The 859,821-nt window shown below is 37.8% G+C and overlaps 3 protein-coding genes across 8 annotated transcripts; 1 reads left to right on the plus strand and 2 right to left on the minus strand.

Moving 5' to 3' along the window:
* Positions 1-97,136: 97,136 nt before the first annotated feature.
* NALCN (sodium leak channel, non-selective) lies at positions 97,137-309,244 on the minus strand. 2 transcript variants are annotated; one of them, XM_041423381.1, is made up of 43 exons: positions 309,137-309,244; positions 306,676-306,858; positions 289,292-289,375; positions 287,711-287,850; positions 286,753-286,881; positions 268,698-268,852; positions 241,446-241,588; positions 241,223-241,327; positions 238,452-238,538; positions 204,699-204,830; positions 198,903-199,070; positions 194,301-194,492; positions 186,466-186,603; positions 181,325-181,399; positions 154,539-154,675; positions 152,474-152,615; positions 138,568-138,641; positions 129,344-129,445; positions 128,835-128,904; positions 127,574-127,665; positions 127,290-127,412; positions 124,788-124,844; positions 124,294-124,414; positions 124,061-124,192; positions 122,197-122,364; positions 120,951-121,055; positions 120,130-120,236; positions 118,086-118,206; positions 117,877-117,975; positions 114,358-114,451; positions 113,719-113,825; positions 113,247-113,321; positions 110,409-110,528; positions 109,347-109,415; positions 107,043-107,191; positions 106,269-106,362; positions 105,328-105,460; positions 104,822-104,937; positions 101,955-102,112; positions 101,154-101,304; positions 99,398-99,547; positions 98,615-98,732; positions 97,137-97,330 (listed from the first exon to the last, which is right to left on the minus strand). In XM_041423381.1, the coding sequence occupies exons 1-43, from the start codon at positions 309,242-309,244 to the stop codon at positions 97,137-97,139; spliced, it is 5,217 nt and encodes a 1,738-aa protein (XP_041279315.1). The 2 variants fall into 2 exon arrangements, with proteins under 2 accessions (XP_041279315.1, XP_041279316.1); XM_041423382.1 differs by lacking the exon at positions 238,452-238,538.
* Positions 309,245-328,886: 19,642 nt separating this feature from the next.
* ITGBL1 (integrin subunit beta like 1) lies at positions 328,887-452,587 on the plus strand. Its single transcript, XM_041423398.1, has 11 exons — positions 328,887-329,006; positions 330,271-330,482; positions 381,833-381,979; positions 384,863-384,985; positions 386,683-386,823; positions 389,567-389,707; positions 394,037-394,183; positions 435,189-435,305; positions 445,380-445,526; positions 450,298-450,411; positions 451,892-452,587. Exons 1-11 carry the CDS (start codon positions 328,927-328,929, stop codon positions 451,981-451,983), a joined length of 1,461 nt encoding a protein of 486 aa, XP_041279332.1. The 5' UTR covers positions 328,887-328,926; the 3' UTR covers positions 451,984-452,587.
* A 507-nt stretch (positions 452,588-453,094) lies between these two features.
* On the minus strand, positions 453,095-831,692 carry FGF14 (fibroblast growth factor 14). 5 transcript variants are annotated; one of them, XM_041423408.1, is made up of 6 exons: positions 670,429-670,698; positions 613,584-613,623; positions 546,072-546,182; positions 537,623-537,726; positions 462,392-462,590; positions 453,095-459,878 (listed from the first exon to the last, which is right to left on the minus strand). In XM_041423408.1, exons 1-6 carry the CDS (start codon positions 670,429-670,431, stop codon positions 459,742-459,744), a joined length of 594 nt encoding a protein of 197 aa, XP_041279342.1. In that variant the 5' UTR covers positions 670,432-670,698; the 3' UTR covers positions 453,095-459,741. The 5 variants fall into 5 exon arrangements, with proteins under 5 accessions (XP_041279342.1, XP_041279338.1, XP_041279341.1 ...); XM_041423404.1 differs by lacking the exons at positions 613,584-613,623; positions 670,429-670,698 and adding an exon at positions 831,485-831,692; XM_041423407.1 differs by lacking the exon at positions 613,584-613,623.
* Positions 831,693-859,821: the final 28,129 nt, after the last annotated feature.

Consider the following 859,821-nt stretch of genomic DNA (forward strand, 5'->3'; position numbering starts at 1 on the left):
CCAAAGGAAACCCCCCCCCCCCCCCAAAAGAGAAGGCTTCAACAACGGCCTCCAAAAGCCTCTTAAATTTTTTTTTTTTTGGTGTAGGTCACTATGAGCTGTTTATCAACTCTCTCCTTCAGTTTTGCAGCTACTCTCTGCCATCCACTCATTGCATATGCCAATGGCACTGCCTTAGCCCTTCTGATGGTTTTCCAGAAGCATCTGGAGCAAGGGACTGATGATTTGTCTAAATTTCTGAAAAAGTAAGTCTTCCGTTATCTGAGAAAGGCTTTCTAAAGATCAGCTTTGAAATGGAGCACTCAGGGCACAGAGAAAGTGCACTGCAAACTATTAAGAAGTGTGACCTCAGCAGACATGCATCTGGCATCCACTACTGGAGGCTTTGTGATTTTCTTTATAGTTGTACTAATTAAAATTTGTGTGATTTGAAAGGTTTTAAGCTATGAAACCCCACCTTTGTTTATGTGCATTTCAAGCCTTTTGTGTTTTCAGACATTTTCTAAACTGTCTGGTCATCTCAAAAGTATGACTAATGTATGACAGAGGGAAGAGATTATATACACTTGCCTGAAATGAAGGTTAAGTACCTGAAATGGGGGTATTAGACTCAAACTTTTCATTCAAGAAATTTCATTTCAACTTTAATAAGACTAGGGTCAAGATGCAGCCTGTAGAACAGATGATGTCAGCAGCCTCTAGCTGTTTTAAAGATGAATATAAGAAGAAAAAAAGTATCTTCAGGAATTTAAGAATGGTAAGCCATATTGATTAAAAAATGTAGACAGAGCAGAAGGAGTAAGTGCAACAGTCTGTGACTGCTTTCCACCCTCATGGTTCTGATTTACCTTGAGCAACAGATTTCCATTTGTTGCTTATTTAGAAATTTCTAAAAAAATTGAGAGCAACAGAAAATGGGAGTGTGAAATTCAAAAGAACAGCACAGAAACGATATGGTGGTAAGAAAATAGTGGGGCTTTTCAAACTGCTCATTCATCAGCAAGGAGCACTGATCAGGAAGCTGGAGAAGGATATTCGCTTCTGCCTTTTTATCTTTCCTCTCTTTCTTTCACTCTGGATTTGCATCTCTCTTGACATTTAAAATCAAAACTGTCTGGCAAATTCAAGCAAAATTCAGGGATTACTTGCTCTATAAAAAAAAAATTGCTTTTTGGCAAAACTGTTTGAAGAGAGAGGAAAAAAAAAATCTCCTGGGCTCCAGCTCTTGACTGTGCTGCAGCAGATAACAGGAGAGTATAAGTAACTGGTTGTGTATAATCTATGTACAATGTGAATCTGTGTTACATACAGCCATAGGAGCAGACACCACAACTGAAACAAGTATGTTTTGAACATATTGTCTCCAGTTAGGTGGGTATCAATTGCATTTATAGGCGAAAGAGAAGGAAATATGTTTATTTTCCAACATTACCTACCACACAGAGACAGGTCCACTTTTTCCTTTTGTAACGTTGATTTCTATAAACTGAAATATTAATCCTTATTTTGAAATAAGAACAATCAAAATTCATATTGTTTCTCAAGTGCTCAAGTGCTAAGGTCTAATATTTCATTCTGCCATGAGTTTTCAAATAAAGGAAGAAAGTATTTCTTTAGGAAAGAAATTACTGCAGTAGTAACATGCAAGATGTCTTTACATGGACTGTGAGGTTTATTTAGAAGGACTGTTGCAGTAGGAAAGGTGAATTTGTTTTCCCTGTTCTTGTTTGCATTGTTGGTGTTCCCAAGCTGAACGAAATCAGGTCTTTTTGAGTTGTTATTTTTTCTGCTAGACAATGAGAACAGTTTCTCAGCATGGTAAAGGAGAGCTTTTGAAGGAAGAGAAAACTGTTTAGTTGTTTATATATTTCCTGGCAACTCCACTTAAGGAAGCTTGTGCATTTCCAAAATATCCCTTGACCTGGTCTAGAAAGTTAAATGATCTTGATATGGAAGACGTGACAGCCTGAAAGTGTGAGATTCTGCAGTCTTAGAAAAGCTAGTAATCATTTGTGCTCTTCAGTGCCATGTCACTTGGATGACATCAGGACTATGCTCCTGCAGATTCAGCAGCAGTGAGACCATCCTCATGAGGGCTTCCTCTTCTATCAGGAATTTTTCTTTCCCACTGACAGCTCTGAGCAAGTATCTAAACATTTTTCCCATCACTACAAATGAAGATAACTCTTACCTACTGCACTGGGACTCTGTAAGACTTAATTAGATAATATTTCCAAAAGATTTTGAAAATGCTGTAGTATCACAGAAACATAGTGGTTTGATCTTCAATTTCTGAATGTTACCAGATTAAGGCAGGCAGGGGTGATATCTCTGGAATGAGCAGTGGGATGAACGAAGATGTTCTACTTCTGACTATCTACTACTGATATCAGTATGTCATGATGTACAAGGCTCCTCTGTGGATGGTACCAGTTTGCTCCTGATGCCACATAGATGTGTAGCCTGTAATTCTATATAGTAATGCCTTCCTTTGTGCATTTTGCATTACACTCTTGATGCTATTTTTGTGCTGATTTCATATTACTCTAATTCCATCAATTTCAGCAACACCTCTTTTATAGCAAAAAGTGTAGAGTCTGTGCAGTCTCTGTATATGGCTTGAATTCAGCCCAATAGGATTAATTTTTGCCTTTATAAGAGCAAGTCTTTTCTGTTTTCATTTATTCTGTTCAGGGTTACCATGCACAGGTTGTTTGATTGTTACTCTTATTATGATGGGTAACAATTGCTATTATTAGGATTTCTTGCTGGGGTAGCTGGGAGAAATGCAAATGGAAAAGCCATGCTCTGGAAGACTGAAATGACTGAAATAGTTATACTTTTGAAGCATGCTTTCTGTTTTCCATAGATTCAGATTTTGCTTCTATTTTTATTCTGCTTTCACAGACATACACACACTTTGACCAGTCCCTTAAAACTTTAACAGCACTTACTAAACCCATGAGTCTGCTTTGTGCTTTACATCAGATGAGAAGTGTTGAAGCTCTGGCAATCTTCACAAATTCCACACCATGTTTGTTCTTGCTCTTGCAGTCCGTGACAACACTGGCAATGGCCCCAAAAGCCATCAAAATCACTTTTTCACTTGTACTATTGAAACTATCAAAGATCTCTGCAAATATAGCTTGGAGCCCTTTCTTCTGCAAAACCAGACATGCTAAAAGGGCTGAAATAGCTGCCATTTGCTATAATCTGGATGGAGAGGAAAATTATTAGAAAGCACCAATCTGATGGTGCATGCACTCAGCCATCTGCTACAGGGACAGGGAACTTTGCAGGCAAGAAAGGAAGATATTTTCGACGTCCCTTCAGATTCCTGGCTTGCCATAGTGACAGTGCACAATGTTTGGACCCTGCTGTAGCCTTTCTTACTGAGCTTTTTCTGAGAAAAATGTGGAGGTTTTGTGTTACAAGAAACAGTTTTATGGTATATTCCCTGAATTCACTAATGATCTGCAAGGATTCAAAGTCATGAAGAAAAAACTCCCTGCTTTTGCAGGTGCAGAGCAGCATTTCCAATTCTGAGAAGATCAACTTAGTTAATAGTAGAATTTAGGTCAACTAGCTGTTTCTTCAAGTGGCCCAGAATGTACTCGTCTTTTAATACTCTGTGAGTGGATTCAGTTCAGAATAGACAGAACATAAAAAACTGACCATCAAACTGACGGTCATTCTAACATTTTAACCATACCATAGGTATTCTAACATTCACCATTTTCAAACCTCTAGGTTGTCTTACAACTAAGAAAATCTGCCCTTGTAAAATCTACTTTCCTCTGGTTATGAGCATCATCCTTGCCTTAGACTTTAAAATGCTCATGGTTTCTTTCTGCAGCCCTTTATTATGACTTTTTCTGTTGCAGTTCTCACGTTGTTGTTGTGCTTTTATTCCCACCATGCTACACCTGCAAATCCTTCTGTTCAAGACATGATTGGACAGGGCTCTGGGCAACCTGGTCTAGTGGAAGGTGCTCCTGCCCATGGTGGGAAGGTTGGAACTAGGTGATATTTAAGACCCCTTTTATCCCAAACCATTCTAAGAGATTTTATGATTGTTATGACAGATTTCTCATGTGAAGTAATTGCTGCCTGTGTGGAATTGGCTCTTTTATAACCACTTTCTCATAGTCCTTAATTTGAAGCTTTTCATTTACCTCAGAGGAAAACCAAGACTTATTAAATAACAGAGTAGATAATAATAACAAATAATCAATAAGTATTACTCAATGATATGCATGCACAGAGATTGACAACAGATTTCTATGCAACACCTGCAGCTGATCAAAATATTCACCATTCAGTGGGAACAGTCAGAAGGAGTTCTAATAAAAAGTAACAGAACGATGGAAAGGGCCTGATGAAAGACCATCATCAACCTTTTTAGTTCTTGTTATCAACCTTGAAGTCAATGGTGGCAACTAGGCAAAGACCCCACAAATGAATATTTGTGCTTATAAGTCTATCTCAACATTCTTTTTGCGACACTATTCCAATATATGCCAAGACAGCATTCCAGCCCAGGATGTTTCAGTGATCAGTGTGGATAATTCCTTTTTTCAGTAAGTCTGACGCCATTTAGCCTCAGATAGCCCTAATCCTTTAAAACAGGAAGGACCCACTGGTGCAAAAAGGGAACCACTTTGGTAAAAGGGTGAAAATTGAGTCTGTGGTAGTGGTTGACAGTGATCTGTAGGATAAATGTGATTCCTCTTAATGTTAGAGAAGAAGGAATAAACCAAGGGTGGGGGGGGGACATTATAGAGATGGTAAATTGCATAGTCCAACCAAATTAATTCACAGTGTATTTCCCTTACCTAGAGAAAAAACACCTTCCAGGCAGGTCTCTGACACTGATAAACAATTCAGCATGGTTGATAAATTCAATCAAGGAGGATTTCTCATCTTAATAGTAGTTTTCAGAGTGTCAGGTGTATAGCTAGATTTAGGACAAAAGGTGGAGCCATCAAAAATCAGCTGGCATGCCTGCACAGGTAGCCCAAGGCATACAGTAAAATAATTGAAGTTCCACTGTAGTTTAAACTTGGGAACTCTGTCCTTACAAATTTTAGGATTGGATTCTACTTTTTCCCTCAATTTTTGCTACTGTGCTAGACAGAATGGCATTGTGGGGTTTGTGTTGATTAGGTCTAATGAAAAACTTACCAGTCTTCTTCATAATGAAGAACTGTCTGGCTATAGGAAATTATGGACACCCAAATATCCTCAGCTATTGAGACAAGAGGGTAGCTGGTTTTGACTCTGTGAGCCCTGGCACTGTACCCTGCCTACATGTGACTAATGGAATCAGCATAGCTGCCGCTTCTATTTCCATGTTGCCACATTCATTATTTTTTGTGCTGATAACCAACATGCACAGTTGGATTACCAGTGCTATCTTCCAAATGGTATTAAATAAAGTGATTTTCAGTATCCTGGTATAAAATGCAACTGGAATCCCTTTGTGGCTTCACTAAAATTTCACTTTACTTCATATCTGATCTTCCTTTGCACCACCATGCTATGACTGGGAAAGTCATTAAATTAAATGCTGATGATTAGCTGCTCCTTATTTAAGTAAAGAAAAAAGATGAGTGTCACTTTTGGAGTTACCTTCCTTGTGTTTTGTTCACTTTAAATGTCCCTTCTTCTCTCAGAATGAAAATCAAGCAGGCAGGCAAGTAAGACACCCAGATGCCAGCTGAGTATCTCTAGGGTTTTGTTCTTCTAATCTTCTGGTTGGCACAATTGAAAACACAGTTCCCTACAAGCCTCAGTGAAGTGAGCTGATGTGCTTGGCTTGGCACAAGCCTGATACACCATGCTAGTAACAGCTGCCTTTTCACTCCATTGCCATTATTGCAGCATATTACACTTTTTAGATATCTTTACTTACAAAATACTGAGTTTCAGCAGTCTTCTGCAAGAAAAAAAAGGCAGATAAGACACCAAAATATAAACTCTGAAAGTAGACTAAATGGGAGACAGGCAACAGATGTTTCCAAGTGTTGGAAAACTTGTTGGGTTTTTGTTTGCGTTTGAAGACAAAATGGGAAAATAGCCATTTCTTGTCCAATTTGCAAGCAATTTTCTGCTGACAGGTTTTATTTTGCAATCACCAGCGTTAGCTAGAGCATATATTTTTGCTCAGCCTGAGGAATGATTATTGTAAATAACTTTCTTAATTTTATGAAAAATACTTTGAAACAATTCTGTCTGAAAATTTTGTAAAGCAGCTGTCCTAAAAGCCTCTTTTGTGAACTTCCTCACTAAAATTATTTTTTAGAGTTGACCTCAGAGCATAGTCTATGAGCAATCTTCCTCTGTAGCTTGTAAAAATAGGATTATCCATTACATTAACATTTAATTACCTCACAAAACTGCATGCTTTGAATTTGCCCTTTAGGCCATTCATAACATCTGAGAAACTCACTAAATAATGTGTCTGAATGACCAGGAAGATTAATACAGGAATATAAAAAGCACCCATTGGCCCTTGGCTTTCCTTATTACAGAATATTATAGACAAGACTTCTGTTGCCTAGGGAAAAAAAAAAAGGTATTTAACTCAACAATAGTCTGTAATCTTGCTGCCTTTGCAATAAATACACTTTGCAATTGTCCCAGTCTGCAGCAAATAATAGATTATTGTCACTCCAGCTGACAGCAGAGGGATGTTGTCACCAGTAATAACAATTGCCACTGGCCAGGTAGCAACAGTACTGTTATTACCCTCCACTGCTATAATTGTGTGAGGATGGCTTGAGGTGTTCTTGATCAAATTTCAGGTTTTGAGATAAGTATGATGATTTTTTTTTTTGTAGATAGGCAACAATTCCCCCATTTTAATAAGATTTTTTTGGATTTTTTTTACCTGAAGAAAACAATACCATAAGGCCAAATGGATTTTTTTTAAAGTCTGTAAAATTAGTAGCCTAAATAAAGAGAGAGGCCAAACAGCAAAAGAAGAAAAATATGTGGTAGACTTGGTAAGAAAATAGAGGACCACACTGAACCATTTATCTCTACAAGTTCAAGAACACTGAGCTTTTTGCCAGAACAACATGATCCCTTCCTCATTGATTTTTTTAGCTAACAGTCCTAAATGTCCCTTTTAAGGTAAATAGAAACCTGAACAGAAAAAATATTGTATCTTGAAAGAAAAGGTCAAACAAATGGATTGTTACTCTTTGGTTTTTTCCCTTTAAAATCATGTCTAAATTCAGTAATAACAATAAAAAAGTCCAAACAAATATCAGCCAGCACAGAATCTGGAGCCAATTTGGACTCAATTCTTCTGACAGTGTTTCTCATGAATTCTTAGTTTTTACCTGCTAGGAGAGAAAGGATTAAGGGGATTTTACTCAACCCCTGTTATATAATTGCAATCAAATATTTTTTCAAAGCTTCTCTCTTTAAGGGCCAATTTTTATTTTTATATATTTTTTTATTTCAGCTAGAAGCCAAAATAAAAAACCTGAGAGAGGCAAAGGTGGAACTCCCCATCTCAAAGCCTCTTGAGAGACCCACACAAGGCCTCTCATGCTGTCCCTCTCTCCTCACACTTCTGATGTTCCCTCCTAGTCTGATTTCCAGTGACCATATGGAACCATAATCCTTCAGGAATGTTCCTTGATTATGAGACAAGGCAACTCTTTATCCTGAGCCTGCCTGCATGTTCTGGCAGCAACAGGCAGCAGGTAGGCATGATCCTCAAAGCTGTGATTTATTCACAGCTTTTAAACTTGTAGAAGTAAAGTTTAGGGTTTTTTTGTCACTTTAAGGAGCTCTACAAGAATTTGAAGGCTGAAATTTTTTTGCCTCTGCCAGTTGAGTCAAATGGCTGTAAATTGAAGAAAACATACTGATCATACCAGGTGTTACCAAACCTCTTCCCTGTCATTTCTGCTGAGGAAGTGAGGCAGGGAGTAGCTATGGGAAAGGGTGGAGGTACTGGACTTTCAGCTATCTGCCTCTTACCATTTCTGCCCCAAAAAATGAGCCTTGAGCCAGAACCCATGCAAAGTTAGCAGGATCACCTCCAGCTCCTTTACATATTTACTCTCTTCTACTCTGTTTTTACCTTCTCACACTGTTTTGCAGATAAAGCATTCTCTGGTGTACCCTCCATGGCAGGATGAACCATGGTTCTCCTGGCCGGTCAGTCTGGAGATGCAGAGACCAGAAAACTACTTTATACTCTCATTTTGGGCATACAACTGCTTACCTATCAGAAGGGAGAGGAGGTCTCAGAAGGGCTGTGTGCTTTTCAGCTAGCAAGCACACAGCTTCTGCAGCTGCCTGCCTGGCAATGCCTTCCTGGGTAGCCTGAAGGTGGAAATAAACAATATCAATGATCTGTGTCATGTGGAAAAAAATAAGACTAATTCAGTTTAAGTTTCTCCTGTATATTCATTCCTCTTTCTGGTCTGTGTCTGAACAAGGTGGAGTTCAGCATCTGAGTGAGATTGATTTGCAGCTCTGTGAAAGAATCCTATGCCAAATAAACAACCCAGCTTCAGAAGTGGGAAGAGCTAACGGCTTCACTCGTCAGAGCAGTCACTGCACTGCTTAACAGCTACAGTAGAACCTGACAGGGCCGAGAATTTTGCAAAATGAGATCATGACACAAACATAAATGAGTGGGTATGAGATGGTTTAGTAATCCATGTATTTTCCTGCTCTAATCACTGGGCTTCTGATTATTCCTCATCTCTTCTGACAATGTATATTAAAAAAAAACCTGTTTATTTCAGATTACAGTCCAACAGAGGCATTAACTCATCTCTGAAATGCTTGTACATGAAAGCCTGAAATGAGACATTTTCAGAAGAATCTCCTGCCTGCTCTCTGCTAGTTTCTGAGACTGAAAATATGAAATGTCATGAGTGTGGTTTTTGAATTTTGGGTTTTTTTTTGTACTTCTACTTTTGTCCATCAACATCTGAAAATGGAAAGGATGTGGAAAATAAATGAAGATCAAAAGAAGATAAATAAAATTTAATTAAGCCCTAAAAAGGCTTTGTTTACTTGGGGCCAATCAGTATGTTGATGCCAGCTCTTGACCAACCAGACAATGTTGTTTTCTGATTTTCAGACTGTTTACCCTTGTACAAACAGATCAGAAATCCTCCTAGCAGCCCTGGGGAAGAACTGCTAATTGAATCATTTTATTGGAAATGTGGGAGAACTGCAGCCTGCTTGCAAGCCTGTGCCACTGCTTAGCACTATTTAGCACAGTGCTGCATTTCAAGACTTGAATTTAGGAGAAACAGTGGATTTGCCTCTGCCTGGTGTGGCACTGCTGAGGCTGGGGATAAACATCTTGTTTCAGCAAAGTTACTTGATGGTTTGTCACTCCCAGATGGTGCAAAGCTACTTGTCATCACCTGCCTGCCAGGTGGAGGGCGCTTGGACCCACTGCACTCCTTGTGTTGTTGGTCCCTAATTTATCCTAGAAAATATACATGAGATGTCTTAAACAAATTAACTGCTAGATCTTTGCTAGCTCAGCTCCTCCTTCCAAAGGGAGCAGATTGGCACAGCTGGCTACCTGATAGCCCTGCATCCTCCATCAAAGAGCAAGGACAACCAACAGAATGTGAGAAGGGAGGGAGAGCTCTTCACTCAGCGCACCTGGGACCTGCTGAGGATGTGTCACAGGCAAATTCAGATCCCCTGCTGGTACAGGGAAAATATTTCTAGTGTTCCAGAATGAAGATTTCTGTCCCTGGGGAGGTGCATGGAAAAAAGAACTCACAAAAAATATATAGAAATTGTGGAGAAGGAATTCTCAGAATAAGGAATTCTGACTACTCCAAAATTCTACTGTATTCTTCATATTGCTTTGAAGCTCCTTTGAGATAAAAATCAGCATTGCTGAAGCTGCTTGGGCATGAACTCTTGCTGTCTCTTTTAGGCCAACCACAGCTGCAGGATCCAGCTTATAACTGAGGGTAGATGGGTGGATTTTTCAGGAGTCTGAAGCAAATGGGGAAAAACTTGTTTGTGACATCAATGCACTGAAAAGATAAGAAAGGTACCACAGCAGTATAACCAAAGTTTCAGTTTGGCAGCTCTGAGGCTGGGTTAATAACCTCTCACAGCAGGTTTCCAAACCTCTCTAATCACAGTTTGTGAAGTAAGTTGAACTGTGTGTCATGTGTGAAAGGAATACAAAGGACATGTAGCAAACATCTGGAAAAAGAGCTGTAAGGAGGCAAAGCCAGACACCAAGAAAAGTATAAATATCAAGAGGTAGAGAGAAGCAAGACTTTGTCAAAGAGCAAGTTTCAGGTACACTGGGAATAAATTCTCAACATACAGAGAGAAGGCTGACATAAATATGCCAAGAAAAGCCAGTGCCCAGCAGAGAATTAGAACAGGAGAAGCAAAAAGCCCATCAAACAAGAGTGGCAGAAAGAAATGCTAGCTTATTCTGAAAACACAGGCAACATTACCAAGCCTGAGGCAGCAGTTTGTTGAGTTTCAGGATCCCATTCATGATCCTTCCAGAAAAAGCTCCTCCCCTGCTAAAGTCTGCTGCATTTCATGTGCCCGAACACCAGCATGAGAAGATTATGTATACCTGTATGGATGCTGTGGATACTCAGCACCTCTGGAAAGCAAAGGGATAAGAAATACCAAGCCAGGTCAAACTTGAAATCCACCTAACCCACTGTGCTCCCTTTCCCTACTGTCAGCATTGGATGCTTCCAAAGGAGACTTGAGATGTGTGGAGCTGACAGCAGGTAATCTCTCCCTCACATTATTGCTGTGAAGGATGACATTGTTGCCCTTCCTTTACCAGCAGTAGGAGATTCTAAAATGTCATTTCAATGTAATATAATGTGGCTCATGACATCCACATTTTAAATGCTGGCATGAATCTCTAGGTGTCTTCCAATGGGACAATAATCCTCAGCGACCTTTCAGGTGAATTACAATACTGACTAAGCAGTGTGGATAGGCAGCATACTAAAATTTTGCTGTTTAGTAATTAACATCTGTGTATAGAGAAAGGGAATAAGGGACATGAACTTGTCTGTACTTATCCCACCTGGTATCCGCAGGAATTTAGGGTGGTGTTTCTGGTCTCCAGCCTGCAGACACCAAGCTTGGGATGGTGTATTCTGAGTATGCCGGCACGGGGCTGTCCTGAAAAAAAAAATAAATCAGTTTTGCTTTTGTTTTTATTTGCACTGGAGATACTGAAATCTCTGGTATTTAACAACAGAGGGTTGAGCAGAATTTTGGGCTGAGTGGAGGAATCTCAGTGGTCTGAGGCATGGTTAAGTGTTGATATAAGTCCTTTGCCCTCCCTTTTCCTTGACTGTCTTTGGTAGTTTTCTTTTTAAAGAGCATAGAAGCCAAAAGAAATTAATGCAAAACGAGGATGCTTAACTCTGAAGAGCTGAGCTGCCATCCTCTGAGTGAGATGAACAGCAGCCAGCTACAGATGTGAGCATCTGAAAATGAATCCTGTAAACTCAAAGAACTAAATCTAAGAACTAGGAACTTAATAATTTACAAAAAGTGCTTGTGAATAATTCAAAGGTTGCAAGAGAGCCATTCCTTGGCCTGAAATCAGTTAGTCTGGTTGCCTTCTTGTACTTCTCAAGCTGGCAGCTCTTCCAGGGAGGGGATTTGGCCCCTGTCCTTGTTCAGCCCCCAGTGAAGCACAACTGCTGGGAGGAAATAAAAATAATAAATCAATGGGGCCAGTAGCTAAAAAATAGTGACCCCAAAAATAAAAAGGGAGGTACTTCTTGCTGGTCCAAGGGAGCATAAACCTGTTTTGAGGAAACAATCAGGACAAGACAAGATTTCTCCACTCATTACGTGGCCAAATATGGGGAAAATTTCAGAAAGCAAAAATGTCACTTTGACCACAATGAGATGTTTTCCTTGATAATATCAAGCTCTTTTCCAATATGTGGGGCACTACACACCATCACAGGTGCCTAAAAAGAGAAATGAAGGTGGTGTCATCCTTTCTGTCCACATGGCTCTTGAGACAGACGGGTCCAATGGGCACTGCCTGTGCCATGATGGTCTGTCAACACAAGTAGGTACTGGGCTGCAAAAAGGCCAGCCCAAGAAGTTCAAGTCAGGCAAAGTTTTAAGCAACCAAAGAACGGGGAAAAAAACACCAGGAAATCCTAACTCAGACTTTGTTACCAGAATTGCCTGTACTCCCAATTTCTCTTTCCTCAGAACATGAGAGGTCACTTTTCTCAAAAACAAGCCTGTCTTTTTTTCTTACAGTTACAGGAACACAGCAGTCATTGGACTCAACCCTCTTCCTTCCTTTCCTCCCGATCCCAGCAGTTATAGCATCACAAAATACAAGTTTTTGCTTTTCTCAGGAGGTGTATCTACTTCTACGTTAGCAGTGAAAAGAAATCCCAGCATGAGAAGAACAAGTGTTCTTTTGTATAAAATGTCATCTTTTGATTCAAAAGCAAACCCAAAGTTTAAACAGTTGTGTTTAGTGCAGAAGCATGCTGCTAGGAAGTATCCACAGTATGTCCTGACTTCACAAGTTACACTTTGCCTGGTGTTCACAGTTCTGTGCAAGGCTGTCAAATCTTCATGTATGAGCCCATTCCTGTTGCTTTTTTTCCCTGTAAATGATTTCTGGACATCATTGACAGCTTCAGTTGTTTTGCAAAAGGACAAACATTCCAAAGGTCATTGCACTTCTTTGAACATTGTGAGGGTGGATGCTGACTGGAGGAGTCCTCTTGAGGCCCGGATGGTGTGACACTGTCCTTTACTGACACTGTAAGAATTAAACAGGAGAGATGAACTATAAATGTCCCAATTCTGACAATAGCTTCACTGGTGCTTGCAGCTTCTTAGGGACCAAGATCAGTCAGATACAATATTCAAGTCTGACAGTAATCAGACTTTATTAGCATCTCACAGAACCACTTGTTCCTTCCTAACATCTCCTGAAATTGGAACCTGAAATATTTTCCTGTTGTTGTCTGAATATTTATGTGCTACAGCTGCCCATGTGTGAGTGCAAATAATCTCATGTAAAAATGTCTGCCCTAGTATGCAGATAAAAAGACATCTTTATTGCATATTTAAAAACAAATACCATGTTTTTGGTATTGTTTGTTGTTGAAATGCCACACAAGATCAATATTATTATGGGATAGATGAAAAATATGTGTAGAACTCGTTCATTAACTGTTGGCAGATAAAAATCAGAGTGGGTGGACATGAGACAGCACCTTCAGATGTTGACTGCTCGATAAATATCAGGATTGTTGTTGCATCTCCAGAAATCAGCTCTAAAAATAGAGCGAGACAAAAGAAAATGAGATGTGAATAAGAATTTATAATAGTGTTTTGTATAATGTCTCCTTCATTAGCATCCATCTGGACAGAGCTGATTAAGTCTCTTAGCACACGTCACTAGGCAAGAGATATGAAGATGAAAGGATATTCAACAGCAGACAGCCACAAAGTTGTACCGTCAGTAGAATGAATGCATAAACACTGACAACCTGCAGGCAGGCTGCCCTGCATTTCCTCTGCTTTACTTCTCTCTGGTGCTGTGCCATGTGATTCAAAAATGTGGTTTCAACTAGGACTTGCTCGCGATTCCCCTCACTGGGTAATGAATGCAGAGGGCATTCACATCCTCGTCAAAGGCTCAAATCCAGGCAGGAGGGCAAAAGCTGACAGAGGTAATTCTAAAAGACTGGGGAACAAATGCATTCTGTACAGACAACTAATTAGAAAAATTGGATATAGTATTCAGGCTGCTGTGTCAGGCTGGAAAACAAAATAGCACAGGATAGGTTTTCAGGTAACAGGCAATTCATTATCAAAGAAACATATTTCACATTGAAAAGATTTACTGTCCATAATAATCTTTTTGGATTAATGGCTTTAATTAGCAGAAAAATAGCAGACTCAAGCTTGAATCAATCTGCAAAGATTCCTCACTCTCTTTGTTAATGAAGGTGTTTTTAACTTTAAAAAGAAATCAGGCATGGAACAAGTTTTTTTTTTTTCCTTTGAAAACCCTTTCCTTAAAATATCAAATTAAAAATTAAGACATTATAAATATAAACTGAAGAAGATCATGCATTCTGAGATATACAGGCTTAGTCAGAAATCAGATAGAAAATATCTTTTAGTAGAAACCATCAAGAGAATTACTACAAAACTAAATCAGAGGGAGTTCCTATATTTCTAGCATTACTTTCCAAAAGAGCTAGGTCTGTGTGAACTCTCTGTGACTGAACTCAACCCAGTGTGAAGCCTGAAAGTCTCAAAAGTAGTAAAGATTCTGAATTTCCTCTAAAAGAAAGCTTTAGCATAATTTCTCACCTCACTGGGTAGCTGAGGCACCACCCAGGAGAGATATCTGTTAAGACCTCTAAGAGAGGGAAAAGCTTTGTTTAGAGCTTGGAGTCTCTTGCAATCTAAAAGTGCACATGAAGAGAACCCTGCCTGTGAAGAGGAATCTGTCTGTGCCCTGTGATGAGTATCTACAAAGCTACACAGGGAAAAGCAATTTTGAACATCAGTGATAAGACTACCAAGTGCTTGGGAATGAGCAAGATGGGGGGATGACATAGGAACCCTTTCCCATTTCCTTTTGGGATGGAGAGCATGTTAGTGAGAATGGCTGATTTCCAGGGCTTCTGCTGCTGGCAGCTGAGCTGAGCCAGAAGGTTTTGGTGTCCCTTTCTGCTTTGCCAACAACTGCTGTGAAGAGTTTTATTAGTCTGGATAGCGTAGCAGAGTTCATCTGCAAATACCTGATCCTGTTTTGGGAACTCCAGCAGTTCTCCCTCTCCTGGCTGACCCTATGCCATGCTCCCCTATGCCATCCTTTTCTTAGCAGACTTGACAGCTTTCCCCATTGGAGAGAGGCTGGCTCATTCCCAGCTCTTCTCACTCAGGCTGTAGACTGTGCTAATCCACACTTTTTTTCCTGAACATTTGTATCTTGATTTCCCATGGAAACAAGCCTGGAATGATCCCTTCTTCTGTCTGCAGGTCTCTCTCCTCTTAATAACTCTTGAACTCAGTAGCTGTTTTCAGCCAGTTTTGACAGAGAGGCAGAGGTCTCAAAAGTAATTACGTTTTTACCAGTTTTATAAAAATGGGCATTTCGGTGGATGAGAAATGGGAGTATGAACATTTGCGAATTCACCCCTGGCTTTTGTCTGATCCCTCTGGCATCTTGGCATTGCTGAACATGTCAGTCCAAGGATCACTGCCAATGTATTTTGTGGGAAGACATTGCATGTATTTGTGGTGTTAATGGACAGTACTTGTGTAATTTGGCAAACGCAAATAATATCAGAGGACACAAATAATATCAGAGGACACAAATAGCAAAAAATTGAGGCTTTGTCACATCAGATGCTCATAGAATTACTTATCCTGCATGAATGAAAGACCACTTTACAGCCAACATCAGAAAATATGTATCTGTTCATCAGTTCATCTCTAGTCTTTGCAGCTATTAATCAAATTGCAGGCCAAGAGAAAGGTTTCATAGGAGAAGTATCACAGAATCACAGAATAAGCTGAGTTGGAAGGGACCCATAAGGATCATTGGGTCCAGCTTCTGGCCCTGCACAGGACCATCCCCAAGAGTCATCCCACAATATCTTGTGTCCAAGGGCATTTTCCAAATGCATCTTGAGCCAGTTCCAGTGCCCAAATACCCTCGGGGTGAAGAATAATTTTCTAATATCCAACTTAAACCTCCCCTGACACAACTTCAAGCCATTCCCTTGGGTCCTTTGCTGGTCACCACAGAGATCAGTGTCTGCCCCTTCTCTTCCCCTCATGAGGAAGTGGTGACTGCAATGAAGCCTCTCCTCAGTCTCCTCCAGGCTGAACAGACCGAGTGACCTCAGCTGCTCCTCATACAGCTTGCCCTCAAGGTTCTTCACAATCTTCATTGCCCTCCTCTGGACACTCTCTAATAGTTTAATATCTTACTGATATTGTGGCACCCAAAACTGCACCCAGTATTCAAAGTGAAGCCACCCTAGTGCAGAGCAGAGCAGGACAATCCCCTCCCTTGCCCGGCTGAGCCTGACGTCCCCCAGGACATGCTTGGCCCTCCTGGCTGCCAGGGCACTGCTGGCTCATGTTCAACTTGCCAACAATCAGGATCCCCACGTCCCTAAAATAATCTGATCAGTGCTGAAATACAAGGCAGGCCAAAATTGAGAGAGCAAAAATAAGGGGCCTCTGCATGGTTTACAGTTGATTTAAAACAAAGGGGGAATGGTATGTCCTGAACTAGGAAGTGTCACTATTCCAGTACTCCTACAGCTGCTGTATATAATAAGGATTGATGCTCTAATAATGTATTTTGCAGATAGGTTGCTTATGACACCATACATCAGAAGAATGTAACCCTTTAGACAACATTACTGTAAGTATCTCCCAAGCAGCACCATTCTGCTGATACTTACTAGAAAATTTGATTGTGCTCAGGATGGGGACCAGACATGTCTGTGAGCAATGAGTGCTCTGAAGTTATCTTTTTCTACACAGAGACCCAAAATTTCTTAGAGAGAGTTACATAAAGAAGCAGCCTGTCTATTATCCCCAGGGTGAAGCATAGAAGCAAAATCATGCTACTTTGTAATGAGTTATTTATGATTACAGATCAAAATAAAGATCTCTTAGCTTTTCTAAATGAGCTACAAACCTGCTTAAATGGTAGTTATGAGCTTGCAAGTTGGTTTTGCCTACTGTTCTGGTTGAAAATCGTCTGGTGTAAAATACAAATATCCCTCTAGCTTTCCCTGTTTCCCTGAAAATCTCCAAAGCTGTGAAAACAGAAATGCTGGGAAAGAAATGTTTTATATCATTATGAATTTGCTGACATAAATACGTACTAATCAGAGTGATAAATTTCTGTCTGATCCAAGCAGAAAAATAAAATAAAAAGGACATATTTGTGCCAGCATACATCAAAACCCCTTGAGCTGTGCTCCTCTGTCAGACTTCATAAATACTGGATCTGTCATCCCAATTCTGCTGCAGCACTGCAGACAAGACTGTAGGAATGTATTTATTTGATATGATTATCATATAAACTTCATGTCTGAGCCTTCTCTCCCTCATAAAGTGGAATATTAGATTAGACGTTACCATGTGTGCATCGTAATCAGCTGTCTTTTCACTGACTTCCTTTTGATCCATGAGAGAACAATTTTACTTATTTTACTCAAGGCAAGAAAAGGCTAATTATATTCTTTTCTGAACAAGTGGTGTTATTAAATTTGATAGAATTGGCTCCAAATAAAATACAGAACTTGGAAAAACAATTATTTCTATTATTAGCAACAAGACACGTTCACTCTGCCATAACTGTGGAGGCACTTGAAATAATCTGTCTTCTTGTCACTATTGTGGAAGGCAAAGACAAAGTGAAAAGCACCAAATAGCTGCACTTGAGAAGGGTGTACTGCATCTCTACCAGCGCTGCAACCTGTATGTCAGTCACTTGACTTAAGGTGGTTTGGGAGGGAGATCCTCAGAGGAAAGAGAGACAGACAGTTAAAAGGCCTTTCCCCACACTCACCTCCTTTTATCTCTCCGCTGGTGTCTGTTTTTATCTAATCCCTCCCTCGGCAGGAGGGCAGCATGCTAATGAGCAACTACCTGGTGCAGCTGGGGCTGTAATTGGAGAATAATTAATGTTGGTGTCAAAACCCTGTTCTGTGGTTATCAAACAGTGTGGGGCTACGCATGAGTGCATAGGAGCTCATCTGTGTGGGAGGATCAAGAAAAGGGACTAAAGATGCTTTTATTTCCCGAGCCCTGTAATGAAGCAGTAAACATCTGACATATGAATGTTTATCCAGTTCAGCTCTTTGCCCCTTTCAAAGACTTACTATTATGCTCAGCTTCTTATATTTACTTATTTACGTGGGTTTCTACAGAGTAGAACTTTGTTATTGCAGTGGGGCTGAAAATTAGCTGAACATTATTTCTTCTGCTCTCACACTAGAATTTTTTTCAATGTATCCTTCTAGAGAAAGGCAGTGACAATATACTGAACAGTCGAAGTTATTTAAATTGGCTTCCAGATTAATGCAAGCAAATGTCAAGGTCACAGCTTGCTGGTGTTTACAGCTTCAAGTGTTGAACTATGCATTTTATCTATTTGTTATGTGTTCTTGGGACAGCTTTTAATTTAGTACTAGCAATGCAAATGGTGTTTTCTCAAACATGCAGACAATATGTGTCCTCTTGAACAATAAACTGAAGTTATAGGAATAATAAGAAAAGAGTTTTGTGTGTCTAAGAAGAGACATCCACTTTGTTGCATGTGAAAATTGTGAAGAACCAACATGATTTATTCTACAGTTTTCCTGTATGGAGTATCTCCTCTAAAGCTCTGGTATATATCCTACACTATCAAACTACTTTACAAAGTTGCTTCATTGTCACCAAGAAATTTTCTTAAGAAACATATCACAGAATAAAATCTGAATAATACAAATGCTTGTTTTCTTTACATGTTCAAACAAATATTTGACTTTATGTATTCCAAATGATTTTTTTTAGGAAATTGTCCTGGATTCTTTCTCTAGAAATGGGGGTTCTACCTTTAAACAGAAACAGTATTTTTAATTTCAATCAAACAAACATTTAAAAATATATATTTTTTCAGCAAAATTTATTTTTGATTTGCTGCAAATATCTAGAAAATGGTTACTTGAAATGATGGACTTGTAAACTCCTTTTTAGCATTTTATATAATGGCATTTCTGAGCTCAACTAAAATATTTGTAGTGGAAACAAAGCCCCTATACTAAGTTGCATTTGTACTATGAAGAACATTCAGTGGCAAAATGCACAGTCTGGACAATGTCACAGCTAGAACAACACATTCTTCCTATAGAGAACCTATTTGCATAAATGAAAATTACATGTGTCCTGGAACAGTACCATTATTTTCTATTATATAAATATAACTTATTCAAATAGGTTTAAGGGCAAGCATGTGTGATAGCCTCCTGCTATTAAATTCATATAAACAAGCAAGTACTCAATTACCATGGACTTACTGACTATAATCTGACACTAATTAATAAGGAAAAAAAACACAAAATATTTTTTTTGCTGAAAGATGAAGAAAACACATCACACAGCACACATCATCTACTGTAGAATTAGTGAAAAATTTTGATTAATAACTCAGTGTCAGTGGCCACAGCTATGGTGCACCTTGATTTGGTCAGTGACATGGTAGGTGTTTAGGGGCACATCTGCCCCTAAAGATATCTGTAGTCTACTCAACCATCAGCAAAAGTTTGGATGTATTTAAAGGTCACCCTGCTGACTGGGTACAGAAAAGAAGAAGAGAAAAACTGAAACCAGAGTGGTAATTGTCAGAATGCAGGTGCTCTGGCAGGGGGGAAGGAAAACAAGTGGGATTTTGAACATGTAGCAATGCACTAGAGCAGGGCTATACTGCTTGGTGTTCCCAGCTTGTCTTCCAGGGTTCAAACAGAGGAAGAGTGTTTATGAAGATAAAAGGAAATCAATACCTGAGAATTAAACTGCAACAATTGTGTTTTTTTTCCTGTGTGAGCAAAATGGCCAATGTAGCGCCTTAGAGTCAGAGCACAGTTTAAATGAAAGCTTTAAGAGGAAGGATTTGAAGCAGTTACCAGAGGGTGGGAAGGGTTTGCTCATTTTTAGGAAAGCCATGTAAAGGCAGAGCACTTGTGCAAGCTCTTCTTCGGAAAGGGAGAGCTAACAAGTGATGCTGATTTGGTGACTTAGAGAAAGTAAATTCCTCTACATTTGGACAGAAGGAGACAGACCTCTGCAGCAGTGGCAGGGCTTGCTGGCGTATCCAGCAGTGCTGGGGCTGCAGTGCGACTCCTCAGGCCATGGCCAGCAGGTGCCTGAAGCTGCCTGCCCTGTGCTAGATGTTTGCAGGAGCTGCTTTTCCTCTGACCTGATCTTGGACTTAGTTCCTGGCTCAGCCCAGAGCCTGGGATCTCCCCGTGTTTTGCTATTTCAGAGGTGCCACATCAGAGACTCTTCCACTGCCCATCCGGCTTAGCAGCCTGCTGCAAGAGACCTGTACAAATTCCTTGCTGAGGCATTTCTTCAAATGCTTTTTGGGAGAGGTAAGGCAAAATGGTGCATTCCACCCTGCAGTGGAGGGTGGCAAAAGGGCAGGTGCAGAGGTGAGTGTTGGCTTCATCTACCCAAAACACTCTACTTCAGGCCCTTGTGAAAATCCATTCACTGTGGGTCACTCAGGTGAGGTATCTTTTCTTCCCATATGTGATGCTCTAATCGTTTGCCAGAAAGGCAGAAAGATTTGGTACCAACTAATACCAAATTCCTGGCCACAGAGGCACAATGTCTCCAGCCAAACCAGAAAAGTAGTAGGACTCTCCCACTCAGTCAGAAGAGGGAGGGAGAGAGAGCTAGCAGTCCCTCACTTCCTTTTATTTCAACCCCTGCCAGGTGGAAGGAGATAAAAAAAGAGCAAAACTCAAGTATTTCCTTTCTCCCCTGCCCTTAGTGTTAAACTAAATAGAAAAATAAATTCTTGATAACTAAGCAGAGCTCCAAACTGGCGCTGGCAAGTCATTATAGTATGTAGATTTGTTTTCTTTATACACAAAACTAGAATAAAAATCCCATATAAGCTTCTTTTGGCAGTATCTGAAATTACATGCCTGATCTTTTTATGCAGCAATCCCTCACTGAAAATGTTTCTGCAATTTAAATGCAGTGTGAAGCATTTACTGTTCATACTCTATGCAAAGGTCTGAGGGAGAAAGCAGGAATTTATCTTATTGGAGTCATTATTGTGACTGTCTTCAGCTAAGCAGGATAGTACTGTCTTCCTGGTTAAACTGGGGCCTCAAACTGTATTTTTTTATGGTCACATATAAACTGGCCCATAATAGCGTATCAATAAACCCCAATTACACTCAGGAAAATACTAAAAGCAAAGCTCAAGTGAAGCTCAATAAAGTCTACAGGCAAATTAGAGCTATGTGGAATAGTGACATCCATCTGGTATTTTTCAGTGACTTTTAGTCAATTACGACATTTCATCACATATAATCCTCTTTTATCTTCTGTTCCTGCTGCTACAGTAATTCTCACTCTGCTACATCTGTGGCTTTACTGTGAATTTTTATCACCTATGTGTAAGTGGACCTTTTTTTTTTTTCACTAGCAGTTGTGCTGTACATGCTTGGAGAAGAAAAAAAAAGCAATCAAAATCCAACCCAAGAAAAAGAAATATTGAATTGCAAGAGAAATGAAACACAAACTTAAAGACTGCAAGGTAAGAAAATAAAATAAATAAATTCAGATATGGCAGATAATATTGAGGATGGAAAAGGTAACTTTCCACTCAGAACATGAATTGTTGAAAACATGGTGTAGGTTGAAGTGTCTGGAGTGACATGTATTTTTAACAAGCTTCTATGATTTGATCATATCTGTGACAACCTGTTAAAAAAGAGCATTCTAAAATAAGTCATAATTGTATTTTTCTTAGAGAAGGAAACTTTGGCTGTCATGTTCTCATGATGAACACTAAATCCAGAAATATATCATTTGTATATGTTGAAAAATAGAAAGTTAAACCTGCAGCAGAAGAGTTGATTTTACAGCTCTAGTACTCTGTGCTAGTCTATTAACATGTTAAATCCTACAAAGAATTCTAGTGATTTTTATGCAGATGTAGAGCAGGAAAGGAAAATCTTGCCCATTTCACAGCTCTGTGCAAAAGACAGGTATCAACTGTTCTCTTGGGGCTTCAGACAGAGGAACCAGGCTTGGTGTAAGTGATGAGTTTGTCTGTGGGAATAATGACTGATGTATGGAGCCATCCTCACAGGTGCCCCAAAATCAGGGGGCACTTCCAGATAAGTAATGGGTTGAAAGAGTGAAAGTGAGAATAGAGCCACAGAAGAAAGTATGGGAAAACCAGTGAGGAATGCATGGTATGGATCCATGCCCTGGCTCTTCTGCACTCTTGCAAGCACTCATTTTCATGATGTTTTCAGGGGATTGAAACCCCTTCCCCAGAGAGGCAATTGAAAATGTCATCCTGTGGCATGTTTTTTTCTAGAAAAGTGGCTTTCTCTCCCAAGTACAAATTCCCAGTGGAGCACAGCTTCTTGTATATTTTTTGTTTGGAAGTTATTTGGCTGAAGATGAGACAAAAACAAACTAGACCTGAGCTTGCTGAGCCAAGTGAAACAGAGTCTGATTGCTGCTTTCAAGTACCTCAGGGAAACAGGATTCTGTAAGGCAGAGAGCAGAATGAAGAAATAATAGCAGGCTAGTACTATATATCATCTTCAAATTAGGTTTTTAAACAGAGGAAGAAAGAGGGTTTGGAGCTGCTTCCCTGTAGGTACAAAGGCTGCAAGAGATGTGAATAAATTCAAGATAGAGCACAAAGAGCTGAAGAAAGAAATAAAGTGACATGATTGAAAGATGCAACAGGAAACAGAATTTGTTTGTGTAAGAAGGTCTTTTCAGACCTATAAAAATGCTTTTTTAACTTTAAAAGCAAGAAAAACTGAGCGAAATATTTCACCTTGTCTATATCTCCATTTTGAATAAAAATGTCATGTATAATGCCAGTGCAAATTACAAATGAGAAATGGTTTAAAATGCACATATTGCTCCTATTTTAAGTTCCAGGATTCAGGTTCAGGAAAACATCTCCCCCCCCAAATGCCAGACAAATGTTGCAGAGGGACACTGCTGCCCCAAGGATGATGGTGCAGCAGTATTTTTGTATATTCAGAACTATTAAAGCCTTAGAAAAATGGCTCCTCTTAGAGCCTCTAGACCCCCTAGAAATCCCTCTGAAGAGTCAAATCTATGCCTCTGTTGTGGTTTGCTTGGAGCTGGAACCAAATGTCACCCATTTGTCATGAATCAGGTGCTAGAGCCATGAGCTGGCAGGAAGGATGGCAGAGCTCCCCAGACCGCCTCGCTGCCTGGATGCATTCATTCAAATGTCACTCAGCTCCCACAGTAAGCAAATAAGCAGCTGCCATGAGAGAACTGAGAGACACTTTAAGTCCTGGCTATAAAACTTGTTATGTATTATTTACTCAGAACTGACAGCTTGCTCTGCAATGTACACACAAAGCAGTGCGCTCTCTGCCTGTGGGAGCTTTTGATCTCAGGGATTAAAAATCCAGAGGTTCAGGAGACAGTCTGTATCTGGATTACTGCACCCATCATCCTGGCCTGCTGCTGTCTAAACGGCATCTTTCCTTTCCAATGCACAGCTTTAATTTCCTCTCTGTGGAAACTGAGATGCACCAAGTGATCTTGACCTTTCTGTAGCTGGGACACTGCTGAGACATGTACCAAAGTACCAGGAAATGGTCCAGATTTTTGATCCCCACATAGTCTTAAGTGGCTTTATATCCAATGAAAGCAGAATACCTGGAAGAACTGAATCAGTTATTCACAATTTGCATATAACTTCTCACTCACATGTGTCAGTGCTTCTGTGGATTTTTTTTTCTCAACAGGTCTAGTTACTTCAAAAGAGAATTACAGTGATGTGCACGTCAAATGCCTGTCTCGGAGATTGCTCAAACACCTTCACAACCTGGTATCGTGACATTTGAAAATATCCAAGTTCAGTGTCTCCAAATGACATCAAAATGAGCTGGCACAGAGGCCAGGAAATGCCTAAAGCTAACTGACAGGATGTGCCAAGAACAGGGATATCTGAATCCCATATTTCTCCAAAACCTCGGTTGCTACTTTTTTTTCCTTTTGTGTTGGCACCTTGTTTCATATAGGACAATTTGATCAATGCTTAACCTGGTCTAAGATCAAAGGTGCTCCTCGGCTGGGGCAATGTCAGATGTACCACCCAGCTGGCTAAACAAGGACCTCAGCACTGTGGGAGAAGATCTCTCCAGTAGTCCTTGAGTGGCCTCATTGCAAAGCAGCCGTGCTAATTTCTAAAGACTGCGACAGGATTCATCACACGGGGTGTGAAGGAGGATGGCCATTCTGTGTACAGAGGGCAATGGATAAAAGAACTGGAAAAGGAAGAAGGAAAGAAGTTGAAAAAAGTGATGGAGCACGGGGACAGGAGGGAGAGGAAAAAAAAGAATATGAAAGGAGCTGCAAATTTAATTAGTATGCTGACTCTGAAGAACTCTTTCAAAAATGAGTAAAAGGCAGTGAGCATTTATATTTCAGCCCTTTTCATGTGTGTGTGTTTTGGGCATGATGAAGGTTACTGGGTCAGCAGGAATGGGATTCAGCTCAGTGATAAAGAAACTCAAATCCAGGTGTCTGTATGTGTCTCTACTTGTGAGCTGTGAGTACAAGCTCTGCTACAGCCAGCTGTGAGTACAAGCTCTGCTACAGCCAGCTGATAGTTGCCTATAGATTAGTGCATTCTGAGATGCCATAGAGTATCCCAGATAATTCTCTGCAGGTACCAGATGTATAACACAATTTATTACACCTTGAAAATCTGCTCAGTGACAAACAAGATATCTCAAAATTATTCCAGATACCTAAGTGTAAGCAACTAAATCATGCACCTGGGTGACAGAATCCGAGAGATCCAAAGGGGTGTTTTTTTAACCGTTGCAGATGATGTGGGGGCTGTCTGGACATGACTGTGCCAGCTGAAAAGGAACTCAATCCATCTCATCAACCTGAGCATCACCTATACCCTGAGGGATCTCTCCTGAGATCACTGGTGGTGCTCAGCAATCTGTCCTGTGCCTCTCCCCATGCTGGTTGCTCTCCAAGTTCTGGGTACAGAAAAATTTCCAGGTCTTGCTGCTTTCTCAATTGTCAAGAAATATTTTCAATACTTATGTTGCAACCCTCTGCCATACAACACAATTAATCTTTATGACGTTTTAGTTGGAAGACTCACAGGTGTCCATTAGCTGCTGCTGATTGATGTAATTCTTTTTATTTTGACCACTCTTGACCATTAATTGCAAAATCAGGGATTTTTCAAAATGCTGCAGTCACACAGCCCATTGTCCCAGGTTCAAGTGATGAAATGGTCCCTGGCCTTTACTCTCAGAGCTGGCTTCCCAGCCAGTGTCAGGTCAGATGAGATGAACAGGGTTATAAAGCAGTACAAACCTTGGTGCTCTGTTTTCATAGTTTTTGCTTTAGTATTTTAGGCCAAAGCATTTTAGAGCTCAGAGCTACAGAAAAAAGAAAATAAATTTGCCTTTTTGAAAGCTATCTCATGCTCTCTAAAGACCGTCATTCTTCTGTCTTTTTCCATGTCCAGTGTCCATCCATTCACATTTTGCTTTTCTTTGGGGAACAGAGTTAGTTGTGGTTTCAGATGAAGATGACACGTACATTTTTATTCAGGGGTGACTAAAGAAAACACAAGTGAATCCCTTGAGTCCTCTACTGAAATCAAACCTTTGAGTCATAGTTGTAAAAAGTGTGGGGTGATCTAAAACAGGCCATGAGTGAAAGCTAATGGCAGGAGATGGGACCAAAGGCATCTAAGCTGCAGAGGCCAATCTTATTTATGCCACCTTTTTCAGCATTAGACAAACTGCAGCAGACAGGCTATGCTGACTTTGGCTTTCATTTTGCAAAACCTTTTGATGCAGATTTTGCAAAACCAAATCAGAACAGTATGAATCTAGGTTTGCATTTATTCAGAATGTCAATGTCAGGGTCAGGACAGGAAAGGGATGCTTGAAAAGAAAAAGCTAATGTTTTCTTGGTTGATTTCTGCTCTAAAGCTCAAGCATGTGATTAACCTTTCTAATGCTCCTGCCTGATTTTCAGACTATTGAGGAAGCGAGGCACCTTGTTTTCCTCAGTTTTGTATTTAATAAGGTTGTGTACATCTGTTAGAAGTCTCGATTCAGTCAAACTTGAACATATGGTGAAGTAAAGTCAATGAGACTATTTGCAAGCATACAGTTAAGTGTGTGGATGGGAACTTTGCTGAGTCAGGGCCATATTGACTCACAAGGCAAACTGGCACATAGATTGATATTTAGCTGTTAGAAGCAAAAATAATTGCCTGCTTCTTCCTAACTTTCCCCCCCCCTTTTTAATACATATCTTTCATAGGAAATATGCAAAAATATAAACATGAATACACACACACACACACACACAAAAGAGAAAGCAAATTCTGTCAAGAATTCCAAAAGATGAATAAAACCAAGGGAATTTTATATGAAATTCTACTGGGCTCCCATTTTTTCTCAGCTTCCTCTGACAGTTAGCTTTCCATATCATGCCTTCCAGAGTGTGCCAATGAAAAATCCATGCCTTATAATGTATATAATATATTAAAGATTGCACAATGTATGCAAACTGAATCGGTGGGGTGTGGCTGACTTGACATGAACAATAGTCACTTGATTGCTGTGTTCATAACCCATAGTGGAATTAGGCACTCATACTGAAGATGCAAATGCTTATTCTCAAAGACATATAGAGACATGAAGAAAGTGGATGAAAACAAAGAGAGAGAAGCAAAGAATAAACAGTCAGTCAACTTTAAAGTGAACATGTCAGGGCAAAAATGTCAGCTCAGCTAAACTAAAGAAAATAAGAATGGGAGAAAGTGATAGCAGAGTAGAGAGTTGAGCCTGGGAGCAGTATTTCTGTCAGAGGAGGGAGTGCTAAAGGACACCAAAGTAGAGTTTGAAGTATAGACCTGAAATTGTGACTAGAGGGGGTACTAACTCTATAGCTCTGTATAAGTCTGTCCAAGAATGTAGTGTGAAGGGACAGCTGTGGAAGGAAGGTGGTGTGCTCCTCCCCAGTGCACAGTCACCTGTGGAGGCCAGCTGTTTGGTCAGTCTAAGGAATTTGCTGCCCATCACTCTGTGTATCCAGTCCTAATACCTGTTTCCAAGCCTGTAACCATATTTCAGAAGGGTTGTGTGCACGTGATGAATGGAGACGGAGGAGTTTTGCACTTTGGGCAATGGAGACTTTGAAGAGGTCCAAAGTTGTAGTGGTAGACCTGTTCACAAATTGGGAAAACCTTTGGTGGGAGTGCCTAACTCTGGAAAAAAAAAATTGGTGATTCAAAATGGCAAAGCCCATTTGTCACACCTGTCTGTTGAACACCACGATGTTTGGATTTTGGATGACATTACGCTGCTGAGCCACTCTGTACTGTGGGTCTGACAGTGCCATGCCACACCCCGCCACTGCTGTTCCTCTTGACAGAACAACATCTGCATGGCAGAAGCATGGCCTTGGAGCCCTGCTGGAGAAAGGGCTGTGCTCCTCCTCTTCTGGTTCCTGTCACCACATTCATCTCCTCAGCTCCTGGCTGGACTGGGAAACCTCACCCACTGAGGACACTGGGAAGAAAACCACCTGTCATACCCAAGTGGTATTACAGCAGCAGGTCGCAGCTGACACATTTTATTTTCTGTCTTTCCCCTATGTGTCTGTATTGGAGCATGGAATAAGGCAGGAAAATTAGTCTCAAAGTCTTCTATCAACAAGCAGTTACATGTTACGTTTTTATGGCCAGCCTCATTGGTCAACAGACTGGACATGAGCTCCCACTGTGATGTGCTAGCTGAGAGTGTAGAGGTAGCCAAGGAGGTGTAAACAGCTGGATGTCATGCAGGAGTGGAGGGACTGTGTATTTGGCCCCTGCCCTCCCATACAGCAGAAGCAGAATACTGTGCCCCATGCTAGTGTGAGGCTTAAAAGGGAAAAAAAAAAAAAAAAAAAAAAAAAAAAAAAAAAAAAAAAAAAAAAAAAGAAGATGAAAACTGGAGAGATTTTAGAAAAGATAATTTTAGGAATCTAAAGGGATTTTTAGGAACAAACATCTGTGATTACAAGTATGGAAAATATACTCTGGCATGAGGGTCTTGTGAAGCAGCCCCTTTACCCTGAAAAAGAAGACTCAAAGCTGAGCTGAGAGCAGCCTTTGAAGACCCCTAGAGAGGATGGGAGTATCTGACACCAATAAATTGCTAACCCTGTGGAAGGAGCAAGAGTTTGTGTATGTGTTTGGACTGCCAGCCAAAGCTTGGCATTTTGAGGGGGATTAGCAGTTTTAAGTAGCAAAGGTAATTAATTGTTGGAGTGATTTACCAAGGGATGCATCTTTAATTCAAAAGCGATTTGGCCTCAAAAATATACTGTTTAACTCAAATAGGAATTAGCCTACTGTTTTGTAGGAATGTGACCCATATAACCAGAGCAGCTTCAATGACCTTAAAATCTACTGAACTACTATTTTTTTAAATCAACCCAGGTTATCTCTCCTCAAATATTTTAGTTGCTAACCCAATCACTTCACCATCTTAGGGGAATTATTCATAATTATGGAGCAGAATCTCCTCTCAAGGGTAAAAAGGTAGAGGCAGCACTTTCTTTCCATTGTTTAAATAAGTCAGAGCTTGGGTACAGGAGAATGCATAAGAAATGGCAGCTGTGTTCAGTGAGGTCAGTCTAAAAGGAGCCATATCATAGCAGCAGTTTTAGGGAAACAAAAATTAAATGTGGGGGAGACTCTAGGTTAGTAATGCTTGTTTCAAAGGAAGGATGGCAAAAACTCTTATTGCCCTGGTCAAAATGCACAATGCATGTTCTGACTTAAAAAAAAAAAAAATGAAGACAACAATACAAAACAAGTCAAGTCAAGTCAAAACCAAACAAAATTTATTCACACTTTATGTAGAACAGAGGCTCTAGAAAAAGATGAGAGATATCATGTGACAGTCATGGCAAAAAATAACACACTTTATAGTTCTGAACTCAAAAACAAAGTAATTTATGTCAGAGAAAATAGAGTTCAATTTGAGCTGTTTCTGAAGTGGATGTAAGTAATAAAAAAATGTCAGCCTATGAATTCTGCATTTGCAGTTAGAGAGTAGGCAATGGCATATTGTGAATATGTGAATAATAAGATACTACAGACACTTGTGAAAGCAGAGGGAAAAGCTGAAAGGTGTTTTTAGATGTGATTCTGAATTTGACTGACTTTTTAACAACATTCACAAAGCCTACAGTTTTCATAGTATGCTTAATATTTCATGTCTGGTGCTGAGCTTTACACTGAGACTAATATTAACAATTATACACATTTGAAGTGGAGGAAGCGAAACCAACTATATGAAGTTCACATCTATTCAGCACTCGTCTTATGATTACCCAATCCAGCTTCCCGTACTCAGACCCTTGTTTACTATTCCCCAATAAGTACATATTTCCTGTTTGAACCAATAAAAATCTTTGAGGAAAAACAAAGCCAAAGCAGCCCCTCCTTCCCCACCTCAAGCAGTTGTGAGGTAAAGGGGATGTTGATTCAACCCATTCCTTCTGCAATATGCAGTCTCTGCATTACTTTGCAATGCATTTGCAAAGCAATACTAATTTACCGAGTAGGTCACGTAGCTCATTGATGCTGTGAGTTGCACTCACACAGTTAGTCATTTTGGTATCAGTGAGATTCCTTGAATGTATAATATCTACTCAGTGAGACTGAGGCCTCCAAAATGGGACTTAGCGAATATAAATGGCTTGTGCCCTACAGCAGTAGCTGCAGTGCCCTGGTGTGGATTTGCAAAGTGTGACAGAGACTTCAAATGAGGGGCACAAAAAAATTAATTATGCAGACAACTGAAATTGCTGAGGATCCCTTCCTTTAGGGGAAAAATTCTTTCTGGTACCAGAGGTTCATGATTATTTATTTCTGCTCATAATTTTCCATTACAAAAGTGTGAAGGCACTAATCTGTGTCAAAGGGAGATGGTTTTTGAATTAAAATTGGAAGCATCCTCAGGAGGCAGGTGGATATGTGCTTAAAATGTGACTTGAGGGACAAAGATAGAAGAGACTACTTGGGGGAACAAGACTACTCCTTTAGAAGGGGAGGTAATGATGAAGACTCAGGATATGTTTAAACAGAGGTGCAAAAGGGAACTGCCCCATGTTCAGCTTCCCCAGTCGCTCACATGGGGAAAGCTGCACCCTTGCTATTTTTAAAGCTTCCCTTCCTGTGGAAAGCAGGCACAGGGACAGGAGAGACAGTGTCTGGTCAGATTTTGGCTGCTGCCTGCAGCACACTGCACGACCAGAGTATGTACCTTGAGCAGGGCTTTGAGCCCCATTGAAGCCTGGGGATTGGCCTTCCCCATGCCAGGGGGAAGAGGCAGCAGTCAAATTCTTGCCATAAGTGAATGACTCCAGAATAGTCTGCAAGCTGCCACATGCCCAAAGTGTTCCCATGTCTGTATCAAAGATGCATAAATGCACCATGAGGAGGCACCTCACATGAACAGTGCATTATACATGTGTACAAACCTAATTAGCTCTGTAGTGTTTAAACCAAGAATACAAAGGATGCTATCAAGAAGATCTTAACATTTCAAGAACTAGGGAAGCGAGAGCACGCAGGACAAGTGAGGCTATTTACGAATTCAAGGGTAGAGTGAGTGTTATATAATTCTCTGTATAAGAATATAAAATTGCACTAATTCTTTGATTTAAGTTCCATTTTTTTCTGAAACAGGAATGGCTTCCTTGTAGTTTGTTCATGTTGTGAACTGATGAAGAAGCAGATCGTTTTGGTCTACCTGAATATATTATCAGGCTTATTCATGTCACTGAGACATTTTGGCTGAATTGGCAACCCCTTTGTCTTCTAATTTCAGAAAGATCAGTCTGGCTTAGCACGAGTTGCTTTTCCCATCTTCCTTTACTGAGATAAAGCTTTTTTGTCTGATTTATAGAAGAAAAAATCAAAATGCTTCTCATTCTGGTGTTCAACTCCCTTCACGCTTTGCTGGGTTAATTTGTGTAAAACCAGAAAAAACTAGATGACATTGGGTTTTGAGGGAGCTTTAAAGCCTGAAGCAGGAGCTGAAAGATAAGTGCTGGAGAGCATCACAGATATCGGCTCTCAGCTTTGTGCTTGACATCGAGATACCAGCATCAGCTTTAGTTACCTGCCCTTAAAGAACATGGCTATAAATATTCCGGTGAGAAAGAGAGGTAGGTATGATGTGTCACAGCTTTGAGCTTCTCTGGGTGAGCTGAAGAAGACAGCTTGACCCTGTGCCTGGGCTCTTCGCTGAGGTGTGCTCAGCAGCAACACACATCTGCAGAGCCCAGGCCAGAGTGAACAAAACTCACATAGTCAAACTTTCAAAACTTCACTGAGTAAAAAGAAGAAAATATAAAAAAGAATTTTTTGAATACAAATTAAAGAAATGTTATCCTTTAGGAAGAATTGTTCCAGGATTGACAAGTCTCTGTCAGACTGTCTTGCTGTGAATTTGGAGAGCTGGACTGGAGGGAAATGAGACCTCGCACAGACAATTTAGTAGTGCAAATTATTATTCACAATGATATTGCATTGGTACTTAAGCATGCACTGCAAAAGACTGCCTCCATCCCCAGGGAAATGGTGATGTCAAGAGACAGAATAATCTCAGAGCTTGAGAGGAGACACAGGCAGGGAGGGCGACGTCAGTGGCACAGGGCTACACAGCAGGTCAGCAGCAGAGGAGCACAAATTTCCAGTCCCTGACCTGGATTGTGCTTCCTATCCAACTCTCTGCCTTGCAGCAACAAGAGGCTTCCCACCCTTTGTGTTAAGTCTTAAAATAAACAATGTGATAGCATCCCATATGTGGTCCCTGAATTAGTGCATAATGGAAACTGGTTTTACAATCTCTTACATTGTTACCCTGCTGTTGCTGTCACTTTTCAGCAAGATACCCCAGACAGCAGTCTGGCTCAGCAATGACAATTTCAATTAAAGACATTTGTTTTCACATCCTTTTAACAGTTTCCACATGATGAGAAGTGCCTCCTCTCCCCATGTGAATTTGGGGCGTAGGACAATGTACAGAAAACTTAATTCCATTGTGGCTTCATTTGGCCTCGTGCTGTAGCACAGCCAGGGTGTTGCACTGTTTTGTATCTCACAGTGCTAATATTAGGGAGTTTATTTTCCCTAAGCAAATATTCTCTGTTTAGCCTTTTTCAAATGAAGAAACAGAAGAAACTATCATACAAACAAAAAGGGAACTCTTGTGTAAGGGTGTAAGTTTGTTTGCTATGATATCCAGCCTCTAAATATGGTGTTACTAGTTTGAAGATCATATTTATGCAACATCTGGGGTTAAGTACACTTTATGTTGCTGTACACATATTTAAATAAGTAGAGACATTTTATAGTTTAACGTCCTGACACTGCAAAGTAAACACACTTTTCCCCAGCTATTTAAGAGGGCTTTTTCCACACCAGTATGCTAAGTTTAAGACAATCTTTGTGATGTGCTGCAAATATGTACATTTTTTAAAGGAAAATAATGGGGTTTGCCCATTAGCAACATAATACTCTTCCTCCAAAGAGCCTGTTTCTCTGTCAGTACCCAGGTACACTGTTTTTCACAGGAGTCACAGCAATCAGCAAGTAGTCAAGGGATCAGGACCTGCCCTGCATTTGAAAATGACATGCAGATATGTTCATGATTGATGTGAGAGGCAGGCATGAATAAAACTTGTCCTGGTGTTTTTGATGTTGGAGGAAACAATACTCACTAGCAGTGATTAAAACCTGTCCTGGGGTGAGACAGCAACCTGGTCTCTTCCCTTTGCAGGATTGCTTGATATCTTTTTATGTACCTCAGCTTTCTAGATACCTCCCTACTTAGTTTGAAAGCTCCTCTGGTGGTTATTATTAATTGTCTGTGAATAGTCTCCCTGAAATCACTGTTTCTTGGGAGATGGGTACCTACTTTTTTTCCCCTAAAGCTATGTAGCAGGTAGTTGCTTAAATTCCTGCAGAATGACAAAAAGCTAGGTACATTCAGGCTTGACCTGTGTCATAACATCTCTCACCCTGTATGCAGAGGTCTAGCAACAGCAACACTCATCCAGAGCGGGAGAAACACAAAAGGACTGATCAAAAGGCCAAGGCAAGATCACCTGAGGGGATGCTCCTCTCCAGCCATCATTGGGACAGACAAGAATCTGGTGAGTTGACAACTTACTGCTGACATTGCCCTGGGTCCTTATATAACTCTCTGTCTCCTGCATTTCTGTCTGGAAAATGACCCACCATAGCTCAGATCATCCCAGGGCAGCACTAGGGGCTGTTTATTTTCAGGAGGGGCACAGAAGGACGCATCTGTGACCTGACCAAGAAGCTCAATATTCCTTTTGTTTTCTTGTACTTTCAATGTAAGCATTAAATATTTACCAGAATCGGATTTCAGATGTTATATTTCCTTACATGAGAAATGCATGAAATGAGCTTTCCAAGTGTTCTGGCAGCTGTGTAGATGGGTAGAAAGACCATCCCCTCTTACTGAGCACCAAGAACTTCAGCTACTTCTGAGAAATACTTAAGTCAGGCACCAAAACCAAGCAGACTGGAAAATCATGTTCTTTCTCTCTAATGCATCAACAAATTACACCACTGTGTTGCCTATCTGTGTGAGTTCAGCAACTGTTGTGGGACTGGAGCCAAGGACCACCCAAGTAAAACACAGAGACTATATTAATCCATATAGATCCATGTTCTTTGTATAAAGGTGAAAATAGTTTAAATATAGAGGAAGTGATGGGGAGAGGTGGTGGGATCAGAATAATTTTAACTGGACATTTATGTTTAGATATTTAAGTCATATTACCAGACTGCCTTCCTTTTTCAGGAGGACACTGAACACTGGACAGAGAGTAGCTTAGAAAGGACAAAAAAACAGGTGATGGGAATGGGATGAGCAAGTAGGATACGAAAAATGGTAGAGATTGGTTATACTTCATGGAACACTGAAGAGCAGAACCCTTATGGCACAAAGTGGTAGATGTAAAAAAGAGAAGATATGAAGAATTTTATTTAAAAGACAGCTCTAGACAACCAGAAAAGTGAATGCAGCAAGTCAAGGAAGCCAAATGGATACTTGTGTTATATGAAATTTGAAACAGTGATAACAAAAATTTTAGAAAAATCACCCTATTTGTCTTATTCAACTCTGGGGTCCCTGAGGAGAGGCGGGGGGGGGGGGGGGGGGGGGGGGGGTTCTGCTGATCTCCATGGGACAACCATTCTGAGGAATCCTGCTGTTGAATTCTGAGTCCGACCAGGTTTTGTGGCATTTGCAAAAGTAAAGGATGTTTCCCCAATCAGGCAAGCAAAATTAGGTAAGGAAAAAGTTGGGGTTTTTTTTGCTATTTTCAAAGTCCAGTAAATAGTTCTGGAGTTTCCATGTTCAAATGCACGCATCCTATAGGCATGTGGTATTACTTATTTTGTGGGTATTTCTTCATATTTCTCTCTTTCTTCCACCGCAAAATAGACCAGCTTAAAGTAATACATATATTACAGAACCTGCTATTTTATAGAACTCACCCTAAAGGTCAGTGTTCCAGAAAAAAGAATAAACAAAAGCTTATTTTTGACCAACTAAGTAATAGAATCTGGATTCATTAGCAGTGGAAACAGGATAAAGTAAAAGTGAGTCTGTATGACTGAAGTTTTAGTGTATGTGAGCACTGTAAACCACAGTTGTGCAAGACTTGAGGCTGATTTGACTTTTCATTGACTTCAGTGGCTCCTTGAGAATATCCATCAATCAATAATTGAATAGATTAGAACAAGAGGTCTCTAGAAAGCAAATATTAGAAAATTGTTCCAGAGTATTGACAATATAGCAATTTAATCTTAACATGAGAACAAATATATCTACCAAATGTCCAAGTAAATAAATACGTCTGTTAGAATTGTTGGTAATTTTACAGAGCTGAGGTCATGCTAAAGTCTCCTTATGTGTCCAAGGATAAGGTGTGGGCTAAAACAGTTAATAGTTAAGAGGGAGACTGTGGTGGGTGGTTCCAGGGTTCATCTCAGGTAAGACAGATACTTAAAATGCCTGAGATGAGCAGAAGGACCTGGACATTGAAAGTGCCTGTTCCTTTCTGTTAATGGTTATTTTGGTCTAGATATGTAATCAGGAGGCAGAGTTAAATAATGATCTTCACCACGGCTCATGGCTGTTACAGAGTTCAAGCTTTGGAGGAGAGATACACATCACCCATGACTGGGGGACCTTAGCACCTACTAAAGTGGGCAGCAGAGAGAAATGATGACAAAAGTACATGAGGTGACTACTTCAAATGTCCAACGGGCATCAGAACTCCTTTTCCTCACTGGCCACTTGAGGAACTGACGTTGGTAACCCTCGATGCCTTTTGATCTGAATCATTCTTTGCCCTCTTCAGCTCAGATATGTTTGCCAGTTACCAGGATCTTAAATAAGTAGTATGAAAATGGCCCCTAGGCATTCATAAAACAACAGTTTTCAGATGCCAAACAATTGTTTATGTGAATGACATTTCTCCTAATCATCACAGAAATACCCTGTGTTTGTACAAAAAATCTGGATTGAAGAAGGACCTAGAATGGAGATGTTACCCTGTAAAAGGTTGAAATCTCTTTTTTTTTTCCTGGTAAATGAGGAATTCCCAGAACTCAAGTTGGTAACCCACAAAATTTTGGTCAATTTCAATTCTCTCCTAGAGACCTGTGTCATTATCTTTGAGTATTGATTAGTTTTTGTGGTAGAGAAGATAATTCTCTGGATAATGGTGATGGTAGAAAATCAGGTTTTTTCAGGCTGTTTGTACTAGCTTCCTTTTTTGTGTTATCCAAGACTGTGTTATGCTGTTAGCTTTGCAGAACCAAAGAAAGCTTGTGAACTTGTTGTCCACTAGGGCATGCCCATCCTTGACAGAATGATTAATTAATTTCTAGTATCACCTGCTGTGCTTGGGAATGTTTATCTTGCTGTAGCTGCACAAGTTAGAAGGAGGTTGGCTTGTCTGGCAGGATCTGAATGGAATTTAAACAGTCATCAAAATCAACATTACCTCTTTCTGTATTTCTGACAGCGAAATGGGGAAAACAAAGCTGGAGCTGCTCTCAGCAAAGGCAGGAAAGGGGAACAACCAAATGTACTCTAGATCCATAAGAAACTAGTTCTTACATTCACAGTGTCCCACAGAACTGATGATTTTCCCTCGGTTTCTGGAGTGATTTAGGCTGGGAAAGCCAGAAAATAACATACTCTGATCTTTTATGATGACTGCCTCCTTACCACTGTCTGGTACATGATGGTACTTGCTGCTCATTTTCCCTTTGTAGTTTGATTTGTGGGGGTTTTAAAATGTCAAAACACAATTTACCCACTTTTTATATATACATAAATCCAAATAAATAATAAAATAAAAATTGGGCCATTTATTCAGTCACTTTTTGGTGTAGAATGTAATTTAAAAAATGCAGCTTAGCTGCAGGGTAAGCAATCTTTCAGCATTATGTTTCCAATCTGTCAATCTGATCAGAGCTTAAAGGACTCCCATTCTCTCTTTTCCATAGAAACAAAACACTTGCTCTACAGTAAATATAGCTTAAGCTGTCTAACAGACAATATACATCTCTGCTTCTCCATTGTCATTATCTCCGAAAATTGGCCAGTTGTCAGCTGAATGGACCTTGGTACCAGGCATTTTGAAGGTCATTGAATGGCTGAGTACAGAGGATTTGGCAGCACAAACATTGACAGATTCTGGAGGAAATGTGTATCAGGGATGGATCTCATTCCACTTTTGTGATCATGAAAATCATCACATATTTGCACATGTATATAACCCTGAGTTATGACTTAGGCCTCATCTACTTCTTTACAAAATCCCTTTTCAGTGCTGAAGTAGATCAATAAATTTAAACTTCCTCACTTTAAGGCTAAAGAACAGGATAGCTCTGTCCTGTTCTACTTTTCGGACTTCATTACACTGGTCTCAAAGCTGGTTCTTTGTTTCAACAGTGCTGAAATAAAGAACTACAATGGTGCTATACTACAGAAATAATGAACACCAGTGCTGATATAAAGAAGAACAGTGCTATATTAATTATTTTTTCATTATCACAGTTTTCTATAACAAATCTCTAAGAGGAAAAACTTCTTGGCTCCAGTTCCTTGAACACTGTGGTAGCAAAATTAATGACAGGTTGCAAGGTGTTAAGTTATTGTGATTAGAAATGCATTATGGATGATCAGTAGTAAGTAGAGCTCTATGAGGCAGCAAACTATGAGTTGCTCGCTGACCAAAAGAAAATATCATTTCTTAAATCCCAACAGCTGAAACAAACCTAAAAAACCTGCAAATATTCAAGCTGCCTAATTTCATTTGTCCCAGTGTTTTAGTCTTCTTTTGTTTTGTCTAGGGTTTAGCAGGAAACAGTAAAACTTCAATTCTTTTTGAAGGCTAAAACTGCGTACAGAAGGTGTTTCATCAGAAAGGCCCAGAGTTATTATTTGCCTAAGTCAGAAGCCTGGCGAAATAAATATCCTAGCAGTATTCCTAAGAGTAAGGAAATGGTACAATTTGTTTATTTTCTGAGTTTGGTATAAGCAATTCATCTGTTATTTCTGGGTGGTCATTAAGTTTATACTGAAAAGATTATTCTATGACTACAAAACAAAGCCAAACCACAAATATTTATACAGCTAGATTATATAAAGGGAGCCACTGAAAAAACCCTATTTTGAAAAGTCTGTCAATGAAGGAGACAGATGAAAAATTTCTGAAAATTCCTTCAGAAAAAGTTTAGACAAAGTCAATGGGAAACTCTCTACCATCTGATGTACTCAAGGTAACATTTGTAAATGTTAAAAATATTGATTGTATTTGTCTGAGTTTACAGTTTTATCTCAGCATTTTTTTCCCTAAAATAACAAGGAGTGCTGGACATGAATGTATGAAATTAGCTGGTGTTTCAGTATAATTTTCCAGCAAAGTGACCTTTCCTAATAACTGATATTTCCACTTCCATACATGAGACCTCACGCTAGAAATAGGGTTCACATAGCTGGGATTAAGTGTGATCTAAATGTGGTTTTATGTCTAGCATTCTTTTCAAGGAAACTGTAAAGATGAGAAGAAGAAATAAAGCCCCAACATTTTAAAGACTTCTTGATCTGTAAATAGGAAAGCTAACTCATAAGGAACTGGAAGAGACTTCCATAAATACCAGTCCAGGACACATATTTACTTTTAGGCAAATAAGTTTAAAGTGATACAATTTTATATATCACTGTTGGAAAAAAAACATGAAACAAGCTGTGTCATGTGGAATTTATCTCATCCACCAGGATCCATGGAAAAGTTAGATGTCTGTTAAGAGCTTATCATTTAGTCTCATGCTGTAGGCAGCAAAGTCATACCTTCCAGAGGACTCCATATCCCCCTGACTTAGGCACCGACTTTGACATGGGATAGGCTTTTGTCTGAAAGTGTCTTTATTTCTCTTCTGACTATAAGGAAGATATAAATAACTTGAGTTCATTTGAAGCCTGCTGTTTACCAGTTCCAGATATACAAAACAAGACTGAAAAATAAAAATGGGAAATATGTAAATACATATTAAAAAACTTACAAAAATACAAGACAGTTAGAAAAAATGAACCCAATGTAAATGGTCTTTGTGGAAATAAAATTATTAATTATACTTACATTGAAGAATGAAACCAAGAACAAATAAGTGAACTACAAAAAAAAAAAAAAAAAAAAAAAAAAAAAGCTATCTTTAAATTACAAGAGCTTTACATTTAATCAATCCATTGACTTCTCCTTTAATGACCTTCTTCTTAGACAAAGAAAAAGATAGCAAATAATTTTAACTATGGCTTTGGTTTATATTTTTGGGTTAGATTTTTTTCCTGACCCTGAATCATTAATTGCACAGCAAAGACAAACTGAGAGTAATCTGCAGCTGGATCAAACAGCATTGTTTCACAGTGGTATTTTCATGGCAACCAAAAAGCCTTTCTGTGCTTTGGAAGAAAGCATTGGAGCTATACAACAACACCAGAGCACTCTAATTACCCATCAAATTATGTTTTTTTCCCTGATCCACTGAAATGCGCTAACATAATTTCTGTGATTCTCCCTTCACTAGATGATGTCCATAATCACCTACTCAGGGATGAAGTGGTATTAAATATTTGTGTGGCATCTTGGTCTTGTCTTTATACAAAAGTGTCTTGGTTCTGCATGTGCAATATGGTTTAGCAAGATACCAAGGAAAACTTAATTTCACCATAGCCTGTCACACTGGCTACCTCCAACTGCCACGAATCTAAAGAGCAATCTTTTCAGGAAATTCTGCAGAAGTAAAATAAAATCAAAATAGGTGGTGGTCAAGCTACTATATCCCCTTTACAAGAACTGTATTTTGCTGTGAATGAAAGATACAGAAACCACACTGGGCAAGAGAGAATAATTCCATATGAATATATGAATGTTAGTTATTCAGACAGGGAAAAGCTTGTGTTTAACCACATGATGTAAAGCAAAACATCTGGGGACTTCTGATTCCTGAATAGTACACAGATTATGGCTAACTGTAAATAACCATGAACAAAGAATATCTCAGTAGCCAATATTTTTCTCTGTTGGTATCAAATGAAATTCATTTGGTATCAGCTGGAGTTTTTATAGTCCTAATGGAAGTTATTTTCAGTTATCACGTCAACCCATAAGTATACAAAGGCAGCAATTTTGCTGATAATCTGGAGATCAGTTTGTATGTAGGGGGTATACTTTAGACTCTTTCTGCAATGCAGGCTTTTATCTTAATAAATGTGGTGAATCATAAATAAAAAGGAAATGATAAAAAAAAGAACATTCAGCTGGGGCTAAGGTTAGATTTGGAAGTATTTCATAGCATGAATGTCTGAACTCTCAAACATGCTGTCCAGTAAGCCATGAGCTCAGAGGAGAACCAAGGTACCTGAGAACTAAATATAACTGACTTTTTCTTTACAATAACTCCTCTGATACTCCTTTAACATATGACACAAGAAAAAATCTAGTTGAATTCTGTTGGGATGCACAACATACATAAAATTGCAATTCTTTTTAATAAACTCATGAATTTTAGCATGTAGCAAACTGCCAAAGGACTAAGTAATCCAATAAATAGGGAAGGGTTTAACGCTGTATTTTTTATAGCTCTGCAAATCCTATCAGCAATGCCAGTCTTTAATTGTGGTATGTTGATTAGTATTTCAATACTCTTTGTTAAGAGGTAAATTAATTCTCCAAAATTGCACTTTTAGAAAAGCTTTCATATTTCACAGCTCTGTTACTCATTTTCTCTAATGACAATTTTAACAGTAGCTAGTTAAATTTTATCTAGTGTAATGCATACAGAATGCTTAGAAATTAAAGAATGTGTTACAGCATACACAGACAATTTGGCTGTGCAAGAGAGTAGGGCCGGGCTCTCAAGAGATAAAACAGCTGAATTTTCTTATATTGATTAAAATGTGACTGTTGATGCTAATGGCCCTTAAAGGTGAACTGCAATTTTCTAATGCCCATCAGCCATTATAGCTGTGTGAAGAACGGATTGCTCTCCCACACAGTGTTCCCTGGCTCCAGGGATCCAGGAGCTCCAACTGTCACACTGGGACAGCTATCAGGGCACACAACAGTTCCATCCAGGCTTGACCACTAAAACGCCTTTCCACTGAAAACAGAGTGAAGTGTGAGAGTACCTGAAACAGAGCCAAGTTCCTTGGCTAGAGGTCTGATCTATTCTATTCTATTCTATTCTATTCTATTCTATTCTATTCTATTCTATTCTATTCATGGTCAGGTCTCAACTGGAAGTCCATCAGACTTGGAAGTGGTCCCATACCCCACTCCCTGGCTGCAGACCTGTGATGCTTGCTGCTGCAGCTACTTGCTTGTTGCCTGTACATTTTGTAGGGAATATATTTGTATTCACCATATAATTATGTGCACTATTTCTTCTTTATGATACCTGCTATTAATGCTGATAATGTAACACAGTCTTTCAAACTGGTTGTTGATTTTACATAATTAATGTAGAGCATGATCAGCTAATGAGATAAACAAAAGCAACCAGCTGAACACAGAACATATTGCTGTGGGCTTTTAACAATGTTAAACTTCAACATTTACCACTTTTTTACCACTTCAAGTAAAATTTGAATCATAAAGAAGGTGCACCCTCTAATTTTGTAGAGAATGAAAAGTTCAAAGTAATACAACAGTTTGAATGTTTCCTTTATTCAGTGAAAAACACTCACTATTGTTTCAAGATCAAATGCAGAAAAAAGAAAAAAAAAACCCAACTGGATAATCCTAACCTGTCACAGATTATCAGTCTTCTTGAGTTTGAATCCCAGTAGTGAATCTGTTTTTATGTAGTCATCACAATAGTTGCGGGGACATAATTTGTAACCAGCACTAGATTCATAATTTACTATTTAGGTAACAAACCATTTTGATGCAATTGCTTGGTTATACCTCTTTATTGTCAACTATGCCAATAAAGAGGTATAACCAACTTTGCCTGTGCACATGGTTAAACATCAGCCACATTCTTTTGGATATTCTAGGAAAACAACTGAGTTATGAAACTTACCTAAACTGACAGACAAAGGCAAACTTTCAGCTGCTCTATGTAACTAAGATGACAAGAACATTTTTCCCAGCACTACTGAGATTTGGATCTTCATTGCCTTTCCCTTCGAGCAGTCAGTTCCACTTTAGCAAAGAAGTTCCAAGGCTGTTAAAATCCCAGCATCACCATGACATCCATACTCACTTTGCATTCCTACTGTGAGGCAGTACAGAATTAGGATTCTTCCGGTGAATACAGGTGCTCTCATTTCACACTAAGGACCAATGAGGTGAAGATCAATGTCTGCATTGATATTAAAGCAAAACCACTGAAGTGACATCCTGAACTGCATGAAATACCAAGTTCCTTGCCTAGAGGACAGTCTGATATATTCTATTCTATTCTATTCTATTCTATTCTATTCTATTCCATTCCATTCCATTCCATTCCAGTCTCCTGTGGCATGCTGTGCTCTTCTGTCCTGTCCTAGTCTTTATAGTAGTCTCACTATGAAAAGAGGTCCAGCATTTTTTCAGAAGTTTATTAAGCATCATACTTAACATCTCTTATATTCAGATTACTTTTTCCTGCAATTTTTTTCTTCTGGGAAAAGAATAACATGTGCAGTGGTGTGTTTATGTTGGGTAGGACATACTTGGCGACTTTCTTCTGCTTTGCAAGTCAGCTTCTCTTTGCTCTAAAGAGACATCCAAGATGCAGCAGGTGCGGAGTTCTGTGACAGTCCTTATTTTCCAAGTTAGCTCAGTCTGTGTAGTCCTGCATCCTCCAGTCCCTTGAGTAAGCTGCTTGTCTGAAACAGGAAAGCTATACACTTATAATAGAAAAGTGCATTATACCAGCAGAGCAGAATTGTCGGCTACCTAGTCAGCCTGCAGCAGATTTAAAGAGAGGAAGCCTTAAAGAAGAAGTGAAAGAACTTGAGCCTTATATGCTATTTTCTAGGATGGCAATCAGAAAGCAGAAAAATGTTATTGTATGCTCCCAGGATGCTGTATTGCTGAAGATTACTGCTGAATATTCTGTCCTAGTTGAATTATAGGTTATTTTATTGCTTTTGTCCATATGGAAGTAATAAAGGCATTTGTAGGAAAGAAAAGATCAGCAGACCAATGGCAGGATGCAGTCTTATAACCACACAGAACTAACTTGGCTTCTTAGGAATGTTACTACAAAAGAGCTTAGTGTCAGTAAAGAAAGCAGTGTGGGGACCTGAATTTGCCTCTGTGGATGCAAACCCCCCTCTGCAAACCTTTCAGAACATTTTCCTTTGCTTTTCTACCCAATTGACTGTTCTAAGTAAATGATGAATATGAAAAGAGTAAAAGTAAATATTGGGAGACAGCCTCCTCTTGCTATGCTTCAGGACAGATTTAAACTGATTAGGCAAACTTCTTGAGCCCTATTTTGAGAAGGCATCACCACAGCTCATCCTACAGCCAAATGCTGTAGCAATCCCAGCAGATGGCAATAGCATTGAAAGCAGCTGATCAAGCACAGGATGTTCCCATTCTGCCTTATAGCCTACATCCACAATTGTCTGTTTGCAGGTGATAACTTAAGCTGAGTGTGTAGTTAGCCTTTGCCTCATTTCTGTTTCTGCTTGCTTAGTCTGGAGAAGCTGGATGTTGGGCTAACAGCAGGATGAATCAATACCATCTTCAAGGATCCGCAGGCAACTGGATGTGACAAAGACAAGGTTCCTCTACAGAATGAGTGTTTTGTTCTGACACAGCCTAGGCTATGGTGGCTCTCTTCCAGCAGCCAAGAGACGGCTCACAGCTGCCCAGTGATGCTTCTGTCTCAGCCTGGGCTTGCTTTGTGAGTGAATGTGCTGAGCCCTGGCAATGAAAGCAGGATGGGAGCTGTGGTGCTCAGCCTGATGGATCCTCAGTAAGAAAAAGCGACCCATCAGATGTTTTCTTCACATTCCTTCCATGCAGGAATTTACTGTAGTTAACTTGGGGGTTTTCTGTGGTCAGGACATGTTAAAAAAAGCAGGTGCACCGCAAGAACAGGAATTGACAGCCATATTATCCTCAATTATAACAGCAACCAGGTCTTTTAAGACTGTGTTTCAAACATTGGTAGACCATATGCAATGCAATACAATGCAATACCATTCTAGTAATTAGTGGTCCTAGGCTATCTTTCAAAGAAAGCTGCATTTAGAGCACTTATGCATTTGTATTCTGTGGAATTGTACTTGACACAGAATTTCTAAGAAACTCACAAATGATTAAGACATGACTGAGGAACTCCCTCTTGTCTCCAGTGTTTCTTATGATAACTGACCCAAATTTCTTTTAAGTCGAAGGCTGCTCTTATGACACTGAGTATCCTTTAAATCTGATTTATCAATTCCACTGAGATTACTTGCAGATACTAAGGCTGAGTAGGTATTTGCAGATGTTTTGAGCTGATGTTTATCAAACATAAAACTGCAGTAATAGTTGGAAGCCTAAAAAAATTATGATTATTTTCTAATGACAAAGAAAAGGACTAATTTTCTGGAGGTGATGCAAAGCTTGTAGTTCTGAAATTAAAAAAAAAAACAAACCCAAAGATGTAGTAGAGACACTGAACACGTTCCAAAACTATAAAAATAAGCAGAGTAAACCAGTAAATCAGGCGTATTGTAACTACATCTAGATTAACAATAAAATTTGAACATTTATAGTGTTATTATGCTGAAAAACAGTTTGAGTGATTAGGAAATCACCTTATTTTTTCTAAATAAATAAATTGCTGCCTCTGCCTCCATCCAATTCTACATTCAAAACCACATGACTTAAGTAATATGAGAGGAGAGAAAAAAATGTTTTCTTAAAAGTGTTTTCTGTGCTTTGCAGTAGACATCTGTCATGGCTGTGTATTGCTAATAATGAAAAAGGTACAACCGCGACACTCAGATGCCAGAATTCTATAAACACTGCTATAGTTTGGGAAGAACACACATTTATCAGGTTTCCAAAATGAAATTTGGTTTTCCTGCCCTGTTCCATCGCCTAGTGCAGAAGTTCAAACTAATTTTCTGTTATTTTATTTAGTTATTGTTTTATATTATCTGTGTCACCAGCCTTTCCTATCTTCTACATTAGCTTTATCTGATGTTTGCAGAATGTTTTTTTATTAGCAGCGAACAAAATGTCAAGTTTCACTGATTTCCAGAGCTGGATTTTTACTTCTTATCATTTCCTTAATAAAGAGACCATTGAATTCCTACTGAGAAAACTGCCTTTTCTTAAAGCACAAATCATGCCTTTTTCCATTCTAGAAGTTGCTGCTTAAAAAAAAAAAAAAAACAACAAAAAATCAAAATACAGCATGATAAAATAATGATACTGATCTTCATTATACCATGAAAACAGCTTGGAAAGAATATCTTGCCTCTGTGACTGAGCTGGCATCTGAAGTGTCTTTCCAATGGAAGTCAACAGAGATATATCAGGCAATTTTTTAAAATTGACTCAGCATTGGCTATCCACCAGAGAAAATGCAGAATGTTTTGAGCATTCAAACTCAGTTTTGGGTCTTTTTTTGCATTTAATCTTTTATAAAAGGAAGAAAGAAACAACTGACACACAAATAAAATGCTTTGACATTTAAGTATTTAGTAGACAGAAAACAAATCCCATGATCTTTCCTTTGATTTCTTGGCATTTTTGAGCAATGTGTGCTTCATTCTGTGTTCCAGAAGGAATGTTTAAAATGGCCTGTTTATGGACTCTTGATGGACTATATCAGAAGGAAACCTACTCCAGATCCATTAAAACCAAAATAAATTAATACACTGCCAATGTTTCATCTGTTGGTGTCACAGCAATTATTTATTGAATTAATGCAACCAACAACCTCTCTAGAACTGATCTTGTAGTAAAAACTTCTGGATAACATTAGACACACTGGGGACCAAGGTTTCTAACATACAGGCAAAAAAATCTTAATCGTGATCTTTTTTTTCACCTTCCCTTCAAGTTAGAAGTTGAACTGAAGAATTCTTGAAGGAATTCTTCTTATCTCTTTTTGTCTTCCTTTCAAAAATGACCTGTATATCTAAAATAAGTGTTCTGTGAGCATGCTGAGTCTGTAAAGAGAAAGAGGCAGCTCCAGCAGATAACTTTTCTTGTTCTCAGGTGATTGTCAGGTAGGTAGGATGAGCTGCTCTGGAAAGAATTCTCTTTCTGTCCTTTGCCAGATGGGTTTGTGAGGAAGCACTTGTACCATCTTAGCTGAACCTTTTCACACACACACAAAAAAATAGCCAGACACATGTTTCAGCATAGGATATCTTGCTGAGGTCTTTTCTTCTGACAGATCTCAACAATGGCAAAAGTACCTGCTTTTCAAATGTCTGTAAATGTTTTATTTGACCTGCTGTGTTAATAGCCAGGTACAGAACAAGTAAAAGAAAAAAAAAGAATATTTGGCATAAACACTATAAATATGCTGCAAATAGCTGTGTATTTTTTATCAGTGTCATTTTGATGTTTTCTCTAAGTGAGAGATTCAGAAATCACAAAGAATATAGGGGAGAAATGAACCAGAATAGTTATCAGTGCTTTGGTGTATATCCATCATGTTTTGTGACACCAGAAGAGACCAGTGGCTACCTCCCAGGCTGCTATTCCAACCAGTGCCACTAATTCCAGGCCTTTTCTGACAGTTGCAAAGGTATATTTGATAATGGTGTATTCCCAGGTTCTTATTCTGTGCTCTCAGGTGCCAAGAAGATATGTGGTCATTTCAGGGGAATCAATGCAGTCTTCAAGGGTATATTTCATAGTAGACACTGACCTATTGACCATGACATCAGTTTTAATCAATTTTTGTAAAGGTTTCAGTTCACATTTAAAGAACTTGTATGGAGGCAGAAAACTTACTGGAGATTTAGAGAGTTATATGATCATGCAGTAACAATGTCAAAATATTAGTAATAAAAAAAATTGATCTTACCTCCTGTTAATATAGGTTGTATTTTTCAGAGGATAGCTGGTTTTAAGGGACTCAATGCTCAGTCTTCACTACTGTCCTCTGAGACAGGATGAATGGGAAATAGTCACTTCCTATATTGGAGTTACTAGAGACACCTCATGGGTCTTTGAGTTCATTAATTTCACTGAAATCCCTTCTGAAATGCAAAGAGTAGCAATGATGTTCTAAAAACCTGAACTTACTTTTGCATTTGGAGGCAGAGCACATTCTGTGATTTATTCATTGAATGCTTTATAAATGTAATTACAGAACAGTACAGATCACCGGCCTTCAATCATTGTCACCAGTGATGAAAAAGGCATTGTTTACTTCACTACTGAGAAGAGTAAGCTTGAGACAGAAGTTCAACTCACATCAAGAGAATGATAAAATACACATCCTTTGCATAGAGGAGAACTGATATTTAAGGCAGTGTCAGAGTGATAGGTAAAGAGCTGTACAGAAAAATATTTTAAATTTTTTTTTTCATAACATAGAGACCGTGAATTCTTTCTTGGGCAACCCAGACCTGTATATATCTTGATTCACATAAAAGCCAAGAATATTTTTATGTCTTGATTTTGCATGCTGAAAATAAACTCTTGCAACTTTCTGAGGGCATAGAATTGCCATGCCTCCTCTTGAGAATAATTTTGAAGTAACTATGTTATTTTTGCATGTTAAATGTCCACTATTTTTGTTGCAGTTTTTGTAAATTAAGAGCACTTAATCTTGGAATGTAAGTTCCCCTTTTAAGTCGTACCTTACTGAAAAAAGCAGTAAAATCTTTTTCAGTGGGTTCAAAATATTATTCCTACTTCAATCTTCAATAGAATAGCATCTATGCAGAGATTTGGTTATCATTACAAGTCTATGAAGTGCAAACATTTAATTGCCTGTGAGGTTACATGACAGAGAAAATAGTATCTTAAATGTTAATTATGGCCTTTTCTTTATTGCAAGTTATTTTATCTGAGGAGAAAAATCCCAGTACAATTTCTTTTCGTCTAAAATAATTACGTAGATTATTAGATCCCCTAATGTCATCTGAAGATTCACAGTGAAATTTCTCTTTTATGGCCAATTGACACCAAATAGCAAGAACAGACCTGAGGGCAGACTGAACAGATTACTTATTTTTACAGCTGAACTCAGCCAGCACACCAGCTGTGTAATTCCACAAGATATTACTACTTTCAAGGCAAATGTGAACATTATTTTTTTGAAGGAATGTAGTGCAGCACTATGAGGCTTTTGGACCTTGTCCTCTAAACCAAGATTGTATGAAGCTTCAATACTCTGATCATACCTTTAAGAAATATCTGATAAACAGGGGATCCTCTGACCAACCTTCACACCGTAGAAACAGCTCACAACTTCCTTTCATTTTCTGTGATTGCATTCTAAAGAAAATATGACTAAAATGGAAATTTTCAGGCAAAAGGATTAAATGAAAGACAAAATCTGTCAATCTAGAAAACTGTCCTCAGCTGAGAGTTGGTGCCTTCTGTTTGGTTAGTTATACCAGTCTCACTACAGTCTGTCACTGTAGGAGATTTCCCTCTGCATAAATTGGAGCCCTACATTGCTGGCAGAGTGAACAGCCCCAGCCCAGCCTGCATGAAGATAATCCCTGTGCATTTGCAGAGGTGGCCATCCAGCATAAATCTTTCTCTTCTCAGGCCACAGGGGCTGGCTTCATCGGCCAGTATTTAATAACTTTGTATTCAGAATGGTGACCTGGAATTCACAGTCACATTGCACTTCACTCACACTCACTCCCCAGACAAAACTTCCTTCCCTGTCTGCTCACAGCCTGTAAATGCACCCACACATTGGGGTTTGCTTGCAGCTCAGGCACTGTTTCTCCTTTCCGGGCTTCAGAGCTTTCTGTAATGCAGTAAATGTGCTATTGATTTCAGAGAGATCACTCACGTGATTAAAATGACCTCGTGCTAGATTGCCTACAGCACCAACTTCCACTCTGAGCCATGTTCCATGGCAGCCTAGTGGCACAGAATCACTGCAAGAACATAGGGACCACTCTGGTCCCTATACAGGTTCACTAGCTGCACATACAATCTCTGGAACTATCTATCCTCTCTCTGACTGTGGCTAAATCTGTGTTATTTCCTGGTAGAGTGTAAGAACATGATGCTTCTCTGAATCATCTACAAGCCTCTGATTTCTAGCAGCTCAAGGGAGAATTTGTGTGAGTTGTAGTTACTAAGAATTTAGGAGCTGTCAGCGGATTTCCTTTCCATGAGCATAAAAGGTGTCCTGAACTTTTAGTAAATTCTCTATCCCGGGGCAATGAGCTTTTCCACAGCTCAGTTAGGACCTCTCTTTTATGCCTGCTCTGCATGAGGGCTGCTCATCAGGTTTTGTGTAATATAAATTAATTTGAAGTTGTTTTCTAACTTTTTGTAAGGGTATCATATATAGTAATTATAATTGAATTGTATTACATTTTAACTGCTGATGTTATATTATTTATCATATTTTACATCAGAGTCGTGCATTGCATTGCACATTTGGAGTTTTTATAACCTACATAACTATGAAAAATAGTAAAGCCAGTTAAGTCAGATAAACTATGTATAGTTAGGACTCAGATAGAACCACAACTACTTTATGAGGTTCCTACACACATCTTGCAGTGCTTCAGGGTCTCACATTTCACCACCTTAACTATTTTTCCACTGAAAGTTATGGGACTTGTCACTGGCTTCCATGGGAGCAGTACTGAGCTACATACAAACTATTCAAGGTCACATAGGTGCAAAGCATCAGGTGCAGGAAATGAATCTGTATCTCCTGACTCCTTATGTATTTCTTTAGCCTCAAGGTGAGATTTTGTTCCCTTGTTTTTATTTAAGAAATATTTTTACTGAAACATATTAGTTAGTCTATGATGTTGCATGGATAATTCCTCTTACAGTAAGACTTGGTTACTTTTCTCATACATTTCTGATCTAGAAAGAAAAATAACATGCACTATCTTCCAGCTAACTAAGTTCTCATCCAAATTGATGGATTAATTTTGTACTTCCTATTGATCAGATCTTCAGGCTTGTAAAACAGACCCTAGTCTTTCTTACAGGAATCAAAATCTAAAATATTGTTCCATGCTTGCCCACAATTTTGGACACTTTTGCATAAGCTAACAGTAAAGTGAGGACTACTATGGAGCCTGGAGGTGTTGAACACAGGCAGAATATAGGTTGGATAGTTAGTTGGTGCCAAACCTTTGCACTCAGTTTTGGGCACTGGAACATGTGGAAAGACATGTGACTAAGTCCATGATCTCCTTTTCATTTTATGATAACATATTGACAAAATATGAGAAAAGGGGTTGTGAAAAACACATTTCAGTACTTAAAATACCTCTGAAATCCATCCCCCAACACTTCCCCAAACAACCTCAGCCTTTAGGAAAGTTTTTTTCCATATTATTTATATTAAGGACTGTGAGCGACAGCCAGACAGAAACATGGAAGTCTTCTAAGGGCAGAAATATTATTTATGATAAAATGTTCCCATGCTGCCAAATAGACCAGATTCTATGGCAAGAAAAAAACAACTTAGAAACAAAAGGGCAGTTATCTCCATTATGATGTTTGCCTCTAAACATTTTCTGAAGATATTTTATAAATCCATTTGCAGGAAATGAATCCATACATTTTAGGGGATTAGGAGGGTGAAAACAGCATAAGCTGCTATTTATGTACACTGACCACAGAAACTATATCAGACTGGCTGTCAGTCTCTGTGGAGTAAGTTGAACAGGCCCTGACACTGGGGATTTATTCCTTTGCTTGTGTAATTTTGTTCCTGGAGATAGCTGTGGAATTACTGCTGTTTGCCAACACTTGCAGAAGTGTGGCTATCACCTCACAAGCATCAAGAAAATATGATAAGGAGCTGAATTAATTAAAAAAGGAAAGCAGAAGGGAATTATGAATTTCATTGGGAAGCGCTGCTAGCTATGATGTAACAAACGTGGGAGATACAGGATACTACGATTAGCGCTTGGGATGTGATGTAGCACAGGATTTGCATCACACAAGCACTTTGCAGGTTTGGACTGTGCCAGGACTCACAGCACAGGTGTGGCACCTTTCTTTGTTGCTGCATTTGCTCCGTGCTGTGGTATTGGGAAGGAAAGAGGAGGACATGGAAGTGTATTTCTCATGTTGTGTCTGGTACAGGATGAAGCATGTGTTGCTTCTTTCTAGTCAGAGAGAGACAATCCTTTTCATGTTCTGTCATTTACCCATAATGTGTTTCAGTGACACTCTTCAAATAGCTTTGAAATTACTTTCACACCACTTCCACCGGCAGGCAAGATTATTGCTGTATAGAATGTGAACAAATGCATTTGAAGTCATTCAGTTATCTAGTACACCAAATTCAATGAACAACATTGAATCATTGGTTATAAGTGTAAATTTTCTACAGGAATAAACATTGAATAGTACCAAACCTTTATAACTGATAATTTTATTTCATTTTAACATGCAAATAATAGTAATAATTGGAAGTTAATATGTTAATAATTATATATTATTGTATTCTGTGGATGTAGCTTCATCTTATAAAATTGACAGAACAAATTCTCTTGATTCCTTGTTCAGAGAAGTCTTGACTGTTAGTGAAACCTTGTTAGCAGTGATATAGATTATTACAGCATTTTCACTTTGATTTCTTTTTAGTACTGTCAGTCTATGTCTCCAGACTTTCATAAAATGATTTTGCTTCTTAAAAACACAAAAGCTGTCTGAAGACTGAACATTTCTAATGTCTGTGTTTCTACCCTTTGAACAATTTTCATGCTGTTTTTCACAAACTCTGTCTGACTGCATTTTTTAGGCTTTTAACTAGAAGTTTTTTCCTAGCTCTATATCATCTTAATGGTTTATGATCCCACAGTTCAGTGAACTTCTGCATTGTCTTGATTTTACTTCCAAGCCTTGAATCCTGATCTGAGGTTGTCTCCTCTGCTCCGATTCTTCTAATTGCCTTTTTCTCTAATCTCCATTATACTCTACTTGGGAACTCCACAAGCCTACCAAGAAAGACTGTATCTCTAACAGTGGAGACATGGCTTTGTTATCACTTCACAAAGGATGCTGAGCCAAGTTCACATGCAGGGTCTGTAGCTAGAAAAATACATAGGTTGTAGTCCTAAAAGCTACTTTGGGAGAAAAATATTAGAAATAGAAGAGAGAGCAAGCTGAAAAACAAAAGCAGAAAGGCTTTTCCTAGGTCCATCCAGGAGAAAAAATGCAGAGGCTCCCTTGTCAAACACTCTCTGCAGATGCCCTCTCCAGTGCATTAGGATCTCTTGTCCCCCTCAAAAAGTTTCCTAGAGTGACTACATTTTCTTTTTTCAGAACCTCAAACCCTCTTTTGTTTTCTTGCTTGCAGTGCCATTAGCAGTGATAGGAATATGTTTTGATGAGGAGTAGGTGGTGCTCTTGGTTATAAAGCTCAGTGCATGCCTATTATCATAGAATCACAGAGTGTTAAAGGGTTGGATTGGATCTTAAAGAGAATATAGTCCCAGCTTTTCCTGCTATGGGCAGGCACACCTCCCACTGGACCAGGCTGCTCAAGGCCTTATCCAGCTTGGCTCTGATCACTGCCAGGTTTGGGGCATCCACAACCTCCCTGGGCAGCCTTCTCCAGGGTCTCACCACTCTTACAGTAAAGAATTTCTTCCTGATATCTAATCTAAATTTCCCCTCCTTCAATTTGCAGCCACTACTCCTTGTCCTATCAGTACAGTTCCTGACAAAGAGTCCCTCTTGTGCTTCCCTGCAGGCCCCCTTCCGATACTGGAGGGCTGCAATGAGGTCTCCACTCAACCTTCTCTTCTCCCGGCTGAACAGCCCCGACTTCCTCAGCCTGTCTTCAACAGGGGAGATGCTCCAGCCCTCTTACCCACTTTGTGTCCCTTCTCTGGACTTGCTCCACCAGTTCCATGTCCTTCCTGTGTTGGTGGTACTGGAGCTGGATGCAGTGCTCCAGGGGGAATCTCACAAGAGCAGAGCAGAGCGGGAGAATCACCTCCTTTGACCCACTGGCCATGCTGGATTTGATGCAGCCCAGGATTTAAGGATTTCATTGTCTTTCTGAGCTGTGGGCTCACACTGCTGATTAATGGTGAATTTTTCATCAACCACCAACCCCAAGCCTTTCTCCACAGGATACAGCCCCGACTTCCTCAGCCTGTCTTCAACAGGGGAGATGCTCCAGCCCTCTTACCCACTTTGTGTCCCTTCTCTGGACTTGCTCCACCAGTTCCATGTCCTTCCTGTGTTGGTGGTACTGGAGCTGGATGCAGTGCTCCAGGGGGAATCTCACAAGAGCAGAGCAGAGCGGGAGAATCACCTCCTTTGACCCACTGGCCATGCTGGATTTGATGCAGCCCAGGATTTAAGGATTTCATTTTCTTTTTGAGCTGTGGGGTCACCCTGCTGATTAATGGGGAATTTTTTATCAACCACCAACCCCAAGCTTTTCTCCACAGGATTGCTCTCAATCCCTTCTCTGCCCAGCCTGTAGGTGTGCCTGGGATTGCCATGAACCAGGTATAGAACCTTGCACATTGCTTTGTTGAACTTCATGAGTTTGGAAGAGCCCACCTCTAAAGTAAGTCAAGGTCCCTCTGAATGGCATTGTTGTCTTAACATAAATCAAACACTACAAACAAGGGCAGGAGACAGGGGGGAAAGAAGGTGGGATTCTCATGCCAACAACAAAAAGAAGAATCTGTAATGACACTTAGCAGAGTTTGGATATGCAAGGCTGTGAGAATAGCAAGATGAGAGCAATACTATTAGAACAAAAAGGGAAAAATCCAGCCCTGGAGAATCTGGAAAATGCTGCTTTTTTAGCCTGAGTTAGAGGATACAGAGCTGGCAGGGAAAGGCAGGCTGCAGAATTGTGACTGCAGCACCCACAGCAATGTAAAAGATATTTTGGGCACTGAACAACCATATGAAGTTCAAGAGTTTCCCTAAATTTTTCACTTCTTTTATGGTAATATATTTCAAGTTCCATTCTTTATAAGATTATTATATAGTTCTTTTATTATTAAATTTCTTTAACACACCCAAATAACTGTCCTGTTCTTCCTTGCTTAAGTGCAGAGTGTTAAACAGAGCTTGAGCCTCTGGCAGGAAGTATTAAAGAAGGGGTTTTGAAGCATGAGGAAAAGATGGGCTGTTTTCCATTCTTAATGCACTCTGAAAAGTTAATTAAGAGATAAGTGAAGAACATGGCTGTGAAAGTAGGAGAAGAGTTTGTACTATGGGCATTAACTAAGTCTAATAGATCCCATTCATACCAGAATGATGGATTTTCTAATAAGCCAAGCCAGGAGGCAGCCTACTTTTATGTTCATCATCTCTCTTTGAATATTCTGGCTGGGACCTGAGAGAGGAGCTACCTTTTATACAATTGAAGTCTGAGTAATCTTAGACATCTCAGAAGGCACAAATCTTGATCTCCAAGGAGGAAAAGAAAAAACTATAATTTCTGATTTGGTTGTTAGAGCTCATTTCATGCCCAAACTCCACTTTTTGTAAGGAGGAGTCTTTCCCCTTCAAACCTTGCCATTCTTAATTTGGTATCTTTGAAAAGGCCCTTAGTCTATCTCCTCTCTTCATTGCCACTGCTGCCTTGGTGGACATGTCAGAAATTCCTTTCTGTGTGTGCTTTATCCATCCCTTACAAATGCTGGCCATTTGGAAGTTGCCTGTTGCTTTCCTCAGGAAGGATGGGAGTTTATGGACCTTTGTTGACATCTCAGTGAGATAATGGAAATAAACTAGTAGGTGTGACATGTGTGGTAAGGTGCAACACTCTCAAAAATTTTTTTCAGGGTAACTCCAGGGTACCAAGAGCTTCTTCTCAGGAATGAGAAGATAAGTCAGAATCTTGAGTCCAGATGGAGACACATACACTGGCCATGATTTCCCCCTGTGGATGGTGGACCTGGCAATACCAGCAGGTTTTGTGTCACACACAACTTCTTCCACTAAATTATAGCCACCAAATATTAGAACAGGTGATGAAAAATCACCCAGTTCTCTTCAACTCTCTCCAGGTAAAGTTGCCTTCAACTCTCTCCAGGTAAAGTTGCCTCTGTTCCCAGCATTATCAGGAGGGAAGGACAGAGGTGAGCTCTTTACTTGTTCTCTGTTGCTCAGTATAGCTGCAATACAGTGGGATAACAAGATAAATGTTGGTAACAGAGCAACTGATCCTAATAGATGAAAGCAGGCATTTCCATTTTAGATATATATAAAAACATCAAAGTCATTTATGTTAGAGGAAACTTTGGGACTACAGACCTGCAAAGCGACACATGCATGTGTTTCCTAATTTGCTACAGGCAAAATCAGTCAGGTAATCTTCAACCAAATACTTAAACTGTCTAAGACAATCAGTCTGAGTTTGCTTGAGAAGAATTATCGTGCTGTTCCACTGTCACATTGGGCAATGGTTTCTGACAAGGGGTAGTCAGCATCTCTAGAGCTGGATAGGGAAAAGAAAAGCATTCCTGTTGCCTAGCAATGCTTGTACAATTCAGCCTTTGGGAGGTAGTGTCACTTCCAGGCTGACTGTCAGAACCTCTCTTGTAGCTGTGTTTGGCTGTTGCAAAGGAGGGAAGCTGATGTCAGCTGGAAAATGTACATGGCTATGTGGAGATTTCATGGCATTGGTATTAGTGTGTGCCTTGGCTTCTCGCTGTCAGTTCCCTAATAGATCTAGTACATTAATGAGATTCACCAAGGAAGCTTCTAGCATTATTAAAAACTTCCCCTGAGATAAAGTGCATGGTCCCAAGGGCAGCACCAGGCTTTATTATCCTCCATGGGCTGAGCCTGGGACCACCCACCCGAGATCCTGGGCCCCATTTCATCTCAGCCATGTCCCGTCCCAGCTCCAGCAAAGCTGCAGGAGTATCTGCTCAACCTGCATTTCTGCTAATTCTGGCCAGACTGGGAGCCCATCTTGTTGCTTCCCAGAAGTGTCAGAGGCTGTTGGTGACCCTGTTACTGGCCCCAACTCTAGCCAGATCACTCATTCCTGAGGTCCCCACAGTGCCCTGCTCCTCAGTTCCACGGGAGCAACAGGTCACTGGTGATCTTGTGTGTCACATTTCTTGTATAAGATAACTCTATTGGTCAACACCAGTTAGTAGGTCTGAAGGATTCTTCCCAAGCCAATTGTGCAGTGCCCTGGTTTATACTGAACCCTGTATAAACCTTTGCTCTGCCATCCTGGGTATGAGTCTCATACTTTTAGCTCTACATGGCACTGCTTTCCAGAGTCTCATTCCCCAGTCTGTATATACATCCACGGTATTCCTACCCCAGGTGCAGAATCTGGCACTTTCTCTTGTTGAATTTCATATGGCTGGTGATTACCCAGGCCTTTAATTTGTCAAAATCTCTCTGCAGGGTCTCTCTGTCTTCAAGGGAGACAACAGCTCCTTCCAAAACTATTGTCTGTGAACTTGTACAAATATCTCCTGCTATTTGTAAAAGAACGTCCTAATTCAGCTGCCAATTACAGAGTAGGCATCCTTTAGACTGTTAATGCTGATAAGGAATGCAGTATCTCCTTTAAGGTCCTGAGAACACAAATTGTCCATCAAGGTAATACAAGTGTAGTGAGACCCTTAGGAATGTCAGTTCCATGCTTTATCTGTACAAGCTCTCTTTCAGTAATGAACACACTTTTTATTTCCTAGTTTAAACACCAGCAGAGAGATGTGGTTTTGCATTTCAGTAAGTGTATGTAATTCCATTAACAGTAAGCGAGGCTATATCCTAAGGCATTCATCTCTCATCTCAGCTGGAAAATTGTACTGTGTTTATCTAGGAGTACAGAAATTTCATCCTGGTCTTTTTGTTTAAATTCTATATAAACTGAAAACTAACAAGTGCCCTTTTTTCCCCTGAGATTTTTTAATGATAGTTTTCTCTGTTTACCAATGGCGGAATATCAGCAGGTCATACACTACCATAGATTACCTCCAAATCCCAAAGGCATTTATTAGATATGAGAAAAAAAACCCTCAAACAATACAGCTATGACAGAAAGGATATTTTGTCTCATTGATAGATGTGAGATTTGATGGGAAATCACCTAGATCTCACTTGGGTGTGCTTAAAAGTGCTGTAGGAATCCATAAAACTATGAAGAGAAGAAATCTGTGTTAAAAATGGAAACATATTTATTTTATCTCTGTGTGTTTCCACCAAATATTGAAACTTGCAAGCCAGCCTAAAGGTAGGCTTGTAACCAATTATAGAAGCTGATGTTTGGATCTGCTTTTCAAAGGCAAGTTCTATATACATAGGTTTGAAGTCTGTGACTTTTAAGTGAAGGTACCTTTTTCTCTTATGAAGTTGGAGAGAGCTACAAAAATGGGATTTTAAAAATTGTCCACAATCTGTATTTTCATGTCTGTAATCTATGAATGAAATGTCTCAGAAATGTTCCTGGGAAACTCTTTATTCCACTGAGAGAAAGATTAGAGAAAATGAAAAGCTGAAATGGGGTTGCAGTTAAGTAGGACTGGCAATTTGTCACTGGTGTGGGACTAGGAGAGCAGAGAGAGTGACACTGGGGCTGAAACACTGACAAATGTCTTCAGAGTGAAATTAACAGCAGTGTATTTGATAGAAGTGAATTTCCTTCCTTTATTCAATGTTTTTGTGTCAGAAATTGGAAAATACAATGGCCCAATTATTTCTTTATTTTATTGGCATGGCTTCAAGTGACTGCCATTTCATGCTGATTGAAGATTATAGTTGTTAACTATGTTGCTGTAGAAATTGCAGAAGCTTTTCCCCTTCCATCTGAAAGTGTTATGCTCAACAAAAATAGTCACTCTGTGCTAGGAGTTGCAGTTCAGAAGTTGGTCCCACAGGTTTTCTATTATACTAAAGCAGTGAGATCCAGGGAATAAAGCAAGAATGAAGATATAGAAGAAAATTTTTTCCCAGTCTGACCCTTGTGACTAAAACACTGGAACACCTTGTTCAAGTCACTGTGCTCTTTATGACTGTTCAAAAGGAAATAACTTTTCCTTCATTTGCCAGTGAAGTGTCTTATAGTTCATAATGTTTTAATTGGAAAAAATGACCTACATGCAGTCCAGAGATTCAGTGGTGGTGTATGAACAACAAAAGGTCAAAGGCTGAAGTAGAACTTGTATCATCTCCTCACTCTTTTTTTTTTTTTTTAATTATGTGCTGGGAGCATTACAGGCTAGGTGACTTCCTAAAACACTGATTTGGGTGTGAAAGCAAATGCAATAACCTGCCATTTTATCAAACGACCCATGCATTGTTAAAAGGCTGCTGGGGATGATAGAGCCTGAATTAATTTCTACATTCATTGGCTATGGAGATCTGAACTCCTCCGTACTTCTGCTATAAAAGAATTCACATATGAGTTTAATTTATGCTTGGTTTTTAAGTTCTTCATTATGATGGTTTTAGAGTTATTCATTATGATTTACCATGTTGTTATGGTTTATTGTAGATGTTTCATTTGAAAGGAGTTGACAAATTTGTGTCTGGGAGAGATGGCATTTTTAATTTTGCAGGTGATTAAAAGTATAGGCCAAATTCTGTCCCTAGATTTCGCTTAATTCCTCTGAGACAGAGTCTGGCTTTAGTTTACAATAGACTTATGCAAGTCTTCACAGAAAGCTCATTTGCACAGTGTTGAAAGGATGATGTTCTACAAGGTATATAAAGTAGTTCAGCTTGTCTTTAACAGCAAACAAACTCATGTAGGTTCAAGCTAATTACTTTTTGGCACTGAGGGACCTGAAGTCTTAGTTGCTTGTTCTGATCAGACACTTATAAATTAACTGCCAAAAGAGCCCAAACTTGTGTGAGTTCTGTGGTTTATTGCTTCAGCCAAAGGCAGTATAAAAGCTTTATATATCAATTTGTAAAGTACATGGATATTGTCACTTGAACTGTTGGTAAGACCGTCATTTTTCTTGAGTTAAGATCACTTTACCCACTTACATTTTTAAAAATTTGGTGCTGAGGTACTTAAGCCTAGGCAACTACTGGAAAAACTCCTTCAGAATACATCTTATGAAAGTTAGAAACTGCTTAGCTGAGACAATATAACTACTCCTGGTTAGAGAAACGGGCCTCCCACTGACAAGAGAATGCTCAGGATTGGACCTTTGTGAATACATTTGAATTCTTACGAACTTCTGTTGCTTCTCCCATACTTTTCTGAGCTACTTTCTATGTTAGGAAGGGCCTGACTGTAAATCCAGAATAGACCCAGATCATATTTTACTTGAATCTTCACATGAATTGCTTATATTGCATTCTAGAATACTATAAATTAAAATAATTTAACTTTGTAGTCTGGTTTTGTTTTTTTTGTTTTTTTTTTTTTTTTCTCATTGATTTCAGCCCAAGACTAATCTCTGAATCTGTGTGTAGACTAAAGAAGAAAACTTTCAAAACTGAGTGACTGGTATATTGATTTCAGACATCTGGTCATAGTCAGCCGATTGGAAAGTACTGGCCTGAAATACCTTGTACTTCAGAAGATTTTTTGTGTAATAACTCTTTGAAACCTGATTATGCTTCATTGCAAATGGTGTTATTGACCTGTGCAACGAAAAGACCTTTCTTCAGAGAATTTTCATGTCATATATTCCTCCTCTGCTTTGATTAGATTTGGTTTGGTTTTAAAATGTGTCTTTAGGGATTTTCTGAACTGGTTAGTACGTAGAAAAATATACCTGTGTCTTCTCATATATACAACTCCATGACTGTCTTGCTACTCACTATTATTTGGAATGCTGCCAAGTGAATTATTAGTGGCAATTGTTCAGTTGATGATTAATGTCTCAGCCTTCAGAAATGGTGGGAGAGAGCCAATAATTGTTAAGAGTTATAAAAGGCATTTCATGAGGATATGCATGGAGCCTTACAGAAAGGTATTTACTTTTTTCTCTCCTGCTTTAGATCCATGTCTGCTTTTCTTTTATCTGCAAGCAGAAATTGATAGCTGTTTTGTTGTTTTTCTCTTCATTTTTTGAGGGCTTCATTACTTGATATGGTGCCAGCATCTGTGCAACTACTAGTCAAACTTGTCTATTAAAGATAAACTTTTTTTTTTTTTCTTTTTTCAGAAAACTCAAATCAAACATGAATGGAGGTTTCCCCCCCATATTTTTCTTCTCCCTCATTCAGATTCTGGTTGTAACTGGCAGCAGATACTGCAACAGTCTGATTTGTCAAAATTTCAGCACCTTTGTGAGAAGGTATTGGTGCCTCTAATCTCTGCTTTATATTCTGATTTTGTTTGTTCATTTCCTCCATTTCCTTTTTCTCAGTATATGATTGTCTTATTTTTCAGTCAGTGAATGTGCTCTCTTTTGATACTGTAGTTTAGTCTATGAATGGTGGAGCTCCCTTTTGGAGATTTCCCCTAATTTATCCTAAACCAAAACAGTAGACAACTGCAGAAAAGGAGGATCCTCACAAGAATTCCCACCCCTCCCCAAATACACCCATAATTAATATTCCCATATGTTTCACTTACCCTAGTGTGAGCAAGATATGAACAACCCAAATTGGTGGAAGTGAGAAATGGGCATAAGTGAGACGAGAATCCATCTGAAAGGATTCCATCTGATCTGCATCTTGCTCCATTGGAGCAAGGTGCTTCAGAAATTTCTAAGGTGCATAAATTACTGTGTCATTGTTTTCAGATTTCTTATGAAAGATCTAATTACAGATCTGATTTGCTTCCGTGACAGAACACCAGGTAGAGCTTATGGAAATACATAATTTCTGCAGTCTGCATGTCCAACTCTAATGCTAAAAAGATTCCTCTGTAGCTGTAACTAGTGATCACTGCAGAAAATTTTATATTAATCAGACTGGAATTATTAAAAAAAGAAATGGTGTAGTGAATGGGCATATTTTACTTGTAAGACTTTAATGTGTGTGCAGTCCACAAGTTAACAGTTGTTTGGGAATTTGCAGGTGAACTGGAGAGCTGAGTGTCACTGCATACCGTCCCCGAATGCTGCTGCTGAGCAAACCACAGAGGAGTCCCATTAAAGAAAAGGAAAAAAAAAAAAGAAGCTAATTCTTTACAGCAGGTAAACAAATGTTCCCTGGAGCATTCATTTTGCCTCCACTGTGGAAAGGTGAACTTCCCTGGTGAAACATGCTGACAGCACTGGTTGTCTCTCTCAGGGCATCTTCATTTTGGTTAAGTCTGGAAGCAATTTCTTCAACTAATCTTCACCATCTATGGGTTTAATGCATAAATTTAAACTCCTTTTGCAGTCAGTAGAGGGGAAGAGGCTCTGCAGAAGGCAGCTCATCCCTTCTTTGGACAGTGGTTTGAAAGTGCAGTGTCCCAATCATCCTATGTGAGATGTGATGTGTTGAAATGACACCTTCTGTCCCCAGCCTAGCACCAGTGCTGCCTTCCCTGCAGTGGACCTAGACAGCCTTCCACAGCTAGGATGAATATCAGCTGGGATTCTCTTGTCTCTTTCCTGTAACTATAGGAGATGCCAATGCTTAGATGATACAAACTGGGTGAGATCAATCTTCCCCTTTGACTGGGAAAGTAAGAATAACTTGTTATGGACATAGTACAATGCTCAGCTTAATTTTTGAACAGAAAAGCATCCAAACTATGGTCTGCCAGAAGAAGTTAATAGCAATAGAGGTTTCTGGGGAAGCTATGACTAGCTGCTATGCATTTCCTGGGAATTTATCCAGTATTTGTTTCCAAACATTCATAGGACTTTCTGGAAGCAAATTGAAATTTTTGTCTCCCTCTTATTTTATATTTTCATTCACTCCTCATTTTTTACTTTCATAATCTCCAGCAAACACTTTATAAGATTTTGAATAACAGTGCTGTCTTCAGGTAAGACTATCTAGATAACCTGGGAGACCAGGAACTGAATCATGCTTTTGTTATAGATAAGCAGAATCCTGAATTTTTTTTTTCTTTTTTTTTGTGAAAAAGGGTGTCTCAAGTGATTAATTCAGGTGCAAACATTTATTTTGTAAAATGAAGTCTTCCAAGGCTAAGTTTACTCTCACCTTAGTTACTGAAGATTTATATCCATGACAGATGCCCAGTCTGGAAGGCTAGCTACCCCTGCTAACCTTTGCCAAATTACATCTATGTGGTTTCTCTGAGGCCTGCAAATGGAGGAACTTTGGCAGTAGCCTTTCTCTTGCTTTTTATAAATACGGGATTTTCTCCTTTGCTAAGTAGGCTGATGTCACAGAAATTATAACCAATTGTAAGACAAATATGTGCGTAACCTGCAGTTAGGTGGGTTGAATTCCATCTAGACTGGTCATGCAAGACTGCCTTCACAGAAAAACAGGCTGAAATGGGTCAGGAATTTAAAATAATTGCTATCCCTCCATTAGTTTAAATGAGCACTTAAAAACAATGCTGGAGTTAACTCTACAGCAGCACAAAGTGCATTAATTGTGTGAGGGGAATACACATTTGAAAATTTCAATTAAACTTCATTGAGGGTTACTAAAAGTTCAATGTGAATTGGAGCCTAAATATTGCAACTGGGCTTTCCTCTTAACTTCATCTGCACAGGATTGAGTCAATAGTGGAAAGGATGTTATCAATTAGATTGTACAACAAGTGACTGTTTGACTTAATTACCTGCAGCACTATCCTAGTTGTAAAAGATGCGTTACCAGTACAAACTTGCTTCCAAAACAGACAACTCAGCTTCTCTAAAACCATATTGAAACTGAGGTTAAAATGCCTTTGTGACACTTTCTCATGGCTCAGCGAACTCAGTAACAAAAATAAACTTATCTCTCACTTTGCCAGTTTGAGTGATGCCTAATCAAGAATGTCAAGTTACCTCTTGGCGCAGGAACAGAACAGGCTGCATTGTCCTGTTCCTGAAAAGGCATCATGACCAAATGTACCTAGGGCTAACAAAAAACTTAATAATTAAAAAGCCAGGTTTTCTTTTGTCCAGTTCTTCCAGCGTAGTTATTAATACACATCCATTTTTCAATTCTTTCCTGGGAATAGAACAGCAGTTTAAACAAAAGTAGCTCCATTATATTTCTGTATTGCTTTTCTTTATCTTTATTCTGTTCTGGTGACAAGTTCACTTGAAGGTTAAGAAAGTCTAATCACATTAGCTATAAGTGTTAACAGTAAGGACTCGTTGGATGCAATGATTTTCCTGGTGATAAAGCTGACTAAAGTTCCTACATCCTCTCAAAGCCATCAACACATACCTGTCCTCTGGAGGCAAGCTAATCGCCTCTTCTTAATTTTTAAGTCCAGATAGCTGAGATAAATTTATGTTTATGCTCTAAATGGGATGAAGAAAGTGATCCAGATTCCAGAATATTGTTCAAAAATATGTTTGCGGTTTTTTGGTTAGGTTTTTGTTTTTTTAATCTTCACATGCTCTATGTTTATAGTCAAATAAAAAATTAAGAGATTCAGACAAATACCAGGTGATTCAAGCTCACACACATCCAATGAAATAAAAGACAGGATAAAAGGCAAACCCATAGAAACTTGATATACTTCTGCTTTTTATTAGCTAGGTAAGCCTTGACTTCCATTCATTCAGCTTTTAAAGACAGCATCAATGATTTTTCCCAGCATAAAAAGCTTTCATTTTTCCATTTCCTCATTATAGATATGGAGGATGTTGTGAGATACATTTCTTCAATGTCTCAGTATTTTTCCTGTTTGGTGCTGAGATTCAGATTGTCTTTTAACAGCTGCTTGCAGAGAATTTACTCTGAGATCAGGCATAACCAATAACTTTTATTGGTTAATAAAAGACCAACAGAAGTGTGTGGTCTTTTAGAAACAGTTTTATTTGTGCTGCTGGTTATGAAACACAGTGGTGAGGGTCTGATGTGGTTTGACCCCACCCTGGGGCTCAGCCACTCACAACAACTCAATCAACACCCTGGCGGGATGGGGGAGAGCATCAGAAACCACAGAAAAAGTGGGACAACTCATGGATTGAGATAAAGACAGTTTAATAGTTGAAGAAAAGCAAAGCAAAGCAGGGGATTAATTCACCACTGCCCATGGGCAGGCAGGTGTTCAGGCATCCCCAGGTAAACTGGACTCCATTATCTGCAATGGTGACTTGGGAAGAAAAACAGCATCATTCCAAACATCTCCCCTTCCTTTTCCTTCCCCCAGCTCTATATGCTGAGTATAATGCCTTGTGGTTTGTGATATTCCTCTGGTCAATTGGGGTCATCTGTCCTGGCTGTGTCCCCTCCCAGCTCCTTGTGCACCCCCAGCCTGATCACTGGTGGAGTGAGAGGCAGAAAAAGCCTTGACTCTGTGCAAGCGCTGCCCAGCAACAGCTGAAACATCCCTGAGTTATCAACACTGTTTGCAGCACAAATCCAAAACAGTCCCATGCCAGCTACTGTGGAGAAAATTAACTCTATTCCAGCCTGAACCAGCACAGGATCATATACAACTTGCTGGCATTTGATTGTGAGGACTTTCTCAATGCACATCCATCTTCTTTGATCAAAGGTTCCCACTGGTTGAATTCTCTGACTAGACAGCTGTACTTGACCATAAAATCTGCTATAAAGAATGTACTTTGTACCTCATACTGCATAATCTTCAGGTAAAAGGTTCCTCAACAGCTTCATAGCAACTTCAGTAGCATGAAACTTCTGCTTACTTTTCATCCAGCTACTCTCTTGGCAAAGATGTTGTGGTGAGTGGAGCAGTCCTTTGAACTCAGACAGGAAAGCAGGATATATGCAACAGATTTCCTGCACAGGTGTTTCGTTTATCTACCGGTTGGACAATCCCTATCTTTGACATTCTTGAGACAAGTTTTCAGTCAGCTCCTGCTATGGACAAGATGTCAGAACATATTTATTTTAGATTAGGTGTTTCATTAGGAAAATCTTGTGTAAGGGGAGGAACCATTTTGTTCCCAAGGATGGTAGTTTGCTGCTTTTGTTTTTTTTTTTTTTCCTCTTCTGAGAGTGAATAGAAGCTCCTAAGTTAAATTTATTTGAATTATGAAGTAAGGATACAGAAACAATCTGCTCAGATCTGCAGCGGCTCTAAACCACAATGGCTCTCAGAGTCTTCATGGCCACAAGACCTGGCTCAACCAAAATCACCCTGTATACAAGAATTTTGCATTTTAATCAGCATGATCAGAGTGTTCTTCCCCACTGGTCTGTACTGCAAAATATCAGCTTGGTGGAAAAAAGTCATTAAGCACTTAACAGTAGTTCTTATACTACATGACTCATGTACTTCTGCTCTGTAACTTTTCTGGGGTTGGTAGGCTGTTTTGTCCAAAGCTACATTTGGCATTTTTTTTAAAGCAATCTCAGGTTGAAGTGAGTGGAAGTTTTTCTCAAATGAAGATGACAGTCTCTGATTTACTGTTCTGCATTAAAAGTGATAAATAGCCGCTGTGCTTAATCATGGCCTCGATAAGCTCTAGAAGGCTATGGCTCAGACGCTGCTGGCTCAATTTCTCTTTGGGATGTCTTTTTGACAAAGAATTAGGTTGAATCAATTTGGTATGCAACATGCCACAGATCAATTATTTTTCTGATCTTCAAAAAACAGTCAAATGCAGTGAAGATTTACAGTAAGATTTATGCACGTTATGTTAATGTATCCCTACAGTCTTAATTTCAAAGCTTTCATGGTTCTGTCAGTCAATTTGATTCAACATCATAATAAAAGTAAGTCTAATTTTCCTGGCTTTCAACACACCTTTATTGTCAGCAAATCAAGCTTGCAATAACAAGAATCAGAGTCGTAGACTATCAGTGCACAGTAACAGATGAATCTGCCAAGGCAAGTAGTCATCTTTCACAAAGGGTGCATTACTTTATCTTCATTAAGGCATAGAAACCAACCACAACACATCACTCTTGACCATTTACTTGTCCACCTTCCAATTTACATCTCTGGGTCCCTCCATCAATTAAGAAAGAGGTGTTAACCCCATTTGTTAAAGTTACCAAAGATTTAATTTTGACCTTGTTTTTTGCTTACTGAAAATTTTCAAATGCTTCTATTTCTAGAAACCCCCTTTAAGAACTCAGTGGAGCATTGCTAATGGTTTATTGCTAATGGCAAGCATTCCTCTGCAGAATCAGGTAGGTAAAAGTAAAAATGACTCAAATATTTCTTTTTTGCCCTAAGGGGGTGGAGCAATAGAGACAGGCAAAATTGATGAGGCATTTTCAAGTTCAGTGTGATTTAAAAAGAGCCCAAGTTTTAAGTGGCTGTATATGAAATTATATGAGATGAGTGAAAAGGCTTGAGGCTGTGAGTGGAATCTGGCAGGGAAACATCATTTGCTGAAAAGAAGCAACTATGCTTGTTTTGTGGGGAATTGGCTTCATTTGACCAAGCTAAAAGCCTTGTCAAATTATGTGCTGTAGCTGTAAAATATGCAGCTTTTAAAAAGTGAGCAGCACACATATGCATGGCAAACTTACTACATAATGAAAAGTCTAGTCAGGTAAATTGCTGCAATTCAGAGAAGGCTCCTTGAAAAAGGTACCTAGCAAGCCTTGTCAGGCACTAAAAGACTGCTTGTGCAAGAAAGGGTTCCTGCTGACTTAGTAGGAGATGTTACGCTGCACTTACACCTCCTAGGGATATATTGGTTCCTGGCTATTGTCAGGGACAAGACAATGGTTGAAACAGGATTTTGGTTTAGTTCTGTGTGGCAACTCCTGTATTTCTAAGAATGTAAATTTCATCTACAACTGAAATGCTAGTATCGCAAGCTGGGTTCCCCTAGGCAAAGCTCATTGCATTACTGAATGGAAATAATGTTCAATGTGTCTAGTTTCATCACCAAGATATTTTGCCATGCCACAGGGAAGCCAGTGGGCCAAGATCCCTGTTAATTTTCATGTCTGGCAGTAATTATGGGCATTTTCCTTTGCAGGCCAAATTCCCAGATGAAGGCACAAGGATGGCTTTTTCTGCATCTGTGTTCTGAGTCTGTGGGCGAAACTGTCCGTACAGCTGCTCAGTACTGCTGCTGCTTAGCACTGTGCATCAACCTCCACATCAACTGTGCAGTGATTTCAGTGTCATTTCTCAAATCTCAGCAGAAACAACAGACAGGGATAAATAAATTTTTGTTCATAAAAGATGACAGACAGTGTCAAATGAAAGAAACACAGCTCTGTAGGAATAGGGGTCTCATTATCAAAGGTAGTTGAGAGGTCAGGTCCTGAAATTATGTCTCAAGTTCCCATTAATTTCATCTGAGGAAAAAAAGAAATAGCTTTGCATTAGCTTATTAGCTTTATAACACTTAGCTTCTTTTGGTCTTGATTCTTAAAATAACTCCTTAACTGCACTCTACTTCATATTAAATATGCTTTCTCTTTAATATACCTTGCTTGCCATGAACTCACATGCAAGTTCTATCCAACACATCTGCTGAAAGTACCTACTCCTGAGAGCACTAATCTCAATATTTACTTAGTTATGCACTCACAATAAACATCCCCAGCTGATAAAAAAGGCAATTAGTTTGCTGATTCATGGACACTTTTACTTCAGTTTCAGCTAGGAGCAATAAAAATTAAGGTTGAATGTGCATTTGTAAAGGCAGTCTGGTTTACATGAGAACTTTGAGCTGAATGACGATTGATGTTTTGTTCAGTACTGGTACAGGCTTCTCCTCTGCGGGGGCTGCCCAAGGAAGAACCACAGATCCCCTCATCCACATTACAAGAAGGGAGTACCATTTGAACCCAAATGCCTACTACACAAAAAACCCAGGAAACAATACAGGAGAGCCGGTCCTGATTGAAAGCTAACAGTTTGGTTAGAACAGCATCAAGGAATCCCACCATATTCAGAAAGCTGATCATTTGCAAAAGGAAAACTTTGAGGAAACAGTCGTTTGAGCTCCTGTGTGTTTCAGCTCTTAAAAGCAAGCAGGGCATGATGCCATATTTCCCTCTCTCTGGGACTTGTTTCAGGAGGCTGATTCTCGAAGAGCTGTCAGCCAGCTGTGCTTCTCAGCAGTGATGCCGAAGCATTGACTCAGGAAAGGAGGTAGGAGGCATTTAAATCACTGTCTCAGGCTGCCAAGATCAAAGCAGAAGTTGCACATTTTTAAAAGTGTAATGTGGCAGAACATCTAATAGCTGTAGCATGGCAGTGCAGCCAGTGCTAGGAGTGCAACACATGAGTGGCCCTTGCCTAGGACATGGCTGGTGGCACCAGCAGGAGTTGCCTACCCTAGTGGGAGAGTGAAGGGGGAGAGACCCAGAGCCTCCTTCTAGAGGGCTGCAGCAGGAAAATGAGGTTGACACTGTTCTGGGAAAAATAAGTCAAAGAAAGGGAAGAGAAACATCCCCTAATCACTCTAAGGACCTGGAGAAGGAGCAGACAACTCCAGGTTTTGACTTCACAGTGCCATTAGCTCTTTAAGGACCCATGCCCAGAAACTCTCAGTCACCAGAAGGCAAAATAAATAGACTTTGTATGGTGCCCACTCTTAACTCTGTCGTTACAAAATTCAACTGATTGAAATTGCTGCCGATGCAGGGAAGAAAGCAGGGTAATTAGGCAGCCATGTCACCACTCTTGTTTCATTTGTGTTACCAAAGCAGACAGAAACAGGAGGCACTTCTCTGTCACTGTGTGTTACACAAATACAGAACAAAGAGATGGTCCCTTTCCTCAAAATCTGCAATTTTAATATCCACAGACAAGAGACCTTAAAGAGACAGCAAAAATGTTGAGATACATGAGAGGTAGCAGGCCAAGCATTTCCCCAGGACCTGCTTTTGGTGAGGGAGGAAGGAGGAGGAGGAAGAGGGACTGCAGAGGAGGAAGGCATATACGACCTCTGGCTGACACAGCAGAGCTGCTGAAAGGTGCAGCTGAGTGAAATGGGAAAGTCGTGGGGTCAGGGAAAAAACCTTTGTGGTGATGTGCTGGCTGCACATCAGTAGCACAAGGTGACATTTGCCATTTCTGTGGCAAAATCTGTTGCACTGGCTGAGGCAAAGAATTTTAATCCTGAGAGGAAGTCAGCAATACAGCCAGCACATGTACAAGTGCATCCCAGGCAGTCTGTGTCATCCCTGAGGAGCAGAAAGCTGGATTACAGGTAAGGACAGTGGGGCTTGGGTAAGTTCATGGGGCTTGACAGTCAATTGTAGCCATAAGTGTTTCCTTAAAGAAAAAAATTTAAAAAATCCAAATCCAGACAATTCCCTCACTGCCACAGGATTCAGACCTTGTCAAAGATGTCAGTGTGACAGCCCTGGAGCCTGAAGCCCTCTCATTATCCACAGAGCAGGTGCAGCACAGGGAGCGGAAGGACAGGTTTTTCGGTGCTGATCTAACAAGCCTGCCTTCAGCAGTAAGATGCCACTTTTCTGTGACAGATAAATTGTTGATCTCCTGATGGAGTCTGCAATTTGGTGGTAGGAGCAGTGGAGTTCGGAGACTGATTGTGCTCTTATTGAGAGCTGAGGTGAGGCAAACCACCCACTTTGGGTCTCTTGAGTGAGAAGTCCGTCAGAAGCAATGCCTTACAGTCAAAACACATTACAGTGTAATTTAAACCAGTGCCTCACAGAGGGGCTCACAAAAATTAGAGCCCCACTTCAGCACTACATCTTCTCACCAAAGTTCTTTATGCTGGCTTTCAGGCCCTCAAATCATTCAATATCTTCAATATTCCTCCCTTGGACCTTATTATCCTTCCTGACCTGCCTCAATAACTACGGGTATGAAGATTTTAGGAGAAACTATTAGGAAGGGCATGACACAATTCTGAAGTAGAATTAGCAGAGCCACCTCACATGGATGCTGCACCCAATCATACGTACCTCTACCTGGAAGTGCTTTTCATTGCTTGCCATATGGTAAAATGCACATATGCACCATGGTCCATCTCTCCGGGTCTCCCACGCCAGGCAGCTTCTAGAATACCTGACAAGGGCCTCTTCTTTCTGATTTTGATATGAGGATGTCTCATCTCAATGTCATAATTTCCTACAACTCCAATCTCTAGTCCTAAGCTATCTCCATGGATGGAGCAGAGTTTATAGGTTGATAAACCATAGGCTTATTCTAAACTAAGGATTTAGCACATTTGGGGAAAGCTCTGGTAAATCAAAGACTCTTCATGTCTTAGAAATGTGTGATAGGTAGGTACATAGGTAGGTACATAAAGTTTTTTCTTAATTTTTGCTCATGTCTTAAACAATTTTACATCTCTTTCTCAGTCTTTAAATACCTATTGCCAGAGCCCACTATTAGCCATAGTTTAACTCGGGGTTTTATTTTGTTGTCTTCTGTTTTCACATCAGTCAAATCAGCTTGTAAACCCCCTGCACTCACTTAACAGCTGTAATTACACTGGTGGTGCTCACGAGTTCCATTAGTTTCACCAAGTCCCTGACTTACTATCAGTTTTTCAGGATATCTGCATACCTTTCTGACTTGCATTTTGATATTCTGAACTGCCACTGCAAATGTCACTATTTTCCAACACCATTCCAAAAGGAAACGATAGTTTCAGGAAGGTCTTTCCCTACTTCCTTTTCAGATATAGATTATCTATCTTTGTGCAATATATGTGAACTTTGTAAAATACTTCCCCAACACCCTTTTTGATGTCATAGCAGCAGTCTCCATCAGCATCAATAGGATATAAAATGAATATTTTTATACCATTTCTTTTTATTTTTGCCATTTGCATCTATGTTTTTTGAAAGGATGCTTGTTTTCCTCTGAGTATTGCCTTCTGTTTTGAGTGGCTTTTAGTGCCTTTATTAGTATTGACTGCTTTCCTTATCCGTATTTGTGGCATTTCTTTTAATCCATTCTTTAGGCATCCAATCTTTAAGCATTGATTTGTTTAAATTTTTTAAATTAAATATCAGTGCTTAACCCTTTTCTCAAAGCAAGGGGTTTCTTGTCCAGAAGATTTCTGCAGACTTTAATTTTAGAGACTTTAATTTTAATTTTAAGAAATCTTTAAAAATTTTTTGAAGCACATTTAAAATTATGAGCTATGCCAATAGTTTTTGTATTTTTTAGAAAATTGTGTTTTCAAAGACATATCTTGATACAGCATCATCTGTCTGTCTGTACAACGCACGTACAATTAGATCTTTATCACTGCTACCTAGGCAACAGTTAATTTTTAGGTAATTTTGTACTAGTGATTGGCTCATAGAATACTGCATCCCCTGGAAACAGGCACTTACTGCTTTGTGTGAGAAAAAACTCTCTGCTCTAAACAGCAGCTATTTACTGTCAAATGTAAGCAATCACTGTAAAGTCATTTAATAATATAGAATGCCTTTAAGCAATGATCCTTAAATTTTCATAATATGGACTATTTTATTACCTCAACAAGTTACTCATCCAAGTAACTTGGATAACTTCTGAAGTTATCAGTAGCAAAAGATCAGCCCCCCAGAGTGGGAGGACAGGTAATGTATCAGTTCAGAATATCTTGTTTTGTGAGGGATTCAGTCCATTTGATTCACTTACACCCTAGGGGAAACACATGGGCTCAGGAACATTCTGCTGTTTCTGGACTGTCAGCTTCAAGACATCCATTTCTCCTCCCTCCTGTGTAAAAATGAAGCATTGCCAGGTGTGACTAGGACATGAACTCAAGGCTCTGGACTTTGTAGAAAATTGGTCTGATCCTGACGGGCAGTTCTGTTGTTAGGAGTGACTAAATGAGTGTGATGGCTTCTTATTCTATAGAGCTCTGAAACTACAGCTTGGAGTCTCCTGAATCCATGTTTTGCTCTTTTCCGGATGAGCTGACAGCATCTAACAACTCATATCATCACTGAGACCATGTCAAACCCTCACAGGAACATTACTGTTGTCCAGGGTGGCAGAGTCACATCCCGAAGTTCTGCATCCAGTGACTGGAAAATCTGCCTTCATGTCCCTTTGGTCAGGAAGAAGTCATTAGGTCAGATTATATTACCATTTATTCATCTTTAAGATAGGAAGATGGGGTTTTACATATAAATGGACAGAATTGTACATCCATTTCAGCATTAAGCAGGGTAAACCTCCCCAGAGGGACTGTATACACCCCATGTCTGGAAGTGCTCAAGGCCAGGCTGGATGGGGCTCTGAACAACCTGGTCTAATGGAGGGTTTCCCTGCCTGTGGCAGGGGAGTTGGAACTGGATGATCTTTAAGGTCCCTTCCAACCCAAACCATTCCATGTGATTCCATAATTCTATGAAACAGGACATAAATTCCCAGCCTTCAATATTTGAAAGACTTGGGTAAAGATAACCACTCAGCTTTTCAAGTGGTTGCCACAGGAGGAAAGAGAAACATTTACCTGCACTGAAGGAGAAGTAAAGCAAGTCTTGTGAGGTACTGTTCTGCGTTATCTCAGGCACTTCAGTGTCAATGGGGAATTGGGCATGGCAGGCATCCAAATACTCAGCTTTTTACTACCACTGGTGTCCCCTTTAATGTTTTTGTCTTTGAGGGAAATTCATCAGATGTAAAACCTGAAGACATATTATACTGTTCTGATCATCCTTCATTACTGTTGTTCCATATGTGTTTTAATACAGCTGACCCCAAATGTTCAGAATTCACAAATCACACTCCTGTAAGTGATCTTGAGTAGAAGCCAGAAATTAAAAAGACAAAAAACCTCAAAAGTAATAAAAAGTTTTTTTATTTCCTTATCTTTTACGAGCTATTATTCTGGATGTGTCATTATCATAAGGATTCTTTTGTGAAATTTAAGTCTTTATATTTCTCCTTGCCCCTTTCCTTTCCTTTCCTTTCCTTTCCTTTCCTTTCCTTTCCTTTCCTTTCCTTTCCTTTCCTTTCCTTTCCTTTCCTTTCCTTTCCTTTCCTTTCCTTTCCTTTCCTTTCCTTCCCTTCCCTTCCCTTCCCTTCCCTTCCCTTCCCTCTGGTTGTTTTATTCCTTTTTATAGTGAACACAAAAACCCCTTGACTATTTAACATAATCTTTATAAAAGTGATTTTACTTTTTGTGGAGGGCTGAACATGAAGGTTAAATTCAATAAATTGAAGTGTCTGTCTGTGCCTCTGTGTCTGCTTCTGTACTGTGTGTCAAGCCTCTGTTACAGGCCTTGGAGAATTCTGGGGGAATTGCCTTGGATAAAAACAGAGCTGTAGAGTTATTTTAGGTCAGACAGTCTCCAGAGTCTCTTCCAGAAAGAGTAGTCTTCCATAAGTTTGAGTTATGCCTGCCCACCCTGTGTGCCTGTCTGGGATATTGATGAGCATCCCAGCCCCTTTTGGGATCTGGACATCTGAAATTGGTCAGGTGATGTGTGGGTGCCTGATGAATCCCTCTCCATGCACCACCTAAGGAGTGGTCTTCTAAGGTATTCCAAACACAGCTGTACCGTGTATCTCTGATGCCCTGAAGCATCTGAGACCCCTGAGCTGGACTGACAGAGCTGATGTGATGCTCATATCTGAGGTCATGGTGTGGAGGTAGCTGGGAGATTTCCACGGAGTTTATTTGGAACTAAGAGATGCAGCTCACACCTTGAACTGCCTTAAGCTGTGAACAGAATCCACGTTTAGTTGTTACAAGATGCAGACACATGCAATTTAAATCTCACGTAGGTATTTCATCCAGTGGTATTTGTACTACAAGGTGTTACATCTGTACAAACAAAAATGAGACATTCTCCTTTGTGTAAGAAAAAAAAAAGGCAATGATTGCATAAACAATGCCTGGGGGGTTTTTTGGCTTAGTTTCCAGATTATTAATTTTTGTCTTTGTATGTCAGTGTTTTCTTTCAGTTCAGTAATGTATTTTGAAATCTGTATTGCACACTTTCTAAATTCCCAAATGAATTATTAGAGAAGCACACCAAATTATGGGTTTTCAATGGCAAGATGGATGCCTGCCTCTTTGCATATGCATTTTATGTAAAAACACGAGCATGCTTCTAATTTGCTCGCTACAGTGTGACCTTTGTATTATGGTTTTGCTATGGGAGTTTCAAAAATTGTTTCAAACCAGTGGATCATGCCTGAAGGAGCAAAACAGCAAATATATTGTAGCTTTTTATTAAGGCAAATGCATGCTAATAAATGCTAATGCCATTTTCTAAAGTACCAAATTGTGATATTAGACTCCAGCATAAGAATCTGTGGATTAGTCTCAGGTAGTTGAGAGATGGAAAGACCTCTGAGCTTGAAGATCACAGTCAAAAAGGGGAAATGGAAAACTCGGGGAAGGAAGCACTTATTTTGAAACACTAAAGTCAGGCTGCTTTTGTTGATGTGGGTCTCTGTCCAGACCTTCCCTGTTTTTCCCTAATGCTCATGTGTCTGTAAGTCTCGTGCTTCTGCCAGCCCCACGGGATCACATCCAGTGCCTGCTGGTGTGTGAAACAGTGGTAGGTGCTTGGTGTGGGCAATTGAACTGAAGGCAAAGGCTTGAGGTGTTGCTGTTTGCTAAGATCACTGGGACATGTCTGGCCTGGCTGTGCTGCTCTTACCCAGCAAACATGTCTGGTGTCCTCCTTGTGCTGTCTGAACGTCCCCTCCTGATATTTGAAGGATTCATCTGTTCCAGAGGGTCCTGGGATACTAAATTTAGGTATGTTTGAGTCTTCCTAGTATCACTGAAAGAAGCTGTGTCTCCCCCACCATAGCTCAGGAGGTTGCTGTATTTCTTGAGGGAAACGTCCTAGTCTAGTCTTCCCAGAACTCAGAAAGGGAGTTTTTACTCTGCCTTGTAATGATAAAGGAGAAATCTGCCCTGACCAAACTGGAATCCCAGAAGTTAAGTATACCTGTGAAAAAAGCAAAAGAGAAGGGATTTTCTCAGCATGAAGTCAGTCATCGATGACAAAAATACTGCAAAGAATAGAGAAAAATTAATGCCAAGGACTGAGTTGTTATAGATCCTTGTTAACCTAGGGGCTAGCAGTTATTTCTACCATCTCTGAGGTGAACTACAGAGTTGTGAGGGTTTACATGTTCTATTCTTCCGGCTGAGCCAGACAACTGGTTATCACAAGAACTCTTATTTATTATACCCCAGGGTAGAAGTGAATGATGCATGAATATAATTCTTTCTCTCTGCTGTAATTCTGAGACCTGCCCCAGCAGGATGTGGCAACAGCTGCCCACCCACAAACACAGAGCCATGCGATAAGGCTGTTGTGAAAAAGATTGCTTAATTGGATTAATTGTACCATTACATAGACTCAGAAATAATCACAGGGAAACAGAAATCTCCTAACTGGCAAGAACTATTTTTTTAAATTGTCACTTCAAGAATGACAGAGAACACAGATTTCCACTGCAGAATTAAAAAAAAAAATTCTATTCAGAGATAAACTTCTTTAAAGTTGATGTCTTAGAGGAATCTGGGTGAGTCTGAGCCCTGCTCATGCCATGCAGCCAGCAAATGCAAGCCTTGGTGTTCAGGCATGGTACTGTGGCTGCAGAAACCTCTTGTGGTGCAGCCATCAGAAACTCTGCAAAAGCTAGAAGTGAGACTCATCAAATATTGAAAGAAGGCGCTGGCAGTGTCTTTATGTCTCCCTTTATTATTTGTGAAGTATTTGGAAGAAGGCAGCTGCTGTAAGCATTTTCTAGACTTAGCTTTGTTAATACCCTTCTGTCCAGAAGTACAATAACAGCACACTTGAGAAGAGACAGGATGTTTTTGGTACCTTAAAATCAGGGGCTTGCTGCGCCTGGCTAGTATTGCTACCCAGCAGCCAGGGGGAAAGTTGATGGTTTTGTCTGTCTGGTACACTGAAACAATGCCTCATCCAAGAAATTAGAGAAAGAAAATAATGACTGAACATACAAAATAGCCAACAAGATGACAGCTAGATGATGACAATAATATGTAATCTTGGGAATGAATTTTGTTCACTAAATCTACAGGGATCTCACACTCTCTTTGTAAAACAAGGTCTTTAAAAATGGACAGAAATACTAAAATGGCCACAATACTTGCTTTTGTAAGTGTTGAAGCAATCACCTTCAAACATTAACCAGGGCTCTGCAATGTGACTTGGGTCTGTGTCTGAAAAGGACCCAAATACATGAGCTCCTTTCAAAAATTATTTTCATTGAAGAGTTCTGGAAAAAAATTATGAGAATAAGAGAAGCTGAATTTCTCTTTAAACAATAGAGAGAAGCAGTTAGTTGTATTTTTTGTTCTGCTGTTATTAACTACATTCTGTATGCTATCCACTTTTTAAAAGCCTCTGGAGGTGCTCTTTTTTCTTATATTGTGTTTCCATTTCTGAAGTGAAACTCTGGACCCACTGAAATCTACAGAGGTCTTGCCTTGCCTGTTGGCAAGTAGTCACATCTGGTTCACCTCAGCAGCCCAAACAAAAAGCCATGCTTTTTTATATATCTAAGCTGTTTGTTTTCTCAGATAACCCTTCTTCATTAATTTGCTGTCTTACTAAGTGTTCTGGGTTGACTATATGATGCTTTTATCCCCAATCATCTTGTCCTGTTTATACTGAATAACAAGTTTTACATCTTTAAGACTCTTCCAGAGAGTGAAGAGGGGAGGGAAGAAGCGCGCAGTTTGTTTTTCAGACTGCACTCACTCCTCCACATTCCTGCTCCTAGACTGTTGTTGTCTGCGGATGTACAGACAGCAAGACAGAGCTCCTATTTTCCCTTTTTTTTGCTTTTAGTTAGTTTTAGCTAGCTGAAGCAAAGAAGTTCCCTAGACTGTGATTTTTCCTTTTTCTTAAATCTGTTCAAGCCTGCTCTGGACTGAACACCCAGAAGAGCACCGGCAGCTCCACCTGAGGCCCCTTGGCCGGGCCTGGGCCGCGGCATTTCCAGCACCAAAGAGACTGATCAAAGACTGAGTGAGACGAGCTGCAACCCGGGGAGGGGACTGTTCTGAGTTTGTTTTTCTTTTGGAACAGTGAGAAGTTTTATTGTTTAATATTGTTTAGGTTCTATTGTTTAATAAACAGGTTTCTTTCCACTTTTTCTCCAAAGAGATATTTTCTCCCGAACCAGTTGAAGCAGAAGGGACAATTGAATCTCCTTTCGTAGAAAAGCCCCTTTAGAAGTTATCTCCCAAACTTGCCCTAAACCAAAACAAGTACACTAAGGAAATGTGTTCTCCTTCCTTCTTCACTGATAGCACTGGCAGTAGGTGCAAGAAGGTGCCCAAGGAGCGCAATAACTCTGGCAACAGAGCTAATTAGCTCTATTATTGACACTATTGGAACTGTGTAGTGAGGGTTTATGAATTATTTGGAGTATGATGGAGCTGAATAACCATGTTTGCAGGCAGAGAAAAATAGTTTGAGCAATCCACACATTCTCTTTTTTTTCATATTGAAATGACTTTTTAAGATTTGTCAATAAATAACAGAAACTCGTTGAGGGATTCAGTAGTTCATTAGGTTGGAGTGGCATAATTTTATTAGAGTGAGGTGTTTTTGCACAAATAACAAGAGTGAGTCAAGAAAACTAGGTTTTATTTTTAATTTATACTTGCAGTAGTTGTATGCTTTTTGAAAATGTGTGGAGTAAGAAAAGCTGGGCTTCAAAGAAAATGGACGACTATATTTATTGCACAAAGACCTGTTAATAAATAGGCTGGGAGAAGGACAAACAAGTTAAATGTTATGGGCAAAAATCAGTCAAGCCTGTATAAACTCATCAATTAAACCTTGCAGAGTCTGGTGGGGCAGCCTGCATGGGAGCCGTGACCTCTGCTGTTACTGGCTGAGACCAGCCTTTTCTAATTAACATGACTCTCAAGGGACCACTGAATTGATGATGAGGTTTGTGCAGGTACCTGATCACCATTGCAAATAGAAGCTCGGAAATTCAGATTGCAGGTGCTTCACTCTGTGCTGCTGAGATGAATTTTCTCCGTGCATGCAGAATGTGGAGTCCTACAAAACTGTTGCCCAGGCACTGCTCTGAAAATTCAGCCCACAGAACTCAGCTTCTTTTTCATTCTTGTCATTCAGCCTTGCTGAGACTGTGACCTTCCCTTTATAAGATTTTATTTAAGCGATAAATTGCCTACTCCATGAGAGTGTATTTTCTTCTACACTCGCATGATTTCCAATAGTATTTAAATACACCAGAGGTTTTTGCTTTGTCTACTTCTGGTCAGAGGTTGCTGCATATGGACACTTTTGCCTCAACAGAGAAGAGGAATGCCTTATTAAAACTGATAGTTTCTACTACATGACCTTTTCAAAAAGCCTTTTACATTTTACTTAAGATTCTCAAGTTGAAAGGCTATATTCACATTACATTTCTGTTCCATTTAATTTCCTCACTCTCATCTTGAAATATTCAGAAACAGGACTTCACTCTAGCTTTGAAGAAGAGACTAATGCTTATTGGAATGCAAACAGGACCTTCTTAGAAACAACATTATGTCCTTACACGATGGAGATGCAGGTGATGAACAGTACCTAAATAATCTGGGCTGCCTTTCCATTAGTAAAATTAGAAGTGTCAGAATTTTGGCATATGCCAAACCACACAGAGGGCATCAGTTTCAACTGTGTGGGCTGGCTTCAGGCTTCAAGTACTCCCAAGCAAACTGGCAAATACTCTCATTCCTCTCAATTATGTGTTGTAAGCAAATTTCAAATACCTCTTGGAATAAAGTCACAGGTCAGGCGAGAAAGCTGTTCAGAAAAGGAAAAGGGTGTTGGAAGTGAAAGGTGTAAAGCTGGAAATAGTTTTGTCTGCCTTTGCCACAGTAAGGTGAAGTCAGAGATACAAGTGAGGCGATGTCCTGCAACTGCCCCATGAAATCCAACAGGGAGTGAGCTGGTGAAGTGCTGCAGAGAAGCTCTGGGGCTTCAGCTGTGACAGAAGCCACAGGGGAAAAAGAAAAAGAATTGAAAAGGAAAGGTGATGTCAAAAAGTTTGGACATGGAAGGGTTTGGTTGTAAAGCTGAGATTCTGTGAGGAGTCCCACTGAATATTAACCCTTGGTGAGGCGTGGAGGTCCTCAGCAGCCAACTCACACTTTTCAATGCAAATTTGCTGACATAATTTAAAATGCCTGGTGTTTGCTTCCACAATGGCATTACCTCCATTTTCTGAGGAAAGGATCATGTGAGATGAAGATAAAGAACAGTGAAACAAGGGTTAACATCCCTGGGAACTTCAATTTAATGTTTCTTTCTCAGAAGCCCGCTTCTGGTGTCATGCTGGGATGCTAACAGATGAAGCATGTCTGGACCCATGTCCCTTAATATTTCAACCTTTTATCTTCTGGTCCAGTGAAGAAGTGGTGCAGAACTGAAATGCCACCCATACTGTGACAATTCAATTGTAGATTTATATTTTAAAAATGTCCTGTTGTTCACGGAAATATGACACCAACAAAAACCCAATAGGAACTAGATGGAATTATTTACTTGCCTAAAACATCAGCTTCTTTGTCTGCAGGAAATCCATGTCTTTTTTGTAAATATCTGCTAGTGAAGGGGCCAGCTGGATTAAAATAATTGAGGAGTTAAAGTATAAACCCAGGAAATATGCTCATTAAAAATAGTGCAAGGCCAAAAGGAAGCCATCCAAAAAGGTTGCCATTGTATCTTAGAACACAAAATGAGGTTTGACATTTTATGACATACACCAGTCCCAACAGCTTGTGTACTTATGCTTGTAAAGTTTATAAATGACACATTTTTCACTTTTTTTATGATTTTGGACTTTTACATTCCCATCTTGGCATTTCAAATATATTTGCTGTGAGTGGAAAAGATGATGGCAAAACACTTCGGAAATGTTTCCAGTTATATTGACCTTGGATTATAAATGCTTTTCTGGCAGGATAAGCTGGGTACTGCTGCACCTCAACTAGGGCTGCTTGACCGAGAGCTTCTAAACATGAAGGGAAGCAATAGTGAGTGACAAATTATCAGTATGTGCTGAATACACATTTGAAGATAATTCAAGGGTGAATCCACATTTGAAGATAATTCAAGGAATATCCTTGAATCCTGAGGGAATGTGTATGTCACATATGTTTATTTGATACTGTGAACAAGTAGTAACGGGACCCTATGAAACCTCTGAAACAAAACAGGAAGAGGTATTTGAAACAAACTCTCCATTTACAGCAATAATTCTGTATACTTTCCTATGCTATATAACACATGGTTGTATATCAACTATGTGAGAAAGGAAAATCATTTTTATAGAAAATAACCGATTTTGAAATTGAAGAGGAAGTAAGAACACTGTATTTTTAAAAAATAAATTAGTAATGTAAGTGTTCTTCTCAATAAAAGGGGACTGTTATTTTTCAATAGTTTTTTTTATTTCTGGCATTGCTAAAACATTTACTTCTACATGGCAGTAAGAAAAAACCAAGTGATTATTGTCATATGCTCTCATTTTCCTCTTCCAGAACTATGTTAGCATCATCATTACTCCTATTTTAATAACAGAAGATGAAAAAATAGGCATAATTCAAAACTGCTGCTTAGTATAACTTGGATGGGGCTGCAGAAAACCAGATAAAATCAAGTAGACTAGCAGAAGTAAAATGATTAATGATTTCTTCAAAAAGCACCATTGATTTAATAATTTGGGCTTGAATGTGGTGCATTTTGGAAAGCCCAATTAGCTGCTGGTTAGGAGGAGATAACTGTGTGGAATGCCCTTGCTGTGTGCATAAAGACTGGTGTCTAAAGGTTAAAAATGGATGCAGGAGAGAATGCTTGGAAACAATTCAGGGCTGAACATGCATGAGGTCAAAAACTGCTTCCTGCTTATTCTGTTTTTTATCTCCAAGCAGAGAAGAAATCAATAAACCTGTACAGTGCACACTTCTGAATAAGAACTAGCCACCCCATCCTGAGTAGTCCATTCACGTGAGCTTCATGCATTGACAAGAATAAAAAAGAAAAAAAAAAAGAACCTTTTTTCTCCATTGCCACAAATTAGGAGCAGTATTTTACCTCTTCCCTTTGGTGTTGCTTTAGACATGGGTTAGCTCACAGCCATTGCACACCTGAGAGGGACACAAAAGGTAACCTTCAGCTATTTGGATATAAAATGAAAATACATCAAACAAACTGCTTTGGCTTAAGCAGCCTCTGCAGGTGAAGCTGAAACATCCCAGAATAGGCAGAATGCTTCCCCTAATTCATGGAGCAGCATTCTATTCTCTTATCTTTCTTTCCATCTTTTTAAACATAGGTGATTGCCTACAGGAGCCAAGGCAGGAACCACAGACCCCATTCCATGAGTCAGTTCCTTCTAGTCAGTGCAGGTGATTTTCTTTGCTCCATTAGCAAACATGGATTTTCCTACTTTTGTTTCTTTGGACCTATACTCTGCAAAGCTCTGCCTGCTCCCGTTGTGCTGCTGCAGATCATGAGTAACATCAAGAAAAACTCTGACAATAATAAAGGCTACTGTCCTGCTGGTTTTGAGCCAGCAGAGAAAGCACAAAAGCACAAAAGGATGCAGAATGAAGATGCTCTGGTGGTTAATCCCTTCTCAAAACCTTCCTCTATAGCGGTGCCAGCAGCAAAACTTGACAGTGGTCAGGCTGTGGCTGAGCAGAGACCTCTGCCCAATGCTGTGGCTGGAAGTATCATTTCAGCTTTTGGTCTCTTCTACTTCTCCATCTGATTTTCCCATCACTTGTAAAATATTTTAGGTAGGCACCATCTTTTCAGCTGCTATGCCACAGGGAAATGCCACGCTGTGCTGTATAAACCCAGTCTAGATAAAAGAGGCTTATTTACTTATTATTGACACGTAAGGTAACAAGAAACCACTGAAATATCTATTCAAGACAAATGCAACAGGCAAACCACAGCACTAGATATTGAAAAAACCTTAATGAATGCCCAGAAATTTCTGAAGATCCTTTTATAACAACCCCCAGGATGTTTTAATCCCACGCCATCTCGCAGCCCCCTTGGCAGCCGGTGTCCTGCAGTGCAAAGTGTGAGTGTCTCAGCCTCATGGGTAGCCCTGCTGCTCCCCAAGCCTGCTGGACCACAGCCCCGGGCCCCGGCATTTCCAGAGAGCCATCTCTGCTGTTTAACTTAACCCAGGGTCCTTACTTAAAACATCAGGATGTGATTGTCACACCTGTGTCCTCATGTAACATGTGTGTTATTTTGCCGTGTGTTTTGTAGTCCCACTGAGCAATCCAGAGTGATGTGCCTGTGTTGGAGCTTGGGCTTGGCAACACAGTGGGGGAAAATCCTGGTCTGGTCTCTTGTTTTGAAGGGAGAGCAGAAACTGATTGAACTTTTTATTTTTAATTGAAGTATTTCAGGATTTAGCTACCACTGCTACAATAAAAGGCTTTTGCAGAACCATCCTTTTTCTGAGGCTTAGAAATATATGTTTAATTTCCATCCTAAATTTATTCATGGCCACTTTTTACCCACCAGTGCTTGCACAAGCAATGTTCATTAGTCTGAATAACAGCTATTTCACAGGCTGCAGCACTGGAGGCCTGGTAGGAAGCTCCAACAGCCAGGCAGACTTGTGGGCATCCTAAATCCATTTTTCAAGGAATTCATCAAGGCTGGAGGAACAGCTTGGTGTGATAGCTGCATGGAAGCCAGACTCTCAGCTGGGGGGGAATACTAGCAACAGTAGGAAAGATTTCTGGATGAAAACCAATAAATGCATTGTTACGCAGGATTTTACATGCAGTGGGACACAGTTAGCTTCACTTGAGAGTAGAAGCCACATTTTACTTGGCCGTCATCTATCTCCCACACCTGATGCAAGATGACATCCAAGGGAAGAAAGAAATCCTTCAGAAGAAAAATCTTCATCTGGATATTTAGCTACACTAACACAGATTTTATTAAACAAAAGGAAGGACAGATTGTTTCTTCAGTTTGCATGCAAGAGTGCTTAACTCAGCAAGGAACACTTTGCCAGTGTCCATGTAGCGTCCCAAGGGAGCCTCTTTGGTAGCTCATGTGATAAGTGAAGAAGTAATTTGTGGGTTTGTACCTATGAACTGGTTGTGCCCATTTATAGTCCTACTGGGACGCAGCAGCCTCTCCCTCAGAACACAACCTGCTCCTCATTGCTGCATCCTCTTCTTCTGACTAGAGTCACTTGAGAAGTTTTCAGCTTCAAGAATCTGCAGATGATCAACTCCCATGGAGGCAGGGCACCAGTTCTCTCTTCTCAGGATCTTCATCGATTCTCAAATGAGGAGAAAAATATATTTTTTATGCATGGATAAATCAAATAATCAGAGACTTCCCTGGCACAAACAGTGTTCATGCTGTGCTCTGTTTTATTGCCCATAGAGTAGGGATATTACCTTGCCTAGGTATCTCCAAAATTTAGTGTAAGGTGTCAAAGTTAAGTCACAATTTCTTTTTGCCACTCCTAGAGAAGTCCTGGAACTGCTACTGCTCCTCCCAAACTGCCGTAATCCTGGAGGTGCCTTCACAGACATGCCCTATCCATACTGATTTCATTTCCAGTTTTTAAGTGTTCTGGATTTCTGCATATAGCATCCAGTTTTGACTGTTTGTAAGCAACATTTTCTTACTGAAGGCTGGTGAATCATCTTGCTCTACCTGAGAAGGAGAAAATAGTTTCCATAATTTTCATGTCATCACCTTTTCAAACCACATCAAAAAATGAATCTGAGTATTTATATATTTTACTATATTTATATAAAGTGCAAACATTCACTGTTAGCTTTGGTTTTAAAATATTGCCTTCTCAGAGTTCACTGATGCTTTCAGATAGTTGAGAGCATGTTATGGCTCTAGCAGACATCCTGGGAAATTTATGAGTGTAACAAATCTCCCGTTCTTCAGGGGTCTTTGGATAAACTTCCATGCCAGCATAATGAAAACAAGCAGCAATCTGCTGTTGGTAGTAAGGGACCTTATAAGACTGCCCTGGGATAGAAGGTTCTGGAACCTAACAATCTTTATACTCTAAGTTGTGCTTTTAAAATATAGATGCAAATAATTGTGCGTGGATGTGAACCGAGATCAAAAAGAATGAAAAATGGAAAGAGATTCATGTGTGTAGGTCATTTCTCAGCTTGGGCAGGGTAAGTCACCTGGATGAGAAGCAGTTTTATTTAAAAGCATATGGCAAAATTAGGAAATATTCCTGCTGAAGTTGGAGTCCTAAGTTTTCAGGTTGGTACAGCAGATGATGTAGTGCCAGGACTGCGTCTGGCATGGACTGCTTGAGCTGGAAGTCTAGCTAGTAATAGCACAGAACTCATGCAGAGATGCAAGGCTGTTTTTCTCTGGAGTTCAAAAGCTGATTAAACTGTCATGTTTCAGGTAGCCACATATCAGAGACAAACTTCTTCCACGCTGATTCATGTTGTTTATGCATATTTTGCATGTCAGATGGGGCCATGCTGGACTCATGCAATGTTATACTTCCATACGGGATCCTGTGATGATGGGGATCGGAACTAGATGATCTCTAGGGTCCCCTTCCAATCCAGATCATTCTATGATTCTAGGAGGATCTGCCCTTGGTCTCTTGCTTAAAGGAGAAGGCCACATGGTATTTGGCTGCTGTTGAGAGAATCAGTGTCCAAACTGAGCTTTGAACGTGGGGCTGTGCCAAAGATCCCAGAAATTTCTGTGTGTGGGAGACACAGAAGGAGGAAGAGCCCTAGTGGCAGAGGTTTTTGGAGTAAGAAGCACCTGGGAAAGTCTGCCTCTCAGCAGTGGTGTTGTCTGGTAATTTGAGAAGCCCACCCAGCTGAGCTGAGTCACATTTAGCCCCATAAACTGCAGACTGCAAAGGGACAATCCTCAGCCACTACACAGCTACAGATACGTTCAGATTTCTGTAAGTGAAAACTTTTCCACAGCTTTTCATAGGCACTCTCTACAGCCCAGTGCTGAGATGTCTCCCAGTGCTTCAAAAGAAGCCAATTTTGGTAAAAGACACTTGTAGTTGACAGTAGGCACAGTGAGCCTTCCTTTGAAGCTGACAGGAGCAAGGCAGTAGTAGGGCTGTGAGCATTACCTAACATTTTCACAGGGCAGGAGCACTTCTGCTCAGGGATTTGGGAAAGTTCTCCTAAGCAGGCAGTGTCACACAGCCCAGTTGCTGGAGAGGCACCAGGCTGTGGGCTGCTGGGAAGTAGCTGAAGAAGCTTTAGAGCCTGGCATATGTGAGCAGGGCATGGGTGCCACTGTGAACCTTGGTTATGCACATGAGATCTGCAGCACTGCCTTGTGCCAGTGGCTTTTGCAGGTGTTTCCTCCAGTTCCTGGACACCTGAAAGCTCTGTCCCACAGGTAGACACCTCTGCAACAGCATTTTAAAAAATGCTCCATTCCTGCTGGTGTCGAGGCTCTCCGCATCCACAGTGGTGTGGCTCCAGGCTTTTCTCCACAGGAATTTAAAGATTTCCCCTTAAAGTCCTTTGAGGAAAGATTTCCTCTTTCTATGCATTTTAGAGCATCAAGGAGACCTGAGTTAGCAGAAACTGTCAGATAAAAAGTATTGCTTTTGTGTGTCTCTCAGATATATACAGAAGAAAGTACCATTCTTGGCAAGGAGAGCTTTCTCTGAAAACAAGTAGATGCAAAAATAATTATTTGGAGCCTGAAAGGCTTGACTTTGCAAACTCAGAGTAATTTTAAAGCAAATCTACTCTAAAGTTTGTTTTAACTGGGTTCTTTCATCACTTATCTCAGCAAAAGAACAGTGGCCAGGGCTTTCATGTTTGGTAGCTCATATTGCATTTATGTTTACATGTCCTGCAGTGCCCCTCATCAGTAGGAAACAACAAAATTAAAAAAAAAAGAAATGAAAATCTGCTTCTATGCTTGTTTTGTCTGTTACTAACAGAGATTCACAGGAGAAGAATAGCAATTAAAAGCTGCTGGAGTCACTTTTTATTATTTGTGACCCTAGGAATGAAATGCTAATAACAGGTCAATGTAGCAAAGGTTTACGACTCCTGCCAGAGAAGCCAAAGCCATATTTTCACTGAGATCACACAGTGTGCTGCTTCAGGGAGGCATCATGCCCAAGAGGATGCAATCAAAGACAGGTTGCCTCAGGTGAGCATAAAAGCCATAGGACACATCAGGTATGAAGGTATTCAGGAAAAATAAGCAAGGATCCATTTGTGTTGGTGGTAGCTTGGCCAGAGGTGTTTTATCTAGTGGACAAGAAGCATTTGAGACCTTCATAGCACAAACAAATGGAAGGACAAACTTGTTACTGCCTCTCTGTTAGGCAAATGATGAGCCATTGGTGTTCCAAATCACCCAACCAGCTTCATGGAAGCTGGCTTACAATCTTGCAAAGCAGGGTGAAGAAAGGGATGAAAAAGCACATTTCTGAAATCAGGAGCCACACATCCACTCCCTGAGAAGACCTTGTCAAATGTCCCTGGGAGCTGTGCAGTCTTTTTAGGCCTTTTGTTTTACTTGTGCATCAGACAGATTTCTGCTGGTTAGACCTATTCTTTATTCTGTCTCATCTCAGTAAAGAGGGAAAAAGCTTTTCCACAATGTGCCACACAACACAAGAACTATTGCTCACCGTACAACAAACTGTAGCAGAAAAGGCTTGTCTTCTACTTTATGTGGTATTTCAATATATATTACTTATAATTCTATGAAATACTACTATAATATAATGGAAATAGAAAGCAAATATTGCTAGTAGAATGGTTCTGATTAATACTGTTGCATCTCCTTTGCTTACTACTTCAGAAGACCAAAAAAAGGCACAAATAGTATTGAAGGATTTTTTTTCCCATTCAAGTATTTAAAGTTTTTCTTGTCATTGCTGCTACAGACCTAACCATAAAACCAGAAGATTAGCTTCACTGAGCCAATCTAAAGATCCAATATCCTGTCTTTGGCAGAGAGCAATGACAGATGCTTGGAGAAGGAATGTAAGAAATAGCACATTTATAGAGGGATCTTTCCCCCGGTATGCACTAGCTGTTCCCAGCAATAACCATTTAAGGGTTTGCTGTGCCAGCTGTGGCATCCAGACCATCATGTTTAATGAGGAACTCCTCTCACTGGGCTGTCACCAGGTTGTTGTAATTAGGTCCTGAGTAATTCTGCACCAGCTGTATCTGGGCCGAGTCCAGATGCCTCCTGAAAAGGGCTCCAAGGTGCAGTCCCTGGGGCAGACCTTCTGCCTGGCACCTTCCTGCAGAAGGTAGAGCTGCCACTCATCCACTCCCAGGATGGTGGGTGACTCTGTGTGCCGAGACCCAGGCCAGCCTCCAACACAGCCTGGGCACAGGTGCTCTGCTACCCAATGCTGTTCCTTGGGGTGAGATGGAAGAAAAAAAGGAAATAAAGGAAGAAATATGAAACACAAGCCTTTTCAAGAGCCTTGCTGAAAACTTACACTGCTAGTAAGATGTAATTTTGCATGTTTCAGGAAAAAGAGGTAAAACCTATGTACACTTCCCTATGGTTTACTAACACAGTTTTCCAGGAACAGAACACCCTTCTTTGCGAAGGTGTTAAGTGACTGAATGAAGGTGATGGCCTTGAACTGAAAGGGAGTAGGTTTAAATTAGGTGTCTGGAAGGAATTCAGTGATGTGGCACTGCAACAGGTTACCCAGAGCAGTTGTGGATGCTCCATCCCTGGAAGTGTTCATTGTTTGATGGACTTTGAGCAACCTGACCTAATGAATGGTGTTCCTGCCCATGTCCCTTCCAAACCATTCTATAAATCTATGATTCTTGTTTCACCCCACTGTGAAAAACAAGGGAGGAAACATGTATGACACATAAGAGACAGCAGAAAGCACCTTCAGTTAGAAGATTGTAACGTTAGAGAATTGCTGCTTTTGCTTTCACATCTTTCACCCATTGCTCTGTAACAGAAAAGCTTCAAGAGACCAACCTCATCTTTTCCACTATCTCAGCATATCCCAGACTCATTTTCAGTGGTTCTTGTATATCACTCCTTCTCACCTGACTAATCTTGACTAATTCTCTATGCTGACAAGCTTGTGCAGCTTCAGCCAGATTCCTTTGTTTGAGGTGAGCACTTTTACTGAAGAGGTTCACACCTGAAATAAAGCAGGGTGTCACAGTTCTGGTTCTTGGTTCCAGTAATGCCCTTGGCTTTCAAGCAGCCTGAAATACCTGATACACCATCATCTACAGGATGAAATGTTTTCCCTTTGTGCTCTAAGGAATTAATTTTCCCTCTGACTATTAATTTTGCAGTGTACTGTGCACTCACTTGCAGGTGTTAGTGGAGATAATCTTTGTGCCAATTAAAGCTCTGACTTGGCACAGAGATGATACAGCTTTGCAGGTTGCTTTTCTCCTGCCTGGAGAACATATGTTTCCCTCTTATTTCCACACCTCAGCTTTGGGGACAGCACTGTGATAAACAGTGGCACGACCCATCTTCCTGAGCTGTTCCCTATGATTTTAAACAGAAGTTGCTGGAGACACATCTGAGGCAACGGTTGTCCCTGATTACCCAGCCTTGCATGGCTGATGTGTGAACTCTCCCTTACTACCATGTGTGAGTCTGGTCCCAGTATGGTCCCATCTCCTTTGCAAATAACCCCTAAAGCCACGGGCTACCACAATGACCCTTGAGTTGGGTATCCCTTTCACAGCTGCACCCCCTGCTACTGTGACATCGCTGGCACCTCAAGGACCAGCCACATGCCAGCTACCTACCACTTAGTAATGACAAAGAAACAGCAGGCTCCTGCAAGGCCCTGCCTACTCACTTTAAAGATGGAAAGGAAACTAAAATATGCAGGAAAGCTCTGTAAAGATTTCCTGAAAAAATTATTTTATGCATCTCACATTCTACCTTTGCTGCTGTCCACTGCATAGCTTTAGGATTTGCAGCAATTGCAGGGCTTTATTAAGTAGACACACTCCGGAAAAAAATCCATACAGACCCTCCTCATCCTCTTCTTTTTGGGTTGAGGAAAGTGATGCATGGGAATAGGTTGCCCAGAGACACTGTGGACGCCTCATCCCTGGATGTGTAAAAGGTCAGGTGTGATGGGGCTTTGAGCAACCTCATCTAGTGGAAGGTCCCAGCCCATGTCTGGTGGCATTGAAGTAGGTGATTTTTAATGTTCCTTTCTACCCAAACCATCCTATGATTCTATGACCTTACTCTCCTTCATCTTTCCTCTGTGCCTTTACTGCCTCAATCCTTCCACCACTGCACAACTGTAACTTTGCTGCAGCCTGCTTGCATTTATCAACAGAATGATCACAGAAATTTCCAGCAATTCTTCCACATGGGCTGACCCTCAGCTACTCCTTCCCAACTAAATGTAGGAAATGGAAAGAAACAATAGAAGATTTTTACACTGATTTGGGCTCCAGATTACATTTCCTGCTGATAGGTATCCCACTACACCAGGAAAGAAAAATCTCTTTCTCTCATTGCTTCCCCAGCACACAAAAGCTGAGCAATGCAGGCAGTGTTTAACTGTTATGCCAAATATGAAAAACAATCATGAGCAAACCTGCCCTCGCTGCAAGGCAGCAGGGCCTTGTGTGCTCACAGGCTGCGGGCTGCTTCCTGGGCACCACCTTGCAGTGCACTCACAGCAATTTCCAGATGAAGATGAGCACTGGAGTTTTCAAATGAAATTCACACACAGTTCAAGCTGACCAATCCCTTGAGAGTTTACCCGGGAAATGTTTTGATATGGCAGAAAGTCTTGTGGTTTGTGTTAGATGAACCCTTGGGGAGGAAGCCCAGAATGTAATTAGAATTGAAGATGTGGGCACATAACTGAATGTGGGTGAACCACAACTGGACAAGTCACTGCACAAGCTGGGACCAGTGCACATGTGTGCTTCTGAAGTGGATATGAACCACATTAGTCCAAAGTCCATTGCATCTGTCCATTAGGAGGGACACCATGGGCTGACTGCAGGTGCAGGGAAACTTCATGCTGCTTTTAGTGGACATGGCACACCATTCTGTGCTTTTCTTCGCCTCTTTTCCTCTTACTGTAAAAATTGTTAAGAAAAAATTACCCCAAGCATTTGCTATTTTCTTCATAAAGCACAGAAAGCAAGTTGTACTTTCAAATATTTCTCAAAATAATGAACTGTCCATCAACAAATATAATCTGTTATGGTATTTCTCATTAACCATAGCTTGTAAGTGAACATATGTGGATACTTGTAGCCAGGCAAAGAAAATCCAGAAACAAAACACAGGCATTATGAAAAGCAGGCATCACTCTTCCAATTACTGAGCAGAACTTCTGTGTCCAAGAAGTGAAACACGTATTTATCTTGTGGCATAAGGCTTTTGGCATTCATAGCTATTTGTTGCTTTAGTATCTGGATCTTGAAAATGGTCTCAGTCCTGAATTTTCCTGAGAATTGATATGCAAATTTAAACTGGATTCCATCTGACATGCAAATATCATAGTCACTGGAGATACAGAAAATGGAATGCTGTTGCTAACTCAATCTTCTATTGCAACTTCTGTGGAAATTACATACAAGTGGGAATTCAAATGTCATTAGTTCCCCAAAAAGTCATGCTTCCACAAAAAAAAATTAAGCAGTTTTTCTAGAAGTACTGTAAGGTTAATAAAAGGTCCCTTGTTGTATAATGATGGTAGAAATACCTTGTCACTGCAGTGTCTAAACACTCTACAAACCAAAATAATTAAACTAATATTAAACCACTACCACAACGAGGATCAAGCAACTTTATCATGTGTGCAGAGACCAGTGTAAAGTAATGCCAGCCCTCTAGTGTTAAAAAGGAGTCTACATTTGTCATAGTTCTGTGATACCTTGATAGAAAGCTCAGCTATCAGAAATTGTTGAAATGGTCCATTTTTGGCAACTCTGTCCATCTCCAGGGGAACATAATGTTTGATTACAATGGGGATGACTGATTCTATAGTAAAACGCTGTGGTTAGATTAGCTCAGAAAACAGGTCTTAGAGATTGTACAAAAACCTTCTCCTGATAAAAAGCACTGATTTAGTTGAAAATAGAAAGGGTTTGGTAAAAATAATCTGAGCCCAAGTTGACTGTTGGTGTATAGACATGTGCTTTGTTCAGCCCAGTCACCTGGGATAAGGCAAGGAGCGTATCTCAGCAGTCATAGCGTGAAACTGAGAGGATGTGCCAAGGCTGGCAGCAGCTGAGAAATATTGGAGGTTAAAAAGCTTCTCACACCCCATCCAAGGACTGCACAAGGTGGAGGGAGTCATACCCAATACAGACTCATTTGAAATGACTCCTCATGGGTGGTTCTTCGTGTTAATTGCCCCAAAATGCCCAACAATATCTTGTGGCAAATTGTTTGGAATGTCACATGGCAGAGCCAGAGCTGCCCTGGCACTGTGTTCCATGGATGCTCAGGCAGCAGGGAGGAAGCTGCTCCTGAGACAGCTTCTAGTTATCATCTCAGCTGCTGCCAGAGACCATAAGAAGGGCATCCTCAACGCAAAGGACTTAGCACCACATAATTGAAGGTGCGGGTGTTAAGAGGGCTGATGTGTACACCTGTGGGAGCAGTCTTACCATTAGAATAAAAGGGAAGTTATTTGAGTTTAAGCATAGATCAATATAAAAAAATCTTTAAACTGAAATAAGCATTTCCACAGGTATTCAAAGTGATTTAGAGAAATCAATTTGCAATAACAGGTTAAATTTAAACTGGTGCAACTTCCTCACGTAGATAATCCCTTACAGATACACACTGAATTGATGAATGGATATGAAGTTGAAATACATCTGTAGGCCAGCATCAGACAAATGTTCTTGCTGTTGCTGATGCAATTAAGATGAAGGTTTCAATACCTGGATTTTTAAATCTGGGGCATTTTACAGAGCTCAGAAGAAGCAAATGGGGGAAAAGTAAACTGGTCAAGTTCAGAGCATTGTATTTTCTGATGGAAGAACTGGAGCCGGCTATGAACAACTGCATTTGATACCTTCTCAGTCACAGCAGCCAAACCTGTTACTGGATCACACCCTCAGGATTGTCTGCAGCATAGGAGAAGCTAAATGATAGGCCTAGTATCACTGATCTGAAAGTGCTGGCAAGCAAGCTTAGGCAAGCCTTTCTGTGTCTGTTGGCTGCTCTTGGCTGCCCAAGCACCATGGGGACAGAGCTGACCCTCCCCTTGCAGAGCAGTCTGAGGGGACCTGCATCTTCTGTTGCTGAAAGTTGCTGAAAGCTTGATCCAGCCTGGCCTTGAACACTCCCAGGGATGGGGAATCCACAACTTCTTGGGGCTATCTGTTCCACTTACTCACCACCCTCAAAGTGAGTAATTTCTTGTTAATTTAAATCTACCCACTTTCAGTTTAAGGCATTAACCCTTGTCTTGTCACTACAGGCCTTGATAAAATGTCTCTCTCTGCCTTACTTATCATCCTCCTTTAGGTAGTGGGAGGTGCTATAAAATCTCCCCTGAGTCTTCTCTTCCTCAGACTGAACAGCCCCAGCTGTCTTCACAGGAGAGGTGCTCCAGCCCTCTGATCATCTTTATGGCCCTCCTCTGAATTTGCTCTAAGAGATCCATGTCTTGCTTGTGTCAGGAACCCCAGAGCTGGACACAGCACTCCAGCTGGGATCTCACCAGAGCAGAGTGGAGAGGTAGAATTGCCTCCCTCTACCTGCTGGTCAGGCTGCATTTCGTGCAGCCCAAGATATAGTTTGCTTTCGGGGATGGAAGCTCACATTCCTGGGTTCTGACCAGTTTTTCAGTCAGATGACCCTTTTCCTGGGGGACTTAAAAAAATTGGGTGAATTTTTATGCATTTTTATGGGGAAAATATGTTTTTCATAACAAAAATATTAATAATTTTTAGTCAAATACAGGAAATAGGTTTCTGTGAGATTTAAAAATTGAAAGTAGAGACAAAATGTGAAAGCTCTTCATTTCAAAACAGGTGCATTTGAAAAATGGAGACATTAAGAAAAAAAGTAAAACTTTGTTTTCTTAGATTGGTCAAAACAACAAAGAAGCTTATCTTTACACAGAAACAGAGATTTATTTATTTTTAAATAACCTCTAAAATAAAAAAGGGGAAACCCCAAAAACTAAAACCCAATGCCCAAGTAACTACTTTATATTTTTTTTTCTTTTTTCCCTTTTTCTTTTTTTCCTTTCTTTTTTTCTTTTCATTTTTATTTTTCTCTGTTTTTAAATGTGACCAGATTCCCCAGGCAGTATGAATTTAGAAAATCTGAGAGGAGAAATTACTTGATCTGTATGACACATAGTTCTATAGAATAAGTGCTGAGAGAAAAAAGGCAATACTTACTACCCTTATAAACTGGCATCATATACATTATAGGGAAATCATAACTGTTGAATCCCTCATTGGGAGGACATGATGAGAATGGAAAATATGCTTAGACACTGTCCACTCACATGAAATTGGACAGCAAAACATAAAAGGAAACCAGCAAACAGGGCATGAGAGAGGATGTAACATCCAGCTTCTCTGCCAATGAACTCAAGGGCTAACTCTCTTCCTTAATCTTTGGGAGAAGATGTACTTACCAACAGCAATCCCACCAGAGTGACTTCCAACATGTGGAGGACCCAGTCAGAATCTGACTGCCCAAGTCCCTAAGACACACTGATATCTGCTGGTATAAATCAGTTTATTTCCAACCTCAGCACAAGTTTTCGTGAATAAAATTTTCCTTTTGGTTGATGCCCGGATTCAGAAAGAAGAAAAGGCTAAAGTCAACAGCTCTTCAGGTTGATGGATAGTGTTTTAAGTTCTCTTCTCCCTTTTCTACACGTACTAAAGACATTTCTTGTGTTTCCAGTAAGACACCTATGTATGAAACACGCTTTTGTAGGTGCTCAGGTAATTCACCCAAATTCCCCAGGAAGATATGCAAGTCAGGTAAAAGTATGAAACCAGTAAGGGTACTGGCATAAGCATCTGAGACAGGAACCTGTGGAAGAGGGATAAATTGCCACTGCCCATACACTTAGCTCATTGATGGGTTAATAATTTCATGCTTAGAGGTTCTTCATTGAGAACAATGGGCAACAGCTGCTAATGGGGTCTGACACCAGCGCCCTTGGGATGAAGAGGAAGGTTAATTGAATTCTAGTGAGGCTCCCTTTGTATTTCAGAGCAATTGAACAAACCAGGGCAGTCAACTTCCCAGCATCAGCCTATGCATTGTGGCAAGTTCATCTGTGGTGTGACTAAATTGCCTTCAATAGCAAGAATGAATTCAGCCTCTGAAAGACAGATTCAGGGAGACTGAGATAATCCTATTGGAAGTTTTGATTGACAATTCAGGCCAGTGTTTGTTTTTGGTTGTGGAAGTATTGCAGAAGGAATGGGCATTTTGTATGGGAGGTTGCTTGCTGGTCCTCCAAATGTACTCTTACAACAGTGCAAACTCTTCTACTTCAGTTATTCATGGACACTCTAATCTGCATGGGCATGTTGTGAATAAAAGAAGAGAACAAAATAGATTATTCTCACAAAGTTATTCACTTGCTCTTGGCATTTAATCTTCTTTGGCTTCTCAGAAGCTGTGATACTGGTCTTTGAATGCAGCAATACTGAATGTAATGTTATTTTGAAGATGTTTAAGCCTGATTGCTCCACATTAGTTAAAACAAAGATGGTATTTTCAGGTTGGAAATGCATACTTTATGTTTTCAGTTCTTAATTCAGTTGGATGTATTCCAAAAGCAGATGGTTTCAGGTTATTAGTTTCTTCATTAAAAAAAGTGATTGTCTGAAATCTGACCTGACTTTGGAATGATACTGACATACATCTTTGTTGTGTGTTCTCAGGCTTCCCACAAGCAGGTTTTTATTTGAGCACTGACAATATACACTACACTTTTTGTCCAAAAAAGCCATGAACACTTATGAAACAGATCTTTCTTAGTGGATGAAAAGATGCCTAAACAACTTCCTTTTTTCATTTGTATAGGGTGACTCTGCAGGTAATAATATTCCCCGAACAATTTTTTGTTTACCTTTGCTTAGGAGCTATTTCTAAAGCCTTTCTCTAAGGCTGTCTGGACTCTCTGACTTCCTGACACACTGCTTCCTCTTTGTATCTCTCCATTGTTGGTTCAATCTCTTTGAACTCCAGTCATTCTTCGACTCTCTTCTCTGCTTTTCACCTTCCTGTGCAAACGTGCATTGGTTTCTCTGCTGCAGAGTAGGACACTCTTTAGTTATGTTGGCAGTGCTGTGCAAGGGAGGTTTTTACCTTTAACTACTTGCTTGTGTGCCTGCGTATATATTATTTTAATATCTTTGTAACTTCATTCCACTTCCTATATCTGCAAAAGAGACACACATATATCCAGGCTCTGAAGCAAAGAAAAAATGGGTTAAATAAAAATAAATAATGAACAGCCCTATTTAGTGCCATCTTTTGATTGAGACCCCTTGTGGCAGTACTGATGAGGTCAGTTGCTGGAGTGAAAAAAACCAAAGACCCTCAATTGCAAGAGTTTGAAAGCACTCTACGTAATCCTGTACAATCCACAGAGATTGTTACTATGCAGCATTATCATGGATGAGCCACGTACAGCCAATAAAACCAGAGGGAGGAATATTGCTTAAAGCAACTCACTTTTATTGACAGTGTACTGTAAGGCAAGGAAAAAATGTTTGCCAGATTTTTTAAAAAGAAGGCTTGCAGCAAGAATGATCTGCAGTTCAATGTATTATTGAACTGTCAAAGATACTCTCTTTTATAAATCCAATATTTATCTTTTTGTTATATATACAAAAGCTCAACTTAAGCACAAAACAGAACAAAGTAATGTATTTGCATATGAAGTTTTGTTGATGGGTTCATGATCTAGTAAACAAGAGAATGCACACATTCTTTTACTATAGAGTTACAGTTGACTATATTTAAACTTAAACATACCCCAAAACACATAAACCCCCCACAAAATACAGATGAGTTCAATATGATTATTGTAGAAGAAAAATCTAAACAGTGTTCAACCATACACTGGGAAAAAACATTGACAGATGCCCAGAAAGCAGTATTTAATATTGAAAACTAATTTTGCATTTTTGGTGAAGGCATCTGTGTGTTTTTGCTGTTGTATTCTGGCCATTTTAGATTAATCTCTTGGCCAGAAAAAAATTGCAAAACACTGGCTTTTGTCTGCTTTTGAAAGGATATATTTTTGAAGTGGTGATGTAAATAAACCGTGAGCCTCTTACAAGATCTCACATCAGGCCATGTTAGAGCAAACTATCATTTCCATAGGAAACAATGGTAACAGAAAGGTCCCAGCTATGCTATAAAACCTAGTCAGGGGCCAAGCAACAAAATCTGCAACCTCTTAGATCTTCCCTGAGGGAAGGGCACAATTTTACCCCACATTTTTTGACAGCTTTAGATTCTGAAACTAGCAAACACGGTTGTGTTTTGTGGCTCTCCTCCTCCACCTCCATATCCGTATAGCATTGGCCTTTCACTGGAACAGCTTTTATGAAAGCGATAGCTGCTTTTTCACTGGCGATAATGTAGTGCTATTGGTGGCTCGTAAAACAAGTGAAGGCCAACATGTCAAACGTGATGTGCTAGGATAAAAGGGACAAAGGTACTTGGCCACAGCACCGCACCATGCCTTACCTTTGCAGGCCTGTAGCATGAGCAGTAACGTGGGTAAGTAAAATTCTACCTATGCAGGCAAAACTGAATGTATTTTTAAAGACATACAATACTACTTTGTAATTAGAATCCCTAACATGCTAATTTTTATCACGGACAAGAAGAAAACCTTAGGAGTACACAAGTAAAATGGGACCCAATTAAAAAAAAAATAATACGCCATACATATATGTAACCAGAATATGCTGAAAAAGAAGCATAAACCCATGTTTTTCATGTGAAAATCTTCTGCTGGATGCTTAAATGCACAGTTTTTCATGAATTTTTTTCCTTCCCCCCCACCCCATTTTTTCTATGAAAATCAAGCTCTTTGCATAATTAACCAAACCTCAAAGATATTTACATTTTAAAAGCCAATCCTTCACCTTCTAATTTTAAAATGAGTAATCCTGTATCTTGCATATTTTAGTGAAAGCTTAGAATTGTAATTTAGTATCTGTACTTAGTAAAAATACTTGCCTTGAACATGAAGTCAGTGCTGACCTCTTCAGGTCATTTGTGAACAAAATTTTTCTAGAGAAATGTTACTAAGTAAGGAAAACACAATGAGAAGAAATACATTAACCCTGTATTTTAAAGTGTTGCCACTTTAAAGTATGGTAAAGGTTGAAGGAAAACACAGAGGTGTGTATGTCAAATTTTCACTATGATTTTACAGAACACATGACACCCTTCAATGCTCTGTCTGCTAAAGGCAATTTAGTCTTTCTGGCTTTGTTAGTACTGCTATAGTATACAAGTTTCTTAGAGTACAGTTAGTACCTAGAGAAGTCAATTCTAACACAGAAGTGTGGGCTACACTTCATATGGCAGGAGGATAAGCGTAAGAAAAAATTTATACATTGATTTTAAAGAAATCATACATCACAGCATCCTTAATTCTAAACATAGAAAATTAGACTGTGGTATGACTTAAATGCTTCTCAGATATCAAGAAGGTCCTCTCCACTCTCATCACTCTCCACAGTTAATTGTCTTGTCCACCATTTCTTGACTTCTGATCCACAGGAAGCAGCATCTGACATGGGATTCATTTTGCATGCAACAGATTTCATGGTTGAACGTCCACCAAAACGGAGGTTGACTGAAGACACTGAATGGCTTATTGGTTTGGGGGCTAGGAAATCAAACAGAAAGTTCAGAAAGTTCTGTATTAGAGTAGTTCTGCTTCTTGAACATTTTTGCTTAGAATTCAGGTATAGAGAACTAGCTAGACTAGGGCACCTTTAAACTGATTTAGTTCAGAAAGGGTAGGGCTTTGTTCTAATTTGTTTGTTTGTTTTCCTAGCTCCAGATGTTCACACTGCTCCCAACTAATCTGCTGGCAGAGCAGTTTAACTGAGCAGCGCCTCATTTCCTTCTGCTGGGATAACTGATGCAAAAGATCTCTTCTTATCGAGCTAATTGCAACCTAAATGATTTAGGCAGCACTTACATGAGCTAACCTGCTGGCAAAACAGTGACAGCAGTAAATGTGAGGAACGGGGGTGGGGGTGGGGAGGTGCTTTTAGCATTGGCAGCTACATCTAGAAAGTGATACTTTACAATGGCCTAGGGGTTGAAACAGGTACAAGTTGCTGGTATGGCACTAAACCACGTGTCACAGTATATATGCCCCACAACTGATTCTTAATTATGTTATTCATTATCTTAAATACCTGTCTCTGCTGTACTAGAGGCAGACTACTTATAATATAGCTGTATTGTGCATGGAAATTACCCTCTTTTTTAGGATCATCCACTGAGGAATGTTCAAAACTGACACAGACAAGATCAGTGCTAAGAAAGGAAACCCTGGGCTATTCATTCTTTCAAGATTTCTCACTTGAAAAACCTGTGCAGTTGACTACAAGAGTATGAGTCCTTAGCATGCTTCTTCTCACTCTTTCTCTCTTTTCCAACAAAATGTTGATCTTTGCTGCTCAGTGATATTTAAATGGAAATCATGGATTGAAAGCTTTCTATTAAACTATCCTGTTTCTTGGACAAATACACTGGCAACAAAAATAGGGTCAATGGTAGTCAACAGAACAGCATTGCTGTCCCTCCTGCTTCCACTTAGACATGATTAGGGTCTGAACAGCGGCAGCCTTTGAGGGCAGCACTCTGATTCAGAATAGAACTGACTGATGGAAATCAGTCCTGAGCAACTGTATGAAAAAGTAAAAAATTTAACCACTTGCACAGGGCAATGCTTGAGCCCATCTTCCAAACTTTCCGAATTGTGAAGAAAGGTAGAAACTGCTTTATTCCAACAGGCATGAGGACAGGAAAGCCCTGATGTGGGTGCAAGCAGCAGCCAGGAGGGAGAATTGTGAATCATGAAGCCTTTCTTGGCCTTGTCATTACACAACAGCAATTTTGCATGTGGGGACTTTACTGATAAACCTTTTTTACTTACCTGATGGCAAGCGCCATTGTCCAAATTTCCGCTGAGGTTTCCCAGCATCTCCAGTGTCTTGTCTATAGCCACCTCTGTCAGAAAGTGTTGGGCTAAGGAGCTGCTGCTGGCTACTTGTCTGAACAAAGAAAAAGGAATCTCATCATAGCTCCGCTGGGTAACCCTAGGAAGGGATACCTTTCTATTCTGTTTCAGGCTTTATCAATGAATACCAACAAAACATATTGCCATTGGTTAGGGCAGCATGCCTTCTGCTCTTTAATACCCCAGAAAACTACCACTAACAGACAAAAGCAAAAAGGTCATGTGGACTCTCAATGCCATTCATCCTATTGAAGGATATGGACTTATTCTCAGCCTACTACAACCATTGTGGAAAGCAGCCCTTATGTTAGTAGCCCTTCTATACTTCCTATCCTGTTCAGAGGTCCCAGCTTGCCCAGTTCTCCCTCTCAGTGTAAACACTACTTCAGAATGCCTGAACTGGAAAGCTTCACTTCCCCAAGCCTGCACACAGCTCATGCAAGAGCTGAAAGCTGTGGCTGACAGAATCGTACCGCTGAGCTTTCTCCTTTATGGTGATACCAAGATGGTCAAATATGTTGGGTAATTTCTGCCTTAGAGCATCTTGCCTTTGCATCCGATGGCAAAGACTGAAGCAAAGAAGGTATTAGTTTTTATTTTTTTTTTTCAGTTAAAATGATGTTTAAAAAAGAACAAATAAGAAACATGGAAGTTGTCAGAATTTGTTATGAGTAGCTGATAGTTTTCTGGATAACATACCTCTGGCTGTGCACTGTTATCTTGATTAAGAGCATTCATATCTTCACTTGGCTGTGTTGTCTCAATGCTGGGAGGATTCAGAAATCGGCTCAGCTCCTGCTGTTGGCTCTCTCGTAGGCTATGGATAATGCTGCACGACTGCTGCTGTTTCTATCAAGATACAGTATGTGATAAAAAAATGTTCTCATTGCTCTGTCACACCAACATGTTTGATTTTTTAAAAAAAGTATTCCAAGTATTTAACTGAACAGTGAACACCAGCTGTGGATTCCAGGTGGATCAATAAAGATCCATGTATTAGAAGCTGCTATTTAAATAAAGTGAATTCTAGCACATTTCTAACCTTTAGGGAATAGAGGATGCAATTTATGAACTACATTATGTGGAAGGCACATTGTTCAATCATTGGTTTAAACCTAATGTTTAAACACATACAAAGTTTTGATTTATCATTTAAAAGTTCTTGAAAAGAAAAAGAAACCAGGAATTGATAGAGATTCATAGGGAATTACATGAATGCAATGAAAAAATTCTGATTTCTTTCATGGACTTTGGAGCAGGCTGTCAATAAAACTGAATAAAATAGTAGTGAAAACCTTGGGACTAAATATAGATTTACAGTACAAATAGAAAGACAAACCTACTACCATGATGATTTTACAATCTAATTTTCTTTTAAATTAAAATAAACAGCACTTAGGAAGGGTTTCACTTTCCTGGGTAGTTTTCATATGATCCCTCTAGGGAGACTTAGAGAATAACAAGAGAATTTAAAAATATATCTTAACTTCCATAATTACATTCAGTTTATGAAAGGTTCATAGAATGTGAAATGATCTGAACCATATTATTAGAGTGAAATGAATAGCATATTTACTTTAACATAGTGTAGTTCAATATCATAATGAAATGAACAACAGAGTTGAACAAACCCAGAACTGAGAGCTGAGATTAAATTTACTGCCATTATTATCACAGAGATGAAATCAAAATGAAACTGTGTATCATTGAACACTGATGTTTCAGCTGGAATGTACACCATATTCAAAATATTCAGCTAAGTATTTGTATAAATTTACAAACAGAAGACAGACGCCATGATGACAGATCACTATGGAAAATCTCCTATCACAAGAAGTAATTTTTTACAAAAACAAAAAATACATGCGTCAAAAACCTGGAGTCAGACTCATAGTAACTGAAAAATCAGTCATCAATGCAATCAGGTTGTGACTTGGTCCATACACCTGCTTTCCATGTAGACACTGCTCATTTGCACACACAGTATCTGTAATGGCTCACTCAAACAATTTATTGTAATACAGGCTCCATCTGGAGAGTCATCTACAGGTTTCTCATCTGCCAGCAGAGGCAAGGAAATTATACAATTACATTATGTGATGAAGGATTAGGCCTACGAAATTCCATCTAATTAATTTTTTTTTAAAATTCCTTTAACTTTAGTCTCTTTATATGCACTTTCCTGTTGTATCGAAAAGACAGATAAAGTTTGGGCAGGAAGACAGTTTTGGCTTTCAAAAGATGCTTCTTTTTGTAGCAGTGTAGAGGTGTAACAAACAGCTCTATTTTTGCAGAGCTGTAACAAACTTTTTTTTTGCTCAGTTATCAACTGCTACATACTCCAGATAAGTATTATCATGACTCCAAAGTAAATGAAGCATGGGGACACAGATTGCAGCATTGCTGAGCACTTCAATTTATGCAAACATTTAGATACTGCTTTAGCTTGACTTACTGCTCTGATTCGTTTTAAGCACTTTTTCAGCCACATTCGTATGGTCTGCTTGGCCACCTCCTCTTCTATGGTATATTCCAGTTGCTCCCTGGCAAGCAGCTCTTCCAGTTGAAGACTTTTTCTGATATCAACAGACCTATATGAAAGCATGCTGGAAGAAATACAATTTATTTATTTTAAAATTCTGGTGTCTGCATTGTTTAGAGAATCAAAGCTCATACTTAAGACTTTAGTGTGAAAATACATAATTCAGGTGTGCAAAGTAAATTCACATTTGAAGGTAAAAAAAAATTGCTGAGATGATTCTAGATGAGACTTACTGTGCTCAAAACAAAGACCTGATCACCTACATCCAGCTATCCAGTACAGGTGAACTGCTGAACTGTAAGCAATTAGAGCATTTGTGGTGGTTTGGGTTTTTTTTCCTCCCCTAAGTGTTTATGCTTGGATAATGTTCCCATTTCTATTTTATTTCTATCAGACCCACTGTCACGTTGCTACACATTTCATGAAGGCATTAGTTGGGATACAAAAGGAACATGTGACTGTAGTTTGTGACAGCCTCCTGCAATGATAATGTTAAAATTACTTAGAGCTGTTTCCCTAGGACCTGTGCTTGCCATCACTAATATTTTCGTAGGAAAAAGAGGGAAATCTAATTTTTGTAAAACATTTACAATTGCAGTGCCTCTGTGGCTATGAGTCTTTGCCTTCTCCCAAGCCTAATGGCTACCTGATAGCCTGGAAAGAAACACAGGCTGTTATATCTGTTCTAAAAATGTGGAGAAAATCTCGGTGTACCTGAGCACGTCATGGAAAGTGACATCGCCACCATTGTGGAGCCGCTCCATTTCATAGCACATGTGCTTGAACAGCAGCTTGTCCTTGTCGAGATCCACCTCCAGCCTGCCTCGCAGAAGCCTCAGCAGGAATTTCACTCGGAAGGTAGGGATTACACCCTGTGTCAAATTACATAATTGATGGTAAATTATTACTGTGATCTAACAAGCAACTCAGACATCCAACTTGATCACTGAGAGAAAAACTATTTCTCCTGGTGTTGTGGTGCACCAGTTTAGTTGTTCTCTTGCACTGGGTGATTGGGAATTTGCGCAGAATAGTTTTATATTGCACTGTATAGCTTGTTATGTCATGTGGTTTGTTACCCCTTTTCCCCCATCACAAGGTCTTTCCCTCACCTATCCCAGAACCACCTGGTGGTCTTTCCCCTGGGTTACCCCTCCTCCTCACTGGTGTCCCATTGGCTGTGGACCTCTCCCTCTGTCCCCATCCCGGGGGGTATAAAAGCTCCCTGCTGCCAAGGAATGTTCTCTTTTTCCTCCCATGGGTTTGTCTCCCCTGATGTGTGTCTTGGAATAAAGGACAACATTTCCCACGTGGAGCAGAGCGCTTCTCAATCTTTTACCTTCATCTACGAAGTATCGTGTGGGCAAGGGTCTATAGCTAGCCGGAGTGGACCCCAACAGCCCAGGCATCCTAGAATATTTAAGTCACTGTGAACACATTGCTGAAGAATGTGCACAATCAGCCCATTCTTCAGAAAATTCACAGAAGTCTTTGTGGTTATTTGACTCATACACAATGAGAATCCATGCTGTTAATTTTGCCAGAATTTTTCAAAATTGCTTGGGGATTTAGTTTCCCCATTTACATTCATCTGTAATTAGAACCATATTCCCAAAGAGCTGCCTTTGTAAAATGGAAATGAAACTATAGTTTAAACACTCATAGCCATGTCTATAATTTGTTGTAAACCTGTGCCCTTCTCTGTGCATCTCTCAATGAGCAGGAGAATGTTGAGAGTTTACTGGCTTTTTAAAGGTTATCTGCTCTAAGAGGCAGCACATCCAGCATTTTTGGTGATGACAATTTCTATCTGTTGTTACAAAATTAAGACTGAGTGTATTTCTCTCTGAAACTGTGGTATTGACAATCTTCAAATATCTTTTGTTCTGTTAAACGAGCCTCATCAGAACTATTTTTGCTGTAAGGTGTTCCACATCAGAGAGATTCTGTCATTGCTGGGCACCATGGATTCAGAACTCTCTGCCCTCATGAGTACAGACTGCAGCTTCCCTCTCCAGCACAGCCATGAGCCAAGTACAGTCAACCAACTACTTTCACCATAATGTTGATTGCATTCAAGCGTCAGTGATGTCATGAATCATTCAGATGATGATTTAATTTGTGTGGGCATCTGAGCAGCTCAGTCTCCCAGATGTTGTTCTCATTTCAGAATCACAGAATGGTTGAAGTTGGAAGGAAACTCTGGAGCTCACCTTGTCTCACCCCTCTGCTTAATCAGGGTCTCCTAAAGCCAGGATCAGGTCCAGATGGCTTTTGAATATCTCCCAGGATGGAGACTCCACAAATTCCCTGGGAAAACCTGTGCCAGTGCTCAGTCATCATCACAGTGACAAACAGTTCCCTGATGTTCAGAGGTAGCTCTTGTGTTTCAGGTTGTGCCCGTTGCCTCCAGTTCTGTCACTGGGCAGCACTGAGCACAGCCTGGCTCTGTCCTCTTTGCTCCCTCCCTGCAGGTGTTTATACACATTGATGGGATCCCCCTGAGCCTTCTCCAGGCTGAACAGTGCCAGTTTTCTCAGCTTTTCCTCTCAGGAGACTTGCTCCAGTCTCTTCATCATCTTTGTGTCACTTTGCTGGACTCTGTCCAGCATGTCTGTGTGTCTGGGTACAGAGGAACCCAGAACCAAACCAGGATTCCAGCTGTGGCCTCACCAGTGCTAAGCGGAGCCAAAGGACCCTCTCTGCCTCGGCCTGCTGGCAGTACTTTGTCTAATACCACCCAGGACACCAGTGGCTGTCTTTTCTACAAGGTCAATGGTGGCTCATGTCCAGCTTGGTGTCCACTGGGGCCCCAGGTTTTTACTGCCAAGCTGCTTTCCAGCTGGGTGTCCTCAGCACATACTGTGCCTTGGTTTATTCTTCAGGTGCAAGACTTTGCAGTTTTCCTTGCTGAACTTCATGAGGCTTCTGAGGCCTGTGAGGGTCCCTCTGGATGGCAGCATGTCTCTGTGGCATATCAGCCACTCTGCCCAGCTTGGTGTCATCACCAAATGTGCTGGGGGTGCCCTCTGCCACTCTGTCCATGTCATTAATGAAGATATTGAACAGGACTGGAGCCAGTATTGACCCCTGGGGCACACAACGAGTTCCTGCCCTCCAACTGGAACCTGTCCTGCTGACCCTCACCCTCTGGGCCTGCCTATGCAGACAGTTTTCAGTCCACTTCATTGTCTTCTCACCCAGCCCATGCTTGATTAGCCTCCCCATTAGAATTGTGCAGTGCTGAAATCTCAGCAAAGATCTTCTAAAGATCAGACACAAAAAATGGATACGAATCTGTAGACTTCCAAGGGAAAAACTCTCAGGGAGCTGGGAGGAAAGATGCTCTTATATTGATTCTATAAATAGGTATGTTTGTTTGTAAAACTGCTATTAAAAGCACTTCACAAAATAGAGGTTAATACCTGAAGGGCCATGAACAACATAGATCACACATCTCAAATTTGAACAGTAACTGCTCAGAGAATTCTGTCACACTCTTTCCCCCTCATATTTCTTTTCAAGAAAAACTGGAAATTTACTGTATCTCTTTTTATTATCAAGAAATTATTATTTCTTACCTCTCTTTTGTCATCAACCATGTTCCATATAATTTGAAAATGCCTTAGGTCATTATAACTTAGAAGCTGATCTTCTTCAGTTGAGTAAAACAATGAGAAATTCTCCACAATGATAGCTGAAAACCACAAGAAGAAAATACACTGAAAGAAAGCCTGCAGTTACATTGTAACAATTAATTCTGTTGTGCAAACTCCATATTACAAATGCCTGTATGCTAAGACAAGGAGTTTCAATGCATAATATACTGTCTTGCCACACCAATATTCACCATGCTTTTTAAAAGCTGTATCTTAAACGCTGGAATATCTCTTTGTTCCAAGCTTTCCTTCCCAAACTTCCTGAGATTTAGCATTCCTGTGCCAAAGAAGTATCAAAATCATTATATGCACGCAAGGTAACACTGAAGGTACAAGGTAGCCTCATACTGAACAGCACAACAGACTCACATCTAACATATTGCATGCCAGGATGTACCTTGTTGTTATTAATGTCTATTTTCACTTACCAACAAGCAAATTTAGCATGATGTATGCAATGATGACATAGAAAGAACAGAAATACATAAGAGCACCAGCATAATTTCCACAGTCTGTTTTCCAGTAGGTGCTGTTATCTGGTGTACAAAATGGAGGCTGAACCTTCAAAACAAAAGAAAACAAAGTAAAATAGTAGTAGTAGTAGTAATAATAATAATAACAATAATATAATATTTAAGACTATTATTTCTTTAAGGCTTCCCAATGAGGGAATAATACTGTGGGCAGTATTGTGAGCAGGTTGTTTTTCTTCCATTAGTAGACAAAAATCAGGAAAGAGAGAGAGGTATGACAAAAAAGGCTGAGGCACAGATCTTACTACAATACAGAGGGCACATTGTGCATTATGCCACTGTACAGGAACAAGCTGGTGCTTTGAAGCACAGTGATTTTCAAAATGTTTCTTCCCTGCTCATTAATTTTAAAAAGGAGAGGCATGTGGTCTTCCTTGCAATGGAAAGCACAGACAAACATTTACTTGGGCAAAATATAATGATTCAAGGAGGAATTTTGAGGTCATCAAGACTATCATTCACATGGAATAAGCCAAAGTGCAGGAATCAAAGACAAGGTAAATCTGAAAAGACACCTTGCCCCAGTCAAAGCAGAGATAACAGTGAAAAAGTGAGTTACTGCATTTCTGATTTTCAAACTACCATCTATTTTTTGGTTTAAATCATCTAATGGCCTAGCTCTACGAAATACTATACTGTGAGTATGAGACTGGAACTGCAATTTGTGCATCATGTTCTGAGGTTTAGTGAACATTATTTTCTTGAAGAAATAAAGGCAAGCCCAACATTCCTTGTACAAAGTTAAGATACTGAAAACAGTTTGAGATGGAAGGGTATCTCTCATTTCCTGAAGTATTTCTTGTCTCATTTCTTTATCTCTGGTAGTATGTAATTACCATGCAGTCATGCATAATTTTGTTCCAGTCTTCTCCAGTAACTATTCTGAAGAGTACAGTAATAGCCTTGCCAGCTGATGAAAAATTTGCATGTCTGTTTTAAAGAAAGAGAGAAAGATTGAGAGTGAGAGATCGTTTCACTTCCCAGAATTAAAACATTGCCAAGAAAAAAATGTTTCCATTTTCTACTGTTCTTCTATTTTAAACTAAAAATAATTACAGTATTATTTGAATGATCCCATTGAATTATTTATTTAATGACTTAAGATACAATAACTGAACTCTAGCTCAGACAGAGGTTTGAGTATTTTATCTCATTTGATCAGAGAACTAAAGAAAACTCAAGGCCAGATCCCATTCCCTGTCTCCATTTTCTTTTGTAAGCCTGATGATGACTGGGAAATCTCCAGCTAACAGCCTGTTCTAAGAACTGCCTCCAGGAACTGGATCCTCTTCCTGGGTGATGCCAGTAAGATGCAGTAGGTACAGTGTGTTTCAGCATCTTGTGGGCTAGCACAGTACTGCCTGGATCATATTACAGCTGGCTAACGAGGAACAGCTCTCAGTTGCTCTGGGTTGGATCAGGTGTCATTTAGTCCAATGCACAAGGACTGGAAAGATGACTCTGTGCCTCCTATCAGAAATTATGTTTAGAGCCCTTCAGCCAGAGCTGCAGATGTCTGTTTTTTACCACAGATAAACTTCTCTAGCAGAATGTGATTTTTTCAGGCTGTTTAAAGAACATCCCTGTGAGGGGGGAACTCCATACTGTACCTGTTAATGTTCTCTCCGTATTTCACTGTACCAAATAACACCACTCCAGCAAAAGCATAACAAAGAAGCAGTAAGAACATGCCCACTATGATGAAGAAACTCTTGTACATGCTGACAACCACAGTCAGGAGAAGCATTTTCAGTGTTACCTGGAAAGACAGAAAAAATCCATGACAGTACCCAGGAAAGCAAAGATAAAACATAAATGTGAGTTCTTGCACTTGCCATTTTGACAACAAATCCTTTAGACACATTAATTTTAATGGATGAGCTCAGTAAAATGGTACATTATGAATGTGATCTGTGTGTGCTTTTTACTTGTTACAGACATCAGCATATCTTCCTCATTTACAAGGTCAAGATGTTGCTCCTCAAAAAGTAATATAGGATAATACAGTGTAGGATATTACAGTGATGGTACAGCATAAGCTTAACTATAATATCCTAGGATCAGTACTCTCCTGAAGTATCAGCATTGGCATTGCATGAACAGTGCTGCAGTAAACTACTCTGGGCTTACCTGAAAGTGATCCTAACTGCTAGACAGAAACCACAGATACTGCTGCCTACCTAAAGGAATACTTTCACATATAGGGAAGGAGATTTCCTTAAGATCAGTACAGCTTTTTAAGTCAGTAGTTTCTCATGGGAGTTTGTGAAAGACCAGGGACATTTTCCAGAAGCCTTCCAGTACCTAAGTGGGGGTGACAAGAGAGCTGGAGAGGGACTTTTTACAAGATCATGTAGTGACAGAACAAGAGTAAGTGGCTTTAAGCTGAAAGAGGTGAGGTTTATATTTGGTATTGGGAAGAAATTAATTGTGAGGGTGGTAAGGCACTGGAACGCGTTGCCCAAACAAGCTGTGAATGCTCCATTCCTGGAAATGTTCAAGGACAGGTTGAATGGGGTTTTGAGTAACTTGGTCTGGTAGCAGGTGTCTCTCCCCATGGCAGGGGGATTGGAACGAGATGATCTTTTCGGTCCCTTCCAACCCAAACCACTCTGTGAGTCTGTGATTCTGTGAAGTTGGCCAAAGAACACAAAATGAGAGCATAATTTTGAAAACTTCATAGGCTGTGTGCCTTGATAATAGATATTACTTTTCCATGCATGTATATTTTACATTTTACTCTTGATAAATTTATTGCCCTAGATTGTCCTAACACTTTTAAATACTTTGGATATGACAAAAAAATCCCTTTAATGGGACTGAGTGTGTTATTTTTCTTTATAATCATGCCAAATTCCTGCTGCCCTTTAGTCATCGCATTGCATCAGGATGGGTAAATTAGTGAAACTGAAACAGCTGGTAACATGAAAGTACAAATGACTAGGTTAAAACCTTGAAGAAAACTTTAGAATCAATCAGAAAGCTTTGAAGGCAATCACTTGGCCTGGCTGCATAGGAGAAGCAAGGATTTTTCATTTGACTTCCAAGGCTCAAGAGGCTCTGTGTAGTCTGATTTAAAGAAAACTTTTTATCTTTACTGAACAAACCCTTTGACTTACTGTTCTTAACCCTGGCAACCTAGTACAGCAGTTTTTTCATCACATTTACTTTAATATGTCAGACTTCATAGAAAATATTTGGATAGTCTAAGAAGTTCTACAGCAAGGGAATGCAGTGTCACCTCTTGTTAAATAAATGTGTTTGTTCTCTGCTTATGCTTTTTCTGCCAGTCTATTCTCAATTACACCAGAGAAATCCAAACACAAAAGAAATGTAAACTTGAGAAGGGACTTGCTTTGTCACCATCCCAGTGTTTCCGGAAGAACATCTTGGCCCAAAATTGTTTTTAAATGGAATATAAATCCTTTATTGTGACAAGATACATTGTAGAGAAAAAAGACACAGACCTGCACTCTGGAAAAAATAAACTTTTTAAAGAGAGCACTATCATAATAAGATGATGCATTCAACCACCACTACATTAGTCTAACAGTGAAAATAAAAAAAAAAAAGCATGCCCATCACACCTCACCAAAATGGAAAGGGCTGAAAGAAGCACAGTGTATGTTCAGAGTTCTATAGGGCATTTTTAAAAGCTGTGGTATTGCAGCTGCACTTTGTTTTCTGAAAAAAATCAGCTTTTCCAGTAAGCATAGCACTATTATACAATCTACTTAAAATCCTGACATTTTAAATACAGCATGTAAAGTTAAAGGCTGCTGTTTGACTGTTTGAATTTTTTTTTTTGCCTAGAAAACAGAGCCTTACAGAATTTGCCTGAGAGATGCACAGCATCTACTCCTTTAATCTATACATGAGCAGAGCAGTAATCATAGTTTCTAATTTATACTTACATGCTTCCCACAAATGGAGAAAAACCTGAAGACAATTACACATGCCCCCATCATGTATGTGTATGCATTCTGGAACACAAACACAAAAGACTTAAAACATGGTCCCCCAGGAATCTCTTGAACAGATCATGATAACTGATTTTTTAGTAATGTAGGGCAGTCCCCATATGAAATAAGAGAAATCATAAATTATTAGCAACAATATAAAGAACACAAACCCAACCTCCCCACACATCAAGCCAAAAACCTTTCAGTCCTCTATTAATTATGTCCATCAGGCCCAGTGCACTTTTCTAGGAAGCTGCTGGATTACAGAAACTCCCCAGGCCTTCCAAGCTACTTAGTAGGAGGGAGAAACTGTGAATATCAGGGCAAAATGACTAGTCACATGAAACAGGTTTTTCTTCAAACAGAACATGTGGCAGACAAGAGAAAATCCTGCAGACATTATAGGGTTGTGACTTTGACAACTTGTGACTGATAACAAGTATCAACCATCCCTTCTCCTTCCCCTGTAAATAAAGAAACCAGGAGTGTAGTTAAATTTTAAAAATTGGTGTGAAATGAAGCGAGAGCTGATTTCCTCCCCTCTCTCCTTCATGTCTTCTTGATTTAAACACTGCCCCTTAACCAAAGCCAGTGGTACAGAATCACTGTTGGGTTTGGGAGGGTTTGTATAGTTCAGCAGTTCTGAACCTATGCCTTCTTCCAGTCCTCTGGTCCTGTTTGTATTCTGTGCCTTGCCTCTTTCTTCATGCTCATAAGACCTTTGTTAGCAAGTGCTCTCACTCTCTTCAGTCTCCTTGCTTTTGTCACTTACGTCCCTCCTAAAGGCTTGTTTCCTACCACATTTACAGACTCTAACTTGCATCAGTAAGACAATTTTTGCACTATATGATTGTACAAGACAATCATTCTTAGCATCAAGCTTAGTTTCTTTCAGATATATTTCAGCCTTATTAAACTCTCAGAGATTTATCTGTATATATAGCAGCAGTCCCCCTGCTGGTGCCTCAAGGTAAAATAATTTTAATCACTGGAATTGCATTTTGTGTATCTTACCAGTAAGGCAAAGTGAAGTATGACCCATATGACTCCAAGAGATGTCACCAAGAGATCATACCGATTTCTTCTGCTCTGCCAGAAGCCAGAAGGTGACATAGCAATAATCTTCATTGTGACCTATGGATAAACGAATTTTTGACTTGTAATGAAGAAATTATTATTCCTTGCCATGAGATACTTTTCCATTCTCCAAAATGTTTGATTGGGTTCATTTTATGAAATAGTTTCAAACAACAAAGGGCAAGTTTCACCTTAGCTAAATATTCCCATGTGGACCACCTGGATAATATTCGCTTCCCTTAGGTGGAGGAAAAGTGTTACAGATCACCAAGACCAAGGGATGAACAGCATTCTGAATTGTCTCTCTACCTCCTTCAAGTATCTAAGACAGGAGTGCAGCTAACCACCTCAGACTGAATGCTTAATGTGTAGATTGCTGATGTGAATGTGGGGTTTAATAGCTTGACATTAAACAAGTCATGTCAATAACATGTAGCTAAGCAAGGCAGCAATATCCTATCCAGCTAACTGTCTGTAAGCAAGATAAAATCACATTAAGCACATCTGAACTCAGGAATGTAATTGTGTTCTGCAGCACCTACAGTTCAAATTTATTATAAAGCTTTCCTATATTGCAAATATTTCCTGCTTTAAGGAATTTTCTGTACTCAGCAGCATCTGTACTCAGCAGCATGGAAGAGAAAAAAGCTAAGAACAGTAAAGGCAGTATATTTGACAGTGTACCTGGTAAAAACAGCTTCCAAAGTGCTTGACATTTCCAATTTAGGTAACAGGAATGCAGACAAGAAGCTCAAGAATAGATACTAATAGTTACAGAAATAGTCACATCAGGTAATGGATACCAAAGTAGAGTGATGCATATAGAGGGAACACCTAAGAGTTACTCACACACAAGTCAACAAGTCATATTAAATCTCAGAACAGGTTATGAGTTACTGTATAAAGACTTTCAATATCAGGCATTAATTATGTTATTTTTTCTATCCCACCTTGCAACCCTGCCATTTAACATTTCTGAAAACAAAACCAAATATAAGAGGACACTAGCTTGAGGTAAAAGGCTGATTTTCCAGTTAGCTTTTTCCCTTATAATGTTTTCTGAAGCCTGACTACAAAGTGAACAATATGGTCTCTGAATCTCTAATTACCATTAGAGTTACTTGGTATCTTGCTTTCAGTTACTTGAGATGCCCTAGAGAATTGAAGATGGATGGATGGGTCTGGCAGGGATGACATAAGACCTGTAGACATCCCTGGCCTTCTGGAGTGGCTAGTGGAGGTAACTGAATGTCACCCTTCATCTCCTTCAATCACAGTAACAACTTAAACACCTACCTCACATATAGAATTTAAACATATAGCTTCAGGTGTCCATAAGCTTGAACTGAATACCACACAATGGAAATAAAAAAATCACATCTCCCTTTACTCTGTCATCATCAGTGTGGTAACAAAAGTGAGATCTTCAAATTCTTCCTATTTTCTATACCACATATATATGATGTGAGCAGTAGAGGTTTAAAGCTGAATCAGGAGTTGTTAGATTGGACACAGGGCCATCAGCTATGCAGAAAGCAGACTGTGACCAGACTGTGCTGCATTATGGAAGATCTTGAGCAGGAAGCTGCTTCCTCTCTCCATAAATTGTGTGCACTCACAGTGTGATAGCTTGCCTGTTGAGACAGTCAACAAATTTTTCCTGCCTCTGACAAAGTTCCTTTGAAATTCTAGAAGTGTATTTGTTTCCCCTGGCAGTATAAGAGAAAAAAGTATTTCCAAAGACATAGTTACTAGGTAAATTAAAACCTGCCCGTGTATGACACAAATAAAACTTTTCTGTGTTTTCTCAGTCTCTCCAGAGATATTGATTTCTCCTGGGTAGGGATAAAAGAAGCAACAACATGGACATACTCTAGCTACAGCTGCTACAAGGTATTCACTTCATTTTTTATTCATCACTACTGGCAAAACCTATCAATGGAACATAGGAACTGTCAGATTGTATTAGAGCAGTGGGAAACATAGTCTACTATCCTGTTTCTGATAGTGGTCAGTATCAGCTATTCAGAGGGGACTGATGAGAAAAGTAGTCAACCAAAAACTTTATAGAATTATGTACTATCCTAACCACAGAGGAAGCATCTTCTTTAATCTTAAATGGATATTCTTATACATTAAAAAAGTATATGTTTTCCAAAATGTGTTTAAATCATTAGATTCTAGTCTTATGAAAATAGGCTAAATACACCTTGCAGAATTTGTAATAACAATATTCTCGTAGATAGAGAACTGCTACCACACTGGAGCCAGACTTGCGCAGCAAAAGATAGACAACACTGGAGCTGGAGAGTAGCTTATAAAAAAGATATTAAAATGAAGTATGATTTTTAAAACAAAACAAAGCTGAGAGAGGTTTGATTTTGTCACAGGTACAGAATCGTGGGGATTAACACACCAGGCAAAACATAAATGGATAAAGCAGAACTTCTGTGAGGCAACACACACCTTTTGTTGTATGGAGGGAATGTTCCACAAGAAAAGAGTTCACTGGGTTCACCAAAGCACACTGTTAAATACTCAGCCTTGAACATATATAAAAAGACACAAACCTCACGGCTGTAGAGAAGTATGACTATAACACATTAAAAGTTTCTTCTTACAATACATGTTTAAAGACAAGTGACATAGAGAACCCTGAATGTACACATTCAGAAACAAACACCCTAGTGAAGAACGAGAAACATCCCTAAAGACGAAATGAAATATATACATACAAGTCTTAATTTCAAGAAGTCAAAAAATATATTACCTTACCTCAAGGACAAAAATGAAGGTGAAAACAACAGACATTGTAGCTAAAGGCACAGTTACTGGATCTGCAGCATCCCACTGAAAAGCAAGCATAATCCATTAACAGAAGAATAGCTGTTAGACAGAATAAATGCCTCTTCATTGCCTTAACTTAAGGGTTTTGTTAATGACTGAATTTCACTTTAAAATATACTCAGAAAGGAATGGCATTTTGGTGTACTCTTCTCTCTCAGATTTGCACCTTAACTAAAAATTATACATAGTGGACCAGACTACAAAAAGCCAGAAATTGACTGAGCTCCACAAGTAACAATTAATCTACAGTGATCTACGCCAACTGAGATTACTGTATCTAGAAATCACATTTCCTTGCATTCACCACACTAATGGCTCAATTGATCATTAAATGGTGTTAGGAAATGTGCAAACACATGCTGTACTACTGTAATGAAGCGCTTAAAAGAAACACAATTACCTTAACTGATAACAACACAGACTGGGCCAGAACAAGTACAGCAATAGTTCTCTTAAAAAATGGATGCTGAGTTATATCATACATCTTTGCTCTAAAGCCATCATTATCTGAAAAAGAAAGAGTTTGAGGAGAAGAGTTAAAATACACAGTAACATTCCCCCCTATTTCTTGACGTATTTTCCATGTTCATTAGAGGCAAAATAATCTTTTCCCATTTTCAAAATCAGTTTCTAATTTTCTGCCACAATTTTCCATATCAAATAGGGTTTCTGAACATATAATTTCAAATACCGAACACCAGTGTTGCATGAAAGCTTTGGTACTTTCAGGGCAAGTGCATCACTCAACTGCTGTCAGGTTAATACATTCCATTCATATCATTACAGCCAACTGCAAATATTTTTCATTTAGAAAATAAATTTTTCATTAAGGCTTATCCTAAAACCATCGAAGCACAACCTTTTTAGGGTTGATTTTAATAGCCTTATGGAGAGATCTGTAGTTGGAGCCTGTTTCCACATTAACTTATGCACAACCTCCTAGTGGCCTCACGATTACAGTTTTAATTTGAATTGCACACTCCTGGGGAATTACAAACACTAGGGCTCAATATGAATAAAATCAAAATATCTCTGATACCTGGACGAGGTGGGAGATGAAGAGGTTGTGCTATCTTCAGTCTGCTTTTCAGATCTTCCCATCGTCTCTGATCTACAGTCAGTAAAGCTGTCCCCTTAATAAACAGAGAAGCATATAAAGCTTTTGTCATTTAACAGCACTGCAGCATGAAAACAACATTCTCTTTGGTGTATAAAATAAAGTTATGTACACAACTTCCCTTAAATAACACACTGCTTGGGGAAAGGAACCTGAAGTATCAGCTGTTACCCAAGAGGATTTCTGGATGCATTAGCTGTGAGTTTCTGGGACTCAACTCAGCAGGTACAGTTGCTGCTCTTTGTAGCAGCAGCCCATTGTGGGCAATGAAGCACTGCAGGAGGTCTTCCATTTGACTAAATGTCATTTGCCAGGAAGCAGAGTGGTGGATTTTGTCTGGACTTTGCAGCAGAAAATCCTGTGACTTACTAGTGCCACTAGTTTCTTCAGGGAGGGAGCCCTCCAGGAGACCACTGCTGGTCTCCACAGCTCTTCTGCTTGGGGTGTAATTGAAATAAAATAATAGTATGCTATGAATCTACAAGAGCTCTCCACAGAGGAAGAACAAAGAGAGGTGAAGACACACCTTTAGGGTAGGTGGTGGTAGCTGGTAATGTGTATAAATGTTCACATAACACAGAAAACTTCAAACAGAATTGAATGTTATCTAAAATGACCTTCAGAACAAAATAAGTTCCTTATCACTTTAGAGAACTGTAAAATCTCACAGAAGGACTCTAGAGTTGCAAAAACAAAGGAGACCTTTTCAAGGCAAAAGTCAAAATCCTGTCTCCCAGACACCTGGCTCCTGTCCCTGTCAGAAAGGAGCCACACTGAACTGGGTGAGGGCTGGCATAATCTTCACCCTTATCTGGGCATTGGCTTGTGTAGATGCTGGAATTGTGGCTGACTGTGCAACTGATAAGGTCAGGATTTCTCCCTCTCAGTGAACATGATCTCTTTATGGAGCTGTGTCCCTAGATGGTACCCTGGGAAGAGGTACCTTCCAACATAAAAAGTGAAGATGTAAAGATGCTAACTACTCCTGTCAGGCCCAAATGGCACCATTCAGAAACACTTAGATGAAAAGGCAACACATTCACCCCAAGGAGTGTGTCTGGTTTATATTCTTGGAGACTCTTCACTGCAAACAAGACAAAATGTGGCAAAAAAGTGGACTTCTGTAAAATCTAGCGGTGCTAAATTGCTTTGTTGCTCAGAAACTGCCAGTTCCACAAGCAGGATCATCATAAGGGAAGCACAGAGTAGAGCACAGCAAGCAGGGCTAGGGACGAGCTGTGCTTGCATTTGGGCTTCAGCTCAAAGTGCCAGCTAATACATGAGTCATTCACATCTTCACTGCTGCCTGAACTTCTGGCACTCAGGAGCTGTGATAAGTGATAGCTGGGGACTGAAATGGGGTTAGGGGTTGGAATAATTTGGACTATTGCACTGTCACTGGGACACTGTCACTGGGACAACCAAGGACAGAGCCCAGAGCTTGCTGTGGTACTTCCCAGTCCAACGCTTCTACACTTGCAGTACCAACGACTCATGCAAAAAACTAGAGCATATCTGAAATGATTACAACTTTTTCTTTTTAGAAAATTGTTTTCATGTTAAACAATTTGTTCAGTAGTTGCCCAAATCTGAACCTCATCAACAACTCCTGCAATTGTTCTAACTGCATATCAGCCATGAATTTTCTAAGGAAAATATCTAAACACTAATACCTTGGTCAAGTAGCTAGTTTTAAGAAAATGCGACAGAACCTCATACTGTGGATTGTTTTTCTCTCTACTTTCTGGGCTAGTATCCAGCCATCTCTCTACATATATTTTTTAGTTTGTGGACATTTCTTCACTCTACATGAATATTAATTGGGCTGAAACTCTTGCCCACTTAATTAACATTAATCTTTTCAACTCAAATCTGAAAACATTTTCTTTTCTCTATAGTAAATACATAAAAAGTAATGAGGAGTCAAGGAAAAAGAAAGAAAAACAAACATTACATGCCACTGCTGGTTACTAAGAAACAACCGAAGAAGCTGAACCAGAAGATATAAAAGATTTATACTTTAAATATCAAGTGAATTCTATAGAAATATTGCCTGATGTGTCTGTTCACCATAATTTAAAGGGACTGTTACTAGTGAGCAAGGACAAAAAGCATAAAGCATCTTGTATTCATCCGTGCACTGAAAAATTTGAAGGCAAAGTAATATTGCACAGATGAACAAAAAGTGACAAAGTTGTCTATAAAAATCCAGTGTAGTTCTCATACTGCAGAAATTCCAGCTTTGTTAATTCACAGTCAAAATTTAGTGAATAAGAAAAGAAATTATTTGTACATTGCTCCTTGTTCTCTAGAACAGACATATTTTAACAGGAATGACTGCACTTTATCTTACCAAAATTACACTGATGTTATGCAACCATAAAAATACCTTCAAAACAGTAGAGGTTTTAGGATATTTATTTGGCTCACAACCTGCTTGACCTCACTTCATGATGCCTTGCTTGCCCACAGTAACATGCTGCTCAGCTCCCTTCCGGAAGGAGTCAACTGGTTTCCCTGATGGACAAACTCAGTGGTTGTGTTTGCTGCTGGGCTTGGGTCAGGGCCAGAGCCAGCACCCAGCTCCAGAACCAGCACACCAGGCTGTCACACATCTCCATGCCCCACAGCATGTAATCATCCTTTCCCTTCAGAGCCACAAGTGGTAAAAATATCATATCTCATTATTTTTGTGACTGAACTGAAAGTGGAAAAAATTAATAATTTTGTCTCTATGCCTCAGAGGCACCACAAGAGGCCCAGAAAAACCCCTCAGAATAAAGGTTATGAAGTGTGTGTGCAGCAATCCTATCCAGAGGATTCTACCTTTTAACAAGTGTAGACATGAGCTGCTCTGAAACAACTCCCTTGAGGACAGGTTTTTTCTACTTTTCAGGGTAATCCAAAAACCCATGTAAACTTGCCCAGAACACTAGCTACCTTTTATTTGAGTGATGGACAACTATTTTTACAATGTACTCTGTGGTTTGTAAAGAAAAAGCCACACAGCTTTACTTTGAATCTGAAATACTGCAATGGCAATTTGAAAATTTGAAATCCCTTCATTGCAACACAGGCAAGGATAATACATCTTTATATCTGCCACCACATGTATATCTACATCAAATTAAGCTGCATCTGTAAATATATAGTGCTTTTTGTTCAATCTCCATCTAGCAGCACAGCTGCACTAGAAATAAACTCTAACAGCTTCGATAGTGTGTGTGATGGATCGCTTTGATTTTCTAGCAAGTGTATCTGAAGATCAGGTGTATCTGAAGCCATATTTACAGTTTTGCAAAATGTAAGATTGGTAAGCCAGTACTAAAGGCAGCTTTACCAGGTAGCATAGACAGTGTCATATCAGTTTCAGGTTTCTCACAGAGCCAGTTCTACACTCAGAAAACCCTCTCACTCAGAATAAACCACGCTACTTAGTACCTTGTTTTCATTAAAATTAGCGATGACAACTCCAACAAAAAGGGTCAGTCCAATCATGCAGCCAAGGAATACAAAAACATGGATGTAGATTCCATGGATCTGAATAGACAGAAATAAGATTAATAGTTAATTAAAAAAAAAAAAAGTTAAAAAAAGGAAAGCCCCATAGTTTTTTCTTACAGAATTCAAAGAGTCTAATGTTTCCTTACCGGCCCAACACGATGAATAATAACATCTCTGACTTCCACCCAGCCTTTTAATGACAGAACTTCAAATAGTGCCAGCATTGCATTGCCCACATTATCAAAATTAAAATTCCGAGGATTTGCCCTGAAATGCAGTACACAAGTAGGTGTAACCAGCAGTAAAGATGTTCTATTAGTTACCTTAATTTTTCATAGTCTAACATCTAAATACTTTGCAAAGTTGGGGTGAAAGCCTCTGAAATATATCAAAGCTCCATATCAGGAATAAGAAAACAATAGCAACAGCAATAAATACATAAACATAATTTTTTAGATCCCTATGTATGTTTTGTTTTCTTACTCAGACTATGACTCACAGCAGTAAAGCTTATAACATGTTCAAGGCCCGACAGGATGGGACTTTGAGCAACCTGGTGCAGTGCAAGGTGTCCCTGCTCATGGTAAGATTCCTTCCAACCCAAAACATTCTATGACTCTGTGTTGCTGCATTTTAAAGCTTTTGCCAATGAAATAAGAAAAATACATCATTGATGGAAAAAATTGATCTGATGGCATTGGCCAGATTCTGAAATAAATGTACCTGCAGGAAATAATTCTCTAACTCACATAAAAGATTTGGACTCCATGGTCAGGGAGACTGTTTAGAAAAAGCTGTTCCCTATTTCATTATCATGAGGAACTGATAGCATAAAGCAAAACTTACTGAGAGGACAACATCTTCATGGCTTTCCTATACCACGTGCTCTGACCTTTTTTAACAGTTGAGATTCAAGAGAATGTTTTCAGCTGAACATTAAAAGTACTCTCTTTGGGCTAGGTTAGCACGTTGCTCTGTCTCTACAATCCAAGCCAGATAATCCAAGGAGCCCAAAGACTTTTCAATAGTTTCTGAGGTATGTAATTGTATTCCAGAAAAGTTATTAAGTGTTTGATGCTTCTTGACTCCAACCATTCAGTGAAAAGAGAGCTCTCATTCTTTTTAAAGCAGTCCTTATACTGATATCTGGCTCTTGAAAATTTGGTCTGACAGCCAACAGGTGGTATAAATGTCTTTGTGGTAAAACATTTTTCTGCAATAACAAAACATTCCCCAAAGTTTACAGTTATGCTGATTAAGACAGTTTTTGCTTATTTCTGGACCAAGCTGAACTGACTGAATTTGCTTACTCGCGGAAGAATTTCTCTGAAACATACAGAAACAAAGGTTTCTGCAGATGTCAGAGTTTTACTGACTGTTCAAATCACAGCACACTATTTCTTTAGTGTAGGGTGGCTCTGAATCTACCACTGCTGGCACATTCTTTATCCACACACATGGCCAATTAAAACAATTGTGGCTGTTAAGCTGATTTTGCAAAATGCCAACCAAATGAAAACTGTAAACAATTAAAAAGAGGTAGTTTCGCCTGTTCAGGTGCTGAAAAAATATTAAATTTATTAGAACACAATTTAAAAAAAAACATACATTAGCTTTTAAATGAGTTTTACTGCACTTCTGCACCAGATAGACCGCAAGGACTCCCTGCACTGGGAAAAGAAAGAAACTACTGGCTGGCATGGTTGATGGCCATAGAAGATAAAGGCTGTTTTTAGACATGATATAATAATTTGTTTTTACGGGTAGCTGTAGGCAGGTTAATATCCATTTCTTTTCCTTCCCATCTTTTCCTATTTATTCTTAAACTCTATTGTTGCTTTATGGCTCTCAGGTTGCCTTTATAATAGTACTAAAGAATAACTAAGTGATGATACTTTTCAAGAAAATAACTCCCACTGTAATAATAACCAAATCAAATCTAATTCCTATATAGGTTCAGTACATAGAGGGGTTTTTTCCTTCCTTTCTGGTTTATGAAATGGAGGTCAAGTCTGGAAAATGTCATATATCTGGCTTTTTACTAAATATACCAGAATTTTTACTCTTAGTATCATTTGAATTACAATAAAGCCCCTCCATCAGTGATTTAATGTCATCACATCTGAGCCATTTTTTTTACACTAACAGTTGCATTTTTGAAGAAACATAGGCCAAAGTGTAGCAACTCACCAGACTCGTGGCACCCAAAATCCAGGCTTTTTCTCTCCAGGTCTTAACTTTAAATTGAGATTTTTGGAAACACTTACATTTATTCTGAAGATGCCATGACAATCCTCCTATAGTGAAATAAACCACAGCGATTAAACAGAAGCCTGTGAGAGATGCCAACACGCCAGCATAAACAGCACATTTGCCATGATGGGAAAGCAATATACACAGCAATGAAGGGGTTTTTATGTCTGTGATTAATAGTCATGGACCTTTACCAAATGAAAAATTCTTCTTATTAAGTGTCCCATATGTCCTTTTCCTTCATGATTGACAGTGCTTTTCAATTTGCAAGACTACTTAGCCTTTTATCTCTTTACTAAAGACCACTGCTCTCTTCAGGTCATGATGATATTTCTCCAAATGGATTAAGAAACACAGATAACTTTCTCGCTGTAACCCACATGGCATCCCCACTGATTTGGGCCTCTAGCAGTCTAACCTGTTTTTCAGTTGTGGACCTAAAAATGCAAAAGCATTATTTTCCACGATGAATTCCATGTGCCATCCAGTCCTTTGCAGCTAACATGACATTCATTTGACAACTTTTTTTAAGACAGTCCCCATTATTTGGACTTGCTTTAGTTTTTATACGGAAACCCATCCTTACCCTCATTTGCTGACCTCTTAATCACCTTTTCCTCCATCATCCTGCTTCTGAATAAGAAAGAGCCCAAGACCTCTATTTCTCATATGATAGCTCTGATTGCCCCTCTTGCTTTCCCCAGCAGGCAAAAATGGCACAACATACCATTATCTTGAAACAGAAAAGCAGTTCTTACCCTAGAGATGATGTGAGGGTCATTGCATTTAGCCAGTTTTCCAGCAAACAGCTGCACTCCAAAGCTTGCAAAAACAAGCATTAATGTCAGCAAAAGAATAGAAACCTGTAAAGATGAAGTTGGACTTGTTAAACTCTTCTTCTGCAGACTTGAAAAAGGGGGTCAGCTCCCTTGGTGAAGTGCAGGGAGAATAGTTTTGTGGTATAAACCTGGAGATAAGCCTTTGGTAACAGACTTGCTTCTTTAGGTTCTGGCCCAGTAACCAGGTGTTGTGTTATATTAGTCTTATTTTTAACATGCAGATAAGGATAAAACCTTTCTTGCACTCATGTACCACCTTGCTAAATTCTGTACACATATGAACTGCCACTCACTTTAAAGGAACTGTTTGATTACTTGCATATGTGCTGCTTCTGTTTTGCTGATTCAGGCTAATTAATCTGATTAAGCCATTTTAAGATATTTGATTCTAGGATAGCTCCAATAAAGATAAGCATGAGCAAATTAAAATGCAAATATCTTTAACAGAATACAGTATTTATGAAATGTTAACTAGCTTTATACTTTTTGTCCTTGCTCTATTACTGTCTGCAAATATTTTGTAGTTTAGTGTTTTATAACAACCTGACCTAATAAAGCCTTCTGTTAAGCTACAAGATGGCTGTTGCTTAAGCTGACCAATACCACAGAGGGTCCCAAGACAACAGATTATGTCTGATCAAGCAATCACAAACTCCACTGTTGCTCTTATTACTTTAAGTATGGCCATGATCATAATAATAACAGCAATGACATAAGAATGAGATCCAAATCTGTGATGAACAGCTGTATTGTTTTTGGCTGGTTCTCAAGAAACTTGAAGGTAGAGACCTGCAGCTCAGAAACCAGGTTTTAGTTTTGTTCTTGCAGAGTTTCCATACACTACTTCTCATATTCCTTGAACAACCAGAACTGTGAAAAAGAGGTAGATTTGTAGATTTTTTTCAGTAGTCTTCCTATGTAATTATGACTAAAAGTATGCTAAACAAGTAATATAGTTTCTAAAAGAATTATTTTAATAGCTTTACTCATTATGATTTACTTATATTCTAATTTTTAGCCTGTTTGGTCATCTGCAGTGACACCACAATGAAAAGTAAACAGAAAACAATGGTGAAAAGAATAGAAAACATGAATTTTATATCAAAATGTTATCTTATTAGTCCTTCATATATTTTCATAAGAAAAATAAATAATTGGCACACACCAAAAAGATTTCCTTGAAGCCACTAAACAGCTCTCGCACCACTTTCCTCATCTGAGGGACCAGTTTGAAGATTCGAAGAGGTCGGAGGCAGCGGAGCACCATTAAGAGCTGAGCTCCGGATTTGGCAGGGACGTTCTGAGGCATCCAGCACAGGAATATCAAACTCACCTGGAGGTGACAGGACAGGAAGAGGCAAAGTAAGGTCAGGCTTACAGTATCTTACTTGGCATAGACACAGCACAGAGGGGCAATGAACTTCTCTACCTTAAAATTAAAGGAAAGAGTAAGGCAAAAGAGCATCTACTTTAGAAAAAGGGCTTAGATCTCTTATGTCCTGGCTTATTGTTCTAACTAATTGGCATCAGCTTGTCTTTGTCTCGCCCTTTGACTCAAAATCCATTTTATATGCTTAATTAGATGGAATAGTTCCAAAAGGAGAAATCAATTTGGCTGACTCAAAACAGGGACACAAACTATATTCTCGGAGCAGGCAGCATTACTTCTCTCCCTCCTTCGTATTTCAGAGATTCTGTCCTGGAACTGAGAAATCTTCACCTGGAAAGTCTGTTAACAGTTTCCCTGACAGTTTTCCCTACCACTTTGTTACAGGCATAAGTTATTCTGTCACCATGTGGCTTCATTACATGAATGTTATGTTTTTGGGAGTGTTTTCAAACAGCATTGTAACCTGAACAATCTCTGACAAATGGTTATTGATTTAATGTCTCTTAAGTGCTTCATATTTTTAAAAGCCAGTGTTATGACAGGGTAACAGAGGTGAGAGTATTACAAAGAAGTAAGTGCACAAAAACTGGAGGATCAAGATGATATCACCAATTATTTAAAACTTGATATAATTTGTTAAAAATAAAGTGATAAAAGTCAGCCACCCCTCCAAAACAAACAGATTTAACAGTTCTGCTGACTTTTTTCCACAGTCTTTTAAGATCACTGCAGACTTAGTTGGAATATTCAAACTACACCACTGAAATTTTTCCTTCAGACAAGCAGAGGGATTGCGAGATTTCAGGAAACTAAAGCACACAGGAATTATGCTTACTACAGTAGGAATTTTTTACAAGTATGCATATTTTTATTTATGCTAACAACAGAATCTTTGATACAAATTGATCATGACAAATTTTATGCAGTACATCTGCCTGGTGGATTAATCTCTGAAAGATTTAATCTAAATCCATCAAAGCCATTTTTCTCAGTAATTTCTTAAGTTAGAATAGATTTCATACTGTACTGTACTGAGCACTGGTTTTGACACATTCTACAGTGTTTACTGTTGTATGTGAAGAGGAAATGGACATCCTCCTCTTGTATTTTAATGGAATGCAAGAGATTTCCCAGAAACTGTTGAGAAACTTTTTTCCTGAGAACCACTACTGATAAGTATGGGATACAGGTTTCTTTGCTTTCTTCTATAGCAACACCAGCAACAAAGATGTGCCATCTGTCAAATGGTAAATGGTTTTGAAACACCTTTAATAAAGCAGGAATACAGTTGTGAGAGGAAGAAGCAATTAATATCTATGAAACAGGTAAAATTAAGATTCTCCTGCATAAAAAGGCTGAAATGAGCTCAGAGTTCTCAAGTTTACTCTGAAGGAAAATCAGATCTGACACTTAAAACATATCAATGAACAAAGCATTAAAACGGGCCATACAACGACCCCACACTAAATTGCCAGGTATTTATCACATCCATGTATCACTACTGTTTGTATCAGGGTACAGAGACAAACTTCTTCACACTACTAAACATTTATATTACCAAATATATCAGAGTTAAGAATGCCACAAAAAACTTCCATACATAAAAATATAAAATATAAATATAAATATAAAAACTTACAAGATATATAAATATGTCCATAACTCCTCCAAAGTCCCTAATGACAGCTGTTGGTGTAAAGAACAAGCCATCTGCCATAATCTTCAGATTAAGCTCAATGCTCATGAATATTACAAAAACATATTCAGCAATCTGAAAACAAAAGCAGAGAACCACCATAATTTAGGAACAGGCAGTGGAGAAAAACAAGGTGCCTGTGGTTCAATAATTGTAAAATGATTCAGTGGCAGTACCTGGAGTGTTGGAGCATGCATAACTCTTCTAAAAGGGGATTCGAACATCATGGAAATGCAGGAGCATATTGTCACAATGATCATGACCCAGTCCAGGTAAGTAACCAAACCCAGCAAGTCACTGTGAATGATACACAAGGAAATGCCATTACAGAAATGCCCAGAGCGCTGTGTACTTGCTTTGTGCCTACACTACAGTTCAGTGCTTTCCTAAGAAAAATAAATTGAGCTGAGAAGTGTCAAAGATTTCAGTATTTCAAAAATGTGCAGTAAAACTAGAGAAGTTGCATGCAAGTGAAGAAGAAAAGTCTGATTAAAAATCCTCTTCCTGTTCATCCTTCTCCCCAAACAACTCCATGGTAAGAAAAACCTTTTTTGAAAAAGAAAAAAGAAGACATATACATGTGCATGCACATTTACACACAGCCATGCACATGTGTGCACACACACTTCAGGCTTATGACACCAAGCAAAGTTACTTTTGCAGTGCTTACTAAAGCTGATGGTATTTGGTATTTTTCACAGCTCCAGTAACAGGATCTGTTTTAGAACTATAAAAAGAAGAAAAGATACAGTCATTTACATTTTATTTTAGTCAGCATTATAATTATACCATGCATCCATCAACTCCAAGTAATTTCGGTCCAAAATCAAGGCTCCATTTTATCCTGTCTGTATTTTAAATGTCTGTATAAGTTTCATTTAATTCTATGCAATTTCAGTCATATTATCAACACAACTAGAATCACTTTAACTCATCGCATACCTGTAATTCCTCTATGATTCTTTGAACTGACAGGTGTTTTTGGGTCTTGATTTTGTAAACAAGGACCTAATCTTGTAATTTTCTTGAGAATAAGGGGGATAACCTGCTACTGAATTTTAGGTAACAAAATGCTCTTTACAATTACTTCAAAACTTCTTGGACCATGGCTGGATGAGGCTCTGAGCAACCTAGCCTAGTGAAAGATGTCCCTGTCCAAGGCTGAGGGGCTGGAACTGGATGATCCTTAAGGCCCCTTGCAACTCAAACCACTCTATGATTCTGTGATCATACAATACCCTCAGTTAACACAAACACACACACACACACACATCCTTCCACAAGCTCTATGTCTTTTATTACTTATTTAGTCTTTTTCTGACTAATATTTTTAGATTCTCAGTATCTGAATTTTCCCATGTAATTGCTGTGCTCCGCCTGCCATATCCAAACAGCCATTAGGCAGTCAAAGGTTGAGAACTACTCTATAAGTAATATGCACATATCTAGGTGACATGAGTTAAGTTCCTGCTGCAGCAATTATTTATCAATTTCATACAAAGCAGAATGACTGCTGCAGGAGAAGCTACACGAATACTTTCCAAGAAGCCTCCCCTGACCCACTGGTTATAGGTACTTTACTTATCTTCCAACTCCCACAGGAAATCATGCCAAGACAGGACCTGCACTGACATATCCTATGTTTCATTGGAGGGCTCTAGCCATTGGGATGTAAAATTGCTATTACTTCCTTGCTGATCTTAAAGTGAAAAATGGACTGAACTGACTTGAGGAATTACCACCAGAGAGATTTCATGGTTATGAATTACAGGAAAATGCACAAGACATCCAAGGAGAATGAGAAACATCTTCCACAGACCAGGTTCATTGACTTACACCAGTAAGCACACAGAACATACTGGATTAGTGCCTTCCCACTGAAGCCAGTGACTTTTGCTTCTTAAATTCTTGCCTCTCCCTACATTATACATAGCAGCATTCCTCAGCCTTTTTTTATCAGACGAAAATATGCATCCTATCAGTTTCTAGAATAACCTACTTTATAAGCTAGATGGGATAACAAATAAAGCAGTGAGGATTTAAGTAAATGAAAAAAAAGACTGTTTAAGAAAATCAGTTTATTCTTATAATCAGTTTATTCTTATAATTCTAAACATTTTATTTAAACTGTTTTAGTATAAATATCCTGTTACCATTGGGCACTTAAAAATGTTAAGAGGCACTGACAAATACTTGCTAAGTGGATTTGATTGACTGTGTGTTTTGCTTTTTCTGTTTTAATTTGCAACTGCTTCATGGACCAGTGCACCACAATCAAGTTAGCAGTTGCATAGAAAAGTGAGGATGTAGCTCAAGGACATGTCTCTACAAAGACGGCAGAAACTTAAATATAAGTATGGTTAAAACTGAGTCTCTAGCCATCCTGTCATGTTAACTAGAAATGATTTGTTGAAGGGCACAGAGAAAATCAATGGTAAAGCAGCTGCTGAAAGCAGTCCTTCTAAGCGCCAAGCCCATGGCCTTGAGCTATCTTATGTCTTACATTGCTCTATGCAAGGTGACATGCATTAACCCTTTAAAATCCTGATGCTAGCAAGAGACAGATGTTTAAAAAAAGAGTTATGAGATGATTTTATAGAAAGCTGCTTGTACATGGATTTTTATCTGCCGCACTCACATATACCTACAGCTTAGTTGCTGAGTCTTCCTGGTTTTCAGTTGGTTTCAACTTTTCTCCTTTTGTCTCCCACAGCTGAACATATCCCCAGCCCATTCTGAGTCCCTTTTTATGGGATACAGAGTATTTGGGTGCGCAGAGGTGCAATCCATTTCTCTTCACCTTTTTCTGTTCTATGAGTAACTGTTGGTGTATAAAAACTTATGCCTTATAATGAGAAATAAGAAGGGAATAGCAAGCTGATTCCCGGACATCTACAAGCGGGAAACATTAGCCTTTCCTTTCAGCTCATGCCTGCAGTTTCCCCACAGTCTTGTCCATCTCAGCATCACAGGCTGCTCAAACACGTCTGCCCTAACACAGCATTTTATTGCTTCCTTTCATCCAGCAGCATCCTACACCACAGACACTGCCTGCCAGCTTGTGTGGTGACCACACTGCTTGCAGTTTTCCTTGGAAAAGGAAAGTTAGAGCTTGTCTGAGGACGTGGAGGTAAGCACCCATGGAACCAATGTCACTATGAAATGAACTTACGCATTAAAGCGAGCCCGTACCACCACTCGGCAGAAGTTCCTGAATCTGTGCTCACGGCCAACTATGAAAAGGGGTTTATCGAAATACGGGTGATTCTCTCGCAGCTCCTCCTCCTGGACTTTCCTTTTGAAAAAACATAAATTATTAAGTGCTACACATCATTCCTGGCAAAAACATCCCTTACACTTTGTTCTTTTTTTCATATTGACTCTTAATACTTTTAACTTTATACAGAGAATAGTTAATACATAAAATGTGCACTCAGACTTTTGATTTTTAAATACCTTTTCATTTCAGCTTGTTCTTTTTTTTCTTGGATCATCTTTATCTCACTGTCTTCTCTCTGTGCATTTCTGTATCTCACTGTGTTGGAGTGCTAGAAGCAAAATGATTCCTATTAATCGAGGTCTAAGGGTTGTTATTTTTTAATGTTTCAGATGAAAGCAAGATATGGTATTTTACATAGAAATATTAAAATGAAAGATCTTTATTTCTAAATGTACTGCACATCAATTCAGTCAAGCATATTGCACAGTGTTTTCTATCTACAGCATAAGGCTCCTTATTTTCATCAAGGTTAATTTCAGTTCTAATTTCATGCTTGAGGCTCCATCCAATCTAACTTTTAACTTTAAAAACAGGGGTCCTGTTTTTAAACCTCTCTGAAATGGAATGAATACAATCAAAGTTACTAAGGACGAAACCAAGGCTTTAGACACTCTTGCAGCTTCTCAAGCCTGCTGCATGGCTGCCAGGCTGCGAGGCATGCAGATCATACAGGTAGTGACTGCTGAGTGCAGGGATGAGGGAGGGAGGATGCTGGCTGAGCTCATGCCGTGGAGGGAACAATCAGCATTACTATTCTGAGTTATGTGAGGCTTTGAAGCACTCCTGGTGGGGTAATGCTGGGGGTTATCCTTACTGCTAGCTACAAGCAAAGCCACATCTGCTTTAGTTACCTTTAAAGACTGGGATAGTTTGGAAATGGGTTGACTAATACTGTATCTTGAAATTTTATTGCCACAGAGATCCACAAAATACCATATGAATTTGCAGAAATGAAAACTCACTTAACTGCATGAAATTACACCACAGTGAAATCCACGATTACTGTCCTCCCTTTCAGTCTTTGTCCCTTTGTCTGACAGTTCTGCTGCTTGGGAAATATTGCTAAACTTCCATCAGAAATTTTGAACTGCTGTTTTCCCAGCCTGAGTGATTTCTATAATTCCAGAGTAACGCTTTTTAAGGTGTCCTGGGTAGCAATTGTTGTGTTCCCAATACAGTGTCTACAGATTCAGTGAATCTATCTCAGCAAGTGTTCCAAAACCATAAGTCTATCAGTGACATAACCATGTCAATTATTTTGAGGATAATTCTAATGCAATTACAGCATTTGTCTTATGACTTCCTTTCAAGATTTGAAAAGACAAATTGCAAGCAAGTTCATAAATAGAATTAGTCCTACACAAGCATTTATTTGATAGCATATATTCTAATTTCTTATGTTCTCAAACTGAAACCAGCATTTCTATGAGGACTTACATCTTGAGTCAATGTTTCAAGAGATTTTCCTCTGCTGATTCGCTGGCTGTTCGAACCATGTCTCAGTGACCTGAAACAATCATAATCAATTTAACAATACAGCTCAAGATGAAATTTTGACCTTTATAAGATGACCATTATAAAGCACTTCTCTCCAGCCACCCAATATCTTGAATTCTTATCATTTTTCTCTTGCTAACATCAGAAGCTTATATGCTCTTCAGTTGTTTTCCATCTGGTCTAACATAAGCCAATTTCTGTCCTTCTGATCTTTAAATTGATAGCTTTGTAGTTGGCAAAGGAAATGACATTTGAAATAAAAAGGCATTTTTTCCATTTATACAGTACAATGAATTTCATTATGGTTACAATAAAGAATGTAGAATTCAGTCCTTTGTACAAGTAAGTAGTTCTGGCTTTTCACATGTTAGGGACTGCTCCAATTTCATTCCCTTTACCACGTTTATTTTAAGAATATTTTAAAACCATCCCTTTTGTCCATTTTTTACCTGCGTTCTTGTCGTATATGATGCTGGACACTAAGTATTGACCTTTCCTTTGCTGGCTGTCCCTCAAATGATCCGCTCAGCATGCGTTGCCTAGTGCAGGCCCTATGAAGAAATGTAAAGATGATGACACAGAGTTTTTGGTATAAATGATAATTTCAGAGGTAGCACATTCAAAGAAATCAGCTTAGCTTTGTGGGCAGCGAGTACTTGAAGAACAATAGAGAATAACAATAAAAGAGCAATGGACTTTCCATGAAAATATTTCCCAAGCAATGGACCCCCACTCTGCAACACAACCGGTCATTGATAAACCTTCTCCATGCCTTAGCAATGACCATCTATGACTTTTTTTTCAGTCTGCTGTAAAATGTTTGGTCCCTCAAGACTTCACTAAGAGCGAAAGGCATCAAGCAATGCACTAACCATCAGTAAAACCAGTTTCTCAGCAATAAAGAAGGGAATAGAAAAGTACAGCAGCAATTTTAGTCCCTTTCAGCGCTATACATACACACTTAGGACCTAGAACATAACCTGAAGTATTCAAAATAATGGGAACCACATCCAGCATGAAATGAAAAGCTGCACATTGCTGATATTCTGTACTATGAAATGTCTGCTCTCTGGGAATGCAGTCAACTTGCAGCATTTTGTTGTGTGGGTTTTCTCACTTGTTTGCCCATGGTTCATTTTGGTTTTTTGCTTAATTTTGGCAAACATATCTTACACATTTTGGCAGATATTAGTGTTTGTTGGCCAGTAAGTGTGCCACAGCTAAACAGAGCATGCATATCTTTATCTTGATGGCTACAGTGAAATTGATTTGCTTATGAAAAAGAGAGGTTTCCACTCAAAGAGCTCAGACAGATTCCTCTGATGGCTGAGAAATGGAATTTCAACATTGGAAACATGTTTTAACTTTCCAGAATGGTTCAACTTAAAGTTTACAGTATATACTCCTTATCGCTCATTTTGTGTTATGAGATCATTCAGAGAAACACAAGACCCATCTGGTAATATTCCACACTTTTTATTGAACTGAATCCTCATCTTTTTCTGAAAAGATGAAAAAACAATACACCCTTTGTGTAACCACTCTATCTGCCAGTCTGTAAGCCTTAGATAAATGCCTTGACAGCATGGCACTATCATGCTTGATGGCAAAAGGTGTCCATGGCATGTTCTTTCCCCACTGTGGCTTTGTTTTTCACTCTTCTCCACTTTTTTCTCCTTCTTTTGGATTTAAACACATACATGATACAAGTAGGACTCTCAAGTGATATCTGGAACAAAAATGAGAAGCTTAGAATGCTTATCAGTGTCACCACTGCCAATCAGATTAGCATACTAGAAAAATACATTGTGCTACACTTGCTATAGAAAGCATCAGGTTACACTAGACTAAACTAAAGCATCATGACTTATAAGAAAATTACTGCATGTCTTATAAAACATAGCTCATCTTAGACAGATCATGAACATTTTAATACCAAAAGATTTAAAGCATTATATTGTGGAGGATGATACCACATAACACTGTCAGTAAACAGCCAAGGTACTTGAATACCTTTGAATTTTTGATTGAATAAAAGGAAAGAAAAAAAAAAGAAATAATTACTTTCTAAAAATACCTCCTATCTCACTCCATTAAAATGACAATCCAGTTTTTCCCAGAAGAGACAATGAAAATTCTGGGGTCTGAGTTCTGTATAGAGTCTTCTTGGTGTGACAAAGAGGCTAACTTATCTCTTTTTTCCCCTGTAGATTTAAATGATTATGCTCTGCTTCTAATAGTCAAAAATTATATTCTTGACATCAAAACGTAATGTGTACATCAACTTTTCATGCTCTTGTACATAGCAAATTGAATTCCAAGTTACACAAACACTTAGTATTCATAATAAAAGACAGCTTTAATGCTCAAGCAATAAATTCTTTACCTGAATAATAAACAAAATGGCTTATTTGATTGTTAATAATATTGTGAAATAGATATAGCCATATACTATGGGCATACTATGGCAGAATGGGCACGCATAAAAAATAACACCTGCAGAAAGACTTTGTATCTTTCATGGTCTCTAAAAAAAAAAAATCTGTATTTAGCCTTTACATCCATTGCCTCATTTTCAATACCTCTGGAAGCCCTGCAGCTCTTGTGACGTCAACAGAGAAATAATGAAATACCAGTTGTTTAGCACAGAGATCAGAAATTTTTATCAAGTAATTGCAAAGAAACATTTATGTATTTCCAGAAAAGATCTGCTGAAAAGTCCTTGTCTACTTTTGACAGCCTCTCTCCTGGCATTCTCCACTTTTTGGGAATTACTGCCTTTGGAATTAATCTTCCTTGTATGAACTCTTAGTAAGAGCCATGCTTAGTTATCCTTTTGACTCAGAATCTGAATATTTTTCAGCTGCTTAGACACTGAGAGCTGCAGATTTTTGGGGACTTTTGAAAAAGATGACAGGTGCCATGAATTTTTCAGAATTGCAGAGTTGCCAGTTTTAAAGTCTGCAGTAGGGTTTGTGTTCTCACTGTAGACACGTACACGTACAGGCTTCCTCTCAGTGCCTGCCTGTGAGCCATGTGTCCAGGCTTTTAGTCAGCTCATAGCCAGTGGGGATGTAGGGCTCAATCAAATTGGTTGTACAGAGGTGGCCAGAATCACCTGCCATGCCTTGGAGTATTTTGTTTTGCCTCCAGCTGCTGCTCCAGCAGGTTTACACCCTAAACATTGGTGTATTACCTGCCATCTTCCAGAGGATGTTTTGGACATCCTCTGGCATCTCACACATTACTGTGTAGAGTTAGTAGTAGAGTTCATCCCTTACCTCACAGGCAGACTTGGATACCTATGGAGTTGAAACCCACACCAGGCACAATCAACATGCCACAGTGTTAAAAATTCAGTCCCATGTGGTTTGAAAATTGGAATTTTATAAAAACCACATTTCTTGCCTTGATACATTTTTATGTAATTTTATCTGGTCAGAATCTTTTCACTTTCAAACAACAGAGGCAAAATTTAGCTTTTTAACAAAAATTGCCATTTTAGTCAAAATTGCCCTTTTCATCTTCTTATACCACCTCTCTGAAATATTAGATAGATTTATTTTCATTTGTGGAGGAATAAGGAAGGTATGAAACAAAGGAGAAGAAACAAGAAATATCTCAAGCTTCTGGACCTTGTACTCACCTTGCAGAACTCTGAACACAGTTCAGCAGCTGCAAACCACATGCTCCAAATTTGCCTTGAAAAATGCAACTGTAATAAAATATCCTGAACAGAAAATGCAATTTCTTAGGTAACCAGAAACCCAGGTGAAGATCACACAGAACAAGACAATACTGGGATACCATGTAGTTTGTATCACTTGTATTACCTGCAACCAATTAGGAGGTCCACATTTTTGAAGCCCTTCAAACTATTTCATGCTTTGGAATTCCTGAAAAAGAAGTTGTGAACAGAGTGTTCAAGTAACATTCTTTGACCAAATGTAAAATGTTAGAGGTTTTGAGCAATAATTCAAAATACTTTACCTTTCATGAATATTCTGAGGTCTCTTGCAGAGGGTAAGCATGTGGCTCATGCTTGGATTTTTTAGTTAGGCATCCTTTCAGCAACAAGTGTTCACTCATCTTCCATTCCAGTATAACACTGCTTTGGGGTTTTTTTTCTGTATTTTCATGTGTGAGTACTTATGTAGTAATTGTAGCAACTGCATATAGTACTATGTACTTTTGTTGTTCTCCCTGAAACATGCTCACACTGAAGCCTTAGTAGTGTGGGACACTTCAGTCCACTTATCAGCATCATTCAGTACTGTTTTCACTCTCTAGGACTCTCTATCTTTACTAAATCTTTCTATGCTCTCATTATAATTTCATAGAACTTGGACTTAACTATGGTTAAACGTGACATAAATCCCCTAAGATTTATGGGGATTCTACCTGCGAGGCATGGTAGTGTTTCATCCTTTCATTTATAAATTTAATTTAATAAGGCACTTTTTGAATAGCAAGCACAATGCACATTTTTACTACATCTATTCTACTATTCTTTGTGGGGAAAATACACTATTTTTAAAAGAAATCTGAATATGGCTAGTGAAATAAAATTGATTATTAATGCAACTTGGATAAGTCTTTTTTTCTTTTCCATGTTTTTTCTTGTTTCTTTCCTTATGTCTCTAAAGCCAAAAATCAAATAGTCACTAATTTTCTTTAGTGACTGCTCAGGCAGTGAGCTATAGTAAGAGACTTTCTTTCCTTTAGCAATTTTATTGTGATTATCATTCTTGTCTTGTTGTTTCAGCTTCTCTTCTCACAGATGTTTATATAATAACAATTTTTATTGGACTGTAGAAGAATCAATAAAAGGAATTCAGAAGAAGAAACCGCAAGTTGCTATCCAGTCTACTACCTCTCTCAAAACGGGATCAATTCCATACCTGCAGTGCTGGAGACTCCATAGTCCAAAAACTCAGCTTCACAACCGTGCTTTGCAGTAATCCATAATATGGTGTTCATTTGGCACAAACCCCATGAAACAGAGTAACTCCTTTCCAATGGATATATGTATTTCTTTTTGTTTGTCTTTGCATCAGACAGGTGAAATCCAGTAATGTTGTACACTTGTAGAGATTTAGGAAGGTGGTGACTAAGTCTGGATGTTGCACGGGATATCACAAATCATCAACCGAACTTACCTGGAAGATTTGTTCTGAGAAATGCATGGGGTCAAACCCTCAAACTTATGAAGAAAGAAATCATATTCTTAAGAGAGAAAGCATAAAATATATGCCAAGAAATTTGTTGCAAGTCAGAACCAACTAATACAAGTCAGTTATTTAACAAAGGCAAATTTCTAATAAAGGATGCCAAAGGTATATCTTCTATGATCATGGACTCATAGAATCATTTAGGCTAGGAAAGATCTTTGCTCATTCTCTGCATTAATGTTCAGGGAGATTTTATTTAGAGACAAAATTTATAGCTTTTATAGGAATCACTCTATTTTGCAGAAATACTTGTATGAAAAAAGTCTGAATTATCTTCTAGCATATTCACAAACTAGAACAGGATCCTTAATTCAAGCAATTCTTTCTCCCCTTTTTTTCCTTCCCCCCCTCCCCCTGCCCCCAACCCCAGCATTCTCAGTTAAAATAAAGATAAATGCACTTGGTTTATGAAATGGAATGTTCTACTTAAGCATGAATTATGTCCCTCAGGACCAGACAACACATCAGACAAATCTTGTCTAGAACAGTGAAAATCCTGTTGTACACCCTAGTATCAGTTTATAGTTTGACAGTAGCATCAGCTGTAATGAAAAGCAAATAAAAAGCTGCCCATTTGGAAAAAAAAAACCCCAATGTTTCAATGTTTCCCAAACTGTCACAATATATATTATATATATATATGTTGTACAGTCTCCTTCCCTGGAGATATTCAAAAGGTGTCTGGATGTGGTTCTGGACAACTTGTTCTGGGTGGTCCTGCTTGAGCAGGAAGATTGGACCAGATGGCCTCCAGAGGTCCCTTCCAATCTCAACCATTCTCTGATTCTGTGAAGCATGGTTTAATGCACACCAGAATCAGATTTTGCACTATTGACACTTTGAGTATGTTTTAGACTACGTGAGATCACTTTTAATTTGCTCATTTTCCCCACCATTCTGTGCTGTTTACAACTTATCCTCAGCACTGGAGAGAACAAACTGATTTATACACACCATTTTTACTGGACCCACTTTATTCTCTCTACTTCAGAAAGCCAGTGGGACTAATAAAGGACTAGACCCCATTCTTAGATAATGATCCAGCAAGGAATGAGGGTCAGGAGAACCACAGGCACAAAACTTGCTTTTAAGAGAAAAAGCTGTGCTTGCAGCAACACAGAGTGAGAGAAAAGCATGAAGCACTGAAGACATGCAGGAGAAAGTAAATTTGCTAGAAGTGGTTATTGCTGCTGAGGGAAATGCACTGTAATTTTCAGAAAGGAATGGAGCTGTTTGCAATTCAGAGGCACTGTTAAAATGGAGCTTGTTTCAAAAAAGTTGTTCTAAAGGTCTCTAACTCCTACTTTATTTATTTTTCAAGGTTGAAGTCTTCACCTCAGAATGGATTTATGTGAAGAGTTAAGGCCTTCATGCTCTGGCACTGGTGATGCAAAGCACTGATCAGAGTCAAAGTATCAGGACAGTAGTTACTACATCCTTGACTTGGTTCCCATGCCTAATTGCATAAAGACCTCAAGGAGCAAGGTGAAGGTGCCTCTAAACAAAGAAACTCAGAAATGAGACACCTCCCTGGAGGTGTGGCAAGAAAGCTGCAGGAAAACAAAGACACCCAAGACATCAGTTTTGCTGCATAATATAACAGCAGATGAGCAGGTGAGACACCTAGGACTGAGTCCATGAACCATCTCTCTTGGTGTTCAAGGGCTATGGATGTCCTTCTTCCTCATCTTGCGGAAGAAGATGCCAAGCTGCAGTTCAGCATATAAAAGTAAATAAAGTTTGGATAGAGAAGGATGCACAAGAGAGACATGAAGGTACCTATGTGTAATGCATGGTCCTTCTATACAGCTGAATATTGCAATATTCACAATTTGATTAAAAAATAATTTGGCAAGGTTTAAAAAGTAGGTGGGGGGAAAGGTCAGAGGTGGACTTAGGCTGGAACAGACTTAAAATTCCCTTTCAACACAACAATTTTATCAAGCTGAAGTTGCCCATGGGCAGCTTTACTATATCGAGGTATTGCTTTGAAAAATGCTTCTTAATTCAGGTAGACAAAAATCAAGATTATGCTGGAAGCAATCTTTTCAGAAGGGACATTCTGAGTTATCTCTTATTGTTCTTGGCATAAATGCCATTTCTTCTTTTGTCAGATACTCTGAATAGCTGAGAGTCATCTAATTTTATGAAGGAGTTTACAGCATTTACTACTAAAGCAAAAATAAGAACTAGAATCTCTCATGCGTTGAGAGTTCGAATTTTCTTGTGTTACTTAAACTGGATCTAAAGTTTTAGCTGTAAATCTTATCTCTTCTTTTCCTGTTAGTAAAATTCCCTTGCATCAACAGTGCTGTCACTGTCATTAACATAAAAACACTGGCAGTGCTCAGGACCAGTCAGTCCATCACTGGCAATCTCTATCCATTTGCACACGAGATATGCCATGAACACAATCTTCTTATGCTGGAACAGATGCATTGCAAGTGTCACTAGATCAGAGCTTATTTAACAATTTTCAGTCAGTAACAAGAAACAATAAACTATATTTGTTCCTTTTCTCAGTAGAGAGAAGACTCTGTAAGACTCTTTTTAAATGACTTACAAGCAGCCCAAGAAAGCATTAGAGGACACATGATCCATATTTTTCATACCTGATGGAAGTTCTTTCCTTTTCTCTGTGTTCCGCAAAGTTTATTGCTGATGACCCAGGAGATAGATTGGAAAACTCAGTAAAGGTAGCTTAAATTATCAGATTAAATAGATAATTAAAAATAAAATAGTAAATTAGTAAATGAAAACTTTCTTCTCTGTTTCTGAAACTTCAGAGGAATTCAGGTAAATTGATAAGAAGTCCTTTTACATACAAGTCTTTGGCAGAAGCCATGATCTGAAGGCCAAGTGGAATTCAGCAGGATTGAAATTGGCAGGACTGCTTTCTGGCTCTGTCCTTGTATCTCTGAGAACTTAGTGAAGTCCAAACAATAGTTTGCTTTGATTCTCTTCCCACTATTTCAGACGTCTCCTGAAAAGGAGGAAGTTCTGTGCAGACGGGAAAATTCTGAATTTCAGTTTCCAGAATTTAATTTTTTTCTCCTACCTAAGAAAGAATGTAGCTTCTACAATATTAGGGACTAAAAAAAAAAAAAAGAATATGCAAAAGTAGGGTTTTTTTTTCCTTTGTCTATGTTTTTCCTGTGTAGTATAGTGTATGAAACACACCAAACAAACTGACATTTGTGAAACCCTGGAGGTGTCAATAACATTTCACAGGTCTCATATAACACAGAATTTCATTACAAATGTTTTACTGAAATACTGCCAGGATGCCTGTATCTAAACCTGTATTTTTAGAAGTATTTTGCTTCATCTATCTGTAACAGTAATACCTGTAAAATCAAGGCACACGAGTGAAAGAAATACTTACAAATAGTGCACTAAGATTGTTAAGATTGAATACTTATGGTATTGCATTTACATTTATCAATAACATTTTTACAGTGAGTATTCATTTGAATTAGTAATTGTTTATGTTGTCATTACACAGGTTTAAAGACAGAAAAAATTTCATGTTAATTTCTACAGTTCTCCCTGTGCTATATTCTTATAGAGCATTAAAAAGAACCAGAACAGCAAAACTTCCCAAATGGTATTCAAGGAACTTCATCATTCAGAAATCACACAGAACCCCTAGTTCACTGCTCCTCATAAAGCATTGCCTTACTTAATCTGTACTTTTTAGATCAGTATTCCTGTTAATACTGTGTATTTACCTGGGACCTCTCACCGACAAAATGCAAACATAAATACAAAAACAGTGACCTATAAATTGTTTCCATTATTAATGCACCTTATGTTGAGAACAGTCATTCTAATGTAAAACCAACAGTGGCATGAAAAACTGCAGCAAGGAGTTACCTAAATGATAACTTCAGAAATGGGTCTTGGAGACTTAGGCTTGCATTATTCATTTACAGTGCTGAGCAGTTACTTGATATGGAATACCAAAAGCTGTGATCATTATTAAAGCATTCAGGAAACCTTTCTACAGAAGTCACGGTTTTGAAATCTTCACTGTCCATGAGGTACTTGGAATATGATTAGCTGTAGTCTATGCTTTTCAGTGCACAATCCCTGCAAACATTTATGTGCAGATATTTGCAAGAACTGGAGTAAAACTCTAAAATAACACCCCTTAGGAACAAACATGGTTAATTTAGAAGGAAGAAGTGAAAAGAGCTGAAACATGATCTTATGCATGATACAATTGAAATATATATTGAAGAAGTACAATCCCTCTCTTTTTGCTGCTCAAGCATATAAAATAGCCAAAGAGCAATTTATCTTTGCTAAAGAAAGCAACAGATGTACCACAAAGGGATACACTATTATGAATATTATATATGCAGTAACATGAGTAATAAACAAAGTTGTACGAAATCAGATGACAGTCAAAACAATATCAAATCACATCTGACTCTTACCTTAGAATTTTATTGATTGCTGTCTCTTTTTCCAGAAGGTTTCTTGCTCTGATGCTGAAAACAGATTTACGGAGCTGTAAAATTAAGAAAAAGACAGTAAACTTTTCAACTGTCTTAAAATATAACTTGTGCATGTGACAGAGCAATTAAATATTATGATGCTGAGTGCATAAAAAGGATGTGAAAAACAACCAAGATACTTATGTACATCTTTTGGCCTTCCAATCCCAATTGTTAGGCAGTTCTGTGTAGAAAGAAGTATATAGTTTTGCTGGCTAGCACAAATTTGCTTTATTACACATTTCTTCTCCAATTGGCCAAATAACACTGTTTTGCTACTCCTTTTCCACTTTGGATTTTGACTAGGCTGGATCATACTCTGGAGATGCCTTGATTATACAAAAGAGCCAGCAAGCAAAGCTCAGATGCATCATTTCAATGCCTTTTTTTTCCCCACAGATGCAGAGAAAAAAAATGTGTTCAGCAAAATATGCTTATGCTTGCTTCTGGTCATGAACAGTTTCAGGAATCTTCTTGTGAACAGGAGGTCCTGAACGTGAAATGAAAGGACTGATGAAAAAACAAGCAAGTGATTAACAAACATGGCAAATCAAGGAGCAAACCACAGCTGAGGAATTTAGCTCAGGAATTGCACCTGTGATGAACAGAAAGCCTCTGGCACATTGTAAGACTTAAATCTGTCAACTGTTTGGAGACCATTATCTTGAAGAAAATGGTTGAGAGAGATCTGGAAACTCTTAGCAATCTGTGTCCTGGTTTTGATCAATCTGAAATAGAATCTTTAAGCACATTTCTTTACATGTTCTTTAAATTTTCTCAGACACTAGCTCAAATCCAGTCATTCAACAAATAATTTTGTCAGAACTTCTCTGATGACTCATATTGACTCTGAGTCACAGTAAGATCTTACTTTGTAGATAAACAGTACCTTAGAAAATTTCTTAAAAACTTGTTAATTATACTGGCTGTACTTAATAAAATGGATTCTGCTTTTTAAACCGCAACTGTTACAGCAACCTACAATCTCTTTCCTACCCCTTGCCTTTACAAGTGTGGCCCCTTTAACCTTTCTCATCTCTTCTCTGTACAGCCTGTAGAAGTAGTAACACAGATGATTTGAAAACACCCCTATTTTGAGAATCTCTGGGTTCCTGAAACAACTGGCAACTTGAAAATGGAAATGAGGTATGTAACACTTCAGAATGTAATTTGGAAAATAAGGTATTGGAATTTCAGTTAAGATTACAGAAAGAGTAATAAACTTGTTGAATATTTGAATATAAACAAGAAAAAATTCCATTGCCTGGATATGGTAAACATAAAAATAAACTGAAAATCCTAGTATGAGATATAGCTGCTGAGGAATACATCCAGTGCAGGCAGCTGCAGTGTGAGCTGCAGGTTAAGTTCTAGGGATGCAGGAGCCGGAGCCCAAGGCAAGAGGCCATGAACTGATGACCCTTTGCCTAACAAAGGCCACAGGGACATATGGTACTCAAAGACATGGCAGGAGCTGATGACCCCAGACTTTTGTTTGTTTAGACTGTGAGGGTATAAATGTCCAGGGTGCCTTTGCTTGAGGGTCTCTCCTTGGAGGCACCCAACTCAAGCTGCTGTTTTGTATTTCAGTTATTGTAACAAGATTAAATCATTTTAAGGGTCTGGATGTCTGGGACTGTGCTTTGGGAAACCTGTGGTAGAGCTGGTGAGGAAACCTGGTGTGCCTGTGTGTGGGGTGTGTAGCTGGGGAGGGGACTTGGTTATGCAAGAGTGACTGCCAAAGGGGCTCCTGGATAGTCAGACAGGGAATTAATATACCATTATAATAAATATTCTGTAGGTATAAATATATCATATATTGAAACACAGTTGTGTAGGTTTTAATTCATTTGCAGTATCTTGACACATGTTTAGTGAATTTATCAGCATTGGACTTTATTGGAGCTCAAACTTATGGGAATAATGATGGTGGAAAACCAGAAGTTTTGTCTCAGTTCTTTTTTCCTGTTATAAATAAATGCTTTAGAATAATTGTAACTTCATGAAACATCAGAGAAAAAAAAAGTGTGCTACGTATTAATGCATTATGTCCATTTATTTCTAGTAATAATTCTTTTTAGCACCTTAGAAATTTAGAAGATTTCAAACTTAGGAAGCATTAATTTCCTACCAATTTTCTAGGTTTTGTCCATCTGATTTATGTAAAAAAAGCTGAGTCATATAAATTTTTCTTGAAACTTTCTACAGCTCCTTATCTGTCATAGAGCACTTCTTTCCAGTGTTTAAATTAGGTGACAGAACACCTTAGCCTTAAAGGTTGTGGTCCAAACAAGGAAATTCACCCAGGTCATCAACAAGGGAACATGTCCTGGGAAAGCAGGAATGAGGAGTCTACATATTTCTAAAGATTCCACAAGGATGTTGAGCAGTCACTTAGTGCTTCCATAAGTCACTATCTAGTGCCAGCAACAAGAAAAGCATCTAAAGATATGCTGGCAGGTCTAAGACAAGGGCTACTTATCAGGGAATGCTGAACCCTCACTCTAGGCACCAAGACTAACAAAGCAGACAGTGGTGTATGTTTTGCATAAAACCACTGCTAAATCCCTATGCCACCCCAGCTGGAAATGGTTTGACCCCCTATGCTTGATGCCTTCAATGAACACCGTAGTTGTCTGCTGGGGATGTGCAAGAGCAGTGCTGTACTACAATATTTGGCTGTCACACAGTCAGAGGTGCATCAGCCAGAGAGGTGAAGGGAAGCTGTAGGAAGGAATGTATGTCTGGAGCCACTGAGATGGGAGAGAACTGGGCTCTGTTTGCATTTCCAAAGCTGTTCCTGAATTTTATTTAGTGAGTATGTGCAATAGAATTATAGAATCGTGGAATATGCTGAGTTGAAATGAACCCAAATGATCACGAAGTCCAACTCCTGCCCCTGCACAGGACACCATAAGAGTCACACCATGTACCGGAGAGCATTGTCCTAACACTTCTTGAACTCTGTCAGGCTGGTGCTGTGGCCACTTCCCTGGGGAGCCTGTTCCAGTGCCCAACCACCCTCTGGGGGAGGAACCTTTTTCTAATATCTAACTCAAACCTCTCCTGATACAATTTAAGGCCCTTCCTTCTAGTTCTGTCACTGATCACCAGAGAGAAGAAACCAGTGCCTGTCCCTCCTCTTCCTCTCATGAGGAAGTTGTAGACCGTGATGAGGTTTCCTCTCACTCTCCTCTCCTCCAGGCAGAAGAGATCAAGTGACCCCAACTGCTCCTCATTTGGCTTCCCCTCCATGCCTAAGAAGTCACAGGTACGGAGAAAGCTATGAGAACAGGATGTTGCATTACATTATTTGTGCAAAGTGCATTTACTTTTCCTTCACTTTTTTCAGGACTAGCTGTGAAACTTACAGCTGAGACAGGACATCCTTAGGCACTGACCTTGGCACACCCAATGGACTGCGGCTTAGGTGAAGTTTTGAAGGTTTTCTTACAATCCTGTCTGCGTCTGGACTGTGATGGAATTTACATTGGAGTCAGGTATCCGTTCTTTAATCTAGGAATACATAGGCATATACAAGATCCTAGAGTTTGGTGCCTAGAGGTCTCAGTTGTCCAAAATGGAATTCACAAAACAACCTAGGCACTTCCAAGGATTATGACTTTTGAAGACAATGGTCCTCCTTTCTCTTTCTGAAGGAATCAGGAGCCATTCCTTCAGCAGAACACTGGTGAATTTATCTTCAGTTAAAAATATCCAGAAGAAGCAATACAAGAAAATACTCTTAGATAAGCACAATTGATCTATTTCTCATATTCAAAGGAGTCAGTAGTCAGTCAAATAGCAACACACATATGTCAATATGCATGTTGAAGAAAATCAAACATTACTATAGATTTTTAAAACATGCATCCTTATTTCTATATTAGATAAATGAACTAAACGACTTCCCCTTTAATTTTCCAAATTTGCATAGCACACCAGGCAAATGCAATGGGACTGTACAAACAGAAAATGGGGGTGATGATAAGTATTTTGTTTAATAATGTCTAGATGCCTCATGCTGGTGTAGAATGAGGCTGGCAATTAAAACTTGTGATACCTGCCGAGTTCTGGAATGTTGCAGAGGAAATTATAAACAGTGTTAACATACAAAAGACATTACTCAATCAGAAAATGTGAAATTAAATAATTACAGTACACTCTACTGAGGTTATTTTGGGGTGTATCTGTCTAGCCTGCTGGGTTTTTTTATTACAGATTGTGCTGCACTGTGAGGACACCCTCAGTGTATCTTTATTAGTCTTATTTATTTATTTATTTACTTCCCTCTACCACTGATAAGTACACTTCATGCAGAAACCACAGTGCCATATAGCTTTCTGCTAAAGAACATTATTCTTTTAGCATATGATACTGTCTTGAAATCACCTAACAGCATTTGATTACTCTAAAATATGTTTTCAGCAACACACTTAAAATAACTCTTGCACTTTACTTTAAACTGCAAGGACCTGCTGTGGCAAGTCAGCAAATTCCCAATAGTATTTCCTGAATGGAAAGGTTTTAGATGGATATAATGTGCTGCTGCTAAACCATGAATAAAGCTTGTGTCTTGGTGAGCTTATTTACACAGACATGACCACAGCATTATAAAATCTGCAGGTAATGCTTCTCTACCACAAGTGTTGACCCTTTGCTGCTGTTGGCAGGACAGACCTTAGACAGACAAAATAATTCAGTTCAGTCAGAGTGAACTTGGTCTAAATGCTCCATCCCATGAAATCCCATTTGTCGACAAGGACAAAGCCATGGTTGTAAAATAAGCTAAATCACAGAACATTGTTGCTCTGCAAGTGCCACCCACTGCTTTGAAAAGGTACTGCAGACACTTTCAGTAATGTTTATTTAGTAGTGTATTTCAAAAATACAGGCTTTCTACCCTGGAAGAAGAAAATCCTTGGCATAAGATGAAAAGCAAAGCAACACAAGAAAATACCTTTGTGAAGTGTCAGGAAATGAATGTGGACCAGTTCTACATACTAGATGTACTGGCACAGCACTGCTGACTTCAGGGGGATCTATGATAATTTACACCACCTAAGACATAGCTGATTGGTTTTATGTTTGAGAAATGCTGTATATTTTGGTTTACTAAGGTTTGATGTATTTCTCTAGAAATGTTTGTAGTGTCCAGACCTCAGCAAATGCTACATATAGCAATTATTTTCAACTTGAATTTGTTAAACAATTGTATTCTACCAACAGGTAAAATCTGTGGTGATGTAGTGTATGATTTTTATATCAGACTGCTTCAAAGCTGGCAGAAGAAACAAGTGTTAGTGGTTGTTCAGGAATACAAAGTGAGAAAATGTCATAAATGCATAATGAAATATGAATATCTGAAATGTTTGCTTGACAGTAGAAAAAACCCCCAGAGCCTGCAGTGCATTTTCATAAGGTAATTATTTAAGTTTTATGTGAAAATAAGAAGTTTTGGCCTAGTGCTGTTAATGACGCTCTTACAGGCAACTGCATATGGGAACAGTCTGCTGTGCCATGCCAGAAATTCCAAGGAAGGAAAAAAAATCATCCAAAGCTTCTATTTTAGTTTGGAATTTGCTGTATGCCAATACAATGTAGACTTGCAGAATGAACAGATTTTTAGGTACTATATTGTTATTTAAATATGTACAGCTTCTAGGGAAAATATGAAGAGTCAGTACAATAAGCGGTGTATCAGAAACATTTTTACGAACTAGCAAGGAAATATTTGGGCAGAATCTGTTCAAAGCTTGAGCCTTCCATAAAACACAGAATATTTCTGGCCCACAGAAATTTGCTGTGTAGCCTCTCAAATGCAAATATTTGTTCAACAACATTCTGTCAATGTATCTTTGGTTTGAAGAGATTGGACTCTTTAAAATGAGCATGACAAAAGTCATACGAAGAGTGATGGAAGGCCAGACTGCAAGTTTTTGGTAGATACCTAACAAAATTTTAAGCAAGTTAAGTGACTATAGGTAGTAGGGAATTTCTTAAGCTTTCTTGAAATCTTTGCATAAAGGCTGAAATTACAAGGGAGCTCTAGAGATCACTAATCTATTTCCCTTCTCTCAAAGTAGAACTAAGTATTTTCATTTGGACTTTGAAAATCTGTCCCTTTGTGAGATTGTCCTATGTAAGAAACAGGCTCACTACACAGTGAGGAAAGTGGTATAGCATTAGATAAGGGACCCAAGAACTCAAAGACTGTCCCTTTGGATCAGATGTCTAGAATGAGAAGTGGGCATAATCTCTTTAACTCCTGGGAGTCATTGACCTGAAACAGTCTTGATTCGTTTTGTATCCCTTGATTGCTGCCTCTCTCTTATGGAAGGTAAAGCTCTTCTAATTAGCTGACTACTGGTCTGGAAAATCTACACATCTTTTCATAACCAAGAACTTTTTAAAATCAGGTCTGAAGATGTGGTCAAGGCTCACATTAGCACTCATAAAATCTCCAAAGACCTAAAGGTGGGATAGTCCATCTCAGACACATGGAGGAGCAGCTCCAGGGAAGGAGAAGGACCCCTCTCTTTTATGCCTTATAGTAACATGATTGGTTTTTTTCTCCTTTGGTATACCTGAGTTCTAAACTTTCATAGGTTTAATGGGCAGATTTTTCAAAAAATACAGAATGGTTTGGGTTGGAAGGGACCTTGAAAGACCATCTAGTCCAATCCCACTGCAATATGAAGGAACATCTTCAACCAGATCAGGTTGCCTAGAGCCCCATCTAACCTGAACATGAATGTTTTCAGGAATGGGGAGCTCACCATCTTGCTGGGCAACTTGACTCACTGTTTTACCACTGTCATAATAAAAACATTTTTCCTTATATCTAGCCTGACTGTATGCTCGTTTAATTTAAAATCATTACTCCTTGTCCTATTGCTACAGGCCCTTGTTAAAAAAAGTCTTCCCCCTTACTATATGCCCCCTTCAACTACTGAAAGGCTGCTATAAGGTTTCCCCAGAAGTTTCTTTCTCCAGGCTGAAAAACCCTCTTTCAGCTTGCTCTCATAGGAGAGGCAATTCATCCCTCTGATCATTCTGGCAAGTGCAGCCTCGGACAAGTTTGCTTCCTTTTGTTTTCCATCTACTCAGTGCAGGAGTCAGGGAGACCCTGTGAAAAGGTGAAGAAGAGCACAGGGTAGATTACTCATGGCAGCCAACAGCAAGTGGAACTAAGGACTCCAGGCCAAGCTGATGTGGGATTTTTATACACTTGGCTGGGTGTACAGTGCTGGAGGAGAAGTCTCCCCTCCACACTCTGAGCTGGGGATCTTGAAGCTCTAGGGAAGAAGGAACTATCAGGCTGGGCTGGACTTGGAATGGAAGATATGGACAGGGAGTTTCAAGGGAGAGGTAAGGAAAACTATTACTTCTGGTTGTACAAGAACATGCACTTGCTTTCACTAGAAAGAAGCGATAATTTCTGTTGTTAATCAGTTCTTGTGAATGAGTTCTGTGAGTGGATGGAGGAGACTGAAGGGCCTGGAGATGGAGATCTGGATTCTTTGGTAGAAGCAGGAAAAAGTAATGTATAAGATTCAAACAGTAGGGTTTTCCTGTAACTCAGACCCTCATTGCCTCTTTCCTCCACACCAAACTAATGTGGGCTCTTTATCAAAGTACAATTGCACTAAAACTTTTTCATGTTTGTATTTTGTTTTATTAAAGAAAAAAGAGAAGTATGATCTTATCATTGTATTTTAATACATCTCCATAGCCTTTGTATCAAACACTTGAAATATTTTACTGTGAAACTGATGAAGTAGAAAGCAAACGCCAAAAGGAAGTCCAGAATTATGGCTCTTTTTGAAAATGGCAAAGTATCCAGCCCCTGGCCTCCTATCTCTCAAAATGTTATTGAAAACTGGCATTTTTTCAGGCAGACTTTTGAACCTACTATGCAGAGACAAGAGTGACAAAGCAATTTAAAATCACCAGAAGTCAGAGGCAGACCATAACAGAACAGTCTTGCCACTATTGGAGTTGTGTCTTCTCCACTCTGAAGGCAAACAGGGCCAGAGAAGTAAAACATTACTAGCTCAAATGTATATTTGGTAAAATGCTTAATGAGAAAGAAATCTATAAATTGCTTATTTAGACACAGGGACATTTTTATATATCCATTTTATATGAAAACAAGAAAATCTTTAAAATACAAAAGAGACAGGTCAGCTGATTTTCAGTAAACCTGAAATACATCAATGTATTTATGCATATTGACTTCATTAGAAAGAACTGATGAGAACAGACATAGCACAAAAATAATCTTTGAAAATTATGACTGTAATGAGCAAGAAAATGCTGGATCCAAAAGCCATTATCATTCCAGCAGGTACATTGTTTTAATGACTTTTCTGTATGCCATAACAAGATAGATTTTGGCATTATCCTGTGAATAACATTGATAGGTAAGACTTGAAGCACTTGGCTGTGTTTAATTAACAAGTGGTACATGGAAACCTAAATTGTACGACAGAATTAAATTCAGACAAATTAAGAAAATGAAGAAAAAGTTTGAATGATTTTTGTTGATATATACAAAATTCGGCAATAATTGTTTCAGAAAATAATGTAGTATTTAGTAGTATTTAAAAATAAATAATCTTTTGTATTTGGAATATATGTACAATTACTCTTTATTAGTTTCTGCTATATTCAAAATTAATGTCATAAGATTATTCTGTCAAATTACTTACAGAAAAGAATAATAAGGAACACGACACTATTGTATCTTTTGTGCCAAAATTCTGCTTTGCACAACTGAACGCCCAAAATAAAGTTCAGAAAGGTAGATTAACATGAGATGTAAATTTACTACAGTAAGAAACAGAAAATCTGAACATTGTAATTTATGAATAAATATTCTATCCTTAGTTTTAAGGAAAAAAGTACAAATAGAATATATGAGTATGTCTTCGCCCCTGATGGTTTTCTGAAAGGTATCTTGGGACATCCTGTCTTCCATACTAAAATATATGCCTTAGAAGACCTGAAAGACTATTTCAGCTTTTGTAATTACAAATACTTTCTGCAAGGAAAAATCCTTTTGGAATGCTCTCAGAAGATTGTTTTCTTTTCTCAAGAAAAAATAGTTAAAAATAGTTAAAGAAGCTGAGCACAGGTCAGAAAAAACCCAACATAGGACATATATCCAGATTAAACAAAAACATCTTATCAAGATTATGGGGCATGTCTCAGCAGTTCACAAAAGCAGTATCTATGATATTAAGAAAATATGTTAAACAAAGATTCCAGCACAAGGTCTGCCACTGAATATTCACAGTCCTCCACGGTAATGGCTCTGGCTACCTCCGAGATCAGCTCTCACTTCCTGACCACAACCTCCCTTCACAAAGGTACATTCTGCTGTAAGCAGGAAATCAGTGGGAGATCCACATGGTGTGGGAGGCCAAGCTTTCCCAGGAGCTAGACCTTAGTGCTGCAGCTGGCTCCCACCAGACAAAGCAATGGCTACTAACTGCACTGCTTGCAGAACTAAAACCAGAACTCATACATGCGGAAGGAATCAGCCAAGAAACAGCATGATAGAAGGGAGAGAAAAGAGAAAATACTTTTGCTACTATCCAATTAATCTTATAAATGGAGAAATAAGGGAGCTGACTTGATTATATTCCTTCAATTAAGTGGGAGATGCTCCAAGTCTGAGCTATAAAATACGTGGATATATTAAAAGCTCTCATACTTTCTTTTACAATTCCCTCCTGCTTTGCCACTGTTGTAGACATGCACATGGGTTATCGGTATTATCTGTACATATTGAACCATAAGCATTTTCAAAGTTTATCTCCTGAGTCTGTCAGTTTTGAACTTTAATCTAACAGCCACGTGCTGTGTGGTATGGCCAAGGAAGTGTCCATCTCACAATAATTTTCTGCAAGGTTTGCTAAAACTTGGAAGTCTCTTAGGAAAACACTTCGAAGGGTTTCTGTGCCCCTCTGATTCCAGTCTTGAAGTTAAGAAGGGAAAGCCAATGCTCTACAGCCAACTCAAATGTATTTCACTGGACACCTAATTTGTTATAAATCTCACATTAATTTAATTCTTTGTCCCCCTGAAACTTGCTGCAACTATACCTCAGGCTATGTGAAAGCCACTGAGATGTCCTTATTTTCTGCCAACTTCCTTTTTTCTCATCCACCCACTCACACTAAAATTACATTTCCATACTTCATCCAGTTCTTCTGGCCAAGAATTTATTGAAATATTGGTTATCTAAGAAAATTCCCAGCATACTGTGCATAATTTTCATACAAGTGTAGAAGTATAAAAGAACACTTCCCTCTCTGTCCCTAAAACTCTCCTTTTCCTCATATACAATGTACATTTAATACTCTAAATCCCTCTTTTAATCTTGTGTGCTTTTTCCAAGAAATCTTCCTTCTTTTACCGGAAAATACCTTCACAGTGCTTTCTACTACAACAGGGGGAATGCTCACCAATCTGAACAGTCCTGGTTTCTCTAATTTGACCGTTCTTCAACTCATGGCCTGCAGATCACATCCGGACAGACTAGATCAGTATGCAGGGGAGTAGGTCTATGGCAAGATCACTGAGTTTACATAAATTTTCTCTACAGGACCTCAAATGGAGAGCAAGAAATTATCATTCTGCATTTTCAGCAGTTTTAAGTTCAGAGAATGCCAGAGAATCCCAGTTTTACACACCAAAATGTTACAGATAATAATAAACAACTCAAACAAAGCAGTGCTAAGCTGCCTATCAAGCATCTGTTTGTGGGAGAGCCCAGGTGTTGCTGGCATTGGATGTAGAAGGAAGAACATGGTACAATTTGTATCCACACACCCACTCAGACTCCACACACTGACAGAGAACTCTTACGGGATGTATAAAATGTAAAGGGCATTTAGGTATCTAAAAGTGATTTCTTATAATAGTGTTTGGTTAGTTTATAACTTTCACAATAGTTTAAAAATTTGGAAGAGAAAAACCCATGCAACTCACAGACTTGACTAGAAAAAAAGGAGTATAGCAGAGAAATCTGTTTTCCAAAGATGTTCTTTTGATTTGGCATAGATGAAAATAATATCAAATGGATTGTAGTCATGGTTACGGTGATTTACACCAAAAAGAATTTTTTCCAATTCTTTTGAGAAGGTAGAATACCTTGAATAAAAAAAAGAAAGAATGCACTGACAATCTACTCCCCTTTTACACTTTAAAACAACTTTTAAACAAAGTGGGTAATTATAATAATTATAATACTGAAAACACTAGCTAAATTCATTCTATAAGAGAACATATATAAAATCTGTTTTATTGATCAGCACAAATTATGGCGCAGATTGATTCTAAACACAAAACCATATAGCAGCAGGTTTTTAGAGAAAGAAAAAAAGAATATTGCTGAAGTGGAAATAAAGGAAAAATAGGGGAATGTAAGGGTTTCCAATCAATTAAGCAGGTGTGGAACACATAAATACTGACTTAAGTCCAGGAGTAACTGGAGGGACTAGCCACAGTTCAGCTGCCACAAAGGAAGGACAGAGTCAGATCTGCCAGCAGGATCTCACCTTTTGATTCTGCCTTTTAATTCCACTTTTTTCTAATCAACTGCAATGCAAAAGCATGTGAAAAGTTTCTGAAGCCATCCCACGCTAACAGGAGCAGTGAGAAGGCATCCTGCCAGGCATTGAGATCAGTAAAATGTTTTGTCATGTTTCTTTTTTTTACAAAGAAAAGTCTGAATGTAAGGTTAATACTTAAGCACAACCAGTCATTCCAAGCTTGTTTTAAGGATATTTTTAAGATTTGATCATACACAAATGAGGTTGCCTTGGCAACAGCAACTATATAAAGCTAGAGTAATTACTTTCAAAAATCCTTCTTAGTGCTTTCTCTTCTTAATAAGAATGTGTAAATACCTTGTTTTAAGCTGCATTTATCAGAAATATTACTCATCATTGTTTCTACACTTGAGGCATGGCGATCCTAAAGTATGTGCCTAAAGCAGGTTGAATAATGCAAAACCAATTTGCAAATGCTCATTTAAATTCAAAAATTATAGTCAGATACTGCATATTTGCTTTTGGAGGGAAGTGAAAATTTGAAAAGAATTCAGCATTCTGTTTTCATACTGCAAGATCTCATTGAATAAACTGTGCCATGTATTCATCTGTCTTCAAACACAGTAACAATTCGCTTTTGTAAACAGCAAGCAAAAGGAATTAAGATGGAATTTAATACATCTAAATTATATTCATATAAACAGATCTACTGAGCCACTGCACAGCTCTGCATTGCATACTGTGGACTTACCTGTGTGGCTGAGACAACTTTAAGGTCTTTGTTCATCTCTTCATTACATGGCAGAAATGTACTCTGATTACCCTGGCATGGTGTTTGAGATCCATTATTAGTGATATTTGGCATTGTTCTGCTAGCCCCTAGGCTTGTCATTTAATAACTTATCCAGTTTTCCTGCTGTGCTTGTTAAAGCAGATGATGTCCACGTAGGCTTGACTCCTTCCTACAGCCTTCTTGGCCTGATATGCCATATTTTGCCACAGTCCTCCCTCCCAGGTCATGCTGCTCAGCTTTGGTTTACTGATGCCATAGAATACATCAGCCACAAGAATGGGCTCTTGCACAGAACTAGAGATGGCAATTAACACTAGTTGACAAATTGTCTATTTTCATTCATTATCAGAAGAGTAATGTTTTCCCCAACTCTTCTGCCCCCCAGCTCTGCAACTCTGCCTGTATGAATGCTGCCCTGAGTTATGGTTGCAAACACACAATAGGAAAGCCAGTTATACTACATAACAGCAATGCATAGACTTTTTATTTCTTGTCTGCGATTCTGTAACTTAAAATGTACTTAAAAACCACAGATGTTAATATTCAAAGAGGATTCAACAGTGAACAATACTGAAACAATACTGAAACATAATAATACTTTTGTCTATGCAATATTACAAGTGGTCAAGGATTGATATTTCTGTAGATGCAATTACGCAATATTACAAGTGGTCAAGGACTGACATTTCTGTAGATGCCATTAGAAATCTGGGAAACTACTTATCTTCCATGATGCACATAAATATTTTTTCCACTCCTTTAGTTTTATAAGGTGTCAGAAGTCAGATACATCTACTTACGCTGCTGCATCATCATCATCATGGTCATCATTCCAAGCAGTGCTAGTATTTTTCAACTCCAACCATCCATGGGAGACTAGCAGCTTTTAGCACAATGGGTATCAAATATATCTGTTCAGGGTCTGTTTTCTAGTGATTCCCAGGCTTACAGATAGGGTAATATCCTCTAAATAATTAGAATAATTTCAAAATTTTTCCTCATCTTCATTGATTACACAGATATATCAACAACTTATCCAATTTTTCTGCTCTGTTTGTTAAAGTAGATGATGACCATTTAGGCTCTGTTCCTTCCTTCACACTTCCTTCAGTGAAGTGTGTTTTCAAGATTGTAATAGTATCAAGACACTTAAAAATCCAGTGTGATATTCAGAAACTTTAATTTTCCACTAGCTTCTCAATGAATAACAGCAGAACTGTTTCAGAAAAATTGCTTCAGATGATGCATGCATTAAAGAACTAATATATCAAATCTTGAATTTTGAATTCAAAGGAGATGGGGAGACTTAAACCAGAAGAGGATCTGCTATGATGTCTGTTTTAGGCTGAATTATACATAACCTTTTAGCCTATGTTCAATCATCCTAACTTTTATTCACTTTTTATGTAGTTTGACATACTGAATAATCTGTTGCCTTTTCTTACAATACTCTAGGCAAGATATATACTATCCTATACTCTTAATTTACCTTTTGATCAATATATCTGTTTTCTTCAATTGCCGATCTTTTAGAGTGGTCACATGAGGAAGAAGATGCTGAAGGAAGTCTTCGCAGCAAACAGCTGGTATCTTGTTGCTGGCGATCAATAAACTGCTTCATAAAACTTTCCCTTGGGAACAAATAGAGAATATTGACACATAAAACTCCAAGAAGAGTTAATATTTGGTTTTCCTTCTGACATGTCACAATCCATTAATGCTGAGATGGAAAAACTCCTGAGAAAAAGTTGTACTGGGATATAGATGCATAAATGAACACAGTGCCAGAACAACTGATAACACCTGAATTAATTTATTAAAGAAATCCGTAACTGAATTGCAAGTTGGATCTCTTGCATGTAGATTAAAAAAAAAAAAAATTGCTTTTATTATTTATTTATTTACCAATTAAAGTGCTAAATATTTCCAGTGCCTTTTGCCATTTTCAGCTCTTTTGAGCTCATTAAACAGCAAGTTGTTACTTCAATATAAATCAAATGCTGATATAATCCAAATGAAACATACTCTCTGCATGAAATTATTTCTTGAAGATTTCAAACAACATCTGTTCATATAACTGCTTTGAATGTCATTATTAAGGCGCTTCAGCAGTTCTGTGCCTCACACATGCCATGTTTAAAAAGCAGAAGCATTTCTGTTTACAACAAATACACATTCATTTTGCCGTATTTTAAGTTCAGTAGAGTTGCCTCTTTCAGTGTGAACTATATCAAAACTAATTTTTCTCTGGAGAGATATTGCTATATAGTACAATAGCTTCAGATTTAAAGATATGATTTGCTAGTGCTAGTTTGAAATCCGTTTCAGTAGTTAATAGGATCATGAATGAGTACAGAATATGCTGGGAAAAACACAACTAGAAAGAAATACTAAAAAAGACTAAGTGTAGGAGAAGAACACCCGCCATATATAACCAAAAGGTACTTTGACACTAAAAGTAAAACATCTGTGATTGTCTTCTTGAGGTCTGGAAGACTGATTTTCATGACCATTCTGACCAGCCTAATTCTTTTTGTTCAGCTAAGGTACTACAAACAGGTCAAACCAGTTGATTTACCTTCCTTGTGAATTTAATCAAAAGAAATGTAACCTTGGTAGACTCAGAACAATGGCAGCAATCCTTCACATCATCCTCTCTTGTGGCATGTGCTTGTTGAGGATATTGACATGGGCAAGAGAGGATCTGTTCAGCCAGCTTGTGGCATTTCAGCAGACTTTGCAGCCTGTATATACTAGAGCAGCCCTTGGATTTTTTGTCAGACTTTTTTGACACCAAGGAAAAATAACTGTACTCTAACTGATCATCACAGATTTGCAGAATGGTTTGGGTTGGAAGGGGCCTTAGAAATCATCTTGTTCCACCCTGCCTGCCACGGGTAGGGACACCTTCCACTAGACCAGGTTGCTCAGAGCTCCATCCAGCCTGGCCTTGAGCACTTCCAGGGATGGAGCATCCACAGCTTCTCCGGGCAACCTGTCCCAGCACCTCACCACCCCCACAGTAAAGAATGATCTAATAGATCACTGGGCATCTGATCTTTAGTTAAGGTGAGTTTCACAGGAAAGAGGTAACTATGCAAATACAAATAAGGGACAAGGTCATCACAGGCTAACTGATATTACATGCTCTGTTTTATCCTCTCTAATGATTTACTGCCAATTTACCCTAGCTTTAAAAACCTACATGAGAATCCATTAGACTGCTAGTCATCTATGTGAGCCAAGAAAAGAAAATCCAAAGGAAAGGAGAAACAACACACTTTTCAATTATATTGTACTTATGTCAGCTCTGATCAGTCTAGCTGCTTTCATGAATAAGGTATAAGGAATGCTAGGATTGCTTTTCCCCAAATGAGAGAAATGAGGTATACCCAAAATGCCACATCTTTTGAATGCCTATGTTAATTCTGTTTCATTTTTTATTTTCTGATCTATCTGCCTAACACACAAGAAAAAAGAAAAATTAAATATTTTGGGTGTTAAGTGGCCCCAAAAAAGTTTAAAACATGCTAGCAAAGGAAATACTTCAATACCTTATTTTTGGAACTGTGAAATCTGAAGGAAGCTTTGAGATTTTCACCATTTGTGGCCTGTTTGGAAATTTTTCAAAGATGCGTAGACGCAAGGGAAGCTTCTCCTTTGTATCTGCATTAGCTTCACTTTGCTTTAGCTGAAAACAAAAAATAAAAAAAAATAACAGAAAGGGAAATTTTGCTCTGTAATATCCCACTCATTTTTCAGAATCCAAATAATAACAACGGCAATAATTTAAAGAAGCAGAAGATGGCAGCAAAGACCTACAGAAAGTGAATTTGATACGAGTTAATGGCTTGTGCTAGAAGCTTACAAATGCTTAACAATACCATGCCTTTATGAAAGACATAAAATGGGAGGATTGCTAATAATGTTAATTTTAAAATACAATGCATATTTGTGCCCTATTCAATGTGCTTATTTCTATTAGAAATAAGCACATTGAATATTTCTATGTTTTCTTCATAGATTCTAACACTTCCACCAAATAAACACCCAAAACCTTTTCTTATTAGGCACATCTTCCTGTATATGCTGACAGCTCTTTGACACTGAAAGACAACACAGCACTTTAAAAGGCAAAAAATTTTAAGAGAATCCAGCTCCCAGAACACAAAAATAACAGGACAACTGCATTTAGATGAGCATTATAAATAATGACAAAGAACTCGAATCCATCTACATCAGTGATACTTAGCTATGGCAAATCACAAATGTTGCATTTATAATTATCCAAAACCAATTATTCAATGGAATATCCCCCATCCAAATACAGAAAAGGCAGGCAGATACATGTATCTACATGGACAGGTGATGGCTAAATAAATAAGATAAACAGACATGATATAGAGATATGATTCATGAATATTGATTACCTTATGTAGCAATTCAGGTGTGTTATTGCAACAAAATGCAAAGTCAAAAAGAAGCAGTGAAATGAATTTTCACATTTATTTTAAACTGTATGTGTATTGTATATTATTTCAGCACACATCCAACTGAAATTCCAATTCTTTCCTCATCCCTGCTTGTAAGCAAAGGAGTAGAAGCTTAATTTTTAAAATACATTTTCACCATCAGCACCTGCAGGGAATACTGGTAATAGACACCAGCTACAGATTTTTACCAGGGGCAGTTGCCCAAGAATTCAAACAGAGCTTTAATTCTCATTTGCCCTGCCTAGTGAAATGCATGCTCCCACAGCATGCTATAGAAGAAAAACTGCTCTGCTGCACTGTCATGCTATCAGCAACATCACCACTTCCAGCCACAGGACGGCTTAAACTGAAAATCAATTCATATTCAGTTGGATAGAAATTGTCATGTGGGCTGAAAACTGCAGAAAACCGAACAGCTACAAACAAAGACTAATGATTAATGGTAAAGCTGATTCAGAATAAAAGGGAAATGTTGCATAAATCTGTATTGTGTCCAGTCTTGTTTCATTGCTCTATTAATGATCCTGAAAAGAAAGAAATTATGACATTAGCGCACATGATATTGAAACGTGAAGAGTTGCAAATACCACATCGCACAAGGAAAAGGACCCTTTTAGAAACAGTGGCAGGAAATAAGAGACTGAAAAAATTCTAGATAAAGAATAAGAGCAGAAACTAAACAAGAACTTGGACTTCAATATAGCATCAAAAGGCCAGTTTGGGCAGCAATTGCATTACCAGCCAAAGGTTATGTTCACAACCAAGCTCTGTTGGTTAGATATTACAGAGGCATTAAAAATGATATACAAGTTCCCAGCTCATCTCTGTGCTGCTTTGAAGAGAACATATCTGGGTATGAATTAGTTTCTAAATGCTGTTTTACCATTTTCTCACTGACAAGACAAAACAATGCTGAAGAGAGCTATGAAACCAGGGGAGGGCTGTGTTAACCAACTGGGACAAAGGAGAAAAAAGAAGAGAATGACCAAAGGGTCCGATTATTTACTCCCCTACTACCATAACTGATCAAGTAAGAGCAAAGGAGATTAAGCAAATTTATGTAGTAAATATCTGAAAATAAATTACTTCTAGAATACAATAGTGTACACCAAATAAAGGAATGAGAGAACAAAATTCAGAAACAGAATTTCTAGGATGAGAATAAAGATTACTAGCCTTATGGGAAAATCTCTGAGTGTTCAGAGAGATCTCCAGAGGGAAGTGCCTTATCATTTCAAAATCAGACTAGTCAGAACCCCTGAAATGTCACAGTATTGCTAAAAGAGATCTTTCACTGAAAAGGAAATTAATTGGATAATCTAACAGGGCTTTTCTGCAACACTGTACTGTTGTTGAAGGCTTTGGGAAGGGATTATTTTTAGAGGGAAAAAAGGTTTCCAGTTTCTGACACTTGTTTCTCAATAAGAAAACGTTGCATAAATATGCATATTTTTGGCACAGACAATGTCACTTACAGCTATGAACTCCTGTTTTCATAAGTCAGTGTATACAGAATAGAGAGCACCGAAATGTTGTCTGAACTCTAAGTGCACAACAGAGCACGGACAGCTTGAAAGCGGGAAACTGTATAGTTCAAAAGGTAAAGAAGGGGATAGGAGAATGATTTAAGATAGCTTTAAAACAACCTAAAGTCAAGGCAATTCTATAGAATATCTCCAATTACTCATGCTGTGATAATATTACATATTGGGGAGTGTGAGGCATTTAGCTTCCCTGAGTTCTTCTCTGTGCACTTAGGGTGTAATTGTTGCTCCACATGACACACATCCTGTTTTGTACTGCTGCTTAGAACCTTTATATTGCAACTTTCTCTAACACTTGACAAACACTGATTTTTAAAGGTACAGGATTATTTGAAATGGGCCTATGATGGTGCAGAATGTTTCTAGCAACAGCTAGACCCAAATAATCCAATAAACTCAAATAAAATATCCGGACATTTTTCTCTACGATTTTCAGGTTTTATTTATTACTCTTACTATTGATAAGGAAATGCACACTGGCCTGATTTGCTCTGCATAGCCCTCCATCTGCAGCCCAAGAGCCTACTGGAAATGCTCAACAGTAATTTGTCAGCCTGGCTTGGCTAAATTCTCTTGTGGATGGTAAAAACATTAACAGCTGTAAGGCCATTGAAGAAATTTTTGTCTATCTCATTACTCAGATGCTGCTTGAGTTCACACGAGCATATTTAATGGCGCAATGCATACAGTACAACTGTCCACTCTGAACACATATCAGATGCACTTTACTAAATAGCACCAAAATAGTGAGGAATGTCAGAGAGGATATTTTAATTTGGGATTCCTGTGTGGTTGTTTGAATAATACTTACAGGTCCCTGAACATCAAGCTCTCCCTGATCTGTTCACATAATTGTCTTCGATCAATCCAAAAGACAGCTGTGAGGAAAGGCAGACTTATAGGTGAAGACAATGTTAGAGTGATCCTTTTCTCACAGAAAGGCATTATGGCCATGTCTCCACTTGGTTTGGAGCAGTTTGAAGTCTGAATCATCAGCACTTCTTGTCTTCTGGTTGAGTTTATGTGCTGTGTTGGTAAGCAAACCAGATTCTTCTGGGAGGTAACAAAACCGCAGGCTCCACCTTGGCTACACAAAAATGCCATCCAGGATCAAGGATCCCAAGCAATGGCTGGTCCTTAAGATGGCTTTGAACCCCACGTATGATGGGACAGGTAGTCCAGTGTGAGACTGAATCAGTTCTGAAGAGAATCCGTCCGACCTGGACACACTGTGAATGGGGTGGCAGCAGACAACACTGCTTTATTGTCCCAGTTCTCTCCAGTGCCACAGGTGTTACATGGTATAGTCCTATCCATAGTACTTACTGCAGCTTCAGTTGAAATTTATTTTTGACTTCAAGGTTTCCTTACAAAAATGTGATTGCCAAAATCATCTTTTGGATAATTAAGATCTGGGCCCTTAGAAATGAAGAGAACCTGTAAGTCCTTGTCCTAAATACACAACGTAGGAGGAATGGTGCTGAAAGTGGAGGACTGGGAAAGGCAGGGCAGTATAAAGAAGACAGCAGATAATGACTGTGTATGAGAAAAAAGGTCATCCAGATAGTAATCACTGTAAATGTGGTCAGGGTGAAAGTAGTGAGTTCTTTTAAAGCAAATACTGCAACTCCTTTAATAGCAGAGCTGCTGAAAAATCTCTAGAGAATTGGAATGAGACAATCATCAGGAGCTGATTAGGAGAGCTGCATTTCCATAATCTCTCCCTGTGTTTGGCAGAAGAAATATGCCATAGTGCATTTCAGATATTCAGGTGTGTGCAAGGCAGTGTCACACCTGCCCTCCAGCTGACATCCTCTCTTGTGGAAGCAGGATGTGAGAGAGAAGCGTCTGCACATGCAGAACTCCTGATTTTCTCAGGTGGAAGCTGATGGTCTGAAAGGTGGAAGTGCTCTGGGGTCTGGTAATATAAACAAGATCACTTGAACAGTTCAAAGGACAAACTAACATGAGTATCTCTTAATATCACTGATTTGCATTGAGGGATAGAAACAACCTCAAAAGTATTGATCTTGCCCACACAAACCAAAAGCTTAAATTTAACAAAGTCAATTTGAATTGGAATCATATCTTGTCAGCAGCATTTGTTCCTGAGGAACTGATAGGAGCTACAATAACTGGAAGGAAGTTATTAGAAGTCCCGCATTTGTGAAATCTTACTCAATATCTGTTAAATTTGGAAGACCTAATGCAAAACTTACAAAAAGTTATCTAAATGATCAATTAAGATATAGCAGTCACAGTACCAAACCATACTACACACAGCATATAAACCCTGTTAAAGAGAGAAGTTTTTTATTACAGTAACAGATCTTGTGTCTATGGAAAATGAATGTATTCTGGTTCCTCCATCTGTCAGGAACTTTTTCAGTTTATTTTATTCTTATATTACCAACAGTGCAGTCTCTACTCTGAATGCCAGCACCACGGTGATCATAGCTTCTGAAATCCTATGGACTTGGCAGAATTTTGTAGGTGAATGAGCTATATTAAACGAAGATATGCATATGGGTAAGCTATCACATCACACACTCAGATTTGGCATCAAATTGTAACAACATTTTTGTACCTGCATTTGATCTAAGATTCAACACAAATCAGATGTTCAGTTAATATTATCTACACCTGCAATTTCATGTACAATGAAGAAAAATGTTGATTTTGTTTGAGCACCCTGCACTATGAAATAAAAGGAAGGTAAAATCAACCTGGAAATTAGGGTAAAAATTGGATAAATAGAATTTGGGTAAAACTAATACTCACAGTGTTAAAAAGAAGTATTTATGAAGTGCAGATCTTATTAGTATGCCTATAGTCTTATAGAAAAGACTGAAAAAAGCCTAACCCCTTGCCTAAAGTCACATGGCACATGGTGCCTTCAAGCCATAATGTTTGCCTCTTGGTTCTTCTAGGCCCTGAGTGGTGGCCCTGAGACATAATGATACCAGTTATTTTTCTCCAGGTTTTCCAATTCTTCAAGGCATCGGAAACAACATGTGAGTTTTTGTGTGCAATTCTCCTGCACAGAACCTCTGTAGGATGGCATTTGGGTTGTGCATTGCCTAACTGAGAGGCAGTTTGGTGGCAGGTGGGAGAGCACTACACAACTGTGTGTCTTAGAGTACGACCTGGTGGAGCCTTGTCTCTTCTTTCTTTGAAAGCAGTCTCTCAATTAAAATATTACTTGAAGTATATCAAAGTATTGCCTGGAATAAAGGACCAGGAGCTCAGGAGAGAGCCAGCAGTAAGGGAAGAGTTTTGCAGCATGCAAAACAAGGGTTCAGTGTTGGAGCTTGCTCTCTTGTCCTCTTTTACTGCTTAGATGTACCAGTAGTGAATTTTGCCTTTTGGGTTCACCTAAACAAAGGGGACGTTGCAAGCAGTAAAAAATTCTCCCATGTCGGTATGGTTAAACAGAACCTAAACTGATTTTAATCGTGTTCAGCACTGCCATGGGGAATTTTCAGTGAAACATACCAGAAGCTATGATCACCGTGGTGCTGGCATTCAGAGTAGAGACTGCACTGTTGGTAATATAAGAATAAAATAAACTGAAAAAGTTCCTGACAGATGGAGGAACCAGAATACATTCATTTTCCATAGACACAAGATCTGTTACTGTAATAAAAAACTTCTCTCTTTAACAGGGTTTATATGCTGTGTGTAGTATGGTTTGGTACTGTGACTGCTATATCTTAATTGATCATTTAGATAACTTTTTGTAAGTTTTGCATTAGGTCTTCCAAATTTAACAGATATTGAGTAAGATTTCACAAATGCGGGACTTCTAATAACTTCCTTCCAGTTATTGTAGCTCCTATCAGTTCCTCAGGAACAAATGCTGCTGACAAGATATGATTCCAATTCAAATAGTGGAAAACTCAGCTAGCAAAATTTGGCTAAGATATAGTCTGTTTATGTAAAAGAAGACAGGAATCCAAATTTTCATAGTTTCTCTGTGATCAATTGAGATAAATAAGATGAATTTTTCAGAGCTATTACTTCATACTGACTACAGACTGCCATACATTGCTGCATGGTTTACACTTTAGCCTTATTTCCAAATTTTTTTGCCTCTGCAGGGGCAAGTGTTATACAATTAAAAGAAAATGGGCAATCCAAGACTCTGTGCAGTCAAGAATTTGTAATCACGCCCCAGGAATGTGCTTACCAGATCAGATTCAACCTTCTTGCCTTTAGACGGAAGTAGCCACCTAAATTAATTTAATTATGTCTTTTTGTAGCCAAAAGTGATGAAGAGACACTTGTAGAGGTCAGTTCAGATCTTGGGTTGGCTATTTATTTCACACATTTATTTTTTGTTTAATTGACTAAATAGGGAACTTGAATCCAGCATGTTCTTTAAATCAGATGCCTAACTCCCAGTGTTAGGCATCCAGACCACAGCATCTACGATGGCATTCATCTCAGCTAATGACAGTCTCTCAAATGGGAAGTAAATTGTACACTCTTCTAGGCACTTCTTATATTCAACTAGAAAAGGTGTCTCCACATATTGGCTCATCTCATACTAACAAATAAGTGAGAGAAGCCAGATGGCCTGTCACCTCAGGGTGACTGCTTCCCTGGATACAGGGGCAGGGTAAGGCTACACCTGTGCCAGTAGTGGGCTATGGGCTTAAGAGCTGGAGTGAGATCCATCACTGTGTTACACTGTTAGCAAGACAGCCTGCACGCTTTTTGGCCAGCTAGCACTCTCTGTGATCATGCCTGAGCACAGTTTGGCACTTATTCCAACTGGGCATGTTCCCTGTAGGCAGTATGGGCACTTCCTTTCAAATGGGAGCTAGTTTTGGGAGAGGAAAATAACTTTGCTGTATGTACAAGCCAGGCTCTGCCAGCTGGCCAGCTTTAAGGACAGAGAGCACGTCCTGGACAGCTTTCTCTCCTGATACAGATTGGCTACATTACTAGCTTTGAGAAGATGCTCTAGTGTAAGGAAGACGAAATAGTTAATAGATTCATAGAATCTATTAATCTATCAATTTAGGTTGAAAAAGCCTTCTAAGAGCATACAGTCAAACTACAGACCTAACTCTGTCAATATTTATATTATCTTAAGATAAATAAACCACGCCTTTATTTTAAAACAGTTCAGGGGTAAGTACATATTTTGATGGATAGTTTAAAATAGATAATGAAAATGAAACATAAATTTAATGTTAACATGCCTAACTCTTCTTTTAACAGCTATTTCACATATAAATGCCATAATGAATATGAAAAATACCATTTTCATATTCATTATTTTTCTCTTGGCATAAGTAGCAGACACATTTTTGTTTCTATACAAAGGTTAGTGAATTGCAAAAAAATAACCATTATAATAGAAAATGCATTGCATGCTCCATTTCACCAGGGGAAACTTGAGACTTCACGTAAACTTGTATCACTCGTAAAACATGTATCATTATTTGTTATGAACTATATATGCGATGAACAACAAGCAACTAAAATATTTTCAAGTGAACAAAAGCATCGCAAGATGTATGAAGTCTGCTCTTGTACAAATGTAAACATTCAATATTGACTAGTTACAATGTGTTCATCTTCAAGATTCAGGGTAAAATTCATTTCAACCTGAAAGGGTGCTTCTACATGGGAAGCAAACAAATTACCATTGCAAGACAACTCAGAGACTCTTGATATTTGCTTTCCTATTCTAGCTTCTACACAAAGGAAGATTCCTGGAGGCAGCTTTGCAAACGATCCTTACCTAAATGTAGCTGACACACATCTACATCTGCCCTGCCAGGTTCACAGGAAAACAGAGCCAATCTGGGAAATTGTAATTTTGTGGGCAGACCTTCAAAGGTTTTCACCACAGGCAGCTCCCATTTACGTAAGAAAGAGCTGAAGACACTCAGTGAACCAGTTTGTGACTGACTGAGGAAGTCATCATCTTGACTTTCTATCAGGATACAGACAGCGAGAAGTATTCAAAATGCTGAAGAGCAGAGAGGTCATAGAGATAAATAACTCAATCTGCAGAGAACGTGTATGTCCCTGCCCACAGTTTAACAAAGGAAGATAACTTTTACCTAGGTCTTCTTCGCACCTAAGTATTGAAGGTCTGAAACTTTTCCCCATATATGCAAAACTTTTATTCCATGTGATTAGTATACGCTGTTCTATGCATTGTATGAGGATTACATGAGATAGATCACCACTAAACTGGAAGGGACAGCAGGCATATCCAACTTGACTCACTACTTAGTTTCATCTGCATGGCAGGAAACACACCATGCTGGGTTTGGCTGGGGTAGAGGCAATTTCCTTCATAGTGGCTGACATGGGGCTGTGTTTTGCATTCTCGCTGCTCACAACAGAGGGATGTTTTCCTTATTGCTGTGGAGCACTTCAACAGAATCAAGGCCTCTTCTGCCTCTCACCCCACTCCACCAGCAAGAAGGCTGAGGATGCACAAGAAGCTGGGAGCTGACCCCAGCTGATCAAAGGGGTATTCCAGACCATATGCCATCATGCTCAGTATATAAAGCTGGGGAAAGAAGGAGAACGGGGGGATGTTTGGAATGATGGTGTCTCTTTTCCCACGTCACCAATAGATGTGATGGAAGATGGCTTTCCTAGGGATGGCTGCACACCTGCCTGCCCATGGGAAATAGTGAATGAATCCTAATTTTGCTTTGCTTGCATGTATGGGTTTTTCTTTATCTATTAAACTGTCTGTATCTCAATCCACGAGTTTTCTCACTTTTAGTCTTCTGATCCTTAGAGTAAGGGAGCAACTGTGTGTCTGGGGTAAAATCTTGACACTTACCTTTGGTACATGAACCTAATTCCAATTTTCAAATCCAACCTACGTGATCCACATGAATTTTTGAGTGCTGCTTGAGGTGGAAGCAGTTTTGTGTACATGCTGAAAAGTATTTGTCACAGACTGTGATGTAGGTGCTTGTGCAGCAGATGGCATTTTGTTTCTGTTGGCTGTGGTAATGCAAAACTGTGTTTCCTTCTTTTTAGTTGTGCAATAGTGTGTTTGGACACCCTTGTAAATAGATACTTTGCTGGCACAGGCCAATATTACAATATCTTCTAACACACATATGATCTCTACAAAGACCAAAAAGATGACCTACTGTATGTAATTAGGACAAGAATGTTTCATTTGAAACCCAAATGGAACACAATTCAGATGAAACACCAAATATCCATAAAAATCCACTTACATAAGTAGGAAATGTGACAATGAGTTCATTATTCTTGCTCTTATTCACAGGACTAAGCCAACATCAACCACAGTGCACAGTACTTCTTTTAAACTTTTTTTTTTCTAAGTGCTTTTATTATAAACACCATTATCATGTGCATTTGTTTCCTTAAATGTATTCAGCTAAATATGCATGTGGCTGTATGATCTGATCTGATCTGATCTCTATGCAATTTCATTTGTTTGGGATTGCCACTTTGGAGAGGGTCTGTGGAGGGGCCATGGAAATTTATTCTGTAATGTAGTTCTAGAGAATATAAAGGAACACTCTTCACAAAGATACCTGGTCACACGACAGGAAGCAAAGAATAAGCCATTTGCTTAATGATAAAGAGTCTCTCTAGATAGAACAAAGCAATTCTTCACTCTGAAGACAACCACTGGAATGAGTTGCCTAGACAAGCCAAGGAAATTTTATCACTGGAGATGTCCAGGAGCTGATCTGATAGGACTCAGGGTGATCTCATCTAATGGCCTGCTCCCAATACAGGTTGGACCAGGTGTTCTTCAGAAATCCCTTCCAGCATAGACTTTTATGTAATTCTATGATTTGCAGATAGCTATGAACTGCAGGACAACAGATAATTATGCTCTTCAGTTTTACTGTTGTGCATAGACATACATCATCTCTTAAGAACTTCTGCTTTTTTCCAGATCATTACTGGGCTCTATTAGATTCTCTGAGAAGATAATGAATGAATACAACTTAGATCTGAGTATTTGCCATCCACATAGTGGAGTAATTTTTACAATCAAATATCCTTACTTAGAAAATGTAACTGAAGTTGAGAAAAAATTCACCGATGTAGCTGAGGCCAAAATTCAGGACATTTCTTTAAACAGGAGAGACTTTGTCTTTGCACAAATTAGCTGCCCCTTGCCTTTTTATGGATGGTTGGTTGCTCATTTTGAACTAGAGACAGAACATTTAACTTGACATAAGTGGCCTGAGTTTTAGATTCCTTACAGTTACACAGTGTTTTTCCAGTACAGAAATTCAGACAGAAGATTTATTTTACTAAAGGACACGTAGAGACAAACCTATACAAGTGGTAATTGGGAGGTCACAAAGGCTGATCCAAACTACTTCAGAAACCTTCATGACTTGGCTAGATGAAAACAGAAATAATTTGATGTTACTGGCCGCCCTTTCTTCCACACAAGTTTGCTGATGAAATTTTAGCCAGAGCTAGACTCCTGAGTGCTGTTATTCCCTTTCACAAGAGATGGAGATTGTTTTCTTTGTGTCCTTGGGGTTATGGACTCCTCCTTTAAAGAGAAAGATATGTGTAAGAATTCTCCCTTCATTCCGAAACAGTGCTCCCACTCACTGGATACTATGCAGGAAAACCCTGCAGGCTTCCTCATCTTCTGTCACATTTTTGAAAGAGTGCCTGGTCCATTCTTGAGGAACTATAGAAGGAGAAGTCCTCTGAATTCTAAGTGGAAAAGAAGTGCCTGTCTTAGACTCAGGTTCCAAAAATACAGCAAAAATATAATTAATCAGTTCTTCTAAGCTGCTAGCTCTTTTTAATGAAGCAGGAATTAAATCTCATGCAGAGGCCAGGCCTCTATTTTTTTTTCAAGAATGCAAAAGTTAATTACAATGTGTACATAAGTGCATAGATTCACAGGCTCCTAAGGGCCTAAAACACAATGCAGACCTCTGTGGCACAGAGGGCACAAAGGCAAACTCAGCATGGATTTTCATGAATCCAACTGCTATTGAAATAACCGGTAATGCTACATAAACCCTTCATTCCAAACTGCTGCAGGACTGCCCCTTAATTCAGAGGATGGAACATCTAGAATCACTTATGTGCCCTGACAAGCACTTGCATTTTCCTTTGATATAGACTAAATAAAACAAAAAGATTAAATGAGTTCCTGGTGATATAAAAGCTAGGTAAGCATTTTATTGCCTGGCGATATACATGAATCAGCAGAAGCTTACATCTACATTTTTGTTACTGCTATTCCCACCTTCACAGCAAACACAACTCCCATCCCTCCTCCTTGAAAAAATGTGTGCTTTAAATATGATTCTTGGCTAGACTATTGAAAAGTCTCTATTTTATACCACTTTTTTTTCACAAAACTTCCTCCATGAGAAACCCTCTTGATTTTTTGGGTATTTTTTTGGGGCAGATTGGATATACCAGGAATTGGGAACTTCTGAATTAATACTTAGGTGTTTATTTCACCATTATGAATAAAACATGTCACCCAGAATTTGTGATCCATTGATGCTGTTTTTAAAAAAGGTGACAGATGTTGTAAGAGGTAAAAAAAAAATTCAAACAACACTGGTGTCTTGAAGTTACAGCCGTGAGGGGACTTTCAAAACTTTCCTAGTTATTAAAGAAGAAATAGTCTAGCATGAATAGTTTTCCAGATGACCTTATTTTCCAGTCTTGAAAGGTTGTCTTGTCTTCTAGAAATGGACACAGTCTCTGTAAAGCTTCCTACTTTTGAAATAATGCCTATTTAAGTGTTCTGCATAAGTCCCAGGAATGGGGAACCAACCTGAATTTTGTGAAAATTCTGCCTTCCGTCTACGATGAAAAGAAGGATTTTATGCATTTTATGTAGTACATAAAATCCAGTGTGGAACCATTACTGTACTTTTCATTGGTTAATGAAATGCGCTTGACACTTATCTTCCCTGGAACTTGTTAAAAATCCATTCACATGGAATCAGATATAATGAAAAGGTAATTTTTCATTTTTATTCTATTTTATAGTTATTTCCCATTTAGAATTACCTCAAGCACTGCTCTCAGAATAAAAATACTCTGGAGACAAGTAACTCTAACTAGGCTTAAAAAAGCTCCTTGATTTTCACACACAAATTCACATATATAAAATTTTATGCCAAATGTGGTTAAATTAGATATACCAATTATAACACCTTGTTCACACAATATGTTCATGAAAAATCGCTATGCTGAAACTCCCACTTTAATGCTGAAGCATCAGCACACAAAATTTGGAAGTGATGCAAATGCTGAAATTGTCAGTGGTGTCTTCCTGGATATTCTGAATGCCTGGAGGTGCTGGGTGAAAGGCACAGGGCTTTGGCAATGTATTCTGACCAAATGTGTTTAGCATCCCAAACCCTGTCTTTTCCAACTCATCCTGTACTGACAGACAAAATGTCACTTCTGAGGTAGCACTCAACATAGCTTTTGAAGCCATGTGCTTAAAAAGCCAGTTACCACTGTTTGACCTTGTCATTGTGGTATCAATTAGAAGCAGTGGTGAACTACGTGCTCTGGTTCTACTTAATAAGAATCGGGGGAGAAGGGAGCAGAGGGGAAGAAAAGCTCCTTCACACTGTAAATAAAACGGGGTCATAAAGTGTGAGTACAGTTTTGCTCATCACTGAATAAAAGAGTTGTTCATAGGTCTGTTAAAATGATATTTGCATTGCCAGTATAGTCATTGGTATTAACAGGAGTAACATCAGAACTATCTTCTGAATGAATAAGGACCGTATCTGGATGGCCTGAACTTTCCCTATAAACACCTTGCTTTCCAATACTAAGCTGCCTCACCAGAAAAGAGATCTGAAGAGAGCAAGTGAAGACAAAGGGAAAGCAAAAAATTAAATCCATGAAAAACGAGACCAGAAAAGCACCAGCAAGCTAGCTGCATGCAGGGAGACAGTACTTCCTGGTACTTTTTCTATTATGGACTAGGTATTTTGAATTCTTGTTAAAAATAAAACACTAAAACTTTCAAGAAAAGATGTTACAGAAATTCTATCCTAGTAATTTCACATGCTGACTTATTTACTTTGAAAAAAACAGCAATAAAAGAGGGGGTTTGTAAGAAATATGAAACATGACTTTTTCCAAGATGTGTTAGTTTAACTGCCAAATTTTCTTGCAAAAGGAGATGACTTAAAATAGATTTTCCCAGTGAAAAGAAACTTTGGTTTGAATCTAAAGCTAAATGCACAGGTGCACAAAGACAGACAACACAGGAAGTAATAACAGACACTGTAGGAAAGACAGAGCACTGAAAAAGCATTGGACTGGAATGACTGAACATCACAGGTTAGAGGGCATTAAATGAAAAAATCAAGTGGAAGGCTCATTAGCTGAAAAAGAAATATCTTTTCACAAGGTGCATTGTTAAATTTATCTTTGCTACTGAAGATAGTAAATGCTAGAATATATACATTTTTAAAAATAGATTTAACAGACAGGCCAGAAAAAAATCCATCAAGAACTACTAGACAAAGATACATCATGTTGGACACTGGAAGTTCCCGTGTCCCCAGAAGCTGACTATCATTCAAGTATGAAATATCACCAGAGAAAGAAATACCACTTTGTGATTTCCCTTTTCTTGTGTTAGTTCCTAAACATATTTTTCTGGCCACTGTCAGGAACTATACATTGCTCCAGGAAGACCTTTGCTTTTGTCCAGCAGGCCTGTTGGTTTATTCCAAGCCTAGAGATTCTTCCTCAGTAAGCTTCATAATAAATTTTTGTATTGGTATTTGGCACATTTTTTTTTAACCTGAAAGGTATATGGTGAAATTCTACCAATCACTGGTCACAAGGAACTGCCAAGCAATTGTGAACACCTTGGTTCTACTGTCAGGTGACACTGACAGTGCTAGAGCACCGTGCAATAATGCTAAGGCTGCAGGGTCAATCCCACTATGGGCTATTCTCTGTTGGACTCGATGATCCTTGTGAATCCCTTCCAGCTCAGAAGAGCCTGTGATTTAGTGATACAACTGGAGCTATTAGAGAGGCATGAAGCTATAGGTTACTAGAATGTGAGGCTTTCCTCTGATGTCAGTGACCATCATGTTGAATACCAAGCAACACCATACCTAAGGAGAAGTAATTTTAAGGCAGAGGTCTGAAAGGATTTACATTCAAACCCAGTACACCTGGGTTACCAAAATAAAAGTCTTTAGCAGGACAATCCACTGCCAATGCAAACAAGATACGTAGATACTCCATATAATTTCATTGCTGAAAATTGATAAAATAATATTGTGGAATTAAGACATGCTCAATGGGAGGAAAATAAGTGCTAAACAGAAGGAAGCTTATTAGAGGCACTATTTGAGATGTTAAGGATTTAAAGATTTTGTTTTAAAGAAGAACAGAAGGCACACACATGCCTTTTCAAGAACTGGGAACATATTCAGCCCTTTCATAAAATTGGCATGATTTAAAAAGGGATCTGTTGTTGTTCTGCAAACCATAAAAATTGATAACTTTGAAAAACTCTGTATTTTGACAAATTTGTTGTGTGTGGGTGCGAGTGTGCACACCTGCATTGACATATGCATGTGTACCAAAGGTATTTGCAGGACCTGAAATGGAAAAATCTTTTATGATTCTGAAATGGTTGGCACATCTGTGTATGTCTGTGTAGCTCCAAAATCACAGGCTGCTTGTATTAGAGAGCAAAAATATATACTATGTTTTTATGGTAAACAGACCCAAAATATACATTTAGTATATGATAATCAGATGCATAGACTAGAAAAACAAGCATCTACAAGTACACTCAGGAGGTCTAAAATTTCTTATACTCTTTTCAAAGAACATGGAAACAATTGCAGAAGGAAGAGCTTGTCCTGACATTTTGATCAGTGCTTTTTTGCCCTGAACATAATTGCTTATAGTACTGCCTAGAGGGTACCTCATCCTCCCTGAATTCACGTTATTTTTAGTGCAGAATGGAATGTAGCACATTGTAAGCTTTTTAACTACCCCAAGGCACTGACTGTATAACCAAAATATATCTGATTCAGAGGTTTTTTTCTATGTTTTAGAAGAAAAATATTAAGACTGTTTAGATTTTTACCCTGGCAAGGAGCTTGGACAAGATGATCTTCCAACTCTAATGATCCTCTATTCTCACTGTGAATGATCTTAGGACTTTCTCTTGCCCTCATGTTTAGTCAAAATTGTCACATTACTGTAAGCTTAGGGAGAGCCAAGGAAATTCCCACACATATGCATAAAAATATGCATTCTCAGTCACATCTTAAAGATAAAAAGGTATCTGATGAAATTCTTACCATCTCACAAATTGCAACTTCCAACAAGTTTCCACAAGTATTTTTTTCCACTTATCTTCACTAATACCTAAGTGCATTACAGGCTTTCAAGTCAGTTTTTCAAGGCAAACACATTTGAAACAAAAATAAAATATGAGTGGTACCAGATATAATTGTAAATCACATCATGTCTCTCATGGAGAAAATCTGTTACAACTCCTGAACTCTTATACAAGCTGCAGCTTCAGCAAATGAGCTCTGAAAATTTGATCTCCTAGAACTTAACCAGAAAATAATTTTCTTCTGACATCAAGAAGGCTTTATAGAGAAGCTTGATGCAGATCTATTGGTATCACAATTCAGATATTAAAAATAACAGATACCATTAACAGTTTCAGTTCCTAGAGTTACTGCAAACAGCTTGATTATATTTTCTCCACTCCTAAATCCACATTAAGAAAAAGCTTTTATTTTTGTACTGCTTCTGGCATCCCATGAAGCCAGAATTATACATTCAATTATCCTTCATAGCAGACAAGCTTTCTTCTCCTACCAGAACCAAGGTTAGGTAGAACGTGACCTCACTCGTGGTACTGGAGAACATGGACTTGAGTTTGGCTGACAATGAAATTTTAACTCATCCTCTTTCTATGACCAGTTCTGCTGAAGACACCTTTCTGTTAGCCCTCACCTCTGTAAGGCTCTCACAGGGGCTTAATTATGAAGACTTCTTGATAAAAACTAATGGATGAATGAAGAAATATTTATTTTTAGAAGCTCAGAATTAAAAGTTAAAGAAAAATAAGCAGTGCACTTAGTTAAGGTTGCTCCCTTTATTTGTTCTACAGACAATAATATAAAAAGGCAGCAGCAGGAGCATCTAGCAGAAGCTATAAAAATAGCATGTATTTTCACTGTTTCACTGGTTAGAACTGCTTTACACGAAGACATTATGAATATCTGAAGGGCAAGAGTGTATAGAAACCAAACTTCACAGCCTAGTATCTAGAAATACTGAAAAAAGGCAAACAAAAAATGAAAATGCATAGATATACAGGATGACTGCTTCACCAATCATCCTGAAGGTATACTCAAGAGATCAGTAGTAAAACCTAGACCCCCTTTTCCTGGTATCTAATTTCAACAGAAAAACAACAACAAAAAAACCTCAAACCTAAAAATGAGTTAAAATCTGCAACTGTCCCAAGCACTGAAAGCAGAAAGATGCTATGTGTGCAAGAGACAAAATAGCTAATAGAAGATTAGGTTGCAGACCTGACTTCTGTATTTTATTCTGGAAAGCATTATTAAAACATTTTTATCTCTTTATCTCAGTGTGACTTTCATGTTGGAAACCCAGTTAGTGTGAAAGCTTTGTCTCACATCAAGAATTTCAGCAATAGGTATATGCCTGGGACACAGAAACACTTATAAAAGACTATTCTTTTCTGGATGTGAAAGAAAAAGAGCAGTAGCTGAGAAAATGGGAATTGTAATGGTGGTGAGTGAGAAAGGTGATAAGCACACTGACAAGAATAATACTGGAACAACACAGTAAATACAAAAAAAGGAATTTCAGTATCTTGGTATCAATGCAGCAACCCTTGTTAACATATCATTGCAGAGAATATAAGATGGATATCCTCAACATCACTGGCAGAATAGTGAGAGCCTCATTCTCTGGGGAAGGAATTATTTGTATCTTTGTCTTTTAAGACCAAACATAACCACAAAGTCTTAGTAGGATACACTAAAATGTGTGACACCAACATTTCTGACCTATTCCCATAGCAAATGGTGAATGTCTGGTTTCACACAGACCATTCTGCTTTTGCCTCTCAGCATACCTTTTGCTCCACAAGTGAGACAGGGCCTGTACTGCCTTCTGAACCAACTCAGGTGGAGGTCAGGAACCTCTACAAAGATCCTGTCCAATTTGTGCCACGTTCCCTTAAAAAATGAAGTGCCAATGACAGGGATCTGCTATTTTATGAACCTAAATTCGCAAATACAGGCTTTGTTTTCTGCTGTGAGTGAATAGAGATGACCAGCTTTGAATGTTGACTTTTATCCTTTGTTGTCATTATCATATAGGTCCCTAACCTAAATTAGGATCCCAGCCTAGGTGCTTCAGTAAAGTGCCTGCTGTTACACACTATGATTTTTGGCTTCATTAATGTGGAAGCACCCATATGATTAAATGCCAATGAAACACAGGTTCCTAATTCATTAAACTTGGGTATTTAGTTTAATGTTATCCACTGAAAATCAGGCATTTTGCCTAATTAACTGTCTGGACTTCCCCTGTAACAGAAAAAAGAGAGCACTCTACTTGGATGGGATGAATCATTCCCTGGAGGGTAACTATGACTACAGGCAAGTGCAGATGACTAGCTTAGCTACATGCCTAACTTTTTTGCACAGTTAACAAAGTGACATGAATCCTGTCCCTTGACACTTTAGAAAATTCCAACCTTTATCTAAATGAATGAGATTTTTTTTCTTGAATATAAGTGTTCAAAAACTTGAAGAGAGTTGCTTCTAAACTCCTGAGAGCTGGATTAAATATAAAAACACTAAAACTTTTGTTATGATGCTTATTGCATAAACATACAGTATTATCATAGACTTTTCAGAATATGTCAGAAGATTATCTTACTTCTTTCTTATAAATAATTGCATTTATGTGCATAAAGTTTTTTACTCTTGGGAGATTTCTTTTACATGGATTAAAAATGTGAATCCAGCTGCTCTGAGTTAGCAACAAGCACAGACACTGGAATCAAAGTGCTAATTGCAAAATCAACAAATGATTGCACATGAATTTGGGATCAAAAGTACAAATTGTGCTTCTTCTCTTCAGCTTTGAGACAAACAAAGCTGAATACTATAGGAATCACAGTAATAAAATTTTATGTTTGCTCTGGGGATATAAGTTTGATTGTTTGGCATATAAATACTGCGTCAGTTACTACAAATTCCACCTCTATAAGCAAATAAGTATATATGAGTTTTCAAAAATCAACAGGATACTGTGGAGATCAGTCATGCAATAATAAAAAATATTTTATTCTACTCAATATAAATATTTTATTTGAAGCTTCTATTCAAATGCACTTTAGAAAAAAATGTAGAAGGAATCAGCACTATCTCTTTAGAGACTGACTTGCTTTGTCTTGACTAAAATTAACCAAAATTCCACTTACGTGTTCTTGCATAAAAGGGAAGTAGTGTCAAATTCATATTTAGGATATATGTGCCAGAATTATCTTTACTGATGTTCAGAAATCAGATACTCTCCCTTTAGATAGTAGGCTGCTGAAAGTCTTATTATAAATCAGGGATTTTTTAATTTGAGTAGTGAAGAAGGAAAAGTAACTGTGTAGTGATAACAAAAAAGGATTAATTGCTATGTTTTCTTGACAACAAGAAGAGAAAAAATAGAGTAGATAAGAGGGATTAACACATAAATATTTATTAGGTTTTTAAAATTATTTTCAAATATGTCTATCCTCTGGTGCCATATTCTGGACAATTAGGTGGCAGTAGATTCCAGTATAGACTTCCACATTGCCTCATCACCATCACCACCACCACTACCACCACCAAAAACCTCTAACCATTATAGAATCAGACTTCATGATAACTCTGCCATTTTTGATGGCACTCAAATCCTAATTTACTTTATTCTACTGTAATTGCTCCCTCTCATGAGACAGATTGCCTAATGGATTCCTTTTATTTCTTTTATGCTTTTGCTATAAAAGCTCTGCAAAGACCTCTAAAGTTTGCTTGACTGCCTCTTTTTTCCAAAGCTTCTAAGCATTTCAAAATGTGACTCTGAACCACTGGCATCAAATTGAAGTGTTCGGACATTAAACATTGTTGTAAACAAGAATCTATCTCAACAGAAAAAAGCAGAAAAGAATCTACCATTATCTCCAAGCTTCTTTATAAAAATTTCTGTTTTCAACATCAAAGAGTTAAAGTGAGATTTAAGAGAGAAAATGAACATGGTAGAAATCTATTACTTTTCAAATATAATTCTAAAGGCAGCTTATTTAAAATATATATATATATGCATACTATATGTAGAAATAGACACATACCATGATACACAGGTATATATACCATGATATACAGGGTGTGTGTGTGTGTGTGTGTATAAAATGATCTATAGTTACATATATATATATATATCTCAAAGCACTTGCTGCTTTGATATGGATTTAAGAGAAAAAAATATTCTATGTATTTCATGGTGTGAAGCAGAACTGGAGGGAAAGGAACAAGTACATTTGACAAGCACCTTCGTTGGTGAGTATGAGAATTGAATCAAATTAGAAAAAAAATGTCCCTGCTGCATATTGTTGTTTACTCCTCCAAGAATTTCTGTTGCCAGGTAGTAAGGCATGGGGAAAATATTTTTAGTAATGAATGCCATCTGTACTAATGTTGTGAGTGTGCACTAGTGAGCACAGACAGCATATGTGTGATATGACAGAAATCTGATCTTCCTTAAGGGATTTTCTCTTTGAAGCAGAGAACTAAACTTATGTGAGATTTCAACAATTTAAAAGTGGATGTATGTTCCTGATTGACTCAAGGGGCCTAAGATCTAAACCCGTCTTTTTTTGATTCTTCATCATAGTGGGAATTTGTGTATGAATCTAAGGATGCCACTTCAGCTTTGATTTTCCAGTAGGAAAATAGGGACACAATAATCTTGTCTGACACAAATTCTAAGAGAAACCCTCCAAAGTTAGTGAGGTAAGCTTCGTTTGTTGTCACAAGCATAAGGTAAACAAAGGAAATTTTTATATTTTAATATTAGAATTATTTATAGATATAAAAAATACTTATATTTCATGGTGGAATTCCAGGAAGTAGGATTACAGAGGTAAGATTAACTGCATAAGGAAGTCAGACCATGGCTCATGCTCAGATATGCTTGAGATGCTTTCTCTTTCCCTTGTGGAATTATAAAACAGTAAAATGACCATGCACATGGTTTTAGCCAACAATGGGTTTATCTTTATGCTACCTGCAATTTTTTTCTGAAATCCAGTTCAGATTATGAAACACTAGGAGTGCACTAGGTTAGATCAAAGATCCATCTGTCCAGTACCCTTTTTCTGACAAGGATCAGCTAAAGGGTTCTGGGATATAAGAACAGGTCAAAGACAAACTAGTCTTATTTCGTGTCTGCTTTCCCAGGAAAAGTGGGATATGCACTTGAGAAGCAATGCCATAAAGGTTTCATTGCTGTAAGCCACAGATTATGCTGCAGATGAAGGAAAGATAGTTCATACAGTGAGGGTGGCTTGGAGCTGGCTTCGAAATTTCCTGTAGCTGCCCTACAAAATAAAAGAAGTCTCAAAATTGCTGTCCAAAAGTATCTGCTGCTCTTCAGTGACTAGAGAAGGAAATCCACATGAATATTTCAAACTGCACATACAATGTAATAATATACTGGTGAAGTGAGATGAATTCTACTCAGGCGTTCAAACTTTCACAAAATTTTTAAGGAACTTCACTGGCTGCAAAAACTGTTAAAGAAGTAATCCCAGAATGGAGTAGTCAACAAGGAAAACACGAGTTTCTCTGTATAGAATGAAGCTATGGGAAACCTAAAGATTTATAAAATTTTGTTAGGAAACAAAAAAACAGAAAAAAATAAAGCCATATTAAGGTGAGGGCATAAAACTAGACAAGAATAATACATACACAGGCTTTTATATTAATAACAAAACTTTAAAAACCCCATAGTTGCATTAGTATTCTGTTATTAAAACCCTCACAACGTTGACACAAAACACACTTCAGAAACTTGGTAGAAGTAACAGGCAGTAGAATCCTACAGAATCAGACTATGCAGAACAGGCAATGTATTAACCAGGTGGAGAGTGAAAGACTAGTGCTATATCTTACAGAAATTCTTCAGTCAATGCAGTAAATAAGGTCAATGCATATAAAACCAGCACAGGATCCACGTGAATTGAAACTGTGTCTTGAACTGGAAGAAATATTCCGCACATGTGTAAATCAGGTTTATAAAGTAATTTCAAAATGCAAAATAGTATTCAAAGCCAAAAGACAAGCAGTAATAACACCGGGAAGCCTTTACCCTCATGTATGTTTAGGAAAGGGAATAAGAAAGATATTAACTTTTTACTCAAAAGTGACTCCTTGCTGACTCATATATCCAGAGAACACCTAAGTGAAGAAGTGTCTCATGGTTTAGTACTGAGGAAAATCTATTTCATGACATAAATATCAAAAAGCTCTTCTGTAACAGTGATAAAAATGGTCTTATATTCAGATCTTACTTTACAAGTAAAAGGTCAAATTATTACACTGAATTTAAATTAAAAAATTACTTAAAATCATAAAGCTTTCAAAAAGAAATTTAAAGGAATGGACAAATGACAGAAATTGGGAAGGGGGTGTGTATGGAGTAGTTTTAAATATCCTGTTGTATTAGCAGAGATATTGTGTTTTACCTACCAGCTACAGAAAAAACTCCAAGAAGGTCAACAATACCAGTAATGTCAAATTGAGTGCAAAGAAGACTTAAAAGTAAATGGATATGTTTTAGAAAAGAAAGCCATCTGGTAAGGAAAGAATAGATAAAACTAAACCTCGACATAAATTTTAGCACTTTTTTTGGTATAAAAATAATGGCAGATCATTAAAGACTTTGAGGGAATAGTTTCTAAAGAAATAAACTCTAATAAGAAAGCTTTTAAGGACATAAGGAAAGCAGGACATCTAAAAGAGCAACAGACTATTAATTTAGTGTGTTCTGAAACACACTAAAGGAAAACAAGGAAACACACTGGACATAAGGAAAGCAGGACATCTAAAAGAGCAACAGACTATTAATTGAGTGTGTTCTGAAAAGGAAAACAAAAGCAAGAAATTAAAATAACAGTGTTGGCCACAGACAGGGTCAAAGGCCCAAAACAGTGCCAAAGACTGATCTACAAAAATGTTAGGAGAAAAATTTTTGGAAGATAATTGACACCAGGTCAATTTGTTACTCCCTAACACCTGATAGCACTCTCTCAAGACTTCTAAAGGATCTCAGACATAGCACGGCTGACATACAGCAGTGGTAGATAATTTGTAACCTAAATAAACTCCAGAATGAGAGGAAAGGAAAGCTGCAAATATGTGTAACTTTAAAAGAGGGATTCAGGGTAGAGCATGAGAAGTGAGAATCTAATCAGTCTGACTTCATATCTAGGCAAATTGATAAAAATATATAGCAATGGAATCAGTAAATATGTGGAAAATAAAATGGGAAAAGTTAAAACAGCTGCTGCAAGAGAAAGTCATGCTTCAAAATCTGTTAAAGGTGATGAATTTCTAAAAAGAAAGTCAACACTTTATCACAAAAGGCAGAAGACATCAAAGAAATCCTCTCAGGTTCTTTTTTAACTTTGTGACAATGGTTTAGGGAGAGTGTGGAGAAGACAGGCATAGATGAGAAGGAAGTCAGGATTGTAGCTGACAAATTTCTTGTGCCTAAGTTCGATATCATCTGTATAACTGATGTACTGAACGCCAGAGGAAAGGGCCTCATGGCAAGATGAGCAGGATCAGTGTCATACCTGGAGGCTCAGTAGTGTGTTAGGGTCAGCCTGGATCACTTCAGAGGGTGAAGTTTATTGCACAGCCAGATGGTGACTACGAGCTATAGCACAAATACTTTCCACTTGAGCTATGATGGCAGACATAGACAAGAGAATGAGATGTGGCACAGGCTAGGAGATGCATTGCAAATAATTAGAGCTGTAAGGATACAGAAAATTATTCTGCTCTTAAACCAGCTGAATGGTGTCTTGGAAAAGAAGATTCTATTCTTATGTGTATCTGTGCTGCTAAGTAAATAACTTAAATTAATCTTTCACAAGTTTTATGTTTGTTCTACATACTTATGAGGGGTACCATAAAAAAAACTAGAAAGGAGATTAGTAGTTTTGTCTTTGTAGTAAAGCCTGAATACTGTGCAATAAATAATGCACAGGATCACACACTGTACAAAGAGACTAGTGGCTTATTAAAATGAGCTCTATCTACTCTTTGCACTGAGGCATGACTTTTGGAATTAATATTATGTAATGGGGTAATTAAATACTGAATCATGATGTATATCCTTAACTAAATTTGCACTGGCATATTTAATTCTAAAGGTTTACTTTCTTCTAAACAAATTATGTTCTAATTTTACTTAGAATCTCCTAGTCTTTTAATGCATTTTTGCTTTTATTTATTCATATTTAAATACATTTACTGAAGCAACATGAATACCAAGTGTTTACATATCATTTTACATTGTAGACTACATTGCAAATATTAACTAATTAGTCCTTTACCAGTAATCTGAAAGTTAAGTAATAAAATTTTTCTTATCAAGTTCCAGAAAAAAAATTAAGTCATAACTAAGAAGAACACAGCTCAAAAGAGATTATTAGGCAGGTGTGATTTCTGGCACAGATATATTCTCCTTCCTTCCTAGAAAATCATTCAGTGTTTCATCATCTGAAAATGCCCTGGGACTTGAGCTTTACAGCCCACAAAGGCAGGGAAAAACACACATCCCCAAGGATGGAGAGCATCACAATCTCATAATTTTCAACCAATGAACGTCTTTTACATTAACAGCTTGAATTATTTGACTTCTCTCTTAGAATGCCATTCATCTTTTAATTATAGATGTCAAAAATATTTCTGTGCAGCAATACAGATTTATTTTTTTATAGAAATGGTCTTGGTTAGAAAATAATTACCTTAAAAATCCTGCTTCTTTTTAAAGTAAATTTTTAATTGAAAAGTCAAAATATCATTCAATTAAGAAAACTCTTTCTTGCTTTATCTTCTGAGATAAGACAAGTAATATTTCAGCACAGTAGAGCACAGTCACCATCAGCACTGAACCTGTGATACCATCGTATTTACCCCTCAGGAAACCTTTTCTGTTCTAGACACTTAAGCACATTCATTCCAGAAACCTCATATCATTGAGCTCCAGGAACTTGCCTCTTTTCACCTTAGGCATTTTTAAAATATGTAACACTTTGTACAATATTCGTTTGTTTGCATAAAATACCAGAAGAGAATGCATTCAATAGAACTGAGTAATACTCTATGAGAAGACACTACTGCTCAAGAAAACATTTCAAAAACGTAAGTACAAATGAACAAGCATCAGCCCCCTTGGACATTTTCATGCATCCGAATGGTATATAATATGCATTATAATGCACGCAGAATCCTTATACCATTATGCCAGCCAGCCCAGCTGGTAATCCCAATGGCAAAGTGCTGTGCTCTGGTTAGTTCCCCTCTTGGGTCATGGAGTGGCATGGTAGCCAGAAGGTCTGGTGGCTGGGGCAGCAGTTTTGTTCTGGCCCAGCACCACTCTGACGTAGTTATACTGCTACAGTCTCAAAGCTATGACATTGAGAAATTAAAAAAAAATTATATTTATATCTTGCATTTAAGTGTTCTCTATTGCTATCACAGAGACAGAATTCCTACCAGACTAATAAAATTTCAGACTGAAATGTGGCAAGCATTGCTAGTGGTGATCTCATTATTGCTTTTTGTTCACCACTTCCAAAGCAGGCGGCTAAAGCACAAAGCCATGCTGCTGCCATTTAATGGTCAAAGGTGTGGACTTTTAAAGTGGTTTATGAATCAAAGATGTTTCACACAAAAGCCGCTGGATTTCACATCTCAAGCTCTTCACTTTGGAAAATTGATTTGTGCTCCTAACTCAAGCAGACACCATGAAAAATTTCCTGTAAGATTATCAGTATGATATAACATTGCTTACCACAAATCTGAGCCATTTTCATTTCAGATCATTTTAGCTCTTGAGACTGGTAAAGAGGAAAATGAATGCTTTTGATTTGGCCTACTCATTTTGCATACTCACGACTGTCCCACCATCCCAAAATAATCTGGAAGATCTCTCACTAATGTAAACTCATGAACTAAAACCCAGTATTTGTGTTTCATTGTTGCAGAAAATACTTGTCCTTTTAACTTATTTCATGTTTGCAATACATATGGATATTTAATACTGCAACAGCAAAAGCAGCATTGATTTCTGCATTGAATTCTATAAAGAAAAAATAAAAGTATATAATGATGTCACGTAGAACTTCAGTGTAAAACATCTCAATTGTCTGGGTGATTATTTTTCAAGAATTGAATGAACATAATTCTATGGCAATTGCTAATGCACATGAAGGATGAACAAAAGCAGCAAATGGCTATAAGCCAAACATTACAGAAGATGTTCCCATGTGTTAGCTCATGCTATTTCATGTGTGAAATAGGGAAATGTTGATGAATTTGCTTTTCTTTGTACAGATTAAAGCACAGCTATATATTTGTTTAAAAGCTATGGATACCTTCCTCTCTGGTGGTTTGTGCACAACGGCAGAAAGGTCAACCTGAATTCTCTATTTACATTTGTTTTATGTAATTGACATTTGGGGTTTCAGGCATGAGAGAATGACTCCTTGGTCCCCAAATGAGGACAATCAATCAAGCAAGTTAACCCTTTCAAGCATCTGTAGCCCTCCCCTAACACGTTGACCAGAGCATGCTCTACTGCTTCCTAACTGTGGACCCTCTCCCATCACCCTTCCCTGCAGAAAGCATGGGAAGGGATATCTTTCCCTAGGTTATAAGCAAAAAAGATGGCCTAGCTGTGATTTGATTATTTTAATTACAAGAGTATCTAAATTGAATTTGATTGAATACTAAACCAAATTTCTACATCTCTTTTACAATATCTTAATTTTTCCTTAAGGTTGTGTGATAGTACACTATCTAACAAAATACCACTATTCACTTCCACATGTAGTGTTTTGTTCATTGTGATGAAGATGTTTCCCACCTTTTGCCAGACAAAATACCAGTAAAGTAAAATGCCTTATTGAAGCTACTTTCAAGAACAATAAAAACATGTTCTTACTTGTTTAAGTTTCTTTAGATCTTCATCGAGTTCCAAATTGTCCAAAATAACAGCAACAAACAAGCTGAGTAGAATCTACAAAACAATTGTAAATGATTTGTTAAAGCTTATCTTATTTTTCTTAAGATGTATTATTAATTAACATGGAAAAATGACAACCCTGCTGATGTAAACGAGATTCTTTGACATCTGTTGAATGAATATCACCTGCTACTATATATCTGCTAGTCCTTTTGAAAGTAGTAAACTGTTTTTTATCTTACCATACAATTATTATGAGTTTAAAAATGCTAAATTCTAGGTTTTATGACCAATTAATTATATATGTTTAACAATATATTCATTAAAATGTACTTCACATGAAGAGAAAATTAAATTAATGATAAATAATAGCAACAAACAACAACAACAACAATAATAATAACAATGACAATAAGAACAGCAACAATAATAAAAGAAACACAAAGTAAAATCCTGAAACATCTTGTAAAGCTAAGGTGGTTTTCAATTAAGTTGTGACTTTCAGTCACTTGACAATCATTTACTTTATGGCCTTCCTTTATGCTTAGAGTGCCTCTGTGAAATGTACCTAACTCCACTTTGGAAGAAAAGTAAGATGCTTCATTATTTGCATGCATCACATGTATAGGAAACTCACGTCACAGAAGAGGAAAATCAAGTTCCTCAATTTACTCAACATTAAATATTGTTTAGATATATTTCTAGGAGGAAGAATCCCAGGGAGCAAAAAAAAAGTCTGTATCAGTATGAGATTATTACATTTCCCTTGCATACAGATGCTGACCAGAATCCAAAGAAGCTGAAAATGTGACTGATAAGCAGACAGAATTAGGAGTATGGTAGGTGAGAGAGGTTACTGCTGTTCAGCATATATTATCAGACAACTTCTATCTCAGGCAGTAAATATATGTACACCTACATAAGTCAACAGCTGCCAGCAACTGCCAAGGTTATAGTCTCTGAAGTATGATGTAAACATCCTCAAACATACTGAGCTTCTTCTGGAAAGCATCAATTTCTGATATACCAGAGGGGTACCAGAAGGTATCCTAACTTCTTTTAAAAACAGTTACAGGTCTAGAATTTTTCTGTGGTTTTGGACCACTGAGTGACAACCAGAGCAAACATATCCTTCCACCACTACCTGTAAATGAAGGGTAAGTTTGCCTGTCACACTGGAAATTTATTCCCTGCCTATACAGAAGATGAAATTTAAGTGGCTTAATATACCAGGCAAGGAGTTTGGAACTTAAAATGCATCTAAGCTGAGTGGACCTTATTCCAAGGCAGGATTTTCTTTTGCTCCATAAACGATACAGGTACAGAAGACATAGGAAGGACTCTGGCCCATAAATTTAAAAAATGTCAGTGCTAAGAAAAAAAAAGTTCTTTTAACAAGAAGTTGGCTTTAGCAACACATAGAATTTCCTGCAGTTATTCAAAGTGACATATTGTATGTGCCACGTAAACAATACATCATATAATTTTCAGTGATCCAGCTACTATGAACAGTGGAAGTAAAGATGGCATTTAGAAGAGCAATGCAAGGCATAGTTCTGATAAAATACATAATACCTAGCACAATGTAGAGGCCCACAGAAGTTGACTTTAGTTTCAGGATAGCCTGTGGTGGTGCACGCCCTCATCCCACTCAGGCCACACTTTGATTGGAGAAATGCTCATTAGGCCTCAGGCTGGGTGAACTGCACTGGGACTAAGCCCCTCTTATCAGAAACACTCTCTGTTCCCAGGAATTAACAGGTGTCTAACAAGCACCTGCATTTTAAGCAAAAACCTGGGAAACATTTTTCTTGCCTGCAAAACAACCAAGAGGAATAATATTTCTGTTGAACCTTCAAAGAAAGTTTTTCAAAGTGTGGCCAGATGGAAAATTACTATGACTGAAGCCCACTCTCTAATGATACTATAAACAGTGGTCCAAAGCTCTCAATTCCCAGAAAAAGGGGTGAATGTGTGTGTCTCACACACCAATAACTGGATGGCTGTGGAGCCAGCCAAGGACTACTAGTAATGACAGGCAAAAATCATTGGTAATAATCAAGAACTATAGGTATTAAAATGCCATGAGTAAGAACAAGGTTTTGATGGAAAACGGGTGTGAGGCAGAAATAGGGCAGCACTTTTCCACCAGCTGAAACATGACACAGTACAGTGCAAGCACAAGAATGAGTTGACATGGACGTGGGCATGGCATAGGCATGGACTGTAGGGTGGGATTGACACCACCAAAGCCCTCTAACCCATTTCCAGAAAGGCCTGAAAGAATAAACTGTGCATGATAGTTAATTATCATAAAAAAAGAGAAACTTGTCCCATGAAAAGGCTCCTCCCCAAGCCCAGGCAGCACCCTCCAGTACCCTGAACATCCCAGTGGTCATACTGACACAGATGGATCAACACCTACTTGCTGGATAATCACCTCCAGGATCCTGGACATCCCATGAGCTAGACTGGTGCTGCTGAAACCAGGCTCGGCATCTCCCCAGCAGGATGAACACTGGAAGCAGCACTAGTGATCTCTTTTGCTTTCTTGCTCTGTCTTTAATTCATGTATACCTCTTCAATGTTTCTTTTGCCTTTCAAGTCACTCTTATTATTCAAAACCCACTGCCATGTGCTTATATAGTAGGTCAGGGACTAAGATACTAATTTCCATGCCAACTAGAACTTTCTGATTGTGGACGCTCTGATTTTTGTAATTTCTTTCTTTTGACCAACAAGCATTTATGAAAACTAATTTGATCCCTAGTTGCTAGTGAAGAATTTTGCTGTAATTCTGTTAAGACTTTACAGTACGGTGTTTTGCTTCTTTAGAGATCCTGTTCATTCTATAATGCTCAGTACATGCTGCTCAAAGCATACCAGTGAAGGAAGTTCAGTTCCATGCTAAAAAGAAGTACAGTACTCATTAAATATATCACCCCTTACAGTCTTGCTGATTCATGCACTGATATGTATCAAGGCAAGACTTTCATTAACTCCCTTTTTGCTTTTTTTTCAACAAGAACAAAAGAAAATGTACCACAAAAGAAAACTTAAATGCAAACTTGTTATTTGTTTAACTTCCTCTGCTACCATTTCAACTAATTACAGTCCTTGTTTCCAAGAGAGTGAGTCTTTTTTGAGCTTCAGTTTTTCTTTGCCTTCTTATGTGAAACCTATTAATTTCTTTCCAAATCTCTACAGTCTGCTATGCCAAATGCCTGCAATTATCATTCTCAATTCTAATTGTCCCCCCTTTTCTAGTTGGTGAAAGTAATTTCTTCATTTGACTTTACTCTTGTTATTCTCTGATGGCTGTTTATTCTTAGAATGCTTCTTTTTGGTTTTAGTAGCAGCCCAGCCATGGGCTCCCTTAACAGTTCCATGTTATTTTGTTTTAAATTTCTTTTGCCTACAGACAACTCTGTCCTACATAGTTTTCCCTTCCAAGGTCTGAGGAAGATCTTAGAATTGAAACCAAAACTTCATAAGCCCAGATAATTCAGCAAAGTTGTCTTTGAAGGGTTTCTTCATTCATGTAGAATTTGCATTGGTGAATGAGAACAAAAGTGCACCCTTATGGAGCAAATCAAGGACTGTATTTAAATGCAAATTCCCTGCAAAAGGACGGAGGATGGTGTATGGAAAAGTGACTTCACTCCTAGCAAAATCAGTGCTTTCAGTAAACAAATAGAGAAGTCCCAGATGATTCTTTCAAAATAAGGAACACAAAACAGAATACTAAAATTATTCTTACAGCTAAATTATTTCTTAATTAAGATGTGAATTATTGGCAGAGAGATCACTTGACACAATTTTACTTTACGGACTTGCTTAATACTCATCTAAGAAGTAAAAATCAATTACTGATTAGAAAATATTCTTGATGAAGAATCAAAAAAACATCAATAAGATTCTCTTACCATTAACTGCTTTCAAATCTGTGACAAAAAACTCACTTCCCTTTTGCTTTATAGCTTCAATACCCAAGGAGTTTAAAAGATCACTCCAGCATGAAAAATTGTATTTTCTGACCCTTGTGAGCAAATTCTATGTCCTATATATCTTCTGATACATACATTTGTTTGGCTTATACTTTGATGTGATTAAGCAGCTCTAAGAGCAGGAAATGCACTTTATTTCCAATTATAAAGTGGTCAAGTTTTCAATCCGTATGAAGGAATCCATTGCACCCACAATTGTAGTCCAACTTTTCAGTCTTTAGAAGTGAGATGGGATATAGTGTAAAGTAAAAGAAGTAACTAGAAGCTGGTGGAGATTGTATAAATACAGTTAGTACCTTTTGTAAATAGACATCTGAGCAAAGAAAGAAAATGGAATGAAAAAGTGAAAATAAGACAGTGCATCAAAACCTGCAGTGAATGGAAAATAAAAAATGAGCAATAGTAGGAGTGAATTAAGGGTGCATAAAATGGTTATTTTCCTCATTGTGGTATTTTCTTTGTGTTGGTATTAAAATAAAGTAACAAGCCCTTACTGATAGAGGATAATCAAAGAGAGTTTTCCTTTCCATTTTCTCTATGAAAGAATGTAATAATCACACTTGAAATACATACAGAAAAAAAAGTTGGCTTTTGTTTTATTTATATAATCCACATTTCTGTTTGCATGCAGGAACTGCTGTATTAGCTCTCATCTTTTATTGCTTGATACACTATATCATATATTTTCCATGCATCGATTTTGTATCAGGCAACAGGACAGTAGGGATGACTAGTTAAGGGTTTGTATAGTAAAGTTTTACACTTCTCACTTTAATTGCTGTTGCAAAGCGAATGCAATGAAAGCCGAGGAGACCAGTTCTCTTAACTCTGAAATCACTAGAGCTGTGAAGGTACAAGGCAGATAACAATTATATTGTTAGTCTGGCAGTGTGACTTGGACCTAAGAACAACACCTCACACCAGAACAAAGGCCACCACCTCGTGTCACATGGGTGAAGGGTAAATTTATTCTACCACATCTGCGAACCAAAAGCTGCCTATGCTATTTTAGGCATGAGCATCACAATTAGCTGAGAATAATAAGTAATATAAGAGCTGTGAGAGTAATTCAAAATGAAATGAAGCATACCACATTTGCGAGTGAAAACTTACCAGAGTAGCAAAAAGATGATACAGTATAAAATAAATAGCAACTACTGGTGCCCACATATGTCCTACAGCATTCAGTGTCTGATCCATGACATCTACCCATCCTTCCTGTGTGAGAATCTGAAACATTGACATGAATGCCTGCAAGAAATAAAATTGCAAACACATTAACGAATTATACTAATATGGTTTTATTGACACATTCCTAAAACTGATTTAATAGAGATGCACACTTGTTTTGGTTTGCTTTTTTAAACCTTATCAAATGCATTTAACTTTTAAAGCCAAATAGAAGGCTACTTATGAGCTAAAGGAGAAATAAATAACTTTATCTTTGACAGAACTGTAATCTTCAATTGTTAACACAGTCCTAGCTTCATTACCCCATACAAAGAACCTTTTGGTTTCCTTCATGGCTGAAAAAAGAGGATAAATATCCTGAGCATAAGAGAGTGTTGTTTTGAATATTATACTGTATTATACTGTAATTTTTTATTATGGTTTTTCTTCCATGTTTCCTCTCTCTAAATATACCTATAATAAAGCGTTATAATTAAATATAAAATAACTTATGTTATCTTAATAGTAGAAGCATTTGAGGCACTCCACATATGAGACTAACCAACACATGGTAAAGTCTCTGCACCTGTACTTGCTTCAGCCAGTCAGACTTTGCCTCTATATTTTGTAGACAGCATTTTTTGTGGAACTATTTTTGCAACATTTTCAAATTCATTGAGACCAGGTATACATGTCAAAAACAGAGGAAGCAATGGGAATATTTCAAACTATTTATTCATTTAGTGATAGGAAAATATGAAATTGGATAAACCTAGAACCCAGACTTTGAAACCCCAGCTGGAGCCTACAGCACCAACCAGAATTGAATTCAACGTGAGCAATGTGTAACTGCAGGATGTACATCCTACACAGACATTGAGGAATGCACGCTGCCTAGGAACCAGAAGTCTGAGCATGGTATCAAAGTGAAATATCTTGACAGTCTCAGCTGTCTCAATGAGGCCAAACAACTGCACAAGTGTCTTTTGCTTTTGTCTGACATTGAAAGTATTCTATTTCCAGACAGTAAGGATCAAAGCTGGTATCTTACTGAAGTTTATGCAAACACAACAAAAAATTTTTTTTTGTTTATAACAAAAAAAGTATTAGAAACTGAAAACAACAATGCAGCTTACAGCTAACAGGTTTCCTAGAATTCAAAATGTTAACACAGTTACAAGGATGCATTAGATCTGTGCTCAGTGTGCCCAGCAGCAGCAGATTAATTCATTAATGTGATGGCACAAAGAGAAAAGGATTCATGTCAAACCTGCGAGAAAACAGTATCCAGACAGCTCTTCACTGCAACTTACCCCGAGCCAGAACCTGTGCTGGAAAAGCTGAAAACATGTAGCTATACAAACTTATGTGCTTGGGAAACAATGAAATGGTTCTAATTAAATTTTAAAGCTGCTGGCAAAAATAACTGTGTGGGAGACCTCAAATTTATATTACTATTATAAATCACAGGAAAATACTTTGCTTGGGCTCTTTATCAAGTTTACAGACACAAACAAAACACTGATTTCTCTACGGCAATTTCTCTTTCCAATGTTTCTTCTAAACCAAACTGTGAAGGCTATATCCCCACCCTTAGGGGAGTCCACTCCCGATTGTGACTTCTCATCTGCAGTAAAAGCAAATTTACTCTAGAGAAGACTGTCCATGTACATGCGCACACTTGGTTTTGGCTCTATGTGAGATCCCTATGGCTAACAATCATTAACATTTGGTGACAAGAAGCTGGTTCAAACTATATGAAGGAGGATGTGGTGTGACTTGTATCATGAAATCAAGTGTGTATCAAGGGCTATCAGCTTAAAATTTGAAAGGAGGGCCTGCAGTTACAAAACATACTGAGATGTAACAGGGCTGGGTAAGGCAGGGACAATCTAATCCAGTGCATCTTGTTATACAGGCACTGCATAAAAGACGCTGCCTTTTTGGAGTGCCCAGTGTGATAGGATGATTTCCATATCGGTACCCAGGGATTACCTCGGAGAAAGTTTGCTTGAAGCAGAAAAGAAGTGGCAGAAGATACTAAGCAGTATCAGAAGACCACTGATACTGCCTGTCCATTCTTTCACTGACCACAGATAAGGATCCTAGCACTAAATCTTTTTCTCCTCGGTTGGTTTAAATAATACATATTTTAAAGTAAAGAAACTGAATCATGTTGCCTCTAGGCCATATTTGGAGGAAGAACTATGAATTTTTACTCTGTTACAGGGCTCACAAACATTTAGCTGCTGAGGGTTTTATAAGTCATCTCCCTGCTGAGTCACAGAAAAAAGCCCCTCATCAAAGTCCAGCTTGGTTTCTTATTGCTGCTGTGTTCTGTGGCACTCTGAAGCAGACAGAAGCACAAACACCCTGCTACGTTAAGACTAAGAAGTTTGAGTGGTTTTTTTACAGTTGCTTTTCAAAATGAACTCACATTAATCAAATTTTCAGAGATGCTTAAACCTACAACTCCAAATTACGAGAAGTGAAGCTAAGATGAACATGGAGCAGACCAAGGCATCCAAATGAGAAATCACACATGTTCAGAGAGAAGTTAAACATCAGACTTTAATTTCTACACCACAAACATACCGACCAAATGTAAAGTCCCAGGCTTTCTTTTGAGCATGCAGATCCCACAGAGGACAAAGGCTACCATGAGCTAGAAGTAACAGAGAAAAATGCTGGCAACTACTATTCTGTAAATTCGTTAGGGTGGTTAAAGTCTTTGGTATGTTATGTATTTGGAGAGGTCAAGCACAAAGGCTGAAATTTGCACAGTGCCCTCTGCTTTATGTTTCTGCCAGTAATCTTGGCCTTAACCAGCACATTGCCAACCTGCAGCCACATCCTCCCTTCAAATGAGTGCTCCCTCCCAGTCGTGTGCACAGAATCTACACTGTGCAAAATTACAAACTCTTAGTTCTAACTTTTCTCCTTATTAAAAAATCATTTGCTCCCCATGCAAGACATGAAGAGAAAGAAACATTTGGGATCTTTATTTAGGAAAAGCCTTTGGTAGCCAGCTGAGCACGCATGAAACAAGCAGAAAATTCAGCCTCCGTTAGATCTGCCAGGGGTGCTTTAGGGTGAAGAAGACAAGGACTCCATCAGTGCTCGGCACTGCTTCTCATGTCTCAAGTTCCCCTTGTGATGGGGAGCTGAAGCTAAACCAGGCAGCTGTCACTGCCTGCACTCAGAGCCAGTGGCCAGCATACCTGATTGCTGCGGCACTCCTCGCTGAAGCATAAGGTGGGCACTACATTAAATAATACACCCCACTGCTGGCTTTAAAAACACCAGAGGGACTGGACAACTGAACTAGTGCATTTCTTCTGAATCACACTTAATTACCACAGCCTACTGCTTTTAAAAAATATATATATATTCTACTTAATTCTTCAAGTTATAAAAATACCTTCAGTATTACGTTGTGGACTCATCATTAATACAATTAATAGTAGATGAATGTGGAGACGACATTAATTTAATATCAAAAAATCTAATCTTCAATCCAAACCAGTTGTCAGTAAAGCATATAGTTTTATAAAATGGCCTTTCAATATAAAATATGCATTTTAACATGACATTAAATTCCAGTATAATTCAAAACACTAGCTTTAAGTAAATAAGGCAGTTCACAATGAATATGTGCTTTGCACCAAGCAATCTTCTTTGGAGCACGTTATTTTTAGCTGAAAGGTGTACCTCCCACTGTTTATTTTAAAATTAATTTGAAATGCAACTAGCTGACAGAATCAACATCTGTGAAGACGAGACTTAGAAATTTATGCAAATGGTGATTTTCTGAATTAATTTGTGTTATAGAAAAGACTGTCAATTTCTTTGATTATTTATGCCCTATTACTTAATGAGCTGTTTTGATGATGGAAGTCAAACTACCTTTTTATTTATAGTGTAAGATTGGCAAAGGTTTAGTAGAATATATGAGCCAAAGTGCCATTTCTGACATCTTGTCCAAATGTTACAAGGGTGGTGCCACACAAATTACTATTACAGTTATAATGTACTTGTCTGGTACATTATACTTGTAACTGGTGCTCGTCCACAAAATTTTATGGACCAAATTCCACTGGCCTAATTCATAGAAGCAGTTCTACAACCATAGGGATTGCTTCTGCAAATTAAGTTAATGGGATTTAGTACATTACTGTAACATCCTTCTACCAGCAGAAACTTATGTTTTCCTCCTGACACAGTCACGAGGGCACAGTAACATCCTGAAAGAAGAGTAGCCATCCTTTAAAAATGTGGCAGTGATACTGAGATTTTAACTGCATCAGAGAATTAAGACTGCATTGTTCATCTCTTTTAATAGGTGTTGCTTAGGTTGAACTAATATCTCACATAAGAAACTTTTCCTAGGTCAAGGCTAGGAGCAAACACTTGGTTTTGAGAAAATCGGGGAATTGTTGGGATTAGTTGGGCCTGGCTCTCATCTTGTATTGACCCATTTAAAAGAAGGGCAGCTTCCCACCTTGGTAAATTGACACAGAGCAGTCAGCACACGGCTGCAAACTTCAAAAGAAACCAGGGCGTGGAAGTCAGAGACAGTAACAATGTTTTGTTCTCCATACAGTGAATTTTCTTAGCAGCCACCTTACACCTATGCCTTCTTCAGGGGGCTCAGCCACCCTTGTCCCTCCTCATGGCTCAATATGTGCAGCCCAAGAAGACATGCAAACATAAGAGGTAGCAGATGGTTAAAAACAGTAAAGCAAACATCTATATTTTTTTACTTAGAATTAGAGAGAAAGCCAGTCCATTTGGCAAGTTGTAATGGCCAAAAGAAGGGTGAAATTAGTAGCTATGGCAACAGTGAGCTTGTGCCTATTGATTTTCATCAGGAAACCATGTGAAAACATGCAATTTAGAGGCATTAGCAAAAGGAGGAGGTCTATTTGTTCCAAAACCCATACTGTGCCTTCTTATAAAGCACTTAGTTTCAAAATGATTTTAGGTTTTGTCTGTTTCAATGTAGAAAGCACTTTAATGTAGAAACTCAAAATTTAACCTTTAGTGTCACCATTTTTGTTATCATGCTTCTCCTCCCTGTATTTTTGACTGAAAAATCCCACAGCAACAATCCTGGCTATTTAAGGTTTGTTCTTCTTTGAGGGTAAGCTCCTAATAATTTATCTTATCAAATTCTGGTATTGCAGACTCAATATCATCTGATATGTTATATAGCATGTCTTCAGTCATGTTTTGAAAATAATTAGAATTGTCTTATTGCAAAATGATTCAGTGATCTTTCTTCAGGGAAGAAAATTTGAGAACTCCCAGACTTTGCTAGGAAGACACACTCCTTCAGCAAGATGCCAGCATTTCACACCATCAATCACAATTTTGAGTACAAAATTTTCACTGTCTTTTAACCTAATAAGGGATGCTTCACTATAAAACTACAAAAAGAAACCACATTCTGTAAATTTTACGCTTCTGAAACAAATATAACAAGGTGAATATGAATACATAAAAAAAAATAATGAGGGACTCAGGCTTCTGGCTATCATATGAAAAAATACTGAAAACATTTCAATTCAGTATTGCTGTAACACTCTTCTATTGCTGTTAACAGCTCTTCTCTTTTTCCAGTACTCGAGTCATAAAATAGAAGACCAGTAAAGACATGTCTTGTTTGTAAAAACACTGTATAATTTGTTGGCAAAAATATTTTCTCACTCTTAAAACATATACCAGTTAAAATTTACATATTTACATATATCTGTTAAAATTCAATATGCTAGAAGCCCTTATTGAAGCTTAAATGGCAGCAGATTAAAACACTCAAAATAGTCCAAAATTTTACTAATGTATTGATATAAATTGGCCATTTTTCATTGCAAGTGGATGTTTCTCAGGTATTCATATCAATTTATCCAGTTAAAATGTGAAGGTGATTGCAATCTTGTCTTATTTTGATCATACTACAATTATTCTTTCAGGACTTTCACTGACATTTTGCATAAATAATAAAATAATTCCAAAACAAAACTCCATGGTGATTTGAAACCTGCAGATTTTTTCAGAAGTTGTACATGGGAATTGAGAATAGAATATGGTGGTAATATCACCTGATTTAGAGACCTGACATAATTAGGAAAGCTTAAGTTTTATTTTTTTTTCTTCAGCATTTAATGAATGATACTGAATATCTAATTCTAGTGCCTGCTTTTCTAAGCATGTTTTCCAAAATAGAAAGCATGGTGTTACATTATTCCCTGTGGGTAGGCATTTTTTGTTCCACATTGGATGGCCAGCTTCCTGTAGATCAAATTCAGCTTGATAATTACAAATTGTTGTTTAGCCATTTTGTTCGCTAAATACATGACCCTTGAGGCTGCCTTATTCATTGTTATTTAATTGTTCCAACCAATGCACTTTCACTAAAATAGATACATTGGATAACCAAACTGGAATGACAGAAACAAATAAATTGTCACTGGAATCAATCCATGTACACTCAGTCTAATCCACTATTAAAGAAATTGCACTATTTTCATTCAGAACAGTGTGCTTCAACAAATACATTAGCTCCAATTTCCACTGATTTTCAATGTTCTGTTCTGAATTAACATAATGCCCATAAATATCCATTATTTATACCCAAAAGGCAAACACTTACTTTGTCAATGCAGACAGGTTTTATAACCCTGTGTAAAACAAGCATTCCTGTACAAATCAAGAACAACCACTTTCATAATAGGAAGATATAAATCATGTGTATATGTTTTATACAAATTCTTGGGCTATATTCATGCCAGTGGACATCAATTCTCTTCCTAACATGACAGATTACTGTTAAGCCATATGCTGTGCTGTGTTACCATCACAGCACATAGGTAAAATTTCTCTGTGTTCCCTTGACAGCAGAAACAGAATACCTACCACAAGGAAAGATGGTTTTCAGTACAGAAGGACTACAGGAAGACTATTACATGTAGAAAATACATTTTTTAAAACTGATACATATGGAGATAAACTGCTTCAATGTTTCTAAGAAGGAAAGGAAGACTGCTAATGTAAGAGCAAGTATAATAGAACCCGTCCTGGTTTGGACTGGCATAGAACTCATTTTCTTCCTAGTAGCTGGCACAGCGCTGCATTCTGGATTTAAGATGAGAATGATCTTGATAATACCCTGATGTTTTAGTTGGTGCTGAGCAGTGCTTGCACAGTGGCAGGGCCTTTCCTGCCTCTCACCCCACCAGTGAACAAGCAGAGGGTGCACAAGAGGTTGTGAGGGGAAACAACAAGGACAGGTGACCCCAAATGACCAAAGGGATATCCCATCCCATATGGCATCATGGTCACCATATGAACTAGGGAAAAGCTGGTTATGGGCTGCAGACTGGAAGCTGGCTGATCATCAGCCAACATATACTGAGCAATCGCATTGTGAGCCATTGATTTTGTATATTCTAATTCTTTTATGGTTGTTGTATCCCCTTCTGTTTCTGTCCTACTAAAATTTCTTTATCTCAGCCCAAAACTTTTACTTTTTTCCCCCCAATTCTCTCCTGTATCACACTGCAGGAGGAGGATTGAACAAGTGGCTGTGTAATGTTTAGCTCCACTGGTCAGGTTAAACCCCAACAGAATCACAGAATCATCATAGGATGGAAGGACCTTTAAGATCACTTAGTCCAGTCACTTACCAAACACTGCCAAGTCTGCCATCAATGGTAAGAAAATATCCATGATAAGAAAATAGTGACATGCAATGAGTAATCAGTGCTTTTTATACTTGCCCTTGGAAAGGTTGTAAATCTATCCAGTTCTTCCACAAAGCAAAACATCTGTAAACTGATTGCTGACATTACAATTAAAAGGCTGGCAGTAAATACTACCAAACTTCCAAGTTTTTTTCCTGGTCCAAAGATCTTATACACAAAATCCTCCAAAGCAGGAGAAATCTTTATAAGCCGAACTACTCTAAGAACCTGCAAAGAAAGAGAAAGATGCAACTGTATCAATTATTTATATATTAATCAAAAACTTTCAAAATATCAGACATTCATGGCCAAAAAGGGACCTGATGCTTTGTAGACTAAAAAATATCAAGTTGCCACCACTTGTAATAGATGATAAGTTGTGTGTTAGGCTAAAACCACAAAAAGAGGAACATAAGCAGCATTGAGGCATACAGGCATGGAATGATAGCACAGGCATGAGAGGACCCAAGGTCTCCAAGGCTCTAGCCAACCAATCATGAAGAGTCATTACAGAAATGCAATTGGGTGAAGCTGGTTTTGGGGTAACAATGGGAACAAAGACATAGACAAAACACAGGACAGATATTAAATATGAATGTAATGTGGAATTAGAAACCAAATGAGGTTTATAATGTGTTATCAAACATAAGAATGCCTCCAGGCAGGAGTCAAAGTGCATCAGTCTAGATTTAAGCAACTGAGAATCTACTGAAGCACTAGGTAAATGGCTCCAGTTTGATTATCATCACTGTTAAAATTTCATTCATATACTAAATGGACAGGCTCTTGAACAGTCTTTGATGAAAGCTCTGGTTTGAGCACACAAAGAACTGCTCAATCTTCTTCCCCAGATTATCTCTCCATTTCAGTGACCTGAAGCAAAATTATTTGGCATTATGTGTCCTACATAACCTAGTAAATTTGGTAATGAACATATTTTACTATTTCATATTATATATAACATGGGAAATTTTAGGTTGTGTTTCTCAATAACAGAGAAATTCAGTATCTCACAATAGCATTGTTTGCCCCTGACATATCTGACACCTCTCAGTACTGGCAGCAAAACTTTGATTTTGTGTGGAACTCCTGACCCATTCACTGCTTAGTCTACTTTGAAAGAGCTGCTGACAGCTCTGATTCTCCTGCTTCTGCCATTGATGTTGACACAGTGACATGAACATCAGTATCAACAAGAGGCAGTGGCAGCAACAGTAGTTGCTGAAAACAATGGACAGTAGCATATGGGGCAACTGAGATTCTGCAGTTCATAGGAAGAAAAATACTCTCTATTTCAAGGTATCACCTGGGTTTCCACAAGAATCATATTGAAACTGAAAGGTAGGAGTTACAGTGCAATTATTGTCTGACCTTATGTACAAATCAAATACAGTTACTATGCTGTTTTGGAAAGAAAATAAGTATGACAGAAGTTGTTCATATAATGAGCTCGCTGTAGCTCTGCAGCTTGCTAATAGTGTACACCTTTGGATTTCACATGAAGCTCATCTCCCTACCCATTTGTAAGGTATGCAGAATATGCCTGTCATCTAGATTTAACTACCAAAGGGTGGTGGGGGGGTGGGAGAGAGAGAGAGTCAACTCAAGACAGCAACTTATTCCAAACATACCAGAGCCCTTTTGTGAGATGGGATAAGCATTCACAGTCCTCAGTGGCAAAAAAGAGTCCTAGATTCAGAGGTTGCACTAGACAGCTTAACTTTCACAACATTAGCACAAGGTGAGATAAAGTTCTTTCTTTCACATTGGTATCATAACTACATTGCATATAACCTGAGTACATGAAATGGACTACCAAGGCAGACAGTGAGAAGAGTGAGATTTCCAAGTACTATTAAAATGTAAACATGGTGCCTTCTTTCTTACGAGATTTACTCATGGTGTAAATGTTAGCTCTGTTCCCATCAATACTAGTATCAACACAGACCCCAGTGGGGAGATTTCGTACTAGTTGGTATTCCAAGTGGTGTTTTAGATAAATTCAACTATCTGCCTTACTTTTTTCCCTTTTCTTCAGGGAACTTTAATTGACCTTTAAGCCACGCACTAATCTTATTGATATTATTTGGTTTCTTCATTTATTTTCATTAGGTAACAAATTGAATCTAGCAAAAGTACATTCTAATGAATTTATGCATTTTGTGTAATTGGATTGCAAACTGCATTATATTTAGGAGCTGTAGAAGATGCACTATTCGGATTAAATATAAAAATATATTAAAAATGAATCAAAATTAATAATACAAAAAAGGAACCACAGCTTTCACAAATAATGGTTGTATCTCCTGCAAGGGATGACAGTTATTCAGAAAATGACTCAGCAGTATTTTCCCCAAAAACAAATACAATACCATCTTGTCAGTATAGGTTAAATTCTGTTTAAATATCTCCCTTTTATGCTGGTTCATTACAGATCTCTGCAATAACATGCAAAATCTGTCATTTCTCCACTAATCTTATGTCCTACAGATATGGCTAGATAACAGTCCTTTGCTGTAGTCTTTCACAGAGGGCTTTGCAAACCGTCTTGAATGAATGCACAGTGAACGCAAGGAAGATAGGTGGGAGGGTGGACAGTAGCCAATGTAGTAAAGACTGAGTGATGTGTTGGCAAAAGGTAATGATATAGACCAATGAATAATGCAAACTGAAATGCATGCAAGGAGGACTAGACAACCCAAACAATAATCCTTGCTTGCTATCCTGGAATGTGTCAGGAAGGACTTCTGATTTCAGTAATCTGTTTTGCTCGCTGACAAGGAACACATTTACACTGTCATCACAAATACCTAAATGTCTGGAAATCTGCCTAACATTGAGACATATTCATGTGAAAAAGGCATTTTGACCTTGGTTGATTTGAAAATGTGTTATCTAGCTTGCCCAGAACTTAACTGTGGAGGAATATGGTGTGTACCTTGCATGCTGACTTCAAAGGCATGCTGCAATCTTCCAATCATTCGCCTCCTAGAGGACTTGGATTGCAAAATACAGCCCAAATATTTCAGTGTACCAGGTGTTTCTGCTTTTAAAAAGTATGTCTTTCATATATTTTGGAAAAAAATAAATCACATCTTGAAATTTTCTGTCATAAAAACTAGCACTGTGCAATTAAAAACCATCACAACCACCACTGCTCCACTAAACTAATTAAATCCATTAAAAAGAAAATATTTATTATTTTATTACCAGCATCTGCCTACATTTTAATCATATTTTCAATCCCATGAGTTAGTGATGATGTCATCCATTTAGTCCAACATTCATAATTTATGCTGAAAATTCTTACAAAGAAACCACCAGTCATAAGTGGACTATGTCCTAATTAATACAAACCAATTACTAACTAATTTTCTGACTGCTTTAACTGAGAGCTCCCAGCTATGCTCCCTGTGCTTTTGACACAAGAGTGCAATTGCATACTCCTGACACATCCTTCCTTGCACCTTAGATACATCATGCTGTATGGAATAACAACATTCTACATATTTGGACTGCAAAATCAAAGCTATAATGACTTAAAAGTCTTCAAATTATATCTGGTGAAAACAATATAGATTTTTTCATCCTGAAAGCTTTCTTGAGGAGGTTTGCAGAAACTTTTATAAAAAATACAGGATGACATTTGCAGAAATCTGAAAAGGCCATTATGTTTCAACCCACACTTGGGGAGATTGCTTCCCTCATGCTGTATTCATCTTTACAATATGTGTCACTATAACATTTATTGACAGAACACTGTCTGATGATTTATGATTTTCCCCTATTGAGTATTACTTATTCACCATGCCAACACATTGCTGAATAATGGGCAGATATGAATCCTTTAATATATATATTCTTAAAAAATGCCTTTCTTTAGCACTGTGGAACATAATATATAATGAATCCCAGTGCCTTCTCCCAGAACTGGATCAACCCTAAGCACTTGAAGGAGGATGAATGGGGAATTGGTTGGGCTGGCTGACAAGAAGAATCACTCAGAATGATAAGTCAGAATTAATCAGTCTTTTTTTGTCTCTTTTTCCTGCTCTTCCCTCAAGTGAATATGCAAGAAGAGCCTCAATAGGCACACTCCCTCTAGATAAGGAATGGCTGGAGAGCTGAAAAACCCAAGTCTAGGATGATTCTGTAGAAATTTTCTCAGAAGACCCACAGTAACTTAGCTTAGCATGTGACTGCCACAGAGATGATTTGGAGACACAACAGCAAGCATTCGAATTGAGGTCTCAGGGAGAGCAGTCAGGAAAGCAGTGGTGGATATTATGGGAAGGTGATGTTGTAAACAGCTGTGTAAAGGTCAAGGCTCAGTGAAGAACAATAGAGAAACCAACCAGGCAGCTCAGATAAGAACTGAGCTCAGATAAGAACAGGGCAGCTCAGATAAGAAATGGGAGTTACTGATAACAGAAAGGACTTCTCAGCAAAGTTAGAAAGAATGCTATTTTTTGTAAATCCACCCAATGAACATAGTTAAATATAGTTAAAACATAGTTTATTTTAAAGTTATTATCAAAATGAGTTAATACTGTGAGAAAATTGAAATTTGTGTGAAATGTAGATGGGTAACATTTTAATTTGGTATATAGGGTAAAAAGTAGAAGTAGCTGATCATACCTGAAAATATGTAAATTGAGAGTGATAGAGATCTGGATAAATATGGAGAGTGGTTCCAATTACAAGCAGCAACTCAAACTTGTGAAGAGATGAGCTGATGTATCCTGTGAAACCCAAACACCAGATCTTCAGAAGGGCTTCTAAATCAAACAGAACTGTAAAAGCAACCTAGATGGATATATAAAATAAGAAAGCTGCATTCAAAACACTGAATTAAATTAGAAGTTTCTATGTTATGACGTCTGTCAGGGCTTTGTATGGCAAAAATTATGATCTTCATAATATTGAATAAGACAAACCATCTTCTAAACAGAATAAACAATAATAGATTTCACTTCATAACATTTTCTAGACTCAACACAGACAGGTAGATTTCATGACTGGAAAGCATGAAGTAATAAATCCATCCAGATGATCTTTCACTTTAACTATACTTATAAAAAATATAATGACATGACCTTTTCAATATATGAAGCAACACATACGAGATTTCTGAAGAATTTCAAGAGAGTTAAGAAAGGCACCAAAGTTTGAAAATTGCTAATTCAATTTTCTAAAACATCCATAGTAATACGACAACCAAAACAGGTACAAAAGAGGCAATGGTTTTTAAGCACCTAAAACAAATTTTAAAAGGAGAGGAAATTAAAATTCAGACCAGAATTAGTTCATTGTCATAATGATGTTAAAGAACTTGGACATAGTGGGAAGTTACAGGGGAAGAAATCTACTTGTAGGGAATGACTTTGGGATTCTTCCAGAGGCCTTTCTTGAAATATTTGCACAATAAAATACATAATGTTCAGTTTGAACAAAAGCATAGGTGTACATCTTCAAGATTTATTTTCTCTTACTTCTCTCATTACCAAAAATCCTTCTGGCTAGGCACACTTCCTCATGTGCCTTCTTATTTTACCACTGTATATACTCTGAGATGCTCTCTTCCACACTTTCCAACAGCTAGGATATGCAATGGAAATGCTTTACTTTGACTGAGAAATGCTCCTCTCTGACCCTTTACACACACTGAGTTTTAAAAGAGACCCTAAAATAACGCTAGGTCATATCTAATTGCCACTAATACTTTCAAAGTGCAGTACAAATAAAGAAAATATAGCTTAAATCTCCTTTGAGGACAAGCATTACAAGTCTGTTAAGGTGGAGAAACTAACAGACTGTGGGACATGTGGTCTACTGAATTTGGCAGGGGATAAAAATATTAGAGACAAACATTTTAATCCTAACCCTGACAATGAAAATCTCTGGGATGCTGCCTTAAAAATTTAAACTATGCAGTCCATGAAAAATGTATTTATCAACATGAAAGAGGGAGGTTGTGAGATAGGTAAATAAAAATTTACGTATTTTATGTGTACAGGACTGCCATCAGCAGGAGTGGAGATGGAAATTAAACACTCAAGTTTATGCCAGAGATTGTAGGGACGCATTTATGCCTTTATCCTCAAATGGATCTGGCCAGTTTTACAGCTCGTGTTCTGGGATCTCAAAGAGCTCTAGGAGAACAATGAGCCAGGTTTGAAGAGACTACTCCTTTACATGAAAATCTCTAAGACACAAGGAAAATGTTCTAGCAAAAAAATCTTAAAAGTATTAATGACACAGCATCTAACTGAGTCCTAAAAGACGAAGGCCATTGAATTAGGCAAAATGTAACAGTGGTTAAAAAGCAGCTGAGATTCAACTCAGAGCAGGTGGAATAACAATGCCATTTAAATACACACATACACACTTCAGAGCACATAGGCTTCCTATTAGAACAAGACTAACAAATATGATGTTAAGTGTATTTTAATTTATTCTAAAAATGTGTGGGCAGGATCATTTGCATTTCACATACTTGTCAAATGAATTCAAACCACTGGCACTTAAAAATGTATCAAATGGTTTGCATAACATCTGATTACATTTATACACCTGTCTTCCTGCTGACAGAGCTTGTATTTTTTTCCTTCCTTATAATTAATTACAGGAGAAGATTCAGAATATCTGACTAGAACTTTTTGTTAGGTGTGAAATGCAATACAATTTTATAGTTTTTTGGGGTTTTTTAAAGTTGGAATAATTCCTTTCATTGCTGTAGAGAGAAGGCAAATGCAAACTCAGAAGTCAGAGCAGAAAAAGAAGGTGTAACACATAAGCAGTTGCAAAGCAGTCACCCTTCAGTATGCTGCCAATTCTGCTTTGGGGAGGCCAAGAGGAGCTAACAGGAATGGGCCATTTCCTTGACAGTCATGACCCTGTTGGTCACCTGGAAGCTTTATGGTATTAATCCCACCTTCATTAACAGTACCTTTTGCTAGTAGCCACTCAACACTTTTTTTTTTTGGCAGAGCTCACTATCAGTCAGCATCGAACTGTGACAGACTCACTTACTGTGTCTTACTTGAAAAAAAAAAAGTGTGTTTGAAACTCTGCTCTTTCCAGGACACTGCACTGGGTTTTTGAGTCATCCTGTTAAAATTCTGGTTTTGATTAATCTGCAGGACAGATGCATACAAGTTGAAATGCCTCTCAGAACCTCTTATTTGCTACTGGGTATACAAAATTATACAAACAATGGGATCTGAGTATAGATTAATTTCTTTTATCTTCTTGTTTAGCCTTTGCCTTCTTGAGTTTGTCTTTCCTTTCCAACAATGAAAACAGGTTTCTTTTATTGGTATGGGGCATGTCAAAAAATTCATTTAGGTTTGCCCATTGAGTTTAAGCGGACGTATTTCTACAATTCTAGGCCACTACAACATGTGATACACAGGATGGACCAAGTGAGTTATTTTATTAAACATATCTTCTCTTAAAGCCAGCAGCTTCCAAGATAACTTCTGGAAAATGTACCAGAAAGCCAGATATGCTTGCTGTAGTCTATCTGGCCATTTCTTTTAGCAAAGTGAATCCTCACTGCTGTTGGCTGTTCAAGTCAGCTCCCACTGAAGAGAAAGCTTTCTGTAGCATACTCTAATGGAAAAGACAGAGCAATAGCAGTGCATCCCGCTCCAACTAGTCTTCTTCACCAAGAAAACAAACACTGTGGAATAACCTGCAGTGTTTGAGTATTCAGCTTCTTCAAGGCTCTTAAAAATATTTCCTTTGTATACCTTTGCGCTACAAAGAGCAAATTTCTCAACAACCAAATAGGAAATGACACCAGCTTATTGATTTTTCCTCTCTCTCAGGATTTTTTTATTCTTCTGCGCTTCTGATACTTTGTTCCTCCTTCTATAACATACTAGGGTTTTGTTAGTTTGATTTTTATAGTGCCTTTAGTAAAAGCATCACAGGATTAAAAAAAAAAAGAAAAACAAAACCAGGAAATCCAATAAATGGACATAAGAAATGCTTTACAAATAAAAAAGTCCCACCTTTCTCTATCCCAGAATACCTCATATACTTGGAAATGTAAAAAGGCAAACAAATGATTTTTCTGACAATCTCTCCACTAAGAAATCAATTATCAAAGCTATGCAGAAAGAGAAAAATGTATTGTTAAAGAAAACTAGACATTGCTTATAGGACAGAATTATAATACACAAGTCTACATTATAGACTTACCTTGAATAAACCATAGCAAGTATTTCTACTGAAAAAAAAAAAAAACCCGCAAACTTCATACTTGAAATAAATGTTATAGAGATTGTTTCTAGCACTGATTAATAAAAGCATAATTATACTATATATTCAGAGCCAAAATAGAAATAGGACATGCAATGTTCCCTATTTTGAATATAAATAGAATTAATGTTATTTTGTTAAGAATCCAGGTTCTAATTGCTGTATCCTGGGCACAAAGCAAAAATGCCTGCTGTGAAGAGTTCATGGCCTCAGGCTTTAATGCTGACTTAATTATTTGTTTCCAGCCAAGGATATTGTACTGGATTTGCCTGTGTCAGAGTTAATTTTCCCCATAATAGTTTGTATGGTGCTATTTTGGATTTGTGCCCAACACAGTGTTGGTAACACAGGGATGTTTCAGCTGTTGCTGAGCAGTGCTCACATGAAGTCAAGGCTTTTTCTGCCTCTCACCCCACCAGTGATCAGGCTGGGGGTGCACAAGGAGTGGGGAGGGGAAACAGCCAAGAGAGATGATCCCAAATGAACACAAGGATATCCTATGTCTATCCTAGCATTGTGCCCAGCACATAAGGCTAGAGGAAGCAGAAGGAAGGAGTGGCATATTTAAAGTGATGCTGTTTGTCTTCTCAAGTTACTGTTATGTCTGATGGAGTCTGAATTTCCTGGAGACGGTTTCCCTGCCCATGGGAAGTGGTGAATGAATCCCTTGTTTTGCTTTGTTTGTGTGTATGACTTTTGCTTTACCTATTAAACTGTTTTTTATCTCAACCCATGAGTTGTCTCACTTTTACTATGACCATTCTCTGTCCCATCCCACTGAGGCAGAGTGAACAAGAGGATGCATGGGGCTGAGCTGCTGGCTGGGGTTAAACCACGATGGAGATTAAAATGAGTTTCCCCGTCCTCAATTCTACTCTAAGATCTGTGGAGCATTTTATAACAATCCAGTATTTGCTGGTTTTATTCCAATGACTTATTTTCAGGATAATAATTTTCATGTTCATGTTGTTTTTCAAATAGTCTTTGAGATAAAATAAAGACAATATATTTCACAATTATTCTTGTAGTTGTTGTCCACGCCAACATTGACTCAATATTCATAAAAAATACAGCAATCCTCAGGATCATGAGAGACAATGAAGAATGGTGCAGCACTGCTGTCTTTGTAATTTGCGCTTTTTTAAAGGTTTGGATACTGATTCTGTTTCTAACAGGTTTTTTTTTTTTTGCTCTCATTTCTGTCCCAGAACTGGTAAACTCTCAGCTTCATATAATTTTAAGAGATCAGATACAAATTCTAAAACTAAGATAAAAAAATATGTATCAATTCAATCTTCCTTTAAAAAAGAGATTCATAAAGCATGGACTAAAGGACTTTAAGTTGGGCATGTAAGTCTGAATACCAAACATATTTAGACATAGCAAACCACAGAGCAACCAAACCCAGAGAAACAACCAGGAATATTCTGCTATCATTCACTCTATCTAAAAATGACCCCTCTGGCTCCAAAGGACTGTGTAACTATTGAAACCAGGGAAAGTGCAGTAGGTGTGAAGGAGAAATATGCCCAATCCAGGCAAGGTTCTAGGATCTCTAGTGCATGCTCTACAGTAAGATCCTTGACCAGCTGATGTCTCAAGCAGGCTCCCTGTCAGAATGCCACTTGTACTTCCACCTAACCAGCTCAGGAGCACAGACTCCTCCTTTGCAAAATTCATGACTGCATAAAAGGTTTTTTTTGTGGTGTGTTTTTGCAATTACTGAAGCCAGACTATTTGTAACACTATTTTGGTTATCCTTAAGGGCCTTCTGGCAGCTAAGCATATATATCAAATAAAGATTATTTAGGAAAAAATTCTGTATTATATTTTTTACATACAATGCTTTGTCATCTTTTTAAAGTTAAATTCTTCTGAATGTTACACTCCTGCTAGAAAAAAATAGCAACTCAGCAGCCATGCATTGCCTGCAGATGTTACACTTAAGCCTCAGCTCACTACCACTAACATTTTGTTTGAGGAAATTGCCTTTCAAAAGGTTGTAAGATAGGGCTGTCAGCCATTGTCAGACAGAGGAAAGCGAGCAAAGTATTCCTGGAATGCTTGAGGGAATAAAAAATTACACACTAAAATGTTCTTGACAATCACATTTTTTACTTTAGCTTATCTTGAAAATTACCCAGATAGTCGTTTTACCATACTCACCTCAGCAAGGTAAAATTCATCATATTGTCTCTTGAAATTTTCTCCTTTATAGTAGTTGCTAGCAGCAACAATCACATCGACAGCAACCATGCTTAGTATGAACATATGAAACACAGATGACCTCATCATTTTCTACAATAGAAAAAGTAAATTTTATCATCAAAACGAGTCAAAACATGTGCATTTTAAAGTTCTATTACATTGTCAAAAGATAATCGGCTATAATAATATGTTATTCTAAAGCTTCTTTATATGATTTTCATGTCTTATGCTTTAAAATATGTTTTAATATATTGCTTCAACTAGTTTACATGTGCAGGTTTTGAGATTTTTTGGTACTTTTTAGTTTTTATTTGCCAATTTACTTCTTAGTGAAGGTTTATAATTTAATATGATGTTCATTACTTCAGTATGTTCTAAAGCATAAAGAGAACATCTATCTAGTCATTTGGCTTTGTTTAATACTCCTTCATCATGATTTATTCATGCAAATCTCAGTGACTTACCACTCAGGGAAAAGTAATATAAATTGTACCTTGTGCACTGCTTTTCCTCAAGAAACATGTTTTATGGGATTCACCTGTTGTCAAACTATTGCCTAAATGAATAAAACACATCTACATATAGTAGATATACAGATCTGGGCCTATGAGCTATGAAGTACTCACAGATAATTCACATATCTGTGTACTTAATGCTTTATGTCACTGCTGCTGCAGCCACACAGGAGAGAAGAGAGAAAGAGAGGCACAGAGCAGTATCCAGGAGGTTACACCTGTGAGATGCCAAAACGTTACTGATAAGATACATAAGATGTATGCAGAAGTTCAAAGCAGTAACTTCTAAGCACCCATCACAATGACCATGGACTTATGATTTACCCTAAAAGCTTAACCACTTCCCTCACTGGGTCAGCCACAGTAGAAGCTAGAGTCAAACACAGAACATACTGTTATTAAACATACCGTTCTGTTCAAAACACAACATACTGTTATTTTACATTAACAAATCTTTGAATGAATGGTCATTAATATTGATATTGTTTTAAACATTTCCACAAGTAATATAGTTCAGGTCTTTAATATGAGTAAGTTATGCACCATTACGGCTCCTTGTGCTTGTGTGTAAGTTGCACTTACAGTGGAAAAGGCCATTTTTATTTCTCCTGAGTTTATATGTAGAAGTGCCTAACAGCATTTCAGGAAAAAGAGAACTAAAGATTTAGAAGAACTCTGCGTCCTTTCATCTTTTCTCTTAAAACGTACTGGTTTATGTACACATAATCATGTAATTATTTATGTTGGAAGGGACTTCTTGAGATGATCTAGTCTGGTGCTGCCTGCTTAAGTAGAGTTAGCTAGAGCAGGTATTCCAGAACTTTGTTCAGTCAGAGTTTGAGTATCTTGCAGGATGAAGGTTCTGCAACCCATCTGTGCCATCTGTTCCACTGTTTGACCACCTTCACAGTGGAAGAGTCTTTTGTTTTGTTCAGCTGTTCATCATGGCTCCAGACTTTCTCCCAAAACTCAGGGGCTTGAGATTCCTGAAGGTCAATCTTACCTATCAAGATGGGTGAAAAAGGCCTCAAACATTTCTGTGCCACTGCCTTGCCTTGAAAGGTCTACTAATCCTTTCAACAGCAGGCTCACATTTTTCTAGTTTTCCTTTTGCTTCTCTTATATGCAGAAGCCCTTCTTGTTGCCTTCTAAGTCATGGAAGATTCAATCCTATAACTCCACTCTCAGACAGAGTATTTGTACTCCTTTTGGGCCACTTGGCCCTGATTCCATCTCTTGTATGCTTCCTTTTCAATTCTGAGTTTTGTCCAGAGCTACAGGTTCAATTATGTGGACCTCCTGTCATGTTTGTTTGATTTCCTGCACTTGGAAGGAGACCATTTTTTAACTTGAAGGAGGAAGATCCTTGAAAATCAACCAGTTCTTCTAGAACCTCTAATCTCTATGACTGTGTACTATGGGATTCTTCCAAGCTGACACCTGAACATGAAAAAGTCTGAACTCCAGGGTTGTGGTCCTATCTTTTGGCTTTGTTCCTTCTTTGAAGGTTCCTGAACTCCACATTCTCATGGTCATTGCAAAAAAGACTGCTCCTGAATCTCACAACCTGACCAGTTCCTCCTTCCTGCCTCGTATGAGGAGCCTCCAGAACACCTGATCTCATCAATACACATTTTAGGAAGTTATCACCCCTTCAATGCAGAAACCTGGACTGTTTTCTGCTGTATTATTCTTCTAACAGAGTAGTTACACTGCCCCAGGAGAACTGAGGCTTGTGAAACTCATAGAATCATGGAATAGTTTAAGTTGAAAGGAATCTCAAAGATTGTCTACTTCAGAAGTAGGCAAAATTTAAGAAACACATATTTTTCCATTCGTAGGATATATTAACACGTTAGAAAAGTCATATATATAGTTGTGGAATACTGTCTCAGTCTTAAATGAGCTGAGATTGTCATATTCATGGAGAATTGTCAGCATTAATATTTCATGTGGAACCCTGCTTGAAGCTCAGTCTTAACCAAGCAACTCTTTATATAGGATTGTTGTTTGTTTCTTTCTTGAAGAAACTAGAACATAATATAGGATGTATGGGAGGCTGCAAAGACTAGTACTTGCTCAGCTTTTAGCAAAGCCTTGTACCTGCCTACTGAAGAATTCATCCCCTCTTGAATTCCATTGGAGTTTAAGATAGCTTGTTTAAATTGAAGCTGAATGGAGACTAAGCACATATTTACAAGAATACAAGCTGATAGAATTGCCTCTTGTCTCTTAATATCTGGATTTTTGGTGTGAATTACAGATAGCATTGCAGATAGAAGACAGCTCAAACCTTTCTTTTGCAATCTGGCATCCTTTTGACCCTAGTGACACAAAATGGTTGTATATTATATTCTAGAAAGGAAGGTTCAGGAGAGAAGCCTTACATTTAGAAATTTACAGAACAAGCAGGGGTTAATACCTAAAGCACAGGTAAGTCACCAAAACAGTGGCTAAATAAGGTCTTGCTTTTATTTCTAATCCACAAAGCAAGCTATAAGAATACAATAATTAGAGGTAGGGCTGCTGGCATCAATCATGCATTTTTTTTCAGTGGTATGATTCAAAACAGGTGTCATTCTATCCTTTACATTTCTATTTCACACAAATTCTAACCAGATAGTTAGTCTCTCTGCATATTTTACACTGTATTTTTAATGGTGTCAAAATTTCCATCATAATAATGAAGTAGACTGTCTCAATTGTGAAAGTACTTGCTAAAAGAAACTAGTAAGTGAGGTTGCAAAAGCCACATGTATCTCCTTTCACAGGGAAGCAAAATGGTAATACAGGAAAAATAAAAATGCATAAACTGCCTTGATATACATGTACATATACGCACATTTTGTCATCTAGTCTGTACCTTTGGACACTGTGGTGATTTAGGAACGCTACTCCTCAATTTAGTGCTGCCACTGATATGCTCCAAACCACACTGCCACTTGCTCACTCCCCCCGTCCCCCTCCCCTGCTGGTGGCTGGAGAGAAGAATTGAAGGCACAAAAGGTAAAGACCATGGACTAAGAACAATTTACTTGAAATGGCAGAGATAAGGAAATGAAGTTACCGCAACAACATCAATAACAAGCGTACAAGAGAGAGGTGAGTGCACCACAGGCAGAATGCTCACAACCAGCATTACCCAAGCACTCCCTCTGCCACTCCCTCCAGAAGGAAAGACTCCTTCTTGTTGCAAGAGACTCCTTTCCCCCTGACCCCAGCAATGACATGAGGTGGTATAGGATAACCTCCAGGTCCTAGCCATGTCCTATTCTGGCCACTGCAAAGACTAATCTTGTCCTGGACAGAATCAGAACAGACAGTCATAAAAAGGTTTTGCAGTGGCATATTTAATCCTGGAAAATAAATAGCAATAGCAGAAGTAATATCCTAATCAAATTTTGGTTCATAGAATCACAGAATGCTTAAAGTTGGAAAGGAATTTTAAGACCATCAAGTCTAACCTAGCACCACCACCATGTTTACCATTAAACCATGTCCTCAAGTGACATAGCCCCACGTTTTTTTAAAAATTCCAGGGATGGTGACTCCACCACTTCCCTGAGCAGTCTATTCCAATGTTTGACAGCCCTTTCCGTTAAGAAATTTCTTCTAATAGCTAATGTAAACTTCCTTTCATCCTGTCACTTGTAACATGGAGAAGAGACTGACCCCCACCTTACTAAAATCTCCTTACATATAGTTATAGAGAGGAGTAAGGTCCTCCCTGAGCCTCCTGTTGTCCAGGCTAAACTTCCCCAGCTCCCTCAGCCACTCTTCGTAAGACTTGTGCTCCAGCCCATTCACCAGGGTCCTTGCCTTTCTCTGGACTCTCTGCAGCACCTTTTATTTTTCAGTAAGGTTCAATAAAGATTATTGTCAAGGTCGCCTTCCCAATTAAACTGAAAGGAAACTATTTAGCTAATAGAAAGTATTACACTGACATAACATGATTCAGTGTTAAGATAATAAGGAAGGAGGCTCAGACAGGACTCAAGCCAGGCACAGGCAATGTAAAGGCAGGAACAGCTGGCTGAGGCAACAAATTAAGAGATAGCTGTGGTGAGGAACAATAAAAGCACCTAGGTGCTGGCAGAGAGACAGAGAGAACACAAGGGCACCAAGGTGGAGGTATCTGAAAAATACCTCCACCACATGCACAGCAAAAATGCTATGCTGAGGAGATTAAAAAAAAAGAAATCATTATTTTTAAATCCCAGGACTGACCAGTTCATAAGGGTTAGATTGCTATCTGTGTTTCTTGATTTTTTCCTACGTCATGTCAGAATCTAGCTGCTCACTTGTCACGAATGCTGTGCACGATAAGCGGCTTTCCTGTTGGCCTCTCACACAGATTGCTATATCTTTAGGAGATCAATCACAGTGCACTAACCCACACACCTACCGTGCCCAGCTTTCCCCCTACTCTAATCTGCCTTAGCTTGTTCTTTCTGCATCACAGAATTTTAATTTGTATTTGCACCCTTAAAACACTTCAGACACACCTCTGCTGCTATGTTCAACCATGAGAATCCACCGTCTCTTTACGTATTTCTGTACTTGGAATGAGGCCTAAAGGAAAGCTGAATTTAGTCCACAGCTCTTGCCCAAGCCTTGAAAGTCATTCTGGATCATTGGATCAGCAGTGTATCATTTGGATTACAGCCCTTTTCAGAGCACATAAGCATGTAAAATTCTCCATGCAAACTTGAAAGAGGAGACAGAATGCCAATTTTTGTTCTTGTTTAATTTACTGACCTTTTTTTAGCCCTTGGATGTGTGTTACTTAAGCTGTGTAGGAATGAGATGAAAGAAATGTTCTGCTGTTGCTGTTAGATACATGGTAAATTGTATCTAGTAATAAACTGGATTTAAGATTAGCTGTGTAGAAGAAGTCTCAAGCAAAATGCCCTGCTGCTGTCATTAATCAACTACAACAGTGATGAATTTCTTACATTTACTATGAATTACCTATAAAACTGGCATCTGACTTCATGCAGGATGCTAATTTTCAGTGTCCAGGACACCAAAGAACCTGTATGGCACAGTGTGTTAGAGATGCAGTGCCCATAAAAACCAGTACATGACAAACTGTTAATCATCCAAATTCCTTCATTGTTTGGAAATACACAAAGGAGCCACGGATTTGTTTTATCCTCAGATGAGAATTTCATGAATGCTAAAAAGACTTCTAAAATACTACTCATTTATTTAACACTATGGACATGCTTGGTGCAGCTGAGGAACTCTGAATGAAAAACTGTATTAAATATCCTGGATTCACCCAAAAAAATCAAGTAATGACACTGCAATTGCTGACAGGTAAAGTCTACCTGGCTCACTCAGTCTTATAGAGCATTACAATGCATGGCCTAAAGCAGTCTTTTGTCACTCCAGTAGTATCAGAATAGGGTACATTGCTTTAATACTCCTCCCACGTTCCTGCATGGCAGAGGAAGGATGAGTGACATAAATTTGCCTTTGCCAGCTCACTGCCCTGGAGAACATCCACAGCAGCTGCCACTTTGTACAGCCAGAGCCACAGATGCCGGCTCAGGAAAGCAGTGGTCCAAGTGAAATGCAGTCACCAAGTAAACAGGAATTATTGAATATAAAACTACCTTTTCCTAATGCTAAATTCCTTTTGGGGGCTTGATACATACATCAGGTCACTCTTTGTATCACCATCCTTCATATAGGATTTTTGTTTCAAGTCCATAATAGATCTTACTTACTAAGCAAGATGGTAAATGTTGCAAACTTGTAGGGTCTGACAGACTTAATAATGAAAGAACCCATGGGCCAAATTACCCTGATATTACTACCTCAAAACTGACTCAGCTGATAATGTTTAATATTATCATGTAAAACCTTGAAAGAGGTGTCTTCAAAGGGCTCAATGGTTTCAGTTTAGACCTACAGAAATTCAGACTTCATCTGATAATAATAACAGATCTAAGAAAACAAAAAACCCCGACAAATAGTCTTGAAGAACAAAAAATTACCTACAAGGCCATCAAACTTATTAGTACTGAGCAAGACATGGTGAGGATCTGATATGTAGATAAGCTTTGTTTATTTTGGCTATTTACTGTTTGAAAAGCTTAGAGTGCATAATTGTCAAACTGGCAGGGTAGCTCTTGAAAGTACCAAACCAATTAATGAACAGTGTAAACATCATCTAACTAAAAGGCTTTGATAATCACTACACTGGTAAGCAGATTTCTTTTCAGATTTTGATACTCTTGAATTGTGCACTCATCAATGGTAAAAACGCAACTGTATCTGTATTTCTTTATATTTTAGATATACTTTAATACTTCATAAACCAATAGTATCTGCTCCTCTTTGTTATAACAGAATAGCTCAAGCTTCTTACTCCCTTTTTGTCTTCATTGGCTTTTGCTATTTGCACAAGGAAGCTAGAGTCTGCTAAAAGATTCAAGGCAAGCTTCCAGCTATACCTATTTAAAGACCTTATACTGGCTACATGATCATTCTGGTTAAGTTTACACCTGTCATTATAATAATGCTGTATGTTATTTGTACTGCTGCCTATACACACCTACTGGAAGACCATACTTTCTGGTAGTTTGAATAGACTGTGATTTGTTGAAGTTGTTTAGATGTACACAAAAGAGTTGGGTGATATTACTGAACAGTAACTGAAAAGCTTACATTTGTGCTAATCCAGCCTGTTTTACTTATGGGCCTGTTGGAGCCTAGATCCTACCACTGCAGTGACACAAAAATAAATGCAAGTTCCAGCTTATTTCCATGCACAGAATCACCACAATGTGTGGAGATGCATTCTGGAACAGAATTGCAAATCTTATGGTACCCATTCACTTCATAAAGCCCAATTAGCTGGAGTTATGTGGGCACCACAAAACAGAGTAAACTTGTTCAGAAGAGCTAACAAAGCATGACTCAAGTTCATTATAGCAGCTCGGAAAGCACTAAGTCAAATAACAATAAAATAAAAGTATTGCAAGTCAGTTTGTGGGGGGATAGAATGTAAGATAATAGAGATAGCGCAGAAGGCAATCTCACCCCTGAGGAGTTGCAGCTGTACCAGTTACCAAAGGTTAGGAACAGGCCTGCCCTTAACAGGCCACAGCTGTGTCCAATAAGGATGAGTGCTATACAAGAGTGGGTTAGCTGGTTGAGAAGAGGTCTGGGATTTGGTGGTTGTGCTATGAGGACTGGCCCATGAGAAATCACTGAGAAGGTATGGAAGATTTGCAGTAAGATGGCAGCATCAATTCTCATTTGTTCTGGATCTTTCAGAGGTCAGCCCATGATTCCTAAATACCTATAAAGGGATTATGAGTTTTATAAAGCAGGGCCAATTTAATGTGTATGCATAGAATTTATACTGCTAAGAAAGGAACATGATTACCAGTCATTCTTTATTAAATGTTGAAATCAGGACACATCAAATGCCTCAGAAACTATTATAACATACAAGACCAGAAATAGCAAAATCCCCTTGAGTTTAGGATTCTATGACACAAGATTTTTAAGAGTCACTAAGCAAAGATTCAATCCTGGCCTAAAGAAAAGGGCAAGCTTTTTTATTCTATACATGTTTAGTATACTTATGGTGTTTATTTAGTGTATTTTTTTTTTCAAAGTGCTTGAAGATACCTTGGATATGAAAGAAGCTTTAGAAAATCACATTCTATACACTGCTAATCACACATAATTCATAGCATGAATAGGACAAATTTGATTTTCATCTTGTTGGTTAATGGCCATCTGAGCAAGCACAAAATTGTGAAATTGCAGAAATTTTTCCCTTTTGTTTTCAGTACATTGTAGAGCATTTTACAAGCCATGTAGCTAATTTTCTATAAACCATTTTGCTTTCAACTTACTTTATGACTGCCTGACAAAGATATGCTTGTGAGGAAAATTTAGCAATTATTCCCATGCTCTGCAATCTGAACATTTCTGAAAATTATTAAGCATTAACCAGAAATTTTATGGGAACAAGCTTTTTACAACCTCATATTGATGCAGTTATATATCAGTGTGGGATGTTAGGAAAGATTGTAAGAAACCATCTACCTTATTTGAGAGGAATTTCAATGCTAGGATGAATTCAAATAATGCAACCTCATTGAGTAAACAAGGTGAAGGATGAGTTTTAAAGATGCTGGAAGAGGTGGCTTTTTGATACTACAAAGGAAGTGAGTCAGAAGCCACAACTCAGATGTTTGGGGATGTCAAGGGGGCAGTCTTAGCTTTACAGTACAGACCAATTGTCCCAGTGCAATGAGAGCAGGGTTATTCTTCAGCAATTTTGTCTACAGAGACTTGCTTTAACATTTTTATGATGGTAGAGAAGAGATTCTTAGGGTAGTGATGCAGTAGAGATGAATGTAAAGACCCTTTAAGATCCACAGTGCAATGAAAAATCTACTTAGAAACACTGTGTTACTTTCAGATCACCTTAGCACAGAGAATCTTTGTTATCAGCTGCAGGAGATAATTTAGGTGGTATGGTGGTAGTCAAGGGAGAAAAATGGTCCCCAAAACCACAAATATAGCTCTAGCAAGTTTTAGAATATACATTTGGAAACTTTTCTATAAATGTTTTCTGGCTGCAGCAGAGGTGACACTAGCTCATGAGAAATCACTGAGTAGACAGCAAGGGCACTATAGACAGCAAACTGCCCTGGCTAATAAAATATTCTACAAGTTTCACTTCACTGTGCTTTTCTTTCCACCTTCTACTGCATCTGACTAGGATAGAAAACTCAAGATAGCCACTGTATCTGTGTTTTCACAGGGTCTCCTACCATGCAGTCTCAAAACAAGCTGGAAATGGGATGACTACTGAATAATGGTAACATTTCAGGATCTGTAAATATGTTCCCCAATCAGTAAGCATAAGATTCTGGGATACCACAATAAGGCAACAAAAGTATTTTTCAGATGGCATGGTATAGCTAAAATCATAAAGAATCAGAAGTAGTTAAAATGTTCCAATAATCTAAATGTGTCTGTAATATTTGAAAATAGAGGTGAGTCATTAATTTGTCATATTTACAAAGACTCCCCTGCCTCTTAGCATAGCTAATTTTGATTTGAAAATTAAAAGCTTCTTTAAAAAAAGGCAAACTGAATTCTGATCAAAGGAACAAAGTAAAGCCAATAACACAGCAAGAATGAGAAAATATACACTTAGGAAGTAAACAAAAATAAATGATAGCCTAATGAAGAGAAACGAAAACCTCTTATCATAGAGTTTTTTGAGTAACCAGGCCTTTAAGGCTAAAGTTTCTGTCAGAAATTAGATAAGTTTTTTTCCCCCTAACATCCTGGATTTGAAAGCCAAATTTTTATTTATGCTATAGGGCTAAAGGATGTGTTGCATATGCCTCTTTCAGACTAGCTGCATCCTGTTAATTCACATGCTGCAACAACAGAATAAAGCAGTAGCGTAGATACATTTCTGATACATTTCTGTACGCCTCTTACTAACAGCAGCCACTTTTCTCCTCCCACCAACTTCTAACAGAACAGTCAAAAAGAAAATGGTGACTCTTCTGCCCTAAAAATACATGAAATAATGGCTTCTTTGAAACTAAACGACCCTCCTCCCCACCAATTTATAAATCAGCTAACACAGTATGTCATTTTCTTTGCAAGAAGAGAGGAAGTAAGCAGCCTTTCAGCAACTGCAATCTGACTTAGAGAAATTGAGAGCAGCTGCTGCAACATAAAAGAAATCTAAAAATACTACTTAAATTGTTCACAATAACAACAATGCATAAAAATTGTCACCTACCTGTCAGATTTTTAGAATCGTTAATAAGTATATTATCACCTCAGCAGTAATTTTCTCTAAAGCTACATAGTATGAAATACAAAACAGAACCCAAATAATATGAAGTTTTATTCTTTTTCCTAAATATAGCAATACAGATCAGAAATTAAGAAAATGAGTCAAAATAATTAATGACTAAAATGTGCAATTAAATAGGCCAAATTAATTTTTGTTTTATATCTAGTGATTTCATCAAAGCTGTTGGGTGGACATTCCCTCTCTACTTTACTAAGGTGTGATTAATCACACCCCTGTCCTATGGGGATTAATACGCTCCCTAGTCCCAGAGTATTTGCAAAGAGAAAGTGCAAAAGTTCTTTTCCTCTGACAATAAAAAAACACTGAACTAGCTTTAAATGCATTTAGACTTTAGTGCATTTTATATGTATTAAAAGGCATTTAACCTTGATGCATTTTATGTGTTAACCTTAATGCATTTAACCTGTGTTAACTGAAACAGGCTGGTCAGAGAGGTTGTGGAGTCTCCCTCACTGAAGATATTCAAGAATCCTCTGGATGCAATCCTGTGCAATGTGCTTCAGTGTGATACTGCTTAAGCAAGGAGGTTGGACCAGAAGTCCCCTTGTGGTGCCTTCCAACCTTAGCCAGTCTGTGAACCTGAGGTATAGACACATTCCCACCTGCTCACATTATGGATAAACACCACATAACCACATGATTACATAAATAATATACATATATACATTTATATAAATAGACATTTTTAGGGCAGGCCAAATTTATAGCCAATTGCTGATGGTGTCTTCAGTAAATCACCTTATAATGGATGCATCTAAGATTTTTAATCTGTGTTTTCTAATTTCTTCTCTGAAAACTCCAGCTGATTCACTATCTGCATTATAGCATTATCTGTGTTTGCGTAGTGTTGCTCAATCCTCTAGATACAGTATTCTATTTTACATATGTCAACAATGTTGACATTTCCTATGTTTTCATATTTATATTTTGAAAATATATTGACCACAAAAGAAAAAGAAAAAAGTAATAATATCGTGTTTACTCAGCAGCAAAATAGCTCCATCTCTAATACTAAATCTACCTGCTATTATTTAGAAGCTGTGCCATTTATGAGCTGTGATACATAATATATTGCTCAGTTCTTCAAATGCACACTAAACATAATTTTGACATGTAATTGATTATTACAGGGGCTTCAGCTTTCCTTCAGAGAATGTGAGTGACAAGGGAACAAATCTGGACCCCACCTGTGCTGTAATTTTTTTCAATGCCTTCGAAATTTCTGTAACTTCAGTATTTTAGAACTCTAGGAACGAACTTACAACAAATTTCAATTAACACTTGTTCCTTGAATTATATGCCTTTGAAGATCTCACCTGGAAGGCCTCCCTGAAACTGCTTCATGAGATGACTTTTTCACTTACATTTCAATTCAAGAATCATGTCTCTGAAATGTCATTTATTAACCATGTGTGAATCAAGCATTTTCACTGCCTGCTTTCTTTAGCCTTTTATTTCTCAGTTAATTAGAATAATTTTTATTTTTGTTATTGCAGTACTGTAGATTTACTAGCTGTTTTATAAATGTGAAGGAAAAGGTTGCTGTTTTCATAATGATTAACTCATGAGCTGAAAGAGCAGTAGATCACAATGTAAGCATTGCACCTCATTCTGCAATTAGTACTTAGGATCGTCATGAAATCCTTCAGAATTCTTTATATTATTATTAGGAAATTACCCATGTACCAAGACAGGCGCAGACATGCTGGAGAGTAGTGAAATACACTGCCTGCCCTTCCCTTTTTTGCCCACTCCCAGTTTAAGTCACTTGCTCAAGAATTCAGTGCAGAATCTGTTTCAGAGTGGCCTCATGGCCGTGTCAACTCCAATGCGTGAGTTGCTCATATCAGAGCTGGCATCTCCTGATTCTGCAGATGCTGTGCAGGGGACAAGGCTCAGTGCTGGCCACATGTGCTTTAACCCAGCTCTCTCCACAACAGTGCTCATGTCATGAATGACTTACGTGGGTGCTCTGCTGATAGTATAAAGTGACAGAAGGCAGGAGAGAGCTTACAGAATGAGTTGGAGGACTGAAAATACAAAACATGCCGTTAGAAAGATTTTAGGGCATATATTTTCTTTTGGGCTCATGAAAAAACAACACAGAAAGCAATTAATGATAGGCAGAGATTGAATTTCTATTTGCCTGCAACCACTTGTACGATGATGAAGCACTATTTTAAATTTCCAGCTACTGAGAAAGCACTAACAATCTCACAATTTAACAGAAAAGAAGAACAAGAAAAGATAAAAAAGAGAGATGGGGAACAATTTTCTTTATTTTGAAGAAGCAATGGTGAAGCAAAATTAAAAGCAAATTCTTCAAAGAAGCTTTTACTTTTCTGACATGGAAAAAGCAAAAATATGTCCACCTAAATGTCTTTTCTAACCTCAAAATATACATGTGGAAGCATCTAGTTCTGTCATTGGACAACCTGCTGTCAGTGTTTCCAAACAGCATGAGAAAATTTCACCTGGAAAATGAGATTCTAAAAATGCAATTATTCATGGAAGGAAACATCTTTTTTAGTGGGTTTTCTTCTTGCTATCATTGTATTTCATGAAAAACACACTAAGATAAAACCCTCCTTCATGGAAAAGTTTTATATACAGCTAGAGCTCCTTATATTCTCTTGGTACTTATTCCAGCTTTTTATCTAAGTACGATGATTATTATAACATGTGTGCTTTGGAATTCTTTAGATGGCTGAGCTAAATTTCAGTGCTTTTTCACAGCTTTGCTATTGTTGAGCTGTTTAAAACTTAGAAAAGTACTTGATCAGCATTAGAAAAATTAGAATACTTCAGTTCTTTGATAACTTCCCTTCTGAACTAAAAACTGCCAAATATGTTCTTTAGGCAATTAAGACAACTCTACCCAGAATTAATGAAAATACTTTCCTGGGTCAGATTTGCCATATGTATCTACTATTGGTTTCTGCAATTAAGGAATTAAGGCAACTCCAATTGACCTGGAATTAATGAAAATCTTTTCCTGGGTCATACAAGTAATTTGTATTGATTATTGGTTTTTATTTGCAATGCCTTGCCTCACAGAGTACATTAATCTTAGTTACTGTATGTACTGCATTTGTCTTGGGAACATGGTGTACAGTGTAGTTCAGACTGTCAATTGCTGCCTCCTTTGGAAGCCTATATAAATAAATATCAAACATTCTAATAGAATTTCCACCTTTTGATTAGAACAGTTTTTTCTTGCATTTTCCTTGCGTAATTTAATTAGCACACTCTCAAACTCGTGATTTACATATAAAAAGCAGAGATTACTTTGAAATAAATCAAATGTTCCATTAAAGAAGTGATCAGATGAATAATTAGAAGCAAAAAAAAAAAATTTTTTTTTGCACTTAGGTTCAAAACCTACTTTCTAGTAAAGTGGCTTGCAATCAAAAATTAACACACCGAGAACCACAGAAGTATTTTTCCCTACCTGAAATAGCACTGGAAACTGTGCACAATTTAGGCTCCATTGCCTTGGGCAGGAGGATAGCAGAGCTAATCAGAGATTTTGATTGCCATTAATTCAGAGGGTAAGGAGAAGTGATTTGCTTTATACTTCCATTTTTTCTTGGAAAGCATCTGCAGCTTCATCTGCCAGACTACCTTTACTGCAGCCAAGCTGGGATATCCCTTTTTCCTTCAGTAAGGTAAAACCAGTGGTTAGAGCTGTCTAACCAAAAGGATATGGAAAGACTATTCAGTTTAATGTAGCTTGGATGAAACACAGTAGCATCCCACAATGAAAATACATTTATTGCTTTTAATTGCTTCCATCTCACAGGTAGTAGTGGAAGAAATTATTTACCCACTTGCTAAAAAAGTCATGATGGTAAGGTTGGATTTGGACTGGACCCCATAGAAACTGTTTCATAAATCTCCTGGAGATGCTGGAGTCATAGGACAAAGGAGACTGCAACCTTCTGGATATATTCTAGAAACAGCCACACAACATCCAGTGTTTGGTTGGGTTTTTTAAAATCAAATAATATTAAGAAAAGTTCAAAATTTAGACAGCATATAAAAAGAAATAAGCATAATGTGTAGTGCTCATAACTATGGTCATACTCAGAGCATGAAACCAAGCAGGTCCTACAAAAGACAAACCAACAGATGCACCAAATGCAGGTCTTCTTTCAAAGGCTGGGAGATTGTGTGAAGAGGAGTACAATTTTTTGACTTCTTTCACCATTTCAGCTTCACAGAGCTATGTTAACTTCTGCTCATCCATACCCAGCAAACTAAAAGAGCAGTTCAGTTGCATGTAGAGCCGATTTGTAACACTAAAAGCTTTAACACTGCCTAAATAAGAGCTGCTTCACTGAATGCTACTAGAGATGAATGGGATTATACAAAATAAATAGGATTTATCACACAGTAAAGAAAGTAGAGACATGTAAGGTAATGTGTGATTTTGGATGAAAATTATAAATTCTGAGGCATGCCTTCAATACAGAGAAGAGAGAGAGATGGATAGAAAGAAGTTGATTAAGTAACAGAGAGTAAAGAAAATACAAAAATTTAATTTCTTACAAATTCCTGAACTCTTAAAAAAACCCAAAACCTCTTCACCCTATAACCCATCCTTTCAAAAATTATTCCCATATGTCCTTTAATGAATTTTGCCTTCAGAAATACTTCCTTGATGTGAAAGCATATGGGCAGGGATTTAAGAAATGTTCACACCAGGGAAGGACAGAAAAGCAGAATAAGAGCAAAGGAGGAAAAACAGGTTTAGTACCATGGTGAACTTTATAAGAGTGTTTATCAGAAATGTGAGGGAATCTTGTAGGGAAATTGCTGTTCATGGGCTGTGAAACTCATTCTACAAAAAGGATTTGTATGAGCCTCACTTCTAGCTCCTGTTCTTCAGATAGCGAGTGCATTGTCTCCCTGAAAACACAGAACATTAAATCAGGCTGGGAATTAATAAGAAAGAAAATTAAATAAAAGAAGGCAGGTTAAAAGTTTGCCATCAGCACATACACAGCTGTTTTTAAAAGTTTAATTAATAAAAATTCTATAATTGTGATTTGATTTTGTTATATGCTAAATCAAAATGAAGCAGCTAATTAGTAAACTAAATCTCATCTGGTATGTGTGGCAAGAGTTTCTATTGAAGTGAACTTCAAAGGATTTCTTTAAAAATATGAGCATCAAACATTTTTTTTTAACAACAAAGGAATATCCTTTGATAGAAAAAATGCTGTTGTCCTATATTTATAACATGTAATTCTTATTTGGTAATTCTCAATGGAATTCTAAGGTGTCTCATAATACTTTAGAAAAGTAGAAGTATACTGTAATTAAATGATAAAACAAAGTAAAACATGTCTGACAATATTGGTGCAAGTTCTGCAAATTTAAATGCTCTCTTATTTGAAAATCATTCAGCTTATTTTATTTTTTCCAAAGAAGATCTATAGCACTTTAAAGAATTGTCGCATTAATATGTATCACTGAGTAACACTTTCATTTATAGTCATTCCTGAAAAATGGGAAAATACAGAAATTCCAGATTTTTTTAAAATGATAGATTGATATAATTTTGACTGTGTTGAGTATGAAGAAATTTGTCCTTTTTTGAAAACCATCTCTTTAATTATGGAACTGAAATACATCCAAAACTGAATGCTTCTCATTATGACCATGACGGCAGTTTAGACCTACAGGAAGAGTAAGGCTTTCTGAAAATGCATTGCCACAATATGTTATTCAGTACTTCCACTGTGAATTCAGCTGGAATCTTAACAAATGACCAAGGTTTTAAGTTATCACCAATGACTCTCTTAAAATTATGCGAATCACCTCTTGTTGATGCCTTTTTATTTTTATTATGAAGTGCCTAAGGTGATCAACTCCTATCAGTGCATTTAATTGCCAGACTCATAAGACTGCTAAATAAATTCCATTCCTTCTATGTCTGTACAGCCATACCTATGCATAGCTATCTATTCTTGCCCTCATTCTCACCCCCAAGGCTTTTAAGTATTTTAAAATTAATTTCTAGTTAATATTGCTATCCCACCAGTGCAAAGAATAAAATCATTAAAATTAAAATGGTGTCTATCACTGCCATACTTCCCCTTCTAAGCTGCAGTTTTATTCCATTGTTCACCCTTTATGCACTCTATCTGACTATTCTTTTAAACAACCAGTAGGATTAACCTTACTGGTTGTATATGTAATGATTAATGCTGAAATGAAACTGCACATTTTAAGCTGTACATTAATTTACAATGTGGGTGGGAGCTTTATGTCAAAAAGGAACTTCAGTGCCAGCATTACTATATGCAGTTTTCTAAGTGATCTGCAAAAGTAACTACACCAGTTTACCATCATGTCATTTCAATGATGATGCAAGTTCATAATGTTTTTTGTTGAATACACTTGCATAATCACAATCAACAAAAATAAAGAAGTTTTTGGCATACAACATGAGTCGTACATACACTCACCTGGCTCTATATATAAACTCCTTACTGGTTTATGAAAACACAGCACACTCACATGCTGAAGAGTTTTCTTAGAGGCCAAGAGTTTTCAAAGCAGTCAGGTGGATTTAGGCATGTAAGTTCCACTTAAGTAACAGAATAATGAAAAAGCAATTCTTGGAGTTGCTGAAGCATAGTGCATCATTAATTATGAGAACTAGGCTGTATTCTAGAAATGTGTTCAATGTTAGAAATAGACAGTAAAGTAAATTTAAGGAACTCCTTTTTTTTTATTACATTTTTAGCTGGAACAAATCAGCAGCTAGTTTCTCCCATACATCCCTAAATCTTCATGTTTTTAAGGAAGAGTACTTAGCAAGTGCATGACTCTTTCACATCATGTTTTTGGGGTTTTTTGGGCTTGTTTTCTTTTTGTTTTTGTTTCAAGACTGATATGTAGCTTTGTTTCAGTCTGTCATTTTTAACGACTACAAACCCATTGCTCTATATTTAAAACATTAGAAATTAAATCCTTCTGCAGAGCAGTGGCAAAACTCTCACTGAGTTTGATGGTGCAAGGGTTCTATTTCTTCTCTTCTGCGCTTCTCTTAAACAGAAATGGGAAAAAATGTGGAGAAAGAGTGGAAAAAACCCTGTGCTAGTCTCATCTCATGTCCTTCCCTCCTCACGCCTTCTCTGAGGAACAGGTAGAAGAAGATCAAGCATTTGTGTTTGACTCAACTTAGCTCTGTAGTACACTGAGAATCCCCATCAGTTTCCTTTCAGAAACCCAGTAAAAGAGCAGTGAATCACCCTCTTTTGCAGCTCAATCAATGAATAACAACCTGCCTCAGAATACTCAGCTGTAAGACTGACAAGCCAAAATTGGTATTTCTGTATCATACACATACAGAACATACATACATTAGCCAAAGTATTATTGCAGGAGTTTGGTGTTAGTTTACTCAATGGCAGTCTCAGCTATAATAAACTCCACTCAATTTTCTCTCTCCCTTAGGAATTCACTCTTACAATTTCTTGAAGGGTGCTACTCACTGCCACTTCTAAGTCTCCTGACATAAACTGGAAGACGCCAATGCTGTAACACGGCTCTACCTTGCCTGACTTCATCCACATCCTGTACATCCACATCCTTTTCAACCTCCATGAGAAGCACGTTCAGTAGTATCCTTGAAAAAGAAACAGTGCTACCTCTTCCTATGTAAATCCTTCTGGACTGGTAGCAGCACAGGAGCCATTGTGGTTCCACAAAGCATTCAACAGGCATGAATTCAGCAGAAAAGCAAGACCCCCACCAGAAGAAATGGTTCAGATTATCTTCCAGAGACAGAACATAAGATTTTTCTGTCATAACAAACTTGCTCAGAGAGCTCTTCCAGTTGTTTTCATTGTTTCTGTACTGTTTCAGTGACTGAAAGCATAAAGTTGTACAAATGTGTATGCATGTGAGTGGAGGAGCATGTCTATAAGTTCTGATTAAGTGGTAGCAACTAAAGGGATGAAGGAGAGTAGTTCTAAATAGTGGAGGTTATCAGCCTTGGCTAAGGACAGACATTATAGACCGAAGGCTGCTGAATCCTGGCTAAAGAAAAAGGAAATAAGAATTTTAGGGTCTGTGAACAGATCTGTTGGTAGTGGCTTCTGTGCTATGAAGCATTAGGAAATTTTACTTTGGGCAGAGGATTAAATGGACCTACTGAGTGTAAAAATAGTAAGACTTCTCTTGCAAACAACCATGAATAGTCAGTGGCAGGGAGTTTCTCAGTAAAAGGGAAATGGCTTAAAGGATACTGAAGAAAACTGAGATATTCAGGATGATAGTTCTGAGCCAAAAGAATAACAGACTGCATAGCAAAGGTTTATGCAGCTAAAGAGAGGATGTAGGAGGGAATTGGATGTACAGTCTACTTTCACTAATTAGTGTTTCAGTTCCTCCCCTCAGTTTTCTAGGATCAGGGAAGTGAAGGCCAGAAATAAAGAAGCACAGCACATGTACTGCCAACTCCACTATATTACCAGTGTCTGTAGTAAAACACCTGAAATCAAGCCCACTAGTGCATATATCTGCTTTCCTCAGCCAAATCTTCTGAAAAGTTTATGACAGAGAAAAGGAAATTATTTATATACACTCTTAGTAATGGGCAATTAATAAAATGTCACCACATATAATATATGCACCAGGTGGCATTAATGGCAAAATAATATATGGCACTTAAAGTATCATGTTTCAGGCTACTATTCAAAGGAGGAAGTGAAGATTCAATGAAAATGACTGATTATGGAAATTAATTATGGAAGTTCCTGAAACACTGCAATTTAAATATGTTGTGGGTCTAGGCCTATAAAAATGGAAAAATCTGTCATAACCGTTAAGACTGTGTGATTATTAAGAGATGCCTCTGCCTGAATTAAGGTGCAAACAAGACCATGTGTCAAAGTCAATAGCACTAATTTTTTTTAACAATAAAATCTGAGGTAGAGAGATAGAAATAGAGAAAGGAGGGTGGGGAGAGGAGAAAAAGAGAGAGGGAGATATCAAGAAGACAGTCACCACTCATGGATCCAGCAGCACCTCTTTAATCCTTTTTCACCCTGGTTTCTTGGTGGCAGGGGGTCCTGAGGTCATTCAAAACTTGTCACTATTTATACATTTTACCAAACAAAGGAACTAATGCTCATTGCTGAAATATTCTCTTGCCTCTAGAGGTAATCAGTCTGCATTCTCAGTGTTTCCATTCTCAGTGTTTCTCATCTTTTGGGTTGGTGAGTTTCTGGGGTGGGTGGGCCATGATCTCCCCCTTCTGGGATGATCTCCCCCTTCTGGAATTACTCTTTACCCAGTCACAGCTGATTTCAGCACAGTTGCTGAGTTGGCTTTCCTTGTGGCTGCATTCTTTATGTCCATTATCAGAGATGCATTCTTCTCCCTCAGATTTGTTTACATACTCCAAGGTCTGAGACTGCACTTGAACAGTAGTACCACCTTTCTCTTACCTCAATCAGCCAGAAGATCTGAATCTACTGTAATGCACTGTAGCCTTCAGCTTGTTAAAATGCATAGGACAGGTAAAGCTGTGGCTTTTCAGGTTTACTGAAAAAATTACTTTAAAAATTCACAAAGGATAAAGGACGTACACTTTGTCATGATTGTGAAAATACTCTGTAAAACAGCTGCATTTATGTAAATCAAATCACTCATGAGAAAATATGATTCTCTAGAAAATATGAAAACTCTAGGTACCTTCCAATGATTTCAGTAGGATTTAATAAATGCAAAATACTTGTGAAAATCCAGTATACATTTTTGCTGAAGCAGGAATTACTTTTTCTTTTAACCTTCATATCAGAAATATATTATTAAGGCCTACTGAAGACAAAGGAGGTAGACTTTGGTTTTAGTGATTCAAATGAAAAACACTGGCACACCTAAAATAGGAAGGTAAACACCTGCAGTCTGTAGAGTCTGTAGGACACCACTGGACTCAGACCCTCCACTGCCCTCTGGCAGTGCTCATTGCTTTCCATCAGCTCCGTGTCACTATGGTCCTACCACTGGCATCTGCTTGGGGCTTAAAGACACATGAGACAAGTCAGGACCACACTGATTCTCAAGAGTCACCTAAGAGACCCCAAGAGTAACAAAAAGATATTACAATGTGATTTACTTTAAAAGGTTTCAAAAATCTAAAAATTACTCTAAAATAACAAACTAATAACCTACAAAGTTGCAAGTACAGGATATTATTTGCAGTCCTAGTGAAAAGAGACCTTTCTTTGTGAAATATTAGAAATATGGAAAATACTGTGGGGTAAAACAATCTGCATGAAGCATACAAACCAAAACCCTGCTAGTTTTGTTCTAAGACTCTGCAGTCTTCCACTTTGCTCAAATTTGTTGTCCAAGTTACAGCCCCAAAAGAAGTCATGCTGCTCCTGCTGCTGCTCCTAACACTTTGATTGCTGTAATTGTGCTAAGCACAAAAAAGCCACATGACAATTTAAATACCTGTTTTCAACTTGATAGGATTTGAAACACTGGACATATTTGACCCCAGAAGTAAGTAAAATTTTCTAAAGGAAACTCAGCTGAACTTCAATTTTGGTGGCATAACTGAATAGTTCCACTGATGCTTATGATGCCCCAAAATTTCTAAATACAAATTATGAGTACAATCTGTACTGAATTCCATTGCTAAAAAGAATGCTAGGGAAATAGTATACTCCACCTGTTTAGGTCAAAGCAAAAAAAAAAAAAAAAAAAAAAAAAAACCAAAAAACTGAAGTAATAAAAAAACAAGGAAAACAACTGAAGCAGTCTTTGAAAGTATTGAAACAATTCACATATTTTTACTGTAGATTTTTGGCTTATTAATTTGACCATGATGTTGTAGGAGCTGAATGTCACTGCCTAGTGTGTGAACTCTGGTGATGGATTGACCCTGCCTGGATACCAGGCTCCTACTGACCCACTCTATCACTCCCCTCCTCAGCTGGAAAGAATGGGGGGAGAAAAAGCTCCATGGTCAAGATAAGGCAACTTAATGAAGTACAAGCAAAATCTGCATGTGAAGGCAAAGGAAAACAACAGAATTACTCTCTACTTCTTATCAGCAGGTAAAGTCCAGACACTTCCTGGGAAGCAGGGCTTCAGCATCCCCAGCAGTTTCTGTAGAAGACACATTTTATAGTAACAAATTATGTGTGTCCTCTGCTTTCTCTTAGCTTTTATAACTGAGCAGACATCCTATGGTATAGAACATCCCTTTGGTTCTCTGGAGTTAGAAGTTCTGGCTGTATACCCTCTCCAGATCTTGCCCAGCCCCAGCCTACTGGCGAGAGGGAGAATGTTGGAGAGAGCCTTCATGCTGTGCAAGCACTGCTCAGCAGCAGCCAAAACACCTTTCTAACAAAACACATCACTATGAGAGCTTCTGTGGGGAAAATTACATCCATCTCATCCAGATCCAACATGTCTGTACAGACCTGTACAAAACAAGGTTAAGATTTATAAGAATTCCTTATGTAAAATTTATTTCTTCTGGAGCAGGTTTTCTGTGGGCCCATTTGAAAATCAGGGGCTACACAAAAGTTTCTACTTTAAACTTGTCAAAAACCAAGAAGTTCAGAGACCTTGACTAACAGTGTCAGCCAATCCCTGTGGCTGGATGGCGAAACCCAGAAAGGGGTGATGAATGGGGTTACATCCAGCTGGCAGCTGGTCACCAGTGGGGTTCCCCAGGGCTCAGTGCTGGGGCCAGTCCTGCGTAAATATCTTTTATCAATTGACTAGACAAGGAGATTGAGCAAACCCACAGTCAGCTCACAGAACACACCAAGTATGGAAGTGTAGATCTGCTGGAGGGCAGGAAGGCTCTGCAGAGGGATCTGAACAGGATGGATCAATGGCCGAAGGCCAGTGGCAGGAGGTTCAACAAGGCCAGATGCTGGGTCCTGCACTTGGGTCACAACAGCCCCATGTAGCACTACAGGGCTGGGGACAAATAGCTGGAAAACTGCACAGCAGAAAAGGATCTGGGGTGCTGGTCCAGAGCTGTTGAACATGAGCTGGCAGTGTCATCCTGGCCTGTGTCAGCAATAGTGTGGCCAGCAGGACCAGGACAGTGATTGTCCCTCTGTACTCAGCACAGGCAAGGCTACACCTCAAGTCCTGCGCTCAGTTTTGGGTCCCTCACTACAAAAAAAACACTGAGGTGCTGGAACATGTCCAGAGAAGGGCAACAGAACTGGGGAAGGGCCTAATGAGGAATGACTGAGAGAGCTGGGGTTGTTTAGTCTACCTGAAACAAGGCTGTAGTGAGGTGGGGGACCAGTCTCTTCTCCAAAGTGACAAGTGACAATATGAGAAGAAATGGCCTCAACTTTCACCAGGGGAGGCTTAGACTGGATCTTAAGAAAAATTTCTTCACAGAAAGGGTTCTTGGGAATTGGAACAGGCTGCCCAAGAGAGTGACAGAATCATCATCCCTGAAAGTGTTCAAAAAAACCTGGGGGAATGGGGGAAATGGTTTAGAGGTGAACATGGCAGTGTTGGGTTAATGGTTGGATCTCTATGATCTTAGAGGTCTTTTCCAACCCTAATAATTCAATTATTGTATGATATAACTCTAACATACAAAGCTTTTTGAAAACCAGCTGCCTGTGATAAATTCAAAATACTTAATCCTAAATCTCCCTAGAAGATGCCAAGGGGCCTGATGTGACCAACTTTTCTGCTGCAGCAGGCTCTCCTCTATTAAGAACTATTGCCAAGGAAAACCACTACCCTTTTATAAGCTTAATAGTTAAACACCTATCCATTTTGTCCTTTTGATGTGATTCCAATCTTTTAAGTCTGCAGGAAAATTCCATGTTCAAACTGAGTAAGTCATGCTTTATTTTTTTCAAATGCAAATCAGTGAGAACAGTAACATGTTTTCTTTCTTTTTTTGTTTACTTTCAGGAGGTATATTGCTCCAAACCGTAGCTAGTAATTTACTTTGGTTGGAATGAACAAGAACAGACAGTTCAGCAAGTAAATGGAAAGCTATGGAGAAGAAAGTATGAACTGTGTTCAACTCATTGTTAACGCATGTGGCTTGGTATAATACAAAGAAAGAGACAGGTAGGCAAGAAAGAGAGGAAGGAGGGAGAATTGGGAGGGGGGCTGTATACCTTGCAAACTGGCAATATGCATGCAATTCTGTATCCCCTTTTTTAAGAAATTACTTTTCTTTTTGATGCATGTATGTAATAGCAGACAAATAAAACCATAGAAAAAATTACAGTAAGGATCTAATAATTAATAAGTTAATTAGTATTTGTTAATGTCAGAATGTTCCTTACAGGAGCATTTAAAAGTTGTCTTAAAAATGACAGCCCTGTCACCAAATATATAAATGTATTTTTATAATAATCCTTACTGATATTCAAAGTCTATTTCCCTTTCTGATGTTTCCTCAGCTTTGGGAGTTCTATATTTACACACAGGCACAAACAAAAAACAACCATGTCCCATGGCTGGTGTTTATAGTCCTCAGACACTCCTGCCTGCCCTCCTCTTGTTAATGATTGCATGTTACAACAGCCTGTGTTCCTGACTGTTTTGTTGTTTCAATTCTTTGTTTTATTGAAACTGAGCACCCATTTAAAAATTGCAACCAATAACCTTTGCACTGTTTTGTGCTATTTCTGCAAAATTTCAGGAAAATAATTTCATTAAACTGCAACTGTAATAATTTAAAATACTGCATTGTTACTTTATGTAACTTCTTCCTACAAACGAGTTATGGAGGCCAAAATGATAAATGGGTTAAAAAAAAGGCTAGACAAGTAGATAGGTGATAAATCCATCAATAGGTACTAAATATAATGGCCTTAATTTAACATTCACTTCAGAAAGTCCCTAAATGACTTACTGCTGGAATGCAAGCCAGGGAATGAGGGCATAATCAGGTATCCAAAAGTTCAGAGAAGGATGAGCTATATATGCCTATTTCTGGAACTGGACAAGTTTTAAGACATGGAAAATACACTGTTTATCTTCTAGTTTTATGAGCACTGCAGGGTTTCCAGTAATCTATGACATTTGTAGATATCCATCCAAAAAAAGGAATCAAAAGGAAAGCAATGTGTTAAAGTTTTGGGGTTTTTTTGGGGGGGGGCTAGCACCCCAAAAGGGCTTTAATCTTATTAAATATGAATTATTAACCAAGCTACAGTGAAAAGAAAGCAAAATCTTAAAATCTGGATAAACTCCAACATCTTACTAATCTCATCATGCATTATTGTTTCAGTTCTATCAAACCAAACTAAAATGAATGTAGACTTCCTAAAAAAAATCGTGCACTTAAAGGTTTTGCAATATATTGAAGGCATTCTTTACTTATTAAGACTCTAGTGAGAGATATGTTAGCTATTTTTAAAGGGCTTGGGTGAGGATTTTTTTGTTCAGGAACATGGTACATAAAGTTGAATCTACAAAAGAGTTAATCAGATTGGGAAATATACATCCTGCCTTTAGGAGACATTAAATTAATATGCATTCTTCTGACCTTTCTTAGCTAAGTATATTGTCACTCAATATCCTGTGGAGTTCTTAGTAAAAGATAGCCAAGACTCTCTACTGCCCTGTATAATTTTAATTAAAATTTGCAGTAAGTTTGGTTTTATTAATCTCTGGGCTTTGCAAACATTACTGCTCCAAAAGTGAAAGGGAAAGTTCTGTTTCAACAGTTGCATGAGTCTGGGCCTGTCCTTTGGTGAAACTCTACTTATTTAGAGTATTGAGTTATTTAGAATTTAGTTCCTCAACACACTATATTGTGCATTGGGAGAGGAAATATTCTAATGGCTAAGGGAATGGAGAGGGACTCTGGAGATCTGGGTTCAATTTATTGTCTAAGCACAAATTTCCTGTAGACCTTGAGAAAACTACTTAATAGGTTTCTTGCTGTTCACATTCCTTATTGTGGAAAAATATATTCCTGTCGGACTTGGCTACTGTGATAGTTAAACATACTAACTAACTACTTGAGAGGCACTCCAATAAAATAGGACTGTTGAGTTGGGAAATAGATATATCCGGCTCTCTAAAGCAGGGAGTGATGGAGAAAAGAATAACTTGATTTATGTGTGGTGTGTTACAAAAAACCCTCCCTAATACATGCTTTGGAAGACACTTAGAATCATAGAATATTTTGAGTTGGAAGGGAACCATAAGCATCATCAAGTCCAACTACTTACAGCTACAACCACTTCCCATGGGCCAGCTAGATCTGCTGAGTTTTACTAGTCTGGTCTTTGTCTAATGATGCTTACTGCCCCAGACCAGGGCAGGGTTTTGCCCTGTCAGACCTTGCTAGCTGGGATAGAACATTGCAATGGTGCATGGAGCACCACAGGTCTGGAGCTATGTCTGAGCAAACAATAAGTCAGACTGAGATACCCTACAGGCTCTGTGCAGAGCCTCTGTAGCTCACTTTGTCTCACATAAACTGTATGGTGGTCACACCAAACTGCTCAATTAGGTAAAACAAATGAGGAGGTTAACCATGTCTTTACTTCTGTGTCAGCTGATCTACAAAGGGGTTTTACAAAGGAGGTCCAGAATCCCACCTGGTGAGTAGTGTGTGAGTAGTATGTCTATCCTGCTGGGTAGGTAAGTGACACTGGGCTTGTCAAGATACCCCTCTTGTCCCTCTCGGGAGCCCCCCTGCCTGTCCTCAGGGCACACTGCACAAGGCAGAGCAGAACTAACACCCATGGACAGATATGGGATCTGCCAGGGACTCCTGCATGCAGCAGCACAGTAGCTAACAGTAAATCAGACTAAACCGTGACAAGCGGGCAAGAAAAATGGGCACTATTATAGTGCTTTTGAAGAACTTTAACTCAGTCACCTAAGTTTTCCTTAATTTTACAGAAGTGGCTGGAAGTGGCAACGTGAAAAATTAGTGTGGTTTCTGATTATGACACATGCTAATGCAGGCTGTGGAAGCTTTTATTTTGGTATAATGGTTTTAAATTTATAGTATTTTTCTTTTGAGTGTTCCCAAAGGTGCTTTGTAGTCTTTTGTTACTTGTTCTTACTGTTCCCTATGACTGGCATTGATTTAAAATATTGATTTTCTTTTCTTACTGAAAAATAATCTTTGTGTTTTCCATTTCAACAGGAACCATTTAGCACGAATTCATGCTGAGGCTCCACGTTACCACATTATTTTGCTGTTGATATTACTTTAACATATTGTAGTGTGTTAGAACTTCCTGCCTACCATGAGTTACTCCTACAAGCTCAGTAGGAAGCTCTCAGTTCACAAATAAAGAAAAACTGACAACTAGTTTTTAGGAAAAAAAAGCCTTGAAAAATTCTTTGAGTATGTATTTACCCTTTAAAGGCACATTGTGTCTCTTATTTTAATTTTCCTATTAATTTTAGAGGTTGCTAATACTTTTGTCACAACTTTTTTCTTTTTGTCTTTCTGTCTGCAAAGACTTGTAAAGTACACATACTCATTTAAAAGCTGATCTGGAAAGATTCAACTCATCTTCCATGAAACTGTGGTTGGTATTACTAACACCAAATAATGATATCTTCAGCTTGCTCAATAGTTTTGTAATGAACAGAAAAATTATGAACAGTTTCCCACTGTGGCTCCTGTGGGAAACAATGAGCCAGACAGTAATTCCCTGTTCATGTTAATAGTTTGGGCAAAAATGAAATGCACAGCTGAAGATGGAACGATATTTAGAAAAAGCTTGAGGACACTGTGTTTGATGTGTCAGCATGAATGGAAGTGGTCACATACAAACTCTACCTGCACTCCTACTCTGACAATAAAATCTTCAACAGATAATTTTCTATATTCACTTTTAATATGTGCTTCACCTAGGAAAGAAATAGAAGGTCACAAAGCTATGATCTGAGCAAGAAAGTGACATTGTTATTATTACAACACTTTTGAACATATGATTAGTGTCAGAAATTTAAGCATACCTTTTTGCATCATGAAAAGGTCACTCCTTCATGCTACATATTATCTCAATTTGTTAAAGAATTCTGTAAAATTACAGAACTATAGAGAAAATTGAAGGAGACTAAAAGATGAAAAGCAATATCCAAAGGCATAAAAAAAACCCATAGAGGGTGGAGGAGACATGACCAGAGAAGAAGGAATTGAGTGTTTTAGCAGTTTCATGATGGATATATTGAATATGAAAGAAAGACATGAAACAAAGCAGTACTTAGGGATTTTCACTACAGGAAAAACAGAAGAGAATACACAAGTGAGTCTTATCTTCTTTTCTTTCATGGGAAGTAATTATTGGTGAACAGGAAAAGTTGGAAGTCTGTTTATATACTAATTTGATCTTTAGTGTAACTTAGGAATCAACAGCAGAACGTGTGCCTACTCTGTCCTATTCCCTTATTACCTACAGTGGCTTTCATTAAATTACATATGTGTGTTTCTTCCAATTAACTGGGATCCTCTCTTACAGTGGAAGAAAAATCTTCTCTTTCACTTTGCTAAAATTAAGTTTTGATTTCAATGAGTTTATTATTTGAGTCCATGAGTTTATTCAGAAGAAGATTAACTGATTCCAAATCCTACATTTCTGAGGCTGCAATTAAAAAAAACCAAACTTTGCTTTATGTCCTGTTCTCATTTAGAAAGCCTAGAAATTGCATCAGTTGACAGAAGCTTGGACACTTCAGTGATGCACTTTGCACTGAAACAGTACTGAAAACCAACCATATTAGTTTTACTGAGGAGACTCAGGAGCACAGTATGCCAAGTGTAATGTAACAGCAAACTGGTAGTTTTGGTGAGGTAAAAACAGAAAATGAGGAGGAATGGAAGGCTCTGCAGAGAAACTAAACATGTAGGCAACAGAAGAACATACACAATATAGTCCAGTGCCATCCCATCTTGGTATCCTCAGCTGTATATGGGGAGATAGTAAATATGGGGCATTATGAAAAAGAACAAATCAAAGAGACTTCCATTGTTTTCTACCTGTACATAGACTATGGGAAGAAATGGTGAAAACGTGGTGAATGGTGTAAAGAGAGGGTTACTCTAATGTCTAGCTAACTCTCAGAAACCGGCTGGGGATTCACAAATGAGCTTTTGTTAAATGTGTGCTCAGTTTTAGCTTTATGCTACTTCAGATGAGGAAGCTGTTACCATCCTCTGCTGTTTGCTTGCCTTGTTTTTTTCAAAGGCCTTAACCATAGTAGCAGCTGCAACTGAAGGGACAGTGTGAGGGTTGACTGACATGGACTGTGCTTACCCCAGCAAAGCAAAGCTCTGTGACAGGGAATATGTCATTATTACACAGTTTACCAGTATTTATAGGTCAATACATTTGTACAAAATTTTCTACTCTGACCCCTTTGTCCTGGTCTCCTTTAGAAACACAATCTTCTGATTATTCTTCTTATGGTAGTAATATCCTTTGTTATCTCTTTTGCTAGTAAAGTCTTTGTTACATCTTTCATTAAAGCGGTCAGTGTTAGAGGGTCAGAGTGAGCAGACATGATGTCTTCACTTCTGTTCTTGCCTTGAGTTTATATCTCCTTTGGCTTTCACTGTACCAGGGCCAAAAAAAAAGTTACGCATTATTTTTCCCATAAAAATATTACCTAATATTCATAGATGCCATCTCTAGAAAGGTACTAGTATGTTTTCATAAAATCAATGAATCACAGAATAGTTAGGGTTAGAAGGAGATCATCCAGTCCAACCCCATGCCAAGTCAGGGTCACCTAGAACAGTGACACAGGAATGTGTCCCTTGGGTTTTGAATGTCACCAGAGATGGAGTCTCCATGACCTCCCTGGCAGCATATAAAAAATGTGTTTCGCAAGATACCTGTTTTGTCTGTGACTTTGGTTCTCAGTCACGAATGCTACATAACTTATATTAGTGGTCCTGTGGACTTAAATTTTGAATTGGTTTTAATGCCTTTTAAGAGAAAAGAGGATGAGTCTGCCGGGGATGCAACAGACTTTAAACAATTAAAAAATTTACTGTCAGAATCACATGTAGGGCAGAACTCTTGGGCCATATCCCACAGCAGTCCAATGTAGCCATTAAGACTTTGCAACATCAACATGTTTAAGAAAGGCTTAAGGTTTTATTAAACAAAAAACCCCAACATTCTCTGCTGCATTCAGTGTTATGCTTCTTTATCTTAATTTTCCCATGTACTGTACAGTTGCCTACTGAGGCAATACTGCACTTTTTTTTTGTAGCTTGTCAGGATATATACCTTGAAACAATTGAGGAATTAAAGGACACAGGGTTTAGCTGAGTTCTTTCACTCTCAAACTTATTAATAATATGTAAATTCTGCCAGAGTTAGGTTTCAGAGCTAATATCCTGCCAAAATAAGTGTCAACTTACAACTCTCATAGCTATCTCTTCTGTTTTGCGGATACTTTTTGCATATGTTGCCTGGAAGAAGGTAATAAGTTGTCCCAAATTTGCTTATAATACAGCAAATTTGACAGCCAAAAATCAAGTGCATCAAGCTTTGTCAGTCAGTCTTTGCTTTTGGATCAAAAATTGTTTGGAGTTTTTTTTCTCAATTAAAATCAGGGTCAGTCCCTAAAATCCAACCACATGGAAGTACGTACTTGTAAGAACTCCTAACAGAGAGAAATGGAACAATGTTCATGGCATAGCTGATCACCTTAAACACACAAGCTAAGAACAACCGTGGCATTTGCAAGTTCTCATTTACAATTTCTCTTAGAAATGGTTTGTTCTGATTTTCTTTTGTTAAAAAAATAAATGCTTGTTTTCTAGTCAGCAATCTCACCAACATTTTTATGTGTAAAGCTTAAAGGCAAGCAGTTACTCATCCTAGTTAATGCAGTGGAGGAGGGAAAGGTGATGGCAGTCAGCCACAGCCTGCACATGTAGCTATAAGGTACTGTACTTAAGAGGTAGAAGGCTCCCTACATAATGTCCTTTGTCATCCTGCTGGGGATATATTTACACTGTGAGTTTGTCTTGTCCTGTTTTGTTCCCAAATCATAATTCCTCAGTGTGCCACAACACCTCCCTTACTCTCAGCATCTTCTGGTGGGGAGCCCACAAGAATGGAGGAAGACAGGTTGAAAGAACATATTAGGTTCAGTCCACATTTATTCTTCCCATCTGAGGTGAAGTGTGGAACAGTTTTATTCCATGCACCAAAACCAATCCTCCAATCCTGCCTCCAACAGCCCTATGTCTTCCCCATGAATCATACAACCCATGTACACCAGGCTCAGGTCTCCATGCTACCAAAATCATTCAAACAGGGACACTGAGAGCCAGTTTCCCAGGACAGCTACTAAAATTTCAAAAGATGGAAAGTCCACGACTTCCCTGGGAAACCTTGCCAGCACTTAGTCATCCTCAGAGTAAAAAACTGCTTTTTGGTGTTCAGAGAAAGCCACCCGTTGTTTAATGCTGTGCCCTTTGCTTCTGGTCCTGTCCGTGAAAGAGGGTGTTAATGCTTTTGCAGGGCACCAAGGCAATGGAAGTTAGTTTATGTATTACATTACAGTGTCTAACTAAACGGATAGCACAGGACAGCCCCTGCAAAATCTCAGGTTCATGTCAGTGAAAATATGAGTATGAACTGCAGGAATTGCAGAGATGTCCCCAGTGCCATCAGGAACTCATGATTGCAGTGCTTGGCACTAAACAGGTCTTTAGTCTCAAATGTGTAAAATACTTCCTCCAGTTAACTTGACAAGTATTTTTCTACGAGAATTTAGGCTGCAAACCCACAAATCTCAGAAGTACAAGTCTTTAAAATCAGGCAGTAGATAGGGCCTGCTGCTTCTATTTAAAACTTTTCTGAGCTGTTATTTAAATTGTTGCTACACCTATTTAATTTTTCTCCACAGTATTATCAGCTGTTATTGCTATACCACAACCACCACACACCACCTCTGAACCCTGTTAGGTTCCTACAGATAGCTGGAACCTATCCATGGCCATGGAGAAACACATCTCCACACCATCTACAACCTCTGTATTCCACACCTCTGCAGTCCATCATTGTCCTACAAATAGTTAGAATGAACCATTAAATGTGTGTGTATACATGGATGGGACATGCAGACATATAAAAATATACATAAATAATGTGTACCTAAGAATAAATCTGAGAGCTGCACAGAGGAACCTGGGTGTTTGGAAGCCACCAGTATTGAGTATTTTAGGGGTTCCTAGGAGCTGGCTGCACAGGCTAGGAGACCAGCCACCTCTCTGATATTGGCCCAATACAAAACAAGAAACAAACAAAAAAAATATATAGATAAAACTGATTTTTATAGTAATTTCCATATATCTTAAAAAAAAAAACTGGATTGAAATTTATTGTAGTCATGCTTTTTAGCTCACTGCTGCTGAAGGAAGCAGTTCTCACATTCCTAGACTGCTCCTACTAATGTTCTGGGCCCTTTCTTGTGTCAGAAAAAACATTTATGCAGCTGCAGGGAGTCTGATCAATAACAAATTCACTCCTCTCCTCCTGCCAACTTTAACTCCATTCCCTGAACAAGTGCATAAATACGGTGCCAGCTCAGGCACATAGTGAGAGGGAAGTATAGCAATGAGGAAGGGTAAGACTATCTTCTTTCTGCAATTCTCACATTATGACCTGATGCAGAATAAAAAATCCATTTCTCAGAACATTACAAAATCATTAGATCACCCTAATATGTAGACCAGCAGTTAAAAAACCACAAAAAATATTATATCACACAGAATACTTATATTAACGAATACAGAGGTATCTAATGCATGGAAGTTCCAAATTATACAAAGCAAGTCTTACAGCTCAACTCTTATTTCAGATATCTAAAAGTTAGAGTGTGCATAAGACACACTAAACATAGAACAGCAATCCTGTTTACTGCCTCCATGATGACAACACCAACTCAATACAGCTTATTTGTCGATAGAGACAGTAATGCCATGAAGGATAAACTTCCTAATGGAAATTAGGACATGGACCTCATGTAGTTAATGGACTATTGGACTAATGGACACCCAGTGGAGTTCATGCAGTTTAATGTCTTATAAAGGGTGCTAAAGCACTGTTTCAGAGCTTCCCCTCCTCCACAAAAGGATGAAGAACAAGAGGAAAACTGCTGGTTGAGTGGGAAGTATCAGAAGTTGAATGCATGAGGTTTATGTCCACTGGAACATAATTTACTGCATTCACATGATTCCTAAAAGGGGCAAAAATGCAATGCCACAAAGGCAGACCAGGTAACTCAGATGGTATCTTAATTTTCATCTGAAGATTTCACTGTGAGTTCAGCTACATTTTTTCCACATACCTGACACTGTTACTTGAGAACACCAAAAATGATGTTCCTGTTGCTGTCAAAATCAAGAATTAAATTTGAGAATATGAATTATCTGTTAAGACATATGCTATAGTCAAATATATGGCAGTGGTTTGGCAAAGAAGAGATATTTGAGAATGAACAGCTTGCAGAGGGGATGGAAGGCACTTGCCAGCTTAGGGTTCAGCAATGTACATGATGCCAACAAGAACATGTATTTTAGCTTACACAGTAAACCAAACATAACCAAAATTGCCAGAAAATGCTATAGTAGATTTGGCTTTCTATTCTGAAGTTTGTTTTATCCAGAAATGACATGATTTAACTCGCAAATAAAAATATGAGCTGCTGTACAGTGCTCTGTTCTAAAAATGGATTTATAAAAACATTACTTATGTTAGTCTGGATTTATTTAAACAATGAGGAGAGGGTTTTACAAATTAACTTCTATCCAAGTAGGAATATCAAATCTGGAAGTTTCAAACACTGTATGGCTTGCTCCCTACATACTTCTTCTCCCTTTTTTTGTGAGCCTATTTTCACAAGGGAACCAGAGAAATTAGCCACTTCTGTGTTTATTATGATTAGTCATGCTTCTTGGCATAAGTTATTGTATTTTGCATTTAATAAACAAGCATTTATGATGCAAATATCCTAGGAATGGAATATATTTGTATACAAATTCTGAGAGATAGAACACGATTAATTATTTTATTTTATATTTCAAAATCTTAAATCTTTCTCTCATAAGCACACAAAACAGAACTTTACCAGGAAGGATTTTTCCAATCTTCTCCCTTTGAGTGTGGTACACTTTTATTTGTTGATCAGTGATTTTCATGAAAAAAAATCTACACTGCAGAAAGCAACAGATTAAAGAAATATATGACTGAAACTATGGTAGCTATTTCTCAGCATAATTTCCTTATAGCAACATTTGAGTGATGCTGGTTACACACAGAGATTTATTAAAAAGCAATGTCATACCTGTAGACATGCAGGAGCTCTGCCTTGGGGTTTATTCACATCAACAGCCACAAGCTGCCAACCTCCAGCAGCATCTTCATGAAACATCTTGAAAGGGAAGACGGTCGTCAGAGATGTTTTGTGTGGCAATAAATACAAGTGAGATCTAATACATTCCCCTTAAGGACCAGCATGCATTTTCATGATAGCTAGTTTAAAATAACAGAGGAATGATTCTTTCTGCTACAAACAAAAAAAAAAAAAGTAACATGCTTTTTCCAACAGTTGTCTGAATTTTACTCAGATAACATCAAACACAATGTGTCTCTATTAGCCCTAATATGGAAAACAATTCAGTTACTCTCTGGCCAGCATCATTCGATAGTGGTACCTGTTCAGAATAATTTCCTTACTAAGGTAAGCTTATCCTAAGAAAAAACAAATACATTGTGACCACATAGATAAGCTTCAAGGTGCATTTGGTAATAGCAGACAACCCCATCTTTTCTACTGGCAAAATTATTTTACTGCAAGGACCACTTTATTTTTCTTGCACTGATGCATGTCAAAAGTAGCTGGACAATACTTATATATAATTTCACAGAGATGAAAATTCCTATAAATAGCTGAATATTTCCAAGCTCTAATGATGACAATGGAAAAGGTTCTCTTGACCACAGTGGTGTTCACATTTTATCAATAGCCTCTGGAAGAGAAGACATAGGCATTCTGTTTTGTTGGGTTTTCTTCCTCAGAAATAAGGACACAAAATGATGCAGACTGCTGGACATAAGGAACAGTGAGACAGCACACATGAAAGTGATTAACACTGTCCTTGAAAATGTTCTTGAAAGAAATGAATGGTTCTAGCATTTTGAGTTGCCACCTGAATGTACCATGTAATGAAGTGTGGCAAAGTTCCCACCTCACTCCCACCTTTTCCTCGACACCCAGCACTCAAACGAGTCACCTCAAGAACACAGCCACAGGAGGGTGGTTGAAGCTTAAAAGTCATCCTGAGAGAAGTTCTCATTAGACTGGGGACAGTGTCACCCAAATATGGTTGTAATTCTTCCATGTCTTTATTTAGCATCTCTGCACTGGGAAGAGCTGCCAACTAAGATCAGCACAGTTACTCCTCTTTTTATCTGCTTTGAAGTATATTGCTAAAGTGCTTTAGAAGAACCTCCTTTTATCCTTTTATAGAGACCCTTTCCTAGACTTCGACTCCTGGACACTCATTTTCTTTTCTATAGAAACAAGTTTGGGGAACAGCTCAGAAATGTATCAAGCGGGAAAATTAAGGCATAGCTCTCAAGGCTACTTCCTGCACAAAACAAGCATGGGTTTTAACTTTCGACTGGTGCTTTGAACAAGAAATCCTGCAAGATATTTTCTGTCCTTCTTCATACAGAAAAAGATAAATAATTTTTGCAGTTTGGTAACCTGGACTCTCTAGATATCCCATTATGTCACTGACTCGAGGAATGAAGCAGCCATTCAAACCATTTGCTTGTCTGCAGCCAGCAAGCTATTTTCAATTTGCATGATGCAGATTATAGTCAACATGTTCTTCGGCATCATGACATTATTTTAGATATTTTATATTTTTAATGTTGGCTGCTTCTTGTGTTTCTCTACATTGAACTCTCTGTTCCATCCTCCAGTTCAGGCTGGATAAGCCTATATGGCTCAGAATTTGTCCTACGAACATTAAGTTCCTCAGGCTAAGCATATGTCATGTAGAAAAGTCCTTTTTTTTATACTTTAAAATGATATCACAAAGTCTGCTTTGAAAAAGACATATATACAGAGTAGAAATTATTGCCACAAAGTCTATTTGAGGCAAAAAATGTAGCAGCCAGCAGAAAAGGACTAGATTTACATACGGATTACAGGAATGTAAAAAAGAATATAAAATATTCAATAATTAATTTTGAAAACTTAAATCCTTTGGCTTAGGAAAATAAATAATCTCCAGGTACATGGTTAGAACAAATTCCCTCATGGGTATGTTTCGCATATCTGTCTTTCTAAGAGCTTTTTGCAGGCAGGTGGTACTGGTTCTTCTCAGAGATGGCAAATTGGACTACCCTGGAAAAGCTTTGTCTTTTGCCCATTTGGGACACATAATCTCATTGTTAAAATAATGAGTGAGAGAATTTAAATATCAACCCAGTAGCTCTTCTTTTTCATACTGGGTTCTTCCTCACTACTCAGCCCACCCTTTCTATCACAGTTTCTTATTTTTATTCGGCGTATCACTTTCTGTGACTGCCCCAGCTCTGAGTGTGGCTCTTTCCTTGCCCTATAGTCTATTCTTCCTTGGTCTCAACACACCCTTCTCAGTTCCAGGACCAGCTTCCCCAAACACTTCAGCCACCTTCTGACGCCTCTTCTTCCAGCTACTTTGGTATTTCAGCTCTTATTTCTTAGCACAGAAAGTGATATCCAGTAGCAATCCTGACTTCAAATGATGTAATGGTTCAATGACATGATAAAAAAGCATTATCATACTTTATTAAAAAGAATACAAACATAGCAATAGCATACTTAGCCATATAAAGAACTGTATTACGGTCTTCTCTATTATTCCTTTCTAAGAAAGACTAGTTAGATAATGCAACCAAGAATTTAATTTTTTATGAAAATTCATATATCAGGTTTAGGCTATAGGTAGCAACATGCAAAGTCAAATATGTCATATATGACAAGAATATTTTGCTTATTATTAATTCATAAACTAAACCAAATCAAATCCCCAAAGAACCTTAGCATGTCAAGTGCTTCACCTGGGTGGTGGCAGTTGAAGTAGTACTGCTCCTGGACCCCCACATCTGCTGGAACTGCACTCTAATTTCAGCAAACGTTTCAATGATGACTGCAATAAAAACATTCTGGGAAAAGAAAAAGAAAGAATGGCTGACACAAAGCTCAGCAAGCAGAAAAGAGAAGAAATTAATTCTAATAAGATCTATGTTTCCGACCAATTTAAAAAGACATATTTTTCAGTACCTTAACAAGCCAGGCCAGAAAGAAAATTAAGGTGATGAAATAGAAATATGAACGCCATCGGGGAAAACTGTCAATTGCTCGGTACATAAGGAACACCCAGCCTTCCTGAGAAGCAGCTTCGTAAACAGTAAATATGCTTGTGCCTGTCAGAGGAAAAAATGGAAATGTTTGGCATTAAACCTCCCTAAAAGTTTTCAGTATCAGCAAACAAACTTTTATCAATCCTATTTTGATTTTTTCTAAAGGGTGTCAGCTGTTCTCCTTCAAAGGTTTTCTGGTGCATTTCCATATTTCCTCCTTTTGCAATTGAATTGGTTTTGTATCAGATGAGACTGACACCCTTCCCTCCCTGGACAGACATGCATAATCCCTTAGAAGAGTTCACTGGCAATATGCAAATGTATCCAAAGGCAGAATTTGTCCCATCATTTGCATTCAACAGCATCCCTGAGAAAAGGCAAATTGAACAAAGATCAACATTCAGTAGGTGAAAGAAATCACTTTTAATATCAGTAACACTAAGCAAGTAGCAATAGACCAAGAAGGTGCCTGACACTAGCAAGCACAGTAAGCGTCTACAGCAAGCTACTGAACTGCTCTGAAATTCAGGTAGTAGCTGCATTAATGTACATATGTTGCCTTTTAAAAGCATTTTTAAGTTGGACTTGCTATATCACTCTTGAGGGGGTGGAGAAAAGATGAAAGGAAAATTATGAGAGACCTTTTTGTGCAGAAACCACTTCTGAATAGCAGTTATAAAGCTACTAATTTTAAGCATAAAGTCCAAACTCAACCTAATGTCTGAGTGATAATATGCTTTAGCCAGCTTGGTCTTCCTCCTTATCTCTGCAATGAAAGCTTCAAAATAAAGACCAGTTATAGCTTGTAAGTCATTCTTGTTTAAAGCAATTTTTTGTTCCAAGAAGAAACACAATTAAACTGTGAAATTAAACTGTGAAATCTCACAAACTGCTGTGAAATCACAGAATTGTCCTACAGCCACCCACCAGCTCTGCTCCACTACTGCTTCGTTTCATTGAATGTCTTCGATAAAAGAGAGAGAGCATGAGGAGCACTGCCCTCAGCAATACAGCAGCTGCTAGCAACATAAAGATGGAAAACCGACTATCTGATCTTCACAGTGAAAGAAGAGGTTCTGGGCAGAAATTCCAGAGTCCAGGAGTTTCCCAAAAAATCACAGCAGCCTATAGTGCTACTATTTTCCTGTTGAATTTGTAACATTCTACATCCTTTTGTCTGCTAACAGGGATGCAATGAACCTGGAGCCAGTTTTGCCTCAGGGAGTCCCTTCTGCAGACAAATCTTCAGAATTTAGAGAGGAGAGAGGGAAAGTAGGTGTTTTCTGTTTAACACCTACTTTTTATAGGTAGGTGTCAACTGGTTAAGATGGGCATGGTGGGTAAGAAAAACCGTTAGGTTTTTTAGTTATTGGATTCCTTGCTTTTTACTGCATATGGTTCTCAGGACCAAGAGAAAGAAATGAAAACAAAAGGAAAGGAAAAGAATTCAAGCATAGAAAGCAAAACCCTTTCTATTTCTTTAGAAGAAAAAGTGGTCTCTATCAATACTGAAATACTCCTGAAATACTCATCAGTGATTACTTCATGGGTATTTTGCATTTCAAAAATTCAAAAAGTAATGGTTCAATTGTCTAATAATATACTGTTGCTGAACTGATTAAATTATTGAACAAAACAGTGCTGTTGAGGACAGGCAGAGATTAAGGAAAAAAAAAAAGAATCTATTAAAAGTTGCTGGCTAGGAAACTGTCATTAGTCATTACCAATGGGAAAGTCACAGTGAAGATTAGTAAAATAGAGGGGATGTCATGCAAAGTATTTCTAACACATCTCTGGGCCATCTGCCACAGTAAAGCAATACTGTGAATGGACAAAAATGCACAATTAACCCAATTAAAATGAGTTTGCCTGTGACACTAAAGTAAAAACGTCTCTACCGTGTAGAGGTATTTTTAAGGCTGTTGGAAACAATCCCTCTTAAGAATATACATTCTTGCTTAACAAATGTGACTAGAATGTAATAAAACTTTCATTAATGATGCCAGGAACCATGCTGTTCACTGTCTCTTGGAAATCCTTTTTCAAACAGAATAAGGGATGCAGAATAAGGGATGCAACACCCTAAAATCTTTTGCCTTGAAAAAGAAGAGTTATTCTTAGTTAGCAACTACCTTACTGCATGTTTTTGCTCTTCTGTTTTTTTCTGATTATTTCTTTAGTTTTGGACTACAACTTCCTAAAGCCAATGAGTAAGTTATTAAAAGACTCTCCTCTCACAGCAACATACTCTGTTTTTCTCACCATGTTCAAAGCCATATGGAGGGTGAGAAAATATCAAAATTTTAAGTGATGGTAGGATACATCCCAAAAAACTAGACATGGGAATGCTGCCACAAATGAAACCCAACATATGCCCCTGAGATCAAATGGCAAATTTATTGTTTTCCACAGATGTCTGTATTCTATCAGTGACAAAGTGTCTTTTCCTACTAGTTCAAAGGGCTTAAGTAATGACAGCGTAGTGCTAAGAGTCTCATGCTTAGGGCATTTGAGAACATAGATCCCCCAGCAGCAGGAATATGGGTGCCACAGGGAATGAGGACTTGAAAACCTGCAGGGCCTGGCTATTCAATACATAACAGAATGCAGTCACCTCTTGTCAAAGTCCTGAACATTAGGATCATCATTTATGCAATGTAACTGCAGGCATCAGTGAGACTTTTCAGCCAAGAAAAAGCTTTGAATTATGAAGAGAGTTAAACACATGGTTGTTATGGCACTGCTCATCAGCTTAAGCATGTTGGCATGGGCAGCTTGCTGAATTTGAGATATAAAAATATCTAGCAAATATTTATGATAATTTTCCTGATTATTTCAGTGAATGGTTAAACCACGAAAGCATTCAATATTAATTTGGGAGGAACTTTCTGACAACAAAATAGGCAAGATAAAGTAACATGCTTTGAAGTTTTTGTGTTTTGTTTGAACTTGGCTAATAAATTCAATTTTGATGTTATAATAAAACAATTCCTTTAAACACAATGCTAGTTAAACAAAAAAAAAAGAAGCAAACACCTCTCAGTAGAAATTAAAAGTCAATAAATCAACATCATAATCCGTATCAATCTCAAATGACTACTTTTATCTAAGCAAGAAACACTTCTACCTTTGGAAATGTTTTACAGCTGTACGTAGTTAATATCAAAAAGAAAATAAAAAATGTTCAGAAAATGAAATATTTAGTGAAATACTGGGAAAGAGAGTGAATCTTGCTTACTTTATGTGGTATTTTCACTAGCTCCATACTGTATAGAAGACAAGACAGCAATCAGAGACAAACTTATCCTTACTCATATTGTATGTTTAGTATGTGGGGATTCAGCACCAGAGTGCAGGGGGCTTATTTCTTCTTCAATACACGTGCTTTCAGATCTAGAAGATGCCAACATTAGTCTGAAGGGGCATGGAGAAAATAGTTGCTTTGACACCTAAATAATTGTAATACAAGAAAATTCTAATGGTCTCCATGCCTAATCAGGAAGCAAGGTAACTTGGCTCTATACAGATGAGTAGATTACAGGGAAACAAAAAGAATTAGAGGAGCCAGGGGAAAAAGTGATGACTTTTTTTAGGGAACTAAAATCACCTATTCTGCCAAAACCCTGTTCTTTAAATTAGTAAGGAATATAGAAAGTGTGTATTTTTTAAAAACAAAGGAACTCAGAGTTAACAGAAAAATAGTATTACTATGCTGGGATGTACTGTATTTTATATTTACGCACATTTTGTAAATACACAGGATTTTTTGCTTGTTTCTGAGACTCTGATACCACCATGCTCTGTGACATCAACTCCTTCTATAACCAGCTCATTCTGCAAATGGACATCATGAGAAAAGGAGTGCACTGAATAACACTAATTTTATAATAGCAGAATTAAAGGAGCAGAGCTAAAAAATCACATGAAAATTCACTGATTTGGGAAACAGAACCCTTTCCTCCTAACTTGATGATGCATTCTTGCTTCTTGATTCAAAATCCCATATTATGGAATTATGGGAGTAGGAGAATGTATGGTGCTGAGGAGCTGCCTTTCATTAATTGATATCTGTGCTATGTGTAGCTATTCTGAGTGAGATGCAAAAACTGAAAACTAAGTTTAGCTATGCATTAACACCAGCAATTTTCTACATGTGTAAGTTATGTTTATGAACTACCTTGGCTTACCATGTTAGGATTTTCTCAGTTTTCTAGTGACTGCTGTGAATCTGCCGAGAAAGAAAATCTACAGGAGGGCCACTTTGGGGGGGGGGGGGGGGGGGAACCAACGAAAAAGCCGAACAAAAAAACAAAACAAAGACCCAAAGCTGTCTTTTAAATAAATTTCCTGTTTTTCTCTTTAATCAGGAGTTATTCAAGCAAGTAAAAATCCATGCGTTGTTATTAAAAGCTTAAACCACTAGCCACGGCCACGCAGCAAAGGCAGCAGATGGCAGGCAGCGCTCCTTTCCCTTAGTTCCCAGCAGCCGCTAGATGGGGGTCGTGCACCTCGGGCACATCTGGAACATCAGCCGGCGGTGGCGGCGGAGCGTCCAGCCCGGAGAGCACAGACTGTGTCAACCTCTCGCTGCGCCGGCTAAAGGATTGATTCTCCTATTTGCCGGCAAAGCTAAGCCGCCTTCTGGCAGGTGCTGCTGTCTAATTTCACTCTGTTGCGCTGCACGCTGAAAGGCAGCCTTCCTTAACACGGCTCTGTGAGTGACTGCCCATAAAGCAATGACCTCTGCCTGAGCTATGGAAATGTCACCATGCCTGTTTCTGTCCCTGCTTACTCATAAAATCACAAAGCTGCATGTTTCTTCAGGGCATGAGTATTTCAATTGACCAGTCAGCTTTTAATTTATCTTTCAGTATTAAGGTATTTGTAAAACAGTGCATGTGGTCAGGATTTTCCAAGTGTTTTACACTATTGCTTCAGTGAAAACTAGAAAGGACTAAAAATTGTCCAGAAATGCAAGGACAAAGTTGTTAACACCTCTGGGAAGCAGCTGGCAGGCAGGACTGAAATCAACTAAAAAATAACTAATCCTGAATGGCTTCATGGGGTTTCTTGGCCCTGAGTGAGCAACCTATTTTATTTTCCCAAACCAACTCTCACCAGCCAGTCTGACAGCCAGCAGAAATTAGGAGGAAAAGAAAAAACCCCAAACATGTCAATGCATTTTCCTGTTACTAAGCTGCTGAAAAACTGATTTACAACAGTAGAAAAAACCCACACTGTCAGTATGAACACAGTCTTTTAATCCTTGCTAAGCACAGTGACTCAAAATATATAGTAGTGATGTGTCACTGATTCTTCATTTTGAAAATCTATTTGCTTATGAGAAGATGAAGCTTTTATATATGAGAAAAGACTATAAACAGAGACATTACAGATAAAAGCACCAATACGGAGATAAAGAACATTGCAAATATAAGTTCTAGGATCAGTGCAATCTGATCCATGGACTTAGTAATAAAAAGACAGAAAATCACAAAATTTACAGAATCACTAGCATGGAAGAGACCTTCAAGATCATCGAGTCCAACCCATGCCCTAACACCTCAACTAAACCAGTCAAATTCTGGAAAAAAAAATGGACTTGTCTGCACTGTTTGCAAGTATTTTAGAAATGTGTGCAGTATTCAGAAGTCAGTGTAGCAATATGAATTTGTAGTAATGAATTGTAGCAATGCTGGCCTTGTGTATTAACTGCACAGGGTAAAATAGGTTAAAGAGGAGCATGTTCTAAAGAAGTCCATGCTTCGTTGTACCAATAATGTCTTACATGTGATAGCACTTAATAGTAGTACTTAATAGATAGTAGATGTAATATTTTATGCTTTGAAAAGAGAAAGCTGCTTTACATTTTTGAACAAGACCAAGGTGTAAAGAAAGGTGAACATTCTTCAGAATGACTTTATGTGTGCTTTCTTTATGGACATTTAGTCAGAATAGCGTTTTCATCTGCTTTTCTTTAATACTTTTTTGATTAAAATAGCTATACATTCATAAACAACTTAACAAATAGGGATCCAAAATGTCAACAGAGCTCATAAGCTGACTTTATGTGCAGAAATACTGTCTGCTTTTTCCTTTTGGCAATTAGGCAGCTGTAGGACTGTCTGTCTTATAATCACTTTTGTGACTGTGGGGAGGCAACTTTACAAATTTAGTGGCAGCTGATGAGAATCAAGTAAATGCTGAGCTGTAGCACACATAGCTAGCTGGAAACTCTGCAGCACAGTCAAGCCTCCCACCTTTTCCTCACTCTAGAGAGTATTCTTAAGGACACAGCTTTTCTCAGGTCTCTGGGGTCTCATCTTCAACAGAATGGGCAGAGCTTCAGGCTGAAGACTAGAAGTAGGACACTGCCATAGCTGTGCTTTTTCTTACCAAACTGTAAAAATACTCTTCATATCTAAAAACCAAGAATACAGAAATCCCTAGGCCTTGGCTTTAAGAGTGTTGAACGCTGTGAAGACGGGACAGCCACCACCTCAGCCTTTCCAATGAAACGCCTCTGATTTCAAGTACAGTCATAGTGGAGTCAATGCCTGTTACAGTAAATGTTATGACAAAACTGTATAATATAAAAAAAGTTCAGTGGAGGAATCTCTATAATTTAATAACTTATTCCTTTGAAAATGAACCATCTTTTTATAGGACTGTTACTTCTTTTAAAATGCATTACATATGTAGACACATTTATAGAGTAGAAGTGGCAGCCCAGAACCCAAAATTTAGAAATTCCTCCAAATTGTTACATTTCAAATTTAATGAACACTTTAAGGGTTATCATAATAAAGATAAAAGTTTAAGGCAGAATTCTTAGTACAGATATTATGTATTTGGATTGCCATTCAGCCAAATGCTGGGAATGACTATTAAAAACAAGGCAGTGATGGATTACTTTGTTAGAGAGAAAACAAAGTATGCAAATCTTCTTTGACATAAAGCATGCAAATTCAGCACAGAATTTTATACACTGTTAATCAAAACTATTCAGTTGTTGCATTAGTTTTTCCAACAGTGACAGAATAATCGAATTCATTTTAAGTACAATCATGAAACAGCAAAGCTGCTTGGTCCTAAAGCTCTATTTCAGTTTCATTTGGTTCCTCTGGGCTTCACCTGTGAATTGTAGGTGTTTCTCTGAGGATGTACTTGCTCTCTTAAAATGAAGAGGTCAGTGCCTTTCTCTTGAATGGATAACATTTTCAAAAGCAGGTGCGTGAGATTTTACCACAATCAGTGGTAAAACTGCTGTCATCTCAAACAAGACGCTTTTAAAAATCCGCCCCCCCACCAAAGAATACCAATTTGATTTGCTTCACCTATAGTGCACATATGAACAAGATTTTATTCTTGTATAAAAGTTTCACCAAAGGGCAACAGTAGAAAATCCCAACTAACAAGACCTGCTGAGCATTCAATGAACACAAGACAGTAACAGCACTTACATCAATGCATTTCTCTAAGAAAAAATAACCAACAGTAAAGCTGGTTAAGTGGACATTATAAAAACCAATACATGTTCGAAATCTCATTAGCCTCCACACATCTGAATAACAACAGCAAATATACAATGTCAAATGCATTTTAACAGACTAATCCAACTGAAGAGACAATAACTTCTCCTCCTAAATGGAAGGAAGGAGCTCTATGATTGACTGTTTCAAGAAAACCCAAATGAAACTCATTCAATGACTTCTTTACCTATTACTAACTACTCCCTGGTGCCTTTTACATGCCACTAAAAGGAAAATAATTCAAGCACTTTGTTGATGTGAGGGACTGGTTTGCCCACTATCCTAATACATGTAGTTAGAAATAGTGTGGAGACACAGACAAGTGGTTTAGCAAGCCAATAGCACATTGAATCCCACAGCACTGGACAATAAGCATATTGTCCCAGTTCAGAGATGCCTGTATTAAGGTAGGGACTCTGAGACTCTCCTCAAGTAGCGACACAATCAATGTCTAAGACAAAACTGTCTTAAAAGATTTCTGATTTTAAAAGAGCTGGTTGTCAAAAGAGAAAGAACCTGTTTTTTATTTTTAAACAAAAAACCCCAAAACCATACATGGATGTCAGCAAGAAGCCATCAACTTTTTCTCCTTTCCTTCAGTAAACAAAATACTAAATTGGAAAGAAAACCAATTCTTGTAACATCTGAATTCTTTTATTCTGGACTGTCTTAAAGAAAGTATTTGCATGACCAGAGATCTACTGATTATAAAAAGAATTCTTGGAAGACTAGTACTAATGGACTAAAGCAGCTGGCACATTTATTAGGAGATGAAAATCAAAACCTTTGGCAAGAAAAGCTGTATAAACTGCCAGGTATTTCTTGGGAGAGATAATTTCCAAAGTTTTGCACACACTGTTTAAACCTTGTTTTCAGTATTATCTGCTTCTGCAGAATTTCTTTCTGATCTTTATGCACTACTGAAAATAATCCCACACACCCATAACAGAAATTTCTGGGATTTCTCACTGTCAAATCAATGTGAGTTTTTTTTCTCATATAGGCCTTTTTCTTTTTTCCTCACGATCAAGTTTACCTGCAAATATGTTTATTCTTTGAGTAGGTGTGTGTCAACTCTGTGCTTTGACTCAAAGCTGCATTAATTTTCTACAGACCAATGATATTTAACATATTTTCCTTCAAAGCTTTTTGCTGAAGTGGAAAATGTGGCATTTTGTACTGAGACACATGAACACGTGGTTTGAAAAAAAAGGGCTGCGTATGAAAAAAATAAGTTTTGACATTGCTCATTGAAGCAGCTTCACAAGAAATACACAACAGACCTACTCTGAGCAATTTTTTATCAAAGGATGAGCTAAAGAGATCTCATTTTCCATACGAAAATAATTTTCAGTGGGTGAAGTAAAATCAGAGCTTTTAGATCTGAAGGTGCAAACAAGTGCTACGCATAAATTCAAGGTTGATTTTCTGCATGCCATTTACTTCACAGTGACTACCTCTTTGTCTACTCTTCAATTAAAAAAAAACAACCTTGAAAGTCTATCCACTCCCTTCACTGAAGTCAAAGGCACCTCTAAAAGCACACATGAGGATATTTGCTGCTGGATGTTATAAACATGTTGTTATCCTCAGCGATGTGTCTGCAAATCCTACCACAGCTTGGGTAGAAATTTTGTATTGTTACATTATGGCCCCATATTTTTCATAACAAGAAACAAATCCTGATCCTTGTTTATAAGTTCTGCCAGTACATTTCTGTAATATTTTGGAGAAGAAAATTATGTTCCCAATTTTTAAATTGCACTGCCCAAAGTCAGGCTTGTGAGCTGATGTTCAGATAGCTGGATACAGTCAGATTCTTTGAGACATGGAAGGACACAAATTAAAAATTTTTGACCCTGGCCTAAATGCTAGTACTTGAAGCAAAAGAGGAATTTATCATTCTTTTGGTAGAAACAGAGTTAAATTTATGGCTGTGAGATTCTACCATTTAAGTCCCCACAAAACATAAAATATGCTGGGAAAATGGTATATTTTATGAACATGGTGTTTACAAAACACTTATTAAATTGCCTACCACATTAAAAAAAAAAAAAAAACACCCAGAGATTAATACTATTAGATGCAGTCATGAGAAAAAAGCACAACTGTTTCCAGACCCATTAATTCTACAATCTCTAGGAAATGGGCTTCCTAAATGAAGACAAATGCAACAGGAGAACCTCAAAGAAATATCTGCTTCCAAAACTGACCATCAGGCAGTTTTCTGGGTACCCTGGCACTAAAACCCTTTCCAGTTACTTTCCTAAGAAGCTTGCAAAAGTACCAACTAAATGCTGTTAGTAGGATTCATGTGCTTGAGTCAGAGATAACTGTGGAGCTCTTTAAGAACACATCAGCTAAGCATCTATAAGAAATAAGATACGAACAGGTGACTCAGTCCTGGAGTGGCCTGGCAATGAGCTTGACCTTCAAACAGATATATTTTTTAGGTTCATACTTATTTTCTCCAATTAGAGAATTGGAGAAAGCAATAAAGAATTCTCTAAACCCAGTGCAGCATCTTAACTAGTTATTAAAACAAAATAAAAAAAAAATTACCATGGATAAAGTAATCTGTATTTGTTTAGGTTGCACATAGACCCTACAAAGAAATGAAGATCAAAGTTCAAAAAGCACCTTGCATTAGGGTTTTGCCTGGAAAGTGTTGTAGGAGTGGTGGTGTTGACCCAAGTTCCATTGCTTCTGAACTGGTTAAATCATATTTTTCAGCAAATAAAACATTTTTATTTTTCTTCCATAAATGAAGCATTAATGAGTCATAGGTTGTGCTTCTAACTTCTGTAAAGTAAGAGATGTAAAAAAATACTGGGAATAAATTGTCATGCAGGACATAATTTAACAATAAATTTACTCTGTAAGGCTCTGACTACTGTGTTAATAGCACCACAGGCATACAACACGAAGTACTGATTTGCTATAAGCTGACTCTGCCCCTTAAAATCACCATTTTTTTGAGGGTTTCATTTTGTAGTGAAAGGTTGAACACTTCACCTGGCATTGTCTGTCTGCACCCCAACTTGCACCAGAGAAGGTCTGCTCTTCTATTTCCAGCATAAAGTTGTCCCAAAGGCATTAAGCTGGTGTAATTTCAGCATTCTGTGCCACCCTCAGTGACACTGACAGTAACACATTCATGTGCCCTGCCTCATCCTGAGGAATTGCTACTTGGGTCTCATCACATGTCAAACCACAGCCTGAGGCTACTGCAAAGTAGATTTCCCGTGGGCACTTTGGAGTGAAACACTGTAGCTCCAGCTCCCTGACCTTATCTTCAGATGGATGCACCTGCACCATGTCTGGATCCATCCAACCCCAGCACACACCTTCAGCACTATTCCAACCAGGCTCACATCCTCAGCATGTTCCACTGGCTGACATTCCCACATGCCATACTTTTCTTCTATACTAGGCTATGAAATCACATCCCTGGCGGGCTGCAACAGTGGGATGTGACACAGTGCTCACAGAAACTTTGGACTGAAAAGTCTCATGTTTTTGATTTATGTTTTAGGGTCACAGGGATGACTCATGGGGTCAGTGGAGATCAAAACCAACTCCTGTATATATGGATATCAACCATTCAGCTCTAGAATGGACCAGGCTTGAGCATCGTAAACACCTGCCAGTGCACATTATACTGTTTGCAGACCAAAGACCAATGCCAAGTACATGATTTTATTAATGGAAATCCTTCCCCTGACACAGTTCCACAGTTCACGTTTCCAGAGTATATGGCTCAGCAGCACTATGCATCTGAAAGATACATGGCCAAATACCCAAGTGTGAATACAACCAATGGCAGTATGAAGTCCGCAAGTTCAGCCTCCCAGGAAATAGAACACACAGAGGGCAAAATAGCACTAAGTACTTGTCTCTGGCCATATGGAAGGGTAAAGGATATTACTGGCATTGAAACAAGTAGACATGAAATTGAGGTAGGCTGAGTTCAGGTATTTTCCAATCATCAGAGACATGATGTCCTGAAAAAGTTTTTAGTCTTGTTTTGTCTCTTTTTCTAAGTTGGGACTTCACACTTTCAAGAAGAATGGATATGATACAGTTCCCTAAGGTCACAAGAAGTAAACAAATGCATCACTAAGGTTCTTACTAGATGAAAAACAAGGCCAAACCAAATTCTAATTTCAAAACAAGGCCAAACCAAACCCTAAGTTCAATAGAGCCCAGTTATTTTAAATAACACAGTCTGAATCCTCAAGCAGAAAATAGTATAAAAATAAATTTTCATTTTCATTGGCTTCCTGACAGAGAAGATTTCTAAGAATTCTTATAATGAAGTTATGCAGGAAGGATTAACACTGTGGTCTGGAAGAACTCAGCAATGTGGCTGATTTAATAAAGTACTGCACAACAGTACAGCTGGGAAAGTAATTCTTTAGTACAGTGTCTGGTTTTGTTACAAAGTACGTGTTTACTCTGAACTGCACTGAAATTCTCCAGTGAAAACTCACTTCATTCCCCCTTTTGTTGCACCTTCCCCCTAGTGCCTGAGGACACTGTGGACACAGGTGCACTTGTGCATCTGTCTGTGGAAAATGAATAGCATATAAAACTAACAATATCTCTATCCTTTGGTCAAAGATGTTCACTGCAGAAGCTCTAACAATTTGAACACTCTAAAAGCTGCTGTCAGCATAGCAGGTCAAATCTATTTCTAGTTCTAATATTTAACTGAAATGAAAGACTACTTAAGGACTGAGGGAATCGAGTGTGTGTTTAGAATGGAGAATAAAAAAGAAAAAGAGGTCACAGCTCTTGGAGATATTAAGAGTCCACACGTCCACAAAAGCATGTGTGTTATGGATTTCATGGCATTTCTAAGGAATGAATGAAATCAGAAAACATCTAGAACTAGACACGCCGATAGAGACTTGTTTGTCTGGTATAAAATAAAACATAATATCTGAAAAATTTGGTAAAGTATTTGAGCAGAGAATAGAAACAGACAGGTATGAAGTAACTAAAACAGTTTATTTTACTTAGGTTGAAGAAACTGCTGTAGAAAACAGGTTAACTACAGTTTGAGTAAGGACACAGTAGAAGAAACATTCTTCAGTGGATAAAATGACCAGATAAAAGCCTGTAATGACTAATCTGATTTTGAAATACCCATACAGACATCTATTAAATTAATCCTACAGCCTTCCGAGAGCAACTATTCAAAACTAATATTCTCCTGTGACACTCCAAAATATCTTCAGAATTTCTCTTAAAGCTCAAACGACTGCAGTCAATATCCTCAGCTATTTCCAGAGCATTTACCATCTTGCTTTATGAATGTCAGTAAAATACATATTCATGGCTATGGTATAATAATGGTAGAGTGCTGAACTTTTAAATGTTTTTCAAAGTATGCAATTTCCATTCATTGCTGCTACCTTTCCATGAATCCTCATTATTGCTCCATAGTTTTGTATTTGATAACAAGGACAAAAAGAAAACATCCAGGTAATGACAGAATTATGATTCTACATGGAAAAAAAATAGGAGAAAGAAAACACGTATGGACTTTGCTCTAGGTTAAACAGTAATTCAACTAAAGCTTTTTGTTTCAAAGAAGAGAGGCAGGTAGACATTTAATTAATTGTCACTTAACCTCAGAATTCTAATTAAAATGCCTAAAAACATCAGACGTAGAACAAATGTAAGAAAAATGTTAACATGTACAATATAGCGATGGCTAATACAGAAGGATATGTAAGCAGTACACATACCAGTATAGAAAACTATGCAAAACCTGCCACAGGCAGGTAATTAGAAGAAAATAATACCACAGTTTATCAGAAGAGACATACAGAAGTCCTGTTGTGACTCATCTATCTTATTTGAATTGGTCAGCCCCTGGGTAATTTCTGTCAACATGAATCAGCTATGTGTAGAGTCAGCTCCACGAGATATAGAATAGATTGCTAAAGTTTTTATCTTGCACATATTACCACAGAGCATCTATGCTCTATTAACAGTTAGATGCCGCTGTCTCAGTGATGACTGACAAAGTCTTCTGACAGTAGATTTACTAACTGTTTTCACTTTTTAAAATTTTATGCAAGAAATAATTTTAATTCTTTCAGTATCATTAATTTAAAATGCATGCAGCTTAGCTGGAAATGAGCTCAAAGTCATCCAAGTTCACTGTAGCTGTTTAAATTAAGTGCCAAAATTTGGAGCTTAGCTACTGCAATATTCTTCAAATTGGAAAGAAAAAGGTCATACTGTTGTAAGGCTAACTCACTGTTGGATATGAACTGAGATAGTTAAATTGAGGGTTGATACAACAATGAAATGAGACAAAGTAGTGATCATTATGGTACTCTCCATAGCAAAGTTGCAATAGCACAGATTTGTTGGAAAAGTAGAGAATAACCTACAAGACATTGAGAGTGACTGTAGCATGGGAGATGTATTTTGACATTTATCAAGATGGCCAGTCAGTCCTTCTCTGGAGACAGAATTGCGTATTTTCAAAAAGTCTTAAAATCTGCTCAATATTAAGGAGTACCTCCAAAGCAGCTAGACCAATTAAGCAGTCTGTTGACTGAAAATATCTGTAAATATTTTAGGAAAAACAGTAATTATTTGCATATTGAAACAATTCATGGAACAAAAATGCCTCTATGGCAAAGAGATCAAGATGTATTTCCCAACACTGTTCCACAAGTATAGAGTAATAGAGAAGTGGTAACTGTTTGTAAGACATGTTTAAGATTTATTCAGAAGATTTAGTCAGATCACCTGCTAGATACTGCAAGATCTAGCTCTCAGTTTGTTTACAACCAAAAGTTATGATCAGAGTAAGGAATATACAAGGTATTTAATGTTCTTAGGTAAGATTTTGGTCTTTCAAGTCATTCCTATTTTTTCCGAGTTGCTATGAGAAAGAAAGTAACTTTCTCATAATTAAGTTAACTACTAAGTAACTAAAAGAAAGTAAACGGTCTTGCAATTTTTAAAGAAGTATTTCAATATTTCACAGCAGATCTAAAATATTATACTCTTCTTTTAGCTTGTACCCTAGATCTTTTCCAATACCACTCAATGTACACTAGGTATTATGTAAGAATTTCTTCATGGGGCAATGTCATGACATTGACAATGAAGTAGAATACAGTAGCTACTGAAATTCTCAAAGAACAATGGAAAAAAGGCACTTGGGAAAACAAACATTCAATATTTAAATATTTGAGTAACAAAGTGACACTGTGCACTATTTAATGAAGAAGGAGCATGGCATTACACATTTGCCCAGGGTAGCAGCATGTGTGAAGCCAGTTACCACAGACAAGCTGATGTGCTGGAGAGTCACACCTAAGCTGCTGCTCTGTGTGTGCTCCCCCCTCTAGAGTCGCCATCTGTGAATTAGATTTTCTGGAACAGCATTATTTCTTCTTATTCCCCAGTAGAAGTGGGAAAGTCAAGCTGGAAGCTGGCTCTGTGTTATCAAATCAAAGGTCTTATATCAAAAATTATTTGGTAAACTGCTCTAATTACAGTAACATAAGGCATGTTGCATGAGTATTGTACATTGTATTTCTAGTAGATGGTTTTGTTCATTTTCACTAACTTTATGAAAATGATGACTAGGATAAAATAATCAAATCTCAGGAGACAGGGTAAAATGCATGTCCCACGCACTACACAAGTGCTGAAGGTCAGTGCCTGTAAACTGGTCACATCCTGCAACTCTTGTCTGAATGTGAAAATCTTCCACTGTGAAAACAATTACCTCTACTACCCAGTAAATGCAGCTTTCATTATGTAGCACTATGTTGTCTTGATGTCACTGACTGATAATTAAACCAATAGGATCTAATTTTCTTGGTATGGAATAACAGGTTTCTAATTGCTTGACTTCATTCTCTGTCTGTTGGCAAAGAGTTTTCTGCTGCTTAGCATGGCTGAAATTAGTCACACCTTTTGTTTCTAGGCTGTTCACACACCTGTCACACCTTTAACTCCTCTTTCTATTTTTTCACATTGTTCTTCATACCTTGTCAGATTGTGAGTTGTTGAGTAGCTATCCACACAAATAGTTATTGTCTTTGACATAAGCCTTTCTTCAGCTCTCATGAAGAGTGAAAACTGGTGGGCTGGGAGGTTGGTTTTGCTTGAAGCAGCTCTTTCTATTTGTTTCCTTAGTAAATCCCCATTAAGAAAATTATCTTAGTGTGCATTTATTTCTTTTTGACCACAGTATTCCTAGCACACATGCGTTCCTTGGATGCTTTACTTAGCCTCTCAAGTTATCTGACCCTTTGGTTAGCATTCTGCACTAGGGGAAAAAGAAATGTCACTGAAGAGAATAGACTTGAGTGGTTTACCTCACGCTTTCCATAGAAATTACAACTAAAGTGTAGCAGCAGTACAAAAGCAAATTTCCTCCTCTGCCTTCACAGAACATGTAGCATAAAATCATGTTGGGAGGCCTTGCTATGCTAGAGAAGGTGCAGTAGAAAGTAACCATGAGAAAGTCATTGTGGAAATAGCATTTACACTGCCTGTAACTCACACACAGCAGCAGTGGGCACTGGCAGGCTGAAGGGTTTCCAGGGGATGCAGCGCAAAGGTTGTCCCTAGCTAGGGGTGCCCTCTGGGAGCTTGGATCCTGCAGAGCCAGCTGCAATGTCTCCAGCACCACATTTACCAGCAAGCTCTAATCCAGGCCTCCTCAAACCCTTATGCTGTGGCACATATGTCTGTCCTCTTGAGATGCAGCACAAGAGCAGGAGCAGGACCAAGGGGTTGGGATACTTAAGTGGTTCACTAAGTACCCAACAGATGTGCTCGTGCCAGTGAGCTCTCCAAGGCATCAATTCATCTGAAATGATATAGCTTACAGCTCAAAAAAACCTAACAAGATGCAAAATTTGCATTTGACCTGCCTCAACTTTCCATTTCTTATACCCTTCTAATAAATCTGCCTTTCTGCCACATTTTGCTCTTTCACCTTTTTTCAGCTTATGATCAGTGACATTTTATGGGCCTTTTACCTAACATCAGCAAGTATAATTATTATTTTTTTAACATTGTCATCTTTGTCATCACTGTAACACAAGTATTTATTAGATAGCATATTATAAAAGAAACTTCAAAAATAATAACTTTGAAAATGAAATCTAACCAAAATGGTTCAGAGTGAAAAAACTCTTTCTGCATTCTCAGGGGCAGATGGGAATGAAAGAGTGATAGAAAGAAGTGCACAGCACAGACACTGGACAGGTGATTAAATTCTGTGCAGCATACCATAACAACACAGGTGATATATCAAAATAGCAAAAGATGCCCACCAGGAAAGGTCCACAATTACAAATAAAATAGAGAACAAAAGAAAAAGTAAAATTTTCTGGAAATTTGTTTTATTCCATTACAGATTCACCTAGTTAGCCACCAACACTAATACAGAAAACCCTGAAATGGGGAAAGAATGTTCCACTGAAGATTCTCAGCAGCAGTAAAGTTTTCTGTGACTGTCAGTACAACTATACCAATCTATTCACATTAGTTTCACCTGATTGCCTGGTTTAATGCAACACTCAATTACTTTGGCTTTAACTCAGCAATAAATTAAAATTCTGGAGGGCTGCTCAAATTCCTCTAAGTTTTCAGAACCCTACAACTTCCCACACACCATTTGTTAGTGTAAGAGCTAACTCTACAGACATTATTTGTGCACTGCTTAAAAAGTCTTAATTAACTAGGAAACTAGAATGGCTTAACTGAGAAAATTGAAGCCTACAGGAACATCAAATACTAAGGAAGGGGGGTTTTATTGTTGTTTTGGTGGGGATTTTTTGTTTATTTGTTAGGGTGTGGGTTTTTGTTTTGTTTTCTTTGTTTTGGTTTTTGTTCAGGTTTTTTGTTTGGTTTTGTTCATTTGCTTGTTTGTTTTGTAATTCAGGCACTTCTTCCATTGTCCAAAATCAGAAGTATTGTTTTAGTATCCTCTGTGGGTTTAGGTATCCCTAACACAGAAATACAAAGTGCTTACTGTGACCACGAGTACAGACAATATTTACATATCAGTCATGCCTGTGGACCCGCACAGTACAAGCAGTTTAAGCAGTCAGTGTGCGCTGCAGAGTGGCAGGACAATGGTGCCTCAGCTGCAGAGAAGTGGGGCAGCAGCTGCCTTCTTGTCCATGTATCATGGCTCTTTCTCCCACAAAAATCAAGCAGGAATGCTGGTACAGGGTCACAACAGTAGGTGGCAACAGACACAGCATACAGAACCAAGACCTCAGACATGCAAGCTCTCCAGCTGAGGTACAACCTTTTGTCAAAGCCCACTGGTTTTCCACTGAACATTCAGGGTTGAAAGGCCTGTTCAGTCCTATAACAATAAGAATTGTGCTATGTATCACAGAATTTTTGCTAAGAAGAGATAATTGCCACTCACCTTAAAATTTCTATCAGTGCCACATTGTTCGGTAACTACCATATCTCATCTTTAGCAGGAAGAAACAGTAAATCACATGCATTGGTCTGCTTTTTATAAACCTTTTCCATAACTATTAAGTAAGAAAAACTGCATTTTTAAAGTATCTATAAGGTTAATCACTTATATATGTAGTTAATAGCAGGTTGTGATCCCTGTCCTGCCAGGCTACAGAAGCAAGTGATTTACAAAGGATAAACAATATATATATATTTATGACCAAAGGAAGTCAGTAAATAAGGGCCAATTCCTCAGTGTCTGCTCAACAGATACCTCCTTACTGAGGATATCAGCATTTCTAAAACCAGTCTGCTGCTACCCAGTCATCCTGGGAAATGCCTTAAGACATGTTAGTGTGATTATAAGGTTTATGAAGCCTCAAATTAACTTACATCTAAATGGAGAATACAGGTATAATGGACAGGGTCATAATGAAATAAGGAAAAACTATTGTGGAGTCAACAGTCCATTAGGAGTGTCTTTGCACCCTGCCAATGTAGCAGCACAAATGTTTTCACAGCACTGTATCTGAATAAAACACAGACACCTCTATTCGGAGCTGAGCTAAAGTTCATAAAGAAATGAACCACAAGCATTTATTTAAGGGGGTCAAGGGACAAGCATAAGGTGAGACATCCTTGCCAGAGAGGCAGTGGACCACCATGATCCCACCCCACAACAGCACAGTTGAACTGCAGAACTGATGACCCACTTGGAAAATTATGCAGCTAATTTTAAAGTTCCTGCTAATATTTCTCATCCAAAAAGTTTAGAAATAGGATCAAAACGTAAGGTCTACTTTGCAGAATGTGGGGATAGACCAAGGGAAAAAAATATTGCTGTGTGTTATCTGCAAGGTGTTGGTTTACCAGAGTCTGCTTTACCATGCAATACCAGATAGGCACATGACATGGACACTGCCAAGGCTGGGAATATTTGTGTCTTCTAAGCACACTTTGATAAGTTAAGTTTGTATAGCCTTCATTTTTGTTTCTTCTTACAAGCAGTAAGTCTCTTAACTGTTAGTTTTCTCTAGTTCTTAGTACCCAAATGAGTGATAGTATGTTAATTAGCAGTAAAACAAATAAGTGAAATTCCCTGAGTGGAGACTTATCCACAGCAGTGCCTCAGCTGGTGTCAGGGCTGTATTGTTCTCTATCTGCAAGGCCTAGGAAGGAATTCCAGTGGAAAAAAATAATCTATCACCATTTTTGAAAGAATGATTTCTAGTGGTTTCTCAATCAGTGGACTAATGGGGCATGCTTTAAGTCATTTTGGCTCACATTTAGAAAATATGTGTTTTATTACTAGACAATCTGAATTGCTTCCCTAATTACATTCTGACAACTTCACACATTAACATCACTATTACTTGTCATGTTACCACATGGTAACTCCACAGGTTGAAGTCATGGATGAAGAGAGCTTCTTACTAGACACTGTGCATGAAAGTGCCTGAATCAAATAGCTGCATTAGTGGAATAAATTAGACCCATTTACAAAAGTATTTAATACTATGATAAACTTGCTATGATAAACAGAGCATGAAAACTCAATACTTGTATCAAGCATACATATCATCCATACATTAAAATAGTCTGACTGAAAGTTCTGATGAAATGATTATTGAACCAATGCTTATTTTGTAAGAGCTCAACCTTTCAGCCTTCAATGAGTACAATTAAATGGAAGCTCTGACTAAACAATCACATCCCCTCACTGCTTTCTATTATCCCAGACACCAAATGACTCAGAGCCCAGGGATTCAGGCTGCAGTGGTGATGCTGATCTGCATTTCTGGCCCTCTATGTCTGTGCAAAGTGACACCAGCTTCATTCAGGAGACATGATTGTGTAAAAGAGCAGTGGAGGGAGGAAGGACATGTGTTGGGAGTCTGATAAAAACCTTTGCAATCCTTTTTACTATCAGCTGTATCTCCTACTTTGAGCAAATAACCTGCTAATGCAAGTTTTATTCTGCTCATCGACCCATAATTAACTCATTTTCATGGAGGTTGAAGCCTCAGAGCTGGTAAAGAAGTCAGTTGCTTAGCACAACCAATCAATCATAATCCAACTGCCCCTCTTGCCTATGGCAGGGACCTGGAAAGACCAAGTGGCTGCTAATCCTGCCACCAAGAGCCAAGCCACCTGGGTCAGAGTAACTAAAAGGTCAGCTTCTGCCACCAGTGAAGGGCACTTTTCTCGTCCAGTGGCAGCTGGAATGTCAAGTCAGATTTTCAAGTGCTCTCTTTCATCTTGGTATGCCATTCAGCCTCCTAAATGTTAAAAGTGGTTTTATCCATCTTGGGGTGATGTGGTCCATGGAGACAAATTTGAAATAATTTCACAGAATGATGAGGAGAAAGTCTTTATAGAACTCCCTTTAGAATGAGCCTCCAGGTGCTTGCTTTCCTAAGGTGCCTGCAGTGGGAATTTCTGCTGCTGCAGAGTCAGGGGAAAAAGGAAGGAACCATGCTCTGCTCAGCCCATGCATAGAGAATAGTAGGGCACCCTTCCAGAATGGAGGTCTCTTGCTTTGACCACTGCACTATTACAGAAAAACATAGGTCACATCTAATTTAGCTTTAAGAATTTGTATCAAATTAATCATATAGATACCCACATAACAAATGGACTCGTAGCTCTAAATGCTTGCAGTTTCTAGGAGTACCTAATTTGGCATCTGATTTAGACTCACTTTTCAGATTTTATTTTAGACTGGTGTGAGCATCCTTCCTCGTTCTCCAGATTTTTGTTAAGTGTTTATGATATCACACCACTCAACAAACTCTGTGGCCATTCTGAATTCTAATCCAAGAGATAGGTACCCAATCTCTTGGAAACATGAAAATCTGTCATGGAAAATGTACTTAACGGATTGTGGCAGATCCAAATTCACAGCACACTAACTTAATCTTAATGCTTTCCTTCTGAACAATGGACCTAATGCCACCCAATCTTTCAGTCTAAGAGCAATGCCTTTGCAATGCCAAAGGGTTGCACATGCACAGGTATTTTCCCCACCCTATGAGAACTTGTAAGAGAACCAAAGTAACTGTCATGGTTGGTAGATAAAATTTCAATTTGTGCATAAGAAAGGGGGTTATATTGATCTTTGCATGAGTGTTTTATTAAAACAATACCATAAGCAAATTGAGGAAATTTGATTCCATTATGAAGTTTCCTTTCACAAACATTAAATTAGGTTGACTTTTAATCTAGCCATGGTAGACATTTTTCACAGTGACATATAAACTTTTTTCATATAGCTATCAGTTTTAAAAATGCCCTTATATACCATTTCTGGGTCTCACATTAGAAGGAAGAATCCCTTTTAATAAAGGCAGGAAATATCTGAGACCCAAAGCTCTGTTGCTGTTTTACAGGCCATAAATCAGATTATTTTGCTGATTCACTGTGCCAATGAAGTGTTCACTTCTGCTGTAAGGCAAGTAATGTTAATACAGATGTAGTCTTCATATATGGGCTTTGAAGCACTCCTTACTATCAAAATTTGTTTTCTCTGTGATGGAATATGTGTGTTTATCTCCTATATGTAAAATGGCCATTGTTATGGTAGTCTTTGTCAAAGACTCTTTGCAGGTACAAGAAGTAATTAGTCTCATTTGACAGGGTACTGGCCCTAGCAATTGGTAGATTGGTTGATAATAAGGATAGAATTAGATCTTCTTCTTTCAGATCTCTCATGGCCTAAAACTTCTCTTGCTTATTTTGTAGAATATTTTTAAACCTTAGGTATCTTTATTCGGGACTTCCTTTTCATTTTGAGACTATTTGAAGCAATATGTAGCACTGTAAATCACAAAAAAACCTTCTCCAGAATTATGTGAAGAGTAAAATCAGTGATTTGCTGCAAGTCTACATCTGTAGATGATTGCAGATGATTGCACCCATGAGGCACATGGAACGATTACTAGCTGATGTAACATAAACCTGAATGTAAAAGACTCTGTACTGTGTGGAAAGTGCAGGTAAGGAGGAAATCTGTACAGGATCCAACAACAGCGGGGATTCTTGCATATTTGCATCTAGGAGGCACCCTGTTCAACAGCACCCACATGGACAGCTCTAACAGTGTCCTTAGTGTGGCCCTGATAGCAACTGCTCCCATGCTAAACATTGACTAAAGGTAGATGCACACAGATAAACAGTGAGATGTAAGGTAGAAGTACTTATCATAGCCCCCCAATTCTCAAGACTTGTATGCTCTCATTTAATTCAACAAATATATTTATGCTTTTTAGGTATATCAGATGCAAATACTTAAACAAATACTATCATATTGTATTTGTGACTAATAATTTTTACAATTAGTAGTGTCTGTTCACAAGAAAAGTAATTTTTCTCAATATTTAGCTTAACTTCTTTTACACACTTCATAATACTGTCACACTCTCAGCTACACCTTGTGCAATTAAACATTGCTAGGAAAAATACAGAGAAGAGAATAAAATCAAAAAGAAGAAACAGGCTAGCTGTGAATGTACCTGATTCTCTCAGTGGGAGACAAGGCTGAAGGCTGTTCTAAGATGAAGAAAACATCAACCTTTTTATAGAAGCCCAAATCAAAACCAGCTAAGAAGTATGAGAAAGAGAAGAGCTTGTCAGTACCACACAGGTATAGACAATAGTAAGGGATTTTGCTACCCACATCCACACAGCCAGCCAAGCCTTTCATTCATATCCTTTCTCTTACTTCCACTCAGCCCCACAGGTAGCATTCCAAAAATCTTTCAGGCATCCTAAAGAATAAAAGATTCAATTTTATATTAAGGCTCACACTGTGTAAGAACAACACCTACTTAAGAAGTCAAGCTCTGTGTCTAACTGTTGGAAGGAGTACTTGGGTTTCTACTGAGTTCATGAGCAATTTACTGTGGGAAAGCAGGAACTTCCTGTAGCCTCCCATCAGGTGGAATCTGATGAAGCTGAAGTCAGCTCACCTAGATGGGTGTCATTCTTCCCTTACTATTTATTCCTACCATTTCAGAACTTCCCTAACAAAAGGATTAGAGGTACTGGCTAAATTGGCTAACTTAGCTAATTGGTTCATACGTCATTAATTCTTTAGTTTCATGAACAGTTATGAGATAGACTTCTGTGACTTTTGCTTGTAACTTTTCCAGAGGTACTGCCAGACAGAACTTCCCTGGATTTCAGTATAACTCCCTCTTAGAGATTACACTTGCAAAGCTGGCAATACTAATACTAAGGTAATACTTTGGTGTTTATTTAATTCTACATGCAATCTATAAATATGCATATTAAAGGACAGAGGCATTAGCTGTAGATATATACTGATGTGGCCCATGTTGGAAAAATGATCTTCACAAGCATCTTGTGTAAGTACCATGTTATTAATGTACATTAAAGGGTGCAGACACTTGAGAGCCTATGGCACAAATCTTCCTGTATCATTGCTGTACAAACGTGTAATGGAGGCAAGTTTTGTAAAGAGAAAGGAAACACTACATATTTTAATAGGCTTTTAAAGCCTTTTAACATTGTCTCACAATGACAGCACACAGGAATATGGCTAGACGACATTGCTCTGTGACGGGTGCAAAACCATTTGTTAGGTTCCTTACAAGCAGCTATTAATGAAACACTGTCAGAAAAGAAGGCTGTCAAACAAAGTTCCAGAGCCTAATCTTGGCCTGGTTTTATTTAATTTTTTTACTCTTGATCAAGTCGATAGAAAATAAATTATACTCATGTCATTTCAGATAAAAGCAAACTAAAAGGTGGTACAAGTAATCAGGAGGAGAGAATTAAAAGTCCTTAAGATCTTGCAAATTTAAGAAATAGTCTGGAAAAACAAAAGTAAGTTTGAATAATAATGCTATTCAACAGAGACAAATGCAAGGGTTTACATTTTAAAATAAATATATAAATAAACAAATAAAGGATGGGAAACAGTGATGGCAGATCTTTCAGTAGGACACAAGGGCTGTAATAAATTAGAAAAACATGGAAAAGGAAAACATCTCACTGGGATGTAGAAATTGTAGCAGAGCTTAAAACCAGATAAAATAATGGCTCTGCTGGGGTATTCTGACAGTACTGCATTTCAGCTAGCTGGTGGATCAGCCAGAGAAGGTCTAAAGAAGGAGAGTAAGATCAATTTAAGGTATAAAATCCAAGTCTTCTAGCAAAAGACCATACATTTAGAAACACTTAGAACCATATGGAAGGCATAATGAAAGATGCAGACAAGCCTTTTTTTAAGGTTTTGTCTATGTCAGTAGTGAATAAGGTGGGAAATTATGATCTTAAATTCCATAAAGAAGAAAGATTTGGGTTATACTTTATGAAAATCCTCCTTAGAGGACAGACAATGAACCAACACAATAAGTTGCCTGGAAAGACTATGAAGTCTGCTTCTCATCAGGAGATGGCCTAAATTATTTTGACAAGATAACTTTACATTTATCAGTAGTCTATAACTATGTTCTTCCTTAAACAATACGTATATACTTGCATGGAAACATACATAAAACAGATAAACAGAACACCTCAAAATTAAAAAATAAATATATTCAGTTTATTTAAATGAGTACCAAGACTTACACTATCATCTTTCCAACCTTCATCCTTTAAAGTCAAAGCCACTTATAAAAATGGGACCAGAGCATGGCCAAAATCAAGGTGTTTTCCAAATATGAAGCTACCTAATTGGCATATTCACAATATTAAAAACTCTGATAAGTTCTACCTGATTAGGACACTTTGGTCTTCACCCAGTAATAAAACTGTAAAAATCCCTCCTTTTTACTTTCAAGAGAAGAAAAATAACAGAAATTATCAAATGCAAATATTCATAGCTTGTACTTATGTGCCACAAATTAAGAGTTACTAATTATACAGTAGCTGCCAAATTGCTACACTCTTGTGATTTTTGTAATGATAGATTTGAGGATCCAACAGGACAGGCTGCATCACAATATCTGCAAATGAAATACCAATGAATGTACCAAAAAAATAGTATAATTACACAGAAAATATTTATTTAATTACTTACTCGTTAACTACACAAAAAGATGCATCACAAAATGGATATTTATAAAATATTGATGAACTTGCAGGTTATAATCCTGTTCATAACAATCCTAATTTGAGGAAGCTTATTTAATATTTTTTGGGAAAGCTTCTGTGTCTTATCCAGTATTTTAAAGTTTAGTTATCAGCCTTCAACTGATATTTAACTTCTGGCTACTGTTCTGAGGGGTGTTTTATTCTGGTTCCCTATTTCTAGACAAAAACTACTTATCAGTCTCCTAGGTTTGTTAGCAATCTCTGACCTTTAAAATGCAATACTCAGAAATAAATGTTGATAAGGCATAACACTGTGACTCAAGAGACCAGAGTTTCAGTCCTGTTTTTTTAACCTGTTTTGAAGGCATCCATGGACAAACTATTTCATCTGTCTTTGGCAACCTGGCCCCATCATTAAAAACAAGCTGGTGTCCTTTATTAAGCACTCTGGGCATCGTTCAACTCTTCTACCCACTGAAGCTTGTCTAAGACACTGCAACTAGTTTTCCCTGGTGACTGCGTGGGCAGCTTGAACAACACCCTTCAATGCCAAAAAAATACTTTTCTCATAACAAGATAAGAAGGGTGATTTCAATCTGAGGTCTAATTATTCTGGCAATACCCCTATCTCATGCTCTCCTCCCAAACTACCAGGAACTACAGAACTTGAATGTGGATGGTTTTAGGTTCTAGTGTGAACTCAGCCCATGTTCATCCAGGCATGACAGTAAATCTGAAGGCTGACTGAGAGATAATACAGGATTATCCTTTGAAGTCTACAGAAGAAAAAAATATAGGAGATTTGGTACTATCTATGGTGTTATCCATCTAACAGTACTGGAACAAAGGGTATGCTTCTGACTTGCAGAGGGAACAGAACGTAGCTTGGCTGAAATCAGGTTTTTCTCCCTTACTCACAAGTAAAAAGAAAGGACATAAATGGCAGCTTTTGTTCATTAATTATTTGGTATCCCAGAGTACTTGTAGCAGGACTCTGAGGCTTTCTTAAAACTCCGTGGCTCATTGTGTATATCCAGAAACCTAAATATTCAGAAACCAACTGAAGCAATTTGAGCTACAAGGGCTTTCAATACTCAAAAAAACTTTTTTGGATTTCAGTCATTAAAGCTTTTCATTACCTTCAAATTCAGCTGAGGCCAGGATAACAGTCTGGAGCTCAAGCCAGAAAAATGAAAAAAAACCAGAAACAATCCAAAAAACCCTTTATCAGAGTCAAAGTGATGCATCAGAAAGAATTCAACCTGTGGGTATGCTCTGTCATTTGAAGGTACTTCCCTACCTGTCCTGAAATGAAAATTTGCAGCTGCAGGCTTCTGTTGAACCTTCGTCTTCTCAATAAATGTGAAATAACCACAATGTTTTGACAGAGTAACTGCATAGTTTCCATTTGAATGTGGATCTTACCGCAGCTGCCCATGCTCTTGCCACCTTTCATGCTTTTGTGTTCTACACTCATTTCCTCATGGGGACAGCACAATACATTGCAGCTGTCAGACAATGTATTCTCCTGGTGACTGCAGTGTTTTGCACAAAACACAAATTGCACCTGTATTGCAAAATCTGCCAGACTCAATCATTTTTCTGGCTGATGGTCGGACTTAGACAGTTTAGATCAAGATTGACACAGATACATTATATCATTTTTTCTCATATCTTCTGCTTAGTAACAAGATGAATATCAAAGTAATTCTGGATAAAAAAGAATTTTTTTCATGGAAATTACTACTAAAATTAGACAAACAGAAGGGATTTTATGCTCTAAAATTAATAAAAAATAAAACAGAAATTAGTCATTGCATTTGCATACTGGTGATAACCAACAGTTGACTCTTTATAAAATCAACAGTTCGACTCTTTACAAATTTTTACATTGCCTGGGATCCCAAATCCTGGGATCCCAGGCAATGTAAAAATATATGATAACTGCAAAGCAAATAGCACAGCTTCTCTTTCTAGCAGGTGCTCTACTTGAGTAGAATACTGATTGCACTTGATGTCTTTTCAGCACAGACATGAACTATCTGCTCCATTCATTTAAAAAACAGTTTTAAATGGATACTGAAATGGATTTTAGCAGTAGGACAGACCTATCTCATTAAAGCCACTGTAGCCCAGCTCTTGCCTGCTTAGTCCCAGATCTTCAAGGTCCATGCATTTAAATCCAGGTGGGCATTGGTAACCTTCTTCTAGCTCTCTGGAACAGTGGGTGTCTGGGATAGCTAAATTATTCCAGGTTACATTTCTGTGAAAAATACAAAATTAAGTTGTTACATAAACTCAGTCCATAACAAAACTAAATATTTGAAAGTGAAAGGACTAAAGGGAAAAGTTCATCAGCTGTTATTTTTACTATCTGATGTTCTTTGGTATACACTGTTTTCATTAATTAAGTAGTTATTATAAAGGGCAAGCTAATACTCTCCTGAAACTTCATCCTTATGTAATAACAGTACAAATACTACCAGCAGAAATTTCATACTAATGCCTAGAGACTCCATAAAAATGGAAACTCTCCAAGAAATGGAAGAGCTAACATTCAGCAGCTCCAACTGCTCTTAAATGCAATTTGAAGACAATGTTTCAGGCTCCTTTGCAGATCCTGAGTGTGTTCAACTGCAGTCAGTACTATGACTATGACTTTGACTTACAATGGCATTACCTGTGCTTGCTTTGACACTCCTTAGAAGGATCCTTGTGGATGACTTGTCAGTCAACCAAAGTATGTATTCAGCTTCTTGTAACTTGCTCAGTACAGGTTTCCACCACAGATGAAGGGTCACAGGAAAGAAGTCAAACCACTTACATGTGTAGTGCAATTAGCATCTAGGCACTGCTGTGACTGAAACAGATCTATGACTTACTTTTGGGTCAGTCCAGTAATGATTCGGTATAAGAGATGAAAAAATTTGAACTGGTTTGAATTGGTTCACTGATTTATATAAGTGACCATAACATTTTAAAATAGAAAGGTCATGAGACAAAGGCCAGTGCCCCAACACAATGTCACAGTGTTGGCTATTTTTTACTATTGTCAGAGGCTGAGCATCACTTGTTTTCCCAGTTTCTCTGGCAGCTGTGGTTGAGCTGCTGGAGGTTTTGTCATGCTGGACCACAATGAGAATTTAGGTAGCCCCAGCGCAAAGGGCCACAGAAGCTAAAAGGATAGGGAGGACAAGGTTGCTGCTCTCTGTTCTATTAAATATATGCCTGTGGCATGGACACATAAATATGGCTTATCTAAGTACTCCCAAACTTTGGGAAGGAGAAGCTCAGGCAGTTGATTCCCCCTAATCACTTACAGTGCCTGGTTAATAATCACAATACACAGTCCTTTGCCACAGACTGATCGCCCCATTTTCCCAGAAGTAGTTTAGTTAAGAGGTAACCTTAGGAAACCAACCCCTCCACCCTGAGCAGGTCCCTGCCAGGGTCTGCAAAGCAACACAGCACAGAAGTGAGGATTCACTTATGCTATGGGGCAGCTGAGCAAACCAAAGAGAAGAAAGGTCCAAATAAGGCTCCAACTCTTCTGGATGAGGTAAGCAACAACTGTTTTTCTCCCTGCTTGTATTCTCTCATCCAGCAAATGAAAAATCTTGATTTTTGGTTCAGTTCTAGGGCAATTTTAAATCAGACATGAAAAGCTAATCACAGTGAGTTCTAATCTGAGAAAAAAAAAATAGTAAATGGCATTTTCCATTCATGTTCAGGTTGATTTTGACTACCTGGTTACAGCAGAGACTTTTGACATAAAACCACCCAAAATGAATTGCTGAAAGTTATGAAAAAAATGTTGTAGTATTCACTCTGTTATCCTGAGACATCAACTAGTGTCTTAAAATACATAATTTAAAATTATCTTGCTTGACCACAGAAAAGGTGAAAATTTTCAGCTTGCTCTTAAGTATAATTAGTAACTTATTGTTCTTCTGAAAGTCCTTTTCCTTTAATCTAACTCACAGATGCATTTTGACAACTAAACTGGGCAAACAGAAGCTTTAATTACGTTATTTTTATTGCTCTTATGCACTGCATGGAAGAGCATTACATTATTTGAAATCTGTCAGTGTGAAACCAAAACATCCTACAAATTTTTTCCAAGGCAATTATAAATGCAGATAAATAATAATTGTGGCATCTATCCTGTAGTCATTTCTTTATGATACCAGAGAGACATAAATATCTGCACAGATGCACACAGAGACATGCACAATTCCAGATGGAGTTTTAAAGAACACCCTGAAATTCAGCAATGTGCATAACCAAAAAGACAGACAGATACACAAGCATATGTGTATTTGTTACACATTTGTAAATATGCTCAGCACGTGTCATTCAAGTATTTCAAAATTAATCTGTTCACCCTAATTTCTTTAAACTAGATGTTAATTCATACCCAATTTCATGCTTTATGTTAGATTTATGAAGCTGCTTTCCAAAAGCCATTATCATATATGGGATTAACATAAAACAATATTTTACATATATTTTTAGAAATTAAAATTAGTTCATTGGCTCAGGCAGATTCAGAACTCCAGCTACTAATTATGAATTACACATTATGGCTTGCATTAGAAAATCCCTCAAATCCCAAGAGGGCAGCAGCATGAGGGCATATTACTAAAAACATTGCTGGTTCTCAATCACTGAAATACAAAGCATTCATTTAAGTGCTTCATTTAAACTTTGATAATTTTTTAAATTTAACCTCATTTTGAAGGAAAGAAAAAAAGCTGTCTCCAAGCACTGAGTATGATTTAGGCTAAAAATCAAGAGTCTCTGCTTATAGTACCTGTACAGATACAGGCCTTTTTGGACCACTATCCCTTGGCAAGATGTGTTCTGCCTCAAGACAGTAAATAAGCCTAGACTAGTACACATGGACTAGAGAATATTAGATATCTAGAAGTGGCTAGAATATCACCAGATGTTTTCAATAGAAGATGATTTAAATTTTATTCCTTCATTGGCCATACTCAGTGTCAACTAAGTACTGAGATACTGATTCAGCCTGTAACTAGTTTCAAGCATCTCAAAAGTTCAATTAGGCAATGTGCTTAAATGTCTTGCTGAACAGGATAAACTGCCTGAATAAATTTATGAACAATAAATAATTTATTCCTATAGTCAAACAATATTTCTGTGTAGAGTATTCAGTGTCCGTGAAGTGCAGCATCAACCCAACAGGCGAGCTGAGAAATTAGTTCTCCACAAGAATGCCAAGAATGGGGAAGGAGATAATGGACTCCACTTCACTTGATAGGCATCTTTCAATAACAAGATTGTTGCAAAAGACATAGAACTGTTGCTCTGACATGGTTTTGAGTTCCTGAAGAATGTTATGATTACATACATATGTATACCAAAGGAAGGACATGAATTGATGCCTCTTGGGAGTACAGTGACTGTTTTCCATGGCATCTGTTACAAAACTGGTCTTTCAACCACCATGTGCTCATGTGAGAACAATCCCTCTTTCAGCACCTTCTACTTATTGGAGCAGCTCTTCAAAGAGGGGTTTTCACACCTTATGAGACAAATTACAGTGATAGATTCTAGCTTCCTGTTTTCTGCTAGCCTGACTTTCTCTGAAAATATAGATGGGAGAAAAAAAAGGCATTTTTTTTATTCTGGTATTCTATTAATTTTCTAAGATATCACCGAAAAGCCATTCCAAATTATAAAGCTTCTTGTGCAGTTTCCAGATAATCTAAAAAAAACCCAAAACAAAACCTAAGTAGTATACTTATTGATAAGGTAATAAAAAATAACTTCAAATGGTTAATTAGGTAAAGAAGTTAATAAGCAGAAATGACTTAACTGGAGCTGAAGGATTTTCTGTATTTGTTAAAAGGCACCCTATGTCTGTCCCTGTACAAAACCAGGCACTGCCCAGCTGCTGACTGGAGAGCTACTGCGTGTTAAAAATATCATAGCAGACATAAAAAATAGCTGGTAGACCATGATGCAAATAAGTAGCAATGGTGCAGCTTCCAAAGAAGAAGCAATACATTAATTCGGGCTCAGTGGAATTGGCACTGTGTTCTGTGCTATCCATTTTCATTAGTGACCTGGGGGACCCTATGAATCCAGCTTCATCAAAATCACACCAAGCATATGATGAAGAATAACAAAAACCTTTGAGAACAGAGAAAGATTATGCAGTTCTGAAGACTTTAAAGGTTGCTCTCAATAACTGTGATTTAATGTCAAGCAACAAATTCAGAAGTTGATAGACCTAAACAAAAAATGGACACTGCTGTATAGAAAGTACTAATGCAGAAATAAGCTTAGATCAGATGATTGATAAAAGATTTTTCTTTTAGATATCAAGAATTATAATTTTTTCTTCTGCCTAACTCTGAACATGCAATTCTGAAAAAAATATCCAATCCTATGTGTTTCGGAAGAGGTGCTTCTGCTTTGCCATACTGCCAGAACAAGGCAAAAACACCAAGCTAGTGAGACTCTAGCAATAAAATTTTAATAAATCCAGAGAACTCCATGCTACAAAGACCTTGCTCCTGAAGCTCAAATTAAATGAATGTTGAGCTAGGATCTCTCAATAAATGCTTTCTGATGAAGTAATACTGTGTTTCTACACTGACTTTAGACAAGTTATCTGATTAATATTAATACACTCCTCTCTTACATATATAGATCAATGATATCTAATTAATTTGTCTTTATTCTGAAAATCAGGGTGATCTACTACCATAAAACAACTTCCCTGCACCATTCAACACAATTATTATAGTCCATGAACCTATTTTTTAAAGCTTTAAATTTTATCTTATATCAGTAGTTTATCAAATGAGATGTAATTTACAAGCTGAATTCATAGTGGGAAAGTAAGGTCAGCTGTGTCATAAGCATTCTGTTTTTAACAATGTTTTGGAGCTTTTTTTGAAACAACAAAATATCAAAGCAAAATATGTATAGATGTATATTAATGGTAGTGGAACCTCTCAAGTCACAAATCTGATATTGTAAATGCGAATTGCTAGGCTAGCAAATAAAAACTTCTTTTTTGCAAATATATTTCTAATTCATTGAATCATACAAAAGAACAGATTCTCACACCAAATACAGAGTAAGTTGTTTAGTCACCAACACTTCACACTCTAGATTTAAAGCTCCCTCCCATAACTGAGTCCATGCAAATAGCTAAAACTTGTAACTCAATTTTATTTTCCTCACACTGATTACTGCTGCCTCGGGGATGCCTTATGGTAGCTCTCAGTATTTAGATGCTGATCTAGGTGGTCGCAGGTCTCTGAGAGCCCTGTGTCCTACTTGGGCACCTTGGATACACCAATGACACCAAATGCCTGCCCATGTGTAAGTGCATCAAGTTAAAAACCCTTCAAGTTACTAAAAAATTACACTTCCTATGATCAGCCAAGTAATCAGCCTTCGTTTGTTCTCCCCTTGTACCTTCAGCCAGTTATAGATCATATAATCTTGTTCTCCAACCAAAAGACCTTCCTTAAGGAAGAGAATTTACAGAGATAAAAAGAAAAAATACTCATGGCATAACTATAATTAATGGCTGTAATTTTATACCAATAAAAATGAAAAAAATCTATGATTAAGATTCTTATGACAATATTATACAGACACATTGTGCAGAAGGGAAGTTTTAAATTACTTTTCTAATTAGAACTTATCCTCTTAAAGGCTCAGATAATTCATGGCAATTGCTATACACCTGATAATACCATTAGGTAGTAAAAAATATTTGAATTTTTGTTTAGTACTCCAAGTTACATTTGTTTTCAGAAACTCTGGGAACTTGAAAGACAGGAAGCCAAGATGGAAAATTGCTTGCTTTTTGCCTGATTCCTTGCGAAAAGTAAAACTGAGAAAGGTGTTACATAGTGGCCATGAAAACAACCTAAGCACCTAGGCAAATTTCCTTTGATTTTTCCTTTTATATTTATCTCTTATTTCCAAAGCCATGTCTTAATACTTTGTGTGCTCATCCAATCAAGTACTTTTCTCCTTCTTCTTTTTCGTCTCTAAGTGGGAAAATCTGCACATACAACTGCTGATAAGAGATGGCTCCTAGACTACTTCCTTACACTAGTGCTCTTTTTACAGGCCTAACAATAATAACAGCTGATCCTGCCAATTGTTAGAATAATAACAACATTGTCCTATAATAATTTTAACAGCTTTCTTTCACAAAGTCTTCTGTTTACTATTTTCATAATTATTACCCCATTATGACCTCAGCTTAACAAGGACAATATTAACAAATAAATCACTGATATTGATATTTCTAAAATTTGCAGCAGTAAATCATATGATTGGGCATAATTATTTCAATGTACACTCAGTGTGAGTGAACTTTCCTGTCGCTGCAGTGAGACACATACATGATTGTTAACTTCAGAGAAATGGCACCATACCTCAATTGAGTTCTACTGATACACCTTCTAATTTGTGCAGAAAGAGATTGCAACTTAGAACCATGCTGCTGCTGGAGCTATTACAGGTTCTAGAGAATCCAGTAACTGTCATCCAAAATCACTGGTGAAAGCGAAAGAAATGTCAGAGAGTATCTCTCTGATTTAAGGACTGCACATTTGTTTAGGCAAAATTGTTCCTCTGATGTTTTATAACCTTAGTAATCCCAAGTATTCCTGAGGGTCATTTTTAAATGTTTAACTTTTGGTCAAATTTAAATCTAAAGTTTCATGTACCATACTTTCAAAGCCAGTTTCCTGGTTTTAATCCAACAACAAAATCTGTGTTATCTTTTAAACTGTAAGTGCGAGATCTTCATCTGTATTTAATGTTTCTCATAATTATATCTGTAATTATAACAATAAAGCTTTCAACTCTTTCTGGTAACAGATTTTCTCTTATATCTATTCATTACTTTTATCATATTGAAAGATAAGATAGGGCATGCTTAAGGACTCATGGCTTTACAAACAACATAAACACAAAGCTTAAGCTTTGGCAACATTCCATATTTTACATTTTAGCTTGGCAAACACAGATTCTACTAATCAAGAATTAGCAACTGAAGAGAATATCAGACAGCATCTGCTAGGGATAATTATATTCAAATCAACAAGCCCAAATAACCAAGGGCATCTCTTCCACTAATTTTTGATAAATCTTGAAATAGCAGGGAAATTCCAGAAGAATGCTAATGTACCATTAATTTTTAGAGAAAAAGCAGCCCAAGTGCTTAGCCTAACATCAAGCAAAACAAAAGAAAGAGCAAGCTGATAAAAAGTCTAATTGGTAAAGAGTAAAGAACATTAAAGTAATAAATGGCAGCCAGAATGGATTTAGAGAAAATAATTCTCATCATAGTAACATGATTTTTGTAAGATTACAGATTTGTCAAATAAAATTGCCTATCCTGGACATTGTAAAGCAATTCATTCAGTAACACACGACTGATTAAAAAGCTGGCATTATATAATATCAATAAAGTACCAGCTAAATGGGCTGAAAACTGATTAACTGACATGTCAAAAAATACTTCCCAGTGAAATGATCACAATGATCTACCAGAATCAATGAGGGAGAAACATATGAAAATACAAATAAGGATAGAAACATAAATAACAAGAACAAGGCATTATGACAAGTTATCAGAATTACTTGGTTAGCTTGATCAAACAACCTAAAATGTGCTTTAATACAGCCAAATGCAAGGTTATAATGACAGGATCACTGAAAGCAAATCTTATTGCCTATGGCCTATAGATTAAAAGGGATAAGAGGATGGAAATACTGTGTTATAGAATATAGGTGCCACACAAAATTTGAGATGAGGGGATATAACAAGGCATCCTCTCATATTAATAACATCATAGCAAGAAAAAACTGCTTCCCCGGACTGTACACACAAAAGCAATAATGAATTAATGTTCCTCTGCATATGAAACTCATAGAAATTATGATTAGTATTATATACAGGTTTTTGATCACAGTTTAATATTTTAAAAACTGAGGAAGTCATAGAAAAAAAATGAAAATTATAACACTGAAGAACATGGTTTGCAGTAAAAGACCTAAAAGAGCTAAATAATGTTAGTTTATTGGAAAACATATTGAAAGGTGCTTCAATTGTTCTAAGTGGATTCACACAGAGAAAATACTAGGAATTAAGGTTCTGTGTAATCTGGCATAAAAAATTATAACACGAATAAGAACAGAAAGCTAACAGTTGAAGCCAGAAAAATTAAAATTATGAATTAGGAATATTTTTTAACAGTGAAATAGTTTTTGTAAGAAACAAAAAGTTCCATTGCTTATAACTGTTCTTATGCAAACCAGTCAAGAATAGATACAAAGCTAGGAGATGCACTAGAGTCAGACACAAGCTGAAAGGTGTCATAGAAGGGAAACAAATTGAAGCCTGACTAGATGATCCAGTAGTTACTTTTAATCTTAAATTCAATATACAGGTACTGTAATATCTTGCTACTGCTAATATATTTTCTTTCAGTAATTTTTCCCAGTGTAAATGACTTTTTTAATATCTTGAAATTCAGTTTAGATCTTTTAATCACTATTTATGTGTTCACTTTCAGGCTTCAGCATTGGGTGTTTTTTTTGCCAGTTTTCACAATCTTTTAGTGTCTAAATTGGAGTCTGTGGATGGAAGTTGGATAGTGTTACTTTTTTTTGTCAATTTTAGAAGACAAAATTTATTTACATGTTTATTCAACAAATTAAGAAAAGCAATGGTCTTACACACTTTCTTCTTCTGCCCATATTCAGTAATAAGGCACCATTATATCAGACTGCCCATGATGTGAGCCAGCAATACTGAGTAAAGTTGGGTTTGATTTTGATTTTAGCATTTTTTTATTTCACATGTGACCTAAGTTAGGATCTAAAAATGTACCTTTGATGTTCCTTCTATTGCTACTCACTGCACAGGAATTTTGAACAGATTCAGATTAAATCATTAACCTTATCTCACACTTCAGGGTGCAAAGATCCAACACCTCTTTGCTGAACCCCTAGAAGCAGCTGCACAAATAAGGACTGCAGCTCTAATGTCCTGACTTACCCTACCTCATTTTATGCAATGAAGACAGAGAGAAGGAAATACATCTCCAGAGGTCCAAGGTCAGTGGGTTCATCCACACTCCTGAGGCACCCTTCTCTCTCTGACAGGTGGAGAGGAAATTCAGGGTATTTAGATTCCTAGCAAAGTCAGATGATTCTGTCCTGACGGCAGATCACTTATGTTACACAAAGGCAACAGTGTCATGCAATGAATCAAATGAGAATGCCCAAATGAAAACAGGATGATTGCAGGTACTCCACAAATTTGACAAGCTATTGGTTTGATCACTTGTTACTGGCATTAGAAGAAATTAAATTCAACTTACTCAGCCATTACCTTTCAAAGTAACTAAGTCACTAAAGTTCACCACAGAAAAATGAGTAAAAGAAGAAATATATCCTATGGAAAGTGCTGAAATGTACATACAAGCACTAGAGAAAAAGCTCAAAAAAGAAAATGTCAGAGGTTCCAGTTTGCATTTGTTTATAAAGCAGCCTGCACAAACAGTACTATTTTGAGATTTCATCAAATTCCACATGACATAACGACTCTATGACACCCTATTTTTGTGACTGCAACTCTGTCTGTCCTGACAGAGCTGAATTCAAATGGCAATTGCATGACATGTATGCTAATGCAAAACTTGTTTCAGAAGAATCAAAACAACATGAATTAATGGCATTGACACAATGAAGGAGCCTGTCACTCTAAGTGCTTAATACACAGGACATAAACAGTTAAAATCAAGAGTTAAAATCAAATCCAGCTAGCTTGCATGAATCTGCATGTCACTGAGGTATATTTAATTAGACTTATTTACAAGCTGAAGTGATCTCATACATGTAGTACTATTATAATCCAAAACAGCATTTATAGAATTTAAAAGAAATATTTAAAAAGACCTCTCTTGTCTTTTAAATTGCAAAGCCATGAACTGGAATTTGTATAACAATCTAAGCTAAAGACTGTAACCAAGTTGATTTTAAAGTATGTTCAGAACCACTTCAAAAAATCCAAAGTTATATATTTGGAGTTCTCTGGATGAAATACAGAAAACTATCTTCTAAATTGCTGTCTAACCACTATACGGAAAACACAAGGCCAATAATCTGCACTGTAGGATTTGAAAATCCCAAGACTGAAGTTCATATGGGAATTACTTCCATCAAAGCTTACAAGCACTTTTGGATGCCTCACCCATAAAGCAGAGTTAGCTACAACCAATGAGTGGGGAAGGTTTTCCTGACTCTTTCTTTGGACCACTGCAACATGCAGTTTTATCTCACTAGACTTTTTCCTTAGGCACCAGACAGGGTGATCGTCAGCATGACAAAAAAATACTGCCCTGAATCCAAATCTGAACTACATGCAAAACTTATTCCTTCCTAAAGGTTGTGTTGCAAAGTGTAAAGACCATACACAGGATGCCTTCATCAAATGCATTTACACACACCAGTCACAAACATCTGAAATGGCAGGAGATGTGACTTAGCCCAGAAAAAGGGGCTGAGCACCTAAGAAAAAATTTTCAACATCACCCAGCTAGCTCAAAAACAAAACTATGGCCTTGTCAGATGGCCATTTGGTAACTGGACATCTGACAAGGCCCATCTGCCAAAGCTCTCACTTTAGCTGCGAGAAAGCAGCTCAATATCTCCATTTGATAGCATGACTGGTACTCAAAGCAGGCAGGAAGACTTACTGCCAAAACTGGACTGCTGTTTTATCTGGTGAAAGGGCTTCTCTGTTAGGGCATTGCAGGCAGAAGTATCATTAAAGTACACAGCTGAAGACCTATAGTAAGGTCAAATAACTTTTTCAGGGATCTAAAATATTGCTGGATTTCCAAGAGACCCAAATATAAAATCTCAAATTGGTCTAGCCTTCAAGTCTCCAGGCTACCTCCAGCTCTGAAGAAAAACTAAATGAGGCATTGACAGTTTGTAACCAAAGCTTTGTACTCAAATAGCAGCTGAAAAGCCCTTCTCATTAACCTGCCAGGTAGGTGTACAAGAAGTTAGTTTGGATTGTAGTTTTAATACTGCCGCCGGGCAATGGCCATGACAATCAAGAAGAGAGGCAGACAGCACAAAAGGCTAAACTGCAGCAGGTAATGATTCTTGTTCCTGCTGCCTTGGCAGGCACCACTAAGAAGGAGAAGGCATGAAGACGCTAAGACTTTATTTGAAGCAAACTTGAGATGAAGACAAGGAGCTGAAAGGAAGAAGGTGGCAGTGATGTACAAATTTGTGAAAAAATCTGGTCAAATCACACATCCGTGAACCCAGTACAGCCTGCAACAACAGGGACAGAAGGGTGGTAAGTATTTTAGGCACTGGAAAAGAGCGAATGTGGTATGCATTTGTGTCAAGTACAAACAATGTACTTTACTGAGTATAGAGGCAGGTCTTCTACATTAAGGAGAAATGTTGGATTTGGGGGCTTTTCTTGAAATTTATTAAAAACTCTTCTATCTTACATGAGAGAGGGAGCAGGGGAGTGAGAGACAAACTAAATAAGTGGCTAAAAAAGCAGTGATAGGAGACAGATAAAGATCGAGTACAAAAGTATTTTATGTAACTGGAACAAAAAATAAATTAATAATAGCACCTCTGATAGTAAAAAGCATGTTTTGGTGGGAGGTTTGGACATTCCATATGGGGTAGGATGAAAAATGAAGTTGGAACATTCATGAATAGGCTCTCACCTTAGTTGGTACACAAAGGGAGAGAAACAAATAAAAACTGCAGGAAGCCACTCTCTCACTTCTGTCCTAATGTACAATAGCTCTGCATCCAAGATGGCTCACTTCCAATGTGTCTCCCTTTGAAAGGGATGTAGCAAAGGCAAATTGCTCTTCAGATGCCCAGGACAGAAATACCTGACCCTTTGTTATGTCAAGAAGGACCACATGAAATCACAGAAAAATAAGGTTGGATACGAACACTCAATGTGATATTAAATACAGTTCTCTGCCCCAGTCTATTTCTACTTTTCCCAAGTTCCCACAGGCTGTTTTAAAGATCCTCAAGAGTGAAACTGCGAACCTGTCTAAGAAATAGGTGCAACTTTATACTTACCACTGCAAACTTTTTTCTAATGTCCCGTCTAACATGAAATTTTCATCCTGAAATTTTGTACATATACTTCTCATTTTAGTGTATTACAGAAAGAGTGACCAGATTCCCTTACTCTGTGCAAAAGTGCCTATCCACACAAAACCTGTGATATGTCCACTACTCTTTTAAAGTTAAAAAACTTCTGAACACTCTTTATCAGCTCTGCTCTCTCTCTCTATATATACTTGTCTCCTTTAGACACTTTCCAGACGATGCCTATAACATTGTAAGATACAACAATTTTATGTTTTTACAACAGCACAGTACTGTTGATCTCTGTTCCTCCATTATGCTTCTAAATCACTTTATGCAGAACTACCTTTTCCACATGGTTCACTATGCTGTATTTGTACAGCTGGTTTTTCCTAAACAGTACATTATCCCTGCTGCCTTTCATCCAACTTTTCAGAGCATTTCTTCAATTTTTCAAGACCATTTTAATTCTAATCTTGCCTTCCAAAACATGTGCAGTTCTTCCCAAGCTCACATCATCCTCAGTGCAATTAAGTGTGCCACCATGAAGGATGTTAATGAAATTCCAAAAAGCACATGGCAGACTTACGTGGATCCCTGTTCTTTCTGTTCTGACATTAATAGCATCTCACTAAGCATGTTTTTTAAGCAGTTTTGGACCTATTCTATGATTACTTTCACCTCAACCATGTTTCTTCTGCCAGCTTACAAAAATGTTCTGTGAGATTGCTACAAAGTCTTTCTAAACTAAAGAAATATGACATTCAATTCACATGGCTGTTATGCTGCCATAGGCAATTATATTTGTTTGACATGGTTTTTCCTTTAGAAATCCATATTAGCTCCTACTCACTTCCTTGTTTTCTTCCAACTGCTTACAAAAGTTTATGTTGTTAATTCATCACAGAAAATTCTTTCAGGGAAGGAAGTTAAGCCTACAGTATTCTAGATACATTTCCCTGGCTTTTCTTGTCCTGTCTCCTTCCTCCTTTTTTAGACTTCTACTGTTTTCGTGCTTCCCACCCACTCTCCACAAGTTCTCAGAACTAATAAAGTAGCTGAGATGAAGGCTTCAGTGTGTGCTCACAAATATCTTGGGATAGATGAATATTCTAGCATTTCCCAGGCCTTATTGAATTGCATTAATCCAAGGGATCGAGAGAGGAATAGAATTTAGGCACTGCATTCTGCTTCCAGACAACAATAAAAACTGAAAGCAGTCCCCTGGTTTTCAAAACTGTATTTAATAGATCACTCATGGAAAGAGAACTGAAACAAGATGGAAACAGATCTCTTTTAAAATTCTTTCTCAGTATTCCTTATAAATGCTTGCACATCTAGAAGTGATTCTTTTGCACAGCATTTCAAGATTAAATTAGATGTACTGCTCAGTGGTAACTGCTATTTTACCTGTGAATGTCAGGACATCCACAGCCTTCTCTATGAGTTGCCTAGATTCCTCTTGCAATATAAAGAACAGAACTTTCCTAGCTTCCTTTATGTTTAAGAAATCAAACACTACCCAAACACACAACAGGCAGATTCAGTGGAGATCACTCTCGGGATTCCATTTTTCTGGGGATGTCTGGTCTTTCCCTCAATTCTGTGATACACTGCAGGACATTCTGACTTCTGGAATCCTGGTCTCCTGCAGGTTTCCGTGGAAAGCTCAGTACTCACCAGGTGTTATTGTTACAGTGAATAAAAGGTAAAAATCTTGTGGCTCAATATATAACTTTCCCTACAGCAAAGAGGAGATTATGTTATTCAAATTCTTTATAGTGAGCCAATTTCCCAATAATGTATAAAATCCACTCCAGTTTACTCCCAATGACTTATTCTTAAGAAAATCTCATAAAAATTGACAGGCTGAGAAGAAATTCAATCAACTTTCATGTCTGCCCTGAGATGGAGAATTGTGTAAACTTAAACTGCTCCCTATCGTAATACACACAAGTACATGCCATTACTGAGCCACCAGGAGCTGAAGTAATTGGGTTCTCATCATTCTATTCTAGACCATCACTAAAAGGTCACCTTTTTAGTTAAAACTGAGCTGGAAAAACACAGACAGTGTAAAATCTGTGTTAAATGAATCACTTTGGGTAACTATCTGTATAACAATTCTAATAAAAAAAATAGGATTTCTGCTCAGAAATCACATGCCCCCCACTGAAAGTGCAAGAGCCCAGCTCCTGAAGGCTTTTTCTCCTGGGCACCAATACTGTTCACCACATCAGCACTCTCATCCATTCTTCTGACATGAGTCCATTTAAACTGAATTACTTCCTTTTTTGATTGGTATTTGAGATGCTGTATTTTAATTGGTTTTGGTTGGGGTTTAAACAACATCAGGCCTATAAAAGTAAATTTTTTTCCATTTCTCTTGTCCCTGAGGAGTTTATACTAGAGACATGCTACCAGTAAGAGAGGTTGCGAGTAAGTCCTGAAGACAATATTAAAGCAGATCTGGTTGTTCACTAAAATCAATAAACTAATGTGCTCTGTTAAAGAAGTCCTATTACATTGATTTTTGAGCTTGAGCTTTGATTTCTTCCCTTTCTCAGAAACCTAATTACTCATTCTTACTTTCTCACTGCTGATGTAACACAGAATCTCAAATTCCTTTTGTTCTTTTTAATTGTATTTATTTCCTCTATTAGATATTGTGGTGAACTTTCAGCTTCAGAGTCTTTGAAGCTGTTTTCTGACATTTTCATGGCCTATCCACAGACAGATGGAAAGATGACCAGAAGCCTCTTAGATCTTTCTATTACTCAGTAATTATTTTTCTTATCTCTTTTCCTGGGCATCTCCTGCTTTAAACAAGAAAATTTGCAAAGGATTTACAACTGACTGCCATGGTGACAAGGCAGATGAGTACAGAAATATTCAGCCTATAGCTTATTGAAAGTGTTAAAAAAAAAGGCACCTTAAAGAATGACTTTGGGAAAATAGGTGAGTACTACCATTTATGGCAGTTATCCATATTAGCTTTTTCTCTTTTGATGAGGCTTCCTTTCCCCTAGCTCCAGTGCAGACTGAGATTTACAAAAGGAAAATTTACTGTTGTGGAATACATACAAACTGACCATGTGCTTTGGAATTACTGTGTAGTCAAATATATCTTGGGAGTAAAAATAAAGAAAGCTAAAAGTAGCTACAGAACTGATTTAGAAAAAAATTCTTTCTCCTGTACTGTGTGAAAGTACCATTTATATACTGGAGGTTAGCAAGAGTAAATTACAGTAGATCTAGGAACACAATTATTTTCACCTTATATTGCATATCTCTGAAATTAATCTCAGATATAACAAAAAAAAAAAGAAAAAAAGAGAAAACAACAACAAAAAACCAAACAAACAAAAAAAAAAGCCAAACAAAAAACCCAACAAAAACAATAAAAACCCCCAAAAACCTGTCAAATTGTTTATAATATATAGATTTATCAAGATAATTGGATTTTATTTTTCAAACACATCATTTTTTAAACAACTAAAGAAGACCCATTCTATGGAAATCCACATAATACACCAATTCTTGACAGGAAAAGATATATTGGTTGGAGATATGATCAGGAAAAAGTTTTTACAGCATAGTTGAAAAAATCTAAGTCATAATCATGAGGAAATAGAGTAATAAAATTGTATAAGAAGAAGACAATGTTCCTCATAGGGAAGACAATTGTAAGAATACAGGAAAAAAAGGACTTATCAAACAACAATAATAAACTTTTCAGCCTTTGTAAGCAAGTCAGATTCTGCTGATTTCTCAGACAGAATGAAAACTCAGATTGTGGTTAGCTCACTTCAGTATTTTTGTTTGTCATAGCTAACATCAGAAAATTACTCAGGAGGTGGGGAGACAGGAGGTCAGTCAGTGTGGGCACTGTTAATGAAGGAAAGAGAAAAGAACTTGCTGCAGTCAAAGAGGCAATAAATGTCGGATGAAGACACCACGTCCTTTCAAATAAAAAAGAACAGGAAGATTTTAAGACACCATTTTCAAAAGAAACTTGACTCCCTCATAATAATAATTCATAAGGCAGTAGACTTAAGAATGATTTCTAAAATGTCAGAAATAGATCAAGTCTTGACCACAAAGGTAAGATTTTATCCTTCCTGCTTGCCATGGAGTTCTGCATAATAAGAGGCAAATACCTAAAATTAAAGTTCTCACAGGTGGTCACTAATTGGATGCTTTTCATTTTTCTAATCTTGACTTGGAAGCTCGGGATCTGGTTTGAAAAAATAATGAAAATTTACAGCTGTGGCTTATTAAAGACAGATGTTATTTAAGGACAAGTACAGACAACTCTGGCCACTCTCCATTGCCTGGAACTGAGCCACCTGAAACAGAGAGACAGACAGACAGACTCAACCTCTGAGAGGAATGCTCAACCCTCATTGTAAAATTGGGAAACTGAACCTCAAAGACAAAAGTAAAATTTGGCAAGGCAATTTTCATACTTTTGTGCTCTATTACATCCCAGCTACTAAACTTTCCTGGATTCAGGAGTGACATGTCCCCTTCTTTCTAACAATATTTTGGACCAATATCTGTCCATATTGTCCTCTTTTTGCACCAGAACCGTTATTTCTTTCTCTATATTTATTTTCCTAGCCCATGGTGGGAATTATAAATTCCAGAGCTAACTCCAGGAAGGCCATTCTTGATCTACATGAAGAAGGCACACCCTAACTCCAATCTGAGCTTCTGCACTGCATTTCTCAAAATTTATAACAGGAACAGTTAGGTGTAAATCTTCACAACATATAATGATGAGTATTACAGACAAGAAAAGGAAATCAGTATTTTCAGAGTAGGAATGAGTAGTATGCCAAAACTGAGGTATACATCCACATGTCAATAACAAAGAAAAAAGTTGGTTGTTCTTTGGAGGAGCACCATTCATCAGAATAATTGCAGGAACACTTTCAGGGAAAAAAGTGGTGTCCAGTGTAACTGTAGTCATCATACACAATCATGGGAGCCCATTTGAAATTATAAGTCTTGTCTGGAGATATCAAAAGTGATTAACTGCTTACTGAAGGTGCCTATCCCAGGTACCTTAAAAGTAACTTAAATTAGATTTCTAATACTTATACAGCTAAAAACATATACTTGATGATATTGAAAGAAAAAGGAGTTAAGGCTATACACAGGATATTTGTCCCTTTTTAAGGTTTTTCTCTAATCCAGCCTTTCAAAAACCTAAAATTGACTCAGTGACTCAAGAGGCTACACTGTACTTCGAGGTAATCTTGTGATTAAGTACATGTTGAGTCAAGAACATGATGTATACTCAATCACCAGCATAAAATATTTATCATCAGTATTTTGCAAAGGCTGGGGGAAAAAAGGGTCTTTGAATCTGAGCATCACGTAGCAGAGAATTATTAATTCAGAAAGGGCCTGAGATACTGGAAGAGGTTGCCCAGAGAGGTGGTGGATGCCCCATCCCTGGAAACATGCAAGGTCAGGAGCTCTGAGCAACCTGATCTAGTTGAAGCCGTTCCTTGCTCATTGCAGGGAGGTTGGACTAGATGACTGCTAAAGGTCCCTTCCAGCCTGAACTTTGATTCTATGATTCTAGGGCGTCTTTAGGTCTGGCCCAATAAAAAGACAATCTAGGGAAAGATAGAAGAGTGCAAAAGCTGATGAATCATCAGTGACCCAGGTCGGCCACAAGTGGCAATGCTCTTCTTAAAAGTCCCTTCTGCTTTCCTGCTCTTTCACCTCCCTGCCCCACCCAACATACACAGCCACTCAGCCCCCTAAGTCAAACTGTAGCCAAATGCTACAAATTGTAATCTCTCAGTCAAAGTTAAAATTTGCATTTTTCATAATTCTTACTACTTTTGTTTCCTCAATTTGCCTTAGTGCATTTTGCTGCACTGCTTTTAATCTATTAAGTCCATTTTACATCTACTAATGCCAACTAAAATAAAACATAAGCAATGAAAGAACAGGCCCACGTCATGCCTGCACAGGTGAACTCACCCTGGCTGTGTGTCATCTGTCACACAATGATACGTAAAAGTTCCAAACATCTGCACTCCCAGAATCCCATACAGGAGAAGAAAGAACAGAAGGAAAATTGAAACACTCCATATTTGCTCTCCAGAACGCCTGGCAAAAAGATAAACAGGTCACTGAAAGCACAGGCAATGCGAAGCCTCCTCTGAAAAGAATAGAATCTATACAATAGAAAATATGCTCAAGCAAAGAGAGCAGTATTTCATCCCAAAGAACATTTCTTCTTAAAAATGTTCTCTCACTCTGTGCACAAGTAGAAAAGGGGGCTGTGATTTTTTTATAAGCCCCTAAGTCAGGGTAATTAAACCAGCTGAAAACTGCAAAGGGTGGAAAAAACACCCAAATAAAATGTGTAAAATCTGGCTTTTGTAAAGTTGTATTTAATGACTCACACAGATGAGATACGGTAATGAAATAAACTTGATATCGAATAAAGACCAAAAACTCTTTCACGTTACCATGACATGTATTTTGCCATTACATGCTGTACCAAGCACACTTACACATGTTTCTTTGTATTTCTGTATACACACCAATATAAGCATACTAGTAACTGGAATGGCCAGGGCATATGCTCACGTAATGTTATGTAAAAGTATTACCCTACCAAGGGTATTCACTTTGATTATTAAATGGCCATATTAATGGAACAGAATTTACTGCCATTGGTTGAAGATTGCTGGCGACATTTATCAGCAAAAATACTTTAAAATTTATTTAAACATTTGAAAGTTCTGATTGTTTTCTATAAAACATGACGATTCCTTGAACATAGAAAATAACAACAATCTTCTGGTCCGAACTAAAACTCAGGAGGAAAATGCCCATTAAGCACGAAGGGTCATTGATTGACTACACAGTCAGTCTTCCAAGTCAAAACTTAAATAAGCTTTGTTATTTTTCAGACAACAGCCTTACTTACTTCAAGATATTTGTTATCCTTGTTCTTGGCAGCTCAAAACGAAAATATATTCGGAATGCTCGAATCATAATGAGTGGTCGTGGAATCCGTAACATGCCCCAAGGTGACATCTGGTCAACTATTTCAGCTATTTCAAACACCTACAAATAAAAGAATCAGTAGCTTGTCTTGAAGAACCCTGTCCTTCACCTGTGTTCACTTCCAGAGCTTTTGAAAATATTAATACTATACATGTTTTTTATTTTCATTTTCAATCTTGGCTTACTTTACAGTTTATTTCTACCACACTTTTAAAAAGAAAAGTATTTGTAAATACTTTCATTCACTTCTAAATTACCCTAATGGCCTGTTTCTGTGCCAGTCCTACCCCACATGTTTCCCACAAAATTGCTGGAAGTATTAATATAGTTCCAATATGACAATCAGTATCTGTTAACATTGCACTGCACTAAGGTTTTTACTGTGATATAAAAGTACATATACACAGACTGCCTATGAATTGCAACATGATTATAAATTCTCCATTTAATTCCAAGTGCATGACAAAATTGTACATCGTCTCCTAGACTCCACTTACAATATAAATTTCAGCCAAGGTTATGCACTCAATAGAGTATTTAGCTGAATGATTGGGTGCAAATACCTTGTTTTAATCCCTGTCTCTCACTCGGAGAGTAACTGTTTGATTTAATGTTTGCTCAAAGTCCTGAGAAAATGGAGAGGGAACCTGACAATGCATAAACTGGGTAACGTACAGTTCTTATCTGTAACAATCAACCTTCATTCTGCATGTGTATAAGGTGTACCAAAGTCTCCCCTGTGTAAAAAGCAGAAAATTACAATGTGTCTTAAATTTGTCAGAAATTTTATAAGTGCCTAACAGCAATCAATACAAAACTTTTATAATCCTTATGCTATTGTAAACTCAATGTCAGAGTTTTCAACCTGTTCTTATCCAGAAAACCTGCTACAGTTAAGGACTGATTGATTAAAATTTCACCTATACCTTAACACTGCAATTTTTTGCAATATGTCCAAGTTCCCTTCTTTATAAAAGTTTATCAAACTGTTTCCAAATGTTTTGGGTTTTTTTTTCATTGTGCTTTAACATGAGTTTTAGAAATTTTTTTGTTAGGTATGAGTGATACTACATGAAACCACTCCACTCACTATATCATTACAACTACAGAACGGCAAACATCTACCACTGGAATAATTCTCCCTTTAGGTGCCTGAGCCAGTCACCATGGCACCCTACTGGACACAGTGGAAGGAAATGAGCACAACTATCATGTGGAGTAAGAGAGAAATGTCTCTCTGAAGATCCTCTTTCTCCTCCTGACTGCACAGGGTTTATGTTAACAAGTTTCAGATCAAATAAGAAAAAATAATCAAGAAAAATTCTACTACTAATGTAGATAGGCTGCAATGTGCAATTATAAATCCGTCGAATTCAGCATGTTTTTTTAAAACAATTTGATCCATGTACAAGTCTACTTCCACAACTCACATTTATTTGATTGTGCCAAGTGTTTTCACAATTAAGGAACTATTCATTGTAAAAGAACGTGAAATGATTACCTGTAAAACCAGTGACACCCAAAGACAAAAGACCATGAATCCATCAAACACACACCAACGATCCTTTACATAGGAGCTATCACCCTACAAGAAAGGAAAGCTAAGAGGTTAATTTTTGTTTATTGTCAGAACTTACAAACATCATAAATAAGAGCTCTTGGAAGCGCTCTTTAAAAGTGCACAGCTCTTCCTGTGCACTTTTAAAAGGCCACTTTTGAAAGACTCCAAAAGCCCAGTATCTGGATCAGAATATACTGGAAACATATATACGCATTGTGTGGGTGAATAAATACTAACTTCATTCTTGCAAAATATTGCTAAGTTTATGTCAAAAAAACTGTTACAAAGACTGCTGTAAATCAAAAATCACACAAAAAATGAACACTGGACTTACTTTTCCATTGTATTTCCCATTATAAAATACTTACACAGGAAGATCAGTGTAAAATGCTGGCAATCTAGTATTGTGCTAGTCAATTATTTCAGTACTGTTTAACAGTTTCAATTAAATCAGTATCATTTTACATTCATTTCTTCATAAGTTTTTAATCATGTTCCATGCTCTGGGGAAGCCTCACTATTTCAAAAACACTTGACAGTAACCACTGTAAGATCAGAACATGATTTTGGTGGCAGTCCAATCCAGAGATCATTCCTAAAAGGCAGCATGAAGATTTCTGCATCCAAACTCAGTTTCCTTTATTCTGCACTATTCTCAACCTCTGTTCCAGTTTGCATGTTTCAATATCCTCATGTTCCACACCATTCCTGACAACATGTGACACAAGCCCTCAACTGCAAGCTATAAAAGCACTTCTTTCTTGGGCTGCTAATGCCTGACACTTCACTTCAAACACTGAACTCAAAAATATCTACATTTATTAGATAGATTATGGCTGAGTGTTAGCTTTCTGTACCTCATGGAGCACAGAGGAAGTTGGAGAATAAATGCATGTAGAAAGATGAAGCTTGTTGAAAGGGAGACTAGACAAAAATACACCTAAGGAAAGTGAATATCCCATTCATGTAGAAACATAGGCACAGAAAATGACACAGCATCTCAGGGCACAAAATCACACCTTTTTTAAATGAAGTTTCCCACAACAGATTTAATACAGCCTTCCCTGTGTTATACACTCTTTGGTTCCTTTTAAGTGATCTTCCAGGTGCAAATGGCAATGTTTGACATCCACTTTTCACAGCTATAACTGGGCAAAAATTATTGTCATGTCTCAAGAATCTTGAAGCCATTACTGGAGTTTGGCCTCATATGTGACTCCTGGCTTTATAAACATTTTTCTTTATCTCAGTTATAGTTATTTCAATTTTTTTTTAAGTCTCAGCATTATCATTGATTCTAAAAGCACAGACAAGATGTTTTGTTTTAATCTAATATTTTCAGTAACATGCATTATCCTAAAGATGATTTATTATTTCTTGCAGTAGGCGACAGCATGATATATTGTGCAAATAGAGACAAAATAAGTTTTAAAAATTTATTTCAGTTGCAAAAATTCTTCAGGGTAGAAGTGAACTGTTAGGGAATCAGGAAAATACAGTAAGTGATTTTCAAATCAGAAATACAGGACAGAGAACTTTGGCACTATTTTCAGACAAAGATTTCCTAACACATAAGGATGTTAAAGTCCTCAATTCAAGGACTATGAGGAGGAAGACTGCAAATCAAGGAAGCAACAGAACAGGAACTTTTCCATCATATTTTTAGCCTATCATTCCTGAAGAAAGTAGACTTAGTTCCTCATGTAAACTCTGAGCTAATCAGTAACTCTTCACGGAGGGCTGAGAGAACTCAGTTACTTAGTGGTTATGCTCAGTACCTGTGAATCAGAAACATGTTATTTCTCCACAGAGATCACCTACTCACACTCTTAATCTCTTACTCTGGAACAAATTTCCAATGAGATTTGAATCAACATGCTACTTGAGTCTTTCAATTGTGGCCCTGAACAAAAATGCTGATTGGTCTTTCTCTTGCTGAAGAACTCCTTGACAATTACTTTTCTTCTCTTAAGCACCCTTTGTCTAAACAAAAAGTCTTCCCTGAGTTGTGCTGTGCAGATCTGAGGGTGAACTCAGGCAGAAGTTCCTGTATTCACACTCATCTGAATAACCCACCAAGTTCTCACTGAAAGCCAAATCTTTTTTTAGAAACTGCTTTTTCTCTCCACAATAGTTGTGGTATGATTGAAGCAGCTTTGCTGTTTTCTCCTTACAAAGGAAGATGTCATGACCCTTTCCAGTCTTCTCATAAGTCAGGCTGCTGCACCAGCTCACTGCTCTCGCTGTCACACCCAGCCTGCTTCCACCGCTACACCCTCCCAGAAAGAGTGGCTTGCGGTGGGTCACCCACAGAAACTCAGTGCACCTGAATTACATCTGAAGGAATTACTCCTTTTGGGGAGCTCCTGGCTCTTTCCACTTTACATGCAGAGAGGCTTTGGCTAAATCCTATGAATGTCATTTCCATTTGTCTGGCAGTGGATGTGGTGGGGAATCTTTAATGCTTTCATACAGTGCATTGACATGTGGATGTTAGTTGCTCTTGGAAGCATTTTTGAGGCTTTCAACAGCACAATCTGCTTAATGCAAAAATCAGAATATATGTGCTACTTCCATGAAAAATCTAATTCTGGCTAAACACAGGCTAGTACTTGTTATTAATAGCAATGAACAGTGAATTTCATTCACATTTGAAAAAAAATCTTTAGGCTGAAATACCACATTCATGGTCAATGACAGCTCTTAGACTTAGAAAGGAATACAAATAAATGGCATTTAAATACCTCTGGTGACATCGTACCTAAAATAGCTGAAGTATTGCAATGTGTTAACTCCACAACATTTTCATTATATCTGCTGAAATCTGAGAATTATTGATGAAGTTTCATTTAGTATTTTTTTTCTGAATGCGTTATTCCAGAACATGAAGGAACTGTAGACAAGAAGCCTTGTGCAGAGACTAATCAAAACCTCTTAAAAGTCATTAAAATTGCTGACTTCCTACTGCCTACAGTGGAATCTTGATGTGCACAAGTCATGAAAACTTTCCAGCAACACGATTTACAGCCTATCTAGACAACAAAATCATTTGCCACTCCTCCAAAATGAAGCACCACAAGGTGCCAGAAGATCCACTTTCTCAACTGTGCTGAGAATATGTTGCTTTCGTAGCTATGCTTTAAAGATAAAATGCCTATAGCCAATATTAGGTGCCCTGAACAATCATTATACAAGTTCATAGGGGAAAAAAATTAAGACCTAACACATTGAAAATGCGAGTCAGTACAAAATACAGAGAACCACACATAGAACTAATAACACTTGGGGCAGTCACACTATGAGAGCCATTACAGTTTAACTCACATGAGAAGGGAAGACTAGACAGACTGCAATTCTTTAATAAATGCTTATTTCATTATCAACCTTGCTGAAAACAAATTACTCAATGAAATTAATCCCCAAATTACATAAAGCAATCTGCTTGTCTGCTAATTTTCTCAAGCAATTTCAGTATCTCAGTGGTAAGGTAGACAGCTTAGCTAGATGGTAGTGTGCACACAGATACCCCTGAGGTCATTTCTGCCCTGCTTGTCTCTTAACACCTCAGGAACACCTTGGGATGAACAGCAAGTCCCTGCAAATCGACAGCCTCCTTGCCTCCTTGCTTGCCTTCAGGAATTTTTGTTTCCCTTTCATCCCTGACTACAACCTGTTCTTTCAATCCTTCCCTTCTGCCTTTTTCCAGCTGACTCTGTCTGAAAGCTAAATAAAAGAAGTAATATGATATTTGCCCTGAATAATCAGATTTGCCATCATTTGGAAAGGAGTCCTGCAGTGTTGGATCTCTCATTAGAACCCTAGTCTCCCACTTTTCCCCACAGTCTCTGACAAACAGGATAGCTGAAAGAATGCAGAGAGAGTCTCAAGCTCAGTAACAGTGGGCTACTGTGCCAGTCTGTCGTGATCACTGGATCCTGCATGCGCTGGTAGTGGTAAACAAAGCACATCATCAACAATGGTACACCCTTCACATCATCCTGTGGGCTACTTTGTAAAGCACTGCAAACAAGTATTAAGGTGTAGAGGCTGACGTTTATGGAGATTTTAGGAGCAACAAAAAGAGAACAGGATGAAATAGAAGGAATAGAGGGAATAAGAATTTGGGAGTGTAATTTTTTTCCCCTCCTGTGTTCATTATAACAGAAAAAGCAAACTAGAAGAGAGAGCACAGCTGAGTTAGGGAAACCAACCTTCCCTCCCCCACTCTCTGACTCCACACAGACACTGCTGGGCACAGAGGTTTGAGTGGGACACGAAATTAAATCAGAGCTCAAGGGAGCACCTTGCCTAAGCTCTCTCTCTCCTTGCATATGCAGATATACATATGCACACACAGAGGGTATGTATCTCCTACCTGGTCACAGACTATGCATACATTCCTTGCATTTTTTTCAGTTCAGCTTCAAACCTTCCCTATTTACTTAAAAACCTGCAGTTTATAGTCTGCTTAGTAGCAGAACAATATGGACAATCCAGTCTGGCCCCCAACCTGACAAAACCAATATTTTACTCACACAGTAAAGACAATGAAGAAATATGGCCTAATCAAGAAGGAAAACTGCATCTGACTGTTCTCAATTCTCCTTTTTCATCCCTCAAAATAAAACTATTTTATGAATGTCCTCCTGTGTCAAACAAAGGATGGGAACAAATGGCAGGACACAAAAGAAATTGTGAATTGCATAATTAGGACCATGCTAATAACTAAAGAAAAATGGAAATATTTTAAACCTTAAACTTAACCTCTAAGTTTGTCCTCTACAATAGTGATAGGATCACTTCAAAATAACCCAAAATATATTTATTTTAAAAGTCTGTATTTGGGGGGAAAAAAGAAACAATGTATGTGTGTGGGAATGACACAACTAATTTTCTGCAAGTCTTCTTTATGATAAAGCATCTTCATTCATAAAGAAGGAACTTATTTAAAATATGCTCACATAACAGCAACTGATTTGAAACAGCCAATGGAATTACAATATCTGTGTAAAACTTAACTCTGAATGGCTACAATGAGTATATTATTATCACTTTATCATCACTGAACTAAACAAGTTAAATTTCTAACTACTCGTACATTGTACTGAACTGCTCTACCATCAGATGGTTTAAGTAACACATTCCACAGTACATAATTTATCTTTTCCCTAACAGATAATGTAATATTGAGAGTAATCTCGCATTCCATGCTAGAAAAACATTGAAAAAAAAATCATTAGATCTTACAGCACAAATCCCCAAATTATTATATTTTTAATTAATAAAATTAAACACAGCTCTTGCTGGTCCTTTGGGTATGAGAATGATGCCACACATGCTACAGACACACAACAACATAGTTTCAATTGATCATTACAAAAAGCCCTATCATCACTAAATAACCACTACTTTATCCTTTGCAATCATTACAATAATTGATTTTGAATTGAATTTGTTGAGATTTTCTGATTGTTTTAGGAAACACCAATAAAGATACAAGGCTAAAGAACTATTCACTAAAGAACAGTTTCAAACCTGTTTTTTACGGCAGACTAGAGTATTGTTAATATATGTAATTAACGATACTAAATTTAGTATTTCATGTTTCATATCATACTGGGTGGATATTAAACTATAGTGTTCACATTTCATATGCTCTTTTTAACAGAAGAAGAAACAAACAAAAAGACTGTATAGTAAAAAACAATTCTGGCTGTGAACCAAAACTCAGAACTTTCAGACAGACAAACAAGGATAATTTTACTTGCTAATAATCCTATAAAAGTGTTTTCTGTAAAAAAAAAGGGGTGGGAGAATTAGTAAGAGTTAAAAAACAGTGTTTTAAACCAGAACTGTTAAGTTAAACAAACAAACAAATAACCCCCACCAAACAAACAAAAAGAAAACCACACAAAAACCCCACCCCAAACCCAAAGCAGGGACAATCATCAAAGTATTACACAACTCACTTCATCCACTACGAAAGTATGGAAGGGATTAACTGTTTCCACAATGCCATGGAAAGGAATGTCACAACACACCACCTGTGCCACCCACCACACTGTAGAGCATCTCAGTTCAACCCAGTGCCAAGTACTTTGGATCGACCACTATTCAGAGCCTCCAGCACATTTTCATATCTAGCCCACAGAGAAGAGATGCTAATGCTCAACAGAAATATGGCTCCTAAACCCTTGAGGCAGGGAGCTTTGCTGCTGTATTATATGGCTGCTCTCTTGATACAACACCTTACCATTGCAGCTGGGTGCAAACATGCCCTGCAGAGATTTTATGGGTTACTGCACTGAAAGCTTGAATTTCATTTCCCTCTCCATCTGCTCATTAGCCATCTGTATTCAGTGCCCCAGCTATTGCCTTACTAGCTGACTTGGCTTCCCTGGAGGTCTTAAGGGTTCACCAAATATAAAAGTGGCTGAGCAGGAGGATCAATAGGATTTCCCTGCATGGAAAAACACTCACTGTTTCCAGGAAATGAACAGAAAAAAAATCTCCATTGTGAGCACAGTCAAACACCTGATCACGTTGCCCAGAGAAATGCTAGCATGTTTTTTGCTAGAAATATTTAAGACTCAATTGCACAGAACCCTGACTAACCAACTCTGAGCCCTGCTTTGAGAAAAAGGTTAGTCCAGACCATCTCTTCAGGTTCCTTCCAACACAGGCTGTTCCCTAGTTGTGGGCATCTAAGCCAATCTCCTCCAAATGCCAGTTTTTTGGGGTTAACTCCAGTTCTACATCTAGTTCCCAATGCAAGGACATCTGCTCATTCTTGGAAGTACTCTGCAGTCTCACAGAGGTGACGTGAAATTAACACTGCTGTGCTTCATTCAGCAGTATTCCGCCCTCCCCTAGCTCCAGTGTTTATGGTAGATGCAATGGGCAGATTGGGATCCAAATGTTTCAAGGTGAAAGCTTTTACTTTGCAGTATCAAATGTTGCCTGGAGGCTGAACAGGGAGTTTTGATAGGCAAACAGTCTCATCTAACATGACAAAACTCAGATTTATGATTGACACTCAAAGCTTTCATTCAACAGAAAAAAAAACTCCACATTGATGAGGGCTGGAATACATAAGAAGGAGACACTTTCCAGAAAGATTATTGTATCATTTCGTAATTGGCATTATAAAATGCTGAAGAATACATTTTTGTACTTCAGAGGCCAGGAAAAGTTTATTGAAACAAAAATCTTAGTATAACGGTAAGAAATCCATATATATATTAATGGTGGAGAACACAATACTGTGAAATCCAATTTTACATTCAGTTTACTCCCTTAAAAATCCCACACAAATTTCATCATTTTCATGAAAATACAGCTGCACAGAAATGCTCTTATTCCCTTCAACAGAGATTTGGATGGCATTAAGATTTGTTTATCTTCATGTCTTTTTTGATCCTCTCAAATTAAGAGAGAAGAAAACATGGGAGAAAAATAAAATAAAATAGAATTTTTTAGTTATAGCAGACTTCCTTGAAAATGCAAATTTCAACACAGAAAGGCACATTAGGAATGAATTTCCCTCTCTTGCTACCTGAAAACATGTTATCTAGTATGTTGGTTTCACTGCTTTCCCAATACATGTATCATTTTACTCTGACATGAAATAATACATTTAGAATATTCCTCAATAATAGCTGTTTTCATGAAGAATAACAAGAAAGTAATCCTTGAAAATGCTATTGGAGAGGAAAAAAATAGCATTACCAAAAAAAATGAAGTTTTGTTCATCTAACTGGTCTGTATATTTCTAGCTGCATTACGAAATTCGGTGAGCAGTATAGTTTTTCTTAGTAACTTTTAGGTTCAATTTTGATCACCATGGTAAATCACCAAGTATTTTATTATATGGACACATAATTCAATCCATGTCCCAGAATAATTTCTCTCTAAAAACTTCCATGACCCCTTGACCAGTTAGAATAAATACAATTTTTATTTTAGAAATACTGCTTATGTACTTTCATCAAGCAATTTAAATGCATTTGATTTTTTAATGTGTTAATGCAAAAATGGTGCAAAAAGCCCCACTGTGTAATATGAGTCATTACTTTCCCGTAATAAACACTCCAATAAAACCAGACACAAGTAACCATAGAAACAGGTGCGTATATTCCAGTGCCATGGTCTCTAACCTTCCCTGGCCCACAGGCAGTAACACCCAACTAGCAGCATGCTGCCGGCAACTTCCAATTTCTTTTCCTCATGATAATCAGTTTTAATTTCTTTAATTTCCTGTGACTGGAAACAGCAGCAGAGCATTTTATGAGCAACACAATCCCAGTAGCCTGGGAACAGATGTCCTTACAATGGTTGCAGACACTTAGCAAAGCAGCAACAAACAGAGGAAAAAGGTGAGACAGAAGAATCAACTTTTGTAGATTCTCGTATTCAAATAATGAATATAAATTCTTTTCATAGGAAATAATATTTAAAACTAACAATCACAGCTCCAACATTAAAATATTCTAGTTCTAAAATATTCTGTTTTAAAACTATTTAAAATAACCTATTCTTTGCCAACACAGGATAACATAGGACCTGCACTACACATCTAGGTTTCCAACAACATTATACACACTACAAAATTTAATTTTTAAATATACATACATATATATGTATTTTAATATATATCTGGTTTTGAAAATAATTTGTAACAAGGATAAGTAGTTTTCATCTTATAATCGCAAGGCATAGGGTAAAACAGAAACTCAACTCTTATGACAAATAGTCTTTTTTGTGTTTGCTCTGTGAGCTTTATTTGACCATAGGTAAGTAGTTTTCTCTTGATTTTTTCCCCTTCACTCTGTTTAGTCAAAGCATCTCAAGATTTTCTTATCCTTGCCACTGATTCCACTGGTTCTGTCCCTACCCTTAAGGTCAAGGTTCTCACTTTTGTTTGTGACTTGCACATCCTGAGATGGAGCTTTCAGCAGAGATATTATAAGCACATCAGAGCACGTTATTGCTGGATGTCAGGAGACACATATTCTGTTTTACTATCCAACTCTTGAAAAGAACACAACTTCCTGATTCTTAACTCATTTATAAACTATGGGTATGCAGTACTTCTAAAGTCATGGAATTTAATTAATTTCAAAATTTCAATCTTCTATTTTCAGTGTGTAATGCAACAGAAACACCCTTGACAAGGTTACCAAAAGCTGGTAAGCCACCTGACAGTGTTTCACTATAATCCTATTAATATTTCCATCACTTATCAGAAAGATTAAACTAATTCTATAATTTCTCCATTCTTGTTTGATAAAAATGGCATGTTAATTAAAACTACTAAAAAGAATGCAAAACAGAAACTTGTAATAAAGAAAACATCAGTTCTGTAATTCATAACTCAAAGTTATGAATTGGGATGATTATTGAAGAAATTAATTTAAGCACAAATGAGCGAATGCCATAAATGTTAAAAAATAATTTAGCATCACACTGTATGTATACTTTCTGTAGTCCTCACCTTTCCACTGACATTAAATATATGAGTTAGAGAAATTGTTGACTGGGAGATACCTACAGGTGAGGTGTTAGTCTGTGTGCTTTAAGCTTCGTTTTCTTTCAATGGAAAAAAAAAAAAAACCAAAAAAATTATCCTTTGAAAGAGCCTACTTTAGACACAAACAACTAATTGCAGACCACTGCAGTCCCTCAAGTTAGTGCTGATGAATATTATTTTTCTTTTCCTATTTCATAAAAAAATCTATTTTTTGCAAGCTCCATCCTCAGGTCTCTTCTCTTGAGCAAAGAGACAGTAACTACAGCAACCAAAGCACCTATCAGAAAAATAATGAGGAAGTGGTGAGGAAAATGTTCTCTCTGAACAGGACAAATGCTGCCTGGAAAAACCTGACATGCTGAAAGCCACTGATTTCAGTTAACTAAGTAATTTGTTTGTTTTGGTACTAGACAGAAGCAAGCTAAACTGTTCCCATCTATTTGTGACTGTTTTGGTAGCAGAAGGTGCTTAGTTCCAGTTCCTGTCTGAATTCACCAAGAATGTGGAAAGCTAATGGTGTAACCATTCACTTCTACCCCTTGCCGGAGTTCCAAAGTCAGTGGAGAGCACACAGTGCTACTGAAATAAGACTGACAAATCCACTCACAACTACTTCAGTTAGTACAAAAGTTTTTCTGTAAATGTAATTTATTTAACAATGGGGAAAATGTTAAGGACCATTACTTATGACTTTTTGCAATCTCCTTTTTTAGATGACATGTGTCACAACTGCACAGTAAAAAATAAGATATTTCTATTAAATTCAGTGCAGTGCTTGTGTTGTATAAAAAAAATTCTTATTTTCAGCATTAAATGTCAAAGAGGCTTTTTTAACAGACAGGAGAAGGAACTCTCACTTTTTTTTTTTTTTTAACAATGTAACTCTTAACGGAGGAGTAGAATAAACCATGCCTCCTTTTCACAACATGATTTCAGTGTAGGTTCTCTCACACCATCATGACAGTGATTAGAAGCTGCAAGGAGGATGCAGTCTAATGAAGAAAATTTCATATACCCTAACAGTGTCTATGGAATGAAACTATATGGACTCATCTTTCTTTCCATAAAGGCTGAATTATCATCTGAGATAACTGTTACTTGGCTCCTTTTTGTTATAGTTTCTGGCATATTTTCCCCTTTGGTTATTTTATTATACATAATGCCACCAGTGCAACTGTGTCTAATATAAGCAATTTATCTGGAATATTTCTGTCTCCCCATACATAAGCTGAAAATAAATACTTCTAATAAAGGTAAAAGATATCTTTAGAGTAAGATAGCCTTACCTTGGTCATACCCATGTGAGATGACCTTCAGAAGATGCATTACTAGAAAGCATAAGGTAATTTTTTCATTCTATTGATTAAGAGAAATAAAGACCTTCTGTCACAGGTTAGGATGCCCTATTTCTTTGAGAAGTCCGATGCTCATCTAACAACACATCTGTTTTAGGCTTGAGAGTTATCCTTCATTTCTTCAATTGCACCCCAGCTCCTTTTTCAAGGGGGGAATAATTTATGAAAATTTCCTTGATTCAGAAAACAGACTTGTGTTAAGCACATACAGTCATGCTCTTAAGTGACATATGAGTGGGCACATCAATGTGAGCTTTGACTCTGAGGGACCATAAGACTTGTCAGTTAAGTTCCAGGTTGACTCATGAACTATTTTGACAGACTCAAAGAGTAGTTCCTTCATGGTGCTCTCAGAAGCCTGCCAATCAATCACTAAGTTATGCAGTAGACATAAACTGCATGTAATTTGGAAAGCACTTCAAATTTTATTGATGATAAAATGAAGGAGATTGATCTGCTTTCATTTGACAGACAATACTTCCTTAATGCAGCTGATTTTTGCAAAGCTCTTTCTGACCAAGGAGCATGAAACATGACAGGAATCAGAACCAAAGAGTCACTGAACCCTGTTTACATTCTGGGAACTAAAGAGCATGAGAACAAATCTAGGATCAATTGAAGGAAGTGGAATTCTGAACTGAAAAGATCACAAAAACACCAATGTCAAATTTAATTCAGTAAGCTTTAACTATGCACTATTACATTTTTATTACATTTACTATCCCAAGCCATTATTGTTCAATATAGAATGTTTTTAAAATTCAATATAGATTATTGTTTAGAATGCAAGCATAAGAATATGCCCTAAGAAACAAACTGACTTGCTAATTCTGTCTCCATCTCATATAAAACTCCATCTCATATAAAACACAAACCGCTGCAAATTCTTACTGCTTGTACATATATTTTAACAATGTAGATAAACATTAGACTGTCCTAGAATGTTGTTTTTAATGATATTTCAATCAGTAAGAAATTACAGCCTGAATTTAATTTTTCAGATACAAGTTTCAAAGTAAAGACAGATGTATTAATAGCATTAGTTCACTTGTTCACGACATGTGTCAGTAGCTGCATGGGTAGCCCAAAGTTTGGATAGATTTTACAAGCACAGCAACAATAACCCAGAAAAAAACATGCACAATAAAAGACACAATACTACTGCAAGATTTCACTTTAACTTTTCCTCTGGGATTTGAAAACTCTTGGATGGAGGCATTGGTTTCTTTTGTCACTTAGTTTAAACATGGAAAAGGGAAACTTTCTACAGACAAAAGGCTAGCAGTTTCAGAAAGTACTTTTCTTTTCTAAAATGCCCTAGAAACCAAAGAAAGTGTATTTTTCATTTGTCCTCAGAAGATATTAATTAGACATTTTTAAAATCTTCCTAGCTCAGCTATACTTACATTGTTATTAATTGGGGCTTAAGTGGATGGTGCCTAACTTCTTCATAAATTAGGTTTCTTGCTGGACTATAATTTTGCATTAATCATGGTTCAAAGTTTTTTTTAGCATTTCAATTCCTCAAGCATTTACAGAAATACTGATTCATGGTAAAGTTCAGTAGAATCATATGGCAATGCATTCATTGATATTGCACTCACTAAAAGACTTGAATCCATATAAATTAGAACATTGCAGTAAAAATTGCCTTATATAAAGATGTTTCATATGCAAACATCTTTAATAAATGCTAACAGGTTTCTAAACAGTACCTTATTTACTTCATTTGCCACTATCTTTGGCAGTCCATGGATCAATACGCTCTTGGCAAAATTATAATATTAAACTAGTATTTTCTCTGGAAACAATAATCCAAAGAATAAGTCAAATAATTCACTAAAAAATGTTATTCATTGAATATCATTGAAAGAAAAATGGAAAATTTTGATTAAACATTACCAGAAATGTTTTTTGCATAAGGTTGGTCAAGCATTGGAACAGGCTGTTTAAAGAGCTTGTGGAATTTTCATCCTTGGAGAAGTCTGAGATTCATCTGGACAATCCAAGCCAAGGGCAATGTTATCTAACTGGACCTGCTTTGGGCAGCAGGTCAGACCAGATGACCTCTGGAGGTCCCTTACATCTAAGTTATTCTCAGACAATTCCCAAAATGGCACCAAAGAAGGCACTTAATTTCAGTGTAATTATATTTACTGATGAATGCTACAAGACATTACGTTTTAAGCCAATCCTCAATTGTTAAAATAACAATAAATGCAGCCATTTTCTACTTAAACTCTCTTTGTGTAACAGTAGTTATATCCAATCTATTTTAGTGCATTTTTATCTAATAAATGAAGAGCAAAATGTCAGTGCGCAAAAGAAATTATGTGTTGTTATCTATACATTTATAACATTAATTGAGACCAGGTCCAGACAGCTATCAATTCTGTGTGCCCAGACTCATCAGACATGCTTCAAAGACAACCTCATCATACAACAACCAGAGACAAGTTCATCCTGTGCAGAGCAGCTAAGGACTCTAGGTCTGTCTAGCTCAGAGAACAGGAGGCTGAGGTGTCACCTCATTGCTCTCTACAGCTTCCTGAAGAGGGGAAGTGGAGAATAAGGCGCTGACTTCCCTGGTAACTTGTGACAGGATGCATGGAAATGGTTCAAAGCTGTGTCACAGAAGGTTCAGACTGGTAATTAGGAGGCATTTCATAAAGAGGATGGTTAAACACTGGAACAGACTTCCTAGAGAGATGGTTGAGGCCCAAACCCTGTGCTTAAGAGGCATTTGGACACGCATTTAGTAAAATATTTTAAGTTTTGGTCAGCCCTGAATTGGTTAGGCAGTTGGACTAGATTATGATTTTAATTCCCTTCCAATGGTCCCTTCAAACTAGTCTAGTCTAGTCTAGTCTAGTCTAGTCTATCACAGAATCACAGAATAAGCTCAGTTGAAAGGGTACCATAAGGATCATTGAGTCCAATTCCCAGCCCTGTACAGGACAGCCCCAAGAGTCACACCATGTGCCTGAGAACATTGTCCACATTCTCTCTTGAACTCTGTCAGGCTGGTGCTGGTGACCACTTCCCTGGGGAGCCTGTTTCAGTGCTCAACCACCCTCTGGGTGATAATACCCAACCTAAGCCGCCCCTGATGAACTTCAGGCCATTCCCTCAGGTCTGTCACTGGTTACCAGAGAGAAGAGATCAGTGTCTGCCCCTCCTCTTCCCTTCAGGAAGAAGATGTAGAGGGCAATGAGGTCTCCCCTCTGTCTCCTCTTCTCCAGGCTGAACAGACCAGGTGCCCTCAGCCACTCCTCATAAGTCTGCCCCTCAAGGCACTTCATCATCTTTGTTGCGCTCCTTTGGACACTCTCTGACAGTTTAATATCTTCCTTATAATGTAGCACTTAAAACTGCTGACTCATATTCAGCTTTCTCTAGACCAAGATGCTCAGGTCCCTTTCCATAACACTGCTTTCCAGCCTCCCATTCCCCAGTCTGTACTGTACATCCAGGGTAGCCCCAGCTCAGGTGCAGAATCTGGCATTTTCCCTTGCTGAATTTCATATGGGTTGTGATTGCCCCCTATTTAGTTGAGGGCTCTCTGCAGGCCCTCCCTGCCTTCAAAGTAGACAACATAGTGTCTGTTGAACTTGCTCAGTATCTCTTCCAGTCCTGTGTCCAGCTCATTATTGAAGATGTTGAAGACCACAGAGCTGAGGAGCCCTGTGGAACCCCACTAGTCATAGGTCACCTGTCTGATGTCACCCCATTCACTGTAACCCTTTGTGCCCGACTCATGAGCCAGATGCTCACCCATCACATGATCTGTTTGTCCAGTTGTGTGCTGGACATTTTGTCCAGATGAGTCCCTGAGAGGTAGTATTGAAAGCTTTACTGAAATCCAGAAAGATTACATCCACTGGCTTCCCTTGATCAGCTAGGTGGGTTACCTTCTCATAAAAGGAAATCAGATTTGATAAGCAGGACTTTCCTCTTGCGAAGCCGTGCTGACATTGTTTTTCAGGTGTTTTTCAATACCTGCCAGAATAATCTTCTCCACAAATTTACCAAACACTCAAGTGAGCCTGAAAGGAATGTAGTTTCTGGGATGCTCCTTATTGCTCTTGATGAATATCAGGACAACATTTGCCAGCTTCCAGTCAGTTGGGACATCTCCAGATTCCCAAGACCACTCAAAAATCATCATGAGAGGTTTTTTGGTGACATCAGCAGCTCTTTTGAGGATTCTTTGCTATATTCCATCAGGCTTCATAGGGATCCAGCTGGAGCAACAAATCCTGAACATTTTCAGGGACAACTGGGAGATGATCCTTCTGACAATCATGGTCACCACTTCAGAGGCTGAGATCCCTTGGTCCACCATCTGTGTTGAACACAGAGGCAAAGAATGCATTAAACATCTCTGCCTTGTCCATGTCCCTGTTTGTGAGGTGACCATTCTCATCCTGTTAAAGGCTGATGTTAACCTTACGCTTCCTATTGCCATTGATATACTTGAAAAAACTCTTTTCATTGTCCCCCACAATTCTGGCAGGTTTAACCCCAGCTGATCTTTGGCACATGAATTTTCTTCCGACAGTGACAAGCAGTGTCTCCACATCTTCCCATGTCACCTGACCTTGCTTCCACTGGTCATACATCTTTCCTTTTTTTTGGCTTACTTGCACTAGAAAACTTTGTTCAGCCAAGTCTTCATGACTTCTGACATTTGGGAATTGCCTGGTCCTGTTTCATTAGGACATGATATTTAAAAAGTGATCAGAACTGATGGACAGTGATGAACTGATGGCAAAAAATATTTTCCCAGAGGACCTCACTTACTAATTCCCTGAACAGCCTGAAGTCTGCTCTTCTCATGTTCAGAGCTGAGGTTTTGCTGTCATTTTTCCTTCTGTCAACAAAGATTTTAAACTCTTGCCAAGACAGCTGCCGATCTCCACTTCATTCATCAGATCGATTCTGTTGACAAGCAGTAGATCAAGGAGAGCATCTTTCTGAGTCAGCCCCCTTAGGACCTGTTCCTTAAAGCTGTCATCCAGGTTTTTCAAGAATCTTCCAGCCCAGATTGTACATCCCAGATGTGATGCTCCCAGGTAATTTCTGGCAAGCTGAAGTCCCCCATAAGGACAACAGCAATCCTTAAGATTTTCTCACAAATCCACAAATTTAAACAACCCAGTAAAGACAATAGGCTATGCAGCAGCGTATCTTTCATAGCCCCTAGGTGTTGACTGTGAGTGAAGTTAGTATTCGCATACTCAAAGGCCAGTGTACAAAAGCCCTCTCTCTCTGCATTAATATCTACATTTCCTTTTCTCTGCAAAGACTGCACTGGTTGTAATAGTAACTTTTTATTCCCACACTGTTCAAATGTTCACAATGGTCACTAATTCCTGATGCATAAAAAATCCTGTGTCCACGTCTTCACTTTCTTCACGGACATCTCTGAACAAGAGAGCTCAGGTAGCAGCAAGAAACAGCACTTCACAAAAGATTACTCTGGCTTTACACAACCCATGACATTTTTCTCAGAATCATCTTATTTCAGTAATTTTCTAAATAGCAATATTAACGACAATTAAAATTTTACTATTAATATTCATTAAGCATAACGACACAATAGTTCAGTTTTTCTCAGTTTGCAGACAGCAAACTCAGAAAAAAATAAGATCTTAATTACAGATATCTTTGGAATCACCAGACATTTAAGGAGTTAAAAGCAAGGATAACGTAACACACATTATCTATTATGTGCAGTAGTGCCATAATTGCATTGTCAGTAAGGTATGCAAATGGATTTTATACATGAAAGCCAAATTTGTATCTTTTTGCAGAAGACTATAAACAATCAATAAAATAATGGTACCAAATAATGATTACTAACATATTCTGCAATTTTGCAGCCTCCAATCTACTTATACAAATTAGCCCAGCAACAACAGCAGTCATATGATAAGAGAAGCATTTTGTTTACCAACATGGATTATATCAAGGTAAAAAAAATTCAAACCAAGATCACTTTATCGACTAGCTCACAGTAAGACTCATGTTCTTATTTAAGTAAACATACAAAAACACATCCAGCCACATGAAACAAAAATCAAAATTCTAAGTTCATATATGGACCGACAGACATATATAAAATATTCTTGCTAATGTGTATGTAGCTTATTTTTCCTTTAATTCTTTATACAAATAAAATGAAACTATCTGTTTCCTTAATTTTCTACTAATTCTTCATTTACTATGAATTCTTGCATTATATTTTGAGGGGATTAAATATGCAGTAAAGCTACATCTTTATCCATCTGTCTTTTCAGTTTATACACCATGATGTTGCCTGCAGTTAAAAACAATCATAGCAAGAAGAGCTGGCAAGTTAAAAACCAAATATCAAGTGTCATTAGCATGCATTCAGATCACTGGAAGCACACAGAGAATACTGTTTAAATGCTTACCTTAACTATCCCACGGATATGCATTTTTGCTATCATCTCTGCAGTGTAAAGAAACATCAACAGAGTATCAAGAGCAAATGTCACATACTGGAGAGGCGGATAATGCTCGAAGGTTTTTGGAGTGTTCATACACACAGAAATAACACTGATGATGGCACAAATTCGTAGTAAAGAGTGCACCCACTGAAAAAAAATAAAAACAAACAAAACCCAAACACAAGATATTACAAGATTGGTTTGATGTTCAAAAAGCCCTCAAATATTTAGCTTCCACAAGTTACCCTGGCAGTCTTTTGTAAAGGCAGTCTGTGTCCTTTTACATCACAATCCACATATAAAAGGTCTTCAACCAAAAATAAGCACTCCTAAATTACTTATACATGTATAGACACGTATATACTTTTATTAGTTAGTTAGTGAGGTTGTATAAGTCAGAAAACATGAATTAAGAGCCATGAAACTGAGAATAAGGATTCTATAATTTCTACTTTGTGGCACTTCAATTTCTTTTCAAATTACAACCCATCACATTTATGGGTAGACAATAGGTAGAATTAGTTGAAGCTGGGACGATGGATTAAATAAAAATATTTGTGGAAAATTTTAGTTTACTTAAGAAATTATTTTTAAATCAGTTCACAACTCAAAAAATTAAGAGAGAGTCACAGGATTAAAAGCATCCTTCTGGTTATGAAAATAATAAATATAAAAATAATAAATATAAAAAAGACTATGTCACAGGCAGCTACTTCTTTTTGTTCCAATCAAGTTTTGTTGCTATAGGAGAACTGTTCATTTCTTTTACTAATTAGGACTCAGTCTCACTCCTCATTGCCAGTCAGAGAGCGAGGTGTAACTAAAAAGCAGAACATATCAATATGGAGGTATAGGGCTGGATTTTTTCCTTTTAAATACAAAATGTGATTGAAACATTTTGAAGTCAGGCAAGTATAAGGAAACATAGTTGGGAAGGTCATACCTATCGTAACAAATAGGAAAAGATACTGCAGCAACAAAAAAAATCTTTTAAATAAAAAGACCTGAAGTATATTTATCAAAATTTTTCATCTGGGTAAAAATTCTATACTCATTTATAGTGTACCTTGGACCTTCTGATATCCAAAAGACTCAAGAAGAGCCATCTAATTTAATACTTACTGTTCACTAACTTTAATGATATCTGACATGAATTTATTAGTTCTATCATTTGTATACTCTGAGCTCAGTTTAATAATTTGGAAGCAGAAGACACCTTATACATGATCTCCAATACCCCATTAACATCCGCTTTGTTTTGAACCTTGTTTCAACTGAAACAACGTAAGTAATCAAGCGTTGCTGATACAAAACTTGTTCTCTGACACATTAAAGTGCCAGTACTACAAATACTAAGCAATATACAACTAGTCCATCAGCATGACAAGAAATATTATTCCACGAAAATCTCATGCATTCTGTGATGAGAAATGTAGGTAAATATCCATCATATATTTCTGCAATGACATTTTGAATTTATTACAGCAGCCAATACAAACATTCTACTTAAACAACTGACAAGACAACACCCATATATCAATTCATGCTGAATAGTTTTCGGTGTTAAAACTCAGCAGCAAAGCTGAGGGCATCTGGCACCCTTACTACAAATGAGATGATGGTTTCCTTATATGAATGCAATGCTAACAACAGGTATTATTTCAGAATATTTTACTTCCTGCTTTTAAAAAGTAAAAATTTATACACTAAGAGAAATGTGAAAATGTTTTCTCTGCAAAAACAGAAAAGATTCACAATATTGGAATCCTGGATCCATGCTCACTCCTGCATAAATAATTCAATCATAATAAATATATTTACATGGTAAAGACATTTCCTTAATACTACACAGTCTATTAATAACTCCACTCCTAATGAAATTTTCCCCAGTTTCAAGTTGCCAGACACTTTTACACCTCTCTTTTTCTCAAGGCAGGTTTTAGGTTAAATGGTATGAGAAAAATGAGAGCTGTACTTCAAAATAAACAACCAAAATAACAACACTTTTATATTCATAAATGTTTTAAAAGGAGAGATCTGAAAATCTAAAGTGTTTATTGATGGCTACCACTTGAGCAACTAAATCCTCCTTTTAACATTCTTTTCAAATGCTCATTTTATGAACTTGTAATTTCAACGAACATGTTAGGAACCAGAGACCTTGAAAAGATGGCTGTTTTAAAAGAATCAATCAGATGATCTGGTTGGAAAATACTGCTTGATCATCCCATAATTTTGGAACAGCCAAAAGAAATGATTTTGTTTAGTCTTTGATATTATTCAAAATATTATCTGGTACACTAGCAACTATAGTTCAAAACTTGTTTCTGACTAATATCTAATTCAGAATTTTTGTGGAAGTCATATTTCAACAATTCAAGTTACATTTAACTTAAAATTAGCAATTACATAAAGAGATACCTACTGGTTTGTTAATCCATAGAATATCTGCATTGTCTGACAAAGATTCATCGGGACCAAAATCTGTAACAGGCTGGGCTTCCACCCTTGAACTCTGTTTCCTTTTCAGCATCCTGAAGTTAACTTCTCTTATCTATAATCATGAAACCTCCTTGGTGAGAAAAAACCAGAAAACATTAATTCACTTGAGAAATTTTACAATGCATTTTGAACGGTTTTATGAATAACCTAAAATATTTTGTTTTCTTTTGAACTTACTGATTAATAGGATATTGATTTTATTAAATATAATCACTGACATGACACTTGTTAGTTTACAAAAAAATGACACAAAGGCATGCAACACAAACAATTACCAAAAACTTAGCAACACTGACAGAAAATTTGTTCTGATATGCAAAGAATGCTATTGCTGTGAACTTCAACACAGAGTAATCATTGGATGGATTTGACCTGGAGCCATTTAATTAAATGGTGACATTTCCATTTATTACACTAGGCTAAGATAAATCCCAACATGCCAAAGGCAAACAGGCAATGTTAAGCAGCCAATAGATGTTAATGTTATTTACTGAAATCAGAAGAGTCTTTTTGCTATATACTACTATTAACATTATTTTTCTAATAAGTATTTTCTAAAGTATTTTTCTAATACTTTTTTTTTTATGTTAACAATTATCTATCCAACAGGCAGACAGCTGGCTGGCTGTGGGGCATGTGCTGGCACATGGAAGGACTGAGGAAAATGTGTTGTTTCCACAAGGTCAGGAGGTGTCTGGACATTCCTGCATGGGTGGCACTGACTGAGCCTTCTGTATGCTCAGCCATGTGAGCCACAACTAGGGGACACACCATGAGAGAAGTACAGTTGAGTCAGATCTTAGTAGTGACTTTTTCACAGACACAATTCATGGATCCCAGAGTCTAAACAAATCCAAGCAGATGAGGAAGATATACTGTCCTGAGAAGTAACTTCCTGCCTTTGAAATACAATTCTATTGTTAATGAAATACAATACCTTAGAGACTTTTTTTTTTTTCCATCAAAGTAAGGGGAGGAAGAAAGCAAGATCTTGGGACCTTGTTCTGGACCTTTACTTTGGACCAACTGTTTGCAGGTGACACTGCCCTGTGACAACCAAAAGTTTGTCAAAGCTAGTTTAAGATAGACTCATAGAATGGTTTGAGTTCAAAGAAACCTTTAAAGATAATCTAACCCAACTCCCCTGCCATGGACATGGATGTCTTTCACTAGATCAGGTTGCTGAAAGCCCTGTCCACTTTTCAATGATAGGGTTACCACAACTTCTCTGTACAGCCTGTTTGTGTGTCTCCCCACTTTCATTGCAAATAATTTTTTCCTTATGTCTACCCCGAATCTTCCCTTTTCCAGTTTAACTCTGTTGCTCCCTTGTCCTGTCACTACAGGCCCTGGTAATTACAGCCACAAGTATCACAATGACACTTTCTCTAACGTGAATGCAGGAAACACTGTCCTCGATTAGCTGGAGGCAATAGTGAGCTCAGGACTGCAGAAGTGCCCATGTGCTTGGTCTCAGCTGGCCTTTTCAATCCCATGGGCTGCTGCTTCATGTCCAAACACTATGCTTGCATCCTTTTCTGTCTCTTCTTTTTAGCTGTTATGGCAAATGTAAACCCTTAATCTTATTCCAGTTCTCTCAAAGTCCACCCCTGCTCTGTATTCTCTTTCAGATTCAAGAAGTCAGCTCCTGCCTCTGTAAAGCAAAGTCCGAACCACTGGTCTTTGTACAAACTACACAGTAACAGGACTGTCTTGTACTAATGTTCCCAGCTCAAGGAGCTGACATTATGCAAAAACTGATTTTTAAAAACAAACAGAAATAATCTAAAGGCACAAAATAAGGAAAAATTTCTGACACGTACACTCATTTTAAATGGTCATTCACAGCAATCTTAGCACAAATAAAACTGGTAAGGTGTCACTAAACACATGCAAATACTGTAAAATTAACATTATATATTAATAACCCTTCTCTAACAAATGAAGAATGAAATAATATTCACAGAGGTTGCATGCTCTCTCCATGTTCATGCTCAAACTTCATGTTCCACTTTTGTAACTGAATTCACTACTTCCTCCTCTTCAGAACTTTTTTTCCATTTTCTCCTATTTATTTCCCAGTGTAATGGATTGACCTTTTTCTCTCCTTAGACCAAAGCACAGCCAGAAATGCTTCAAGTTCTCAGAGCTGCTGGTGTGCTTTTTGAGGTCATGGAACCTTCAAATGGCTACATTTAGCATAGTGATAAGAAGTTACTGCATTACCTTGGGAGCTGCATTTCCCAAAACCTTAGGGGGAAAAAACCACTACCTAAAATGTTTTTTACAAGTATGTTCTTTGGAAATTGTTACTCACAAGCTAATCAGTGAAATAACAAAATAATAATTTTATATTTACTATTTCTGGTAATGGCTATTACTTTGCTCTAGTAAGCCTTTAAGAAAAGATGTAGCAGTAAACAGAGAATTAATAAGGTAAGTGCAATCAATAATTATGAAAAACTGATTTTTCTTTAGCTTTACAGATTTTTTTTTGTTTTTGTTTTTTTATAAATGATGGTCTAAATAACAAGCTATGTCCATTTGAGTAAAAAAAAGCAAATAATTATCAACACTTTATTAGATAAAGACTATGATGTTTTTATGCTTTTCTCAGTATTGGTTATTTATATATTTCATGTGTAGGAAGATTAGCCATACTCTTCTAATAAAATTTCCACTTATCCTTTTACCCAGTGCCTCTTTGTTTGTTCAAGTAATTTTTAATTGGTCCAGGCACAGAAAATAACATGAACTTTAGATGTTCATAATAAATGTCCATAATGGATTCAGTTCACGTACTTAAATCACAGAAATCACAGAATATTCTCAGCTGGAAGGGACCCAGAAGGATCAACAAGTCCAACTCTTCAGTGAATGGCACATATGGATATCAAACCCACAGCTTTGGCATTACTAGCACCATGCTCTGACCAGCTGAGCTAATCAGTGTTGTGACTAAAGAGATTAGAATTCTTATTTTTAACAGGCAGCCTTGAATAAACAAATCTCCATGAATATAAAACCAAATGGAAGGGAGGAAATGTTATGTAATAAAAGAATCAGCTTGCTTACTTCTCTACTTGAAATGACCAGAAATGCACACAAAAATTCAGGATGAAGATGACAGATCAATAATATTTCATAAATGGTCTTTAGCAAAATTATTCAAACTACAGCATAGTTGCTTTCAAGCTTTTATGCAACTGTTTTTGCTGTTCTCACTACTTTTAATTTACTAGGGAACACACACTTTTCCATGTGCTGCAGTTTTCGAACTCTGCCATGTATGTAAAGAATTTTAACCCTTGGATTACTAATCCCTTTTGCACTTGTTTTTTCAGGGAGGAACCAGCTGAAGGATGAAGAGAAGGAGAGCTGCGCAGGAACTCCTTCCAGCATGTGACACGCAGCGAGCAGCGCACGAAGCTGTGCCAATGGGGAGGATGTAGCCCTCCCTAACCCTGATACAAATCCACCCCTGCAGTTCCTGCATTGATCCCGACATACGTCATTAGGTCTTTCTTTGATCACAACATGTTATTAATGTGAAAGGCTTAATACATTCCCTAGGATGTATTTCTAGCTGCAGTGTTTTTAAGACATACTGGGTGCAGGGCAAAGACAGGCTCTTAAGACAGGAAAATATCATGCAGCTTTGGAGCTACAACCACTTCACATTTCTTTGCAGTACCTTCTTTATAGTAGCAATGAAAATTCACATTGCAGGTGTCAACCTTTTCAGGGAGCAACATACTGTCTTTTGCATTTCTCCTCTAATTTTAGAAGAAAATGCAAATTAAAAGGAATAAAACTAAGAAGAAAATTACTCACACTCTGAGCCCCTTGGATCCATCAGGGAAGCCTTGTTCTTTTTCTTCCTATCTCTGAACTTGCAGGCATGTTCTACAACCTCTACACTTTCTAAACCACCCCCACCCACTAAATTTGCAGCTTCTGCAATGAAATGAAACTATGCCAGGACAATGGTTGGAGTGAACATAAGACCCACTGTGCACTTTGGAAAAAAAAAGAGTCAGAAGAAGGTATAACCCAGTTTACAATATTCCCACTAAGTGCAAGACACTCCTTCTGATGGAAATATGCAGTTCCTAAAAAAATCAAAAGACAAATGTTAAAAAGTAGCTGATCCTCCACAACATCAAAAGCTGAGAAATCTGAGTCTTGCTTATAAAGCAAGCTCACTGTATACAGCATAATCTGCTCAAAAGATCTCTATCACAAAGTCAGGAAAACACGCTTATAAAGGCTCTGGCTGATAAAAAAGGCAGCTGAAGAATGACTTCACAGAAATATCAACAGGAAAACAAAGCAGATATTCCTACCTACAACTTATGGAGAGAGAATTCAAAAATCAGACAAATCCTTGGAATCAGCAATGCCTGGCTTTCAACATACTTTTTTTCTCACTACCTATTGACTTTGTCACCTGAGATCATGTGAGCACTGCTTTGAGGTCTTCCTAAGGCAGACCACCTACAAGCATCTCTTCAATTCTCTCTTTGCAAATGTCAACTCTGCTTCCAACTTCTCCTACAGCAGGGACACAGAAAGTGGCACACATTTCAAGACAATAATTACAAATGTGAGAGCTAAAATGGGTGACAGGAAGATGATGTGAACACCCATACACACAGCACGATGACAAAACCCCATTTCCATACCATACATTAAAAAGCCCCAAAGAAGGTTACCTTAAAGAAACTGATTGATCTTAACTTCAGCATACATTACATGGTTATAGAAAAAATAAAAGTTCCCATTCTTTCATCAATAGCCTCCTCTCCTTCTTTGCAAATTGACACTTTGTCTATTGCCTGCTCCCTGCATCCACAGAGCCTTCCATCCCTGATTTTGGGTATGGGTAAAGTTAAATGGCATTTCTACATTTGTTTTCACGTAGCAAAAATCTGAAATGAGCAAGCTGCATACACAACACTATAGATATATTTTAGAAGGGTAAAGACAGCATTCCAGTGGATACAATCACATGGCACATACCAGCAGAGATGCTATTATCTCATAACTAATTTCAAGTAAGAGCTTGTTTCAGTACTTTTTCTGTGTGGTATCATTATTGTACCTGATGAAATGTTCTGAAAGATCTCTTTGTTATTTAAGCATGATATATTGCTAATAACTGACCAAACTTTAGTATTCATTAAAAACAAAGCTGTTTCCTCACAAAGAAGGCACATTGAAGGAAATATTCTAAAAGTCAGTTACATTCAAATTTTCAAATCAAAATCAAATTTGGATACACATAGGAGAGAATGACTGATGATATCTTGTACTTACTAGCAGGATCCCAGAGCAAAAATACCAGGACTGAGGTCTAAAACTGAGAAAAGTTTAAAAATTGCTTGAGGCTGCCAATGTAAGGACATCTAGTCTGAAAACAGGCAGGTGTTTAGACTTCAGCTCTTCGCTCGCAACACATTTCCTGTGTTTTCCCTTATTGTTGACTAAGGACAATGCTCTTACAATATTTATTTCTTACATATAAATTCTTCCTCTCAGATGTCGCCAAAATAATACCCAGCAAACAGAATCAAATATCTCATTACAAAAAGGCAGATCTCTTGTGAGTCAGATATAGTCTACTGCTACTGTCACATAATGTTGTTCTCTTTAACCCTTCTAACATCTGCAATATACAGTTTTGAAGAAACTACACATATACACATATACACATATACATGGTGCAGTGATGGAGCCATAAACAGAACTTTTTAATTTTAAATATAATTGCTTAGCTTTTCCACATTTTTTTAATTAAGAGATTTGGTTGAGTAAAAAAAAAAAAAAGCCAGAACAACTGAAGATGATTTTTTAAATGATACTTATATCACATTCCACTACACTTCTTTTACATACAAAATAGAGATCCAGGTACACCAAAGTGACCTTTGCAGTAAAGAGCAGGTACACTCTCACATTTCAAAGTCCAAACTCCTTATGTATCCCAAAGGTGGAACACATCCAAGCATGAAGCAGCTACTTCCCTGTACGAGTAGCCAGCTTTTGCTTTTCAGTGGAAACCAAGACTGGTGAGCACCCTCCAGCAACCCCTAACAGGATGGTTGTTGGCATGACTGGACAACAAGATAGCTTTCCAAGTTCTACAATTATCCTGTCAGAATGGCTGAAAAAATGCTAAAATGTAATGAGGCCACTGAATGCACAGTAATCATATAAAATATAAAATACATAGAAAATACCAAGGGAAATGTATTTCCTTCCCAAATACATTTACACAATTTAACAGCTGGTTTACTTTGAAAGTTTACTTGGACTGTGGGCCACCATTTGCTGACCTAGGATCAGTCAACTGCAATGCAGTCTATATAAATACGTGTCAGAACCCATTGCTGACAAAAAGACACATAGCAACATCCTTAGTAAGAATCATGCTGGTTAAAACCAGAGAGCAGCATTCTGGAATTTTCTTTTGCACCATAATCCATGTCCAGGTGGAAAATGTGTTTAGCCCTTTATGAACGTAAGGGGACAGGCAGTGCCAGGTCATTGACAGAGTGGATTCAAAGGAGGAACCCATCTTTTCTTTATAATACTCCACATTCAGAAACATGCTCTGAGTACTCTGGATCAATTTTTCAAGGTTTTAAAGGAAGGAATTCCTTCCCACAATGATACACGGGTGAAAAGGAGCTTCTCTGTAGGCAGATGGCTGGCAGCATGCCTGCTTAAGTGATTATTTTAATGTTTCTGGGATTTTGTTGTATCATTAATTACATGCTAGTATGCCTAGAACCTTGTATATCCATCACTATTTAAATACGTACAAATTAAAATAAATGGTAGTTATATTCTTTTAGATTTGTTACAATTTTTGCTAAAATAATTACTAAAGCAACTGAAATATTCTAGATCATCTTTCCTTGCCAAGTTCTTCCTTTTCTATTTTTTAAGAAACTGCCAGCAAAAAAGTTAATGCCTGTATAACTTGAAGTCCTGAAAACAGAATTAGGACTTTTTCTTTTGTTATCCTCTTATCTTCCCTTTGAAACAAACTAATCGACATGCCCTTGCTGCAGGGCAGTTCCTAGAAGCTGCACCATAACCTCTGGTACTTTACGCACTGTAGGGTAAAGGCTTTATTTTGGAGGGAAGAAAAAAAGAAGGAAAACTGAATTCATAGAATCAGAAGCCAGTTCAAGCTGGAAGGACCTCAGCTCCGCTCTTGTGAGACTCCATCTAGGTTCTCCAGGGACCCAGTTCCAGGGCCTGGAGCACAAGACATTGACCTGTTGGAATCAGTCCAGAGGAGGCCACAAAGATGGGCTAGACCACCTCTCCTATGAAGACAGGCTGATGAGTTACAGCTGTTCAGCCTGGAGAAAGCTCCAGGGAGACCTGAGTTTTCCAGGACCTAAAGGGTGTTACAGTCCCTGAAGAGGGACATTTCACAAGCATATACAGTGATAGGACAAGGGCAAATGATCTTAAGATAAAAAAGGGTAAGTCTAGATACTAGAAAGAAATTCTTTACTATGAGGGGGGTGAGGCACAGGAACAGGTTTCCCAGAGAAGTTGTGAATGTCCCATCCCTGTCAGTACTCAAGGCCAGCCTGGATAGGGCTTTGAGCAACCTTGTCTAGTGGAAGTTGTCCCTGCCCAGAGCAGTGGGGTTGGAACTAGATGATCTTTTAAGGTCCCTTACAACCCAAACCATTATTTGGTTCTATGATCTCAGAAAGTCTCCAATCCTGTCTGTTGCTCAAGCAGTATCAACTCTGGTGACAGCCCAGGCTATTGCAGTTTACTCAGGTTACTCCAGTCTGGTCTTGAAAACCTCCAGCAAAGGAAGTTTTTTGAGCAACTTGTTTCACTACTTGATTGTCCTCACCATGAAGGGAAAAAAAAAAAAAAGATAAAAGATGAAAATATCACAGCAAATAGAGAAAGGAAAAAGAAGTTACCTAGTAGAAGCAAGACAATTTGCAACTGTAATTTAAAACTGGTATTTTCCAAAGCAAGATATTTATCAGTATTTAATCAATCCAGGAAACTTCAGCTGAAATAAAAGATGCTACGAAGGTAATGAAAAGGAGAACAGAGAAAAGTTTAAAGGGAAAGAAAATATGATTCAACCTGTAACACCCACACTAGGCTGACTTTGCTCTTTATCCTCCAAAGATTTTGTGCTCAAAAGCTACAGGAGATCCAATCATGGAAGCATTCTGTTAGTAACGTAGTAAAAATTATTTTTGAATGCAACACCTCTAGTTTACTCATAAGAACATCAGACATCTTATTTGTAACAGATTGAACTCCTAAATACCCAGGCAGATGGGATAGGAAACCACACTCCCCAGAAGCCAGTGCCAGTTGTATCTCATCATGAGTTACTCATGCCTCAAGAAGACATTCTCATCTATAGAAGTCTTCTAGGGCCAGGTCCAGCAGCCCATTACTCCCTACAACACAGTGTGATAGTATTCATCTTCTACTGTGAAGGCTTAAGACACAAAATGTATTTGACTCAAAGATAGGTTTGGATGAATGCCACACAGATCTATATAGTGCTCATGGTACCAGCAGTGCCCTGGAACTGGAAATAAGTCGAAACAGAGTAAATTATACTTCCATGTGATACAGCACAATGACATGTGATGGACCACATTTCAGATTAAAACAAAACAGGTACACCAAACAAGAAGACTAAAGCACAAATGATACGCCAATTGTTTCAGTTTTGAAAGTTACCAAGCTCAAACGGTAAAACAAAACAAAACAAACCAAACCAACAACCCACCAAATTAAAACAAACCCAACTGTTCCTACAAGTCTCCAAATGTATATATACTTGAAGAAAGCTGGAGACTTCTAGCATCCAGTTAGACCAACTCGAAGCAATGTTATTTCTCATCCCATGCCCGAAGTTAAGAAACTTCAGCTTTTGTGATTCAAGCAGCAGAGCACAGTTCATTGTTAATAATGAATACAATTTCTCTGTTGATCACTCAAAGGGCAGGTAGAATGCGGCTGCTGGGGAAGGAAATGAAAACGAAAAGAAAGAATGAAATGAACCAGGAAATTGATGATGCTTAAGACAAACACAAAAGAGTCAAATAGCATTTAGTTAGTGTTTCTTCGGTGTAAATATTTGACTGGATGCAACAATGGTTAACCTACCAAATCATAGCTGACTTAAAAGCCACGTTTGCACATTAAGGCTACCAGAAACCTTGATCTTTTCTTGAAATACGTCTCTGATTTTACTGACAGTACTAAAACAAAAATATGTCAATAACAGAAAAATATTAAGCATCTCTTTTTGATCTATGAATCCCTGACACTGCACGTTAAATAGATTCAGCCCAGGCCTAAGTACATCGCTCCCTCCAACCACGCCAAGCCCGCAGCCCCTGCGAGCCAGCCGAACGCTCCCCTCGGGGAGGGAGCTCTCCGCGGCCACCCCCGTCCCCATCCACAGCCACCCCAGGAAATGAGTGCCCCCCGAAGAGGCTTCTTGGCCGCACGGCCCCGCTCTGCCTCAGTGACGAGGCTGCGGAGGGCCCGGGGCGCGGGGGAGGCCGGCAGCGGCCGGCCCGGAGCTCCCCCTCCCACCGCGGGGGAAGGACGGCCGGGGCGGGCGATGCGGAGGGCGCCGCCGCCCCTTCCCCCTGCCGCGGAGCCAGGCGGGCCTCTGGCCGCGCCCGTCCCTTCCCTGGGAGCCGCCAGCGTTCCCGGCACAGCCGCGGCGGCCGCCGACACCGAGGGGCCGTGGAGCTGGGCGGGGAGGCGCGGGGCCCCACCGCGCTCCGGGAGCGAGCCGCGCCCGCCGCCTCCGACCTACCGCCAGCATCTCCCTTCATGGCGCGGTCGGGAGCGGCCCCCGCGGGTGTGCGGGCGTTGCGGTGCTGTGCCAGCCTCGCACGCCGCCCTCCCCGCGATGGATCGGGGCGGCGGGGCCCGCCCGGCGGCGGCCGCGTTCAGTCTCTCGGCAACAGCGGCGGGGGCGGGCGGGGAGGGAGCAGGTGCGGAGGAGACGGTGCCGACCGCGCACGGGCGCCTCGGAACAAACAGACCCCCGCCTTGCTCAAGAACCCGGCTGGGAAGAGAGGTGGCTTAGCCGCCCCGCTGCCGGGGGTGATCCCCACGGCGGTCCCGTCTCGCAAAACACCCCCACAGCGGCCCCGAAGCACACGAGTGGCGCCCGGCACGGAACGGAGCCCGCCGGGCGTCCCTCGGGCTGAGGCCGCACCGCGCTCTGCCAACAGCAGCGCGGCCGAGGCGCCACTTGCTGCGGCAGTTTTGTAGGGCTTTAGTTGGGGCTTCAGCCTTTTTGTTTCTTGGTAGGTTTGGGCTTTGTTTTTGTTTTTCATTATGCTCTTCAAGTGCTGGGATAGGTTCTTTATTTTCGTAAGAAACCCTATTTGTACATCTTAGGGCTTTTTTTAGTGCTGGTGACCTTCTTTGCCCCTACATCAGTGGGTGGTCTGGTTAATTTTCAAATTGCTGAAGAGCCATGTACAAGCCCATGTCTCAAGCTCTGATGTCGCCCTGATTTTGTAAGACTTTGTTAAGCCTTCTGATGTTTACATTCTTTCAACAAACTTTCTCACACACAGTTTTGTAAATAACTTATGTTTTACATTCTTTCATGGAGGTGGAGAGAATTGATGGACCCTTGGTCTGTCCAGTGGCATTGGAGAGGTGGCACTGTCACCCTCCAATCCACTGTCACTTTTGGAAAACTATAAATGTTGGAGTCAGAAAATAAAGTTCTTCTTCTTCTTCTTTTTGTTCCCCTCGAGAGCAGCAGTGTCTGTGTCATCATTTCGTGTCTTATCACAACATTCTACAGTTAAATAAATTAATAAAAATATCTTCACTTGTTGGGGTAGATGGTCTTAGGGGTCTTTTCCCGCCTAAATGATGCTATGTAAGAGATGCCTCAATTAAACAGATGAAGAAATACTTGGAAATTTTTTTCTATAAATCAGGTTGACATGTTCCAATCAGTATTTTATCTTCTTGAACAAATTTTAACAAAACAAATTTGTGGAAAATTTATGTTTAAATGAAACTGCATGGTGGGGAATGTGAGCCTATAACTTTCTGGAGATGGTAAAGATGTGCAATAGGATTCAAAAGACAAAGCCCTTAGCAAAATGCCCCAGAAAGCTGAAGGAAAGTGTATGGCATAATTGTATCAGGTTCCTTTAAATTATATCTATTTGATGCTGGCAACCAAAACTAATAAGCCAGTTATGGAGTTGGCCTCAGGATCACAGATGCAGTCCTGCCAGCAGTACTTACATGTATTACCAGCATTAGCAATTTCAGTAAATTTAAGCACCTAATTTTAGTGTTCGCAGTTTTTGATAGCAGTCAGCTGATGTTTCATGAGAAAAAATTTGTAAAGCAAAACAATTTAAGAATAAATGTGCTGACAAATAATACTCTTCCTATTTTGTCTCTTCCTCCTCACTTAATGTTTCATTACTTGGAATAAGTTGCTAGGCAGCATTATGCTGTTGGTGATAGCATCTCATAAATGAAAACTGACAGTTGCAAACAGTGAAACGTTGCAGCTATAGCTAAACAAAAGAAATCAACATTTGCCAGCGGATGTGACTTTGTGTAACATTTTTCCTATGGATATACTGGCTTCTGAAAAATATTTCTCAATAGAACAATTTTCCATTTGGAAGGGACCTCAGGAGGCCATCTGGTCTGACTGATCTGCTTAAACCAGGCTCAGAGATGAGATCACACCAGCTTGCTCAGGGCTTTATCCGGTTGGGTCTTGAAAACCTCCCAAGACAGAGACTGTACAGCCTCCCTGGTAGACCTGTTTCTGTACTGGACCGTCCTTGTGCTGAAAGATTTTTTCCTGATATGCACTTGGACCCTCCCTTGTCAGCAGTCTCTCCTCCTGCAGTACACCCTTGGGAATTGCCCAGCTTTGTCCTCTTGACAGCTTCCTCAAAGAATCTGGCAGACTGCTCCTAGGGGCCCCCAAACCCATCCTTCCTTCAGGCTGAAAAAGTCAAGCTCCTTCAGCCTCTCCTCTTGGAGAAAGTGCTCCAGTTCCAACCCCCTTGGTGGCCTGCCACTGAATTCACGTATTAGCATCTGTCATGTGTTGGATGGGGTTCAAAAAATGCTGCAGTAATTAAGATACTGTTTAATGAGTTCCCAAAAAGAAGGGATTAATTTCCTTACAGTGCTTTGTATTATATAGAATTCGTGTTTCCTTATGTATTTGGCACTTCTCCTTTTACCTGGTGTCGTATTTGGTAGCATATTGTTACTACCTGCCCTTGCTCTCTGAAGAACGAGCTGCTAATGGGAACCCACACTTTCAGCAGAAGACTGGATTCTCTCTGACATCCTGTCTTGAGCACAAGTGGCATCAGATGATGCTAATGCTGGAAGAAGGCTTTAGCCCTTGGTACCTTGATGTAGCTGCCCGTGTGCAAAGGTGAAACAGTAGTCTTCCATTCATAGAATTGTGCAGATGGTGAAGGTCTTCTGTTTGCAAGGAAAAGCCCTTTTTTGCTTTGCTATTTAACCACAGATTTTTCAGGTGTGACACATGAAAAGCAATTATGAACATTTTAGAACTTGAGTGGCGTATGGGAGGCACGTGAAGATAAAACTTAAATACCTATTAAATTGTTGATATAATTTTGCAAAGAACCTATTAGTCCTTTAAAATCTGTAACAATGCTTAATATTTAGGGCTGAAGTCTGTTTTAATTCTGAGTTAGGAAATTCACACTGACCTACAAAGCAAGCCATAAACATATAAAGACAGAATTTGGGAGTTAATCTTACAATGTTACTTTACAGTAATGTTAAATAGGTCAAAAGAAAAGATATTTCTTAGTAAAGATTTACCTCTCATCTCTACAAATCAGGAGCAGATAAAGGAATTTCCCTATTCATCCTTCAGACTTCAACATATGTTTGAAATTGGCCATGGCAGAATGTCCATTTAAAGAAAATTTTATGGATTTGTACTGAGAAATCTGTAACATAATCTGGAAACACAACAAACAAACAAACAAACAAACAAACAAAAAAAAAGGGTGAGGGGAAATTCAAAGCATCTATTTATTCTGCATGTTTCCTTACAGAATTTAGATAGCCCTCAAGCCTTGGTTTTACTTCTAAATTCATTTGAACTTTATTTGCTTTATTGTCATTACTTTCTCTAAGTATCTGTTAAATAGTTGAAGAGTAATGTAAAGAAATTTTAAAAACATCCCAAAGAGCTGATCTTACTGGGATTACCATTGTTGAAATTTGATTTACCACTTATGAAAGAGCACAATGCTTGATCAGATTTCAGACTGTCTATAATGACAAAAAGAATTAATGAAATATTAATTTTGAAATTATGCTTGAGCTTTTAAAAAAGGTCATAAAATATCATTTAGCAATTCAGAATTAAACTTCAGACCCAAAGTAAGATTTAATCATTTTGACATAGGATACAAGTCAAAACCTGCTAAATTCCTGCCTGTTGCTCTTTAGCCTCAGGGTGCCCAAGTCCTTAGTCATCTTAATGGTGCTTACCACAAAATTCTCTCATAGTCTGAAGTCCTGCTCTACACATGCTGAGCAGCATCCTGGTGTTATTGGGGCCCCACGTGAATCAGATGAGCTGAGCAGCCTGGTTTGCTTCCACTTATCTGCCCTTTATGGCTCTGGCTAGTGGTGGTTTCACTCAGAAATCTGTATCCATAACAGAAATGATCACAGAGCAACATCAGACAAGTGACACCAGCAAGAGAAACTCAGATAATGCTCATGAGTGACTTTGATTGGGATGGGTTAAAAACTGTCATTCTTGAGTGTCTGTGACACGTGTCAACATTGATCAACCAGAATAAAGGACATGGAGTATGGTTTTCTTAATTTCACACCTTAAGGAAAGTCTGAAGCCCACTGCTAACTGTGTAGAATTAACTTGCTTTCAGTAGCTACAGAGTTCTCAGAAGAAGGGCAATAGTGGTGTTTTCCCACACTTCCTTTTTCTTCATTTCTGTCTCTCTTTCATTTTTAGTTTAACAGCAAGCAGTGCAAGACAGAGCACTGAAACAAGATGGTTGCTGTTGTCTTGGAAAATCTGGTTTGCATGTGTTCAATTTAGGCACTCAACCTGAGTTACTAGAGTTCTGCCCTGAAGAAGTCAGCAGCATGTATTTTTTAAATTTGCTGTCCTTAGGAACAGCTCTTTGGTCAAAATGATAAGAATGATCCTCCATTGTAAGTTATTCAGATAACTAGTAAAAAAGATCACAAATAAGATAGTCTTTCCCACTATTTCTGATTTTTCAAGATTCCCAGCATCAAGAAATTTAGTTCCTTTGAGAAATAAGGCACAAATTGAACATAAAATAATAATTTATGGTGAAAAATTTTATGCCTTTTATTTTCTTTCTTGGGCTCTTCACTATTATGTTAGCTTGACTTATGACAGAGCTTTACTTGCTTTCTGAAATAAATACTAAAGAGTTAAGAATGCAGTAGACTGGGTTTTAATATGCACTGTTGTTTCTGGCATTTTGAGCTTTCTTGCAAGATCATGCTGAAATACCTTCTGCTTCCTTAAAGCCTCTGTAAAAGCAGGCTGTTATTGCTGTGTAGGGCAATTCACTAGCAAACACTGAACAAACAAAAGACCTATCAACTCTTTAAAGTTTCAACTGAGGCATGAAGGAGTAAGCTAAGGTTTTACCCTAGAGTATAACAAAATAACATCTTGATTAATGTTGGCCTATGAATTGTTTGGGTAGCTTATATTCTGTACTATTTGAGCCAGCTACATTCAGACCAGCTTAGCTTTTATCTTGTTCTAACCTTGATCCTGTAATTCCAAAAGCTGTTTGTATTCCCTGTGTGATACCATCAGCTGTCCCAGATTCCATGTCATGTCAGCAAATTAACACAAGGTTTTCAATTCTGTACAGCTCTGGTGTACTCTGTCTCCTGCTCCCTTCCAGGGATGGCATTGACCAGGACAGTGATGACTCTCAACAGTTGCCTGCTCTTCAATTCAGACAGATTTTAGTTAACTACATCAAATACTTCTTGCTTCATGGCTGTTAAACTAGTTTGCATTAGATCTTTACAGCCACCTAGTTTAGTGATTCTATATCTTTCACAGAAGAATCACCGGACACTTAAAATTCTCCTTGTTCCACATTTTATGGAGGAACAATAATTGCTTGATATGTGGTGTTGTATTCCATTTTATTTAAATGGTATGCTCTGTCTCACCCCTCCGAAATGTATGGTATATTCTAAGCCTGTGGTCCTGCCCTGAACCATCCTGTATCTGCAATCCCATTGGCCCAAGTCTGATTCCGCGCCCACTTCAATTCCCCTCTTAAGCTGTGCTAGGGGATCAGTCTCGCTCTTAGCCCTTCCTCTCTCTCAGCCTCTTCCCCCCCTCTTGCCCCTTCCCTCCCCGAGGCTCCCCCTTCCTCTCCCTTCCCCCCTTTTCCCTCAGTAGCCATGCTGTACCCGGGGTTGGGACCCCAAATAAACCTTCATCTGATCAGAAGCCGTGTGGAGTCTCCTTGCCTGCCTGCTGCTGCCAGCCAACTCACAGCCAAGGGGCCCTTTGGGAACATCCCCGGGGTGCCCCACCTCAAAACGCACCGCAACAATGTGGGATTTTTAACTTCTGGTTAATGTAAAAAAATTTGGATGTAACTGAATGCCTCTGCATTTGAATGTTTCAGTTTCCACTCTTACAAACCCATGCTGTTGCTAAAATGGCTTCAATGGAAACCCGGGAGAAATATTTGACAGATTTTGATGGTTTCCATTTTTTTAAGCTTAAACTGTTCACTTTGTGTGCATTTTGATTTGTTCTGTTAAAAAGAGAATTCTTAAGAATGGCATGGAATGTGTTTTGCAAAGCTGATGGCTTTATGAAGTGACAACAAAATTAAAATGTTCACTGTAATAATGGCTGTGATAAAGGAGTAGACAGAGTCCATCTGCCTCTCCAAACCAAATCAAACCTTGTTCAACAGCACATTATGCCATCAGAGTCATAGAATTTTGGAATATTTGAGGTTGGAAAGGATCTCTGGAGATGGCCTAGTCTAATCCACCTACCCAGAGCAAGACAGCCTAAAGCATGTTGCCCAAACCCTGTCCAGATGGTTTTTGACTACGTCCAAGGGTGAAGATCCCACAACATTGCTGGGCATTCTGCTTCAGTATGAGACCACTTTTAAAGTAAAAAGGCTTTTTTATTTCTTTTTCCCTTATTTTTAAAATAATATTCTTATTTGATTTATTATGAAAACAATTCTGGCAAAATTGAAGTTAAGATATTGTTTGCCTTAAAAAAATATCACTGCCTATGAATTATCTTGTATACCCCCAGGCTTGCAGCTTAGTTTTTACACAGTTCACAAGAGTATGAAATCACAAAAATAGCCTTCACAAGTTTGGATAGGAAATTACCCTACTGGTTCCTCTACTGATCAATAAAATTGCAGGGAAAAGGTTTATCCCAATGTCTTTATCTAATCCTGCACACTTTTATCAAGAACAGTAACAGGAATACATTTAAAAAATGAGGTTCAAGTGTAAGTGTGCTTAACAGCACCTTTGGTTTTTTTTTAATTCCATGTCTTTATTTGAAGTAATTTTGAGTCAGTCAAGTATTATTCAAACCTATTGGCTATTTTTAAAGGCAGTTTAGTATTAGCAGGTGTGTTCCAGTATCTCCTGCTCATCAGCAATATGCTGACTTTCTCTTTTCTACCTTTATTCTGCAAGAAGTGGCATTACCACTTGTAAACTATACATTTACCAAGCACCTACAGGTCTAGAGCCTTAGTCTGAAACTCCAATACATACGAATTGCATTTTATAACTGCTGTGCTTTGTGTAGGTGTGTGTTATCCAGTGGAGAACAAAGTTACTTAGGGTTGTGTACAGGAGTGGCTGAAAGGAAGTGAGCAGTTATCAAGGCAGCATGTCAGGTTCCCATTTAGAAAGAGACTGACTCCTTTTAAATTGAATTTACAGTCTGTTTGAAAACCAATTAGCTCCTGAATACATACACATAATATGTGTATATATATATCTATATCTATATCTATATATATATATATATTTTATACATGTTTATACATGCATGCATACATACATTCTAGGCTTACATGATTAAATAATAATCTGAAAGTTAAAATCCATTAAGGGAGCACTAAGGTATTGTGTTAGAGACACGTACACTGAAAGCATTTATTAAATTTAAGCTCTGGGTGCACATTTCAAAAACTGCATCCTTCAACTGTGTAAGTATGCCTTCTCCAAATTTGAAAAGTCCACAGCAAAAAGGTGTGTATTTCTTCAAAACATGCCAGATGTAAAAAGAATAAGACAGTGATAAGTTCATCATATCATGGTGAATGTCTTCTCCTTGTACATTTGAAGTTATAGTTTGTAGTCTGCTTGAAACTCTTCTGAATACCTGTCAACAGTCTGCTCAGGGAAAAAGGAGGAAGATGAACAGATGGCAGCCTTTAAAGTTGTGGATTAAAGATAAATTTAGTGCTAAAAGGGAATTACTGTTGTTTAAAATGCAAAGCTTTCTCTTTATTCTTCTCTAAATTGAGACTTCAGGCAGTACCATTTCTGACAATCACATTGTTCTTAGAAGTTATCCTTTCTGTAATCTAAAGGGTTTTAATTTATGAACATTTTTTTTACTGCAGCATTGTAAATACATTTCAAAAACTGTCACACAGATAGAACACATAGTGCTTCATTAAGCATGGACTTCAAAGTTCAAGGACTGTCAGAAATAAATATTTATTGATTTGCCTGCCAATATTACTTTCCTTTTCACTAGATCCATCAAAGTAAGTCAAACGCATAGGGTTAGCAGGACTGTAAACATTCACAAGACTGAAGCCAACAGATCACTCAATACAGGATTTTTATGACTTGCATTGCTTGAGAAAATATTTTAACACACTTGCAATATGAAATATACTATAAAGGGCAGCAAAACTGGTAAAAAATAGATTTGGTATGCAACAGCTGTATATGGGGTTTTTAGGTTTTTATACATCCTAATTATCCTTGCTTGTATTTTAAGGTAAACTTACGTGTCATAAAGAAGGTAGTACACTATGGGTAGACAGTTGCACTTCACAACTTCAAGATAACGTACTAAAATACGACAAAATCTTGTGTTTTAATAGTCCATTGGAATAATATTTGGCTTTAACCTGTATATATTCAGGGACTAATAATATATGTTAACAAATATGCTAGAGCATATTTTGTCCAGTCTCTTCTTTTGATTTTTGATAAAGTTTTATCCTCCAACAAAGTAGGTACTTGACTGAAAACAGACCCCAAACTATATTTTAAAGGTTTTTTCGTCATATATAAGGCCAGCAGAACGAAGTCAAATAGTCAAATGCTTGAAACTTTTTTTTTTTTTTTTTTTTTTTTTTTTTTAGGAATATAACTAGCAGAACGAGTTATGTTATCAGGAATGCTATGAATTGTAGCCTTGAGTTTGCTATGTAAAATGTAAAACACCCACTTAAACTCATAGGAACGGCAGCCTCTGGGTCAGAATTTTAACTAAATCTTAAAATGTTTTCTGAAACAGTATATAATCTTTGGTATATTAGATATTTAATATGAAATTAAAACAAGAGTTTTTCATTCTGAGGAAGATACTGAGGGCTTTAATCTCCAATGCAAGCTTCAAAACCAGTGGAAGCTTCTTCTTTCAGCTGCCTGCTTTAAAAATGGATGTGCGTGTGTGTAGACTAGGACACCTATAACTTACCATCTTTTGTGATCAAAATTGGTTTCTTTTAGAGCTTTCCATCTCAGGGAGGTATCAGGCAAACAACAATTTCCCAGGATAGCCAGAGGGATCTAAAACTTTTCTGCAGCATAAAGAAGTGCAGGTGGCCATACCTGCCAAAGTTCATTCATTTGGAGAGACTATCCTTCCTTTTAGCTTAGTTTTAAAGCAATTCAAAAATCTCCCACTGCTGAGATGAAGTATTGGACTGTGTTTTAATAAGGCATTAGGAAATGGCTAACTAACAATACTTTTAATGTGCAGTCAGTCATGCTGCTGTGGGTCGGCAGCCTGCAGTGTCGCACGGTGCTGTGACGTGAGCAGGTGACCTCAGGCCGAGGAGGGAAGGCACGGACCTGGGGAGGCAGGCGCCTGGGAGCTGCTCCAGCAGCCAGGCAGGGATGCTGCAGCTGGGGAGCGCTGCTCCTGTCTCGTGGTCCGTACAAGTTTCACAGATTATCCCAAGCAGCCGTCTGTCAAAGGGGGATACACATACCTCAAATATTTACGGTGCCTCTACTTTGAGAATGAGACAGTTCTTCACATCTGTGAAAAGGCCACTTCTAAAACATCAAAATAAACCATCTGGCTGCGCAACTGTTTCTAATTACTTCCCTGCCTAGACTGTAAACTTCGGGGTTTGGCACCGGCCTCCTTCCCAGAGTGCTGCCCAAATCCCGCTCCCAGGCAGCTAATCAGAGCCACTGCAGCACGGGGGGAGCAGCGCTGGAGCCGGGTTTGTCCAGCGCGCAGCTCTCCGCGTGCCTGCCGGCTCCGTCCGCCCGTCTGTCCGCCCGTCCGTCCGCCCGTCTGCAGGAGCGCCCCAGGTGCTGCTCAGCACAGCTCGCACCATGCTCGCACCGGGGCTGCCGGGGCTGCTGCTGCTGCTGCTGCTGGGCCCCGCGCTGCCGGCCGGGCCCGCGGCCCTGCGGTAAGTGCGGCTCGCAGCTCTCACGGGGGGTGCGGCGGATCCTGAGGTGCAGGAGTGTGGAAGCTGGGGTAACGAAAGGAGCGGTGGAGCAGTTTGTTGGCTCTTGCTCTGCCTCCTTAAAGGTGTCACTGAGGGAAGCGCTTTGGCTCGCTGGGAACCTCAGTAGGTAGGGGCATGTGCAGACTTCAGAGTTATTTGCAACTATGCATTCGATGCCAGATGCACACTCTGAAAGCAGTGAAGGGAGAAGAGCTGGGTAGCGATGACTCTTTACACCCAAACCTCCAGATTCTGCTGCCTGAGTGGAGCAGGCACCTAACCACAGAACCCTGCTTATTGGTACACTTTGGTGCAGTGGCACAGTGAGGTGCACTGCCCTTCACTTTCCGCCCCCACCACAGCCAGCACACACTGGCTCCTAAGGCCAGTGGCTCCTTTGCTCCAGAGCCTTGCAAAATCTGCTGTCTGAGAAGGGCAGGTTCTATTCATCTACATCTTCAGCATTCCTGTTTTGGCCTGAGCAGTCCTTTGTTGGTTTTCCTATGATTCTACTCCTCATGAGACAAAGTGGGATTTTTCCCTGAGTATGTTCTGAAAGTCCTGATCCCCATGTGCTCCGGTGCATGGTACAATTGCATGGCAGAGCTGCAAATCTATGGATCTAGAATTGGCTTCTGCTGCCTTTACCAAAACCACAGCCACAACCTACAGTGTTGTGTGGAAAGCCATGATTACTTTGATCTCCTTTTCCATTGGAAGCATGGATCATATATGTCTGACAACCAGAAGGATTACTTTGGCAAGCATATTTTATTAGAATAAGTGTGCTGTATGATATATACTCCTGTTATGCTACCCAGATATTTGATGTATATGTTGTCTCTAAACTTTTTAAAATAATTAAGATCAAAGTGTTTCGTGATGGATAATCAAGCTGTAAGTGTCTGTGCATATGTACCAGATATGCCTGATGGGAAAGCAGATGAGGCCAATGTAGTTAAAAAGGTAAGTAAAATAAAGTATAAGCATTCTTGCAGGTAGCAATGAGATTTCTGATGAAAATGAAGAAAACTGGGTGATTTGAGGCACGTAATAACTTGCAGCCATAGCTGAAGAGGTGGTAAGAACAATATTCTGGGTGTTGGCTGAAGCCAATGACAGGAGGGTGGTTTCAAATAGTGCCAAGTGGTGCCAAGCTCTCATTGGCTATGAGCTGCGTCCCCTGGCTTTGACCGCAGCTTATTCTGTGTGCTGTCCCCCACAGGAGTGCTCTGGGTATTCCTGCTTCCTGCCGGCTGTCCCAGGCTGAGTCGGAGCTCAGGTGCCATGTCCCAGGGGGGAAGCCCTGCAATGACAGAGGCAGGTGTGAGTGTGGAGTCTGCATCTGCCAAGTGACTGAGTCTGGCAAATACTACGGCCCGCTCTGTGAGTGCCACGACTGGGTGTGCGAGACCTACGACGGGAAAATCTGTGCAGGTAAGGAAGCCCTGATGATGACAGGAGTTTAGAAAATTAGGAGTATATATTAAAACCAGGAACACAGCACACTGATACAGTAGAGACATGATTATATATGGGTCCCTGAAACATGACTCCAAATGGAATTGTGGGCATATCCAAGGATTTTGCCAGAGTAAAGGATACAGGCACTGTGTCTGCCATAAAATGGGACTTAGAGCAAGATTCATCTGCATCAGGAGCAAAAGCAGAAGTTGCTTTGGGTTGGAGGCTCTGCAGACTGTGTTTTAAGTCTAATATAGTATGTAATATTGGTCACACTGTTATATATTTCTTCATTTGAATTGCTTGCCTAATGATGGCTTATGGTATCTACCCTGGCTTTAAGCTATCTACAAACAATTAATTTTGTCCCATGATCATTATTTTTTTCTTCTCCTGCTGTAAGAAAAAGACTTACTGTAAGATGTACCACACTCATACTAACTATATAAACATGAAAACTCTGTTTTTCTCTAAGTAATGATAATGCTTTCCAAATAAAGACTTAAAACAATGTAATTGTATTGTGGTTTCAGGGATTTCCTCACTGACACTGTATTCTTTAATAACATACATTTCTGGGACAAAATTTAGTTCCTGCCAGTTGTTGGTTTACATCTAAACATTATCACTCTTTCATCTTTCCAGCTGTCTTTACTTAAAATTCTGGGTTATTTTCATCAGATTTTAATATTTTCCTTTTTTTTTTTTTTTAATTTTTTTTTTTTAAGCAGCTTAGACTAGTATTTTAGAAAAAAAGCAGGGAGAAGAAATGCCATCACATTCCTAAGGGGATTCAGCCTGGAGCTTGATGAAAGAGGCCAGAAGGGTACTTCATTTCTAGTATCCCTGTCTCAACAGCTTTACCAGATTCACAGAAACGTGTCATCTTTTCAGGCCAAAACCTGCAATTAGGTCAATGGGAATGTTACAGAAATTCTTGTAGGAAGAGGACAATACAAATGCATTCCAGCAGTTGGTTTGGCAACTTTTGTAGGAAAAAAGACCAAACTTACTTTAGCAACAGTTTATCCTGGAAGTCCAGTACTAACATGAAAAGACCAAGAATGGGATTATGAGAAAAAGATTTATATTTGGGACCTGTGGCTTTAGAGTTCTGTAGCGAAACTGATTCATAGACTCTGCAGCAAGCAGTGTTAAATCCCCCTACCTAAGAAGTACCATAGCATTTCACTGCCTTGCTGTCCCAAACATGATTTTTTTGATTGGTAGTATTATTTCAAAGTGCTTGCTGTTGTTGCTGGGTTAATTGCATAAAGGGAAACCTAAAGCTCCTTCAATTTTAATATTCTACTGTAAATTCCACTATCATGTTCCTGTTAATGTAATGAAGAGTGGCTGCAAGTTTTGTAAGGGCTTTGGTGGTATAGTGTGCTCACAGTATAAACAGAGCCCAGAGATCTCTTAACAATATTTAGCTTTTGGGTAGCACTTCATGCAGCAGTTCAAAGATGTGAATGCTAAGTGATTAAATGCTTTTTTAAAAAACTAATTTCTGTACTTGTCACTTTGTCACTCCTAGCTGGAGTATTGAAGCCATGTTACCACATTATCACTGAGATGTGAAATAATTTGAATTCTCTCTTCTGGAAAAAAATAAGTTGTAAAAAATTCAGTACTAAGTCCTGGGGAGGGAAACAACTGTGAAGGGTACAGGAGTTCTGCTTGCTTCGTTTGGGTTTATCAACAACTGTGCTAAAAATCCAGCTGATTTTGTTGCAGTCCAGGGCTGCCCAGCACTGCAGGAGAGCAGCCCCAGGTGACTCTTTCGGATCTGGGATCCAGTTGGTAAAACAGCTCCTTTCAGGCTGTGCTTGTTGCCCTCTTCATTTTTCACCATGTTTTTAGTCACTGAAACTGTGTGTATGTGGGAGGAATGGAGCATAGAAAAGAAGGTCAGATCTAGGATAAATGGCAGGAGATTGGAACTTATGTTGTATGAATAATATTTTCCCTTACCCAGCTATTCACTGAACTGCATCTAGTGATGTTTCTTAACATTACATCACCAAAACAGTTTCCAGTATATGACATATTACTCTTTCTTTGCATTTTTGGGCAATTTTTTGATTTTATGGTGAAGTTTGCTCTCAGTGAATAGCCATAATGTCTTACTGCAGTTCTATTTCTGTTTCCTGCTTTAATTTTCTTTTTCATGTTTTTATTTTCACATTTGCTGTCCCTTTTAATTGTGGACCTCTCCTGACATAGGCAGCAACAGTAAGTGCTGACTGGTACCACATGGAGAACTTCTAGACACTTTTTCAATATCCCTCTAGAAAACCATTGCATTTGAGGCTAAGGCTGTTTAAAACAAGCTACTTTTAAAGCTGCCAGAGTGATTCCTTTTTCAAGTGACTGATGTCTGATCACCAGTGATGCTCATATTCAGAGGTGGACAGGCAGAGTTGTTTGAGTCACGAATGCCAAAGATAGCTGTGTTTCCCTGCCACTCAACTCAGACATACCTCCACTTCCTTTGCCTGTCCCAAGCTAAAAAAAAAAATATTTAGTTGCTCAATATGCAGCTCATTATCTCAAAGGCACTTTCTGTGTCACATCCACTTTCTGGACCTGTTGTTGAACAAACGTATTCTGGAGAAAGAAGGCCTGAAGGTACAGAAAAATGTCAGATATCCATCTGATTGATTTGCTTTTTCTAATAAACCTTTTATAAAAATAGGAAAGAGATTATGGCATGAGTAATAAAGAAGAGCATATTTAAATGTTGCTGTCCTTTTACTTTCCCTTGAGACTTTGCTGTGTTTCTCTCCCATTATGATTCCAGGTGCTTTAGAGGGAGTTCCAATAATTTTCTTGCCTTTTATCCCGCTGGGGTTGATAAAGTAACAGGTGATCCCTCATGGAGTCAGAAACAAAGAGAGAAACCAAGTACTGTGTGTGGTCTGAATCACTGATTCTCTTGTCCTTCTCCTGGCCTTTTTGTTTGCTTTCTGTATCATGGGGTGTGGAGGAAATCAAGTAGATGCTGTCCTGTCGTTCTCTTTGCAATGTCAGGGACATCTTTATTTTATCTTTCGTTGTCGATCTGCAGGGAGATGAGCTAAGAAGAGGAAGACTGAATGAAAAACAATCAGATCCCCAAAGGATTTATGCTTCATTCAGAACAGACAATATACTTGTTGCTGTTTTTTTGCAGATAGTAGTTCTGACCTCAGACAGTTGCATATTGCCTCAGGCTTTCTGAGCATAAGTGGAGCCCATATTGTGTGGGAGGGAAGGTGGAATGCAGGACTAATTCCTGTCACATCACTTCTTGATATCTATTTCTCTATGGGGTTTTTGCATAGTGGAAAATCCACTGTGTGATGTTTTTGTGTGTTTTGTTTGTTTGTGTTTGTTTGCTCATTTGGATTTTCATTTTGTTTGGTTGTTTTTTTTTTTTTTTGGTTGATTGGTTTGGGTTTTTTTTATTTAATCTTTTTTACTGTGTCTGTGGTTAATGAAGATAGGAAAACTAAACTAAGCATAGACTTCCTTGGCCCACTGAAGTGGGGACACTTTAGATGTTCTTAGAGAATGCACCACAAGAACTGCCAGCTGGGACATGTATGATTGCACTGCTTGTAGTTGGTGAGATGAAAAGACACGTACAATTTGGTGACAACATAGGCAGCAACACATGAAGAAGGTTTGTCTTTACTCAGAACTGTATTTGTTATCTTTGGTTTTTTCGTAGTTATTAAGATTTTGTAAACCATTTTTCTTCCAAACTGAAGCACCTTTTACACCTACAGAGAAAAAGGGTGGCACAGTCTGATTTTCCATAAGCAGTTGCTGTATAACTTGCTGCCTATCAGGCCAGTGAAAGATTTTTTCTGTTTCTTTCTCTAAAGCTGTGGTTGCTGTGGATGCTGTACCTATTTTAAGACTAGTTCAGCAATATAATGCCAGTGTTAGTCGTAGATTTTCACAGCCAGAGGTGTTATCATACATAACATGAAGCACAAAAGGATTTAAGTGCCATTATTTCCTAATCTGTAAGGTTTTAAACTATGGAGAGAATGCAAGTGAAAAATTAAATTGACAAGCAGTAGATGTAGAAATAACAAGATAAATCCAAAATGAAGTATTAATGTAATACGTAGCTATGCATCCATGGGAGTTTATTGGATGTATGATACTATATACAAGTTTGAGGGAGTTAGGAATTTGAAGATGGAATTTGGAGAACATTTTGGGCTGAGGACTGCTCTTTGCACAGAAGCTGAATAGTGTCTTTAGGCAGAGCTATCAAAGTTGAGCTGGAAAGACTCTAACAAATGTGCCTTTGTATTCATACTGAAGGGAGCTTTGACATGCTGATTGTTCATTGAGCAACATTTCTTGCTAAAAGTGTGAAGAAGAGTCAGCCTGTGACCTGCATTGATTGCCATTTGATCCAAAGTGAAATTCAAAGCCCTGGATTTTGAGAACAGGTATATGCCTCTTCTCTGTCAGAGGCCATGTTTGCAGAGATTCAGCTGTGGCACATCTGGCCATTGGAGACAAAGCCTCCTGAAAAGACCAAGTTAAAAATAGGGCAGGAAGCTACTGATGAAAATGGAGGTTGCAGTTCTGCTCTGACCTAGTTCGCTTTAGTCCGGACTTCAGAACATGGCATTTTGTGACTTTTCCTCCCAGAGCAGGGGTGTGTAGGTGTGATAATAGTATCCATATTCATCTCAAAACAGGTTCCTCAGGTTCTAGCAGAAGTGAAATTGTGATAGCATAGACCTCATTGCAGGTTCATTTCCTTGCTAAGTGCTTGAGGTCCCAGCAGACACAAAAAGCACAAGCTAAAGCCTGTATTATTCTCAACTTTGTGCTGTTCGTACCTGATCTAGGTAAAATCAAGCAGCCTTTGATATATCAACAATTGTTGTAGTTCCAAGTGCAGTGTGTGGATTCATAGCAATAGTGAGTGAGGCAGGAGGAAGCTTAGACACAAAAATTGCAGGGGAGATTAATGGAAGGGAAGCATTTTAAAAGTAGCTGATCAAATGATATATACCTAGTTGCTTAGCCCTCATTTTGAGCACCTTTATTTGTAGATGCTACTGGTGGAAACTTGGTGTTAGTTTAGAAAGTAAAAGCGAGTGTGTTGGGCATGTGGAAGTGAAAGACTTTTACAGCACCTAGCAGAGTTGGAATGTAATCCCTCAGGCTGGCACCAACGGCAAAACAAGGTGGGGAGCAGCATCTCCTTCATCTTTTGTCCTTCTGTAGTCTGGGGTGACAGGCTTATCCATTGCAGAGAAAAAACACCTTTGTGTGACTTTTGTCAATGCAAATATGTGTTCTGAAGTGTGTTTGAATTTTTATGGTCCCACAGGCTGATAATGAACTGAAGTATATTTTTATTTATTTGAAAGAATGCTCTTTATGAAAAAATGGCTTATACAAACTGTGTGTATTAACATTTCTATTAACATTTGTGTTTCATTTGTGTTTCAAGAATCATTATTATGAAAAAGATACGATGAATAGGAAGTAGATGGTATATTTAATGTTACAGAAGTGTTTATTAATTTTTTTACCTGCTTTATCAGCGGATAGGTGTCAGTATGTGTTCTTATTACAGCCTTTTTTGTACAAACTGACTGTCATGGTATAATTTTCTATGCTTACTTAGTTTTATTGTTGGTAGCTGGTCCTGTCAAGGATTTCAAACAATCATCACTTATGGTACTGTACTGTAGACCTTTCAGTGTTAGTGTTCCCAAGTTGTTTGTCTTGAAAAAGAACATCACTGATTAAAAAGTTCCTATGAGCTTTTCAGAGAGGAGAGAACTCAGTGCTAGAGCTGTCCAGGAAAAAGGGCAATTTGTGCCTTGATTTTGGCTGTGCAAAGGAGGACCCCATAGTATATATGTGGTACAAGAACTTACCAGTGTTTTAACTGGAGGGGTGTGGTGGTCGAGGCCATGCTATGGTGTGTTTATGGTGTACACAGTTGTACTGCTGGATTCAGATTTCCTTTGGAATTGGAAGGACTATGAAGGGGAAAAAAACCCTGTTCTTATTTAAAACAGTATTTTAAAAGGTTATTTAAAAGCTTCATTTCTTAGTGATGCAGGAAGTAATTTTTGCAGAGAGGGGTTTGTGTGCGTTTTGTACATTGGGAGTGGGCTGCAACACCAACTTGAACAGTTGCATGACCATACTGTCTTATGTAGAAGAATAAGGATTCAAGAGACTTAAACTTTGCACCTGTCCCCTTTCTTGAAAGAGCTGCTTTGCCCTTCTGCCTGTACACCTGAGTATCATCAGTGATATGATCTGGGACACCTTCTTGTCAACGACCTAAAGAGTGGCATTCAGAGCTTTTGGAGTCATGTCTGGGTCATTTTTATGGGGAAGGTCACTGGGAGTGCCAGCATTGACACTGTCAGGAGTGAGCTGAGTGCTAACTTTGTGATTTGGAAAACATCACAGCCGAATGCTGTTGTCTTGGCAGCTTCATGCAGGAGCAGGTGTTCTAACTAGAGCACCTGGTCACAGTGTTTTGTTCCTGGGGGCAACTCTAGGCTGGGGAGATTCCTCCCATGACCCAAAGAGACTGCCAAAGTCTACATTTCTCAGGCATGGTTTTTCAAGTTGTCTGCCTCCAGCAGGTCCTGTTCAGTGTTTTCAACCAGGTGGTGTCTGTCATTTTAAATATTGGGGTTGTTAGCTTTTATGATCCAGAGTTAGAGGCTACTGAATGTAAAAATAGCTCATTTAAGTATTTTTCCTGGTTTGCATATAATTTCCTATCTAATTAAAAGGCTGTATTAAACTTATTGAAATCTTGAAGCTGAGAATTGCTGACTCTGTCTACCTTTGTTGAAGAGTCCTGTGCATTTGCACTATTACGCATTTTTTAATTTTATATTCATTATGGTTTTCTCCAGTGAACTTACGGAGCAATAACAGGAAGGAAATGGTTGCTTCCTGGTATTTGAAATGGTTTAGTTTACCAACCTGGTAAAATGTTGAAAGCAAGATAAAATGTTAATCATTTACCTTAGTCCATTCGTTTGCCTGAAATGTTGGGAACACACATGGCAAACAGTTTGATATAATAGTATTTCCTACAAAAAATAGTCATGTGTTCTTTTTCCTAAAAACTACCTGTGCATTATGTGTGCAGTAATTGTTGATTTCTATGTGTATTATCCAAGTGAGAGCAACCTGGTTTTATGAAAACACTCAGTGTATTTCCAGCTTAAAAGTGTTCCAGATATAAACAGGGAAGTGAATTTGTAGCAGGTCAATCCCACAGAGAACTGTAGGTGCAGTGATATGCCTGGTGGATTGTGTTCCAGACCACAGTCCTCAAAAGAGGGGTCTGTAAACTCATGCTTTGAAGGATTACTGGAGAAGTTCAGACCTTTTACTTTAGGAACAGGAAGGAACTAAAATGGAGGAGGACAACCAATTTCATCTCATGAGCATACTTGCAGAAGGACCAAATCATGCTGGATGGTGGTGATGCCATGACAAAAAGTCATATAAGAACATATTGCACTGTGGTTCTTCTGAATGCTTTTGCTGAATTGTGCCTTTTAATCACTATATACTTTACATGAAAAAACGACTTATGCTGTCTCACTAAACATACCACACTTTTACCTTAATAGTCTTGACAGATTCAGTCCTTTCTCAAACAGTTTTTAAGCTGGAAAGAATAGTGGCAGGGAATAAATTGTACATCTGTAGTCTAACATGCAGAGGTAAGGCTGAGACCTTCTGCTACAGAATCATGGAAGTGAGTATTGCAAATTTATTTAGGGGTTTTTTTTCTGGTGCCTTTGTAGTCTGGTAAATTCTGTGGGAAGCAGATAACCAGTAAGAAATATATTTAAAATCAGAAAATTGTCTTGGAGCACTTAACTAAAGTACTGTTGTTGCACTGGTACTTCAACCAGTGCTGTCTTTTGAAGTAATTTTGTGTAATTCTCACTTCTGTTTCAAGCCACAGATAATCCTCATCAGAGACACAGCAAATATAATGAAGCACAATTCCTAGGCTGTGCTTAGGAAGAGATCAAGTTGCCAGCTATCACTGAAGGAAAATTGCCCATCACGTACATCCAATTTCTCTGGATTGGAATGGATAATATAGGAGCCATTGCAGTGGGACAGCTACTTTCCATTTATGTGAGTTTGCCTGCAGTTGGCATTTGTAGAAATCCTTTTGTCAAGCAAATCCAGATACAGTGAACTTTTTCTAGAACATTTTCATTTATCATTCACAGGGCTTTAGTGCATCATCCTACAGTGAGAAGTACTGGAATATTTCTTACTGCCTTTTTTTTTCTGCAAGGCTGCTTAATTAATCGAAGCATAGCAGAGAAATGGTAGAGCATATCATTGGCATGGGTCATAAACAGATTTAAATGTGGCATAGATTTCTGTATCACAATAAAAAATAATTGTCTCTTCAAGATTTATGATGTTTAACTTCCTACAGGCTTTGTGTAGACATGCAGCAAAAAATTGATTGGAGATGGGACTGGCAAAATTACCAAACCCCAGTCATGTACTTTGTTGGATTTAGGAGTAGATCCTGTCATTCATCTCTACTCTTCAGGTTAAAAATATGTTTTAATAAAAGCAGATGGGTTTGCAGCTTTTTTTTTTTTTTTTTTTTTTTTCCAAAGCTAAACAGAAGCCAATGTTTTCTGCTGACAAAAGTCTAATGAAATCAATAAAGTTATGCCAGCAGAGAATTGGTGTCACAGCAATTCTGGCCCTTGTTTGGCCAAAATATCTGGGTAATAGCAGACAAAATTACAACAGCAAAATATAGACCCTGTCATTTACCTGCAAGTGGTAATGGTAAAACAATAGCAACAACATCTCTAAACTTTTGAATGCTTTTAAGTTTGACGGCATTTTACATGATTTTCTGTTCTGTTTTTCTTCAGTGTATTGTGCTACTTTAAAGAGTTATGTGTTACTTAGTGGTAGTTTGACAGGACATTGACCAAAATAATTTTTCTCCAGAGTGTCAGAGTTGGACTTAGCAGGAATGAGAGTTATGTGAGAAAACATTCTGATAAATGAAAACCCATTTTTCAAAGATGTAGACTCAGATGTATAAATGAAGGAATTGTTTAAACAGAGGGATATATCCCAAGCTTTATTAAATGGTCTGTTGGTTTGGAAAGTCACAATAAAATTGATGTTTTGTATTTGGATGAGCAGGGTAAGTCTCAACCCCTCTCCTATCACAATCCTAAAGTTTTTAAATATGACTTTTTGTAAATTAGGAAATTCCATTCTAAATGTATCAACTGCTTTAAATGTATGTCTGGTGCACTTACGTACAGGCTAGAAAAGCTTTTATTTGCAGATATTGTCCAGAAAATACAGCACGATTTCTCTGTAGGTGGTTTCAAAAGGTTGTCTTACGTGAGAATTTCTGAATTAAGTTCTTGCTGGATAATATCTTGAAGGATAATATTTAAATAGTACAGTGACCACAGACTTCCTTTTATTTCATAGGTGCCTATCAAAGGAAAAAGAGGTTTTTAAAAAAATCTTACTCTTTTTGGAACATCATGTATCAACCTCTTTCAAAACAAGATCATAATTCCTCTGGCCTTTCATGGGCTTCCAGTTCTCTGTATTTTTGCATTTCAGGTGTTGTCTTGGCTTTTCCTTCATCTTTTTCTGCATGAGCTGTAGTTGCCTCTCCCACTCTCAACATTTTGATTATATCCAATTGCCAATTTGTTTTACTAATTCCCCTTCTTGATAGAGTCTTTTCTTTCCGCTTTTTGGGTGGTCTATATCTGGCTCAGTTCCTTGGCACTGCTCCTCACAATCATCCTAATCCATTCCTTTGGCTCATCAAAGAACAGTTGTTGTTTCCATGAGGACCTGGGTGGAAGTCAGATCCACCTTGGCTCTCTTCACACTCCCGGGTAGCTCCATCTCCAACCAATAACCTCTGGCCTTGTGTCCCAGGAGTCTTAAAGGATGCATGCCATGAAGAGGAGCTGAACTGCACTGGGTATTCACAGACTTTGTAGAAGTTAACCACAGTTACTGTGTGTGTAATCAAACACTCTTTCTTAGCTCATGCTGTATTCATGCAGGTTTTTCAGTGTTAGGGGAACTTGTTAGCATATGAATCTAAACCACACAAACTTTAAAATAGGCATAAATCACATGTACACTCCTGTATCTTCATTTCTGCTTTGTTCACCCCTTTCTCCTCCTGAAGAAAGATGGCACAGCACACTGAAATTTTACAGTTTATTTTAGTTTGTCCAAATAATCTGTTCATTGTGCTTCTTATTCCCAAGAGACGGAATGGTTTTAACCATAGTAAAAAGCTTGTCTTAGGGAGGCTGTGGAATCTCTGGCTGGGGGTTTAAGAACAGGTTGGACAAGTCAGGAAGGATCAACACACCCTTGTTTGTGAGTCCAGACAAAGAAGTGAACCAGATGATCTTTTCCAGAGGTTTCTTTGACGCTGATTTTATTTGATGCTGCTGTGAAACCAGTTCTCGGTTTGATGCTCTGCCTTAGTGAGGACGATCTGTGTTAGTATAAACACAGTTTTTGTCATGCTGTAATGTTTCTAAATGTAGTAATGAATTGAAACTGATTCATAACTATTGATTTTAATCTGTTAGTACTAAAAACTTTAATTCTCTGCAGTATTTATAATAATTAATAAAATATGAGTGTGTTTCAGGTTTTTAAATGACCACATTTTTAAATGACCACTATAGAGTCTCTAAGCAGGAATGATTCTGAGAACAAGCTTGCTTGTTTTAAGTTTAGGATCTTTTCAATAGAAAGGCATGAATTACTGTTTGTAGATACAAATGGTGGGATGGACTTCTGTAACAAGCTCAGAGTAATGGAGAACGTGTTTTATCCAATCCTTGAAATTAGATGGAAAAATAACAGTCAAAACATTGAACAGAAACATTTATATTTTTAAATTTGCTTCCTTTTAACAGATGACTTCTTAGTCAACTACCGACTTTATGGAATTGTGGCAAAATGAGCAAAATGCCAAGTGAAAGTGAATGGTTGCCCTGACATTTGACATACACCAAAATAGACCATGTTAAAAATTGTATTTTAGAATCTCTTAATTCTTGTTGGGTCCATTAAACATCAAATAACATAATTCCTACTTAAACAGGAACCACATCTGTTTTGCATTTTTCACTGGAAGCAAATAGGTAAAAATATTTTGTCAGATAATGAAGCAGGGGAAGCAAGTAGTAGTATATTGGCTTTTTTTTTTTTTTTAACTGCTCCCATGACAATTGTCTGTATTGTCTCAATGAAAAAATTATACCTTCTAGAAAGTTAATTATTCCTGGACAGCAATGAACTGAACCCTATATTGATAGCTGAAATCATTATTTAGATTTATGACAAGTCAAAAGATGTTGCCATTGTTGGGGGACAGCACTTCCATTTCTAATTTCTTTCATATCACTGGTCATTGGGAAATTGCCCCTACTATTCCCTTCCTCAACTAAATCACCCATATATACACAGGATAATTCTGTATACACAGCATACAGCACAGGTCTGGATGAATGTTTCTTCTTCCTTCTTTCATTCTCTTGATCTTCCTGCATTCCCTAAGCATATGGTATTCATCACACTTGTGCACATTTGTAGGAAGGAAATGGGGAATTCCACCCACAGAAAGCTTCCCCAGTCTTCTCCTTTTCTCCTGTATCCAGTGAACATGAAAACATTAATGCCTAACTTCTCCTTTTGCCCACTGTGTTCTCCACATCCCTTTGGACAAGCCCTTCCTGGAGCTGTGTTCTGGTCTGGCTGGTACTGTGTCATTCAGCTGTTGCTGCTGAGAAACCATAAAATCAGAAAGTGCTCTCAGGAAAGCATCTGCATTTCTGGGCTGTGTATTCCATAAAACAAAATAACTTTGTGGTGCTTAAAATTTTTTGTTAGGTTAACCCCAGAAGAAAAGCAGAGCTTTTAATGGATGATGCTACTTCACCTGTGCTATGTGACAGGACTGTTCCCTCACCAGTGCAGTGACAGAAGCTGATGTTGAGGAGTCCAATTGTCTTCACACAATGCACATTCCCACTGTACCCTCTTGATCTGTCTTCTCTTCCCATGTGAGTCACATAAGTGGTTTTAAATGTCTTTCAGTGAGTCATATAGTTTTGCTAATTTAGTCCCTACTTTAATGTCACTGTATACAGAGTCACTTTCTTACCTAAAAGCTAAAACTTCATTTGGTCACCTACTTGACACCTTTCTAATAAATACTTGCTTTCCTTAACCAAACTTTTTTTGGTTTGTTTTTTTGATCATAATGGTGTCAAAACCTCAAGCTCTTGTTTCTATTCTGACCTGTCAGTTTGAATTTTTAAATCCTTTCTCAAAAACAGATCAGACTGAGCATTACGTTGGCTACATACCTCCTAACACCTTCTGGCAAGCATCAGAAGCCAAGAGTTCCACTCTGCTGTGTCTTGCTGCTTGGCTGAAAAAGAATCAAAATGCATGCAGAAAAATTTAATGTGGTGAAAGTGAGAAGAAAAGGATCAAAGGCTGGAAACAAATGTAAAAACTTCATATACAAGGGGCAGCTGGAATGTATGAAACCTCATGCAGTACAAAATGTTCCTCAGAACAGGAAAATGTAGGTCTGTTATAGCAGCAACAGTTTTTAAACAGTAACTTAATTCTGTGATGGTAACAAAATTCCTAGCTCAGTGGTTTCATTCTGCCTGCAAATGGGGGAGACAAATGCCTGAAGACATTGTGCATGTGGTATAGAAAAGAGAGACTAAACTGACAGATGCCAAAAATCAATAGGGAAATACTAATGCCTTTCTAGGCAAACAGGAGGGAAATCTTATTTTAGACATTTGGATAAGCAAGATTTATTTCTAGAAGAAATGTGAGAGGAAGCCAAAAAAGATGATTCGTTTGACTGCTGTGTTGAAACATATTGTATTGGCATTATATGTTTTGACATTAAAATAAAATGAGCAAGGAAATAAGCATAGTTTAATATCTTCATTCTTTCCTCCCAGTACTAGATTCTTCCAAGGTAGTGCTTTAATAATAAAAGCACTTTCATACTCCTTATATAATATAAATGCAATTTAAATAATTTTTTTTTTCATTCCCCGCCCAAAATACTGGAATGTATCAAATAAGCATTTACAGGTAATACTTGCACCATAGCATTGAAACTTACAAGTTTGAAAACTAAACCAGATGCAGTCTGAATGCAGTGGAGTGACTTGGTGCATCACCGTATGAAAACTAAGAGTATTCTGGTTTCTATAGAGACAAATCAGTGAAGTCAGATTTCACTGATTTTTTGGTTGTTTTGAGACGTAAACCTAAAAAATAAAGATTCCTTGATTTTTATATGGAATATAGGCATCTTTAATGGCTGTAAGGGCCATGTGTTCTGCTGTTCTTCTCATGCAGTTTCTCCGTTGGTACAGTGCGTACATTGGCCGGGAGTAGACTTTGACATCCCTGGCTTTCAGACAGTTCCAGAGGCAATACAGCAATGTTAGTTCTGTCAGGAGCTACTTGGTCTGCAAATGCGTCTTGAAACTTCTTGGTTTTTTCTTTTCAAGATGTTGTTCTAGTGATGTGTAAAGCTTTCAGTTAATCTTTTCTGCTAATTTCCAAACATGTAATAGTAGGATGGGCTACAGAAGGCTCTCTGAAGAGAGTGTATTGCATACCATTTATATCAGTTCAGCTCTTGAACTGTATGTTTTCTCCCAAATGTATTTCCACCTGTGTTTTAGTATGACTGAGAAATTTGATCACCTCTACTGTTTTGCAAATAGCATAAGAATGGTGTCTGATTTACAAATCCTGGGGAATGAAAAGTGATGTAGAGCTGTACAGTCTGCTGAATAGATTTGTGGGGCTGTAAATATTTTAAGCTAGTATTGCCACAAAATTTCAAGATGTATTTTTTGGTTCCTGAGTAATGAGAATTGGTCCTCAGAATCTCATAAGCAATTGTGCAGTTGGTAAATGAGCAGGGAATTGACAGAAACACTGGTATTGGAACAAATTGTGTAGAGGATGCCTAGAGGCAACTGTTCATCCTACAGGATGATCAGGAGGATTTCATCAGAGGATGAAAGAGAGGATTTCATCATAGAGGATGAAATGAAGGGGAAGTGGATAGGAATCAATACAGCTGTTAATACCTATTAAAAACAAGTCATTTTGCTTCATTGCTCTGCCTGCCTGAAAAACTTCAGTTACTGTGCCTGCAGTGTTTATAGTGGTCACAGTAAAATTAGCACATGCAAAAAGGAATCAGGTGCAAGTAGCAAAGGGTACATTGGTATTTGTTTTTCAGACAGCAGAAATGATAGGGTTAGGAAAATTAAACTTCTGCAATATTACTATGAGCTGTGCTGAGATGGAATTTTCAGGCTTTTTCTTACTGGTGTTGAGAGTAGCTGTCTTTGTGTCATGATTTTGATTGTGTCACACATTCAACATTACAGGCAAACTAAACTTCACAATCAAAAGAAGAATTTTAGTACTCCTTTCTGAAATTCAGATGTATACATCCAGTTTTACCCCCCACCAGGAATATATCACATACCAGAATGAATCAATGAATCAGTTGGGGTTTTCTTGGTTTTTTTTTATTTTTGTTGTTTTGTTTGGTTGGTTTTGGTTTTTCTTTTTTTTTTTTTTTTTTTTTTTTTTTTTCCTTTTGTGTAAAATGCTAGTTCTGATGGTCAAGCAGAAATATTGTCAGGAGAAAAATGGAAAAAAGTATACATGAGTCAGAAACCCCTTTGAAGCAAATACCTTTTTCTATATACCTTTTATTATAAAGATACAATAATATATTTTTGTGGCATAAAGTAAGCCTTGTCTAGAGATCTTCTCTGCCATCTGTTTTAACAGCATTGGATAAATGGTGAAAACAGAAAGAATGGTCTGGTTTGCAGCCAGTTTACCAGAATAGGATCAGAGAATGATTTAGGAAGAGACTTGTGGAGATTGGCCAGTCCAGCCTCCTGCTGAAGGAATTCTGTCTTCAGAGTTGCTCGGGGTTGTCATACACATGAAGTCAAAGTATGTCTATGTGACAAGACAAAAAAAATCAGAAGCACAGATTAACTTCTGTTGAAATAATGCTTAATTATCTGACTCATTTGACAAAAATTAGGAACAGTTAAAAATAATTTTTGACATGAGGAGAGGTGGCTTATGAAACTAAACTAATTTATTTTGCCATTTTTCTAAATGAAAAGCATAATAATTTTATCCTGGGAGTTTTAGGGGTTTTTTTGTTTTTTTTTTTTTTTATTTTTAAATAAAGTTCTTTAGTTTACATCAGGAGAAAATTAAGCACAGAAAATGGAAAACTATTGTGGATTGTCTTTTGAGGAAAATCTGTTAATTAAGGTCGTTCTGCCTAAGTTCTGCCTACCTTTTCAGCACACAATCAGTCCATCAGCCCCAGGTTACTTTGTTTCTCATACTTCTTTGACCTCTCAAGCCACTAGGAGACTCGGCTTTTGCTGTCGCATATATGCTAACTGGTTGCAGTGATTGTTTCCAGGTTTCTCTGTGGAGTGTGTGATTTGGGCATTTCCTGTTGGAAGACAAGTAGTAGATGGTACATGGCACGTGATAGAAAGCAGAGGGTTAAACTTGCTTACTAGTGCTAAGCAGTTTTGAAGTGTGAACATCTTAAGAGTTCATGAATTGAAAACACACTGAAGGAATGAACATGAAAATTTCATCATTCAAATGAAAAAAAAAATCAAACAAAAAAAATTTGGTTTATTTTTTGGGTCCAAATAAGTCCCTGTTGGCAGAAGATGAAGTCATTAAACTGCTATCTCTGTCTCAAACTTCGTGCCTAGTAAGATCATGCCTTTATCAAGCTGGTTTGTCACTGGTCATGAAAGGCTTAATGACTCGAAGACTCACAGTTTCTGAGAGCTTCCATCAAAGTTTTTTTCTTAGCACTTGATTACAGCCTAGCAAAGGTAGCTGCTTTAACACTGCTTAAAACATGATTACGAATTGGAAGGTCTTACTGCCCTGGTTCAATTTGACTGTGGAATAGGTTTAGTTAACCTTGTGTCTCATCCTTCCTTTTATAAAAGGGACATAATTACCATCCTTCCGTAATAAAAACTATTTTGCATGGTGGTTGAAGACTTCCACAGATCTGTTTCATGTTTAAAAAAATGTACAATCTGCTCTTGTCTGTTAAGCCTGATTTCATGAATAAATCTGCCAGAAAAAAAAAAAAAAGTTAAATAAAAAACCACCTAGGTGACCCTTTGCTCTATTCATCTATCAGCAGGGAAGTAAACAGTTTGTCCATGATTGCCTGTCTCACTTATCTATTACAGTCTGTTTGTTCTTTCTACCCTGTAATTACTCCATTGGATCTGCTGAAATATCCTCTGATTCACATTCAAACTATTTTCAGAAACACCCTTTAATTCTGGCGTGGCATTTCATTGCTCACTAAATATGAAGAGGTGCTCAAGATTTGCTTTATTACAAAGTTCTGGATGGCACTGTGAACTTATTGCTGTGTGAGGTTCCAGTTTGGCAGCAACTAAAAACTGATTTCCTGCCTGAACTGAATGCCAGGAGTTGGAGGCAGGAACAGTAGGTGGCAAAAACTTGCTCCTCCCCAGTACTAAGAAACTAAATCAAGGCAGTCCCCCTTCAGGGGTATGCTCTAGGTGGCTTCCCCAAGTGGGCCAGATGTTAAGACCATGAATAAATTAAGACCTCCTGCTGCAAGGAAGTTAATGGAAGTGACCCAAAAGGTGATGGGTGATTGCTGGGCTGCATCACACGCGCTGAAATGAAGGTGGTGAGCACAAGAAGGCAGCCACCTTGGGGCATGGAGCTTTTTCCTTTTTATTTTTTTTTCCTACTTGCATTTACCTTAATTCTTTGCCTAATATTTCTGAGATATAGTCCTAACCTTACTTTAGCATTATTGGATGTATGCTGTAATTTACTGTTGGAAATTGACAGGATGCTCCCAGGGATTTCTGTGTACAGGTTTTTGATGTAAAATAGAGTACTGAAAAGTTATAGGATAAAAGTGTAGCAAAACTCTTGCCAAGCCAAGTAGTTATATTTAGGACCATCTCTTATCCTTACCCTAATGTCATTTTTAAAAAAGGTTTAAAAATGTCTATATATAAATCATTTGAATAAAACAAAGGCATGTTTTCCCCAGCTTTGAAGAGGAAGGCAAAAACTCTGTAGTGCTCAAACATTCAGAAATTCACACTGCTTTTAATAACAAAAAGAAAAAAAAAATAGAAAAATTACTGAAACTAACTTTAGAGGAAACAGTACCTTGAGAAAGGCAACAACAGGCTTTACAAAATTATCACTTCAGTCTCTTGAATGAAGGGTAATGAATTTATATGCAGATGTAAGATGCATATAGCACTTTTGGAAAATGTGTCAGACTGAAAACTGTTGATAACATTAACAACTTAGGAGAAAGCTGGGCTTTACTCTCCTTTAAGTAGCATATTTTCCTTTGATGCTACTTTGTTTAATTAAGCACTGACCTTACAGACCATTTTATTGTCCTCACAGCTGTCAGTCTCTGCACATGAAGCCATGCTTAAATTAAAATTCTGACTCTTGCCAGTTATATTTTACACTTTTCTTGGAAAAAGATAATTTCCACCTTACTTGTTTGAACATCGCTCTATTTGTTGTGAACATACTTTCCCTTATTACAACGATTGTAATGCAAGGAATTGCATATTATGCCATTTTCTACTGGATTATGCAAATAAAGACCAGAAGAAAGGTATCTAACTTAGATACTCTAACTTATAAGGGTTGTTTGTTGTTTTCTTTTTTTTCCAAGTTTAATTTCTAATTGATTTAAGATTTCATCTGCTTTAATGGAGATTAAGCCCACGTTGGTTTTGCTGGTTAAACCTTTCTTCCATGTATTGCCTTGGCTGTTACTGTAAACAAGTTGAATGTAGTTGTGTTTAGAAATATTGCCCTACAATAGTACTAAAATACTTTCCAGCCAGTATGAGATACCAATAGAACTGAATAGAAAAAGTGAAGTTGGTCAACAGTCTAATTAAAATATATGTAGCATACAGTCTTATTACTATGAAAAAAATTAATGCAAGATCATTGGCAAGTATGAGAAAAATAAATTCATAGGTCAAATAGTACCTTGGGAGTGGAAGAAATTTTAACACTCCACTGTTTCCTTTTTCCCTCATCTACTTCTTTCCCTTTAATTAGAAGACATTACTTCATACAGAATTTAGTCAGGAGAGACAAAGATGAAACATAAATACTGAAAGACTTATTACCTGCAAGTTTAAACAGCTTTGATGCATTAAATTGTCTACTAACATTAAATCAAAAAATTGAAGTAAAAAATGAAGCAGGTAAATAGTATACGAGACTATAAATTTAGGCAGTTTAATCTATAAGTTGGTTAAAAAATCTCCCACGACACTTTTGATACCAAGAGTTGTTCACAGGAAAGTAATACCTACTCCTATACTATTTTATATCTTTTGCAAATAATGTATCTGTCCCACTACTGCATAATAATATGTAATTAAAGAGAGCACTACCACAATGACCGCTGCTTTGGGAAACAATTTGAAAATAACACATCTTTAACTTATTAAAAGATGTGTTATTTTTGACTATGGTAGGTAAAAAATCTCTTATTAAAAACACTGCTGAGTACTTTGGCAGAAAAAGCAAATTTGTTCAATATGTATTAATGTTCTGTATTTGGAAAGAGTCACAAACTATCATATGATGAATAAAAAATATCATTTCAAAGCTTTATTATCAAGGGCCAAATAAAAGATTTTTTTAGGAAAAAAGCATTTTGAGATTGAAATGAAATAATTTAAAGTTTAAGCGTGAAAACTTGCACACCAGAACTATAAGGTAATGCTCAGCTTACACATTATTTTATTAGAACTAAAGATGATATATAATAGTAATGTTAAAAACTCCAAATTATCCAGGTGACCCATAAGTTTGGGATGAAATAACAGAAGGACTGTCTTGGGATTGGGTTGATGAAGAATTAATGAATAAGAATATAATTTATAATGGTCAACCTGGTTTTATAGATTTTTTAAATTAATTTTCTTCAAATTAACTTGACTTCATTCTTTAAAGAAATAACAAGTTTGGTTGTTGTATCTGGGACAACTTTTTTGTGTTGCATTTGTTTTGTTATTGAAAGTCTTCCAATTTAGATGAAAATTTTACCATCATTAATGTTTACATTAAGCAGTCTCTGAAGCAGGCTCTTATTTTTTGAATGGATTCTCATTTTATTGATGTATTTAGAGTGAACTTCTAACAGTCACTAATCAATTTATTTTCTCAAAGGGACCTGCTGATTTAAAAAGGCATTGGATATTGATTACAGTTTACAAGACAGCAAGACTGGCAGAATGGTTGATAAAGATATTTTCTAACATTACTATTAGTACCTAATCAGGGAAACATTAAATAGAACTGTAGGCATTCACAATTCAAAATGAATGTGCAGTAAAGACAGCCTGAGTAGAAGGACCAAGAATGATGCAGATTGTGGGGGATAAAGAATGATTCCCTAGATAAACTCAAATTTGGTTGAATTAACAAGATATGACTTGTTTTTGTTCCAGTGTGTGAATACCTTTTCAAAAGTATTAATTTTAGAGAAGAGATGACCACAGATGCATGTTGAAGAAGTACATGTGATGCCTTCACACAGCTCAGAAATTGTCTGCCCTTTGAAGAACTGAGAGGGTTTTCTTCTTCAGGATGCCACTTTTCTGGCTTGAATTGGCTTGAGTCATAGACCCCAGGACTGAAGTGGCGTTTTAAGTCACCACCTGGAAATGAGTGTGGAGCTACCTGGGACAAGAGTTCACAATTGCAGGTTGTGCCTGCACTGCTTTGTTCCCCCTTAGATAGATTTGTTATTTGCAGTTGCTATCCCGGCTTTTTCAGTATTATGCCTAAAATATATGACATAAAAGTTCTTGTTTCCTTGTGTGTGTGTTATAGGAGGCTTCCTTCTGCCTGCAATCAGCTCAAAGGACCTTGTCACACAGCACAGCAACTGAAGTGACCCACCTGTGAAATTACGCACGTTTTTGCTTTTCCTTGCCTTTGGCAGAGGTGTATTGGGGGACATAGTGGACAGGATTGTGCCAGTCCGGAACCATGAGGTCAAGCCATCAGCATGGATGTGCCTTACATACTCAGGCTTGAGAGGTTATTTTGGCTCAGGTGAAGTGACTCTTCAGTCAAGGATAGGTCCTTGAGTACAGGGTCAAGTACATCTGGTCTCTGCTGTTCAGGTTTAAAGATCTCCACTGTAAGTCTGTGAGTGTACTGAATATACTCCTCTCATAAGGAGAAAGCAGCTTTACAGCATTGCCCAGTAGATAACTAGGGTTCTTTTTGTTTTATTTAACCTCAGGGGATGTCTAAGTTTTGTGAGTCAGGATGATCAGGGCATATAACACTAGAATAGTGATATATCTGACTCACCAAGGATGCTTATGTGGTCCATGTTCTGCTCATGGGTCTGGTGCTTGATGATTAGGGAAGATAGGTCCAAAGGGCCAGGAAAGATCAAGAGTAATAAAAGGAGTAGCAAAAGGACCAGAATTTTCTTTTCATCACTAAATTTGTAATATTTACTCTGGGCAGGGAATAGGGAATGTCCAGCTTTAACATCAGAGTATTTACAGAGGCAGACATAAAATGAAGTCTGTATCTTGCAAGGCTGTGATGGAAAGTGGCCAGTGTGTGGACATTACTTTGATTAAATCATAAAATAATATTGTATTATTTTATTATTGTATAGTACTGAAATAACAGTATTTAACAACAATTATTACAAGAAAGATGATTGCATCCTACTGGATGCTCTCTATGGATTCTTTGAGAAAATTACTTGGCAGTATGAGCAGAGGGGAAAACATTGATTAAAATTGGCACTGACCATTCACAGTGGACTGTCTGTGTATATCTAGAAAGGTTGCACGTTGAAAATCAGTTATGAATATAATGAACTACTGAATATGAAAGTTGGAAGTGAACATCACACTGAACGAAAATGACCAAAAACTAGCCTTAAATGTAATGTTTGTATTGAGAAAATAATAATGCTGAGGTAATAGAATAATTTTTATTATGGAAAAGGGTATTATTTATCCCTTTGTTATGTTATTTGATTAGTTTAACAAGGCTAAACTTTCAAACTTTTGAGATACTGTTCAACTAGATTCCATAGAAACAGTGGAAGAACAAACAGTGTAATAGATTATGGAAAGATTCAGATGTATTAAATTGATGGGTTAATAGATGGGGACTATTATTGAATCCTTTTAAACGTGAAAAAACCCTGTAGGAATATAGAATGAAATACAGTGGTATCTGCTTGTAGGAAGCTTGTTTTAGAGCCCAGAAGAGAGAATACAAGTGATGTGCTATAGAAGCAAATAATTAAGTTGTAAAAGCATTTAGCAGGAGTGGTGGAAAGAGGGGCAGTAGAAAACACTACGTGCGGAAATACTGTGTGGTAGAAAGCCATACCTTGCCTTCCCAGTCAAAGGAAGGATGGGTGGGGGGCCAGCTTCAGGGAAGGCATGGCATTATCAGGCTGCATCATCCTCATTATTATCTCAATTTCTCCCATGTTTGAGCTCAGAGGACCCTAGAGGTTTGTCCTCAGAAGTAACAAAAGCAGGTGTATAGTAAAGGTCCCAGCCAGTGGCCTTTTTACCAGTAGGTGGTGTTCCAGCTTTCTTTCAGGGCCAGTTTGTGCTTTCTGATTGAGGTGAGAAGGAAATTTAATCTTGCTTGTGCAAATTGGAATTGCACTTGCAGTTCCTAGGGTGGGAGGGGAAAAAAAAGTGCTCGTGGCATTGGTTTTAAAACAGTGGCAAAAGGATTTTGTTTGAGGAAAGTACTTGGTTATTTAGGAGGTGAGAGTGTGTTAATGCTTTGCAGACTCATGCCTCCCTTGGCAAATAGATTTACGAGGATATTGGGTAAAGTGTTTCCATGGCAATGCTCAGGCCTTTTGTCAGCATTTTTCAAATGAGGATAGAGAGGTGCAACACTGGGCAGTACAGGGCAAACACTTTTGCTTCCAAGCACCCAGAGGAAACTGACCCTTCTGAACTTCTCCGAGGCATGAAAAGGCAAGAGGCAACAAGGTGTTGGCTGTGGGAGGCTTTTTGTAGCATTGTCTGTATATAATTCCAGATAGAAAAAAGCTTGAGACTGCCTATTCAGGGAGTTCAAACAGAACACCTTTGATGCGAATGCAAGGAGAGAAGCCACAGAAGGAGAGGTAAAAGCTGCTTCTGCAAAGGAGTAGCTGTTTACGAATACACATAAATAATGATTTAGCCAGATGGTTACTGGCTGTTGGACTTCAGACCTTAACAAAGTCTGATCCATGGGACTGAAGGGATGATTATATACTCAGGTACATGCAGACAAGCAGATAAATTCTGCTCCTATTTAACTGTTTTTGTTTTTTTTTGTCAGTTGTGAGAAGTAGTCATTCCAATGCATTTGGATGAAGGATTAATTTTGCTTAGTGGCCTGTCCAGAGTTCTGAGATGTTAATCTCTTTTTTTTCTTTTCTTTTTAAGCCTGAGCGTGGCCGTAGTCTTCTGCCTAATGCAGGCTAGGTGAAGGATGTGTCCTGAAAATGGTGGGGAGGAAGGACTCCTGAGTCCTCAGTAGAGGATTGCAGAACTTAAACAGTTCTGTAGACTTTTTGGCTTTGCCCAAAATTTCTCACAAAGGGCATTTTTGGAATACTCTTATCTGAGAGCACCAGTGTGTGAGTGCTGGACCATGAAAAAGCTTTTAAGTTATGAAAGAATGTGTGTCTTCTTGATGTCTCTAAATTCGCAGTTTAGACTCTCTCTTAGCTGAAGTTGATTACATCAGTAGATGCAAACTTGAGGAAGTCACAAGTCAAGCAGGAAAGAACATTTTCACAAAAAAACTTCTGGTTCTGGATGCTGTGTATATTTTTATATTTATCAGGGATACACTTTACACCACCAGCCTCTCAGTAGATCTTTGTGTTAATTTTTGCTAGAAGTTATGGATATGCAAATAAACCCCTCACATAAGCTGAGAAAACACTGCAGTAGAAGGTGCTGTCACAGCAGGATGATAGCAGTGAGACTGAAATGAACTAGGGACACCATTTGAAAGAGCAAGCTGGAAATTGTGACTTTCTTTAAGGTGCTCCCAGGCATTCCACTGAGGAGCATACAGGGCATACTCAATGTTTTCAATGCAAATCATGAATTTATTGATTCACTAATCAACCCACAGGTGAAGGATGGTAATAGGAACGCTTCTGCATCAAGCTTAGAATGGTAAGCACACCTTTTTGATGTTAATGAGCTATCAGCAAACTGCAGCAGAGCCATGTGCTGGGTGCTGGTGATGATGTGCCACAGGGCTCTGTTGTTATCAGCACTGACTGGAGAAACTATTTCTGGAACATCAGAAGCCTTAGGACAGACATTGGTCCTGAAAGGGACTGCAGTTCTCCAGGTGTGGGGATGCAGTTGGTACCCCGAGCCTCTTACTAAGGCAGGGTCTGGGGAGATGGTGCCCTTGGCTGCAGGTGGAGGATGTCACCAAATAAAGGAGCTACAGGGGGAGGTCAGCAGCTTCACAGCATCAGAGATGATTTAAAAAAAAAAAAAAAAAGAAAAAGCCAGATCTTCTCCTACGCCATGTAGCTACAGGGTGCACAGCTGTACTGAAGGAGAGGTGGGCAAAGTCTGCATTTTTTATGATTGGAAATTATGGCAAAGCCCAGAAACTTGTGACTTCTCGCACTCACAGAAGACGATCAGTGCAGTGGTAGCAGATGAGAAGCTGGAAATTACCTTCAATGACAAACAGAGCCAGAGAAGCTCTAGAGAGGAGCAAGACATCCTTGTGGCAGGGAATGTAGGTCACAGTCTGGTGGCCTAACCTCCTGTCAAGGGTTGTTTGTTGCTGGTCAGAGTTATGGATCTGAGATTTGGGGAAAGTGCTGAGCCTGGTCCAGCCTTCAAGTTATTGACCCTGCTGCTCTTCCGTGTGATAAAGAGGAGAGCTGGAGCTTATGAAGTGTGACTATGTGACACTGGGTGTAAGGGGCAAGACCTGGGCTCCAGATCTTACTGGTGAAGGACGAATGGCTCTTATTTTTAAACAAAGATCTAAATTAATTTTAAGGAGAGATCCAGTTATTCCTCTAGTTTTCATGATCTCCTTAGAAATGAAGTAGCTGGCAGAATCCTTGTAACTAGGATAAACTTCAGTAAGTTTTACAGCCCTTTTAAACCTAAGTTTAACCTGTACATATAATGTGCAAAAGTACTGTACTCCTTCCAAGAGCAAAGTCCAGGTCAATGAAGTTTGAAAACCCATACCTCTTTTCCTTTCAGTGCCAGGATCTATTTATTTTACTCACAAAGGCCTTCAAAGTTTATGCCAAAGATTAGGCCTTAATTTTTTTTATGGTCATTGGGGTTCCAAATTACTGTTTATATTTGCTTGAACTCACTTCTGTTATACTTGTTACCATTATAAGATTTGCCTCTTTTCCCATGGAAAAGTGTAACTGCTTCAAACATTAAAGAAAGAAAAAAGCTCATAATTGATGTTTGGTAATTAGAGGCATAGGAACTCAAGCTAGGCTGTAGGCTGTTTTAGCATTATTAGTTATATTTTGCCAACAAAAGATATTCAGCTAGTACTGCTGCAGAGAACAGTGAACGAGTCACACCAATGACAACTAGAAGCTTTAATTTTTGAATATCACTACTATTTCACTGCAGAGAGAAGCAAGAACGAAAATTAAGGGCAGTACTTCTAATTTTGGTCCATTGGGATGGCTGTAGGGCAGTGTCTTGGAATTTTATCAAAAGCCAATTACTATTGATATATCACTAAATGCTGTGATTTTGCAAAGACTATAAAATCTTACTCTGTCATCAGTCTCTCAACTGATTTTCTAGTTGTCATAGGCAAATGCTGTAGTCTAGAGTTCATTCAATATTCCTGTTACTCTACATAAAAACTGGTCAACTTTTCATCTCAGAAATCTTTTTTATGTATTGTAGAAATAGATTTCTGTTTCAATTACTTCTTACCATGTGACAGTGGTTACAGTGAATTAAAGATGAATTTATCAGTTAGTTGTTTGGTAACTTCCTTTCTCCTGTGATTATTCTAAACTTTCTTGACAATGCTTGAAAAAATGAAAGCATGGTCTGAAATGAACATTTTTCCCTTGACTAAACACTAGTCATTAATTTTGTACTATAGTAAGTTCTGGTAGGATTCCTGTGCTGAGTCTTGGGTGCACTTGTGTAGCAGAAACATCTGGTTATTTGGCAGAATCTTCAGACAAATGTGTTTCCAGCTTCAGAGCTTTCTCCTCATTTGCCTTATAACTTGGCTTTTCTTGGCAGATTGACTCAAATTCCTTAATGCCATTTTTTCCCCTGATTTTCTTTTTGTGATAAAGGCAATAATTCAAATGTTCTAAGTCAATGTTTATTCACTGGAAGTTCATCTTGGAATATTACTGAAAGAGCACAGGTGACTGGAATGAAAAGTCTGGATGTAGTATAACTTATTCAATTAGACTAAAAATAAAAATAACTTCTTTCTAGTTTCACGTAGCATACAAAATAGCTGAAAATTTTAATCAGTATGATGACATGTGCTGTCCAAACTCTAATAACTGTGATACTTACTGTCCTGGAAGGCATTATGTTCTGACAGTATTTGCACAAAATGTATCTCAGTGTAGTACTGTATGTAAATTCTTGTAATTGCAGCCACCAAGGCCCAAGAGAAAACCCCAGGACATCTGACGACATTTCTCAATGCATGCTGTATGCTGAAAAAGTAAAATAGCTTTACAGAAAAACTAACTGGCTGAATGTGAAGAAGTTCCAGTAGTAATTCTTTGAATAAAGCTGATCAAGAACAAATATCATGGTAATATACAATGCCTGTAAAATATACCCAGCTCTCTCAAGAATATTATCTACTCTGAGCACACTGACAAGGAATAATAGATATGTTCATGCATTCTCAACATCACAGATGGTTACAATTTGCTAATATTTTCCAGCCAAGTGCCCTATCAATTGATCATTTTCTATTGACAGAATGCTCCAAATAATTTTGTTCTGTACACCTACACTGTTCTTTTCTGGCTGTTCCTGGAAAAACACAGGGAGCTCTTCTTGGAAAAGCAAGGGGAGCTGAGTGCCTTATGCCCACATTTGCTTTTACAAATTAGGTCTGTTTATAATGATCATGGCCTTTTAGATTGTGCTTACTTTCTTATTTTTTTATCATGATTTCTATAGTGAGTTCTTCTTTCCTGTGACAAAGATGAGTAACATAATCCTGCTGGATATTCAAATTTTGATCTCTATTGTCTCATTCTTATAAATGCTCTCAGGGAGGGTTATATGCTTCACATTATTTTGCTAGAATGAATTTGACTGGCCCCAGAGGCAATATTAATCTCTTCTGATGCAGATTCTTTTTCAAATGCCAAGACCAGGTGGCAAGGCTTGGTATGAATGGGATTTTAAGAGATTTAGGCAATTTCTTCAGCATGTAATTCCTTAGCCTGGTTTGTTATAGCCAGACCATTCATCTGGTTACATCCACTGAACATCCATCTTCATGACTCCACCTGCTTTTTCTCTCCTGTTTTGCAGCATAGTGCATGCAAAGTTCCTGTGTGTTTCAGGGCTGAGTGGACACTTCATCTGAGACCCACAAACCATGACTTGCCTTCCATAAAACTGTTGGGCAGCAGACAATTTCTAAACTGTGGTAGCTAAAGATTTATGTAAATGCTACATAGTGAAAAAGCAGGAAGGCTAGAAAAGATTTTGTGAGGACCTACAGGCTTGTTTCAGCTTTTTTATAATGAAACTCAGTTCAGTTATTTGCCATTGATCTGCCTTTAAAATTAATTCAGATGAGTATTTTAAGTTGTTTGAAAGGTATCCTATTTGGACTCCATGATCCTAGAGACCTTTTTCAACCATAAAAATGCTAACGTTCTATGATTCTGTGACTTGGCAGCACTCCCATGTCATCTGTACATAAATGTGTGCTGTGCTGCGATACTTAGTGAGCTATCCATGGATAGAAAAGCAGGGTCTGATAGATTTAAGGAAGATGAAAGAAACCCTGTGTTGCCACTTCTGAATGCTTTATTCCTAATACAAGGGAGCAATTATTCAAAAATATGTTAGCAATGTGAAAATATGTTCCTTGTGGTGCTATGGAAATAGTTGTGCCCTTAGCATGACTGCTGCAAAAAGTGATGGACAAACAAGCAAATGCAGCTTTAATTTACTTTTTAAACAGCATACAAAAACCTTTATGCTATCTTTCTTTTTTTTCAGACTATTTTCTTTCTTTTTTTAAAAACATCCTCCCTGTTCCACTTCTAGGCATAGGCGCTTTAGTATAAATGAATACTGATGATGAATTAATTCAGTCTAGAGTACATCTGCAGTCTAAAAGTAGGTTATTGTAAAAAGCTCCAGTTTCTTGCCAAAGTGATAACTTGGGGCCAGCAGAGGTACTAAAGTGGAGTATGACACTAAAAATTAATCTGGCTTTTTAAAACTATCTGTAAAATGTCACTGTAGCATTTTATTTTTATCTCCTAATTGTCTATCACTATCTTGTTTACATGCTTTCCATATTTATCTTATTCTCTCACCTTACTATTGGTCTTTAAAGGTATTGACTTTGATTTTTTTTTTTTTTAAATAAGTTGTGGATTTTTCTATCCCCTACATTGGGTCAGCTGTAAATTTATCTTGCATCCTACTAGAATTGAAGCAGGAGAAATAATTAATCTCTGGATTTTGAAAGATAGTGAAGTGTGAGCGCTCAGGATTCATTCCTAGTAGGGCAGTGCTGCAGGTATTTCTTGGATGGAGTCTCAGACTAAGACTTGGAGAAAAGTATTAAGTTTTGTGGCTTTCAAGGCAATGAATAGAGAGCCAGAACCACAGAGCCACAGCTGTAGAAATATTTTGGGAATCCAAAGAAGCCAGTTTAAGGGACTTCTTAAAAACCCAGTTTCTCACTTTGTTGAGAAGAAAATGTATACATACCTTTCCTTTTTTTTTCTTTTTTTTTTTTTCCTGTGCAATGCAGTAATATTATATAGGTATGTATGTATTTTAATTTGTTGGAACTGTGTTAACTAATCTGTATTACACTGAAAATGAGGTGCTTCATTCATCTTCCAGTGTGTGAACCTAAATTCTAAGTGTTAGAACCAATGGGAAAAGAAAAATATATATTGATAAATTGTGCCACTGTTTCTGGTAATGTTTGCATGTTAAACTTGATACCACTATAACTACTACAATTTTCCTTGGTGATTCCTTGCAGAAGTTAATGATCCAGTTTGGAAGTTTTAGAAAACCACTATCAGTGAATTTATCTAGCTGATTTTCTTAAGTGGAGAAATTTGACACTCTTTACCCTTAGAGACCAAAAAAGCATGGAGTGCAAACTACAAAAGCTTGACTTGCCCAGATTTGTGTAGTCTACCTTACTAATTGCTCTGAAATTCCTCATTGGCTGCTGTATTTTTATAAGATGAAGAGAAAATTAGTGTGCCGTTGCAATTTATAAATAATTCTTGCACATTTAACTCGTAATTTTCATCATTAGTCAGGAAGCAATTAACATTTTAAATGCTAATTTTTAGACTATTAAAGAAATATCCGCTGATATTAGACTGCTGAGATGGGAGAGTGCCATGGAAGATTATTATAGCTTGAAGACTGTAGAGGAGAATACTACATGTTTCAATTCAGTGTCAGCAGGAAGTCATATGGTGCAATTCTATAGAAATCTGGGAGATTTATTTTAACATCTGAAGGAAAAATAGCAAAACAGAGTTATATAGAAAGCCTTACCTGAGACAAAAATTTAAATGTAAAGCAAAGCAAAGGTGTTTTGAATGTCAGAGTTCTATTTTTTTTTTAAGCAGGACATTCAGATTTGTCCATTTTTGCACATCTAGCATTAGAAATTTTTCCCTTGTAGTCTTTTCCTGTTTTGAACTTACAGAGATCTTGTTAAAGTGATGACATCTGGACATCTTTGACACTCAAGGCTAGTAATTATATGTAAAGAGACATTCCCACTGATGGGACATGCAAAGGACTGAGTTTCTACTTTAATCTCCATATTGCCATTCATTCCACTCAGCAAAGGAGAAGCTTAGTAGGAAAAAACAAAGTCCAAACCAGTAAGGACAAACACAAACAACTGGAAGTTTAAAACATTCAAAAAACCACCAATGATGCTTTAATTGAAACTCACTTCACTGGAACAATTGTCTTCTCTAAAACACATCTAATGTTGGATTTACCTGATTTCCATGGCATGTTAAAATGGAATTATTTTGCTGGTTCAATACTTGGAAAATTAAATGTTGTCTAAAATTGCAAATTTTTTCTAAAAATATGAGAAAAGCTACGAATATGAAGAATCGTACCAAGCCTTAGGTTCCTATATGTCCTGCAAGAGTTTGCAAGGCCTGAAAACCCATGACTGATCCAGACAATAAACATCTACCTTAAAAACCAAATCATTTGTAGAAAGTCGCTAATGCAGATGACAGGTCAAATCAGTATGTACAGACCTTCTAGCTTTTCTTACTGGTGTAAGACCTCACATTTTCATCTGATACAAAAATTTCTTGACTTTTGCAAAGGAAGAGGCTCTGCAGAATAGCCTGTCCTCTCTTTCTTCCAGGAGCCTGTAAAGTTACTATGCATCAAATGGCACTCATGGCACTTTCAGACCATCGGATAAGTAAATTCTTGGAACAGAAATGGAAAGCTAGAGTTGTGAGAGATGTTTCTATTCTGCACTGGTGAAATCAGGGTGGAAACTGCTCCTGAAAATAGCGTGGTTTTTGTTCCCTGGTGTTTTGTCCTTTCTCTGTGCTTCAGAGAGACTGAGCTAGACTACCAGGACAGAATGTGCTGGGACATGGGTGACACAAGATCCTAAGGATGAAGTCTGATTTCAACAAGACTATTTTTTTATTTTGAAAGCTTTCACTGCAAATGAAAGCCATGGCATAGGAAGTATGACTTCACCTTGGCTTTGTAGCTTAATAGCATGTGGGAGGTCTCCTGTGTTCAGGTCAGCACAAGATCATGCAGACATCTTTATTCAAGTCCTGGTATTCCCTTCCTTCTAAGTGGGTTAATATGTTTAGAAGAATTTTCTCACTGATCTATTTTTGCCAGAAATGGTAAAAGGGAGTGATTCTGGCTGTGCAGTATGGGATGGGAAAATGCATGCTGAAACAGCTTAAAGCACAAAGAAAAAGGTATTATAACTTGGTTAATAATTTAGTCTCCATTAGCTGCTACAAATGTATGGAAGAATTTGATTATTGCATATCAATCACACCTTCATCCCAGTTCGAAACAAGCTGAGTATCCAGCTCTGTGCTTTCAGCATTCTGCAATTTACAATCTGCAAGTCTTAATGGTATTGCTGTTCTTAAAAAGAGAGAGTATTTTGATACTACTTACTCCTACACATATTCCCATGTGTAGTCCAACCTAAACCATCCTGACCTGTTATATGCTATTGCTGGAAGGTCTGGAGCTATTTTGCAAGACTGCCCATACTAACACAGATGAAAAGCACTTCAAAGAGTCAAAGAACATAAGAGTTCCTTGCCAAGCCACTTTCCACTGTTTACCAGCAGCCCTGGCTAACCAGGGCAGTCCCAGTTGACTGGTACTCAGCAAATGTGATGCCCATCTACCAGAAAGGCTGGAAGAAAGATGTGAGGGACTGCTGGCCTGTCAGTCTGACCTTGGGGCTGGGGAAGGTCATGGAGCAGATCATCCTGAGTGCCGTCACCAGCATGCCCAGCACAAACAGGGGACCAGGCCGAGCCGGCATGGGTTTAGGAAGGGCAGGTCCTGCTTGTCCAACTTGATCTCTTTCTGTAGCAAGGTGACCCAATGCGCAGATGAGGGAAAAAGGCTGTGGTTATTGCATGTCTGGACTTCAGTAAAGTCTTTGATGTTGTTTCTCACAACATTCTAACTACAACTTCTAGATCAGAAATTCCTGAGTTTTCAATGCACTTCTCTTTTGGAAAGTGAGGAGGCAAAAAATCAGTTTAAAATGCAAGTTAACTGAATTGAATTGTTCTTTCAAGGCAGCCATTGTGTGAAAAAGGAAAAGACTTCCTATATTGTATTAATAAATAAAAAAGTATGCATAATAAGATCCTGTTGCCATTCACATTTGATCTCTCAATTTCCTTCCAAAGAAAAGGTAGTTTAAGAAGTCATTGCAAAAGTGAAAGATTGAAAAAGAATGTGATAGAAAAAAGAGCAAAACTCAACTTGCTCTAGTTGTTTTTCTTGAAATCTGCTGATGATTTGTACTGAAAAAATGCCTACTTTCTATTTCAACAGAATTTTAAGCAGACCCACTACATATTTCTGCTTTACCCATTATTCATGTGTGGTGAAGGGTTATTTTCCTAATATATTTTTACAGACTTTAAAAATTATTTTGACATTTTATGGCAGCATGTAGAATGGTAAATATGTTTTACTCTACCATTTTAGTGATTTCATATTCTTCTTGCAATATCTTCGCCAAATATATACTTTTTTGGTGCTAATTAAAGTATATTTATTTTTATAGGTAAATATGTACCTATATTTTATATGTATGGGGTGATGTACATATCTGTATGTGGAAATGATTTGCCTGAAAAAGCATTAGCAAAACTTACAGCTAACCTTTATGACTTGCTTAATGCCAGAAGAACAATGTGTAATATTTAGCTCTGTCTTCAAAAGCTTTATGAACTGTTCTTTCTTTTAAACATCCATTCTCATCCATGGAGAAATTAAGCACCAGATACACAATTAAAATGCTGAGTGGGATATTGTGTACTCTCCCTGCTAGTGCTTGTTTTTATTTAGATTATCAACTTCAGTAATATCACAAACTATTATTTATATTTTTTATAAAAAATTATGATGAAACACATATTACCTGAAGAGCAATAAATACTTAAGTTAACACTAAGTATTAGCAAGGGGCTGGGGATGGGGAATGTGGTTTATTTGTTGCTTTGGAATTTTTTTTACTTCAGAATAATAACATTATTTTTCTGGTGATGAGAAATTCCAGTCTGATAGACCTGGAAATACTCTGCTCAAAATTGGCATCTTGCTCTATCATAGGTCCCAATGGAGGTATCATCTCTCAAATTGAAGAGAAATGTCACAGCATTATCTGGGATAAAAGATAAACTTAAATTCTTTTAGGTAGTTTTACTACCTTTGCTTCCACATTATATCCTTGATAAAAAGTTGTGTATGGAGACAAAATTATAATGAATTTATGATAACTTAGTAATAGGGAGGAGCACAGTCCTGCAGTTCTCTTCTGCTTAGAACTTATTTCTTTCCTGAGTGTTTTTCCTACATTTTTCTCCACCACCTGGACAACTTTCTTTTCACTTCATGCAAATAATGTGGTATTCTTTCCACTATGATCTTGCATTCCTATCACTGAAGAACTAAATACCTACCTACCTAATACAAAATCTAGTATCCAGATCCCATGGGCCACCTAGGTGACATTTTCTAAATATTGTTTTCTTTTCTTTTTGATTACAGGAGTTTTCAGACCTCTATTCTTTCAAGATATCTACTTTCATACAGAATATTCACCCTAAAATATTTTCAAATTCTTTGTTTATGATCAATACTCCCTGTCTTTGCTATGGAATACTCTTTCTGCCAGTGCTTCTCATACTAAAGTTTTTTTGGTTTCTGCTACCAGGCACTATTTTTCACCTAGAGTGATCTTCGTACTCTAAGTATACCAATAAAAATTAGTATTTGGTTAGTTCCCTGACATATTTACGTATTACCAATTTTCTACTTTACATTCTAAGTTTTTTAATAGTTTTCTGTTTGTTGCAGTCTCTTTGGAATCTAGGTATGTTAGTATATTGGCTTCTCATTTTAAATACATGTTATTCTAAGTATTTTTGCTAATATCACAAAACCATAGAATGGCCTGTATTGGAAGAGACATTGAAGATCATCTAGTTCCAGCCCCCCTGCCATGGGCAAGGACATCTTCCACTAGATCTGATTGCTCAGAGCTCCATCCAGCTTGGCTTTGGACAGTTCCCAGGATGGAGCATCCATATCTGGGCAACCTGTTCCAGTGCCATTACTGTAAAGATTTATTTCTGAATTTCCAATCTAAATCTATTCTCTTTTAGTTTATAGCTGTTGTTCCTTGTCCTATTGCCTCATGCCCTTGAAAAATGTCTCTAAGTAATGTACATTTTCCTATGAGAAGCCAAAAGCATTTGGAGAAAAAAAAAAAACAAAAAAAAAAAAAAAAAAAAAAAAAAAAAAAAAAAAAAACCAAAAACCCCTCACGTGTTTATCTTTAGATGTGTTCATCTGTGTAAAGAGATTATATAAAGTATTTGTATGCAAGATTTGTATTTTGTGACTAAATAAATTCTGAGCAGCAGCTATAATTCCAGAATGCTTAAACCTGAAGTAATTTATGGACCTCTATTGAATGTGCAGGAAATGGAATGACATCTGGCACTTGTTGCTAGGCAAAATGTGCCCTCCAAATAGCACTTAGAAGTAATCCGACAGTTTAACTAGTAGGAATGCTAAATTGCTTCCAAGGCAGTTTGCCTGTGATGTATTTCTAAAATGAATATAAACTTCTTTTCCTAACCAATAATTTATGCCCACAAAGTGTAAACCCTGCTGTTTGTGGGGGCAGTCAGCCCTATGTGGAAAAAAAGTCCCAGCTTTCTGGGGGAGCATTTTTCTGGGATGTACCGAGCACCTCTCAAGAACATTGATTTCAGTTGGAATTAACAAAATACACAATTGTTTTGTAATGCAGAAAATTAGGGTCTTGAAAATCAGCACCCATACTCACTATGAGGGGTGTGGATGTAGGAAAGGAATTTAGCCAGTCTTTTCAGTGGGTTCAGCATTCACTTCATCTCTGTTCCATCCCATGGACATTGAAGTTAAAGAGAAATGATGATATGTTTGTGATGGTGGACTGGAGAGGTCCAGGCAAGACCTCCCTCAGGGTATTCCTGACACAATACAAAGTAGCAATGACCTGTCTTTTTAGATGAGAGAAAATTGTGTTTGAATATTACATAAGCAATCAGGTGAGCCATGTAGAAGAAATTAGAAACTAGTGATAATTTATATCTGCTTGTCTGATCTTAAAGCCTTTCCAAGATTTAAACAAATATCCACTGTCTAATTGGATAATTGGGATTAAACCAAGCAGAGTTCATAACAAATTCATGAAGATGCACCTTTTCCAAGAAAATCATGCTATTATACATTTTTTTAATTTTAAAATACTTGTAACAGAGAAAGGTTGACTAACTTATATTCAAATAAAAAATAAAAGTTTATTTCATTGTGATCTAATTAGTGTTTTTCTTATGGACCTCTATATTGTAGATATCTACCAAAGACCCCAGTTGAATACATGTTGTAGCTTTGTAGCTTTGATTGGCAACTGTAATATGAATGAGATTCTGCTTTGCTCAGTGATTGTCATTCACACATTCTTTGCAGAGAACATGAATTTGAACTAATGGCAAGAAAATTAAACAGTTCTTCTATTGATTTGTTAATTCTTCTTGTTATAAAGGCATTCCCTTTAGGGAAAATGCATTCTGTTCGGGAATATCTTCTGCAAGGCCTGAATTGATTCTTGATGTGATCACTTCTCATCCTTTTGACTGACAACGTTGGTTCTTTCTGCCAAGGTTTTTTTTATTTTTTTTTCTTTGCATTTTCTATGTCATTGCTTTCTTCCTTCTTCTTTCACTTCTTTATTTTGAGTATATGTTTTAACAATTGTCTATATATTTCTCACAATCCCTTCTTTTGTTCCTTCTGAATCCTCTCTTCAGTCATGTGGTTTTATTGTCTGTGGTACACATTATATCTCAGTCTTTTCTACTCATTTGGTGCTGCCTCTTTTTCTCTTCTTGGTTTCTTTTTTCATTTCTTCAGATCTTTAGTTGCTTCTTCATTTGCTTCTAGGTTCCTTAGACATGTTCTACTTAATACTGTCCTCTGCCTACCCCTACTGCCACAGCCATTTAAAGCAATTGACATTTTCACCTGGTTCCTATCCCTTCCTCCCCTCTCCAATATTTTGCATTCCCCTTTCAGCCTATATTTTATCTTTTGTCTTTTTTCCTATGGCAAGCCTTGACTAAAAGAATTTATTAAGAAGAAATATGTTCATCTTAGCTTTTAAAATTTTAAATGCTATTTACAAAGTAAATCTTGGATTCATGTACACTATTTTGTCTAAGCCATCATTGTCAGTCTTAACTTAATCCATATTCATAAGTTTCAGTATTGGCATGAATTTGTTGTCCTTGTCTAATCTATCTTTCAAATTGATCTGCTTCTTAAAACAACTAACATATCCATAGTAAACAGACATTATTAATTTCTATGATAATTGATTTTCCACAGAGTATGAAAGCTAGTCAGGGTTACCCATTGGGAAAGCTCTGGGAAACAAAGCTGTGCTCCCCAAAAGGACAACAGGGCCAGTTGGAGTTGTTCTTGTTTTTCAAAGTCCTATTTTAACTGTTATTAATTGCATTATTTTTGGGGTTTGTGACTTTAGTAAGGTTTTTTCCCTATTTTTTTTTAATTCTATTAATAACCATTTAATTCACTGACTAGTCAAGGTCTTACTGTAACTGGAATGGGTTTGCGATTATGTCAAGCTTGAAGAGACATGAACAACCAGCATGGACAGAAAAATTATGAGTGCAGTACATGTATTCCTATTAGTGTGTCTCAGTTGGAAGCAAAAATAACTTGTTTTTATCCTTGATTTCTGAACTGTCCATGCTTGCTCCTTTTAGGGTATCTAGACATTTTACTCCCCCCTTCTTCCTCAAAATGTTTTAAAAGTGTATAAATCCTAGGGAATAAAAAAATAAATTACTCTTCTATTATCAAGACAGCTTGGTGAAACTTCTTATTTGTTTGGCTCCTTTTTTGTTTTTATCGTGTCTTTTAAAATGTTACTTCTCTTCATCTTAAACTCAGAAGAGCAATGAAAGTCTTGTTTACAGAATCTGTAATGTTGGAGGGGTTTTTTATCTGCTTTTTTTCATTTATTGCAACAAAACTTTTTAGGAATTTTATCTTTTGAAAGGTGACAGAGAATCTGCCCTTTTGTCTGTACACGTAAGAGGTTTGTTATCAAAAGGTACATAGCATCCTTTGTTAGAACAGCCTTCCTTTCTTGTTGCTGTGATTGAGCTTTTGAAGATCCTCTGATGGTTTCATTAGATGAGAGGACACCTCTGTCATGAGCAAGAGTGATTAAACTAGAGATTGAAACCAGACATAAATCAATGTGAATTTTGCCATTGACTTCATCAGGCCAGTTTTTTTCTGCATCCTTCTCTGCTTACAGTACTCATTCTGTATGTTCTTTTCCATTCCTTCCTGGCTACCTACTCTCTCAGAAGGCAATACACAGTGCAAAGTGTAGGGACAAGCCCACTGTCTTCTGTGGTCTGAGTGTAACGGCAGTGACTGGCTCACCTTGAATACCTTGGGGACATTAACTAAACTCACTTGTTTTACATGTCTTCCAGTATGTTTTATTCCATATCTATAAAATCTGGGTAATTTTTTTCACCACAGTTTCTGGGTATGTGAATGCAAATGTCCACACAAGTACCTAATAATTGATTGTGATATGGTAAGATGATATGGTAATAGGACTATATAAATATCTAATATTAAAAGAATTCAGGATTTCACCTGAAATTACTTCAGAACTTTGAGCTTCAAACTTTGTAAGAAATGGAATATGTCATTCAATTGTTTGGATTTTTTTTCTAAATTCATTACTTATTAGCACTACATTTAAATGTGCATTGAGGAGAATAACAACATAAAGAGACTGAGAAGCTCAATTATACCACCCACACCTAGAAATAATCCTTTTACACTAAGAATCTGGAACAATGATTTAAAAGCAAATAAAACAATCTGTTCACCTCCTATCCATTATGTTCTTTTAATTGAGAAGATTTCCCTGATTTATTTTGAACCAAGAAATAAAAATAGAGTTAATTTCAGTTTGCCATGAATTGCAGTCTGTGGTGTTTTTAAAACGTATAATACTGTGCTGATTACTCTTTGTTTGAAAGGATGGTAGTCTGTGCATACTATCACAGTTGGAGCTCTGTTACCACCTGCCAGCTATTTTCTCACTGTGTCTCTGGGCAAGGAGGTTTTTACGTGTTGCTTTTAAAGTAATTTGATGCAAAGAATAAGTAATATAATAGCTCCTACTCTGCAAAAGCCTTTTCCTAAGTTGTCTGACCTTTTACAGAAAGGTCTGAGCACAGTCACCCATCCAATTATGGTGACGTACCCAAGGCACTTAAGTTAGTAACCTCTCTATCTTACTAATATGCCTACAATGTTTTTCAGACTGTGCTTTGCAGAACTGTGAGGTGCCATGAACTGTAAAGTTTTCAAAAAGGCAACTGAAGAAATCAGTTCTAATACATATTTCACAAAATATATGAAACTATCACGTTATCTGGGAAATGTCTAAGGGTCTAAAAGCAAGAATATGTTATATCCTAGTAAAGACTTTTCTCCAGGCATAAACTCTAAATCAAACCAAGCTGCTTGTTGGAGCCACTGGCTGTAGTGCTTTCATAATTGTCTCAAAATAAATTATCTATCTATCTAGCTAGCTAGCTAGCTATTATATTACTTAAAATAGCTCATTTATATAAAGCTATTGGAAAGTGTCCAAAGGGCCTGGAGGGAAATCAGTATGAGGAGTAGTGGAGGTAATTTGGTTTCTTCAACCTGGAGAAGAGGAAACTGAGGGGAGACCTCACTGCAGTTGCAGCTTCCTCATGAGGGGGAGAGGAGGGGCAGGTGCTGATCCCTGTAGTGACAAGTGACAGGACCTGAGGGGATGGAAAGAAGATGTGTGAGGGGATATGAGAAAAATATCTTCACCCAGAGGGTGGTTGGGCACTGGGACAGGCTCGCAGGGAAGTGGTCGCAGCACGATCCTGACAGAGCTCAAGAAGAATTCGGACAATGCTCTCAGGCACATGGTGTGACTCTTGTGGTGCTCCTGTGCAGAGCCAGGAGTTGGACTTCAATGATTCTTGTCAGTCCCTTCCAACTCAGAATATTCTATGATTCTGTGATTCTGTGCCCCATCTGGAAAAAAGTAAACTTTTTTTCATCCCTGCCACCTCCTTCTCTATGGCATTCTTCCTATTAGTAAAGAAAGTGCAATGAATTCATAAAGAATCTTATTTTGCATGCCTGATTTCTTTACCAATCCTCCTATTATTCCACTTGCTGAGCTTTCCTTGTGTTGGACTCAAGTCACTGGATGAGGAATATTTTCAGAGGTGAGGACAGAGCTTCTGTTATCTCAGGAATTCAATTTCCCAAATACCATATATCGTGTTTTGGAAAGTGAAGTCTATTTTAATTTCGCTGAGGAGCCAGTACACAGCTTGGTAAATTGGTAAGTCTGTCCTTTAAAGAATGTGATAACAACAGGTGCTGCAGGAGGTTTGGCTGGACTGTAGAAAAACTATCAACCTGAGGCATGTTCTAGGAAGCAAGATTCATCTTTATTTTGCTGAACTTCAGATTCTTCTTGAAACTGATAAAGAAAACACCACAATCTCTGAACAGGTTAAAACTTCATGAATATTTATCTTTTCTAAAAGCACAGGAAAAAATTTAGTCTTGAGAGATGATTAGTGTTAAAAAAGCAAGAGAAGAAAGACTTAATACCTAGCAGAACAGTGGGGGAAGAGTATAGCCAAAACAAATACTGAGAATTATGTTTGTTTAACATTTGTCAGGAGATAAATATGGGCATAACTTTACTCAGACTTGCATTTAATTTTAGATCCATGATCTTCATTGGAATGTTGAGGTATAACCCTTATAGGTGTCAGATATTTTCAAAACTTTCTAAAATGAGCTTTTGAGGCACCCAGGGTTTTTTTCCTCTACTAATGGTCTATTAAAACTATGTGCAATGCTCAGTTTGTTTTTATTCAAGTGCAAGCTTGAATACTCTGTTTTATACACCTCTTATTTTGTAATGAGTTTTCCCCATATGCTAGCAAAAATTTTGGAGACATTAATGACTCAATTTCAGGGATTCCTAGGTGGTATTTAACAATTTAATCTGTGACAAGCTGCTGTTTCCCATTTCTATTTTCTGTGTTGTGTGTATCCACATTGTTTGAAGAGAAAGGGGCCAGATTTCCTACCAGAAACATTTCTAAATAAAGTGATTAATTATATTTATGATCCTGAGCTGTAGGAGAAATGTGCAATCCTTTAATTTCTTACATATGTAAAAACACTATTTTTAAACCATTAAATAAAATTATCCATTTAAATTAACTAGTTATATTTATAATGAAATTATGGATAAATTTTTTTGTAAAGCATATACAACTTTGAAAACACATATTACTATCTTTAAGAGATAACATTTAATATAATTATTTCAGATGAGAAGGCACATCATCTAGGAGATCCTGGGCTTGAAAATCGAAGTCTTTGGATCACCAGTCCGTCATTTCTTAAGCACAATTACTGAATAACAATAACTTTCATGATGCTGATAGATTTAAGTGTAGTCATTGTAAGGGGCTTGTAGTTGTTTTGTGAGGGCATGTCCCCTTTTCTGCTCTCCAGCTCACAAGGCAAAGGAGATACAGCATAAAGTTTTTAGTTTCTGACTGAGTGTTGGCTACACGGTCACCAAACAGGCCTTGTTCAGTGCATTGGCTTTAATTAGGTGTAGGTTCTCCCGTGTGCAGCTCAGGATTGTGCCAGGCTTGTAATTTTGACCCTTTGGCCACTAGGTTTGCCATGCTGTAAATAGTACTTGATTCACTTTTGTACTCTCTGGAGCTGTCTTACCCAGCTGGCTTGTTCCATGTAATATTTCTGTAGCTGGCATGTTTAATGTGGACTTTGTTGACCAGCAGAGAAACAGAAATGGTAGAATGTCTGGGATTTTGTTAGAGAATGCTAAAGAGAATTGTAACACACCTGTGTCTAGAGCTTATTGTTGATCCTAGTAATAAAGGCTCTCAGATTCCATAAGGTGTTATTTAAAATAGCTTTTATTGATACATTTAATTTGAGATAACAGAAGAAGGACAAAAAGGAATAGAACAGATAACTTTAGATCTCCTTAAGTTGTGCAGCATCAGAAGGACTTCTAATCAAGGCATGTCGGGCTGCCTGGATTCTGTCTGTGCTGAGGTTTACCAGTGTGGTGGCCTTCACACCTCTTATAGGATATTCTCAGAGGTAACCATTATGGGTCATTTTGACTGTCAACAACAGGATGTTCACATGAGGACTTTAAGAAAAAAGCAAAGCCACACAGGTGTCCACTTATTTCATATGTAGCAAATTAAATGTTATACAGCTAATCTGAGCTCATCTGGTCCTTAAAGCAAGTTTGTGGTGTCAACCTGTGCTTGATGTAAACCGCAGTACCAGCTGCATTCATTTTGAAGGTGCAATGTGTATAACATAGCTTTACTCCTAAATTACTTTCTGATATTTTTTTCCCCTCAGTGATCTGATACACTGGTAACATTTGGTTTGTATTTAGCAAGGTATATTTTAGCCCTACCATCTTTAGTATATCTTCAGTACTAATGACCCAGGCATTTGGAGGCATGATTTTTAATATATTTATGTGCCCTTTTAAAAAATAAGAAACCCTGCAGCATTAATGGGTTTTTCATAGGGGGATGGTGATGTTTTTAATCTCACAGGAAGCCAGAAATTGTCCTTCAGTCAGTTTGGTTCATCACTTTTAGACTTACAGAGCCTAAAAGGTTATGTGTAGCCACAGACCATGGAAGGAGCCAGTGAAAGGTATCTGGGACAATGTTTGTTAGTCAACCTGAAGCATATACCAAACTGGCTAGACTCAGTAAATGGGGTTGTACTACATTTTTGCTTTTGTGCAGATGATTTCTTTACAGTAGTTGGTATGTGGCTGTGTTTTGTATCTGTGCTGCAAACAGTGTTGATAACTCAGGGATGTTTCAGCTGTTGCTGGGCAGCGCTTGCACAGAGTCAAGGCTTTTTCTGCCTCTCACTCCAGCAGTGATCAGGCTGGGGGTGCACAAGGAGCTGGGAGGGGACACAGCCAGGACAGCAGATTCCAGCTGACCATGGGCATATCATGTATGGCATCATGTTCAGCATATAAAGCTTGGGGAAGAAGTCAGGATGTTCAGAATTATGGCATTTCTGTTCCCAAATCACCATCCTGCGTGAAGCAGAGAAGCTTTCCTGAGGATGCCTGAACACCTGCCTGCCAATGGGAAGTGGGGAATTAATTCCTTGTTTTGCCGTGTTTGTGTGCACAGCTTTTGCTTTACCTATTAAACAGTCTTTACCTCAACCCACGAGTTTTCTCACTTCTACCATTCCAGTTCTCTCCCCCATCCCATGAGGGGTAACTTCTCTGAACGTTATCTGATGGAAAGGAGTTGTTCATCTCTCAGGTAGAATTTTGTTTGACATGTGCAGTATCTGTGCAAAAGTCTACACTGGGACAGTAATATATGGAAAAGAAGTCTTCTAAAAAAGCTAAAGAATACTTACTCTGCCTATTTAAAGATCTTCTTACTTAAAAGTTGATTATTTTTGATCTTCAAAAAAAAAAAAAAAAAAAAGAGAAACCATTTGGTTAAAAAAGTAGGAAATCTTTCACAGAAAAATTGAATTATTAATGGAAGCCTTGACTCTAGACTGTTTTGATGGATAAAACTAATTTATCTCTGTCTTCCTGAGATATTTATATCATCTGTCTAAACATCATGAGTCACATTTAAAATGATATCAACTTGTGCCACCTCCAGGATAACAAACTGGAGCTGGTTCAGCTGAGTGTTGCTTTCCTTCATTTTAATCATTCAAAATATCCAATTGATTTTTATTAAAATTGAGCCCGTTCACTTTACAAAGAATTTGTATCCATAGCCAAGTGGGGAAAAGAGATGTCACTGATCAGCAGTATAATCTATGCTTTCTTTTATTTTGGACAACCTTACTACAGGTAGAGGAAAAATGTGTGTTGTCTTTGATTCTTGAGGCATGTGTATATGCCTATAGGATAGGCACAAACTTTTTAATACTAAGTACACCTGTGTAGTAATAAAACATATAGGGTTTTTTTACAAATATGACTGTGGGGTTTATGTACGCTTCAAGTAAAAGCCTCAAGCTATGTGAAAGACCGTTTGGTCTCAGAGCACTGAGCACTTTTAGCACTCTTAGGTCCAATACTTAGGGGTGCTAAAAATATGTATTAACCTTGCCATGTGTTGCAACTGGAAACAATGAAATTGGAGTAGAAGTGTTTGGAAAACTTTTATCTCTTGCTCACTTTTTTTTTTTTTTTTTTTTTTTTTTAAACAATGATGAAAAAATTATTTCAGAATTTTCTATTAAATTAACTTCCAAATTTTTTTCTTTATGTCATCTGGAACTTTTTGATATTAAAAAGACTTATAACACATTATGCTTTCTTTGCATTTATTTGCTGGAAACATTTGTTTCTAATACCTTGGTAGGCATTTAAGCAGAAGCAGGATGGAGACATAGAAAGGGCTACACAATTGTATAACCTGACACAGAGTTGTGTGCAGAGAAATTTGAAGAGCACAGGAGACAATCTCACCTATATCTATTTCTTGCTGAGACAGATATTTGAGAGGGAAAAAATTAAAAAATTTATATGGAATAATAGATCATGTAAAAGGTGAAAATCCTTAATTGCTGCTTTCAGAAACTGTTGCTCTGAAATTCTGAAATATAGGATTAGAGTAGCATATATAAAAAACAGTACTATGACCAGTATATGCAATAAAAATCTTTTATGAGCATTACTTTAATTTAGTTTCTAATCTTGTCAGTGGAATTGCGATTGTCAGTAAATATAGTTTTAAATTCCAAGACTAAATAAAATCATTCATGATGACCTCTTTGGGCAGAGAAAGATAACTGTAGTCTCAGTAGTGGAGAGTATTCATACTTTCCAGGGGGTAGCAATTTCTTAAATTTTATTTTTTTTTTTTTAATTCTGTTTAATTTTCTAATATATTTTAGTTTCTAAAGATACTGATTTTAAGATATTGTTTGATCTGATCCATGGATTCTAATTAATGTATTTATCTAATACATGTCCTATATGATGTTGATTTAAATTTTAAGTGTTTTCTTAAAATACTCTCCTGCAAATGCTAGTAATTTTTATCCCGAATTTAGCAATAGTACTTTTAAATCAGCTTATTTGCACAGCTTGTATTCAGAGATGATTAGAAGATTTATAAACTTCTGAATTCACATTGACACAAGTCAACATGAAACAAAGATGTAATTGCTGTAAATACTTTAGAGTATCTACAATAGAAATAGCTACTGATATAAATCTCCTGAAAATTACACACCATCAGCAGTCATGCCCTCATACCTATCTCAGGTAATTTTTCTATATTTTAATGTAGGTTCTGATTGATTTTTTCATTTTAGAACAATATTTGATAATTGCTTACTAAGACTTCTAAGCAATCCCTGCAACATGGCACAAGTGCAAGAGGATTTTTTTTTGCTTTTCAATAGGAAGTACCTACAGTCATTTGTTTAGGTTTAATCCATACTTCTGTTGGAGTTATGATTTAACAGCATTTATGATGTTTTCCTTGTCAAAGTGCTTCTACTAATAACTAGATTGAGATGGTTTGTCATCAGTTTTCAATTTTAACTCTGAAAATCCATTTCAGATAAACTTAAATGTGCATGGGGAATCCAATCACTGCAGAGCACTGAGAGGAAAACTGCTACAGACCTTGTGTGCTCTTGTCAGTGACACTCAGTCTCTCAGGCTCCCCACAGTCCAGTGCTCAGTGGTTTTGTCTCTTACTCTGGGCTGCTCCGAGGTCTGGACACCCTAAATAAACATGGATAAATCTAAATAAACATGGATAAACTGGTTTAATGTGAGGGCATCTAAGTTCCAATGTAGTGGGTTTTCTTTTCATTTTTAATAGCCTTTTGAGAGATAGATAAGGTTAAATTTATTTTCATCCTTAAAGGTCTCTGGGCCTACTGTGTTGCTTTTAAAATCACTGATGAAATTCTTATTGGGACTGTGGCTTGTTAAAGAAGCTTCAGTGACAAAATTGGCTTGAAATATTCTATTATCATCAGGCTGCTTTCCCCTTGAAATTTCCCCCTGGATTTTTGAGCATTGTTTCTGAATTCCAACCAGTCGCCTTGGTCAATCCATAGTTTAACCTCATCCTGTCTGCGCATGAGTGGTTGTGATGTGAAGGAGGAGGCAGTATTCTTGTGAAAACCCCAGTGTTGCTGAATCTCCTTTCAGCAGGGGCAGAATCCGTAGAGCATATTGCAAAGGTTAAGAAGACCTGGCTTTTGTTGGAGACAATGCAACATAGACAATCAAGACCCCAACCCTAAAAAAAGAGATTAATTAAACATACTGAGACAGAGAAAAAAAGTAATAATACCAACTTCTTATTTTTCCCCCTTAAAACTGCAACTCTAACAATTCTGAAAAGGGAGATTCAGAGGAATGATTCATCTGAGTTCAAGTCACAGTTATTGAGAATCTCAAATGCAGTTAAATAGAATAGTCCATTTTGCAAATCCTATCTTAGTGTAATCTGAAATGTTTTCACTAGCTTTTTATTGGTGTAAAGTAGCATAATCTATTTCACTAACTACTGGAAAGAAAGTTTTCCATTTGGAAAGAGATATTAAAAACATCCTCATTGTGCTGGTCTAGGTTGAAAGTGCAGAACAATGTTTTAATTTTTTTCCCAACATTTTCAACTCTTGAAATTCAATTACCCTTCCTATCCAATATCCCAATTGGAATTTGGAATCCATAACAAAAAATTCTTCATATTTCTTCACCCATTTAATGAATTTTTTTTTTCAGATTTAAAAAGCACTTCAGAAACCATTCAGGGGTTGCTAAAAATGCATAGTAATGTGCCCATGTAATTTATCATTCCAGCTGCTGATTTTCTTCTGATGACTAACTTCATGCTTGAGAGAGAAATCCTTATCTTAGCATAAGCATCTCACCTGCCTGTAGAAAATTGATTCCATTACAATTTTAAAATGAGAACTGCCCTCAATTGTGTTTTTACATAGAATAATTGGGCTTTAGCTATCAAAAACATGTGGCAGCAAGGACATCTGGGTGTATTTTAGTGTCTGGCCAAACAGCCTGGATCTTCATGCTCAAGTAAGAGGCATCTTGTGATGTGGGGGTTATTTTACTATAACTAATGTGGCACAACCACATAAATAGGTAGTATTCCAAAGGCAGTATTTCCAGTTGTGTTTACTCAATGAGCCAAGAATTTATTTAAAAGCTTTGGCAGTTTAATAATCACAGGACCTTAGTTTCACAGTTCCTTCTAGACAGGGAAGGCTCTATTCATCTTGCTGAGAAAGGTGGTGACTGTAATTTCAAAGGTAGCATGTTGCCTCATTGGGCTGTTTGTTTTTAAACTACCTAGTTCTAGTCATACAAAACATCTGAAAGCTCTGAAGTACCAAGATGTTTGTCCTTACCAAAATTTCTATGACAAAGTCAATTATCAATATTTGCTTTATAAAGTAATCACTTGGACTCCTGGTGATGTTTTTGTGCTACAGAGGTTTTCCAGAAAATGAAAGGTACAGGCGTTAAACCTAGTCACCTTTTTTTCAATTTAAGGTCTTAATATCAAGACCAGTCTTCTCTTATTTTTTATTTCTGTTAAGGAGTCTACATTTTTGTGCCCCACCACTGCTCTGTAGAAAAGATAGTCATGGCAGATAAACATGCATACATTCACACATGCTCTTAGCAAGAGCATGGGAGGTGACAAACCAAGTAGTTTGTTTTGACTGATTTCATTGCCTATGGAAAGTTTAAGCACAAGGATGTAGCAAATTTCAGTCACAGTGAACATTAGTATATAATTTAAAAAATTAAAGAAAACTGGTACAAACATGGAGAAAATCTTTTCCAGTAAGATGCACAAAAAACCCCAATAGCACTGATGAATGCTGCAGTTTCTGAAACCACATAAAAATGAAAACAATGTTCAAACTTAGTTTCTGGCACATCCAATAATTATTTAATAGAATTGTTTTTATAAAGCAATGCGGTTCAGCCAGTAACTAAGCTGACATCATGCTCCTTTTTTATTCAAAATATGTCAGAATATTTAAACCCTGACATTGAATATTGTATGGATAAGTGAAGCAAAAGAACATAAATGAATTATCTGTGTTTGCATACAAAGGTATCTAATGATGCATCAAACTCCAAAGTCCCAGCTTCCCAGCCATTTAGTGAAAAAAGACAGACAACCTCTGAGGTCTGTTCAGCCCACACAGGACCTGAGTCATTCTGCAGAAGTGCCTGTCTCTCATGATGGATTACACACAGAGCTCAGCAAAAGCAGGCTTCCAAATCGATGCCCTGAATATGTGCAATACAGATGTGGATTCAGAACTTTTTATCGGAGATTTTACCTTTGTGTCTTTGCTCTTGGACCTGTAGGCATGCAAATATGTAGTGGAAAAATACTTTCAGAAGGCACTTAGGTTGAGGTCAAGTGTCTAAGCAGAAAGATACGTGATCAGAGCCAAATGTTTGTGGTTTAAATTACCATCTTTCTGCTCAGATGTTATAATTCCCAACCAGCTGTAACTTTGCAAGTGGCTAAAATTCTGTAAATGTTTTTTGCCTGGATTACTTGACTTGGTCTTCCAAGGTTTAGAGACCTAATGGCAGTTTTTAAGGATAAACTGAGGTCAGGACCATATCCCATAGATTGTGTGTATAATTTCAAATGCAGATTTGTTGCTCCTTCCTGTCCCTGGTGATATATCCTCAATGGTACATCTCAGACACTTGTCTGCTAAAGGCTTAGTTACACCATGTTTCCAGAGCTGATGTCAATATGCAGTCACATTCTTCTTGCTGTTTCCAGGTGGGGAAGTATTAGCCTGTGACATAATTTCCTTGCCCCTAGTGTGTAATCCTGTGCTTGTATTTCCAGTTTCAGTCCACTTTTACTACTTCAGTCCCTCAGGTTGTCAGTCCAGCTATTTTTGTATGATCTTTCATCTTCACCTCTCTAGTGAGGATTTACAGGTTTCTTATTGCCAAATGTTGTTTGTATTATCTGAATTTTTTTATCACTATCAGTAAAACAGAGTTCCAAAACCATCATTTGAAACATAGCCAGACATCTTCTATTCCGGTTATGTGCCCTTTTGTCCTACTGATGTTTCCTTCCTTTAAACTGTGTTGCGATTCTTTGGCATTTCTAGATCATTTTGTCTAGAATATTTTTTCCTTTCATGGACAGCATTGTGTCCAACACATATGATCCCTATCACATGGATTTGCTATGTTCCTTTTCTTACAATATTCATTATCTCAAAAAAGATATGCCAGGCTATTTTGGCATAATGATAGTCTATTTTGGGGTAAAGCTGTTATTCATTATATTCCATTTTCATTACTTCAGTGTCTATAGCTATGCAATACTTCATAGTTTATTTCAAATTCTGGCACAGCTCATGAGGTAACAGGCATTTTTTTTAATATTGTCTGGATCATGTACACTCTTTTTGCTTAAAAGAAATAAAAGCTAGGTTTTATTTTTCAGACAGTTGATTGCCAGCCTGATTAATTAATAGTCTTTATTGCTGAACTGCCCTTTCATGTACAAGTATTTTAAGTACTCTCAAATGGAGGTAATGGGGTCTTGCCCTCTTGGTCCCGACACTTCCTTTAAAATAGTTTTATGTCTTTATTTTCTTCTTATCTTAGATGAGTAATTTTCATTTCCAGAGACCATGTCATTAGTCACACTGCATTTGCTCCTGGTAGTCAACATCCCCATATTAGTTTTGTTTTGGACTGCCTGTAAATTGTCTTTAATCTTTACTGGTTTTTGCTGCTTGGTGAAGCCACTCTTTTTCCTGTTTTCTTTTTATTTGGATGATGAAAGTACATTTCAGTACTTGAAATTTTGCGAGATCTGACCCTGCCTAACATTTTCTGTTCTCACTTTCTTCATATATTTTCTGACATCTGACAGTTTTCCTAGCATATTAATTTTATATTCCACCCTAAAAGCTTTCTGCACAGTCCAGATATACTTTCTGAGGTGACTGCTCATCTAGTTAGAAATTGAGCCCTTTGTTATAAAATGTTTCTCCCAATGTGTGAAGCTGCAAATTTTTCACAGTCCTCAGACAGTCTTTTTCTTAAAGGAATTACTGCATTTTCTTGAGTCTTCCTTATTTCCTTGTTTTCTGTGTTTTTGTTGTTGTTGTTGTTGTTGATGTTTTGTTGATGATGATTTTTAATGAAGTTCTGATTTATTTGTGTTTAGCATTTATTTGTGTTACAGTTATTTTTTCAAAAAATTGAATGAATGTGTCATCACTTTGAGATACAGCTTTCTTGACCAACTATTTAGTGAGGTCTTATACTTCACTTTTCTCATGTTCTGTGTCACATCCTCAAATACCTGGGTCTACCCTTTATTGGTAAAATTTATTTTATGGGAAGTTGCAATCTCACCTCATAGCTTTCATAGTGATAGTTACTCCTTATTTACTTATTTCCTTATTTACTTATTTACTTTCTAAATAATGGGGAAATTTATACACAATGAATGGGATCCTGCAAAAATCTTTCTAAAAGAAAAGTTTTTATCTTACCAAGTAATGAACTTCTGTGATTTCTCTAATTTTCTTACAATTTATCACATACTTGGCTTATACTTCATCACATCATTATTTTTGTCCTGAGGAAGGCAATAATATTGTTACATGTGGGTGTGGGAAATAAGCAAGAAGGGGATTCCTGTGTCAAACTGATTTGCAGATCAATTGCATCATCCATGTGACAGGGAAGATGCAGCGAGGTATGCAAGTTATTGCAGGCAATTATGGCCTTCTACACTTCAATATAGGCCTTTCTCCCAAATTTTTGGACAAAATATTACCATTGTTTTAAAATTAAAAAAAAATCCAAATGGAAAAATTAATATATTTTAAGGGATGGTAAAGGTGAAATTCATGAGTGCAATCTTGCAAATTCATATTAGTTAGATTCCTGAGAGTTTCTTTCAGCTGCATGCAAATGATCTTCCATTACTTCTCAAAGTTTTATTAATTTTGGGGTTTTTGGTGTTTTCTTTTAAATAACTCCTCTGTATAACCTCTTTCATGAAAATATTTTAATAATTTTCTTTCAGCAGACTGTGTTGCATTTTAAGTGAAATTACTTTTTTCCTTCATGCATCATGTGTTAGATTAGTGCATCTCTAACTGAGAGAGGTTACTGCTGCTGGACCATTGGTAATAATTGATATGGAGTGGTTTCTGCCTTACTCTGTCATTTAGACATGGGAATGGGAAAATTAGTCCTACTTTTATTAGAATATCTTTCCTTCACCCGCAGACATCAAAGTGGTAAATCACAAGAGTGCCTAACACAGAGAATGCAAAGTCATAGTGACAAGCAATCCTTCAAAGAAGGGAAAATGGTTATGTTTTCTTTACTTTTCTTGTAAGCTACCTAGAATTTAGCAGCACTTTCTGGAATGGGTTTATGCTGTTGTCTGTCAGTGAAGCAGAGTAGTCACTAGAGTAGGTTTTTATTCTGTATTTTATGTACCTTTTTTTCCTTTTACTTTATGAATGGAGAGTTATTCAGCAATTTTTAAGGTGGCAACTCGTGTTTTAAAACATGAATTAGCATGTTCTCTTATGTTGTTGGTTTATGTTTTTTGCAGCTATTGAACTGTATCTTGTCTTAGGACGATATTGGAAGGCAAGCAAAGTTTTCTTGAGCAACAAAAGAGACAACCTTTTCTAATTAAAATTGTCATTTACAATAGTTATTTAAACTCCTTCTTACTGGCAGCAGACTGGGCTTGTGTTTTTCAGGCAGTTGACTCTAACCACAGGAACAGATGCATTTAAAATAGACTCTAATTAGATTCTGCTTTTAAGATGCAGTGATAGGAAAGGAATATTCTGTAAATCAGATATATATTCAAAAGATACTTATTTTAAAATGTAATTCTCTGTTTTAAAAGAGATGCAATTGTTTTCACATTTACTACTTAAAATTGTATAGGAATGCTAAAGAATGAAGTACTAAAAATTTGCTCCTGGAAGTTAGTGTGAAAAATTATGCTTAGTATGCAACATAAATAGTGAAAATTTTCCAGCCTCTCACCCACCAGCCCCCCCAAGTCCTCCTGGGCAGGGCTGCTCTCAATCCGTTCATCCCCCAGCCTGCATTGATACTGGGGGTTGCTCCAGCCCAGGTGCAGAACCTTGCTGCAGGTCTTGTTAATCCACGTGAGATTCCAAGGGACCTTCTTCTCGAGCCTGTCCATGTCCCCCTGGAGGGCATCACGTCCTTCGGGTGTGTCTACTGCACCACTTAGCTTGGTGACGTCTCCAAATTTGCTGAGGGTGCATGTGATCCCTTTGTCTCTGTCATTAAGAAATGACACTTGTTGCAGTACAGGTCCCTGAGGGACTCCTCCTGTCAGTGGTGTCCTCCAGGCCTCTCGATGTGACCACCCAACCAAGTCCTTGTGCACCTAACAGTCCACATCAAATCCATCTCTCTCCAATTTAGGGAAGGATGTTGTGGGCAACTGTGTCAAGTGCTTTACAGAAATTAAGATAAATGACATCTGTAGCTCTTCCCTTGTTCACTGATGTAGTCACTCCATCATAGAATGGCACAAGTCGGTTGAGCAGGCCTTGCCCTTGGTGGAGCCATGTGCTGGCTGTCTCCCTGCTATTTTTAATTGCATATGAACTCTGTTAAGTTAATCTGTTAGTCATGTTCATTTAAAAATGGAATTGATGGAATCTATTTTAAAAGCTGGATAAGAAAATACTACTTTCTGAATGAGAAAAGAAGGGTCTTGACACACTCTTTCCTTCCTTTGGTAGGCCATGGAAAGTGTGACTGTGGGAAGTGCAAATGTGATGAAGGCTGGTACGGTGAAGCTTGTCAGTATCCAACTATTTGCAATCTTACACGGAAGAAAAGCAATGAAATGTGCAAGAATTCTCAGGATGTCATCTGTTCTGGTGCAGGTAAGATGTCTTTTGTTGCTTTTGAAACCTTAGTGCTCTCCCAGTGTTATCTTGAGAATCACTGTCATTTTTAACTAGTAATTTTGTATAGTATGTTTCAAGAGACTGAGAGTAACTGTAGGTATACTAAAATGTTTAATTTTCCTATAGGCTTATTTCTGTGCATGTACACTGATTAGGAACACCTACTTACATACTCTGATTTATCCCCAGCTGTTGTGAGTTGAGGAAACTGCCACTGTGTCATTTATTTTCCTCGTCAGAATGTTGTTGTAATGGCATTAACACAAGAGGTAGTGTAATTTCTATGAAGTGTTTGTGTTTACAGAATGCAGAAATGGCATTTGCAAATATTTTTCCTGGACATTTATAAGCTGTGCAACTTTTTGAGACACTTTTGAATTGTACATGTGATTATTAAAATCAGTTGTAGAAGATGTGTTGAATCATTTAAAGGAGCATTTCCATCTTCACTGTTCTGATTTGGTAACACTCTCTTCTCTAATTGTTTAGTTTTATAACCATCCTAACTTAAATAGGTCTTCTCCTTAAAAAAAAATAAAAACAGAGATAAACCAAATGGCCTTTTAGAAGGTCACCTTCATTGAAGAATGATACCATTTTAAAGGGCTTTTTCTACCAATTAAGTTTTGAGACCAGAAGTTGTCTTCTGGTTTTTCCGTTACATTGACCTCCAAGTGGAAAAATGTTTCAAGAACACCACTTCTGCTCACTAATGCTGGTCTTTAATTCTTTAATTTCTGTTGGAATCCACACATCTTCATGCAGGTAAATTTCTCACAAGTTAGTTGCTGACATGAGGAAAGAATCCCAAGGATTTTTGGAGAGAAGGTAGCACAGGGTAAGAAACCAGTTTAACATAAAACAATTAGTATGCAGCATTCTGTGTAAATTATACACTTAATTTGTAACAATGGATGTATGAAACTTGCTATCAAGAGAGACATGAGAGATAGCTAAATGAAAACTGACTTTCAAAAATAAGTATAGCTCATTGTACTTAGTCAAAGTTCTTAAAAAAGAACTTCATTCTTTTCTTGGTTAGAAATGGTCCTACTCTTCAGAGGAAAATGAACATAGCTTAACAGCCACTCCAAGTAGCTAAGGGGGAGGTGTTTGTGGCATCATGAGAAGAATAAATGGTTTTGCTTTTGCTGATATTAAACAGCACAGGAATTCCAATGAGACAGACTAGGGAGTTTGGCTAACTTTGATGGGCTGTATTTTGTCTTGTTGGGATTGCCTTTTGATCTGCTGCTAACACTGTTGTTGAGGTCTGAGATCTGTTTTGTAATTGCCAATAAAAAATAGGAAGGGATGACATGAGCTGTTACAAACACAGATAATCATTTATTGTAATTTTTTTCAGTAATGAATCAAGATCCACCTAAAATTTCATTTTTCTGACTTTGTTCCTAATAATTTGTCATAATAACTAGAGCATCCTACCTAAACTGAGGTTCTCTACGTGAGCAATTTTCCCTTTCGCCAATGGAAGAAATGAACATTTTTATGATATACTGTCTCTCTGACCTGGTTAGAATCTCTGACCAGTGTAGGAATCAATTTTCTGTTTTATCTTCTTTCCTGTTCAGGAATTATTTGTAATCATGACAGTTTCTCAAAAATTGCATTTGTATTTGTTTACCAAGTAATTGTAGTAAATGACTCTAGCTCTGTAGGTTACTTATGTTGTAGTATCAGTTGTAGTATTATTGTTATTACCTTACTATATCAGCTCTTGCATACATTTTTACAATTTACTATTTTAGAATGGCCATGTCAGTCCAATAGTTCTGTTCTTTGGATTAACATGATGTTTATTAAAAGTCATGCTATGCTTGTAAGAGTAAAATTTGTAAGGGTAAAGATCAACTGCAATCTTGTGTAATATCAGCATAAAACTTCTATTTTGGAGAGTTTTTCTGATGCAAATAACCGTGTTTTCAAAAATACATATGGATGTCATTTGAGGAGTATGAATGTTGTGAAATGAATTTTAAAAGAAATCTGTACTTGCGGGCATAGTGATGCCATTGACTTTTGGAACAACTTGTTTGGGACCACTGACCACAGTAATGTGATATTGCACAAAGTTCCCAGCCTTTCAATTTTAATAAAGGTAGGGACAAGGGCTTTTTTATATGAGTGGCACAGTAATACTTTTGTTTCTAATGTCATTTTAATGTATTTGTGATTTTTTTTTTTTACTATGGAACTCATTCATGCAGTTATTTATGATCTCAGGTCAGATAGACCCTCTGAGGGAAAAGAGGGGAGTCTTCTTTCCCAGGGAGCAATTAAAGAATTTCTTCCTTTTCAGGAGGGCAGGTCATGGAGGGAGGCAGCCACTGAGCTGAGGAGCAACTCTCCTCAAAACACCAGGGAGCAAAAAATGTGTGACATGATGAGCAGTGATAGAGGAGAGATCTCTTTACAAATCCATTTGCATCTTTTGCCGCATTGCCTGAGTGCTCTGGCTTTTCATTATGTCAGAAAGTTTTTTGTTTGTTTGTTTGTTTGTGTTTTTGTTTTTGTTTTTGTTTTTGTTTTGTTTTTGTTTTTGTGTTTTGTTTTGTTTTGTTTTGTTTTGGGGTTTTTTTTGGGTTTTTTTTTTTTTTGGTGGTTTATGCTGTGAAAACAAACCAGCTTTATGCTTCCAAGGCTCTTGAATGCTCTGTCTCGGTACAGCTAAGATTAGGCTTTTTGTTGATATGGATAATTTCTGTGTCTGTCTTTCTTGTGTGGGTGATCTTTAGATTTCAGCCTTCTCAGAAATAAAATATGTGCCATCTCGAATGCACTAATGAAACCCTTTCTATAATCAGCAGTCATTGGGTAATGTCTCTTAAATGTTTACAGGCACATGTCAGTGTGGCAGGTGTCAATGTGCTGACTCAGAAGAAAATGGACTGGTATATGGAAAATTTTGTGAATGTGATGACAGAGAATGCATTGATGATGAAACAGGAGAGATTTGTACAGGTATGTATCTTAATGAGTGCAAGAAAAGTGAAGAAGATTAATACAGGCTATTGTTTAATTGCATGTTTCTACAAAGTATCTTTACTGAATGTATGACTTAAAAGTAACTCTATTTGCAAGACTTCACACTGCAAATTGTACGTGCAAATTTCAGATGCAAAACTGAGCTAAGCATAAGGTTAAAGAGTGAATAAATCCTGTGACATTCCCCTCTTTTTGGAAGAACTGCAAAGAGAATTGTACAAGATAATTCACTAAGGTAATTCATAGCTTAGTGTGTCTGTTTTCAGTAGAATATATGAGCAATGTGAATGCTTCATGGTGCGGATAAGAGAGAGCAGAATGGACAACATATGAAAAAAAAACAAACCAGAAAATAGATTATTAGGAATTTTGTAAAGGAAGCAAAAATTTAAAATATCAGGAATAAATGTAGGATGATAACTCAGAAACAGGAAGATAAGAAGAGAATGGAATGAATAATGAATTTCATCTGTGATAGCAAAGGCAAGAAAATAAGATGGAATGAACTCTGCTGATAGATAGAAAAGCAACCAATATTTAAACTGTTCTTTCATGTCATTTTAAGGCAGGAACCTGGCAGTCAAATGTTATGCAATACACACAATTTGTGGCATTATAAATGCTGTTGCCTATGTTGAGAAGGAGGCTTGTCCTTGAGCTGGAAGGTGCTGCAAACACTGTTCACGCTACACACGTGCAGATTGTGTCCATATGCCCACAAGAGTGCTCCAGTCTGCTCCTAGACTATTCATATCTGGTGGTAGTACTTCCCATTTGTGTGTCTGAAGAAAGGGAGTACTTGTGTAAAGTCTCATTCTCTGTCTTTTCCTTACACAGACAGCAAAATAAATTCTATTTATTTAAGTGCCTTTGAAGGCAAAAATAACTTTTTATTTTAAATCCTGGGATTGAGTAGGGATTTTAAATAAGGATATGCAGAATGGTCCTCTGAAGCTCAGATTCAGGAGCTCTAAGAACTGCAACTACTTAATTTAAAAGCTTTGTGCTGTGAAGCACATGGCACGTGTGCCTTAGCAGATGAAAATATTGTGGAGTTGGTTTCACCCAGACTTGAATGATGCAGCCATCTTTTTTGGGATATGTATGTTTTGTTAAATGAACATTTAAGAGATTAATTTTGAAAAGAATTCTTCTTAATGAACTGGTTTAGCCATGTTCAAAAATCTTCTTGACAGAGGGGAAGAAGAAGGGAAGCCATGTACAACATAGTTGGCATGTAATAAATCAAGATGTCTTTACTGCAACTAGCTGAGGAGTCAAGAACACACAATGTGTTCTTAGACATGCCAAGTATGTGTCCTACCTTGATGTGTAAAGCTGTACTTAAATTTTAACAATTAGTCTTCAAAATTTACCCATAAAGTAAAAAAAAAAAAAAAAAAAGTTTAAAAATGTAAAAATTACGTTGTCAGTTACTGTTTATTGATTAGATTTAATCTATGATTAAAGGAAAACCGGTTCTAAAAATAGAGGGGAAAAGTGTAGTTCAGATATCTTTTGTCTGATTTAATGTATTCATACATGGACTATAAATTGTTTCTATTCTATCTAGCAGTAAAAGTTTTTGAAAGAAAAGATCAAAACAGTTAAATTGTTAATGCCTTTTAAAAACTTGCCTCCTTCTCACTGTACAAAATTTGTTTTGGCTTAAGGCCATGGAAAGTGTTACTGTGGAAACTGTTACTGTGAGGCTGGTTGGCATGGAGATAAATGTGAATTCCAGTGTGACATCACCCCCTGGGAGATCAAGAAAAGATGCACATCTCCAGATGGCAAAATCTGCAGCAACAGAGGTGTGTCATTTGCATGGACCTTCTAGACATGTTTATATAGCTGGCTTTTATTTCACTTTATGCATTCTCTACAGTAGGACATGGACTGTGTTTGCTGAGAGTTTCTACTTGTTCTCACCTATTTCAGCTCTGGATATACACTTCCAACTGTGTAGTTACCTGTATGTGTAAGTTTAGGTATAAACTTACACAAATCCACATCCACTTCTTGATTAAGCAAACTCAACTTGTTCCCATTCTTTACTTTTGTAGTAAGACTGAGCAGGATAATTTGTTATTTAGCTCATATTTGTTTTGGTAAGAGATCTACCTTGCAAAAGAAAGTATTACCGGATTTTTGACTTTGAACAGATTGGTGCTGTAAGATCACAGAACTGTATGTCAATTCTCTCTTAAAGAAGACTTAGGACCCACAATGGAATGGGGAAAATGACAGCACAAAGCATTTAATTTCCACTACAACTGCAAAAACACCTGTGAAGTGTTCAGTAACAATGCTGTGGAATGTATAGAGATGGAAAGGTAGACTTCACACAGTTTCTCTAACTACATAAGGTTTTATCTGCACACAGTTCTGGAATTTGAATTTCACCTTTTACTTCTGTCTAATTTTGCCATTTTAGGGGGGGAAAATAGAAGAAGAAAAACCCACAAAATAAGGTTGCTTTTCAGTAGCTGGTGTGAACAAGGAGTTAAAAAAATAGGGTGTTCTTTTGGCAATAAACCAGAATAATTATAGTAGTACATAAGCAAGAGTCACATAGATGCCTCTCTTAAAAGCATCTCTACTGGAAAAACCTGCTGTATTGTGAACATCCAATCATCCTGAGAGCATTTAGAAAACTCTCTTCTCGTAATTAGGCTGAAATTGAAAGTTTGGCTGAAATACAGAGATCATGTAGGCTCATTTAGTCTCGGGACTTCAGCATAAAATTTTCGTGTAGTTCTGGAAATAATAGATATCAAAGTGTCATCATATCAGATGCTTTCTTTGCACAGAGAAAGTAATTTCTTGGCAAAGAATTTCTCGTCAAAGCAAGCTTTTAATCAAATTTGAAATTTTAATGTGTGATTATTTCTTTAAACTGGCATTGCAATAGGAGAAGTTGTGTGAATAGCATAGCTGATATTCTGAGTAGCTGCAACATTCAATACTAAGGTACATTTGTGTGATACTTCCATGCCTTCAGCCTTTCATGTATTTGTGATTTTATTTTCATAATTGTGTAGTCTTCTGATATTGTGAAGTTGCTTTCCAACAAAGTATTTCCACTCCATTTGGTCCTGCTTACCCAGTTTTCTGTGCTTATGCATCTTGTGATATAAGTACAGTTCATCTTGTCAGTCTTGAGCCTTCTAAAATTCAAATATTGAGGCTAACCTTGCTGCCCACCTTCCTTCAGTGCTAAGATGGATAAATTGTTCTTATCTTTTCCCATGCACTGTCTAGTCAACCAGTTTAGACCACATGTGAAAATTTGGATTTTTAAACTTTGGTGAGATTCTGTTCTGCATTCTGACATCCAGGACAGCTGATCTAAATTAACTTTGAAGTTGTTTCTGGGAGGATTAATCACTCTCCAGAGGCATTTCCTGTTTTTGTTTGTTTGTTGGTTGGTTGTATGGTTTTTTTCTTCTTCAGTAATGTCACTGAATTGTGAAAGTATAAAAAGATAGGCACAAATTTCTTGAGGACTGTCTCAGGGCTTTTAGCATTATACAGGGCTGTAGCTCTTCCTGTTCATGTCATGCATGCTGGGTTGTGTAGACCTTCTCCTTTTATTAGAGAATGTGCCCATATCTATGAGTACTGTTTAGTCATCCTGTCCTGTTGTCCTCAAATGCATTATATTGTTTAGAGAAACCTAAATACAATGACAAAAGTGTTGGCAGAGTAGCAGAAGGTGAAGCCACTCTTCAAGAAAAGAACTGCATGCATCAGTAAGGTCAGGCTGCTTCTATGAGCCCTTTAGCATCTCAAAAAAAGTAGTGAGTGTGTTGCCCTGGAGTATATTTGGTTTTCTGAATAAGGAAATTTTTTTTTTTGTTTGGTTGTGGGTTTTTATTCAGATTTTCCTAAATAAGTAGGGGGCATATTCTCTGGATATTGGCAAAATATGCAAATTTGTTTTCTGTTATTCACATTTCTTCTTATTGTAAGCAGTAGGGTGTGGCTCTGAATATTGGAAAATATTCCCTTGGAAAAGTGGAGAATTGCCTTTTCATATAAATCTATGCTGCTGTTCTTCTTAGGTAAAGAATGACCTCCTAGACATTTTCAGCTGTGTTAGTTTGGATTCTCTTGTAGTTTAAATGTTTATGCTTTAACAACCATTAATTATCCCCTGTACCCAAGCCCAAGTCATTTAAACAGAATTGATTTTTATTGTCATTACTGACAGGGCAAATTACTGTTGATGTCAAGGATGTACAACTGTTCTGTGAGCTACATTTTTTGTTGACTCCTAGCAAGGCTCAACAGCAAAAAGAATCATGAACAGGAAGACAATTTGTTTGTTTAAAGTATTGCTACTAAATAATCATAGAAGGTTTCAAATCATAGAAAATGAGCACACGCTCAAGATTATCACTTGCAGCTTTGAAATTGCATTTCTGTGAGAGCTGAAAATTCACAAGTGTAAATTCCTGTAATCAAAGTGCTGTTACTCTAAATTACACAGTTAATCTATCTCTGTCTTTTTTTTTTTTTTTTTTAATAGTATTTTTTAAAATATATTTTTAGGCACATGTGTATGTGGGGAATGTACATGCCATGATGTGGACCCAACTGGTGACTGGGGAGATATTCATGGAGATACTTGTGAGTGTGATGAAAGAAACTGCAAAGCAGTGTATGATAGATATTCTGATGACTTCTGTTCAGGTAAGGTTTGTGTATAAATGGGACTAAGGTGTAGTTTTATAAAAAAAACCTTCCAACTGGTCTGATCTTCCTCTTCCCTAGTGCTCCAATTCTCATTTTCCTATCTTAAAATATACCAAGCTTCTGGGGCAGGAGGGGGCTTGGAAGGGACTTTTTAAATTAAAGACATAATTCTGTATGTTTTTTTCCATGCCATGTAACAAAATCCTGTAAATATTAGATTCTATTAGGAAGAATCTTTTAGATTCTTCTGCTACCCTTCTGTTATGTGTAACCTAACATGAACTGGATAATGGTTGAAAATTTAAAATATAGGTGTATCCTTTCTTGGGAAAATTTGAACTTAAAAGTTCTTTATATCAGACTGTGTTTGTTATTTCATTTTATATGACAGGGAGATATATGATAATCAAGAAGAAAAAATTCAAGGAAGAGTAAATAAATGATTAAATGAAAAACAGTCCCCTGAGAATACAATTTGACATGAGAGCAAGTAGAGCATCGATACTTGAAAAATAAGAATATGTGGCCCAGCTGCACTTCTGTAGCTGTATCCCAGGCTGTATATCTTAGACACATCCATCTTCCTTTTTCTTCTGTTTGGACTTGAGAGCATTATATTCAAAACAGTTAACATCCATCCATCCATCCATCCATCCATCCATGATTTTACAGTTTAGATGTTCCATGTATTAGCTAACAAAAGCTGAGATTCTCAGAGAGACCTTGCATGCAATTTTGTGTGGATTCTAATAAAGATGCTGATACTGGGCAGGAGAGAAGGACTTTGTTCAATACAAAGCATGCAATTTGTACACACAGGAATTCTGCAAAAACAAATGAATGTGGTTTCAAAGGGACTTTACAGATTGGAGATTGTCAGCTTCAATGCATCCTGTAGAAATCTGGTCTGGCCTAATTAATAACAAGAATGCAGGCACATCAAGGACAATAATGATGTATACTTTCCTCCTATTCCTAGAGTGAGATATGTCCCACAGAAAGATAATTTGAGTTGTCTGTAATAGAGAAAGAAAACTGAAACCATCATGATGTATAAAATATTCAGCCTTTTCTTTGCCTGTTTAAAAAGTAAAAAGTTTCTAAGCAGTTGGAGGGGGGTTTTGTGGGTTTTTGTTTGTTTGTTTGTTTGTTTGTTTTGTGGTTTTTTGTTTGTTTGATTGGGTTGGGGTTTTTTGTTTTTTTTGTTTGTTTGTTTGTTTGTTTTGTTTTGTTTTTAATAAATTTAGGGGAATTGTTAGCTAATAAAATGGGGGAAAAGAAGCTTTTCAAAAAACCTTCAGTGACTTAATTTACTAGTTACCGTTCAACCACTTGCAGATATTATATATTTATTTAAGGGTTTATTCAATGAATAAACTGGAATGATGCAGAGCTGTGTGCAGTCACGAAGTCATGAGAGCAGCAGGAAGATTGACTTGGTTGTCAGTTTTTGAATGTATCACTGTGTTGCTGTCAGGGATTTTAGCACTCAGGGACTGATTAAAATATCAGCATCAACTAAGGAATGCAAAGCTACAAATCAACAGGGTAAATGCATTCTATAGTTAATGGTGAACACAAGAGTTTCAAACCTAATTAAATTAAAGCAAACCTGTGGCATCTACAACTAATGCTGTGAAACTGAAAAAGTCATGCTTGAGCTCCATTTTCCTGGACATTATTGTCTTTGCATCTGCTGCTGCCCAGGATGGTAATAGTTGTGAGAAAGCAGAGGGTAAGAAATTACAGTTACAAAGGAGCCTGGGGGAAGATATTGCCATTTGGCATTGGATTAAGGACTGGTACATTGTTCTTTATTACACAGACATAACTGCAAATGAGGAAAACTTAGATATGAAAGGAAGGACTCATATGGCTTCCTTGATGTGACTAAAACGCAAGTTGAAGTATAATTTTGTTTTTCCATCTCCTCATCAGAATTTTAGTACTAATTATTTTTATCCATTCCCTTTCCATTATGTTTTAGAAAAGCCTAATTGAGTCTTAGCTGGCCATCCAAGTATGCATTCCTAAATTAGATTGTGCAAAAAAATCCATTTGCACATGAAGCAGTGTGAACAATATCTTCTAGTCCTGCTGTTTAGCCTTGTTTCAGAAATAGAAAAGATGCATAAGTTTTAATTTTGGTTTATTGTGGTAGTCAGGCAGAATCTACAATTAAATCAAAGTTTTAACAGAGGAATTGTAGTGGGACAGGTTTTTTAATTGCTTATATGAAATAAATTTTTATTGCACAAAGTGTACATGCATTAGGTGTATCTGAGAAATATCCTCATTGTTCTCACAATTATTTGTAAATTGATCTGGGATGAATCCAAGAGTGATTAGTTAGATTAGGGAAAATAATCCATCTCTCTTGAAACCTTCATTAAAAAGAGATGATACAAAATTTTCTTGTCTTGTTCTGTCTACCTAATAGGTAGAGACAGGAAGCCACATTATCCTAAGTAGCATGGAGAAATTATAGGAAATCCTGTTTTCATGTAAAGAGTTTCACTGTGACTGAATGAAATTCTATGTCTATTTATTATAATACAAATGACAGAAATTGACAGCCCTGATGTGAGGATTTAACATCGCACAAGGGCAGCTTTGTCCAGAAGCTTCATGTGGCTTGAGGTGACTGTTGTTGCACAGTACATCATATTGACAAGTGGATGCCTTCTTTTAACACCTGAAGTACCATTCAGAATGTTCCTGAATTATTGACTTTCCGAAGTCTTCTTAACACTAAAGTGATTATCTTCATTTAAAGAGATAATAGCTCTCATGACTTGACACAGAAAGAAAATGTTTCCATTAAGAAAATCTGTGTGTTCGCACATTTCATTAGTCCTTTTGCTGTGGCTTTAGCAAAGAAACTATTGTATGAAAGTGCCTAATCTCCCATAAGTATCTCTCTGGATCAGGGATCATAAATCCAATTCACAACCTGTCAGCAGGTACACATGAAAGCAAAGGAAAGAATTGTGCGTTCAGAGAACGGTTTGTGTTGGAAGGAACCTTAAAAATCATCTGGTTCCAACCACTGCCATGGGCAGGGACACCTTCCAGTAAACTGGGTTGCTCAAATCCCCATCCAGGCTTCCCTTGAATATTTCCAGGAGTGGGCATCCACAGCTTCTCTAGGTAACTTGTTCTAGAGCCTCATCCTCCCCACAGTAAAGAATTTCCTCGTTATAATCTAATCTAAATTCATCCTCTAAACAAGAGGAAGCTTGTGAAGCTTTTCAAGGAAAACAAATAACTACTGTAAAGTTATTTTGTGCAATTAATAAGACTTGTATTCTGGGAAGTAATCTGATGACTCCTAAAATGATTGCTTCCTCCCATTTTCTCCTTGTGAACTAATAAACAAATATGTTTTATAAATTGGTACTAAAGTGCAAATATGGTTAAAAAGATATATGAAATATCTGTTACTGTGGTTTTCAAGGAGAACATGGATAAAAAATAGACATTGGAGCAATGCTTTTGTCCTGTGTCCAGTGAATGATGACTGTGTGAAAATTGTGAGAGATCTAACCTGCTGTCTGAGCTCAATAGATATTTGATTATATGGCAAGGAATGTTGTTTTGCTGATTCTCAGGCTTTTCTAAGGAACATTTTGCATTGCCAGAATCTCAATGCTTTTTGCAAAGAGCATAAAGAGGGATAAAGACAATCTTTTTTTTTTCTTAGTTTTTCTTGAGAAAAGCTCAAGAAAAATTGCTTATGTTTGCTTTTATATAGAGGAAATATATGTGCAGGGAATAGTTCCAGACATGCTGTAAGATACCAAAAACCACATCGAATTGTCTTACTGGAATGAGAATGTCCAATATTTTATTATTTGTATATCACTGTTTAATAGAAGACACTGGTTTGATGCCTGAAATTGTTTGTCTCTAGTAGATCATGTTGATTGCAAGTAGATAAAGAATGGTATTGATATATTTCTTAGAGAATATGCTGCAACTGTGGTAGAAAAAGATCATAAAAATAAATTAAATATTGCCTTACGACATTCCACTTTTCCAAACAGTGGTGAAATGTGTATTTTTAATCTCTGTTCCACCCTTTTGCATTAGATCATGTGCTAAGTGTCTGAACATCCCTTAAGGAAAAAAAACCAGAAAAGGGAATATGGCTCAAATTGAATGTAGAACGGTACTATTTTCAGAAACAAAAGTAGATAGATTGGTTTTATTTTTTTGCCAGTCTCATTACTGAATAAAGCTCCAGCTTTGATAAAGTTCATCCAATTAAGAGTTTTTATACCTCATTAGAATGGAGGTTAATCTTGAATTGTATTCATTATAAAGGTCATGGACAGTGTAATTGTGGAAGATGTGACTGTAAAGAAGGATGGACTGGAAAGAAGTGTGAACATCCACATTCGTGTCCAATGTCAGTTGAAGAAAGTGCTAAGAAATGCCAAGGAAATTCCAATTTACCTTGCTCTGGAAGAGGTAAGCATATTTCTAGAAGAATTTTCATGCCCTTTAAATGTACTTCCATTAAAAGAATTTTTATAGATGCCCAGCATTACTAGTACTGAAAAATGTGTACTTTCTTGGCTTACTGTGCACGAATCACACCTGTATAACTTGTGATTTAGGAGGAGGGAGGAGAAGAATACAGAGGTCATCTATTTTTCCTGCTTTGCGTTTTATTTTGCATGTCTTAACATTTATTTTGGAGATTTTCAAGGGTGCTTTGAAAATTGCTGTAGTTAAGTCTTTATTAAGGATATATTAAAAATAGGGATTCAGTCTGCACATTTTTTGACAAAAGCAGCGTGAGATTTTCAGCTTGTGTAAAATGTTGTGACACCATTGTGGTAAGGACTGTTTGGATTTACTCTGACTAAGGAATTGCCCATTAGGTGCAGGACTGACTTCTATGAAATGCAGCTGTGCTTCAGCACAGTTTGCTGGTTGGCCATTGGCTTTTCATTTGAAAGCATTTCTTTGTGACACTGTAGCCTTTTCAAGAGCTTTGACTAAAAATATGTACTAAGTCATACACACACTTAAAAGATACATTGCAAGCAATTTTTCTCAGAAGGAAAAGGAACCTGCTAATTTTCACTGTGTGAAATGTGGTTTTCTTCAGAGAGAAGAGAGAAAAGTAAATATGAGACAGAATATTGCTAGAACTGGTAATTGAAGTTGTTATGAATTCTGCCTATTTAAGTATTTTCTGGGAAAGGCCTAAAGCTTCTCTTGAATTACTGCATTTGACCGTTAATGTCAGTTCATTTGTGATTTATTCTTTTACTAATACTATCTAACATAGTCAGAAATTGTAGGCTGTCCACCCAAGTTATCTCTGTGATAATTGTACTATTTTCCTCCTGTAATTGTGTAGCAGCTCATTTACTTCCTAAATGTAGCATTAGCAGTACCTTAAAAGAACTATGTATTAACAGACAGTTGCTTGCTCTTTTCTTAATTAAGCTGCCATTTTCCAGTTAATTGTCTCTCTTTGTGCTAAAATTTTGCAACAGAATTTTTTGCTACAAGTTAGCTGGAGAATTGGCATCTGTAGAGAATTAACTGCATTCTGTTTTTTCGTGCTTGCAAGAATGATAACTAAAAGAAAGGAACATTGACTTTTGATTTATTTTTTTACTTATTTAATACTGTATAATTTTTTTTCCTGTCCTCATGGATGGTTTTTTTCTCTTCTTTCATCAGCTTTACTAAAAGTTGTGTACCTTGAGATCTTGGAATCAGTTCTATAATTTAATTGCATTGTCCTCCTTGAGGACAGAGGAAGAATAAAAATAATAAAAATAACTTTAATTTGAATAAATATATAGTATTGAATTTTTAAAATGAAGTATAATAAGAAGAGAAAATGTAAAGATTTTAACATTAATGACAATAATTCTACCCTTTTGGCTTTCTGCGAAAGCACCTAATGATGCTGGCAATGTTCTCCTGTTGAGATCCTGGCAGTGAAATAGGCAATTTTCAGGTGAAGTGATTTGACTGAGTGACCTGTTGGTCAAAATTTTCAAAAGCAGTATCTATGGGAACAAAAGGCTTAATTGATAGTGGTTCTCACTGAACTTTGACTTCTAAACAAGGAGAGATCGCTAAGGTGTTCAAGGAGTGCAAAAGGCACATATGTGAATTTAGGACATTATGTGATAGACAGCTGCTGTAATGAAGGAACAAGAGATTCTGCATTCTAGGCTTGAAAAAAAATTCCCCATGAAAACTTCCATTTAAAAATGGAAAGCAGTATCTTGTTTTAGTTCTATGAACAATTTTGTTTAAGACATTGGGAAGATATATTGGTCTACTCCTCTGTGTTTTACTAGACAGTGTATTTTTTTTACCCTGGACTCCTTGGATTTCCCCTTCTTCCATGATACTTTGGATAAAAAGAAAAGTGTAAGAAAATTTCTGAACTGCTAAAGTAGGGGTTAGTTCCTATGAAAAAAAAAAAAAAATTGTCATTGGACTTGCATAGTTAAATTTGGTGCCATATGGAAATCCCACTACTTGTCATGGCAAGAAGTGTGAAGCAAGCAGATGAATCAAAATAAGGTTTTCCAATAAAACACAATCTATTTCAAGTCTTCGGGAGTGGGAAAGGCTGTAGAACTGTAAAAACATCCCAGATTTTTCTGATGTCCCTAGAAAAGATTGTGTGATGAGGAAAGGAAAGTCTGAAAAGGAAAAGGAAATTTTGTCTTTTTCATTTGAAAATGATGGCACAAGGACAGTTATCCTTGCCCAGGTCAGTAATCCACTGTACTGCCAAAGAAGTTGAGTACTTAATGTCTTTATTTAATGGGATCTTTTGGTAGGGCAGTTCATGTGTGGAACAGGATACACAACAGAATTCTCAGAGATGCAGGTGCATGATTTTATGATTTTCACCTTGTATTGTTTCCTTAAAGAATATTTTCTGTTTACCTGTATCTTTTGTTTTTGATTTAGATACTTTTTTTGTTTATAGCAATGGGAACTAAGAGAATTGGTGCATCCCACCCAGACTTTGAGAATCCCAGATTCCCTTAACTATCAGTCATGTAATCTCAGCAAGAGAAAAAAAGGTATAGAAAAAAAAAAGCAGAGAAAAAAAATGTGTTTTTGTAACCTTTAATGTATCAGGCATATGTAAAATTTGTATTAAAAATTATAGAGAATTGAAGAGGTTAGGAGGAACACAATTAGATAATTTAATAAATTATGTTTTCTCAGTCTATATTTTGCTCTTCTGAGGGTAGATGAAACAGTGAACTTTGTTTTCAGGCTGTAATTCCCTTCCTGATTTTCCCCACACTCAAGAATAACAAGCTGTTTCATGGGTGCTGCTCAGCACGTGGGGATATCACAAAGGCTGCCAAAAAAGTATTACACTATGGTCTTATATTTCTTAGCTGCTCCAGGAGTTGAAGGAGAGAGAAGGCTTCTATTGACATGCTGAATAGCAAAGGAAAATGTCTACATGCTGAAATGGTGTTATAAAGACAGAGCAATTATAAATTCTCTGGGTTACATCAATCAGGTTGTCGATACCATCAGTAGTTCCTGCTATATATAAGGTGAGAGAAGATCACAAGAAAATTTTGGGAATAAAAGCACTTTAAGTACTTTCTGAAAATTACTTTACCTACAAAAGTCTTTTGAGGATGAGGAGTGATTCTAGGCATCATCATTCAGCTAAAGTGAAGAATTCCTTCTATACTCTTACTCCCAAATGTTGCTTTTTTTTTAACTTGCTCCATGACTTTTAGCTTAGATGTAAAACTTTCACTTTTTTCACAGTGAAAATCTGTTACTTTTAAGAACACACTGTACATCAAGACCAGTGTCAGACATAAAGGAAAAGACATACAAAAAATCATTATGGTTTGAAATAAAGAGGTACTATATTGTTGTCAGGATTAAGGGAAAAGACAAACCGCTTTTCTCTTTAAAATGCACATCACTCACTTGAGTTTTCCCTTCAGGTACAAAGTAGATTTTAAAATAGTTTTAATAAAAAAGCCTTTAGGAAGAGAATTGAAAATAAAAAGAGTAGGTTTTGAGAATAATAGATGAGAGGGTTTTTTTAAAAATAATCTTGTTTTCCTCCGTTACCCTTGGTGAATGCAGCCGTTCCATGGCAGATTTACAAAGCCAGATAACCGAAAAATATTCTTATTGGTATTTTAACATTTAAATATATTTTCTAAAATTGCTTTTATTTATTTGCATGGATAAAATGAAACTATTTCTTTATTGGTGAAATTCCTCCTTATACTTATGCTCTGGCATAGGCTAACTGAAAAATGAAGGGATTTTTTGATTCTTTACTTAAAAAGATTTCTGTTGTTTTTGAAAAAGTCCCTAAGCCCCATTTTCAAAATACTAAATCATCACTTCAAAAATTGTGTGTCATTTTGAAAGTTTTGTTATTTTGTCTTTTGAAAGTTTACCGACAGCAATAATTTTGCCCTTTTTTCTCTATTTAAAATTATTAGATTTTGATTAACTTAATGGAAGAGCAACAGTGTTCAATGCATTCTTAAAGATTCCTTGTGGTGAGCTAAGACAGTGAATCAGTCCCTACTGTTCTGTAATGCTATTGCCAGTCTGGCCAGATACCATCTCCTGAAGTCTGAAAGCAAAGGTCAGTGATGACTCCAAAGAGCAGAGCCATTGGCCAGTGCTTGCTGCAAAGACTTAATCCTTTTCTGGAGCATCTTGCATGTCGTTTTGTATGATACACAGTTTATGCTGCTCTGAAACATCTCATTGCATGCAAATTGTTGTATCAACTGCAGTAGATTCCAGTTGGTACAAAACGGAGAACATACACAGAAGGAAAGAGAAACACACATGAGATAATTGTATCTGTGTAGTGACGAGAGTGGATGGAACCTCAATAAAAATAATGTGCTAAATAGCTGCCTAACCAGGTGTAACTACGTAACTCTCTTCTGACCTTTGTGAAGTCTTACATGACTCATGGAAAATATGACATAAAATATTCAGCTTGTAAATAATTTTGGTTTGGATCATTAAGTACTATAGGTTCATATAAACATTTGAATGACATCATTCAATATATGTTCAAGATTTTTAAATCTATACAAACTGTAATGTGGTAACCCTGATCTTTTCATCTCTACAACAGGTAAGTCCCTTTAGTTGGGTATGATGCCTTAAAAGGGTAGAAAGGCTGCTGGTGGCATGTGTCACATCATGACAACTAGTTCTGCTCTATTACCACTGGAACCTCATTGAGTATAGTTCTATAACGTTACAGTTCTTGTTCTTTTGTTCCAAGTGCAGTTATTAGTTGAGGACTTTGGAGTCTCCCTCTAGTATGACATTGTCGAAACTGATAAACAAAATAAATTTCCTGTTTCTATTAGACACTTACAGAAGAACATTGCTTCTGAAGCCTATGGCTTGTTGACTTAGTAAGGAGAGATGATAGTAGAAGTTTTTATTTGAATAATTCACTATACTTTCTACATGACAGGATGGGGTCAGAGCAGAAAAGTGTAAACAATCCTAAGGTAAAATCTAGGTTACTACCCTTGCTACTAGCTCTTTACTGCAGCCCCTTATTATGCAAATTGTGCTGTTTAATTGAAGTGTAAATTACTCTAATGTACATCATCTCTGAATTTGGCATGCTGTTTTCATTCATTTTGCATGACCCCTGCATTCTGAAGGAGGTCTTAATTAAAGCACTATAGTCGACAGCCTGGCAGCAAGTAGCATTATTAGCTGGTGTAACAAGAACAGAACACAAATTCAAGTCATGTGTCACATCTCTAGCTTTCATCTCATCAACTTTGAGATCGAGCTCTTCTACATCTGTGTGCTTCAAGTAGAGAGGCACTCTTGCTGTGCTGTTACTTTAATGCTGAATGAGCTGGTGTAACTGCATTTGTTATACAATTTGGAATACTCTTATATGCTGGACTGGCACTTTGCACTCCACTTGTTGTCTATTGAAGTCTAAGGAAAAAAATAGAAATAAATAGTTGCATCCCACTCCTTTTAGATTTGTGTATCAATAGTTTAGATCACTGATTTTAAACAGCTTCTCTGATTCAAGCTCTGTTTGAGCCTTTCTCTCTTAATTGGAGCAGGATGTTCAGGATGCTGTCTTTGTTAGAAAAGCTTCAAAATTTTAAATTTTAATTTTTTCTGGGTTTTTTTTTTTTTTTTTTTTTTTTTTTAACCAGGAAGTGCTCAGGAGCTCATCACTTCAGTTTTTCTCTGTAGAGAAAGGTACTTATTTGTGACCCACCTACAGCGCTTCTTGCTTTGTTTTTACCTTACACTGTTGTGTATTTTTGGAGACATCAAGTAGGAACAGAGGAACTAAGGGAAGAACATTTCATTTCTTCAGGGGACCCTTACTTGCAGTGCTTATAACTAATTAGTAAAAAAATGTTTCATAAAGTACTTTGTTTCTGCATAAGTGCTTTCTTAATCTGTTCTGGAAGAAGCAGGGTGTGTTGGAAGATGTCTGTTTCTGAGACGTAGGTGATATTACAAGAGTGTGGTAATCCTGTAATAGAATTTTTTACTGTTCTGAATTTTCTCACTTGTTTTCATGATGAGAATTTTGAGAAGCAGTAAAGAATTGAGGAAAAATAATTTATCTGGTTTAGGATAATACTTAGGAATAAAGGCTATGGGATAAAAGCCCAGTATAAGAAAGGAATCTTTAAATCATGGCATCAGTGGCTAGTAAAGGAACAACCACAGATGACACCTCACCAACAAGAATAATTTAACATGCTCTTTTTCAATATAGCATGTTTTCATTAAAATATATTCCATTTTATTCTCACCAGTATATAAGACAGTAAAGGACAAAAAAAAATATCTGATGTTTAAATGAATATGCAAGAAGCCAGATCAATTATTTACATATGATATATCTGATTATTCATCTGTGATATATTAATATGTAATTACTTATTATGAGTGTGGTAGGTGTCTGCTACAGACCACCTGATCAAGAAAGGATGTAAAAGAAGCTTTGCAGTCTTAGAGGAGCCTCAAGGTTGGAGGCCTTGGTAATCACAGACAGTTTACGTGGGATTTTTTGCAACAATCCATATGCCTATTGGAGTGTGCTTGGAGGCACTGGTTTAGGTAAGGTTAATCTGAAGGGTAAGAATGGTTAGGGTACAAATGGCAAAAATCTGTGTAATAGCAGACTTAAGTGCTCAACTGTTTTTCTGGTGGCTGTAAGCACTGACCATGTGAAAGATACCTCTTATTTTCTCAGTCAGTACCTCTGAAATGCTACCACCTCTGGACACTTTGCAGACTTCTTTTTGCATGTGATGCCTTTCTCATTCATGTTCTCTTGATCATAATTCTTTCTCCAGCAAGGACCTCTTTCATCTGTAAAAGACCATGAAGGCCAGGACTGTGCTCTTTCTGACAGCTAGCTATCTTCTGTACATAGTGTCTTCCATATCCCAGTCTTGATTAATTTTCCTTATCTCCCCATTTCAATTGGTGTGACTCTTGTTTGCTGCTTTAAAAGTCATTATTCAGTGATTGTTAGTGTGTCGCTAACATGGTTGGCCTTTTTTTTCAGGCACCCTGTTTTTTCAAATTTTTGAACTTGATTTCTTTAGCAGAGCAGTAAACATAATACAGAATGCAAACCAAGGGGGAAAAATCATATTCACCTATTTATTTAATTACATTTACCTATTTTTTATATAATACAAAAGTCTCAATATTGAAATGGTTATCTAGAAATAGTGTGTGAGAAATAATAGGTTTGCCTAATACTGTGTGTGAATTTGGATTAAATTTTTAATGCTTGTTCTATTTGTATTCTAGTGAGATTTATAAATGTAGATGATAACTATATTTTAGAAGAATTCACCTATATATTAATATATATTTACCTATATATTAATGTTTGTAATAGATCACTGTCTTAAATTAGCAAGCCAAATAATGCTGTTTACAACTGAAAGAACATGGTTAGGATTAAAAATGTTCAGAAATAAATGGATTCTTGTAAGTGCTACACTTTGCTACAGGCTGGCAATTTTAGAATGTTTACCAGCAGTGGATTGCTGTAATTATCATAATTGCTATTACCTAATCAAAGACTGGACTGACACTCATTATGCTAGACTTCCTCTAAATCTACATTCTGGTCTGTCTCATTTGATTAGATAGTGAGCTGCACATAGACCCACAACACATCAAGGCCTCTGATGGATGGTATATGCTTGTAAGAGCCTAGAAAACAAATATATTGTTGTCAGTGCTGGACAGAGAAACTGCATGTTCTTAAGCACTAAATCCTCGCAGTCAGAGATTTGAAGTTTCTTTTGTTTCTGCTGAAGGATGCCTAACATACATGAAATATATTTGTTTTTTATATAATAAACTGATTTTAAGGAGGTAGAGTGTAAACTATGCATCCCAGTCAGTGAAGATATAGCCAATTAAAATTAATAATAATTTTTAAAGTAGCTTAGATTTTTGCTTCTCCAAATTGTCATCCTATTTATGGTTCACTTCAGAAAGTGATGTCTGACCAGAAGTCAGGATTTATGAATGTCTTGAGTACTTGCAGAGATATGGGAATAATTCACACTGACAAAAAATTATTGCATTGCAATGTGCAAGGGCAATTGTAAGAAGGAATGTTTTTGCAATGCATACAACATGAGACATAGATGCAAGTTCATTTTGCATTTGTGCAAGGGACACAGCTATTTAAAATAGAAGTACCTTTAAGTACCTTCTGTCATGACTTTGGTATATCAAGTATTCTTAGTTTAATCACAGTAACAGGAGACATTCTAAAAGAATCTCTGCTGGAAAAAAGCAATTGAGATGTGTGCATGTGTTTATGTAAGAGCTGATTAGATTTCACAGCTTGTTCACTAGAACAAATATCCCATAACAAATCTCCCATAAAGTCATGAAGTTGTACGATGCAGCAAAAACTGACATTATCTGTATTGTCCAAAATACTTACTCATCATCATAAGAAATGTATGTATATTGAAATATTGAAATATTAGTGCATGAGTCAGTTTGCATTTGGAAATGCACTTGTGTGTGCAAAACAGAGTCAAGTCAACATGGTAAATAGATGCTAGCTATTGTAAATGCAGAAGAATGTTCTGGGTGAGGTTTATCTTAAATTTATCTAGACGTAAAGATATGTCACTTCAGCCTTTGGTTTTGGTGGAATGATGGTATTTCTAAATCAGAAATGATTTGCCCATTTCTTCTATATTTCTGTGTTACTATAAGATGAATTGTCATAATTCATACTTTATCCTACTGTCCTTAAAAGAATTACTATCAGGATAACCTTTAGATGCCTGCATTTGGGTTCTGTGAATCATAGCAATTTACCAAATTATTGACCCCAAATGTAATGTCTTACTGCAGTATGAATAAAGGTAATAGAAGTCTGCTGGAGCAAGGAACTTCTGCTGTTGATATGCAGATAAGAGTCCTTTTCCTGTATACTTGACATTTTAGAGTGTTTTGAGCTGCCTTGGCAGTGACATCTTTACTAATAAGTTAAATAGTTCTATGGATCACCCCAAGGCACTGAAGCATGCTTGTTAAAGCTGGATTGATACAACAGCCGCTGGGCCACTTTTGCCCTGTGCCAGCTAGGATTCTCTCCAAACAATTCCTGGTAGTAGCTGAGGAATTGGTGTGGGCTAGTTACTGGTCCCAGTAGGCAGTCTGGATGAGGCTGTCTTCATGGAAGGCACTTTGACAGTACAGATGCCATTTCTTCCATTCCAGTTGGCCTCAGTGTCAGGGAACTGTCCCAATCCAATTTAATTCATGAGTAAAGAGACATCTGTCAAATACTGTACTGGGGTTATTCTCATGAAGATTGAATTTCTTTCTGCAGTGAGGTGGGTGTGGTAGCTAGGAAGCCTTCAGGAAAAGATGAAAGAAAAAGAGTTTCCAGCACACAATGTCAAGGACCCACTGCTTACTCTGAAGCTGTTACTTGCTCTGTGCCTTCTTCAAGGCAGCAACTTGTGTAAAATAAATGGATCAGTCCTGACCCAAAATTGTTTTTATATAGTGTGATAGGTGATTAATAGGTTCCTAGACTAATTGATAATTTGATTTCTGCCTTACTTTGTGCTTATGAAAATTTTTACTTAAAATACCTGAAAGATCCTGAAAATTCAAATAAAGCCAATTTTTTAAAAACTGTTAAGGATTGCAAATATTCAGATTGTTAGTGAATACCATGTCATGTTTTTATGGATCTGCTTTTTGGAAAGGTCTGGACTTTATAGAATAATTTTGGAGGTCCAGAATTCTGTGGCAAAAATGACACACCACACTTTTTCTTAATTAGGTTTAAACCTGACCAGGTTCTAACCTAATCAATGCTTGCTTGCTTATCTGTTTCATAATTTCTTGTTTGAGGAGTTCCTTATATTTCTGCAAGTATTTTGCTATGTTTTACTTATATTACAAAATGAGTTATTCCACTCCCATGGTAACTGCACATCAGTAGGGTATTTGAAGCACATAGGGACAAAGATTAAAAATTTCTTTAAATTCTCTTTGGAAGAAAGGCAATAAAAAGCTAAGCCAACTTTATTTTTCTGGTAGTCAAAAATAGACTTGCATGTTTATATCAATAGTTATGTTCTGCTTTATTAAATTCTAAAGTGCTGTTTGCCAGCTTTGCATGAAGCACTGACTGGTACATTAGAGATACTGGTACATTAGGTATTTCTAAGAGTCAGAACACTATAAAGGTAATTTATTAAGTAATTTAATCTCATTTTCAAAGTATGTAGGGTTTCCTATAAAGAAAAAAAGTCCATCTTTCTTTCAACAAACAATTAGACGTTAATACATTTAGCAAATGCTGAATTCAAATCAACTGACTTTGATATTTAAGCTGAATTTCTACTGTATTACTTTCAGAGGTTGCTGATTTGGTGTGAGCATACATAGTGATCAATATATGATTTATAAGGAAAAAACCCCTGTATCTTGCAAAAGCGTTTTCTTTTCTGATAAAACTAAAAAATAAGTGTTGTAAATTGCTGTTAAGCAAGTATGTCTGTAAAAAGATGTTCTTCAGAGTTTTGGAAGTTCATCAAACACCTATTTATAAAACTCAGCAACATTTTCTTGTGGATAGTGCTTTAAAGTATTTTGTTCCCTGTGATTTTATAAGCATTTGTATCCTTGCTTTGCACAGAAAAACTGAAATGAAAGCCTAAGCCCCTTGAGAGAGAGATACATGGAATTGTTTCCCTACTTTTACATCCTTTTAAAGATACTTGTGTATTGTGAGACCTGAGTACAGACTGGACTGAATATTTTAAATGGAAGCAAGGAACATGGAGAGAAGTGCAGTTGGGGGAAATATTGGCTTTTGATCTCTCATTAAGAGTTTTTGCAGTTATCAGTGAATAGTGGGAAGTATTGTTAAAAAAATAAAAGTCTAAATACATTTAAAATATTTGTGGGATATAAGTCTAAATATTTATATTAAATCTTGGGCAATAATGCTGCAGTAAATTTGTCTTCTGCAATTTATGTTTGGAGAAAACTTGTACAAAGTTCAGGGACAGTTCAAAGTCAGGAAAAGTCAGGCTGAAAGCTAATCTCCATACTCAAAAATTGCTAAAAAAATTTCTTCCCAATCTTTGTCCCAGAATTTGTGATTCTCTTTCTGAGCCAGGGTTTCACAAAGAGGAACTAGCAATTGCCATAATACATTATGTCATTTTGTTTCCTGAATGCCACTAATGCACTTCTTTTACAGGAACTGCTGAAGTTTTTCTAGTAGGCCTGTGGGTTCAAATGCTCTGCCCTTTCTTTACCACCTTCATTTGTCCAGTGCTCAGAATACTTTCAGGAGACAGCTTTGTCAGTTCTGTTAGGAAAATTATTTTATGGCATACTTGAAGTCAGATATTTGTCCATGTCTTTGTTATTTTCAGTTTGTCATCTTAATCACGCTTCATAAAGCCAGTAAAGGAAGACATGACCCAAAAAATAAGTGCTTCTGATTAAATCATACTTTCAGTAAAATTTACTGTTACCTCAGCTCTCCAGTTCTAAAATTTAAAGCATAGTGTTGGGTAAAACCAAGCAGAACAACACTCTTACATTGCACAGCTTTTCAGAGCGACAGATAAATACCAGATTCAAGAAGCTGCTGTTTCATAAACATAATAATCTTTGCTAAATCTGGTCCCTCTGAGACATGGAAGCAGAGAGAGGCAGGAGAATCAGATAATAACCATTACTGATATTATTTGAACTTTTGGATTTTTTTGGTTGTTTTAGATTTTTTTGTTTGTATGTTGGTTAGTTTGTGTGATTTTCTTTCTTCTCATGGGTCACAGCTGTGGTTTTAAAGATAGAGTATCTGAAGACATGCTGCTCCTAATTATTTATAAAGTGCAATATGTCTACCTTTCTTTCTCATACGTACTATAATAAGTAATTAGTATCTACTTTACTTATTATAAATTAGTCATTGCCTAATTACATGATTCAAAATGACAGCACTTTAACAATCAATGTTTTTGAAAATTTGTAGGACAGAGTATTGAATGTGAAACTATGTATCTGGTGGGGTTCCTTCATCAATTTACTCAAGAATATTTTAAAAGCATTTTCTGCCTCATTGATGCAGGCCACCATAGGAACATGGTGTTTTTGAAGTTAATTTATTAATAACAGCACTTTGATTGCTGTACATATCTTTCTTCTCATTGTGAGAGATGTCCATTTAGTAACTGTGCTAGTACTGTGTGTGTTTATAAGGCTGTGGAATCACACTCACCAAAAAATCCTTCCTTCTGAGTGGATTGTGAACCCAGTCTGTTATTTCCCGCTGTTGTTTCCAAACATAAGGCAATGATTAAAAATATAGATTGAAGAGGAACCTGGAACATAACACCTTCTTTCAAGTTTAGAGATTTATTTTTAAAGAAATGACCTTAGGACTTGTTTGCAATGTGTGAAAGTGGCAACCTTACCCCTCCTAGCAACTCACAAACAGTGCTACTTATTGTTATTGCCGGTAGATGGCATTCTTTATATTAACTAAATAACTAACTGTTTGAAAGTTTTTTGCCAGGTTTTTATTTTTTTGGGAGGGAGAGTGGATGATAGACATTTGCTTTTTAGGGTATTCCTGGAAATCGTATATGCCTGCTATTTTGAAATGTCTGTCAGAATTTCTTACTTTAATTCAGCAAGTCTTACTTGTTTTTGTTTTTGTTTCTTTTCCAAAATGAAAGTAATTATGGAATAATGTAATGATACAATTAACTCAGTAATTTTTACTCTTTTTTTGGGCAAGGAAGAGAGAAGGGTTTTTCTTTTCCTCTTTTGGAAGTTAGAATATTTAATGGAGAGTTAAAATATTGTTGCTACTTTCATTCTAGAAAACTTTTTAAAGAATTTTTTTCTCCCCTATTGCTTACTGTCTGCAACACCTACAGGCTATAGACACAACCATTTCTTCTGTAGTAGATCTGTGGCAGGACTGAGGGAATAACTCAGTGACCCAAGGCCAGGTGTAGCTTATAGCTCTTCAAATGTTTGGTGGTTTTTTTTTTTTTTTTCCTATTTGAATGCTTAACCCAAAGCCCAGTAAAGTTAACAAGGGGGTGTATATTGGCATAAGAAATTTTGTGAAATTTTGTGAAATTCTGTTTCAATGCATACTGAAATACAAAGCGGCTCTCAAAGAAAGTATGCTGATGGAATCTAACCAGAAGATTTTTCATGCATTAATCATATCGGAATCCATGACCTTTGCAATGGAAAATGAACAACTGAAGTGTAGAAGATATTTCAAGATCCATTAAAATTCAAAATGTATTGCATATTCCAGTGCATAATCCAGATATTGATCATTGTGGCTTTTGCATGTGCTGAATGTTTATTTCACAGGCACCAACAAGTAAATAGGAGCTATACACCCCCAAAGGTGTGTGGACTAAAGGTGTAATTTTCTCAGCTGGGATATTGGAAGAGAGTACACTTGGTTCAGTTTGCTATCATGTGTGTACACCTTCCATCACATTATGCCTGTAAAAGTGATCCATATCCAGATGTGAGCTCAAGGTGGGTGTGAACAGGAGCCTCTCATATTCTGGCCAAATGAGGCTTCTCTGGCTGGAGGAGGTACTGCAAATGCAGAGCACTTTCTAGTTACTGACTCTTTGTGACAGTGAATATGTATCTATGAAATAATGAATTCATACCAGCGATGGCTCAGTTTCTAAACCTAGCCTTTGCAGTGACTTTCAGCCCTGTAATAGTGTACAGCTGTGTCAAACCAAAGAATTAAATTGGAAGACCCTCTGTGTCACCAGGTCAATTGACCTGGACAGGCTACACCCTCTAACTAGGAAGAAAAAAAATTAGACTTTTACTGAACTGTACATTTGTGCTTACTGGAAGAAAAATCTGTTATTCCCAGGACTATCAGAAGTCCTGTGGGTTGTGACCTGCTTGCAGTGGTGATTCTTGTCACGACCCTGTAGTTAGAGGACCAAGTTGAGAGCCAGGGAAGAAGAAAGATATTTTAGCTCTGTTTAAGATTATGGACAAAATGCCTATGGAAAGAATAGTCAGGTCATCAGTAATGCTCTGCTACCCAGAGGTTATCCCATTTATCCAGTCTTCATTGGAAATGACCTTCAGAAACTCCTCTTTCTTAGAGAAAATAACACCTTGAGACATAAGGAATCACATTAATTTTATGTAGAGAAGTAAAATATTTATCCCCCACTGCACAAAGGCTCTGATTTTTATAGAGAACATGCACTGGAGCATAACTGAAGAGCTACTCAAAGTGTGTCCCACACTTTAAAGTTTTATATAAGCTTTGAATGAACTCTGAAGATAAAAGGATTTAATATAAACCAGAAATACCACAAATAAATGCAGACATTTCTAGGTATGTAATGATATCCTAGAATTCTGTTTTCTGCTTATCTGTTGAATTAGAGGTGCAATTTAATATTTGTCAACTAAATTTTATTTAATATTCTAATACATGCCTTTGCCAAAAAGCACAGACTACTAACCCACTTTATCATTATTGGATGCAAATGTTATGAATTCTGAATCTTTTTATTCAAGTTTTTACCTCTAGTATCATTTTTTTGAGCTCGTGCCCAGATGAGTGAGCAATAGTTTTGTTTTAATCATTTCAGTATGTTTTAATACTTAAAAGCTGTTACCATAAGCAAGAAATATGCTGATCTTTTCCCTTTTCTGCTGGATGTAGAACAAATGGGATATCTAGTCTGAACTTTGTTTTGTATCAGCTATCTTCTTGTTTCACATCACAGATTCCAAGATTTTTTGATACCTCTGGGTGACCTTAGCAGATCCCTTAGCAATTGGAATGTGATGCATCATTGATTATCGCATAATACAGATACTTGCAAGATGTAATCAACTTAGAGGCCTCTTGTTCATGTATATATGAAGCAGTCAATTTTTTTATTGGATTTCTACACTGAGTAGTCCCCTGGGTGACTGATTTTTGACTGGAGATGTCACTATGATCTTATGGTCAGGAAAATATTTGTCCAGATTTTGTGAGGATACAGAGGAATAGAAATTGAATAATAAACACATAATCTTAACTTTATAGGAATTTTCAGTAACACAGCAAAATGATAATGGTGAATAGAGGTAAATTGTAAGAAGTGTAAATATGGCTCTATCATTTCCTAAGCCTTAAGAGTTCTTTGGTGGCAATGTCAACCAAGAAAGATGCAGGAAAAAAAAAAGTTCCATAAAGACAGAAGAAAGGGCATTACAAATATAAATAGAAATGTATTGACAGAAGTATTGACTACTAATACCTGGTCTGAATGATACAGGTAGGTAAAAGTACAAACGGTCAATCCTTTAATGGAATTTCATTACAACTATGTTCTGCATGGTCTTGGTGTCACATTAAAAGAAATATCTGGATATTCCAAATAAGTAATACAAAAATATAAATAGAAATATATTAACTAACACACATTTTTCAGGGGTCTGAAATTAAGTGCATTATGATGAACAGTTGCACCTAAGTCAAAGCAAAAAATCTGTCACCTGTTATTATTGTGAGAATTATCTCACACACCGAACCTCAGGTATTAATTACAGTTCCACTCTTGGGTCATCTCAGTGAATATATTTACAGTAGATCACATGAATTTCAGAGTAAACCTCTCATTCCATTCATGATGTTGAGCACTGTCAAGCTTATGATCTCCAAGTGTCTTGGAGAGATCATGAGTCTTCTGGGCAGGAAGCTTGAACATCAGTAAAGCTGCAAGTTGTATCAGTTTCTATTGAGTTCAAATAGATAATTTATCAGATGACAGTCTTTCAAGGATAATCTTATAAGCAGGTATTTTGTAGAGGGAAAAGTGATCTTCAAGGATTCGTTCTCCTGTTCAGCAGTCTTTCTTTCTTCTGTGCTTAACTTGTAACTACTTAAGGCTATTATCCTTACAGCAAACAGTTATGAAACTTGACATTATGTGTTTGGGTTAGCTAGATCTAGCTGCAATTCAAACAGGACATGCAAACATAGCCACTGGTAAGTGATATCTTAAGTGAGATCTGAGGCTCCTTTAGGTGTGAACGATAACTCACTTTAAGTAAATGACCTTATAAATAGTGCCCAGTGATGTGGAATTGCATAAATGGACTGTCATTTTGTCATATAACATGTATCTGTATTTCTGAAGAGCTTTTCCTGAGATGCTAAATGTTCTTTCTCAATAGGAATAACTCATATAATCACAAATTTGATATTGTGGCATTTTTGGGTATTATTCCATCTTGTCCATCTAGCTTGGTGTTATAGTCTCCAGAGTGTTACACATTGAACTGAATCAGCAAGGTGACATAAGCTCTTTAAGATTAATTTAAGAGGATCGTGGAGCAATAGATCATTTAGATAATGGAGTGCTGTAATGATTTATGATACTTAAAATCCTGTAAATTAGAAATTTCTTTCCTCAGAGACGGGTGACTTCTTGACAGCTGTCTTTTATGAGCTAGAAAAAGGCTATATCACCTCCAATACAGCAGGTTTTCTTTGGGCATTAACATGCTTAGATTTCCAATGCTGGAGCATTTAGTCATAGGGTGGATGATTGTAGGCATCATAATTTCAAATGTAAATCTTTATTTTCATTTATCTTGCTTGTGACTCTGCAAGAATTCATATCTGTGAACAGATGAGTGGAATTTACTTACACAGACATTCATAGAATCTCAATATTGCTGCACTTTTATTATTGTAAATTTAGGGCAAAGCTTGGCTCAGAAAACCAACAGAATATTTCAGTTTTCTTCCAGAGGCAAGTAAATAAGCCAGTCAGGGACCTGGTTACAATCTTAACATGGAATTACTTTATGTCAGTAAGGATTGTGTGGTGCTAAAGGCAACGAGCTCAGCATTATATTACAGAGAACACGGTACAGTTCCTAAACTCTTTTGTCAGAATCCTAAATGTGTTGTGCTCTATATTTTTTTGAGTAGTAGGTTTTGGTCAATTTTCATATTACTGATGTGTGTCTAGAATATGATTTGCTAAATAATGGCAGAAATGTTTCAGTGTAAAGCACTATCATCAATAACAAAAAGTCACATAATCAATGTATGATGTAAATCTTCACTCAGCTTTTTAAATCTCCTTTGGAGACAGTGGAGGCTGAATGTAGAAACATTTATGAGAAGATGAAGTGTTCCTGCTGTATCTGAATACCTACACATAGCTCAGAAGTAAAGCAGTAAAAAAATAAAAATAGAATAAACTCCAAATAATGTAAAAAAGACTTTGAAATTGAAGAAGAAATTTAAATGCAAAAATACTGGGGAAATATCCTTTATCTTTTTATCCTGTGCTGGTTGCAGATGTCAAAGGGGTGGGGGGGTTGCAGGTACGGCCTCTGTGAGGTGAGGCAACTCCAGGCAACCCACCACAGGGCATGGCTCAGGCTCCCAGACACAGGGGTGGTGCCCTGGGAAAGTGTGTTTGACAAAGGTTGGAAAATGATGGACAGGGAAGAGGGAACCAATGAGTGAGGAACTGCAGTGTGAACACTGTGGTTAGAGAGGAGAAGGAGAAGAAGGAGAAGGGGAAGGAGAAGGAGAAAGAAGGAGAAGGAGGAGAAGGGGAAGGAGAAGGAGAAGGAGAAGGAGAAGGAGAAGGAGAAGGAGAAGGAGAAGGAGAAGGAGAAGGAGAAGGAGAAGGAGAAGGAGGTGCTCCTTGGCAGAGCACATCCACTGAAGCCTATGGAGGACCCACACTGGAGCAGGGGAGAAGTGTGAGGAGGAAGGAGGCAGAGATCACCTGACCAGAACTTCCATTGCCCTTTCCCCCTGTGCCTCTCTGGCAGGGAAGGAGAGAAGTCTCCTGAGTGCAGTAGTGAAGCTGAACATGGGAAAAGGATATGTTTAGTTTCAGTGTTTGCCTTTTTGTTTCCAAGTATCCAAATGAGTAATTAACGATCTATTTATTCTTACTAGATATTAAATATTCATTACTAATAGTTAAGTATTTATATTATTTTTATAATTAAAATTTTCTCCAAGTTGGGTCTGTTTTGCCCACTGAATTTAACTTTGAAAAAAGAATTCACAATTCAGATGTTTGGATTCCATACAGACACATACTGAGGTCATTAGTTTCTGTTTTATTTATGAATGAAGGTGTATCTTCAAGAAAGTCTATGACTCTTCATTTGGAAACCAGCACTTTCTCTGATTGCATTTTGGTTTTAAAGGACTTTTCTTAGTATTACCATTTGCAATCCAATTACCTGGCAAGTCATTGATACTGTCTCCTTTACTCCATAAAAGAATTAAAAAATAAATAAGCATTAATTCTGGGGCTGGCCCACTAAAAAAGAGAAAAAAAGGTTCCTTGTTCCCACAAAACTGATGTGTTTTTGATTGATTCATTTGTCAAATGGTAGTTATCCTTAATCAAGATGAAATCAAGACTAAAAGTCGTTGCATGAAATTTTGTGTAATGGTGGTGATTACTGTTGTGGACTAAAACTACTAATGACTACTAATACCTGGTCTGAATGATACAGGTAGGTAAAAGCACAGACTGTCAATCCTTTCATGGAATTTCATTACAGCTATGTTCTGCATGGTCTTGGTGTCACATTAAAAGAAATATCTGGACATTCCAAATAAGCAATCCAAAAAACATCCTTCAGGAGGTGTACTTTCAATGCACTGTAGATTCATTGTACTGCACTTGTTTTTGAGTAATAATATGTTTGAAATAAAGTCAAGTAGTACCAAAGTCAGAATTTCTTTACAATTAGTGCTAAGTAGCTGGTAGGATAGGAAAGAATGGTCGATAAAAAAATAAGGCAAACATTTCTAGCAATAGTAAAAAATGACGCTGTACTAAGCATCACTAAGTGATATGATTTGTGGAACCTGTTGTCCATTCCTAAAGGCCCCAAATAATGGTGATTCTAACTGGGCCTGTAGCAAAGTTTGCCATGCAATTTTTACACTTACGATGTATGCAATGCTGTGAGTTTCACTAAGAAATACATCAGAGGATAGTTTTGTGGTTTGCAGGTAGCTTCAAGGTAACCTCTTGCTTCAGACTGAGATAGCACAGATCCCTTTTAATATTTGCTTTCAAAGACACCCCATTAGTGTTAAGGAGGGATAAAATACTGCACGGTGAGTCTTTTAAATGGCACTGTTTGTGTGAGAGTAGATTCATAATGGCAGGCTAATGATCCTACTCTGTCTATATGTTCAATAAACCAAAGTGAGGTTTATATTTAGGCTCTACATTTAGTCACCAGCTTCATTTCAATTACACAGTCATCATTTGAATTCTCTTAGTGTCTCTGCTCTCCACTGGGGAGTTACAGCAGTATTTCTTTAAGCACTTAAGCCTGTGTGGCAACAAGTGATGACTTCTGTCTGAAGAGGTTTCCTGTGCAAGGAGGGACTGTTCTGTTCCACTGTCAATAATTAAGGGTGCATGGGAACAAAAGGGAACATTCCCTTCTCAGGATTAGTGTACCTGAGATTTTAGCTGTTTTCTTGTTTTCTGTGTTATAATGTCACTTTCTCTGCTCTGAGGTTTGACAAACTATCTGTTTTATTGTGAGGCCTGATATTCCCCCTGTAAGTAATACATTATTGAATATTTTAAAACAGCATGATGGAATATTTTCAACATTTAATCTGAAATACTGAGTAACATCTGCTTTCACTGCCCATAATGGGGTTCAAGAACCTTTATAATTGCCTACTATCTTAACGGATCCATGAGGAGCAATTTCAGTAATTGATATTTCAAAACAACACAGATTAATTAGATAGCACCATACATTTATTGCTAACTTCATATTTACTCTGTTAGGATTTTTTTTCACTGCTTTTTATTTAGTGTGATTTGGGTTTGTATTTTGTGCCATGAACACTTTTGACAATGAAATAATTGACAGTTCTAGTAATGAAGACAGACTTGGTACCTGGATGAGAAATTTCAACATGTTTATCTATTTGATTTTTTAGTTCATGCCTTTTAACTTCTGTCAGTTGATTCAAAGAAGACTTTGGGATACCATAAGGAACAGCAAAATTTTCAAAACAAAATGCAACCTCTTGCAGAATTATTTTTGAGTGCTGTTTGATGGCAACTGAAAGAAATATCTTAATTTTATGAGTGGAAAGTGCAAATGCATCAATGGCAATAGCATTTTCAATTTAACCTACAATATCAGTGTATGCAGAATCATGTAAGATTACATATTCATAGCTGCATTCAAAACACTGTCCATGATGATGGTGATTGTGTTTCCATTCTTAGAAGTCAATGAAAAGTGTCTGCACCTCTTTCAGAGTTTTGACCTTCATTTGAAGGTGTTGAAATGATATTTCAAATGATTGTTGTTTGAATTCCTTGAGGAGAGATGGAGAAAATTTTGAGGATGGAACAAGGCAAGGAGTGATTACCCCCTGCTCCCCCTTTTCCCCCCCCCCTTTTGTTTTATGTTCCTGGAAGCTTACTGCTTTGACACCTGGAAAGAAGTGGGCTTCTCTGTACATTCAACCAAGCAAGAATGATAATAATTAATGAATTATATATATCCTTTTCTAATCTGATTTTTTATAATTATTGTGCCTGCTTTGGGATCTGTAAGCATCTTGAAGGGGTCCTGCTATTCTGTGAGAGACGCATGGTAGGGAGCTGAGTTTTGTAATACAGAGTTTGTCATAGCAAACTGAATTATCATGAATCTTTCAGAGCTCTTCATAGTTAGCGAAGGGATACAGAGTCAGATATATTATTTTTATGCTGAATCAGAATCTCTCTGTGTTTTGGCAGATTTATTCAAACAACTGACTTAACAGATAATAACAGGTGGTACTTCAGCTTCCAATTTATAAATAGGGTAGCACAAAAATCTTTCAGTGTCTTCTGTAAATATGTCTTTCATCAATATATGTTGTGAGGTTGCAGTCAAACTGCTTTGTGTGATATCTGAATTCCTTCTATGGAATAGGGAAAAGAGAAAAAAAGAGTGCAAAACATCTGTATGTATTCCTTAGTCAAGTTGTTGGGTGCAGAAATATCTCAGCGTATTTACTTAGACTTTTTGTTCCTATTGAAACGATTTTATTTTTCTAAATCACTGCAAAATCTACATTTGTCTTCTCAACTATTTCAGACACATCCTGCAGATACAGCTAATTAAGAGCCAACCACTAGTTGGAGTTTCCCTCAGAGCTTTCCACTGATTTGTTTTTGTTTATGATGTGCTTTGTTTGCTTCATTCCAGTGATACATTTGTGCAGTCTTATTTAGCCTTTGAGCATCAAGTTACTGGAGCATCAGTGCACACAGCATGAAAAGAAATGAGTCATTCACCCGTTCCCAGTCTTTTGTTTCCTCAGCTGATTGAAGGGTTCAATAAATTACTGTGGTTCAAAATGACTATAAAAGTTAAACACTATTTTTATCTATTCAGCTGTGTTTTAAATACAGCATTGGGATCTATCATTCTGTCATGGAGAGAGGCTCTGGAAGCATTTGACAACTTATAATCTTTCCTCCTTCACATATTCATGAGACAGAAAAATTATGCATGCAAGCAATAACTTTACACATTAATTACTGAGTCAGATATCAGGAAGACCATAACTTTATGAAAGACAATGCATAGAAATACTTCAATTTGAAGAAAAGGTGAAGTTCAAGGAAAAAATCCAAAGGTTTGAATAACAACAGATAATTTCCTGTCCTTCCTCCTCTATGCTTTATCTAAGTCTTGGGCCAGAGTATCTACATTGTGAAAAGTCCCTAAGGAAGAGCAGAAGTGAACAGCAGGATATCCAGCTGTTCATTGCGCTCCTTAATGGGCTTGGGCAATGCCTGACCAGCGCCGATTACAGATGGTGTAATGAGATCCTTCTCTCACTGAATCAGTTGTGTTTCTTAGCATGCTGCAAGGAGTCAGAAGGGCCATGACACTATCACTTTCTGTATTCCTTTCTTCCTGGAAAGAAGATGAAGCCAGACAACTGCCTTGCCCAGACCATGCAGTAAGTCATGGGCTTCTACTACATCCTTCTGCCCTCTATATTTCTTTATTATTTTGCTTAATGAATCAATGCACCTGTTTCAGTATATCGAACAGTGATAAGGTAGCTTCCCAATTTGTTCATGACTGTTGGTGACTCATACTACTAATTTCAAGTAATTCAACTGGCTGTATTGTGGAAACCCCTGCAGTCATTCTTAGACTATTACTGGTTTTTTTGATGCTAGTGTTTATAATTCATCCTGGTATTATACAGGAATAATTCACTGAAATGATTTTTTTCAAAAGAGAGAGAAAATAACACTTCTATTGCTGTTTCATCTACACACTGCAACACCAAAACAACGCTTAGTAGGAGTTAACCCATGCTCCTGAATAATCTTTCGCAGATTAAAAAATTGCTGAGGTATACTGAGCAATTCTTTTCATTCAAGTGACATTTGAATTTGACACTTCCCACAGCCCTTTTTATTCCAATAACATGGGCAGGATATGAAATAAATTTAGTGCAGAATGAAAAATGGCTGATGTCTTTAACCTGCAGAGTCTCGTGATAATCTCTATAGATTAGAGCCCTTTGCTTTAAAATAATAAATATTCTGGTTTAGTGATTTTAGGCTTTTTCTATATATTGCTTATGATGAGCACAAAACATTTGCAGTTATCTATATACTTGTATGTAACTGAACAAACAGAGGAAGATTGACACTTTGGCACGATTGCACGATTGCATAATTTGTGTGTGTTCAGCTGTATATTCTGCTATACAAAGCTCAGATAGATCTGAATTGTGTTATTTGGAATTGCTAAGCTTGTGTGTTTCAGAGGTTTTATTCTACTGTCGTGCTTCTCTTGCCAGAAATTGTACTTGTGTCTCCTAGAATACACTTTTTTGTTTTTTTGTGGTTTTTTTTTTTTTTTGTTTTTTTTGTTTTTTTTGGTTTTTTTTGAGATGTGCATTGGTATGCTTTAAACTCCACAGCATTCTGCTGGAAAAACTGACTGTGCATGACTTGGATGGGTGCACTCTTCACTGGGTGAAAAACTGGCTGAATGGCTGGGCCCAGTGTGGTGGTGGGTGGAGTTACATCCAGTTGGTAGCTGTTGTTTCCCAGGGCTCAGTACTAGGATCAGTTAATCCTGTTTAATATCTTTATCGAGGAGCTGGGTGAAGGGATCAAGTGCACCCTCAGTCTGTTTTCTGATGACACCAAGTTGAGCAGGAGTGTTGGTCTGCTGGGGGGCTGGAAGACTGCAGAGAGATATGGACTGACTGGATTGATGAGCCACGGTATGAAGGTCAACAATGCAGAGTGATGGATGGGTCCTGCCCTTGGGTCAAAACAGCCTCATGCAGTGCTACAGGCTTGGGCAAGAGCGGCTTGAGAGCTCAGCAGAAACAATTGACAGGCAGCTGACCGTGAGCCAGCAGTGTGCCCATGTGGCCAAGGTCATCAGTGGCATGTTGACCTGCATCTAGAATAGTATGGCCAGCAGGGCCAGGACAGTGATCATTCCCTTGTACCTGGCAATAGGTGAGGTCACACCATGAGTACTGTGTCCAGTTCTGGGACTCTCACTTCAAAAAAGAGAGTGAGGTGCTGCAGTGTGTCCACCGAACAATGGAGCTGGGTAAGGATATAGAAAACGTGTGCTGGGAGGAGCAGCTGAGGGAAGTGATGTTGTTCAGAGAACATAAATATTCAGGGTCAGAGAGCCTTTCATTGTTCTCTAAAACTACCTGAAAGGAGGTTGTATTGAGGTGGGGGTCAGACTCTTCTGCTGTCTCTCAAATGAAAGGACAAAAGGAAGTTGTATTAAGTTGCACCAGGGGAAGAAAAAAAGAAAATTCCCTGCAAAGTGATTAGGCATTGGAATAAGTTGATGATGGAGTCACTGTCTCTGAAAGTGCTCAAGAGGTGTTGGAATGTGGCACTTGGGGATATGGTCTAGGGGGGATTGTGGTTGTGCTGAGTTGATGGTAGGATGGACGGATGATGGACAGATGATGACAGTTGGACAGATGATCTTGAAGGTTTCTTCCAACCTTGATGATTTTGTGATTCTCTGAACCTGTCTTGAGATCCTACAGTAGACCTTGTGCTAGAGCACAGACAAACCATCAGGTGTTAATTATAGTCAGTGCCACTGACTGACTCAAAATGAGAACGCTGAATATCTTTTTATGCAAGCTATTTGATTCTTTGATCAAAGAAAACTGAAAAATAAGTTGAAATATCTTTATAGAACATTTAGTAAGATTAATGCTGTCTTAGTTTCATTCTTGGCTAATTTTTGATGGGATGCCGTACAAACTTTCATCTTCCCTAGGAAATATATTTATAGTTTTGATACTAATTTTGATAGTATAAGAGTATTTCTTTCTAGATGGGTGCCATTTCTAACTGAGCTTTTTTCTGAGGTTCCTGTACCCAGTGGGGCAAGAACAGTAAATTACTTGAAGTGCAAGTATCACTGTTTTAAAGGTAGCTGGCAAAAGCAACACTCTTAAGAATTAATTTCTGTGTTACTTAGAAGAAAGTAAAATATGTTGCTGTAAGAGTATAAAGCCTTTGCAAAAGAAATACATGACTTCATTTTCAAAGAATTGTATGGTAGGCATATTGAGTTCTATAAAAAATTCAATTTCCCAGTAAAATATGTTGCTGTAAGAGTATAAAGCCTTTGCAAAAGAAATACATAACTTCATTTTCAAAGAATTGTATTATTTCATTTATTTTATGAATTAGAAAGTGTTAAGTACAAATGTGTATTGTGTAGTTCCACCACAAGCTTTTGGGAAACCTGTACTTGTTTTTCCCAAAACTACCTCAAGGATTACTAATTAATCAAGAACCATTTTTTTTTCTTGACCTCCTATAGGAGAAATATCATAATAAGTCATCTTGAAATTCTGTAAATTTCTATGTAATCAAAAGCCATGAACATCTTGGTGCCATGATAGTCCAGCAGAGGAAATAAGTTTTAAATGAAAGAAAAATGTTTTAGTGTGAGAGTGACCACACTCGGGAAAAGGTTCCCTAGAGATTTTATGTGATCTTCGCCTTTGAAGTTTTTCAAAACCAAACTGGACACCATTCTGGCAGCCAGCTGTAGGTCACCCTGTGCTGAGGAGGGAGGTTGGACTGAATGGTGTCCAGGGGTGCCTTCCCACTTCAACTATTTTGTGATCCCTGTTGATGACACTGTGACTTCGATTAGCTGAAAAGACTTTCCCACAAGGACACATTAATCTGTTGAATTTTGCGACATGGCTTCATGGTAACAGTTTAATTTTTCCATTAATACAAATGAATTAATTTCAATTAAAGATAATGTAATGCAGTCCCGTAGGAGTAGAATACTTCGTCCATCTCTTTTCTAATTTGAGATGGTGTGAATTCATTTTAATAGGCTAACATCTCAGAGTTGTTGTTATGTATGTCAATGCAAAGGAAGAGCTAAAACACTCCTCAGTGTGTTTATCTCTCTGGTTTACATATCTATGCAGACATTGCTGTTAATTTATCTTGTGCTTTTTTACTTCTGTAAAAGTTTTACTTCATTCACTTGGAGCAGACACTCAACCCCAACTGCCTGGACCTAACATTCACAGCAAGAGGGGAGCTGAAGTGGGGACTTAGGAGAGCTGCTCCTTCTGTTTTTCAGGTTTTGGAAGCATACATCCCTTGCTGGCCAGTTTATGGTTCACATTAGCGTTTGTGCTGCCTGGTGGGGCTCTACTTTGCTGAGATATTTGGAGCCACAGGCATACTTAAATTTGAGTTTATTTTCATTAAGTATCTGTATGCAGAAACCAAATATATGAGCTTCCATACAGCTTGAATTCCAGACACATCTGCCTAGTTATCATGGGCTGCATCTAATCAAGGTGTTTGTATGGTATGTACAGCTGTCCAGGTATTAATATGATTCTTCAGACAAATTTGTTATTTCATTAGGAACACAGACCATGAATGAGCTCAAAACTCTTCAGCATTGCTAAGAGTTTATCCATGGGGTCTTCTACAGAAAGTCCCAAGCTTGTGTTTCCTAGTGTTATCCATGCTATGCAAGATCCAGCTCCAGAGATACAACCACATTAACGTAGCAGCATGCTTGAGTTGTTGAACTCTCCTAACATCTATGTTCATGCTGATAACTTAGTTCTGGATCCAGTTTTGTTTGGAAAGACTGTGCAGTCCAATCATTAAAGCTTTTATATACTTCCTAGAAGAAGCAGGAGGATGAAGTGAAGGCTGACACGGAATTGGTTGCTCTTTAGTGTCAGTGCATCCAGGGCTTGTTCTGTGTGGAACTTTTTACAAGGATAGGTAGTGATAGGACAAGGGGAATGGCTTTAAGGTGGAAGAGAGTAGGTTTAGATCAAATGTAAGGAAGACTTTCTTTCCTGCAAGGGTGGTGAGGCACTGGAGCAGGCTGCCCAGAGAAGTTGTGGATGCCCCATCCCTGGAAGTGTTCAAGGCCAAGTTGGACAGTGTTCTGAGCTCTCTGGTGTAGTGGGAGGTGTCTCTGCCTATGGCAGGAAGGTTGATCTTTAAGATCCCTCCCAACCCGAACCATTTTGTGATTCTGTGAAATACAGAATTGCACCATTTGACTTATGAGCAGATTTCATGATGTTGCAGATCTGTGTGCACACACTATTGTATCTGCCATTCCAAATTTTTCTCCATTTGGAAGTTATTTAAATTTGACATTTTTAAATGGTGGTGGGGTTATTTTCCCTACAATTGTATTGATCTTCTGTAAGTCATGTGATCATGTGATTTTGATACAGCATGCTGTGAAAGCTCAGCATTTTTTGCATTTTTCCTTTGAAAAGCATGTGTACTTGTGGTCTTGGGTTTACATAAAAATGGGGGTTTTACATAAAAATAATACCTGCTTCCATCTGTACTACCAATTTTCAGATCAAGTTCTTTTCAGGGAAGAATGCTTATGAAAATGATTGCATTTACAGTATAGAATCAGAAGCATTGAATCATAGACTCCTTTGGGTTGGAAGGGACCTCTAAAGGTCATTTAGTCCAACCCCTTTGCAGTGAGCAGAGACATGTTCTATCTGTTCCAGTGCTTCAACACCCTCATAATAAAAAATGTCTTCCTTATTATATCTAATCTGATTCTACCCTCTTTTTGGTTTAAAACCATTTTCCCTTGTCATATCAAAATATTTCTTGTCTCTTGGCTTTTGACATAGGGCTTGTTTTGTTTTGTATACTGATTTTATTGGTCTTCTGAACACTGAACCTCTGCTCAACAGTGGTGTTTTTTTTGGGTAAGCCTGGAGTTCCTTTCAATTAGATACCAAAGTGAGGTGAGGTTGTATGTATGGTTTCATGTATATTACTTACACTGTGTAGACTATTCAGATTGTGGATAGTTTTCCATTGTGCCATGAAACTTCTTGGGAAAATACATTTCTTTTTCATTAATTCCAGCTATAAATAAAGTAATGGAGAAACAGATAGAGATGGGTGTAATGTTTCCTGTTGTGATCTTTGAGACAGAATGGATGAATGAGTCATTCATTTAAGTAGCAGTGCTGATAATGAAGGCTTCAAGGAAGATATTAAATTCTGTCATTGTGATCTGCCTGTGCTCTGGCTCTGGATTCTGAAAGCAACACTCCCAGACTGTCCAGGTCTGCTGCAACTCAGCCTGCTCTGGCAGTTGCCTGCTGATGCTTTGCCTGTTAACCCCTTTTACCATCAAATCTTCTGAAAGCCAGACCATTACTGTGCAAAGTGGAGTCCTGATGTCTCTGGCTGTGATGCTGACATGCACGCAGCCTCGCTGCTGGGGAGAAGGCAGGGCTGCTGCTCTTGGGAAGGAAGTAGAGAGTGATTGACTTTTAAAAATAAATGCTTCATTTATGTGTTTGTGTGTGCACTGCAGAAGTTTTGGTGTGTTTTGCATACTACTGATGTCATAGTACATGTGGTTGCTGCTTGTTTTCAGCTGATGTCTCCACTGCTCTTTTTCCCTCTCACAACTGAGTATCAGTTTCTGCCCTTGTCTGATCTACAATTTCCACCCCCTGTAACTTATGCCTCCCACTATTTCTCACAGAAAAATAATGAGTTCTACTGATTATTTTCCTTATTTCTTCCCACTCCCTCAGCACCAAGCCTCACTAGCCTTCCCACTCCAGGAAGGGGGAAATGAAAATAGCAACAGAATTAGTAATCCTTCTGCACAGACTCTTATTTGCTACTGTCAGTGCAGTGCCATAACTCAGATTCCTAGGGAGAAGGGTTAAAATCCAAGAAGTTGCTGGAACCTTACATCTTGCTGCACAGGAATCTAATAACACACGGGTTTTTGAGTTGCATGGAGCTACTGAGGGGAGGCTTAAACATAATTTCCTTATGACTATATTAGCAAAGAGGAGCCAAACCACATTCTTTGAAGAAACAAATGCTCTTTAGTTCATTACTGCTTGCTGATATAAACAAACAGAGTAAAACAAAACAAAAAAATCATTAGCTTAGACAAAAAATTTCTAGAATTAATTGATTTTTAAGTATAGCATTAAACTGTTGCTTTTATGTATCTGAGTGATTTAGAGTGCTTTTCTCTAGAATAGCAGCAAAAGGAGACCCCACAATCATGCTGTATTTAAAGCAATTTTCAGAACTTTATAGTGGTAACACCTTGTCCATTTTATTTCTATAATAAAGTGTTTATAGCGAGTATGGAATACTCCATCTAGGTCTGACTTCCAGCTGAAATCAGATATGACAGAGATTGTCAAACTAATGTGTTCTATCTGGTTAGCTGTAATTTTGGATGTTTTTTGGTTGGTTGGGTTTTTTGTTTTTGTTTGTTTGTTTCTTTGTTTATTTGGGGTTTTTTTTAGTTGTTGTTTTGGGGTGGTGGTTTTTTGTATTTGCTAAACAGAACTCCGACATGTCCTGGAAGAGGGCTGAAATTAATTTTTGGTAGTCTGTAAAAATCCATATGAGAAAGCATGGCTTTACAATTAATTCATGGCATGCTAAACTCAGAGATGGCGCCCTAGTGCTGGAACAATGTTTCTCACCACTAGGATTTGCCTCCTGCCTGTTCTTTCATATCGCTTCAATCTCTTACAGTGAAAGCCATGAACAACAAATGCTACTTTCCACATGCTGCAAAATTTCGTGGTTTGTCTCCTGTGGTTGTTGTGAACTGCAGACTGGGCTTTACAGCTCAGTTTGTCTCCAGGGACATCCACCTTCCCCTTCTTGGGGGAATGTGCGGCTATGGGGTTTTTTCATAACACCACTTTGCATGCTGATTGCTTTTAATATACTGGTTGCTAGTGCTGTGTTTCTCAGGGGCTCCAATCCTGCTTCTTTCTTGTAGACAAGCAGGTGGATTGCTAACGATTGCCTGAATTCAGATCCAAAGTGAAACTCAGAAGGTGCAACCTTCTGCAACTCTGAGGGTGATTTGGTGCAAGGGTGGCCATAGCAGTGACAGAAAATTTGCTGTCAGACAAGAACTGGTAAAGCTGGTGAAGTTTTGAAACATGGTGGTGCAGGAAATAGTGTTTCTTTTTGTTGCCTCAATGGTCTGTAAAATAATATATTGCTTCATACTTCAGCAAGGTGCATGTCTTGATTAATCTGAGCAGTCTTACTATGGAAATGGAGTCCACTTATGTATTATGGAAAATATATTGGCTCTTTCTGTAGATAAAGTAATTTTCACATGGAAGGAAATTTGATTTTAGAGGATAAGATAGCATTTCACTCTCTTCCCACCACTGTTTGACCTAGCTATTGTGTTTAATTCTTTTTTAATGACACTTTTCTTCAAATTGGAAAAATTTTTGAAAACACCTGGCTTTCCTTTTGCTGGAACATCTTCTGCAGGATTACTCATCCTCATCCCTTTGGCATACCTTTGTAGTTTTGAGATTATTTCACCTAATTTTGCAAAGTGCTGGTCGCAGGCTCTCCTTCTTACTTTGTTCTTTTGGCTGATCATTTCACTTTCTGTTCTCTCACCATTATCCACTTATTCTTCTGTGAGCTCTGCTGCTTACCTGCCTCCTTTCCTCAGGGATGAGAGCAGACCTCATCACTCTCTACAATTCTCAAAAAGGAGGTTGTAGCAAATTGGTCTCTGCTCCCAAATAATAAGCAGGAGAACAAGAGGAACTGCTCTCAAGTTGCGCCAGGGAAAGTTTTAGACAGGATATTAATAAAGTTTCTTCACTGAAAGGGTTTTCAGGCAGTGGAACAGGCTGCTCAGGCAAGGGGTTGAGTCACCATCCCTGAAGGTATTTAAAAGATATAGAGCTGTTGCACTTAGAGATGTGTTTTAGTGGTGGCCTTGGCAGTGATGGGTTAATGGTTGGACTTGGTGTTCTTAGTGATCCTTTCCAACCTAAATGATTCTGTGATAAAGTCACTTGCCGGCATCTTTGCTCTACTTTCCCTCCATTTTGAATCTTAATTTCTCAGGCTGTTTGGAGCAATCCAAACTTATCCTTCAAGCTTTATTCTTCTGTGTAAATTGTTTTGCTTTATGTCCTGACTACATGACCAAACGTTTTCCATTAATCTCATCTAGGTATGAACTGTAAAAACCTTCTATTTTTTTTTGCCAGGTTTACAAGTTTTGGATATATTTGGCCTTAACTCTACTCTTTTATGATTTCATTACTCATCCAAATTAAGCCTTCATCCTTATCTCTGCCATTAGTCTGGGTATACTTTCTATGGTGGAACTTAGATTAGATTTCTTACATGTACATATTCCAGAGCATACTTAGAGGTTGTTTTAATGGTCTTCTCATCATATCCCATCTTCTGCTGCCTCTGAAACCATTCAGATAATTTTTCTTGTTCCTACCTTTAAGTGTGAAAGCACTAAAAAATAAAGAAATAGCTCCCAGAAACTTCTCCCACCTTTAAATAGACTCCATTGTGTTTCTACTTTGTTGACTTTCACTGCTTAAACAGTGAGCTTTAGTTAATGTTAAAAATGTACTGAAATAAGCTTTTATAGGGTTTATTTGAAAAATGTAGTTTATATGAAGGGTTAACCCTTGCTAACCCTAACACCAACCCTTCCTCACTCCTGGAATAACCTTGCTCTAAAGTTGTGAAGAACTGTTCCTAAATAGCTGCAGGGGGTAGGGAATTGCATTTGCCTTTAGATTTCTGTAATAGTGACTGTTGTCTCTGGGGACGCTATGTTCTCCATACATTCATTAGTGGGAAATAGGCAGATATAGTTTACAGTTTGCTGGACATACTTAGAAAAAGTACTTTGGGGGAGAAAGGGTACACATATTCTACAGCAAGTAGCTTTGATGCATTGTTTCTCTATGCAGACAGATAAAAACCTTCAGGGTTCACTGGATAGGCCCAGATTTCTCTGCTCAGTTGCTCTTCAGCTTGGCAGATACGTTTTTGCTAGATTATTACAGCGAATAGTGCTTTTTCCTTGGTTTTTTCCTAGCCAGCAATCTCATTTCTGATGAAGTTTTAAATATTTAATAGAGCAATTGGTCTGTAGAATGAACTATTTGCATTGTCTTTGTATTCTTACATGATGACTGAGGAAATTGACAAAGCAGTACTTTGTGTAGTATCTATACTTATTTCCAAAACAGAAGAGGATAGATGTTTTCAATTTAACATAGAATTCCCTACTGTACTTATCAGGCTTTACAGTCTTAACATTTTTAATCATTTGTAAAGGTCATCTTACTCTCAGATTTATAAAATAGATCTTAGTTTTTCTATGTTTTTGCTTCATTTGACTTCAGAATGTTTCCAATGCTATAAAAAATGACATTTTGTTAATTGTACTTTCATCTTTAATTTTTCCATGTATCAATTTTGATAACAGTATCACTTTTTAAACAGTGACTTTTAAAGACAGAAATGATTAGTCATAAACCAAAAGAGATACAGTATTTAATATCATGCATATGACTGAAATTTTCCTCAACATCTTGTTGACTAATGTTTTCAAGGGACTAATGACTGGTCATGGGTTTTGAATTCTTCAGCTGCTGGAGGGCTCTTAATGTTTTCTGGGGAACACTGCCGACTCTTCTTTCTCTTCCCTCTTGAGAGAAACAATGGGATGAATTGAGAGTTATATAAAGCTTCCCTGGCACTCCCAGAAGTTCTTGTGTGGTAGTCTAACAGTCTCTGCACTAATGGGAAAAATACTTTCTTGCTCCCTGGTGTCCACTCAGTTTCAAGCAGCTCTTTTGCCCATTCATGGTGTTTCCTCCTCTCCTGTCCAGTGCCTGACACTGGCCAAATGAGTCAGTGGGCTGCCCCACTGAGAGCAGACACAGAGAAGTTGATGTCAGAGTCAGGACTGAAAGCAGGTGGTGGAGAAGAGCCCGGCTGACTGCACAGCAAGACTGCTGTGTTTTGCATCTACAACTTAAACACACAGTTTAATCTGTTGATTGTGCTGACCAGCAAAGTAAAGGTCAGTTCCAGCCAGGACAGAAGTTTTGGCAGTGATCTTTCTAGAAGTTTTGGGGCTAATTCACACTGTAAACATGTATTCTTGCTCTCAGAATTAGCAATGCTGAGTACAGGAGGCTGAGCACAAATACACCTGGCTCCTAATTATACCTATCCAACTCAGTCTTGCCAGTGTCCTTGGCTGCTCATGAGGTTCTATCATGACAGATGAGCAAAGAGGGAGTTACTTTCAAGGACTTTAAACAAGTACACACCTGTAGAGTGATGCATAATGTGCCTGGCTGGTCCTTTGAGAACCCGTGGGTCACTGGTTTGTCATTGCTATGCACTTTTCTTGAAATTTGCAAACCCAGGGTTACTTGCAATGAAGAATTTACTACTAATACTTCAAATCATAGAGTGGGGAAGTGAAGGATTGTGTCACTTTGTGAAGATAAAATTTGCATTTAAAAAGCTGTTACTACTTCATTCAAAACTCCTTCAAAAGCTGTTATTTCTTCGTTCTGTATTGGATACTTTTCCACAGAGCTGGTCTTTTTGGGTGCTGGGAAAAAAGCATTATTTCACAGATGCCATTAAATTTGGGACAAAGATTTTAAGAGCCATAAGGCAGTGTCTCTACAACAGATTAGAGAGCCTTGTAACACGAGGCTAGTGCACAATCTGGCCAGTTGGCAGCAAAAAAGGAAAAATTTGCTTAAGAGTCAGGGTAAGAGCCTTTTAGCTTGGAACAACTCAGTAGATGATGCAGTTGCTAGGAAATGTCTTTCATTTCTGGAAAAAGTCTTGAGGTAAAAGCTAATCAATAAGGTAGGTACCGTGTGATGTCATTTGTTGCCATGGTTTCTGAACTTAGCAGTCTGTTATCTGCAAATAGTATTGATGGTTGCTATGCAGTTGAATATTTTCATATTTTTGTTTTACCATTATTAAGCATTTTAATCTTAGCTAAAGCTTCAAAGAGCAGACCACTTAGGAGTTTAAATGTTTTAATAGATAGGCTTCTATTACAACCCTAAAATATCTTGAATTTTGCTATCAAATAAACAACAGGCTTCAGCAGGAAGTGAACAAGGTTAACATTTTGGTGATTAAATTTACACAAAGCAGTTGACATTTTCTAGTAAATTAATCTGCAAATTAAATAACTCTGTGGAATTAGTGCTATAATTCTTTATATCGCAGATCATGTAAAAAAAGGGGTAAGTAGTCAATCCTCTGGATGATAAGGCAGTCAAATGTATGAAGCTCTAAATGGCTGAAAAGCCATCACGGCTTCTTGAACAGTGGCCTTGTGTTTCATGTATCTTTCACTATGGGATTGTACCTCTTTATTATGTTTGGCTTTTGCTAGAAAATATTTTGTATCAGCTTATGCATCAGGCAGCTGAATAGGCTAAAAAGGAAATGAGACTTATTTTTCCTGATAGTTGTCAATGTGAAGAGAAAGCATTCTCAGGTCAGATCCTTTAAATTAACCATAACTTCTTTTTTAATGTTCTATGGAGATGTTAGTTTTAACAGAATACTTTGTATCATTTGCTTGATTTAGTGGCATCTCTTTGCAGTATTTATTCTTCAGTTTGAGTTTTTGAAAACATTTTGGGCGGAAAGAATGAAAAAGAGATGAACAAAGGAAGGGAACTTAAAAATCAGATGATGTCTTGCTGAACTCTAAGGTTTGTACATCTTTGGACTGAAATTTGCCATGCTGTCTATTTTTCTCTTTTTTTCCCAATGTATTCCTTCTCCTCCTCTTCAATTTCTGCTGCTCTCTGCCTTAACAACACATTTCTTTAGAAAGTGTTTCGCCACCTTCTTTCTTGTCTTTTTCACACATCTCTCTCCTGACTTTGACTATCACCTTTCATTTGAACAGAGAAGTGATTGCCTTCCTAGTCCTATTTGTCCCCTTAATATAGGGAGTGAACTGTCAAGGATGCACCCCCATTGGGAGAACCTGAGGAAGATGTCATGAGGAAAAGTGATGCCTACGGCTAAAATCCTGCTCCCACAAACTGGGCAGGGGTGTTCTGGATGACTCCTCTCCTGGAAATCCTCTAGAAATTCCCCGTTGGCTGTGCAGAAATACAAAAGGAACTTTAGAGTGCATCCTCAAAGCAGGGGTACTCACAGCAGGCAGATGGAGGAGACATGTCAGCTTGATGATGATAGCAGATGTCAAGCTAACAATCTGAAAAGGAGGCTAGCAGTGCAGCAGTACTTCTTACCACAATGTTTACAGAGAGGGAGGGGAAAAAATGAAAAACCAAAAGTAGAATAAAAAGAAAGGCAGCATGGAAAAGAAGATACAAATCAGTATTGCTGACTGGCAGGAGCTCTGAAAGACTATCTGATGCTAAATCTGTGAAGTGGTGCTGTTGAGTGAAATTATCTAAAGAAGTATTTCACTGTTAAGCTGTCACAAAGAAAAAGCGTTTACTTCAGGTGCCATATGCCAACAGTGCAATCAGACTTCCAGTCATACATCCTGTGTGTTCTAAAGCTGAGGGACAAGTCTCAGCTGTTTGAAGTCGCTCTTGCATGACACTTGCTTTTACAATACTGGATGTTCAGCAGCAACAGTTTCTTGCACTGTTGTGGAATTTGCATTGTTTGGGATAGCATACTTTTATTTCTTGAGATCTTTTTATCTTAGGGTTATTTGGGGTTTTGTGTTTTGAGATTTTATACCCTTAAGAACAAACTAAACTGTCAGACCTTCTTTGGTATTCTTTCACATTATAAAGCAATTCAATTTTTAAAAAATTAAAATAAACATACTTTTTTACTAAGAAAATATGCTCATTATACCTATTATACAAGGGAAATCTTGTACTTTGTGCTAGTGAATAACTTGATAAAAACACACCGTAGTGGAAAGTCTCAGGCAGTTTTAACAAAAGCCTTTCTTAATTTGTGAATTTCTGCTGTATTTCTTAGGCCAAATATTTGCATCCATTTACATCCATTTATTTCAGACCTGTTGATAGTTCTGAATGTAGTAGCTGATGCAGTTATTGCAGCTTAGAGGTGACCAGTAAGATTAAGAAAAATACAGATATTTAACCTAATTATATACATCACCTACTGTTCATGGTCCTTAAATAAAAATCTCAGAACTTGCTGTTAAAAGTTTACTCTAGTCTACAAAATTCTTGAAAAAAAAAAAAGAGCACAAAATTCTGATGTTTGGAAATTACTTTAGATTTATTAAAGCCATTTTCATTTCATTTTATGTTGGTATGATCAGCTAAGCCCTTCTCTGGAGCTTTTATATCTTTAGTTGAGGTCTTGGGTCAGTCATGCTGCAAATAATCTTTTTATGAGTAGACTCAAGGCATGTTTACTTTCTGTATACTGATTTAGAAAGAGAGAGCTAGTTCTCAATCCAAACCCAAACAAGAAGTTGTTCTTGTAATAACTGCTGAATGTTTTTTTTCTTGTGTATGAGGAGATAAATGCATAAATTTATTTTTCATAATACATTGCAGGAAAAAAAAGTGCTTGTTTCTTGAAAATGTTGTGGAAAACCCAATTGTGATGCAATTTTTAAACTATCTCCACAAAAACACATCCTTCACCCCAAACCCCTAACAGTCCCCAGATTTTCATTTTTTTAAGTGAGATCAGTCAGATATTCATGCATTTAAAGAGGTTCTAAGGATACTTTTGTATGTACTTAAGATGTTTCCAAAGGTTCCCTTTTTCTGACACCTCATAAACCACCCAACGAACCAGATCCAAGAATTGCCAGCATTTTAAAACCCAAGGATCCTTTCATGTATAAGGCAGGATTATTTTTTGTCTAGTGAGTACAATATTTATGTGTATATATATTTTTAAAGCCATTCCAGATGGGAATTAATTCCGGGCAATTTTTGGAAGGATGTACAAAACACACAATGCATGACCACTAAGAAATCTGTAGCTGTTTCCTTCTTAAGTCTAAATTTCTCCACATTGATCAAGCTCAGCTGGGGTGTGCTACGGTGAACACCTCAGACTGACCAAGGCACCACCCTATTTTTGGCAAGTGTTGCATTTTGTTTTCCAATTCTGTGGTTCTGTTTGCTCCCTTTGATTCCTTCCACCACTCCATCAGTGGATTTTCTATTGCCTTACTTAATCTGCTACCTGCTATTACTTCTTTCAGCTGCATCTGCTTCGCCTTTACCCTTTATGTGTCCACTGAAACTTTGTGATCTTCTGTACAGATCTTCCCATCCCCTTTCTCTGATTTGCTATTTCTGAACATTGTTTTAGATCATCTTGCTCACATCCAGCATGAAATGAGTTCTGTTGGCAGAAAGACACAGCAGCTTTACTGAATGTGCTCAAGTTGCCTGAGATTATGTGATAAAAAAGAAATTGCAATTTCTGATAGGTAATGCTTTCAGATGTTAAGCCTGGGATAGCCAAGGGGCAGAAAAGTCCTTACTAAAGGCAGATTCCCTCCTATTTATCAGTAGCCTGAAACACCTTTTTTTTTTTTATATACTAAATGAACCTTACTTGCTTTTACCACAGTTTCAGTGCAATTTGGCACTGTCTTCCTTGCACAAAAAACCCCAAAAACATAAACAGAAGAAAGGCTTTATTTATTTGTTTTCATTTAGAAGATAAAAATTCGTCATGCTGCACAGAAAAATCCTTTCTGCTATAGCGTTACAGGCAGGGAGAGACAATGAAGTATATCTTATTATATTCAGTGTTTATTTTTACATTGAAAGCTATTACTAGCTCTTCCTTTGCTGGCAAAAACAGGGTAAAAATGCTTTCTTTAAAAAATTATATACTTCTAGCACAGAGTTTTAAAATTACCTGTACAAAGCAGACTTTCAGTCAATCCATATAGGCAACTGGAAATTAGTTTGAATGCAAGCAGCTAATTGTCACAGCAATTTGCATGGGGACAGGTTTAATGTAAATCTAGAAACTGTTTAGTTCTGTTTTATAAATGTTGGACATAAGGAATGAAAAAATTATATAGTAAATGGAGATCAAAATCAAAAGCAAAACGCTTATGGCATTTTTCTTTAGAATTCTAGTCAGTTATCTAATGAACTGGTGTTTTGATGAGATGTGGCACTTTAATTCCCTTTAAAAACAAAAAAAAAAAAAAACAACCTAAGCTGATCTTTTGTCACTCTTCAAGCACTAACAATTATTACTGATAAGTTAATACTCCTATTGACATCAATGGGAGGAAGAAGTGTGAGGAAATATTAATACTGTAGGCAAATAAATGTCTTGTATAATTATTCTATTCTTAGCATCTTGCATTGCAGTAAGTAGCTTAAGCTTTTCAATGTTAATAGCTCATATAACTTCCATCATAAAGCTGCCTTCATCTGAAGCCATCTGATAATGACATTTGCCCTCCCTGTTTAGCAAGGAACAGTGGAAGCCACTTGCTGTAAAATGTCTGAGGTCAACTGGTTTCTTTTTACTCATAAAGTGTAGCTCTTGCACAGATGGTTGAGAAGGTGCAAAATGTTATAGTTATGCCATGTTTAATTGTTTCTGTATGCCTTGGAATTTAAAGAAAATTTCGGATGTATGGCAGCAGCTTTCCCTGTATAATCAGGTTGCTATGGTAAACCTATTATTCTGTGCAAGGGGGTATGTTTAGTAAAGTGCTGATCCCTTTTCAGTATAATGTGAGCTTCAAATTACTTTCAAATGATTGAATTTGTTTGGTAAGTATTTTATCAGAATAGCTATGAGAAGATCAGAGAATAAGGTGTGGCTTCTGATATTTCAGCAGCAGATACATACTATATAGTTGGCTGTTCAGAAGCAATAGGACTTTAATTCTTTGTTAAATTATCTCCTTAGAGTGAGCTCTATTTACATAATCTAACTAAAATCTCACTACTTTTGGAGGCAAAATGTTTTAATAGCCACTACAAATTGGCAGTTATTTAGTGACATCATTAAATTTATTTTTCATGCTGATCTTGTAACATTTGTAAAAGTAAAGGAATTAATAATTTGAGTATCAATTTCAGCAGCAGTGCAATTAACTACTATAGTAGTATTTTTGAATATTTAAAAGTAAAGAAATAGCTCAAAGAAATCCTTTTCCAGGGCACTTGCTGAGTGAAGTTTCTGTCTATTTTTAAGACACTTTCAGTTCTGATGAGGTCTGCAGCCACATGATCTAAACCATATTTAGGTGGAATTTAGGTGAGAGCCAGGCAAAAAAAAAACCAAACAAAAAAAACCCAAAAAAAACACCCCACAAAACAACAACAAAAACAAATCACAGATTAAGAAAGTAGGGCCTAAAATCCCTTTGATCTTGTATCTCTTACATGACAAAAATGTGCTTGATCTGTCGAGGGATGGGCTTCCCTCCATTTTTCTGCTGGTGAAACTGTTGCACATTAACTAAAATGAATAAATATTACTTGCAACAGGGACTGAAAGGAGCCTGTTCCCACTGCAGCACAAGGGACCAGCCACTGGACTCTGAGTTAGTAAATTAAGCATCACAGAAGATAATGCTTAGTTACAGAACATGCAGGATCCTTATTACAGGACCTTCCTTTGCTCATTCCTCTCAAGGATTTTCCATCTCTAAAGACTCCTCTAGTCAAAGCAGTTTGCTTAAATGATTTTACCATCTTCAGGCATCCTTATTATAGCAATGGCTGGCCAGGATACCACTGCTGGAGATTCTTCTTTTGTTTATGTCACAGTCTCCACAACAGATGGGTCCTGTTCATCAGGTGCCTCTCAGCCCACGGGTTCCTGACTGTTCCTTGGGACAGGCTGATGTGGCACTTTTGCAAAAGTGATCAGATTGCCTAAGGTGAATGCATAAAAAGAGACCAATAAGACTCAATAAAATTTTCTGTATGTTTATGCACTAAGGATTTTTTTTTCCGTCTTTTAATGTGGCCATCCTTGACAAATAATTAAAGCTTAGAGAATGCAGACCAATAGCGTCATTTTTTCTGTAGACAATCATATCTTAAATTTTCACATGATTACTAAGCACAATTCTATTTCATGATGCAGTAGATGCACTTCTGATAAAAAGTTTCTTTCTGAAACAAGTATCCTCATATAATTGACAATGAAACGTAGTTTTTAAACTGTGCAGATAATAAAGGTATTAAGAAGGATTTACTCTAATTCTCTTTTGTATGTCTTTGCTAAAATTCTTGCCCTTTATGTCTTTCTAGATTGAATCCTGGTGCATAAAATGTCAGGTCAGAAGTGCATTGTATGTTGAGGCTTGGGAAGATGAAGAGTATAGAAGTTATAAAATGAGTTTGTTTAGAAATTTTTTCCATAAGTAAAAAGATCTCTCCCTATTCCAACTTAATCAGAGTGTTTTCTTTAAAAAAGGAAAAAAAAAAAGCCAAACAAAAAAATAAATCCCAAAGCCCACCAAACAAATATAAAAAATTAAGATTAAAAGTTGGGAAAGTAAGTAATCATTTATCAGTACCTTACCCTAAAGGGTTTTATTGTCATGACACCTACAGTTAGAAAACCTTTACTGAGGTTTTTGTTAACAGTCCTTTCCTTTCAATAAAATATTTCAGCAAATGCTGGAATAAATTAGTGCAGTCTGTTGTGAACTGTCTGGTTGTATAACAAAAGGCTGCACTTGGATGGTATTTTTTACTTTCCAGCAATACTATAAATTTGGGGGTTGCATTCAGTAGAGCAGTGATATCCAGGACTGTCCTGGATATTAATTTTTTCCTCATCTGGCCATTTAGTACTCACTGCTCTTAGGGTTTTGGAATGAAGGTCTGCGGGAGCTTGGATAAATCTGTTGTGCCTTTAAGCTCTGGGGAGCTCTTCTGTAAATAGATTGATGGAAGGGGAGACTGTGACAGAGGTTGTGCTTATTTCCTCAGATCTAGACAAGAAAAATTACAGGGATTTTGCTTTCAAAAAGCTTGACAGAGTATTTGAAGAATTACTTTTCTACATGAATAGAGAGTATCTTAGGTAGCTCTATGCATAGACTTCAATTCTGATCACATTTGTCTTGGTGTTTCTGAGATATGTACTAAATATTTTAGATCAACTATAGAGGTTAATTATGCAGATAAGCACAGGCCAGCGCAGTTATGCTAAGTTCAGATGTGAAAAACATGCAATGCCAGTGATTGCTTATTGTTGCCATTTCCACTAAGATTATAACAGTGATACACTTTCCATCTGGTTGCCATGGAGGAGGAGTAGTCTTGTTTTGCTATGCTTTTGTTTGTTTGTTTGTTTTTAATTGTGTATATGATCTATATTTTAATTAATGCAGTGTGACTTGTAGTTTGTCTTAAGGGTTAGGATGCAGCATAAACTTGGGGTTTATTAAATTTATTTTACTTTACTGAAATCATGACTCTAACAATTATTTATTCTTACAGGAAGATGTGAATGTGGCCAATGCACTTGTTTCCCTCCAGGAGACAACAGAGTTCATGGCAAAAACTGTGAATGTGATGATCGACAGTGTGAAAATGCAGATGGCGATGTCTGTGGGGGTATGTGTTCACTTAATATCACATAACACAGCAGAATTTAACAGCATAACAGAACTAAATCTTGACAGTATATAGCTTTCTGTTCCCCTTGATTTTATAGTAATGTCAGCATAGACTATTTACATCATTGATTGATAATAATATGGCAGATTTTTGTTAGAAACAAGTACTAGAAGTATTGAACATGTTCGATAATATTAATTTTAAGACTTCAGGAATGCTAGCATATAAATGGAAGTGCTGTAGTATATCCTAAGTTCCATCAGTATTCATTAAAGAATACAGAGTCTTAAATAAAAACCTAAAACATTAGGTAATCTTACGTTGTGTTTAGTTGTGGTACTTCATTGAGGGGTGTTGTAATAAACCTAAAGGTACTATTGACCAGCAAAACTTTTAAATATTTTGTATCACTGACAGTGATATGCCTGTTTTCTAAAAATGTAGCAAAATACGTTATGAAAGAATGTAAAATGCTTGAGAGACAGTGTCATAGTAATTGTAGATGCAGATGGTTTATTTTAGTGTTGACAGTGAAAGCCTTACATTGTGATATTTCAGTAAAGTATGTTGGTGTTTAGCAGTACTTCAAGGTAGTTTTGGATATGTAAGTGCATGCATACCACATGGTATTTTATAAGCAGGCAAATAATATTTATCATTTATGCTCTGTTTCTAGGTTGTATGTGCTTCGTTTTTAAAATGACTCTTTGATTCTAAATGTTAACAAAGTTGTTGGTATGAACAATGGCACATTGTATTGTGTTCCTTATTTCTATGTAGGAAAAAGAATTTTTTGCTTCATGTTCCTCATGTACATGGAAAATTCTGACTACAGGGAATATTTGTTCAAGGTGTCTGCCATGCAGAATATAGACATATATAGAAAATTTTGGTTTGAATGTCTAACCAGCCATAAAAATAGTTTACAGCATTCAGAGTAATTCAATAATATGAGTGCATAGAAAAAAGAATAAATTTAATTTTGCATAATAGACATTGAAAAAAGCACTGATAATCTGTTTCATATTTGTTATATATTAAATAGTTGGGACATAAATTTCATCGTCATCCATGCTAAAAATATCTCTTCTGTTTATATCACTCATGTTTTACATTATTACATCTCCCTCTCTTTCTTTTGGGTTTGTTTATGCTTCTGTCTGAGCCTGAACTTCCTGAAATATCTCACTGAACTGCTTATTCTTTTATCTTTCCTTGTCCTCTTTTCACAGCTATTTTTCTACCACTGTTGCTGCCTAGGCAATCACAGTAAGGACATAAGCCCTTGCTAGTAAATCTGTCTTCAGAGCATTATAAGCTGGACTGTGTGGGGTCTGACAGTGAGCACTGGGTGCCTGTAAGCACAAAGAAGGAAGACCAGTGTTTTCAGGTTAAATGCATGCTGAAATGAGAAATGTGAATGACAACCTAAATCATTTGAATAAGAATTGTTACTGGCCTTCTCCAGCCAGCAGAGACTGATTAATAGCTTGCTTTCCAGACCAGCTGTCCATGCAACGATAGAAAGACACGAGGTGAAAGCTATGATAAATTAGGGTACAACTGAATGAGATGCCATGGCCATGTTTCTGCATGATTGTAGTGAGTCATTCGCTTAAAAATTCAGCTGTCCATCAATGCAGTACCAAGAATAGAGACTTAATGTCTCTGCAAAGACAGAGGTTGCAGGAGGACTCGGCATAGATTTCACAACACTCTGCTATTAGAAATTGATTAATATAATTATGGAATCACAAAACAGTTTGGGTTGAAGGGGACCTTTAAAGGCCGTCTAGTCCAACCACCCCTGACATGGGCGGGGAACCTTTCACTAAGGCCAGGCTGCTCAGAGCCCCATCCAACCTGGCCTTAAACATTTTCAGGGGTGGGGAATCCACAGCTCTTGGCAACCTGTTGCAAGTCTCAACAACCTAATCATAAAAAAAAATCTCTTCCTTATGTCCCAGCTGAATCCGTTATCTTTCAGTTTAAAACCATTACCCCTTGTTCTGTCACTACAGACCTTGGTAAAAAAATCTCACTCGGTCTTTGTTATACTCCCGCTTTATAACGCTGGAAGGTCACAGTAAGATCTCGCCAGAGCCTTCTCTTTTCCGGGCTAAAAAACCTCAATGCTCTCACCCATTCCTCATAAGAGGGATGCTCCATCCCTCTGATCATTTTTGGGGATAGTCTCTGAACCTGCTCCAACAGACTTCCTTGTACTAGAGACCACAGAGGTGGACACAGTACTCCAGGTGGGGTCTCATCAGAATGGAGCAGAGGGGGAGATTCACCTTCCTTGACCTGTTTTCCAGGTCTTTCCTTCATGTTCATTTTCTGTGCCTCTGTACATAGACTTAATATGCTAAGACTAGAGAAAGCGTCTCTTGCAGCCATTTTGAGATGGATGTATTCTACCTAATGGCCCTTTCCCTACTGTTCATGTTTTTTAATTATGTACGATTTTCCCAGGTGTTCTTCAGTGTTGATCCACTGAAGTATTCAACATTGCATTCCCTTTGGCTTCGCTGGGTTCTTTGAGTCTTTCATGTGCAAGTTAAGTGGTTTTGGTGCGCACACATGACCAGAGAATCACATGTTTGCCAGCACAAGTCTTTGGCAATGCTGTGTTGCTTTTTTACACCAGGATTGATATTTACTCATCCTGTAACTTGGTGAGACATACTTCTCTCTGCCCTCTGAGGTTATGGCTGAGCTGCTTGCTGCAGATGCGTCCTAAGATTTCAAGTGGTATTTGTTTCCTTTCTGTGTCCACTCATATTTTCCAGTGATTTCATAATTGGCTGCTCCATCTTACTGGGCCAACTGTTTGTTACAATTTTTTTCTCCTTCAGGATTGAGGGCAAGCAGACAGGAACTCAGAACAATAAAGATCAATTTGAAATGGATTTGATAATGCTCTTAATTCCATTCACTTCAGTTTGTTCTCTGGGTGATTATTGGCCTAGCTATGAGTTCTTGTCACAGCCAAGTAGCAGCCATTAAAGGAATAAAACAAAATATTTGGGGTCCTCTGCATACTACAAGTTGCTGTAGAATTATGCTGATTAAAAACTCTGCAATGAAACTAAACCAAACAAAAATAGTAAAAAATTGATTAAAACTAGGATCACTAGCAAAGGCTTAAACTTGTAACAGGTAACTCATAACAAGACTCTTATGTATTTCTGTGGATGTACCCATTTTTTATTACATCTATATGTTATTCCATGCTTCAAATAGTGGGCCATCCATAAGAGCATTAGCTTTAATAAGGTCTTTTAATGGTTATTCATAAATGTTTGCACTGTCTTTAACACTTTAAAAACAACTAAGAGTGGTCATTCCAGTAAACCTGTTCTTTATCACTTGTGACAGTAGATTACTTTAAGTCTGATTTCTTTATTTTCAAGTGAGCAATTCCATTTTGATGACTTTTTCACTAATTGTTTTGGCCAGAGCACATAAAAATACAATCCTCACCAAAATGCAATCCTAACACTGTCAGGAACCTAGTTGTGTCATGCCACATCAAAGAGTAAGTGCAGATTATCTTTTTTGTTTGTTAATATCAATCCCTTTAATTATCATTAGTTTGAAATTCTGGTTATACTAAAAAGGCTTCTAGAAGTGGAGGAGTTGACTTATTCTTGGAACAAGTACTGGGGTAATTTTTATTTCCATCCTTACTCAGATTTGCCTTCACACCTCTCTCTTCTCTAAGTGTAAGAAAACAGCGCAGCAAAAACCCTGCTTGAGATTTTATGGGAGGGGAAGTTAGTATTTTAGGAAATCCACTAGTAAATTAATTTTCACCACACAGACACATCTTTTGTTGATTTCATCTGCTTGCATTCTTATGCCCAAATACAACATCAAAGTGTCTGCACATAATAGTTTGGTCAGGATTCCTTGTGTGCGACACAGAACATGGACAAGAGATGCCACCCATCAAGTTTTCGGTAGGTCTTTTTATGTCTTCTCAACTGACAATAACAAACTGGTCTTTAAATACATCTTTTGTATATTCAGGACCTAAAAGTTAGGGTGATCCTTTTGACTCAGAGTTTTCTTACTTTTATCTCTGTAAACTTGAGGCAAGTCTGGTGCCTGTTGTCTGTGCTTCCTGATTTTTGACATTCTTAGTTCTTGACATTCTTAGTTTCTGACATGCTGTTCTTGTTGGGGTTATGAAGAATGACAGAAGTTATGTTTTGTGTCTGCATTGACGTCTTTTGTTGTTGAGCACACACACTTCTGCCAACATGTCATCATGACATTCATCATATTGTTGTTTTGTGAGAGTGTAGACCTTCTGATTTTGACAAAATAATACATTCCTTAGTTTACTCCTGTGAATGTGTTGTTGGTTATCAGTGCAAGTTATTTGGCCTCATTCTGGGATTTCTTCTGGCACTTACTTACACATTGTCATCCATGCATCATTTGCACCAGTATTAAGATTTCCAACATTATTCTCTATGAATTGCCAGAGAACAAGGGAAAATGTAGAGTTTATAAGGCATCCATATACCTTAAGCCACAATTCCCATTTTACCAATGATTTAAACTTTTAAAACTGAAACATAAACTTCCATATCACATCCTCACAGTGATGGATTGTAGGATTGCACAGTCATCACCAGGATGTACTATGGTAAATCTCCCTCTCAAAGTCTGCCCCGAATTGCCCCTAATTGCCATGCTCCTTTGAATATAAAATTTTCCTTACTATCCAGCCAGGCTAAATAATTGGATTCAGAGGAATGTCTGCCTTTTTTGCTTTTTTTTTTTTTTTTTTTTTTTGGAAGATATACAACAGGAAATGTAAAATCTTTCTTTTTATGGAAGTTCTAGGTCCTTGCTGCACAAATCATGAATGCCATTTATTTTTTTCATCTGTTCTGTGGAGCAGAAGCATGATATTTTCAGATAACATGTTATTATGAGGACCAATAAGACCATAACCATAGAAATGAGAGAGCTATGATTAATGATATGCTTCATTAAGCAAAGCTAATTATGGTACAGTTACTGTCAGATAATTTCCTCATTTCTTGCACTAATGCTGATCCACAGAAGTACATAAGACATTTGTAGAACTCTGTAAAAAACAAATTAGGAAAGAAAAATAATACCTGTCAATCTCCCAAACAAAGACAGGTTTTGGCACTGACTGGTCTGAGAATTCAGAAATATGACTCCTGAGACTACCACAGCTTCTCCAACTATATGGCACATATAGTTGTCTTCAGCCACCTAAATTAAAGCGCTTTTTATCACCTGTGGTTCCCAAGACTACCCTTGCCTGACCCTAGCTTGGCTCCACAAGGACACAGAAGTGCCTGTCTGGCTGCTGCCATCATGAGGATGTCCTTGATGCCTCAGGGCATGTCCAGTGCCACAGGGCATCTGAACTGAACCTCTAATTTCTCTGAGGTTTCCTACCATGTTAAAATAAAAGTTTATATACTATCCAACAGCTATTTCATCTGTTCCATCAAAAAGTCTTTAGACCAGGGACCATATTCTTTTGATAGGGGAGACTGAAGAACACATAATTGCTGCAGAATTAAGTGCTATATATAGATAGTGAATATACTAGGTAGATATACTCTCTCTATATATATTACTTAATAGAGAAACTTTATTATGGTATTTGTTATTGAAAAATGCAATTCATTCTCCTGGTGAAAAAAAAAAAAAAAAAAAAAAAACACAAAAAAATCCAGAAAACAAAACCAACAGTTCATACACGTTTACTGAGTAAAACTGGTGCTAACAAAGGTGAAAATTATGGTATTAAATAGTGGAGAGCAGCTCATAGTCTAACTGGAAAAAACTAATGTGAATTAAGGTTTTACTCTGACAATTCTAAGAGGAAAGTTAGTGATTCAATGCCTGTGTCCTTGTGTTTAACTGCTTCATCCTAGTTCTGAGGCAAATCCAGGGGCAGAAACAGATAAATTTGTAGCGAGCAGTACATATTAGATACAAGAGTGATAATTGCAACTAGTACAGGAACTAATGGCATTGCATAGTCTGTATGAAATTAAATTAATTTTAATTTTTTTCTAATTTTTTTAAAATGCACTGCAGATTTATGTCTTTGTCACACAGACATTTGTGTAGGTGTATGAAAAGTCAACACTTTACACAGATGCACAGAGAACTAAGTTTGTTTAGCTTTGCAGATAGCATAAAATATGATTCAGGTTTGCAAAAAGCATTTTAATTTAATCTTTCTGCTCAAATGAGCAGTAAAGGAATTGTTTGTAAATTAACATTTAAGTTGATTAATAGGTATTAATTTTTTGAATCTGAAAGGAGCTTTTCTGTTGAACCTCTTTTATTATGCTATGAACAGCCATTACACTATTCCCATGCTTCTCCTACGTTGAATTCTGTGCACTTTGTGCAGCAAAAGCCTGTCTCTGAGCAGGCCATGCTCTCAGAACTCCTAAGACATGTGTAGCCCACACCAACATCACTTGAAAGTTTGTTCCAATAGTCATCAGCCTTGTTTGAAATGCTGGTTCATTTCTTACATGATTTTGTCTGTGTCAGGTTTTCTCTCTTGCTTTGTCTTCCTCTGGTGGTTTGAGAATACCTGTTCTCATACCCTCTGAATTCCTCAGAACTTTTTAGTACCCTTCCAAGTTTTGCCAAAATCTCTTCAAACGTGTATATCGCGGAGTTGCGGGACTATAACACCATCTCATCAATGCTCCAATTTTGTTCCTCCTCATTTTTCTCTAGGTAGGTAGATGTGAGAATGGCATTGGCCCTTTTTGCTGCGGTGTTTCACTTGAAGCTGCTACTGAACTTCCTGACTGTTGTGTTACCCAAACTGGAGCCACAGTCCACCTTCATTAGACTTAGACAAGACTAACTGGCCTACTTTGAAAATGTAATAGACAATCAATATTTTAATTCACATTTATATTAGGTTTCTTCAGCTGCAGTTGTTCTGGTCTTCTGGTATTCAGTAAAAAACAAAAAATAAAAACCGGTTTTCCAAAAACATTTTTTAGCAGCTAGTTTAGCATATTTGGGCAGGGTAATGAAGCCTGCTCACCTAGAAATATTTCTTGCAGATATATGTGGTTTAATATTCTCTTCTGTTAATAATATAATGGAAAGTCCTGCGATTTAGAAGCAAAAATAAAAATGGAAATCCTGTTTCGATTTAAATACAGAGAAAAATATTTGTTTAATTTTCTTTGGTGTTCTATATCAGGGATCCTGTGTTATGCTGCAATTTTTCATATTCTTATTACACTTTTAAACTTTTTATTTTTCATCCATTTAAAATACATTATATTGTATTAGTTTGAGAAACTTCTGTTCCTAAGGTGCCAAATTTTGCTTGGGTCTGGCCTCAGTTTGCCCTTCTGGAACATCATCTGTTTGTAATAGTTAGCCTGTGAATAAGAACCAGCTTCCTCTGTAATGGTTACTTCACTTTTTCACTGTGCTGGTGCTCCCCTGTAGTGGTGCCTTTCATATTACAAAATGATTGTGGAGGTTTTTGGGGAACACCAACAACAGCTGCATGAGTAATCCTAAACCAACATTTCCTGCAACAGCACATTTCAATTCCAGGTATGGCAAGAAATAATTCATCATGGTGCCCAGTTTGGTTCAGGTTGATTTGGGTTATAATGACCCCCTGCTAGTAATCTGCCGCAGCTTACTTTTTTGCTGAATTCATGTTTCACATTTAAATCTTGTGGTTATTTGAGTTATAATTCTAAGCAAAATGACAGAGTATTTGACACTGTCTTTTTTGTCTTCTTTTCCTCTCCCACATCAAAGTCCTTATTCTTGGAGATTAATTTTTAAAACATTGTTGATTATTTTAAGTTCATTAACATAGCTTTTTATGAATAAGCATTTACAATGCAATTTGTTTGTGATTTTAGCTGTTTTCTCTTAGGTCTGAAATATTGATAGATCAACACTTCCTAGTATATATGTGTAATCTGTATAGTTAGGCGTAAAGAAAAATCTCTAATTGAAGAACTCCAGCCAAAATGAATTGCTTAACATGATAAAATATTGATTCAACTATTCAGATTACCCCTTTCTTCTGTGATTTGCAAGGCGGATGTTCACAACTAGACCATGTAAAGCAGTTGTTCCCAGGCTACCACACTTATATGAAATAGCTTAAATTTAACAAGCAGTGGGCTGAACACTTGTACACTTGCCACCTCAATGGATGAGGCATCCAAAAAGCTGCAGCTGCCCAAGCTGATGTCAGCTAGGAACAAATATAATTTTTTTAATGGATTATTTGAGACAAAAGAATCCTTTATGTTTTAAAGATTTATGTGGCATAAAGGAGGAGAGAAATTTCCTTTAGAGAAAAGTGCATGTCAAATTTTATGTGGTAAACTGCAAGCTCTGTTTGCTGCAAATTTATGGATTATTCATTACCTTTTTTGACTTGTGTAAAGGATTTACAGACTTGATGAGACTCTTCTCACATAACATAATGACTGTGAGAAAAATGCCATAAAATTATTTTCTCAGTGAAATTGCCATGGATTTCTTACTATTGACTTCTAAAAGAGTAGAGGGGTTTGTATCCTCAGAAATAATTTTCCAGCAGTGGCATATTTTGCTCTTAATTAGCTGAGCTAATCTGAGTTCTAATCTCTGTGTTTAAGCTGGTTCTTAACTAGAAATAAATAAGGTCAATAAATATACTCTGACAGAAGTTTTATTTTAGATAGTTCATATAGTCAATTGCATCACATCTATCTGGAAGGGGCATATGGGAAAGTATGTATGCTTGTTTTCTACCTCTTATATTTTGGGTTGTCATATAGTTGTTCTTGTTTCCCGGTCTGACACAAAAGTTCAAGTAGCATCAAGCTTTTGTCATTGCTAGTTATCAATTTTTATAAGTGGGTGGAAATACTGTGATAATAAGTCTGTGTAGTTGTTAACTGAGCCTTGAATATGATAAATATGATCAAAATATTATAGACATCAATAATGTAATATGATAAAAACACCTCAAAGATCAATACAGAGTTTGGGATACAAAAATTATTTTGAATTTTTAGATGCTGGAAATGACATCTCCAAGACTTTGGAGCTCCAGTATTTTTGTAATTAAAATTTGTTAAGTATTTGACTATCAGTAAACTTGAATGAATTTCACTTTCAGCAAACTACCAGGTTTGTCTCTCCTCTGGCCTCTACCTTCCCTGAGTGTTGCCTCACAGTTTACAAAAAAAAAAAAAAAAAAAAACCAAAAAAAAACAAAAAAAAAAAAACATTGGAAGCTCGCGAGAAATCCACTAATCAGAAAAATTAAATTGCTGGTTTGCTTCCTTACATCCTACAGCTCCATGCTTTCCCAGATACTCCTACTGCTTGTTACCTTCTTCCCAGTCCATGCTCCCAAATTATCTCAGTCCCTTCACTTCTACTCCCTTGCCCTACACAGAAGTTAGGATAGGACAAAAGTCACTGGTATGTGTTTGCTTCCCTGGTAACTAATTAGCTAAGGAATTATTATCGCTGAAGCATAATTATTCAAAGCTGAAAAATGTAATTCTGTCTGGGAGACATTTCTTACTTCTTTTATTCCTATTCTCCATTCCTATATTCTTGTCTCTATTTTTTGGCACTTTTCCCTTCTTCCTGGCCAAATTTTCTACTCAGTTTATTAGTCAACATATTTTCAATTTTTTATTCACTTTTTTATGAGTAGTTTTTTAAAAATTCTATTTTATCTTTTCCCTCCCTTCTTTAAAATGTGAGTTATGGCTTCTTATGTCTATTTCTCACCCACATTCTAGGGTTTCTTTGACCTATCTCTCACTTGTTTTCTGCACATTATTAGGGCACCCTTTTAAAACACAAGAAGGAGAGAACTGGAGAAAGCCGTCCTGGTGGGAAGCTGTGCTGTCCACCCATCAGTCTTTCTATCCCACAGCACACAATTCATACTGAAGAGGTCTGACACTGTGACCACAGTCACAGGTTTCTGTGACCACAGTGACAGGTTTCTGCTTGTCTTGCTCATAGCCAACCTTGGTGTCATTACAGGCCATGGTATCTGCTCATGTGGCCAATGCATTTGCCAGGATGGGTGGTTTGGAAAGTTGTGCCAGCACTCAAGGAAGTGCAACATGACGGAGGAGGAGAGCAGAAGTCTCTGCGAGTCAGCGGATGGCATATTGTGCTCCGGGAAGGGTAAGATCTGGCAGCTGAGCTACCCTGTGTCAGTGCCTGACAGAGGAAAATAATCACGTTCTGGAAGACTAATGTGCATGGCAGGGGGTTGTTGTTCAGTAACCCTCTCTTTCAAAGGCACTCATTATTAAAAGGTTGTTAAAGGATGCTCTGTAATGCACTTGCATCCATTTTGCCAGACACCCACCCCAGCCGTACACGTTCAGCAGCGTTGCTCTCCTATGCAATTTGTTAGTAGCATATTATTTCCTGGATGTGTTTAGCTGATGGTCTGTGTGGAACAGCTGTAAATTGTAAACTAACTGTTAGTGCCCTTCCACTTTGGGGAAAAAGGGCACTAACACTCCGGTGGGGAAGATGGCAAATGTAATATATTGGACAACAGCAAGTGGAGGAAAGTGTTTAAAAGCAATTTGGCACCCTTAATCCCTCTGCTCCCCAAAACAGCTGCAAGGGAAAAGTAGATGTCTGCAACCCCTTCAAATGAATCCTACAAACTTTCTCATTTACTAATTTTCATTCATCTAGTTGCATCAGCTTCAGTTCCTCTCTAAAAAAAAAAATTGCCACAGGGAAGAATAAAAGTTAGAAAATCTTGATAATTATCTGAAATTATTCTCTGAGGTTCTTACCTTGCAGTCTTTCAGGCTAGGAAATTGCATTAATGGAAAGAGGGCTTTTTAGCTCCCCTGTAGTGCAAATTGCCTATTTCTGTATATAATATGTCTGAAAGAGAATAGACAAAAAAAAAAAAAAAGACTGGTTGGAGGCTAAAATGCACTCAATCCAGACTCTGTGTGTCATTTCCTATATTTGTATGTTCCTTGCATAGACAGGAAAGAAATCTGCCAGCTGGAAAACCAGTTAGGAACCCTCTACATCAGGCAGATTTCCAGTTTTCCCTTTGGTAACTTTTATTTTAGTGCAGAGGAAATTTTAATGGGGTTTCTAGCCCAGGCTTCATCTATCAGAATTCTCCCTATTGCACCATTTAATTTTGTTTTGGGGCTTTTTCCCCCTCAGTTGATGCAGTGTCATAAAAAACGAGAAAGTTGCACTGTTTCTCTATTTTTTCCAGATGAGACTATCTTTAAATTAGTATATGTGTAAGAGCGAGTGAGTTACAGAAATGAGAAATGGAAATTACTCTGCTTTACTGCAGAGGTTAACCTTTTTTCTCTTAATGTGTGCCTTACTGAGATTTTTTTATATAAACCATGAAGGTGAAGGAATATGCTTGTTATCAATAAAATGTACTATGTAAGATTCTGTATATATATAAACATGAAAAATTATATTGATTTTTAAAATATTCATATTATTTGTTATTTTTTGTAAGGATGGCTGAGAGCTATTTATTCCAGCCTGTGGGTCTTACTGTGAGAACAATTAGCTTTACCCATGTGTTGCAAGGGTACCATTAACTTTGAAGCTTTGGGAGCTGGTAATCCATGAGGAATTTGCAGAGATACCAAGGATTTTTAACCTCTGTTGTCTATGATGCCAGGGTGTGGTTTGGGGTCTGGTCACTTTTATGATGTGTAGCAGCCTGAAAGGTGCTCTAGTGTTGTCCTTTCCAAACTGACCCATTCTGTGATCCTAAATCCATACACAGAAAGAGTGATGGGGGTTTTTTTTTTTTTTTTTTTTTTTTTTTTTTTTTTTTTGGATTAAATTTCTTTGGCCCCTGAGCACACATTAGAGAAGTCGCCTCCATAAGACATCTACAGTAGTGTGTGGCCAGTAAACATCCAAGAAGGCTACTATCTCTTGATCTCTTGCCTCTTCTCTGAGCACGATGGGGATCACAGCCAAAGACAGTCTAATTATAAATTATATATATAATATTATTTTAAATTTTGCTGCTATGCTATTTTTTTTCATTTTTTCCTTTTTTTTTTTTTTTTTTTTTAAATCTATTCTTGATGTTAAATTATGTATCTTGAAATCATCTTACTGGCTGTTCATAGTTTAAAACACCGTTCATAGTGAAACACTATCCAAGAACCAAAATGGCAAATTTTTCTTTCTGATTCATTACAGTGAGAAAAAAAAAAAAAAAATATTACTGGTCAAATAAAACGGAATTTTGAACCTGTGCACTAATGATGGTTTTCCCATTTTTGTTGGAAACCTAGCCATGATATGCAAGTGCTAAAATGGACTGAGGATAACTTGAGTTTCTGTATGTAGGTTTTAATAGACTGTGAAGAGTCCTGGTTTTCAGCAGATAACGGCTGAACACTATCAGAAAATTGCACTCTGCTAATATAAGCAAAGCTGGGCATCCACATTCCTAGGCTGTTTTCAGAATCTTGGCTCGCTGACTGTGCCACCTGTAGCAAAAGCTCTTCCCAAGGAAAACAGCAACACCCACCATGCTGCTGCCTCCCTGGCAGTAAAGATAGGGATGTACATGGTGACTGTGACCGTGCAGGATGTGGGCAAGGTAATGAGCCAAATCCCATTCGAGAGGATCTGGCTGGGATCCCAGGAAACACCCTGCAACTCATTAGACTCAATTAAACTGAGGAGCCTCCCAGAGCAGTATGCCCTGTTCAGGCAAAAGTCTCGATACATTCGTTTCCCTAACAGATTTTGCATTTTGGAGCCTTATCTTCCTTGCTTGACTTGGTGTTAAATTTGCTGTATCTTCTGCAAAACAGTTTTAAACATTGTGGGCATCCCTCAGTAGCAGGATCAGTGCTTGCTGATGCAGAATCACTCCAGGCTTATTACAGTGTAAGACGCGTAATAACTGTTGTAATTTCACTAAAATCCTCATACTATTCCTCATTGTTTTCAGATGTCAGTAGCTTGCAGTTTATATAAACAGAGGTATTTTGTTTAAATTACCCTCAAGTATATCTTAGTGTACCTCTTATAAAGCAACCCTGTGATATATCTGCTATCCTCCACTGTCTCCTTATACAACAGCATTTTTGATCCTTGTAGGGAATGTCAGTATTTTCTATGCCAGTGGCCCTGTAAGCAATACTCAGAACCCACACAAGAAAGTAGATGCTTAATCAAATACTTCCATCCTCAAATGTTCTAATCACTAGCTCTTCCTGAATATATTTACATGTTCCATATGTTACAAGTTAAAGCATTTCCCTAAAATTAGGCAATGAGTTAATTTTTGTGAATTTTAAATAAGCATTAAATTACATATTTAATTACAAATTAGATACTCTGCTGAGGCTCTTCTGAAGTTTTCAAGAATTAAGCTTCAGTATTTATGAGAAAAGCAATGGAAAATTGGTTGCTATCAACAGATGCAACAGATTTTTTTCTTTAAGTGTGTTAGGATTATTACTATGGATTTTATTCGAAGGTCACTGAAAGAAGTGGGAAGATGGAAAAGCACGATTTTATAGGCTTTGGCTCAGGCCCTGTTGAGTAACCCATGAATTCTATTTAGGTTATATTCTGACATAACCAAGCTTCCTTCTATATATTTTTTTCTGTAATACTGCATTCAACACATTGGTGACTCTTTAATGGAATGATTCTGGAAATATTGCAGGAAGCTAGGATTTTCAAGTGAATTTAACTCATTTATAAGCATCTTCTGTAAAAGGTCAACAGCTTCTTTGGTGAGATTTTTTAATTCAGCCCCTGAACATTTTGCATATATTTTTTGCTATAATTTATCTGGGTTTTTTTTAATTTATTTTTTTTAACATTGATTTCTGCTGTTACCCCTTCTTAGGGCTAGGTCCACAAAAGGATTTTTGCTTAGCAGTTATTAAGATCCCCACTTCAGTGTTTACGTGTCTGAAATCTGCATAGGGTCAGGCTGCTGAAGATGAGATCTGTAAAAGCCAAGTCTTTTCAGCCAAATGCTGGAATCATTCAGGAAGAATTACCATCTCCTTGTGGCATTTCTAGTTGCAGAAAAGCCTCTCTCACACACTTCTCAGGCTTCCTGACACATGGTTGTCCAGGGGCACCTGTTATTGCCCACGATTCAGAGCCACAAACCTTCTCCTGAGAGTAAGGATGTCTCAGAGTCTTCTCTTCAAGGGAGGTTTTTGGTGCTCCATGGGTTATAGCATCACCTGAATTTGACCACACAGTCACTGCTTTGCCTGTGAGCGTGTGGCCTGACATCCTTGAGGAGGAGAGCAGCTTGTCCCAACGAAGTGTGTTAGGGCACACTGCAGGAACGAGGCAATTGCCATTATGTGCACAAACTCTTTCTGACCTATAGCAGATGTTCAGTAAGTCCATGGGAGGTGGAGAAGCTTCATGGCTTCATTTGTGGTGGTGAGGATTTTGGGGGTCTATAGATGTTAGTCTTGGGCACTGCTGGTCTTTTGTGAACTCACCCCTAAAAGCTTTAGATGAGGAGGACTTTTTTCTTCCTGGGTGTGATTTTACTGCCTTCAGTAACAATGGGTTGGGGACAATTTCAGCTTTGCTAATACAAAAAAAAAAAAAAAAAAGAAAGAAGTTACTGGGGAGAGAAGCCCTGATTGTAGGTCTCTAAAACCAAAAGAAAGCTTCAAAATGTGAGTCCTGATTAATTGAAATAGCAGGATCAAAGCTATTAGTAGTAACATCCCATCATACTCATGCGAAAAGAATCCTTTCATTCAAAAGGCTTTTAGCTTGATTATTTTCTTTTATGCAACAGCCTCTTAGGCAGCAATATTGTGCACATGCACATGTGCGTATGTGTGCATATGTGTGACTTGGGTTGTTATTTTCTAGTTTGAATGTGCGAGTACTCTTTGACTGTGTGTAATAATTTTTGTGATTTCAGGCTCCTGCCACTGTGGAAAGTGCATCTGTTCACCCCAGGAATGGTACATTTCGGGTGATTTCTGTGAATGCGATGACAGAGACTGTGACAAACATGATGGTCTCATTTGCACAGGTGCAGTACAGGCTAACACTTAATTGCTTCAGGAAACAAACTGAGTTGATGGGAATTATGTTAGACAAAGCCCAGCTTCTCCTTTCACCACTGATGGAGGAAGTACATTTGCTGGTTATTCAAACCTGCTGTAATTGTTTCTTCATGCAGTGCAATGATCAACTTAAGGTTTCAAAACAGCAGTTAAAAGCCTGAGTATGAATTTTAATAAGTAAGCCAGCTATGGAATCTATCAACAATTCTCTCTGCAATAGACTACAAGTTACTGGTTTTTGGCAAGGAACACAGTGTCATCATTATGGTTTCCTTAGCCTTTGCTCTTTTACTGGACATTCCATGTATGTAATGCATTTAAATAACAGCCAAAAATCACCGGTGGGTTTGTAAAATAGATTTTTACAGGTTAGGGGCATAGTTGTGTGGGTTAAGAGAGCTTCCTAGCAATCAGACAGTTGTTGGTGGGAGGCTGGAATAGCTGATAGCTTTTCTTGTGATGGTAAGTGATTCAAGCAGCTTCACCTTAACATTGTCTGAATATGCAGGTGGCAGATGTCGATAGAAATGGGCAGGCTGCCAGCAAACCCTTGTGACAAGCATAGTGACAAGAAATAGCATGGGAATTGCTAAATTAACTCACTGGCTGCTTCCTGTTACAAATCTTAATTTTAGAAAATCTTTGCTGAGCAATTATTAGATGTGGAAGAGCTCTGACAGCCTATTATAGTGGGAAGGCTGACACTAGTAAATTGTTTCTTCCAGCTAGCCCTGTTAGCAAGGGTCATTTTCTGGAGGCAACTAGCCAGTATAGCAGGAACAGGAGCCTTATCAGTAGCTCTAATGCCCAATCGTGGATCTTCATAAAGTCAGAAGGAAGAGGAGTTTACTTAGATACAACAGTTATAGAGGTCTCAAACTGGGCATCCAAAGGTCATAAAAATATTTAAATAAAATCAATAGATGGGTCTCAACTGTTCCACTGTTGCAAAATAGGGCCAGAACATTTTTCACATAATACAGAGTTTGAGATAGGATTTATTTGTATAGCACTTCTGAGATTTTAGGTTTAAAGTTTTCATGCTCAAAGCCATGGTTTAATTGCTATTCTGGTGATAGCTTTTAATGGCTTTTTCTTTAGGAATAATAGTTAATCTTGTTTTTCTTTGTACCTGGAGGCACAGTGTGAACACTTAGCCTCACCAGCTGGGTACAAACATTGGTGTACACAATTACACTTCACCATACACAATTTCAATATTTGCAATACTGCTGATGGAATTATTGAGAACACGCTATTAATGCCATGTAAGTATAGGTGTGGGGTGGCTTCTTAATGCAATGGTACAGTAATTGCTTCCTTCCAAAGGAAAAGGGGATGATGAAGGAACAATACATCTACTTTAGCATAGCTTTTTTCTTCCATAAAACACATTTTAATGTACATTTCAATTATTATAATTATCCTTTATTCATTCTATTCTAGGTAACGGTGTTTGTACCTGTGGAAACTGTGAGTGCTGGGAAGGATGGAATGGAAATGCTTGTGAAATCTGGCTGGGGAGAGAATATCCTTAATGGAGGATGTAAAAGATTGAGGAGGTTATTTTTTGTTTGTTTTTCTTTAGGCTGCTAGGACATTTAATTTCAAAAGTATCTGGGTGTGGGTATGCATGAACGCACACATACATGGTTGTAAATACCTTAGAACACATTTGAGGATCTGCTCCTTAAAGAAATGCATCAGAAAACTAAACAAGGGACCACGACAGCCCATGCTCTAGAGGGTGAAGTCATAAAATACTGGCCTATGGAACTTCTCCAGAGATTTTTTGTAAATTCAGTGGAACCGATATTATACCTGTAATGACTATTTCTTTGAGCAACCTGAGGCAAAGGTATAAGAAGACCCTTTTTTTAACATTATTTACTTGGTTACCGTGTCTTCTTGTCAGTATGCAACAATTCACCTGTAGAAGAGTAGCACTAGTGGAATATTGTCAAATAATTAGTTTGATTTTTTTATGGTATTTGAAAAAGACATTATTTGGCCCATTTTTTTCTTTCCAACAATCCTGATTATGAACCAACTCATAAATTGAGAGAAACTGTAAGGAAGCCTATAAAAATATTAATGATTTTTTATTTGGTCATTTGTGTAACTGAGGTCCAATTACGTGACACTCATAGACTGAAGACCCAAAATATTTGAATGGGAACCTTTTCCACAGGAGAACTTTTAGTTTCTGTGGTTGATATGTCAGTAAGTTGGTTATCTAATCTACATATTACAATACTTTAAAATACATAACCTATAGAAACATATGAAGTGAAACTAATAAAGATATAAAAGTAAGACTGCCTATTCTGCATATGTATTCTGCAACTCACATGTACTTCTCTTGTACCATTCTACGTATCTACAGCTGCCTCCTACATGTAAAGCAAGTGCAATTTTTTATATTAGTAACTTTTAGGATTTTACTCTTAGAAATCACTGTTCAAGATAGATTGCCCTGTCACACATGGAATTCACTGAATTTAACTGCTTTCATAGAAGTGGGGAACCTGAAGTCAACTGACTTGAAAAATCATCTGTGCTATGCAGTAGCTTGGTCTCAGCCAAAGATGTTTGGACAATGCCAACAAAGTAATTAAAGTTTTAATACAGTAAATACAAACAAAGCAGTGGTATGAACAAAAATTTTATTTTTATTTTCCAATGGTGAAATGCTGCTCAGTGTGAAATTCACATTGAGTTATGAACGATGCACAACTATTGGGACTTCCCTAACTTATTTACATATGAGTCTCTTATTTTTTTGTACATGTAGTTTTGGCAGCCCTTGAATTCTTTAGAGAAAAAAAAAAAAAAGAAATATACATTTTAGTTTCAAAAGTGTTTACATTTTGTGAAACCATGATTGAGCAGGAAATTGATTAAATGGCTCAAAAATACTTCTTTTAGATACCAAACTTTAACATTGTGGTTTAGGTGCCAAGGTCCTGATTTTTGAAGAGGTACATGACTCAGAAATAATAAAACTCTGTATTAACAGGAAAAAGTATTTCCATTATTACTCTAGAAATTACTTTTCTTTTAGAAAGGACAGTTTTGAAATAGGAAAATACAATGGTAAATGGGATAGAAGGCAAAGTTTCAAATTAATTTATTTAACTGCTTTATTATTCCCCCGTCCCATATAGCTTGCTCTTTAACTACCACTTTTTTTTCCTCTTAACCTCTATTCTTTCTAAAAATGAAGTTTGTGAAGCCCATATTCTCAGGGAGTACCATTACCAAACATCCAACTTATATATAAGCTGTGCAGATAAATAACTAGACATACATCCCAAAGCTGCTAGCTACTCTCTTACCAGATAACCAAGTATCAGGCAGAGTTCTAAACTGTATTCATAACACATAAAGAATCTTCAAAGTAAAATTCATCTTCAAATTTTAATTTATATTTTATACTTAAAACCCTAAAACTCCATGGAGCTGAACCAGAACATTTTCTTAAGTTTTAGCATATATGCATTTTTGCCAACCTTAGTGTCTGGAGAGCACAAATTGTTGCTTTTATTTATATTTATGAATAATGAATACCACTGACCTGAATCATCTCATAATCACTGGGTTTTTTGCATATACATTCATCTGCTGAATCAGAATGTAAACAACGAAGGATACAAAGTTCTCCTTGCTTTCCTTCCGTTTATATTTAGTACTGTATTAAGAAAATAGTACATAATCAAAACTCTATTCTGGTGTCAGTAGATGCTTTTGACTTGTTTTCATGGCATCAAAACATCTATATATACTGTAGATCAGCTGTGGTATTTCAGGTACTCATTCATATATAAAAGAACAATTCTTTAGGTGGTTCCAGTGTTGTATTTGATGCATTTTTGTTGCTTGCTTTAATTTTAAATTTATATACTTAAAGAGTATAAAGTAATTTTTACTTTGAATTTTTAATACCAGTCAGCTCCAACCTTTTTGACTACTGGGTGAATTATGTAGCCATAGCATTTCAAAAAGGGTTATGTCAGTTGTTTTTAACTTATATATGGAAAAAAAATCAGAATATCTAAGACAGCTACTCTCCGTGGTTCCTTTAAATGCAATTATCAAACAAAATTGTGCTATTACTATAAACCATAAAGTATTAACTCAGACTACTAAAAATGGAATGTAGACATTAATTCTTTTCCAATATTTCTTTTGTTTCCTATAATGTTGCTTGAACATTTCCCCTGCTCTTCATGCTGAGGTAACTGGTGATGTGACACCAAGCATATCTGTTTTGTGGCTCATTTCCTCTCTAGAAAAATGAAATCAGCAGGAATAAGATTATTATTCCACATATTTGAATATAATAGCTGTACTAATAAATTTTTAACTTTTTCCCTTATGTCATTCCCTGTGATGGGAATTCCAGATACATAAACTGTAAATGCAGGAAGAGGCATAAGGAAGTGAAACTTACTGCTTGATTTTTCATTGCTAGTGACGGTAAAAACCTGTTTCCAGGCCTGTGGCAAAAGGCAAAACCAAATTGGATAAAAGGGGACTTTTTACTGATTAGATTGATAAAGCTTATAAACAAAAATATATTATAGCCTTGTTTTCTTCTTATGTGAGAAAGAACACAATCCAGAAATGTGCCAGTGCTTCTATAATAGACTTGCAGGGTTACACCTATTGTGTATAACATATCTGTAATATCACCTATGAAAAACCTGTGGATAATTTACTTCTATAATTTATTAACCTGCTTGTGATTCTTTTATTTTTTCTACTGGCTATATTCTTTCTTAGAAACACATAGATGCATTTGATCATGTAGCTGCTCTCACTTTTCTGATATATTGTCCTTGCTTCTTTGCAGAATGGCATCTCACTTTGTAGCTAAATGATACAGCTAAATGATACTGGGATGAAGGAAGCTAAGTTGAATGTTTCTGACTAAGTAATTGAACAAAAAAATTTATTACATCTTTAAAAAGAAGTCATAGCATTTGCATTAGTCATCACAGAAAACAAACCCTGTTATTAAACATTTCAGAATGCATTGCATGAAATATGAATTTATCTAAAGGGCCATTTAAAAGAAAAAGAACCTTCTTATGTAGTCTAATTTTGCTTCCATTCCCATTTGAATGTAGCTGAATAATGTAATCTTTATAGCAATAAACAGATAGATCATCATGATACGCTTTTACTGCATGTACCAAACCGGCTGCTTTCATACCTCGTTGCTTAAACTAGTTTTAAACCAAGACAAAATGTTTCCCCATATATATGTATGTAAAGCCAGGGCTCTTAGTATTGTTTCAGTTATATACCATAGTCAAAGTGAATTGCTGTACTTTATATCTCGTGAAGGGGGGGGGCCTGGGAGGGGTTTATTAAGAACCAACATTTATGAAAATGACAGTATATTAAAAAATCAATTGAGAATGGCTAAAAAACCCAGAAAATTAAGCAAAAGCTGTTATGTGAACTACAAAGCACTTAAAAGGAGCTAGAGACCCTTCCATAGGCTCTATCATGTGAGCAATCTCATAAGGATTCTTGTGAATTTATAAAATTTTTGAAGTACAGCAAAATGGTGCTTTGTTGAAGTAGTTCATATCTCTTCAAAAGTGGATCTCTAAAACTGTGCAGGTGTGACAGATTTTGCCAAATAGAACTGTAGCTGAAATACAGATCAAAAAAGAGAAGAAATGACTTTGTGCAGTGTTAACATATAAAATGGCAAGATGAGGTTAGATTTCAGTGTGAACAGTCTCTCAGAGATTAGAGAAAACCCAGAAGAACAAAATACAACGCATGCATGCAAAAGACCTGGAACGCTGCAGATTCACGGACAGCTGCACATGTAAGTACAAAAACCCCCATCTGTAAATACAAATTGATTCCATCAGGTTTACTATACAGTACTTTAGTAGTAACAGACAGTTGAAAACAGCTTTCACTTAACAGCAAAATTAATTTTAGAGGGAAGAAAATGGTGAAGTCTCATCCTGGAGAACAGCAAGAGAGGTATTATATTAAGGAGCTGAAATTTTCTTTGGCATGATAAAAGGGGAGAACTGAGTTTGCCAACCTATTTACATGAAGTTTCACCATCCTGTGGCCAGGGAAATGATGCTTTGCACAGTCTACTTCTTACATAAACTATTCTGTTGGTTTCCAGTATGCCTTGATATAAATGTTTTATTCATCATGTTGAATCTGTGTATACAACAAATAAGAATAAACACAAACTATACAATGCAGACAAACTCTTTGCATATATGTATGTAAATTTTTAACACTGACCAACAGTTCTTTGACAGACACAGCCTACAACATGCAGTTAGTTCATCCTTGTCATCCTCTTCCCATGCAACAGATGAGACAAGACAAAATTAAAGGGAGGAAACAAAGCACAAAGATACCTGTGTTATGTTTAAACAGATTGTAGAAAAAAAATGAGGACATTAATTCATTGGATTAAACACTCGTATGAATTTAGCCCACAGAAACAAAACCAGAAAACAATAATTAAAAAAAAAAAAGGCAAAAAGCTGTATTTCCAGTATGTACTAACTGCTTAAAGAAATTAAATCTGCCCTTAATTACAGCCTCCCAAACTGGTTCACAGATCATAGTTACTCAGGACCAAAAGGTTAATGTTGAAAACAATGTTTATGTAGGATCAGGCAATGAACCAGATCCTCCGTGCATGGCTCAGCCTGGTCTCCAGCCCTGTCTCTGCTCAGGCTCTTACACTGGGTGTATAAGAAGATAGCTGAATGGGACATGAAGTCGTGTATTCCCTCCTCACGAATTCAGGTGAGAGAGAATGTAGCCTTCAGCTGTTTTATCTTACTTGAAATATTGTGAAGTTCTCTCTTACAACTGCAGGAAGGCCTGGGGCCACGGCGGGAGCTGGCCGCCAGCGCAGCGCCAAGGCTGCTGCCTCTCCTGGGTCCTGCAGCGCAGAGCAAGCCCCCTGCTCGCCATCTGAGTTGCTTTGGTTTGATTTTGTTTTCTCAGGGATGGTGCACAAATCCCACTGGACCAGATGGGACGAGAAGGGCACACCGAAGTTTTTAATAAAGTGTTGTTTTCCCTGCGCACACAGATTTAGTGCTAGCAGGCAAGGGCACAGTCTTAAGTCAAAGTTGCTTTGCATTTTTATCACAGTTTTAGATTAGGTTTGTATTTTTTTTTTCTCTACATGGATAGAGGGCTTCATGCTTAACTCATTCCCTCCCTAGAAAGACCCAACATCAAGCATTATCTTGCTGTTCTCTTATCAGACATACAAAAAGAAGTCTGATCTACAGAAAAAAGAAAAAGTTTATCTAGAATTTAGCAGCTTTACAGTAGCCTCCTTGAAGAGTGCACTAAATGTCGCTTATAAAAACAGAACACATTTGAAAATTAGTATGAAGAATTCATTCAGACTGAATGAGACTGTTCAGCTGAGCAGAGAGGGAGTTTGAAATAATCAGCAGTCTCTGTCAGGGACTTCAGCACAAAGATGTGATAAAACAAATTGCCAGAAATACAGTGCTAAAAAAGGAAGGGATGGTTTCCTCTTTTTGTCTTAAAATATCAAGGTAATAGCAAGAGGCCAAGAGAGTGTTGCCACACAGTTTTCCAGACTGAGATACAGTTTGATCTTTGCTGCCATTTCTAAGAAACAAATTCCTTCTTAATCATACAGAGAGTGTCTATATTTTTCATCTTCTGAAAGCCTGTGACTAAGTGTGCAAAAACCTCAGTGGCACCTCTGTGGCATTCTCTAAATCTTTCCCTCGCCCTCCTTCATCCCCCGCAACACTGGCTTAATTGTTCACAAGTGACAAACTCAAAGGGTTGATATTGTTCCCGGTAATATGATCCAAGGCTTCAATTTTATGATGTTTTTGATTACTTCTAGTTTCATGTAGGAGAAAGTACAGTGTATAGAGATCAAGGCAAGGCACCTTCAATCTAGCAATTTGGTGGGCATGTTATCCTAGGAAGCTGGGTGGAGGTACATACTGGGATATCAGTGAAATACATAGGACTGGACTTTGCATGCTTAGCTAAAAATAAAAATAAAGTTTGGTAATATGTCCAGTTTTAAAACGTCTTTTTTTAAAACACCAGAAATATTAAACTATAATTTGTAACTACCCTTTGCATTGGTGCTGCAAAAAAGAACACAACAACATCCTTGCCCATGCTTTGCTAAGTAGGTGTGGGATTCAGCCAAAAATAACAATGGCATTAATTTCAGTTCCTTAAAAACAGGAAAGGATTATATTTGAAATGGATTTAGGTAGCGCAATTCTGATTAGTCTTACTTTTTTCTCTTTTATTGGTGGTGGTTGTTTTTCAAACAATGAAGATTTAGTAGATGAAAAATGAGCCTTAATTCAGGCCTACAAGGCCTACAAAATTCTTTGGACCCACTTTTCCAAAAATGAGTGGGTCTTGCTCGCTGGGCAAGGCAAATGTTACCATTACCAGTAAGCCTGTGATATGTATAAAACACACACACAAAAAGAAACTATAGGGGGATGCCAAACACACGTTTCAGAAAACTCCCCATTGGTTGTGTTTGACACTCTTCCCTCCACTTTAATGCCAACCTCAGAAGCACAGTATCTGTTACTAAAGAGTATTCACATTTAATCAATATTTTAAGCCAGAGACAATGATCCTATTCTTTATAGATATAATTTTTAATAGTAGATTTTTGAAGGCTTCCTGATTCCCTGATTGCTTTCAAAACTAAGCCACCGGCAACACTTAAGTTATAGAGAAACACAATCCCTGCAAAAGGTCACAAACAGTGGAGCGAGCAGCCTTATAAAAAAGGGAAGAAGAGAAATCCATAATAGCACAGGTTTACAGCATCTAACTAGAAATTACTTGATTATTTGTGTGCTACAAAATAGAACTTAAACACATGGATTTTGCTGAAACTGGACTCAAAAAGGGATTATGGGCAATTGTCAGCAGGCAAGGTATCAAGTGTACTTGTGAAGTATGTCATTCACATGAAGTGTCACAGTCACAGAAAAGATATTAAAAAGGCATTCCAATATCTGGTAGGGCATTCCATGGTCTGAGTTTAGCTGGTTCATCCAGGTGTCTTCTCGTTGTGGTGGAGCTACATGTTGAGATTTATCCACTTGCAACAACTCAGTTCAGAAACAGGAACGGGCAAGCTGGTGACTTGCCACAAGCTGATCCACAGACACTGCCGAGGGGAAGTCTGGCAAGGATAAATCGCTCAACTGTACTTGGGACTCAGTAAAGTCACAACACCTGTGAGGATCTGGCTATGTCGTCTTGCTCTTGTTCACTGGTTTGCCTCCATTCATTATTGCAGATGCACTTGTGCTTTTACTTGGAGTTACCCCAGCCTTTGGCACTGTTTCTCCAATATCATGCAAAGATGGTTCTCGGTACATGGCAACTGAGGGGAAGGAAGAGAAAGGGAGAAGCATTTTAAACAATGTATCGCATATGAGAATTCATCTCAAAGAGGATTAATTTTCTATGTTCCTCTTGCATACCAAGAGGAAAAACTGTTTAATTTGACAGATGCTGGTTTTGCACCACTGATAGAATTCCTTGACCCTCCAAAATTCTCACACTTCTTCTGCATCTGACTTAAAAATGTAGTAGGAAACTGCATTCTTGCTTGTTTAATGGATACTATATCTTCTTGGAAATGAAAAAACTAGTGTTCTTTCTTTGCATAAGGCACACAAAATCGTACATGTGTATACCCATGTATATGTATATGCAATCCTTAAATAAACATTAAGTAAACATGCAAGCTTTTTGAAGTAAAATGTGTTAAGATATATGGTAATTAAAAAATGGGATCATTTTTTAAGTGTTCTTTCTTAGTCATAGATTGCAAGACTAGGTTAGGGTCCAGTTCCACAAAGTTACATATACATCAGTCTTCCAAATCTGAGGAATTTGGCCATGGTCTTTTCTTCATGTATGTCCTGAAGAAATGTCCAGGATATGTGGAGAGTACAAAAGTTGTTTGGGGTTTTTCCTACCTCATTTCCAAAAACATATGCAGTAGCCACTGATCTCCACTGAATGCAGAAGTTAAATTAAACTATTAACTGAATTCTCAGAGGAATTAGAAGTTTTTTCCTTGGCTTCAGTCCTTATCTAACCACTTCAAATCCTTTGAGGGAAATACATGTATTCAATTACACAGTTCAAGCATTAAGCTGCCTTAATGATTAATGCTCTTGGATAATTCAATTTCATTTTCCATGTCACTCTATCAGGTAATACTTCCACTTATACCTAACTTCAGTTGCATTTATTTATATCAGAGCAATGTTAAAAGAGGTGTCACAGCAGTCAAAGGAATTAATCATCACACTGATTTCCAGACTGGGTGTGTGCTACCACAGACAGCACAATTCCTTCATCCCTTGGCTAATTAGAGTAGGAGGCTGGAGCATCAAAGTATTGACCTTGATCTTCAATGGTGTGAAGTTTCATAATAAATGTAAAGGGCCCCATAGCATCATTAACTAATCAAATACTTGTTCTAACATTTCCAGTGGCATAATCTAAATCCTTTTATAGATTCTTAAAGACAAAAATTACATATCTTCTCTAGAGTACATAAGGCTGGTTATGATCTATATCTTCATAGTGGCCCATAAATGTGTTTAGGGCATTTAGCTGATTAATTAAAAGAGCTTGGTGAAATAACACAGTGACCTACAAAATTATTGCATTGAACAACATGAAATGGAACTATAAAGTAAGGAATTATATAGCAGAGCTGTCATATTTAATGATTCTCATAGGCAATGTAAATCAAGTTATTTCTAAGCATTGTCTAAGCTATTTTGATGAAGTCTCATCATCCAAACATTATTTTAAAAAAAGTAACTTCTTTCCTAGTACATAGGAATTTGCATTGCTTTTAAAAATGCACTGGCATTCCCTCCCTATAAGCCTTAATATAGAAAGATCAAGAAATAAATTATTAGTATTGTTGAGAGCTTATGAAACAACTGTAAACTTTCACAAGACAGGAAAAGCACAAAGGCATCAACCTGACTTCAAATAAACAGAAGTTTATTCTGCTTCTTTTCTTATGATGAAACTAAAGTACTTGACAAACTGATCCTTCAATCAAAAATTTTAAGTTAAATATCAAAAGAAACTGGACTGCTAACCAAAGCATTACTCAGATATGTGTTTTCAGATGGTAAGAAATTAGATAATTTTCAGAGTGACTATGACTGTTTTCAGAGACTATGTGCAAGAATTAGAAGAATAAGTAGCGCCACCAGGACAAGAAGCAAAAGGCAGCATATAAATACATACATATGTATTTATGTACAAATACATAGGCTAAGACAAAAGTTTCAAGACATTAATGGACTTTTCAGAGAATGTGACATCATTTTGGTTTGTAAGATTACTGTGATTGTTATTTGCTCCTATCTTGTTTTAAAGGCCAACTTACATTATACCACTTGGCATAATAATCCATCATGATTTATTTTATAGAGAGACCTTTGTGTTTTGGATTAGAAAGCTTTTACTTTAAAATGCTGACATTTCATCCATTCCCTTTATAACTCCCAATCTTCAATATTCATTATCTCATTTTGCCTAATGAAAGGACTATTTTCTCACTGCAAGCTTCACAACAGTTTTTGTCCCTAACAATGGAATATTTTAAAAGCAACACAATGCTATTCCACAAAAGATTTCTTTTCTTGTAGAATGACCACTTAGTCCCTGGAAAAATGTTTTTACATATGCCTTTTTTAGCATCACTACAGGGAAGCACAAAACTGCTCCATGAAACTTCAGGAGTGGCATTGGGATTGGCCCCTGTGTGAGACATCATATTCAGTAAGGGCAATTTGGAAACCATTCCCTCTTCTTGTGAGTTGTATAGGAGTCTGCCAGAGATGGACTGAGCCTCACCTTCCAATGGCTTGGGTAGAAAATGAGCTGCTGGTTTTGTTTTCTTCACTCTGTTTCCTTTCATGACCTGCCCTTCTTTGTTCAGCCCCAAGAACCAGGCCCTTCCGGACTCCTGTTGTCTGTAGAGCATGGATGAGTAGATTACATAATAATTTTCAAAAACAGACTCCTTGAATTTGCACTCTGGTGTAAAAAGTTCCTGTGGGAAGAAAAACAAATGTTAAATGGTATCTCTAAAGTGCAGGATTTGTTACGTTAACTTAAAAATACGTCGTGGTAAGCTTTATATATGATTTAAGATTCTGCATTATGTAGAATCAGGAGTTCTGTCTTTGTCTGGAAGACCTCCAGTGAACTTATTTCACTTCCCATGCATGCCTCAGTTTACCCATCTGTGCAACAGAGATAGCATATTTTTAAAGTAGAAAGAAAGCCACACAGGCATAAAAGTACTATTTAAAATACAGGCATAATTATTGTTATTATGCTTTTTCTGATAGGATGGCCTTATAAAGATTAAGAAAGTCTATGCAAAAATAGCATTAATGAGATAACGGTTGTTCTGTTTTTACTGAATGCAGCAAGCTCCCTCTCATTTAACATAACTAATATTTGATGCTTAATGCTGCTACCAACATGTTGTAATATCCAGCATTCCCTATAGTCCAGGAAAATACTACCACAGGGAAATACTATTCTGATGTACAAATTTCTGGACAAAGAATAGTAATTCCTACTGCCATCCTCAGCATTCATTCCAAAACTGCATTTTTTTTTTTTCAAAAGTCACATTCAGTAACAACAGTTGTCCTAAACTCTGTGTAGGTTAATCTAACCATAAACGTCTGTAGTCCAGTAGCTAAATAAATAAATAAATAAATATATATGTGTGTGTGTATGTGTATATATATATATACACATATGTAGTAATAACACAAGTAACTAACGAAATAAACAGTATGAATGTACATTGAGATAGAGATTACCAAAATTCTTTGAAAAAACCCAGCAAGTTAATAATCAAATAAATATACATTTAAAATATCACAAGAAAATAGGATTCTTTGTGAATGTGATTTTCCGTCTGTGGACCCATCTGCTGAAGCCTGTAGAAATAAGACATAAAAGGAGGAGGTAGATGTGGGAAAGGGGGAAGTAGCTTGCTAAGATTTCAGAGCTCAAAGTTCTCGGCTCTGAATATTCTTTATATTTCTTTTAGTTATCTTTCCCAAAAGGCAAAAAAAAAAAAAAAATCTGGAAACTTCACATCTTTTCATTTCTCCATTCACAGTATTTTTTCCCATTTCTTTTTGTTCCTGGCCCCATGCAGTACTGAGTTAACACTCAGCAGGCAATGTATTTTCAGGGTCTCTATGCCATCCCCAGCTGCCTACATATTGTAAGAATTTCACAGCTGTTTCTGCCACAGATTTACTTTCTGGAAATGAAAGTCCTTTAAGACACAGTTCCCCATACCAAAAAGCACAGATTAAAGACTTTTCTGAATGTGCACTGAATGTCACTTGGTGCACAATCTAGTTCTCCTAATGTGGTGGGGTACATGGTATTGGTACTGCCATGGATTAAGTTACCACCTGTAAGCAAAGCTGTCTTGATGAAAACCAGGCATACTATTAGCATTTCCAATCTTTGAGCTTCACATTAAAAAAAGAAAAAAATTATGTATTTTATGCTGCAAGAAACTAGAAGCAGGGGACAGCTTGGAAATAATTCGTGAGCCTGCCCTAGGACAGGTTGCTTTGGCTGTGTCAGCTAGTACACTTAGTGTCTACAGGTCAGACTCTTACAGGATGCAGAAAAAATTTCTGAATTGTGCAATGGGCATCTTTTTGCACTACCACGTCTTTACCCACTGCATACCAACTGCATATATAGGGATATGTATACATATACATGCAAAAATACAAAGAGTCTGTACTAGAGGCACTGAATACTAAAGACAGGAAAACACCTTAACTGCACCATCTCCTTTGCCATGGGGCTTTTTCTCTCTCTGTTCAAAACTTTAAGACATCTGTTGTTTGTGTTACTCTCCTTTCTCCTCCACTGATTTCAAGTCACAGTAGGGCTCAAGGAGACTCAAAATAAAACCAGAAGGCAGGGAGGCTTGCTAGAGGGAATGCCTGTTAAAGCCTAGCACAAGCATTTACATGCGAGTCATGTTCCTTGGCTGTTGAAACAGCAGATGCTAATCAGGAAATGCCTACACAGCTCTCCTTATTGCCTACTTCACTGAAAATGCTACCCCCTGTGTTCCCCATGAAGTTTTACTTCCTTGTAAAGCTCAATTACCATAAACACTACTTCTTAGCCAATACTGACATTTTTTGTGCTATAAACAAAAGCTGTTTGTCATTCTATGTTCCTCTGTACTAGAGCTGCTTGGCTGCCTCTAAACACTACTTGTATGTTTTCCCTAACAATATCCATTATAGTACTTAAACAAGGTTCCTTCAATTCATATCCCTTCCCTGAATCAAACCAGTCTCTTTCCTCTCACATTTCTTTGGCATTGCAGTAGTGTTTCTGACAGTCACAGTATGTGAAGTGGTAGGGATTTACTTTACCAAGTAAAAAAAAAAAAATTATGTATAGATTATAGCAATTACTTGCCTTACTTGGCTACTCCTGGTTGCAGACTAATAGGCTGGACAAACTGGCATCATTACTACTATGTAGTTACAAAAAACATAATAATACTCTGTGGTTTTTTTTTTTTTTAAATTTTTGTTTGTTTGTTTTTGGGTGTTTTTTTTGGTTTTGGGGTTTTTTGGTGGGTTTTTTTGTTGTTGTTGTTGTTGTTTTGTTTGTTTTTTTTTTGTAGAAAGAAGAGTCAAACCCAAATACTGTATTCTGCCTAAAACTACTGCAGCTATCCTACTCCAGATAGGAGTAGGTAGGACAACAGCTTTGAACAGAGTTTGCATTCATCCAGTATGTTAGTAGGCTATTCTGCCTGCATTAAACTCTCAGTCAAAAAGCCCCTTAAATATATGTTACTTTAAAGCAGACTAATAGTTCCAGCAGTGTGGGGAGTATTCATTAATAAAAATTAGGCACTTGACAATTACTATACTGAACTGCAGACACCAGTTCCTCTAGGGAAAGAGTTAATCAGAAGACTTCTGAAATGACCCCTTCCCTGGGGCTCAGGTGAAATTGAATATTTCTAAGTTAAGAGTGATGCCTAAAGTCTTGCCTCAGACACAAACTCAGCTGGCTGAAAATTGCTATTGTATTTTTTACAGTAAAGTAACCATAACACCTAAGGTGATGGTTTTTCATGTACCCAGGTCAAATCTAGATCTGCATATCTTAGCCTTAACCCAGTGAGAACTTCCAGAAAATTACTAATGTGCTAACACTGACTTTAAAAAAATAATCCACGGGCGACTTTATTTAAACCTGTTGTTGGGGTAGAGGCAGTACAGAGTGTTTTATAAGGGAAACTGAGTGGTGAGGACACTCCCCTAGGCTACCTCCCTATCTGTGTCCAACCTGAAGCAATTCAAATCTGCATCTGGCTGACATGAATAATTTAGATCTTCCCTACAAGAATGACTTTTTGGATTTTGATCCCAGGACATTTTGTATTAGGAAGTAAAAGAATAAATTGCAAAACCAGATATGACTTGCAAACAAGAACTTGTGCTCAGGATTTCTCTTTCAAGGTCAGAGCCCAGATTTAACCTGTAGTTTTATATAAAAAGTGGTTTTATCCTGTCAAAGAAACATTTGAGAAATAAACTGTATACCAGTTGCCAATTTTCAAAACCCCAGGAATGGGTTTTGGCTGTGAGATGCAATCTGATACAGCTTCCTGGGACCCAGAGAAGTGAAGGATGTGTTTAACTGCACTTTGCTGAGAAGAATTTTCACTTGGATATTTCTCTAGATTCTCATCAAATTTTTGCTTGATGTGAGTACTATTTGGAGATATTTTAATTCTAGCTGCAGTAGCATTAATTGCTAATTAAAGGTCGTGAGTTCAAGAATCAACAGTTCTGTCATATTGCAGAGTTCTTAGTTTTGGGGGGCCCCACAAGCATTGCCAAATCTTAGCATTATAGTATTAAAAATGATGGGATTTCACCTCATGAAATCATGTGGTGGTATCAGAATCTACTTTCATATAAGAACAAAACACAAAAGAAATAAAATCAAAAGATTCATTATCCACTTTTCAAATCTGTGAGTTTCTGAACAAAAGAGCTCAGGTGGTGTCAACACAAAGATATAAGGGGTTGTTGGAAAGTAATTCAGATGACAACTGAGATGAATTCCCTACCAAGTAATGTCTTCCTGTCAATCAAAATCTGAGGTCTGACATGTTGAAGCTAATGCCAATCAATAGTATGGCACTGTAGCAAGTGGCTGTAATTCAAAATCAAAGTACAGCAAACTTCCTTGTCCCACAAGCCATTGAGTAATTGAAAATATTTGAATGGATTAAAAGTGCAACTTCCCATTGCCATGATTTCACAATTTAGTTTGTTCAAGTTAGCTAGCTTTAGAGAAGTTACACATATCCATTCTTAGTCATGACCTTTCACTCAAAATAAACCCCACAAAGCACAGAATTTTCCTATTCCAGTTTTCAGAAAGAATATACTGTGAACCACAGAGTTACAAAGCAAAACTGGCATGACAACACAACTAGCCACATAGCTTCCAGATATTGTTTAAAAATTAAATGGACACCTGCAGTTTTAATCTATATTTCTGTTCAGTAAATCAATAATTTAGTGTCAGGACTGAACAAAAAGTAACCTTTCATTGCACACCACGAGGGACAGTGTAAGAATCCAGCTCTGCAATGTTCAGCTGTACCAACAATAAGGGCTTCCACAAAAGTTTTCTGCCTTCTAGTCCTGAACCTTTATACCTCTTTAGTTTTGTGGTTTATTCTGAAATATATGAAAGAAGGGCATTAGTTACAGCTCACAGAAGTGATAAAGCTAGCAGATATCCTCCTGAATTGTAGTCAGCAGCAGACAAGAAGGCAGCAGACTCTGCTGGAGATGGGCACAACAGGACTTGTTAATCAACCAGGGAGCAAAAGCACAGCTGTAGGCTGGACTAGCTGCAGTTTCCCCTTGGTGCCAGGCAGAAAACACAATTGCAATACCATCTCAAAGAGATTGCCAAGCAAAGAACAGCCAGGCTAATCAAGCACTGTAAAAATCCCTGATATTATTCATTACTTGCACCTAAAAGTACAGGTTATGGAACAGGACCTCAGAGCTTTTGAAGTACAGTCCATGTGGACTCTCCCTGATGCAAACACCTCACAATCCCAAAAAACCAACACATCCAATCAATGGTATCAGCACAGGAGGAGGTGATTATAATTTTTTTTTTTTTTTTTTTTGTAGAAATGGTAAAGGATTCTTAAGGACAGACTGTAGAAAGGGCAACACAAGCTTTATGGAAGCTTATGGGAAATTTCTGCAGAGAGAGAAAAGCAGCACAGAGTCAGCACAAAAGTGTTTTGAGAGTTAGAGGATAGCAACACAGAAATAAAAAAAAAAAGGAAATGACATTTTAATAGTGGATAGAAAGGTTGGAAATGACTCATGAAGACTGGCCTTAAGGTTGAAAAGAAGCAGTCTGCTTAATGAGGAAAATGCACTCAGAAGAGAAATAAGTTAAAATAATCAAGGTGGGAAATGAACTTTGTGGCAGAGTTCTGAACGGAGACTGTGGGGGTAGCACTGTAATCCTCAGTGCAGGAGGGGAGGATGCTGCAGTGATCAAAGTGTGAAATTATGAGATCCCAGAAAACAGCTGCAGTGGGGTGGAACAGCAAAAGGCCTTGTCACAGACATATTTGTGCAGCAAAACCTGTAATATCAGGAGGCTTCTCCTGCACATGACACTTGGAATACACTTAAATTGATATTCCAATGACTCGCTGCACATTGAATTAGGTGAGTTAGACTACCTTCTTACAGTAAACCTAATTGACAAATGTTTGTATAGGAAAACAAAAAACAAAAAAAAAATCACATAATATTTCTGGTCCATAACATCAAATTTTCTCAATGTTTAAGACGGCTAAGAGTCTGCAGTTTGAAATCATCTTGTGCATGAGGTCCTCTTCAAATGGCAGAAAACACAGCAACACATGATTACATACCTCATGAATTAAGGAGAAATTTATATTCTATTTCCTGCAGGTTGAGAAGACATTTAGTGTATTTGGGCCTAAAAAACCCTTAATACAAACATATTTTTTAAACGTCAGAACAAGAACAGGCAAAGTTGGCAGAATTTTCTTTGTGCGAACTGGCGAAGGAACACAAGACTTTAGCTGCCACTGCAAGCTTTGCAGTCAAATTAATAACTTCAAAAGTAAAGGCAGTAATAGCTGAACCTGACAATCCTATAGATATCCTATGAAAGCAGCAAACACTCACAGCCCCTTTCAAACACCTTCCACCATTTTCTGACAGAAAATTTCTTCAATAAATGACAACAGCCAGAGAACGCCATTATTGTCTCTTCTAAGCTAATGTTATTTCTACTTCTGAAGATGACTAAACGTGGTCTTTAAAAAAGAAGAAAGTTATAAAAAGAGGATTTGCTATTATGCAGGTAAAAATCAGGGATGATTCTTGCTGGTTGAAGAATCAGTGAGAGTACATTAAAATGTCAGTGTGTAAAAGAAAACTTTTAGCTATGATTTCTGTATCTCACTTTCAAGTCCTTTAAAGATGTGAAAATGTGGCTATAACTGCTTATGCAGAAATAAAACACTTTTGACTAAATTTAGGCAAAAGTCAATGTAAATTAATGTTATTGCAAATATTAGCACTTAACTAGGATTCTAATTAGCAGGGATATGAATGGCAGTATTGATCATGTAGCAATTCTTTTATTCATGTACATTTATCAGCGCCTCAAATAAGGTCATGAATAAAATTCACATAATATACATAAAGATAAGCTAACAAAAAATAGTTTGAACAGATATCTGTGTGTTTAAGAGGATCACAGAATCACCAAAGTGTTAAGGTTTCAAGGGGCCTCTGGAGATCATCTACTCCAACACTATTAACACTGATCAAAGACCAAGTTTGGCTTAATTTTATGTCCAAATTGGAATCATAAAATCATTAGAGTTGGGAAAGGCCTCCAAGATCACAAAGTTCAACCATTGACTGAACCCCACCATGTCAACTAAACCACAGCACTAAGTGCCACATCCAGGCATTTCTTGAACACCTCCAGGGATGGTGACTCCACCACTTCCTGGGCAGCCCATTCCAATGCTTAACCACCCTTTCAGTGAAGAAATTCTTTCTGATGTCCAACCTTCCCTGGTGCAGTTTAAAGCCCTTTCCTCTTGTCCTGTGTCTGTTTGCCTGGGAGAAAAGGCTGACCCTCAGCTGCCTACAACCTCCTTTCAGGTAGTTGTACAGAGTGATGAAGCAAAAACCAGAATATAGCGTCTTGGTCTACAAAAATTTCCTTACTACACAACAGATAGTCTACCTTGCTTACAACTAAAAGCCATGGCCATATTGATCTATAATTTATTAAAAGCAATAACACTTTTTTTATGGTAGGCAGAACACATGCTCTTTCATAAACTTACAATCTGACAGATGAAACAATGATGTCTTATAAAATAATATTTTAAATAATAACTGCATGAATGATACCAAATTACTGCTTATATATACTAGCCAGGAGAAGTCCTATATTTCTCTCTCCTTCTTACACAGAAGCTACTATTATGTTACAAGCAGTGCTCTGGTATTAATCTTCTTTTGACCGCTATCTGCAATTCATAGTCATCAACTCAGTGGGACACAGCCGAGATAGAACAAATTTCCTTGAAATAAGCATTTCCGATAAATGTTATTTAAACTTGGACAATTAGCCTCAAAAAATGAATTAATGTTTGTGAAATATAGCCCATCATGAAGATCAGAAACATAATCCTCACACTGGGAATGAGTGAGCAGAAGTTGTTTAAACACAAGAGAAAGTTTGAGGCAGCAGCATGGAAAAGGTTACTAATTTTCAAAACTGTCATCATGACACTCATTCCAAAACTAGAATACGTCACTAAATGCTCAAGAGTAGAACCACTAAAAAAGTGCTGCTTCCCCTGAATAAAAGAAGCAAAATTTATTTTAGAAATATTATTGAGAAGCCAAATTTGAACCTAGGGATTTGGTCTGGGAACAGTCTGCAGCCCACCAAGAGCCATCACATGTTATAGCCTATGGTCAAGTATCCCCACAGACATATGAAGGAGAGAGAAGTTATTTTCTGCTTCGTTTCAACTCTGAACTTTCACAGAAAAGTGTAATTTTTGGCTTGGATACATCTTTGGCTTTAAAGGAAACTCATCCAGAATCCTTGTATCACTGAAATGAGATATTTGTTCTCCCAGAGCATAATCTCCTCCCCACCTAATCCTCAGCATCTACCTTCCCTTAAGATTCAAATATGCAGTAAAAATTGATTTAAGGCTTCAGCTTAAACACCGACAATAACTCCTTGCTGTGTCAACACAGAGAGACATCTTTTATCTCCTGTACAGCATCTGTGATTAAAGTAACCCAGTATCAATAAGAAAGGCAGATGCCCCAAGGCATGACTAAGAGAAATTGCTTGTATTGTAAGAAATATTTCCTTCCAGTACTGTCATGTGGGGTTTTGGAGAAGAAGATGAGTAAACCAGCCTATATTTGATGGTCACTTCAACTCAGAACAGCCATAATTCATCAGCTTGCTGACAGCACCAGGCTCTCATCTAGAAAAGGTCAATGCCAAGGGAAAAATGGGACGGCACTAAATTAAGAGACTGAAAGGAGGATTTAACCACATAGCTGTTGAAACAAACCATGATGGGCTGGGGAAGAAATTCTCCTCCAGTTGCCCATCAATTCACCGTCCTGTCCCTGGATGAATAATGCAGGAGGAACACAGAGATACTCAGTCATAAACCAAACCTTTCCAAGTGACAGTGGAATTTTTTGACACAAGTTTATCCAGACATTTGCAGTCATTACTGTAGACAATATTCTGCAATGTAAATGTCCCACATAAAACAAGGTATAAAGAAAAACTCAAAAATAGCTATTGAAATGGCCAAAAAGAACAAAGGAGGATGACTTTTTCTAGTTATTTGCAAGGAAATTTCTGCTCCTCTCTAATACACTGAAATATTAGATTAAAAAAAAAAAGATTAGAGATTTTGCCACTATTGTGCATCATCAGATGGGATGGTATATTTTCATATATACAGTGTTTTTGTAGACCTCTCTCACTATGATAGTATGCATGTTCATAACTAAGTACAAATGCAAAAGTAAACATAAATAGGTGCAAATTTAGAGGTATTTTTCAAGGTATAATTTAGGCTCTTTCAGTTCTACATGTTCCTTCCAAAAGATGTGTGAACTTATGAAAGTTCAAAATGGGTGTAATTTACAAGCTGAGAAGCTAGAAAAAGTTGCAAGAACACTCAAGCTATATGAAGTGGCCTACTTTAGTGTACTCTTTTCTATTTCTTTTTTCTGTACAGTTGTGAGCCTGTTTTTCTTGCAGCCTTTCTTTGCAGCCTGTCAGTGTATGAATTACACTGCCTAAAAATCAACTATTATAAAAGATGGGCTGGAATAAATAAAAGTCAGGAGGGTAGGTTTTATGAAATTATAATTATATTATTATTATATGACATTCTTGTTAATGTCTCTTTCTCATTCTTTTGCTGTTTTACACTCGGTGTTCTTAAGAAGAACATGAAAGGTAAATTCAGAGGAACCTGAGCCTGAGGAGACTTTTACAAGGCAAAACTATTGTGTAATGAATGTCATCACATCTCTGAGAAAATGCAGTAGCTAAGTCTTCTCTTAGTTTCACAACTCAGTGCAAGCTGCAGTCAATCACTAAATGCTGGGAAGCACAGGGAACAGAGACAACTTTAACAACAAACTTTGACTGTTTGTTACTTAACTCTTGTTGTACAGCAAATATGTGTTTTAGGAGAAGCCACCAATTTCTTCCTTCTTTCATTGTGCATCTTTTTACCCATCTTTGTTCTTCTTCTTTGAAAGCACAACCAAATATTCAACAGGCTTTCCCCACTTCCTTCCAAAGCAGCTTTCACATATGGACACAAAGGGCTGTAAATCCATTCTCTGTTCTTTTTCTTTCTCTCCTTTTCCAATGAGAGGATAGAAAATGATGGACATCAAACCAGAAAGACAGCCGAAACCTGACAGGCTGACAAGCTCTTAAATATTCTGTACCATTTCCTGTTTTATGCATTTTCATTCTTTCATAGAGATAGATGCCTATAGTTCCTGTTCCACAGAAAAATAAAGTTAATGCCCATAGGATGGGGCACCCAACAAACTGCTACCTGCCATGAAATATCTGTCCAGAAAATATAACACAAGAGCAAACTCGCCTGTCCTGAAATTAATAAATGTAAACAAAAAACCCTAAAAGTCTTTCTAGTATAGGAAATATTAATATATATATACATAAATATACATATATATGTGTACATAAAATGCAAAAAGCAATGTTCACTTAAAATATTTCAGTGCATCTAGAGATCTAAAAATATGTTTCTATTATTCTTTAATTTTCACACATCTACATAATTGTTAATTCAAGTATCCATTATCAGAAGAAACTTGAAGTACAGACACTCACACCCAAACACTCAAAAACTGTATTTGAATCAAAACTCAAAAACTGAATCAGAACAAAATAAATTCCATTATGTCTCCTGTTTTAACTAAACACTTAATGGGTTATAAAATGTTAGCCACTAAAAAGTATTTTTGTGGAATGGTATCACACCATTAACCAGTTGGAAATTGTGAAAAGAAACAAGTCAGACACTTTGGGGTATGTTTATGTGCTAAAACCCCAGAAATTTAATGTATCTCATTAGAAGGGAGATGATTACATGCAACTCCTAACACACTCAGTGTGTGATGTTTGTTTTTGTTATGGATGGGTAACTCCAAGGTGGTTATAGCTACATCCTGATTTCAGATAAAATTCCTCTTTCAGCAAGAAACTTTTAAGTGTTGATTATGTACAAGATGAATATAGATGCTTGGAAAAACCCATAAAGGTACAAAAATCAGAGTGGTAGCAAATGGTTATGGCTTTTTATTTGCTTCAGTGTTGCAATATGCATTGCAGAACAAAAAACAAACAAACAAACAAACAAAAACAAAAAAACCCCAACAAAACAAAACAAAACAAAAAAGTAGTTTTATCAAATACTTTTCATAACAAGAAACAAAGCAAGATTTTTATCCAGAGCTGCTGGCAACTGTGTTATAATCAATGCCATTACTTACTCAATGTGCCAGAAATCTGATAGTTTCTTAAAATATCAGTTGTATCAAGCCACTATGTAACTCATTTTCTATTATAGGATATTCCTATAGCCATGCTGAGAAAATCAGCACTTAGTGTTGCATGGACACAACATGAGCAGCTTCAATCTATTCATGAACTGTCCTGGTGAATAATGAGATGAAAATACAAAGTTTTAACCCTTTTAATCTACTCCTGAGGATGGCAGGCCGTAAAACATTACACCTTTTTCAAAGAGGCTCAGCTGTTGTGAATATATTTCCAAGAAAACAATGAGGTTTTATTTGAGATTACGGTTGCTTTTATGGCTGCTTGGAATTTAATGTACATCACTATGTACAACTATGTTCCTGAAAAAATGGAGGATCTTCCTCTTTGTCAACATGGCAGTAAAAAAGCATTATCTATAGACTTGAGTGGCTAATTGCAAGGATAAACTGAGCTAGAAAGCATACATTACTATTGAACTGTGTGTAAAAACAGTTGGAGGATCAGAGTCAAAACTCTAGCCAATTTCAAACCTTAAGGTGACCTGCAACCCGCCCTCAACTGGTAAAAGGGACAGAATGGGTCAACATATTAACATGGTCCCTGCTATATCATCTGTAAGAAGCAGGGACAAACTGCTAAATGCAAAGAAAAGACCATTTTAAGGTCTTAGAAACAGCCTCTGATTTCTAAAGCAAAAAAAGTGAAGGTGAAAATATCAGGTATTTTGATTTCCAAGTTTCTTGGAAGCACATTTTTATACTGGTTCCCCAAAGCTGAGCAGGGTTTTCGTATGTTCCTGTCACAAGAAAGGTGTGCGTGAAGCCATACTGAAAATTATGAACTTCAGAAATAATTCAAAAGAGCTGGAAGGAGGCTGACCTTCAGCCACTGAGTGGTGAGCCCCAGCTGATGCCTGGTGATTGATGCCTCTGTAGTCACCCTGATCTCAGCTGCCTCCTGAGAGCTTACAAGATTGTGGGTCTTTTTTTCATCTTTTAATATTTGTGGATCTACATTCCATTTTTCTTGTCCATTCCCTTCAAGTCTTTCAACAACCTTTTGAATCTTTCTCCCCCAATAATCAAACCATCAGCATGTTAAATTATTGCTCCAGGCCACAAGGAACTCCTTGTCCTGAGAATGCCATAGTGATTGCTCACCTGTTTCTATACCTGTATATACTGAGGAATGTAACTGTTTACTTTGACCTTAGGTTTGACTGCCTGCTGCTACTTTCATGTTTAGAGCTATAAACATGCAATTTGCTTATCCTCGGCTTTATCTGCATTTCAATTTCTCCCTTTGTCCTAAAGGCATTGCATGACACGCATTCATAAAATCTATCAAAATTACATGTATGTTCTGCTGTTATTCCCATTGGATTATCTCACAAAGTTCTTTAAAAAAGCAAAAATGCTGAAGGACCTGTGTTTAGACTTAAACTCTTGTTCCATTTGTTTACATTTCTCTTAGCTTCTACCTTTATACATTGGTCCAGATAGATACAAGGAGTCCCATGTGAGTCTGTGAATAAGAGCCTATTCTTCAATACTTTACTCATCACAACTGAATTTAGTTCTCATGCTTGTATTAAAAAATTAGATATGGACATGTTTCTTTCCCCTGAAAACTCCCAGCACTGTTCCTTTGTGTAATCAACAGATTATTTTTGCTTGCTGCTTGTAATTCTTTATAAAACATGATTTTTTAGATACATGAGCTCCACAGCAGAGGCAACCACGTGTGACCTTTGGACTGGGACTGGAGCAGCTGGTGTGACTCAGTGCCTGTCAGGGTTGATCTCACTGGTGCTAACTCGCAGTGGCCCCGAGGGACTGCCCCGTGCTGCCCCATCTCCAGCCCAGCCCTCTACAGCCCCGGCACGCCCCGTGCAAGGGGCCAGCCCGCAGGGGGGGGATAACTCACAAATGAACAACATGCCGTCTGTGCCCATCATCTACAGGGGCCAAGGTCAGAGTGGAATACAAACACAATTTAAAATGCATAAAAACAATTACCTGGGGAAGAGCTATAGTAAAAACAGGGGGACCCCAACGTGGCGAATGATTGGCATCCGAGTCCATTGATTCAGAATGCTGAACAAATGCTTTATTAAAACTATATTATATTACATTATACTATACTATATTAAAGAATACTAAAAGGATACTATACTATACTATACAAATTATAAATACTAAAGAAAAACCCGTGACTGTCTGTCTGAGACAGCCAGGACACAGCTTGGACCTATAGGCCAATTAATTTAAACAACCATCACCAGAATCCAATTACCAAATCCCTTCACGTAAACAATCTTCCTAACACGTTCCACATGTGCAAAAACAACACGAGAGGCAAGGAGAGATAAGAATTGTTTTATCTTCTTCTCTCTGTGCTTTTCCATGAAAAAAGCCTGTGAGAGAGAATTATCTCTCTCACTATTCAGAGAATGTGAATGCCACAGAAGAGCAAATGAAAGAGTGGACATGGAAAGGGAGCTTTGAAAGATTTCCCAAACTATAAACTACTGTCTGTACTGTGCTTCCCTGGTTTGTTGTTTTTTTCCCTTGTCTTTTTTTTGTCTTTTTTTTTTTTTAAGCTGTGAGTTTTAACCTATCATCTATATCATGGTATTTATTAATGCCACTTCTATTCTTTTGCCAAGATTTCAGACAGCTACTGAAAAAGAAACCCACTGAACTTTAGAGACTATTACCCCTTATTGTTCTGTTCAAATACCTGATTTCTGTAATGGATAGGGAATAAAGGGTGGAAAAATAGTGCTAAGGAGACCAAGTCTGCTCATAAAGGGTTGGAGCTGCTGTATTTCATGTAACAAAATTGAGATTGCAGAGTCATCACAGAAGGAATCTAACAACTGATCATGCAATTGAGCATCTAAAACTTACAGCAGGTGGCAGCTCTTCTTCTTCTGCCTCTTTAGTTTGTCTGTCAGGTCTTTTAATTGTACTTTTGATCTAACTAAGAGCAAATAAACAAGAAAAAAGACCAAGCAAGCCAAACCATCTAGATATTTTTGAAATGTGGGTAGTTTTCTACTGTACAATTTACAACAGCTTGGTACAGATATATCACTTGGCTAATCCAGGGTTATTTCTTTATTCACTGAATGTCTGAAACAGCAGCAGCAGCAAAAAAAAAAAAAAAAAAAAAAAAAAAAATTCTTATACGTTTATATAGTAACAATCATTTGGCAGACCTACGAGTGCTTAAAACAAAATGGGAGCAGCAACTGGGCAACTGGTTGGGTTTTTTTCCAAACACTAACACAGTCTTAATATTAAGTAAAAAAATAAGCATTTCTCTTTAAATCCAAATTTAGAGATTGGTTCATGGTACAGTTTGTCTGAGTCCCCGACAATGTAACATCTCCTTGGCATTTAGACCTGATCCTCTGTACTGACACATCACCTTGCACATTCAGTATTTCACCAAGCATTCAGAGGTGCCAGCAGGAAGCACCAAGATATTTGGGAAATCTCAGGGTGTGAATCAGGCTGCCAGTAACAGGCTCTGACATTCCAAATGAGACTCCTAAGAAAAAGGAGAAACCCTCTTCTTCAGGATGTGCACAGGCACGATGCTCTGTCAGTGATTAAGAGATGAGTGCTGCTGCAGGGAGCTGCTTCTGCAGTCATGCTCACAGGTGTGCCTCCTCTGCTGCTTCTGCAAACCCTTCAGCCTGGCAGGTGAGCCCTTCCACGGAAAAAAAGCAACAACTGAAACAATGCTGCCAGTAAACATAAAATCAGAGGCACTGGATATACCTGCCTACACAAGTCACTAATTTCAGTGAATAAACTTCAATTCTTTTATGTACTTGCATGAGATCAACAATTAGAAAAGAGGGAGTCACTGTGAATAGCACTCACAGTTTCTGCTCAGGCACTCAGTCCCCCGCAGTAACAAGAACATGTTGTTTACATTCTGTGTGATTTACATCAATAACAAAACTGGTATTTCACAAAAAGACAAACAGAAACGTTTTTTATCCTTTTCATTTCTGTCAAGCTTTATGTCTTCAAAGGTCTGCACTAGTATTTCCACCCATCATTGCCAGCAAAAAGAATCACAGAATCATAGAATGATTTGGGTTGGAAGAGACCTTAAAGATCATCTAGTTCTAACTCCCTTTGCCATGGGCAGGGACAGCTTCCATTCAATCAGGCTGCTCATAGCCCCATCCCCTGATCTTGAACACATCCAGGGATGGGGACTTCTCTGGGCAACCTGTTTCTCTGCCTCACCACACTGAGGGTAAATAATTTCTGAATATCTGATCTAAATGTACTCCTCTTTCATTTAAAAAAAAAAAAGTTGGCAAAAAACTTAGGAGTACATCTAGAAAAATCTGTGAAACTGAGATTAAAGCCAGTGTTCTCAAAGGTAATCTCTGATTTTGAGATTATTTTCTAACAGCAATACCTGGAGGCCAGATGGCCACAGCTATGCAATGCTGGGCAACCTCTACTTCGCCCTCAGATGCTCTAGTGCTTCTGAAAATCAGGCCAGAATTGGTGCCCCAAATATAGACCTGTGGAAATCTGCCCAGAAACATTTTCCCTTAAACTCACAAAATGAGTCCCAATTTTCAATCCAGCTGAAGTGCTCTGCTTACCAATGCTAGGCCTCCTCAGGAAGCCCCAAGAATGGGCAGGAGCATTTTCAGCGCTGGTTGTCACTGTTATCCCTATGCTGTCCTGTCTGTACCTCATGAACAACACTCAACAGTTAGATATCTCACCATCAAACTTCAAAAAAACCAGTCCAGATGTAAACACATATGCAGATCAAATGCAATTCAGAGCTGTGGTTGTAAATCAATCCTCAAACCTCTTTAATGTGGGGGTGAATAGATTTTCTATTGGTTTCATCAGTATGTTTAAGAAAACAGAAATCTACTAATTGAGTTTAGAATCAAAAAATAGATCAGGAGAAGTGCATGGGACAAAATTGTGATATAGGACAGAGAAAAAGCAGTACAGATGTGCAAGGTTTCAAGTCACAGGAATCAAAAGCAGAGTTCATTTGGGCTGAGACACTGTGGATAAATGAACAGGTACAAAAATATTGCTTATAGAAACCTCTCCTCCCATATATCCAGTGAAGCACTAGGGTTTGTTTGCAGAGCTTCTTGTAAATTTTATCACTGCAGAATGGCATTTTTAATCATTAAAAAATTACCTGGGATCAGCTAAACATATAAGGTGGTCCTCAGATGGGCCTGAGGCCATCCTGATATTCAAGTCTTGATGTGCTGCAGCTCTGCTTCAGTTTTGGCAGGAGGGGAGCACTTTAGCTGTCAAATCTTCCTTCCATCCTCCCTTTTTTAAAACCACTCACCCAGCTTTCTCCAGGAGATGCTAGGACAGACACTAACCTCAGGATGGAAAGACAAGCAGATAATAAGAATCTCCCTGCTTTTTCAACCTTCCTCCCAAACTGAATCCAGGCAGTCCACTTATCCAGATCTGGAATGTGAAAGGGTATGTTCACAGGACAGCTAAGTTGCCACAGGTCACAGCCTGACACTGTAAAAGGAGGCAGAATTTTGTGTAAAATATTTTATTCGAGTTCTGAAGTGGGCAGGAAATTCCTGTTGCTCTGAAGTGATATCCAGGGGAGAACAATCCATCCCCTGCCTCAGCCGATCAATTCGTGTTAGTAAAGCTTTTTCAGGAACTGAAACTAAGTAAATGGAGTCATGCTTACAAAGAAAAGGGGACAAAAACCCTCTCTGCTTTATTTTCTAACTTATCACTGCCTCCAGAATGCTACTGTAAGTATTTAATTATTTACTCCTATCAATAATATTAATAATAAAGTCTTATGATATTTGAGAAAAAAAAAATCTCCCTTCTCTACTCACAGAGTAACTGTCTCTTGTCTGACACTACTCAGGCTCATGACTTGTACAACACCCACAGTCTGCATAACTTTTACAAAAAAGTTATCTGGTACCTCAGCTTGTGCATCTATTAGATATGACAGACTCAAACCCTGTCTACATTGGGTTACAAAGCAGAGGTAAGATTTTGAAATATTACAACCCACAGAAAACTGATACAAAAATACTCAGAATCCTCACTTGCAGATAAGAATTAATATTTAAATACTTGGTTTCAGGTGTCTGATAAAAGTACACTTGATTTTAGTACTGAAGGAGAGTTATTCTCTTTGGTTAACTGCTAAATTTTACATTGAGATTAAAGGAAGAATTGTACAGCTCCCCCTGGCTGGAGATTTCACCAAATATCAACCAGTAAATACCCAACATTTCTGTCTGGATGTTCACATCAGCATCACTCCATTGCCGAAAAGTGATAGCCAACCTGCAGAGTGAGCTTACCAGGCCCTTGATTAAAGCCCTGAGTTTAGGATAAACAGGTCACACCATGAGGACACTAGAGGGATGCCATTAAAGACAAGTGCTCCAGGAGCAGCCTGCCTCCTGCTGGGGATCCATGTTCCTGGCACGGGGAAAGCAGGGAGCTGGTGCTGGGCAGGGAGCAGCCTCTCTCCCTGGCACCTCCCCAGGGTGTGCACAACCAGAGCACAGGTATTGTGGTCTGCTTGGGACTGGCCACGGGGCACAGCAGCTGTAAACAGGGACCTGAGCCTCCCAGACAGATGGATTGAGCCATGACAGATGTTCAACATCCTTTTGGATTCTTCCAGGAAGTCCATCAGTCAGGGCGGGCAGATGAAGGAACCTGTTCTTGGCTGGGTCATGGCTCAATTTATGAATATTAAAATAGGCTCTCTCCCTTCACTGAAACTCAAGAGATGCCAGACTGTCATGATCTTGGCCATTTCTTTATTATGCTTTTATTGGATTCCACTTCTAAAATCATGACATCAAGCAATTTAATTTTTACATCTTTTTAATTTTTGGGGAGTAGTTTTGATCATAGGTCACTCCTGGTTTAATTCTCAGGATGAAAGCCTTCTGTAGGTATCACCACATTTAAAAGTAAATAAATTACCCCTTGTATTTTCTTTCAAAATATATTCTTCTTCATTTTTAATTCACTGCTCCAAAAGGGAAACCAAAATAGAAAATTTAAAAGGGGGGGGGGGGGAAGCATTCCTTAACAAAATTCTGGTTTACATCTGTTTAAATGAAATGCTAAGCAGTATGCAAAAAGTACAATATTAGCATAATTTTATGTATTTTAATAGCCTGAGTATTTCCCAGACTTGCTGAAACCTCTATCAGGAGTCAATCCTCAGGGCCAATGAGCAAAATTGCAAATAGACAGAACTGAGTAAAAATATCCTGAAATAATTTATAGTCTTTATTGTGTTTATTTGTCAAAATAAAATATTTATATGATTCGCATTTATTAAATTAGTTAAAGAAACATAGCATGTTATGAGCTGTCATTTTTTTTTTTAAATAAAAATCAGGAATGCATTACTCATATGGATAGTCTCATCTGAATTTAATCCATGTTGTTGGGCACTCTGATTCTTTCTAAGGCTCAGAATAGAGAGGCACACTCAGGAGAGTTCTTATTATGTTTATTTTCTATGGATTAAAACAGCAGCCTTAAAAACTCTCCAGTGCCTTGGATATTAAAGACCAACCTGCAAACGTTTATAAATATAAATAACTGTTATTAGTATCGCTGATGTCAGAAGGACACTCATACATGCACATAAATTAAAGTACATTAAAAAAAATCATTATTTGAAGAGAGGCACTCTGTGAAGTATTCCATGTATTTATCATTGCTGGCTCCCTTAAGCAGTTGTGGAAATGGCCTCACCTTTATCCGCCTCTGAGAAAGTCACAGTTGAAAACTGTGAGATTTGGAACCTGATCTGTGGCAAAATGCCTGGATTAGGATATATTTCTCCCCTATCCTTTCATAACTCAGATATTTATTCTAAAGTGAAAACTGCTCTCACAAAATATTACTCTGCATGAGTAAGTTAGCTGCACACAATGTGAATGACAGTGAAGGGAACTAGGTCAGCTGTGCTGTTCAGAAAAACAAAAGAAGAAAAGAAAAAAAAAAGAGAGAGAGAATACAGCAGCTAATCTAAAACCAGAACACAAATAATAAAGTTTTAAAAAAAGTCCTATACTGTTTAAAAAATTCCCAAGTCCCTTTCTTTTGTTTTATTAAAATTGTATTTTTTTTCTGTGTTTCTGTTTTGCTCATAGTACAAGATGATCCAATCTTTTTCTTCTGAAAGGCCAGATGCCCATTTCCTCCATGGCAAAAAAAATTCTCACATTTGATTTGTAACAGAGAAAGCATTATCATTTAAACATCTGTTTTGACAAAAAAAAAAAAAAGAGCCCTTTTTCCATCCCAAAATTTACATAATTCTCAAGTACAATCCTTGCTAAAATATTCCCTTCCACTGCCTCTCTCTTTAACTATTGTAGATGCCAGTCTAGGCAAAACTGAATGGTTTTCTGAGCTCATCTGGAATCTGAATTAAATGAGGTTCTTCCTCACTCCAGTGATGTGTAAGTGCCTCATTTCTTGTGTACCTCCTTAAACCCACTGAGTGGTATTTGGATTTGGACACAGCTTATTGGGACAGAAATCTAAATATATGAGATATTGTATGAGACCAAAACTACAGAATGTTAGGATATTATTTCAATTAGTAAGAAATAATTGATTTTAAGTTCCAGTTCATTAAACTGATTTACAAGAACTTTTTGGAAGATAAATGAAACTCCTGAAGTGGAACAGGCAGTAACTAACACAGAGAACAAACAAAACTATTTCCTATAGTAGCATTAAGTGGTTTCGATGCCCTGAGCAATGCTTTGTTTGGATTCTGAATGCCTCAGCGCTTAAACACATCCGTGACATTAAAAGTCGGTCAGATCTAATGTATTAGCAGGAAAAAAAGATGCTTTTACTTCTAAATCAGAACACGGCACTCAATTGTCAAAGGTAAGCCCAGACTTCACTGACCAAGCTATAAGCACCACGCTGTTACTTGGTCACTTGGTGCCCCTTCTTCCAGTGTGAGCATCCAAACCCGCAGTCATCTCTGCCTCGAGATGAATCTGTTACAGCATTTAAAGATGTCGTTAAAAATACTTGAGTTCTTTTATATTTTCCCTTTGTGTTCTGATGTCCTTATTAATTCAGGACAGGTTTCAGGGGTTCCCTTATAGTTGCAAAGAAAAGCTGCAGTACCTCTTGGATTTTTACTGATAAGCAAATGAGACCTGAGCACACAGAGAAGTGATGACCTGTTTGGAGATGTGAGCTGAATCATTTTACTGCTAAGAACTACTTGTTCAGAAAACAACAGAAGGGGCTGTGTGGAGCAAGAATAAGGAAGATGAGGGTATGTCCTCTCCCAGTCAACCCTTTATGCTTATTACAGCTGCAAGAATAAGAGTGAAATAATGGGCTTCCCCATTCTTCTCCTGAGGTGAAGGAGACCCCTGTTGAGAAGTGGAGGCAGGTAAGGGTGGCCTCATTGCTTCCATCAGGCCACTGGCTGAGTGTTGGGCTGGTGAACAGTACTCATGACTTTTCAGGCTCTATTTGGGCTTGACTTGGCCTGCCTGGAGCTTTGCTTGTTTAGCTGTAGCAGCACACTTCAGCATAACCAAGGTTAAAAGAGGCTTCAGAAGGTGCAACCAGTACTTGAAAGAGAGTCAGACATGAGAGGATGCTGCAAACACTTTTTTCCTTGCTATTAGTTTATCTTCTACATTGTTGACAAGGAAGGAAATAAAAAAATTAAATTAAACTCGATACTTGCTCTCGGTTTTCAGATCTCATAATTTTAAAATCAATATTTTCCAATTACTTCTGAGGAACAGTACAGTGCTGTAACAACAGCAAAACAGTTTTGCAGTAACAATTTTCTAAGGCATTTCTAACTCAGGTCATATTTAAATCAGCTTTTATCAGACACTAGCTACTGTACTGTGAAACCAAACTCTTCAAATTCCAAGTGTTCACTTTAAATATGGGAAATTTCCTCCAAAATAAGTATCCCCTCTTAACTGAAAGAAAAAAAGGAAAAGCTAGAAAAATCAAGTGGGATCTAAAAATCACAGAGATCTGATATTAATAGAAGAGTAAGAATGCTCACTGAAGTTGATGCCAAACAATAGTAGATATTAATGTAATTTAAAATTACATATTTTAGTGGCAATCCCTATACTCTACATACCTGTTACATGCCTTCTTTCTGCTTCTGAAGAAAACCAGAAGCAAAATTTTCAGTCAAAAAAGGCATGCTATCATTTTCTGTTCACATTGTTTTTCTGATTAATTTTATAGCTTTTTTATTATTTTAAAGATATTTCATTGTGGAAATACTAACAAATAATTAATTATCTGTATATTGCATTTTTTTTAAATATGTGATGAACTTCTGCAGAGTATCAGCCTTGATACTCCTATTCACCTTATTGTTAATAACCTTTATAATACCATAAGAAACAGAGGTAACCTCCTGTCCTAATCACTTACCACTTTTAAAACAACATATGGCTGAGGCTGAATACATTTTTGAGAATTCTGTTTGGCAAAATTTAGTATCAAATTAAAATAATCTTTCCCTTAAATTCTATTAAGATTACATCATTAATATAGCTCAAATAGATAAGTATTATTCTAACATATTTCAATCATAACTGAGTAACACCAAGGCAGGTTTTTGCCTTATATGTTTTAGGTACTTCACAGAACTGAGTAAATGCTCCTGTTCCCATCTTCCTGCTGCAACACAAGCAATGACAGATCCTGAGATTAAAAACCCTGAGAAGTAAAAGCAAAGGCATATTTGCATCTTCTAAAATACCCACTCAGATAAAATCTTCGTAGGCCTGCTTAACACTCTGGGCTTACCTTACTTATTCTCTTTTCTGTACCACTCTTACTTCATGTAAGTGTCTGCAGCCCCCTCCCACCCAGTGCCCATCAAAAAAAAAAAAATCCCTTAATGTCACTTCCAAAGTCCTGCACCTCTCTGTGTCTTGGTGAGGGAATCACCTGAGCCTGGGACTACTGGGAAACACAGCTTTTGACAGCACCCAATCCAACTGGGCCCTCGACTCATCACCCACATGACAACCTGATTCCAAGATGTGCAGAAAAATTGCTTTATTATTAAATACCATCATTTTACCCGTACCAACACTAAAGAATAAAATGGATGGGAAAATACAGACTTGCCCCTCCATCACTTTGTTCAGACAGCGACAGAGACATGGAAACAATAGGATAGAAAAGTGCAGGACTCTTCCTGGTGTCTCTTCCACAGCCAAAAAAATTAAATGTTTACTGTGATAATTTTTGTGCCTAGGATATGAAGCCTGTCAAGGATTTTGCAGCATATGTGCAGTATACATAGAGAAATAAGCTTTGCAATGACTTTCAGTCAGAGACTAGGACTGTAGCCAATCTTTATTATACTTTTTCAGTGCAGAAAAATTACTGTTTTGGAGACAATTACCTCATAATGCTTGAGAGCAGATTTAGCTAAAAAAAAACTCCACAAAAAACAAGACAAAGTAGCAAAGTTGTTATTCTGAAAGTGTGGGAGGGAGCAAATGAGCATCTTTTTGTGAAACACATAAGGAGAAAATTCTCAGATCAGAAGTAAATCAGAGTGCAGGTGTATACAATTTACGGTTAAAGAAATAAAAGAACAGCAGGCTATTCAAAAATAGAGCCACTCTTAGACCAAGTATATAAGGAGCAAAGTGAGGTTTCTGTCCTGCAAATTTCTGAGCTCTCCTGCCCTAATTTAGAATAAATGTAAGTGGATAACATGCTATTAACTCTATGAAGACAAAACCTTGATCTCTTTCTGGGGTACTTGGACATTTTCAAAGTGCATTTTGTGAGAATAACAATTCTGTGTCTCATTCACTGTGTAAGAGATCATTTTGATCTCACTCCTGGCAGACTAGGGTAAATAAATGAAACGAAAATTATGGTTCACACCCTAAGAGTGGCAAACTAACTGCTGTACTACCCAGCAGGCTTACTGATGGCCTCAATTAAATACTTTCACAAATTCAGAATCCTGGCTTTGATTAGGATCAGCATCTTCTCCCTGAGACCTCCATCCCGGGGCAGATTTGCCCTGCCCTCGCAGGAGACGCTGTGCTGGGTGTCTGTGTGGCCGTTTGCCAAGCGATACTTTCGTGGAACTCCTGGAGCAAAGCATCGCACTCTGACACATTTTGCCAGCTGTCCTATATTCTTAAGCACAGTGACAAAATAAAACATCTCATTATTTGACTTTTTCCCATGCTAATCCATGCTGCTTGGCCAACCAGTGAGAAACTAAATAGCTGATGGCATTTTTTAGGGGAAAAAAAAGCCCAAATCTAGGGGTTCGCAGGACTGTGGAATTACTCCAAAAGGCTTTCTGATGAGTCATTATCCAGCTGTCTGAAGCTTTTAGCAGCAAAGACATTAAAAACATATTACCACTGCACAGCTTCCATTCCAGGTCCTTGCTCCAGATGATTTTTTTGCCTCTATGTACTGCTATCTACATTCTTTGCAGGATATTTATTCATGTACTGTTAACTGCAATCATTGCAGAATATTTATTCACTGAGAATCCTGCTTATACCTCAATATTAAAGAGCTGTTGGATGGCCTTGGATGGTGCTGTTTAGAACAGTGGTTGTAAATCTATTATTTCCTCAGACTACATCTGCATCAGCCAAAATTTCCTGATTGCCTTTTTCTACAGATGCCCTGAGGAAAAGTTTCATTCTAGGCAATGACCTACATTAGGGCATGCTTGCTGCTGCAGCCCCAGGGAACACCTTTCAGTGCTGTTTTGCCTCCTCACTGCTAAGCTCCAACTCCAGCTTGTTTTTCTTGCAAAGCCTCTTGCTCGGCTTCAGTCTTCTAGGAAATAACCTGAATATCTTAAGAAAAATAATCCACAGGAGCTATTCAGAAAGGATTTAATTACTTGATACTAGCTGTCACTGAAAAAACCCTCTGCTCATGCCAGACAGATTAAAAAAAAAAAATACCGCCAAGAAAGAACAGGAAGACAAAGCATCAGGAGAGGTGATTCTTCTCCTCCACTCCACTCTCTTGAGTCCCTGCTTGAGTACTGTGTTAAACTTTGGGTTCCCCAGCATAAGAAGGATAGGGACCTCTTAGAGCAAGTCTAGAGGACGTCCATGAAGCTGATCAGAGTGCTGAAGCATGCTTTACTATGAAGACAAGAGGCCAAGGTGGTTGGGGTTATTCAGCCTGGAGAAGAGAAGGCTGCAGGGAGACCTTCCAGAGGCTTTGTAGTTCCTAAGGGTGGCAATGAGACATGTGGAGACCAACTTTTTATGAGAATATTTAGTGATAGGGCAAGGGGGGATGCCTTTAAGCTGAAAGAGAGTAGCTTTAGGTTAGATATTAGGGAGAAATTCTTTACTGTGGGAGGGATGAGGTACAACAGGTTGACCAGAGAAATTGTGGATGTCTCATCCCTAAAAGTATTCAAGGCCAGGTTGGGCAGGACTCTGAACAACCTGGTCTAGTGTAGGGTGTCCCTTCCTGTGGCAGGGGGGTTGGAATTAGATAATCTTTAAAGTCCCTTACAACCCAAATCATTCTATGATTCTATGTCCTTTTTATTGTATAACTGCTGTAACTACATCCTCTTGGAACACAGGAAATACCCTCCAAACTAGAATATATACATATCCTGTAGCAGTGGATATAAAGGCATATATATTTCTGGCATAACTTTTAACTATCAAGTCTTACGTAGCCTGTTGAGAGACTGATGTACCTCCACAGAGAGACCCCTTGCAGCCTATGAGATGAAGATAAATAAAACTAGCTCTCTTGTACTGGTCATAAAGAATGCAGAGGACAATTTTATAGGACAATTGTCTCATGATAATTGCTGAAGTTCCAAAAAAAAACAAAACTTGGGTGTATTTTCCACACCCAATAGTTCCAAAGCTATTGGGTGTGGAAAAAAATACTGAATTGTAAACATGTGACCAAATGTTACAACTGTAAGTAGAATGTACAATCTCTCTTATTTTGTGTTCAGTATCACAGGGATCTATACTGCCAGCAATCCATCAGTATGTAGCACAGATACTTCTCTATAAATAAAAATTCTGGGGGAGCACTTAAAAACAATTGGCATTGAGGCATCTCAAGGTTTGAAGTGGTGCTGGTGTTTACTATTCAGCTTCACTGAGTGCACACTGCAACAGAAAAAAACCCAGAAATATACCTATACATTACAATAAACTAATTATCAAAAAAGTATATGTAACTATTAAAAAAGTATATGAAATAATAATTGGCTTATGCTCCAAATTGTATTCAGATAGAGATAACATGGGGTTCAGACTGTAGGATTTGTCCTCAAGCCCTACAAATACAGCCCACAAGGCTTCAATTATAGGATCAGGCATAATATAATTTGTGAAAGAGAAAGGGAAAAAAAACCCCAGCAAATGACAGTTGTTTGGTTTGTGGTAAGTGAAGTTTAAAGATGATTGGCTAGGATTGCTCGGGCAATCTATCTACATCTCCATACTACATCTATCACCATAGCAACTGCAGCCTTGGAAGTGTTTCCAAGACTCTAAGAGTAATTAATTTTACAGGAGATGTAAAACTGGTTCCCTATTCTCTTGTAAAGGAGTTAGATTGATCATGCCAAGTACCCCAACAGCCTAAATACAGTAGTTATCACAATTTACTTTGTAGGATCATTTACTTACAGTTTAGATTGTTATTTAATAGCACATTACATGCATGCAATTTTGGGAAGGTGGAGAAAAAGAACATGCTCAGTCCACAAGGATTGGAAACCTGCGACCTAGTCCAAGGCAAATAGGAAATCCTGGGCAGCAGTCTGGTCACTGCTTGCAGGTGACAGGGAATCCAGACAGCAGGCAGTGTCTGCTCCCTGCAGGACATGCAGCAGCACACAGACTGGGAGAGGTCTGTGCTAACACATCTCTCCTCATCTTCCAGGCTTGTAGTACACAAGCTATCTAACCACTACTCCATGTAAGAAAAAGCTAGCTCCACAATTGTATGGCATCACTAACACCTTCTCTTTTGGGTGGCAGCCAAACAGGAACTGACACCAGGTTTTACTCTGGTCACTGGCTTTATTATCAACTAGAACTGTCTCTACAAAAAAATCATACTGCAGGGAAAAAAAAAAATAAATTCTATTAATCATCCCCCTGCACTGCTCAGTATTTCAGAAACCAACACACAGAAGCAAGTGTGTTGAGAGATACATGAGATACTGTTATTTAATTGAAAACTAGAGATTCTTTCTGGACAGAAAATTTTTCTTTTAGATAGAAACACGATTAAAACAATGATTATAAATGAATTTAAGTACATTTTAAAAAGATGTGGTTTTCTACAGATGGATATTGCATGAAAAGCCAAGCACAGAGGAACTCCCTCCTCCTCATCAGTCCCCCTTCACTAATGGTGCTCTCTGTGTCCCACCTCTGTGCTTATGCATTTTATCAAAAAATGCATCCTCCCCATCTCCACCTGATTTCTGGCTCACAATCACCTAGCTTTGAAAGCAGTGTTACTGGTGAAACTTTAGGCAGAATATTGCACTTAAACATCCATTTCTTGCAGTAAAATACAGAGAAAAAGGGCAACATTCTTAAAGTCAACTCTTGCATATTTTGGAAGAAGGACAGCTCCCAAAACTCATGTCAGTGGCTGGTCCTGGTGACATCTGAGCTGGCACCAGCCCAAAAAACTGCTGCTTTTTCCTCAAACAGCCACTCATCAGCAATGGTCTTCCTGCAACCAGGATTTCACCTTGACAGCTCATCATCATTAGTAGCCTTATTTCATTGCTTTCATTACTACTGGCTCCTATTCCTTTCCTGCCTTCTAGTTTTCAGAGCCAAATACTTGGGGAGCTTCTAATTATCATTATTTCCTCTTCATGGACTGGTCCTAAATTTATCATGGTGTTCCTTAGCTGGTATTCATTTACTCTTTTAATCTCTTGGGCAGGCAGTTATCACCACATACCTACTACTTACCATTATCAGCAATCTTTTCTTAAATGTTATGCATAAATGTGAAAGTATCGGAAAGGTCAGACTAAGCATAGGAAGCAGAGTGGTGGGACTGCACTGAAGTAGCAATTAAAAGCCCACTTCAACTGATTACTTATATTTGAAAAATATTCCTGTTCACCTCAGCTTTCCATCAAGAAGGGATGAGGTTGGAAAAGATTTTGAACCCAAACCTGTAGAAAAGTGTCTGAACCAGCTTCTCAGACCACAAGGTGGTCAAGGCAGCCCAGATGCAAAAGTCCTCCTGGTCACAGTGCAAAACTGTCCCAGCCTTACCCAACAAATTCCAGACCAATCTCACCATGGATTTAGCTGGAAACTGCATCCCTCTTTGGAAACTTTAACAAGTGTGTTCTAGATTAATTAATTGTAAGAGATTTTCCCAGGAGCAGAGAATGCCCCAGTGACCGGAGATCAGCAGAGCAATGCTATTTACATTCATATGAGACAAATCCTCTCTGCTTTGGCTGCTCCCACATATACTGCCAGGCATATTGACAAACAGGGGACAGTAATCTCTACAGCAATGTGGAATCACATTCTAAAGCCATTTACCCTGATTTAAACAATTTATAGATTTGGCATATAGATTTTTCTACAATCAAAAGATGTGCTAGATCACAGTTGTTTACTTGCAGCAATTTTCATTTCAGAACAGCATAATCAAAATTAGCTACTTGTTTAAAATAGTTTGAAAATTAAACACCTCTATCCAGTAAATAAGCAAACAAATAAATAAAACTCCATAACAATTCAGAAGACAGAAAAAACTTAGAACTCCTGTACCACTCCAAATCCCCCACTCAAGAGACCTGAGTGAGGATGTCTGATCTTGCACGCTTTAGGTATCTAAATTTGGATACTTTCTAAAGAACAGTTCAGTTTAAACTAACTTAAATGTTGTCCAGCAGCTCTTGAGCTCACTGTATGTTACCACAGCATCTCCAAACACCACTATGGCCAGGGACAAAAATGAGAGGCAGGCAGCTGAATCTCAGCTTGATGACAATAAGCATCGCTCTTCACTGAGAAATGCCCAGTTAAATATTAATAAACTTAGTTAGCAGACACTGTTTGTCATTAGAGTAGGGCAAAAGAGCTCAAGTAGGAGCCAATAAAACTATTCCTGTAAGTGAAATGCCCTGTAATTACTTGAACTAAATTACATTATTAATAGCTTGGGACATGCAGTCACTTCCACTCTTTTCAGAGAAAGAACTTGGTCTTCCCTCTTCATCTCTCTCACAAATACATTGTAATCCAATTAACACTTTATCTAACCTTTATCAGCACCTTCTTCAAAAAAGTTCTGAAAAGGAAATTAAAAAATATGTTCAGCTGTGTATAACAAGGAATTCAAATAGTCCAAAGTACTTTTCTATAATTAGTGGGAAATGATTGAGAGATTTAAAAGAGTATTTCTCTCCAGATACATGCAGATATGTACACTGAAGAGAAATATTTGTGTAAACAGTACATGCTCGTCTCTATACAAATAGAAAAAACAGTTCTCATGGGAAACTCCATATTAAAGAATATACTATATTTTTAAATGTGTTTTGCTCTTCAATTTGCACGGGCTCCAAAGAATGCACCCAGAAAACTTCCAAAAAAATTAGTTCTGGATTATAATTATCAAATGTATGCTGTACAGAAATTGGGTCTTTGGAACTAAGTTTTACAGTGATTCTCCAAATTTCTGGTGTGCTAATCTTTAGAAATAAATTGAATATGCACTGCAGGGGTACAAGACTACCAAAATTTTAACAAAACTATTAATTTCATGCTTCGAAATTTCTTTACCACCAGCAATTAAATCTATTGCAGCTACTCCTCAGTACTTTTTTTTTTTTGATCTGGTGGGTGGCATCCCTGCCCATGGCAGGGGGATAGAACTGGATGATCTCAAAGATCCCTTCCAGCCTATGATTCTGTGATTCTATTTATGTAGCTAAACACTGTTGACTTTAAATTTTTTGCTGACTAACTTTGCAGTTTGCAATAATGCTTTATAGGTATCCTTGCTTCCAAAGGTGCAGTTCAGGGTACCATATCAGGCTGATTTTACTCTTGTGCTTTCAGGCATAGTTTTGCTTCAGCAGTGCTAGGTTTTTAAATATTCCAGGCACATTGCTGTTGTGATCCTCAAACTGCATCAAGAATTCAAATAAAAAAAACTATTTTTGTTTTGGTCAAGTGAAAGGGACAAATTTGAAAAATTTTAAACACCTAATTGTCTCTTTAGTCTGAACACAAAAATTGAAAATTGCCTGTGATTGGAAATTACATATTTTTGTCTGTAAATTTCTGCTGTTGAACAAAATCTTTTTTTCTGTTTGCCAAAGTAAAAATTCAAATATTGAGAATACTGTTATAGAAAGCATCTATCACTAAGCTAAAAGAGTGGTATGGTACTATGATGCTTGCTAAAGGGAAGAGTAAACAGAACATTCAACCCAGAAAGGAAATATGAATTTTCTTCTACATGGAATAATATTGTAATTTACATCTGAATTGAACTTTCATTCTTTTAACTTACTCAAACTAGTCAAACAATTAAATTTGAAAGATTCCACAATACCATATCAATGCCAGCTTGACAATTTTTTCACCCTTGTCTGGAAATCATGGTGGTCTTTTTTTTTATCACTGTTCAAAAGTGCCTCAAAATTAATCTAAGAAATCTGAGAAACGTTTGTCTTCATAAATTGAGGAGTCTACAGATGAGACTGAAATCTGTGAATAACCAGGAGGTGAAATACAAAAAATTAATAAAAAGAAACATTAACCTACTCTCCAAAAAGAACTGCACAAAGGGTGAGCTTGTGGTCTCAAGCAGGATATATAGAGGAAACAGCTGGAGGATCTGGAAGACCTCTAAGGCATCTTTACCCTGTGTTTACCCTCTTCAGAATGCCATTTCCATCATTTAAAGATACAGTGAAGAGAACAGCAGTCTGTTTACTCATTAGATTTCTGGTTGATGAGCAAACAAACCTTTCATATTCACAGTTAGAAGCACATGGAGCCCGTGCATAAACCTTTACCTGGAGGCTCTCACTTCACTTTCAGATATCATGGGTTGCCAAAATGAAGCTGAAATCACCAGCATGCTTCAAATACCACCGGTTTGCAGCTGTAGGTCTGTAATTAAAAGCCATGTTTGACATCTGATTTTAACTGACATCCGTATATATGGCTTTAGGCTGGCCTCCACTCTCATTGTGGTTTGTGTAACATTAATTGAAATGCTTCCCTTGAAGGGAAACTTTCTGATGGCCAACCGAGTAAACAGCTTGGGTTCCAATTCCCTTCAATCATTCTACTGATGTGATCCAGTAGGAAGTGATTTTAAATTTGAACTGTCACTAAAGATCAAAGCTCAAGGTTAAAATAAGAAAGAAGCAGATATCAGAATTTTTTCCATGAAAAAAAAAAAAAAAGGTTCAGACAGAACTGTGTTTTAGAGATGCCAGCTTGGAAAGAGACCAAATGAATAACAGTCTGGAATGACAGAGATGTAAAGAAGCCAAGAAAACCCAGTCAAATACACTGAGGCAACCTAAAAATCCCTCTAATGCCCTTCTGACCAGACATGTTTATTAAATTATGACTTGCTCTAGTAATGCTGGATTGAAACCACTGTAGATTTGGATACAAGAGTTCTGGTATTAAACAGATTAGCATGAGCTCTTGCTTATAAAGTCAGAATTGTATCTATATATTGAAATTCAGTGACCCTTTTCACAGTCGTTGTTAACTGAGAACAATTCACAAGATGTTTTCTTGGTACTTAACAGCCTTTTGCATTTCACCGCTTTCACTTTTTACTAAGCAAGAATTGAAAAGAATTGGAATGCTACAACTGGTTTACAAATCAGAAGATAAGATAGTGTTTTGAGCAGAAGACAATTTTAACTAGCAATAGATGAAATGCAAGTGGAAAGCCCCTTTTATTCAAAGTATTGCTTTCACTGTAATTAAGAAAATGTTTTTTCAGACTATACCTTCTATGCATGATATACTGTGCAGTAGCTTTTAAAGAAGCATACACTTCATGTTGAAAGAATTTCATTAGACAGATCTCTCCATCTACACCAAAAGTACTGGAGCAAGTCAACCACCTCTCTTCTTTTTCACACATCAGCAAATCAGCCCTGAAGTGCATCTCCCCACAAGATCACCTACCTGACTGCACTGAAGGATTTACATCCTAATGACAGCCGAAGCCAAGAACAGCAAAAACCATTTTTCCCCTTAGATTCTGAATTGAAAGATATCTATAAAATTAAACTAAGCATCCAACTGCATCAATGAAGGGCTGAAAAAAACATTTTTTGGTTTTTTTTTAAGATCAGCTTGCAAAGGCATGTACAAAGGCTTAGACAGACACAAGATTTTCCCCAAACAACTGCTGACCTGTCTCCTCAGATACCTCCACAGTAAATGTTTCACTGCACACACGGCTGAAAACACTATTTCCAGCCTTAGGGGACTTTGCAGAAAATCTGAGAGTTCTCAGACTTTAACTTAAAAGTATTGTTCATTTTAACCCTGGAAGAGATTGGTCACAAATCACCAGATTTTGAAATGTCTACAAGGGCTTTTTTTGTTCAAAGTTTTCCTTCATAACTTATAACAAGAAATTTCATAATGGACTACTGGAATCAGGGTACTTAGGGAAGCAGGAAAATACACAAACACGAGAGAACAGAAACAGACTGCTACTTTCTCAAGATTAAATCAATGTTTCTTATTTACTTAGCTAGTAATAAAATTCACAGGCTTCCCAGCATTTGGCTTGAAACTATGGGGACATTGCCTGTTTTGATTTACAATGTGTTGACTTCTTCAGTGACACCACCGAGGGGGACCATAAAGAAGCACTTCTTTAGTACTCTGTAGGCATTGCCATCTATCTTATCTTAATCACTTTAAGCACTATTTCAGGAATGATCCCTGCCATAACTCAAAAGCCATGCACCAGCGCTTCAACCTTTTCAAAGCTTAGAAATGATTTCAAATGCTTTTGCGTTTGAAACAAAGATTTCTTACTGGGTGCACAAAAAACCTTTAGCATTCAGCAAGGGAGGTGCAGAGGTACACCACTGTTCTTTCTCCTTACTGACCAAGGAAATAATTACTGCTGAGAGCTTGTGAAGAGACTATTACAGAATGTGAGATAAGAATGAAAGTAAGTGATTCATATACATATATATATATATATATATATATATATATATATATGTGATTCATATATATATATATATATATATATATATGTAAGTGATTCATATATATATATATATAAAATAAAAGCTATCTGGGTTTACATTTCTAGTTGAAAGATCATCTATTTAGAATGGAAGCAAACACAGCCTACAAGAAAAATTGTGCAGTAACACACTGGAAAGAATTTGTGTTCAGATGCCTTTCAACATGAGTGATTCAGATGAACAATAATAAAAGTTTCTTTTCATTCTTAAGAGCTTAATTCAAGATTTGACAACCAAAAAATTGTCCAACAAGTTGCACAGTATAGACTGAATGCAGTTACTGGGATGCTTATTTTATATATAACAGATGATATAGTTTCACAAGTCATTAGAATAAACATATGTCATACTGCAAAGAAAAGGGATGAGAAATTCTTCCCATTATCTTCTCTCTCTTTCCCCTATTCAATGAAAAGATTATTAATTGCAGATGGCAAAGTAAAATGTCTTCTTTTATGTGCACAGCTGCATAGTTATGTGGTAGAGATATTCTATGATTCTATGAACTTCAGATACAAAGTAAAATTCAAAATGTCGTGAAGCAGCTTTCCAGTGCTGCATGAACTGATTTTAAACCACAGAAATGAACACACACACACAAAATTATCTTAAAATCATGAATACTTTTCTCTCACTTTAGCACAACACTTGCTGAAATTCTTGCACTATAAATTTTATTTCTCTTTCCCCTCATCTTCTACCCATTCTAGGGAACCCCTAAAAGGGAAGCACTGGGAGAAGCACACTCACCGAAACACTGCCTGGAATAGTGATTTATACATCTGGCTGAAATAGCCAACCACTGGATGTCACTGTTACTCCACAAGAAGTGAGCTAATACAACCATAAGATTGCCACCACCACAGAGCAGCTATGTACTGTTAGATACTTCAGAAAACAACAACAACAACAACAACATTAAAAGGCCTTTGAAAAATACAGTGAATTTAAAATTTAGGAAGAGTTCAAGGGAAGACCATGCTTGGAAAACAAAATCTTAGGGAAGCTTCAGTTCAAAGGGTGGTCATGGTAGCCTATGTAACTCTGCCAAATTTTGGCTTTGAAAGAAACTAAAGGAAAAGTTGGCTTTTCCTTCAGAATGGGAGAGCAGTTTCTTCTTCAAGTCCTTTATATTTCTGGCTTCTGGGACTCCAGGCTGTTTCCAATTGTACCAGTTACATATAGCCATTGTTTTGCAACTATTTTTCTAGTTGGAAGAAGACTGTCTGACATGATGTATTTTGGCAGCACTGCAAAGACATACATGCACATGTTAAAAAACTCCCGTCAGTCCTCAGCTGAGTATCCTTTTCAGAGAATGGCTTTCAGTTCCATTAATTTTCCATGAACAAATTGTTTTTCTGGTGTAAAATGTTATATGCTGCTTCACATTGGATTGTAAACAGAAATTTCAATATTCTCACAAAGAAAATAAACCAAGAAGCTTATGTTCTCCCTAGAATGCAAAAACTCCCTTCTTGATCCCAAGTGATTTTCTCTGCATCAGCTTTGAACATGAAACTACTTCAATCTACTGGATAAGGCAAAAACCTATTTCTTTTTCTTTTGCGTATCATGCTTCACCAAGCAATTGTTTTATCCTTATTTTAACCTCCTCACCTGGCTGTCTCTACTATTTCCAGTAGCCCTTGAAAATACAGAAAGAACTCAGCTTGCTATTTCCAACATCACCTCCAAAAAGCAAAATGAATCTGAGGTCATAGAATCTGAAAAGAGACCTTACTTCAATTAAACATGTAACTAATTGCACTTAACAAAAAGTATGCTCCTAGTAAATGTGAGGTCTGTATAAAAGCAAAAGTAGCCCTCATTTTTAAAGGGTTATGATTTGTTAATTAATACATCCATGTTATTTTTTTTTTAGAATCAATTTAACTTCCATTAGAAATTTAATCTGATATTTCTTAGACACTTTAGTCTTTCAAATTAAATGTGCTAGGAATGAAAATAAAATCAAGAGTTCACAATGAGAGTTTTGAAATGTGTCTAAAATATGCAATCATAAATAAGGAAATATTGTCTCTAAGTACCAGAATTCATACAGTTTTTTCACTATAAAGTGCAGCATTGATTATATATTTTTACATGGCAGAAAAACAAACAAAAAAAGTGTGGGTCAGGAATTAGAGAAGATTGAACAGTCATGTAAATTCTTTGCACATTAAAGATGCAGGAAATTAATAGCCATGGTAAAGTTATTTCAATCAAACATAGCTTTTTAAGTGTTTTTCTAGCTCCACACGAGAGAAGATGAGACTTGACCCTTGCTGAATAGCACAACTAACTTGGCTTGTCACTGAAATTTTCGGGACACATGGGCCCAGCACTCCCCAGTGCATACCTGGAACCCTACATGTGATGGCCACAGACTCTGCCTGTTCGTGTGACCAGGATATTGACCACAGTTTAGTGATTAAATGGAGTTTTGTGGAAGCATTTGTATTGATGGAAATCATTCGCTGGAATAATGGACTGTAAAAGGCAGGCAACGATATGGCACATGACATGTTCCCCGGCCGTAAAATAGATTTTTGCCTATAGTTTACAGTTGTTTGACTTCTGTTTTCACTTACTGACTAGCCAAAGGATATGTGGGTCATTCAAAACCACAGTCAGCAACACAGATTCTGCCACCAACCGCGCTTTTAACGTCAATAGAAATGCAGAAATTGTGAGAGAGGATTCATGAAAGCAGAAGAAAATATCTCAAAATGTTTTTTTATTGTCTTTACGTTGTCATGATGATGAAGCCTAGGTAATAGGAAAAGGGGGCTTGAGGGTACAAGGGGATGAGAAGCCCTGATTACTGGAAGACCTCATACAGTATATTACCAGACAGTGGAAAATACTGAAATTCCACAGAAAGTACCTTAAGGCATTTCCTGGCCTTAGATAAGTTCTAGTTTGAATTTTTCTCCCTTTAATATTTTCTCACTGACTTTAAACAATTCCCTCTTCCATGGTGGGTACTTACAGCTCCTGTGCTGCCTGCCACAGAGGAGCTCTGACATTGAGAGGGGATTTTCTTTGGTGAACTGTAATGAGATCTGTGTACGAGGCAGCATTCTCTTCACCCTTCATAAAGGGATTGCTCATTAAATGGAAGGTAAGCATATTAAGAATGACAATTTCCATCAAATCATTCAATTTAGGAAAGGACAGATGCTCCTTGCAAAGTCAAATAGTATGGCAAGGTTATCCATAATAGGGATTTTACAGTACAGTTGTCAGCATTGAGAGATCATCTGTTTACCGACAGGTATCACTGTCACTATCCTTGTGCTTTTCCTGAGGCAGGGGAGAAAAGTGACAAATGACAGAAGCATGCACAGGATCTATGGCCTTGTGCATTCAACAGATGTTGATCCTGCAGAGGTGACCACTGCTTTCAGACTCACTTCAGATGCATCCTTTGTTTATGCAAGAATAAAATATAAAAGTTCAGTGGCAAAGGTGCCAGAACTGCACAAACATTTAAATACTGTAGGGGCTGATCTTGATTTGTTTCTAAGCTTGGTGGTTATTACTGTGAATAGTCTTACTAAAATTAATGGCAGTACTCAAGCAAATAGAGCTTAATGCCTTAAATTTCCTGAGTCTTGAGGTCCACAGGTGCATAAATGTAGATCATTACACCCACATGGAGTCCCCTGACTTCCCCCAAAAAACCTTCATTTAGGTGAATTCATCTGCCCACACTGTTCTTTTTTAAAGGATTACAGATGCAGTTTGTGGCATAACATACCAGGCAATTTTTCTGAACTTCAACAAGAAATTAATTGTTTCTTGTTCAGACAGACAAGGAGAAGCCATTGTAAAGATAAAATTTAAGTGCCAAAATAGAATAAAGATTGAAATAAATGTGAACATAAAGACCATCCAGAATTGTTTTTGCAGCCATAAAGAACGTCAGCTTTTATATACTCATAAAGTCCTCAACAAAAGTTTGCAGAACACATCTAATTTTTTTAAGGTTTTTCTGCTTTTCATTTGTGGCCTGCATAGTCTTTTGGACATGTTGATGGTCACTCACCAACATTTGTTTCCAGCTTCCACTCTACAGAGACAGCAAGCATTGAAAGAGTAAAGAACACAAAATTCATACCAGTGTCTCAACACAACACTGTTTTGTACACGTGTCCCTGCTCTTCTTCTACCTTCCTCCTCTTTCAGGTTTTAGTCAAAGCTTACAGAAATTTCAAAGTAACTGAGCACATGAAAGCCCAGAGAGATGATAAAGTGCTAGATCCAATCTTTCTGTTTGAATAGTTTCTAGTGGAGATGCAAGTAAAGATTACATCAAACAACTTCTAAGACTCAGTTCCATCATAAAACTAACCCAAAAAATTCACCATATGATATTATTCGGATTAATTGCAACATAAATTATTATGGATATTGCATTTGGTCAAAGGTTTTGTACCCATTTATTTTAAGAATTTTACATTTTATCAATTAAGCTAGAACTACTTTGAAGACTGCATGCAATATTGGATCTGGTAATAGTTCCCCACCTGGAAAGCAAATTACACTTCCCTATTGCTTATGGGATATTTAATTCTACATTTACATTAAACACATTATATTAGTACATTGGATTCACTCTGAATCCAAATTTTCTGCTGCTTTCTGTAATGTGTGCCAGGCCAATCCATGAATGGATTAGCTGTAACAAACTCCACATGATACAACTCAAATTTAAATCTTTCTGGCAATTACTGAAAGGGCTCCTTTTCTCAAAAGACACAACTGCAAAATGAATGCAACCTGTCACACTCAATTAAGTGCATAATAAATTCATAGTAATCCTTCTCTCATCTAGACATAAAATATACGTGCTCCCAATGGGCTGCTGAGTCTCTGCTGACTTGCAGCCATGGAGCAAGTGTGGGCCCACTGAAGTCCTGACTCCAGCAACACAGAAACCAGCCAACAGGTTGTGGAAACTAAGCTACTCTATAAACTACAAAATACTAAAAACCTAGACTATTTTCTCAGGGCATGAAAACATGGGGATCATTCCAGGTTTGTGGAAATGCTGCTCAGCAGGCAATTAACTAATAACGAGCAGGAGGCTTCTCTTGTCAGTCCATTTTATCTCTCTGGTGAGAGAGAGAATGTAACATCACTGTTTCTCCCCAGGGAGAGGAAAGGATGTGTTTGTAGGTATGTGCAAATATTTATGACTGACAAGTAATGTATATTGTAAAATCTTTCAGGCAAGAACCATATCCTCTATATTTTGTACCATTTTACAGTATCAAACCATCACAAAAATCTTTGCAAACACCTGACAGCTTATTTTGCACAAAATAACTGAACATGCATTATTTTTCTAAAACGTGAAAGAGCTGACTAAGATGAATCTCCAGCAAGCATTCTCATTTTTAATACAAATAGGTAATACTAGGGAAATCCTCATTCTAAAGCTGTGCCAATATTTGAAAAGGGTAAATGGACTGACTGCATGTCAGTTAACATAGCAACAATCAGATGCATCAATCACCAGGCAAGAACAGAACCAGTCAGAGAAAAAATTGTATCTGATTTAATTAGTAATTAAAACTTAGGCATGTAAGTAGTCAATTCAACATTATACTATGGACAACATTATGGAAAATATGTGGGTTTTTTTCAGAGAAATACCAATTTATTCATTACCTTAAATTTGGTAGCTGACAAAGGAAAAGAAACTGTGTTCATACATACCATATTTCAACTTGTAAAAGCATCTTACTTGATACTTTACAGAATTTTGACTGAAGAAATTAAGACATGTCTCAGTGATATCTCTCCTAGAAAACACTCTAAGTGAGAAAAACAGGTGCTGGGTGAAATGCTTGAAAGAGGGGCAAATTGAGACAAAATACCTTAATACAGCCATGTGGAAACCCAGCTATTTAGGGACAAAATGAAAATAAAAATTCTAAAATAAAGATTAAGAATCATATAAAATGCAAACTTTTAACAGGACAGAAGTTCAGTGGAGATGAATTCTCAGTGCATAGTGCTTTGGCACACAGGGCTTACAGCAGTCTGGACTTAATAAAACAAAACCAAGTGGAGGTGGCTTTATCTCTCTACACAACACGATCAGGTCAGTGATGGAAAGGTGTTTTAATTTCTGATGCCCATTCTTTTGCCTTTGGAAGCTTTGGAATAAGCAGCTGTGGAGCTGGCCAGCATTGCATTTATCTGCTCTTTCATCACAGTTCTCTTTGGAGGATGTATATCACATTCCTTTGAGGACTGATTCAATGTTCGCTGGTCAAAATGGCTGAATGGGGTTGTGTCACAATACTGTGTGTGCCCTACACTTAGAGGAAATGTTAGTGCTCTTCCCTTTGCCCTCCACTAATATCCATGGTGTTATCACCCTATTATAAAAAGGAGGAATCAATACAAAATTGATACGTAGGCAACCCCTTAACAAAAACTCCAAAGAAAGTTTGCTGTGTGTAAGGAAATAAATATTCCTAGCAAAAACACTGAACAACTTTAAAATGAATTCTTCCTCATTTATATTATAATTTTACACAATATCTGAATGTTAAAAATAAAAATACTTGTTATATTATTATTTATAGTATCCATTCTTGCTAAATCTCAATTGTATAGTTATGAAGGCACCTTAGGTTTCCAGGATAAAAGTGTAAAACATTCAGATGGGAAAAAAAAAATTTGAAACTTATATTAACATGAGTTATCGTCATAGGTTATGCCATGAACTCAGAAAATGTTTCTACAATTTATTGCCTAACCCACAGAGAAATACTCTCTGACTAAAACTGTTCAAGCCACAGCAGTATCTGCTCAACCAGGAGAACAGTCCACATCATAGCTTTGCAAGAAATTACTTGATATGACACAGTATCTGATAAAAATATACCTCTGCAAAAATTCAACAAAATGCTTCAATTTTACTAAATCCCAAAAGGCTGCACAACCACCAGAAATTGGATATTATTTCTGGTTGTCTTATGAGAGGGAAGAAAGCAAGTTGCAATTGGGATATAACCTCTCCATTCTAACAGAGAGAAGCTTTTCAAGATAGATTTTATGCTCCAGAGGATTCAGAAGTCTGGGGAATGCAAAGAAAGAGCACTATTGCAGATAATTTCTAAACCATTCTGAATTCAGGGGGAAATGCAGCCTAAACACCACAAAATCAAAAACTCAGGCTCCCCAGTCCATTTCCATCCTAAAGCAAACATAAATCTCATCAAAAGTTGAGATGTCCTTATTATTTGCATCTATCTCCTTTTCATTTTTCTATTTCTATTCTACAATTTCTATAAATTTTTTAATTAATTTGAGATTATTTTTGTATTTGCAGCACCATGTCTGGTTCTATTCTGAAAATATCATCCAAAGTTTCCTTTGTATCACCACAGACCAAGTCAGAAAAAAAAAAAAAATGCAAAAAAGTTCAGATGTCAGTGTTCAAAAAATTTTAAAAGAAAAATAGGTAATTTTGGTCATTGTTATAGGTCATTCATGATAATAAAAATATAAAATATACTCATTTTGAGTGCTCAGGTATTTCTCACTCTCATAGTTAGCATTAATGTTTTTCAGTAGGGAAGTATAGACAACAGAACTACTTCAAATTTTAATTAGCAATATCATAAGTAAACAAACAGGATAACAGCACTAATTAAATTCACAGTTTATACTAAATTGAAAGTTTCTGTAAATCTTCATGGGATTGGGGATACAGTGCAAAGGAACACTAACTTACCAAGAGCAACTCTTCCCCAGACCTGAGGTTTGCCCTATATTAGTATCCTCTATTAACAGCTCATTGAAAGTTAAGTTTTTAAGTTCTCAATAACACACACTATATTTTATGAAAATGTGCTCATTCTGATATAAGACAGTAATATTAAAGATAATACACATGGAAAAAATGTAAAATAAAAGCATGTGCTTTGGAGAAAGCATCTTGGAACACACAAAGTAGGAGATTTTGACAGCACTTCTCTCAGTGTAAGTCCCAAAGAGACTTGGTTTGTAGGGATTTAAGGAATGTAGAGAGGCATGTGTAGCACAACTTTTTATTAAGAATTTGAGATCTTGGTTATATATTGCTGTACTCATATGTGGCCACATTTCTCTTCACAGAGAAAAGCAAGGCACAATTTTTCCCAAGGATTTTCTGGGAAAGGCAGAGAGAAGCCTCAGAGAAGAGAAAAAAAAAAAATCTTATCTCTGTTCTCTGCTCCGGTTGTTTTGCACACGTAGAATGTGTCAGGATATTGTTTACCTGAAGTGATTTCTCAGTTGGATTCTGCTGGGGATTGTTTTGTTTCCTTGGCCAATTGGAAAAACTGTGTCCTGGCTGTCGTGAGACAGTCACGAGTTTTCTTAGTATCTTTTAGTATTCTTTAGTATAATATAACATAAAAAAGTAATTAATTAACCTTCTGATATCATGGAGTTCTGCACATCATTCTTCTGGCCCGTTAGGTATATCGTAGCATCCAATACTCATAGAACTGATTGCTTAAAGCACGTGACTTTGCTGATTATACTCTTGAGAGTATCCTGTGCAGCCTGAAACTACTCCGTGCTGCTAAATGGGAGCAATTTTGGAAGAAATGCACAGAGGTGGTTGAAAGGGTTAATTCATTCATTCATACTTTTTAGAACAAATGTAGAAAGCTTGGTGAGGAGAGGACAAAATCAAAAATTCCACATCCAAATATGTATGTAGAAAAACGGGTGCTCAAGGAGATAGAAACAGGCATAATTAAAAAAAACAGGGTTCACATTTCTAAAATTAAAACCACATATTGATAAACTAGCTGGACTAATGCCTTCCTCTTTATTGTCCTTCATTTAATTTCAGACATTGTCTAAGAATTAATATCAGCTAATAGACCTGTTATCTTCCTTATTAGTGCTCATTATGCTATGCTACACTGCTGTATTGGACAGCTGCCATTCCTATTTTATTTAAATATTGTACACTCAATATATTTAAACTGTTAACTGTGGCCAAACACTAAAAATAAAAGAAAGAAATCTGCAAAAGAAAATGAAGTGTATATGTCTAAATGAACACAATCCATTTAATAAAGCATTATCAAATAACCAAGAATAAGAATAATCCTATTTGACAAAGGAAAATAGCAGGTGGGATCAGTCTTTCATATCATAAATATCTATCAAACTGAGATGATGCTAAATCCATTTTAAAAGGATTTAGCCTTTAGAGGGCTTCAGAGGATAAAGTGTAAAATGTATCCCATATCTCACTAGATGCTTAAATATTTATATCAAGAAAGAGCTGCAATTATGGCAAGACTGAGTTGTTATTACAGAGAGGTGTTTTGAAATGGGACGAACATCTAGCTAGAAGACAATGTAGATCTTGCTATTTTCACATAATTTTTCTCATAAATTTTCTATTAGTTGACCAGAAGCACGAATTTTTAGGCTAGTAATACATTTGGTTCCATATTTTTTTATTACTTTGTGTGTACTGCGTGATGACTCGCAAGTAGCTCTGTAAACAGCTCTGTAACTCTTTACATTATGTTGAAATGTAAAGTTTCAACGTAAACATGAGACTGAAGTCATGACAAGATATTGGCATAACTTGCCAATATCTTGTCATAACTTCAGTCTCATGTTTACGTTGAAACTTTACATTTTCATGAATTTTTTTTAATCCTCATCTTGAGACAGTCTGAACAAGTGGACAAAGGCTGAGGATCAGCGTGTGAGTAATTGAGCAGCACTCACTCCTGAGGGTGCTGCACAGTCACCGGCGGGTGCTACTACAAAAGGAGGCAATACAAGGATGGCAACCTAGAGCTTCAGCTTTTCAGAAGTTTTTGACCCTGTCAAACCAAATGGCACACAATGGACTGACTGCAATTTTTTCAGTACACAAGAGGAACAAGAGTGTCAAAGATGAAGCACTAGAAGCCAAGAGTATATCTCTTTTGTGTGTGTAACTTACTGAAACTGATATCTGAAGAAAACAAAAAGGTACCTAATTGAGACTTAAGGTGTTTTTTAAAATTATTTTCCTAAACTAAATATAATTAATGCTAGACTTTTTGTAGAAGAAATTTATTTCTCTTAAAAAATTTTAGTTAAATATAGGTTTTGGTTAAACAGATCACAGTTACAATTTAGAAACTACAAATAATCACAACCATTTCTAGAGAATTGTTATCCAAATGGATGGTGAAAAAGATGAGCCAGTTGAGTGTGTGTACCTCATCATCTCAGTACTCATGTCCTGCCCTAGTAAAAAGATTGATTATGCCAGAATTCATTGCACCAATGTTGGACCCATACTTTGAGGGTTCAAAAAACAAATTTAGCCAAATTAAGAGATTTTCTAGTGACTCTATCCTGTATCTCACTGAATAGGGTGATAGAAGGACTAAACTCGTGAGTTAAGCATGCCAATGGGATATCTAACCTGGGCTGTTTCTCAGTGTAGTAAGGCATTACACCCTGTTTTGCACAACCACAGGTAAAAAATAACACACTTTACTCACCACTGGCTTTTATCTGAAATCAAACATGATGGTACCAAGTCAAGGGGGATGACAGATTTGAATTCAGGTGATGCCCTGCATTATTACATAACTAACCCTTCCTGTACAGCTCCCATACACAAAGTTTTCCTGCAGTACAAGTGCCCACTTTTAACATCTTAGCCGTTAAAGAGATGAAGAGACATAGACAATCGGCATTGGCCCTCGACAGCTTTTATATCACTGTGAAGGCAAATACAGCTGCTAGACCTTCCTCAGTCCACAAGCTTGTAGAAATGCTTCAGGTTTTCTCTTTAAACCATTTTCCATCTGTTACACCAAGTTCAGGTTATGTGAACTGCACTGTCAAAAATCTGTGATCAGGAAGCTCAGTCAAAAGGTATCTCCAAAAGAACAGAAACAGTTGCTGTTTTCTTCTGGGAGTCCAAGTTCCCCAAGCACAAAATAGACAACCAGAAAGCAAGGAAAAGATTCCCTAATTTTATCTGCAGGATTGGTAATGAGTCAACTAGAGGGCAGGCTTGGGTCTTTTGGGCAACTTTTTTTTTTTTTTTTTTTTTTTTAATTTATTTCATAACTCTTAGATTATTATAATAAGCAGTGAAATGGCAAGAGTTTATGTATCAGTCCAGATACAGATACCTTCATCATGCTGATTCACAAAAAGTAGCTGAAAGCCACAAGTGTAAGAATACTCCTGGGCTGACCCTTCAGAATATGCAGCTACATTTACAAAACTGTTTACCTCTTTTACAATCAATTCTGTTTACTCTTAATTCTAGCAAAATCACCCACTGCTGAAATTCTTCTGGCTCCTTCCTTCTTCCTAATTTCACTGCAGTTTTCAAAACCACGGAATATCCACTGAACCATGAGAACCTCTGCTTCCCATTCAGTGGTGTGAAGACAGACCTGTCTAGCAGAAATAGCAAAGAAAGAATGAGGGAAAGAAAGAAATAAATTGATATTTTTACTTGCTGGTCTTGTCTAATACTTTTAGGGATGTATGGGAATAGCCTAATCCCCTCAGATCACTTAGTTTTCACAGAATTTGATATTGCCCAAGCTGGGTTATTTTGAAATATCACTGCTCCCTTCACAGCTCTACTGCAAGGCATGTCACAGTAAGCAGCACTCAAATAAGTAAAACATGACTACCCAAATGTTTAAATTATGCAAAATGCTAACAATATTCTAAATACAGGAAAAGTGTTTCTTTAATGCTCTTTTCTGACAGTTCACCACAACTCCATCCATTTCAAAGGCTTCTGCTCCCCACACAGAATTAAATAGCTGCTACAAAGGTCCTTTGAAAAAGAGCTGCCATCAGTGGGATAGGAACACAAGCAGCCTGGGGACTGGTATCAAACAGTCCCCCAAAAGAAAGATTATGAAGCAACCAAGGACATCTAAAGATAGAAATCTAGGCTGAGGAATTATCTTGAGAGAGATTTCTTCCAGAAAATATATCAAATATGGTTTATGCTGTAAAGTATCTTCTGTCAGCATGGTCCAGGGCATACATGTATTCTAGTCTAATTTCAGTCCTGACAACTGAACTCTGACCTTCTGCAAGTAAAGTAATATCAACCCCTGGAGTTATGTGACCCTTTGATTGATGCTTGTGCATTGTGATGGTCTGTGTAGGTGTCTGGCAGCACAAACAGCTCTGATGCCAACATGGCAGTGCCATTGTGTCCATAACACTGGCACTGGTGGCTGGATTTTCTAACTCTGCTACCCAAGGATTAAATGACTGTACATCCACAAGCTTTAAGACATCATTGTGTCTTGGAAATGCCCCTTCTTTGCCTAGGTCATCAAGGGGCTAACCACAAGCAGATGCTACTGCCCTAGAAAAGGAAAGGTATCCCGGCTGTTTTTTCAGTCTGAAGATACAATAAAACAGCACAGAAGGTCAGCTGCCAGAAATCAGAGGGAATGTACACGTTCCTTTGGACATTTAAAAAAAGACAAAGAATCTAATGGAAGATGCTCTTCACCACATGGGGAAAGCCGAGATCTGAAACAAGAAAACAAAGGACATAAACAAAGGAGTGCTGCCACAATGCTGTGTAGGGCTTAGCACCATTTTGTACAGGGATCTCTGCCATTCCAGGAACAAGGAATACTCTTGCAACACTGAGGGAAAGGCTACACAGTATAAAAAGGCAAGGAACAGTTCAAAGAGTTCATAGAGCAAGGGAACAGAGAAGACACAATAAAGCCAACAAAAAAACCTCTGGATTTACAAAGAAAACATTTTATCAGAGGATTATAATGTAGACAAAAGCAAACATGCTCACAAAGAAAAAAAAAAGTACATGGAACATTACTGATTTAAGTCAATTTAGGTGTGTGAAGATCTCAAAGTTTACCAGTAAAGAATTCAGAAACTGGATACTTGGACTATGCCATACTGCAATCATACTAATAAGAACCCCTCAAAAGTAGTGTTTCTACCTAAAAATACAAGTGTCTTTTGTATTCAAGACCAAAAGGTCAAGTGCAAAGGAAGCTGCTTGCATTTGCACTTTGGTTCAATAATCAGCCAAATTACAGAATGTTATAAGAACAAAACATTAGCTGTAGTTCCTCTTAGATTCATTTTAGATTTTTTTTTTATACCAGCGCATAGCTATTTAATTTTTTCTGGAGTAATGACTGATTTGTTGTCTCACATTTTTCTAAAAAGAAAATAAATTTTGTCTTACTGTGGGGGAGGAAGGAAAACAAAGACTATTCTCGTGTTCAGATGGTGGAGGAGGAGGTGCTGGCCCAAACCACTGGCCCACATTGTTATGCAATGTGCTCATGCTCCAGTGAGGAAAAATGTGTGCCACAGTGAGTGTGTATCTGCCTTTCTTCGCTGCTGTGCTCAGCAGGTCACCTCTGAGTAACACATGTAGGCAATGTTAGGTCTACAATTTCTTGCAGCAACAGCAGCAATATTTGGTGACTTAGGATCTGGATATCATCCTCTGATACTTCTGTTGCCAAATTAGCTTGTGCCTGCTCCAACAGTACATAATTCTGTGTCATCTCTGTTAGAGTTTTGTGAGGTAGAGACCAGTCTGGGCCCAAAAGAGTTTCTGTTGGGATAGTAGTGGCACTGAACACTTCCGCTTGGCCTTGAAATTTGCTGTCTGTGGATGATGAACACACTTATTCTGGATTTTCTGATACCAAAATAATTACTGTCATCCAAATCTAGGCAGGACAGCAAGCTGCATTTCCATCATCAAGACAGCTCATGCTTGTCTCACAGCTGATGGCATTGCAGGGGTAGGAAGAGCACGAGGCACAATTTAAGGAATTATATCCCTCTGTTTGAAAGTTCTGCAACAGCCAAAATGTAGCTGCATTTTCCCACACTTGCTATTGAGTACTTAATGGGCTCACAACTACTACTCCACCATAAGCAACTTTTATGGTATGTAAATGCCTGTGTCATCTGTTGATTTCCATTTGCTGTCTTCATCATGCATTTCTCAAATGATCTAATTTCCAGCATAGCATGATTGACTGCTCTTGCAGTTGCTTTGAATGAAGGAAAACAAAAGAATTGGTTACACATACTCTAAAACAATGTAACTTAATTCATTTTTCCAAAATAGAAGCTTCTGATGAGGAAGTTGTAAAGAGAGTGAAAGTCAGCTAGAGCAACAGTGATCAGGAAAGAAGTTGGAGACAGTGGCTGGATGCTTTAAAAAATCCCCATAATGGAGATGAAAAAATGACATTTTAGGAAGTTTGATCCTCATCACATACCACACCCTGAGAAAAGCTCTTTTATAGAAAGACACAATGCTGCATGCCTGAAAATATTAGGAGAGTAGGGTATGTAGAGCTGCAATTAATCTCTGCCACTGCAAAATATTGTTGTGAGAAATGAGCACCTTAGAAAAAGATTAAAAATATGAAAGAAGCAGAAAACCATAAAAAAAGTTAGAAGTTGCATGCTATCAGATATTTTACTAGCACAACATTTTAGTACACTGATGAGTACTTTCAAGTGGCAGCAGTTAGATTTTGATCTATGCTGGATTAAAAAAAAAATAATCCAGGCTGTATCTTCTGCAATCCTAGAAGAATGAATGTGAACTCTTCCCCTTATTATGTAACAAAATAAAATAAATAACCTGAAGTAGCATAAAAATGCTTATCACAAAATAAAATACTTTAAAAGGTATGTATACTTTTAAAAGGAGTATGTTTGACTCCTACTGATCTAAAAGTCTATTGACTTACTGACTGTTCAGGAATATGAATCAAGACTCTAATATAGACTAATTACTAGGGAACACTATATTCTAGTGAGTGTACTAAAATATCACAGTGTCAGTAACATATGAAGGTAAATCCTATGTGTGCAATGGCAGTTCCAAAACACACTGGTGTACTTGTCAATCAAAAGACTGTACAACCTCCATATTTAAAGTAATTGAGAAATAATTCTGGATTACAGCTTTTACCCAGTTACTCTGTGCATGGGGAAATCCCTGGGGTTACAAGGCTCCTCTTATAAACATGTATAGAACAAACAGCACTATATCAAGATGTAGTACAAATATTTGGCTCATTGCTTCATGGTTCCTGGATACTTTACTGATTGAAAATAGGCTGCTTTTGTGTTTCATTAACCTTTTCATTACCTTGAGCATAAGTCAATGCTGCTCCTTTAAGAATGAAGGGATAGAAACTGTGAGGGGAAAAAAAAATGAAATTCAATGATTTCTACAATTCACACATCCATATCAAATTCAGGACTGATGAACAAATGCTGGTCATATATGTTACATTGCACAGGTATTAGTCAAAATATTTATACCTTGCAATTGTGTAAGCTGGTATGCATACATTTTCTTGTGAAAAAGAATATATCAAGAATGCACTAGGAACTACAAAATGATAACATTAAAAGTGTGCTTCTCATTCTTCTGAAAGATGTCTAAACTATCATTCGTAAAAGGCTAAGCAGGAGCCCCAACACCCTTTTGCTTTTGAAAACAGCATGATATTGAATGCCTTTAAGAGCTAAATTGGTGCTGTGATCCAGTGAGAATCTGGAAACCCTCCAATCCCACCCCTCAAAGGCAGTAGACACAATACTTAGAAGCAATGACATTTTAAGGCACAGAAAAGCTTCTATTGACCCTAAAGTTATTCTTGATTGCCCTGGGGTACAAGCAAACCTAAATCCATATTTTGGGATATGAGCAGAAAATGCCTCTCTGACAGAATCAAAAACCAAAATCAAAATGTGCTTGTTTGGCATTCTCTCAAGAGATTCCAAATAAATCCACCCAGATCATAATGAGAGAAAATAAGTAATGTATATCTCTCTAGTCTGCCACAGTTTTGTTCCAGATGGATGGAGGGAGGAAAGAGAGGAGGAGACTTTATTAATCATGATTCTCTATATAGCTTTAGCTATCTTCTTAGAGAGCTCATTTCAGGGCTGCATTTTATGCTGGAGATCTGTGTATCAGAAAAGTCATGTAACAAAAATTCATCAAGACTAGGCAGCCGCACCCAAATCTGGACAGATTTGTATGTGTGTTAATTCTTCTCCAAACTGATCTAAAAATTCTATTTCATCGGCCTAAACTGACTTTCTAGAAGAAGAATTTCTCTGCTGCTGGGTTGGAGACAATTTATAACAGAGTGTGATAGCTTAATTATGAAAAGATGGGCATCAGGGAACTGCACAAGAATTGTTCAGGTGGAACTCCACAGCTGAGAATTCCAATATGCTTTTTCAGAAAGCATTGCCATAGCCAGTATCTGAGTAAGCTGCCACTAAACAGATGCAGCTCTGCTTAGGGTAAGTGGAACCAGGAGGCAAAGAAGCTCTGGGACTGGTCTCTGCTCCACCAGGCAGTGCTGCAATAATGCTGTGGGTGCATGATAGTAAGAAACAACATGTACAGGCAGGTTAGAGAACAAAGAGCATAAAGTGGTGTTAAATATTTCAAATAACAAAGTGTTGAATGGTGAATCATTAACTTTCTTTTCCCCCCTCTTCCTTTCGAATTGTCAGGCGCATGAACAGACTAGACTTTGTCCTACATAACTTCTATAAAATAGGAGAGAGAAGAGTGAGGTTTGGTGCATGGGAGGTGTTAAAAGTGTCTCTAATCTGGACTAGGATGCCACAGCACACCATAGGGAATATCCCTCCTCTTGCTTGGAATGCTGTCACAGAGATACCAGTCTTCTGTGCAGGTGACAGTTAAGGAAGAGCTCTCAGGATTTTTCCAGTTACCTGTAGACATTGGTTACTGCAGTTTTCAGGGACTTGCTGGGTCTGCTTGACTTCACCTTACTCCAAGGGCACATTCTGTTCCTGAGAGCAGTGTTTCAATATTGGGAACAAATGGAAACAAAACTGTTTCTTATTCCTTAACCTTTTCACCCATAATTTTGCCCTCAAGACTTCATTCAGACCTTTGGCACACCTGCTCCATCTAACTATTTCTCTACAGAGCAGCATGTGAAGGGTCTCAGGTTGTGAATTAATTCTGCCAATCCGAAGTCACCAGGGAATACTCCAGTGCAGATTAGTCATTTGCCTCATGGGATAACATGTCAGAAAGAAAATAGCAAAAATATATCAGGAAACCTAATGTGTCTGATGCTTTATAAAACACATTACAGGAAGGAAAGACATTAAACTTTGATACAGTCACAAAGCAAAGGAAAAAAACATGTCGCTTTGAAGAGAAATTTACATGGAAGCCCAGTTGCATTTGTGGATAATGAGACTCTACTGCAGCTTTGTCTTCTGTACAGATTTCTCCTTTACATTACAAAACCTCTACAGAAGACAGACATGTTTAAACAACTTTAAGACTGTAAATATCACCTGTGATGTGCAGGAAGAGTGTAGGTTAGTGGTGACAATTTCAGCTTCAGATTGTCTCTTTTGGCCTAGATCTCAAGAGAAAAAAAAAAATCTATTTCAAGCCTATTCAGTGCACAGAGAATAGCTGAAACAAGGACCATTTTTAACTTCTATTTTAATTTTGCTCACTTGCCTACTTTGTCTCAGATTTTTGCCTCTTCATTACCAAGTTTTGATAATGGCTTCCAGCCCACCAGTTCCCAAGTCTATAAAAAGAGTCATAATGAAAATTATCACAAATATAAAAGAAATTTTAAACAGCTATTTATACAAACAGACATGTAACCAGTTTTCTTTTGTGATACATTTTTGTTAGGACAAAGTGTGTGTTGGACTCCTCCAGGCTTAGAGACTAAATTACCTCCTTTTTCAGCAGCCTGAATAAAATCACAGAATTACAGAATTACAGAATATGCTGAGTTGGAAGGCACCCACAAGGATCATTGAGTCCAGTTCCTGGCCCTGCACAGCACCATCCCCAAGAATCACACCCTGTGCCTGAGAGCATTGTCCAAATGCTCCTTGAACTCTGTCAGGCTGGTGCTGTGACCACTGCCCTGGGGAGAAATATTATCTCCTTCACATTTATACGGTTTGCATGAATTGCTAAGCAAACACTTTTTAGTTAGTACTATTATAAACTAAGAAATTTTCAGTTTTCCTAGTTCATGAAAGATTCAAGTATGATTTCTTCAATCCACATCACTTATCAATAATCTGTGAAACTGGAATTTAAAAATCAGTATTTTTTTAAAGCCAAACCAGAAAATTTATGGAAGTATTAAAAAAGGCAGAAAAAATAATGAGAAAAGAAAAAAAGCACACTATTATTTCATATCTCAGAATTTCTTATGTTTATGCTTTTCATTAGTCTCTCTGATGATAAGAAAATTATATTATCAGACTTATAGGCTTGAACTGTGTGCATTGATCACCTGATCTGGATGTAGCAGGGGGCACCTCAGTTAAGCAGGGAACAGATGAGAAATTCCAAGACTGAAACATTTCTGGGGGCTCCTCACAATCCCATCCATGAGGGAGAGAAAAAGCCACGAAGCCATGTGCAATAAACTTGCCAGCTGACACCCCTCAAGCTGTAAGTGCCAGCATGCCTATTGCTCTTCAATGGCTGGCGTTACAGTACCTGGCACTGAATCATCAGGAGTCCTGCTGAGGAAGCATGAAAGTTGATAAAAAAGGGCCACAAGAAATGTTTTGTGAGAAGATGTCCCAGCGTGTTATGATCCAGCACCCAGCCCACAGCAGATGCCTCCCCAGCATGGCTGGAGTCACAGCAGGCAGCACAGGCAGGCAGCAGGGCAGTCTGACACACCAACACTCAACAGATTTGTTATTTCTTACATCTGAAGGGTAAGGAAGAAAACTAATAAACACTGTGTAATGATCCCTAGTGGCAAACTGTAAAAAGATTTATTGATTTTAAGCCATTTGTTTCATCTTCTGAAGCAAGCGTTGTTTTGACATGTAAAATACAGCATGGCATGGAAAACTCTTAACATATGAAAAAAATATATCATTTCATCAAGTTCTGGAGAGACAATGATTTGGTTTATAGGAAGGTACTATGACATGGCTTAAGGACCAAGTTTTAACACTCTTGAAGAGAATACAGAGAATGTGAATTTAGCTGAGCCTGAAACAGGAGCAAAGATACTGTGAGGGAATGGTAAGTGTGACCCAGGGAAGGAAGTTTCCCAATCAGGCATGGCCTTGCTATAAGCTAGTGTTTGGTACCATTTGTTCTGAATGAGCAATGACTAGGAGAGCTCAGCTGGTATGGGTTTCACAAGTTAAATCTGCTCCTTGGAGCTGCAATGCTGTTAAGTGCGTATTACGAAGCACAAAGAAATTCAGGGAACAAAATTATAGTTTTACTGGTCATTGAGAATATGTATCTTTTCTATTCACATTTCTTGACTTACATTCTGTCCTCTCCAAAACTATGCACCAGAAAGACAAAACGTTCACAAAGAGATGACCTCAAGCTTATCCATATGCAGGTTTAAGTACAGCCCTGAACTCCTCAGTTCAGCCCTAAAGATGACCTCTCGACTAGAGATCTAGTGACTAAAAAAATCCTGCAGCTGAATTCAAATAGTTGAGGCAGCATGTCTCATTAAGAGCTATACTTATCATACACAAGAGTGTGATTGTGAAATTCAGTGAATGCTTCTACAGATAACTGTAGATATGCAAGTGGGCTATGAATTCTCAGCATATCAGATCCCCTAACAAACACAGGAGTTCTCTGTAATGTTTTTCTCAATATAAAGATTAATCGTTATTTAAGAACTTTTTACAAGACATTTATAAACTAAAATATGAAATCTTACATAAAGATCTCAATGTGGATTTTTTTTATTAATTTCAAAATTTGTGCAAAGAAATCCTAAATTTTTTTTATCAATTATAATCCTAAGTACACTACAGAGATTTGCACACCATTAAGTCAATGAAGTTCTGTCTTGTTTTCTCATTGAAGGTTCTGTATGTGGAATCAAAACTATTACAAAGATACCACTCTTCTTACTGTTTAGAGGAGCCCTTTGCAAAAGGATACATAGTGTATCAGCACAGCTTTGTACTGTGAGCAAAACCACAGGAACTTTTAAGAAACCATACTGGCGAAACCATTTCTTGTTTTCCTCTATTTGCAATTCTTAAGTGAGAATTGCAACTATTTCTAATGATATATGAAATATGGGAAATGAGGCTGGGCTTGAATTATGTTTTGAATGGAATACAAAAGGAAGTAAAACACCATAAGAGAATTTTCATCTTGTCTATTTTGCCAAGGAAGGTCTTAAGATCAAATGAGAATTCAGAGGCAAGAACTGTAACATCACAAAGAGATGTGGAGGTCAAATGCCATGATGTCAGCAGTATTAAAAATTGCTTAAATTTGGATCAATTTTGATCACATGAATGAGAACCAACTTCCCTTCTCCTCCAGCCTAAAATTATCTCCCAGATTAATTACTTTTGTAGTCTGTTCACAAGGAGTAATGGAGTGTCTTGTGTGAGCTGAAGTTTTGGAAGAAGCCTGTGCAGCTGTGCAATACAGAAGAGCTGAGTGAATCCTACATCACAACACCTGAGGCTGTGTGGAGGGAGACCTCCCACTTCTCTGCTGTGCTCCACTATGACAGCTCTGTAATCTGGAGTCTCACAGGTCTGGAATCTCAGACCACAAGGATTCTATTTACAGTATTGTTAAACAATGAAGGTGCAAACACCAATGCTAGAATTGACCACTTCATGTTTGCAAAGCACACTGGAGAAGGAAAGTAATAGGTGGTTTTTTTGGGTTTTTTTTTTTTTTTTTAATTCTGAAGGATATCCAAGTCAATAAAAGCCATAGTTGATGACAAAATTGATACTTTGAAAATCCACAAATCTGTGTATTTGTAGAGATTTGAATAAAACATCAAATAGAAAGAAAATAACTGCTTTGAACAGGGTTGGCTGAAAGGGATCTTAAAATTTCTTCTTTCCACTTCTTCAAATCTTTAAATTTAGTAGTTCATAAAATTAATAAACAAACCATTACAAATAGAGTTTGATTTAGATGTTAGTCACGGCACAGGCGGATGCTTTTCCAGAACAAAAGCAAACACAAACTTTCTCCTGTATAGAAAGAAGTGAAAAGTATACTATCTATTAGCTTAGTAAAGCCAAATCTGAACAATCACAGAATCTGCAAAATCAATTTTATCAAACTCGCCAGTCTTCCTTCTGAAAAAGTTCTTGATTACTCATCCCAGTGAAAACTTGACAGAAAAAAAAAAAAAAAAGAAAGAAAGAAAGGAAAAAGGTACCTAATCTACTATGTAATATGTGAAAATGGGAGATTTAAAGCAGATGACAAGGCAAGGCATGAAGATAGTGCTAAACAATTGACTTGGGTGTCCTCAAACACACCAAATAATTTAGGTTGTCAGTTTTACACCTATGTATTCTTGTAAAACATTCAAAATCAGTTGTGTCACTACTGTCTAAGTTACTGTTATTGAAGGGTCACATTAATGTGTTGCTTTACCTTAAGTCTGTTCTGTCTGAAATATGAAAGCATTAATGAAAAAATACCTTAAGGGTACTGTCTTTATTACATAAAGCACAGATGCAGCCTTGATAGGTGCTGAAAAGGAATACATACAAGAAAAAAAAACGTCTATTTCTATTTACTATATACCCACTTACACATCATTGCACTATGTACTATATCTCAGTTTTATAGGCAACAAACACATCAGCTGTTCAACTCAAGCACAACAAATAATTTTTACAGCATTCATTTGCAAATTTTGCTCACTGAATTGCATTTCTTCAGCCCTTTGAAATGAATGTGATTGTTTCCAGTAATAATGGTTTCCTTTAGCACCACAACACCTTCATTAAACCACAAACAAATCATGAAACTGCCCCAGATTCTATAAAATAAATCTGTCCTTTTATCAGAAAGGAAGTACTACTGAGTCCCTTTAAAGTTAGCTGCATCTGAAAATTTTAAACCAAGAGGCAGAAGGACTTTTCTTTATGAAAGACTCATGTAGTACATAGATTTCTGTGTGCATGAAAAGTAAAAATTGATTTTTCATATATACAAAAAGTCAAATTATTTTTATTAGATCCATAATAAAAACTGTGCTGTTGTTTGTTCTGAGCTGACTTCCTTTTTTTTTATTGCTTATGTCCTCACAAATTGTTATATACATTATATACATCTAATGTTGCTCCAACTGTTTTTGCCATTTAAGAGACAATATTTCACACCAATAAAGAATATTTTAATATTATATATTATATATAAATTATAATAAATAAAATATTTTTATTGCAGAACATTTTTTAAATTTTTGCATGTGAAAAAATCAATTACAAGCAAAGTTCCACATCAAATCTTCTGTCCCTCGTTTATGTTTCTAGCCAAAAAAAAAAAAAGGGATCAGAAAGAATTATATGAATCAGTGATGATTAAGAACTGAACAAAACTTAGCTTTTCATATTTCACATGTATCTAACCTCCCTTATGGTCTGAGTTTTAACAAGTAGCTCTTAAAGAAAATTAAAATACAATCACAGCCACTGTCACTGCTACATCAGGAGCACTCTTCAGTCATGTTTTGAGCTGAAAATGCAGCAGTTTTAGAAATAAATTACTGAGTTTCCCTTGCATGGCTGCATGTACAAAACTAGGTGTGTCACTCCTAAAATCATGCTAATTAGAACACAGACACAAGGAATTTGAAAATACTAGTAGGATTTCTAGAGCTAGTGCAGAAAGCTCTCAGTATGTGATATGTGCCAACCATGGTAATGTAGCACCGTCAGCCCTGGCAGTGGTGTAATGATTCTTTGGAAGGGGGAGTAAAAAGCAAAATGAGCTGTTTGCAGCCTCTGTGGCTGACGGCAGACAGAGGTCACTTGTGTACCTGTCCTCTCAGAAACAGCTTGGGCTGCAAGGACCCACATTCTGAGACCTCAAGGCCTGGAAATGCACCACAGCAGGTACCCCACGGGCAGCACAGAGCAACAGCAACCTGTCTGCACATCCCCTTGTGGCTCCTGTCCTGTATCACCCTCCTGGATCAAGGTCTCAGCAAAACAGGTGCTCTGCAAACACGATCACAGATTCTTTACAGGTTACTTAGGTTAACACCTGTGCCCACACCTAGGTCCTACATGCTGACTCTGTTTTGCAAGAATAATGAGTATTGGCACATCCTCATAAGAGGCAGAAATCTCCCTGGCATCCATCCCTGTCTCCTGGGACTGCTCTGACAAGGAGAAAAGAAACAGGATCAGAAAGCTCAGGAAACAGCCAAGGTGGCATCACTTTGACACAGGAGATGTTAAATTACACACTAATACAGCTCTTGGCTAATTACCATAGAATAAAGAAATAACAGCAGCGATGTTTTCTTTCAAGAGCAAAAAGCACAGGAAGCTGTTGCTGAGCTGAGAAACTGCACAACTCACCTCTTGAACCTGCAATTTAAAACTTTATATTGAATTCTGTACCTACTAAGCATGACAAATATCATTGCACCATCAAGGAGTGGTATCCAGCATGATGTCAGCTGTTGGCTGTCACCAAAGATACAGAATACTGCTGTTGCTGAGATTACAGTTTGGGGGAACACAAAAAAAGAAAAAAAATCACAGAGGTACAGCAGATGTGGATGTGGCCTTGAAAAATCTTAAATACTGCCTTTACTCTGCCTGCTTCATGCTGTGTGGTTAGTAAGCACACAGCAGACAGCAGAATTGCAGCAGTATACACCTGGCTGCAATCCCATTGAAACAGGCTCCACAGACAAGGGTCATATTGGAACAAAATCCATCTAACCCTGTGACACAGGACAGCAGCGAAAATTATATTAATGTAGAAAGAGCAAAAAAACCACCTCAAACCTACAATAACAAAACAGAAAACCTATGATACATAGAAAATCACTATGACTACTTTCTTTAAAAATGGGAAAAAAAAAAGCCCAAACCTATAAATCATATTCAGGTATGTTCCTAGTGTGCTGGTGGCCTATGTAAAATAAAATGCTTGTGCTCACTGCAAACCCTCCTTCCTTAAGAGAGCAATAACAACAATATTTGCATGTAGTACAAGGGAGATAGAGTAGGGTGGAGGCAGATCTCTTTCAGTGAAGAAGAACAGTATTTTAACATGAATACATTTCTTTATAGATGTCTTAGAAGATGTTGGGCACTATCTTTGTGACTTGCACAAATGGGATGATTAGTTCTGGATAAAGGATACAATGCTATTATAATTTAGTTCTGGACGGTTAATTGTGGAATTTTCATATTTTCAATTAAATGTTTAAATAAGTTTGCTATACACGATGGAGGAAGAGTTTTGGGAATTTAGCATGCTGAGCTACACAGACAGCTACAACCTCTATATAATTTGTTTATTGCATGGTGACTACAATTACAATATAGTGCTCTGCCAAAAAAACCACACCAAAACCGTCAAAACAATTAGCTATTGCTGTAGTTTGTGGCTGTTTTTTGTAGTTTATGGCTTAATTAAAACCTTAAATTTGTCACTTAATACAATGAACATGCAGCCCATATGAACTGACTTCACAAGGCTATCAAGAAAGCACTACCACCATGACACTAAGTAATTTTGTGTGACAAGAACCACACTTTAGCATATAAGGAATTTGTATTCCAAATGAAAGCAAAAGTGACACTAGATTTATCACTCAACGAAAGACTCACAGTGTAGAAAGAACTACCTGCCCTAGGATAGACATTCAGATTAAGGTATAATTCAGAGAGTTTAATTATCTGGACAATAACCTCTGGAATAATTAAGCACTAATTCAGTTTAGTTACCTTCAGTAACATATCTCCTAATCTGTGTCTGTATAGAGAACAATTAGCTTAGTAGTAATTCTACACCCCAAAAATACTGGGGTCTAGATCTTTCCATACAGCAAACTAAATCAAGGTAAACTTCTGCTCTACATTTAAGTTGAAAAAAGTCATCACACTCATTTAAATACTCTTTCAGTCATAAATTCTTGAACCTGGTCCATGAAAACTACTGAATATTGTTATTTTATTTTGAAGGAAGTAAGGTTAGAGCTAAGTGTCTTCCTTGCCAGTCTCTATTAGTCAGAGGATGCAGACTTGTCTTCCAATGGCAATAGTTGTATTCCATGCCAGTGCCTACGTAATTTCACTTCTTGAAGGTTTTATGCTTGCACACTACTAAAGCAAGCTAAAAACATTGAGAAAACTCACAGCATTGGATTACCTCAAATATTTTCTAACCTACTTGTGGTAACGGAAGAAAACTGATGCAGTAGATTTATGTGGCTCTGAAACGTTTGACTGAACATGAACTTTGGCTAATTATCTTTTATTGCATACATGCAAAATTCAAGCACCTCCTTTACACAATACTATTTTGTTCTGAAACATTTTGGTCAATGTAAAAAAAAGTTCAAATACTCATGCTTTTATTTTTGGTGTTGTGGAGGCTTTTTAAGTCTTGAAGTCATAACCATCTATCCGATTGCTTCCTAATCCCTGTAATATTTCTAAAGTATACTTTACCTTCACAGCAAGCTCAAAGGTTGTGCCCTACTGCACGGCCATGTCATATTAACTGCCCTCAAGGGAATTTATAGGCATTAAAACTATTTCTAGTTTTTGCTAGAAAATAAGTCAGAGGAGAATGAAGAAGTGGTGCACAAAGCAAGCTTAAACTGAAGCTTCTTAGGAAGACACATTTTAGAACTCAATAAAAAGTCACAGGAGATTTCACAGAAAAAGTTCCTCAAGGAATATATACTTCAGTTATTACTCTTAAACAGCATGCTAGTGGAATCTGCTGGAACATAGCTTACTTCTTACTTGTGATAAAATTTCCCTTATTGACAACTAATGTTTTGAAGGTTTTTTTGAAGATGCAAAAAAATGAGAGTATGCAGCATTTAAAACTTCATCCATGACTTCTGTGAAATATTTTTCTAATCTTAACACAGCTTATTAAAATTGTTTTCCTGTGATTTTCTAACTCTTTTCCCTTTCGGTAGTGTGAAATATTGTACTAGTGGTAGGATTATTATGCCATTTCTGAACTGCCATCTGGTCATCATGCCATTCCCTTTCTGAACGTTATTTGTTCCTTACAGTGAAAAGCAACTCAAACTAAAATGCTCTCAGCACAACATAGAGCAAAGCTACTGGAAATCTTGAAGAAAATATAAACTATCCCTAAACACAGTAGGTTGAACTAAAATATAAATTTAGTCTTAAAGAGCTTGCTGAACTAATCAAGTGTTGTTATTATTGTCTCTCACTTCATGAAAACATCACCTCTCAAGAATATATTAAAGCTTATCAGACCTCACAATCAAACTAATGCCAGAAAAACTGAACTGTAAATCACAGTAATAAATGCACTTTTTTTTCAAAGTGTTAGAAGTTCCACTACTTTTTAGTCTTTTTATGTGGTGCCTAATTTTCTATGATAACCTCATTACACCAGAAAACAGGGAAAGGTTTCATCATTCCATTTAATGAGATAGGAAGTGGAACTTTCAAAAGTATTCACTCTTATCTGGGCTTTGCACCAGTTGAATTTAGTGTGAGTTTTATCTGAAATGAATATATTTATGTTTGGGCCATTGGAGCTGCTGAAGGAGGTAATGAGCTACCTACATTGTAGCTACAAAGCTATGCTGCTGACCCATAAGATTTCAACCAGGCACAGCAGCCACACATTACTTTTTCTTTGAGCTCTGCTGGACATCAAATGAAGGCCATCGCATGCATTGTTTTCTGAGAAATAATTTAGACTAGATAGTTTCATTTCATTTTGTTCTCTCAAGGATAAAAATGAAGGACTAAACCTCCATGGAAAAAAGAACAACACTGAAGACTACTTAAAACTACTTAGAACATTTGAGAGTAAAGATTTTTCTGTGCTCATTTTTAGCTTTGCACACTCAAGTGAAAATGAACATCGACTATGACTCTAGCTTTGGACAAGAAAGTAGCAAAACAATCACTAGGAACCACTGAGAAAAGCAAATGTAAAAAGACAGGAATTGGACAAAATATTATTAGAAGGATTTTCTATGCTCCATGCTGCTTACTTGATTTAACTTCTATTTTGAATCATTCCTACTTCCCTTCCTAAATTCTTCTTTTTGTATAAAGCTCTAAGATGTATTTTGTAAGGACTGGAATAAGAAATTTGGGGATTGATACCAGTGCTGTAACTAGCTCTCTGCAGATATCCAGAGCACTAGGTTTTGTTTATTGACTAAATTCAACAGTTTCCCTTTCATGTAGTAAATGACTGCTTTTAAGACAGTGTATAAATATTATCAATATATTGGGTTGTAATTAAAATATTTTTGGATGATAAAATTGGGGATAGAGAGGGAAGGAGAAGAGGATCAGGGGAGGAGGGGACATAAACCTTACAAACCAGGAGGCCAAAAGAAGCAGAGCAGGGGCATGCTGTGGTTTTGAAGCATGAGTAAAATTCCCTCTCTGATACATCTGTTCACCACTAGCCCACACAGAATCAGAGAATCATAGAAAATCCTGGTTTGGAAGAGACCCACAGGGATTGCTGGGGTCTAACTCTGGGCACTTCACAGGACGGTCCCAAAGAGCCACACCATGTGCCTTAGAGTCCAAGGGCTTCTTCATATCCTTTTTTCCATTTGTTCTACAATTTGTAACAATTTTAAGCTTATTAGGCTGTGTCACATAAAAATTGAAGTATTAAAGGAAATTAACCCAAAACTTTTTAAAATATTCCACTAAGTTTTTTTAATGCTCTGAAGCAGACCTTCAAATACCATGAACACATGATAAAAATTTTCTAGGAATTTACATTAGAAAAATATTTTTTAAAATTCATTAATTTTTGCATTAAAAAAGATTAAGCTGAAAGCACACCTAAGAAAGCAATAGCATGGAAGAGATTTTTCAACAGTATGTAAAGAGAAAGGGGAAAACAAAGGATAAGCTATATTACAGAATAATATGACTTCTATTGATGCTATAGATAGCATATAAGTTTACATAATAAACGTGTACTCTGCAGGTAAAATTCACAAATTACCTTTCTGATCTCAACAGGTAAAATAAGGTATGTATTTATTCACACATTTTCACATCATTTACCTCCAGTAATATATTCTATGATCTTTTTATTCATAGGTTGTTGTCATTTCAAAGCAATCTCTGCATCAATTTCTATTTCGTATGTTAAAATGATAAAAAATAGGACTTTTACAGGATCTGCTGAAGACATATTTCTGGAGACAGCATGTGGATGAACAATGCAATTTTGCCATGGTTTAGTGACAGAAATCAGGATATTCCACACTGCAGACTACATCAGGCTTGCAGCAGAAAGAATTTCACAATTTTGTTAAATTCATTCTACCATAAAGTTACCTGAAGTCATTTGAATCTGTCAATCATTTCTGTAGGCATTTCCCACTTGATAGAAGGCTTTGTGACTACATTCAAACCACATGCTATGGCGCTATGTTGAATTTATTATGACTTTCAAAATGAAGAAAGCAATGGGAAATTCAGACACCTGCTTCCTAACCCTGTATGTAAGAGCCTGGATTGAAACACTCTAGAGAAAGATCTAGAAGCTCAGCGCAGACTAGCTTCTACTGTTACATATTCACATATCTTAAATCTCTGCTTCATAATATTTCTGTTACCACGGTCAATGTTCTCAATTAAACAGCTCTGGATATTTTACTATTTTTTAAAAGGAAGATAAGAGAGCTTACTGGCATTCTTGTGCAGCATGCATGGGAGTAACAAAGCTACATTCATTTCTGCATGTCAAATTTTTTGAGGTCTCCAGGCAGAATTTGTCAACAAAAGAAGTTTCTGTCACTATGACATTATGGGCATTTGTTGGCACTGCTAAGGCTCTGGTTTCACTCATGGAAGCAACAGAGTTCCCCCCTCACTACCAAAAGCCTACCCAAAAGCATGGAAACTGCTTAAGTGTGTGAGAAACCCTTGGCATATTCCTTTATTAGCACAATAGAAGATTAACCTGGCCTACAAAAGCTTGCCTTCCTATCAATATCTCATCACTGATGTTTAGAACGAAATGTGACAAAAAAAAGATGTTAATGAAAATATTTGCTTATTTTTTATTGTTACTTGTTTTACCTAGCCATACTATAGAATAAATAAATGAATCTATTTATTTCATTGTCTTTTTACAGTTGAAAGTAGATATTTACTTTGGAATAAAAGAACAGTATTCCACCTTAACAAGGACTTATCCAGCAGAGCTTGTTTTCCAGATCTCTCCAATCACAGAGTGATATCAAGTTAGCATTAACAGAAAGATACTACTAACAATCTTAATCATAGCTAGAGAACACCCAGCTGTCTTATCAGTGATGGGAACTGAGCTGGAAGCCTTTAGAAAAAGCATCAGGACATGAAATGCCAAAGAAAATTCCTTCTTCCATTCAGAGACAAAGGAAAAAGAGTATAGCACTACTTTTACAAACAGGACTTGACAAAAAAGGAAAGAAAATAGATGCTGGCATTTTCCAACATTTCTTGTTTTGACAAAGTGAAGAAAGTAAAGAAAAGGAGGTTGCTTTAACTTAGAAAAAAATTATATATGAACAAACCTATTTACTGAACTTCTGAAGTCCATCTCTTTCACAAAAAGTATGACTTAGTCTAATTAGAAATATATGAACTAATTCACCCTTTCATGCATATAAAAAATAAGAGCCTTTTTAAATGAACTTGTACTTATGAAGTTCTTTTTTTTTTTTTTATTTTTATTTTTTATTTTCTAGAACTTTTACTAAAAATTATGGGAAAATTTCAGCTTAATCTTAAAAATTCTTAAAAATCTTGAAAATTTGGTTGAGTATTTGTTTCTGTTTTCTGCATTTTTGGATTAGTAATTTTATTAAAAAAATAATTTCCTAGATAAATTTAGAGCATCTCTTTCAAAGTAATTTTAATTTTTATTTAGTATCTTGAATGCCTAGAGTGTTACAATTCCTTTACATCAGCAATATCTATGTTAACTGCTAACTTGTGGAGTTATTTTTTGACTGTTCAGTTAAACAACTAATCAGCATTTTCTTTATATTTCCATGACTAATGTTTTATTGTTCAAATCTGGTAATGAAGCTTTTACCACTATAAGTTCACACAAAAATGATTCTATGGAAGTCATGAGGATCACAAGGTTGTAGTGCAATTTTTACGACCAGGATTGTGGAACTCCATGCTATATTTTGGAGTCTGATGTATCTACAAACAAATAAAACTGAACATGTCTCATCATAACTAATAAAATCTTTGATCTGCTAGAATAAAATGTCATTTAGTGTGAATGGTGCATCTTGTCTGTCTCTAACATGGCCCATGTCCCTGCACTTCCTATTTGTGTAACTCCCAACAATTTCAAGTGAGGCTATATATACCACGGGTAGTTTCTGACAATATTCACTAGTGAGACTGTTTTCATATAGTAAGACTGTTTTCACATGATTGGCAGAGTTTGAAGTGAACCTAATACACTCTACCTGTGGATCACTTAATCCTAATCCTTTCCTGTCTCCTTCTTTCTCAATGTCATACTTGCAAATCCAAAGCTGTGAGTTGGACAAAGTACTTTAGATGCTACCTCACTAATCCTCATATTCCATCTATAGAGCAGTCACCTCCACATGATAATCCCTGAAAATAAAATATCAGTTGACCTATCTTCTACTCTAATTCTGTCAATTGAAGAAAAGTGACTTTCACAGTTCTGAGCACCAGGCAGAACACTGATACTTGTGAAATTTCTGTAAGTATTAAGGGAAATACCAATTTTATTTCTTATTCTGTTTTCAAATACTATTCTTTAGCCACCTTCAATAGTCAGATGAATGCTAAATGGGTGATAGAATTGCCTCAGTTGATGCTTCCTGAAGTTGTCACTTCCAATGCCTGAAAGGCTGATTCCTTCATCTCCTTTGCTGCTGGTGCCAATAGATACTTGAAAATGAAGAGACAAGGGCACACTCCTGATCTTCAAATGTCAAGAAGAAAATAGGCAACTCAGTCCTCCTCAAGAACAACTAAATGTTGAAACAGAATATTAAATGCTGCATCTTCCTAAGTTACCCTAACCCTTAAGAGAAGTTCTACAGAGAAAAAAGGCTGGGGGGGAGGAAAAGAGGAAAGTACAGGGTTGAAAGCAGTTTGAAATTAAAAATGCAGTTCTACTAACAGCATATGTTAGTATACCATAGATGTCAGCATTTGTTAAATATCATACTGAATAAAATGAAGGAAATCTCCCTGATATATTCTGTTCAAGAAGCTGAAAGAGAATGATGCTTACACTTACACAAATCCATTCAGTACCTACTGAAGAATAGAGCAATAGCTTCAGACCTCATTGGAACAAATGGAAAAATTTCTACCAAACCTAAAAGTTATTCTATGCCATCATAAAAGCAAAGACAACTCTACAGAGATTGTGCTTCCAGAAGGTTCTGTATTAATTAGACTTTACTCTTAGTCTGACTAGACTATTCGCTCATTATCACATCAACATGTATTTTGTACTTCCCTTGGCAGGGAACATCCTGGGATAAAGAAAAAAAATACCAACAAGAATTTTGGAATGTCGTTAATCCCAGGCAGGTCTACTTTTTATTTAAAATTTTGTAAAAATTAAACCCTTATCTATTTTTTTCTTTTTTAATAAATCCATATTCATCCTTTAATACATAACACTGGGGAGAGAAATAGCAATCCTTGGGAAATAGGTTAAAAAAATCTTATACTTCCACCTATTCCTAACATCATCTAAGCTGCTTTTAAGATCTTTTCATAATATTACTCATTTTCCTGATGATCTGGGCTGTGCTAAGTTTTGGCCTGTAGCCTGAACAGCAATGTGAAAGGGTATAACTGCTTAGGGGACATTAGTCACAACACGGAAGTCATATGCTGGCCAAGAGGGACATGAAAAAGAGAACATATTATGCTTTTGAAATGTTGGCTATATTTTGTTCTATGTCTTTGGTATAAAACCCTTTTTCTAGCTTTTTAAAATTCACCAGCTGTTAGGCAATTCTGCAATAAGTAAACAATTCCATGGTGAATTAGGCAATCACATCTCTTTTGTGGAAAACTTTGGGTCTTTAGCTCTGTACATCTGTGGAGTCACAAAGTATTGGTATTTAATTTTCATGTTGAAACACTGTTTTCAGTTTTGCAGACACAATCACACTAAAGATTAAGTAATACCATGGAAATGCCTGGTAATGCTAAAAAATCATATCAGTCTGTTAATAAGCCAAAGCCTTCCATAACATGACATGCTATTGGAAAAAAAAACAAACAAAAAAAAAACATGGGTGCACATAAGGATTTAAGCCTTCAGGTTTTTGTTTCACTTACTCAGAGTACAAGGTTTTCCTACAAATCCTGTCAATTAAGTCCAGGTATTCATGGTTTTCCAGGTAGTGGCATCATGTCAGGTTTTTATTAAAAAATGTTTAGTGACAAATATATCAGGAGAAGAGAATGTAGAGATGAGTCGCATCTGAATTCAAACACAATAGGGTGACTTGTCTACTCACCCCTACTCCAACATTTTTTGCTGCAGTAAAATTCAGGTTTTACTGATGATTTTTCTTCAGATTTATGATTCCTTGTGAGACACCCTTGGGGAGAGAAAATATGTCCCCAAGGTTGTATTTGTAGTCTGCTAAAAACAAAGAACCCTTGTCAAATAAATAGGAATCAGTCAAGAGAGCTTCTCATCTGACAGTGAATAGAATGTGCTGAATAAGCACTGCACAACAACTCATCAGTTTAAACCTTCCAAGAGGGATTTCTGTTATGCCAACCCTGATACCTATGAGATCAGCAACTGTAATTAGCATCAGAACTAGGCCACCACTTGGTACTCCGACAAACTTCAGATCCCTTCAATATTCGGGCAGTATTTTAGAAATTTAAAATTGGAATTTTGAATTACACTAAGCTGTGGGCAGAAAAGGTTCCACTGTTGCTAGGAGCTATTCTGATGCTGTCACAAGTAGTGCCTGGTCAAGCTACAAGACAAATGAACCTCAAACTTTCCTTTGGGATGTCTCTTTCCACCTACAACTGCCTCTGACTGAATGGTGTCCCATTGTCCAAATGAGGGAAAGAGGAGAAGGCAGGAAAGAGTCACACCCTATTCAACTCCCGGCCCTGTATGGGAAAGAAGATCTATGATATTTGTCTAAATGAGCATAATGAGCATATAAAATCATGTGCTATCCATGGGAATACATCAAGGAATACTGTTAGGGAAAGCTGCCAGCAGGTAAAGAGGAAGACTGAGGAATTTGACAAACCAAGAGGGAAATCTGGACTCAGTGTTAGCTAACTATGTACAAGTTGCTGGAGGCTTGCTTTCCCAGTCAGTTTTATATAGACACAAATATCAGCGTTAACACACTTATTTGCATTGTAAATTAACTGTAATCGACAAATAGTTAGTTACAAATTTACTAAAAGAGAAACAAAATGTTGTCCACAGTTCTCCAGATTTCTGAAGTTCAGTTCCCCAGGAAGGCTTCAGGGATAATCCCAACCTTCTCTGTGGACATAGTCGCCCACAGACTGTCATAGATCTGCAAAGCTGTGCACAAGACCTTGTCCCTGGCCACAGAAAATCCCATGGGGAAAGGTGGTGGGAGCAGTCCTGTCCCCTGCAGCATGTAGACATAAGAGAGGGGACTGTGAACACCCTGGGGCAGGTCCCAGATTAACAAGCTCTGCCAACATGTGGGAGGCCAAGGTAGGGGGTCATTAGTCAGGACATGCAGAATCAGCATTTCTGTGGGCCTGCCCAGATGGCCAGGCTTGCATACAGGATCCAGCCCATGGCTAAAGCTGCCTTAGAAACAGAAATATCCCATTTTTTTTTCACAAGGCATATGGGAAGATTACAGGGGATATAAATTTATCACTGACCATCATTCATTAGGTTTAGCTACACATTTGCCTGTTCAAATGAAAAAATGAATACTCTACAAAAATAAAATAAATGTGTACAATGGCAGTGTGAAAGAAGACACTCAAAAAATCAAGAATAGGAAACCTGTTACAAAAATGTAATGGATATTGTGTATAAATCAGTCATCTAATGCATCTATGGCTTTTGTCAACATCTGATAGTTACATAACTCTATCTCTTATACAAAGCCCAGTTGTATACAGTTGCACACTACAATAGCATTTTTAATATATCATCCTTCTTTTGAAGTCTAATCATAGGGAGGGACCACACATGATACAGAATTATTTTGTAAAGATATGATAATTTAATACACATATACTTGAGCCCACACCATCCCATTATAGGATATGAGGGGTACCTTAGAAAGTTCTCTGAAATTATAGGATGCTTGAATAATTTTCTATAATTACCTAGGTAAATACAATTCTTATCTTTTGTCTTGATATTATCAGATATAAAATGAATATTCTTATAAAGGTATTTAAATTTTTAGAGAAAATTAAAAAAAAATACAAACTATACATTTCATTATTTCATTTCTGTAAGGTAATTTGGATTTTTTCTCACATAATAAAAGCAAATTTTTGCTTCAGCATCTGACTGAAGCAATTATTCAGACAAACAAATAATTTTTTGAAAATAGACTAAATATCTAAAAGCTCTCAGTTAATTTCTGTTCGTCTATATTTCTATCTAGACACATACTCTTGGAAATAGCCCTGAATAACAGAAGATGCATTAACTATGCAGTTACAGAAGTGATAGCACCATGTGTCTAAGTGTTCTACTCCACAGGATGTTGGGGCTTTTTCTTACCTATACCTCTTGATGATGCAATAGGAAGTCTTCTATACCCTGTAAGAACCCCACTTATTATGAAATGGATTTCAACTTACCATAAAATCCTCCAAAAATTGTCTTCAATATTTTCAATATTCATTAACCATTAATGGAAAGAAGTAGTAGGAGTTTGTTTTGGAAACGTGTTTTTGATAATTGTCTAAAATTTGAGAGATTCCAGGTCCTTGGTAGCCTCCTTCTTTATCTGGATCCAATGAATGAGTAAGATTAAACAGTAATGAATGGAAAATTAGAAATTTTGCATGTGATCTTTTTTGCTTGGGAAGTGACAATTAGAAGGGAAGTAAGCGAACAGAAGGCAAGAGTGGTATACAATAGAGTGAGATACATTCAACATTTAGGATTATTGACAACCCCAAATTTCTAAGAGCAACAAATCAGAGAATAAAGAAACATCCAGAATAGTGTAGTTGTATTTATGCAACAAAACAAACATTGGCCAAAAATACAGGGATGTTACCATGAGAGACAGAATTGCCAGAAGCAGAAATTTGACAGACTTGATTAAGCTGCTGGTCCGTCAAGCCTGGCTCAGCCTCCAGCTGCGACCATTGCACAACAGCTCAGAGACAAATCCCCTTCAGAGCAACTGCACTATGTGGTGCTGTACATTGGGGAAAGCATTCCTCTCCGTCCCTGTGCCTGTCATCCTCCTTCCTGAAGCATGAGATTAGATTACCTCATTTCAGCATACCTACCTACAGTTACTATTCCTTGTCACACAATTATTGAAAAATATCCAGCTGCAGCTGCAGACTCTGTGATCTTCCATACTTTGCCAACTTTGGTGGTGCAACTTTTATCCTTGGGGCATTTATACACATTCCAGGGATAAAGAAAACATTTTTTGCACGGGGATATGAGAAGTATACATGAGAAAGGAAAATTAATAATTTAAGCAAATATGAAACTGTTTTTACAGATAAAAATTCAACCAGATCCTGGATACTGTAGACATTAATGAAACAGTCAGGACACACATATTTGGTTTAAGTGGCAAGAAACAGTGCTGCAAGTTTTGAGTCAAGTTCTGTTATTACCCCCAGTAAAATATTTAAGTTCCAGGAAGAAACTGTGGCCATTAAGAAGCTACACTAAAATACTGTATCCTTATATATTCAAAGTAGCATTTTTCATTAAACAATATGGTTTATGAACAGTAGTTCAAATAGTAGCCATTTGTGAGTGTGAAAAGCTCAGAAAGATCATAATGTAAGCACAAGACTTGAACAATAGTGATATCATCCTAAACATTTCTACCAGGATGATATCATTATAAGGTTTTCTGCAATACTGTTCTGCTCCACTGTGCTATTTATCCACTTTCTTACATCCCTTCTTATCACAGTCTCTTCATGTCAGCCTCCTTCCATTCATCTCTTCCCTTCTCACTTCTCTCCTGCCTTATCAAACTCTCATGTGTCTCCACATGCCTCCTTTTTTATCTTATCTTGTGTGTGAAAGTACTGGCTTCAGCACATTCAATCAAAATGTGCTGAAAACCTAACCCACTGAAAAAAGTCATGGACTTAGTATGTATTTTGTACCCCTTTTCTACTACATGCTGTAGCAGGGACATTTGACACTTTAGTACAATATAGCAGGGCTATGCTATCAGTTGTTACTTAAGAGCTACCATAGAATAAATACATGCATTAGCAATTTTCTGTATTTATTTTTGGAAGGCAACCTGAGAGACAAATTATCTACCTCCAAAAACAGATATAAATAAGCATAAATCATGCAGATGTTTTCCTCCTCCCTGTCAGTGTATTTCAACTGCTGGAACATGCTGAACTTGTTTACCTTTTGAGAGACGCAGCCCAGTTTACAGAGGAACACAGCCCTGAAACATGCTGCATCCCTCTCAAAAAAACATTTTGCAATATGAAGCAAATATAGGTCACTTTCTAACTGATCCCAGATTGAAAAAAAAAAAAAAAAAAAACAACCTGGAAATGCAAAAAAATGGTATACATATGTAAGGAAGCACTTCAGTGCTAAGGCCTTGAAATAAGGGATCTTGCATATGGTCTGTGCCTTTACACTCAAAAATATCACATACTCAGTTTTCAAAAGTCATTACCAGGAGCTGTGATTTTCAAATAATTAAAAATACCCATTTTCCTCTCTCCAAAGTGAGCCAGAATACTTCCAAGGTACAGATAATGACAAATGAAATAAGGTCCTATTGTTTTTTTAGTAAAGTCTATGCTGAAAGACAAATGTGTGGGAGCAGGTTGAGACCCTAAAGCATAAGTCTGACATAAGAAAGAAAATAACGTTTTCTAGTGATCCCAATATTATGAGACACTCCACTCTGATGTGCTTACATTTACAAAACTACAGATACCTCAAGAGCAATGAGATTTACCCTTTTTCTGATATTTAGTATACTTTTGACCACTAGAAACAAAAGTTTACATCTTATCACAGAGCAAGCTTTATTTGTTACTTTTTCTCTAAACATATATATTCCTGACTATATCTACAATACTTTGCAAGGTGGAGAATGACCAAACCATAGGTCAGCTACTGTTGTAACAATGTTGTCCTGATGTCACCATTAACCCCTTTGATTATTCTCGTAAAAAAAATTTAAATTTTAAAACATCACATTTCCTCTTTGGTTTTATCTAGTTTAAACTCCCTTCTGCTCTGTTTATTATAAGGTTTTATGCACCTTTGAACCTTCAAAGCACTGCACATGCTAAGCTTTGCTATTCCAAAGCATAAAGTGAGGCTCTATGAAAAGCTAGACAAAATTTATTTTTCATTTGACTTTGATTTGAATATTAGAAATACAGACTACTTCAGTTCTCACTCTTTTCCAGGCTTCACTGAAGGTGCTCCTATGTTCTTCCTTGAGGCTGAATTTTGTTCTCCTCAGAGAGGTCAATTATGTGGGCTAAAGAAGTGGCAGAAATAACAGCATTGGGAAGCTGCTGAAATGTCAGGAGAAATCCTCAAAGGCTTTTTTTTTCAGGTGAGAGTTGCCGGAGCAGTAGAACAAATACACTGCTCAGCAACAAATATTGATGTTCTCTCTCTTTCGTGAAGGCTGTGACACAGACTGATATCTTACTGCTACAGAAACGCTGCCCCAGCCAACACCCTTCCAACACCCTCAACACTGTGTACTGTGGCAGATCAAAAAAACAAGATTATTCTGTTAAGGGAGTTGTGCAATATTCCTAATTCTGAAATATTTTACAAAACCTCCCAGAAATGCAGCCACATCTCTCCAGTACTTTCTACATCCTTCCACTGAGGTTCCCGCTACCCCATACCCAGAAGAGGACCTCTGGAGCCACAGTGAACAATGGTGGGAGAGAGGACCAAGGAGGTCAGACCTGGCCTTGCAGGCTCTTTTAAAGCATCAGTCATCTTTTAAAACATCAGTCTTACTAAGAAACCATGCAGTGAATTCCTATGACTTTGATACCTGCTGCTGGACAATATCACAGGTATGCTCTTTTCTCTCTGGTTTAGTTCACATCTCTGGCCTCAGAAAATTTGCAGAAGTTATTATGAAAGAGGAAAGACAAAGAAGAAAACACAAGCAGGTTAAGATGTTCTGGACAGGATATTTCCTTGTCTACATTTTGGATTTCCCTTTTTCTTTTACTCTGATACCCACCAAAGACAGGTAGTACAGTGACAAACTGCTCCTATGATGAAAAAGGGAACCAGTAGCCTTTCCAAACACTACAGATATATCAAATAATTCTGGAGAAAAATCCACTGATGTAAACCCAGAAGACTCTCATATCCTTATCACAGGAAAATAGGAATCATAAAATGGACTAACATATTATAAGTTTTACCTCTGAATTAATCCTGCTAAGATAGCAGGAAATCCTAGAAGCAGAACAAAACCTGCAGCCCTCTGGAAGTTGAACTAATGAACCACTTGAAAAGGGAGTTGATCAAAATTAACATCAAACCCAACGAAAGCTTCTGCCAAATACTGCACTGCCATCTTTCTGCTGCAGGCAATACCTGTTCCCCATGGAGAATCCCTGCAGCTGTGCTCCCTTTCCCAGTGCATGGAGCCAGTTTCATTGCTTTTGATTGTGACAAGACAAAATCTGGAAATGAAACCTCATCTTGCTCACCCTTTCAAAAGGAAGAAAGAAATAAGGCACAATTTTTGACTTTAACATATGAAGTCCATAACTATAATTTCAAATTCTTGCTAGTAACTGAGATGGCTCTTTGTGGAAAAATCCAGATTCTCCAACTAGCTTTCACAGTTATTTAGTCAGTCATAAATATTAAATTATTCACAGTTCATTAAGCCATCTAAAATTAATTTCAACTCACTTTAATACTTCTCATTGCTCACTTACATATAGAACTGGAAAGCTATCAGTACGTAAATGTATCATATTTATGATACATATCTACGTACAGATATAAGCATATGTAAATATACACATGCTGAGAAATAAAGTTGGATACAGCAATCCAAATCTTCAAAACAGGTGAGTTTAATGGATAGTCTTTAAGCGAGCTAACCCTTAAAAGTACAAGGAAAAACACAACATGAAAAGGCTCTTGTTCTCATATTTCATATGATAGAAAATAATTAATTATGGTATTGCAATAGTTGCTTTAAATGCATAGAAAAAATCAGGTTATGATTTTGGAAAAGAATTGGAAAATTTCTCTCAGGAAGTTTGCAAAACCCTATCAAACTCCAAAGATTCTTCTCCTTTATTTGACAAGACTTTGATAATGTATGTTAGAGACCCTGGCTCAATCAATTCTCAAAGGACAGAATACAAATCTCAAGTGCTTCAGCAGGCAAAATAGGTATGAAAAGCTCTTGAGACTGATTTTCCTACACAATTTGCTGTCCTCCCGTTTCTGTTCCAAGCAATACTGACATAGCACTTTTCTATGAATTTTCTGCATATTTTTCTAGTTCTAATTCTGAGAAATAGTTGAAAAAGATCTTAAATATGGCAGAATAAAGTGGAAGAAAAAAGATTGACTCCCAAACTGATGCAAACAACCATTTAAAAGGATTTTAAAAAAGGCAAGAAACAATATAAATTTTCATTTGACAATCTGTTTGTAAAACTCGTCTGTAACTGTACCATCATTTTCTTCTAAAAATGAAGAAAAGCACACACAGCAGCTTCACACATAATACCTTTCCTGTCAGTGCTGTTGCTTAATTAGCTAATGTGACGTGAACCTTATGATAAAAATAATTGAGTTGGGGTTTTCAGTCTCTGAAGAGAGGCATCAACATGTAGGTTATTCTCACAAGATACAGCCTTTATATACTGCGAATATTAATGTGATGGGAAGAAGGGACACCAAGCTATTGTGCAGAGGAGGGCTATACAGAACTTCTGTCTCAACTTAGACTAAAAATGCTACTTAGTCTACAGGGCATGCTTACTTTTTTAAAAATCTTTATAAGAAATTGGTAATAAATATAAATATATGTACATTTTAACTAGCATTCCCATTATGCAGCAGTTTTTTTCAGTGATGGCAGTTGGAATATGAAACTTAGAAAAGTTTCTTCTCCCATTCTTTCCTAAATAGCCAAGGGAAAAACATCTGACGCGTAATACATAACTTCTGCATTTAGGTGCAACAGATACACAGATGTGAAAAAGAGTCAAAAAGTCCACCAAAACAGCAACAGAAAGTGATTGGTTAAAAAAAATTCTACAAATGGTGATATATAAATCTGCATACACTATTTCTTCATCTTGATCCTCAGGAGAAGACAGACTTCTCTCTGATGCTTTGCCATTTTATATTCAAATGCATTATTCTTTAAGGTGAAAGAAGGCAATTACTGAGAAAAAATGTATTACCAGTATTGTCAATTCATTAATATGAAACAAACAAACCTGTATTACAGCACTGATGTTTTGAAACCAATACCTCTAAATTTTTGATCAAATGTTTTTTTTTTCTTCTTGAAAAAAGTGTAAGTTGAAAATCATTTCGTAGACATAACAAAGTCTTCTGCTGTGTTTTATAATGTGTCAATTTGTAATTTAATGGGCCACTCATCTTTCATTCTCTGCACAAGGAAGAGTAAGCAGCACATTATAAAAACACTCACTTCTTGCCTCACTTAACTTCATTTAACTTGAATCATTTCCAGAACAATACATAAAAACAGTGCCTACCACAATTTGTACACGTGTGGTCCCCCTGCAAAATTAACCATCATGAAACAGCACATCTCCTGAAATTTGTATTTCTTTCTGGAGGACTGAGAATGCACTTCAGGAACAGTGCTGGGCAAGAATGTACTCTTCATTGTGCCAACACATTAAAAAAAAATGCCCTTCATGCCATGATCCAGAAATTATCTCCCCCCACAAAGCAATGGAACTGGAAAGTCAGTAATTCCTTTTCTCTAATAGCACTAAGTATTTTCTTCAAGTTTTCTTCCTTCTGATAGCAAATATTGCATGTTTTCCTGTGATAGAATTTTTATTTTGAACAGATGTAAATAAAATGTAGACAATACTGCTGGAGTTTCCAGCAGGCATTTTATGAGGAGGAATTTTCTCTTTGTCTTGACATTGGCATTCAAGATTAGTTCCATTTTTTCTTCCTAATTAGCTTTTGCAAGACAATTGTGTGTTTGAAACAAACAGAATACTTTCCCTCAGGGCATCAGAAGCTTAATCTTTCCAATTTCCTTTCAACGGACATTGAAAACAAAGCAGTGTATTGTAACTCAGTTGGGAATTAAGAACTATGTGACACAAAAAATGGAAAAAGCACTATGTAAATAAATTTAACATAGATGTCAATAAAAATATAGTAAGGAAAAATCCTTTAAGCCACCTTGTCAATACCTGACAGAATGGCCTGTTCACATGAAAGGCTCTTTGCGTTTCAAAGGAAGTTAAGACTCTAACTTAACCAAAACTGAGGAATTATATATTCACAACACACTGAGTGATTAGCATCAAATAATTTGAAATATCATAAACAATCTGAGATTTTTCCAGTCACTTTATCCAGCAGTCTTCTTTGTGACTCAAAAGACATTTTAAAACTTTGATCATTCTACAGAAGTAATAGTCCCTCCTTATACCTGGTATAAAAAAAAAATCAGTAACACTAAGCATGCAGTTACAAGATTACCATGACAAACCATAAGGCTGTTAATGACCTTTTAGATGGAAGTTGCACTCATAAATCTTATCAATAAAAATAATGGTTGGAGCAGTTTTCAGATTCTGATCAACAAGTCACAAAGAAAATAATTGCAGGTCCTTATTTAAAATTTTTGAAGAGTTGAATTGAAAATTACAATCTTTGGGGCATATGGCACTCCAGCATGACAGCCTGTCAGGAAAAGAGCTCTGTGGTGTGTTTTTTTAGGATTGCTCACATTCAGACTTTCACACGTAGTACACAGTAATTTCTACTGTGTCCCATTTACAAATAATGCTACACACAAGCACGGTGTGTGCAACATAGACAGACATTACAAAACTTCTTAAAAGTGGACAGGAGTCTCATTCCTGTGTAGATTTCAACTTCAGCTGTGCCTCCTAACCAGTGTCCAGCAAGGTACTTACTGATGTGTAGAGGAAACCTTCTCCATTTAGGGCTATATACAACCCAGTCTTTACACCCTGGATAGCAACAACTCGAAGTCCCACTGGTATAAGGTTGAATAAAGCTGTGAAGAAAACACATGACCAGATATAAATATGCTACAGTTAATACAATAGTCTAATAAACATCATTAGCAGAAAAGAAATAAAAAAAGTTTAATGCCGTTTTAAACTGCATATTTTTTTAATGCTTTTAAAATTAGACTAACTCAGAAAATCTTGCTTCTTTGATTCTGGGAAGTAGCTCTTTATTTTTCTGGGCATTTTTATGGTTTTCAGCTAAAAGGTGCCCTCATCAAAGACTGATGTCAAGGAATCTGTGATTTCAATTTTTTTTTTCTTTGTTGAATGATATATTTGATATAAGCAGTATCAAATGGTGTCAGGTAATGACAGAGGCTTATTATAGTTCATAAAAGCACTGAAATATATGCTTGATTCTAAATGGGCATAAATGTTACTGAACAGAATACAGAACCATTTGGGGTAATAATTAGAAAATAATCAGAAAACCACCTAATAACAAATACCCTAGAAAAACTATATACCTCTGTAGTAATCCAAACAGCCACAACTTTGATTACTGTGTGAAAAAAGACCAGTGTGAAGAGTGGGAGCTTACCAGCCTCACCACAGAAAAATACAAGTTGTATAAGTAGGTGGCATGAACCAATTCTTCTAAAATTAATGCCAGCACACACCTATATTACATTTACTGACTCATGCTAAAAAGTTAGATGCAAATCACACATCAGTTTTGGAAGAAAAGACCTGGATGAGACAAAGTTTATGCTAAATGTTTTTCCACTGTGGATAAGCCAAGGACTCCCAAGTCCTTGGATGAAAACCAAAGCCACAACCTGTGTATCCAACATATGCAGTGGGGACTATGTTTCCACCAAGTCAGGTGTCAGGAACACAATAACACCTACAGTGAGTTCCTCAAAATTTAAGAAGGACATCCATAGGTGTGATCAAAAAGTGTACTGGATGAGGCTATCTGTAATCAGGATGCCAGAGCTAAAGCCCAAACCAGGAGAAAAAGAATCATGTAATTGCAGTGGATAAATACATTTCTCAAGGTGTGAAAATTCCTGTTTGGTCAAATAAAAAAAAAATCCATCCAGTTTGTTTATGATGAATATGATCAAGTCTTCAGAACTGAGAAAAAAAACCAAAACATAGGTAGACTACTAGAAATATAGGCATGTATAAAAAAAAAGAGAAACCTTTCCTTTGGCATTGTCATGCAGAAAAATAATGTGGAACATCAGATAATTTTAGGAATACACAAAGACAATATAGAGCTAGGAATTGTAGTAGAGTTCTTCCTGGAGCGGTAGAAAGAAAAATATATTGAAAAGAGCTCTAGAAGAATATAGAATTAGCACAAATAAATTTTAATTTCTGTAATTTCCAAAATTCTCCATTATGCTAGGATATTACAGTGCTGTTTACTAAAAAAAAATATTTGGTATAGATAAGGTTCCCTCTCTATTAAATGTAAAACAGTGAAATATGGCACTCACAGAAAAGATATCCTAAGAGTATATAGGCTAAAGACTGCATGGCTTGAGGGCTTTTAGTTCAGTGTACTTTGGAAGTCAAAATTTAGTTATAAACTCCTCATTGTCCATTCATTTCATTATCCTCAAACGAAACAATGTCAAAACCAGCAAAATCACTGTTGTGGGTTGTGGAGGTGGAGCCTGTCACAGCAAAACAAAGTATCAGACGGCTACTGAGTTTGGGTTTTTTCCTACAAAAAAAAAATTGCAGGAGCAAACCAGGCTAAAGGGACTGAGGAAACAATTGAAGGGACACAAGGAAGGAAAAACAAACAATACTTATATAAAGAAAAGAGGTGAACACAAAAGACAAGTCAGACATGAGAAGTAAGTCAGCTAATAAAAAATAACTCATAGTCATAGAGGTCCAGTCAAAACTTCTGAAATGTAGATATTATTTACCATATTACCAATAAAAATAAAGCACCAAAGCTAGGGGAAAAAAAAGAAAAACAAAACAAAAAAAACCCAACAAAAACAACAACAACAAAAAACAAAAAAAAAACCAAAAAAAAAAAAAAAAAAAAAAAAAAACCAAACCCCCAACCACCACTGAACAAGAATTACAGGCCTGTAACACAGCAGTGTTTTGTGCAGCTTACAAAGTTAATGAAGTGACTTATAGTTGCTGGTGAATTCAGAAAGCACTATGGAAGGCATGCAATGCATCTTTTACTGCCACCAAATTTTAACTGGAGATTTTCAGAGACCATGTAAATAGTCCAAACCCTTAAAATTTTAGAGTATGACCTGAAATGCTGCAATTCTGCACAGTCAGAATATTCAATAAGCTTCACAGAATCCTCCAGGCTTGAGGAAAACTAGGGAGACCAGTCTACATTCAGCTATTGATTGACAAACGTTTAGCAATGTGTTTCATACTGGGGACAGCAAAACATGCACCAGGAAGGCACAGCATGTGGTTTTAATACACTTTGAAGCAGGCCAAAAGAAATTTGATTTTCTCCAGAACCTGACTGGGCAGTACACTTCACTGAGCAAGGTTTTGCATTCAATTACACATTTCAAACATTCCTAGGATTCACCTTTGGCATACCTCACTCTAGTAAAAACCTGCTCTGAGAAAAACAGCCTTCTAGAGTCGGCTGGCATTCCAGTTCTGCACAGCCAAACATATGTTCTTATCTGAGGGGGTTGCTAAAATGAGCCATGTCCCCTGATTCCTTCTCTCTTTACGAAAATGATCTGAAACCAAGACCTGGGGAGTGAGGTCCCTGAACATCTTTATGTGCCTAAAGCCAGTTCAGTGAGTCCACTGATGAGGTGGGCTCAGGGGCACCCCCAACAGCCCAGGAAATACAGCAGTGTGGTGCTCAGTGTTCCCATGCTGCACGCTTAAGTAGAAATGAGGTGGGCTCAGGGGCACCCCCAACAGCCCAGGAAATACAGCAGTGTGTGGTGCTCAGTGTTCCTATGCTGCACGCTTAAGTAGAAAGCCTGGCAATTCCAAATGTAAGCAAGGGAACATCAGGGAAGACAAGGGAACTGACTGGCAAAAATGGTGCAAGTAAAACCTTTTCTCCTTGTCAGTGCTAAGAGTGCACACTCCCTTAGCTTTGCTTGGTATTCTATCTAAAACACAACTATAAAGCATTTGGGTTCTCTGCCTTTTCCTAAGCCTGCAAGCCTACTCCTGCAACAAAAAGGTCAGAAAATAGGGGTGGGACAGTTAGCAGGAACAACTGGCATGAGAAAGGGTTATTTGTTTAGTTTTCATGGAGGAGACTTACAGGAACTCCAAATCTGAGTTGGGTTCTAATCCTCAAAAAGTTTTAGCAAAAGTTTGAGTCCACTTTTTTATAAGCAATCACTCCTTTCTTGAGCAAAACACAAAACCACCATATAACTTTTTCCTTCTTTTATGTTATAACAACACAGTCCATTAACTTGAAATCTGAAATGCCTGAAATCAGATATTTCATGTACTTGTGGAAGTCTATTTAAGTACAACTGACTTGTAGCTGCAAGAAAATTGCTATTACAGATCACTGTTTTTCTCAAGAATCTTGCTACACACTGACTGCTCTAAGAGTTCTGAACTTGCAGCCTCTTCCGCACGCACACTGCCCTTGTGGCAGTTAACAAAACTTTCCACAGTACCAAGTCTCCAATCAGATCAAGGCAACTACTTCTTCAATTTATTTTCATCTGCAGGCCCACAGGCAAAAATGTCAACTCCATCAAAACATCTTTTAGACTGGCAATGACTGCGAGAGGTTCGGTGTTTAGAGATTTGTCCATCCATTTCTTATGGAGCAAACCAATTCTAGCTGCCTGATCTTAGAGAAGATATAATTAAAACTTTTTTTTGGGGTATGACTGAACATTTACCTGTCAGACTAAGATTATCCCAGTGGGAGAAACAGGCTTACCTAACTCCCAGAGGAGGTGTAAATAGATGAGTAAATGCCTGTATAATTCTTTGAAGACAAACTTCAGTAAAAACCAGTGCAAGCATCAGGCTGCAGATATATCAGTACAGTAATCCAAAATTAACATTCATTAATCCAAATTTAACAGCACTGCAGGTGTTTTTTTTCCTAATCTTTATGTGCTTTATTTCTATCTAATTATCTCCTTTAACTTACCAGGGTGCTGTAAAGGTTATTTTATGAGTACCTTCAAACCAAAATATGATAGTGGTAGGTATTTTATAAAGACTTTAAAAAGATAATACTTCCACATTCAATTTGGAAAATATAAATAGAAGTATGCATTAAAATATGAAAAAAAGGGAATGTTAAATGGTTGCAGGACTTTTTGAAGAGCAACTCTACCAGGTACCAGGCACCACAAAGGAAGTAAAGCATGTTGCAGCATAATAAAAGATGTGCACTGCACAACCAATAAATTTTTATTGGATAATGTTCACTTTTTCATTTATCAGTTTATGAAATAAGACTACCAATAGGTAATGCTCTTTTAATCACAGAATATTATAAACATGTTATAAACACAACTGTAATTTCATAAGGGCTGTCAATTGCAACATTTGAGTGTTACAATCAGGTCTATCAACTATAAAGGAAAGTATCATCATTTACGTTGCATTTTTTGTGTGGCTGTTGGCTGAGATACTCTAGGTGAATTTAAAAAAGCTATAGAGCTGAAAGATTCAGGGTTTCAATCTCAGAAATTAAAAAGTTGGAATTGTCTGCTTCTCAAATTAATTAGTCTTCCAACTAAACCTACCCTTCATTCAGAAGACAAAACTTTGAAGAGAGACCAAAGCGTAAAACTGAGCTGGTTTAGGTGGAGAGGACAGGAGGAGAATATAACGCTTGTTACTACAAGCACATATGGAAATAATTTCTATCTCTTTATGACTTCTGTGCAGGAGCTTCTTTTTCCTAATTAATAAACATGAGGCCAGTGAAGCAAGATGCATTTGCACCTGTAAAGTCCAGGAACATTAGAGTGAGTGTGACAGCTACACTGAGTAGGACCTCAGTAACCAAAGCTGCAGCTTTAACCACAGTCACTCCTGCCTTTGCTACAAGCAAGACACAAAAGCAAACCAGAAACTGAAAGGTATTAGGGAAATTAAATGGAAAAAAAAAAAAAAAAAACAAAAAAACAGCTAAAACAAGATATCACTGAGAGGCAAAATAAATACAGACTGAACACACAAGATTGTTTGGCTGACAGCCTTAATTTGGGGAAGTGATTTAAGGAAACAGCACCATTAACCAATAGGTGCATTAATTACCATTGTTTCATGAAGCATCATTATCTTGGAAAAGTTATAAAAAGAAATTACAACCATGAACTGAAACCTACTGGTCTGTTTAGGTTGGGTTCTAATATCATGGCCATCAACATGAGCAGACAAAAGCACATTCATGCAATTACACATTACATCTTCCTTCCTTTTTCATGCAAGTTTTTGCACACTGATACACTAAAAATCTTGTCCTCTCTCTCTCTGCAGTCTCTAGACTTTACTCAAACTGGGACAATAAGCAGCTGATTAAAACAGCTGATACAACTCAGATGACTGAGTTGTTTTGACTTCAGATAGAAGCAAATCTTAATCTTAGTTTGAGCTACCTTTCTATAACACTGTGACTCCAAAGGTGCGTGAAGTTATGTTTACTGACATACACATAAAACGAGTACAAAATTATATAGGCACTTGAGGGAATTTTAACTTCAAACACTTGAAGACTAACTGCTTGACACAGAACACATGGCAACAGCACAAAAAGTAGCGGCATGACTAAGCTTCAAACAGTTTCCTTGCGGAAGACAAAAAAGAAACTCCATCTTTTTTCCCTCCCTCACTCCTCGCTCCCTCTGGCTTCTCTGACACCCAGTTACTCAGCGGGCTCTCTTCAGGGACAGCAAATAGTGCAGAAGACAGGTGGAACGCTGGCAGAGATGCACACCCTTTGGCAGTCTGTATTTCCTTTTGTTTATGAAACACACTTTGAATGGAAGTCATCCTCACTATCCAGGTAAGTATTCTATCTGTCCTGTGGACAGCTGATACATGTCCATCCCTTCACCCACTGGGCACACTAAATGGGCAGCCTGCAAGCACCACAGCCAGAAGCAGGATTTTCTCCCTTGGGCAGCTGCCAAAAGTTATTCACTTGTAAGCCTCAGACAGAAATGATCATGCTAAGGAGCTGAAATAATAAAATATCAAAACACTAGAAATCCTATCCATAAGAAAATGATTGTTTTAAAGCGAAAGAGAGAAGGAAAACCAACATATGCTGCAATTAAAAAAGCAGTAGGGAAAAAAATTCAAAAGGAAATGAAAGGCAACAAAGTGGAAAGCGAAAAAACTAAGACTGGCAGCACAAAAGAAACAAACACATATTCATACAATAATGAATATACCAAATAGGTAAATCTTTTCAACTCTTAATATAGTGTTGACACATATATACCAGCAAAATTTCAGATGTAGACTGTAGGCTTTCCTGGCAAACACATTAATTTTGCATTCTTCTGTTCTAAACTGTCTTTTTGAAAAATATTGGAAAATTTGAGTAGTTAAGAAAAAATTAATCCCACCAGTTAAAGACAGAAAAAAATGCCTTTGTGGAAAAAAAAAAAAAAACCCCTCCACAACTTTTTAACCAAAAAATAATTTTGGAGTAAAACAAAATATCTAGCAATATTTATCCAAAATACACAATACTTCTATATGGTATTTGGCTGAGTTTGGAGAAGTCCAATATTTTAGAATATTTATAATATAGAATATTCATTCTGCATTTTGGAAAAAGAAGAATAAGGGAGGTGGTCAGAGAGCTGGAAAATCAGAAATGCACAGAGGAGGGGAAAAAGTAAAAAAAAAAAAAATAAAGTGGACAATTTCTGAAGATGACAACATCAAAGAGAGAAAAGTAAGGCCATTGTGATCTAGCTTTGAAAAGACTCCACATCAATAGAGAGCCTAGAGTTAAAAAACCTCTCAGAAATAACAATTGTTGCAGCCATACACACCTTCTTGCTGAAGCTGAGAATAAGAGAGATGGGCAGAGGGACAGACATCTGCACTTAAACCCTAAGAGAGTTCTTAGACCTCATCTAGGCAAAGCTTCTAGACAAGAATAATCTTGTCTTTTTTAAGGTCTTAGTATGTACTCCAGTACTGAAGTGAGCATGACAGATAGACACATGGAGGGAAGAAAAGAAACAAGGACGGGGGTGGGATGGGGAGGACATGGAAGTGAAACAAAAACACTTGGAAAACAAGTAGAGAGATACACATAAAGATATATTAAACAACTTTTCTCTATTAAAAAACTCCAAAACAAACAATAAAAGATGATCATGCGATCTGCTGATGAAAGGTGTTATAAATTACAGCTGTGCATCAACTAAAATAGGAACCTTACCAATGTAAGGCAGAAACCTCAAATACCTTAATTTCTGCAGCCTAATTTCCACATTCTTAAGGAAACTAAGAGGTTATTTATATATGCATAATAAGAAAATAAATCTTGTGTATTAAAAGTGCTTAAAATAAAATTCAAGATGACACAGAAATGTTACTTAAATATGTCATGAGAATTAAAATAAACAAACACAAATTAACTGTTTCTAGAGTAAGAATAGATTTGTTTAATTACCATTTGCAGCTGAAGTTATCAAACATATATATATACGCTCATTGAATGAAAATATGTAGCAGTATCATAGGAAAAGCATACCAAAGCAGCAACCCACACAGCCTTTCAAGACCTCTTTTTTTTGGAACATTTTGAAAAACTGCCACTTTTGTCATCTCTACAGTGGCAAAAAATCTCTTAACATCATTGGAATTCTGGCTGGCATAGGATTTTTTGCCCCAAAATTTTTAGTACCTTCAGCAAGGTAATTTATCATGTGTTTTATGAAGGTCTTTGATAGTTTAGCATACATTTATTTGCTTGTAAATTCAGATTGTTCTGGGAAATTTGGTTTCCATGTCTTGTAATTTCTTTGTTATTTATTGAAGGATAAGAAATTTGTGTTGGATAAAGAGTTCTTATTAAAAAAATTCTTTTAATATCATTTTATCACTTTTATAAAATTACCAGAAGACATTCATTGGCCTAAATATCTCCCTCCTAAGGTCCGTGAGCTCTTAACACCTTCCCCTTCAGAGGCAACACATTTAGGCCAATGTCCTGCACGAGCCATGCTGGTGGTCACCAGGCTTCCAAGGGACAGAGCCCTCCTCCTTGGGACAAAACACATTCAGAAACCCTCCAAAGGCAGGCAGGCAGGCAGGCAGGCATTACCAGGGTGCCTGTGCATAGACATTCGAGCGATGCGGTCTGCGTGTGCGATTACGACATTCCCCTGGGGCAGTCACTTACTAGAATTACTGCTGTCATCCTTGGTTCCATCGAGACTTCCATCGGGGTGCATTTGCAAGTAGTAGCCTTGCCTGCAATATAACCTGGTCACTATACCCTTGAGCTGGGGATCTGAAAGACAAACATATTTTGTCACTAGCCTCAAAACTTTTTCCAAGAGTTATCCCTACTTCTCTCAGTGTAGGAGGATGTTTGGTGAAGCAGCAATGCTGTCTTAAAAGTAAGTACTACAACAGGATGTGTGCTGATGGAGATGGAGAAAAATCTCTCTGCAGAGTGTTGTTAGGTCAGTTTTATGTCCTGTTCTCTACCTTCAACATCCTTCATTATAATTAATACAGGTAAAACAGAGAAAAAAAGAACACCCAAAATACTCACAGTCAAAAGCTTAAACCATATTAAGCCCTGCAAAAAATTGTAGACTTCAGCAACAAGTATAGCCCATTATAGAAACTAACAAAACATTTGAAAAACCCTACTGGTTTCATATGTGTTAGCAACTTACTGTACTGCACATAAGTTTTAAGGAAACTGGGAGGAAAAGGTCTGTTTCTTTTCCTATCAAAAGTGGTAAACTTATTGGATGCAATTTGTAACAGTACCATTTGAAGTTCCCAGAATATTTTAACCAAGGTAGAAGCAGAACCAAGTCACCTGCCCTCTCCCACCCCCCAGGGAATAACACTCACAATCAGGGCAAGACATAACCTTTGTTCAGCAGAAAGAAAAAGCTGAAAAAGCTCTCAATAAGATAAAGCTAGGGGAAATCCAGGTAGCTTGGAACAACGAAGGTTCTCCATCTAATACTCTGCATTTATGAAAACTGCCAAGAATTGGGCAGGGGGTGCCCAGCCACAAACTCTTTGATTCACGACACAGATGTTGCCTTACCAAACCACAAACTGAGCTGTTGCAAAACAAGTTCAGAGAAAGAAGGCATCACATCTTTTAAAAATTCAACAGAACTACCTCTATGTGATATAAGTATTAATATTGGTAAACATTAACTATTAGGCCCAGTTCCAGGCAGCCAGTATGTAAATTTGTGAGAACATTTGCATTAAAATATCTATATCATATGCTTAGCTGTGCAATAATGAATTAAATTCATAAATACTTTGATACAGATATATAATAAAATAAACATGTGAACTTCAAAGGAAGACAGAAAGTATTTTCATGCAAGCCTGTGGGCAGAATACAAAATTTGTGTATAATTGCTCTCACAATTAATCATGCTGGGTTACTTAGAGTATCCTAAGGGGACGTGAAAACAAACAGTGATAAACAAAACTGCCTCTAAATGGTATGTACTGAAATTTCTGCAGAGGCTCAGTTCTGTGAAATTATCCTGCAATTGTTTTTATTGAATATCCAAATTACAAAGTCATATTAAACAATAAGCCCATCTGAATTAAAAATACAAGTTAAACTGTAAACATAATGAAAAACTGTTACTATAAATAGTAACACTGTAGGACTTCTGAGGCATGGAAGTAAATAATATGGACAATCAAAGATCAACATATAAGCATATTGCAACTTAAATTTTCTTAATTTATCTAAACTGAAAATTTTGTTTTCTGTTAATTTTTATATTATCAAAAGTCTGTCTTTATATATGAATACTCAGAAACAAATATTTTTAGAAATTTAAACATGTTAAACTGTAATTCATTTGAATGTACTATCTCCATCAGTTTCATCAGGTGATTCAAAAGTATTTTCATAATTTAAAAATGAAAATTGAGTTCCTTTTACACAGGTACTATTCCTGTCAATATATGCTTTCAGTGTGTCCTTCAAATTGACAATTTTAAACATGTTTGTTTAACACTCATTAAAAAGGCATTTTGAAACACTAAATAAAAGTATAATAAAAATATTAATAAAACTAGATATTGAAAAATTATTTACAGGAAAAGTATCAGCATTTTGAAAAACACTTCCTATACCCAAAGAAATAGTGAATAAATGATTTTTCATCAACATTTTCTAGTGCAAAGAAGTTTCATAGGAAGGCAAAGTACAGTCAACTTACTGTCACCAGCTGTTTACATCTACTGCTTCAAGAGAAAAATGTCAAACTTAGAAGTCACTTTCAAAGTTGTTTTTTATACTCATTCTATTTGTTTTCCTAAATTGAAAAATTAAATATAGTTTCTTTTAATCATTCATCTGTTTTCATAAAAAAACATTTTTTAAAATTAACCCTGCTTTACCAGCTATCCAAAATTATATCTGAATGAAAATGAAATGACACATCAATCTTGATATAAGTCATAATAAGCAATAGTCACAAAGACTACTCCATACAGCTTCAAGGTAAATATCTCCAAGATGAAGCAGACAATCCTGCCAGGCAAGAAGTTTATCTCTTCTCGTTGCAGAAAGATAAATTACCCTTTCATGTCCTTTTTGAGACATCTGAGCAGCAAGCAGTGAAGAGAAATCTGCTAGTCCCTGTATTTCTGTAGCATTTTATCTACCCTCTGTCTCTTAATAATATTACAGGAACAGTCTTAGCTTCAGATGATTTGCAAATGAGTTTCTCAAATCCTTGCTGGCCACACTTGTTTTTTTGGTTTTTTTTTGGTTTGTTTATTTTTTTGTTTTTTGTTTTTTGTTTTTTTTTTTTTTTTTCCTCTCTGCTAGACAGCAGGAGTGAGCAGCAATGCCCAGAAACAACGGCAGAAGAGAGGTGCTGCTGCCTGTCCACAGGTGTACTGGGTGTGTCACCTTTCCATAACTCTCACCAGAGTGACAAAGACAGACAGACCAGCATTTATTCCTACCCTTTAACCCCCACACTCGCTTTTATCTTCCCACATGTAAGAGAATGAGAATGGCAAGAAAACACAGCAAAAAAATAAACCAGAAACAGGATGAGAGCTGACCTCACCAAAGAGCTCCCAGTTCTTATGATTTTACCATAGAAATTTTGTTACTAGTTCTCTTTATGTGAGTTGCCACAGTGAGGTAATTTTGTGAGCAATATAATTTGTTATTTAATTTCAAACACCTTGATTTCAGGGCAAATGAAACTAAAAAAAAAGCCAACTTCACCGTGCATCAAAAATTATGGAACAGTTCCACATCTTAAGATTTCTATCAATTTTTTTGTGCACCTTGATTTCTGAGGTCGAACAGTTCAGCATAACATGTCAGCAATGCCCTACAGTGGGAAAAATTATTCTGACTTGTCGTTATTAGAGGTTGTCTCTTAAAATTCAAAGCTGTACTGAATGGACAAAGCAACAGCTTCTTAAGCCTCTCTTTCACAGCAATCTGTGTGACAGCAGCCACTTGCAGCCCACATTTCTTGCCTTTTTCCCTTGTCAGTGGTGATGGCAGGATGCATGATTGCAGTTAGCATGAACACTCTGTCAGTAGCTTTTCTGATGTTCTCAACAAAGGCAGAGTTTAATTAAGATGTCTTCTCTCTCAAATAGTGGCTACAAAAATGGCTTTGGCATTAACTCATGACAGGCTGAGTGCAGCTCTTGCTCTAGCCCAATTATGACACTTCATGTTTTGAATTGTGAATATTTTCTGTTCACAGAGGGAATGGCTTTCACGTGTACCTCCCCACTCCAACACACTGCCAGGACAGATGTATTCAGAAACTTTATAGATTTAAAATAAACTAGGGGAAAAACTTATAAAATATGAGTGTTAAAACATACATGAATTTAAAATGCTAAAAGAACAGTGGTGAATATGCCTATTGTATATTTTAAAAATTAGTATCTTAGCATCCACTGGAGTTTTAATTTTTAGTTTTTACCAGAGCAAAGCTTTTTTTTTTTTTTTTACTGTCATTATTTTTCCTTCCTCTTCTGTGTAAAGGTACTAAATAAAAGTCTGCTGACAAGCAAATGCTTAATGGGAGGAATAGTCTCACATCAACTCACATTTTTATGGAGAATAAACTGCACTATCCAGTCAGCTACCAGTCTGCCACGAAATGAGTCGCTCAGTGAGCCAAGTAAAAGCCAATATTTAGAGGTACATTCTGCTCAGACAGCAAAGCATCAAAACCATGATAACAGCTCCAGGTACTTCATGTTTTACTCGTCCTTTATTCTTTGCACTTCCATCCAGCAGTTTTCACTTGTGGATATTTTAGTACTAAAAGTACCACTCATATTGGTCCAAAAAAAAAAAAATAAAACCAGAGCATTTTTTATTTAAGGTTTTTGGTACTGATAGTCACCATGATTTGGCTGTCATGTCTTGCTCGCTGATGTTATGGTCAGCATTTGTTAGGAATCTTCTCCCTCACCTATTAAACTTTATTGAAATATAATAAAACCCCATTATAGTCTGTATTCAGATTTAAAAAAAAAAATCCCTGAAATCCTGAAACCACCAAATTCCTTTTTTACTTGGGAAGTAAAATACCACCCAAAGTCCAGAGTGTCTCATCCACTCCAGGCACATCTCCCTATTATTTTGTAAGACCTGAGAAGAGCAAAAAGCCCCTTTTCTTGACTTTTCACACAAGAGTACTCTAATAGTAGTGTGTGTAGGCTGTACTGGACTGGAATTCTTGCCATCTCTCTTGCTGAAGTGTCTCTACTTTGTGCAATAATTAATTACCCCCCTGCAGGCAGGTTAGACCCCATCCACTATATCACAGGTCAAGATATCTTCAACCCCTCACCATCTTCTGCACAGAAACTTACTGTTGCTTTAGATTAATGTCTGGATACTTTTTAAAACTTAAAACATGTCTATGTAGTGCTTAGTATTTTAGAAACTTTCCACTTAGCAATTAAGCGCTGGAAGCAGGGAAAAAATTCCACGTAAAAATTACATTTTCTTTTTTGGATTCTCATTTCAGGTATTTCAGTTCCTGCTGTAATGCTTTTTCCAGTTTTCAAAAGTCATCTTCTTCTCAAGTGTACTGCTTCTGCTATATTGCAACAGTACTCAAACAGGTACAGTCGTTACAGATGCTCACATTACATTTCACCTTGTTTATGCCAAACCTTGCATTGTCATTCTAGCACATAAAAGTGCAGGGTCCTCTGAAATGAGTGTTATACAATTGTAACGGCAAGCTTCCTGAAGCAAGTATATTGCCAATGGGGAATTCAAAATGCAGAACTTTGTACTTCATTTAAAGGTGATAAAATCATAAATAGGCATCGAAAACCATCCTTCATTATTAAAGTCTTCAGCTGTTCCAGTGATACAGCTTTTGCATTCAAAACTTTATACACTCCTAACCTCTTTATTAGACTGTCCCATCTCCTGGTGTCTTAATGTTTCCAAGTTCCTAATTGTTTTTTTTACTTTCTCTCATTGTTAACAGAATATAATAAAATTTGAACATTTATTTTATATGCTAGTGCTCTCTCATTTTAATAATATTTTTTCAATATCTCACAATATGCACTAGAAAACTCAACTTTAATTAAAAACTTAGGAGAAAATATTTTTGAAAGAAAGTTTTGCTCTATTCAGGGCAAAAGGGAAAAAGCACATAATGTGAACTCAGAAAAGCAATAGCTTCCATTATTCCCTGTTCCCATAAGTAATAATAGTCCTTGCTCTGAAACGAGGTGGCTTTCTCTTTGCTCACTTATTTTTCCGTTCTCATGATGATTACAGGGCACTCAACTTTGGTGTTTATTTTTAACTCTACTTTTTGTCCATTTATGTCTCACATCACAAGCTCATCTCCTGCAGAACCTCGCTTTGAGAGCGCGGTCAAGAGACAGAGAGTCCTCCCACGTTCCTGCGCTGCCATTGTCATCGGCACTTCCACAGCGTTTATGGTAAACTATGAAAGCAGGCTGGAGTTCTGCAAAATGGTTGCTTTTCTTAAAAATCCCCTTTGTGCTGGCATCCTTGCCTTTGTGTTGCAAATGTTTTTATGTTAACAGCAAAAGGTGCTCCCTTTCCATTTGTGGGTGCTGACATTTTGTCTCTGGGTCTCACAGTGCATTTCAAACTACATAAGCCTTGTTTCATGCTGTATGGCTTTACTCAAACAAATTTGACCACCAATAGAATTACAGGAACTTGGCTGCTAGCTGAGATAATTTATATCTGTTCAGATTTACAAGTTGATTGGATTCAATAGACTTGTCTACAGCAGAACAATTAACAGCTTCCTTTACCAGACATATTGTTTTTAGAGGGAATTTGTTGTAAAGGGAAGAAGATTAGATTGTTCAGAAAACATTTTGTTCCAAAATCAAAATTTTACATGAGCATGGTAGTTGAATTTTAGTAAATTAAGTTAATAATTTGCATTTCTCTTCCTACTGGACTTTACTGTATAAATCTGATGGTTCTGATCTTGCAACACATGAATTTGTTGGAAAATTCCAGCTTAAACACTGCCTTCCACTTTTAACCCATGTCTCTTCTACTACACTAAAATTCAAAGATCTCCAATTCCTTAGTATCTAAATGCTATCTTAGTTTATGTTATACACAGGAATATTAAGAAGAAGCTGGTCTCTACTCCCAAGCTTACTTAGATAGCACCAGTCGCAGTTTAATATATTTAACTAAAAAGCATGGTCTTCCACTAATGAAAAAGCTCCATCTCAGCAACTCTATCCACTTTCTCAATTTACTTTGAAACACTAAATTTCTACTGTCTAAATTCCATGTTAGAGAAGTCTTGCTATTACAGTTTTTATTTGTTCATTTCATTTTACATAAGCCTAAAATACCCAATATGTCTTACTGAACCTTAATAATAACATTCTAGTATTATGTTTTGGAGCTGTTCCATCTGACCATCTTAGGTCTACCTGGAATATTCTTGATTCTAAATTCTAACAGCAAAACATTAACATTATAAAAATTACTGCTTACTGTTTCTCTTGAAAAGAAAAAAGCATCAAGAAACAGATTCCAGAAAAAAGTAGTTTGTGTCTTCAATTTGAAATAATCTTTATCTTTCCATAAAAAGCCTTTGTCAAACACTAAACGTAATCTTGCTCACACTCAAAAAATATCAAAGCACAATAACATGACAGTTTCTATTACCATTTAACCTATGTATAAAATTTGACTAATGCACTGCCCCTGGAATCAGTAAATAAAAGGGATTTAAGAATGAGATTTCTCTAAAGATGCCACTGAATTTTGAAAATACAATAGGATGGGCATAGATGACCTTTACATATGTAACTGAATTTATTTCACATAGCACCTAGCTCACCAAAGAATGAATTTGATACTCCTGTTCCTAAATAATTTCTGGTTTTAGAAGTCAATGTTTAAACATTGCATTTATTTTCTCAAGCTTTACTACTTATCTCCTTGCATGCTGCATTACTAAGCAATGAAATATCTGAAGACAGCTTCTATTTCTTTCATTAACTGAGATAGAAATAATTTTCAAAGTGCCCAAACAGTCTATTTTACAAGTATTCAAAGCCATCAGGGTAATTGTTAATGGAGAGAGGATAACAGGATAATTTTAATGCAAAGTATTGAATTCTACACGACATTCCTTTTCAGGAAGTTTCCATAACAGCAAGTGGCAGGGGTCTTTAACTTATTACCTTTAATTCTTGACAAAATACATAAAAGTCCACAAAATGAAGTATATTCCCTCTGCTTAGATATGCATAACTATCACATCTGAAATATGCTTGTCAAGAACATAGTGTATTATATTTAGTTTTATGTTCTTGACAATGGCTCAAAATATTTAAATAATTCATTCACATTACATTCAAGAAATTTTAGTTTACCAACCAGCCTTAACACTGGAGAAAAACTGAAGATGCATTACCAATGAACTGGGACAAAGAAGATTTTTTCCTAGTTAGGAAGAGAAAATTAGAAATTGCAAAGTATAGAATCATAGACTCATTTAGTTTGGAAGGACCTTTAAGATGTTAAGCCTCACTGTTAACCCAGCACTGCCATGTTCACCACCATGTTCCTTGGTGCCAAGTCTATATGTCCTTTATATACTTCCAGGGATGATGACTCTTCCTGGGACAGTCTGTTTCAATGCTTTCACCCTTCCAGTGAAGAAATTTTTTTATAATACCAAACCTAAACCCTCCCTGGTACATTTTGAGGCCATTTGCTCTTGCTCTGCCATTCATTACCTGGGAGAAGAGGCTGACCCCCATCTGGCTACAGACTCATTTCAAGCAGTTGTAGAGAGTGATAAGGTCCCCCTGAGCCTCCTTCTCTCCAGGCTGAACAACCCCTGCTCCCTCAGCCACCTCCTATAAGATTTTTTCTCATAAGATGTGTCAGAGACACATTGCAGAGCAAAGATTCAATTTTCTTCGACAGCTGAACTTAAAAGCTTTCCTGATTTCAGGTGCAGCAGATTCCAAATATCTCCTAATGCACCAGTCTCATTTTTTCACTGCCACCAGAGATGCATTACTACATTTTATAAAATTACAATAATCAAAAGTTGTCATTTCCACATGACAGGTTGTTGAATTGAGTAGAATGAGTTGAGATTTGTGCAGGTTTAAATATTTAAATCAGAAAGGCAAAAAAACCCCAGGAATTATTCTTTTTCATCAGTACTAACAATTTAGTGCACAAATGTAAACTCCTGATTAACAAAACAAAAGTATTAAGTAGTAACCAAAGATAAATCTGTTTCAAATTTTAAAAACTCATTTAAAAGAAAATAAAGGTGTTGATAAAACAGTTGCATTTTAATTTAGTATTCCATAATGTACAAAATAAAAAGATTTCTTCTTTGTATCAGACAGGAAAACATTTGCTGTGAAAAAGTTTGGATCAACAAACTGACTTACAATCTTAAAAAAAGTAGAAAAGTAAGAATTTTACATAGTAGAAAACTATGTATATGTATAAATTATTATTTAATCGTTATGCTTTAATATAAATCCTCATTGTCAAACCATGTCATTCCCCAACACTGTCTAAACAGATTTCTTTACAAAAACAAAATTTGTTCACAAAGAAATTGCAGCAAAATGAGATCTGTTAAGTGCAAATTGCATTTCAGTCCTCTTCATGAAGAAACAATATTACTGGAGAAGCAGGAATCCAAAGGAATATTGATTGAGAAATGGATAATCCCATTGTGAAAAGGAAATAAATATATTTCAGTATTTGTTATTAGTTAAGAACATTATTGTTGCTGTATAAAGCAAGATTATAGAGGTTCCATCAGACAAGTGGAAGTTTGTGCTGTTAGTGTGAATACAATGCCTTATTTACTTAGAAAAATATTTATTTATCTAGAAAAGAACAGATGCACTGGCATTAATTCTTATAGAAGAGCTACAAAAGAATTTTTAATATCATAACATATACAGTGTCATTAGCAAATTTTCAACAATTTAAATAGCATTACATTCCTCTTTCACAAAGGGTTGCTGTTTTCACAAACTCCAAAACAAGTAAGAGCAACAGAAGTGAAAAGGAGGCAGCATTACCAAAAAATGTATAATAGAGGGTGTTCTACTTTTTAAGTTTATTTATTTTTTAAGAAATTATATACCCAAGAAATGTGATGAGTTACCAGAAGTGGATTAGTAAGAACTATTTGAACCAGAAATAGCAAGTCATATTAAAGATTAAGTTCTTCCTTTTTTTTGTAGTGTAACTAACTGCTGCCTGGGAATGCTCTTTAACCAGGGAAGAAATAGCAGACTATTTCCTATATTTTATTCTACTATATGTACAAGCACTTGCATGCTTTCTTTGTAAGAATACAGTGAGATGGAGAGACAGAAAGAGAAGCAATGCATGGCTGCGTTCATTTCCTGAGATAATTTTTTTCCAAAATCTCCCTGTGAAAAAGAGAAAAGTCCATTCAGCCTGCAGATTGCAAGGCTTTGTAATCTGTGGTATTAAACACCATTCAGAAATCCTAAGAGTAGCAGTTTGAAAAACTGATTTTCAAACTGAGACAAGAAAATAATCTCCTGCACTTGAAGAACACAGTCTGAATCTTTTTGAATTCTGAATAAGAGAGTAATTTCTTCTATCATTGATATGACAAAACTATGCCTCTTCACTGAAGCTAGTCTCTGCTTATTTTTTGAGTCTGAGGTCAACTTGGGCCACACCTTCAAGGCTTTTTTGTCTTCTCCTCATCTCTGCTACCCAAGAAAACATGGAATACACAGAAAGAAAACAAATTATTATGAAGTTACATGACCCCAGGATCTGGGCTTTAAGGAAATCAGCAGAATTTGACAATAATGATGCAGGACAATCACAGGAAACTGTGACAGGCAGTCACTCAGCTCAAACCTCTTTGAGGGACTTCAGCACAAACAACTTTGCTTCTCTGGAACTTCTTTTTTTTCAAGACTGACTCTAGCAAGAACAAAAAGGCATGGCTAAAACTGGCAAATTCCATTTATTCTACCTAATGCTCCTGGAGGTAAAAAAAAAAAAACAAAAAACTCCAAACAAAATCAAACTGTTTATCCCACTTAGATTACCCTGACTGTTTTAGAAACACTGTTTAGTCCAGATATTTAGCTACTAACAAGAAAACAATCAGAAGTATACTCATAGCATTTATGAGAAAATGTGCAGAATCAGTTCAGACCAACATGATTATTCACTAATAAGGAGTAAATATTCCAGTTCTGAATCTTTTGATATTGTAGTGGTGACACACTGAGCAGAGACTACCCAGCCACTCACTGCCACCTACAGAAAATGAAAGTATTCTATAATGTATCACAAGATTAAAAATACCTGCTAGGTTTTGGAGGAGCTCAAAGTTGGTTCATGTTTTGATGATGCCCAAAAATACCTCAAAAACACTGATAGGGCATTCAATCTCTAAATCTAAATTTTATTACTACACAGACTAGAACATATAACTTTTAAATATATAACCTGAAAATGAAATTAAAAATCAGTGCTTTATAAGGAATCTCCCATCCTATCTAGTGAAATTTCACAGTGATTTAGTGATCTGGTTTTTTCTTTACATTTTGGCTCCAGTGCATCTCCATCATCATGGACAACTGGCTATGCATCTACCACACATACTTTCTTAACGTGTTCAGACCGCAAGCCTTCCTTCCACTGTTTCTCACATCCTGTCTTTCACTCCCTAACCACTGTCCTCTCATTCCTTTATTATTTCCCAACTGTATTCTTTTTCCAGCTGTGCATGTCCGACAATAGCGACTATTCAAGAGGACATAAGAAGATAACCCTCTACCCTGCTGCCCAATCACGTCTTAACTTCAATAACAAAATAGATTTTTAAGCTTAAACAAATGAAACAAATTTTCCTTCAGTCACATATGTCCTTCTTTACAAATTTATAGAAACATTCTCTTCAGGCTATGAACTTAACAGAAGATACAAACTCCACCTTGTAGCTACCAGGAAATGCAGTGCAGTCTATAATTTAAGGTTGTATCACAGAGGTATATCAGCCCACAGATCCAAACCCACCAGCAACTTCTTCAACCATCCAGGCATCAGGTGCATTTTGCAGAGTAGTGAATCAGAGTAAGAACCATGGCAGTTTCAAATGTGTATTTTCTCTCAAGATGTGTAATACAAAACTGGCAAAAACCCTAAACCAAAATATATTCTTCAAGGCTGCTGAGCCACAACACTTTCCTAACTGTGGATTCTTTCTTCACTGTCTGCTTGGCTAAAAGAGTTAAAAACATCATCACTCCTTCTCAAGTCTGGCATCATCTCTTAATTTCTTACAGATGTCCAATTATGCGTGAAGATACTAAACAAGGCAAATTCCAAACCTCCTTGTTTGGTGTCTCTCAATAAAGTAACAGGTGGCATTCCTCTAACCACATAAGAACATCTCCCCTGAGGCAGTGATCTTTCACTCTTTCAAGATGGAGTAGTGAGAAACACGTAGCTCATTCTGAAGGACAGGCCAAAAATGCACTGAATTAAGTACACCTGAGAGAGCCTTCTTATGCACCCAAAACATCTATCATGTGCTCTTCAGACCTAGTCACACTGTAGAGACACTAATGCTCTCTACACTTTGGACAAGTCTTTCCCCCCAAGACTCAACTCCAGCCCTGTCAGACTGTTCTGGTTGGACTAGAATCATGGCCAGCCCCAGACAGCTGCTCATTCACTCTTATATTGTGTTAGGAAACCTACCAAAACCGCAAACATGCAACCATATGGACACAACTAAAATTAAACTAGCTTGCTTAGCATCCTCAACTATCAGCTGAGGAATTTTCTCACACCAGAACTTCCACTCCACCCTTCAACTTGAAGCTTGTCCTGAAAACCACTTTACAGAATATACAAATTTAAAAAGCATGTTTTAAACAGCAATCAAAAGCAATTTCATTCTCCAGATCCATGTGCTACGGTAACAATGACTTGTGAGAGCCAGTCAAGACTGAGGTGTCTTTCACCAGCACTCAGGAGAGCCAACAGGTATGCTTCTAGAGAAAAAATTACAACATTTTCTGAGTATTAATATTAAACCTCTTTAAATCTCTTATATTTCCTGCACATTTATTATACCGACAACTTAAATGCTATTAGAAGCTGAAAGATTACACATACTGAAAAGTAGGAAATTTGTCCCTGGGATTTCCACAGCAACTTCTGCCTGTGCCTGGTGGTGCTGCAGTGACAGCTCTGCCATCAGCTCAGAGCACGGAGCAGTTGCAACAAGTGCCACTAATTTTATTCTGTGATAATGTCCTAAAGACAGCTCCCAACTGAATTCTTCAGACCTCTTTAGCTTCCCAGTGCTGGGCCTGAGCTGCCTGGCCTTCCTTCATTTTCTAACCCTCACATGCTCTTACTCAGGCTGTCCAATGAGCAGTCCAAGGACTGATCTCTGTACCATAAGCAGAGGTGTTGCCAGTGCTCCACCTGAAATCCTGCAAGTGAAATATCGTGCGCCTTCACATCCTAACACATCTCCAGTGTAGATTTACACACACTTCAAGAGCAACATAGCATAGCTGATACACCTAGCACTTCTACTTTTTATCAGGATATAAATTCAAGCTTCTCCAGCTCCCATAGGTAGTCAGGAGGAACAAACAAACAGGACATTACTAATTTAGAAAATTATCTGAAATTAATTTACTTCCTTTTCAATGAAGCTCAGTTTGTAGCAGAAGTCTTGTTTGTTTTTCAGAAACCTTTGAAAAACAAAGGTCTGTGAAAACCTTTGTGAAACCTGTGAAAACCAAAGGTCTGTTTCCCAACACAAATACAGCAGAAGCATCCAAGATAACCCTTCAGATTTGACACAGAAGCCCAACTCCTTTCTCTACACAAAGTTAGGATTAGCCTTCATTATGCCTTATTAAGTTCTTCACTAAATTCTGTGGCAGCAGCCTCATCAAGTGGGTTTCTAATTATTTATACCTGTATGCAAAGTGTGGATTTGCCAGAGAAGGAAAAAGAAGAATGGGGAAAGAGAAAGCAGAAGCTCCCAGGACTCTGACTCATGCACTTGTCAGCTTTGTGCTGCCACAAAACCCACCTACCATATTTTTCTCTGTGTATTTTGCAGAAAAACAACTGGTCACCCCAAAACAAAAAAACTGCCATAAACTCAGAGTTTTAATCTTTTTTTTTTCCTAACAAATGAAATAGTTTGTTCAATATAAAAACATTAAAACTATAAAGTTCAACAGATTGACAGCATGAAAAAAAGACCTGCTTCAAAACTGGGAAAAAAATTAAACATTGAGAAATATCTATCCGAAAACAGAAGTTTTACTCCTGACTGTTCCCAGCTCACATCTTTTCCCTAAAAGGAAAAACATGGTTAAAAATCTGTGAAGATTCTTTCGTTTCTTTGAGTTCTATATTGCAAAGAAAAGTACTTTGAAATATATGCCAAATCATCTAGCTAAAGCAGAGGCACATAATTCTTTTCCAGCTGAGTGAACAGGATTGATTCTGAGGCTTCTGGTTCCAGCCTCGTTCTGATGTATATGAAAGGACCTGAAATTCTAAGAACTTGTGATAGGTATATCCCATTTAGAAACAAAGACACCAAGGAAGCAGAATATTAGTGCCAGATTCAGATTCTCATAAGAGTAGGACCTATACCCTCTCACTGGGAAAGTGTCATGTCTTGAGAGAGGACAAGTGCCTTCCATAGAATTTGCCTGGCTGCCTCCTGAAATCTCCAGATGTCCAGCTCTAATGAAAGAAAACCAAAGCTAGTTTTTAATCTCTGCCTAAAACTGCATCAAAAGTTGCCTCTGTGTTTCTATTTAGCATTCTTTAATTTCAGAACACGGTTAGCCATGACTATTTTGAAATGTATATTTTAGAGGTCGTAGAGCTATTAATTGAAATTATTGTTCAAGTTCAAAGACAAGCTTCTTCCATGATATTTAGGTTAAAAAACCTGTATTTTCTACAAGATTTTTAATGTGCCCTATTAATTACAGCATTCTGTGGACTCCAGTGAATATGTTACTCAGACCCCAGCAGCATGAAGATGGTGAGGATTGCACTGTGGGCAAAGCAGAGAGGGCTCACTTAGGAGAGGAGTGAGGTCAGGCTCCACCTTGGAGGGGACTGGGCTGGTCCAGAGCACAGGGGTGTGTTCCTAGAGGACCATAAGCACTGGCCTCATATTGTAAAGTCACAGTAAAAAGACTCTGCTGCCAGCAGATTTCCAGGCCGTACCTAGACACAAGGGATTAGAATCACCCTCACTTTACAGACAACAAAATAAAAGAGGATGAACAGTTTGCCCAATGCAGCAGTACAAATGTGGATTTCTGCTTCCTAGGTAGGTAGATGTCCCTGCCAGGCTATATAGAAGGACTTAATAGGAGTGGAAAAGACGCAATTAATAACTGGATAGACAGAAAGCACTATTTACAAGCACGTCAGAGGCCCCGAGTTATACATTGCTTGTGTTTGTTTCTGTAAAGCAGCATTAATTCTACTATTGAGGGAAACTGAAGGATTTTAAAAGAGGAATTTAAACTGGGGGAAGTGAAGGGGAAAAGGCTTGCCACTCTTAATAAAATAAAAATATGTCAGTGCAAATAGACATCATTTATTAGAAACCTCCTATCTGAATAGCAAAATGTCATCTACTGATGAATGCAACTGGAAGGGAAAAAAAAACAAAACACAAAAACCCTTGTAAACAGTTTCCAAACAATTTCAAATCAAACAATTTGCTTCTAAAATTATGTTTTGGTTAATTCATGTTAACTACTGGATATGTGTTGTTCAGAATACATAATTTCTCAGGGGAATTGCCTCCTCTGAAAAGTCACAAATTCTTTCAATGGCAGTTTTTGCAAACCATAAATAGCTCTAAGACTTTTCTAAAAGTCCTGAGACATTTCATAGAATCATAGAATGGCTTGGGTTAGAAAAGAATTTAAAGATCATGTAGTTCCAATCCACTGCCATAAGCAGGGGACACCTTCTACTGCACTAGGTTGCTCAAAACCCCATCCAACCTGGCCTTGAACAGTGCCAGGGATGGGCCACCCACAATTTTTCAGGGCAACCTAAATTTAAAGCTGAGTAAATTGGAAATTTATATGCAAATTACTTTACATATTATTAGGACAACAGCAAAAATCTAAAATGCTGAAGTTCTCAAAATCTCCTAAATAACCAAACATTACTAAATGCTTCTGGTTTATATCACAGAACTGTCTATACTCCAGGCATGCTAAAAGACAATAAATTTTAGTGACAAGAGCTATAATTAAAATAATCAGAATATTTTAGATTATAGAAATGGAGAGGAGACAACCCCAGGTAAATGGTAGGAAATTTTAGATTTTAAAATATAATTATTGCACCCTAAAATATTCCTTGTTTTCAAGGAATCTGTCTCCTCTGTGAGAGAAGAATCCAGTTTTCTCCTCAGCTCTGCTGCCTCTGCAGTGCAAGGGAAGGCTCCCAAAGGTTCAGGCTCCCAGCTCCATCAGGCAGCCTGCTGTCTGTCCAGGCACTGGAAACTGGGAGGCTGTAGAAAGGAATATAGCTTTGTTTTGGGATCTACAGTAATATTGTGGGTCTTTGCTCTCCTCAGACCTGCTATGCAGTATTTTAGGAAGCAGAAAAAGATGATTTCTATAGCAGACTCCATTAATAGAGTCATTAGGACTTCTACATCTGATGCAGTCCTCCTTGGCTCCCTTCACAGCTAGTGGACCCATCTATTTCAGAGTGTCATGATTTACTTCCCAGAAATAAATATTTTTAATTAATTGCATGTCAGTCAAAATATGAACCTACAAGTTACCCAAGTTTTGGTGTCTCCATAGCAAGGATTTTCATTCAATTAGGTGAACCTAATCCCAAGGGTCTAGAGTAGATCCATGGCCACCTAATCACCAGCTGAAAAACATACTTTGTTTTTTCCTGGAATTTCAGCAGAATCAAAATATCCTAGAAGAACATTCAGATTCAATAGTAAATGACCACAACAAATTATCAATGATGTTTGCGGATGATTGCAAAGAAACTTGTCTGAGAAAGTTTGTGAGTCATCTGAATCCAGCCAATATGGAAATCCCTTGAAATGTCATCCTTAAGGCAGAACTTTTTCAAAACTGGACTTAAAAGGAAATTAATTCCTAGCAGGAAGAACAGGAAAAGGTGCTAAACAACTGTTTCTCTCCAAATAAATTAAAATTACTACCTTAAAGTCAGGATTCCACACAAATATGTGACAATGGTTAAACCTCCCCTGAATGACACACCTGAAAGGTTCTAAAGACATTGAAGTAATTCTTTTTTGCTTTTTCTGGCTACAACTACCATTGCTCCACACCACCAAACCATCTCTGGTAATGTCCTGGCATTTGTAATAAACATCACCTGTTATCTACAGGTGTAGATAACAGGTGATGTTTATTACAAATGTAATTGTAAATCTTATTGTAATAAAAGTCACCTGTTATCTACATCAATGTGTTTTGAAAAAGCTTTCCAGACAGAACTAAGCAGAAAATAATGTTCCCATTGTAACATACTCTTTTAGGATAAAGCCCAAAATAAAGATTTCCTAAAAATAAAAAATAAAAGTAAGGGAAAAGCCTTTCCAGGGTTACTCAAACAGGAGTAACTATCAGCTTGGCAACCAATGCAGGTTGGGGTTAAAGCATTTTATCTGAGTCAAAGTGAGTAGGAACTCAAGACTTGAAATGTCCACGTGACAGAAAAGCGTTCAAGCTGTAGAGCTCCTTTTTATGCCCAGCAGTTTAAAAAAAAAAATCATTCTCCAGCCGTAAGACTGTTTTCTAGCAGACATTTTAACTAAGCTTGGCATTTGGCCTAACCTGACAGATCAGTAAAATAGTTTCAGGCAAAACCAACATATCAGTCCAAAAGCCTCTACCAGAAGGCCAGAAAAAAAATTGTGCCTCATTTGCCTAGGAAGAAGGATCATGTGTGACAATTTCACTTTACTTGCTCACCATAAAATATGTGGTTAATTCTTTTCTCCTTTCCTTGATGATGATATAGAGCCCTAAAGAACTGCTCCATTTTTGTGGATTTTGGGTTTTTTGTTTTCTTTCTTTTGAAAAAAGCAATTATAGTTACAAGCACAAAAAAACAAAGCAAAATGCAAAACTAAATATAGCGCAACAGAAGGTCACTTGAAGAAGTCACAAAATCAATTACCCAGATCTCATATTCATTAAGGCAGTTTCATTACTGCTACAACAGCAGTATACAATCTCAAAATTAGCACAAACGTGTATGCACATTCTACCCCCTCTAGCACAGGTGACTTACCACTGTCATCACTCCTTTGTCACTATGTGAAAGCACAAACCCTTACAAAGCTTATGTTTGGCTGCTAAAAATAAAGCCTAGATAAATGAAGCTAATGTCTCAAAACATACTCTTTTATCTCAGTTTGCTAAACCAAGGACCATACACATCTCTGCTTCCCTAGAATGATGACTGGAACTTTCTAACCTACACAGCTCTTGATATTAAACTTCACATGTTGCTGTACTTCCATATCTGAAGTTTGGCAGGTTTGTTTACATTTGATAGTGCAGCTCACTGAGAAATTCAATCTAGAAGACCAATGACATGTACTGAAATCTATCTGGATGACAAACATGACTCATTTTAGTAAGCACTCAGTAAAATTTCCATCAACAAAATTTTAGTTATATTTCAAACCAATTCTAATTCTTTATGAGAAAAAGAATAGCTTAATCCTTGTTTTGGCTGGGGGATTGGAGGAGGGTTGGTTTTTTTAAATCTTTCATTCAATTAAAACCTTTAAATGAAACAGCATTTATTTCTAATAGGCCACAGCAGTTTAATGAATCCATAGGAATATTTCCTTATATTCAAAGTGGACATGAACATAAAAGAAAGATATTTTTTTGATTCACATATGTACTACTTCCAGGACCACTTCTGATGGATTTATTGTCTGGTCTCACAGTCTTGCTTGCTAGTTGCAGTGATGAACTCAGAATGAGGAGCAACTTCTGCAGCTTCATGCGCTAAAATGAAAAACTCAGTCTTGAAAGATTTACATAACTTCTGCACTTACAGAAATTAGTGAAATGTAATCGAAATCTTTGATTTTGTTTACCAAAATCTCTACAAAAGTTGATTGTTGTCATTAGCAGATTCCAAAATTGCAGTCCCAGAACAAACCAGTTATATTTTAGTTTCCCTTTACAGAACTGAAATGAATTCCAACTATCTGCCTATTTTAGTAATAGAAAGTTTAAGAAAAATAAGCTCAGTGAAAGACACTGGGGATACAGGGATGGGCCTGAAGTTCAGCCACAGTACAGCTTGACTTTACTGTCAACCCCACAGCACTGACTGAAATTACATTAATTGCAGTCAGGTTGTTGGTTGTCACAAAACAACCGTTACTCCCCTTGGTTGTGTTTTAATGCTCGAAACTGCAGGATCAGAGCAGATAGCAGGCATTGCAGAAACAACTAAATAAAAGTTAAAGCCTGAATAATTAATGAACTACTCTTTGAACAAATCTGGTATATCCACGACAATGTTTAGATCGAACAAGATATGAATGGCACATTTGCCAGAGTTTTCCCCCCATTCCATCCTGCTCCTTGGGTAATCAGGTGTTTTACCAATATGGTAAGTCAGGATGTGTGTGTCAAAACAGGCTTTGACTGAAAATGCTGTTCTGACAAGATAGAAAACACAGCATGCTTTGCAGTGAAAAACTCCACAAAACCAAACATCAGTTTGCTTTCCCAAATGACAGAACAGTCATTTTCTGAACAGCTTTGTTTAATAAGTTGGTATTGCTACTACTCTGATTTTCAAGCTGAAGCTTTCCAGAAGCCAGAGCAGTTTCCAATGCACTACATCCTTCTGTTTGGAGCTTCTTAGGGAGAAGACCACAAAAGACTACTACTCTATTTTTGGGTTTTGAGTAGTCTCAAGGTGTGGACTTAAGGCACCACACCTTGCAGTGTCTAAACTTTGTCACAGCACAGATGACAATAACTGTATCCTTGTCTACATCAGACTGTCGTATTCTGCTATTCAAGAGTACAAGTGCTCATGGAAACAACATTACCACCTTACCTATTTACCACAGCAGACACATAAATCCCCGGAGCATTAATACCCAGCAACCTTAACATTTAATAGCATAACTCATCTGCATGTGTGATGCATCTACAGATCCACCCTATTGCTAGGAGAGTCAAAAGAACTTCGTCCCTTTTACTATTTTTTCCCTAATTTAATTTGAGGGCACATAGTTACCCAAGTGGCATATAAGCTCCAGGGTATTTATTTCACTGCTCCCCTTGGAACAAGATGTGAGATCCAATGTTGATTGATTTTACCTTAATGACTGAGCAACATCTTCATGGCAAACCTTATTTCAGCCTTATCTTCGCAATGAAGGGTGGCAACACAGTCCCTGAGATTCTGAATGGCAGGACTGTGGAACTGTCTGTTGGGATGGTTGGAAAACAACTCTGTTCTCTTTCAAAACCATCTCTGCTGAAGTTTAGAGGCGAAGGTGGTAGCAAAGGGCTTTCAGAGCTATAGAAATTCATATTTCTTCTTCCTCTGCAGGAATGCAAATAGGAAAATTTCTATCTTGCTCTAAATACAGCCTGAATGACCCCAATTAAGAAAATCTACTCAATTTTTTCATCTTCCTCTAAACAAAAGCTTAGATACCAGTCTACATAAACATAAAAACTAGTGCCATTCAGAATCAGCTCACTGATGACCTGCCTCACAGTAGTTTATAAAACACAGATCCAATGCCCCCATACAAAGAGAGAAGAATAAACATAATTACCCTTACAATCAAAATGTGGAAAACCCAACTGTACCCAGTGTACAAAAAGGCCAAGGTCCAATTCATCATGAAAATATTCTCTCAAAGCTCAACAAAGGATACAAAAATAATAATACTGGTATTTCAATAGTTTTCCACCAAAGATACTTTTCTGTTTCCATGGCAGTAGCCAGTAGAGTCCAAAACAGCATAATTTTCATGTAACTTAGGAAAAAAAAATTAGGAAAAAAAATTAAGAAAAAAACCTTCTCAGAGATAAAAATTCAGCCCAATAACCAAATGGAGGCACTCAGGACTCACAGAGCTGTCAACATACTCAAGCCACTGTGCAAGACATTGCTGATATTATGGCAGAAGTGAAGAAACATTTTTTCACTTCCTACACAGCTATGACATATCCCTAAAAAAGAACTCAATATGCCACAATCTATTGGACTCAGGATGTGAGTTGTGCCATTAGTCCTCTGGTGTCACATCTGAACAGCCCTGGAAAATCAACAGCAAACACCTAAACTGTCCCTATGTAATCACATACATCTATCTGGAAACCAGTTGGAAAAAACACCATTGTACATGCAAATATTGCACAATCAAAAACTAAATAAAGTAGAATAAAATAAGTAGCAAGTAGTTAAAGACTGTTTCTACACCAGATCATGTTCGTTGTCGTTTGGGTCATCCTTAATACAGTTGATTGCAACAAAAATACCTCAAAGTAAGCAAAACCTTTTTGCTGCTTCAGGCTCCAAATGCAGCTGGTATCCCCACTATAACTAGGATCTGAAGTTCTGAAGTTATCACACAACTTATATTCAAAGTTCATTCAATTCAAAGAGAGTGCTTCAAACAACTCTTATTATGTCCTGGATGGATGCTAATACCAGAACAGAAATAATAAAAAAGCCTAAAAAATACCTTGTCCTTACAAGTCTGTTTAATCTAGAAGTACTAAGATCTCTAGCCAGGTTGCTCAGGTACATTTAACTTTCCCTTTCCATACCTTAACATGATTGAAACTTCTGAAAATTTAGCCAACATTTTCAGTGAATGTTTTTGTAAAAACATCAGCAGAATTTTTCCATCAGTTCATTCCCCACAACTACTTGTCTTCAAGCCATGTACTACTTACACCTAAACACTCAGCAAAGAGTAGAAAACAGGCTGATCTTCCTTGCATCCCTCCCTATATTTGAAACAAATGCAAACTGTGAAAACCAAAATAACAATACTGTGTGAAGTTGGTAACGAGCTGACAAAATTACAGTTAAGAGTCTCTAAGCATAAACAATTTTTAAGATGAGATTCACTATGGTCTCCACGGTTCTGCCACTGAGGCTGCTTAAAGCATTTTGAGCTGTTTTTATTTAAGCTCTGGAAGTGGAGAGTTTTAATTACTCATGTTCTGAATTGTTGACTGTTTATCTCTGACAAATTCTGAACACAACCTGCTCACTAATATCCATTGACCTAAAAACATACAACCAGTAATTCAACAGAACTGTTTGCTTAATGGTGCCAGTTAATTTCAACCATTATGTTTGCAACATAAACTGCTGCTAAACAGGATGATGATTGATTGATTGAATTATACTGAATATGATAAGTGGCCCTGAGACGGTTATTGGCTTGATCCAATCACTTGGTCATCACAACAATGAGATAGAAATGTCTATTCATCCCTTGGTTTAATTGCAACAAGATTATTCAGTCTTAACCTGCACTGATTTCTGTAAATTTTACCTATGAACACCTGATGAGTCTGTTTCGCTCTTGATAGAGAAAAACACTTTCAAAACAAAAACTCTGAGAGTGCTGATAAACCCTTCTAAAATAGAGAACTAGAGACTACGGCTAATGGGAATGGTTTAGTTTTTCTTCCTTTCTGTGCTTTGGATTCAATTATCTTATCTTTACTGTGATATTCACTGTTTCCAAAGAAAGATGGCTGCTTATTAGTAGCATTCAGGGTTTCCAAAGTGTTATAATGCATACAAATCTGAGCCATCAACTAATTTTGATTTATTTACATGCATTTTTTTTTTGCTCATTTTACATAGAACTTGCAATGTAATATTTGTTACACAGAGCAGCACATATTAATTTTGCAAAGATTCCCCAAATCGTGCATTACATCAAACGATCTGGTTTTAGGATAGTAACATCACAACCTTACAGTTGTTTAGCATATATAAGCAACTTAGACAACAGAATAATTAATTAATTTACATATACCAAAGTGCTAAAATGCTATAGTTCTTAGTTGCACATAAATTGCAAATTTGGGGACATATGACTTGAGAGCTGAAATTATAAAACTTTTTTTTCTTTTTCCTTAAATATTTCCTCAAAAAGTCATTACTGAAGCTCTGTGGAAGCAGGTTTCTCATTTGTTTAGCAAAAGTCTGTGGATACATAAACTAGAATGACATCTATTTCTACTTTGTCAGAAAACTAAAATATAACTGGAAACAATAGTGAAGTTGGATTTATCAATCTAATGACTTGAAAAGTTCAGCCATACACTAATTGCTGCACAAAAAAAAAAAAAAAAACCAAAAAAAACCCAAAAAAACAAACAAACCTGTTCTCAGAATTCAGGCTGTTATTTTAAGCAAGCTCAAGCTATGTTAATAAGGAGATTAAGACTATGGTCTTGATTTTTTTATTTTTTGTGAAAGATGCGTAAGTAATATGTGCAGCAGTCTCTGTTTGGAGCTTGTGATAAGCACAAAATTTGATTATCCAAAGTAAGAGCAAAACAAAGTAGATACAAAGTAAGATCCAAAGAAAGAGTAAAAGTGTTCAGATGAAGAAATTACTTGCTTGGTAGTAACAACTGAAGATGATGATGATGATGATGATGATGATGATGATGATGATGATGTATATTGTTCACTATCAATAATTTTCTAATGAGTACCTTAGGACGAACATATAAATTTTCAGATCCTTAAGACATACACAAGCTAAGTTCAATAACACTTGCTAGAAGCAAAAAAAAAAAAATTTTGGCTTTTCTTCAGATAATCTATATCAGCAGAGATCAATCACTCAATTTTTCAGCCCCAGGAATAGTATTCTATTAAAAATTTCTAAAGTATCCTGTGCTATTTTAGAATTATTCCTACTTCTTGGCACAGTCATGATCCCAGATAATTTATAAGATGATAAAAAGGAATTACTAGAGGGAGGAATTAATCATTAATTTATTGTGTGTCCTTACACAACCACACTTAGGTCTTCATCTTGTCATCTTACCTCCACTTGCCTGATGGCAAGCATGGCTAGTCCTCAGGACTGATGCCAGAAGTGTATTTCCATGTACAAGCCTGGCCAGACCTCTGATAAGACAAAACTTACTCTGGACACAAGGGGAGACTTGCTAAATTTTGCTGCTGCGAAGCCCTTCCTACCATGCAAGTTTGCTTCCAATGCCATAGAAAGGGATTCAATAGTTCATGGAATCTTATTTTTGTTGACTTTATTAACACAGTTTAAAATGCTATTTGGAACAAAATATTACACATTTCATGTGTACTTGCTTTGATTACACAGAAGGAACTGTTCTGATTACACAGCAAGAAAAGTGAAAGAAGAAAATAGAGCAATGAAGTTTGAGAGTTCATTTATTTAGTAGTTGCTGGTATACAGATTACAGTGGCAAATTCTTCAACTAATCAGAATTTCATATGAAGAGATACAAATCACTCATTAAGGTAGAGGAATCCAAGTCTCAGTCATACATAAACTACATAGATGAAAATGAGAGGAGCATCTGCTCAAGCTGGAACGTTCACAATGCATAAAGCAGTAAGTGTGTGAACATCTAAACACTCTGTAAATGTTGAAAGATTTTGGAACAGTTACGATAATCCATGAACAACAGAGGTACAAGGAGGAGTGGCTGGAAAAAGTTCTTACTTCACCACATTTCTGAACACATTAATTTGTTTTAAGATTGTTCCTCAAAAGCAAAGAAGAAATAATCAAGTATTAAAACCAAATGTAAACACTTATTTACTTTATATTCTAGCAAATAGGCTGCTCTTTATGAATTACCAATAAGCTTCATACACAAAAGTTAAATCTTCTGTTGTATGAAAAACTGCTGCAAATTTGGAAAGAAATCATAAGAACCTTCGCTTGGTTCATTGTAGACATGCTCTTTTTCAAAAAGAGCATTTTCATGATCTAAGAATTACATATATGCAATGCTTTTACATAAGTAGGTAATATATAAGCCATAAATTTAGTATTTATGATCACAGATGTCTAAAGTAAATAGTTACCTTTCACAGAAAATTCTCTTCCACACTACAGAAAATACTAAAATAAAAGCATAGTGAATTTACTAAGAAGGAATTCCCAGCCTTTGCTCCAGTTTTAAATGGTAAGTAAGGAAGTCTCTCTCTCTACCACTCAGGGAGTGCAAATGCTCATCAAATTCAGACAAGAAATATCTATAACACATTATTGTATTAAGGGAGACCCTGCTTCCAGCTCCCACCCCTAGGCTCATAGTTCCACAAGAATCTTTACTGCAAATAAACCTGGTGACCTTTTCTTAAGCCTGACATATCTGCTATGTGCTGAGTTACTTTGAAATTCTGTAATAAAAATGCCTTGAGGCTTGAAAAGCCCCTTTTTATTAGGGCATGAAATTCCACTCATATTCACCTGTAACAAGATCCATTAAAATGCAGATTAATTTAAAACTAATTTCCTTCCTTCCTTCCTTCCTTCCCTGTTTTTCTAAAAAAACACTTTAAACAATCTAACAACCAAAACTACATGCCTTCTAGGGCCAGGCTTCACAGTACTAAAGGAGGAGCAGCTACATTTAGTAACTTGGATACATCTTGGAATTTGCAAAATGAAGTAGAAAAGGCAGGCTTTGCAATGGAAATGATAGTAAATTATGGTGGTTTTATTTTTATATTTTTTAAATTAACTTCTCCAGAGAGAACAGGTTGTGTGCTTGTGTTTCATAAAGCTCATTCTTATGTGAATATTAATTCTTCTTATGTGAAGCAAAATGCTTGATTAATTATTTTTAAAAAATGCTGAGTTCAATAATTTATTTTTACTAATTATTGCCAATCAGCTGTTCAGTCTTGGTTCAATTTACAGTAGTTTTATAGCACAGAAACTCCAATGCCTTTCAAAAGTTCTACACCTGGGTAAGGGAGTGGAATCAAGATCACAGATGTAATTAAATTGTTTAATTTAGTTACATCCTAGGGATTATACTTTATATCCCAGAAAAAGGATATTCTTCACATTCCTATTTCAGTCACCTGTCTCTGGCTTCATTTATGAGAATCTGACTGAACATCCAATATCATGCTTATTAGCTCCTACTCACCACTTTACAAAATGGCAGCCACAACAACTGGGAATCCTGAAAACCTTGTAGAAACAAGGTTTCTGTAATTTTTTTCAACACAGTCCATCTATTTAACTTTCTTATGAAGCTTTTGCCATTTAATCTTTCCAATCTTATACTAGCTTTCCTTTGAATTACAAAAATTCTCCTTTTTTTTTTTTGGTTATGTATTTATTAACAGAAATATAAATTTAAGTAAATTTGGGTAACTATTGCTGAAAACAGCTATAGTTTATAAGATAGAATCAGAACCTGGTAGTCCTGGACTCTACTCCTGACTATCTCTATCTTAATGCAAATATATATTCCTAAATCCTGGCATCAAAAGCAGCTAGGTTCTTCCTTGGTGCCAGGAAGGCATATGTTCCTTAATGTTCAGTCCCACAGGAAAATAAATTGGAATATCTACACTGGACCTCAGCAGATTATATTATTTATATAATTGAAATTACAAACTAAACCCCTAAAGTACAGAAATATTACTGTCTACAATATAATGAAAGACTGTTGCTGATTTTTGAGCATAATAAAAGAAATTTAAAGCTTTACTAATTTTCTCATCCTTTTCTACCATGGAATAGGAATATCCTTTCTATTTTCCCACTGCTCAGTGTATGGCAAAGCATAAAATCTGAGATGATGATGATGATGATGATGACGATGATGATGATGATAATAATAATAACTCTTGAAAACAAAAGTGTGCCAGCTTCAAAGGGTTTCAGTAAAAGCTGATGTTGCAGTAAGAATACATGCCAGGAGTACATCTTTCTATCACCAGTTGCAGTACTTGTCTAAGGCAGAAAGGAGTTAACATATTACCAAGTAAGACAGACCTCTGTTTACTCACTATGAAAAACGGTGATCCACAGCTGTGTATCTTCAAAACTATGCTTAGAGCCTAAATCAAAATACTTCTAAAGGAAAATGTTCTGTAATACACTTTTGGAGTGTTATCTCTATATTGAAATTTATTACTACTGCTTGTAAGCTGCTGACTTGAAAACTCATTCAAAACAAATCATAAGTTCTGGATTTTTTTAATTTGAAATCAGAGCCTGAAACAACAAAAAATTACATCTGTTGTTAATAGATTATTAACAACAGATATTAATTATTATTTAAAAATAGGATTCTGTCTTTAAATACAGTGCAGGAACCTGTCCTCACCTGTAACATTTCTATTGGTACATCACCATGAATCAGAAACCACCTGTACTGCAATCTCACTTATTATCTATAATAATCAGATAATTTAGTTCTACAATACATTTAATAGATACAGCAAGGCATATACTTTACAGGAATATATGTGGACTGAAACTGTCTGAACTTTAGAGATTCAGAAGATCACTCAAGCTTGAAGAGTTCATTTTCTAATGAAGAGTTAAATTGCCAATTACTAAGTGAAGACATTCAAAAGTAATATTAGTATATTAAAGGTATTCTGAAATGACACTGCTACAGCACTATCTGTACATTAAATGCTCCCTATTCTACCACCCTGTTTGAGATATTTCTAAAAATCAATAGTCCCTAAAATTATGTTACCATTTTCAAGCTATTTTTTTCCCATTTGCTCTCAAAGCCAACTCATTCATCACATTTAGACCTATCAGTACCAGCTTAGAATAAAAATTTCATCCCAGGCATTACTGTATTTCTTTTAAAAGGTTCTGTTAGCAAGCAAGGGTTTCTGTGAAATACTGAATTCATGGGAAAGAAAGCTTGAGACTGAGTCTAGAAAGTCATGTTTTCAAAAATATTTTCAAAGTATGCACAGAATATATTACATGAAATGTAGCATATTTACACAGTTGCAGTTTGTGGTTATCATGCAGTCATTTGAACAGGTAAATGAAGGAAAAAATGAATGATTTCTTAAATAGACTGTTAAGACTGTGTTTATACTTCCAAAAGGGTTGTGGGTTAATCAATTTCATTTGAGGAAAAGTAATGAAAAAAAAGCAACATTAGTTGAATACCCTGAGAAACAGACAGCCTTGCACCTAGACAATGCAAGACCTGTGGAGTTTAGTGAACTACCAAAAAGAATTAATTACGAGGACACTCTCATAGGAAAGCACAGACAAGTGTCTTGGTCTGCTGAAACTTTGAGCAAGGCAGATCATCCAGTGCTGGAGCTCACTGGTGGGAGCTGATGTTGTTTCTTAAGTTTTGGGAAACAAGTCCTGTACACTCACAAGCGCAGATCTCCATTTCAGTTCCACTTTGTTCCACAAGCAGGAGCATTAGAAACTACTTTGGACACTATGTATATTGGGAGTCATTTTACATCTGAGATTATGGGCCACTCCCACATCTGCCAAAAAACATTAGCTGATCTACTGATGAGTTTTCCAAAAATGCTTTATTTGGAGAATTAAATTACCTTTGTAGATGCAGTAAAATCTAATCAGTGCATTTTCTGAACACATTCCTTAGGTCTCTCTTTCTTATAAATATTAATGTACAAAATCAGGGGCCAAGCCATCCCAAGATTCATACATTCTATGCATAAATTTAGAAATCTTAATGTAGTATTAGCACACAGAAACAGTAAACATCACACTTGGTTTTTAATACATTTAAATGTTGAGTATTTTTCAGTAGAATACTCCCAAGGGACCTAATTAACCAAATGAAGATTTTTTCAGATTAGCAAAGCAGCTAGATATATAGATGAAAAATACAGGCTAAGAAGTTTGAATTGGCACCAGTGACAAGCATATGTTTTAATCTCTGTGCTTTGTAGATGCATGAGGTGAAGTGACATTTATTTTCTTCTTTTCATTGGGTAGCCCCAGGTTGGATAATGTTATTTCACATGAAAACAAAATATCTGTAAATCTTCCCATTTGTGATTATATTAACATAAATTAAACATTAAACTATTATAACTAAATAACCTGCAATGCAAGAGAGGATGATTCAAAATTGATTGATGTCTGGCATTAGATAGGCAAGATCTTGGCTTCATGGTTATTCGGAAATTAATGACAGTAATTTGTTTTTCAGATGACAGGTAGAACAAAATAAAAATTAAATAAATTTGAAATATCATAATACTAAACAATATGAATCAAAGATGTCCAGTAAATGAAAATGGTTTCATCCACTCAGTAGATTAGCAGACAAGCCTTCCACAGAAATCACTTTGGCAGTTTATCAAATGTATCAAATTTATCAAAGTCTTAGAAAGGTTGTTTAAAACTACTGTGGCATCTACCGTTGGAGCAAATATTTAAGTAAATACAAATATTGTTCTTTATTCTGAGTGAGCTCCTGGATGTATCTTTAATGCTACCATTTCTAAATGTTAGTCTCCCAAAGCACACTTCTGTTGATATTTTAGTATGCCCCTAAAGGAAGGACCATGAACAGAGAATTTGTCACAATGACAGAAAAAAAATTCACCAGGGTATACTCATGATTGAAGCATTTTATGCCTTCATAATAACTTCATTTTTTTTCTAAAATTAATCCAACTGAACAACAGTACTAACAGGCATTTTTAAAGAAGAATTTAAAAATCAAGAATATTTTTTAAAGTTTGCTGACATGTTGGCATGTGTGCATATATTGTGTATATCTATTTACCCAATTCACATTAATACATATATGTACAAGGTTAAATCTGTGTTTTTTAATTTAAAAAGCAGCATCACTAGTTTTTGCTGCCTAACTGCTTCAAAGATGGAAAGACAGTTTTCATATGTAAGTACAAAGAAAAACGCATTTTTATTCCAAGCAAAACAGTCTTGCTTTTACTGCTCTACATAAAAAAAAAAAAAATTACATATAATTCTACTCTTCTATTGAATTGTAAGAGAATGCTACAGATGGTTTGTCACATCTCGATTAGCTCATTTTTCACAATGCTCTTGTGACACACTGTATCATTTACACAAGGCTTATTTGTCAAAATCCCATAGCACCTTTCTGACAACAGATGTTTTGAAATTCATCCTATTTTGCTTGGCAAAGACTTATTTTAATGGATTTGACAGTATGACTTCAGTGACAAATTCACTGGTCATTTAACTCAGTTTAGAAAACCTAAAACCAGACTCTGAAAAATGTTCATTTTGTAACTTTATAATGTATTTTAAAGCAATTACCCTTATCAAATGTGGTTTGTTTGGGTTTTTTCACAAATGATTATTCACTCAAAACTATCCTACACAAGATGTTTGAGTAACGACTTTGGATTGATTGCTTGTTCAGTTTCTCTCTTAAATAGAATGCAACTTTGAATCCACAGGTATTCCATGTATCACTTTGTGCATCAGGAACATGGATAGTATGATATGTACTTTTTTTAGCAGGAATTCTTACAGATGAGCAGTAATTCTGAGACCTTTATGTAAACCAATGGATAAATATCCTGACATCTCGTCATGAAGGAAGATAAACTCAGGGGTCTGATATTGCAGATTTTACTGGAGAACATCCCTTTTTGTGATTGTTCTTGCTGAAATGTTCTGTGTCAGTGGTACAAGTTAAAGCAGAGTTATGTTCCAATTCAGTTCTCTTTTTCAGAAATGTGACAAAGTGCCTTATGAAAAATGAATGAATGAAAAAGGATGAATTCAAAAGTCTCTTTAAAGCCCCTTCTCCCCTAAAAAATGTTTGGCATGTCAGTGCTGCAAGGCAGTCCTCTCCTCCTCCTCAAATGGTAATATTGCCAAATACAGTTTTCCCCAAAAAAAGACTGCACAGGTGGTCAAGCACAATTGCTGTTAACAATCCCAAAACTTGTTTGCCTGAAGAGTATCACTTATAGAAATCCACCATCATAAATCAGATGTTCTAGTCTTTCAAAGCACATACAGACTGCTTTGAAAAAAAGCCACCATAGATTTTGCCACTAACATTTTCCTGCTCATCTTCGTTGCATCCCTGTACAATCTAAAAATGGCAAGATTTGGCTTGCATTAGGAGTTACAACAAATAATTTTACTGCAAGAAAGCCAAGTAAAAATAAAATTGTGTGGACTTTGTTGGTTTATGCTTTCTCAAATGTGAGCCATGGAAAAGAAGGAAGAAGCATCAATCAGGAGAGTTCCCTGATTATGCTTAAAATCATCTCCTGACCCAACCTAAAGAGGAGCTGTAGTATACATACCAAACCACAACACATGGTGGCATTCTGTATAATGTAACAGAGGCTGGTTTGTACTTTATCATTCACTGATAGGTATTAGCCATGGTTCAAGTGATACTTAACATTTTCACTCTTCACAATATAATACTTTTGTTATAGAACTACCTGTTTCCTGAGGACATAGAGTAAGTCATTACCATTTCTGAATGGTGTTGAATACCACAAAATTTTTAAAAAAATTAGAGAAGTCACTGCAACACCATTTTACTCCATTTATTTCTAGGGTTCTAATACAAAGTACTGGATAGAATGCAATCACCATGATACCAGTTTTCTCTGTCGACTCCTGATCACCTACCCTGAAAACGAGCTGCCTGCAAAACCTGCTGGTCTGCATGGCAAGGCCCTGGCTGGGAACGGGCAACAGGCACCTGGGTCCCCACAGGGATGCCGAGAAGCTCTCCCACAGCTGCCGGATTTGACACACCTCTCACTGTGCTGACTGGGAAGTCACCGAACAGTGCGAAAGGACCCTCCACTACAGCCAGGCTGAATCTGCCAAAACCATATTGGTGGCTCAGGGAAGGGGCTGGCGACCGACAGCCCCCGGACACCGGACACCCAAAGCGCTGCGCGCTCTTTGTCCTTTAGCGAGAAACACGAGCGAGACGGGGAGGCGCGGGGCGGCGGGCAGGGCTCCCCGAGGGGCTTGCTGCCCGCAGCACCCCTGTGAGCCACACCGGAGCCCCGGAGCAGACAGCCGGGCAGCAAGGCTGGCCCCGGGGGTCCCGACCGAAGGTTCGCAGGCTGCAGCCCGCGGAGCCCTTCGCCCGCTGCCGGGGAGCCGGAGCCGCCGGCTGGCAGGACCCGGGGCGACGCCCGGCCCGGGAAGTTTCTCGCCACAGGTTGTCCCCTCCCGCCCGCCCTCCGGGAGCCCGCGGGCGGGCCCGGCCACAGGGACGCACCTTGGCGCCGCAACCGCCGCTTCTTGAGCCCGAAGATGCGGACCTTGGAGAAGATGTCCACCAGGTTGCCATTGCAGAGCCCGCGGTTCTTGTTGGGGCTGTTCCGCCTCCTGCTGGCCGAGGGCCGGTCCCAGTGCTGCTCCCTCGCCTGCCGCTTCTGGCGGATCAAGCCGCTGGCGATGGCCGCTGCCATGGCTGCTCGCCGGCTCGCCCACGCCGGGCAGGGAGGAGGGAGGCGGCGAGGTGCTCAGCCCCGGCGGGAACCCATGCCCGGGGGCGAGGGCGAGCGGGAGCCTCCTCCGGGCCGAGGTGCGGCTGCGGAGGGGCACCCGCACCGTGCGGCCGGCGGGAGCTGCCGCCGCCAAGGGTCACCGCATGGGTGCCCCGCCGTCCCCCCCCGCCGTGTCCCGGCGCAGGGACACCTGCTCGGGCGGTGTCTGCCGGCGGGCTGCCGGAGCGAGCGGGACTTGGGGCAGAGCTGCGCCCGGTCGGGTCGGGTCGATCGGGTCGGGTTGGGTCCGTCAGGCAGCGTCGCCTCCCGGGGCTGTCCCTCAGCCCCGAGCCGCCGCCGCCCGCTCGCCCGGCGCTGCCATCGCCACGGCCGGGGCGGCTACCGCCGCCTCTTCCCGGCTCCCGCCTGATGATTGCCAAGTGCTTCAGAAATCAGCATCTGGAGAGAGCAATCTTCTTCTCCGGGGAGAACTGTAATCACGGCTCCTCGGTCCCACCCCGCTCCAGCCTCCCCTACACACGCACGCACACACACACACACACACACACACACACGCACACACACAGGCTCGCACCGCTGGAGCTTTTTTTGTCCTCCCCAAGGCGAGGGGCGGCGAGGGTGCAAGCAGTGGAGGAGGGGGAATGGGGAAAGACAGAAGAAAAAAGCACAGGGGGAGAGAGGCGGAGGGACAGCTTGATGCTGATGTGGTTTTCTGCAGGGAACAGGGAGGTTCCCGGTGGATCCGCCGCCAGCTGCCTCTGCCCCCCGTTAGGTTTCCGGGTGGCTCCTTGCGGGGCTCCCTTCCCGGGGAAAGAAGGAGGGCCCTGCGCGCTGCCAGAGGGGCGTATGGCCCTCCCCGTTCTCCTTCGCCCGCCCCGGCACAGCGAGGATCCCTCGCAGGCACCCTCTCTCCAGCTCCCCGGCAGCGGCTCCCTGCCGGCCGCCCCCGCCACCCCCAGCGGTGACAGCGGCACCTGTCCCGGTGCCCAGGGGGGAAGCCGGGAGGCAGGGCAGGCGGGTGAGGCGACACCGCGTTCCGCCAAGGGCACCCTGCCCCGCGCAGTGCCTCCGCCCGGGCTGGGCAGGGGCGCCCGGCCGCCGGTCCTCGGCCCGCCACCCAGGAACCAAGCAGGAGGGGAAGTCCGCAGGGAGACGGGGTTCTGCCTCATGGGACGGTCTTGAGCTGTGAGCTGAGGGGCCCTTCAACTCAAAATACCAAAGGGGCACCCATAAACAGCCACAGCAGGTGGATTTACTAATCACCAGCGCCGTGTAAAATTACAGGCTATGTCTTGGAGCACTTAAGGAAGCACCAGCCAAGCCCACTAGACACAGAACACCTAAGAAGTGTCTGCCCCGAGAAGTTCACAAGGCACTGCAAATAGTAAATATCATGTAAAATAAGACATCCCACGTCTTTCCTTTCATCTTTTCTTGTTGTCTCATCTGCCTTTTCAAATAACGGCCCAAAGTTTTTCGGATTTACTTTCTGCGAGCCTAAACTTCCTGAAGTTGCAGTTAGCCAGAGGAAAGTAGAGGAAGAAAACAAGCAGCTACAGAGAAAAAGATGAAGTTAGCCTATAAAGAAGGGCAGATGCTTGCACAGGCAATTATCATGTAATATCTATTTTTATACTGTTTTCATAGTACTCTAATCTCTTATTAGATAGTTTGGGGGGGGTGTTTGTTTTTTTGCTTTTTTGTTTGTTTGGTTTTCGTTTTGGTTTTTTGTTGTTGGTTTGGTTTTTTGGGTTTTTTTGGTGGTTTTGTTTGTTTGTTTGTTGTTGTTTTTTTTGTTGTTGTTGGGGTTTTTTTAACAGACTTGGAAGTGTAAATATCCATCCAGAAAAATTCACTATTTTGCAGTACAGAACCTGGTATGCAAGAATAGGTTCTTGTTTCAGCAGAGGCTTCAGCTTCTTTGATATTGACCATTTTTCCCCCTAAATCCTTTAATCTACAAAGCGCTATTTTTATACAGAGGGCAAAAGTGTATGGTGGGAACTCCACTATACAGGGATTTTGTATTAATTCTAGACCAACTAGGAACAGGACATGCACAATCGGATCTGGATAATACATTTTAATTCTATTTAAAAGTGTCTCTAAAGAGATTCAGCTAAGACTCATTGGATTTTCTATCTGGCAATTTTTACAGAGCAGCAATTTCCTTACAACGGTTACAATTGCCTTAACTAATGCAATTAGACAGAGAGGTGGTTATTAAAAAAAATATAAATAAATTTCAGTGTAGTATTTTTGCATACTGCTTTATTTTTCCTTCCTCCTCAAAAGTGGACAAGACGCGGAGTGGCCTTCCTTAAGACTTCAAGAGGGAAGCGCTCCTCTGAGTGCTGCCCCAGTGGGCCTCCCGCTCCCTCTCCCGCTCCCGGTCCCGTTCCCTGTCCCGGTTATCTCTCCCTGCAGCACCACGGACAGCGGAGCAGCGGCGGCCGCACAGGGCTCGGGGACACCCTGTCCCCACCGCGGGGAGCTGGCGGGACACAGCCCAAAGTCAGCTCGACTTGGCTGCTGCCTCCGAACAAAGGAATGAATGAGAGGGAGTAGAGTGAAATAGAGGCCAGCCACCCACTATCTCTCATTTTCTCAGGAATGCAGAGGTATAATACATACACATAACGTTTGCATGACAAACTCTCTCCAAAAGGGTGCGGGTCCCAAGTTCCTCTTTATAGCATCAGATGATGCTATGCATTATATACTATCTACTACTATTGTTGCTTTCTATATTTTCCTTCAACTACTGGGCCTTTGCCAAAACACTGACATTTCTCAACAACATGATGATCAGGGTGATGGCAAAGAAAAAAAGAGAGAGGGTGAAAACAGGCGGTATGCCTATAGGCAAAGAGAAAATGTGTTTCTTACTCCAGAGATTCAAAAAAAAAAAAAAAAAAAAAGAGCTTTGTACTCACATTCAGAAATGCAGAGCAGTTGTTTACATCTTGGGGTTTTACAAAGAAAACTCAAGAGAGCCATCTGGTGTCCTAACCTGTGATAAAGTGTGTGCAACTCTACTCAAAGCGAAGATTCTGCTAACAGATGGATTGCACAAGTACGAATATATCAGTTACTTTAAAAACTGGGAACTGCATGAGTATGCATTTAGGACAAATTGATATATCTTACTTATGACATTTTATACATTAAACAGAATTTTATTTCTGATTAACAAAACTCTGGATATGAAAACTAATTATTAAAAGCCAAAGAGGGGGAGAAAATATTTTCAGTGCTTTCTACTCTCCCATCTATTAATTTCTAACTGGTATTTTATTATGAATTTCAGAAGTTTTCTAAACAAAAACATTACAGAATCTATAAGATTGCTTTCTTTGATGAATTTTATAGCAAAAAATTCAATCTATATAAGGTGTGTATAAAATACTTGCTTTATTATATGTTAGGGTATGGAACATTATTAATCTTTTTTTCTTTTAATGTATTACTGGTAAGAAACCATATTCCATTTCAGCTAATTTAATATGTAAATTTGAATGTGACCTTGTCAGGCATGAAAATTCAATATTAAAATATACACCACTGTTATTTGCATATGTGCATGTAGTAGAGATACATAAAATCCTTTTATAAGACATTCAATTAGGAAAAAAATGGTATTCAATAGTAATGGTATTCAGTAAACTGCTTTATAGTCTATCCTACCTAGATCCATAGGCTACAAAATATATAGAACTTAAAATGTCATCTTTACACATTATGGGCTTTGGTTTTTTAAATTATTATTTATTTGTTTTAACTTATTATATGATTTGCAATAACTTGGATAATGTTACAAGCTTCAGAGTAATGCAGTTCAATGCAGTAATGAAAACTCTACAGAGATTTTCCTTTCATAAACCATTTCAATACAACCAAAACTATCTTTCTACAGGTATGTAGTCATGTGCACACACACTCCACCCAAATTTTCTCCTCCCAGATATCCTGAAACCACTCTTGATATCAAAACCAAAACAAAATAAATCAAATACAGCCTAAATTTCTTACAAGCATATATTTTCTACAAGTGCAAAATGTCAGATTATTACATTACTACTAAATATGTTTAAGTTTTATGAGCTGTGCTGAAGTTTTTATTGCACTTGCCTGCGAAGAGTAGGGCACACACAGCTCACTTGTCCAGTGACATGTGAAGAATACACTAGAAGATGATGAGGTAAAGTCAGCTTACATTCTAGAAGTCATTAAAAAAGTATAGTGAATCTAGATGTTCTTTCAGACTCGACAGAGTTGAAGATTGTTTTGTGTCTTTGCAAATGCTTGGGTTTTTCCTTTGGAAGGTGTTGTGTCATATAGTAGCAAAAGTATTAGCACCTTACTCCTTATTACCATTCAAAACAGAAAGGATGGTCTAGGGGTAAAAGTACCAACTTAGGTCTAACAATTGAAGGCATGCATAAAACTACATCTAGACCACTGGTAAAATTTATTATTCCAACAAGTGACATTTCAGGAATGGAGAAATTATTTGTTTTTAAATTGTTGGATTTATTTAATCACCCTTGTGGTGCTTCTGATCAGACTGATTGCCAAACTACTGTTTCCAGCTGAAGTTGTAATTCTGATTTGTTGCTTCTGACAAAAAAAAAAAAAAAAATCTTGAAGGTTGCTGGTAGTTTTGGTGGACCATAATTAAAGTGTCTAAATTCAATGTACATACTAAGACCCCTCCACTCCCCCAAATATCATAAGAAAATGTGATACAGTCCTACAAATAGGATTATTCATGTAATTGCAAAAAGGCACACAGTGTGTATGTATAGGGGGGATGGGTGCTGCTAAGTAACAGTAACTTTCAATTCCTGATTTAATTGTGTTGGGGAAGAAAGATGGAGCAAGAGAAATACTGACTTGAACAAGGTGAAACATAATCTATGCTTCACTCTATAGGTTGGTAATTGTTTAATTGTACAAAACTGAATAAGCTAGAAAAATGTTTGTCAACTTACAAGATCACATCTTTCATGAGCAGACCACTACGAACATATTAAAACACAGATAAGAATTCCCTTTTTAGATAGCTTATGTGCATTCCATGTTTATAAGAAGACTAGTACAGTATGTTTGTGTAATGAGCTGTTAACAGTTTAAATTATTGTTAATTTCCCAAAAGGCAATGTACTATGAAGCACTGAAATTTAAAATCCTTAACACCCTGAGCACTTGATTGATAAGACTTTGATAAGACTTTGAAGATAAGACTCATTGATAAGACTTTGAAGAACATTAAGAACAAAATTTGTTTAACATGATAATATGTTTCACAGAATTTGGATTTCTGTCCTTTCACACTTCTTTGTGTCAAAAGCACTCAGCTTTCAGTCTTAGCATTCACAATGTACTCATGGAGCCGAAATCATATCTATTAAAATTTACTAAATACATAGAAGGTCCTTTGGAGTCACTTGTTTAAATAGATCAGGTGAATCCATTTAATTGAGACAAAAGTAAGCTTCCAATATATTGTTCAAAGGACTGCATATATTTTAGCCAGCTTCTTCACACAATTTGGCTTATGTATCCAAACCACAAGGAAAAAAAACATTAAATCATAATTGCTGTATATGCAATAATAAATTAATGCACCATGCAAGGAAGTCTAGCATTAGATGACTGGTTATGCAGAGAACTATCAAAACATTCTATTCAAATACATAACACTATTCAAATATATAACACCTATCTATAGTTGCCTATAGCAGCTCAGGTGTAATATTTTTTCTGCATTGACCAGTCACTTCTTTCACATATTACATTCATTTCTTTCACATATTTCCTCAGATACATCCATAACTCAAAGGAGTGACTACCTCTACACTAGACATTGACTTATTCTTTACACATTACGTATTTCTTAAATTGCTTGGGTTTGCTTCTGCTTTTTTTGACTTTGCTGTCCCCCTTCCCTTTCCAATGTTAAATTGCACTGATTATCCTGCAGTAATGAGTCTTGTGAATAGTCCTGTGTCAAGTAAAATACCTGCTTTAATTCAGAGTTTCAGAGTTTTATTTTTATTCCATGGGCTAACTCTTCATCCTTCAACAAGGGAAAAAGGTGGATGAAGATTCTTAATGCTATTTTTAACAATTGATCTTTCAGCCATATAAGATGTATGATTACAGCTGCTAACTTCTAGCAAAGCTCCTGTGACATCTTTCATGACTTTCTGTTTTTCACTCTATCTTTCCCCTACATCAGATACCACTTCTTTTGAGACCAGGTGACAAAAGAAACCAGCTGGGTTGATGGGAGTATCTGTAGAGCTCAGAGATGATATAAGGATTACCAAAATAGCTTGCCCTGGCCCGAAACATAAACCTAGGAAGTCTCTTTTAAACAGTTAACAACAACGGTGAAGGAAGAAAAAATAAAAAATAATCAAGATCACTTTCAGTATATAATCTGAAAAAGTAATGAAAAATTAAATACATTGTGGTTTCTGCAGTGACATATATAATATTTTATCTTTTAAAATGAAATAATCTCTTTAAAGAGAGGTTTGTAATAACTAATAACAGATACACATTGTCATTAATTTTGTTCTTACTAAAGGTAATAGCAGATCTGTCACAACACTGCTTCAAACAAGGCTCTGGTGACACAAGCCAGAGAAAGGACTTTCATTAAAAAAAAACAAACACAAACACCACCCCCCCACCCCCCCATCTTTAGTCCACACAGCTGCAGAGAGCAGTTTAAGATTTAGAGGCCTAAAAACAGCATGGAGAGCTTCTTCATTAATATGCACAGCTTAAGCCAACATCTGTTGCGTTTACTTATCTAGCCACAGCAGGACTTGTCTGCTCTGCCTGACTTCTGAAACATGCAACAGACTTCGCTGTTATTCTCTCAAGTAACTGAAAGTCCCTGTAAGGTACGTCTGCTTAATTTTGTTCTACAGAACAAAAGGAAACACTGTCCCTAAGAAATTCAATCTATACAGTGAATTTGCTCTGGTCAGTACAGCTGGCAGATCATGTAAGCTTCTCTACCTGTTTCCTGCTACTTTCCAGTGAGGATTTCCTGCACCTAGAACATAGTTGCAAATGGATTTCTCCTTGGAACACATGACAATATGAGAAAAAAAAATGTGCAGTATTTCTGAACCCTTGGAACAAGGAAGATATTGGATTTTGGCCACCTCACAGAGAACCAGGAGAAAAGGCACTTTATATGCATTAAAATAAAATACTGAGCAGAAAAGATAGTATGAGCAGAGATGTACATAAATTGCTATCTTGAGAAGCAGAAGAATGATTCCCCTCAAAATGCATCTAATAAACTTTTAAGTATAAAAAGTGATTGTTACCCGTGATAGGAAGAGCTGCAGTGTGTCTGCCCATGCGCATGAATGCACACATGCACACACAAAAACACCCAGAACACCACTTTGTTTCTTGGAAGGAAGCATGAAAAATACTCCCTGCCAAATAATCTAGGAAAAAATGGTCTTATTTTCTGCTGTGTGACCTAAAATTGACAATGTGATTAATTTCACAAAATGACTTTCAGATAGTCATCATTGTTTGCAATTATTCTACTTTTGATTAACTTTTGAATAACTTTTGATTTGCAATGTCTTTGATAATATTTTAATGACATTTACAAGAAAAAAACAAAACAAAACAAAACAAAACAAAACTAGCATCCTGTTCTTTTCTTGTTCAAGAGGGAAGGTCATACAGTATTTCTCTGGGTAGTGAAGGGAGAAAATGCAGATATAGAACAATTCTGGCTAATACCACCTTCATCCAAAGGGTAAGACTTGATTCCCTCTCAAATCTAATCACATAGACATGACCCTTCATTTGGGGTTCAGACAGAACCAATATCATCAGAAAAAAGTCCCATACTCTGTTCCCCTTTCCAAACAAACAGAAAATTCAGTGCATTGTCTAATACTTTCATTGAATGCAATAAATTGATGACAGATATAAATCTCTGAAAAACAAGTATGACTAGCTTCTTTTTAGTTAATTTAGATTTTTAGAAATATCTGACAAGATATATATATATATAATATAGCTTATATAATATATAATAATAACATAATAATATATAGCTGATATATTTAATATAGCTTATATTAGCATAGGAACAAATTTTTCCTTTCTCCCCCTCAATGTTTCTTTCACTCTATATTATTTTCTTTGACTGATTTTCTTTGCGTTGACACACTATTGTTAAGCAAAAGGTGCAAACAAATATTATCTATTACAAAAAAAAAAAAAAGCGAGGAGGAAACTTTTTAGATATCCCCCTTCTCTCTTTGATAATCAGTTTAAATCACCTCTAGCTTCATCAACAGCAGTGGCACTTGCTGTATTTCCATTTTACTTCTTCCAAAACAGAAACAGTGATTTCTTCTATATTTCTTTATGTCTTTTAAAAAACATAGCAAAATCATTAATGAATGCTTTGACCTAAGGAGGAAAAAAGGAATTTAAGAACTTCTGCTTGCCCATCTTGTTACTTATATGATCTAGAACATCAAGACAAATTTCACAGACTTTTGCTATTTTTAAATTTATTTTGTAGACATGCTAGATAGAATATAATGGATACTATAATTATTTTTAAATCCTGAAAAAAATTGAGTACCTGCTCCTGTTACTGTGGTGATATTCCTGGTTATTAGTTCAAATACCACAGTATTTATTATTAGTGGTAATAGCATGAATATTTCTAATATAGTAACCTTATTTTACAACCCAGTCTTACAAACTCAATACAAAATATCTGACATTTAAGACTTCTCTCATCAAAACCTTTCAACATCATATCTCTCTAAAGTACAGTGCAATTATCTGATTTGCCAGCAGTGGACACTGTTTGTCTAGTTATTCACAGATATATTGACTGAGGAATATCTTGCAATACATACTGGCATATTTTTCTTTAATTCCTTGCACTGCAGGTAATTAAAGAAAAAAAATTTGAGTTATTTGTACTAGACACAAGCTGAGTAAAAATTGTGTGGTAGAAATATTTTTCAACATCTGTGTAATAGCATACTGCACCTTTAAAAAAAAGTGAAGTAACTTTAGGAAAAATAAATATAGACTTATTTACACGGGATTGGTTTCTATCTTAATCATAGTAATTTCAAGTTGTAGAAGATTTTCTGATGTAAAAAAATAATTATTTGCTTGTATTTTTCATAGAGTGATGTTTATGAGACGGAAACTGTACAAGCTTTGCATTTTTCTCTAAAATTATTGCAAATAATGACACGAGCAAGCTAAAAATTCTAAGGGGAATATTTACTTCAGTATCCTTTACCATTTGTTGAATAATACCATCTGCAAAGGATATGTTTTGCCCATTGATAATTTTACAGGGACTTTGACATTAAGCTGAAAAGTAGGGTTTTTTTTAGGATTAAAGAATAGATAGCTATAAGACCAACACAAAGAGTTCCAAAAGGTTTAGGAGAAATCAGCCTAGCTAGTTGGAAGACAGTTTCCATTCATCTTAAAAATAGAAAGTAAGTCTAAGCATTAAAAAAAAAAAAAAAAAGCCATGCACAGGTTTAATCACGTATAATATTATCTTAGGCACTGTTACAAAACTTACAGGAATCACATATTTATCTCAGTATTCAAATTATCCATTAGGCTCCTTCTAAAATGCCTATCAGTCTAACACTTAAATAAATGCACTTCTCATCTAAGAATGTCCAGTAACTTAATAGCATAATTAGCTCTCATTTTCTGCCTAATGCAGCTGAAACCTCATAAACAGGGCCCCACAGTCTGCTGCCAGTTTGTGTACACAGGACACCCACAGAGGCTCCCAGAACCATGCTTTTTGTCATGTGAAAAGTCAATTGCATTCAGTGGCAGTTATACCTTAAGTTTTAGCCTTCATGTTTTCCAGATTCTGTACTGCATTAGTGTGTAACTCTGAACTTCATATAAAGTGTTAGCAAGTTGTCTTCACAGTTTAGTTGGATAAAACAATCATTTTCCAGCCTGAGAAGCAAGGACACCACTGCAGCTTCATGGCCAAAAAGTATAAACAACAGCAAACTGAGGAGAGCAATATGGGAGGGTGGGACTTCATAACACCAAGCTGTAATTGGACAACTAACCCCAATATGTAAATGGACCAAAACTTAGAAAAGTGTGAAAACTTGTGTCCCAGCATCTATCTTGGGTGGAGCCACAGCCAGGCCCTTGCACTGCCCAAGGTGTACCCTGAGAGAGCCTTTTAAGAAATACCTTCTTTATTTCCTTTCACTCTGTCTAGCCTCTGTTCTAGGTAGCCTCTCAAGGCATCAGTAGGATCATTTGAGATCTGCCTAAGACAATTGTGAAATTGCCTCTCAGAAAGCTGGGAACTTCAGACATATTGATGTGAGATCTAGCTTCTAGCAAGCTGAATTCCAGCGTCTGAGAACCTGGAGTATCCACTTGGTCAAGGACTTTTTCAGTCTTTTATTTTACATATAAAAGTGAACTTAGAAGCCATCAGTCAGTGCATGAACAGACAACTCAGAATACTTGGACTACACTCAGAGACAGCTAAAACTTCCTTCCAGTCACATCAGCTCTTCAACCTGCTCAGTCTTTGACGCTGCTAAGGAGAACACTGTCTCTTCCCAAACCCCAGTTCTCCCAAGCCATCCGCCTTAAAACTGAACTCACTACTGGTGGACAAGGTGTCTCTTCAAACTCAATCCCCTGGGACATATTTATTACCAAAAATCTGTAAGCATCCCTTGCATTGCCCTTCTGTATTCAGGTATGTCTTGTATTTACAGACACAAACTGAAACTAAAATTTATCACCCCAAGTCTCAGGGCTTTTTTTACTTATTTCCAGACTTAGTTTAAACTCTATGGAAACTTGATTTAGCTACAGATGTAGGGAGGAAGAGCTAAATTAATACCAGGAAACAGCTTGATGAGTGGAAGCTCTCTTTGATGCAATCCAAAGTGTGCTCTGTAAATAATAAGTGAGAGGTTCTGGCTATGCTAGACTGACAAGGAAGAACAGAAGTCATTAGAAACAGAACAATCTGGCAGCCAGATTGCTGTGAACCCTAGCTCCTTTGCAAATATTCTCTATAGAGACAGAGCCATCCTTTCTGGGCCTTAAAGCTCAATGACAAACAATGTACATATAATAATTTATTGTCAAGAAAAGAGGAAAGTTTAAAGTTATGGTTGTGGTTTTACACATGTGGAATAGGGTACTATACCACTCTCTAAGCATCACTCATATCAGTAAGTTTCTTGGTGGTTTTGTTTGCTATTGTGTCATACAAAATAATAGTGCTTTGATTCCACTCACAATTTTTAAATTAACTGCTAAAACCTTGGATACAGACAGATCAACTTTGCATTGAATCAGTTTTTAAAATAAATTTCCTAACAAAAAAAAAAAAAAATTACCAACAGCAGCAGAGCTGGATCTGAACAGCATATAGATATTTCTAAATCTAATGGTTTTTATTTTCCCAAGACAGAAAAACAATTTTGTGTCAAACCAGAATCTTTTAACTGAAAATGTATGCAAAAAAAAAAAAAAAGGATTAAAAATATTTTATCTGATAAGGTACCTGAGCACAATTTATTTCTGAAATTATTTATGATTATAAGTGAGCACATTTATGTGTGGCACTGTTGGCAATTTAAACCTTGACTGCTTCTTACATGCTTCACAAGACCTGAGATTTTCTGAAGCATAGATAATCATTACCACTTCCAGTATATTTTCAAAATATTATTTTCAGATGCCCTTGATTTATGACCCATAACATTCAAACTTTCCCTCTACAAGATGTTAATCTATCAATGGTCTACACAGGCTCAAATACAAATATCAGTAGTTCACTGACAAAGCAATTTAGCTCTCAGACTCAAAAAGTTTCTCCAAAGATCATCACAGGACATAATTTCCTACAGTTTTACTTAAAATATTTATTTAATAATTATGTTTTAGAAAGGCATAGACTTATACACAAAATTAAACACACAGTAACACACAATTTTCCCACTGCCAAAGGTGAAATGTAAGACTGAGTATAGAAAACAAAACTTCAGAGAGCCTGTCAGGAGTGAGTCTAAATGAAAAGATAGGTGCAAGATGAATTGGCGTAAGAAAATGTGTCTTTAAAAGTCCTCTGAATTTTTTACAAGGATAAAGGAATTAAGGTTTTTTACATGTATACTGACACATGTGAAAACACACAAATGAAGGAGAGATCAGAAAATAATATAAATAAAGATGTTGTTCAGAGAAATCTGTGACCAATTTAGTGATCTAAGCAAATCTACTGTTACTAAATTAAGACTATTTTCTTTATTCCAAGTATTCAAGAAAACAAATGAAGCTACAGAAAAGCCTTTTTGAACTGAAAGATCTCTTTTGCAGACTGAAATATAAGTTGGCCATTTTTTTCTATAAAAATAATAGTAAATGACAGAAATTTCCAGAAAATGATACTTATTTAATAAAGAAAAAGAAAAAAAAATTGAAGAGTATCGTACCCTTACAAATCAACAAACCTGATCTTACTGAAATGGAACTCTATGTCCTAACTTATGATACACAGCAAAGTTAGAGCAAATACTTTAACAACTTCAGTCATCACTATCTACTTGGCAATAGACAAGAAGGAATAGTAGAATATCACAGAGTCATTATTCATGGAAAAGCCTTGCTGTGCCTTTTTCTGATTCTCTCCAAACAAAAACAAGGACATTTTGTTCTCATACAAAAATTAAGGTAGATTAGAGGATTTGCTGGGAAAATCCCCTTCATAAAACAGTTACCTTAACATGAATTGTCTCAGAGTTTCAGTTAATAGTGGTATTCAGGACCCTGCACATACAGGCTTTTTTCCAATGTTTATCCAGATTCTGAGCTGCTGAATACAAGACCCCATTCCTCTTGCACTGGCCTTAAATGTATCTTTTAGATTTTTATTCCTAAAACTGATTCTGCCTCTCTGAAATGTACCTCTGATGCTTCAAACACAATGAAGTATTTAAGTCCTTATAGGGGTTTATACCAACAAAAAAGTTTGAGATAAGCTTTTTAGAAAAGAAATTTTCAAAGTTATTTAAAAAGTTATCAGCTTTCTGCAGTTAATAAGTGGCTGTTTGAAATAGGCTTTCTGTATTCCAGCATAAGCTGAAATATCCTGGATTTCCTTTTTTTCCTGCTTATAGTGCTCATGCCCATCAGAAATCTTTGGGCCATTTAAATTTTCTCACAAAAGCCAGCAATGGTGCTAATTAAAAGATTATGTAAAACAGTTATAATGTGAGGCACTGTAACAATATAAATTATCAGGGATTAGCCCCTTTCATGCATTCAGTTATATATGCTGGAACTTTAATATTTTGTATTGTAGCTCTGATCATTTCTCCTGGTTATTCAGTGATGCCTGAACACATCCCAAGACAGAGCTTCTTTTTCCTCTGACTATACTTAATCAACATTCTAACATATTAACAAAATCTGTACATGTACTTCTTTGCACACAGGGGCTCCCATAGTGACCTTAAAGCTGAGAGGAAAGTAACTGCAGATTTATTATCTAGCTAGCAGAAATTAATAATACTGTGAGCATCTATTCTCTGTGATAAGAGCTGGCTATCTCCCTACTATTTCTCTGCAGATAAGTGGAAAGATACTTGTAAATGCTTCCAGTTTTTGGGCTGGAAGTGAGGAAGAGAAATGAAAGCATTAGGTGAAAATCTGGGATGCTCTATGTTTTAAAGCCCTCCCAACTTCCAATACATATTCAGAAAAAAATGAAAAGCATCAGCCATTTTCACACATACTGAGTTTGAAAGAATATTTCCATTTTAAAGCTTCTTACATTAAAATACTATATAATCCATTGGCCTTTTGTATGAGCTTAATGCTAATTTTGTTCATTGAACTAAGTCAGCTATTAAAAAATATCCTTGATGTAGTTGTGCCATAAAACGAAACACTATACCTTATTTAGCTAAGACACAATACACAATTTTACTCATTCTGACCACCAGCATATGTTGACATTGCCTTAGGAAAATGAATTTTAACTTCATTTGAATTTAAAGGCAGGCTAGAGATACTGGCCTGCTCTGTGCTGCTCTGCTCCAGATAAACACAGAAGTACAAGCAAAAAAAGCCCCTCTATTTTTCCAAGATTTCCTTGTGGATACTCAATTTTCAAATGTATATTAATGACAACAAACCAACTTTTCCTAAAATGTATTTTCTTTATCTCTTTTCTCTATTTGGTAGACAGCACTATTAATCCTCTTGTTTCTCTGTTCCTTTACTTTGGCTTTGTTAACTTATATTGCCACCAAGAAACCACAACCTTTGCACACTGTCGAGCTTCAGTCTGTGTTATTTTTGAATTGCTAATTATTTTGTTTTAGCTTCCTTATAATCAGATCTTATTGCCTACTTTGTGGCAGAGCTTTCCTTTGGAAACCACTGAGGTACCCCCATAGTGTTATACTGCTCTGTGTATGTGGTATCTCCTCCGAGGACTGAGCCTCTGTGACAGCTGGGACAAGACAAATCCTGCAGCCCACTGGTGATCTCCATATGCTAAACATTTCTGGTTCCATCACCTATCCATCCCACTAATGGCTTCCTCCCACAATACAAAATATTAGGAGGAAATCAGCACTGCTGCCAGCATCAGAATATTTGTAAAGTTTTGATGTAGAGCACAGAGCTGTACGTCCTTTAATATAAATTAAACTGTATAGACTACCTAACTTTAGTATAAATAGGGCCATATTCTCAGTGACGTCCATGTAGTCTTAGTTTTGTGGTAATTATAATTATTAATACAGGAAGGGAAATGAGCTCTGAAGAACAGTAGGTAGATTTTAAAAGACAAAAAACAGTTTTTTTCTGTGATACACTCAATATTATTGTCTATTAGAGGCAATTTCCTTGCTTATCCTCTCCCTACAAAAATGGTAAATAAAGCCTAACAAACACCCTAAACCACACATTTAGAAAATTAAAATTTTATGATTACAAAAAACAATTTTAAAAAAACCCCAGTATGTATTCTTTAAAAGCCAAGATCATAGAGGATCAGAACAGTCTAATTCACTTGTAATGTTGCCTTAATTGATAACTTGACAATTAAAATTACTTGCTATCTTATGACAAATAAACACAAATGCCAGGTAATACAATCGCATTCAGAAGTTGAACATTAGAGTGACAGAAAGATGCCCTATTCCCCTTTGCCTACTCTCCAATCAGCAGGTCAAACAAAGAGCAATAATAGTGCTTAAGCTCACCCAAAATACATTATTATGTACTATAGTTTCCTCACTACAAGATCAAAATATTCCTTTATTCTTTGTGTAATACTGATTCAACTCAAGCTCCAAACAATACTAATATTACTCAAATTTTTGAAAATACCCTCATGTTTATTATGACCCCTTAAGAAATCTTCAGCTAATCAAAGAAACATTGCTAAGACAACAGTGTGGGAATCTGGAGTGGAAGATCATGCAGAAATGTGTATATAACGCATACAAGCTTTAAGAACTCTTTAAGAATTCAGATTTGCAGTTGATACAGATTTATAATAACAGAAGATACAAAGAACTGGACTGAGGTCACCTAAACATCACTAGAAGTTTGAAATTTAGGCTCCCTTTACATGGATCAACTTGTACAAAGAAGACAAACACCCACCAAGACTTTGGAAAAATCTCACCACCCTCTAGTGATTATAATTAAATCTGTGCTCCTAAGAATTAGTTGAAACAAGAGGGAAGCATTCAACAGCTTTGGTAGATTTTTTTGCATCCAGCTTCTTACAAGGAACCTTCTGATCTCAATTTAGATTCAAAAGCTGTCCCTTTTTCATAGTCCACGTCAAGATTTTATGAGCTTATTTTGTCCAACCTGCAGATAGGTTAACCTTACTCTTTCAATCCTGTATTTTGCTAACTATTCCTTCTCTTCTTTTCTGGAGATCTGTCTCTCTCCCCACGTGTGAGAGAAATACTGCAGAAGCTGTTCTTTCTCTGCTGAAGATCAGGTTCAGGCCAGAATTAGAGAAGACATGAAGCAGGGTGAAGCTGCTTTGCCTTGGAGCACTCGTGATGTGTCAAGCTGCGGTTGGCATAGTGCCGTTTGTGTGCTGAGTCATAGAACAGCTCAGGTTGGAAAAGACATTTAAAACCATCAAGCTGGTATGAAACAGGAGAGGGAACACTGATTTGTTTAGCACAGTCAACTTGTATTTGTGCTTATATGGTCACAAATGTCATAACTTTCTGTAGTTACAGTACAAAGATATTCAAATGAAAAGTGCAGAGAGAAATTAAAATCCATTAGCTGCATCTATTTGAGCTAAATAATTTCCCATGGAAATCATTGCATTCAAATCTTGCAAGAGTCATTTTCAGTAGAACATCTGGACATGCTAGATTCATTGTAAGAAGATCTCAGGGATTAAGGGACAATACTAATGATTTATTTTCATTTTATTTTTTTTTTACTATCCTGAGCAGTAAGATTGATAAACAACGTTTGAGGATTATTATGCTCTTGGTTAATTCAGTAATACTTTTCTAATAACCTGAGTTATTAATCTTTGTGAATCACAGGCCATCAGACATGCTTCCAGTACTTAATAGTGACAGAAATTATTGAATGTGTTTTCTGTCTCACTACCTTCTGCCTCCAATATTTTGCCTTCTCTTGCTTTTTCCCTCCACCTACAATCTTTGCCTTTCCCTTCAGAATTCTAAATACTGTCAGTTATTCGCCCATCGTCTAAGGGATTTTTAGACTAAGCACTCATTGGGCAGGATAAAGAATTGCCCTACCAATAGGAAATGAAAGCCAGGAAACCTCTCTTTCTTTTGTTACAAGGCTACCAACTTGCCTTCTGCTCCCTTCTCTTAGAAGGTATTTGCTGCATAGGGGTACAGCCTGAATAGAAGAAAGAGATTGTCCCTTCTCATTGCCTGGTTTGTAAACTGCCATTCCCAAACCCTTCCTGTTTGAAAAAGACGTGTAGCCAAGATCACTTTATCTATACAAACATCTATATATGTCTACCTATAGTCTAAAGCAAGTAAATCTATAACTGAAGAGGCTATTTTAAAAATGAACATAATTTTATTCTGTGCTAGCTGTGCACCATGGCAGGAGAAATTAAATAAATCTAATGTTTAAAGTAATAAAGAAAGTTCTATGCCCAACCTCCAGAAAAGGATCTGGCTATAAATATCAAGTGAACAAATACAGACAATTCCAGAGTAGTTTATAGCACTATTGAAGAAAAGAACTAAAATTTTATTTTGTTAGTACAGACAAGGAATTACAGCTGAAACAAATTTTATTCACAAAATTTTTTTGCTTGACAGGGATACTGCCTTTGCACTCGAATATCAGTAAAATTTCATATTTAAAAGTCGCATGAAAAATGGAGTATTTTCATTTTAGTTAAACAATAATTAAAAGAAAAAATGCTTGAAAGTAACTAATGCTTGGGGGTGACAACTCTGCCACTTATTACACATGGAGTTGACATTGCTTTAAAACTAATTTTAAATTGGACACACAACAATCAAGGGATCTAATTTGCTGGTCATTTGTGAAAATCTCAACTGTCCATACTGCCTATAAAAAGCTTGCAATATCAGCCACTATTGTGAATATCATAAAATAAATATCTACAATATTTTTGGATGCAAAAGCAATTGTCTTTTGACATTATTCCCCTGTTGTTGTGGAAAGATGATGTTACTCTGGTTTGAACAAAATTTTATCTGAATGCAGGGTTTAATATGTTAGCATACAAAAAGATTATATTCTACTTAGCAGAAAACCAGCAAATCCTTTTTTTTTTTTTTTTTCATTTTTTGACATGGCCTAAAAGCAAAAGGTGTAAATTCAAGGATTACTGCCAGACGCCTGTGTTAGAAGCCATTTAATGAGAAAGATTCACAGCAGATGCCTTAACCATTAACAAACCCAAGAGCTACAAATCTAACATTGACAGGCAATTTGGGAACATCTAGGCATTCCTCACTTCTTGCACATAACAGTGCAGTAGAAGCAAAACTAATTGCCATGTCGATGTCAGCAAGATGCAAAAAGAAATGGCAATGATTAGTCAGTGAATGCTCCCACCAAGACACTGAATATGTTCAGACAACTTGTCCCCTCTTATGTAACTTATCCTTAGCTTTGAAATTCTGGAAGGGGCAATAAACAGAACTCAGAAATCAAGAACCAGGAATAGGGATCCATCTCTTGTTTTGAAAGTGATTAGAGGTATAGAAATGCAACTTCCTGGTCACAGAAGATATAGTCATTCTGTGGAGATGAAAGGTCTTAGCGAAGAGCACATTTCTCTTTGCACTTGCTCTGTGTCTGTTTAGATAGATACTCAGTTCCTGAACAAAATGCAGTTTCCTTTTACATTGATTTATCCACTAGTTTCCAGCTCCCTTAGGTGACCAGTGCTTCCCTCTTCCAGTGACCAACAGCTCTAGGGGGACTAAGAGCAGCCCACGCATCCAGTAGAAAAAACGGCATTAGTTTTAGCAGGTTAATCTGCTGGATATCCATGCTGATCCTGCTCGCCACGTAGTCACAGTGCTGGAGGGCAGAGAAGAGGCATGTGAGACAACAAAGAACCTAAGTCCTCCCAGATTAATGGTTTTATAAAAGTTTGGCATATTTTCTTAATATCTAGTGCTCTGTAAGAGGTGGTTGCCTTGCACACCTGAACTTCTGAAGTTAGTCTGGGAACTGTTAGCAGAAGTGTTACTGCTACTGGAAGTCTATGACTGTAATATTCCATCACAAGGACTTTATAAACGTTTAAAATAATTGAATTGCATTTTTAAAATGAATGGAAAGCTACTTTGATGAATGTTCCTGAGGTTTTTTGCAAAGAGACAGTATCTCATGCAAATATTTGTGTGATTTCAAAGTCAATGCCAGGGACATACAATGATTTAAAGACTTTCTGTATTGACAGAAAGGAGATGCTGTGAACTCATGGAATTTTCAGACTATTGTATTATGTTCACAAATGTTCTTCTATAGTTCAGCATTGTGGTTACTAGATCAGCTACTAAGTTACCTTTAGAACACCAAGCTATAGAATAAATGTTAAAGCAAATTATTCTGATTTAACCTGTATATGGTCTCAGCTTTCTGAGAAAATATGGAGCAGTCTGGCCCAAGTCTCGGTCATAAGTTCTACTTGACAGGGCTTTTAAGGTTTGACCTCTGATACTTGACACAAAAACTGCCATTCCATGGGACAAGTCCTGTAAAGATCTGTGGTTCTGTGGTCCTGTCTTGGTTTTCCCTATGTAGCAAATGAACTTTAGTGGCTTTAGTAACATACTTATGAATTCACATAATTTACAGGAAGCTGTAGAAAGGTGGGGTTTGGCTTCTTCACCGAAGGCATAAGTGACAGGACAAGAAGAAATGGCCTCAAGCTGTGCCACAGGAGGTTGAGGTTGGACATCAGGAAGAATTTCTCCACTGAAAGGAAGCATTGCAATGGCCTGCCGAGGAAAGTGATGGAGGCGTCGTCCCTGGAAGAATTCAAGAAACTACTGGACATGTCCCTTAGTTCTGTGGTGTAGTTGATGTGGTGGGGTCAGTCAGAGATTGAACTCTATGATCTTGGAGGTCTTTTCCAACCTTCATGATTCTATGATTGTCTTAAATTGTTCACTGACCTGTTTCTCAATTATTTCAAACACATACAGATTCAACGAGTGGGTTGTGTGAGACACAGAAACTGCATATTTCTATATGTTATAATGTTGAAAACCTCTTTCATTCCAGCCCACTTCATAATAAGTGCTTATTTTTATTACAGTGATAGTACTAATGAAGTGACTTTTCATGGAATCAATAGCAAAATGTCAATGATTTTGATAGATCAGACCCAAAATAGCTGCCAATTACAGTACTCCAAAATTATTTTGAATGTGTTTAAAAATGTTTATCTCTGTTGAGGCAGTTGGGGAAGAGCTGCTTGCTATTTCAGCTTGAAAATTTATTTGTGCAACAGGAAATATGAGAAAAGGATAATAAAATACTGCATTATACATGGTTTCTGCTTTTCTGTTGTGGTGGATCAGGGCACATTATGGTTAGTTTAATGAAAACCATTAGAAATTTGTATTCAAAAGTTATATATGATGAAATTACCTTCCTTTATGAGAAAAGGTTTCCATGATGAGAAAATTTGCAGCATCTCCTCAAAAAAGGTGTGATTTTAAATGCCTGGACCCCAAGCACCAGCATGGTATGAAGTAGTAATACTGAATTTGTCTTAAGTAGTATAAATAAAAGCAGGGCAAAAAGATGCTGGATGCTTGCAAATTAATTTCATTTTTAAAAATGTGTTTTGGACAGAAATCATACTCGGTTGGTCTGGTCAATAATTTCTAAAGCAATTTAAAGGAAGTTTCCAAAGAAACTCCTCAACTCTTCCATCACATAAACAAGAAGCTCTCTTTCCTAGCAAATGGCCGTGTGTTTATCACCCCAGTTTTGAGCCTCTCAGCTGAGGCCAAGCCTGTCAAAGGCAGGCTGCTGAGGCAATGATTTTAGGGTAACAATCTATCCACCAACACTTGCAAAGGCTGATAATCTCCAATTTGGAAGGCCAACCCAAAATCCTTGCCCAAGGTTAATAATGTCATTCATGCTATGGGACAGTAAAAATCACCGAGTCCTTTTCCTTTTGCTGTACCCATAGAAATTCCCAGTGTTTCATAAATAAATCATACATAAACTAGTAGTCAGCAGCTTATACACAATTTCTAAAATAACCTCATGTTTTGAAAATAGTTGCCTCTGTAAATTATCGTAAGTTGCCTATGTAAATCTTCGTAAGGAAGATGTAAACAAACTTTTTGAAAAACCTAAGTTCAGCAAAATATTTATTTATAAATATTAAATATTTATTGAAAAAGCTGTCTTTAAAAAAATATGTCCTCACTTTTTATTATTTTTTTTGTCCAGTTATTGTAACATAATGTTAATGCTCTACAAATAGAAGCAAAAAAAAACAAACAAACAAAAAAAAACCACAAAACAACAACAAAAAAACGAGGGGGTGAGGGGGGTAATTTAAATTATTATTTGTGGCAGTGGAATACATATGGTGAAAACTAAATTTAGATTGGCTGTGATCCCACATATCCCATTAATTTTGGCTTTCAGACACGGAAAGACTGTTTGGAACAGCCTCAGCACAGTGGGGTCCTGGCCCAAGACACAGAGGTATCAGATGAGAAGAGTAACCATGCGCAAATATTCATACACATATATAAAGCAGACAGGAAGCAATGCATATAATAATCCACATATCCATTCTCCCAAGTGTCTAAAATGTCTCTCTGAAATGTATCTGCATGAAGATCAGATATTTGTCCTTAATCATAACATTCTGTTGTCTAATCAGGTACAAGAAGAGCTTATGCACTCCACTGCTGACAGGGAAGAAATTTGCAAGCAAAATATTAAGGTTAGTATGAACAAAATGAATGGATGGGTGATTTTGTATAGAAGGGAAGGAGGGAAAGAGAACGTGCAGGTATGCAAGGGAGCAATCTCTGATGTACAGGATACAGGTTTCAGCTTCAGAGAAAGAGGTAGTCAAGAACATCCCTAAATTACAGTCAGATCCTGACTGGAAAACATACGCAAAGAAATCTGCCTGCAAATTTTGCAGAAATCTGAAATTCTTTAATTCAGTGATTGATCAGCAGGCTCAGTCCTCATTACACCACTTCTCATCTTACACCATTTCTCATCAGACCAAAACCTTGAATTTTTGTACGACAAATTTCCCACTTAAAAAAGAACAAAGCAAGACTTTTTTTTTTTTATTTTCACCTGGCATTCCACAACTGCGCCCCCAGTTGCTTCTGCAGCCTGATTGGCAACATGGGTTCTGGAGATCCATACCCTGGAAAATCTCTGTAGAGAGAAAAGTTCCCCCAAAAAAGGAACCTTGGGAATCCAGGATTCAAATTCCCCTGTCAAAGAAAAGCTATTGCAACCCAGACCTGGAATTAGAGAAAAATCTATACTCTATCACCTATCACCTTGCATCTGTGTACCAAACTGGGGGTCACTGTGCAAACTGAAGTGTCCCATGCTGTATTTGTCTGGGTACCAAACTGACATGACCTGACAAAGAGAAAACTGTACCTGTTTTACATCCTACAGGCCTATCCACTTAAGTCTGTGTTCAGACATATATGATCACTAATAGAATTGTTCCATATGATCTTACATTTTAAAAAATACAGCTGAAATGACTCAGAATAAATTGGTTATCCTTCCTAGTTTTCTTTGTTTCTGAAAAGTTGCCTAAATTAAGTTTGTTACTGAAAGGTGTGCTTATCATTCTTGTGATCTCTGAAGAGAGATTTTACTTGGGAAGGTGATAGATGGGAGAATAAGAAAATTAAAGAAGCAGCAAAAACACAACTACACTGATTTTTTTTTTCTCCTACCCTAGTTGCTTTCTATTTTGATCTGTTGTATCCCACAACTTGATGAAAATATTAAACTAAGGACAGAATTTGAAATTAAAATATTAACTAATTGCTTCATTAGGGTTTGCACGTTCCATTCTAGAATAAAATACACAACTGAGGTTTGACATAAAAGTAAGCTGTGTTTAGGGTACAGTAAAAACCACAGTAATATTTCAAGAGTAATACTGCAAATTACTACAAGTCAGCTGGAACACATTAGCTGTTTCTCACTGTCAAAACAAGCAAAGCTACGATTCAAAGAAAAAACAGCTATTTTTACTGCTAAAGTTCTGCAGTTGGCCCTAAGTTACAGGTGAGGGCACTATAAGCAAAAATAAAACCTTGGTACAGGCTAAATGCAGATATTTTTAAAGTGAAATATCTTTAAAAGGCACAATGAAAACATCGTCACTGACATTTCTAATCAAAGAACAGTAAATCTCAAATAGAAAGGGGTTTTAGATCTGGTGTTTAAATACAATTATTTAGTGAACAATTGAAGCTTTTCACTTTAAAATACATACTATATGCACATGCATATAGACATTTGAAGATAATTACCAAAACTCAAAATTCATAGAACCAAACTGATGAAAAGTTAAATCTTCTGCCCAGTGCACCTGATTAGGGAATGATCTGAGGTAAAACTGTACAGCAATAGAAATAAAGATACAAATTCAGATATTTTTCTCTATGATTATTTAACCTCACTTGATAATTTTGCAGGAGACCTTATATTCTAAGGTAGCTCTGTTTTTACTAAGTAAATGAGATGGCAGAGCATTTCTATACTTTTTTCAAATAGGTTTCTGATATAACAAAATACATCGCACTCTCAGAATTATTTGAAGCTTAAATGTTAGCATTTTCTTTTCTAAATTTTCTAATTTCTAAATGGTTTTAATATTTGAAACTTGTATCTTTCTGGTATTACTTTTATTTTGCAAATATGAAAGGCATTTTGAAAGACAGCTACCATGACTTTTGCATTAAATATATTATTTCAGCTCAAAATACTTAATTGAATTGAGCAGGAAAAAAAGGCCACATTTAGGCATTGATGTAAATGAGATGATTTTAAAGAACACTCAGCATCAAACTGCTCCTCTGGTAGTGAAGCACTTTTTGTATTTAAATCACTAAGCATACAATTTTAAAGGTCATCAAGAAATGAATAAAGTCTTTATTTAAAAGTGTTGAATATGGTTTGAATCTTGACCTCATAATAATTTTTTACAGTCTAAGATATGGAATAATGTAAATGTGAGACACTTTTTTAGAATGACTAATAGAAAAAAAATGCCAGCTGGGTTGTCTGAAAACCGGTGTGAGAGAACTGAAGATGCTGGCATGTGCATGCATAAGAGTGCAGTCTAATATATTTGGCTCCCTTTGAGTAAAATTCTTAAAAATAAACAAAGAAAAAACTGCCCAAGAAATGAAAGAAAAAACCTTAAAGAATACAAAGAAAGAAGAAAAAAGCAGTAAAGGAAAAAAATAGCTATTCACTGGGATCTTAAAATTCATGAGACTTCCAAGAGTTTGCAAGCTTGAGCTATTACTGCACTGCTTTAATGAAACTATGTAAGCAGAAATACAATGTTATGAAGAACTTCATGCAGAGAAGACAAATGGAAATATTTGACTCATTTACCAGAAGTCTGTTGTCTTTTGTGAAGCGCTAGACATTAGGTCCAAACCCTAAGTTATTAAAATTTTTAACTAATCCAAGTTCTGTGGGCTCTTTGACACTGGATTATCAAACGCCTAAATGTTTGGATCCAGCCCCACGCTTAAAACCATGGGATACAAACGCAAACAAAGTCAGCTTGGCAAAGAGAGCGACTCAGTGCTGAAACTTGGGATTTCAGGCTGATTTTCCCACTCATCTTGCAGGACTGCAAGAGCTATTCAGCTCACACTCTAGTAGGTCAATATTCTCCTAGGCCAAAACCACTCACTGTGTGCCTAAGTGGTTTGCTCAGTGCCTCCTTTATTCACAGCAACACTGGCAGAACTGTCCAAGGCCAGGATGGTCCCCAGGATCTCCAGACAGGGAACAAAGTTGTCTGTCAGACACATGGTGGGGATGAGGAACAAGGAGGAGGAGGATGATGATGATGATGATGATGATGATGATGATGATGATGATGATGCAGTCAGCTACTCCCAGAACACTGCAAGGAGACACTTTTCACCAGGAAATGCACTTTTGCATCATTTTGAAAGCATAAGTTCCTATGATGAGCTTGATGACACAAAATAAAGCCAGCGATGTCACAAGGAGACAAATACAAATTTTCTTTCAACTCAGGGCAGTCAGGCTCATCACCTCATGTTTCATATTTTGAGAGAAAGTGCGCACTACATGCACAAATAGTTAGGTCAAACCTTTACTACTTAGTAAGACTTTGATAATGTTACATTTGAGCAGCTACAGTTAAAACAGAACTACAAAAATAACAAACCAGTGCCTTGCTTTCACTAGCAAAAGCACATGCAATTAAAAAAAAATCACAAGCTGTCATATAAATTCCATCATTTAACAAAAAATATATTTTCTTTCTTTTTTTAAAATAAAACCAGAATTTATATATATATATATATATTCCTTTCACAAAAGTAAATTTTCCTAAATCTTCCATGCAAATGAAATTAAATAGTTGGTATTTATCAAACAAATTATGAGAACTGTCTGTTAAAACACAAATTAAAATCTATTGCTGAAGTTAAAAATATCTGTAAAAATTATTCTGATGGCACCTACCCATGTTATTTAATAGTCTAAGTTCCTCCCAACAAAGAAGATAAGCTTGCTTTCCCACCTTCCTTCTTCTTCCACCATTCTTGCTACCACCAAAGCTGTTATTGATGCAAGTGTCCTGCAAATCATATACTTTCTAGGGCCCCCAAATATATCCATACGTTACCAATTATGATTTTCCCAGTTTCAACTTTTTTTTTACTCTAAAGTGGTAAAACTGTATTTTTTAAGTAATAATTTTAGATAATACAATCCAACTTTGACAATTTGTGATGGAGGAAACTTAATTTTCATTGCAAAACATTTTAATCACGCATTTAACACCAAACAGAAAATCACCTATATTGTGTAAAATACCAAAAGTTTCCATCAGAGCACAACTAAAGAAACTCTCTCTGAGCAGGTTGAGACATTTGGTATCAAACTGTGTTAGAAATAATTTTTTTTAATGAGGGACACAAAAATACTGTCCATGGGAAAATGGCATGAGCAGTTGAGGCTTTCAGCAACGCTCTGGCAGTATCAATGGCAAAGGGAGGAGAGCCTCGAGGTATAAGGACTGCTATGCCTCAGTTAAGAAACCAAATATTTTTGGAGATCAGGAGCCCACTGAAGGAAGTAATTGGCCCAAGAAATGGCTGTACTTATGACATGGATGTCTAAGTACTTCAGGGGAGACACCTTTTTCAAGACTGCACAGAGTTTGGAGTCAGCAGCAATATTCACCTAATACCAATGCAGATTTATGGCCAATGATCAAAAAGAAAAAGAACATTTTCATGCTCCAGCATCCATTTCCGAAACCCTCCTGATACTGGTTCAGTCAGATTTACCTTATTGAATTTGTTTGTGATTGCAGGCCTGCATGACAAATAAAACTGAATTAATTTGGTGTTTCTTGCAGTGAAGAAAGCTACATATGTAAGAAGAGAATATTTTTTTACTAATCCAAAGCATTATCTTAGCAAGACTAAATATGCATGCCATAATAACCCAATATTCATGCCAATTAGTGTCTGAAAAGAATGTCTGATTTTTAGGCTAAGACAAATATATTCTCACACATTTCTGCATGACATAAATGAATTTAGTAAATGGCTAAAGTAGCAATATTTATGTATCATTACTTTTATTCTTTAAAAGAATTAATTGCCTTGTTTCCTCTGGATTTTACTTTTGCCCTAGCTGGAAATATAATTGAAATATTTAACTTCACCTATTTATACAACAACAGAAAATGAGGTACTTACTATTGCAAAGAAGACAAGACAAGTAATAAGTAGTCAAAGGTCAAATGTTTAAAGACTGCATCCCAAATAATGACCAAGTAAGCAAAGGAGCAAGCAAAAAAGCTAGAATAGGTTTGTATATAATTAAGGAACTGCATTACATATTCCAAAAAGTGTGTATGTGGGTTTACATTGCAGACAGATGACAAATCAATTCTTCAGGACAACTAAGCATTATGATTCCTAAATGCTAACAAATTCTAACAGTCAAGTACCACATTCACTCAAGATATGATGCTGATATCCCACAGATAAAAAATTCTTAGCAAGTTTTATACTTGCACTTCCATAAAGAAGGCTAGAGTTTACATTTAAGATAACCAAATATAACATATTAAATATCAATATGGATATTTGATGGATTAAATTTATTACATCAAACGAAAAGACAAACCCAAGAAGAGGGGGAATATTTTCAGATATACTGAGTGAAGCTTCATTGGATTATACTTTGGTGCTTTTATATTGAAATTTGTGTTTCCTCTAAAGTAGTGCTAGTCTTAACAAGTGATGTCAGCTTTAAAACACGCCTGAAGAACAAATGAGGCCTGGTGGTGAAACAATTTATGAAATGATGCATAAATAGCCTGTGCAGTTTCCCTGTGAGACTTGACAAAACATACTGGACTCTATTCAGACATCAAAACGTAATTAAGTATGATTTATTATGTATATTCATGGATTATTCACATCTGAACACTTTGCTTCTTCCAACTTCATCAGAGTATTTGGCCCTATATTTGATCTAAAAAATATTTTAAGTGAAAAGTCAAATTAGAGCAAGTTTTCCTGGAGGAAATAATTTTTCCTTTGTCTTTCTCTACTCATCAAGAACAATTAATAGTTTGAGGCATTGGATTAGTGTTAGACCATTAATCTAAATATTTAAAATAGAGACAGATGGTGCCAATACAACACACAGTGTGATCCTGCAGGAAAGGGCGCCTAACTATGGAAGCAACACCAATATTCCATATGTTCAGGCTGGTGGAAAACACATTAAACAGAAAATTATTTGGTCCCAACAACAACAGAATTGCCACACTTCCTACATGAACCAACAATTGTCAAACCAGTTCAAGAACCATCCCATGCCAAATCTGTATGTTTTCATGCCTTTGTCAGGACACTTTTCAAATACACAAAGAAATGGCTCCAGCGAGCCAAGAGAAGCTCCATTTCCTCTCATTTCTAAAGATGAGAAATCTCTGACCTGTAAAATCCTGCCACACTAGCCTTAGTCTGTTGTGTTCTTGATCTAGTGGATTGCAATTTTTGTTTAAAGAAGTGGTATATGATGATTAAGAAAGGAAGAGGTGCATTCTCCCCTTTCTCTACTGGGGGTTTGTCAATGTTCTGCAAATTTCAGTGTGGCTTAAGCAAGTTTTACAAGACTTTGAGGAAAAAGACAAATACCACAGCCCACCCCTCCAGCACTAAAGGTGTTATCATTGGCCATGTGCCTGACAAACACATCACTACTATTTCCTTTCTTTAAAGTACACCTGCTTTAACATTCCTGTGCACAGCAAACTCTTCCCTCCTCCAAGGTTTCATTTGGCCCTCCTTTTGGTGGGCCAAATTTGAGACCCTTTAATGTAGCCACATTTCTGTGAAATTCTGTGTGGTAACTAGCACAGTGGGAGGGCAGTCACTGGTTGAGGCCACTGAGAAGCTCTTACAACACTAATATTTTGCTGCATTTCATATCCTGCTACCAATCCCAAATAGAGGTGTTTGCAAATCCTATGGACTGTTAACTGTAAAAATGTGTTGGAATAATGCAGAGAGGAAAGGGACTAAATAGAAGAATTTGTTCTGGAATAAAAATGAATACAGATGAGAAGGGTATTTAGGTTGAAAGAAAGACACCTAGTCAGCAAGAAAGCGTTGTAACAAAGTCTTAAGCAAAATGTAGAAAAAACACCTCTATTTCCAAAAGGAAAAAATCATGCAATTTTTTTGGGGGTTTGAGCCATTGTGCTATCTAAATAATACTGTTTAATTTTATTTATTTATTTACTTGAAAATGCTTAGCATCCTGTTGCTATGGCAACAATTTGCTTTGCTGAGTACATCTTTGTTAACATTCACTTGCTGTAGTAATGTTTCCATCACCATCTGGCAGTGACAATTTTTTTTGCTTGAGTGAAAATTCCTCTAAAGTATAAAAATCAGGCCAGTTATTTTTAGAAAGCTGACTGCCCCAGCTCTTACTGACTTTGCAGAGTTCCAGTCAGAACCTCTGTAAATTCAGTCATGTGATATTGATAACCTAAAGAAGGGGATAAGAAACAGAGTGAAGAATGATTGAGTTACAAAGCTGACCAGTTGCCCTTTTGCCTTTGATAGAGAATGTTTACTCTTCAAATTTTTTCAAGAAGGGAGTTAAGCTGAATCATGCTTTAAACACCACATATCCCATCTCAGCTCCTTTGCTTCACTAAAATTCATTGATATTAAGCAGATGGCAAAATGAACTCCATTATTGGTAAGATGTGTTCCAAGAATATTGCATGAAGACTGGGGAACCCTCAGTTTCCATGGTAAATCATTTGACTCTAATACATTTAATAAGCATGTTTAACATTACATAGTCTGTGGGTCAAATTGAAATAATGTAATCACAGTAATTTAGCCAAATAAATAAGGTAAGAAGTCAGAGGAACAGTAAAAACTGGATATGTACTGACTATGATCCAGTCTGGACAAATATAGAAGCAAGAGTTCTTTCAAACATAGGCCTCCCTTATGTCTACATTTTGACATTTCAGTAACTTTTCTGAATTCTCCTCTAACCCAGAGAACAGTATAATTGCATCACAAGTATAAAACAGTACTATTTTTCTGTTAGAAATAATTCAATCACAACAAACTTCTTTGGTCATGCTTCTATTTTGCAAATCTGGTTATTTGGTGTACATGAAGAGTGTACATTAAGTCTTTTTTCCTGATCACTCATCCAAGCATCTTTCACTGCTGATTTCTCCCTTCAAAGTCCAGAGCATAAGACCAGAGAGCTCTGTCCTGCTCCCTGCAGTGAACATATAAGATAGGCTCTTTTATATGAAAAAAATTTGCTTTCCATGTGTGCTCATATACAGACAAATCTCTACTTCAGTGATGTGTTTTTGGCCCTAAAAGTAAATGCCTTCAGGAAACAGCCCCCATCACTCTGGGTAAACAGCCTCCACATTGCATAAAAAAAAAAAAAAAAAAAAAAAAAAAAAAAAAAAAAAAAAAAAAAAAAAAAAAAAAAAAAAAAAAAAAAACACCAAAAAAGAGAAATTGACGGTATGTGATAGGCTGACATTTGGAAACAGAGGAGACAGGAGCACATAGCTTGGCCAGAAACATTGATGGAAGAAATGTGTTGATGTTCACAAAGGGAGAGTGGAGAAGCTGCAATGACTTTTCAATTCTAGGCCAGTTCCATAGGGTTTGAAAGCTTTGTAGAACACATATGTTTAAAACTGAGAATATTTAATGTAGAAACTTGAGAAAGAATCTGAAAAAGAAGCCCAAAATATTGAGTCTTATGCTGTACAGTATTAAATTATTCATATTTCTCAGTGAGTACTCTGTAAGTTGCCTTAGAGAAATTACTAAATGTATAGTTATCTTTGATGATTCAACATTTCTCAGGGTTGGTATCTCAAAACAACTCCCAAACAGCAATTTTACAAAATCTAGGTGGGTTTTTCATTTTTGTTTTGGTTTGGTTTGGTTGGTTGGTTGTTTTTAACATTGCTGCAAGCTTCCCCTCTTTTACAGTGGACTATTTTTTGGGTTAGTTTTTTGTTTTTATATTGTTGAAGAAATACGTTGTCCATTTATTAAACATGAGATGAACTATTTTTTGAAAAGACTGAGAAGAAAATTCACTATTAAATATATAGTTTCACTTTTTAGAGAAGGTTAGCATATGTAAGATAACTTCTGAATAGTCATAGTCTATGAAGACCATTATGAATTTCCTAACCAGAAAACAGAATGATAGCTTGGAGTTCCTTAGACAAAAGGATAAAATTTTCATTTTCTCCCTTATAAGGTAAAGAAATCTAACTTCTATTGAAGAACATTAATTCTTCTTTGTGTTACATACCATTATAAAGTGCATAGCTCTTTTCTTTGGGAAAAAGGTGATCTGTTGAAATGAGAAACTTTGCATCTTCTAGTCTCTTTTCACAGAGAAAATTTAATACACATATTTACACAGGCAGAAGAAATTATCTAAAAGTCACATGAACAAAACCAGCAGAACTCTTGGAGTTATATATTTCTTGAATGAATTTATGAAATGATAATTTACCACACCCAAGCCATAAGACTGCTGTTAAGACAAGTATCTAAATCTGCTCAGATTGCTAGGAAGGATCAGCTTCTGGTAGGGCCAGACTCTCTCTATCGAGCATGAATAAGCAGCCCTGCACCTTAGTGAGGATAAAGGCAGCTAAGCTGAATCATAACCCTGTTTGCCAGTCATCTCCAGCACTGGTGGGCAGGTCAGACACAGCTTCAGAAAAGACAGCAGTGCTGGAATATGAAATTATATTCAATGACATGAATATAATTTTTTTAAAAGTATTTTTATTAGCAGAACTAGACTGGAATTAATTCCATAGATTGAGAGAATCATAAAATGGTTTGGGTTTACTTCCACATGCCCTAAAGGTTTGCCTCAAAATTAGAAAAGCTAATATTCTGCTAATTCTCCTTTCTTGGGAAGTAGTTGCTTCTTCTTTTTGGCTGATGTCTATTTTGTTTGGACATCAAGTCCATCACTTACAATTTGCTCTTCACAGTATCTCCAGAATCCCATCTCAGAGTTTAACAAGAGGAATCTCTTCTCTTACCACTGGTAATGAAAATTATAAATAGCTCGGAAAAGGCAGGAAAAAAGTGGATGGGCTTATTTAAAAATTTGTTTATAGTAATTTTAAACTAAAATGTCTGAAGAAGAGGGCCAAAAAATTATTTTAAAGGCAACAATCTAATTGTAAAATAAACATAATATATTTAGCAAAAGGCAAGAATATTTTAATCTATGGGTCAAAGAAAAGTCAACAAAAGTATATATCAGCTGCAAAATAAATAGACATCAGCATAGGGCTCCTATTAATCTGTTATAATTTGTTATACCAGAATAGCAGTTTTCAGGTACCAAAACAATTCAAACCTTGACATCTTTTTAATTTACACTGTAAAAATTCAATATGACTCAAGAACTAGAATTTCTTTTTAAAATGAACTTCATACTGTAAGTATTCAGTCTTAAAACGTACCCCTCAGTATTCTTAACTGTTCTATTTCATTACTTATAACAGAAAAATTATGAGAATCTAGCAAATGGTAGAAAATACACCCACACACCTGCTACTAAGTATTTATTTATGCCCACAGGAAAGCGTTGCTTAAAAAGGGTTTTTCATTCTTAGCAAAATATGTATCTAATTCACCACATTAGGAGCATTGTTGTAAAAATTTGTATGCAGAAAACAGCAAATATAAGATTGACATGCTGCAACTTATATTTTTCGTTCACAAATCAGAAAAAAAATGGATACTGGTGTATTCACTGCTAGCACAGATTTCTAGGTGATGCAGAGTCACCAAGGACTCTTTACAAGTCCCCAAGTACCACTAGTCCTCTTCTCTGCAAATGGTAAAAGATTCACTGCTGTACACCTGCTCCCATTACAATATCTTTCATCCACATGCCAAGGTAAAGACATTATGTACCAGTATAACCTGGAGGTGGTGGCCCCTTCACTCTAGACCAAGAACAACTTTTGAAATGAAAATGGACAACATTTTAGTTTGCATGGACAGATGATTTTTTGATTACATAGATGAATCACAATACCATTTAAACAAAACCACAGAAAAAACCCAACCCTTCTGCACCCAGCTCAAACAGAACTTAATTCACAGTAATTATTCATCCTTTTGAAACTTTTAAAGTGCCATTATTGTTGACATCTTAGTAGCCCATGCATTTTCTATCAAAAAGACAGCTCTATTCAATATGTGTCATGTCTAAGCAATAAAGTTATCATGAAAATTAATGATAATGTTATGAACCTCAGAATAAAAGCAATTAACTTTTTTTTCCAAATGCCAACAGTACAAAACCTCTAGATCTTAATTAGTTCTTTATCATCAAATTTCATATTTTTCCACAATATACAGTTATTATTTAAATGAAATACACTTTGGGGACTCATTTTCCATCATGATGGAGTAGTTTTGCTTCATGTTGACAATGTCAATTTAGGTTTTACCCTAGTCTGGGAAGAATCTCTCCACTGAAAGTCTGACATTGGGTTTGTGTGGCCAGGTTTTAGCAGCTGGGAAACACAGGGGTGGCTTCTGTAAGGAACTGACAGAAGTTTTCCCCATGTTCAGCAGAGCCAGATTGCTCTGGATTGGACCAGGACGGCTCCAGGATGGACCTGTTGCTGGCCAAGTCTGAGCCCATCAGAAATGATAGCAATGCCTCTGTGGTAAAATATTTAAGAAGAAAAAAAAGTATTGTGCAGATGTAATTGATCTCTGAGAAGAGAGAATGAGAGGAACAGCCCTGCAAGGTCAGTGAAGAAGGAAGGGGAGGAGGTGCTCCAGGTGCTGGAGCTGAGATCCCTGTGCAGCCCATGATGAACACCATGGTGAGGCAGCTGTGATCCTGCAGCCCACGATGGTCAACGGGAGTGCAGAAATCCACCTGCAGCTCTTGGAGGAGCCCACCCTGTAGCAGGTGGATGCCTGAGAGAAGGCTGTGAACCCAAGAGAAGCCAAGCTGGAACAGGCTCCTGTCTGGGACTGCAGCTCCAGGGAGAGAGGAGCCCATGTTGGAGCAGGTTTCCTGCTAGGACTTGTGACCCCATGGAAGACCCATGCTGGGATAGCCTGTTCCTGAAGGACTGCACCCTATGGAAGAGTGATCCACATTCAAGCATTTCATGAAGAACTTTTGGCTGTGGGATGGACTCCTTTTGGAGAAGTTTGTGGAGAATGGCTTCTTGTGGGAGGAACCGCACACTGAGCAGTGGCAGGAACAATGTGTGATGAACTGACCATAACCCCCATTCCCCATCTCCCTGCACTGCTGCAGAGTAGGAAGTAGAGCTGGGAAGGAGGGAGGGTTGGGAGGAAGGTGATTTTTAACATTTCTTTTACTTTTCATTATCCTGCTCTGATTTTGTTAGTAATAAATTCAATTAATATCCCCAAGTCTGTTTTGCCTGTGATAGTATTTGGGGAGTGATGTCTCCTGGTTCTAAACTCAACCCATGAATCTCTTATTTTATTTCTCTAATATTTCTATTTTTTCTATTTCTATTCTCTATATTTCTATTATTATATATCTCTCTCCCCTGTTCAGCTGTGGAGAGGAATGACTGAGAGGGTTTGGTGGGTGCCCCGCATCCAGCCAGGGTCAACCCACTACATTCCTTTCAAATGGACCAAGCACAGAGTGATCACACAAAATCCCTTTGTTTCTATTTTCACAGTAGAAAGAAAAGAATTACCTTGATCACAGGCATTGTGTCAGGCCATAAACAATAACATGCTGAGGATTAAAGTAATCCACTAAAACATGTTTTTCTCACAGGAAAAAAAATCTATTTTACTGAGTATCAGATAGATAACATTTATTCTACCTTTTCCATTTAGTTTTTTTGACACATGATCTGTGCAGATCAGTTAATGTACAGGATCTGATCCCTTATGTGTTGTTACCAAGAGAAGTGCACTATGCTGTTGAGAATTTACTGTCTTCTGTTCTTGTTTTCAACTGAAATGGAAAAGCTTTCCTATCATCATGGCGAATACAAATGCAGCTCTTGTTTCCTAATTATCACAGCTATTCAGACCTTGAAAATATGACTTGTTTTTGCTGTAGCTGTACTGTGCAGATCTTAGGGGTGTCATAGAAACTAGGAATGATTCACTGAGAAGACATGTTCCTTCTCAGTCAATAGTGAACCAACAATCCAGAACAACGCAAAGAAAAATTGGTCTAGTGAAGATTGTATCTTCCTTGAAACAAGTTTTTGACACATTATTTGTTTTTCTCTACTCCTTTTGATAACTAAATTCAATAAAGCATTTCCCCCATAATTTTTTTTTGCTACAGTTCTGATGTTTTATGTATCTCTCTGATAAACAACTTGTACCTTTTTAATGAGAGGGAAGAAATTAGAACTTTATGACAGAAAAAATCTCATCAAAACTTACATCAACTGACAATGACTTTTGAATACCTTCTGCATTTTTGAGTGAAACGCTCAAGCACAACACAACACTACTTTTTAAAGTGTAGAAATAGAAACAATGCAATTTCTCTGCCTAATAGCAATCTTCCCCTTTGTTTTACAAAAATGATCCCTTTCCCTCTAGATAATCTGTATTATGCCTAGCTGAGTATCATCTCCCTGTGTCATTCAAAGATTCTGCAAATAGAATTTAAGTTTACAACATTTTGTTGAAACTTGAACAGAAAATCAGGCAGCTCTCTATCATCTCTATAGCATTAGCTTTTCAAAAAGATAGCACAGTCTATGCATGTAGCTGATTTTAGTTTAAATAGGATGACTACTCTTTCCCCATCACAGCTGTTTTCTCCAAAATCCCCATATACAGTAGCCTGTTAAATCTTTTTAAAGATACTGGATGACTAAAAGACTTAGAACCTGGTCAGTTTAAGTTCAGTCAATTTGTGTCCAAGAGTAAGCACAGTTTGATTCATTCCTTTTGTGTTGTATGTAATATTTCATTGGCATTCTTCCTTAAAATGCTGCAGGCACTTAACTAACAAAATCTGGGAAGATGTGTTTTTATAAAAAGCAGCAAATAGCAGTACAAGGTATCACCATGTGATTGAGAAAATTCTGCTAGGACTGGTAAGTAGGGAGAGACAAAGGAGAAAGGGAAAATTACATACCACTATTTGTGTTTGTTGTAGTCCTCCCTCTTCTTCCACCCTACAAAACAAGATCCCATACAGCAAGCGTTATCTACCTACTAGGAAGCAGGAGGCAAAAAGTCTGTCAATCACAGGGATATTACATACAGAAAACTTCCACCCTTTCTCCCCTTTGCAGTCCATAAAAAAAAAATTGTAGAATAAGGAAATATTCTATTATGGAGAAGCATAATATAAAAAGGGGAAAGAGGGAGGAAGATAGGATGGCAGAAAACAAGACTATGACAAAGACAATCACTAGTACGTAATTTAGACCTTTGTAATTTCTGTCTCCTCCCATCCTACAAAACAAGATTCCATACAACAAGCAGAAGTGGTAAGAAATGAAACTGGGAGACAAGATGGTCTAAATTGCCAGCTTGAAGAATTCTTCAACCAAATTACATCTTAAGCACCAAGTCTTGATCAAATGATTGAATCTTGGCTTTGCATATAACAAATATTGCTACCTCAGTCCTTGGTCTTGAAGATTAAAATGCTTCTGGTGGACTACTTACGAACAGGTACATACCAAAGATTTTCTGTACCCAATTGAGTATCTTCATAGCACTGCTTATTTCTAGCATTACTAAAAGCTTCCTTTCTCATGGAATGAAACAGACCTCTTCTTCAAATGAGTGTAATCTAGATCAGGACATCTGATGGCTCTTAAGTGACCAAGAGGTAAAGCAGTTAACGTGTAATGCTGAAGATTAAAGGAGAAAAACACACACAGTTCATCTGGAAGTAGCTCAGAAAAATGATGAATTCTGACTCCAGTGGCTGTTTGTGTAGAAGGAAATTATAGGGCTCAAAGAAACTTTTTTATGTTGAACACGTTGGAATATCCATATTTTGAAATAAGGAATATCCTTCATTAGTGTCAAGGTTGTATCTTGAATACAACCAGCACAGAAATCTCTGGAGCATTAAAAAAGAGTTTTTTGATGATCTTACTGAAAGGAGGAATTAGAGAGAGATCATTCGATAACAAAGCCAATCAGAGATCACTCGATAACAAAACCATTCTAAAATAAGAGATCTCAACAGATGTAAAACAGTGTCAATGCTTAAAAATAGAAAGAGAAACTGATGTTGCAACTGTAAGACAAATAGGATGTAATTATTACCAGAACTGTAGGTAAGTTCAAGGAGATTGAAAGAATATTTATTGAAATACATTTGTTTCTGCAGCAGGTTGTGTCACTGCTTTTATACACATTTATGTAGGCAAGAAAGCCAAGAGAGAAGGAGAGGGAAAATTAGATACTTGTGCAATCACTGGCCAAATATTACAACAGGACAAGCATGAGAAATTAAGTTTCCTGACATGTTAAATAAATGCATCTTCTAACTGCTAGTTCTGGATATAAATTACCTGGTTTCAAGAAAATCAGAAACCATTCTTCTATATCACTTCCCATAGGAGTTAAAGTTTGTTCACTAAGCCATAGAAACTGGAATATAGCTAAGCTGTACACTTTGAAATGTTACAGTACTGGGAAGATTGCAAATTTTAGAGACTGACCTTTTTCTTACATGATCTTTATAAAAAATTTACCTACACAAGATGCACGGGTTTGAACATAAAAAATTAAAATTCTTCAACTCCTTACGAAATCTCCTTTAGAAAAATATAATTAAGTCACATGGGGTAGACAAAGCAAGAGGGATCATTCTTCCAGTGATGGAAGAAGCAAAATCCAAGAGAAGACAACATAAGCTGGTTCTTCTCAGTAGTAAACCCAACAGAAGAAAACCTTGAGTCTGGCTGAAGATTAAATAACCCAATCTAAAAAGAGAAGAATCAACTTAGAATCAGCCAGACTGTGAGAAAACAGAAATGTGCTGCCATTCCTGGAGAAAAGAGAAATTAAACTAGAAAGCAAAATAAATTACACATTTGCCTTATGGTAGCTACAAAATAATCTGTAAAGTTCTATTTCCATGCAGCAAAGAGAAGATACTTGTTGATGACAGTCAAGAAAACTGGAAAGCTACAGGTCACAAGAGAACAAAAGAATGCAGCACTACCAGATGATCCAGTGGGTGAGGGAATGCAAGGCAAACTGGGTCCTATAGATGCTCCAAGTGGCAGGCAAATTATACAGCTACTGTAATACCCAGCAATTTCTGGCTGCCCAAATATGCCATACATGTCTGCTTTACCTGAACCAGAACCATCAACCATGGTCAAATGATGTTTTCACAAGGGCAGCCAGACAAAGGAAATAGCTTTAAACTGAATAATGGCAGGTTTAAATTTCTTGTTAGGAAGAAATTTTTCACTGTGAGAGTGGTGAAGCACTGGGATGAGCTGCCCAGAGAATTTGTAGATGCCTTGTTCCAGGCAGTGTTCAAGGTCAAGCTGGATGAGGCTTTGAGCAACCTGGTCTAGCAGAAGGTGTTCCTGCCTGTAGCAGGGGTGTTGGAACTAAAGAATCTTTAAGCTCCCTTCTGACCCAAACTGTTCTATTACTCTATGATTCTATGATGATATAGATTGCTATACAGATCCAAAGGACACAACACCTCTGCCCTTGTACCTACAGATTTTTTTTTTTTTCCAGAGAAGAAAGGCAGAAATTCAAATAAGGAATTGGAATGAATCCCAAATCATGGGGTTGCACTTCTGAGTTTTTATCTGTGGAACCTGTTTTGACCCTACAGGCTCCTGGAGTTCCAGTCAAGTCCTGCTTATGCACATCAGCCACTGAAGACAGAAGATAGCAGACTTGGATTTCCTTTGGGAGTTAAAGCTTTGCTCCTTCAAACACTTTTTATTCAGCAGCAATATCCTCATAGACCCAGCAGTCAGATTGCATGATCTTTATATGCAGTTTGCTGTCAGACACACGCTGCCTGTTCAGATTAGTTGCAGTAAAGCCTGCACAGAGTAAGTAGTACACAGTACCCAAGGAGGCCCAAATCTCACAGCACAGAGCTGGTAATATGAGCATAATGCTCTTAGGGCTGTAAACTCTGAACTTAGTGATCTTCATTCCAAATAACACATATGAATTTCCCTCCAGAAAGACGTTAATGGCCATGAAAACAAGGAGAGACCATTAAGAGATGTTGTTCCCTTGTGGTATCTGGAAGATCCTTTGGAAGGAAAAGTTTGCCAAAAAACATATAAGCAATTCCTACAGTGCAAAATTTGTACTTGAGCAAAAATCACCAAAATGTTGATTTCAATTAAACATTGTAACTGTCATGAAATACAGAATTTCTTATCTTCTTTCTCCTTCAGAAAAAAATGCTTGATATTAAGCAGCTTTACTGAATTTGCAGAAGTTCCATTGGTTGCAGTGATTTCCTCACACAAAAGACATAACACTGGAAATACCTGCTGAAACACTGCACTCAATCAAAATCTGAATTGGCTATTTATTGGTGCTAAATATCATAACCTAAAGAGTTTTGAAAATTCATCTGGAAATCTGTGGAAAGATTTTTTTTTCCCTCAGAAGAAAACGATTCCATTTGTAAGTTCCCCTACCAATCTGCAAAGTAATTGGGGTTTTTTTGGTAAAGTTATTTTTATCTGTGTAAATCTAATTATTTGAAGAACAGGTCCCACTGTTCTGCATAGCAGCCAGCCACAGTGCTGGATCAGAAGCAGGCAGTACAAACACAAAAAGCAAGGAATCTATTTCTGTAGGAGGGACAGTCTTTTCTAGGTGGGATATGCCCTGTTTAGCAAGTGGTGAATGTGCATAGAATAAAGAGTATAAAATGAATGCCTATTTTAAAAAGAGAATGACTAAATAATAAGAACAGTTACAAAAAGACCACCTTTTGGGCAGTAGAGATGCAGGACAGTTATATTGATTGTAAAGAACACATCATCTGCCAGAATACTTGGAGGGGGGAGAAGTACAAAGGAAAAGACCCAAGGATCATAAAAGGACCAAAAAAACCCCCCACAATGGCTGCTGACAGATCATTCCATGACAAAAAAAAAAAAAAAAAAAAAGGAAATTTCCTACAAAATCTCAAAAGACACTCTGCTCAGCTATATCTGCAGCCTGAATTTTAGCATAAGCATGACCAGAAGACATACATCTGAAAATAGCATTCAAATACTAGAACTTCTGTTTTCCTTGATAGTCTATCTGGGAAAGGAAGAGAAAAGATTTTTAAAAATAGAAAACAAAAAGGAAAAAAAATAGCAAAAACCTAAGCAATGAACCCTGGAACATTAAGGAGTGGAAATGAGACAGCTCCTACTAACTGACCACTCTGCCAGGATGTCAGTGATATTGGATTTCTGTGGCAACATGCAGTGCTCACAGATAGAACAATGTAATTTCCACACTACTGCAAGGGACAGGCAACCTGTGACACGTGAGCCAATAATGTTGACAAAAGTTTGAATACGATCTTTTTTTCCCCTCCGGTATCTTTGAGGCACGTACAAGAAGAGATACACCTCATGCCTGAGCACTCTGTTGTCTCTTGAAAGCCAAAGCCTTTGGCTCAGAAGCCCAAGTGTTGAGAGAGCCAGTGGGCTAGTGTGGTGTGCAACCGAATTGTTTGTACCTCCCACTACTCAATTTTCTTTCTGTTTCCTCATTTCAAATTGGTGTGGCTATGTTGCTTGTTGTGAGGAAAGTTATTTTGTGAACCAAGGTAAGAAGCAACATATGAAAATAAAATTAAGTGTGATGAATAGGACAGAAAATTTCTTTGGGTAAGGCTCAGGAATCTCTGAAGGAGAGTTCAATCACCACACAACAGCAACATCTTAGATGTTGGAAAAACATCTTAGATATTTTTTCCTTCTGTAAGAAAGGAAGGGGGGAAAAAGGGAGAAAATACATGCTAGATGAGAATATGGAGTTTGTTTTTTGGGCCTTTACTCTTATAACAGTATTACTTTGAAAGTAAAAAAAAAAAAAAATCTACAATAATAGTAACATTTACTAAATATCTAAGAGACCAGACATTTTTCGGACACATTTCAAATGGGCTTCATGAGACCACATGTTGTGTTTCTCCAGAGTCTTTTCATTTTTTAATTGTTATCTTTACAGTGAAAATAAGTGTTAATAGATTCTAGACTGGGATTTAATGTTCAGGACAGTTAGGCTTGTACACTCGTTAGCTCACTATAAATGCACATATTGGATCTTACAGTGAACTGTAGACATTTCACATATATTTTGAGAGCTAACTAACCTTTTCTGGCTCAACAGCCTCCATAGCACAAGCAAAGTTATCATGTATACCCATAACAGCTCAAAAATTGCAATATAAATAATAATTATTGTCTAATCACCACAGTTAGTCACTCACTGTATTGTGGACAGGCAATGCATCAAGCAAATACCAGCTGTAAAAATGCAGCCATATAATTAAATGAGTTAATTTAATTTATAAATGAGCACCTTTTACTCTTCCAAGTTTGCTTCATAAACAATTTGGGTTTGATAATACCACGTTTATTGTTTCAAGCCATTTTTACATGAAGAAATTTACATACAAGATTAGAAGAAAAAACAGCATGAACTTCTAGGATGTAAGCACTGCATTTAAATGCAGATCTTTTGGGACATGGTTATGGGGACTGAAGGAAAACCAGAAACTCAGAAAAGAAATAAAAATTGCTCTATTAGGCTCATACAATAAATACCAGAATAAAACCATATTGCAACTAACCTCCATTATATTTCCTACACTGATGTATTTAAGAGAGATGATGCTTCAAGGAAGGATGTCATTCCCCAGTTGTATGGAAGCTAGAGCATGACAATCCACTTTGCTTGCTTTTACAGAACACAGTGCATTTCTGGATTGGGACTGGGCCTTTGTGGTACTACTACAGTAGAAGTGTCTAACTACACAATTTTTATATAGTTTTGTAACATGTCTAACTATACAATCTTTGTGCAAAGTTATTCAGTTGTGGCTCTTTGTCCATTATTTATATGGAAAGATTACTTGAGTTTTTAATTCCACATCAAGATAAAAACACTTGTAATATTTTGACTTTCTGGCAATATAAACATACTTTTTTGTGTGTTTGAGAATATGCAATGAATGATTAGCTTTCTAATGTAAAGCAGTAATCTAAGTGTGAATCTGATAAAATAATTATAATACCATTCCCAAATTTCAGTGAACAATATACAGTGGTCATCATGAAAGATAAGAGAAAACCCTCTAGAGAAAAGATGCAAAAGCTGCTATAAAACAGAAAAGCAGGAACACGTGATGAGAAGAAAAAGAGCTACAAGCTGGTTTTTCATGAAAGTCAGAAAGTGTAAATGACAAGACGCCTAACCTGGAGGAGAAAGTCTTATTCCCAGCTACACAAGCTGAACCCCCATATGAACAGAGTGAGGACTTACATTTGGAGGAGAGAAAAGAATTAGAGACAACAGAATAACAGAAAGTGTGCGTGGGGGGCGTGTGTGTGTGCATGCCTGTGTGTGTCAGGGGGAGACTAACATCAGAAGAAACTAAAATAGAAGATAATTAGCAGATGAGGGAAGCAGGCATTTAAAAGAGCTGAAAATAGATTTTAAGAAACTATAATTAGTCTCAAAAAGAAGAAATACATGAAAGAAACATCCACACAGTAAGTAGAGAGCAGAGAAATAAATGACACCTCAACATCTGTCTAGGAATCTCAGTTTTCTGTAGGTCTCACTAGCACACTGACTGCCAAAAATAGTTTTAGAACCTATAAAAAATACATCTATGTGTTTAGACACACAATTAAATGCTGAAGGCTGTAGAACTGCATTTGAATACTGAGGTCTTTATGCTTTGATAATTCACTCTAACATGTAAGAACTGGGCTGCTTTTTAACTTGTAACCCTTCCCAAGCACTAGAATATGAGCTAAGTTGACTAATATCAGTTGTAGAAATGTTGATTATGCCCCCTCAGTACATTGCTTGCTTACTTTTTCTTTAAAGTATATTATGGGCTGAAGTAATAAGAACACATTATGTTGGCCTGTAACAGCTTGAAACCAGGGCTGGCATTTCGTCCAGTCTGCAGATCAGACAGCTGTTGAGTGGTACCTAACCTGCATCAGCAATTATTATGTGTCCAACACATTGTACACAATGACAAATGTCTGGTTCATTTCCTAATCTATTTTTTTTAATTCTTTGTTCTTCTACTAAAAAAAAAATAAATCTCAAGAATGAGCTCAAAAGGAAAGAAACTGTAATCTCCATTAAAAATTAAGTATTTATGTGCCTTTTGTACATAATAAATCCCCTTTTCACACTAAGTATTACTCACATGTTTTTAAGTTGTTGTAACTTGCTGCACAGACTAATGATTACAGACTAGATTTGTGCACATTCACTTGGTCCTGTTATAGTTGTCCAATAAGTGAATAAATGAATACTGACCTATCTCCTCCACATGATAGTCTGAAAAAAAAAGCCATTAAGAAATTCTTTGTGCATGATTTTTGTAATTGCCCAGCTTCCACTCAGGTACTGAAAAAAGATTTTCCAAAATGCTTAGCAACTGACATATTTAGCATATTCCAAAAAAGTTGATGTCTTATTTTGGTAGCTATATAAGAATGGAGTATTTTGCCAGTGTTTTAGAAAAAAGAAAAATCTAGTTTAGGAAATTTAATCTTCCTCCATTGACACCAAAAGAAAATCACCTTAATGGTACTGTAATTAATTTGGACCTGAAAAATATTTCCAGCATGATGTCTGGCTTTCCAAACATGACAAGTGGAAAAGTTATACAGCCTGCTCACTCACTCTTAACTTTGTGAAATAATAAGGAAGGACAATATAAGACTTAGTCAAATTAAGATGCAAAGCAAGAATCTGCTCACCTAAATGTACTCAGAGCTTCTGAAATAGAAAGTATATTTACCAAGCAAATAAAGCATGATAGCTCCTAATATGTACAACAAAAGAATCATGTAGGTTAAATACTTTATTACCCTAGTCTGATGGAAGATTTTCATTTCGTTACCAGATAGCCTTCAAAAGAGTATAATTTAATCTGGCTTCATTTCTCACTATTGAATATTTCACAGAAAAAGTTTTGAATGGATTACCACCTCAAAGAATCTCAAAATTTCTCAGCAAATAAGGCAAACATGACAGAATTTCACTTCATATCAGTCAACATGGTAATCACACACATGATAAATTTTTTGCAGCAAAACTGCCCAAAGAAAGGCTATCCATACTCTCACAAATGAGCCCCAAGATATATGTGAGCTTCCCTGTAGCACTGCTCCTGCCAACCTGCACATCATTAAGCAATGGATAACATCTGTAAACACCTGGGAATGGCAGAGTTCAGCACCCCTATGTGTGTGCAGGGTGTGCTTTCCCTCTTACCTCTCACACATGAGCACTGTTTATAGAGCAGGGAACACGACCAAAGAGCCAGGTGATGTGCGGCAGTGCAGGAAATGGGCCCTGTCACATCACGAGTGTCTGAAGCCAGCAGTGTCTCCCACAATCCATTTGTGGAAGTTCCTCAGAGGAACATAGGAGAGACATTTTTAAGGATGACAGTAATCTCCATTCTTGACCTCTGCAAGAGAGTTGACAGTCAGGGAGATCCTAAGCCAAACTATCCAGTCTCCTTCAAATTTCTGCAGCAGACTGATATTAATTGGCCAGGGAAAAAAATCTGCTCAAATGTTCAAATTTCTGATGTTAACCCAAGATCATTGTGGAATATTCTGACTGTGGCAAAGACTCAGAGCTACATTTAATCTAGCATTATGCAATCACCAGAGAGGAAAATTAATCCCTGAACAAAGCAGTTCAAGGGAAGTGGCACTGGGTACTGCAAGGAAGAGGATATGCATTTTGTAGCTGAAGGAGTCAACAAATTGACAGAGTTGGAAATTGAAGAGTTCCCTGCAATATCTGTAGGGCTCTTAGCACTTCTCAAGATGAGTTGTTTGGTATTCAATTTAAAGAAACCTCTGAGAGTCTTAGAGGGTTTACAAAACAACAGCATTTGTTCTGTTTTGCCATTTTCATCTCAAAAGATGTAAAGTAACCTGGAAAAAAAAATTATACCATCCAGAAAAGAAAAACACTTAATTTAATAACATCAACAGTGTCAGACTGGAATACTGTAGCTAAAAGATCATAAGTCAAATTTCTTCCATTTTAAAGGTGATTGAAAACATAAAAAATAAAAGTTTAGTAAATAAATGCAGATGAACACTTACTTCAATCAGAGCAATTGGGTTGTAGCCAATCAATCACACACACATCCATTAGAAATAGGAACTTGTTTCTGTAGCGTGAAGACAAACTAAATCCAACACTTAAGGGAAGAGTAATATTGACACTGAAATACAGCTGAGAACTTTAGCTAACATCTTAAATGCTAAATCTCACCACCACCATCCCCTGCTGATGCGAAAGGAACCTTTTCTGTACTTCCACATATGCAAGGAGTTATAGTAGGATATAGGTTGCTGAAGGTTCAAATTACAAACCCTGCCTGGATACTCACTATGTATCATCACAGTCAACTTCTATTATTAGGAAAATCAAGAGGATGAACACCAGACAATTATGAAAAGATTGCATCTAAATTTGAGGGTTTTAGTCATCACATTCAACATCAAATTCAGGTCGATAAATGAACTAGAGTTTTTTACCAAGAGTATTTCATCTTAATCAATGTCTTGCTCAACAAGCCACAGTTTCAGCACACTCTTGATTTCAGCACTTTTAAAAATGCAGTGTAAAATATAGTTAAATTATTCTCTTGTAAACTACTATCTTTGGCTCTGGGGAAAGGAAAGCTTCCAAATTCTACCCAGTTAAAAAAGTTTCACTAAGTTCTACATGAAAATAAGCTTTCCAAATCTTACTGAAATTTTCTCATACTACTAGGAAATTCTTTGAATATATTGAAGAGTTTTACTAAAACAAAACAAAACAAAACAAAACAAACAAACAAAAAAAAAGATGAAAAAAAAGAAGAGAAAAGCTATAAGATTTTTCTCTTCCCAGAGAAAATGTCCTTCCTAACTGGCAGCAGGAAGAGTGACAAATACGCTGTTCCTGAACTGAGACATGAGGAAATCAGCTGTTATTGACATAGAGGGATGATGCTGCCACACTTCAAGGAGACTCTATGTGCAGGAACACCAAACCTTCTGGACATGGTGTCCTCACATGGGACAAACTCAGCCCACTGTGAAACTGCCACATGTTAAGTCACTTGAAGCATGTGAATGCAACTTTTCCAGCCTCATAATGCCTCTTATATGGGATTTCTGAAGTAGAACTTCAGCAGCCTGTCAGATATTTTTTGTTTGTTTTGCTTGGATTTTTTTGCTGTTGTTGTCATTGCTTTTGGTGGGTTTTTTTTGTTTTTGTTTTTGTTATTAATAATTGGGAGAACTTGCTGTATTTAAAGAATTTGAGTATTGGCCTTATTTCTCATTGTGCTAAGCATGGTTTACAGTTCAATGCCAAGGAGCATTTACAAAATACTTTCTTCTGTGCATTCACCTTCAGCCTTCCTAACTGCTCTCTTTCTCACTTGGGCTCAAAATCATCCTAGAAAGATACTCTAAGATACTCTACCCAAATGAAGACTGGAAGTGATAGCCCTTTGCATTTTCATTTAGAGCACGTCTCAATCCCACTTCCTCAAAATCCCAATTTAACAAAACCCAAGAGATTGTATTATTTGTAAAATTCTTCCCACTGATTGAGGTTTAAAGAATTATTATTTCTATGAAGAGCAAAATCACAAGGTATTTATAAAGCTTAGAAGAATATATAATTTTACTATAAAGGAAATCAATTTACTACAGAGTGAAAGTTACCCAGGTGTTATAAATTTACTATTATCGGAAGAAAGGGAACAAAAATATTTAGCTATTCATTCTGGTCAAACCATGTAATAGAAACAAAACATGTCTACAATTATGCTATCCTTACTCACATGAAAAATAGCAACAAGGAGAAAATAGAAGGAATTAAAAATTTTCTTCTCATAAGAGCATTTACTTTATATGCTCTAAAGACATACAATTTGGTCAAATTCCAAAATGGACATTAAGTGTTTGTCATCCAAAGTAATTTGAGAGAAAATACACAGGTGTCATGTCTGAAATGATGAGGAGGTAAGAGTTCAAGGGGTGCAACCAGTCACATATATTTCTGTACAGAAGCCACAACAAGCAGTACTCCTGAGCACCTTCCAAAATATAAAATGATGAAACATTATTAATCAGGTTAAATTTTGCATCCCTGTAAATTCCATAAAAGCCTTGCCTCCAAAGTCCAGTATGAATCAACTGCCTTGCAGCTGGGATATCAGTCTAAAAGCCACCTTCACAGCAAAAAAATGTCTGAGTTCACCTTCATCCTCCAGAGCTCCAGTAATTTTTTGTCCACATCTCCAGCCTCTTGATGGACCAGGAGTTATCAGAAGGTTTATCTCCCTCTGCAATTTGCCCTGATGGTACTTAGGGTCAGGTGAAAAAGCAGCAAGAGGCACTAGGACAACAGAAATCAGACCCATGAGCATCAGCTAAATCTTGGACAAAGCTGCTATGCACAACACTATCAGGATTTTTCCCCTCTGCAGCGATGAAGAGTTAATAGATATGCAGGAATAGCATCTTTGTTAACAAGTATTTGTTGATCACAACAAATGGTACCAGATAAATCACATAAAAAAACGCTTTACTCAGTTTTCACTGGATTTTTTGTGATGGGGAGTAGGTATGACTTGTAATTGTTGCTGTCTTCATAAACCCCTTCTCTTTCATCCTTCCGTCCTTTTACAGGTTTTCCATCTTCCTGTTTAAGCTCACCAACCTATTTCTTATTCTCCTTTCTCCCCTCCCACTGATGTGGATTTTTTCAGTTTTTAGATCTCTCCTAGAAACCAGAATGGGGAAGGCAAATCTGAAGATGCCCAGCAAGCTGCGTCAAAATAGCAGCACTGACTTCAAAACTTTGGTCTGCCAAAATGCTTCAAAAAGGACATTCATGTTCAAGCAAAAATTTGAGTTAGATATCATTGCAAGGACAGCAGATATGTGGTTTGTTTTGGGGCTGCAACTCTGTGTTATACCATGAATTGGACCCTAAAGGTGAGAAGCCTGAACATTTGTATTGAAGACAAAATAAAAAATTAATTTGAGGCTTTATTTTTAAATTAAAATCAATTGAGAGTTTATTTACTCTTCCAGTAAACAAGGATTTGATTTTGTGAAAAATTTGACTCTTCAAAAGTATTTGAAGTTTTAAACATTCCTTCAGGATAAAATTACAACAGAATTGGCTGAAGAATATATGAATGCAAGTTATGGAGGAGCAAATGAATTGTGGAGAAAAAAGCCCCCAACATTTTAAATACCAGACTAGCGATATTTTGGAACATCTTACTCAGAAGAGTAGTAGAAAAGAAGAAAAAATATCACTATCTGACATGGAAAAAATTAAAAATGGATAGCTGTGCTACCTGCAATAGTAAGAGTGTGAAACTCTACACAAGTTTCTCAGTCATTGTATTCTTAAATTCCTAACAACTACTACCAAACAAAATGATCTTCATCAGATTTGAGTAAAATCAAAATAGCAACATTTTGCAAATAATACAGGAAACATAAAAAGGTGAAAATTTTGATGACTTTTTAAGGTGAATAAGAGGGAAGAAAGTGCAGGAAGACAATAATAACAAAGCTTTTTGTTTCAGTTACTTGTATGCAGAACGAACCTGAAAAGGCAGGAAGTTAATTATAGCCTGTAAATAAAGTTTTCATGAGAACACCTTTGGTAAGTATAACAGGTTCTCTGAAACTGCAACTATTATTTATTGCACCCATCTGTTCAGAAACACTTATTAGCTGCAATGTTTATGGAGAAAGCGACACATACTGAACTTAAACAGAAGTCTCAATGCCTAGGTAATATCAGAAATTCCTGTGTGCAATTTTTTCTATATTTCTAAGATTTCCCACCTTCAGTCCTGTGACTCAATATTGTTATTATTATTATCCTTAACATTAAAGTCTGAGACATTTCAAATGCATTCCGTCATTTCAGAAAACCGCAAGAAGCAGCTATTCCCCACAATGAGTGAAGGCACCGCCGCACACAGCAGTAAATCACTGTTTGTCTTCCACAGCAAGTGCGTCTTTTATACACCATTCATGTGGGGTTTTGTAACATCATTCAGAAAAGCACTGTAAGCAATATTATAAATTCAGCACTGCCAGCATGGTGCTTACATTTTCACATTAACTGATGCTTTTGTCCCTGATAAGTAGAGATATGGTTTCTGATATCAGATAAACTTGGAAATGCTAAAATAAATGCCCTATTGATAAAAGGGTTTGGAATAAATCACTCTTATCTGGCCAGGGAAGTGCCAATGATAAATTCCAGAGAACAGAAATGATGATGGGCTGTGCAAAGTGTGGGGGCTGTTCCGTGCTCTCTCCAGCCTCCTCTTTGACTGCATCCACCCAGCTTCGTACACCCCCTCGCCTGGTGCCTCTGCTCAGGAAACAGGGAGGAGAAGACCACGTGCAAGAACAGGAGAATCGCACATCATGATGGCAGAAAAACACAAACCATGTCACGAGCCAAATTTATGTATGTAAACATGCATACCTTTGTCTGCACTGATCTGTGGAATTTACTGCCTCAGAACTTTGCCTTGCTATATATACAGTATGAGATTACAAGCAATAGATGTGAAATATCTATTTTAACACGGGAACAAAAATTTACGTATTTAAGGGGATTAATTTTAGTTAATAAAACTTTGGAACAACCTCAGTACAAGTTATTAAAGAGAAATGATAGAGCATTTTTAGGAAAACTATAAAAAGCTTGTTAAAAACACTTGTGACCCTTTTTTTGGTCATGTAATTGGAATATTTTGCAGTTAAACACTTCATTTAAATGTATATAGTGCTGAATGAAGAAAAATTATGGTAATTCAAACTTGCATCTACATTCAAACTCATCTATATTCAATAATATATAAAAAAGTAGAAAGAAGAGAAAAATCAGAGGCAAATCTTGCATAGGTCATAGAGTCATGCAGCTACTGTGAGAAGGCACAGAAAACACTTTTTAAGCTTTGTAATAAAAACAGATTTTGTTCATGAGAATACAATGGTTAAGATTTTAGACAAAAAAAAACAAAAAACATTTTCAGGTAGTTTCTGGATGTGCTTTTAGAAATTGCAAATTTTCTATCAGCTCTTGGTTGATAAAACCAATTTTCAATATCCAATGGTTTGGCACTTTTTCCCACGAAGAAATCCCAAAATAATGCCAGTGATAAAAACTAAGATTGTATTCCACTGAACATGCTTACAGCTTGGTTCAATGCCGCATCTCCACTAACCCACTATGATTCAGGTGAGGTGTGTGCTGGGGAAAGCCACCCATCAAAATGATGAAACGAAGCACACACTCCATCTCCTCTGTGCTGCTTCACCATCTTTTTGTTATTTTCCACACTTTGTCCCACTCAACTTAATTTGCTCCACAGTGGTATTATGGATTTATCACTACAGCCAAAGTTTTAAATTCTTCTAGCTGAATAAGAAGCATAGCTAAGACTAATGGAGTTGCCTAAGAAGTTATTCTGGTTTTCTTCTAAATGCACTAGCAAAATAAGACACCTGTAAAACACCCTAAGGTAGACAACGATTGTACTTTTTCAATTACATTTACAGAATGTTATGACACATAACATTCTTTCTCAGAGAGCTCTGAGAAAGATTCAATAATCAGGAAGAGAAGATATGTTATTGATACTACTATAAAATTGCAACAATCCTGATCAATATATAAAATTCTTTTTCTGTTAAAAAACAAATAGAACTCACCAGTACTCCTTTTTATTTACTTACAGTTGAAGAAATTTAATTTGGAAATAAAAACAAGAACCCCACACTACACTCATAAAATTCAGTAAATTGTAAGATCAGCTATTTTCAGGTTATTAGGTAATATATAATACTCACTGCTGAATCACTTACAAATATAAAAAAGTTTTATTGGCTAGACAGTCCACATAAAACAATGACCTTTAAAAATTATATCAGAAATAAAAAACCCTAGAACATAAAAAGGCAAAATGTAATTTACTTTGCACAATCTTCCGTCTTCTTCCTGTATACAGATTAATTAATACAAATTCTATTAATCTGGAAATCATTAACTAATACAAATTCTGTTAATCTAACTCATGCATCATTGGATTAACTTGGATGCAAGTAATTGTATCTGCTTAACGTCATAAATTTTAAAGGCAAATCCAGTGCATTACACTTATTTATTTCTATAATGCCTAATTCTTTTTTTTTTTTTTACTTCCGCTTGTGCTGAAACAAGAAATTAGAATAAGGCGGCAATATACTGAGACAAGAAATCCAACTGCTATTAGACCACTGAGATATATCCTATTTGAAGACTTGAAACCATGCATCACTAATTGTCACAAGAAGTTTTTCCTCCTGTTAACAAGAGAAAAATTAATGAGCTAGAGGCGCACTATCTGAAACAAGATTAAAGCGAAGAACATCACGAAGGGCATGAAATTAGAAGGCATAAGGCTCAGAGTTCCAGTCTCAGTTTGTCATTCCTTACAAATTATATGTAGTTTTTAGTACTTGTAAAGAAAAGGCTTGATAGGTTTGGGATGGGTAGAAAAAGAATCCTGCACTTTTACAGAGATAATTCAGGTGAATACAAATATGTTCAGATTCCAGACAGGTAGCAAATAATGGAGGCAACATTTTTTGTTGTTATCTCTTAATTGCATCTAATTAAAACTTGGAAAAGGATGCTGAAGAAATTGCAAGAAAAAAAAAGGCTAAAATGTGAAAAGATTAAAATGGAAATTAAATTACATGTGATTCATTTGGTTGTTTATTTTTTCTGGTGATGAAGAACAGTTATTACCTAAGTACAGGACTAAGAGACTAATGTTTTCCAAGACCTGGATTTAGTTTAACCTTTAGATGAAATTAAGTCACAGGCTTTCTGCTGTTCAGATCCTGAACTCCATCTAATACTGCCAGGAATTTCTTGTTTTATTCACATGCATGTTCTTTCATTATCTTTTTCACAAGTGCTAGGACAATTTAAATTTCCCAGTTGGAAAACTTACTGAATTTGTTATAACCTACATGGGTAAAAAAAAGAATTAACAGGCTAAAATGAATATGACCTTCTTTTAACAGTTCTTATATTTAATTCCAGCTGCAAATGTCAAGGTTTTCATGAAAAAACTTCTGAAAGAAAAACTGTTTGTAGGGGAAGGAATAGGTATGAAGACAGCTATGTCAGATTTGGGCCTCTTTGTCCTTTCTCTAAAGGTTACATATATCAGATTTGATGTTAAAATCAGTAAAGGGAGTTGATGGAGAATGAAAAAAAAAATTAATAAAGACTTAAATGTTTATTTACCATAAATTGATTTGCAAAACACCAGTCTGCTATGATGACTTTCCACTCCTTATTTCTGTTTATTTAAACTATTTTAGCTACAGTTCAGAAATGTTAATAGAAATTAGGAGTTTTCTTCTACTACCTGTGTATTTCACTTAGTGGTCTAAAAGCAGCCTATCAGCAATTTCTTCATGAAGTGATTAAGTGAAGGGTGATATTGTCTTTTTAAAACTTAAATTTTAAATACACAGAAATATGGAGCAGATGTCAAAAGACGTCAAAATAATCATTTGGCAAATCTAAATATTTGGCTGGAATATATTTTTCACTTTTCACAAGAATGGATTTTTTTTTTTTTTTTTTTTTTTTTTTTTTTTAATGGGAAGTGGAACGCAAAAAAATGTGGGAAAAAGGCAGTCTGGAGAAGGAATATTTAAATCACATCCCCAGTAAGTGTAACACTTGGTATATGGAGACCCCATATAAAATCCACTTGATGCAAAACCTTTTAACCTTGGTCTCCATACCCCAGTGAATTTTGATTACCAGGCTTTTTTTGGTCCAATGACTAAATATAGTAAAATGGCAAACAAATTGCAGTTAGGTCTTGACTAGATGATTAGCTATTCTGAGACATATGCACGTGCATGTTAGCTCATCTCCAGTCATTCAGCTGCTGCAGAACAGAATGAATTTAAATTCTGACATGTCCTACGGACAGGGAAACCACCCCTCCCAACTGTTCCTACATACACTTATACGTCAAAGGATTTTACACCAAGGATGATCAGAGGACTGGAAAGCCTGCCACATGAGGAAAGGCTGAGAGAGCCGAGGTTGCTCATCCCTGAGAAAGAAATGCTTAGGGGAGACCTTATTACCATGTTCCATTATTTAAAGGATGACCAAAAGGGAGGTGGAGACTCCCTTTTCGCAAATAGTCACATGGAAAAGCTGAGGGTGAATGGGTGCAATTTACCCCTGAGGAGATTCCAACTGGATGGAAGAAGAACATTTTTGACATTGAGAACAATAGTCATTGTAACATTTTCCCTAGGGAAGTGCTGGATTCCCCAGAATTGAGCACTTTTAAGGTTGGCCTGGACAGGGTCCTGGGCCATCTTATCTAGACTGTGCTTTCACCAAGAAATTTGGACCAGGTGATCTGTAAGGTTCCTTCCAACCTGCTATTCTATGATACTACAAGAAGTTTTCTTTTAGAGAGTGGCATCAAAAATGCCACAAATCATCCAATGGACCACAAAAAAGCCCAACTTCTTTTAAGTGCATTCATTTCAACATACATACTACTTCTTAACATTTTAATTTTCAACAAATGCATGTAATTAAAATTATTATAAAATAAGTAGGATGACTTTATTCAACAAAAGTCAAAGTATGATTCACCTCACAAAATTGTTTTCCATAGCAACTGCTGAAAAAAAACCTGTTATTATTCATGCACTCTCACACATACATGTAGAACTATAAAAGTAAAGCCAATATTTTATTTTTTCTTAATGGTACAGCCAAAAATTTAGGTCCCATGCAAGTAAAATGAAATTTAGGAAGATTTTCTTGGAATTGATAGCTAGTTTTCTTATTCTGGGGGGAGGGGAGGGTAGAGGTCAGGTTGGGTAGGGTTGGTGGAATATGATGATGCTTGTGTTTTTTCTTTTAAAGAAAATGCATTAGTCAGATCCAGGAAACAGTTGATACAGGAAAGGGGAAAAAAACTTCCCCAAACTCAGACATTGGTTGCTTCCATTCCCATAACACATTTTGGATTTTAGGTAAAAGTTTAGAATAGATTCTGTTGAAAAATATTGGGAAATGCCAGAAAAAAAACCCCCAGCATTTTAATTGTTTTACCTAGAAGTGTAGCACAAACTAGGATCAACATTGAGAGCAATACTGCTGTCACTGGGGAGGATAAGAGTTTCCTGTAAACTCAGAAGTGTCACAGAGGAGATACAAAGAGAGCAAATGCATGAGAACTCTGACAGCAGCTGAAGCTGTGAGGGGACAGGCATGAAAGAAACAAAATCTCAGGGTCAAGCTCTTTGTCACTGAATGCTGTAGATGAATCAAGGTATTAACAGAGTTGAAAATTGATTTGACCAGCTCTCAGGCAAAATTTCTGAGTCAAATTACTGACTCAGGAAGTGCCTAAAGTTCCTGTTAGTGGAAAACTACTTTCTGGGAAAAGCATCCCTACCTGCTCACCATGTTCTTACTGTTTTCCAATTATGTATTACTGGGTTATAGCAAACAGAGCTGGATGGACCTTTGGTTTGAACAAGTAAATTTGAACATCCTGCATACTGCTGCCTACATATCAGCCTTTAGATCACCATATCAATATAATAAAGATAATCAATCCTAAACAGTAAATTCCCATCTAGGAAAAAAAAGTGAGCACAGCGCACAGCTCTGGTCTCTGCAGAAGCTATCACTGTGCTATATGGCATGAGCCTGGGTGCCATGTGTGGCAGCAGGGAAGGACAGAGGACCTCAGCCTGCCTCTCCCTCCTCCTCTCAGCACAAGTCTGAACCAGGAAGCAAGAGGAGCATGCACGAAGGGCAATCATGCTCCCACAGTGTGCCAGCAATGAGTGTCCTGCAGCTGATCAAATGCCAGTACATTTTAAGGTCCATCAGGACCCTGTTCACAAGATCTATTTTCTTTAGAATAGAAAAAGTCAGTGATGCTTTTAGCAAAACAGACCAAGTCAGCTCAATAGAAATGACTAAAAACAAAACAACAACAACAACAACAAAAAAAAATCAAACAAACAAACAAAACAAAACCCCTGGTCACAAAGAATACAACACTGGTTGAGATGGATACTGCCATGTGTACATTCAATTGGCCAGCATGCTGAACCAAAACCAATACTGGAAGGATCCAAACACATCCAAATGAGCTTTAGAGAAATGTCTGCACATGGAGAGCTTTGCAGCTCTTCACAATTGGCTGGCCATAGATGCTTCTTTTCTCTCAAAAGAAAAGACAACAAACAAAAAACCCCCCAAGATGACAAAACCTGATCAAAATGCAACAAAATCAGGTGCTCAAGACGTGCTATTTTTAAATGAGCAGATTTTATTTGAGGTAGCATTCCTTTAAACCACTTACTGCATGCTAGTAGAAATTTCAATGAATAATGTAGCTTGGTATTAATACTCGAGACACTAAATATGCTTTACAACAATTTGCTTTAAAGAGATATACAAGTTCCAGAAGGTGAGGGTGAAAACTGTGGAACGCATCCTAAAATAAAATAAACAGCAGAGGGAGAAAGCAAATGCCTTCAAATAAAATCACCCTATTTTTAAACTAGTTCCATTTTCGTGTCTTTTACATACATTTTTCATTTTTCTCCTATGTTAGAGAAAATACAATAGTCTTTTATCAATTGTTCACATTTCTAGGCTCAATTTCCCTATGGCCTACAGCTCATTAGAAAATGCATTAATAATAAATTATCTTTTTCTTCAAGTATATCCTGCCATTGAATAGAGGGTTATTACTGTCTTATAAATACATACTGCTTTATCATCCAGAAAACCTGGAACATGAGCAAAAGAGGGCTTCACCATAAAAAAATACAATTTCTCATTTTTTTCAGTAGACAGTTTTTGCAGTGGAGGTCTTACTGCTGACGTTTTAAACTTTATTCTCACTGATTACAAATTTGTGCTCTCAGTTGTTTAAATAAAATGCATGGTGGTTCTGTGTTATTATGATGGAATTCTTCATCAGGAAAAGAGAGAAATACAAGAAACTGTTAATATTGAAAGCTGGTAACTTTTTTCATTCCCTTGAAAATTTGACATCAAATGGTATTTGAATTTAAATATTACAGATGTTCCTGCAATTTGCAATGGGCTGGTGTTAGTTATGCCACAGGCTTCTGTAACACAATGAGGTTTCATGAGAAAACTCTGCTGCCTGCACAATTCATTCTGCTGGGCAGAGAAATGCTTTAGTGTCTATTAGAGGAAGTTTCATGTGACCCTGAGCGGCCAGGACAACAGATATGTCACTGGAGACAAAGGGCCCTGGATGTTGCAGGAACCAGATACTCATGAGGATTTCTTACCAGCACACAGAAGTAATTGCAGCTTTCATATTGCACTGTTCTGCAATATGTCATTAGGAGCTCTATGGCTACTCCTCTTACTCCTCCATCTCTGTCTAGAAGCTGTAAGCATGTCCCAGTGCCTCACAGTCTTGCGGTGAAACTCATATTGCTCTTGTGATACAGTGCCCACACACTAAATGTGCCCAGCTAGGTAGTCCTGCAGGATTCACTGTTGGTGCGTTTTTGGAGGAGTGGTGACCGACCAGTGGTCACCCAAGACCACTTTCTTGAAGTAAGGGTACCCAGGAATAAATTATGCCAATAATTTAAATAAAAAACATACTAAATAAAGAGGAGGTCTATGCTGATATCTGCAGTGTGCAGCTGGAGACATGACTGCAAGAGACACGGGAAGAATTTTACAGGCCACTCCTGACTGAGGTCATCCTCATAGAGCAGTGGCAAAAATGGATTTCAGTGCTACACAGATGCTAGCAATACTAGCTAAAAATAAGTAAGAAAAATCAAAACAACAAACAAACAGAACCCCACAAAAGTACCAGACTCCATGCCCTCTTACTATCAAAGACCCAAGGAAACCTCTGCAACACTATCAATTTTTCCCTTACTCATTATACCAGTACTACCAAATTACTTCATTCTCAGTAGTGACTTGCGGGTTTGAAATGAGAAAACAGCTACATTCTCTTTTTAAAATTTTATTAGCAAGGAAGAAGCCTCCCCCTTCATTCTCTTCTCAAAGAAAAGAAGCTGAGATGCTTTGACTGAGCTTTGGATTTGGACTTAAAATAGTTGACTGACACAGGTATTGGAAAAATTAACTAATTTATTGCTAAACAACACACAAAGGGGAGTTAAATGCCTTTAACTGTTCCCTGAAGTACTTTTCTGTGGATGGAAGGAGGGAAATAGAGATAGCCTATTAATAGTAATAAATATTTCATTAATGGACACAGGTAAGGGGAAGTATCCTTACCTTCTTTTTCCCTATCCTGATTCCACATCAAGATCATATTACTCACATGATAACCTCCAATAGCTACACACAAGATTGTACTCAAATCCATAATTTTCAAACACATTTACCACCAACATTTTCATTATCCCTTCCAGATATTTACACTCCCTAAAGCACAGTATTTTTAAGATTGTTACAAATTTAAAATGTTTCAGAATATTTAAACAACTCCCTATTCCCTTCACATCCTGATGGAAATCTCTGTTTTGAGTAGAAGAACAGCATAATTTACAACATGAACCTCACCATCTATTCAACTTGGCAGCAGTTGCAAAGTTGAATAGATGGTGAGCAGTGCTTTCAAATAGTTTATCTGAGGAATCACATATTAAATGCAGGTTTTTAGCTTTTTATATGCAATACTATGCAGTCTGGCAAGGCCACGAAAGCAGCAGAACAAGGTTGGACTGTGCTCTGTCTCCTGGTAAAATTTAAGATTTTGAATGTGAACCAAACCTAGCCTCAATAAAGAAGCAGTGATACAGCTCTGGAGTCTGCCCTGCTCCAGCCCCTCTACCTCTGGGCATGGGAAATCATTCCTGGGCATCACTTCCCATGATTCTGTCACAGCTTTACATGATCTGTGTCATGAGTGCAGACAGCAGCATGATCAGTGAAACAAAAATGAATTGGAACAGCAGAAAGACAGAAGCTGTAGCTCCTGGTGCCTCCTGCCAGGCAGGATTTGGCCCCTCCTGGCCAGCGAAGAAGCACAAAGGAGAGTGAGCACAGGCTGGCTCTGGCACAGGCTGCTTTGTGCCAAGGTCTGTGAGCAGATTCAGTCCCGAACGGTCCAACTGAGGAACTTAGCAAAAGCCTGCAGAAGCCAGAGACATCTGTTCACCCTGTGTCTTTTCACTGATCCCCCCAAGAGAAAGCACTGCTGATGCGTTTTCTCCTGCTCTCCATATGCACATAAGGCCTCTGCTCTCACCAGTAATTTATCACGGAGCTTTGCTGGCCCTCCAGGGCTGACACCCATAATTCTCTGCTGTAAATTAAAAAACCAGATCCCTGTACACTATCCTATGAATTTTAAAAGTTGTTTGAGCCAGTAGGCGGTGGTACTTTGCAGAGCATGTGTACGAGCACTACCCTAGAGGCACAGGAGCTACCGCAGATCATTCTCTCTCCAATGAACCCTGTGTGCTGCAGTGCCAGCAGTACCAAATCACTGCACTCGTGTTCTTGTCCACAGCAAGCATCACCTTCTGGAAGAAAGCTGAACATAACAGCACTTTAGCCTTAGTAATCCACACGTGCACAACATAAAGCAGCTGAGGAATTTTTGACAATTTGTTTCTCTAGGATTAGTCCTCCCATCTAAGAAAAAGACTCTTTGGTAAGTATATTTACCTTTCAACTCAAAAATTTAAAATGTGAATCTCAGAAGGGAGAAAGTTAGATGCTGTTACAGAATAAGATGTCTAATCCTTGTTTCTAGCAAATGTCTAACATTGCTTTAAAATACAGACTACAATTGCAGAATAAAAAACAGGGACTCAATTTTGTTTGAATGGCCTTCATGGTTCTGGTAAAACTAACACATTATAAACTCTTAAGTGGAGCAGCAAGTGGGAAGAAAGGTTACTAGTGATTTCCAGGAGAGAAGCAAGAGAGTGAAAAAACCCCATCCCTGTACTGAATAGAAAACCTGAATTTGCTAAGTATCATACTGGTGATAAGCAATACTCTGATACAGCTGTTGCTGCTTTGGTCCTTCCCTCCTACTGTGGTTACAAACTCTCAGAGAAGTACTGCAATGTGAAAGACAGAAGGTGAGCTGGGACTGACCCTGGAGACCCCGTGCTCAAACATCTTTTTTATATATTTTCTCATAGCTTCTTTTCAGGTGCAGTCAGAGGAGACAACATACAAAAGGGAGAAACACTTCAGTGATAATCCTCCCAAGTTATAGAAAGCATTTTTCACAGCAGGCAGGGAAAATACAGTGGTGCTACTAACTCTGCTGGTAGGTTTGTCACTTAAAGATTGAGCAATTGTGGTGAACCATCATATCAGCCCAACCTCCCTCTGCCTCAGGGCTAGGCTTGTGTCATTCTGAGTTCATGGGGACGTTACTGGTTACGGGGTAGGGAACATCCTCCAAAGTTCTTCTGAACAATGAACTAATTTAATGCAGGCATTTCTATTTCATTCCTACATCACACTCTCATAATTAACTTTCTGTAATCTTTGTATAAATCACTTAAGGATTGTTCCCATATTGGAAAGTAATTATGACACTGACAATTATGCTGGTTTTATTCCCCTTATTCAGCTGTTTAGTAGTTAAAATAAATTGCTGTCTCTAAAAAAGGCCTAATGGTCAATAAATATAATGATATTTTTTAGCCTTATTTTAAGTGATATACTAATTTTTTCTCTTGTTACTAACATATTTGGTTTTTGTTTCAAGGTGGTTATGCCTACAGAATATCGTCTCTGTGTTTTGGCATGTGTAAACTTTTGTGAAATTTGTGAAAATTTAACTCCAAAGAGAGCTAAGCACTGAAAGTGAAAACAAAAGCATTCCATAAAGATACTGGCAGCTTTATAATGATGAGCAATCCTTTTTAATATATTCTTGGGTTTTTTTCATACAGGCTTTTTGTGATATAATTTAAAGAGTTTTTATAACTTTACAAGAAATCCAGGGAACAATGTTTTCATCTCCACCAGCATAATTATTAAACTGAGATACATGCCCAGTTTCAAAGGCATTGATGGACAGGATTCCTTGGTCTCTCAAAAAGTGTGGATAAAAATCAAGAGGCCACAAGGCTTTTTAATCTACAAGTTTTTGTAAAACAGACAAGAGAAGGGAAGCCTCACTGAGGTACCCAGTTCCGAGGGTAGACATTCAGTATGGTATTAACTGGGGTGACAGGCCAGAGTTCAGCAAAAGCATCTGAGTTTATTTTACCCAAATGTACCATCACACAGCCTCAAATACCAGTACCTTCATACTTGGAGATTATTAGCAGGAGATATGATGTGGGAGAAAGGTGTTTAAAACACATTTACATAAATAAAATTCAAGAATAGCAGTGCTGCTTCTAGCAGCATTCATTACAGGCTGCTGAAAATGAGTCTGTTACCACAGTAACCAAGCTAATATTGGCTTTCCAGCTTGCAGACATTAAATCCCTTAAATACAGGTGCAAAGGATGAATTCGGAGTTTTGGAGTGGGTAAATTTGCTCTGCCACAAATGTCAGAATGGAAGAAAGAAGATACTATAAATTTTTATGGCAAAGACACAGTTAATCAGTTACCCAAGAAGAGAAGTGGAGAAGCTTATAGCAACGAAATTTGGACTGGATGGAGCACTAACCCTGTGCACCATAATATTGTTTTTACTCAGAAATAATGGGCATTATTTGAAGAGCTATTCTGGTGATGTGTAAGGGGAACTAGAATTCATTTCAATCCCTTTACAGAGTTAAAATATCGATCCGTTTTTTCGTCAAGAGAGTAAGTGAGGTCCTGAATACAAGCAAGGAGGTTGAAAGAGAGCGCCCTTCCCATATTTTTTTCTGAAGTAAAAATCTCCTCAGGTATATTGTACTCTGAGGGAGCTGTGCTAGCCTCTCCTGCCAAACAGGTGTTACAACTAGGCTGCACCTGGTTGCAAGTCAGAGATATCTAATTTTTCCCAACTGAATGATTAGTACTGAATTCCAGGAGAACATTCACTGCTAACTCTTTCTAGAAATATTTTAAAGACACACATTTTAACTAGATTGGGTTATTTTTTTATACATACATTGCTCTTTAGTTTTGTACACTAATTGCATCCTGAGAAAAGAAAAAGATCCTTACAAACTAGAAGTTTTAAAAATCATACAAAGAATCTACATATTCCAATGACATTCTGAATTTAACATTGAGTAGTTTGAAACAGAAATGCATTCTGGAATTCAATTGTTATTACATCACATATTTAAAATAGATAAATATATGCACCTTCACACAACATCTGAGTGTATTAAGTAGCATCATCTCCTGAGAAATCTCTGTAAGTTAAAGAACATGAATGTTTGAGGAGCAGAGGCCAAAAGATGCCTGTCAGCCTCAGGGGCTGTGGATGACACCAGGGTGCCCTAATCTCTCCAAAGGACTGTGCTTGAGGTGAGATTCGTGAGTCACTTCTTTCTCTCACCCTCTGACTGACTCAAGCATTTCAAGAAAACATGACAGAGGCAGGCAGGCAGCTGACAAAAGCTATTCTGGCACTCTGGACCTGCTTGGGAGAGCCTCTTTCAGAGCATAGGCTCCCTCAAGGAGCCCCAGATGGTAAGATCCACATTTCAGGACAAGCAAGGTGACATTTTCCAATCTACCTTGATTTTATCAAATTTATTTCAGATGTTTACCAAATACTAGAAATTAAAAACAAAAGAATGAAAGAGGAGGTAAATAACCATGTTTCCATTGCTGTGGGTTTAATGAGAAATTTTACTTAGCAAATCACTCAAAATATTTTAATAGATCTTTCTTCTCTGAAGTGTGACTGTCAGAGATGACATTTCATATTCAAGAAATCTCTGCTGCACATTAGATAGCACTGTTGAAACTTTCTGTTTTCAGTGAGCAAAGGGTAAGACGTTCTTATATCACAGATCACAAATGTTGGTGCAATGTTCTTGTTCAGTTTTAATAAGGGTTGTTGTCTTCCTACTGTTATTCTTTAGCATCATGTTGTTTTAAGAATCTGTGGTGGTCCACAGGAGGTTTCTTTATTAAATCTTAAAACTTGTCAATAAAAAGGCAAGCTAGAATGTCAAACAATTAAATAACAGACACATTACTGAATCATGTCACTATCCTGAAATCTGGTTTTACCTTTTGTATAGGATAGTAACACCTTGAAGACTAAGCAGCATGACAGAGTAAAGTCACTGTTTTACAAATCAACACGGATCAGACAGACCTTTATAAATCCTGCTAGCTGGTGTACTATAAACAAGAATCTATACTGATTCTTATGCAGCTCCTAAGCATACATATGTATGTATGTAAAATAAAAATATTCTAGTATGGATGTAAAATAAAAATATTCAATGATTGATGCATGGATAAAAGGAATACCATAGGCTGCTCTTGTACAGAAAATGCTGAGAAAAACTTTGGTTTTGTCTACATTAATCTATGGGTTTTTTCAGATAAATGTACAGAGCAGTGTCCTACAAATTAATGTGTCTGAACCAGTTAATAAGTCATGTAAAGTATGTTTCCATTTTATTCTCCCACGTTCAATCTTATACCAAAAACTTGCAAAGTTTTTGTGAATAGTTGATCATCCAGGCTCCCAGGCAGTGGTTCAGTGTGTGGGAAAACACCAAGACTGAAGCACTCAGTGTCACTTCCTGATCTCTGAGGGCTTTTCCTGTAAGGAAGGGAAGGATGTTCTCCTCTGTACTGCTTTTCCTCCATTCACAGTCAAACCACTTGTGTCAACACACCAAGGATGTTAAGAGTGTTCACTTGACAAAGTCCATCCAAATGTCAACTCTTGCAGTTTGCAATGAAAGATAAATCAATATAACAGGCATTTTGACAAATAGAAGACAGTCTTAAATAAGTCTTCACTTAAGATACCTGGTTGACTTAATATCTAACAGGAAGTTTTTACCAGAGTGCAAAACTGAGACTAAGAACTGATTTCCATAAAATGTCTAATAGCTATTACCAGTTATATCAATATCATCTAACATAATACTGAAACGTTGCAAAGCCTTAAATTCTTTCCCTTTAATATTCAATTACAAATTGATATAAAATATAATCCATCAACTTCAGGCTTTCAAAAAATGTTGATTAAAAGCAGAAAGACTCCAAGTTTTTGAAGCTTCTGTTTCTCTGCCTCAGGGGCCTCAAAATTAAACTCTGTCATTAAAGGAAAACTAGCTGAGGTTACAATGATGAGTTTAAGCAATGTAGAAAATACCCATTATATTTTTAAGAAGGCTCATTAAATTACAAGTCTTAATAAGGGGACTGAACCATTGCATCAAGGGACTGTTAAAATCCAACTACAGGTGATACTGAATCAAGAGCCTTACCAAAACTCTGAAATACTGTCAGCAGGCAGCATTGTCATATCTGCATGACATGGTATCACTGAGGTTTTTGTGACAGGTCCCATTCTTCATAAAATTATGCTCACTGACTCAAGTAAATTTCATCCTCTGATATCTTAGTCACTGCATCCCCTGTGGTGTCTTCAAGCTCTGATAACAAACTAACCTGGTTGCAGCATTCTCTATCACACTATTCTTACTTTAAAAGGAAACAAAATGTACTGACCCATTGCATTTTCCAGATGTCAAATATGCATCATTAGTATCAGAATTTTTTTTATCTTGTCACTGACTCAGAATTTTGTGGTTAGTTTTTCAGAACATCTTCAGTATAAATTACCAAATATGCAGGTAGAAAAATACTCTCTGTTTTTTAGCTGAGGTTTAACTTTCCCTCTGACTGTCAAATAGGTAAAGTGGCACTAGTGCTCTCATGTTTTACAGCTTTCCTTAAAGCAAAACAATTCATTATTTCTGTCTTTTCTCCATCATGCTTAATAACTTCATAATTCAAACTTATATCTGTGCAGAAATTCTGATATATCAGGACTCATATGCTAACTGAACTACTTGCTATGCACATAATCTTTACTAGCATCTAACTGCTCCAGTCACTCACTCTTCTCTTCCTAAATTAATTTATTCTCATTATTTAATATTCCTTAAGAGTCTGGGTAATGTCAGTCACATCAGCTATCACCTGTACATAGAATATATTCTATTAAATTATTGAAATGTACACTAACAACACTGCGTATAAATAAGTACTTTAAATTTCAGAACTTTGTTATTTTCCATCTACTTTTAGGAAAATAAAACAGTCTTTCAGAATTTCAGTGCACTTATGATTTTTTCAAAAATCTGAAATATTCTGGAAGATTTGACAGGTATATGCTGGTTTAACACTTGCAAGATAAATAAATAGCCTGGACCAGACACTAATGTCTGACTGTCAATTTTACCATTTGAGAAACAGTCACATAATATACCAACATAGCATAAAGAACTCAATCTTGCAATTTCGCAAGCTGCCATATAAGACAGTGAAGTGTCCCAACAGTGCTTCAAGAAAAGATGATGTATTCTTGCTATGATGAAGAAAATATTAACATCTGAGTAAGACAACTGCTGTTTACCAACAATCCCTAAACATTGGCTTAGTTTATTTTCCAGTTTCCTTCATTCTCCCCCAAAAGCCCTGCCTGTTTTCAGGGTTTCCTGCGACATTTTTCCATTAGTATAATTTCCTTTAACATAAGCAATCATAATGTCATGGCATATAATGGTATATAAGCTTCATCTATTACAAAAGCAACCACATTTGCCTTGTCACCTTCACATTAGGTTTAATTTCTCATAACATGGTAGCTTACAGATTTCTTTTTGATGTAATAGAGTGTGTTGTTGTACTATGGAATTATTTCCTTACTCTAGAGAAAGCTTGAAAAGCCAATTTGTTCTAAAAGAAAATCCATATTGAAATTCCCTCACTAAACTCATTTATCAGTTGGGCTTCTAGCAGCAAAGAATTTTATATTTTTTTGTCATGAGATTAAATATACAACACAAAAGGAAAATATAATAATGTAAGACTAAACAATTTTTTTTAAATGACGCGATACAAAACTATTCTCATTTTTATACAAGTAAGAAGATTCGTTCCCTCAAGGGACTGTCACTGAACTGAGCTAAAAACAGACAGGAGGATAGAAGCACACAGCCTACAAGAGCTATGCCCTCCAAAGCTTGTGTCATATTTTTCTAATCTCCTCCTTCCCATTGAAAAATGTGTGTCAATCATCATTCATGCATCTCCAGACCCAGCCCAAGTTAGCAGTTTCAAGAAGCGAGATAAAAGAAGTGAGAAAATCCACAGACTGCTGCTCTGGGCATCCATAATTTGTAAGTGGCTTGAGACAAGCTGCAGCCCAGAGGAGAAAGATGTTGCATAAACAGGCTTATTGGTCAGGCAAAGTTTTCTTCTGGAAGCCATCAAAATGACCTTTGTACTTTCAGATCTATTATTTAATTTTATAGTTCTTTAAAAGAAGAGTAATACTGGCTTAGTTTGGAACAATTTCTTTGTAGGGTATCTATCTAAAATTTTGGCAAAAATTAAGCAGAAATATCAGTTGGTTTGTTGGGTTTTCTTTTTAAGTAACTGAGATCTTCAAGTAAATTCTATTACTTCAGCAGTATGGCCAAAATTCTGCTGTCAATTGGAAAGGCACAGGATCAGGATCCAGCAGAATACTTTCCTTTTCACCATGTAGCTTTGGGTTGAAGAGTTTTGCAGTGGTTTCCTTGTCCCATCATACAAGACAAATATCTAATTTCTATACATTCTTAATGAAAATATTTTCAGCTAGAAAAGAACTGAATGGCAGAAAAAGTTAATTGTTTAAGGAAAAAAAACCATAAGGAGGCTATTTGGCTGTGTTATACCTGCAAAGGAGCAGAAACAAATAAGAGGGCGGAGCCCAGAGGTTTTGCTCTGTCCTGGTGAGGAGGCCCCTGTCTTTGGCTCTAATGAGAAAAGAAAAACTGACAGGGCTTCAGAAAGCTTTGGCCAGGAGCTGCCAACGCCCTTCTTGCTGCCGCCTTCTGTACGGGGTGCTCAGTACATGCTCATGCTCTCTCAACATCCCCAAAATGCTGCTGTGGGTGTTGTAAAACATCCTCTCACAACACGTGGCGGAAACATTTCCTTTCAGAGAAGGTAATCGCCGAGACTGAGTTGGATTTTTTTACATGTGATAAAAGCACAATTAAAACTGGCATCTTTGTAGGAAAATCAGTTCTAATGGAAATGATCAGCACCCATGGCAGACAGAAATGAAGGCCTTCCAAAACTGTAATGTAGTAAAATTTTAGCTGTGCTCTGATCTGATTGAATATCTGATTGAATATCTGATTGAATATCTGATTGAATATCTCTCACTCCCCTGCCGACACCCTGCCAGAAAAAGAAACCTTGGAGAAAAAAAGAGTAGCAATGCTTCACTGAAAACACTTGTTGATTTAGCTCTATCACCAGAGCACAGTGTTTTTTTAATTTAGACTTCTGCAGTTCTGCTAAACTGAGTAAATTATGTCATCAAGACAGAAGCAACTCTAGAAATAGTCACACCATTTCTTTTCAGATAATAAAATCATCTGAAGGACATAGGCAGAGCCGGATTAAAAATTTTAAAAAAATTTTTAAAAAATCACAAAAATGTTTTGAAACTTTATTCCCCTCAATTTTTTAGAGTTTTGACATCTTGTGAAAAAGCCTCCTCTCCACCAAAAGCACATGAGCCAGAAAGGCATTGCGTCAGTGTACCCTAACACAAACACATGTGCCTAGGTTCCTCACATATTGAAGAAATAGCCTGAACTCTGAAATACTCCAAGAGAGATTTGTCTCATTTTCAAAAATAAACTAGGTCCTAGGAAACCCTGTCAAAAGCTGGGAGACATGCTTGATTTTGATAAAATTTGATGGTTTTTGATAGAGACAAGTGAGATATTGGAGCAAGAGCTAATTAGAAATAATTCCTGCCTTCAGTACTTCATCTGAGTAAGGCACTAGGGCAGGTTTCTAGGGTTCAAACAGTAAGATTGTAGCAAATCCTGGCTGCTTGTAAATAAAACTGCAGTCTCACAACCAGCTGTGCTCAGATACCTTGGTTTGTCTAGGTCTCTTATCAAGATAGCTGAGAATAAGTGCAAATCTTATCAGAGAAAATAAAAATAAACGTTATGAAAAAGCAGCTCAGAAGGGATTGGTGTCTGCCCTCTGTTTCTGTAGCATAATTCCTTGGGATTATACTTCACCTCCCACTGAAAACTGCCAATGTTAACATCAACCAGTAAACCTGTCTGAAATAGTGCTGACATCCTGAATTATTTAAACAAGAAATTCTTCATAATAAGGTGTTTTCAGTAGCAGAAGAGAATTATTTTTGCTGCTGCTCTATTCTACAGCTAAGAAGTGAGAAAGTAAAAGCATTCCCCAAACATGCTGCAGATGATATCAGCACCAGGGACCATCAGCAGGAGGTGAACATTCTCCCCTAAGAAAATGCTTCCATACCTTTTAAATTAAGAATACATGGGGAGCTGGAGGGACAAGGCTGGGAAATCCTTTCTCTGCTGCTCTGTCTGAGCTTGGAGTATACTCTTAACTAGTTAACTAGTTCCAGCTCACTCACTAATACCCTTGAGGTTTTTTGCTCTGATCCCAGTAAATTAGAAGTGTAAGATAAGGAGGCACAAGGTAGAGCCTAGAGATACTGATCCTATTGCTGCAGTGCCTAATGAACATGAGCACAAGCATGCCAAATAATGATTTGTATCTATGCCACCAACTCTAGTCCCCCTCCCAAACCTGCTCTCTGGTCTCTTCCTCCTTGCCTCTCTTCTGAAGCATGGCTGCTGAAACAGCTCTTGGCTCAGTGGCTGAAGCCCAGGGGAGCGAGCAGCTGGAGTACAATCTCTGCTGCTGGGACAGCAGCAGCTGGGGCCAGCTGATCCCAGTCTTGGGGTGGAAAGTGCAAGGAAGAAATATTTCTGCACTGCTAATATTTCTGCACGCTTTAATGCATGCAGTCAAGCAAGAGACTCTACCAGTCACCCACTGACTGGGTTGTGGTGTGGTTTGTGCCGTGGTATCTTTTTCATCTTGAGCACTGCTTTTTTCCCCTAAAGAGCAATAACTCCTCTATGCAGTGGGATGCACTATTGCATACAGCTCTGCTGCCCCCCAGAAAGGGGTGGTGCAGAAGTACTGCAAGTCACAAAATCAGACAAGAGAAAAATCTGGCCAGAACATATGCCTCTTCATGCATGAGACAAGATTGGACAATGAATGACATCATCTGTGTCTTGGTTAACCCATTTTCAGGAATCTAGGGTCCCTTGATGGTTGAATTTAGAAAGACAACTAGTTTTTGCGTGTGCTAAACCAAGGTACCTCCTGTGTTTTGTTTCTTCTGGCAACTTGTTTAGCTTTTATGCAAATAATATAATTTATTTGAGCTATTTGCAACATTAAACATGGAACTGAAAGGAGAGCTTGCATGACCAAACTCCACAACCATATGAGAATGAGATGGTTTCCAAAGATAGTTACATTAAGCTTACATTTGCAGAATAAATAATTCAATCCTCATGCTTCACATTTAAATATTTATACAAATACACTGCTTGTCACAATTAGTTTGATTAAAGTGTTAAGAAAAAGGAACTGTGCAAGAAATGAGACTTCATCCAGGAGGAGAAGCTATTTATGTTGAAATAAATTACGTGAAATTACTAAAGCAGCAGCAGGTCAGGAAGCAATCCCCCAAATCCATACATAGATTTGACCCCCAGTTCTGTTTCTACCAACCTTTTTTTTTTTTTTTTTTTTTAATTTAGCAAACAAGGCCATGAGATTATTTTCTTCTTTGTCTCATGGAATCATGAGACGTGTTTTTCTATTTCCCCCACGAAAAACTTTATTTATAGACTGAAAACACACTGTTTTTTACAGACTATTTTTCTGCACCATTTTCCTTTACAGTGTGCTCAGAAGAAATTATTTGCTTTCACAGCACACTTGCCACTGTTCCTTAAAGCAGGAAGGGAAACGTTAAAGGAAAACTTTGTCCCTTTAGTTTCAAGGACATTTCTCAGGAAACTTCAAAAATCCTAAACAGCCTCAGAGAGAAGCCTGGATCTGCAATCCTTTTTATAGATCAAAATAGGGATCACTTCTGATCTGTGTGAGGTCTGGTGCTACAAATTATAGGGGGACTGAATGAGGCTCTCCCTCTAGGAGGAAGTAATCATCTCACTGGCACTAGTTTGCATGCGTCTGAGGGTAACCTAGAGCTGCACAGGATATTTTGTAGTACCACTAGGCATTCTAGCTCTGACTGAACGTGCAATACTGCAGACTGCTGCAAGAGGACAGGAAAAGACAAGTGGGTCACCTTGATCCGAGACAATTCAATCCTTTTTTTGCTGTAATCAAAGGAAAAAGAGGATGATGAGTCTATTCCACTGCTGAAAAACTTCAACCTGCAAGTTCGTGTAGTATCATCATATAAGAGCACTTACTGCACAACATAATCAGCTGGTGGGGGGACTCTGCAGGACAAGCCAGACTGCCAAACCAACCTCCAGTTCAAGCTCATAAAGGATCTGCCCTCCCATCAAAGGGCACTGATTAGACACTATGTCCAGAGGAGAAATAAATATTCTTCTTGTTTCTATCTATTTATTTTAATACCTTTTCTGGAATAAGTCTGTGGGAGCCAGATTAGGAATACTGCAAAACTTCATAAATATTGCAAAAATTCACAAATGCCTGTTGCACCTTCAGTGGTGATTGGTGGTGCAGGAGCACAAAGAGTGGGAAGGAAAGCGTGGGATGCTGCCTTTAACTGCCAAGAACCTGCCAAAGAGGTTTATTTATTTTGTGATTCAATGAGACCAAAGAATTTAGTTATTGTATCTATGACGTGAGCTATATTCCTGAGTATGTGACATTTGTCTTTTTTTAATTATATATTTGGTTGATGTTTCCTTACGTTCCACTTTCTCCTACTTTACCTTTCAACTAAATAGTTTTTCTTTTCCTATTTCTGTACATTAATGAATACATTAATTAGGTTCAAATGAAAGTGAGACACTCAAAGAGGATCTGTTTTAACTCCTAGTACCAAAAATGAGCACAGGCAGCTTTGAGAAAAGCTCTTTGCCACCTGGATTTAAAGTTTAGAAGAGCTCTAGCAAGCCTGAACTTGGTCACCTTTACTGCTGGCATCTGGAAGAAGCTTAAACATAATTGCATACACCCAAATTAATCCATAACCAAGGAGAGGACTAGCACACTCTCAGAATCAAAATCAAACAAAAAAAATAAAAAATAGGTTTGACTGTTTTTCCAAAGACTGTCAAGCAAGAGGAAAAACAGGTGGAAACTACGGAAAATCCTGCTTCCCTACTATACAGGCAAAATTTAAATATGCAACTACAGTCCTCAAGAAATAAAAAGACAGTCAGCTGTATTCATACAAGGACCTGATGTAGAACTTGCACTACTGAGAAAAGCTGCCAGCACACCACAGATCTGCTCTCCTACAGTTAAGCAGGAGAAGCAAGAGGCATCATAGGCTTCACTTTTGTGCAAAAGTATGAGGGGAAAGTTACTATCCATGATGTGGGTATTTATCAGTTTGACTTTTTCAGTAAATGGATTACTAGAACCCTTCGCTTTCTTCCTTTTTATTTCTGTCACCAAAACAGAGCAAAAAGGAACATTTCTGTGTCAGAGAGAGCAGTCTTCAGGAACTTTATTATTATATTTTTTACTACCTAGAGAAACTTCCTCCCCAACAGTCCTCAATGCTGGCAACCTGCTGAGAGAAAGAAAAGTAGAGTGCTTCAGCTCTTTGGCGTACCTGCCAACAATTTCCTGACATTTTAAAGCAGCTGGGAAAAGGCTTCATTTTCACATTGATGATGCAGCAATTCAGTAAAGAAAGATTCCTGTCAGGATCTTTGTAAAGAGACTTTTACGAACCAGGAATTATCATAGGACCTGTGTATCAAGGGAGTTTTTGCTTATTTTTTTCTTGACTGTTAATAGTTTAAATGAAATTTAATTAAGTACTTGTAGCAGAGAACACTTCACGTGGTTTAACCTGGACCTGTCAGTCCCACCAGATTATTTGTAACCTGAAGAAATTCTCCATCTCTGTTTACTGCTCAAGTGTTTGTGCCAGTCCAAGGCTCTCATTAGAAGATGTAGGAACAAAGGACCGTACACAGGGCTTTCTTTTGGAAGTAGAGCTGAAAATAAATATTCGGGAACTGATGACAAAATGTTTGGGGTGTGGGAAAGATTTGCAATTATTTTCCATCCCTTCTGGTATAGCCTAGGCCAAGATATAAAACTGCTATTTCTCCCAAATATCACACAAAGCTTCAATGTCTCATATAATTTAAAAATACATTTAAATTTAAAATACAATTAAAAATACAAATTAAATTTAAAGCATACAGGTTAGTGGGGGGTGATAAGTATCAGCCCTGAAAAGTTTATCTTCAAAGAACGATGCAGTACTGGAATCTGGAGACAGTTCTTCTCTTACCTCTCCACTAGCCCCTGTTTTTTTTCTTTAGTTTTTACTTAACCATAATCATGCCACTTCCCAAAAGTCACACAGTCAAAGCACATTTCATTCCATCAGTAATGCAATAAATCATTTAGAAAAACATTATTCACTGCCAGCTGAGTCTGACTCAGGAAAGAAAATGTCCAGAGGTTGTAGAAGACATTGAACTTTTAACCATACTACTAATTACCCTGATCTCACGATGTGCTACTTTCTAGTCATTATCCCTGGAATATAAAGTTTCATAAAAACAAGCTAAAAGCAAATCCATTATTAAGCAGGAGAGAATGATAAAGTTAACCAGTAGTCCCTTCTCTGTAACAAAGAAGAAAAAGCAATTACAGTGGCAAAACATTTTCAGTGCTTGTTTTCAGAGTGGCAGTACATCTACCATATAACTAACTAGATTTTATCATTTTATTATCGATACAATAGGTGCTTTACTATATACCTTCAGCATCACATGCAGATGATCACTACATAAAAGAAGTATTTGTTTTCTTGTAGATAAGATATTTTGATTTAAATATTTGCACTAGTACAAGTGAAAGTATAATCAGGACCCATTCCCTTTTGGGATTGAACAAAAGTTGAAAAGAAGGTTACCAATAATTTTAAAAAAACAACAAAAAATAAAGACTCATTTTATGAAAGATGCTAATAGTCATGTTTCTTTTTGACATTCTTAGAAAGAAAAGCATCTGGTCTTCACACTTTAGAGAGAACAGTTTCAGTAGCCACGTGGTTAAGATGTCTAACTTCTTTTGAATTTGCATCCTAAATAAAGTTTATCTCCAATCCTTCTAACAAAAAGCAGCTTTCTTCACACTGCAGTGAAGGACCTTTTACCTTGTGATACAGCAAAATATGCCTAATTGCTTGTTGAGACCTTTTCCTTTGTTCGTTCAGATGGCCTTAGATCATCTTTATTGGATTCAGTTGCATTTTCTCAGGTGGAAGCTGTAAGCCATTTAATATACAGGCTTCCCAGTATTTTAAGGATACTGTCCAGGAGAAGGAAGGTCTGAAGGAAAAAGCCTGTCAATCAAAGGTTCCCACTACTTTCTACAAATATAGGGGGTTCTACCAGATTCAAAGTGTTACCATTAAAGATGCAATTGTCACAGGACACTTATTAATATTCACAGAACATGAGATCAAATCTTCTTAGAAAGCTGAGCTAAAACTATGCATATGCAGTAGAAACACACTGTAATTTTGGATTATGGTCTCAAAAATATTGTACATTTCGTGACTGACATAAGGCAGTCACACGTTCTGAAATTTAAAAAAAAAAAAAAAAAAAAAAAAAGCAGCAACCCATGAACCCATGTTAATTCTATGAGTTACTCTGATATGCCAGTTTTCAGCTGAGACTCCGGGCCTGATGGACACCTGAGCAAATGGGATGGAGGGCAAATAGGATAAGGCTGGTGATCTAATGAAACCCTAGATCCCATGCTTTCATTAGTTAATTACCCACAAGGGAAATCAATATGACTCATCTGCATGCTGCTACAAGTGCAAAGGGGACTGAAGCTGCAACTCCCTGAGGGTGCAGGTGAGGTGTTAGACTCACAGTTAGTTTTAATCAGCTGTAAAAATAAACTGCACCCACAAAAAGCTAAAAACCACTTTGGCAGGGCACTAGTTCGTGATGAAAATAATTAAAATAATTTGGATAATCTTGTACATAAATACTGTCATGTAACTATTGCTTTTTAGTTTATCCTTATAGTTAGACTACTGATGCAACCAGATTGGCTAAATAGATAGCCAGTCCTGGTTTCACATACACAACATGAAGAATCCTGCTTAATTGCAAAGTAGTGCTCTGACACACATCAGTTGAACAAGCAGAGCAACACAGAAAACCATATGCCACAAGAAAGAGTCCATGATTAAAGTCCTAGCCTTGGATGCAGACTCAATTTTTCACTCTCCCATAAACCTCTCAAGATAATTTATTGCTACTAAATGTACAGAGTGGCTGAGAATATTCTAACACCAGACATCAGAAGATCAAAACTTAAAAATGTCTGTGCTGAATCTATAAAAGGACTTAAAAAATAATCCACTGAAAGAAACAGCTGTCTCAAATTCGGCATAGCTAAATGGCAATGTCTAAATAACGTGTAATTTTTTTGATCTCGTTCAAAAAGCAGAATAGAAAACTCAGAGCTAGACTGAAAGCAAGCATAAAATACCCAAGGAGAATTAGACATAAAGCAAGAGATTCATACTCCAAGTGCAAGTCATCAAAAACTAAGCAGTGGGAAATACCATTAACAAGAGACATGAGCTCATATTCCTTGGAGCTTCCGACTCTGAAATCAGCTTTGAACCTGCAGTCCCAACTTCAGTACGTCAAGCAGTGCCACAACTCATCTTTCTAAGGAACAAGAGGCAGGGAAGGGCACATTGTCTCCTTGAACTCCAGAATTCAAGTATTTTCCCTTCAGGGCTGGTGTTGGCCTCAATGCACTCTGTGGACCAAGGACCAGAGTCAGGCTGGGAATGAGCTGCACCACGCAGCCTGTCTCCCCTGAAGTCCTGCAGGCAGCGCTGCCAGAGGAGGCACTGATGCAGCTGCACAACAGCTGGCCATACCCCAAAGACTGACTTTTAGGTCCTGTTCCCTAAGACCATTGCTACCACTTCCAGGAAATAATCATATAAAATGGGCAAATTTTATCTTTTATCACTGCTGACAGTAGAGTTACAAGTATAAAATAATCAAGCATAATTGCAAGAAAAATATTTAGGAAACTGAAAATCAAAACATTAAGACTGGGTGTTGACATATCATCCAGCTCAACCCATGTTTCAGACCACAAAACAAGCGCAAAACTTTTCTGCCTTTCTTAATTTCTTTTCTGCCTCTTCTAAACTGATTCACAGCAAGGATAGCCTTGGGGTTAATGTGCTCAAGCAAAAGCCTTGTAGCCACACTGTGAGAAGTCTCTGTAAGGATAGATTTAGCAGTTTCAACGGTTAAAAGGATTTCTTCTTTTACCCTATTCTTATTCTTGACTATTTCATGCATCTGGCAGAGGTTTTACAACATATGCTTAGCAGGTTGTTTTTTTTTTTTTTCCTTCTTTAGTAAGGAAAAACCAACCAAATACAAAATATGAACATCTGAGGGGCAGAGGAAAAAGAAAACCAACAAACTTGGTTACTTCTAAAAGAAAGAAAAAACCAAAAAACTATCAACCAAAAAAAAAAAAAAAAAAAGAAACTGTGCTGTTTCCATGTGTTGTGTCTCACCACAGAAGCACTGGTTTGAATTTAGATTAACTAGGTTGAAACAGCCCCTTTGAAGTACTTCAGAAAGCATAAAATAATAAATATAAAAATTTTAAAGCTCCCATTTATTTAAAAAAACTTTCATCAAAACCCTAACCAGTTTAAGAGTAGGGCATTGTTTTGGTTTTGATAGAGACAATTGGAATTACAATAAAAGGCAAATCTGGGAATGCATGCCAGAAGTCAAAGTCACACTGAAGATGCTCAGTCTTCAAGGAGAAAAGCTGGGGAAACCACATCATTGACTTGTAAACACAAGAGTATTTATAAAGGAGCTAGGTCAGGATACCAAGCTTAGTACAATAAATAACTGAGAAGGACTTTTGGCTCTAAGCCCTATTAATGGTAAAATTCATATGAATTCATCTGACATTGCTTGAAGATATACCTCAAAAATAGATAAAATCCTGTGCAATCTAAAACTTTGCTCAGATTATGCACCAGCCTCCCATGCTACAAGAATGAACCTAAAACCAAAAATGCTTGAATGTCTTCTGCCTCTGTAAATAATGCCAACACAGAAATTTCTTCCTACAACCATAACTTAATTTTTGCCTCAAAGAACTAAAGACTCCAGAAATGCTGATTCATAATAGAGCTTATTTTCACTTACCCTTGCCCAAATAAGAGAGTTTACAGAACCCTCCAGAGTCACTGGGACCTCAGTTTAGCACAAGGTGACAGACTTCAAGAGATCTTATATCCCTCGGTCACTGTAACTGTCGGTGTCAAGCAGTCACTTCCAGAACAAAGGTGACAAGGGGCACAAGCCATATGCTGTTTGTATTGCAACAGCCTTCTGAAAAAAGGCTCTAACTTACATATGTGAAACTGTTACTCATTTAAATTTCAAATTGGTAGTGTAAAAAATACATACTGTGGCACTTGGTTGGGTATCCACCTTGAGTTTAAATATGGGTTTTCTCTAATTTCCTTAAAGATCCTCCACGCTTACTACAAACACATGTCTATATTCCCAAGAACACCATGCATCTCCAACAGGAGATTACAGGCCTCAATTTCCTTTACATGGGACTCAGAAGAATTTCAGTTTTGTATAATAATTTGGAAATGAGTCCATACTCTTTCTTATTATTGTGGGCACAAATTGATTTGTTCCTCCCTCCTAGATGAAAAAAAAAAAAAAAAAAAAAAAAAAAAAAAAAAAAAAAAAAAACAAAAAAAAAAAAAAAAAAAAAAGAGGGCACAATCTAAAATAATCTTAAAACTTATCATTTTACCTTGCATTGCATGTTGTGATACTCTGATATTGCTTCTTTTCTTTATCTCCTTACTGACCTTCCTCTCCTTTCCTGATTTCTAAACCACAGATTTGTTTTGAACCATTAGCTTCACTTGCTTTTCACTCTACCTGGGAGCTAACTAATTTCTGATACTCCTGGGTCCAACAGAGCAAGAAAAGGGGAAATGTCTTCTCTAATCCTAGAGAAGGCTCTCATTGTCTTTTAAATCATTTTCACAGGAGATGCAAATGTAGGTGTTCAAAACATCCCTTTGAAACACAAAGCTCAGTTTTTGGGGAGACACACCATCCCCTGTCAGTGTGAAAGTGTTATGCTTACAACACCCTCTCTACAAAAAGGAACATTTTAGGCATAATGACAGTCAGATCTTAAGAGGAAGATTAGATTTCCACTGGTTTTGTAAGCATAAGGCTTCTCTGTGTGTCTGAAGATAACACGATTTTACCAATTCTTCTAAGTTACCTTCAGACATGTTCCTTATTCGCTACTGAAAAGGCAAATTCTGTCATATCAATAATGTTAATCTTTAGAGTTCAGTCTTTTGTATTTACTCCTTCTAGCATAGATCTCACAGGAACAAACATCTTTTCATTAAAAGTAGTTAAATTCAAGAAGTGTTATACTTTACAATAGTTATTTTTCTTAATTATTTGTCCAAGCATTTGACCAGTAATTACAGAAGGCAGCAGACTAAAGAATTCTAAAGACAATGGTGTATCAATGTAGAAAGCACTAACAATTTCCCTTACATCTTCACCTAACAGAGTTTCACTTTTATACATTTTAGTTCTTTCACAGTTAGAATTCTTGACAACTTTATTAATAATATGTACAAAAAAAATCAGACTGAATTAATTCCCTCGCTTACAGGACCTCTTCTTTATTGCTTAGTGATCTCACTAAGATATATGACCTGATAAATGACAGGACCCAAGAGGCTTTGGGGCAGAGATCCAAACCTAACCACTGGGAAAGAAAGTGGGAAGGCCCAACCAGCCCTGCACACACAGACACTGCAAAGCCCAGAACTATCCTTCGCTCTAAATGCAAGGCTTAGCTGATTGCATGGACGGATTTACAGCACAGATTTTACTGCTCACACAGAGATTTATTGAGCTGTAACAAATTACAAGACACCCTGGAAACAGGTTGCTAGTGCTCATCCTGTGAGATTGCTGAACTCCACTGACAGACTGGCTGAGATGAGGGCAGTGCCGCTGGGCTAAATTTTTACAGTAGCTGCCAAGAGACACACACCACAGATTTAACACGTCATGTTACTTGAAACTATGTACACATGCACACACAAAAAAAAAAAACCCTGAAAAGTATAATTCTGGTATAAAGCTGAACATGCCAGCAAATAACAGTTTCAATTCCAAACTCACACCCTTCCAAAACTCCCCCTGCCAATTCTGCAGAAGTGTGAGATTATTTTGATAGCAAGTTATCTGTGACAATAATACAAATATGCTCATTTCCCACAAAGAAACAAAATAATACATGACTCAATAAATCTGTTAAAAAAAATAAAAATTCCACAGGGTACAGACATTCAATGAAAACAGAGATCCAAACCAATTCTACATCATCCATTTTAAGACTGCATGAAGTAGTTATGTCCATTCATCATACTTGCTGAACCATTGAGGAAGGATGGGAACCTTCCACACAATCCATCTAAACATTGTTTTTTCCATTATCTTTTTAAAAAATGGGTTTCAAACAGTATTGAGGTAATAAAAACAGTCTAGAATCACCACACACTGCATAAGAACTGAATTCAAAGCAGCAAGTCCTTTCAAAAGACCTATTCAACTCAGATCCTACTTCATTTCTCCATCCTAACAACTTCAAATACAAATTCCACAGAATAGCCTCAGGGGAAAAAATATTAAGTACCAAATTGAGTGAAATTTCGGTTGTGAAAAAAATTGGTATTTTTCAAATGCAAGCTTGTTTCATGCAGTTTCATTAACATGATTTATTATAATATTATTTCTCTTACTGCTTATATTGTCTCATTAGTGCCACAGTCAAAAAATACTAAAATTTACTCTATAAAGATATGCTTTATATTTACACACTTTTGTGGTTTTGTTTTTTTTTTTTTTTTTCTTTTAGAATTACTTGCCAAGTGTTTGGGAGAAGAATTACAAAAAGGCCACAGTTTGCTGCACACATTTTGTGCGATGACAGTTATTAGATTTTACATGAGAACAGTGGTGCTCCCGTATGCCTTATGTTTCCAAAAACAAATCACTGAGGGAATGTATTCCTGTAGCCAAATACTACTTCAGCAGTGGTAGTTGTCCAGTATCTTTCCAATAATTCTGTATTAGCACAGACCATTAAAGGAACTAAAGCTGCAATCCTGGGCTACCAGATCATCCCTCAGTCAGCTGGATCTGGGAACTGGGGATATACCTCACCCTACTGGAAGTGAGACCTCCTCCACTCTTTTATAAAGGATGTTGGGTTTAGAAAAGTGGTCGGACAAAGGGAGTTTTAATGAGCATTGTGTTGAGAAACAGTCAGTATGGATAGGGAAAAGGAACAAGCCCTTCTCCCTCTCATATCTGGCTGAAGAGAGAAATTAACTATCCCACAGGACACCAGAGAAGGGAGGATCTGTGCTTAGTGGTGCAGCATCTCCTCTTCATAAAGAGATTCAATATTACCCATCATAGCTGGGGAAAAACAGCAGAGATGTGAGAGCCTGTTCAAGAGAGTTATCAGAAGATAACATCTTTCTAGATGTTGCTAATGAATTAAGTGGGACTGAAATGAAAAAGGCTGAAAACATTACGCACAGGAGAAATAACAGGGAAGAGAGGAAAGTATCTTTTAAATTATAGGTACTGGTAAACCAAATGGCTCATGGAAGCTGTATTTCACTAGCACAGCTAGCATAGTTGTGACAGCCAAGATACATCTGGTTAAAACCAATTTTTCTTATTTTAACATATATCAAATAAAGCAGCAGAGAGGGAGACACAATTCTGTCTAAAGGTGCCCAGCTTCCTTCCCAGAGCAAATAAGTCATTGCTACAGCAAAAAAAAAAAAAAAAAAGATCTCACACCTCACTTCATTCAATGTGTTTTGACAAATTACTGAAGAACTCAAATTCTTCAGCACCACATCTATTAAAGAATATTTATAGGCTCCCTCTACATGCAAATCCCCTCCGTTTCACTAAAAAAGACATGTCTCCAAGAGTGACTAATTGGAAAGGGTAATACAGGCATCCTTATTGGTAAATACAGTTGTAGTAGAGTGCCATCCTCATGGGCTGGCATCTTCCTCCACGGCTCCAGGCATCAAAAAAGACACTGAAACTGAAGGAGACTACTGTAGGACAACTACCATTTTGTGTCAAATCCCATTGTATTATCCAGGGGACTGATGATTAACTTTAGTGTGGAAGTAAAAGCTGAAATGAGATGCTGGAAGGTTGAATGGGAGGTAGGTAGACCTGGATGTGGGATCTTCCCATTAGAACCTGAGGGAAGGCTCTGAGTCCATGTACTGCAGTAAAAGGTTATCAAACAAGTTCTAAAATCCCCATGAGGAAAACATCATTACAATTTCTTGGCACATGCTGCTTCCACAGCTTGTTCTTTTACTTATCTAAGGCAACAACTTGTTGACCAATGACTAAATATGACAATATCTAAATTAAAACTAAATCTAAAACTTATCTCAAAGTTTTCTATAATAAATGGAGTTTTTGGTATGTATTTAATTCACCTTTTTGTGTTAGGATGAACAGAAAAACCCACAGCATTAAACCAAGGATACAAATTTTTAAAAGGGACATTATACTGCTAGTGCAACTTCTTATTCCTCATCTAATTGCTACTAAGAAGAATTTCCAAGAGAAAAAAAAAAAACCTTAATGATAAAGATTCAACAAAAAAACATATTTTTTGTGTATTAGTGATAACAATTCAAGAGAAGAAGCAGGTTTCTGCAAGTGTCCTGCCTCTGAAGAGCTTGAAATTTGATTTTTTCACTATATCAGTTCAAGAAAATATAAGTCTATTGTAAAACAAGTCAAAGGAAATACAAGATGAACTGAAGGGCAAAAAAATTGCTAGCAAAGTGATGCTATAAACGTTGTATGTTTAACCATACAATGAAGCCAGAATCCATGCTGCTTGCTTAGAGACAAGGTAGAAGGATGATAAATGCCTGTACCAAGAGCTGACAGGAACAGCAACTCCTGCAAAAGCATCCAGCAACTATTCCTGCAGTAGCATCCCCTGACAGAACACACAGGTGGTAAAGCTCTTTCAGGTGATTTTCTATGGTATAGATTCTCCATTCTGTTTCTTGCATCTATCAGCTCTCTGGCTGGCACAAAATTGTAACAGATATGTGTACACAAAGCATTTCAAAGTTTCAGTCTCTTTCTTGATTGTTCCCTGTCCATGAATGTTTACAGGGGTGGTGGGGGAATTTTGTAATTAAGTCTATACAGACTGAGGAAAAGCTCCAAAGGCAGTACATCACCCTGAAAAATTTAGCTTTTCAGTTTGTATTATAGTACATTATCACAAGTGAAACTGTGGGACACATGAGTCACTTCAGACTTTGCACATGGCTGGGCATTTTAACAGGTTTTACAAATAATGCTTTTGACAACCAGTAGAGCTAGTACTTCTAACAAAAATAAAAATAATTTTTAAAAAGCAATAAGATCCCAGCAACTTTTCAAATGTAAAATTCAAGCTGACAGCAATCTTATAGAAAAGTTGGTTATTTCAGAGTTTCCTACCAAGACCCAAAGAGCAATTAAACCATATTGAGAGTAGAAGCACTGATGCATGGGCAAGTAAGGACAGTTCTCAAACTTTGTAGAAAACTATTCTGTACACACATAAATGCATTTCATCTGTGTGAGGACTTGAGCAAAGTAACTGAATGCATAACAAATTATAACTTTTTTTAAATTAGTACTGTTTATTCACCTTAAAGTTTTCATTACTGACAAATGGATCTTAAAAGACAGGAGAAAAAAAAATCCAAATTATTTATATTAGACAAATGATAGAGCATGATGGTTCATTAATTCAAACACATTAAATTCCTTCATGTAAGAGTATCAATACATCAGACAGATCTTACAAACTTAGCAAGCTAACATATGTCTACTTTTGATCCACTATAAGCATTTAGTTAATTTTTTCTTGCTACAGCCTCATCTTGCAAAGATTTATAGCTCTTTAATTTGTACGCTGCAATGTACTCCCAGATCTCAGTGGAACTATTCATGTCACTAAATGTAGAGAATACACATACATCTTTTGCAAGAGTGGGGCCCAATTCTCAGACCAAGCTCCAGATTCAAGTAATAAGTCAATATTTAAGCAGAGGAAAAGACTGCCAATTGCCTATATCATTCATTCAGTTACCAGAATGTATGCTAGGACAAAAGAAGGAAAATCTCCTCCCTGCTAGCAGAGCATGTAGGCAAACCATCCAAGGGAAGATGTATTCAGAGTAACAATTGACAAGTTTCAAGTCTGTGGAAATTTTAAAAATGAATATGCAAAAGAATGTCTGCTGATTTCAATGTAATTCATACTTTCACCTCAACACGTGAAAATACAGACTTTGTTCTGTTACTATTTTTTTCCCCCCTTTTGTAGTTATAGGCACATTTTTAATTCAATGGAAATGCAATGAAACGTTGAAGGCAAATGTTATGGTAAAAGCAGGGAAATGAGAAGACCTAAACCTTGCAGAAGTAAAATCCTGAGCTAGGAATAAAAAAAAAAAGGCTTTTATTGTTCTTCTATGCCTAAATTCACTTTAATTTGCTTCTGTAACTTAGAAGTTAGGCTGGATTACAGTTCTTGATTCAGACGCCTAACTTGGGGTTCCTGTATTCCCTTTGTAATCATTCAAGACCTAGTCAGTGTCAGTGTCTACAACGGGGAGAGAAGGAGAGTCATCTCACCATGAGCAGCCAACAGTTCTGGCCATCTGAACAGCAGCCTCTGCTCCACTGGGCATATTTACTTCCTGGCTTCTCCACTGGCTCTCACAGGTGCCCAGGCACTTGCTCCTGTTGGCATCTTCTTGAATGTCTCAGTTTGGACCTGAACTACAGCCCTCATTAATGTCAGTATTTCAGGGTTTTTTCTACACCCAGAGAGAAAAAATAAACCCCTCTCAGAGAAAGTTGATCCCCTCCAAAGCAGGTGTAGAACATTCAGATATACTCTCTTCCAGGAGTGCCTGCCCTGTTCCCAGCACCACCAGGCAAAGTTTATTGGTTTACTTTGGACCAGACACACTGAAGGAGACTCATTAGTCTTTAAAAACAGACGGTGCTCTCACTTAAACTTCAGATCAGTGAAATAAATCCTACTACCGGGACTCCCTGGAAAGGCTGGTCCTCAGTCTAATTTTGCTCATCTAAAATGCTCTTTCACTTAAAGCAGAATTCAGGCAAGCCCACAGAAGCTCAACTGAAAGGTAAGATGAGCAGTGGTCATGCAAGCTTGGTTTATATTGGTGGCCATCAGGAGCCCATTTGTTCCTAGGGAAACCCACCATTTTTGCCCACGCCCCATCTCTGAACATGACAATTTAGTAACTTCACTATAAAATGGATGAACTTCGTTTCTATTTTCTGAAACTTTTGTTTCACCCTCATTGCTATTAACCCCTGCTACTACTTGACTTCAGCAAAACAGCTCTCATTTCTGTTTATTATTATTTAACTTTGTACATGCTTTCTCCCCTCAGTTTCACTGTACTGCTGGGTTCCCCATCCTGCTCTGGGTCTGTAACTAACATGTTTCAACAAATCTGGCTGCCCATCATTCCACCTTCTTTTACAGGCTTTGACAATAGTCAGTAAGCTACTTTCACTGGTTACAGCTGCCCTATTTTCTTTTCCCTCCCTCACTGGATGTACTGTCCATATAACTGACATCACTATGGGGCTATTTTTCCACCTTATGTAAAATCTCCTTCCCCATGCCCTACCCTTCCACTGGTTTTACTACCGCACAGATATGGCTGGGGTATTTTTTTATGTCTCAAACTCCAAAGTAGTGCTTCAGATTATGGACTTAGAAACGAGGAATGAATACTGGATGCAATCTCCAAGCCACAAAGCTAATAGACCCTGACGATCAAACTCCTCCAGAACATGTATAAAAAACTGATGGAAGCCAATGGTTTTGCTGCTTAGGCATGGAGGCGTGCTGCAGACAAAAGGGGATGACCTGTCTTCCCTGTCTACATGTCTACAACTAAAATTGTCATTAAATAATAGAATTGTAGAATGGCTTGGGTTGGAAGGGGACTTAAAGATCATCTATTTCCAACCCTCTTGCCATGAGCAGAGGCACCTTTCACTAGACCAGGTTGCTCAAAAGTGAAGCACCTTGCATTTGGTCTTGTTAAACCCCATGAGATTCCCATAGGCCTACTTCTTGAGCTTGTCCACGTCCCTCTGGATGACATCCTGTCCTTGAGGTATGTCAACAGCACCACTTTGCTTGGTGACATCCACAAATTTGCTGAGGGTGCACTCAATCACTTTGCCTATGTCAGTTATGAAGATATTAAGTAACACTGGTCCAAATTCAGACCTCTGATGGTAATTGGGACTCTGAGCCATAGACCACTGTCCTCTGGATACAGCTGTCTGACCAATTCCTTATCCAGTCAACTGTCCACCCATCAAATCCGTCTCTCTCCAGTTTAGAGAAGGATGTTGTGAGGGACTGTGTCAAAGGCTTTACAGAAGTTCAGTTAAAAGAATAAATAAATCTGTAGCTCTTCCTTTGTCCACTGATGTAGTCACTTCATCATAGAAGGCCACTAGGTTGGTCAGGCAGGACTTGCCCTTGTGAAGCTGTGCTGGCTGTCCCCAGTCACCTCCCTGTTCTCCAGGTTCCTTAGCACAGCATCTAGGAGGGATCTGTTCCAAGATCTTTCCAGGCTGACAGGTTGATAGTTCCCTGGGTCCTCCTTTCTACCCTTTTTAAAGATAGGTATAAAGTTTCACTTTTTCCAGTCATGTTAGACTTTATCTGACTGGGCGAGTTACATCAATCTCTACTTAATATAATGGTTTCTTTTTGGTAGATTTAGTATAACTGCTTTGATAAAATTGCTTTGATATAGTGCCCTATACTACAATATCCTATACACTACTATTAGTTTCAGCTTTTATACTGAGAGGTAAATAATTCTGATTGAGATCTTTTGTCTGATCATTTGTCATGATAAAGAATTCATTTTATAAAAATATATCCGATTTACCATCTTTAATCCTGCAGGACAAGTTTCCTTAAACAATTGACAATTTGTGGCTGATTTGACCCAGGCTCTTCTCTCAGAATAAGTTAAGAATGCAAAGGGCACCTTTCTACATTTCAGGGTTCAACAACAGGGCTTCTCTAATGAACTTTTTCTGAAGCTCCTACTCCTACCTGTGACAAAGGGTGGGAAGACCTTTTCATGACTTGTCAGCAGATTTTCAGGAAGAAGGTTTACCACATTTTGGAATGATAAAGTCCTGTTTCCAATTATTGAAATGTGAGCAGACAGAAGTGCAAGGAGACACTGCTGCACTGTGACTCAAGCTGTGCTGAACATCACATCTCACCATCTGCCTTCATCTCCACATCTGTTCTTGAAAAGAAGGACTTCGTAATGAACTATGAAGACATCATAAAACTGGATGGATGTAGACAGATCCTGAAGCTAAGCCCTTAGACCTTTGTGGCATGTCACTTAAACCAAAGGAAACCTCCTTCCAAAAGAAAAATGGTTCAAAGCAAGCAGTATCTGAACATCGTCTGCAGACATCAGTGCCAGAGGCATATTTCAACAGTCCAAAAGCCTGCACTTCTGGCAAAGATATGAATTTGTGGTGTGACACTCTAAAGAGAGAGGCTGAAACTAAGGAGATATTTGTGGTGTTCCAGAGTTAGAAAGAAGTTTTCAGGTCTTTCAAAGTCTTCACAGTTTATTATCACTTGCTGATTAATGAACTAGCAGCTATACAAATGACCAGCCAGTGAAGTAGATAACTTGGAATATGTTTAGTAAAGTAGAAGTTACACCTATCCTCTGTACAGTTTCTGAAGTTTGAGGTAAAGTCCTGGGTCCACTGAATTAATAGAAATTATATAACTGATCCCTGTAGTGCAAGATTTCACCAGATGTTCTGTTTGTTCAGACAGGTATTGAATTCTTGACTTTGAACTTAGGTTCTGCCATACTAGCTTTAGAGTGTTTCAAATGCACATAAAAACCTGAAAATAGGAGTATCCACTATGTCCACTGCAAGCATCCATAGCAAAGTCAATTACAGCAGTGCAAGTATATAATTTTCAGAAATACCAGTAGTTATATTCCTTTCCAATACTGAACAAACAAAAAATGCTTACTAGTGGTAGAGTTAGAGCACATCCCTGTCTCCTGAAAACTGCTTCCAAGCATGAAAATGAGGAGGTTTTTTTGTTCTTATCATCCTTATCATTTTACAAATGCAATATGTCTACAACTGCCACAGTCAAAAGGTAGAAAACCCATTTTGCAATAATGCAAACAGCAGATTCTGCCATTTGAACTCTCATATACAGCTAGAATTTACTTAAAGAAAAAGGACAGACTGATATTATGGATTTACACATAGGCAATTTTTGATGTCTTAAGACTTCAAGTAGATATAATGTCAACAGAAGTTGAATATTAATGTAGGTTTTTTATTGCATTTTCCAAGAATAATTATAATAAACTTGCACTGGCTGTAAAAAAATCATCTTCGTGACTTTTACATGGCACATTAGTGCTGCTTCGTTGGCAGGCAGTAATTTGTTAATCTAAGGTGGTCAAATTATTGTGATTCATGTAACCGTACTCTTTTCATGTAACCACTGTTGAATATCAATTACTTAATACCTGATACTTAGGTTTAGACTTGGGACAAGACATCTCTCCCACATGGAACAAATGTGGCTCAAAATGCCTGGATAACTTGATTTTTCTGATTCCTTTATCTTTTATTTGGGGCAAAACACCATTTCAAGCAATTTTTATGAAGCACTGTTTGCAAATGTGAGGTGCTTTGAAACTGACAGTGATAAGTGCCTCTAGCATTCTGAAATTACAGATTAGACAAAGATCTGTCATAAATCTTCATAAATGTACTCTTCCTTATCTCAATTTAGATAAAAGTGGCAACTACTAGGACAAACAGGAATTTGTTGGATGCTTTTTATTATATCCTTGAAAAGTCATGGTAAGTGTAAGGATTGTCTGCTCTACATGGATGAAGATCACTACTTTTAGCAAATGACAAGAATTTGGAATAGCAAAAGCCGAGCTGAATTCAGGACTTCAAGTCTTACATACTTTAGTGAGACTTTCCACAAATTGAGAGGAAATGACTGTTTGGGCTACAAATAGTCCTACTTAATAACAGTATTTCCTCTCTGTGACTTTGCACCAAAGCATCAGCTCTTACATTTTAGGCTATGTTTCCATCACTGGCAGCCAGGCAAAGATTACCTAAGTTACACCAAAAGTTACACTAAGATTCCCTAAGTTACACCAAAACTGCAGTGCTGGCTTGGAAAAGACCCAGTGCTCCTCACATGCCCACCTCTCCTTGGCACAGCTGGCTTTCCAGGCGCAGAACGAGAGGGCTGGCAGGAGAAGAGAAGAGAAGAGAAGAGAAGAGAAGAGAAGAGAAGAGAAGAGAAGAGAAGAGAAGAGAAGAGGAAAGAAAAAGATGGGCATCCTCCATGCACCCCAAGGTGCTGCCTGGGTGTAGCTGGGAAGCACCCCTCAGAGCTCTGATGTACCTCAGTATAAACAGCAGAGGCCCCATAACTCCTGATGAACACTAAAACATTTAAACACATAGTCTCTGTAAAAATCCACATGCTGCTGAGGGCACAGGTTCAGAAGTGACAAGGGTACAGAACTGAGCCCTAGGGACAGCTCATGTTCCATTACTGCTGTCTGTATGGCAGCAGCAATATTGACAGCAATCAGATGGGATCCCTTGCACTGCACTGCGTGTGGATACACAAGATGGCAGTTTTCCACCCAGGAAGGTTTTGTGTTCTAAATTTAAATGAGATCTCGTTTATAAATAGCTACAGAACAATGTCGTTAAATGCCAGCATCATGATGATTCCAATTTGCATCAATGGAAGCAGAAAAAATTAACAGCTTTGCCTTAATCCTTTGTATGTTATGTTGGGGAACTTGTCAATATGACTCCATTCCCAGCACTTCTATTCCTGTAATTTGAAGTAGTAAAACCCTCACAAAACAGAATGTCTACAAAGACAAACTATCTAAACCAGAAATGGCAAGAGAATTAAGTTAAAAAGTTCAAAGTTGATGGTACTGCCCATAGCAACTGTTGAGATTGACTGTGCTTTGTGCTTTTTGAAAATAAACACAAAAAAAAAACAAAAAAAAAAACAAAAAAAAAAACCCCAACCACCCAGAAAGCTAGAAATCACACAAGGCAAAAGTAAGAATTATCTTTCTTATTTTGTAGTGGAAGTCCCCTACAGTTAGATATTGACTCCTTTTCTTTAGCAGTTGGATACAGCATGCTATACAGTGTGCTGCCCACCAGAAAGTGTTGGTCTCCATTGCATTACTGAAGCTTACGAAGGCACAGTTAAATGCCATGCAAATAACAAATCACAATGCATTTCACTAGATGACTGCTCAAAGTTTCATTGTAGGCACCCAGGAAATCTACAATGACAGCATTCAGAATGGCAGGAGTTACTAAGTGCACCACTAGAAGCAGCATCAACATCAATGCAGGAAAACAATAAAAAAGAGAACAAGTCTGATGTATTACTGCACTACCCTAGTTTCACATGACTCTTATACCAGCAGTTTTCCCAGGAATCAGTCCAATTCCATTTTGCTGGACAGAGTTAGAGCGGCTTTAGGCAGAGTAACACAGCAATGAATCAAATTTTCTACAAACTCCCATTATATATTTCTCCCTATCAGAAACCAGGAGGAAATATGAGATATCTTCAAAAATAACTGCAAAGAGATATCCTCACAGTGATCATACGCTAAGAAAGAGGACCAAAATGCTTACTGAGGCAAAAATAAAAGTGGAAAAATGTTACTTTCGTTACCAAAGTTGTGACATGTAGTAGAGATTTGAGGAGATAAAGAATTTCCTTGCAAAGTAAATGCATATATTCTGAGAACCTGACTGCTCAGACACAGAGGTGGACTCTGCTGCAGCCTCCATGAGGCAGAGCTGCATTATATACTAAAGTTATAAAAGGACCCACAGCCCAATCCAATATGCCATGCAGGTTGAAAGCTGCCACAGGCTCAGGCTTGCTGGGAAGGCTCAAGCCTTCAAACACAGGATCAGGTTGTTGCCCATCCAGGAGGCTGCTATCCTCATTGTCAACAGCATTTCAAAAGGCACCTGGGAAAGACTAAGATTTGTATTCTTGTTCCCATGGGTGTTTTTTGTGGTTTGTTTTGGTTTAGTTTTTTGGGTTTTTTTTTTTTTTTTTTTGTTTTTTTTTTGTTTGGTTTTTTTTTTTTTGTTTTGATTTGTTTTGTTGGGGTTTTGGTGGGTTTTTGTTGTTTTTGTTGGGGTGGTGGTGTTTTTTTTTCTTTTTTTTTTCTGAATTTAGTTTACTACAAATAGTATGAATCTAGATACGAGAGAAGAATATATAATAGTTTATTTCTAGACACTAACAGTAAAAATTCTTACTTCTAAAGCATTCTGGTGAAAACAAGTAAAGGTAAATATCAGAGCACAAAGAAAAAATATCATATATAGGAAGGTTTGTAGGGGAATTTCTGAGTTGAAATCAAAGCCAAAGGAAACAATATGCTGAAAGATGCGGAGGTATGATGACCTCACATTCAAAGGAAGAGGACTTCTGATAATGGAGAACAGGAGTGAGACTCAAAAAAAGGGTGTTTAATATTATCACCCATACCGCTAAATTTATTAGTGTTAACAAAATGGTATAAATGTGAATATGAAATAAGAGACCCTAGAATGGAGAAAAAAGATGAGAGGAGACAGCCAGGCTGACTAAATAAGGTAAACTTTAAGAAAAGGGAATAAAAGGGAAATACTGTGGGGGCTCAGAGAAATTAATTCTAGAGTTTGGATGAATTAAGTTGCTACTTGAAGCAGGTGACCTTTCCAGGAGTCTGATTGGAGCACCATCCACCTGTCCAGCCTAAAAAAATAAAATCACAGCTAAACTGTTGGTTAACAGCTGTACACATTCTGAACACAGTCTGTGAGGTTTTAGGTGTTTTGGGATTTTCTGATGTTAAGGCTTAAACAGTGTGGAGTCAAACATTCCTTCCTGAAAATACTAAGTTGCATGGTTTTTTTGGTTGATTTTTTGTTTTGTTTTGGTTTTTTTGTTTGTTTGTGGGGTTTGTTGGTTTTTTTTTGGGTTTTTTTTTTTGTTTGTTTGTTTGTTTTTGTTGGTTTTTTTTTTTTTTCAGTTTCTTGTCCTGGGTTTCTGCTTACCCAGATATTATACATCATTATCTAGAGAACCTGTAGAATGAGGGCAATAGCTAGATCCCTTGAAATGGAATTAAATAAAATTAAATATTTATTGCAGTATGGGATGAGTGTGCATGGTATGAGAAATACCAAGGGCTTGGACGGAAAACAAACACTGTCATAGTTTCTATCTTTAATCAGAACTTATTCTTACATCTCCAATTAAGTACACTCAAGTAGTTTTTGAAGTTCTCTTTTGTTTTTTAAGGTGAACCCCTAGGAATTTGTGGGTATCACATAAAAGCCCTGATGGACCAATAACCTTTGCAGTCGATGTGAGGAAACATTGAGGCTGTTTGCCAATGCAACTGAAGAAGCAAACTAACTAAAAAATGAAACCAAGCAAAACCAAAAGAGAAAGTGTGAAGTTTAAGGTTATTAAAAAGAAATAAAATCAAATGAGCTGTTTGAAGAGTTCAAATTATAGTGCTTCTATTAAGCCAATGATGGCAGCATACTCAATGAAGAGAAGTACATTTAATGCATGTAAAGCAGAATATTTTATAAAGTGGTAGCATATATTCTTGCTGTAAGAGAATATTTTAACAGTAAAACAAAACAAAACAAAATTTTTGAGAATCATTGGCTACCACAACCAGGAAACATACACCCTTGTTTTTCATAAGGAAAGATTATGCAAATGCTATCTGAAATTCACACACTTCTGATAATGACTGCCAGTATTTTGCCTTTTTTACAAGTCTTTTTTTTTGTTTATTTGCTTGTTTGTTTGTAGGAATAATCTGGAAAATTTTAATAGCAAGATTCAGTTTTCAGGAAAAGGTCCGTGCTGGCACTCTTTGAATCATTAGTTTTCTAGGCAGATGCATAATGAAAGGATACCTTTGTCTTCAGAATGTTATCCAAAATTAAACAGGACTACAGGGTTCAAACGAATCTAGGCTTGACTTCTCACTGTCAATACTCATTTGTGTATCATGTTTAAAATGCATGGGTTGGAGACAGAATGAAACAGATTTCAGAGGTATTGCTAGACATATGTGATTATGCATATGATAAATCCCCCCAAAATTCAAAGACACCTTCAAATAAAAGTCATGAATGCAAACCATGCAACCCATGTGTGAATCTCTTCCTACAAAAAGACAGAAAAGAAATTAAAAAAGTAATAAAAACTCTCCTAATTCTTGTGACATCTTTGTGCCCATTCGCAAGGCTCCTTTCAACTTCATAATATTAACCTCCATAAGGAAACCTCAGAAGGAAAAGGCATTCTGTCTTAAGCAGCAGAGATATAAATGCAAGGAGCACAGGGAATTCATAAGGAATGAGCTATATTAACCTTCTCTGTCTCTAGTCTTTCTCTTTTCTCTCCAAAGAAAGAAGGAGATTCTAGATTAACAGCTTCTTCTTTGTCAGCACTACATCATTCCTGATCCTAAGAACTTTAAATGTCCGCCTCACAGATAGCCAGTATTAAACAGTTAAGGAGTAAACCATACTAATTACCATACTAATATGTGCGATTTTTTAATTATCATTTTTGTCAACAATATCTTCCCTTTTCTAATGTATATTTTTTTTTTTTTTAAATCTGTGGCTGGTTAAGATGACCAAGTTATCTGATTTGTAGCAATTTCCCTATTACTTTGGAATTCCCAAATCAAATTGTGTTACCTGGTGAACCTTAACCACCATTAATCAGAAAGCTCTGGTAAACTGAGACACACATCGCAGTTTCTTCCACCCACAAACACGAGATTCCTGGGGGTCCTACAAAGCAAACCAGCAAGGAATAATTTCTGGTGAGTTATGCCCTATATTTCAGTTGCAAGTGAGAAAAGGGTGTGGAATAGCCTTAGGCTTCCAGAATTGCACATTCATCAATTAAAAAAAATACATAAGAAAAAAGGAGAGAGATAAAATCAGTTTGTCTGACCAAAGTATGCGTAAAATACAAAGCAAATTCAGTGTATATGCCTTGTCAAAACTGGCAGCAAGAGAACACAAAACACTGTCTTAACAATTTTAGGTCTATTAGGAACAGCTGAAAACCAGCACATTACAGAGAATATTTGCTAAGAGTAAGCCAAAGATTATTGTGATGACAAGCAATAGAAAAACTGAAACTGCTTCCATACATGGGAAATTATGTTCAATTCACTAATTCCATAGGTTTGCTCAATCTTGATAAAACTGAATGGGAAATTACACACATACAAAATAAAAAACATGATGAAATTTACTTTTTTGTAGTAAAGTAGGACCCCTGTAGAGCTGGTTATAAGACTAACAGTCAATAGACAGCCCCCCTCCAGATTCATTAAACTAAAGCCTCACAACAGAACTTAAAGTAAACCCAACTTTTTTCTTCTTACTTCAGAGGCACTTGTAGTTTCCATCCCAAGCTCCTCCCTGCTAAAGAAAGAATTAATGAAACTCCATAATAGTTTTAATGTCTTGACAGATATGTTAATATTCAAAAGATTTAAAGGAGGAATGCAATTACAGTTCTCACAATGCAGCTAAAAGATCAGTTCAACTTCAGTTCCACTTAATTTTTACTGCAAGTGGACAGTGTCCAGCACAGGAAATCCTGGTTACTGCTGCTGACCACGACTATTTCCGCTGCTGAGTGCAGCTGCTATGAACTTTTGGGGTCTTAAAGAATTATTGGAACTAAATTATTTGAGATATGAGTTGATTGGAAAGCTCCTATTAAACTAAGGCCACCTTACAAAACAACATTTCACCAATACATAATATAGTTGTGTACACGTAACTATATGAAAAGTAAATTGTGCTAAAAGACCAACTAGATTAGACCACATAAAGAGTGTTTTCCTGTGAAACAGAATTACATAAAGAGCAATATGAAGGTAAAATAGTACATAGACACCACAATGAGCACTGTACAGAAGAGTTCACCTACCATGTGAGATTCCAGCTGCAAACTGTTTCTTCTTTAATTGTCTCCTCCCTGAGGCTTTGTGCATATTGAAACACATGAATGTAACCCCCAAAAACACCTAGTACAACACAAATGCTAGCAATTATCTGTTTTTTTCTATTTTGTTTAGTAAAAGAAGTAAAAAATCAGTCCTGTTGTTTTTCATCCACTCAGCACTAGATGAGTCCTGCAAACACCAACAGGCCTCTTTTTTCATGTAACAGGTTGGTAGAGAATGCGGAGAACTCAACAACCAAGGCTATAAGAGCAAGAATGTGGGAGCCTGAGCAGAGCAGAAATAGAAATTGTATCACTGTCACACACAGTGAACAAGAACACTCAAATACCAAGTTGGTAAAAAGGTCATAACCCATGCCATGTATGCCAAAGCAGGACTGTGAAGGACTTTTCAAACCCAGCAGTGGGTACAGCCATGGCCTTTGAAGGAGAGAGACCATCATGGCTTCTGTGGCAGATGAACAGGCAGTATGTTTGTATCCTCATGCCTAGACAAGTGAGGCATTTAAGAGTCTTTTAAGTAAAGGTGTATAAGTTTCTGAGAGTCTTGGGAGGAGTGGATTGTTTCTGGGAAGGGAGGAGTTAACAGGGAGGGTGGCCTGGGCTGGAGGAATGCTGGGCAGCTAGTGAGAGCAATGTGAAGATAAGAGCAAGGCATTAGGGCATGAAAAAAAAGCTGTGGGGATCACACTGGGGAATACAAGGCTGGGGAGTGTACCTTTGCTAGAGAAGGGCTAAAACCTGCTCCTGCTAGGAGAGGATGGTGAGGGTAGGAGGAAAGACCAAACACAGACGTTTCAGGTATCATGCAATGTGAGAGGAAAAAAGAAAACTGGCTAAGGAAACTGTTACAAGTGCTGCTGGATAAAACAGAGTGGATAGGAGAGGAGAAGGTGAGAATCACAACTCTCACGGGAAGATAACTGAGAAGCTTACACAGAAATGACGTGTAAAATGTATAGAGCAGTACAAATCAGAGGACAGCTAGTAGCACAGCTGTGGCACAGAGGGGTTTGCAATGGTCCCTGTCCACCTGGTACTGCTTCTTGTGAAAAAAAATCGCCCCCAGCTGACCAATGCAGATCAAAATCACCTGCCTGAAACAGACTCTGCAGCCACAAAATGGTTCATGCACAACCCACATGAAACACCAGTAATGGAGAATTAACTGTGCATACATCCAGAGATGATATGTGTTAAAGCAGCTGGAAATGGTATCTGCAGGGCTTTTTTTGAAAGAACAAAAGCCATATGGGTCCACAGTCACGTGTTAAATGCAACTGTTGTCTGTGGTTATTAGATGGGTGCCAGAGGGAGATGCAGTCCAGTTAGGGTGAGCTAACATTAAAAACAGCAGCGCTGGAGGATTCACTCATCTCTTGCACGTGATTATGGGTCCTTTGAACTCTGCTAACACAAACGGTCTGGATTCAGAAGGGCAGGTTGGCAGGGCTGGGAATACTCTCCAGGAGGGAACAGATCCCAAGGAACCTAATAAGAAGGTGAAGGCAAATATGTACAAAAGTAGAAGATACAAGCAGTTTTAATGCTTGTTAATACAGGCCCTGAAGATACACAAGCAAGTGGAAAGTAAAGACAAGATGGACCCCTGCAGTTCTGTATATGGGGCTTGACTGCAGGATAACACAAAGGGTTTTTGTATTTTTATTTTCCCAAGAATTCTGCATGAGTCACGAAAATGGCATTGGAATTAGAATAATTGTGTTTCAAATTAAAAATTGAATGCCTGGGAGAAGATACAGCCAAATGGAATAAGAAACCAAGAACCACATTCATGCATAATTTGGCAAAACTATGCTAGAAATCAAAGAGAAGATCTCAAGAGTCAGGCATTGAAACCAAAAGCAGTGATCTCCAGCAATATGAAAGCAACACTTGCAGCTCTACTATTTAAGGAATATTTAAACTTTAAGATTGGACAGAATCACTTGCTCAACCCTTGGGAGACAGCAGATTCAGGTATAATTAGCCAGGAGATACTTATAGCACCAATCCTACTGTAGACGTAAGGAGTTGTTCTAACTTGTTGGGAGAGTTTGTTGCTGTTTCTGATGTCTTGAAACACACTGGGGGCCTGACACAACACAGCTTGATGAGTCTTTGGGTAGGGGTGATGGTGTTGTGTGCAGCAAGACAGGAGAAAAATGACAGTTTAAGTAATGACCGCTGGCTGAGAAAATTAACTTAGTCTGCATCTGAGTAATAATTGTGCAGTAGTAATGCAGCAATAGAAAGCCCTGCAGCAATCTTGGTTACACAGTGGTGAGTGGCAGTGAAAGCACCAGCTGAAACACCCCAGGGATGAGTGGCAAGAGAAGCTGGCACACATATGCTCACGATAAGTTGCTGTAGAAGGATTAATACATTTATGTTCAGGTCCAAAACCACAGAAATCGCATGAATGTCCAAGTGAGGCTAAGAAAGGGTTGTGACCCACTATTATTAGCCCAGTGGTTATGGAGTACTAGTTCAATGACCCAGCTTATGTAATTAACCAGTGTATCAAAGAGTGATGAAAGGATCTGGAGTCTGGTTTTCAGGGCAGTAAACACTGCCACTCCACAAACAGCACCTTGTGCTGTTAGACTGCCAAAACCCATGGCCACAGAATTACAAGGACAAAAGCAGCTTTCAGTCATGGACGTATAAATATATATTTTCCTAATTGGTCTGTTATTGGGGGCGAGTTGTTTTGGTTTTTTTTTTTTCCTTTTCCATAGAAAGTAGGGCCAGTATAAGTTTGTTCTATATTTCAAGGGAAACAATATGACTTCATGTAAATTCCTTGAGTTTCACAATGATATTCCAGTATGTCAAGATATTCACACCACCTGAATGAGTGAAAAATTAATACATGAGTAAAGGAAAAGCAAAATATTATAGATGCTGTAGTAAATGTCCATTTGTTTTGTTAAAAAATTTTATATTTCTGATAACTAAGAATGTTCATATATCATTCATACACACAAAATTATGTGTTAGGGTAGTAAGGAAACCGAGAGCATTCTGCACTGCCCATAATTCCTGTGACTGCTAAAGGAGTTTAGTGTATAATTTATATGAGGAATAAAAACCCTTAACATCATTAGAAATCTACCAATTTCAATATCTGAAATATCTCTCAAAATTACTCTTCTATGTTTAAGAGCAGGAAGAAAATTTTATACAGTAAATTCTTTAAAAGTAATTTCCTCAAAGTACATACACCATGAAAAAGAAATCAGCTTTTCCATGTCATTTTCAGTATAAAAATCATCAGCCTTGGATGACTTTTTATTACTTGATTTTGCAACCAGCAAACATAGTGTACAGGAGTTAGTTATTGAAAATAACAATTTGGCTTTTTGTAAAGCAATTGACACTGCAGTTATCTGAATGGCTGCTTGATAGGAACTGCTTGCAAGCTACTCTGGTTTCTGCTCTTCCAGGACTAATTCTTGTGGAGTTACAACCCAAACTTCATCTCAATGGTAAAATTAGACTGGAATATTTTGAGAATTGCAATGTTAGTGTAACTGAACAGCTTAAAAAAATCAGTAATAGCACCTGTAATTTAGCATTTGAAGTTACTAAGAGTTTTTAAAATAGCACGGAACAAAAGCCAGCTTTAATGAAGCAAGTTAGTAGTAATATTATTGTGACAGTTGAACTTAAATTGCTGGTTACCCCTGTATTTTCATTAAAATTGATAATTTTTCTCAAAGGTTCTCTAAATTGCTGGACCACAGAAGGTACAAGGACAGCAGTGAAAAGAGCCTGCCTGTGCGAAGATGATCCTTTGTAGAACAAACAGTAACTAACCAGCTGCCAACTGCACCTTCTCTTTTGGGCTGACCCCACCCATTATTTACTGCTCTTTTCCTGGTGACTTTGACCCTCACTTCTTTAAGAGAGTGATAATAGAGCCAGGAATACAGGGCTGCAGTGAGATGGCATCATAATATCCCCTGTGGCTGTGGGGATATAATATCATAATATCCCCGTGGCTCTGCCATGGAAGATATTTACCCCATGTGGGCTGGGGAAGAGAGGAGAGACACGAGTGTTCATGCTGGGGCTCAGGGCACTTACAGGTGGCCAAACACTGGGCTGCAAGCAGAGCCTTTGCCCTCTGCACAGCAGGTCCTCATGGGCTGTGGGCAGCTTCCTGAAGGCACCCGTGGTGCCCTGGGCTTGCCTCAGTGCCCTTCTCTGGGGGACACACTGGAACAGCAGGATGACAGACAACGAGCTAAAAAGCTGCTCCTTATTCAAAAATACACATTCGTATTTAGGGTAAACTTTAGTGACCAAGGTTTTTCCCTTTATGCCATTTTTCTTTCTCTGCTAAACTGAAAGACACGGGTGTCTCTGCTGAGAAGTGAAGGCAGCTGGGCATGGCTGGGGAAGAGAGAAGTCAATCTCTGCACTTCCCTGCATCAGCAGGTAAAAGGGCTTTCAAATGTCAGTATTCTCATCCTTAATGACAGCAGCCTCTTTCAAAGGCTCTTTGACAGCAGCTCGATGCAAAGGGAGGATTCTTTCCTATTCACCCAACACTTTACAGTACCATGCTTTGTGAAAGCTGTAAATACTTTTTAGTTGCAAAATAATTTTTTCTGTGGTTTTCCAAACCGTAGACAGAGGAAAATTAATAAGATAGACCTATTAAATTCTCCATATTGTACAAGAAAAAAAATGATCTTACAATGTAAATGTAAAGGCCACTGGTAATTTCAACAGTTGATCTGTGATCAGGTACAGAATGTTGGGTCTGTGTTTCTTCACCCCTCATGTAATTTGAATAGCAATGACATAGCCACTGCACTTTAATGCTGGCTTGGTGCTGAATTAAATGAAAATAATTGCCAGCAAAATCTGCATCTTCTATTCTAGGGACACCTTGTTTCTTCAGTGGTTTTAAAACTCAGTTTTTAAATGCATTAAGTTTAATCTAATCTGTAAAACAGCACATCCAAGAGCAAAGTTTATACTGGGAAAGAAAGCAGCCTGATCTTTTCCAAATACATTAAACTGAAACCACTATGGAAGATTATAGCAACCAGGAGCCTAGACAATCTGTCTGCTCAATAAATATCCTTGAAGACTACCATCCAGAAATTTTCAAGATCTTCCATCCCATACAAAATACTGCTTTAATGTACTGAAGGAGAAAAAATGGTTTAAATGAACTTTCATTAAAATCTTAATTAGTTAAAATGCATTTTATTTTCATTAATTTTCTCTGTTAACTATTGTGAATGGGTTTTTTAAAATTATATTTGATTTTTTTCTATAGCTTCATATGTTCTCCTGATTAATTCAGCTTGTGGTGCTTATAGGCTTAAGTGCAGCCTTCACCACAGGACCATTTCTGGTCCTGCTATCAGCTGTGAATCCCATTCTCAAATGCATCACCAACTAGCAGTGTAAGGGCAGCTTGACTCCTGATATCTTTATTCACAGAGTAGAAAGCATTTGATAAACTCAAGATACTTCCACTTAGTCTCTGATCTTGAACCTTCACATTGTGTGTGTACACAGTGCAGGCTTTTATGCCAGACAATGATAAAGATGTTCAACAGCCTCCTTTTTTAATAAGGTTCAAGTCCTACATCAGCAGCAGAAGTACAAAGTCCAGTGTAATGTTATGGCAAAATCCATTATTTAACCTTAGAATTTCATATACTGCACCACTTGAGCTTTACCATTGCAGTCTATAAGGTAATAATAGTTATTTCAGTGAAATTGCAGCCTTGCAAAGCTCTGCCACAAACACAGTCTTCTTCACTGTAACACAAGATTTACAAGGCAATATATAGAACTGAAACATTTTAAAACCTGATGAGGATGTTTGAGGCAACAGAGCACTTTACAATAGTTAATGGTAGCAGATGGATGACAAAAATGAGTCATGATAATATGAGTTTTCTGTAGAGGTGTGGGCAAAACACATGTTAAGTCTCTTTTTTCTTAATGCTCAAACAGATATTTTTTCCCAGTGTCTTTTTTAACCCAGATCTCGTTCCACTACAAATTCCCTTTTGCTCTTGCTGCTCTCTGCACAGGAGGGCCGATGCTGCTCCCTTACTCCCAGTCTGCTTGCCACTGAGCAGGGTTTCTTGTGGGGTTGCAGGTCCCCCACATGCACACAGGTTGCCCAGCACAGGAGCAACAGCACATGGTGTTGACCCAAACCATGTGCCATGCTTTTGTGTCCTTTTCTGCTCTCACAGCCTGAATATTTAAGACAAAGGGAAACACTGACCTGGTCCACCCAGGAGCCAAGGAACCTAGTGGTGTCACAAGCCACCTCACCAGCATCTCCCTCCCCTTCTTTTGCAGACGCTTTATCTTATCAAAGGCCTGCTCTCCTTGTTCTGTAATATACTCTACAAGTTAATACCCACAAGCCACCCTTAGATCAGCAATGAAAGGAAAGAATTTAACAATGAAGAAATGGCTGATCCAAATTGTCACATTCTCCTTAAGGACAGTGGGAAGGACAGTGGGTTTTGTACATGCCCATATTTTGTATTCCTCATGTCTGATGTGAAGTAGCAGTAACTTGATACGAAGGACATCTTGAAATATTCTGCCTTTGTGAATATGAATGTAGGAATCTGCAGAAACTGTGAATGAACATTTACAACAAACTGTGAGCCTCCTACTGATGCACTCAGATACAAAACAGGAGGCGAGAGAGGGAAGGAAAAGAGATGAATTTGTTTTCCTAGCAAACAGCTGTCTTCTTTAACAGAAGAAACTAAAAAGAAAACAGTGTGTGAAGAGGCCAAAAGCTGCATTAATTACACTATTTTTAGATGCTACAAGCACAATTTTAATAAACACTCTAAACTGTGAAAAAAATGTACTGTCAATGCAATTAAGTCTTTTTCATGGTGCAGCATCATCAATGCATGTGCCTGCTGAGAATATATTGTAGGCTGTGCAATGCAGTTTCCCTTTGATTAATGATTCAAGGCAATCAGTAGGGACTATACCAACTCCTGGGGGATGCCACAGCAAGCAAACACAATGTCATCATTTAATTTCTTCTCTTGACCTACATTACAGAGTGAAGACTCAGTCACTATTAAGGGCCAAATTCCAAACATGGTTACAGAAAAGCAACTCCCACAGGGTTAAGGCTAACACATACAGAGCTTAGGAGAAAAATTTGTGCTGGAGACTAATTCTTGGATATTTGGAGGGATGCTAATTATTTGTTTATTTAGATCAAGTGGAGGATATCAGAAGGTGACAGACTAACCCTTGAGCTACTTTTAATGGCCAGGCTGCTGTGAGTTACTCATACCAGAAAAGCAATTCCTCCAGCCAGGAAACAGCTAGATCTTGTTTCTTAGCTAGTTAGTATTTCTATTTAGCCAAAGCATGGCCTTAGAGCTGGTGTTCCATCAGGATAGACCTAGAAGTCAGCCTGAAATGATCCTTTTTGCTGGAGGCAGCCAGTAGTGACATCAGTCTGTCAGCTGCATTGCTCTCCTTCAGTGACATGAAGCCTCCCATTTCATGCCAGTGGGCAGTGACCATATTTATCTCATGAAGAATTCAGAGCTGAGTGAGGTAACGCTGCAGATTTGGTTTCATAGCCTTCAGCACTTAGAAAACACTAGGAAGCTCAAAATGCTATCGCACCTCTTTCAAATATCATTTTCTACTGTTTGGGAAGCAAAACTGCCCTCTGCTTCCTGAACCAGCCCTCTGTACAGTATTTATTCTTTCCCAAGGACTCAGTTATTGTCTTCAAGTACATCATTGTTTCAAGCAAGGATAAGTGAAAGGCCAACTTAGCAACGGTGCCAACAGCGGTGCTACTCTGCTGTGCTGAAATTTTCTACAGTGAGGAAAAAGCTCATCTGCACTAGAGGCATCATTTTCTCCAGAGCTAACTGTTTGGACTATATTTCCTGAATAATAAAAGGGCATCTCTATGTGCAAAAGCTATTTTCAGCTTTGACTTCATTTATAAACTCAAAACATCTCCACTATTTTCATTTTTCCCATAAGGGGAAATGAAGATTCAAGAATAGATATGATGGATGCTAGTCACAATACTTTCTGAACTCCAGAAAGCTGCCCAGACACTTCAGAATGAAAATTTACATGATATGAAATGGAACAAAAGAATATAAATGCTTTGATACGTGAGATTGCAGATGAGAATAATTCTGGCTGTAGTGGAAGTCAGTTTAAGCAGCTTCACTGGTTGTTAAACAGAAACACACCCACCAGTGGAAGCTTAATATTTTTGCTAAGTAAAAGTAGTATAAAACTTTCTACTTTTCCTGTCTTTAAAGGAAATAATATAAATCCCTATGATGTTGCTTTTGAAATGTCCACAGAGTCATGTACACTGAAAATTGACTTCAAATTTGTGAATTGCCACCCATTAAGTCCTTCCTCTGAGTATGGTCATAAAAAATATCCAGAACAAAACAGCACACTCTGTTCTTAGGAAGCCCACAAGGAGCTACTTCTAGCCTAGCATAAAACAATTCAGGCAGCAATACTAGTACTCTGAGGAATGTCTACTAAATTTGAAATTGACCAAAACTTGCAAAGACATGTATTATTCGGAACATTAAAAAAAAAAAAAATTGTACTTTCAACTTTTAATGCATAAGAAAGTTGTTTTAAAATTTGCTAAGTCACAGCATCTTTTATGTACTTGTATGCTGTTCATCAGATATCATGGGCTGCCATGGTTTTCCTTACCTTCAAACCAGAGATGGTTTAGTGCCTGCGCCTTCCCAAATAGAGTGGCACATAAAGCTCACTGTCTCACAGAACGAGCCTTCAATTAATCACTTTTTAAGCTTTATATGTTACATGAACCCGGTTATTTCTGTTGCTGAATCCATATAACTGGTATGTACTTCTTGAATTACTAACTCTTCTGAGCTACTTAAGGGGAATTAAGCATAAGGCATAAAAATACAACTTTCATTTTATTATTCCCATCCTCATGTATCTCTCAGTAAAACTTTTAGCCCTGAAAATCTAGATTTCAAAATCCTTTGAGCACTTGGAACTGTGCTTCCAATCTTAAGCAGCACTGGTGTAAGACTGAGAGAGCTAAGAAGTAAAGTTAATTTATTGGCAGGCGATCTCTATTCCAAGGATTTCAATTACTCATTAACTACTTCATTTAAAAACAGGTCCTTAGACCAAGCACAAGAAGCAATGTATCCCATTTGTTGTCCTCCCTTTGTGAGCCCTACCAGCTAAGGACCTCTGTCCTCAACAATTACAAGATTTAATGGACCACTTTCAGCAGGAGAAAGGAGAGCAAACCACTCAGTCTACATCACAGACCTCTATTCCCTGCAGACATACTTTAAGCACTTAAATCCCTCATTAGCAAGACCTTAAATGTGTATTTTGCCATTGGAAAAACAACTAAGAAGCAGCCAATCTAATTTTAAGAATAAATTGGCTAGTCTTATTTTTAATAATGGAGGACTAAATGTTCTTTAGAAGAGTTCTTTTGCTTCTCTGACTGTAGAGAAAATCTGGGTGTGTTCCTGGAGCAAGAACTCCTTTCCCTGAACTCTGTTGCTGCTGCCTTCCTGTCTCATGTCTACACTCATCCTCCCCACAGTCACTGGACTGGAGAAGCACAATTTGATAAAAATCAAAACTGACAAACTGTCTACCTGATCAAGTGCTTTGATGTTCTTAGAGACCAAAATTCAAGGCCTTAATAGGAAGAACATAAGACTTAGTGACCACCTAGATAGGGTGGCAGTACTAACTGCTATCCCATGGGAGCTTGGGGGCAGAAAGGCCAGCGGATGAGAGAACAGTAATTATCTTTATGAAGATTCACACTGGTATGTCACACAGAGATCACATTTTTACAAGGCCATTGATGAGTACATCCTGAAGCAGCTGTGAAGGCTACCCACAAGCCAGGACACTTCTTTTAACCTTGTCCTCACTATCACATGAGTGATTTGGCTCAAAACTGCACATGTGAATCAAGATAAAATCTGCTCTTACAGGAGCAACAAAAGACAAAGGGAAACACCATAATTTTGCTCTATTTCAGGGGGTAGAGCCATGCAAAGACAGAGAAACTTGTTTAAAATGAGCAGCTAAGAGAATTAAAACCTGACAGTCAGTATGGAGATTGTTGAAGGAGTAACACTGATGAATGCATACCACAGATTTTTTTGAAGGTATTTTTAGAAAGGGTAGAAAACTCATGATGACAGAACAGCAAGTTAGGGAGGTAATTAGAAACAAGTAGTTTCTAATTTGACAAAGCTGTGTCAAACCTAAGAAAAATGAAGTTATCATGAACCCTGGCAGATTAACTATGAAAACACAACTAAGAGGGCCCAAAAGAGGGTTTGAAGAACAACTGTCAAAGGGAATTAAACAAAATATAAAATGTTTCTTCAAGCACGTCAATAGCAAGAAGTGTTGAAAAGTCTGTAAGGCAAACAGTTGATCAGAGTACTCAAGAGCAACATGACAAAGGACAGAATTGCAAAGAATAAAGTAAGTTATTTGTATTAGTACTCACTGTAAAAAAAAAACTGGGCAGAATTCCATTCTGAAATTTTTATTTTGGGTAGCCCCTGTAAAAGATACCTCTGAATTCTGTCATATTTTACAGTTACTTTAAAGCAATGAGTAGTAACTTGCAAAACCCCTCTAGCATACAGTAAGCAGTTCAAAGAGAAATCAGGGATGAAATCAGTATTTACCAGCAGTAGTGAGTAACCTTCCCATACAAAGCTGTCAAAATACTTGGAAAGAGTAAGTGCAAATTGAGTTTTTCAGAGCTGGTTAGGTGATAATTAGATTTGCATACCCAAAGAAAAACAACAGAGGTGGTGAAGGGCCTAGAGCACAAGTCTTATGAGGAACAGCTGAGGGAGCCGGTGTTGTTTAGCACGGAGAAAAATAGACTAGGAATGGCACCTTAAGATTCTCTACAACTGCTTGACAGGAGATTGTAGCAAGGTAAGGGGTCATTCTCTTCTCACAGGTAACAAGGGACAGGACAAAAGCAAATAGCCTCAAGTGGGGCCAGGAGAGGTTTAGTTAGGTAGGAAAAATTTCTTCAACAAAGAGTTATCAAGCACTGGAACATGTTGCCCAAGAAGTGGTGGAGTCACCATCCCTGGAGGTATTTAGAAGATGTGCAGATGTGGCACTTAGGGACATGGTTTAGCGGTGGAATTGGCAGAGTTAACTATATGGTTGGACTCAATGATCTTACAGGTCTTTTCCACCCTAAATGGTTCTCTGATTCTATATAATGAAAATTCATAAGGGTTGATGAAAGAGACCTTATATTTTAAGAATACAGATGTAATGTTATCTTCATCAGTAAGAATATGACTAATCTATTTTTCAATACTTGAATAATAGTTTATGTGCTGTAAGAATTTCAGCCCCCATGTCCCTCACAGCATACTCCTTGAGACACTAATTTTGGATTATTAATTTAATGGAAGATTGAATGCAACAGGTTACAAGAAAAAAATACGTTATCTTTCAAAGCAAAATAAAAACACTGTAAGAAATAGTGCCAAAATGCCTACCTGAAAATAGGTTACCTCAAAGTCTTTGAGGTAATTTTAATATCTTTCCTTTTGTGTGTTGGAGTGTCTGCCTCTAAACTGTTTGTTCCTTTCCTTGGTGCAGGTTTACCTAAATGACCTGAACTTTGGAAAAAAATTACTAGAAATTACCTAGCAAAAAGATAATTTTTTTTTGTGTGTTGCACTTTGGTCCTATTCTCAATATGTTGAAAAATTGTATTTCTCAATGTATTTACAGCCTTTTCAGAGCAGCACTCTCAAAGTGATATTGCTCACCATTTGTACCCAGATGTCTGCTTGTATGGACAAAGGGGATGTCAGAGCCAATGCATTTTCCAGGACCAATCTTCATCCCATTTCCTTCCCCTGAACTATGTACATTGGACTTTTCCTCTCAGAAATTTGAGTGAGATCTATCTTGCCTAACTATAGCTATCTACAAGTTTCATTCTTATAATTTCTCTGAATAATATCATCATTCTGCAAGTCCAAGGATTCATCTGATTTTGTATTCTGTCAATGGTTATAGCCACCCACTGGATGAGACTGAAAACAGGGACAACCACACAGAACCATAAGAATGGTGTGGGTTGGAAGGAACCTTGAAAGACCATCTAATAAAACTCTGCCATGGGCAGGCACAGCTTTCACTAGATCGCTAGATCAGGTTACTCAGAGCCCCATCCATAACCTTACCAGAACAGGATTCCCCTGAGCACCTTCCTAGTTTCCAGATGTTTTCCACTGGAATAATTTACAGAGCCTGATGTTACTAACCCCAACAGAATCTTCTTCCAAGCACTTGTCCATTTCCTCCTAGAGACCATGTAACCTTCAATTACTCATAACATTGCTTATCAGCAAGCTCCTTGGTTCTAATTCCAATCCCATGAAAAAATTTCATTTTTTATGTTTTTTAATGGGCTTCTCAGATTAATTTAATGCCCCTAGTTCTTGTATTTGAAGAGACAGCATGCAGTGTCTCCTTTTGCCATGGCGCTCATGATTTTAGAATTATTATATGCCTGTCTCCTCCATGTCCACCATCTCTATGTCATCTATTTGTGTCATCTGTTGTGGGTTAACCTTGGCTGGCTGTTGGGTGCTTGCCAAACTGCTCTATCATTTCCATCTCTGTAAAAAGGACAGGGGACAAAATGGAAAAAAATTTAACAAAATCTTATGGGTAAAAATAAGGACAGGGAGAGATCACACTTCATTTTTTGTTGTGGGAGAAACTTGACTTAGGGAAATTAATTTAATTTATTGACAGTTAAACACAGTATGATAGTGAGAAATAAGATAAAATCTAAAAACTTCTTCTTCCCCTCTCCCTTTTCTTCTCAGGCTTATCTTCCCTCCAGACATCTCTACCTTCTCCCCTGTGAGCAGAACAGGAGCATGGGGAATGGGGATTTCAGTCAACCCCTTGTGCATTTTCTCTGCTCCTCCTTGCTCCTCACACTCTTCAAGCATGGGGTCACTCTCATGCTTGAAGGGATACAGTCCTTCATTAACTCCTCCCCACTGGCTGCAGCTCTTAGCGAACCCCTTCCACTGGGTGCAGTCCTTCAGGAACAGGCTGCTCCAGTGAGGGTCCCCCTTAGGGTCACAAGTCGTTCCAGAAATCCTGCTTGACCACGGGCTCTTCTCTCTGTGGGCTCACAGGTTCTGCCAGGACCCTGCTCCAGCATGATCTTCCCATAGAGTCACAGCCTCCTTTGGGTACCCCACCTGCTCTGGCACGGGGTCCTCCAGATATCTGCTCCACCCTCCATGGAGCGCAGGGGCTCACCATGGAGTGCAGAGGAGTCTTTGTTCTGGTGCCTGGATCATCCCCTCCCTCACATTCTCCATGTATTCACAGCTGCCTCTCTCACATATTCTCACAGTGCTCTCCCAGACGCTGTTTCCCAGCAGTTTTTGCCCTTTCTGAAACACATTATCTCAAAATCATTACCATCATCACAAGAGGGCTTGGTCTCCAGTGGCAGGTCTGTCTTGGAGCCAGGTGTCATTGGCTCTATCAGACACAGGGGAACCTTCTGGCGTCTTCTCAGAGAAGCCACCTCCGCAGTTCACCCTGCTACCAAAACTTTGCAGTGAGACTGCAATACAGACGGACAGCCCACCGAGTCACAGCTTGTATGGAAGCTGTTCCCCACCTTTGACTGTCCATTGGTTTTTCCCGAATGTTTCCCTTCTGCAACATGACCTTTTTGAGAAGAGAGAATATGAACAATACAGTGTTCAAGATATGGATGAACCACAGACCTGCAAACATACACTTTTCTTTTATAGTTTTCTACATGTACACATGTTCTTTTATAGTTTTCTGTTATTTTCCTATCAATTCCTAGCACTTGATTCTTTCTGATTGTTACTGAGATGGTAGGTCCATAAAAACAACTGTAATAATCAATAATGCCTCTGTGAAATTATTGGTTTTCCAAAACAGAGAGGTTTTTGCAGCCTTCTTTGCTAAAATCTCCCATTTTCTATCTCACTATACCTCTGGTTTTGAGTAAACATATATTTACTTACTGAATATTTGGGATGAAAATCAATAGTAGTAAAAAGTTGAAAATAACAAAAATGTTGAAGCCATTTGCATGGCTCTTGTGCAAACAAGCCCTACAAGCATTACTTTTTCCTCATGTATTAATTCAACTTTTATCACACAGTATAAAAGGGAGAAAGGCAAGAAATTCTCATAAAAAAATAAGAAAAACATTTATTTGCCTGTGACCAAGCCAAATACCTGCCTAGCACCCAGATTAGGATACATTTACTGCCACCCTGAACCCATAAGAAGCACTCAGCAAACCAGATGATGCTTGGTATGCCAACCAGATGGGTCTAGGGATGCTATAATGAATCTGAAGTTTTAATTTTCCCTAGGGAAATATAAATCCTGCATGCATTCAACTGCTGTATTTCTGATACACGTGTCTGCCTAGAGAAGATAATGAGATATTTATAAGTGGCATGATACATTACCCCATAAAATTGATGAGCGATCCATGCATCACACTCTAAGAGAATCAAGAAATTAATCAGTCACAAACTATCCCTTCTTGCTTCTGAATTCTAATTTCTTAGAGGAGCTGTGGAAACTGTAAACTATTAAGAAGTCAAAAGTTAACATTCTGCAATAGCACATGATTTATCCATCTGATTTGAAAATTACCTAATAGAAATATTTAAGTCCTTATCTCTTTCCTTAAATAACACAGGTGAATGATGCAGTCAGAAGTGCAAAACAAAAGAAAAATTGCACAAAAATGGCATGTTCAGGAGGTTTTGGCAGGGAGAAGAGCCATCCAAAACCATGAAGTATACAGCCTAGGCAGGAAGCCTTTCATTGTGAATGATACAGGCGATGGGATTATCTTTCAGAAGTGTCTTTCAATAATTTGTGAATAACAGTTCACGGGCTGGAATAGATGGATGACTGGAGAAAGCACACCTCCACCACTAAAATGTAATAGCCAAAAACTTGGCATGAGTCTTTGGACATGAGAGTTCATTTCACTTTTGGGCTGCTGCAGAGGCAATATGAGTATTACCTGTTCCTTGCCTGGAGCTGGCTATAATTCAGCTTAGACAAGATGTACTTAGGAAAGATGTGTGTTTCAGAGCCCTGCCAAGTTCAGAAATATTCACAACAGAGAGTTACTCCATACTGATGCAATGCCTACTTTAACTAAATCTATAGTTTAAAAATACGCACAGATATTTCTAGTGAGAGACATTGAAAAGACTGTTTTTCAGTTCCTCGATTCTGCTAGATTTTGGGTTGTCTGTAATCCTTAAACACTGAGTAATGTCATAGGTGGAAGGATTAATTGTATCAGATAAGATTGAGATACTTGGTTCAGAAGTAAAAAGGACAAAATAAAAGCAAGCAGAACTATGTTCAGCTGAACCCATTGAGTTAATTTGGTTTGCTCTCTTATACCCTTTACAAAGACATTTGCTTCCATTTCCTTTATCATTATTTCATTCCTTCTTTTGAACATTTGGACTAAATGACTATTGAAAATCTTCGCAAATACTTCCTAAGATTTTTGAAATTTTTATTTTCAAGGGAAAAGTCATGGTTAGACCAATTTATTTCAGCTTGAAAATAAGAAACTTTCAACCCTGTCAAGATAGGAAAATATTTTAAAAATTACTTGGAAGCAAGCATCAGCTATATAAAAGACATGTGACAGAAACTTAGCAAATTACTGTCAGGCACAATGTTCATCTGAATAGAGATGAACTTAAATATTTTTTAAGAGTTTTACTGTGCCTCCTGACCCCTGAACTGGAGGATAAAAAAACGGAATACAAGTTTCTCCAAGCTGCAGAGAGCCCCACTGAGGAAAAAAAAGGAATTTTAGGTTTATGTTCAGAGGCTTCTAATTAAATAGTGAAAATTACATTCATGCAGATAGTACCCATTCAATTGTTAGTGCACACAGTACTCTGCAGCATATGTATTCTAATATTGAATGTGAAATGAAAAATTTTAATAGGTCTAGAAGGCTCAAATGGATATTATAATGACTTTTTAACAATATTCCTTATTCCATTTAAGGAGAGAATTGCTAATCCATTTCTTCATTTCTGATTTTGTTTTAGAAAAGGATAAATTACACAAATAGTGCTACATTTGACGCAATGCTCAGTCACAAATAAATCAAGTGGAAAGTAAAGATTAACTTGTGGTGGAAACAAGAAAAAGAAAATTAGTCCTGTTATTCTGCAATATAGGAGTGAAAAAATCAAGGAAAGGACAAATATAACTAATATGATAAGGGACAAGATTTTTCTGTGAAGCATGAAGTTAGCCTAAAAAATCTCAGTGCCTATGACTTAAATATTTTATATTCCTTCCAATTGCAAACAAATATAGCAATGAATATATTTCTGTTTTTTAATTTAAGCTCTTAATCACCTGCATATTTATGCACACAGCATTCCTATCAGTCCCATCTGCTCTCTGTATCCCTTACTCATTTCTTCTTGGAATTTTTCTTGTTAATTCCCATCTTCTCTAAATTGTCTGGTTTCTACGCAATTTTATTTTAAAACTTTTTTTTTTAAAATATTATGACAAGATAACAATTAAAGTGGCTTATCTTTTAATAATTAATTTTCTAGGAACTGACTACTAAAGGACAATGTTCAAATTTTTTTTTCTTAGGAAGCTTCTCAAACTTGCCTCTTTTTCAAATTCTTCATTGGCAAGCAGTTATGATTCCCTCCCTCAGCAAGACCAGAAAGTCACCCTTGTTCTCAGGATTGTCTTTTACTAGATCTCTCCATTTACACTGCTGCCACATTTGAAGATACGTGCTTTGGAATACCTCTGCCCAGAGGGATAAGGACTGCCTGTGAAATTTGAATGGCATCACTATGGGGAAGGCAGGAAGGAAGGCAGGAAGGAAGGAAGGAAAAGAAACAAAGATATCCAACCCAAAACTTTGCTTTCACTCAGCACCATTTTCTCTTCTTCCATCTGACCTTTTCAAAATCAAGATAAAGATTACTTTAAATGAGGCGTACAAAACTACAAACACCAGCTAGCTGTCCTAGTAGTTTCCTTTGGGGAAAACTTCTATTTGAAAGAAGTGAGTAATTTCTTTGCTTTCCAAATGACAAAAATGCCTTCACTTCACTTCTCTCAAGCACTGTTCTTCTTACCTTCTGTAGCATTGGATTCTTGTTGGCAACAGCAGTTAGTTTTTGCTTCAGGACTGGATTGCCCTGTGAGATCCCTACTCATTCTGAAAACAGGAATCAAGTTCAATGGAGAAAATACAAAAGCATAAGTAGACTTATTTCTATAAAGCACAGAAGAATAGCATATTTCTGGAAAGTTCTAAAACAAGATAACAAAGCCAAGAAATTAAAAGCAGAACCAGTTTTGCTGGTTTTGAGATAACTGTGGGCATCTGAGCTAATTCCTGAAGCTGGAGATTTGCTCAAGCCACCACACTTGCACCTGGGCAAGCTGCAGATACTGGGCTGCCTAAGACAGTCCAGAGGGAGTAGGCACCTCATACACTTATCCTTCCACAGTCAGAGGTAACACAGTGGGGCCCAAAAGGGAATGCAAGAACCAGCAAACCTGAATTTGGATTCTCGCTCTTCAAATAATTCAACCCTTGCTGAAGCGAATGAAACAGAGTCCAGGTTTAGGAGACCTGTGTGCAAACCAATAAAGTGAACAGAAAGAACAACCAGATGTACAGGAACAAGATACTGCTGTGGAATTACTGTACCTGCACCAATGGCCAGCTATGTTAATGTTGAACCCTGCCTACAGCTGCTAACTCTAGTGTGAAGACACCTGAGCTCTTACTAGCACAGCAGTCCAGGTGTGCCAGGAACAATGGCTGCGCACAACCAGACTCCCTGTCTGATCAGATTTTGTCAGCCTTCCATGGGCTTCTTCCCACATGAACAGCATGCCTCCCATCCAGGCTATTGCTGTGGCCGCAGTGACTCACTGCACCCTTGGACTCGGGACTTTGCCATGAAAACTGCCACCATGCAACCTTCACTCCTGGCTGCTCCTCACAATTTCCCCTTTGTGAACCTTTGTCACAGATTTTATTTCTCTGTGCTCTGCAGAAACTTCTTTCTGACACTTTCATGCCCTGAATAGAGAACACCCAAATCAGCTTCCTCATGTGTTTTTAGCAGTGCTTGCACCGAGTTTCTACTTTGAATGTGAGAACAGGATGCCCTTACAAAACAGCTCCACATCCCAAGCCCAAGTGTGCAGTCTGCCACCATAACTGTTCTGATTAAAATAGAAAGCATTACTGAATGTAGACAAAAAAGGCCATGAAGTACAGATTGCTAAGGTCAGAAGGATTCTGCAAATGGGTTGTGACTTACAGTACAATCATTTACATTTACGGTACTGACACTAAAACCAATGCTCTAAGTGCAATATCAGTGTGCTCCGCAATGCTTTTTAAATAACGTGGTTTTTTTTCCAAAATGCCCAGAGGAAAGTGAATTCTCAGCATGAGCTAATATGCTCAGAAACCTCATTGAAAGACTTCCCAAACATATGAAGTAATACTAAGCAGCACTTAGAGGACCTATAATCTTTCACCCTGTCTACTGTAAATTTCTATAGTGCACTGTAATTTCTATAGTGTTTTGTATGAATATTCCAGGCTTTTAAATCGGGATATAAGGTATTATATCAGTTTTACAATTTTTTTTCAAGAAAAAGAAGCTTCCAGAAATGGAAGAAACCTTTAAATAAATTCTTGAAAACAGTAGCTTCACTGATCAATATTGCTAGGTGAGAGAAATGGTCTCCCCATATTTCTGTTATCCCTTGAGAGAAGGATACAGTCATAAATATGAGAAAGCAGAAGTCTTCCAAGCTGCCAGAATATTTGGATGTCATGTAATTTTCCCCATGATAATATAATAACCTGCTGCATCTGCTTGCCTTTATTGAAGTACATGTGGGAAATTTCTTCCTCAACCTAAAAGTGTGGCTGTAAATAGTGGGATGCTGCCTACAAGGTAGTATTTTAGAGTTTCCTCTGACCTCTCAATTTTCCTTAATGATGTGTACTTTCTACCACTACTGCTTTTCGAGAACTTGGAGGGAAGGTCATAACACTTTTGTCTAGAAGTGAACAAATGAGTAATTACTTTATAGGTATTTAGTTCTTTAAGAAATGCCGACTGATTTTGTCCAAATATAAACTAATACTATGCATGGACATGTTAATATTAATCTTGAATTCCAGATATGAGTTCTATAGAGCTACTGCTTAAATTACTGTCCTAAAATATATTCGTTATCTTGAAATGACAACACAGTTAGCAACAAATTAATTCACATTACTGGAAAATAATATATATTCTATGGTTATAAGGTGAGGGCTAGAAACACAGGGATTGAAAATGCTAAGACAAAGCTCTTTTGACCCACATCTCACTCCCAAGTCCAGGAAATGAAGTCCGTGCTTGACTCTTATCAGCACTCCTTGGAATCTGGCAGCACAAGAGGGCAATCACGCAGCGGTGCCGCAGTGTCAGCGTCCTGTCAACTGGGGCCTTGCAACCACAGAACAGAACCATTGTCTGCCCAGGGATAATATCTAAAACAGGCTCAGCAAAGCAGAAATGAAGGGCTAATAATCTCTGCTCTAGAGAGTACACCCTCTGGCAGTTTGATGCTGCACTGAAATTCATAAGCACAGCTCTTCGGTCAGTGTCAACACCTGAAATATCCATAAAACTCTGTATAGTCTACTGCTTCCGCTCATGAAACTGAGAAAGAGTTGGTACTTTAAAAGAAAAGCTACAGATAAAAAGTGTCAGGGTGGGAGAAATGCAAGTAAACAAGTTCAGGTGTTTAAATTTTTTATTATTTATTTTTTTCTTTTCCTTCTTCATCAGCATTTTTTATCTAAGATGCTGAATAGGCCTTCAGCTCTGGGTTTCATTTCTCCATCTGGATCTATGAAGTTGGCAGCATGCTGTACAATTTCTCTCTGCTTATTTCTTCCCCCTGCAGGTTTACGATAGTGAATTTACTGCAGCAGAGAAAATATCATTCTGATCAAATTTTGAAAAATGTTTCTATATACTTTTGAATGCGGTGGTTTATTTATTTTTAGTCTGTAATTTTTCTTACGATGTTTCAATAAATCCATTATCTAACAAGTCAAGGAAATTATAGGGAGAAATGTCTTAATGCACTAAGGAACACATTTTTACTGTAACGTTTGGGTATTATAAAGAGCTGTGATTGCCTCCAAAAACCTAATTTCTAGGGGATACAATGGTATCGCTTTTTAAATGGTACATGCTAGCTCATTCTCAAAGCATCCTTGCTGGTTGCTCTCTTCCTGTCTTCTCTTTGTACAGGAGGTTCATTGAATCACAGTTTTCTGCCTGCCTGAGTTTCACCCACTCGTTATCAGGAATGAATCACATCTCCGTAGCATCTCCTCTCCTCCCAGCCAGTCCCCAAACAGAAGAATCAGCCCACAGATCAGCTCCTGATTTCAGTCATGTGAGCAATTCTCCCACCCCAGCGGATGTGGGCGACCACCTGTGGTGTGTGCACAGCTCGGCACTGGCTGGGTGGGTACAGCTGGCCACTGGGGCTGCACAGCACCAGGAATGCCAGGGGAGCCCAGCCCCAAGCACTGGGAAGTCATAAACTTACAAGAGCTACCACAGTATTTGTTGAAAAGTCTCTTTCCTTCCCGTGCTGTCTCTCCTTACTTGTGAAATGACCCCACTACTCACCTTACCTCCAGGAACAAGGTTTTAAGTCCAAGTTTCTAACCCACACTTTATTGGCACCACCCAGAAGCTGTTGCAGTTTTCACTGTATTCACTTAAACGGCAGGTAATGTTTAACCCCATTCCTGAAAAGAACTTGGATTATTGACTGATGTATGGTTCAAAAATAGCTTGTCTATCTTTTTCGTCTTCTTTTTTTTTTTTTTTTTCCCTGAAACTTGTAAAAGCAGCTGACAACCTGGGGTTCAGATTGTCCCATATTTCAAAAGAGAAATAGATGTTCTACTCATATAGAAATTACTGTCTATTGTACTCCTGAAGTCCTGGAGCTGAGTTAAGCTTTTCCACCAAAGATAAAATAAATACATTCACACTAACAGCTTCTTTTGACAGTTTTTGTTATTTTTACTTTATGCACATGGTTTTTTAAAAAGAGGCTTTATTGCCCAGAGCTTTCTTTCCAGAGCCCATTCTTCATTATATCATATCACATAAAGTAACAGAAAGGACACAGTGGGACAGGAGAGCAGAAGAGGAGTGGGAAAGAGCAAGTAGGGGAAAAAAATGAGGCTCAGATACACAGTGTCATGTTCAAATCATGTCAATACTGATGGCTGAACTTTCCCTGAGGAGGGAGGCAAGAGTGAGAGCAGCTGACAGAGCAGAGCTTGGAAAGAAATTATTATACCAACTAGCTTTGAGATTCTAAGCACCTCACTATGAATATGTCATTTTGGAATATCATTTTGTTGGGCTTTTTATGAATTCAAGGATAATTCAGAAATTCTCCATATTCAGGGTACATCTTTCCTGCCCAAAAAAGCCATGGTGTATCCCCATGTTAAATATCTATAACTACGTGACATGGGTATCCCAGCTGAGATAGTCACATCCTTAAAGTTAAAAATGCTATTTTAAAGGACTGACCACTAAAACTCTACATGGCACCTAATTAATATAAGCATCACCATATTATATAAGAGTATGTATTATTCAGATTGCACTCTTGAAAACTGTGTGAAGACTCATAATGTATCCCAACATCCTGATGTTACTGGATTAAGGCACAAAAGTGGAGCAGGATAGCAGATCTAATCTGAAAAAAAACCAAAAATTCCTTTGACAGAAAGAATAAAAATTGTGACAGGTGAGTAAAGGAACAACAATAAAGGATCCAAAAGAATAAAATAAATTTTATCCTATTTTTGACTAATTTATCACTGGCTTGGGGTTCAGAGGAGAGGTGGAAGAAGACTACATGGGAAGGAAAACTATGGAAGCAAGTAAACTAAAATGATGAACATTCTTCACTACCCCTTTCATCCTTTTCCAGAGCCACAGACCCATTAGACAGTGAAGAATCTCCTACTTTTTGAGTGCTGTCCCACTAAGACTTGGCAGAGAGGTGGGATGTAGATTTACTACCACACCCATGACCTTTGGCCAAATCTTGAGCAAATCCTGGGAGATACCTGGTTTGTACTGCTGCCTGTTTCTCTCCTATCTGGGAGTCTCATTTTGACATGCAAGGCCATCTCTTTTACAAGACAATATTTCTCTGAAATTGTGACAAATGAGGTAACTCAATAATGGTCTCAACAGCCCAATCCTGCTACAGGTTCACCACATCACAGAGCAGCTGATGAGACCATGTGTTCTGCCTACATCTTTCCAGCACCTGAGACAAGAATGGCTTTTTCTATTTTTGCTGCTTTCTTCTAGTACATTTTGTCTTAAGAAAAAAAAAAAAAATAAAAAAAAACTATAAACCAGCAGTCCATCTCAACTAACTTTTTCTCCTTCATCCCTTCTCTAGTACCTAAGGGAATGGTCAAATGGTCATTAGTTCTAAATATAGTAAAAGGCACTCAAGCAGGACTTTTACCCATTAAAAACAGCAACAAAAAAAGTCAAACAAAAAACAAAACCAGAACAAAACAAAATAAAACCACCCATTTTCTAGAAAAAATAAAAGGAAGTTTAAAAGGAAAACAAAATCACAAAAATGGAAGTCAGTTCCTGTTTAACATTTCCATTGCTTGTCCTTACCTCTTCCCCTCTTTCTCATCGATCCTGCACAGATAAAGATGTGCTAATATTAAAGAAGCCCACTGTACCCATTGATATCTATTGGTATCCCCCTGTAACAAGAACAGAACTGTAAAATAGAGAAGCCAGATTTAGGGATTTGACATCCATGAAAAAGCTGATATAAGTGCACTCCCAGTTATTCAAAACTGGAAATGATCTCTGAATTCATTACGGACAATGAGACACTTAAACGCCTTTAATTCTCTAGGTTTATTTATAGAAACACAATGTAACTGTTTCTTCCCCTATGTAAGAAAGCGCTACATTATTATTACCAACACCAAACAAACATTATATGGATTTCAGTTACCCATTTTAACACTGAAATTGCCAAGGTAATGAAGCAGTGTATATAATGCGATATAAGCCTTCTCATTATTATATTCAGAGAAGACACTCTGATGCTCAACTACGTCAGCTTCGCAAAAGCTCACACATCAGCTGTTTTGTTGGAGTGGGGGTTGGAATCTGACTGCAGCTTCTTCTTTGAGATATCTTTGCCTACATTTTATTCCTGGATCAGTGTTTCACTTCTATGTTTGCTGGATACATACTTTTATTTTATTTCTCCATAGGTGCATTCAAAAAATCACATTCTTTAATATATACAGCAAACAATTAAAGAGGAATTTAAGGTGTTTGTGTTGATGGGCATTTTGTAACTAGCAAAGCCAGCTATTGCAACCAGCATTCCTTTGCAAACATGCCATATCCTGCTTGTTTTGGGCCTTCACATTTAAGTGGTATTGAAGACTCATATTTCTAAATAAACTTAAACATTCAGGAAAAAATTACAACAGTGAAAAAAAAATTTAAAAAATATACAGCAGAAGGAAAAAAGGGGCAGTTGCGTAAACAAAATTTTTACATGGAAGTGAAACCCGCTTGGAAATCACTCATCTCCAGGCTTGCCATCACTGTTGTGGAATTTTTCTTACCAAAATAAGTTAGGATTTCTCCAAGCTTTCATGTTGCTTTGCTTAAAGTTCAAGAAAATATAAACCAAAACTGTCTCTAGAGGGAGATCTGGTTTTGTGCTCTCCCAATCTGCAATATACATTTGTAACCAATCTACAGTATAATACAGAGATTAGCCCAAATATTAAAAAAATCATTATATAGCTATGCTAAAATTTCAAATAACAAATATTTGAGAGTATTCAAAAAGGAAACATCTATAAAATCACAATTCAGTGTTTTCTTGGCAGGCAAAATATATCAGTCATTAATTGCAATTTAACTTCCACACATGAGAGGTACTTACTATTAGCAAAATTATATTTTAAAAAAGCAGGGAAAACCTCTCCCTGTGCTACTCCCATGTAGGGGCATCACAAGAACAGGAGGAGGAAGATAGGTGGATGAAAGAAGATGTAGAACTCATAGGCCAGTAACTACCCAACCCCTATTCCTGTGTGAGCTTTCAGTTATGTGAAAGAATTGCAGTGCCGTCCAGGTGAGCCCATTGTCACCTGGCTGCTGTGATGTTGGGATAATGGTGGCAGTAACCTGGATTTAGAGGTTAAGGAAGCCAAGCAGGCTAACACATTTTTCTCGATCCCCTTGGTAGCAGAATGCAGGACACAATTTGCTTTCATTTCGATGAGTGTCCAGTGCTCCTGTAATTGGCTGTTACAGGGGTGGAAATACAGCCCTACCATCTGCCATGGGCTGATCCAGACTTTAATGGAATAGGGTGAAGCTCTGAAATTCATGCAATACATGGGTGTTGTTATTGTGTGGGGCAACATATCAAAAGAAGTTTTTGAGAAGGGGAAGACAATAGTCCAAATCTTTCTCAAAGCTAGTTTGGCATAAAGTAAGGTCAATGGACTTGCACAAGACATTCAGTGTATAGGAATAAAATGGCAAGATAGAGGTTGCCAGAACCCAGAGGATGAAATTAACAACATAACAGCAAGGTCTCCACCAACAAGCAAAAAGGCAACACAATCTTTCTTAGGCATTGTGGGTTTTTTGGACACTGTGCTGAAGGGGCCCCACTGTATCATGAACTACCATGTAGTAAAAAGCAATATGCCCTATTCCCTGATGAGTCATGTCATATTGCAGGAGAACATCAAAGGTGGAGAGCTGTTGTGTGGAGTTCACAGGACAAGTCACAGAAACTGCTGAAGGACAAGGTGAATTGAGTCAGTTTGTAGAGTTGAAAGCCATCAAGCTGGCTTTAGACATTGCTGAATGATAAAAATGGCTGATACTTTATAATGAATCAGGGACAGTGGCAAATGTCCTATGAGGGTGGCTACAGCAATGGAAGCAGAGAAACTGACAGCACAGAGTTAAATCCATCTGTGTTGCTGAATTATTGCTGCTTCTGGTAGTAAAAGTACATCATGTAGATACTTCCGTACCCTAGAGCTGGGCCACTGAAAAAGGCGAAAAAAATCAGCAGGTGGGTCAGGCTGCTGTGATTGAAGTGGCTCATTTGAATCTGAGCTGGCAATGGATTATTTAGAGCCCAATGGGCTCATGACACCTCAGGCTATCTAGGAAAAGTTGCAACATATAGATGGGCCCATAGATAGGTTGGACTGAACCACTGACTCTATTGCACAGGCTATTAATCAATGTGAAATGTGCTGCAATCAAGCAGGCCAAGCATTTAATCTCTCTGGTATGGATGAGGATGGCTAAAATATAAGTTTGGGGAGGTCTGGCAGACTGACTGTATCATGCTTCCTCAAACCCTCCCAGACAAGCAGCACGTGCTTACAATGATGGAAGAAACCACCAGATGGCTGAAAACATACCCCTTGCCCCACACCACCACCAGGAACACTATCTTGGGCCTTAAAAAACAAGTTTTATGGTGACATGGCATCCCAAAAAGAATTTATTCAGACAAGGACACTCAATTCCAAAACAATCTCATAGACACCTGGACCAAAGAGCATAGCATTGACATCCCCCATCATGCACCAGTCTCCAGGAAAATCGAATCATACAATGGACTTTAAAGACTACACTGAGAGAAATGGGTGGTGGGACCTTCAAATATTGTGGTATACATTAAGAAAAAGCCACCTGTTTAGTTAACTCTAAGAAATCTGCTAATTGAATAGCCTTGCCGAGTTTAACATACTGTGGAAGAGCATAAAGTCACTGCAGTGCACATAAAAAATAGGCTGCAGAAGACAGTTTAGATTACCTCTGCTTCAGCAATGGCAAACACATTTGTGAGACAGCTTTTCTCAAGGACCTGGATGCACTTGGTAGGTAATGAGGAAGGATGGGGAAGTCTGATCTGTGTCTCAGTGAGATTTAATTTCAGATAATAGCCAGTGATTTGAATTACACTATGTTAACTGCTATATAATACTGTGTGTCCTCACTACAACAGTTCCTATATGTTCATATCAATGACATGACAGGAATAAGTGGCCAGATTAGTGAAGAATGAATTTTGATGAAACTGGGCAGAGCGCAACAATTATAGACCTGGACAAACACAGAAATGATGGAACCAGAACCAGCTTCAGCACGCAGCAATCCAACACCACAAACAACTTCCTGCCCTGAAGAACTGCTATGATGGATACAGCTCAAAGTCATGGATTAAATTATCTCACTGGATACTTTAGAGGAACGGCCCATAGACTAAGGGAATAATATGTGCATGTATATATCAAAAGACAGGAAAGAATGTGTTGGAAATATTGGGATCTGACCATGATGGAAATGGTATAGAATTAGGGCTAGGTATTGCCATGGTTTCAGCTGGAAGGGAGTTTTTGGGTTTTTTTCCCGAGTAGCTGGTACAGTGCAGTGTTTTTGATTTAGGATGAGAATAATGTTGATAACACACTGATGCTTTAGTTGTTGCTAAGAAGGGTTTACATAAAGTCAAGGCCTTTTCTGCCTCTCAACCCACCGCACCAATGAGCAGGCTGGGGATGCACAAGAAATATTTCTGTCCTATTAAATTGTCACTATCTGAGCTCAAGAGTTTTACTTTTTGTTTCCCACAAATTTCTCACTCATCCCACTGGGGTGGTGAGTGAGAGAGCAGCTGTGTGATGTTTAGCCACCTGACGGGTTAAAACATGACACCATTTCAGCTCTAAGATGACTCACATTCAGCTATGGATCATCAAAGACCTACAAAAGTACAAATAATTTGAAATTCTTCAGAATTGCATGTCATCTGCTTCCCCTCAACATACATCCTTCGAGTTTGAAAAAATAAAAAAGAAAAAAATCACCAAGCAAACCAGGTATTTGGAGGCAAGCACTCATCATTGATAGTTTCACTTCTATGTTTAATCTTGCTAACCTTGTAAATAACTAAAAATATCACCTTCCAATGCAAAAACAAAGAAAAGAAGATAAATCCTTACTTAGTATTTCCTAAAATATAAAAATCATAAAATAATAAATTGCAGTGTGGCTTGCAATGCACCACCTACAAGTTGGGGAGAGGCTATTTTCAATAATGTGTAGTGAGATGACAGAGGGGAATGGATTCAAACTGAAAGAGAGTAGCTTTAGATTAGGATATTGGGAGGAAATTCTTTACTGTAAGGGTGGTGAGGCACTGGAACAGGTTTCCAAGAGAAGTTGTGGATGCCCCATCCCTGGCAGTGTTCAAGGCCAGGCTGGATGGGGCTCTGACTAACTGGTCAAGTGAAATGAGTCCCTGTTTTGGCAGGGGGGGTTGAACTAGATGATCTTTAAGGTCCCTTCTAACCCAAGCCATTTCATGTTTCTATGACTCTGTAATTTTAATCTAAATAATCTTTTGCAAGTGTCTGACTGCCTTGTGTAGAAAGATTCTACCTGAAACACTTCTGATGCCTGTGAATACTCTTCAAGATCTTAGCAGAGGTCTGTGGGGCTCTGTGGCCTCAGCTGAGGCTCCCTTTGAAATACAGAAGCATCTTCTGTATGGAGACACAGAAATCTCACTGGTCCAGTCCACTCCTGTTTCTGTAAGAGACTTACAATGTTGTTTAAACTTGTACTACCACATTGCATCCTTCCACCTCTTAGGGAAGAGTGACTGGCATGCATTGCTGGCTTTCCATTTCTTCTCTTCTGGAGGTGCTACATTATACACCATAAAAAAAATGCAGGGAAGTGTAATGAAATACCCTTTACTGCGTGTAATAAGTGGTTTATTCATACAGTTATGGAAAACATTTTGAAACAGCTAAGATTAAACACCACAGGAAGCTGCTGAGGTACATTATTTATCAATATGATCTGCACCAGTATTTGGCTCTCTCATCCTGCAAGTAATTTCCACTATGCAGTGCTTTACCAGGCACTAATTGATGGCTCTGTAGGTGTTCTTACAGTATATTTTCCTTTGCCTTCAAAAGTCAAACAGTGAAAAATAATGTTCTAGGCTGATATTTTTTATCCTATTTTTATTCTTTTAAGGAAAGACTACAGGAATAATTACTAAAATTTGAAACATGGCTCGTGGTCCTAATAGACTACTAATTTTGGATTTTACTTCATATTATAAGAAAAAGGGTTTTCATGTGAATGAAGAGGTTCATTGCTTTTGCAAGGGTAGCAGAAAATTTGTTTTAGTGTTTAGGGGAATATGCTTTGAATTTGGTTTTACAAGCATTTTAATATTGCAGTAAATTTAGGCACATTTTTCTGTAACTTAATGGTGCTTGCCTGTCAAATTATCAATGATTACTCACTCATTTCAGGTGTGATTCACAACCAACAAGAAAAATTTCCTTGCAACAAGATATCTTCAGACAACATCTATTTACAAGTACAAATGCACTGCTGTTCGAAGGTGATGAAAACACTCGTGTCCTATAAATGTCTAAGTTAATTGTTTTCATACCTTGAAGAAAACAAATTTTAGACTTTTTAAGAAGGTCATCCTGATGAACAGTAAGGGAAGAGATGCTCCATAGGTTACAACAATAAAACTCCTCTGCAATTTACTGAGTTTTCTTTTTTCAGCAGACCTATGATCTGTTGCTTACATAAAGTCTGGGAAGCAAAGAATTTCATGATTAAATGTTTTAGGAAGCAATTATGCGATGTTTTCCAGTAACACAACCATCCAAAGTTATTGCTTTGCTTTGGTGTTTTACTTCATTTCCAACAACTCAAGGTTAGAAAATCTATTACATAAAAAAGTGTTTGCCAACAAGTGGTATACAACAGCTCAGTTTTCACTGTTACCTCTCCTGCTCAGAAAAGGATGTAAAACTCAGAATAATAGAATCATTAAGGTTGGAAGAGATCTCCAAGATCACTGAGTGCATTCAGCTGTCTAAGATTAGTATGATATTGTCTATAATAATTTTGTAGTTGAGAATTGAATTTTAAGCTACTTCGAGGTGAAAAGAGCAAATTAAAGTAGAAGTTTGCAAATTTGGAAGGGATGTCAACATCACCTCAGACCACAGTCTTATGCTACAGGTTGGGTAGAGTTCTCCCAAGAACCACAGACCTGAGTATTTGTAGGAGTCCTTACATTCCCTCCACTTTGTCAAAATCCATGCTGAACATGATGCAAGGCCTTGGGGATGTAAAGAAAGGTGGATGCACTAGTTACTTTCACTTCTAGACTTGATGGTTTATACTCTGAAGTTACAACTAAATACTTCATCCTTACATTTTAAAATCAGGCTCATTTCTTCACAAATGTCCAAAATCTAATAGAAATTATTCTATAGGACAGAGAAAACTAGTAATATATAACTACTATGTACACCTGATACCATTCTTTTTAGTTTATTCATTCCCAAACACAATTTCTAAAAGAAGAAATTACAAATACACAATAATGACCTGAATTAATTTTCTCTCCACTCATCTGTATAGGAGGAGATTTAAGTGCTTTTCTGAGAACAGCTATGTCACAAGATGTGATATTCCTCTCTAGAGGCTGCCTCGGTACCGTAAAAAGCTTATTCTGATGATACCTTCACAACAATTAAGGCACAAAAGACCATTTCTTGTACTCAACAGACTCTTGTTTGGCTGCATCAGCTGTATACAAGGGCAGGGATGGGGACAGAGGAGGTAGAACATGCTGCTCTCTCAACACCCACCAGCTGGCACTTAAAAGCTCTTCTCCTCACTCACGGTGTGTCCAGAACAGTGTCAACTCAAGTCTAACAGCTTTTCCAGAATTTCCTTTCCTTTTCATACCTACTTTCTTCCTGTCCATACCCTTGCTTACCTGTAGGATGTTGAGGAACCTGCACATTAGAGGCACCTTAATTCTCTACAATGCATTCATTTTTTAATTCAGTCAAGACCACAAACAAGCATGCTAATGTCAGCTGTGCCAAGGGTACTTGACAAGCTGATTGAGCCTCTGACCCCAGTCCAGGAGATGAGATACACGAGCACGTCCTTGGAAGCACAGAGCAGTGCTATGCCTCAGCATTTCTGTACTTTGAAATGTTTGTAGGAAAACGTTCCCTTCAAGCATTAGCCATCTGGCAACCTTTGCTTATCAAATCTTTCTGCATGCCTCAAGGGACAGCTGTGGGCAGCTCTAAGGCAGTAACAAATACACCAGATTAGGCCCTTGGTGTTTAAATATTTTGTCTATTTTAGTGGAGAGTAGGGAGAAAGGGAATTTTCATCATGATACCTTATATACTCTTTATAATTGCCACATACTTTAGTAGCATATACTTTTCCTATGCAAAAAAAAAAAAAAAAAACAGTCAGTGTTTCCAAAACACTCAAAGAGCTAGCCTAGGTATAATTGCAACTGGAATATTCAGATCAACTCAAAATATCTTAAATTGTTCATTACATCATAGCCAAACCTAACACCTGAGAATAGGGTGCTGACTTACTTGAGGAATACTTGCATGACTAACCAACCATGTGCTTGAATTCAAGTTTCAGAATCAAGCCAATAGCTGGCAATTTATTCTAGTTCACAGATTCTTGTATTTGCAAAACACAGTTGCAAATTTTTTTCTTCATCCTTCAAAAGATATAAATTCACTCAGAATGAAGTGATGTCAGGCTTAAGGGAACAAAAGCAATCCAGTAGTGGATTTATGATTTTGTTGTTTGGAAGGCTGCTAACTCAAGCTCCCTGCCTCCCTTTTTTATTTTTATATGAGTACATAAGGAATTTCTGTCAGAACAATCAGTCAGAGAAACATTAAACACTATACTCGATGGAATACATTCAGTAAATAATCACACTGGAAACAGTTTATCTCCAAGAAATTGAAGTGTATGGGCTCCAGCTCTTAAGTAAAATACTTTCTTATGATTGAAATGAAGACACCACCAATTCAGAAGATAAATCTCTCTCCTTTCATCTATTCTGCCTCTGCATACCCAGTACTTATTAATACTGATGCTCAAACTCTGGAAAGAGCACACTTTACAGATTAAAACAGCTCAATCCCTCACTTCCCAATTTAAAAATCTTGTCTGAACACACAAAAATCAATATATTACCTTACATTCTGTGAAAGCTAAATATAATTTTATTTCTGCTCATTCACAGAATCACTCAGGTTGGAAGAGACATCAGAAGGCTTACAGTCCAATCTTCTTCTCATATGAAAGTCTACTCTGAGCGACAACCAGGTCACTCAGGGATTTACCACATTACATCTTGAAACCCTGAAAGAATGACGCTGCACCATCTCTATGGTCATGTCCTGTTCCACGACCAAGTGTCCTCCTGAGAAGAACATAGGATACACTCCTATAAAAGGATGTCACTTTTCCCGTTTTTCTGTCTGTGGCCACTGCCTCAGAGACTGGCTCAGACTCCTCAGTTGTAGGCCTCCTCCCTGTAGGCACCAAGCTCCTGTGGTTAGCTCCTCTGAAGCCATCTCTGCCCCAGGCTGAATAAGCCCCTCTTCCTCAGCCTGCCTCAGTACTGACCAATTTGACCATCCCCCACAGCAGGCCTTCACGTAAGGCCTTGTTGGATTTCATTAATCCTCTTCTTCACCTGCACCCTTCTGGATGGCAGCCCTACTTCAAACACATTGAGGACCTCAGTTTGGTGATGCTTCCCTTCATCTCCTCCTCCGAGTTGGCTGTACATTGGCAAAGTTACTGAACAGGGACAGATCCAGGACAGACCCCTGCAGTAGTGCACTTGTAACTGCACTCCAGGAAGAGCACAACCACTGGACTTTATTTAGTCTCACCTTCCGTTCTTTTCACCTACCAGACAGTCCATTATCCAGGCGGGAATGTCCTAACTAGGACTGAAGAATGCACATGCAGATGGGGCCGAAAGATTTGCTTAAGTTGTAAATGCCCTTCACTGTTCTTCCCTAGTCCAGTAATCCAATAAATTTACCAAAAAAAAGTCAGTCACATTTGTAAGACATGTTTATTCTTGGCAAATTAATGCTGGCAGCTCCCAGTTACCTTCTCTATGTGCCAAAAAAGACACATAAAGAAGACCTTTTCTAAAACACCCACTAGGGTCACAGTGAGGCTGAAACTCAGTAGTTCCCCAGATATTCCTTTTTGCCTTTACAGCGAGGAGTGCAACATTTGCTTCTTCCACTCATTGGGAACCTACCCTGGTCTCATGGACTTTGAAAGACAATAGAAACTGGCCTTGCAAGTACATCAGTCAGGTCTCTAAGCTGCCTTGAATGCAGCCAGTCTGGTCCTGTCCTCATCCTGTGCTGGGCATTCTCCTCTTCCTCCAAAGCTTCCACTGAGCTCAAGGCCTGAAAGACTTTTCTGGTGAAGACTAAGGCAAAGAAGACATTGAGTCTATCAGCCTTACCCATGGGTTCTGCTACTAAATCATCCACCCTATTCACCAGTGTGCCACATTTTCCTTGTCTAGCCCTTCAGCAAATCCCTCAAACAGTGTTTTTCCTACCTGAAAATGATGAACTACAAGACTTCACACACAAGAAGGCTCACTTTAGGCAGGTGGGGAGTTTTGTTCAAAATCTAAGGGCCTGGAGGTTTTACTTTAAAATAAAGACTCCATGTATCAGTTTATTAATTCATTTTCTAATATACTTACATACATATATATATATATATGCAGCCTTAAACACTAAGCACAGGACTTGGGAAGTCTGTAACTCAAGACTAATAATTATATTTCAATTAAATCCTTTCTTTCCTTATGTGCTCAGACTGTCTGAAATCAAAGATCATTTCAACTAGCATAAATTTAATCTGAATGCTCTGTTAGAACAAATGTTGCATGTTACTTTGCATTTGTCTCTCTTCACTGCAATCAATAAATACCTGTATGGCAAAAAGGGAATAGGGGACAATTTATTCCTCAATACTTCTTTGGAAAAAGGGAGTTAATGCAAAGGAACAGTGTAGGCAACTCTACTGACTGCTGTGAAAGGGACTCAATGCAATCAACAGACTAGTCCTTTACATGCACATTTTAAACTCTCACTAAACAACAGTACACAAGCTGAAAAGAATAATGTTAAGAAATTAGAGATTCCTCAAGCAGACAGAGGCAGAAATCAAAGACAGTAAAAGGGTAATCACAGTTCAATGCTGCAAAATACTCAATATGGTAAACAGACATGAATGTCAGCAGCTCTTTCAAGATATGAGGATGTCATAGGATCACTTCGCACCCTGGAGAATAAATGTAGCAAATATTGATTTAAGGAAAACAGTTTGTAGAAGAGTGTGATCTGTAAAACAAAAAAAGTGTTTCAAACAAAAAGCATGGTACACATTAATTCAAACATAAATCAATTTTTAGCTGAGAATTTACAGAGAAATGGGACAAATATGGAGTATATATTTTTTCACAGCTGAGTAACACTCTGATCAACCATGTGCTTTGTAAACACCTGCCTGCATGTCAGGTCAGATGAATCAATCCCATCTGAGTCCCTTCTTCAAATACAGTTATTTTCCCTCTTCTAGATAATGAGAAACCCTCTTAGAGGTGATTCATGTACATGGCAGTAGCTGAATTTTTATGACGTGAAACTTATGCTGTTCAGGACAAAATTTTGTTTGGCAAGAAGTAGCCAAAGAACTCCACTTTGCAAATGTGTGCCTAGTCTCTGAGTACACAGTGGTGACTATAAAAACACTTGGACAACATACAACCACATTAATGCACGGGCAAGCCTTGGGTCAGCCTTGCTGAGGTATGCTGACCTTAGATGGGCAGTGGGTGAAGCACTCAGAGAGACGTCCATGAGCAAAATAGCCCTGTTCCATGTCCTGCTACCAGCTATTGTCCTGAAGATCTGCTGGCTTCTCTTATTTAGATGGGTAGGGAAAGAAATGTAAAGGCTACAGGAGCACACAATATCGGAATTACTGGATTATTCCTGGACACCACTACATGAAGCAATTCTTGGCTGTTAGGTTATTATTATTATTATTACTTCATATTGAGAATTCAGCTGTTAAATAAAGTGCTATAAGAATAATTGTATGTTTAGATAAGTTGAAATCTTGAGATAAAGAATTTAATATTTTATTGACAAACAGCAAGAAGGAAGATCTAACCCAAAACCGAGTCCCTAAGTAAGGGGATACAAAATGCACTTTTAAAAGATGCCACTTAGACTGAAATTTCAACAACCTCTTTGGTCACACTTGGTAGGCACAGAAGGGTCATGGACCAGGTCTGACCCCTGCTCCTGAAGGATAGTGCTTTCCACATAATTATTATTGGTAGAACTGTTTCACACAAAGTGCAAAGCCGCTGTTCCAGCACAGATTTCAATTCACTTTGGCCTGGGGCTCAAGGAAATGTGGTGTTGTTTTGGTGGAATAACATGCATTGCTGCCTCTCAGTAATCCTTGAACACTGAGACAGGGATTCAGTGTAGGGTGCTGGCATTTCTCACACCTAAGTAGCCTGCTTCATTGTCCATCACAGAAGTTGATTGTAACTGTGTGGTTTGGGCGATCTGCAAATTCTCTAAAACCTATGGGAAAAAAAGCCCCTTCTGGGTATCAAAGTTCATATCAACACAGAAAGGTCTGTACCCTCCTCTTGCTCAGGCACAGCTTTTCACAGTGCTGCAAATCCAAGAGACCCTTCTGCTCCTGACGATTATTTGCTTACTTTAAGTGTCACAGTGAAGTTTGCTTAATTTCTTCCTCAGAATCCTTTCTCTAACTACCTGTATTTCAACAATTCATCTTATTTGCACCTCACAAACTTCCATTATTTTACGCAATTTTTCCATTACAGGTTTGCTCATCTTTTCCTGGCTGAACACACAAGTGAAAGGACCCCAAGTATCACAGCAGCATGCCATATATGTCTGAACAAGATAATTTATGCAGAGAAGTGAACCACTTCAAAATATTCATTTGCTTCACTTATTTATTCACATGTACAACTTCACCAATGTTAGCTAGAAGCACAGAAATCCAGTAATGAGACATTAAGCCTCAAAATCCTCTTCCTGAAAAATCTGAAAATACACCAGTGAATTTAACTTCTCATACAGTACTGTGACTGAGGAATCTCCTTAGGCCACAAGTTAAAAATACAGTTTTTTATACCTATTCAAGTGCCCAGTAATACAAAACAGAATCACTTACGTGCCCTGCTACCTGAAATTTTGCCCTTTAGAAGTTGTTAGCCACTGCAATAGTTTCTTTTCTATCTTAAGCTAAGGCTTAAGAATGAGCAAAGGCTCATTCTTTCACCAAAATTAAAATTGTATAACTCCAGTGGGGCATTTTTTCTCATAAATTTACACTCAGAAGACAAGAGACAGCTAGTGAATGCAAGTTTGATAAAGTTTACCGTTCCAAGAGAAATAAGTTATTCACTCATTCTTACTGAACTAATGCACTTTAGTAAAACAAAAATAAGCTTACTTTTTTTTCCATTTCAGAACATTTAGAGCAAATATTCAGTAATACTGGAATGTAGTAAATTGTGAGGATTGTCTTATCCAAATTCCAGGTATTGAAGAATGGGTGAAAAACAAGGTACATTTCTGCATCAACGTTGTGTTCATTGCAGAAATAATTAAACCGACACACAACTAATAAAATCAGTTCTAGAAAAAGTAAGAGGTGCAAGAGGTGCATATTTTACAAGGCTATACCTTCTGAGTTATTTGGGACAGATTTGATAAATATAGCATCATACTAAACCTCAATTCACTAAAACATTAATATCCTCCCAAACTGTCAAAATGTTTGTGTCAGGATAAAAATTCTTTTTTCTTTCTCTAGAGAATTGTTATTTTAACAACTTTTTACTTCATGTTTCAATCAAAATAAAGACTTTAAGCATTATTATTCAATAAATGAATACAAAACCCAAAAACTTTCTCAGCTTAGTCAAATATGAAAATATTATTTGGCAATAATATTTGCAAATAATTATTTGCAAATAAAATTTGCTCCTTTCTTGGGACATTCATTCTCCTACTAAAGGAACTGAGAGGTGACACCTGAGAGCTCAAGGTTTCCTTGCAATCAGACCTTCCTACAGAGGTGCAATATCTGCACTGTGCAATCCCCATTAATTACAGAGATATTCTGGATGAGGAGCATGATCTGAACCCCTTTCCTGAAATCTCAATATAAAATTAAGTAGAATTAAAAAATAGTTATTTTCTCCTTTAAAAACTTTTTAAATCTCTGCCCCTCAAAAATGTTTGTTCAACATCTTAATTTTAATTGATTCCCTATTTTGGCAACCTCACAGAATACTAAATCAAGACGTTTACCCCATTTGACACTGTTAAAAACACTGGAATTCTTAGGGAATGATTTTCATGAAGAGTTTAATCTTTCTTCATTTGTTCTTTTTTTCATGTGATATTTCTCAAATTTATTATGGCTTTACATGTGTTCATCAGTACTGTACTTACAAATCAGGAAAATTTCCCTTTTCAGATTTTCACCTTGTCAAAAAAAGAATGATTGCACCTAAACCTTATTAACTTGTCATCCTATCAATGTTAACAAAATTTAAGAATATATAATATGTCAAATGAAAGCAATCAGGAAAAATCTATTACTTTGTATTGTGTTCATCTGTGACCAGAAATCCTGAGACTTTTGATGCAAATATCAAATTAACAGGCAAAACATTTAAAATTCAGGCTTGGGAAAGAAGAAAACAACAGTTATAGGGGAAGAAAAGGAATACAATTTTGTTTAATGCAATTATTAGGCACACAGTAGGTGAAAACATCAGCCTGCAGCAATCCTAAAGAAAGCAGATACTCCCAGGTGGTGTTATTCTACACAGCTTTACGCCTCATCCTAAGAAAAAGCTTGAATCTCCATACCATCAAACACCCATGGTGTCACAAAAAGCAGAGCATTTCCTGTTTATTCCTGTCAGCTCCCTTTACATATTGTTGCAAGTGACACTTTTTAAAATACTAAACATCATGAAAGAAACAGAGCCTGAGATTTCAAAGAGCAATAAGGTGAGTCCAGCAAGCAAGTGGTAATCACTAGAGCTTGCATCCACCCCCACCTGCCTGCCAGTTTAAAGATCATGTACACTTAATGAAGTTGGGAACCCAAGGGAATTAGGGCATTACTCTTTACAAATAACTTCAATATTAACAAGGATTTGACTTCCTGCCCAATAAAAATATGTAGGCTGTAATAACTCTGATTGGAATAACTGTCAATTCTCACATCAATTCCCACCTTCCTCGAATCCTGAGTTTCATAATCAGTAAGATTTTTGTGGATTTAATATTTAACTTTCATCCAGGATCCAAAGGTCTTTTGAGACATAAACTTACAAAAGTAAAGGATACGTTGCTCTCCCCACTCACAAAAATAAAATAAAAATAGGTGCTGTATCAAGCTAGAAGGCTTGTCTACAAAAATGAGCTGATAAGGCTGAATTTACAGCTGTTTCAAGGCAACTCACATGCCCATATCTTGAAGACACAAGTGGTGTGCCTATGTCAGGAGATGCTGGCAGGTGGGGTGGCCATGTCAACACACCACCTTTGGCAGCAGTGGGATGTAGATCCACTTAAGTGGCATGAGGAATTACACCTTACTCCATTTTAGCATACTTCATGGTAATGTCCCTGTGTTACAGCTCAGTGAAACTTGCCTAAACCCGAAAATAAGTTTTTCTCCTTACAGATATTTTTGCAAGAGAAGTGAGGAGTAGCAAAGTCAGGTCCAGACAAAAATGGAGGGACTTCCTTGGAAGGCTAAATGAATTAACTCCAGGTGTGATTTGATGACAACTCAAACTAATCTATGGTGGAGCTGTCCTTCAGCCCTAAACCTAAATTCAGCTGGAAAAAAACATGTTAGTGGAAAGCAAGGCCACCCACAACTCCAGCTAATGCTGGAGCCCTGATAAGAAAGACCTGAGGGTGTTAGTTGACAAGAAGCTGGCAATGTGCACTTGCAGCCAGGAAGCCAAGTGCATCCAAAGAGCAGCAAACAGTCCAGGGAGGTGTTTCTACCTTGTGAGACCCCAAGTGGAGTCCTGCATTCAGCTCCGGGAGACACAACATTAAAAGGGCGTGAACCTGTCAGAGCAAGTCCAGAGGAGGGCCGCAAAGATGATCAGAGAGCTCTGCTATGAAGACAGTCAGAGATGATTGAGGTTATTCAGCCTTGAGAAGGTTCTGGGAGACCTTTCAGCAACATTCCAGTACCTAAAGGGGACCTACAGGGAGCTGGGGGGGCACTTTTTACAAGGGCTATTAATGATAGGACAAGGGGGAATGGCTTTGAACTGAAGAAGGGCAAGTTAAGACATAAGGAAGAAATCCTGTGTGTAGTGAGGCACTGGAACAGGTTGCCCAAGAAGCTGTGGATGCCCCATCCCTGGAAGTGTTCAAGGCCAGGCTGCACAAGGCTTTGAGCAACCTGGTTTTCATGGCAAAGAAGGTTTCCTGCCCATGGCAGGGAGGTTGCCACTAGCTGATTGGTAAGGTCCCTTCCAAACAAACTGTTCTGTGATGATTCTATGTTCTACCTTATTCTATCACTAATATTGCAGCTCCAGGGTATTTTCAATAGGTAGCCAAATGACAGATCTTCCCATGCTTCATTGCAGCATGGACACAAACCTCTTGGTTCTGTCCCACAACAATTTTATAACTCAGGTAGCATTAACATGTGGCTTGTACAAGATGTATTGCCTACACTGAGCTCCAGAGTTCTGGGCATATAAATGCGGACTAAAACCCGGGAAATTTTCCCAGCAGTGCAAGGAACCCAAAATCCCTATTCATTACTGCTGCTATACAGCTTTCTGCTATGAAGGGTGTGGTAGGTGGAAAAAAAGGCTTTGTTAAAATGCTACAGATCTGCACTTGATCCTAGCGTTTCTTTACAACCTCAATATTGTCTGGCTGCATATGATTACCCATACAATCCTTTCATTCATCCACTAAAACAGAACACCCTGCTAGAGATAAGAGACCAATTGCAGCCATTAATCCATTCAGAGCAGAGAAGTTTCATTACTGAAAATTAACCATTCCCTAGAAATGTAATTGTTTTGTACTCTGCAAAAACTCTTATGCTCTGGTTAAGCTGGTGAGTTGCATTTTGTGAACTAAATGGTAGATATCCAGAAACCGCTTCAACTTCTTGTAGGAAAATTAATTTACTAATTTTGGGTTAAGGGTTCCTTTTTTTCCCCCTCTCTACATCACAGCATTTCTGAACACAACAGCAGATAGCTGTTCCATCTGGATTCTCACTAATTAGTGAAATGCCAGCTGATCCTGTTATTTCCCAACAAACTTTCTTCCCAGATGCAAAGTCTGACTGTCACCCTCTAAGTTTTCTTCTAGTAGGGTTCTTCCAATTTAAAATTAACTCAGGCATTTTCATTACCATTTTTTCTACTCCAACACACTAAAAACTGTTAAAAGTGTAATTAGGTTATAAAAGTGATAGATATCTAACAACTAATGTATTTTATTTTTCTCATATTTACTTCACCTTTTACTTCAGCAGTGTAGGAAGAATACACAGTCCAGCTACACTGTTTTTAGCACTGCAATAAATTAAAATATATTGGAATAATCAGCAGCATGCATTTGTAGGAAAATTATGACTGCTTTCATACTAATTATTCTCTAAGTATTTACAAGGGAATACTTAGGTAAGCATGCCATTGAAAAGAACAAGCTGCCAAATACTCCACTCACAAAAAATCTTTTTTTTTTAAATTTGTATATGGTAGCTCGGGTTTTTTTCCATTCATATTATGTAAATATTCTTCTCATCCTCTTACACAATGCTAATTATGACATGTATGTCTTTATTTTTCTACAGTGACCATGGCTATATCTGATTTTCAGAAACAAAATGGCATTTTTAAATTAAATTTAAATTTATAAAGGATATTATTTATGTTATAAATCAGGATTTGTTACTTGTCAAATGATAATATGAAAATTACTCATATACAAAATCCTTTGTATATGCATTGAAAACTTAGACTTTGGATTAGACTTGACGACACAATAAATGTGAAGGAGAAGGGTGATCTTCAGGTAAAGGCTATGAGCTTGCACTTCAAGAACTTCTGTCTGGATGAAAAACTTTTGTAATTTTACCTGCATCTTGTAATTCCATTAACAAAATGTAAATAGTAACTATATGACTCTGTAACACTGACTATAGGTCAGTGGGGCATAATGAAAATACAAATAAAAATTATATCGTATCATAGAACAATAGAGCCACAGGGATTTTTAGGCTGTAAAAAACCTTTACAGTCATCAAGTCCAAATGTTAACATGACACTGCCAAGTTCACAACTAAACCATATCCCCAGGTGCTGCATCTACACATGTTTTAATACCTCCAGAAATGGTGACCCCCACCACTCCCCTGGGCAGCCTGTTCCAATGCTTGACAACCCTTTCCGTGAAGAACTTTTCCTAACATTCAATCTAAACCTCACCTGCTGCAACCTGAGACTATTTCCCTTTGTCCTATTACTTGTTAGTTGGGAGAAGAGACCATGGCCCCCCTTCCTGCCTCATAGCTGTAGGCAGTGATAAGTTCTCCTGAGTGTCCTGTTGTCCAGGCTAAACACCCCGAGCTCCCTCAGATGCTCCTCACAGGACTTGTGCTCCAGAGCCTTCACCAGCTTCATCAGCCCTTCTCTGGCCACGCTCCACCATGTCAATGTCCTCCTTGCCACAAGGGACCCAAAACTGAACTCAGGATTTAAGGTGCAGCTTCACTAGTGCTGAGCAGGGGGGTGGATCACTGACCCAATCCTGCTGGCCACACTATTGCTGATACAGGCACAAGATATTGCAGATGCCAGCACGGATAGGTAAAAAACTTTGGTGGCGTTCTCAAAAATAAGGAGCAAGATGGCTTTAACATGAGAGGATCAGGAGAATGTTCCCTCCTGGGAATGAGCCCTATCTTTACTGGGGTCATACCTGAATGTGTCCTAAAAAGCAAGTTAGGAATAGGAAAAGCACAACAATTGCTTCATGGAAGAGGGATAATTTAGCACAGCTCTCCCTCCCAAGTACCCAGAGGCCAGGGTATGAAGAGTGCAAGGAGAGGGGAGCAACCACACAGCCTGCTTTCAAATCCACCAGCACGGTCGAAGAAAGGTGAAACAGCTCTGTGAAATACAGATTCTTCAAGAGTACTTATCTGCTGTCTAGTAAAAACCTGCTCTGAAAGCAAGCTGGAGGCCATCTCCATATCTTTATATGAAACCATTCCCTTCAAAATAGACAAGTTTACATTGCCTGATACCAATAACTACCTGTTGACTTCACTGGCTCTTTTTAACTTCTTGCGTTGAGCTTTGAACACATATAAACCTGTCTAGAAATCAAAGAAAGAAAAACCTGCTGCCTTTGTGCATTAACTTCCTGGTTAATGCATGTTCACTCTGCCTGATTTTGAAAAATACATTAAAATTTACATTTGTATGGAAGAAATTATTTATATATGAGGGGTAAAAGTAACCATGTGCTATATATAGGTCTGTATATAATAAAACAGAGAAAACAATTTATCAACTGAAAATAGCATATTTTCAGACAAACTTACTGCCCTGAGAATACAGCAGTGAAATTGAAAAATATCTCATTCTAATTTTTCTGAGAAATAACAAATATTGTCTATTAATCTTTTTGAAAAAAAATTAAAGAAACAATAAACTATTTTTTAAGGCATTAGATATTGCAACAACACATTAATGCCAGTATAACACTAATCTCCAGGACTGTTTATTCCCAGATGTTAAAAAATTAGGAATGTTAAGAAGTAGTTTATGTTGCATAGGGGAAAATCTATTTTATTTCAAGTTTTCAGGGGGTATTCTGTTTTGAGCCTTAGCAACTGTTTTGTCACCTTGAAAGTATGAAAGGAAAGCCTCCTAAATTTTGACTATTGAAATTTGGGATAATTAGTGACAAGAAAGTTCACAGTATGCTTGTCCTGTCTCCAGCAATTGCTGCAGCTGACCATTAGAGACATCATACTGTGGAAGATGACACATTGTATAGATTTGTCTTGTTACCAAATCTCTCCAAGTATGCCTTCCACTCCCAAAAAAATCCCAAAAACCCCAAAGTAAAAACATGGATCTGAACTTCCCTTCTAATAAATGTTGCAAGCCACAGGTATGATTCATTACTAAAGACAAGAAGTCACTTTTCTTTAAATCAGAAGAAATATTCTAAAGTGTAATTTAGGGCAAAAAAAATTAGTAAATCCTCAAAACAAGCTGAAATTAGAAAATATAAACATGACCACCAAGTTTAAAAATAATGCGGTGAGGCCAGCTTTATAATTCAATCTTTATACACACAGGCAAAAAATAAATTCCTACTGGCTAGTCTCTAAATTCCCTCCAGAATTTATGGTTCAGTCTTACTCTCATGGTAATGAGTTATAAATCTTTAACTGAAATGAAGGCTTATGAGTCTTTTAATTTTATTGGAGGACATATGGATCTTCCACTCAAGTAAATTTATTGCTGAGTCTTAGTATTTTTTTCTCAACAGTACAATATTATTACTTTCTAATTGTTCAAGATTTTTCATTTTGACACTGATTTACAGTACCTGTTAATAACAGTACTGCTTCTATTTCCTGGAACAAATATAGCCAGGGGTGACCTGGCTGCCTAAGGCTCCTTTGGTGATGATGCTGCACATGCATATTTCAATCATGCATTTGCAGCAATTAATCTCTCCCACTGGTTGTCCTGTTTCGACCAGCGTAAAGGTTAATCTGCCCCAAACAGAAGGATTTTCAGACTTCTTACAGATAGGAAATATCTGTTTCCCTTTGCTGTTAATTTGTAGATGGCTGCAGTTCACTGAATGCTGAAAATTATTCAAATAGTATCATACAGGTTCAGGTTAGAGACATAATGCACACATTCCTTTAAAAAAAATCAAATCATTTTGGTCATTTCTAAAATCTACGAATTAGCTTCTGTAATGGGGTTAATCTCTGCAGACTTTAACAAGATAAGGTTTAGCCTTCCAGTCATAAAAGATGAAAAAATAATTTCTATGCCACTCTGTTCTTTAGTAAAAGCAAGCCTTTTTTCTGATGTTATTATTCAAAAATTCTGACATCTTTAGGAAGTACTAACATGGCTAGTAGCATATTAAAATCTGTATATTTGAAAGAAGGAAAGAAAGCTACAAAAAGAGACATATTCTGTAGGAATAAGCACAAATTGGAGAAATCCCACCATAAAAGGATGTTTTGACAATTAGTGGAAGAGTGTTGCCTGTATTGTGCAATATTGTTGTTACACTAGTTTGTGATCAAATATGCAGAACTAAAAATATTTCCTTCCATCTTTTGAATTCTGAAAGTTCAGAGTAGGATTTCTAATTTAGATTTGGATCATTTTTACTCTCGTAACCTCCCTCTGTGTTGTTCCCATTGATTTTAACCTAATATGGCACTTTTAGAAAGGGATTCTTTATTTTCCACATTGAATCAGAAAAGTGCAATTTTAATTCTTTCTCTTTGAAAGATGCAAATCAAAACAGCTATAGGTGCCAGCTCTCTATACTTCATAGCCCCACGCTATTGTTTCCAGTTTCATATTGTTTCTATTCAATGCAGATAACAGGAGAAGTAGTCTAGAAAACAATTCAGCGACCCATCCTCAACAAGACAACTGGAACAAACAGAAGATAATGCATCTGGTTGCTGCTCCTATGAAGCAAGGAATGTGTGGCATGGCAAAGGCTGACACAGCAATTAAAAGAGAAATCACCCAAAACCAGCCAGATGTTCAGCTGAACATGAAGGTAAGGAACACTGAGGCATTCTCATGAGCAAGGCAGCACCTCAAACTGCTTCTTTTGTGTCTTCTCTCTGCTGGTATTGTGTACTGGAGGCAACAGAAGGAAGTTCAATGTAGGATGGGACGAGAGTGGGACAAAATGACTGTATGATTTGGAGTCAATCAGGTATTGTTCGTTTGGGCCCAGTTCAGAGTGTTGTATGGATGTGATTAACTCTGCCATGCTACAACATCAGGACTTGAATAGAGAATCCCATAAAGCACATGACACAACCCTTTGATGAAAAAAATTGTCTCAGTGCTATAGAAATTTCTCATTACCACTGCAGAGATGTTTGTTTTGGGTACAGGATAGAGGGAGGAGGGTCTGTTTCACAACACCTATCACAGATAAAACACCTATCACAGTATAAAACACCTCTCATAGAAACATCTAAAGACATTTTATAAATACTGATGAAGTCTCCTGAGACCCCGACAATTTTCAGAAATAATATGCTACTCTTGTGGAAAGTTACTCTGCTGTCTGGAGGAGTTATCAAATTGCATGAGACCATAAATGTGTAACAAAGCTCTCACTAAATGTAGGTTATTGCAGAACTGTAAGACAATATTGTGGCATAAAGATGAGGTGGGAAGGGAGGGGAGCTGATTTCTCCTGATAGTGATTCTCCACATTTCTAACTCCAGATGTTTACAGCTACTGCCTGCCACCAGCCTGCCACCGAGGACACACCACCCTTCTTGCAGGACAGGTTCAGACCTCACTGCTACTTCAGCCTTTTATTTCAGAGTATGTGGGAGAGTCACCCATCTTACTTCCCCTTTGTGACAGCTCAGTGCCTTGCTGGACTACAGCAGCAATGGCAGGAAAGATGCTTACCTTGCTGCACTGTCTCTGTGAGAAATGTATGGCTCAAAAGACACACAGCTGAAAGTGGCTTTATTTTTTAAGCACACAATTTCCTGACCCTAAATACATTCATCTTAATATGCCTGTAATCTTGTTAGTAGACAAGTACTTGGAAGCAAACTGCAAGAAGTCCATTAAGTGTTGTGAATGCTCTCAGCCTAGGTGCAATTTTAATTTAACTAATGTTCTTTAATAACATAGCACCTGACAGGCAAAAGTATTTCTGTTCAAAAAAGACAGTGCATCCAAAATTTAATTGACTATTAACTTTGTGAATACATAACATTAAGCAAATTATATTATTAAAAATTAGGTTCTTACACACAAGATCAAGTTGCTAAAACGACACCTCTCAGCACTAATAGCACTTAAACTTTTATACCTATAAAACTACTATTATGCACTTATTGCACTATAGTGATGACAGTGCTTTCTCTCACAACCAGAAAGGGAAACACAAGCAACTGAGAAAAAAAAGAAAGAAACAAAAAAAAAAATAATGGAAGTATCACAAAACATCACAAAAAAAAGACATTTAGGACTTAGGGGGGTTTTTTTTGCTGAAGTTATGGATATTTTATTAAACCAGCTCTCAGTTTGTCCATTTACCTCACAACAGAAAAAAAAAAAAGGCCTGGCTACCTGTCAGTGCCAAGTCAGACAGGTGACTGAAATATGCATGATCACCAGTACTTATTAGCACAATTACTCCTCCTGTGCTCCTGGGTCACAAGGACAAGTGATGACCACAGCTGCTGGCTTCCAGAGAGAGTTAAACCTTGAACTGCCTTCCTACTCACTAAACTCACCATGCTGAATATGTAAGCAGGTTGCTCTTGACCACCACAAACACCTCAAGTACTTTTGAAGTATCAAAAAGAATGCACTTATCTGGCTGGAACTGCAGAAGGGGGAGTGGATGTTTACCATACTAAAATGCCCTGACATTCTATAATTAACTTGCAATGAAATCACAAAAAAAAATCAGTTGTGATTGGACTTCAGGTGAACACCCAGGTGGACAGTGACTGACTTAACCCATTTTGCCTGTCATTAGTGATACAAAAATTGCCACACTAAAAAAGTCACAAGAGAGTTTATAAAGGCTTTGGCAGACCAGAATCCAAATTATTATGACTTATCGCTAAATCTTCAAGAGTTGTAGGTATTATTTTATTTTTTCTCTCTCCTTGAAGTTTTTCTACTCCCTCAGCTTACTAAGTCTTATGCAGCTTCTGTTGTTATCATGAAACACTCAGAAAATAATCCTCAAGTTAGTGTTTAGAGTGTATGTCAGACCTGTTTATCAAAGACAGGGCACACTAATGCTACTGATTCCTTCTGGGAAAAAGTTAATTGGCAATTGCAAGAAGTCATCTGTGTGGACTAAGTCCACTAGATACCAAAGATGAAGACCCTTTTCTGATACAGCTTTGCAAAAGCCTAGCAAGGGGAAATACAAATTTGATATTGAAAATGAAAGAAGTATTAACAGTGACCAGAAGTTTCACATGAAAAAAAAAATACTATGTAAGTATGTATATAAATATGAACAAACATTCAAGGTCCCAGATATGAGGTTTATTTACATCCACATGTTTCTTAATGCAGAGACAGTTCACTAGGATTGAATTACAACTATTTTTTAACAAATTAATGGGAAATTTTTCCCCTATCTCTTTTACATATTCCAATCATACCTTAAGATGATAAAAGCAAAAAATTAATGCCTCAGATATTTCCTTAATTTAGTCAGAAACAGTATTATTGATGAGTAGTATTCAGTAACAGTAAAAATACACAAGTACAATGTGTGCAGCTAGAGAATCAGAAACCTCTACCAACAAAGAACAAGCTGATATTTTTCCTTCAAAAAGGCTCATCCACATAGCTTTTATATTCTTCTTTTAAACCAACCCTTCAAATAATAGATTTTAAGCCAATGTATCAAATGTGGTTAACAATGCAGAGTGCATATATAAATGCATATGCCTTAAAAAGGCAGTGTTAGCTTTCTTAGCAGCACTCCTGGCTTTGCCTTTTATTCATGTAAAAGACAAATAAAATATATGAGATGGTTTTAACTGGAGCTTTAGGCATCCTTGCTAAACTAATTGGTTATCTGGATGAGAAAGTTCTTTCCACCAACCTTTTTATCAAATAACCTCATCCGTTTTACCTGGCTTCTGTAGAGAGACATGCCTTGTAATTTGGGAGTTTTCATATTTGATTTCTAATAATTACATACTATCAGTTAAATATTCCTTTCTTTGTAAATCTAAGTCTCAGGTCCTTTCATTCAACATTGGAATGTAAATAGAACTCGATACATATGGCAAATACAATAAGCAATGAATACACTTTTGGATCATCCTAAAATTTTCTCCTAATCAGGTTTTCCGCCACTCCTGTTACTAGAATAGGAGGTTGGATGTGTTCCCTTTTAGCTATAAAAAAGCTTCAGCATCCATAGAATTATAGTAAGAGAGTAGACCTCATTTGTGCCACTTCAGTTCTCTTCTCCCCTTATGTGTGAGTATCATCAAACACAGGACTAGAAGGTTCATTAAAGATCATGTAGTCAAACTTGAAGCACTGAGACAGCACAAAATATACACAAAAAGATGTAGGTAAGATGATAATCTAAATCTGCCATTAAGGACAATTTTATTTTAAATTTCAGGAGAATGTGAGAATGTATAGTGTGTTAACAAAAATCTTTCCTGATTTGAATTCATCTCTTAGGGCCAATTCTGAAAACATGCTTATGTACTACTCATTAAGCAAAGACTTAATTCTCCTTGAGTCATTTGAATTGCCTGTGAAAGAAAAGCACAGTATCTGAAAATATGCAAAACACAGACTGAAAACCAAAAAATATGGTAAAGATGAAGAATTTGCTTCTTTGTGCTTAAGTTGGTTAAAGGTGAGGTTTAATGAAAAATGGTGATACTGAAAAGATATCTTTTCTGTACTTTGGGTATGAAATAATTGGATAATTGGATTAATATGAAAAGTAGGCAGAACTTTTTCCTAAAGTATAAAATAATTAAGAATTAATTCCATTAATTTTTTAATTCAGATATTGCCATTTTTAAAGTCAGTGATGTGATCATCTCACTGCAAATGTAAAGAATAAATATAGATCATATATATCTGTATTTTAACCTAAATTTACTTCCTCTAGCCAAGTCTGTTGTGTTGATAAATATCCAAGCTTCTACTGTTGAAAAAGTAGATATGCCAAACTTGGTGTGTGATGGGCTTATAGAGAAATTGCAATTATTTTAAGGTTATGCTTGATAATAATAGAGGATATTTCACTTAGCACAAATATTACAAACAGAATCACAGCCTCAAACTTCTGTTTCTAAAGATTATATACACACACTATAATTACAATGAACCTTAAAACCCTTGTTTTTAAGATATTTTGATATTGCACCTATATTTTTAATTTAAAGAATCACAGAATCACCCAATGGGTAGGGTTGGAAGGGACCACAGTGGGTCATCTGGTCCAACCTTGCTGCTCAAGCAGGGTCATCCCAGAGTACATGGCACAGGATTGTGTCCAGGAGGTTCTTGAATCCCCACTGAGGGAAGCTTCAAAACCTCTCTGGGCAATCTCTTCCATTGCACAGTCACTCACAAAGTAGAGAAGTTCATCCTCACATTCAGGTGGAACTTCCTGTGCATCAGTCTCTGCCCATTGTCTTTGGTCCTATTGCTTGGCAGCACCAAGCAGAGCCCGGCTCCACCCTCCAATACTTAGAAACATTGATGAGGTCCCCTCTCAGTCATCTCTTCTCAAGGCTGAACAAGTACATCTTCCTCAGCCTTTACCCATAAGAGAGATGCTCCCATCCCGTCATCATCTTTGTCCCCCTCCACTGGACTCACTCCAGGAGCTCCTGTCTTTCTTGTACTGAGGACCCCAGAAATGGACACAGCACTCCAGATGTGGCCTCACCAGGGCTGAGTAGAGGGGCAGGATCAGCTCCCTCAACCTCATGGCAATGCTCTTCCTGAAGAGCCCTTCTGGCTCATAGACACCTTATTGCCCACCAGGACCCCCAGGTCATTCTCTGCAGAGCTGCTTTCCAGCAAGCTGGCCCCAGCCTGTCCTGGTGTCTGGAGTTATTCTTCACCAGGTTCAGGACCCTGCACTTGCCTTTGCTGAATTTCATATTGTTCTTCTTTGTCAATGTCTCCAACATGCTGAGGCCCTTCTGAAGGGCTGCACAGCCCTCTGGGGTATTGCCCACTCCTCCCAGTTTTGTGTCATCTGTGAACTTGCTGAGAAGACATCTGTCCCTTCATCCAAGTAATTGATGAACATGTTAAAACAACCCTGGTCCCAGTGGTGAACCTTGGAGGAGAACTGATAGCGACAGGCCTCCAACAAGACTCTGTGCCTCTGACTACAACCTTAGGGATCTGCTGTTCAGCCAGTTTTTAACCCACCTCACTGCCCACTCATCCAGACCACACTTCCTGAGTTTGCCTATGAGGATCTTGTGAGAGACAAGATCTTGTGTCGAAATCCTTGCTGAACTCAAGGAAGACAATATCCACTGCTACCCCTCTTCCATCCAGGGAGTTGTTTCATGAAAGATTATTATGGTTGCAAAGTCACTTACTCATTCAGCCTTTAGGAAATGCTGAAGAATTAGGAGGGCCATTCTTTAGGATGTACTAGGGTCAGGAGAGCCCATTTCTTCAAAACGTTTTTTCCACAATGCCTTTGTAAACACATCAGCTACATGGTGCACATTTGATGAACATTTATGCTACATTTAATTAATGCTGGATGCTTAGCCCAATATCTTATTTACTAAAAATTATTCAAACCCTAGTTTGAAAGATTTATCACTAATTTCCTCATGGGTTTTTTTGAAGGCTGCCAACATTTATGCTAAACAAAAGCTTCAGGACAATTCATCTTTGCAAGTGAGGGTTCGAGCAGCAATCCTGATTACAGTGACATCATATGAGACATGTCCACAAATACCAACCCAAACTTAGGCAAACTGAGGTACGTGGAAGCTTGCCATTCAGACAGAACTGAGCACATTTTAATGGGAAAAATAGCTCATGTGAAGATAACCTTACCCTTGTAAAAATCTTACTTCAAGATAACCTTCTGCAGCAAAATTTCACAATCTTCCTCCTAATTAGTGAAGTGCTCCTTTAAAGTGGTGCTGTGAGATAGTCTAGCACATAGAAAAACCTGGTAGGCTTGCCAAATTTCATAGTTAGGAAGGACCTGGGGTGGTTTGGTTTTTTCCCCTCTCTCTCTTCTTTGTGAATTTCTCCCCTGAAGATCTAAGGGAAGCAATTCCTATGAATCAGCAGAGCTCTGGGGCAATTGGCAGAGCCATAGGTTTCTGCAGCAGCCATCAGACCTCAGCATACATCCAGTGGCAAAAGCTGGCTGTGCCACTCACTGCCTCCCACTGCCCACATCCTGTATAGAAACAAAGCAGTGGAGTTTAAGGTAAATCCCAAGAAACTTCTGCAGTGCTCGTGCTCTAGAGCTATCACAATGATGACATTCAAACATTAACTTCTGCATTTACATGGTATTCTTTGGGACCATTTATATCTGGCCAAGCCAAGGTATCTGTTATATAGGTATTTAAATCTGAGTTAGTCGCCCTAGGCTCTCTTTATAGTCAATAGACAGAAACACTTCTAGGGCATAATTCAACTCCTCCTAAGGCAGGTGTTCAAAATAGGTCAGATGAATCATGCCCTAAAAGCATCTGTTTCTTTCCATTGACAGTGAAGGGGTGTCTTGGTTTAGGGCAAATTTGGGCAGAAATTCTAAAAGGGGTTCTTCTAGAAAAGCAGATTTAAGTGGTTTTTCTCCTAACTGGTTTGGGAAAAGATTTTTTTGGAGAAAAGTGGAAAAAACTGTTTAACAAGAAAAGTATTCACAAGCATAGAAAATTAATATTACACAATAGAACTTCTCACTGTTTCGAAGAGGTGACAAATTCAGATAGTCCTTGTTTTGGGGTATAACTCAGCTTGCTCTTATCAGTCCCTCCTGTGCTGAAAAATGCATCCCAGGCCCCAGTGGGCCAAAGGCAAGAGCTCCCAAGTGTTCTTTTGGGTTTTTAGTTTAGAGCAGGTTTGAACAGTTCTAAGAAAAAGATAAGCTACAGTCTGGGGAACTTTTCTGCCTTAGCTAGTTAAAAACCAATTAAAAGCAAAGGACACCTTTCTTGTGCTGCCTGTGCTGCAGACAACACAGTCTGTGAGAAGGAATGCAGAGGAACGAGTGCAATTTCTGAAAGCAAACTGTGCGCTTCTTTTTCCCCTCCTTCACTCTTGGAATCAGTCTTAAAGGTGTAGAACTTAATATCCAGCATAAACAGAACAGATAATTGAGGATACAAGCATCATAAAGCCACATGAGGACATCAGGTCAATACCAACAAGCTCAAACGCAAACTCGTTTTGAAGTTTGGGGAACTGAACCCTACTCATGCTCCTATAAACAGGTTGACTGCCAGGAATCATCCATGCCAGGGGCACCCTTGCTAGGAAAAATGCCTTTATTTACTCATCCTCAAAACCATTCCCAAAAGTGCATCTTTATTTTTTTTCCCCTCACACAGCTGTTTTCTTATTCCCTAATTTCAGAGGCTCGTGTCACCTTGAGCCTCACAGCATGCCCTTCTACCAGCACTCCTCTAAGTGCTCTCCCTACTTCCTTAGGCACTTCCCCTCCTCTGCAGCCTTCTCCTGAGTGCATTTATCCCTTGCAGCTGCATTTCATCATCCCATCTGCTGTCTTGCCAGTGCCTACGTTAACCATTTCTCTGCTTGAGAGAGCTTGTAAACCCTACCTTACACCATGACTTCAGATATTTTATTAGCATTTATCTGTACTGTGCACACTGAAAAGCATGTTAGCTTGTTGCATTTGGAGGAAACAGTCTGGAGAAGTGACAAAACATAATGTAAAGACTTAACACTTCTGGCTCCTTTATAAATAAGCAAATTTGTGGAGCTTTTTTCCCCTCAAAAATTATTCTAGTCTTCTAGAATTATTCTAGACTTCTAGAATGTTGTAATACTGAAAATATTACAGCAGCATAGTAATGCAATCTATAGTTCAACCATGATTAAAATGAAGCATGCAAGTTTACAGAAGGAAGTTGCATGAATTAAGAAACTGCATCTTTTTTCCTACCAAGGGTAACCACAGTCTATATACTTCAGGCAAAAAAAAGGTCAATAATGTTTCACACAACTTAGAGGTTACAATACCATGCACCAATACAAAACAGCAGCAAGCAGCACTGACAACTCCACAAAAAAAAAAAAGAGACAGTGTCTCATGAATTCTTAATTCATTAAGGAATGAACACACACCTACAATCTGTAAAGGAATAAATCTGTTCTGAAGAACAAGGCAATTTGGGAAAAGGAAGAGTATCTAATCACTTTCTTTTTGATCTGAAAATACATATTTTAAGTCTCACTATGTGTGCCTGAAAGAACAAGAAATGAAGGTAAAAATAAAACTATAAATACTAAAAATGCTGTATGAAATCCTAATCTCTGTGTTTTCCTAGTGCCTAAATGGTAGCTATCATGTAGAACAGTGAAAAGCATACAATAAATGGAATAACTATTGTCTCTATAATATATGATTGTTTTTCCTGTTTCTAAGCCTATTTTTCCAATCCCAAGTCATCAACCCATCCAGGCCTGAGGAAAAACAGAAGCATATAGTAGTCTTAGATTTTAACCGTACAAAATGGAAACCCTCTGGAAGTGTTCAGTGACCTGGATGGGGCTCTGAACAACCTGGTCTAGTGGAAGGGTCCCTGCTCATGGCATAGGGCTTGGAACTAGGTGAACTTTAAGGTCCCTTCCAACCCAAACTGTTCTGTGTTTGTACATCTATAAAAATAAAGATGTTATTTTAATTTTATGTATATGAAAAGTATTACTGAATTAACTGGAACTATTCATTCACATTCAGTTACATGCATGGTTGCAGGATTACAGCCTATTTAAACACTAACTACGTTTCAAAACCTGCAACTCCAATGAATTTTCCCATCATTTCATCTTTTTTGTATGATTCAAAGGAGATATAAAAGCATGAATATATGGTAGCAAAAATTATCATCATTGTGTTTAACATTCTTTTCTCCTCTTGATGAAGGAGAAGTGTCAGACACATGAATGGAACAATAATTTCAATAGAGTAAGAATGCTTCAGTGTGGCTCCATGGTGAAACATTTTTTTTAACTTAACTGTCTCTATATACTTTTATTATTCAGCACTAAGGAACATGAGTGCTGCCAGTCATTTGAATGATCAATAAAAAGAAATGTGCCCAAAACAAACATTAAAAGATTTTACTAAAAGCCTGAAATTGGCATACTGGGGCTACCTCAACTCTGCCCCTTGTTTAGGTAAGAAAACCAGGGAGAAAGACATTTGACTTCCTGCACTTAAAGGATAGGTACTAGGTATTGTTTTTATCTTTCATAGAGTGGCTGCCTTCAGAAAAAATAAATTGAAACCCAACTTCACACCGCTTCTCAAAACCTGACTGTTAAGACATTTTTAAGCTGGCTAACTCAGGGTCTGTTACTGAAAAACAAAAAAATAAATGGACTTCCAACAGATACCTTACATAAATTTATCCATCAGAAGTACCTACCACCGCTCATGCTAAAATACCATAACTCTGTGTCACAGTCAGCATCTTCTTTTGCGATCTGGTGGAATAGGACTGGCCTGTAGGTCGGTTCAATAAGCCATGAGAAAAGAAAAGGATTAAACTGCCAAAAAATTTCTGAGGAGATAATTCATTTCTACTAGATTTTTGAGTTTCCAGGACAGCCTCATGTATTGTTAAGTGGGAAATTGAAAAAAGAATGAACTGGAAGGATATTATTTTGCAAGAGATTGCTTAGATGAGATTTGTTGAGGAGATTGACATCTACAACAATAAAATTTATTTATGGTTCATGCAGCCAACAGAAAAAAAGATGAGATTGAAGCTGATTTAGCTTCAAATGCATCCTTGGGAAATGAAACAAACTGTATCTTTGTATCAGCATAGGACTGACAGGACTTGGAGCAAACTGCTACTGTTAAGTGCCCTCCAATGGCCATGTGCCAATACTGTAATCCTGTCCCTAAGAATCCTGTCTCCAGCTGTCTGCTAAAGTTATCTGCTGTGCTGGTTTTGACTGTGGGAGAGTTAATTTTCTTCACAGGAGCTGGAGTGGGGCTGTGTTTTGTATCTGTGCTGCAAACAGTGTTGATAACTCAGGGATGTTTCAGCTGTTGCTGAGCATCGCTTGCACAGAGCCAAAGCCTTTTCTGCCTTTTCTCATCCCAGCAGCGAGCAGGTGCACAAGGAGCTGGGAGAGGACTCAGCCAGGACAGCTGACCCCAACTGACCAGAGGGATATCCCTTACCCTATGGCGTCATCGTCAGCATATAAAGCTGGGGAAAGGGGGAAGTTTGGAATGATGGTTTGTCTTCCATTAGGCATGATGGAACCCAGATTTCCTGGAAATGGAAACATCTTCCTGCCCATGGGAAGAAGCAGTGAATGAATTCTTTGCTTTACTTGTATGCATGGATTTTGTTTTCCCTACTGAACTGCCTTTATCTCGCACCATGAGTTTTCTCACTTTTACTCTTCCAATTCTCTCCCACATCCTGACTCAGGGACAGTGAGTGAGTGGCTGTGTGGGGTTTAGTTGCACAAAATTTGCCCAGAAGGAATAACAGCAATGATTTTCCAAGTCTATTTTGACTGTCTTCTCAAGTTCTACCTTGGTATTACCAGCACCTCATCCAAGAAATCAAGTTCTCTTCCTTCAGCCTTTTTAGCCAGTATTTTTAGTTAATATTCTTTGTTCTTAAGTGTCAGGAATAAAAATGTACATTAGTTATTATATATATATCGCTGTGAATGATCATCTCTCTCAGGTTTCTCCATGAGTTCCTCAAGTCTGTTCACATATGCAAACATCAACACAATCAAATAAATAACTGTTTCTGTTCTTCATCTCCCCATTCTGAAACTATACTAAGTCTATGGGTACTCCAGTTTATAGAATCTCAACCAGCAAGAGCAGAGTAAAAAAAATTCAACCATTAAAAATTATTTTTCATTTTCCTTATTGATTATGAATGGCTTTGGGAATTGGGGCAGATGTTCAAGATTTCTAGCCAATGCATTTCTCTCCAATGCCACTGTGACACCACTGTGCAGAAAGCCCTAGGATCAATTATATTTCCTTCAGTACTTATTATTTCTGTTTCTCCTTTTAATTTATTCCACTGAACAAGCAGTACAGCTTTTGCATTCTTTCTATAGCATTAGAGTCTCAGTTACCTACCTAATATCAGCAGCTCCCCCATTCCTCTGGTACAGTTTTCTTTATTTCTGAAGAGGAAATTTATCAATGCATTGAGGGTGAAAGTATGTGTGTGAAAGCCTAAGCATCTCCCACACCCTTCACATTATTACCTGTTCCATAATTCTTGAACCAGATCCCCAGAAACGTTTAGGAAAATTTTAGGTGGGAGAATTTGGGTGCTTTCTGTTTTCTGAACATTTAAACACCACTTTTGAATAATTTCCCTACTTTTCTATTCCAGGCCCTAGAGCTAGGAATATATTAAATACTTTAAGTGAATTTCTGATTTTATATTGCTTTACGAATTAGAACTTTAAGAATATTTGCTAATCAATGCTAGATTCAATGCCTGTGAGCAACATAGTCCTTTTAAGTCTGTCTAGAGAAGTTCTTTCGCTGTGTACCATAACCCGAGAGGCTTCGTACCTGCCATTTGCAAAAGCAGATAATTAAACAAAAAATGCATTAAGTTTAATTTGCATTGAAATTAATCTCTACAGAGCAAATATTTGTTGATCATGAAACAGCAGCTCAGAATCAAGAGTGTTATTTTCTGGTGGTAACTACTTGCAACAATAATTGACATTGCTAATTTAAGCAAAAGTTCTTCTGACCAACATGTCAATACACAGTCGACAAACACTGGAAATAAACAGTTGCAAAGGGGTAAAAAGATTGTACCTGCTACTGTGAACACACATGAAAGCACACGTGCATGCATCTCCAGTTAGTTTTATTCTTTCAGCTGTTATTCCAAAAATAATGGACTGGATATAAAATGGCAGGCTTTTCTTGTCTGGATACATGCCAGAAAGCAATTTTCAAGCTTAACTGAAAGACTTGTTTAAATTGTTTTCACAGTTTTCCACACTTAAATATTATCTTTTGTACCATTCTTTAAATATGCATTGAGCTTAGCCAAGCTGTTAAAAAAATAATAATAATAAAGCACTCTGAAATTCAAGTGAAAACAAAGAAAATCCCAGTTGCTCTCTGACAAGGAAATTTAATTCCTCGCCCACTGACTTCATAGGGCAGTCTTCTCTGCTTTCTTAACACAGATGCTTGGGCCATGTACAATTCTTAAACCACGTAAGAGGTGGTTTAGGCTGAGCTGGAGCTGAGCACAAATCTTGGGCAATCTACAGAAATACTTCACATCCATTTTGCAAAGAAAATTAAGCTGCTCTTAAGCAAGATTTTGCACCTGTCTTGAGCCTTGTTGGCACAATCTTCCAGACTCCAGCAGATAATTTACACTCAAACTTTAGGTGGTGAAGCCATTATCTAAGGAAATAATAAAGTTCCTCATATTGCAAATGGAGAACAGGAAATGCCTACAGAAGAATAACACATCTGTCCAACAAAAATACACAGATTCCAGCAAAATGGCTCTGCCTTTGGATACTTCTGAGGTATCCAACTCTTTTCACTTGTATTTCTATGAAAATAGTTTAGCAGATTAAATTAAGGGAATCAGTAGCCTAAAATTGAAGCTCATGTTAGGTAAAAGTCCTTTTTATTAAGTTCTGTTTGATGACAACACCTACTTACAACAAATTCTGACCCTTCAGTCTCGTATACTGCTATTAATTAAATATTTATTGACTTCTGTGATGTTAATGCATTCAGTTATGGATGCACAGTTGAGCAGAAAATTTAGAGGTATTCTGGTGACAAGAGTCTCATACTAACGGCCCAGTAAACCTGAGTGAAAATCAGCAGAAGAAAAGAGAAAGACAAGAAAAAAATACATGAGTTATAGTGTATATTTTTATGGTATTTTTTTCTTATTCCACAGAGGTTAAGAGGAATAGGAGCTTTTATAAATGTTTAACTGAAGATGTTAAGACATCTTCAGTTAAGACAAAAAAATTAAGACGGTAGTAAATTAAAAGAGATGAAATTAATTATTTCAATAACAATTGTGATTCTGAGATCCCTTGCCAAATGCACCTTTAGGAATATAAAGAAAAACTGTCTGAATAAATAGAAAGCTGTGACGACACTGTAATAAAAACTTCTGAGAAGCTGGAGATGAAAGAAGGAATGCTACTTTGGATGAAGCCTATCATACTGTGCAGCTGTCTTGGAAAAACCATAGGCAAGTAAGTGCTGAAAACTGTAAGAACATGTGACTGGCTTAGACAGGGAAAAGAAGGACAACATTTTTCAAATGCATTATTCATTGTAACTACTCATGGCCTTTTATTAGACCAAGTATGAAGGGCAAAACAGGTACAGCAGTACCAGTAAAAGGTACATGTGGGTATAAAAATACCAGTTATGTCCCAATAACATTTTATTAACATTTCAAAAATGCTAAAGCACAAGAGATTTTGCAACTGAATGCTTATGCTACATGAATTTCCTAGGTAATACAGAGGATGTTATTACGTATTTAAGCTTTGTTATTTGTTCTTTTTGGTTTTTTGTTTAGGGTTATTTTTTTCCTACTTAGATAAATTGTGATTTTTTTTTCTACACCCTGATCATGAAAAAAGATATGTGAAGCTCTTTAAGTGAGAAGACTCTACTAAAACTATATGTTTGCAATGACTTAAGACACACCCATACTTTTTCTCCAGGCACAATTTTTAAAAAATGAAACACCATAGGCAAGTCAAAATACCAACACAAGCCCCATCTTCTCTCTATAAATTTATACAGAAAGGAACCAAAAATGTTTTTAATTTACCTTTGTTAGCAACTGTAAAGAAAAATGAATGCTTAAAAGAGATGGGCAACATTCCTTGTAAATAAAAGGAAAAACTTACAATACACCTTTTTGTTCACAGCCATAGAAGCTTTGACTACTACTGAGTGTCTTTAAATGTCAGAGCATATAAGCATTTAATTAATATGTTCATATTTATAGCTTTCCCTGTATATTTCCATGGGCACACTTAGAATAATGTTCTCGTGCTTCCGCAGCAGGGGAAAAGACTCCCACTGGTGAGGTAAGAACTTCACCACACACTGAAGACTGCAGAACCACTTGGAGCCTTGCTTGGATACAACTGATGTTCCTGCAGTGTAGTTACCATAGAGGTGTGCAAGGAGAATAATCCTGGCATAACAATAAGGGGCTATTTTGAGCAGTGGACATGCACAGATTACAGTCAGAACTTTAGAGAAGGATGATGCAAAGAAGAGTTTCTTTTCATTTTGAAATTTTCAGAAGACACTGTCTGCTTCCAGCATGAATTTGGTCTTTTTTCATGTCGAGCCAGTATTGCAAGCCAGTACTATAGCTGGGGAAGAACAGAACTTCAAAATGAAAACTGTTTTCAGCTTCAGGCTGCAGTTCAGTAAATGTAACTCTAGCTAAATTTAGCTTTTCCTTTTTTATAAAACCAGGAACCTGTGCAACTCTATCAAAGTAGTTGGACCATTTTTTTTTATTTGATGGCAAATGATGCTGGTGCCAGGTAAAAGTTAATGCTTCACTGCTGAACTAAGAAGATCCTTTATAATGGAGCTGAGAAGGAGTAGAACAGTGAAATGGTTGTGAGAAAGCAGATTGAAAGGTTGCAAGAGTGCAAAAGGTAGCTGCTGCAAGCACAGAAAAGTTCTATAAAGAGAGAAAAATGAGGTTATTTTACAATCATGAGAGAAGCAATGTTTTTGTCCTAAGTTGGAATGCATTTTTTTTTTTATTTATTTACTTTATTAAAATTCAATTGGATTCAGGTTTGGGCTTCAGGTAAGTTAGCCAAAAAAATCACCTGAAACTTAAGGTTCTTAAACTATTCTTTTTTAACTCACACACCACTGTTGTTGACAAGACCTTATAAAACTATTCTGTACATTGACAGATGCAGTTTGTTAAAAGCATGACACTCCATACTGCAGCAAATGATGCAGGAAATACAAGATTGTAAGGTTCGGAGATTGCCATTAATAACAGGGCAGCAAGAATGCTATTTTTAGTATTGACAATTTTTAATATTTTGGTTTATTTGTTTTTGCCAGTACTTTAGAATGTAGAAAAATGATTTTTTTTTTTTTTTACTGTCTAAAATGAAGTGAATATGATTGGATGCAATGTATATGCTTTGATATGTACATGACTTCAAAAGTGGTCAATCTTTAGAAGCTCCCACTGCGTCAAGTTCTGGATTCACTGTCTGAGACACACAGCACAACCCTAAGCACCATAAAATGTCCTGTCTAACCAGTACTCCAGAGAGTCCCCTAAAAGTCTTCTTTTATATTAGCCAGCAGTACACCTGTATTCCTGCCTGAAATAATTAACTTTCAGAATTAAATGCCTACAGATATTTCTGAACCATATTAATAGCACATACTGCACACCTTGGAAAATGCTATATATTTAGATGTCTGAAAATGAGATTATGACATAACTGAGAAAAAATCTGTTCCCAGCATTTTTGTTGACAAAGGCCCCAACTCCTGGTATCCCACACAAAAAATGCTTTTGCAGAACTAGAATATGACAAAGTTTATCTTTGTGTTTCTCTCTTTAGCATGACTGTGTCCAATATAATAAGCAGCCAAATTTTAGGAATATCTATTCTATAACACTATAATGGATTTTAAAATTATTTTTATTCTTATAATAGCCTGTAATAAAGGTGTTGACACATTCTTGATTTTTTTTCCTCAAAAACAGTCAAATGTTTAAATCTTGACATCTTAAAATGTATATTTTTACTACAATCCATTGTAATCAGTGTGTTCAAGTAGTTTGTGTCAGCTAGTTTGCAAGCAAATGATTAAAACCAAAGGGTAAAGCTAAGAAGGTGGGAAGAAATGAAATTAAACTATTCACAGTAACTTTAACACCATCTGCTAAGGTACATAAAGTCTCAAAAAACAAAATAAACTAGCCAAAAATTAATCATGCTACATAAAATACAGAACTGTGTTGTACTTTTTGTTAAATGCAGTAACAGGCAAGTATAGGAGATCAGTATTAAACCAGGTGAAAAACGACATGGGTTTACATGTTCAATATTATTTAAATACTGTTTTTGGAGGTCTAAGCAGCTTCTTTGGAAGGAGAAGTTCAGACATCCTCACTTCAGTATCCAGCACTCGGCAGTTGCACAAAGAGATGCTGGAGCATAAGCCAACATCTATTTTTAGTACAATTTCACTGAAGGAGGACTTCACTAAAAGGAAGAAAAGGAAGTCCAGATAGGATGAAACTACACATGAGAAGTCAACAAGTCATGCTTTGGGTTTCGCCAGTCTTTGCAGGAAGAATTTAAATGGGTGGGCAAAATTTTTGATCACCAATAAGGTCCCCTTACTTAGCATCTAGAGCATACTTGGGCAGGGTAAAAGGTTAGAAGAGGAACCTGTCCAAGTCACATAGGTGAAAAGTCAGTCTTGAAAATTGTGAGCATTTTTGTTGCCCTGTGTGCTTCATGGTGCTGAGCAACCATGTACTCAATGGGCAACTTTGCTTAGGATTTTTTGCAGAGGACTGGAAGGAGCTGTGGCATGGGCTAACTTCCTAGTGCCCAGGGTCACAGAAGAGAACTGCAGCATGAGAATAAATCCACTACAGAAAATACTGCTTACCTGGAAGGCAGCATGTTTACAGCCAGTGTGTTTGTTCCCCTGTACCACCCCCCCATTCCTACCAGTCAGACCATTTGCTGAGTACTACTTGAATATGAAGAGAGCAGGGCAATCAGGGAAAACCATTGTATGTTTATGTACACTCTCCCACAAGAATAACCAAAACTAATTTTTTCAACTTCAGACCTATTCCCCAACATTAAACAGAAACAGTTCTGCTGAACTGGACAGAAGCATAACGAAGATGCAGAAAAGGTATGATGAGTTGTATGTAAATCCAATGGAAGGAGAGTGTTCAGCAAGGGCAAACATTAATTTCCTTTCTCCATATCCAGCACTTTTCCACTTCTCTGCTCTTCAGAATAAAGGGCAAATGCTCCCAGTATTGTGATTACCCAAGCACTACCATTTTCATATAACTATTGTTATTATGCATAATTGTAATAAGAAAACTTGGACAGCACGCCGGCATGAAGTGCTTGAATCAGCTTTTAAATGTTACTGTGTTACACAAAAATTGCATGGCCTCTGTCAAATCAAACACATTGAAATCTACATTAAGCCTTAATTCTCTGCCTAACAGCCACTAAGCACTCCAATTGCACAAAATGTAAAGTCCATTACAGATGCTTATTAAGTTTAGAAACCCTCCATCACCAAATTTAAATAGAGTTCCCTTCAAAGGGGTCTCAGCTGTCTGTCCAGTTTGATATTACTTTGCCACCAAGCTCACTGGAAGGTTTATAAGCAAGGTTTTCTTGTGGAGAACTCCAGTGAAAGTAAGTGAAGAAAATGCTAATACATTTCTTAGATTTCTTTATGAGTTATGCAGTAGAATGTACTGGTCTGTGCGATCCTGACTTTTCAAGGTTAAAGAGAGGAGGTTTGAGCATGACAGTATTTGGAAGGAAACGTGGTGATTATCTGTTCCACAGTGTAAAAAGGCAAAAACTGCGGTGTGGCATTGCCAGGCATCCAGCAACTCACTGCAATTGCAGATTGCAGCATCAAACAGGAGGGCAACTGGCATCCCTTCTGGGTGAACACCTGCAGTATAACAGAAGAACTGTGCTAATGAAAACATCTGAAAACTCACTGCAACATCTATTCAGTCATGAGTCTAAAAATCCATGATAGCCAGGAAGTAATTTTAATTTTTTATAGCCTTGCTATTTGCAAAGACAGGAGACTTTAGCAAGAAAACAGGATTATAGGTAGTGATGGAGGGTGTTTCCTATCAAATTCCAGGAACTTTTAAGAAACTCTCATTTTTTTTCTTCAATATTCTAGAGTGCTTACCAAAGAACTTCCCACACCCCCAAAGTTTTGAGAAAAAGAGGGATAGTTAAAAAGAGAATCCTAACTGACCTTCTAAATTACCAAATCTGGGCAGTGAATCCAAGTGTGCCTCCTGAGGTTGAGCACTGAGCTCTGCTCCAAAAGTTAGTTCTCTGCAGATCTCAACTGTCAGAAGTGGTTCAAATCTAACTATGACATTTTTCTGGTACAGAAATAATAGCCATTTTAGAGCATTCTTGTAGGCAAGGCCTCACTCATAGCAACAGATCTGTGGTAGCACAGCTATAATGATTTCACCAGAATAGGCAGAATAAATTCTTAAACCCAACTATCAGCACAAATTCATCAGATTTTTGGACCAATCTAGCTGCAAAGCCACAAAAGGCTCACAGGGTCTAAAATATTCAGCATTGCCTCATCTAGTGGAGACAGAAGCTTTTAGGAAGAAAACTGGCACATCCAAGACTTCACTGAGATGTAAATCTTCCAAGGTTAGAACTGAAGATGAAGCCTGGAGTTAGTTGATGCCATGGCAGTGACAAAAACTGTTGTGCTAGATTAGCTGATATTGTCTCATGGGTTTGGAGAAAGGCTTATCATCAGCCTTATGAGCCCTATAGGAAATTAGGAATTTATGAGTCCTCTGCTCTTACCATGGCACGTTGGGGTGCAGATGTACTCCTTTCCTCCATATGAGTGGGAACAACTGTCACATTCAGAAACAAGGAAAAGATAATACTGAGGATACAAAGTGATACTGCTATTCCAGGTCAGACTGAAAAGAGTTCTGACTCAAATTATGGGTGGCTGGAAATAACATAAAGACACTTGTTTCTATTTGTGATCACCTCAAGAATGGGCTGACTGCCTCAGCACCTGGATTTCAGCATTTCTTGCGCTCCGGTGGTGGAGCAGAACTCACAGCAGTACGAGATACATTGACCAGGATGCTGGATAATGTGATTTGGTATCTAAAAGCCTTTCTAAGGCATCAGCAGATACGTGTGACTAGGAGAGATTAGGCATGCTTCACACAATTTCTCTTACTACCACAGCTGCCTATCTTGTGCTGATGCAAAGAAAATCCTTCCAGCCTTGACCCAGCTGGTTACCTTTAGTCATGTTCTGCCATGAGTGGATCAAACAAGGTGATGAGCAGGCCCACTGCCTGGTTCAGCAGGAAGCACATCAAAAGTTTATGGTGCCTGTGCTTGCCCTGGAGAAAGCACAGCCCAGTATTTTGTTTGGGGCCTAATTCCAGTCCCCTGGAAGGGTTGGAGGGATGAGCGTGTGCTGCCCACTGCCCCTCATGGGACCACTGTGTGGTGGTGTTTTGCAGGGGATCTTTGTTCTTGGACAGATGAAGAGCCCAGTCCATCCCTGAGAGTCCCAGGCCCCTTGCTTTGGGGCAGTTGTGAGTCACCTTATGTTTAATACTCACTCCTCCGGCACCCCCTGCTGTGGATTTGGGCCCCTCAGAGCCACCTCTTTGCTGCAAAAGCAAAAGAGTGCAGCAGCTCTTACATAAAGGGCTGGAGATGGGCGGTGGAGGAGGGACAGAGGTGTCTTCCCATAATATCCTGTCTCGGGGAGTCTGCCAGGAGACAAAGCAGGCTCTCTGGAATCAGTTCAGCTTCCTGTGTTGTTGAATAGGTCTGAACCTACTGTGTTCCTACTGTCTCTCTTTAGACTTGAGGATTATTGGGTACGGAACAATGAAATTTTGCCCAAATGAGCTCTGCTGTGCAGATTTGCAGGAGGAAAAGCACCTTTATCTATTGTCATAAGAAAACACATCAAATAATCTCGCTAAATGAGTTAACAGTTTCTGGCACACCTTCAAGAGACGCACAGTATCTGAAAGACACCACTTTTAAGGGGTTTATCCTTTCACCCCCTCCACAACAAGGCTCAGATCACAGACTGGTAAGTGCCCAGCTTTCCTTTAAGCCAATATTGGACCTTCACTCACAAAAAGCCTTTTTGGGGTGCAGCCTGTGACTCAGCAACAAAATGAACAACCAGCTGATTACTGATTATTTATTTAGTTATTCTGAATTTAATTTCTTTTTTTGCACTGCTTTTGATTTGACAATTTCCTTTTATGAAATTTCCTTTGGTGAAAAAGAAAGCACCCTACAGATTCTCCAGTGACTGAGTAGTTACTGAGTATAAACAAGCCGTGGAAGAACTACTCTGTACAATTATTTGCAGGAAAAAACCTAACAACCTGAATAACTTGAACATATCAACCTGAGCAGCTAAGTTTCATTGCTTCAGAACAGTTGAACCTCTTAAAAATCTTTGAAAGGATGTCAGAATTACACAGTGGCTTTTATTTCCTTTAGGTTTAGTAACCAGTGTGTTAAGAGCTACTTCCCAAAATTCAAGGGGCACTTACAGCAGAAATGCTTTTCCCTTTTGGACAGCAGTAATCTATTGGCAGGGAAACCACTGTCAAAACACACTGAACCTGTTCTAAATAAATGTAGGAAATTAAGGATGGGGAAAAAGAAGTAGTTTGCTCTTGGAATTTGTTTCTAATTTTTTCTAATTGCATGTTTAGCTTATGCTCCTTACACTGAAAAAAAGTTGGAACATGAATCTGAGCTTCAAAATATATCACCAATTTTTCTCTTACACTCTTCAAGCCTGCATCCTATTGCATGGCACAAACATTTAATGACACAAATATTGCTTGTCATGAAGAATTATTTCCAGACAAAAAGCTATTACAAGAATCCATCTAATGATATGAGTAATGTGACACACAGTGACACCATTCCTTTGAGGCTTTTTTCTGTATTACTGGCTTTCCCAACTGGCTTTTAAGAGCATGATGAGCCACTTACTGATTATGAGCAATCTCATCAGCACTAACAACGTCCTCGAGACTCAGTGCTATGTCTCCTTTGAAATACTCCTATCAATAGCCAAGGATCACATTGTAATTAGCAAAGACATCAGAGGTAATTCAAACTATTTTGTAGCCTATTACAATTACTTTGGATATATTGCATCCTTTCCCGGATGCAGATGACCCAGATGTGCCCTAAACACTTCAAATTTAACACCTCTGACCTATACAACACTTGCTCAAAATGCAAAGTGGGATACCTTTTTTAGGGCTGTCCTGGTTTCAGCTGGGATAGAGTTAATTTCTTCACAGTGCTGTGTTTTGGATACAGAATGAGAATGACATTGATAACACTCTGATGTCTTGGGTTTCTGTAAGTCAAATTCATAGTAAACCAAGGAATTTTTTTTTGGGGGGCCCTCCTGCTCTGGCATGGAGGACATCCACAAAAAAACCCCAAAAACTCAATAAGAGGAAGCATAGCTAGGACAGGTGACCTGAGCTGGCCAAAGGGATATTCCACACCATGGAACACCATGCCCAGAATATAAACTGGCAGTTACATGGAGGGGGAGGCCAATCTGGGTTCAGAAACAGGGCCAGCATCAGCCAGCAGTTCATAAGCAATTGCATTGTGCATCATGTGTTTGGATTTTTCTCTTTCCCTTTTTATTACCTTTATTAAAATTATTTACTATTACTATTTTATTTTACTTTACTTTCAATTATTAACCTATTTTTACCTAAACCCTCAAGTTTTACCTTTGATTCACCTCCCCTGTCCACCAGGGCAAGGGGTGAAGAGAGGGAGGTTGGGTGAGTGGCTGATGCTGCTTAGTTGCCAGCTGGGCTAAAACCAGTAAAAACTTATACATTCCTAGAAAGAACCTATCCCATCACCCACAGCAGCTGAAGTTAAGTACTAGATGGTGTTTTCTTCTCTTTAAATTTCTGTACAGGGAGTTTCTTTGCAAGACACATTGTTTGAACACTGGGTTGATGTACTGAGAGTTATCTCAGTTCCTCTGAGGAACAACTATGACCTTGAGCATAAGATTGTCATACTCCCCACAACTGCACAGCCATAACCAGATGCCTCTTGTAGTAGTCCACCAACATGTTGTAGTCATGACTACTGTTAGGACTCCAGTTCTTTCTCTAAGCCATACATTGAACATTAATTGTTAATTAATGAAAAAGTAAGTAGGCATCTTTCTAGTGAAAGCTGCATGCAAATCAACGCAGTTTCAATAAGATATTGGATAAATTATTTAGATTTTTGGACAGCATTAAATGTTCTGAATTGGGCAGTATGTAGAAGGAGAAGTTTTCAATCATTACTATTCCTAACAAACTACCAAACCTCCCAGATGACTTAAAATGTATACTCTTGATTTTATTTGAAAAAGAGCATCTTTAAAAATAAGATTTGTTGCTATTTCACAGGTCAGAAATTAATTGAACTCTACAGACTGCTTATGAGAGGATAAGCTTAAATGGGGCCACTTTCCTCTCTCTCTCATCTTCTTTACATGCATCCAAAAATGCTTTTCTAAGCCATAAAATCAACTCTTAGCAGCAACATACCTCTAACAAACATCAGGAGCTAGTTTTCAAGAAGAAGAAGAAGAAGAAAGGGAGTTGAAGCTGTTACCAAGCTCCAACCCCCGAGTTCCTCATATCACTCCTTGTTCCTCATCGTCTCCCTTCCCTGCCACAGTCCTGGCAACTCAGCACTTCCCAACTGCTTTGCAGCCCACAGGGAGAAGCAGCAGAGCTACTCCACAGCCAGGATTGGGATTACATGGGCACATGTACACACCTCCCCTGGCCTGGGAGCCGTGTCGTGTCAGACCACCTCCAGCACAAGACCCACACGGCCCATGGTGTGACCAAAAATCTTGATGAGACCCAGCTAACTCATGTGAAAATGAAACTTGGCCCTGCTCACAGACATGAAAAGAAAAAATTGAAATCTCTCCCAAAGCAGGTCCTGAGCACATGCTGCTTGCTGTCTGCATCTTCATTGACGATGAGCCTCATTTGTTGCCCAGTTCAATGTGGGAAAGCTGAACCATATGCTCTGTGACCATTAGTAAACCCATAGCACTTGTCCATAAGAAAAAATTCTGCGGAAATACACGTGAAATCTAACACTTTTCTCCCAAGAAACCTCATTTATACTCCTGCACTGTGTATGGGGGAAAACATTTCATAAACAAAACACCCTTCTATGATCCCAGACCCATTGAAAATTGGCTAGTCCAGCACTGGGTGAGAAGAGGATGCACAGCAAGAATATTGCAGAAATGCACCAGAGCAACAAATCATTGTGAATAATTTAACAGCTGCCAGAATACCACATCCCTTTTCTCACACATAGATTCATCAATTTCAGTGTCTTCAGATCAATACCTTCATGTTTATGGACTGAGGAACTCTGCACTCTCATCAGGCACTGCTTTAAGCAGCTGAGACTTTTAAAGCAGGGACAAACACTGCAGAACAGCTATGCTGTACAGTTCTGTTACTATTATTTGTTTTCTCAGTATGCTTCCCAAGGGATGGAAGTGCACTCCACAGTGTACAAACAACATCAAACCATTATCTTCAAAGCTCGATAAAGACACCAAAGTGAAACACAATTCTGAGAATGACCTTTATGAGCTATTATCTGCAGTGCAGTAATTAATTTTATCTGCTATGCACAAGTGAAATGAATGGAGTCTTTTCAAAATATGTGAATGAATAGATGAACCAGTGAATAAATAAATAAATGGAAATCATGTGAAGCCTCTTCCAATAAATCTCCCTTTGTTTCACTTTGTGAAGCTGTACACAGGGACAAAAAATGAAAGACAACCCTATGTCTGTGTTTTGAAGTGCACACTTACTCACTCTGAAGTGTTACAAAGACTGTTTTGGTTTCAGATGCCAAGAAAACCTTTTAACAAATGGGACTTGATTCAATCCATCATCTAATACCAGGGAACAAAACAACCCTGATGTCATTCATACTTTCAGACATCAGCAAGAAGTCCACTCAAATTTGGTGGCCCAGGTATTTCCTGGGTACAGGTGGGCTTGGTGGACTGTGCTTCTTGTCACCTGTGGGTGACAGGTCCTGCTTATAATGGAGTCAACTGGGAAGCCAGGGAAGAAGCTTCTGCACAACTATTATTAGGCTGTAGGTAAGCTGCTCAAACAACTGCTTAAAATGTAAAGTTTCTAACAAGGCAAACCACAATTTTACAAAGCACACAGCCTAGCTATTCTTAAAATAGACCAACACAGGCAGATGTCACAGACAAAAACCAAACTGGCATTCTTGCATGCATTTTAAAAAGCATTTTCATATTTCTCCTCCCCAAATTTTAGTGACAGAAATGCTTCTGACCTTAATCCAAAGTTATGAGGCCTTGTATTTCCCAAAATAAGTCCTAGAAAGGAGTTAAGCAGAGCCAAGAGCTTCCTTTCCCTTTGGTTTTACAAATACCTTGGCTCTGCCCCCTGAAGAGTACTAGTCATCAACACCTGCGACCAGTTTTAAAGTAATAGTCCACCAATTAATTACTGGTGCTCAGAGATTTTTTTTTTTCCATCAGAAGTATAAACACTTTTTGATTTGTTACAAATATGCAAATTTTATGTTACCTCCCCTTTCCAGTAAAATGAGTATCATAAAGAGGCTGAGCTTTCCCAAAGAAAGGGATAGTACACTTCAAAATGTCATTTTAAGTTTTGCAATTGTATAACAATAATGACTGAGATCACTTTTCATCTTCCTTCTGCTGATCCATTCATTGGTAGGAGTGAGACACCATGAAGTGTTCTGGGCACACTCAAGTCCTCTCTACTGTTCTTAACTGCAGGAAAACTATTTTTAACCCCAGGGCTCAGCCACACAGTGCTATATGGTGCTAACTCCACAGTCTGAAGTCATTAAAAATTTTGAGGATCTAGTCTGGGGATTGCCTGCACATCAGGTCAATGGCCCCCGTTGGTATCTAATTTGCACTGATCACTCAATCATGTAAAGCTGTATGTTAATTAGGCCAATAACTGAAACATATTGTGAGAAGAGTTAAGCTTTGCAAAGCTGACTAAGATTACTGAAGTATCAAACAAAAGAAGAATGAAATATCCCATTTCAGCCAGATGATTAATTGTATGAATGATTTATTTTTAAACAATTGAATTTTTTTTTAAATTTTAATTGAAAAAATAAGTTAAATGCCAGAACAGAGAAAGTTCTTTACTCGTCTACTACCACAAACAGTGGCAGCTCCTGAAGCCAGAAATGCTATTGCAAACCAGTAATAAAGTAGCACAATTTCTCCTTATGTTATAAAAATTCTTGCAATACTTTGGAGCTTTTTTTCTTTAAATTTTGAAATTAGAATAGTACATTACGATGAGAGCTTTTCATTAAAAAAATTAAAATAAATGTGTAGTCTTCATGTTCATGATGAAGAGCTTGAAAATACCACATGAAAAAGGGGCAAAAAGAAGTTATCAAAAAAATATTATTTTCACTGCAAGATAATACGTATGCTTGAGAGGTATTTTATATTTTTTAGGAAGTTTATAAAAGAGGGCTTGGGTACCTTTTAATTGCTTATAACTTTTCAAGCCTTAAAGCTCTTTATAGGTATGATTCCACTTACTTTGCAGGTGGAGAGAGACATAAAATAATTTGAGAGCCAGGGCTCGGAAATATTCAGTAGCCCTGTTTTCTTCCACACTATGTAACCAAAATGAACTACTCTGGACTGCATTTTGAGGTTTTGAAGATAATTGCTCTCACTGATGTTTTTTCAGGTTTCTCAATACAGAAAAAAAGAAATGTTACCAGGACTTATTTTCTTTTAAAAAGAGGTCCACAACTTGGAAATTAACTCAATATGTCGTCCCAGAAATCCCTAAATGTTTGGTATGCTGCAGACATGTTTAAGCTCTTCTCTTTTGAAGAAGTTTGTTGATTTTATGTGCTACACCTTCCAGAGGACATTATGCTGAGAATTCTCACATTCTTGGGAGAATAGTCATCACTTTATCCTGCAAGTGATCTCAGGGATTACAGTAAGAATTTTAAAGGATAAGAGACATTAGTTGACTTGAGTAAAGGAAGAAAAAACTGGTTAAACTTAAGCATGAGATTTTCAGGGATTTTACAAGTCTCAGAAGGATTACTGAGTTAAATAATGCCTTATTTGAAAAATTTCTGTTATATTCTATGCAAGAAAACATGGGTTATATCCCAGCAATGAAGCTGCGCTAACACAAAAATCTCACCATTAACAATCCTCAGCTGTATTTTAAGCCCATGTGGGGTTTTTAGTTCATGTTGATATTTTGCAGTTTTAAATTAGCACATTGTGTAAGCCTGTCATTTCTTTTTTTTCCACCAGCAGGTAGACACAAAGTTATTGCCTAATAAAACAGTAATGCTACAAGAAACAAATTGGCACCAAACCTCTTTAGAGGAAAATTGCATAAAGGCATAAATAAGCAGTTAATAAAATCATGGAAGTCAAATGAATCAGCTTACAAAAGTGATGCATTTCAGCATGATGTCATCCCTCCTTTCAAAGAAGGCTTTTATTTCTTCAGCCAACATTTATGTTTTGTTTTTAAATTGCTATGAAACAAATAAGAATTTATCACTAAAAATAAATTATTTATTTCCTTTTACTGTCTGTATGCTGTGTATCTGATGAGTTTATTTAGTTCATGGTCTAATTTTATTTTTACTGGAGGAAAAAACCCCAAAACCTTAATGTATTTTGCTTTTACACAACAGTTTCTATCATTGCCAGAAGATGTTTATTGCAGCTAGTCAAGCCTGAGGAAGATTTTCCTATTGATTATTGGATTTTACCCAGTATTATAATTTACCACTAATTCTTATTTTGATAAGGTCAAACTGGAGGCAAAATTTTCCTTGGATAGAAAATGATGAAATTAAACATGATCTGTCCAAGAAATGCCATATAACTGGTACTTTTCCTGAAAGGTACACTTCTAAACCTTCCAAACAAAGAGTTCAATAATTAAAAAGAAATAAACTTATTACTTAAAGTGGCACTTATCAGTTTTAATTTAATACAACTTTCTTCAGTCACAGAACTCTCAGTATGAAAAACTGAACTTTAATTGGGAGCTTGCGCTTAACAGAATCAATATTCAGCAGGCTGTGCAATCTGTCCTGATCTCTTTAGATAACTTTCCACTGCTGTGTTTGAGGCAAGACCGAACATCACGATTTCAGAATGACTAAAATGAAGACAAGAGCAAATGGCTAAGTCAAGTTAAGGTAAATTTTCTTGCTGAAATTACAGTTTGGAGGCAGACATTTATGTGCTAATACACTGCAGAATTAAAGTCTCTGTGTCTTGCTGCTTCACAATAGTATATACTGAAAAAATAATAACCAGGATATTTTCTTCAGGAAGGACTTACTAACTCTTTGGATGTCTATATTATATCAGAAACTTTGTAATGTATAAAATAGGAGTTTTTAATCTAGAGCTCAAATTCCTTCATAAAAACTAGAAATATACTGTGACAGAGACAGAAATCAGTATTATGTCATTGGCAGCATCTCTTCATCTCTGTCTTTCATTAAGGGCTTTAAAGTTGCTGTCTTCACACAGAGTAGAAAGCAACTTAAACCACTTGGAAAATATTTTTATATACTTCTGACTGCAGGCTGAAGAGAGTGACAGAGGCCAGAGGAAATTTCATGGAATATAAACAGGTCTGACTTTTGGAGTGGCAACAAGAATAAAATAAAAATTTTTCCTACAAAGCTTTCAATTGATGATGTGTGGCTTTGCTGAATGCTGCAGCAAAAAAGCTGGTAAATACATGGAAATAAATGCTCTTCCTAAATTTCATTTGTCTCTAGACAAGATAGTGTCTACAAATAGAAGTATTCTTAGCCGCAGATGAAGATACCCTGTCAAAACTGAAAGCGGTTTATACAGTATGCGTTCTTATATTTTAAGATATTCCTAATTATTTTAAAATATAACCAAGGAAACAAGAGATTCTTTTCTCTAAGATTGTGTAATTACTAATATTTTGGAAGCATTTTGGTGTTTCCTTGTTCTGAGGCATCAGTGGTCACAGAGAAAAGTATATCCTTTCAAACAAGTAATTAATTTTAAGAAGTGTTACATGATTGGCTATTCATAAAGTTTCTATCCTACTGTGTGGCAAACAGCAGTACTTTATTTTTTATCACTGTAAATTCATCAGCATGAATAATTATGCATAATATGTAGTAAACCAAAGTACTTACTCCAGAATCTTCTTTATTACATGCTGTATTTTCTTTTTTCATAATGTTATTACTGCAAAAGTTTCAAGAATTCTGTTCTTGAGCTGTGCTGGGGTTGGGTTTGTGATTTGCTTGTTTTCCATGCTGCCCTACATCTGACAGTCATTCGTAAGCGATTGAGAAATTTATTCTGCACAAACTCCAGTAAGACTTACTGCTATCTCTGCAGATGCATGAAAACTGCTCTCCTACTCACTTCTGAAAAAGTAAAGCTTCTCTTTTTGTACTTTGACTCACCAGTGTGATGTTACCACCATGGTAGCACTGAATATAAATATGAACAGATTGACTAAGAATATTTTTATAATATCAAAATGTAGACTTTAATAATTTTAGATGTTCTTTCATTCCTCACATTCAACTGACTTGAGATTCTGCACCCTTAGAGTGTTGCATTCACCTCTGTAATCTACCTGCCTTTAATATTGCATATGTTTCATTTTTATTAATCTTTTCACTTTTAAGTAATCTGTTCATAAATCTGAAGAAGAAATTTAGGCTGTTTTAGGGTATTTTTAAATTCCTGTATAGATCTAATTATACAATACCTAATAGCATATTTATTTCAAATTACATATACACTGCTCAACTTCAAATAGCAGTCTATTTTGGGGAAAAGAAAGAATGGCCAGCCAAAATAAAAATATAAATCAGAATTCAAATTTGGGGCACAAACATCTGTGGTTTCTTCAGAATTTGCTATCTCTTTTTTGTTAGGTCATTCAGTGTCCAAACTGTAGTCCCAGTTGTGGAAGTGAGGGAGATGTTTAGTAGCAGTCTTTCACCTCAGTTCTCCTACAAAACTTACATTCAGCCCATACCCGTTGGGGTGCCCATTTTGCTTACTGATCTGGCACCTTCATTCCAGCATCTCGTTAGTGACCAAGAATAAAGCAGCACCAGAGTACAAATTATCTTCCCTTACTCCTGCACATGGCCTGCTGAGACTGGATGAAAATTTCTTGAGAGTGCTAATGAAGGAAGAAAAATCGACATTTTACTAGATAGTGTTGTTCAGTCCCTTTGTTTGACAGTACTGTCACATTTCAGAGCAAAATGAGAGAGGAAAGCCTCTCTTCATTAAAGATTCGTAGCTGATTTTTATCCAAAACATTCTTCTCAGGCTGCATTTTACCTTGAAGAGGAGATTTATTAAATGCTTGAACTGCTTCATGTTGTTCTACAAAGGTTTGACAGATTGAGCCTTCCAAATGGTCACAGGACAAATTAATAAGAAAATCTCTGTCCACTCTAATTAGAGGAGCATTTTTCTCTCAGAAATAAATTGAAGAATGGATATCATAAAACACTGGAGGTACAGTCTCCAGGACTCCCCAAATCTTTAGCCATGTTTAGCTTGACACTGGACAAAAACAAAGATGAACTGTGTCTCAGAGACCTGAAGCCTTACTTGCACCAAAATACTAAGAAGTTTGGCCAAGATCACACAGTGGAGGAGTCATCCAGTTTTTATACCACACATCTCAATATCTTAGACAGTAGCAAGGGGTTTTTTCTTCTTAACCATCATATCAGTCTGTCTGCCATGATCTAATTAACATTAAGTCTTTGCTGTGTACCACAAAAAGAAATAACCACAAAAAGGGCCAGCAGATGCCAAACATTTAAACCTTGAAAACCTCAAAGGGAACAAAGAAGATATTTAGTAATGTAAAAGTCTTCCTAAAATTAATTCCTTTAAGTGACACAGAAAAAAAATTGTTATTTCTTCAGCGGATGACAAAATTCCTTAACAGAGCTCAAGAAGAAAAAAAAAATATATAATACTGCTACTGAGAAATGTAGAGGTTGAGCAACAAGTGAATTCAACATTTAGAAATTACAAGTAATTGGGAAGAGATCTTTGTGGCATTTTTAGAGTTTTCTTTCTAAACAGCTAGAATCACCTTTCTGAATGACAGTGAGATGTAAGTGTGCTTAGTTCACACTTTTGGGGGTTGTAACTGCATCACCTGGGTCCTCTCTCTGGAACAAACAAGCATAATACCTTCAAAGGTGGCATTCCATCAAGGAGCCAACAGAATGGTCAGCAGCTCTTCCCAAGCCTTTGCATTCAAGGCTGCTAACATTTAGAATTCTATTCTATTCTATTGTTTTCTATTTCTTTCTATTCTATTTCTTTCACACAGCTTTTTTTTTTCACCACAAACCCATCTGTATTTTTTTGGCAACTACCTCTGAGATGAAGTACTGGTGAAGACTAGACTCTGGTAGTTTTAAAAATATTTATGACTTCCAGGCTTCACCCTATTCTATGCTTTGATCTGTATTCTGTCTGGAAGGTATAAAACCCCCTTATATTCACTAGGGCTCTGCAGTATCTTAGCTAAAGAAAGCATGCAGCTTTCATCCTGTGGGCAACATATCCAAGTACAGTCAAGAAAAAAGTCTTTTTTAACAGAGCAATGACTGTCCTTAAATTCATTATCCTCTACACTAAATGTTAAATTACTAGAAATATGAGGCATGCCCATTAAAAAAAAAAAAAAAAAAGATTAGATTTTTGAGAGGAATTTCAATGGTTTTTCCTTCATTACCACTGCATGCCATGTCCTTTGAGAAATGCTGATTTTTTGCTCTCTGTGCAGGGTAGTCAAAGCTTCATTTTACAATGAATGCAACATGACTGTAACCAGTCTCTAATTCGAGTTTTTAGACATTTATTGAGGGAGGGGGAAAAAAAAGTAAGAAAGAAAGGAGGTGGCAAATGTACTAGGAGGCAGAGGAGAGAAATTGTGCATGTGTGTGGGAGAGCAGAATGAGTTCAGAAGAAAAAAGTCAGCTTTAAATCTCCTTTCTGCCTTAGCCCAGATGTCTTTGCATCATCAGATTTTGGTGCAGCATCCAACATCAAGACTCATTTTCTGCTGGTAAACTAATTTACAGGAATCATTTAAGAATGAACTTCCTTTAGTAGAAACTACATAACAATGAACCAAATCAGAAATTGCTGCTTCTGCAGGTAGCATTTAGGAAACTGAAAGAAGGAGAATAGGATTTGAAATAATAAATAGATTTTTTTTTTTAAAGAGACAGGGAAATTGAAAAAAAGAAAAGAAGTGAGGAGGCTGACAAAGTGACTGAAAACATGTAAGAGCATATATAAAATATCATATAGTGATATATTCAATGTACCAGAAAGTTCCTACCTGACCCATTTCTCTTTCTCCTGCCATTCATTTGACATCAGAAAATACTGACAGACCTAAGATTTTATTATTGAAAGGCATTTGAATGTTATGATTGGTAAATGATAATTTTTGAGATTATAAATTACTGCATCACTGTTACCCCTCCTAGGAGCTGCAGAATAATCACAGTGTGCATAAACAGCCTAGCAACAAGACCCATGAGATTTATGGTCATAAAACAGTTTTACTTCGTTGCAATATATTTACATTTAAAAGACGCAGTTTAATTAATGATCATGTCAGGAACTGAAGAAAATAAGAAAGGTGACTGCTGACCAGTTTAATGCACCAGGTTTTAGGTGCATTAATTCTGAAATAAACCTGATACTAAAAAAAAAAAAATAGCTTTGTTCTGCCTGTGCAAATAAATTATAAATTAAATCAGTCATCATTTTTAGTCCTCAGTTTAAGAAAAAGATTACTTCATTCCAAAAAAATAAGGGTAGAATTGGCAGATAAAAAAAATTATCTTTCAGGAAAAGCAGCCATCTAAATTAGATTGCCCCTTTATGAGTAAGCAGAAAACATTACTATGAGACTAAGCAGATCTACAGAAAAAGGCCTGGAAAAACACACCTTTACTGCAGAAAAAGTCTCAAAGACGGAAGCTAAAGACATCTACTCTTTTAAGAGCTACACATTCAGAATTCAATAATTTGGTTGTGGAGTCCTATTACACTAAAACAAATGCAAGTGAGAAAATATCAAACCTGGTAGCAAAAGGAAAATTCGTGACATGGACATTTCCAAAGATTTTAGAGAAAGCAAAGTATAAAATATTCGTACTGCAAGAACTACCAGCTCTGGGGATTTTGACAATACTTGACAATTAATAGATCTGACCCTAAAACTGTTTTTTAAGAATATCAAACTGAGAAAACCACAGAAGCATCCCACCGTCTATTCCCGACTTACACGGGACGAAAACAGGACTTAGACCCATGATTTCCCAGGGTTATCCCAAAGTTTGCTCAAAACTCTTTAACCATCTCGACAAAAAACAAACCCCAGCAAATGGTGGGTTTGCTGGTAGCAACATTGTACTGGAACTCATTTGTTAAGTTACAATTTCATTTTTAAGAAAAGAAGACATGGGGTAGAGACACAGAAAAGAAAGGCAAAACACTGGATGCTTTCCATTTCTCTAAGTTAAGATCCAAATGTAACATCAAGATGATGCTAATATTATACAAGCTTGCTGCACTGCACCAAACTCACAGAACATACTGCACTACTTAAAACACTGCCACACTCTCTCTACAAGCAGGCTGACATAAAAAAGCCTCCTAAGTTATTTCTAGCATTAAGCTGTTCATCAGTCAGAGAAGGCATTCATTTAATCATCTTAAAAGGGTGTAATATTTTGCTGTGTTATCCATTCATTGTTATAGATTCAACATTACGTGATCTTCAGAAGAAAAAATCCAAAACAATTGTGGTTTTCCACTGCACAGAAGATTCTGTTTGTGAACAAAAAGACAATTTCTTCACCTGTATCATTGACATTAGGCCCACAAGGACTTTCTGTTATAGAGGATCACACAGTTTTACAAGGCGTAGGATCAGCTGGGCAATAAATAGTATAAATGTCATGTTACACTGCAGGAACAAAAGAAAAAAGTGTTGAAATATTTATAATACATTTATCAACCTTTGTGCAGTTAAAACATAGAAATCTGATTAATTCTACAAGAGCTTTAGTAACAGAGATCAAGGAGAAGCTTCTTCACAGAAGAAACACATACCATTTGCCTTCTCCACCAGTTTAAATTTTATCAACCACAGCAATCCCAGCATTTAATATTCAAATCCCAATCCAAAATACTGGCAAAGGATGTAAGATATCAAGAAAGTCTATTCCCAGTCCACATACACACCCTGCATTATACCTGTGGGTTATTACAGCTTTTATCTGCCCATTTTATCCTAATGTTTGGACTGTCCTGGCATTCTCCATATCCCTAATATGCAAACACATCTTGTCAGGTACATTGTACATGTTAGCTGGCTAATGAACATCTCTAGAAAAGGTCCAGAGACTATGGTTAGACAAACACTCCTTTTGGGCACAAACATACGCATCTGAGCACTGGCAAACTTTCTTTCAGAGTATGAAAATATTAAAGCTGTTTCTTACAAGGTTTTAGCTAGGTGTGTGTAGCCTGTTTTAAAAAGGAAGAGCATCACCCAAAGGATGCAAGGCAAGCTGTACAAGCTGGCTTCACGGTCAGAGGCCATCTCCTGGCTCACTTTATTTACCAGTGAATACATAAGAAGCTCAACCTACAAAGAGGCTGAGAAGTCACTTGCTATATGTAGAGAACAGGAGATTTTAATACTTTTGTGGTGGCAGGTTCTTCTAACCAATCAGTTAGAAGAACCAAGATGATTTCAGCTGCTGACCTATGGTCTGTACTGCAGAAAAGGAGTGAAAAAATCCCCAAGGTCTGTGCCTCTCAAAGCTGGGATACCCAGCTTGTACACTCTGAGTCTTTATAGGGATATAGCTTCTCATAATGTTCTACTTAGAGGAACCCTGTAAGACTCTTTTTCCTTTCAAACAAATGCCCTCCAGTTTCCTGTTTTCCTTACTAACAACCAAGACTCTGTCAGGAATCACAGACACCCTCAGGAAAGGTAATGCAGACCACAGCAGATCTACTCGAGGCACTGATTTTTCCTCAGACTATCACAAATCTCCATTTTAAGATTTAAAACTGATGACAGATGCCAGGCCAGATCGCTCTCCCTCAGGTTCACTGGGGTAAGTGCCAGGGTCAGACAATTTTGTGCTAGAAGCTGGACAAGGAGCATGACCTAATTCCAACACATGTACACTTCTCATGCCAGAAGTACCTCCAGTGGTGTTACTAGCAGTGTCCCATATGGCCTATTTCTGTTCTCATTTTGATACCAAAAGACTGCTCATTACTTATACACCACCATCAATCCAGTGGTTTTACCGGTTCTGTGACTTCTACCAGATGTATCTGTCAGGAAATCTAATCAAATAAAATGGAATAACCTGCAGAGCACCAATGGCATTATTATACATAAGCCAGATTTGTTGCTAGTGATTTTCCATAAGTAAATAAAACAAATGCCTTTTCTGCTTTGACAGTACTCTGAATTTTTCTGCTTATAAATCCTTGACAAAGAGTATACATGGGCACTGGAAGTATTTCACAAACTATTCCATGACAATGAACTTGCACTCATAAAAGCCTTCTAGCACTTATGGAAAGAGGATACCTGAAGATGTGGCAGAACAGTGAAAAAGAATAGGGGGGATTACAAACCAGAGAAATGTAAGAAATAAAAGTAAGAGTGAAGGAAAGAAAGGTGAAGAAAAAGAGAATACCATGCTGTAGTTGTACTGAGGTATCTGCAAGTCTTAAATACTTGTCACTCACATAGGAGAGGAGAAGAGAAATAAGTCAAAAATATATTATGTATCTACAGGAAGTGTATTTTTATATATAAAACCATCTGTCTTACAAAAGTTCAGGTCGCATCATTGAGTTAGATAATTATAAGTCCTTCCAAAGACCCAGTTTTAGTAGAAAATGCTAACTTCATATGAGTTCCTGGCCTGAAATAGCTGTAGGCTTTGCTCATGCATGACAGAGGTAAAACGGATGTGGTCAAAAAATCCTTTCAGCTTCTGAAATTCCTTCTCCCTAAGGGAAGGCAGAGTTGCAATTGTAAGATTGCTGCAAGTCACCAGGACCCCGATGGCCAGAGGATCCATGACTCAGAGGGCAATGACAGAGTGAACAGGATCCCCTGAGGATATGGGTGCTGAGGTTTACTTAATAACCAGTAAGACAAAAGCTTTACTCTATTTGATTATGAGGCACTTACACCTCCACTGCTCCCACTGCCCCACTGTCGCCATGATATTTTATGAAAAATCCTTTGCTAGGATTTTGTTCCCATTCTAGCTGAGAAGCCTCAGAAAAGAAATGTAAACAATTAACTATCTGATGGCTGTGGAATGTGTTCTGGACATTGTTTACCAACAGGTGCATCTTTGATTGGTTCGCATGAGTTGTCGGACTCTGAGAGTCACAGGCTTTTGTTATTCATTCCATTCCTTGCCTTTTCTTTCTAGCCTTCTGATGGATCCTCTTCTCTCTATTCCTTTAGTATAGTTTTAGTATAGCATGTTAATATAATATAATATCATAATATAATAAATCAGCCTTCTGAAACTTGGAGTCAAGATTTTCCTCTCTTCACTCACCCTGGCACCCTCGAACATCACCATACCCCGCTGCCATGGATACTAGACCTTGCCATCTATTTCCAGCAGGAATATTGCTGCTGGTTCAGGACAGTCAGGCAGAAATTCAAGTTACTTCCTACCATGTCACTGCTCACCATGATCCATCTTGGTTGCTACAAGACAAGGCACCTGGTTGTTCCCTGGCATCCATCTCCAGTTGGGTCTTTGAGAGATCTTTGGTCTTTGGCATCACTTCCATGGTCTTTATTCCGACCAAGTTTTCACCTTCATCTTTCCAAGTTTCTTTCTTCTTTCAGAGGTGTACTTCTTTTCAGAAACACTTATTGACATCACCTCTTCTTTGCAGCACTCCAAGCCCTGAGTTTTCCTGATCTAAATAGTCTAAATGCAGCAGTGTGTGATCAGACACCCAATTGTTGTTTCTGGCTCATGAAGAACTGAGGACAAGACACTTTTGCTTAGTCCAGATGTTACCAAAGTTTACAAGCAAGTTACGGTGGTTGCAGACAGCAAGTAGCAGGTTTCTGCTCAAGAATTCAGTGGCTCCACTTGAGACACTCACCCGCACACATAGGTGCATCCACTTACCTGCCCCCTCATGGCATCCACAGTTTAATCCAGTTTTTCATCTGTGACAGTTATTCCACCTCATTCCTGGCAATGACACCTAAAAAAGTAGAGGCACTGTATTTTACAGCTACAATACACACCTGAGAGAGTGCACATGCCAGTTCCTGCTCCAAAGATTGACGTTAATGGTGTTAGATGAACATTTCTCAGCTCAGTCTGGGACCACAGTAGTTCCTTCTCAAATGGTAGTGAGCTTGCTTTCCACGGAGACAGGAAGTCAGAAAGAAGAGAAGCTTCCCTTCTCCTTACTGAGCTATTCCTACCAAGTGGTACCGGGCAATTTCCTGGGAGCTGGAAGGTTTGGCTCACTAGGAAAGTGAACCAACATTTGCTCCTTGCTGCCTGAGAGGCTCAGTGTGTTCAGATCAGATTAGGAGTGCTCCAGAGGGTAAAGGAGAAGTAGCTTTGGATCCAAATGGCACTTTTGTGCAAGCCATTTGATCATATCAAGAACCATAGAGCCGTTACATTCATAGAAGTCACATTGCAGGTGTCCAAGACATTCTGGAGTCCAAGAGAGCAGAACTCACACTGCCCTTCCTAGGGTAGGGAGGAGATGAACAGCAGTTTCCACAGCACAACTTTGTGCACTGGCTGCTAAATTCTGCATGAGACACATTTAGATTCTCAGAAAATCCTTTTGGGTCCAGCCTTTTCTGTTTCAGTCAGATTCCTGGAACGTACTTGGTGCTATCACTAAAAAGTCTTAGCCGCAAAGCCAATGATTGATGTGATCAAACAAGGCATCCATATGACTTGCCAGATATAATACTGTTGTACATTCCTCACTGTTGCACAGATGCCAGCACAAGCCTGGCTCTCTCCTTTGCAATAGCATGGGAGACAGGCAACAGAAGTCACTTTACAGAGGCAAAGGCAGCAAAAGGAGTTGCTGCCTATTATGATACAGTGCAACAGGGTGAGATAAAGCAAGTAAACAGGATTTAAAAGGATCTTGAAATGTAGAGGTTTCTGTTTAGAAATAAAAGCTAACAAAAATTCCTACAGACTCTCATATTCTTCTTTCAACAGATTCTGAAATGTTACAATAATGTTGCACTATCCACTACCAACCTTCCCACAAGAATTAGACTCAGAAAGAAAATAATTCATGCTCAATCCTTTTCCAAAGCAAGGCAACCTGACAGGCTACAAAGAACTTGTCAGGTCCTCTCATGGAGGCCAGTTGTTTAAACATTCTTCTTGTAAAATGGGTGGTGAGGTCAGCAAGAACTATCAATCTCCTCGGAGAACAATGAGCATTAATTGGATCCTTGCACTTGATTGTGAAGCTCACAGTATGCCCAAATGTGTCCTGTCCCAAAATGCTCTGACAAGGAGTCAGAAATGCTCCAGACATTTTTGACTGTGAACTGGTGTCATTAAATGTTGCATCAAGGTTAATGACATCATCTTTTAAGGTGCCAAGGCAAACCAAACAAAAGTTAAATTTCCCTTCGTTTTCAGAATTTTTCTTGCTTGGAGACACAAGGACAAAGAGGAACACAGCCCACAAATTCCACTGCAATTATCCACTTCCAAGGCAGACATAGAGGAGTAAAAGCCAATGCCACGCAGATATTACAAAGCATTAGTGCATACATGGTTCAGACCCTGGTGCTGCTTTATCTCAAATGCTTAAGGCCTCAAACTAATTTTGACTAAAATATCAGTGTTTGGGAGTGCAGCTGAAATAATAAGCTTGTTACAACACTAGAGTTTTGGGCATGTTTTCTATATTTTAAAAGAAATTAAGGGAATCAGAAAATTAAAGATTTTCTGAAATGGCCAACTGTCCTAAATATGAAACCGAAAATGCAATGCAAGTGGTTATTATTTTCCCCTCAATGCATATATGTAGTTGTATTCTTTTTATAGCTTTTTAGAACGGCAGCCTCTATGTTCTACCTCAGCAAATTCTGTTCAAAGGGACTGGAGAGTGGATCCACTCTGAAGCTGCAGACAGCTGTGAGGATTTCCCATAGTTCTGTATTATTCCTCATATTTCTGGCATCTGCTGAAGACTGACACCAAGAATAAGGCCAGGAGAAATGTAAATCATAAACTAGCCAAACATAAAGTAGGTCTCTGTAATATGACAAACCAAAGGGCAAGGTGTTTTTTCACTACAGATAATGCTACCTATTGTCATGGGAAAGTATTTAATATTGATGGTCTACTGAGTATTACTATTTTTATTACCATAACAGCATCAAAGTCAACATCAAGAGCCCGTGTCCCATGTCTTACCACATTTAGTTCAAGTATTTATATTATGAAGTTAAAGTTCTTGAGATCTCAAGGCACCACAACAGACCAAATGATGGAGATTACAATCAGATCATATTCTCTACACAGTAGACATCTGAATTTACTCAGCCTTGTATGATACAAAACAAAGCATCTGCATTAGATCTCACATTGCTGCATCTGCATGCTATACAGACAGATAACAAAGGACAGACTAATACTGAGAAACAACTTCCTCCAGAGGAATAATCTTCATTCCTCTGTGCCAAAAAGTCACAAGAGATGACAGCCTTAACCCCTACCTTTAATGCAAGCTGCCTCACAGAATTGTTCAGCCCATAAAAATGACACAACCAGTAACAATTGTGCAATATCTGTGTAATCACCATGCTTTAACTGCATAACACAAAGGCATGAAAACTATTTTCCTTTCTGTATAAGTGATCGCAAAGGACAGCTGCTCTGCCTAAAGGTGAGGTGAAGTGATGATACAAAACACTCTTCCATTCCTGAGAGTAGTTGTAAAGAAGGAATATGGGGTGATAATTGTTTTATGACTTCTGAGTTCCTTAAAGCAGGGATTTTACAGAGGAGATGTGAAAGGCTGGAGGGAAGTAAAGGGAAGAAAATTAAGTTTAAAATATCTCATTACTGTTACAGTCCCATCATCTTCTTCTCATGCCTCTCATGTACTTGTCGAAGTTTCTTCTGAAGAGACTTGGAAATCTATGCACTACTTTTGCCAAGAATAGCACAAAAATTCCCACACAGGAGGGAGAGGGATTACTGAGCCTGAATAGAGAGATCTGCACATTTGCATTATGGCTAATGAGAACCAACTGCACAAATTGTGGTAATTTGGTCAGCCAATAATGGCTGTTTCCAGGGACAGTTTTAAGTGTCTGTGTACTGCACTTTCCCTGGCCAAGTCTGCACGACACAGGCAGAAGCAGAGCTCAGATGCTGATAACGCTCAAGTACAGCAGTAAGATTGCTGCAGGTAACAAGGTTGTAGCTCTGTATCTGTGCTTCTGCAGCTCCCAGTCTGATTTAGGTGAACACTAGTTTAGGAATATCTGAACCTGCTCTGAGCGTATCTTTCTTCTTCAACAAAAGATAACCAAAGCTACATGCATGTTATGAAAAGCAAGCAGGAGGCAGGAATCTGGCCTCTCTAACTTGCATGTGTGTTTTAAAGCACTGCTAAAGCTTCACAACTGAAGTGCCAAAGAGGTTGATGCAATCAATGGACTAAGCGCCTTTAAAAATCCCCATGAGAGGTTTACCAGGTTTACCCCTTTTACACAGGCAAATTGAATACCATCTCGTGGCCAGCTACTGCCTTCTACACTACCCTTTGTAAATGTTGTTGGCAAACAAATAAAATGTGGTGCAAATATAAATTGAAATCAAGTTATTTATTATTAACAGCACATAGGCACAAAGTTTTATTCTTCTTCCATGTTATTTGTGACTAATTAAACAACCTCCATAACATCAACATCCTGTGATCCTGAATCAGATGCTCAGAGTGCAAGGATTACATTTTGAGAAAAAAATATTTATTCCTGTATACCAAAAATTGCATAGTATTCCTGTCCTGTCTGGGACTTTTTTTTCAGAAGTCTATAAAATAATTTGTGGCAAAAAAAAAAAAAAAAAAAATTTAAATTTTATCTATAGCATCAGTGAGAAAGAAGAAAACTGCAGCAGACAAAATGCATTTATAACTTCTTTTATATTTCTCAATGTTATTTTTTTCATACTTGTCTTTGAGAGCAAACAGTGGAATAATTAACATATTGTCTAAATGGGCTTGGTTTTGCTAGTTTATATTTTAAAATATACAAGAACATATCTACATGGATTCTCTCATAAGAGGCTTAAGTGATTCAGGTATCATTCTGCCACTCTTCCTGGATTTTTCCTCAGTACAGGTAAATATGATTTGCTGGGTTTTTTGGCTTCAACAACATATCTTCCAGTGTCAACAAGAAAATACATTCTCCAAACTATAATTAATTTCAGCTGGAACAAAGTCAGTCCTACCAAAGCATGGAGTTGTTTTACCTGCCCATCTGAATGGTTTGGTGCCAGCAACAAGAGGGCTCAGACTGGCAAACAAAAAAAAAAAAAAAGTCCAAAATCCATGGCTTCTTACAGCTGAAAAAGGTCACTGGAAGTAAAGGGCAATACTTTCAGTGGCAGTAGGTAATCTTGGAGCCTACATATCATCCTCATACAGCATTCAGAAAGACAAGGCCAGACTGTGCACAAAAGTGCCTGAGGCACAGGGAGCCTCTATATGAATTTCAGCTGTATCCAGGGACTGAAATCATATTAATTTGAGCTTGTTCAGACCTGTCAGTGGACTGGTCATCCTCTGCAGTAAACAGTTGCTGTACAATGGCTGAACCCCAGGAAATTCCCTGCTTTACCACAGGTTATTGGTAAAATCATTTTTACTAGACTGTATGAATACCACAGTTGCTCTCTTTCTGTAACTGCCTGAATCCCTCTGCTGATAATTTATTAGGTTTCTCTGTTTGAAAAGCTGCAGGTGGTAATAGAATATCCAGAAATTTAAGACAGGTTCACAGTTTGATGTGGTGGAGCTCATAAAATATAATTACTGTGGGGTCATATGTATTATGAAGGTGTGGAAACCAGTCTGATTTTATGAACTCTCCTTGTATACCTTTGTTAAATAACAGCTTATATTTTAATTTTTATAATAACCTGACATATCTGTTATTATTTTTACTTCCATTTATATATGAAATCTAAGGCAATGCTGCCATCACTAAGTAATGGATATTCTTGAGTATTGAAAAATCTTCTGTTTAATGAAAACACCATCCAAGAAGATGGTTAGGCCAGGAATGTGAAGCTAGGGGTTTAAAAATAAAAAGTAAATCATTATAAGACAAGGAATATCAATCCAGCTATCAAGATCTCCTACTGAAATAAACTAGAAAAGAAATTTGAATTTTTTTAAGATAGACTCTCCTCTATCTCTAGGTGAGAGGAAGGAGATTTCAGCATACACAGCAGTAAAGCAGATCCTGGGTATATATATCTTCTTGTACTAAATGAAAGTTTGGACTTCCTGAAAAGGGGATGCTGGGTGTCTCCAGCATCTCAGGAAGCCATAGGAAAACCTAAGCCCCTGCATTGTACCGCTTTGGGCCAACAGTGCACTCACAGGACCCCAGCTCACCCTGCTCATTACACAGCCAAAACTACAGGGTCATACTGAAGTCATCAAGAGATGACAAACCCTTTTTTTGGTCAAAGACAAAACAAGAAAGAATGTCAGAGCTGGAGTGTTCCCAAATTAAAGGAAGCTTAAGGGAAGTGTGGTTTTGTTTGCAGAGCACCATATGGCAGGAAAACATCCCTCTGCAACACCATTTATGATCATTAAATTAACAAGGGATCCATTGTGAAGGGGTGCAATTTGATATTTACCCTCTTTTGTTATTGATAGCTGTTGGTTTGGAATACAATGTCCCACATTCAGTCCTGGTAATTTATTTATTTTTATCTAGCTCTTTATTGATTGCAGCAAGCCACACACAAGGAAATAAGATGCATGAGCAGTCGTCACTTCTGTATTCTTTTGACATGAAATACATTTTATTATTATTCAGCATATCTGTCATCCTCATCCCCTCTCTTAGCTCTAGAAATTCCAGCTATATTGTAAATCATGTATATAAACTCTGATATTCCCAGCATATCAAAATATATATCTTCCATATGTCTTAGTGCATCCTGCTTCATTTGAGGTTTGAAATACGCAGGAGAGAACCAATTTGTCTTTTCACTGAATCAAGCCCTTAAAAAAAAGAAATAAAAGAAATCCACTATGAAAGGGACAAAAACAAAATCCAGCAAAAAAGCATAGACTAAGCAATTAATAATTTCATCTCAATAAATTATGTCTGTAAGGAACAAGTCAAACTCACTATTTCCTCAAAGGCAATAGTAAATTCTAATATTTCACTTATGTATTTTTTTCTCCCAATTCTCCTATGCATTTAGGGCAGACACTTGATGCAGTATCAGCATAATATTGGGAGAAAAGAAAACACAAATGTACAGATCCTCAAGATAAGTCAGCCAGTTCCAGTATCTCATCTATTTACCTTTTTGTACTGTTCTACTGTTTGTAAAGTAAAAATGAATTGTTCTTATTTGGACAGGCAGCTGACAAGGACAGTGCTATTCATGGTGTCTGGTAAATGGAATACTAAATCTATATAAATTGAGAATTGACATCTATACTATAGATATCTTCTCTGCTGCCTGGATGTTGAGTTTGACAATGTGGATGGAATAATTCATGTCAAAGTAAAAAGGCCATATTAGATGGTCAAATTAGATGGCCTGTTCTGTAACTTCCATTAGAAGCACAAAAACCCCTGGATATGCTACCAAGTGAATTCATCGCTAGGAACCAGAGTTTGCTTATTATCTAAACAGGATCTGGCTGAAGAATTGAAGTGTGTATTTAAAGTGGTGGTTTAACTCAGTGATTGCAGAGCTACTTTGCAGGAGACCATGAGGGGCACCTTTTGATACCAGCTGGACCATTTACTCTGAAAGGGAGACAATCCTGGAAAATACTTGACCCCTAAAATCCATACCTCTGACCAAAACTATCTGACTAGGGGTCATATATGCAACCTGGAAGAGGTGACAGAGCCATGGTACGGAGGAAAGGCATCTGCAAGAACTCAGTGGTGACTACTGAGCTTTTGGAAGAAGTCGGGGGTGAGGAGAGCTATTTAGCTGCAGCAGCACTGGCTGAAGAGATTTCCTAGAATTATAGAATATAAGGCACTACACCAGGTTGCTGAAAGCCCTGTCCAACGCGGCCTTAAACATTTCCAGGGATGGGGCATCCAGAACTGCTCTGGGCAACCTGTTTCAGTGCCTCACTACCCACACAGTAAAGAACTTCTTTTTAATATCTAATCTAAACTTACCCTCTTTCACTTTGAAGCCATATTCCCCTTGTCCTGTCACTACATGCCCTTGTAAAAAGCTCCTCCACATCTTTCTTGTAGGCTCCCTTCAGGTACTGAAAGGCAGACACTAGGTTGCTCAAATTTTTATTTTTTTTTCCAGGCTGAATAATCCCAATTATCTCAGGCATTCCTCATAGGAGAGGTGCTTCATGCCTGTATTCTTCTTGGTGTCCTCCACCAAGTCCTCCTCTGGACTTGCTTCAATAATATCCTTCCTGTGCTAGAGACCCCAGAGCTGAACACAGCCCTACAGGTGGAGTCTCATCAGACCAGAGTAGAGGGGCAAAATCACCTGCCTTGACCTGCTGCTATCACTGCTTTTGGTGCCGTCCAGGATATGATTGGCTTTCTGGGCTGTGAATGCACATGGCCAGGTCATGGCCAGGCTCTCACCCTCCAGCACCCCCAAGTCCTCACAGGGCTGCTCTCGATCTGTTCATTCCCCCCACTGTGTTGACAAGGGGGTTGCCCCAGCCCAGGTGCAGAACCTTGCCCTTGGTTTTGTTAAACTTCATGAGATTCCCTTGGGCCCACTTCTCAATGTCCAGATCAAGACATCAAGCTACCTAGTGAAATAACCTTGCTGCTTTTCAGAAGATCAAGAATGAAAGACTGAGATTGGCAAAATTGCATGAGAAAAAGTGCCTTTAGAGAGAAAGTGGCTTAGAAAATCCTGTCTTCCCAGGTCAGACTACAGCGAAATTTGTTTAGCCACTAACTGTCTGACAGATTTGAGGTTACCAGAGGATAAGGAATTCTCAGGGGTGGGGGCTGGAAAAGGGTGGTTTGTGGGCTTACAAGAATGTTAAAAGCAAACAAACGAGCAAACACACACATAAACCCCTCATTCCCCAGCAGTTCCACACTGATTATGAAGATCCTGTTATACTGAAGCATGATGTATAATTACATTAATTTGAAAATATTCTCTCTATTCCCATTCTTAATCAAGCTGGACAAGCATCTTCAAGCTTTATTATTGCTCCACAGTTTGTCTAAAGATGAAGACTGCAAAGTCCTAATTAAGTATACATAAGAATGAACGACAGTTCAGCATGACAGCAATTAGTAGACACCCCTCACACTGATCTGGCTGCAACAGCCCTTTTTTTTTGTTCATCTTAAGATGACAAATGAGCAGGAAAGCTAAAATTTCTTGAAGCTTTATATTTTATACTATAAAGATTGTCCATCAAATAATTAATCTTTATTCCTCTACTGAACCATTTCTTTCAGACAATATAAGTTCCTAAACTATAATTGTCAAAACTATTGCCCATACTACAGCATTTGACTCATCTTAAGAAGCAAATAAATACCGGGCAGTGGTCATAAGCCAGCTGGAACCTCTTCTGTAAGATGCCTTTCAGATGCCTTGATGACAGGAACCAAGAGAACCTCTTTTCAGTGTTGATTTTGTACTCTGATTCCTCTGAAAGGGTTACAGCCTTAGTATATTTTAATCTACATACAAAATGAAAGTCTTAATTTCACTCATTATGAATTCTAGTAGCTGTGAATGGGAAATTAGAAAAAGACATTAGGAACCTTGAGAAATAACCTTCTACCCTTGGAGGAAAAGAAGAGAGATGTTAAGAGCAAGATATCTCCTAATGTATTAGCCCAGAATTTTACACACATAAATCAGTTGACCTGATTGCAACAAGTACTTAAATCAGACATTCATATTGAGCATTTCTGAACAGGAGTGTAACTGTTATCAACAGTGTTAAATAATATACATGAAGACACTGCCCTCTGTATTCCCTCTAGACACTGTAAAAGAATAGAGATCTGCTTGCAGATTTTGCCACACAAAATCCCCAGCGATAGCCCACACTAAACCCCAGCAGGGAAATGAGAATTATCTCATTTGAGAAACAGAATAACACAACCTTGACTTTTTTCTCAGTCATAAGATAAAATGCCAAATACTTTCTGAGGGATAGCAACAAAAACAACTTTATTTTTCCATTTCACCTTCTATATATTATGGCAGAAAGCAAAAGACAATTTTTCTGTCCCTGCAGTAAAATTGCAATGACTGTTTTACAAGTCTCTCTTAAAGGTCAGTGGGAGTCAGAGACTGTAGTGTAACAAGGCTCAAAGCTCACTATAAGAATTTTAGACATCAGAAATCACTATACATGGCTGGAAAGCCCTTGGTTGTGACAGTTACATATCATCTGGTTATTCTCATCAGGATGAAGTTTGCAAAGGACTCAAAAACTAGAGAGATAACTGAAAGAAAAAACTGAACTTTCTCAAGCTGCTTGGACTTCCTGATTTGACTTTCTTTTTCATCATAACAAAATTTGAAAGGTTGCACTGATGAGAAAAGCCTGGAATGGAGGGTAAACAGCAGAAAGCATATACTACACATCATCCCAAGTGGAGAGGCAACACATACAGGAGGCACAGAAAAAGAGACAGGCTATTCAAAAGACTAGATAGATGAAAGCCCCAGAGTGGGAAAACAGTCAAGGGAAGATCCGGCCATAAGTACTACAGGTTATGACTTGGAAGATGTGCTGGTGCTTAGGGCAGCAAGAAGGGGCCTTGGCAAAGACCACCCCAGGAACAGTAAGCAAACAGGCATGTCTATGTGGCACCATTCAGATTTAAGGAGCAGTTAATGTGAACTTCTCCCAGATCCTTCTCTTGCGACAAAATTAAAAAATCTCAAGAGCCCACATTGCCACCTCAACCACACAGCTCAAAGGGAGCCTTTGAACATTGTATCGCAACGTGCCAGATTCTTATGGTACACCTACACAGCTAAATCACAGAAGCTTTTCCATCTCCCATTTGATAATTCATCACACAATCCTCTGAATCCTGGGTTTACTATCCTCTCTAAAAACCCCTAGTTACTCTTCTGTGGACACTTTATAAAGTGCAAACTGTGTCAAATGGCAGTGGAAACAAAGACCACATGATGCGCTCCAACTATGTCCCAAGGTCTGCAGGGTTAAGCACACGCTCCTCAGTCAGGGATTGCAGCAGCCTGAGTATCACACATCAAAATGCTGCTCTGAAAGGCAGCCACACATTCCCCACGCAGGGCCCAGAGAAGAACCAATAACAGGTACCATGCTGTTGCCAGCCAGCCAGCCAGCTCTGGAGAAGCTAATCCTAAAAAAAGTGGTTATCAAGATCCTTGGTGTTCTTTTATTTAGCAGTAGATGTAGACTTAGTGTCTAAAAAAAATTACAAAAAGTCTTGGAGACAGGACTTTGAGGATGTAGACCCTTGGTGCAGAAGGAAATACAAAAAAGAGGGTTTTGACCTGTAACAAAGGGGGCACCTTCTCAATAAGATTAAGATCAGCTCTGCACCCCCAAAAAGTCCTTCAATTCTGCTGCCAAATTATGTAGGAGGATTGAGAAACTTGCAGGCTAGAAGATGTTATTTCTTGGAAAAGGCTTCTCTTTGCTTAGTTCTCATTTTGCTTATTTTATGGACTTTGTAACCAAGCTGGGCATGCCTGAATAGAAAGTATTTAGGGGTCCTGCTGAGTCAGCTGCTTGGATGCCTAAATATGCTACAGCAGTTTTGATGAACCTCAATAAGGGCGTCTGCAAAACCCTTAGAAGGGTGGAGTATTCCCAACAGGATCCTCAGAAGTTGGTGACTACTACCCTGTAGGCTATGTAGGGACATTCTTTGTGACATCGCCTTTGCCTGACTCCTCATCTTTCACATCAAGCGACTTAAATTTGCAGCCTTTAGGCTATTAAACTAATTAAAATACACAGTGTTCAGGATGGAAAGGCTGCTGATCTGGCTTCTGTAAAGATGTTTAAAAAAATTACCTTTCCTCTGAGTCTGAATAAAATCAAATTATACACAGAGTAGATTAGATTAGAGAAGATCTGTTTCTTAAAGTACCTTATCTGTTCTTTTCTCATGCTATTCAGTCAAAGCAGGCAGATTCACTGAATGCTGTTTATATCTCTGAGCCTCATGCTTGCATAGGGATCAAATTCAGATCCTGTAAATGTTTTACTCATTCCAACAATGATATGTATAATCTTCATCTGGCTCCAAGCAGAGGATTTTAGCAAAAAGAGCAAGTAAACTGGGATGGATGTATAAGTGCCTTAATGGCTTCTGCTAAGTCTCAGTGATCCTCTTACAGGTACACAGGCTATAATGGATCACAAATAGACAAGGTGATGCAAAGTGCTTCCTGCAAGCTCACCCTCATGGCAGAACAGAATCAGTGCTCACTGACAAGATCAGGGAACTGAGCCTTTTTCAAAAGTGCCTCAGTGGTTCAGAAGCTGCCACAGTTCTAGCGGGCATGAGTGAGATGAAAGCTCATGTTCAGAGGAGCTCAGTGCTGGAGGACTCCCTCAGAAGGAAATGTGAGGAGGCACCTAGCCCTGCTCCCAGCCCAAAGGCAGTAGCAGCTACACTTCCACACCACATGAGAACCACTCAGTGCCTGGGAACAGGCGGCGCATTTTATCTCTCACCTGAGAGTCAGTCAGAGGTCGCAGGGGAGCTTTTAGTCTCACACACCGGGGTGAAGGGTGCATGCAGGTTCACTGCTCTCTTCTGAATATATGGGCTGGCATTACTGCAAACTGAGCTTCCCTTGTATCATTAAGCAGTCACTGCTATTACAACAACAGTGCTATGCATGTAATCCTCTCTTCTGCTATTCTCTTCTCTTACATTTAAGGGGTTATTTTTCCAGGATGTGTCGTCTGGCAGAAACACGCCAGATGAAGTTATGAAACTCTTGAATAAGACATTCTCATGCCACTGGAAAGAGCAAACCCAAGAATAACAAATAAAAATTAGTTCCTCCTTGCCCTTTTGATAGGGAACATCTCTAAAGAAGTGAAAGTCTAGGCAAGTGTTATTGTGTTATCTCCTGCTTAAGAGGCAGCTTACAAGCCATCTCACGCAGCCTGTAAATTGAAAATATTACAAGTAAATCACAGTTGCATCACTCTTCCATGTAACAATTTACCACTTTTTTATCTTTCTACACACACACACACACACACACACACCCACACGCACACACGGGTTCCTGCATTGCCTTGCATTCACTTAGTTCTTTCAAATTTCCTGATTAACTGGAAAAGCATTTGAGTATAAAATAGAGACAATAAATATTAAATAATAAGGACTCAATTGTTTTAGTTCCTTTAGAAATTGTTATCTTGCCTTAGCTTTATAAGATGTGTTTTTATCATTCTACTACACTGGGTCTGTTTGCTTGGAGACAGCTACTGTTATTGAGCTTTCTTCCATTAATTTCTGAAAATTAAATGCATTTAATAGTTTGTGTAATCATTTCTAAAACAAAAAACTGTGTGTAGGATATGTTTTTTTGAAGAAGATCATTCAGTCAAAATAAGTTCAAATGCATAACATTGAGAGGTAGCCCTATATAGTCACACATAGAAAAACTCACTTATAAAAATGTCACAGCTTTTAAGTGTACTATCTTTCTGATAGCAGCTTCTAATTAGGTAATATTTGCTATTCATGTGTCTAAGACCTTTCAGAACTATAAACAAAACCTTTACTGCTGTGGGAACAAACGTTTTACTCTCACTCATGAAATTTGCACATCCTTTGAAAATGCAGTGGGTGGCTGCATATTTTGTACTGAAGAGGACAGAGTACCAAAAATTGCCAGAAGCAAGCAAATTATTTGTAGCAGTGTATATTTATTCAAGGTCAGCCACCTGAAGCAGCTGGGAGGTTAAGAAAACTGATGTCCCTGACAGGAACATATTAGTGAACATTCAACAGTGTTTAAGTACAATTCATCTGCTTCCCCTGAATCCTGCCTTCTCAGCTCCACAGCTGCTGGGTGCTCACAAAACACTCACGTAACTTCCACATAAACAGTGCTCATGGCTGCTGCTTCTGTTTGTGTTTAAATTTTGGAACTTTTTCCTCCACAATAGAGAAAAAGAAACTTTAATAATAGGAACTTTAATAATAGTAACTTCTTTCCTCTATGATGGGGAAAAGACAGTAAAAATGTGAGAAAGGAGAAGAAACTCAATGTATGAAGGACAGAAAGATGGAAGAAAGAGATAAATGTCAGAAATGCCACTTTGTTGTATTCGGAGGAGTAATGAGCACCTAACGTTAGCACAAAGATAAATAACCACCTCAAGGCTACCTTCTTTGCCAGCAATATTTTGCATCTTGCACATGCCTTAAGAACAGTGAAATCAGCTAATTGCAAAATAAATTTCAGTTGTGACGATGAATAAATATTTTATTTCCTCAGCACCATATTTTCTTGATTTTATGTAATCTATATATGTATATCAGAACAGTATAGAGTGATGAGACCTCTTCTTCTTCTTAGTCCCTCTTAGTGTAAAATTCTTTTGAGTGCTAGAGAAAAATTTGTTTGGATTTCTGAAAATGTGAGAAGGGAAAGAAAGCCATACATACAAAGTCATGCAATTATAACAGTAAGCATCTAAAACACTGAAGAAACTAATATGAATCCAAGAAAAGAAAAGGAAACCATAACTTTAAAGAAGTTGCATTACAGTAACTTATAGAGACCTCTGCCACGGAATGGAATTGTATGGTTCCTGTGAAGGCTGAAGAAATGCAATACATGATAGCAGTCCCTGCCAACCAACCTCAAAGCTCAAAATTATCTCATAAAATAGCATTAGCATTTCTGCAGACAAACCTGGCAGGCAACTTAGATAAACATTTTCACTGGTGCAAAAACATTTTCAGCAAATTGCTACATGTTCCTCAAAACATTTTTTTCATTAGAAAGCAGAAAATGTGAAGTATTTTTCCCTTGAAGATAACATTGCATAAGCCTCTATTTGCAATCCTCTCTGAATCCTGCCTGCAGGGTGAGAGCCCACAGTGCTAAGGAGTCACATCAGATGTCCAGTGTCACACGACGTACGTTTAAATAAACTAAGCCTTGGGACAACTTAAAACTACAGAGCAGTGGAATCAGTGAGAGGAAAGCTGATTTATTCTGACTGTAAGGCAGGAATAAGTTGACCTATCATAGAGAGTAACTGATCCCTCCTGGTTTTCTTTGGAGCACCTCCTTTCATTTGATGTTACGATGACAACAATGATCATTGCTATTAGTATGAAAAGCATTCACTCTCTTCAGAAAACCTGATACACAGACTAGAAAATTTCTCACTGTATTACTTATTTTTTAATAAAGTCCTTTTTATAAAATATATCTTAAAAGCAACAGACAAGGCACACCATCTTTGTGTAAAATCGCTGGTCAGGTACTCCCTTAAAAGCAGTGTTCTATTGCAGCCACCAAGTAAGTAAATATATTAATAAAGAAAAATCAAGCACAATGTAACAATCCACTAATCTCATTTGTACTGTGATTTGGCCAGATTATTCATTTGTACTTGACTACATATTGAAGTTCTTAAACTACAGAGATGCTTCCCAGATGCTTCTGTTTGCTGCCTTATCTGATTCAAAAGGTGCCCCAAGCCGTGGCCCTGGGCTCTGGCAGGCAGATCACCTCCTGCACTATACTCAATCCTGTGTTGGCCCAAAGGGGCAGAGAATGTTGTTGGGTGTGCAAGCAAACACAGCCTTCCCTTCAGAGCTGTATGGGGAAGGTACTGCTGCTACCTTCTTCTCTGCTTGCTGTATGGAGGGTGGATATGTGTTTTCTTTTCCCCTCCCCACTCCTTCTTTGGCACCATTTTAAACTCTGATTAGTTTGAACCAAGCTCAGGTCAATCCAAGGCATTACAGTCCTTTGCACTGCCCTCCCCAGTCCCCCTGCCCAACACGCACATGGAAGAGCCAGTGGCAGTACAGGAGCTCTGGGAACACAGACACACTGATGATGAAAAAAGACCCTCAGATCAAATGCTGATCTATATTCCAGTAGTAATAAAGGGCTAATTAAGACAAGTTCTCGTTTCTCTTCATTATGTCACCATTTCCTTTGTAGGCATTAATTTCTTTCTCTCTGGCTCAGCAAAGCAAGTTAGACCTGCACAGCAAAGAGCTGCTGTACGCACCTGAACTTTTTAAGACCTGGAAAGTCCTTAGTACAATCTGGAAAGTCAGATCTTAGTGCAATCTGGAAAGTCAGATTTTATGCAGTCTGGAAAGTCAGATTTTATGCAATCTGGAAAGTCAGATTTTTCTCTATCAGCACCTAAGGCTATGTCCTTCATATTAATAAGATTATAAATATTCCATGGCATGAGTTAAAAACCTTTTAACATTTTCTTAACATTACTTTTATAGGAAAATAGGAGACAGTTAAATGCACAAACACTTTTGGGGAAGTAATTTTAAATGGATACTACAAAAGAATTCCTTTTATCCACATGCCAGGCACTAATACCTTATGACAATCAAACTGTATATCAGACTCTAAGCAAAGATCTGCCTTTGTCAAACACTAACTTTGGCTTAGGTTTAACTTCGGTAGGCAGGGATTGTACAAGGAATATTTCTCAGTCATTATGTGTTTGTTACAACATTCTTAATTTGAATTTGTATTTCCTTAAAACTTTTTTTTTTTCATTTTTAGGTAACATCTACCAAATACAACTTTCCACAGTAAAATGACACTCTTTAAAAAACTATAGTGCATTCTGACCTTGCAAATCCCTGCCTGATGCACTGCTTCAGCAACAAACTGCACAAAGGTAAACAAGCTTTACCACTTAAAGGGTCAGTTGTGAACTGACCCACTGAAGGTAAAGTATGACATGAACTCCTCACATGGGTGCTACTGAACTAGAAGTACAGTTTCCTGACTTAGGCTGGACTACATCTAACTTAGCTGAGGTGTTAAAATTAAGGCTTTCATATTTTTGTATCAGATATCAATTATTCACTTGGTAAAACACAGGTGTCTATTTTGTTATGGCAAGTACCACCTTCTAGAGTTGTCTTTTCCTATTTAGTGACTGTTAAAATGGGTTAGGAGAAATAGTTCACATTCAGCCTTTCAGTTTTCAAAAATCAAACAAAATGGATCCCACTCCTTATGTTTCCTTGAAGCTGCAGAACAAACCCAGGTAGCAAAACATTTCCTCTTTGCTTCACCAAGATTTCAGTTTATCTACGTTGGAATTCAGGATACTAAAAGGCACAAGAGCAAATTAAATGTCAAGCGTCTCCCTTACCATTGTTATACCAAGGGGAAAAATATTTTCAGGAATTTTTGCCAATTTTGAATTATGTCCTTCTATGGATAGACTTCTTCAGGAAACCAATAAACACTCAAATTTCTCAGAATTTTGGTAAAATACAAGGAAAAGCACAGAAAAGCAAACTCCCTTGGAGTTCAGTTTTTATGCAACACCTGATATGTTTCATTTTTACAACCCTCATAGGCTTGTTTGAAGTAATTTCTTAAAAACATTTTCATATTCTTGCTAAGTTTTCAGTTTACCCAAAGCAAATAATGAAATATTTTCTATACCCCACAGGAACAAAAAAGTTATATGTATATTTATTTAAATGTAATTATTTAGTGTTCTCTTGTGTATGTGAATCTAAAACACCCAGTTCATCTGGGAACCAAGGGCATGAAAAATTTAGGAACTGGCCCCATCATATCTATTTGCCATTGAACACAGACATCAACAGGCTTTGAACAACTAACTAGAGCTGAAACTCTTCTTTCTTAGAGCTAGACCAGAATAATGATTATTCTTTGTTTTAGAAAAAAAACCCCAATCTTAGAAAAAATCAAGTTATTGTCTGAAGAAGTGATACTGTCAACTACAGCAAGAACAGATACATCAGTACATGTGAAACATAGGCAGAAAGGCAAAAATCTCCCCAGAAGCACTGATAATCTATCTCAGCAATGCCTCAGATAAAATATTTCTGAGAACAGATTCACTCACTCACCACATCAGTGCTATCCTTGGTCTCAGCATGTGAGAGCAGAAGCAGAGTTTTATACATCTATAACCAAAGTGTACTAATTAGGGTCCAAGCTTAAAAATTCAGGGTTGACTAACTAAGGGGAAAAAAAAAAAAAACCCAAAAAAAAACCAACTCTGCTGCAACTGGGTTCTTGAAAACATCAGATTTCCAGTTTGAATGAGTTAATTATAAAGTTTTGATATCATTAAAACAGTGTTGTAGCCAAGTCTAAAAATCTCCTATTGATTTGCAGGAAGCTGTTCCCTTTCTGACCCATTACATGAATGACACTTTCAGTGCTGCTGCTCCCTGTCCAGATGCTAAGCAAAACTGGCAATTTTCTGTCTGGCTCACCTCATCAAGCACTGTCCTGCAAGACACAAGACAAATATCATGGAGTAAGTACATCTGCTCTGCACACACCTCTCTTTCCACCTAGACACTACAGTAACACAACAGTGAAAGGGGGTCATGAGAGGAGTCTGAGTGTCCCAGGTTGGTCAGTACAGTGGCAGGAGCCCTGTTCACATTGCCACAATGTTCAGAAAACCATAGGCAAATGTCTATTGCATAAATATAGATCAGACGCACAGTGCACAAGCATAGTCTTCCCTTCCTGGGATGCCTGCCTATGCTCTGAAGAAGCTGTCTGCTTTGGGATGTGACAAAACTGATGCTTTTTTTTGAGTATCTGACATTCTACTCATGCCCAGATCAACTAAATGGCACTTGCATAGTTACTGCTATCCCAGACTGAACAAGCTCATTCTGCAAAGGACTAGCATACGCTCTTGAATTTATGGCACCTCTGTATTTTCAGTTCTCTGCAGTGCAAAAATGGACCTTGACATAATTTTATGCTGCTTAAAGCTACAGCATAACTTCTGCAGTTTATAACTGCTGAGAATCTTATCCTTTCCACCCAGGAAAGGGAAGAAAGGACCATGGAGTTTTTTCTCTAGGACTCCCATGCAGTAGCCATTGCAATCTTGCTCTGGTGATAAAATCTGCTGTGGAGCTGTGAAGATACTAGGCAAAAATCACTCCTGATTCAGCTCCAAAATACACATTTTCTAATTTTAACTACATTATTCCAAACTAAGTATCAGATAGAGAAAAAAAAATTGAAATATTGTGGATTTACATAAGACACATGCAGCACTTGGGAGCTTGTGAATTAATAGAAAAAAAACCAATAAACTATTTATTCCAAAACATTGTTTATTTTTTTAAATTAAAAATAATAACCAATATGGAATTTGCCATATCTTTAGTGTTGCTGCACCTCATCAGAGAGTGACACTCCATAAAAATAAATTTGCAAATTACCTGTAGGGAAAAAAACCCCATAGCATTTGAACTTTTAGTATGGCTATTAAAAGAAAGGGACGTAAACAATCTTGCAAGCTTACTGCACAAATGGAAGGTGTATGTAACTTTCTACTCAGCCTCTCCTGAATTTTGAAGGGTATAAAAAAATAAAGTTGTTTACTGACACTGAACTAAAAGTTAGTAAAGTAAAAGATTATTCCTTTCTGGGTTTTCTTGATGACTGAATCATTTCCTATCCTTTTAAAACGCCTTCTTTAGCAATTGGTGAGTGCCTTGCTTTAGCACTTGAGTGTAACTACCTTTGAATCATCAGATTCAATTAGTGGCAACATCTTACCTAAAGAGCAAAGCTAAATCAGATTAAGAGGATAAGAGGGAGCACAAAGTGGTTTAGAGTGACAAAGGACTAGATGCATTCACTATAAAATAGCTGCTTCTCTTGGGGAGTAAGTCAGTGTCCTACAAGTGTTTGAAGATTGCTAAAGCTATTTTTGGGAAGAGCTGATATAAGACACAATGAAAAAAAATTTAAATTAAATGTCAGGATTAAATCAGGAAGAAGCACATATACATATCTTTCCAGAAAAAGCATCCTGCACCTAGTCCTAAAGTAGTCTGGCAGAAGAAAAAGTAAAACCCTCTTTTTCTAGGGGTTTGAAAAAAAAAGTCGCTATTATTTCATTAATAAAATAATAATAATTTCCTATGGAAATACAAGAAATAATCTTGTGTTTCCAGGAGACAAGCATGGTAGAGGCTCCTTGCAGCCACAGTAGAACGTTATTCTGTGTGATGGGACCATCTCCTCCTACCAACACTGTTTGACGAAGGCAGAAACACCAGAGATTGGTGCAAGTCATAATTTTCTCACCTTTACACTTCTTCCAGCAATGCTGGTTCCTGAAATGACAGTGTTTACTGCTTCCTCCTATGCCAGACCCACTTGGGGACACCTAAAGACATGGCTTTTGTAAGGAATGGCTTTGCTCTGGTTTCACATCCTCACAAGGAAGCACAGAAGTTTCTGACCATAGCAGGCAATGCCCAACCTTAACACTTGTATCAGGAGCTAAACATGCCTCTTTGCAATCTTTTTATTAAACAATGCAATTATCATTGCACAGGTTGCCTAGATACAGTCTCCCATAACTGTATGATATGGAATGAGGTCAGCTGAATGATCAGGACTGTTATTTGTCTTTTAATCTCTTGTCAGTCAACACAACATTTCAATATATGAGCTAATAGATCCTTCAAACTTCATATATATGCCTCAGCTATCTCAGAAGATGACAAACAAGATGGTATCCATTCAATTATTTACTTGACAAAAACACTAAGCTTCTAACAGTTTCAATAGAGGTTAATGTGAAAAATTTTGGTATTTCTGAAAAGCTGCTCTGTTCTTGACTGCAATCTTAGTTTTATCTGCAGACCACAGAAGCAGTAAAGGCCAGTGAAATGTTATCTGTTCCTTCTTTCCCTGTAAGTCCAAAGTGTTTTGGTATCAAGATCATGTAGCTCAGTGTAGCTTTTCCATAATTACAACATGACTTTATGTTAGGCAACCACAGCAAACATTTCAAACCTCTATACTTATTTATTTATATAGAAGTCAACAGCTGAAAAGGACAGCTCAGGTTCTCTCATGGTGCTTTGGAGTTCATGAACAAATATCTGAGCTGTTCCTTTACAAAACAGAGGAGAGAACTCAGCCGTTGGACTCATCGCGCATGGTCAGGCGGAGCAGATGTGCCAAGCACAGAAGTCACCAACACAGCAGGATTTTCCCTGTGCTTGGGAGGCAGAACCAAGAAGAAACTAAGCTTGAAAGTGCATTGAAATAGGACTGCTGGAAGCCTTTGCTTCAACAATTTGCTTGCTAAACTGTGCAAAACTTCCAGTTTGCACTGTGGTTTCTAGTAACATTTTCTGGAGTTATCTCTCCAGGAATATTTGAGACCCTCCACTGTCGCAGATTTACTGTGTTGATTGCTGTCACCACTGCTACCAGCCTTCTGAGATGATGAAATCATGTGGAAGAAAAGGCTGAAAACACGACCTGAATGTACAGGTAGGTCTTTTCCCAGAATCAATTTATTTCCAAACTTCCTTGGACTGCTTCCAGACCTGGAAGCACATACATGTCCATTTTTCCCAGAGATAAGTGGATGCTTCTAGTATCACATATAAGGAAAACAAATGGGCACAAAAGGATTTGGAAATGTACAGAACCACTTTCAAATTACCAACTGGTTTTTCTACTCTTTTAAATGCCTTCTCTCAAAGTGCCACAAAATTATTATTACAAATCCTTTGTCTCTCTCCTTTTCCCCTACCATTAACACATCACCATCTCACATACATAAACCTGTGTAGCTCAGCCAGTCTGCATCAATTATTGTCCAAGCCTGATCTTTCAAAAGCTAGTAGGTCCCATTTTATTTAACATTTGGTTTCTTCAACATACATTTTTAACACTAAACAAAGATTATTTTTGTAAAACTGTGAAGCTATTCAGGTATTATGAAAAATACAAAAGGATCTGAAGAAGCTAAAACATCCTGTGAAAAAAAATAAAGGTAAAATGTTAAGAAAACAAAGAAAAACAAAATGCCTTGTAGCAAACAACCCAACCGAAGTATTCAACAATACAGTTCTGACACTTTCTACTTGACCAGCTAATGTGCTTTACAAGATGTTGGGAATAATTCTTCCATCCTACACCTGAGGTGGTCAAGTTATTAAATTATTATGACAAAACAAAGAGTGAAGAAAAATGTGGGTAGTTGGAGATATGCAGGCTGTCTGTGGTGTTATGTGCCTGGTTACAGGATGAAGCTCAGGGTCTGAGGAAGACGTGGGAATGTTTTTGTTGTGGTTTCGTGGGATTCTTCCACCTACCTCGTTTAAAACTGCTCCCCATCATAATCAACCAGTTATTTTGTTTTCTTTGTTGGTTTATTTTCTGGATTTGGGTAAACTCGTGACTGACTCTGTTCCCATGCAAGGGAATAAAAGCAGAAATCTCCCATTACCACCTTAATGCCAACGCCTGTTCCTTGCATTTACCCTCCCTTGGGTCTAGGGAGGAAAACTAGTGAAGCAAACACCTCACCCTAGAGATGATAAGAAACCTCTGGGATTATGTGATAAAAGTTTTTTCTTCTACTCTGAGATTGTGTTTGTGTAAAAACAAACAAACAAACAAAAAAAACAGACAAGAAACAAAACAAACCCCAGAAAACCCAACACGAAAAAAAAAAAACCAAAAAAAACCAAAACAAAACAAAAAACCCAACCAAAAAACAAAAGAAAAAAACCCAACCCCAAAATACCCAAACCCACATTTTTTTAAAATATCTCCTTTTTGTTTTTTGAGTTTTAGGGCAGTCAGTGGAGATTATCTTCATGGACTCACCCCTCTTCTTCTTTCTGGGCTCTTTCTGCTGCTCCACTTAAAGAGTAGGTGTAAATGTGGTGTATACAAGGCCGTCAGTGAGACAGAGGATAAGCATACACTTAGAATTTTGCTGAGCCAAAATAGTCATTCCCAGGCTAAGAAACAACTCAAATGCCCTGAGGACTGTGTGTTTATGTAGGCTATCACTGTTTCAGTCAAAGCTCAATTTTAGGAAGCACTAACCCCTAGTGTATGGAGAAAAAAGTTCTGTCTTGCTACTTCCCTCAGTTGTTAATAATTATCATAATTCCAAGCAAACTCCCAATTAGTGCGAGCTAAATATTCAACCCTTCCCTTCGTAGTTTCCTAAATGAGAATCTCTTAGTCTAAATAAACATAATACTTAGTTTCATTTAAATACAGACTTACATTTAAATACAGTGCTTACTTTTAAAATTATTCCTAGAGACACTGTTAAAATACTTCATGCCTGATCCTTACCTAGCTGTTACATTCATCTAAAAGAGGTGTTTTAAAAAGAAAAAGGTCTCTCTTCCATGGGATCTTGTTTAATTTTTTTTTTTAATAAAGTGTTACAGGCAGAATGTAGAGAGCTTTTAAACTGATTATATAACCCACAGAAAGATCCATTCACTCCTTAGTCATCACTAACACTATTAAGGGAGCAGCTGCAATCCACACACCCATTTTTGCTTTTATCATGAAAACAGAACGAAATTTATCAGTTATCAAACACAATGCCTTTCTGTATGAATAAATTATCTTGCTGTTATAACTTACAAAATGTTCCCATCTCTATTCATACCAAATGCATCAAGTCATTCGGATGACAGAACGCTACAAAAATTATCTGAACTGTCAGGAAGCTGCGATGACTTATTGTATAAAAATTATTCCAATTTTTACCAACTCAAAACAGAAACAAAAAGGGAAAAAAAGAGAAGCCTTTCAAGAATATTGGTCATATATAGTTCAGAGTGAATCATCACTGCCTAAATCATGTTTGTTCTTTCTAAGGAATCAATGATTTACATCTTAACGACACTTGACAGGGAAGTCATGATCCCTTCTTTCAAACAAATCTCCCCCCCAAAAAGCACTGTATGAAATCCTGAAAGTATCAATAACTTTAACAAATGAACTTACAGTAACAAATATCTTCTTACATTTTGCACTCAGATAATGTCACCCATTAAATGACGGAAAGCCTGAATGATTAGAGTCATATGTGAATATTTTTGCTTGTCATTTTTGCTTTGTCTCTGACAAGATACACTCCAGCTGAAAGGAGCTACATGGATGAGGGAGAGGTATACTGAGCTTACTGATAGATCTGGAAACTAGAAGAGATCTTTAACCTGTTTTTTACGATTCTGCAACTGAAATCTGGTCATGTGTGTTTGATAAATATTCACATAACTGAAAAGAATGTCTAAATCTACTAAATCTATAAAGGAAACACTATTTGTCTATTTTAGTGATTATAAAGCCAGTTCAAGGTTTATGTTCACACAGAATAGGGTAAGTCTTTTCAAAAAGACTTTTCATAAAATAAAATTGCAGTTTCTTAAATCTGTAAAAGAAGGTTAAAAATAAACTTTTTTTTTTTCTTTTCTGGAGACAGCAACTTCTTCCTTGTCAACTGCAAAAACTTCAAGCAGTTTTCACTTGAGCTGAGTCAACACAGATTGAGCTGAAGCATCTGGTCCTATGAAAGCTGCTGTGAGAGTTTGCAGAATTTTAAATCCTATTTCAGGAGCATCGTGGTGACACTGTAATTATCACACTGCACTACTAAATAGGCTTGAGCTCCATTTTAAACACACAGAGCTTGTGCTCCAGCACAGCCCAGAAACAGTAAGATAGGCCTGTCTGGTGGTGTGGCTATTCCAGGAATGTCTCCTACAGCAGCACCCTCAGAGCTCTTCAGTTAACGACAAAAGAAATCATGAAATAGGCAATTATTAAATTACTCTATGGAGGAAAAAATAAAATCTTTCTAATCCCTCAGTAATAATTAAAGTTTGGCTTATGCCTCAAAGTGTTGAGATGTGGAATTTTCCAAAGTCACAGAGGTGGATTCCCAGCATGTAGGCTACTGTCACAGCACCGAAGGCCACAGCTGAGGTACCAGCCCAGTTACTGGTGCTTCTTTCTAATCTCTGCTGTCTGTCTGATTGCTTTATACTTTGTATAAACCTTTTAACCCTAATTCATTTGACTACTGATATCCATTTCAATTGTTGATTACATGAGTTTCCCGCAGTACAAATATTTAATTTGCCTTTATTTTAGTTGTCCTTTAGTTTGCTTGCCCCTGCATCTCTGAGTAATCAGAGCTTTCAATTCACCTCTTTCATCCCTTTGCACTCTTTAGTCCCCAAATCCTTTCTGAACTGAGTGGTCACAATCTTTTAATTAATTTTTCTTCCTTCATGACTTCTCTCTTTCTGCTATTCCAGTATTTTGAAAAAAACCTCATCATTGATCTTCAGTCATATTCTTAACAGTGGAGAAAATCCCCTCACTGTCAGTAATATTACAGAGTAATATTAATTGACATGGAGCACAGAATCCTCCACATTGTTCCCAGGGAGAAAAAAAAAGGCTTTACTGTTTTGCCCCACATGCAACAAGGTCCCACGTACCTTCTCTTTCAGGCTCCACATGAGGAAGCCAGCCTGAAATGGAAGTGCCAGAAAAAGTATGGGACCTTTGCAGACCTTTGTGTGGCACCAGCTGACTGAAAAGTTTCAACCTTGTTGCATGTACTCACACAAACCACAGTCTTTGCATTTTACTTATAAATGTTAAAATAAAAATACCAGCCAAATGTGCTAAAGTTGGAAGGAATTCACTCCAATGCCTTTGACCTTGTGATCCATGACACACATCACTTATAATCAAGTTACAAAATGTACTCATTCTGCCTATAATTTCCTAAGAAGCATCTTGAAGCATCATCTTTTTGATGTGAACTTACAACATGACCTTCATTCCCTTAATGCCCTGGGAATTTTCTAGGGACAGCAGCAGACAGAACATACCGCTGATAGCAAAAGGAACAATATTTGACCTTTCTGTTGTTATTAATAAACAAACAGCATGCCATTTCCTCAGCACAGCACACTGAAAGAAAAGATCTTTCTGTGCCATACACTGCCCTTTCCAAAGCCAGGGTTCGTCCTTCCTTCCTTCCTTCCTTCCTTCCTTCCTTCCTTCCTTCCTTCCTTCCTTCCTTCCAACTTACCTCTATCCTGTTTGTCTTGTATGTAGAATTCCATCTTGCACCTATATAATTCCATTTTGTACATGCATAATTCTCTATTAGTTTATTCCAGGGCATGTTTAAAAATCTGGGTGGCTGTGCTGCTGTTGCACCAGTTATTTTAAAACTCTTTAATTTGCCAAGCACACCTCATTTTTCCTTATACTCTAACATTTTTCTGAAGTGATGCTCTCCTGAGTAATCACAGAATTACCTAAAGGAGTATTTCTCCTGCACCAACCTTAACCCTGTTTCCTTTGATCAGATATTATCCAAACTAAAAACAAGACAGCTAAAAATCCTTCCAGATGATCACAGACAACATACAATATTGGGTCTTCTAAATGACAGACAAGACTTTAATGGGTCTGGTCTGCCTGTGTATAGAGATAAGTCAACTGCCAGGAAGGAGGAAAAGTGAGGCATCACCTGGACCTCTGCTACTCCAGTGTATGGTTTATCCATGAAAAAAACAGGAGCACAATGCCCTGATAGTGGGAAAGAAATGTGGGAAATTCCCTTGATTCACTGAAGTTGAAGATGCAGTACCTCAGAAAAAGATTCTCTGCAATGCCAGTCTGTGCAAAAGAAGAACTTTTCCGTTAAACATCTTCATTTGTCTGCTAATATACAAAAGGAGTTCAAATGTTGAATCAGGTGACCCAGAGAGGTTATTGGCATCCTTGGGAATATTCAAATTTGACTCTGAGCAACCTTATCTGGTCAGGCCCAAGCAGAAATTGAACCAGATGAATTCCAGAGGCCCCATCCAACCTAAATTACCCCATGATTCTGTATCTTAGGTGCTTCATTTTGGATGTATTGAAAGGCAAGTCTGCCTCAGACCTCCTCCCTAAAAGGAAGCAAGTATCAGTGTACATACAGTGCTTATAGAAGCCATGGACTCCAAATCAAAAACACAGAGTCTATAAACCCTCCAAGGCCACTGTGATTAGGGAATACTAAAATGCAAGGAGTTTTTGTTCCTTGAATCTACCACCTTCTCCCAGGAAAACAGGAGATCTGTAAATTTATAATGACAAGGAGCTCTTGAAAAAACACTCCTTGTTTTCAGATTTGGACAATCACAATCTTTCTTAAATTTCAAAATAATATCTTCTTATTGCCTATATGAGTTTGTTTTGTGTTTCCCATTGGAAGTATTTAAATATCTGACTACTTTTCATGTTATATCACCTTAGCAGAGCTTGAACTCACAGAAGTCTTTGCTAAACTGGAACATGTTTTAAGTATGGAGACAGAAAATATGAGAATCCCTAATGGCTAAAAGATTACTTGGAAGAAGAACAGAACTGGTATTCATTTGTAAAGGAGAACTGAGCTTTTAAAAGCTAAGACTAAATAAGGCTAATTCAGAATTATGAACTTCACATTCAAAGAGAAATCTAAAATAAAATGCTAAGATTCAAATTTTAAAAAATGAAGACATTCTAGACTTTCATGTGACCAGGCCTGTCTAAACATTCATTGGTTACAGCCAGAAAGTATTTGCAAAAGCCATTGCAACGTGTGCCTGCACACAAAATGTAAAATGCAGGATGCAAAGAGTAGGAGTTGTCATTAATCACTTTTCATGCAACTGGCAAGGCCATCTAGACACAGGAGACACCTATGGCAAACACTATTACTATGAAGCTTTAAAGAAGTGAAGTAAGGAGGCTTTTAGTCAAGCAAATACCACCCCCTAAATCTGTCTATAACAAGGACTGATTTTCTCCTCTATGTTTCTCATCAGAGCATACATTAGTGGGAAGAAATTACAGTACTGTGCAGATGGTTCCTCCCTGCCAAAATGAGGCATTAAGGGGAGAAGAAAATAGAAGTTGCCTACTAAGGCATTTGTTTCCTTCTAGTAGTTTTGCGTAAAAGTAGGAAAAATACTTATATAACAGATAATCCACCAAGAAAAGTACAAAGTACAGGTACAGCCTGCCTTTGATACTCTAATGCATTAAAACCCCTAAAAGTAAAATTAGTGTGTGCACACATCTTTGTTAACACAAATTTAATGTTGTGTTTTTAATTAGAGGTGATAACACAGTCAAAACCTATTTTAATAATTGAGACAAAAATCCTTCCTGGATGTGAGTGTTGTAGTCTAAAGTGATGACAGTACTAAAGTGATGGGTTCATCTACACAGCTGATAAACATGAAAGGAACCTAGATCGGCTTATTTTCCCTAGAAATGTCTGCAAAGGAATGGTTTTCTGACAAGGCCTTTATCAACTTTCTAATACAGAAAATCACAAAGACCCCTTATTAAATAAGGATATGTTCTATAAGTGAGGTCTGAAGAAATGTGAGCATCTGTTGAAGAGCTTACAGGGAAATGTCACTTTAAAACCCTGTAGCGTATAAAATACATTAAACAAGATGAAAGGCAACAAATGTGTTTAATTTTAATGTGCCTAATCTTTGAGGCCAAAAAGCCTACTTCAGCTTCTAGGGTGGGTTTTCTGTTATGTGTGTGGGCAGACATATCAGCCATATATCAGCACTGGGGAAAAAAAGACAAAAACATAAAGAAAAACCAAATCACTTAGAATTTTCTTTAAAATTCTTTCATAGCTTCTAATTCAAAACTCTAATTGAACCAAAGACTTGTGTTTAAATAAAGCTAGTTTTGTGTCTCCCGGGAAATCTACATTTCCAAAGCAGAATGTAGGGTAAATTATGAGGTTAGTGATGTCCAAAAGGAAAAGAGGAATTACAGAAGCAGAGGCAGGCTATACAAGAGGAAAATTCCTCTGTTACTAGTATCAGTTTCTTCCTTTCAATGACTAAAACTATGGCAATGCATCAATTTTTATGGTAGGGTACCAGCCTGGTAGGTACCTAGCAAAAAAAAAAAAAAAAAAACCAAAAAAAAACCAAAAAAAAAAAAAAAAAAAAAAAAAACTAGCAACAACAACAACCAAAAAACCAAAAACGAGCAAAACACACAAAACAACACGAAAAAAAACAAAGCAAAACCAACCAAAACCCCCAAAAATTAGCTAAAAAGACAGCATACAGACCCTTTGCCTAGTGTGGACAAAAACAAAACAAAACAATCCTTTTTCTAATCCTTTTTCTGTGCTTTAAAAGGTGTCTGGTGACCCAAGGAGAATTCCAATTTATAAAAGACGTCAAATTAAATAATTTGGTTCTAACCTATGCATATTTTCCAGAAAGGTACAGTGTCATGATCTGAAAACATAAGGAAGCAGAAAATACAGTTCTTAATAATTTCTTCCATCTATCAGGCATCTTGATCACTAACAAAATTATACCTATTTTGGACTTTGTCCAGTCTCAACTATCACATATTTGTTTATCCTATGCCTTTGAGTCATTGAATAGAAACATAGAATGGCTTGGGTTGGAAGGGACCACAAAGGTCATTTAGTTCCAACCTCCCTCTGAGGACAGGGACACCTTCTGCTAGACCAATTTGCTCAACCTGGCCTTAAACACTTCAAGGGATAGGGCATCCAAAATTTCTCTGGGCAATCTGTTTCAATGCCTTACCACTCTCATATGGAAGAATTTGTTTCCTAATATCTGATCTAAACCTACTGCCTTTCAGTTTAAAGCCACTCCCATTGTCCTATCACAACACACCCTTGTAAAAAGTTCCTCTCCATCTTTCTTGCAGGCTCCCTTCAGGTACTGGAAGGTTGCAATTAGGCCACTCCAAAATCTTCTCCAGTCTGAACAATCCAAATCCCCTCAGCTTTTCGTTACACGAGAGGGGTTCCATCCCTCTAATCATCTTGGTAGCCTCCTCTGGACTTTCTTCAGCAGCTCCATGTCCTTCCTGCGCTGGGAACTCCAGAGCTGGATGCAGCACTGCAGGTGGGGTCTCAGCAGACCAGACCAGAGCAGAGCAGAGGGATTCTGCCCCTCTGCTGCCCACAATGCTTTTGAAGACCTACTTTTCTGCAGATCCCTCCTTTCTGTAAATATGGTCTCCATCCTATGTCCCAGTGCATATTTGCTCTAGCAGACAGACGTTCCCAAACAATCCGAGTCATGCCCTGTGATCATGCCTCCCAGAAGGTGCAGCTCTCCTACATGACCTGTTTATTTTTATTTGTATTAAATCAACAGTAACTTTTAAATTTAATCTTCAAAGTTTATCAAACCAAAACAAGCAACTTCTCAGGTCTCAATATACTTTGAACAATCTATTTTTCCTGAATTATGCTAACAATTTCATATTTTTCATTCCGTTTTGGATTGATACTTTTGCCAAAATTTATTTAGTTCTTGATCTATTAAATGGAAAATAAATGTCCCACCACTTAGTCACACACAACCCTATGAGGCCAGATGAAACTCACTGCAGAGTACAACAGGAGCTGATGGAAGGGCTCACTAAGCCATTTTCCATCGTTTACCAGCAGTCCTGGTTCACTTGTAGTACTCGCATTTCAAGAGCCAATGACCAAGAGAAGGAAGTCAATTTCATAAAGTTAAAGGATATAAAATAAAAAGCTCCAAATGTCAAGTGATTATAAGATATTTCAGCTACATATGCAAAATATGTGACATATGCTTAATCTCTAAAATTATTAGAGATTATATAAATCTCCTCGAATAGCTTCTTTTGCAGTGTGCAGGACTTGGAGCTATTCTCAGGTTTCTCCTCTTAAAGAAGCTGAAATCAATTTAAGAAATACCTACAAGCCACTAAGTAACAGTGACAAAAAACCAATTAATTATTTCCTCCATGGAATAATCATAGCATAAGAGGACACTGTTGCACCAGTCTTCTGAGAGGAGTATTTAAAAAAACAAAAGTGAAGAAATTAAATGAAAATACACAGAAGGAGACTGAATACACTAAACACTTTAACCACAGTTTGAAGAAACTCAGGATTTTTTAATAGTTTTGGTGGTAAAATACCAATATTTATATTTTTAAATAGGACCAAAGGAGAAAGAAAAGAGAAATGGGAAAGGAGTGAGTATTTCTATGTTTTAGAGAATAGGTACTTAATTTTAGGCAATAGAAATAAGTAGTCAATAGGAAGAAATTATCGCAGATAAAATGTTCATGAGAGAAGAACATGGACATCCTGCAGAAGAGCTCAGTGAAGACACCTGCTCACCCTGCAAATCAATAAAATAAGCAATCCTGGGATAAAATCTGAAAAAAAAAAAGTAAAAAAGTAATTTTGCATTTGATTATAAAGCTTGTGCATGAACCAGTACAGCCTTAATTGGAACACCATGTTTTGTTCTCTGAAAGGGAAGAAGAGCAACAGAGAGTGCAGGTAATTCCCTCCACCCCAAGCCTGTAGAGCCACAGAAAGACCAGAAGATATGGTGAAGAAAGATATTAGGATAAAAGTGGGACTGACCCAAGGAGGTAGGCAAAAAAAACCCAAACAAAAACAAAAACAAAAACCCAAACAAACAGAAAAAAAAAAAACCACCAAATTTTTCAAAGGGAGAGAATGCATGAGAAAGTAAATCTTATGTCCACTTTCCTATTTGTTGTGATAAAGCGCGACAAAAAGACTGAATAGCCATAAAATTAAAATAAAATTTTCAATGAAATGTTGCATAAATCCATAGATTTCTCTTCTGCTGTAGAGGCTAGAATTTATAGTTCACAAAGAAAAAGCACTTTTTAAGATAACACTTCAATTCTACACATAAAGGTTCATAAAGAGTTTTGAAAAAGTTTAGGTATTAGCACTTCCTAGATTAAGGGGCAAAGTCAAAAATGCTGGTTTGATAATTAAAAAATTGAAGATATAGTTGAGCATCCTGGGCCAACTGGGTCTTAGCAGTAAATGACAGATAGTGCAGGGCCCTTGAGAGGGAAGATAAAAGATGCCACAGAGAGATGAAGAGTCCAGGAATACAGACCAAGTAAGTGCTTAGAAAAATAACTTTGTGTCAGCTGCGTGTACTCTGCAAGGCCTACTACAAATACAGGTGAATGAGAAGGAGAAAGTCCCAAGAGACAAAACAGCAAACAAGATCGTCAAGGTCATATTGTGCCTAAATATTTGCAATGTACAATCAGGACACATAACCTTGTGTTGTGGGGCAGTGTATCCTCTCTCCAATACATTCTATTAACAATTCATTGAACATTCAAATCTCAGCAGAAAAAAACTAACATTTCAAGTAAATACTGGAATTTGATAGCTACATTATATATATGTGGCAAAAGTCTTCTGCTGCATGTTAGGATTTAAGTTTTGATGCAGGTATAACATTGAACACTGTACAATATTCCTTAGAGGTCCCTCTGTATTAGATATCTTATCTCCTCATGGAAACCTGTTTCCCAGGGGCTAAAACTCCAGGTATAAATTTAATTACAGTTCAGAGGAAACAGCCCATGGTGCCACAAAGTGTTCTCATAAAGCTGTGTTTAGGAAACAGGTAATTGGGAGAATGTGGCACTGTAAAATGCTGCCCAGCCTCCAGTACTCCTGTGTGGCAGCCCTTCACAGTGCTGCACGTGAACCAAAATTGCTCACTAAGTTGGTACTATTCTGCCTCAACTCATTAATGAGAATCTGTTGAGAAATAACCATCTTAGACAAAGAGATCTCAGATTTTCTCATGGACTGAATAGAAACAATATGTTTCCTCTTTGGTTGTTTCCTCTTTGGTGATCTTCCTTTGAGAATGAGGCAGGAAAATATTGACTGGTCTTTATGTTGAGTCACACAGTCACTGCAAATGGAGTAGAACAAAATTATCATGATAAAACACATTTCTTGATCAACTCATTGATCACCATTCCTGTCTCCTACAATTCAGGTGAAATTCACACAGTCTAACCTATGAATATGGTGTTAGACAGTGAGGTCTGAGCAAACTAGCCTGATCACTCTTTATCCAATGGAAATAAACTAGCATTTGCAAAGAGGAATCCAGCTCAGCCCAAACAATGTGTCTAAAAATGGTCAAATGAAACACTTTCTGAAATTGCCCATTTCCCTCCATCAGCTATGAAACTAAATTAGGACTACCAGAACAAATTTAGAGGTTTAATTCTATCATGTCTAGACCAGGAAATGAGGCAAAACCTCCTTCTCATTTCTATATGTCTACCCAGAATATTCTAACATACGCTTAAACTTCTTCCTTCCCTTCAGCTTTTTAAAGCTTGTTATTCTGGGTGCATGCTAATTGTCATAGAACTGGTCCAAACTCAACAAGGGAGTGGGAAAAGGAACACACTGAACATCCATCTGCTTACCCCTTGCAGATCTTTGTAGGATGTCCTGACACTGAATAAAATTTTTGGCACCAAAGCCTTTGAAATTTCCAAAACCAAATACCAAGATTGGATCCCACTTTCTTATGCCCACACTCTGATGCATATTTCTCCTAAGAAAATGCATGCTGCATTGATTTATCCTTTTCTTGTCATCTGACAATATACCAAAAGGTCTCATTTCAGTCACTTTCAAGTCAGCTTCTACAAAATACGTTTTTAAACAAAAAACACTTCATTTGTGTCACCTCACTTAGAATTCAAGTAGTGTATGTCCTCAGATGAGTCAGCTCATGGAGCCCAGAACCTCCTGAATCAAGGCTTGAGCTCCAATATATTTTCATAGGAGCAGAGCAAGACATCCCAGCTCTGAACTGAGCACCTGCCTCAGCACAACCTGTGTCACTGATGCACCAGCCCATCTCCCATGGAAGCCCAACACTACAGTTCAAATGGCAAAATTAGACTGAAAATTAAAAAGCATTTCTTTGCCAACAGGGTGGTTGAAAACTGGAACAGCTTCCTGTAGGGGTGATCGATTCCCAACGTCTGTCAGTGTGTAAGAGGCATTTGGACAATGCCCTTAGCAACACACTTTAACTTTTGGTCATCTCTGAATTGGTCAGACAGTTGGACTAGATGACTCTTGTAGGTCCCTTCCAACTGAAATTGTATTTTTTTGTATTCTATTTTATTTTATTTTATTTTATTTTATTCTATTCTATTCTACCCTATTCTATTCAAAATATCCCTTTGCTTTGCTGATATAAATTGTATTTACACTTCTAAGATGTATACGCTTATTATTCTTATGACATTCTATGGAATCTTTTTACTAGCAGAAATTAAGTCAGAAGAGATACAACTCAGCTTATTCTTCCCTTCCCTTGCCTCCATTAAAAAAAAAAAAAATAAAATAAAATAAAAAAAAAAGGGAAAAAAACCTTCAGAGTGGTGATAGATTATAAAAACCTGCACTGAAAGTAGAACAAGCTGAATGGCCACAAGACCAATCTGTAGTGCTGTGCTGCTGGCTCAGCCTCAGTTCTGTGGAAAGACCAGTTTCCCCACATGGTTCCATCATTGTTTTACACCCTGTATCAGGAAATCCTCCCTACTACAGGGAAAAACCATCTCTCTCCTCTATGTTTCTTGTTTATCTCCTCAAGCAATGCAAAAAAACAGGAGGGAAGAAGACCTGGATAAACCTCATTAGTAATTCACAGCCCTGCAGATGGCCACTGGGAGCCAGTACAATTTTTGGCAGACACTGGACAGACAGCTATGCAAATTCTTCTGCTTTCCATCACCAGCATCACACAGCTCTGTGCAGCCAAGACAGAGAGAAAAGGCAGATTTTCTCTACATCTCTCTACTGGCCTAGACATCAGCCATCAGCCAGGCAGTCAGTTGAAAGCTGCTGGTAAGATGGGAGGTGAAAAACTGAGCTTGCAAATGTACTCTCTTCAATCACATCAATGCCTCAAACTCCTGTTTTCGCTTCCCAAATATTATTCTAGTGGCCCTTGCCTTTCACCAGTTAACAGCTGTTTTCCCATCACACCCCTGTGCAAAAGCAAAACTTACAAAATGGCATGAAGGATTTTTCCATTTCTTATTTTGATTTTAGCACACCTCTAATGTCTTTGCCAAATGAACAATTCCTGGCTGCTTCTTTTGTTCACAGGTGGGCACTAGAAAAAACAGCTATTCAACATTAGATTAATTCTTAAACTGATTTCAGTTTTGAACATTAGCAGACTTTCCTGCTGAAGTCCAAACTAATTTATAAATACATAGCATGTTTGTTTTTTGGAGAAAACCTCCCTTGCTTTACTACTTCTAGAAGCTCCAGGTAAAGCAGTATTAGTGCAACCAGGGGCGGCAGCCACGATTCGGCATTGTTTGCTTTTCACAGCCCTCAGTACGTGCAGGTAATGATAGTGCAGACAACAAACAATCTTCTCCTAATGAGGGAAAGGTTTCATTCCACCTGGGGCAAGAGCAGCGGGAGTTAATTCCTTCAGAGAAAGAATTATAGGCATCAGACAGCCTTAAAAAAAAAAGCCTGAAATATCTCTGCCAGACTCTAATGTCCTCTTTCATTTATTTGTCTTTTAAGGAACTGAAATTTTGGTGTGGAATTTCTAGATGAAATTCTGTAATTGCTTGGTAACATTTCCTCACACAACTTATATTTTATTTGAAAAAAAAAAAGTCTCTCTCCCCTTCCATAAGTGTTTTGGAAAGTCATCAAGAATGTCACAAATTATTTTATTTTATTATGACTTAATTTAGACGTCATTGCAACAGACCAACAGACACAGCACTAATTCAGGGCCAACAATATTTTTTTTTCCTGCAAAATCTTTTTCTATCAACAGCTGCCTTTTCTATCATCCATTTAGCTCCCATTTCCTAAGTTATCTCATTTCCAAAGACAAATGGACACAATTACTGCATTTTAACAGGATGCATCCCCTTTGAAAGTAAAAAAGCACATTATACACAGCAATACATCCCCTAAAACTGTTTTTTTGAGAGCCTCTTCTGCTATTAACTATTTCTAGTAGACTTGCTCATATCTGACAATAGAAAAGACTATGTACCAGTGATGCAAGGACAGAACTGTAGATAACAAAGAGTAACAAGAAGTCTCTTCATCTCTTAAACTACATTTATGTGAGTTTAAATAGATGTGTATGTGTGTGCACTATATACAGTCACCTCTGTCACTAGAATCTATATTTAAATGTGGCTTTAAATTTGAGAATAACAAGCAGTTGGAAAGCTTAACCTTTGGTAAGAGTACTAACGAAACCCTGAAACCCCATACTTAAAGTACTGCTTTATGTCTCTCTGACACCATAATTTGATCTTAAAAATACTTACCAGGCCTGAACATTGACAGACACAAGAAACAGAAATAATATTCTCTCAAAACCTAAAGAATAACTTAATTAATCATTGCAAAGAAATTAATTAAATTTGCAAGGCTAATAAGAAAAACATTATATTAAATATTGCATGTAGTTTTTTTTCTTTACTCTCTCATTGTTGAGCAGCAAGGGATTTTGCTGTTAATGCTTCACACTGAACAGATTTTACTCTTTCTGAAAAGGCAAGCATTATTTATAGTTAACCTACATTAACAACAACAAACACTGTGGCCAGCACTGGGGCTCAGCCCCATTGTCAGGTATTTTGGTGAATTTTTGACCGCAACAGCCACTGCCATGCATGGGGATCCTTCTGATGATGACTTCGCAGAGTAAGGACTCTGCAGTGTGTGGTCATGATCCCTCAACTGACTAGCTCCATCTTGGGAAGAATTTCATTCCCTGGCTCTGCAGGGTAACCCAGGGACCTCCTCTAAAGTGCCAGGAAGGTCCTCCTGTTCTGAAACCCACAGCCAATCTTTGATCTCACAGCCTTGGAGCACAGAGTGGAGAGAAGAGCTAATAGGCAAAATTTCAAAGCAGTACTACTGTCAGTTTAGGTTTTTTCCATATTTTCCTTGTCCACTGTTATAAACTGAAAAGATTGCATCTTCGGTATTTCATATCTTGGGAATTTCAGTTCAGCTAATCAGAAAAATCTATAAACATGAGTAGCTTGGTATCAAATGCTCAGAAGCAATTCCTTTCTGAATTGTTTCTCAAGTGACTTACATTAGTGACTCTCTGTAAATCTCATGAAATCATGTTATCTCACAGTATTTAACACCATTTTTTATTGTCACTTTCCAGACACCACTGAATCTTTGTCATTTTCCTAATCAAGTTTCAGCACTTAGATATCACTGTGAGAAACACTTTTAAAAACCACTTTATCAGCAGCTAAGATAGATATTTCTTTTATACTAACACAGTCAGTAGTCAATTTTCAAGGCAGATTTTTAGGAAATGGTGAGGATTTCAAATAGAGGTTATTTTCTATCAGTGAAATTGATAAAAAGTAAATGGAAGGAAGGAAAAACCACAGAGGGCAATACAGTTCTCTCTATCAACACATGCTCCAGGTGACCAAGGCAAAATATGAAGGTGATATATTACTTTTGCCTCGTGGTCTCCTGCCATCAACCCGCACAAAAATCTGCTACGAGCCTGCATCTGACCTGAGAATACACAGCAGAAAACATTGCCTGAAAGCTGAATGTCTTTGCATTTCTCCTCCTTTTTTTTTTATGGTGGTATACAGATATTGTGTTCCTACTATTAATCACTCTACCACAAAACCAATTTAATTTGGTCTTTATTTATGAGATGTTTTATTAATTCTCTTTTAAGGAAAAAATATAATATGACAAAAAAAAGGTTTAATTTTATACATGAAGAAACTGTTTTAGAAACCACACAACTCTGCTAAGTGTAATATTCAACAATCACCAGAGAAAAACAAACAGCAACATAGAAAAGGTTATCTGAGCTCTTTTACTTCCTTCATGCAGGGAGCTGTTCTTAAAAAACTATGTATATGTCACAGCAATAGTATCTGGGATGATGATAAATATTATTTTGACCTATTTTGACATTAGTAGTTTTAGAATATAAGGTCCTTGTTTAAAGGAAACAATTAACAGAAAGGTCTCAAGGATAGATATTGAAGCACAAGTCCAAACAGAAGAAATAAGATTATCATAGATGGAAAACGTTCTTATTAAACTTTTAGAGTATTATGAAAGAAAAAAACCTAGGAATGTTTTGCCAAAGAGTTTTCTTTCCCTGGGTAGCGGCATTAAGTCCTGCTACTTCTTATCACTCCAAACTCTTTAAAAATACTGGTTTCCATGGTGGAACACTTTGAAGGTCACTAGAGAACCTCAGAGCAGGATGTGTGGGGAAAGACCATGCTGGTCAGGCAACTGCAGCTCGGATGTGCAGAGCAGGAGGGCTGGTCCTACCTGCCAAAGGAAGGTGCCCCCAAATACCTGCTCTGTGGAGCATACTAGAAGGGGTGGTAGGAAACTGTACAGTCAGTCCCTGCACTACAGCATGAGGGACATTTGTGTGTGCTTCTGTGTGCATGTTTCTCTGTGTTGGGACATAGTTTCACAAACACTTGTTCTCAGAGGCAAAGTAATTTTAAGAAATGCCAAAGCCTACTTTGGCTTTAGGTCCCTGTACATCTGCCACAGCTTTTAGATGCAGCAGTTGTGCACTCCTGCTGAAAAATTATCTTTAACACAGAATATTTCCCAGCCTTGGTGTGCAGAATGGATCCACAGACTATGTGTACCCGAACAATCACAAGCTGAGGTGGGAAGGTGGGAACTGGAAGCCAAGTCCAGTCTTTCTCAGCCACCTTCTCATGTGCAAATAGGTTGAGAAAGGGCACAGGTGTGTCCTTTTCAAATTCCTCTGAGTGATTTTTACTCAGAGTATAAGAAAAGAATTGAAAAGAATTAAAAAGAAATGAGGTCAAAGCTGCCAGTGACGCACTGCTCATTGTTTCAGCTTCTCACCTTCCAGTAACACCATTAGATCAAAAGCTACTGTGTAAAAATGAGTGTAGCCATGTCTACACAATAAAATAAAAAAGCTAGAACAAGGAGAGAACAGAAGACTGAAGGCAAGGTGATGAAAGGAAAGAAACAGAAAGATGTCACCTTTGGGAAAAGAAAATCAATCAAAGCCAAGCCTAGGGTCCCACAAAATAAGAGGGATGTGAAGGCCACAGAATGCTTCCAAAGGAGGACAATAAAGCTGGACAAACAGGGCTGGAAGGTTAAAGTTCTCATAGGCTGATCAACTTTGGAAAAAAAGGAGGCTGAAGAAAAACTTCATTGCTCACCAGTTTCCTGTGGAGGGGAAATGGAGAGGGAGGTGCTGGTCTCTTCTCCCTGGTACTCAGAATAAGAACATGTGGGAATGGTTCACAGCTGCACATGTGGAAGTTTAAACTGGACACTAGGAAGCACTTCTTTCCTGAGAGGGTGCTCAGACTGGAACAGGATTCCCAGAGAGGTGGTTGATGCCCCAAGACTGTCAGCATTTAGGAGACATTTGAACAATGCACTTAACATGCTTCAGCTTTTGGTCAGCCCCAAAATGGTCAGGCAGCAGGACTAGATAGATGGTGGTTGTAGGTCCCTTCCAACTGAAACAGTCTATTCCATTGATCCTTTTGACCCTCTCTATTATATTCTAGTCTATAAATTACAGAGGAGAAAGCATGTCATGTATAGTTTGCTTTTCCTACATTCATATGCCATATGGAGACTCTAGTAAAGTATGGCTGTGTGATTAAGCAATCCCAGCTGCTAAAATGATAAAACAAGTGAAACATCCAAGAATTTCTCCTTTTTTTCCCTCATGAAAAGGATAGGAAAACCAACAAAATTTGACATATCTGTTCCATTTGACTGACACTTCATTTTGGTCATTTATAAGAAAAACAATGGGCTGGCAGGTGTTAAAGGGAAGTTGAACCAGCAATCTCCATGGCATCTTACATGGCAGGTCAAGCTCTTATACATACAATGACTTATATATGGGCCAGGATCCCCTTTATAAAATAAATAAATAAATAAATAAACAAAATAAATACTACAACTGCATGCTACGCTTGTTTCCTTTACATCTTCTAAATGCTTGTACAGGATGACTTTCTAACTTTTAGTTTCTTCAAGTAGAAATCATGAAAGACTTTGAAGCTACAGACTATTTGTGGCAGAAATTAACCATATAATGTCCTTCTTTTAAGCACATTGAGGCAACCACTATGTGCTTATTAGGCTCATTTCCTCAGACACAGCAAACCAAGTCCAACAGTCAGGAACCACGTTAAGCAGACGGACTTTTCGTGTTGAGTTACCTTGCCTTTACTTCTGGCATACGCTGTCAGCTTTCACTACTCTGTCTGACTCAATATTTCTAAAGCAATGTTCCCACACCTTCCTACATACACTTGGCACAGCCCTTTGACCTGCTTCAGCACTACAAACCTACATAGCTAGCACTTGCAGAGAAGGAGCTTAAGAAGGCTATGAAGAAAAAAAAAAAATTCTAAGTCTAACTAGCAGTTCCTAACCAGCCTGGGCCAAAGAATTGCTATCAAACCTTGACATTTCTCATGAATTACTAAGCAGAGTGCCTACCACCAGAGGAGGGACACTGAGTTATAGGCAGACGTGATGACCCTCAAATGAGAAGCAAAGTAAAACTATTCACCAAATGAGCTCTGGAATGAAATTAAGCAATCCACATAAGACCATTACCTAAAACATTAATTGCAGAACAGGGCAAATAAACCAAAGTCACGCAATACAAGCACTGCAAGAAAGAAAGACATAAGATGTCTAAATTTATTAACTTATCAAAAGGATAACATTTATATAAGCTGAAAGATGTCAATAAACTTTAACAAGCAGTCAGCCCCTTTTGTGTTAAATCTTCCTTAGCTTCTCTAAAGATGCCACTTCTGGGATAAAGAGGGTGTCCTTTGTGCCTGCATCTGGGAACTGAGGATGAGTCATTGCCAGAAGAACACTGCTGAAGGACAAAGCCCATCCTTTAATACCTAACCATGAAAATTAAGCTGTTTTACTATAACTATGATCTGTTGTTGTAATTAGGATGTCACACTGTTTCCAGGTAGATTTGGTCTAAGCTAAAACCTCATTTTTATAGCCTGTGGTTCCCTGAATGATGATCTTATTTGCTAGACTGTGAAGGTATAAACTTTTTCTTCCATTTTGTACAAGCGACTATTTCATTTGACTCTTTCTGTTCCATTCTAGTTGAAATGCAAAAAAACCAGCAACTATCACAGCATGCTATGAGAAGTCTCCAAAAGTCATTGCTAGACCCTCTCAAGCACATCTGGGTCTTAGTCTTTGTCTGTCTTACCTCTATGTCTTACTCCATGTTTTTTCATTTCAGCCAGCAGCATAACAGAGGTTGAGGCTTTGGGGTACCACTAAGACCTGAAGTGTCTGCTGTGCTGTATTAAAGCCAGTGGAGATCTCAGCAAAGACAAATCTGATTGCTTCCACAGGACAGCTTTGCAGCACTTATTGTAGCCTCAAAGACTTCCTGAGATCTGCTGACAACAATTCAAAGACCCCTTGATCCAAGCAAACTAGCATTATCAGCTAGAACCCATAAAATTAGTAAACTTCCTCATTTTTACCTTGAACCCAGCTCAGAATTACGTGTTACTGAAATCCCTCAACCTCTCTCTTTAACTTCTTTGTCCCCAGATAGCATTACTTGCACTGCCAATCTGCATTCAGCTCCTGAGACTTCCCATTTTAAAACTGTGTCAAGACACTGATGATGTTTTGACAGTGCAGGTTGTAATGTGGAACATTTGACACAGCTTGGAAGGAGGTAGGAAAAAAATATATTTCAAGTGCAGAAGCAATCAGTTTTTTAATGTTTAAAAATAAAAATAAAAAATTAAAAAATAAATAAAAAAAAAAGCCAGGCCATTGCAATAAAAACAGCCATAGACAAAGATATGCTTGCTGGTAGATTATCTTAAGATGGTGTCTTCTTGACGCAGGAGCTCTGAACTACATATTATTATGCACTAGACTTCCAATTTTTAAAATATGACTGTTCAGAGTCATCTTTCTAAATCAAATTTAAGTGCCATATTTCCAAAAGTGATGAAAACCAAGTCCTGGTGCAATGGCTTTTACTTTTATAGTGTGCTGAATTTAGTATGATGAATATTTTGATAAAACAAAATTGCTTATTTAGATGTCTAAATAAGGGCTGAGCTAGCACACCAAATTTCAGACAGATGAAAATTATTTGCCATCAAAACATGAAACGTCTCTGCAGTGAAAATTCTGACATGTTTTTAACAGTAATAGCAAGTGAAAATCCTAGAAGAGATTACTTGTTCTCAGAAAAAGAGTTAATGTCATTAAAGCCGCTATGCCTGCCATTTGAATCCCATATTACAGGAGAATGTGCCTTGGAAAGCAGCAGGGGTTTCTAAATGCGTGTGTACAGTTCCTGGTCAAATGAGTAGGTGATAGACATTTGTTCTAAAAGCAACTCATGACCAGAGGGTGCTCTTAGAGCAGTAAAATCATAAAGCTTTGTGTGTCCAGAGAGAAGTCCAGGTTTCTGACATTCCTTCAAGCCATCCACATCTCCAACATGATCACCAGCAAAGGTTTGGGGAGCAGAGGGACAAGGAAGCAGAAGTGAGCATTGCGAGAGGCATGTATCATTAGATCCACATCAGCCAGGGGCAAGGCCTGTGAAATATCTAGGGGTTTTTTTTTATTTTAAGAAATAAACACAAGACACAAAACCTGTATTTTACAAAACAAACCATGGTCTTGAATAGTGACATATTTTGAAGCATAAGCAATGTGTGGATGTTTTTGACTGGCTCTTTATGCTTAACTCATTGCTTTCCATGCTTAGCCCTTGATTGTTCTCCTGCTGCTGATGGTGGCTCCTTGGACACTCTCTGCACTATGTTGCACTTTGTTTTCATTTCAGTATGAAAAACTGGGTTCCAATAAGTAGAATGATATAAATGGATTCTTATCCAGGTGGTACCAAAATAAGAAGGTACCATACCACCTGTGCTTTTACAAAATGTTGTGTCACACTGTCATGAGGCAACCATCATGTTGCTGTGACTCAGTGAAGTTCTTTGTTGCAACATACTCTCTGAGCCAAAGGCATAGACATAAACAAGAAAAGGGAAAGAATGTGATGATTTCTTTTTTTCTGACTAGCCACGGTGGATTGAAAATAAAACAGTAAAGCTGTGGCAGCTACAATTATTTGCTGTGAAAAAGCAAACATTCCAAGGCTGTATGAGGAATCAGACAGATGATAAATTAATTCAGAATTCTTAATTCAGCCAACCTTGTCATGCTTATGATCATTTTGCATATGCCCTCAGTACATATGAAACTCATCCACAGCATTGCTTAAATTCTTCACTCTGCATTCAAGACTTTCATGCTTCTTTGGCAGTACGCAGACGGAATAAAGCAACATTTAACAAGGAAGATGAACAGTAAGCACGAATTTGGTGCAAATAGTTTCTGCACTTGTCTGTCTTGGAGCCTTCAGTGGCATGCCAGGACTTTGCCAGAGTCAGAGATCTACAGTAAGCACTTTATTACAGCTCAGGGGCTATCATTAATTGAGTGGGAGAGATAAAACTCCCTTCAGATCCCTCACTAAACCAAAATGCATTCTCCTGTCAAGAATAATACAACAAATATAAGCCTCCTAATGGAGTATTATTTTCCCCTCTTTCAGCTCATACACATGAAAACCTAGAAAGAGAATGCTGCACTGCAGAATTGTCCATGATTGCTGGAAACTCCTGCATTTGCCAGGCTGAGGCAACCAGCCCTCCTGAGTATGAAACATTGTCTCCAAAACACACACATGAGTAAAGCTAGCATGGTTCACAGAAACCTGCAAGTAACTGTTTCCTGGTCAATACACTTTGCATTGCTAGTTTAGTCTCCCGAAGAACTAAATCTTAGGAAGACTGAAATAATACCAGCAAGGAGAAAAGCAGATGGAAGTGGACAAATTCTTCCATAATAGCACTGCCCACAATGAATGCCTGCCCTGAGATCATGAAGATGTTCAGTAATTAGGCTGTTCACTTGAATTTATGTCTGCTTCTGAAAATCTAAATGGAACCACTACAATAAAAACACCTTCCACTTTCCTGGGTTTAAAGAAGGTTGGACTTGATCTCATGAAATGAAAGCTGAGCTTTAATGGCCTCAAATGTAAAGCCCCCAATTATTCACATAGCTATAGTTTTCAGTAGCCTTTAAAATCCACCTGTCTCTTTATGATGCTTCTAATTTATAAAGGAACTAATTCAATCAGAACAGAGAAATCAATAGCATGTGATTAAGTCCATCACTACCTGCCTGCCCTGTTAAATGATGAGTTAAATTCCATAGTAGCAAAATCTCTTCTTTAAAAGCTCAGTGTCATGAAATCAACTTCATGTGATCCTCCAGAACACCAGTACCCCACTACAGCAATCGGGCTGCCATTTTCTACAGTGAAATTCGTAAAAGCATTAGAATTCTTTCTTGACATCACATTCAGGGCTGGAACTAACTCCTAGAAGAGAAAAAAAAATATCAGCCTTCACAGAAAATAGTAAAAGCTACTGTCCCCAAGGAAATAAAAAGAATTGTACAGGTCTGTTACTATTTGGGAAGTAGAGACAGTAATTGTCACCGACATGCACTTTTTATGTTGTGCGATGTACCTCAGTAATACTGAAATGACACCATAAGCAGAGAAAGATCCACCTTTGCTCTTCTTTCTGAGCACTTTGGCTCTACAGATCAAAGCATAATTACATTACTTGTTCTGATTACCTACAAGTGAAGAAGGAAACACATGAAGTGATGCCTATAAATGATGAGATAGGCAGAAAGCAGGAAGACAAAAAAAATCCTCTTGGCATTATTGATCCTCACCAATGGACACAGCCAAGCCAACGCCAGTTATTAAGCTCAAGCTACTTTGTGATTTCTTTGTCTCCCTTTTCCCTTTGTGCAAGGTACAAATCACAAGTGTCTTCATATTTCTTGTCAGAGTCTGAATTAGGAAAATAGCTATGACTTTTCTCTCTCTTTTTTTTTTCCAGAAATTACAGCTGTTGAAATGAAGCTGTTACACCAAAAAAAAAAAAAAAAAAAAAAAAAAAAAAAAAGGCAAAGTATCCTAAAAACCACAAAAAGGTCCCTTCAATATAGAATTGCTTTGATCCAAAGCAACCACTGCTATTGCAGTTCCAGACTCCAAAATGATCTTTTTAATCTTTAACACAGATTTATGCCTCCATAGTTCTATAACTTTCTGTAAAGAAATCATAATCTTCAGTCTTATTACTATCAGGGTTTCTATGGCAAATTCTTTTCTTCTTTGGAAATAAATGACAGATTCAAGATTTTATATACACCCACGTGGACATAAACACATTTTTTGGTTTACTGGATATATTCGCCTCCTCACTGAAAGAAATATTAAAAATGTCTGAGTGTGGAAAACTGTGAGAACAGAGAAGGAACTTTCAGGCCTCATAAACCAGGTATTATGCTAAACCTGCATGTTTCCAAATATTCCTTGGCACTCCTGTCACACTTTAGAGAAGTACAATCAGGTTTCCGCAGGTAGAGGTGTACACAGCAGCCTGAGCTATGCTTTGAGCCCACTGAAGATCTTCAGCTCTACGTTCCACCTGTGTGGCCCCATGGAAATCGATGCTCATGCACCTGGCTAATTGCTGGTCATTCTCTCAAAAGCAAGAAGCATCAACCCAACAGCAGATACTTGTCTGATCTTTCTCTCCAGTCACTGGGGAAGATGGAAACACACCTAGTTTTCAGCCTTTTTCAAAAGAATGGGGATGAATAATAGACACAGCATCAAATGGATAAAGAGGCTGCAATTTTTCATGGATAATAAAATAATGAGTGAGTGAGGGATACTATTTAAGTATACAGTTGCAAAAGACTGCTAGCAACAAAACCTGACTTTGACCAGACAATACAATACAAATAATAATATTTTTAAAAAAGAACAGCAGCAGCTGCAACAATAGGAAAGATGAAAATCAGAAATACATTGTTTTCCAGAAAGGAAATTGTGACTGAAACTAAATAAGCAGAGTAATACATATGCTTTGCTTAGCGGCCTGCTGTGTAAGCCAGTGCTTCAGCAGCATGGAATTGTTAACTTGAAGAGTTGCTTTGACATTGTTCAACCCTGTGTAAGGATACAATATTTAGCATTATTCCAAATGTTAACAAAGCAATTGAAAGGAAGGAACTAAAATTAAGAATTTAAAAAGTATAAGTATTTAGAAAAATGTGTGTCAATTAGAAACAAAAAACTCCTAGTAATTGTAAAGTGTTGGTTACTGAATATATAGGTTAAACATCAACAATAGGAAACACATTTAATAGCAGAAGCCTTTAAATAACTGAAAAAAATCAACAGTGTACTAAGCATTATGCCACTTTAAAAAACAGTGGGTATTATACGCCCTCTGTGAGTTTTGAATGCTAGGAATTACACATTTACAATCATAAGCATTTGGCTATTGCCACTGAAATAGACAGATTACTGCTAAGAATATTTAAAACATAAACAGTATGTATGTAATCAAATTAATTCTGTCGTTTACAGCTTTGCATGACCTCAAGGAAATGCAGGCAAAGTACCTGCAATGCACCTGAAATCTGCTGTACCTGTCAATAAATTTTAAAATAGCATGAGCTTTGAGAAGAAACACTCAGAAGTATTCAGAGCCTGAAACAACTAGAAGAAGGCACTGGGGAAAAAAAATATATTTTTATATATACCATTTTCAGGCTTTCCTTCTCATCCCTGTAAAGACTGTTGGCAATGTTCAGTTATGAGCTTTAAATTAGAGAGAATGATGAACACAACACTAATAAATTACAATACATGCAATGCTCTGGCTGTGAGTGAGCCCTGTATAAACAAAGTGTATACAAAGCCATTTCATTTCTTCAGAGATCGTGACATTTATAAATTACTCTTTTACAAAATGAGATTAAGGTTGCTAAATGACCCACGTAGGCACATTTTACTCCAAAATGAGATCCATAACTCATAACACGATATTGGTATAGGGATATCCATACAATACTCTGATCCTTTACACTCCAGTGGGTTTCCAATAGCAGTGCCGACTTCTGTCATGTTTTCTTTGTACCTTTCTTTAGTCATAGAAATATTACACAGCAGTAGTTCCAGAAACAGATTTCACAAAACACATATGTGATGCACAGAAACCCCTGAGACATTGTTCCTCCTTGTCAAGCAATCAATGTGGCTCCCAGCCACAAGTTATTTCACAGCTGTGGTAATTTTTTTTCTTTTTATTAATATGCACACTCTGGTGTGAAGGGAAGAAGCCGAAGTCCTCAAAAAATTGGATCCAAACCCATTTACTTTAATAAATTATAAGCATTTTTCTGTATTAGAATGGCACTACCATACCCAAGTCAAAAGTAAAAGACTTTGCAAAAGTAATGGTATAAACACAGCAAAATGTTGCATCACTTCTGAGCACATCATCCAGCACATACTTATCCTTTTAATACCACTCTGAGGTAGGAAGGTGTCCTCCTCATGTTGAAGTGGGGGATGTAAAAGAGAAGATTTGTTTGTCCCAACCCTCGAGAAAATCTACAGAAGAGGAAAATACTTTGTCTCTGCTGTGCCAGCTACCACACTTCATGTTAGATCCAGCATGATTTCTGATGTTTAAATTTGAAAATTTGCTACAAAGCATATGACAATCCACATAACAGCAGTGGATTGGTGGTAATTCACCTTTTTGTCTGCTTTTTTACAAGGATTTTCTGAACATCTGGATTTACTGTACACTTCAGACATAGAAGGTGCTGTGTTCCCCAAATCTCTGAATTTCTTTTTGCCTGTGCATGCAGGTTCAGTCTCAGAGTTATCAGAAAGTGCCTTTACGGGACAGGTTGTTGTTTGAATTCATTTTTTGTTATTTTGATTCAAACATATAATCCACCACAATAACAAAACTTCCCAAATTGCAAACACCAAAATACCCCACTCTGCAACATTAAGAATTCTAGTGTTTGATCTGTGTTTGGCTCCCACAACTCAGATAAACACAGAATTATGGTATGACTTACAGAGCATTCCAATTTTTAAAATAAAATGTAAATTCTATTAGTTAACATGTTAAATGAGTATTCTGATATTACAACATTACAGAATACTTATATTGGGAAAAATCCACACGCTTCAAGGAGCCAGTAAATAAGCATCCCAAAAGGATACTGTAAATATTGCCTATTGCTGGAGAATGTCATGTACCAGTTGTAGTACACAGTAAATCACACTGCAATTATACCTAATTAAAACCATGGACTTCTCCCACATATTGTATTCCCAACCCTGGCTTTCTCATCCTGATTAACTTCTGTAACAACAGCATACTAGTCCTCTAAATTCCAATCCTTGAATCTGTAAAGGAAACATATGCAGCGATGATCCCGAGTCTAACATTTTTCAGCCTGGTCATGAACACTGCTAGATAACTTAGTCAAGCAGCAAGTCTCTGACAGGCAGGCAAGTATTTGCCAGTGAGAATTGCCATTCTTTGGACAGCTTTATCATCAGAACTACTAACAGCTGTGCTTGAAACCAAGTTTTGGCTTCATTGCATTAAGCTTTGCTCACCACTCCTCTTTCCAACACAAGAACTGGTAACGGCATACACTGTTTAAATCCCCTTCAATTTATCCTGTCATATCTTATTCCAACAACATAAACTGTGATATTGCAAGATACTGAGTGTTATAAAGTACTGAGTGACTTTTACTCCTATGAATGTCAGAAAGGGTTCAGTGTCTTACAAAATTGGGTTGATACTCCCTATCTTCTGTGAACAAATAATCCATGAAAACAAACAAAACAATCTAACATGCTGCATTAAGTATACTTCCATGGCAAAGTATCAAAGTATTCTTGCAGACATTGGCAATTTCTGTAAATATTTTGCCAACCATAAAGTGAAAGCTATTAGCAGATTACAGACCTGCAGTTCAACATGCAAATCCCCAGATCTAGTGTATTACTTATGGTTCACAAGCTTGAAGTGAAATCCAGAGAAATTTAAAGATCTGTTATAAACTCTAGCAGACTTTGTGTGCAGTGCTGCACAGAATGAACCTTCTTCAGATCACCTTCTTGTGATGTGAAGACACCACCAAGTTTGCAATACCCTTTATCCTTCAAGATCTCTCCCCTTATACTTCAGCTATACTGAAGTGGACATAGAGGCAAAGGTACTGTTATGTATTCTTCCCAATACTTTTAAACAGCTTAATGTTATATTTTCAAATACATCTGAATTTCCAGTGAGCACACATGGTGTGACTTAAACTGTTGCTATCTGTATCCATATTATCTAAATACTAGCCTGGAAGATTTCTGCTTACAGATATGCATTGAACCTGTCTGTATGAGGCTTGATATCTTATTCAAGATAAACCACTGTGCTGAGAAATGAAAAGGAACTTCATACCTATAAAAATTTAAACACAGAAAAATACTATTATGTGCTAAAAATACAAGGCTTTCATACAAAATTGTTGGTATTCAAGTAAGTAGTGCTTTCATTTTATTACCTACATCATCATGTTATTTTAAAAAATAAGCTATGATGGAGATGTAGCTACTTCATAGAATCTAATATGTAGACGATGTTTTAAAGCAAATATAAGGCAAAATACTTCTTGCACAATTTAACTGAGCTTAGGAATTCCCTGTGAAGTGAAAAAGGGAAATTTCAATGGATTTCATAAAAGGAAGAGAATCTTATCACCTGAATGCCACCTGACCCCTAAATGTAAGTTAAAAAAAGTCCCACACTTGGAAGTGCCTTATTTAAATAAAATTTTGTTTTTATTTTCTTTGTCCCTGATGGCCAAAACTGTCAGCATCTACTGATATGTCTACCTGTTGAATTATTTATATTGTAAGTGTAATATTATAAAAAACAGGGCCTGAGGCAAAGAACACTTTGCAACAGAACCATATTTATATTCATTTGAGAGCCAAGAGGAAAAACCATTCCTGAATATTTATTTCAAATAAAATACAATTTAAATGAACTCAATGGGGAACAATACCTATGCCTGATAATTTTAAAAAGTTCTAAGTGCAACCAGTTAGATTTGACTAACATAATGCAGTGACAACCAATGTGTGAGAGTTTTTTAGATTAAATAAAGAACAAATTGTGTCCTACTGTTTCCAATTGCTAAGAATGAGATTAAAGAAAAAAATAAAAAAAAAAATAAAATAATATTCCAGCACTGTCTGTTGGGAAAAACGACCTGTCATATCTATGACACTCTGGCAGCATTTTGGAAAATCCTGAGACTTTTCCAAGTCATGCTAAGACTCAGCTCATCTCGCAGCAGCATAGTGCCAACACCAACCATTTACTATAAGGAAGAGGCTGTATGTAAGTTGAAAGTCACACTGGATTTCTGGTGTGCTCCACACTCCCAGTGGTCTCATGGCTGAAGCTGTGTGCCAGGATATCACTGGAGAATGCCTCTGGCTGTGTGAACACAGGCTGCTGCCCACAGGAGGAGACTGTGCCACTGCTGCAGGACAGCGGAGCAGCAATCGGCTGCTGGTCGCTAAACAGGACCGTAGCACAATCTGCACTGGAAGGCACCACAGAAGCTTTCTGGCCCTGCTTCCCCCACACAGCAGTGTCAGCTCCAACCATGCCAGGTTTCTCAGGGCATTGTCCAGCTATATTTAGAATACCTCCAAGGATGGAGTCTGCACAACCTCCAGGGGCAGCCTGTGAGCTCAGCACACAGTGGGTGCCTACCGTCAGCAACTGGCCTGAACTTCATTGCCCACATACACATCACATGCACTTGGAGCCCTCAAAAAAAAAAAAAAATTAATCAGCCATGTCTTTCCCCCTCCACACTGTGCCAGTCAGTAATCACAGAATCACAGGATCACAGAATAAGCTGAGCTGGAAGGCACCCACAAGGATCATCGAGTCCTGCTCCCGGCCCTGCACAGCACCATCCCCAAGAGTCACACCATGAATCACAGCTTATGAATCTCACCTCCCCCTCAGATGTAGTAAATGCAGCTCTTCTGCAGCACCAGAACTGCATTCTGACAGAAGTACCCTATTAACTGTAACTTCATAGGAAAGGGAAATCTTGAACACACCTGAGTTACACATTCATATACTAAAAAAACCCCAAAATCAATATTAATCATGTCTTTCAGCCTGTCCCTCTAGTGAGCAATTTTTAAAGCAGCTTCCATGGATGATTTTATGTGTGCAGGTGTGGCTCCTTTGGTTTCACTCTCTCAGGAACTGATTATTTTCACTGTCTCTTAGAGAATTAAATCAGCAAGCGACAATGACAAAGAGAATCAAGTCCCTATTTACAAAATAATCCATAAAAGCTTCTGTTAATATAAAAGCAAACAGGACTTGTTGTGAACTTAACTTGGCTACATAACAATGTTTTCTAATGAATAAAGCAAAAGAAATGCACAATCATATTTTCATAATGCATCTAAAATATTAGTATGCTACAAGTTTTTATACGAGTCATGTAAGGGACATAAGGTTAAAGCATTAACAGAGAAATCATTTCATCTGTGGTTAAGGGTCCCAGCCCACAGCCTGAAAGGTCTCTTTGCTTATGTCAGCTGCATGTTACTCTAATGGCGATGACTCTTCTCTGATTTAGACTACTTATTCCAGATTATACTAAATCAAAGTCAAAATCTTGGCACACTGCCCATCAAGATCCCTGCATTTAAGAAAATACAGGCTTTTAAAACCCAAAATCAGAGCTTTAGCCTTTTTGATGACTACTTATTGTAATCCTATTCATTTGTTTTCTAGAATTGACTCAGCTATGGAGGGTTCTGCTCTGTTCTACAACTTTTCACCTAACCATATAAAGAAGACATCTTTTCCAACAATTAATGCAAAAAGAAAGGCAGACAAAAAGGAGAGGTCTGCCATGTAGGCTACATGCAACTGTAATTAAGCCTGGGAGTTAAAATAGGGATTTCAGTTTCTCCCTAAGGAAGCCATTCTTCAAGAAAGACTCACACAAAGGTTAGCCTTCTTTTTCTAATTGCATGAACAGAAAACGCTATAGAAAGACCATTTTAATTATAACTAAATTCATTTCTATCAAATCTGCACTTGTACACACTTATAAATGTAAATTCAATAAGGCTCACCCTCCTCTTTCAATTCTTATGAACAGCTAATCTGAAAGCTCACTTTTTAATTGCACCTCTTGACATGTCAAGCCATGTACAGGTATTGTGTTCAAAGGCACCAGCGCATAGTCAAGCTGTCGAGCACCATAAAAACTACCTTCTGCCATAAAGCTCTACATGTGCACAGGTGATGGCACATAGAATCTCATTAAATTCTTTATATTACCTTCCAGACTAGCTGTGAAAAGACGATGCGGATATAAATACATATGTATGTTTACATGGGTGTGGGCATGTGTGCACACACACACAGAGACCAGCAGCACAAAGGACTGGATATTGGTCTGTTTGGAGAAATTGTGACAGTAGACTTCACTTGATTTTCCTTACTACAATGAAACTGAGTCATTTACCTCTCAGCTGGTGAGGCTTGCACTTCCCTAGAATGTTTGCACTTTCATCACCACTCAGCTGCAGATCAGCAACTTAATCTCTAAAGAAGAGTGAATAGCAGGTAAAACAGCTTAATGGAGCACATCTCCATACCCATCTTGATTATCAGATTTGGTTTTGGATTACATGCATTTTCCATGCAATATCAGGTTCAAGGCCCTAATCCCTATTTTTCAAGATCTCAGTGACTGAGCACCAAGATATTTCATAGTTTGAATATTGTAAGGATTTGGCAAATAATTTAATCCTTCTGGCAGAATGGGATCTTCTACTATAAAGTATTTCTCTGTGAATTGCATCAACACCAGAAATGAGGTTCACCCTCCACTTCCACTTCAAGTCACATTTCTTTCAATCTTCTCCAACAACCCATATGCCTCTTTCTGAGAAACCACAACAGATAGTTGGGCAATATAAAATTCCTATTTTAGAAAAAAGATGACATGGCTGATATAGTAATGTATAGTATATAATGTTATATGATGTAATTATATTATTAATATATGTTTATTAAGATGTCACATTAAACATTAATAATCTTTAATGCATTTCATGTTGAAAAGAGCAACAATGAAAGATAAGATTGTGGTCAGTCACCTTTCCTTAGTCCACAAATGCAGCACTTTGTTTAGGTACAATAACTGAAAAATGTCATTTTCCTATGGGAGGAAAATGGTAAATGAGCCACAGGTATTGTATGCAACTACAGCTTTTCTGTGTCTTGTACCTGCCCATGTCCAAGGATCAAAGAACTAGCAAAGCACTGAGAGATGTAGCCAATGCCTAAATACAGCCTAATTCTTTTACCATGCCTGTCCAACCAGATTAATCTTAGTTAGACCTAATGATCACTGCCCAGCTAGAGCTGGATCAAATGAGGTGTCTTGGGTAAAAACTCAGAGTAAATAAAAGCCACTCTCTCACTGCTGGTTGCACATACTGACTGCACTTCTCCATCTGATCTTATACCATTACAATATATTATAGTTTCTGTTTTTCAGAGAAGGTTTAACAAGATATTTTGAATTCACCTCATTTTTACACAGTGGATTAGAAAGCTTTTCTCAGAACAAAATGAAATAAATCATCCTTGCTATTTCACTGTCTTTTCATTTAATCCTCAATTCACAAAACTGGGTCATTTTCAATGGTTTTACCACATGAAACAGTAAGGAATAATAATAGCCAGCAATTAAGTCAAATTTAGCACTTATTACCCAACAAGAATTGCCTAGGAACAGAACATGTTTTCCATAAATGCATTCATTGTTCAAAATTCTTTTAAGCATGTTTTATGCATTTGCATCCTCTCCTACAGATATTTAATAAGCTGCTCATTGCAAGAATGCATCAGAAGTTGAATACTCACAATTCAAAATAACAGCTAATTTGACAGAGCTTAAACTGAATGTGTCTTTTGCTGATTACACAAGCATAGCTCATCTGATCTGCAGTATGCCCATTCAAGAGTCTGAATTCCATACTTACTTTTCATTATTATTCCCTAATAATCATTAAAAACAGTAGTGTTTTTGGGTTTTTTTAACTACTTCTATGAGTAACCATGTTCTGAAAAGATTCAAGCTACCTACAGCAGGGATAAAACAGCTTCACTGAACTCTGTTCTGTCCTTGAGCACAAATCCAAGTGGCTATATACAACTGAAATTGGACTATAAAGTTCTAAAATGAAAAACATGGTGTGTTTGACATGAAATTAAAATAATTCTGCTTCTCTTCTGTATGTGTAAATGAAAAATACAAGCTACTGTCTTGACGTGACACACACTTAGTGTCCAACATTAATGATTTCATAGCAAATACATAAGTGGTCCATTTTGTATTCATCAGCTTTGATATGCTGTCTGGCCTCAAAGACCCCTCTAAAATATGTACAAAGGCTGCAGTACCAGACATGCTTTTCTGGACCATTATCCTTTTCAAGCCATAATATAACCACTCATCTACTCCAAAGCTGAGGTTTTACATCTCTCCCTTTTTAATTTCAATTATAACTTGCAAAAGAAATCAACATTCCCTTACAATACAAATCACTCAGGTTGAATACTCATTATGTGATCAAAATAGAAAGCGAGGAGTTAGAATAGGCACACTGTATTTATAACATCCTTTGACTGTATCCATCTTTAGTTTCCTAGCGCAGAAAGAATCAAGACTTTAAGTTAAAAATAGTCTTCAATCTTTGGTCTTTTAGTTAAAATTAGTGCTTCAAAACATTCACACTTTGGGAATTATAGCTCGAGCAACAAATCTCACCATTTCAGCTACAACATGTGACAACGCTCCCCTGCAACACCCAAAAAGCTTCACATAATGGGATGTTCCCTATTAGGCAGAGACTCAGGAGGTGTAGCAGCTCCAGGTTGGGCGTAACGTGGGCTCCAAGCCCGGAGTGGAGCACGGTGCCACAGACGCCGTACTCCACATCCAGCCTCCGTCCCACGGACTCGGGGAATGGACTTGTCATCGTGTTGAAGGTGACACTGCCACATGGCAATAAAGTAAATCTGCTTCAGGTCCTTGTGGCACATGTCCAGCCCACACATCGTTTCTGCTGCTGGCCCTCATCTCGTGACTTGTGCAATTGACAACTGTGCAAAGCACAAGGCAGATCAGATTTGGTATTTGTGCTCTGCACAACTGCAGGAGGCCTGACACTGTGCACAGCAGCAAAGAAGTCATCCCAGCATTCATTACTCCAGGTTGTTTAGCACCTAGCTCTCACTCTCATTTATTTGCTGACTGGTAAAAATCAACAAAATGTTTCATTTCGGCTGTCTGTCTAACATGCTATACACACTTGTAAATTCAATAAGGCTCACTCTCCTCTTTCAATTCTTATGAACAGCTAATCTGAAAGCTCACTTTTTAATTGCACCTCTTGACATGTCAAGCCATGTACAGGTATTGTGTTCAAAGGCACCAGCGCATAGTCAAGCTGTCGAGCACCATAAAAACTACCTTCTGCCATAAAGCTCTGCATGTGCACAGGTGATGGCACACAGAATCTCATTAAATCCTTCACATTTGGATTTCCCAGTCTGACCATGGAACCAAGTGGAACCCCATAATGAAACCAGTGAGGCCATGAAGGTCTGTCTTCCAGCCATTGTTTGGCACAAACCAAAGCACTGTATTGACCAAATCTCTCTAAAGACTTTGCTGGCTTACATAGCCATTCATCAGAACTTACTATAGGTAATAGTACTGGATAACTAAGATTTGCTCTTGTCTTGAAATAAACAAAAGCATATGTGAGAATATAACAGAAAAACGAACTACACAATATCTCTCTTCTAAATGCAATAAACTTGTGCATAAGATTTTTAATATCAATACACTGATATTTAGAAGTAGTAATTGGGTATTTTGTACAAGATTCAAATAAATAGGAACCAAATTAATAAAAGTATAGCTTCCTCTTCAGCACTTAAATATCACAGTAACGGAGAAATACTCTTTATTGCCTCCCATTTTCTTTCAAGCTGCAAATTTTATCAAATTATACAGGGGTGTGTATATCTATACCCACACAAAGCATTGCCAAGATTATAAATCACAACAAAATTAATATTATCACGAATTTTATTTCCGAACTGTTCTTACCCCTTTCTTCACCTCAGCTTTTTCCCTTCTGGGATCTGATTACACGCAAATAGAGGATAAAATGGGGAAATACAGAGATTCTGGGCACCTGCTACACTTTCTGCTTTGCTTGTCTTTCCCTCAGTTCACCCTATGTAATGGGAAAGGATGGGTGAGGAGATGCAGAGAGCTTCTTGGTTTGCCACACAGGTTGTCACTCCTGGGACAGCAGAAACTGGTGCAGGATATGCAACACCTGCCTCCACTGGAAGCATCCTGCATGCCAGTCCAAAGCCATCTTCCACTTTCCTGCACTGGCAGCCATCCCACCCTCTGCAGCCAGCACTGAAGCAGAACTGCTGAGCTGTCAGCAACTTCTCACAAGAGGCCAATTTTTACGCCGCATAATTGTAGCAAAAAAAAAAAAAAAAAAAAAAAAAAAATTCATGAGAGTTGGCAACCCGTGTTAAATTTGCATGCATATCTGATTAGCTGTGTCTTTAGAAAACATAGTCTTACAAAATATTGCAAAATTATTCATTTTATTTTTTAAAGTCTGGATTGAATTCTGTCAAAATATAAAGCCTGTTTTCTTCTTGCTTCCCTCCCTCCAAGTGAGTATAATCCAATTTTCCTTTGAAACTGTAACATTTTATTTCACATTGCTTGGGAGTTATGAGCAAAAAGAGAAAAACAGTAATAGGAGTGAAAAAAGAATTTGCCAGCTTCATCTTTATTTAAGCAGCCAGAGAATGAAATAGAACACTTCCCCACAGTTAGTCCTCTTCTTCCACCCACCTCCCCAGAAAATATCTAGAAGATAAGGCTCCAAACTGATTAATCAAAGCTTATGGAAGTCATTCTCGGGAGCAGTTTTATATATCCCCTACATGCCCTTAGCCTGAGTTCAAACTACTGAGATCACGATAGAGGAAGGGAGCCAGGATGTTACAGATCTAGGCACAGATGGGAGACCTGCTCTGGCTCACCTACACAGCTGGTGTCAGAAGGCCAAAAACGTAATTGCCATCCAGGCTAGAGTGTAAGAGCTATAGTGAATTCAGACAAGATTTTCATGTCTGCCAGACTGGCTGGGACAAATTTTCTGACACTGGAAACTGGGCATTGCAGGAACACTGAGGTAGGAGAGTTGAGGTCACATTTCTGACCCTGCAGAAGAATTTGGTTCTGACATGCTATTGTTTCACCTTTACCTGTGAAAGCTTGCATGAAAAATGCTGTGTTTCAGACTATGACTGGGGCTGCCAAACGTGCATTTCACGTGGCAGTCTCAGCCCACAGCTTGGCCCCTATCCCCCAGCAGCCACATGAGACCATCCCACCCATCCCTTCTCTCCAGTGAAGTCAAAGTAAGGAAGAACAAACACTTTCAACATGAGAGGAAGGACCCAGTCTGCATCTTTACCTACCAAGCTAGTGCATATGACAATGCCTTTCCAACCTACCACCCCCTTCTCAAACCTGCATCAGAGCCTTCTTCTCAGTCAAACATGAGTCAACCCACTTGAGACATCTTCCCAATCACTGAGCCCTTGCAACAATCAGAAACTTCCAGCAAAAGACAAAACCACCTGGTTTCCACGGTCAAACCACTTCCCTTCATCTCACCTCCACTCCACCTTGCTCAGTGCCTTCCTGGCACCCAGAGCTCAAGGAGCAGTCTCCCAGCACATGTCCCTACTGCACAGCTCCAGTGCTCAGGCAGAGCTCAGTGCTCAGACAGTGAAGACAAAGAATAAAAAACAACAGGGAAGCAACACAAAACAATATATATCCATGTGTGAGGCAAAACTAAAAGTTCTTTTTTCCCTTCTCCTGTGGTTCCAGTGGCATGTGTTCTTTCTTCCATAAATGTGCATTGTGCAAACTGCCAAATACTGCCATGAGAAAAGCTGTATCAAATTGGTTACATTTTCTTTACAATAATTCAGGCAGAATTTTGAATGCTGTATTTTGCTCAAAGTGAAATTTCTGAGGACTGAAGCCATTTTTTAAAAGCAGTAGTTAAAAAAAAAACAAAAACAAAAACAAAAACACAACAACCAGATTTCATTTCAGGGCTTCCACATAATGTCCTGGTGTGTTTGTGTAACACTTCTGAAAAGAATAAGAGAGGAAAAAAAGAGAGGCTTCATTTCAGAAAGTGCACAAAGGGAAGCACTGCTGTGGTTACACTGATTTTTTGCCAGTACTTTGATACATAGGTGCTTACGTACATTTGGCAAACACAAAGCAATTAGGTACTAAGGTATTAGACAGTATCCAAAGCAGGGCCACAGGGATGGTGAAGGGTCTGAAGAAGATGCCTTACAAGGAGCAGCTGAGGTCCCTTTGTCTGTTCAGCCTGGAGGAGACTGAGGGGAGACCTCAGTGCAGCCCACAACTTCCTCAAGGAGGGAATCAGAGGGGTGGGTACAGATCTCTTTACTCTCAGAGCCAGTGACAGGACTCCAGGAAATGGCATGAAGCTGAGTCAGGGAAAGTTTAGGTTGGATATCAAAGAGAGCTTTTTCACCCAGAGAGTGGTGGGGCACTGGAACAGGCTCCTCGGGAAAGTGGTCACAGCATCAGCACTCAAAAGGTGTTTGGACAACGCTCTCAGGCACGTGGTGTGTCCCTTGGGGATGGTACTGTGCAGGGCCAGGAGCTGGACTCGATCCTGAAGGGTCCCTTCCAACTCAGCATATTCTATGATTCTACGACTCTATGATTCTATGACTCTATGATTCTGTGATAAAAATAAGCCTTCCATAAAGACTTCCTATTAGGGGGTAGAAAGCACAAACTAATAAGCCATTGCCAGTGTCATAAATAAAATCCATCTGCTTCTGCCATGAAAAGGCACCTTTCATTTTTTATTATCCTCTTATAGCTTTAAATAACGCGGTCACCATAGTTCATTTTCTTTGTGGCAAAACTTTATGCTTTAGTTCATAAAAACAGAGCATAAAGCTTTGCCACTAAGAAAATACTGTGCCTGGAAATGTTGACATATTAGTGATGAAGAAGGAAACAATAGAAAAACAAAGAAAATCTGGGAAGAAATGAACTATGAATCCTGCATACTTTTGTCACTTTAAAAGAGAAGCTGTACATTCAAACTATAACTGCAACCATTTCTCTTCTCAAAGTCCTCAGAGCCTCTGTAGTTAAGCAGGTGGCAGTCCTCAACCCTGAAAAGGGTTTGGACACTGAACTCCTGGTAAGGAACTGGCACCTACATTAATTCATTCTGCATGTGGAAAGTTAAGCTCACACCAGTGAAAAGATGGCATCAGTTTGCATTCATCAGGATTTTTTTAGTTCCAGATGAGCACCAGTTTCAGAAGGTCTAGACAGCTTTGGTGGTAGGCACTTGGATGTTTATGTATTGCACTCTTCAGTACACCACGTAACAGGAAACATTATTCACTTGGCCACGGTGAAACACAAGTACACAGAGACAGCTTGACTTCTAATCACACCTGAGCTAATAAGTCCTCCTGAGACTTATTATTGTCAGCTTGAACTGTCTGGAAACATCTTGCCCATATCTAAATAAACCTCTCAGTCAATCCTCTGAAAAGGTCTAGTGCATCCAGACGCCTGTAAAAGCACCACAGAAAACCTCAGACTGTGTTTTTCTAATAGACTTACTAGAATTTAGCAGCTAAAACCTCTGGATGTGCTGTGCATGCTTCAGCCCAGGATTTTGATTGGTGAGTAAGGAGGATTTTCTCTCTGGTTGCTCCTAACCCCTTTCTCAAGCTGCCTGTGAGGTACTCCCTGCTGTGTGGCTCCAGAGCTCAGGCAAAGCTTCATGCTCAGGCAGTGAAGACAAAGAAAACAAGCAATAGGTAATCAAGTAATTAAAGCTCTACTAGAACAAAATTCATATAATGGAGTTCAGTTAAGAAGAAAGTTAACCACTTTAGACACCCGAGGTTGCTTTATACCCAGGCCACTTACTCCTTCCTGGTACAACGCTCTTCAAAACTACAGGATTTAATCCTGCTGAGGTAGTTGAAGCATTACAGCTTTCTAAACTCAATTAGACCTAACATTTGAATGCTTGATTTTGCAGCTCCTTTTTAATGCATTTTAATTTATTTGTTTGTTTTAATGATGTATTGACAAATATCATCAAGCAGCAACAAAAACAAGCTGAAAACAAGTACTATGCTTACATGCATAAGGTTTAACTTGCCTCATATTCCTGGGAGCTATTTACATTTTTTTCAGACCTGAATGCCAGAGTATTAAAGCTAGTGAGCAAAGAATGGTTTTAAATTTAAGCCATTGAGAAATAAGTTTGTGTTCTTAGAAAGAGTATTATACAAACATGTTAAATCATTATGCTTTTCTAGTCCTTTAGTAAGACTACTTTAGCCCACAGAAATTTTGGACATAATAAATAGCACCTGCATAATAATTTATGATCAGGGATGGATACAACAAATTAAAACAATTAATTTTTATTGCTGTATTTCCTATAGTGCAACTGAAAAAACCTGCATGTTGCAAAGTGAAATTTCTATATACTACATAGTAACCAAAGGAATACAAAGCTCCTGGTGCATGCCCTGTTCTCTCAGAGCCTTCAGCACCTCACTTAATGAATGCATTCAAAAGGACCTAATTTTAAAGGGGGGAAGAAGAAGGAAAACTACTACACATCTTACAGTTTCCATAGCGCTAACTACCTTTACAATTTCTGCCCTCTCAAAAATATCAAAATGCTTGGAATGATCAATGAAACCTGCCAAAAACTTCTACCCTTTTCTCCTTAAAACCACTACAGTTGCAAAATATCCCTGAGCTCTTTTGATTACTTCTATTCATACAGAAAAAATAGGCAATGCACTTGTTTCAGATATTATATTATGTGGCAGTCCTTCTAGGAAGTAAGTGCTGTTGTGACAGAAGAAAATCTCCACAGCATCACTGATGTGAAAGAAACCCTTTCACTTTTCATCAGCTGAGACACTCTCTATGGTGAGGGTGTGGCTAATTTTTCTCCTGAGGCTGTTGATATCTTGCTGCAGATCCAGCAGCTTAAACATAGGACAATTGTCAACATTGTGCCCACATCAGATAGAGACATGCTTATGACTCCTGGGCAATTTTATTTCACATGCTCATAGAGGGAAGGTTGCAGCCAAAGGAACTGGGGCATGACTTTTCTTTGTTCTCCCACTGCCGTCTCAGCCATCCAGGCAAGGAACGCACGTCTGAAGTGAAGATGTTTATTTACATCATATGCCCATGTATTAGCTTTGTGCCATAACCATAGTCAAGAATCTAATCTGAAAAAAAAATACCAGAAATACTATGAAAAGGAGTGATCCAAAATCTGCAACAGGCAGGAGGTGGTTCTTTGTTCCCCCACTTTGTTGATTTTCAAAGTTGCCCTCACTCAACACCAACAGCTGAAAATACACGCCATATTTTATCTGCCCATATTGCACGTGCTATGTTCAAGACATTTGGATACCAACCACATCCATCTCTGAACACATGTTCAGAGTGCAGAACAGGTAATATTGCTTTCACTTGTTTATGTTAGCAACTCCATGTGAATTACAGCCCAAATGCTGAAAGATGCTAAAATCCCTCACCATTCGTTTACCTGCTTAAACTCACAAGTAGGGGCCATTAGAAGTCACTATTTGTCAAATATTTTAAACAACATCCTGTAACTTGTTATTTTAACATCTGCAGCATTTCACAGTGGTGTACATTGTCAACTGAGCAGAGGAAATGAGAAAAACAGGAAACTTTAATTGCCATTTAAGTAGAACTCACCATTACAGCACAGGGGTAAATGAATGAGGAGCAGAAAGTGTCTGATAACACTTCAAAAATATTACAAAAAAATTATGCTGAGTTGTCAACTTTAATTGCTATCCATATTAAAGCAGAGTACTGGCTTTGCAGTTGTATCCCACATGCCATCAGGAATCTGTGAATTAGGTGATTTTTAATCAGCAGAATTGCAGCACTCCATGTGACACCAGAGATGGATTTGTTCTAACTGGAAGAAACGCAGTATTACTCTACATCCTACAGCCCATGGCTCTGCCTCTAGCCTTCTGGCTGCTGCAGAAACAGCAGAGACATGGCTTTTCCCACCTTGTCAAGAATCAACCTCCTGGACATCTCTCTATGCCCAGAATAGAAGAAATAAGTTTGTGCCAGCCACTCTGCAGGAAGATGAGGTAGAGAATGAGCTAAGCACTACTTTGTCCTTGGCATGCCAAGTGCAGAAATAAAGTATAATCTCAGCCTTACCATATGAATAGCACAACTTGAATGAGTGCACATTATTGTACAGGGATTTTCTTCGGATGTATCTGGCACAGTCAGCATGTAATTTTTGTGCTTTTTTTTCATGACCATGGCAACAGTCTGCCAAAGCAGAGGACTCAATAATAAAATCTTGCCCTTTGTCACTGCATTTGGGAGAACCTGAATTTGGACAGAAAGCAGTAAGTACTGTGGGGTGCTGGTATGAAGAACAGTGACCATCTAAAACTCTATTTTAATTGCATGATGACATTTTTCTAAATCATCTTTGTCCCTAAAAAAGTATTCCAAGCAAGACAGGTTTTCAGGTTCTAAAAGTTTCAGGTTTTTTGGTTATAAAAGTGAAGGGATATATATGACCACAACTCTAGTCCCTCCACTCCTGCAGGTACGGTGACCTACTTAGTTTATAAGAGAGAACCAGCCACTGATGAGACAAATGAAGCATTACCTTCCTGTTACCTCTGGAACATTTACAAAGACTGATGGAAAATAACACAGAAATTTACATAGGATCAAGGCTAGCTAGAGTAAATAGTGAGTAATTTCTAGCTTTTAAAAGAGTTTGCTAAGATGAAATACTTTCCTTATCTCCTACTGAGGTATTTTCCCATTTATGTAAGTAAAAAATCATAGGTTAAAATAGCAATAAATAGAATAGAATAGAATAGAATAGAATAGAATAGAATAGAATAGAATAGAATAGAATTCACTCAGATACAATAATTTCTTAGTTTCCCAAGGATAAATCAAATAACTGGATAATTTGCAGGAACAATTTATTTCAAAACCAGTAAATTTGTAGTTAACATCTTCATTAGCTGAAGTTTCAGACACAGACTTAAGCCTGCTCTTATTGACTCAATATGTATGTCATGTCATAAAATTGTATGACTGAGCTCATCATTAAACCTCTCAACATAGTGAAAGGCATTGATAAAACTATACAGTTGGGAAGGCCTGGTTAAGAAACTGAATGGTAATATAAACCACAAAAACAAAACAGGCAAGTGGCATCTTCTATTTCATATTCTTGTTAACTGAATAGACCCCATTCATTAAATAATCATAGGGAAATCTTCTCCCCAAGACTAATCCAAGTCAAGGGAAATGCTCACACTTACTTAAAAGATCTTTGATCTGAGGCTGAAAGCTCCCAAACAAATGGAAATATTCCATAATACAACAACTAGGTCATGAGTCTTATCCCACCACCAGCATTACACCATACCTTTAAGAACATTTTGAGACCTGTTAACAGCAGAATGAGAATTTGTACAATATATTAACCTATTTATTTCTCAGATTATCACTAGAATCCTTGAACTAAAAATTGCCTGCAGAAAGCCCAAAATCTAATTGAACTGGCATCCACTGAAAAATCCTTTGTGCTTTTTTCTACATGCCAAACTATGAAATATCAGGGAAGTAATACCAAAATTGTTCTCTAAGAGCTCTTTGTACATCCATCATAAATATGACTAATTGGCTTCTGTTTACACATTATCTTCTTAAACCTTCGATACAGTATTGCCAAAAATGAAGCAAAGTTGAGTGGACACAACTGAAATGCCGCATGACGAAAAAGAACCCAAAAAAATGTCCTTTAGTAAGTATTAAGTCTCATGGTACCCATGAGCAGAGAAGAGCAGGAAGAAAGTGGAATATACATTGAATACTTTCAGTATAGTATACAGAAGAGAAGAATGGCTCTTTATAACAGAACAAAAAATGAATTATTTTTATCACATTTTGAAGAAGAGAACTTCTGTAATAAGACCCAAAAATTTTGATTCTCAGCCACAAAATGTGAAGCTCCTTTGCTGAACGTCTGCCTACCAGAGGATTTACAGGCTTTGTTCTTTCCTCCCTCTACTCCACTCACACAAATACCTCTACACACAGGCTGGATGGTACAGTGAGCAGATCTTGTGCTCTCTCTAGAGAAACTTCAGGAGCCTTTTGCCTACCCATCTGTTATTCAAATACACCCTAATTTGTACTGAGTGGATCTTGCTCTCAGAAGGGCAGTATTTGCCCCATAGTACCATAAACTCAAAACCTCTTTGCTCCTAAGGAAAAGGCCTCTCCTGTTAGGAAACATCTCCATGCTGAAACTCATCAGGTGATGGGGCACACACCGTGCTCCAAAAATGGTCACTGCCACTAAGGCGTTGAAAGCTGTCTCTGGTTACTTCCTCTTGGCACTAAAGGAAAACAGGAGCAAGACCATGAGCTCTCTTATGGATCACAGCAGAAGTGTCCAAGCTCTCAGGCTTCTTTAAATCCACTACAGTTTAAAATACAGGGAAACACACAGTGCTGCTGAGGCTCTGCGCTACAGCAAAGGATGTGAACTGACAGGAGCTTTGTGCTGTACCCACAGAAGCAGAGAGAGTGGTGAGGAAACTTGGCTACAAATCCCATCCCCAGGTGGAAAAATCTCCCCACTCAGTGCTGTAAAGCAGGATTTTCACTCTTTCTCTAACAAATTTGTTTGAAAGGAGGATGGGGAGAGAGACAAAAGCAGAAGGAGGAGAATAAGTAGATGGACTGCAGTAGAGGTCATGGCACTGACAAAAATAATTTTCCCATGCTCATGTCTCTATCTCTGGAGGCATCCAAAACCTGACTGGCCATGATCCTGTGCAATCCACTCTAAAAGACCCTGTTTTAACAGGGGAGTTAGATGATCTCCAGAGGACCCTACCAGCCCCAACTGTTCTGTGATTCTATGTTCTCTGTGGGCTAAGAAAAGGAAATACAGCTTAAAGTGCTGTGTAGCAGGATAATCTCTAATTAGCTAACTGCATCTAGGGGCAAGAACAATCTGCCCAGTCATTAGCCATGGGATATTCTGACAGAAATGGTGTCTTTTAATAGGGTTATTACAGGAAATACAGGAGCAACAGCTAATTAATTATCTTGTAGAAAGAGTGGTAAAAATTTGCCCAGAACAAAATAGAAAAAAATAAGAGCTTGTAAAAATATCTGAGCTAAAAAGATTCAGCTCTATCCTCTTGCTATGAAAGCACTGGGTGTGTTGAAAGTGCAGAAACGAGTTGAGTATGCAAAGTGCCACATTCCAGACACTCCCACTTACTAGCACTAAGACAATTGTTAATGTAGAACTGCTCACCACTAATTTAAACAAATTGCATATAATTGGTTCCTATAAACACTACAGAAAACAGTTTCACTACCCCAGCTGCCTGTTTGAGTGCATTCTCAGTTCAAAAGGCTTAGCATGGACTTGCAGAGGGTACCACATTAAGATAATGGAGTTTTTTGGCTTAACTGCCCTCCTAGATAAATATCTACGAACTTAAAGCAAGAATTGCTAAATTTTGTTCCAGTGATGGACCTTCATGTCATAATTATTGGGTATTGCAGTCTACTGGGCAGCAATTTACACACTGGCCTTTCCACCAGTGCTCTTTCAGAAGTTCTGTACACTCACCACTGTATCTAACCTCAAAAGAATGAGTATTTGTATAACTATTCTTCAAAAAGTACTGCTAAGACCTACCAATGTCACAAATTTCTATACTAGCCAGATCTTTCTGTGCCAGATTAAAAACAAAACAAAACAAAACAATTAAAAATCCAAACAAACAAAAGCCAAATAAACAAAAACAAAACAAACAAAGAAACAAAACTTTTTTTTAAATAGTAGCATTCTATCAGGGACTTAGGGTACTGCACATACCCCTGAGGCAGAAAACATTAGTGCCATGTACCAGGGACAAGGAGACTACCAGGTGACTCGCTCACTAATTTGTATACTGCAATGTAGGCAGTTTGAACTTTCATTCTCTGATATTCCTTTTTTTAGAAGTATTTTTCAAAAGGATTAGAACTTCCTGCCAAGTCAGCCCTTCATTTAATAAATTTGCTTCGAGGTCTTTCACTGAAGACACATTGAGACTTCTGAAATCTATTTGTGTAACCTCCAGTTTGTTCTGGTTTTCACTGTTACCTGTACCTAACTGAGCAATGACAAAACCAAGAACTTTGGGATTCTGAGAAAAAGCTCAGTTCTTTCGAGAGGAAGACCCAAGAGAACCATGTTCACACGGAAGGAAATTGTGTGCAGTCTCACTGTTCATTTGCTTCTTGTTCTATTTGTTTTCTCCAGACCTAGATTAGTTTGTTAACTAGATTAGTTAATGCCCTCAAGTGCAAACAGGGGAAGGTATACTTGTTCTGTCAATTAATCACTGTAAGATAAAATGACAAGAAGATGAAGTAGACTAAAGCTGATGCTGTAAGAATTATTCAAGTAATAGTAGATTAAGGCCAGAACTATTTAATCTGTACAAGAAAATTTTTGTCTTCCACAGAAACAGGGACCTTTCCTTAGAAAAGCCATGGAGTGGTGGATTAGCAAGAAAGGATTTGAATATTTAAATTTAGCTAGATTTTTAAAAACCCAAAGCAGTGTGCCAAGGCCAAAAACCATTTTTTTTCTTTTGTGAGAGCAAAAATTATTTACCACCACAAGAGAGGTCCCATGTTCTGGCCATGGAGAAATGCTTCCTTTATCCTCCTATAAAACACATCTTTGGAGGTCTGTAATTACCTGAATATGATAGTGGAGCACTGCCATGAAAAGCAAATAGCAAGAAACTTCCTAGAAGAAGGATTAAAGATGGTGCTTTCAATTAGCATGACAAAAGGGAAAAGTACTATAAATGCAGAGACACCAAAAAACTTAATTTCTCCAGCCTAGAAGCAGGACTGAAAATAAGGTACTTTCACTCTTAAAAAGAACCTCAATGCAGTTCATTTGGCCCAAGTTGTCTTAATTACCAAGCCACATAAAAAGTCCTAGACATGCTACAATAATGTTCTACTAACAGAAGAAACAGTTTTCAATATAACTGATACACTGAGAAGTACTTATACTAAAGTCCTTTATTTCTCTATTGCTGAGAAGACTTCACTGGCTTAGAAGATTTGACTTGACTACCAAATTCAGGGTGTTTAGAATAGCTTCAGAAATTCCAGCTTTCTCTAACAAGCTGACAGGCTGAATACAGACCCCACTGTGCCTCATTTTAATGCAAAACATAATTGTGTACCATCATAAGAACTTTTCATAACTGCTTTTATTGTAAGCAATGGAAACATAAAAATCTCTGTTAAATGCAACACCCTTCTTAGCCCCAAATTAAGCAGTGATACTTGGGGTTTTTTCAGATATTCAACTTGTAAAGGAACAGTCACCTTAAGGAGTCTTCAAAGGATTGATTAAAAAAGAAGAATTTATTGCTTACATTCAATCTTTTCACATTTAGCATTAAAAAGCAAGAGTAAATATACCCTGTGCATCCTCACAGAGAAGAATCAAAGTAGACTCAAGTGCCACAAACTGATTGTCCCTAAAACTATTTTAAAAAAACCCCACCCAGCTAAAAACAAAATGCAAACTGGTTTATGCTGCCTAATTTTCATTGCTTTAAGAAAAACACACAAGTATTCTGGACCATACTGTCAGCCTATAAGTCAGACCCTGTAAATTCACAGACTGTGACCAGATTTAGTCTGCCAACATATTTAAAGCATCAATAATCAGAAAAGAAAACTATTTCTTTACTCATCGCCTCACAACTTTAAAAGGGAAGAGAGCAACTGCTGGCCATGTAGGGAGAAATACATATCCTTAAATTAAAGGAAGATCAAGTACGTGCAGCAACAATGCAGGTTGATGCCCATGTAGCTCAGAAAACAGAAAGTGGGTGTGCAGTAAAACAACAGGTTACTGAGAATACAAGTTTTGTTGCACATGCTCACACAAATGAAGGGATGATCCCAAATAAGGCCAGGGAGAAGGAAGGAAGTAAAAGATAGTGAAGCAGAAGAAAAAATATTTTATCCAGAGACAGAGGGAATCTCCTGTCCTTCAGCTCTTCCTTACCCTACTCCATCTTCTTGTTGTGAAAGAGAGAAAAAAGAGGAGATATGCTCCTTTCCCCAGCAAAATTGAGCTCTCCTTCCTGTCTGGTTCATCCTCCTCAGAAACTCGTTATGATTCATCCCCTGCAGACTCAGGTCTCTGCTGCTCAGCTGCCAGACTTGCTCTGAAGCAGGTATTCTGTGCTCTCCTTCCTCCACAAGCTTTGCACAAGGTCAACCAAGGCCCACAGGAAGCCCCTTCCTAGGTGCTCCTTCCTCAAAGGATGAAGCTGGGATTCATTCACTTTATGGAAGCTTTAATAACCCCTTAGCTGGTTCGGGATGGTGTTATGCTGTTATGAGTCCAGGTACAGTTCCTCTCTGAAGCTGGGGCCACAAGTAGACATCTACAAGCAGAGCTTGCCTTAACTTTCCTTACTGGGAGTGAAAGGCTTTTTCTGATCCTCTTTGGCTGTGTTCAGATTGTTAAATTAAATAAGTGCTAGAGCCCTAGTCATCCACACTCTTCCTCAAGACCCAGGCACCACCTCAGCGAGCTCTCTCCAAGCTAATCTGCCAGGGAGGGTGGTAACTGTAAGTGGCCTGGACATGAGCCAGGCAGAGCCATTTGGACTTGGATCAATCCCTGGCCCTTTTTAATTAAGCAATATAAATTCAGTCTTATGTTCCTGAACAACTAGGAGGAGTCTAAGGTGGGAGAATGGTATCAATGCCAAACTGAAGGTGGACAGTTCTTACTCACAATTCTGATTTGCCATCTGTTGATGAGAAGAAGAGAATGGCTTTCCCTTTGAAGTTACTTGAAGATCTCCAGTGTAGGCTTTTTGATGCAGATTTGTGGTCATCTTCAAGGACTGAATGGCACCCAACATTCTTGACCTGTTTCACTGTGAATTTATTAAACTATTGGAAGAAAAATGCAAATTAATACTGAACCTATAGTGCCTTCTTCTGTAGTTTGTACTGCCCACGACATGGTGTCTTGCACAAAGATTTACACAGCTTAAGATCCATGGAAGTACATATTCTGCATTTTAAAAGTTGCCCTGTAGAACAGTTTGGAGTGGGATAATACATTTCCTCTCCCCAGCAGTTGCTGTGGCAACTACACAGGCTGTTTCAGTTTAGCTTGAGGGCCACCCTCAGGAGCTGACTCCTGTGCCATCATCTCTCCTGCAGGGGAGCCAGCAGGTGTTAGCCCAGGCAGCTGCAGCACACACAGGACTCCGCACGCCCATGCGGGTCCAAAGCATCTAGGGCTGCCAGACAGGAGACTCCCAGGGCATCCAGGAAGGCAGGAGGCCCTGGACACATGGCCTAAAGTCATCCTGGAGGCCACCCTTCCAGAGCTGGGCAGTGACAGCTGGTAGATTCAGGGGAGCGTGGGAGCGCCTTCATTTATAAGAGCAAAGCAATGTTTACAAGGATATTTCACCTTTAGCAAGACAGCTATAAATGGAATAAATTGGGAAAAGCTAGACTCTCAAATATAAAACTCTCTCTATGTCCTTGGAAAGAAACACTTCTAGAAACAGATGCTTTCTATGAAAATGTCCTTAAATTTCAGCTCTATTTGCTCTTCAATTGATAAATAGCTTCAACAATTTCTAAATTCTGCTCGCCTGTAGGACTCTCTATCACTAACCTGTCTAAATGACTACAGACTCCTTTAATCCTTTTATTATTTACTTTATAATTTCTTTTGTCATTCTGGTTTTTCATCTCCCTCTGAGAATAAGTGGGAGAGAGAGCATCCCACACTATTCATGCATCATCCACATAGCCCCTGATAAAAACTCATTTAATGTACTAACATCACATTCTGGCTTACTTTTGTTCTAACTTCAGCAAGTTCCACCCCCAAATTCTTAACCTACATATATGACTACAAGGGCTTAGTATTTATCTTCTCCTCATCTTCTGTCTTAAATCTATTAGCAGGTGTTCTTTTTGGCAGCAAACCAAGACCATAGTTATTCCAGACAGCCACTGAAATCCAAGGAAAAGGAGCTCCAGAAAACATAACAACCCTTGTTTTGCTGTTACTCCTGATACCTTTTTAAAAATAGTTTAACCCAGACTGCACAATGTACAGCTTATTTCTGCTTTAGTTATAAGGCCCAAAACTTCAACCTCCACTTTCATTCAATGGCAGCTGGCACAACTGGAATAAAATCATTCTCATCCAGCATCTAAGAGAAACTTAGTAACCCTACAGTTAAAACTACCATGATACTCACCTTTATATACTTATGTTCAATTTTTTTTCTCACATTTTGCTCAAAGATTTTTTTTTTTAAATGAGAGCTCCATATTTATGTAACTGTCTTGAGCAACCCTTTAGAGAGTGTTTTCATCAATGGTGTATGGAAATTGTCAAAATCAACATCCATGATGCTGAAGTGCTAAGAAAGCCAATGTCTTCAAGACATGCTTTCACAAAAAGCTTTCTGTCAGGAGAGAATATCTTACTGTGGCACACAAATCATTGGATTCATCTTCACTTCATGTCAGTAGTGCTTCAGATACATAATTTCACATAAACTGCAAAGACAAATCAAAATGAGGAAAGACAATAGAACAGAAAATCACAATTCCTCTATTCCCACTTCGTTGGTTCCAATTTCTCCTACCATGAGTAAATTTATTTCTTTTACCCAGATATGTATTACATAGAAAACAACAGGTTTTTTTCTCCTATATTTTCACTCTTCCAGAAACATTTTCAGAGTTTAAAGTCTGGTTTGAAAACAAAGTAAGATCACCTTCAAAAAATGTGGTTCTTCCATACATACACTACATAATGACATATTTGCTGTAAAATAATCCCATACTGCTTTCAGATACCCTGCTCCTTGGAAGATACCATGCTACAAGTTTCAAAGGTAGGAGAACTCATCTATGCCATGTTACAAAACTTTGTGCATATAGCCATATGGATCTTGGATGACCCCCAGACATAGGAATAATGTGCTCTGACTCCATGATTAAGAAAGTTGAACAATTGCTCTATTAAGCTATACTATATTACACTACATACTATACTATGCTAATACTAAACTGTACTACAATACTAAAGGAAAACTTGAGACTTTTACTAGACAGTCACAACACAGCTTTGACTTAATTGGTCAATCAGTCCAAACAACTACCACTGGAGTCTAATTAGCAAATCCCTTTTGGTAAACAATCTTTATAACGCATTCTATATGTGCAAAACAACAGGAGCAGCACGTAGAGATAAGAATTGTTTTCTCTTCTTTCTGTGAGCTTTCTCACTGCCTTCCTCAGGAAAAATCCTGGGAGAGAGAATTTGTCTCTCTCTGTTCAAAGAGTATGTGAATACCACATAACCAGAGCTCAACAGCTCAGAACACAGGGTTTAGGGACACATAGTCACTGGCTCTGCTACTAATGTCCCTGGCCAGCAGAACCCTGGAGCGTGTAGCACTGAAGCGGCACGTTACAATCCTTTCACACAACAACGTCTCTAAACTGGGCCATCAAAAGTGAGCTCAAAGGTGAACAAGATGAATCAAAAGTGAGCAAGATCCAAACCACAGGTTTACTCTATTGGTACTCTGCTGAGGTTATGAACACACAAGGCATGCCTTGCATCCACACAGGTTTTGCAGCCCTCTGGCATCTCTTCTGCTTGTGCCATGGCCACAAGCTTCAAGGAGATACATAGAACCTAAGTGAACAAAGCCAGGACCTGGAACCAACTCCCTGCCAACACAAATAAGAAATGCCCAGCAATAATATCCAGGAAATTTCCCTGGATGCTGAGGAGTCCTGCTTTAACAGCAGAATCTCACACAACTCATTTTATCCTCAAGAAAGTAATATCCTCAAATGATCCTCAAAACAAATGAAAAGGCTAACATTTGTTATTAGGTCTTCTAAATCCTCTTGCTGATTTTGCTGGTTTTTCCTAATCAATCACAGTTGTTTTACAGCCTCTGTATTTCTTTACTTCTGCTATTGTTCTGCTACTGTAAATTACCAGAAAGTGGGAAAAAACAATGTATACAGCTCATGCCCAATTAAAAAAAAGGGTAGTCCATCAGCCTACCCTTCATCCATCCTAAATACCTATTATATCATTAATAAAATAAGCCTGTGCAGTTGTTCTGCTCATGGTCACTAGCTAATTATTCAAAGTGGTGGAGAGGACTTAAAAATATCTGAAAGAAATACAATTAAGGGCTAATTAATTTTCCTCAAAGACCTTACCCAAAGTAAAAAGGTGAGATGCTTGCACAAGGAGAAGGTGAAAAAACTCAAAGTGATGTGAGAAACTATAATGGAGATTACAGAGTTTGGGATGGATCAAGGTCATATTCATAGAGATAATAAATGTCTGAGTAAAGCCAAAAGACTAGCAAATGTTGATTATGAAACTCTGTGTAACTAGATTTTTTTGAAGCAGAAAGTCTCCTTCACATGGGGACAAACACAAAAAAAAAAAGAAAAAAGGATTTAAAACAGCAAGTGACTAGGAAGAACTCTCTCAGGGGTGTAAAGCTTTACAAATTTTAATCCACCTGTTAGTGCTACTTTAAAACATGGATTTTTGTGAGAGTCCAAGCCACAAAATTGCACCTGGGTTGTAGACATCCTAAAGGTAGTTCACATTTGAGATCTTTGGCTGATCTCCTAGTGAGATAATCTGCCTACATCACATTTAGGTTCCGTTTCTCAGAAACTATTAGCTGTCTGGGTTTGACTTGCAATTTCCAGTTCCAAGAAAATCAGAACTGTAAAGTGGATCTTTGTGTCATAAGTACCACAAATAATAGGGACTATTAATAATTTAATCCTCGTTAAGATATTCCTGATATGATACTCTATACGATATTACTGTATTAAGATTTAACTGATTTGTTAAAGCATTTCCCTGAGCTATAATTTTTCCACATCTTTTCCCACCTTTTTTTTTAATGCATTTTCCACTATGTTTTGCACTGGTAGTTCCTCTTCATCTCATTCAATGTCAATAAATGTACCTATAATGAAAGAGTGATATGTGGAGAAACTACAGAGCGATTGTAGTGCTCTATAGTACACTTCTTTAATGAGAAGCATGAACTGGGAACTGTTTAATCTGGACATTTTGTTTGATTGTAGAGAGACATGCTCAGAAATACATTTACTGAAAGAGTAACAAGTCTGGCAAACTTGCCTTCTTTAAATTAGCATTTTCGTCTCAAACTTCATTAAAGGGCAATCAAATTCCTGCATATTTCCTTTGCTAGCATTGGTGAGAAGCAAGAGATTTATATGTAAACAGAAGTCTGCTTTTTTACGCTAGCTGTCTCTCCTGTTCAAACTGTTCAACAACAGTACGAACTTCTAGTTTTCAGTCACACTAGAGCTTAATTCTTTAAAGGCTTCTTCAAGAGAGTAATATTCCACTTGTTCCCTCAAGAGAAAGGACATTGTGAAAACATGCCCTTTTCAGGACATACTTCCTTATCCCATAGGCCTAGAAAATCCATAGAAATTAACTTATTTTAGATGGAAGAAAGCAGCACATGCAGAGGGATGTGTCAGCTGCTACCTTGTTTTAGTCCTCCTAAGCCAAAGATATCCTATACCCCCAGCAAAGGCAAGTTATACTGCACAGGAACCAAGATGATAGAAATGTCCAGGATTTCAGGATAGTTCAAGGAAGGAAAAGGCACCATGAAAGAAATGCTTTTCACCTGAAAAGCTCTCCAGAATCAGTAATCACAAACATGGGGCAGGAATAGCAATGTTAACCTCTGTTTTTCAACAGAAGAACCCAGGAGTGCCCACAGAAAGTGCAAACACCTCCACATCCTTTCCACACAACACGTGGTTATGTAGAGCTCACTGCCATGCAAAGTTTTTTGATGCCCAAAATAGAAATGGTGTTTGATAACTGAAGTTGCATAGTTCTTTCAGAGGCTACTACACACAGTGACCTGAATACAAGCTCCAACTTCATAGTCCAGTGACAGCTGAAAACTGAGGAGACAGATGAGGGGAAGGATCAAACTCACAGATTTGCCATGTTTTGCGTTTTTTCTTATACCACCTAATGCCCACAGGTGGAGACAGGACAGGATCAACAGCTAAGGCACATATCCTGCACGTTCTGTATCCTCACTATGTTCTTATCTTTCTAGATGACAAAGCCATACACAAAAAAACATGGGTGACACAATGAATTTCAGTGAAAAGTGAAGTATATTCTTCTCTCAGCTCAGTAAAATACAGGCCTTTCGGGAATCTACAGTTTATTTGTATCTCTGTCCTTGACCAAAAGCCAAAAAATTCCAGTGGAAATAAAATGTTTAACCTTGGTTTGATTCTTCTGTCTGACAGGATCAGGTTCATTTCAGTGCCACAAAAAGATTAAGCCAGGTAATTTCTAAGACAGCGCCTACTGTATGCAAGCACTAAACTTGTTCAGTGCAATTCCTCATGCTGTTTCCAGTTAAAAGTCAAATAAGCAGGTGTCAGAGTGAAAAGACAAAATACAGATATTAAAATTAGACTATCAGTTTCTGCCAGCAACTGTATGCTACCTATTGTTATTTGACCCATACAACCATTCAATATTAACTCAAAAACTATTAAAATGTTGATTATGTTCACCACAGTATGGTACCTAAACTAGTCATTGAGTTCCACTGCAGAAGGTGTTATTAATCTGGATTGTGCATTGAATATTACTACAGATATTATTATTCTGATTTCTCGATGCAGTTTCATCAGCAACTGTTTACTTTCCTTGTAACTATTAAACATGAATGCTTCTAACAGCATATGCTACAAATACACCAAACCTGCATTCCATGTATCCATTAAATGCCTTTCACTTAATGATTTTTGAGGTTTTGGCCTCAAGAAGTTCTTCTTCAGAGTCAGTGTGCTCCTGTTTTGGATAACAGCTTTGTTAATTATTCACATGCTATTTTTCTTTGCTGCAGAGTATATTAAAAAGAATACATTGCCTACATTTTGCTTACTGTGTGTTCAGTCCATCATGGTGCCAAGCACCATCAGTTCCTTTTGCAATTATTATTTTCAGTACTTCTGGGTGAATCTACTGCAAGGATTCACTTCAAGAACACAATAATATTTTTTTTTAATACCCAGGCTGAAGATGAATATTTTAAGCACTTTATTATATGGTCTCCAATGAAAAGATTTTCTTCCTGGCTTAATTTGCTGTGACAGTAGTAGCACAGTCTGAAAGAAGGGGGCTCTTCCTGAACTAAACCTGGGTGCAGTCTGACAAACTGTTCTCCTACTATATACACACATAAACTCTTCCTGTACAGTGGCAAGTAGCTCTTGGATACATTAATTGTACCTCAAGCCACGTGCTACATCTCAGCAATTTTTTTTCACAACAGAGATTGTAAAGTTTTATGATCACTTGATGTTTTGTTACTCCATGAGTTGTTCAGTAAACTAGTAATTTATCTTTGAAAAGCTATCATTCACTGAAAAGTGAAAAACAAACAAAAGGGCCAACAGCACGCTTGTGCAACATTCAGAAATTGCCTGCAACTTCTAACAAGCTGGAAGGGAAGGAATAGGTAAGTAACAGTGTGTCCAAAATCACAAAAGCCATCTAAACCAGAACTAGGTATAGAAACAAACCACTGCTCCCCGAGCAACAAGATCTTCCTTGACTGAGTGAAACATGCTCCAGCAGGACTCACTGTCTAGAGGCACGTTTGGCAAACCTCTGTAAACATTCAGTTTAATTTGCACAGAACCACTTCATTTATCTATCTGCAACCTAGACTCAAAAGATTTTATCCTAAATGTTGACTGTTCCTATGGAAACCTCGGTAGTGACCCCACTAGCTATAAAATGCACCCTCAGAGTCAGTGTAAGGGCCCAATTCCCATTTCTTTAGATTTATGAAGTCCTCCTGAAAAACTGGTTTCCAATTTCAAGTAACTCTCTCATGTCCAGATTATATTTTTACAGGCATTTATTGGACAGAAAATCTTTACAAAGGGACAAATTCAGAATGTCTAAATCACTGCTTTTTTTGGATTTGAAGTCAATAGGAATTTTAGCTTAAAATTGATATACTTAATATAATCTGAGAAGGTTAAGTAGAATAAACATCAAGCTCAAATGAAAAATGCATACACATAAATATTTAAACCAGTGATATCTGTAAATACATTTTTTGTATTTTCCTTAAGCCTAAGTCATCCGTTTTATATTTGAATTCATTTATAAATGGCCTGTCATTAGCAGACATTGAACTAGGTGCAAACATTTTATTACAGTAGGGAGACACATGAGCAGGCATAAATTTCACCCTTTAATGAGTAGAGTATGCAATTTAATTTGATCAAGAATAATTAAATTTGTACAAATTCAGGAAATGTATTCCAGAGACGACAAAACTTCAATAGGTGAAATACATGTAAATAGGCAGTTTTACATTTGAGCAAGAGAAACAGACCATGCCTTAATTCCCACTACAGGAATTACAGTATTTAAGCAGTCAGAGCTGCTTTTCGGACCTACATGAAAGAAACTTCAAGGACCTGAGCCCACAGCTCTTACTGTCTTTGTCTTTTGGTGGGAGGTTTCCTTTCTATGAGTAGGGAAAGCAGCGGGGAGATCAAATTTTTTCAGAATTCAGATAAAGACACATACCTACTATACATTTTATGGGCAGAACATAAGCTTCCATTTCAAACAGATCCTCCAATGGCTGTGCTTAGAAACTTTTTCAAAATTATTAGCAACCAGAAAATACCAGACAAGATATTTTATGGAGTAGGAAATTAACATGGGACTATGCAGAGATTCCAGTTCAGCTGCAGCCTGGATTTCAGACTTACTGCTTTTAAAACAGGTTTTGTATTTGAAATTGATGTGAGATTGATACTAATTTCCTAAATTAAATCCTCCATCAGTAATGTATTTATAGTAATGCCAATTGCCATCTACTCTCCTGTCAACATCCCTGACTGTGTTGGAGAGATGCTTCTCCTTGGAAGTGAATGAAGAGGAAACCTGATCCATCCTCTGTCTGCTGGGTTGCCACCAGGAGTGAAATGTGATAGCAATTCCCCGCCATGGGGGCATCTTGGACTCCAGCCAACACACCTCCCGTGGGCACCCAAACAGCTGGCATTTGGTAAAAAAAAAAATCTATTCACTTGCTGGACTTGCTTCAAAAAGCAACCAGAGATAATCTCCTTTCCCACTTCTCAGGCCTCAAATTCTCCCCATGACTTTGCCACTCCCTAGCTGAAGATACCCAGTTTGGAGGCTGGGGATGGTGGTGGGAAAGCAGGAGGACAATATCTTATTATAACAAGCCCTGGTTCAGGATTATGGTTTAGAGCAGTTTTTAACTATTTGTAAGAAAAAGTCCCTTTGGTCTTGCACTTTTTAAAGTCCCCTCTGTGTGTATGACAAGTGGGAAGGGCAGAGTTAGACAGAAATAATTGCAAAAATGAGTGAGGCCCAGGGAACCTGACACATGGCAAACATTTTCACATGAGACAGGACACTGCAGATATGAGGGGCTTCACTGATTGTACCATTCACCATTACACTAAGGAACGTTCAGAAATATTCAGTAGCTGAAAACACAGCCACACCTATTGATTCCCAAAGTTTTTCTCCTCACGAATAAATGCAAAGAGGTAAATAATAGCAGCAATCAAACGCAGCTCCTCTATCAAGGATATCAAATCTGAAACCAAGGGGTTTCAGCCAGCCATAAAACCAAAGCCTCCTGATGCAATCCTGACAGAGACTTACACACAGCCCTTCGGACTCCCCATCCCTCCCTGCCGCTCTTGTCCCCGTCTCTGGAGCTCGGACCGGTGCCGGTTACCGGTGCCGGTGGGGCGAGGCTCCCGGGGACGGAGGGAGCCCGGGAGGGGGTCCGCACATGGAGGGGGGGCTGCAGCCAGCGCTGGAGAGGGAACGCAAAGGAGAGAACATTTGGAAAGGAGCCACTCAGTCCCGTTTCTGGAGATAGACCAGCTCTAGGAAGGGACCAAAAAAAAGTGCAGCAGGCCGAAAATAGCTAAATAAACTGCAATTACAGCTAGCGTTAGTTGCCTAACCTGCTGGATTTTCTGCACGGTTGGATCAGCGGCAGATGCTCGCTCATTTGATGACTTTTGAGACTGAAAACCCCAGCGGCTCCCGAAAAGTTTGGCGGGCAAAGGGGGCGGGGGGCGGTAGCGGCGCCCCGTGCCGCAGCGGGGATGGGGTCTGGGGTCTGCGGGCTGCCGCACGGCCCGGGGGCACCAGGGCATCGCGGCACCGGCTCCCTGCGCTCCCGCGGGCGACCCCAGCCTGAGTGGAGACGATCTGCCGTCAGAGCAACAGCGCCTGTGACCGAGCTACCAGCTAATCCGGCCAAGCGGATTATTAGCCTCCTCAGACAGATAGCCGCAGTTCAGCGCTCCCGGAACGGAGTGCCAGGACGGGGCGTGCGGCTCGGCCGGGCTCGGCGTCCCGGCTTCTCCGACGGGATCAAGTCGGAGCGGAGCAGAGCAGCGCAGCCTGTGCGGGCGGGCAGCGAGACCGCGGAGCTGGCCGGAGCGGCAGCACCCGCCAGGGCCCCACTCCGCGCCCCCTGCCCGCTCCCCCCCGCCCACCTCGCTTCTCATACGTGTTCCCCCCACTGCTTCAGAAGACGGGGTCAGCCCTCCTCGGGCCAGTGCAGCCCTTGGCAGGCAGGGTGGCGGCAGGGATAGTGCCGCTCCTGCCAGCCAAATCCACTCGTCCCATATGCAGAGGGAGTAGGTAAGTGCGGCAAAGTCCCCGGGGAGGTGGAAAGCTGTGCCGCGGTTGCCTGGCACTCCGAGGGATACAAGACGTCTTCAGGGGCCGATATCTTGACAGCCTGCCCTCCCCAAGGAAAGGACACGAATCTTTAGGGGTGGACCAGAGTGTGTGTGTGTGGAAGGGCATACGCCTCACCCCCCCCGGTATGCAAACTGAAAGGCCTAGAAACCACCAGCCCTCTTCCAGCCCCTGCCCCCCCTCCAAATCCCTTCTTCAGGAGCATCGCCTCTTGCCCAGAGCACCACGGCGCTGGAGCCGGACCCCCGCCGACGGGGGAGCGTCGGCAGCGGGCAGGGCAGGCAGGGCCACGCCGCCGCTCTGCTCTCGCCCCGCGGTCACGGCCCCTGCGTGCATGGCCCGGGCAGGCGGAGAGGGGCATCCCCAGGGGCTGCGAGAAGGTGGTCGGCCGTCCTGACCCTGTCTGGCCCATCCCGCCCGGGGGGACACACGGGTAGGAAGTGGCCCCCGGCCACTGGCTGCGGTGCTAAGGGACGAGTGCAGCGAAGGGCATTTTGCGGGAGGCTGAGCGCAGCCTCCGGCGGGGCATTTCAGCCTCTTTGGTATGCTAAGTGGCTGCTTTTCACTGCTGCGGCAGCGGCGGGGGGGAAAGGGGCGAGACGAGCTGGCAAACGGAAGCCGGGGGCGGGGAAGGGTAAATCCGCCGATGTGCCCACCTCGACTCTGCACCGGACCTGGGCTGAGCAAAGCAGCAGCCGGCAGCCCGGCCACCTTTAAGGAGAGGGGTGCGGGCTGCCAGGGCTGCTGCTTGTTGATGTTGGGGTGTCAGGCAACGAGGATCTATGATCTACTACACTGCAGTGCCGGCGTCAGGAGCCTCCTGCTCGGGAGCTGCCACTGCAGGGCAGCCAGCACACACACACCAGCGCGCACACACGGCAGCCCTCCCCTCGCAGCCTGGGCTCCGGCGGCTCTCGCCTCCCCAGGCACGCAAGTGTTTGCAGACAACCTGCCGGCCGGGGTGAGCGAGCAAGGCGGATGGGGGACCAGAGGCCGGCGGGAAGGGCCGGTATTTCCCCAGGAAAGCTCCCGGCTCCCCCTCACGCCGAGCATCCCTTCTCGCCCACCTTGCTCGCCAAGCCGCGGGCTTGGCCCACGGACGCCCCGAGCAAGAGGGATGCAACAGCAGCAGCGTGACCCCCAGGGACCAGGCGGCCCAGAGCACCTGCATTTGCATTTCTTATGTAATGTACTGCAAGTTTCCCCCTCGGAGCCGGGCTGAACCGAAGCGCATGATCCCGGCTGCCAGGCAGACATAGAGACGGACGCAGAGACACCGGTGTGTGGCACAGAGGGGTCATCCCGGCAGCGAGAGGCGGAGGAGCGGCACAACCAACCCGGCGGTGCTGCTGCTGCCACTCGGCATAGCTGGCTGAGTTGCCGTCTGGGCACAAGCCTCAAGGAAGTGTCCATCCCCTTTCCTCGCCACCCTCCACCCTCCTGGCCTTGAGTGCCGAGGGTGAGTGATAACTCAGGGGAGCCCCCAGGCCGCGGGAGGGGGTGTCTAGCTTGACTTTAGAAAGCAGAGCGAGGCGGTGGGTGGGTGTGCGTGCGTGTGGGGTGACATACTGCAAGCTATTCAGAAAGTGCTGTGCAGGACCCGAGCCCCGGCACACTCACCCACCGCAGGCAGGGCCGGCTAACACCAGCACAGGAGAGCCAGTCTCCTCTTCCCAAAACTGACTGGGGGGGGCTCCCGCGGTCGGGAGTGGGGGGCTCCACCGCCTTCCCCACAAGAAGGGTACTGATGTAAAAGTTTCCTCCTTGGAAATAGCACATAGGAACTAGGAGATGCCGGCTGGGCGAGGGTCGCCTTTGATTTTATTTTTTACCCCTTTTCGGTGGTGACAGGGGCAGAAGCTAATACAAACCGCTCCTTGCTTATTCATACACGTATGGACATGCATGTCTGTGCTGGCCTCGATATATCCCCCCTTCTCCCCTCAGCAGGATTGCAGATCTACCTCGGCGAGCAACAGACAGGGCAGCATTAAAGAAAAACAACGCATTGCAATGGATTGCTTACCAGTTGGGTTCTTGTTTTTCTTAAGACTCTTGCCACAAAGACACTGCAGCATATGCGATCCTTTGCTGAAAATGTTCCAAAGAAACCACATTGATTTGGGCGAAAAGCAATCCAGCAGCTTATACACCCTGAGAAAGAAGAGATCCTTGCGGTTGCATAATAATAAATTGAGATCAGTTCTCCTGAAGAGGGGCACCAGTTTTATCATAGAAAAAGCGATTATATTCCGATCTTCTCCCAGTTTTTTTTCCTCACGTGGTATATTTCTTTGAGACTTTTCAGCGGATGCTTTTTTTTCAGCCAGGCTGAACGGTTGTTCCCCCTAGACCAACAGTGGATTATAACCAAAAGCGTGGAGAGCAAATATAAGGAATCCTTTTTTTCAGCGTGAAGCCAAACGAAAAGTAAGGTAGTGAAATCCCAGCCGAGGCCAAAACCTCATCGGAGACACCGGCAAAACGCGGAAGAAAGATCCCCAGAGAGAAAACCATAGCCTGGTACTTGACTGCTAGGAGGATGGGTGGATCTGCAGAACAAAAGCCACGGCAGGATCCATCCTACTGAACGACTGCCATTGTGCAGCCCCGCGGCGGGAGAGCGCACCGCCAGCACCCGGCGAAGCCCGGCTGAGGCGCAGAGAGCGCTGCCGGCCGCGGGCGCGGACCCCGCCCGCAGCCCCCGNCGTGCGGCCCGGCCCGGCCCGGCACCGCCCGCGGGCAGCACGAGTGGGCTGCCCCGGGGCCGGCCGCCGAGCGCGCAGCCCTGTCCCCCTCACCCCAAGTGCCCTGGCCCCTGAAACCTGTCCCTCCCCCGAGTGTGGCGCTTGCCCGTCTCTGCCGTGCCGTGTCTCAACGGTCAGGAATGACCAACGCAGTCGCGAACTGAATAAATCAGCCCGAGAGGGGTGGTTTTTTTGGCAACCTGCTGGCATCAGACCTAGAGAGCGTTCTGGTGAGATTTGGGGGTTGCCCCAGCAGAGGCAAGCACCGTATGTCTCATGGTGTGATGATGCCATGAGCGGGGAGTCCTGGGCCGGGACTGGGGCTCCCGAGTACCACAAATCCCCAGAGAGGCAGTGCTAACAAAAAGCACCTGCTGCACAGCCGAGTTGACAACACGGCCATGGGCAGACGGAGGGGCTCCTGAGCAGCGCCAGTCCCTGCTCTCCACAGGCCCACCCAGGGAGCGCTGCCCTGTCACCAGCCCTCCAGAGGGATGCTCCGGCCGAGCCCAGAGCGGTTGCACCCACGCATGGCAGTAGTGGCACTGGAAGAGCTGGAAGTGATGCCCGTGTTCTTCCTCTCCCCTTTAGAAGCTCTGTCGACTGTTTGGATACTGGAAGATGTTGGGAGATAGGACAGAGATCATGAACAAATGAGGGAAAATACTATGAGGTAGTAAAAAAAGGAGCTGCTGAGAAGAGGGTGGAAGGAGAAAGCAGGTGAGAGAACACAGGGCAGTGAACAGCTCCCTCTCCCTTTCCTTCTCCCTCTTCCTCTCCTCTATCTCCCTCCTCCTTCATTGCCAAAGTAATCTATATCTTCACTATCATCTTTACCTCTTTGAAGAAACGTTTGCTCTTTGACCATTCTTTTTTTTCCAGTATCAGAATACAAACTGGAAGTTCCAGGACACTGTTTTCATATATGGAATCTCTAATAATATTCACATTCCATGTGGTCAGATGTTGGCGTTTTTTCCTGAACCCATGGAAGTTTTCATTGCTCAAGGAAGTGTAAGACTAAAATACAAAAAATGCAGAAGTTTGTGTGTGTGCTTTTTCTGCCTTGCCCAGATCTGTTGCTTATCGACACTGAGAAATGCTTATAATAAACATTTGGTCAGCGCACCAGAAAAACCCACCAGGAAAGAAAACTTTTTTGATAGTTTTAATTTCAATAAGATTCTGGATTTATAAATATAGATGAGATGCTTGGTTACTAGGTCCTCATGTACATTATATTTAAGTATCATTACCATATTTTACAAAGATGAAGAATTATACATAGCAATGAAGTGTTATATTGTAGAGAAGTAGCCCATGGAGTTTGCAGAACTTAGGAGAGTTCCTACCTCTGAGCACCCAAGTTTGTAGAAACAAAAAGAAGCAAAGCTCGATATATTAAATGTAAGAAAAATTAGAGTGATGCTAAGGTCACAGAGTGATACTGCTTTTTGCAAAGAAGTGGCTTGGTCTCTTGTTCTGTCACCTTGGCTGTGCTGCCTGTTGAGCTGACGCACTGTCCTGCCCAGCATGTGGATGTTCCACAGGCTGCTGGGAAGATAAGCTGGCTCGGCCACCTTGCAGCCAGCTGGCTGGGAGTTCACAACAGCCCTTGCGCTATTCATGGTAGCTCATATGTCACAACTCTCCACAAACTGATCTAGAGTATTCCCAAAATATCTGAGGTCTGCATCTGTCTTCTTTTGACCTCAGGAGCCAACAGTATGTAGCTGGGCGCAGCCTGCGATCTGTAGAAAACAAAAGGTTATTTACCAGCTTCCCACCCAAGTAATTGGTGTATATGTCCCTCAGGCTAGCATGTAACTGCCTGCTTTCTAAATGAGAGTAAAACTTCTCCATAGCATCTCATCATCGTTCAGTTGTCAGAAACTGTGGCTATGGAACCCAAGGGGGCTGGTTCTGATGGTGGTAACATGGTTTAAAGGTTTATGAGAATTATACAGAAGCAGAAATTTCCTATGTTAATTGAGACAACAAATACACACCTTGCCTGTCTGATAACTTAATGCCCTTGAAAAGGTCCCCAAAGCATGGCAGGCCTGCAAAGAAATACCTGAGCAAAAGCACGAATTTATTCGGGATTCCTCTTTATGTAAAGTGAAAGTCATGGAAAGATTAGCCTTTTGAAAAAAGAGTTGACCTAATGTGAAAAAAAAAAAAAAAAACCCGAAAAAAAACCCCACAAAAAAAACCCCACAAACCAAAATAACTTAGACATATAGAGCCATCTGAGATGTCCTAGGATATTTTGCAAATTCAGGCATGGAAGATCTTATTCTGGATCTATGGGAGACCAAGGCCCTTATGGAGCTGCAGGTGGAGACCCCACAGTGCATCCTGGAGAATCTCAAAGGACAGTGATTGCTACCTATGGGTAAACTATTTTATGGAGCTTCTAAATCCTTATTGATTGCACGAGGGCTTAGATACTCAGCTCATACACAGACACACACACAGTTCAGTTTAGGCTTCTTGCCCACAAGCTGTACCCCAGACTAAATGTTTATACCTGTAGATTCTTGATATCCCTTGGAGACAGCTAGTTCTGAACACCTTCATCTCTTCTATGCCGGGGCAGTGTCTGGAGGAGAAAGGGAGAATGAAACCATCATATTTCATAATAGAGTTTTTTGACTATTCCACAGAGAAAACATCAGAAAGAAGTCCCCAAATACCAAGAGCAAGAGAGATAAAGGTACTGAGCCTTTTTGGAAATGTCGCCATGTTCCTATTGGAAAAGGGAATAAGGAGGCGTTGTCAGTCTCCCTTGATTCAGCATACAGGTGCACTTGCCCTGAGTCAATGAAGAGCATAAGTTTGAACAAATTTGGACATGCTGAACCACCAGTTCCAGCCCAGTACCAATTTCTGCAGGACTATAAGGATGACATTTCTTATCTGAGAAAGGAAGAGAGAAAATGGGGAATAGACCATACTCTTACAAGCAAATGTTGGCCAAATCCATTGTTCCATATATACAAAAAGAAGTTACCAAATATCAGGATTTTCCTGTTTTTCCACTGTGGTGAAAGAGCTGCAGGAAGTTCTTGTGGCAGCTCAGGTGAACAGTGCCCTAAACTGGTGATGCACTGGTGCCCTGTAGAGATGATGCCTGGTTGAGTAGCTTGGGTAAAGCTGAACATACACAAAAGGCCTGGGATTATTTCCATTTACTAAAGCCAGTGGATATTTTCATGAGCATGAGTGCTGTGCTCAATTACCTAACTCTCTCCTACAGCTCATGACAGCATTGCTTGTGTGGGAAAGAGTGAGCTAAGTGAATGGGAGAAAAATCCTGGAGCTGCCTCCTCAGTAGAGGCCTAAGGTCCCGAGGTTCAGCAGAATCAATTGTGGAAGGAATCCTACTGTTTCCATAGAGAAGAGTAAGATTTTATGAGACATTAAACGGGTGGTGGATGGGATATGAGTATGATGTAGATCTAGTGATACACGAAATGGTCAAAAATCCAGATCAGAAGCCCTGGCCTGTTACCCTGTTTTGGACTAGAAGCTCCGTGAGAGGCTTCACAAGGAGGTGCCAAGTTTGCTTTACTGAGCAATTTGTTGATTTTTATATAGCAATGTGAAAAAGGAGTTTTATTCAAGGGTCAGGACTCTGGCATGCTGGGTCTGGTAAAACATAAAAACTGTGCCTAGACTAGATCTATTTTTGCAGGGAAGAATAAAAGACCTAAATTGGAAGTAGCAGCCGGATTGAGACAGCTCAGATATTGTCCCACATTACACAAAATGTAATCTATTCATTAGTCTGTAAAACACTTGAGCAATGTTCAAAGGAATGGAAATGCTCCTGCATGCCTTAACTGCATGAAGATATTCCCTACCAAATGTAAGGTCCAGTGGCCATAAACACGTATCAGCCCACTTGGATGTGTACCACCCCTGCTTCCCCCAAGGGAGAGGCTAAATGCAGGCGGCCTGGCAGAGTGCAGAGTCAGCAAACGGGGTAGTGTATGATGCCATGTAGGTTGGCATGTAGGATTTGTCTTCAGGAAGCCCATTAAAATTCCTCCCATCTAACATGAAGCAAACTTGCCCAAGCAGGTTGTGGTCGCCATACTTGCCTCTGTCTAACCTGCAGCACTCACATGGCAGTGACTGCCTTTAGGGCACTGGCAGGGGCTAGAAGGTGGTGAGGGATTTGCTGATTGAGCTTTTCAGTCTGCAGAAGTGCCTTGGCTGTGCTGCTGGGTGCTGTTCTGATACCATCTCGAAATGGCTTTAGCACAGAGGCTCCTCAACAGACCAACAGAGCCCTGGCTACTCCATGATACACAAGCAGCTGTAGATGCCTCTGGTTATGCCAGGAGACTGGGCAGCATCCCTGTTTAGATTGCAAGGCTAATTCCTCAGTGTTTTGCTCTGTGGAAACACAAATCTGTCATTGCAAAGACCATAAACTGTAGGAAATCTGAGATCGTTGTGGTCATTCAAATAAAATACGGCTATGGGTAATAGAGCAGAAGGAATTAATTTTTAAACAAACCTGGTCGAGGCACTGCTTTCAAAGGCAGATTGAGCCTCTTTTCCTTCAATAACAGGAATTTCGAAAAGTGCAGCAGCGTGTAGTAGAGGGCAGAGGATAGTAATTTGAGAAATATAAAAACATTGAGGAAGCAGGTACAGTTAAGATAAATATACTGCAAGAAATGTCACACTGACGTAAGGACAATGGCATTGAAGAAGCAGTTAATTGTGAACTAAGCAAATATTGCAGGTTTTAGGACAGAGGAAAGACTTAAAATAGCTAAGTCTAAGTTGTTTAGGTGCTACAATGGTCTGGTATCTGTAGTTGCTTGATTTAATTTCAGATATGTGTAATTGCTATGAAGACTGACTAGTGAAACTTACAGTTCCTAAAGGGCAAAGTATTTATGCTACAGTTCTGTGGCCAATTTAAAAATGGTGTCAGTGAAGGACAGCAAAATGCTTTAAGTGGTTAAGTGGAAGAAAATAATTCTACTTCAGCAGAGTTTTTGTGTCTCAGTTTATTGTATTTGAAAGATGTGAAGAAATCAAACTGTTTGGGAAAGAAGAGGGTACTTCAGTGGTTTTTTCACTGACCTGAGCAGTAGAAGCAGCAAAGTTTCTGGAAGATCCTTAGAACAGGTACACAGCACACACTGATGAGAACATAAGGATAGCATGATACCTTGGCCTTCATGATCTAGGAAATATAAAGCATATGCCAATCTGAATGAGAGTGCTGGTACAGAAAGCAGAGACATGGTTCCTGCAGAGATAGAGAGAAGTACAGCGGTGACAAGCTTGAACACGTTTGCAGATTTTTGCCTTGGCACCATTTAGTAGGACACCCTAAGTGAGCAGCTATGCCAATTAAAGTGGTGGGCATGAAAGGTGGTGTGGTGTGCTGCCAGGCTATTTAAACAAAATGTGAAGTCTGAAGACAATGCAGCACTCTGTCTATGGGAATGGGTCACCAAAGAACAGAAAAAATCTGTTTGCCATCAAAGCAGACTAGGGAAATTTGCAAACCTCTACCTGCTGGACACAGAGGACTTTTTCCTGAAGTGTTTTAATCTGCAGTGTTTTCTTATCAACACATATTGTCTGAAACAATAATCATCATCCACAAGAGAAAATCAGAGTCCCCTAAAGGAATAGAATCCAAACCATTCATAATCTTAATCAAGTACCTGTGTCTTTCTTTAGAACAAATTATTTTCCAGGCTTGACTTGATTATGCAGTGCATCAAACTCAGCCAGTGATATCAGACTGTCATAAGATAAAGAGTACCCTTCAAATAGATAAGTAAGAAATAGCTGGAGAGAGAAGTCAACTCACCTATATAGTTGCCTGACATAGAAAATGATCTTACTGAAAAATTAGAGACAGCCATGAGAGATAAGAGGGGAAATCCTACCTGAGTATCTTCTACTGATTATGCAGAGAACTGAATCCAGCCTACCTGCAAAATTAACCAGTGTCCAAAGTTATAGAGCTGGAAGTAAGGGGCTCTCTTCAGGATAAAGAGAGTGACAATCCAATTTCTATAACCTGTAATTGCATTTCCATTACCTGTAACAACAGTCCAGTATAGCAAAGCACACATGGGCCAGGCATTGACTGGAGCTTTTTCTTTCTTCTGTGTTATGTATATGTCTGATGTCATGACATGAAAATTTGTGAATTGCCCAGGTAAATAAGACCAAAAAAAACCCACAAAGCAGATAAAAGAATTCAAGAGCTTAGTAAGCAGAGACACTGTCAAGAGCTGTCATTTGGATATTTTTCAGTGAGAACTCTCTACATGCCAGATTTTTATTATCGCTAATCATTTCCAGAGCTGAAGAGATCAAGAGGAATAAAGATACTTATTATGTTTTTTCTTTTTTTTTTCCCTTGACCATAAAAGGATCCAAGGCTTACCCAAGACAGAACTAATTCAGATTTAGCTTGAGTACCTTGACAGACAATTTTGCTGTACCACTGTGACACAGCTGAGATTTGGAAATCTCTCCCCACAGCCGACCCACTTTTGCATTTTCTTCCTGCATAAATAAAGACAACTCTTTTCTTGGTAAAGACTACAACAAGAAAACTATCCATTCTTTGGCTCCAAAGCTGTGCTTTCTACTGCGTAATTTTTCTATATGTTCTAGTTTTGAGAGCACGTTAACATATGATCATTGGTAGGGACAGTTTTAATGAGAGTTGGTTTTTTTTAACATCTAGGAATGCATTTATTCTACAATGGTTGTATAAAGAGACTATTCAAGACTGAAATAAAACTTTTATGACTGATGGTAGTGATAGTGAGTGGATTTCAGCTCCCAGTTTAAAATACCTAAATGTAAGAGGTCTGCATGTATTTGCACATAGTCTATATACATCTATATATGAGATAGCCGTCTCTGTTCCCAAGGTAGTCAATGAGATTTCCTCAGCACAGTGAATGGATTGTCGAGAATTTAGAGTAGACTGTTGTTTAGCATTTTGCTGCTCCCCTCAAAACAGACATCAGGTCTGCCTTGCACTGCATCTGCTGAAAACCACTATTGATTTCCCTGACCCTACTGACTAGCTTTCCATAATAGAGATTATGTTTAAAGGCCTTAATCTGCAAGTTGAATCCAATCCTTTGTTACAGATAGGTGATATGCCAGTGAACAGAAGGAAAACAAGCTGGGCTAATTTCAAAAATTATCATACTGGCAATCAAATGAATGAAATAATAGGCAGACAGACATCGACTCCTGAAAAATACCCTCCTTGGGGACATGCTGGTTTCTGCACGTGCAAGTTAAACCACATCAGTTTCACTTTCTACTATGATCACCTCCCACATAAACAGCTTGATCTTCTGAGGTGCTGAGAATTCGTACTTTCTGGAGCCAAGAAAAGCTGCAGCCGTACATCAAATCTGAAAATTGGGACATTTATGTAGATTGCTGTGTGGCAATGTTGACGTGAGTATCTAGCTTGAAAATGTTAGCACAGCTTCTTCAGTGAGAAAGGAAAGCAGGTCCTATTATTCCTTGTTCTTCCGGTCAACATTTTCCAGTTAGCATTTTTGCTTTTCTCTACTTTTTTTTTTTGTTGTTGTTGTTGGTTTTTTTGTTGTTTTTTGTTTTGTTTTGTTTTTTTTTTCTCCTACAGATTCTGGCAATACAGTCTGCTGATTGATTTCAGTGATGGTCCCTCTTTGACACTTGTCATTTACAGATTTTTTTCTCAGTACTGTTACTGTTGAAGTTGGAGATTTGCATCACACAGAATTCAAGTCCCCTCTTGCTTTTCTCCTTGTGTTATCACATATAGAGAGAGGTGTAAATTATTGGGTAAGACCAGACCTTGGATTCATCATTATGATACATTTATTCTTTATTTATGTTTAGGTATAAGTGGCTACAGAAATGGTGTAAATTGGTGACCACAGAATAATGGAAAGCAAGGTTTTTCCAAAGGCATTTGCTATCCTGATTTACAGTCAGTCATTCTCACTTGTCTCGCAAGTATATGAAAGGTTTTAATCTGGAAGGAATTCACTCTAACATTTCATTTTCTGCAAGAACAAAGTAGCAAGGTCTATCTGTAGATGAAAATTATGTCTCAAGTCCTTTTTTTTTTTTTTGGCAATATATATTTTATGGAAAAAGAAAAGGGACTAGAATGAATTTAATTTTGCAATTCCAAAATTTAAAAAAAAAAAACCCAAAACTTTCAGTAAAAATGATGAAGGCAAAATAAACCAAATCTTACCTTAGAATGGAAGGTGCCAAATAAAACACACATAACTTCTTTCTTCATGTCTTTCTCTTCATGTCAGTATTTAGTAGATGTTTGTGCTGAAAAAGCTGTCAATCTAGGACATCTTTCTAAATAACTTTTTAATTTTTTTTTTTCCCACAGAAAAAATATTTCCTTTGAGTTATTTACATGTTTTTCATGTTTTTCCCAACCATACTATTAGTTTCAGGTCTGATCTGGGCAACTCACCAGCTTTTCGGCTACATTAACTTTTTTTTTTTTTTTTTAGTAGCTGCTTGTACCGCACAGAGTTTGCACAGAAATCACGAAAAATTTGCTTAAAAGCTTTACTTTGTACTTGAAGCATGGGCCTTAGAGGTGTCTTCTCTTTAATAAATTAAAACACATAGTGATGTACTTTTGTACTGCAAATGAATGAGAACATATTGTAAATAATAAATTACAAGAGAGACTGACAATGTATCTACTGCACCTCTTAGATCTTGCATTTATGTTACACTAAATGACTACGCTGTGCCTTGTATCACAGAACCATAGGAAAAGGTACCTCAAAATGAGGTTTGATAAAATGTGACCATTGTTGGAAAACAAAGCCCAAGTTTATTTCCCATATGCATCCTTAATAATCTGGAATCACTGTCAAATTACTGGAGTTGTTATTCCTTATTAGGGATACAAGTTAAGAGCAGAAGTTGGCTAAGAATAATGGTCTCATCATCTTCTGTAGAGACATCTGAGCCACTCTGCTACCGTCTTTTAAAGGAAAAAAATGTACTGCTCAGTGGCAGCAGTTCATTGACTTTCATTTAAAAGATAAAGCAACAAAGCATTAAAAAACAGAATTAAAGCCATTTGCTTAACCCCATTTATGCATCTGAAGTCATATCTAGACCAGCAAAATCATGAAACACAGAAATCAGCTTAACCAATAATAAAATATGTTCGGATGTTGCAGCAGCTGCAAAAATTCTGCTATTAGTTCTTCCACAAAGGCTCATTTTCACATTGAATGGTGGCAAGATAAGGCCAGTATAAGTAATTTAAGAGTGAATAGATTACTGATTATATTTATTAATCCCACCTTCAACACATATTAGGTTTCAATGGAGTTTTAGAAAGAATCCAATTTAAGTGACAGATGGCAAAGATGAAAATACTGATGTGGAAAACCAGGCAAAGCAGAAAATAGTTGTGCTTTTTAATAAATAACCTAGGGTCCCATTTATATATATATATATATAGGGATTCCTTGTGCATTCTGAATCCCATCTCAGGACTGCCTGAATCTGGATAAGAAAGAATATTTTCCAGACTTTCCAGTCAGCAGAGGTGGAGGCTGGGGAAGCATCTTCTGAGAAAAAGACCATAGACTTGCCTAGATATCTAGACATCTAGGATCTTACCAGCCCTGGAATGTATTGGAATGACACAGAGGAAAGTGAATAGTCAGCACAGGTTGATTCAATAGTTTCCTACTCTGGTTTATACTCATCTCTCTTTACACCACTGACAAACTCTCATGGAGTCATAGAACAATGTAGAAAGCACTACATATATGGGAAAATTTGAGTTTGCTTAATTTACAAGTATCTTCATAAATCCTTTATTAAAAAGAAATTAAATTGCATTAGGACTGATGAGAGACCAAGGACAAAAATCCAGGCAGAGTCCTGCTGCAGTGTGCCCAGATCTGGTATAGGCTTATTGCCATTTGAAAATGGAAGGAGTTTAGTTTAGGAATGAGGGCCCTTCTTAAAACATGCTTTGTAAGGCAGCAAGAACAAGAAATATGGTTTAATAAAAAAATGTTTAGGTCATCCTTGATCTAAGCATAGAAAGAACCCATAATATCTCTTTGGATTTCATTTGAAAGAGACAGGAAGTTAAAAAGTATTAGGCAACTGAAAACATGTTAGACCAGAAAACCTTTAACCTTTAATTAAACCTTTAACTAAAATAACTACTCAAATTATAATTTATTCTTTTTTTTTTCACTATTTCGGCAGCAAATCTAAGTGTCATTGTGTTATTTCCAAGTCAGCTGCCACAAGGAATCATAAAATTGTAAGACTTCATGGCTTTTTTGAGGTAAGCCTGTTTATCAGGCATCAACTGACAAATACAGCTAAAATATGGAGAGAAGATGAAAAACAGAACAAAATTTTCAGTTTATCCCCCCAGCCACACTCAATTCTAAATGCACTGCTTTTTGTCATTGTCCATCAACAGGAGTAAAAGATAACGTTCCACACAGCATTAAAAAAGGACACCATCAGCCTAGCTTCAATAAATTAAATCAAAATCTAATAAAGCTACTTTCTCAAAAGGGCACCTGCCTCTGAGATCATTTCCTCTATATTCTTTCTCATTATTTAAACTAATTTTATCTAATTTAATTTTTTTATTACTTCTCCATTGTCTGCTGCTGTGAGACCATTTCTTCCCTGTACACAGATGCAAGCAGCTTGCAAAGATTCATCTTGGGATGCCTGCAAGTAGGACCAAAATTTCAGGGCCCCTTTATGCACCCACCTGTTAATTGTTTCTCCTCTTCCTTAACTTCAAGTTTAATGACTGAATGAGGCAATATTGGAAAAGCACGTGGAAAGCACTTGAAAAGCACACCACAAATGCACTCGGACACATAGCATTCCCATCTTGACTCTCACCTCACAACCCTGTACTCAATAGCTCAACCTCAGGCATGATTTTGCTCAACATGATAATTATTTGGATCCCATACAAAGATCTACTTCAATTACCTTGTTCTTTACAAAATCTAAGTTAATTTTTAGAGGTGTTTAATTTTTTAATCAGAGCTATCCCAAGAATGCACTAAGCATCTTATTCCCAGACCTGTATCATTCAGAACCTAGCACACCAGATCAAGTATTTAATTCTCCATGGCAGCTTGGCAGTTCTTCTGGGTGTTCCCCTCATGTGCTGTAGGGAGGCAGAAAAGGAAAGCCCCTCCTCACAAAGTAATGTCTCTAGTATGATACTGTCTGTTCCTGCTTTTTTCTCAGGGCCTCACAAAGTCTGACCATGCGCTTCTGAGACAGGGAGCAGCTTCTTAGATAAACATTCCTTACCCTAGCATCTGCAGGGATTCAGATGAGAGAAATAGTACTACTCACCAGCTGCTACATGGACCTACACATTTTCTGAACACTCAGAAAACATTTACAGATCAACTGATCTTAGTGAATAATATTTTCCTACTATCTTGCTAAGCTCTGCAACTTAAAGCTCAGATGATTTAAATTTAAGCAGCCATATTTAGAAAGTCTAGGCTTTCATCCTAGAGGAAATATGACTATTGAATTCTCATTTATATTTCGTTAAACTAGGGCTTGACTCTGACCACTCACACTCACTTCATATGCAAAGAAAAGAATTGGAAAAAATCTCTCTCCAACTGAACAGATCTGGTAGCACAGGCTGCATTTTCTGAAAATGGTGTTTCAAAGAACATAGGCAGTGCTCTGCAGAAAGCTGGACAGTGCCACTTGTGGCAGCAGTGCTTGTCTCCAGATCTAACCTCATCAAAAAAGCTAAATACCATAATTTCCTAGTATTATTACCTGTTCCATGTAAAGGGTTTTCTGTCATAGCCATAAAAAGTAAAGACTTTGGAAAATAGCCCTGCAGTGGTACCAACCATGATTCAGATTGCCACATTTCCTAATTCCCACCCCTTCACAGTGTTTCTCTGTTCCTTGCTGCCTGATGGTGACTAGCTAGCCCAAGCAGGCTGCCCCACTCGCCCTTGCCTCTCTCCTGAGACAGCTGATGTCATTTGTGTGCACAGGTGCAACTAAGCCACTGAGCAGGTCAGTCTGAGTAACTCACAGGGCTGAACTTCACACAACACTCAAGCTTCCCATTTATCCTCCTGGAAGGGAGGCCAGATTTCATGGGCTTTGCTTATTCTCACACCTCTTCTTTGTTATTTCTGTTGCCTTCCCATCTGGTCTGGAGTTTTGGGTTTTGCAGCCATTTCTCTTTTCTACCTGACTTTCTGTCCAGTTTTTGTTTCTAAAGAAGGAAACATTGTTTTATAATTGACCTGTTCCTCATTTTGTATCCTGGCAAATGGACACACCTTTTCTTTGTGCAATGCCTCCTTACCTGAAAGTGTGAACTTAATCTGCTTCCAGCATAGCAACACCAGGAGCACCATCGGCCACAGATCTATTCTCAATGCTAATTTAGTTACTCTTGTGCTTTAACCACCAAAACCAAGACAGTTCACAGAATCACAGAATCACAGAAAGAGCTGAGTTGGAAGGCATCCACCAGGATCATCAAGTTCAACTCCTGGCCCTGCACAGCACCATCCCCAAGAGTCACACCATATCCCCAAGGGTATTGCCCAAAGGCTTCTTGAACTCCATCAGGCTGGTGCTGTGACTGCTTCCCTGGGGAGCCTGTTCCAGTGCCAAACCACTATCTGGATAAAGAACTTTTTCTAATATCCAACCTAAACTTTCCCTGACACAAGTTCAGGCCATTTTCTCAGGCTCCTTGTCACTGGTCATCACAGAGAAGAGATCAGTACCTTTTCCTCCTCTTCCCCTCTTGAGGAAGTTGTAAACTGCAATGAGATCTCCCAGAACAATCTTCTCCATAACTTTACCAGGCACTAAAGTGAGGCTGACAGGTGTGTAATTTCTGGAGTTCTTCTTGCCCTTGTTGAAAATCAGGACAACGTTCATCAACTTCCAGTCAGCTGGGACATCTCCAGATTCCCAAGACAGCTCAAAAATCATCAAGATTTTGTGGTGACATCAGCTGCTCTTTGAGGATTCTTGGATGCATCCTGTCAGGCCCCATCACTTTGTAGGGAACTCGCTGGAGCAGCACATCCCTCACAAGTTCAGGGTCACCTGGGAGTTGATCATTCCCGCAGTCATGGTCCTCCAGCTCAGGCCTGGAGACACCCTTGGTCCATCATCTGTGTTGAAGACAGAGGCAAACAGCGTGTTACACACCTCTGCCTTGTCCATGTCCCTGTTTGTGTGGCCACCATCCTCATCCTGTAAGGGGCCTTACATTGCTTGTGTACTCTCTGGATGTGTTAGCCATGCAGGCCAGCTGTGACACAAAGGAACAAGGCTCTTTTACCAGTTTGAAGCTACTGGCGGTTTAGAAGACAATTCAGTGGTATCCAGGAACATCTAAACAAGGCAATGAAACTGAAACAAAAATTGTTGCTGATGGAGGCTGTTTCCCAAGTTGTCTCTATCTACCTAAGAAACATGGAGTAGCTGGCAAGAACACTTTGGCTATAAAGTAACACATGTGGAATAAAACCATTAAAGAACAGCAAAAATTAGAATGCCATGAAGCCACTGTACATGATGATCACTTATCAGAACATGGTTCTATTTTAACATATGGCCTGTAAAAAATGTTACTCGGTATATTTTAAAACCTAAAAGAATGACCTTTTTAATTGCTGATGAAATTGGCTTGCTCCCCAGGCAGTCCAGTTTTGATGCAGCTACAAAGGAATTAACTGTTTTGTGACAAAAAATAAAAAATGCATAACTTATATTTCCAGGAAATACCACAGATGAAAAAAAGAAACTTAGAAATATGGTGTGTCTTGTAATTATATTTTTTTTAATATTCATAGTGAGAAGAAGCAGAAATCAAAGTTACCACAAGCCACCATTATAAGTATTAATTCAACTGATTAAAAATTTTATTAATAATTTAACCAGTTTTAATAATAGAATAACAGACTAGGTTTGATGAGCTAATAATAAAAAGATTTATCTACAGACAGAAACACATTATGCACAGGGTACATAATTTCTCATATTCATAGAAGATCCATTTCTCTTATAATGAAAATATTGTAAGATTTGATCTACTGAAGCATCGTAGGATACCCCAGTGTGACTGATGTAAACCTATCAGGGGAACTATGCCAGACATGTTGATTCTTATCTTATTTTAACCCTGTTACTTTTCAAATAGTCATTTGTACAGCATGACATGGGGTTCAATGCTGCTTTTTCGAAATCTTTTTTCTTTCATTAAATGCCATAAAAGCATTTTCTTGTGAAGAAATCATAGCTCATTTTACATTTCTCTTAACAGCATTTACTTAACGGCTTCACCACTTCGGAGTTACAGCTGGGACTGACTCATAAGATATTTATATAAAGGACTATTTTATCTTGTAGCTAAATTCCCATATACAGACAAACTCTAACCATAGATAGAGCAGGACAAGATTGGTACCAAGGAATGTGGATTTATATTTAGGACTGCTGAAGACTCAATTTTACAAAAAGCCTCTGAAGTGATCTCACTATTTATTCATTTCCTAATAGACCAACCTGAGCTTATTTCCAGGCAGAAAGTGCCTGTGAATCTTGCAGAAAGAAGCAGCTTTCACAATCCATCTGCTGCCCTCTTCTACCCAGAACATGTGGGCAGTTGCACAGCTGTATCAATTTGTTCCTATCATAGCAAGCTCAAGGAGTCCTCTCAGTTATTTCCTGACAGAGCTACTGACAGGTGTTGGTTCTTTTCAGATATACTCTCTGTTTAAACTGAAGGGGTATTTTTTTTTATTTATCTCTGAAAAACAAAACAAGAACATTTAATGCTTTGACAAGATGCTTTTTCTTCCCAGCATCTACAGGTTTTTCCAGTGGAGTAAATAAAAAAAGAATAATTTTAAATGACTGAAAACTCAAAATGATAGTCAAGACAGCCTTAAAAGTGAAAGGCTGAGTTAAAAAAAGAGTAATTTTTTTTTTTTTAACAGCCTTTGCAGGGAGCTGCCTTGTCCTTTGAGACACCTCACCCACTGCTGAGGATGGTGCCCATGGGCAACCACTCTCAAATTCCACTGACTTGTGGCATTATGAGTTTATTCATTCTCATGGGCTTGGAGGAGGATTGGGATTTCCTCAGCTCTTGGGAGACCCTCACATGCTCCCTTTCAGTTCCATTGCCTGCCTTCAAATGGCTGTTTTCAGTAATTCTTTCTCCATCCATGTCCATGTGACCCTGTAGAGCCCATTCATGCAAACCCACACACAGGAGACTGTTATGACAAACTGGATTTTATTTTTGGCAGCAGGAGAAGGAAGGGAGGAATGACCCTCCTCACCTACAATCTTAAAATGATAGTTGTATTTTTCTCCTTTGCAAAAACAGCTCTGGTTCTCTGCTTGTTCTTGTTCACCACTGAGTTGCCGTGGAAAATATTGTTTTAGGAACACCTCAGATACTATGATAGATATGTGCCTTTATTCCTGATAGTTGGAAAGGCTTGAAGAAAGCCACCCAATAAACTTGCAGATAGGACATCACTACAAAGGGAAGAACAGCAGTCACTGTAGGGTAAGTTAGCTGCCTCAGTTAGAGCCATGTTTTGCTTGCACAGACTCTCCTTCCACAGAACTTATTATAATAAGTACTTTAAAACTCCCAGAAGTTTTGGTAAAACCGCTTTGTGTCACATCAGATGGTATATGTGTTTGCATATGTATGTATGTATGCTTTCAGGATACAGTGAAATGATTTGTTGACTTCCAAGGAACCAAGCTGACTGTCCACTCCCTGTACTTTCTTTGGCCTATTTGTACAGTACAAAGTAAATATAAAACACTATCACTATCCACCAGACTCCCTGGCTTTTTAAAGCTAATGCTCAAAGAATTATAAGTGTCTGTGACATGGCAGTATTTTATTCAGTGTTCTACCCGCTCTAGCTCAAAGGAGTCTTGGGCAGGGAGTGGAGTTCTGGGATGCTGTGACTAATGGGATTGTGTATGAGGGGCTTTTTTTTAATCTCAAGATATTTTGTTTTTTTTTTTTTTTTTTACCCTGCTTGAAAAGTCTATTCCAAGAGGATTTATCTTGGATCAAGTTTTGAAGGCATGACTGAAAACAAGGAGTGGGATTTTGGTCTTCTGGGAAAAGGGATGGAAAGCCCCAAGGTAAGGGTGTGGATCATCCAGATAAAACAGGTCCTGGTAGAGGTGAATCTGATGTGTTGGACAGCTATGCTAGTTCTGGGGAGAAGTGGTAAAGCAGATCTCATTACCAATTACTTAGTTTTCTGATACAGACATGCTAAAGGTGCTGGACACCTCTTCCTTGAGTAAGAAGGATTGTTCCTGTGATTGCTTATATCTTCTCCATTTATCTTTTCTTTATGAATGTATTTATAGCTGCTGGAAGCTCCTTTTCTTGGAACCATGAGGACAGGTACTCAGAGCCTCTTAGCTACTGAGCCCTTACTCTTTTTCGTAGAATCATAGAATATGCTGAGTTAAAAGGCACCCACAAGGATCATTGAGTCCAGCTCCTGGCCCTGCACACGACAGTCCCAAGATCCACACCATGTGCCTGAGAGCATTGTCCAAATGCTTCTTGAATTCTGTAAGGAATTCAGGTTTGAAGAGCCTGTTCCAATGCCCATCCACTCTCTGGGTGAAAAATATTCTTCTAACATCCAGCCTAAACCTCCCCTGGCACAGCTTCCTGTCAGTCGTTTTGGTCCTGTCACTACAGTGAAGACATCCCTCTCTGCCCGTGTTCTTCCCCTCTCAAGGAAGTGGCAGACTGCAGTGAGATCTCCCCTCAAGGCTGAACAAACCAAGTAACCTCAGCCATTCCTCACAAGGTTTTCCTTCAAGGCCCTTCACCAAATTTGTTGCCTTCCTCTGGACACTCTCTAATATTTTAATATCTTTCTTCCATTGTGGCACCCAAAACTGCACACAATATTCAAGGTGAGGCCACCCCAGTGCAGAGCAGAGCAGGACAATCCCCTCCCTTGCCTGGCTGGTGATGCTGTGCCTGATGTCCCCCAGGACATGCTTGGCCCTCCTGGCTGCCAGGGCACTGCTGGCTCATGTTCAACTTGCCATTGACCAGGACCCCCATGTCCCTTTCCACAGCACTCCTTTTCCAGCCTCTCATTCCCCAGTCTGTACCTCCAGGGTTGTACCATTCCAGGTGGCTGGTGATTGCCCAACTCTCCGCTATTTCAAGGTCTCTCTGCAAAGCCGCTCTTGCCTTCAAAGGAGTCAGCAGCTCATACCAATTTAGTATCACAGACAGACTTTACTAAGTCCCATAAGATGTGACACCTTTTTCCTGGTCATAGCTAAGAGTCTAAACCCTTTGGCTTCTGGTGGAGACACCAGTTTTGGGATGATTCTGGGATATTGTATGCTATCTCCAGATGTTGGAGAAGTCACACATGGGTTAGTGCACCAGTTCCGTGCTCCTGGCTGAGAGACCCACAGATTCCTCCATGAGGAAGCAGAGAGGAAGCAGGGCAGAGGCAGGCTGCCCATCCATGCTAGCAGGGTGCACACACTGTTGCAGAAACTGAAAGGAGATGGGATTAAGAAGGGCCCAAAAGGCTCTCAGTAAGCAAAAACATTTAGGGTAACAAATGACACAAGATGGCTGGATTTGATGCTGTATTTATCAATTAAGAGAAGTAGTGATTCCACCATTTCACGGAGTATGTCATCTTCGGAGGCCAGAGATGACTGTTATATTACTTAAACTGACTTATCATGTATTAAAGGCTTGTAAATGTCACCCACACATTCCGTTCTGAACACAATGACTTTAATTAGACTTAAATATTTCAATCCTCAAGCAACTAAACCCTTTGGTACCACAGAGTGGGAACAGACAAGATTGAGGCATCAGTCTACAGTGAAGGGAATCTACTACATCTGAAAGGACCTCTTTTACTTAAATTGCAAAAAGTGCCATGAGTCTTTCCAGTATGAATATATTTTTCTTCCCAGAAGCATTTCTTTATAATCCCAAATCTGATGTTCAGTTTGACTTTAAGTAAATGTCAATCATCCTTCTTTTCACAGGTGCATTTCAGAATACCAGTTCATCTCTTGTCCTGCTCCAGTCAAAGTCTGATGTCTTAAAATAAGGGAGAAAAATGGAAAAAAAAAATTGGCCAGTTGTTGGTCTTATTGAAATGAGGAGCCTTGGGAGAAGAAGAGATTACAGTGATTTATTGCAGACCTGACGCTTCAGTGGCACTGCAAAGGCAAGACTGCTGTACCTTCATTGCCCTAGGAATATGTGGCTGAAAGTGGACAGCAGAGTGGTATTTAAAGCCACAAGATCCAAGGTAAGAAGGACCACAACCTCTTAGGCTTTCTTTGGTACCTGCCTGTGCTATCTTCATGCCCTCAGAAGCTGGATCAAATCCTATCTTTAGGACAGCAGCTAACGTCACCTTCCAATTATAGTGACTGTACCACCCTCCAAAATCAGTGTTAATTTATCATCTTCCCTGTTAGAAAACTGCATCATATGTCAAGGTGAATTTTCCTGACTTCTGCTCATTGGATCTGGTTGTCTCATGTTATATAATACCGAATAGACTTCCAGTTTTACTTTCTTTCCTAAAAGCCAGAACTACACACTTGTAAGATCTTTTTTCCCCTACATGTGTGAGTAGCTACGCAAGATCTTATCTCAGCCTCCTTTTTATAAGCTGAATAGGAACAGCTTCTCATCTGAAGAGTTATTTTTAGCAATTTCATTTTATGACTCTTCCTCTGGAAGTGAGGATAGCAGAGCTGCTATGGTAGTCCAGCATCTTACAGTAGCACAGCACATTACTGCAGCACAGAAGTACAGATATTGCAGAACTCTTACTGTGTTGCTCCTTTGTGCAAAGGCAATATTGAATCTCTCCCCTGCACTTTGATGCTTCCTCTTTTTTCCTCAGTCAAGGAGGAGCATCACTTTGATCAAGGGTGATGCTGATATCTCTAAGGGCAGTGTGACACTGAAAGCTGAAAGGAAGGTGATGAAGATGGCCATTGAGTAAGCAAAAGAAAAAAAAATTGTTTCTGAGTTCTGGAAACTGATTTCTTGAAAATATTTGGGGGCAGGGGAAAGAAATTCCATTCGTAGCCATTGTGACAGTGGAAAATTATGGTGCTTTTATATTATATATATTAAAAAAAAAAAAAAAAAAAAAAAAAAAAAAAAAAAAAACAAAAAAAAACACCTGAATGAACTACCTAACTACTACATGTCATTGTGACAAAAAAAAAAAAAAAAAAAAAAAAACCTGAATGAGCTACCTAACTACTACATGTCATTGTGATCCTATTACAAGTTCTCCAAACAGAAATTACAGCATTATAAGATTCAAGGACAGGTCAAGGAAAAAACCAAACAGAAGAAATATTGACTGCCTCACTCTTCTTTTTATAGTGAGGCTCAGAACCAAAAGGAAGAAAACAGCTGAATACATGCCATGTTTGATAGCAAAGATTTTGGCAGAGGGAGTTTTGAAAACACATTTGAGACCTGTAAAGTGCACTACTTACAGGGAAATGTGTTTAACTCCCTGATGAAGTAGGTGAATTAAAATTTAGATGCAAGGCTCAAAAAACTTCCAGTGTGTTCAAAACATATCACTTCAAAATCGTTTGAAGAAAACCAGGTTTATGTTGCTAGAGATGTTTCTCAATATAATTTATAAAATGATGACTTTATAAGCAGTTATATCAGAACAGAGTAAAATGTATGTAGTTAACAAAGCAAGATTATTTGTGTAATGTGATAAAATGGATATATTTTACCATCAGGAAAACCACAGAAAATAATTGGACACTGCTTCTCCAGAAAAGAAGAAAAATTAAAACTCAAAGCCAGGAATTTATGATAAATATTTCAGAACATGCTTATCATCACTTCATGAACACCTACATGATATGTAAAGAACATGTTCCTCTTCTTTAATTATCAGCAGCAATTACATGAAAGGAGTACTAGATTTAAAAATTCTAGATTTAAAAAATAAAATAGCCATATATATAATTTACAACAACTTCAGGTTTCAGTACAATATGTTTGCCTAAGTAGATCATGAAAATGGTTTATTTATGCTGGAAAAATGAATAACTGAATATTCTTTGAAGAGGAAAATTTCATAAGATACAAAGGCTAGTTAGACACATGATTTCCACCATATCTCTAGAGAAAATAGGTCCTTAGTAGTGTGATTTTTGCACACTTAAAAGTCTTTCCTGCAGTCACATAATCTTAAAAGGAATGTTGTTCTTTTAGAAGAATACTTTTTTTTTTCTACCAAGTTATCAATGGAGAGTGTAGCTCCAGAGGATTTTGCATTTCTGATGATTTTTTTCAGTTCTAAAGGATGAGTCCCTACCAGAAACTCTCAGAATGAAAACTTGTCATCTCGAAAAGATCTGATTTCTGAAACCAAAAAAAACCAAGAGAAACCAAAGTGATAGAGTTGCCTCTACCATTCAAATTTGAAGCTGAAGTATTATAATTGTATTCTGACTTTATTTGAGGAGGTTAAAGCAGAAGTTATAGAATTGCAGAATCTGGCACAATGGTTTGGGTTGGGAAGAACTTATAAAGATCTTTGAGTTGAACCTCACTGCCAAGGGCAGGGTCCTCTTCCAGTAGATCTGGTGCTCAAAGCCTCGTCCAGCCTGGCCTCAAAAACTTCCAGGAACAGGACAGTCCCAACTTCTCTGGCGAAGCCTAAGGAATAAAGTAACCCAGGTGATTAATATTGTGGAGAAGGGATCCAGCTAAGGATGCTGAGAGTTGAAACACTGCTGTGACTTGGTTGTGACTAAGCTGGACCTGGATGACACATGGAATTGCTCAGGAACAGGGTTCTCTTCCCTGTGAGTTCAGTGTTCTGAGCTTATTGAGTACGCTCCTTTAAAGCAGAGAGTTTGCCTTTGAAATTTTCCAGTCTGTATAGCACAATTAGTCTTGATTCTTTCTGTTCTTCCCTCCCCAGAAACACCTGTCACAGGCTCTCTTGTCCTGATATTGTAGCCATTCACATAAATTGAGTTTCTTATTATTATGTAGGAATCAAAAAAAATTGGTGGAGAACTAGACTGCATAAATAAATATATTTTTTCTTATGACAATTCCTAGCACCCTTTAGCCACATATTTTTCCAACAACATGAATTTTATGCAGCTCTACTTCAGAGAAACTAAATTGATTTTTTTCTTCATGGTCACTTGGATAAGCAGCAAAAAGATATATGGCAGCAGCCTGTGTTTTAGCCATGGAGACAATGTCCTGTGATATCAGCAAAGCTGACAAGCCTGACCCTGAAGGTTACTCCAGTCCCAGCAGACCCTGGAGAAGGTCGATGTGCTATCTTTGGCCTTCAGCTAGTGCCAGGGAGACAAGCTACACTTACTGTTTACCAATCTGGCGTCTTACAAAAGAAAAGATAGGTCAGAAACTCAATTTTTTCTGTCTATGTTCTATTTTTGTCTTGCTGGAGAATGCCGTTCTCTTCTTCCTTATTTTCTCCTTGCTTTTGTGCAGGGGCTTTTCTGTCTCAGCCAGTTCTGACACAGTAAGGACCTACACAAGAGTAACTAAAAATAGAGTGTCTTCAGTATACCTTGAGCTGCAAACATTTTCCCTAGCTCATCTTTCTGAAAAGCTCAAGAAGTAGAATAAAATTTTAATTTTTAAATTACTAAAATATATACTTTTTTGCAATGGTTCTTTTAGAAGTTGAGCTTAGAGATAAATCCGGAAAACCCTTAGTACCTAGTTTTGGTTCAAACCTGCCCTTCCTCTGGTCATCTTTTCACTGAGTAAGTGTGTGTTTCATGGAGGAATCTGCCCTGCCTCCAGCTACTTGCCTCTTTCACTATATAATCTCCATTCCTGACCCTCTGCTTCTACTTAAAAAATCTTTTTTCCTTGCACGGTTTTCCAGATTCTTTCTGAAAACTGAGTTTGTTTCTGTTACATGCTGCTGTGCCATATGGACACCACGAAATGTTCAGAGTAGCTGTGTTTCTAAGAGCCTAAAGGTATTCTGGCTTATGCTGGTAAATCATCTGCTGGTAGTGTCTAGGATTTGCTTAGGGAAAACGATATGCACAGATAAAACTCATGCACCATTTGTTCCTCTGCTACTGGTGCTGAAATGCAATTTAAGAAACTACAGGCCACAGAACTTCTGAATCTCTTCTGGAGGGTTTAGGGCCTCTTCAGCCCTCCACCACCTTCCAACGAGTGAACAGAAATTGATGCCAATAAAATGAGGTAATGGTGCTGTTGCAAGAAGTCTCACATGATCATGTGGATTTTCCATTATTCTTGCAGGACCGTGGGCTTGAATTGCCTGACACAGGGAGGTGCAGCCAACTGCCAGATGTCCCTGCAGCTGGGTACTGGTAATTTGATCCTTTCCATCCCTAACTGCTCTGATAGCCATCCAGCAGCCAGCGGCTGACCTTAAGGTGTGTCCCGGCTAGCTGTGGCCAGCACCGCCAGCAGCACGGGGGCACTCTCCCGATCCGGGGCTCGGTCAGGGGAGCGCCTAAGGCTTTCGCCTTAAGGGACAAGGATCCGCAGCTAAGAGAGAGAGAGCTGCTAACCCACAGGAGGCAAATGAAGAGACGGACTCCAGAGGTAGTGCAGTCTGAGTTTAACGTCCAGGAGGGCAGAACCATTACAACAGAGAGGGGTATAAGGAACAAACCAAATCGACATATAGCATAACAAACACAATACGACATAGCCAGTTCAACAAGCATCATCAAGATGTAAAATGAGTAGGATCAAAATTGTGAATATTTTCATATTTACATGTATTTCTGTAATTAAACAGCAGTTGAAATGAATAGAAGATCATTTTAGGAAGGCTGGAGCTTAAACAAAACACAATGAAGGAGCTATAAATGGCTTAAACTAATGACTTTCATGAACAGTAGGAAATCACTTTTTCTATGAATGAATGAATTTTAAGTGTTTCCCAGTGTTTGCCTTTGTACTAAATGTGTGTGTTTGTGTGTGCGTGTGTGTATTTGGGAATGACATCATCTTCCCTGTTGTAGCTGCTTGCAGGAACACCAAGTCACACTTCTCCATGAATTTAACAGAAGTGACAACAGCAATTGTCACACGGCATTCCCAAGATGGATGGTGGGTAGGAGAAGGCAAAGCAGTAGGACACAGGTTAGTGGTTTTGCTTTATTTTGTTAATGAAAACTACATTTCTTTCTTCATGGATGCACTTTATCTGGGGGAGGAGTGGAAATTCACAATTTTCAAATGTGGTTATCATCAACCTCTAGCGGAATCAACACAGCAAGTTGAGTCTTCCAGTAACTGTGGCTAACAATAATTCTTTTCTAATTTGTTCTTATACTGAATATTTTTTCATTCTCATTTTGCTTATTCTTTGAAAAATAAACTAAGTCTGCAAATGTTTGATATTGATGTAAGGTCAGACTTCAGGTTTTGATATTTATCACTTGTTCAATGAAATAGAACTTTTTAAAGACAGTTAATAAATCACTTTGTCAGCTGAAAAGTGAACCACCAGAAAAAGAATGGAGGTAGTAAAAAGGCTTTTAAAATACCTTACACCTAGTCTGTGACTTTCTGTGAAAACTGTGGAAGGAACCTTTTCAGTCAGTTTCCTTCAATCCATTCCTGATTGCCCTCTGAAAATTTTTATGCAGGGTCTAGCACGAAATATGTGTGCACATGCCAAGGTGAAAGATAAATGTAGATCTTTGTTCTCACTGTTTCCTCTGGATAAATCCAGTATATTGTAATGGAAATACCTGCAGGACCTGCAGCTCACCTCTACAGGCTGGTGTGAAAAGACATATATATCAGACACAACCAGAACCAACATGGCATTGCTAAAAATAGACTAACACCAACAATTGATCAGTGATGTTCTCTGTGAGGCAATTAAATGCCCATTTCACTTGAAATTTTTTCTAAATGACAGATGGTTCAAAGTATGAAGATATATGATTTGTGCAGTAGGAAGAAAGGGAACTTCCCTGCGATGGGAAGAGCTCATCTGGGGAATGTAGGGGTGTGTAGGCAGATGATGGAATGCCACCAGGGCAAGGACGGGCCACGATCCCTGAGCTGAGGAGTACAATTGAATCCTTTCATCTGGGCACACACTCATTCTTGTGTGGTCAGCTCTGAGGACTTCTACACTCTCAGTGTGAACTGAGCTTAAAGTCTAAATACTGATTCCACTGCCCCAGGTGTGAATTTGCTCAACTTCTGCTTACAAAATAAGTATACAGTAATACAACAGTATCATGAAAACCTTGAAAACTTATTTCTAAATTTGCATCTCTTCTCTATGTAAAAGACCACATCTGTGAAAGGGTTTAGTGTGAATTCAATATTATTTGTTAAATTTCTTTGTATAAACAAAAAACTGAAAGTTCAACAGATGTAAAAAACTCAGAGCCTGGAATGTCTTTAATGACTGTTATTAACAGAAATAATTATATTCTGCAGCAAAGACAATTTATTCAAAATTTCCTGTATTGGACAGCAGGCATCTTTTGTGCATGTCAGTAATCTATTTTTTTTTTATGTCAGTGACTGTTTTGGAGCATGTGATTGAGTGTATGATATTCATGTCATAATTTTCAGCTATTTTCTCCAAAGCCCAATGATTTTTATTTTGTAACAGTTGAAAAAGCAATTTCACTTTACTGGAATCTGTCATTGGACTGCTTTGACAATTACAGGATGTCCAACACATGCAGGATAAAGACAGGACAAAATTAGAACTGCTGCCCTTCTTTCAGTTGTGCTGTCATCCATATTTCGGACTTCAGGCAGTGGGACATTGTGGTTTGCATGGTTCCTGTATTTCAATGCCTTCATAAAGCAAGAAATGAACATTTAAAACCTGAAGGAGAGATGATATACAGAACCAGCATGAGGAACCTGTTAAGATGTTATCAATGCCCTCTTCACTGATGATGTTACCCTAATTAGAGCAGGTTAACTCCACTTATATGTGCTACGTCAAGAAGCTACTTCTGACCATAACAAGCAGCAATGTGTCAGCTAGTCTTCTTGAAATGTGGGGCCTAAAGCCATCCCGGCAGAGGTGTGTTTTTGCTTCATTCCTTTGAGGAAAATACTGCAGGAGAATGTAGGAGCTCAGAGTCTAATTCTCATTTACAACAGCATGCACTCACACTGACCTAGCTGTTAATACCGGGGCTTTAGCACTTGATGAAGGTACAGCCACACTTATTTTTATCCTGTCATACCACAAAAATGGAGTGTACAGATTCTTGCCCTGATGGGCCAATGAGGGCAGATAGTGTTCACCTCACTTGCACAACTAGCCTCATCTATGCTGCTTCATCCCATGATTAAAGGGAAAAGATGGCTTTTAAATTTCACTGAACTCAATATAAAGGACTCTGTAGAAGATAAAAACCAAGGTTCTGATCCTGCAAACATTTTCTCCTTTGGGACATTTTACTTTATTTTTCCCTTGTATTCCTCCTTCGCTAAACCATCTTCTTAGGGTTTTGTCAAGCATTGACCTCTCATGGGAAGTGCAGCATTCCTGCCAGGACCTTGGTTTTGGGGTTGCCCATCTCTCATATCCTCCCATGCAATGAGCCTCGACAGACATCTAGCTTTATCTTTCTCAAAGGCCCTTGAGAAAAAAAAAAAAAATAATGAGTGTTTGTGCTCACTTATGTCATATGGTTCTTATATGTTCTTATTATGGCATTTTATTCTTTCTCTCTATGCTCCCCCCTATTTGTTAGCAATGAGATTCATTGATTAGTTATGTCAAGTTAGGATGTAAGCTCTCCCAAGTGTGTGCCATCCTTTGTGTTTGTATAACACCTGATTCCAGGGTGTTAATTGTAATGGAGGTCAAACCCATATTTTAGGGCTTTATGTGTCACTGCCTTACAGACAAACAATAACAACAATCCCATTAGTCATAAGAACATATGACTAGTGCTGCATTTTTGCATGTATAAGCATGAATTACATGACTGTGTGTTTTTTCTATGAAAAAGCCCTGTGATTTTAGCAGCAGTGTAGGCTGATTTCATGAGCAGGTAGTACAAGAAAAATTTTGTCTCCAAATTCTGATCATCCAGCAAACCTTTTGCTTTTGATTCTCATTACGATTCCTTTGTGAGGATATGAATTCTCTGGATACTTATTTTCAAAGAATAACTCCTTTTACTGGGTTGCAGATGATGTGCAAATATAATAATACATTATTCCAACACAAAGCCTCAGTTAGGTTTTCAAGAGAACTATATAACCTTGATTTCAGTTGCTTCAGTTCATTCTATATTTCTTGAGGCTCTGTATTGTCCAAAATGCTTCCTCCAACCAAAGAAGAATAAAACCATTTCCATTTGGCGTTAGTTGTGCTATTTCTTTTCAGAAAACAGCAGCAGCCTTGGTAGTGCTGTTAAGGGCTAAGAAACCTTTTCCTTAATTATATTTTTGCAGACAATGCCTTCATTTCACCTTTCCCAAGGCAGATAATGCCATGCTGCAACACATCAAGTCCAAGGTACACCAGCCATACACCTCATTATCCCAGGTCATGGGATGGAATACAAGAAGCCTGGTATAAATGGATGTCATGAAGCACAATGTAGGATGTCAGGGATGAGTCCTTGACATGCAGCTCTTCTCTGCAAAATGTAGCATGAGGAAAGAGTGCCTTCTTGTCACTCTCCAGCAGCTGAAGGCAAGAAACTGAAAATATGTGCAAGAGCATAAAGAACTCCAGAGCTTGCTAAAATGCTTTTTAATATCTTCTAAACAGAGGTGATTCTCTAGTTAGAGTTGCAAGCAAAAATGTTTCAGTATAAGAGGATCTCATACAATAGGAGTCTCTTCCTGCTTTTCATCACTCAGGATCCAGGCCATTCAGCTCTGAGAGACAGCATCTCTCCCCCTCTGGAAATCATAAAAGTCAATGACGCACCTTAAGTGTCTATACAGGAAAATTTGGCACTTGCTTGTGAAGAATTGCCTTTTTAGACACCTAAGATGTATGTACAAGGAAATGGCTAAATTACGCTGACTTGATGCAATCCTCCCTTATATTTCTTATGTTAGAAGTATATGGGCCTCATTAATGGCTAATTTATTAAATGTATGGAAATAATTACAGTTTAAAAAATAGTTACAACCCCTAAAAATTATTTTTTCTTATGGAAGTACAGAATCCAATGATTTTAACAGACTAATCAAGGTATCTGTGTTAATAATTTATTAAAAAATGTAGCTAAAACTTCCTGTAATCTGAATGAAAGCAGGAATTAATTTTGCAAGCAGAATCCATTTTAAGTGCTACACATCCTGTAACCAGTACAGGCATGGTATGCATAACAGAGGGACTGAACTGTAATAAATAAAAATAACTTACTCTTTTTTTTTTTTTTTTTGGGGGGGGGGGGTGGGAAAGGGAAAAAATATCAGCTTTCCCAGGAAAAAAAAAACCAGAAG

This window comes from Onychostruthus taczanowskii, unplaced genomic scaffold (genome assembly GCF_017590055.1).
Source record: "Onychostruthus taczanowskii isolate IOZ18803 unplaced genomic scaffold, ASM1759005v1 scaffold77, whole genome shotgun sequence".
In the NCBI taxonomy this organism is placed as follows: Eukaryota; Metazoa; Chordata; class Aves; order Passeriformes; family Passeridae; genus Onychostruthus; species Onychostruthus taczanowskii.

Bases quoted from the DNA above. Each gene is read 5' to 3' on its own strand.
- NALCN (XM_041423381.1), bottom strand. From the start codon at position 309,244: ATGCTGAAAAGGAAACAGAGTTCAAGGGTGGAAGCCCAGCCTGTTACA. The intron at 287,851-289,291 runs GTAATCATTTCA...TTTTATTTGTAG, and splicing joins GGGTGTCACTGGTTTTACAG to GTGTTTGAAATAGCTGAAAT. The intron at 204,831-238,451 runs GTATGACATTGC...TTTCTATTGTAG, and splicing joins GAGCTCCTGCATGTCTACAG to AAAATGATGAGGTCATCTGT.
- ITGBL1 (XM_041423398.1), top strand. From the start codon at position 328,927: ATGCTCGCACCGGGGCTGCCGGGGCTGCTGCTGCTGCTGCTGCTGGGC. The intron at 384,986-386,682 runs GTATGTATCTTA...TTTTGGCTTAAG, and splicing joins AACAGGAGAGATTTGTACAG to GCCATGGAAAGTGTTACTGT. The intron at 386,824-389,566 runs GTGTGTCATTTG...ATATATTTTTAG, and splicing joins CAAAATCTGCAGCAACAGAG to GCACATGTGTATGTGGGGAA.
- FGF14 (XM_041423404.1), bottom strand. From the start codon at position 831,692: ATGATAAAACTGGTGCCCCTCTTCAGGAGAACTGATCTCAATTTATTA. The intron at 546,183-831,484 runs GTAAGCAATCCA...TTTGTCTTTCAG, and splicing joins GAAAAACAAGAACCCAACTG to ATCCCCAGCTCAAGGGTATA. The intron at 462,591-537,622 runs GTAAGTACCTTG...TTCTTCCCACAG, and splicing joins AAGGTTTCCTCTACACATCA to GAACTTTTTACACCAGAGTG.